Below are 1,153,433 nucleotides of genomic sequence, written 5' to 3' on the forward strand. Positions count from 1 at the left end.
TAGAGTGTAGTAGAGTGTGTAGTGTAGAGTGTGTAGTAGAGAGTGTGTAGTAGAGAGTGTGTAATGTAGAGTATGTAATGTAGAGTGTGTAATGTAGAGTGTGTAATGTAGAGTGTGTAATGTAGAGTGTGTAGTAGAGTGCGTAGTAGAGTGTGTAGTAGAGTGTGTAGTAGAGTGTGTAGTAGAGTGTGTAGTAGAGTGTGTAGTAGAGTGTGTAGTAGAGAGTGTAGTAAGTAGTGACTGTAGTAGATAGTGTGTAGTAGAGAGTGTCTAGTATAGAGTGTGTCGAAGAGAGTAGTGGCTGTAGTAGTGAGTGTGTAGTGAGTGTGTAGTAGAGTGTGTAGTAGAGAGTAGTGACTGTAGTAGAGAGTGTGTAGTAGTGTGTAGTAGAGAGTAGTGACTGTAGTAGAGTGTGTAGTACAGTGTGTAGTAGAGAGTTGTGACTGTAGTAGATAGTGTGTAGTAGAGAGTGTCTAGTATAGAGTGTGTCGAAGAGAGTAGTGGCTGTAGTAGTGAGTGTGTAGTGAGTGTGTAGTAGAGAGTAGTGACTGTAGTAGAGAGTGGGTAGTAGTGTGTAGTAGAGAGTAGTGACTGTAGTAGAGTGTGTAGTACAGTGTGTAGTAGAGAGTAGCGACTGTAGTAGAGAGTGTGTAGTAGAGTGTGTAGTAGAGAGTGTGTAGTAGAGTGTGTAGTAGAGAGTAGAGTGCGTAGCAGAGAGTAGTGACTGTAGTAGAGAGTGTGTAGTAGAGTGTGTAGTAGAGAGTGTGTAGTAGAGTGTAGTAGAGAGTAGAGTGCGTAGCAGAGAGTAGTGACTGTAGTAGAGAGTGTGTAGCAGAATGTGTAGTAGAGAGTAGTGACTGTAGTAGGGAGTGTGTAGTAGAGAGTAGTGACTGTAGTAGAGAGTGTGTAGTAGAGAGTGTGTAGTAGAGAGTGTGCAGTGATTTGAGTTTTACATCAAATTAAAAACGGGAACGGAACAAACTCATCCTATACATTATTGTGGTAGGTGCCCACGCATATAGGGTTAAATGATGCGTTAGATGCCACAGGTCCCACCAACACGCTTCCTTTATGATAGGAGAATGCCCAACATCGCGGAGATTTGCTCTCTGCTCTTCCCGGATATTTGTATTTTCAAATGTATAATGTTATCCTGCTAAACGAAGACGATGCTCAAACTATAAAAGAAGAGGGTTTCACAGATATGTTAGTCCTTCCGGGCAAACGAAATGACCCAAAGAAAGATCAAGTGACAGTTTAGAGCTCCAAGTGAGTCTTAATAAAATCAGTGTCTGGAACGCATAGCATCAAAAAACGAGCGGGGCATCAAACTGCAGTGTCATTCAATCAAAGCTTCAAGGCTTCTGAGCGCTAGCCGAGAATTATTTTTTGTGAAGCACTAATCACTGTGGAAGGTGCCCCTGCTATCCCAGATGTGAGAAGTCAGTCTGATATGAAAATAAGCAGTATTTGGAATGAATGTATTTGGCAGGGGGAAGGTGGGGCGGCGCAAGACCGTACTGACGAGTGAACAGGAGCCATTTTGTACCGAGTGATTCTGCCTGTGTGCATGTAGACAAACCAGGCAGCAGCATGAGCATGTGATTCGGTAAAATAACAAGCATTTACAATGCAATGGTTTTGCCTTTGTTAAAGTTAGAGCTATTGGCATTGCTCTTGACACTCTGAAGCTCCACTCTGCACTCTGAAGCTCCACTCTGCACTCTGAAGCTCCACTCTGAAGCTCCACTCTGAAGCTCCACTCTGAAGCTCCACTCTGAAGCTCCACTCTGAAGCTCCACTCTGAAGCTCCACTCTGAAGCTCCACTCTCCACTCTGAATCTCCACTCTGAATCTCCACTCTCCACTCTGAAGCTCCACTCTGAAGCTCCACTCCGAATCTGCACTCTGAATCTGCACTCTGCACTCCGAAGCTCCACTCCGAAGCTCCACTCCGAAGCTCCACTCTGAAGCTCCACTCTGAAGCTCCACTCTGAAGCTCCACTCTGCACTCTGAAGCTCCACTCTGAAGCTCCACTCTGCACTCTGAAGCTCCACTCTGCACTCTGAAGCTCCACTCTGAAGCTCCACTCTGCACTCTGAAGCTCCACTCCGAAGCTCCACTCCGAAGCTCCACTCTGAAGCTCCACTCTGAAGCTCCACTCTGAAGCTCCACTCTGAAGCTCCACTCTGAAGCTCCACTCTGAAGCTGCACTCTGAAGCTCCACTCTGAAGCTCCACTCTGCACTCTGAAGCTCCACTCTGCACTCTGAAGCTCCACTCTGAAGCTCCACTCCACTCTGAAGCTCCACTCCGAAGCTCCACTCCGAAGCTCCACTCCGAAGCTCCACTCTGAAGCTCCACTCTGAAGCTCCACTCCGAAGCTCCACTCTGAAGCTCCACTCTGAAGCTCCACTCTGAAGCTCCACTCTGAAGCTCCACTCTGAAGCTGCACTCTGAAGCTCCACTCTGCACTCTGAAGCTCCACTCTGAAGCTCCGCTCTGAAGCTCCGCTCTGAAGCTCCACTCTGCACTCTGAAGCTCCACTCTGAAGCTCCACTCTGAAGCTCCACTCTGCACTCTGAAGCTCCACTCTGCACTCTGAAGCTCCACTCTGAAGCTCCACTCTGAAGCTCCACTCTGAAGCTCCACTCTGCACTCTGAAGCTCCACTCTGAAGCTCCACTCTGAAGCTCCACTCTGAAGCTCCACTCTGCACTCTGAAGCTCCACTCTGCACTCTGAAGCTCCACTCTGCACTCTGAAGCTCCACTCTGCACTCTGAAGCTCCACTCTGAAGCTCCACTCTGAAGCTCCACTCTGAAGCTCCACTCTGAAGCTCCACTCTGAAGCTCCACTCTGAAGCTCCACTCTGAAGCTTCACTCTGCACTCTGAAGCTCCACTCTGAAGCTCCACTCTGAAGCTCCACTCTGAAGCTCCACTCTGAAGCTCCACTCTGCACTCTGAAGCTCCACTCTGAAGCTCCACTCTGAAGCTCCACTCTGAAGCTCCACTCTGAAGCTCCACTCTGAAGCTCCACTCTGAAGCTCCACTCTGAAGCTCCACTCTGCACTCTGAAGCTCCACTCTGAAGCTCCACTCTGAAGCTCCACTCTGCACTCTGAAGCTCCACTCTGAAGCTCCACTCTGAAGCTCCACTCTGCACTCTGAAGCTCCACTCTGAAGCTCCACTCTGAAGCTCCACTCTGCACTCTGAAGCTCCACTCTGCACTCTGAAGCTCCACTCTGAAGCTCCACTCTGAAGCTCCACTCTGAAGCTCCACTCTGAAGCTCCACTCTGCACTCTGAAGCTCCACTCTGAAGCTCCACTCTGAAGCTCCACTCTGAAGCTCCACTCTGCACTCTGAAGCTCCACTCTGCACTCTGAAGCTCCACTCTGCACTCTGAAGCTCCACTCTGCACTCTGAAGCTCCACTCTGCACTCTGAAGCTCCACTCTGAAGCTCCACTCTGAAGCTCCACTCTGAAGCTCCACTCTGAAGCTCCACTCTGAAGCTCCACTCTGAAGCTTCACTCTGAAGCTCCACTCTGAAGCTTCACTCTGCACTCTGAAGCTCCACTCTGAAGCTCCACTCTGAAGCTCCACTCTGAAGCTCCACTCTGAAGCTCCACTCTGCACTCTGAAGCTCCACTCTGAAGCTCCACTCTGAAGCTCCACTCTGCACTCTGAAGCTCCACTCTGAAGCTCCACTCTGAAGCTCCACTCTGAAGCTCCACTCTGAAGCTCCACTCTGCACTCTGAAGCTCCACTCTGAAGCTCCACTCTGAAGCTCCACTCTGCACTCTGAAGCTCCACTCTGAAGCTCCACTCTGAAGCTCCACTCTGCACTCTGAAGCTCCACTCTGAAGCTCCACTCTGAAGCTCCACTCTGAAGCTCCACTCTGAAGCTCCACTCTGCACTCTGAAGCTCCACTCTGAAGCTCCACTCTGAAGCTCCACTCTGCACTCTGAAGCTCCACTCGGAAGCTCCACTCTGAAGCTCCACTCGGAAGCTCCACTCGGAAGCTCCACTCGGAAGCTCCACTCGGAAGCTCCACTCGGAAGCTCCACTCGGAAGGGGCAAAGATCGGAGCATCACGGAACTAAAACAAATATAAACAAGGCAGTGAGTGCAGCACCGCCTTAGCAGTGGGATAGCAGCCTTGATAACATCGGAGCAGCCCCTGCGCCCGGCCTCAAAACAATAAAGGCAACTCTAGAATGCAAATTTACCTGTATCCCGCAAGTGATGTACGCAGATGGGAAAGAAACAAATAGCAACCTTGGAGAGCTGGCGGGGCAGGCAAACACAGCATCGGGAGACGCAATATAAATAAAATAACAGCTAGTATCAAATTATACAAAAGCCCAACGTAACGAATTGCTCAAAAAAGTCAAACATCATGTGTACATGAAGACGCAATATAAATTAAAAAAAAAAAACAGCCACCAACAGATTAAAGAAAAGCCCCTCCATAGCGGATCGGTAAATAAACTCCAAACGCATCTGTTTATGCAGCATCACACAACCATCGGGAGACGCAATATAAATAAAATAACAGCTAGTATCAAATTATACAAAAGCCCAACGTAACGAATTGCTCAAAAAAGTCAAACATCATGTGTACATGAAGACGCAATATAAATTAAAAAAAAAAAACAGCCACCAACAGATTAAAGAAAAGCCCCTCCATAGCGGATCGGTAAATAAACTCCAAACGCATCTGTTTATGCAGCATCACACAACCCACATGCCCGTAATATTAAACAAACAAGTGATAGCCGCAAACCTTATCATTTAAATTAGTTAAAAAGCCGTTGTCCGAGCACCCGTGAATTGCCTGAGAGCTGGGGTACAAGCCTTCGCCAATGCAGAACGGGCACAGAGAGGCAGCCTGCTGTGGCGGAGCGCAAAATGATGCCCCCCCTGCAGAATGCGAAGAGGCCCCGAGGCTCTTGAGTATAAAGCATGCCTCGCAGATATGTAATGAGCTTGGGCTGAATAGGATCCCCCCGAAAGGCTGCAGGGTTTCTGCATGTTAGCCCCTAAAGAGCGGTAACATTATTAAAGCCGGTTTATGAGGTAATGGACAAAGTAAATGACTTCAACTAAAAAGGGTGTAAAAAAGGGCCGTGTCTTGATTTCGAGTGCTCGATCGGTTTATGAATTATGTGATGACTCGGTTCAGATATGGGGTCCAGGATCAGTACATATCCAAACGCCTTACGCTATCGGCTTGGATAGAAAGTATTGTAACCAAACTCGAGGGGACTTCAGAAGTACAGTGCCATAAAATTCAGCCATCAATGTTTAAAACTAAATAAAAAGGTAGCGTCCCAAAAAAATAAATAAATAAATAGCGCCTTCGGGTAAAGTCCGCGCTATATAAAAATGCATAAATAACTAACTAAATACATACCGCAAATCACTGCCGTCACTCTGCCGGCCTGCGACCAGGAAGTCAGGCAGGCCGGCGCGTCAACAGGAAACAGGAAGTAGGAGGGCGGGAGCCTACCCCGCCTCCCACGGAAGAGCCGCGATTGGACGGAGCAGCCGTGTTTGGAGCACCGGAGCAGGCAGGAGCCTACCCTGCGCCCCGGTGCAGAAGGAGGTAAGAAGAGTCCTGCTGCCGGGCCCTGCAGCTGAGGAGAGCCGCCGCACGAAGGAAGCCGGTGAGTGCGTTGCTGAGCGGGGAAGGGGGAGGCGGGGAAGGGGGAGGCGGGGGGCGCGGGGAAGGGGGAGGCGGGGGGCGCGGGGAAGGGGGGGGCGCGGGGAAAGCATGTGCGGGCGGGCGGGTTTTTGCGGCAGACCGCCACTTGTAATCAGATGGAGGAGTTCTGTGTGGCCATACTCTGGCTCATCGATCCACTTTCGTCTCCCTCAGGGGCACTTGGGTGCCCCATGGAGCCAACAGGATTTCCACCTGGGTTACCACTGGCAGGTTTGCCCTCGGAGCCAGCTGGGCCCTTTGAATCCATAACAGGCTTTTGGAATCTCCCATCTCAACTTGTGCAGACCACTGGTACTTACAGCAGTTCTTCAGCCAGGGCAGACATCTACAAGCCCCTTTTAACATTTAACAATGTCTTTTTGGATATCTTTCTGGGGGGAAGGGGAACATTCTTGCTGCAGCCCTCTTCCTCTCTAACCCCACATTCCCCACCCAAACCCGCCTCCCTGACCATCCACCAAATTGCACAATGCCACTGCCATGCCATGTGCAATCCTGTATTTTTGTCTCAGCGCCGCTCCCTGGAAAGCTTGGTGGTGCAGCCATCTACAAGCAAAATGAACCCCAATAAATTCCAAACCACTACCCCCAATAGGAAGTCCAAACAGATAGAGATGTTCAGGAAATTGTTTCATCCACTGGATTGGGGCCTAGGGTTTGGGGCTTAGGTCAGTAAACACCAGCTGCCGGCTGGGTCACTACCCTCATGCACTTTGGGATTTGGTAGCTCAAGTCCTCCCAAGTGTCCTTGAAGACCTCCTATTGATCCTCATCCAGGAAGGTCATGTAACAGCCAAGTACACAATTCATTGTGGCCTAGACACAATCGATTCCACTGGGTGGGCCATTGGCATCAGTGACGCCATTCGCCGCCTTGCTTGGTTGCAGTCCACTGTCTGTTTAGATGATTCCCAGCCGTCCCACATTGACATGCCTTTTGATGGCACTCACTATTTAGGGATAAAGCAAGCTCTGCTCTCAGGCGATTCAAGGGGAGCAGGGCCTGGGCACATTCCCTAGGCTTTTTGCCTGACCTCACCTCCCATCACAGCCCTACCTCTCCTTTTGCAGCTTGGGCAAAGGTGTCCCATACCCCCAGCCAATCCTTCCCCTCAATGCGCCCAGCAACTTTCCGGTTGAGGCTGTGTTGCCCATTGCCCCCCTGGCCCCTGTGATCAACGTCAATGGGCCACCCAGTTCACTGCCCCCCCCCACTACAGCACCACTTTTAAATCCCCTTTAGCGGGCCCTAAATGGATGACCACCACCCAGTGAGAGGCAAGATCCGAAGATTCTTGCCAGGTTGGAAGGTCATAACCTTATACAGGCGGGTCCTGAAAATCATTTGAAAGGGCAGAGTCCTACCCTTTCTTGTCCTCCTTCTGCACCGTCCACCATCCCCCAGTGACTGACGGAAGACCATCTATCTGTTTTTCAGCCAGAAGTACAATCCCTTTCGGCCAAAGGGGCTACCGAGAGAGTGCACACATCAGTAGTAGGAAGTGATTGTTATTCCCACTACTTTCTGGTGCCCAAGAAAAGAGGTCATCAGACTATGATATATCTCTGCTCTCTTAATGCCTTCTTCCAGAGGACAAATTCAGAATGCTCAACCTGACCTAGGTCTTGCCTGCCCTCAACCCTGGAGACTGGATGGTAGCATTGAACCTGCACGCACGTATTTCCATATTCATGTCCTGTCCGCGCTGCCTGCACTTTGTGGTGAAAGAGGAGAATTTTCAGTGTACTGTGCTCTTCTTTGGTGGTCTCACCAGCACCCCTCAGGTAATCATAAAAGTGACGGCTGTGCTAGCAGCTCTACTTCAGCAGTCAGGGGTGCCAGTCATCCCCCACTTCGACGACTGGCTGTTTAAGGGATCCCCAGGCAGTCATCAACCACCTACAAACAACGGTGAATCCCTGTCATCCTTGGGGTTCACTATCAATATGCCCAGGAGAGGACTCCTTCTCGGATGCCCCACTTAATTTGAGCCATTCTGTACAACCTTCAGTTTCATGTTTCCCCCAATAAAAGAGTCCAGGATATTCAGGCTATGATTTTGATCTTCCATCCTCAGTCCTGGATTTCAGTGAGGTTGATTCTGAGGATGCTGGGACTGATGGCCTCCTGCAGCAACCTGGTCCAACACACCAGGTGGCCCATGGGGGCACTGCATTGGGATCTGAAGTCTCAGTGTTGGAGGAAGACTTGCAGTGGTGGTTATAGGACCATAATTGAGTCAGCGGCAAACCCCTCACCCGTCCCCATTGACAGTGGTGACTTGTGCATTGCTTCTGTGTCGGGTGGCTATCTGGGAAAGTGGGAGATCAGAGGCCTCTGGTTAGTGAAGTTATGTTATGTTAGCAGGTTTTATAATGCGCACAGCTACTCAAAAGAGTATCCAGGAGCGAGCCAAGAGTAAAACAGGGGAGGAAACAGGAAACAAAAAAGAACTTCAGTTAAAAAGGAAAGTTTTACGTTTTTTTCTGTATTGAATGGGATTTTGCAGGCTGCGTAACTCAAATGGGAGAGAGTTCCAGGCCTTGGCGGCCAGGTAGTTCAAGGAAATGTGACATTTCCTTTTCAGGGGGTATCTGGGCATAGATGCCATTGACATATTAGAGGAGCAGAAGTGTCTACCAAGGACGTAGAACTGAAAGCGCTTCCTAAGATAGACAGGGCCATACTTGTACAGGGCAGCGTGGACCGTTACCAGGGCCTTGTTCTCACAGGAAGCCAGTACAGACTGTGCAGATTTTGCCTAAAACTCATACGTTTGGGGAGCATGAGAAGAAGTCTGGCAGCCGCATTTTGGATCACCTGCAGTCTATCCAAAAGGAAGCCAGGGAGACCTACATAGAGTGCATTCGCATAGTCCATACGGGAGGCGACCAGCGCACGGGTAACCGTTTCCTTAAGGGAGAAAAGGCAAAAACGTTTTAAGTAGCTTCAGAATACCAAAGCAGGTACCAGTCAGCTTACTGATTTGGCTACGGAAGCTAAGCCTTTCACTGAACCAAATCCCAAGGTTCTTGATTGGGAGACCCTGCGGTAAGTGCTTGGGGGACTCCTCCAGCCAAAAAGAGTGCCAGAACAGAGGGGAAATGCACCAAAGAATGAAATCTCAGTTTTATCTTTATTGCACTTGAGCTGGGCGGAAGTGAGCCAATTGAACACAGCTGCAAGACAGGTTTTAGGATGATCGGTAGACGACTTATGATTATTCCAAGTAAACAGAAGCTGTGTATCATCAGCATAGGCGAATGGCTTCAGAAATTTCCACCAGTGCAGACTCTATACTATATGAGGTTCTAAAGCCAGATTGGGACGGATGAAGGAGTCTGTGTTGTACAACATAGGCAGTCAACTGCTTATCGACCATTTTCTCATACACTTTCGCAATAGCGGGGAGAAGTGAAATCAGGCGATAGCTGGCCGGGAGATTGGGATCAAGGGACACCATTTTTTATAAGGGAACAATCAAGACCTGCTTCCAAGCCGGGGGAACTATGGCCAATGCCAGAGAGGTGTGGGTCAACTGATTCAAGGAAGGGTTGATAATGGTGGCAGCATTCGCCAAATGTTTGGCAGGCACGGATCACTAGGGGAGTCTGATTTAAGAGTGGACAAGGCCGCCATGGAGTCCGCTAAAGAAGTTGCCTCAAAGGTGAAGAGAGAGACCTCAGAAGGAGGTGAATCCTGTAGAGGAGAGGGGAAGGGAGTGGTCTGGGTATCCAGATTGCAAAAGTAAGATTGAAGTGTTTTTACCTTATCAATAAAAAAGTTGGAAAGTTCTTCACACCATGAGAGCGATGGAGCATGGGCATTGGCATTGGTCATGGCTTTAGGTGTCGTATAGGTTTGAACAATCTGAAAAGTCAATTTTGCATTATTGCCAGCCAAGGCAATACGTTCAGAATAGTGCAAGCATTTAGCTTGCACAATAGCAGCATAATAGGATTTTTGAGCCGCTTTAAGGGAAGCTGTGGCCTGGCTGCACTACTTCAGTCTCCATTGCCTCTCTAACCTTTTGCAATGCTGTGTTCACTTTAAGCGCGGGTGAGAACCAAGGTTTAGAAAGAGGCATATTTAAACACCTAGGTTTATTTTGTGGGGTAAGATGTGACACTGCCTTAACAATCCAGTTTTTTATAGTTCTCAAGGGTCCCGCTTCATATCAACCTTCTGGAGCAGGGGGCATCCTCTTGGCATTAAAGCCTTCCTTCTGTCCATCAATGGGAGGATGGTCCAGGTGCTCACAGACAACACCACTGCCATGTGCCACTGCAACAAATAGGGAGGAGGAAGGGGCACAGCCAAGAAGCCCAGGAGGCGCCAGGGGCACACCCACCTGAACGCCCAAAGTATACTGTGACCCCAGACCCAGGCAGACATGTCGGAGATGGCTGCTGATCCCTGCCCGGGCGAGCCGAGAGATGTGGAGCCACAAGCCGGGTCTCATGGGCGGCCGCAGCCCTTTGGAGTGACGTGTTTGCAGCCATGCGGGAGTCTGGATCCGGGGGTGGGCAAGGTTCGGCCCGCTCTCCCAGCATCAGACAGCGAGTGTTATGCTGCCCTGGGTGCCGGGAAAAGGAGAGGATTGGGATCCTTAGATTGCTGTGCTGGAATTTGGGCTAGGGCAGGCCCAGGCTCCCCCAGTTCTACAACGGCTAAGCGGGCAGTTTTGCGGCCTGGTCTCGGGTTGAGCGGTTGGTGCAGGAACTGAAGTGGAGGTCCCCCATAAATTTGCCCACTCAGGACGTTTGCTTGGGATTGCGGACCCCAGGGCTAAAGGGAGACCTAAGGAGCATCCTGCCAGCCATTCACACGTGGCGCTGCAGCACCTGCCCCTCATCCTTGTGGTCGGACCCAAAGAGGGCCACCTATGAATGCTGCTGCGCCTGGGGACCGAGATTGGGACTCCTGGAGCATGCCATTGCAACAGGAGTGGCCTGCAGGGGTGAGGACACTAGTCGGTGCCCCTTCTACAGTCCGGAGGAAGTGGACCGTCCCGTCCCTGCAGGCCATGCGTGGGCCCCGACACAGACAGAGTTGCCCTGAGAGAGGTGCGGAGAACGCATGCAGACGCCGGGGGGGTCCCCTTCCATTGCTGGAGCCTAAATTGCTGCCCCTGATAATCTCTGAGCCCAGAAAGGATCCAGTAAAGGCCTGCTCTGTGGCAACGTACGTAATTGCTGTGGTGCTGGGCAATAGCCGCTGCAGGTGGAGTTTCTCTTAGAGGACGAGGGCTTGTGACAGCAGCCTTCAACGGTCTGGGGAGAAAAGGACTGGCCCCTCCTAAAGAGTCCTATTTGCTGTTCCTGGCTCTGGGTATGACCTTAACTGATCGCCCAACAAATGTGAGGAGGTACAAGGGTAATTTTTAAAGTAGACACACCACCCATGGTGGTGCTGTAGGGCAACAGAGGAGGGAGCCTGTGTTGAAGCGACCGATTGCCTGGGGAGATTATTCTCTTGACCAGTGAGAGGCCCACCATTCCACTAAAAAGGACTTGTTGGTAAAGGACATGTTCACCAAGACCTTTACAAAATGATCAGAGGAAGCCCCGGAGTGGGCGATCCAGAGACAACTTGAGTGGTGGCCAAGGACAATGGGTCCGGGGGAGGTTGACTCCCCTATTACTAAATTATTCCTGGAGCAGCTATTTAAGTCCTTTCACAGTGCTTTTGGCGAGCTTAAGCAGGATATAGCCGCTGACGTCGAGGAGCTGTAGCAGAGGGTGACCTCCCAGGAGCAGATTCAAGAGGGCAGAGAGGAGGTGGAGAGTCACTCCCAAGAATTGCTAAGGTTGTGTGACCAGAATATGGAGCTCCAGTATCAGCTGGAAGAATTGGAGAGCAGATCTTGGCGCTCTAATATTCGTATTAAGGGAGTTCCTCAACAGGCATTCATGGGCAACCTTGAGGACTTTGTGGTCCGCCTCTTCAAGCATGTCGTTCCATCGCTGCAGGGCCAGGATAACATCTTTCACTACACTCATCGTGCGGGAAGACGTGCCTCCGGCCCGGCCCAACCACAAGACATACTCACTTGTCTCCACTACTACCGACAGAAGGAGGCCATAATGATGGTGGCATGAGATTTGAAAGCTATCGGATTTGAGGGCTTCCAGGTTCGGCTGTATGCAGATCTTTCTGCAATCACACTCCAGAGACGCAGATACCTCAAACCCCTCATGGACTTTCTGCAGCTTCAGAAGATCAGGTACACCCCTTCTGCCTCCAACTTGTCTGGCACAGCGAGGTCCGAGTGATCCGTACCTTGAACAAGGCTCGTAACCTGCCTGACATCCCAAGCTTTGCGATGCAGGACTGGCTGGATCGCGGTTTGGAGAGGGGAGGACAGGGCTACCGTCGCTCAACTAGACGTGTGAATATCGTAGGTAAACCTACAGAAGAAGATAGTAGAGAATAATGCTCAAGGTTGCTCCATCACATTCAGTGGAAAGAAAGCTGAGGCGTATCTTACCGGGATCCAGGATCTGAGGTTCCTGTTTGGCTGGCATGTAGGCCTCCCTTGCCAAGCAAGGAGTGTTGTATCCGGCAGAGCTCCAACTTGCCGGATGCTCATTGGTGACTGAGTTCACCGGTGACATGGACCTACTTCATTATGACTCTTCAAGTGCCCCCCCCGGTGGGGGAAGTTCATTTTGTAGATATTGCTGGTTTCTTCTCGATATCTCACTTTTCTTGCTCCAGTTTCTATGTTGCAGGTGGTTTTTCCCTAGCCCAGATTCTTATGGGGGGTGGTTTGACGTAGGTGGGAGACTACAGCATGCATACAAGCTTCCTCAAATATTTCCTCATGATGGTGTCCCTGATTAGTCTCAACTTTCAAGGCCTTAATGCCCCGGCCAAGCGGCTAACTGTCCTGGCTATGCTTAGGGACTCGAAATGCGATATTTGCCTATTACAGGAGACCTACATCCTCCAGGAAGACTGGCGGAGACTGCGTTCCCACTGGTTCAACAAGCAATATTTCTCCTCTGGGGACACCAAAAAGGGTGGGTGGTGGCTATCTTTGCAGGAAGGGTGGAGCGGGTACACATGGAACTCCCTGGTAGGATGTTGGTGTTACAGGTCATTTTTCAGGGGGTTCAGACTCATGATAGCTACCACTTATGCCCCAAACGAGCAGCAGAAAGCTTTTCTTAGGGCCGCAATGAGCCTGCCGCTTACCTCTCCCGATAGGGATATAGTCGTGGGTGGGGACTTCAACAAAGCTTTGGATGCCCAACTGGATAGATCTGCCCTGAGGACAGAACAGGATGGGGACTGATAAAGGGTACTGGACAGTCGTTGGGTGAGGCAGGGTTCACAGATATCTGGAGACACATGCATTATGGAGAAATAGATTACACTTTCTTTACTCCATCACATCAGGCGTATGCACGCATAACTACTTTCCCACTACATCCCAGATCACTCGGGACACACTATCGGCGAAAATGATGGCACTCTCACTCTCAGATCACTCTTCCTTAACCCTGTGATTTAAGTATGGGGGTCAGACGCCCACCCCCCTCCAGTGGCGACTATAAACTAAACTTATGACTTATGACAAAGTAAGGGTGGATTCATTAATGGCACTCTGCTCCTTCCTGGAAATCAATGATCTCCCCGAGACGCCCATACATATTCTTTGGGAAATTCAGAAGGTGGGTTTGTAAGGACACTTTCTAGGTATATCTGTCGGTGTCAATAGACAGCAAAGGGTGAAGAGAAAAAACCTGGACGCACAGATCAAAGACATGGAGTCGGCACATGTCAGGACAGGTCCAGTGGCAAACCGCCACCAGCTGAAAACAACAAGGAAACAGCTGCAGGCGCTAGATTTGGGATGTGATGAGTATGGCCTTCTTAAAATACGTCAGAGTTATTTGGCAGGGCGCATGTTGGCCCACCGCCTTCGAGCACAGGTGTCGGATCGAAGGGCCCCCTGGTGCGGTCTGCTGACTGCTTCCTTTGTTCCTCAGACGCAGAGGTGGCTAACGCCTTCCGAGATTTCTATGAGACACTTTACCAGGCGGACCAGCTCCGCGATGTAGACATAGTGGTGCATCTAGCTCCGGTGCTGCCAGATGTGGCGACCAGGTCCACCCTCGAAGCATTGGAAAAGGACATGAGCACACAGGAGGTCCTCCTAGCAGTACAGAAACTAAAGTCTAACAAGGCTCCTGGCCCGATGGTTATGGCACAGAGTTTTATAAACTATTTGGGCTACAGTTATCTCCTATCTTGGCATGGGTGTACAATTCATTGAAGGATGGGGAGGCGCTGCCGAAATCGATGCTTCAGGCCACCATCATAGTGATGCTGAAACGAGGGATAGATCCTAGGAAATGCACTTCATATCGCCCAATTTTGCTATTGAACGTTGGCGCAAAAATCCTGTCCTGGTGTCCAGGTTGGCCCCCTATGTGCAGGGACTGGTGGAGTCTGATGAGGCGAGGTTTTGTCCAGGAAAGAGGCTGTAGTGACAACATCAAAAGATTGTGCCATCTACTGAACAAAATCCAGCACTGGCGTTGACTATAGATGCTGAGAAAGTATTTGACTGAGTGCACTCGACTTACCTACACAGAGTGCTGGAGAGATTCGGATTTGGGCCCAGGCTTCGGGGCTGGATCCACTCCTGCTACTCTGCACCCTAAGCAAATGTACAAGTTAATGGTATTAAGTCATCCACCTTCCCTATTATGAGAGGGACAAGACAGGGTTGCCCTCTGTCGCCCCTACTTTTTCACTCTATATGGAGCCATTTGCTGAAAGAGTAAGGCTTAATCGACTCATCTCTGGGATCGGAATGGCAGGAAAGCATAAGATAATGTTATATGCTGATGATGTGCTACTTACCCTTATGAACCCCGACACTTCACTAAATGCGGTTTCCGCTGAGATGGGTGAGTTCCATGTGGGCTCCGGCTTCAAGATCAACCCCCAGAAGTCCCTGCTCCTAGGCCTAACCATTCCAGATATAGAGCACACTTAACTACAGGGCATATACCCATACCAATCAGAAGAAGATAGCATACAGTAGCTCGGTCTCCGTGTGTACTCCACAACTACAGCCACTGCTGCTTATAACCATGACGCCCTCCTAACACTTGCAAGGCATGACCTCGCCAATTGGATGACACACAAGCTTTCATGGCTGGGCCGCCTTGCAGCAATCAAGATGACACTTTTACACCATGCAAACACTGCCCCTCCAGCCCCCTCCACGGGTCTTAGATAGGATACAATCCCTCCTGTGGGACATGGGACTTCATTTGGGAAGGCAAGTATTCACATATATTCAAGGCCCGTGCCTACCTCCCTCTTGCTGCTGGCAGCTTGGGGGTCTCGAACCTGCGGTGTTACTATCAGGCGGCACAACTCCGCTTAATGGTGGAATGGTCCCATTCACTAACTGAAAATCATTGGTGCTTCATCGACCAGGCCATCGCAGCCATCCACATTTGGAAGATACCCTGGTTGCCGAAAGCACACAGACCCATGGGTGTGTCTGTCTTCCACGCCACGCGGGCTACAGTGGGGTTGTGGGATAAAGTACACGAACGACATGGGCTTTCTACGCCAATATCGCCACAAACTCCATTGATTGGCAACCCAGATTTCCCACCAGCACTCACAGGAGCAGTGTTCAAGTCCTGGCAGGAAGCCAACTGTAAGCATATAGGCAACATGTTTGATGCCGACTTGCTTATGGATTTCTGTACTTTGCAAGCTCACTTTAACCTACCACACTCGACACAGTGGCAATGCCTCATGGTGGCGCACTGGGTTTCTCAGCCCTGGATCCACCCGCATGCCTGTAGACCTTTGACTGCGATCCAGAAGTGGACGCTCACTAGATCCTCGGATGCCAAGCTTCTCTCTGACATATATGCCTTCTTAGTAAAATCGATCCGCCCATTAGACTCGCCGGCTTGTGGCAGCTGGGAGAGAGAATGCGAGCCTACTTTTACAGATAAGCAGTGGGATGACATACTCGACAGAGCACACACCTCAGCACTGAACACCACTAGCAAAGAGATGCTCCTCATGCAGGGTCGGATTGGGATCACAATTCGGCCCGGGCATTGACGAAAAAAGTGGCCCACATTCAAGAGGCGTGGCCCATATTTAAGGGGCGTGGCCCACATTCAAGGGGCGTGTCCTTTCATGAAACACCATTTGCACAGACAAGGAATGAAAGTGGGAGGATACTGTTCTTGCACAGGACACAGGGCCAAGGTGACAATGGCCTACATGCTGAGCAACTAAAAAAAATAGCAAGGCCCCTTTCTGTCACAAAATTATTCCAGCCCTCCAGCACAGGAGCACCTGAAAAGCAGCAAAGCCCCTGCTATTACTAACCTACTTAGCCCTCCCCAGACCTTCAGCTCAGGAGCACATGAACAGAGGTAAGGCCCCTGCAATTAGTAAATTAATCAGCCCTCCAGGCCTCGGGAAAATGTCCTGGCAGGGGAGCACAAAACACAGCTTTCTGGGTCATCCAAGGTAGCCAGGTAGCCGGGGGGAGGCTGAGGTGAAGCTGGTGCATGGGAAGTGCCTTCCCAGTGTGTTCTGGCAGTTTGAGTGTTTACCATTTACTGTAGTATTACCCTTGTACCTGTGTATGGTACCCTTTTGTAACTTGCACACGTCACTTTTCTCTGGTATCACACTGTATGCTACCTCTCACTTTTGTTTGCTTTAGATACTTGCACAAGTGCCACCATTGCCTACGTAACGTTTGTTCTTGTGCTGGAGTGTCTGCCATTTATTGCAGTATTATACCTCTACTTGTACTTTGTACGCTTTTGTAACCTGCACACATATCACTTTTTCCTCCTGTAATGTACCGATTGCTACCTCATGTATTTTGGTTGCTCACTATTTTCACTTTTGATTCATGTAACTTAACGTTTGCTTTTGTAATTTGTCCACTTGTAATTTTTCTCCTCATGTATTATTGCTGTTCCTAGTGTGAAGCGCTCTGACACCTTCGGGTAAAGTCTGCGCTATATAAAATCGCATAAATAAAATAAAACAATTCCAAACATCACCTGGCCCCCACAGCAAGACCCATTCTTCCTCGCCCACTATGCCCTGAATGTGAAGGGCTGTGGGCGAGGTGTTAAGACTAACACCGTTTCTGGGCTGCATGGGCCCCAGGGGGGCCGAGGTGAAAATGGCTCAAAGGCCTGAGAAACACCTGGCCCCCAGGGAGGCCGATTCTTGCAAACAATCACCCCTCCCCAGCCCAGCCTCAGCTTGATTGCTTGGCAGGGCAGGGGTGAAGGAGAGGCCACAGCAGACAATCGCTGTCCGGCCGCACAGCGAGGCTGCTTTCATTTTCTCTGTCTGTCTCCGTGCACTCTGTGGGACGTTTTTTTTATCCCCTTTCCTAGTCCACTCTCTGTGGACTGGGACAGGGGAGAAAAAAACGGCCCACAGAGGGCACTGAGGCACCGGCCCTTCGGACCATGCCCGAATGCCCGCCTTGCCAATCCGCCCCTGTCCTCATGATCGCCCACTACTGGTACCACACACCTGACAGAGTGGTGACGTTGTGAACACCAGGGCACATTCACACATATGCTCTGACACTGTCTCAAGTTAGTACCCTTCTGGACCAAAGTTTTGGATTCGATCAACACTATATTTCAAACTGACATAACCAAATTCCCAAGCTATATACGATTAGGTCTCCGTAATCCCCTTACATATCTGCTGTGTTCACAAAGAGTCCGAGTGATCACTTTGCTGCTGGGTGCAGCGAAATACCTCTTGCTTGCCAGGTGGAGAACGGATAGTGCCAATGCACCTGGATTGGCTACACAAGGTCTAGGACATACTGGGCATGGAAAAGCTATACGGTTATAGCCACGCAGCAATTGCCTTGTTTCGATAAAATGTGACAACCCTGCATACAATATCTGTCGGATAAATTCCGAGAACTGTCCTGCCCTCAATATTTGACCTGTGGATGTAGGCAGATCGTAAATGTTAGCAATGTGTCAAAAATAACAAAGAGATGCTAATCAAAATAGGGAGGAGGATGCCCTTAACCTCTTGAAATGGCTCGACTACCAAGGACTTTTCCTGGTGATGAACCACCTGCTAGGATTTTTAAGTGCCCAGAGCAGACGAACTCTGCTGTCGCAGCCTAGTGCATCGCAAGTGGCAGTTGCACCTGGAGGTGGTGCAAGGTCTCTTTCTCAAATGGGGACAACCTTGGCTCAGAGAATGCACAATATCAGCAGTTCAGCATGTTGGAATATCCAAGGCATTTCTCACTAGAAGACACATTTAGCCTAGGGTGGAACTTGAGACTCCTGAATGCTTTTCCGCAGATGTTATCTTATGTTATCATTATTTATAAAGCGCGACAATTACCCGAAAGAGTCCTGGCGCTAAACCACTAATTCACTGAGATCCAGGCTAAGCTATCTGGGATTAGTGAGTGAACAGCCACGTTTTAAGGCCTCTCCGAAAAGTGAGTAGGTCTGTGGCATTTCTTAAAAAAGGGGGAAGCTCGTTCCAGGCTTTGGCTCCACATAAAAGGAAACTTTTCCCTCCCCATGTGGATTTTTTAATAGATGGCACAGTCACCAGCTTGGCTCCTCCAGAGCGCAGGCGTCTGCCCGGTGTATACCATTGTAATTTCTGTTTTAGGAAATCAGGTCCTGTCCCGTGCAGTGTCTTAAACACCGTACTCAGAGATTTAAAACGTACTCGATCCTTGACTGGCAGCCAATGAAGTTTCTTTAATACCTTAGAAATAGATGCGTAATTGGGTGTGCCTGTAATCAGCCTTGCGGCGGCGTTCTGTAGCATCTGAAGTTTGTTTTCAAAGCGTTCCTGAATATTTAAATACAAGCTATTGCAGTAGTCAAGTCTGGACAAAACGAGGGCTGTGACTACTGTTCGCTGACAGGATATAGGCAGAAAAGGCAGTATTTTCTTAATCATTTTAATTAAAAAATGGATGGAAGAACCCACAGCCTTGATTTGGTCCCCAAAACTTAGTTTCTCGTCAATAATGACTCCTAAGATCTTCACTTTCCTTACAGGAACAGGAGATGATCCCATATCTTTAGGCCACCATCTAGAGGTCCAGAAGTTAGGGTCATTACCAAACAGGATGACCTCAGTCTTCTCAGAGTTTGTAGTGTAGTTCCTATTTTCCCAATAGGCTCTGCGCATTGGAATAGTACCTACAGCAGTAAAGGCCTAGGCCAGACGTTAACTAGGTCTACTACTGTCAATACTAGACTTAAGTTTTGGGTTTGCCAGCGTAGCTCAGAGTTCGCTAGAAACTTTCTCGAATGTTCAGGAAAGAATTAACTCCCCTGATTAGACAAGAAGGGATTTAGTTTCTGACAACCATAGAACATGACAACTTTGCTCTCCCCTAATCAAGAGTCAATCTCAAGAGTCGTGTGAGCACAAGGCAATTATTTTACTCAGTCAGTACGTGCATTCTTAGTCTCATCAGATTGTAGAGAAAAGGAAGAGACGGGCGTGTTCAATAAAAAGGTGTTATTTATTGATCAGTCTCTTTTCTCGTACAAGAGAAATGGATCGATATTATTGCAATACTTATAGTTAAGTAAAGTGCATACATTAAAAGCAATAGTATAAAATAATACTGTAAAAACATTGATATGGTTTCTGAGCCATATGATGTTTAGAATGATTAAAATATATTTACATACACATATACATTTGACTAAACGTACTCAACTGGTGTTTCTAAATACGCCTACCCCGTGTACCTGACCTAAGTCTAATGCGTGGGCGGGAATAGAAAGTTACAGTTTAAGTTAAGTTTGTTTTTGCCAAGTGAATAACTAAACAATTCTCTGTGAGGGGTTATTCAGTTCTGTACCTGGAATTTAGGATGAATGAGGAATGGTATCTCTTTCTCTGCTCTCGATATTCCAGGCTGCCTGCGAGGGCTGCCCGAAAGCGCCGGTGCTGGGTCTCTCGGCTTGAGATAGCAGTGCGTCTCTCAGCGCGTCAGGAAGGCGGGGCTGCTGCCAGCGGGGTCTGCTTCTGCTCTCGGCTTCGGCAAGTATGGCTGCTCCGTCTCGTCACCACGCGTGTGTCTGCATAGGGCAAGATCGGCAATATTTATACCTTAAAGGTGCCGAGATTGACGTAAGGATGGACATAGATACGTCAATAAAGATGTCATACGACTTGCTCGTTAGCACATTCTTTACTAAAGTTCTCTGTGAAATCAAAACAATGGCCGCACGGATTTTCCAGGTTGTCATAGGTTTGATTTGTTATGAGAACGTCGTATGCCTTATCAGGGGCTGGAGGAATGTCGCTTGTCTAATTAGATCTCAAGCGTTATGACCTAATCAGATAACACGTTCCTGTGCCGTAGTGTGACTGCGTCAGATAACGGTATCTGCATCATGGGGGCTGTTCTTGCCTCATGGGCTGACTGTTAGTTAACTTGATAGTTAGTTTAACCAGAATAGGGTCAGGAATAGGGGGATCGATTCAGAACCTATAGGAATACATGGCACCCACTCCACGCTAACTATGGTCATATTTACTAATCTATGCATAGTATAACATAGTACAACATACTATAGAGTATAGTGTATACCTTACCACCCCAAAATACATAAATGCATTTTGAAATTTTCAAATATACTGAAAAATTGCAGTCATATATATTGTATGCACTTAAGCTATGAATTAAACGCTAAAGTAAACACGCATTTGTAGACATTATTGCTTATTTGGTATATGAGAAATACACATGAAATGGCTCTTAATATGGCTATACAGAAAGAAAGTTCGAGACCATTTCATCACATAATAAAATATATGTGAACATCCCAGCGGGCAACTAAAGTTTATAAAGTATCTAAAAATAGAAATCTTAGTTCTCTAGGAATAGTTTCTTACTTTAAGCAGAAGATAAGTGTCCCGAAAAATTTGTGAAAAATAATTTGGGGTTGCTAAAAAATTGTTGTCCGTGAACTGGTGGGAAGAATTGTTCATGTGACTTTATTTTTAAAGTTGAAGGCCGAATTCAGGGAACGCCGTGTGCGAGCTTGCTCAAAAGTCTCTATTTCTGTTCCGGAGAGAACATCATATCATTAAGGCTTTCGAAAAAACTGTCAACAGCTTCATGGGAAAGTTCCACTAAGTCGGAAATAGGGGTAACCATGCATTCGTGCGCATGATTGTCTGCATTGACATTCTGATTCGCATTGCTGACAGAAGGTCGTACCTGTTCAATGCTGCTCTCATCTTGAACTTCACTACTCTTCAATCGTAGTGGTGAAGATTCCAGGAATGCCGTCATCAGGATTGGTAGCCTTTGAGGGCAGCACAAAGCGTGAACCTTGGTAGGAACCAACAATGTATCTGCATCCACTGGCGCATCCGATTGTAGCGTCAGACAGGTGTCTAACACGCATTCTTCTCCGCATAGCAGACATCTCAATACAGGTAAAACACATCTTTGCCACATTGGTCGAAATGATAGAAACCAAGTCATGTTCAGGTCTCTAAGCCGGGATAGTCCCAGGATTTTTGATATCCGGTCCCGGTATCCAATGGCTAGGATCGTATCTTCCATTGTCGCGAGAGTTTGATCTGTGACATGGGTTGCCATAACGAAAAATAAGGACTAAGAATAGGATTCCTGCAATTAGTCCCAGGATCAGGGGAAGTCCGCCAAAAATCGAATGGACGAAATCTGGAAAAATACCCAGTATGGCTTTGAATGGTGTTAATGCCATCGAAAATACTGTCTTAAATACCTTTGAGACCCCAGTGGTATCAGAAATATTTAAGATTTCGCTCAGGATTTCCGCGAAATGTACGGGGGAATTAGTTGATAATAATGTATGTATCTCTGCAGTCGTCCTTGCGACTTGTAGATCATACGTTTCTTTTGATGACGTGAGCCTTGTAGGCGTCTGAAGAAGCACTGTTTTCATTCTGCTTAAAGTATCTATTCGAATAGAAGTAATTTTCAAATTGGGCCATGCCCTTGCCTCCCTGTCTGGAAAGGAGCTGGGGAATAAAGAACGTCCACAGCACTTGACCTTCGCCGTCGTAGTGACTAGATAAGGAGTCCCGGGCATAAGACTACAACATCTGCGGTCTACAATAAGAATGTAACTCCCATTATAGAGTCTTTGAAAGAATGGTTCTATTTCAGTTGCAGGTGCGCCTTGCTGGTGACATGAAAGGTTGTATGAATTCCCTTCACAGGCTCCATGCAAACTAATTCCGTTACACAGAAGCGTGCCGCTTAGTGACATAGCACAATTGTTGCCACTAAGAAACACTTTCTGTCCTTTATTACTGACACATGCATGTGAATAGGGCAGGTTCCAAGTTGTTTTAAGGTACCCCTTTCCCAATTTCTCGTACATGCCAGCCTGTATATATTTTTGGCAGTATTGAAACCTTAAGGTTGAGATTGGAATATTTATGATTCCGTGGATTATCCATTCACTGACAGGTTGTTCTGACATTGTCATTGGTAATCTTTCTAGTTTTTCAATGCTCAAGATTGTATAATCAGCACCCTTTTGCGCCATACCGATTTGTCTATCAGTAAGGTTAAAGATTTGGAATAGTGACGTTGTGTTGATTAAACGCCAAGGCACATAGCCTGAACGCAGATTTTGTAACGTCCAGCCAAGCTGTACAATAGAACGCAATTGTGACTGACCATGTTGTAATAACAGTAAGTCTTGCGATAATATATCGATTGCTGACGACACAATGCTGTCCAAAGAAAAAATTCTGGAGGACAGAGTCATTAACCCATTGTCCACTACAGAAAGTGATTTTTCCAAATTAATACGGTCAATTTCCCGTATTCTCTCTGCTGTTTCAATTTGAGTAACCTTCCAGGCCTCATTGTATGCTGCATATACAGAGGCTGCTATGAAACGCTTTTGACGCTGTTTGCGTGGTCCCATTATGAAATCACGCAAGTCAGCACCATCAGTAAGTAAAGTTAGGTGTTGTTTAATTTCAGGCAGTGTGGAAGTTTGTAGCCATTGAAGGCATAATTTGCCCACACTGTAGGTTGTTATTATCCCTGGGTGATGTCTTTGGGGATATCTAGGGTCTGGCCTGGTCATTTTGAAACCCTGTGTTTTATTCAGGAATCTATCTTGACAGTTATTTGTATCTGTGGGCCAGATCAACCATTGTTTCCAATCAGGATGTGTTCTGTTTTGGTTTAATATATGGTTTACGTCTATCTCTTCATCTGTATCAGAGTTATTGCTAAACATTATTGGCTTTGGAATAGACGGTTTATTTAAATCTTTGATTTTGGCTAAGCCAAGACAGGTGGTTTGTTGAACAGTGTCATTTAAAAATATCATTTGTTCTGGGATCATGCAGGCTCTAAACAAAGCTTCTAAACCTTGTACTTGCCAATCTTTTGTACCCCAAACACTTTTCAAATCAACATTTTTGTCCCAATAATCAAATCCAAAGGTATTCATTTTTTCGAAGAATGAATCTGAATATATCAATTTTGTGTTGGTTATCATGGTTTTCATCCCTGTCTTGTTTGACATTTTAAAATAAAATGTTTCAGCATTACTTGTGTTAAAACCTGAAAAATATGAATATTTGTCATACACGGTTCTTGAGCTCCCTTTTGGAGGTGTTGCACAATGTTCCCATTGATTATAATTTAAAACATTTCTAGGTTGTGCAGATTTATGCAAAAAATGATTACCATAGTGGTTATAGCAATACATACTATCATAATTTGTAGAACCTTGCAAATAATCATGTTTTGTAAATTTAGCAGACATTACTAGATCAGACATCATGTTGTTAATGCTTTCGAAGTCCCAATCATCAGCAAATGAGTTTGGTTTTGCAAAGTCACTCAAGGAGATCTTGATTTGGTGTGGGTATTTCAGGATCTCGACCGGACCATAAATTTCATAGTCAGTGTTGTCCCAGGCTACCCCACCAGGTATCGGATTGGCTGTGAAGTTGGCTGAAGAAAGTTCTCTTTTCTCGACGTGTGAAGATGTGTGTGGTTTGAGGACCAAGTTGATGTTCTGACTTGCTGTGTCCATTTTAGCATATTTTCCCTCAATGAGGCGTCCCAAAGTAAATACCATGATGAGCCAAAGTATGAGGATAAATGCACCAAAACCCACCCAAAATTCAATCCATGGAGAAATCAGATATGTTTCTTTCAGTTGTTTCAAAGGTTCCTTAGCTTTGTCTTTAAAGGATTTTGATGATGGCTGTGTCTTTGATTCACTGAAGCCTTCAGAGGAATCATCGAAGTTGATGAAGTACCCGGATGCAGTTCTGTCAATTGTTCCAATTGCTTCAGGATTTTTGTTTCTTGCATTGTCACTTGGTACTTCATTGTAGATTGGTGTGTCTCTGCTAAATGTTTTTATTTGGGTTGTCAGAGGTCTGAGTTCTATTGCTTTGTTGCATAGTCCTTGTTGTTCTTCTGTAGGCGTTTCGAATGTGATGAGCCTCTTTGTTAGGACCTCTGTACTGGTAGCAAACCTTGGTGTTCTGCTACTTATTGGGAGTCCACTTGGCCTACTGTTTGTTATCGGCCACATGTTGTGGTTTTACCAGGTCGATGGATACAACTCGGTTCTCCTTTTTACCAGCAAGTGGCGGTAGTACAACTGATCTTGTCCCGTTGACAGACAAGACAGGAACTGCTTTTCTGTAAGAAGGCCCAAATTCCTTCTTTACCGCGATCTTCTCCCTGACTAGATCCCCAACTTTTGGAATCCAGACAGGTCTTGCTGGGACAGGTGGTGATTCTTCAGTGGTTGTTGGCTGTTGTTTCAACTGTATGTTGCTCAGGTCTTTTCTTGTTTTGTTTAAGTCCTGCAAAATAGCCAAACGGTCTTTGACATCAAAGCTTTTTTCTTTAACCACTGAAGTCTGACTATCAAGGTCAGAGATTATCATTCTAGTTCCAAATAATAATTTGTACGGACTGAATCCCTTCAGAGAATTTCTTGGCAAGTTATTTAGACTACGTTGGACACTTATTAGATGTTTGACCCACCCAGCTCCCGAACCTAATATCCTTTCCATTATAGATTGCTTTCTGCCTTGGTTTTTTCTTTACACCATCCAGTACCCTCAGGAAGGAAGTGAGAAGATTCCCGCTGGGCTGTGCTCATTAGGCCATGTTTCCCCCCCGGCCGGAGGGCTTGAGTGAAAACAATGGTCGAACGTAGCATGCTCTTAGCGTATATGCCATTTAGACTCGCAAATCTTTGTATAACAGTCCGGACGTCAGCCAAGTGCTGGTGATCTACATTATAAGTGGAAACTAGCCTGTATATGTTAATCGCAAGCCCTGCTTTTTACTGGTGATATTATCTGCCTTGATACGACGAGGTATTAAACTGTTTCTCTCCCCACTGCGATCTCTGTTGCAGTTTGGGCAGTTTTTTACAAACATGGTGTAATGCAGGCTCATGCCTGGCCACCAGTACCGTGATTGTAATTCTTCCAGAGAATCTTTCAGTTTGAGGTGTCTGAGACCCTCGCCCATGTGTGCGTCTGCGATTAACACGCTTCTCCTGTCCATGTTTGGAATCACTCTATCCCCCACTCCAGGGATTCGAGCAAAAGGGACGGAGTTCGCATCGATTATGTATGTATAATTGAGTGGATAGTTGATCGGTAACGCTGAGCAGTCGCCTTTTGATGACGTTTTCACCGCCAGCATTGTTTCACCGTCAATGTATTTTAATGTACGCTTTTTTCGATCTACGGGAGCCGGTTTAGTGGCTGCCGCTGCGGCTGCTTCAGCCAATGAATTCCCTACAACGTGAACGCCATCACGCTGATGACTCAGTGAGTGTGTCACGTGAGTCTTTGGTAGTTCTTTTTTCAAAAGAGCTACTTGTTCCCAGAGCAGTTTCTGCTTTATTGGTGCATCTGTGTCATCTTTGTAACCGTTCTGAATCCATGTCTGCAAATCCTTGTTATATGCTTTGACGCAGTAATATGAATCTGACACTATAAGTGTCGGGAATTCGCGATCCGCATTATCTAGCGCCATTTTCAAAGCTATTATTTCAGTTTGTAGTTCTGAATTAGTTTCTACTGAGTGTGATTTTGTTAATAGGGGTCTTAGTTTACCTCCCCGCCACACTTCTTTTGTAATCTCACATGTGGGGTTGTATGCTTGTTCTCCCCAAACGGAGGGTTGAGCATGTCCGTCTGTATAGATTACACAGGCGTAATGTCGTAGAGGCAGAATGTCGATTGGCAGAGGATACGTCTTTTCATATTTTAGATTTTTTAATTCTTCTAGTTCTGGATCAAAGTAGTAGTATACTTTGTCCGTTGTGATTGAATTCACCCATTGTATCCATTCTGGATTCAATGGTGTTGTTGGTAAATTACAAGGTGCTGTTAGTGCCTCAAAGGCTGATTCTGCTGTTCTGACTGTGATATGTCTACCGTCAGCTATGTCTTTTTCTCTAGCTATTGCGGTTTGAACTGCACGAATGATTTTTTCTGTATTACTGAATTTCTGTTCAGCTTCTGTATACAAGTGTGATTTGAATGCAATAGGTACCTTTTCTCCCTCATTAGAGGTCAGGTATGTGAATCCGCATCTCCCTGGGATGACTCGTATCACAAGATTGCGTGTGTTATCACGTGTTTCTAATTTTGTTTTAATTAGCATGTCTGTTTGTAAGGATCTCAAAATTTCTGTGTGTGTTTGAGTCCAATTGGATTTTTTAAAGTCTGGTTTAATTAGATCATGAAGGGGTTTGACCCTTTCTCCGTAATTTGTAATGTATGTTCTTCCGAAATTTAGGAAGCCTAGAATTGACTGTAGGTTTTTTAGTGTTTTAGGAGCTTGGATTACGGCACATTTCTCTAGGAAATTGTCTGCCAGGCTTTTACCTTCACTTGATAACTCATATCCTAAGAACAGGACTGTCAGATGGGCAATTCTGGACTTCTTAAAGTTGAATTTGTAACCCTCTGCTGCGAACCCAAGTATTATGGTGTTCACTCTTTTCAAGTGAGTATCCAAGTCATCATCTGTTAAGTAAATGTCATCGACATAAGATAATGCTTCATCATCATATAGTTGTAGTAATTCTGTTACTCTCGCTGAGAATACTCCCGGGCTATTCTTGTACCCCTGGGCTAACCGACAGAATTGCTTTTGAGTGCCATTTACTGAGAATGCAGTTAAATATCTGCTCTCTGGTGCTATGTTTTGACAAAAGAATCCATTGGAGATGTCCAAGGTTGTTTTGTATTTTTTGCGCACTATGTTATTCATTAGTGCAGCACTGTGTGAGTTTTGTACTGCAAAGGTTTTGCAACATGTGTTAAGGTGTCGGTAATCCAAAACTAGACGATATGAATTGTCTGGTTTGGAGACCGGAAACAAAGGATTGTTCATTTGTGAGGTGCAAGTTTCAATCACCCCCTGGTATTCTAGCTGATCTAGTATTTCATTTACCTGTTTTTTAGCTTCTTGCTTAATTGGGTACTGCCTTTGTGCAGTAGGTTGTGATTTTAACTGGATTTTGTGAGGAGGAGAATCCTCATCCCATCCTACATGATTTTTATATAAAGCAGGTGCTAAGGCCACTGCCCACTTTCTAGCAAGTGTATATTTTTTATGAATCGGGATTTGATTCGAGAAGGCAGGCATAATTACTTCTTCGCCATGAGGGCACTCCCTGACAAACTCTGGTGGCCAGTCTTTTTCAGCTAGAAGGATGTCATAACCCTTGGAGAGGTTATCCCAAAATAGTCCCCTTATTTTCCTAGTCTTATCTCCCTCTATACGTAATGTTATCTCGTATATCTTGTGGGGCTTGCTAACTCTGGTGTCTGCAGTTTCCACTTGAAGGTATTCATTCGTGTCCACTGTCTCCAGATGATTCATAAGGACTTTGCGAGCTATGCTCACTTCTGCTGCGCTGTCTAGCTATGTCTGAGCCCACTCTCCGTTTTTCAGTTGTGTCCTCAGTATTCTCGGCATTGTTAACTACCTTGATACTGGCTACCTTCTTTTTTGGAAATTGTAATTTCTTTTTTAGCTGAGCAGGTTCCTTGTCTTTGGACTTGGCGTGCTCTTCTCTTTGTTCTGATCGTCCTCTTCTTTCCGATTTCTGCGAGGAATTCTGAAAAGATTGAGAGGGACGTGTATCAATGTCTTGATATCTATCAGGTTTTTTAATATTATCCCTATTTCTAAGGTTATATCTTTTCCCAGAGGGGTCACTCTGGGGTGACCTGTGTCTCTGGTTCGGAGATTTCTCCCTTCGCCTAGGAGACCTTCCTCGGGACTGGAATTTCTTTTCTTTTGGATTGGATTGTTTGTTTCCATCCCAGTTCTTTTTTTGGTGAATTATTATTAAAAAACATTTTTTCTGGACTTTCAGTCAGTTGCGGTTTTACTGGTATTCCACCTAAACTGTCTCTACCTAGTTCTTCATAGGATTTTTCTATGATTCTGGCAATTTCAGCTGGTTGGTCTGCTATATCTGTCTCTTTTAACCTCTGGCGGATCGCCACGTTTGCTGCTTCACCTTTTATATTGGCTAGTAATATAGCCGAGACCTGCTTGAAGTCTTTCAGTAATTTCATACCAAGAGTTAAAGCTGGTTCTGGACCGTATTCATCTTGAATTTGTTTTAGCACATCTGGTATTACCGAAATGGATGGAACACCGTGCGTTTTTGTGTAGATTGAAGCAAAGACTGTACCCCAAGTGTCACAGTCCTCTATGTGTGGTGCGATTCCCATTGGGAGACATATAGTCAGAATCCTGTGTTTTTCTATCGGGGTGGTGTCAGGAAACACCGCCTCTATTTGGGTGATTTTCTGTGCCAACCAGAATGGTATTTGTTCCCGTTTAGCCGGAACTTTACCTAGGCAGGATTGGATGTTCTGTGGTGTGATTTTATTTGTGTTCCCCTGGTGAGGGGTCAGCTGTGGAAGTTTAATCGCTGGCTGAATTGTTGAAGTCCGCATTACATACTGAACTAATTGTCTATGAATTTTTAGTAATTGTTTTAGCTGTATTAACAGCTCTCCAGTAGACATCCCTTCGATGTCTGGGTGTGGTGTGTATCCGGCTAAGACCGGCCACGTTGCTCCTGGTCTACCTAAAGGACCGAGCCTGGTGATGTGATTATTATGTATTAGGGCGCCATCAAATAAGAGCAAATGCTCTTGGAATTTGAGTGGTACTTCCACCTCCTCGAAAGGAGTGTAAATGTCGGGTGGAACCTCTATTTTGTAATAGTGGAAGTACTTTGTTACAGCATTTGCTGCTGGAAAATGTATCCATGAATAGTATACCTCTGTCTGCCGATATTCATGTGCCTCAATTACGAATATGACTGTGCCACCTCTAGGTGTCAGTCCATTTTCTGTAAGTTTTAAGGTTATAGATCTCCTTTTGCTGACCGGAATGAGTATTATATCCGCGTCTGCATCCTTTAGTGCAGTATCTGCTGCTGCTATTTCAGCTGCTAATCTAACTGCCTCTCTTTCTTCATCACTTTCTGACATTTTACTGTCAGGATGGTTATTTTGTTTGTTTGCAGATCAGGTTTCTTATGGAACAGAGATTAGATGCACAATATTTTGGAACAGTGTATCCTTCAACGTTGACTGTACCAAGAACCATACATAGGAGTTCCCTCCTGTGCGGTTTTGGAGGATATTACCTTTCACCCACTCCAGACGTCTTTGGAGAATTTGGGAAAAGGGGTCTGAGTGAGAAAGCACGACTGAGTTACTCTAAATGTCTTACGTTAGTTTTATCGCCCTTTCCAAACGCGTTGGGCGCCATGTAGTGTAGTTCCTATTTTCCCAATAGGCTCTGCGCATTGGAATAGTACCTACAGCAGTAAAGGCCTAGGCCAGACGTTAACTAGGTCTACTACTGTCGATACTAGACTTAAGTTTTGGGTTTGTCAGCGTAGCTCAGAGTTCGCTAGAAACTTTCTCGAATGTTCAGGAAAGAATTAACTCCCCTGATTAGACAAGAAGGGATTTAGTTTCTGACAACCATAGAACATGACAACTTTGCTCTCCCCTAATCAAGAGTCAATCTCAAGAGTCGTGTGAGCACAAGGCAATTATTTTACTCAGTCAGTACGTGCATTCTTAGTCTCATCAGATTGTAGAGAAAAGGAAGAGACGGGCGTGTTCAATAAAAAGGTGTTATTTATTGATCAGTCTCTTTTCTCGTACAAGAGAAATGGATCGATATTATTGCAATACTTATAGTTAAGTAAAGTGCATACATTAAAAGCAATAGTATAAAATAATACTGTAAAAACATTGATATGGTTTCTGAGCCATATGATGTTTAGAATGATTAAAATATATTTACATACACATATACATTTGACTAAACGTACTCAACTGGTGTTTCTAAATACGCCTACCCCGTGTACCTGACCTAAGTCTAATGCGTGGGCGGGAATAGAAAGTTACAGTTTAAGTTAAGTTTGTTTTTGCCAAGTGAATAACTAAACAATTCTCTGTGAGGGGTTATTCAGTTCTGTACCTGGAATTTAGGATGAATGAGGAATGGTATCTCTTTCTCTGCTCTCGATATTCCAGGCTGCCTGCGAGGGCTGCCCGAAAGCGCCGGTGCTGGGTCTCTCGGCTTGAGATAGCAGCGCGTCTCTCAGCGCGTCAGGAAGGCGGGGCTGCTGCCAGCGGGGTCTGCTTCTGCTCTCGGCTTCGGCAAGTATGGCTGCTCCGTCTCGTCACCACGCGTGTGTCTGCATAGGGCAAGATCGGCAATATTTATACCTTAAAGGTGCCGAGATTGACGTAAGGATGGACATAGATACGTCAATAAAGATGTCATACGACTTGCTCGTTAGCACATTCTTTACTAAAGTTCTCTGTGAAATCAAAACAATGGCCGCACGGATTTTCCAGGTTGTCATAGGTTTGATTTGTTATGAGAACGTCGTATGCCTTATCAGGGGCTGGAGGAATGTCGCTTGTCTAATTAGATCTCAAGCGTTATGACCTAATCAGATAACACGTTCCTGTGCCGTAGTGTGACTGCGTCAGATAACGGTATCTGCATCATGGGGGCTGTTCTTGCCTCATGGGCTGACTGTTAGTTAACTTGATAGTTAGTTTAACCAGAATAGGGTCAGGAATAGGGGGATCGATTCAGAACCTATAGGAATACATGACAAGTTAAATTTTAGACAATTCTGTGACATCCATTTTCCAATTGCTGCCATGCAGTCATGGAACCTGTCTTCAATTCCTAATGTCTGACCAGACCGCAGAGCCACCACTATTTGTGTTTAGTCTGCGTATCAAGTCAAACTGAAGCCAAATGATATGATTCGGATAGCTAATGAAATAACATAAATATTAAAAAGAGTAGGACTAAGGAAGGATCCCTGGGGTACTCCACACGGCAGTGAAAAGGGTTTAGAACTAAAATTACACAATGCCACCGTCTGAGATCTGTTTGACAAAAAAGATCTAAGGAGGTCATGGGCTTTACCTTGGATACCACATTCAGCCAAACGGTTCATCAGAACATCATGATGGACCGTATCAAAGGCTGCGGACAGGTCCAACAAAATCAGGGCAGCTTTGCCTCCCCTGTCCACAGCTTCCCTGATCTCCTCCGTAGATTTTATCAGTGCAGATTCAGTACTATGCCTATTTCTGAACCCAAACTGGGTTGTGTCCAGAGCATTTTTCCCAATTAGAAAAGTACTGAGCTGTAAATTCATATTTTTCTCGATCAATTTTGCTGGTAACGGAAGATGAGATATGGGTCAGAAATGATTTGGTTCCTTTGGGTCCAGGATGGACTTTTTCAGTAGTGGCAGTATCAAAGCCGATTTCCAGGGGCTAGGGAAGAGTCCAACTTCAAACATTGCAATAAACAATGGAGTGAGGACTAACGCTGCAGGCACATGTGCCTGTTTATATTATTGAGATTGGGCAGGGATCATAGGGGGAACCTGATCGGGCGGAGAGAAGAAGCTTTTCAGTATCTGTTGTGGACAGATCCTCAATTTTTTTAAAATCATCGAAGAGTCAGTAATTGGTAGCCTTCCCTCTAACCGCATACTACTTTCCTCAGAATTAGGGTGACTGAAGTTTGAAAAGATAGCTTCTACTTTATTCAAAAAGAACTTGGCAATGTCATCGCAGAGTTTCTGACTTGCTTCGACTTTTGTCATAGTGGGGGAGGCCAGACTAGAAACAGTTCTTAAAAGTTCTATCGTAGAGTTGTTTGCCAAATTAATTTGTTTAGTGTAGAAGTTTTTCTTTGCTTCAAGAGTTGTTTGTAAATAGATAAACTTTGTCTATATTTCTGTTTGTCCTCTTCCAAATATTTTTTTCTCCAGATTCGCTCAAGGAGCTTGCAGGAAAGTTTTTGTCTCCTCAGGTCTTCTGAATACCAGGGCCTGTGGGATTTGTTCTTCTCTGGCATATCATTCCAGTTGGGGCTAGCTTATTACAGGCTGAGTCCCTAAGTACTGCCTGTAAGTCTGTGCTATCAATAGTGTTCCAGGATCTGCTTAGAAACTGGATCCTAGGGCCTTTCTGTACCATAGGACAGACATCAAGGAGAATTTCAAATTGAACTCCCATGTGATCTGTTCAGGTCAAAGGTAGTATGCCCATAAACTGTAGATTGGGATGGTTTGATAAGATACCATCTTGAGTGTGTCCTGCCAAGTGCGTGGGACTCGTCATCTGTTGGATCAGGTCAGCGCTCCTCATCAAATCTGTGAGGGCTACTGTGTCAAGAGTCCTCCGATACCTCTAGATGGTAATTGAAATCCCCTAGAATAGTGAAGGAGTCTAAGCTCATCCCCTCTTCCAGTAGGTTCCCAATGGAAGATGTGGCAATGCGTCTGGGTCCTGGAGGTCTATATACCAGGATGTCCTTAAACGTATGGTGGCTTGTTAATTGGAAATTGAAGGCAAGTGCTTCACAGGTCGAGTTAGACTCTATATGAAAGGTGGCTTTAATTGAAGCAAGATATATTATAGCCAGGCCCCCCCCCTTTTTTATGAGGCACTGGAGGACCGAGCCTTCTGTATTACAACGGGCAGGGGTGCTGGCGCTGAGCGTGGATGGAGCGCGGATGGGCTTGCCTTTGCCGAGCCAGCAGTGCGGTCGCGCCATTGTCCCAATTTATAGTCTATGTAGACTAGTCTGCTGACCTAAATTTCCCCCAAGATGGCATCCCGACTACACACGAGTTTCGGGAGAGGCCAGATTTGTCCGCCTTCCAAGAATCACCACCTCAATGCTCCCTGCTCCCCTGGCAAATGTCAGTGCAAGAGGAAGCAGGTCAGTACCATATAAGTTTATCACACAAATCAAAACTGGTAAAAAAAAAATTAAACGCCGCAGCGTCAAGCAGATCAGTGCAAAATATGGTTAGCAGCAGAGAAATATTTAAACAAATTCAAGAGCAGTAAAAGCTATCAGCAGCCAAGTAAAAAAAACTCCAGGCTCAAGCCTCAGGAGTAGTGGGGTCTGCGCGGTTGCACCATTGTCCCAATTTATAGTCTATGTAGACTAGTCTGCTGACATAAATCCCGAGTTCTGAAGAATATCACGACCGACCGGGCCCTAGTCATCTTAGTAGCTCTAGATTGAGCATGGAGAGAATGGTATCCAGAACTCCTGGGCTTGAGCATTTATCCTCTGATTAGGATGCCCCTCGGGAAGGATCTGCTGTTGCTGCACCCAGGCTTTGCAATCTCCACTTTCAGTCTTGAAGAATGAGGGTGACAGGTGATCACCTTCAACGCTCCTTCGAACATGATTAATGTAATCTTGGAAGCCAAGAATCTCTTGATAAAGACAATATATGCTTGTCGTTTGGACACATTTATGGCTTGCTGCGGCACACTCCAGATTGACCCACCTCCAGGCAAAGTTAACTGTATTTGTGTTGTGTTTTGTTTGCCCCTTGCCCAGTAAAGGCTTTGCTCTGGGCATAATTAAAGGGTACTTTTTATTCTTTTTATGATGACTGAACCAGCCTCATTATTTATGATCTGTGTTTTGAAAGACATACAACATTTATTTGCTCCCCCTCCTTTTGTCATTCCACAGAGGGACCTTAGCTTGGTTCTCACATATTTGATGGACACTTCTTTGAGACGCTTCACTGCTGCCCACTGCAGCTTTTTACACTCAAGATAGTGTTCTTCGTCATCATTAAATACACATGGCAAGAGAGTGAGCTTCAAGTTCTCTTTATTAGACTGCTTTAACCACTTTCTTCCTGGATAAACTAGTTCTGCGGATGTGAGCATCCTTCTTGCCGAAAGTTGTGACACCCTTCCAAAATGGTCAAAATATCACTTCCCTGGCATACTGTGCCTCACCTCACCTCTCTCAGGAGGAGAGACTCCATTGCTTGTGCCCCTAAAGAGTGCTGAGCTTTTATATCAATCGAACCAGAGCACACTAGGTAGATGATCTCTGTGGAGTTCACTGAGACAGAAAAAAAGGCAAGGCCATTCAGAAACGAATCATTTCCTGCTGGATTTTCTCTACATTAAGATCTGTAGGCATTGGCCAAAATAAAATGAAGCCTTCGACAGGGCTCATTCCACCAGAGCCAAAACTGCTACCACTTCCTTGACACTCAGTATACCTGTCCAGAACATATGCCAAGCAGCTACGTGGGCGTAGCTCATGAAGCACTACTCATGAATTTTGCCGGCTCAGTCCGACAGGACGTTTTGGTTTGAGTCCATTCCTAAACACACCTCCAAATTGTTACTGCTTTGGTGTCTTGTCAAAAGGTAAGGAATCAAGGGTTACAAGTCTGTATTAGAAGAACACTACTTACCATCGGTAATGCGCTTTCTTGTAGAGATTCTACCTAACCACAGATTCCTCACTGACCCTCCCATCCTGTCAGCTCTGTGAATTGGACCTCCAAATCTACAAATGTGTGCACAGCTCAAAGTGGGGGTACAAATGGTCTTGAGAGCACTGATGGCAGCCTGCCAGAATGGCTCCTATATAGGCTCTGCATGTCATTTCTGGTGCGGAATGGCATCTATGTGGAGCTGCATGGTGCCACCTACCAGCGCACAGAGGTACTGCTGAAAAGGTTTCTGGATCCAGTTGATGCCTGGGGAATATACAACTGTGAGGATTCTGCGATTAGCTAGACTTTACCAGAAAGAGCATTACTGAAGGTAACTTGTTATTTGTAGTTAAGAACAGGGGAAGCCTCAACCAGGTTATGATTCTGGAATGGATTCTTGGAGTGAGTGTGTCTTTGATGTACACTGGAAAGTACATAAAAGTCACAGAAACACAAAGTGACTCTTTATTTACTGGAGGTCAATTCAAATGTGTTACTTCGATGATGAGAGAGCCCAGAGACCTACGTGTGCTTAAAAAGACAAAAAATATTCCACGGGTGTTTAAATTAAGATTTTAATTATTTAGATTAATTGATACTTCCATGTAAATCACATGTTGAGGACAGATGCAAGGGAGTGATCAAAAAAGAGAAAGGCAGAACTTGTACAAGAGCGTGAGAGTCTGAAAAAGACATCTTAGCAAGTGATTTGGGTGAAAGAGAAAGATGTATTAAATTAATGTTTATCGGGTAGATCTTCTGTTGGCTACTGCAAATGATATCCCCTCCTTTGCAAATCCAGTAGTGGAAAACCTACTACATTTTGAGTTTTTTTAGTCTGGGCAACCAGTGTTTGTCCATCAAAATGGATGCACCTGCTATGAAAGAAGAAACTTTATGCAGAGAATCAACCATTGCTTGCCAATGCTGGTTGAATGCCAACCGCCAAGTTCAGGTACTGTGATTGACTCATAATCACAAAAAATACCCCAATGGACCAACTCGTGGACAGTGGTGCTGGTTAACTACCTGTTCACAAGAAAAGGGGAAGGGGGAGCTTTCTAGTGAAAGGTTGCACCTAACTCAACCATGAATGTGGGGAAGGAAAATACTCTTTGTTTAATTACCCTCACACACCCTAGTGGTGTCATGCTTCTATATCAGGTCACCCCGACTCCAAAACGTCGGCGTGGGCTCAACCACAGTATTGAGAGCTCTTTAGATAAATGAAGACCAGGGATGTTCTCCACCTTAAAATCATAATCTTTTAGAGCCACCACCCATTTGAATATTCTGCTAGATATGACATCAAGGTTTTTCTTACAAAATACATCCTTGAGAGGCTTATGATCGGTCCTTACCTCAAAGTCTGTTTCCCATAGAAACACCTTCACTTTCCTGATTGCCCAATAAATACACAGTGCCTCTCTTTCAATGCAAGAGTATCTATTTTCAGGAGGGCCAAGTAATGGTCTGGGAATAAACATAATAGTTTAAGTACCACTCCCAACCCTTTGGATCTAGCATCCGTGACCAAGATTGACTTTTGTGTGGTGTCAAAACTCTGTAGGGATAGAGCATTAGATAAGGCATTCTGTATATCTTGAAATTCAAGATCACATTGCGGAGACCATAAATACTTTACACCTTTCTTTAGCAGCGCTCATAGATTGTAGGATTGGTTGGAGAAGCACAAGACATATTTCTTATAGTATTCGGCCATCTCCAAAAGTTTGATTAAATCATGGTTGTTGTCTGGAGCCAGTAAATTCTCTGTATTCTTCACCAATGACTTATTAGACTTGACCCCACTCCTAGACAGCTTATGTACTAAATATACCATCTCCTTCTGGATTATTTTGTATTTAGATACGCTTAGAGTGAGTCCTCTCACCCTGAACCTTTCAAGCACTGTTCCCAACCTACGATCATGTTCCTTCTTTGTAGAACCATAGATCAATACACCATCTTGATACATTTTTACCCCAGCAATATTATCCAATACATTTTCTATTACCCTTTGAAAAACAGAGACTGCAGAATTCAGGCCAAAGCCCATCTTGGTAAATTTGAAAAACACGAACAGTGTAATGAAGGACGTCAGATTCATGGAGCTACTGTCTAATCTAGTCTGATGATATGTAGCTGTAAGGTCTAGGGTGGACACCACTCTAGCACCCTTCATGTGTCAGAGTGTCTCTGAAATATAGGGAAGGGGATACCTGCCGACTACCATGACCCTGTTAACTCTCCTTAAATCCACACATAATATGACCTCACCTGAAGATTTGCGAGCGAAAAACACTGAAACAACCCATTCTGTTGCCTCTGATTCTACAATGATGCCTTCCTTTTCAAACTTTTCAAGTTCTGTAAACATGGCTTGTCTTAACGCCACAGGTACCACTCGTACTTTACACATCACTGGAGATGCGTTGTCCTTTAACGCAATCCTGTAGGAATAATCAGACACATCTTAATGTCTCGCTGAAAAACATCAGCAAATTCTTGACACAGATCTTTAACAAGGGCATCTCCATCTTTACCTTCTTTAACAGCGCATTGTCACTTTTTCCCAAATCATTGGCATGTACATATTCTACTGTCAGTGGTATCTCTTTCAAAACAATACAAGGTTCACTATTAGGATCTAATATTACATATAAATCTTTTCGGTGGAACTAGCTGATAATACTGTCACCTTTGTATGAGATGTACATTTTCCCCACTGTGAACTGCCCGATGTATTCAATTTCTCCTTTGAAAAATTCAAATAGTTTCATAGGTTGACCCCCCAAAAGCTGGTGGTCTAATATCTGGCTTGAATACTTTAACCTAGTTCATCAAATTTCATGTATAAAACTCTCTGGGTATCAAACACTTTCTCACTTTGAGACCATTCACGTTGAGCCAATCAATGGGTCCATCTTTCTTTTGTTGCCCTATTTGAAGAATCACTTCCCCACAATCCAATTAGTCAAACTCAGTATCATCATCAACACAACTTCTTTCACTTTCTTTGTTCTATTCTGAGACTTGCAGCATTTGGCAAAAGGTCCAACTTTGCCCGGGTCTGACACTTGACTGATAGTGCTGGACAACTCTTATCGTTAGCTAGATGGCCTAATGTGCCACACCTAAAATAAATACCATCATTTTGTTTCTTTGGTATGTGTCTGTATGTTTTCCTTTACTTTATACAGCTAACCTGCTAGTACCAAATATTGGTTAGATTCAATTGTATTTGATAGAGTAGGCCGACGATAAGATCCTAATGCATCATACAAAAGTAGGTTTACAGAAAGTTTTGGATGTGTTAAGTACCTACAATATTACCAACAAACTAGTGGCCAACTGTAAAAAAAAAGGTTTTTATTTTTGGCAAGGTTTGCCAAATTTTCTGATCACCTTTAACGGCAATAAAATGAAAGAAAATATTAGGGATTTTAATTCAATACTGACAAAACCTAATAACCTATTTTAATGATTGATAGATGCAGTTTTACTGTTTTTATGTTATTATGCAATGATTTTTTGTAACAATTGTAATGAATTGAAATAGAATGTGCTGCCACAATTCTATTCTGACCTTTCCTATGTTGCATCCTAACATGAACTAGTCACAAATGCTTCTTCTTAAATTAACTTCAAATTTACAAGTGGCCCACAATTTACGTAAGTCAGTTACATAAATCTCCACTGACTCCTGTGGTTCTTGCACTCTTCGTCAAAGTAACACTGCTCTAAGATCATACTTGCTTTTGGCAGGTAATGTTTATTCATCTTTTTAATGTGTAGTTCAAACTCATTCAACTCGAAGGAAGGTGTTCAAGAACCTCTTGGCCTTCAGGAGCCAAACAATGAAGAAGCAGAGCGGCTTACCTCTCTGTGCTCATAGAAGACCCACAAACCGAAGTGAAGACTTGTTTGTGTTGTTTTTTACATTTTGACCACCTGACTAGGCCTGGAAGAAATCCCAGTGCTCGACTAAGCACCCGAAACTTTGTACTTCCCTGTAAAAGAAATCTGAACTACAATAATATCCCCGAAATGTACACGTACTTCAGATGTCAGTGCGCGCAATGTCGTATAGTGAAGATCTCACAAGACCTCAATAATCAACGTAGCTGCAGTACGATCCTCACAAAGTGGGTTACCCAGGCAACCAGCTTAACAACTAATAATATTAACTGCGCTGTGTGACATCAATCTTCCGAAGTGGAAGACGTGCAGCCATGTCCAACGTACAGTTCTCAGCGCTACAATCCTCATGAAGCAGGTTACCCAGGCAACTATCTTAACAACAAATAACTTAAGCCGAGCTCCAAGTGTGATGTGGATCTTCGGACGTGCAGACTTGTCTAATGTACAGCTCCGAGCTCTACGAGTTAGAATCACAAGGGACGCAACAAGTGTGACAGACTTCCTCATGTGCAGGTAGACACGGCCACAAGATGGGTAGCATGCCTTGCCCTTCGCTGTCTTCCGTGCTTGTAACCCAATCAGTCAGTCAAGTATTGACAATGCACAGCAAATCACCCGTATGGGTCTCATGGCGCTGGAGTTGCTACTGCTTCGTGGTGATCTGTTCATGAGGTGAGGTGCAGAGGCAGGTTGTTCCAAGCTTTGGCCACCAGTTGTGAGAAGGAGCAAGTTGTGCTGTTGTTTGAGAGGATTCAAGGGGTGTCTACGAGAAAGAGGGAGGCAGTTCATAGGTGTCTGGTCAGCTGGGGGAAGGTCATGCATTTGTTGATGTATGCTGATCCTTTCTTGTGCAGAGCTTTGTATGCTTGGGTCAGTGTAGAATCTTGAGGTGGGGTGTGATGAGGGTCCGTCTGGGGAGGTCGAAGATGAGTCTTGCAGCTGAGTTTTGTATTGTCTGTAGTCTCTTTAGGAGGTGTACAGTGGATCCTACGTATAGTGTGTTCCCGTAATCCAGCCTGCTGGTGACAAGGGCTTGCATTATGTTCCTTCTGGTGTTGACGGGAGCCACATGAAGATTTTACAGAGCATGTGTGGGGTGTGGACACAGTCAGATGATACTGCGTTTACGTGTTACGTCATAGAAAGCTTGCTGTCCAAGATGATGCTAAGGTTGCGAACATGGTCTGTTGGGATGTGGAAAGGCCGAGTTCAGGAGGCCACCATGTGCCATTCCAAAGCAAGATGTTGTTCCCAAAGATGAGGACTTCAGCTTGTCCGAGATGAGCTTGTGACAGTTGTCCTTCATCCAGTCAGTGACGTCCATCATACAACTGTGGAAGTTGGACCGGAAGGTGGGGGGATCTTCTGACAGTGAGAGGATGAGCTGGGCGCCTTTGGCATAGGAGATGATGTTGAGTCCTTGCGATATGATGGTGTTGGCCAGGGGGAGGACATGTACGTGTTGAAGAAGGAAGGGCTTGGGGGCGCCGCAGATGATGATCATGGGTTCTGAGATGAACGGTGGGAGTCAGATTCTCTGGATTCCTCCGGTGAGGTATAAGGAGATCCATTTGAGGGCATCTCCCTGGATTACGATCCACCTTTATAGCACAGGGGACTGCAGAGACATTCTCATTCACATAAATGGCTCAGATTGTAAGCTTCTCTCAATAATCATTAATACCACACAGTATGTCAGTATGACAGTACCTTAAATGAATCATACGCTTCATGTGTGTTCGGGTGTTGAGACGTTAATCGATTTAAATTTTGCTTGTCGTCAATGTGATGAAATAGAGCAGCACACCAAATCAGAGAAACATGAATATATTTATTATAGTTCGATAGGAAACATGAAACATCCCAGCCACCACATCCGCCAGCTTCCATTTCTAACAATCCTTACATATCAACATTCTAAAAATCCTCACCACTCTATGACTCATTGCAACCAGTCTACGTATAAGGATACCTCACTTTCTCCACCAGAATTATGAGACTGACCCTAGATTAGCCACCTGAGTTGACTAAATGCCTTGGTGGGGCCAGAGAAGCCGCATCCATCAGATTTTCCAACACATCTGAAACATTACGTTGGGTGCTAGACTGTTGGTTGTGTCGGGCGATATTTTTTTTCATCAGCTTAACCATTACTTTCTGCATTTAAAATAAACCCTGAGATAGACAGACAGCTAAAGAAACTATTAAGGCAACAACGGGTAAAGAAATCAAAAAACTCAAAAGTGCCCTGCTTACTTTCTATACTTTCCACTACTTGTCTGGAAGAAGGGTACCCTCCTGTGATGTTATGAGAAACAGGCTTTGTTGGGAAAGAAATAAGGAGAGGCTAACAAACAGCAATCAGCGAGACAGAGGGTGAAACATAGAAAAAAGGGACTGCACAATAGTAGAAGATACAGCATTGATAAAATGATCAGAAGAAGGAGCGTGATCCATTCTGTGACTGAAACTGATCTGCGTGGCTGAGCTGGTGAGCACTCTTCTGCTTTACAGTTTGCATCTCAGAATCTTCTGGTCGTCGGTGATGAGCCACAGCAGGCCCAGGTCGTATGACAGGTGTCTGAACTTATGGCATTTGTACTGCACTAGGCTCCAGGATGTTCCAAATGGATTGCTTGCACTTATCCCATTCCTAAAATAAAGATGAGAGGATTTTTATTGGGGATTGTCAGCTGCCACAGGTTTAAAGAATTAAAATCTGCCAGATAGTGGAGTTGGTGCTTTACTAGTAGAAAGAAGACTGACACATCAAATAACATTCGCACTGTGTGAGCAGATTGGTCTGAAAGTGCATGGGTTCAGTGCCTTAAAATGAAGTGGACGGGGTGTGCTGGTGGGTACGGGGATGTATAGCAGGGCAAGGTATCCCACACTGCATCTCACTCTCCTTATAGTGGCCATGTGAACAAAGGTACTGACAGTTTTTCCTGTCCCTGAATCACAGACAAACCATTTTCTATGTGTTGGAAAGTGGGTTATTAGTAGTGGTGAATATGCATCTACTACTAGCAATAAGGCTACTAACACAGTCTAGGGCTCAGTACAGGTCTCAATAAATTATTCCCATGCTCAACGTTGGGCAGCTTGGATGCGAGCAGGCTGGCTTAACTTAGGAGACAGGTCTGTAAAGCATAACACCAAATCAATAAATAACTAAGAGATAACACGCAATAAATATCCCACACAATGTATAAAAATAGGAAACATTTTTATGCTTAAAATGACACCAAAATGACAAAAATCCAATGTAGGGAACCGGAGATTTTAATTTTGAAAGATTTAGCAGTATATAACACTTAGAAACCTATAGCGCTACTCTGAGACATCTGGTCATGGTTGACTGTGACAAAGTCAAAGTTTCAGGCCGACCGCGAATGACCCCTGCTTGGATACCCCTCGTGGTAGGCCTCAGTCTAAATTTTACCTTCGGACTTAGAAATATTTCTGGAGTTTTTGATGCCTTGGTCCCTCGATGCTCTTCACCAGTCCTGGGAAATCCCAGTCAAATTCTGGAAGTTGGACCTCCAGAGCTTTTCAGCAAGATGAATCAGCGGGGCAGGCCGGCGCGTGGTTGAAGATCGCAGGCTTGGCTCTCACGGTTGAGTCGGTCTCCTTATGGAGCTTTTTTCCAAAGTTGCTCCAAACTTCTCCAAACCTCTGAAACTTCTTTCTGAAGTTCCACTTGGGGGTAAAAAGTGTCCAAAACACAATCCAAGGGTCTGGAATCTCCAAGATGGTCCTTGAAAGGTTGGGACCACAATTCCCACAATGCACCTGGACAAAACCCTTACAAATCCTAGGGTTGCACTCCAGGCATGGGATTCTTGGTGGTGATGGCCCAGGTGAGCTCCGTTAACCTGTAGCTCGGAGGGAGTTCACTCTTTGTTCCTCTTGAACCAAGGTACATCCAAGGGACTGTAGTTTCAGATAATGCAGGAGGCAGAGTCCGTAAGAATGCAGGGCCCAATGGTGCAAATCAAGTTCCCAGCTTGGTAAGCCTTCTCCTCTTAGTTTCAAGCAGCAGACCTGAGAGACTGTGCGCCTCGCACATATTTTTTCAATGTTCTCTGGGGCCAAGCAGGAAGGCACTCCTGTCCAATGAGGTGCAGGGTAACACCCCAGAGCATGACCACTTTCTCTAAAGTGTGGCATAATCTTCCTCCAGAAAGCACTATTCTTCAAAAAATTCAGTATAGCTGAAATCTCAGCAGAGGAGCAAGAACTAGTTAAGACAACCTCCAGTATGGCTCATTTCGATAGCTCTCCTCCCCCTACCATTTACAACTTCCTGCCCTAAGCCTGCCATCTGGCTGGATCAGAGGGCTGTGGGTAGATGGGCTTTCCTGGCTGTCCTATCTCTCCTTTGAAGCTCATGCTTTATAATCCCTTCCCCCTGCTCTGCCATTCCTGTGTAGAGGAGCTCTCTCCAACAGATAGTGTCTCTGTGGTGAGCCACTTATCACTTCATCAAAGCAGCCTGGCTAATCCAGTTAACTCTGACCAATCAGGGAAGAACAAAGCAAGGTTTAATTTTGACTCACAGACAAGAGAACCATAACTTCTTTTCTGTACATTTTAGGATAAATTCAACAATAGCATATTCTTTGATTTATGAATACTATTATCCTAAGTCCTTGAAATATATTTTATGTGATTCCTAACAATACTTATGCCTTCATAAACTACTGCAATGTTATTCTATGAGGCTAGGGATCTACAATGGGTAAATTGATATGTGCAATTTCTCAAACACCAGGGCTCATAAAGCATCTTTTATAAGGACCCTGCTTATAGCTACCTGACCCCCCCGACCGTTGGAATTCCCATGGAAGACTTCAGGGGTCCTGAATATTCACTAATAGTACAGATAGTTACTCCACAGTGCTCCTAGCGCTAAAGCAGATTTTGGGAGGCACTTTACTTCAATGGGGAAAGTGACATGTGCAATTTCTCTATCCACAGGGCATATAAAACATAACTTGTAAGGTCCCTCCTTATAATGACATGACCCCCCGCCATTGGGAGACCTAGGGGAGACCCTTGGGATACATACTATGCAAGAATATTGTGGAGTATCACTCTTTAAGTACCCATACCACTAAAGTCAGATTTGGGCACAAATTATATTTAATAGCAGTGCTACAACACAGGGCTGCTTTTAAAATGGTCTCAGGCTCTCAGCAGTGCACACATGCAAGTACAACAAAGGCTGCGGGCCTCTAAACTACCACGCCCAATTATGTACTAGGGGCATAAAGGTAGTTTTAATCCCCCTGCCCGATAATGTACTAGGGACCTTTTGGGGTAGGTTATGCCAATCATAGGTACACCCTAACACCTAGTGTACACTAATGCAAGTGTATTTCACTGGGTCTTCTCAACAAAGCACAAGCCCTGCCTAGAGCAGAGCCCAGAGCACTCTGAGTCAGAAAGCTAGCATCCTCGGGTCCCAAATGGGGAAAAAGTGGAGGGACACTGCTAACATGTCCTGATTTCTGACACTATGAATATGTAAAAGGTATTCCTGAATTTCCAAGAGTAAACTTATGTTCATTGGACTCACTGTCTTTTCCTGTGCTCAAAATGATTCATCCTTTCTAGCCATATCTGTACAGCACCTAGGCATGTCGTCTTATGTGTCCCACTCTCTTCATACTGTCTAAGTTGGAGGCTTCCTTGCAGATGACATTGAAAATAGCTGCTGTTTTGAAAACCTATCATCGGGGTTGCCCATTGCTACAAAGTGCAAAGAGAAAGTTGGAAGAACAAAGCCTGTGAAGACAAATGGTACCCTGATAATGAAAAGAAGGTCCTAGAACAGGAGTAAGGTTGGATGAAGCGGAATAATCTGCTTGAATGTTGTGCCAGCAACGATTCCTTGTGAAAACTAATATTGGTTTTACAGTATAATTATTCTGATATAAAGGGAAAAATAAAGAATTCAACACAGTTTTATAATCTCAGTGGTAAAATCCAGAGTGATCAATTTATTATTTCGTTTTTTTTATTGCCATTTAAAAAATACACAACCAGAATGCAAACGACATAAGAAACACCGAAATAAAAAAAACATCCATTCCCCCCAGCCCCTCACAGAGAATACATGTGCAATTCAATAAAGAAAGTGCTTATAACATGATTTCTTAAATTCATAAACAATGTTTGACGAATTTGGATATAGTCTACTATGTCGAAGCGCCTTTCCTCTAGTGGATCACCATACCATTGTCATAAAGTGAAAAGTGCCTAATAATAAAAAAAAAGGAAATATTTTCCATCTAATGGAGATCTAGATAGAAGAACACACCCAATAACCAATCTCCCTTGCCCCCAAAAAGGGCCATTTGCTTTTGTTTCCACAAATAAGTCAAGGGTACTCGTAGTGCATTTTATTATTTCCCCCCTTACATGGCCAAGTGGTTAACCCAATAGGTCAAGTGTCCCAGATCCTCAATCTCTTTTTCCTGGCTTGCACTCCCTTATTTGCGTAAACCGCTTTTTCCAGGTTGTGTGCAGATAGCAATCGAGCCAACCATTGGTGAAAGGAAGAAGAGTTAGCATCCAGCCAGGCAGAGGCCACGCAGAGCCTAAAGATAGCCATGCAATAAAAATCAAAGACCACCCTAATTGTGCCAGACAGTGTCTTGTACCTCGAACAATATCACAGAAGGGGTTAAAGTTAAATTCAAGGACAATTTATCAATAAAATAACTAGAGTTTTCCTCTAACATTTACGAGAGGGCATCACAGATGGCAAACATATGAAATATGTCTGCTCGATAAAGAGAATATCATAGGCATCGAGTACCTTTACCATCCGCCCATTTAGATATCCTATTCGGTGTATAGTGTAAAAAAAAGCAGGTTTTATAAAACTGAGCCTGAAGATTTGCAGCTAACAAACAGATTGTGCAGCTGAGAGGGTTTGATAAAAAGCCATATCAGTTATGCCTAATTAAGATTGCCCTTTCCCTGAGTATTTTTCCAAATCATCTGGTTATTGAGGAAATTGTTGATTGTACCAATTCTGGAAGGTTTAATACCAATCAATTTTTAAATAAGTTCACTTTTAGCAAAGCCGAAAGGACCACCGCCTCTTACGCTGTATAAAATTCCTAATTTGAAGATATTAAAAAAATTCCTTGTGGCTAAGATTAAAATTATTTACTAAAATCGCAAAATTTAATAATATCTGATGAAGAGAAAAAGACCCCAAGTTTGTTTATTCCAGCTTTAATCCATGTTGCCATATAATAATCCTCAAAAATCTCAGGGAAATTCTCATTACTACTCAAATGGGTATAGAAATTCAATCTACCAATGCCCAGCAGTCTGAGAACTGAGATAAAGACCGTATAAGCTCCCATAAGGGTCTTGAATCTCACCCTTTTGTAATACCCCAGTTCCAACTGCCACCATAAACAGCCCAAGATTTCTTGCAATAAGACTGCAAAATGCTACAAGGTAGTCGCCCAATAGTACAATTTTAAATTGGGAAGGTTCCATAACCCCTACCCCCCCATGTTTTGGAAGTGACAAGAATTTTGTAGACCTCCTGGGCTGAGAGCAGGCCAAAAGAAATTGAGAAAAGTGACAATCAAATGTCTTCAATCGTGGGTTCAAGAATTCTATTGGTATAGATCTAAAAAAAAGTATAACGTTTTTGGAAAGAATATCATTTTAATAACGTTACATCTAACTACAAGGGAAAGGTGTAAATTATTCAACCTATTGCAGTGATCTCTTAATCTTATTGGCCAGAGGGGCAAGATTTTCATCAAGAATCATAACGGTATTAACCTCTATATTTACAGCAAGGTACCCTGCATTTTTCACCCACTGCGGTCCACCCAATATATTTTTCTTGTTATCGTTATTTAAGGAATACCTCAACACATCCCCAAACTTTTTGGGCCTCTGCTTCAACTGCCTTTATTGACGTTTCCGGGTTTGGAGTAACCAATTCAATGTAGTCAGCATAGGCCATTATTTTCGTGTTGTAGCCTTGCATAAGTATAGGGCGAATAATCATATTAGCTTCTAGTCTCCTGATGAAAGGATCAATGTACACTGTGAAAAGCAAAGGGAAACAGGGACAACCCTGCCGAGTCCCCTTTGAGATCCGAAATTGTTCAGTCATTTTCCCATTTATCAGTACACTGACAGTGGGTTTAACATATAATGCCTGTATAGCCCGTATAAAGTCAAAGCCTATCCCCATTCTCTGCATGACAGCCCAAAGTAAAAACTAGGAGACCCTATCGAAAGCCTTTTCAGCATCAAGTAGAATCAAGGCCATAGGGTCTCCTGTAACCTGAGTTGCATTAAACAGAGAGATGGCTCTTCTCATATGATCCAGTGTGTCTCTCCCGGGTACGAACCCATGCTACCATTTGGAAACTAATTTGCCAAAAACCTGCGACAAGAGGCTCGTATTTTGAAAAGATTTTGGAGACCTTATTGATTAGAGTAATCGAGCGATACGAGCCTAGCTCCTGAATAAGTCTGTCCTTTTTATGGAATACAATAATTTTAGCAAGCGACCAGGATTTGGAGAGGGGACTGCACCTTTAAAAATCTGCACAAAGAGGGTTTTTAAAAACTCTATTAGTTGGCCTGAGAATATTTTAAAGAATTCAGTAGGTATGAGATCTATGGGGCCCCCCCCTCTGGTAAGCTGGTCATAGAAATAAAAATCTCCCAAGAGGGGAGCCCTTCAAGTAGCTCTTGTTCCTCCCCAGTCAATTGAGTCAGCAAAGTTGAATCCAGATACTCATCCATAGCCTTCTGCATAGAGTGAGCATCCCAATCTGTGCTCTCAGTATATAATGCCTGGAAATACTTTTGAAAAGTTACCCTCATCCTATCCGGCTCCGTTACTATCCCTTCTATTGGATCCCTGATTGACTGTATCATGTTATTTGTGGTTTGCTGCCTTGTTCTCATTGCTAGGTCATTTCTTATTTCTACGCTACATTCATAGGCTTTTTCCCCTAGAAGCAGCCAGTTTCGATGCTGCTTTCTTTCCCCAATTGCTGCCTTGACGGTCACCACCTCCATTCGGCGGCTCCTCCATTGGGGCGTGGAGACGTCGCCTCACCACTTCCTCCCAATGCGAGAAACAGAAATATAAAATGGTAAAACTACCATTTTATGTTTCTGCTTCTCTCACTGAGAAAGCAGAAGTGCTTGGTTGGGGGCGGGCGGGTGTTCGGTACTGCTCATGGGCTGACCAAAGCAGTCATGCGCACTCTACATTTTCTCTATGTAGGCTGCATGCAGCCTACATAGAGAAAATGGCCTCCCTACAGGCGCCCGGCTGGGGCACTGTCCGCTGCACCACACCAATCACAACGCTGCCATTGCAGCGTTGTGATTGGTTTAGTGGAGGGGAGGGAGGCTGCTGTGGTAAAACGTTACGCAGACCAGGCCAGGAGCAGCAGGAGCTAAGGCGGCGACACGTGTGACCAGGAAGGAAGGTACTTTTTTTATTTTACCGCTTCCCCACGTACCCGCAACCCCTCCTCCCCCCCGCCCGAATTGCCAGCCGTGACTGAGTAGTGTGCTTTAAACATTGTCTTACTATATTATATTTGTGCTATTTTATGTTCAGTTCAGCTCTAGTTTCAAATAAAGAATACATACATTTTTGCTCCTGTAGAATACTTTCGAAAAGCATTGTTAAAATACATTAGGTAAATAAATCAAAGACAGTGCTTCATATAACCTGGCATGAAAACATGAAGTCTCAGTTCACCGGCCATGTTCTGTGTAAGTGTTTCTGTTACCCCTCCCAAGGCAATGCTCAGCCCTTGTGTATTTTTGCGGTGGGAGGCATGGAATGACACTTGCTACCATTTATACCTCCTGGTCTGAACAGCTCTACAGAGATGTTGCCTCTTAAAGTGATTTCCTCAGTTTTTTGCCGGCGCGCAAGGGTCCTGATTCTGTTTTACGTTTTGACGTGCATGAAGGCTTCATAGATGTCTTTGCAGTTGTGGCTGATGATATATTGTTATAAAGCTCGCAACAGAATTCTTTCCATGTATTCTGAAAGAACACAACTTGTATTTAGAACTTTCCAAACCCTTCTTTGATGGCAGAGCTATGTCTGCATGAGTCGAGTTACTGTCCCGGTCATAAGGCTTCATGGCCCATTATCTGCACCACGTGATATTCTGTTGCTGTACTCCTGCCGTAAGGCCTGGATGCTTGGAAGGAGATTGCAAAGCAGTATTACTGGTGACAGCGCTCACAACAGTTTTAAAAATGAAAATGTCAAAATGTACTTTTTTGTCTGAAAGGTCTAGCTATTCTGGTGTAGATGAGTGTGTGAATCACAAACTCGACATTAAAACTGATACGAATGGACACTGACTTTTGGAAATGTATTTGCTTATTTTTTTTTTAGAAGTCCTTTCTTGCTTCATTATGATTAGTTTTTAGCATTTGTGATTTTTAACCTAGTGAATATGAAATTAAGATACAAGCAGAGCTGTTGAAGTAGACGGGCGCAACATCTTTTGAAATGCGTGCGAGTAGACCTTCCGACTGTGTAGTACCATGGCCACACTGCTTGTATTCGAAGTCTTTTTGATTTGCGAACTGACACCGATTTCACTTGTGCCTTCCTTTGTGAGCAGATTGGCTAAGCTTCTAAAAGCATTACTGTTATTTTCCGGAGTGTATTTTCATGGCATTTTTGGGCTGTCTCAATGGATATGTCAACATTTTCTGTGACTTTGTGCCAACAGCTTTCAGTCTGCTGGTGTGGGTGTTTATTGGTGGTTTATCTTCCAGTAGCATTAACAGATTGAGGGTAGGTTGGCGAGATTTTATGTGGGGTAAGTTAATGCCCCTGCTACAGAAAAACACACAGCACAACCTTGCAAAATAAGCCAATACTTTTAAAACTTGTTCAACAACGTTTTATATAAAACAAACTTTATATTAATATAGGTGTTTTTAATGCCTTCTTAATTTCATGTTCCGGACTCTTGCCAGGTTCCTCTCCTCTCTGTTGACTGCTGGGTGTCAGTGGTCGGGCTTCTTAATAAATTCCTTTTCTTAATAATTCATCACTCTAGAATCATTACATGTGGCCTTTCAGTTGGCAATCAAGATCAGCCTTACCCTCTACAGACACCATCGTGAGTCTATAGCAGGCATCATCCATTCACAGCACCTTAAAAAATGTCGAAAGTACTGATGCAACCTTGAAAGTGCAGCGTGCTTTACCGGGGAAGGTTGACAGAAGCAGCAAGCTATGGAGAGAAGGGGCATTTAGGTCAAACCATCACTTGTGAAACAGTAGCACACAGTGGTACAGATAGACAGAGCACATGGTAGACTGACATCTGATATGCATCCAATTAGACTGTCAGTTGTGCCAGTCACTGACTTTGTTAGAACAGATTCACAATTGTTTTATTAACCTTCCTGCTTTCTCAAATTTGTCATGGGGGAGAATCCCCCCAAGCCCCTCGTAGGTTGTTTGGGCTCACTTGCTACGCTCACCGCAGTGCAGTACAAGTATTTATTTTACGCTGCACCACTTTTAAATGTCACCGGCCGGCACTGCTGTATCCACTTCCGTCCCCTGCTGGACTGCAATCATAAGCTTTTCTTCTGCCTTAGCCAAATTCTTTTGAGATTCTTTTTCATTTTTTCCCACCTTGAAGGAAAACTAAAGGGATTCTCCCGAATACATGCCTTAAGAGTATCCCACACCACTCCTATTGGTGCAGTGCCGACATCCCTAGCGAAATATTCCACAATCCACCCCTTCAAATATTTACAATAATCCTCATTGTACAGTAAAGCTCTTTCAAAGTTCCAGGCGGAGACTCTCTTTGTTAACCCTTTCTCTTTAATCTCCAAAATTAATAGATCAGACAAAATCCAAGGGTGATGCTCTATATAAGCATCCTGCATTAAAAAAGAGGATACAAAAAAGTCATCTAGACGGGCATGAGACTGGTGTGGAGCGGAATAATATTTATACCTGTGCTCGTCTGGCTTTAAGCTTGACCATACATCATTAAGCCCATGGCCTCAGCTAAAATTCCTAAGAGCTTGTAATACTTCTTTTGTTTCCTCTGTAACTCTAATATTCATCCATGACCCAATTACAAGGTAAGTTAATATTCAGTTCTGTGCATATAACAATTTACATGGGACAGTGCACTAGCTCATTTGATAGCCAATCAAAAACCCCAGGGTCATCAGCAATACTGCCATACTCATAAGGTAAAAGGGGTATAAGATAAAGACCAGCATTGGGAAATAACCCACCTCCCATGTGGATCCACCCTAGTTTGCTTAAACTTTATAAAATTAGTATGAACTAGAATTTCCACCCCACGCTTGCGTACACTTTGAGATGTCCTCCCAATTAAACTATAACCCATAGTTTTTAACACATCCTTCTGTGTCTCTTCAATATGGGTCTCTTGTAGGCAGACAATATCCTCACACAGAGTTGCAACCCTTGAGAGACTCTCTGTCTTTTCCGAGCATTCTTTAGTCCACAAATATTAAGGGTGGCAACCCGCAGCTTTTCCTTTCCTAGCATTAGAAGGACCTAGAGTGATCAAGTTAGAAGACAAAAAATTTATGCACTAGGGTGAAGATTGAGTGGATGCAGGGACGATGATCAGAATAATCCTTGAAGATTGGTGGAGTGATACAAATGGGACTATTTCACACTCGAGGACCAGCCATGAGTTTTGATCCTTGACATAGACTCTGCGGTCTTGCGAAAACATTCTATGTCTACCATAAAGTACTTCTGCCGGCAGTAAAATGTCAAAAGATAAAAGGCAAGAAAGAAGCAAAGGGCCACAAATTAATCTCGCAAATATTGGCAATGGTAATCAGCATAATAATTTACCAGCTTCCAAGCAGAAGAGAGAAATTCACAAGTTATCACACAGATTGGACTTCATTTTGAAGAAGTGTAATTCATTTACATAATGCTCCAATATTTACTTGTGGCTCTGAGTTCGACAATTACTGTTTAGACTACAGGTGCTCAATGTAAACCAGAGTATCAACTGGGGGTCATCTAGAGAAAGAAAACATAGAAGAGACAATTCCAGATAGTAATCTGGTCTAGTGTAGATGCCGACTGTCTAGAAATCTTGTAAAAGGGTCACCATTTGCGAGGTAACTGTTGTACATGGACTTTGTCTCTTTTCCCCAGGTTTGTATTTCCTTGATACTCTCTAGATGTCACTGTATATTTACCTGATGACATCATAGAATGTTGTAGTAATTGCCTAAGCCTACTGACAGTTGGAGGCAGGCTGAGTGACAAGGAGGTCACTCCTGGTGGGGTCTCTTAATTACCATCATAAGAACTGGACCTGTAACTACCTTGAATAAAGAAACCATAAATATATCCATGACTCATGGACATCTTTTATATACCACAGTAACCAAAACCAGTCAGACATCAAACCCACCCTTGGGAAAGAAGGAATTGATTTGGTTGGAACCTCTAGCGTCTGCTTTCAAAATCCAGGATTGAAGGTGACCAATTTGTGGTAGGGAACACCAAGCACAATAAAGGCTGATATCGGTTGCAGGATATAACTTCTATTTTATTCAGTAGTATAGCAAATACAGGAGCCCAAAGCATGAGCTGTTGGAAGTAGCAAGTCAAGTAATATCTGACATAAGTAAAGTTCTAATGACATAACAGGATTCCAGAAAGAACATTCTAATATTTAATGGGACATTACTTAAAGACAATAGTTACAGTGTACTACATACCCTCCCCGCATATAGCAAAACAAACAAATTAATATAATTCATAATCATTGAATCTGACAGGTAATCTGCAATTACGAAGATCACTTACAGATGGCATGGCAGATGGACTAATAGAACACCTAGGTGAAATATTAGTAGAATTTTGTGAAGAACTATTGAAATTTGAACCAGATGAAGGATTGGAAAGTTCAAAACCAGGTCCAAAAGTAAAGTCATTATAATTTTCGTCCAGTCTGTTGGCATAAACCTCATTGAAAATGTTTACCTGATTGTTCTTAACTTTTACAACATTGTTTTTGTTCCACCAACCTTTATTCTCTAATTGAACAGAAGATTTGGTGACTCTGTTAACACAAACAGGTAATGTAAATGTAGACTGACCCTTACAGACTTTATATGGTTTTTTAATAAGAACCCAATCATTTGTCTTTATATTAGGGCAAAGTGAACCATTGGAACTATCGTAAGATTTCTTTTGTAAGAGTTGTTTATTAGCTACTCTATTCTTGATAACTTGAGTATCCAGTAAAATATTCCTTTTGTTGACCAATTTAGAACCAGTTGCCAAATTAGAGAACGATTTGGGCACACGTTTGGACCTAGGTTCCCTGCCTCTAAGAGCTTTAAAAGGCGAAACACCAGTAGTTGAGTGAGGTGTTGTCAAATAAGCACACATTTTCTCTTGTAGAAAACTACTTACATCAGAATTAATTGCTAAGGCAGTTTGAACTCCTCCTTTTATGAAGCGATTGGCCCTTTCGACAAGTCCATTAGAAGAAGGACTATATAAAGCAACTTGACAGTGTTTAATTTCACGACTCCTCATAAAATGAGTGACTGATTCATACAGAAAATGTTGACCATTGTCAGCAATGATGCAATTAGGGGTACCTTCAATATTAAACAACCTTTGGAGAAATAAAATTACAGTAGATGAATTAGCAGCTTGCACAAAAGAATAATATATCCATTTAGATAAATAATCAATTGCCACCAGACAGTACCTTTTATCAGATGGTAGTAGGTTAAATGGTCCAGAAAAGTCTAATGCGATTGTTTCCCAAGGAGAATTTGGGAATGGAACTGGCATTAAAGGTTTCTTGTGAGTTTTCCAATGTTTGTCTGAAACTACACAACTAGGACATGCATCAACAAAAGCAGCAACCTGTTTATCAATTCCTGACCACCAATAAATGTATTTTACAGTGAGATTATATTCTTCTAGTTTGGACAAAAGTCTTACTAATCTTGCTGAAGACCTCCCTAAACCATTCCCAGAAAGTAAAGATACTAGGGGTGTATGATCTATAAATATATCACATTGATTACCCCAAATGTAGGTATTAAATTTCTGGACTGCCCAAACAATGGCCTGAGCCTCTCGTTCAATTGTACTGTAGTTGCTTTCAGTTGGTGTAAGAGTACAGGGCGCAAAAGTGATGGTATTTTCTTTGTCATCAACCCACTGACCAAACGCAGCTCCTAGACTTTTCTAACTAGCATCTACAGATACAAAAGATTTAGCATTTAAAACAAAAGGCTGTAACGCAGGAGCATCAATGACAAGTAATTTGATTTTGACAAATACATCATTTAGTGTGTCATTCCAATCAAATGTTGCTCTTTTTTAAGCAAATTTCTTAATGGTTGTACTAGTTGTGCATATCCAAATTTGGCATAGTGTTCGCAAAGTCCTAAGAATGACCTTAATGAATCTTTATCGTAAGGGTGAGGAGCATTTTGAATGGCTTCTATGTTAGAAAATGTTGGTTTAATGCCTTTGTTAGATATGGTGTTGCCCAAATATTCAACCTCATTTGCAAGTAGTTTGCATTTGTTGGCTTTTACTGTCATACCTTTGTCTTGCAACGTTTTGAGTACTATGTTGAGTATGTGTAAATGTTCTTTTTCTGTCTCTGAATGAAATAAAATGGTGTCTTGAAAAGCTTGTACTTGAGTGAACTCACTAAAAAGACTGTCCATCGGTTTTTGGAAACCCTCGCAGCAGGTGCAAGGCCAAAGGGAAGTTTAAGGTATTTGTGTCAGGATTCCCGGCCGCTGGTAAATCACTGCCTGCGGCATAAGCGAGTTTCGGGATTCAAACTACAAATCCCATGATCCTTTGCGCGTCGCGTCGATATGACGCTATGCGACAGGAAAACGCATATCTGTAATCCAGCAGGAAGACGCGCTGCCGATTATTCTTGAATGGTGGCTTGGCGTTTGGTGTTGGAGTCTTCTGTCTCGTCTTGGGAGAGGTGTTGTGCTCTTGGTTCGCCTATTTGGGTGGAGTATGGCAGGGGCTTAGGAAGCGCCCGCATCGTTGGGACTGTGGCTGTGCAGCGTGGTCCTCCAGTGGAGTATTTGGCTGGGGCTTAGGAAGCGCCCGCATCGTAGGGACTGTGGCTGTCCAGCGTGGTCCTCCAGTGGATTATTTGGCTGGGGCTTAGGAAGCGCCCACATCGTTGGACTCCTCACGTCAGGTTTTTTGCTCTGGGGTAGACAAGCTGTCTGCAGCAGGGACGGATCATAACTTTCATTTGGGCTGGGCTGCTATTTGTGTTTTGTTCACGCTGAACTGCAGTAACAATTTACGAGAGACAGGGGAGTTTGCATAGGTCATTGCGACTGCACTAAGTATTATGCAATCATTCACTGCTTATACATGAAGTAATGTATAATGGAACTACTTTGGAGGGGATGAACGGTTATCTCCTGGGAAAAGAACCAGAGCGTTTGTGTTCGTCTTCAATACTGGAGAAGGGGAATAGAGAGAATCAGTCAAGAGGGCAGTCAGGTTTTCCTCATTCTGAATAGGGTAGTTGTTTTCTCTCTTTACTTAATAGCCTATTGCTTATTTCTGGAGAGTCAAGTAATATTGAGATTGTTACTTATTTTACAGTAAGAAACCTGAGAATGAGAAGAGGCCCCTTCTATTTCCCACTTTAATCAGCATTCCTGTTTAGCTCTGACAGGTGAGAGATATTAGCTTGATTGTGCATAGTGGTATGTTAGTAATAGGGGGACAGTACCACTTATTTCGTGCTTTGTATCTTCCAGGTCTCCAGTTCCTGCAGCCCAGCCGTTCCCCTCCGGATTTTTTCCCCCGCTTGATCTCCTTAACAGTCTGAGAACATTCATAGCCAGACTTGGGATGATCTAGAGGAGGGCCCCTTTACAGCATCAATACAATCCTGGGGATTAGCAACGGAGGATTCTGACAGAATAATCGGCCCACGTAATCTTATCCTCCCGGTTGTATTGATAAAAGGATGGCCTCCTTGGATGACGTATTGGAGGCCTTACGCCTGGTACAAGCAGAGCTGGTCGCATCACGTCAGGAAACAGCAGCACTACAAACACGGGTAGACGCGTTACAGCGAAACCCTTTTGATGCAGGAGCCCCTCAACCTGCCTCAGTGGTGGTAGAAATGCCCTCACCGGTTCCGTTGGCACCCCCGGAACGATTTCATGGTGATCGGAAAAAAGTGCAAGTGTTCATGACCCAAGTAATGTTGCACTTTACTTGCAAACCAAAATCCTTTTTGACCAATCAAGCAAGGGTTTCCTTTTTGATATCATATTTGGGTGGAGAGGCAGCACAATGGGCGGTCCCTATAGTGAAGAGCAATGACCCCCTTCTGTACGATTGGGATATGTTTAGAGCAGCATTCGAAAAGACTTTCGATAGGAGAGCTGAAACCTTTTCGGCTGATAAAGAACTGCTAGTACTCAGACAGGGATCATCCGACCTTGTCACTTACCTGAATCATTTTAGGAGATTAGTAGCAGAGACGGACTGGCCTGAAGCCAAACAAACTGTATTGTTCTATCAAGGTCTCACAGAGAGTCTAAAAGACGTCATAGCACAGGTTGACCCTCAACCCACTACTTGTGCGGCTCTCATAGAACTGGCATTGAGATTGGACCATCGGTTAAGGGAAAGAAAAGGGGATCACGGAAGAAGAGACAGGCCTATACCTTTGGGCGACAAACAGAGCGGAGGAGAACAGACTGAAGGAAAGACGGAACCCATGGAAATTGGAGCCGTAAGAGCTTCCTTGACGCTCAGTGAAAGAGACCATCGCCGCAAGTTTGGGTTGTGTCTTTATTGCGGGAAAAAAGGACACTTCTTGCGTGAATGCCCTATAAAGCCTAAGGGAGGTCGGTTTCGTTCCGGACAATTGGCTGTTTCCTCAGCGGAAAAAGGGTCGGAAAACTTCAGTGCTTGAGTCCATTAGAAGGGAGTGACTCAAGCAAGCAACTCATCCCTTCAGTGACGAATGAAGGTTATGCTGGTACTCATCTGTTCTTTCTGGAAATGGAGGTATGGATTGATCAGACCCCAAAACACATCCGAGCTATGGTGGATTCGGGCGCTAAGGGATGTTTTATGGATAAGGAGGAGGCCCGTAGTCTGGGGGTGACGCCGGTAAGGAAACCAATGCCGGAAGTGGTGTTTGCAGTGGACGGACGTGAATTGGAATCAGGCCCGATTGATCAACATACCCCCGAGTATGAGCTGTGGTATGGGGGTTATCATAAAGAACTCCTGTCCTTCAACCTCATCCATGCCCCTCAGTATGGGGTAATATTGGGACTCCCATGGTTAAGGAAACATGAACCTACGATTCATTGGACCGAACAGTCCTTGGATTTGCACTCCGAATATTGCCAGGAGTTTTGCAACATTGACTTCCAGCGTCCTGCCACTGTGTTGGCAACTACGCATTACCTAACTACAGCAGCCGAGAAGGAGGTGTCGCTACCAAGTTGGTATCGGGAGTATGAGGACGTGTTCAGTGAGAGCAAGGCCGAGGTGTTACCACCGCATCGAGAATATGATTGTCGAATTGAGTTGGTACCCGGATCTGAGATTCCATGTGGTAGAATATATGCTCTCACTCAACCAGAAACAGTGCATCTCCGAGAATATCTGGATAAGTTATTAAAACTAGGATTCATCCGTCCTTCTAGGTCCCCCGCGGCCTCTCCGCTTTTCTTCATACCCAAAGCGAATGGAGAATTACGCTGTTGCATAGACTTTAGAGCGTTAAATGCCATAACGATCAAGAATCAATACCCGCTTCCATTGATTCCGGTGCTTCTGGAACAAGTACGAGCAGCCAGCATCTACACGAAATTGGACCTCAGAGGGGCTTACCACCTAGTGCGCATGCGACGAGGCGATGAGTGGAAAACCGCCTTTAAGACGCGGTACGGGCTCTTCGAATATCTTGTGATGCCCTTTGGGCTCTGTAATGCCCCAGCCTCCTTCCAATTCTTTCTAAATGAAGTCTTACGTGAGTTTCTGGACATCTTTGTTGTAGTATACATAGATGACATCTTGATATACTCAAACAATGATATGGAACACAAAGATCATGTATGCCAAGTCCTTTGAGCATTACAGCGGAATCATCTGTACTGTAAATTGACGAAATGCGAATTTCATGTTACCACAGCAGAGTTTCTAGGGGTCATGCTCACGCCATCAGGTCAGGTGATGGCCGAAAGAAAAGTACAAGCGATTGTGGAGTGGCCCCGACCCAACAGCATCAAAGACATTCAAAGCCTCTTAGGATTTGCGAATTTTTACCGAAGATTCATCGCACATTTCTCTGAGATGGTGACTCCGCTCACAAGGTTAACTCGGAAAAACATCCCGTTCTTGTGGGGCACAGCAGAACAAGCAGCTTTTGAACGATTGAAGAAAGCCTTTACTACAGCTCCAGTTCTGACACATGCCAATCCTGACCTGCCTTTTGTAGTGGAAGCAGACGCCTCAGAAATGGCAGTAGGGGCTGTCCTATCTCAAAGAAATGAGAGTACCGGCCACCTCCATCCCATTGCATTCATGTCTCGCAAGTTAAATCCAGCAGAGCAAAATTACACGATTGCAGAAAAAGAACTTTTAGCAATAAAAGACGCATTTACCGAATGGAGGCATTGGTTAATGGGAGCGTCTCATCAAATCACGGTGTTTACAGACCATCGCAATTTGCAGTTCATGCGAGCAGCTAAACATCTCACCCCCAGACAACTCAGATGGATGTTGTTTTTTGCAGAATTTCACTTCATAGTTACGTTTCGCCCAGGAAGTGAAAACCGGAAGGCGGATGCTTTAACTCGCCAAGACAACAATCCCCCGGTTCTACCTACACCAGAGAGGAGCATCATTGAACCGAAGAAGGTGTTGGGTGTGATACGACTTGAAGATTTCCTCCAAAAGATCAGGAGAGGCATCCAAACCTTCGAATGGAAAACTTGGTTACGAATGCATCCGGAGTGGAGAATCAGACAAGGGTTGCCCATGAAAGGCCCACAAGTGTTGTTACCTACAATGGGTTTACGTAAAAAGGCGTTTGAATGGTGTCATGATCTTCCCTGTGCTGGACATACAGGAGGAACAAAAACATTGGAAAAGCTACTCCGGAGATTCTGGTGGCCTACCATTCGCCCTGATGTGTTTGCATGGGTTCAAAAGTGTTCCACTTGTTCTCAGGCCAAGAGCGATCATCGGCCCACACAGGGGCTTCTTCAATGCATGCCTACTCCTACGACTCCTTGGGAGAGATTCTCTGTGGACTTTGTGGTGGGTCTGCCTACAGATCAGGGGATGACGGCTATCATAGTGGTGGTGGACTATTTAACCAAACTGGGCCATTTCATTGCGTGTAAAAAAGTACCAACTGCTAGTCAATTAGCTCATCTCTTGCTCATCCATGTAATTCGGTTGCATGGGCTTCCACGTTTCATAGTGTCTGACAGGGGGGCTCAGTTTACGGCAAGGTTTTGGAAGGCTTGGTGTGAGAAACTGTGTATTTCTTCCTCACTCTCCACAAGCTCTCATCCCCAAACGGACGGTCAGACCGAACGCTTAAACCAAACCCTTAAGCAATACCTCAGATGTTTTGTGGATACCACCACTGATGCATGGGTTGACTGGCTGTGGGCAGCAGAGGTGGCATACAATGATGCGATACATTCATCTACTCAGTACTCTCCATTCTACTGTACCTACGGTTTTCACCCTAGGTTTGCCCCCTTGAGTGTACCTTCCATTGCGGTTAAGATCCCTAAATTGCAATCCCGCTTGGTTCATCTCCGTAGCACTATGGTACAAGCACGAAATAACCTGGTTAAAGCTAAACGGAGGTATAAGATACAAGCTGATAAGCATCGCAGGTCCTGCCCAGCATTCAACAAGGGGGAGTGGGTGTGGTTGTCGACTCGGAACATTCGATTCCGCAAGTACAGTGTATTCAACCCTAGATTCATTGGTCCTTACAAAGTGATCAGGCATTTAAACCCTGTAGCTGTAAAGTTGCATCTTCCGGCTCATTTCAGGATACATCCTGTGTTTCACGTGTCTCTTCTGAAGCCTGCAAAATGTCCGGGCAGTAGGCCCCCGTTGCCCGTGAGAGTGCATCAGGATGTGGAATATGAAGTGAGGAGGATTTTGGATGCAAGGAGAGTGCGAGGTAGACTACAGTATTTGGTATCCTGGAAGGGGTATGGGCCGGAGGAGGACTCTTGGGAGCCTGTGGCGGCTGTTCATGCTCCCAGACTTGTGCGGCAGTTCCACCTTCGGCATCCTGGCAAGCCTGGTGGCAGTCAGTGAATCTCGGAGGGGGAGTGTTCTGTCAGGATTCCCGGCCGCTGGTAAATCACTGCCTGCGGCATAAGCGAGTTTCGGGATTCAAACTACAAATCCCATGATCCTTTGCGCGTCGCGTCGATATGACGCTATGCGACAGGAAAACGCATATCTGTGATCCAGCAGGAAGACGCGCTGCCGATTATTCTTGAATGGTGGCTTGGCGTTTGGTGTTGGAGTCTTCTGTCTCGTCTTGGGAGAGGTGTTGTGCTCTTGGTTCGCCTATTTGGGTGGAGTATGGCAGGGGCTTAGGAAGCGCCCGCATCGTTGGGACTGTGGCTGTGCAGCGTGGTCCTCCAGTGGAGTATTTGGCTGGGGCTTAGGAAGCGCCCGCATCGTAGGGACTGTGGCTGTGCAGCGTGGTCCTCCAGTGGATTATTTGGCTGGGGCTTAGGAAGCGCCCGCATCGTTGGACTCCTCACGTCAGGTTTTTTGCTCTGGGGTAGACAAGCTGTCTGCAGCAGGGACGGATCATAACTTTCATTTGGGCTGGGCTGCTATTTGTGTTTTGTTCACGCTGAACTGCAGTAACAATTTACGAGAGACAGGGGAGTTTGCATAGGTCATTGCGACTGTACTAAGTATTATGCAATCATTCACTGCTTATACATGAAGTAATGTATAATGGAACTACTTTGGAGGGGATGAACGGTTATCTCCTGGAAAAAGAACCAGAGCGTTTGTGTTCGTCTTCAATACTGGAGAAGGGGAATAGAGAGAATCAGTCGAGAGGGCAGTCAGGTTTTCCTCATTCTGAATAGGGTAGGTGTTTTCTCTCTTTACTTAATAGCCTATTGCTTATTTCTGGAGAGTCAAGTAATATTGAGATTGTTACTTATTTTACAGTAAGAAACCTGAGAATGAGAAGAGGCCCATTCTATTTCCCACTTTAATCAGCATTCCTGTTTAGCTCTGACAGGTGAGAGATATTAGCTTGATTGTGCATAGTGGTATGTTAGTAATAGGGGGACAGTACCACTTATTTCGTGCTTTGTATCTTCCAGGTCTCCAGTTCCTGCAGCCCAGCCGTTCCCCTCCGGATTTTTTCCCCCGCTTGATCTCCTTAACAGTCTGAGAACATTCATAGCCAGACTTGGGATGATCTAGAGGAGGGCCCCTTTACAGCATCAATACAATCCTGGGGATTAGCAACGGAGGATTCTGACAGAATAATCGGCCCACGTAATCTTATCCTCCCGGTTGTATTGATAAAAGGATGGCCTCCTTGGATGACGTATTGGAGGCCTTACGCCTGGTACAAGCAGAGCTAGTCGCATCACGTCAGGAAACAGCAGCACTACAAACACGGGTAGACGCGTTACAGCGAAACCCTTTTGATGCAGAGCCCCTCAACCTGCCTCAGTGGTGGTAGAAATACCCTCACCGGTTCCGTTGGCACCCCCGGAACGATTTCATGGTGATCGGAAAAAAGTGCAAGTGTTCATGACCCAAGTAATGTTGCACTTTACTTGCAAACCAAAATCCTTTTTGACCAATCAAGCAAGGGTTTCCTTTTTGATATCATATTTGGGTGGAGAGGCAGCACAATGGGCGGTCCCTATAGTGAAGAGCAATGACCCCCTTCTGTACGATTGGGATATGTTTAGAGCAGCATTCGAAAAGACTTTCGATAGGAGAGCTGAAACCTTTTCGGCTGATAAAGAACTGCTAGTACTCAGACAGGGATCATCCGACCTTGTCACTTACCTGAATCATTTTAGGAGATTAGTAGCAGAGACGGACTGGCCTGAAGCCAAACAAACTGTATTGTTCTATCAAGGTCTCACAGAGAGTCTAAAAGACGTCATAGCACAGGTTGACCCTCAACCCACTACTTGTGCGGCTCTCATAGAACTGGCATTGAGATTGGACCATCGGTTAAGGGAAAGAAAAGGGGATCACGGAAGAAGAGACAGGCCTATACCTTTGGGCGACAAACAGAGCGGAGGAGAACAGACTGAAGGAAAGATGGAACCCATGGAAATTGGAGCCGTAAGAGCTTCCTTGACGCTCAGTGAAAGAGACCATCGCCGCAAGTTTGGGTTGTGTCTTTATTGCGGGAAAAAAGGACACTTCTTGCGTGAATGCCCTATAAAGCCTAAGGGAGGTCGGTTTCGTTCAGGACAATTGGCTGTTTCCTCAGCGGAAAAAGGGTCGGAAAACTTCAGTGCTTGAGTCCATTAGAAGGGAGTGACTCAAGCAAGCAACTCATCCCTTCAGTGACGAATGAAGGTTATGCTGGTACTCATCTGTTCTTTCTGGAAATGGAGGTATGGATTGATCAGACCCCAAAACACATCCGAGCTATGGTGGATTCGGGCGCTACGGGATGTTTTATGGATAAGGAGGAGGCCCGTAGTCTGGGGGTGACGCCGGTAAGGAAACCAATGCCGGAAGTGGTGTTTGCAGTGGACGGACGTGAATTGGAATCAGGCCCGATTGATCAACATACCCCCGAGTATGAGCTGTGGTATGGGGGTTATCATAAAGAACTCCTGTCCTTCAACCTCATCCATGCCCCTCAGTATGGGGTAATATTGGGACTTCCATGGTTAAGGAAACATGAACCTACGATTCATTGGACCGAACAGTCCTTGGATTTGCACTCCGAATATTGCCAGGAGTTTTGCAACATTGACTTCCAGCGTCCTGCCACTGTGTTGGCAACTACGCATTACCTAACTACAGCAGCCGAGAAGGAGGTGTCGCTACCAAGTTGGTATCGGGAGTATGAGGACGTGTTCAGTGAGAGCAAGGCCGAGGTGTTACCACCGCATCGAGAATATGATTGTCGAATTGAGTTGGTACCCGGATCTGAGATTCCATGTGGTAGAATATATGCCCTCACTCAACCAGAAACAGTGCATCTCCGAGAATATCTGGATAAGTTATTAAAACTAGGATTCATCCGTCCTTCTAGGTCCCCCGCGGCCTCTCCGCTTTTCTTCATACCCAAAGCGAATGGAGAATTACGCTGTTGCATAGACTTTAGAGCGTTAAATGCCATAACGATCAAGAATCAATACCCGCTTCCATTGATTCCGGTGCTTCTGGAACAAGTACGAGCAGCCAGCATCTACACGAAATTGGACCTCAGAGGGGCTTACCACCTAGTGCGCATGCGACGAGGCGATGAGTGGAAAACCGCCTTTAAGACGCGGTACGGGCTCTTCGAATATCTTGTGATGCCCTTTGGGCTCTGTAATGCCCCAGCCTCCTTCCAATTCTTTCTAAATGAAGTCTTACGTGAGTTTCTGGACATCTTTGTTGTAGTATACATAGATGACATCTTGATATACTCAAACAATGCTATGGAACACAAAGATCATGTATGCCAAGTCCTTCGAGCATTACAGCGGAATCATCTGTACTGTAAATTGACGAAATGCGAATTTCATGTTACCACAGTAGAGTTTCTAGGGGTCATGCTCACGCCATCAGGTCAGGTGATGGCCGAAAGAAAAGTACAAGCGATTGTGGAGTGGCCCCGACCCAACAGCATCAAAGACATTCAAAGCCTCTTAGGATTTGCGAATTTTTACCGAAGATTCATCGCACATTTCTCTGAGATGGTGACTCCGCTCACAAGGTTAACTCGGAAAAACATCCCGTTCTTGTGGGGCACAGCAGAACAAGCAGCTTTTGAACGATTGAAGAAAGCCTTTACTACAGCTCCAGTTCTGACACATGCCAATCCTGACCTCCCTTTTGTAGTGGAAGCAGACGCCTCAGAAATGGCAGTAGGGGCTGTCCTATCTCAAAGAAATGAGAGTACCGGCCACCTCCATCCCATTGCATTCATGTCTCGCAAGTTAAATCCAGCAGAGCAAAATTACACGATTGCAGAAAAAGAACTTTTAGCAATAAAAGACGCATTTACAGAATGGAGGCATTGGTTAATGGGAGCGTCTCATCAAATCACGGTGTTTACAGACCATCGCAATTTGCAGTTCATGCGAGCAGCTAAACATCTCACCCCCAGACAACTCAGATGGATGTTGTTTTTTGCAGAATTTCACTTCATAGTTACGTTTCGCCCAGGAATGAAAACCGGAAGGCGGATGCTTTAACTCGCCAAGACAACAATCCCCCGGTTCTACCTACACCAGAGAGGAGCATCATTGAACCGAAGAAGGTGTTGGGTGTGATACGACTTGAAGATTTCCTCCAAAAGATCAGGAGAGGCATCCAAACCTTCGAATGGAAAACTTGGTTACGAATGCATCCGGAGTGGAGAATCAGACAAGGGTTGCCCATGAAAGGCCCACAAGTGTTGTTACCTACAATGGGTTTACGTAAAAAGGCGTTTGAATGGTGTCATGATCTTCCCTGTGCTGGACATACAGGAGGAACAAAAACATTGGAAAAGCTACTCCGGAGATTCTGGTGGCCTACCATTCGCCCTGATGTGTTTGCATGGGTTCAAAAGTGTTCCACTTGTTCTCAGGCCAAGAGCGATCATCGGCCCACACAGGGGCTTCTTCAATGCATGCCTACTCCTACGACTCCTTGGGAGAGATTCTCTGTGGACTTTGTGGTGGGTCTGCCTACAGATCAGGGGATGACGGCTATCATAGTGGTGGTGGACTATTTAACCAAACTGGCCATTTCATTGCGTGTAAAAAAGTACCAACTGCTAGTCAATTAGCTCATCTCTTGCTCATCCATGTAATTCGGTTGCATGGGCTTCCACGTTTCATAGTGTCTGACAGGGGGGCTCAGTTTACGGCAAGGTTTTGGAAGGCTTGGTGTGAGAAACTGTGTATTTCTTCCTCACTCTCCACAAGCTTTCATCCCCAAACGGACGGTCAGACCGAACGTTTAAACCAAACCCTTAAGCAATACCTCAGATGTTTTGTGGATACCACCACTGATGCATGGGTTGACTGGCTGTGGGCAGCAGAGGTGGCATACAATGATGCGATACATTCATCTACTCAGTACTCTCCATTCTACTGTACCTATGGTTTTCACCCTAGGTTTGCCCCCTTGAGTGTACCTTCCATTGCGGTTAAGATCCCTAAATTGCAATCCCGCTTGGTTCATCTCCGTAGCACTATGGTACAAGCACGAAATAACCTGGTTAAAGCTAAACGGAGGTATAAGATACAAGCTGATAAGCATCGCAGGTCCTGCCCAGCATTCAACAAGGGGGAGTGGGTGTGGTTGTCGACTCGGAACATTCGATTCCGCAAGTACAGTGTATTCAACCCTAGATTCATTGGTCCTTACAAAGTGATCAGGCATTTAAACCCTGTAGCTGTAAAGTTGCATCTTCCGGCTCATTTCAGGATACATCCTGTGTTTCACGTGTCTCTTCTGAAGCCTGCAAAATGTCCGGGCAGTAGGCCCCCGTTGCCCGTGAGAGTGCATTAGGATGTGGAATATGAAGTGAGGAGGATTTTGGATGCAAGGAGAGTGCGAGGTAGACTACAGTATTTGGTATCCTGGAAGGGGTATGGGCCGGAGGAGGACTCTTGGGAGCCTGTGGCGGCTGTTCATGCTCCCAGACTTGTGCGGCAGTTCCACCTTCGGCATCCTGGCAAGCCTGGTGGCAGTCAGTGAATCTCGGAGGGGGAGTGTTCTGTCAGGATTCCCGGCCGCTGGTAAATCACTGCCTGCGGCATAAGCGAGTTTCGGGATTCAAACTACAAATCCCATGATCCTTTGCGCGTCGCGTCGATATGACGCTATGCGACAGGAAAACGCATATCTGTGATCCAGCAGGAAGACGCGCTGCCGATTATTCTTGAATGGTGGCTTGGCGTTTGGTGTTGGAGTCTTCTGTCTCGTCTTGGGAGAGGTGTTGTGCTCTTGGTTCGCCTATTTGGGTGGAGTATGGCAGGGGCTTAGGAAGCGCCCGCATCGTTGGGACTGTGGCTGTGCAGCGTGGTCCTCCAGTGGAGTATTTGGCTGGGGCTTAGGAAGCACCCTCATCGTAGGGACTGTGGCTGTGCAGCGTGGTCCTCCAGTGGATTATTTGGCTGGGGCTTAGGAAGCGCCCGCATCGTTGGACTCCTCACGTCAGGTTTTTTGCTCTGGGGTAGACAAGCTGTCTGCAGCAGGGACGGATCATAACTTTCATTTGGGCTGGGCTGCTATTTGTGTTTTGTTCACGCTGAACTGCAGTAACAATTTACGAGAGACGGGAGTTTGCATAGGTCATTGCGACTGTACTAAGTATTATGCAATCATTCACTGCTTATACATGAAGTAATGTATAATGGAACTACTTTGGAGGGGATGAACGGTTATCTCCTGGGAAAAGAACCAGAGCGTTTGTGTTCGTCTTCAATACTGGAGAAGGGGAATAGAGAGAATCAGTCGAGAGGGCAGTCAGGTTTTCCTCATTCTGAATAGGGTAGGTGTTTTCTCTCTTTACTTAATAGCCTATTGCTTATTTCTGGAGAGTCAAGTAATATTGAGATTGTTACTTATTTTACAGTAAGAAACCTGAGAATGATAAGAGGCCCATTCTATTTCCCACTTTAATCAGCATTCCTGTTTAGCTCTGACAGGTGAGAGATATTAGCTTGATTGTGCATAGTGGTATGTTAGTAATAGGGGGACAGTACCACTTATTTCGTGCTTTGTATCTTCCAGGTCTCCAGTTCCTGCAGCCCAGCCGTTCCCCTCCGGATTTTTTCCCCCGCTTGATCTCCTTAACAGTCTGAGAACATTCATAGCCAGACTTGGGATGATCTAGAGGAGGGCCCCTTTACAGCATCAATACAATCCTGGGGATTAGCAACGGAGGATTCTGACAATTTGAATGCACCAAAAGGTGTTACAAAAGCCGTAAGTGCTAGGCAATCAGGAGAAAGTGGAATCTGACAATAGGCAAAAGGAAGGTCTATAGTCGAAATGTTTTTAGATTTCCCAAAGTTGGCCAGCATTTCTTGTATTAGGGGTAAAGGATGGCAATCAACAAGGATATTTTGATTCAAGGACCTTAGATCCACACAAAGCCTTAAATCCCTGTTACTTTTCTTCCGTAAAACTACCGGAGAAATCCATTGTGAAGAATCTTTAGGAGCAATGATACCTTGATTTTGAAGGTCATTGAGTAATGCCTTCGAGTCATCTCTAACACTCAGTGGTACTGGTCTGACTTTGTGTATTATAGGAACAGAATTCTCTTTCAAAATTATTTTGTGTTCGTACCCTTTGACTGTGCCAACGGCATCCTTAAATACATCAGGATATAGTTTAGTTGATCAATGGCTAAAATAGAAGATGGCAAGTCACCTAAAATTATTGGTGGATCTTGTCCTGGCCGTAAAATAATGCCTAATCTAGCAAGGTCTTTCCAACCAATAATATCTCTGCCTTTAATAGCTATGTAAATCTTAGTTCTAATAGATCTTCCTAAGCATTCTAAAATATCCCAAAAATAGCCAATGAGATCAATATCTTGTTCTCCGAATGCTTTGGGATTTATGTCAGGGGCAATCAAGCTAAAAGTGTCAGGCCAAAATTTGTAAAATGCCATGTCTGCTAAAATGGTCTTGGGAGCTCCTGAATCTGCCATGGCTAAAAAAAGTTATGCCATTAATGGAAATGTTAGCTAAAGGCCCTTTAGTAGGTTTGTCATCATAATCAGGAACCTCAACTGTGACTATCAAATTGGAGAATTGAGAAACACAGTCTTGAGTATCATTAGTGTCGAATGCAATATTAGAGATTAGAGATATTGATTCTATTAGGTGATAACGAATTTGTAACACTTCTACATAAACCTTGAAAATGTCCAAACCTTAGGCATTTAGTACACTTTTTACCTAAAGCGGGACAGTTAGGATTGTTTCCTATTTGATTTTTAGAACCACATTTAAAGCAGAATGGTTGACTTCTTTGCGGTAGATTTCTGTAAGGTTTCCTATTGAATATTTGCTTGGTATTGACAGCATTGGATGTAGGTTTAGTATTTATGGCACAAAGAGTATTCTTATCTGAAATTAAACTTACATTAGTTGAAGCAGAGGGTTGGTTGGGGATGGAAGAAGCTTGGATGACATGAGTGGAAAGGACTTTGGAAATAACAATCGATCTTTCGATACTTTTAGCAATATCTATTGTTTCAGCCAAAGTAGGGTTAATGGAGGTTAGAAGACGTTCTTGGATCTTCTTAGAGTGACAGTAGAAAACAAACTGATCTCTTATATAAGTGTCTACATTAGCACCGAAGTCAAATTTTTCAGCTAAAACTCTGAGAGATGCTATATAATCTTCTGCTGATTCATCAGGACATTGTTTACACATTGCAAAATTGAATCTTTCCAATAAAACGCTCGTAGAGTCAGAATATTGTTTACCCATACGTAATTTAGCTTCTATGAAAACATTCCAATTGGCACCTTCACTTATGGGAGCTGGGTAATGTGGTAAATTTTCAAAAACTCTACGGCCAGCTGTGCCAAGATGATTTAATAGCAGTGCTACTTTCCTTGAAGGTGAATAGCCGTCTGCATCAATAGCTGTGAGATAATTCTCAAAATCTCTCAACCATTCAGACCATTTTAACTCAGGTTTCCCAGGTTTTGCAAAAAAGGTGATGGTTGATTGACTCCTTGATTTGAAGCCATAATGTAAAGTTGAATACATTATAAACAATTAAAATTTTACAGAACCTGAATTAATATACAAATATTCAAATATATGAATAATTAAATGTATATATATATACGTATTAAAAGACAAGCTCATGCAATATGTTGGACCAAATAGTATATAAGAAAAGTATAATTAAGGTAAGTTCAGTAAAAGCCTTTAAAATGAAGTAAAAGTAGAAAATCCAGACTAACAGTAGCTTTGAATGAATTTGTTCCTTTAGTAATAGGAATCGGTCGAAAATTCAGTAGGAAAATGGTGTGCGAATCACCGGTCACGTTATCTGCAACTGAAAGGGGTTTGCTGCTTGAGATCTTCTTTTAATGATGGGAATTATAAATAATTCAGCAAGGGCGAGGTGTGCGAATCATCGACAAAGCATTCCGCACTGAAATTAGTTTTCCGGTAATGAACACAACCGTTACTGCACTGAAATTAGTTCTCCGATCATGAACACAACCGTTGCTACGGTAACTGTATCCCAATCTTTAATGGCCGATGTCGACGCGTGACGTCACAACATCTTCCTAGCATGCAACAAATTGTTGGTTGTAGCAGAAATCGTGTAGATCGCAGAGAATGGAATGAACTGGCAGCAAAGATCCACAGTGACGAAGATAAAGAACAGGAGAGCGAGACAGGTAAGCGATATTTGAAAGATCGCACTCTGTAACGGCCACTTGGTTCTTTCGTAGAATGACAGTCAAAGCGAAGTAAGTTGTAAATAAAAATTGGAAAAAAAATAGGACCAACCTTAAAATGAAAGTTCATCAAAGGAGATGAATAAACATATGTGAATTGGTCCGGTGAGCTCCCAATAAAGTTGAAGTCAGGAACACTGAAAAATCTTCTTGCCCCACTCCTGGTACCAATATGTGGTAGGGAACACCAAGCACAATAAAGACTGATATCGGTTGCAGGATATAACTTCTATTTTATTCAGTAGTATAGCAAATACAGGAGCCCACAGCATGAGCTGTAGGAAGTAGCAAGTCAAGTAATATCTGACATAAGTAACGTTCTAATGACATAATAGGTTTCCAGAAAGAACATTCTAATATTTAAAGGGACAATACTTAAAGACAATACTTACAACGTACTACACAATTGCCTTTGATTATGGAGAACGGTGTCCTGTGTTTCACAGTCATGGCCCATGCTGTCTCAGTTTGACACTCATGGAGCTCTTTGTGGCCTTGTCCAGGAAATGAAACACTATAAAGATGCTTGAATACAATACACATTATGTTGTCATTTTCATGCCGAGACCCTGTCACCAAGAGACCTCGCAGTTGGGACAACCAACCTGCGCAGCGTCCAAAAAAGGCACAGTTTCCCTGCGTGGCAGAGGAGGATGGTACCATAACTCGCACACCATATGCAATGTCTATGTCTTCCCAGTATGCATCCCAATAATTAACAACACCTAAAAGCCAAATATATTTAAACATCAAACCAATTAATGAAACTTCATTTATAGCTGCTCTTGAAAGAGTGGCATGCGTAATGTGATATGTACTCTCATTTGTAAGATGATTTACAGCATAAATAAATGTGTCTCTTTCATTGTGGGTAAGGTCATAACCATTGCATTTGCTGTGAAAGTCATGGCTTGCCTTGTTGTTGCTTAAGTTATGGCTTGCACATAACTTGAGCATTTTACTGTTTTTAAAGCAATAGTGGACTATATTACCTGATTACCTTTTATGTTTTCTATATATGTACGTGCATTATATTGCATGGTTACCCTTTGTTTCCTATATATAAGACCTGGTCATTAAAAATGAATGGTGTTGCCATCCACCTATGCAAAGTAAGAACTGGAGGTATGAATATTTCATCATCAGCAACCTCAGAACGAGATTAGCGGAAAGAAATGTAAAATACATAATATTTATTTATTTTTACAAATATGTGGTGAAATCATTACTGATAAACGGTTGTGTTTAAAAAGAAGGTTTGTTCTAAGTATAACGGCGGGGAAAAAAAATTCTCGAAAGAAATATTTAAAACCACACCCACTTCTTTTCTTTTTCAATAAGGAAGAGTTTTCCCCCCTCTGAACGGGGAATGTAAGTTACATAAAACAAAATTTCACAGACTTTAAGATGGCAGAAGTTTGTGCAATTCTCGCTTGACAGTCCGACCACCAGACGAGTCAGTGATCTTCACTTCAAAGGCCTGCAATGCCTGATGAGTGCTGTAATCCTGTTACTGGCTGCACTGAGAATTATGAAGTCTATTGTGTTATCACAGACCTGTCATGGTTCTAAACAGCTGAAATCAGTGGGAGAAACTGCAGTAGAAAATGGGAATGAGACTCAGAATTCTATGTCAGGAAGCAGAGGCGAGGATTTCGCTAGTCCTTTCTCCATTTTATTGGACAGCAAGTTAAAAGTAAGAAAAGAAAATCATTAAAACCATGGACTACCCTAACCAACATGGCAGCGGTAGTCATGGTAGCACATCAACCAATAAGAGTCCATCAAGCAGCATATAGGGATTCCCAGTCGTTAGTTCTTCCTCTTTCTCCATTGCTGCCTCAAGGGGGTGATCTAAAGTATTGGGGTGCGTCTGAATATTGGGGTTCTCCTCCCACACACCTCACCATGCAAATATATGCCAGTAGGAAACACAAATAGTGATGGAGAGAAGCATAATCACATCCTGGTCCCACCTCCAAAAATATGCAAAAGCTGATGCCAAGGGACCCACAAATGCAAAAAGAAAACAGCAAAGAAATAAGAGTGGGCATGGTTTTCTTGAAAGTAAACAAAGGTTAGTCTGTGACAATGGTGACAAGAAAGAAATTGCGGCTAAAACCATTTGCATGGGCAGCAGATACAATTGGTTTGCTCTGCCATACTCCAGCTCCCTTCTCTTCCTTTTAGAGGAGGATGAGTAAAAAAGAAGTAAAAAGCAGCAGTAAAAAAAGAACAGGGGTAAAAAACCTAGGCAGGCAGTCGGGGGCAGACACTGTGGGAAGGTCACTGGCGAAGTGCACACAGAGGAGGCCTTCTCATTGTTAATAGCCCTAGAAGTGTCCGGCAGCAAGATTGAACAAATCCTCTATTCTGTATATTCAGCTGCAACACTGAAAATCGCCAAAGTAGCTCCAAATTATTATGACAGAAATAACCCTCTTAGAAGATTTGTTAAATGAAAGAAATATCTAGTTCAGGTTTCCTCTCCTGAAAATAAACACTTGGATAAATGCTATTGTCCATACGAGATTCAGGAGCAAATGAGGAAGCCGAATTATTGAGTCTCATTACCTAATCGGCAAAATTAGTCTCTGCTTATAAATTTATTATATATTCGAAGGATTATTCCCGATACTTTTGCATCTGATGGCTTTCATCACCTCTGCACACTTTGACAAAGGGGCTGAGATGTCTAATAATCCCTTTTAAACAAACGTTATTCTCATGGTTGTACGTCAGGAAATTGTATACAGAAAATTGTACTTTGAGTTTAGAATTTGTGTTATTTACTCCAATGGGCGATATTTCAGCAGACGATATATAAAAGAAGATTTTCTGATGACAATAGTTTTGTTCACAACCGAGCCTCTGTAGGAAAAAACATGAATTGACTAAACTGAATTTTTGGTCTAATGCAAGATGTTTTCTTTAAACTTCTGGGGAAGACACACTTAATACTACACTACTGCCCAGGAAAACAAAATTAAGGGTGTCAATCCAAACGTCATACCCAAAGTAACGGTAAACTAGTACAGCAAACCATGCAAAACATTGCATGATGATTATAAGTATGAATTCTAGAATCGTTCACAAGCATCTAGGGCTCCCCAATCTAATTATACCTAAAACTGATGATTCTGTAAGATGTTGTATTGCAGCCAGCCTTGTATCTCACACAAACACCTTTCACAGGCCTAACTTGGACAAAGTAAATGTAATCCTTGAATCATTTTCTATATTTCAGCTTTAGATCATGCAAAGAAGACTTGCAGAGCTCATTAGCGCTAGAGGGAACAAACAGCACACCTCCATGTACCTTTGGTAGTTTCATAATCGAATGAACCACGTTCTGAAAATCTATAATAATTATACATCATCCAATTTTTATGATATTATTTTTTTTCTCAAAAAGTGGATCCTGATCTTATTCTGTGGAAGAATTGGCATCCAGATATTGGGGCAAACCTATTGGCTAAAACTCCAACAGGTGTGATTGAAACCACCTCCGTAAAACGTCATTTAAAGTGGACAAAATGGAAACAATTTTACAGGTTTCATTGACATCTACGAACAACGTAAAGGCACTTTTTCAAGCCTAGGTTGGTAACTAAGGGAATTTTCATACTGTATTTGTATTGTATTGTATTGCAATTTCATTTATATAGCGCTTACTACCCCCGACGAGGCATCACAACTCTTTTTCGGTGAGTAGTCCGCTACTTCTGAACCCATAAAGGATTATTAGTGAATTAGTATAGTGAAAAATGTGGACATGTTAGACTGTTATTTGGATTGAAAAGGTTAGTGGAGGGATAGAAGGGAAGGATTTCGATTTTTTTTGTTTGCTTTGCAGGTCATAGCAGTAGGGGGAGATTTGTGATGTGTCAAAGGGTGGTGGAGGGTGATGAATAAAAGGGAGGTGGATGTATATAGTAGATGAATATTGAAGCAATTGTAGATAATTAGTTATGATAAAAGATTTACTTATTTATGCATTCACTTATATTCATGTTAAAAACATAGAATAATATAACCATCAGTAATATGTACACTTGTTAAGCAGAACTAATGAATATCTATATGTAATATATTTTTTTTAACATAAGTATTCTACCTGTTCATACAAAGCAATACACATATATAGGTACATATCTATAGTAGAAATAGATTCTTATATACAGAGAGATATGCTGTATATTTCTATGTTTGCAAATGGTGGTTATGTGGGGAAGAGCCACTTCTTGAGTAGTTTTCTGAAGATGGGATGGTTGTCCGTGGATATTATGTTGGGGGGGTAAAGAGTTCCACAGTTGGGCTGCTTGAACAGAGAATGATGTGCCACCCATTGTTAGGGCTCGCAAAGCGAAGCGAAGTGAAAAGCCCTTTTGTAGGGGTTTTAAAAATGGACCTGTAAATTCCACAAAATCAACACGCTTGTGCGTGTGTTTTTTCCTTTCCGGTCTGCTATTGGCCTTCGCGTGTGTTTTTGTTTTAAAGCGACCATACCATAGGTCAGAGGCGGGCGCATAGCTCCGCCCCTGGCCTATTGGTGTCTGTTACGCGCATTTCCTGACATATTGCTTTCAATTATCGCAGCCAGACATGGGCACGATAATTCAAAGCATATGGCAGGAAAGGCGCGCGCACCAATCGCAGCTTTGTTTTCCTGATCGCAAGGCATTAAGAGTATAAAATCCATGGCCCTTTTCTGTCCCTCCACCGGGGTCAAAGTTCTCCTTTCGTGTTTGCTTTTGCTGCCTCTTCTCAGGCTCAGCTCCTTTTCCCTTTCGGGCCAACAATGCCCCTCATACTAATTTATCCTTGTGGACTCGACGCAATTATTTCGTGATACATCGCAGCCTTTTCTTTGGCAATCAGGGAACTGTCTGTCAGATTTAGGGACCCCGGTACAAAGCTGTTCCCAGGGGCGCCGAGAGGGGCCATTGATTCCCACTGGGAGCCGAGACCTCGTGGCGGCCATCATTACCTCATCACTCATGTGGCTTTAATAGAAGTTGAGCTCGACTGAGGTAAAACGTTAGTCATCCTGTTTGGGCCGTGGCGGACACTGACTAGACTCCTCTGTCGAGTCCTTCCACGGACTAAAAAATGACGTCATGAGACCCGGTTGCCATGGTTACATATTAGCAGGATATCGAGGCGTTTTGTGCAGTAGCTATTCAGTGCACCACACTGCTGGGTCCATTCAGGGCGGAGACCTTTTGGCCATTTTAAAATGCCAGTTTTGGTGCCTAACAGAGAGACGTGAGCTATCCATCCATGGGGCTGGCAGAAAGGTACCCACGTCATATACCTCGCATGCCACACCAACGGCTCGTTTTAATGGGATTTCTTTTCGGGCCTGCAGTCACTTGGCATTTCCTTGTGTGGTACCCTAAAATGTGCCAATAAATAGCATATATCTGAGAAAAAGTAATTTGCTGCCTGGAATACAATAATTTACTCATTTTGTAATATTGCAAGATTACACCTCCCGTTGCAATATATGGTGAATAGCACCCAAGCATCATGTAAGCACACCACACTCTCTTCCTTCCTTTCCCTCCTCAAAGAGGTTGAAGGGAGTACTCCAGAGGCCACCCATTCCATCGGGTCGAGGTAGGCATCTTGAATGACAGCAGTAGAATGAAGCTTGTTTTTAAGTGCTATGATTCAGCCAGGTCTGGCTGTGCCAGGGGTGGGGTTCTATGACCTCCACAAAAGGGTCATAATCTGCCAAATTAATACCCGTCAATATTTTCATGATTTTACAACGGCACCCCCAGCACCCCTGGGGGCTACCCCGCTCCAAGCGCCAGGAAGCCCTCTCGGGTAAGATGCGCACTATAGAAGTACACATTACAAGTCATGGTTACTCATGCCGCCCCTCACGCCTCTGGGCCATCGCACCAGGGTCGAAGATGATAGCATGCAGGGGAGACGCAGAACTCTGCAGCCTGTGCCAAACCCACTGAGCTGTCTCACAGCAGACTTTCATTGAGGCTGGCCAATGATTACCCAGTGATTAATCCCTTCACTTCCTGCTGAATTGTTGCTGTTCGAGGCACCTTCACCTTTCTAAAAAGCCAGTGTTTAAAAACAGGCGGCGCAGTTGGTGTCTTGGTTAAACACAAGAGTGGTGAGGGGTAGGGTTCTATGACCCTCTCTGTAGGGGTCAGCAGAGACCACAGCATCCCTCTCTGTAGGGACCAGCAGAGACCACAGCATCCCTCTCTGTAGGGGTCAGCAGAGACCACAGCATCCCTCTCTGGGTCAGCAGAGTCCACAGCATCCCTCTCTGTAGGGGTCAGCAGAGATCACAGCATCCTTCTCTGTAGGGGTCAGCAAGAACCACAGCTTCCCTCTCTGTAGGGACCAGCGGAGAACACAGCATCCCTCTCTGTAGGGACCAGCAGAGAACACAGCATCCCTCTCTGTAGGGACCAGCAGAGAACACAGCATCCCTCTCTGTAGGGGTCAGCAGATACCACAGCATCCTTCTCTGTTGGGGTCAGCAGAGACAACAGCATCCCTCTCTGTAGGGGTCAGCAGAGATCACAGTATCCCTCTCTGTAGGGGTCAGCAGAGTCCACAGCATCCCTCTCTGTAGGGACCAGCAGAGACCACAGCATCCCTCTCTGTAGGGGTCAGCAGAGACCACAGCACCCCTCTCTGTCGGGACCAGCAGAGAACACATCATCCCTCTCTGTAGGGGTCAGCAGAGACCACAGCATCCCTCTCTGTAGGGGTCAGCAGAGACCCCAGCATCCCTCTCTGTAGGGGTCAGCAGAGACCCCAGCATCCCTCTCTGTAGGGGTCAGCAGAGACCACAGCATCCTTCTCTGCTGTGGTCTCTGCTGACCCCCTGCAATCAGTGCATAAACACGCACTTTGAACGTATTATCCTTGCTTACGATGAGCAAGGCTGGTAGTAAAAGAGACTGCCAGCCTTGCTTTTCATAAGCATGGACTATAAGTACAAAGTGCTTGTTTACACACCGATGCAAATGAATAAAAAGCATTGTCATTTACAATTCCAATAGCTCAAACTTTAATAATGCGAGACCTAGTGCATTGTAAATGCTTGTTTTTTTCTTGTAACTTGGGATTTTGAGGCAAAGTGACACTCTAGAGCGGAGTTTCCTTTGTTGAATGTGTTTGGAGATTTTATTCCTGATGAAGAACGGTCCCATTCCATGTATTACTTTGTGAGTGATACAAAGCAGCTTGAAGTGGATCATCTGGCAACTGGTAACCAATGCAAGTCTTTCAAGGCAGGGGAGATGTGGTCTCGCTGTTTTATATGTAAGAGTAGTCTGGGAGCCAAGTTCTGAATCCATTGTAGTCTTTTCATGGTTGTTAAAAGTGATCCATGGTAGAGGCTATTAGCGTAATCGAGTTTTGACAAAACAAGGGAGATGGTAGCATGGACCTTGTGTGGAAATCCAAAATGGGGGAAGATTAGTGGCAGATTTATTATAGTAACAAAGCTTGAGCTTTCTTGTTTGTGCACTTGGGCATTCATCAATACTTGGAGTCCACGGTCATTCCAAGGTTTCTTACTTCATTTGATATCATCAGGAAACATGGCGAGTCGGTCATAATGTTTCCAATTGCCACAGTATTTCTGTTTTGGAAGCATTCAATTTGAGATGGCTCCATGTCGTCCATTGATCCACAGCTCTGAGAAAACTGAAAATTGGTGAGTTGCCTAAGTCTTTGGGGCATTGCAGTTGAAGGAGAATTTGTGTGTCATCTGCATATTTATAGCCGATGAGGTGAAAGTTATTGATCAGTGCCGGTAATGACTTTATTTAGATGTTGAAAAGCATGGGCGAGATTGTAGAGCCTTGAGAGACCCCTGCTTTTGTGAAGTACGGTTTGGATGAGAAAGGTGGGGTATGGATGACATTAGTTCTGTTGCAAAGGTAGGGCAGTCCCCTCAATGCCGGTTTCTTGGATTCTTTGTATCAAGTGTCATGGTCAACCGTGCCAAAGAAAACCGAGAGGTCCAAGAGAAGTAGTGCAGCAACCCCGTTACAATGAACTGTGTTCTTCAAGTCATGCCGGAGGGCAGGTTCTGTGCCTCTTCCTGGACGGAATCTTGTTTGGAAGTCTGAAAGTATGGCATTCTCTTCAATGAATTGTAACATCTGGGGGAAAGCTGCTCTTTTTATCAGTTTGTCCAGGAAAGGTTCATTTGAAATCGGTCTGTAGTTGTAAGGGTTCAGCTGGTCCAAGTTTGTTTCCTTTAGTAATGGGCGTTTCTTTGATTTTTTGAGTTCTTCTGGAACTATTCCGGTAGTTAAGAAGTTGGTGATAATTCTCCTTACTTGAGTGGCAGCAGAGGTTATTAGAAGAATTGTCTTGAAGTGTAGCAGTGGACACGGTTCAGAAGGGCTGTCGGCAGGCCTGTTTGCTTTAACCAGGTCCATAAATTTAATGTGTGAAATGTGTTGGAAGGAACAGAGAGGCTGGGTTAGAGTATCTTTCACACTAATTTACTTCAACAATCATCTCTCAATATACAATGTTAAACAAATGATGTGGAGCAGTAATTCAAGGCTTGAAAATTGTGATATGTTTAGACGATGTCTCGGTCTGTCTAGACTGCTCACAGAAATCTATTTTCCAAATTGATGCTTAATATTGAGGTCTAAGAGTACAGGTCTGAGAGTAGTACTGTCTCGGTTAGAGCGGGTCTCAAATTCTGTTACGCTAGATAATCAATACCACCACACATATAAGCATGTAGACAGCAAGGATCCGATGCATGCGATGGTGTATTCAGTATTTACTCTAAAAGAATCAAGAGTGGTTTGCATTCAAATCAGCACGGCCATTGATGCTTTAATTCTGAACTAAATGACAAGCACCTGCCATCTTTCTTGCAGTGTCTGCATTAGGACTGAGCCCTGTATTGCACTGCAGAATCAACACAGACACACTGGACTTTCCGCTTTTAAAGGCACAAACTCAAGAGTAAACACCTGACGTGAAAGCTTTTCAAGCCGAAAAACCATCTCAAAAACAGACAGTGCTTTAAAAGGGATTCCTTCTGCATTGGTCGCTGTTGCTGCATTTCTTTGAGCCACATTTTTAATCTTCCTAACTCCACTGCTCGCGGTACCCGCTCCGCGGGTCCCGCTTCGAGGAAGGCGGACTGTTGGAAATGGGGGTTGCCCAAGTCTCAAAGGGGGTAGCATGGCATCAAGCGGGCAGGCCAAACTTCGAGGATATGTGAAGCATTCACGCAGTACCCACAGTCGACACACCAGGCACACTACAAAAGAGTCACGACACCACCTTTGGTTGGAAAAAGAATACATTTAGTGATATCTCCAACCTGCAAGGTAAAAAGGAAAAATACACTGGTATTCACAACCAGGCGCCAACTGGCGCCAGAGCCAAGTACATCATGGGGAATTATTTACATGGGACAAAAAGGGTTAAGTCCAAAGTCCATGCTGAAATAAAGAAAAATTGTGATTAAATAACAGTAGACCTGGGGCCAATCTGGCGGGGCCAACTCAGGCTCTCATCCATAGGGGGTTGGCTGAAAATGTAAGATACAACATTATGCATAACCACAACTCATGCGTTATAACGCCAATCCCCACCCCTGTAAGGGAAAACAGAGCATCACAGCACATTTAATATTAGACAGGAGCACCTGTCATGAATCAACCTGGCTGGCTCATTAACAAGGGGCATGAACAGGGGCCTGGAATAAATCGTCAGGCCAGCTTAGGGCAGGACATCATTAGCATAAACACAGTAACCTCAGATAACTGTAGTGCCTGAGTAAACAGCTTCCTTTAGGCAGGCCTAAACACTTTAGTGAAAATCATGTAACCACGTGCCGTCATAATCCCTTCGCATTCAGGTGACATCCCATTAGGAGAACCAACTCTGCATTACTTAGTCATCAATATTTCCTAGCTGCAGGAATCAGCCGGTCATTAAATGGGGTTAAACCATTACATTGCTGATCAGGCTGGAATAAACGTTTCATTAATTAGAAGTAACCCACTCAGTAGATAAGGACCACCATTTCAGTAGGTAGGAGTAAAACATTTCATGGGAAGCAACCTTTCTTTAAACCAGGACAACCACTTCCTCATGACAGGGTACACATTCCCCTAATCAAGAAGAACATTTCCTTGGGCACTAACTCATGGGTGAATAGAAGGTGAACCTGGGCGTATGACCACTAAGCCTAACTCAGAGCATCTAATCTGAAGACATACCCGTTCTGTCCCAGTTCAAAGGGGGTGCAGTTCCTTCTCTCCAGGCCCTTACAGTTTCGCTTAGTCCCACCACAGTGTTAGTCCGGGCCACCACCGTGGTATCTGGGGCCAACGGGGCCCAACTTCAAATGTCCAAACTAAGGGGATGGGGGGCGAGCACCGACCCTATGCCCCGTTGCCCTCTTCACCCCACTCCCACACAGTTTGCCCAAGGCCCCACTCACCGGGCTCCTGATGCCTCTCCGGCGTCCGCAGGGCTCTCCTCTGTGGTAGGGGCCCGACACCGACAATGTGCCTCGAGGCCCCTGCAATCCTGACACGTCGGGGTGGAGGGAAGGAGGGGTTCGCGCTCCCTCGAGCACCCCTCCCGGCGGTAACCTTCGCTTCTCCCGGGTCCCTCTGCCTTACGGGGACCCGGGACACTCACTGGCCGTGTGGGTGTCTGGCGTCTTACTTTACCCGGGCCCTTCTTCCTCACCGGGGCCCGGGGAGTCCAAACGACGTCGGCGTGGACACCGGAGACGAGCGCGGGGACTTGGCCCGCGAGGGGGAAGCCTGCCTGGCTTTCCTCCTTCCTCCTCTGGATCGCTTCTTCCGCGCCGGTGGGCCGGCACCGACAGTGTGCCCCGGCCCCGCCTCCTCCACCGGCCCCTCGCGTGGGGCACAGACCGGCGGGGTGGCCTCCCGCTCCGGTCGCTTCTCTCGGGGCTCCCTCCTTGACACGGGGGCCCCGCAACGGTGCTTCACCTGGGTTCCCCCTCCCTCACGGGGACCCAGGGCTTTGCGTCGCTCCTCGTCGCTGGCTTCTTCCTAGGCTGCCCGGCCGGCAGCCAATCCCTGCGCGGCCTTCCAGGGGCACGGCCGCACAGGCCAATCCGTGCACGGCGTTGGCGGGGGCGGGCCGATGACGCGGCCGGGCCCCCGTCACGTGATGGGGGATGTCGGCGGCCTCAGGGCCTAGCGCGGCCCTCCCTCCACTTCAGCGGCCCCCCTCCTGACACCGGGGGTCGCTGCAACGATGCGTCACCCTGCAGGGGAAGGTCTCCTCACAGCGCTGGGCTGCGGCGGTGATTTTCGGCGCTGCCACACAGCGCGAGGATAGGACAAGGGGTAGGCTCCCTTTCTCGTTATAACGTCCCCTCACAGTCTCCTCAGCCCCCGAGCTGCGACGGTGATCTCCGGCTGCGACAAGGGGTAGGCTCCCTTCTAAATTAATTAACTATATGGCAGACAGCGCACTGACACGAGGGTAGGCTCCTCCAGCGTAATTCTCTTCAGGAGAATGGCGCTATTCACAGCGCACTGCTCCTCCCTCTGCCCACACAGTCCTCAGGGCCAACAGCACTTCGGGGGCCACACCAATCACAGGGCACAATCCTTTGGGGGCACAATCTTCCCCAGGGTGCTTCAGAGGGGCAGACAGTCCCACAGCAATTCCTCAGGGGCACACTCCTCACCTCCTGGGCGCTTCTTCACACAGCGCTAGCGTGGTACCCGGTCAAATAGCGTCAGTGACCTGGGTAGGGGCCCTCCCTTGTCAGGGGCCCATGGGGACAGCAGAGGGGGGGGGTTTATAGGGGTGCAGGGCCCAGCTCACAGGCCCATGTGGCGGTAGCACCTCACAGCAGGTCCCCTCTCTTCTTTGTCCCAGCGCTGACTGACTCTCTGGTGACACTTCTCCCCATTTATACCCTCCTCCCTCACAGAGCCAGCACCTTCCGGAATGTTGGGGATAACTGGTTCACACTGGCTCAAGGGGAGGGGTTGAGCACCCTGGGTGCCAGGCTTTCCCTCCAAAACTAGGGGTAGCTGGGTAATATTATCTAGTCCGCTGACCTATGTCAGTCCAGTGGCAAAACCCAGGGCCATGGCATCCATTTTAAATACAATACATTTCAATCAGGTGCAGTTTTAAAATGGGGGATTTTACAAGTGCTCACATTATTTCAGGTAATTACATTTTTCACCAGGGGTCTCACACCACTCATGGCCTATACAGGTTTAATCCCATGGGGGAGACAATCTAGATAAGGGGGTCAAAAGCGAAAATTTTTGGGGGAAAAGGCCAAGTCCAACACGACTCCCCCCCAGCCAAAAGCCAGGGTAGACTGATCAATGCCTTGATGGGCTTCCCTGCTTGGGGCGGAAAAAGGTGGACGCAGGCCTGCAACTACAGGAGCACCTGCAGTCTCTCCTCCACTCTGGAACCCAATGGTTCTCTTTCGCAACCCTCCATTCACCAACAAAACCACCCACTGGTGTTCCCTAGTGGGATGTTTCTCCTTCCTAGAGTGGGAGGCTCTAGCCTCAGGCTTGTAATTCTCTTGGACCACTCTTCTCTCTCCAAATTGCCACTGGTCCACACATCTGGGGTCTACACCCTCAGACTGACCAGCCCTTAGGGGCGAGGCTCTCCTCCCCCTACTTCTCCTCCAAGGGTTCCTCCATCTCCTACGCCTGGGGACACCCTCACACAACTCTCTCCCCAACCTGGAGTCGAAACCCACAGGCTGAACTGGTGACAGGGGCGAGTCCTCCCTCTCCCTGCACCCCCTCCCAGAATTCCGCACCCTCCTACCCGGAGAAGTACCCCTGGGAGTCACTTCCGGGGGGACTCTGGTTACAGAGATCCCTCCCACCAGGGCAGGCAACCCCTGTCCCTGGCCACCCAACCCAGGATCTGCGCCCTGTGGCTGAGCTGGTGACAGAGAAGAGACCTTCCTCCCTCTGCACCCCCTCCCAGAGTTCCGCACCCTCCCACTGGGAGTAGTACCCCTGGGAGTCAAATTGGTAGGGACCTGAATTACAGGTACCCCACCCTCCAGGTCAGGCAACCCCTTAACCTGGAACCCCAGTCCAGGATCTAAACCCTGTGACTGGTCAGACCCCCGAACCACTGGAGCTCCAATTATTGATGCTCCGGGTCCTCCTGACATGAGGGGATCCCTTCCTCTGGATGACACATCGGGACAGCCTAGACTCCCAACCTGGGGTTCTCTTAAAGAACACTCCAGGCCCGGTGACCACAGCTGGGGCATCTCGGGACACCTCCCCGTCTCACTCCCTTCAGGATCACTCCCCTCAGCCTTCCCAGACGCTCTGGCACTTACCCAGAGGTCTGCCTCCCGTGCAAGTTCTCTGGGGTCTGAGAACCCGCACTGCAATAGATGGTGACGCAGTCCTGGGAAACAACTCCTCAGCATGTGCTCCCGGATAACGGCATGGCACAGCCCTTCCCAATCCTCCACTGCTCTCCTCACCACCCAATCCTCCAGTACAGTCCAACACTCCTCCTCGAACTCTCCCCAGGACTGATGGAACAGCTTTCCCCTGCCCCTAAACACTAACCCGTCCTCCTCTTCCGGGGAATCAGGCAAGGTCTCTTGGGCTTCGGGAGTGGGACTCCTTGCACCGGACCTACACTCGCTGCCACCACTGGATCCCACCCTTTTCGGTGAACCCAGACTCCTAAAACCACTCTCAGGGGACAACCTACCCACCTGAGCTGATCTCTCTCTGGCGAAGGCCCTCTCCGCCTCCGCCATCCTCTCCAGCGCTAGGACTTTTTCAGTCTCTAGTCGCTGCTCTTCTACCCTCAGCTGCGCTAAGCCCTCGGCATGCCTGAGCTTTGCCAGCGCCAGCTGATGCTCCCTTACTTCTCTCCTATCTACCCACTCTTCTGGGGACAGGGAAAGGGATGGGGCAGTGCCCCCGGGACTGGACCCAGTGCGAGACTCCCTATCTTCGGTGTCCTCCACAGCTACTGGTGTCTCTGCCCTGCTAGACTCTTCCTCCTCCTCATCGGAGCAATTACCTCCCAGGGTTCTGGATGGGGAGCCCTCTCTCCGGTCTCTAACCCACTGACCCTTCAAAACTTCGGGGGGGTAGTCAGACAAGTCCCCATCAATCTCTAAGGGCTCTCCCCTCTTGAGGGCCTCATAGAGAAACAAATTCCTCCTAATGTTCCCTACTGGGGGTATCCCTCTCTCCAGGAGGAAGTCTATCACCTCCTGTTCGGTGTACTCCATCAGTTCCACTTCCTGGTAAATCAACCCCATCGTGGCGAGATACACCCGGGACACACCCACAGTGGAATAAGGGGACAGTTCAGAACACTCTTCAGGAGGAAGCAATTTAGCAAACAACAATAATCCCCACAACAAGGCTCGGATTACATCCAAAGCTCTATTTGCAGTGTAACCCGTGGCCGCTGTGGTACTGCGCAAACACAAGTCCTATCCCACCGCTCTGCCACCAAATGTTGGAAATGGGGGTTGCCCAAGTCTCAAAGGGGGTAGCATGGCATCAAGCGGGCAGGCCAAACTTCGAGGACATGTGAAGCATTCACGCAGTACCCACAGACGACACACCAGGCACACTACAAAAGAGTCACGACACCACCTTTGGTTGGAAAAAGAATACATTTAGTGATATCTCCAACCTGCAAGGTAAAAAGGAAAAATGCACTGGTATTCACAACCAGGCGCCAACTGGCGCCAGAGCCAAGTACATCATGGGGAATTATTTACATGGGACAAAAAGGGTTAAGTCCAAAGTCCATGCTGAAATAAAGAAAAATTGTGATTAAATAACAGTAGACCTGGGGCCAATCTGGCGGGGCCAACTCAGGCTCTCATCCTTAGGGGGTTGGCTGAAAATGTAAGATACAACATTATGCATAACCACAACTCATGCGTTATAGCGCCAATCCCCACCCCTGTAAGGGAAAACAGAGCATCACAGCACATTTAATATTAGACAGGAGCACCTGTCATGAATCAACCTGGCTGGCTCATTAACAAGGGGCATGAACAGGGGCCTGGAATAAATCGTCAGGCCAGCTTAGGGCAGGACATCATTAGCATAAACACAGTAACCTCAGATAACTGTAGGGCCTGAGTAAACAGCTTCCTTTAGGCAGGCCTAAACACTTTAGTGAAAATCATGTAACCTCGTGCCGTCATAATCCCTTCGCATTCAGGTGACATCCCATTAGGAGAACCAAGGAATCAGGAATCAGCCGGTCATTAAATGGGGTTAAACCATTACATTGCTGATCAGGCTGGAATAAACGTTTCATTAATTAGAAGTAACCCACTCAGTAGATAAGGACCACCATTTCAGTAGGTAGGAGTAAAACATTTCATGGGAAGCAACCTTTCTTTAAACCAGGACAACCACTTCCTCATGACAGGGTACACATTCCCCTAATCAAGAAGAACATTTCCTTGGGCACTAACTCATGGGTGAATAGAAGGTGAACCTGGGCGTATGACCACTAAGCCTAACTCAGAGCATCTAATCTGAAGACATACCCGTTCTGTCCCAGTTCAAAGGGGGGGCAGTTCCTTCTCTCCAGGCCCTTACAGTTTCGCTTAGTCCCACCACAGGGTTAGTCCGGGCCACCACCGTGGTATCTGGGGCCAACGGGGCCCAACTTCAAATGTCCAAACTAAGGGGATGGGGGGCGAGCACCGACCCTGTGCCCCGTTGCCCTCTTCACCCCACTCCCACACAGTTTGCCCAAGGCCCCACTCACCGGGCTCCTGATGCCTCTCCGGCGTCCGCAGGGCTCTCCTCTGCGGTAGGGGCCCGACACCGACAATGTGCCTCGAGGCCCCTGCAATCATGACACGTCGGGGTGGAGGGAAGGAGGGGTTCGCGCTCCCTCGAGCACCCCTCCCGGCGGTAACCTTCGCTTCTCCCGGGTCCCTCTGCCTTACGGGGACCCGGGACACTCACTGGCCGTGTGGGTGTCTGGTGTCTTACTTTACCCGGGCCCTTCTTCCTCACCGGGGCCCGGGGAGTCCAAACGACGTCGGCGTGGACACCGGAGACGAGCGCGGGGACTTGGCCCGCGAGGGGGAAGCCTGCCTGGCTTTCCTCCTTCCTCCTCTGGATCGCTTCTTCCGCGCCGGCGGGCCGGCACCGACAGTGTGCCCCGTCCCCGCCTCCTCCACCGGCCCCTCGCGTGGGGCACAGACCGGCGGGGTGGCCTCCCGCTCCGGTCGCTTCTCTCGGGGCTCCCTCCTTGACACGGGGGCCCCGCAACGGTGCTTCACCTGGGTTCCCCCTCCCTCACGGGGACCCAGGGCTTTGCGTCGCTCCTCGTCGCTGGCTTCTTCCTAGGCTGCCCGGCCGGCAGCCAATCCCTGCGCGGCCTTCCAGGGGCGCGGCCGCGCAGGCCAATCCGTGCACGGCGTTGGCGGGGGCGGGCCGATGACGCGGCCGGGCCCCCGTCACGTGATGGGGGATGTCGGCGGCCTCAGGGCCTAGCGCGACCCTCCCTCCACTTCAGCGGCCCCCCTCCTGACACCGGGGGTCGCTGCAACGATGCGTCACCCTGCAGGGGAAGGTCTCCTCACAGCGCTGGGCTGCGGCGGTGATTTTCGGCGCTGCCACACAGCGCGAGGATAAGACAAGGGGTAGGCTCCCTTTCTCGTTATAACGTCCCCTCACAGTCTCCTCAGCCCCCGAGCTGCGACGGTGATCTCCGGCTGCGACAAGGGGTAGGCTCCCTTCTAAATTAATTAACTATATGGCAGACAGCGCACTGACACGAGGGTAGGCTCCTCCAGCGTAATTCTCTTCAGGAGAATGGCGCTATTCACAGCGCACTGCTCCTCCCTCTGCCCACACAGTCCTCAGGGCCAACAGCACTTCGGGGGCCACACCAATCACAGGGCACAATCCTTTGGGGGCACAATCTTCCCCAGGGTGCTTCAGAGGGGCAGACAGTCCCACAGCAATTCCTCAGGGGCACACTCCTCACCTCCTGGGCGCTTCTTCACACAGCGCTAGCGTGGTACCCGGTCAAATAGCGTCAGTGACCTGGGTAGGGGCCCTCCCTTGTCAGGGGCCCATGGGGACAGCAGAGGGGGGGGGGTTTATAGGGGTGCAGGGCCCAGCTCACAGGCCCATGTGGTGGTAGCACCTCACAGCAGGTCCCCTCTCTTCTTTGTCCCAGCGCTGACTGACTCTCTGGTGACACTTCTCCCCATTTATACCCTCCTCCCTCACAGAGCCAGCACCTTCCGGAATGTTGGGGATAACTGGTTCACACTGGCTCAAGGGGAGGGGTTGAGCACCCTGGGTGCCAGGCTTTCCCTCCAAAACTAGGGGTAGCTGGGTAATATTATCTAGTCCGCTGACCTATGTCAGTCCAGTGGCAAAACCCAGGGCCATGGCATCCATTTTAAATACAATACATTTCAATCAGGTGCAGTTTTAAAATGGGGGATTTTACAAGTGCTCACATTATTTCAGGTAATTACATTTTTCACCAGGGGTCTCACACCACTCATGGCCTATACAGGTTTAATCCCATGGGGGAGACAATCTAGATAAGGGGGTCAAAAGCGAAAAAATTTGGGGGAAAAGGCCAAGTCCAACACGGACTGATAGCCTTGACGAGGGAGGGAGACAAGCAGGGCTGCGAGCTCGTTGCTGGCGCAGGACTACCTGTCCCAGGAGCGCCAGCAACCACCCCAAATTGTGACCAGCTGGGGCGCTCTCCCTGCCGGCTCCTCCCTCGCCTTTTTCGCGCTGAAAAGCCCTTCTCACCTACTCTCCGGTGGATTCCTTCTGCATTGGTCGCTGTTGCTGCATTTCTTTGAGCCACATTTTTAATCTTCCTAACTCCACTGCTCGCGGTACCCGCTCTACGGGTCCCGCTTCGAGGAAGGCGGACTGATAGCCTTGACGAGGGAGGGAGACAAGCAGGGCTGCGAGCTCATTGCTGGCGCAGGACTACCTGTCCCAGGAGCGCCAGCAACCACCCCAAATTGTGACCAGCTGGGGCGCTCTCCCTGCCGGCTCCTCCCTCGCCTTTTTCGCGCTGAAAAGCCCTTCTCACCTACTCTCCGGTGGATTCCTTCTGCATTGGTCGCTGTTGCTGCATTTCTTTGAGCCACATTTTTAATCTTCCTAACTCCACTGCTCGCGGTACCCGCTCCGCGGGTCCCGCTTCGAGGAAGGCGGACTGATAGCCTTGACGAGGGAGGGAGACAAGCAGGGCTGCGAGCTCGTTGCTGGCCCAGGACTACCTGTCCCAGGAGCGCCAGCAACCACCCCAAATTGTGACCAGCTGGGGCGCTCTCCCTGCCGGCTCCTCCCTCGCCTTTTTCGTGCGGAAAAGCCCTTCTCACCTACTCTCCGGTGGATTCCTTCTGCATTGGTCGCTTTCGCTGCATTTCTTTGAGCCACATTTTTAATCTTCCTAACTCCACTGCTCGCGGTACCCGCTCCGCGGGTCCCGCTTCGAGGAAGGCGGACTGATAGCCTTGACGAGGGAGGGAGACAAGCAGGGCTGCGAGCTCGTTGCTGGCGCAGGACTACCTGTCCCAGGAGCGCCAGCAACCACCCCAAATTGTGACCAGCTGGGGCGCTCTCCCTGCCGGCTCCTCCCTCCTTAGCTTAGAACGCTTTATAGTAGTTGAAGAGTCCCGCTGCGCGGGAGCGCGCGGGAGGGCGCCGGGAGAATCCCGGGACAAGGGCGGGACCGACTGTGACCGACAGAGACTGATAGAGGCTGGGCTGGGCCACCTCCCTTATAGCCTCCCTTTTACATAGATTGTGGTAGTACCCAGTATCCCTTTTGCTTTTATCTTTTAATTGCTTTTATTGGTTTTTATCGTGACCCACATTTGTCTGTTCTCCCCTCATATAAGATGACTACTAAGAAATTAAGATCCGGGCGAGTGGTAGTAGGTAGAGCTTGTTCTAAAACCAAATCCAATCCTTTGCGTAATAGAAATGGGCCAGCTCTACAAGTAAAAAGTACATGCCAACTATATTCTTTATGGGATAAGGGTAAAGATAAAGTGGATCGAGAAGAAGTCCTCATTGAAGATACCATTATTAGTACTAAAGATCAGGTACAAGAATTCTACATTAATAAAAGAGATAGTACTTTGCCAGGTGTCACTGCCCCACTCCACTCTGATGTTTTAACCTATAAGAACCAAGAACAAGACATAATTTTACTTCCAGAAGCCCAAAAATCGGCAACAAAAGCGGTAGAACTAGATTCTCCAGTAATAGCAATAGTTCACAATCTTCCCCTCTTTTAAATAATGATCAAAATAAATGTCCTGGTTTGTCTACCTCGCTGCATATCCTTCCAGAGGATTATACTCTCCCTGATATTAATCTTGAGTCCCAGAAAGTTTTAATTCAGAATTTTACTACTCGACAGGATACTATGGCCACTCCTGTGTTACATCTTTTTAGCAGCACACCTTCAAAAAATTCTGATTTCACTACCCCTGAAATGAATTTATTTGCTAGCTCCTCTCACGACCAACATCAAGATAATGATCATCAAAATTTATACGTACGAGAAAATAATGTAATCTCTGATTCTTTAATTGTCCTAGAGCGACTTATTTCTTCTATTTTAATGCTCTTGGAAAAATTAGTAAATGGGTCAGACAACGTATTCGATACAGTAACCTTGATCCTAAAGGCACTCTTGAGTAATCATACAGGATCGGAAGATATTATCTATCCAAAAATAATAAATTCCCTAAAAAATTTAAATAAGGAAGAACAAAACGAAACAAAGGATAAAATAATTACTGATTTACCTACTACGTCTGATCCTCTGGATAAGACTAATACGGACCTTATAGCTCCGATTTATTCTCCCATTCAAAGGAATGAGAATCTAATTAAAAACAATTGTGCTGTTCTTACTAGTCAAGAGATCAAGATATCTCCACCTATAGAGAATAATGAGTCTAATATCTTACCCCCTATCTTTCCTATTTTTTTCCCCCAAACAAATAAAGAAACATTAAATCATCTAGTTCTATCGGACAAAGTACCTCCATTAGAAGAGAATAAATCCGAAATAATAGTATCAAAAAAACAACGATGTAAAAAAAGGATTTTACAAAAAGAGGCAACGGAAAATTACTTTTGAAAATGATAAAGATTCTCCACTGAATAATTCCAATCTTGTAGATTTGGATCCTAATTCATCGCATGAACAAGTGGTAAGTCCAAAGGTGATTTCCACGGTAGTACAACAAGATCTATTATGCCATACAAACCAGCAATATTCTGATGTTCAGCGTACTTTTGTAAACGATCTAAATGTAATCCCCGCCTCTGATCCTACTCCAAGAGTGATACTTAATCCCTTGGCTACTCCATTTTCACAAGTAGTTGTATCTGAAACCACATCTAAGACAGGCCCCAAGACTAGTGAACATGTAGATACTCTCTTTCTTGATTTTATTCCCATCTTTGATCCAGATCTTATCTTAAATAGATCTGCTTTAGTTAACTGTTTTCAGGAAATAGAGAGTCTAAAATTAATACAATCAGTAGACATAGATGTTGTAAAACTAATAAATTCGAAAAATGGAAAGATAGCACGCGTAAAATTCTACTCTAAATTGGTATTAAATCACATTCTACAGTGGGTAGAAGAATTTCAAATAAGAGGAATCGATGTCGATCCTTTCATGCTGGTAAAAATAGACGGCCAAAGTTGCCAAGGGTTGTTAACCTATCAGGGATCAAATGCATATCCCTCGGGCAGTCTTCCTGTAAAGACTGAAGAGTTGAAAATACGTATACTAAAAAATAAGCGGCAGGTGACAGTTATTAACCCGCCCCCGATAAAACAAATTAGGGTAAAAGACGCTGATTTTGAGTGGAGCTGGCTACCCTCTATTCTGTCGAATAAATCTGGTCTTACATCCAGAATAAATCAAGATTTTTAGCAATAACTTAAAAATAATATCATGGAACATTGCTGGTTTAACCCAGAGTTCCGATAAGTTTTCATTTTTAAACTCCTTAGATGCAGATATAATCTGCTTACAGGAAACCTGGTTGATAGGGAACTTGCTGGCTGTGAAAGACTATTATGTGCTGGAGAGTAATGCCATTCCCTCTATAAGAGGCCGAGCGAAAGGTGGGTTAGCTTGTCTTTTATCAAACAAAGTTAAATGGAATTATACCCACTTTGTAGATCCGAACACATTATTTCAGGCGATTACCTTAACAAATTACGTTAATGATGGCTCTAATAAACCAGTTATAATAATAAACGCTTATTTACCTCCCGACCCAAATCATAACTGTGGAATTAAGAAGATCTGTTCTTTTATACTCAATTTACAGGAATCCTGTCCCCCCCCTTATATCATATTGGTGGGTGACTTAAATGGAAAAATATCTAACGGAGCTTTAGAGTTATTTAGAAATAAAGCAAAGGAGGAAATGTTCCAGATACCTAAAGCTATATTCCCAAAGAATATTAAAACAAATAAAAGAGGGAAATTAATTCTGGAGAGTTTAATCGAGGCAGATTGCATCATAGTCAACGGAAGGTTTCCGTCTGATAGCCCTGCCCATCTAACACATAAATCAGGGAATGGTGGTTCGATTTTGGATTACGTGATAGTCGATAGCACTTTTTTTAGCTCTGTGAAGGATTTGACAGTGCATGTTACCGATCTTAGTGACCATAATGTTTTAATTGTAAAATTGAATGTATCATCTCCTCAAAGAGATTTATGGAATATTGGGGATGATCTATTGAACCTTAATATTAAAAAAAGGAAATGCCACTGGAATCACGGGACTATTAAAAACCTGACCAATCTTCTAGAATATACAGCAGATAACCTAGCTTTATGGGAAGGCAGAGAACTTGGCTGTTTTACGTCATTTCTACAAACCTTAAAACTAAAAGCTCGGAAGCCTCCATCAGTTACGATAACGCCCAAAAGTCCTCCTGACCTCCGCAACTTAAATAAAGAAATAAATAAACTGGTCAGGGCCCAATACCTTTCCCCTACCTCAGACCGTAGACAAAGACTCTCACTTTTGAGGAGAAGAAGAAACAGGTTGAAGGTCAGATTAAAATGTGAGAAAGAAGACGCTCTCTGGAGTAAACTTCGTGAAGCAGCTAAGAGTGGCCAATCTAAGACCTTTTGGTCACTAATCGGGGAGGGTTGTGGGGTAAGATCCAGACCCTCTCCGATATCAATTAATGAGCAGACTTGGGCAGATTTTGTTCAGAGTCTATACAGCAGTAATGGTGAGGAGTTTGACCCCAATAAATTGCAGGAAGATTTATTCCCTTACGATCCTCCTTCCGAATTAGAAATCGCTGCTGCAATCAAAGCTCTCCGCTCATCTGGTGCATTAGGCCCAGATGAAATACCAATTTCAGTACTGAAAGCTCATAGTACCCTATGGGGAAAAATCTTATACCCTGTCTTTAAAGCTTGTTACACCAATGGCATCGTCCCACACTCTTGGAAAGGGAGTTTGTTAATCCCTATCTACAAAAAGGGCGTTAGGGATTTACCCCAAAACTATAGACAAATAGCACTCCTAGATGCCATAGGCAAGGTCTTCACAAAATGTTTACTGAATTCTATTAATGACTGGGTGACTATGTTCGCAATTCTCCCACTAGAGCAGACCGGTTTTAGAAAACAACACGGTACCCTAGATAATCTTACCGCTCTTCAAATCTTGGTTGAAAAATATGTCACAGTCCGTAGAGGAGTTATTTATGGCGCCTTTATCGACTTCTCTACGGCCTTTGACAAGGTGGATAGAGTTTTGCTCTGGAGTAAGCTACTAAAGTAAGTTAGGGATGCCTCTGAGCTTATTGAAACTAGTTATCGCACTCCACACAGACACCTGGTGCAGAGTTCTAATGGGTGGTGAGAGAGGTCTTTCCAGGATAATACCCACAAATAATGGGCTTAAACAGGGCTGCCTATTGGCGCCCCTGTTATTCTCCTTATACATTGCTGATCTACCTAAAGCCATACTATCTATTAGTAATGGTATTGCACCTGTACTAGGGGGATCACCCATTGCATGCTTAATGTATGCTGACGATATTTTAATTCTGGATCTCACCCCAAAGGGCTTGAATCATCGTTTAAAAGCTTTAAACTCCTACTCTGAGGCTCATTTTTTAAAAATTAACATTTCAAAAAGTAAAATAATGTGCTTCTGTGGAAGGAGAAAACCTAAATACAATGATTATTACTGGTCTGTTGGGGGCGAAAGACTAGAAGTAGTTAAATCCTATCCCTTTCTTGGGAAGATAGTTACGAGCAATCTATCCGAAAAAACCCATACAGAGAACAATAGTAGGAAAGCTCTTGCTCAAGGGAAGAGTCTTATCTCCTTATATAAAGCGACAGGCCGGAGGCATTTTTCCATATTGCTCGAAGTTTATTGGGCAAAAATCCCCGCATCCCTAATCTACGGACTGGAAATAGTGGACTTGGCATGCTGGAATTTTTTGGACTCTATTGAAGGAAGAATTCTTCGTAATTTAGTCTCTGTAAATACTGCTAGCTCTACGTCTTCGTTAAGACAAGAATTTGGCCTGCGCAGTGCACGGTCTCAGGCAGTTGCGAGTGTGGTGCGTTGGGTTTTTAATATAGCTGAAGGAAAGCCTGGCACATTGAGGTTTCAAATAAAAAATGAGTTGTTGGGTTCCTATAATGTCTACTCCTCTATTGTAAGGAACTTCAGACAGGCAATTACTTTATTACAGATAGATGAACAAAGTCTTTTTTCATCTTCAACTGCCCAACTAAAGTTATCCTTAAAGACCACATCTTGGGAGTTGAGTTTTAGAGCAGATAGTAGGACCCGCAAAGTTAAGAGAGGAATGATCCCTTTTGGTAACTCTTGTGAAATTAAAAAACTTCAGCCATATTTAGGGTGGAATCTTCCTCATGCAGTTAGGCGATTTATTCTTTTGTTAAGATATGATTTACTCCCATTGAACTGCCTTTTGTTTAAATGGCATGGTGGTACAGATATCTGTGATTTTTGTAAACTTTATTCCCAGGATTTATACCATGTTGTTTTCGTTTGTTCAGCCCTTATGGTACACAGGCGCAAATGGTTAAAACCTTTGTGTTTTCAGTTGGGTATTTTTACCGCTTATGATTTTATTGCAGCCATGTTTAATCCCCCAAACGAAATGTTTTGTTTTAAATTGTTTTCCTTCTTTAAATGTTTTCTAACATTTTACTGACACTCCTATTCATTTATGTAATCATTGTCGTTCTTCTTTTTGTCTGATAAACTGTTATGTGGATCTCGATAGAGTTCCGGTATCATAAATAAATAAATCTTGAAACTTGGATAAAATAAGTGCAGGTACCCATTGAGCTGAGCTAGATATGTGGCTAGTGGGCGGGGTTAGAGGCGGGGTGGGACGTGATTATAGAAAACACTTCTATTGAGTATTCGTTTTGACCTTGAATTGCCCTTGATAGTTGTCTCAAACTTTCCATATGTGCAGATTAACAGCTACCCTTGCTAATAAAGGGCAGTGTGAAGGCCTTCTGGGAACAACAGAAGGAGTTTCTAAAGCCTGAATGCGGCCAAGCCATCAACAGTACTATTAGCACTTTCATGCTAATATTCAATGTGCACCAGGAGGACAGAAACTCTGGCATCGTATCATTAATAATGAGCTCTACACCAGTTACAGGACAAACTAAAACTTGTGAGAAATGTATCAATACAAACAAAGGGGCATATTATCAAGGGGGTTTATCTCCGCTTTCTTGGCTTTAAAAGCCAAGAAAGCGGAGATAAAATTATTTCCCTATTACCTAGCTGTCGCTAACACCAGTTAGCGACAGCTAGTAGGAGATAGCACCATCTTGGGCCCCACTTTGCATGTCAGTGATATTTATCACTAATGACATGCAAAGTGGGCGTGCCAAGATGTTAGTGACTGGAAACAGTCGCTAACATCGCTATCTTCTATTACCAACTTTTGGAGATATTCGCGCTAAGTGCGAATATCTCCAAAAGCTAACACCTGCCCTGAGCGGTTCTTAGCCATGTTATCCAATGGGAGGTGGATAACATGGCTAAGAGCATTAGCTCGGTAATGCATGAATATCGCTGACTTTTCAGCGATATTCATGCATTGCGGCGTTTTTTATCGCATTTGCGATAAACCTTGGTAATACCAAGGTTTATCTGCGATAAAAAGCGCCGCAGCTCAGCGGTACATTTTTGTCTCTAACCAAGCAATAGTGATAATTATCGCTATTGCTTGGTAATATGCCCCAAAATGTGTTAACTCGTTACACCAAATAAAGGCAAACATCAGATGTACGTTTTGTAATATTTGCAGCTTCTTAATGTCATATTGTTCCTACTTGCTTGCATTTGGCGCAATCTTTATATATTCAAGTGTGCCCACATACACACCGAAACTAACATTCCACGTATTTCTTTAAAAAAAATCCCGAGTGTCGTGATTCTCTTCCTCTATGATTTAGTTTCTCACACACACACCAACTTACACACAAGCAGGCAAACACATGCACACAAACAAACAAGCAGACAAATACTCACACAAAAGGCCCATTTGGGATTATTTCTGGGTCCCTGCACAGCGACAGTGTGAGTGTGATTGAATGAGCAGGGCCTGGTTGCGCCCTACTCTGTCAGGCACAGCAGGACGATGACATTCCCAACACCCGGACATTTCTTGCATAATGCAAATAAATGAGCCTCTGCTGAATGGTTCATCAGTGGCTCAGATATGGGCTAGAGAGGCTTTGACTTTGAGTGCCATACAGATAAGCTACATTCTGGCAGCCTCGAGCTCAGCAACACTAGCACCAATGAGTTTACCTTTCACAGGTACCAGCAGTGTTGGATTGGGATCAAAAATAGGCCCGGGAAGTACAAAAGAAGCTGCCCACAACTGTCGATCCTGACCTTCTGTGAAACGCTGATTGGTTAGTATCAGGGGACTAATTTATTTGCAAAATGTACAGTAACTTTGGGCCATATGTATGAAACAAAATTTTACTCGCAAATGCTGCGATTCGCAAAAAACAGCGTTTGCGAGTAAAATTTCGCAAAACGCGATGTATGAGACATTCTCGCACCGATAACATAAGGAATCGCAAAATTAGCGATTCTTAAAGTTGTGAAGTAATAATTCTGCGAACATACATGCGAATTCCTAATCTGCGATTTTCAATTTGCGAAATTCGCAAATTGTAAAATCGCATTTTAAGAAATCGCAATGCAATGTATGAAATAATCGCAATTAGAGATTTCACGAAATTCGGAATTTTGAGAATCGCAATTAGCACCAAGTGTGAGCAGGTGGTAACCAGGTGAAAACTATTTAAGGAGTCCCACAATGCAACATATTTTTCCACAATGGCTGGGCTGTATGTGATAGCCAGGAGGCTCAGAGCTGTTGCACAGAGGAGGAGACGCCAGGAAAGGATCTTCTGTGTGCGCATTACCCTGTTCCAGCCGACTGAGGAGGACATCCATACAAACTACAGGCTGGATGTAGAGAGCATCCTTGATTTAATTGAGGAACTCAAACCTATCCTTGAACACCCCACAAGCAGGACACACACCATCCCCACCCACATCCAGGTCCTGTGCTCACTGCACCTCTTGGCATCAGGTAGTTTCCAGGGGGGTGATAGACTCAGCAGGAGGGGTGTCACAGAGTGCATTGTTGCGCTATTTCCACGCGTTCCTTGATGCCATGGTACAGAGGCTGCATCACCACATCCACTTCCCAAGCACCCCATAGGCACTAGTTCAAGTTCAAGTTCAGGAATTTATATAGCGCACTACTCACCCAGAGGGTCTCAAGGCGCTTGGGGAGGGGTTCATTATTTATCGAATAGCCAGGTTTTAAGTTCTTTTCTGAAGGAGATGTGGTTCTGTGTAAGGCGGAGGTGAGTGGGGAGTGAGTTCCAGGTCTTGGCCGCCAAGTAGGAGAAGGATCTACCTCCCATGGTGGATCTTTGGATACGCGGAACTGCGCCGAGGCCTTGATTGGAGGATCTTAGTTGGCGGGTGGGTGTGTAAAAGGATAGTCGAGTGTTGAGGCATTCGGGCCCTAGTTTGTAGAGGGCCTTATGTGCGTGGGTGAGGAGACGGAATGTTATTCTCTTGTTGACGGGAAGCCAGTGGAGGTCTTTCAGGTGGCCGGTGATGTGATCTTGGCGGGGGATTTCCAAAATGAGTCTCGCTGATGCGTTTTGGATGCGTTGGAGTTTTTTCTGTAATTTGGCTGTAATTCCGGCGTAGAGGGTGTTTCCGTAGTCTAGTCGACTAGTAATCAGTGCGTGGGTGACAGTCTTTCTTGTTTCGGCGGGGATCCAATGGAAGATTTTTTTGAGCATACGAAGTTCGTTGAAGCAGGAGGATGAGACGGCGTTGACTTGTTTGGACATCGAGAGTGAGGAGTCTAGGATGAAGCGAAGGTTACGTGCATGGTCAGTGGGTATGGGTGCTGAGCCCAGATCCGAAGGCCACCAAGAGTCGTCCCAGGCAGAGGGGGATGATCCTAGGATGAGCACTTCCGTTTTGTCTGAGTTAAGTTTAAGGCGGCTGTTTTTCATCCATATGGCTACTTCTTTCATGCCTTCGTGGAGATTGGTTTTGGCGGTGTTGGGGTCTTTGGTGAGGGAGAGGATCAGCTGGGTGTCGTCAGCGTAGGAGATGATGTTAAGGTTGTGTTGACGCGCGATGGAAGCGGGGGGACTTATGTAAACGTTGAAGAGGGTGTGACTGAGTGATGATCCTTGTGGTACACCGCATATGACTTCGGTGGCCTCTGATTTGAATGGGGGAAGCCGGACTCTCTGAGTTCTATCAGCTAGGAACGAGATGATCCAGTCCAAGGCTTTACCTTTTATGCCGATGTTGCTGAGGCGTTGTATGAGGGTGCTGTGACAGACCGTGTCGAAGGCGGCGGAGAGGTCGAGTAAAATGAGGGCCACTGTTTCTCCTTTGTCCAGTAGTGTTCGGATGTCGTCTGTTGCTGCGATGAGGGCGGTTTCGGTGCTGTGTTTGGCTCGGAAGCCGGACTGTGAGGGATCGAGGGAGTTGTTGGATTCGAGGAAGGCGGCGAGTTGGCTATTGACGTCTTTCTCAATGACTTTGGCCGGGAATGGGAGGAGGGATATGGGGCGGTAGTTTTTAAGTTCAGAGGGGTCTGCTGTGGGTTTCTTCAGGAGGGCGCTGACTTCGGCATGTTTCCAGCTTTCTGGGAAGGTAGCAGAGATGAAGGAGCAGTTGATGACATCTCGGAGATGGGGTGCGATGATGGAGTCTGCTTTGTTGAAGATGTGATGGGGACATGGGTCGGTTGGCGAGCCAGAGTGGATGGAATTCATTAGGTGGATGGTGTCTTCCGTAGTGATTGGGTTCCAGGCGCTGATGTTGTTAGAGGGCGGTTTAGGTTCTGAGGGGGGTGGAGAGGATTGTTCGTTGGAACTGTTTTCGAAGCTGTTATGTATGTCGGCAATTTTGTTGTAGAAGAAGGAGGATAACGAATTGCAGAGGTCTTGGGAGGGAGTGATGTCGTTTGAGGCTGCGGTGGGGTTGGTGAATTCTTTGACGATGTTGAATAGTTCCTTGCTGTAATGGGCGTTGTTGTCGAGTCGATTCTTGAATGCTGATTTCTTGGTGGATCGAATCAGTTGGTGGTGTTTGCGGGTGGCTGCCTTGAAAGTGGTCATGTTGTCGGTGGTTGGGTTTTTTCTCCATGATTTCTCGAGAGTACGGCATAGCTTTTTGGATTTCTTAAGGTCATCGTTGAACCAGGGGGGCTTTTTGCTGTCTTGTTTGGTGTGATGGTTTTTCAAGGGTGCTAATTCGTCAGCGCTGTGAGTGATCCATTGTTTGAATTTGATGGCAGCTTGGTTTGGGTCCGATGAGAGGGCGGGTGGGTTTTGGTTGAGCGATGTGAGGAGTTGGTCGGTGGTGATTTTGTTCCATTTTCTTTGGGGGATAGGTTGAGGGGGGTTGTGGGTCGAGTTGGTTTTGTAGCTGAAGTGAACACAACTGTGGTCCGTCCAATGGAGTGCTGTGGTGCGATCGAAGGAGATGTGTTTGCTGGAGGTGAAGATTGGGTCGAGCGTATGTCCGGCTGCATGGGTGGGGGTGTCAACGAGTTGTTTGAGACCGAGATTGGCCAGGTTGTCCAGAAGGGTGGTGGTGTTGCTGTCGTTTTTCTTTTCCAGGTGGAAGTTGAGGTCTCCTAGTAGAATGTAGTTCTCGGAGGCGAGGGCATGTGGGCTGATGAAGTCAGTGATGTCTTCGCTGAATTGTTTACGGGTTCCTGGAGGCCTATAGATGAGAGTGCCTCTGAGTGTGGTCCTAGGGTCGGTGTGGAACTGGAAGTGGAGGTGTTCGGCGGTTGTAAGGTTATCGTAGTAGCTGGTCGTGATTTTGATGGTGTTCTTATGGACGATGGCGATGCCTCCTCCTGTTTGGATGGTGCGGTCTTTTCGGATGATCTTGTAATTGTCCGGGATGGCTATGGCGATGTCGGGTGTTGATGATGCGTTCATCCATGTTTCGGTAAGGAAGGCGACGTCCGGTGATGTAGTGTCGAGTAGATCCCAGAGTTCGGTGGCGTGTCTGTGGACCGAGCGGGTGTTCAGCAGGAAGCACTACAGGTGGTTGGAGTCGGAGCTGTGTTTGGGGTTAGTGGAAGTGGTATGGGTCTTGATGCTGGTAAATTTGCAGGAGTGGCAGGCGAAAGGACCGTGGGTACGTCCCGGGGCAGCTTCGTAGCATAGAGGTGTGCGTCCGGGGTTAAGGGCTATGAGGGTGGCGGCGTCATACGTTATGTGGGTGGAGGGGGATTTGCGAGCACCGGGGGGTCTGGCGCTGGGCGTGGTCCAGGCGCGGACGGGCGTAGACGGGCTTACCTTTGGCTCACCTTCGGCGCGCATGAGGCGCGACCGCTGCGCGTGAACGCTGCGCGCGAATGCATCTGTCATATGTGGATAGTGGAAGGGGAGGGTCAGCTGGGAGGCGGGAGTGGGGCGGAGCTACGGGCCGGGAGGCACAGTCACAAGATGGCGGCAAAAACAAACAAGAACACGGGGCGAGTGCGTGTGAGCAAGCAGGCAAGGATCTTCACAGCATCCAAAGCGGACCTCAAATTAAGTTAAAGCGCTACAGCAAAATGCCAGCACGATCACCCAACAATGATTCAGGCACACATACAATGTCAAAGCACGAGCAGAACAGCAACGAACCAGGCACCAATCGTAACGCGCTGTAAATATGCAATAAGCGCTACGCTTTTCAATGATGCACAGAAAGATAGAAATTTCACAGAGCAGTAAAGCAGCCAAGCGCTACGATACCCGTTGGTCAGGGGAGCGTGGGGGAGCGACCGCTACTGCCAGAGACAGGACGGTCACAGCGATGGGGCTGGCGAGGTCTTCCTTATCTGTTAGTGGGAGGGAGGGTCAGCTGGGAGGCGGGAGCGGGGCGGAGCTATGGGCCGGGAGGCACAGTCACAAGATGGCGGCAAAAACAAACAAGAACACGGGGCGAGTGCGTGTGAGCAAGCAGGCAAGGATCTTCACAGCATCCAAGGCGGCCCTCAAATTAAGTTAAAGCGCTACAGTAAAATGCCAGCACGATCACCCAACAATGATTCAGGCACACATACAATGTCAAAGCACGAGCAGAACAGCAACGAACCAGGCACCAATCGTAACGCGCTGTAAATATGCAATAAGCGCTACGCTTTTCAATGATGCACAGAAAGATAGAAATTTCACAGAGCAGCAAAGCAGCCAAGCGCTACGATACCCGTTGGTCAGGGGAGTGTGGGGGAAAGACCGCTACTGCCAGAGACAGGACGCTCACCCAGAGACAGGACGGCACTAGACCAGACCAAGCAGGAGTTCTATCAAATAGCACAATTTCCCCACGTCATTGGATGCATAGATGGGACACATGTCGCCATATCCCCCCTCCCAGAATGAGTATGTGTTCAGGAAACGCAAATCCTACGATTCCCTGAACATACAGGTGGTGTGTGATGCCAAACACATCATCACCGAAATGGTTGCAAAATACCCAGGCAGCACGCACAATGCTTTCATCTTCCACCACAGTGGGATACACCGTCAACTCACAAGTGGGGAGTTTGATGAGGGATACCTACTAGGTAAATGTATTTGTTCAAAGGACACACTAGTTAAGGATAGCATGTGCAGGACAGTGTTTAACCATATACCTTCCACCCCACAGGTGACAGTGCGTATGCGGTCTGTGAGTTCATACTGACTCCCTACCTGAATCCAGCCAACGCTGGGGAGCGGAGGTACAGCTGCGCCCACATAGCAACCAGACGCACCATTGAGCGGACCTTCGGGATACTCAAGAGAAGATTCAGATGCCTACATAAGAGTGGAGGGGCACTACAATACAGCCCCCAGACCTGTTGCAAGATAGTGGCAGCATGTGCCATGCTGCACAACATCGCCACCAGGAAAGGCACACCGGTGGAGCTCAGTGAATCAGATTGTTTAGATGTGGAGGGGCCAGCTCCAGGACGCATGCCAGCCGGTGCAGCTGCTGGGTGCCAGAGGCAAGATGAGATTACACGCAACTATTTCCAGGTAAGAAAATATGACACAATGCTAGATATCATTTGTGAGACTGTGTTTTATTCTCTTCACTTCAGGATGAATGACGGCACACAGCCTGACTGCCACGCAATGTATCTCCCAATGTCCAGCACATGTTACTGTCACAGTGCAATTGTTTAATCAGGAGCAAGTGTCCATGTAAAGTGGGTAGCGGCACCCATCCAGTGGTCCTAGTTAGTGCACCTCAAATGCGGCGCTCTCGGGACGAAGCCCCTGTTTGGGGTTGCACAGTGCCCTCCTCACTTGTCACAGTATGCCTAATGTTTTGCCCACTAGGGCGCCTATCCATGGGGGGCGGGAAGGTGATGCTGCTCCTTCCTGATTGGGCGTCCCCATCTGTGGGAGTTAGGACTCCTGGCCCAGTAGTGTGAGCTGCCCGCAGCTCATCTGCAGCAGGAGTGACTTGTACCAGGGCCCTTGCAACGTCCTGGCTGTTGTGTGCCACCTCACGCTTCATACAGATGCTGCGCCTTGATAGCACATTTGTTGCTGAGGACAGCCGGTTCACCGCCCACGTGTACAGATCTAGGCGCTGCATCTCCCTGCGCCTAGCAGCACGATCGGCCTTTAGTTCTACGCAGAGTGCCTGCAGGGCACCCGTCATGCCCATGAAGCCTACCATGATTTGCCTCTGTAGTGATTTTATGTTTATTGCCTGCAGGCGCTGTGCTTGCAACTTGTGCATCTCCAGTCCGCCGAACACTGTGTCATCTCCTGGGTCTGCTGCACTGGTTGATGCACTAGCCCTGCGCCTGGTTGGGACTGTCGGCATCAGATCAGCACGTGCACGTGCACAGTGTTGTGGCTCTGGCTGTGTTGGGACTGGTTGGACATCGCCATTGGTGTCCTGGCCTTCGTCCTCCAATGGGTCAGTGTTGGCACTACATTCCGCTTGCGGTGTTTTGGAGGGATTACTGGGCTGTCCTCCTCCTCTGTTTCCTCCTCTTGCCCTGCTGCTTGTGGGTTAGGGGAATCGTCCTGTCTTCCTCTGCCTTTTGCCTGTGTTACAGATGGTGCTGTGGACGTAAAAGCACACATTAATTTACTGTTCACTTTGCGCTGGATATCAGACCAAATCCGCTGCTTGCGTGTCTCAGGCACCCAGAGTGATTTTTTACCTAAGAGGTGCTCATGGCTTATCACCATTTCTTGGATCAGGACCTCCAACTCAGCTTCAGAAAACTTTTGTTTTCTTTTCCTCTGTGTTTCCCCCCGCTGCTGCTGTGTGTCCTAGCTGGCCATGTCTCCTGTGTCTTCCAGTGTTTGTAGCACTGCAGAGTTCCCTCTCCACCACTCCTTCTCTCTCACTGTACTTCAGAAACTCAGATGCAGCATGGGTAGCCACACTTCCTGGTTGTGATGTCATCAAGCTGCACCTGAGTTTCCGATTCTCAGATTTGTGAATTTCGCAAAATTGCGATTTTTTTAAAATAAGGAATGCTATTTGGGGTGTTGCAATGAAAATAGCGATTTTTACAGAATCACAATTTTTTTGCGACTTTTTTATATACATACCGTTTTGCGATTCTCAAATTGCGATTCGTGAAAAATGGCTATTTGGGAGTCGCAAAAGGAGAGCTTGATACATATGGCCCTTTATCATTTTGAAGCCTGCAGGGCCAGTAAAATTGGTCTACATTAAAAACAGTTAAACACTAAAATCAGAATATTTTCTGTGCCTTGCACAAGATAATGTGATACCCTCTGCAGACCAATTATGTCCCAGATTCGTACCACATAATTAAAAAATATAGTATAAAGCAAGGTGAAAGGAGTTAGATTGTGATTTGTCAGAACAGAACCTATAATGCCAAAATAAACAGAAAGAGCAGCTGTGAAATTCTTTCTCGCCTGATGATTTACATCACATCTGGGTCCCAGAATAGAACCTGTAACAGGCAATAACAGAGCAATATTTATACTTAAAACATTAAAATACTAATTCCAGTTCATAGCAATAAATAAATCATCATACAGCAGCAATCGTCAGATAGAATATCAGAAAGCTCAGATAAAAACAGAGGAGCAAAAACCGCGAAAGGAGTCCTAAAACAAAAACTCGTTAGGGGTCCCGCTATGTCCCCCAGGTTATCTTGAGCAGAAGGTCAAACACATTGATGACAATCCATACTATGATCAAGAGCACAGTGATCTATCATAAGAATAAAATAAAATCATAAAAAACACGTAAGATTCATAAAACATCATATAAGAACTGTAGCCTTTGCTTAATAGCATGATCAATTTTGTGGCAACGGAGAAGCAGGTCTTGATTGTGGGTAAGGTTTGCAGATAAATAAAAGCGGCTCTACAGTAACAAATGTTGGCCACCCTAAAGATCGGCGGCAAATAGTGTTTTCTCAACAATGAATACAATTTACAAAAAAGAAAAATTGTAAGGTGTTCTGTGGGGATAGGTTATGGGCATAAAAGAAGTTGTGAAACATAAGTGCCTTGTGACGGAAAAGCAGCGAGAAAGTGCACTGCGCAAAGCCTAAGCCTCATCAATAGGAATTTGTGGTGTAGGTCTCCCACCTACACTAAGTAAGGCACAGGACTTTCAGCTGGACAAATCCCCATATAGGCCTGGACTGTTAGCTTGTCTGCAGCCCACCGCATTCTATTCTCTAGGCATCCCTCTCGAAATGTATACTTTAAAGTCCTATTGGAGGTGGCTGAAGTAGTGCTAGGAGAGGTAAACAAGTCCTACCGTACCATGCTGCAACTTAAATTCTGTATATACTTCAACCAAGGAATGAACAGACATATTAAAGGATGTCTGAATTTTAGTCCAGATTGTAAGCCACAACAGGAGGGGTTGAATTTTAATAAGGTTATTGATATAACCAATCCCTTCCTGAGTGTGGCAAACAAAGGAACTATTGCTTTGTGGGACAGCGAACACTCTCTTTGCTAAAATTATTCTCGCTTTTTTTGCCAGGGCCCTCTGATCTTCAGTGCCCCATACAAAGCAATAACACAGCATTTGGCTTTGTATACTGTTGAGAGTTCCTTTATTGGTTCCTGACCAAGTTTATGGGCAAAATAAAGGACAGCCTCCACTGATTTGGAGAAGGCAGCAGCTCTATTAGTCTTCATCGATCCCCATGAGAGTCAAATGTCAAAGGGGATGCCAAGGTAGGTAAAGGTGGGAACAGAGCCAACCTTCTTGTTTTTCACTACAAAGTAAACATTATCCTTTTTCCTTTTACCAAAAATCATTATGTGGGTCTTGTTTTGGTTGACCATGAGATCAAAAATGGCCAGAAACTCACTATACCATCAAGCAGATGTTGTATAATAACAATACGGTGGGGTTGGGGCCCAAGGGGGTTTAGAGACCAAAGCTTTGACACATTCCCTCACACAGTTAAACAACACAAAAGTATCGAAGGGTCTGAAACAAATGCCTAGAGTGATAGAAACACCTAATACAAACACTATGTTTATCCTACAACTTCAAGGTGAGTTTCCAAACCTCAAGTGAAAGGGTCAATAAAAGATACCCATCAGACACCACACGGAACCGCCCTTCATCATTTGGGATTCCTCTTTGACCAAAGAGTGGAACACCTGCCTTGGAAGAATGAGGATAAGATGGAAACAAACCTCATCTATTCTGCTAGGTGTCGGTGGAATCCTACTATTCTGAATCAGAGTTTGAGGATAAAACAAGGTGACTAATGTTGCAGTGCAAAAATAAATGTGAAGAAAAGTGTGTTTAAAATTGGGTGAGGGAGTACTATAAGAGTTTATTCTGGTGTTACCCACTCCTCCAATATTAAAATAGTCAAAGGCAGTTGAAAATATAGCTGCCTAGGTTTGAATGAAGGTCAACATGTTTCATCAACTCGTGGACAACTGAGTCCTTGCTTTCTTCAGGACTTATATGACTGGTGCTACTGCAAATGTGGAGAACAGTAAAATGAAAATAAACATGTGATCTTATAACTGCTAAGAAAACATTATGAGGCAAAATGCGAGATCACCTGATTCCCTAGGTGTCCCCTCATCGTCCTCTCTTATGAACTGTACATGTCACTGTAGACAAGGAAAAAGGAGATAACAAGTGAAAGTGTAGGTGAAGCGTCACAACGCAAAAGCATAATGAGTGTGAGAAAAATTATATATATACACTCTGTATTTGGAAAATATACAAAAGAATTCACTGATTGAGTCTATTTTTATCATTATTGTGGATATAATTTTATAATCCAAACAATCCAACTCCATTTTACCAGTTTCGTAAGAAATAGAGACCTCACCCCTCCTGGCTGCGGCTCAGGAAATGAGTAAAGCACCGCTCTGATGGAAAGGGAGGCAAATATACAGGGATCTGTAAAAATGCTCCTTTCACAACAAACTATAAATAACTAGTGCACAAAGGAAAGAAAAGTTTATTAATATGGACGTTGAGTTATCGCCCCAACTATATACAAATATATGTAGATACCATGGGCGTGTTACGAGAATGCTCCCTCTCGAGCACCTCCATATTGCCCACGAGTACGCGGCGTGCAGAAGAAGAGGCATGCCATACAATATATAGTCTAAAGGGTGCAATAGCAAAAAGCAGACTTGAGGGTTTGAAAAAGCACTATAAGAGAGCTCAAGTCAGCCGGTAGAGATTAGAGTTAAGAACTGGTTCTGAAAGTCCTAATGCGCTTACCTGTCCGTCGGTACTCTGCCGCCGGCGTCCAGGCTGACTGGGGAGGTACCGGGACAGGGAACGCTTAGTTCTTAAAAGCTATGCGGCTATTGGTTAAAGTGGGTCACGTGGGCAGGTAGGGACTGTGACGTATTGGTTAATCGTGTTCTGAAAGCTATCTATTCATTGGACGTTATTGAAGGTCACCATAGGCAGAGCTCACCGATGTTGTGGTGTGTACTAACAACAAATCCGCCCGATATGAACAAGGGCGTGATCGATAGTAAAAACAAACACAAAGTAACACATTAGCAGACAGTGGATGCATAGAGCAGCCGTGCTTCTCAGTCTAAAAAGGATTACTATCCTCCATAAAGCAAAACTATACCTAATAGATTGATCCTCAGTTAACGGGTAATTTCAATGTTTGTTTCGATGTCAATAAACTTTATTGAAAAAGACAGATCTATAACCAATAGATCTATCCTCGGTTTACGGGTAAACTCAATGTATGTTTCAGTGTCAATAAACGTTATTGAAAAATACATGATTTCTCATTACCAACGCCATGGGGAGAAAAAAGGCACTATACGCAGGGTCCTAAGAGAACATGTTGCTACTACATGTATGATTGCATGGCGATTACGGGTATAAAGGCATTTACATACATGCCAGGACCAATTAATAAAAGCCAGGCAAGTCCAGCTAGAGAGGCCAAAATAGGATGTTAATCATTAAAGTACGTGGACATGTCACGGATTGAAGCACTCAAGGAGTCATGGAGAACTCTATAAGGTAGACATGGTATCTCGTCATTCAATCCTGCTCGATTGGTACCCAGTTTAAAAACCCATTTTTGTTCCCTCACCAAGAGGTATTTAGACACGTCTGAGATATGAGCTGGAATATAGGGCTGCTCGAGGACTGTCCACTGGAAGGCTGTTGAGGGATATTCTGCCTCTAGAAAGTGATTGGTCAATTTGGTAGCCTGTCTTTTGCATCTGATTGTGCTTTTATGTTCAGATATCCTGACCTTGATTTTGCGGGTCGTCATCCCAACATATCTTAGCCCGCACGTACAAGTGATGAGGTATATTAGTTTCTCGCTATTGCAAGTGGTGAACCTAGTCTGGATCCTTGGTCTGTTGGTTCCTATGTCAATCTCAACTGATTTCTTAGTTTGCGGGCAAGCTTGACAAGAGCCACAGGGATGGTGGCCTGTCACCGGTGGTAAGTCCCATATGGTGCCTAGTGCCCTAGGCATCTTGTTACGTGGTCTCGTGTGGACAATCTGGTCCCTAGGATTGGGCCCTCTCTTAAATGAGAACAGAGGAGTTTGGATAGATATATGTCCCGAGTTCAAAATGGGCCAGTGCTTTTTGACCACTTTTTGTATTTTATTTGAAAGTGTCCCAAAGGTATTAACAAGTGTAAGCCTCTCTAGTTTAGGTTTAGGTATAGACGGTTCTAGAAGTGCAAGCCGGTTGTTGTTTCTGGCTCTTTTTAACGACTGCCGAACCAGTCTAGGAGAGTATTTGCGTGAGAATAGTTGGTCATGTAACGCCGCAGAGTGTGCCTTGAATGTCTTTTCAGTAGAGGAATTCCTATGTACTCTAAGGAATTGCCCAAATGGCAAATTGTCCCTGAGGGATTTGGGGTGATGACTGTCAAAGCAAAGCAGGGAGTTCCTCACCATAGGTTTCCTATAGAGTTCTGATTGAAGGCCATCAGTGGTTGCGACGATCATCAGATCTAAAAAGGCAAGTTTGTCCCGGTCTATCTCCACTGTAAAGCGAAGAAATGCATTCCTGTTATTCAACCAGTTAAGAAACTCTAGAACCTTGTCATTGGACCATCTACATACCACCAAAATATCGTCAATGTACCTTTTCCAAAGATTTATGGAGCTAAGGAAAGGGTTGGAGGTGGTAAGGATGTGTTCCTGTTCAAATGAGTGAACGTACATGTTAGCTAGACTGGGAGCAAAAATGCTTCCCATACTAGTACCTGACGTCTGTAGGTATAAAGTATCTTCAAATTTGAAATAATTATGCTTCATGGCTAAGGTCGCACAGGCCATGATAAAATGAATAGGGGTAATGCTAACAAAATCTCTCGCTTCTAGTATAGAACACATTACCTCTAAAGTTTCATCCTGTGGGATAGACGTATAGAGTGACTCTACGTCAAATGACACAAGGAGGTCAGTGGTGGTGTCAAACTCGAATTCAGGTAGTAAGCGTAAGACGTCTGTAGTGTCTTTCAAGAATGTAGGCATTTCTTGTACCATAGGACGTAGGAAGTGGTCAACGAAGGTTGACAGAGGTTCAAGGATAGAGCCAATACCCGAAATTATCAGGCGGCGAGGTGGAGGTCTTTGTGTCTTATGTACCTTCGGGAGGACATAAAAATATGGTGTTACTGGATGCTCAGTAGAAAGAAAAGCACCTTCCTGCGGTGTCAACCAGCCTTCAGCTAGAGCTTCTTCCGTCATTGAGCGGATGGTCTTCTTAAGATCTTCAGTAGGATCATTAGCCAACGGGCGATCAGATTTCTCATCGCTTAATTGTCGCAAGCATTCTGCACGGTAGGTGCTAGTGTCTAATAAAACAATAGCACCCCCTTTGTCCGCTGGTTTTATGGTAAGATCACTATCAGTAGAGAGGGCTCTAAGAGTTTGCTGTTCTGCCTTTGGAAAATTGCAGAAGAACCCTTCGCTATGTGTAAACAAAGAATCAATCTCTTTTTCAATTGCTTGCTCAAAGGCGAGAACCTGGGCAGGCATAGTGTGGGTAGAAGGGTTGAATGTAGATTTCTTTTTCAACCCTGTATTGGTCTGTCTCTCTTCTTGGTCCTCTGTGTCCTGCTTAGTGGCAAAGAAAAAGTGTAGCCTTATTTTTTGTAGAAATGTAGCCAATTCAATGCGTGTTTCAAACGGGTCATTCTTGTGCGTAGGAACGAAACCGAAGCCTCTATTAAGCGCTTTTTCTTCGATTGGGGTTAGGGTGTGTGAGCTAAGATTGATTAAGAGCCCGGTCCCGTGCTGCTCTGAGCTAGTTCCTTGCTCTTGGCCATCGTGCTCCTGAGATTCCTCGTGGATGTCGACGGTGGGCTGTAATGTACCTGGGGCTGCTGGCCTCTTCTCCGTCCTCTTGATCGGCCTCGGCCAAACCCTAAAAAAGGCTGGCCTCCGAAGTTACCAGGAAATTGCGGCGGAAAAGGGGCCAAAGGTGGTGGATAGGGGCCCATCTGTTGAGGGAAGCCTGGTCCACCAAACTGCCAGGGATTAGGTGGCCACCATTGTTGCATCTGGTTGTGTTGATTGCATCTCCAGTTATTCCGGGAGTTTCTCTTACCGTAACCTCTTTGTTTTAAGTCGTGATTTGTAGGGTCGGTATCGCTCCCTGAAGAATTATCATCAGAGCTAGATGTCCCGTACAAAGAACCTAATCTTCGTCCTGTGGCAGTGAAATCTGGTGGAACAAAGGAGTCACTCGTGTAGGGATACACTTTTTCAAATTTGAATTTGTCAAGGTCTTTTCTAAATTTCTTAATCTTCGTAGATAATGTAAACTCCTTAAATTCTTTGTTACTTTTATTCGTTTCATTCTGCTTTTTTTGAAAGGCCTTGCTGGAGAGCGTGGTTCTAATCTGAGATTCTAAAACTTGAATCTCAATGAGAATAGTGTCTGCTATTCTCTTAGATGTTTGGATAATCAAAATAAGCCAGTCCCTAGAACATCGCCACGCGATGAGCGACCAGTTCTTTAAAAACTCCTTATCTTTAAGGAAAAGCCTTGGAGTGTTGGTTACGATCAATCCTGTGGGAGCCAAGTTGTTGCGCAGGTATTGTGCCATGATGGCACCATGCAATGCTGTCCGAGTTTGAGATTTCTTTAGGCCAAGGATTTTGCCCCATTCGTCCTCATTATTGACAACAACTACAGGTATAGCATCTAGTAAATAAGGGTGATTGGCTAGAGCTAATTGAAGATCATCTTCATCAAATGAAAGGCCGTGATTTTTGGCCATGATCAGAAAATGAAGATTTTTTTTAATGAAATGCACTAGATAAATATTGAGAGACAGAGAGACAACAAATCAAACATTTCTGGTTGGAAAAAGAACAGTCTACTGATCTGTTCCATAGAAGTATAAAGAAGGGTCCGCAGTAAAGAACAACTGCTCTGGAACAATAATAACAAAACTGTGGGGTTGGGGCCCAAGGGGGTTTAGAGACCAAAGCTTTGACACATTCCCTCACACAGTTAAACAACACAAAAGTATCAAAGGGTCTGAAACAAATGCCTAGAGTGATAGAAACACCTAATACAAACACTATGTTTATCCTACAACTTCAAGGTGAGTTTCCAAACTGCAAGAGAAAGGGTCAATAAAAGGTACCCATCAGTCACCACACGGAACCGCCCTTCATCATTTGGGATTCCTCTTTGACCAAAGAGTGGAGCACCTGCCTTGGAAGAATGAGGATAAGATGGAAACAAACCTCATCTATTTTGCTAGGTGTTGGTGGAATCCTACTATTCTGAATAAGAGTTTGAGGATAAAACAATGTGACTAATGTTGCAGTGCAAAAATAAATGTGAAGAAAAGTGTGTTTAAAATTGGGTGAGGGAGTACTATAAGAGTTTATTCTGGTGTTACCCACTCCTCCAATATTAAAATAGTCAAAGGCAGTTGGAAATGTAGCTGCCTAGGTTTGAATGAAGGTCAACGTGTTTCAGCAACTCATGGACAACTGAGTCCTTGCTTTCTTCAGGACCTATATGACTGGTGCTACTGCAAATGTGGAGAACAGAAAAATGAAAATAAACATGTGATCTTATAACTGCTAAGAAAACATTATGAGACAAAATGCGAGATCACCTGATTCCCTAGTGAGCTCTATTTTCATTTATATTTTAAAAATGCATTTTTGGTTGTGGAAATGTGGTCAGGGAAGCCCGTAGCTGTGATGCCTTCCACACTCGCTACAAAATATGGTCATGTAAATGCGGTGGGGGTAAGTACGTTGCTACATATGCAAAAGAGAGAAAAATATTTAATTAAATTGCCATTATGATCCAATCAAAACTGTTCACAAACACCAAATATAATCGCTTACAACTGGGGAAATAAGAGAGCACTGCAATTTTAGCGAGCATAGAAATTAAAGAGTTTTTAACCTTTAATTTATTGGGTCTTTGAGCTATGAAGGTACTATTAAATACCAGGCCGGATGACAAGTTACCGCACACAGCTCAAAAATATAATAAATAACATTGTCGGTAAATGTTGTTGCTGTTTTGGCTTTTATGCCATAACTAAATTTTAAGCAACAGGCCAAATATATTTTACAGTTTTTGATAATTTTGTTTATGCCATTATAAAAATGATAAATGTTTTGCCTGTAAAAGTGCACCCGTAAACACAGACTGCCCCTAATAAAAGTACGCTACGGTAATGTGCCTTTAAAATACACAAAATAACATTAGGTTCATTAGTTTATAAACTTGGAACTGTTAATAAAATGCATTATATTAAGGGAAGCATAAAAGTGTGTTACAATGGAATTCCAGTAGGGAAAATATTGAAAAGCTAGAACGCACTGTAACTTATTTAAACAATGTTATGTAGTGCGTGGTATATCCCAGTGCAAATAAACCCTGGGCCTGATGAAAAATTGCCTTACACAGTAGGGGAAGTTCGTTGCGGTACACAACTGCATTATACTCCGGGAAGCATAAAAGTATGTGAAGGAGAAGTAAGACCCCAAGTTGCATTAGAAGTCAGCATGAAGAAACAAGCATTTGCAATGCAATAGGGCTCGCATTAGTAAAGTTAGAGGTATTAGTATTGTAAATAACACATTTTTTATTTATGTTTTTGTTTTGAAAATAGCGAAATTAATAACTTTGTCATTTACAATGCCAATATTGTTAACTTTTGCAAACGTGACACCTATAGCATTTGTAATGCAATATGTGTTGTATTTACATGACTTAGATGTATTAATATTACAAGTACTCTCCACTCAAGTAAGGCAGTCTAGCGCCAAGTGTTGGTATTTTGTGGATGAACATTCAGCAGGCACGCTGAGAAGTGCTGGTAATGTCCCATTTAAGGTAGATTGGGCATATTGTACTAAAAATAATTTTCTTTTAAAGGTTGAGCAAACTTGCTTTGAAGTACTCCTAAAACCACATCACATGTGTATGTGGCACTACTCGAGCCTGGTCTGTGGTGTTGAAAGAGAGAAAGAAAGTGAAAGAAAGAAAGAGGGAAAGGGAAGGCAAGAAAGAGAAAGCAAGAGAACGCAGGGGAAAGCGAAAGAAAGAAAGAAAGTGAAAGAAAAAAAGAGAAAGAGAGAGAAAGAAAAAGAAAGAGAGGAGAAAGAAAGAGAAAAGGAAAGAGAAAGAAAGAGAGAAAGAAAGAAAGAAAGAGGGAGGCTATGGTGGGGGAAGAGGCTGGGCAGGCAGCAGGAAAGTGAAGGAAGATGGGAAGAGAGGGCGGTAGAGAGAAGAAATACAGGACGAAGCAGAGAAGGTGGAGAGAGGGAGGGGCTGCCTTGAAGGGACAGGGGCACGAAGTGTGAAGTCACTGAAAGTCAAGAGAGGGAGGGGGTGGGCTGCCTGCTGGGAGAAGCTGGGCTGGGCTGCCTTTGATGCGAGTCACGGCCTGCAGCGCTGGTTGGGAAGCAAATGGCTGAGGCTTTGAAGGCTCGTGCATGAGAGCAAGTCACATGATTGGGATTCACATGAACTGTTGGAAATCCTCCTTGAGAGCCAATCAGCTGCCTGAAGAGAGCCTTTGGGGAAAGAACTGGATCAGCGACATAAGGACTCATCCCTGTTTTCTATTTCTGCGAAATAGAAAAGGGGCGAGCCCTAAAAAGTAAATATATTTGAATGCAGTTGAGGAAGCATACAAAGAATGTGGACCAGTGTCTGGCATTTGTGAGGGAAGTGTTAAATATTTCAGCATGTGGTGAAAATCAATCAATGTTTAGGTCGGGGCTCCTGCTCCCAGATTAACAAAAGATGGTGAGGCAGACAGGGATCAAAGGCCGTCCTGCCGGACTGTCAAACAGATGGTTCCCCAGAAGGAAACAAATCATGGCATCTGTCTGCTGTTTCCCACTTTTGACAACCAGAAGAACCATCTAGGACTATATTATTTAATTTTAAAAGAAATGTTTCTCTAGTGTACGGCATTTAATAAAGTATATACCGGCTGAGGAAGTGAGAGAGTAGTACTTCCTTATCAACTTTACAAACTGAAGCACTTCTAATATAACCAATAGATACTGTGCCTTATGATGGTGCAGTTCGCCCGGGGGTGGGTGAGAAGTCACCGCAGTATTGAAAAAAATAAGATAAATATATTACTGTTGGGGAAAGTGGTTGGTGATGCAAAATGACTGCAGACACAAAATTACATCTATTGTGAGTAATAAAGCGTAACGGATGTGAAAGTCCATGACATCCCCCTACGTGTATCCAGGTGCAAATTATATCCCGGGACTAATTAAAAAAAAGTTTGTAGTTGCACAATAAAATGCATTACATTTTCGAAGAATAAAAGTATTTTTAAAAAAGTCATTATCGTTGTTGATTTGTGGTGTTCCTTAAAAATTTAAGTGACATTTGGTTCAACAGTGATAACATTAAAGAGCCGGTCCGCACTATAACTTAATTAAACACTGTTATATGGCGAACTCGTTTTCTAGTGCAATTACATCTCGGGGCTAGAATTTCACAACAAATATTCAGAGAAGTATTAAAAGAAATAAATGTTTTATAGTATTCAATGCAAAGTGTGTGTGTAATAGTGCGCTTACAGCCTGAGGCGTGTTCAAATTTACCACAATTAGGCTGTGCGCCGAGTGGGAGAAGAGGATCTGTGGGAGGGAGAAGGGGGTGAGAGGGAAACAGAGTAGCAATCTATAACAGAGACTGGGGCAATGCTCTGACAGCTACCAATTGGAGCCTGGATGCAAAGGGAGAGATTATCCCGATGGGGAGATTAAAACGACGGTAAAAGCTAACTAGATGCTCTCCCCCGTCGGGTGGGTTTCCCCCTACGGGGCTTACAAATACAACATGTGAGCAATGACAGTAGTTTGCGGCTGTGCTGTGGAGCTCAGAAAGACATGCCAAAGGTTTATTTTTGCAAATACGCATGCGCATATGCGACGGGGAGATCATCCCGATGGGGAGATTAAAACAACGGGACACCGGTGCCAGCTCACTCCAAAGAATCTTTCGAAAACAAAGAAACTACTGTCAGTCAGGCGCGCAACACCCATTGGGCTCACGGGGCTTCAGCCCCCCCCGTCCTTCCTGTCAGCCCGGGCTGACACAGCTTCGCGGGCTGGCGAGCATATAATTGCAGCCGCACCCGAGTACTTAACAGGTCTTTAAAAGACCATTTACTTGTAAATGAGGCTTTTGTTCTGTGGTCACCCCTTCTCACAGCCACTTTGTCCGTGGTTGGAAGAATTAGCCACCCCCCGAAATATTTTTAGCCCCACCCGAAATTTGGCTCCAGTTGCCCGCTTGCTGTCAGTTACGATGAGAAAGACAATAAATGTGCTAATAATAAAACAAACAGTTGCCTTTACCGTATGCTAATATTATAATATAAATTTCACTTTTAAAACACTCACTACACAAGTTACATAAGAAAGTCAATAAATGTGCTAATTAGGGAGCTGGAAACCGAGCGAGAGACAGGTGGAGATCAATAGCCATTGGCAGAAAGCAGATGATTGATAGTTGGAGAGTGATGGGAGGACGGAAGCAGAGACAGGAGCAAAGCCATTAAACAAGCTCTGGCATTGCGCAGAAGGGGGCGGGGGGCGGCTTCCTTTGAAGTCTGATGGTGTGGGATGTGGCTGCCGATGTGCACGTGCCTGGCTTACATGAACTGTACCCGATCCACAGGTTTGGGTAGACTTTTGAAAGCCTTACTATAATCTCGACAAACAAGCATTGTGTAGTCGAGACCTAAAAAGAGGGTTAATCAACATTGAACCATGCTTTTATTACCCCATGATTCTTAGAAGACGATAAACACATATGATGAACCACTACAGAAACCCTGGTGATCAGTGAGCCAATAAAAGAAAGAGACACAAGTCTGTGATCACTAAGGGGATAGTCAGCCAAACTATAGTCCAAGACCCAATCTCTTATTGATTTAGAAAAAATACCAAAATCAATTTGACTAGGTGTACCTCACCCCACAAATGTCAATGTGGTGTTAGCTGTTGAGCTTAAAGTATCCAAAGAAAATGGAGATTATGTTTTGCCAACAGCAGATTCAATTCATCACCAAGAGGAGGATGTGCAAAATGGGTGATAGAGACCCCATCCTCATCCACCATACCGCAAATATTTTCATGGTAATACTGACAGATTTTTAAGTTAAAATCCCCTAATAAAACCAAGGCAAAGTCACCATGTATGTTGCTGGTACAATTCTCAATATCCTTGACTAAAGAACGTGCTAAATCGACCTTGGAGTGGTCAAAACATTGTTGCAGAGATTTATCAGCAGCAATCTAGCAGCAGAACACTGAGGCAGAATCATCGAATAATATATTGTGTCACACTTTGTCCAAAGTACCTTTGAAAAAGAGGAAAGAGAAACCAGCACGATCAGACCACCCTTTGACCTGCCCATATTACTACTAGCCACTGCCGGCATGTGGTATGTGGCAAACCCATCCACATATATAGCGTCAATAAGCCACGTCTCTTGTAGGCAAAAAATTGCAGGCATTCGATGAACTTATGCCAGTCTGGCCTATCCCCTTTACTAGCTGAACTAGCGTTCTTCCAGGAGCCTATGGACAAAGTTTGTGTAGGATAACTTGTGCTATCCCTAGTAGGAACGAGATTACACCCAGTGGGCACACAGAATATAGATTCAATATCAATCCCGGGTAGCACAGGCTCAACTGGTCGATCATTAAGGCCCAAGGGAGTAACTACAGCAGGAAGTCAGTCCTGTAGGTCCAATTGGGACCAAGAAGAAAACCAATTAGAGGTCGCCAAATTTCGCTCAGGAAATAAAGAGGTGGACAGATGCCCCTTTGGTCTGTAAAAATAGCCCAATGGGATGAGCCTCAATGGCAGTTGGCACAAAACTGGAAACATTTAGCCGAGAGCATATATCATTAGTCACTCTTCGATCTCTAAAATTAATCACAATACAATCATTGCCATCTGGTTTTGTAGTATTACCCACCTAGGGAACTCGGCTCACAGATTTATCTGGGTGTGGCCTAGCTTGAGGCTGCCCATTCGAGTATTATCCAATGTATAACTTTATTGACCAATTGCTCATTATCTTAAAATGAGCTCTTGCTTAACGGAGGGACATTCCTTAGGATCACAACAAAGGGGTAGCCTGAAGGGGCAATTGCAGCACGTGGCTCTTGAAGGGGCCAGAGTCCTGGGATAAGCATACAGACATATTTCCACGGCATTCTAAGCTAACTGGCTGAGCCCGGTCCCCACAAGTGCCTTCAGAAAGGTTCAGTGAACATGCCACTGACATGTGGAATGGCCAAGCTAGAGCTGTAGGCAAGAGAAGGTGGTCGATCCACCAGGAACGGGGGAATGTAATGGGAGATGTGTTGGGTGGGCCTTGTCAGAGTTGCAGCCAGAGGGACTATGCAAAGGAGGGCTTACAAAGTATTGCACCAACAAAGTATCACTCAGTTTCGCCAAGGCTTCCTCAACCTTGCCTAATCTGTCAACTATAGGAACCAGAGATGCAGTAAGTGAAGATAATACAGTTTTGCATAATTCGCCGCCCAGAGTGACTAATGAGTCTTGCATGAAGCTGATAAGTCAAGATCCAATGTCCTGGTATGGATCTACAGCTGGGTTAGGTGGTACAGTAGATGGTTCTGAGTATAATGTTTTGGATTTAACATTCCAGTCCAGTCTCTTTCTCTTACACCCGCTGTTACTGGTGACCTCAGGCGTAGTGATTGGGCAAGCAGATGGTTGATTATGCTCCGTAACATCCTGTCCCTCATTGACGACAACAGGCAGAGTGATTGTACCAGTGGAAGGGTCTGACCGAGCACAGCCCGAGGCAATTTGAGGAAAAGCAATACTGAGGAGGGATGTGGATCAGAGTGGTCTTGTGTAGTCTCAGAAAGTGGCTCCAGCAAAGAGGTAAGGGACAAACGCAGTTCTGCTGGGTCAGTTTCCCAGCTAATAACCCAGAGAGCTCTTTTCAAAAATCAATCTAGTTAGAGCTAGTTGTAGACTTCCCAGGGGATGGTGTGGCCTTTTGTCTCCCCGTCGGCACTCAGTGGGAAGTGCAGGGTATATAGAAAAAAAGGCGAATCACACACGGGGAGCCAGCAAGTCAAAAGAAATAATAGAAATATATTAATATAAATCAGTACCTTTTAAGTGCAGATATAAAGGGGGTGGCCCCACCCCGGCTCTTACTAGTGTGACGGGAACAGACGGGCCCACTCATGTCCCGTGCAGTGGGAATCCCCCTGCAACTAATGAAGGTGCCGCCGGGTGCGGCCGTGAACGCTGGCGGCTCTAGCGCCACAGAGAATGGTGGGACCTGTGGTCCCAAAATGGTAGTGCCCCCCATATTTCTGCACTTAATCTTAACATCTCTCTTCAACTGCCCAAGAGTTTATTCACTAAATTAAGGACGATATTGATAAGGCTAATATGGGTGGGTGAAAAGGCACGAGTTTGCTGGGAAACATTTACCAAACCAAAGGAAGAGGTTGGATTTGTGGCCCCTGACCTATATATATTCTAACTAGAGGCCCAGGCACACTATACACATTTTTGGTACCACTCACCACCCCACTGCAAACATGTCCGACAGAATGATGGTTGCTTAAGATGCCGTTATGCACTAAACTGAAGAAAGCCACACAGCACTTCTCTACAAACATGGGCCAAATACTGCATATGTTCTCAATTTCACAAATATATTCACCTGGCACTGAATAACTCATGCCTGACACTGACACAAGAGGTGGGCCCACAGGCAACAGTAAAGAAACTAGACCTCATTAAACTGAGAGACTTAAATCAGGGGAATACATAACTTTTCCTGTAGACGTTTAAGGAGGGCAAATCTCCACAAAAATATGGTTATAGTATAGAATCAAACATGCAACGAAGTCAGTGTGGCCAAATGTGCCACACCTCCAGAAGAACAACAGACAGTGATAGTGATGTAAGTGACAGCCTACCAGATGGACTGTTAGCTGAATGTCCACCTCCATACAATCATACACAAAAGGGAGGTGCAGGAAATACGAGTTACACTGGTAGTTCTGGACGTCCGTCAGCACAGATTGCTTCTCGTCCTGGTGTTGTAGGAGTTATATCAACTGGTGTGACAAAGACCGTAGCTTCGGGAAATGGTAGCACTAATGTGGCTGCAATACTTTCAGATGCTCTTCCAGTACCGGTTACCATTGGACCTATAGTCCCTATGTATGATTCAAATTCCACAGGAAATGAGAGTCGGAAAGGGTCTGCTTCTACAGAAGCTAGGGTACCAGAAATAGGAGCAGGTAATTGTGCCATTGGTCTCAATGAATGGGAGCTCACTGTGTACAGCTGGTGCAGATCTTTCTGTAGTACAGAATGGATTCAGACCCATAAGATCCTTGCCTGGACTGGCAGGTTTGGATTCCCCTGTATGGTAGACTCTTCCAAATGCAAGAAATAGTATGCCCCAAGATAGCAATGCAAAAAAAGGAAACTCTGAGAGTCTGCACATATTTGATGTTCAGAATCTAGAGCAATGGTTGAAGGAGTGTAGCAACAATGATCCAAATGGAAATTAGAGTACCAAAGTGAGTCAGGGGATGATAAAATCAGCTGTAAAGGTAGATCTAATAGATGTGGTTAAATCGATAACTGGAAGCCTGGTGCTTAATAGAATAGACACCTACAAACAGAATGAACTGTTATTCATGAGTAACGATGTTATGTTGTTGTTGTATAAGCTTTACTTCGACAGCCAGTGTCGTAAAGGCCATTAAGGACATTTTATAAATGGGACCGCGCTATTAGGTATTTATCTTACTAGAAAGCTCTCGCAGGTTTACACCTATTAGGGACGATACAAATATGGGTTTCTTATTTTGTTCAGATAGAGAGTTACTTAGATCTAACTTACTTACTGCACACCTAAGACAGAATATCCTCTGTCGCACAAGAATTTCGTATATCAGGTAACTGCCATTTGATTTGCTATGGTAGTATGACACTGATTTTATATCATATGAACTGCCATTTGATTTTCTATGGGAGTATGGCATTGATTATATATCACGTTGGCCATTTAAGTATGTTCCTTGGTCTTTCCCTCCCCTCCGTTTTTTCATATATATTATTTAGCCTCAAAATAGTTACCCGTTTATTCTTCTACCCACAGGATCTTGTCACTTTGTTGTTTCATTCAAGAATGGGATTTAGGCTCATTAGGTATTGTTTATGTTTTATGTAGAAACAATACCTAGATGTACCTAACAGGCCGTCTACAGGAAAACCAATCAAGATTCAATTCAAATACGTTTTTAAGAGGTAATCCTTTTGGTGGTTTTGCTTGGAATCTTAGTTTATCGTTTCTCTCACCAATTAGCTAAGAACTTATTTGTCCTGTATTGCAGGTTAGTTTTTAAGAATACACTATCGGTTCGTTTCGCAATATTAACGGTTCTATAAAGAAGGAAGCACTGAATTGAAAGGAAACATTGAATTGAAGGGATGTCGAATTACATTGGATGTAAGTGTGGTTTTACAATTTCTATGCCACACCAACAGCTATGTATTAGTTTAGGTCTTTAATACATTCCATATTTTGTCTATGTCATCGCCTTTATTTTAGAGCTATTCCACGAATTCCAAGGACCTTATCCTATGATCCGTTAAGATATCTGGTCATTTTTATCAAAATAGAACCGTGATTCATCAATATTCATGAAGTAAGTCTACTGCCTCAATATTCATTACTTACAATAGGACACACCTGGTTAGGTCTATTTCTTTAAACCTTTTTTCCCTTTCCTTCTTTCATTCTTTTGGTTTGTGATATCCTGTCGGATTATCAGCACTCAGATGTTGTTTCTCTAGTTAGAAACAATGTATTAATATAGACTTGGATGATGTCTATTAGGGAAGATTAAACACACTTGAATTATGTATTTTAATTATGTGGTTGAATCATATTGCTTATTTATTTGTTATAACACTAAAATGTCATCAAATTCATCATTAAGATGAATAAATGTATGTTATAATGGATGAAATGATCATAAATAAGATTAAAATGTGATACGATGAAGTAACGGTCGATGTTGATTAGCAAACATTTTGAATATTCTTTTTTAACTATTTTAGGTAAATTAGTGGCTTGTCCTGAAGAAGGCGTCTTGATTACGCCGAAACGCGCGTCGATAGAATATAAAGATTGCCACCTCTATACATTTTGTATATTTTATCAAATTTTAATGAAATGTGTATACCAATCACTGTAATATTGTACTAATGTTGATTTGATTTTTATGTTCTTTTTTTATATAATTAAAAATACTGTGCTTTTGTACATGATTCTTGATGTTTGTTTGTTTTTCCCTTTAATGTATTGAGATACTTGACATGATTTATCTATAATTGCCTAGGAAATTTTTGCTCTCATTTTATTTCCCTGTCCTAGGAATTGAAAGACATACGTTTCTCAGGGGGCCTTGTTTTTCACATCCATTTTATAAAGGAAATACAGGATGAACATGTAATACAGCAACATGATAAAAAGTGATACACACAGGCAGTCCATAAAAATACCCTGTTGCACCCTCTATGCGAGGTGCGGTTGCTGAAATCTGCTACTTAAAAATTAATATAAAATTCAACAATAAAAACTTGCGTAATAATACAGTAAAAGGAATGAGAAGAAAACAGCATGGCAATCCATCATAATAAATGTCTTATTATGGGCTCAGTTTACAACCCCCCAAACAGGCCTAATTAGAATACTTTAGACATAAGGTGCACATGCATAAAATATAGTTTTAAACATAACTGATTGACCTTAGAACCCTGCAGCAATTTCATCTCAGCTGCGCTTGGTAGGGTGCTGAGCCACTCCTAACAACGCTTTTCTTCTAATTAGCCATGCATACCTTAGCCGCGCAGCACGCAAAAAGGGGTCTAGAATCAGACCTAAGAATGCGCAGGGCAGCACGATGGTCCTATGTGCCCAGTTGTCGGCAGATTGGTTTTAGCCACTCGGACCTCGGGGCGCTATGTGCAGAGCAAGCAAACATAACGTGTGCAACACTTTCCATCGGGGCCCTGCAACATGGACAATCATTTGGTGTCTGTTTGGGTGGGTGCCATTTTGCAGTTATCTCAAAGACAGGGAGTATGCCAGACCTAAAGTGAAAGTACAGCATTCTGTCCCTCGGGACCTGGATTATATTTTAAAAGGGTTCTAGGCGTCTTGTCTGCTTATGTAGATGACATTCTGCAGTCAGTCTGCCCACATTGGGTTTGCAGGTTTCCTGGTGATCCATTCATTCCCAGTACAAACGTTTGAGTTCATCTTTGCTTGGTGGTTCCTGGCTATCCCAGTGTGCTTGGAACTCCAGGGCTGACATAATTTTCCTGACATTTGAAATACATCCTATTTTGTGGCCTGTGTCTATTTGTATGACCTCTGTGAGGGCTTTGGCGTAATTAGAAAGTATGGGGTGAGCCCAATGCAGGCCCAAAAGAGCAGAGGGCGCAGCCTAGCTGCGCCGCTGATCGACCGCCTACCCATATCAAGCATTAGAGGTGTGAGGGGAGCGTTTTGGGGCAACATCACCAGGTCCCTGAGGAACCTGTGCTCAGATCTGCAAACCTTGTTAGGAGTAGTAAAGTTAGGACTCCTAACTTTAGGACTCCTAAATGCCTTCTGTGAATACCAAAATTCTTAAAGTTAGGATTTTTCTCAGTTTAGTTGTAGTAAAGTTAGGACTCCTAACGTTAGGACTCCTAAACTGAGAAAACTCCTAACTTTAAGACTTTCGGTATTCACAGGAGGCATTTAGGAGTCCTAAAGTTAGGAGTTCTAACTTTACTACTAAACTGAGAAAAATCCTAACTTTAAGGCTTTCACTTTTCACAGAAGGCATTTAGGAGCCCTAAAGTTAGGACTCTTAACTTCTGTGAATACCGAATTGAGTAAGTGCCTTCTAAGAATACCAAAATGAGTAAGTGCCTTCTATGAATACCAAAATGGTAGTAAGTTTAGGATTTTTTCTTAAGTTAGTTCTGTGAATCGGGCCCAAAGTCCCTATTTCTGATCTAAGCATGTTAATAAGGTGGTGCATATCCTGAGGTTCTAGGTTAGATGTTAATCTAGTCGCTGCTGTAGATGTGAGAGAGGGTTGAGGTTTGTCTTCCCTATGGTCATCAGAGAGGTCCAGCAAAGGGTGAAAACCTCTTTGCTCAGGGCACAGTGGGCCCGATTCACAGAACTAATTTAAGACAAAATCCTAAACTTACTACCATTTTGGTATTCACAGAAGGCACTTACTCATTTTGGTATTCACAGAAGGCACTTACTCATTTCGATATTCACAGAAGTTAAGAGTCCTAACTTTAGGACTCCTAAATGCCTTCAGTGCAGAAGGCATTTAGTAGTAGTAAAGTTAGGATGCTGTCTTAAGTTTGACTTAAGATAGACTTAAGAAAGACTTAAGACAGACTAAAGACAAACTTAAGACAAACTTAGGACAGACTTAAGACAGACTTAAGACAGACTATAGACGGACTTAAGACAAAATCCTAACTTTACTACTACTAAATGCCTTCTGTGAATACCAAAAAAAGTAAGTTTAGTGTTTTATCTTAAGTTAGTTCTGTGAATCGGGCAAAGTGAGTCCAAACTGCTGAGTGTTAGTACCAGGAGAGTTATGGGAGTTAGTGGGGGATTGGCAAACCCTCGTTGTATCTAATAATGCCTTCTGATTAGGTAAGAGAGCCCCCTTGAGGGAAGATTTATGAAACATTGCTGGGATGGTAGGTGAGCGGCTTGGGCTAACAGTTCGGAGAGGGGGGTTGGCCAGGAGTGGTGCGTGAAGCTGGCTCATCCACTAGAATGCCTTCGCACTCGCTAATAATTTTATCAATTCGGTCGAGAACACAGTTGCTGCCTGTGTGTTTCAATGTCTTCCTGACCCTTTTCCCTTTACCTACCTGGCCATTGCCAACACCACCACCGTTTTCCTCTATGGTTTTCCTCTTCCCCATCCCTCAAGCCACACACGAGGCTGCTATTGGCAGAAATGGGCAAAAAACAAGTAACTCGTGCTCAAATTTCTTGCAACAGTCAAAACAGTTTCTTGTGAGCAGTCGGGGGCATTAACAGGCAGTTCCAGATAGGTTAGACAGTGAGGTCTCAACTGGTCTCCTCACGGGGCCTATACATAAAAGAACAAGGGGATGAGCACAGTACCTCGGGGAACAGGGGCCAGCCAACTGCGCAGTCCGGAAGCCAGATGAAAGGGGGCGGGCCCTGCCCTGCCTCTTCCTGGCAATGACGGGCAAGGACGGGCCCGCTCTTGGCCTGGGCTTCGCCAGGATGTGGTCTGCGCGTGTCCCGGATAGCAGGAAGGCATTGGTGCTTTTAGCGCATCTGGCAGCCCCTCCCTCAACCAGGAAGGAACCAGAGAGCAAGGCTTCTTGGGGCTTGAATTCCCCACTGCTCCCGCAGTGCTGCTGGTGCTGCCGGTGTCCTCTTTCATGTCCCAAGCAGCGCAAAGGCATTGGCGCTTTTAGCTTGTTGGGCAGCCCCTTCCCCAACCAGGAAGGAACCAGAGAGCAAGGCTTTTTGGGGCTTGAAGTACCCCACTGCTTCCACGGTGCTGCTGATGCTGTCGGTGTCCACTTTCGTGTCAAGATGGTATGAGAATAACAAGACGGGCTCATGAGAAATTATCGGACTTCGCTCAGAGATACGATGTTGATATAAAACTAACGGAGGCTTTGTAGAATAATCTTAGACTTGCCTTTAGTGATCAAGATATAGAGAACATAAGATTGCCGGGATTGAAGTCCTAACTTCAAGAGCTAATTCTAAACATTCAAATTTGGAGCACATTAGATGAATGGGAAGAAAGATAGGCAAAAATAACGGGTTACAAAAGAACAATGGGTAAACCTCCATCATTAGGAGAAACGGGAACTGGTGTCAAAGCTTTCCCTCTGATGGAAGTGCCAAGCGGAGGTTATGTGCATGTACCTTGGAGTAGAGATGATCTTGCAGCTTTTACAAATGACTTCCACAGACTGAGAGAGGAGCCTTTAGAATGGTATTATATATATATATATATATATATATATATATATATATATATATATATATATATATATATATATATATATATATATATATAAATATATAAAATGGTACAAATAGGTTGGTCAATTTGTGAAAATTTAGAAAGTGCTGTGGATAGACCTGAATACATTGCTTGAGTCTGTGGTCCTAGTGATTTATGGTCAGCGTGTAAAATAGCTATTGATTGGCCTGAAGTAGAACCTGAGGCAGATCCAGTGACGCATGGTCCGTCGCCTATTCTGATGAAGAAGTACAAGCTGGTGATAACTTGGTTGAAAGCCAAGGTGCCGCAGAAGGATATTGATTGGTTATAAGTTAACAGGACAACCCAAGAATCTAAATAAAAGATTCATGCCTTTTATGAAAGATTGTTTCAGGCATTTAATGCAGTATATCAGAATCGATATTTAGAGCCAAAAGATATGGGACAGTTTGTTTTACGATTTGCTACTGGGTTGAGACCTGCGATTAGTATGATGGCATAGCAGCATTTTATCTATTGGCAGAACAAATATGTCGATAAAATTCTGTGGTAGCCAAAGTACTGTTGTGATGAAATTGAAATGACGCATAAAAAGCTGAAGGAGAAGTTGATGGTGGCATAGATGAAGGCGGCTGAAAGGGGCCAGGGACAGCCCTATGTAGGGAATACTAACTCTATGCAGGGAGTTCAGCAGTCTGGGGCTCCGATGCAGCAAAATAGAGGTTTTCAGGAAGAAGGAAGGGTAAGACGTATTCCTATACCAAGACTGGGGTAGACATTGCCACGTTAAAGAGATCCAATGCTTGCCACTATTGCATAAGGTTGGAGCATTGGAAGTGTAAATGTCACTTGTTCGTATAGAAAGTGTTTGTATAGGCATTGAGGACCCAGAGAAAATGCCACTAAAAAGCCTCACCTGTAGCAGTACGGGAATGTAGATGATTAGACAGCAGCATGTGCCCAATGCTTCAAGGTAATAAATAACAGTGAACAATCTCAGCGAGAGAACAACTACAACCTTTGATACATACTGACGGTACCTAGAAATCAATAAAACAAACAAACAAGTCCCTGGTACATCAAACAAACAAGACTGACAGTTCACACCAAAACTCCAATCCGAGCACACAAAGAAGTCCAAAGTCAATAATGTAGTTCTACACGAATGTTAACGTTGGGTCACTTTTAGAGAGTTCTGTTCAGGTCAAACGATATTCAACACTTTTACAGCCGAATTTTCAATTCAAATTCAATTCAAAGTTTCCAATTAATCCAATCCACGTAATCAGCATATATTCCTTCAGTATTTTATACTTGATACAGCCAACACGTGTTTCGTTGTTCGGTAAATCATACCTCGACTTCTTCAGGGCTAATTAAGGACATCAAGGGTCTTAAGGAGTATCTCCGTCCGCTCATACGGCCATCACATGAGAGTATAGCCAAGTAGCAGCAAATGATCTCTGTAAAAAGTATCACAGCTTCCCAGGAGTGTATACATATGCTGAAACAGTATCGTAAAGTGCATACATGTAGTGTCAGTAAGTAATCAAAAAATGACTGTGTCTCTGGTGTGGCATCAATGCCAGAGACACACAGGCTTACTCGCCATGCTAGTTACTCTTTTTTGGATTACCTACTGACACTACTCGTATGTACTTTACGAGACTGTTTGAGCGTACGTATACACTCCTGGGACACTTTGATATTTACTTTTCTGAAAAGATAATGGCATAGTGGTCCATTGTTGTCCTGTGGTACATTAATCCATCTGTGATATTGTACCAAATTCCATGTGAGGCTGAATCGTTCACTGTCAAGCATTTTTTCCATTCCCCTCTGTGAGAGCAGCCAATCTTTATTCACTTTCTGGCTAGGGAAACGTTTTTTAACATGGTGCCGTGTCCCACAAGGGTATACGGAGAGTCCTTCCATTTTCAAACAGACCTTGAAAAAGAATCTTGAGTCCTTGGCTGTGCCCTGCAATTCAGTCTTAATCCAGTATATCGATGACTTGTTGGATTCGTCGAATACTCGAGATGCCTGTAAAACTGATACAATAGCCTTACTGAACCATTTGGCTGAGAATGGACATAAAATGTCCCTAAACAAGTTGCAATACTGTATGATAGAAGTCAGGATGTTTTTGGGAATAGTGGGCAACTATTGCCAGTTGATACCTAACTTTTCACTAATGGCCAAGCCTTTACAGAGGCTTACAAAGGATGTGTCTGATCTGGTACCTTATAACAATGTTTGCTTGAACACCTTCCTAGAGCTGAGAGAAAGCCTCGGTTGCACTCCTGCTTTAGGAATGCCAGACTACAACAAAGCATTTCTGCTCTTTTGTAACGAAGGAGAAGGTTGTGCGCTGTCAGTACTGACACAGAAGCATGGAAGTGCCCATAGACCTATAGCTTATTTTTCAGCCACTTTGGATCCAGTAGCATCAGCACTGGGTCACGGTGAATAAACCCTTGAGGAAGAACTGTCTTAGGCGTCTTTACTGTGGTCCTTACCTAGTGATCGCGGTCACTACGACAGCTGTGAAAACTAGTAGTCTTCCAAATTGGGTGCATGCATCCCACACTCGTAGAATCCCGTGTCCCCTTGAATGAGAAACAGCACCTCTTTAAGAAGAGACACCAGCAGTGGTCGAAAGACCCCGGAAAGAGGCAAGCCCAACTGTAGGAGACCAGACAGAGCCTGAGACAGCAACAATCTGAGGGGGATCTCAGCGAGTCTGAAGCTGAAGCTGAGTCCGAGCTTGAAGCAGTAGATGTTGTGCTGGAAAAAGAAACAGATTTCGACCCCAATAAAGGAACTAGTGCTGTGAGACCATGAGTGGTGGAGGAAAGCTGGCTTAAGAATAAAGAAGAGAGAAGATCAAAAGTGCCATTTGTAAGAGCTCTTGCACCCATACTGGGAGCATCTGGTGAATTAGAGTTGAATGGAGATGATGGTAAAGGATCGAGTCTCAGAAAATCCAAAAGATCGAGGTTACCTTGTAGGAGGTACTCTTCTTCTGAGTGGACATATCTTGCTACTAATGACATTGAGAGTGACTTCTGAATGTTCAGAAATAATAGATGAAGTTCACAGCCCATTACACACCAGGGACAGCTTTTTTACACTTCCGTTTTTAACCGTGCATGGAGATTATATATCAAAACCTTGTTTGGATACTCCGTGGGTAGTTTTAATCACAGTTCTCTCCAAGTATACTCTACCCTATATTCACCTCACAGGTTTGAAGAGATGATCTCCACCAAAGAGCCCTCAATCGGGACCTGTGGAGCCATTGCAGTGCCGACCCCACAAGGTGCTAAGCCCTATGATGAAGCATTAAACCCATCTAGGTGTGTGAGGGGGCTATTTTCCATTCAGGAAGATGCTCCCCTTAACTGAAGAATCTTTACCTACACTTTACATTAGGCATTGTTTCATCCTATAGGAATAGGCACCCTCTTTTTTGTATTTATTCATTGCTTTATGGGAGCATGGGTTCTGAACATTTAGCTTCCTGCTAAACCCCTCCCCCCCTTTTGAGTGACCGTTACAAACTGGTCACCAAAAGAAGTAGAACATCAAACAGCAGGAACACTGGAGCATAGACATTAGATTGGCAACAACAAAGGAAACTGTGCATACACAATGAGAAGAATACACATGAACTATGCCTGTAGAAGAGAGTGAATATGACCATACTTTGAGGTTAAAGGATCTGGGAAGTTATTTCTGGATGGTACAGATCCTGTGATTCCTGGAGTTTATTTTGTTTGTGGAAATAATGCTCATTTTAAATTGTTGAGCAAATGGTATAGTACATGTTATGCAGGAATATTTTTTCCAAAGATTTATCATGTAGAGAATTTTGATCACCCTGTGTGGGAGGTGAAATGAAGATTCAAACAAAATCCCTCTGTTGGAGAGATATTAGGAGACATATTTGGAGCTATTATTCCAGGGGTAGGAGTGATACTGAATAATATCAAGATCAGAAAAATCTCTACCGTAGTTAAGTTGTCTACTAATACAGTTGAGTCTTTGTTGCTTGTAAACCCCAAAATAGATGGTATTGGAGCTATGGTTTTGCAGAATTGTCTTGCATTAGACATATTACTTGAAAAAGAAAGTGGAGTCTGACGGATGTTGAAGGTCCAACAGTGTTGCACTTATGTCCCAGATAAGAGTAAGGACTTGCATCAGCTTATAAAGAATATTACTGACGCCTAATGAAGTGAGTGGATTGGCTGAAGACAGTGTTTAGGACAAAGTTGGACATTGATTTAGTTCTGTAGGCAAATGGGGGCTCATTTACAAGCCCCTTACGACACTTTTGCGCAGCCGTTGCACCCCCTGGTTTGCAGATTTGAGCAGTGGTATGGTGGGATCTATTTTAAGACCATTGCTGATTATTGCACTTTGTGTAATAATTTTGATTCTGGGAGTGAAGGTGTACAGAAAATGAAAAGAGCAGAAAGGGATTTCACTAAAAAGAGGAGAATTGAAATTTTTAAGGAAACAGAATGAATATTACTATGAGATGAAACATTTGGAGGAATTCAAGAGAAAAGCAATTGCAACAGCCATAGTTTAACTTCGCTCGTCTGTCTGGAGAAATTTGTGTCAATGGGTTTAGACTTTTACAGTTTTTATCCCTTTAAACTCTCCTTTGCTCCTTCTATCTCTGCCCCTCCACTCTTCACCTTCTCTCTCCCCATTCTCTCTCTTCTCCCCTCCGCCGAAGGCCCCTTGGCCAGAGAGCTTTCAGTGGCAGACAGGGAGAACTGCAGGGTCATGATCATGTGCAGAGTCCTGCAGAGTAGAGGTCACATGGAGAAAAATACTGGCTGTTGATGGGAAGGTCAGTAGAACTCCCACCTCACCTGGGTTCCATGGAGGCCACTTAGACCATCTCCACCACCTCATCCCCATCTATCATGGACTCAATGTCCCAGAAAGCAGGCAGGGTGGGGTGGTTTTGCCGTGGCAAGTGGGTCAGGTGAAAGACAGTCAGACCCCAGTGGGAGGCCAAGGTGTAAAAATGGCCCTTCTTACCTGGGTTTCTATGTGGCCACTCATGCCAGACCCTCTCCCCTCCCACTCATTTAGTCTGCACACATCACTGTGCTCCGGGCAGCCAGTGTCCCATACAACAACAAGACAAACAAGCATAGAGGCCAATTAAAGCTTCCATCTGGGTGGGGAGGGGGCAGAGGCCCACTTGCTTCTGTGGCAGGCCTCCAGCAGGCCTTTCACGCCGCACCTAGCCACTTGTCACATCTGAATGATACAGACAGACGCCGCAACGGACAACATGCTGCCAAAAATGTGGCCCATAGCTGGCCCTCGGAGACTGGCCCTATTCCCACCTTATCAATCTGACCCTGAGTACTGGTAGTCTCCTTGGAAGTGGAGCAGTGGCATTACTCAGCTTGGTAAAAATAAGAAGTACCGATACTTAGCACCTGTGAGTGCTGGCCCATTTAAAGCACTGATAACAGATCTTATTAGATGTTTCATGTCATACCTGCGAAATGCATTCCCCATGCTGTTCACACCAAACACAGAGCCGTCGCTGCCTACTTCAATCATGGATAGCTTGCCTTCCACTTGCTGCCATCTAGAGCCACTGCAGGAACTTGATGTTACAGAAAATCTGTAGAAGATGTCATCAACAGAGTTCACTCCCCAGCATCCAAGAGGGCCACAGCTGTAGTACTTCAGCTTCCCTTCAATATGAGACCAGGGAAGGGCCAACCTATTCTTGTTTGACACTGTTGCTTGGTCGTGCAAACAAAAAATGTCATCCTTCATGTTAACACCAGAGAGAAACTGGACTCCACCTGCATCAATTTGCTTTAGAAGCCCTGGAAGTAAAACAAAGAAGAAAAGATGTGAGGACAAACAGTGGCCCACTGACAGTGGGCTAGTGCTACGATATACCTCACCACCAACCAGAGAATGGCTACACTCACTGACTCCGCCCCCTCTTCGATTCACCCCCAACACAATCGCCTTCCAGCCTTTGAGGACTTTTGTAGTCACTGGTCCCTCAATTTCCCAAAAGGGAAGGGTATTCCCAGTTCCAGATTTCTTATTTGATCTCTGCCTCCGTTCATGTTGTCTTCTTGTTACCTATCACTACCATGATCTGCGCTGCAAATTCTTACATTGAACGAAAACCTTTATTGTCAGATAAAAAAAAAATACCTTACGGGGCATTGTAAATTCATTCAAATCTACAAAAAAAACTGCTATTGGTTAGTTATGCTTAACTACAACATTAATGTAAGATTTTCGCCAAATTGAAGTTTCACAGTGGATGTGTGATGATTCCATTACAATTAGTGGGGTTAACTTTCTTTGACCATTTCAGTTTAAAAAAAACTAATTTATATAGACTTCACCCACATATTTTTTCAGTGATTTTTGTATTTTTTAATTTTTTTAGTTTTATTATAAAAAAAAATGTGTGGGGGGTTTGTAGATACTCATCAGCACATTAGTTTTCCGAGTTATATTAGGAATTACATTGTACAAAGAATACTCTGCAAACTTTTTTCTGCAATGTTGAGTTAGGGTTGTTACAAAACTTCGTATCCATTATGACCAGAAGGCAGCAAACAATCTAACCATTTGCAGTGCACATTCTTTTCAACCACATATTTCCCAACATTTCGAAAGAGTTATAGTAAACCCTAAAAGCCCTTCCTACGAATGGCCACTACATTCAGATGTGGCCGGTAACAGCAATTACCACCCCCGTAGGAATTATGAGATGTTTATTTCTGAAGTTTTCTTCTGCCGGCCAAAATGAGGAATTACCAGGGGAGTTAGTTGCCTCAGCAGTTCCTCGTTTCTTAACAGGCCATCGCGTAACATCTTGTAATAGACTAGCTTTTCCCTTCCCTTGCAGTTACTGGTACCCCTGGTAATGTTAATTCCAGGGGTGGAGAAATGTTGTTGAATGGGCGTCCAGTGGCTTGGGCTATTGATTAAAAAATACCCTAACCACCTTCCCTTTTTTGTGTTTAGGACTGTTTACCTGACCCCTCATTTATTCCCTATCAGACTATTTGTTTCTGCTGTTTTGAGTAGAATCGTTGGAACCATGATGAACAAATCTTTTTTGCCATTTTGTCTGTTTCCTCAAGTGAAGATCCATGAATGTTTGCAGATCCATTTTATAACTTATGTGGAGCCGCAACAAAAAATTGCAGTCATGGTCAGCTAATCTGTGGATCCGGTCATGGTTTCTAAATCCTACAATGGCTGCAGATTAAAAACTCACTCATTTTTTAAGGTATTTCACCATTTCATCAGGATTCATGAATATTTGGGAAATTAACTTTCAATACATACATAAACTTAACCTGTCAAATTATACCCATCAACATTCTATAAAGCAAATATTTCTAAATCCACAAAACTGATTTAAATCCAAACGCAGAAAGGGCCTGTGCTGTGCAAGATTCTATCTTCATGCCATTTTAGATGTACTTCTATTCAGTAATTTTAAACCTTTACTCTGAACAACCACCCATTTAACTTGAAAGATCTGCACAATACTTGACATGAAACTAAGCTGAACCCACGACCTTTTCTTCATATTTTATGTAGATTTGCCAAATGGGCAACTAAGGGCAATGTTCTAATTGTCTGGCAAATTACATGCAGAATTGTCAAATACTGTGAGGAACATTTACAAAACAAAATTCCTTTTCAATGGCACCTGCAGCTTATCCATAAATAAATATTTAAAATGGTCGTTACTTTTCAAAATTGTGGCTTTTAAAATTCAAGTTTTGAGTAAAATGTTTTTAACAGATACTCAAACTTTACTTCATTTGAGCTTCTGAATGCATATTTGCAAGTCCATTATGTTAAGGGATGCAGACAGCTGGTTGGGGTGAAAAATGGGTCTGACACAGTTCTTGTTGCTGCCAACCCTGGCAGCACAAAGCTTAAATCTGCACACACGGTAGGTTGGTGGCAGGGCTTGGCCCTACATACAACCACTGCTGGGCACAATAGAAGACAGTGTGCAGCTGTGGGTGGTCAAATGGTAGGTTACCTGCAGAGCCTGGCTACAGCCAAAGGCTCCTAACAGCAGACGATAGCCACAGAGCTGGGTCAGAGGTCAGGTCTTGTGGCAAATTCCACTGCACATTTCCTTTCACCTAGGTATTAGGCACACAGTGGGTTGGTTGCAAGGCTTAGCCACAGGCCAAGCAATGTGGTCATTTCCACTGCACATGGAGCAAAGCCCATGTGCAGCTGCGGTTGGCTGTTCAGTGGGTTGGTCAGTCCCTGGGCCCAATTCCTGCTGCGCCCTGCTAAATGCCATTGACAGCAGTGGCTGAGAGCACAGGTGTTGGGTGTGGTCAACCCCTGTCGCTCAGTGAAAAGTGATGTCAACAGTGATTTTACATATGATGACATTTGTGATGTCATATGTAACATCAAAAGCAATGTCGTGAGCAGTGTACTAGGGGAGTTATGATTTGCAGAGCAGGACATAAATAGCCAAGTTCAGTAATTTTTATGTTTTGAAACCATTTTCTTTTTTTAACTGAATTTGGTTTGGGATTTCTGTGTTTTTTAATATATGCTAATATACATATATAACAATATATATACACACACACACACACACGCACACACACACACACACACACACACACACACACACATATATATATATATATATATTATCTTCTGCCGATAGCCAGTATCTAGTTATAGCTACGACCAAAGTTTCCATGAGAAAAGCGTTTTTTGTTTTGCCAATCACTTTGGCGCTGCTTGTCGTATCTTCATGAAAGTTTCACAAAACTCTCCCTTTTTCATTTAGCTGCTGGGTTTAAATTTTTGGGGTGCTTGCAGCCGAGTCCCACACAAAAAGTAGAAAATAAAGAAAAGGGGGAGATGTAGGAATACCCTGACCCCAGATATGGTGGTGGGTGGGTCCCCCAGGATTTTAAAATCACTTTTTAAAATTGAATTTTTCAGCAAATATTCAGGTGGCCCCGAGGCAAAAAAAAGCTGTGTATTTTTATCATGTAACTCCCAGGTGGGCTAAATCCCGGGGGCAGTTTTTATAATAATAATGCCCATGCAGCACCCCGCGCTCTGGGGACTACCATCTCCCTGGGGCAAAAATAAGTGCACTGATGCTGGGGGGGGGCGTAAGGCACACTGCAGCCCCGGGGACAGCCCCCCCCCCCGGGGCTATTTGTTAAAGTTGTGCAGGGAGGCCCACATGGACTTTCCCACAGCCCCAGGGACTGCCACCTCCCCGGGGCTTAATGTATAATGAAGCGGGGGTAAGGCTATGTGGACCCCTGCAGCCCCGGGGGCTGCCATTTCCCCGGGGCTTTAAACTAATGCGGGGCCACCACCTACCCAGGGCTTTATCCAAAATAAATGTGAGTGGCCACGACCCTGCCCCCCGCAGCCCCAGGGACCACCATCTCCCCAGGGCTTTAACTTTTCCTATTGGGGGGCGCGTGGACCTCCCCAGTCCCTGGGACAAATAAAACAAAGGAGGGGCACCATGCTCCTGGAGCTAAAGATGGCCCAGGGGACTGCCACCTGCCAGGGGATGCTCCTGCAATGTCCTGGGGTACCCACCCCCAGGACATAGCTGTTTGCTATGTTTTGGTAGGAGCTTTACCGCTGCTGCCAAGCCATAGCAAACTGTGCTCTGCTTTGAGGAAGCAAGAGCACAAAAAATGCTCTTGCTTGCTCAAAGCAAAGCACAATTTCTTTGACAAAAAGGGAGCTGGACAGGAGCAGCGCGCTCTCTGTCAAAGTAATGCCGGCTCCTGCAGGAGGTGGTGAGCCGGCACGGTCATGGGGCCTTGCGCCACCCCCACAGTCCCCATCAGTGACAAGTTGTTTCCCAGTGTGGGACCAGGCCACCCATTCTATAGGATGAACACTGAGGGATGGGGTGCCCGGGCTGAAATCTTCACGTGAGAGGGCCACCAGGCCCCCTCCCCTTGTTTTTTATATTTAAAAAAACAGTAAAAGGCCAGGCCCCAGGGAATTGGGCCCCCTGGGCTGAAATTGGCCTGTGAAGGGGGCCACTCAGCCCACCTCCTGTTAGTAAAAAGAAATTACAAAAAATGCCAGGGTTGTGGGGATGGGGTCCCAGGGCCGAAACCAGCCTGGAGAGGTGAGCCCCCTTCCCCTATTCAAAATAGGCCTGACTCCACAGGGGAATAGGGTCCTCAGGACTAAAATTGGCCCAGGGACATCCCCGAATAAATAAATAAAAAAAAGACTTGCCTTTCTTCACCACTCTGCAAACGAGCCTCCTGGTGCACTGTTGGTTGGGGGATGAAATCTTTTTGGCTGCTGAGGGTCCTTGGGTGCCAACACGATCTCCTGTTACCTCCAGTAAGGTCCACACAGTGGGATTGCTAAGAGGTCTTCAGAGGCCATGCCCCCTTTCTTCACCACTCTGCAAACGCTCCTCCTGGTGCACTACTAGTTGGGGGGTGAAGCCCCCTTGAATGCTGTGGGTCCTTGGAAGCCATCCAGCCCTCCTGTTAGCTCCAGTAAGTCTCAAACAACAGGATTACAAAGAGGACTTCCAAGGCCACTGCCCCTTTCTGCAGCACTCTGCAAACGCACCTCCTGGCGCACTGCTGATGGGGGAATTAAGTCCCCTTGGCTCCAGAGGGTCCTTGGGGGCTGACTATCCCTCCTGTTACCTCTAGTAAGTCCCACAAATAGGGATTGCTGAGAGGTTATCGGAGGCGATGGCCCCTTTCTCCACCACTCTGCAAACACGTCTCCTAATGCACTGCTGGTTGGGTGATGAAGTCCCCTTGGCTCCATAGGGTCCTTGGCGGCCAACTAACGCACTCTTGTTACTTCAAGTAAGACAATCCAGGTGGTAGAATCTTTGTTCTTATCTTGTCTCTTTTTTAATTGTGTATCAGATATAGTAGTACAAACAGCCAGCCCACACGTGTTTCGTTGCAGAGAACAGTGTTCAACAACTCTTCAGGGCTCTAAGGCTAGATCCAAATTTTTGAGAGCCCACATCTGGTGATAATTCCAACCCGGTGGGGTAACAAAAAGAACTCTTGAGTAGAAGTGTTTGAAGATAAGGGTACAAGCTATAAGTAGGTTAATCAAAGTGAAGATGCCGGATTTCCGAACAGAGTAGAATGGTATTCGAAACAGTACATTTCAACGTAGAATCACGTCAAGATTATGAAAAGGAACCGGTGAAGTCCCGGTGAAGCACAGGTGTGTGCCCTCTTGAAAAGCTCTTAAAGTAAGCGACTCCTCAGCCTGGCGTCTGGTTCGTATTTTGTGTTAAATGTGTGCACAGGATTTGTGTTAAATTGCAATTGTGTGGCTTACTATACAGATTAAGGGGTTTGTGAGGGGCCAACTAACCATCCTGTTACCTCAAGTAAGTCCCAGACAGCGGTATTGCAGAGAGCTTATTGGAGGCCCTGCTCCCCCCTTTCTCCAGCATTCTGCAAATGTGACTACCAGTTACAAAACCATATAAATTCACTTAAAAAAGGTTACATGGACATTATAGTTAGGAAATAGAATTAAAAAGATCTTAGGAATTTACTGGAAGAAAACAAAGGTTACAGTGACATTATATTTAGGAATAGATTTAAAAAATCCTTACAAATTCACTGAAAAAAACAAAGGTTACAGGGACGTTATAGTTAGGCTAAGACAAAAACAGTGTAATTCAGCAGTTATAGTTACCTGACTTAACTATAACTTAGGCCCTTGCAATGCACTGCTTATGACCTCACATATTACATCACTCATAACATGGTCAGTGACATCACTGATGACATCTCAAATGACATGCTTCAGAGTCATTTGTACTATGATTCCATGAGTATATATAAATAAGTTTCAGAGCGGTCACTGAATATAGGGAGTTGCGATTTAACCTTCAGTTCACTAGGGCTATGATCACATCCTACAGTTTTGCTGGAATAAAGGTAAATATTTTTCTTACTTCATAAAAGCTTTAAAGTAGTGGTTCTTGTGACACTATCAAATTGGGCCTTCATTGTAAGGCTGCAGACAGATATAACAGTATTAACAAAACTGGTTGGCCCCTAACAACCAATCTGAAAATATCAATTTTATCTAATATGGCCGTCTCTGACCCATGAGATGGACAGAAGTCTTACTGTAGATTTACATCGAGAAGATTGTATTTCGATTAGTAAGACTGCAATAGTCTAATAACTGCCGTTTTCTAGACCATCCTCAGACTTGAAAGGACTGTAATCAAGCTACAGCTGGTGGGATCCTTTGAATCACAGTGAGTTTTTCTTGATAACAGATTAGTGGTAGACTGAATGGAGGTGGAAAATACTTCTCTTTCACTGGCACATTGATAACAGTTTGTAATATCCAACATTGCATAACATAACATATTTGTAAAGTGCACTTTCACTCTTTGGGACATCTTAGTGCTGAATAACAAGTGTTTTTAGTGACCCAAGACAAAGATAGTCATTTTGTCGACCTTGGAAGGATGAAAGGCTGACTGGAACCAGAGGCCATGAGGTCAAACAAAGGTTTCCAGAATTGATGTATTAGTCCACTGAGCCACCAGAAACTGACTGGAGGGCCATGTACTTCTGGTACTATCCTTTATCTTGTTCATGTGGTGCCATACTGTCATTATGGAGTCACACCTGATACTCTGACAGAGACGGCGCTCTACTTAAGAATAACTGTATGGTGTGCTATTCGCTACTTGTTCGTTTTTAGTTCTTTGCTTTCGTTTGATCTTACCAACACAAGGATAGTTACAGACCATATTTTGGTGTAAAGAGTTATAGTTTTCTTTAGTTTTCCCCTTTGTGCAACTTTAAGACATAACTTTGCTGTCAAAGGCGCTAGATTTTGCACATCCCTCTATATTAAACAAAATACCACTTGAGATGTTTCACAGAACCCTGGACAGACTGAACAAAATGCAAACAATGGTTAAGACCCTCTTTAAAATAACTTGTTTGCCAATTAGTGTAATAAGTTTGATGTCAGCTCAGGAAAGAACTTGTCAGGGTTTTGATGGTCAGAATATCTGTAATCATATGCCTGAGTTGGTGCCAAATGCAGTTCAATTTGGAAAGGTGAACAGCTATCAGGAGCCCCGACAACGTTTGGAGAGATATTTTCAGGATGAGCAGGTATTGTAGTAGAGAGGCACAGATGTATCACTTGGTAAAAGCAGCTCATGAAACTATCGATAACTGCAGCAGCTGTAAGAAGTCTGTCATCCTTATGTATTATAGTGTCTGTGTGAGTCATTTAATACTAGTTATCAGGTCACCGCCTCAGTCAAAAGATTCAGGAACATTTACTAAGCTGCTGGAAATGGTCTGTGGAAGAATGGATTATTATTCAAGTCAAGTCAAGTCAAAGATCTTTATTCGGATGTAGATACATCCATAAAAGTACATAAAATCACATCCTCATCCACAACACAAAATATCACAATCAAAAAGACACATAATAAAATCACGTAATTCATTATAATATATGTTAAAAAGATAAAAATAGTTTACGTGAAGAATCCAACGGTAATTTTAAGACACACAATGGTATATACAGGAATTAAAAAGCACTGCAAGAATGTCAGTAATATGTGCAAAGGGCAAAGCAGCTATTTGTGCAAATAGGCAAAAGTGCAAGCTAGACAGTAAAAAAACATAATCTATTTGTATCATATTCAGTAATACTCCAGGGCGTCCAACATTTCTAAAGGAGCAACAAACTCCGAAAATCACTGCAATACTGTCAGTGATATGTGCAAAAGAAGCTATCTGTGCAAATAAGCAGAGTGCAAACTAAGCAGTAATGGAACAGAAACTTTTCATGTCATATTCAAAGATACTCTAGAGCGAACAGCATTTCTAAGAAAGCAACTGACTCTGAAAATCACCTCATCTGTGCCTAGCCTCAATAAGTCTTCAAAAGCTAGGTTAAAATCCAACTGGGCTGTTTTGCGGAGGTATGGCATTAAGAGGTGTTTGGTGTATTTTTCATAGAAGCCACAGAAGAACAGAAAATGTAAAAGGCCTTGTTTCCCACCCCGATTGCATGGACAGTTTAAGTTTTCTAAGTTTTTATTAAAACCCCGTGGAAAACATAATACATTTTTTATGCTCCCGTCCCGGAACAACAGGCTCCTGTTCCATTTGCTCATCCTTCTACACAAGTAGCTCTGCGGTAAATCATAAGGCCTGTCGCTAGGTACCACGATGGCTATGTACCTTACGCTTGCGGGTCTTACGAATTCTTTCTTCTCTCTTTCGGTCTTAAAGAGGTTATATAGTGCCTTTTTTACCAAGTTCTTGTGTGAGCGGTCTATTGTGTGGGGAGATGTAAATAAGTGGCCCTGCTCCACACTCACTAGACTTTTTTCCACCGCCCCCAGCCACGGTATGTAACTGGCCCGTTCACTTTTCAGACAATCCTTAATGATGTCACGTGTCAATGACGCAGATGGATTCGTCCATATTTTCAGCCAGAACAGAGCAGGTCTAGATTTTATAAAATCCTCCGTATACTTAAGGCTAAGTTCTCGGTGACACACAAAGGTTGGTGCAGAAATAACCCCCCCAAGATCTTTCTACAGAACCTATTCTCCATAGTTTGTATGTTGTTACAGTTCGTGTAGCCCCACACCTTGTCGCCGTAGATACCTGTGGGTAAGCATTGAGTCTTATAAATTTGCAACAGAGATGTAATAGCCTCAGCGTGTGGGGGTTGTCGAAGTGAGATTACAGAGTTAATAGCCTTGCCCAGTTTGTTTCTCCCCTGGGCAACATGAGGTTGCCATGAGCCAGAGTCAGCGAACAGCAGGCCTAGGTATGGAAAAGTGCTTGTGCATTTTAAAACATTATTCCCTATCAAAATTTGGTTGATCTTATGTTTTTTTGGGCCACAGCACATTATGAATGATTTGTTAAAATTCGTGCAGAGGCCAAGATCTGCCATGTACGAGACAAACCCAGAAATTAAAATACGCAGGGCATTCGGTGTGCGGGCCATAAGGACCGCATCGTCTGCGTAGAGAAGGGTGGGAAATGATTTGCCATTGATTTGTGGGACATCAGTTGTTAATTTACACACAGAGCTGCTTAGTTCGTTTATGTACAGAATAAAAAGCAAGGGAGCCAGAACACAGCCCTGTCTGACCCCCCTGCCAATAAAAATATAATTAGAAACTTCGCCAGAGGTATTCAAACGGACTCGAGCCCTCAAATCACTATGCAAATGGGCCAAAAAATAAACTAGGGATTCATCTAGCCCATAATTTAGCAAAACTGACCATAAACGGGAACGGTTAACAAAATCAAATGCCGAACTTAAATCCATGAAACCTAAATAAAGGGGGGATTTTTTTGCGATGGTATATTTTGCCATTAGTAGATTTAAGTTTAGGCATTGCTCCAAGGGGCCGATGTGGCTTCTAAAGCCAAGCTGGCATGGGTGTAAAATTAAATTATCTTCTGCCCAAACTCTAATCCTGTTAAAAAGGACCCTGCCTAAGATCTTCAACGTGTTATCTATTAAAGATATTGGACGATAACAGGCAGGGTCAGATCTATTTCCTTTTTTAAAAATAGGCACAATAGTGCTGTTAGACCAAGTTACCGGAAGGGTGGTATGTGTTAAGTTGTTAAAAACATTACACAGTAATGGCGCCCAAAAATCAGGTTCCGATTTAATTTGGTCAATGGACAAACCATCGGGGCCAGGAGCTTTGTTCCCAGCACTTTCTAAAATGGCATCTTCAACCTCCGTTAAGGAAATATTCAATGTAATTGACGGGGGGTGATAAGCATAGAGTCAGCGGGGGCCTTATAGATTTTCGAGAAGTGATCTACCCACACATCTCCTGTGATATTGCAATTTATGGGAGTAATATCTGTTCCAAGTGATCTTAAACTCTTAACTTCGGACCAGAACCCAGAGACATCCCTCAAAGTAGCAAAACGCACGAGGGAGTCCCAGTGATCTTTTACTAACTCCTCAGATCTTATTTTAAGAGTGTGCTTATAACTGGCTCTCAGTCTCCTCACAGCTGACTGATCTTGTGGGACCGCTGTGAGGGCAGCCCTTAATTCCTGATTGGCTTTAGAACATGAAGAGTCAAACCACCTTGGCAGTGTGTGGTTAGTTTTTCGGGCGGGTTTAGAGATCTCTTCTTTTATGGCCTTACAGAGACCCGTAAAGGCCTCAATCATCACATGTTCAGGGCTGTTAGTGGATAAACAAACTGACACTAATTGGGGGTGTTTTTGGATGGTACGAGTTAAAACACCCTTGTTATCCACCCCCGCCAAACCACCCTAAGTTTGTCTGTGGATACCCCTAAATTTTGGGCTCCTATTTCCCTCTTATTCCTCTGTCTCTTGATGGATTTAAAACTAATTGAAATCGGATAATGATCACTATAGGGGACGTTCAAAACCTCTGCCTTAAAAAGAAGTGTTTCTAAAGGGGAGGATATGAATACATAATCAATTGTTGTTGAACATCCTCGTCCTACATAGGTTGCCACTGGTTCTTCAGTCCTGGTGGTGTTAGCCAGCTCCATGGCATTAACTAAATCACGCGTGGCTATGTGATCGAGCAATTCGGCTCCTCTTTTGCAACTGGGGTTTCTTAGATGAATATGGGCATTAAAATCCCCCCCTATACAAATACCATCAAAAACACCATATTTGTGACCGTCAGTAATTTCATCAATAAAATTAAACAATTTTGTAAAATTAGCGTTGGGATGAGTTATAAAATCATTGTTATAAAAATTGATTAGACATAGCTTTATCTTACAAATATATGTCAGTACCTGAAAATTCGTACCATTAACAGGAAAAGTTTCAATTCTGACTCCTGCCGTAATCTTAGTCCAAATAGATAATCCTCCACTTGGACGTCCCATAGACGGGGTGGGTACTATCTGATTAAAACAGCTGTATCCTTCCAGGAGTAGTGGGCTAATACACCAGGTCTCCTGGAACATCAGAACATCAAAGTTAATGACCCACTCTGTCCATTCCTTAATTTGTGTTTTGGCTTTGAGACCAGCGATGTTCCAGCTCAAAATAATCAGATCATTTAAAGGTAAGAAAGAGGTGGTGACCTTGGAAGCTGTTAAACTTATGATAGGAGATGAGAATACATCTAAGTCATTAGATTCCCTAGCATCATTGCGGCCACCAGGTGGTTCAGCTATGAGTTCAGCTGTAAGTGGCTGGTCATTAGATGTTATATGCGGAATGGTAGATGGTAATAGTCACTCAAAGCTATTCGATTCAGATAAGGCACTGAACCTATTAAATAGGGGAAAAAGTGGGGAAGCTTGGTTAAATGATCTCTGAGGGGGCCTATAAAAGTAGGCCAGAGGGAGTGAAGTTATGACAGTTGATGGTTCAGGATGGTTATTAATGTTAAGAATGTATTTGGCTGTGCCTGGGTGCCGGAAATTAATTATGATGCAGTCGCCGTTGATGTTTTTAAATAGGGGACCAACCCAACTTACTCGGCGTACTGACAGGATTTCATTAGAAATGTCATGGCCTACCCCTTTGTGTTTGCATAGCCAATCTATACATTTATTATTTAACTGGACCCACGACTCGCCTTGGCCTTCTTTGAGTGATGGAACGCCTGCTAAGACCAAGACGTATGGGCAAGCATCCGGTGGTTAATGCAGGACGGGTCCCGAAGATCTTGGGGCCCTTACTGTCACAGCAGGTCCCTTGTTAGGGGCGGTAGCTGTAGTAATCAACGCACCTGATTTGGGGACGGCTGGTCTTGAAACGCCCTTTTGCTTGCTGCTAACTGTACTGGGGGTGCTGGTGGACCCAGCCGCCACGGCCGGAGTGTGCTGTGGTTTCGTGGCGGTTAGGGTTTTGCCAGCAGCAGTACTCCCAGTTGCAGTAGTAGGTGCAGGTATACTGCCACTGGGGGTCTTCGGCCCTTCACCCATATTGGTCTTACGAGCAGACTCTATTTCCTTGAGTAGGCGATCTCACCTCATCAGGTCTAAACTGATCAACCCCTTCCTTTTTGTGTCATCCTTCTTTACAAGATTTTCCAATCTGTCCAATCGTTTAAAAATAGAATTAAATTGCTTGATCATTTGACTTTCTAACTGTTTAAAAATAGTATCTACAATAGTCTCAATAAGATTCCCATTGGTCTTTAGTTGACTGATGCTGTCAAATGGTAAATCAGTCTGTGTGCAAGCAGAGGTATAGCCATCAATTGTGAGATTTTTTGGGGGAGCAACAAGAACCACTTTGTCTTGTAGTGTGGAATCATTCGAGGCGGCCCCACCCCCTTTTGGATCTTTGTTTCCTTTATTCCACATGCTCTGTGGTGTTGGTTGGCTCTTCTGGCGTGGAGGTTGCTTCCTCTTATTGACTGCTAATTTGGATGCACCTCTTTTCCTTTTATCGCCACCGAGTTTATTTTTTTGGGTCGGTGAAGCGGTAACAGTATGCACAACTATGTCTGATGCAGAATCTATTATAATGGTGGGGCTACTGCCCCCTGGCAAGGGGTCCGAAGAATTGGTGGGTAAAGGTGTTTTTATTACTACGACCGCAGGTGAGAGCGGCAGGGCAAGGCTGGAGTTTGCCCAATGCTGGCTCAGTTTGCGTGCTGGCGAGACCCATTGACATTCTTCTCTCAGTGTCAGCTATTTCATTAGATACCATATTAAAAGCGTTTTCTAACATGCTTTCCAGAGATGGTTGAAGGGATAAGGGTCTATCAGGTGCTTGTGGCACGTTGTTGATGTTACGCTTCACCATAGTTTATAGTAATTGGTCTGCCTCACCTGATGTAGACGACTTTAGGGGGGTGGCCCAGCCCAGCCTCCTCAGGCCTCTGAGGGCCACAGAGGGCCCGCCCTTTGCCCGGGCTTCGCCAGGCGCAGATCCGCACGCGGTCCCGCGACGCGGGAACTGCGTGGAGTTTATATGCCTCCTGGCGCTGGGATTGCGGGCGGTGTCCGCTTCCTGGTTCCTGCCGCTGTGCAGGCTGGGTGGTGTAGTTTACCCGGCTCCCCTCCGCTCTGCGGCCGCTGTAGGCTGAAGGTGCGGCGGCGGGAGGGAGACCGGCTGCAGGCTGGACGAATGCTGGCAAGGAATACGGGGCCCAACAGGTAAGCCCGGCGTTTCAGAGAGTGCCCCAGCTCCACCGAAACTGCTTGGAGTTTATATGCCTCCTGGCGCTGGGATTGCGGGCGGTGTCCGCTTCCTGGTTCCTGCCGCTGTGCAGGCTGGGTGGTGTAGTTTACCCGGCTCCCCTCCGCTCTTCGGCCGCTGTAGGCTGAAGGTGCGGCGGCGGGAGGGAGACCGGCTGCAGGCTGGACGAATGCTGGCAAGGAATACGGGGCCCAACAGGTAAGCCCGGCGTTTCAGAGAGTGCCCCCGCTCCACCGAAACTGCATGGAGTTTATATGCCTCCTGGCGCTGGGATTGCGGGCGGTGTCCGCTTCCTGGTTCCTGCCGCTGTGCAGGCTGGGTGGTGTAGTTTACCCGGCTCCCCTCCGCTCTGCGGCCGCTGTAGGCTGAAGGTGCGGCGGCGGGAGGGAGACCGGCTGCAGGCTGGATGAATGCTGGCAAGGAATACGGGGCCCAACAGGTAAGCCCGGCGTTTCAGAGAGTGCCCCCGCTCCACCGAAACTGCGTGGAGTTTAAATGCCTCCTGGCGCTGGGATTGCGGGCGGTGTCCGCTTCCTGGTTCCTGCCGCTGTGCAGGCTGGGTGGTGCAGTTTACCCAGCTCCCCTCCGCTCTGCGGCCGCTGTAGGCTGAAGGTGCGGCGGCGGGAGGGAGACCGGCTGCAGGCTGGACGAATGCTGGCAAGGAATACGGGGCCCAACAGGTAAGCCCGGCGTTTCAGAGAGTGCCCCCCATTATTAATATCATGCTCTGTAAATATATAATATATTTTTGTTCAACCATAATCGCTTCAATTTTTCTTAAAATGTAATCTTGAGTGAATTTACAACATGTATATATGTAACTCCAAGGGCTAGCATGTGGACTAGACATATGTACTTACTACCATTCCTATGTGAGCTTAGAGTTTATCTGTTTTGTATCTTTTATTTAATTCATGTACTCTCAAGTCCTTATGTAATGTAACTGGTTCGACTGTGAAGCGTTCTGACACCTTCGCGAAAAGTTTGCGTTATATGAAAGCGCATAGATAAACATTGCCAACGGAGTTCAATTATTTTACCTATAAGAACATCCATGTTTGTGTTTGCCAGAAGTATTGTTCAGAAATCAGATGAAGTTCTTGAAGCGTTCACTAATAGAATTGGTCACATCAAATGTTTTAAAATTTTCCTAAACAACAATGTAGTCCACAGATGCTAAAAGGTTTGTAATGTTCTCCTCAATGTAAGACAGGATCTGGAGTTGCACTTGGAATAATTTTATATAGATCAGGTTGTCAAAAGGGTAATTTTGGTGAAATGAGTTAGACCTATAGGTAAAGCCTGGAATCAATCTGAAGAATAATCTGTTTCTGTGCAGATTTAAGAAAGCCAAGCAAAAATATTTGCCACCATTACCCGAGATTTATTAAATGTTTGCTGAGGGTGGTGGTTTCAAGTATTTCATGTTTACTTATTTAAAAACAGCTTATGTCCAGAAAATGCCATGGTATGATCATGGGGAATTGACTACATTCATCAGTTGGTTAACATACACACAGAGAAAGCTCTCCACTGTGAGAATAAATGCTGCATGAGTCGGTCCTATAGACCTTTTCAGGTTATCGCTGAAGTGCATTTCTCAAAGTGGCGCTTTTTTGGCTTTGAAAAAACCGCAGAGGCGAGGTCTGCTCTTTTTTTCATACCCCTGTCTCCTGGAAAGAATCTGCCTCATGATTGTTGATGAGGCAGGATTTCTGTAAACTCTTGTAACAACACTGTGCTGTGCCTGACAGATGATATACATGATCTAAGGGAAATAATTACCTGGGCAGCCTCGCAGAAGTGCAAACGCCGCGCTCTAATGCGCCCTGGCCAATAAAACAATTAGTCTGACATTTTTCTTTGAATATACTTTAGTAGTTCGCCTTTCTCCATCCTTTGGTTAGGGGATATTTCACCACAGAATCAAGGTGAAGCAGAACCTGGAGGCCAGCATATTCTACAAAAGGAGAGAGCTACCATGTGTTTTCAGAGTCTCTAAGCAAAGGTTCTGAGTGATCTCACAACTGTATGCTGAGTCCCTTTCACTGTGAAGTTATCAGTGAGAGGCAGCATGCTCGCACATCTCAGAGGCACTCGCCACCAGAGACATGTTCCAGATCTGTGGAGTTTATCTATTCACTATTATTGGTATACCTTGAGGGAAATGAAGCAGGAAGCACTACCCAATCTTATCTGTGGATAGTGCATGTAAAATTCCATCCAATTTAGGGTGTATGCAGAGATACGTGTTGAACTTGAACCTAGCTGGAGTGTGACGGACAGCTAAACAAATGCACAATAGAAAATATTTATACATGAGTTTTTAGACATGCAACCTCGTGTGTCGAGCAAGAAAAACAAAAGAAATTCTACAAATTAAATAATATTTTGAAACCATTATTCAACTGCAATAGTCTGTTTAAAGATGGCAGCTAGAATCATCTAATGTGTTCATATCAATTGTCTACACCTACAACGGCTTCTGGGGCAGGGCCGGTCTGCCTTAACCCTGCTTTGAGCAGTACCAGGGGTAATGAACTATGCTATGATTACGTATGGTAATCCCCATTACTCTTAGTCCTACTCGTCCTCGACCCAGTCATCACTCATGAGGTATTCCACACGACAGGAAACAAAACAGGAAACGCTTTTAGGCTCCACCCCCCCTCCTGCCAGGTGCTATATCACTACCAACCACCAGAAGCACATCCTGACACACCAAGCAACAAAGGCCTGGACAGGGAGGGAGGGTGGGAAGTATGACTGGGTCGAGGACGAGTAGGACTAAGAGTAATGGGGATTACCATACGTAATCATAGCATTACCTCTACGTCCCTCGTCCTCGACCCAGTCATCACTCATGAGGCATACCAAAGCAACGCCAAAACAGGCCTTTGGCAACCCAAAAACAGCACACACAGACCAGACACAAAGGAGTGCAGCAAGAGAAAAGTTTAATACAAAAACAGAACTCAGAGCGGAGGGGGAACCCCCACAGCCTGCAACACCCCACGACCAAAATTGGTCCGGTCAGACAGGGCACAATTCAACCGGTAGTGCCGCACAAACGTGGAACCGGAAGCCCAGGTCCCAGCACGACAAATCTCATCAAGAGACACACCATGAAAGGCAGCCCAGGAGGCAGACACGCCCAGAGTGGAACGCGCCTGAACCCCCGCAGGACAGGGCAAACCAGCACCACGATAGGCAAGAGTGATGACAGCCTTAATCCAACGACCCAAGGTGAGCCTAGAAGCAGCCTTACCCTTACCAGCCAACCCAAAGGTCACAAAGAGAGAGTTAGAAGAACGAAACTCCCCAGAACGAGCCACATAAATAGATAAGGCACGCCTCAGGTCCAAAGAATTAAGCAACAGCTCAGAAGGAGAAGGGCACAAAGAAGGAAGAACCAGCTCCTGAGAGGAATGGAAACGGGAGCGGACCTTGGTGACAAAACCAGGATCCAAAGAGAGCACAACAGCGTCATCCAGAAAACGCAAAAACGGGGGGGAACAACGCAAGGTCGTAAGTTCCCCCAACCGCTTCGCAGAAGTGACGGCCACCAGAAAGGCCACTTTGTAGGACAGAAACTTAAGGTCCACAGACTCCAAAGGCTCAAAGGGGGAAGACTGCAAAACACCCAACACCAAAGAGAGATCCCAAGGTGGAACCAGAGAACGAACAGAAGGGGAAGAAAGAGAAAAACTACGAAACAGCCGAGAAACCAAAAGGCCATCAGAAGCAAGAAAAGAATCCGGGTCCCGGAAGGCCCGGATAGCAGCCCACTGACCACTCAAGGTAGACACAGCAAAACGCTTCTGAAAACCATCCAGAAAAAACTGAAGGATAGAAGAAACAGGGCAAGAGGAAGGAGACAAACCAGAAGAGGAACACCACCCCAAGAAAGAAGACCAGTGCTTCGAGTAAGAAGACAAAGTAGACGGCCTATGAGAGGCCTGCATCACAGAAATGATGTGGTCGGGCAGACCACGGACCCCAAGAGACAACCGTTCAACCTCCAGACCGCCAAGGAGAGGGGAACCAGAAGAAGGGACTGAGACCTCAGAGGAGAGGGGTAGCGGGGCAGAAGCCAAGGGGGGCCCACCGCTAGGCCCAGCAGCAGAGTAAACCAGTACCTCCTCGGCCAGAGTGGAAGAACAGCCACAACCTGAGCCCCCTCCCGCTGAACCTTCAGCAAGAAGGCAGGAATCAGAGGAAAGGGAGGAAAGGCATAAAGAAGCCAAGGAGGCCACCGGAGAGACAAGGCATCCACTCCCCAGGCACCCACCTCCGGAGACCTCGAGCAGAACAGGGGAACCAGGGCATTTGACCGGGAGGCGAACAAGTCCAGACAAGGAGTCCCGAACCTCAGGCAAAGCAAGCGAAAAGTCCGGGTGGCCAAGCACAGGGACAGAGACGAAGGAAACCTCCGGCTCAAAGAGTACGCCACCACGTTGTCCACACCCCGAATATGCTGAGCAGACAGGGCCAGAAGATTCTCCTCCGCCCAGTCCGAAATGGAGCAGGCCACCAGGTTCAGGGAAGAACTGCGGGTCCCTCCCTGGTGATTGATGTAGGCCACAGACACCGTGTTGTCCGATCTCACCAGGACATGGCAACCCCTCAGATGAAGATGGAAAAGAACTTCGAAGATGGAAAAAGGCAGAGTGCCCTCTCCACTGCAGACAACTCCCTCCAGTTGGATGACCTGCGAGACTCCGACGGCAGCCAACGAGCCTGCACAGCACAATGATCCAGAGTCGCCCCCCAGCCGGAAGCGCTGGCATCCGTGGTCACAACCAGAGGAGGAGGCAGACAGAACAACATCCCCACAGAAAGGTGGCACGGATCCAGCCACCACTGAAGTGCAGACACAACGTCCAGAGTCACAGGCACAGGAACCGCATAATACAGGACAGGAAACGGGACCCACCGCTGCACATGCCACAGCAGAGGGCGCAGATGAACCCTGGCCCAGGGCACAGTGAAGACAGAAGCAGCCATGTGGCCCTGAACCTCCAGCCACTGAAGGAGGGGAGCCGAGGGCAGAGACAACAACTTCCTCAGCAAAGACTGTAGGCGGAGAATCCGGGCCTCCGGCAGGAACATCTTCCCCAACACGGAATCGAACACAGCACCGATGAAGGTCCTCCGAGTGGCAGGCTCCAGGTGGCACTTCGGCAAGTTGATTAAGAACCCGTGGTCCCTGAGCGTAGACATGGTCAAGAGAAGGTGGCGAGACATGACCTCCAGGGACGGAGCCTGCACCATCCAGTCTTCTAGGTACGGGAACACCGACACCCCCAGGAGATGGAGATGGGCCACCAAGGGAGCCACCACCTTGGTGAACACCCGGGGGGCGGACCGAAGACCAAAGGGAAGGACGCAGAACTGCCAATGACGGCCCTCCAGGCAGAAGCGCAGGAAACGCTGATCCTTCACAGCCACCGGGACGTGCAGGTACGCATCCTGGAGGTCCAGAGTGGAGAACACCCAACCGGACTGAATCAGCGGGATAACCTTCTGGAGAGTCTCCATCTTGAACGGGATCTTCCTGACGAACAAGTTCAAACCCCGGAGGTTGATGACCACCCGAAATCCCCCCGTGATCTTCGGCACCACAAAGATGATTGAGTAGACACCCAACCCCCTCTCCGCCAGAGGGACAGGAACAACCGCAAGCTTGCTGACCAAAGACTGAACCCCGTCCGACAAGGCCAGACGGAGGGAGGCATCCGAGGGCAAGGGGTCACCACCACTCCGGAGGGGGGAGGAGGGGACAAGAACTCGATCCGGTAGCCCTCGGACAAGACATCCAGCACCCATCTGTCCGTGGTTGTCCGGTGCCAAGCAGGAAGGAACTGGCGAAGCCTCCCACCAACCAGAGGCGGACCACCAGCGAGAACGACCCCCAGGCCGGCATAGTCAGGAACGCTGCTGACCAGACCCGGCACCACGCTGGGACTTCTTCTGAAACTTATGGGGAAAAGACCTGCCAGCGCCCCGCTGACCCCGAAAAGAAGACTGCTGAAACCTGGAAGGCTGGCGGAAAGACCTGGCACCAGAGAAGGAGGAACCTTTACGTAGGAGGAAACAGATATACCGCACTCCAAAAACATTGAGTTTTTGAGGATACTCTAATATATCCCTTTAACCAATGGTCATTAGGTGTAACAAGTGTCCGTTTTCATTTTGATAAATCTATTACTTACCCTTGGGGAAAGAAACGGATGCTTCAATCCCTCATCCCTCCTTGCTGATAAACTACGAACCACAGGACATAGCAGAAGCCCTCACAGAATCAAAGGCAATGTCCGACAGGAATTCCGCCTGGCGCTCCATAGACTCCAGAAAATCCGGACAACTGACACCCTCCTGCATAGATGAAAACAGGGACTTGAAATCAGTCAGCAGAGACTGGGCAACATACGCCCCATAAATGCTAGAACGAATCGCCAGGTGAGAGGCAGCATAAGACTTCTTCAGCGCAGAGTCCACCTTCTTGTCCACACCATCCTTCAGAATGTTATCATCCGCCATAGAAGGACGACCCACAGGACTGGCCACGACAGAGTCCACAGGAACGGAATCAGGCAATTGCGCAGCCATATCCTGCAAGGGATAAAGCTTGGACATAAACCTGGGCATGGAAATATGATCGGGGTCCTTCCACTCATTCAGCAGGACATCAGAGACAAAGGGATGCACCGGCAAGGAAGAGGCAACAGGCTTCCTAAACTGCGGCAAGAGAGAATCCTGAGAAACACAGGGCGCAGAACCTTCAGGAAACCCCATGTTAACACGCACATGGGAAAGGACGTCAGGCAAGAGATCCCTGGAAATGTATTTGCCTTGAAGCTCAACTGCAGCAGAGGAAGACTCATCAGACCCAGAAGAGGACGAAATATCCGAGTAAAGCGCAGCAGAACCAGAAAGACCAGCAGCACCCTTTTTGGACGTCCTAATATCAGAAAGAGTCTCCAGGATAAGGCGCTTAATCCTATCATCATCATCCCCCTTGGCACGCTTCACAGGAGGAGGAGAAGAGTCCCCACCAGAATCCGAGGAAGAAGGAGGCACAGGAGAGGGATGCTTCCTCTTGCGATGGTGTTTTCCCATGACTGAACAACCAAAGCACAAACAGGAACAAAGGAAACACCACAAGAGCACACAAACACCACCCCCCAGAGCACATATAAAGAAATCTGGCACACCCCAATCAACCCCCCACAGGGAGGACCGGGATAGGCCTAATACACCCACTGGGAGGCAAGGCCCCACCTCCCCACCAACCAACAGGCCAGGCCGGAGAAGAGGGAGGGATAGAAAGAACCAGAAACGCATCCGCGTGCCAAAATGATTAAAACTGACCTGCCACCCAAAACGGAAGGTCCGAAATGATGCTGGAAGCAGGGGTGCCGAAAAAACGCCCAGGACCCGTCACGGGGCAGCAACAAACCAGCCGAAGCACCGGAGCGCCCGGAGCCCACCCGGGCGACCGGCCATGTCAAGGTCAGGCAGTGAGAGCGCTACCGCGCATGCGCGAACCACATAGCGCGAGAGGAGGCTGGGCAAACCAACAACGAGGACGCCCGGCCTCCAGGAAGCAGCACCCACAGAGAAACCCCCCGGGAAACGCCGGTGGGAGACAAACCAGAAGCAGGAGTCCAGGAACGAAGGAGAAGCAGGAAGACCAGTGCAGCCCAGCAGCCCAGGTCAACCCATCCAAGGGCAGGAGACAGGGAAGCCCAGCAGCCCCACTCCAGAGAATCCCACGAAGGTCCATGGGAGCCTCCCAGAGCCCAGCAGAGGAGGAACCACAGGACACAAGATGGAGGTAAGTGCCCGGCATCCACCCCAGCGTCTCCCATCAAGTAAACCACCGACAGGAAACAAAACAGGATGTGCTTCTGGTGGTTGGTAGTGATATAGCACCTGGCAGGAGGGGGGGTGGAGCCTAAAAGCGTTTCCTGTCGTGTGGAATACCTCATGAGTGATGACTGGGTCGAGGACGAGGGACGTAGAGGTAATGATGAAATACAGCTTTATAGAAGATTTAATACAAACAAGCGCGAGTAGAAAGGGTGCCGGACTCACCACAGGTAAATCTGGGAGGAATTTTCAAACATATTGACTAACAAAAGACATAGGGGCCCATTAGGATGGCAGGCGAATTGCCCCCGCCAGGCTGGTGGTAACCACCGCCAGCCTGGCGGGGGCAATCCGCCCGCCATCCTCTCCTTAATTCCCCCGCCATATTAGTATGGCGGGGGGGACCGCGGCGGACAGAAAGACCGTCCGCTGTTTTTCCGCCCCGGTCGCCTTGCGGCCGGGGTGGAAAAGGTTTAATATGGTGGCGGTGTCTATTAGACACCGCAGCCATATTACTATGGGCCTGGACAAATGCCTTTCCAGGAGGAAAGGCATGCGGTCTTCACATTGGGGGTCCCCTGTGGGCCCCCAAAGTGAAGGAGGGGTGGGGGTTGCACACGGGGTGGTACCTGTAGTACCCCCCTGCATTTGCATATACAATGCGGTAGGCCCCGCGCGGTGCCTGCCGCTTTGTGTATGCAAATGCATACATGCATTTATAGCATTGTGGCGGGCGGTGCAGAAAGCACCGCCCGCCACAATGATATAAATGCAGGATGCGCCCGCCACTGTGGTGGCTGCATCCTAATGCCCCCCACAGGACCCCCGCCCTAAGACCGCCCGTCATCCTAATGACCCCCTTAATGTTTACAGGCATCATGAAATAGAGCTTAACAGTAAATGTCAGTTCTTATAGCCATGCTACAGTACCCAGGAGCTACATTTCTTTGCAGCAGCAAATCTTAGAAGTGCTGATCAGAAAGATGTGTAGTTAGTACAAAAAACTAGATGCACTGCAGGCAAGCTTAATTCCTGCGAAGAGAAATCAAACCACTTGTAAACATTATGCTAGGACATAACACCTAATGAATGTTATCTATACAAAACAGTGATGGAGGGGATGCTTGAATTAATCTCAGTCACTGGTATTCACTTGGGCCTCATCCCAATCCATCGTTATTTTGAACACCATCCTACCTAAGTTTGGACCGAGCTATACTGAATCAGCCTTGACCCTGTTCCTCATGGGAACAGTCCAGCCCAATCTGCCAATCCAGTTCCTCCATGAACTGGAACACAAGCAGCCCAGGATAGGTTTGCCCTAGTTATGGGCTCCTCAACCGGGCTCAACTTGGTTCCAGTGACACAGTGAGCACGGGCATATCCGTCCAACTTAGAGTGACACAATAAGAATACAAAACAGTGCTGGATGGGATGCTTGCCTGGCAGTTTGGGCTGGTTTGTTCCTATGAGGAGCAGGGTCAAGACTGATTTGCATATCGCTGGGTGCAAACTGGGGTGGGATGGTGAGCAAAAGAACAATGGGTTGGGATGCTACCCTGGGCGATTGCCAGTGGTTAAACAAATTGCTGGCCTCTAATGTAATGTAATGATGTCTTGTAAAGCACATGTATCACCCCATGGGATATCTCAGCGCTGTAGACCGCTGGGGAACCCGTCCTGGCTTTCCCTGTGAGATGGTCCCTACTGGGTATCTCCAAGGTGAAACCAGGCATCCCCGGCGTATGTGGGGGGCTGTTGTGGAGATGAGGCAAGTTAATGCCCAGAGTTGCTGAGTGTGATCCCTGGTTAGAGTAGGCACCAAGGCGAGAATTATCGAGTACGTGGTCCACGACCCTGCTGCGTTGGGAATTGAACCCTGGTCCCGGGCCGTCCTCTACTTCCGGGTCTGCCGCCTCTAACCAGTGAGCCACACCACTCCACAATCACCTTTTGTGTGTATAAAAATGTATCTGCCAGAAATAAAATACCATCAGAATTGATGTCAGAGTCTGTATCATACACTACAACAATATTTATCTGATTGAACATTAAACATTTTAGAGTGCAGCCAATGAAAGTAATGCGCTGCTCAATTAGTCCAAGGTCATGTATAAATATAAAATATGAAATGTGTAGCCTGGTCTGCTGCTAAGATATTTCATAGCCATTCTAAGTATGCTAGCCTTTCATAGTGACCACTGAGGTTCATATAGGCCGCAGCTGTTCACCATGGCTCCTGGCCAGGGGGTAGGTCAGGGTGCCTGGTTTATTGCTTGGGTTTCTACAACTGAAGCAAGTTGTTTATTACTCTAAAATAAACCATCGCACAATCCATTGTCCCACAGATACTGTCATGTTGCCAGTAGACTCATTTCCATGCCAGTTTCTTATTTGCACTGAAGGTATATGAACCATCGTTGTCATTCATTTGCCCTAAATGTGTGTGAACTGCTCTTTTCAGGTCACATTCCACATATTCTCCAGTTTCTGCCCCCCTGCCTAGGCACTAGTAGCCTTTATAATACATACCAACACATCCTGCTGACTTTCAGGAGGCTACTCAAGACCTGGCTGTTTGACCAGTGGTGCCCCTCCCCCCCCCCCAGCGCCTTGAGACCCTCGCGGGTATGTAGTGCGCTCTACAAATGATTGATTGATTGATTGATCCACATAAGGAGAAGCTGTTAGTGAGGAAGGCATGTGAACTTTCAGCCAGTGGGAAGAGGCTGCTCAGAGAATGGGCACTTTAAGAAGTTGAAAGGCTGAGTGCATCAAGCCCTGAATTTAGACATACAGTTGCACCCACCCAGTGGAATCTCCTGGTCTCCTACTAAGCCCAACATTACCTGGGTGGCAGTAGGAGAGGCCTGCCGACTCCCTGTGAGGCTATTGAAGTCTGTGTCGCCATCCATTGAAGAGGGATGGGCAAAGGAGACTTTTGCAAGGGTCGACTTAAAGTCCTAAGAGTAGAGGGAGCATAAGATATTGTCTGCTTCTTAAGTGCCTGCCTTGGGTGTTGGTAATATAACATGTGTCTCACTGAACTCTATTACCTGATTTGCATCAGGCATGTCCCCAATGTAAATGTGAAAAATCTTGCTCTGGTATTCAAGGGTGCTTGAATGACAACACATTGATTGTCTAGGGACCTGTGCCATACAGAAAGATCTTTCAGAATGTTTAAATGTCAAGTACTCTGCCTGCAAAGAGCTGATGTATCAGAGGCAGGAGGTGTGTTCACTGTGCATATTTGGTCTGGTTGATTGGTGGTGCCTGCAAACAGAGCAATTGGACGGATACCTGCAGAGGATTTGCGGACCGTGCTTTAAGTGGGAGAGTTTTAGTGGTTTCAGTTTTTTTGAGAACATCAGGAGCATTTGAACTGGTGTAGGTGCAGTGTGGGGAACTTGCACCACACATAAAAGAGTGAGATGTTAATAGAAGTAAGTCTGTTAAAGTCACTGTAGTGAAGGGTTACTCTAAAAGTCAAAATAGAACCCTGTGGGAAAGTCTGGATGAGGCAACTTGAACCACTAGAGGGTGATTTACACAGCACTAGTCTGGTCCATCACTGACACTTTTGTTCAATCAAAGCTTGTGATGGAGAGGTGTTGAGGAGAGTGTGGACATGTAATTTCAATAATGAGGAGATACCAACTCAAGAAAGTGAAAGGGGTTAGGTGGGACTTCAAATTTGAGTTCTGAGAGGAGGTGCTCTTGCATATATTGGTCTAAGGAGCAACAGAAATGCAGGACCTGCACCCAAAAGGCCACAACCCTGCACTCCTTTAAAGCACTACCTCATGGTTCCTTTGGCATAGGAACAGGAAAAGTATTGCACAGTCAATGTGCTCCGTAAATTACGAAGGTGTCAACAAATTGGATGTACAGTGATGTCATCCATACAGTGATGTCTTGTACAAGTTGCAGGCATGAAGCAGGCGGTGCGCAAGTAGGCCACAGCCAGGGCCGGACTGGCTACCGGGCAGTTTGGAATGCTGCTGAGCTGGGGGTATATTTCGTTGATGGGGACCTGTGTGTACAAAACGAAATTCGTTTTGCTTTCATTATTTCGAAGCACACGCAGGTCTCCATGAACGAAATCAGCCCCCACCGTAGTGAAATCAGCCAGCAGCTCGGCAGCATTCCAAACTGCCAGGTAGTCAGTCCGGCCCTGGCCACAGCATACTCTTTATTTCAAATATCTCCCAACTATGTTAGTGGCTTACGGGAAATGGGGGCAGGAGCACCCTGCTTGTCATCTCTGCGCTGTTTGACCCCGTTGCATCCTGGTAAATGCAGTTAGTTCGCACTTTCAAGTCGCTGTAGTTTTTAACCATTGTTGGTTCTGGCAGTGCAGATATCTCTAGACACTAGTGTTTCAGGGTTTAGCCCATCGTCAGTAGAGAGCATATAGTTATTTTAGAACATGAAAAAAGTCTTTGGGGGTTGCTGAGAAGGAGCCCAGGTCGCCGCAGGTTACAGTACCCTTCCAAGGCACACAGGTGCTACACCGGAGAGCTCGTCAGCTCGTCAGCTCGAGGCCGAAGAAACAGGAAATGGGGGCAGGAGCACCCTGCTTGTCATCTCAGCGCTGTTTGACCCCGTTGCATCCTGGTAAATGCAGTTAGTTCGCACTTTCAAGTCGCTGTAGTTTTTAACCATTGTTGGTTCTGGCAGTGCAGATATCTCTAGACACTAGTGTTTCAGGGTTTAGCCCATCGTCAGTAGAGAGCATATAGGGTACTGTAACCTGCGACGACCTGGGCTCCTTCTCAGCAACCCCCAAAGACTTTTTTCATGTTCTAAAATAACTATATGCTCTCTACTGACGATGGGCTAAACCCTGAAACACTAGTGTCTAGAGATATCTGCACTGCCTGGACCAACAATGGTTAAAAACTACAGCGACTTGAAAGGGCAAACTAACTGCATTTACCAAGATGCAACGGGTTCAAACAGCGCTGAGATGACAAGCAGGGTGCTCCCGCCCCCATTTCCTGTTTCTTCGGCCTCGAGCTGACGAGCTGACGAGCTCTCCGGTGTAGCACCTGTGTGCCTTGGAAGGGTACTGTAACCTGCGACGACCTGGGGTCCTTCTCAGCAACCCCCAAATACTTTTTTCATGTTCTAAAATAACTATATGCTCTCTACTGACGATGGGCTAAACCCTGAAACACTAGTGTCTAGAGATATCTGCACTGCCAGAACCAACAATGGTTAAGAACTACAGTGCCTTGAAAGTGCGAACTAACTGCATTTACCAGGATGCAATGGGGTCAAACAGCGCTGAGATGACAAGCAGGGTGCTCCCGCCCCCATTTCCTGTTTCTTCGGCCTCGAGCTGACGAGCTCTTTGGTGTAGCACCTGTGTGCCTTGGAAGGGTACTGTAACCTGCGACGACCTGGGCTCCTTCTCAGCAACCCCCAAAGACTTTTTTCATGTTCTAAAATAACTATATGCTCTCTACTGACGATGGGCTAAACCCTGAAACACTAGTGTCTAGAGATATCTGCACTGCCAGAACCAACAATGGTTAAAAACTACAGCGACTTGAAAGTGCGAACTAACTGCATTTACCAGGATGCAACGGGGTCAAACAGCGCTGAGATGACAAGCAGGGTGCTCCCGCCCCCATTTCCTGTTTCTTCGGCCTTGAGCTGACGAGCTGACGAGCTCTCCGGTGTAGCACCTGTGTGCCTTGGAAGGGTACTGTCACCTGCGACGACCAGGGCTCCTTCTCAGCAACCCCCAAAGACTTTTTTCATGTTCTAAAATAACTATATGCTCTCTACTGACGATGGGCTAAACCCTGAAACACTAGTGTCTATAGATATCTGCACTGCCAGAACCAACAATGGTTAAAAACTACAGCGACTTTAAAGTGCGAACTAACTGCATTTACCAGGATGCAACGGGGTCAAACAGCGCTGGGATGGCAAGCAGGGTGCTCCCGCCCCCATTTCCTGTTTCTTCGGCCTCGAGCTGACGAGCTGACGAGCTCTCCGGTGTAGCACCTGTGTGCCTTGGAAGGGTACTGTAACCTGCGACGACCTGGGCTCCTTCTCAGCAACCCCCAAAGACTTTTTTCATGTTCTAAAATAACAAATATGCTCTCTACTGACGATGGGCTAAACCCTGAAACACTAGTGTCTATAGATATCTGCACTGCCAGAACCAACAATGGTTAAAAACTACAGCGACTTTAAAGTGCGAACTAACTGCATTTACCAGGATGCAACGGGGTCAAACAGCACTGAGATGACAAGCAGGGTGCTCCCGCCCCCATTTCCTGTTTCTTCGGCCTCGAGCTGACGAGCTGACGAGCTCTCCGGTGTAGCACCTGTGTGCCTTGGAAGGGTACTGTAACCTGCGACGACCTGGGCTCATTCTCAGCAACCCCCAAAGACTTTTTTTATGTTCTAAAATAACTATATGCTCTCTACTGACGATGGGCTAAACCCTGAAACACTAGTGTCTAGAGATATCTGCACTGCCAGAACCAACAATGGTTAAAAACTACAGTGCCTTGAAAGTGCGAACTAACTGCATTTACCAGGATGCAACGGGGTCAAACAGCGCTGAGATGACAAGCAGGGTGCTCCCGCCCCCATTTCCTGTTTCTTCGGCCTCGAGCTGACGAGCTGACGAGCTCTCCGGTGTAGCACCTGTGTGCCTTGGAAGGGTACTGTAACCTGCGACGACCTGGGCTCCTTCTCAGCAACCCCCAAAGACTTTTTTCAAATTCTAAAATAACTATATGCTCTCTACTGACGATGGGCTAAACCCTGAAACACTAGTGTCTAGAGATATCTGCACTGCCAGAACCAACAATGGTTAAAAACTACAGTGCCTTGAAAGTGCGAACTAACTGCATTTACCAGGATGCAACGGGGTCAAACAGCGCTGAGATGACAAGCAGGGTGCTCCCGCCCCCATTTCCTGTTTCTTCGGCCTCGAGCTGACGAGCTGACGAGCTCTCCGGTGTAGCACCTGTGTGCCTTGGAAGGGTACTGTAACCTGCGACGACCTGGGCTCCTTCTCAGCAACCCCCAAAGACTTTTTTCATGTTCTAAAATAACTATATGCTCTCTACTGACGATGGGCTAAACCCTGAAACACTAGTGTCTATAGATTTCTGCACTGCCAGAACCAACAATGGTTAAAAACTACAGCGACTTGAAAGGGCAAACTAACTGCATTTACCAAGATGCAACGGGTTCAAACAGCGCTGAGATGACAAGCAGGGTGCTCCCGCCCCCATTTCCTGTTTCTTCGGCCTCGAGCTGACGAGCTCTCCGGTGTAGCACCTGTGTGCCTTGGAAGGGTACTGTAACCTGCGACGACCTAGGCTCCTTCTCAGCAACCACCAAAGACTCTTTTCATGTTCTAAAATAACTATATGCTCTCTACTGACGATGGGCTAAACCCTGAAACACTAGTGTCTAGAGATATCTGCACTGCCAGAACCAACAATGGTTAAAAACTACAGCGACTTGAAAGTGCGAACTAACTGCATTTACCAGGATGCAACGGGGTCAAACAGCGCTGAGATGACAAGCAGGGTGCTCCCGCCCCCATTTCCTGTTTCTTCGGCCTCGAGCTGACGAGCTCTCTGGTGTAGCACCTGTGTGCCTTGGAAGGGTACTGTAACCTGCGACGACCTTGCCTCCTTCTCAGCAACCCCCAAAGACTTTTTTCATGTTCTAAAATAACTATATGCTCTATACTGACGATGGGCTAAACCCTGAAACACTAGTGTCTAGAGATATCTGCACTGCCAGAACCAACAATGGTTACAAACTACAGTGCCTTGAAAGTGCGAACTAACTGCATTTACCAGGATGCAACGGGGTCAAACAGCGCTGAGATGACAAGCAGAGTGCTCCCGCCCCATTTCCTGTCTCTTCAGCCTCGAGCTGACGAGCTGACGAGCTCTCCGGTGTAGCACCTGTGTGCCTTGGAAGGGTACTGTAACCTGCGACGACCTGAACTCCTTCTCAGCAACCCCCAAAGACTTCTTTCTTGTTCTAAAATAACTATATGCTCTCTACCTACGATGGGCTAAACCCTGAAACACTAGTGTCTATGGATATCTGCACTGCCAGAACCAACAATGGTTAAAAACTACAGCGACTTTAAAGTGCGAACTAACTGCATTTACCAGGATGCAACGGGGGTCAAACAGCGCTGAGATGACAAGCAGGGTCCTCCCGCCCCCATTTCCTGTTTCTTCGGCCTCGAGCTGACGAGCTGACGAGCTCTCCGGTGTAGCACCTGTGTGCCTTGGAAGGGTACTGTAACCTGCGACGACCTGGGCTCCTTCTCAGCAACCCCCAAAGACTTTTTTCATGTTCTAAAATAACTATATGCTCTCTACTGACGATGGGCTAAACCCTGAAACACTAGTGTCTATAGATATCTGCACTGCCAGAACCAACAATGGTTAAAAACTACAGCGACTTGAAAGTGCGAACTAACTGCATTTACCAGGATGCAACGGGGTCAAACAGCGCTGAGATGACAAGCAGGGTGCTCCCGCCCCTGTGAGAAGTTGGCCTGATATATAATGTTCACTATTATAGTGAGCACTTTGTATCAGTCCAAACAACCCTTATTGATGATTGGTTGTAAGTCAACCTTATAGACCAGCTATCCTAGTAGCATGGATACGAGCAGTCTAAGTCTAAGACTCTAGAGGGCGTGTTAAGCCAGCTGTTTTACCATCACATTACCCCTTGAACACCCAGTGAAAGGACACCACACAAGTTGTTATGAAAATAAATGTATATTTATTTCTAACAAGTCTACCCTGAACTCTTTATGAGTCAGGGAGCTAAGCACAATACAAAACTCTTAAGAAAATACTTTAAGTCTCACAATTTACACAAATGCCCGAGGGGCACGTAAAACCATATATTACAAAAGTGGAATGCGAATTACTAGCAGGTAAGTAACTATTCTCATAGACTTTAGAAATGCTAGTCCTACAATGCTAAACACTTAGATTAGTTGCAGGAGGCCTCTGGACGTCGTGTGCAGAGTGGGAACTCTCACGCGTAAGGCGGGAAAAAGTCTATGGAAGCTAGAACTCACAAAGTTACTGTTCTCGGGCGAACCCGACTAGCTGGGACGAAAACGGGAGTGGATCCGAACACTTGGAGTGTTGGACTATGCTGGGGCACCGGAGTGCTGGATTTACCTAGCCCAGGGGCTGCGGCTGCATAGGGCCGCCCCCATTTCCTGTTTCTTCGGCCTCGAGCTGACGAGCTGACGAGCTCTCCGGTGTAGCACCTGTGTGCCTTGGAAGGGTACTGTAACCTGCGACGACCTGGGGTCCTTCTCAGCAACCCCCAAATACTTTTTTCATGTTCTAAAATAACTATATGCTCTCTACTGACGATGGGCTAAACCCTGAAACACTAGTGTCTAGAGATATCTGCACTGCCAGAACCAACAATGGTTAAGAACTACAGTGCCTTGAAAGTGCGAACTAACTGCATTTACCAGGATGCAATGGGGTCAAACAGCGCTGAGATGACAAGCAGGGTGCTCCCGCCCCCATTTCCTGTTTCTTCGGCCTCGAGCTGACGAGCTGACGAGCTCTTTGGTGTAGCACCTGTGTGCCTTGGAAGGGTACTGTAACCTGCGACGACCTGGGCTCCTTCTCAGCAACCCCCAAAGACTTTTTTCATGTTCTAAAATAACTATATGCTCTCTACTGACGATGGGCTAAACCCTGAAACACTAGTGTCTAGAGATATCTGCACTGCCAGAACCAACAATGGTTAAAAACTACAGCGACTTGAAAGTGCGAACTAACTGCATTTACCAGGATGCAACGGGGTCAAACAGCGCTGAGATGACAAGCAGGGTGCTCCCGCCCCCATTTCCTGTTTCTTCGGCCTTGAGCTGACGAGCTGACGAGCTCTCCGGTGTAGCACCTGTGTGCCTTGGAAGGGTACTGTAACCTGCGACGACCTGGGCTCCTTCTCAGCAACCCCCAAAGACTTTTTTCATGTTCTAAAATAACTATATGCTCTCTACTGACGATGGGCTAAACCCTGAAACACTAGTGTCTATAGATATCTGCACTGCCAGAACCAACAATGGTTAAAAACTACAGCGACTTTAAAGTGCGAACTAACTGCATTTACCAGGATGCAACGGGGTCAAACAGCGCTGGGATGGCAAGCAGGGTGCTCCCGCCCCCATTTCCTGTTTCTTCGGCCTCGAGCTGACGAGCTGACGAGCTCTCCGGTGTAGCACCTGTGTGCCTTGGAAGGGTACTGTAACCTGCGACGACCTGGGCTCCTTCTCAGCAACCCCCAAAGACTTTTTTCATGTTCTAAAATAACAAATATGCTCTCTACTGACGATGGGCTAAACCCTGAAACACTAGTGTCTATAGATATCTGCACTGCCAGAACCAACAATGGTTAAAAACTACAGTGCCTTGAAAGTGCGAACTAACTGCATTTACCAGGATGCAACGGGGTCAAACAGCGCTGAGATGACAAGCAGGGTGCTCCCGCCCCCATTTCCTGTTTCTTCGGCCTCGAGCTGACGAGCTGACGAGCTCTCCGGTGTAGCACCTGTGTGCCTTGGAAGGGTACTGTAACCTGCGACGACCTGGGCTCCTTCTCAGCAACCCCCAAAGACTCTTTTCATGTTCTAAAATAACTATATGCTCTCTACTGACGATGGGCTAAACCCTGAAACACTAGTGTCTAGAGATATCTGCACTGCCAGAACCAACAATGATTAAAAACTACAGCGACTTGAAAGTGCGAACTAACTGCATTTACCAGGATGCAACGGGGTCAAACAGCGCTGAGATGACAAGCAGGGTGCTCCCGCCCTCATTTCCTGTTTCTTCGGCCTCGAGCTGACGAGCTCTCCGGTGTAGCACCTGTGTGTCTTGGAAGGGTACTGTAACCTGCGACGACCTGGGCTCCTTCTCAGCAACCCCCAAAGACTTTTTTCATGTTCTAAAATAACTATATGCTCTCTACTGACGATGGGCTAAACCCTGAAACACTAGTGTCTATAGATATCTGCACTGCCAGAACCAACAATGGTTAAAAACTACAGCGACTTTAAAGTGCGAATTAACTGCATTTACCAGGATGCAACGGGGTCAAACAGCGCTGGGATGACAAGCAGGGTGATCCTGCCCCCATTTCCTGTTTCTTCGGCCTCGAGCTGACGAGCTGACGAGCTCTCCGGTATAGCACCTGTGTGCCTTGGAAGGGTACTGTAACCTGCGACGACCTGGGCTCCTTCTCAGCAACCCCCAAAGACTTTTTTCATGTTCTAAAATAACTATATGCTCTCTACTGACGATGGGCTAAACCCTGAAACACTAGTGTCTATAGATATCTGCACTGCCAGAACCAACAATGGTTAAAAACTACAGCGACTTGAAAGTGCGAACTAACTGCATTTACCAGGATGCAATGGGGTCAAACAGCGCTGAGATGACAAGCAGGGTGCTCCCGCCCCCATTTCCTGTTTCTTCGGCCTCGAGCTGACGAGCTGACGAGCTCTCCGGTGTAGCACCTGTGTGCCTTGGAAGGGTACTGTAACCTGCGACGACCTGGGCTTCTTCTCAGCAACCCCCAAAGACTCTTTTCATGTTCTAAAATAACTATATGCTCTCTACTGACGATGGGCTAAACCCTAAAACACTAGTGTCTAGAGATATCTGCACTGCCAGAACCAACAATGGTTAAAAACTACAGTGACTTGAAAGTGCGAACTAAGTGCATTTACCAGGATGCAACGGGGTCAAACAGCGCTGAGATGACAAGCAGGGTGCTCCCGCCCCCATTTCCTGTTTCTTCGGCCTCGAGCTGACGAGCTGACGAGCTCTCCGGTGTAGCACCTGTGTGCCTTGGAAGGGTACTGTAACCTGCGACGACCTGGGCTCCTTCTCAGCAACCCCCAAATACTTTTTTCCTGTTCTAAAATAACTATATGCTCTCTACTGACGATGGGCTAAACCCTGAAACACTAGTGTCTAGAGATATCTGCACTGCCAGAACCAACAATGGTTAAAAACTACAGCGACTTGAAAGTGCGAACTAACTGCATTTACCAGGATGCAACGGGATCAAACAGCGCTGAGATGACAAGCAGGGTGCTCCCGCCCCCATTTCCTGTTTCTTCGGCCTCGAGCTGACGAGCTGACGAGCTGACGAGCTGACGAGCTGACGAGCTCTCTGGTGTAGCACCTGTGTGCCTTGGAATGGTACTGTAACCTGCGATGACCTGGGTTCCTTCTCAGCAACCCCCAAAGACTTTTTTCATGTTCTAAAATAACTATATGCTCTCTACTGACGATGGGCTAAACCCTGAAACACTAGTGTCTATAGATATCTGCACTGCCAGAACCAACAATGGTTAAAAACTACAGCGACTTTAAAGTGCGAACTAACTGCATTTACCAGGATGCAATGGGGTCAAACAGAGCTGAGATGACAAGCAGGGTGCTCCCGCCCCCATCCTTCCTCGCCGCCTTCCTCGAGACGAATGGATCCCTCGACCCCTCACATTCTGGCTTCCGAGCCAACCACAGCACCGAGACCGCCCTCATCGCTGCCACCGATGATATCCGAACCCTGATGGACAACGGAGAAACAGCGGCCCTCATCCTCCTGGACCTCTCCGCGGCATTCGACACTGTCTGCCACCGCACCCTAGTGCAGCGCCTCGGCAACATCGGAATCCAGGAGAAGGCACTGGAATGGATCACCTCCTTCCTCGACGGAAGAACACAGAGAGTCCGCCTACCACCGTACAAATCAGAGGCCACCGAAGTCATCTGCGGCGTACCTCAAGGATCCTCGTTGAGTCCCACCCTCTTCAACGTCTACATGAGCCCCCTCGCGGCCATCGCACGCCAACACAACCTCAACATAATCTCCTACGCCGACGACACCCAGCTGATCCTCTCCCTGACCAACGACCCCGCCGCCGCCAGAGCCAGCCTGCACGAAGGGATGAGAGATGTAGCCGAGTGGATGACGACCAGCCGCCTGAAACTGAACTCAGACAAGACGGAGGTCCTCATCCTGGGCTCCTCGTCCTCCGCCTGGGACGACTCCTGGTGGCCCCCCGCCCTGGGCACCGCACCCAAACCGACGGACCACGCACGCAACCTGGGCTTTATCCTGGACTCCTCCCTCTCCATGACCAGACAAGTCAACGCCGTCTCCTCTTCATGCTTCAACATCCTACGCATGCTACGGAAGATCTTCTGGTGGATCCCCACCGAGACCAGGAAGACTGTCACCCAGGCCCTCGTCACCAGCCGACTGGACTACGGCAACACCCTCTATGCCGGAAGCGCCGCCAAGCTCCAGAAGAGACTCCAGCGGATCCAGAACGCCTCAGCCAGACTCATCCTCGACATCCCACCAAACAGCCACATCTCCGGACATCTGAGAGACCTGTACTGGCTCCCCGTCAACAAAAGAATCACCTTCCGTCTCCTCACCCACGCACACAAAGCCATACACGACCAAGGCCCGAGCTACCTCAACAACCGAATCAACTTCCACGCTCCCAAGCGCCACCTCAGATCAACCAGCCACGCCCTCGCCGCCGTCCCACGCATCCGAAGAGCGACAACAGGAGGAAGGTCCTTCTCCTACCTGGCCGCCAAGACCTGGAACTCCCTCCCGACCGACCTGCGCCTGACCCAAGACCACCTCTCCTTCAGGAAGAAGCTCAAGACCTGGCTGTTCGAGCAGTAGCGGCACCCCCCCTCCTAGCGCCTTGAGACCCTACGGGTGAGTAGTGCGCTCTATAAATGTACTGATTGATTGATTCCTGTTTTTTCGGCCTCGAGCTGACGAGCTGACGAGCTCTCCGGTGTAGCACCTGTGTGCCTTGGAAGGGTACTGTAACCTGCGACAACCTGGGCTCCTTCTCAGCAACCCCCAAAGACTTTTTTCATGTTCTAAAATAACTATATGCTCTCTACTGACGATGGGCTAAACCCTGAAACACTAGTGTCTAGAGATATCTGCACTGCCAGAACCAACAATGGTTAAAAACTACAGCGACTTGAAAGTGCAAACTAACTGCATTTACCAGGATGCAACGGGGTCAAACAGCGCTGAGATGACAAGCAGGGTGCTCCCGCCCCCATTTCCTGTTTCTTCGGCCTCGAGCTGACGAGCTGACGAGCTGACGAGCTGACGAGCTGACGAGCTCTCCGGTGTAGTACCTGTGTGCCTTGGAAGGGTACTGTAACCTGCGACGACCTGGCCTCCTTTTCAGCAACCCCCAAAGACTTTTTTCATGTTCTAAAATAACTATATGCTCTCTACTGACGATGGGCTAAACCCTGAAACACTAGTGTCTATAGATATCTGCACTGCCAGAACCAACAATGGTTAAAAACTACAGCGACTTTAAAGTGCGAACTAACTGCATTTACCAGGATGCAACGGGGTCAAACAGCGCTGGGATGGCAAGCAGGGTGCTCCCGCCCCCATTTCCTGTTTCTTCGGCCTCGAGCTGATGAGCTGACGAGCTCTCCGGTGTAGCACCTGTGTGCCTTGGAAGGGTACTGTAACCTGCGACGACCTGGGCTCCTTCTCAGCAACCCCCAAAGACTTTTTTCATGTTCTAAAATAACGATATGCTCTCTACTGACGATGGGCTAAACCCTGAAACACTAGTGTCTATAGATATCTGCACTGCCAGAACCAACAATGGTTAAAAACTACAGCGACTTTAAAGTGCGAACTAACTGCATTTACCAGGATGCAACGGGGTCAAACAGCGCTGAGATGACAAGCAGGGTGCTCCCGTCCCCATTTCCTGTTTCTTCGGCCTCGAGCTGACGAGCTGACGAGCTCTCCGGTGTAGCACCTGTGTGCCTTGGAAGGGTACTGTAACCTGCGACGACCTGGGCTCCTTCTCAGCAACCCCCAAAGACTTTTTTCATGTTCTAAAATAACTATATGCTCTCTACTGACGATGGGCTAAACCCTGAAACACTAGTGTCTATAGATATCTGCACTGCCAGAACCAACAATGGTTAAAAACTACAGCGACTTTAAAGTGCGAACTAACTGCATTTACCAGGATGCAATGGGGTCAAACAGTGCTGGGATGACAAGCAGGGTGATCCTGCCCCCATTTCCTGTTTCTTCGGCCTCGAGCTGACGAGCTGACGAGCTCTCCGGTGTAGCACCTGTGTGCCTTGGAAGGGTACTGTAACCTGCGACGACCTGGGCTCCTTCTCAGCAACCCCCAAAGACTTTTTTCATGTTCTAAAATAACTATATGCTCTCTACTGACGATGGGCTAAACCCTGAAACACTAGTGTCTATAGATATCTGCACTGCCAGAACCAACAATGGTTAAAAACTACAGCGACTTGAAAGTGCGAACTAACTGCATTTACCAGGATGCAATGGGGTCAAACAGCGCTGAGATGACAAGCAGGGTGCTCCCGCCCCCATTTCCTGTTTCTTCGGCCTCGAGCTGACGAGCTGACGAGCTCTACGGTGTAGCACCTGTGTGCCTTGGAAGGGTACTGTAGGAAGGTAGATCCCTGACTATGGTTGCCCCCAACTTTTTGCCTGGTGTTTTGCTGGTTTTCTGACTTAGTTGACCTGGGGCCCTGCTATTCAGGACCCCAGGCCTACTGCTCTCTCTGTAAAATGGATTCCATGTACCTTAGGTACATATCTAATTGGATACTGAGTCACCTTATCAGTCCCTGTACAGTGTACCTTAGGTACCCAGGGCATTGGTGTACCCAGGGCCTACCAGGGGCTGCAGCATGTATTATGCCACCCCTGGCTGGCCATCCAAATCTGACACAACTGGCTGCTTGACAGCTGGGGCAAGGTGGTGTAATCACCCTTTGCTTTAGATATAGTATACCTATATCTAACCCTAAAAATGGACACACAGATCTCCTATCAGTCACTCCTATGGCAGGCCTTAACAATCCTGAAGGCAGAGTGCTTGGAATCGTGTGAGATAGTGCTCTGGCATGAGCTGAGCCTGTCTGCGGCTTTCGGGATCCATCCCTTAGCCGTTTCCATGATATCGCATACCATATACTCTTAAGTGCATTATAATCCTCGCGGTTATATGCCAACTCTGGTATCGCTTTATCAAAACATGTCGAGTAAGGTGTCATACGAATTGGATACTAACCCCTCGCCAATTCTGGCGACGGGGTTAGCATTCCACCCTTCTAGAGGGACACGACATGTATGTCACCTGTAACCCCGGTTAAAGTCGGACATAGCCTCAGCTCCACAAAATGGATGCTGCCACCGAGACACAAGTCTGCCCTCCTGCTGCTGGGAGTCCTCCCAGAGCAGGAGGCAAGGACAAAGGGTTTCCTGTCAGGGGCGGTGCCAGCACCGTCCCAGACAGGATTTTGTGTATCCTAGGTAGGCAGGGCTTTAGAGGAAGGTGACTGCAAGTGGCACCCCGGTGCTCACTGTGCATAGGCCGGCTGAAACCAGTTCCAGGGGCACTCCAGCCCCTGGCCTGGGGAAAGCCCGCCAAAGGAGAGGGGTGTAACCACCCCCCTCCTAGTCCCACCCATAGGGCAGGACTTAGTCGCGTGCCAGCCCCTTTTTGCAGGATAAAGGTAGGAACTGGCCCCCTTCCAAATCAGATCATCTTTGAATCCTGAACCAACTTTCTACAAGAAGGAACTCAAGACTCTTCTCAAGATTTCTCCCTTGTGACTAAGGAGTAGTCACCCTGCAGCAGCAGGCACCAACCAAGCATCGCGGTTTGTTGCCAGTCTCTCCTTCGGATCAAGACTGCTCCAGCACGACGAGAACCGGCTTCCCTGGCACCTCTGACCTCAACCTACATCATCAGCCCAGCTGTGATCCATGGGTGTGACGAGACCTCGAGGGACCGGCCATCTTCAGAACTGCACGACGCTTGTCCAGCACGACGCCTGAGTGACCCTCGACTGAGTGCCTTGGGGTAAGAGAAGCCCCGACCCTGAGCAGCTCCAGCACCGAAGTCCAGCCCCCCTGCATCCACGAGATCGGCGTGGGGCCCTTCTGCTTTTTGCTGTTCACGGCGTTGTCCAGGTCGCTTGCCCGTTGGCTAGTGGCCCCCTCACGACGCTCCAAGACAACTAACACTGCTGGTCTGGTTGCTCCAGACTAGCCCGTGCTTCCCTCCAAAAGAGGAGCACCCTGGACCCTCCTGGTCCCCTCAAGACGCCATTTTAGGTCCACCGCGTGGGCCTTGCATTTGCCAAGACTTGTTGCCCAATCCTGGGTCCAGCGACGTCGACAGTAAGAACCTTCGTGGGACAGCTCGCACCTCCATCCTGGTTGCCGACAACGCCTCCTGGTCCGAGAGACTGCAGAGCCCAGCAGCACCCACTCACCTAACTGCGGTGACTTCGCCCGGTGCCATCCTGGTGCCCACTTAATCACTGGCTAGTGATTCAAGAACTTGGTCCCCTCTGCTTTCAGGTTTTCTTCTTCCCGGATCCAGGCTTGGATCTCTTCAAACTTTTCTTCACTGGCCGCCTGCCAGCAACTTCTTCTTCAGGCTCCTGGTCCGTCAACGTGGGTTTCCGACGCAACTTGAACCCTATGCAGCCGCAGCCCCTGGGCTAGGTAAATCCAGCACTCCGGTGCCCCAGCATAGTCCAACACTCCAAGTGTTCGGATCCACTCCCGTTTTCGTCCCAGCTAGTCGGGTTCGCCCGAGAACAGTAACTTTGTGAGTTCTAGCTTCCATAGACTTTTTCCCGCCTTACGCGTGAGAGTTCCCACTCTGCACACGACGTCCACAGGCCTCCTGCAACTAATCTAAGTGTTTAGCATTGTAGGACTAGCGTTTCTAAAGTCTATGAGAATAGTTACTTACATGCTAGTAATTCGCATTCCACTTTTGTAATATATGGTTTTTCGTGCCCCTCGGGCATTTGTGTAAATTGTGCGACTTAAAGTATTTTCTTAAGAGTTTTGTATTGTGCTTAGCTCCCTGACTCATAAAGAGTTCAGGGTAGACTTGTTAGAAATAAATATACATTTATTTTCATAACAACTTGTGTGGTGTCCTTTCACTGGGTGTTCAAGGGGTAATGTGATGGTAAAACAGCTGGCTTAACACGCCCTCTAGAGTCTTAGCCTCCGACTGCTCGTATCCATGCTACTAGGATAGCTGGTCTAAAAGGTTGACTTACAACCAATCATCAATAAGGGTTGTTTGGACTGATACAAAGTGCTCACTAGAATAGTGAACATTATATATCAGGCCAACTTCTCACATTGGTGAGCAGCGGTTGGGATTTGAGCTTGCTGTTGTTTTACCACACATATCCTAGGAATATCTTGTGAAAGATCACATAAGTACTAAAGGTACATATAACTTAGCTTAGAATACTCTGAGTTCTACTGAACCAGCTGTTGTAGCTCCTAGGGCCTAGCACACCCTAAACTACAACTCTAGCAAGGGATCAGTAGGTAAACATATAGTGCAGGTAAGTGCACCACTTACACCTCACTAGAAAAGCATGTCTACCCATGGAGAGTCTTCAGAGACTCCCCTTGTGGTTATCGACCCTCCACAGGTCAGCTCAAGATATGCAGCTCTCAATTTCCAGGAGTTGAGACACTTGTGTACCTCCAGGAAATTGAAACAGGGGTCTAACCCCACCACTCCCTTTCTGTTGGGTCTCTTAGAGACTTATGATGCTAGGAAAGTGTGAGAAGTTGGCCTGATATATAATGTTCACTATTCTAGTGAGCACTTTGTATCAGTCCAAACAACCCTCATTGATGATTGGTTGTAAGTCAACCTTATAGACCAGCTATCCTAGTAGCATGGATACGAGCAGTCTAAGGCTAAGACTCTAGAGGGCGTGTTAAGCCAGCTGTTTTACCATCACATTACCCCTTGAACACCCAGTGAAAGGACACCACACAAGTTGTTATGAAAATAAATGTATATTTATTTCTAAGAAGTCTACCCTGAACTCTTTATGAGTCAGGGAGCTAAGCACAATACAAAACTCTTAAGAAAATACTTTAAGTCGCACAATTTACACAAATGCCCGAGGGGCACGAAAAACCATATATTACAAAAGTGGAATGCGAATTACTAGCAGGTAAGTAACTATTCTCATAGACTTTAGAAACGCTAGTCCTACAATGCTAAACACTTAGATTAGTTGCAGGAGGCCTGTGGACGTCGTGTGCAGAGTGGGAACTCTCACGCGTAAGGCGGGAAAAAGTCTATGGAAGCTAGAACTCACAAAGTTACTGTTCTCGGGCGAACCCGACTAGCTGGGACGAAAACGGGAGTGGATCCGAACACTTGGAGTGTTGGACTATGCTGGGGCACCGGAGTGCTGGATTTACCTAGCCCAGGGGCTGCGGCTGCATAGGGTTCAAGTTGCGTCGGAATCCCACGTTGACGGACCAGGAGCCTGAAGAAGAAGTTGCTGGCAGGCGGCCAGTGAAGAAAAGTTTGAAGAGATCCAAGCCTGGATCAGGGAAGGAGAAAACCTGAAAGCAGAGGGGACCAAGTTCTTGAATCACTAGCCAGTGATTAAGTGGGCACCAGGATGGCACCGGGCGAAGTCACCGCAGTCAGGTGAGTGGGCGCTGCTGGGCTCTGCAGTCTCTCGGACCAGGAGGCGTTGTCGGCGACCAGGATGGAGGTGCGAGCTGTCCCACGAAGGTTCTTGCTGTCGACGTCGCTGGACCCAGGATTGGGCAACAAGTCTTGGCAAATGCAAGGCCCACGCGGTGGACCTAAAATGGCGTCTTGAGTGGACCAGGAGGGTCCAGGGTGCTCCTCTTTTGGAGGGAAGCACGGGCTAGTCTGGAGCAACCAGACCAGCAGTGTTAGTTGTCGTGGAGCGTCATGAGGGGGCCACTAGCCAACGGGCAAGCGACCTGGACAACGCGGTGAACAGCAAAAAGCAGAAGGGCCCCACGCCGATCTCGTGGATGCAGGGGGGCTGGACTTCGGTGCTGGAGCTGCTCAGGGTCGGGGCTTCTGTTACCCCAAGGCACTCAGTCGAGGGTCACTCAGGCGTCGTGCTGGACAAGCGTCGTGCAGTTCTGAAGATGGCCGGTCCCTCGAGGTCTCGTCACACCCACGGATCACAGCTGGGCTGATGATGTAGGTTGAGGTCAGAGGTGCCAGGGAAGCCGGTTCTCGTCGTGCTGGAGCAGTCTTGATCCGAAGGAGAGACTGGCAACAAACCGCGATGCTTGGTTGGTGCCTGCTGCTGCAGGGTGACTACTCCTTAGTCACAAGGGAGAAATCTTGAGAAGAGTCTTGAGTTCCTTCTTGTAGAAAGTTGGTTCAGGATTCAAAGATGATCTGATTTGGAAGAGGGCCAGTTCCTACCTTTATCCTGCAAAAAGGGGCTGGCACGCGACTAAGTCCTGCCCTATGGGTGGGACTAGGAGGGGGGTGGTTACACCCCTCTCCTTTGGCGGGCTTTCCCCAGGCCAGGGGTTGGAGTGCCCCTGGAACTGGTTTCAGCCGGCCTATGCACAGTGAGCACCGGGGTGCCACTTGCAGTCACCTTCCTCTAAAGCCCTGCCTACCTAGGATACACAAAATCCTGTCTGGGACGGTGCTGGCACCGCCCTTGACAGGAAACCCTTTGTCCTTGCCTCCTGCTCTGGGAGGACTCCCAGCAGCAGGAGGGCAGACTTGTGTCTCGGTGGCAGCATCCATTTTGTGGAGCTGAGGCTATGTCCGACTTTAACCAGGGTTACAGGTTACATACATGTCGTGTCCCTCTAGAAGGGTGGAATGCTAACCCCGTCACCAGAATTGGCGAGGGGTTAGTATTCCAATTTGTATGACACCTTACTCGACATGTTTTGATAAAGCGATTCCAGAGTTGGCATATAACAGCGAGGATTATAAAGCACTTAAGAGTATATGGTATGCGATATCATGGAAACGGCTAAGGGATGGATCCCGAAAGCCGCAGACAGGCTCAGCTCATGCCAGAGCACTATCTCACACGATTCCAAGCACTCTGCCTTCAGGATTGTCAAGGCCTGCCATAGGAGTGACTGATAGGAGATCTGTGTGTCCATTTTTAGGGTTAGATACAGGTATACTATATCTAAAGCAAAGGGTGATTACACCACCTTGCCCCAGCTGTCAGGCAGCCAGTTGTGTCAGATTTTGGATGGCTAGCCAGGGGTGGCATAATACATGCTGCAGCCCCTGGTAGCCCTGGGTACACCTATGCCCTGGGTACCTAAGGTACACTGTACAGGGACTGACAAGGTGACTCAGTATCCAATTAGATATGTACCTAAGGTACATGGAATCCATTTTACAGAGAGAGCAGTAGGCCTGGGGTCCTGAATAGCAGGGCCCCAGGTCAACTAAGTCAGAAAACCAGCAAAACACCAGGCAAAAAAGTTGGGGGCAACCATAGTCAGGGATCTACCTTCCTACATAACCCTCCTCAAACGAAAGGAGATAAGGCTATCCTTGCCAGGTAAGCCTATATTGCCTGAGTGGCCATATAAGGAAGTACCAGCACTGGCATGGTTACCCCCTATCTCATGGTCCACTAAGCAATCCCTCACCCTAAGGGTATCTGAGGGTCTCCACCATAGGGAATCTCTACCTGTGGTGTGTTTTGGCAAAGGAAAAGGCTGGTGCTGAAATGGAGTACCGAAGTGAGGCTCCACTAATTTTGGGCTCAGCTTCCTCCAATCATTTTCCACCATAGAGGCCTTTCTTTCCAAGACTGAGTTGTTTTGGGCTCTCAGGGTCAACCTCTGGCTACCTACAGCTGGAGGTTGGGTCCCTCTGTTTGGCTTACTGGAGGGACAGGTCAGGTTTGGGGCCCTCAGGTCCCAGGTTTGGCTGTGCCCAACAGTGTCCATCTGTGGGAGGTCCCTAACTAAATTTAAGGGGGATCCCTCAGGAGTTGATTTTATTTTCACTTGGCTAGGACTACTAGCTTCAGTGCCCTTAATCTGCTGATTGGGGAATTCTTTTGGACAGGGGGCCCTTTGGGGTCCAACACTGGCCTCCCTGACCTCTACAGCCCTGGGCTGACTGAGGCAGGGTAGAGAGGGGCAGGTTACCTGCTCCAGACTGGGTCCCACCTTGGAAGGGTCCACTGACATCAGGGGTTCTGCCAGGCTAGGCCTGACTACCTCTGTGGCAGTTTCTTCACAAGGGGTCAGATCAGTTCCCTGAGGAGGCTGACCCTTTCCTAAAGTCTGGTGGGAGGGAGATTTCTCTTCCTCCTCGATGCTCTCTGTCTGAGTGGAGTGATCCATAGTTTCAGGCTTCACAACACTATCATCTGTCTGAGTTTGAGCTGTGGCCATCACAACTCTCCCAACCTTTTCAGGAGGAGGCTCAGTTTGGGTGTGGGCTGTGACCATCACAGCCTTTACAACCTGTTCTGGGAAGGAAGTAGTCTGAGATTGGGCTGTGACTGGCACAGCCCTCCTGACCTGTTCAGGGAGGATATCTTGGACTGGGGCTGTGGCTATCGCTGCCCCACTAACCTTACCATGGATGTTTACCATTCTAAAATGGGTTTCTTGCTCTACTTCAGCCCAGGCTGAGAGCTCTAAATCATTCCCCAGTAGGCAATCTACATGCAAGTTTGGTGACACTGCCACTCTCTTGTGGCCAGTGACACCTCCCCAGCTGAGATTGACCACTGCCATGGGATGATCTCTCTGTGCTCCATCAATATTGGTCACCTGGTATGTGGCACCAGGTAAAAGTTGCCTTGAGGGGACTAGACTCTCAGTCACCATAGTGATGCTAGCCCCTGTATCTCTATAGGCCTCAACTTTTATACCATTGATGAGGGGCTCCTGTCTGTACTTGCCCAAAGTGTTGGGACAAGTTGTGAAGTTGGCAAACCCCATGCCAGTCTCACAGACAAGAGTATCTAAGTTTGGGGACCTGGTTAGGCCAGAGTCCCCAGGAACTCCCAAAGTAAATGCACCCAAATTCTTGGGGGCACTCCCACCACCTGGGGGATTACTACTAATAGTAACAGGAGGTTTGAGAATGTTACTTGGGGGTATGTTCTCCTTATTGTTATTCTTTGGGCAACTGCTGTCAGTTTTCAAATGACCCACCTGTTTACAGGGATAACAATAGGGTTTCGTCTGGTTATTAGAAGGATTCTGGGACCCACCCCCCTCAGAGGATTTTTGGGGCCCTGATGTGGTTTGATCTGGAGATTTATTCCCACCCTTCTCTTGAGGCTTGGTTGGTTCCTTTTTCTGGTCACCACCTTGGTTCTTGGGCCTAATCCTGGTTCTGACCCATTTGTCTGCCCTCTTACCCAATTCTTGTGGAGAGGTCAGATCAGAGTCTACCAGGTGCTGGTGTAATAACTGGTTCTGACAATTATTTAAGACTTGCTCTCTCATAATAAGATTATACAATCCTGTGAAGTCAGTAACCTTGCTACCCAGTAGCCAGCCTTCCAAAGCCTTAGTGGCACAATCAACAAAGTCAGACCAGTCCTGAGACTGAGTTTTCTGGGTGTCTCTGAACAGCAACCTGTACTGCTCAGTGGTTAAGCCAAACCTATCAACCAGTGCATTTTTCAGGACTTGGTAATTGTTAGCATCCTGAACTCTAGTAGTGAGGAGCTTATCTCTACCTTTGCCATCAAAGGAGAGCCACAGTATAGCTGCCCACTGACTTAGGGGAATGCACTGCACAGTGCAGGCCCTCTCCAAAGCAGCCATCCATTTCTGGATGTCATCCCCTTGCTTAAAGGGGGGCACTATCTTTGTCAGGTGTTTAGTATCTAAACCCTTCTCTTTATCTCTTGGGAGATTGCTGCCACCAGTGGGAGTTAACCCACTCATCTGCTGCTCTCTAGCAAAGGCAAGCTTCTCTTTGGCCAGGGCAAGTTCTTCCCTTTCAATCCTCAGTTTAGCTTGTCTCATCCTTGCTTCATGCTCTCTTCTCTGAGGGGAAGTCAATCTCCTCTGGGGAGAGTTCCTTCTCCCCTGAGAAGAGGCATTAGAGTGCAGAGATCTAATGGAGTCCCTAGAAAGAGATCTATCTCTCCTAACTCCAAGGTTAGGCCTACTTAGGGTCAGTACTGGGGGTCCCCCAGATCCTAGCCCAAGCAAGTCTATGTTGGCCCTAGTTAGCCTTCTGACTACCTCAAGACCTCTGTCTACCTCATCCCCAGAGAGTTCCTCAGGCTCCTCCTCCTCAACTGCATTTACAGTGTTGTAGAGGTCTGGATCACCAAGGTGCCCCTCTAAGGCTGGCATATTCCCCTCTCCCTGAGATGCTTTACTTGCATCATAGGTCTCTAAGAGATCCAACAGGAAGGGAGTGGTGGGGTTAGCCCCCTGTTTCAATTTCCTGGAGGTACACAAGTGTCTCAACTCCTGGAAATTGAGAGCTGCATATCTTGAGCTGACCTGTGGAGGGTCAATCACCACAAGAGGGGTCCCTGAGGACTCTCCCTGGGTAGACATGCTTTTCTAGTGAGGTGTAAGTGGTGCACTTACCTACACTATATGTTTGCCTACTGATCCCTTGCTAGAGTTGTAGTTTAGGGTGTGCTAGGCCCTAGGAGCTACAACAGCTGGTTCAGTAGAACTCAGAGTATTCTAAGCTAAGTTATATGTACCTTTAGTACTTATGTGATCTTTCACAAGATATTCTTAGGATATGTGTGGTAAAACAACAGCAAGCTCAAATCCCAACCGCTGCTCACCACTGTGAGAAGTTGGCCTGATATATAATGTTCACTATTCTAGTGAGCACTTTGTATCAGTCCAAACAACCCTCATTGATGATTGGTTGTAAGTCAACCTTATAGACCAGCTATCCTAGTAGCATGGATACGAGCAGTCTAAGGCTAAGACTCTAGAGGGCGTGTTAAGACAGCTGTTTTACCATCACATTACCCCTTGAACACCCAGTGAAAGGACACCACACAAGTTGTTATGAAAATAAATGTATATTTATTTCTAACAAGTCTACCCTGAACTCTTTATGAGTCAGGGAGCTAAGCACAATACAAAACTCTTAAGAAAATACTTTAAGTTGCACAATTTACACAAATGCCCGAGGGGCACGAAAAACCATATATTACAAAAGTGGAATGCGAATTACTAGCAGGTAAGTAACTATTCTCATAGACTTTAGAAACGCTAGTCCTACAATGCTAAACACTTAGATTAGTTGCAGGAGGCCTGTGGACGTCGTGTGCAGAGTGGGAACTCTCACGCGTAAGGCGGGAAAAAGTCTATGGAAGCTAGAACTCACAAAGTTACTGTTCTCGGGCGAACCCGACTAGCTGGGACGAAAACGTGAGTGGATCCGAACACTTGGAGTGTTGGACTATGCTGGGGCACCGGAGTGCTGGATTTACCTAGCCCAGGGGCTGCGGCTGCATAGGGTTCAAGTTGCGTCGGAATCCCACGTTGACGGACCAGGAGCCTGAAGAAGAAGTTGCTGGCAGGCGGCCAGTGAAGAAAAGTTTGAAGAGATCCAAGCCTGGATCAGGGAAGGAGAAAACCTGAAAGCAGAGGGGACCAAGTTCTTGAATCACTAGCCAGTGATTAAGTGGGCACCAGGATGGCACCGGGCGAAGTCACCGCAGTCAGGTGAGTGGGCGCTGCTGGGCTCTGCAGTCTCTCGGACCAGGAGGCGTTGTCGGCGACCAGGATGGAGGTGCGAGCTGTCCCACGAAGGTTCTTGCTGTCGACGTCGCTGGACCCAGGATTGGGCAACAAGTCTTGGCAAATGCAAGGCCCACGCGGTGGACCTAAAATGGCGTCTTGAGTGGACCAGGAGGGTCCAGGGTGCTCCTCTTTTGGAGGGAAGCACGGGCTAGTCTGGAGCAACCAGACCAGCAGTGTTAGTTGTCGTGGAGCGTCTTGAGGGGGCCACTAGCCAACGGGCAAGCGACCTGGACAACGCGGTGAACAGCAAAAAGCAGAAGGGCCCCACGCCGATCTCGTGGATGCAGGGGGGCTGGACTTTGGTGCTGGAGCTGCTCAGGGTCGGGGCTTCTCTTACCCCAAGGCACTCAGTCGAGGGTCACTCAGGCGTCGTGCAGGACAAGCGTCGTGCAGTTCTGAAGATGGCCGGTCCCTCGAGGTCTCAACACACCCACGGATCACAGCTGGGCTGATGATGTAGGTTGAGGTCAGAGGTGCCAGGGAAGCCGGTTCTCGTCGTGCTGGAGCAGTCTTGATCCGAAGGAGAGACTGGCAACAAACCGCGATGCTTGGTTGGTGCCTGCTGCTGCAGGGTGACTACTCCTTAGTCACAAGGGAGAAATCTTGAGAAGAGTCTTGAGTTCCTTCTTGTAGAAAGTTGGTTCAGGATTCAAAGATGATCTGATTTGGAAGGGGGCCAGTTCCTACCTTTATCCTGCAAAAAGGGGCTGGCACGCGACTAAGTCCTGCCCTATGGGTGGGACTAGGAGGGGGGTGGTTACACCCCTCTCCTTTGGCGGGCTTTCCCCAGGCCAGGGGCTGGAGTGCCCCTGGAACTGGTTTCAGCCGGCCTATGCACAGTGAGCACCGGGGTGCCACTTGCAGTCACCTTCCTCTAAAGCCCTGCCTACCTAGGATACACAAAATCCTGTCTGGGACGGTGCTGGCACCGCCCCTGACAGGAAACCCTTTGTCCTTGCCTCCTGCTCTGGGAGGACTCCCAGCAGCAGGAGGGCAGACTTGTGTCTCGGTGGCAGCATCCATTTTGTGGAGCTGAGGCTATGTTCGACTTTAACCGGGGTTACAGGTTACATACATGTCGTGTCCCTCTAGAAGGGTGGAATGCTAACCCCGTCACCAGAATTGGCGAGGGGTTAGTATTCCAATTCGTATGACACCTTACTCGACATGTTTTGATAAAGCGATACCAGAGTTGGCATATAACCGCGAGGATTATAATGCACTTAAGAGTATATGGTATGCGATATCATGGAAACGGCTAAGGGATGGATCCCGAAAGCCGCAGACAGGCCCAGCTCATGCCAGAGCACTATCTCACACGATTCCAAGCACTCTGCCTTCAGGATTGTCAAGGCCTGCCATAGGAGTGACTGATAGGAGATCTGTGTGTCCATTTTTAGGGTTAGATACAGGTATACTATATCTAAAGCAAAGGGTGATTACACCACCTTGCCCCAGCTGTCAGGCAGCCAGTTGTGTCAGATTTTGGATGGTTAGCCAGGGGTGGCATAATACATGCTGCAGCCCCTGGTAGCCCTGGGTACACCTATGCCCTGGGTACCTAAGGTACACTGTACAGGGACTGACAAGGTGACTCAGTATCCAATTAGATATGTACCTAAGGTACATGGAATCCATTTTACAGAGAGAGCAGTAGGCCTGGGGTCCTGAATAGCAGGGCCCCAGGTCAACTAAGTCAGAAAACCAGCAAAACACCAGGCAAAAAGTTGGGGGCAACCATAGTCAGGGATCTACCTTCCTACATAACCCCCCCCCCCCCCAAACGAAAGGAGATAACGCTATCCTTGCCAGGTAAGCCTATATTGCCTGAGTGGCCATATAAGGAAGTACCAGCACTGGCATGGTTACCCCCTATCTCATGGTCCACTAAGCAATCCCTCACCCTAAGGGTATCTGAGGGTCTCCACCATAGGGAATCTCTACCTGTGGTGGCAAAGGAAAAGGCTGGTGCTGAAATGGGGTACTGAAGTGAGGCTCCACTAATTTTGGGCTCAGCTTCCTCCAATCATTTTCCACCATAGAGGCCTTTCTTTCCAAGACTGAGTTGTTTTGGGCTCTCAGGGTCAACCTCTGGCTACCTACAGCTGGAGGTTGGGTCCCTCTGGTTGGCTTACTGGAGGGACAGGTCAGGTTTGGGGCCCTTAGGTCCCAGGTCTGGCTGTGCCCAACAGTGTCATTCTGTGGGAGGTCCCTAACTAAATTTAAGGGGGATCCCTCAGGAGTTTGTTTTATTTTCACTTGGCTAGGACTGCTAGCTTCAGGGCCCTTAATCTGCTGATTGGGGGATTCTTTTGGACAGGGGGCCCTTTGGGGTCCAACACTGGCCTCCCTGACCTCTACAGCCCTGGGCTGACTGAGGCAGGGTAGAGAGGGGCAGGTTACCTGCTCCAGACTGGGTCCCACCTTGGAAGGGTCCACTGACATCAGGGGTTCTGCCAGGCTAAGCCTGACTACCTCTGTGGCAGTTTCTTCACAAGGGGTCAGATCAGTTCCCTGAGGAGGCTGACCCTTTCCTAAAGTCTGGTGGGAGGGAGATTTCTCTTCCTCCTCAATGCTCTCTGTCTGAGTGGAGTGATCCATAGTTTCAGGCTTCACAACACTATCATCTGTCTGAGTTTGAGCTGTGGCCATCACAACTCTCCCAACCTTTTCAGGAGGGGGCTCAGTTTGGGTGTGGGCTGTGACCATCACAGCCTTGACAACCTGTTCTGGGAAGGAAGTTGTCTGAGATTGGGCTGTGACTGGCACAGCCCTCCTGACCTGTTCAGGGAGGACATCTTGGACTGGGGCTGTGGCTATCACTGCCCCACTAACCTTACCATGGATGTTTACCATTTTAAAATGGGTTTCTTGCTCTACTTCAGCCCAGGCTGAGAGCTCTAAATCATTCCCCAGTAGGCAATCTACAGGCAAGTTTGGTGACACTGCCACTCTCTTGTGGCCAGTGACACCTCCCCAGCTGAGATTGACCACTGCCATGGGATGATCTCTCTGTACTCCATCAATATTGGTCACCTGGTATGTGGCACCAGGTAAAAGTTGCCTTGAGGGGACTAGACTCTCAGTCACCATAGTGATGCTAGCCCCTGTATCTCTATAGGCCTCAACTTTTATACCATTGATGACGGGCTCCTGTCTGTACTTGCCCAAAGTGTTGGGACAAGTTGTGAAGTTGGCAAACCCCATGCCAGTCTCACAGACAAGAGTATCTAAGTTTGGGGACCTGGTTAGGCCAGAGTCCCCAGGAACTCCCAAAGTAAATGCACCCAAATTCTTGGGGGCACTCCCACCACCTGGGGGATTACTACTAGTAGTAACAGGAGGTTTGGGAATGTTACTTGGGGGGATGTTCTCCTTATTGTTATTCTTTGGGCAACTGCTGTCAGTTTTCAAATGACCCACCTGTTTACAGGGATAACAATAAGGTTTCTTCTGGTTATTAGAAGGATTCTGGGACCCACCCCCCTCAGAGGATTTTTGGGGCCCTGACGTGGTTTGATCTGGAGGTTTATTCCCACCCTTCTCTTGAGGCTTGGTTGATTCCTTTTTCTGGTCACCACCTTGGTTCTTGGGCCTAATCCTGGTTCTGACCCATTTGTCTGCCCTCTTACCCAATTCTTGTGGAGAGGTCAGATCAGAGTCTACCAGGTGCTGGTGTAATAACTGGTTCTGACAATTATTTAAGACTTGCTCTCTCATAATAAGATTATACAATCCTGTGAAGTCAGTAACCTTGCTACCCAGTAGCCAGCCTTCCAAAGCCTTAGTGGCACAATCAACATAGTCAGACCAGTCCTGAGACTGAGTTTTCTGGGTATCCCTGAACAGCAACCTGTACTGCTCAGTGGTTAAGCCAAACCCATCAACCAGTGTATTTTTCAGGACTTGGTAATTGTTAGCATCCTCAACTCTAGTAGTGAGGAGCTTATCTCTACCTTTGCCATCAAAGGAGAGCCACAGTATAGCTGCCCACTGACTCTGGGGAATGCACTGCACAGTGCAGGCCCTCTCCAAAGCAGCCATCCATTTCTGGATGTCATCCCCTTGTTTAAAGGGGGGCACCTTAGGTACATATCTAATTGGATACTGAGTCACCTTATCAGTCCCTGTACAGTGTACCTTAGGTACCCAGGGCATAGGTGTACCCAGGGCCTACCAGGGGCTGCAGCATGTATTATGCCACCCCTGGCTGGCCATCCAAATCTGACACAACTGGCTGCTTGACAGCTGGGGCAAGGTGGTGTAATCACCCTTTGCTTTAGATATAGTATACCTATATCTAACCCTAAAAATGGACACACAGATCTCCTATCAGTCACTCCTATGGCAGGCCTTAACAATCCTGAAGGCAGAGTGCTTGGAATCGTGTGAGATAGTGCTCTGGCATGAGCTGAGCCTGTCTGCGGCTTTCGGGATCCATCCCTTAGCCGTTTCCATGATATCGCATACCATATACTCTTAAGTGCATTATAATCCTCACGGTTATATGCCAACTCTGGTATCGCTTTATCAAAACATGTCGAGTAAGGTGTCATACGAATTGGAATACTAACCCCTCGCCAATTCTGGCGACGGGGTTAGCATTCCACCCTTCTATAGGGACACGACATGTATGTAACCTGTAACCCCGGTTAAAGTCGGACATAGCCTCAGCTCCACAAAATGGATGCTGCCACCGAGACACAAGTCTGCCCTCCTGCTGCTGGGAGTCCTCCCAGAGCAGGAGGCAAGGACAAAGGGTTTCCTGTCAGGGGCGGTGCCAGCACCGTCCCAGACAGGATTTTGTGTATCCTAGGTAGGCAGGGCTTTAGAGGAAGGTGACTGCAAGTGGCACCCCGGTGCTCACTGTGCATAGGCCGGCTGAAACCAGTTCCAGGGGCACTCCAGCCCCTGGCCTGGGGAAAGCCCGCCAAAGGAGAGGGGTGTAACCACCCCCCTCCTAGTCCCACCCATAGGGAAGGACTTAGTCGCGTGCCAGCCCCTTTTTGCAGGATAAAGGTAGGAACTGGCCCCCTTCCAAATCAGATCATCTTTGAATCCTGAACCAACTTTCTACAAGAAGGAACTCAAGACTCTTCTCAAGATTTCTCCCTTGTGACTAAGGAGTAGTCACCCTGCAGCAGCAGGCACCAACCAAGCATCGCGGTTTGTTGCCAGTCTCTCCTTCGGATCAAGACTGCTCCAGCACGACGAGAACCGGCTTCCCTGGCACCTCTGACCTCAACCTACATCATCAGCCCAGCTGTGATCCGTGGGTGTGACGAGACCTCGAGGGACCGGCCATCTTCAGAACTGCACGACGCTTGTCCAGCACGACGCCTGAGTGACCCTCGACTGAGTGCCTTGGGGTAAGAGAAGCCCCGACCCTGAGCAGCTCCAGCACCGAAGTCCAGCCCCTCTGCATCCACGAGATCGGCGTGGGGCCCTTCTGCTTTTTGCTGTTCACCGCGTTGTCCAGGTCGCTTGCCCGTTGGCTAGTGGCCCCCTCACGACGCTCCACGACAACTAACACTGCTGGTCTGGTTGCTCCAGACTAGCCCGTGCTTCCCTCCAAAAGAGGAGCACCCTGGACCCTTCTGGTCCTCTCAAGACGCCATTTTAGGTCCACCGCGTGGGCCTTGCATTTGCCAAGACTTGTTGCCCAATCCTGGGTCCAGCGACGTCGACAGCAAGAACCTTCGTGGGACAGCTCGCACCTCCATCCTGGTCGCCGACAACGCCTCCTGGTCCGAGAGACTGCAGAGCCCAGCAGCACCCACTCACCTGACTGCGGTGACTTCGCCCGGTGCCATCCTGGTGCCCACTTAATCACTGGCTCGTGATTCAAGAACTTGGTCCCCTCTGCTTTCAGGTTTTCTTCTTCCCGGATCCAGGCTTGGATCTCTTCAAACTTTTCTTCACTGGCCGCCTGCCAGCAACTTCTTCTTCAGGCTCCTGGTCCGTCAACGTGGGTTTCCGACGCAACTTGAACCCTATGCAGCCGCAGCCCCTGGGCTAGGTAAATCCAGCACTCCGGTGCCCCAGCATAGTCCAACACTCCAAGTGTTCGGATCCACTCCCGTTTTCGTCCCAGCTAGTCGGGTTCGCCCGAGAACAGTAACTTTGTGAGTTCTAGCTTCCATAGACTTTTTCCCGTGCTTACGCGTGAGAGTTCCCACTCTGCACACGACGTCCACAGGCCTCCTGCAACTAATCTAAGTGTTTAGCATTGTAGGACTAGCGTTTCTAAAGTCTATGAGAATAGTTACTTACATGCTAGTAATTCGCATTCCACTTTTGTAATATATGGTTTTTCGTGCCCCTCGGGCATTTGTGTAAATTGTGCGACTTAAAGTATTTTCTTAAGAGTTTTGTATTGTGCTTAGCTCCCTGACTCATAAAGAGTTCAGGGTAGACTTGTTAGAAATAAATATACATTTATTTTCATAACAACTTGTGTGGTGTCCTTTCACTGGGTGTTCAAGGGGTAATGTGATGGTAAAACAGCTGGCTTAACACGCCCTCTAGAGTCTTAGCCTTAGACTGCTCGTATCCATGCTACTAGGATAGCTGGTCTATAAGGTTGACTTACAACCAATCATCAATAAGGGTTGTTTGGACTGATACAAAGTGCTCACTAGAATAGTGAACATTATATATCAGGCCAACTTCTCACAGGTACTGTAACCTGCGACGACCTGGGCTTCTTCTCAGCAACCCCCAAAGACTCTTTTCATGTTCTAAAAAAACTATATGCTCTCTACTGACGATGGGCTAAACCCTGAAACACTAGTGTCTAGAGATATCTGCACTGCCAGAACCAACAATGGTTAAAAACTACAGCGACTTGAAAGTGCGAACTAAGTGCATTTACCAGGATGCAACGGGGTCAAACAGCGCTGAGATGACAAGCAGGGTGCTCCCGCCCCCATTTCCTGTTTCTTCGGCCTCGAGCTGACGAGCTGACGAGCTCTCCGGTGTAGCACCTGTGTGCCTTGGAAGGGTACTGTAACCTGCGACGACCTGGGCTCCTTCTCAGCAACCCCCAAATACTTTTTTCCTGTTCTAAAATAACTATATGCTCTCTACTGACGATGGGCTAAACCCTGAAACACTAGTGTCTAGAGATATCTGCACTGCCAGAACCAACAATGGTTAAAAACTACAGCGACTTGAAAGTGCGAACTAACTGCATTTACCAGGATGCAACGGGGTCAAACAGCGCTGAGATGACAAGCAGGGTGCTCCCGCCCCCATTTCCTGTTTCTTCGGCCTCGAGCTGACGAGCTGACGAGCTCTCTGGTGTAGCACCTGTGTGCCTTGGAATGGTACTGTAACCTGCGACGACCTGGGTTCCTTCTCAGCAACCCCCAAAGACTTTTTTCATGTTCTAAAATAACTATATGCTCTCTACTGACGATGGGCTAAACCCTGAAACACTAGTGTCTATAGATATCTGCACTGCCAGAACCAACAATGGTTAAAAACTACAGCGACTTTAAAGTGCGAACTAACTGCATCTACCAGGATGCAATGGGGTCAAACAGAGCTGAGATGACAAGCAGGGTGCTCCCGCCCCCATTTCCTGTTTTTTCGGCCTCGAGCTGACGAGCTGACGAGCTGACGAGCTCTCCGGTGTAGCACCTGTGTGCCTTGGAAGGGTACTGTAACCTGCGACGACCTGGGCTCCTTCTCAGCAACCCCCAAAGACTTTTTTCATGTTCTAAAATAACTATATGCTCTCTACTGACGATGGGCTAAACCCTGAAACACTAGTGTCTAGAGATATCTGCACTGCCAGAACCAACAATGGTTAAAAACTACAGCGACTTGAAAGTGCAAACTAACTGCATTTACCAGGATGCAACGGGGTCAAACAGCGCTGAGATGACAGGCAGGGTGCTCCCGCCCCCATTTCCTGTTTCTTCGGCCTCGAGCTGACGAGCTGACGAGCTGACGAGCTCTCCGGTGTAGCACCTGTGTGCCTTGGAAGGGTACTGTAACCTGCGACGACCTGGGCTCCTTCTCAGCAACCCCCAAAGACTTTTTTCATGTTCTAAAATAACTATATGCTCTCTACTGCCGATGGGCTAAACCCTGAAACACTAGTGTCTAGAGATATCTGCACTGCCAGAACCAACAATGGTTAAAAACTACAGCGACTTGAAAGTGCGAACTAACTGCATTTACCAGGATGCAACGGGGTCAAACAGCGCTGAGATGACAAGCAGGGTGCTCCCGCCCCCATTTCCTGTTTCTTCGGCCTCGAGCTGACGAGCTGACGAGCTCTCCGGTGTAGCACCTGTGTGCCTTGGAAGGGTACTGTAACCTGCGACGACCTGGGCTCCTTCTCAGCAACCCCCAAATACTTTTTTCATGTTCTAAAATAACTTTATGCTCTCTACTGACGATGGGCTAAACCCTGAAACACTAGTGTCTAGAGATATCTGCACTGCCAGAACCAACAATGGTTAAAAACTACAGTGCCTTGAAAGTGCGAACTAACTGCATTTACCAGGATGCAACGGGGTCAAACAGCGCTGAGATGACAAGCAGGGTGCTCCCGCCCCCATTTCCTGTTTCTTCGGCCTCGAGCTGACGAGCTGACGAGCTCTCCGGTGTAGCACCTGTGTGCCTTGGAAGGGTACTGTAACCTGCGACGACCTGGGCTCTTTCTCAGCAACCCCCAAAGACTTTTTTCATGTTCTAAAATAACTATATGCTCTCTACTGACGATGGGCTAAACCCTGCAACACTAGTGTCTATAGATTTCTGCACTGCCAGAACCAACAATGGTTAAAAACTACAGCGACTTGAAAGTGCGAACTAACTGCATTTACCAGGATGCAACGGGGTCAAACAGCGCTGAGATGACAAGCAGGGTGCTCCCGCCCCCTTTTCCTGTTTCTTTGGCCTCGAGCTGACGAGCTCTCCGGTGTAGCACCTGTGTGCCTTGGAAGGGTACTGTAACCTGCGACGACCTAGGCTCCTTCTCAGCAACCACCAAAGACTCTTTTCATGTTCTAAAATAAATATATGCTCTCTACTGACGATGGGCTAAACCCTGAAACACTAGTGTCTAGAGATAACTGCACTGCCAGAACCAACAATGGTTAAAAACTACAGCGACTTGAAAGTGCGAACTAACTGCATTTACCAGGATGCAACGGGGTCAAACAGCGCTGAGATGACAAGCAGGGTGCTCCCGCCCCCATTTCCTGTTTCTTCGGCCTCGAGCTGACGAGCTCTCTGGTGTAGCACCTGTGTGCCTTGGAAGGGTACTGTAACCTGCGACGACCTTGCCTCCTTCTCAGCAACCCCCAAAGACTTTTTTCATGTTCTAAAATAACTATATGCTCTCTACTGACGATGGGCTAAACCCTGAAACACTAGTGTCTGGAGATATCTGCACTGCCAGAACCAACAATGGTTAAAAACTACAGTGCCTTGAAAGTGCGAACTAACTGCATTTACCAGGATGCAACGGGGTCAAACAGCGCTGAGATGACAAGCAGGGTGCTTCCGCCCCCATTTCCTGTTTCTTCGGCCTCGAGCTGACGAGCTGACGAGCTCTCCGGTGTAGCACCTGTGTGCCTTGGAAGGGTACTGTAACCTGCGACGACCTGGGCTCCTTCTCAGCAACCCCCAAAGACTTTTTTCATGTTCTAAAATAACTATATGCTCTCTACTGACGATGGGCTAAACCCTGAAACACTAGTGTCTAGAGATATCTGCACTGCCAGAACCAACAATGGTTAAAAACTACAGCGACTTGAAAGTGCGAACTAACTGCATTTACCAGGATGCAACGGGGTCAAACAGCGCTGAGATGACAAGCAGGGTGCTCCCGCCCCATTTCCTGTCTCTTCAGCCTCGAGCTGACGAGCTGACGAGCTCTCCGGTGTAGCACCTGTGTGCCTTGGAAGGGTACTGTAACCTGCGACGACCTGAACTCCTTCTCAGCAACCCCCAAAGACTTTTTTCTTGTTCTAAAATAACTATATGCTCTCTACCTACGATGGGCTAAACCCTGAAACACTAGTGTCTATAGATATCTGCACTGCCAGAACCAACAATGGTAAAAACTACAGCGACTTTAAAGTGCGAACTAACTGCATTTACCAGGATGCAACGGGGTCAAACAGCGCTGAGATGACAAGCAGGGTGCTCCCGCCCCCATTTCCTGTTTCTTCGGCCTCGAGCTGACGAGCTGACGAGCTCTCCTGTATAGCACCTGTGTTCCTTGGAAGGGTACTGTAACCTGCGACGACCTGGGCTCCTTCTCAGCAACCCCCAAAGACTTTTTTCATGTTCTAAAATAACTATATGCTCTCTACTGACGATGGGCTAAACCCTGAAACACTAGTGTCTATAGATATCTGCACTGCCAGAACCAACAATGGTTAAAAACTACAGCGACTTGAAAGTGCGAACTAACTGCATTTACCAGGATGCAACGGGGTCAAACAGCGCTGAGATGACAAGCAGGGTGCTCCCGCCCCCATTTCCTGTTTCTTCGGCCTCGAGCTGACGAGCTCTCCGGTGTAGCACCTGTGTGCCTTGGAAGGGTACTGTAACCTGCGACGACCTGGGCTTCTTCTCAGCAACCCCCAAAGACTCTTTTCATGTTCTAAAATAACTATATGCTCTCTACTGACGATGGGCTAAACCCTGAAACACTAGTGTCTAGAGATATCTGCACTGCCAGAACCAACAATGGTTAAAAACTACAGCGACTTGAAAGTGCGAACTAACTGCATTTACCAGGATGCAACGGGGTCAAACAGCGCTGAGATGACAAGCAGGGTGCTCCCGCCCCTGTGAGAAGTTGGCCTGATATATAATGTTCACTATTATAGTGAGCACTTTGTATCAGTCCAAACAACCCTTATTGATGATTGGTTGTAAGTCAACCTTATAGACCAGCTATCCTAGTAGCATGGATACGAGCAGTCTAAGTCTAAGACTCTAGAGGGCGTGTTAAGCCAGCTGTTTTACCATCACATTACCCCTTGAACACCCAGTGAAAGGACACCACACAAGTTGTTATGAAAATAAATGTATATTTATTTCTAACAAGTCTACCCTGAACTCTTTATGAGTCAGGGAGCTAAGCACAATACAAAACTCTTAAGAAAATACTTTAAGTCGCACAATTTACACAAATGCCCGAGGGGCACGAAAAACCATATATTACAAAAGTGGAATGCGAATTACTAGCAGGTAAGTAACTATTCTCATAGACTTTAGAAACGCTAGTCCTACAATGCTAAACACTTAGATTAGTTGCAGGAGGCCTGTGGACGTCGTGTGCAGAGTGGGAACTCTCACGCGTAAGGCGGGAAAAAGTCTATGGAAACTAGAACTCACAAAGTTACTGTTCTCGGGCGAACCCGACTAGCTGGGACGAAAACGTGAGTGGATCCGAACACTTGGAGTGTTGGACTATGCTGGGGCACCGGAGTGCTGGATTTACCTAGCCCAGGGGCTGCGGCTGCATAGGGTTCAAGTTGCGTCGGAAACCCACGTTGACGGACCAGGAGCCTGAAGAAGAAGTTGCTGGCAAGCGGCCAGTGAAGAAAAGTTTGAAGAGATCCAAGCCTGGATCAGGGAAGGAGAAAACCTGAAAGCAGAGGGGACCAAGTTCTTGAATCACTAGCCAGTGATTAAGTGGGCACCAGGATGGCACCGGGCAAAGTCACCGCAGTCAGGTGAGTGGGCGCTGCTGGGCTCTGCAGTCTCTCGGACCAGGAGGCGTTGTCGGCGACCAGGATGGAGGTGCGAGCTGTCCCACGAAGGTTCTTGCTGTCGACGTCGCTGGACCCAGGATTGGGCAACAAGTCTTGGCAAATGCAAGGCCCACGCAGTGGACCTAAAATGGCGTCTTGAGTGGACCAGGAGGGTCCAGGGTGCTCCTCTTTTGGAGGGAAGCACGGGCTAGTCTGGAGCAACCAGACCAGCAGTGTTAGTTGTCGTGGAGCGTCGTGAGGGGGCCACTAGCCAACGGGCAAGCGACCTGGACAACGCGGTGAACAGCAAAAAGCAGAAGGGCCCCACGCCGATCTCGTGGATGCAGGGGGGCTGGACTTCGGTGCTGGAGCTGCTCAGGGTCGGGGCTTCTCTTACCCCAAGGCACTCAGTCGAGGATCACTCAGGCGTCGTGCTGGACAAGCGTCGTGCAGTTCTGAAGATGGCCGGTCCCTCGAGGTCTCGTCACACCCACGGATCACAGCTGGGCTGATGATGTAGGTTGAGGTCAGAGGTGCCAGGGAAGCCGGTTCTCGTCGTGCTGGAGCAGTCTTGATCCGAAGGAGAGACTGGCAACAAACCGCGATGCTTGGTTGGTGCCTGCTGCTGCAGGGTGACTACTCCTTAGTCACAAGGGAGAAATCTTGAGAAGAGTCTTGAGTTCCTTCTTGTAGAAAGTTGGTTCAGGATTCAAAGATGATCTGATTTGGAAGGGGGCCAGTTCCTACCTTTATCCTGCAAAAAGGGGCTGGCACGCGACTATGTCCTGCCCTATGGGTGGGACTAGGAGGGGGGTGGTTACACCCCTCTCCTTTGGCGGGCTTTCCCCAGGCCAGGGGCTGGAGTGCCCCTGGAACTGGTTTCAGCCGGCCTATGCACAGTGAGCACCGGGGTGCCACTTGCAGTCACCTTCCTCTAAAGCCCTGCCTACCTAGAATACACAAAACCCTGTCTGGGACGGTGCTGGCACCGCCCCTGGCAGGAAACCCTTTGTCCTTGTCTCCTGTGCTGGGAGGACTCCCAGCAGCAGGAGGGCAGACTCGTGTCTCGGTGGCAGCATCCATCTTGTGGAGCTGAGGCTATGTCTGACTTTAACCGGGGTTACAGGTTACCTACATGTCGTGTCCCTCTAAAAGGGTGGAATGCTAACCCCGTCGCCAGAATTGGCGAGGGGTTAGTATTCCAATTCGTATGACACCTTACTCGACATGTTTTGATAAAGCGATACCAGAGTTGGCATATAACCGCGAGGATTATAATGCACTTAAGAGTATATGGTATGCGATATCATGGAAACGGCTAAGGGATGGATCCCGAAAGCCACAGACAGGCTCAGCTCATGCCAGAGCACTATCTCACACGATTCCAAGCACTCTGCCTTCAGGATTGTCAAGGCCTGCCATAGGAGTGACTGATAGGAGATCTGTGTGTCCATTTTTAGGGTTAGATATAGGTATACTATACCTAAAGCAAAGGGTGATTACACCACCTTGCCCCAGCTGTCAAGCAGCCAGTTGTGTCAGATTTGGATGGCCAGCCAGGGGTGGCATAATACATGCTGCAGCCCCTGGTAAGCCCTGGGTACACCTATGCCCTGGGTACCTAAGGTACACTGTACAGGGACTGATAAGGTGACTCAGTATCCAATTAGATATGTACCTAAGGTACATGGAATCCATTTTACAGAGAGAGCAGTAGGCCTGGGGCCCTGAATAGCAGGGTCCCAGGTCAACTAAGTCAGAAAACCAGCAAAACACCAGGCAAAAAGTTGGGGGCAACCATAGTCAGGTATCTACCTTCCTACATAACCCCCCCCCCAAACGAAAGGAGATAAGGCTATCCTTGCCAGGTAAGCCTATATTGCCTGAGTGGCCATATAAGGAAGTACCAGCACTGGCATGGTTACCCCCTATCTCATGGTCCACTAAGCAATCCCTCACCCTAAGGGTATCTGAGGGTCTCCACCATAGGGAATCTCTACCTGTGGTGTGTTTTGGCAAAGGAAAAGGCTGGTGCTGAAATGGAGTACTGAAGTGAGGCTCCACTAATTATGGGCTCAGCTTCCTCCAATCATTTTCCACCATAGAGGCCTTTCTTTCTAAGACTGAGTTGTTTTGGGCTCTCAGGGTCAACCTCTGGCTACCTACAGCTGGAGGTTGGGTCCCTCTGGTTGGCTTACTGGAGGGACAGGTCAGGTTTGGGGCCCTAAGGTCCCAGGTTTGGCTGTGCCCAACAGTGTCCATCTGTGGGAGGTCCCTAACTAAATTTAAGGGGGATCCCTCAGGAGTTGATTTTATTTTCACTTGGCTAGGACTACTAGCTTCAGTGCCCTTAATCTGCTGATTGGGAAGTTCTTTTGGACAGGGGGCCCTTTGGGGTCCACCACTGGCCTCCCTGACCTCTACAGCCCTAGGCTGGCTGAGGCAGGGTAGAGAGGGGCAGGTTACCTGCTCCAGACTGGGTCCCACCTTGGAAGGGTCCACTGACATCAGGGGTTCTGCCAGGCTAGGCCTGACTACCTCTGTGGCAGTTTCTTCACAAGGGGTCAGATCAGTTCCCTGAGGAGGCTGACCCTATCCTAAAGTCTGGTGGGATGGAGATTTCTCTTCCTCCTCAATGCTCTCTGTCTGAGTGGAGTGATCCATAGTTTCAGGCTTCACAACACTATCATCTGTCTGAGTTTGAGCTGTGGCCATCACAACTCTCCCAACCTTTTCAGGAGGGGGCTCAGTTTGGGTGTGGGCTGTGACCATCACAGCCTTGACAACCTGTTCTGGGAAGGAAGTTGTCTGAGATTGGGCTGTGACTGGCACAGCCCTCCTGACCTGTTCAGGGAGGATATCTTGGACTGGGGCTGTGGCTGTCACTGCCCCACTAACCTTACCATGGATGTTTACCATTTTAGAATGGGTTTCTTGCTCAACTTCAGCCCAGGCTGAGAGCTCTAAATCATTCCCCAGTAGGCAATCTACAGGCAAGTTTGGTGACATTGCCACTCTCTTGTGGCCAGTGACACCTCCCCAGCTGAGATTGACCACTGCCATGGGATGATCTCTCTGTACTCCATCAATATTGGTCACCTGGTATGTGGCACCAGGTAAAAGTTGCCTTGAGGGGACTAGACTCTCAGTCACCCTGGTGATGCTAGCCCCTGTATCTCTATAGGCCTCAACTTTTATACCATTGATGAGGGGCTCCTGTCTGTACTTGCCCAAAGTGTTGGGACAAGTTGTGAAGTTGGCAAACCCCATGCCAGTCTCACAGACAAGAGTATCTAAGTTTGGGGACCTGGTTAGGCCAGAGTCCCCAGGAACTGCCAAAGTAAATGCACCCAAATTCTTGGGGGCACTCCCACCACCTGGGGGATTACTACTAGTAGTAACAGGAGGTTTGGGAATGTTACTTGGGGGTATGTTCTCCTTTTTGTTATTCTTTGGGCAACTGCTGTCAGTTTTCAAATGACCCACCTGTTTACAGGGATAACAATAAGGTTTCTTTTGGTTATTAGAAGGATTCTGGGACCCACCCCCCTCAGAGGATTTTTGGGGCCCTGATGTGGTTTGATCTGCAGATGTATTCCCCCCCCTTCTCTTGAGGCTTGGTTGATTCCTTTTTCTGGTCACCACCTTGGTTCTTAGGCCTAATCCTGGTTCTGACCCATTTGTCTGCCCTCTTACCCAATTCTTGTGGAGAGGTCAGATCAGAGTCTACCAGGTGCTGGTGTAATAACTGGTTCTGACAATTATTTAAGACTTGCTCTCTCATAATAAGATTATACAATCCTGTGAAGTCAGTAACCTTGCTACCCAGTAGCCAGCCTTCCAAAGCCTTAGTGGCACAATCAACAAAGTCAGACCAGTCCTGAGACTGAGTTTTCTGGGTGTCTCTGAACAGCAACCTGTACTGCTCAGTGGTTAAGCCAAACCCATCAACCAGTGCATTTTTCAGGACCTGGTAATTGTTAGCATCCTCCACTCTTGTAGTGAGGAGCTTATCTCTACCTTTACCATCAAAGGAGAGCCACAGTATAGCTGCCCACTGACTCTGGGGAATGCACTGCACAGTGCAGGCCCTCTCCAGAGCAGCCATCCATTTCTGGATGTCATCCCCTTGTTTAAAGGGGGGCACTATCTTTGTCAGGTGTTTAGTATCTAAACCCTTTTCTTTTTCTCTTGGGAGATTGCTGCCACCAGTGGGAGCTAACCCACTCATCTGCTGCTCTCTAGCAAAGGCAAGCTTCTCTTTGGCCAGGGCAAGTTCTTCCCTTTCAATCCTCAGTTTAGCTTGTCTCATCCTTGCTTCATGCTCTCTTCTCTGAGGGGAAGTCAATCTCCTCTGGGGAGAGTTCTTTCTCCCCTGAGAGGAGGCATTAGAGTGCAGAGATCTAATGGAGTCCCTAGAAAGAGATCTATCTCTCCTAACTCCAAGGTTAGGCCTACTTAGGGTCAGTACTGGGGGTCCCCCAGATCCTAGCCCAAGCAAGTCTATGTTGGCCCTAGTTAGCCTTCTGACTACCTCAAGACCTTTGTCTGCCTCATCCCCAGAGAGTTCCTCAGGATCCTCCTCCTCAACTGCATTTACAGTGTTGTGGAGGTCTGGATCACCAAGGTGCCCCTCTAAGGCTGGCATATTCCCCTCTCCCTGAGATGCTTTACGAGCATCATAGGTCTCTAAGAGATCCAACAGGAAGGGAGTGGTGGGGTTAGCCCCCTGTTTCAATTTCCTGGAGGTACACAAGTGTCTCAACTCCTGGAAATTGAGAGCTGCATATCTTGAGCTGACCTGTGGAGGGTCAATCACCACAAGAGGGGTCCCTGAGGACTCTCCCTGGGTAGACATGCTTTTCTAGTGAGGTGTAAGTGGTGCACTTCCCTACACTATATGTTTGCCTACTGATCCCTTGCTAGAGTTGTAGTTTAGGGTGTGCTAGGCCCTAGGAGCTACAACAGCTGGTTCAGTAGAACTCAGAGTATTCTAAGCTAGGTTATATGTACCTTTAGTACTTATGTGATCTTTCACAAGATATTCTTAGGATATGTGTGGTAAAACAACAGCAAGCTCAAATCCCAACCGCTGCTCACCAATGTGAGAAGTTGGCCTGATATATAATGTTCACTATTCTAGTGAGCACTTTGTATCAGTCCAAACAACCCTTATTGATGATTGGTTGTAAGTCAACCTTATAGACCAGCTATCCTAGTAGCATGGATACGAGCAGTCTAAGGCTAAGACTCTAGAGGGCGTGTTAAGCCAGCTGTTTTACCATCACATTACCCCTTGAACACCCAGTGAAAGGACACCACACAAGTTGTTATGAAAATAAATGTATATTTATTTCTAACAAGTCTACCCTGAACTCTTTATGAGTCAGGGAGCTAAGCACAATACAAAACTCTTAAGAAAATACTTTAAGTCGCACAATTTACACAAATGCCCGAGGGGCACGAAAAACCATATATTACAAAAGTGGAATGCGAATTACTAGCAGGTAAGTAACTATTCTCATAGACTTTAGAAACGCTAGTCCTACAATGCTAAACACTTAGATTAATTGCAGTAGGCCTGTGGACGTCGTGTGTAGAGTGGGAACTCTCACGCGTAAGGCGGGAAAAAGTCTATGGAAGCTAGAACTCACAAAGTTACTGTTCTCGGGCGAACCCGACTAGCTGGGACGAAAACGGGAGTGGATCCGAACACTTGGAGTGTTGGACTATGCTGGCGCACCGGAGTGCTGGATTTACCTAGCCCAGGGTCTGCGGCTGCATAGGGTTCAAGTTGCGTCGGAAACCCACGTTGACGGACCAGGAGCCTGAAGAAGAAGTTGCTGGCAGGCGGCCAGTGAAGAAAAGTTTGAAGAGATTCAAGCCTGGATCAGGGAAGGAGAAAACCTGAAAGCAGAGGGGACCAAGTTCTTGAATCACTAGCCAGTGATTAAGTGGGCACCAGGATGGCACCGGGCGAAGTCACCGCAGTCAGGTGAGTGGGCGCTGCTGGGCTCTGCAGTCTCTCGGACCAGGAGGCGTTGTCGGCGACCAGGATGGAGGTGCGAGCTGTCCCACGAAGGTTCTTGCTGTCGACGTCGCTGGACCCAGGATTGGGCAACAAGTCTTGGCAAATGCAAGGCCCACGCGGTGGACCTAAAATGGCGTCTTGAGTGGACCAGGAGGGTCCAGGGTGCTCCTCTTTTGGAGGGAAGCACGGGCTAGTCTGGAGCAACCAGACCAGCAGTGTTAGTTGTCGTGGAGCGTCGTGAGGGGGCCACTAGCCAACGGGCAAGCGACCTGGACAACGCGGTGAACAGCAAAAAGCAGAAGGGCCCCACACCGATCTCGTGGATGCAGGGGGGCTGGACTTCGGTGCTGGAGCTGCTCAGGGTCGGGGCTTCTCTTACCCCAAGGCACTCAGTCGAGGACCACTCAGGCGTCGTGCTGGACAAGCGTCGTGCAGTTCTGAAGATGGCCGGTCCCTCGAGGTCTCGTCACACCCACGGATCACAGCTGGGCTGATGATGTAGGTTGAGGTCAGAGGTGCCAGGGAAGCCGGTTCTCGTCGTGCTGGAGCAGTCTTGATCCGAAGGAGAGACTGGCAACAAACCGCGATGCTTGGTTGGTGCCTGCTGCTGCAGGGTGACTACTCCTTAGTCACAAGGGAGAAATCTTGAGAAGAGTCTTGAGTTCCTTCTTGTAGAAAGTTGGTTCAGGATTCAAAGATGATCTGATTTGGAAGGGGGCCAGTTCCTACCTTTATCCTGCAAAAAGGGGCTGGCACGCGACTAAGTCCTGCCCTATGGGTGGGACTAGGAGGGGGGTGGTAACACCCCTCTCCTTTGGCGGGCTTTCCCCAGGCCAGGGGCTGGAGTGCCCCTGGAACTGGTTTCAGCCGGCCTATGCACAGTGAGCACCGGGGTGCCACTTGCAGTCACCTTCCTCTAAAGCCCTGCCTACCTAGAATACACAAAACCCTGTCTGGGACGGTGCTGGCACCGCCCCTGGCAGGAAACCCTTTGTCCTTGTCTCCTGTGCTGGGAGGACTCCCAGCAGCAGGAGGGCAGACTCGTGTCTCGGTGGCAGCATCCATCTTGTGGAGCTGAGGCTATGTCTGACTTTAACCGGGGTTACAGGTTACATACATGTCGTGTCCCTCTAGAAGGGTGGAATGCTAACCCCGTCGCCAGAATTGGTGAGGGGTTAGTATTCCAATTCGTATGACACCTTACTCGACATGTTTTGATAAAGCGATACCAGAGTTGGCATATAACCGCGAGGATTATAATGCACTTAAGAGTATATGGTATGCGATATCATGGAAACGGCTAAGGGATGGATCCCGAAAGCCGCAGACAGGCTCAGCTCATGCCAGAGCACTATCTCACACGATTCCAAGCACTCTGCCTTCAGGATTGTCAAGGCCTGCCATAGGAGTGACTGATGGGAGATCTGTGTGTCCATTTTTAGGGTTAGATATAGGTATACTATATCTAAAGCAAAGGGTGATTACACCACCTTGCCCCAGCTGTCAAGCAGCCAGCTGTGTCAGATTTGGATGGCCAGCCAGGGGTGGCATAATACATGCTGCAGCCCCTGGTAGGCCCTGGGTACACCTATGCCCTGGGTACCTAAGGTACACTGTACAGGGACTGATAAGGTGACTCAGTATCCAATTAGATATGTACCTAAGGTACATGGAATCCATTTTACAGAGAGAGCAGTAGGCCTGGGGTCCTGAATAGCAGGGCCCCAGGTCAACTAAGTCAGAAAACCAGCAAAACACCAGGCAAAAAGTTGGGGGCAACCATAGTCAGGGATCTACCTTCCTACAGCCCCCATTTCCTGTTTCTTCGGCCTCGAGCTGACGAGCTGACGAGCTCTCCGGTGTAGCACCTGTGTGTCTTGGAAGGGTACTGTAACCTGCGACGACCTGGGCTCCTTCTCAGCAACCCCCAAAGACTTTTTTCATGTTCTAAAATAACTATATGCTCTCTACTGACGATGGGCTAAACCCTGAAACACTAGTGTCTATAGATATCTGCACTGCCAGAACCAACAATGGTTAAAAACTACATTGACTTTAAAGTGCGAACTAACTGCATTTACCAGGATGCAATGGGGTCAAACAGCGCTGAGATGACAAGCAGGGTGCTCCCGCCCCCATTTCCTGTTTTTTCGGCCTCGAGCTGAGGAGCTCTCCGGTGTAGCACCTGTGTGCCTTGGAAGGGTACTGTAACCTGCGACGACCTGGGCTCCTTCTCAGCAACCCCCAAAGACTTTTTTCATGTTCTAAAATAACTATATGCTCTCTACTGACGATGGGCTAAACCCTGAAACACTAGTGTCTATAGATATATGCACTGCCAGAACCAACAATGGTTAAAAACTACAGCGACTTTAAAGTGCGAACTAACTGCATTTACCAGGATGCAATGGGGTCAAACAGCGCTGAGATGACAAGCAGGGTGCTCCCTCCCCCATTTCCTGTTTTTTCTGCGTCGAGCTGACGAGTTGACGAGCTCTCCGGTGTAGCACCTGTGTGCCTTGGAAGGGTACTGTAACCTGCGACGACCTGGGCTCCTTCTCAGCAACCCCCAAAGACTTTTTTCATGTTCTAAAATAACTATATGCACTCTACTGACGATGGGCTAAACCCTGAAACACTAGTGTCTATAGATATCTGCACTGCCAGAACCAACAATGGTTAAAAACTACAGCGACTTGAAAGTGCGAACTAACTGCATTTACCAGGATGCAACGGGGTCAAACAGCGCTGAGATGACAAGCAGGGTGCTCCCGCCCCCATTTCCTGTTTCTTCGGCCTCGAGCTGACGAGCTGACGAGCTCTCTGGTGTAGCACCTGTGTGCCTTGGAAGGGTACTGTAACCTGCGACGACCTGGGCTCCTTCTCAGCAACCCCCAAAGACTTTTTTCATGTTCTAAAATAACTATATGCTCTCTACTGACGATGGGCTAAACCCTGAAACACTAGTGTCTATAGACATATGCACTGCCAGAACCAACAATGGTTAAAAACTACAGCGACTTTAAAGTGCGAACTAACTGCATTTACCAGGATGCAATGGGGTCAAACAGCGCTGAGATGACAAGCAGGGTGCTCCCGCCCCCATTTCTTGTTTTTTCGGCCTCGAACTGACGAGCTGACGAGCTCTCCGGTGTAGCACCTGTGTGCCTTGGAAAGGTACTGTAACCTGCGAGGACCTGGGCTCCTTCTCAGCAACCCCCAAAGACTTTTTTCATGTTCTAAAATAACTATATGCACTCTACTGACGATGGGCTAAACCCTGAAACACTAGTGTCTATAGATATCTGCACTGCCAGAACCAACAATGGTTAAAAACTACAGCGACTTGAAAGTGCGAACTAACTGCATTTACCAGGATGCAACGGGGTCAAACAGCGCTGAGATGACAAGCAGAGTGCTCCCGCCCCCATTTCCTGTTTCTTCGGCCTCGAGCTGACGAGCTCTCTGGTGTAGCACCTGTGTGCCTTGGAAGGGTACTGTAACCTGCGACGACCTGGGCTCCTTCTCAGCAACCCCCAAAGACTTTTTTCATGTTCTAAAATAACTATATGCTCTCTACTGACGATGGGCTAAACCCTGAAACACTAGTGTCTAGAGATATCTGCACTGCCAGAACCAACAATGGTTAAAAACTACAGCGACTTGAAAGTGCAAACTAACTGCATTTACCAGGATGCAACGGGGTCAAACAGCGCTGAGATGACAAGCAGGGTGCTCCCGCCCCCATTTCCTGTTTCTTCGGCCTCGAGCTGACGAGCTGACGAGCTCTCCGGTGTAGCACCTGTGTGCCTTGGAAGGGTACTGTAACCTGCGACGACCTGGGCTCCTTCTCAGCAACCCCGAAAGACTTTTTTCATGTTCTAAAATAACTATATGCTCTCTACTGACGATGGGCTAAACCCTGAAACACTAGTGTCTATAGATATCTGCACTGCCAGAACCAACAATGGTTAAAAACTACAGCGACTTGAAAGTGCGAACTAACTGCTTTTACCAGGATGCAATGGGGTCAAACAGTGCTGAGATGACAAGCAGGGTGCTCCCGCCCCCATTTCCTGTTTCTTCGGCCTCGAGCTGACGAGCTGACGAGCTCTCCGGTGTAGCACCTGTGTGCCTTGGAAGGGTACTGTAACCTGCGACGACCTGGGCTTCTTCTCAGCAACCCCCAAAGACTCTTTTCATGTTCTAAAATAACTATATGCTCTCTACTGACGATGGGCTAAACCCTGAAACACTAGTGTCTAGAGATATCTGCACTGCCAGAACCAACAATGGTTAAAAACTACAGCGACTTGAAAGTGCGAACTAACTGCATTTACCAGGTGACCACCTGGATCTGATCCTAGGCGGCCGCTCCCCTCACGCTCCCTGACCAAGGAATCTGCCTGCAATTCTAGCTTCTGGACGCCTCTGCCTGACTTCGTGGTATCGTACACACTGGAACCGCGCTGCTAACTTCATTATTGACATAGCGCTTGATTGCATTATATTCTAAGCTTTGCGCATGTGTGAAAGCAGCTTCTGAACCTCGCACTTGATTGGTTGTGCTTTGGGAACATCGCGCCAGACTGTTTTCCATGTAAAAATTATTGCGTTTGTTAAAGCAACATCCGTGCCTCACGCTTAATTGCTTATCTCTTGGTGACATCGCGCTTGACTGCAATTATCCTCGAGACGTGGCGCATTGTCTGTAGCATAGCACCGAACCTCGTGCTGTAACCTGCGGTTGTGGCCAGCTTTATTTCATTAGATTGTGGCTGCTGCTGCCATCTGCATTGTGCATTTATTGTTCTGCCTTATTAATTAGTGGAATAGAAACTTGTAGGAGCCGAGCTCTGTTTCACTTTCCATTCTCCATTTTGGATCCTGGTTTGTTGTGTGTTCCCTTGGCCCGCCCACCCTCCCCGCTGACGCCTCCCAGCTGCCCCTCCCACCCACGAATACTACGGTCACCTCCTCCCTCCCACAACTGTGACCACCTGGATCTGATCCTAGGCGGCCGCTCCCCTCACGCTCCCTGACCAAGGAATCTGCCTGCAATTCTAGCTTCTGGACGCCTCTGCCTGACTTTGTGGTATCGTACACACTGGAACCGCGCTGCTAACTTCATTATTGACATAGCGCTTGATTGCATTACATTCTAAGCTTTGCGCGTGTGTGAAAGCAGCTTCTGAACCTCGCACTTGATTGGTTGTGCTTTGGGAACATCGCGCCAGACTGTTTTCCATGTAAAAATTATCGCGTTTGTTAAAGCAACATCCGTGCCTCACGCTTAATTGCTTATCTCTTGGTGACATCGCGCTTGACTGCAATTATCCTCGAGACGTGGCGCATTGTCTGTAGCATAGCACCGAACCTCGTGCTGTAACCTGCGGTTGTGGCCAGCTTTATTTCATTAGATTGTGGCTGCTGCTGCCATCTGCATTGTGCATTTATTGTTCTGCCTTATTAATTAGTGGAATAGAAACTTGTAGGAGCCGAGCTCTGTTTCACTTTCCATTCTCCATTTTGGATCCTGGTTTGTTGTGTGTTCCCTTGGCCCGCCCACCCTCCCCGCTGACGCCTCCCAGCTGCCCCTCCCACCCACGAATACTACGGTCACCTCCTCCCTCCCACAACTGTGACCACCTGGATCTGATCCTAGGCGGCCGCTCCCCTCACGCTCCCTGACCAAGGAATCTGCCTGCAATTCTAGCTTCTGGACGCCTCTGCCTGACTTCGTGGTATCGTACACACTGGAACCGCGCTGCTAACTTCATTATTGACATAGCGCTTGATTGCATTACATTCTAAGCTTTGCGCGTGTGTGAAAGCAGCTTCTGAACCTCGCACTTGATTGGTTGTGCTTTGGGAACATCGCGCCAGACTGTTTTCCATGTAAAAATGATCGCGTTTGTTAAAGCAACATCCGTGCCTCACGCTTAATTGCTTATTTCTTGGTGACATCGCGCTTGACTGCAATTATCCTCGAGACGTGGCGCATTGTCTGTAGCATAGCACCGAACCTCGTGCTGTAACCTGCGGTTGTGGCCAGCTTTATTTCATTAGATTGTGGCTGCTGCTGCCATCTGCATTGTGCATTTATTGTTCTGCCTTATTAATTAGTGGAATAGAAACTTGTAGGAGCCGAGCTCTGTTTCACTTTCCATTCTCCATTTTGGATCCTGGTTTGTTGTGTGTTCCCTTGGCCCGCCCACCCTCCCCGCTGACGCCTCCCAGCTGACCCTCCCACGCTCCGCCCCTCCACTATCCATTAAATGCCAGATGCTCCAACGCGCAGCGTCCACGCGCTACGGCCGCGCCGAAGGTGCGCCAAAGGTAAGCCCGTCTACGCTTGTCCGCGCCTGGACCGCACCCAGCGCCAGACCCCCTGGTCCTCGTAATGCCCACCCCTCCCGCATTACTTACGATGCCACCACCCTCCTAGACCTTAACCCCGGCCGTTCCCCCAACTGCGTCCAAGCCGCCCCATGGCACACACATGGACCCTTCTCCTGCTACTCCTGCAAGTTCGACGTCACCAAGAACAACCCCTCATCTACGAACACACAACAGATATCCGACCCCAACCACCTACAATGCATCCTGCTCAACACCCGCTCGGTCCACAGGCACGCCATCGACCTCTGGAATCTACTAGACACCATCTCTCCGGACGTCGCCTTCCTAACAGAAACATGGATGAACGCCACATCAGCCCCAGACATCACCATTGCCATCCCGGAAGGATACAAGATCTTCCGCAAGGACCGCATCAAGCAAACAAGAGGAGGCATCGCTATCGTCCATAAGAAATCCATCCACATCTCAACCAGCTCAGACGCCAATCTCGCCAACTCTGAACACCTTCACTTCCAGATCCACACCGACCCCAATACCACACTGTAGGAAGGTAGATCCCTGACTATGGTTGCCCCCAACTTTTTGCCTGGTGTTTTGCTGGTTTTCTGACTTAGTTGACCTGGCACCCTGCTATTCAGGGCCCCAGGCCTACTGCTCTCTCTGTAAAATGGATGCTGCCACCGAGACACAAGTCTGCCCTCCTGCTGCTGAGAGTCCTCCCAGAGCAGGAGATAAGGACAAAGGGTTTCCTGCCAGGGGCGGTGCCAGCACCGTCCCAGACAGGGTTTTGTGTATTGTAGGTAGGCAGGGCTTTAGAGGAAGGTGACTGCACGTGGCACCCCGGTGCTCACTGTGCATAGGCTGGCTGGAACCAGTTCCAGGGTCACTCCAGACCCTGTGCTGGGGAAAAGCCCGCCAAGGAAGTGGGTGTAACCACCCCCCTCCCAGTCCCACCCCTAGGGCAGGACTTAGTCGCGTGCCAGCCCCTTTTTACAGGATAAAGGTAGGAACTGGCCCCCTTCCAAAGCAGATCATCTTTGAATCCTGAAACTACTTTCTGCGAAAGGAACTCAAGACTTCTTCCTAAGATTTCTCCCTTGTGACTAAGGAGTAGTCACCCTGCATCCGCAGGCACCATCTAAGAACACTGCGGTCTGCTGCAAGTCCTTCCTCCGGAATCCGACTGCCCAGCTCGACGAGAACCGGCTTCCCTGGCACCTCTGACCTCTACCCACCTCTACAGCCCAGCTGAGAACCGTGGGTGCGACGAGACCTCAAGGGACCGGCCATCTGCAAGACTGCACGACTTCTTTCCAGCAAGCCCGCCGAGTGAATTCCTGGTGAGTGCTTTGGGGTCCGAGAAGCCCCGACCCTGAGCAGCTCCAGCACCGAAGTGCAGCCCCCCAGCATCTCCACGATCTGCGTGGGGCCCTTCTGCTTTTGGCTGCTCACCGCGTTGTTTGGCTACTAGCCCGCAGGCTTGTGGCCTTCCCGACGACGCCCGACGACATTTCTGCTGCTGGTCTGGTTGCTCCAGACTGGCCCTTGCTTCCCTCCATCGGAGAAGTACCCTGGACCCTCCTGGTCCACCCAAGACGCCATTGTAGGTCCACCGCGTGGGCCTTGCATTTGCCAAGACTTGTTGCCCAATCCTGGGTCCAGCGACGTCGACAGCAAGAACCTTCGTGGGACAGCTCGCACCTCCATCCTGGTCGCCGACAACGCCTCCTGGTCCGAGAGACTGCAGAGCCCAGCAGCGCCCACTCACCTGACTGCGGTGACTTCGCCCGGTGCCATCCTGGTGCCCACTTAATCACTGGCTAGTGATTCAAGAACTTGGTCCCCTCTGCTTTCAGGTTTTCTTCTTCCTTGATCCAGGCTTGGATCCATCGAACTTTCCTCCACTGGTCGCCTGCCAGCAACTTCCTTCTTCCAGGCTCCTGGTCCGGCAACGAGATCCCCGACGTCTTTTCAGACCTATGCAGCTGCAGCCCCTGGGCTAGGTAACTTCGGCACTTCGGTGTCCCAGCATAGCCTCACTATCCTAGGGTCAGGATCCACTGTCGTTTTCTTCCTACCAGGTCGGGTTCGCCCGTGAACACTAACTTTGCCTTTACTAGCCTCCATAGACTTTGTCCCGCATCCCGCGTGAGAGTGCACACTCTGCACCCGAGTCCCCTAGGTCTCCTAGAAGTAATCTAACGATTCCCTTGTTAAGTCCTAGCGATTCCAAAGCCTATTAGTACTGTACTTACCTGCTAGTAATTTCGCATTCCACTTTTTAAGTATATGGTTTTTCGTGCCCCTCGGGCATTTGTGTATAACGTGCTAACTTAAGTATTTTCGTAAGAGTTTTGTTGTGTGCCTAGCACCCTGTCCTCATAAAGAGTACAGGGTTGTTGTGATTCTAATAAATACACTGTTTATTTTCATAACACTTGTGTGGTGTCCTTTCACTGGGTGTTCAAGGGGTAATGTGATGGTAAAACAGCTGGCTTAACACGCCCTCTAGAGTCTTAGCCTTAGACTGCTCGTATCCATGCTACTAGGATAGCTGGTCTATAAGGTTGACTTACAACCAATCATCAATAAGGGTTGTTTGGACTGATATACAGTGATCACTAGAATAGTGAACACTGCACATCAGGCCAACTTCTCACATTGGTGGGCAGCGGTTGGGATTTGAGCTTGCTGTTGTTTTACCACACATGCCCTAAGAATATCTTGTGAAAGATCACATAAGTACTAAAGGTACATATAACTTAGCTTAGAATACTCTGAGTTCTACTGAACCAGCTGTTGTAGCTCCTAGGGCTTAGCACACCCTAAACTACAACTCTAGCAAGGGATCAGTAGGCAAACATATAGTGTAGGTAAGTGCACCACTTACACCTCACTAGAAAAGCATGTCTACCCAGGGAGATTCTACTGAGACTCCCCTGGTCAGTGTTGACCCTCCACAGGTCACTTCAAGATATGCAGCTCTCAGTTTCCAGGAGATGAGACAGATCTGTGTCTCCAGAAAACTGAAGCAGGGGTCTAACCCCACCATCCCTTTTTAATAGGCCTCTTAGAGACTTATGATGCGAGAAAGCTTTCTCAGCTAGATGGGAATATGCCAGCCTTAGAGGGAACCTCTGGGGATCCAGATCTCCCCAACATTGCTACTGCAGTTGAGGAGGAGGATCAAGAGGAACTCTCTGGGGATGAGGTAGACAAAGGTCTTGAGGTAGTCAGAAGGCTAACCAGGGCCAACTTAGACTTACTTGGGCTAGGATCTGGGGGACCCCCAGTACTGACCCGAAGTGGGCCTAACCTTGGAGTTAGGAGAGATAGATCTCTTTCTAGGGACTCCAATAGGTCTCTGCACTCTAATGCCTCTTCCCAGAGGAGAAGGAGCTCTCCCCAGTGGAGATGGACTTCCCCTCAGAGAAGAGAGCATGAAGCAAGGATGAGACAAGCCAAACTGAGGATTGAAAGGGAAGAACTTGCCCTGGCCAAAGAGAAGCTTGCCTTTGCTAGAGAGCAGCAGATGAGTGGGATAGTTCCCACTGGTGGCAGCAATCTCCCAAGAGATAGAGAGAAGGGTTTAGATACTAAACACCTGACTAAAATAGTGCCCCCCTTTAAGCAAGGGGATGATATCCAGAAATGGATGGCTGCTCTGGAGAGGGCCTGCACTGTGCAGTGCATTCCCCAGAGTCAGTGGGCAGCTATACTGTGGCTCTCCTTTGATGGTAAAGGTAGAGATAAGCTCCTCACTACAAGAGTGGAGGATGCTAACAATTACCAGGTCCTGAAAAATGCACTGGTTGATGGGTTTGGCTTAACCACTGAGCAGTACAGGTTGCTGTTCAGAGACACCCAGAAAACTCAGTCTCAGGACTGGTCTGACTTTGTTGATTGTGCCACTAAGGCTTTGGAAGGCTGGCTACTGGGTAGTAAGGTTACTGATTTCAAGGGATTGTATAATCTAATTATGAGAGAGCAAGTCTTAAATAATTGTCAGAACCAGTTATTACACCAGCACCTGGTAGACTCTGATCTGACCTCTCCACAAGAATTGGGTAAGAGGGCAGACAAATGGGTCAGAACCAGGATTAGGCCCAAGAACCAAGGTGGTGACCAGAAAAAGGAATCAACCAAGCCTCAAGAGAAGGGTGGGAATAAATCTACAGATCAAACCACATCAGGGCCCCAAAAATCCTCTGAGGGGGGTGGGTCCCAGAATCCTTCTAACAACCAGAAGAAACCTTATTGTTATCCCTGTAAACAGGTGGGTCATTTAAAAACTGACAGCAGTTGCCCCAAGAATAACAATAAGGAAAACATACCCCCAAGTAACATTCCCAAACCTCCTGTTACTACTAGTAGTAATCCCCCAGGTGGTGGGAGTGCCCCCAAGAATTTGGGTGCATTTACTTTGGGAGTTCCTGGGGACTCTGGCCTAACCAGGTCCCCAAACTTAGATACTCTTGTCTGTGAGACTGGCATGGGGTTTGCCAACTTCACAACTTGTCCCAACACTTTGGGCAAGTACAGACAGGAGCCCCTCATCAATGGTATAAAAGTTGAGGCCTATAGAGATACAGGGGCCAGCATCACTATGGTGACTGAGAGTCTAGTCCCCTCAAGGCAACTTTTACCTGGTGCCACATACCAGGTGACCAATATTGATGGAGTACAGAGAGATCATCCCATGGCAGTGGTCAATCTCAGCTGGGGAGGTGTCACTGGCCACAAGAGAGTGGCAGTGTCACCAAACTTGCCTGTAGATTGCCTACTGGGGAATGATTTAGAGCTCTCAGCCTGGGCTGAAGTTGAGCAAGAAACCCATTCTAAAATGGTAAATACCCATGGTAAGGTTAGTGGGGCAGTGATAGCCACAGCCCCAGTCCAAGATGTCCTCCCTGAACAGGTCAGGAGGGTTGTGCCAGTCACAACCCAATCTCAGACAACTTCCTTCCCAGAACAGGTTGTCAAGGCTGTCATGGTAACAGCCCACACCCAAACTGAGCCCCCTCCTGAAAAGGTTGGGAGAGTTGTGATGGCCACAGCTCAAACTCAGACAGATGATAGTGTTGTGAAGCCTGAAACTATGGATAACTCCACTCAGACAGAGAGTATTGAGGAGGAAGAGAAATCTCCCTCCCACCAGACTTTAGGAAAGTATCAGCCTCCTCAGGGAACTGATCTGACCCCTTGTGAAGAAACTGCCACAGAGGTAGTCAGGCCTAGCCTGGCAGAACCCCTGATGTCAGTGGACCCTTCCAAGGTGGGACCCAGTCTGGAGCAGGTAACCTGCCCCTCTCTACCCTGCCTCAGTCAGCCCAGGGCTGTAGAGGTCAGGGAGGCCAGTGGTGGACCCCAAAGGGCCCCCTGTCCAAAAGAATTCCCCAATCAGCAGATTAAGGGCACTGAAGCTAGTAGTCCTAGCCAAGTGAAAATAAAACCAACTCCTGAGGGATCCCCCTTAAATTTAGTTAGGGACCTCCCACAGATGGACACTGTTGGGCACAGCCAAACCTGGGACCTGAGGGCCCCAAACCTGACCTGTCCCTCCAGTGAGCCCAACAGAGGGACCCAACCTCCAGCTGTAGGTAGCCAGAGGTTGACCCTGAGAGCCCAAAACAACTCAGTCTTGGAAAGAAAGGCCTCTATGGTGGAAAATGATTGGAGGAAGCTGAGCCCAAAATTAGTGGAGCCTCACTTCAGTACTCCATTTCAGCACCAGCCTTTTACTTTGCCAAAACACACCACAGGTAGAGATTCCCTATGGTGGAGACCCTCAGACACCCTTAGGGTGAGGGATTGCTTAGTGGACCATGAGATAGGGGGTAACCATGCCAGTGCTGGTACTTCCTTATATGGCCACTCAGGCAATATAGGCTTACCTGGCAAGGCTAGCCTTATCTCCTTTCGTTTGGGGGGGGTTATGTAGGAAGGTAGATCCCTGACTATGGTTGCCCCCAACTTTTTGCCTGGTGTTTTGCTGGTTTTCTGACTTAGTTGACCTGGGACCCTGCTATTCAGGGCCCCAGGCCTACTGCTCTCTCTGTAAAATGGATGCTGCCACTGAGACACAAGTCTGCCCTCCTGCTGCTGGGAGTCCTCCCAGAGCAGGAGATAAGGACAAAGGGTTTCCTGCCAGGGGCGGTGCCAGCACCGTCCCAGACAGGGTTTTGTGTATTGTAGGTAGGCAGGGCTTTAGAGGAAGGTGACTGCACGTGGCACCCCGGTGCTCACTGTGCATAGGCTGGCTGGAACCAGTTCCAGGGTCACTCCAGACCCTGTGCTGGGGAAAAGCCCGCCAAGGAAGTGGGTGTAACCACCCCCCTCCCAGTCCCACCCCTAGGGCAGGACTTAGTCGCGTGCCAGCCCCTTTTTACAGGATAAAGGTAGGAACTGGCCCCCTTCCAAAGCAGATCATCTTTGAATCCTGAAACTACTTTCTGCGAAAGGAACTCAAGACTTCTTCCTAAGATTTCTCCCTTGTGACTAAGGAGTAGTCACCCTGCATCCGCAGGCACCATCTAAGAACACTGCGGTCTGCTGCAAGTCCTTCCTCCGGAATCCGACTGCCCAGCTCGACGAGAACCGGCTTCCCTGGCACCTCTGACCTCTACCCACCTCTACAGCCCAGCTGAGAACCGTGGGTGCGACGAGACCTCAAGGGACCGGCCATCTGCAAGACTGCACGACTTCTTTCCAGCAAGCCCGCCGAGTGAATTCCTGGTGAGTGCTTTGGGGTCCGAGAAGCCCCGACCCTGAGCAGCTCCAGCACCGAAGTGCAGCCCCCCAGCATCTCCACGATCTGCGTGGGGCCCTTCTGCTTTTGGCTGCTCACCGCGTTGTTTGGCTACTAGCCCGCAGGCTTGTGGCCTTCCCGACGACGCCCGACGACATTTCTGCTGCTGGTCTGGTTGCTCCAGACTGGCCCTTGCTTCCCTCCATCGGAGAAGTACCCTGGACCCTCCTGGTCCACCCAAGACGCCATTGTAGGTCCACCGCGTGGGCCTTGCATTTGCCAAGACTTGTTGCCCAATCCTGGGTCCAGCGACGTCGACAGCAAGAACCTTCGTGGGACAGCTCGCACCTCCATCCTGGTCGCCGACAACGCCTCCTGGTCCGAGAGACTGTAGAGCCCAGCAGCGCCCACTCACCTGACTGCGGTGACTTCGCCCGGTGCCATTCTGGTGCCCACTTAATCACTGGCTAGTGATTCAAGAACTTGGTCCCCTCTGCTTTCAGGTTTTCTTCTTCCTTGATCCAGGCTTGGATCCATCGAACTTTCCTCCACTGGTCGCCTGCCAGCAACTTCCTTCTTCCAGGCTCCTGGTCCGGCAACGAGATCCCCGACGTCTTTTCAGACCTATGCAGCTGCAGCCCCTGGGCTAGGTAACTTCGGCACTTCGGTGTCCCAGCATAGCCTCACTATCCTAGGGTCAGGATCCACTGTCGTTTTCTTCCTACCAGGTCGGGTTCGCCCGTGAACACTAACTTTGCCTTTACTAGCCTCCATAGACTTTGTCCCGCATCCCGCGTGAGAGTGCACACTCTGCACCCGAGTCCCCTAGGTCTCCTAGAAGTAATCTAACGATTCCCTAGTTAAGTCCTAGCGATTCCAAAGCCTATTAGTACTGTACTTACCTGCTAGTAATTTCGCATTCCACTTTTTAAGTATATGGTTTTTCGTGCCCCTCGGGCATTTGTGTATAACGTGCTAACTTAAGTATTTTCGTAAGAGTTTTGTTGTGTGCCTAGCACCCTGTCCTCATAAAGAGTACAGGGTTGTTGTGATTCTAATAAATACACTGTTTATTTTCATAACACTTGTGTGGTGTCCTTTCACTGGGTGTTCAAGGGGTAATGTGATGGTAAAACAGCTGGCTTAACACGCCCTCTAGAGTCTTAGCCTTAGACTGCTCGTATCCATGCTACTAGGATAGCTGGTCTATAAGGTTGACTTACAACCAATCATCAATAAGGGTTGTTTGGACTGATATATAGTGATCACTAGAATAGTGAACACTGCACATCAGGCCAACTTCTCACACACACTCAGAGGCACCCTCCTTTACAGGCCACCAGGACCCCGCGCACAATTTAGCGAAGACATCACGGACTTCATCACTCCACACGCGCTCCCCTCCGAGGATTACATCCTTCTGGGAGACCTCAACTTTCACCTTCAAAAGAACAACGACCGTAACACCACCACCCTTTTAGACAACCTCGATAACCTCGGACTCAAACAACTTGTCACTACCCCCACCCACATCGCAGGTCACACACTCGACCCTATCTTCACCTCCAGTAAACATGTCTCCTTCAGCCACACCACAACTCTCCTTTGGACTGACCACAGCTGCATTCACTTTATCTACAACAAGCCCACATCCAACAACCACCCCCAACCCGCTCTGCAAAGAAACTGGAACAAAATCACCATCGACCAGATCTCCTCATCGCTTCTTCAAACCCCCCCAGACCACTCTTCAAACCGAGACCAAGCAGCCAGCAACCTCACCCAATGGTTATCCAACAGCGCTGACATCCTAGCACCACTGAAAAAACGACAAATTAAACTAGGCAGCAAGAAGGCCTCCTGGTTCAACGATGATCTTAAGAAATCCAAGAAACTCTGTCGCTCCCTTGAGAAGGCCTGGAAAAAAGACCCAACCACCAGCACCAAGGACGCCTTCAAAAACGCCACCCGCACTCACCACCAACTGATCCGGAATGCCAAGAAAGCCGCTTTCAAGGACCGACTAGATAACAACGCCCACAACAGCAAGGAACTATTCAACATCGTCAAAGAATTTACCAACCCCGCAGCCAACTCCAACGACATCACCCCCTCTCAAGCCCTCTGCGACTCCCTAGCCTCATTCTTCCACAACAAAATTGCAGACATCCACAACAGCTTCGACAACCGACCCGTAGACCAACCCACCAAACCCCCTGCAGGACCCCCACCCCCCTTGAACATCCTCAATGACTGGAAGCCAATCTCCACTGAGGACACCATCCGCCTGATGAACTCCATCCACTCAGGATCCCCCACAGACCCATGCCCTCACCACATCTTCAACAAAGCAGACTCCATTATTGCACCGCACCTCCGAGACGTCATCAACTGCTCCCTCAACTCTGCAACCTTCCCGGAAAGCTGGAAACATGCCGAACTCAGCGCCCTCCTGAAGAAACCCACTGCTGACCCCACCGAACTCAAAAACTACCGCCCTATCTCACTCCTCCCATTCCCGGCCAAAGTCATCGAGAAAGCTGTCAACAACCAGCTCGCCGCATTCCTCGAAACCAACAAATCCCTCGACTCCTCACAATCCGGCTTCCGAGCCAAGCACAGCACTGAAACCGCCCTCATCGCAGCAACAGACGACATTCGAACTCTACTGGACAATGGAGACACAGTCGCCCTCATCCTCCTTGACCTCTCCGCAGCCTTCGACACGGTCTGTCATAGCACCCTTTTACAATGCCTCAGAAACTTCGGAATCCAAGGAAAAGCACTGGATTGGATCACCTCGTTCCTTGCCGGAAGAACCCAGAGAGTCCGCCTCCCACCATTCAAGTCAGAGGCCACTGATGTCATCTGCGGCGTACCACAAGGATCGTCACTCAGCCCCACCCTCTTCAACGTATACATGAGCCCCCTCGCGACCATCGCACGCCAACACAACCTCAACATCATCTCCTACGCCGACGACACTCAACTGATCCTATCACTCACCAGAGACCCTAACACTGCCAAAACCAACCTGCATGAAGGAATGAAAGAAGTAGCCGAATGGATGAAGCACAGCCGTCTGAAACTGAACTCAGACAAAACAGAAGTCCTCATCCTAGGCACCTCCCCCTCCGCCTGGGATGACTCTTGGTGGCCAGAGGCCCTTGGAAAAGCACCCATCCCGACGGACCACGCACGTAATCTGGGCGTCATCCTGGACTCCTCACTCTCGATGACCAGACAAGTCAACGCTGTTTCTTCATCTTGCTTCAACATTCTGCGCATGCTCAAAAAAACATTTCGCTGGATACCAACTGAAACTAGAAAAACAGTCACCCACGCTCTGATCACGAGCCGACTGGACTACGGAAACACCCTCTACGCCGGTACCACCGCAAAACTCCAGAAAAAACTCCAACGCATCCAGAACGCTTCAGCCAGGCTCATATTAGACATCCCACGTAAAGAACACATCTCTGGTCACCTGAAAAACCTCCACTGGCTCCCCGTCAATAAGAGAATTACTTTCCGGCTCCTAACCCACGCACACAAAGCACTTTACGAAACCGGACCCGAATGCCTCAACACACGACTGTCCTTCTACACCCCCTCCCGCCAATTACGATCCTCCAACCAAGCCCTCGCCTCTGTACCTCACATCAACAAAACCACCATGGGAGGTAGATCCTTCTCCTACCTGGCAGCTAAAACCTGGAACTCACTTCCCACTCACCTTCGCCTTACTCAGAACCACCTAGCATTCAGAAAGCAACTTAAAACGTGGATATTTCACAAGTAATTCCCCACCATTCCTCAAGCGCCTTGAGACCCTCTGGGTATGTAGCGCGCTATATAAATTTATTGACTTGACTTGACTTGATGCAACGGGGTCAAACAGCGCTGAGATGACAAGCAGGGTGCTCCCGCCCCCATTTCCTGTTTCTTCGGCCTCGAGCTGAGGAGCTGACGAGCTCTCCGGTGTAGTACCTGTGTGTCTTGGAAGGGTACTGTAACCTGCGACAACCTGGGCTCCTTCTCAGCAACCCCCAAAGACTTTTTTCATGTTCTAAAATAACTATATGCTCTCTACTGACGATGGGCTAAACCCTGAAACACTAGTGTCTATAGATATCTGCACTGCCAGAACCAACAATGGTTAAAAACTACAGCGACTTTAAAGTGCGAATTAACTGCATTTACCAGGATGCAACGGGGTCAAACAGCGCTGGGATGACAAGCAGGGTGCTCCTGCCCCCATTTCCTGTTTCTTCAGCCTCGAGCTGACGAGCTGACGAGCTTTCCGGTGTAGCACCTGTGTGCCTTGGAAGGGTACTGTAACCTGCGACGACCTGGGCTCCTTCTCAGCAACCCCCAAAGACTTTTTTCATGTTCTAAAATAACTATATGCTCTCTACTGACGATGGGCTAAACCCTGAAACACTAGTGTCTAGAGATATCTGCACTGCCAGAACCAACAATGGTTAAAAACTACAGCGACTTGAAAGTGCGAACTAACTGCATTTACCAGGATGCAACGGGGTCAAACAGCGCTGAGATGACAAGCAGGGTGCTCCCACCCCCATTTCCTGTTTCTTCGACCTCGAGCTGACGAGCTGACGAGCTCTCTGGTGTAGCACCTGTGTGCCTTGGAAGGGTACTGTAACCTGCGACGACCTGGGCTCCTTCTCAGCATCCCCCAAAGACTTTTTTCATGTTCTAAAATAACTATATGCTCTCTACTGACGATGGGCTAAACCCTGAAACACTAGTGTCTAGAGATATCTGCACTGCCAGAACCAACAATGGTTAAAAACTACAGCGACTTGAAAGTGCAAACTAACTGCATTTACCAGGATGCAACGGGGTCAAACAGCGCTGAGATGACAAGCAGGGTGCTCCCGCCCCCATTTCCTGTTTCTTCGGCCTCGAGCTGACGAGCTGACGAGCTCTCTGGTGTAGCACCTGTGTGCCTTGGAAGGGTACTGTAACCTGCGACGACCTGGGCTCCTTCTCAGCAACCCCCAAAGACTTTTTTCATGTTCTAAAATAACTATATGCTCTCTACTGACGATGGGCTAAACCCTGAAACACTAGTGTCTAGAGATATCTGCACTGCCAGAACCAACAATGGTTAAAAACTACAGCGACTTGAAAGTGCGAACTAACTGCATTTACCAGGATGCAACGGGGTCAAACAGCGCTGAGATGACAAGCAGGGTGCTCCCGCCCCCATTTCCTGTTTCTTCGGCCTCGAGCTGACGAGCTGACGAGCTCTCCGGTGTAGCACCTGTGTGTCTTGGAAGGGTACTGTAACCTGCGACGACCTGGGCTCCTTCTCAGCAACCCCCAAAGACTTTTTTCATGTTCTAAAATAACTATATGCTCTCTACTGACGATGGGCTAAACCCTGAAACACTAGTGTCTATAGATATCTGCACTGCCAGAACCAACAATGGTTAAAAACTACAGCGACTTTAACGTGCGAACTAACTGCATTTACCAGGATGCAATGGGGTCAAACAGCGCTGAGATGACAAGCAGGGTGCTCCCGCCCCCATTTCCTGTTTTTCGGCCTCGAGCTGACGAGCTCTCCGTTGTAGCACCTGTGTGTCTTGGAAGGGTACTGTAACCTGCGACGACCTGGGCTCCTTCTCAGCAACCCCCAAAGACTCTTTTCATGTTCTAAGATAACTATATGCTCTCTACTGACGATGGGCTAAACCCTGAAACACTAGTGTCTAGAGATATCTGCACTGCCTGAACCAACAATGGTTAAAAACTACAGCAACTTGAAAGTGCGAACTAACTGCATTTACCAGGATGCAACGGGGTCAAACAGCGCTGAGATGACAAGCAGGGTGCTCCCGCTCCCATTTCCTGTTTCTTCGGCCTCGAGCTGACGAGCTGACGAGCTCTCTGGTGTAGCACCTGTGTGCCTTGGAAGGGTACTATAACCTGCGACGACCTGGGCTCCTTCTCAGCAACCCCCAAAGACTTTTTTCATGTTCTAAAATAACTATATGCTCTCTACTGATGATGGGCTAAACCCTGAAACACTAGTGTCTAGAGATATCTGCACTGCCAGAACCAACAATGGTTAAAAACTACAGCGACTTGAAAGTGCAAACTAACTGCATTTACCAGGATGCAACGGGGTCAAACAGCGCTGAGATGACAAGCAGGGTGCTCCCGCCCCCATTTCCTGTTTTTTCGGCCTCGAGCTGACGAGCTGACGAGCTGACGAGCTCTCCGGTGTAGCACCTGTGTGCCTTGGAAGGGTACTGTAACCTGCGACGACCTGGGCTCCTTCTCAGCAACCCCCAAAGACTTTTTTCATGTTCTAAAATAACTATATGCTCTCTACTGACGATGGGCTAAACCCTGAAACATTAGTGTCTAGAGATATCTGCACTGCCAGAACCAACAATGGTTACAAACTACAGTGCCTTGAAAGTGCGAACTAAGTGCATTTACCAGGATGCAACGGGGTCAAACAGCGCTGAGATGACAAGCAGGGTGCTCCCGCCCCCATTTCCTGTTTCTTCGGCCTCGAGCTGACGAGCTGATGAGCTCTCCGGTGTAGCACCTGTGTGCCTTGGAAGGGTACTGTAACCTGCGACGACCTGGGCTCCTTCTCAGCAACCCCCAAAGACTTTTTTCATGTTCTAAAATAACTATATGCTCTCTACTGACGATGGGCTAAACCCTGAAACACTAGTGTCTAGAGATATCTGCACTGCCAGAACCAACAATGGTTAAAAACTACAGCGACTTTAAAGTGCGAACTAACTGCATTTTTCCAGGATGCAATGGGGTCAAACAGCGCTGAGATGACAAGCAGGGTGCTCCCACCCCCATTTCCTGTTTCTCCGGCCTCGAGCTGACGAGCTGACGAGCTCTCCGGTGTAGCACCTGTGTGCCTTGGAAGGGTACTGTAACCTGCGACGACCTGGGCTCCTTCTCAGCAACCCCCAAAGACTTTTTTCATGTTCTAAAATAAATATATGCTCTCTACTGACGATGGGCTAAACCCTGAAACACTAGTGTCTATAGATATCTGCACTGCCAGAACCAACAATGGTTAAAAACTACAGCGACTTGAAAGTGCGAACTAACTGCATTTACCAGGATGCAACGGGGTCAAACAGCACTGAGATGACAAGCAGGGTGCTCCCGCCCCCATTTCCTGTTTCTTCGGCCTCGATCTGACGAGCTGACGAGCTCTCCGGTGTAGCACCTGTGAGCCTTGGAAGGGTACTGTAACCTGCGACGACCTGGGCTTCTTCTCAGCAACCCCCAAAGACTCTTTTCATGTTCTAAAATAACTATATGCTCTCTACTGACGATGGGCTAAACCCTGAAACACTAGTGTCTAGAGATATCTGCACTGCCAGAACCAACAATGGTTAAAAACTACAGCGACTTGAAAGTGCGAACTAACTGCATTTACCAGGATGCAACGGGGTCAAACAGCGCTGAGATGACAAGCAGGGTGCTCCCGCCCCCATTTCCTGTTTTTTTGGCCTCGAGCTGACGAGCTCTCCGGTGTAGCACCTGTGTGCCTTGGAAGGGTACTGTAACCTGCGACGACCTGGGCTCCTTCTCAGCAACCCCCAAAGACTTTTTTCATGTTCTAAAATAACTATATGCTCTCTACTGACGATGGGCTAAACCCTGAAACACTAGTGTCTATAGATATCTGCACTGCCAGAACCAACAATGGTTAAAAACTACAGCAACTTTAAAGTGCAAACTAACTGCATTTACCAGGATGCAATGGGGTCAAACAGCGCTGAGATGACAAGCAGGGTGCTCCCGCCCACATTTCCTGTTTTTTCGGCCTCGAGCTGACGAGCTGACGAGCTGACGAGCTCTCCGGTGTAGCACCTGTGTGCCTTGGAAGGGTACTGTAACCTGCGACGACCTGGGCTCCTTCTCAGCAACCCCCAAAGACTTTTTCCATGTTCTAAAATAACTATATGCTCTCTACTGACGATGGGCTAAACCCTGAAACACTAGTGTCTATAGATATCTGCACTGTCAGAACCAACAATGGTTAAAAACTACAGCGACTTGAAAGTGCGAACTAACTGCATTTACCAGGATGCAACGGGGTCAAACAGCGCTGAGATGACAAGCAGGGTGCTCCTGCCCCCATTTCTTGTTTCTTCGGCCTCGAGCTGACGAGCTGACGAGCTCTCCGGTGTAGCACCTGTGTGCCTTGGAAGGGTACTGTAACCTGCGACGACCTAGGCTCCTTCTCAGCAACCCCCAAAGACTCTTTTCATGTTCTAAAATAACTATATGCTCTCTAATGACGATGGGCTAAACCCTGAAACACTAGTGTCTAGAGATATCTGCACTGCCAGAACCAACAATGGTTAAAAACTTCAGCGACTTGAAAGTGCGAACTAACTGCATTTACCAGGATGCAACGGGGTCAAACAGCGCTGAGATGACAAGCAGGGTGCTCCCGCCCCCATTTCCTGTTTCTTCGGCCTCGAGCTGACGAGCTCTCTGGTGTAGCACCTGTGTGCCTTGGAAGGGTACTGTAACCTGCGACGACCTGGGCTCCTTCTCAGCAACCCCCAAAGGCTTTTTTCATGTTCTAAAATAACTATATGCTCTCTACTGACGATGGGCTAAACCCTGAAACACTAGTGTCTAGAGATATCTGCACTGCCAGAACCAACAATGGTTAAAAACTACAGCGACTTGAAAGTGCGAACTAACTGCATTTACCAGGATGCAACGGGGTCAAACAGCGCTGAGATGACAAGCAGGGTGCTCCCGCCCCCATTTCCTGTTTCTTCGGCCTCGAGCTGACGAGCTGACGAGCTCTCCGGTGTAGCACCTGTGTGTCTTGGAAGGGTACTGTAACCTGCGACGACCTGGGCTCCTTCTCAGCAACCCCTAAAGACTCTTTTCATGTTCTAAGATAACTATATGCTCTCTACTGACGATGGGCTAAACCCTGAAACACTAGTGTCTAGAGATATCTGCACTGCCAGAACCAACAATGGTTAAAAACTACAGCGACTTGAAAGTGCGAACTAACTGCATTTACCAGGATGCAACGGGGTCAAACAGCGCTGAGATGACAAGCAGGGTGCTCCCGCCCCCATTTCCTGTTTCTTCGGCCTCGAGCTGACGAGCTGACGAGCTGACGAGCTCTCCGGTGTAGCACCTGTGTGTCTTGGAAGGGTACTGTAACCTGCGACGACCTGGGCTCCTTCTCAGCAACCCCCAAAGACTTTTTTCATGTTCTAAAATAACTATATGCTCTCTACTGACGATGGGCTAAACCCTGAAAGACTAGTGTCCATAGATATCTGCACTGCCAGAACCAACAATGGTTAAAAACTACAGCGACTTTAAAGTGCGAACTAACTGCATTTACCAGGATGCAATGGGGTCAAACAGCGCTGAGATGACAAGCAGGGAGCTCCCGCCCCCATTTCCTGTTTTTCGGCCTCGAGCTGACGAGCTCTCCGTTGTAGCACCTGTGTGTCTTGGAAGGGTACTGTAACCTGCGACGACCTGGGCTCCTTCTCAGCAACCCCCAAAGACTCTTTTCATGTTCTAAGATAACTATATGCTCTCTACTGACGATGGGCTAAACCCTGAAACACTAGTGTCTAGAGATATCTGCACTGCCTGAACCAACAATGGTTAAAAACTACAGCGACTTGAAAGTGCGAACTAACTGCATTTACCAGGATGCAACGGGGTCATATAGCGCTGAGATGACAAGCAGGGTGCTCCCGCCCCCATTTCCTGTTTCTTCGGCCTCGAGCTGACGAGCTGACGAGCTCTCTGGTGTAGCACCTGTGTGCCTTGGAAGGGTACTATAACCTGCGACGACCTGGGCTCCTTCTCAGCAACCCCCAAAGACTTTTTTCATGTTCTAAAATAACTATATGCTCTCTACTGATGATGGGCTAAACCCTGAAACACTAGTGTCTAGAGATATCTGCACTGCCAGAACCAACAATGGTTAAAAACTACAGCGACTTGAAAGTGCAAACTAACTGCATTTATCAGGATGCAACGGGGTCAAACAGCGCTGAGATGACAAGCAGGGTGCTCCCGCCCCCATTTCCTGTTTTTTCGGCCTCGAGCTGACGAGCTGACGAGCTGACAAGCTCTCCGGTGTAGCACCTGTGTGCCTTGGAAGGGTACTGTAACCTGCGACGACCTGGGCTCCTTCTCAGCAACCCCCAAAGACTTTTTTCATGTTCTAAAATAACTATATGCTCTCTACTGACGATGGGCTAAACCCTGAAACACTAGTGTCTAGAGATATCTACACTGCCAGAACCAACAATGGTTACAAACTACAGTGCCTTGAAAGTGCGAACTAAGTGCATTTACCAGGATGCAACGGGGTCAAACAGCGCTGAGATGACAAGCAGGGTGCTCCCGCCCCCATTTTCTGTTTCTTCGGCCTCGAGCTGACGAGCTGATGAGCTCTCCGGTGTAGCACCTGTGTGCCTTGGAAGGGTACTGTAACCTGCGACGACCTGGGCTCCTTCTCAGCAACCCCCAAAGACTTTTTTCATGTTCTAAAATAACTATATGCTCTCTACTGACGATGGGCTAAACCCTGAAACACTAGTGTCTAGAGATATCTGCACTGCCAGAACCAACAATGGTTAAAAAGTACAGCGACTTTAAAGTGCGAACTAACTGCATTTACCAGGATGCAACGGGGTCAAACAGCGCTGAGATGACAAGCAGGGTGCTCCCGCCCCCATTTCCTGTTTCTTCGGCCTCGAGCTGACGAGCTGACGAGCTCTCCGGTGTAGCACCTGTGTGCCTTGGAAGGGTACTGTAACCTGCGACGACCTGGGCTCCTTCTCAGCAACCCCCAAAGACTTTTTTCATGTTCTAAAATAACTATATGCTCTCTACTGACGATGGGCTAAACCCTGAAACACTAGTGTCTATAGATATCTGCACTGCCAGAACCAACAATGGTTAAAAACTACAGCGACTTGAAAGTGCGAACTAACTGCATTTACCAGGATGCAACGGGGTCAAACAGCACTGAGATGACAAGCAGGGTGCTCCCGCCCCTATTTCCTGTTTCTTCGGCCTCGATCTGACGAGCTGACGAGCTCTCCGGTGTAGCACCTGTGAGCCTTGGAAGGGTACTGTAACCTGCGACGACCTGGGCTTCTTCTCAGCAACCCCCAAAGACTCTTTTCATGTTCTAAAATAACTATATGCTCTCTACTGACGATTGGGCTAAACCCTGAAACACTAGTGTCTAGAGATATCTGCACTGCCAGAACCAACAATGGTTAAAAACTACAGCGACTTGAAAGTGCGAACTAACTGCATTTACCAGGATGCAACGGGGTCAAACAGCGCTGAGATGACAAGCAGGGTGCTCCCGCCCCCATTTCCTGTTTTTTTGGCCTCGAGCTGACGAGCTCTCCGGTGTAGCACCTGTGTGCCTTGGAAGGGTACTGTAACCTGCGACGACCTGGGCTCCTACTCAGCAACCCCCAAAGACTTTTTTCATGTTCTAAAATAACTATATGCTCTCTACTGACGATGGGCTAAACCCTGAAACACTAGTGTCTATAGATATCTGCACTGCCAGAACCAACAATGGTTAAAAACTACAGCAACTTTAAAGTGCAAACTAACTGCATTTACCAGGATGCAATGGGGTCAAACAGCGCTGAGATGACAAGCAGGGTGCTCCCGCCCACATTTCCTGTTTTTTCGGCCTCGAGCTGACGAGCTGACGAGCTCTCCGGTGTAGCACCTGTGTGCCTTGGAAGGGTACTGTAACCTGCGACGACCTGGGCTCCTTCTCAGCAACCCCCAAATACTTTTTTCATGTTCTAAAATAACTATATGCTCTCTACTGACGATGGGCTAAACCCTGAAACACTAGTGTCTATAGATATCTGCACTGTCAGAACCAACAATGGTTAAAAACTACAGCGACTTGAAAGTGCGAACTAACTGCATTTACCAGGATGCAACGGGGTCAAACAGCGCTGAGATGACAAGCAGGGTGCTCCCGCCCCCATTTCTTGTTTCTTCGGCCTCGAGCTGACGAGCTGACGAGCTGACGAGCTCTCCGGTGTAGCACCTGTGTGCCTTGGAAGGGTACTGTAACCTGCGACGACCGATGCTCCTTCTCAGCAACCCCCAAAGACTCTTTTCATGTTCTAAAATAACTATATGCTCTCTAATGACGATGGGCTAAACCCTGAAACACTAGTGTCTAGAGATATCTGCACTGCCAGAACCAACAATGGTTAAAAACTACAGCGACTTGAAAGTGTGAACTAACTGCATTTACCAGGATGCAACGGGGTCAAACAGCGCTGAGATGACAAGCAGGGTGCTCCCGCCCCCATTTCCTGTTTCTTCGGCCTCGAGCTGACGAGCTGACGAGCTCTCCGGTGTAGCACCTGTGTGTCTTGGAAGGGTACTGTAACCTGCGACGACCTGGGCTCCTTCTCAGCAACCCCCAAAGACTTTTTTCATGTTCTAAAATAACTATATGCTCTCTACTGACGATGGGCTAAACCCTGAAACACTAGTGTCTATAGATATCTGCACTGCCAGAACCAACAATGGTTAAAAACTACAGCGACTTTAAAAAGCGAACTAACTGCATTTACCAGGATGCAATGGGGTCAAACAGCGCTGAGATGACAAGCAGGGTGCTCCCGCCCCCATTTCCTGTTTTTTCGGCCTCGAGCTGACGAGCTCTCCGTTGTAGCACCTGTGTGTCTTGGAAGGGTACTGTAACCTGCGACGACCTGGGCTCCTTCTCAGCAACCCCCAAAGACTCTTTTCATGTTCTAAGATAACTATATGCTCTCTACTGACGATGGGCTAAACCTTGAAACACTAGTGTCTAGAGATATCTGCACAGCCAGAACCAACAATGGTTAAAAACTACAGCGACTTGAAAGTGCGAACTAACTGCATTTACCAGGATGCAACGGGGTCAAACAGCGCTGAGATGACAAGCAGGGTGCTCCCGCCCCCATTTCCTGTTTCTTCGGCCTCGAGCTGACGAGCTGACGAGCTCTCTGGTGTAGCACCTGTGTGCCTTGGAAGGGTACTATAACCTGCGATGACCTGGGCTCCTTCTCAGCAACCCCCAAAGACTTTTTTCATGTTCTAAAATAACTATATGCTCTCTACTGATGATGGGCTAAACCCTGAAACACTAGTGTCTAGAGATATCTGCACTGCCAGAACCAACAATGGTTAAAAACTACAGCGACTTGAAAGTGCAAACTAACTGCATTTACCAGGATGCAACGGGGTCAAACAGAGCTGAGATGACAAGCAGGGTGCTCCCGCCCCCATTTCCTGTTTCTTCGGCCTCGAGCTGACGAGCTGACGAGCTGACGAGCTCTCTGGTGTAGCACCTGTGTGCCTTGGAAGGGTACTGTAACCTGCGATGACCTGGGCTCCTTCTCAGCAACCCCCAAAGACTTTTTTCATGTTCTAAAATAACTATATGCTCTCTACTGACGATGGGCTAAACCCTGAAACACTAGTGTCTAGAGATATCTGCACTGCCAGAACCAACAATGGTTAAAAACTACAGCGACTTGAAAGTGCGAACTAACTGCATTTACCAGGATGCAACGGGGTCAAACAGCGCTGAGATGACAAGCAGGGTGCTCCCGCCCCCATTTCCTGTTTCTTCGGCCTCGAGCTGACGAGCTGACGAGCTCTCCGGTGTAGCACCTGTGTGTCTTGGAAGGGTACTGTAACCTGCGACGACCTGGGCTCCTTCTCAGCAACCCCCAAAGACTTTTTTCATGTTCTAAAATAACTATATGCTCTCTACTGACGATGGGCTAAACCCTGAAAGACTAGTGTCCATAGATATCTGCACTGCCAGAACCAACAATGGTTAAAAACTACAGCGACTTTAAAGTGCGAACTAACTGCATTTACCAGGATGCAATGGGGTCAAACAGCGCTGAGATGACAAGCAGGGAGCTCCCGCCCCCATTTCCTGTTTTTCGGCCTCGAGCTGACGAGCTCTCCGTTGTAGCACCTGTGTGTCTTGGAAGGGTACTGTAACCTGCGATGACCTGGGCTCCTTCTCAGCAACCCCCAAAGACTCTTTTCATGTTCTAAGATAACTATATGCTCTCTACTGACGATGGGCTAAACCCTGAAACACTAGTGTCTAGAGATATCTGCACTGCCTGAACCAACAATGGTTAAAAACTACAACGACTTGAAAGTGCGAACTAACTGCATTTACCAGGATGCAACGGGGTCAAATAGCGCTGAGATGACAAGCAGGGTGCTCCCGCCCCCATTTCCTGTTTCTTCGGCCTCGAGCTGACGAGCTGACGAGCTCTCTGGTGTAGCACCTGTGTGCCTTGGAAGGGTACTATAACCTGCGACGACCTGGGCTCCTTCTCAGCAACCCCCAAAGACTTTTTTCATGTTCTAAAATAACTATATGCTCTCTACTGATGATGGGCTAAACCCTGAAACACTAGTGTCTAGAGATATCTGCACTGCCAGAACCAACAATGGTTAAAAACTACAGCGACTTGAAAGTGCAAACTAACTGCATTTACCAGGATGCAACGGGGTCAAACAGCGCTGAGAGGACAAGCAGGGTGCTCCCGCCCCCATTTCCTGTTTTTTCGGCCTCGAGCTGACGAGCTGACGAGCGGACGAGCTCTCCGGTGTAGCACCTGTGTGCCTTGGAAGGGTACTGTAACCTGCGACGACCTGGGCTCCTTCTCAGCAACCCCCAAAGACTTTTTTCATGTTCTAAAATAACTATATGCTCTCTACTGACGATGGGCTAAACCCTGAAACACTAGTGTCTAGAGATATCTACACTGCCAGAACCAACAATGGTTACAAACTACAGTGCCTTGAAAGTGCGAACTAAGTGCATTTACCAGGATGCAACGGGGTCAAACAGCGCTGAGATGACAAGCAGGGTGCTCCCGCCCCCATTTCCTGTTTCTTCGGCCTCGAGCTGACGAGCTGATGAGCTCTCCGGTGTAGCACCTGTGTGCCTTGGAAGGGTACTGTAACCTGCGACGACCTCGGCTCCTTCTCAGCAACCCCCAAAGACTTTTTTCATGTTCTAAAATAACTATATGCTCTCTACTGACGATGGGCTAAACCCTGAAACACTAGTGTCTAGAGATATCTGCACTGCCAGAACCAACAATGGTTAAAAAGTACAGCGACTTTAAAGTGCGAACTAACTGCATTTACCAGGATGCAACGGGGTCAAACAGCGCTGAGATGACAAGCAGGGTGCTCCCGCCCCCATTTCCTGTTTCTTCGGCCTCGAGCTGACGAGCTGACGAGCTCTCCGGTGTAGCACCTGTGTGCCTTGGAAGGGTACTGTAACCTGCGACGACCTGGGCTCCTTCTCAGCAACCCCCAAAGACTTTTTTCATGTTCTAAAATAACTATATGCTCTCTACTGACGATGGGCTAAACCCTGAAACACTAGTGTCTATAGATATCTGCACTGCCAGAACCAACAATGGTTAAAAACTACAGCGACTTGAAAGTGCGAACTAACTGCATTTACCAGGATGCAACGGGGTCAAACAGCACTGAGATGACAAGCAGGGTGCTCCCGCCCCCATTTCCTGTTTCTTCGGCCTCGATCTGACGAGCTGACGAGCTCTCCGGTGTAGCACCTGTGAGCCTTGGAAGGGTACTGTAACCTGCGACGACCTGGGCTTCTTCTCAGCAACCCCCAAAGACTCTTTTCATGTTCTAAAATAACTATATGCTCTCTACTGACGATTGGGCTAAACCCTGAAACACTAGTGTCTAGAGATATCTGCACTGCCAGAACCAACAATGGTTAAAAACTACAGCGACTTGAAAGTGCGAACTAACTGCATTTACCAGGATGCAACGGGGTCAAACAGCGCTGAGATGACAAGCAGGGTGCTCCCGCCCCCATTTCCTGTTTTTTTGGCCTCGAGCTGACGAGCTCTCCGGTGTAGCACCTGTGTGCCTTGGAAGGGTACTGTAACCTGCGACGACCTGGGCTCCTACTCAGCAACCCCCAAAGACTTTTTTCATGTTCTAAAATAACTATATGCTCTCTACTGACGATGGGCTAAACCCTGAAACACTAGTGTCTATAGATATCTGCACTGCCAGAACCAACAATGGTTAAAAACGACAGCAACTTTAAAGTGCAAACTAACTGCATTTACCAGGATGCAATGGGGTCAAACAGCGCTGAGATGACAAGCAGGGTGCTCCCGCCCACATTTCCTGTTTTTTCGGCCTCGAGCTGACGAGCTGACGAGCTCTCCGGTGTAGCACCTGTGTGCCTTGGAAGGGTACTGTAACCTGCGACGACCTGGGCTCCTTCTCAGCAACCCCCAAATACTTTTTTCATGTTCTAAAATAATTATATGCTCTCTACTGACGATGGGCTAAACCCTGAAACACTAGTGTCTATAGATATCTGCACTGTCAGAACCAACAATGGTTAAAAACTACAGCGACTTGAAAGTGCGAACTAACTGCATTTACCAGGATGCAACGGGGTCAAACAGCGCTGAGATGACAAGCAGGGTGCTCCCGCCCCCATTTCTTGTTTCTTCGGCCTCGAGCTGACGAGCTGACGAGCTCTCCGTGTAGCACCTGTGTGCCTTGGAAGGGTACTGTAACCTGCGACGACCTAGGCTCCTTCTCAGCAACCCCCAAAGACTCTTTTCATGTTCTAAAATAACTATATGTTCTCTAATGACGATGGGCTAAACCCTGAAACACTAGTGTCTAGAGATATCTGCACTGCCAGAACCAACAATGGTTAAAAACTTCAGCGACTTGAAAGTGCGAACTAACTGCATTTACCAGGATGCAACGGGGTCAAACAGCGCTGAGATGACAAGCAGGGTGCTCCCGCCCCCATTTCCTGTTTCTTCGGCCTCGAGCTGACGAGCTCTCTGGTGTAGCACCTGTGTGCCTTGGAAGGGTACTGTAACCTGCGACGACCTGGGCTCCTTCTCAGCAACCCCCAAAGACTTTTTTCATGTTCTAAAATAACTATATGCTCTCTACTGACGATGGGCTAAACCCTGAAACACTAGTGTCTAGAGATATCTGCACTGCCAGAACCAACAATGGTTAAAAACTACAGCGATTTGAAAGTGCAAACTAACTGCATTTACCAGGATGCAACGGGGTCAAACAGCGCTGAGATGACAAGCAGGGTGCTCCTGCCCCCATTTCCTGTTTCTTCGGCCTCGAGCTGACGAGCTCTCCAGTGTAGCACCTGTGTGCCTTGGAAGGGTACTGTAACCTGCGATGACCTGGGCTCCTTCTCAGCAACCCCCAAAGACTTTTTTCATGTTCTAAAATAACTATATGCTCTCTACTGACGATGGGCTAAACCCTGAAACACTAGTGTCTATAGATATCTGCACTGCCAGAACCAACAATGGTTAAAAACTACAGCGACTTGAAAGTGCGAACTAACTGAATTTATCAGGATGCAATGGGGTCAAACAGCGCTGAGATGACAAGCAGGGTGCTCCCGCCCCCATTTCCTGTTTCTTCGGCCTCGAGCTGACGAGCTGACGAGCTCTCCGGTGTAGCACCTGTGTGCCTTGGAAGGGTACTGTAACCTGCTACGACCTGGGCTTCTTCTCAGCAACCCCCAAAGACTCTTTTCATGTTCTAAAATAACTATATGCTCTCTACTGACGATGGGCTAAACCCTGAAACACTAGTGTCTATAGATATCTGCACTGCCAGAACCAACAATGGTTAAAAACTACAGCGACTTGAAAGTGCGAACTAACTGCATTTACCAGGATGCAACGGGGTCAAACAGCACTGAGATGACAAGCAGGGTGCTCCCGCCCCCATTTCCTGTTTCTTCGGCCTCGAGCTGACGAGCTGACAAGCTCTCCGGTGTAGCACCTGTGAGCCTTGGAAGGGTACTGTAACCTGCTACGACCTGGGCTTCTTCTCAGCAACCCCCAAAGACTCTTTTCATGTTCTAAAATAACTATATGCTCTCTACTGACGATGGGCTAAACCCTGAAACACTAGTGTCTAGAGATATCTGCACTGCCAGAACCAACAATGGTTAAAAACTACAGCGACTTGAAAGTGCGAACTAACTGCATTTACCAGGATGCAACGGGGTCAAACAGCACTGAGATGACAAGCAGGGTGCTCCCGCCCCCATTTCCTGTTTCTTCGGCCTCGAGCTGACGAGCTGACAAGCTCTCCGGTGTAGCACCTGTGAGCCTTGGAAGGGTACTGTAACCTGCTACGACCTGGGCTTCTTCTCAGCAACCCCCAAAGACTCTTTTCATGTTCTAAAATAACTATATGCTCTCTACTGACGATGGGCTAAACCCTGAAAGACTAGTGTCCATAGATATCTGCACTGCCAGAACCAACAATGGTTAAAAACTACAGCGACTTTAAAGTGCGAACTAACTGCATTTACCAGGATGCAATGGGGTCAAACAGCGCTGAGATGACAAGCAGGGAGCTCCCGCCCCCATTTCCTGTTTTTCGGCCTCGAGCTGACGAGCTCTCCGTTGTAGCACCTGTGTGTCTTGGAAGGGTACTGTAACCTGCGACGACCTGGGCTCCTTCTCAGCAACCCCCAAAGACTCTTTTCATGTTCTAAGATAACTATATGCTCTCTACTGACGATGGGCTAAACCCTGAAACACTAGTGTCTAGAGATATCTGCACTGCCTGAACCAACAATGGTTAAAAACTACAGCGACTTGAAAGTGCGAACTAACTGCATTTACCAGGATGCAACGGGGTCATATAGCGCTGAGATGACAAGCAGGGTGCTCCCGCCCCCATTTCCTGTTTCTTCGGCCTCGAGCTGACGAGCTGACGAGCTCTCTGGTGTAGCACCTGTGTGCCTTGGAAGGGTACTATAACCTGCGACGACCTGGGCTCCTTCTCAGCAACCCCCAAAGACTTTTTTCATGTTCTAAAATAACTATATGCTCTCTACTGATGATGGGCTAAACCCTGAAACACTAGTGTCTAGAGATATCTGCACTGCCAGAACCAACAATGGTTAAAAACTACAGCGACTTGAAAGTGCAAACTAACTGCATTTATCAGGATGCAACGGGGTCAAACAGCGCTGAGATGACAAGCAGGGTGCTCCCGCCCCCATTTCCTGTTTTTTCGGCCTCGAGCTGACGAGCTGACGAGCTGACAAGCTCTCCGGTGTAGCACCTGTGTGCCTTGGAAGGGTACTGTAACCTGCGACGACCTGGGCTCCTTCTCAGCAACCCCCAAAGACTTTTTTCATGTTCTAAAATAACTATATGCTCTCTACTGACGATGGGCTAAACCCTGAAACACTAGTGTCTAGAGATATCTACACTGCCAGAACCAACAATGGTTACAAACTACAGTGCCTTGAAAGTGCGAACTAAGTGCATTTACCAGGATGCAACGGGGTCAAACAGCGCTGAGATGACAAGCAGGGTGCTCCCGCCCCCATTTTCTGTTTCTTCGGCCTCGAGCTGACGAGCTGATGAGCTCTCCGGTGTAGCACCTGTGTGCCTTGGAAGGGTACTGTAACCTGCGACGACCTGGGCTCCTTCTCAGCAACCCCCAAAGACTTTTTTCATGTTCTAAAATAACTATATGCTCTCTACTGACGATGGGCTAAACCCTGAAACACTAGTGTCTAGAGATATCTGCACTGCCAGAACCAACAATGGTTAAAAAGTACAGCGACTTTAAAGTGCGAACTAACTGCATTTACCAGGATGCAACGGGGTCAAACAGCGCTGAGATGACAAGCAGGGTGCTCCCGCCCCCATTTCCTGTTTCTTCGGCCTCGAGCTGACGAGCTGACGAGCTCTCCGGTGTAGCACCTGTGTGCCTTGGAAGGGTACTGTAACCTGCGACGACCTGGGCTCCTTCTCAGCAACCCCCAAAGACTTTTTTCATGTTCTAAAATAACTATATGCTCTCTACTGACGATGGGCTAAACCCTGAAACACTAGTGTCTATAGATATCTGCACTGCCAGAACCAACAATGGTTAAAAACTACAGCGACTTGAAAGTGCGAACTAACTGCATTTACCAGGATGCAACGGGGTCAAACAGCACTGAGATGACAAGCAGGGTGCTCCCGCCCCTATTTCCTGTTTCTTCGGCCTCGATCTGACGAGCTGACGAGCTCTCCGGTGTAGCACCTGTGAGCCTTGGAAGGGTACTGTAACCTGCGACGACCTGGGCTTCTTCTCAGCAACCCCCAAAGACTCTTTTCATGTTCTAAAATAACTATATGCTCTCTACTGACGATTGGGCTAAACCCTGAAACACTAGTGTCTAGAGATATCTGCACTGCCAGAACCAACAATGGTTAAAAACTACAGCGACTTGAAAGTGCGAACTAACTGCATTTACCAGGATGCAACGGGGTCAAACAGCGCTGAGATGACAAGCAGGGTGCTCCCGCCCCCATTTCCTGTTTTTTTGGCCTCGAGCTGACGAGCTCTCCGGTGTAGCACCTGTGTGCCTTGGAAGGGTACTGTAACCTGCGACGACCTGGGCTCCTACTCAGCAACCCCCAAAGACTTTTTTCATGTTCTAAAATAACTATATGCTCTCTACTGACGATGGGCTAAACCCTGAAACACTAGTGTCTATAGATATCTGCACTGCCAGAACCAACAATGGTTAAAAACTACAGCAACTTTAAAGTGCAAACTAACTGCATTTACCAGGATGCAATGGGGTCAAACAGCGCTGAGATGACAAGCAGGGTGCTCCCGCCCACATTTCCTGTTTTTTCGGCCTCGAGCTGACGAGCTGACGAGCTCTCCGGTGTAGCACCTGTGTGCCTTGGAAGGGTACTGTAACCTGCGACGACCTGGGCTCCTTCTCAGCAACCCCCAAATACTTTTTTCATGTTCTAAAATAACTATATGCTCTCTACTGACGATGGGCTAAACCCTGAAACACTAGTGTCTATAGATATCTGCACTGTCAGAACCAACAATGGTTAAAAACTACAGCGACTTGAAAGTGCGAACTAACTGCATTTACCAGGATGCAACGGGGTCAAACAGCGCTGAGATGACAAGCAGGGTGCTCCCGCCCCCATTTCTTGTTTCTTCGGCCTCGAGCTGACGAGCTGACGAGCTGACGAGCTCTCCGGTGTAGCACCTGTGTGCCTTGGAAGGGTACTGTAACCTGCGACGACCGATGCTCCTTCTCAGCAACCCCCAAAGACTCTTTTCATGTTCTAAAATAACTATATGCTCTCTAATGACGATGGGCTAAACCCTGAAACACTAGTGTCTAGAGATATCTGCACTGCCAGAACCAACAATGGTTAAAAACTACAGCGACTTGAAAGTGTGAACTAACTGCATTTACCAGGATGCAACGGGGTCAAACAGCGCTGAGATGACAAGCAGGGTGCTCCCGCCCCCATTTCCTGTTTCTTCGGCCTCGAGCTGACGAGCTGACGAGCTCTCCGGTGTAGCACCTGTGTGTCTTGGAAGGGTACTGTAACCTGCGACGACCTGGGCTCCTTCTCAGCAACCCCCAAAGACTTTTTTCATGTTCTAAAATAACTATATGCTCTCTACTGACGATGGGCTAAACCCTGAAACACTAGTGTCTATAGATATCTGCACTGCCAGAACCAACAATGGTTAAAAACTACAGCGACTTTAAAAAGCGAACTAACTGCATTTACCAGGATGCAATGGGGTCAAACAGCGCTGAGATGACAAGCAGGGTGCTCCCGCCCCCATTTCCTGTTTTTTCGGCCTCGAGCTGACGAGCTCTCCGTTGTAGCACCTGTGTGTCTTGGAAGGGTACTGTAACCTGCGACGACCTGGGCTCCTTCTCAGCAACCCCCAAAGACTCTTTTCATGTTCTAAGATAACTATATGCTCTCTACTGACGATGGGCTAAACCTTGAAACACTAGTGTCTAGAGATATCTGCACAGCCAGAACCAACAATGGTTAAAAACTACAGCGACTTGAAAGTGCGAACTAACTGCATTTACCAGGATGCAACGGGGTCAAACAGCGCTGAGATGACAAGCAGGGTGCTCCCGCCCCCATTTCCTGTTTCTTCGGCCTCGAGCTGACGAGCTGACGAGCTCTCTGGTGTAGCACCTGTGTGCCTTGGAAGGGTACTATAACCTGCGATGACCTGGGCTCCTTCTCAGCAACCCCCAAAGACTTTTTTCATGTTCTAAAATAACTATATGCTCTCTACTGATGATGGGCTAAACCCTGAAACACTAGTGTCTAGAGATATCTGCACTGCCAGAACCAACAATGGTTAAAAACTACAGCGACTTGAAAGTGCAAACTAACTGCATTTACCAGGATGCAACGGGGTCAAACAGAGCTGAGATGACAAGCAGGGTGCTCCCGCCCCCATTTCCTGTTTCTTCGGCCTCGAGCTGACGAGCTGACGAGCTGACGAGCTCTCTGGTGTAGCACCTGTGTGCCTTGGAAGGGTACTGTAACCTGCGATGACCTGGGCTCCTTCTCAGCAACCCCCAAAGACTTTTTTCATGTTCTAAAATAACTATATGCTCTCTACTGACGATGGGCTAAACCCTGAAACACTAGTGTCTAGAGATATCTGCACTGCCAGAACCAACAATGGTTAAAAACTACAGCGACTTGAAAGTGCGAACTAACTGCATTTACCAGGATGCAACGGGGTCAAACAGCGCTGAGATGACAAGCAGGGTGCTCCCGCCCCCATTTCCTGTTTCTTCGGCCTCGAGCTGACGAGCTGACGAGCTCTCCGGTGTAGCACCTGTGTGTCTTGGAAGGGTACTGTAACCTGCGACGACCTGGGCTCCTTCTCAGCAACCCCCAAAGACTTTTTTCATGTTCTAAAATAACTATATGCTCTCTACTGACGATGGGCTAAACCCTGAAAGACTAGTGTCCATAGATATCTGCACTGCCAGAACCAACAATGGTTAAAAACTACAGCGACTTTAAAGTGCGAACTAACTGCATTTACCAGGATGCAATGGGGTCAAACAGCGCTGAGATGACAAGCAGGGAGCTCCCGCCCCCATTTCCTGTTTTTCGGCCTCGAGCTGACGAGCTCTCCGTTGTAGCACCTGTGTGTCTTGGAAGGGTACTGTAACCTGCGATGACCTGGGCTCCTTCTCAGCAACCCCCAAAGACTCTTTTCATGTTCTAAGATAACTATATGCTCTCTACTGACGATGGGCTAAACCCTGAAACACTAGTGTCTAGAGATATCTGCACTGCCTGAACCAACAATGGTTAAAAACTACAACGACTTGAAAGTGCGAACTAACTGCATTTACCAGGATGCAACGGGGTCAAATAGCGCTGAGATGACAAGCAGGGTGCTCCCGCCCCCATTTCCTGTTTCTTCGGCCTCGAGCTGACGAGCTGACGAGCTCTCTGGTGTAGCACCTGTGTGCCTTGGAAGGGTACTATAACCTGCGACGACCTGGGCTCCTTCTCAGCAACCCCCAAAGACTTTTTTCATGTTCTAAAATAACTATATGCTCTCTACTGATGATGGGCTAAACCCTGAAACACTAGTGTCTAGAGATATCTGCACTGCCAGAACCAACAATGGTTAAAAACTACAGCGACTTGAAAGTGCAAACTAACTGCATTTACCAGGATGCAACGGGGTCAAACAGCGCTGAGAGGACAAGCAGGGTGCTCCCGCCCCCATTTCCTGTTTTTTCGGCCTCGAGCTGACGAGCTGACGAGCGGACGAGCTCTCCGGTGTAGCACCTGTGTGCCTTGGAAGGGTACTGTAACCTGCGACGACCTGGGCTCCTTCTCAGCAACCCCCAAAGACTTTTTTCATGTTCTAAAATAACTATATGCTCTCTACTGACGATGGGCTAAACCCTGAAACACTAGTGTCTAGAGATATCTACACTGCCAGAACCAACAATGGTTACAAACTACAGTGCCTTGAAAGTGCGAACTAAGTGCATTTACCAGGATGCAACGGGGTCAAACAGCGCTGAGATGACAAGCAGGGTGCTCCCGCCCCCATTTCCTGTTTCTTCGGCCTCGAGCTGACGAGCTGATGAGCTCTCCGGTGTAGCACCTGTGTGCCTTGGAAGGGTACTGTAACCTGCGACGACCTCGGCTCCTTCTCAGCAACCCCCAAAGACTTTTTTCATGTTCTAAAATAACTATATGCTCTCTACTGACGATGGGCTAAACCCTGAAACACTAGTGTCTAGAGATATCTGCACTGCCAGAACCAACAATGGTTAAAAAGTACAGCGACTTTAAAGTGCGAACTAACTGCATTTACCAGGATGCAACGGGGTCAAACAGCGCTGAGATGACAAGCAGGGTGCTCCCGCCCCCATTTCCTGTTTCTTCGGCCTCGAGCTGACGAGCTGACGAGCTCTCCGGTGTAGCACCTGTGTGCCTTGGAAGGGTACTGTAACCTGCGACGACCTGGGCTCCTTCTCAGCAACCCCCAAAGACTTTTTTCATGTTCTAAAATAACTATATGCTCTCTACTGACGATGGGCTAAACCCTGAAACACTAGTGTCTATAGATATCTGCACTGCCAGAACCAACAATGGTTAAAAACTACAGCGACTTGAAAGTGCGAACTAACTGCATTTACCAGGATGCAACGGGGTCAAACAGCACTGAGATGACAAGCAGGGTGCTCCCGCCCCCATTTCCTGTTTCTTCGGCCTCGATCTGACGAGCTGACGAGCTCTCCGGTGTAGCACCTGTGAGCCTTGGAAGGGTACTGTAACCTGCGACGACCTGGGCTTCTTCTCAGCAACCCCCAAAGACTCTTTTCATGTTCTAAAATAACTATATGCTCTCTACTGACGATTGGGCTAAACCCTGAAACACTAGTGTCTAGAGATATCTGCACTGCCAGAACCAACAATGGTTAAAAACTACAGCGACTTGAAAGTGCGAACTAACTGCATTTACCAGGATGCAACGGGGTCAAACAGCGCTGAGATGACAAGCAGGGTGCTCCCGCCCCCATTTCCTGTTTTTTTGGCCTCGAGCTGACGAGCTCTCCGGTGTAGCACCTGTGTGCCTTGGAAGGGTACTGTAACCTGCGACGACCTGGGCTCCTACTCAGCAACCCCCAAAGACTTTTTTCATGTTCTAAAATAACTATATGCTCTCTACTGACGATGGGCTAAACCCTGAAACACTAGTGTCTATAGATATCTGCACTGCCAGAACCAACAATGGTTAAAAACGACAGCAACTTTAAAGTGCAAACTAACTGCATTTACCAGGATGCAATGGGGTCAAACAGCGCTGAGATGACAAGCAGGGTGCTCCCGCCCACATTTCCTGTTTTTTCGGCCTCGAGCTGACGAGCTGACGAGCTCTCCGGTGTAGCACCTGTGTGCCTTGGAAGGGTACTGTAACCTGCGACGACCTGGGCTCCTTCTCAGCAACCCCCAAATACTTTTTTCATGTTCTAAAATAACTATATGCTCTCTACTGACGATGGGCTAAACCCTGAAACACTAGTGTCTATAGATATCTGCACTGTCAGAACCAACAATGGTTAAAAACTACAGCGACTTGAAAGTGCGAACTAACTGCATTTACCAGGATGCAACGGGGTCAAACAGCGCTGAGATGACAAGCAGGGTGCTCCCGCCCCCATTTCTTGTTTCTTCGGCCTCGAGCTGACGAGCTGACGAGCTCTCCGTGTAGCACCTGTGTGCCTTGGAAGGGTACTGTAACCTGCGACGACCTAGGCTCCTTCTCAGCAACCCCCAAAGACTCTTTTCATGTTCTAAAATAACTATATGTTCTCTAATGACGATGGGCTAAACCCTGAAACACTAGTGTCTAGAGATATCTGCACTGCCAGAACCAACAATGGTTAAAAACTTCAGCGACTTGAAAGTGCGAACTAACTGCATTTACCAGGATGCAACGGGGTCAAACAGCGCTGAGATGACAAGCAGGGTGCTCCCGCCCCCATTTCCTGTTTCTTCGGCCTCGAGCTGACGAGCTCTCTGGTGTAGCACCTGTGTGCCTTGGAAGGGTACTGTAACCTGCGACGACCTGGGCTCCTTCTCAGCAACCCCCAAAGACTTTTTTCATGTTCTAAAATAACTATATGCTCTCTACTGACGATGGGCTAAACCCTGAAACACTAGTGTCTAGAGATATCTGCACTGCCAGAACCAACAATGGTTAAAAACTACAGCGATTTGAAAGTGCAAACTAACTGCATTTACCAGGATGCAACGGGGTCAAACAGCGCTGAGATGACAAGCAGGGTGCTCCTGCCCCCATTTCCTGTTTCTTCGGCCTCGAGCTGACGAGCTCTCCAGTGTAGCACCTGTGTGCCTTGGAAGGGTACTGTAACCTGCGATGACCTGGGCTCCTTCTCAGCAACCCCCAAAGACTTTTTTCATGTTCTAAAATAACTATATGCTCTCTACTGACGATGGGCTAAACCCTGAAACACTAGTGTCTATAGATATCTGCACTGCCAGAACCAACAATGGTTAAAAACTACAGCGACTTGAAAGTGCGAACTAACTGAATTTATCAGGATGCAATGGGGTCAAACAGCGCTGAGATGACAAGCAGGGTGCTCCCGCCCCCATTTCCTGTTTCTTCGGCCTCGAGCTGACGAGCTGACGAGCTCTCCGGTGTAGCACCTGTGTGCCTTGGAAGGGTACTGTAACCTGCTACGACCTGGGCTTCTTCTCAGCAACCCCCAAAGACTCTTTTCATGTTCTAAAATAACTATATGCTCTCTACTGACGATGGGCTAAACCCTGAAACACTAGTGTCTATAGATATCTGCACTGCCAGAACCAACAATGGTTAAAAACTACAGCGACTTGAAAGTGCGAACTAACTGCATTTACCAGGATGCAACGGGGTCAAACAGCACTGAGATGACAAGCAGGGTGCTCCCGCCCCCATTTCCTGTTTCTTCGGCCTCGAGCTGACGAGCTGACAAGCTCTCCGGTGTAGCACCTGTGAGCCTTGGAAGGGTACTGTAACCTGCTACGACCTGGGCTTCTTCTCAGCAACCCCCAAAGACTCTTTTCATGTTCTAAAATAACTATATGCTCTCTACTGACGATGGGCTAAACCCTGAAACACTAGTGTCTAGAGATATCTGCACTGCCAGAACCAACAATGGTTAAAAACTACAGCGACTTGAAAGTGCGAACTAACTGCATTTACCAGGATGCAACGGGGTCAAACAGCACTGAGATGACAAGCAGGGTGCTCCCGCCCCCATTTCCTGTTTCTTCGGCCTCGAGCTGACGAGCTGACAAGCTCTCCGGTGTAGCACCTGTGAGCCTTGGAAGGGTACTGTAACCTGCTACGACCTGGGCTTCTTCTCAGCAACCCCCAAAGACTCTTTTCATGTTCTAAAATAACTATATGCTCTCTACTGACGATGGGCTAAACCCTGAAACACTAGTGTCTAGAGATATCTGCACTGCCAGAACCAACAATGGTTAAAAACTTCAGCGACTTGAAAGTGCGAACTAACTGCATTTACCAGGATGCAACGGGGTCAAACAGCGCTGAGATGACAAGCAGGGTGCTCCCGCCCCCATTTCCTGTTTCTTCGGCCTCGAGCTGACGAGCTCTCTGGTGTAGCACCTGTGTGCCTTGGAAGGGTACTGTAACCTGCGACGACCTGGGCTCCTTCTCAGCAACCCCCAAAGACTTTTTTCATGTTCTAAAATAACTATATGCTCTCTACTGACGATGGGCTAAACCCTGAAACACTAGTGTCTAGAGATATCTGCACTGCCAGAACCAACAATGGTTAAAAACTACAGCGACTTGAAAGTGCAAACTAACTGCATTTACCAGGATGCAACGGGGTCAAACAGCGCTGAGATGACAAGCAGGGTGCTCCCGCCCCCATTTCCTGTTTCTTCGGCCTCGAGCTGACGAGCTGACGAGCTCTCTGGTGTAGCACCTGTGTGCCTTGGAAGGGTACTGTAACCTGCGATGACCTGGGCTCCTTCTCAGCAACCCCCAAAGACTTTTTTCATGTTCTAAAATAACTATATGCTCTCTACTGACGATGGGCTAAACCCTGAAACACTAGTGTCTAGAGATATCTGCACTGCCAGAACCAACAATGGTTAAAAACTACAGCGACTTGAAAGTGCGAACTAACTGCATTTATCAGGATGCAATGGGGTCAAACAGCGCTGAGATGACAAGCAGGGAGCTCCCGCCCCCATTTCCTGTTTTTCGGCCTCGAGCTGACGAGCTCTCCGTTGTAGCACCTGTGTGTCTTGGAAGGGTACTGTAACCTGCGACGACCTGGGCTCCTTCTCAGCAACCCCCAAAGACTCTTTTCATGTTCTAAGATAACTATATGCTCTCTACTGACGATGGGCTAAACCCTGAAACACTAGTGTCTAGAGATATCTGCACTGCCTGAACCAACAATGGTTAAAAACTACAGCGACTTGAAAGTGCGAACTAACTGCATTTACCAGGATGCAACGGGGTCAAACAGCGCTGAGATGACAAGCAGGGTGCTCCCGCCCCCATTTCCTGTTTCTTCGGCCTCGAGCTGACGAGCTGACGAGCTCTCTGGTGTAGCACCTGTGTGCCTTGGAAGGGTACTATAACCTGCGACGACCTGGGCTCCTTCTCAGCAACCCCCAAAGACTTTTTTCATGTTCTAAAATAACTATATGCTCTCTACTGATGATGGGCTAAACCCTGAAACACTAGTGTCTAGAGATATCTGCACTGCCAGAACCAACAATGGTTAAAAACTACAGCGACTTGAAAGTGCAAACTAACTGCATTTACCAGGATGCAACGGGGTCAAACAGCGCTGAGATGACAAGCAGGGTGCTCCCGCCCCCATTTCCTGTTTTTTCGGCCTCGAGCTGACGAGCTGATGAGCTGACGAGCTCTCCGGTGTAGCACCTGTGTGCCTTGGAAGGGTACTGTAACCTGCGACGACCTGGGCTCCTTCTCAGCAACCCCCAAAGACTTTTTTCATGTTCTAAAATAACTATATGCTCTCTACTGACGATGGGCTAAACCCTGAAACACTAGTGTCTAGAGATATCTACACTGCCAGAACCAACAATGGTTACAAACTACAGTGCCTTGAAAGTGCGAACTAAGTGCATTTACCAGGATGCAACGGGGTCAAACAGCGCTGAGATGACAAGCAGGGTGCTCCCGCCCCCATTTCCTGTTTCTTCGGCCTCGAGCTGACGAGCTGATGAGCTCTCCGGTGTAGCACCTGTGTGCCTTGGAAGGGTACTGTAACCTGCGACGACCTGGGCTCCTTCTCAGCAACCCCCAAAGACTTTTTTCATGTTCTAAAATAACTATATGCTCTCTACTGACGATGGGCTAAACCCTGAAACACTAGTGTCTAGAGATATCTGCACTGCCAGAACCAACAATGGTTAAAAAGTACAGCGACTTTAAAGTGCGAACTAAATGCATTTACCAGGATGCAACGGGGTCAAACAGCGCTGAGATGACAAGCAGGGTGCTCCCGCCCCCATTTCCTGTTTCTTCGGCCTCGAGCTGACGAGCTGACGAGCTCTCCGGTGTAGCACCTGTGTGCCTTGGAAGGGTACTGTAACCTGCGACGACCTGGGCTCCTTCTCAGCAACCCCCAAAGACTTTTTTCATGTTCTAAAATAACTATATGCTCTCTACTGACGATGGGCTAAACCCTGAAACACTAGTGTCTATAGATATCTGCACTGCCAGAACCAACAATGGTTAAAAACTACAGCGACTTGAAAGTGCGAACTAACTGCATTTACCAGGATGCAACGGGGTCAAACAGCACTGAGATGACAAGCAGGGTGCTCCCGCCCCCATTTCCTGTTTCTTCGGCCTCGATCTGACGAGCTGACGAGCTCTCCGGTGTAGCACCTGTGAGCCTTGGAAGGGTACTGTAACCTGCGACGACCTGGGCTTCTTCTCAGCAACCCCCAAAGACTCTTTTCATGTTCTAAAATAACTATATGCTCTCTACTGACGATTGGGCTAAACCCTGAAACACTAGTGTCTAGAGATATCTGCACTGCCAGAACCAACAATGGTTAAAAACTACAGCGACTTGAAAGTGCGAACTAACTGCATTTACCAGGATGCAACGGGGTCAAACAGCGCTGAGATGACAAGCAGGGTGCTCCCGCCCCCATTTCCTGTTTTTTTGGCCTCGAGCTGACGAGCTCTCCGGTGTAGCACCTGTGTGCCTTGGAAGGGTACTGTAACCTGCGACGACCTGGGCTCCTACTCAGCAACCCCCAAAGACTTTTTTCATGTTCTAAAATAACTATATGCTCTCTACTGACGATGGGCTAAACCCTGAAACACTAGTGTCTATAGATATCTGCACTGTCAGAACCAACAATGGTTAAAAACTACAGCGACTTGAAAGTGCGAACTAACTGCATTTACCAGGATGCAACGGGGTCAAACAGCGCTGAGATGACAAGCAGGGTGCTCCCGCCCCCATTTCTTGTTTCTTCGGCCTCGAGCTGACGAGCTGACGAGCTCTCCGGTGTAGCACCTGTGTGCCTTGGAAGGGTACTGTAACCTGCGACGACCTAGGCTCCTTCTCAGCAACCCCCAAAGACTCTTTTCATGTTCTAAAATAACTATATGCTCTCTAATGACGATGGGCTAAACCCTGAAACACTAGTGTCTAGAGATATCTGCACTGCCAGAACCAACAATGGTTAAAAACTTCAGCGACTTGAAAGTGCGAACTAACTGCATTTACCAGGATGCAACGGGGTCAAACAGCGCTGAGATGACAAGCAGGGTGCTCCCGCCCCCATTTCCTGTTTCTTCGGCCTCGAGCTGACGAGCTCTCTGGTGTAGCACCTGTGTGCCTTGGAAGGGTACTGTAACCTGCGACGACCTGGGCTCCTTCTCAGCAACCCCCAAAGACTTTTTTCATGTTCTAAAATAACTATATGCTCTCTACTGACGATGGGCTAAACCCTGAAACACTAGTGTCTAGAGATATCTGCACTGCCAGAACCAACAATGGTTAAAAACTACAGCGATTTGAAAGTGCAAACTAACTGCATTTACCAGGATGCAACGGGGTCAAACAGCGCTGAGATGACAAGCAGGGTGCTCCTGCCCCCATTTCCTGTTTCTTCGGCCTCGAGCTGACGAGCTCTCCAGTGTAGCACCTGTGTGCCTTGGAAGGGTACTGTAACCTGCGATGACCTGGGCTCCTTCTCAGCAACCCCCAAAGACTTTTTTCATGTTCTAAAATAACTATATGCTCTCTACTGACGATGGGCTAAACCCTGAAACACTAGTGTCTATAGATATCTGCACTGCCAGAACCAACAATGGTTAAAAACTACAGCGACTTGAAAGTGCGAACTAACTGCATTTATCAGGATGCAATGGGGTCAAACAGCGCTGAGATGACAAGCAGGGTGCTCCCGCCCCCATTTCCTGTTTCTTCGGCCTCGAGCTGACGAGCTGACGAGCTCTCCGGTGTAGCACCTGTGTGCCTTGGAAGGGTACTGTAACCTGCTACGACCTGGGCTTCTTCTCAGCAACCCCCAAAGACTCTTTTCATGTTCTAAAATAACTATATGCTCTCTACTGACGATGGGCTAAACCCTGAAACACTAGTGTCTATAGATATCTGCACTGCCAGAACCAACAATGGTTAAAAACTACAGCGACTTGAAAGTGCGAACTAACTGCATTTACCAGGATGCAACGGGGTCAAACAGCACTGAGATGACAAGCAGGGTGCTCCCGCCCCCATTTCCTGTTTCTTCGGCCTCGAGCTGACGAGCTGACAAGCTCTCCGGTGTAGCACCTGTGAGCCTTGGAAGGGTACTGTAACCTGCTACGACCTGGGCTTCTTCTCAGCAACCCCCAAAGACTCTTTTCATGTTCTAAAATAACTATATGCTCTCTACTGACGATGGGCTAAACCCTGAAACGCTAGTGTCTAGAGATATCTGCACTGCCAGAACCAACAATGGTTAAAAACTTCAGCGACTTGAAAGTGCGAACTAACTGCATTTACCAGGATGCAACTGGGTCAAACAGCGCTGAGATGACAAGCAGGGTGCTCCCGCCCCCATTTCCTGTTTCTTCGGCCTCGAGCTGACGAGCTGACGAGCTCTCTGGTGTAGCACCTGTGTGCCTTGGAAGGGTACTGTAACCTGCGATGACCTGGGCTCCTTCTCAGCAACCCCCAAAGACTTTTTTCATGTTCTAAAATAACTATATGCTCTCTACTGACGATGGGCTAAACCCTGAAACACTAGTGTCTATAGATATCTGCACTGCCAGAACCAACAATGGTTAAAAACTACAGCGACTTGAAAGTGTGAACTAACTGCATTTATCAGGATGCAATGGGGTCAAACAGCGCTGAGATGACAAGCAGGGTGCTCCCGCCCCCATTTCCTGTTTCTTCGGCCTCGAGCTGACGAGCTGACGAGCTCTCCGGTGTAGCAGCTGTGTGCCTTGGAAGGGTACTGTAACTTGCTACGACCTGGGCTTCTTCTCAGCAACCCCCAAAGACTCTTTTCATGTTCTAAAATAACTATATGCTCTCTACTGACGATGGGCTAAACCCTGAAACACTAGTGTCTAGAGATATCTGCACTGCCAGAACCAACAATGGTTAAAAACTACAGCGACTTGAAAGTACAAACTAACTGCATTTACCAGGATGCAACGGGGTCAAACAGCGCTGAGATGACAAGCAGGGTGCTCCCGCCCCCATTTCCTGTTTCTTCGGCCTCGAGCTGACGAGCTCTCCGGTGTAGCACCTGTGTGTCTTGGAAGGGTACTGTAACCTGCGACGACCTGGGCTCCTTCTCAGCAACCCCCAAAGACTTTTTTCATGTTCTAAAATAACTATATGCTCTCTACTGACGATGGGCTAAACCCTGAAACACTATTGTCTATAGATATCTGCACTGCCAGAACCAACAATGGTTAAAAACTACAGCGACTTTAAAGTGCGAATTAATTGCATTTACCAGGATGCAACGGGGTCAAACAGCGCTGGGATGACAAGCAGGGTGCTCCCGCCCCCATTTCCTGTTTCTTCGGCCTCAAGCTGACGAGCTGACGAGCTCTCCGGTGTAGCACCTGTGTGCCTTGGAAGGGTACTGTAACCTGCGACGACCTGGGCTCCTTCTCAGCAACCCCCAAAGACTTTTTTCATGTTCTAAAATAACTATATGCTCTCTACTGACGATGGGCTAAACCCTGAAACACTAGTGTCTATAGATATCTGCACTGCCAGAACCAACAATGGTTAAAAACTACAGCGACTTGAAAGTGCGAACTAACTGCATTTACCAGGATGCAATGGGGTCAAACAGCACTGAGATTACAAGCAGGGTGCTCCCGCCCCCATTTCCTGTTTCTTCGGCCTCGAGCTGACGAGCTGACGAGCTGACGAGCTGACGAGCTCTCCGGTGTAGCACCTGTGTGCCTTGGAAGGGTACTGTAACCTGCGACGACCTGGGCTCCTTCTCAGCAACCCCCAAAGACTTTTTTCATGTTCTAAAATAACTATATGCTCTCTACTGACAATGGGCTAAACCCTGAAACACTAGTGTCTATAGATATCTGCACTGCCAGAACAAACAATGGTTAAAAACTACAGCGACTTTAAAGTGCGAACTAACTGCATTTACCAGGATGCAACGGGGTCAAACAGCGCTGAGATGACAAGCAGGGTGCTCCCGCCCCCATTTCCTGTTTTTTCGGCCTCGAGCTGACGAGCTCTCCGGTGTAGCACCTGTGTGCCTTGGAAGGGTACTGTAACCTGCGATGACCTGGGCTCCTTCTCAGCAACCCCCAAAGACTTTTTTCATGTTCTAAAATAACTATATGCTCTCTACTGACGATGGGCTAAACCCTGAAACAATAGTGTCTAGAGATATCTGCACTGCCAGAACCAACAATGGTTAAAAACTACAGCGACTTGAAAGTGCGAACTAACTGCATTTACCAGGATGCAACGGGGTCAAACAGCGCTGAGATGACAAGCAGGGTGCTCCCGCCCCCATTTCCTGTTTCTTCGGCCTCGAGCTGACGAGCTGACGAGCTGACGAGCTGACGAGCTCTCCGGTGTAGCACCTGTGTGCCTTGGAAGGGTACTGTAACCTGCTTCGACCTGGGCTCCTTCTCAGCAACCCCCAAAGACTTTTTTCATGTTCTAAAATAACTATATGCTCTCTACTGACGATGGGCTAAACCCTGAAACACTAGTGTCTAGAGATATCTGCACTGCCAGAACCAACAATGGTTAAAAACTACAGCGACTTGAAAGTGCGAACTAACTGCATTTACCAGGATGCAACGGGGTCAAACAGCGCTGAGATGACAAGCAGGGTGCTCCCGCCCCCATTTTCTGTTTCTTCGGCCTCGAGCTGACGAGCTGACGAGCTGACGAGCTGACGAACTCTCTGGTGTAGCACCTGTGTGCCTTGGAAGGGTACTGTAACCTGCGACGACCTGGGCTCCTTCTCAGCAACCCCCAAAGACTTTTTTCATGTTCTAAAATAACTATATGCTCTCGATTGACGATGGGCTAAACCCTGAAACACTAGTGTCGAGAGATATCTGCACTGCCAGAACCAACAATGGTTAAAAACTACAGTGCCTTGAAAGTGCGAACTAACTGCATTTACCAGGATGCAACGGGGTCAAACAGCGCTGAGATGACAAGCAGGGTGCTCCCGCCCCCATTTCCTGTTTCTTCGGCCTCGAGCTGACGAGCTGACGAGCTCTCCGGTGTAGCACCTGTGTGCCTTGGAAGGGTACTGTAACCTGCGACGACCTGGGCTCCTTCTCAGCAACCCCAAAGACTTTTTTCATGTTCTAAAATAACTATATGCTCTCTACTGACGATGGGCTAAACCCTGAAACACTAGTGTCTATAGATATCTGCACTGCCAGAACCAACAATGGTTAAAAACTACAGCGACTTGAAAGTGCGAACTAACTGCATTTACCAGGATGCAACGGGGTCAAACAGCGGTGAGATGACAAGCAGGGTGATCCCGCCCCCATTTCCTGTTTCTTCGGCCTCGAGCTGACGAGCTGACGAGCTCTCCGGTGTAGCACCTGTGTGCCTTGGAAGGGTACTGTAACCTGCGACGACCTAGGCTCCTTCTCAGCAACCCCCAAAGACTCTTTTCATGTTCTAAAATAACTATATGCTCTCTACTGACGATGGGCTAAACCCTGAAACACTAGTGTCTAGAGATATCTGCACTGCCAGAACCAACAATGGTTAAAAACTACAGCGACTTGAAAGTGCGAACTAACTGCATTTACCAGGATGCAACGGGGTCAAACAGCGCTGAGATGACAAGCAGGGTGCTCCCGCCCCCATTTCCTGTTTCTTCGGCCTCGAGCTGACGAGCTGACGAGCTCTCTGGTGTAGCACCTGTGTGGCTTGGAAGGGTACTGTAACCTGCGACGACCTGGGCTCCTTCTCAGCAACCCCCAAAGACTTTTTTCATGTTCTAAAATAACTATATGTTCTCTACTGACGATGGGCTAAACCCTGAAACACTAGTGTCTAGAGATATCTGCACTGCCAGAACCAACAATGGTTAAAAACTACAGCGACTTGAAAGTACGAACTAACTGCATTTACCAGGATGCAACGGGGTCAAACAGCGCTGAGATGACAAGCAGGGTGCTCCCGCCCCCATTTCCTGTTTTTTTGGCCTCGAGCTGACGAGCTCTCCGGTGTAGCACCTGTGTGCCTTGGAAGGGTACTGTAACCTGCGACGACCTGGGCTCCTTCTCAGCAACCCCCAAAGACTTTTTTCATGTTCTAAAATAACTATATGCTCTCTACTGACGATGGGCTAAACCCTGAAACACTAGTGTCTATAGATATCTGCACTGCCAGAACCAACAATGGTTAAAAACTACAGCAACTTTAAAGTGCGAACTAACTGCATTTACCAGGATGCAATGGGGTCAAACAGCGCTGAGATGACAAGCAGGGTGCTCCCGCCCACATTTCCTGTTTTTTCGGCCTCGAGCTGACGAGCTGACCCGCTCTCCGGTGTAGCACCTGTGTGCCTTGGAAGGGTACTGTAACCTGCGACGACCTGGGCTCCTTCTCAGACACCCCCAAAGACTTTTTTCATGTTCTAAAATAACTATATGCTCTCTACTGACGATGGGCTAAACCCTGAAACACTAGTGTCTAGAGATATCTGCACTGCCAGAACCAACAATGGTTAAAAACTACAGCGACTTGAAAGTGCGAACTAACTGCATTTACCAGGATGCAACGGGGTCAAACAGCGCTGAGATGACAAGCAGGGTGCTCCCGCCCCCATTTCCTGTTTCTTCGGCCTCGAGCTGACGAGCTGACGAGCTCTCTGGTGTAGCACCTGTGTGCCTTGGAAGGGTACTGTAACCTGCGACGACCTGGGCTCCTTCTCAGCAACCCCCAAAGACTTTTTTCATGTTCTAAAATAACTATATGTTCTCTACTGACGATGGGCTAAACCCTGAAACACTAGTGTCTAGAGATATCTGCACTGCCAGAACCAACAATGGTTAAAAACTACAGCGACTTGAAAGTACGAACTAACTGCATTTACCAGGATGCAACGGGGTCAAACAGCGCTGAGATGACAAGCAGGGTGCTCCCGCCCCCCATTTCCTGTTTTTTTGGCCTCGAGCTGACGAGCTCTCCGGTGTAGCACCTGTGTGCCTTGGAAGGGTACTGTAACCTGCGACGACCTGGGCTCCTTCTCAGCAACCCCCAAAGACTTTTTTCATGTTCTAAAATAACTATATGCTCTCTACTGATGATGGGCTAAACCCTGAAACACTAGTGTCTATAGATATCTGCACTGCCAGAACCAACAATGGTTAAAAACTACAGCAACTTTAAAGTGCGAACTAACTGCATTTACCAGGATGCAATGGGGTCAAACAGCGCTGAGATGACAAGCAGGGTGCTCCCGCCCACATTTCCTGTTTTTTCGGCCTCGAGCTGACGAGCTGACCCGCTCTCCGGTGTAGCACCTGTGTGCCTTGGAAGGGTACTGTAACCTGCGACGGCCTGGGCTCCTTCTCAGCAACCCCCAAAGACTTTTTTCATGTTCTAAAATAACGATATGCTCTCTACTGACGATGGGCTAAACCCTGAAACACTAGTGTCTATAGATATCTGCACTGCCAGAACCAACAATGGTTAAAAACTACAGCGACTTGAAAGTGCGAACTAACTGCATTTACCAGGATGCAACGGGGTCAAACAGCGCTGAGATGACAAGCAGGGTGCTCCCGCCCCCATTTCTTGTTTCTTCGGCCTCGAGCTGACGAGCTGACGAGCTCTCCGGTGTAGCACCTGTGTGCCTTGGAAGGGTACTGTAACCTGCGACGACCTAGGCTCCTTCTCAGCAACCCCCAAAGACTCTTTTCATGTTCTAAAATAACTATATGCTCTCTACTGACGATGGGCTAAACCCTGAAACACTAGTGTCTAGAGATATCTGCACTGCCAGAACCAACAATGGTTAAAAACTTCAGCGACTTGAAAGTGCGAACTAACTACATTTACCAGGATGCAACGGGGTCAAACAGCGCTGAGATGACAAGCAGGGTGCTCCCGCCCCCATTTCCTGTTTCTTCGGCCTCGAGCTGACGAGCTGACGAGCTCTCCGGTGTAGCACCTGTGTGTAGGAGAGTAGGGTCTGCAATCCTATGATCACCCAGATTTTTGCTTTTTGCTGCACTGGTTTACGACTTTCCCTGGCTGTGGGCCTGCTAATCAGACCCACAGCCTAGCTGTTCTCTCTATCCAAATTGTACTCAGGTACTGAATTGGCACTGGGCCCTCTCCAAGTCCCTGTACCCAGGGCTGAGGTGTACCCAGAAGTCTCCCAGGGGCTGAAGCATGTATTATGCCACCCCTGGATTGACTAACTAAAACTGACACAACTGGCTGCACGACAGCTGGGGCAAGGTGGTGTACTCACCCTTTGCTTTAGATATAGTATACCTATATCTAACCCTAAAAATGGACACACAGATCTCCTATCAGTCACTCCTATAGCAGGCCTTAACAATCCTGAAGGCAGAGTGCTTGGAATCGTGTGAGATGGTGCTCTAGCATGAGCTGAGCTTGTCTGCGGCTTTCGGGATCCATCCCTTAGCCGTTTCCATGATATCGCATACCATATACTCTTAAGTGCATTATAATCCTCGCGGTTATGTGCCAACTCTGGTATCGCTTTATCAAAACATGTCGAGTAAGGTGTCATACGAATTGGAATACTAACCCCTCGCCAATTCTGGCGACGGGGTTAGCATTCCACCCTTCTAGAGGGACACGACATGCCTGTAACCTATAACCCGGTTAAAAGTCAGACAGAGCCTTAGCATCCACAAAATGGATGCTGCCACCGAGACACAAGTCTGCCCTCCTGCTGCTGGGAGTCCTCCCAGAGCAGGAGATAAGGACAAAGGGTTTCCTGCCAGGGGCGGTGCCAGCACCGTCCCAGACAGGGTTTTGTGTATTGTAGGTAGGCAGGGCTTTAGAGGAAGGTGACTGCAAGTGGCACCCCGGTGCTCACTGTGCATAGGCCGGCTGGAACCAGTTCCAGGGGCACTCCAGCCCCTGGCCTGGGGAAAAGCCCGCCAAGGAAGTGGGTGTAACCACCCCCCTCCTGGTCCCACCCATAGGGCAGGACCTAGTCGCGTGCCAGCCCCCTTTTACAGGATAAAGGTAGAGACTGGCCCCCTTCCAAATCAGATCATCTTTGGAATCAAGACACGACTTTCTACGAAAGGACTTCAAGATTTCCTTCTTCAAGATTCTCCCTTGTGACTAAGGAGTAGTCACCCTGCATCCGCAGGCACCATCTAAAGAACACTGCGGTCTGCTGTAAGTCCTTCCTCCGGAATCCGACTGCCCAGCTTGACGAGAACCGGCTTCCCTGGCACCTCTGACCTCTACCCGCCTCTACAGCCCAGCTGAGAACCGTGGGTGCGACGAGACCTCAAGGGACCGGCCATCTTCAAGACTGCACGACTTCTTTCCAGCAAGCCCGCCGAGTAATCTACTGGTGAGTGCTTTGGGGTCCGAGAAGCCCCGACTCTGAGCAGCTCCAGCTCCGAAGTGCAGCCCCCCAGCATCTCCACGATCTGCGTGGGGCCCTTCTGCTTTCCGCTGCTCACCGCGTTGTTTGGCTACTAGCCCGTTGGCTTGTGGCCTTCCTGACGACGCCCGACGACATTTCTGCTGCTGGTCTGGTTGCTCCAGACTGGCCCTTGCTCCCTTCCAGAAGAGGAGCACCCCGGACCCTCCTGGTCCACTCAAGACGCCATTTTGAGTCCACCGCGTGGGCTTGAATTAGCCAAGGCTTGTTGCCCAATCCTGGGTGACTTCGACGCCGACGACTTCATACTTCGTGGGACAGCTCGCACCTCCATCCTGGTCGCCGACAACGCCTCCTGGTCCGAGAGACTGCAGAGCCCAGCAGCGCCCACTCACCTGACTGCGGTGACTTCGCCCGGTGCCATCCTGGTGCCCACTTAATCACTGGCTAGTGATTCAAGAACTTGGTCCCCTTTGCTTTCAGGTTTTCTTCTTCCTTGATCCAGGCTTGGATCCATCGAACTTTTCTTCACTGGTCGCCTGCCAGCAACTTCTTCCTTCCAGGCTCCTGGTCCGGCAACGAGATCCCCGACGTCTTTTCAGACCTATGCAGCTGCAGCCCCTGGGCTAGGTAACTTCGGCACTTCGGTGTCCCAGCATAGCCTCACTATCCAAGGGTCAGGATCCACTGTCGTTTTCTCCCTACCAGGTCGGGTTCGCCCGTGAACACTAACTTTGTGAATTCTAGCTTCCATAGACTTTGTCCCGCATCCCGCGTGAGAGTGCACACTCTGCACCCGAGTCCCCTGGGCCTCCTAGTAGTAATCTAACGATTCCCTAGTCCAGTCCTAGCGATTCCAAAGCCTATTAGAACTGTTACTTACCTGCTAGTAATTCGCATTCCACTTTTAGAGTATATGGTTTTTTCGTGCCCCTCGGGCATTTGTGTAACGTGCTAACTTAAAAGTATTTTCGTAAGAGTTTTGTTGTGTGCTTAGCTCCCTGTCTCATAAAGAGCCAGGGTAGTCTTGTTATAAATAAATACACTGTTTATTTTCATAACAACTTGTGTGGTGTCCTTTCACTGGGTGTTCAAGGGGTAATGTGATGGTAAAACAGCTGGCTTAACACGCCCTCTAGAGTCTTAGCCTTAGACTGCTCGTATCCATGCTACTAGGATAGCTGGTCTATAAGGTTGACTTACAACCAATCATCAATAAGGGTTGTTTGGACTGATATATAGTGATCACTAGAATAGTGAGCACTGCACATCAGGCCAACTTCTCACATTGGTGAGCAGCGGTTGGGATTTGAGCTTGCTGTTGTTTTACCACACATATCCTAAGAATATCTTGTGAAAGATCACATAAGTACTAAAGGTACATATAACTTAGCTTAGAATACTCTGAGTTCTACTGAACCAGCTGTTGTAGCTCCTAGGGCCTAGCACACCCTAAACTACAACTCTAGCAAGGGATCAGTAGGCAAACATATAGTGTAGGTAAGTGCACCACTTACACCTCACTAGAAAAGCATGTCGACTCAGGGGGACTCTACTGAGACTCCCCTGGTCAGTGTTGACCCTCCACAGGTCACTTCAAGATATGCAGCTCTCAGTTTCCATGAGATGAGACAGATCTGTGTCTCCAGAAAACTGAAGCAGGGGTCTAACCCCACCACTTCCTTTCTGATAGGTCTCTTAGAGACATATGATGCCAGAAAGCTTTCTCAGTTACATGAGAACATGCCAGCCTTAGAGGGAACCTCTGGGGATCCAGATCTCCACAACACTGATTCAGCAGTTGAGGAGGAGGATCAGGAGGTACTCTCTGGGGATGAGGTAGACAAGGGTCTTGAGGTAGTCAGAAGGCTAACTAGGACCAACTTAGACTTACTTGGGCTAGGATCTGGGGGCCCCCCAGTACTGACCCGAAGTGGGCCTAACCTTGGAGTTAGGAGAGATAGATCTCTTTCTAGGGACTCCAATAGATCTCTGCATTCTAATGCCTCTTCTCAGGGGAGAAGGAATCCTCCACAGAGGAGATTTACTTCCCCTCAGAGAAAGGAGCATGAAGCTAGGATGAGACAAGCTGAACTGAGGATTGAAAGGGAAGAAATTGCCCTGGCCAAAGAGAAGCTTGCCCTGGCAAGAGAGCAGCAGATGAGTGGGCTAGCTCCCACTGGTGGCAGCAATCTCCCAAGAGATAGAGAGAAGGGTTTAGATACTAAACACCTGACTAAAATAGTGCCCCCCTTTAAGCAAGGGGATGACATCCAGAAATGGATGGCTGCTCTGGAGAGGGCCTGCACTGTGCAGGGCATTCCCCAGAGTCAGTGGGCAGCTATACTTTGGCTCTCCTTTGATGGTAAAGGTAGAGATAAGCTCCTCACTACAAGAGTGGAGGATGCTAACAATTACCAGGTCCTGAAGAATACACTGGTTGATGGGTTTGGTTTAACCACTGAGCAGTACAGGTTGCTGTTCAGAGACACCCAGAAAACTCAGTCTCAGGACTGGTCTGATTTTGTGGATTGTGCCACTAAGGCTTTGGAGGGCTGGTTGCTGGGTAGCAAGGTTACAGATTACACAGGATTGTATAATCTAATGATGAGAGAACAAATTTTGAACAATTGTCAGAACCAGTTGCTGCACCAGCACCTTGTTGATTCAGATCTGACCTCTCCCCAAGAATTGGGAAAGAAGGCAGACAAATGGGTCAGGACAAGGATCAAGCAGAACCAGAACCAGAACCAGGGTGGTCAGAAGAAAGCAGACCAGAAGGGTAATGTTAAGAATGAGCAAAATGACCAGAAGTCTTCACCAGGTCCCCAACAAACCAAAGAGGGTGGGGGTCAGGCTTCCCAGAAGAAGAAGACTCAAGAAGGCCAGTCAAAAAGGTGGTGCCAGTACTGCAAAAGTAAATCTCACTGGTTTAGTGAGTGCACCAAAAGAGGAGGAGGACAAACTCCTGCCACTACAGCTCCTAAAGCAACTGCACCCCCTAGTACAGTCAGTAGTGGTAGTGTCACTCCCAAGGCATTAGTTGGGTTAACCTTGGGTACTGAGGGGTCTGACAACTTAGTTGGCACACTCACTCAGGCTGTCCTTGTCTGTACAGGGGATATGGATATGTCCCCTGAGATAAGTCCCAATACTTTGGGCAAATACAGGCAGACACCTTTGATTAATGGCAAAATGGCTCAGGCCTATAGGGACACTTGTGCCAGTGTCACCATGGTGACACCTAACTTTGTGGACCCTGGACAGATCATGCCAGGTACTGATTTCCTGGTGACCAATGCCAGCAATGTCACCACTAGTCATAGTGTGGCAATTGTAGCTTTCTCCTGGGGTGGAGTGAAGGGACAAAAGAAAGTTGTAGTCAGTTCAGACCTCCCAGTTGATTGTTTGTTGGGCAATGATTTGGAGTCATCACAATGGTCAGAAGTGGAGCAGAGGACTCACATGGAGATGTTAGGCTTGCCAGCACATGTGCTTGCTGTGACTAGGTCACAGGCCAGAAGATGCCCCACTGAACAGGTGCTGGATCCTGAAACTATGGACCAGACACCTCCCAAGAAGAAGAGCAGTAAGGGTAAGGCTTTGCCTTCCCCCTTGCCCCAGGTTGAGGATCAAGTCTCTGAGGAGGCTGATCTAGAAGAGCTGAGGGAAACTGAGCCTAAAGAGCTTGAACTTGATCAAGTTGAGTTTCTGGGCTCAGGGGGACCCTCCAGAGCAGACCTGGGGAAGGAACAGTTGAGCTGCCCTTCCCTTGAACCCCTCAGACAGCAGGCTGCTGCTGAGGCTGCAGGGAATGCCACAGGTGCCCACAGGGTATACTGGGAAGATGGACTCCTGTACTCTGAGTCAAGAGACCCCAAGCCTGGTGCAACCAGGAGGCTGGTCATCCCCTTGTCTCTGAGAGGTTTCCTTCTCACCTTGGCCCATGAGATTCCCCTTGCAGGTCATTTAGGTCAGACAAAGACTTGGGACAGGCTTGTCTCACACTTTCACTGGCCCCATATGAATGAGAATACCAAGGAGTTTTGTCGCTCATGTGTCACTTGCCAAGCCAGTGGTAAGTCAGGTGGCACAACAAAGGCCCCCCTCATACCACTACCTGTGGTGGGGGTTCCCTTTGAAAGAGTGGGGATTGACATTGTTGGTCCAATGGAACCCCAGACAGCATCAGGACACAAATTTATACGGTGGTGGTGGACCATGCCACCAGGTATCCTGAGGCTATTCCCCTTAGGACCACTACAGCCCCTGTAGTGGCAAGAGCCCTAGTTGGAGTGTTCTCCAGAGTGGGTTTCCCTAAGGAGGTCGTTTCTGACAGAGGTACAAACTTCATGTCAGGATATCTGACTGCCATGTGGAAAGAGTGTGGTGTGAACTACAAGTTCACCACACCCTATCATCCACAATGCAATGGGCTTGTTGAGAGATTCAACAGGACCCTGAAAGGGATGATTCATGGACTACCTGAACCTCTTAGGAGAAGATGGGATGTCCTGATCCCCTGCCTCTTGTTTGCTTACAGAGAGGTCCCACAGAAGGGGGTTGGCTACAGCCCTTTTGAGCTTCTGTATGGGCATCCTGTAAGGGGACCCCTGTGTTTGGTGAAGGAAGGATGGGAGAGACCTCTCAAAAAGCCTGCAACCAACATAGTGGACTATGTACTTGGTCTCCGCTCCAGGATGGCTGAGTATATGGAAAAGGCATCTAAAAACCTTGAGGCCAGCCAGGAACTTCAAAAAGCTTGGCATGACCAAAAGGCTGTACTGACTGTGTACCAGCCAGGACAGAAGGTGTGGGTGCTGGAGCCAGTGGCCCCAGCAGCTCTGAAAGACAAATGGTCTGGGCCCCACACCATCATTGAGCAAAAGGGAGAGGTTACCTACTTGGTGGACCTTGGAACTCCCAGGAGCCCTCTCAGAGTGCTCCATGTTAACAGGCTCAAGGCATATGTTGACAGGAAGGACATGAGCTTGCTCATGGCCACAGATGAGGGACAGGAGGAAGAGAGTGACCCTCTCCCAGACCTGCTCACTCAGAATCCTGATGATGGGTCAGTTGATGGTGTTGTCTTTTGTGGCAGCCTCACTGAACATCAGCAACAGGATTGCAGGCAAGTTCTGCAATCCTTTCGACATATGTTCTCTCTGACACCCAGCCAAACTGATTGGTGTACCCATGATGTTGACACTGGAGACAGTCTGCCTGTCAAGAGTAAAATCTACAGACAGCCTGATCATGTTAGAGACTGCATCAAAACTGAAGTGCAGAAAATGTTGGAACTGGGAGTCATTGAGCCCTCAGATAGCCCTTGGGCTAGCCCAGTAGTTCTAGTGCCAAAGCCTCACACCCAGGGTGGTAAGAGAGAGATGAGGTTTTGCGTAGACTACAGAGGCCTCAATGCAGTCACTAAGACTGATGCCCACCCAATACCAAGAGCAGATGAGCTTATAGATAGATTGGCTTCTGCCAACTTCTTAAGCACATTTGATTTGACAGCTGGGTATTGGCAAATCAGGTTAGCTGAGGAAGCCAAACCCAAGACAGCATTTTCTACCCCTGGAGGGCATTATCAATTTGTGGTAATGCCCTTTGGACTGAAAAATGCACCTGCCACCTTCCAAAGGTTGGTGAATCAAGTCCTCACTGGGCTGGATGACTTCTGTGCAGCTTATCTTGACGATATTGCTGTCTTTAGCTCCACCTGGGAGGATCACCTGGTCCACCTGAGGAAAGTGTTAGAGGCCCTGCAAAAGGCAGGCCTCACTATCAAGGCCACAAAGTGCCAGATAGGGCAGTCACAGGTTGTATACCTGGGCCACCTTGTAGGTGGAGGCCAGGTTCAGCCACTGGAGAGTAAGATACAGGCCATCAAGGACTGGACTCCTCCAATCACCCAGACTCAGGTTCGAGCTTTCTTGGGCCTGACTGGGTACTATAGGAAGTTTGTCAGAAATTATGGGTCCATAGTGACCCCCCTTAATGACCTGACAAGCAAGAAGATGCCAAAGAAAGTTCAGTGGACAGCAAGCTGTCAGAAAGCATTCAATGACCTAAAGCAGGCCATGTGCACAGCACCTATCCTCAAGAGTCCAGATTACTCCAAGCCATTCATTGTCCAAACAGATGCTTCTGAGTTGGGTGTGGGAGCTGTTCTGTCTCAACTGAATTTTGATGGTAATGATCAGCCTATTGCTTTCATTAGTAGAAGGTTGACACCCAGAGAGAAAAATTGGTCAGCTATTGAGAGGGAGGCCTTTGCTGTGGTCTGGGCCCTGAAGAAGCTGAGGGCCTACTTGTTTGGCACTCACTTCACCATTCAGACAGACCATAAGCCCCTCTTGTGGCTAAATCAGATGAAGGGTGAAAACCCCAAACTGCTTAGGTGGTCCATTTCCCTACAGGGGATGGATTTTACAGTGGAGCATAGACCTGGGACTGATCACAGCAATGCTGATGGGCTCTCCAGGTATTTCCACTTAGAGCAAGAAGACTCACCTGGTCAAGGTTAGTTTATTGTCCCAAAGTTTGGGGGGGGTCATGTAGGAGAGTAGGGTCTGCAATCCTATGATCACCCAGATTTTTGCTTTTTGCTGCACTGGTTTACGACTTTCCCTGGCTGTGGGCCTGCTAATCAGACCCACAGCCTAGCTGTTCTCTCTATCCAAATTGTACTCAGGTACTGAATTGGCACTGGGCCCTCTCCAAGTCCCTGTACCCAGGGCTGAGGTGTACCCAGAAGTCTCCCAGGGGCTGAAGCATGTATTATGCCACCCCTGGATTGACTAACTAAAACTGACACAACTGGCTGCACGACAGCTGGGGCAAGGTGGTGTACTCACCCTTTGCTTTAGATATAGTATACCTATATCTAACCCTAAAAATGGACACACAGATCTCCTATCAGTCACTCCTATAGCAGGCCTTAACAATCCTGAAGGCAGAGTGCTTGGAATCGTGTGAGATGGTGCTCTAGCATGAGCTGAGCCTGTCTGCGGCTTTCGGGATCCATCCCTTAGCCGTTTCCATGATATCGCATACCATATACTCTTAAGTGCATTATAATCCTCGCGGTTATGTGCCAACTCTGGTATCGCTTTATCAAAACATGTCGAGTAAGGTGTCATACGAATTGGAATACTAACCCCTCGCCAATTCTGGCGACGGGGTTAGCATTCCACCCTTCTAGAGGGACACGACATGCCTGTAACCTATAACCCGGTTAAAAGTCAGACAGAGCCTTAGCATCCACAAAATGGATGCTGCCACCGAGACACAAGTCTGCCCTCCTGCTGCTGGGAGTCCTCCCAGAGCAGGAGATAAGGACAAAGGGTTTCCTGCCAGGGGCGGTGCCAGCACCGTCCCAGACAGGGTTTTGTGTATTGTAGGTAGGCAGGGCTTTAGAGGAAGGTGACTGCAAGTGGCACCCCGGTGCTCACTGTGCATAGGCCGGCTGGAACCAGTTCCAGGGGCACTCCAGCCCCTGGCCTGGGGAAAAGCCCGCCAAGGAAGTGGGTGTAACCACCCCCCTCCTGGTCCCACCCATAGGGCAGGACCTAGTCGCGTGCCAGCCCCCTTTTACAGGATAAAGGTAGAGACTGGCCCCCTTCCAAATCAGATCATCTTTGGAATCAAGACACGACTTTCTACGAAAGGACTTCCAGATTTCCTTCTTCAAGATTCTCCCTTGTGACTAAGGAGTAGTCACCCTGCATCCGCAGGCACCATCTAAAGAACACTGCGGTCTGCTGTAAGTCCTTCCTCCGGAATCCGACTGCCCAGCTCGACGAGAACCGGCTTCCCTGGCACCTCTGACCTCTACCCGCCTCTACAGCCCAGCTGAGAACCGTGGGTGCGACGAGACCTCAAGGGACCGGCCATCTTCAAGACTGCACGACTTCTTTCCAGCAAGCCCGCCGAGTAATCTACTGGTGAGTGCTTTGGGGTCCGAGAAGCCCCGACTCTGAGCAGCTCCAGCTCCGAAGTGCAGCCCCCCAGCATCTCCACGATCTGCGTGGGGCCCTTCTGCTTTCCGCTGCTCACCGCGTTGTTTGGCTACTAGCCCGTTGGCTTGTGGCCTTCCTGACGACGCCCGACGACATTTCTGCTGCTGGTCTGGTTGCTCCAGACTGGCCCTTGCTCCCTTCCAGAAGAGGAGCACCCCGGACCCTCCTGGTCCACTCAAGACGCCATTTTGAGTCCACCGCGTGGGCTTGAATTAGCCATGGCTTGTTGCCCAATCCTGGGTGACTTCGACGCCGACGACTTCATACTTCGTGGGACAGCTCGCACCTCCATCCTGGTCGCCGACAACGCCTCCTGGTCCGAGAGACTGCAGAGCCCAGCAGCGCCCACTCACCTGACTGCGGTGACTTCGCCCGGTGCCATCCTGGTGCCCACTTAATCACTGGCTAGTGATTCAAGAACTTGGTCCCCTCTGCTTTCAGGTTTTCTTCTTCCTTGATCCAGGCTTGGATCCATCGAACTTTTCTTCACTGGTCGCCTGCCAGCAACTTCTTCCTTCCAGGCTCCTGGTCCGGCAACGAGATCCCCGACGTCTTTTCAGACCTATGCAGCTGCAGCCCCTGGGCTAGGTAACTTCGGCACTTCGGTGTCCCAGCATAGCCTCACTATCCAAGGGTCAGGATCCACTGTTGTTTTCTCCCTACCAGGTCGGGTTCGCCCGTGAACACTAACTTTGTGAATTCTAGCTTCCATAGACTTTGTCCCGCATCCCGCGTGAGAGTGCACACTCTGCACCCGAGTCCCCTGGGCCTCCTAGTAGTAATCTAACGATTCCCTAGTCCAGTCCTAGCGATTCCAAAGCCTATTAGAACTGTTACTTACCTGCTAGTAATTCGCATTCCACTTTTAGAGTATATGGTTTTTTCGTGCCCCTCGGGCATTTGTGTAACGTGCTAACTTAAAAGTATTTTCGTAAGAGTTTTGTTGTGTGCTTAGCTCCCTGTCTCATAAAGAGCCAGGGTAGTCTTGTTATAAATAAATACACTGTTTATTTTCATAACAACTTGTGTGGTGTCCTTTCACTGGGTGTTCAAGGGGTAATGTGATGGTAAAACAGCTGGCTTAACACGCCCTCTAGAGTCTTAGCCTTAGACTGCTCGTATCCATGCTACTAGGATAGCTGGTCTATAAGGTTGACTTACAACCAATCATCAATAAGGGTTGTTTGGACTGATATATAGTGATCACTAGAATAGTGAGCACTGCACATCAGGCCAACTTCTCACACTGTGTGTCTTGGAAGGGTACTGTAACCTGCGACGACCTGGGCTCCTTCTCAGCAACCCCCAAAGACTTTTTTCATGTTCTAAAATAACTATATGCTCTCTACTGACGATGGGCTAAACCCTGAAACACTATTGTCTATAGATATCTGCACTGCCAGAACCAACAATGGTTAAAAACTACAGTGACTTTAAAGTGCGAATTAACTGCATTTACCAGGATGCAACGGGGTCAAACAGCGCTGGGATGACAAGCAGGGTGCTCCCGCCCCCATTTCCTGTTTCTTCGGCCTCAAGCTGACGAGCTGACGAGCTCTCCGGTGTAGCACCTGTGTGCCTTGGAAGGGTACTGTAACCTGCGACGACCTGGGCTCCTTCTCAGCAACCCCCAAAGACTTTTTTCATGTTCTAAAATAACTATATGCTCTCTACTGACGATGGGCTAAACCCTGAAACACTAGTGTCTATAGATATCTGCACTGCCAGAACCAACAATGGTTAAAAACTACAGCGACTTGAAAGTGCGAACTAACTGCATTTACCAGGATGCAATGGGGTCAAACAGCACTGAGATGACAAGCAGGGTGCTCCCGCCCCCATTTCCTGTTTCTTCGGCCTCGAGCTGACGAGCTGACGAGCTGACGAGCTGACGAGCTCTCCGGTGTAGCACCTGTGTGCCTTGGAAGGGTACTGTAACCTGCGACGACCTGGGCTCCTTCTCAGCAACCCCCAAAGACTTTTTTCATGTTCTAAAATAACTATATGCTCTCTACTGACAATGGGCTAAACCCTGAAACACTAGTGTCTATAGATATCTGCACTGCCAGAACCAACAATGGTTAAAAACTACAGCGACTTTAAAGTGCGAACTAACTGCATTTACCAGGATGCAACGGGGTCAAACAGCGCTGAGATGACAAGCAGGGTGCTCCCGCCCCCATTTCCTGTTTTTTCGGCCTCGAGCTGACGAGCTCTCCGGTGTAGCACCTGTGTGCCTTGGAAGGGTACTGTAACCTGCGATGACCTGGGCTCCTTCTCAGCAACCCCCAAAGACTTTTTTCATGTTCTAAAATAACTATATGCTCTCTACTGACGATGGGCTAAACCCTGAAACAATAGTGTCTAGAGATATCTGCACTGCCAGAACCAACAATGGTTAAAAACTACAGCGACTTGAAAGTGCGAACTAACTGCATTTACCAGGATGCAACGGGGTCAAACAGCGCTGAGATGACAAGCAGGGTGCTCCCGCCCCCATTTCCTGTTTCTTCGGCCTCGAGCTGACGAGCTGACGAGCTGACGAGCTCTCCGGTGTAGCACCTGTGTGCCTTGGAAGGGTACTGTAACCTGCTTCGACCTGGGCTCCTTCTCAGCAACCCCCAAAGACTTTTTTCATGTTCTAAAATAACTATATGCTCTCTACTGACGATGGGCTAAACCCTGAAACACTAGTGTCTAGAGATATCTGCACTGCCAGAACCAACAATGGTTAAAAACTACAGCGACTTGAAAGTGCGAACTAACTGCATTTACCAGGATGCAACGGGGTCAAACAGCGCTGAGATGACAAGCAGGGTGCTCCCGCCCCCATTTTCTGTTTCTTCGGCCTCGAGCTGACGAGCTGACGAGCTGACGAGCTGACGAGCTCTCTGGTGTAGCACCTGTGTGCCTTGGAAGGGTACTGTAACCTGCGACGACCTGGGCTCCTTCTCAGCAACCCCCAAAGACTTTTTTCATGTTCTAAAATAACTATATGCTCTCGATTGACGATGGGCTAAACCCTGAAACACTAGTGTCTAGAGATATCTGCACTGCCAGAACCAACAATGGTTAAAAACTACAGTGCCTTGAAAGTGCGAACTAACTGCATTTACCAGGATGCAACGGTGTCAAACAGCGCTGAGATGACAAGCAGGGTGCTCCCGCCCCCATTTCCTGTTTCTTCGGCCTCGAGCTGACGAGCTGACGAGCTCTCCGGTGTAGCACCTGTGTGCCTTGGAAGGGTACTGTAACCTGCGACGACCTGGGCTCCTTCTCAGCAACCCCAAAGACTTTTTTCATGTTCTAAAATAACTATATGCTCTCTACTGACGATGGGCTAAACCCTGAAACACTAGTGTCTATAGATATCTGCACTGCCAGAACCAACAATGGTTAAAAACGACAGCGACTTGAAAGTGCGAACTAACTGCATTTACCAGGATGCAACGGGGTCAAACAGCGGTGAGATGACAAGCAGGGTGATCCCGCCCCCATTTCCTGTTTCTTCGGCCTCGAGCTGACGAGCTGACGAGCTCTCCGGTGTAGCACCTGTGTGCCTTGGAAGGGTACTGTAACCTGCGACGACCTAGGCTCCTTCTCAGCAACCCCCAAAGACTCTTTTCATGTTCTAAAATAACTATATGCTCTCTACTGACGATGGGCTAAACCCTGAAACACTAGTGTCTAGAGATATCTGCACTGCCAGAACCAACAATGGTTAAAAACTACAGCGACTTGAAAGTGCGAACTAACTGCATTTACCAGGATGCAACGGGGTCAAACAGCGCTGAGATGACAAGCAGGGTGCTCCCGCCCCCATTTCCTGTTTCTTCGGCCTCGAGCTGACGAGCTGACGAGCTCTCTGGTGTAGCACCTGTGTGCCTTGGAAGGGTACTGTAACCTGCGACGACCTGGGCTCCTTCTCAGCAACCCCCAAAGACTTTTTTCATGTTCTAAAATAACTATATGTTCTCTACTGACGATGGGCTAAACCCTGAAACACTAGTGTCTAGAGATATCTGCACTGCCAGAACCAACAATGGTTAAAAACTACAGCGACTTGAAAGTACGAACTAACTGCATTTACCAGGATGCAACGGGGTCAAACAGCGCTGAGATGACAAGCAGGGTGCTCCCGCCCCCATTTCCTGTTTTTTTGGCCTCGAGCTGACGATCTCTCCGGTGTAGCACCTGTGTGCCTTGGAAGGGTACTGTAACCTGCGACGACCTGGGCTCCTTCTCAGCAACCCCCAAAGACTTTTTTCATGTTCTAAAATAACTATATGCTCTCTACTGACGATGGGCTAAACCCTGAAACACTAGTGTCTATAGATATCTGCACTGCCAGAACCAACAATGGTTAAAAACTACAGCAACTTTAAAGTGCGAACTAACTGCATTTACCAGGATGCAATGGGGTCAAACAGCGCTGAGATGACAAGCAGGGTGCTCCCGCCCACATTTCCTGTTTTTTCGGCCTCGAGCTGACGAGCTGACCCGCTCTCCGGTGTAGCACCTGTGTGCCTTGGAAGGGTACTGTAACCTGCGACGACCTGGGCTCTTTCTCAGACACCCCCAAAGACTTTTTTCATGTTCTAAAATAACTATATGCTCTCTACTGACGATGGGCTAAACCCTGAAACACTAGTGTCTAGAGATATCTGCACTGCCAGAACCAACAATGGTTAAAAACTACAGCGACTTGAAAGTGCGAACTAACTGCATTTACCAGGATGCAACGGGGTCAAACAGCGCTGAGATGACAAGCAGGGTGCTCCCGCCCCCATTTCCTGTTTCTTCGGCCTCGAGCTGACGAGCTGACGAGCTCTCTGGTGTAGCACCTGTGTGCCTTGGAAGGGTACTGTAACCTGCGACGACCTGGGCTCCTTCTCAGCAACCCCCAAAGACTTTTTTCATGTTCTAAAATAACTATATGTTCTCTACTGACGATGGGCTAAACCCTGAAACACTAGTGTCTAGAGATATCTGCACTGCCAGAACCAACAATGGTTAAAAACTACAGCGACTTGAAAGTACGAACTAACTGCATTTACCAGGATGCAACGGGGTCAAACAGCGCTGAGATGACAAGCAGGGTGCTCCCGCCCCCATTTCCTGTTTTTTTGGCCTCGAGCTGACGAGCTCTCCGGTGTAGCACCTGTGTGCCTTGGAAGGGTACTGTAACCTGCGACGACCTGGGCTCCTTCTCAGCAACCCCCAAAGACTTTTTTCATGTTCTAAAATAACTATATGCTCTCTACTGACGATGGGCTAAACCCTGAAACACTAGTGTCTATAGATATCTGCACTGCCAGAACCAACAATGGTTAAAAACTACAGCAACTTTAAAGTGCGAACTAACTGCATTTACCAGGATGCAATGGGGTCAAACAGCGCTGAGATGACAAGCAGGGTGCTCCCGCCCACATTTCCTGTTTTTTCGGCCTCGAGCTGACGAGCTGACCCGCTCTCCGGTGTAGCACCTGTGTGCCTTGGAAGGGTACTGTAACCTGCGACGACCTGGGCTCCTTCTCAGCAACCCCCAAAGACTTTTTTCATGTTCTAAAATAACTATATGCTCTCTACTGACGATGGGCTAAACCCTGAAACACTAGTGTCTATAGATATCTGCACTGCCAGAACCAACAATGGTTAAAAACTACAGCGACTTGAAAGTGCGAACTAACTGCATTTACCAGGATGCAACGGGGTCAAACAGCGCTGAGATGACAAGCAGGGTGCTCCCGCCCCCATTTCTTGTTTCTTCGGCCTCGAGCTGACGAGCTGACGAGTTCTCCGGTGTAGCACCTGTGTGCCTTGGAAGGGTACTGTAACCTGCGACGACCTAGGCTCCTTCTCAGCAACCCCCAAAGACTCTTTTCATGTTCTAAAATAACTATATGCTCTCTACTGACGATGGGCTAAACCCTGAAACACTAGTGTCTAGAGATATCTGCACTGCCAGAACCAACAATGGTTAAAAACTTCAGCGACTTGAAAGTGCGAACTAACTACATTTACCAGGATGCAACGGGGTCAAACAGCGCTGAGATGACAAGCAGGGTGCTCCCGCCCCCATTTCCTGTTTCTTCGGCCTCGAGCTGACGAGCTCTCTGGTGTAGCACCTGTGTGCCTTGGAAGGGTACTGTAACCTGCGACGACCTGGGCTCCTTCTCAGCAACCCCCAAATACTTTTTTCATGTTCTAAAATAACTATATGCTCTCTACTGACGATGGGCTAAACCCTGAAACACTAGTGTCTATAGATATCTGCACTGCCAGAACCAACAATGGTTAAAAACTACAGCGACTTGAAAGTGCGAACTAACTGCATTTACCAGGATGCAACGGGGTCAAACAGCGCTGAGATGACAAGCAGGGTGCTCCCGCCCCCATTTCTTGTTTCTTCGGCCTCGAGCTGACGAGCTGACGAGTTCTCCGGTGTAGCACCTGTGTGCCTTGGAAGGGTACTGTAACCTGCGACGACCTAGGCTCCTTCTCAGCAACCCCCAAAGACTCTTTTCATGTTCTAAAATAACTATATGCTCTCTACTGACGATGGGCTAAACCCTGAAACACTAGTGTCTAGAGATATCTGCACTGCCAGAACCAACAATGGTTAAAAACTTCAGCGACTTGAAAGTGCGAACTAACTACATTTACCAGGATGCAACGGGGTCAAACAGCGCTGAGATGACAAGCAGGGTGCTCCCGCCCCCATTTCCTGTTTCTTCGGCCTCGAGCTGACGAGCTCTCTGGTGTAGCACCTGTGTGCCTTGGAAGGGTACTGTAACCTGCGACGACCTGGGCTCCTTCTCAGCAACCCCCAAATACTTTTTTCATGTTCTAAAATAACTATATGCTCTCTACTGATGATGGGCTAAACCCTGAAACACTAGTGTCTAGAGATATCTGCACTGCCAGAACCAACAATGGTTAAAAACTACAGCGACTTGAAAGTGCAAACTAACTGCATTTACAAGGATGCAACGGGGTCAAACAGCGCTGAGATGACAAGCTGGGTGCTCCCGCCCCCATTTCCTGTTTCTTCGGCCTCGAGCTGACGAGCTGACGAGCTCTCCAGTGTAGCACCTGTGTGCCTTGGAAGGGTACTGTAACCTGCGATGACCTGGGCTCCTTCTCAGCAACCCCCAAAGACTTTTTTCATGTTCTAAAATAACTATATGCTCTCTACTGACGATGGGCTAAACCCTGAAACACTAGTGTCTATAGATATCTGCACTGCCAGAACCAACAATGGTGAAAAACTACAGCGACTTGAAAGTGCGAACTAACTGCATTTATCAGGATGCAATGTGGTCAAACAGCGCTGAGATGACAAGCAGGGTGCTCCCGCCCCCATTTCCTGTTTCTTCGGCCTCGAGCTGACGAGCTAACGAGCTCTCCGGTGTAGCACCTGTGTGCCTTGGAAGGGTACTGTAACCTGCTACGACCTGGGCTTCTTCTCAGCAACCCCCAAAGACTCTTTTCATGTTCTAAAATAACTATATGCTCTCTACTGACAATGGGCTAAACCCTGAAACACTAGTGTCTAGAGATATCTGCACTGCCAGAACCAACAATGGTTAAAAACTACAGCGACTTGAAAGTACGAACTAACTGCATTTACCAGGATGCAACGGGGTCAAACAGCGCTGAGATGACAAGCAGGGTGCTCCCGCCCCCATTTCCTGTTTCTTCGGCCTCGAGCTGACGAGCTGACGAGCTCTCCGGTGTAGCACCTGTGTGTCTTGGAAGGGTACCGTAACCTGCGACGACCTGGGCTCCTTCTCAGCAACCCCCAAAGACTTTTTTCATGTTCTAAAATAACTATATGCTCTCTACTGACGATGGGCTAAACCCTGAAACACTATTGTCTATAGATATCTGCACTGCCAGAACCAACAATGGTTAAAAACTACAGCGACTTTAAAGTGCGAATTAACTGCATTTACCAGGATGCAACGGGGTCAAACAGCGCTGGGATGACAAGCAGGGTGCTCCCGCCCCCATTTCCTTTTTCTTCGGCCTCAAGCTGACGAGCTGACGAGCTCTCCGGTGTAGCACCTGTGTGCCTTGGAAGGGTACTGTAACCTGCGACGACCTGGGCTCCTTCTCAGCAACCCCCAAATACTTTTTTCATGTTCTAAAATAACTATATGCTCTCTACTGACGATGGGCTAAACCCTGAAACACTAGTGTCTATAGATATCTGCACTGCCAGAACCAACAATGGTTAAAAACTACAGCGACTTGAAAGTGCGAACTAACTGCATTTACCAGGATGCAATGGGGTCAAACAGCACTGAGATGACAAGCAGGGTGCTCCCGCCCCCATTTCCTGTTTCTTCGGCCTCGAGCTGACGAGCTGACGAGCTCTCCGGTGTAGCACCTGTGTGCCTTGGAAGGGTACTGTAACCTGCGACGACCTGGGCTCCTTCTCAGCAACCCCCAAAGACTTTTTTCATGTTCTAAAATAACTATATGCTCTCTACTGACAATGGGCTAAACCCTGAAACACTAGTGTCTATAGATATCTGCACTGCCAGAACCAACAATGGTTAAAAACTACAGCGACTTTAAAGTGCGAACTAACTGCATTTACCAGGATGCAATGGAGTCAAACAGCGCTGAGATGACAAGCAAGGTGCTCCCGCCCCCATTTCCTGTTTTTTCGGCCTCGAGCTGACGAGCTCTCCGGTGTAGCACCTGTGTGCCTTGGAAGGGTACTGTAACCTGCGATGACCTGGGCTCCTTCTCAGCAACCCCCAAAGACTTTTTTCATGTTCTAAAATAACTATATGCTCTCTACTGACGATGGGCTAAACCCTGAAACACTAGTGTCTAGAGATATCTGCACTGCCAGAACCAACAATGGTTAAAAACTACAGCGACTTGAAAGTGCGAACTAACTGCATTTACCAGGATGCAACGGGGTCAAACAGCGGTGAGATGACAAGCAGGGTGATCCGGCCCCATTTCCTGTTTCTTCGGCCTCGAGCTGACGAGCTGACGAGCTCTCCGGTGTAGCACCTGTGTGCCTTGGAAGGGTACTGTAGGAAGGTTGATCCCTGACTATGGTTGCCCCCAACTTTTTGCCTGGTGTTTTGCTGGTTTTCTGACTTAGTTGACCTGGGGCCCTGCTATTCAGGACCCCAGGCCTACTGCTCTCTCTGTAAAATGGATTCCATGTACCTTAGGTACATATCTAAATTGGATACTGAGTCACCTTACCAGTCCCTGTACAGTGTACCTTAGGTACCCAGGGCATAGGTGTACCCAGGGCCTACCAGGGGCTGCAGCATGTATTATGCCACCCCTGGCTGGCCATCCAAATCTGACACAACTGGCTGCTTGACAGCTGGGGCAAGGTGGTGTAATCACCCTTTGCTTTAGATATAGTATACCTATATCTAACCCTAAAATGGACACACAGATCTCCTATCAGTCACTCCTATGGCAGGCCTTAACAATCCTGAAGGCAGAGTGCGTGGAATCGTGTGAGATGGTGCTCTGGCATGAGCTGAGCCTGTCTGCGGCTTTCGGGATCTATCCCTTAGCCGTTTCCATGATATCGCATACCATATACTCTTAAGTGCATTATAATCCTCGCGGTTATGTGCCAACTCTGGTATCGCTTTATCAAAACATGTCGAGTAAGGTGTCATACGAATTGGAATACTAACCCCTCGCCAATTCTGGCGACGGGGTTAGCATTCCACCCTTCTAGAGGGACACGACATGCCTGTAACCTATAACCCGGTTAAAAGTCAGACAGAGCCTTAGCATCCACAAAATGGATGCTGCCACCGAGACACAAGTCTGCCCTCCTGCTGCTGGGAGTCCTCCCAGAGCAGGAGATAAGGACAAAGGGTTTCCTGCCAGGGGCGGTGCCAGCACCGTCCCAGACAGGGTTTTGTGTATTGTAGGTAGGCAGGGCTTTAGAGGAAGGTGACTGCACGTGGCACCCCGGTGCTCACTGTGCATAGGCTGGCTGGAACCAGTTCCAGGGTCACTCCAGACCCTGTGCTGGGGAAAAGCCCGCCAAGGAAGTGGGTGTAACCACCCCCCTCCTGGTCCCACCCATAGGGCAGGACCTAGTCGCGTGCCAGCCCCTTTTTCCCAGATAAAGGTAGAGACTGGCCCCCTTCCAAATCAGATCATCTTTGGAATCAAGATACCACTTTCCACGAAAGGACTTCACGATTTCTTCCTCAAGATTCTCCCTTGTGGCTAAGGAGTAGTCACCCTGCATCCGCAGGCACCATCTAAGAACACTGCGGTCTGCTGCACGTCCTTCCTCCGGAATCCGACTGCCCAGCTCGACGAGACCCGGCTTCCCTGGCACCTCTGACCTCTACCCACCTCTACAGCCCAGCTGAGAACCGTGGGTGCGACGAGACCTCGAGGGACCGGCCATCGCCAAGACTGCACGACTTCTGCACAGCAAGCCCACCGAGTAATTTCCTGGTGAGTGCTTTGGGGTCCGAGAAGCCCCCACCCTGAGCAGCTCCAGCACCGAAGAGCAGCCCCCCAGCATCTCCACGATCTGCGTGGGGCCCTTCTGCTTTTTACTGCTCACCGCGTTGTTTGGCTACTAGCCCGCTGGCTTGTGGCCTTCCTGACGACGCCCGACGACATTTCTGCTGCTGGTCTGGTTGCTCCAGACTGGCCCTTGCTCCCTTCCAGAAGAGGAGCACCCCGGACCCTCCTGGTCCACTCAAGACGCCATTTTGAGTCCACCGCGTGGGCTTGAATTAGCCAAGGCTTGTTGCCCAATCCTGGGTAACTTCGACGCCAACGACTTCATCCTTCGTGGGACAGCTCGCACCTCCATCCTGGTCGCCGACAACGCCTCCTGGTCCGAGAGACTGCAGAGCCCAGCAGCGCCCACTCACCTGACTGCGGTGACTTCGCCCGGTGCCATCCTGGTGCCCACTTAATCACTGGCTAGTGATTCAAGAACTTGGTCCCCTCTGCTTTCAGGTTTCTTCTTCCTTGATCCAGGCTTGGATCCATCGAACTTTCCTTCACTGGTCGCCTGCCAGCAACTTCTTCCTTCCAGGCTCCCGGTCCGGCAACGAGATCCCCGACGTCTTTTCAGACCTATGCAGCTGCAGCCCCTGGGCTAGGTAACTTCGGCACTCCGGTGTCCCAGCATAGCCTCACTATCCAAGGGTCAGGATCCACTGTCATTTTCTCCCTACCAGGTCGGGTTCGCCCGTGAACACTAACTTTGTGAATTCTAGCTTCCATAGACTTTGTCCCGCATCCCGCGTGAGAGTGCACACTCTGCACCCGAGTCCCCTGGGCCTCCTAGTAGTAATCTAACGATTCCCTAGTCCAGTCCTAGCGATTCCAAAGCCTAGTAGAACTGTTACTTACCTGCTAGTAATTCGCATTCCACTTTTAGCGTATATGGTTTTTCGTGCCCATCGGGCATTTGTGTAACGTGCTAACTTAAAAGTATTTTCGTAAGAGTTTTGTTGTGTGCTTAGCACCCTGTCCTCATAAAGAGTACAGGGTTGTTGTGATTCTAATAAATACATTGTTTATTTTCATAACACTTGTGTGGTGTCCTTTCACTGGGTGTTCAAGGGGTAATGTGATGGTAAAACAGCTGGCTTAACACGCCCTCTAGAGTCTTAGCCTTAGACTGCTCGTATCCATGCTACTAGGATAGCTGGTCTATAAGGTTGACTTACAACCAATCATCAATAAGGGTTGTTTGGACTGATATATAGTGATCACTAGAATAGTGAACACTGCACATCAGGCCAACTTCTCACATTGGTGAGCAGCGGTTGGGATTTGAGCTTGCTGTTGTTTTACCACACATGCCCTAAGAATATCTTGTGAAAGATCACATAAGTACTAAAGGTACATATAACTTAGCTTAGAATACTCTGAGTTCTACTGAACCAGCTGTTGTAGCTCCTAGGGCCTAGCACACCCTAAACTACAACTCTAGCAAGGGATCAGTAGGCAAACATATAGTGTAGGTAAGTGCACCACTTACACCTCACTAGAAAAGCATGTCGACTCAGGGGGACTCTACTGAGACTCCCCTGGTCAGTGTTGACCCTCCACAGGTCACTTCAAGATATGCAGCTCTCAATTTTCAGGAGATGAGGCAACTCTGTGTCTCCAGGAAACTGAAGCAGGGGTCTAACCCCACCCTTCCCTTTCTGATAGGTCTCTTAGAGACATATGATGCCAGAAAGCTCTCTCAGTTACATGAGAGCATGCCAGCCTTAGAGGGAACCTCTGGGGATCCAGACCTCCCCAACACTGATTCAGCAGTTGAGGAGGAGGATGAGGAGGTACTCTCTGGGGATGAGGCAGACAAGGGTCTTGAGGTAGTCAGAAGGCTAACTAAGGCCAACTTAGACCTACTTGGGGAAGGATCTGGGGGACCCCCAGTACTGACCCTGATAAGGCCTAACCTTGGAGTTAGGAGAGATAGATCTCTTTCTAGGGACTCCATTAGATCTCTGCACTCTAATGCCTCTTCTCAGGGGAGAAGGAACTCTCCCCAGAGGAGATTGACTTCCCCTCAGAGAAGAGAGCATGAAGCAAGGATGAGACAAGCTAGACTGAGGATTGAAAGGGAAGAAGTTGCCCTGGCCAAAGAAAAGCTTGCATTTGCTAGAGAGCAGAAGATGTGTGGGTTAGCTCCCACTGGTGGCAGCAATCTCCCAAGAGATAGAGAGAAGGGTTTAGACACTAAACACCTGACTAAAATAGTGCCCCCCTTTAAGCAAGGGGATGACATCCAGAAATGGATGGCTGCTCTGGAGAGGGCCTGCACTGTGCAGTGCATTCCCCAGAGTCAGTGGGCAGCTATACTGTGGCTCTCCTTTGATGGCAAAGGTAGAGATAAGCTCCTCACTACTAGAGTTGAGGATGCTAACAATTACCAGGTCCTGAAAAATGCACTGGTTGATGGGTTTGGTTTAACCACTGAGCAGTACAGGTTGCTGTTCAGAGACACCCAGAAAACTCAGTCTCAGGACTGGTCAGACTTTGTTGATTGTGCCACTAAGGCTTTGGAAGGCTGGCTACTGGGTAGTAAGGTTACTGATTTCAAGGGATTGTATAATCTAATTATGAGAGAGCAAGTCTTGAATAATTGTCAGAACCAGTTATTACACCAGCACCTGGTAGACTCTAATCTGACCTCTCCACAAGAATTGGGTAAGAGGGCAGACAAATGGGTCAGAACCAGGATTAGGCCCAAGAACCAAGGTGGTGACCAGAAAAAGGAATCAACCAAGCCTCAAGAGAAGGGTGGGAATAAATCTCCAGATCAAACCACATCAGGGCCCCAAAAATCCTCTGAGGGGGGTGGGTCCCAGAATCCTTCCAACAACCAGAAGAAACCTTATTGTTATCCCTGTAAACAGGTGGGTCATTTAAAAACTGACAGCAGTTGCCCAAAGAATAACAATAAGGAAAACATACCCCCAAGTAACATTCCCAAACCTCCTGTTACTACTAGTAGTAATCCCCCAGGTGGTGGGAGTGCCCCCAAGAATTTGGGTGCATTTACTTTGGGAGTTCCTGGGGACTCTGGCCTAACCAGGTCCCCTGACTTAGATACTCTTGTCTGTGAGACTGGCATGGGGTTTGCCAACTTCACAACTTGTCCCAACACTTTGGGCAAGTACAGACAGGAGCCCCTCATCAATGGTATAAAAGTTGAGGCCTATAGAGACACAGGGGCTAGCATCACTATGGTGACTGAGAGTCTAGTCCCCTCAAGGCAACTTTTACCTGGTGCCACATACCAGGTGACCAATATTGATGGAGTACAGAGAGATCATCCCATGGCAGTGGTCAATCTCAGCTGGGGAGGTGTCACTGGCCACAAGAGAGTGGCAGTGTCACCAAACTTGCCTGTAGATTGCCTACTGGGGAATGATTTAGAGCTCTCAGCCTGGGCTGAAGTAGAGCAAGAGACCCATTCTAGAATGGTGAACACCCATGGTAAGGTTAGTGGGGCAGTGGTAGCCACAGCCCCAGTCCAAGATGTCCTCCCTGAACAGGTCAGGAGGGTTGTGCCAGTCACAACCCCATCTCAGACAACTTCCTTCCCAGAACAGGTTGTCAAGGCTGTCATGGTAACAGCCCACACCCAAACTGAGCCCCCTCCTGAAAAGGTTGGGAGAGTTGTGATGGCCACAGCTCAAACTCAGACAGATGACAGTGTTGTGAAGCCTGAAACTATGGATCACTCCACTCAGACAGAGAGTATTGAGGAGGAAGAGAAATCTCCCTCCCACCAGACTTTAGGAAAGGATCAGCCTCCTCAGGGAACTGATCTGACCCCTTGTGAAGAAACTGCCACAGAGGTAGTCAGGCCTAGCCTGGCAGAACCCCTGATGTCAGTGGACCCTTCCAAGGTGGGACCCAGTCTGGAGCAGGTAACCTGCCCCTCTCTACCCTGCCTCAGTCAGCCCAGGGCTGTAGAGGTCAGGGAGGCCAGTGTTGGACCCCAAGGGGCCCCCTGTCCAAAAGAATTTCCCAATCAGCAGATTAAGGGCACTGAAGCTAGTAGACCTAGCCAAGTGAAAATAAGACACACTCCTGAGGGATCCCCCTTAAAATTAGTTAGGGACCTCCCACAGATGGACACTGTTGGGCACAGCCAAACTTGGGACCTGAGGGCCCCAGACCTGAACTGTCCCTCCAGTAAGCCAAACAGAGGGACCCCACCTCCAGCTGTAGGTAGCCAGAGGTTGACCCTGAGAGCCCAAAACAACTCAGTCTTGGAAAGAAAGGCCTATATGGTGGAAAATGATTGGAGGAAGCTGAGCCCAAAATTAGTGGAGCCTCACTTCAGTACTCCATTTCAGCACCAGCCTTTTTCTTTGACAAAACACACCACAGGTAGAGATTCCCTATGGTGGAGACCCTCAGACACCCTTAGGGTGAGGGATTGCTTAGTGGACCATGACATAGGGGGTAACCATGCCAGTGCTGGTACTTCCTTAAATGGCCACTTAGGCAATATAGGCTTACCTGGACAAGGATAGCCTTATCTCCTTTCGTTTGGGGGGGGGTTATGTAGGAAGGTTGATCCCTGACTATGGTTGCCCCCAACTTTTTGCCTGGTGTTTTGCTGGTTTTCTGACTTAGTTGACCTGGGGCCCTGCTATTCAGGACCCCAGGCCTACTGCTCTCTCTGTAAAATGGATTCCATGTACCTTAGGTACATATCTAAATTGGATACTGAGTCACCTTACCAGTCCCTGTACAGTGTACCTTAGGTACCCAGGGCATAGGTGTACCCAGGGCCTACCAGGGGCTGCAGCATGTATTATGCCACCCCTGGCTGGCCATCCAAATCTGACACAACTGGCTGCTTGACAGCTGGGGCAAGGTGGTGTAATCACCCTTTGCTTTAGATATAGTATACCTATATCTAACCCTAAAATGGACACACAGATCTCCTATCAGTCACTCCTATGGCAGGCCTTAACAATCCTGAAGGCAGAGTGCGTGGAATCGTGTGAGATGGTGCTCTGGCATGAGCTGAGCCTGTCTGCGGCTTTCGGGATCTATCCCTTAGCCGTTTCCATGATATCGCATACCATATACTCTTAAGTGCATTATAATCCTCGCGGTTATGTGCCAACTCTGGTATCGCTTTATCAAAACATGTCGAGTAAGGTGTCATACGAATTGGAATACTAACCCCTCGCCAATTCTGGCGACGGGGTTAGCATTCCACCCTTCTAGAGGGACACGACATGCCTGTAACCTATAACCCGGTTAAAAGTCAGACAGAGCCTTAGCATCCACAAAATGGATGCTGCCACCGAGACACAAGTCTGCCCTCCTGCTGCTGGGAGTCCTCCCAGAGCAGGAGATAAGGACAAAGGGTTTCCTGCCAGGGGCGGTGCCAGCACCGTCCCAGACAGGGTTTTGTGTATTGTAGGTAGGCAGGGCTTTAGAGGAAGGTGACTGCACGTGGCACCCCGGTGCTCACTGTGCATAGGCTGGCTGGAACCAGTTCCAGGGTCACTCCAGACCCTGTGCTGGGGAAAAGCCCGCCAAGGAAGTGGGTGTAACCACCCCCCTCCTGGTCCCACCCATAGGGCAGGACCTAGTCGCGTGCCAGCCCCTTTTTCCCAGATAAAGGTAGAGACTGGCCCCCTTCCAAATCAGATCATCTTTGGAATCAAGATACCACTTTCCACGAAAGGACTTCACGATTTCTTCCTCAAGATTCTCCCTTGTGGCTAAGGAGTAGTCACCCTGCATCCGCAGGCACCATCTAAGAACACTGCGGTCTGCTGCACGTCCTTCCTCCGGAATCCGACTGCCCAGCTCGACGAGACCCGGCTTCCCTGGCACCTCTGACCTCTACCCACCTCTACAGCCCAGCTGAGAACCGTGGGTGCGACGAGACCTCGAGGGACCGGCCATCGCCAAGACTGCACGACTTCTGCACAGCAAGCCCACCGAGTAATTTCCTGGTGAGTGCTTTGGGGTCCGAGAAGCCCCCACCCTGAGCAGCTCCAGCACCGAAGAGCAGCCCCCCAGCATCTCCACGATCTGCGTGGGGCCCTTCTGCTTTTTACTGCTCACCGCGTTGTTTGGCTACTAGCCCGCTGGCTTGTGGCCTTCCTGACGACGCCCGACGACATTTCTGCTGCTGGTCTGGTTGCTCCAGACTGGCCCTTGCTCCCTTCCAGAAGAGGAGCACCCCGGACCCTCCTGGTCCACTCAAGACGCCATTTTGAGTCCACCGCGTGGGCTTGAATTAGCCAAGGCTTGTTGCCCAATCCTGGGTAACTTCGACGCCAACGACTTCATCCTTCGTGGGACAGCTCGCACCTCCATCCTGGTCGCCGACAACGCCTCCTGGTCCGAGAGACTGCAGAGCCCAGCAGCGCCCACTCACCTGACTGCGGTGACTTCGCCCGGTGCCATCCTGGTGCCCACTTAATCACTGGCTAGTGATTCAAGAACTTGGTCCCCTCTGCTTTCAGGTTTCTTCTTCCTTGATCCAGGCTTGGATCCATCGAACTTTCCTTCACTGGTCGCCTGCCAGCAACTTCTTCCTTCCAGGCTCCCGGTCCGGCAACGAGATCCCCGACGTCTTTTCAGACCTATGCAGCTGCAGCCCCTGGGCTAGGTAACTTCGGCACTCCGGTGTCCCAGCATAGCCTCACTATCCAAGGGTCAGGATCCACTGTCATTTTCTCCCTACCAGGTCGGGTTCGCCCGTGAACACTAACTTTGTGAATTCTAGCTTCCATAGACTTTGTCCCGCATCCCGCGTGAGAGTGCACACTCTGCACCCGAGTCCCCTGGGCCTCCTAGTAGTAATCTAACGATTCCCTAGTCCAGTCCTAGCGATTCCAAAGCCTAGTAGAACTGTTACTTACCTGCTAGTAATTCGCATTCCACTTTTAGCGTATATGGTTTTTCGTGCCCATCGGGCATTTGTGTAACGTGCTAACTTAAAAGTATTTTCGTAAGAGTTTTGTTGTGTGCTTAGCACCCTGTCCTCATAAAGAGTACAGGGTTGTTGTGATTCTAATAAATACATTGTTTATTTTCATAACACTTGTGTGGTGTCCTTTCACTGGGTGTTCAAGGGGTAATGTGATGGTAAAACAGCTGGCTTAACACGCCCTCTAGAGTCTTAGCCTTAGACTGCTCGTATCCATGCTACTAGGATAGCTGGTCTATAAGGTTGACTTACAACCAATCATCAATAAGGGTTGTTTGGACTGATATATAGTGATCACTAGAATAGTGAACACTGCACATCAGGCCAACTTCTCACAGGTACTGTAACCTGCGACGACCTAGGCTCCTTCTCAGCAACCCCCAAAGACTCTTTTCATGTTCTAAAATAACTATATGCTCTCTACTGACGATGGGCTAAACCCTGAAACACTAGTGTCTAGAGATATCTGCACTGCCAGAACCAACAATGGTTAAAAACTACAGCGACTTGAAAGTGCGAACTAACTGCATTTACCAGGATGCAACGGGGTCAAACAGCGCTGAGATGACAAGCAGGGTGCTCCCGCCCCCATTTCCTGTTTCTTCGGCCTCGAGCTGACGAGCTGACGAGCTCTCTGGTGTAGCACCTGTGTGCCTTGGAAGGGTACTGTAACCTGCGACGACCTGGGCTCCTTCTCAGCAACCCCCAAAGACTTTTTTCATGTTCTAAAATAACTATATGTTCTCTACTGACGATGGGCTAAACCCTGAAACACTAGTGTCTAGAGATATCTGCACTGCCAGAACCAACAATGGTTAAAAACTACAGCGACTTTAAAGTGCGAACTTACTGCATTTACCAGGATGCAACGGGGTCAAACAGCGCTGAGATGACAAGCAGGGTGCTCCCGCCCCCATTTCCTGTTTTTTTCGGCCTCGAGCTGACGAGCTGACAAGCTCTCCGGTGTAGCACCTGTGTGCCTTGGAAGGGTACTGTAACCTGCGACAACCTGGGCTCCTTCTCAGCAACCCCCAAAGACTTTTTTCATGTTCTAAAATAACTATATGCTCTCTACTGACGATGGGCTAAACCCTGAAACACTAGTGTCTAGAGATATCTGCACTGCCAGAACCAACAATGGTTACAAACTACAGTGCCTTGAAAGTGCAAACTAACTGCATTTACCAGGATGCAACGGGGTCAAACAGCGCTGAGATGACAAGCAGGGTGCTCCCGCCCCTATTTCCTGTTTCTTTGGCCTCGAGCTGACGAGCTCTCCGGTGTAGCACCTGTGTGCCTTGGAAGGGTACTGTAACCTGCGACGACCTGGGCTCCTTCTCAGCAACCCCCAAAGACTTTTTTCATGTTCTAAAATAACTATATGCTCTCTACTGACGATGGGCTAAACCCTAAAACACTAGTGTCTAGAGATATCTGCACTGCCAGAACCAACAATGGTTAAAAACTACAGCGACTTGAAAGTGCTAACTAACTGCATTTACCAGGATGCAACGGGGTCAAACAGCGCTGAGATGACAAGCAGGGTGCTCCCGCCCCCATTTCCTGTCTCTTCGGCCTCGAGCTGACGAGCTCTCCGGTGTAGCACCTGTGTGCCTTGGAAGGGTACTGTAACCTGCGACGACCTGGGCTCCTTCTCAGCAACCCCCAAAGTCTTTTTTCATGTTCTAAAATACCTATATGCTCTCTACTGACGATGGGCTAAACCCTGAAACACTAGTGTCTATAGATATCTGCACTGCCAGAACCAACAATGGTTAAAAACTACAGCGACTTTAAAGTGCGAACTAACTGCATTTACCAGGATGCAACAGGGTCAAACAGCGCTGAGATGACAAGCAGGGTGCTCCCGCCCCCATTTCCTGTTTCTTCGGCCTCGAGCTGACGAGCTGACGAGCTGACGAGCTGACGAGCTCTCCGGTGTAGCACCTGTGTGCCTTGGAAGGGTACTGTAACCTGCGACGACCTGGGCTCCTTCTCAGCAACCCACAAAGATTTTTTTCATGTTCTAAAATAACTATATGCTCTCTACTGACGATGGGCTAAACCCTGAAACACTAGTGTCTATAGATATCTGCACTGCCAGAACCAACAATGGTTAAAAACTACAGCGACTTGAAAGTGCGAACTAACTGCATTTACCAGGATGCAACGGGGTCAAACAGCGCTGAGATGACAAGCAGGGTGCTCCCGCCCCCATTTCCTGTTTCTTCGGCCTCGAGCTGACGAGCTGACGAGCTGACGAGCTCTCCGGTGTAGCACCTGTGTGCCTTGGAAGGGTACTGTAACCTGCGACGACCTGGGCTTCTTCTCAGCAACCCCCAAAGACTTTTCATGTTCTAAAATAACTATATGCTCTCTACTGACGATGGGCTAAACCCTGAAACACTAGTGTCTAGAGATATCTGCACTGCCAGAACCAACAATGGTTAAAAACTACAGCGACTTGAAAGTGCGAACTAACTGCATTTACCAGGATGCAACGGGGTCAAACACCGCTGAGATGACAAGCAGGGTGCTCCCGCCCCAATTTCCTGTTTCTTCGGCCTCGAGCTGACGAGCTGACGAGCTCTCCGGTGTAGCACCTGTGTGTCTTGGAAGGGTACTGTAACCTGCGACAACCTGGGCTCCTTCTCAGCAACCCCCAAAAACTTTTTTCATGTTCTAAAATAACTATATGCTCTCTATTGACGATGGGCTAAACCCTGAAACACTAGTGTCTATAGATATCTGCACTGCCAGAACCAACAATGGTTAAAAACTACAGCGACTTTAAAGTGCGAACTAACTGCATTTACCAGGATGCAATGGGGTCAAACAGCGCTGAGATGACAAGCAGGGTGCTCCCGCCCCCATTTCCTGTTTTTTCGGCCTCGAGCTGACGAACTCTCCGGTGTAGCACCTGTGTGCCTTGGAAGGGTACTGTAACCTGCGACGACCTGGGCTCCTTCTCAGCAACCCCCAAAGACTTTTTTCATGTTCTAAAATAACTATATGCTCTCTACTGACGATGGGCTAAACCCTGAAACACTAGTGTCTAGAGATATCTGCACTGCCAGAACCAACAATGGTTAAAAACTACAGCGACTTTAAAGTGCGAACTAACTGCATTTACCAGGATGCAATGGGGTCAAACAGCGCTGAGATGACAAGCAGGGTGCTCCCGCCCCCATTTCCTGTTTTTTCGGCCTCGAGCTGACGAGCTGACGAGCTCTCCGGTGTAGCACCTGTGTGCCTTGGAAGGGTACTGTAACCTGCGACGACCTGGGCTCCTTCTCAGCAACCCCCAAAGACTTTTTTCATGTTCTAAAATAACTATATGCTCTCTACTGACGATGGGCTAAACCCTGAAACACTAGTGTCTATAGATAGCTGCACTGCCAGAACCAACAATGGTTAAAAACTACAGCGACTTTAAAGTGCGAACTAACTGCATTTACCAGGATGCAATGGGGTCAAACAGCGCTGAGATGACAAGCAGGGTGCTCCCGCCCCCATTTCCTGTTTTTTCGGCCTCGAGCTGACGAGCTCGCCGGTGTAGCACCTGTGTGCCTTGGAAGGGTACTGTAACCTGCGACGACCTGGGCTCCTTCTCAGCAACCCCCAAAGACTTTTTTCATGTTCTAAAATAACTATATGCTCTCTACTGACGATGGGCTAAACCCTGAAACACTAGTGTCCATAGATATCTGCACTACCAGAACCAACAATGGTTAAAAACTACAGCGACTTGAAAGTGCGAACTAACTGCATTTACCAGGATGCAACGGGGTCAAACAGCGCTGAGATGACAAGCAGGGTGCTCCCGCCCCCATTAACTGTTTCTTCGGCCTCGAGCTGACGAGCTGACGAGCTCTCCGGTGTAGCACCTGTGTGCCTTGGAAGGGTACTGTAACCTGCGACGACCTAGGCTCCTTCTCAGCAACCCCCAAAGACTCTTTTCATGTTCTAAAATAACTATATGCTCTCTACTGACGATGGGCCAAACCCTGAAACACTAGTGTCTAGAGATATCTGCACTGCCAGAACCAACAATGGTTAAAAACTTCAGCGACTTGAAAGTGCGAACTAACTGCATTTACCAGGATGCAACGGGGTCAAACAGCGCTGAGATGACAAGCAGGGTGCTCCCGCCCCCATTCCCTTTTTTTTTCGGCCTCGAGCTGACGAGCTGAAGAGCTCTCCGGTGTAGCACCTGTGGTCCTTGGAAGGGTACTGTAACCTGCGACGACCTGGGCTCCTTCTCAGCAACCCCCAAAGACTTTTTTCATGTTCTAAAATAACTATATGCTCTCTACTGACGATGGGCTAAACCCTGAAACACTAGCGTCTAGAGATATCTGCACTGCCAGAACCAACAATGGTTACAAACTACAGTGCCTTGAAAGTGCGAACTAACTGCATTTACCAGGATGCAACGGGGTCAAACAGCGCTGAGATGACAAGCAGGGTGCTCCCGCCCCCATTTCCTGTTTCTTCGGCCTCGAGCTGACGAGCTGACGAGCTCTCCAGTGTAGCACCTGTGGTCCTTGGAAGGGTACTGTAACCTGCGACGACCTGGGCTTCTTCTCAGCAACCCCCAAAGACTTTTTTCATGTTCTAAAATAACTATATGCTCTCTACTGACGATGGGCTAAACCCTGAAACACTAGTGTCTAGAGATATCTGCACTGCCAGAACCAACAATGGTTAAAAACTTCAGCGACTTGAAAGTGCGAACTAACTGCATTTACCAGGATGCAACGGGGTCAAACAGCGCTGAGATGACAAGCAGGGTGCTCCCGCCCCCATTTCCTGTCTCTTCGGCCTCGAGCTGACGAGCTGATGAGCTCTCCGGTGTAGCACCTGTGTGCCTTGGAAGGGTACTGTAACCTGCGACGACCTGGGCTCCTTCTCAGCAACCCCCAAAGACTTTTTTCATGTTCTAAAATAACTATATGCTCTCTACTGACGATGGGCTAAACACTGAAACACTAGTGTCTAGAGATATCTGCACTGCCAGAACCAACAATGGTTAAAAACTACAGTGACTTGAAAGTGCGAACTAACTGCATTTACCAGGATGCAACGGGGTCAAACAGCGCTGAGATGACAAGCAGGGTGCTCCCGCCCCCATTTCATGTTTCTTCGGCCTCGAGCTGACGAGCTGACGAGCTCTCCGGTGTAGCACCTGTGTGTCTTGGAAGGGTACTGTAACCTGCGACAACCTGGGCTCCTTCTCAGCAACCCCCAAAGACTTTTTTCATGTTTTAAAATAACTATATGCTCTCTACTGACGATGGGCTAAACCCTGAAACACTAGTGTCTATAGATATCTGCACTGCCAGAACCAACAATGGTTAAAAACTACAGCGACTTTAAAGTGCGAACTAACTGCATTTACCAGGATGCAATGGGGTCAAACAGCGCTGAGATGACAAGCAGGGTGCTCCCGCCCCCATTTCCTGTTTTTTCGGCCTCGAGCTGACGAGCTCTCCGGTGTAGCACCTGTGTGCCTTGGAAGGGTACTGTAACCTGCGACGACCTGGACTCCTTCTCAGCAACCCCCAAAGACTTTTTTCATGTTCTAAAATAACTATATGCTCTCTACTGACGATGGGCTAAACCCTGAAACACTAGTGTCTATAGATATCTGCACTGCCAGAACCAACAATGGTTAAAAACTACAGCGACTTGAAAGTGCGAACTAACTGCATTTACCAGTATGCAATGGGGTCAAACAGCGCTGAGATGACAAGCAGGGTGCTCCCGCCCCCATTTCCTGTTTCTTCGGCCTCGAGCTGACGAGCTCTCCGGTGTAGCACCTGTGTGCCTTGGAAGGGTACTGTAACCTGCGACGACCTGGGCTCCTTCTCAGCAACCCCCAAAGACTTTTTTCATGTTCTAAAATAACTATATGCTCTCTACTGACAATGGGCTAAACCCTGAAACACTAGTGTCTATAGATATCTGCACTGCCAGAACCAACAATGGTTAAAAACTACAGCGACTTTAAAGTGCGAACTAACTGCATTTACCAGGATGCAATGGGGTCAAACAGCGCTGAGATGACAAGCAGGGTGCTCCCGCCCCCATTTCCTGTTTTTTCGGCCTCGAGCTGACGAACTCTCCGGTGTAGCACCTGTGTGCCTTGGAAGGGTACTGTAACCTGCGATGACCTGGGCTCCTTCTCAGCAACCCCCAAATACTTTTTTCATGTTCTAAAAAAACTATATGCTCTCTACTGACGATGGGCTAAACCCTGAAACACTAGTGTCTAGAGATATCTGCACTGCCAGAACCAACAATGGTTAAAAACTACAGCGACTTGAAAGTGCGAACTAACTGCATTTACCAGGATGCAACGGGGTCAAACAGCGCTGAGATGACAAGCAGGGTGCTCCCGCCCCCATTTCCTGTTTCTTCGGCCTCGAGCTGACGAGCTGACGAGCTGACGAGCTCTCCGGTGTAGCACCTGTGTGCCTTGGAAGGGTACTGTAACCTGCTTCGACCTGGGCTCCTTCTCAGCAACACCCAAAGACTTTTTTCATGTTCTAAAATAACTATATGCTCTCTACTGACGATGGGCTAAACCCTGAAACACTAGTGTCTAGAGATATCTGCACTGCCAGAACCAACAATGGTTAAAAACTACAGCGACTTGAAAGTGCGAACTAACTGCATTTACCAGGATGCAACGGGGTCAAACAGCGCTGAGATGACAAGCAGGGTGCTCCCGCCCCCATTTCCTGTTTCTTCGGCCTCGAGCTGACGAGCTGACGAGCTGACGAGCTGACGAGCTCTCTGGTGTAGCACCTGTGTGCCTTGGAAGGGTACTGTAACCTGCGACGACCTGGGCTCCTTCTCAGCAACCCCCAAAGACTTTTTTCATGTTCTAAAATAACTATATGCTCTCTATTGACGATGGGCTAAACCCTGAAACACTAGTGTCTAGAGATATCTGCACTGCCAGAACCAACAATGGTTAAAAACTACAGCGACTTGAAAGTGCAAACTAACTTCATTTACCAGAATGCAACGGGGTCAAACAGCGCTGAGATGACAAGCAGGGTGCTCCCGCCCCCATTTCCTGTTTCTTCGGCCGCGAGCTGACGAGCTGACGAGCTCTCCGGTGTAGCACCTGTGTGCCTTGGAAGGGTACTGTAACCTGCGACGACCTGGGCTCCTTCTCAGCAACCCCCAAAGACTTTTTTCATGTTCTAAAATAACTATATGCTCTCTACTGACGATGGGCTAAACCCTGAAACACTAGTGTCTATAGATATCTGCACTGCCAGAACCAACAATGGTTAAAAACTACAGCGACTTGAAAGTGCGAACTAACTGCATTTACCAGGATGCAATGGGGTCAAACAGCACTGAGATGACAAGCAGGGTGCTCCCGCCCCCATTTCCTGTTTCTTCGGCCTCGAGCTGACGAGCTGACGAGCTCTCCGGTGTAGCACCTGTGTGCCTTGGAAGGGTACTGTAACCTGCGACGACCTGGGCTCCTTCTCAGCAACCCCCAAAGACTTTTTTCATGTTCTAAAATAACTATATGCTCTCTACTGACAATGGGCTAAACCCTGAAACACTAGTGTCTATAGATATCTGCACTGCCAGAACCAACAATGGTTAAAAACTACAGCGACTTTAAAGTGCGAACTAACTGCATTTACCAGGATGCAATGGAGTCAAACAGCGCTGAGATGACAAGCAAGGTGCTCCCGCCCCCATTTCCTGTTTTTTCGGCCTCGAGCTGACGAGCTCTCCGGTGTAGCACCTGTGTGCCTTGGAAGGGTACTGTAACCTGCGATGACCTGGGCTCCTTCTCAGCAACCCCCAAAGACTTTTTTCATGTTCTAAAATAACTATATGCTCTCTACTGACGATGGGCTAAACCCTGAAACACTAGTGTCTAGAGATATCTGCACTGCCAGAACCAACAATGGTTAAAAACTACAGCGACTTGAAAGTGCGAACTAACTGCATTTACCAGGATGCAACGGGGTCAAACAGCGCTGAGATGACAAGCAGGGTGCTCCCGCCCCCATTTCCTGTTTCTTCGGCCTCGAGCTGACGAGCTGACGAGCTGACGAGCTCTCCGGTGTAGCACCTGTGTGCCTTGGAAGGGTACTGTAACCTGCTTCGACCTGGGCTCCTTCTCAGCAACCCCCAAAGACTTTTTTCATGTTCTAAAATAACTATATGCTCTCTACTGACGATGGGCTAAACCCTGAAACACTAGTGTCTAGAGATATCTGCACTGCCAGAACCAACAATGGTTAAATTCTACAGCGACTTGAAAGTGCGAACTAACTGCATTTACCAGGATGCAACGGGGTCAAACAGCGCTGAGATGACAAGCAGGGTGCTCCCGCCCCCATTTCCTGTTTCTTCGGCCTCGAGCTGACGAGCCGACGAGCTCTCCGGTGTAGCACCTGTGTGCCTTGGAAGGGTACTGTAACCTGCGACGACCTGGGCTCCTTCTCAGCAACCCCAAAGACTTTTTTCATGTTCTAAAATACCTATATGCTCTCTACTGACGATGGGCTAAACCCTGAAACACTAGTGTCTATAGATATCTGCACTGCCAGAACCAACAATGGTTAAAAACTACAGCGACTTGAAAGTGCGAACTAACTGCATTTACCAGGATGCAACGGGGTCAAACAGCGGTGAGATGACAAGCAGGGTGATCCGGCCCCATTTCCTGTTTCTTCGGCCTCGAGCTGACGAGCTGACGAGCTCTCCGGTGTAGCACCTGTGTGCCTTGGAAGGGTACTGTAACCTGCGACGACCTAGGCTCCTTCTCAGCAACCCCCAAAGACTCTTTTCATGTTCTAAAATAACTATATGCTCTCTACTGACGATGGGCTAAACCCTGAAACACTAGTGTCTAGAGATATCTGCACTGCCAGAACCAACAATGGTTAAAAACTACAGCGACTTGAAAGTGCGAACTAACTGCATTTACCAGGATGCAACGGGGTCAAACAGCGCTGAGATGACAAGCAGGGTGCTCCCGCCCCCATTTCCTGTCTCTTCGGCCTCGAGCTGACGAGCTGATGAGCTCTCCGGTGTAGCACCTGTGTGCCTTGGAAGGGTACTGTAACCTGCGACGACCTGGGCTCCTTCTCAGCAACCCCCAAAGACTTTTTTCATGTTCTAAAATAACTATATGCTCTCTACTGACGATGGGCTAAACACTGAAACACTAGTGTCTAGAGATATCTGCACTGCCAGAACCAACAATGGTTAAAAACTACAGTGACTTGAAAGTGCGAACTAACTGCATTTACCAGGATGCAACGGGGTCAAACAGCGCTGAGATGACAAGCAGGGTGCTCCCGCCCCCATTTCATGTTTCTTCGGCCTCGAGCTGACGAGCTGACGAGCTCTCCGGTGTAGCACCTGTGTGTCTTGGAAGGGTACTGTAACCTGCGACAACCTGGGCTCCTTCTCAGCAACCCCCAAAGACTTTTTTCATGTTTTAAAATAACTATATGCTCTCTACTGACGATGGGCTAAACCCTGAAACACTAGTGTCTATAGATATCTGCACTGCCAGAACCAACAATGGTTAAAAACTACAGCGACTTTAAAGTGCGAACTAACTGCATTTACTAGGATGCAATGGGGTCAAACAGCGCTGAGATGACAAGCAGGGTGCTCCCGCCCCCATTTCCTGTTTTTTCGGCCTCGAGCTGACGAGCTCTCCGGTGTAGCACCTGTGTGCCTTGGAAGGGTACTGTAACCTGCGACGACCTGGACTCCTTCTCAGCAACCCCCAAAGACTTTTTTCATGTTCTAAAATAACTATATGCTCTCTACTGACGATGGGCTAAACCCTGAAACACTAGTGTCTATAGATATCTGCACTGCCAGAACCAACAATGGTTAAAAACTACAACGACTTGAAAGTGCGAACTAACTGCATTTACCAGTATGCAATGGGGTCAAACAGCGCTGAGATGACAAGCAGGGTGCTCCCGCCCCCATTTCCTGTTTCTTCGGCCTCGAGCTGACGAGCTCTCCGGTGTAGCACCTGTGTGCCTTGGAAGGGTACTGTAACCTGCGACGACCTGGGCTCCTTCTCAGCAACCCCCAAAGACTTTTTTCATGTTCTAAAATAACTATATGCTCTCTACTGACAATGGGCTAAACCCTGAAACACTAGTGTCTATAGATATCTGCACTGCCAGAACCAACAATGGTTAAAAACTACAGCGACTTTAAAGTGCGAACTAACTGCATTTACCAGGATGCAATGGGGTCAAACAGCGCTGAGATGACAAGCAGGGTGCTCCCGCCCCCATTTCCTGTTTTTTCGGCCTCGAGCTGACGAACTCTCCGGTGTAGCACCTGTGTGCCTTGGAAGGGTACTGTAACCTGCGATGACCTGGGCTCCTTCTCAGCAACCCCCAAATACTTTTTTCATGTTCTAAAAAAACTATATGCTCTCTACTGACGATGGGCTAAACCCTGAAACACTAGTGTCTAGAGATATCTGCACTGCCAGAACCAACAATGGTTAAAAACTACAGCGACTTGAAAGTGCGAACTAACTGCATTTACCAGGATGCAACGGGGTCAAACAGCGCTGAGATGACAAGCAGGGTGCTCCCGCCCCCATTTCCTGTTTCTTCGGCCTCGAGCTGACGAGCTGACGAGCTGACGAGCTCTCCGGTGTAGCACCTGTGTGCCTTGGAAGGGTACTGTAACCTGCTTCGACCTGGGCTCCTTCTCAGCAACACCCAAAGACTTTTTTCATGTTCTAAAATAACTATATGCTCTCTACTGACGATGGGCTAAACCCTGAAACACTAGTGTCTAGAGATATCTGCACTGCCAGAACCAACAATGGTTAAAAACTACAGCGACTTGAAAGTGCGAACTAACTGCATTTACCAGGATGCAACGGGGTCAAACAGCGCTGAGATGACAAGCAGGGTGCTCCCGCCCCCATTTCCTGTTTCTTCGGCCTCGAGCTGACGAGCTGACGAGCTGACGAGCTGACGAGCTCTCTGGTGTAGCACCTGTGTGCCTTGGAAGGGTACTGTAACCTGCGACGACCTGGGCTCCTTCTCAGCAACCCCCAAAGACTTTTTTCATGTTCTAAAATAACTATATGCTCTCTATTGACGATGGGCTAAACCCTGAAACACTAGTGTCTAGAGATATCTGCACTGCCAGAACCAACAATGGTTAAAAACTACAGCGACTTGAAAGTGCAAACTAACTTCATTTACCAGAATGCAACGGGGTCAAACAGCGCTGAGATGACAAGCAGGGTGCTCCCGCCCCCATTTCCTGTTTCTTCGGCCGCGAGCTGACGAGCTGACGAGCTCTCCGGTGTAGCACCTGTGTGCCTTGGAAGGGTACTGTAACCTGCGACGACCTGGGCTCCTTCTCAGCAACCCCCAAAGACTTTTTTCATGTTCTAAAATAACTATATGCTCTCTACTGACGATGGGCTAAACCCTGAAACACTAGTGTCTATAGATATCTGCACTGCCAGAACCAACAATGGTTAAAAACTACAGCGACTTGAAAGTGCAAACTAACTGCATTTACCAGGATGCAATGGGGTCAAACAGCACTGAGATGACAAGCAGGGTGCTCCCGCCCCCATTTCCTGTTTCTTCGGCCTCGAGCTGACGAGCTGACGAGCTCTCCGGTGTAGCACCTGTGTGCCTTGGAAGGGTACTGTAACCTGCGACGACCTGGGCTCCTTCTCAGCAACCCCCAAAGACTTTTTTCATGTTCTAAAATAACTATATGCTCTCTACTGACAATGGGCTAAACCCTGAAACACTAGTGTCTATAGATATCTGCACTGCCAGAACCAACAATGGTTAAAAACTACAGCGACTTTAAAGTGCGAACTAACTGCATTTACCAGGATGCAATGGAGTCAAACAGCGCTGAGATGACAAGCAAGGTGCTCCCGCCCCCATTTCCTGTTTTTTCGGCCTCGAGCTGACGAGCTCTCCGGTGTAGCACCTGTGTGCCTTGGAAGGGTACTGTAACCTGCGATGACCTGGGCTCCTTCTCAGCAACCCCCAAAGACTTTTTTCATGTTCTAAAATAACTATATGCTCTCTACTGACGATGGGCTAAACCCTGAAACACTAGTGTCTAGAGATATCTGCACTGCCAGAACCAACAATGGTTAAAAACTACAGCGACTTGAAAGTGCGAACTAACTGCATTTACCAGGATGCAACGGGGTCAAACAGCGCTGAGATGACAAGCAGGGTGCTCCCGCCCCCATTTCCTGTTTCTTCGGCCTCGAGCTGACGAGCTGACGAGCTGACGAGCTCTCCGGTGTAGCACCTGTGTGCCTTGGAAGGGTACTGTAACCTGCTTCGACCTGGGCTCCTTCTCAGCAACCCCCAAAGACTTTTTTCATGTTCTAAAATAACTATATGCTCTCTACTGACGATGGGCTAAACCCTGAAACACTAGTGTCTAGAGATATCTGCACTGCCAGAACCAACAATGGTTAAATTCTACAGCGACTTGAAAGTGCGAACTAACTGCATTTACCAGGATGCAACGGGGTCAAACAGCGCTGAGATGACAAGCAGGGTGCTCCCGCCCCCATTTCCTGTTTCTTCGGCCTCGAGCTGACGAGCCGACGAGCTCTCCGGTGTAGCACCTGTGTGCCTTGGAAGGGTACTGTAACCTGCGACGACCTGGGCTCCTTCTCAGCAACCCCAAAGACTTTTTTCATGTTCTAAAATACCTATATGCTCTCTACTGACGATGGGCTAAACCCTGAAACACTAGTGTCTATAGATATCTGCACTGCCAGAACCAACAATGGTTAAAAACTACAGCGACTTGAAAGTGCGAACTAACTGCATTTACCAGGATGCAACGGGGTCAAACAGCGGTGAGATGACAAGCAGGGTGATCCGGCCCCATTTCCTGTTTCTTCGGCCTCGAGCTGACGAGCTGACGAGCTCTCCGGTGTAGCACCTGTGTGCCTTGGAAGGGTACTGTAACCTGCGACGACCTAGGCTCCTTCTCAGCAACCCCCAAAGACTCTTTTCATGTTCTAAAATAACTATATGCTCTCTACTGACGATGGGCTAAACCCTGAAACACTAGTGTCTAGAGATATCTGCACTGCCAGAACCAACAATGGTTAAAAACTACAGCGACTTGAAAGTGCGAACTAACTGCATTTACCAGGATGCAACGGGGTCAAACAGCGCTGAGATGACAAGCAGGGTGCTCCCGCCCCCATTTCCTGTTTCTTCGGCCTCGAGCTGACGAGCTGACGAGCTCTCTGGTGTAGCACCTGTGTGCCTTGGAAGGGTACTGTAACCTGCGACGACCTGGGCTCCTTCTCAGCAACCCCCAAAGACTTTTTTCATGTTCTAAAATAACTATATGTTCTCTACTGACGATGGGCTAAACCCTGAAACACTAGTGTCTAGAGATATCTGCACTGCCAGAACCAACAATGGTTAAAAACTACAGCGACTTTAAAGTGCGAACTAACTGCATTTACCAGGATGCAACGGGGTCAAACAGCGCTGAGATGACAAGCAGGGTGCTCCCGCCCCCATTTCCTGTTTTTTCGGCCTCGAGCTGACGAGCTGACAAGCTCTCCGGTGTAGCACCTGTGTGCCTTGGAAGGGTACTGTAACCTGCGACAACCTGGGCTCCTTCTCAGCAACCCCCAAAGACTTTTTTCATGTTCTAAAATAACTATATGCTCTCTACTGACGATGGGCTAAACCCTGAAACACTAGTGTCTAGAGATATCTGCACTGCCAGAACCAACAATGGTTACAAACTACAGTGCCTTGAAAGTGCAAACTAACTGCATTTACCAGGATGCAACGGGGTCAAACAGCGCTGAGATGACAAGCAGGGTGCTCCCGCCCCCATTTCCTGTTTCTTTGGCCTCGAGCTGACGAGCTGACGAGCTCTCCGGTGTAGCACCTGTGTGCCTTGGAAGGGTACTGTAACCTGCGACGACCTGGGCTCCTTCTCAGCAACCCCCAAAGACTTTTTTCATGTTCTAAAATAACTATATGCTCTCTACTGACGATGGGCTAAACCCTAAAACACTAGTGTCTAGAGATATCTGCACTGCCAGAACCAACAATGGTTAAAAACTACAGCGACTTGAAAGTGCTAACTAACTGCATTTACCAGGATGCAACGGGGTCAAACAGCGCTGAGATGACAAGCAGGGTGCTCCCGCCCCCATTTCCTGTCTCTTCGGCCTCGAGCTGACGAGCTCTCCGGTGTAGCACCTGTGTGCCTTGGAAGGGTACTGTAACCTGCGACGACCTGGGCTCCTTCTCAGCAACCCCCAAAGTCTTTTTTCATGTTCTAAAATACCTATATGCTCTCTACTGACGATGGGCTAAACCCTGAAACACTAGTGTCTATAGATATCTGCACTGCCAGAACCAACAATGGTTAAAAACTACAGCGACTTTAAAGTGCGAACTAACTGCATTTACCAGGATGCAACAGGGTCAAACAGCGCTGAGATGACAAGCAGGGTGCTCCCGCCCCCATTTCCTGTTTCTTCGGCCTCGAGCTGACGAGCTGACGAGCTGACGAGCTGACGAGCTCTCCGGTGTAGCACCTGTGTGCCTTGGAAGGGTACTGTAACCTGCGACGACCTGGGCTCCTTCTCAGCAACCCACAAAGATTTTTTTCATGTTCTAAAATAACTATATGCTCTCTACTGACGATGGGCTAAACCCTGAAACACTAGTGTCTATAGATATCTGCACTGCCAGAACCAACAATGGTTAAAAACTACAGCGACTTGAAAGTGCGAACTAACTGCATTTACCAGGATGCAACGGGGTCAAACAGCGCTGAGATGACAAGCAGGGTGCTCCCGCCCCCATTTCCTGTTTCTTCGGCCTCGAGCTGACGAGCTGACGAGCTGACGAGCTCTCCGGTGTAGCACCTGTGTGCCTTGGAAGGGTACTGTAACCTGCGACGACCTGGGCTTCTTCTCAGCAACCCCCAAAGACTTTTCATGTTCTAAAATAACTATATGCTCTCTACTGACGATGGGCTAAACCCTGAAACACTAGTGTCTAGAGATATCTGCACTGCCAGAACCAACAATGGTTAAAAACTACAGCGACTTGAAAGTGCGAACTAACTGCATTTACCAGGATGCAACGGGGTCAAACAGCGCTGAGATGACAAGCAGGGTGCTCCCGCCCCAATTTCCTGTTTCTTCGGCCTCGAGCTGACGAGCTGACGAGCTCTCCGGTGTAGCACCTGTGTGTCTTGGAAGGGTACTGTAACCTGCGACAACCTGGGCTCCTTCTCAGCAACCCCCAAAAACTTTTTTCATGTTCTAAAATAACTATATGCTCTCTATTGACGATGGGCTAAACCCTGAAACACTAGTGTCTATAGATATCTGCACTGCCAGAACCAACAATGGTTAAAAACTACAGCGACTTTAAAGTGCGAACTAACTGCATTTACCAGGATGCAATGGGGTCAAACAGCGCTGAGATGACAAGCAGGGTGCTCCCGCCCCCATTTCCTGTTTTTTCGGCCTCGAGCTGACGAGCTCTCCGGTGTAGCACCTGTGTGCCTTGGAAGGGTACTGTAACCTGCGACGACCTGGGCTCCTTCTCAGCAACCCCCAAAGACTTTTTTCATGTTCTAAAATAACTATATGCTCTCTACTGACGATGGGCTAAACCCTGAAACACTAGTGTCTAGAGATATCTGCACTGCCAGAACCAACAATGGTTAAAAACTACAGCGACTTTAAAGTGCGAACTAACTGCATTTACCAGGATGCAATGGGGTCAAACAGCGCTGAGATGACAAGCAGGGTGCTCCCGCCCCCATTTCCTGTTTTTTCGGCCTCGAGCTGACGAGCTGACGAGCTCTCCGGTGTAGCACCTGTGTGCCTTGGAAGGGTACTGTAACCTGCGACGACCTGGGCTCCTTCTCAGCAACCCCCAAAGACTTTTTTCATGTTCTAAAATAACTATATGCTCTCTACTGACGATGGGCTAAACCCTGAAACACTAGTGTCTATAGATAGCTGCACTGCCAGAACCAACAATGGTTAAAAACTACAGCGACTTTAAAGTGCGAACTAACTGCATTTACCAGGATGCAATGGGGTCAAACAGCGCTGAGATGACAAGCAGGGTGCTCCCGCCCCCATTTCCTGTTTTTTCGGCCTCGAGCTGACGAGCTGACGAGCTCGCCGGTGTAGCACCTGTGTGCCTTGGAAGGGTACTGTAACCTGCGACGACCTGGGCTCCTTCTCAGCAACCCCCAAAGACTTTTTTCATGTTCTAAAATAACTATATGCTCTCTACTGACGATGGGCTAAACCCTGAAACACTAGTGTCTATAGATATCTGCACTGCCAGAACCAACAATGGTTAAAAACTACAGCGACTTGAAAGTGCGAACTAACTGCATTTACCAGGATGCAACGGGGTCAAACAGCGCTGAGATGACAAGCAGGGTGCTCCCGCCCCCATTAACTGTTTCTTCGGCCTCGAGCTGACGAGCTGACGAGCTCTCCGGTGTAGCACCTGTGTGCCTTGGAAGGGTACTGTAACCTGCGACGACCTAGGCTCCTTCTCAGCAACCCCCAAAGACTCTTTTCATGTTCTAAAATAACTATATGCTCTCTACTGACGATGGGCCAAACCCTGAAACACTAGTGTCTAGAGATATCTGCACTGCCAGAACCAACAATGGTTAAAAACTTCAGCGACTTGAAAGTGCGAACTAACTGCATTTACCAGGATGCAACGGGGTCAAACAGCGCTGAGATGACAAGCAGGGTGCTCCCGCCCCCATTCCCTTTTTTTTTCGGCCTCGAGCTGACGAGCTGAAGAGCTCTCCGGTGTAGCACCTGTGGTCCTTGGAAGGGTACTGTAACCTGCGACGACCTGGGCTCCTTCTCAGCAACCCCCAAAGACTTTTTTCATGTTCTAAAATAACTATATGCTCTCTACTGACGATGGGCTAAACCCTGAAACACTAGCGTCTAGAGATATCTGCACTGCCAGAACCAACAATGGTTACAAACTACAGTGCCTTGAAAGTGCGAACTAACTGCATTTACCAGGATGCAACGGGGTCAAACAGCGCTGAGATGACAAGCAGGGTGCTCCCGCCCCCATTTCCTGTTTCTTCGGCCTCGAGCTGACGAGCTGACGAGCTCTCCAGTGTAGCACCTGTGGTCCTTGGAAGGGTACTGTAACCTGCGACGACCTGGGCTCCTTCTCAGCAACCCCCAAAGACTTTTTTCATGTTCTAAAATAACTATATGCTCTCTACTGACGATGGGCTAAACCCTGAAACACTAGTGTCTAGAGATATCTGCACTGCCAGAACCAACAATGGTTAAAAACTTCAGCGACTTGAAAGTGCGAACTAACTGCATTTACCAGGATGCAACGGGGTCAAACAGCGCTGAGATGACAAGCAGGGTGCTCCCGCCCCCATTTCCTGTCTCTTCGGCCTCGAGCTGACGAGCTGACGAGCTCTCCGGTGTAGCACCTGTGTGCCTTGGAAGGGTACTGTAACCTGCGACGACCTGGGCTCCTTCTCAGCAACCCCCAAAGACTTTTTTCATGTTCTAAAATAACTATATGCTCTCTACTGACGATGGGCTAAACACTGAAACACTAGTGTCTAGAGATATCTGCACTGCCAGAACCAACAATGGTTAAAAACTACAGTGACTTGAAAGTGCGAACTAACTGCATTTACCAGGATGCAACGGGGTCAAACAGCGCTGAGATGACAAGCAGGGTGCTCCCGCCCCCATTTCATGTTTCTTCGGCCTCGAGCTGACGAGCTGACGAGCTCTCCGGTGTAGCACCTGTGTGTCTTGGAAGGGTACTGTAACCTGCGACAACCTGGGCTCCTTCTCAGCAACCCCCAAAGACTTTTTTCATGTTTTAAAATAACTATATGCTCTCTACTGACGATGGGCTAAACCCTGAAACACTAGTGTCTATAGATATCTGCACTGCCAGAACCAACAATGGTTAAAAACTACAGCGACTTTAAAGTGCGAACTAACTGCATTTACCAGGATGCAATGGGGTCAAACAGCGCTGAGATGACAAGCAGGGTGCTCCCGCCCCCATTTCCTGTTTTTTCGGCCTCGAGCTGACGAGCTCTCCGGTGTAGCACCTGTGTGCCTTGGAAGGGTACTGTAACCTGCGACGACCTGGGCTCCTTCTCAGCAACCCCCAAAGACTTTTTTCATGTTCTAAAATAACTATATGCTCTCTACTGACGATGGGCTAAACCCTGAAACACTAGTGTCTATAGATATCTGCACTGCCAGAACCAACAATGGTTAAAAACTACAGCGACTTGAAAGTGCGAACTAACTGCATTTACCAGTATGCAATGGGGTCAAACAGCGCTGAGATGACAAGCAGGGTGCTCCCGCCCCCATTTCCTGTTTCTTCGGCCTCGAGCTGACGAGCTGACGAGCTCTCCGGTGTAGCACCTGTGTGCCTTGGAAGGGTACTGTAACCTGCGACGACCTGGGCTCCTTCTCAGCAACCCCCAAAGACTTTTTTCATGTTCTAAAATAACTATATGCTCTCTACTGACAATGGGCTAAACCCTGAAACACTAGTGTCTATAGATATCTGCACTGCCAGAACCAACAATGGTTAAAAACTACAGCGACTTTAAAGTGCGAACTAACTGCATTTACCAGGATGCAATGGGGTCAAACAGCGCTGAGATGACAAGCAGGGTGCTCCCGCCCCCATTTCCTGTTTTTTCGGCCTCGAGCTGACGAGCTCTCCGGTGTAGCACCTGTGTGCCTTGGAAGGGTACTGTAACCTGCGATGACCTGGGCTCCTTCTCAGCAACCCCCAAATACTTTTTTCATGTTCTAAAATAACTATATGCTCTCTACTGACGATGGGCTAAACCCTGAAACACTAGTGTCTAGAGATATCTGCACTGCCAGAACCAACAATGGTTAAAAACTACAGCGACTTGAAAGTGCGAACTAACTGCATTTACCAGGATGCAACGGGGTCAAACAGCGCTGAGATGACAAGCAGGGTGCTCCCGCCCCCATTTCCTGTTTCTTCGGCCTCGAGCTGACGAGCTGACGAGCTCTCCGGTGTAGCACCTGTGTGCCTTGGAAGGGTACTGTAACCTGCTTCGACCTGGGCTCCTTCTCAGCAACACCCAAAGACTTTTTTCATGTTCTAAAATAACTATATGCTCTCTACTGACGATGGGCTAAACCCTGAAACACTAGTGTCTAGAGATATCTGCACTGCCAGAACCAACAATGGTTAAAAACTACAGCGACTTGAAAGTGCGAACTAACTGCATTTACCAGGATGCAACGGGGTCAAACAGCGCTGAGATGACAAGCAGGGTGCTCCCGCCCCCATTTCCTGTTTCTTCGGCCTCGAGCTGACGAGCTGACGAGCTGACGAGCTCTCTGGTGTAGCACCTGTGTGCCTTGGAAGGGTACTGTAACCTGCGACGACCTGGGCTCCTTCTCAGCAACCCCCAAAGACTTTTTTCATGTTCTAAAATAACTATATGCTCTCTATTGACGATGGGCTAAACCCTGAAACACTAGTGTCTAGAGATATCTGCACTGCCAGAACCAACAATGGTTAAAAACTACAGCGACTTGAAAGTGCAAACTAACTGCATTTACCAGAATGCAACGGGGTCAAACAGCGCTGAGATGACAAGCAGGGTGCTCCCGCCCCCATTTCCTGTTTCTTCGGCCGCGAGCTGACGAGCTGACGAGCTCTCCGGTGTAGCACCTGTGTGCCTTGGAAGGGTACTGTAACCTGCGACGACCTGGGCTCCTTCTCAGCAACCCCCAAAGACTTTTTTCATGTTCTAAAATAACTATATTCTCTCTACTGACGATGGGCTAAACCCTGAAACACTAGTGTCTAGAGATATCTGCACTGCCAGAACCAACAATGGTTAAAAACTACAGCGACTTGAAAGTGCGAACTAACTGCATTTACCAGGATGCAACGGGGTCAAACAGCGCTGAGATGACAAGCAGGGTGCTCCCGCCCCCATTTCCTGTTTCTTCGGCCTCGAGCTGACGAGCTGACGAGCTGACGAGCTCTCCGGTGTAGCGCCTGTGTGCCTTGGAAGGGTACTGTAACCTGCGACGACCTGGGCTCCTTCTCAGCAACCCCCAAATACTTTTTTCATGTTCTAAAATAACTATATGCTCTGTACTGACGATGGGCTAAACCCTGAAACACTAGTGTCTAGAGATATCTGCACTGCCAGAACCGACAATGGTTAAAAACTACAGCGACTTGAAAGTGCGAACTAACTGCATTTACCAGGATGCAACAGGGTCAAACAGCGCTGAGATGACAAGCAGGGTGCTCCCGCCCCCATTTCCTGTTTCTTCGGCCTCGAGCTGACGAGCCGACGAGCTCTCCGGTGTAGCACCTGTGTGCCTTGGAAGGGTACTGTAACCTGCGACGACCTGGGCTCCTTCTCAGCAACCCCCAAATACTTTTTTCATGTTCTAAAATAACTATATGCTCTCTACTGACGATGGGCTAAACCCTGAAACACTAGTGTCTATAGATATCTGCACTGCCAGAACCAACAATGGTTAAAAACTACAGCGACTTGAAAGTGCGAACTAACTGCATTTACCAGGATGCAACGGGGTCAAACAGCGGTGAGATGACAAGCAGGGTGATCCCGCCCCCATTTCCTGTTTCTTCGGCCTCGAGCTGACGAGCTGACGAGCTCTCCGGTGTAGCACCTCTGTGCCTTGGAAGGGTACTGTAACCTGCGACGACCTAGGCTCCTTCTCAGCAACCCCCAAAGACTCTTTTCATGTTCTAAAATAACTATATGCTCTCTACTGACGATGGGCTAAACACTGAAACACTAGTGTCTAGAGATATCTGCACTGCCAGAACCAACAATGGTTAAAAACTACAGCGACTTGAAAGTGCGAACTAACTGCATTTACCAGGATGCAACGGGGTCAAACAGCACTGAGATGACAAGCAGGGTGCTTCCGCCCCCATTTCCTGTTTCTTCGGCCTCGAGCTGACGAGCTGACGAGCTCTCTGGTGTAGCACCTGTGTGCCTTGGAAGGGGACTGTAACATGCGACGACCTGGGCTCCTTCTCAGCAACCCCCAAAGACTTTTTTCATGTTCTAAAATAACTATATGCTCTCTACTGACGATGGGCTAAACCCTGAAACACTAGTGTCTAGAGATATCTGCACTGCCAGAACCAACAATGGTTAAAAACTACAGCGACTTTAAAGTGCGAACTAACTGCATTTACCAGGATGCAACGGGGTCAAACAGCGGTGAGATGACAAGCAGGGTGATCCCGCCCCCATTTCCTGTTTCTTCGGCCTCGAGCTGACGAGCTGACAAGCTCTCCGGTGTAGCACCTGTGTGCCTTGGAAGGGTACTGTAACCTGCGACGACCTGGGCTCCTTCTCAGCAACCCCCAAAGACTTTTTTCATGTTCTAAAATAACTATATGCTCTCTACTGACGATGGGCTAAACCCTGAAACACTAGTGTCTAGAGATATCTGCACTGCCAGAACCAACAATGGTTAAAAACTACAGCGACTTGAAAGTGCTAACTAACTGCATTTACCAGGATGCAACGGGGTCAAACAGCGCTGAGATGACAAGCAGGGTGCTCCCGCCCCCATTTCCTGTCTCTTCGGCCTCGAGCTGACGAGCTCTCCGGTGTAGCACCTGTGTGCCTTGGAAGGGTACTGTAACCTGCGACGACCTGGGCTCCTTCTCAGCAACCCCCAAAGACTTTTTTCATGTTCTAAAATAACTATATGCTCTCTACTGACGATGGGCTAAACCCTGAAACAATAGTGTCTATAGATATCTGCACTGCCAGAACCAACAATGGTTAAAAACTACAGCGACTTTAAAGTGCGACCTAACTGCATTTACCAGGATGCAACGGGGTCAAACAGCGCTGAGATGACAAGCAGGGTGCTCCCGCCCCCATTTCCTGTTTCTTCGGCCTCGAGCTGACGAGCTGACGAGCTCTCCGGTGTAGCACCTGTGTGCCTTGGAAGGGTACTGTAACCTGCGACGACCTGGGCTCCTACTCAGCAACCCACAAAGATTTTTTTCATGTTCTAAAATAACTATATGCTCTCTACTGACGATGGGCTAAACCCTGAAACACTAGTGTCTAGAGATATCTGCACTGCCAGAACCAACAATGGTTAAAAACTACAGCGACTTGAAAGTGCGAACTAACTGCATTTACCAGGATGCAACGGGGTCAAACAGCGCTGAGATGACAAGCAGGGTGCTCCCGCCCCAATTTCCTGTTTCTTCGGCCTCGAGCTGACGAGCTGACGAGCTCTCCGGTGTAGCACCTGTGTGTCTTGGAAGGGTACTGTAACCTGCGACAACCTGGGCTCCTTCTCAGCAACCCCCAAAGACTTTTTTCATGTTCTAAAATAACTATATGCTCTCTACTGACGATGGGCTAAACCCTGAAACACTAGTGTCTATAGATATCTGCACTGCCAGAACCAACAATGGTTAAAAACTACAGCGACTTTAAAGTGCGAACTAACTGCATTTACCAGGATGCAATGGGGTCAAACAGCGCTGAGATGACAAGCAGGGTGCTCCCGCCCCCATTTCCTGTTTTTTCGGCCTCGAGCTGACGAGCTCTCCGGTGTAGCACCTGTGTGCCTTGGAAGGGTACTGTAACCTGCGACGACCTGGGCTCCTTCTCAGCAACCCCCAAAGACTTTTTTCATGTTCTAAAATAACTGTATGCTCTCTACTGACGATGGGCTAAACCCTGAAACACTAGTGTCTAGAGATATCTGCACTGCCAGAACCAACAATGGTTAAAAACTACAGCGACTTTAAAGTGCAAACTAACTGCATTTACCAGGATGCAATGGGGTCAAACAGCGCTGAGATGACAAGCAGGGTGCTCCCGCCCCCATTTCCTATTTTTTCGGCCTCGAGCTGACGAGCTGACGAGCTGACGAGCTCTCCGGTGTCGCGCCTGTGTGCCTTGGAAGGGTACTGTAACCTGCGACGACCTGGGCTCCTTCTCAGCAACCCCCAACTACTTTTTTCATGTTCTAAAATAACTATATGCTCTCTACTGACGATGGGCTAAACCCTGAAACACTAGTGTCTAGAGATATCTGCACTGCCAGAACCGACAATGGTTAAAAACTACAGCGACTTGAAAGTGCGAACTAACTGCATTTACCAGGATGCAACGGGGTCAAACAGCGCTGAGATGACAAGCAGGGTGCTCCCGCCCCCATTTCCTGTTTCTTCGGCCTCGAGCTGACGAGCCGACGAGCTCTCCGGTGTAGCACCTGTGTGCCTTGGAAGGGTACTGTAACCTGCGACGACCTGGGCTCCTTCTCAGCAACCCCCAAATACTTTTTTCATGTTCTAAAATAACTATATGCTCTCTACTGACGATGGGCTAAACCCTGAAACACTAGTGTCTAGAGATATCTGCACTGCCAGAACCAACAATGGTTAAAAACGACAGTGCCTTGAAAGTGCGTACTAACTGCATTTACCAGGATGCAACGGGGTCAAACAGCGCTGAGATGACAAGCAGGGTGCTCCCGCCCCCATTTCCTGTTTCTTCGGCCTCGAGCTGACGAGCTGACGAGCTCTCCGGTGTAGCACCTGTGTGCCTTGGAAGGGTACTGTAACCTGCGACGACCTGGGCTCCTTCTCAGCAACCCCAAAGACTTTTTTCATGTTCTAAAATAACTATATGCTCTCTACTGACGATGGGCTAAACCCTGAAACACTAGTGTCTATAGATATCTGCACTGCCAGAACCAACAATGGTTAAAAACTACAGCGACTTGAAAGTGTGAACTAACTGCATTTACCAGGATGCAACGGGGTCAAACAGCGGTGAGATGACAAGCAGGGTGATCCCGCCCCCATTTCCTGTTTCTTCGGCCTCGAGCTGACGAGCTGACGAGCTCTCCGGTGTAGCACCTGTGTGCCTTGGAAGGGTACTGTAACCTGCGACGACCTAGGCTCCTTCTCAGCAACCCCCAAAGACTCTTTTCATGTTCTAAAATAACTATATGCTCTCTACTGACGATGGGCTAAACACTGAAACACTAGTGTCTAGAGATATCTGCACTGCCAGAACCAACAATGGTTAAAAACTACAGCGACTTGAAAGTGCGAACTAACTGCATTTACCAGGATGCAACGGGGTCAAACAGCGCTGAGATGACAAGCAGGGTGCTCCCGCCCCCATTTCCTGTTTCTTCGGCCTCGAGCTGACGAGCTGACGAGCTCTCTGGTGTAGCACCTGTGTGCCTTGGAAGGGTACTGTAACATGCGACGACCTGGGCTCCTTCTCAGCAACCCCCAAAGACTTTTTTCATGTTCTAAAATAACTATATGCTCTCTACTGACGATGGGCTAAACCCTGAAACACTAGTGTCTAGAGATATCTGCACTGCCAGAACCAACAATGGTTAAAAACTACAGCGACTTTAAAGTGCGAACTAACTGCATTTACCAGGATGCAACGGGGTCAAACAGCGCTGAGATGACAAGCAGGGTGCTCCCGCCCCCATTTCCTGTTTTTTCGGCCTCGAGCTGACGAGCTGACAAGCTCTCCGGTGTAGCACCTGTGTGCCTTGGAAGGGTACTGTAACCTGCGACGAACTGGGCTCCTTCTCAGCAACCCCCAAAGACTTTTTTCATGTTCTAAAATAACTATATGCTCTCTACTGACGATGGGCTAAACCCTGAAACACTAGTGTCTAGAGATATCTGCACTGCCAGAACCAACAATGGTTAAAAACTACAGCGACTTGAAAGTGCTAACTAACTGCATTTACCAGGATGCAACGGGGTCAAACAGCGCTGAGATGACAAGCAGGGTGCTCCCGCCCCCATTTCCTGTCTCTTCGGCCTCGAGCTGACGAGCTCTCCGGTGTAGCACCTGTGTGCCTTGGAAGGGTACTGTAACCTGCGACGACCTGGGCTCCTTCTCAGCAACCCCCAAAGACTTTTTTCATGTTCTAAAATAACTATATGCTCTCTACTGACGATGGGCTAAACCCTGAAACACTAGTGTCTATAGATATCTGCACTGCCAGAACCAACAATGGTTAAAAACTACAGCGACTTTAAAGTGCGACCTAACTGCATTTACCAGGATGCAACGGGGTCAAACAGCGCTGAGATGACAAGCAGGGTGCTCCTGCCCCCATTTCCTGTTTCTTCGGCCTCGAGCTGACGAGCTGACGAGCTGACGAGCTCTCCGGTGTAGCACCTGTGTGCCTTGGAAGGGTACTGTAACCTGCGACGACCTGGGCTCCTTCTCAGCAACCCACAAAGATTTTTTTCATGTTCTAAAATAACTATATGCTCTCTACTGACGATGGGCTAAACCCTGAAACACTAGTGTCTATAGATATCTGCACTGCCAGAACCAACAATGGTTAAAAACGACAGCGACTTGAAAGTGCGAACTAACTGCATTTACCAGGATGCAACGGGGTCAAACAGCGCTGAGATGACAAGCAGGGTGCTGCCGCCCCCATTTCCTGTTTCTTCGGCCTCGAGCTGACGAGCTGACGAGCTCTCCGGTGTAGTACCTGTGTGCCTTGGAAGGGTACTGTAACCTGCGACGACCTGGGCTTCTTCTCAGCAACCCCCAAAGACTCTTTTCATGTTCTAAAATAACTATATGCTCTCTACTGACGATGGGCTAAACCCTGAAACACTAGTGTCTAGAGATATCTGCACTGCCAGAACCAACAATGGTTAAAAACTACAGCGACTTGAAAGTGCGAACTAACTGCATTTACCAGGATGCAACGGGGTCAAACAGCGCTGAGATGACAAGCAGGGTGCTCCCGCCCCAATTTCCTGTTTCTTCGGCCTCGAGCTGACGAGCTGACGAGCTCTCCGGTGTAGCACCTGTGTGTCTTGGAAGGGTACTGTAACCTGCGACAACCTGGGCTCCTTCTCAGTAACCCCCAAAGACTTTTTTCATGTTCTAAAATAACTATATGCTCTCTACTGACGATGGGCTAAACCCTGAAACACTAGTGTCTATAGATATCTGCACTGCCAGAACCAACAATGGTTAAAAACTACAGCGACTTTAAAGTGCGAACTAACTGCATTTACCAGGATGCAATGGGGTCAAACAGCGCTGAGATGACAAGCAGGGTGCTCCCGCCCCCATTTCCTGTTTTTTCGGCCTCGAGCTGACGAGCTCTCCGGTGTAGCACCTGTGTGCCTTGGAAGGGTACTGTAACCTGCGACGACCTGGGCTCCTTCTCAGCAACCCCCAAAGACTTTTTTCATGTTCTAAAATAACTGTATGCTCTCTACTGACGATGGGCTAAACCCTGAAACACTAGTGTCTAGAGATATCTGCACTGCCAGAACCAACAATGGTTAAAAACTACAGCGACTTTAAAGTGCAAACTAACTGCATTTACCAGGATGCAATGGGGTCAAACAGCGCTGAGATGACAAGCAGGGTGCTCCCGCCCCCATTTCCTATTTTTTCGGCCTCGAGCTGACGAGCTGACGAGCTCTCCGGTGTAGCACCTGTGTGCCTTGGAAGGGTACTGTAACCTGCGACGACCTGGGCTCCTTCTCAGCAACCCCCAAAGACTTTTTTCATGTTCTAAAATAACAATATGCTCTCTACTGACGATGGGCTAAACCCTGAAACACTAGTGTCTATAGATAGCTGCACTGCCAGAACCAACAATGGTTAAAAACTACAGCGACTTTAAAGTGCGAACTAACTGCATTTACCAGGATGCAATGGGGTAAAACAGCGCTGAGATGACAAGCAGGGTGCTCCCGCCCCCATTTCCTGTTTTTTCGGCCTCGAGCTGACGAGCTCTCCGGTGTAGCACCTGTGTGCCTTGGAAGGGTACTGTAACCTGCGACGACCTGGGCTCCTTTCAGCAACCCCCAAAGACTTTTTTCATGTTCTAAAATAACTATATGCTCTCTACTGACGATGGGCTAAACCCTGAAACACTAGTGTCTATAGATATCTGCACTGCCAGAACCAACAATGGTTAAAAACTACAGCGACTTGAAAGTGCGAACTAACTGCATTTACCAGGATGCAACGGGGTCAAACAGCGCTGAGATGACAAGCAGGGTGCTCCCGCCCCCATTTCCTGTTTCTTCGGCCTCGAGCTGACGAGCTGACGAGCTCTCCGGTGTAGCACCTGTGTGCCTTGGAAGGGTACTGTAACCTGCGACGACCTGGGCTCCTTCTCAGCAACCCCAAAGACTTTTTTCATGTTCTAAAATAACTATATGCTCTCTACTGACGATGGGCTAAACCCTGAAACACTAGTGTCTATAGATATCTGCACTGCCAGAACCAACAATGGTTAAAAACTACAGCGACTTGAAAGTGTGAACTAACTGCATTTACCAGGATGCAACGGGGTCAAACAGCGGTGAGATGACAAGCAGGGTGATCCCGCCCCCATTTCCTGTTTCTTCGGCCTCGAGCTGACGAGCTGACGAGCTCTCCGGTGTAGCACCTGTGTGCCTTGGAAGGGTACTGTAACCTGCGACGACCTAGGCTCCTTCTCAGCAACCCCCAAAGACTCTTTTCATGTTCTAAAATAACTATATGCTCTCTACTGACGATGGGCTAAACACTGAAACACTAGTGTCTAGAGATATCTGCACTGCCAGAACCAACAATGGTTAAAAACTACAGCGACTTGAAAGTGCGAACTAACTGCATTTACCAGGATGCAACGGGGTCAAACAGCGCTGAGATGACAAGCAGGGTGCTCCCGCCCCCATTTCCTGTTTCTTCGGCCTCGAGCTGACGAGCTGACGAGCTCTCTGGTGTAGCACCTGTGTGCCTTGGAAGGGTACTGTAACATGCGACGACCTGGGCTCCTTCTCAGCAACCCCCAAAGACTTTTTTCATGTTCTAAAATAACTATATGCTCTCTACTGACGATGGGCTAAACCCTGAAACACTAGTGTCTAGAGATATCTGCACTGCCAGAACCAACAATGGTTAAAAACTACAGCGACTTTAAAGTGCGAACTAACTGCATTTACCAGGATGCAACGGGGTCAAACAGCGCTGAGATGACAAGCAGGGTGCTCCCGCCCCCATTTCCTGTTTTTTCGGCCTCGAGCTGACGAGCTGACAAGCTCTCCGGTGTAGCACCTGTGTGCCTTGGAAGGGTACTGTAACCTGCGACGAACTGGGCTCCTTCTCAGCAACCCCCAAAGACTTTTTTCATGTTCTAAAATAACTATATGCTCTCTACTGACGATGGGCTAAACCCTGAAACACTAGTGTCTAGAGATATCTGCACTGCCAGAACCAACAATGGTTAAAAACTACAGCGACTTGAAAGTGCTAACTAACTGCATTTACCAGGATGCAACGGGGTCAAACAGCGCTGAGATGACAAGCAGGGTGCTCCCGCCCCCATTTCCTGTCTCTTCGGCCTCGAGCTGACGAGCTCTCCGGTGTAGCACCTGTGTGCCTTGGAAGGGTACTGTAACCTGCGACGACCTGGGCTCCTTCTCAGCAACCCCCAAAGACTTTTTTCATGTTCTAAAATAACTATATGCTCTCTACTGACGATGGGCTAAACCCTGAAACACTAGTGTCTATAGATATCTGCACTGCCAGAACCAACAATGGTTAAAAACTACAGCGACTTTAAAGTGCGACCTAACTGCATTTACCAGGATGCAACGGGGTCAAACAGCGCTGAGATGACAAGCAGGGTGCTCCTGCCCCCATTTCCTGTTTCTTCGGCCTCGAGCTGACGAGCTGACGAGCTGACGAGCTCTCCGGTGTAGCACCTGTGTGCCTTGGAAGGGTACTGTAACCTGCGACGACCTGGGCTCCTTCTCAGCAACCCACAAAGATTTTTTTCATGTTCTAAAATAACTATATGCTCTCTACTGACGATGGGCTAAACCCTGAAACACTAGTGTCTATAGATATCTGCACTGCCAGAACCAACAATGGTTAAAAACGACAGCGACTTGAAAGTGCGAACTAACTGCATTTACCAGGATGCAACGGGGTCAAACAGCGCTGAGATGACAAGCAGGGTGCTGCCGCCCCCATTTCCTGTTTCTTCGGCCTCGAGCTGACGAGCTGACGAGCTCTCCGGTGTAGTACCTGTGTGCCTTGGAAGGGTACTGTAACCTGCGACGACCTGGGCTTCTTCTCAGCAACCCCCAAAGACTCTTTTCATGTTCTAAAATAACTATATGCTCTCTACTGACGATGGGCTAAACCCTGAAACACTAGTGTCTAGAGATATCTGCACTGCCAGAACCAACAATGGTTAAAAACTACAGCGACTTGAAAGTGCGAACTAACTGCATTTACCAGGATGCAACGGGGTCAAACAGCGCTGAGATGACAAGCAGGGTGCTCCCGCCCCAATTTCCTGTTTCTTCGGCCTCGAGCTGACGAGCTGACGAGCTCTCCGGTGTAGCACCTGTGTGTCTTGGAAGGGTACTGTAACCTGCGACAACCTGGGCTCCTTCTCAGTAACCCCCAAAGACTTTTTTCATGTTCTAAAATAACTATATGCTCTCTACTGACGATGGGCTAAACCCTGAAACACTAGTGTCTATAGATATCTGCACTGCCAGAACCAACAATGGTTAAAAACTACAGCGACTTTAAAGTGCGAACTAACTGCATTTACCAGGATGCAATGGGGTCAAACAGCGCTGAGATGACAAGCAGGGTGCTCCCGCCCCCATTTCCTGTTTTTTCGGCCTCGAGCTGACGAGCTCTCCGGTGTAGCACCTGTGTGCCTTGGAAGGGTACTGTAACCTGCGACGACCTGGGCTCCTTCTCAGCAACCCCCAAAGACTTTTTTCATGTTCTAAAATAACTGTATGCTCTCTACTGACGATGGGCTAAACCCTGAAACACTAGTGTCTAGAGATATCTGCACTGCCAGAACCAACAATGGTTAAAAACTACAGCGACTTTAAAGTGCAAACTAACTGCATTTACCAGGATGCAATGGGGTCAAACAGCGCTGAGATGACAAGCAGGGTGCTCCCGCCCCCATTTCCTATTTTTTCGGCCTCGAGCTGACGAGCTGACGAGCTCTCCGGTGTAGCACCTGTGTGCCTTGGAAGGGTACTGTAACCTGCGACGACCTGGGCTCCTTCTCAGCAACCCCCAAAGACTTTTTTCATGTTCTAAAATAACAATATGCTCTCTACTGACGATGGGCTAAACCCTGAAACACTAGTGTCTATAGATAGCTGCACTGCCAGAACCAACAATGGTTAAAAACTACAGCGACTTTAAAGTGCGAACTAACTGCATTTACCAGGATGCAATGGGGTAAAACAGCGCTGAGATGACAAGCAGGGTGCTCCCGCCCCCATTTCCTGTTTTTTCGGCCTCGAGCTGACGAGCTCTCCGGTGTAGCACCTGTGTGCCTTGGAAGGGTACTGTAACCTGCGACGACCTGGGCTCCTTTCAGCAACCCCCAAAGACTTTTTTCATGTTCTAAAATAACTATATGCTCTCTACTGACGATGGGCTAAACCCTGAAACACTAGTGTCTATAGATATCTGCACTGCCAGAACCAACAATGGTTAAAAACTACAGCGACTTGAAAGTGCGAACTAACTGCATTTACCAGGATGCAACGGGGTCAAACAGCGCTGAGATGACAAGCAGGGTGCTCCCGCCCCCATTAACTGTTTCTTCGGCCTCGAGCTGACGAGCTGACGAGCTCTCCGGTGTAGCACCTGTGTGCCTTGGAAGGGTACTGTAACCTGCGACGACCTAGGCTCCTTCTCAGCAACCCCCAAAGACTCTTTTCATGTTCTAAAATAACTATATGCTCTCTACTGACGATGGGCTAAACCCTGAAACACTAGTGTCTAGAGATATCTGCACTGCCAGAACCAACAATGGTTAAAAACTTCAGCGACTTGAAAGTGCGAACTAACTGCATTTACCAGGATGCAACGGGGTCAAACAGCGCTGAGATGACAAGCAAGGTGCTCCCGCCCCCATTTCCTGTTTCTTCGGCCTCGAGCTGACGAGCTGACGAGCTGACGAGCTCTCTGGTGCAGCACCTGTGTGCCTTGGAAGGGTACTGTAACCTGCGACAACCTGGGCTCCTTCTCAGCAACCCCCAAAGACTTTTTTCATGTTCTAAAATAACTATATGCTCTCTACTGACGATGGGCTAAACCCTGAAACACTAGTGTCTAGAGATATCTGCACTGCCAGAACCAACAATGGTTAAAAACTACAGCGACTTGAAAGTGCAAACTAACTGCATTTACCAGGATGCAACGGGGTCAAACAGCGCTGAGATGACAAGCAGGGTGCTCCTGCCCCCATTCCCTTTTTTTTCGGCCTCGAGCTGACGAGCTGAAGAGCTCTCCGGTGTAGCACCTGTGGTCCTTGGAAGGGTACTGTAACCTGCGACGACATGGGCTCCTTCTCAGCAACCCCCAAAGACTTTTTTCATGTTCTAAAATAACTATATGCTCTCTACTGACGATGGGCTAAACCCTGTAACACTAGCGTCTAGAGATATCTGCACTGCCAGAACCAACAATGGTTACAAACTACAGTGCCTTGAAAGTGCGAACTAACTGCATTTACCAGGATGCAACGGGGTCAAACAGCGCTGAGATGACAAGCAGGGTGCTCCCGCCCCCATTTCCTGTTTCTTCGGCCGTGAGCTGACGAGCTGACCAGCTCTCCGGTGTAGCACCTGTGTGCCTTGGAAGGGTACTGTAACCTGCAACGACCTGGGCTCCTTCTCAGTAACCCCCAAAGACTTTTTTCATGTTCTAAAATAACTATATGCTCTCTAATGACGATGGGCTAAACCCTGAAACACTAGTGTCTATAGATATCTGCACTGCCAGAACCAGCATTTACCAGGGTCAAACAGCGCTGAGATGACAAGCAGGGTGCTCCCGCCCCCATTTCCTGTTTCTTCGGCCTCGAGCTGACGAGCTCTCCGGTGTAGCACCTGTGTGCCTTGGAAGGGTACTGTAACCTGCGACGACCTGGGCTCCTTCTCAGCAACCCCCAAAGACTTTTTTCATGTTCTAAATAACTATATGCTCTCTACTGACGATGGGCTAAACCCTGAAACACTAGTGTCTATAGATATCTGCACTGCCAGAACCAACAATGGTTAAAAACTACAGCGACTTGAAAGTGCGAGCTAACTGCATTTACCAGGATGCAACGGGGTCAAACAGCGCTGAGATGACAAGCAGGGTGCTCCCGCCCCCATTTCCTGTTTCTTCGGCCTCGAGCTGACGAGCTGACGAGCTCTCCGGTGTAGCACCTGTGTGTCTTGGAAGGGTACTGTAACCTGCGACGACCTGGGCTCCTTCTCAGCATCCCCCAAAGACTTTTTTCATGTTCTAAAATAACTATATGCTCTCTACTGACGATGGGCTAAACCCTGAAACACTAGTGTCTATAGATATCTGCACTGCCAGAACCAACAATGGTTAAAAACTACAGCGACTTTAAAGTGCGAACTAACTGCATTTACCAGGATGCAATGGGGTCAAACAGCGCTGAGATGACAAGCAGGGTGCTCCCGCCCCCATTTCCTGTTTTTTCAGCCTCGAACTGACGAGCTGACGAGCTCTCCGGTGTAGCACCTGTGTCCCTTGGAAGGGTACTGTAACCTGCGACGACCTGGGCTCCTTCTCAGCAACCCCCAAAGACTTTTTTCATGTTCTAAAATAACTATATGCTCTCTACTGACGATGGGCTAAACCCTGAAACACTAGTGTCTAGAGATATCTGCACTGCCAGAACCAACAATGGTTAAAAACTACAGCGACTTGAAAGTGCGAACTAACTGCATTCACCAGGATGCAACGGGGTCAAACAGCGCTGAGATGACAAGCAGGGTGCTCCCGCCCCCATTTCCTGTTTCTTCGGCCTCGAGCTGACGAGGTGACGAGCTCTCCGGTGTAGCACCTGTGTGCCTTGGAAGGGTACTGTAACCTGCGACGACCTGGGCTCCTTCTCAGCAACCCCCAAAGACTCTTTTCATGTTCTAAAATAACTATATGCTCTCTACTGACGATGGGCTAAACCCTGAAACACTAGTGTCTAGAGATATCTGCACTGCCAGAACCAACAATGGTTAAAAACTACAGCGACTTGAAAGTGCGAACTAACTGCATTTACCAGGATGCAACGGGGTCAAACAGCGCTGAGATGACAAGCAGGGTGCTCCCGCCCCTGTGAGAAGTTGGCCTGATAGGTGATGTTTCCAATTCTGGAACCACCTGTTATCAGACCAAACAATCCCTTATGGTGTCAGGTTGTAAGTCAACCTTGTTAGACAAGCTATCCTAGGGGTAGCATGGACTAAGCAGCCTAAAGGCTTAACTTAAGAGGTCGTGTTAAGCGAGCTGTTTTACCACATACAATCCTGTAATATCAAATGAAAGGACACCACACAAGTATATATTATAAAAATATATGTATTTATTACTAAAAACAATCCCCAGTATTCTTTATGAATAAAGGGGCACAAGCGTTAAATCAAAAGCACAGTTTAAACATACAAAGTTGCACAATTATGGATGAGGGCGGGTGGCCACTCAAACCATATACTAAACAAGTGGTATAAGAGATACCAATCGAACAGTGGTTAGGCCTAGGGCCTAGGGAATCGCTGGGAGCAGTCGGGACAAGCAATGCTGAAGTCGGGAGAGGCCCACGGGATTCGGGAGCAGTGCGGAAAGCGCACGCATGCACCAATGTTAACCAATGGTGCGTAAAAGTTGCAAAGGTAAAGTTTAAGGACACTTCCGCTGAACCTAGAGGAACAAAACTTAAGACACAGACCCTAGAGATGTGTACCAGTGTGGGAACACCGGCGGAGCAAAGTTACCTCACCCACAGGAAGCGGGTGCACAGGGTCGAAGTTGAGTCGGGTTTCGTCACGCAGGCTCTTGGTGCTTGAAGCTGAAAGGGCTGCAGGCGGGGTGAAAGAGAAGTGTCCGGTGGAGTCCAAGGGTGGACTCGAGTCGAAAAGTACCTGAAAGCAGAGGGGACAGAGTCTGGGTCACTCAGCAGTGACCAGGGTGGAACCAGGACGGAACCAGGCAATGTTGGGCGCAATCAGGTGGTCGTCGAGGAGCTTCTCTCCGCTGTCACGTGGGCTCTGGGGCATCTGCGACGTCCAGGAGCGGGTCACGATCTGTCCCACAAGGGCTCTCACCGTCGGCGCAGTCGGCTTCAAGTTTGGAGCAAACAACACTTGGCAAGAGCAATCCACGCGGAACCGGGAGATTGCTTCTCACTCGAACCAGGAGGGTCAGAGTGGGGGCTCCTTTTCAGGGGAGCTGGTGCAGATCTGGAGCAACCAGATTTGCAGGTCGAATTTCAAAGTTCGTCGGTACAGGAGCCACTAGCCGGCTGGCACGTGACCGGGCCAACGCGTTGAGCCAAATGGAGCAAAAGGGCCCCACGCAGCACTCGTCGAGTGTGGAGGGCTGAACTTCGGTGCAAGAGTGGCTCAGGATTGGGGCTTCTCAAACCCCGGTGTACAGCTTCGAGGGTCACTCGTGGGCTGCACGGTCAGCGTCTCGTGGTCAATTCAAGATGGCGTGCCCCACGCTTCCGGTCGCCTCCACGGGTCTCAGCTCTGCAGGGACTGTGGATCAGGCTGTTGGAAGGCAGGCAAGCTTGATCTCGTTGATCTCTGTCGCTCGAGTTCCGGCGGGAACTGCGACAAAGCAGACGTCGATGGCTGGATGGTGCCTGTTTGCACAGGGTGGTCACTCCTTGACCACAAGGGAGATTCTTCGGGCTTCTACGTCGAGTAGGATGTCGAAGGGTCCAGAATTTCGTTTCTTATGTTTCTTCAGGATAATCTGAAGTGCATTGGCACTGCTCCCAGTCTTATACTAATTTTGGGGGCTGGATTACCTGCTAGGTCCCCTCCTATGGGTGGGACCCAGGAAGTGGGTGGATACACCCCCTTCCTTTGATCCAGGCCGCCCTGGCATGAGGGCTGGAGTGCCCCAGAACCGGTTTGGCCGGATTATGCAAGGGGCAGCCTTGTGCGCCCCAAGCAGTGTCTGGTTTCTTTCAAACCTCCCTGCTACAATCCACTATCTCCTGTCTGGAGGGTGGTAACACCCCCCTGCGACAGGAAACCCTTTGTCCAGGCCCCATTTGGCTGAGTTTCGGTCAGCTTCAGGGGGTCAGACTATTGTCTGTGGCAGAGGCATCCATTTTGTGGATCTAAGGTCCTTTTAGAAATTAACCGCATTTAAGTAAAGTAACATGTCTTACCCCTCTAGAGGGGTGGAATGCTATCCCCGTCGCCAGAACTGGCGAGGGGATAGTATTCCAAATCGTATGACACCTTACACGACATGTTTTGATAAAGCCAAACCAAAGTTGCTATATAACCGCGAGGATTATAAGGCACTTCAGAGTATATGGTATGGCATTATCCTGAAACAGCTTAGGAAGTTGTTCCCGGCAGCTGCAGACAGGCTCAGCTCATGCTAGAGCTCCATCTCACATTAAACCACGCACTCTGCCTCCAGGATTGATGAGGCCTTCCATAGGAGTGGCTCACAGGTTTATATGTGTCCAGATATAGGTTTAGATATAGGTATACTATATCTAAGTAAGGGGTGATTACACCACCTTACCCCAGCTGAGTGATCAGCCAGTTGTGTCAATTTAAGAACCAGCCAGGGGTGGCAAAAGATATGCTGCAGCCCCTGGTAGGCCTTGGTGGCCCCTATGCCCTGGGCACCTATAGTGCATTATACAGGGACTGACAAGGGGTCCATTTCCAATTGTGGTATGTACCTAGGGTACATGGAATCCATTTTACAGAGAGAGCAGATGGCCTGGGGCCCTGATTAGCAGGGAACCAGGTCAACTAAGTCAAAAAACCAGCTAAACACAGGCAAAAAATCTGGGGTAACCATAGTCAGGTAGCCACCTTCCTACAGCCCCCATTTCCTGTTTCTTCGGCCTCGAGCTGATGAGCTGACGAGCTCTCCGGTGTAGCACCTGTGTCCCTTGGAAGGGTACTGTAACCTGCGACGACCTGGGCTCCTTCTCAGCAACCCCTAAAGACTTTTTTCATGTTCTAAAATAACTATATGCTCTCTACTGACGATGGGCTAAACCCTGAAACACTAGTGTCTAGAGATATCTGCACTGCCAGAACCAACAATGGTTAAAAACTACAGTACCTTAAAAGTGCGAACTAACTGCATTTACCAGGATGCAACGGGGTCAAACAGCGCTGGGATGACAAGCAGGGTGCTCCCGCCCCCATTTCCTGTTTCTTCGGCCTCGAGCTGACGAGCTCTCCGGTGTAGCACCTGTGTGCCTTGGAAGGGTACTGTAACCTGCGACGACCTGGGCTCCTTCTCAGCAACCCCCAAAGACTTTTTTCATGTTCTAAAATAACTATATGCTCTCTACTGACGATGGGCTAAACCCTGAAACACTAGTGTCTAGAGATATCTGCACTGCCAGAACCAACAATGGTTAAAAACTACAGCGACTTGAAAGTGCGAACTTACTGCATTTACCAGGATGCAACGGGTTCAAACAGCGCTGATATGACAAGCAGGGTACTACCGCCTCCATTTCCTGTTTCTTCGGCCTCGAGCTGACGAGCTGACGAGCTCTCCGGTGTAGCACCTGTGTGCCTTGGAAGGGTACTGTAACCTGCGACAACCTGGGCTCCTTCTCAGCAACCCCCAAAGACTTTTTTCATGTTCTAAAATAACTATATGCTCTCTACTGACAAGGTGCTAAACCCTGAAACACTAGTGTCTATAGATATCTGCACTGCCAGAACCAACAATGGTTAAAAACTACAGCGACTTTAAAGTGCGAACTAACTGCATTTACCAGGATGCAACGGGGTCAAACAGCGCTGAGATGACAAGCAGGGTTCTCCCGCCCCCATTTCCTGTTTCTTCGGCCTCGAGCTGACGAGCTGACGAGCTCTTCGGTGTAGCACCTGTGTGCCTTGGAAGGGTACTGTAACCAGCGACGACCTGGGCTCCTTCTCAGCAACCCCCAAAGACTTTTTTCATGTTCTAAAATACCTATATGCTCTCTACTGACGATGGGCTAAACCCTGAAACACTAGTGTCTATAGATATCTGCACTGCCAGAACCAACATTGGTTAAAAACTACAGCGACTTGAAAGTGCGAACTAACTGCATTTACCAGGATGCAACGGGTTCAAACAGCGCTGAGATGACAAGCAGGGTGCTCCCGCCCCCATTTCCTGTTTCTTCGGCCTCGAGCTGACGAGCTGACGAGCTCTCCGGTGTAGCACCTGTGTGCCTTGGAAGGGTACTGTAACCTGCGACGACCTGGGCTTCTTCTCAGCAACCCCCAAAGACTCTTTTCATGGTCTAAAATAACTATATGCTCTCTACTGACGATGGGCTAAACCCTGAAACACTAGTGTCTAGAGATATCTGCACTGCCAGAACCAACAATGGTTAAAAACTACAGTGACTTGAAGGTGCGAACTAACTGCATTTACCAGGATGCAACGGGATCAAACAGCGCTGAGATGACAAGCAGGGTGCTCCCGCCCCCATTTCCTGTTTCTTCGGCCTCGAGCTGACGAGCTGACGAGCTCTCTGGTGTAGCACCTGTGTGCCTTGGAAGGGTACTGTAACCTGCGTCGACCTGGGCTCCTTCTCAGCAACCCCCAAAGACTTTTTTCATGTTCTAAAATAACTATATGCTCTCTACTGACGATGGGCTAAACCCTGAAACACTAGTGTCTAGAGATATCTGCACTGCCAGAACCAACAATGGTTAAAAACTACAGCGACTTAAAGTGCAAACTAACTGCATTTACCAGGATGCAACGGGGTCAAACAGCGCTGTGATGACAAGCAGGGTGCTCCCGCCGCCATTTACTGTTTCTTCGGCTTCGAGTTGACGAGCTGACGAGCTCTCCGGTGAAGCACCTGTGTGCCTTGGAAGGGTACTGTAACCTGCGACGACCTGGGCTCCTTCTCAGCAACCCCCAAAGACTTTTTTCATGTTCTAAAATAACTATATGCTCTCTACTGACGATGGGCTAAACCCTGACACACTAGTGTCTAGAGATATCTGCACTGCCAGAACCAACAATGGTTACAAACTACAGTGCCTTGAAAGTGCGAACTAACTGCATTTACCAGGATGCAACGGGGTCAAACAGCGCTGAGATGACAAGCAGGGTGCTCCCGCCCCCATTTCCTGTTTCTTCGGCCTCGAGCTGACGAGCTGACGAGCTCTCCGGTGTAGCACCTGTGTGCCTTGGAAGGGTACTGTAACCTGCGACGACCTGGGCTCCTTCTCAGCAACCCCCAAAGACTTTTTTCATGTTCTAAAATAACTATATGCTCTCTACTGACGATGGGCTAAACCCTGAAACACTAGTGTCTAGAGATATCTGCACTGCCAGAACCAACAATGGTTAAAAACTACAGCGACTTGAAAGTGCGAACTAACTGCATTTACCAGGATGCAACGGGGTCAAACAGTGCTGAGATGACAAGCAGGGTGCTCCCGCCCCCATTTCCTGTCTCTTTGGCCTCGAGGTGACGAGCTGACGAGCTCTCCGGTGTAGCACCTGTGTGCCTTGGAAGGGTACTGTAACCTGCAACGACCTGGGCTCCTTCTCAGCAACCCCCAAAGACTTTTTTCATGTTCTAAAATAACTATATGCTCTCTACTGACGATGGGCTAAACCCTGAAACACTAGTGTCTATAGATGTCTGCACTGCCAGAACCAACAATGGTTAAAAACTACAGCAACTTTAAAGTGCGAACTAACTGCATTTACCAGGATGCAACGGGGTCAAACAGCGCTGAGATGACAAGCAGGGTGCTCCCACCCCCATTTCCTGTTTCTTCGGCCTCGAGCTGACGAGCTCTCCGGTGTAGCACCTGTGTGCCTTGGAAGGGTACTGTAACCTGCGACGACCTGGGCTCCTTCTCAGCAACCCCCAAAGACTTTTTTTTATGTTCTAAAATAACTATATGCTCTCTACTGATGATGGGGTAAAACCTGAAACACTAGTGTCTATAGATATCTGCACTGCCAGAACCAACAATGGTTAAAAACTACAGCGACTTGAAAGTGCGAACTAACTGCATTTACCAGGATGCAACGGGGTCAAACAGCGCTGAGATGACAAGCAGGCTGCTCCCGCCCCCATTTCCTGTTTCTTCGCCCTCGAGCTGACGAGCTCTCCGGTGTAGCACCTGTGTGCCTTAGAAGGGTACTGTAACCTGCGACGACCTGGGCTTCTTCTCAGCAACCCCCAAAGACTCTTTTCATGTTCTAAAATAACTATATGCTCTCTACTGATGATGGGCTAAACCCTGAAACACTAGTGTCTAGAGATATCTGCACTGCCAGAACCAACAATGGTTCAAAACTACAGCGACTTGAAAGTGCAAACTAACTGCATTTACCAGGATGCAACGGGGTCAAACAGCGCTGAGATGACAAGCAGGGTGCTCCCGCCCCCATTTCCTGTTTCTTCGGCCTCGAGCTGACGAGCTGACGAGCTCTCTGGTGTAGCACCTGTGTGCCTTGGAAGGGTACTGTAACCTGCGACGACCTGGGCTCCTTCTCAGCAACCCCCAAAGACTTTTTTCATGTTCTAAAATAACTATATGCTCTCTACTGACGATGGGCTAAACCCTGAAACACTAGTGTCTAGAGATATCTGCACTGCCAGAACCAACATTGGTTAAAAACTACAGCGACTTTAAAGTGCGAACTTATTGCATTTACCAGGATGCAACGGGGTCAAACAGCGCTGAGATGACGAGCAGGGTGCTCCCGCCCCCATTTCCTGTTTCTTCGGCCTCGAGCTGACGAGCTGACGAGCTCTCCGGTGTAGCACCTGTGTGCCTTGGAAGGGTACTGTTACCTGCGACGACCTGGGCTCCTTCTCAGCAACCCCCAAAGACTTTTTTCATGTTCTAAAATAACTATATGCTCTCTACTGATGATGGGCTAAACCCTGAAACACTAGTGTCTAGAGATATCTGCACTGCCAGAACCAACAATGGTTAAAAACTACAGTGCCTTGAAAGTGCGAACTAACTGCATTTACCAGGATGCAACGGGGTCAAACAGCGCTGAGATGACAAGCAGGGTGCTCCCGCCCCCATTTCCTGTTTCTTCGGCCTCGAGCTGATGAGCTGACAGCTCTCCGGTGTAGCACCTGTGTGCCTTGGAAGGGTACTGTAACCTGCGACGACCTGGGCTCCTTCTCAGCAACCCCCAAAGACTTTTTTCATGTTCTAAAATAACTATATGCTCTCTACTGACGATGGGCTAAACCCTGAAACACTAGTGTCTAGAGATATCTGCACTGCCAGAACCAACAATGGTTAAAAACTACAGCGACTTGAAAGTGCGAACTAACTGCATTTACCAGGATGCAACGGGGTCAAACAGCGCTGAGATAACAAGCAGGGTGCTCCCGCCCCCATTTCCTGTTTCTTCGGCCTCGAGCTGACGAGCTGACGAGCTCTCTGGTGTAGCACCTGTGTGCCTTGGAAGGGTACTGTAACCTGCGACGACCTGGGCTCCTTCTCAGCAACCCCCAAAGACTTTTTTCATGTTCTAAAATAACTATATGCTCTCTACTGACGATGGGCTAAACCCTGAAACACTAGTGTCTAGAGATATCTGCACTGCCAGAACCAACAATGGTTAAAAACTACAGCGACTTGAAAGTGCAAACTAACTGCATTTACCAGGATGCAACGGGGTCAAACAGCGCTGAGATGACAAGCAGGGTGCTCCTGCCCCCATTTCCTGTTTCTTCGGCCTCGAGCTGACGAGCTGATGAGTTCTACGGTGTAGCACCTGTGTGCCTTGGAAGGGTACTGTAACCTGCGACGACCTGGGCTCCTTCTCAGCAACCCCCAAAGACTTTTTTCATGTTCTAAAAAAACTATATGCTCTCTACTGACGATGGGCTAAACCCTGAAACACTAGTGTCTATAGATATCTGCACTGCCAGAACCAACAATGGTTAAAAACTACAGCGACTTGAAAGTGCGAACAAACTGCATTTACCAGGATGCAACGGGGTAAAACAGCGCTGAGATGACAAGCAGGGTGCTCCCGCCCCCATTTCCTGTTTCTTCGGCCTCGAGCTGACGAGCTGACGAGCTGACGAGCTCTCCGGTGTAGCACCTGTGTGCCTTGGAAGGGTACTGTAACCTGCGACGACCTGGGCTCCTTCTCAGCAACCCCCAAAGACTTTTTTCATGTTCTAAAATAACTATATGCTCTCTACTGACGATGGGCTAAACCCTGAAACACTAGTGTCTAGAGATATCTGCACTGCCAGAACCAACAATGGTTAAAAACTACAGCGACTTGAAAGTGCGAACTAACTGCATTTACCAGGATGCAACGGGGTCAAACAGCGCTGAGATGACAAGCAGGGTGCTCCCGCCCCCATTTCCTGTTTCTTCGGCCTCGAGCTGATGAGCTGACGAGCTCTCCGGTGTAGCACCTGTGTGCCTTGGAAGGGTACTGTAACCTGCGACTACCTGGGCTCCTTCTCAGCAACCCCCAAAGACTTTTTTCATGTTCTAAAAAAACTATATGCTCTCTACTGACGATGGGCTAAACCCTGAAACACTAGTGTCTATAGATATCTGCACTGCCAGAACCAACAATGGTTAAAAACTACAGCGACTTGAAAGTGCGAACAAACTGCATTTACCAGAATGCAACGGGGTCAAACAGCGCTGAGATGACAAGCAGGGTGCTCCCGCCCCCATTTCCTGTTTCTTCGGCCTCGAGTTGACGAGCTGACGAGCTCTCCGGTGTAGCACCTGTGTGCCATGGAAGGGTACTGTAACCTGCGACGACCTGGGCTCCTTCTCAGCAACCCCCAAAGACTTTTTTCATGTTCTAAAATAACTATATGCTCTCTACTGACGATGGGCTAAACCCTGAAACACTAGTGTCTAGAGATATCTGCACTGCCAGAACCAACAATGGTTAAAAACTACAGCGACTTGAAAGTGCGAACTAACTGCATTTACCAGGATGCAACGGGGTCAAACAGCGCTGAGATGACAAGCAGGGTGCTCCCGCCCCCATTTCCTGTTTCTTCGGCCTCGAGCTGATGAGCTGACGAGCTCTCCGGTGTAGCACCTGTGTGCCTTGGAAGGGTACTGTAACCTGCGACTACCTGGGCTCCTTCTCAGCAACCCCCAAAGACTTTTTTCATGTTCTAAAATAACTATATGCTCTCTACTGACGATGGGCTAAACCCTGAAACACTAGTGTCTAGAGATATCTGCACTGCCAGAACCAACAATGGTTAAAAACTACAGCGACTTGAAAGTGCGAACTAACTGCATTTACCAGGATGCAACGGGGTCAAACAGCGCTGAGATGACAAGCAGGGTGCTCCCGCCCCCATTTCCTGTTTCTTCGGCCTCGAGCTGACGAGCTGACGAGCTCTCCGGTGTAGTACCTGTGTGCCTTGGAAGGGTACTGTAACCTGCGACGACTTGGGCTCCTTCTCAGCAACCCCCAAAGACTTTTTTCATGTTCTAAAATAACTATATGCTCTCTACTGAGGATGGGCTAAACCCTGAAACACTAGTGTCTAGAGATATCTGCACTGCCAGAACCAACAATGGTTAAAAACTACAGCGACTTGAACGTGCGAACTAACTGCATTTACCAGGATGCAACGGGGTGAAACAGCGCTGAGATAACAAGCAGGGTGCTCCCGCCCCCATTTCCTGTTTCTTCGGCCTCGAGCCGACGAGCTGACGAGCTCTCCGGTGTAGCACCTGTGTGCCTTGGAAGGGTACTGTAACCTGCGACGACCTGGGTTCCTTCTCAGCAACCCCCAAAGACTTTTTTCATGTTCTAAAATAACTATATGCTCTCTACTGACGATGGGCTAAACCCTGAAACTCTAGTGTCTAGAGATAACTGCGCTGCCAGAACCAACAATGGTAAAAAACTACAGCGACTTGAAAGTGCAAACTAACTGCATTTACCAGGATGCAACGGGGTCAAACAGCGCTGAGATGACAAGCAGGGTGCTCCCGCCGCCATTTCCTGTTTCTTCGGCCTCGAGTTGACGAGCTGACGAGCTCTCCGGTGAAGCACCTGTGTGCCTTGGAAGGGTACTGTAACCTGCGACGACCTGGGCTCCTTCTCAGCAACCCCCAAAGACTTTTTTCATGTTCTAATTTAACTATATGCTCTCTACTGAAGATGGGCTAAACCCTGAAACACTAGTGTCTAGAGATATCTGCACTGCCAGAACCAACAATGGTTACAAACTACAGTGCCTTGAAAGTGCGAACTAACTGCATTTACCAGGATGCAACGGGGTCAAACAGTGCTGAGATGACAAGCAGGGTGCTCCCGCCCCCATTTCCTGTTTCTTCTGCCTCGAGCTGACGAGCTGACGAGCTCTCCGGTGTAGCACCTGTGTGCCTTGGAAGGGTACTGTAACCTGCGACGACCTGGGCTCCTTCTCAGCAACCCCCAAAGTCTTTTTTCATGTTCTAAAATAACTATATGCTCTCTACTGACGATGGGCTAAACCCTGAAACACTAGTGTCTATAGATGTCTGCACTGCCAGAACCAACAATGGTTAAAAACTACAGCAACTTTAAAGTGCGAACTAACTGCATTTACCAGGATGCAACGGGGTCAAACAGCGCTGAGATGACAAGCAGGGTGCTCCCGCCCCCATTTCCTGTTTCTTCGGCCTCGAGCTGACGAGCTGACGAGCTCTCCGGTGTAGCACCTGTGTGCCTTGGAAGGGTACTGTAACCTGCGACGACCTGGGCTCCTTCTCAGCAACCCCCAAAGACTTTTTTCATGTTCTAAAATAACTATATGCTCTCTACTGACGATGGGCTAAACCCTGAAACACTAGTGTCTATAGATATCTGCACTGCCAGAACCAACAATGGTTAAAAACTACAGCGACTTGAAAGTGCGAACTAACTGCATTTACCAGGATGCAACGGTGTCAAACAGCGCTGAGATGACAAGCAGGCTGCTCCCGCCCCCATTTCCTGTTTCTTCGGCCTCGAGCTGACGAGCGCTCCGGTGTAGCACCTGTGTGCTTTGGAAGGGTACTGTAACCTGCGACGACCTGGGCTTCTTCTCAGCAACCCCCAAAGACTCTTTTCATGTTCTAAAATAACTATATGCTCTCTACTGACGATGGGCTAAACCCTGAAACACTAGTGTCTAGAGATATCTGCACTGCCAGAACCAACAATGGTTCAAAACTACAGCGACTTGAAAGTGCAAACTAACTGCATTTGCCAGGATGCAACGGGGTCAAACAGCGCTGAGATGACGAGCAGGGTGCTCCCGCCCCCATTTCCTGTTTCTTCGGCCTCGAGCTGACGAGCTATCCGGTGTAGCACCTGTGTGCCTTGGAAGGGTACTGTTACCTGCGACGACCTGGGCTCCTTCTCAGCAACCCCCAAAGACTTTTTTCATGTTCTAAAATAACTATATGCTCTCTACTGACGATGGGCTAAACCCTGAAACACTAGTGTCTAGAGATATCTGCACTGCCAGAACCAACAATGGTTAAAAACTACAGTGCCTTGAAAGTGCGAACTAACTGCATTTACCAGGATGCAACGGGGTCAAACAGCGCTGAGATGACAAGCAGGGTGCTCCCGCCCCCATTTCCTGTTTCTTCGGCCTCGAGCTGACGAGCTGACAGCTCTCCGGTGTAGCACCTGTGTGCCTTGGAAGGGTACTGTAACCTGCGACGACCTGGGCTCCTTCTCAGCAACCCCCAAAGACTTTTTTCATGTTCTAAAATAACTATATGCTCTCTACTGACGATGGGCTAAACCCTGAAACACTAGTGTCTAGAGATATCTGCACTGCCATAACCAACAATGGTTAAAAACTACAGCGACTTGAAAGTGCAAACTAACTGCATTTACCAGGATGCAACGGGGTCAAACAGCGCTGAGATGACAAGCAGGGTGCTCCTGCCCCCATTTCCTGTTTCTTCGGCCTCGAGCTGACGAGCTGACGAGTTCTACGGTGTAGCACCTGTGTGCCTTGGAAGGGTACTGTAACCTGCGACGACCTGGGCTCCTTCTCAGCAACCCCCAAAGACTTTTTTCATGTTCTAAAATAACTATATGCTCTCTACTGACGATGGGCTAAACCCTGAAACACTAGTGTCTATAGATATCTGCACTGCCAGAACCAACAATGGTTAAAAACTACAGCGACTTGAAAGTGCGAACAAACTGCATTTACCAGGATGCAACGGGGTAAAACAGCGCTGAGATGACAAGCAGGGTGCTCCCGCCCCCATTTCCTGTTTCTTCGGCCTCGAGCTGACGAGCTGACGAGCTGACGAGCTCTCCGGTGTAGCACCTGTGTGCCTTGGAAGGGTACTGTAACCTGCGACGACCTGGGCTCCTTCTCAGCAACCCCCAAAGACTTTTTTCATGTTCTAAAATAACTATATGCTCTCTACTGACGATGGGCTAAACCCTGAAACACTAGTGTCTAGAGATATCTGCACTGCCAGAACCAACAATGGTTAAAAACTACAGCGACTTGAAAGTGCGAACAAACTGCATTTACCAGGATGCAACGGGGTCAAACAGCGCTGAGATGACAAGCAGGGTGCTCCCGCCCCCATTTCCTGTTTCTTCGGCCTCGAGTTGACGAGCTGACGAGCTCTCCGGTGTAGCACCTGTGTGCCATGGAAGGGTACTGTAACCTGCGACGACCTGGGCTCCTTCTCAGCAACCCCCAAAGACTTTTTTCATGTTCTAAAATAACTATATGCTCTCTACTGACGATGGGCTAAACCCTGAAACACTAGTGTCTAGAGATATCTGCACTGCCAGAACCAACAATGGTTAAAAACTACAGCGACTTGAAAGTGCGAACTAACTGCATTTACCAGGATGCAACGGGGTCAAACAGCGCTGAGATGACAAGCAGGGTGCTCCCGCCCCCATTTCCTGTTTCTTCGGCCTCGAGCTGATGAGCTGACGAGCTCTCCGGTGTAGCACCTGTGTGCCTTGGAAGGGTACTGTAACCTGCGACTACCTGGGCTCCTTCTCAGCAACCCCCAAAGACTTTTTTCATGTTCTAAAATAACTATATGCTCTCTACTGACGATGGGCTAAACACTGAAACACTAGTGTCTAGAGATATCTGCACTGCCAGAACCAACAATGGTTAAAAACTACAGCGACTTGAAAGTGCGAACTAACTGCATTTACCAGGATGCAACGGGGTCAAACAGCGCTGAGATGACAAGCAGGGTGCTCCCGCCCCCATTTCCTGTTTCTTCGGCCTCGAGCTGACGAGCTGACGAGCTCTCCGGTGTAGTACCTGTGTGCCTTGTAAGGGTACTGTAACCTGCGACGACTTGGGCTCCTTCTCAGCAACCCCCAAAGACTTTTTTCATGTTCTAAAATAACTATATGCTCTCTACTGAGGATGGGCTAAACCCTGAAACACTAGTGTCTAGAGATATCTGCACTGCCAGAACCAACAATGGTTAAAAACTACAGCGACTTGAACGTGCGAACTAACTGCATTTACCAGGATGCAACGGGGTGAAACAGCGCTGAGATAACAAGCAGGGTGCTCCCGCCCCCATTTCCTGTTTCTTCGGCCTCGAGCCGACGAGCTGACGAGCTCTCCGGTGTAGCACCTGTGTGCCTTGGAAGGGTACTGTAACCTGCGACGACCTGGGTTCCTTCTCAGCAACCCCCAAAGACTTTTTTCATGTTCTAAAATAACTATATGCTCTCTACTGACGATGGGCTAAACCCTGAAACTCTAGTGTCTAGAGATAACTGCGCTGCCAGAACCAACAATGGTAAAAAACTACAGCGACTTGAAAGTGCAAACTAACTGCATTTACCAGGATGCAACGGGGTCAAACAGCGCTGAGATGACAAGCAGGGTGCTCCCGCCGCCATTTCCTGTTTCTTCGGCCTCGAGTTGACGAGCTGACGAGCTCTCCGGTGAAGCACCTGTGTGCCTTGGAAGGGTACTGTAACCTGCGACGACCTGGGCTCCTTCTCAGCAACCCCCAAAGACTTTTTTCATGTTCTAATTTAACTATATGCTCTCTACTGAAGATGGGCTAAACCCTGAAACACTAGTGTCTAGAGATATCTGCACTGCTAGAACCAACAATGGTTACAAACTACAGTGCCTTGAAAGTGCGAACTAACTGCATTTACCAGGATGCAACGGGGTCAAACAGTGCTGAGATGACAAGCAGGGTGCTCCCGCCCCCATTTCCTGTTTCTTCTGCCTCGAGCTGACGAGCTGACGAGCTGACGAGCTCTCCGGTGTAGCACCTGTGTGCCTTGGAAGGGTACTGTAACCTGCGACGACCTGGGCTCCTTCTCAGCAACCCCCAAAGTCTTTTTTCATGTTCTAAAATAACTATATGCTCTCTACTGACGATGGGCTAAACCCTGAAACACTAGTGTCTATAGATGTCTGCACTGCCAGAACCAACAATGGTTAAAAACTACAGCAACTTTAAAGTGCGAACTAACTGCATTTACCAGGATGCAACGGGGTCAAACAGCGCTGAGATGACAAGCAGGGTGCTCCCGCCCCCATTTCCTGTTTCTTCGGCCTCGAGCTGACGAGCTGACGAGCTCTCCGGTGTAGCACCTGTGTGCCTTGGAAGGGTACTGTAACCTGCGACGACCTGGGCTCCTTCTCAGCAACCCCCAAAGACTTTTTTCATGTTCTAAAATAACTATATGCTCTCTACTGACGATGGGCTAAACCCTGAAACACTAGTGTCTATAGATATCTGCACTGCCAGAACCAACAATGGTTAAAAACTACAGCGACTTGAAAGTGCGAACTAACTGCATTTACCAGGATGCAACGGTGTCAAACAGCGCTGAGATGACAAGCAGGCTGCTCCCGCCCCCATTTCCTGTTTCTTCGGCCTCGAGCTGACGAGCGCTCCGGTGTAGCACCTGTGTGCTTTGGAAGGGTACTGTAACCTGCGACGACCTGGGCTTCTTCTCAGCAACCCCCAAAGACTCTTTTCATGTTCTAAAATAACTATATGCTCTCTACTGACGATGGGCTAAACCCTGAAACACTAGTGTCTAGAGATATCTGCACTGCCAGAACCAACAATGGTTCAAAACTACAGCGACTTGAAAGTGCAAACTAACTGCATTTGCCAGGATGCAACGGGGTCAAACAGCGCTGAGATGACGAGCAGGGTGCTCCCGCCCCCATTTCCTGTTTCTTCGGCCTCGAGCTGACGAGCTGACGAGCTCTCCGGTGTAGCACCTGTGTGCCTTGGAAGGGTACTGTTACCTGCGACGACCTGGGCTCCTTCTCAGCAACCCCCAAAGACTTTTTTCATGTTCTAAAATAACTATATGCTCTCTACTGACGATGGGCTAAACCCTGAAACACTAGTGTCTAGAGATATCTGCACTGCCAGAACCAACAATGGTTAAAAACTACAGTGCCTTGAAAGTGCGAACTAACTGCATTTACCAGGATGCAACGGGGTCAAACAGCGCTGAGATGACAAGCAGGGTGCTCCCGCCCCCATTTCCTGTTTCTTCGGCCTCGAGCTGACGAGCTGACAGCTCTCCGGTGTAGCACCTGTGTGCCTTGGAAGGGTACTGTAACCTGCGACGACCTGGGCTCCTTCTCAGCAACCCCCAAAGACTTTTTTCATGTTCTAAAATAACTATATGCTCTCTACTGACGATGGGCTAAACCCTGAAACACTAGTGTCTAGAGATATCTGCACTGCCATAACCAACAATGGTTAAAAACTACAGCGACTTGAAAGTGCAAACTAACTGCATTTACCAGGATGCAACGGGGTCAAACAGCGCTGAGATGACAAGCAGGGTGCTCCTACCCCCATTTCCTGTTTCTTCGGCCTCGAGCTGACGAGCTGACGAGCTGACGAGTTCTACGGTGTAGCACCTGTGTGCCTTGGAAGGGTACTGTAACCTGCGACGACCTGGGCTCCTTCTCAGCAACCCCCAAAGACTTTTTTCATGTTCTAAAATAACTATATGCTCTCTACTGACGATGGGCTAAACCCTGAAACACTAGTGTCTATAGATATCTGCACTGCCAGAACCAACAATGGTTAAAAACTACAGCGACTTGAAAGTGCGAACTAACTGCATTTACCAGGATGCAACGGGGTAAAACAGCGCTGAGATGACAAGCAGGGTGCTCCCGCCCCCATTTCCTGTTTCTTCAGCCTCGAGCTGACGAGCTGACGAGCTGACGAGCTCTCCGGTGTAGCACCTGTGTGCCTTGGAAGGGTACTGTAACCTGCGACGACCTGGGCTCCTTCTCAGCAACCCCCAAAGACTTTTTTCATGTTCTAAAATAACTATATGCTCTCTACTGACGATGGGCTAAACCCTGAAACACTAGTGTCTAGAGATATCTGCACTGCCAGAACCAACAATGGTTAAAAACTACAGCGACTTGAAAGTGCGAACTAACTGCATTTACCAGGATGCAACGGGGTCAAACAGCGCTGAAATGACAAGCAGGGTGCTCCCGCCCCCATTTCCTGTTTCTTCGGCCTCGAGTTGACGAGCTGACGAGCTCTCCGGTGTAGCACCTGTGTGCCTTGGAAGGGTACTGTAACCTGCGACGACCTGGGCTCCTTCTCAGCAACCCCCAAAGACTTTTTTCATGTTCTAAAATAAATATATGCTCTCTACTGACGATGGGCTAAACCCTGAAACACTAGTGTCTAGAGATATCTGCACTGCCAGAACCAACAATGGTTAAAAACTACAGCGACTTGAAAGTGCGAACTAACTGCATTTACCAGGATGCAACGGGGTCAAACAGCGCTGAGATGACAAGCAGGGTGCTCCCGCCCCCATTTCCTGTTTCTTCGGCCTCGAGCTGATGAGCTGACGAGCTCTCCGGTGTAGCACCTGTGTGCCTTGGAAGGGTACTGTAACCTGCGACGACCTGGGCTCCTTCTCAGCAACCCCCAAAGACTTTTTTCATGTTCTAAAATAACTATATGCTCTCTACTGACGATGGGCTAAACCCTGAAACACTAGTGTCTAGAGATATCTGCACTGCCAGAACCAACAATGGTTAAAAACTACAGCGACTTGAAAATGCGAACTAACTGCATTTACCAGGATGCAACGGGGTCAAACAGCGCTGAGATGACAAGCAGGGTGCTCCCGCCCCCATTTCCTGTTTCTTCGGCCTCGAGCTGATGAGCTGACGAGCTCTCCGGTGTAGCACCTGTGTGCCTTGGAAGGGTACTGTAACCTGCGACGACCTGGGTTCCTTCTCAGCAACCCCCAAAGACTTTTTTCATGTTCTAAAATAACTATATGCTCTCTACTGACGATGGGTTAAACCCTGAAACACTAGTGTCTAGAGATATCTGCACTGCCAGAACCAACAATGGTTAAAAACTACAGCGACTTGAAAGTGTGAACTAACTGCATTTACCAGGATGCAACGGGGTCAAACAGCGCTGAGATGACAAGCAGGGTGCTTCTGCCCCCATTTCCTGTTTCTTCGGCCTCGAGCTGACGAGCTGACGAGCTCTCCGGTGTAGCACCTGTGTGCCTTGGAAGGGTACTGTAACCTGCGACGACTTGGGCTCCTTCTCAGCAACCCCCAAAGACTTTTTTCATGTTCTAAAATAACTATATGCTCTCTACTGACGATGGGCTAAACCCTGAAACACTAGTGTCTAGAGATATCTGCACTGCCAGAACCAACAATGGTTAAAAACGACAGCGACTTGAAAGTGCAAACTAACTGCATTTACCAGGATGCAAAGGGGTCAAACAGCGCTGAGATGACAAGCAGGGTGCTCCCGCCCCCATTTCCTGTTTCTTCGGCCTCGAGCCGACGAGCTGACGAGCTCTCCGGTGTAGCACCTGTGTGCCTTGGAAGGGTACTGTAACCTGCGACGACCTGGGTTCCTTCTCAGCAACCCCCAAAGACTTTTTTCATGTTCTAAAATAACTATATGCTCTCTACTGACGATGGGTTAAACCCTGAAACACTAGTGTCTAGAGATATCTGCACTGCCAGAACCAACAATGGTTAAAAACTACAGCGACTTGAAAGTGTCAACTAACTGCATTTACCAGGATGCAAAGGGGTCAAACAGCGCTGAGATGACAAGCAGGGTGCTCCCGCCCCCATTTCCTGTTTCTTCGGCCTCGAGCTGCCATGCTCTCTGGTGTAGCACCTGTGTGCCTTGGAAGGGTACTGTAACCTGCGACGACCTGGGCTCCTTCTCAGCAACCCCCAAAGACTTTTTTCATGTTCTAAAATAACTATATGCTCTCTACTGACGATGGGCTAAACCCTGAAACACTAGTGTCTAGAGATATCTGCACTGCCAGAACCAACAATGGTTAAAAACTACAGCGACTTGAAAGTGCGAACTAACTGCATTTAGGCGGATTTTGCGGATTGGCAATCCGCGAACTTGCGTATTTACGGATTCGCAATCCGCGAAGATCCGCGAACTCTAGCGGACTTGCGGATTTTTCCGTTTTTTGTGTTGGCGCGTGTTCGCGCCGATTTTGGGACAAGTTCGCAATTGCGAACTTACTTTTCGGCTTGCAACGGCCGCGACTATGTTGTTTCTACGTCTGGTTTATCATCACAGGTTCACAGCACCCTCTGTTTCACCACTGCCACCCTCTGGGACACCCATGCCACCCTCTAGTACATCCTCACAGGCACCTATTAGGTTTATTTATTACTGTAGATTATGGTGGTTGAAAAAAGCTAGCACACCTGCCCTTCTTCAACTGCCATCAATTAATTTGTGTTTCATTAATGTGTCAGTAATTTTGAAAGTTCCAGTCTGGCTGGCACCTGCTTCCTTCCTTATCTGTAATTTGCTTTTTGTTGCAGTGAAATTTTTTTTTTACAGGACCTTTATGGTGCTATTCTATGAGCCTGCTGTTTGGGTCATAGCAGGGTCATAGAATTGTTGCAAACTCTGGAGGGGCCCATCAGGAAGCACTACCTTGAATGTTACTAATGTTAAGTTTGAACTTTTGCACCTGCTCATTGCTTTCATTTTAGCTAAAATCGTTTTTTTTGCAATTTCGCGCGTTATTTGGGGCGCGAATCCGTGCGAGATCGATTTCGGAAGCCGCGAATACGTGCGAATACAAAATTGTTTTTGTTGCGACGTGTATGTTCGCGTGATCTTGCGCGTGTTCGCGAGGCGCTTCTAGCTATTCGTTTGCCAAGTTACCCTATCGGTCGTACACGGGCGCGGCCATCTTGTTGGCGTGACGTAATTCCGTTTCCGCCCGCTATGTGTAATCTCGCAAAGTGTGCTGCTCGCGAGTACAATTTCGCGCGTACTCGCAAGGAAAATCTCGCGCGAACTTACCCACACGGTCGTGAACGGGCGCGGCCATCTTGTTTCTCATTCATTGCTATGGTTCTGGGCATGCTTTCTCTATCCTCTCTCAATCTCTGCCATCCTTTGCTTGTTTGAATTTTTTTTGATCTAATTTTACTTATTATCTAACCCTCTATTTTTCTAGCTCTATATTTTTGTGTTTTCTGCAGCTTTTAGTTACTTTTAAACTACTTTTTTAAACTCTTTTCTTTTCTTCTTCACTATTCTATTTCTTCTTTATCATTTAAGTTTATTTCTGCCCAGACCATGGTAAAGGGAGCCGGGAAGCACCCTGAGAAGGGGAAGGGTCCCGCACCCCGTGCCCGGCTCCCGTGCGGGCGTTTAAGGGGGGAGCAAGTGGTCCCGAGGGAGATCTTCAGCGCGGAGGAAGTGGCGGCACTGATCTTCCATGTCCAGCGCCGCCTCCCCAAGACGATCCTGGGAGGCGGCAAGATCGCGACCGGCTATGGCATCCGGGAGCGCCGCCAGCGGTGGGAGAAGGTGTGCCGGGCCATGTACAAGATCTCTGGGGTCCGGCGCACATATAACCAGGCCACCCACCGCTGGACCGATGTCATGGACCGGGAGCGGGACTTGCTGGACGCGCTCGGCGTAGAGGTCCCCGGACTTGGTGAGTAGTAGTAGTAGTACATTTACTACTCTGTTTTATCCTGCTCTGTTATTTGCAAATCTTTGTTCTTTACCAAGAGCAATAATGCTGCCGATTACATTGAGGTAAATTATATTTCAAAATCTTCTATGCATTTCATTTTCAGGTGCACTGCTCTCCTTCTCAGTAGCCTTGCTTGCTACTATGCTTCTTTGTTTTGTATGTTGTGTTCAGAAGCATTTCATTGGCCTGAGAAATTATGTATCAGTGTACTGTAAAGAAAAGAACTGCGTAATGCTAGACAGTAAGGGTCATATTTTCAATTACCGGCGCATCCCTGCAAAGTAGCAGGGATGCGGCAGTAATTGTGTGCCATGCCACCACCACCCATTGGCCCAAAACGTCACAGAAGCCTTACGTATCTGTGCCGTAAAGGCAGCGCATTGCTGGAGTTGCGTGCCAACGATGGCGCAGCTCCAGCAATGCTCTGGGGTACCCTATCTCCCCAATGCTGCATCAAGCCGTACGTCGGCTTCAAGCGCGCAGGGTTTGAGTCATGCATCATTGTCATAAAAATGACTGATTGACATCTTGTAGATTTCCCTCAGCCACTTTTAGGATTCGTTCCTGCGCAGGTACGCCCTCCCTTGCGCCGGAACGCCCCCTGATGGCGCAGGGCTTTACAACGTGATGCATCGCCCATATGCCCATATGTGTTTTTTTTTTTAATATATACGCCGCACCAACACCATGGCGAGTCTTTTGTTCTGCCGCTGCGTCAGAAAAGGCACGCAACAATGGAGGAAAATCAGCCGCAACTTCCGCAAGGGACTTATAAATCAGCCCCAACAGACTGAAGTCCAGTGTCCTTCCTTTAGACAGTCACATGGCTATCAGAAGAAATAGTGGCGGTGGTGGCGGGTGGATTGATAGTTTGAGTATTCACTGATCTGCAAGCAGGATGGACTTTGTCTGTCACGTGTTGCGCACTACTGCCTGCAGTGCCAGGCCTAGGCAAACCTCTTTAGTAGTCTGTTTATTGAGTTACATAGGAACTTTCTAAGTCAACGTTCCGCAAATCAGGCAATACGAATAACGTAGTATACCACATGAGATAGATCCCGTGGAATAGTTGTCTATCTATTTGCTATTTTTCCAAAATATGTTGTTATTGTTCTTTTGAAATTTTTGATTTGGTTGAAAAATCTCATCCATGTTTTATGGTTTTTCTTTCTTTCATGTTGTACATCAGCTCCCCCCAAGGGCAAGAGGACACAGGAGGAGGGTGCTGAGGATGCAGGCCAGGATCGGGCAGGCGAGGGCTCCTTTGCTGGCCCCAGTAAGTTTACATTTTACTAAACAGTACCTATTTTTTCCTAGCGTTCCTCATTCGATTTTTTCTAAATCGTCTTTGATCTTCTTGTAGACTGGATATAAATTCTTATCCTGCCTCGAATATGACTCCCTGTGGTATTACTAGACTATTCTTATTAGTCTGTCTGTGTAGCTAACTAAGATTGGACATTTGGCAATTCCATTGGACTCCCATTATATTCAGCAATACCTCTATGCACTGTCTCCTTACTGACTAGATAGTGTGGCAGAGTCATTCAGCTCCCGAAGTCACCGATTATAGATCCCCAATGATCTCTAGATTATCGTACGCAGGACAAGAGAGTAGTACGGAGTCACAGCACAGTCAAGAAGTGTCAGAGGCACTCATGCTTGCAAAAATTCCAAAACCTTTAGCTCATCCACTCTAGTCTAGAGGAACAAAAACCACAGAGTCTATTTAAGTGTAAAAGCTTTATTAAAAGTAAACACATTTATTGAAATCTACTTTGTCATAAAACTATTTAACTGTAAACGGAAAAGTGGTTAGTGCTGACGATTAATTGGACACATTTCTTGTGGTCGAGCCGAACTCTCACCTACTTTGAACTTGATCCTGGTCGTGTTCTTAGGACTCAGGAGTCAAGCTTCTGTCTGTTAGGAGAAAAAGTGGTGCGTGTTAAAAATCAAAAGCAAGCATTCATCAGTTGTGCATAAAAGTGCAGCAAGACAACAGCCTTCCCTGGAAAATGGGACATTTTTACTATGGAGTAGACAGTCACAAATTATTACATTGTATTCTGTTTTTTTAACATTTCTCCTAGACCAAATATTATATAGTAGTGAGTGGTGTATTCTAACTTTCTTAAATGTACTTTGTAGGTGTAACATCTGGTGACGGGGCCAGCGCGGAGGTGGCTGATGTGTTGGACTTGGACTCGGAGGCCTCTGGGGAGGATGCGGCGGTAGAAGAGCTGGTGGCCGTTCCTGTGGGGGATCAAACGGTGGTGGCGGAAACAGGTAAGCTATATATTCCTTACTTATTGAGATTGAAGACTGCATAGTGTGCTTTCTGCACGGGTGTATTACAATTACAAATCAACCAGGTAGTAGCCTCCTCGAAATGTACTTCGACTTAGCTGTGAAGTTTTTGGTGAGAAGAATCCCAATAAGTTCTTAGACGAACGTGATGGATGGGATGAACGAAAAGCGAAAGAAGGGTGTAAGTAAGTGGGACGCGAACTTGTATGATGGCTGGCAAAGAAGAACGATATGTGTTTGCTTGGACCCAGAGGTGGCTGGGAAGGAAAGAATATGGTATGGTGCATGGCTGGGTCAATGATGAAGCAAGGATGGGTGGAAGGACAGCAGCCTGGGCGGGTGAAACAGAAACTGTATGTGTGCGTATACTTTGAATGAATGGATGCCTGGAGCATGGTATTCTCTGACTCTTACATAGCAAATGTGTATCTAGAGAGAGTAGATGGTCGCCAGGTGAAGTAAGTGTTACCTTGAAGAGCATGTACCACCGCACCCGCACGTCCGTCCCAGTGCAGGGAAGGCAAGGAAAAGAAATTGTAAATGTGTCCAATACTACCATGAATAGTAGCAGTACTTTGTATTGCGTTTGCATTCACAGCATATATCTGGTTATTACGGTGGACACTCCGTACCTCTCTTAATAACTTTAGTTTACTTGTAGTACGTCATTCATGTGTGGGTGTATCACTGTGTTCACTCAATATTAAGCAAAGCACCTAAAGTCATCTCATCTGTCATTAAATACGTCCCATGTGAAGTGATAGATAATCAAATTAGTTAGCTTCTTCAGTTTCCTTTTCTAGTACTCATTTGCACTGTAGGGTGAAAGGTAAATTAATTAAGCAGTAGCCCTTGTAACAGAGTATTCTCAGTGCCACCCGTAATAGAAAAGTAATAGCTTCACCACCTGCATGTACTGGACCGGTACAGTAACGCAAGTCTGTCTCCATCATCATGGTGTGCAACTTTTTTTCTCGGGTGCAACTTCACTGTGCTGTGTCCATGTCATTCTGCCGGCTTGCATAAGATAACGTACCCATTTCCCTAAACAAGAGAGAAGAAGAAGAATAAGACTGGTGTACTGTCATAGTCGACTGTAATGGAAGTCCATAGTGGTCGTAGAATTAGTTCATTAAACTACCACTACTGTTAGAGCAAGGATGCAGAAGTGGGAGGGTTACATAGATACTGTCCTCAATAGTTATGTACTGTGCTTTCAATTTGCTACTTGTACTCTGTGACCCAACTTTCGGCTCAATCACTTTGTGTTATTAATAAGGAGCATTGGTTACAGACTATGTCTTTCTTTCTTCATATAGTTGCTCCTTCCAAATCAACAACAAGGAGGGAGCAGGCTAGATTGGCCCGGCAACGGAGGCTGGAGGCCACAGTCGCCGAGTATCGGCGGCTGGTGGCCCTGGAGGAGGAGGAGGACACGCAGTCGAGCGGGGCAACATCTTCGACTGTGACCACTGCATCCTCCTCCGTGACTAAACCAGCGGGACCGAGCCGGGCTAAGAAAGCCGACCGCCACCGCCAAGCACCCGAAATACCAGCTGCCCCCCCACAGGAGCTGCAAGGAACGCCAACACCGCCTACGAGTCCGCATGTCCAACCTGGAGCAGGAGGTCCTGAGGTATAAGACCTTGGTTAAGGGCCTCCGCTCCGAGCTTGCCACCCTCCGCAAGGAGTATGATGCCCATGCCGCATCATGCACCAGCACCAGCACCCTCCAGTAGTGGAGTGTCCCTTGCCCTTTTTTTATAGACTTTTGGGGGGTGGGATTTGGGAGTTGGGATCGTTTTGGGACGTTTCAGAGACAATCGTTGGGGTTAGGGTGGGTGAGGGAGATTATTTTGTTAGGGATAAATAAATATATTTTTCAACTACTTTATCTGACCATACCTGTTTTTTACTGCTTTTCAGTCTGGTGGGTGGGGGGCGGGGGTGTAACAGTAACTTTGTTTTCCTGAACAGTCGTAGGACTTTAGTAGTACAACCGTCAATCTCTTGTCTACTCCGAAATAATACTCCATTATACTACCTCCCACCAAACGCTTATCTTACCTGTAATTTGTGTTAGAAATTAGGGCTAGGCCCAGGGCTGGCTCCAGGTGAAATGGGGATTAACGTTGTCATTCCTGGGCGGGTGACATTTCCTCATTGCGGTGTTACTAGTGGTGTGACACAGTGGCAGTTGCATGCCTATGGAAAAAAAGAAAACGAAACCTTGTTTGTACTCCTTACTGTAGCATTACAACGGTTACGGTACGATCGAGAAAATAGCAGGTGACAGTACACTAGAACAGTGCCATAATGTAGCCTAACAAATGGTAAAGTATTGCAAGTATAACTAGTACTTGCGTTGAATTTATTTGACATTGGCTACTACTACTAGAAGATATAGTACTGAAGCTGAGTAAGTCTAGAAGATATCCTCGTATTCCTTCACCAGCCTGTTGCTGCTATCACCTTATCCTCCCCAGCAAGTGTGTGGAATTATTGATGTCATTTTAGTCAGACATCAAGCAAAACAACACAGCCCGGGGGAAGAGGGTTAGGGTTTGTAAAATGGATGGGAATGGGGGTTTCTTTTTGGGTAGGTTTTGTTGAGAGAAGAAAAAAAAAGCAGAGCATGGACAAACAATAATTGAAGATACAGAGTTTACAGACAATCTTTGGTTACAAAGTAAAGGTAAGCACATGCAGTCACACTCATAGAATAAAAGACAACAATGGATACTGTATCTGTATTGCGTATGTTGTTGGAGTTGTCCTGTTGAAATTGGTAAGTAAGTTGCATGCAGCAAACAATTCCTCTTATTGGCGGCACTCCTCCATTCCAGCTGACGCTTCGTCCATCAATGTGGTGGTGACCACTGACAGAAGAGACACCCTGTCCACTGCCTGCCTGGCGGATGTTGACTGAAACCCGGCCTGTAATTATTGAACGGAAAACAGGAAGTGCTATTACAATACCACTGATAAATAAATAAAAGGTATGTACGCTGTGTGGTTCAAAAAGTGACACTTTGATTTCCCTAATAGACAGTACAATATTTTTGAAATTGCGTGCTCTGTCTGAGTCACCTTTTTAAGGATCAATAAGTATGGCCAAAATATTATAGCGGATCTTTCCCCTCAAGGTGGGTGTACTACTGTGTTTTAGAACAAAATTTGACCTTCCCAGCAATGCTCCCACCAAGACCCTTACTAAAGCCAGTCGCAAAAATGTAGAAGAACCCAATCATATCTCCAAAAACGATGCCTAGCAGAAAAATGGTTACAAAACGTACTTTGAAAGTAACAGTAGACCCAAATACAGACCGTGGATTGTATTCAAACCACTTGCCTGCAAGCAAAAGTATCCATAGCCAGCATCGCTCCAACAGTGCTCTACAACAACAGAACCGCGTTGCAATAGAACCCCCCTAAACACATGCAATCCTGCTGCTAGGGCTAACCCTAACGAACCCTAACTTACAAAAAGTGCAAAAACTGGTGTTTCCTTATGGATTTTGTCCAACAAACTTCAAGCCGGTATTAGACCTTCCCAGGAATGCCCCAGGCAAGACCCGCCAACCCACCCGCAAAAAAACACGCGACACAACACCACCAAACAGCGAAAAAGCTAAATCTCATACTTACAATGTCTCTCGGCCTTCGGTCCAAACGCGGCGCTGTGCAGCTAGGTCGTCATCATCATCAATCATCATAACTCCTGTTTTCCACCACGGATTTCCTGAAAAGCAAATGCAATCAAGATTAGACTGTCGCAGCAGTGCTTCGACAGAGACCCCGGCCGCAACCCACCCACGAACAGCAGGAAGCCCCCCAAAACGCTACATTGAGCAAGATGTCTGAAGAAATGGCAAAAAAAAGGCTGTTCCTTATGGATTTTGTCCAAAACACTTGTATCCGGTATTAGACCTTCCCAGGAATGCCCCAGGCAAGACCCGCCGGCGCCAACCCACCCGCAAAAAAACACCCGACAACACCCCCAAACAGCGAAAAAGCTAAATCTCATACTTACAATATCTCTCGGCCTTCGGTCCAAAGTAACGCGCTGTGCAGCTAGGTCATCATCAATCATCATAACTCCTGTTTTCCACCACGGATTTCCTGAAAAGCAAATGCAATCAAGATTAGACTGTCGCAGCAGTGCTTCGACAGAGACCCCGGCCGCAACCCACCCACGAACAGCAGGAAGCCCCCCAAAACGCTACATTGAGCAAGATGTCTGAAGAAATGGCAAAAAAAGGCTGTTCCTTATGGATTTTGTCCAAAACACTTGTATCCGGTATTAGACCTTCCCAGGAATGCCCCAGGCAAGACCCGCCGGCGCCAACCCACCCGCAAAAAAACACCCGACAACACCCCCAAACAGCGAAAAAGCTAAATCTCATACTTACAATATCTCTCGGCCTTCGGTCCAAAGTAACGCGCTGTGCAGCTAGGTCATCATCAATCATCATAACTCCTGTTTTCCACCACGGATTTCCTGAAAAGCAAATGCAATCAAGATTAGACTGTCGCAGCAGTGCTTCGACAGACACCAAAAATTACACACAAACCCCCGGAACCCCGCCAAAGAGCACCTCAAAGGCAAGCAAGTCAGCAAAAACGGCAAGAAATTTCCACCTCATATTTGGTCCAAAACACTTTTGTCCATTATTAGAGCTTCACAGCAATGGGCCCAAAACCGTCAACTCACCCGCAAAGAAGTACAACACCCCCACAAGTGCTGAGTCTTTCTTCATTGTGCGTAATCCAGCACTCTGCTTGGAGGGAAATCGCAGTCTGGAGGAGGAGGATAGAGGAGCATGTTCTTCAGAACTTGTGAACCTGAGGAATGTAGACTGCGGCACCTTCAAATCAATAAGCAAACAAGTGAAGACAGTTCTGATGATGGTCTTGTTTTTGGGATTAGGTGATTAAAGTTTGAATTAAATTAACTGTGCAAAACAAAGAAAGAGAGACACAAAGCACACAGGAATAAAAGTGAATAAGGACGAAAAAGAAAGTTCTTGATTGATTGTCTCATTTTCAGGGCTCGGTGTCAGGGAATAAGAACAAGATTTCGTCATCATACTCTGCGAATTCAGGCTGGATGAGGTCAGTGGCACCGAACAGAGAAAAAATCCCCTCATCTACGTTGCTGTCCTCATCGTCTTCATGTGGCGTGCTTTCTCGCACTTTGTAATCTGGTGGTATGAGGTGCTGATTCATCTTGATCATTGTCAGCCGCTCCACATTTTTGGGCGATAGGCGGCTCCGTTTGGCAGTTACAATGCCACCAGCAGCACTGAAAACACGTTCAGAAGACACACTTGCGAGTGGGCAAGACAAATAGTTTATAGCCAGGTTGTAGAGCTGTGGCCACAATTGTTTTTTGCCATGCCAATACTGCAATGGCTCCTCATTAAGAAAGACCACTGTTGAGTCATTCAGATAGTCCTGCACCATCGACTCAAGGTCATCAACTGTTCCTCCACTTTGCTTACTTTTTGCTGTGCCTGTGACATTTTTTAGAGAACCATACCCCATCAAACTTAGCCAATCCTCCTCCCCAGCCACTGTTAGTGTTGTCATTGTGTGTGGTGCAGATGATCCAGTTGCCGGTGTCTTTAACGGCTGAGAGGTCACTTGTGCCCCAGCCACAGGTGCAGAAGTGGATTCTTGTGACTGCGGATGGCCTGCTGATGCTGATGCTGATGTACTGGCTTCTCCTTCAATAACCTGCCGTTCTTTTTCAAACCTCTTGGCTGACCAGGCTAACCAATGTTTGTACTTTTGAACATCTGCATCAGCGAAAGGAAAGAATGCGTTGTCTGCCAGCGCCTTTTTGTAGCGTGGATCCAGAATAGTAGCACAAATGTAATGCTGATCTGAGTTGATGTTTTTAAGACGTTCATCACCACGTAGGCGATGTAATAATTTCTCAGACAAAATAAAATGGTTTTTTTTTTTTCATCTTTTTCAAACTCAGAAGAAACCGCCATCAGTTGGTGCTCCAGTATGCACAACAATGGGATAGCTTTTCCCAAATTACAGTCCTCCTGGCTGACTGCACGCGTGAAGAACTCAAAAGGACGAAGCATGTCTGTCAGGCTTTTAACTATGGCCCATTGCGCCTTACTCATCCGCAGGTCCTCCTTCTGAGATGTAGCCTCTGTCAAGAAATAGTGATCGAGTACCGTATACTGCTCATGCAGACGCTCAAGCATGTAGAAGGTTGAGTTCCAACGTGTTGCCACCTCCTGGATGAGTGCTTTCACTGGCATTCCACGTTGAAGTAGCAGTCTCCGCAGATGCTTCCGGGCCTTAAAAGAATGGCTGAAATGGTTGCACATTTTGCGGCAGGTGGCCATTACCTCGAACGCTGGACTCTCTTTATCACTCAAGAATTTTTGAACTACCAGGTTGATACAGTGCGCCAAACACGGCACTCTAACATGGTGACCCTGTGACATGGCCTTAACTACATTGGCGCCATTATCCGTGGAAACATAACCAATCTTGCGTTTTAGGGGGGATAGCATTGACAACACCTTTTTGTCAAACTCTTCCAAAAGGTTTTCTGCTGTGTGACTTTTCTCCAAGGCAAACATGGCTAGTGTTGCATGTTTCCGAGCAGCTTTGAAAACTTGGTCCGGGTCAACACCTGCGTTTAGCTTTGCTATAACACCTGAAAAAGAGACCCAGTGTGCAGTGATGCACATGTAATCATCGCCTGGGCCACTGGTCCACATGTCTGTTGTCAGATGTATTGTGTGAACAGCACTCTTCTGCAAAGCTGCCCCAATCGCCTGCAGCACATCTTCATGTAGTGCTGGAACCGCAACTCTGGCAAAATAGAACCGGCTCGGAACCTTCCATTTAGGGCAGAGCGTTGCAACTAATTCAAGAAAACCTACCGCTTCTACAAAAGAAAAAGGTAGAAGGTCCACAGCTAGCATTTTAGCCAGCTTAGTGTTATACAGACGCGTCAGTGGGTGGTTGCGTTCATATGGCACGTCTGAAGTAAGCATTGTTCTAATGTTGGCCTGGACCAAGCATTTACGGGCTGATAATGACTTCGTTGACCCAATTTTGCTCGCTGGTGAACTTTTGTGCGTTGGTGTCTCACTCGCTCCAACACTCTTAGTGTGCCTCACATTGGGTGTGCTGCTGAGAGGGGTACTGGGTGTAAGGGAAGTGTTTGACACGTCTTCTTCCTGCTCGTCAACATCAGATGAAACATCAACGTTTCCTTGATTTTGGCCTTTCTTGATCGCAGCTAGGTGCGCAAACCATTGGACACCGTGCTTTCTGTCAAGATGACCACTCTGGCCGCCGGTACCATAGTTGCTACCTGGCTTACCACGACTAACTGCAAGCTTACAAAGGGTACAAATGGCAAACCTTGGATTTTTGGGACAAACAGTAAAGAAGTCCCAAACTGGGGACTTGAAGTGTCTGTGGGACCTGGAGGAGGCGGCGATACTGGTGGTGGTGGTGGTCATGAAGCTAATGCCAGATGAAGTGGAGGATCTGGATTGGCCAACTTTTGTACGTTTTCCACTTTCACCGCCACTAATTAAGGTCGAGGTTGACGCAGGTCTCTTCTTGCCAGAAAGAAATATGGAAGCGGGACGAGTTGGTGTACTACTTAACTCCAATGATTGTGGTGTTTCCACTGCCTCCTCATCGACAACATCATCATCATCATCATCACGCGCAGCAGCTCTTCGGGCTAGGGTCAAAATGTCTGTTTGCTGCATGCCCGCTGGGGCTGCAGTGACCTTTATGATGACTGGGTCGTCGTTGGCAGAGTCTTCATCAGCAGCAGTATCCGCCACTTCTTGTTGAGCCTCATCACACTCCATAAGTCTGAGACTTTGGACGAGCTTCCTTTTACGCTTAAGTACCTTTGTTGGATCATGGTGTGCCTCACTCTCAGACGGCTGTGGTGCTGGTTCCCAAGTTTGATCCGTATCATCAGAAGGAGGTGTGCTTGAAGAGGATGTAGACACCACCCTTGATCTCTTCCTTGCTAGGGTTGTGGAAGACAATGAAGGATCATCAGGAGGAGTGGCTTCCTCAAATGATACCTCGCCTTGATTGTCGATTTCCTGATGTGCCCCTACTTCGGGAGGAACAACTATTGTGGGCACTTGTTGTGACCCTCCATGCACCTCTGCATGCGCATCTCCTTGCGCTGCCTCTCCTTCCACATGTACTTGGGCTTGTACTTGCACATGTGATTGTTGTTGCGGCTGTGGTTGTTCAACACTCGTCAGATGAGCTACAACAACCTGTGTTGATTGAGGGACATTGCTGCTGCTTTCTTGCGATGAGCCAACATCACTGGTCGATGGTGATTGAAGAAGTATACTGGCTGCCTCTGCAGCACTCAAGGGCTTGGACTTAAGTTGGCGTGGTGGTGGTGGTGGCACTGAGCCCAATGGAGCGGGGGTGCTGCTGCCAGCTTGGTCCCCAGCAGATCCCGCTGCAGCTGCTGCAGGCATACTTTTTTTTTTACTCACAAAAAAAGGGGCGGGCGGCACACCAGTGTCCTTGGTAACTTGCTTCTTCTGCTCCTTACTGGCACCTTTCTTGCTAGAGGAGCTACGGGTTACTTTTTTTGGGGCCATCTTCTTCAGAGCAGGTCAGCAGGCAGCAGTTGCACGAGTTGCAGAGGGTTCTGTGTCCAGACGTGACGTCGCGTGACGTTATGCTGCACACACCGCTGCAGGACTTCTTCCTGGCACTGGTGGTTCTATTGAGTCTTCTTGTGCACCTAAAAGCAATGGAAGACAGAGGAACATCAGTTCAGTTATACACCCCAAAAAATCGACAAAACACAGAAAAATGAGCACAATCCCATGCCATCCATGATGTTTACATTGAAGACACCCCACAGAAAGACTAGGGACATGCAAGTATGCAACACTCACTACCCCTGGGCATAAGGGATGAAAAGTAGGCAAAATAAGTGCAGGCCTCAGACACTGCCTCTCCTCAAAATGGCCCCCTTACACCCCAAGCACATGTTGCCTGTACCAGCCAGCACTCAAGATGGCCACCACCACCACCCACATGGCCAGTCCACATCAACAGTACACCCCCAAAAAACAGAAAAACTGCCAGAAATCACCACAATCCAATGCCATCCATGATGTTTACATCAAAAAGAGTGAGACAACACCACAGGCACACTCAGTCCATGCACCACCACCACCCCTGGGCAAGCAAAAGGCCACACCAGCAGCCCCCCAAAAACGACAAAAAACAATAAAATCTGCACAATCCCAGCCCATCCATGGCCTCAATGGTGTTTAAATTCAAGAAGACACCCCACAGAAAGACTAGGCCCATGCAACACTCACCACCCCTGGGCAAAGGGCCACACCAGCAGGCCCAAAAAAACGACAAAAACCAATAAAATCTGCACATTCCCAGTCCATCCATGACCTCAATGGTGTTTAAATTCAAGAAGACACCACTCAGAAACACTAGGCCCATGCAACACTCACTACCCCTGGGCATAAGGGATGAAAAGTAGGCAAAATAAGTGCAGGCCTCAGACACTGCCTCTCCTCAAAATGGCCCCCTTACACCCCAAGCACATGTTGCCTGTACCAGCCAGCACTCAAGATGGCCACCACCACCACCCACATGGCCAGTCCACATCAACAGTACACCCCCAAAAAACTGAAAAACTGCCAGAAATCACCACAATCCAATGCCATCCATGATGTTTACATCAAAAAGAGTGAGACAACACCACAGGCACACTCAGTCCATGCACCACCACCACCCCTGGGCAAGCAAAAGGCCACACCAGCAGCCCCCCAAAAACGACAAAAAACAATAAAATCTGCACAATCCCAGCCCATCCATGACCTCAATGGTGTTTAAATTCAAGAAGACACCCCTCAGAAACACTAGGCCCATGCAACACTCACTACCCCTGGGCATAAGGGATGAAAAGTAGGCAAAATAAGTGCAGGCCTCAGACACTGCCTCTCCTCAAAATGGCCCCCTTACACCCCAAGCACATGTTGCCTGTACCAGCCAGCACTCAAGATGGCCACCACCACCACCCACATGGCCAGTCCACATCAACAGTACACCCCCAAAAAACAGAAAAACTGCCAGAAATCACCACAATCCAATGCCATCCATGATGTTTACATCAAAAAGAGTGAGACAACACCACAGGCACACTCAGTCCATGCACCACCACCACCCCTGGGCAAGCAAAAGGCCACACCAGCAGCCCCCCAAAAACGACAAAAAACAATAAAATCTGCACAATCCCAGCCCATCCATGGCCTCAATGGTGTTTAAATTCAAGAAGACACCCCACAGAAAGACTAGGCCCATGCAACACTCACCACCCCTGGGCAAAGGGCCACACCAGCAGGCCCAAAAAAACGACAAAAACCAATAAAATCTGCACATTCCCAGTCCATCCATGACCTCAATGGTGTTTAAATTCAAGAAGACACCCCTCAGAAACACTAGGCCCATGCAACACTCACTACCCCTGGGCATAAGGGATGAAAAGTAGGCAAAATAAGTGCAGGCCTCAGACACTGCCTCTCCTCAAAATGGCCCCCTTACACCCCAAGCACATGTTGCCTGTACCAGCCAGCACTCAAGATGGCCACCACCACCACCCACATGGCCAGTCCACATCAACAGTACACCCCCAAAAAACAGAAAAACTGCCAGAAATCACCACAATCCAATGCCATCCATGATGTTTACATCAAAAAGAGTGAGACAACACCACAGGCACACTCAGTCCATGCACCACCACCACCCCTGGGCAAGCAAAAGGCCACACCAGCAGCCCCCCAAAAACGACAAAAAACAATAAAATCTGCACAATCCCAGCCCATCCATGGCCTCAATGGTGTTTAAATTCAAGAAGACACCCCACAGAAAGACTAGGCCCATGCAACACTCACCACCCCTGGGCAAAGGGCCACACCAGCAGGCCCAAAAAAACGACAAAAACCAATAAAATCTGCACAATCCCAGCCCATCCATGGCCTCAATGGTGTTTAAATTCAAGAAGACACCCCTCAGAAACACTAGGCCCATGCAACACTCACTACCCCTGGGCATAAGGGATGAAAAGTAGGCAAAATAAGTGCAGGCCTCAGACACTGCCTCTCCTCAAAATGGCCCCCTTACACCCCAAGCACATGTTGCCTGTACCAGCCAGCACTCAAGATGGCCACCACCACCACCCACATGGCCAGACCACATCAACAGTACACCCCCAAAAAACAGAAAAACAGCCAGAAATCACCACAATCCAATGCCATCCATGATGTTTACATCAAAGAGAGTGAGACAACACCACAGGCACACTCAGTCCATGCACCACCACCACCCCTGGGCAAGCAAAAGGCCACACCAGCAGCCCCCCAAAAACGACAAAAAACAATAAAATAAGCACAATCCCAGCCCATCCATGGCCTCAATTATGTTTAAATTCAAGAAGACACCCCACAGAAAGACTAGGCCCATGCAACACTCACCACCCCTGGGCAAAGGGCCACACCAGCAGGCCCAAAAAAACGACAAAAAACAATAAAATCTGCACAATCCCAGCCCATCCATGGCCTCAATGGTGTTTAAATTCAAGAAGACACCCCTCAGAAACACTAGGCCCATGCAACACTCACTACCCCTGGGCATAAGGGATGAAAAGTAGGCAAAATAAGTGCAGGCCTCAGACACTGCCTCTCCTCAAAATGGCCCCCTTTCACCCCAAGCACATGTTGCCTGTACCAGCCAGCACTCAAGATGGCCACCACCACCACCCACATGGCCAGACCACATCAACAGTACACCCCCAAAAAACAGAAAAACAGCCAGAAATCACCACAATCCAATGCCATCCATGATGTTTACATCAAAGAGAGTGAGACAACACCACAGGCACACTCAGTCCATGCACCACCACCACCCCTGGGCAAGCAAAAGGCCACACCAGCAGCCCCCCAAAAACGACAAAAAACAATAAAATAAGCACAATCCCAGCCCATCCATGGCCTCAATTATGTTTAAATTCAAGAAGACACCCCACAGAAAGACTAGGCCCATGCAACACTCACCACCCCTGGGCAAAGGGCCACACCAGCAGGCCCAAAAAAACGACAAAAAACAATAAAATCTGCACAATCCCAGCCCATCCATGGCCTCAATGGTGTTTAAATTCAACAAAACAGTTGTATCATGCACCCATAACCAACCCTGGTCCTACTGGATACTGTGGCTACCCACAATATAATTTATTTAATTTTCTGAAAAAGTTCCAAAATTGCACTTGCAGCAACTGTAATGCCCCAAACAAACTTACTTGTGAAAGTTGATTTCTAATCCAAAAGTGATCCAAAGACAGTCAAAAAGGCCTCAAATCCAAATATCCAGCAGCACCCACAAAAAGTAATCCTTCCAGCTCCAGATCCAAATGAAAGTGACCAGGAGATGGACAAAGCACTGGGAGGAGCCTGCTGGACAGGAACAGGAAGTTGGAGACTGTGGGGCACTTCCTTCCTCCCCCCCCCCCCAAAATGGACTCCTTGCAAAAAAAAAGGCCATGCAAATGTCAACCTGAGGAGTGATTCTGATAAAAATCATAATTTTCTGAAGGTTTATCCTGTTTGCTGGTGATTTTCTTGTGCGAAATTGCAAAATCTCTATTTCGCAAGTGCGAGATTGTTCCTTTCCGCCGCAACTACATGTTCGCAATTGCGAACTCTCGCGAGGTGTGCTGTGCAAGGTGGCAAGCCGCGAGTACGTATTCGCGGGCGACAAACTCCCGCGGGAACACGCAGCAAGATCTAAAATGGCGCGTCACTCGCAAAGAAAAACAACTCGGCAAACGCTAAAATGACGGAAAGTGAACGCCGTGCACCACGCCGCGCGCCGCAACCAAGCAAAAAATCCGCCGCGAGCGGATTCACGGATTTTCGACAAATTCGCGAGCGTTCGCGGATTGCGGATTTGCCGAAAATCCGAAAAATCCGCGAGCGGAGCGGATTTTACGCCCATGCTTAGCAACAGGGTCAAACAGCGCTGAGATGACAAGCAGGGTGCTCCCGCCCCCATTTCCTGTTTCTTCGGCCTCGAGCTGACGAGCTGACGAGCTCTCCGGTGTAGTACCTGTGTGCCTTGGAAGGGTACTGTAACCTGCGACGACTTGGGCTCCTTCTCAGCAACCCCCAAAGACTTTTTTCATGTTCTAAAATAACTATATGCTCTCTACTGACGATGGGCTAAACCCTGAAACACTAGTGTCTAGAGATATCTGCACTGCCAGAACCAACAATGGTTAAAAACTACAGCGACTTGAACGTGCGAACTAACTGCATTTACCAGGATGCAACGGGGTCAAACAGCGCTGAGATGACAAGCAGGGTGCTCCCGCCCCCATTTCCTGTTTCTTCGGCCTCGAGCCGACGAGCTGACGAGCTCTCCGGTGTAGCACCTGTGTGCCTTGGAAGGGTACTGTAACCTGCGACAACCTGGGTTCCTTCTCAGCAACCCCCAAAGACTTTTTTCATGTTCTAGAATAACTATATGCTCTCTACTGACGATGGGTTAAACCCTGAAACACTAGTGTCTAGAGATATCTGCACTGCCAGAACCAACAATGGTTAAAAACTACAGCGACTTGAAAGTGTGAACTAACTGCATTTACCAGGATGCAACGGGGTCAAACAGCGCTGAGATGACAAGCAGGGTGCTCCTGCCCCCATTTCCTGTTTCTTCGGCCTCGAGCTAACGAGCTGACGAGCTCTCCGGTGTAGCACCTGTGTGCCTTGGAAGGGTACTGTAACCTGCGACGACCTGGGCTCCTTCTCAGCAACGTCCAAAGACTTTTTTCATGTTCTAAAATAACTATATGCTCTCTACTGGCGATGGGCTAAACCCTGAAACACTAGTGTCTAGAGATATCTGCATTGCCAGAACCAACAATGGTTAAAAACTACAGCGACTTGAAAGTGTGAACTAACTGCATTTACCAGGATGCAACGGGGTCAAACAGCGCTGAGATGACAAGCAGGGTGCTCCTGCCCCCATTTCCTGTTTCTTCGGCCTCGAGCTGACGAGCTGACGAGCTCTCCGGTGTAGCACCTGTGTGCCTTGGAAGGGTACTGTAACCTGCGACGACCTGGGCTCCTTCTCAGCAACGTCCAAAGACTTTTTTCATGTTCTAAAATAACTATATGCTCTCTACTGGCGATGGGCTAAACCCTGAAACACTAGTGTCTAGAGATATCTGCACTGCCAGAACCAACAATGGTTAAAAACTACAGCGACTTGAAAGTGCAAACTAACTGCATTTACCAGGATGCAAAGGGGTCAAACAGCGCTGAGATGACAAGCAGGGTGCTCCCGCCCCCATTTCCTGTTTCTTCGGCCTCGAGCTGACGAGCTCTCTGGTGTAGCCCCTGTGTGCCTTGGAAGGGTACTGTAACCTGCGACGACCTGGGCTCCTTCTCAGCTACCCCCAAAGACTTTTTTCATGTTCTAAAATAACTATATGCTCTCTACTGACGATGGGCTAAACCCTGAAACACTAGTGTCTAGAGATATCTGCACTGCCAGAACCAACAATGGTTAAAAACTACAGCGACTTGAAAGTGCGAACTAACTGCATTTACCAGGATGCAACAGGGTCAAACAGCGCTGAGATGACAAGCAGGGTGCTCCCGCCCCCATTTCCTGTTTCTTCGGCTTCGAGCTGACGATCTCTCCGGTGTAGCACCTCTGTGCCTTGGAAGGGTACTGTAACCTGCAACGACCTGGGCTCCTTCTCAGCAACCCCCAAAGACTTTTTTCATGTTCTAAAATAACTATATGCTCTCTACTGACGATGGGCTAATCCCTGAAACACTAGTGTCTAGCAATATCTGCACTGCCAGAACCAACAATGGTTAAAAACTACAGCGACTTGAAAGTGCGAACTAACTGCATTTACCAGGATGCAACGGGGTCAAACAGCGCTGAGATGACAAGCAGAGTGCTCCCGCCCCCATTTCCTGTTTCTTCGGCCTCGAGCTGACGAGCTGACGAGCTCTCTGGTGTAGCACCTGTGTGCCTTTGAAGGGTACTGTAACCTGCGACGACCTGGGCTCCTTCTCAGCAACCCCCAAAGACTTTTTTCATGTTCTAATTTAACTATATGCTCTGTACTGAAGATGGGCTAAACCCTGAAACACTAGTGTCTAGAGATATCTGCACTGCCAGAACCAACAATGGTTACAAACTACAGTGCCTTGAAAGTGCGAACTAACTGCATTTACCAGGATGCAACGGGGTCAAACAGTGCTGAGATGACAAGCAGGGTGCTCCCGCCCCCATTTCCTGTTTCTTCTGCCTCGAGCTGACGAGCTGACGAGCTCTCCGGTGTAGCACCTGTGTGCCTTGGAAGGGTACTGTAACCTGCGACGACCTGGGCTCCTTCTCAGCAACCCCCAAAGTCTTTTTTCATGTTCTAAAATAACTATATGCTCTCTACTGACGATGGGCTAAACCCTGAAACACTAGTGTCTATAGATGTCTGCACTGCCAGAACCAACAATGGTTAAAAACTACAGCAACTTTAAAGTGCGAACTAACTGCATTTACCAGGATGCAACGGGGTCAAACAGCGCTGAGATGACAAGCAGGGTGCTCCCGCCCCCATTTCCTGTTTCTTCGGCCTCGAGCTGACGAGCTGACGAGCTCTCCGGTGTAGCACCTGTGTGCCTTGGAAGGGTACTGTGAGAAGTTGGCCTGATGTGCAGTGCTCACTATTCTAGTGATCACTATATATCAGTCCAAACAACCCTTATTGATGATTGGTTGTAAGTCAACCTTATAGACCAGCTATCCTAGTAGCATGGATACGAGCAGTCTAAGGCTAAGACTCTAGAGGGCGTGTTAAGCCAGCTGTTTTACCATCACATTACCCCTTGAACACCCAGTGAAAGGACACCACACAAGTGTTATGAAAATAAACAATGTATTTATTAGAATCACAACAACCCTGTACTCTTTATGAGGACAGGGTGCTAAGCACACAACAAAACTCTTACGAAAATACTTTTAAGTTAGCACGTTACACAAATGCCCGAGGGGCACGAAAAACCATATACGCTAAAAGTGGAATGCGAATTACTAGCAGGTAAGTAACGATTCTCAGAGGCTTTGGGATCGCTAGGACTGGACTACTGAACCTTTAGATTACTAGCAGGAGGCCTAGGGAACTCGGGTGCAGAGTGTGCACTCTCACGCGGGATGCGGGACAAAGTCTATGGGAGCTAGAATTCACAAAGTTAGTGTTCACGGGCGAACCCGACCTGGTAGGGAGAAAACGACAGTGGATCCTGACCCTTGGATAGTGAGGCTATGCTGGGACACCGGAGTGCCGAAGTTACCTAGCCCAGGGGCTGCAGCTGCATAGGTCTGAAAAGACGTCGGGGATCTCGTTGCCGGACCAGGAGCCTGGAAGGAAGAAGTTGCTGGCAGGCGACCAGTGAAGGAAAGTTCGATGGATCCAAGCCTGGACCACGGAAGAAGAAAACCTGAAAGCAGAGGGGACCAAGTTCTTGAATCACTAGCCAGTGATTAAGTGGGCACCAGGATGGCACCGGGCGAAGTCACCGCAGTCAGGTGAGTGGGCACTGCTGGGCTCTGCAGTCTCTCGGACCAGGAGGCGTTGTCGGCGACCAGGATGGAGGTGCGAGCTGTCCCACGAAGGATGAAGTCGTTGGCGTCGAAGTTACCCAGGATTGGGCAACAAGCCTTGGCTAATTCAAGCCCACGCGGTGGACTCAAAATGGCGTCTTGAGTGGACCAGGAGGGTCCAGGGTGCTCCTCTTCTGGAAGGGAGCAAGGGCCAGTCTGGAGCAACCAGACCAGCAGCAGAAATGTCGTCGGGCGTCGTCAGGAAGGCCACAAGCCAACGGGCTAGTAGCCAAACAACGCGGTGAGCAGCGGAAAGCAGAAGGGCCCCACGCAGATCGTGGAGATGCTGGGGGGCTGCACTTCGGAGCTGGAGCTGCTCAGAGTCGGGGCTTCTCGGACCCCAAAGCACTCACCAGTAGATTACTCGGCGGGCTTGCTGGAAAGAAGTCGTGCAGTCTTGCAGATGGCCGGTCCCTTGAGGTCTCGTCGCACCCACGGTTCTCAGCTGGGCTGTAGAGGTGGGTAGAGGTCAGAGGTGCCAGGGAAGCCGGTTCTCGTCGAGCTGGGCAGTCGGATTCCGGAGGAAGGACTTACAGCAGACCGCAGTGTTCTTAAGATGGTGCCTGCGGATGCAGGGTGACTACTCCTTAGTCACAAGGGAGAAATCTTAGGAAGAAGTCTTGAGTTCCTTTCGCAGAAAGTAGTTTCAGGATTCAAAGATGATCTGATTTGGAAGGGGGCCAGTCTCTACCTTTATCCTGTAAAAAGGGGCTGGCACGCGACTAAGTCCTGCCCTATGGGTGGGACTAGGAGGGGGGTGGTTACACCCACTTCCTTGGCGGGCTTTTCCCCAGCACAGGGTCTGGAGTGACCCTGGAACTGGTTCCAGCCAGCCTATGCACAGTGAGCACCGGGGTGCCACGTGCAGTCACCTTCCTCTAAAGCCCTGCCTACCTACAATACACAAAACCCTGTCTGGGACGGTGCTGGCACCGCCCCTGGCAGGAAACCCTTTGTCCTTATCTCCTGCTCTGGGAGGACTCCCAGCAGCAGGAGGGCAGACTTGTGTCTCGGTGGCAGCATCCATTTTGTGGATGCTAAGGCTCTGTCTGACTTTTAACCGGGTTATAGGTTACAGGCATGTCGTGTCCCTCTAGAAGGGTGGAATGCTAACCCCGTCGCCAGAATTGGCGAGGGGTTAGTATTCCAATTCATATGACACCTTACTCGACATGTTTTGATAAAGCGATACCAGAGTTGGCACATAACCGCGAGGATTATAATGCACTTAAGAGTATATGGTATGCGATATCATGGAAACGGCTAAGGGATAGATCCCGAAAGCCGCAGACAGGCTCAGCTCATGCCAGAGCACCATCTCACACGATTCCAAGCACTCTGCCTTCAGGATTGTTAAGGCCTGCCATAGGAGTGACTGATAGGAGATCTGTGTGTCCATTTTAGGGTTAGATATAGGTATACTATATCTAAAGCAAAGGGTGATTACACCACCTTGCCCCAGCTGTCAAGCAGCCAGTTGTGTCAGATTTGGATGGCCAGCCAGGGGTGGCATAATACATGCTGCAGCCCCTGGTAGGCCCTGGGTACACCTATGCCCTGGGTACCTAGGGTACACGGTACAGGGACTGATGAGGTGGCTCAGTATCCAATTTAGATATGTACCTAAGGTACATGGAATCCATTTTACAGAGAGAGCAGTGGGCCTGAGGTCCTGAATAGCAGGGCCTCAGGTCAACTAAGTCAGAAAACCAGCAAAACACCAGGCAAAAAGTTGGGGGCAACCATAGTCAGGGGTCAACCTTCCTACATAACCCCCCCCCAAACGAGAGGAGATAAGGCTATCCTTGTCCAGGTAAGCCTATATTGCCTAAGTGGCCATTTAAGGAAGTACCAGCACTGGCATGGTTACCCCCTATGTCATGGTCCACTAAGCAATCCCTCACCCTAAGGGTGTCTGAGGGTCTCCACCATAGGGAATCTCTACCTGTGGTGTGTTTTGTCAAAGAAAAAGGCTGGTGCTGAAATGGAGTACTGAAGTGAGGCTCCACTAATTTTGGGCTCAGCTTCCTCCAATCATTTTCCACCATATAGGCCTTTCTTTCCAAGACTGAGTTGTTTTGGGCTCTCAGGGTCAACCTCTGGCTACCTACAGCTGGAGGTTGGGTCCCTCTGTTTGGCTTACTGGAGGGACAGGTCAGGTCTGGGGCCCTCAGGTCCCAAGTTTGGCTGTGCCCAACAGTGTCCATCTGTGGGAGGTCCCTAACTAATTTTAAGGGGGATCCCTCAGGAGTATGTTTTATTTTCACTTGGCTAGGACTACTAGCTTCAGTGCCCTTAATCTGCTGATTGGGAAATTCTTTTGGACAGGGGGCCCTTTGGGGTCCAACACTGGCCTCCCTGACCTCTACAGCCCTGGGCTGACTGAGGCAGGGTAGAGAGGGGCAGGTTACCTGCTCCAGACTGGGTCCCACCTTGGAAGGGTCCACTGACATCAGGGGTTCTGCCAGGCTAGGCCTGACTACCTCTGTGGCAGTTTCTTCACAAGGGGTCAGATCAGTTCCCTGAGGAGGCTGATCCTTTCCTAAAGTCTGGTGGGAGGGAGATTTCTCTTCCTCCTCAATACTCTCTGTCTGAGTGGAGTGATCCATAGTTTCAGGCTTCACAACACTGTCATCTGTCTGAGTTTGAGCTGTGGCCATCACAACTCTCCCAACCTTTTCAGGAGGGGGCTCAGTTTGGGTGTGGGCTGTGACCATCACAGCCTTGACAACCTGTTCTGGGAAGGAAGTTGTCTGAGATTGGGTTGTGACTGGCACAACCCTCCTGACCTGTTCAGGGAGGATATCTTGGACTGGGGCTGTGGCTACCACTGCCCCACTAACCTTACCATGGACGTTCACCATTATAGAATGGGTCTCTTGCTCTACTTCAGCCCAGGCTGAGAGCTCTAAATCATTCCCCAGTAGGCAATCTACAGGCAAGTTTGGTGACACTGCCACTCTCTTGTGGCCAGTGACACCTCCCCAGCTGAGATTGACCACTGCCATGGGATGATCTCTCTGTACTCCATCAATATTGGTCACCTGGTATGTGGCACCAGGTAAAAGTTGCCTTGAGGGGACTAGACTCTCAGTCACCATAGTGATGCTAGCCCCTGTATCTCTATAGGCCTCAACTTTTATACCATTGATGAGGGGCTCCTGTCTGTACTTGCCCAAAGTGTTGGGACAAGTTGTGAAGTTGGCAAACCCCATGCCAGTCTCACAGACAAGAGTATCTAAGTTTGGGGACCTGGTTAGGCCAGGGTCCCCAGGAACTCCCAAAGTAAATGCACCCAAATTCTTGGGGGCACTCCCACCACCTGGGGGATTACTACTAGTAGTAACAGGAGGTTTGGGAATGTTACTTGGGGGTATGTTTTCCTTATTGTTATTCTTTGGGCAACTGCTGTCAGTTTTTAAATGACCCACCTGTTTACAGGGATAACAATAAGGTTTCTTCTGGTTGTTTGAAGGATTCTGGGACCCACCCCCCTCAGAGGATTTTTGGGGCCCTGATGTGGTTTGATCTGGAGATTTATTCCCACCCTTCTCTTGAGGCTTGGTTGATTCCTTTTTCTGGTCACCACCTTGGTTCTTGGGCCTAATCCTGGTTCTGACCCATTTGTCTGCCCTCTTACCCAATTCTTGTGGAGAGGTCAGATCAGAGTCTACCAGGTGCTGGTGTAATAACTGGTTCTGACAATTATTTAAGACTTGCTCTCTCATAATTAGATTATACAATCCCTTGAAATCAGTAACCTTACTACCCAGTAGCCAGCCTTCCAGAGCCTTAGTGGCACAATCAACAAAGTCTGACCAGTCCTGAGACTGAGTTTTCTGGGTGTCTCTGAACAGCAACCTGTACTGCTCAGTGGTTAAACCAAACCCATCAACCAGTGCATTTTTCAGGACCTGGTAATTGTTAGCATCCTCAACTCTAGTAGTGAGGAGCTTATCTCTACCTTTGCCATCAAAGGAGAGCCACAGTATAGCTGCCCACTGACTCTGGGGAATGCACTGCACAGTGCAGGCCCTCTCCAGAGCAGCCATCCATTTCTGGATGTCATCCCCTTGCTTAAAGGGGGGCACTATTTTAGTCAGGTGTTTAGTGTCTAAACCCTTCTCTCTATCTCTTGGGAGATTGCTGCCACCAGTGGGAGCTAACCCACACATCTTCTGCTCTCTAGCAAATGCAAGCTTTTCTTTGGCCAGGGCAATTTCTTCCCTTTCAATCCTCAGTCTAGCTTGTCTCATCCTTGCTTCATGCTCTCTTCTCTGAGGGGAAGTCAATCTCCTCTGGGGAGAGTTCCTTCTCCCCTGAGAAGAGGCATTAGAGTGCAGAGATCTAATGGAGTCCCTAGAAAGAGATCTATCTCTCCTAACTCCAAGGTTAGGCCTTATTAGGGTCAGTACTGGGGGTCCCCCAGATCCTTCCCCAAGTAGGTCTAAGTTGGTCCTAGTTAGCCTTCTGACTACCTCAAGACCTTTGTCTACCTCATCCCCAGAGAGTTCCTCCTGATCCTCCTCCTCCTCAACTGCAGTAGCAGTGTTGGGGAGGTCTGGATCCCCAGAGGTTCCCTCTAAGGCTGGCATGCTCTCATGTAACTGAGAGAGCTTTCTGGCATCATATGTCTCTAAGAGACCTATCAGAAAGGGAATGGTGGGGTTAGACCCCTGCTTCAGTTTCCTGGAGACACAGAGTTGCCTCATCTCCTGAAAATTGAGAGCTGCATATCTTGAAGTGACCTGTGGAGGGTCAACACTGACCAGGGGAGTCTCAGTAGAGTCCCCCTGAGTCGACATGCTTTTCTAGTGAGGTGTAAGTGGTGCACTTACCTACACTATATGTTTGCCTACTGATCCCTTGCTAGAGTTGTAGTTTAGGGTGTGCTAGGCCCTAGGAGCTACAACAGCTGGTTCAGTAGAACTCAGAGTATTCTAAGCTAAGTTATATGTACCTTTAGTACTTATGTGATCTTTCACAAGATATTCTTAGGGCATGTGTGGTAAAACAACAGCAAGCTCAAATCCCAACCGCTGCCACCAATGTGAGAAGTTGGCCTGATGTGCAGTGCTCACTATTCTAGTGATCACTATATATCAGTCCAAACAACCCTTATTGATGATTGGTTGTAAGTCAACCTTATAGACCAGCTATCCTAGTAGCATGGATACGAGCAGTCTAAGGCTAAGACTCTAGAGGGCGTGTTAAGCCAGCTGTTTTACCATCACATTACCCCTTGAACACCCAGTGAAAGGACACCACACAAGTGTTATGAAAATAAACAATGTATTTATTAGAATCACAACAACCCTGTACTCTTTATGAGGACAGGGTGCTAAGCACACAACAAAACTCTTACGAAAATACTTTTAAGTTAGCACGTTACACAAATGCCCGAGGGGCACGAAAAACCATATACGCTAAAAGTGGAATGCGAATTACTAGCAGGTAAGTAACGATTCTCAGAGGCTTTGGGATCGCTAGGACTGGACTACTGAACCTTTAGATTACTAGCAGGAGGCCTAGGGAACTCGGGTGCAGAGTGTGCACTCTCACGCGGGATGCGGGACAAAGTCTATGGGAGCTAGAATTCACAAAGTTAGTGTTCACGGGCGAACCCGACCTGGTAGGGAGAAAACGACAGTGGATCCTGACCCTTGGATAGTGAGGCTATGCTGGGACACCGGAGTGCCGAAGTTACCTAGCCCAGGGGCTGCAGCTGCATAGGTCTGAAAAGACGTCGGGGATCTCGTTGCCGGACCAGGAGCCTGGAAGGAAGAAGTTGCTGGCAGGCGACCAGTGAAGGAAAGTTCGATGGATCCAAGCCTGGACCACGGAAGAAGAAAACCTGAAAGCAGAGGGGACCAAGTTCTTGAATCACTAGCCAGTGATTAAGTGGGCACCAGGATGGCACCGGGCGAAGTCACCGCAGTCAGGTGAGTGGGCACTGCTGGGCTCTGCAGTCTCTCGAACCAGGAGGCGTTGTCGGCGACCAGGATGGAGGTGCGAGCTGTCCCACGAAGGATGAAGTCGTTGGCGTCGAAGTTACCCAGGATTGGGCAACAAGCCTTGGCTAATTCAAGCCCACGCGGTGGACTCAAAATGGCGTCTTGAGTGGACCAGGAGGGTCCAGGGTGCTCCTCTTCTGGAAGGGAGCAAGGGCCAGTCTGGAGCAACCAGACCAGCAGCAGAAATGTCGTCGGGCGTCGTCAGGAAGGCCACAAGCCAACGGGCTAGTAGCCAAACAACGCGGTGAGCAGCGGAAAGCAGAAGGGCCCCACGCAGATCGTGGAGATGCTGGGGGGCTGCACTTCGGAGCTGGAGCTGCTCAGAGTCGGGGCTTCTCGGACCCCAAAGCACTCACCAGTAGATTACTCGGCGGGCTTGCTGGAAAGAAGTCGTGCAGTCTTGCAGATGGCCGGTCCCTTGAGGTCTCGTCGCACCCACGGTTCTCAGCTGGGCTGTAGAGGTGGGTAGAGGTCAGAGGTGCCAGGGAAGCCGGTTCTCGTCGAGCTGGGCAGTCGGGTTCCGGAGGAAGGACTTACAGCAGACCGCAGTGTTCTTAAGATGGTGCCTGCGGATGCAGGGTGACTACTCCTTAGTCACAAGGGAGAAATCTTAGGAAGAAGTCTTGAGTTCCTTTCGCAGAAAGTAGTTTCAGGATTCAAAGATGATCTGATTTGGAAGGGGGCCAGTCTCTACCTTTATCCTGTAAAAAGGGGCTGGCACGCGACTAAGTCCTGCCCTATGGGTGGGACTAGGAGGGGGGTGGTTACACCCACTTCCTTGGCGGGCTTTTCCCCAGCACAGGGTCTGGAGTGACCCTGGAACTGGTTCCAGCCAGCCTATGCACAGTGAGCACCGGGGTGCCACCTGCAGTCACCTTCCTCTAAAGCCCTGCCTACCTACAATACACAAAACCCTGTCTGGGACGGTGCTGGCACCGCCCCTGGCAGGAAACCCTTTGTCCTTATCTCCTGCTCTGGGAGGACTCCCAGCAGCAGGAGGGCAGACTTGTGTCTCGGTGGCAGCATCCATTTTGTGGATGCTAAGGCTCTGTCTGACTTTTAACCGGGTTATAGGTTACAGGCATGTCGTGTCCCTCTAGAAGGGTGGAATGCTAACCCCGTCGCCAGAATTGGCGAGGGGTTAGTATTCCAATTCGTATGACACCTTACTTGACATGTTTTGATAAAGCGATACCAGAGTTGGCACATAACCGCGAGGATTATAATGCACTTAAGAGTATATGGTATGCGATATCATGGAAACGGCTAAGGGATAGATCCCGAAAGCCGCAGACAGGCTCAGCTCATGCCAGAGCACCATCTCACACGATTCCAAGCACTCTGCCTTCAGGATTGTTAAGGCCTGCCATAGGAGTGACTGATAGGAGATCTGTGTGTCCATTTTAGGGTTAGATATAGGTATACTATATCTAAAGCAAAGGGTGATTACACCACCTTGCCCCAGCTGTCAAGCAGCCAGTTGTGTCAGATTTGGATGGCCAGCCAGGGGTGGCATAATACATGCTGCAGCCCCTGGTAGGCCCTGGGTACACCTATGCCCTGGGTACCTAGGGTACACGGTACAGGGACTGATGAGGTGGCTCAGTATCCAATTTAGATATGTACCTAAGGTACATGGAATCCATTTTACAGAGAGAGCAGTGGGCCTGAGGTCCTGAATAGCAGGGCCTCAGGTCAACTAAGTCAGAAAACCAGCAAAACACCAGGCAAAAAGTTGGGGGCAACCATAGTCAGGGGTCAACCTTCCTACAGGTACTGTAACCTGCGACGACCTGGGCTCCTTCTCAGCAACCCCCAAAGACTTTTTTCATGTTCTAAAATAACTATATGCTCTCTACTGACGATGGGCTAAACCCTGAAACACTAGTGTCTATAGATATCTGCACTGCCAGAACCAACAATGGTTAAAAACTACAGCGACTTGAAAGTGCGAACTAACTGCATTTACCAGGATGCAACGGTGTCAAACAGCGCTGAGATGACAAGCAGGCTGCTCCCGCCCCCATTTCCTGTTTCTTCGGCCTCGAGCTGACGAGCGCTCCGGTGTAGCACCTGTGTGCTTTGGAAGGGTACTGTAACCTGCGACGACCTGGGCTTCTTCTCAGCAACCCCCAAAGACTCTTTTCATGTTCTAAAATAACTATATGCTCTCTACTGACGATGGGCTAAACCCTGAAACACTAGTGTCTAGAGATATCTGCACTGCCAGAACCAACAATGATTCAAAACTACAGCGACTTGAAAGTGCAAACTAACTGCATTTGCCAGGATGCAACGGGGTCAAACAGCGCTGAGATGATGAGCAGGGTGCTCCCGCCCCCATTTCCTGTTTCTTCGGCCTCGAGCTGACGAGCTGACGAGCTCTCCGGTGTAGCACCTGTGTGCCTTGGAAGGGTACTGTTACCTGCGACGACCTGGGCTCCTTCTCAGCAACCCCCAAAGACTTTTTTCATGTTCTAAAATAACTATATGCTCTCTACTGACGATGGGCTAAACCCTGAAACACTAGTGTCTAGAGATATCTGCACTGCCAGAACCAACAATGGTTAAAAACTACAGTGCCTTGAAAGTGCGAACTAACTGCATTTACCAGGATGCAACGGGGTCAAACAGCGCTGAGATGACAAGCAGGGTGCTCCTGCCCCCATTTCCTGTTTCTTCGGCCTCGAGCTGACGAGCTGACGAGCTGACAGCTCTCCGGTGTAGCACCTGTGTGCCTTGGAAGGGTACTGTAACCTGCGACGACCTGGGCTCCTTCTCAGCAACCCCCAAAGACTTTTTTCATGTTCTAAAATAACTATATGCTCTCTACTGACGATGGGCTAAACCCTGAAACACTAGTGTCTAGAGATATCTGCACTGCCATAACCAACAATGGTTAAAAACAACAGCGACTTGAAAGTGCAAACTAACTGCATTTACCAGGATGCAACGGGGTCAAACAGCGCTGAGATGACAAGCAGGGTGCTCCTGCCCCCATTTCCTGTTTCTTCGGCCTCGAGCTGACGAGCTGACGAGTTCTACGGTGTAGCACCTGTGTGCCTTGGAAGGGTACTGTAACCTGCGACGACCTGGGCTCCTTCTCAGCAACCCCCAAAGACTTTTTTCATGTTCTAAAATAACTATATGCTCTCTACTGACGATGGGCTAAACCCTGAAACACTAGTGTCTATAGATATCTGCACTGCCAGAACCAACAATGGTTAAAAACTACAGCGACTTGAAAGTGCGAACAAACTGCATTTACCAGGATGCAACAGGGTAAAACAGCGCTGAGATGACAAGCAGGGTGCTCCCGCCCCCATTTCCTGTTTCTTCGGCCTCGAGCTGACGAGCTGACGAGCTGACGAGCTCTCCGGTGTAGCACCTGTGTGCCTTGGAAGGGTACTGTAACCTGCGACGACCTGGGCTCCTTCTCAGCAACCCCCAAAGACTTTTTTCATGTTCTAAAATAACTATATGCTCTCTACTGACGATGGGCTAAACCCTGAAACACTAGTGTCTAGAGATATCTGCACTGCCAGAACCAACAATGGTTAAAAACTACAGCGACTTGAAAGTGCGAACAAACTGCATTTACCAGGATGCAACGGGGTCAAACAGCGCTGAGATGACAAGCAGGGTGCTCCCGCCCCCATTTCCTGTTTCTTCGGCCTCGAGTTGACGAGCTGACGAGCTCTCCGGTGTAGCACCTGTGTGCCATGGAAGGGTACTGTAACCTGCGACGACCTGGGCTCCTTCTCAGCAACCCCCAAAGACTTTTTTCATGTTCTAAAATAACTATATGCTCTCTACTGACGATGGGCTAAACCCTGAAACACTAGTGTCTAGAGATATCTGCACTGCCAGAACCAACAATGGTTAAAAACTACAGCGACTTGAAAGTGCGAACTAACTGCATTTACCAGGATGCAACGGGGTCAAACAGCGCTGAGATGACAAGCAGGGTGCTCCCGCCGCCATTTCCTGTTTCTTCGGCCTCGAGCTGATGAGCTGACGAGCTCTCCGGTGTAGCACCTGTGTGCCTTGGAAGGGTACTGTAACCTGCGACTACCTGGGCTCCTTCTCAGCAACCCCCAAAGACTTTTTTCATGTTCTAAAATAACTATATGCTCTCTACTGACGATGGGCTAAACACTGAAACACTAGTGTCTAGAGATATCTGCACTGCCAGAACCAACAATGGTTAAAAACTACAGCGACTTGAAAGTGCGAACTAACTGCATTTACCAGGATGCAACGGGGTCAAACAGCGCTGAGATGACAAGCAGGGTGCTCCCGCCCCCATTTCCTGTTTCTTCGGCCTCGAGCTGACGAGCTGACGAGCTCTCCGGTGTAGTACCTGTGTGCCTTGGAAGGGTACTGTAACCTGCGACGACTTGGGCTCCTTCTCAGCAACCCCCAAAGACTTTTTTCATGTTCTAAAATAACTATATGCTCTCTACTGAGGATGGGCTAAACCCTGAAACACTAGTGTCTAGAGATATCTGCACTGCCAGAACCAACAATGGTTAAAAACTACAGCGACTTGAACGTGCGAACTAACTGCATTTACCAGGATGCAACGGGGTGAAACAGCGCTGAGATAACAAGCAGGGTGCTCCCGCCCCCATTTCCTGTTTCTTCGGCCTCGAGCCGACGAGCTGACGAGCTCTCCGGTGTAGCACCTGTGTGCCTTGGAAGGGTACTGTAACCTGCGACGACCTGGGTTCCTTCTCAGCAACCCCCAAAGACTTTTTTCATGTTCTAAAATAACTATATGCTCTCTACTGACGATGGGCTAAACCCTGAAACTCTAGTGTCTAGAGATAACTGCGCTGCCAGAACCAACAATGGTAAAAAACTACAGCGACTTGAAAGTGCAAACTAACTGCATTTACCAGGATGCAACGGGGTCAAACAGCGCTGAGATGACAAGCAGGGTGCTCCCGCCGCCATTTCCTGTTTCTTCGGCCTCGAGTTGACGAGCTGACGAGCTCTCCGGTGAAGCACCTGTGTGCCTTGGAAGGGTACTGTAACCTGCGACGACCTGGGCTCCTTCTCAGCAACCCCCAAAGACTTTTTTCATGTTCTAATTTAACTATATGCTCTCTACTGAAGATGGGCTAAACCCTGAAACACTAGTGTCTAGAGATATCTGCACTGCTAGAACCAACAATGGTTACAAACTACAGTGCCTTGAAAGTGCGAACTAACTGCATTTACCAGGATGCAACGGGGTCAAACAGTGCTGAGATGACAAGCAGGGTGCTCCCGCCCCCATTTCCTGTTTCTTCTGCCTCGAGCTGACGAGCTGACGAGCTCTCCGGTGTAGCACCTGTGTGCCTTGGAAGGGTACTGTAACCTGCGACGACCTGGGCTCCTTCTCAGCAACCCCCAAAGTCTTTTTTCATGTTCTAAAATAACTATATGCTCTCTACTGACGATGGGCTAAACCCTGAAACACTAGTGTCTATAGATGTCTGCACTGCCAGAACCAACAATGGTTAAAAACTACAGCAACTTTAAAGTGCGAACTAACTGCATTTACCAGGATGCAACGGGGTCAAACAGCGCTGAGATGACAAGCAGGGTGCTCCCGCCCCCATTTCCTGTTTCTTCGGCCTCGAGCTGACGAGCTGACGAGCTCTCCGGTGTAGCACCTGTGTGCCTTGGAAGGGTACTGTAACCTGCGACGACCTGGGCTCCTTCTCAGCAACCCCCAAAGACTTTTTTCATGTTCTAAAATAACTATATGCTCTCTACTGACGATGGGCTAAACCCTGAAACACTAGTGTCTATAGATATCTGCACTGCCAGAACCAACAATGGTTAAAAACTACAGCGACTTGAAAGTGCGAACTAACTGCATTTACCAGGATGCAACGGTGTCAAACAGCGCTGAGATGACAAGCAGGCTGCTCCCGCCCCCATTTCCTGTTTCTTCGGCCTCGAGCTGACGAGCGCTCCGGTGTAGCACCTGTGTGCTTTGGAAGGGTACTGTAACCTGCGACGACCTGGGCTTCTTCTCAGCAACCCCCAAAGACTCTTTTCATGTTCTAAAATAACTATATGCTCTCTACTGAGGATGGGCTAAACCCTGAAACACTAGTGTCTAGAGATATCTGCACTGCCAGAACCAACAATGGTTCAAAACTACAGCGACTTGAAAGTGCAAACTAACTGCATTTGCCAGGATGCAACGGGGTCAAACAGCGCTGAGATGACGAGCAGGGTGCTCCCGCCCCCATTTCCTGTTTCTTCGGCCTCGAGCTGACGAGCTGACGAGCTCTCCGGTGTAGCACCTGTGTGCCTTGGAAGGGTACTGTTACCTGCGACGACCTGGGCTCCTTCTCAGCAACCCCCAAAGACTTTTTTCATGTTCTAAAATAACTATATGCTCTCTACTGACGATGGGCTAAACCCTGAAACACTAGTGTCTAGAGATATCTGCACTGCCAGAACCAACAATGGTTAAAAACTACAGTGCCTTGAAAGTGCGAACTAACTGCATTTACCAGGATGCAACGGGGTCAAACAGCGCTGAGGTGACAAGCAGGGTGCTCCCGCCCCCATTTCCTGTTTCTTCGGCCTCGAGCTGACGAGCTGACAGCTCTCCGGTGTAGCACCTGTGTGCCTTGGAAGGGTACTGTAACCTGCGACGACCTGGGCTCCTTCTCAGCAACCCCCAAAGACTTTTTTCATGTTCTAAAATAACTATATGCTCTCTACTGACGATGGGCTAAACCCTGAAACACTAGTGTCTAGAGATATCTGCACTGCCATAACCAACAATGGTTAAAAACTACAGCGACTTGAAAGTGCAAACTAACTGCATTTACCAGGATGCAACGGGGTCAAACAGCGCTGAGATGACAAGCAGGGTGCTCCTGCCCCCATTTCCTGTTTCTTCGGCCTCGAGCTGACGAGCTGACGAGTTCTACGGTGTAGCACCTGTGTGCCTTGGAAGGGTACTGTAACCTGCGACGACCTGGGCTCCTTCTCAGCAACCCCCAAAGACTTTTTTCATGTTCTAAAATAACTATATGCTCTCTACTGACGATGGGCTAAACCCTGAAACACTAGTGTCTATAGATATCTGCACTGCCAGAACCAACAATGGTTAAAAACTACAGCGACTTGAAAGTGCGAACTAACTGCATTTACCAGGATGCAACGGGGTAAAACAGCGCTGAGATGACAAGCAGGGTGCTCCTGCCCCCATTTCCTGTTTCTTCGGCCTCGAGCTGACGAGCTGACGAGCTGACGAGCTCTCCGGTGTAGCACCTGTGTGCCTTGGAAGGGTACTGTAACCTGCGACGACCTGGGCTCCTTCTCAGCAACCCCCAAAGACTTTTTTCATGTTCTAAAATAACTATATGCTCTCTACTGACGATGGGCTAAACCCTGAAACACTAGTGTCTAGAGATATCTGCACTGCCAGAACCAACAATGGTTAAAAACTACAGCGACTTGAAAGTGCGAACTAACTGCATTTACCAGGATGCAACGGGGTCAAACAGCGCTGAAATGACAAGCAGGGTGCTCCCGCCCCCATTTCCTGTTTCTTCGGCCTCGAGTTGACGAGCTGACGAGCTCTCCGGTGTAGCACCTGTGTGCCTTGGAAGGGTACTGTAACCTGCGACGACCTGGGCTCCTTCTCAGCAACCCCCAAAGACTTTTTTCATGTTCTAAAATAACTATATGCTCTCTACTGACGATGGGCTAAACCCTGAAACACTAGTGTCTAGAGATATCTGCACTGCCAGAACCAACAATGGTTAAAAACTACAGCGACTTGAAAGTGCGAACTAACTGCATTTACCAGGATGCAACGGGGTCAAACAGCGCTGAGATGACAAGCAGGGTGCTCCCGCCCCCATTTCCTGTTTCTTCGGCCTCGAGCTGATGAGCTGACGAGCTCTCCGGTGTAGCACCTGTGTGCCTTGGAAGGGTACTGTAACCTGCGACGACCTGGGCTCCTTCTCAGCAACCCCCAAAGACTTTTTTCATGTTCTAAAATAACTATATGCTCTCTACTGACGATGGGCTAAACCCTGAAACACTAGTGTCTAGAGATATCTGCACTGCCAGAACCAACAATGGTTAAAAACTACAGCGACTTGAAAATGCGAACTAACTGCATTTACCAGGATGCAACGGGGTCAAACAGCGCTGAGATGACAAGCAGGGTGCTCCCGCCCCCATTTCCTGTTTCTTCGGCCTCGAGCTGACGAGCTGACGAGCTCTCCGGTGTAGTACCTGTGTGCCTTGGAAGGGTACTGTAACCTGCGACGACTTGGGCTCCTTCTCAGCAACCCCCAAAGACTTTTTTCATGTTCTAAAAAAACTATATGCTCTCTACTGACGATGGGCTAAACCCTGAAACACTAGTGTCTAGAGATATCTGCACTGCCAGAACCAACAATGGTTCAAAACTACAGCGACTTGAAAGTGCAAACTAACTGCATTTGCCAGGATGCAACGGGGTCAAACAGCGCTGAGATGACGAGCAGGGTGCTCCCGCCCCCATTTCCTGTTTCTTCGGCCTCGAGCTGACGAGCTGACGAGCTCTCCGGTGTAGCACCTGTGTGCCTTGGAAGGGTACTGTTACCTGCGACGACCTGGGCTCCTTCTCAGCAACCCCCAAAGACTTTTTTCATGTTCTAAAATAACTATATGCTCTCTACTGACGATGGGCTAAACCCTGAAACACTAGTGTCTAGAGATATCTGCACTGCCAGAACCAACAATGGTTAAAAACTACAGTGCCTTGAAAGTGCGAACTAACTGCATTTACCAGGATGCAACGGGGTCAAACAGCGCTGAGATGACAAGCAGGGTGCTCCCGCCCCCATTTCCTGTTTCTTCGGCCTCGAGCTGACGAGCTGACAGCTCTCCGGTGTAGCACCTGTGTGCCTTGGAAGGGTACTGTAACCTGCGACGACCTGGGCTCCTTCTCAGCAACCCCCAAAGACTTTTTTCATGTTCTAAAATAACTATATGCTCTCTACTGACGATGGGCTAAACCCTGAAACACTAGTGTCTAGAGATATCTGCACTGCCATAACCAACAATGGTTAAAAACTACAGCGACTTGAAAGTGCAAACTAACTGCATTTACCAGGATGCAACGGGGTCAAACAGCGCTGAGATGACAAGCAGGGTGCTCCTGCCCCCATTTCCTGTTTCTTCGGCCTCGAGCTGACGAGCTGACGAGTTCTACGGTGTAGCACCTGTGTGCCTTGGAAGGGTACTGTAACCTGCGACGACCTGGGCTCCTTCTCAGCAACCCCCAAAGACTTTTTTCATGTTCTAAAATAACTATATGCTCTCTACTGACGATGGGCTAAACCCTGAAACACTAGTGTCTATAGATATCTGCACTGCCAGAACCAACAATGGTTAAAAACTACAGCGACTTGAAAGTGCGAACTAACTGCATTTACCAGGATGCAACGGGGTAAAACAGCGCTGAGATGACAAGCAGGGTGCTCCCGCCCCCATTTCCTGTTTCTTCGGCCTCGAGCTGACGAGCTGACGAGCTGACGAGCTCTCCGGTGTAGCACCTGTGTGCCTTGGAAGGGTACTGTAACCTGCGACGACCTGGGCTCCTTCTCAGCAACCCCCAAAGACTTTTTTCATGTTCTAAAATAACTATATGCTCTCTACTGACGATGGGCTAAACCCTGAAACACTAGTGTCTAGAGATATCTGCACTGCCAGAACCAACAATGGTTAAAAACTACAGCGACTTGAAAGTGCGAACTAACTGCATTTACCAGGATGCAACGGGGTCAAACAGCGCTGAAATGACAAGCAGGGTGCTCCCGCCCCCATTTCCTGTTTCTTCGGCCTCGAGTTGACGAGCTGACGAGCTCTCCGGTGTAGCACCTGTGTGCCTTGGAAGGGTACTGTAACCTGCGATGACCTGGGCTCCTTCTCAGCAACCCCCAAAGACTTTTTTCATGTTCTAAAATAACTATATGCTCTCTACTGACGATGGGCTAAACCCTGAAACACTAGTGTCTAGAGATATCTGCACTGCCAGAACCAACAATGGTTAAAAACTACAGCGACTTGAAAGTGCGAACTAACTGCATTTACCAGGATGCAACGGGGTCAAACAGCGCTGAGATGACAAGCAGGGTGCTCCCGCCCCCATTTCCTGTTTCTTCGGCCTCGAGCTGATGAGCTGACGAGCTCTCCGGTGTAGCACCTGTGTGCCTTGGAAGGGTACTGTAACCTGCGACGACCTGGGCTCCTTCTCAGCAACCCCCAAAGACTTTTTTCATGTTCTAAAATAACTATATTCTCTCTACTGACGATGGGCTAAACCCTGAAACACTAGTGTCTAGAGATATCTGCACTGCCAGAACCAACAATGGTTAAAAACTACAGCGACTTGAAAATGCGAACTAACTGCATTTACCAGGATGCAACGGGGTCAAACAGCGCTGAGATGACAAGCAGGGTGCTCCCGCCCCCATTTCCTGTTTCTTCGGCCTCGAGCTGACGAGCTGACGAGCTCTCCGGTGTAGTACCTGTGTGCCTTGGAAGGGTACTGTAACCTGCGACGACTTGGGCTCCTTCTCAGCAACCCCCAAAGACTTTTTTCATGTTCTAAAATAACTATATGCTCTCTACTGACGATGGGCTAAACCCTGAAACACTAGTGTCTAGAGATATCTGCACTGCCAGAACCAACAATGGTTAAAAACGACAGCGACTTGAAAGTGCAAACTAACTGCATTTACCAGGATGCAAAGGGGTCAAACAGCGCTGAGATGACAAGCAGGGTGCTCCCGCCCCCATTTCCTGTTTCTTCGGCCTCGAGCCGACGAGCTGACGAGCTCTCCGGTGTAGCACCTGTGTGCCTTGGAAGGGTACTGTAACCTGCGACGACCTGGGTTCCTTCTCAGCAACCCCCAAAGACTTTTTTCATGTTCTAAAATAACTATATGCTCTCTACTGACGATGGGTTAAACCCTGAAACACTAGTGTCTAGAGATATCTGCACTGCCAGAACCAACAATGGTTAAAAACTACAGCGACTTGAAAGTGTGAACTAACTGCATTTACCAGGATGCAACGGGGTCAAACAGCGCTGAGATGACAAGCAGGGTGCTCCTGCCCCCATTTCCTGTTTCTTCGGCCTCGAGCTGACGAGCTGACGAGCTCTCCGGTGTAGCACCTGTGTGCCTTGGAAGGGTACTGTAACCTGCGACGACTTGGGCTCCTTCTCAGCAACCCCCAAAGACTTTTTTCATGTTCTTAAAATAACTATATGCTCTCTACTGACGATGGGCTAAACCCTGAAACACTAGTGTCTAGAGATATCTGCACTGCCAGAACCAACAATGGTTAAAAACGACAGCGACTTGAAAGTGCAAACTAACTGCATTTACCAGGATGCAAAGGGGTCAAACAGCGCTGAGATGACAAGCAGGGTGCTCCCGCCCCCATTTCCTGTTTCTTCGGCCTCGAGCCGACGAGCTGACGAGCTCTCCGGTGTAGCACCTGTGTGCCTTGGAAGGGTACTGTAACCTGCGACGACCTGGGTTCCTTCTCAGCAACCCCCAAAGACTTTTTTCATGTTCTAAAATAACTATATGCTCTCTACTGATGATGGGTTAAACCCTGAAACACTAGTGTCTAGAGATATCTGCACTGCCAGAACCAACAATGGTTAAAAACTACAGCGACTTGAAAGTGTGAACTAACTGCATTTACCAGGATGCAAAGGGGTCAAACAGCGCTGAGATGACAAGCAGGGTGCTCCCGCCCCCATTTCCTGTTTCTTCGGCCTCGAGCTGCCATGCTCTCTGGTGTAGCACCTGTGTGCCTTGGAAGGGTACTGTAACCTGCGACGACCTGGGCTCCTTCTCAGCAACCCCCAAAGACTTTTTTCATGTTCTAAAATAACTATATGCTCTCTACTGACGATGGGCTAAACCCTGAAACACTAGTGTCTAGAGATATCTGCACTGCCAGAACCAACAATGGTTAAAAACTACAGCGACTTGAAAGTGCGAACTAACTGCATTTACCAGGATGCAACAGGGTCAAACAGCGCTGAGATGACAAGCAGGGTGCTCCCGCCCCCATTTCCTGTTTCTTCGGCCTCGAGCTGACGAGCTGACGAGCTCTCCGGTGTAGTACCTGTGTGCCTTGGAAGGGTACTGTAACCTGCGACGACTTGGGCTCCTTCTCAGCAACCCCCAAAGACTTTTTTCATGTTCTAAAATAACTATATGCTCTCTACTGACGATGGGCTAAACCCTGAAACACTAGTGTCTAGAGATATCTGCACTGCCAGAACCAACAATGGTTAAAAACTACAGCGACTTGAACGTGCGAACTAACTGCATTTACCAGGATGCAACGGGGTCAAACAGCGCTGAGATGACAAGCAGGGTGCTCCCGCCCCCATTTCCTGTTTCTTCGGCCTCGAGCTGACGAGCTGACGAGCTCTCCGGTGTAGTACCTGTGTGCCTTGGAAGGGTACTGTAACCTGCGACGACTTGGGCTCCTTCTCAGCAACCCCCAAAGACTTTTTTCATGTTCTAAAATAACTATATGCTCTCTACTGACGATGGGCTAAACCCTGAAACACTAGTGTCTAGAGATATCTGCACTGCCAGAACCAACAATGGTTAAAAACGACAGCGACTTGAAAGTGCAAACTAACTGCATTTACCAGGATGCAAAGGGGTCAAACAGCGCTGAGATGACAAGCAGGGTGCTCCCGCCCCCATTTCCTGTTTCTTCGGCCTCGAGCCGACGAGCTGACGAGCTCTCCGGTGTAGCACCTGTGTGCCTTGGAAGGGTACTGTAACCTGCGACGACCTGGGTTCCTTCTCAGCAACCCCCAAAGACTTTTTTCATGTTCTAAAATAACTATATGCTCTCTACTGACGATGGGTTAAACCCTGAAACACTAGTGTCTAGAGATATCTGCACTGCCAGAACCAACAATGGTTAAAAACTACAGCGACTTGAAAGTGTGAACTAACTGCATTTACCAGGATGCAACGGGGTCAAACAGCGCTGAGATGACAAGCAGGGTGCTCCTGCCCCCATTTCCTGTTTCTTCGGCCTCGAGCTGACGAGCTGACGAGCTCTCCGGTGTAGCACCTGTGTGCCTTGGAAGGGTACTGTAACCTGCGACGACTTGGGCTCCTTCTCAGCAACCCCCAAAGACTTTTTTCATGTTCTAAAATAACTATATGCTCTCTACTGACGATGGGCAAACCCTGAAACACTAGTGTCTAGAGATATCTGCACTGCCAGAACCAACAATGGTTAAAAACGACAGCGACTTGAAAGTGCAAACTAACTGCATTTACCAGGATGCAAAGGGGTCAAACAGCGCTGAGATGACAAGCAGGGTGCTCCCGCCCCCATTTCCTGTTTCTTCGGCCTCGAGCCGACGAGCTGACGAGCTCTCCGGTGTAGCACCTGTGTGCCTTGGAAGGGTACTGTAACCTGCGACGACCTGGGTTCCTTCTCAGCAACCCCCAAAGACTTTTTTCATGTTCTAAAATAACTATATGCTCTCTACTGATGATGGGTTAAACCCTGAAACACTAGTGTCTAGAGATATCTGCACTGCCAGAACCAACAATGGTTAAAAACTACAGCGACTTGAAAGTGTGAACTAACTGCATTTACCAGGATGCAAAGGGGTCAAACAGCGCTGAGATGACAAGCAGGGTGCTCCCGCCCCCATTTCCTGTTTCTTCGGCCTCGAGCTGCCATGCTCTCTGGTGTAGCACCTGTGTGCCTTGGAAGGGTACTGTAACCTGCGACGACCTGGGCTCCTTCTCAGCAACCCCCAAAGACTTTTTTCATGTTCTAAAATAACTATATGCTCTCTACTGACGATGGGCTAAACCCTGAAACACTAGTGTCTAGAGATATCTGCACTGCCAGAACCAACAATGGTTAAAAACTACAGCGACTTGAAAGTGCGAACTAACTGCATTTACCAGGATGCAACAGGGTCAAACAGCGCTGAGATGACAAGCAGGGTGCTCCCGCCCCCATTTCCTGTTTCTTCGGCCTCGAGCTGACGAGCTGACGAGCTCTCCGGTGTAGTACCTGTGTGCCTTGGAAGGGTACTGTAACCTGCGACGACTTGGGCTCCTTCTCAGCAACACCCAAAGACTTTTTTCATGTTCTAAAATAACTATATGCTCTCTACTGACGATGGGCTAAACCCTGAAACACTAGTGTCTAGAGATATCTGCACTGCCAGAACCAACAATGGTTAAAAACTACAGCGACTTGAACGTGCGAACTAACTGCATTTACCAGGATGCAACGGGGTCAAACAGCGCTGAGATGACAAGCAGGGTGCTCCCGCCCCCATTTCCTGTTTCTTCGGCCTCGAGCCGACGAGCTGACGAGCTCTCCGGTGTAGCACCTGTGTGCCTTGGAAGGGTACTGTAACCTGCGACAACCTGGGTTCCTTCTCAGCAACCCCCAAAGACTTTTTTCATGTTCTAAAATAACTATATGCTCTCTACTGACGATGGGTTAAACCCTGAAACACTAGTGTCTAGAGATATCTGCACTGCCAGAACCAACAATGGTTAAAAACTACAGCGACTTGAAAGTGTGAACTAACTGCATTTACCAGGATGCAACGGGGTCAAACAGCGCTGAGATGACAAGCAGGGTGCTCCTGCCCCCATTTCCTGTTTCTTCGGCCTCGAGCTAACGAGCTGACGAGCTCTCCGGTGTAGCACCTGTGTGCCTTGGAAGGGTACTGTAACCTGCGACGACCTGGGCTCCTTCTCAGCAACGTCCAAAGACTTTTTTCATGTTCTAAAATAACTATATGCTCTCTACTGGCGATGGGCTAAACCCTGAAACACTAGTGTCTAGAGATATCTGCACTGCCAGAACCAACAATGGTTAAAAACTACAGCGACTTGAAAGTGTGAACTAACTGCATTTACCAGGATGCAACGGGGTCAAACAGCGCTGAGATGACAAGCAGGGTGCTCCTGCCCCCATTTCCTGTTTCTTCGGCCTCGAGCTGACGAGCTGACGAGCTCTCCGGTGTAGCACCTGTGTGCCTTGGAAGGGTACTGTAACCTGCGACGACCTGGGCTCCTTCTCAGCAACGTCCAAAGACTTTTTTCATGTTCTAAAATAACTATATGCTCTCTACTGGCGATGGGCTAAACCCTGAAACACTAGTGTCTAGAGATATCTGCACTGCCAGAACCAACAATGGTTAAAAACGACAGCGACTTGAAAGTGCAAACTAACTGCATTTACCAGGATGCAAAGGGGTCAAACAGCGCTGAGATGACAAGCAGGGTGCTCCCGCCCCCATTTCCTGTTTCTTCGGCCTCGAGCTGACGAGCTCTCTGGTGTAGCCCCTGTGTGCCTTGGAAGGGTACTGTAACCTGCGACGACCTGAGCTCCTTCTCAGCTACCCCCAAAGACTTTTTTCATGTTCTAAAATAACTATATGCTCTCTACTGACGATGGGCTAAACCCTGAAACACTAGTGTCTAGAGATATCTGCACTGCCAGAACCAACAATGGTTAAAAACTACAGCGACTTGAAAGTGCGAACTAACTGCATTTACCAGGATGCAACAGGGTCAAACAGCGCTGAGATGACAAGCAGGGTGCTCCCGCCCCCATTTCCTGTTTCTTCGGCTTCGAGCTGACGAGCTCTCCGGTGTAGCACCTCTGTGCCTTGGAAGGGTACTGTAACCTGCAACGACCTGGGCTCCTTCTCAGCAACCCCCAAAGACTTTTTTCATGTTCTAAAATAACTATATGCTCTCTACTGACGATGGGCTAATCCCTGAAACACTAGTGTCTAGCAATATCTGCACTGCCAGAACCAACAATGGTTAAAAACTACAGCGACTTGAAAGTGCGAACTAACTGCATTTACGAGGATGCAACGGGGTCAAACAGCGCTGAGATGACAAGCAGAGTGCTCCCGCCCCCATTTCCTGTTTCTTCGGCCTCGAGCTGACGAGCTGACGAGCTCTCTGGTGTAGCACCTGTGTGCCTTTGAAGGGTAATGTAACCTGCGACGACCCGGGCTCCTTCTCAGCAACCCCCAAAGACTTTTTTCATGTTCTAAAATAACTATATGCTCTCTACTGACGATGGGCTAAACCCTGAAACACTAGTGTCTAGAGATATCTGCACTGCCAGAAACAACAATGGTTAAAAACTACAGCGACTTGAAAGTGCGAACTAACTGCATTTACCAGGATGCAACGGGGTCAAACAGCGCTGAGATGACAAGCAGGGTGCTCCCGCCCCCATTTCCTGTTTCTTCGGCCTCGAGCTGACGAGCTGACGAGCTCTCCGGTGTAGCACCTGTGTGCCTTGGAAGGGTACTGTAACCTGCGACGACCTGGGCTCCTTCTCAGCAACCCCCAAAGACTTTTTTCATGTTCTAAAATAACTATATGCTCTCTACTGACGATGGGCTAAACCCTGAAACACTAGTGTCTAGAGATATCTGCACTGCCAGAACCAACAATGGTTAAAAATTACAGCGACTTGAAAGTGCGAACTAACTGCATTTACCAGGATGCAACGGGGTCAAACAGCGCTGAGATGACAAGCAGGGTGCTCCCGCCCCCATTTCCTGTTTCTTCGGCCTCGAGCTGACGAGCTCTCTGGTGTAGCACCTGTGTGCCTTGGAAGGGTACTGTAACCTGCAACGACCTGGGCTCCTTCTCAGCAACCCCCAAAGACTTTTTCATGTTCTAAAATAACTATATGCTCTCTACTGACGATGGGCTAAACCCTGAAACACTAGTGTCTAGAGATATCTGCACTGCCAGAACCAACAATGGTTAAAAACTACAGCGACTTGAAAGTGCGAACTAACTGCATTTACCAGGATGCAACGGGGTCAAACAGCGCTGCAATGACAAGCAGGGTGCTCCCGCCCCCATTTCCTGTTTCTTCGGTTTCGAGTTGACGAGCTGACGAGCTCTCCGGTGAAGCACCTGTGTGCCTTGGAAGGGTACTGTAACCTGCGACAACCTGGGCTCCTTCTCAGCAACCCCCAAAGACTTTTTTCATGTTCTAAAATAACTATATGCTCTCTACTGACGATGGGCTAAACCCTGAAACACTAGTGTCTAGAGATATCTGCACTGCCAGAACCAACAATGGTTAAAAACTACAGCGACTTGAAACTGCGAACTAACTGCATTTACCAGGATGCAACGGGGTCAAACAGCGCTGAGATGACAAGCAGGGTGCTCCCGCCCCCATTTCCTGTTTCTTCGGCCTCGAGCTGATGAGCTGACAAGCTCTCCGGTGTAGCACCTGTGTGCCTTGGAAGGGTACTGTAACCTGCGACGACCTGGGCTCCTTCTCAGCAACCCCCAAAGACTTTTTTCATGTTCTAAAATAGCTATATGCTCTCTACTGACGATGGGCTAAACCCTGAAACACTAGTGTCTGGAGATATCTGCACTGCCAGAACCAACAATGGTTAAAAACTACAGCGACTTGAAAGTGCGAACTAACTGCATTTACCAGGATGCAACAGGGTCAAACAGCGCTGAGATGACAAGCAGGGTGCTCCCGCCCCCATTTCCTGTTTCTTCGGCCTCGAGATGATGAGCTGACGAGCTCTCCGGTGTAGCACCTGTGTGCCTTGGAAGGGTACTGTAACCTGCGACTACCTGGGCTCCTTCTCAGCAACCCCCAAAGACTTTTTTCATGTTCTAAAATAACTATATGCTCTCTACTGACGATGGGCTAAACCCTGAAACACTAGTGTCTAGAGATATCTGCACTGCCAGAACCAACAATGCTTAAAAACTACAGCGACTTGAAAGTGCGAACTAACTGCATTTACCAGGATGCAACGGGGTCAAACAGCGCTAAGATGACAAGCAGGGTGCTCCCGCCCCCATTTCCTGTTTCTTCGGCCTCGAGCTGACGAGCTGACGAGCTCTCCGGTGTAGTACCTGTGTGCCTTGGAAGGGTACTGTAACCTGCGAGGACCTGGGCTCCTTCTCAGCAACCCCCAAAGAATTTTTTCATGTTCCAAAATAACTATATGCTCTCTACTGACGATGGGCTTAACCCTGAAACACTAGTGTCTAGAGATATCTGCACTGCCAGAACCAACAATGGTTAAAAACTACAGCGACTTGAAAGTGCGAACTAACTGCATTTACCAGGATGCAACGGGGTCAAACAGCGCTGAGATGACAAGCAGGGTGCTCCCGCCCCCATTTCCTGTTTCTTCGGCCTCGAGCCGACGAGCTGACGAGCTCTCGGTGTAGCACCTGTGTGCCTTGGAAGGGTACTGTAACCTGCGACGACCTGGGTTCCTTCTCAGCAACCCCCAAAGAATTTTTTCATGTTCCAAAATAACTATATGCTCTCTACTGACGATGGGCTTAACCCTGAAACACTAGTGTCTAGAGATATCTGCACTGCCAGAACCAACAATGATTAAAAACTACAGCGACTTGAAAGTGCGAACTAACTGCATTTACCAGGATGCAACGGGGTCAAACAGCGCTGAGATGACAAGCAGGGTGCTCCCGCCCCCATTTCCTGTTTCTTCGGCCTCGAGCCGACGAGCTGACGAGCTCTCGGTGTAGCACCTGTGTGCCTTGGAAGGGTACTGTAACCTGCGACGACCTGGGTTCCTTCTCAGCAACCCCCAAAGACTTTTTTCATGTTCTAAAATAACTATATGCTCTCTACTGACGATGGGTTAAACCCTGAAACACTAGTGTCTAGAGATATCTGCACTGCCAGAACCAACAATGGTTAAAAACTACAGCGACTTGAAAGTGCGAACTAACTGCATTTACCAGGATGCAAAGGGGTCAAACAGCGCTGAGATGACAAGCAGGGTGCTCCTGCCCCCATTTCCTGTTTCTTCGGCCTCGAGCTGACGAGCTGACGAGCTCTCCGGTGTAGCACCTGTGTGCCTTGGAAGGGTACTGTAACCTGCGACGACCTGGGCTCCTTCTCAGCAATGTCCAAAGACTTTTTTCATGTTCTAAAATAACTATATGCTCTCTACTTGCGATGGGCTAAACCCTGAAACACTAGTGTCTAGAGATATCTGCACTGCCAGAACCAACAATGGTTAAAAACTACAGCGACTTGAAAGGGCGAACTAACTGCATTTACCAGGATGCAACGGGGTCAAACAGCGCTGAGATGACAAGCAGGGTGCTCCCGCCCCCATTTCCTGTTTCTTCGGCTTCGAGCTGACGAGCTGACGAGCTTTCCGGTGTAGCACCTCTGTGCCTTGGAAGGGTACTGTAACCTGCGACGACCTGGGCTCCTTCTCAGCAATGTCCAAAGACTTTTTTCATGTTCTAAAATAACTATATGCTCTCTACTGACGATGGGCTAAACCCTGAAACACTAGTGTCTAGAGATATCTGCACTGCCAGAACCAACAATGGTTAAAAACTACAGCGACTTGAAACTGCGAACTAACTGCATTTACCAGGATGCAACGGGGTCAAACAGCGCTGAGATGACAAGCAGGGTGCTCCCGCCCCCATTTCCTGTTTCTTCGGCCTCGAGATGATGAGCTGACGAGCTCTCCGGTGTAGCACCTGTGTGTCTTGGAAGGGTACTGTAACCTGCGACTACCTGGGCTCCTTCTCAGCAACCCCCAAAGACTTTTTTCATGTTCTAAAATAACTATATGCTCTCTACTGACGATGGGCTAAACCCTGAAACACTAGTGTCTAGAGATATCTGCACTGCCAGAACCAACAATGGTTAAAAACTACAGCGACTTGAAAGTGCGAACTAACTGCATTTACCAGGATGCAACGGGGTCAAACAGCGCTAAGATGACAAGCAGGGTGCTCCCGCCCCCATTTCCTGTTTCTTCGGCCTCGAGCTGACGAGCTGACGAGCTCTCCGGTGTAGTACCTGTGTGCCTTGGAAGGGTACTGTAACCTGCGACGACCTGGGCTCCTTCTCAGCAACCCCCAAAGAATTTTTTCATGTTCCAAAATAACTATATGCTCTCTACTGATGATGGGTTAAACCCTGAAACACTAGTGTCTAGAGATATCTGCACTGCCAGAACCAACAATGGTTAAAAACTACAGCGACTTGAAAGTGTGAACTAACTGCATTTACCAGGATGCAACGGGGTCAAACAACGCTGAGATGACAAGCAGGGTGCTCCTGCCCCCATTTCCTGTTTCTTCGGCCTCGAGCTGACGAGCTGACGAGCTCTCCGGTGTAGCACCTGTGTGCCTTTGGAAGGGTACTGTAACCTGCGACGACCTGGGCTCCTTCACAGCAACGTCCAAAGACTTTTTCCATGTTCTAAAATAACTATATGCTCTCTACTGGCGATGGGCTAAACCCTGAAACACTAGTGTCTAGAGATATCTACACTGCCAGAACCAACAATGGTTAAAAACGACAGCGACTTGAAAGTGCAAACTAACTGCATTTACCAGGATGCAAAGGGGTCAAACAGCGCTGAGATGACAAGCAGGGTGCTCCCGCCCCCATTTCCTGTTTCTTCGGCCTCGAGCTGACGAGCTCTCTGGTGTAGCACCTGTGTGCCTTGGAAGGGTACTGTAACCTGCGACGACCTGGGCTCCTTCTCAGCAACCCCCAAAGACTTTTTTCATGTTCTAAAATAACTATATGCTCTCTACTGACGATGGGCTAAACCCTGAAACACTAGTGTCTAGAGATATCTGCACTGCCAGAACCAACAATGGTTAAAAACTACAGCGACTTGAAAGTGCGAACTAACTGCATTTACCAGGATGCAACAGGGTCAAACAGCGCTGAGATGACAAGCAGGGTGCTCCCACCCCCATTTCCTGTTTCTTCGGCTTCGAGCTGACGAGCTGACGAGCTCTCCGGTGTAGCACCTCTGTGCCTTGGAAGGGCACTGTAACCTGCGACGACCTGGGCTCCTTCTCAGCAGCCCCCAAAGACTTTTTTCATGTTCTAAAATAACTATATGCTCTCTACTGACGATGGGCTAATCCCTGAAACACTAGTGTCTAGCAATATCTGCACTGCCAGAACCAACAATGGTTAAAAACTACAGCGACTTGAAAGTGCGAACTAACTGCATTTACCAGGATGCAACGGGGTCAAACAGCGCTGAGATGACAAGCAGAGTGCTACCGCCCCCATTTCCTGTTTCTTCGGCCTCGAGCTGACGAGCTCTCTGGTGTAGCACCTGTGTGCCTTTGAAGGGCAATGTAACCTGCGACGACCTGGGCTCCTTCTCAGCAACCCCCAAAGACTTTTTTCATGTTCTAAAATAACTATATGCTCTCTACTGACGATGGGCTAAACCCTGAAACACTAGTGTCTAGAGATATCTGCACTGCCAGAAACAACAATGGTTAAAAACTACAGCGACTTGAAAGTGCGAACTAACTGCATTTACCAGGATGCAACGGGGTCAAACAGCGCTGAGATGACAAGCAGGGTGCTTCCGCCCCCATTTCCTGTTTCTTCGGCCTCGAGCTGACGAGCTGACGAGCTCTCCGGTGTAGCACCTGTGTGCCTTGGAAGGGTACTGTAACCTGCGACGACCTGGGCTCCTTCTCAGCAACCCCCAAAGACTTTTTTCATGTTCTAAAATAACTATATGCTCTCTACTGACGATGGGCTAAACCCTGAAACACTAGTGTCTAGAGATATCTGCACTGCCAGAACCAACAATGGTTAAAAACTACAGCGACTTGAAACTGCGAACTAACTGCATTTACCAGGATGCAACGGGGTCAAACAGCGCTGAGATGACAAGCAGGGTGCTCCCGCCCCCATTTCCTGTTTCTTCGGCCTCGAGCTGATGAGCTGACGAGCTCTCCGGTGTAGCACCTGTGTGCCTTGGAAGGGTACTGTAACCTGAGACTACCTGGGCTCCTTCTCAGCAACCCCCAAAGACTTTTTTCATGTTCTAAAATAACTATATGCTCTCTACTGACGATGGGCTAAACCCTGAAACACTAGTGTCTAGAGATATCTGCACTGCCAGAACCAACAATGGTTAAAAACTACAGCGACTTGAAAGTGCGAACTAACTGCATTTACCAGGATGCAACGGGGTCAAACAGCGCTGAGATGACAAGCAGGGTACTCCCGCCCCTATTTCCTGTTTCTTCGGCCTCGAGCTGACGAGCTGACGAGCTCTCCGGTGTAGCACCTGTGTGCCTTGGAAGGGTACTGTAACCTGCGACGACCTGGGCTCCTTCTCAGCAACCCCCAAAGACTTTTTTCATGTTCTAAAATAACTATATGCTCTCTACTGACGATGGGCTAAACCCTGAAACACTAGTGTCTAGAGATATCTGCACTGCCAGAACCAACAATGGTTAAAAATTACAGCGACTTGAAAGTGCGAACTAACTGCATTTACCAGGATGCAACGGGGTCAAACAGCGCTGAGATGACAAGCAGGGTGCTCCCGCCCCCATTTCCTGTTTCTTCGGCCTCGAGCTGACGAGCTGACGAGCTCTCTGGTGTAGCACCTGTGTGCCTTGGAAGGGTACTGTAACCTGCGACGACCTGGGCTCCTTCTCAGCAACCCCCAAAGACTTTTTTCATGTTCTAAAATAACTATATGCTCTCTACTGACGATGGGCTAAACCCTGAAACACTAGTGTCTAGAGATATCTGCACTTCCAGAACCAACAATGGTTAAAAACTACAGCGACTTGAAAGTGCGAACTAACTGCATTTACCAGGATGCAACAGGGTCAAACAGCGCTGAGATGACAAGCAGGGTGCTATCGCCCACATTTCCTGTTTCTTCGGCCTCGAGTTGACGAGCTGACGAGCTCTCCGGTGTAGCACCTGTGTGCCTTGGAAGGGTACTGTAACCTGCGACGACCTGGGCTCCTTCTCAGCAACCCCCAAAGACTTTTTTCATGTTCTAAAATAACTATATGCTCTCTACTGACGATGGGCTAAACCCTGAAACACTAGTGTCTAGAGATATCTGCACTGCCAGAACCAACAATGGTTAAAAACTACAGCGACTTGAAACTGCGAACTAACTGCATTTACCAGGATGCAACGGGGTCAAACAGCGCTGAGATGACAAGCAGGGCGCTCCCGCCCCCATTTCCTGTTTCTTCGGCCTCGAGATGATGAGCTGACGAGCTCTCCGGTGTAGCACCTGTGTGCCTTGGAAGGGTACTGTAACCTGCGACTACCTGGGCTCCTTCTCAGCAACCCCCAAAGACTTTTTTCATGTTCTAAAATAACTATATGCTCTCTACTGACGATGGGCTAAACCCTGAAACACTAGTGTCTAGAGATATCTGCACTGCCAGAACCAACAATGGTTAAAAACTACAGCGACTTGAAAGTGCAAACTAACTGCATTTACCAGGATGCAACGGGGTCAAAAGCGCTAAGATGACAAGCAGGGTGCTCCCGCCCCCATTTCCTGTTTCTTCGGCCTCGAGCTGACGAGCTGACGAGCTCTCCGGTGTAGTACCTGTGTGCCTTGGAAGGGTACTGTAACCTGCGACGACCTGGGCTCCTTCTCAGCAACCCCCAAAGAATTTTTTCATGTTCCAAAATAACTATATGCTCTCTACTGACGATGGGCTAAACCCTGAAACACTAGTGTCTAGAGATATCTGCACTGCCAGAACCAACAATGGTTAAAAACTACAGCGACTTGAAAGTGCGAACTAACTGCATTTACCAGGATGCAACGGGGTCAAACAGCGCTGAGATGATAAGCAGGGTGCTCCCGCCCCCATTTCCTGTTTCTTCGGCCTCGAGCCGACGAGCTGACGAGCTCTCGGTGTAGCACCTGTGTGCCTTGGAAGGGTACGGTAACCTGCGACGACCTGGGTTCCTTCTCAGCAACCCCCAAAGACTTTTTTCATGTTCTAAAATAACTATATGCTCTCTACTGACGATGGGTTAAACCCTGAAACACTAGTGTCTAGAGATATCTGCACTGCCAGAACCAACAATGGTTAAAAACTACAGCGACTTGAAAGTGCGAACTAACTGCATTTACCAGGATGCAAAGGGGTCAAACAGCGCTGAGATGACAAGCAGGGTGCTCCTGCCCCCATTTCCTGTTTCTTCGGCCTCGAGCTGACGAGCTGACGAGCTGACGAGCTCTCTGGTGTAGCACCTGTGTGCCTTGGAAGGGTACTGTAACCTGCGACGACCTGGGCTCCTTCTCAGCAATGTCCAAAGACTTTTTTCATGTTCTAAAATAACTATATGCTCTCTACTTGCGATGGGCTAAACCCTGAAACACTAGTGTCTAGAGATATCTGCACTGCCAGAACCAACAATGGTTAAAAACTACAGCACCTTGAAAGTGCGAACTAACTGCATTTACCAGGATGCAACGGGGTCAAACAGCGCTGAGATGACAAGCAGGGTGCTCCCGCCCCCATTTCCTGTTTCTTCGGCTTTGAGCTGACGAGCTGACGAGCTTTCCGGTGTAGCACCTCTGTGCCTTGGAAGGGTACTGTAACCTGCGACGACCTGGGCTCCTTCTCAGCAATGTCCAAAGACTTTTTTCATGTTCTAAAATAACTATATGCTCTCTACTGACGATGAGCTAAACCCTGAAACACTAGTGTCTAGAGATATCTGCACTGCCAGAACCAACAATGGTTAAAAACTACAGCGACTTGAAACTGCGAACTAACTGCATTTACCAGGATGCAACGGGGTCAAACAGCGCTGAGATGACAAGCAGGGTGCTCCCGCCCCCATTTCCTGTTTCTTCGGCCTCGAGATGATGAGCTGACGAGCTCTCCGGTGTAGCACCTGTGTGCCTTGGAAGGGTACTGTAACCTGCGACTACCTGGGCTCCTTCTCAGCAACCCCCAAAGACTTTTTTCATGTTCTAAAATAACTATATGCTCTCTACTGACGATGGGCTAAACCCTGAAACACTAGTGTCTAGAGATATCTGCACTGCCAGAACCAACAATGGTTAAAAACTACAGCGACTTGAAAGTGCGAACTAACTGCATTTACCAGGATGCAACGGGGTCAAACAGCGCTAAGATGACAAGCAGGGTGCTCCCGCCCCCATTTCCTGTTTCTTCGGCCTCGAGCTGACGAGCTGACGAGCTCTCCGGTGTAGTACCTGTGTGCCTTGGAAGGGTACTGTAACCTGCGACGACCTGGGCTCCTTCTCAGCAACCCCCAAAGAATTTTTTCATGTTCCAAAATAACTATATGCTCTCTACTGACGATGGGCTAAACCCTGAAACACTAGTGTCTAGAGATATCTGCACTGCCAGAACCAACAATGGTTAAAAACTACAGCGACTTGAAAGTGCGAACTAACTGCATTTACCAGGATGCAACGGGGTCAAACAGCGCTGAGATGACAAGCAGGGTGCTCCCGCCCCCATTTCCTGTTTCTTCGGCCTCGAGCCGACGAGCTGACGAGCTCTCGGTGTAGCACCTGTGTGCCTTGGAAGGGTACTGTAACCTGCGACGACCTGGTTTCCTTCTCAGCAACCCCCAAAGACTTTTTTCATGTTCTAAAATAACTATATGCTCTCTACTGACGATGGGTTAAACCCTGAAACACTAGTGTCTAGAGATATCTGCACTGCCAGAACCAACAATGGTTAAAAACTACAGCGACATGAAAGTGCGAACTAACTGCATTTACCAGGATGCAAAGGGGTCAAACAGCGCTGAGATGACAAGCAGGGTGCTCCTGCCCCCATTTCCTGTTTCTTCGGCCTCGAGCTGACGAGCTGACGAGCTGACGAGCTGACGAGCTCTCCGGTGTAGCACCTGTGTGCCTTGGAAGGGTACTGTAACCTGCGATGACCTGGGCTCCTTCTCAGCAATGTCCAAAGACTTTTTTCATGTTCTAAAATAACTATATGCTCTCTACTTGCGATGGGCTAAACCCTGAAACACTAGTGTCTAGAGATATCTGCACTGCCAGAACCAACAATGGTTAAAAACTACAGCGACTTGAAAGTGCGAACTAACTGCATTTACCAGGATGCAACGGGGTCAAACAGCGCTGAGATGACAAGCAGGGTAATCCCGCCCCCATTTCCTGTTTCTTCGGCTTCGAGCTGGCGAGCTGACGAGCTGACGAGCTTTCCGGTGTAGCACCTCTGTGCCTTGGAAGGGTACTGTAACCTGCGACGACCTGGGCTCCTTCTCAGCAACCCCCAAAGACTTTTTTCATGTTCTAAAATAACTATATGCTCTCTACTGACGATGGGCTAATCCCTGAAACACTAGTGTCTAGCGATATCTGCACTGCCAGAACCAACAATGGTTAAAAACTACAGCGACTTGAAAGTGCAAACTAACTGCATTTACCAGGATGTAACGGGGTCAAACAGCGCTGAGATGACAAGCAGAGTGCTCCCGCCCCCATTTCCTGTTTCTTCGGCCTCGAGCTGACGAGCTGACGAGCTCTCTGGTGTAGCACCTGTGTGCCTTTGAAGGGTAATGTAACCTGCGACGACCTGGGCTCCTTCTCAGCAACCCCCAAACACTTTTTTCATGTTCTAAAATAACTATATGCTCTCTACTGACGATGGGCTAAACCCTGAAACACTAGTGTCTAGAGATATCTGCACTGCCAGAACCAACAATGGTTAAAATCTACAGCGACTTGAAAGTGCAAACTAACTGCATTTACCAGGATGCAACGGGGTCAGACAGCGCTGAGATGACAAGCATGGTGCTCCCGCCCCCATTTTATGTTAGTGGCTTATACCTGGGGTGCTAGCCTCCTCCATGTGTGCTCCGCTCAGGTGAGTCCCCAAAGTATTTTCCACTGCACTTCCTGTGTGAAAAACCCTACAGGAAGTGGTGTCCTACTTCCAGTTGGTGTGCTGACCTCTGCAATCCTCTAGATCACAATGACTCAGTGGGCAACATAACAACGAGCACAGTTTGTGCTGCTATGGAGGTAGTTGCTCACTATTTGTACATCATCTTGTGGGGCCAAGATCTTCAATGTCCAGGATCAGCATTGGAAATTTCAAACACTAATTGAAATGAAAACCTAGAGCTCTCGCCTGGCATAAGAATGGACCACATTACTGCATAAATGTAGAGCAGTGTAAATTTGATCTCGTTCTAAGATACCATAGGAGTGCATCACAATCCTGTGTCGTCAGCACTAGAGTTTATTCTTTGTGACTAATGTTACTGAGAGTAGATGTGGTATTGTATATTTAAACTACTCCATACGAAACCTAATAAGTCTTGTAAATGTGGTGCATAGAAATGTGACTAATAAATGTTTTGCAACACATATATTAATATTCTAAGGGAAGTTAAAGTTTAGATGTGTCTTATTGTGAAGCTGGTGAAATAAAGTGCATGTGTAGAATAATGTTTAGGCATTTATACGTGTAACAAGAAATTATATTCATATTGGGGTACTTTGAAATAACATAATTTTCATAATTTTTTGCAATTTATTCAGACGTTAAGCAACTGCATTTCTTTATGTGTTTGGAAAAGTGTACACATTTGTAACGCTGTGCACTCTTAAGTTGACATAATTTTAGGCCTCGAAAACTGTTTCAGTACATTTGATTCATACTTAACCTTCAATGTAGAATGTGTTTGCTTGTATTTTTGTTTCCACTGCAGGTGCAGACAAAACCCCAGTCAGTAAAGAAAGGTTTGTGTATTTTTTAGAAAGCAAGTTATGAGAAGATGGATCTTGGCAAGGAGAAGTGCAGTATCAAGCAAGGAGGAGAGTTCCCATGGAACAGGAGAAGAACGAGTGAAGCAGCAACTTATTGATAGGGGAAATGAGATGCCAGCAGCCAATTTGTGCTGGATTGTGGAAAGTTACTGAAGTCGATCACATGATTTATCTTGAATGCAACTAATACCTTATCCTGTAACTTAGTGAGGGACAGGCAGACCTCTTGTGACTTCATGACATAAAGACCTCTTCTCCTGCTTTGCGTGGCTTCATGCTACATGATTCTTAGTTGGTGCTTCTTCTACTGAAGACTCTGGCAGCTGACACCCTTCTATTATCCATTCCTTTTCAATGCTTCTTACTTTAGGGATGTCCCTTTTAGGATAGTGTAGGGGAAGATAGAATTCTCATGTGTTGGAAGGTAGGATCCTTCTGCATGGTTTCCCCCCAATTTTTGCCTGGTGCTATGCTGTTTCTGACTAGTCTGACTGGGTTTCTGCTAACCAGGACCCCAGTCTCTGTGCTTTCTCCACTAAGTTGGTATGGTAAGTACTTGGGTACATCCCAGATTGGACACCAGTGTACGCTTATCAGTCCCTAGTATATGGTACTAAGGTACCCAGGACATAGGTACACCAGGGGTCCCCCATGGGCAGAATCATGCATTATGCCACCCATGGGGGATCACTCAATCTGTAACTACAGGCCTGCCATTGAAGCCTGTGTAAGCTGGTGCTAGCACCACTTACAACAAATATAGGTTTCCTTATATCTGAGGTCACTGCACTTAAAACCTAAAAGTCACCCCTAAAGCAGGCCTTTCAATCCTGAAGGCAGGGTGCTCGGTTTTAAGTGTGAGGATGCCCCTGCATGAGCAGGATGTCTCTACAACCTTCGGAGTCCATTCTCCCGGGTTGTAAGTGCATCAGCTGTTACGATACATATATTAAAATTGCAGTGATCGAGAGAGTTTGAGGAATTGTGAAGGTGGGTGAACTGCTTCAAGGAGTGAGAGTGATGTCAGGGTGTGCTGCGCTGGAATAGGTCGGTTAGTGTAACACTGCACTGGGATTGGTTACTTTCTTCATTTGGTGGTGCACTGTTATTGGTAGTTTCACTGTTATGGCTCTTGAAATATATTTACCTGAACTGATTTGTATTTGTTTAGATAAGAAGATTTGAAAAATTAGATGCTTCAAAGCAATAAGAGTTATGATATGAGGAGATGTAGATATACCTACTAGGGTAAGCAAAGCGGTGCCACCAGAGGATACGACAATTCATTATATGTCAACTAATGTTGGGCTACATACCATTATTTGGCTTAAGAATTGGCACAAGGTCACAGAGAAAGAAGGTGCATTCGCATTTCCCTGCTATGGTACATTTAATTTGAGGGTTATTGATAATCTAAGAGGAATTCTGTTTGCACTGAAACCATTACCTAAACCTACACACTTTGAAGCGCTTAACGTGTAGGAGCACGCAACGCATGCAAAACAAAGGGATAAATATCAAGAGAAAATTAAGAAAGCGATGCGAACATATGCAGATGCGAGATGGGATGATCAACAAAGGAAATGGAGGGGAGACATGATGGAGGGAGCGAGATTACATCCTGCTATAATGAGTGATGGGAGTGATGGTGGAAGAGACAGAAAGAAGGGGAAAGAATAATACAGGAGATGGATCTGAGAACAGTGACACAAATGACAGCCTTTTAGATGGACTGTTAGCAGAACGCCCACCCCCATATAATCAGTTCTGCACTGGAAATAGGGAGCTAAAGATGCTACTACAAGCACTAGAGGAGGCTCAGCTCAGATTTCTTCGAGCCCTGGTGGAGTTGGGGTCATATCAACAGGCATGATACAAATTGTAGCAGGAAGGAATATGGTAATGTGTGTCCCTGTCTCTTCTGGAACTTGTAATTCTAATTTGGTTTCGAAGATTCCGTACGCCCTTAAATTGCCGGTTACCATTGGACCAATAGTCCGTACGTCTGACACTAGTTTGTTTGGGAATGAAAGTCAGAAAATGCCTGTTCCTACAGAAGTGAGGGCATCAGAGAGGAGAGTAGACAGCTCTAATGTGCAATTTGTCCCATTAACTTAAAATAATGCAAGTTCAGCTTGTGCATCGAGTGCAGACCTATCTGCAATACATAATGGATTTGGACTCATAAGGTCCTTTCCTGGATTGGCAGGTTAAGATTTGCCTGTACGGGAAACACTCCCAAATGTACTCAATAGTAAGCCTCAAAAGAGTACAACCCCACAAAAAGAACTTCTGAGGGTCGGCACATACTTGATATTCAAGATTTAGAACAATGGTTGAAAGCATACAATAATATTTTAAACAAGAGCCAGAGTATAGAGACAAGTCAAGGAACCATAAAATCAGTTATAAAGGCGGATTTGATTGATGTGGTCAAAATAAAAACTGAATTAGATAACATGAAAAGCAGGAGTCTAGGGCTGCTAAAAAAAATAGATTTTTACCAACCAAACAAATTACTATTCATGAGCAAAGATGTTACCAGGAGAGCGAGACAAGGCTCATGAGAAATTATCTGAATTGGCTCTAAGATATGACGTTGATCTTGAACAGACAAAGGTTTTACAGAAGAATCACAGACTTGCATTCAGTGATCAGGACATGGAGAATCTGCGGCTACCAAGGTTGAAGATTCAAATTTGAGAAATGATTTTGAGCACTCAGGTTTGAAGCACATTAGACAAATGGGAAGAAAGATGTGCCAAAAGAAAGGGTTCCAAGACAACAAATGGAGAACCATCTCCCTTAGGGAAAAGGGGAACGAGTTTCAAGGCTTTCCCTTTTTGAGAAGTACCAAGTGGAGATTATGTTCATGTGCCTCACAGTAGAGAAGCTCATTTAGCATTTACCAGTGATTTCCAGAAATTGAGAGAGAAGCCTGTAGAATGGTACAAACAGGTTGATTGCTTTGTGAAAATTTCAAAGTTGTTGTGGATTGATTTGAATATGCTGTTCAAGATTGTGGTCCCTAGTGTTTTGTGGTCAACGTGTAAAATAGCTACAGAATGGCCAGAAGGCAAACCTGAGAGAGATCCAGTAACACATGCTCTGTCACCTATAGTGATGAAGAAATATCAGCAGGTGATTACTTGGCTGAAGGCTGAGGTGCACTGACAAGATATCGATTGGGTAAAGATTGATAGAACGACTCTAGAACCTAAGAAGATGAGTCATGCATTTTATTAAAGAATGTTGCAGGCTTTCAAACAGTATAGTGGGAGGGACGCCTTAGAACCCACAGATATGGGAGAATTTGTGTCCAGATTTGTAACTGGGTTGAGACCTGAAATTAGTATGATGATTGAACCACATTTGATTTGCTGGCAGAATACGTCAGTCGACACAATTCTGCAAAATGCTAAATATTGTTGTGATGAGATTAAAGCACAAGAAGTTGAAGGAAATGTTGATGATTGCGCAAATGAAAGCTGCTCAAAGAGGTCAAAATCAGCCTTATTTAGGGAATACTGTCCTTATGCAGGGAGACTATCAGTCAGGTGTTCCAGTGCAAAAAGGTGGGGGATTGCAGGGGCAGGTACAGGGGGATGTGCTCCTATAGATCCCAAGACTGGAATTGATGTTGCCACTTTAAAAGATGCAATCCATGTCACCATTGTAAAAAATTGGGGCATGTCTCATCTCAATCCCTCAAATCAGAAGCAGAATTGAGGGTTCAGTCAACTGCAGGGTAGTGTTGTGCAACCTCAGAATGTGCCCAGACCGAGATCTCAGAATTCAGTTGGTCCCCAAGGTCCCATAACACACGTGCCACAACCCCCGATGCCACAGCAAGATGTAAATAACTCTTGATTTCACGAGAATGCAGACATGACTGGGAATCGGAATCTGTCCCACTATAGTAATATGTTCAAAATGTTTCCCATGTTTGAGACTTCCAATGCATATGGTTCAGATTAGTCCTTATGCCGGTGCCTGAGGGGGAGGAAGTGTTAGAACTGGGGGTCTCTAGTTGGCAGAGGTAGGTACCACTGTCCAAATAGGGACCCTTGCTTCTAGTCAGGGTAAGAAGGATACACGCTTCAGATAACCCCTGCTCAACCCCTTGGTAGCTTGGCATGAGCAGTCAGGCTTATCGAAGGCAATGTGCAAAGTATTTGTACCAACACTCACGGTAACACAGTGAAAACACCACAAACTGACTCCCAAACAGTTTAGAAAAATAAAGGTATTTTAATCTAAAATACACAAGACCAAAACGACAAAAACCCTACATACATAGTTCAAGAATATGGTTTCAAATGAGTTCTTAAGGTTGCGTTAAAATTGTCCACAGTAGCGTCACGTTTTAGCCAACAGTACCTTTAACAGCAACAAAAGTTCCCAGAGAAAGCTGTAGCGTTGAAAAGCAAGCGATGCGTCACTCCTGAGACCCTGGGGAGGCGGTAGCTTGGCACGAGCTACGGGAAGCCGTTCATGTCAAAATTACAGACCCCCATATAAGACATCTCTTGAAATCCATGGGTTGATGCAAAATGTACTTGACACACACCAGAATGAATGTAACATGTGTTAAAACAAATATGAAACATGGCAGAATGAATATACTATCTAGTAGACAATTGCAATAACACACACTGAACTGGATAAAATATATAATGAGATGTATAGTAACTATGTTGAAAGCAATATGGTGTTGCTGAAAAGAATACAACAAAACCTGCAGTGAATATAACACTTATTGAAATGATATAGACTGGTGCTGAAATTAATATCACCCACATTGGAACGAATATGGCAAATATTACAATACATCTGACACTATTTAAATTGACTGTGACACTCATGAAATAAATGTCAAACATACATCAATGAATACAAGCCATGCTCAAATGAATATGACACATGTCCAAATAAATATAAGATACGTTGAAATAAATATGACTGGTGTCAAAATGAATATGATTAACACTGAACTGAATATGAAACATGTTCATTTGAATATGATTGCAGTTGAAATTAATTTGATGTATATTAAAATGAATATGGCCCACACTTAAATGAATATGAGACGCTTTGAACTGAATACAACATCCATTGGAATGAATATGATACATATTAAATTGAATGCATTACTCTTTAAAATTACTGTGACACTCATGAAATGAATGTCAGACATACATCAATGAATACAAGCCATGTACAAATGAATATGACACATGTCCAAATGAATATAAGATAAGCTGAAATAAATATGACTGGTGTCAAAATGAATAAGTTTAACATTGAACTGAATATGAAAAATGTTCATTTGAATATGATTGCAGTTGAAATTAATTTGATGTACATTAAAATGAATATGGCCCACACGTAAATAAATATGAAACACTTTGAACTGAATACAACATCCATTGGAATAAATATGATACATATTAAATTGAAGGCATCACCCTTTAAAATGTCTGTGACACTCATGAAATGAATGTCAGACATACATCAATGAATACAATCAATGTTCAAATGAATATGACACATGTCCAAATGAATATGTGATAAGTTGAAATAAATATGACTTGTGTCAAAATGAATATGACTAACACTGTACTAAATATGGCATACGTTCATATGAAGATGATTACAGTTGAAAATAATTTAGCATGCCTTAAAAGGAATATGACCCACTCCTAAATGAATATGATGAGGGAGCGTGGCCAAGATGGCGGCGGAGTAGAACGTGTCTCAGAGTCCCTCCGGCGCCACGAGATCTAACGCTTTGACCTGCACCCTCTTGGGATCCCCCTCCACCGAGAATCACGGACCTCCCGACATCCTGCTGCAGCGGAGTGCCGGTCGGGGGTCCTGCTTCGCCCGCCGGGGCTCCACTTTGCTGAGACCGGGGATACGGCCTAAACCGCACCAGAATCCAGGCGCTGGAGTGTTCCCTGGCCGCGCTAGAGCGCGGAGCGTGGGCGGCTGACAAGCGGCCGGACGAGAGAGGGCGGGGACGGAGCCCTGACACGCATCACGCGGCTGTATGCGGCACCGGGCAGCGAGGCTGCGGCGACGCCTGGAGACCACAGCTGTGAAGCGCGGAGAGCGGGAGTCAAGCGAGGTGAGCGGCGACCCGGCTGTGCACCCTACTGGAGACCGGGGCTTTGAGGCCTAGGCAGGCCTGGTGTTCCGGCGGGGCGGGAGGGGGCCCCGCAGCTCGGATACTACGCAGGAGTGGTGGAGCCCCGAGATAACAGTGCAGGAGCCCCGGATTGCCTGCAGCCTACTACCATAGCCCAGGGAGGAGGAGGTGTGATCAACTGAGCGCAAGGCGATAGCGGGACCCGGCTGGAGTGAGCTGCGGCCTGGTGGGGCTCGGGCTTGGTGACCGAGGGTCTGCCCTGTCCGGCAGGACATCCCGATCGTGGCGCACCGTACCCTCGTCCTCTGCTGGTTCGCCCTGCACACCGGCCCTGCCCATTGCCTGCCCGGGTGGCGGCTGGACTTGTGAGCTGCCCCTTGCCGGCAATAGTCTAACTGGCCTCCTCACCGGCACTGTGGGGTGGAGCTCGTGGGCCTCAGCCTGCAGTAAAGCACATATCAGCGGTGCAGGGCCTGCTTGAGCGCGCGGACCCCTTGGGCCGGACGCGGGAGCGGCGCAGCGGCCCTACTGCCTCGGGGGCGTGCTGAGAACGGAGAGCCCACTGTGGTCAACTATGGCGGCGGCTAGGTTTAAGAAAGAAAAAACGGGCAAGGACGGAGTACCGAAGAGTTCGGGACAAACCGTGTCCCCGGTGGCTGACAAGTCCCTGGGTCGGAGTCCAGCGGAGGAACCGGCGACAAAGGCCTTTATGCTGGAGCTTTTCGCAGCAATCAAAGAAGATATCGCAGGACTGCGCTCTCAGCTGGCCGCGGACTTGAGGGAGGTTCGGAGAGACGTGGACGAAGTAGGAGAACGTGTAGCCACACTGGAAGAACATGACCTTGAGACCGGGGGTGACATACACCGGCTCCAGCAGGACGTTATTCGGCTTACCGAGCAGAACCTCCACCTTCAGGCACATGCGGAAGATTTGGAGAACCGGTCCCGCCGCAACAATATCCGGATCAGAGCGGTGCCATGGAAGAGTGAGGGAGCGGATCTCCGTGAGTACGTTGGGGCCCTCTTTAAACAGATCCTGCAGGATGAGGAGGTCACGGACATTCAAATGGACAGGGTGCATCGTGTGGGCCTACCCAGGGGAGCGAAGGCCCCACCACCGAACATCCTCGTCTGCTTGCATGACTTTCAGTTAACGGAACGTATCCTTAAGATGGCGCGTGACGTTGTCCCTCTGCAGTTTCGAGGGCATAATCTAGTGCTCTACCAGGACTTAGCGGCGTCTACACTGCAGAAGCGCAGAGACTTCAAGTCGGTCATGTCATTCCTGCGCGATCGCAACGTCGCGTACATGTGGGGTCATCCTTTCCGGGTCATATTCCGCTGGCACGACAAATTGGTTCAGGTGCGTTCGCTCACAGCGGCCATGGACCTCTTGGAAATCGTACACACAGAGGCGGAGTCGACGGACGGTAGTGGCACCTTCAGGCGACGACGACGATTGACGGATTGGCAGACAGTGGGACGCTCTGCCTCCAAGAAGGGTCCTGATCCCTCGACATGTCTCCAGGAGAGGGGCGCTGCTGTGGCCTCTGTGGCTCTGGTTACGGAGGTGGCCCCGAATGCTGTCCAGGAGGTTTCGTGAGACCTGAGAGGGTACATAGATGGCTTCGGAGGGAGGGTTTCTCCTGAAGGTACCCTAGTATACACTGTTGGATGAGTGAGACCCGTATTGGGAAGTGGAAGACTGTGGACTGGTACCTATTCCCCTTGCCTATGTGGCCTGTACTACGGACTTACGTACTTCTTTCTTTCTTTTTCTATTTCAGTTTGGTCCTGTTTTGGGGGGTTCGGTGGGCTTGTTGCGGGAGGGAGAGGGGGGTGAGGGGAGGGGGGACTCCGCATCAGACCTTTACCGCTGGTGCATGTGTGTACATTTCTGCTCATTTTCCTCATGCTGATGGGTGTGTGCTCTGTACCCTGGCGCGGCCCATGCACGGCCCTGGTTTCACCTAGGGGAACATGCTATGCTGGTCGAGTTAGATTGGGATGGCTAGAGAACTGAAAGTGGTGAGCCTTAATGTCCGGGGACTAAACAACCCGGTGAAACGCTCCGCTGTCCTGTCCCTACTCGAACAGTCTGGGGGTGATGTTTGCCTTCTACAGGAGACGCACCTCCTACACATGGATGAGCGTCGAATGCGAGATAGGAGATTCCCCCTTCAGCTGTGGTCATCGGGCCAGGCTAAGAAAAATGGAGTCGCCCTTCTCTTCAGCTCCCGAATGCGGTGTAAGATCTTGACTCATCTGGTAGATATACGGGGGAGGTTCCTGGCGGTGCGGGTGCAGTGGGGGGATGTGATTTTTACCATAGGGTCCATGTACGCTCCAAACACGCAGCAGGAGCCCTTTTTGCGCACAGCGTTGGCCCAGGTCCTTGCTTCCCCTGACGCTTTCCTCGCAGTGGGGGGGGACTTTAACCTTGTGATGGATGAGACTGGCGACAGGTCGGTAATAGGCTACATAGATTGGGGTCCTGGTCGGTGGAGGGGAAGCAGTGGTTGGCGGATGGCGGCTTGCATGATGTGTGGCAGCCGCAGCATCCCCAGGAGCGCGATTATACATATTACTCAGGGGCACACCAGACATACGCGCGCCTTGACCACTTTCTGGCTTCCTCCGCCCTTTTGCCCCACCTTCATGATGCGGATATCGCCCCCCGATCCCTCTCAGATCATGCGCCCCTGTCGGTCATTTTCACCCTAAACGGCGCGCGCCCTCCCTCAGCTGGCTGGCGGTTGCGCGACTCCATGCTTCGAGCTGGCACTGTAGTAGATAAGATCCGGGACACAATCACGCATTACTTCGCCGATAACCCCATCGGAGACACGGCGATAGCATCGATTTGGGAAGCGTTGAAGCTGGTGGTTAGGGGGGACTTTATTGCTTTAGCCGCCGCATACTCCAAGCTGCAAAGGGACAAGTGGGAGGAGCTGGAGAGGGAGGTCCGCGAACTGGAAACGGTCCACAAACGTACTGGGGCTCGCAGGGTTTGGAGAGACCTTGTAACTAAGAGGCGCATGCTGAAATATCTAGACCTCGATAGGGCAGAACATGCGTTACTGTGCTTGCGGCATAAATTCTATATGAGTAGGGACAAGGGGGGTAAAATGCTCGCGCATCGCTTACAAGCCCAGGTCCAGTCGCGTGCCATCGCCGACATCCGGGACCACCGCTCTGTGTCGCATACCACAGACACTGAGATTGCTGCGGCCTTTCGTCAGTTCTACCAATCCTTATACACAGGGGAGGGTTCATCGCCCCCGGAGTGTGACCGGTACATCGCAGCGGCTGGTGTTACCCCCTTGTTGGAGAGTACGGTAGCGGAGCTAAATGAGGAGATCCGCATGGAGGAGGTCATCTCCGCCATTGCCCGGCTAAAGTTGGCTAAATCCCCCGGGCCTGATGGTTTCTCGGCACTGTTCTACAAAACCTATTGCCGGGAACTGGCCCCGTTTTTGGCCCGACTTTTTAATTCATTCCTAGAGACGGGCTCGGTCACGCCTTCCATGTCGGATGCTGCCATAGCGCTCATACATAAAACTGGCAAGGATCCCGCGGATTGTAGTTCTTATCGACCAATCTCTCTCCTTAATATCGACGCCAAGCTCTTCGCGGGTATCCTCGTGGCACGACTTAGCCCCCTTATGGATGGAGTGGTTGAACCGGACCAGTCGGGCTTTCTTCCCACCCGTCAAGGCAGTGACAACTCCAAGAGACTGCTGCACCTGCTGGATGGAGTCCACCGCGCAAAGACCCAGGCCTTCTTCTTATCCATCGACGCGGAGAAGGCCTTTGATAGGGTCGAGTGGGGGGTTCCTCTTTCGAATGCTACAGGCTTATGGCCTAAAAGGCAACTTCCTGAGCTGGATCCAGGCCCTGTATGCATCTCCGAAGGCGGTCTTGCGGGTCAATGGCTGTAGGTCGGCGCCATTTTCTATTACCAGGGGGACACAGCAGGGGTGCCCTCTCTCGCCGCTCCTGTTCGCGTTCTATATGGAGCCCTTTGCCCAATGTGTCAGATCCCATCCCGACATTACGGGCATTCGTTTTGGAGCCGACAAGCATAAAATAAGTCTGTATGCGGATGATGTTATCCTTACGCTGCAGAACCCTGCTGCCTCTCTGCGCTGCCTCTCGGCGGAGGTCCGGGCTTTCCAGACCGCTGCTGGTTTTAAGGTCAACTTCACTAAGTCTGAAATCCTTAACATTTCGATCCCGCTGGAGGAGGTCGCTAATCTGCAGCGGGACTTTGACTTCCGCTGGACACATTCAGACATTATGTATCTGGGCATCCGCCTTGCCTCGACCGTGCCCCAGACACTTTCCTTGAATTATACCAATCTGGTGGAAAAACTACCAAATCTATCTCCGCATGGTCACGCCTTAACCTGTCGTGGTTTGGCAGGTTGGCAGCTATCTAAATGACTCTTCTGCCCAGAATACGTTATGTCTTTCAAATGCTCCCCCTTACACCGCCGAGAGGGGCTCTTAAAAAACTCCAGGGGTTGCTGAATAGGTTCTTCTGGGACAATAAGCGCCCTCGTGCGGCCTTCGCGACGACCACTCTCCCTAAAACCGCTGGCGGGTTGAGCTTCCCTCATCTCACGGCCTACTTCCAGGCCGCCTGCCTACGCTTCGTGGTCGAATGGAATCGGACGAAATCGAGCAAACTCTGGTTATTTATGGACCACACAGTGGCGGGGTGCAACATTTGGCGGGAACTCTGGTTGCCACGCAAGGATAGGGCATGGGGATTATACTCCTCACCAGTGACGTCCCCAACGCTTAAGGCATGGGATCAACTGGCAATTCGTAAAGGTTGGACTACCTTCCCCTCACCCATGACCCCGATCGTGGACAATCCCGCCTTCCCCCCTGGCCTTGCTTCCCCGGTCTTTCATCTCTGGAGAGAGAAAGATTGTAAGAGGGTGGGTATGCTCTTTGACCTGGAGGGGCTTATCCCCTTTTCGGAGCTCCGGTCTGAACATTCCCTACTGGAAGCATCAGATGCTTTTGCCTATGCACAAGTGACTCATTGGGTGTCACATCCGGCCAATGTGGCCTTGATGTCGCGCTCCCTCACAGCCTTCGAGCAATGGCTCCTGCGTAAAAAGAATGACCGAAGCCTTATCTCTGAATTATATGCCATGATCCTGCGTGACCCACAGTGGCGGCGTACGAAGGCGCAGGTACGTTGGGAAGTGGAGCTAGGGCGACCACTCTCCAAGAAGGAGTGGGAGCAGGTATTCTACCGAGCACATCACACGACAGCTAACACAGCGGGTACGGAGTCGGCCTATAAGCTTGCGACATACTGGTACTATACACCGCCGCGCGTTGCATCCTGGGACAGGGCTAAATCCAGTCTTTGCTGGAGAGGGTGCGGTATGTCGGGCACTCTCCTGCATTTGTTATGGCACTGCCCTAAGCTGGAGCGATATTGGAAAACAGTTCTCGATGAACTAGATGCTGCGTTCCAGATCACATTGCCTAGGCTACCCGAGCATACACTACTAGGCCTCCCACACCCCGCTTGCTTCCCTCTCTGCACACCGCTAGGGCGACAAATTGCACTAGGTTTGTTGACTGCACAGCAGGCCCTTCTAGCGCGCTGGGGCTCCCCGGACGTCCCGGATGTACGTGACTGGTTGATGCGCCTGTGGCATGTCTTGGCGATGGAACGGCTCTCCCTGAATGTGGATGGTAGAGGGTCCGAATATGCTTCCCTGTGGGCTCAGTTTCTGAGTCTTCTATCTAAGGAATTCAGAGAAGTTACATGCCCAAAGTATCTGCAAATCCTGCAACTTATCCCTTTGGATCCGATGGGGACTGTTCCAGGGCTCTGACCTCTGGGGGCCGGGTCTGCTTGGTTCGGAACGGTGGGTGAGAGGCACGGACTTGAGTTGATGGTTGATGCGGAGTGGGGAGGTAGGGTGGGGGGACGTGGGAGGGATCGTCTAGGGGGGTTGGGAGGGAGGGGGGGTGGGGGATGTGTTCTTTGTTTTCTCTCATTGTTCTGGCTGGTTTTCTTTTCTACGAAAATTGCGGACTCTGCTATGCCAGTGGGGAATGCCTATGGTTTTTACCACGCTGGACCGCCCTTCGGGCTGTAGGCCCGAAGGCTGTGTTTAAACTCTGCTTGTTTACGCCCTGCCAGCGAGTCGATGTAGGCAGCTGGGCTGTGTATGAAGCTACCTTACCGCAGGATAATAATAATACAAAGTTTGATTTTAAACGAATATGATAAGCTTTGAATTATATACAACATCCATTAAAATTAATATTTAGGGGCGCGGTTATGTATGGCAGTGAACTTTGGGGCCATACGTGTAACCGCGAGTTAGTGGCAACGGAGAATACATTTATTAGGCAACTTTTATCTCTCCCCCCAAGCACTCCCCTTTTGCCGATGAGGCTCGACTTGGGACTAAGGCCACTCGACGAAGATTTGGGGGTTAGGCCCCTAATCTTTTGGCGCAGAGTTTGGACCACACCAGAGTTGGCAAGTTATAGGTCTGAGCTTCAAGAGGTCGTGAACTATCCGATCGCAGGGAATATCCCTTGGTTCCAGCACATACAAAATGAGTTTGTGTGTCTGGGGCTACCCAATATGTGGCTTGACCCTGCGACCGCCTGCTTCACGGTTTCAAGAAAACAGCTGCTTTCACTATACCATGAAAGTAAAATCGTAGCTCGGAGACAGGCCACGCAGTCAGGTACCCTGACTGACTCATACCTAAAGGCTAAGGACACATACAAACTGGAGGGATTCCTTGATGTTATATTTCCATCTCACACTAGGAAATTGTACCTACAGTGGAGGTACGGATGTCTCCCAATCCGAGCCTTCACTAGTAAGTGGACTGATCCCTCACTGAGTCATTGCCCTGGGTGCAGCTACCACCAAGCGACTGAGCTGCACATACTCTTTTTTTGTCAATCCTATGGGCAAGCAAGAAGGAAGTGGTTAGTCCTGGCCTGCAGAAATCTAGGTTTCACTCACTGTATGCAGGCATACAGGGTTCTGAAAACCGACCTTTCTCCCATGCTAACCAGGCCTGTAGATTAAACGTACAATGCCATAATCATCATCACATATAATTACTTTTTATTGATCTCGATCTTTTAACAGATTAATTTTATTGTCTCCCAGGATGACATGTAAAAAGAAGCTGGCTCTATGTTTTTATAAATTGTAGTTTTAATTCATGTAATGAAATTTACTTTTCTGTTGTTGTATTGTATTTATGTTTGTTTGCTTTTATGGCTACTTCGGCCGAAATAAAGATTCTGATGATGAATATTGCACATCTTGAAATAATTCTGACACATGTTGAAACATACATGACATATGTTGACACAAGTAACATGTTCATTAAATTTGAAATTACACACGTTCAAAGGAATATGACAACTGTCATAATAAATCGTGTTCTGTTGAAATAAATATTACTCATGTCATAATAGATAAGTCAGGCATACTAATGAATATGGCAATTGTTAAAATTAATTTGCCCTATGTTAAATCAATGTGATACACAATTGAATGAGTATGGCATGCACTGAAAGTAATCTACCTCGTGTTAAAATGATAATAAACTACACTGAACTGAATCTAATATATATTGATATGAATGTGACCGCAGTTGAAATGAATTTGTTATGCCTTAAAATTAATATGGTCAACGTTTAAGTGAATACAAAAAGCTCTGAACTGAACGTGCATCCATTGTAATGAATATGGCATGTTTTGAACTAAATTTGAAAAATGATGAAAACCTAATTTTGATGCAAGACAAACTCTTGTTTAAAATGATAAAGTGGGGATGAGGAATTAATCATTTGTACATGCTCAACCTCTTTTGTTTGCTGAATGTATTACTGTTTTAGACTCTGAACACTATTTGATTTGAGCATTTATAGAGCGTACATCTGCCCGGAGGTGTCTAGGCACTAATACCCTGAAATACACCAAGGCTGCCACAGTGACTAGGTATGTGAGAATTAGTTGATGAAAAGCCATGTTTTTAGTGCTTTTCTAAAGGCCAGAAGTGTAGGGCTATGTTTTATCCTGTCTGGGAGGATGTCCCAGGTTTTAACAGTCCCGACCGGCAAACTTCATCCACCCCACCGAGCTCTCTTGTTCCTGGGTGTCTGTAGCAGTTTATGGTGGCCAGACCTTAGATTTCTAGGAGGCAAGTACCAGTTCAGTCAGCTCTTCAGATAGTGAGGACCCGACCCATGGAGTGCCTTAAGCGTTAGGCATTGGGATTGGAAAGTAATCCTCTTAGCCACTGGGAACCGGTGCACAGTTCTCAACTTGTGTGATACTGGCTGAAATTTCGGGATATCCAGCAGCAGTCTGGCAGCCGCATTCTGAAGACGCTGCAGCTTTTGAAAGTGCTGCATTTGGATCCCTACGTAGAGCACATTTCCATATTCCAGCCTGGACAAGGCTAGTGCCGTCACCAGGGTTTTTAAGGATTCCGTAGGAATGAAGGGGCAAATTTTCCTAATCATCTTTAAGAGAAAGAAGATTAAAGAGGTGAGGGAGCTGATCTGGTTTTTAAAGGACAATTTATCGTCAAAAATAAAGCCTAGATTTTTTGCCATTTGCACCGGGACAGGAAGGTTTCCCAGACAGGACAGCCACCATCTGGGTGTCCAAAATGAGGTGTCCGAGCCAAACAGGAGAACCTCTGTTTTTTTCCCCATTCAATTTCAGACAGTTCTGACTCATCCACTGATGGACTTGAGTGATACAGTGGTTGAAACGGTCGGCTGTCACTTCAATGTTGCTGGAAATTGATACGACTAGCTGTGTATCATCAGCACATGAGACCACTGAGAAGCCGAACTTCCTGATGATTTTAGCCAGAGGGGAAACATATAGATTGACCAGTTTAGGGCTTAAAGCCGAGCCCTGAGGTACCCCACACAGGATTGTGAATTGTTCTGATGAAAAGGTTCTGGGCGCTCCCGATTGAGCCCTATCTGAAAGGAAAGAGGATAATAGTTTGAGGGCTGTGCCTCTGATTCCTATCTCTGAAAACCTGTTGACTAAGATAGCATGGCTCACCGTGGCAGTGCTGTCAGCGCACTGTGTATGTGCTCTGAAACCTAAAACCTTTAGTCATTGACTAATCATTCATTGACATGCTAAGGCCATTGTGAATGATGTTTCCAAGGCATGGAAATAGAAAATTCACCTGAGCTGCAGTACGACAAGGAAACATGACATCAGGGCTAACATCGTAGCCTGACTGCTGCAGTGTAAAGCTTGCTGAGCAAATGGTTAAACTGACCCTTTTTAATAGGTAAAAACCTCCCTTTTAAATATTAGTAAGTCACTTCTATGTAGGCGTTGTAGCGAACAAGCCCCGATGGATGGTATTCAAAAGTGTCACATGTTGAAACTAAACATGACAACGTCCCTAAAGCAAATCCCTAAAAGCTATTTTTGGTTTGGTATGTCTTGCTGTCCTCTATATAAAACCAGAGTGATTTTGAATTTATATTAAATATAAATAATAAATAGAAAGCTACCATTAATCTGCCTGAGCTGTCACAGGGCTAAACAGCACTCACTTTTGCCTACTCCCAGCCTGTTCTTAAGCCTGGTAATAGGTGTGCAAAATGTGTGAACTGCAGCTAAGAAGCAAGCAAGAGGCTGACCTGAATGGGCAGAGATGACCCCTTGGAATTCCACAGAATATTCACAGTAATGTCCAATCCTGTTTAACAGGTCTGTTGATACACATCTAACACTTGACAGAGAGAAACAAGATGATAAGACAATTCTTGTGTATCTAATGCCTTTTACTGAAAGACCATGCTTTGTTGTGACCTACCAGGCCTCAGTCTCTGGGTTTGTTGTGGGTACAGAGAGTGCTTCAAACTGCATTTTAGCGATAGATGTGGGAAGACAATAGGATTGCCATGGTACACTCCCCACTCATATCTACAGCATCTAGAGCCCAGGTTTAGTGTGCCAAAGACCTTTACCATAGTGGAGTTGGTCTGACACATTGCATTTTAGGCCTTTTTAGAGTAACCCAAATAGGAACTATGGCAAAAATAGATTTGGCATGACCTCAGAGCCTTTACTCCATTGGTCATAGAGAAACTAGGACTGTCATAGCCCCACCCCCCTCAGGCGGATGAACTGTACAAGTCTGGACCCTCATCATTAGTCATTGCTCTGAAAAATGCTCAACTTGCAAAAGGATGCCAGGCAGACTGAATCTGCTGCACTTAGCTTTTGTGACCGGCAAGAAGGACCCGAGTAGTTTGGACCCCCTTCCTTTTAAAACAAAAGGGCAGAAAGGTCTTCAAAGATCATGAGGCTTATCCTCTGGGTGGCTCCAGGAACCTATAAAAGCTGCAGAGGACATTTCTGTGAAGAATACCAGTTGACCAGTGGCAACTCGACCTGGACTGGACTTTGCTGTTTCCATCTGCCAGTCACCCTGAGGGGCAGATTTATCATTATTTCATGCAAAGCAGTGCAGCAAGCCACCATATTTAACATAATATGGCACATTCCTGTACTTACTTGCTCTGAAGCACAATGTGCTGCCAAGCTTCAATGCAGGCATCCTTGTGCCATGGTGCATGGGTGCCTGCTTTGCAGACAGGATTGTTTTGAGCAGGAACAGGCAGATTCCTGCACAAAAACAATCCCCTGAAGCATTCCCTCTTTCTATATAGGAACAAAAGAGGAGAAGTAAAGATATTTCTCCTCGTTACGCCTGAACCTGGGAAGGCATATCATTTTGCCCCATTCCCAGGTCTACCAGTAATGGTCAATCTGGGAATGTGCCAAAATCCTTGGGTGGATGCATGGGAAAACCCACACTCCAGCCATGAACCACCTCCCTGGAGCAGAGTAACACAACACAGCAATTTGTGCTGCATTTTGTTAGTTTAGATTTATCAAGCCACGCTCGGTGACCTTGCATAGCTTGATAATTCTGAATTAGTAGTTGTGTCGCCCTTGCGACCCTTTGCATGGCCCAAAGGCAATGCAACCCATTGATAAATCTGCCCCTGAGAGTCTAAAACTACTCCACATGGGGTCCTGTGGACCTCATAAGTGTCCTCCTGTAGTAGTCTAGGCACCACAAGAAGTTTGGAAACTTTGCTCCAAAGCTTCAAGGCGACCGACAGCAAAAAGTATTTGATTGGCAGTTCCACAGTGTGAGATTGAAATTCCTCAGAAAACGAAATAGTTTGGACTTGGAAATTATTTCAAACTTCCCTACTTCCAGGCCTGAGCAGGGCCAATCCACTTGGTGTATCCCGCGTGGTGAGGCAGCCCTGATATTAATATATACAACCCTCTTTTATCTGATGAAATGCCCCTCATTTGTGATGCAATGCACTCCTGTGAAGGCCTCTAGTTGTCAATAGTTCGCTAGTCTCTTGCTCTCTGTGGGTCTACTGTTATGTGCTTCAGGTAGGAGAGGGACGGAAAAGATGTCTTTAACAGTCATATTTCTGAATCTTTTCTTTTTGCAAATAGACATCAACACAGTCACATATTTCTTCCAATGCCCTTGCATTACTTATGCAGTGGGTATGTAGCTAGCTAGGGGAACTGTAATTCTTGTAATGTCATAAGGGTATGGTTTGCACCGATGCTGGCATCGTAAACATGGCCAGGCTTTTCTTCCACAGGTGATTAAGCTAAAAGAGAGCAAAGGGCAAGGGAAGATGTCATTTTCTCCTGCTTTAATGAGAACATAAACAGAAATGAGACCAAATTCTTCCCACATTTTCACATATAGAAATAAAAAATGCCTCTTTGAATAGTTTTTTTTGTACGATCATGCATAAAAACATTCCTGCCCATAACACAGGCCCCCTTGTAGCATGATGCAAGGGTGCCTGCGTTGTTGCTAAGCAGCAACAAGTGTGCAAGCAATTGAAGAGAGCTGAAGAGTGCCATGTAGTTTAAATATGGCCCTTCTCAGCTCTCTCCCATTCATAAAACACAGCATAGAAACTTGCCTTGCTGCACTGTGTTATATCAATTGTTAGAAAATCTGGCCCTAGACCTGAGCCTGCTGATCTTGTGGCACAGTTGTGTCTTCCCCTTTTTAACCCTGGATAGTGGGGTGTAATGCTGACTGGAAGTTTTCTCCTACTACCTGGATCCATGTTGGGTCCTATGACATTTTTGTTTTCAATCAACTTGCAAGGGCACACAGCCCACAGCTTTGCTAAAGGCAATTCAGTTAATAGGCTTTGCAGACAATTTTGAGGGGAACCTATGGGAGTATCCTGTTCCTTCAGCCTCCGTCATTCAATTTAACATGTTGTTTCTTTTGTGCCAGCTTTCCTGGTGTTGTGGTTAGTATTCTGTATGCGTGGACTACCTCTTCCATTCAGTCCTCTGCCCTACAGAGCCTTGACCACTTTGACTTGTCCATTTCCTCGCATTCTTGTACACTTGCATGTACCAGTTTTCCTTGGATCCCATTCCTACCTGGATCCGTTCCCCGTATTTAGTTCTCTACCTTCCCATGTGCACCCCATACTGGTATTGCTGCTTCAACCCACCTCAACAAGTTATGAACTCTAGTAGACTTCTCTTCCTGGTCTCCAGTTAATATTGTGTAATTTCTTTCTATCACTCTTCTGCACACACTGGGTGTATCCCATGCAGTCTGTTGTTTTCCTTTCCTTCCTTCTATATTCTTTGATTGTGCCATTTTCTCCCTATATCCTTTGATGCTTTGTCCTTACTTTGCTGTGTTTTTGTGACTGGGCTCCTAGACACTCTCATGCTTCCTACCTTCTTTTTTCACGATAATGCCATTTTTATCACCTGGTCCCAATGAGACCTGACCTCTGTATCTATCTCTCCCCTGCCACACCCCTCGACTTGTACAATTGCTTACCTGGTCCCTCTAACCATTGCAGTCTGTTCCTTACCAGAATGACAATTTACTTACCTTTGGTAATGCCTTCTCTGGTAGAGACTCTAGCCGCAGATTCCTTTCTTTATAATATTCCCTGGGCACCAGACTAGAATCAGAGGTTTTCAAGCAGTACCCCTGTGTGCCAGTAAGTGACGTTGTTCAGCTTTGTGTCAGTGGTGTCTGCGCAGGAAATAAGATGCGTGGTGCCTATATAAATGCCACCCCAGAGCACTGATTTCAGTTTTTTTCGCAACTTTCCACACCAGGAATGCAGGTCCACAATGAAGACTGACAACTGGACTGAAATTATAAGACCCTTAGAAAGGTGACTCTAACACTATTATCAGTTCTGCGAGCGTGGAGGATGGGATGGCCAGTAAGGAATCTGCGGCTACATAGAGTCTCTACCAGATAAGGCGTTGCCAAAGGTAAGCAACTTGTTCATCTGATAGAGACATCTAGCCACAGATTCCTTATCTTAGAATAAAAAACCCAAGCAATGCCTCCAGGGAGGTGGGTAGCAAAGCTGATTTAAACCAGGATGTCCCACAGGACCAAACGGACAAAGTGCCCATCACAATGGACCTGACTGTTCAGGCCGTAGTGCTTGGTTAACATGTGCAGAGATGCCCATGTTGCTGCCTGATAGATATCCAGGTCAGGGACTCCTTGGGTTAACGCAGTGATCGCCGCCTTGGCTCTGGTGGAATAAGTACATAAGCCCTCATGCAGTTGCTTCTTGGCCAATGCATAGCAGATATTTATGCAGAGCACTATCCCTCTTGAGATGGCCCATTTCAGTATAGCCTTCCTTTTCTTAGCCCCTAGACACCCCACAAAGAGTTGATCATCTGCCTGGAACTCATTTGAGCGATCAAGGTAGAGCTACAACTCTCTCTTTAGGTCCATACGGTGGAGTCTCTTCTCCTTTGAAGTGTGAGATGGAGAAAAGAAGTTAGGCAGTTTGATGGTCTGGCCTACATGGAAAGGAATCACAACCTTCAGGAAGAAGGAATCATGTGTCCAGAGTACCTGATTGTCCGGATCGAAGATGTTGTAGGGAGGTTGCACAGAGAGTGTCTGCAATTCGCTGACCCTTCCGGCCAATTTGTAATAGGCATTAGAAAAGCAGTCTTCATTAGGCATGGGCGGATTTTGCGGATCCACGATCCGCGGATTTGCGGATTTACGGATCGTGGATCCGCAAAATCGGCGGATTTGCGGATCCGCGGATTTGCCCTGCTGCAGTGCTGAATGGGTCACTGATTTTGAGCTTCAACTAGTTCCAGCGACCATGTGTGTGTTACTATGCAATCGCCCCGAGGGGCGCAGGGGTCCCTTGGGTGAGCTGTCCATCATAGTGGGTCAATGGCGGGAAGACGGTGCACACTGCGAGTGTGTGGGGGGGCTTCCATGCGAGTGCACAATAATGCACAGCCAATTTTCGACGGTAGATTTGGGAAGAAGGCACACATGCCCAGCCTCGACGACGCTCACGATTGTTTTTGGGCTGATGTATGAGTCACTGAATTTCAGCTTCAACTAGTTCCAGCGACCATGTGTGTGTTACTATGCAATCGCCCCGAGGGGCGCAGGGGTCCCTTGGGTGAGCTGTCCATCATAGTGGGTCAATGGCGGGAACACGGTGCACACTGCCAGTGTGTGGGGGGGCTTCCATGCGAGTGCACAATCATGCACAGCCGATTTTCGACGGTAGATTTGGGAAGAAGGCACACATGCCCAGCCTCGACGACGCTCACGATTGTTTTTGGGCTGATGAATGAGTCACTGAATTTCAGCTTCAACTAGTTCCAGCGACCATGTGTGTGTTACTATGTAATCGCCCCGAGTGGTGCAGGGGTCCCTTCAGCTCCTGCCCACAGGAACAGCACGAGGATTGCGTTCGTGAAAGTCAAGGATGCAAAGGCCTCTATCCAGCATCACAGGCACAGCTGATTTTCGACGGTAGATTTGGGAAGAAGGCACACATGCCCAGCCTCGACGACGCTCACGATTGTTTTTGGGCTGATGAATGAGTCACTGAAGTCACAGGAAGGGTCTGTTGTAACTATTTTACGATGGTGCCGGCAAGCTGCCAGCGCCATCCTAAAATAGTTACTAAGTTAGCTTCAACAGGAAGCTCTAATAGATAAAATAAAGCAGGTGCTCGAGCACCTGCTTTATTTTATCTATTAGAGCTTCCTGTTGAAGCTAACTTAGTAACTATTTTAGGATGGCGCTGGCAGCTTGCCGGCGCCATCGTAAAATAGTTACAACAGGCCAGCCAGGCTTCAACTTTTGCCCCCGGAATCCGCCGCTCGCGGATTTGCGAATTCTCGGCAAATTCACGGGAGTTTGCGGATCGCGAATTTACCAAAAATTCGCAAAATCCGCGAGCGGAACGGATTTTCCGCCCATGCTTAGTCGTCATAATTAATAAATGGAGAAAATGTTAGACCTGGCAACCTTGGCATGGTTTTCCCCTGTCTTTTTGCCCCTGCCTCCTGTATTTTTGCTGTGTGCTGGATTTCGTTTTTGCTGGTCTAGATGCTTTGGGCACTTTGCCACTGCTGATCAGTACCAAAGTGCGAGTGCTCCCAATGTAAATTGTGCATATGGATTTGTGTTTCCCTGATTGGCTTGTTTGACTTACTACTAAGTCCCTAGTACAGTGCACTGTGTGTACCCAGGGCCTGTAAGTCAATTGCTGCTAGTGGACCTGCAGCACTGATTGTGTCACCCACACAAGCAGCCTTTCAAAAGGGGTCTTAGATCTGCCACTGCAGCGTCTGTGTGTAGCCTCTACTGCCAAGTCGACCTGGCAAGTGCACCCATTTGCCAGCCCCTAGCCTTCCCTTCTAGTACATGTGAGGCACCCCTAAGGTAGGCCCAAGTTACCCTTATGGGCAGGGTGCAGTGTAGGTGAAAGGTAGGACAAGTACTAATATGTGTGATATTTTCCTGATAGTGAAATGCAGTGACTTTCGTCTTTCACTATTGAAAGGTTATCTGTCCCATATGATAGAATGGGAGTTTATTTATAATACCTTATAAGTATAACTTTCCATTGGGACAAGATGGAAAGGTGGAATTTGGTATCCCTGAACTCAGAATGTAAAAATGCATCTTTTGGTAAAGATGTTTTTTATATTGTGTGTTTGAAAATATCACTTTTAGAAAGTGGGTATTTTCTTGCTTAGCCATCCTGTGTGCCACTGCTGGTTTGTGGATTGACTGTCTGGTTTGGAGTGACAGAGGCTGGGGATGTGCATTTTCTTCAGACAGCCACTGGGGGGGGGGGGGTTGAGGTGTGTCCTGCCTTTCCTGGATGTGTCAAGTATGAGGTGAATAGACCTGGGTTGCATTTAGAGTAGTCGGAGGAGATTTCCCTGCACCTGAATAGGTCTGGTCTGCCTTGGACAATGATGTCTCCAACTCCTGCCGGGCAGCTGGGCCAAAGAGGACAGAACTGGTTTTGACTGAGCACAGAGTCCCTCTGCCACAAGAGAACAAGGAGAAATGCAACATAAATATTGGGGCCCAGACGCCAGGACTTTAGATTAATTCTGGACTCAAAGAGAACATCTGCCAAGGAGAAGAACTGGGAAAGCTGAAGGAGAAGTACTTCCCCTTTGCTTTGTGCTGTCTGGGGTTGGCCTGCAATGGCTGTTTCTGCCGAGGAGAGGACAAGACTTTGCTGTGTGCTGTGCATCTGCTTGAAGAAGATCTCCAAGGGCTTGAAGTAGAGCTTGCCTCTTGTATTGAAGTCTCGGGGACACAAAGACTTCACCACCAGCTCCCCTGTACTTCCTTGCTGGGAGTTCTGACCTGCCAAGAGGTGCCTGTTCCTGCATTGGACCTCTGAGGTTGTTCTGCCAGCTTGGACCTGGGAAAAGAGAAGCAACTATGGAAGCGTGAAGCATCTGCACCTGTTTCCGATGCAACACCGTAGTTCAGGAAGAATTTCCATGCATCGCCATCGTGCTGCTGAAGAAACCGACACAGCGCCTGCTCGCGGCTGGAGAAATTGCCGCACGCCAAGTCTCATGTACCGATCCCTGAAGTCCGAGATCACAGCACCGACTCTGACACAGGCCCTGCTGAGCTACTGCAAAAACCAAAGCATCGTGTGACCGCGGCTGATGAGATCAATGCAGCACGGTTGCTGCCCCATCGAGAACCAACGCATCGCACTGGGGAGCCAATTCTACATCAATGCCGGGGCCGTTTTGTAAGGAACCAACGCATCACCTCCCCTGGAGAAAGGAACCAGCGCATCACCTTCCCTGTGCATAAGGAGCCGACGCATCACGTTCCCTGCGGGTTTTTTTTGCTTATGATTTTGACGCATCCTAGGTACTTTGCGTTGAAAGTGTCACATGTATAGTGTGGTATAGACAGCACTGTTTTCACCTTTTAAAAGCCAAATCTTGATAACTGTATGTTGGATTTTGTCATTTTGGTCTTGTTTGGTTTAGTGTCTTCATTGTTTTGGTAGTGTCTTCACTGTACTACTGTATGTGTGCACAAATGTTTTAAACACTGCCTCTGAGATAAGCCTGCCATGCTCGTGCCAAGTTACCAAGGGGGTGAGCAGGGATTGTCTAAGGGTGAAACTCTGTTACCCTGACTAGAAGCAAGGGTCGCTATTTGGACAAAGGTACCTACCTCTGCCAACTAGAGATTCCCATTTCTAACAGAAAGCAATTGTGCAGTGGCTCACATGATGTGCACATTAGGTCCTTCTGTGGCATCATGAAAGGCCTGCGAGGAAATATATGTTGCAAACCTTTGTGTGACCTAGCCACAACAGGTGACTTGAACAAAGAAGATTGGTCTGGAAACCACAAAAAGACTGAAATGGCCAATAGGTAGCTGTGCTGAGAGCAAGGCCATGCTGGGCCATGGATAGACCAAACAGAAGAACCTGAGAAAGGGGTGCAGATAGAGGACTGATGTTCCTATATCAACACCATGCCACAAATGTATCCCACCGGCTGACGTATACCAACGTGGTAGAGGGAGGCCTGGCTGCTAGAATAACATCACAGACTTTGTGAGTAAGTTTGAAAGCTGTCAACTGTCACTGCTCAATTTCCACTCATAAAGGTGAAGGGTGTACAGGTTTGAGTGCATGACCCTCCCCTGTTGTTGCAACAGAAGATCATCTTTATGAGGCAACCTGATTGGGGGACTGATGCTCATGCTCAACAGCTCGAAATACCAGACTTTCCATGCCCAATTCAAAACCACAAGAATGATTTGGACCCAGCCATTCCTGATCTTCATGAGAACTCTGGACAGAAGTGGTACTGATAGAAAGACATACAGGAGGCCGGAGCTCCACTCGAGACTAAAAGCGTCTCCGAGCGAAAGATGCCTTGGAAACTCCCATTGCACAAAATTGCAGACATTGCAAGTTCTTGGCGGTGGCGAACAGATCTAGCTAAGGCTCTCCCCACTCTTGAAAGAGACCTCGCACCACCTCTGGATGGAGATGCCATTATTGATCCACAAGGCATCGTCCTCTGAGTTCTTGCACCCTGACCTTCACAGAGCCCGCTAAGTGTTGAGCTACCAGGGAAACACCCTGATGTTAAAGCCATGGCCAGAGACGTAGAGCCTCTTGGCAATGGGTCCACAACCTTACTCCACCCTGTTTGTTGCAGTACCAAATGGCAATGGTATTGTCCATGAACACAGGTACCAGTCTTCTCTTGTTATACGGAAGAAAGGCTTTTAATGCCAAGCGGATTATCCGAAGCCCTAACATACTGATGTGACGCCCGGACTCTGTCAGAAACTAGAGTCCTCGGAGCTTCATCACTCTCAGATGGCTACTCCAGCCAAGGAGAGGCACATCTGTCACTATGGTCAGCTCTGGTTGATGCAGGTAGAGAGACCTGCCCCTGACCCAATCGTGTTTCGTCACACACCACTGCACATCTTTCACAATTCCCTCCAAGAGGTGAACCATGTTGGAGATTCACCTGATGCTGTGCGCACTGGAACTTCAGGTCCCACTGCGGAGACTGCATATGTCAATGGGCATGTGTTATAAGCAGGATACAGGATGCCATGAGGTCCAACAGCCTCAGTGTCATTCATAACTAAATCCAGGATACAGGCTGAAACATTTGTATCAAAGGCTGAATACCCTGGACTCACCAAAACTGCACTTTGTACAAAACAGCTCAGATGAAAGGGAGCGCATTATAGGGAGTCAGGTGAGACTTTGGCACATTGATAGTGAACACCAACAAGTGCAGGTTCAACGTAGTCTAGAGGTGGGAGACAACTGCCTATTGTGAGCCCGCATTTAACAGCTAATCTCGAGGTAGGGGAAAACTGGTATCCCTGACCTCCCTAGATGTGCTTCACTTTGGATAACACTCAATGGGTGTTCGTAAAACTGAAGGGGAGCACTGCAAATTAAAATGTGTTCTTGGTACACCGTGAATGGCAGGTAACATCTGTGGAAAGGCAAGACGGGGATGTGGACATATGTGTCCTGCAAGTCAAATGCTACCATCCAGTCTCCCGGGTGCAGGGCACACAGGACTTGAGGGAGCATGAGCATTTTGAATTTCTACTTTTTCAGAAATAAATTGTGAAGAGCAGGTCTAGGACAGTACGGAGGCCTCTGTCCTTTTTGGGAACCAGAAAGTAGCGATATAGAAATGGTGACTTACTTCTTATGCCGGCACCCTCTTGAATGCTCCCTTGGCCAAGAGAGTCAACACTTCCCGATGGAACAAGGACAGGTGTTCCTCCATCAGCTGGTTGTAAGTGGGTGACATGGGTGTAGGTGTTGCCATAAAGGGGATGGAGTAACCCCTTTTTACAATCTGTAAAACACAATGGTCAGATGTATCCAAACTCTGGTAGTGCAGGTGATGGCATATCCTGCCCCCAACTAGATGCCTTAGAGCAAAATAAGGGGGCTTGGAGGCTGCAGCTGCTGGGGGCGGTGTACTATGGCTCTTCCACATGATCTATGGGACAAGTGTCCAAGTCTACGAGGGGCTATGGAGAAGCCCGAGGAGCTGGCCATAGATCTGCTATCCTTAAAGCGCAGCCGCACTGAGCCCACTTTCTCTCCAAAGAGACGAAGACCTCAAAGGGCATGTCCATTAGGTAGGCTTGGGCATGCCCTGAAAAGAAGGTGATTCTCAGCCAGGCATAGCGCCGAAGGGCCTCCGACAATGAGATCACTCTACTCAGCAAGTCTGTCGTGTTCAGTCTACATAGTATGTTGAATTTTGCTGTGTCTCTCTCCTCTGCAATGGGTTCGGAAAGTATGGCTCAGCCTCCTCCGAGTCCCAGATCATATAGGCCCAAGAGGCATGCGGTGTTCACTGACCACAGTGCAAGGCTGGCAGAAAAGAACATCCTCTTCCAAGAAATATCCTTTACCCCGCAGTTTCAACAAAGACCAGCTTATACAACACAGTCACTACCCAGACTGTAACGTTAGGGCATGTTACTTTCCAGATGACTTGCTGTAGGGACGCGTTTTTGGACTGGTGTTGGATTTTTAAGTTTAACACCTTCCTTACTGATGCATAAACTGGAGTTGAAATAGTAATTTATACTATTACAAAGTCCAGCGCCACCTAAATCAAGTTGTCATAATGACTTGCATGGTAAAGTAACGTGTGGTAATGTCGCAGTCAGATAGTGACTGCATTGTAAAGGCATGTGTGGTAAATGCATGTAGGGTACAAATTTATTCTCAACATCCCACTCGACCAACATCTATTACACAATGGCTATGTTTAGCTCTAACGGCTGTCCCTTTGCTATAAGTCTCACTAGATACAACAAAGATACATTAATTCATACTTTTTTATAATTTTTAATCTTCCTTTGTAGTTGTATTGCAAAATTCATAGACCATATTATTCATTTATTTTTTTAAGGTATTAAAACCATAATTTTTCTGTGTTCATATATACAGTGCAAATCATCAATATTTCAACAGATACAATTTTCTGAAATGTGCAAATAAAGCATAATTGTGCAATTACATATTAAAACATGTCCCCTTACCATTATCACAAATGAGCTAATCTCACACACAGTCATCACATCCCAAACGTACACATACACACATCAAATCCATAGTTTTCCTGCCTAAATATGGCTTGCAACATGTAACTCATGGCGAGAATCCTTCTCTATTTTCCATAGTTATGCCGCCATCTGGAAAGTAATCAGGCCGACGCAAGTTTCAGTGGATAAATAAATCTGAATCTACCTTCCTCAGGACCGCTCACTATCTTTATTTTAATGCAGCGGAGGTTGAAAAGGGGATCAGTAAGCTAAAATCAAGTCGATTTGGTTCAGCCAATGGGAGGACCAGATCTCCGACACAGGTGCCTTTGGAGATATTTCACTTAATAAGCTTGTTCTCGTATGATGTAATAATTCCAACTGGAGTATTCTCTTATGGGTCTTTGGCGCTCTTGTTTTTAAGTGGCTCACTGGCAAAATGGGTGCTGCACACTCTAATATAAATAAACCAAAGTTTTGGTTTGTGGCAGCTAACATGAGTCCAATTTTATTGAAATTCCTGCACCTCTTTCCACTTTCAGTGGTTCGCATCGTGTTTCCATGGATTTCCGTAGAGCCCGTGGTCCACCGACTCAAAAGAAATGCATGTGTGGTTCCTTCATACAACCCATCTTCCCAAAGGTATCCAAACTCTTGTATCCCCAATCCGGTGGAGTGGTATGGCGCATATCAGGATTAACTCCAGAGTTGGAGGGCTGGGTAAGGAAACTGGGGACCCAGGAGCGGAACAATGGTGGCAGGCAATTGTATTATGCACAGCAGGCCCTGTGCAGGGCTCGGACCAGGCCCGAGTAGGACATCAGTAAGGGCTTCAGTAAAAGGAGGGTTCAGATGTGGTGACTCACGACTGAAGCACCTCTGTCAAGATATTTGTCTTGGCTGCCATTGAAGGTCCAAAAACTCAGCCACCCTACACACCACCATAGCAAATGAGGCAAGCAGGAACACACTTGTCAGCTAGCTGACCATGAACAGGGGTGGGAAGTTTTTATTTATTTGGTTTTTTTAAGAAGCAAATTTTGTTTCACACTTTTTGAACTACTTTTGGGCTGCTAGGCCTTGAATAGTGGAAGTCCACTACCTCTGATGCTTAGCTGTATACGCTGATGCTCACTGTGACTATGAAGGGAAGGTACTTAGTGGATATTTTTCAGTGCATTTTTCAGTTGGGGAAGTTGGGAAGGGGGGTGTCTGTTTTTTTCTTTTTAATTCTTACAGTTTTTTTCTCTATTCTGATTTGTGTTGGATGGGCCAAACCTAAGTGGATTGTGGTTTCGACAGTAAATGTACTGGGTGCCTTCCACCCATGTACCCAGTGCCAGAGCTCTCTCCCTTAGACTGTACCACAACTGGCACAGCTTCAGACCACTTTATAAGTCCCTAGTAAAGGGTACATCTGTACCATGGGCATAGAAACTGAAGAGGGACTACTGGCGCCGTGGCACCAATTGTGCCACCCTAGGGTCCACTCACCAAGTCTATGCAAACTACCACTGCAGGGTGCATGCCTTGATGCAAGTAAAACTAGAAGAGTCAACTCTGTGTACCATACCTACAGACACTGCATGTGATATAGGTAAGTCATCCCTACAGCAGACCTTACCAGCACTAAGGCAGGGTACACTATACCTCATGTGTGGATATAGCAGGAGCAGATATGCCCCTACAATATCTAAGTCTATTCTTGGAAACTGTAAGTACACAGGAAAGCCATAATGAGTACATGGGCAGCACACTGGTCATTCCGAGTTTTCTAGCTCCATGATGACTTCACTGTACCCACAGATGTTTGGTACCAAACATCAGATGCCTACAGACTACGTGTGTGGTTACTGACCATTCCCAGCAAGCTGCCACCACTAGATGTGTACCTGACGTCATGGGGTGAGAGCCGGTGCTCTCAGGCTGGGAACAAAGTCTCCTCCGGGTGGAGGTGTTTCACACCTCCCCCAGAGCAGGAACAGACGTCTAGGGTAGGAAGCTTCAATGGCCATGCCATCTTTGAAATATAACCCAGGCAGCTCCAACTAGTGGAGGATGCAAACCCACCTGTCATGACCTCACTCTTGGCGGGAGGACAGGTAGGAAAACTAGAAAGAATAGGCGGCGTGCCCACCTTCAGCTACCACCTCCCCTAAGGTGTAGCAGGTGAGGTGAAACACATTTTTCAGGCCCATCCATCTTGATTTGGAGGGAAAACGTCATGTTAGGGGTATGCCCATTCCCCAGTGGGAGGGGTCATACAGAGGGTGTAATCAAACTAAGATAGATGGCCCAATGGCCATTACCTGGCACTACATTTAATGCCCCTAAATGTAGTATTTAAGCAGCATCCCAAAGCCCTGAACTTCAGATTTGATGGACCTAAGAAGAGAAAGTCAAAGAAGAGCTGTTGACCCCAAGAACAGAGAACCTGCTCTTTGGGCGCGAAACCTTACCCGCCACTGCCATACTTTACAATCAGTAAAGACTGTCTCATCCTGCCGCTGGGACCTCTATAAACCCCAAAGGTCCTCCAGCTATTCTGACTCACCCTCACTCAGACACAATCATTCTTGGTCACTGACTCATTCAGTATCACTGTGAGAAGTTGGCCTGGTATATGCTGTTCACTATTCTAGTGAGCACCTTGCACCAGTCCAAACGACCCTTATGGTGATTGGTTGTAAGTCAACCTTATAGACCAGCTAGCCTGGGGGTAGCATGGACAAAAGCAGTCTTAGGCTAAACTCAAGAGGGCATGTGAAGCCAGCTGTTTTACCATATGCAATCCTTTTAATATCAAATGAAAGGACACCACACAAGTTATATATTATAAAATATATGTATTTATTACTAGAATAATCCTCTGTACTCTTTATGAGGGCAGAAGCACAAGCGTTAAACAAAGAACTTCATATAACATACAAAAGATGCACACATATGGATAGGCCCTGGTGGCCCCTAAAACCATATACTAAAATAGTGGTATAAGAACCACGTCACGAACAATGGTAAGGCCTAGGGCCTTGAGAATCGCTGGGGCTGGAGTTAGGAAGTGGGAGGCCCACAGGATGCGGGTGCAGTGTCTAAATGCACACGCGTGCACCAATAGAAGTCAATGGTGCGTAAAAGTTAGCAAGTTGAAGATTTGGAAGTCTTCCGACTGGACTAGAACTTAACCACTTAAAGCTAGGACACTAGGGATGTAAATCTCTACAGGAGCACCATAGTACTTGCGTTACCTCACCCACAGGAAGCGGGTGCATAGATGTCAAAGTGTGTCGGGTTTCGTCGTGGAGTTCTATGGAGCCTTGGAGAAAAGATGCTGCAGGTGACCAGGAGAGAAGAGTCCGGTTGGATCGAAGGGTGGATCGAAGATGTAGAGTACCTGAAAGCAGAGGGGACAGAGTCTGGGTCACTAGCCAGTGACCAGGAAGGAACCAGGAAGGAACCAGGCGATGTCGGGCGCAATCAGGTGGTTGTTGTGAAGCTTGTCTCCACTGCCACGTGAACCAGGAGGTATCCACGATGACCAGGAGCTGGGCATGGCCTGTCCCTCAAAGGTTCTCGCTGTCGGCGGTGTCGGCTTCCGGGTTGGAGTCAACAGGCCTTGGCAAATGCAACCCACGCAGGAATCGAAGATGGCTTCTGGATCAGACCAGCAAGGTCTGATGGGCTGCTCCTTTTCAGGGGAGCAAGGGCCAGTCTGGCGCAACCAGACCAGCATTGTAAATTTGAAGGTTCGTCGTCACAGAGGCCACTAGCTAACAGGCAAGTGACCGGACAGACGTGTCGAGCAGGAAAATGCAAAAGGGCCCCACGCTGCACTCGGTGAGTGTGGAGAGGTGATCTTCGGTGCAATTGATGCTCGGGGCTGGGGCTTCTCAATCCCCAAGCTTTGCTGTGGCTGTGGATCGGGCTGTTGGATGTCTGGGAATCTGGTTCTTGTTGATCTCTGTCGTTCGAGCTCTGGTGGGAGCAACAACAAAGCAAACCATTGAGCGCTTGATGGTGCCTGCTTGCACAGGGTGGTCACTCCTTGACCACAAGGGAGAATCTTCAGTCCTCTACGTCGAGTAGGATGTCGAAGGGTCCAGAGTTCTGTATCAAAGTTTCAGTCAGGATTATCTAAAGTCTTGGGACACAGCTCCTACCTTTATTCCAAATCAAGGGGCTGGATTACCTACTAGGTCCCTCTATGGGTGGGACCCAGGAAGGGGGTGGTTACACCCCTTTCCCTTTGTCCAGTTTTGCGCCAGAGCTAGGGCTGGAGTGCCCCACCACCGGTTTGCACCGGGCTATGCATGGGACACCGTGTGTGCCCCAGGCAGTGTCTAGTTTCATTCAGCCCTTCCTGCCCCAATCTACTATCTATTGTCTGGGGTGGTGCTAGCACCTTCCTGTGACAGGAAAACTTTTGTCCAGGCCTCCCCTGCTGGAGTTTCGGTCAGCAGCAGGAGGCCAGACTTGTGTCTGTGGCAGCAGCATCCATTTTGTGATGCTGAGGCTCTGGTTGATTTTAACCGCGTTTAAGGAAAGTAACATGTCTTCTCCCTCTAGAAGGGTGGAATGCTACCCCCGTCAGAACTAACGAGGGGGTAGTATTCCAAAGCATATGACACCTTACACAACATGTTTTGATAAAGCCAAGCCAAAGTTAGCAATAACCGCGAGGATTATAATGCACTTAAGAGTATATGGTATGGCAATATCATAGAAGAGCTATAAGGACATGGTTCCGAAAGCTGCAGACAGGCTCAGCTCATGCTAGAGCACCATCTCATATAAAACCAAACACTCTGCCTTCAGGATTGTTAAGGCCTGCCATAGGAGTGACTTATAGGTGCATATGTGTCTATATGTAAAGGTAGATATAGGAATACTATATCTAAGCAAGGGGTGATTACACCACCTTGCCCCAGCTGAGTGATCAGCCAGTTGTGTCAAATTGGAAAGCCAAGTAGGTAAGAATGTGAAAAGAGGGGGGATCTGCACACCTAAATGTAATCACTATTTACAAGATTGTGACTAGAAGTTATCTAGTGTATGCGTGCGAAGCTATGAGAGGGGGTACCACCCTCCCTAGGTATAATGTATAAAAGGAGTACTTGAAAACAAGGACTAAGCAACGCACAGCTGTCTGGCAAACATGGCTTAGGAATTTTTAGTACATCATTTAAACCAACATCAGTTAGTGTTAAACACATTCATGTAGCACATTTATTTCAAATATTTCACATGATTATCTTAAAGCAAAATATAAATTCATCCACTGATGTTCAAATACAAATCTATAATTCATAAAAGTAAAAAATGTCATCCAATCAAAACAACCCAATGCATTTCGGGTTCTACCGAACCCTTTCTCAAGGGTAAATTTAAGCTTTTAACTTTCTGATGCTCCAGACTGGTTCAGATGCCGAATCTACAACAGAAGTACATAATATCGACATTACAGAAATATAACATACGTTTCACATAGTGATTTGTATATACCGCTATAGCCTAAGGGTTTGCATTCTCCTGTGATACCACAGTTTCCGTGAAGGATAATAAAGAAAAAGGTGTAAAAGCCAATCCAAGGTTTTGAGTAAGAGTATGCATGCCATAGTAAAGTTTTTAGTGCAAAAGAAAATAGAAAAAAAGCTGACCCATCGTGAGTAATACTCAACCTATGTTGTTCTATAAGTTTCCATGTGAACCACCCCAACAAGGTGAAACCACTGCTGTGTCAAAAATAAATATCAAACTCAAAAGTACCTTAATAACTCAGCCGCCTGAGTTTGGTGAAAAGAGTTGTCCGTTCAAAAATAACGCGATTCTATAAATAATATAATCATCCTGATTATAAATCCAAATCTAAATCATGTATCGGTTCTTAAGATACTGGAATAATAAAAGCTAAGGTGCCTACCGTCTCTGTAAAGCCAAAGAACAGCTGATTAGGTGCCGGATACCCTTAGGTGAACTTCATGAATCCTCAACTGTACAAAAAGTCACAAAATCATCCAATGTAATAACTGTTGAAGTTGACCCATACTCGTAAATTCCACATTATAAAAACCTCGCTTACCGCTAACAGCCCCATTCGAGCCACATCCTCTCTCTCCGTGTTTATATCGTAGTGAGAGGCTATCTGCCCTATAGGAACAGTTTTCTGATAGTTACATTATTGTGTTTAGAGCATTAACACGGAGGCGCGAGAATTTCTTCTACAAACACGGAGAGAGAGGATGTGGCTCGAATGGGGCTGTTAGCGGTAAGCGAGGTTTTTATAATGTGGAATTTACGAGTATGGGTCAACTTCAACAGTTATTACATTGGATGATTTTGTGACTTTTTGTACAGTTGAGGATTCATGAAGTTCACCTAAGGGTATCCGGCACCTAATCAGCTGTTCTTTGGCTTTACAGAGACGGTAGGCACCTTAGCTTTTATTATTCCAGTATCTTAAGAACCGATACATGATTTAGATTTGGATTTATAATCAGGATGATTATATTATTTATAGAATCGCGTTATTTTTGAACGGACAACTCTTTTCACCAAACTCAGGCGGCTGAGTTATTAAGGTACTTTTGAGTTTGATATTTATTTTTGACACAGCAGTGGTTTCACCTTGTTGGGGTGGTTCACATGGAAACTTATAGAACAACATAGGTTGAGTATAACTCACGATGGGTCAGCTTTTTTTCTATTTTCTTTTGCACTAAAAACTTTACTATGGCATGCATACTCTTACTCAAAACCTTGGATTGGCTTTTACACCTTTTTCTTTATTATCCTTCACGGAAACTGTGGTATCACAGGAGAATGCAAACCCTTAGGCTATAGCGGTATATACAAATCACTATGTGAAACGTATGTTATATTTCTGTAATGTCGATATTATGTACTTCTGTTGTAGATTCGGCATCTGAACCAGTCTGGAGCATCAGAAAGTTAAAAGCTTAAATTTACCCTTGAGAAAGGGTTCGGTAGAACCCGAAATGCATTGGGTTGTTTTGATTGGATGAAATTTTTTACTTTTATGAATTATAGATTTGTATTTGAACATCAGTGGATGAATTTATATTTTGCTTTAAGATAATCATGTGAAATATTTTAAATAAATGTGCTACATGAATGTGTTTAACACTAACTGATGTTGGTTTAAATGATGTACTAAAAATTCCTAAGCCATGTTTGCCAGACAGCTGTGCGTTGCTTAGTCCTTGTTTTCAAGTACTCCTTTTATAAATTGGAAAGCCAGCCAGGGGTGGCAAAAGATATGCTGCAGCCCCTGGTAGGCCTTGGATGCACCTATGCCCTGGGTGCCTATGGCACACTATACAGGGGCTGATAAGGTGACCCAATTACCAATTGGAGATGTACCTAGAGTACATGGAGTCCATTTTAAAGTGAGAGAAGATAGCCTGGGGTCCTGATTAGCAGGATCCCAGGCCAACTAAGTCGAAAACCAGCTAAACACAAGGCAAAAAATCTGGGGTAACCATAGTCAGATATCCATCCTCCTACAATCACTCTCTCTCTCACACTGACTCTCGGTCCCACTCATTCTGACTCACTAAGACTCACTCAGACTTGACTCACTCAGTCTCACAAACAGTAACATTCAGTTACACTCCCTGTTGGTCTCCATCACTCATTCATTCTCACTTTTCTTATCACTCACAGCCCTCACTTTGACTCACTCCTTCATTGACACTCTCTTTTTCTCACACATACCTGCTCACATATACACACTCTCTTGGACACACACTCTCACATATACATACACATTATTGAAAAACAAGTTTTACCTACCTTGCTGTCCATGCAGGTCCCGTTTGCTGCTGAAACTTTCAGCTTAGGAAAATATAAACTAAAACCTCAAGCCCGCGCAGTCGCAGATTCGAGTTTTCAGTCTCTACTCATTCACCCTACCCTTTCCCAACTCTGAGACAAGCTTGGAAATGGTGGGGTGAATTGCGGATTGATGTGTGGCCTCGAGCACTGCAGGGCTTCAGCCTGCAATGCCTGTGTCTGACTTTATCGGTGAAGCTTTACCACATCACAGATTGGGAGGCACTGGCGAATGCCAGGGGCCTGAAGCCAGAGCTGGGGGTTTCAACAGCCGCAGATAATCTCTGATGGCTGGTGCAGGCTTCTTCATGCGTCTGCACGAGACATCAGACATTGTCTCTGTTGGAAGGTGGTTCTGCCCATCTGAGCTGCTCAGATTTTTCGTTTTTTGAACACCTAATTTTTGAGCTTTTACTGTGGGAGACCTTCATAAGCTGGGACTCACCCACAGTAAACTCATGATGAAAGAGACTGCATGTGGATTTTACCAGTGTCCCCCTTATGAGAGATGGACACTGCACTGCAGCCGGAGTAAGGGACACCGGACTGGTGACATATAGACACGTGTGTCAATGCCTGTGCACGCGTGTTGGAGATGCGAGGGGAGATTCCTGTCATGCGCAGCCCAGGAGCAGGTACTGACAGAATGGTGTGGTAGGAATGATGCAGAGTTGGGTGGTGACATGGAATAGGCTTTATAATGTGGGAAGACACATGGAAGGGAAAGTCAGTGTGCTATACTGTTTTCACTGTAGGAACACTGCATTACTCTCCTAGGAAAATGGGGACCACATGGAGTAGTTTCACTTCCCTAGGGCCTACTAATTCCAGGCATACCCCAAAGTACACTGTAAGATATGTGCAAAGAAATACTCTGCTGAGTCCAAAGCCATATCTGTACTGTTTATGGGTCATCCAGAAATGTCACCCGGTGCCAGGACCCAGGCCTGCTCTGGGCCTGGACCATGAAGGCAGCAAGAGTGGAAGGGGGCTTTTCAGAGACCATGTGGCCTGAGACCCCTGGATGACGCTATTTTTAAGTATCCCAGAGGCCTGTGCAGGAAGGAAGGAGCAGGGGCCGAGAGGTGATGTGTCGCTGCAGGATAAGGCGGAAGGGCCTTCCTGCCAGCCCCCTCAAAATTCTTTTGAAAGGTCTTGCACAGGAAGAGGAGCTCTCTCTGGGGTGTGGTCTTGCTGAGGAAGACTGGTGCTGGAGCCCGGCACCAGGGGAAGTTGGAAGGAGGAACCTCCTGACTGTCCCAGGAGCCTGGACTGCACCTTTGACAGGGTCCAGGGCCAATTAGGAGAACTCTGGGCCTCTGCGCAAGGAAAAGAGAGGCCCAGAAGGAGAGCCAGGTGAAAGGCTGTCACAGGGAGCCAATGAAGACAGAACCCTGCCAAGCCCACCCTCCAGGAGCGTGGTGAAGAGTACTCCAAGTGGCTAGGGCTGGGCACCTGGAGCACGAAGATGCCAGAATGGTGAAAATCGGTCCCCTGGGGGCTGAGATATGTCCGCCAGAATGAAGGTAACCTTTGGCCTCTGAGCTGAACGACGACAAAGTGTGTGGGGCTCCTCCGCCGGTCTTAGATGTGCTCCCGGGGTGGGGCAGGTCCCGGGGACTGCCCCCCGTGGTAGCAGGAAGGTGGGGGAAGTGCCGTTGCACTCACCCATGGTCCCGCCGGACCAGCAGCAGCCTCTGTGTCTGCCTGTAGTAGCGGGTAGACCAAAATGAACGCACTGGCCCCCGTGGCTGCACACAAGGGTGTGGGCCAGACGGGAGCCGGTAGGAGCAGCCGGGGGTGGGCTCCTCGAGCTGCAATCACCTCACCTGTGAAGAAAGGGGCCTGGGTGGGACCAAGCCAGCAACGAGGTGCAGAAGCGGCATGAGGCCGTCAACGATGGCAGCGTGGCTCTCCCTGAGCAGGGACCTCAGTGGGACCAGACCTGCAATGAGGTGCAGAAGCGGCGTGAGGCTGCCAACGATGGCAGCGCGGCTCTCCCTGAGCAGCAGGGGCGCCGCTGCTCTATTATTTACTGTGCATGAGGACAATTCCCCATAATGCCCTGCAGGACCCAGGAAGGCCTGCAGAAAAAAACGGCTTGTTGGTGGCGTGGGGTGGCCCGAGGAAGATGGGCTCACCGCAAACTGCATGCAAAGGTGCAAGGGGAGCTGCAGGAGCAATGCAGACTCCCAGCACAAAAATGGAAATTCCCCACCCTCAGTCTCTGGGGTACTCAAAGGAGACTACCTCTCAAGGGTTCATCTGTGTTTTAAAACCTACCTCATGCTGGATCTTTTGTTCTACAGTCAGGAGTTGATGCTTAGGATTGCACTGAAGTATGCAGAGTCAAACATGGATTGTCTCTGAGGTGATCCCCCTAGATTTGGGAAGGTGTACTTGCACAGGTGGTGCATTCACGAATAGCATTTCTTTGGGGGACTGGAAATCACATGTGTAATGTGAAAACATAAGCAAAGTGGGTTAGGTTGCTAGGCATTCCTGCTTGGGTGCCTGGTTGTACATGCTTAATCCTATGATTATAACTGTGATGCCTTTTAGGGGCTTTAATTTCATTGAATTATCAATGTGACCAGATATGATAACTATTGTCATTCTAAGTGATGCCTACACATGTATTCTTGCTACTGCATTAAGTTATGAACAACCCAGATTGTTAGCCACTATGATTCAGGGGTGTATCCTGTATGGTCAGTCTGAGATGCTCAGTCAGGGTTATGTGTCACTATGGCAGGTGTTCTGAATAAATATGCTTGTTGAGATAATGGGGTGGGTCGCCACTGGGATGGTGCCAGTGGGCAGAGCCCTCACTCTAGGTTATGGTCAACCTACTGCATTTGGAGGCAAGATGAGGTGCATACATGGGAGTAGTGGAACTAGACCCCCCCCCCCCCCCCGGCGGGAGGGGTAGGAAATGTTATGCAATGTCACAAATTAATTCCAACCTCTTATGTATATTTGTAAATTGTTGCATGGTATTGAGTAGTGTGTGTATTTAATAAATTAATTCTTCCTTTTATAAAGCCTAGTACAGACTGTGTAGGAGAGTAGGATCTGCTTACTATGGTTACCCCCACTTTTTGCTGGTGTTTCACTGTTTTTCGACTTTAGTCTGGCTGGGGCCCTGCTATCCAGAACCCCAGCCTAGCTGCTTCCACTCTAAATTAAGAAACAGAGAAGGTTTTGGATCCTACATCTACCCAGCCCGGATCTCAACAACACGGAAAACAGAGGGAGTTGGCTGGACAGGACAATTAACAAGAAAATTCTGCAGGCACGTAGTCAATCTATACCACGTGGCCACTGGATTTGTATTCCAAACACATTTATTTTTCTTTTTAACTGAAATTCCCAAAAGTTTCAAAAACAAGGGCACAAACAAGAAATCGTCAGAACAGTTGGTTCATGTATACAGTATCTACAAATATACAAATATACAAAAGTACAGCATATACAACAACGAATCAAACGAAGCTAATGATCACACACCAAAAATAAACAAAAAACATACAATAGAACAATTAAATTGCAATTATGTACAGTGCATAATTAGTGCATAAACAAAGGAAAGACAGCCAGGCCTTAGAACTCAAAACCCAGGGGACAGGCGGTATACAGATGGAAAGTGGTGCCTGCCTGTCTCCCAAACCTGTGGCAGAGTGAGTCTATGGGGTTACACTGCTAGGGTCCAGAGTCAAGAAGTGATTTATATCCTAGCGGCACCCTTTGAAATTGCCACAGGGTGGAAGTGTCGACGCGTTTCGAACCTAGATGTTGTAGGTTCTCTTCAGGACAGGGACTGGGGACGGTGATTCTACAAAGAAATATGGAATTGGTGTCAAAAAATAGATCATAATGCTGCAAGAGTCTCATCTGGCTCCAGGAGAGCAAAAAGTTAATTACCTGCACAGGGGCACAAGAACTGTCGTAGTGTAGGTAAATCTCAGTGCACAGTCAATTCTGGAAAAGCATACAAAAGAGTACTCAGCATGGTTACAAAGTATGGTACCTCAAAACAAGGGTCAAAATGAGGTAGCATGGAACTGCGTTGATATAAATCGTACCTGTGATAAGCGTGATCATAGGCTGAAACCGTAATGCCCGCCACGCGGTGCACACTCGTGGTGGTAGACAACTCACATATTGTAGCGCAGGTTTTGTTGGCTACATGAGTAATGAAAAAAAACAGAATTCCCAATGTCAGCATGGGTGCAGAATGTTGCAACCCAGTTTACACGACCAACAAGTGACTCAGAACAAAAGAGGGAGTTCCTACCTGAGTTGAAATTGGTATGGCGTGAGCGCCTGGTCACTGAACCAAATTCAAGCCGGCAAGCGGTATCGATTACACCGCGGCCCGCTGCAAAACAGATGTAAACGATTTTATATTAGTTTAACTCCCAGAAAGTGGGTTCGCTGCTAGCAGCACCGCAAGTCACAGCCAAAATACACGGAGTACTTACTCGTGTAGAGGAAATCAATCCGTCAAACCAAGCAGGGTTCAGTCTGTGGGTGGAGCGTCACGCTTACTAGATGTATTTAAAACAACCGGGTCAGACGTGGCTGGTGGGTGTGGCCACCTGAGACTGCTACGGGACGCTGGTAGATGTAGTTTGGGATGCACCACGCTCACAGCGGAGACAGTGAAAATTCTATCACAGTCTGCCATCCTCTCGCATATATCAATGAAGGTTCAGAATTCATCATAATCGTTACAGCACTATACACATTTAGAACATATGATTTCATTTAACATTATGACACTCAAACAAGTATTCTGCATATAGTTTCATAATACAGTGTCACACTCCCAAGACTAGTATTGCGGCACTCAAGGCTGATTCAACATACCAGCACAGCCTGAATACCTTAACGGTAGTACAGATAACACATGTTCACATTTTTTCAACCCGACTCTGTACTCTCATAGCTGAGGTTTAGATTTAGTCGACCAGGACACAACAAAGGAGAGAAATGAAAAAGAATAAAAAAGAAGTAAAATGCAGCGCAGCCAAGCTCAACGGCATAGATCAGCCAACGAAAGTTCATAAGCTGGCAGTTTCAGACATTCGTTCAGACCAGAGTTGGATGTGTCAAATTTGAGTATGAGATAAGCCTCTTTTTGGGAAAGGCGAAAGTCCGGATCTCCACTGCCACCCCTGAAAACAGCTAGAACGGTCCATCTTATGTCGTGAGAAGAGTGTTTTTGTTCCAGGAAATGAGAGACCAGGGGAGCTGTCATGGTTTTGTTGTTAATTCTTGACCGGTGTTGAATGATTCTTTGGCGAACCTCCTGTGTAGTTTTACCAATGTACAGCTTCTTACACGGACATTGTATTGCATACACAGTATACTTGGTCTTACAGTTCGTGTGTTCACTGTGGCGCCAAAACTTGTTCCCATCCGTAAACAAGGAGCCTTCTATGGTGAGGTCGCAAACGGAACATGTCCCGCATTTGCGGTGCCCCTGTCCAGGGAACAAAAACACTCTTCTCACGACATAAGATGGACCGTTCTAGCTGTTATCAGGGGTGGTAGTGGCGATCCGGACTTTCGCCTTTCCCAAAAAGAGGCTTATCTCATACTCAAATTTGACACATCCAACTCTGGTCTGAACGAAATGTCTGAAACTGCCAGCTTATGAACTTTCGTTGGCTGATCTATGCCGTTGAGCTTGGCTGCGCTGCATTTTACTTCTTTTTTATTCTTTTTCATTTCTCTCCTTTGTTGTGTCCTGGTCGACTAAATCTAAACCTCAGCTATGAGAGTACAGAGTCGGGTTGAAAAAATGTGAACATGTGTTATCTGTACTACCGTTAAGATATTCAGGCTGTGCTGGTATGTTGAATCAGCCTTGAGTGCCGCAATACTAGTCTTGGGAGTGTGACACTGTATTATGAAACTATATGCAGAATGCTTGTAGGAGTGTCATAATGTTAAATGAAATCATATGTTCTAAATGTGTATAGTGCTGTAACGATTATGATGAATTCTGAACCTTCATTGATATATGCGAGAGGATGGCCGACTGTGATAGAATTTTCACTGTCTCCGCTGTGAGCGTGGTGCATCCCAAACTACATCTACCAGCGTCCCGTAGCAGTCTCAGGTGGCCACACCCACCAGCCACGTCTGACCCGGTTGTTTTAAATACATCTAGTAAGCGCGACGCTCCACCCACAGACTGAACCCTGCTTGGTTTGACGGATTGATTTCCTCTACACGAGTAAGTACTCCGTGTATTTTGGCTGTGACTTGCGGTGCTGCTAGCAGCGAACCCACTTTCTGGGAGTTAAACTAATACAAAATCGTTTACATCTGTTTTGCAGCGGGCCGCGGTGTAATCGATACCGCTTGCCGGCTTGAATTTGGTTCAGTGACCAGGCGCTCACGCCATACCAATTTCAACTCAGGTAGGAACTCCCTCTTTTGTTCTGAGTCACTTGTTGGTCGTGTAAACTGGGTTGCAACATTCTGCACCCATGCTGACATTGGGAATTCTGGTTTTTTTCGTTACTCATGTGCCAACAAAACCTGCGCTACAATATGTGAGTTGTCTACCACCACGAGTGTGCACCGCGTGGCGGGCATTACGGTTTCAGCCTATGATCACGCTTATCACAGGTACGATTTATATCAACGCAGTTCCATGCTACCTCATTTTGACCCTTGTTTTGAGGTACCATACTTTGTAACCATGCTGAGTACTCTTTTGTATGCTTTTCCAGAATTGACTGTGCACTGAGATTTACCTACACTACGACAGTTCTTGTGCCCCTGTGCAGGTAATTAACTTTTTGCTCTCCTGGAGCCAGATGAGACTCTTGCAGCATTATGATCTATTTTTTTACACCAATTCCATATTTCTTTGTAGAATCACCGTCCCCAGTCCCTGTCCTGAAGAGAACCTACAACATCTAGGTTCGAAACGCGTCGACACTTCCACCCTGTGGCAATTTCAAAGGGTGCCGCTAGGATATAAATCACTTCTTGACTCTGGACCCTAGCAGTGTAACCCCATAGACTCACTCTGCCACAGGTTTGGGAGACAGGCAGGCACCACTTTCCATCTGTATACCGCCTGTCCCCTGGGTTTTGAGTTCTAAGGCCTGGCTGTCTTTCCTTTGTTTATGCACTAATTATGCACTGTACATAATTGCAATGTAATTGTTCTATTGTATGTTTTTTGTTTATTTTTGGTGTGTGATCATTAGCTTCGTTTGATTCGTTGTTGTATATGCTGTACTTTTGTATATTTGTATATTTGTAGATACTGTATACATGAACCAACTGTTCTGACGATTTCTTGTTTGTGCCCTTGTTTTTGAAACTTTTGGGAATTTCAGTTAAAAAGAAAAATAAATGTGTTTGGAATACAAATCCAGTGGCCACGTGGTATAGATTGACTACGTGCCTGCAGAATTTTCTTGTTAATTGTCCTGTCCAGCCAACTCCCTCTGTTTTCCACTCTAAATTAGGTACACTCCAGATTGGTTACTGGGTTACCCTTGTGAGTCCCTAGTATATGGTACAAAGGGGACAAAATTGTACCCGGTTAAGGATCAGTAACAAACGGTGGATATTAGTTTAAACTTTCAGTCGGCCCGCGTATCTAGAATTTTTCAGGGCTGCTGGGACTGTAGGCAATTCGAAGGCTCCTCCTTGGCGACTATATGAGGCCGCGCAGCTGTACACAGAAGCCTAGGTGTCGGAAGAAACGTGGGCAGTGATGGTGGCAGCATACCTAGATGGCTCTTTGGTGACCGCGCCAAGAGGACTTTGCTGACCCCCATCTTGAGACGGGGTCTCTCCCCACTTCAGTTCCGCGGCATGGACGGCAGTGCTCAAGAGACCCAGAGCGCCAGCACGAAGTAACTGCGGGGCGGGAGTGCGGAGAGAGGAGACCCGGCCGGCCAGTTCAAAATCAAGTCCCAAGGGGGAGCCTGAAGTGAGGCCTCACCGAGGCGTTGGCACCCCTCCCCCCCGCCCTCTCTACGCGCCCTCGACAGAAACAACAGGACACAAATCAGGCATAAATAAGGCAGTATGGTCATAATAATAAGGGCACAATAACGCAGATACAGGAGGTCTGAAAACCGTTAGAGCGGGAGATTGACACCGGATGACTCTGTGCAGGAATGTGCCTGACCCCAAGATAGCGGCCCTCACTGCATCGTAATTAAAATCGAAAGCTCTCCGCACATAGAGTGGGGCCCCATGTACAATCCATAATTATCCTCCTTGCCTAATCCGATCAAGCCCTTTCACCTCTCCAACCTCAGTCCTGCCTTCAGATGCCGGTCCTTAATATGGCGGACCTACCTGCAATTGACCACTACCAAATTGGCCTCCACTTACCCCTTACACTCTCCATAGGACTGCATCAAAGAGAGAAGCCCCTCCAACCCACCCCCTTCTCCCTCCACAGGACTGCAGCAAAGAGAGAAGCCCTTCAACATCACCGGACTACATGGACTAGCTCTGCAAGCTTCACACCAGCGAGGCTAGGGTTGCTCTCCCACCATCCTCCCCCACTCGGATCACCCATCATGACAATGATTTTGCGATTCATCTTTTCTCTCAAAATGTTTTATTAGTAACTGATGTAATTTTTTTATTGATGCCAATTTTCTAATGTTTTTGGAACCTCATGTACAGCACTCTGATACCTTCGGGTCTAGCCAGTGCTACATAAATCTCATAACCCTAACACCCACCTACCTTTCAACCAACAGCTCCTCAAGACCCTTTATAATTTTTGTTGAGGCTAATTTGTCGTTAATTGAAAAGTATGACCTCATCTTCAAAGATCTCTATATGCTCTCCCTGCAACCGTTGTAACCTATAACTGATGTAATCTTGGAACAATAAGGATATCATGTAAAAAGCGTTGATCCCTTCGGGTCTAATATATATTAATCCTGATTGCTGAGACCTGAGCAACATGTCTGATGCCCGGTGGAGCTGCTAGACAGCTAATGAGGAGATTGGCACTGGTTTACACCTCGACCATCACCGACCGTCACCTACCCAGCCAGACATTGGGCACAGTTCTTCCTCGTGTCCCTGCTATGGTACCCTCCTCTCCTACAAATCCCCTCAACCTCGTTGTTTGTTTATTGTACCTTACTACGTTACGGTAACTGATGTAAGTTGTAGCGAAAGGTACCTCTGGCAAAGCACTCTGATACATCCGGGTCGAGCCAGAGCTATATATATAATCTTTCTAGATTTACCTTGTAATCAAGGATCCTCTGGTTAAGCGCTCTGATACCTCTGGGTCTAGCCAGCACTATATAAACTTACCAAATCAACTAAACTCAAAACTGGTTCCCCTGATCGCTGAGACCTGAGCAACATGGCTGATGTCCGGTGGAGCTGCTAGACAGCTATTGAGGAGATGGGCCCTGGTTTCCTCCTGGCCGTCATCTACCCAGCCAGACATTGGGCACAGTTCCTCCTCTTCTGCCTGCTAATGACTCCTTCCTTCCCTTCCTCCTTCGAATTCTTGCAACATTATTTTTGTGTACTGTACCTTTATATGCTCTTGTAACTGATGTAACTTTTATTGTAACAATCCCAAATGTAAAGCGCTCTGATACCCTCTTGGGTCAAGTTCAAGCTATATAAAACTTTATAAATAAATAAATAGGTACCCCAGAGGCCTACCAGGAGCTGAAGCATGTATTTTGCCACCCCTGGGAAGCCTTCCAAAATGGCACCATAGGACTGCTACTACAGCCTGGGGAAGGTGGTGCATGCACCCCTTAGTAAGATATAGGTTACCTATATGACACATATAAGCCTATCAGTCACTCCTATGGCAGGCCTTATCCGTCCTGAAGGCAGAGTGCTCGGTTTTGTGTCAGAGGGTGCCCATGCATGAGCAGAGCCCCTCTGCAGCTTTCAGAGCCTATTCTCTGAGGCTGTTCTGTGATGCAGTGAGACCATATACTCTTAAGTGCATTATACCCTCGCGGTAAATGCTAACTTTGGAGTAGCTGCTTGGAAACATGTTGTGTTTGGTGTCAAACACTTTGGAATTCTACCCCCCTCCCCTGCCAGTCCTGGGGCAGAGCGGGTACAATTCCACCCTTCTAGAGGGAGAGACATGTACACACTGGGCTGCCCGGTAATAGTTTAAACAAGCCCCAACATCACAAAATGGATGCTGCAGCCACAGACACGCATCTGACCTCCTGCTGCTGGATGAAACTCTGGCAGGAAAGGCCTGGACAATAGGTTTCCTGTCACAGGGAGGTGTAACCACCTCCCAGACAGGCTTTAGTGTATTGGGGCTGAGTGGGGGCACTCTGAGAGTGCCAGAAAGTCTGCACTGGGGGCACATTTGGTGTCCCTGTGCATGGTCCAGTTCAAACCGGTGGCAGTGACACTCAGACCCTGCTCTGGCGTGAAACTGAACAAAGGAAATGGGTGTAGCCACCCGTCTTTCCAAACCCTCCCATAGGTGGGTCCCTAGAGTATGTCCAACCCCTTTTCTTAGCATAAGTAAGGGACCCCTGGCAACAGGACTTTAGATTACATCTGAATGAAACTCTGAAACTGAATCCTGGAACTTCGATGCTCTACTAACGATTAGAGGACAGAAGAATCGCCCTTGGGGTCAAGGAGTGACTCCCCTGTCCAAACAGGCACCAATGAAGCAATTGCCGGTCTGCATCTCCCAAGCTCCAGCCGGACTCCAAAGTAATTGCAGCCCAGGAAAAGGATTTCCAGACTTCTCAAAGGCCGACCCAAGTCCCCAGCAAAGCTGAGACCCGCAGCCCTCACGAGTGACGTGGAACCGGAACCCCTGGACACCGTGCACATTTGCTAGTGCATCGACGTCCCGAGGTTTTCCAAAGTTGTGCATTGAGTTACTTGTATCCCAAGCACCGAGTACCATCTGCACCGAAGTTTGCGGGCCTACACTCCACGGGTGTTCCGTGAGCCCGCTTCTTGCCTTACCGCTCGAGACCCCCTTTGCGATACCTGGTCCGTCAACTGGTGGGTCCCCTCGAAGGTAACTCTACTTTTCTTTGGGCTTCCCTGGTTGCTTGAGACATGCCCTGACTCCCTACCAAGTGGTGAGTCCCTCAGACCTTGCTGGTCTACGCCAAAGCCATTCTCTGGTTTCTGCGTGGGTTGCTGTTGCCAAGACTTGTTGGGTCCAATCCGGAAACCGACACCGCAGCACTCGACATCCTTCGTGGGACAGCTCAATTCCAGACCTTGGTTGTCTTCAACGTCTCCTGTTATTCGTGGCTGAAGAGTCAAGCTTCATCTTCACCTGCAAGCACCCGACATCGGTGGGCCTATCGTCTTCTTGGTCACTGGCAAGTGACCCAGACTCTGTCCCATATGCTTTCAGGTTCTTCAGATCTTCGATCCAAACTTGGATCACACTGGAGACTTTCCACTTGGATGCCAGCAGCACTTGGCAGCAGATTGCCATTGAAAACGACAACGAAACCCGACAGGAAAAGACACCTATGCACCCGGCTTCCCTGGGTGCGGTAACTCAAGTACTCCAGTGCTACTGTGGGTGTTGACTCTAGAACCTCCTAGTTCTAAAGGGGTTTGCGCCAAGTCCTCTTCTAAGTGTCCTTTATCTTTAAAATTCCAACCGCGCCTTTCCCCATAGAAGTTAATGGTGATTCACAGCTGTGTTTAGACACTGCACGAGTTCCGTGTCACTACCTTGGGTGGTTCCTGGTGGCCCAGCGGTTCTACAGGCTCCAGGCCTTGTCTCTATGCAAGTTGTGGTTCTTATACCACTTTCTTAATCTATGGTTTGGTACGCTCCTAGGGCTCAACGTATATTGTACTAATTTACTGTGTGTTGATAAGTTTATTGAAAGTACTTTTGCCTCTAGCCTCATAAAGAGACTAGGGGGATGTGTTTAGAACAAATACATATATTTTATATATATACCTGGTGTGGTTCTCCTTTCATTTGATAATTCAAGAGATTATAGACTGGTAAAACAAGCTGCTTCACATTCCTCCAAGACTTAGCCTGAAGGCTGCTCTCCACAGCTACCACTAGGATAGCTTTCTATAAAGGTTGTCTTTAACCTACCATCAATAAGGGTCGTTTGGACTGGTGCAAGGTGCCCACTAGAATAGTGGAAGGCATATGCCAGGCCAACTTCTCACCGACTGGACAATCAATTATTGAGTGTTAGTTCTGCGTACCGGTAAATTGTGTTTACTAGCCCACACCACCTCCCTTGAATAAGCCTTAGACTGCTCTGCAATGCTACCCTCTGAGAGTCAAGCGCTACAATTGGGTGTTTGGTTCCCAGTGAAGGACAAATGTAGACGTTATTTGTGCAGGCCTCACAGATACTGTCTCATTTTCCAACAGTCTCTAATAGAGCTGCCTTAAGCTGCTGCTAGACAGCATTTTCTTTTTATACCATAGTAAATAAAAGATTATTATTCACTGTTGGTATAACAAGAGGGGGGAGGCATCGCCCTGGAGCCTTAAAGGGACCCCCCCCACTGGATGCATATAATTAATAGACAGCACTGGGGAAAGTAATGTACACTCATCAAGGGTCCACCAGTAATATCTTTCTTCAGGAGCAACTTAGTAGAAACAGTGCCTCCACTGGCGATGATAAGAGGTTGGAAGGCCTGTGATACCACAGTGGTGCCAAGCAGCAGTCTGAGAGGTACTCATACACCCAGTGTGCCTACTAAGAATAAACACCTGATGCTTGGGAGGCCAGTAAATTATAGCAAGGTTACAGAGGTCTAGTAAAAAGCTTTGCAGGGGGAGTGTAGACAGTAGGTATGTCTCAGCCCTTTGGTCAGCAATGAAAAGCATTTAACCCGTATCCAGAGGTAGGAGTCATCGTGGCCGCACAGACACAATCCCGAGCCAAGAGTCCAGCAGATAAGGTGAAGAAACGACGAGGAGTGCATACTAACAAAGCACTCAAATACATGCCAATATTTTAGAAGAGGAAAGCGAGAGTTTTTAAAAAAAAATAATTGGGAGAATTTTTTTCCCCATTGACTTCTAATGAGGCCTGAATCGGGTCTATTGTCATGTGTGGGACTTGCAAGTGTGCTGCCGCAGGATCAGATATCAGAAGTGTAAATATACTTTTTTTTTGTACCTTACAGGAGCACAGAGAAAGCGCTGTGAAAGGCAGAGAAAACATGGCAAACATGTTGTCCGACTCGCACTAGAGCAGTCCCTGTCGGCAGAATCCCTACGTCCTGGCTTTTTGGGCATCCACACTGAGCATGCTGTGATATCTAAGGCCATACTTTAATTCTAAAAATAAAACTACAATACTCACAATGTATAGTGTAATAAACAGTAAGGGCTGGCTGAAGCAGTTGCACATGACATGGGACCACTTTGCAGCTTTTTCAAAATTTAGACACCAGGCAGAGGGGGCATTAAGGTACTTTATCGCTCGCTCGAAGTACAGTTGACATTTCCTCTGTGCCCAAGACCAAAATGGTTATAGATAGGGACAAACGGAAGCCCACATGTCCAGGGTTGTGGGCCCATGTTTGTTCAAGCTCCTAATCCGCACTGATACATACATGCCAACAGACTCAGAGACTCCCGATTCTGAAGGCACTAATGGCTTTTGTTTTAGGTGTCTCCATCTTGAAATTGCCCCTGCTTCATTAGAAGTCAATGGGGAAAAAACTCTTGCACCATTTTCGTTTTCAAAATCTTCCTCTTTGCTGTTCTAAAATGTTTGCATGTATGTAACATGCCCGTATTTTTACTCTCCCCACTTGTCAAAAGTACTGCTAGGTTGGTAAACACTCACCAAGTAATCAATGACTACTCTAGAGCAGTAAACCCTCATCTCTTCTATTATTTGGAAGGTATTTCTTATGTGCATCTCATCAGTCTCGGGAGCCAGCACAGGCAGGTCCTTCATCTGATGTGAGCAGCACTGAACTGGTGCAGGAACTGCAACAGGTAAAGTATATTCATTTCTTCTTTGGACAGGCCAGGGATCGCTGGTGCGACTGAGGCTCGCACGCCAGGTTTTTTTAAGGTCTTGGCTAGACAGTGCATGTACTCTTTCGAAGAGTCTGCTGAATGAATGAATGAAGCCAAATTTATATATCGCGCAACTTAGCCCCAGAGGGCGTCAAGGCGCCTAGCCAAATAAATAATGAGGTCAGAGAGCATGATTACAGGTAGGCCTTGGTGAAACACCACGTTTTTAGAGCTTTCTTAAAAAGAGCCATGGTGGGTTGAGATTTGATCTCAGAAGGGAGGTCATTTCATAGTTTAGGGGCTACAGATGAGAAGGCTCTTCTGCCCCATCTGACCCTGTTTGTCCGAGGGACGGTAAGAAGGTTCCTATTGGCAGAGCGAAGATTTCTGCTGGGGGTGTACGGAATCAGAAGGGTGCTTATGGCCTCAGAGCTGCCGCCGGATAGGGCACTGAAAACTAGGCATAGGATTTTAAAAGAGACTCTGGCCTGGATCGTAAGCCAGTGAAGACTCTTCCTAGCAAGAGAAACAGAGGCGGTGCTGGGGACGTCCAGAACAAATCTGGCAGCTGCATTCTGGATGGTCTGGAGGCGTTGGATGAGGCCTTTATTGATGCCAGCATAAAGGGCGTTACAATAATCCAGCCGTGATGTGACTAAGGCCACCACGGTCTGTTTACGAGCTTGAGGGGAAAGATAATGGGGGATTTTTCTAAGAACTTTAATAACTCCCCAACAGGTAGAAACAGTTCTATTGACCTGTAATGACATGTCCAAAGAGGTATCGAAGATCATGCCAAGATACCGGGCGGAATTTGATGGTATAGGACTGGCTCCGAGAGAGTGAGGCCACCATTCAGTGGACCAACTGTTTTGATCTTTGCCGAAGATCAAGACCTCGGTTTTCTCTCCGTTCAGCTTCAGGGCGTTTAAAATCATCCAATCGGAGACAGCCTGCATGCAGTTCCTGAAGCTGAACGTGGAGGTACTCACCGAGTGGGAGAGGGACACCAAGATCTGGGTGTCATCGGCGTATGACACCACCTCCATCCCATGCGATCTTACTAGCCTGGCAAGTGGGGCCACATAAATGTTAAAGAGGGTCGGGCTCAAGGCTGACCCCTGTGGGACCGTGTGCTGTACTGAATATGTGGGCCTCAGCCCGCCCATATGCTTCCCATTTCCTCCCTCCATTGTCTGTCTCATATTCTTTGTCACCTTTTGTCCCTTGCATGCATGGTAAAGCCTCTTTTAGTGGTTGGTCCTCCCCCAGGGCATGGACCAAGTACTTAAAAACAACCATTGCTCTGGCTTTTACGAGCACTTTTGGACATAATTTTTTTTACAACACCACCTCCCCCAACCCTGTCACTGCTTTTCCCTTTGTTGTACTTTTCGTTTCCAGCACCTCCCTCCCGCCACTGCTTGTTCCCTTGCACCTCCTCCAATCCTGGGATCTGTTGAGAGAAGGGAAGTTTGTCCAAGGCCAGGTACATAGCCTAGGAATGATGTATCATTGTTGGTATATTTCCTTTGGATGTATGACATTACAACGCATGCTTTTACCACGCATGCCTTTACAACGCGGTTCTTACAACGCATGCCTTTACAACTCATAGCGCTTTGGGGTGCTGGATAGTGAATAGTTTAATTTACTATTCCAACTCCAGTCCCCGTGGATAGTAGGGAAGGTGTTGGATAGTAAATTAAATCTATTCCCTATCCTAGAGCTCCCCCCAGCACAAAGCGTTGTAATGGTTTGTGTTGTAAAAGTTGCGTCGTAAAGGCACTGCGTGGTAAAAGTTGCGTTGTAAAGGATGTTTCCCATTTCCTTTGTATGTGATCCTGTCAGCTTTGGATAATGGACTGCAATGATACTTATTGTGCATGTTTTTAATAAGCGCATGGGATTTGAAAGATCTCCATACTCTTTGCTCATTCGAGGTGTGTTAGCGTCCCGCTTTGTATCTTTCCTGGTGTTTCATGGTGCCAAGAGCTTTTGTATATAGTGCATAATATATGGAGCTCCCGAAAAGCACTACCACTTCTGGCCATTTCTTTTAAAATCCCAGGTCTATGGAAGTTCCGGCAGGGGTGGCTCCTTCGCTCAGGCAGAGGAGCGTCGCCCCACTGCATTTCAGCACTGCAAAAAAGGGGAAAAAATTATAATAGCGCAATGTTATTATCATTTTATTTTTCCATGCTGACGCAGTTTTGAGGGGAGCAAAGCAAGGGGGGAGTATTGGCCCTCTCCAAGTGTGCATGAATGTTTGGCTGGCCCTCTTGGGCTGGCCAAACAGTTATGCGCACCTAACATGTTCTCCACTGGCTGTATTGTACAGCCTGGGTGGAGAACAAGCTCGGGCTCCCAGTCCCTGTCTGAGCACCAAATCATTGCGCTCAGACCAATCTTGACGCTGCTGTCATTGTGACAGTAGCATTGTGATTGGCTTAGGGGAGCCTGGGTGCTTCCTGCTTGCGGTTCACACAGAAGGAAGAAGAGGGAGGAGAGGTGGCAGCAGGCAGATAAGTGATTTTTTTTTATACCTCCCCCTCCCAGCCCACTACTACTGCCAGGGAAGAGCTGCCACTGAGTTCTGGGTTTATATCTTGGTCAAAGTTGGGGGGTGGGGGGGTGAGTAGAACTGTGGGGTATCAGAGGGAGGAAATAACTTGAGTATTGGGTCAGTGGGCGAAGTCAGAAGTGAGGCCAGAAAAAGCAATACATCCCAATTTCTAGTATTTGTTTGGCATTTCACATTGTGCATGAAGCAGGGAGACCATGAAGTGTGCGAACGTAGGAGCATATTTACAATAAAGTGGCGAAGCATATCATTAAGCCAACAAGGCTAACGACACGCTCTATCCATTTTAAACGCAGGGCTGCACCATATTTAGTAGAATATGGTGCAGCCCTGCGTTTCCCCTTGTGCTGGCGCCAACTTAAGCTGCCTAGCGCCAGGCATCCTTACCCCATTGTGCAAGGGTGTCTGTGTTGAGGGCAAGATTGTTTATGTGCAGGTTCCCCTTCCTGCACATAAACAATCTTTGAATGCCGTTTTGTAACTTCTATGTGTGCTACTTAATGCGGCACACAGAGAAGTTATAACATGTCATTTTTTTAATAAAATGTCATTTTAAAAAAAATTATTGTTAATGTGCAGGAAGGGGTACCTTCCTCGCCAACCTCGGCCTCAGACAACTTGTCACCGCACCCACCCACGCCGCCGGCCACACGCTGGACCCCATCTTCGCCACAAGCACCCATGTCGCCTTCGACCACACCACCGAATTTCACTGGACCGACCACCGCTGCATCCATTTCACCTTCAAGAAACTACCACGCACCACCGCACCCAACAGCTGCCTCGCTGCTGCAGCAGCAAAGTCACCGAAGACCAGCTGATCACCATCCTCGCCCAGAACCCACAACCGACCCCACCAACCCAGACGCCGCAGCCCGCAACCTCACACAGTGGATCGATGACTCCGCCAACACCCTCGCCCCACTCAAGAAACCCTCCAACAGCCACGCCAGCAAAAGAGCAACCTGGTTCACCAACGAGCTCCAGACCTCCAAACGCGCATGCCGGAAACTGGAGAAGAAATGGCTCCACGAACGCACACCGGACAACCACGCAGCCCACAAGGACGCCACCCGCAGACATCACCACCTCATCAGATCAGTCAAGAGATCCTCCTTCAAAGACCGCCTGGATAACAACGCACACGACAGCAAAGAGCTCTTCAGCATCGTAAAAGAACTCTCCAACCCCAGCGCCAATGCCAACGACATCCCGCCCTCACAAGAACTGTGTGACTCACTGGCCATCTTCTTCCACCTCAAGATCACTGACATCCAGAACAGCTTCAACACCACGACCGCCCCGACTACGCCAGACTGCACCTTCCCGGCAAACACCACCAGCGCCAACCGCCTGACCTCCTGGTCCAACGTCAACGACGACGAGACATGCAAGGTCATGAACTCCATCCACTCAGGATCTCCGTCAGACGCGTGCCCACACCACGTATTCAACAAAGCAGACGCAGCCATCTCACCCCAACTACGGAAGGTCATCAACATCTCCTTCGAAACAGCGACATTCCCGGAAAGCTGGAAGCACGCCGAAATCAACGCCCTCCTCAAGAAGCCCAAGGCGGACCCCAAGGACCTCAAGAACTTCCGGCCAATCTCCCTGCTCCCGTTCCCAGCGAAGGTCACTGAGAAAATTGTCAACATGCAATTGGCCCGCCACCTCGAAGACAACATCATCTCGGACCCGTCCCAGTACGGATTCAGACAAAACCACAGCACCGAGACAGCCCTCATCGCTGCCACAGACGACATCAGGCACCAACTAGACAACGGCGAAACATCAGCCCTCATCCTCCTGGACCTGTCAGACGCCTTCGACATGGTCTGCCATCGCACTCTAAAGACACGCCTCCAAGAATCCGGAATCCAAGAGAAGGCCCTTGACTGGACCACATCCTTCCTCGCCGGTAGAACCCAGAGTGTCCACCTCCCACCCTTCCGATCCGAAGCCACCGACATCATCTGTGGCGTTCCCCAGGGCTCATCCCTCAGCCCGACGCTGTTCAACGTCTATATGGCCCCCCTCGCACAAGTGGCCCGCCATCACGACCTCAACATTATCTCCTACGCCGACGACACCCAGCTCATCCTCTCCCTCACCAAGGACCCACACACCGCCAAAACAAACCTCCACGAGAGAATGAAGGCCGTCGCCGACTGGATGAGGAGCACCCGTCTGAAACTGAACTCGAACAAGACGGAGGTCCTCATCCTCGGACCAACCCCCTCAGCCTGGGACGACTCCTGGTGGCCGACCACACTGGGAACAGCACCAACACCCACCGACCATGCACGCAACCTAGGATTCATCCTCGACTCTTCCCTCTCCAAGTCTAAGCAGGTCAACGCCGTCTCCTCCTCCTGCTACAACACCCTCCGCACTCTCCTCAGGATCTACAAGTGGATCCCGAACGAAACAAGAAGAACGGTGACACAGGCCCTCGTCAGCAGCAGACTGGACTACGGCAACGCACTCTATGCAGGAATCCCAGACAAACACCTACGATCACTAAAAAGCATCCAAAACGCCTCCGCTCGACTGATCGTCAATGTCCCCTGCCGCAGCCACATCACCCCTCACCTGAGACCTACACTGGTTCCCCGTCGACAAGAGGATCACCTTCAAGCTCCTCACCCACGCACACAAAGCACTCCACAATGCCGGACCAGCCTACCTGAACAGCAGACTCAGCTTCTACGTTAAGCCTCATTAAGTGGCTTAACGCTGCTTTGTAAATAAGACAAGGCCACTATCGTCATCACATCACTGAAAGTGACGCTGTGGTGGCAATAGGTGCTTGTAAATATGCCCCGTAGTTTGGTGTGCTTGCAAATCCTGCATTGCCGATCCCTGGTGAGTTGTACTAATACTGATGAAACAAGGCCAATGTAAGGATCAATGGGTGAGGCGGACCGGCCTCAAGGGTCCTGTGACCTCAGTGACAGTCACTGTTGCTCTAGAGTGTGCTGCTTCAGCCTGCCCGCAAGACTGGAGGTGAACTACAGTATGGATAGTGGTGGACAGGCCTTTAAAGTTGACCCACACTTGCCACCCTTAGATTAACCCTGCTGGTGCTAAGACACCAGGGCTTTGATGGTCTAGCAGGGCCTTCTAAATTCTAGCACGGGAATATGCTCCCTCAGGAGAGTGGTCGGTGGACTGGTCATGAAGGCTGAACCTGGTTCCTCAGTTCCAAATTCGGCAGATCTGGTCATAGTGCCACATCGTCTCCCCCACTGAACACCATACTGCCCCACAGAGAAACTCGCACTGCCTTCAACTACAACCCAATTGTGCCCCGCTATGAACACCTGGATGTGACTCAATTTAAATTATGCACTAGACAAGAGTAATAAGCTACCTGAAGAAAAATAAAAAGTACCACCATCCTGGAAAAAGCACACACAGGGAATGCAAGATTAAGTAAAGCATGTGAAATGTAAGCAGGAACAACATGGTTAATTATACCCTTTAACATTCATTATTCAGAAATCAATTAGTGTTTTTGCCTAGAAGGGACCCGTTTCAATGTTTATTGTTTATAGCATTAAAAAACGTCAGCAGTATGGTTTAAAAAGACCACTTTTCTGAACACTGAGCCGCGATACACATTTTACAAACTTAAATAAGGACAACAGCTGATTAGGGTCTCATTGAATGTTTTTCACTCCATGGACCATTACAAAAGTGTCTGCCAAGATTCCACTACCAGATCGCAAATATAGTTCTCGGGCATCATGTCAATACAGGTTTTATCAGCTTTGGCGCAAAAGCATCTACTTTTATTTTCTTCAGAGGGTCTTAAAAATGGCTTCCATATTGCTGATTTATTAGAACTAGAGGACTCTGCTAGCCTCTAAACACTATCGTGGTTTTTAAGCTCATTTGTGGTCTACATTTGTCCAGTTTATCAAGAACTGCTTGCCCTCGTTGCTGTTGAGGAACAGAGAGCTAATAACATGTTTCTGCAACTTACACCCATATCAGTGTTTCTTCAAGACTCTCCGCTCCCTGACTGACTGCACAGCTTAGCTACCTTTTGCAAAATCCATTCACTCGCACACACCAGACGAGACCTATTTGCTTTGCCCATTGCACGGAGAAAGTGACATGGCAAGCAGAGAGCGTGGCAAAAATGTGCACTGGCTTGCAAGAAGAGGAGGTTACTGGCGCTGGGAGTGGAGACTTTGAGTCACATATAGACTGTGCCTGTCCTGGGAAGCCCACAGAGGAATCGGGGTTTCACTGCAGGAATCAGGAGGCGGGAGACTAGCTTTGAACTCGGTGGTCTCCCGCCCCAATCGGGAGGGCTGGCACTTGGCAGGATGCTGATTCAGCGCGCAGCCCTGTTTAGCCAGGATACAGGCCCGATGGAAATTGCACCACCTTGTTATAGAGCGCTGATCTGAAGCCGAGGCGTCTATCTCTATCACTTTCAGCATTTAAAGGCACACACTACTTTGTGGGCCTTATAAGAAGTGTGGAAACAGCTTGCACGGCTAAGAGCGGGATGGAAGTCATTTAGCAACGGAGCCTCGTACAGACAGGACTTTCCAGGGCGCCAGTGGATATCCGGCAGGTAGCTCATGATACCTCCGTACATGGGCCGGCTGACCAACACGGGCTCATAAGGGGAGAGCGGAGCCCGCTGAGTAGAACAGTCTTTTCACCGCTAGTGCATCCGGCTTCATGGCAGCAGACGCCGTCCCACCGCAGCCTCACTCAACCAAAAATATGCCTCTGTGGGGGACTGAAGCAGCAGGGACACGCAGCTAGATAGCAAGTGGGGGCGCTGATGGACACCTGAAAGTGCAGTTCTCAGTACAGTTTATAGGACATGCGTCCTGTCAAAGGCGCACCACCACCAGGATGACGGGCCTAAAGAGGCTTCAAACACGGAGCAAGCCAGGTCCAGGTCCGTCTCACTCCTGCAGCCGCTGATGGCAGCAGTCTTCAAGGCTCCGCACCGAGTGTCGATAATGTAATAAACACCCCAGGCCTCCAGGCTTTCCCTGCCGTTCATAAATGCGAGCAGAGCTCGTGGAATGGTGTGAGCGCGTGAGGTCACAGCGCAGGAGGCCTTCAACAGGATCCGCCTCACTCCACGTCCAACGGTGCACCGGAAGTACCTTGCCTGCGCCAGAAAGCGTCCTCAGAGGATACGACTGTCATTGGCTGTCAGTGTCACGTGCTTTTCAGTATGTGTTATACACACAATTCACCATATCCAATTCATTCACATCCATATCCAGTTCATTCAGTATTCCATGCATCACAATGTGATTCATATCCGATTTCAGTGATGCCCACAATTCCGGCCTTGCCCCGCCTTCCGAAAGGATTATTGAATTAGCTATTAAGGGCATGCGTTCGTCGGGAGCAATGGGCCCGGACGAGCTACCTATTTCTGTTTTAAAACAGAATAGTGTCACCTGGAGTAAAATTCTCTTCACTGTGTTTAAATTTTGTTTTTTGGATAACATGATTCCACCCTCCTGGAAGGGTAGCATACTGGTCCCCCTGTATAAGAAGGGAGACAGAAATGCTCCCCAAAATTACCGACAAATTGCCCTTCTCGGTGCTATTGGCAAAGTTTTTGCTAAATGCCTTTTGCAATTAATTAATGATTGGGTAGTGGAGAATAATATACTGCCCTTTGAGCAGACGGGGTTTCGACAAAGGCATGGCACCATGGACAATTTGACCGCTTTGCAAGTCTTATCGGAGAAATACATCAGGATCCGGGGAGGGAGAATTTATGCAGCATTTATAGATTTCTCCACAGCATTTGACAAAGTTGATCGTCCTTTGCTGTGGAGAAAACTATCGGATCTGGGTATGCCAGCTGAACTCTTGGACTTGGTCCAGGAGCTCCATTCCGATACATGGTGCAGAGTGCTTCTGGGAGGGGAAAGAGGCCTCTCTCAAGCTATCCCGTCTGCCAATGGGTTAAAACAAGGCTGCCTGTTGGCCCCATTATTGTTTTCTTTATACCTATCAGATCTTCCTCAAACTTTGTCGTCAAGTGATGGCATTGCCCCAGTTTTGGGGGGCAAACCGATAGTATGTCTGTTATATGCAGATGACATACTAATTTTGGACTTGACCCCCACTGGATTAAATAATCGGTTGCAAGCACTCCACGGATTTGCAGAGACACACCATCTAAGGATACATGTATCCAAGAGTAAAGTTATGTGTATTGTAGGAAGGAAAAAGCCAAAATATGGGAGTTTTTTCTGGAATATAGGGGGTCTTGGATTAGATGTGGTTCAATCCTACATTTTTCTGGGGAAAATAATTTCTAGTACATTAAGTGATAAGGCCCATATAGCTAATAATATTCGGAAGGCAATGGCTCATGGGAGGGGTCTAAACACCCTTTATAGATCTACTGGCCAGAGACATTTTGCTTATTTGTTGGAGCTAAAGTCCCGGCCTCCCTACTATATGGTATAGAATTACTCGAAGTGGGGAAATGGGGTTTCCTGAACACCACAGAAGGAAAAAATTTACGGAATTTGTGCATGGTTAATACCGCTTGTAATATAGCGGCTCTTAGGCTGGAATTTGGTATACGAAGTGCTTGGGTCCAGGGCCTTGCTGGGGTAGTACGGTGGGTTTCCAGTTTGGCAAAGGGTGAACCAGGCACCTTAAGATATGTGATCCAAAAAGAACTTCTTGGAACCCTAAAAGAGTACTCCTCAATTATAAAGAATTTTAGATTAGCAGTTGATCTCTTGAAATTAGATGAATCGACTCTCTTTTCTTTATCTGCATACCAGTTAAAATCAACTCTAAAATTGGCCTCATGGAATCTAAGCTTTGAAATGGATAAGGAGGCCCTCACTGCTAAAAGAGGTCCCCTTCCAGTTATTAATTCCCATCAAATTAGGATTATTCAACCTTATGTTTCCTGGAATCTCCCCCATGGGGTACGCGTTTTCTGTTCCTTCTGAGGCAGGATTTACTTCCTTTAAATAATCTATTGTCGGGGGCGTGGCCACGATGGCGGAGTGAGCGGACGTGTCTCACCACAGCTCCTGCCAACGGCCTGAATCCAGCACCGGTTCCGGCGCCTTTTCCGACCGAAGTCGGTGCCCAAGGCTGCCGGTGCCGTCCCAGCAACGGAGCGGACCAACTGGAGGCGTTTCACGGCGCCGCAGACAGAGGCGGCGTAGTGTGGCGGCCCGGAGGTGCGGAGCGCCCATCCACCCTCCGGCCTAGAAGCGAGGCCGGCGTGAGGCGGGGAACGCAGTTGAGCGGAGCGGCCTTGGCGCGGCGCCCCTGCGGGGCCTGAGACGGGGCCTGCCCGTGAGCGCCTGGGGGCTGTTGCGGGAGCGGAGTTCCCTGTGGGAGACGCCGAGAGCCCGGCGGAGGTGGTGAGCCGTCCTGACGGCGGGACACGCGCGACGGCCCTGCGGGACGCGGAGGACAACGGAGGCGGTCAACAGAGGACCAGGAGGTGAGGGCGGCCCCTGGGAGCGGCGGGCGGCGCGGTGGGCAGCACTGGAGTGATTGTGGCAGCAAGCCTCTCGCCGGGCATATCGGCCCGGGGCCTGCCGGGCCCTGCCTCTCCTCAACCGGGGGTGCTCCCTACCTCCCCCAGCACAGGCGGCCCCGCAGAAGTTGACCGGGCCCGCCTCCCTCCCTGTGCATCAGGCAGCACCCGCCGAGAGACGGCACCGGGGGCCTTACCGGGCACGCCGGGAGCCCGTGTCTGGAGCGGATTTTCCCCCCCACCGGCCCGAAGAGCTATTGCGGCCTGCGTGGAACCGCGGGGGAGATCGCACGATTTCCCGCCCACGTGGCCCTCGATCCCATCCGGCGGAGCACCCGCTCTGGAGCCGGCGGCGCCCTGACCCTGGTGATCAATTGCAGCGCTCTTCGCCCCTCGTGTGCAAGATTTTCCTCCCTCCCGGGGGGCCTTGACCCCCACAGCCTAGGTGGAAGTCCCATTGATAACCTTGCTTGGCAACAAGCTGCAGCCCTGTGGGACTGTGCGCCATTTTGAAAAGTGCGACACGGCTCCTGGATTGGGGCCCACAAGACCCTGTTTGGACACTAAGACAGGCCTTATACAGCGAGTTGAAAGGAGGGACGTGCTACGACATAGAGCCACAATCCGCGGAGGGGTCAGTGAGGGAGAGAGGCCTGGGGGGGCCCATCATCAGGAGGAAGGCCCGCTGCGACGCAAGACCAGCAGCCCGAGGGGAGGCCGAGACAGGGGGATGTCCACGGGCAGGCCGCCCCGGGGCAAGACGGTGAAAGAGTCGCAAACCCCTCCGCAGAAGGACGCCTTGGCCCCAGCACCGAAAAGAGCGGAGCGGGCCCCGGAGGAGGGCGCGGAGCCCATTACGAAGGCCTTCTTGGAATCCCTGTTTGCCTCCCTGCGGGACGATATCCAAACCTTCAAGACTGAGTTCACCAGCGAGATTCGCGAGGTGCGGCGCGAGCTGGACGGCATAGGTGAACGGGTGGCGGACCTGGAGGCTAAGGGCGACGAACGGGAGACGGAACTCTCAACTCAGCAACAGGAGATTATCCGCCTGCATGATCAACAGGTGGATCTGCAGCTCCACCTGGAAGACCTGGAAAATCGCTCCAGGCGACATAACATCCGCATTCGCAACGTTGCCACGTCTGATGCTACTCAGGATGCATTTCGCTATGCCAGGGAACTCTTCAACCACGTGCTGGAGAGGCCGCTGGACTCGCCCCTGCAGCTTGACAGGGCCCACAGGTCTGGCCCGCCCCGTGCGGCAACGGCCCCGCCGCCCGACATCTTAGTGTGCGTTCAGGACTACCGAACCAAGGAAGAAATACTTCAGAGAGCGCGCTAGAAGCACCCGATAACATTTCAGGGCACCTTGCCGTTGCTCTTTCAGGACCTGGCGGCGCTCACGCTGCACAAACGTCGGCTCTTCAAGCCGGTCACCTCCGTCCTACAGCAGAAGGGTATTCCTTACAGTTGGGGCCACCCCTTCCGTCTAATCTTCAGACTGGAAAATAAGCAGTACCAGCTTCGATCGGTGGCTGAAGCTTGCTCTTTGCTTGGTATAGAAACACCGACAGAGGACGCGGAGGCCCAGGGGCCCATGCCAGAGACCGAGGGGAGGAGGCCGCAATGGAGCCAACAGCGACGCCGGAGACGAGTCAGCAAACCTCCGGCGACAGAGATCGCAGTGGGACAGCGCGCCGCAGTGGATGCAGTGGCCACAGATGGTAGCTCCGGCCCCACAGGTTGACCGTCTCAAGACATTGCTTGATTTGAACGTCCGCTCAGGCCACCTGGCCGTTGGCGGGAGGGAGACCCCCGGACAGACCAGTAAGACTACCTTACTTTATCTCCTTTTTCTCCTTTTCGTCCTTGGATGAGAGACTATGCAATTCACTGGGACAAACACTGACAGTTTGCGGTTGGGGGAGAGGGGGGTGGGGAGTTGGGGGTTGGGTGAGTTCTTTGGGGTTGAGCAGGGGGGGGAGGGGGGGGGTCTCGTGGTCCATGGTCAGCGAGCGGTGGGAAGTGATGGCGCTACTGAGGGAGGAAGGGCGGCAATGCTGGTGGGGGGGTAGGTCTACCATCAGGGGCACTGGGCGCAGCGCTGAGGGTCATTTGATGGCCTTTACCTTTCTGGATGGCAATGGGTGACTTTGTTGTACTCACTCTAAATGTGAGAGGCCTGAATAGCCCGGTGAAACGCAAAGCGGTACTCTTGCTCCTAGAGCAATCCAAGGCTGACATTTGCCTGTTGCAAGAGACACACCTCCTAGCTAAGGACTGCCACCGCCTCCACTCAAGCAAGTTCCCTCTGCAATTTTTTTCCTCTTGCACAGAGAAAAGGGCCGGGGTAGCAATCCTGGTGGCACGCACATTCAGGGGTAAGGTTTTGGGTAAGATGGCAGAAATTAAGGGTCAGCTGCTGGTTTACAGGTTTGCGCTAGGCGATCTGAACCACACGATTGGCTCGATCTACGGGCCCAACGAAGGCCAAGAAAAGTTCCTCCACTCCGCACTTACAGAGGCGACTGACACGATAGATCGTCACATTTTGCTTGGGGGTGATTTGAATTTGGTCCTCGACAACTTGCTAGATCGCTCCTGCCAGCGCGTTAGCCAGGTGGGTGCTTTGTCGACGTCAGGTTTGACCCGCTTGAGTGCCTTGGGCTTGTGGATGCATGGCGCGAGCTTCACCCGGGCGAGACGGACTACACGCACTTCTCAGCAGCGCGTAAGACATATGCACGCTTAGATTACCTGCTTGTCTCCACCGCGGCGCGCTCACTTGTCACCACTGCAGAAATCGGAACGGCGTCTCTATCTGACCACGCTCCAGTCATGGTCACCTTGGAAGGGCCACGAGCGCCGCGTTTGGGTAGGGTGTGGCGACTCCGAGACTCATTGCTTTATAAGAAGGACGCAGTCCTTAGAATTCAAGGTGCCATAAAAGAGTATCTGTCCCACAACAGTAACGAGGACACTGCACTGGCTACTCAGTGGGCTGCGCTCAAAGCCGTGCTGAGGGGTGAATTTATATCGATTTCCTCCGCGGAAAACATACAACGCCAGGTCAAGAGGGACGAACTCGCCCAAAAGACCAGGGAGCTAGAGCAAATCCACAGAAGGACGGGAGCCCCGAGGATTTGGCGTCAACTACGGGCTGCCCGTCAGCAACTGGCAGCACTGGACATTGACAGGGCGGAGTATGCAGCCTTACGGCTGAAACATGCATACTACACCGGAGGGGATAGATGCGGGCGCCTCCTGGCACACAAACTACGAACGGTTGCCCAGAAGCGGGAGGTTAAGGAACTGAAGAGAGCCGATGGCACTAGTGTCGCCGGTGATCGCGCAATAGCGGAGGCTTTTAGCGACTTCTATGCCACTCTCTATGGAGCAGACCCGCCTAACCCGGAGGCGGAGATGGCCTTTCTCGAAGAGATACCGTTGCCAGCCCTGACCCCGGAACAAGTGGATAATCTGGAGAGAGACATCCGACCAGAGGACGTCATCTCGGCGATTTCTCGGCTCAAACTCGGGAAGGTGCCGGGGCCGGATGGGTTCCCGGCGTGCTTCTACAAGACCTTTTGTGTTCAACTTGCGCCACTACTAGCTCGACTCTTTACATCGTTCGCGGAAGATGGGGCGATCTCCCGGGACCTGCTTGAGGCATCCATTGCGGTCATACCCAAGCCGGACAAAGACCATACTGACTGTGGGGCATACCGGCCCATTTCCCTTTTAAATGTCGACCATAAACTCTATACAAGTATCCTCGCCTCCAGGTTGAGCCCGTATATGGGAGGCCTTATCCAGCCAGATCAGTCGGGTTTCATTCCCGAGCGCCAGACCTCTGACAACACCAAACGGGCCCTCCATCTTATCGAGAAAGCATCCCGCACACAGGGCGAATATATGATGCTGGCCATCGATGCAGAGAAGGCCTTTGATAGAGTTCATTGGCCCTATCTTGAGAAGGTCCTCCTGAAAGCAGGTATGGGACCCAAATTCCGGACTAGAGTACTGAACTGCTATAAGTTTCCCTCGGCCTCCGTCAGGGTTAATGGCGTGTCTTCCCCTCGTTTCCAGATTGAGAGAGGCACCAGGCAGGGGTGCCAGCTATCCCCTCTCCTGTTTGCCTTATACATGGAGCCGCTGGCACAACTCATCCGCACCGACCCGGAGGTTAAAGGTATCAAATTTGGAGCAGACGTCCATGTCATCAGTCTCTATGCCGACGACGTCTTGTTGTCACTCGCGGCACCTCGGAGCTCTCTCCCTGCCTGCATGGCCGACCTAGACAGGTTTGGAAGTGTGTCGGGCTTCAAAGTCAACCTGACGAAATCAGTGGCCCTTGACCTATCATTGGCCGTGGACACACGCACCACGCTGCAATCCCAGTTCTCTTTACAGTGGGCGACGGAGACGGTTCCATACCTGGGGATCAAACTGGCGGCCTCCCTTCAGACCACGGTGGACGTTAACTACGCCCACCTCCGGCAGAAGGTTTGACAGGAGCTGGGACAATGGAAACACTACCCGTTGTCCTGGTTGGGCAGGGTGGCGGCGATCAAAATGACGATCCTCCCCCAGATTCTGTACGTTTTTCGCACTATACCTCTTACCCCTCCTACAGGATGGATTAAACTGGTACAGTCGGAGCTTTCCCAATTTGTGTGGAACGGGAGGAAACCGCGTATGGAAGCCCAAATAGCGATGCTCGCGCCAGAACAGGGTGGGATCGGGATTCCGAATCTAGCTTCCTACTTCCAAGCGGCACAATTACGCTTCATGGCGGAATGGGTCCAGTGGGAGTCCGGGAAACACTGTTTATTCCAAGACCAAGCAGTGGCAGGGCGCACATTGCAGGAGGTCCCGTTTATGCGCAAAATGCACAGGCCCCGCAACTTGTACGCCTCCCACATTACACGAGTCCCGCTTGAGATCTGGGATCGGGTGGGAGTGGAGCTTGGTTTCACCACCGACCCCTCACCTCTCACTCCCATTCTCGATAACCCTGACTTCCAGCCGGGGCTGGATGGGAAGGCCTTCGAACATTGGAAGGCTGCCGGTTGTCGCTCCCTTTGGCAGATATCCGGTCCCGAAGGGATAATTCCCTTTCCGCAACTACGCCTGGACTTCGGCCTTCCGGAGACTGAGCGTCTCCGCTATTTCCAAATCAGGCACTGGGCCCTTCACAGGACAGTGAGAACGGACGCGGATAGACGACTGACGGATTTCGAGTATTGGTTGATCACCCGCAAGTCAGACAAGCAGCTAATCTCGGACTTGTACAAAATGCTCACGCACAGACACCAATACACATACAGCGCGAGTAGGGCACGCTGGGAGAGGGAGATGGAGAGGACATTTACACATAAGGAGTGGGAAGGTACATACTACAGGGCACGTCACTCGGCGTATCATATGGAGCTCACGGACACTCTAACGAAAGTAGTGACCTACTGGTACTACACTCCAGAATGGCTATACAAAATGGATAGTAGAAATGATCCCCTGTGCTGGCGGGGCTGCGGACAACTAGGTACCCTCACACACACACTATGGGACTGCGGCCTTCTGCAGGATTACTGGCGTCAAGTTCTGGATGATGTGGACAAACACTTTGACACCGAAATACCACGCTTCCCTTCCTACGTTCTTTTAGGGCTCCCAAACGCGCTGACCTACCCATTACGTATACGGAGGGGACGCCTGATAGCAATAGCTCTGGGTTCGGCACTACAGAACATCGTAGCACACTGGCGCACGTCCCACGCCCCAACGTATCAGGGGTGGCTCCACCGCCTATGGATGGTCCTGGGTATGGAAAGACTTTCTCTGTATAAGGCGGGAGAAGGGGCAAGGTATGCTGAACTTTGGCAGCCGTTTCTAGCCCTTCTGTCCTCGGAATCCGTGGAGGTCACCTGCCCGAGGTATCTTCGCTTATTGAGGTTGACAGAGACGGCCCCGACGACGGGAAGCGCCAAACTCGCCCCAAATCGGGAACGGGATGATGTATAACCAGCTGGACTGAGACCACGAACCACAAGGGGGGGGGGGGTACTGGGGTATGGGGTTGGGTTTGTTGGGGTTGGGGTTCCGGGGTGGGGGGGTGTTGGGTGCAGGGAGGGATAGGTTGGGCAGGGCGCAATGGATAGGAGACGATAGTTCAAGAATGTGTTGACGAACTGCACGGTTGGAGAGGGAGCGGGCCATCTTTTACGTCAGCGTCACTGGGAACGGGCTGGCGCAGGAGTTAGAGCTGACCTGACTAACATTGCAATGTTTGAAACGCGGCCGGCCCGGGTTGGGTTGTAGGCGGCTTGCTGTGTATAACCACTATTTCTATATACTGCATACCCTGCTTCCTCTGAGGTAACCGAGCCCTAGCCCCTACTGAAACGATTGACAAACGTGCGTGATTGTTGATGCCTGTACTGTGTTGATTTACTCAATAAAAATACTTAATACTAAATAATCTATTGTCAAAATGGTATGGCTCATCAGTAATGTGCAATTTTTGTAACAGCTGTAAACAGGATGCTAAACATGTGCTATTTGTATGTCCGGCTTTAAAGCAACACCACCTTAAATGGTTGAGACCTACTTGTTTAAGACTAAATATCTTGTCTGCCTCTGCTTTCTTAGATGCTATCTGTAATCCGCCAAATGAGAGGTTTTGTTGTACAGTTTTTAACTTTTTTTTTTAAGTTTCTTGGATATATATTAGATCCGTTTTCTGTATCATTTATTTTTTTCCTTTTCTTTCTTTTACTTTTTTCCTTTTTTGTTGTAATTGCTGAAAATTGTATAAATATCATTGTTTGGTGGTTTTATGTGGACCTCTGTCATGAGTTCCAAAACATAAATAAAATAAACTTGAAACTTGAACTTGATGCCCATATTCATTTCAAGAACACTGTTATTTGCCTCACTGTTATTTATATCAATTTCAAGAGTTCTTATATTTAAACCATTCTGTAATGTTATTTTTTTATTTAATTTTAAATTCGCTTTTATGTTATATCAACTCTATACAAAACAGTACACTTGCCTACAGTAAATGACAGCACCTTAACACATTGGACAGCATATATTTTAATAGACTAACAGTCCAGCACTATCCCTCTTTTCTCAGAACATTTTTTTCACACATCAGGGCCGCACCTCCAAAGCATAGTGGCATTCATCAAACCGGAAATGGGGACGAGATGGCATTTCAGATACTATTACATTTGGAGCTTTTGCCCATAATGCCTCCATCCCGTCCCCATTTTACTTTTGGGGACTCCACATACTAGCTGCCATCGCTCCAGGAGGCACGTACCTGCATCTGCGACAAGGGGTGGAGCCTATCTAGCTCTTAAAGCAATCCCCAAACTCCCTCAGCACGGGTAGCAGACGGGCATGTCCTATGCCCGACAGAGCCCAGAGGAGGCTGTGACCACCCTCTGACATCGTGATCCTGGGGCCAGTGCTCTCTATTATTGTACTGGAGAGCTGAATATTGTGGATCTGTTAACGTGTTTGGGTATAGTTGTATCCTGCTTGCTCTTCTGTGGAAAATACCACTGGTGATCTTGAGATTTCGATATCGCCAAATTCCAATGGGCAAACGCAAACCCCAGGAGGTTGAGGCGAAGGCACTTTCTCCCTCTAAGACTACCAGCATCGACAAAATGTTGCAGAGGGATAGGGGGATCATTTCCACAGAAATAGCCCTGACTGAGAGTACATTGTCTCTGGGAGTCCCACATGATTCAAGCTTGGATGGCTCCTTATCATACAGCCCAACTGGTACAAATAGTGCAGTGGACCATTTGAGGGTGGGTAACAACCAAGCCAGTGATAAGGAGGCAAATTTGACCCCTAAACTAACAGGGGCATGCCTCAAAGTTACATTGCGACCTTCTTGAGTCACCAAACGACCTAAACAGCAGCACACATCTCAGTCCCCTCTAGCCCCTGCTAACCCATATGTTGACTCAAGCATTATTGATCCTTATAATGCCAGCCTAGAGGGGATCATGCTTACACTTCCTTGGACTGTGGGCCTCATGGAGTCCTGTTTTGGAAAAATTAAAGAATATCTGCATAAAGACCTTTCCTCATTGACAGTGTGGTTGGAGGTCCGCGAAAGGGGTCTCAATTGCGTTTTATCCCAGCAAAAGCAAGTTGTATGTTCAATACCAGTAGCAGAGAATGGTGCGCAGGTTATGACCTCCAACTGCCAACTCAAACTGGTTAAGGACTATAGCACCAGCACCACAGCCACTTTACCAAGAGATGCTGTAATTAGCCATGGTAAAGGGACAGAGGTTGCGGGTACTTTGCACACATCAAAAGCGTTAGGAGTTAATAAGGCCTCGTTGTCCTTTAGGGGAGAGGGTGTGGTCTCACGGCTAGACTGCTGACCTTGGAGCAGGGAAACCAAGGTTCAAGCCTCGGGTCGACTCCACATTCTGTGATTCTGGACAAATCACTTAATCTCATCGTGCCTACCAAAAACATAAAAGTGTCCTTGTGTATATAACTGGTGCTCACGTAAAGCGCTCCAATACCTTCAGGTCGAGTTTGCGCTATATAGATCTGCATAAAAAGAAACCAATGGAGCTGCGGGGATACAGCCACCTATGCTAAATACCCCAGCATCCATACAGAGGCAACCAGTGACCGATCTCACCATAGCATCTTGCCCGTATGTACATTTGGTAGGAGTTCCTGAGTTGAATGTGAATCAATGAATCAGAAGGGGGGTCAAGATGAGTTGACTAATACATGTTTAAATTTGCTGGCCCAACAGAGGAAGTTCCTCTATCACATGGCTAATGAGATTTTGCTCACATGGAGAGTGGAAGGGTCGGGTCGGGATCGGGATCCTAGGATCATTGTAGTGATTGCATAATTATAAACTTCAGATCCCCAGAGGTAGTGCAGAGGTTATTTGGCCTACTTCCCTAACTCAGAAGAGAGTCTATGATTGGAGTATTCCAGCTGGGGTATTTATATAAACCATCTTGTGTTTGGGAATGTGATAATTTTGCAAAAAAATGGTAATGTCTTCGCATTGGCCCTGTAAGACTCCCATTGAGCATGTGATGAAGCCTATTGGTTTTACAGTTCCCACCTTCAATCGTTTTGATGCCATGGATAGGGTGAAGTGACTAGCCCCTGACAGGAATGGTTCTCCCTGATTATACTCGCCATTAGGGAAGGGCAGGAGAACTATCCGAGGTGATAGGGCATACTATGATGACATGGGCGAGGCACGGTTTGACGTCGCCAGCTTGGCTCTCAACGACAGGTCAGTCAAGTTATAAAGGTTTTTGACTAAAATGCTCCAAATGACCTCAAACTTCTGAATCTTCTTCCAAGAAGGTCCTTTTGTGGGTTCAGTGTGTCCTTATCAACAATCCAAGGCTCCAGAAGCTCTGGAACCTCATCCTTCTTCTCTCATGCTCCCTTCATTCTTCCTCTCCTTTTACCCCTAATCGCTCATTCTATAGCTCTTGGATTTCACCTTTTCTTTTTGCTTTGCGTGATAAGTGCAATTGACAAATGATGATATCCTAAAATGTTCACCACCCTGTCTATTTTAGGGCAATCTAATACCTCACTCCACATGCCTCTGTTCTTATTCCTCATTCCTTATCACTCATCCATATCTCCAATTCCTTTGTCCTCATGACTCAGTGATCACCCCTCATTCATCAAACCTCTAGGAGAAGGTATTTGCGTGCAGCATCGCCCTAAGCGCTACCTGTGCAGCGCTACGATTTTTAATTCACTGTTGGAGCTTATTTTTGTTATTTTAACAAGCGCGCTCATTTGGGACTTCTTAGCGCCCCCTTACCTGCACTTTAATCGGTACCCCCACCGCCGCTTGGCGGGTCAGGACTCTCGGGTGGGTTGGGATCTGGGCGCCATTTTGGAGTGGTGTGGACCCGGCTGGGACACATCGGTGAGCGCTCTAGCGCTCAGGCTGAGGCGAGGGACGCCTACTTAAGGCGATCTAAGTGGCTGTTCCCTCGAGAAGGTATTTGCGTGCAGCATCGCGCTAAGCGCTACCTGTGCAGCGCTACGATTTTTAATTCACTGTTGGAGCTTATTTTTGTTATTTTAACAAGCGCGCTCATTTGGGACTTCTTAGCGCCCCCTTACCTGCACTTTAATCGGTACCCCCACCGCCGCTTGGCGGGTCAGGACTCTCGGGTGGGTTGGGATCTGGGCGCCATTTTGGAGTGGTGTGGACCCGGCTGGGACACATCGGTGAGCGCTCTAGCGCTCAGGCTGAGGCGAGGGACGCCTACTTAAGGCGATCTAAGTGGCTGTTCCCTCGAGAAGGTATTTGCGTGCAGCATCGCGCTAAGCGCTACCTGTGCAGCGCTACGATTTTTAATTCACTGTTGGAGCTTATTTTTGTTATTTTAACAAGCGCGCTCATTTGGGACTTCTTAGCGCCCCCTTACCTGCACTTTAATCGGTACCCCCACCGCCGCTTGGCGGGTCAGGACTCTCGGGTGGGTTGGGATCTGGGCGCCATTTTGGAGTGGTGTGGACCCGGCTGGGACACATCGGTGAGCGCTCTAGCGCTCAGGCTGAGGCGAGGGACGCCTATTTAAAGCTCTCCTTTCCGTGCAGCGGATCTGCGCAGCGGGTGTGCCTGCGCTGTGCCGGAGTCTTGCCAGAGTCCTGCCCGTCTGCGCCCGTCAGCGCTAAGGAGGCGCGGGGCGTGGCAGGACTCTATGATTTACACCACTTAGGATGACCATAACAGCGATCAGGTACTGTAGGGATGACCTGCTGATGATTCGAGGCCGGTCCTCTGACTGTTGCCCGCCCCCAGTGGGGCCGTTATGTGGCCCATATCACTGCACGTGTTGCAGCTGGATATTACCATCTCCGTCCTGTATACGATCTTTTGAGTTACCAGCTTTGACCAAAGGATCGCCTGGGGTACGTGATATCACTATCTGCAACCTGAATGTCAGGTCCCTGGTCAAGCATTATGCGGAGATTCATGACTTATTGACTAACGAGTCTCCTGACGCTCTTTTCATGACAGAGACCTGGCTGCAGGATGCAGATACCTCCGTTTTAAACCTGGCCTTCCCCCTGGAATATGCGGTGTTCACTCCTAATCGTGGCACAAGAGGGGGTGGAATCGCGATGGCGGTTAAGCTGTGTTTCCCCTGTGATTGGAAGGACGTGAAGCTTTTCGGCTGCGAATGTGCTCGTTTTAAAATCTCTTTTAGTCAACAATATACCTTCTCTGGTCTTTTAATTTATCGACCTCCGGGCTGCGATGCTGCCTTTAGGGCCGCTCTCCCGGACTACATCAGCTCCGAGGCGTTGGGATGTGCTAACTTCAATGTGCTTGGCGATCTCAATTTGCACCTTGATTATCCATCCCTACCCTCCATTCGGAGTTTTCTGTCTGACCTAGAAGCCCTGCAGCTCTCTCAATTGGTGACTTTTCCTACACACCGAGATGGGCATGTGCTTGATCCATTCTTCACCAATTTAGAGGGAGTCCAGGTATTTAGCCCCACTCGGCTGGTGTGGACTGATCACTTGTTAGTGAAAACGATCATCCCCATGTCAGAGCCCCTTTTTTCCTCCCAGAACATAACTACTCTCGCTCGACAGTGGCATAAATTGAAGCTAGAGGATTTCTATCTTCTATTGGAGAAGGTGCCGCTAGCTCCTTTCACGAATGTGGATGGGGGCTATGACTCGTTCTGTGAATGGATTTCTTATGCGCTTGACTCTCTTGTCCTATTGGTCTGGTCGAAACGCCGGGTCAAAGATCATAGCCCTTGGTATGACAGCGCGCTTGCATCTCTCAAGAGAGAGTGCAGGCAAGCCGAAAGGCGCTGGAGAAAATCTTTCGACCCCGCGCTTAAAATCTGTTACGCGGGGAAAACCAAAGCATATCACAGAGCGGTATGTAGAGCGCGTGCAGCCCACTATGCACAGGAATTTCTGAGTAGCTCCAACCCCTCTAAAGTGATATTTAAGGTGTTAAAAGACCTTCTAGCCAAGAGAAGCACTGCCACAGAAATACGTTCAGACGCTCACTGCGAAAACTTGGCATCTTTCTTCACTAGTAAAGTGCAAGCCATTTACCGCACTTTTCCCACTGTTCTGCCGACTCCAGAACCATGTAGTGCGCCCAAGGATATTGGTGTGGAGCTGGATATACTACCTCCCCTATCCATGGAAACATTTAACTCTCTGAGCAGGAAAATTAAGTCAGGTTCTCCTATGGACCCACTTAAACCGGCTTTGTTGAGGGATATGTCGGCGGTGTGCCGTGCTCAGGTACTGGATCTTATTAATTTGTCGTTGGCCTCGGGAACTGTGCCCACTAGGTGGAAACAGGCGGTAGTCACGCCTATCTTAAAAAAGACTACTCTGGACCCTCTTAAGCCCGAGAGCTATCGCCCCATCTCGTTGCTGCCATGGGTCACCAAAGTGGCTGAGGCCCATGTGAATGGGATCCTGGCTGACCACCTTGCCAGAGCTAACATCTTGGATCCCACGCAAAATGGATTCCGTGCAGGTCACAGCACGGAGACTGCTCTACTGTTTATGGTCGAGCATCTGCGCTCCGTGCTGGATTCCGGTCGAACTGCGGCACTCCTGTTATTAGATCTGAGTGCCGCGTTCGACACGGTTTCACGCGGTATCCTTTTGCAGCGACTCGAGGAAGTGGGAGTCAGTGGCTCCGCGCTGTGTTGGTTTCGTTCCTTTCTATCGAACAGATCGTTCCAGGTCGCTATTCCACCCGGCAAATCTAAATCATACCCGCTGACACTAGGGGTCCCACAAGGGTCATCTTTGAGCCCCACTCTATTTAACCTTTACGTTAGACCGCTGGCTGGGGTGGTCAAACGCTGGGGCCTGACAATGGTTTCCTATGCGGATGACACGCAGCTGGCGGTCACGTTGAGTGGGGACTCTAATGTGGAGGCCCTCATGTTTCGCGAGGGCATCTGTGCCGTGGCAAATTGGATGAATCAGAACTGTCTCCAATTAAATACTAAAAAAACGGAGGTCATGGTGCTGGGAAAACAGGCCGGGCTGTGGAACGATAACTGGTGGCCACAAGAATTGGGGACGACTCCTCCTGTAATTGAGATAAGAAACCTCGGGGTATGGTTGGACCCGGCATTTAGTTTTACGTGCCATACCAAGAGAGTGGCAGGCTCTTGTTATGGTGTCATCAGAGGACTTAGGCCAATACTTAAGTTCTTTGATGCTTCCACCAGACAGCTGGTGGTCCAGGCGTCGGTCCTGTCCAGGTTGGACTACGCCAGCGCACTCTTGGCCGGGACCAACCAGGCAGAACTTACCCGATTACAGCGAGTGCAGAACACCGCCGCTAGAGTGGTGGTGGGACTACCTAAACGATGCTCTGTCTCTAAGACTCTGCGTTCCTTACACTGGCTCCCTATGAGCCAGAGGATTAAATTTAAGGTACTCTGCCTGGCTTTTAAAATCCTTAAAGGCATGGCTCCACAAATTCTGAATAACCTCTTAAAGCCGTATGTTCCGGTACGACCCTTGAGATCCCAGGGTATGCACCGGTCTACGGTCCCTCGTTTCAAACTTAGCAGAATGGGTGGGCGCTCTTTTCGAGTGGTGGCTGCAAAGTTATGGAACTCCCTTCCTGCTGAGCTTCGGGCGATGGATAACCTTTTGCAGTTCAGGCGAGCAATAAAAACCTTTTTGTTTCCCTAAATCCGCCTGTCGGAGCACGCTCCTTTTAGATGTTTGTGTTGTGTTTACCTTCTCAAGGCGACAGGACGCCCCTTTGCTGGGGCAGCTGTGCGCAGTACAAAAAACAATTAACATAACATAACATAACATCCTTAACCCCCGTTCTCCACTTGTCACCATTCAATAAAAAGGGTGAACCCTCTTGTGCTGTAGCTTTGTTTTTAGCCTTGTTTAAACTATTTTTTAACAAAACTTGTATTGGTTGTGTTTTAGATTGTTTTGACCGCGCTGTCAGTGACTTAATTTTAATGTGTGCTGGTGTGCTCTCAGCTCCCTGCTAACCTCTCTGAGACGCATCTCTGTGCTGCTGCTCCACGCATATTTTACTGCTGCTGGGGCTGTGGCCTAATCACCTCACTGCTGCGTTAAGGCACTCACCTCCGGCACGATCCCCGGTCCACCACGGTAATTAATTACCAATTGATTGGAGGGACGTGACTCCGCCCCTGATCCTCCCACACTCCGCTTGCGTGGTCAGCTGATACAGCCACTCTACTTTAGCGGCATGTGTGAGCAGGCGCGCAGAAGCCGTAATTAGCAAGAGTGAACCTTCTTGTGCTGTAGCTTTGTTTTTAGCTGCACTCCATGTGAACTTGGGAACTACCCAGAGTTCCCTGCTTCCTCTTTTGCATAAGTTAGACGGTACTCTAATCCAGAAACGATAAAGATATATCCATGTGTGCACACCCATGTATGTGGATTTATATGTGTGTGTTTTTTCTTTTTATTTTGCACGTGAGAACCCCTTTTTTATTCCTTACCTCCCTTCACTTCTATCCCCTTCCTAAACCCTAAAATCACCATAACTTCTGTTTACCTTTACCCACCCCTAAATTCAACAATTATTCTTACCTCCCTTTACCTCTAGCCACCTCTAAACCCTAAAATCAACCTTACCTCCCTTTATCTCTATGCGCAATCAATCAATCAATCATTTGTAAAGCCCACTAATCACCTGGGAGGGTCTCAATTCGCTGGGGGGGGGGGGGGGGGGAGTGCAGCTACTGCTCGAACAGCTAGTTCTGGAAACGTCTCCTGAAGGTCGACAGATCCTCGGTCTGGCGCAGTTGGGTGGGGAGGGTGTTCCATGTCTTGGCAGCAAGGTAGGAGAATGATCTGCCACCGGTGGTCGTCCTGTGGATGTGTGGGACAGTGGCAAGGGCGAGGTCTGCGTAGCGAAACTGGCGGTTCAGGGTGTGGAAGGTGAGTCGTTTGTTGAGGTATGTTGGGCCGGCTTTGTGGAGTGCTTTGGGAGCATGTGTGAGCAGCTTAATGGTGATCCTCTTGTTGACTGGGAGCCAGTGCAGGTTTCTCAGGTGGTCTGTGGCGGGGGACATTGTGGATGCGGCGTGCGGAGGTGTTCTGTATGCGTTGTAGTCTTTTCTGGAGTTTGGCCGTGGTTCCTTCATTGAGGGCATTGACATAGTCTACTCTGCTGCTGACGAGAGCCTGGGTGACCGTCCTTCTGGTTCCAGTGGGGATCCATCTGTAGATCTTGTGGATGCGGCGTGCGGAGGTGTTCTGTATGCGTTGTAGTCTTTTCTGGAGTTTGGCCGTGGTTCCCTCATTGAGGGCATTGACATAGTCTACTCTGTTGCTGACGAGAGCCTGGGTGACCGTCCTTCTGGTTCCAGTGGGGATCCATCTGTAGATCTTGTGAAGCATTCGGAGGGTGTTGAAGCAGGAGGAGGAGACGTTGTTGACTTGCTGGGTCATTGAGAGCGATGAGTCCAGGGTGACCCCCAGGTTGCGTGCGTGGTTGGTGGGTGTCAGAGCGGCTCCCAGAACGGTCGGCCACCAAGAGTCGTCCCAGGCGGAGGGGGTGGAGCATAGAATGAGGACCTCCTTCTTGTCTGAGTTTAGCTTTAGGCGGCTGTTCCTCATCTGATCGGCGATGGCCTTCATTCTTGCATGGAGCATGGTTTTGGCAGTGTAAGGTCTTTGGTGAGTGAGACGATCAGCTGGGTGTCGTCGGCGTAGGAGACAATGTTGAGGTTGTGCGATTAGATGAGGTTGGCGAGCGGTGCCATGTAGACATTGAACAGGGTTGGGCTGAGAGATGATCCTTGGGGCACGCCGCAGATGATCTAGAGTGGCTTCGGATCCGAATGGGGGAGGCGGACCCTCTGGGTTCTGTCAGTAAGAAAGGAGGTGATCCAGTCCAGGGCTTTGTCGCAGATCCCTGCGTCGTGGAGGCATGCACGTAGGTTGTGGTGGCAGACGGTGTAGAAGGCGGCCGAGTGGTTCAGGAGGATGAGTGCCGCAGTTTTGCCATTGTCCAGCAGGATCCTGATGTCATCAGTGGCGGCAATGAGGGCAGTTACGGTGCTGTGGTTGCTGCAAAATCCGTATTGGGACAGGTCCAGGATGTTGTTCTCTTTGAGAAAGCAGGTCAGTTAACAAACAACTACAAACTTAGGGGTCTAATTATGGATTCAACCGTAATCCTCTGCTCGTCATCACCTTATCAATAGTACAAGGGTACGAACACAATAATACTAACAAACCAAAACACAAGATGTGAAGAACCAGTAACGTGAGTCACCCCTGGTATAGGATTCCCATCAACAGTCTTGTAATGATCAATATTATCATTTGGTAGTCCTTATCGGGTATTGTGTCTCTAGATCATTGAGACCGGCATACCCCGATAACCAGATACGGGGTAGCGACCCACAATCACTCGGTACTACCACATGGTGTTGATGTGATGGGAAGTGCAGTGTAAATAAAAATAAGTGGTGATCTTAAAAAAGGATAGGGAACTCAACCCAAAAAACTTTAATGATTGTTGGCCCCTTCCTTAATAAAAACAAGAACAGTATAATATCGTCATCGCAGTCCACACAAATAGCTGCGAGGAGACCAACATGTTTCAGCCACTAAAGGTTAACTCTTTCGGCTTTCGTCAGGGTCTCTGTTCTGTAATAATACTACTGCATTAGATGTGATTAAAGTGTGAAAAAATATGGAAAAACACACAAGTGAAAACCAGTAAAGGATATAATGTTCCTTCGACTGTGTCAAATCCTCTCTTCGGCACCTGGTTGAATATGTACTGTTTAGAGAGGACAAACGTACAGGAAAATCACAATCCGCTACACTGGTCTGTAGAAAACATAATAAATTGTTTTGCAAAAAATTATAACAACTTGCTTACTCACCCAGTATGTCCGGGGAGAGGACCTCACCTCTTCCTGGACCTGGCTCAGGATATATGAGACCCCGCTCTACAATAACAGAAACCGACTGCGTAAAATACAAAGGCCAGACGACCAGACATTGAGCTACTCTGGCGATGTATATATCTACGTAATCCAAGGTCTTCTGTAAATGGAGCTAATTAACACCCATCAAAAGGTTCACGAACCACCCTCTCTCCACTTCCCTGTCAACTACAGGCTAAACTAGCAGTGGTTTACAAAACTACTTGTATACAGCATATGGCTGGCACAATGACAAAAACCTTAGTGTCTGGCTAGTAATACAGGTAATCCTACCTGTCCGTCGGTATCTCGAGCCGTGACTGAGTCAAGGGGAGGCGCAGTCACCAGTAAGCTCTGACTACTTCACTGTTAGGCTGAGCAGCACACAGCCAATCGATACCGGTAAGGGAGGGGCTAGCCCGATCGCCGCCTTCCCAGAGATCACTTTTCATATCTATCATTGTTACTCATCTGCCGCTTACCTTAATAGTAATGCCCACTGATGGTATCCGGACTTAATAATGGCCCAGTGCTTGGCAGTGCCCTGTCACACACTCATTCACGGCCTCGCGCGCGTACTCTCGCGAGCATGGCCGGTGTAGAACTACAGGATGACGTCACGTCGTTCGTGATTGTAGTTCTTTCAAAAAAAGACTTCCGCATTGCTAGTTAGTCCGTGGCAAGACGCAGTAGCTCACAGCTAGCGTAATGCTATGACCAGCAGTAGTAATGCCGCGATAGAAACACACATGCCCACACTCAGTGATGCCCACTTATGGTGTCCGGACTTCCTAATCGCCCAGTATTTGGCAATGCCCTCTCACACACTCATTCACGGCCTCGCGCGCATCCTCTCGCGAGCATTGCCGGTGTAAAACTACAGAATGACGTCACGTCGTTCGAGATTGTAGTTTTTTATAATAAAAACAGACTACCGCATTGCTAGTTAGACCGTGGTAAAGCGCAATTGCTCCCAGATAGCATAATGCTATGTCCAGCAGTAGTAATGACGGGATAGAAACACACGTGCTCACTCATGTGTAGTTTATTGAAACAAAATACCGCATTGCTATATAATCGTGGCAAAGCGCACTAGCTCACAGATGGCGCAATGCTGGGTCAAACAGTAGTAATGACACGTTAGAAACACACATACCCACTCCAAAAATGTTGCTCAAAACAAACCCGGATACGTACCATTTATATCGGGATTAGACGGGGAATATTCGTCACGTAGCGGACCCCTATCATTAAATAAGGTTAGTTAGCAGTATACAACTTCCTGGGTCACCGTCATATGTGCCAGAAAACGCTGAATATGCCGCCAAACTACCCTGTCATACGGGCAACGCGGGGAATGGATATACCTGGTAAGAAGCTTCAAACCAAAGGCGAAGTATTCTTAAGATAATCAATAAGTAGTAGGCTAAAGAAGATACATAGCCAACGGCCAACTAGTGTATTACCCTCAAAGGAAGAATACTGTTGTGTACAAGGACAAATCATGACATGCTCTGTCAAGGGTATGACCCACGCATAACCCTAAACTCATACATGGATAGAATTACAGAGAGCTCAGGACAAGGCGAACCACGGAATATCATCGTTCAGCCCTTGTCTGTCTGTCCCCAATCTGAAAACCCACTTTTGTTCCCGAATGAAAAGATATCTAGACACATCGCTCACATGTGGTGGAATGTGTGGTTTCTCAAGAACATGCCATTTGAAGTCTGTCTCAGCATGACTACATGTGATAAAGTGCTTGGTAAGTTTAGAGATATCTTTCTTGCAGCGGAAAGTACTTTTGTGTTCCTGCATCCTCACACGCACCTTTCTCGTGGTCATGCCCACGTATCGTTCATTGCACGTGCAAGTGATGAGGTAGATCAAGTTGGTGCTGTTGCAGTTTGTAAACTGCCGCAGCTCCCATGGCTTATCTGTACCAATGTCCACGCTCGTGATTTTGGTTGTTAGAGGGCAAATAGAGCAACCCCCACAAGGATGGTGCCCTACCACCGGAGGGAGATCCCATAGTGTGCCTAGCTCTCTCCTGGGTGTGGCTTTGGGTCGAGTGTGTACCAAACGGTCCCTCAGATTAGTTGAGCGTTTGAAGGCGAAAAGTGGGAAGGGAGTCTTTTCTTTACCACTGTTCAGAATTCTCCAGTGCTTTTTAATCACTTTTTGGACATAGTTCGATTTAGTGTTGAATGTGCTCACTAAGGTGAGACGATCCAGTGGTGGTTTCTCCATACGTGGTTCCAAAAGAGCAGCACGATGATTGTTTGCAGCTCGTTTATATGAACGTTGGACCAATTTTTTTGGGTAGTGCCTCTCTCTCAACTGTTTAGAAAGCTCCTCTGCATGGTGTTTGAAAGTTTCTGGGGTAGAACAGTTCCGATGAACTCGAAGAAACTGTCCAAAGGGCAGATTATCCCTCAGTGACTTGGGGTGTTGACTTTCATACAAGAGCAAGGAATTCCTTGCCATTGGCTTTTTGTACAGTTCGCTCTCCAGACCCCTCGAGGTGCTATAAATCGAGAGATCCAAGAATGGGAGTCTGTCTTTACTCATTTCCATCGTGAACCGAAGATAGTTGTTCTTGCTGTTAAGCCATTGGTGAAACTGTATGACCGATTCACTTGTCCCTCTCCACACCATCAGAATGTCATCAATATATCTTTTCCACCAAATAATGGATGGAAAGAAGGGGTTGGTGGGATGCAGAACTGTGGTCTGTTCAAATTGGTGGACATATAAATTTGCCAGCGAAGGGGCAAAAATACTGCCCATGCTGGTCCCAGAGACTTGGTGGTATATCTGGTCCTCGTACATGAAGAAGTTTTCTTTCATGGCTATGGTAGCCAAAGCCATAATAAACGGTACTGGAGTGATGGAGTCCAGGTCCGATTCTCCCAGGATGGACCTGATAGTATCCAGGGTCGCATCCTGGGGAATGGAGGTATACAGGGACTCAACGTCCAGAGAGACAAGATAATCTGTCTCTCGATCAAAGACAATCTCGGGAATCACTCTCAGGACATCCGCAGTGTCCTTAAGAAACGTAGGCATCATGCTGACCAAGGGTTTGAGAAAGTAGTCAGCAAACGCTGAAAGCGGTTCAAGTAGTGAACCCTGGCCTGAAATTATGGGCCTCCCTGGAGGCGGTCTCTGTGGTTTATGCACCTTGGGTAAAGTGTAAAAATAAGGCATAATAGGATGCTTAGCCTGCAGGAATAATGCCTCTGTGGGGGTAATCCAGCCTTCTGCTAAGGCTTCTTCAACCAGGACTTTAATCTCACTCGTCAGTCTGGGAGTCGGATCAATAGTCAGAGGACGGTAGGCATCGCTGTTGCTCAACTGTCGGAGACACTCTGCCCTGTAAGTATCTACATTTTGGACCACAATGGAGCCCCCTTTATCAGCGGGCTTCACAATTATAGTACTGTCTTGGGTCAATGTTTTCAGACCATGTCTGGGGTAGGCAGTTGACACCTGACCGTATCCAGTTAATAGCGAGTCTTCCTCAGCCCAAGACCCAGAAGGAGGTACGTGCTTTTATCGGCCTCACTTCTTACTGCCGACAATGGATTCCTCAGTATGCATTTCTAGCTAAGTCACTGATACAGTTAACGACACAGGAGACAGCCGTATCGACTGTCCTCCCTTGGACATCTGAACATACACTCAGTTTCAATGAGTTAAAGAAAGCCCTATGTCAAGCTCCAGTTCTAGCTACACCAAACTACAGTAAGCCTTTTACACTTTTCGTCACAGAACGCGAAGGTACAGCATTATCTGTTCTCACACAAGATCAAGCAGGACAATACAAGCCTTGTGCTTATTTTTCGAGCACATTAGATCCTGTAGCCCAGGCTCTCCCTGCGTGCCTCAAGTCAGTTGCAGCCACAGCACTAGCTATCAGACAAAGTGATTCCATAGTATTAGGACACTCCCTGACAGTACAAGTTCCACACTCCGTGGAAGTTCTTTTAAACCGAACACAGACTCAGCACTTGACAATTGCACGTTTAACAGGTTATGAATTGACACTGTTCCAGCCACACATAGAAATCAGACGCTGCAACATCCTGAACCCTGCTACACTGTTACCATCAGTTACTTTAAGTCCGGACACACACGACTGTGTGGAAGTAGTTAATATTACGACAAAGCCAAGACAAGATCTGACAGATATTCCATTACCAGATCCCGACCTGACACTTTATGTGGATGGTTCATGTATGAGAACAAGTACAGGAGAACTAGTCGCCGCGTATGCAGTGACCACCGACACCGAAGTTATTGAAACACACCGTATTGACACCCTGTCCGCTCAAGCAGCAGAGCTAGTTGCTCTGACACAAGCCTGCATACACGCTAAGAACCGGAAAGTTAATGTTTACACAGATTCACGCTACGCATTTGGAGTCGTACACGACTTTGGAGTGCTCTGGCAGGAGAGAGGTTTCATGACTTCTCATGGAACCAAGATTCAGCATGGTCTCCTTATTCAAGCTCTGTTAGATGCCATACATTTACCGACATCCATTGCTATCATGAAATGCAAAGCACACACGAAAGTTACTGACATTATTTCCCAGGGTAACGATCTAGCAGATCGCACAGCCAAGCTTACAGCACAGACTCCAGACATTCCAGTTAACATGACACACACTCCAGATCCGACTACATGTATGACAGTTAAGGACCCTACTCAAGATGTCATAGATATCCAGTTACATGCTACTCCCGATGAAATCAAGAAATGGTCCGAACAAGGAGGGGTCCAGACAGATCAAGGATGGTTAACGAAAGGAAAAGCCACTTGGTTTCTCCCCGACTCTATGGTTCAAGTCATTATCAATACCACACATAGTCCAGCACATTTAGGAGAAAAAGCTATGTTAGACAGTATCCAGAACATTTGGTTCAACAAGCATCTACGAGCTGCAGCCAAGCAGAAAGTCCGTACCTGTATGATATGTTGTCAGTTTAATCCAGGTAAAAGTGTCCCGGTGGAACAAGGTGGATTCCAACCTCCTGACCACCCTTTTGAAGTCCTCCAGATGGATTATATTCAGATGGAGCGATGTCGAGGTTTCAAGTATGTCCTTGTAGTTGTATGCGCTTTGTCCAGGTGGACAGAAGCATATCCAGTCCCAGATTACACAGCCGCGACCACTGCCAAGCAGTTGGTTCGTGAGTTCTTCCCCCGTTATGGACTCCCTAGGGTCGTATATTCTGATAACGGCCAGCCATTCTCCTCAGAGTTAATGAAGCATGTTTCCCTTTTGTTAGGGTACCAGTGGAAGTTCCATTGTGTACGCCACCCTGAAGCAGCAGGTCTCGTAGAGAGACATAACCAGACCCTGAAAATTCGCATCGCCAAAGTATGTAAAGAGAAAGGTGTGGACTGGCTAGTAGCTCTGCCAGTCGCTTTGTTCTATATGCGCATGGTCGCACATTCCAGATCAGGTCTGTCCCCGTATGAAGTCGTTTTCGGCCGCCCCCCTAACATGTGGGGTACACCCAGACCCCGAAGTATTACCGATGTTTCAAGTAATATGCTGACAGATTACCTAGCTTCCTTGATGTCTGCCCTCAACTCTTGTCGTTCACAGGTTGCCGCCGCATTTCCAGACCATACCGAGGTGGCACCGCATGAAATCGTTCCAGGATCCATGGTCCTGGTGCGAAATTTTGACCGCTCAAGTCCGCTGGAGCCTCGCTGGAAGGAGCCCCGACAGGTCCTCCTCGCCACACGTACAGCCGTGAAGTTGGAGGGACGCAAAGGCTGGGTGCATCTTTCACATATAAAGAAGTTTTATGGACTGAAACCGGTCTCAAAGAACATTTCCCAGGATTCAAAGGATTACCAAAGTACTATTCTTAAGGACTGTCCCGCAAAGAACAATGATACTGCACCCTCCCCGTTAGAGAAAACTCCGCAGCAGGAGTATAAGTTGAAACTCCGGTCTAGTAAAATAAGTCAGCCAGTTTGATTGTCTAAGTCCTCCCCTAGGTGAAACGGTTAGACTGTTTCTGACATGTATAAAATAGACCCCCATAGTGAGAGAGTTAGTCAAAACTCAATCCGATGTATCGTTTTTCTATGTTTCATATTATTTCTCAGCATTATGATTTCCTGCACCAGTTATGCATTTTACCTGTATTTTCCAGTTTCTCATGTAAATAAGTCTGCTAATGTTACGGTGGAGCACACGTTTAGTGATCTGCCTCCTCATGAACTCTCTTACCGCCTCGCTATGCGAAATAATTCTTTCATCCGCATGTTACATTACTCACACCAGACCAGCAATGCCACTAATTGTTGGGTGTGTGGTCGACTCCCCCCTTTCCAGACACCGAAGGGAGTTCTGCCACTCTTTCCTTATCCATTTTCACATAATGGTTCGTGTGGAGCATGGTCCACGTTAACGTCATCCTCAACAGATATGTCTTTTCTTAACAGTACGTGTTTTCCAGACAAGCAAGGTCTCCCCCACAGAACCGGGTTAGATCTAGAAAATGAAGTGTATAATTTAGGTAATTATTCTTCGAATTTCATGGTCCTGAATGTTCAGTCTGATACTACTCCAGACTTACCTGCAATTTCAGTACTACCAGTCAAAGGCGAATTATGTGTCCGAAATAATGGTTCTACACACGTAGGACATAGTGATTGTACTACTATTGTCAAGTATAGTGACAGTGGGAAATCTATTTTCAAAGCTTCACGTCATTCTTATTTTATTTGTGGTCAGACCGCATATGTTCGTCTGCCCCTCGATTGGGAGGGAACCTGTTACATTGCCTTCCTACTGCCACCGGTTTTTCTAGCCCCACCCGACTACCATAGGAATTCCCACCTAGTACATACTAGACACAAGAGAAACCTCCCGATTGTCGATTATACTGAAACTGCTCTAGAACAATATATAGATATCAATAAAGGTGTCTTCCCTTATTTAGGTACAGTTGTGAATAGTAAACTGATACGTAGGTTAACCAGAACCCTTGAAGCAGTAGTAATTGAGACTACTTCTGCTCTAAGTAATTTAACCGAAGAACAATCCTTTATGAGAATTGTCGTGCTCCAGAATCGTCTCGTCCTTGACGTCATATTGGCCGATAGGGGCGGGGCCTGTAGAGTCATCGGATCTAGTTGCTGCATTTTCATTCCAAATAACGCGCCGTCTGTTTATTCAGCTATAACCAGACTTCATAAAATTGCCCATCTGTTACACCAAAATCCAGGCACCTGGACATGGTCCGGTTGGTTCTGGAATATAATTTCCGCCTGGGGATGGAAAGTCTTGTCCTTTCTAGGTATTGCAGTAGCGATCATATTCAGCTGCTGCCTCTGTATACAATGTGGCCCTGCGATTTGCGGCATTTGTGCTACCTCTTGTATTCCTAGTCCCAAGCCCCGTTCTAAATCCCGTTCCAAGAAAATTCGAGACGAACAAATGATACTGTATGAAATAATAGATGGTATCATGAATATTGATGTTTCCTGAAGGAAATGTAGTGACAAGGAGGGAATGTGGAAAAGTAAATTTTGCCATGTTCTGTGTCCCTACGCGTCCTCCATCATATGTTATCTGTGCATGATTAATATGCATATGTTATTCCCCATGTTCGATTAAAGACGCAATTATAGTTGTGTCCACCTTTAGTATGTCAGTTTCCAGTTCTCGTGAATACTACGAATATCAGGCCTATGTAAAGCTACGTTGCCACGTTTCTCAGTGTGCACGTTATTTCATTGTAAAATCTCCGTTTCTAGGCCTCAAAAGGGCCTGGACACCAGATTCAGCTCCTGTCCCCTGAAGCCTCGCTGAGGAGCGATACAGCCCCCACCTGTATCCTCGACCCTTCACTTACTTCCTGCCTTACAGTGCCCGGTTCAGCCTGGCTCTGCTTCTGAGTCTGCCAAGAGTATGTTATGATTCGAGTTATCAGTACAGCCCTCCTTCTCTGCATTCCTAAAGCTACTGAATCGCATCAATAGTTTCCGTCATTGTCTAGCCGTATGCATTCAAAAAGAGAGGTATTATTTATTTATTTACCACATAATGGCGCCCGAACAGGGACTTGCCCTTTCCCCACGCGTCGGTGAAGCCACGCCGACCCCCTGACCCTCTGCAGTCGTGACGGAACTCTTCTGCGCACCGGCAGATATTTCTGCTTCAAGTATCCCTCAGGCCCACGGAGGAGACGGAGGAGGCGGTCCAGCATCCAGACGAGACGGTGGAGGAACGCGGCGAGTCCCGACCAGAGCCCAAGCCGAGAGTCCAAGGTCCGAGGTATCCGGAGGCCCACCCGTAACAAAAGTCCGAAGTTCGTCCGTCCGGCGTCCAAGCAGTCCCGTCCAGTCTGAGGCCTTCCGTTCTTACTGCCCGGTGAGTACCATTACTGGGGTAGTATCTAGACAGGGTCAATTTAATTGACTCTGGTCCGTGGGTTGGTGGTACACAAGCCCACAAACGAAGTGTCCACTCCGGTGGATACGGGTCCTGACGTGTCTCTGTATGAGACCGGTAAGTTTCGTACTGTTTCAGCAGTGCATCTAGTTTCTGTTCTAGTCAGTTCTGTTCTCGAGAAAATTCATGTATTCTGTTTTCCGTATTCCAGGTAGTATTCTGTTCGAACTGTTATTCTGAATGTTCTTCATGTATCTTGATGTCGTGGAATGAGTGTGAAGTAGTTATCGTGTTTATTGTGTATCGTATTGTGTCCAGATTATAGTTCAGTCATGCCGCTCTTTTCAAAACTGCGTCAGTTGAGAACTAGAAAAGGTCTGCTAGAAGCAGCAGTTCCTGTCCCGCCTAGGGACAGTCCAGGTCATTTTATGTATCAGAAGCATGGCATAAGCGCCATATTGTATCTAGATTTATGGGTCGAGTATACCAAACAGTTAGAGGAAAAGTATAGATGGCCTGTGTCAGGCACATGGGATGCCGAGTGCATCATGAGAGTAGAAGAAGCATTATGGAAAAAGAAAGCCAGACAGTCACAGAAACATGCCATCGAGTTATGGCGCAAAGAATCTCATAAAAGAACCGAAAAAGAAATCAGAAAGTCAGAATTAAGTAGAGAATCCTTGGAACTAGCCCAAGAAAGGGAATTAATCGAGATTGGTGAACGAGTTAAAACCGAACAGTCAGACAGACAGAGGCATGCTCTTATTAAGGGTATGTATCCTCTTCTTGCCGAGGGCCGGCCAAAAGCGACCCCGGAGGCATCCAGTAACTTTCCGCCACCATTAGTTCCGACCAAGCTACGTCACAAACAGACCGCAGCTGATATTTTCATTTCGTCCTATTTGGACGACACAGTCCCAGAATACGCAAATCCTGTTCGCGCTCCGCCAGTCCCTGTAAATCAGGCACTCCCCGTTTCTCCAGACACCGGGGTACCCCTTGCAGTACCTGTTACGGTCCCCCCGGTCCAGCCCGCCATACCAGTTCAGTCCGCATTTCAATTTCCTGCCACACTAGTACGAAGAGGATCAGTCGACGATTCTAGTTTAGGGGCCGCAGGAGGAGGTCCTCCTCAGACCCCGCCGCCACATAAGCGTTTAATGTCAGCCGAATTACATGCACAAGCGTCACAGCGTACGCCCAGACATCAGTCTGTAGCAGAAATAAGAAAAGCCCTTAATGAATGCGGCTATGATCCAGTCCCAGGCGAGGATAATATGGTTTTATATTCATTACGTGTAAGAAAGGTGGCCGAGTATCTAGTCACCCTACCGAATATGAAAGAAGATCTAGACAGAATATATCGTTTCATCCGTACAGGGGATGATCCAGAAAGCATTGGCGAAGTCATGTCTCAAAGGAAAGCCGAGATCCAGCTCATGATACTAAAGTTTTTGATTAATTGTTTAATAAGAGAACAAGATTACCCGTCCAAAGATCAAGCCGAAATGAGAACCCTGACAAAGTGGAGTGATAATATAGCCGAGGGTAAGCACAGGACCATCAGTGCTATGGAAAGTATGTACAAGAAAATCCGTAAAGAAATAATAAAGTTACACGAACAGCGTAAAGCAGTACAAGTAAGCGAGAAAGAAAGTAACTCTGATACTGAAGAGGTAGACGACGAGAATCCCGCCAGAATAGCGTATGTAGGAAAATCTAGATTTCCAGATCGCCATTTACGCCTAGAACACAAGTCAACTTTCCATCATTCAGCACCAGAACAAGGTTCTCTAGAACAAGTGTTTCAAGCTACCGATCACATTCTGAAATCACGAATCGGTTACAGTGAGTTAAGTACTATGCATGAACAAGAACTAGCCCGATCAGCAGTCCGATGGACTACTGATTCTACCACTTTTCCAGACGAAATAGTGGCACAAATGTTTCTGAAAATGCCCCCAGCCGAGCAACGACTGGCGGGTATGTATATGATTCAGCACCTCATTACATTGTATGAGGGTCAGCACTCTGATCCAGGCCCGTTACATGATATCCTGAACGAGTTACTCCAGTATAGATGGAAAGGTTTAGGTACCGATTTAATTAGTGTCATTCTAGAACAGCGTCACAAATATAGAACGTTTTTGAACCCGCATTTTGTTCATGTCTCACCCCCAGAAAAGAAACCATTTTACATAGAGAGACAGAATCCGTTACGAGAAGTCCACCCAGTTAGAGGAACGGGTGGCGAACTAGAACGAGTGTTTGTTTACACCCCGATCACAAAGATGGAACTCTTAGAGATGAAAAAATTAATCCCCTGTCATGATAAAGATCCAGCAGGGTTCCATCGAGAATTAAAAGACATGCTCCGTATGGGAGAATACACGTATCCAGATATAATTAAAATGTTAAAGGTTCTGCTGCCCGCAGGGGTGTATGAAAAGCTCAAGGAAAAAGAATGGGAGGTGGGAGAGAAAAAGATCGATTGGGCAGTCCTAGAAGCTGAAGATAAGGCACGAGTACCAGGTACCGGTCTTGGAGCGAAATGTAAAGAATTACCTGAATTATTGATTCAAGTTTTACCCAGATTGTTAACAACGAAAAAGGAAGACTGGGATGCAATCTCAGCCTGTAAACAGAAACAAGACGAAGACATTAGTGATTTTTATTCTAGATTTGAGAAATGTTTTAGCATCAACAGTGGCCTCAAGACAAATAGTGAATCATACCCTCACCTTTTTGTTACTAAATTAGTCGAGAATTCAAGTCAACAAATTAAGAATCGAGTTTTGAAAGTCGAAAGTACCTGGCAAGCTAATACCCCGTCCCAGATGTTACAGATGCTCCAATACCACCAGAATAGAATCAGAGAAGAGCAAGAACACGAGAGAAAACGTATGAAAGACACGAAAATGAAAGTACTAGTTGCACAATCTGTTCCACAAGACAGTCAGAAGAGGGGTCCGAATCAAGCCAGTCATCCTGCAGCTCCCGTTAAAGGGAACTGCAATTATTGTAAACAGCCAGGTCATTTTATAAACGAGTGTGCAGTTCTGAAACACAACATAGCTACTGGTAAGACTAAAGAAAGACCACGTCCGCCTAGACAAGAACAAGTTTCACAGACTCCTCAGCCACAGAATGCACCACAGACAGTTACAGCACCGCAGCCCATCGCTGCAACACAGCATGTTACACAGCAGATGTACCAGTATGCACAGTCCGAGTATCCAGAGTTTCAGCCATATTCATGAAACAGCCTAGAGAGGGAGGTAGGCTTGCCTCTCATCGAGATACCTGTAGATCAAGAAGGTCCCTATGTTCACAGTCAAGTATTAGGGAAAGACAGAAAGTTTTTGATTGATACAGGGGCAAGTAGGACCACTATTAGCCACGCCGAAGTTCCAGGGGCTCCGCTCTCAGGCTCAAGAAATGTTTCCCTTGGATTTTCAGGAAAACCCATTGTAAATGAAATATCAAAGCCAGTTACTCTAGAAGTAGGTCCATTGTCCCGTACTACCGATCTGTTACTTACTAAGTCATGTCCAGAGAATCTATTAGGCATTAAAACACTGAAAGAGTTAGGTGCAGTTATATGCTGTTCCCCAGAGGGAATACGATTGTTCCTGCGTGACTTTAAGGGTCACTATGTATTACGAGATTTTGATCCCAGATTGTCCAATGTTCCGCAGCATCTATGGGCGCAAGGTCCAACTGATGTTGGTTATATGCAAATCACACCCCATCGTGTGACTCTCAAGCCAGGTGTAGTGTTACCACGAATCAGACAGTACAGATTGCCACCTGAGGCTGTAGCAGCCTTATCCAAAATTATTGACGAGCTCATGGCTCAAGGAGTGGTTGTAGAAACTGACTCCAATGTATGCAATTCTCCGATCATTCCTGTTATGAAACGTACTGATCCAAATGCACCCCCAGTATATCGATTAGTGATTGACCTACGAGAGCTTAATAAATGTATTATTCCCCAGTACCCAGTTGTCCCAGATATCTCTTCCCTATTGACAGCCATTGATTCAGAAGCCTCATTTTTTACAGTCATAGACCTCAAGAATGCATTTTTTAGTGTCCCCATTCATCCAGACAGCCAGTTCCTTTTCGGATTTTGTTTAAATGGAAGGAGCTATATGTTCACACGAGCTCCTCAAGGTTTCACAGAAAGTCCTAGTATTTACAGTCAAGCACTTAAGAGACAACTAGACAACATTCACATGCCAACTGACACTGCCCTGCTCCAGTATGTCGATGATCTACTGATCACAGCCCGTTCTGAACGTGCTTGCGAGCGAGCATCCCTCACAGTTCTGTATTTCCTAGCCGAGATGGGGCACAAGATGTCCACTTCGAAGCTTCAATTCTGTGTCCAGCAAGTGGTCTACTTAGGACACTTACTGTCCAAGAGGGGTAGGCAGTTGACACCTGACCGTATCCAGTTAATAGCGAGTCTTCCTCAGCCCAAGACCCAGAAGGAGGTACGTGCTTTTATCGGCCTCACTTCTTACTGCCGACAATGGATTACTCAGTATGCATTTCTAGCTAAGCCACTGATACAGTTAACGACACAGGAGACAGCCGTATCGACTGTCCTCCCTTGGACATCTGAACATACACTCAGTTTCAATGAGTTAAAGAAAGCCCTATGTCAAGCTCCAGTTCTAGCTACACCAAACTACAGTAAGCCTTTTACACTTTTCGTCACAGAACGCGAAGGTACAGCATTATCTGTTCTCACACAAGATCAAGCAGGACAATACAAGCCTTGTGCTTATTTTTCGAGCACATTAGATCCTGTAGCCCAGGCTCTCCCTGCGTGCCTCAAGTCAGTTGCAGCCACAGCACTAGCTATCAGACAAAGTGATTCCATAGTATTAGGACACTCCCTGACAGTACAAGTTCCACACTCCGTGGAAGTTCTTTTAAACCGAACACAGACTCAGCACTTGACAATTGCAGGTTTAACAGGTTATGAATTGACACTGTTCCAGCCACACATAGAAATCAGACGCTGCAACATCCTGAACCCTGCTACACTGTTACCATCAGTTACTTTAAGTCCGGACACACACGACTGTGTGGAAGTAGTTAATATTACGACAAAGCCAAGACAAGATCTGACAGATATTCCATTACCAGATCCCGACCTGACACTTTATGTGGATGGTTCATGTATGAGAACAAGTACAGGAGAACTAGTCGCCGCGTATGCAGTGACCACCGACACCGAAGTTATTGAAACACACCGTATTGACACCCTGTCCGCTCAAGCAGCAGAGCTAGTTGCTCTGACACAAGCCTGCATACACGCTAAGAACCGGAAAGTTAATGTTTACACAGATTCACGCTACGCATTTGGAGTCGTACACGACTTTGGAGTGCTCTGGCAGGAGAGAGGTTTCATGACTTCTCATGGAACCAAGATTCAGCATGGTCTCCTTATTCAAGCTCTGTTAGATGCCATACATTTACCGACATCCATTGCTATCATGAAATGCAAAGCACACACGAAAGTTACTGACATTATTTCCCAGGGTAACGATCTAGCAGATCGCACAGCCAAGCTTACAGCACAGACTCCAGACATTCCAGTTAACATGACACACACTCCAGATCCGACTACATGTATGACAGTTAAGGACCCTACTCAAGATGTCATAGATATCCAGTTACATGCTACTCCCGATGAAATCAAGAAATGGTCCGAACAAGGAGGGGTCCAGACAGATCAAGGATGGTTAACGAAAGGAAAAGCCACTTGGTTTCTCCCCGACTCTATGGTTCAAGTCATTATCAATACCACACATAGTCCAGCACATTTAGGAGAAAAAGCTATGTTAGACAGTATCCAGAACATTTGGTTCAACAAGCATCTACGAGCTGCAGCCAAGCAGAAAGTCCGTACCTGTATGATATGTTGTCAGTTTAATCCAGGTAAAAGTGTCCCGGTGGAACAAGGTGGATTCCAACCTCCTGACCACCCTTTTGAAGTCCTCCAGATGGATTATATTCAGATGGAGCGATGTCGAGGTTTCAAGTATGTCCTTGTAGTTGTATGCGCTTTGTCCAGGTGGACAGAAGCATATCCAGTCCCAGATTACACAGCCGCGACCACTGCCAAGCAGTTGGTTCGTGAGTTCTTCCCCCGTTATGGACTCCCTAGGGTCGTATATTCTGATAACGGCCAGCCATTCTCCTCAGAGTTAATGAAGCATGTTTCCCTTTTGTTAGGGTACCAGTGGAAGTTCCATTGTGTACGCCACCCTGAAGCAGCAGGTCTCGTAGAGAGACATAACCAGACCCTGAAAATTCGCATCGCCAAAGTATGTAAAGAGAAAGGTGTGGACTGGCTAGTAGCTCTGCCAGTCGCTTTGTTCTATATGCGCATGGTCGCACATTCCAGATCAGGTCTGTCCCCGTATGAGGTCGTTTTCGGCCGCCCCCCTAACATGTGGGGTACACCCAGACCCCGAAGTATTACCGATGTTTCAAGTAATATGCTGACAGATTACCTAGCTTCCTTGATGTCTGCCCTCAACTCTTGTCGTTCACAGGTTGCCGCCGCATTTCCAGACCATACCGAGGTGGCACCGCATGAAATCGTTCCAGGATCCATGGTCCTGGTGCGAAATTTTGACCGCTCAAGTCCGCTGGAGCCTCGCTGGAAGGAGCCCCGACAGGTCCTCCTCGCCACACGTACAGCCGTGAAGTTGGAGGGACGCAAAGGCTGGGTGCATCTTTCACATATAAAGAAGTTTTATGGACTGAAACCGGTCTCAAAGAACATTTCCCAGGATTCAAAGGATTACCAAAGTACTATTCTTAAGGACTGTCCCGCAAAGAACAATGATACTGCACCCTCCCCGTTAGAGAAAACTCCGCAGCAGGAGTATAAGTTGAAACTCCGGTCTAGTAAAATAAGTCAGCCAGTTTGATTGTCTAAGTCCTCCCCTAGGTGAAACGGTTAGACTGTTTCTGACATGTATAAAATAGACCCCCATAGTGAGAGAGTTAGTCAAAACTCAATCCGATGTATCGTTTTTCTATGTTTCATATTATTTCTCAGCATTATGATTTCCTGCACCAGTTATGCATTTTACCTGTATTTTCCAGTTTCTCATGTAAATAAGTCTGCTAATGTTACGGTGGAGCACACGTTTAGTGATCTGCCTCCTCATGAACTCTCTTACCGCCTCGCTATGCGAAATAATTCTTTCATCCGCATGTTACATTACTCACACCAGACCAGCAATGCCACTAATTGTTGGGTGTGTGGTCGACTCCCCCCTTTCCAGACACCGAAGGGAGTTCTGCCACTCTTTCCTTATCCATTTTCACATAATGGTTCGTGTGGAGCATGGTCCACGTTAACGTCATCCTCAACAGATATGTCTTTTCTTAACAGTACGTGTTTTCCAGACAAGCAAGGTCTCCCCCACAGAACCGGGTTAGATCTAGAAAATGAAGTGTATAATTTAGGTAATTATTCTTCGAATTTCATGGTCCTGAATGTTCAGTCTGATACTACTCCAGACTTACCTGCAATTTCAGTACTACCAGTCAAAGGCGAATTATGTGTCCGAAATAATGGTTCTACACACGTAGGACATAGTGATTGTACTACTATTGTCAAGTATAGTGACAGTGGGAAATCTATTTTCAAAGCTTCACGTCATTCTTATTTTATTTGTGGTCAGACCGCATATGTTCGTCTGCCCCTCGATTGGGAGGGAACCTGTTACATTGCCTTCCTACTGCCACCGGTTTTTCTAGCCCCACCCGACTACCATAGGAATTCCCACCTAGTACATACTAGACACAAGAGAAACCTCCCGATTGTCGATTATACTGAAACTGCTCTAGAACAATATATAGATATCAATAAAGGTGTCTTCCCTTATTTAGGTACAGTTGTGAATAGTAAACTGATACGTAGGTTAACCAGAACCCTTGAAGCAGTAGTAATTGAGACTACTTCTGCTCTAAGTAATTTAACCGAAGAACAATCCTTTATGAGAATTGTCGTGCTCCAGAATCGTCTCGTCCTTGACGTCATATTGGCCGATAGGGGCGGGGCCTGTAGAGTCATCGGATCTAGTTGCTGCATTTTCATTCCAAATAACGCGCCGTCTGTTTATTCAGCTATAACCAGACTTCATAAAATTGCCCATCTGTTACACCAAAATCCAGGCACCTGGACATGGTCCGGTTGGTTCTGGAATATAATTTCCGCCTGGGGATGGAAAGTCTTGTCCTTTCTAGGTATTGCAGTAGCGATCATATTCAGCTGCTGCCTCTGTATACAATGTGGCCCTGCGATTTGCGGCATTTGTGGTACCTCTTGTATTCCTAGTCCCAAGCCCCGTTCTAAATCCCGTTCCAAGAAAATTCGAGACGAACAAATGATACTGTATGAAATAATAGATGGTATCATGAATATTGATGTTTCCTGAAGGAAATGTAGTGACAAGGAGGGAATGTGGAAAAGTAAATTTTGCCATGTTCTGTGTCCCTACGCGTCCTCCATCATATGTTATCTGTGCATGATTAATATGCATATGTTATTCCCCATGTTCGATTAAAGACGCAATTATAGTTGTGTCCACCTTTAGTATGTCAGTTTCCAGTTCTCGTGAATACTACGAATATCAGGCCTATGTAAAGCTACGTTGCCACGTTTCTCAGTGTGCACGTTATTTCATTGTAAAATCTCCGTTTCTAGGCCTCAAAAGGGCCTGGACACCAGATTCAGCTCCTGTCCCCTGAAGCCTCGCTGAGGAGCGATACAGCCCCCACCTGTATCCTCGACCCTTCCCTTACTTCCTGCCTTACAGTGCCCGGTTCAGCCTGGCTCTGCTTCTGAGTCTGCCAAGAGTATGTTATGATTCGAGTTATCAGTACAGCCCTCCTTCTCTGCATTCCTAAAGCTACTGAATCGCATCAATAGTTTCCGTCATTGTCTAGCCTCTACGTCTCCATGTAAGAGAAATACTGCATTTAATGATCATTTAATATTCTTCATCACGCACTACATGTAGAATAATGCATGCTCCAGTCTTAGAGTCTGTTCGCCTTTACCCCGATAACATTTGGATTCTATCAACATGTTCTCTAAACATCAGATACTAGATACTGCTTAGGCACATGTCGCCCTGACTCTCCAGACTTCAGTCTCTGCTCCTAGCACAGAGCTCATAGCCCCCAGCTTCTCCTAGTAACACGTCATTGCCAGTTTGCGCGCACCATCAGGTTAGAGGTCCCGGCTCCTTAGGTAGCCCCCTCCATGTTTCCACCCCATTCATGACATATTCTGTTACGTTTGCATCACATGTCTATGTATACGCCCTGTTACACCTCTTTTCACCCTTATCTTTCGCGACTGCTACGCGTCACGCCTATTGCTCCACCCACTGCTACGCCTATTGCGATGTAATGCTATGTGTTTGCGTTATGTATATATGCTCATGTACTGTTATTAAAAAGTTATCCTTCCTAGCCTTCTTGTCCAGATCCTGGCAGAGCTGCCAGGGCTTGCCATCCTATCCCTGTGCAGGTTGTCCTGTCCCTGTCTTTATGCTGTATTAAACCTGCAAAACTCCTACTACCTCGAATCTTGACTCTTATTTATTGAGCTATCTGTTATTCATTTATGCATTAAAAAAGAGAGGTATTATTTATTTATTTACCACAGGTGGGATGCAGAACTGTGGTCTGTTCAAATTGGTGGACATATAAATTTGCCAGCGAAGGGGCAAAAATACTGCCCATGCTGGTCCCAGAGACTTGGTGGTATATCTGGTCCTCGTACATGAAGAAGTTTTCTTTCATGGCTATGGTAGCCAAAGCCATAATAAACGGTACTGGAGTGATGGAGTCCAGGTCCGATTCTCCCAGGATGGACCTGATAGTATCCAGGGTCGCATCCTGGGGAATGGAGGTATACAGGGACTCAACGTCCAGAGAGACAAGATAATCTGTCTCTCGATCAAAGACAATCTCGGGAATCACTCTCAGGACATCCGCAGTGTCCTTAAGAAACGTAGGCATCATGCTGACCAAGGGTTTGAGAAAGTAGTCAGCAAACGCTGAAAGCGGTTCAAGTAGTGAACCCTGGCCTGAAATTATGGGCCTCCCTGGAGGCGGTCTCTGTGGTTTATGCACCTTGGGTAAGGTGTAAAAATAAGGCATAATAGGATGCTTAGCCTGCAGGAATAATGCCTCTGCGGGGGTAATCCAGCCTTCTGCTAAGGCTTCTTCAACCAGGACTTTAATCTCACTCGTCAGTCTGGGAGTCGGATCAATAGTCAGAGGACGGTAGGCATCGCTGTTGCTCAACTGTCGGAGACACTCTGCCCTGTAAGTATCTACATTTTGGACCACAATGGAGCCCCCTTTATCAGCGGGCTTCACAATTATAGTACTGTCTTGGGTCAATGTTTTCAGACCATGTCTCTCTGCAGTAGTGAGATTATTGTACCGTGATCTGGAACTATACTGTATAAGATCTATATCATTCTTAACAGCCAGTTCGAAAGTAAGAACTTGAGTGGGTATGGCATGTGAGGGAGGTGAAAAAGTAGATTTGTTCCTCAAACCTGTATTAGTGTCCTTCTCCTCCTCTGATTCCTCAGAGTTCTTGTTTTTGAAGAAATAATGGAGCCTCAGTTTGCGGAAAAACTGTGCTAGTTCCATTTGTAGGTCAAATGGATCGCCCTCATCAGTAGTCACAAAGCCTAAGCCCTTATTCAGCACAGCTTCCTCTATGTCTGTTAAAGTTCTTGAACTGAGATTGACCACCAAACTCTGCTTAGGTTTAATTAATGTTCTTGAGCATTCCTTCTCGTATGACTCCGAGTTCCTGCATGGGGGCCTGTTGTATCCTCCCATTGGACCTGAGGTTGTCCTTGTGCCGGTCTTCTTTTGCCCCGTGACCGTCTGGGGCCACGCGCTAAAAAAGGCTGGCTATTAAAGCTTTGGAAACCTGGAAAGGGGCCCATCGGTGGCGCAAAATTCCCTGGATAGCCCCAGGGTCCTGGGGGCCACCACGATTGGCCGGGCATGTTGTACTGGCCCCTATAGTTCTGTGACCTACCTCCTCTGCCTCGGTTGTTACCGGCGTTGGAAGGTTGATTGCTGGCCTCTGAATCGCTTCCTGTCTCTGAACTTGATCCTGAGTAGTTGGATCCATACAATCTCCCTCGCTTATTGAAATCAGGAGCTTTGTAATTATCGCTGGTGTAGGGATAAACAGTTTCCAAATTAAACTTGGCCAGGTCTTTCTTGAACTTCTCAAGTTTAGTCTGAAGTATCGAATCAGCAAATTCTTTGTTGGCTTTATCTGATTCGTCTTTGTTTTTTTTTAAAGTAGCACTAATGGTCGCCTTAATTTTGCCCTCCAAGACCTGTATTTCTACTAAAATAGCGTCTGCTACCCGTTTGGCTGTACTGATAATCAGAATTAGCCAGTCACGGGTACAGCGCCAAGCGATCATTGACCAATCCTTCAGGAATGGTTTGTCGCTTAGAAATAAACGTGGAGCATTGGTTACTATAAGCCCGGGAGGTGCGCAACTGGCTCTCATGTACTCTGCCATGATGATCCCATGGGTCTGAGTCCGAGAGTGCGACTTTTTTAAGGCTAGCACTTTAGTCCAGTCATCTGTTGCATTAACTGTAGGTGTGGGTAGTGTTTCTAAAATACTCGGCATGTTGTCTAAGATGGAATGATACATGGAGTCATCATAAGCCAAACCATGGCGTTCAGCCATTATAGTTATACAGTGGAAAGGACAAAAAGGTGTAAGAAACCTCAAGACAAAAGTCAATATATTAACCACTTCTTATTAATAGAAATGAAATGATCGCTATTATTTCAGATCAGTCCATAATAGCCAGCAGCTGCACGCTGCTCTACACACCAAAAAACACAATCTCTTGCAGGGCTGGAGGGATATTTATAGACCATGCCTAAGTATTATCCCCCGTAGGAATCAACAAACAACTACAAACTTAGGGGTCTAATTATGGATTCAACCGTAATCCTCTGCTCGTCATCACCTTATCAATAGTACAAGGGTACGAACACAATAATACTAACAAACCAAAACACAAGATGTGAAGAACCAGTAACGTGAGTCACCCCTGGTATAGGATTCCCATCAACAGCAAGAACAACTATCTTCGGTTCACGATGGAAATGAGTAAAGACAGACTCCCATTCTTGGATCTCTCGATTTATAGCACCTCGAGGGGTCTGGAGAGCGAACTGTACAAAAAGCCAATGGCAAGGAATTCCTTGCTCTTGTATGAAAGTCAACACCCCAAGTCACTGAGGGATAATCTGCCCTTTGGACAGTTTCTTCGAGTTCATCGGAACTGTTCTACCCCAGAAACTTTCAAACACCATGCAGAGGAGCTTTCTAAACAGTTGAGAGAGAGGCACTACCCAAAAAAATTGGTCCAACGTTCATATAAACGAGCTGCAAACAATCATCGTGCTGCTCTTTTGGAACCACGTATGGAGAAACCACCACTGGATCGTCTCACCTTAGTGAGCACATTCAACACTAAATCGAACTATGTCCAAAAAGTGATTAAAAAGCACTGGAGAATTCTGAACAGTGGTAAAGAAAAGACTCCCTTCCCACTTTTCGCCTTCAAACGCTCAACTAATCTGAGGGACCGTTTGGTACACACTCGACCCAAAGCCACACCCAGGAGAGAGCTAGGCACACTATGGGATCTCCCTCCGGTGGTAGGGCACCATCCTTGTGGGGGTTGCTCTATTTGCCCTCTAACAACCAAAATCACGAGCGTGGACATTGGTACAGATAAGCCATGGGAGCTGCGGCAGTTTACAAACTGCAACAGCACCAACTTGATCTACCTCATCACTTGCACGTGCAATGAACGATACGTGGGCATGACCACGAGAAAGGTGCGTGTGAGGATGCAGGAACACAAAAGTACTTTCCGCTGCAAGAAAGATATCTCTAAACTTACCAAGCACTTTATCACATGTAGTCATGTTGAGACAGACTTCAAATGGCATGTTCTTGAGAAACCACACATTCCACCACATGTGAGCGATGTGTCTAGATATCTTTTCATTCGGGAACAAAAGTGGGTTTTCAGATTGGGGACAGACAGACAAGGGCTGAACGATGATATTCCGTGGTTCGCCTTGTCCTGAGCTCTCTGTAATTCTATCCATGTATGAGTTTAGGGTTATGCGTGGGTCATACCCTTGACAGAGCATGTCATGATTTGTCCTTGTACACAACAGTATTCTTCCTTTGAGGGTAATACACTAGTTGGCCGTTGGCTATGTATCTTCTTTAGCCTACTACTTATTGATTATCTTAAGAATACTTCGCCTTTGGTTTGAAGCTTCTTACCAGGTATATCCATTCCCCGCGTTGCCCGTATGACAGGGTAGTTTGGCGGCATATTCAGCGTTTTCTGGCACATATGACGGTGACCCAGGAAGTTGTATACGCTAACTAACCTTATTTAATGATAGGGGTCCGCTACGTGACGAATATTCCCCGTCTAATCCCGATATAAATGGTACGTATCCGGGTTTGTTTTGAGCAACATTTTTGGAGTGGGTATGTGTGTTTCTAACGTGTCATTACTACTGTTTGACCCAGCATTGCGCCATCTGTGAGCTAGTGCGCTTTGCCACGATTATATAGCAATGCGGTATTTTGTTTCAATAAACTACACATGAGTGAGCACGTGTGTTTCTATCCCGTCATTACTACTGCTGGACATAGCATTATGCTATCTGGGAGCAATTGCGCTTTACCACGGTCTAACTAGCAATGCGGTAGTCTGTTTTTATTATAAAAAACTACAATCTCGAACGACGTGACGTCATTCTGTAGTTTTACACCGGCAATGCTCGCGAGAGGATGCGCGCGAGGCCGTGAATGAGTGTGTGAGAGGGCATTGCCAAATACTGGGCGATTAGGAAGTCCGGACACCATAAGTGGGCATCACTGAGTGTGGGCATGTGTGTTTCTATCGCGGCATTACTACTGCTGGTCATAGCATTACGCTAGCTGTGAGCTACTGCGTCTTGCCACGGACTAACTAGCAATGCGGAAGTCTTTTTTTGAAAGAACTACAATCACGAACGACGTGACGTCATCCTGTAGTTCTACACCGGCCATGCTCGCGAGAGTACGCGCGCGAGGCCGTGAATGAGTGTGTGACAGGGCACTGCCAAGCACTGGGCCATTATTAAGTCCGGATACCATCAGTGGGCATTACTATTAAGGTAAGCGCCAGATGAGTAACAATGATAGATATGAAAAGTGATCTCTGGGAAGGCGGCGATCGGGCTAGCCCCTCCCTTACCGGTATCGATTGGCTGTGTGCTGCTCAGCCTAACAGTGAAGTAGTCAGATCTTACTGGTGACTGCGCCTCCCCTTGACTCAGTCACGGCTCGAGATACCGACGGACAGGTAGGATTACCTGTATTACTAGCCTGACACTAAGGTTTTTGTCATTGTGCCAGCCATATGCTGTATACAAGTAGTTTTGTAAACCACTGCTAGTTTAGCCTGTAGTTGACAGGGAAGTGGAGAGAGGGTGGTTCGTGAACCTTTTTTTTTTTTTTTTTTTTTTTTTTTTAAAAACCTTTATTGTAAAACGTCAGAAACAAATACGGGCCTACAACCATCCGGCCGGCCTCAACAACGTTTCGAAGCACATAAGCGCACAACATGGCATCGCAGCAGTACGTCAAACAAATTACAGTCGATTCATATCACATCGGCAGACATATACCACTGGGAAACAGGAGAAGGGGAAGGACCATCGTTAAAGGTTTTCTTTTTTATGCTTGTAAATAAAATAGTAAGCTGGAAGGACTAGAAAGGATCAAGGACCAGACAGATCAACAAAATTGAAGCGGGCAACTCACAGCAAAGATCCAGCGCGCATGAGAACATCGTCAAAATGGCGGCACCAACACAATACATAAGGATTGACATTCGCAGAACACGTCGTGCGCCAATAGCTACCCACCCCCGGACAGCTAAAACCCTTGACCCAGAAAAAGGGAAAGAAAAAGGCTTAAAATAAAAAGGAAATAAAGGCCCATAGAAACCAAAAAGAACGAAATAACCCCCCACCCTACATGCATGCAAAGGCTACGGCCTACCCCCCCCTTGCAATGTGTCTGTCGCCCCAAAAGAGTACCCGAAATGAAGAAGAAGAGAAAAGAACAGAAAGAAAAAGGAGGCATATATTACCGGAGGAGGGCCATCCACAAGTATCCAAAACAACCAAGCAGAATAGTATCGGCCACCCCACCCCCGACCCCTAATGAAACATAACCAACGTCCAGCTCCACCGTCCATCCATCATCAATAAGTAGGAAGGGGAAAAAACAGAGTCAACCTTGTCCCCTACGATCCAAAGTGCCCATGAAGTACTGAAGCGAGGTAGTCCCACGAAACCGTGGAGGCAGCCAGAAGGACCACAGCAAGACACGGCGCCATCCACCCACGGCCAATCCGACGCAGGGCATTGTGTTCCAGAGATGCACAGCACAGGCAAGTCCACAGCAACAGTCCAACAAAGTGGGACAGTCCAAGCGCAGACAAAATATCCAGGAGAAGAACGTCAGTCTCGCAAATAGACCCCAACAGAAGTATCAAAGATGGCGTCCTAAGGCGATCTCCCAACATCTGTAGCAGCGCAGGACGCATAACATCCACCAGTGCCGCAACCGGCAGAGCTATGATAGTGTATGGTTCCCTCTCCCGCAGCACATCCCCGGATCTCTGAGGCAGTGGCCTGTAACAGTTGAGCCCAGGGTATGGCGAAACGCTCCGCACGCGAGCGCCAGTTCGGCAAGGCGAGGAGAGAGGGGGCAAAATGATATCTAATCGAACCTCCAGATCTCGGGCGTTGCAACACAGAGCATCACGCAAGTCGGCCAGAGCACACAAAACGTCGCCAGTAGTCAAGGGCGCCTCGTAAAAGGATGACACAGCAGTCCCCCGCCCATGGGGCTCGCAGATATGTGGCGACCCCCGGCTTCGATCGCCGGAGTCACTTCCAGGCAGTCGGCCGACAATTCGGCTCCCCGACCAGCACTGCCAGGGCGTGGGGATCATGGCAGCACCCTCTATTCCAGCGCCGCGTGTGATGGCAACACAATGTGAGACAGAACAGGAGCCCACGGCAAAGATGAAGACGCGATTCACTGCGCCCAAAATGGCCCCCACTACTCCGCTCGACATCAAGGAGACTCACAGAATCATCCGGGGAGAGGGATACAATTGTTGCAGCGCCAGCGATGGAACCCAGATAGCTTGAAGATGAAAGGAGATATTGTAGCGCCGCAGCGGGAGACCCAGAGTCGTCGCCGCGTCTCGCCAGCCGATGCCGTCCTGCCGTCAATGGCCGCCGTAGTTGTCGTCCGGCAGGGCACAGTTGAGAACAAAGGATCGTTCCCCTTCCCCGAGCATCAACAGGATAACAGGACGTCCCGTCACTTCCAGCACAGGAAAACCGACGGGGAGCACATCGCTGGAAACAGCGTCGCTTCCCAAACCCAGTACCGCAGCATAAACACAGATTTGCAAGCAGGATAAGAAGCGGTACGGGAGGGAAGGGTCGGCGGAGCCGAGGGCTCAGGCGGCCATCATGGTTGCAGGTTAGGCTCCTCCCTCGTTCGTGAACCTTTTGATGGGTGTTAATTAGCTCCATTTACAGAAGACCTTGGATTACGTAGATATATACATCGCCAGAGTAGCTCAATGTCTGGTCGTCTGGCCTTTGTATTTTACGCAGTCGGTTTCTGTTATTGTAGAGCGGGGTCTCATATATCCTGAGCCAGGTCCAGGAAGAGGTGAGGTCCTCTCCCCGGACATACTGGGTGAGTAAGCAAGTTGTTATAATTTTTTGCGAAACAATTTATTATGTTTTCTACAGACCAGTGTAGCGGATTGTGATTTTCCTGTACGTTTGTCCTCTCTAAACAGTACATATTCAACCAGGTGCCGAAGAGAGGATTTGACACAGTCGAAGGAACATTATATCCTTTACTGGTTTTCACTTGTGTGTTTTTCCATATTTTTTCACACTTTAATCACATCTAATGCAGTAGTATTATTACAGAACAGAGACCCTGACGAAAGCCGAAAGAGTTAACCTTTAGTGGCTGAAACATGTTGGTCTCCTCGCAGCTATTTGTGTGGACTGCGATGACGATATTATACTGTTCTTGTTTTTATTAAGGAAGGGGCCAACAATCATTAAAGTTTTTTGGGTTGAGTTCCCTATCCTTTTTTAAGATCACCACTTATTTTTATTTACACTGCACTTCCCATCACATCAACACCATGTGGTAGTACCGAGTGATTGTGGGTCGCTACCCCGTATCTGGTTATCGGGGTATGCCGGTCTCAATGATCTAGAGACACAATACCCGATAAGGACTACCAAATGATAATATTGATCATTACAAGACTGTTGATGGGAATCCTATACCAGGGGTGACTCACGTTACTGGTTCTTCACATCTTGTGTTTTGGTTTGTTAGTATTATTGTGTTCGTACCCTTGTACTATTGATAAGGTGATGACGAGCAGAGGATTACGGTTGAATCCATAATTAGACCCCTAAGTTTGTAGTTGTTTGTTGATTCCTACGGGGGATAATACTTAGGCATGGTCTATAAATATCCCTCCAGCCCTGCAAGAGATTGTGTTTTTTGGAAAGCAGGTCAGTTGCCTGTTGACGTTCTTCTCGATGACTTTCACCGGGAACGGGAGCAGGGAGATGGGCTGGAAGTTCCTTTGGGTCTGCTGTGCGTTTCTTGAGTGGGGCGTTGATCTCGGCATGCTTCCAGCTTTCGGGAAAGGAGCTGTTAATGATCTTCCAGAGTTGGTGTGCAATGATGTGGTTTGCTTTGTTGAAGATGTGGTGAGGGCAGAGGTCGGAAGGTGATCCGGAGTGGATGATGTTCATGGTTTTAATGGTGTCGTTGTCGTTGACGTGGGTCCAGGAGACCAGGAGGTTGGTGACGTTGGGGGGTGGCGAGTCTGCATTGTCGGTGACTGTCTGGCGGGTCTGGGTGTTGAAGCTGTCGTGGATGTCTGCAATCTTGAGGTGAAAGAAGGTGGCTAGGGAGTCGCAAAGGTCTTGCGATGATGGGATGTCGTTAGAGCTGGGGTTAGAGAGTTCCTTCACGATGTTGAAGAGCTCTTTGCTGTTGTGTGCGTTGTTGTCGATGCGTTCCTTTAAGGAGGTCTTTTTGGTGGCTTGAATCAGTTGGTGGTGCTTACGGCTGGTGCTCTTGAGGGCAGCCTGGTTGTCCGGTGTCTGTTCATGGTGCCACTTTTTCTTGAGTCTTTGCCAAGTCCGCTTGGATTCCTGGAGGTCGGTGGTGAACCAGCTGGCCTTTCTGTCGGTGCGTCTGTTGGAGGGTTTCCTGATTGGGGCGAGAGTGTTAACGCAGTCTTCGATCGATTGTCTGAGGTTGCGGGTGGCTGTGTCAGTGTTGGTGGTGTCGGTTGGTGGGTCTCGGGCGAGAATGGTGATGAGCTGGTCTTCGGTGACATTGTTCCAGCTGCGGTAGGGGTCCTTTGCAGGTGGTGGTGCGTCGTGGGCTTCTTGAAGGTGAAGTGGACACAACGGTGGTCGGTCCAGTGGGGTTCGGTGGTGTGGCTGAAGGTGACGTGGTCGCTGGCGGAAAAGATGGGGTCGAGCGTGTGTCTGGCAGAGTGGGTGGGAGTTGTGACGAGCTGCTTGAGTCCGATGTTGGCAAGGTTTTAGAGCAGCGTGATGGAGATGCTGTCATTGGCGTTCTCGAAGTGGAAGTTCAGGACTCTGAGGAGGATGTAGTCTGTGGAAGCAAGGGCGTGAGCACTGACGATGTCAGTGATGGAGTCTCAGAACTGTAGTCGGGGTCCGGGGGGGTCTGTAAACGAGGGTTCCTCTGAGGGTGGTGTTGGGATCAGTGTGGATCTGGAAGTGCAGGTGTTCTGCGGTGCTAGAGAGGTCTTTGATGCTGGTCGAAATACTGAGGGTATTCCTGTGGACGATGGCGATTCCTCCCCCTGGTCTGTCGGTGCGGTCCCATTGGGTGATCTTGTAGACGTCCGGGATGGCTATGGCAATGTCGGGCACTGAGGAGGGGTTCATCCAGGTTTCCGTCAGGAAGGCGACATCCGGGGAGGCTGAGTCAAGTAGGTCCCAGAATTCGATGGGGTGCTTGTGGACGGAGCGGATGTTGAGTAGTATGCATCTGAGATGGTTGCTTCCTGTCCTGGCGGGTGGGGTGGGACCAGTGGGTGTTCGGCAGCTGGTGAAGCTGCAGCTATGGCAGGAGAAGGGTCAGAGGGTGAGCTTCAGGGTGGCCTGAAAGCAGGGGGACGATCAGCTGGCGTTGAGTTTGTGGAGCAATTTGGAGTTGTAGCGGAGTCGGGAGTCGTGGCGCTCGTGGGTGCCAGGGGGTATGGCGCTGGGTGCGGTCCAGGCGCCGATAGACGCAGATGGGCTTGCCTTAGGCGCACCTTCATCGCGCCAGTGGCGCGACCGTGCAGCAGCCACCATTAAGTAGGGGAGGGGGCGGGACTGGAGGTGGGTGGGGCGGGAGATGGGCTGTTCGGTGGGAGGGGCCATGGAGAAGCAGCGGCAGGAAAGGCTGCCTGAAGTGAAGCAAAATCCTCAGGTCAGGAGGCTGGGTGAAGCGTGAGAGCGGCGGACTGCTGGCACGAACTCAGGAGACAGGAAGGCTCTGGCGGTGAGGCATGGAGGTGCTGCAAGTGGAGCTGCTGGGTAGTGTGTTGCCTGGACCAGAGTTCTAGGAGTTACACGCGCTTTCCCACAGTGCCCACCATTAAGTAGGGGAGTGGGCGGGACTGGAGGTGGGGGGGCGGGGGCAGGGGTGTTGGTGGGAGGGGCCGTGGGGCAGCAGCGCCGGGAAAGGCTGCCTGGAGTGAAGCAAAATCCTCAGGTCAGGAGCAAGGTGACTGAGTCAGCTAAATAAGTAAAAACGAGTCAGGACCAAAAAGTGCTAAACAGAAATGGAACACGAAAACACATGTCTCCTAACAAGTCAGGAGAGGACCAGGTGGGGCTGGGTGAAGTGCTGGAGCGGCGGACTGACAGCGCGTACCCAGGAGGCAGGAAGGATCTGGCACTGAGGCAGGGAGGCGCAGCAAACAGAGCTGCTGGGGAGTGTGTTGCCTGGACTGGAGGCGCACATGAACAAATTGTTATTTACAAAAATACTTACCTATGTGATAAGTACGGTGTGACAAATGTATAAATATTTAACTGCGTTGCAAATGGATGCATGGTAAAGGCTGGTTCCTTGTTTTATATTCTCTTAAATGTGTGTTATATTAATTTTAGTCAATACAATGTAGTCCTTTTCATATCCTTTCAGAATATGTAATATTCATTTCAATATGTAATATTAATTTGAAAGCAAATCAACATGAGTTCATTGCAAGCCATATTCATTTGAACAGGGGTTATTTTCATTTAAACATGGCTTGGTTCATTTTAATAGGTGCCTATTAATTTCAAAGCATGCTACATTTATCTCAAATCGTATCATATTCATTTAAAAAAAAATGGCATATTCATTTTAATAAATGTCATATACGTTTGGATGTGACCATATTAATTTCAACAGATGTGATATTAATTTCAAAGTGGTTCATATTCAACTTAATATGTGTCATATTCTTTTCAATAAATGTCATATTCATTTCAATGGAAGTCAGATTCAGCTTAACGACTGTCATATCAATTTTAATATGGGTCACATCCATTTCAACATATGTCATATTCATTTCACAACATGAAATATTCATTTTGATGTATATCATATTAATATCAAAGCATAACATATTCATTTTGACAAGTTTCATTTTATTTTCAGCCATTTGGAATCAATTCCAATGGGGTTCATAGTCATTTCAATGCATCCTATTCATCTTAGCATATATCATATTCCTTTCAAAGGATGTCTAATTCAAAATAACAAACCTTATATTAATTCTAACATGAATAATATTAATTTCAACACAAATCATAATAATGTCAATGTATATCAAATTACTTTAAAAACAAGTTGTAATCATTTTCATGTTACTCGTATTCCTTTTAAAACATGTCAAATTCATTTCAATGGACATCATATTCATTTCAACTCATTTCATATTCATTTGAACATGTGTTAGATATTTTTCAATCAATGTTATATTTAGTTCAATAGATGTCATATTCATATTAACACTTGGCATATTCATTTTAAGATGCAACTTATCAATTTTAACATATATCATATTCATTTGAATATGTATCATATTAATTTCAATAAATGCTGTATAAATTTTGACACATGTCATGGGAATTTCAGCTTTGTTCTTACTAGTTTTAAGGCATGTCAAATTCAGTTCAAGGGGGCGTATATTTATTTCAACACATGCCATATCCATTTGAAATCATCTCCTATTCATTGCAATGTAGGTAATATTCATTTCTACTCAATTTATATTCATTGCAACATGTGTTATTTTGATTTCAGTGTATGCTATTGCAATTTCAATATGCATTGTACTCTGTTCAGAATATAATATATTAATTTCAGTAACTTATATTCATTTCAATCTGTCATATTCATTTTAATGTATGTCATATTCCTCTTGGCATATGTCAGTCATTTCAAGGAATGTCCCATTCTTTTTTATGCATATCGCATTGTGTTTCACTGATTGCTATATTGTTTATAGTAAGGGACATATTCATTCAAATATCATTGATGTATATTTCAAATATCTCTTATTCAATTCAGAGTCTGTGTTATTCATATTAATCACTAAGTAGTATATTCATTCTGCCAGGCTTCATATTTGTTTCGGTTCAAGTCAGATTCACTTTGCCAGGTATCATATTTACCTTTGCAGATATTATATTCCTTCTGGTGTGTGTCATAATCATTTTGCATCACGATATGCATTTCAGAAGGTATCGTATATGGGGATCTGTAATTTTGACGTGAACGGTTTCCCATAATGAGCAGTCAGGCTTATCGAAGGCAATGTGCAAAGTATTTGTAGAAACACTCACAGTAACACAGTGAAAACACCACAAACTGACTCCACAACAGTTTAGAAAAATAAAGGTATTTTAATCTAAACTACACAAGACCAAAACGACAAAAAATCCAACATACACAGTTCAAGAATATGGTTTCAAATGAGTTCTTAAGGTTGCGTCAAAATTGTTCACAGTTGCATCACGTTTTAGCCAACAGTACCTTTAGTAGTGACAAAAGTTCCTAGTGAAATCTGTAGCGTTGAAAAGCTAGCGATGCGTCACTCCTGAGACCCTAGGGAGGCGATGCGACTAGCCCGCTGTACGTAGCGGGCGTGTTGCGGTGACTCCGGTCTGTATGCGGAGGGATGTGATATCTTGCGTGGATTCCAGTGCACAGATTTTGGTGGAAGCGGCTCGCAAAAGGTACGATACGACGATCTTCGGAGGGGCAACGATCTCCAGTACAGCGACAATGCGCGGCACAACGTCGATCTTCTCCTCTCGCGGGCCCTCGATGTGATGGCTCTGCGGCGACTGTCGCAGCGACGTGATGCGGTCCGCAAGCAAGCGGTGCGATGATCTCACCCAGTGACGACAGGCTCTGCGACGATACTCGCAGCGATGGTAATCTTCCGGCACCATATGGTGTGTCCCGCAAGCGAAGGATGCGACGACTCTGGCAGCGGCAACAGGCGCTGCAACAATCTCGACCTTCGCGGCGGCTGGAATTTCCTCGCATTGATGGGGATGCGCTCCGCAAGCGAGCGATGCGTGAAAACTTGCAGAAAGTTCTTAAAATCTTGGTCTCCAGCTTCCCAACACAGGTACAACTTCCAGAGGCAACACAACAGACCCAAGCACTCAAGGAAGGACAGAACTCTCTCAGTAGAGTTCAGGGAAGCTAGGGGTAAAGTACTTTTATTCATGGGACTTCTGAACAGGGAGCCAGCTCTTCTCAGGCCCTTGGAGATTCCTTCAAGCAAGGGGACACAGCACAAAGCAAAGTCCCTCCCCTCTCCTTGGCAGCAAAGCAACTGCAGGTCAGTCTAGCAAAGCAACAGCAGGACAGTCTTCCTTCTTCAGTCTTCCAGTGTTCTCCTTGGCAGCGGTTCCTTCTTGATTCCAGGATGATCTAATTTTCTGTAGTCTGGGGTCCTGTACTTGTACCCCTAAAAGTCTTTGTTCCCTTTGTGGAGGAGGGCTCTGAGCCCGGTCTGAACCAGTTCTGGTTGTTCCTTGAGCACTTTGTTTTCCAGGCCTCTCCTTTCCTTTCAGAGAGAGGTGCAGGGTCGTCAGCCGCCCAGCAGGAGGTGGAGCCAGCATTGTGGCAGGGAGGCACAGCCCTATTCAGGCCCAGGTGCTACCCACTCCCACCACTCTAGATGCAGATGGAGCTATTCAGCCCAAGGATGGCCCACTCAGCCTCTGGGAACCACCCAGCCCCTGTCACTCACAAACCAGACAGTCAATTCACAAACAGACCAAGGCACACAGAAAGGTCAGACAAGAGAACTTTCTAAAAGGGCTGTTCTCAAACACAGGATTTAAAAAACACCTTTCCTAAAAGATGTGTTATTAAATTCTGAGTTCAGGGATACCAGACTTTTCTGTCCTATCTTGCTCCTATGGAAGATATGCAGGTAACCACTGTAGCCAGCATTGCCCATGATAGCCTATTGGCAAGATAGCCATACAATAGTGAAAACGAAAATGGCTGTAATTCACTACCAGAGCATGTCACCTGCACTAGTACATGCTCTGCCTTTCACATACACTGCACCCTGCTGAAGGGGGTACCTTGGGCCTTCAATAGGGGTGACCAATGTGTACAGAAAGGGAAGGGTTAGGCCTGGTCACTGGAGACACTGGCCAGGTTGACATGGCAGTTCAAAGACTGCACACAGGCACTGCGGTGGCAGGCCTGAGACACCACTATAGGGATAGTTGTGTGGGTGGCACAATCATTTCTGCAGGCCCACTAGTAGCATTTGTATCACCAGCCCTGGCACACTCAGTGCACTTTACTAGGGTGGAAGCCTATCCAACTAGGAGGTGTGACAGTCTCACAGTCGCTAAGCTGCTATTGAGGGAGCTCATTCTGTGATAAGGATTTCGGACCTCCTTAAAATTAGACCGAGGTACTTATTTTTAAAAAGAGGTTCTGAGTATGTTATGTGCAGCAATGCAAGTTGGCCAGAGACTGCATTGCAAGTTATTTGCCAGAAGCTCCAGGTATCGTGGAACAGGTCAACTGCACTCTGAAATCCAGATTGGCTAAAGTGTGTGGTTCAACAGCTATAAAATGGCCTGACGCTTTGCCTCTTGTGCTGATAAGTCTTTGCAGTGTCCCAGATCAAAGAACAGGATTGTTGCCCCATGCGATCATCATGGGGAGGGCTATGCGGCTTCCGGCTGCTCCTGTGAGTATGCTTGTAAATATCACAGGTAATTTGGCGCTCAATTACTGTAAAGGACTTGATGACGTGGTTCCTTCTGTGTCACCAGATTGAAGTGGTGACAGCCCCACCATACCAGGAGCAGTGTCATGACCTTAGCCCCAGAGACAGGGTCATTGTGAAAATACATGTGAGAAAGAAGGGTCTAAAGCTCTGTTGGTGTGGTTCATACCAGGCGATCTTGGTTATTATGATCGCTGTGACGTGCGGTGGCCTTCCTAACTGGGTGCATGCATCTCTCACTCGTAGTGTCCACTGTCCCCCTTTATGAAGAAACAGTACTTCTCCCAGAAGAGACGTCATCAGTGGTCCAAAGGCCTCAGGAAGAGGTTAGCAAAGCTGTACTGGATCAGACAAGCCTGAGACAGCAATAGAACAATCTGAAGGGGCGTCCAAGCAAGTCAGAGGTTGAAGCTGATTCGGAGAAAGCTGGTATTGTGGCGGTTAATGAGTCAGATTCCAAGCCCAACAGAGAAACCAGTGCTGTGGGACCATGAGTGACAGTGGGAAAAAAGCTGATCAAGAAATCAGATGAGGAGACTATCAAAGTTGTCCTCTGAGAGAACACTTGTAACCATAGCAAAATATCCGAAGAATCTGAGCTGAGTGGAGACAAAAGTGAAAGGCCAGATCTAAGAAGGTCCAAGAGATCAAGAGTGCATTGTTGGAGGTACTGAGTGGACTTATCTTGCTACGAATGACAGCAAGGGTGAATTTTAGGAATTCTGGAATAATAGTAGAAATTCAGCCAAGACTTTTGGAATTTGATCTAAATTTTCTTCTCACTTTTGAACTTCCTTACCCAACAAGATTGAGTGCCTTGAGAACACCTAGTTCTGAATGAAGCTGAATTTCTCTATCTGGATTCTGGGGAATTTCCTATGCCCATTGATGGACTGAAAATTATGATATTATAAATGCTTACTAATGAACTTGGTCCCTTTATTGTTAGAGATGTAGAATGAACATTGTTGAGTAGCTTAAAGAATTTTACCTAGGCCCAAGTGGAAGAAGAATACATTTATGTTGCCATCTAGAAGACACGGCGTAGAGCTAGGGAAGCCTCATGAAGAATTGTAAATACATTTAGAAATAAAGTTGAAACAAACAAAGACTATGTTTTGTTGTTGCACAGGTGGGGACCGACAGAGAAGATTTTGTTTACTACTATTTCTCTACCCACTTGGTCTAAGTCTAAATAGTATGGAAACTAATAAATCTAACCGTAGATGTAGGCATGTAAAAGGTGCACCTGAGCAGAAATTATCACATGAAGTAAATGGAGGATTATATTCATTAGGAGAGCAGAGCTTACTTTACATTTACCTGATTGCGATTGCACATTAAACACTTACACTAAGTTGCATTATGAGTATGTCCATACTAATGAGTCATGGGATTGCTATGTTTGCATGCAGTTACCAACTTCAGTAGTTGAAGCTATTACTTACATCATAGAACTCTTACATATGTAGTCACTTGTGGGGTATTTTCTATGGAAAGGGTAATTTCCAGTATTATTATTCTAACTATGATTTAGTTCTTTCAGAAGTTCTTTTATTCAAACACCTCAACACCTGAACAGACATTCCTATGCTCAGATTACTGAAACTGCTGGTAGATATTTTGCCTCTATTAAAACATTAGACACTGCTGGTGCACAAAGACATAACTTGATGTGTGCTCACTGACATTAAAAAGACACTTTTAAATCAAGTAGAAGATAGATATAGAGCATGAGTACTCACAAACTGTCTCTCGGGGGCCAAATTTACAGTGTGGTTTGTGTCTCAGGGCCGTACCAGTGGGGGCGGGGTCAGTGGGGGAGGGGGCGGGGCTAGAGCAACAAAACAAACTGTGACCATGAAGTTGAACACAGGTCCCAGCAGCGGACGCCTTCGTCCACTGAGCCACCAGACCCGGCATACACACATCTCTCTTACGCTTTCTCTCTCTCTCTCTATCTCTCTCTCTCTCTCTCTCTATCTCTCTCGCTGTCTCCCTCCCTCTTGCTATCTCTCTCTCCCTCTCTCTCCTTCCCTCTCCCTCTCTCTTCCTCTCTTTCTCCCTCTGTCCCCCTCCTTCTCTCTCCCTCTGTCTCCCTCTCTCTGTCTCCCTCTCTCTGTCTCCCTCTGCCTCCCTCTGTCTCCCTCACTCTCTCTCCCTGTCTCTCCCTCTGTCTCCCTCCCTCTCTCCCTGTCTCTCCCTGTCTCCCTCCCACTGTCTCCCTCCCTCTGTCCCCCTCTCGCTGTCTTCCTCTGTCTCCCTCTCTCTCCCTGTCTCTCCCTGTCTCTCCCTCCCTCTCTCTCCCTGTCTCTCCCTGTCTCTCTCCATCTCTCCCTGTCTCTCCCTCTGTCTCCCTCCCTCTCTCTCCCTCTGTCCCCCTCAGTCCCCCTCCCTGTCTCTCCCTCTGTCTCCCCCCTCTCTCTCCCTCCCTCCCTCTCCGTCTCTCTCCTTGTCTTTCCCTCTATCTCCCTCTCTCCCCCTCTGTCTCCCTCTCCCTCTCCCTCCCTCTCCCTCTGTCTCCCTCCCTCTCCCTCCCCCTCTGACTCCCTCTGTCTCTTCTCTGTCTCTCTCTCTCTCTGTCTCCCTCTCTCTGTCTCCCTCTGTCTCCATCCCTCTGTCTCCCTCCCTCTGTCTCTGTCTCCCTCTCTCTGTCTCCCTCTCTCTGTCTCCCCCTCTCTCCATCTCTCTCCCTGTCTCTCCCTCTGTCTCCCTCCGTCTCCCTACCCGTCTCTCCCTCTGTCTGTCTCCCTCTCTCTCCCTCTCTCTCCGTCTCTCTCCCTCTGTCTTCCTCTCCCTCTCCCTCGCTCTCTCTCCCTCTGTCTCCCTCTGTCTACCTCTCTCTCCCTCTCTCTCCCTCTGTCTCTCTCCCTCTCTCTCCCTCTGTTGCCCTCTGTCTCTCTCCCTCTCTTTCCCTGTCTCTCCCTGTCTCCCTCGGTTTCACTCGCTCTGACTGTCCCACTCCCTCTCTCTCTCTGTCTCCCTCTTTCTCCTTCCCTCTCCCTCACTCTGTCTCCCTCTCCCTCTCCATCTCTCCCTCTCTCTGTCTCCCTCTCCTTCTCTCCCTCTCTCTCTGTCTGTCTCCCTCTCCCTCTCTCTTTGTCTGTCACCCTCTGTCTCCCTCGTCCCTCTGTCTCCCTCTCCCTTTCTCTGTCTCCCTCCCTTTCCCTTCCTCCCTTTCTCTCCCTCCCTTTCTCTGTCTCCCTCCCTTTCACCTCCCTCCCTGTTTCTCCCTCCGTCTCCCTCCCTCCCTTTCTCTCCCTCCCTCTCCATCCCTCCCTTTCCCTCCCTCCCTCCCTCTCCCTCTGTCTACCTCCCTTTCCCTCCCTCCCTTTCTCTCCCTCCCTTTCTCTCCCTCTCCCTCTCCCTCTGTCTCCCTCCCTTTCCCTCCCTCCCTCTCCCTCTATCTCCCTCTACCTCTGTCTCCCTCCCTTTCCCTCCCTCCCTCTACCTCCCTCTGGCACCCTCTGTCATCTCACCCTGCCTGTGTTTGCCCCGGCCGAGTCAGCTTCCCATTCACACACAGCCGCACCGGAGCATCTTTAAAAAAGACCATTTGCATGTTAATGAGTCATTGTTGTATTTCACCCCTTCCCCCCTGGAGCTCCACTCTATCACTGGTCACCCAGCCCTCACAGAGCAGCAGAGTCTCTCAGAGTTGCGCTGCTGCTGCTGCAGTGTTTGCAGACACTCTTAATTTTTTTTTTTTTTAAAACACTGGTATGATGTCTGAAAGGTCCACGGGCCGCCAAGGAAGGCTTGCCGGGCCGCTGTCGGCCCGCAGGCTGTATTATGAGTACCCGTGATATAGAGCAATGAATACTAATGCAACTAAAGAAACTCACTTTCTCATTTGGTCACAACAAAAAAAGGATCACCAAACATCAGGGAACACTGGAGTATTGACATTAGATTGGCAACACCAAGGGAAGCTGTGTATACAAAATTACAAGAATGACTATGGTAATATTTTTGTAGGACAGGGTGAATGTGACCATATGTTAAAAATAGGAGTCTCTAGTTGGCAGGTTGTTACCCTGTCCAAATAGGGACCCTTCTCCCTAGTCAGGGTAAAGGGGATACACTACTGAAATAACCACTGCTCACCTCCTTGGTAGCTTGGCACAAGCAGTCAGGCTTATCTCAGAGGCAGTGTGTAAAGCATTTGCACATAACTAACAGTAACACAGTGAAAGCCCTAAAAAAGGACACCACACCAGTTTAGAAAAATATCCAATACTTTATATATTCAAAACAAGACCAACACGATAAAAATCCAACATACAGTACTTAAAAATATGCACTTGCAAGAATAACGTTAAAAATGCAGTTCCTTAAAGTCCGTAGCTCTGTCTGGTGCTGCTGCGGTGCTGAGAACAGAATCCAACAGTTCTGCTCAACCACAACGGTCGTGGTGTCCGCAGACTCGTAACCAGTACCTTTTAATTGCGTCGATCACATTGGTATGGGCCGATAGTGGCAACAATTGCGGTGGCGGTGTGAAGCAAAGAGGGACGGCATGTGGTACCCTCAAGTTGCGGCACAGGCAGCGGCTCGATGATGGTCATTGTTGGAACCGGAGGCCTCTGGTTGGCACAGGTATGCACTTGTGACAAGCAGGGACCCTCACTTCCAGTCAGGGCAAGGGAACTACTCCTTCGAATAACCCCTGCTCACCCTCTAGGTAGTGTGGCGCGAGCAGACAAGGCTAATACTCAGGGCGATAGTAAGTTCAGCATTTATGATCACCCACAGTAAACCCACTGACCCACCACAAATGGACACCAGTCGTATGGTTGTGTCAAAAATACGTATACTTTATATAAAAGATAAATTCAAGCAGGATTATCACAAGACCATATATCGTTTAGCGATTTGAGGCCACCAGATTACAATAGGCAATTAGTCTTTAAAGGTTCGTTGTTCAGCAAGGTACGATGACAGGGAAATAAGAACGTTGCGGACCCTGGATCCGATATGAACTCGAGACGGAGTTCAAGTGTACCTTGCTGGTGGAAGTCCGAGGCGTTTCAGGCGCGGCTACTGGTGAGGGCGGACCCGGGACGGGGCCGACGGTTCTCCAGAGGATCTCTCCGGCTCGGTCCCCCTCGAGGAGCGAGGCGGGGGAGCAGGACTGTGGAGGGTTGTGGCGATCCGGGGTTGATGCAGCTCACGGGGCGAGGCGTCGTTCAGGCCTGCGGGACGTACTACTTCTTAGCACGCCGGGTCGTACCCGTGGATCTGTGAGGTGCGTCGCCTTCTCAGGCAGACGGGTGCAGCACCAGGCTTCCGGTACCACTGTACGAGGAGGCCTTTCTTGAGATGCGGCACGAGCCTTGGTATGCAGGAGGCAAAGCGAGACAGTCGGGTACGTTACGACATACGGACCGTCCGAGGCTATGGAATGCGCTCCGTGCAGATTCCAGCTGGAGGAGATGAGAGGCGCACAACGCGCTCCGTTAATGGAGAGGTGACAGGAGAGCGGGCGGCCCGGCACTGAAGCGGAGAGCGACTCAGGGATGAGCGGGGCTCTCTGCGGCGGGGCGACCAGGCTCTGAGCTGTCACGGCCTGGGATGGGGCGAAGGCACCTGAGTCACAACTCTGGCGAGGGAATAAGAACTAAGGCCCAACAGCAGACGGGCACAAGCAGAATAGAACCCAATGGTCCTGGGGTTCCGTTCAGGGGGCAAACTCTCGATCAAGCCCTTGGAGATCGTTTCAGGCACGAGTCTACAAAGTCCTCTCTGGTCCTTTCCTCTCCGTTCTCAGCAAGGCACCACTGCAGGCCAGTCTTACAGGATACAGACTGGTTTTCGTCCTTCAGCTTCTCTTGGTCCTTCTAGTCAGGCAGAGGTTTGTCGTAGTCAAAACTGGATCTGATCTGTAAGGAGCGGAGCTCCTATCTTTATACTGCGTTTCTTTTGTCTTTGCAGGCCAGGGGGCCTGAGCCTAGTTCAACTCGGTTTTGAAGTACTCTGTTGACAGGACGCTGCCGTCTTCTTTCAGGGCACAGGGCAGAGACATCAGACGCTCCGCAGGAGGTGGAGCCAGCATTGTGGTGGTGGAGCACAACCCTATTCAGAGTCAAGGACTACTCCGCCCACCCATCCTGGAGTAAGCACCCTATTCACACCCTGGAGCCCCAGACTGTCCCCGGGAATCTCCTAGCCCTGTCACTCACACAAACCCAGACAGCAGATACGCATCCTGGCAGAGGGGGGCTGAATAGTTAGGCCAGCAAAGGCTAACTTTCTAAAAGTTGCATTTGCAAACACAGGATATTAAAATAAACCTTACTGAAGGAAGTATTTTATTATTCTGAGTTCAGGCATACTAAACTCGACGTGCTACCGTGTTCCCTGAGCCTGCCGGGACTATAGCGTGTAATAGTTCCGGCAGCTCATCTGGGCCTAAGAGAACAGGTAGCCCTTCAATAGTGAAGAACGAAAAGGGCGGTAATTCACTACTAGGACATGCCACACTCTAGGCTTGTCCTACCTTACGCTTACAATGCACCCTGCCCGTAGGCCTACCATAGGGGTGACTGATATGAAGGTTAGGGAAGGTTCAGGGACTGGCGAGTGTGGGCACTTGCGCAGTCAGCGTGACAGCACGAGACTGTACGCGGGGTCTGAAATGGCAGACCCGAGACACATCTTACGAGGCCGCTTCTGTGGGTGGCGCAACCAGCGCTGCAGGCCCACTAGCAGCATTTGTATCTACAAGCCCTGGCACTCCTCGTGCCCTCTACTGGGGACTGACAGTAAACCAAATAAGCCAATCGTGGAAATCAATTACATATACACTTTACCTTGGGAGCACTTGCATTGCGGCACGGATTGGCCATGGCGCAGTGCCCTGAGCATCGAATACCAGCAAAACATCTGAGGCACATCAGCGAAAAGTGGAAGGGAGACTCACGCCAAGGTGCCAGGTCTAACAGTCGTCCAGTGGCATCGGTGAGACCCGGGCTTTGGTGCGGAGCAGAGGTTGCCATGCTGACAGATCACTGTGCAGGCGGCAGGGCTGGTTGCAGGAAGCTGGCATCAGTCGGTCCGAACTGCGGTGTGAGATGGTGCAGTACATCATGAGACTTACGAGCGGTGCCCCCCAAGTCATGGTGCGGTCACCGGTGTCAAAGTCAGTGGGCAGTGCACGGCGTCAGTGAGACTAAGGTGGCAAATTGAAGCAAGGCGGTGCTGAGTGCGGTGCCCAAAGGTCACGGTGCAAGCATCGGCTCGGTGTCAGGGGTGACAGTTGTTGTCGTCGGTGACACCAGGGTTGTGGCGCAAGATGCGGTGGTGGCCTCTGCGGTGGTTTCAGGACACGGAGCCAGCGCTGGAGTTGGTGACAGAGTCGGTTGCTTCCCCCCCCTCTGTGGCAACTGAAACCATGATTCAAGAGGTGGTACCTAGAGTTTGGTGAAGTCTTTGCATGCCTGAGACTTCAGAACAGAAGGCAAGCTCTACTTCAAGCCCTTGGAGATACTCAGCAACAAGTTGAGAAAGTTCAGTCCAGTGTTCTCACTGCCCAAGGCAGAAGCATCAACTGCAGGCCAAGCCAGCAAAACAACAACACAGCAATGTGGCAGTACTCCTCCTGGCAGTTCTTCCAGCTCTTTTTCTTGGCAGGTTCCTTGATTCCAGCGAGTTCTAAAGTCCTTGGTTCTGGGCTCCAATATTCATACTGCATTTCTCTAAAATCCTTTTAATTCCAGGGGCATACGCACTTGTAGATCTGCCGTACTAAGGTGTCTTGATCCAAATGACCCGCAACTTAACTGCAAATTGGTAACATTTTTACTTTTATATGAGAAATTTACTTGAATTGGTATTTTAAATGGTATTTTATCGGAGACAGGAAAATTCTTGATGCACTGTTTAATATTTATTTTATATATTTATAAAGCGCAACATTCATTCGAATGGATATCACGGCGCTGACGGACAGCCCTTTACAGGTGAGAAATACAGTGGTGAGGGGGAGTCGATGACTTATCAAGCTTTGGGAAATAGGTGTGTTTTCAGCTTTTTCCTGAATAGCGGGTGGCAATTGGTAAGTCGAAGTTCATATGGAAGTTCGTTCCAATATTTTGCCGCCAAATGTGAAAAAGATCGGCCCCCTAGTCTAGACTTTTTAATATGATAATAACAATAACTCTTTATTCGGTTAATCACGAAGAAAACCATAAAAGACATAGTCAGCAGAAAAATCCATACAAAAACAGATGGTGAGAAAAGACATTTCATACGAACATTATGCAATAAGAAAAAACAGACGTACATTTTAAAAAAGAAAAAGTATTTGCATTTAAAAATCATTGTTTTTTCTTGTGCACGTTGCTAAAGATTTCTTCTATGGTTCATAATACATTTTAAAAAGTTTAGGACAAGGTAACAGACTTCATCAGACTCTAAAGATTGCAGTCGAAAAAAGGCCGGTCGACACTGTCTAAGGCCCCACCGCCTACATATCGGGAGAATCCAACGTTTTCTGTGAGGATGGTAAAATTTACAAAACATAATAACGTGGATATTAGATTGAGTTGATTTCCCGTCGCAGGGACACGGGGGCATGCTTGATTCCCAGGTCTTATTTATAGGAAAAGCAACCAGTCTGAAAAAAAGGTTCAGTCTAAGCCTGGTCAGCAGCATCCTCTCGTATATTTTAGTCTGCAGGGTAAGATACGGTTGAATACCAAAGGTTTGCTGAACTATATTTGCATGAATCACTGAGGGTTTTGCAGCATCGGTTGAGAGTCTTAATGTTTCCAGATGTCGTAGGGCAAGATCCTTGAGCTCCTTTTTTGGTAGGGCAACAATCGACTCAGGTTGAAGATAGTATTTTTCAAGCCCAAGGTCGGAAAAAAAGTTTCTAATATAACGGAGCCACTTCAGTCTAAAGGAGTGATCAAGTGACATTGTATCAGCCACTATCGACTGAGTTAGTGTATTCATGTCGGATGTCCAGATACGTCTCCACAACATCAGTGGCTGGATTTTGAGAAGATCCTGGAGATAAGGAATTCCCAATTCCATGTGGGAGGCGTAAGTTGATGAACCTTTTGGTGTGGCAAGAAGAAATCTTATAAATGTATTTTCAATTTTCTGTAGGGCTCCTACGTCTGTGTGACCCCAGACTCCTGCTCTGTAAAGAGCGATAGCCTGGCACTTGGCGTTGTAGATTCTCAACAATTCTACTGGGCGCCTCCTTCCCAGTTTCCGTGAGAAGGTCTGCAAGGCCGCTATCGAACGCTTAAAAAGATGGCATCTCGTGTCCACTGCTGGTTTCCATGTTAGCTTGTCGTCTATCATGTTCCCGAGGTATGGATATTGTGTAGTGATCTCGAGTGGTTGGCTATCAAGGAAGATGTTTTTGGTACCTTTCTTCGCCCCCCCCGTGATCATAACAAAAGTTTTTTTTACGTTGACCTTTAAGTCCAAGGCGTTCATGAAGGTGGTATATCTATTAAGTGAGTGCTGGAGTTCGCGCGGAGTTCGGGCCAGGATGACAGCGTCATCCGCGTAAAAAGGAGTGCTGGGATCGGTCTCTGTTTCACTTTTGGGAGGTCCTGGGCCCCCCTCAGCATCTCCTCCTCCAGGCCGTTGGTATAGAGCGAGAAGAGAAAGGGGGCCAGGACACAGCCCTGCCTGACTCCTCGCTCCACCCCGAATGACGCCGTCAGCTCACCGTTCTTTCCGAAGCGGACTCTCGCCGAGGCCCCAGAATACAACTCTCTCAGGAAATCCAACGGGGAGGGGTCCACTTCCATTTCTCTTAGGACTGTCCATAGTTTGGAATGTGAGACACAGTCAAATGCGGCAGACAGGTCCACATAGACCATGTATACCGTGGTTTTCTTTGCGTGCATATATTTTGCCATTATGAGACTAAGGCTGAGTGCCTGCTCTACTGTCCCAAGGCCTTCTCTAAAACCGAATTGTAGATCCGAGATAATGGCTCTTTCCTCGCTCCACTGTTGGAGTCTCTCCAAGATGACCCTCCCCACCACTTTGCCAAGGGAGTCCAAGAGAGAAATAGGACGGTAACATTTCGCATCCTGGCGATCCCCTTTCTTGAAAATGGGGACCATAATTGATCTGGTCCAGGAGTCTAGAATACCCTCGCTGGCTGCAGCTGCACATACTCTTGTGAGAATAGGTGCCCAGAGATCCTGATTAAATTTGAAAAGGTCAACAGGGACACCATCTGGGCCGGGGGCTTTTCCTGTCTTGCTTCTTTCCAAAGCCACCAAGATTTCGGAGATGTCAAAGGATATTGGGATTGGGTATTGTACCTCGTTGTAAAGGTTCGATGGGTGGTCTGCGGTTCCTTGATCTTTGAATATGTTTTCAAAGTGGGCTATCCAAGTTCCCTCATCTTTGGCCACCTCTATCTTGGGAGAGTTGTTATCTGTGAGGTATGGGGATCTGACCGTTCTCCAGAAATCCTTACTGTTTTTCGAGAGGGAGCTCTTGTCTAGGTCTTTCCAGAGTTTCTCTTTCATTTGTTGTACTCTTAGCTTGCGTTCTTTTTTGTATTTTCTTCTCAGGAATTGAATAAGGCCCACATCTCTTGGCTTTTTATGAAGGGCAGATTTTAGGTTGGTTAAGGCTGTTGTGCAATTGTGGTCGAACCATCCTTTTCTTACTAGGTGTTTGTTTGTTATTTTCCCCGTAAGTAGTCCCTTGGCTACTACCAAAATTTCTGCAAAATTCAACAGGACCTCTGCATGATTTAGCGCTGGATCCAGGCAGTTAATTATATTTGGATACGCCTGGTTCACTAATTTTTTTATGAGCTTTTGCGGGTCAATCTTTTCCCATTTTATGGAGTAGCCGTTGTATTTTCCTAGTTGCAATTTGTCTTGGGTAAGAGCTTTTGCTATATCAGCGACCTTAGATTTGTATTCTGGTAGGTGAAGTTCCATCTTTAGTGCATAATGATCGCTTAGTGTATTAGCCATTACTTGGTGATCTGTGACCATTGTAGGGAGTCCTTGAGACAGCAGGATGTAATCCACTGTTGTTTGATGGCCTCTGCCCACATAGGTTGGATTAAACTGATTTTTCTCCGCCTTTGGGGAGTTAGCGATCACTAAGTCAAACTCTGACAGTATATTATTCATAACATTGCCCGATTTGTTGTGGACGAAGTGGGCTAGTGGAACCTCGTGTTCGTCCACAAACCCACAGCATTGGGAGACTGCCATAGGGCATGGGTGAAGATTGAAATCGCCTCCCCAAAGAAGATGAATCATTTTGGAGTTGTCCTCCCGCTGTAGTAGGCATCTTAGTCTCTCCTGCATATTTTCAGCGAAAATCAAAAAGTCGTTTTCCGTTAGATTGTTATATGAGTTAACAAGAGTAATAATGACTTCGTTTGCAAAGGAGAGGGAAAATATCTGGCAATTAGGGTCAGTGAAGAGATTAGTCACTTTTAGGCGGGATAGGGTGTTAGCAATATAGGTTGTTAGTTCTCCTTTGGGTATACCTATTGCTTAACGGGTAGCTGGGGAAGAGTAGGTTTTATTCCCCAGTAGATGAAGCTCTGAAGTTGTCCAGGTCTCTTGAAGACAGATTATTTTGCCTTGTTCTATGAAGTTCACGGCCACGGGGTCTTCGATCTTTGTTCGTAAACCCGCCACATTCCAGAATAGAAAAGGTATTATGTGGGGGTTGACTTTTGGGGTTAAAGTTGGTGAAAACTTCACAATATTATTGCTTAAGAGAGGGGAATGTAGCAAGTTGGAGCTAGTATGTTCTGTGTCCCTTGATGGTCAATCAACCATTTCTAAGGGACTATATCTATTTGCTAGTGGAATATTATACCAAGGGTCCCATCTGGGCGGTTCTCTACGGATCATCCTCTGCTGTTGATGTCCCCATTCTCCCCAATTCGCTCCCTGATGACGTGGATTTACTGTATGCCAAGGGTTTTCCTGCTCTCGAAAGCGAGGGGCACCATATTGTCTACTCTCGTAAAATGTAGGTTGGCGCGGGGGTGGTTCGACCCAAGGGAAAACAGGGTCCTCAAAAAAGTTGTTATTTATATTTTGGATGATGGGATAGAAGAAGGAAAGTGGTTTAATTCTAATTCCTCCATTTACGTTGGATTGATCCCAGGAGCTGATGTAGTCTGCCGCCCAGGGGTCCTCAAAGGTGATGATGATACAATCCCCTGAGAACTGTTTACTGCCTTTCCCCACCAATGGGGTCCTACGTAGTGAGGAAATCCTTCCATGGCAGTTTGGTGGCATGGGACGATTTGTTTGTAGCCAATGGTGTACTTTGTTTTTTAAGGACCATGGAGGTTCCACCGTGTTGGGAGCTAGTTCAGGTACTCCAATCATAACCGCTACGTAAGGGGCAGCCTCGGGGGGGAGCTCAGAATGAGCTCTAACTTCTCCAGTCCCTCTTAGGGTGTTTCTTTGAGTTGGTTGGGAGAAGAAGTTGTGTGCCGGGGTCTTAGGAGGTGCGGTTTTTCTTGGTGCTGGTTGTGACAAGGTAGTTATGGATGCCGCGTTATTAGCTTGTTTTGATGTGGTTGGAGCTGTGGTAGTAGAAGTTAATGTGCTTGAGATCGAGGTGACTGGGGGTGTTGGGATAGGGGACGATACTATCGATGTTAATGTCTGTGGTGTGATTGTTTGGGGAGTTGTAGATTTTGCGATGACACCTAAAGGGTTTGGGAGAGCGTTATGGAAAGGATTTGTACCCCCTTTCTTCTGTGGGACAGGCCCCTGATTGTGTTGTGGCATAGGAATGAGCTTCGAGATCTGAGACTCTATCTTTACTAGTTTTTGTTCTACAGGTTGTAGAAGTTGTTTAAAAAGTTCGGCTAGCTTATTTATGAAAATAAGATTGTCATGGTCTTCCGGGCCCTTATCTGCGGGTGGTTGGGTTGGTGAGTCCAATAAAATGGGAGTAGCGCCTTCCTGATGGTCATGATGTACCATTACAGTGGCAAATTGTTGCTGTAGTGTTGGTGGTGGGATATATGGAGTATTGGGAGGGGGAGCAGTTTTAGATATGATAGGGTTTATTTGGGTAGACTTATTTTTACTAATTGCTCCTTCCCTCCTTCCTCTAGCTTGGATATCCTCCGTAGGTAATATTTGGGTGGGGGATTGAGGGGGTAGCTCAGGGGTTTTTTCTAGTTCTGAGCCTAAAGGAGAATCTGCAAGCTCGGATACGGATAAGTCTATATTGTTTGGGAGGCTGCGTCTACCCTCACCCACAGTTCCTGGTACTTTTTTGTTGTTAATCGAGACGGGAGTTCTAGCTTCGGCGAGATTTCCCAGGGAGGATCTTTTGGCGAAGTCTAAGTCCAATGAGACTCTGTTTTCCATAAGGGAGATACTTTGGTCGATGAACGAGTTAGCTTTTGTTATAAAGTCGTCCATAGGACCCAGTAGATTTCCGACCCTCCCTGGGGCTAGTGTCTTTTTTCCTCTTGTGACTACCATTGTGTAAGGTTGGAAGTCGATGTAGTGATTAATGTTCCTGGGACTACAAAAATATTACTAGGATGGTAGGTTTATGGGGGATATCAATAATTACTTAGAAAGGGAGTGGCCCAGTCCAGTCTCTCAGGTCCTCGAACGGCCCACTCTTTGCCCGGTCTTCGCCCCGTGCTCCGACCCGCGCGCGTCCCGCGATGCGCGTTCCAGGGATCGATGATAGGGTGTGCCCGGTTGTAGGGGCATGGCACTGGGAGGGGGCGCGGCTCACACGGGAAGAGGACCAGCTGGAGGTGTTGTATGCTGGTCCTCGCAGTCCCGGGGCCGGCGCCTCACCCTCCTCTGCGGCCACAAGGTGTTCTCAGGCTTCCTAGCCGGTCCAGCAGCGCAAGGAAGGGATGATGGGCTACTCCTGTAGCGCGGACGATGCAGGCAGGATAAAAACCACAGAGTCAATTCACGAGTGGCACCTGCGAAGCGGGTGCCGCGAGAAGTTATTGGGCTTGGCTGGGGGCGTGGCACTGGGAGGGGGCGCGGCTCACGCGGGAAGAGGACCAGCTGGAGGTGTTGTATGCTGGTCCTCGCAGTCCCGGGGCCGGCGCCTCACCCTCCTCTGCGGCCACGAGGTGTTCTCAGGCTTCCTAGCCGGTCCAGCAGCGCAAGGAAGGGATGATGGGCTACTCCTGTAGCGCGGACGATGCAGGCAGGATAAAAACCACAGAGTCAATTCACGAGTGGCCCTTTTTAATATGCTTAGTGGTTGCCCTGGCCTGATGGCATGATCGCAAATTCTGATTGGGAAGATAAAACTTAACTCTGCCTTGGAGAATTTTTGGTCCGGCATGATGCAGGACCTTAAGTGCATGACACAGTAATTTAAACAAGGCTCTCTGTCTCATAGGGAGTCAGTGTAGGGTATTCATGCATTCCGAGGCTGAGCTATACTTCTTCACATTGCATACTGCCTCAGCAGCCGCATTCTGGACTAACTGGAGTCAGGAAAACAGGTAGTCCACCATACCAACAAAAAGAGTATTCCCATTATCCAGCCTGCTAATAAGCAGTGCCTGGACCAGGGTCTTTCTACACTCCAACGGAATCCACTGAAATGTTCTCTTTAGCATTTTTAGGATAGCAAAACGTTTCCCGCAGAGTGCATGTACATGATTCTGCATGGTGAGAGTTATATCCACGAGAATTCCCAAGTTTTTTTGCCACCTGTTTGGTAGACGGAGGTTTACCCAAGGTAGAGGGCCACCAGGTTGTGTTCCAAACTTGATGAGCACCCCCAAACAGTAGTATTCCTGACTTGTCTGCATTTAATTTCAAACATTGGTCCGACATCCATGCTGCCATTTCTGTAAGGCAGCTGGTAAGTCTGGTCCTAGTGTCATCTTGTCCATCTAAAGCAACCATCTGCTGGGTATCATCTGCATAGGAGCATATACTGATGCCCAACTTTTCACATATCTCTGCCAAAGAGGACACATAAATATTGAAAAGTGGAGGGCTCAGCGATGCACCCTGTGGTACACCATATTTAGTATTGTCTTATCTACTTGTAATCGGTTCTCTGGTGGACCATCAGTAAATCTAACATGTATACAACATTGGTGATAATAACGTCTAGATATGGGGTTGAAGACGTAGGAGCCTTTTTTGATGACGAAACAATATTAGATCACGACTCATTTGTGCAGATCACGAGAGCTCCTCCAAGACTATACTTATTACATGCCATGGTATCTCACAATATTAGGGACACATGGGCACCATTAAGATTAAAACCCAAACAACATGAACTGGTCTATTTGCTGTATCACATGGGGGAGGGGGGACATCTTGTACGTTGGCTCTATACTGGGATCAGGGAACATGCTGCAATTCTGCTTACAGCGGTAATTGCAAACACAACAGTGATGGACAGAATGTGGATCAATGTCACACATTCACCCCAGTCCAAAGATCTGGGCCCAAATCCATCGTTTTTCCACTCCACACCACCCTGGGTTAGACAATGGCGATATGCAAATCAGCGCTGACCCTGTGCCCCATGGGAACAGTCCAGTCCGAACTACAAAAGCCATGTCCTTCCCAGAACGGAAACAAGCATCCGAGGACCGGCCCGGTTTCGAGGTAACACCTCTCATCAGCCCGGCTAGCTTGATTCCAGTGGTGTGGAGTGCCTGGGACTCACGTCTGAGCATCCCCAGTACACTTAGAGCGGTAATTGCAAACACAACAGTGATGGACAGAATGTGGATCAATGTCACACATTCACCCCAGTCCAAAGATCTGGGCCCAAATCCATCGTTTTTCCACTCCACACCACCCTGGGTTAGACAATGGCGATATGCAAATCAGCGCTGACCCTGTGCCCCATGGGAACAGTCCAGTCCGAACTACAAAAGCCATGTCCTTCCCAGAACGGAAACAAGCATCCGAGGACCGGCCCGGTTTCGAGGTAACACCTCTCATCAGCCCGGCTAGCTTGATTCCAGTGGTGTGGAGTGCCTGGGACTCACGTCTGAGCATCCCCAGTACACTTAGAGCGGTAATTGCAAACACAACAGTGATGGACAGAATGTGGATCAATGTCACACATTCACCCCAGTCCAAAGATCTGGGCCCAAATCCATCGTTTTTCCACTCCACACCACCCTGGGTTAGACAATGGCGATATGCAAATCAGCGCTGACCCTGTGCCCCATGGGAACAGTCCAGTCCGAACTACAAAAGCCATGTCCTTCCCAGAACGGAAACAAGCATCCGAGGACCGGCCCGGTTTCGAGGTAACACCTCTCATCAGCCCGGCTAGCTTGATTCCAGTGGTGTGGAGTGCCTGGGACTCACGTCTGAGCATCCCCAGTACACTTAGAGCGGTAATTGCAAACACAACAGTGATGGACAGAATGTGGATCAATGTCACACATTCACCCCAGTCCAAAGATCTGGGCCCAAATCCATCGTTTTTCCACTCCACACCACCCTGGGTTAGACAATGGCGATATGCAAATCAGCGCTGACCCTGTGCCCCATGGGAACAGTCCAGTCCGAACTACAAAAGCCATGTCCTTCCCAGAACGGAAACAAGCATCCGAGGACCGGCCCGGTTTCGAGGTAACACCTCTCATCAGCCCGGCTAGCTTGATTCCAGTGGTGTGGAGTGCCTGGGACTCACGTCTGAGCATCCCCAGTACACTTAGAGCGGTAATTACAAACACAACAGTGATGGACAGAATGTGGATCAATGTCACACATTCACCCCAGTCCAAAGATCTGGGCCCAAATCCATCGTTTTTCCACTCCACACCACCCTGGGTTAGACAATGGCGATATGCAAATCAGCGCTGACCCAGTGCCCCATGGGAACAGTCCAGTCCGAACTACAAAAGCCATGTCCTTCCCAGAACGGAAACAAGCATCCGAGGACCGGCCCGGTTTCGAGGTAACACCTCTCATCAGCCCGGCTAGCTTGATTCCAGTGGTGTGGAGTGCCTGGGACTCACGTCTGAGCATCCCCAGTACACTTAGAGCGGTAATTGCAAACACAACAGTGATGGACAGAATGTGGATCAATGTCACACATTCACCCCAGTCCAAAGATCTGGGCCCAAATCCATCATTTTTCCACTCCACACCACCCTGGGTTAGACAATGGCGATATGCAAATCAGCGCTGACCCTGTGCCCCATGGGAACAGTCCAGTCCGAACTACAAAAGCCATGTCCTTCCCAGAACGGAAACAAGCATCCGAGGACCGGCCCGGTTTCGAGGTAACACCTCTCATCAGCCCGGCTAGCTTGATTCCAGTGGTGTGGAGTGCCTGGGACTCACGTCTGAGCATCCCCAGTACACTTAGAGCGGTAATTGCAAACACAACAGTGATGGACAGAATGTGGATCAATGTCACACATTCACCCCAGTCCAAAGATCTGGGCCCAAATCCATCGTTTTTCCACTCCACACCGCCCTGAGTTAGACAATGGCGATATGCAAATCAGCGCTGACCCTGTGCCCCATGGGAACAGTCCAGTCCGAACTACAAAAGCCATGTCCTTCCCAGAACGGAAACAAGCATCCGAGGACCGGCCCGGTTTTGAGGTAACACCTCTCATCAGCCCGGCTAGCTTGATTCCAGTGGTGTGGAGTGCCTGGGACTCACGTCTGAGCATCCCCAGTACACTTAGAGCGGTAATTGCAAACACAACAGTGATGGACAGAATGTGGATCAATGTCACACATTCACCCCAGTCCAAAGATCTGGGCCCAAATCCATCGTTTTTCCACTCCACACCACCCTGGGTTAGACAATGGTGATATGCAAATCAGCGCTGACCCTGTGCCCCATGGGAACAGTCCAGTCCGAACTACAAAAGCCATGTCCTTCCCAGAACGGAAACAAGCATCCGAGGACCGGCCCGGTTTCGAGGTAACACCTCTCATCAGCCCGGCTAGCTTGATTCCAGTGGTGTGGAGTGCCTGGGACTCACGTCTGAGCATCCCCAGTACACTTAGAGCGGTAATTGCAAACACAACAGTGATGGACAGAATGTGGATCAATGTCACACATTCACCCCAGTCCAAAGATCTGGGCCCAAATCCATCGTTTTTCCACTCCACACCACCCTGGGTTAGACAATGGCGATATGCAAATCAGCGCTGACCCTGTGCCCCATGGGAACAGTCCAGTCCGAACTACAAAAGCCATGTCCTTCCCAGAACGGAAACAAGCATCCGAGGACCGGCCCGGTTTCGAGGTAACACCTCTCATCAGCCCGGCTAGCTTGATTCCAGTGGTGTGGAGTGCCTGGGACTCACGTCTGAGCATCCCCAGTACACTTAGAGCGGTAATTGCAAACACAACAGTGATGGACAGAATGTGGATCAATGTCACACATTCACCCCAGTCCAAAGATCTGGGCCCAAATCCATCGTTTTTCCACTCCACACCACCCTGGGTTAGACAATGGCGATATGCAAATCAGCGCTGACCCTGTGCCCCATGGGAACAGTCCAGTCCGAACTACAAAAGCCATGTCCTTCCCAGAACGGAAACAAGCATCCGAGGACCGGCCCGGTTTCGAGGTAACACCTCTCATCAGCCCGGCTAGCTTGATTCCAGTGGTGTGGAGTGCCTGGGACTCACGTCTGAGCATCCCCAGTACACTTAGAGCGGTAATTACAAACACAACAGTGATGGACAGAATGTGGATCAATGTCACACATTCACCCCAGTCCAAAGATCTGGGCCCAAATCCATCGTTTTTCCACTCCACACCACCCTGGGTTAGACAATGGCGATATGCAAATCAGCGCTGACCCAGTGCCCCATGGGAACAGTACAGTCCGAACTACAAAAGCCATGTCCTTCCCAGAACGGAAACAAGCATCCGAGGACCGGCCCGGTTTCGAGGTAACACCTCTCATCAGCCCGGCTAGCTTGATTCCAGTGGTGTGGAGTGCCTGGGACTCACGTCTGAGCATCCCCAGTACACTTAGAGCGGTAATTGCAAACACAACAGTGATGGACAGAATGTGGATCAATGTCACACATTCACCCCAGTCCAAAGATCTGGGCCCAAATCCATCATTTTTCCACTCCACACCACCCTGGGTTAGACAATGGCGATATGCAAATCAGCGCTGACCCTGTGCCCCATGGGAACAGTCCAGTCCGAACTACAAAAGCCATGTCCTTCCCAGAACGGAAACAAGCATCCGAGGACCGGCCCGGTTTCGAGGTAACACCTCTCATCAGCCCGGCTAGCTTGATTCCAGTGGTGTGGAGTGCCTGGGACTCACGTCTGAGCATCCCCAGTACACTTAGAGCGGTAATTGCAAACACAACAGTGAAGGACAGAATGTGGATCAATGTCACACATTCACCCCAGTCCAAAGATCTGGGCCCAAATCCATCGTTTTTCCACTCCACACCGCCCTGAGTTAGACAATGGCGATATGCAAATCAGCGCTGACCCTGTGCCCCATGGGAACAGTCCAGTCCGAACTACAAAAGCCATGTCCTTCCCAGAATGGAAACAAGCATCCGAGGACCGGCCCGGTTTTGAGGTAACACCTCTCATCAGCCCGGCTAGCTTGATTCCAGTGGTGTGGAGTGCCTGGGACTCACGTCTGAGCATCCCCAGTACACTTAGAGCGGTAATTGCAAACACAACAGTGATGGACAGAATGTGGATCAATGTCACACATTCACCCCAGTCCAAAGATCTGGGCCCAAATCCATCGTTTTTCCACTCCACACCACCCTGGGTTAGACAATGGTGATATGCAAATCAGCGCTGACCCTGTGCCCCATGGGAACAGTCCAGTCCGAACTACAAAAGCCATGTCCTTCCCAGAACGGAAACAAGCATCCGAGGACCGGCCCGGTTTCGAGGTAACACCTCTCATCAGCCCGGCTAGCTTGATTCCAGTGGTGTGGAGTGCCTGGGACTCACGTCTGAGCATCCCCAGTACACTTAGAGCGGTAATTGCAAACACAACAGTGATGGACAGAATGTGGATCAATGTCACACATTCACCCCAGTCCAAAGATCTGGGCCCAAATCCATCGTTTTTCCACTCCACACCACCCTGGGTTAGACAATGGCGATATGCAAATCAGCGCTGACCCTGTGCCCCATGGGAACAGTCCAGTCCGAACTACAAAAGCCATGTCCTTCCCAGAACGGAAACAAGCATCCGAGGACCGGCCCGGTTTCGAGGTAACACCTCTCATCAGCCCGGCTAGCTTGATTCCAGTGGTGTGGAGTGCCTGGGACTCACGTCTGAGCATCCCCAGTACACTTAGAGCGGTAATTGCAAACACAACAGTGATGGACAGAATGTGGATCAATGTCACACATTCACCCCAGTCCAAAGATCTGGGCCCAAATCCATCGTTTTTCCACTCCACACCACCCTGGGTTAGACAATGGCGATATGCAAATCAGCGCTGACCCTGTGCCCCATGGGAACAGTCCAGTCCGAACTACAAAAGCCATGTCCTTCCCAGAACGGAAACAAGCATCCGAGGACCGGCCCGGTTTCGAGGTAACACCTCTCATCAGCCCGGCTAGCTTGATTCCAGTGGTGTGGAGTGCCTGGGACTCACGTCTGAGCATCCCCAGTACACTTAGAGCGGTAATTGCAAACACAACAGTGATGGACAGAATGTGGATCAATGTCACACATTCACCCCAGTCCAAAGATCTGGGCCCAAATCCATCGTTTTTCCACTCCACACCACCCTGGGTTAGACAATGGCGATATGCAAATCAGCGCTGACCCTGTGCCCCATGGAAACAGTCCAGTCCGAACTACAAAAGCCATGTCCTTCCCAGAACGGAAACAAGCATCCGAGGACCGGCCCGGTTTCGAGGTAACACCTCTCATCAGCCCGGCTAGCTTGATTCCAGTGGTGTGGAGTGCCTGGGACTCACGTCTGAGCATCCCCAGTACACTTAGAGCGGTAATTGCAAACACAACAGTGATGGACAGAATGTGGATCAATGTCACACATTCACCCCAGTCCAAAGATCTGGGCCCAAATCCATTGTTTTTCCACTCCACACCACCCTGGGTTAGACAATGGCGATATGCAAATCAGCGCTGACCCTGTGCCCCATGGGAACAGTCCAGTCCGAACTACAAAAGCCATGTCCTTCCCAGAACGGAAACAAGCATCCGAGGACCGGCCCGGTTTCGAGGTAACACCTCTCATCAGCCCGGCTAGCTTGTTTCCAGTGGTGTGGAGTGCCTGGGACTCACGTCTGAGCATCCCCAGTACACTTAGAGCGGTAATTGCAAACACAACAGTGATGGACAGAATGTGGATCATTGTCACACATTCACCCCAGTCCAAAGATCTGGGCCCAAATCCATCGTTTTTCCACTCCACACCACCCTGGGTTAGACAATGGCGATATGCAAATCAGCGCTGACCCTGTGCCCCATGGGAACAGTCCAGTCCGAACTACAAAAGCCATGTCCTTCCCAGAACGGAAACAAGCATCCGAGGACCGGCCCGGTTTCAAGGTAACACCTCTCATCAGCCCGGCTAGCTTGATTCCAGTGGTGTGGAGTGCCTGGGACTCACGTCTGAGCATCCCCAGTACACTTAGAGCGGTAATTGCAAACACAACAGTGATGGACAGAATGTGGATCAATGTCACACATTCACCCCAGTCCAAAGATCTGGGCCCAAATCCATTGTTTTTCCACTCCACACCACCCTGGGTTAGACAATGGCGATATGCAAATCAGCGCTGACCCTGTGCCCAATGGGAACAGCCCAGTCCGAACTACAAAAGCCATGTCCTTCCCAGAACGGAAACAAGCATCAGAGGACCGGCCCGGTTTCGAGGTAACACCTCTCATCAGCCCGGCTAGCTTGATTCCAGTGGTGTGGAGTGCCTGGGACTCACGTCTGAGCATCCCCAGTACACTTAGAGCGGTAATTGCAAACACAACAGTGATGGACAGAATGTGGATCAATGTCACACATTCACCCCAGTCCAAAGATCTGGGCCCAAATCCATCGTTTTTCCACTCCACACCACCCTGGGTTAGACAATGGCGATATGCAAATCAGCGCTGACCCTGTGCCCCATGGGAACAGTCCAGTCCGAACTACAAAAGCCATGTCCTTCCCAGAACGGAAACAAGCATCCGAGGACCGGCCCGGTTTCGAGGTAACACCTCTCATCAGCCCGGCTAGCTTGATTCCAGTGGTGTGGAGTGCCTGGGACTCACGTCTGAGCATCCCCAGTACACTTAGAGCGGTAATTGCAAACACAACAGTGATGGACAGAATGTGGATCAATGTCACACATTCACCCCAGTCCAAAGATCTGGGCCCAAATCCATCGTTTTTCCACTCCACACCACCCTGGGTTAGACAATGGCGATATGCAAATCAGCGCTGACCCTGTGCCCCATGGGAACAGTCCAGTCCGAACTACAAAAGCCATGTCCTTCCCAGAACGGAAACAAGCATCCGAGGACCGGCCCGGTTTCGAGGTAACACCTCTCATCAGCCCGGCTAGCTTGATTCCAGTGGTGTGGAGTGCCTGGGACTCACGTCTGAGCATCCCCAGTACACTTAGAGCGGTAATTGCAAACACAACAGTGATGGACAGAATGTGGATCATTGTCACACATTCACCCCAGTCCAAAGATCTGGGCCCAAATCCATCGTTTTTCCACTCCACACCACCCTGGGTTAGACAATGGCGATATGCAAATCAGCGCTGACCCTGTGCCCCATGGGAACAGTCCAGTCCGAACTACAAAAGCCATGTCCTTCCCAGAACGGAAACAAGCATCCGAGGACCGGCCCGGTTTCGAGGTAACACCTCTCATCAGCCCGGCTAGCTTGATTCCAGTGGTGTGGAGTGCCTGGGACTCACGTCTGAGCATCCCCAGTACACTTAGAGCGGTAATTGCAAACACAACAGTGATGCTTGTTTCCGTTCTGGGAAGGACATGGCTTTTGTAGTTCGGACTGGACTGTTCCCATGGGGCACAGGGTCAGCGCTGATTTGCATATTGCCATTGTCTAACCCAGGGTGGTGTTGAGTGGAAAAACGATGGATTTGGGCCCAGATCTTTGGACTGGGGTGAATGTGTGACATTGATCCACATTCTGTCCATCATTGTTGTGTTTGCAGTTACCGCTCTAAGTGTACTGGGGATGCTCAGACGTGAGTCCCAGGCACTCCACACCACTGGAATCAAGCTAGCCGGGCTGAAGAGAGGTGTTACCTCGAAACCGGGCCGGTCCTCGGATGCTTGTTTCCGTTCTGGGAAGGACATGGCTTTTGTAGTTCGGACTGGACTGTTCCCATGGGGCACAGGGTCAGCGCTGATTTGCATATTGCCATTGTCTAACCCAGGGTGGTGTGGAGTGGAAAAACGATGGATTTGGGCCCAGATCTTTGGACTGAGGTGAATGTGTGACATTGATCCACATTCTGTCCATCATTGTTGTGTTTGCAGTTACCGCTCTAAGTGTACTGGGGATGCTCAGACGTGAGTCCCAGGCACTCCACACCACTGGAATCAAGCTAGCCGGGCTGAAGAGAGGTGTTACCTCGAAACTGGGCTGGTCCTCGGATGCTTGTTTCCGTTCTGGGAAGGACATGGCTTTTGTAGTTCGGACTGGACTGTTCCCATGGGGCACAGGGTCAGCGCTGATTTGCATATTGCCATTGTCTAACCCAGGGTGGTGTGGAGTGGAAAAAAGATGGATTTGGGCCCAGATCTTTGGACTGGGGTGAATGTGTGAAATTGATCCACATTCTGTCCATCATTGTTGTGTTTGCAGTTACCGCTCTAAGTGTACTGGGGATGCTCAGACGTGAGTCCCAGGCACTCCACACCACTGGAATCAAGCTAGCCGGGCTGAAGAGAGGTGTTACCTCGAAACCGGTCCGGTCCTCGGATGCTTGTTTCCGTTCTGGGAAGGACATGGCTTTTGTAGTTCGGACTGGACTGTTCCCATGGGGCACAGGGTCAGCGCTGATTTGCATACTGCCATTGTCTAACCCAGGGTGGTGTGGAGTGGAAAAACGATGGATTTGGGCCCAGATCTTTGGACTGGGGTGAATGTGTGACATTGATCCACATTCTGTCCATCATTGTTGTGTTTGCAGTTACCGCTCTAAGTGTACTGGGGATGCTCAGACGTGAGTCCCAGGCACTCCACACCACTGGAATCAAGCTAGCCGGGCTGAAGAGAGGTGTTACCTCGAAACCGGGCCGGTCCTCGGATGCTTGTTTCCGTTCTGGGAAGGACATGGCTTTTGTAGTTCGGACTGGACTGTTCCCATGGGGCACAGGGTCAGCGCTGATTTGCATATTGCCATTGTCTAACCCAGGGTGGTGTGGAGTGGAAAAACGATGGATTTGGGCCCAGATCTTTGGACTGGGGTGAATGTGTGACATTGATCCACATTCTGTCCATCATTGTTGTGTTTGCAGTTACCGCTCTAAGTGTACTGGGGATGCTCAGACGTGAGTCCCAGGCACTCCACACCACTGGAATCAAGCTAGCCGGGCTGAAGAGAGGTGTTACCTCGAAACCGGGCCGGTCCTCGGATGCTTGTTTCCGTTCTGGGAAGGACATGGCTTTTGTAGTTCGGACTGGACTGTTCCCATGGGGCACAGGGTCAGCGCTGATTTGCATATTGCCATTGTCTAACCCAGGGTGGTGTGGAGTGGAAAAACAATGGATTTGGGCCCAGTTCTTTGGACTGGGGTGAATGTGTGACATTGATCCACATTCTGTCCATCATTGTTGTGTTTCCAATTCTGCTTACGACACTCAGAACGACCTGGCAGCTTATACTGGAGCACCCAAAACGGGTATCACGTAACGCTAAATCCCGGTTCATTCAGACAATGGTGCTCCACAGAGCATATCTAACGCCCAAGCACATACATTGTATGTTCCCAGACTCCCCACATTGCTGCCCCCGGTGCCAAGGCGAAGAGGCTGACTTCATTCACATGTTGTGGTCCTGCCCGCGTTTACTGCACTATTGGGCAGAACTATGCCAGATGCTTCACACTATTACACAATTACCTGTCCTGATAGAAGCCCTGTATTGTTTAATAGGGGTACGTAAGACATCTAAGTCATTGAAGGTTCACCTAAAATTCATAGACCTAGCCCTGATTCTGGCGATTAGATGCATAACGATGAGATGGAAATCCCCAAGGCCTCCCAGGTTGACTACATGGCATTCGTATCTGGTGCAGTGGAGTCGGGCAGAGGGCGCGGCTTTAACCCCTTCGATGCTCATGACGAGTTCAGCTCGTCATGCAGTACACTGGTCGTGTGCTTATGAAGAGCTGACCTTGTCATGAACAATGGGAAATAATAATATCCAGCACAGGAGGGGAAAACCATCAGCAGTAATGGTGTTAAGGAGAGAGGAAGAGAGAGGAATTAGAAAGCAACCCATAACGATGGAATGGGATCCAATGGTGTTGAAATTGGAAGAAATAGATCCAGTCACTCCTCAAGTAGCTGGTTCACAATAGCTTGCTCAGTGGAGGAGACTTCGATTGGGAGGTTGCCCCCCTTCCCCTCCCGTAGGAAGGTGTACAGAAAAATTATGCCCTAAGACTGCAGTTGATTGTCTACTCTAGTTTATCTTGAGAGAATCACCTGGATAAATCTGAAGCGACCAGGAGTGGGTGGGTTAGAGGAAGGGGGGAGTGTTAGGGTTGGGTATTTAATGCACTGAGAACAATACTATTCCTGTATGAGCGATCTTGCAGGCTGTAGTCAGTATGAGGAACTGACAATCGATGATAGTGATACTAGGCTTGTTCATTTTTGCCTTTACGGACTCTATTGATAGATTTTATGTATATACTATGAGACGAGAGTTTACATGGGATCACAAAAACAAAAAGGGGAAAAATTGATTGTGCTAAGTATATGTCCTGATACAAATGTAAGGTTTTACTACGGTCACTAATAAAGAGTTAAAAAAATAAAAATAATAACGTCTAGACATGATATTATCAAAAGCTGTAAACCTTAATAATGGCAAGTAATGATTTTAATATGTATATTATATTTTCCTCTACGGATTGTTTACATTTATCGAAATTGTTATGGTTTTAACTAAGTTAAACAATAGAGAATATTTCATTTCAGCTATCCATATTAGTGTACTTTGAAATAACATCTTTTTCGTAATTTTTTGCAATTTATTCAGGCTTTAAGAAACTTCATTTGTTATGAGTTTAGAAATGTGTATGCATTTGTTACCCTGTGCACTATTAAGTCGACATGATTTTAGGCATCAAAAACAGTTTCAGTACAAGCTCGTGTTTAGGTCTAACATTTGATTCTTATTTAACCTTCTGTTTTATTTAACTATTTTTATTGACAAGAAAACAGAAAGTAATTATTTTCTCCACCCTTCCATACATTCTCATACATTACAGGAGTTTCATAGAATCTATAGGATTTTATATCATTACAGGAAAGTTTCATAACGATATCAAAGTGCATTAGTGTGGCATGTATTTAGTATTTAAGATTCATTAATCACATTAACTACAACCTTCAATGAGAAAATATTATAAACACGAAATACCTATCTAAGACAATTAGCCATGGGGGTCCTCTCTTGTTTCATTCCATCCTTTAACAACCCGATCAAAGTGCTAAAGAACTATCAATTTGACGAAAGATCTCCCCCTTGCTAACAATTGTACTTAAGTTTGCTTTTCTAGAGCAGCCTACAGTGACCACAAAGTGCAAATGCATCCTTCCTTTTAACAACTTTTAACAATAATGTCAAAGTGCATTAGACTAGTGTGATATGTATTTAACAATGATATCACAGTCCCTTTAAACACCACACCCGGATTAAAAGTACTGTAAGCTCTAGTTATCAATCTCAGGCATTTAGCTAAAAACGGGGACCCTTCCCGATTCAAATCACCATTTGGAAATATATTTAATTATCATGGTGCTTGATATGTTCAGGTTTGTATCATCCTGCTTTTTAAATTTACTTTCCAGATGGCCTTCCTGTAGCAGCAAAAGGCACCCACAAAGTGCAAATGCGTTCTTCCTTTTAACAACAGAATAAGATCTGTAAAACACAGTTGATATAAGAATCCTGGTACTAACTGACCCATCGCTCCTTCCTGTGAATATCTACCTCTCCTTGTCAAGCAGTATAGTATTCATGAAGTGCAAATGCAATTTAAACCACCCATTTGGCAAAACATTGACAGAATCTCATTCCCTTTTCTCTAGCCCTACATCCGCTTTGCATATATATATCTTTTCCTAAGTTGTAGCTCACCAATAATCAAGCTAACCATTGTTGAGGTGATGGAGTGGTGGGGTCCAACCACGCTGAGGCACCTCAAATTCTAAACACTGACATTGCTATATTAACAAAGTCACCCCCATCCTTTACTTCCAAATTTGTTACACCCAATATTATTACTGGGGGGGAGCTACATCAACCTGTAGTAATAATTCCTTCCTGAACAATTCACTGATCTCTTTGATTAGTGGCCTATGTTTTTTCGCATGTAGCAAACATATGAGTTAAATCTGTTTTTACAACAAGCAGCATGGATAGTACACACCTTTCCCCTCACCCCATTTGGCAATCCGATAAGGCGTGTAATACAAATCAAAACAAGTTTTTAAATACTGCGTTTGAAGGTTAGCCGGCATTAATATAATTAGACTATCTGATACGGCTTTAGGAAAGGCACTGTCTGTTATACCTAAAATCCCCTACCACTTCTTGGAGTTTTGTACCAGATCATTTTTCATGTATCCATTAAGAAGTTTGTATAGAATCCCAATACGAGGCGGGCATCTTGTATCATTTTATCCATAAGTTCGCAACCCTCAAATCTTTCTATACCCCTCTCTTCCTCTGCAAGTAATCTTCTACTTGAAGGTATTTGAAAACGTCCTTGTTGGTAAGACAAAACAGCCTAAGTATGTATTCCCACCTTTATCTAGTTATGAAAATATGAGTCATTAAAAATATCCGGCAGATTCTTATTCTGCAAAGTGGGGTATAATAGTTCGACCTTCCCACTCCTAGAAGACAGCGTACAGAAGTCCATACTTAAAAGGCCGTAAGCAACATCTTAAATCTTACACTTTTGTAATAGCGTAATCTAGTTATCGCCATAAACATCCCCTAGCTTTGGAGCCAATCACTAGTTGAAAGAGGAGAGGACATTTTGCCCTTTGATTACCACCATCTTCCCTCAGGAGTGTTGTAAATTGCACGAATGAGGGACGCCCACCAGTATAACTTTAAATTCAGCAGGGCCAATCCTCCACGTTCCCTGGGTAATGTTAAATATTTAATCGCCCTCCTTGGTCTAGAGTATACCCAGAAGAACTGTGTGAATATGCTTTCAAATTTCCTAAACCAAGTGTTAACGAAAGTAAGGGTGATTGCTTTTGAAAAATATAATATCCTCAGAAAAATTACCATTTTGATTATGTTGCTTCTTCTGATCAAATTTAGATGTAAATTGTCTACCATTTTAAGTCTCTTCTGTGCATGGCCCCATGTTATCTTTTATCACTGCATCCAAATCAGAGGTTATCGTAACCCCCAGATATGTTTTTATTTTTTACTACAATGCTATTAGTAAAAGACACAAGTTCATTGATAATTATCTGTGTTTTGTCCCTATTCAGGGCATATCCCGAAAGTGCACCAAATCTAAAAGCTTCAGGATGGGGCGTGACCAAGCTATGTTGTCGGCGTAAGCCAACACTTTACTCTCCTGTTCGTACCGGAGGATATCTGCCACCATTTCCAGTTGTTTCAAGAAAGGATTGATAAATATAACGCAAAAAGTAGCAGTGAGTAGGGGCATCCTTGTCGCGTTCCTCTCATTATTTTAAAAGGCCTTCATCAATTCCCAATTCATACAAATTTTAGCTCTGGATTGTAATACAGAACTTTGACCGCACCAATTCATTTGTATCCTATCCTGTTTCTACACATTATAGTCCAGAGAAACTGCCAGGAGACCATATCAAATGCTTTTTCTGCATTAAACAATATAGCGGCCATAGGGTCTCCTGGCACCTGGCTGGCATCGAACAGAGTGATAATCCTTCTAATGTGTTTTATGGTGCCTCTCCCAGGGATGAAGCCATGCTGCCCCAAGGATATGATCCTGTGGATAGTCTGTGAAAGACAGGATGCCAACGTTTTTGAGTATATTTTTATGTCCCCGTTTATTAGGGTTAAAGGCCGGTAAGACCCTAATTCAAGAACAGGTTTATAGTTCTTTGGAAAGACTATAATCTTTGCTGAGGCCCATGATCTCGGAGGTGTATTCCCCTTTGCAATCTGTAAAAACATAGTTGTCATAGTTTCCTTGAGCTGTTCTTGAAAGACCTTATAAAATTCTACTGGGTTTAAGTCAGGTCCTGCCGCTTTCCCTCTAGGTAGATTAGATATTGCCATCCCAATCTCATCCCGGCTTAAAAGCAGGTCTAATTGCTCTTTCTCTTCCAGTGAAAAGACCTCCCAGATTCCCCAATCATCTGTATATAAAGCTTTATAGAAGTTATAAAAAGCAGCTTGAAATTCCCCGGTTTTGTTTGCCAGCCCTATTGTGGGATCCCTCGCCATGTAAATTTGACTGCATGTAAATTCCTGCCTGATCCTGCCTGCTAGTAAGTGTCCCACCCTTTCACTACATTCGTACATTCCTTCCTGACTAGTCGCTGCCTTATCTATAGTCTATCTTAGTTTTATTTCCCCTATTTCTGCTTTCTTCCATGCTACTTCCATCTGGGCTTCTTCCACCCCTTTTTTTGATGAAGTGCAGCAAATAACTTCCCTTCTGTCTGGGCAAGTATTTGTTGAAGAAGCCATAGGCATTCATTTTTATTTTTCCTCTTTCTAAATGAAAATTGTGTTATTTCTCCCCTAATACCTGCTTTTAAGGTATCTCAAACTATGCTCAGTGAAGCTGTTCCAAAATTTCTTTGCAAGAAATCTGGGATCCATTTCCTCACATGTTCCACATAAGCGTCATCCACTAAGCAGGCCCTCTCAAAATTCCAGGAAGGGCATTTTCCCAAACAGCCACCCCCCCCCAATCTAACTCTAGTTCTAACCGAAAGAAACCTCAGCAGCATTTGATTGTACTCTTTTGTTTGCTTGAGGTTGAGGCAAAGAAATAATCTAGTCTTACATACTTCTGATGCAGGGCAGAGAAATAAGTAAACCCATATGCTGATGGCCTTGTTTAGCCTATAAATCACCCAATATGTGCATCTGGCATAGATCACATATCACCTGGAATACTTTGGGCTTCCTTCCCATATATTTTTGCCCTGGTTTTCAATCGCTAGTAAGTTTAATAGTAAAATCACCACCGATGACTATAGGGAGTTGCCAGTGGGTCAGCTCATTAGATAACCATTCCAATAGGGAGGGATCATCAACATTGCAGCCATATAGTGTGCATAGGGTAAAAACGGGGAATCCTGGGTGTCTACAACTAGCTAAGACCCAGGATCCAAGAGCATCCGTCCTCGCTTGTGGAAACTCTATTGTTTTGATGCGAGTTAGAATTGCAACCCTCCGTGTGCGGGTCCCTTGCGTCGTAGCCCCCACTATGCTGTACCCCAGGTGTTTTAGGAGGTCCTTCTGATTAGCCTCTATGTGGGGTTCCTGCATGCTTACAATGTCTACCTGCAGTATTTGCAGCCCCCGTGACAACATCTGTCTTTTTTTCAACTCATTTAGACCACTGATATTTATTGATGCAATCCGTAGTGTACCCATCCCTATGTTCTAATGTCCCAGACTGCACTTTCTGCTTCCATTGTCCATTTATTAATCACACCCCTGCACCAGCTCCTACAATAAACCCCCCAAAAAAAGCCATTACCTGCCGGAGTCCCTCTACTCCCTCTTTGAAATAGCCTTTCCCTTACTCCCTGTTTGCCTTCCCTGAGTGATGTGCGTCTAACTAATTGCGCCACCTTCTCTCTCTGCAATTAGCGTCATGTTCTACTGCGACTACTCAATCCTAAAGTTCTTATTATCTCCTTAGAAATAAAACAGACCCGCTATCCGTTCATTAAGCAGGATCCACTTCTTTTTCTCCCTTGTCTTTTCTTCTGATTTCTTCCAGGAAGTCTTGCGCTTGAACTTCTGATGTAAAGCTGCGAAGCATCCGTCTGCATTTGATTTTTTGTCTAGGTGGATTCCGTAAAAACACCTCTGACCCTACTCTTTGAAAGGGGGAAAACAATTGTCGTAGGCGCCAGCATCTTTCTACCGTTGCATGTGCAAAGTCTGGCTTCTCAAAGAATGACATACCATTACAGATGTTTGGGGAATTAGGGTGAGCTTGATAATAATAATAATAATCCACATTTGTAAAGCGCACAATCACCCATAAGGGTCTCTCGCAGTTGGGGGCCATTGGGAAGATTAAGCAAGCTATTGCCCAGAGTCACATGGTGCTGGGCAAATCTGCCGCCGGTGCCGGGGATCGAACCGTGATCCCCAGATTCCGGAGTCAGTTGCCCTAGCCGCAGCGCCACACCTCTCCCTCTATCATACACTAGTTGCCTCATTAGAAAATTCCCAAAGAATACTAGCATTGCTCTTGTTCTTTCTTGCAGTTGTTTTTTAATCATAAATGGAAATTGATGGATGTGCTGTATCTCCGAGTCCCAGTCCAGTTTCAGTTGATCATGGAAGGCGTTCTTCAATAAGTTCACAATGTAAGCTCTGGGGTTACTACCCTCTACTCCCTCCGGAATCCCTAGGAAGCGCAGATTATTTCCTCTCATTCAATTTTCCTGCTCTTCCAACTTGAGCATTATATCTGATATAGCCTCTCCTAGGTCATTATTTTGTGACTTCAAAGATTCTACTGCTCTGCCCGTGTCTCAACAGAGGTCACTTGCTCGTTGATTTCCTCACACATTTTTTTTGTCTTTCGTATCGTCGCTTGCACCTTTTTAGAGGCAACTCTTGCTCTGCATCCATCCTTTCTGATATCCTCCTGCATTTACTTAATAAATGAGAAGATAGCTGTCAATGAGGGTTCGCTGGACTGTTTATCTGTATTCACCTCTTCCTTTAGGCTTGCATCTGCTCCTTCTTCCTGGGCAACAGGTTGGTATTAGAGTAATCTCACTTTAACTGTTTGCCAGCACTCTGTTTTTAATGATCTTTCCTTTTTTTCCTTTTTCATAGATTTCTTTCTCAATGTCAGTTGGATATCATCAATTGAGGTGCTACTGCAAGAATCTCTAAGAGCCTCGCTACTTGAAAGGGTGACTTCTTGGCCAAGCAAGTCTGAGTCTGAATCATCAGTTCGAGAAACAAACTTTTCACCCGGTAGGTCTGGTGACAGGTCCCCTCTGCACTGCTGTATAGTATTAGAGGGCCTAGCACTCTGCAGAATGCCATCCTTATCTTTCCCCGGACCTCCCCTCTCATAGTCCCCTGCCCCATCTTCTCTTTCTGGTATTACAACCTCATCTACAGCCAGACAGCTTTTCTCTCCACACTCCGAGGGGGGCTCTGGGTGGGGAGTCAAGATAGCAGCGTGGGGAGTGTGGCCATCCGAGGGTTGTATTCGGCCCTCCTCTACCTGTGTAATTGACTTGTTAGTAGTCTTCTTGGCTCCCACTTCTCGTTTCCCTTTTCCAGATCCACCACGCCGCCTTGTCTCAGGTGTGGGTCCTCTGGTATCTGCCTGTTTGCTGCCCGCCAATGCTGTAACTCCACTGTTGACTGCCACGCTGCTGGTCATCCGGGTTTTCCCACTTTGCCTCCTCTATGCGCCATTGCTTTTGCCCGGGGCCATCTTGGCTGCCTGCCCCAGCTCCGCTGTTTCCAGTGCCAAAAACAGATGTAAGCGCCCACCAGAAACCGTCGCCACACCACTCTCAGCAGGCAGTAAACACTCCAAGAGCCGTTCACAGTATCGTCTCCCAGGTCAAACAGTTGTCTGTCGGATCGTCGATCCATCAGAGAAAGACAGTGGGCATGTTGCAATCAGTCACGCCATCTTTACCTCGGCTGCTCCTCTTAGCCTCCCTGATTCTTATTTAACCTTCGATATAGAATGAGTTTGCTCGAATTTTTGTTTCCACTGCAGGTGTTGACAAAGACTCATTAGTTAGTAAAGAAGGACTTATGTTTAATTTGATAGCAAGGTATGTGAAGATGGATCTTGGCAAGAGGAAAAACGATAACACTCAAGGAGGAGGAGGAGAATGGCCAAGGACAAATGAAGTAGCAACTTATTGATTTTGGAAAGGTGGTGCCAGTAGCCAATTTGTGCTGAATCATGGAATTGGCACGTGCTCCATGTGACCATTGTAATTTTCTCTATGTTAGCCTGAGCCCAGATCAGCCTGTCTTCTGCTTTGCGCACGTTACTATACAAACGTATTTTGCTTCGGGCCACATTGCAACTTTCACACAGAACATGCTGTTGTTTTTGCATTCAGTTCTTTCCTGGGATTTAGTCAGAACACTAGATTCCTCTGTGTTTTTCCTGCAGCGCTCTGCTAACGCTAGCACGGTTTTAAAAGATTTGCACATCTTTGTCTGGAGTTATGCTTGTGGCAATTTCCATTCGGACCAAGGACCAACTTTTGCTTCTAAGGCTTACCGGGATTCAATTAAGTCCATGGGAGTGCAGGTGCATTTATCATCTCCATATAGGCCTGATGGCAATTCTGTTGTGGAGCGGATCGACAGTGAGTTAAAGCAATCTTTAACAGCAAGGGTATTCTCTCAAGAAGATCTCTGAGTGGGTGGATCCCTTACGAAATGCTCTTTGGCATTAAGATGTTTGTTCCAGACTTTGAGGGTCTAGACATTGTGGTGGCTGCCACAACATTTGATGTAGATAACCACTGTACTGTATTACAGGATCTATATAGGAGTCGTGATGCTCTGGCAAAAACACACTTGTCTTCAACCTCGCCAGCGGATACAGCTGTTCTAATTCTTGTTATTGGCTGGCTCCCCAAAGTTGGTGATCTAGTTCATTTGGGAAGCAATCTCTTTATACTCTGCTCTGTTTTCACATTATGGAGAATATTCGATTGTAAAAATAGTCTACTTATGTTTTTCGAGTGCAGGGTCATTTGTGTTCAATAGGAACATTGCCCTTCTTCATCTCGGGGTAGTTTGAATATGCAAAAAAAGGAAATACACTTACTTTACCGACTATAACCTTTTGGATCCAGCATCATATTACTTTAAATTGGTTCCCATTCCTTTAAAAAAAATATGCTTACCGAAATCAGTCTGGGGCACAAAAGCCTTGGCTTGTCTTGTGCATGTCTAATACCAACCCAAATCATTTTTCTCAATGACACAATCCAACAAACTACGATGAAATCAAATCAAATCAAGCATTTATATAGCGCGCTACTCACCCAGAGGGTCTCAAGGCGCTTGGGGAAGGGGGGGGCGCTACTGCTCGAACAGCCAGGTCTTGAGCTGCTTCCTGAAGGCGAGGTGGTCTTGGGTCAGGCGGAGGTGGGTCGGGAGGGAGTTCCAGGTCTTGGCGGCCAGGTAGGAGAAGGACCTTCCTCCTGTGGTGGCTCTTCGGATGCGTGGGACGGCGGCGAGGGCGTGGCTGGTTGATCGGAGCTGGCGTGTGGGAGTGTAGAAGTTGAGGTGGTTGTTGAGGTATCTCGGGCCCTGGTTGTGTAGGGCTTTGTGTGCGTGGGTGAGGAGACGGAAGGTGATTCTCTTGTTGATCGGGAGCCAGTGCAGGTCTCTCAGGTGTCCGGAGATGTGGCTGTGTCGGGGGATGTCGAGGATGAGTCTTGCTGAGGCGTTCTGGATCCGCTGGAGTTTCTTCTGGAGGTTGGCGGTGGTTCCGGCGTAGAGGGAGTTGCCGTAGTCCAGTCGGCTGGTGACGAGGGCCTGGGTGACCGTCTTCCTGGTCTCGGTGGGGATCCACCGGAAGATCTTACGTAGCATGCGCAGGATGTTGAAGCATGATGAGTAGACGGCGTTGACTTGTCTGGTCATGGAGAGGGAGGAGTCCAGGATGAAGCCCAGGTTGCGTGCGTGGTCTGTAGGTTTGGGTGAGCTGCCCAGGGCAGGGGGCCACCAGGAGTCGTCCCAGGCGGAGGGTGAGGATCCCAGGATGAGGACTTCCGTCTTATCTGAGTTCAGTTTCAGGCGGCTGCTCATCATCCACTCGGCTACGTCTCTCATCGCTTCGTGTAGGTTGGTCCTGGCGGTGGTGGGGTCGTTGGTGAGGGAGAGGATCAGCTGGGTGTCGTCGGCGTAAGAGATGATGTTGAGGTTGTGTTGGCGTGCGATGGCCTCGAGGGGGCTCATGTAGACGTTGAAGAGGGTGGGGCTGAGTGATGATCCTTGTGGTACTCCGCAGATGACTTTGGTGGCCTCGGATCTGAACGGGGGAGGCGGACTCTCAGTGTCCTTCCGGCGAGGAAGGAGATGATCCAATCAAGTGCCTTCTCTTGGATTCCGATGTTGCTGAGGCGTTGCACTAGGGTGCGGTGGCAGACAGTGTCGAACGCCGCGGAGAGGTCCAGGAGGATGAGGGCCGCAGTTTCCCCGTTGTCGAGCAGGGCTCGGATGTCGTCGGTGGCTGCGATGAGGGCGGTCTCGGTGCTGTGGTTGGCCCGGAAGCCAGACTGCGAGAGGTCGAGGGATCCGTTCGTCTCCAGCTATCCCATCACTAGCACTTTATGATAACTGGCACACTTATATAAATTATACTGCAGATCAACTAAATTGAATGATAAGAAACAGTACGTTTAATTCCTCTATGAAAATCCATCTGGGTGGGCTTTGTGGGCGATAGACATGATTGCTTGTCACTCACATTTTATGAATACCACTTCAGGGTTTACACTACATAGACCTTATCCAATCTACCCAGAGTACCGCTATTCCAATACTGTCACCACCTAATCAGTTGGTAAATTATGTCAACAATGGTTAGAACTTTCTTCTGTAAAACAACATCTTTCTCTTTTGTCTGGAGACATACATCTTGCTGATTGCCTTTTGGGTTCTAAGTCCCCTTGTGCAAAATGTTTTGTGTATGCTGTATATAATGAATTTTGGAAATTGTCACAAATGGAAGCTGTTGTACGTCAACGACAAATAGATCAGGACGCTCTAGATTACGTGCTTGCTGTTGTTGATAACAGTATTAACACATTGTCATCTCGTACTTATACTTTAGACAACATTCTATCTTCTGTTATTGATATTGTACAAAATGAATTGTCTAATTTATATCATGGTCAACATCAACTTAGATCAGTTATGCAATTTAGGTGGACGCTACAAACATGCTAAAATGGGCGAGTTCCCTGGGATTACCTGAATGCAAACGCATTGTTTTTACCTTTCAATTTAACAAGTAAACAACAATTGATGGCCATGAAAGACTATGCTTCATATAGATACTATGCTTCAAATAGAAAAACTTGAACCACCACCATTTACTGTAGCTGAAACTCAGTCTGCAGTCTGGTTAATACATGGAGTCATCACGTTGCCCATCTCTATGTTTCAATTCACTGCCTGCATTAAAAATGTTCCCAAAGGTAGATATGAGCCCCTTGGGAGCAGTTACATACATGAGTTGTGGTCTTTAACATCTACATATCGCTGTCAATGAACTGATAGAGAGGATTTTCTTACAGGACAAGAGTGTGATTCCACTGTCGGACATTCCCTTGTATGTCAACATGTGAAGCTCCACGGTGCTTGGAAAGTTTCTGTCCCTAATTTGGCTTGTTTTCTAAAAGTTACTCCTGTTCCCGCTATTACTCACCACTCTTACATTGCTTACCAATGGCAGTTATCTTGTCCTTAATACGCAGGACAACTGTTGTCTGTGGGATGGGATGCCATACGTGGTAACTGTTTCCCAGCTCATTACTTGTTGCACAAATGTCCTGGTCTCCCCTCCACAGGGGAGTGTTGATAGTTCGTTGTGGCCTTTCATTCCAAGCCTGATAACAGATTTGAATAGGCTACGCAGACTCAAAGCGCTATTTTTTCAACAAGAAGTCGCTCTCACGTCAGTCCGTGAGAACTTTGAATTGCAGGTGGAGAGAATGTCCAGTGAAATACAATCATTATTGAACGTGACCTTTCTCCTCCATTTTGGGGAATTGATACCCCAAATATTTAATGAATTTAATACAGCATGCCTAGCACACTTTTTTAAACTAGTGGGCTCTAGACTCGTTTCTTCTTTCTAAACAATTTTTGGAGTAATCCCTGCCTTTATACATTCTATTTTTTTCAGCTTGTTCAGTGGTTACCAGCTACTACTCGTCTTGATTTGTGGCATTGTTGTCCTCTTTCTTCTAATCCACAATGGCTGCTAAATCTGTGATTCTGCCCAGACAGGAACAACTGCAGTTAGCGGATGTGTCAGCTTTTTGGAGTGATGCCACTAGACGTTTTGGATGTTGATTTCTGTCTGACCTTCCACTATGCCTACTTCACCTGTGTGCAACCTGTGTCTACTACATCTGATGCCCCTTCCAGTGGGCCCTGGACATATGCCTGGCTACACCGTCACATGCTGCCCCGGATTATGATCTGTTGATGTCCCATAACCAGAACTCTTCCTTTGGTATGCAGCTTGTGTATAACTCTTCGTTGGGGCCATAGGCCGAAACGGATACCTGTGGAGGTGCTCACCAACTCTTGAATCTTAGTTATATTGAAGATACCTCAAGTTCTCCTTGTATTGTCCAGTCAACCACTGGATATGAGGAACATGATGGTTCATTTGATTTAGTCAATTGGATGGCTGCGCTTCACTTTGGATGGTTCAGATACCTTACTTGAGCTGATGGCGTTCTACTTGTCATCATACATATCGGGTAGTGACAACACGCTGTATTTGGATATATTTTTGTGTACAATTCATTTTCTTTAAATCCTTTCAGGCCATCTTCTGTTTTAAACGCTTTGGTTCTGCTTACCCCTGACTTATGTAGCAATTGCGTGCCACTGTCCTGACCATTGAGGGGGGTGTCACGTGTTCCATGTGGCCCTGGTCATTTTCCCTCTTCTAGCATGAGCCTGGGTCTGCCTGTCTTCTACTTTGCACACATTACTATACAAACGTATTTTGCTTTGTGCCACATTGCAATTTTCACACAAAACATGCTGGTGTTTTTGCGTTCTGTTCTTTTCTGGGATTTAGTCTGAACATTGCAGACAACAATGACCCTTGTTATTCTTTTCTGGTCAGGCCATAGTACCTAGACAAAAAATGCAGGTGCAGCTGTTGTTTAGGAACATGTGCTTTGGCCAAATAGGTATACATGGGTGGGTAACAGTTAGTTGGAGAGAAATCTTCCCAGAGAAGGGACAGCACCTTTGATGTAGATCTTCCTTCTATAGACTGAGGTACGGGGTCTGCTGCTAACACCCAGAGATCTTCTGATACATAATAATTTTGCTTCTGTACAAGGGGAGGGAGGTTATGCTACCTTGTTGTATATAATTACGGCACCTTTTATGATTTATGGACTACTTGCTATGCTAACCGTATTTGTGTTAGGCATTTTTCTACTTATTGTGGCACGTATACTGCATACTAGAGCACAATAGTGAAAATAAACATTTTCAACTTTTCTCGTGTCTCTGTAAATTTGTTGTGGACTGGTATGAGAGCGAAAGCAAAAGCAAAAGGGTGTGTCCTGCAACCACGATTCCTAGAGGATCAGGAGTGTTATGTTCTGGGGTGTCTAATCACTTGTTCTTCTGTGAGTGAGTGAGTAGGAGGGCAAGTGAGGCACTATAACTAGTGGGTCCCCAAGCTCATGGACACTCAGGTGGTAGGATGACTCAGTCTCTGCCTACTAAAGCTCCATGATCCCAAGCATAGTTCTGTGACTCCGCAGAACCCCCTGCAACCGAATGGTATTGGAGCTGTTCATGTGATTTATCTTGAATGCAACTAATATCTTATGCTGTAACTTAGTGAGGGACAGAGAGACATCTTAGGACTTTCTGAGGGACAGACCTCTTCTTCTCCTTTGTGTGGCTTCATGCTACATGATTCTTAGCGGGAGTTTCTTTTGCTGAAGACTCTGACAGCTGACACCTTTCTTTTATCAATTCTTACTCAATGCTTCTTAGTTTAGGGTTGTCCCTTTCATGATAGTGTAGGGAAAGATAGTGTTCTCATGCTTACCTTCAAAATCAACTGATGCAATTTAATGTTCAAATCTTTCTCCTGATCATTTGCATCGCTATAACTGAATTAGTTGTATGCTTTTTGTTATATAGGGTAAATCACTTTAGGATATTTTGGCTTATTCTGTTTGTCCTATATTTCTACACCATGATTTTAAGACTGATTTATATCAATCTGTTTTTTTTTTTATGTACGATTAAACCTTACTAAACTCAACATCAGTTGTCAAGTAGTTCTTGTGTAGCCGAATTGGTTACACTGTAAAGAGATTTCATTGGGATTGTTTCTTACCTTTCAAGCAACTAAAAAGGCCATCTGGTTGTGTAGAAACTAAAATGGGGGGCACTACCAACCAGAATATAAGATCCTTAAGTATTGCCCGGCGGTGTCGCCTCTTGAACCCACAAAGAAGTTAAACTATTGAAGAGGCAGGCGCTGGAGACTGGAAGGCAGGAAACAAGGTTTTTATTCTCTCCGGAGGAGAACACAACGAAACGGACAGAAGGTATCGTTCTGAGGTGCTCTAATCTGCATCCTTGAGGCCTGGCCTCTTATACACAAGTTTATTTCTTTATTACATGTAACACATTCTCGTCGATACTTTGATGTACGGAAAGACATCCTCAGAATCCCCCCTTCCCAGTCCGTTCCCACGCAAGGTTACAGTGGGAGTCCCCGCCCCGTTCACAACAGGTGATGATCATCGCGCAGCTGGATATTCCGCCGATTCACGGAGCGTGTGGGGTTTGATCGGATCTCGTAGGGCGGGGGGCTTTGATCAACCCGGGGATCCCTTGCTGGGGGGAAACTTTCTATTGCACGGGGAGGGGCAAGGAACAGTATCGGCAGAGCTGGGTGTCGGCCTGGGAACGAGGAAGACGAACGGGCACACGGGGAAAAGGGGGTTTGCATCAAAGGGCCGGGGATCATAAATGGAAAGAAGGGAGGTGTTGCGCTGGGAACAGGACGAGGGCCTGGGGCAGAGCAGCGCTGAAGAGGGGTTTTATGATTCGCAGCAGGTGCAGGCAGGGGGGTTGTCAGCATGCGGGGGATGCCGGCGAAGCTAGGAGCGGGAGAGAGGCGCGCTGGCTCTCGGCGGGAGCAGGGAAGCCATGGTGCCAAAAATGGCGGCTGTTTTACGCGCACAAAAGGTTTAAGGAGAGCAAGAGGGCGCCGATAATGTTGACGGTTTCAGCCTAACTTTCAACAGTCCTCCCTTTTCAACATATCTAGCCAACTTGCTTACTCAATGTCAATTTTCATCAAATTCCTAACTTCGGTATCATACAATGCTCTCATATGTTCGCTTCCAATGTCCACAGTTTTGGGAAAAATACAACTCGCACATAAAGAACACATAGGTGGCAAACATTGAATTCCTAAGCATAGGCCACATATTACAACTACGGGAATCAGGATAATGGTGAGCAGTCTCCAGCCCCAGCTTTTGACGGTGTCCCAGAACCAACCACCAAGCGACCATTCTTCTTGCTCTTGGTGAACTTCTGAAGAGAGTCTGTGAAGATGTTCGATGGCTTTGTACACTGAGGGTGAGTTGTCCGGTATGTATGTACAACAGCTGGACCCAATAATGCGGCATGCTCCTCCACGGTCCGCCAGAACCACATCTAGAACGAGGCGGTTCTGAAGAGCCACCAAACGGACCGCTTGGAGTTCGGCAGTGTTGTTGGCAAAGATGCCCGCTGTGATGTTCATGGTTGTCTCGACTGCCTGAGTCAAATGTCGGATGGCACGGCTGTTTGCCATCGGGCCCCAGAGGGGGACGAGTCCTTTCATAGCATCGAGGAACTGCGCCCCTGTTGAGTCGGCTTGCTCAACGTCTTTGGCTCGTTTTTGCCTGTGGTGATTCGCTGGGGCCACATAAGTTGGAGGAAGGACGAAGGAGATGTAGCAAGTGCCCCCCCAGCCTTTGGGGAGCCAGGTGTAGGCCTTCGTGCCGCAGATGAAATACATGTTTGGGGATGACACAAAGGAAGGTGGATCCGTGGAATCCAGAGTGCTGGTAAAGCGGCAAGCGCTGCGACCCACCAGCTGTGTCCCAAGTCCTTCTACACACATGTGGCCTGTGACGTTGATGACCGTCAGGGCCACAGTCAGAGTGGCAGCCGTTCGTTTCCGCAGATAGGAGAAGGTGGGTCTGGTTGGATTGTTGAACACCTGCATTTCGATTCGTTCTTTGGCCGGGATGTCCATTTGGATCGAGTCGCTGGGAGTCAGCGGGCAGAAGTGTGTCTTGGTCTTGTTTCGCCCGGCCCCATGAGAAGAATGTGCTGCAGTTCTGCTGGAGGTGGCATTGTCCGTATAGCTCTCTTGCAGGAGGATCAGCCAGGCAAGGCAGGAGCCGTGGACGGAGAAGGGTGAAGGGATGAATGGTATTGAATGTCCAGTGGCATGGGGTAGCAACCCACAGATCCAGCAGTTGGTGGCGTTGGTGGCAAGATTGTGCTGGTGAAGTAGCTGCACGAAAGAGTTGTTCCAAAACTCCTTTCGCCTCTCTCTTAGTTGAGGAGAGAGCGAAATTAGATAATGTTCCTTCATGGTGGTAGGCTGAGGAGTGGTTAGGAATGTTTCGTGAGCAGGCGCGTGTTCTTCCATAATCCAGAGCGTAGTCATGAGGAGAAAACAGAGGAGGATTACGATGAAGAGTGCAATTGTCTTTGAGCTATGGAGTCTGTCTATTCTCGGATTTCTGTAGTGGGTATTTCCTGCTGTCTCCGTCGGCTTCTTATTTGGCGCTTCCATCATCTTCTTATCTGGCGCTTCCATCATCTTCGTCTTCAAGGTGCTCGGTAGTGGGCAGGACCACAGACTTAGTTTTAGCTTCTCTCCGGGTAACCCTTGGTAGTTTGGGTCACCGTTCTGAGATCCTTTAACCTAGTCCGTGGCCTACTTAGCCGAAGCTCCCTCCTTTCGACGCAGGAAATACCCTTCTCGAGATGGCACAGTGGGGTCAGGATGTTTTGAAAGTTCAAGTGTCTCAGTATCAGGGTAGCAGTTCAACGATGGTCGGTCCTGGTTCAGGAGCTCTTCTTGGGTGTTGGCTGGAGAGACCTTTTTGCAGTGATGAGCGTGCAGCCAGTGTTTCTTCCCCTCCACTCGAAGTGCGGTCCGAGTGGTGATCAGCACTTGCCAGGGGCCCGTCCACCGGGGTTCCAAACTCTTTGATCGCTGGAAATTTCGGATCAGCACGAAGTCCCCCGGCTGGATGGCGTGACCCGGACCCCTGGAAGCATCGGGGATGGCCTGCTGCACCTGCTGATGAAGGACAGACAAAGTTTCAGTCAATTTGTACAGATAATCAGACATTAGGACATCCGGAACGTCATGAATGGAAGTTGGTTTCGGAGCAGACCAGACGCTCATGGGTCGACCGAAGACAACTTCATAAGGGGTTAAGTGATGTCGGGTGGGGGTAGAGCGCATCGATAGCAATGCCAATGGGAGGGCGTCTGGCCATTTCAGGCCCGTCGTAGCCACTATTTTGGCCAGTTTAAGCTTTAGTGTGGCATTGTGTCGTTCGACAAGCCCAGCAGATTGAGGGTGGAAGACTGCGTGGAATTTCTGCTTAATACCCAGCCCATTTAGGATGAGCTGGATAACGTTGGCTACAAAGTGGGGGCCATTATCGCTCCATAAAACACGACAGAGGCCATAACGGGGGAAAAACTCCTTTAACAGAACCTTTGCAGTGGCCATAGCGGTGTTGTCACGGGTTGGATATGCTTCCACCCACTTGCTAAATGCGCACACCACAACTAGTACATATTTCAGGCCTTGGCATCTGTCTAGCTGGATGTAGTCCATCTGCAGGACTTCAAATGGGTGGTTTGGGACCCCAAATCCCCCCCGGGGTACTACAGTTCCTTTCCCGGGGTTGTGTTGCAGGCATATTAAGCATTGTTGGACCAGGCGTTTGGCGGAATCTGGGATCTTGTCATTGTGCCAAACCCTGGAGACAAGTTCGGTCATGGGGGCTGATCCTATGTGGGCAGGGGAGTGTGCCATGGTTAATATGGGAATCAAGTACGAATCAGGTAGCAACCATCTGTTCGTGTCTTTTGTCCGCCAGCAGCCTTCATCGTCTTTCAATCCCACCCGTGTCCATTCAGTCAATTCGTGTTGTGTGCTAGTCGTTTGTATGTCTCTAATTGTGTCCTTGGCGTCAGTCCAGTTTTCTGCTTGTGACCTGGTCACGTACATATGTGTTGTCGTTCTATTTTCAGCTGTTGTTCGGGCGGTGATGTCGGCTAGTGCATTTCCCTGTCCAATAATGTCTGTCACTTTCTTGTGTGCCTGGCATTTGATAACGGCAAGTTTGTTGGGGAGGAGGACAGCTTCAATTAAGGCGGAGACTAGATCCCCGTGCAAAATGGGTGTGCCGTGTGAGGTCAAGAATCCTCTCTCCCTCCAGAGGAGCCCAAAATGGTGAACCACCCCGAAGGCATACTGGCTGTCGGTGTAAATGTTCGCTGTGGTTCCTGTTGCCAGGATGCAGGCTCGCGTCAAAGCAATCAGTTCCGCTGCCTGGGCAGATCGCTGGGTGATGCGGGCTGTTTCTACTACAGTTCGAGCCGTGGTGACTGCATAGGCAGCGGAAGTGGTACCATCGGGGAGTTTGATGCAAGAACCGTCCACCCACAGCTCCCCGTCGGGGTCAGGGAAAGCCGTGTCTCTGAGATCGACCCTACTCCTGGTCTGTTCGTCCGTAAGAGTCACGCAGTCATGTACGGGGTGCACATTGGGATCGTTCTCTGGCAAGGGTAACAGAGTTGCTGGGTTCAGTGTGGTGCATCTTTTCAGGGTAATATGGGGGGCAAGCAAGGTCAGTTCGTATCCAGTCAGTCGTGCACTCGTCAGATGTTGCGTCTTGGTTTGGTTCAGGAGGGTGTCGACTGCATGGGGTACCAGTACCGTGAGGGAATTCGAGAGTACGATCCCCTCACTCTGTCGGATAGAGACTGCAGCAGCAGCTACAGCTCGAAGGCAGGCAGGCAAGGCTCTGGCGACAGGGTCAAGAGTGGCAGAGAAGTAAGCGCACGGTCGTTGCTTAGGGCCGATGGCCTGGGTCAGGACAGATAAAGCGCACCCCTCCCTTTCGTGAGTGTAAAGGGAGAAGGGCTTTTTGTAATCAGGGGTACCCAGGACAGGGGCTGAGCAAAGGGCATCTCGCAGTTCTGTGAAGGAAGTTTGACACTCAGGGGTCCAAGGGGGTGGGAAAGGGACGTCTTTGTTTAGCAGAGAAAGCAGTGGTTTTACAATGAGGCTGAAGTTTGGTAACCATTGTCGGCAGAAGGAGGTGAGGCCTAATAGGGAGCGAACCTGCTTCTGGGTTTTAGGGACAGGGGTATCTAGAATGGTTTGGATTCGATCAGGGGTGAGTTTTCTTCCATCTTTGGACAAAAGGTGGCCTAGGTAAGTGACCTGGGGTAGGCAGAATTGCAACTTCTTCTTGGAGACCTTGTGGCCATTTTCCGCAAGGAAGTGCAAGAGTTGAATGGTGGCGGTAACCGCTAGAGGGGTGGTGTCGGCTGCCAAAAGGATGTCATCGACATATTGTACCAACACCACCCCGTCGGGTAACTGGACTTGGTCTAGTTGTCTTTTGAGGGCCTGGCTGTAGATGCTAGGGCTTTCCGTGTAGCCTTGAGGAGCTCGGCAAAACCTATATGAGCGGGCTTTTAGGGTAAAGCCGAAGAGATATCGGCTGTCTGGGTGGATGGGGATGGAGAAGAATGCGTTCTTGAGGTCGATGACGGAAAAGGTGGTGGCAGTGGATGGAATCAAGGTCAGGATGGTGGTGATGTCTGAGACCACAGGGTACTGGGGTACCACCACTTTGTTGATCTCTCGGAGGTCGATGATGAAGCGGTATGCTTTCTCATCTCCCTCTCCCTGCTTCTTGATAATGGGCAAGATAGGGCTGTTGCAAACGTTGCTAACCACTTCCTCTACCACTCCTGCGTCTATCAGTGACTGGATAATCATTACCAATGCCTTCTCGCCCTCTGGCGATATCCGATATTGTGGGAGTTTTGGGAGTGTTGCGTCTGGTCGGACAGTAATGTGCACTGGGTCAATTAACATACGCCCTACGTCCGAATCCGCTTTGGCCCACAGATACGGAGGTAGAGTGTCAAGCAGGGACGCGTCAACGTCGGTGATGGAAAACATGTGTCGGGGGGAACAATGTCTAAGCAGAACGGGGTTGTCGTAAAGAAACACTCGAACTCCATCTTGAGAACACCTAATCGTCGCTCGGAAGTGTTTCAGTAAGTCAAGTCCCATAATGGCGTCAGGGCTATTAGAGGAAAGCAAGAACGTGGTGTCGGTAGTGTTGTTTTCTACGTCAAAGAGAATCGGGGCAGACAAAGGGTTGGTGGAGGGCGTTCCATCGAAACCTGTCGATGTTATGAGTGAGCCAGACAAGGGTGCCCTTGGAATCAGTCGTTTAGATAACGCACTACGTGTTGCGCCAGTGTCTACCAGAAATGGAGACTTGGTACCCAGGACCTTAGCGGTGACATAAGGGCCCTGCTGGTCAACATAGAGCTCGACTGGATCCCTCCCTCGCCCTTGGCTGTCCTATGCGAAGGTGTGAGTGTCGTCATAGTCAGATTGTTGATATTGGTTCTGCCTGGGTCGATCGAACGTATTTGGTCTGCTTGATCTGTCATTAGTCGCGTCATTTGGGGGCCCTCGTTGTTGTCCCCTAGGTCTCGGTCCGTTTGTTACATCCCTGGGGTCTTTGTTTCTGATCATTTCCAGAAGAACTGGGCACTGGGATTTCCAATGGCCAGTCCCTTTGCAGAAAGCGCACTGGTCTTCTCTAAGGTCTGTGCGTCCACTGTAGGAAGTCAGAGTGCGGTCCTGGGGAAATGTAGTCTTAGGGACGTTTGTCTGGTAGTTTCCCCGGTATTGGTCTCGTCCTATAGTCACCCCTTGCAGTTTGGCAATCATCACCCTCTCTTTTAAGTCCTTCTTCTTTTTCTCTGTCGCCCTATCGTTTTCATTTTTCTGATGCTCATAATATTGGGCCATTTGGAGAATCGCTGTAGGTTTGGAGGCTGCCCAACTACTCTCGCTGGCCTGTAGTTTCTGGGAGATTTCCGATGATAGGCCCTTAACATAGTTCTGGACAAACAGATGGTGTCCGGTTGCAGTGGTCATATCCTGGCCGCTGTAATCGGAGAACACCGTTTCAAACCGGGAGAAGTATTCCGATACATCCTCCTGGGGTTTTTGGCGACAGGCTGTTACTATCGACCAGTCCACTTTCTTTTCTGGGATTAGGGTTTTTAATTTATCTACGATTTTATCTGGGAGGTCTAGAATGGATTTCAACGGCTTTTGTCCTGGTCCCCGTTGTTTGTCCAGGTCATCGAGTTGTGACCAGGTATGTCCAAACAGCTCAAGGTGATCGACTTTCCGGATTTGCTTCCACACATCAGCTGGTAGACATAACCCGAAGAACAAGTCGATGTCAGCCAGGGTCATGATCGTTGAACCCAGGGCTGTACCCAATTCAGTATAGAAGGCAGTGGGGTTTTTACGTAGGTCGGGTAGAGATTTCCGGAATGTCAGTATCTCTTGCCGGTCCCACGGCTGGTAGACCCAGTTGTACACTACCCTTCCCTTCGCATCTTGGTTGTTTGCATCATCGTGAGTCCCTGTACCCCTAGGAGGAACCCAGTAAGGGGCAGCCTCACGTATCGGCATCATGGTGTTAGATTGCTCGGTTGGTGGTTCGGTCACTACGGGGGCTGCGGATTTAGCTCCCGGCTTTCGTTCAGTGAGGTGGCGGAAAACCTCAAGCGTACGCGTAAGGAGGTCCGACACATCACACTCGCCCTCATCCCCGATATCGACCTTCCGGTACAGAGCCCTTAGGCTCTCGGGACCTTTGTCTCGATATCGGTCCTCGTATGCATTCAAGACATGATAACACAGTCGTACGGTAAAATGTCGTCTGTGACTCCCTGTATACGAGCTGAACATATCTGTGATGTACTCTTCATCATCCTTCCTTTCTACCAGTGTCCTTGCTATTTTGTCGATCCCCGCTCGCTCATCTTTGTCTAGTCTGTTTGTTCTTGCAGAGCCAGCCCCTCGAGTCCCATGCTCGTCTAACGTCGTTGTTGATGCGGGTTTTAATACAAGGGGTTCGGCTGGCACAGAGGCCATTGGGGCCGACGCTGTGGCGGTACCTTCGTTTGTACCTGGGGGTGGCGCGTGCTGCGCCAAGGGTTGAGAAGGGGCATATGGAGGGGGCATGTAGATGATAGGAGGACCTAACAGCAAGTCCTCGTTGGCTTGTCGTTTCGAGGGTAAATCAGGGTAGAGCATGGAGGGGGTTCTAACCGGACACTGGCTTGGTGTTTCCATTTCTAGTTTCTGTTTAGCTTTCTCTCTTTCCTTTATCTCTTTTTCTAGTTTCTGAGCAGCTAGGTGGGCTGCTTTTCGCAGCTCTTTTTCCAACCTACTCTCAGTTTTCTTTTTACGTTGTTCAGTTTCTTTTCGCCACATGCCGAAGCTGTCAAGCATAGTAGGTGTTGTCTTGTTTTTACCCAGGGCAGTTTCTAGCGTTTTTATTTTATCATCATCGAAGGATCCTATCAGGGGCCATTGACTTTCTTGACCCTTTTTTGTGTATTTATGCCATAGTTTACTATAGGCTATAGCGGTCAATCCATGCTTCATGAACATGTCCTTATTAGGGGTGCCTTCCAGTGGGGCTGGATGGTCCATCTCTAATAAGCGGTCCGGGCTAAACAGGCTACTAATCAGTGGGGAGAAGACAGACATGACGGCTCGTAACGAGGGACTAAAAAGTCAGCACTGCCTATCTTATCACTAGGTGCAAAGACGGGACAGAATATTTCTATTCTACGTTGTTTGCAGGCAGTGAATACCTCATGGATCAAAATAACAAAAGACCAATAAATAACAATGGGGAGAATGAGTAGGTCCGCAAAGATCTGCGTTACCTACCCTTTTCACTATCTGCAAAAAGGGTGGTCTCTTCCCTGTTTGCAGACAGGGAATCTCCAGGAAACAATAGTTTGCGAACAACAGTTCAGTTTCAAGTGATTATTGAGTGGGGGGAGAAAAAATAAGCACGGCTGCTGCCCTACCTATCCTCCACTGTTTGCAAAGAGAGAGCCCGTTGTTTCTCCGTTTGCAGACAGTGAATCTCCAAATAAATAACAAAGGGGCAATACTAGTATTTTTAAACAAACAAGCAATCAAGCAATTATTTCGCGACTTGTCGTGGTTACACGACCTTACCCGGACCGCATGGACAGTTTCCTGTCTTCCGAATCCAGCGCCCGATCGTCCTCTCTTCTTCGTTATCCTCGCGGCACTCCTGATGGTTCCCAGTCAGGACCGTAGATCACTCGAGAGAGGTCTGTTCGGAACCAGTGAAGTTCGGATGATCGGCTGTCAGACGAGGGTCTATCGGACAGACGCGTTCCCGATCGTTGCAGTCGTTCACTTTGTCGTCAGGACCTCTCCCACTGGATCCATGGGTCGCTGATGGGCCCCACGCTTGGGACGCCAATTGTAGAAACTAAAATGGGGGGCACTACCAACCAGAATATAAGATCCTTAAGTATTGCCCGGCGGTGTCGCCTCTTGAACCCACAAAGAAGTTAAACTATTGAAGAGGCAGGCGCTGGAGACTGGAAGGCAGGAAACAAGGTTTTTATTCTCTCCGGAGGAGAACACAACGAAACGGACAGAAGGTATCGTTCTGAGGTGCTCTAATCTGCATCCTTGAGGCCTGGCCTCTTATACACAAGTTTATTTCTTTATTACATGTAACACATTCTCGTCGATACTTTGATGTACGGAAAGACATCCTCAGAATCCCCCCTTCCCAGTCCGTTCCCACGCAAGGTTACAGTGGGAGTCCCCGCCCCGTTCACAACAGGTGATGATCATCGCGCAGCTGGATATTCCGCCGATTCACGGAGCGTGTGGGGTTTGATCGGATCTCGTAGGGCGGGGGGCTTTGATCAACCCGGGGATCCCTTGCTGGGGGGAAACTTTCTATTGCACGGGGAGGGGCAAGGAACAGTATCGGCAGAGCTGGGTGTCGGCCTGGGAACGAGGAAGACGAACAGGCACACGGGGAAAAGGGGGTTTGCATCAAAGGGCCGGGGATCATAAATGGAAAGAAGGGAGGTGTTGCGCTGGGAACAGGACGAGGGCCTGGGGCAGAGCAGCGCTGAAGAGGGGTTTTATGATTCGCAGCAGGTGCAGGCAGGGGGGTTGTCAGCATGCGGGGGATGCCGGCGAAGCTAGGAGCGGGAGAGAGGCGCGCTGGCTCTCGGCGGGAGCAGGGAAGCCATGGTGCCAAAAATGGCGGCTGTTTTACGCGCACAAAAGGTTTAAGGAGAGCAAGAGGGCGCCGATAATGTTGACGGTTTCAGCCTAACTTTCAACAGTTGACTAGGAATGATTAAGTGCCCCCGAACTTTCTCAATTAATACCATATTCGTGTCTTTGCTGGTAATACTTTCGATTTTGTGATATCTGTAACAGAGCACAAGGCATAAGGCTCTAGACCAATCCTAGAAGGTATTGTTGCTGAAACAAGGAAAGGAGCCTTGCGTCAGAAACTACAAACTGTACTCATACTATTCTCTCCTCTCAGCTCAGCTATCATTGCCTTCAATAATATCGATTCAGATAATTTTTTGCAAAAAGGTCTGGATAAACTTAACTTTTCTTATTGCTCTGTGCACCCTCCCCCATGTAAGAAACCGCATTGAGGCTGTTCAGACTATAGGGATTCACGAGACAGCCACCCACATTAATTCATGAATTCATTCACAAGCATTAACCTAGACTCACACCTACCATCAGTCCGGACCCACTCTCCGCCCACTAGTTTGTAGATGTTGTTGCTTCTGGTCACGCCCCAGACTCCAGCAGCCCCCACTGAGACATGCTTGAGAGCACCAGGGATCTGTGTCCAGCTGCTACTGTAGAGGGTGTAAATGTTGTCATTTGCATTCACTCCGAACACCTGCCCGTTGCCAGCATCGATTTGTTTGAGAGCTCCGGGCACCTGATCACAGTTCAGTTGAACAGTCTGACCTAGAGGTGAGAGTTCAAGAGACAAAGCTTTTAGACAAGGTCAATGCTGGTGAACATTTCTACATCAAATTTGTTATTCAACCCTAGTTATTTATGAGAAAGATATTTTAGTCAGTGTAATGTTCAAGGACGTTCGTAGGATGACCACTCTAAACCTGTCCTCCACTGCCGGTTCACCCACAGGTGCGACCATGAGCTCAGAGAATCAGTTATAATGCTTCCTGCAATCTACTTCAGTTTGCAAGGGGCTGGTTTGAGCAGGGAAGTGATTTGGGGGCAATGTGGCCTGCTCAGCCAGGAGTCAGCTTTGAGAACAGGCCCTTAGCCAGGTGTAGATGTTTAGGGGGGCATGACCCCAAGGAATAACTACAGGAGCTTTTTGGTTCTCAATATTTGACATTGGTTTGGTTCCCAACACCCCAGCATTTTTTTTTAATAAAGGCACAATATGGTGAGATTTTAAAGAAGGCAGCATATTTTGCAGTTTTTCTAAAGTGTTACCGTTATTCTAATTTTACCACTATTAGTTATAGCAAATAGGAAATGGTACCTTGCAAAGTACAGTTAGCAAGAACCCTTAGGAAACGTTAATTAAGTCTGTGTTAAAGGGTATTTCCCATGCGCTTACATTTAGTAAAACTGATAAAACCTAAATAGTGTCTAAATGCAATGTTGCGTTGGTCTGTTTACTCTCCCTCGAGATGCCTTTGGGAAAAGGTGAGGCAAATCCAGCGTTTCTATGTAGATTTTCTAAACAACTGACAATAATTGAATGGGTTTTTAAGGGAGTTCTAAATCATCTTCAGTAAGGAAACAATGGAACAGTCAGTAGGAGAGATATTCAAAGTAAGCATAGGATGTTGGGGAAGCATGGGCATAGTTGTGGGAGTGAGTGCGGTGATATGCCCCCTTCAACTACTTGAAGCAGCAGCTTCCCAGTCATTGTTTCAGAGCCTTGTGCCCAGTACTTAATTTGTGTAGTTAGTTTCCAGTAGCGGGCACTGGAACTTATCTTTCTGGACCCAGACTTTATTTTCATCAAAAAAAAATTTGAACCCGACCAAAAGCAAGATAGACAGAAAAGAAAGAACTGAGGAGGAATAGAAATGACGGGAAATGATGACAAAGACAAAACACACAGACTAAAAAGATCTTGCAAGAGTAAGAAAAAGAGCTAGAAAGTGTAGGGTGATGGAAGAAAGAGGCATGCAGTGGAATCAAGACTTCACAGCCTTAGTATTCAGCAACCTCCCCATAGAGCAAGTCTGTCCTCATTGAAGCCCCACTGGACTGTGACAATAGGAAGCATGTACATTTAATATTTCTAGACACCAAAGTTATATTCTGTCAACACATACTGCAACAGGCAGAGATTTGGGTTATTTTAGGCAGGATCGAGGGGTCATTGCTAACAGGCTTTCATATTATCTCAAAAAAGATGTTCTGAAGTATTGCTGATGTTCAGCACTTGCTAACACTATGGCTTCTTGGAGCTGTTAAAGAATGTTGTTTAGATAGGACCTTAGAATTGCCTATTTTTTATGTATTTTGTTTGAGTGTTTGTGGTCTCTGGTGTGTTATCCTATATTTCTAGCCATGAATTAGTGCTTCAGCGTCAGTGATCTTGTGTAATATTTAGTGCGTGTCTGTGCTTCTGTGTCCATGTAGCTCTATTTCCCAACTGTGAGAACTACAGTGTCAATATTATGAATTTAGTCCAAGTTTGTCTTTTAGTATCTTGATATCAGTTTCCAAATGTCAATATTCCCTTACCAGTGTTGGTGCCCTGATGTTCACATGTGTCCCTTTAACTGCCTTTGTGTCCCTGCATCAGTTTCCCAGTAGTAATATCCACATCAAAGTCTGTGTCATTTTCCAAGTGTCACATTTCCAGTGCCAGTGCCACTCAATATCTGTGGCTGTGTCTCAGTGGCAGTGATGGACTGCCCTAATGCTTTGCAAGTGTTCCATTGTCAGTATTGATATTGTTTTATCCCTTTGTCTAGACATCCTTCTCAGTGTGCTTGTGTTTGTGTTCCAGGATCTCGTTCCATGCAACAGTTTCCTTTTGTTAATGCTCTAATGACAATGTCCCAGTGTTAGTACCTCCATGCTTGTTGTCATTGCCCTCTGTGCATGTAGTATCTCTGACTTAGTAGTTCAATGCTGACACCCTTATCGAAGTGCCTCAGCATTAGTGTTTGTGGACTTATTAGTGTGACTGGATTAGTGTCCCTATGACACTAATCCAGTAACACTGTGTATATGTATGTGTCCCTTTATTTTTCCCCAATCATGAGGCTCCAGTATCAATGTCAGTGTACCTATATCCTCCTCTACCCATGCCCCAGTGGCAGTGCCCTGGCATCAGTGTCCCAGTGTCATTGTTCCCCTGTCAGTTTTTCTATGCCATTGTCCTTGCGTCCATGTCATTATATCAGTTGTAATGTATCATGTTAGGTTTAGTGTCTGTGTCAGTGTCCACTTTTCCTAGTGTCTGTCTGTACTCAAACAGGGTTTCTGGTAACTAATCCCTTGGCAATGTTGCAGTGCCCAATGTCAATGTCAGTGTAAAATTGTGTATCTGTGGCCCTATGTCCCTCTTCCGACCGTTTCCTCAAGACCTGGCCCCTGGGGTGACAATGGCGTGCTCTACAATTGCTGATTTATTGATCTGTATATGCACTCATGTCAGTGCCCCCGTGTGGTATCTCATTGTCCGTGATCTATCTCAGCAGCCACAGGTCAGCACCTGAGTGTTGCATCCACCCAGTAAGTGCCCTTGTATCACCTGGTGTTATGTACTATGTTCAAGCATACATATCCAAGCGTTTACATTCTAAAGTCCCTAAAACAATATACCGATGTCACTGCCCCATGGCATTGGACCAGCATCAATGTTTCTGCGAGTGTCTTTGTTCGCAAGTCAATACCCCCATTTTGGTGCTACATGATCTGTTTTCCAGATGAATTGTCACAGTGAAAATGCCCTTGTGTGAGCATCACTGAGATGCAGGTGTGTTAATGAACTACTTCCAGTGCCCCATTGCCAACATTCACATGTCATTGTTGGTGCCGCTGATCAGTGTTCTAGTGTCCGTTTTCCAATGACAGTGTCTCCATGTCAGCATCCTTGCATTCCGAACCTCTGTCAGCATTCACAGGTACATTAATGATGTGTTCCCCAGAAAGTGTCCCTGTGTCGGTATATCATGTCACATTCTAAAATTACGTCCCACTGTTTAGTATCAATATCTTTGTGCCCTGTCATCCCTGTGTCAGTGTCCCAGCATAACTGTCTTGTTTGTGTCCCATATTTGCATCTCAATATCACTGTTTCCATGTTAGGGTTGATGGTCCTTTCGGAACTCCATTTTACAGTGCACTAGTGTCAGTGTTGATTTGCCTGTCTCATTATCTTTTTTTGTTGTTGTCATTTTGCATAGAGAATCATACACTATACAGATATCACTGCGCACAAATGTTCCCATTATAGGAGGAAATGTCTTGGAAGAGAAACACAAAAACTTTTCTCGTACAAATAAGACAACAAGGCAAGATGGCCGCGGAACAGTCGCAGGAGTAAGTCGCTCCAACCTCCCTCTCCCGACAAAAATGAAAACGACTGCAGTCTCCAGAGATAATGCAGAAAATCGGCTGGATGAGAAATATATTCTCTAATATATTGGCAGTACCGCATCATAAGACTTTTCACAAGACCTTACAGATTACGTGGTTGGCTACAAAAGATACTTGGAAACACCCACACAACAGAGCTGTCAGATGCCTCCACGCGGAGCAAAACAGAAAGAAGCAAAAGAGATGGTCGATGCATCAAGACTGTCCGATGGCCATGCTGTGACGAGGAAGCAGGCAGCGGCGAAAAGTACAGGTATAACTACAGACTCGGCATCTAAAAGGAAAGAACTTAAAGAACTTAAAGAAAAAGACGCCGAACTAAAGGCCAAACAGAAAGCGGCAGCCGCGGCTAGGAGAACCGCAAAAACGATGACGCCGACACCGAGAGATGTAAACCCTAAGGCATCGAGGGGCAGCATCCTGAGACAACCCACCTTTGCAGAGGCATTTTCAGGGGCGCCTGGAAGTGCCGTGGTTCTTGGGGTCCAAGGTGGCAGCCCAAGCAATCCGGAGTAGTACGGCAGCACCGCTACTCCATCATCATCATCGTCGGAGGTGGCGCGCGCACACGGAACGCCGAGCAGGGCGATCTCCGATGAGCTCTGCCAGACTTGTCAGAGCGGGCTGCTGCATCGTTGGAAAAGGAGCAGTCAACAGGGCAGCATACTGGAGAGGCCGTGGCAGCCTCTAAGGGGGGCACAGATGCGCACAGTAAGGTAAGCCGCGCGGAAAGCGCTGACAAGGCTAGAAGTTTGTTTGAGCATGACATTCACATAGCAGAAAATGCCGCGGAAGGACAAGATATGCTAGAGAATACAACGAGCACTTTTGGTGGCAGTGACAATATGCAGAATGGGTGCAGACAAACTCTCCCCCCGCCCAGTACACCCCGAGGGCCTCAGACCTTACTGGGAGTTGGCTCAAATCAGGCAGGGGTATCAGGAAAAATGATGACCGAATATACGAATGCGGAAGGTGGAATAGAATCGGTCGAGGAGGCAGATTTAGAAGGGGGAGGCCCAAAAGAGGGTTTGAATGTCCAGGAATCGCAGGCTACGACAGAAAATGGACTGCTTGTGCCAGGTTCTCCGAATGATGAGTGCTTCTTCTCTGTGAACGATGAAACAGGTACATCATCTGGGAGCCGGGGATCTGATGAGAGCTCAGTAGATAGCTACATTTCAGATACAGATCCAGAACAATCAGTCTCAGAGGATACAATTCAACGGGCCTCCTCAAATCAAAAGAGAAAACAGCAGAGAAGCCGCCAGAGACATAAGCAGAAAACACTGATCAGTCCATCACAATTAGAAATGTCCAGAAAATTGGCATGGGACTACTCGGCCACATCAAATCTATATCAAGAAGAGGGGGGCTCGAGAGATCAGCAGACGAGATCTCAGAGCGCACAAGATCAAGCTCCCACAATGGATCTACTCTACGCTACGCTGAAGCAGATACAGGGGGAAGCCAGAACAGAGAGCAAAAGAGCAAAACAAGCTAATAAGAAAATCCAAGGGACACTAAGTAAAATAAACAAGTTATATGCAGAGATGGCAGGACGAGTAACAGAAGTTGAAGAGAGAACAGGAAAGTTGGAAGATGAGGTGACTCATTGGCAGGAGTTTAGAGCGGCCCAGGAGAAGACCACTGAAGATATGCAGTGGAAACTCGAGGATTTCGAGAACAGGCAGAGGCGCAACAACATCAGGCTACTGGGCATCCCAGAGGGAGTTGAAGAGCAGGACCCCAGATTATTCTTGGTCACACTCCTTAAAGAGGCATTCCCTGAGGTCGTGAATTGGAATTAGGATGTTGAGGTCCAGTGGGCATATAGGTACCCCCTGACACAAAAGAAATCTTATGGCGCCTCTCAGAAAGATAGACCTAGAGCCATGTTGGTGTTTGTGGGGAACTTTTTGGCCAGGCAGGAGATCATGGACAAAGCTAAACCTCAGGACCGCCGTACTATTAAAGGAATAACTTTTTTTGCACGCCCAGACTTCTGTCACGTTACTGTGGAGAGGAGGTGGAGGTTAGGACAGATGATTGACCCTTTTCAAAAGATAGGATGTGAAGCATATCTCCTGTTCCCTGCAAGACTTAAAGTACTACTGGACGGCCAGGCAAGAATGTTTTTTTCTGAGGTTAAGGCGCAGGCTTTTCTGGATGAGCTGAAGGAAAAAAAGAGTAGGAGAAACACCAGGCCTGATGTACAAGGACCACGTTAAACCCAAAATACGTATTGATGTATAGCCAATGACTTGTCATGTATAGAGTTAAAATTATTACTTAAAGTGATCATTCTACACTAGTAAGGTTGAAATGCACAGTCTAGAATCTATTGGATCAGACAAAGTAGGGAGGGGGACGGTTGCGACACTCTAGGGGCTAGGAAGCAGTCACACATAGGTCAAGATGACCTATTTTCCTGTGAAGGGGGGGCCGGGGGGAAGGTCACAGTGAGAGGGAGGGGGGGCACAGGACATGGAATAAGGATAAGGGCACAACAGGACAGAGAGGTAAAGCAGAAAGGTTGGATGTTGCAAATAAAGGAATTGGAGGAGGAAACGAAATCAACTAGGGCCAGACAAAAAACCTGGGCTAGGAGTAGTGGTAAACAACTGAGGGGCAGACAAGATAGGGCAGCGGTAAATCACTGGGGGTCAGTTGAGGAAAAGAAAAAAGAGCCAGTATGAGTATGAGTATTAAGATATTGACGCTGAATGTATGCAGGCTTACCGAAAGGCTGAAAAGGCAAAGGCTTGCGCTATTACTGAAAAACTCGCATGCAGACTTTATATGTCTCCAAGAGACTCATATAGAGGGCAATAAGCCTTTCCTGCTGGAACAATTAGGGTTGCACTTGTTAGCATACTCAAGGCAAGGTGCAAAAACCAGCGGGTGGCCATCTTAACAAGAATATATAATATCAGTACAAGAAAAAAGCTAGAGGACCAATGGGGGAGATGAGCCTTGATCGAGTGTTTGATCGGTGAAGAATGGACCACAATTGGGTCAAAATATGGTTCAACGGAGGATGACCCAGAACTGTTCGATTTCTTAGATATAGAACTAGGCACTTGGGCACCGAGGATCATTCTAGCAGGGGACTTTAATATTAACGGTGCGTAGGTTTGGATTCTAGGGGGCAATATCAAGGAAGGAAAAAGAGGGTATGCAGAGCAATTCTAAGTATGGCTGGTAATAATGCATTGGTGGATGCCTGGGGGAAACTGAAACCAGAGGAGACTGGGTATACCTACTACTCAGCCCCACATAAAAAGTGTGTCGGATTAGATTACTTTTTTATTTCTGGATCGCTGTTAGCTAGTCTACAGGTGGAAAGACTGCCACGCATCGTGTCAGACCATAACCCTTTGATCATAACAATATTGGGTAGTGGGCTCAAAAGACAGGCAAGGTCTTGGACGTTTGAAAGAGAGCTATTGATGGACGAGGAATATGTTACTCACATGCACGCATGGATAAAGGGGTTTTGGGATATCAATAGGGGGAGCACTAGTATAGGGAACGATTGGGATACTTTTAAGGCGGGGGTTCGGGGCGAAACATTCAGTTTTAGCTTAACTAAACAGGAGAAGGTTAGGACAGAACAGCTAAGCTCTGCCCTGTTGGAAGCGGAGCAAAGGTTAACACAAGCTACCTTAGGGGGGCGCGAGGTTGAGCAACGACTGGTGCAGGTCATGGTGGCAAAAGCAGCAGCAGAGGAAGGAATAGCAATAAAAGCGGTCAAGATTTTCACAGCACAGAGGGAGAAATGTTATGAATATAGTGAAAGGGTGGGTCGTACGCTAGCAACACGAACAAGACAGAGGGTAGCTAAAGGGGAAATTAAAGAAATAAAAGATAGCAGTGGTAACCTCATCTCAGACACGGAGGGAATTTTGGAAGTTTTCAGAAAGTTTTACTGTAAACTATATATGGAAGAGCAGGATAGAGATCAGGAAGAAATACAGAGATATCTACAGGATATACCCAGTAATGTGATACAAGAAGAAGACAGAGAATTATTGGACGCCCATCTGGGGTAAGAGGAGATTATGGAGGCTATGCTGAGTATACCATCAGGCAAAGTGGCTGGGCCGGACTTGATCCCGGGGGAATTTTATAAAGTCTTTTTTCACATCTATAAATATGGACTTAGTGAGGACAATTAGGGAGGCACAGACAGGGTCGTCCACTCCAGCCAGTTGGGCAGGGGCTGACATTATGATAATTCTTAAAAAATGGAAACCCCCTACGGAGCCAGGATCATACCGACCAATAACCCTAATAAACTCGGATTTGAAGATTTTTTCAAAAGCATTAGCCACAAGATTTTCTAAGGTGATAGGAAATTTGGTTAGTATATACCAACATGGGTTTATTCCACACAGGGGCACCACACAACACGTTAGGAGGATGATCACTTTATTTGATGCACAAGGGGTAGATGGGAATCCAATGGCAGCTATGTTATTGGACGCTGAAAAGGCATTTGATCGAGTATCATGGGAGTTCCTGTGGGCCGTATTAGGAGAGGGGGATTCGGAGCAGGGTTCGTGAAAGCAATTCAGGCGTTGTAGAAGTGCCCCACTGCATGTATTAGGGTGAACGCAGGTCGTACTGCCCCCTTCGCAATCACTCGGGGTACACGACAAGGGTGCCCGTGCTCCCCTCTACTGTTTGCGATGTATATAGACCCACTGATTTATAAACTAGAGCAAAATAACCAAATCCGACCATTGGATACCAAAATGGGTCAGATTAAAGTCCTTGCGTATGCCGATGATGTCGAGGTCATTACACCTACACCCACCGAGGCTATTAGGGTAATAGAACAGGAGGCTGAGCAGTTCGGGCGGGTGGCTGGATATGCACTGAATAAAGCAAAGACACAAATTATAAAAAAATGCACAGGCAGTATGTACAGATTCACGGGTGGTGGCGACTGGGGTTTATTTGGGTGTGGTTATCACAGCAGATATAGACAGGCTGGTGGAAATAAATATAGACCCAATAATTAAGAAAACAAAGAAAGATTTGGATAGGGTGCATAATCTGCATATGTCAATAGTAGGTAGGGTAAACTTCATTAAAATGAATATATATTGCCAACATTTTTATATCTATTTAGAACGATCCCTCTGTTTTTTAATGGTATATGGTTTAATACAATAGAGCACATGATTTATTGTTTTGTTTGGTCACAGGGTAAGACAAGAAGAGCGATAAGATTTATGTCACTACCAAGGGATAGGGGGGTTGGGCACTACCAGACCTGAGATTATACTATTGGGCAGCAGCAATACAACAAATGACAGGCCTCATGGGGGGAGCAGAGATGGAAGCAGTGACGCACACGGGATCAATATCTATATATGGATTAGTTCTAGGGGAGGAGGCTGAGAATGTTTCTTTTAAATATACGGAGCCGAGCTATTTTAAGAGAACGAGATTTAAAACAGTAGAGGCGGCATATCGGGTTTGGAAGGCGTTTAGCAAACGTTTTGGCCTGGGAAGATTTAACGCATACACTAGATTATGTAATAATCCTACAATACCGCAAGAGATCTTTGCAGATGCAACATTTAAGGAATGGGGTCGACATGGAGTAAAAAAAATAAGGGATCTACTAGGTCTGACAGGAGTGCGCCGATTCTCGGAATTACAACGGGAATATGACATTAGCTCAAGGAGCTTCTTCAAGTATCTGCAGACGAGAAACTTCCTAGCTAGTAAGAGAGGAGGATCTCGAGGGTTTGAGGATAATGTAATATTACGAATTATTGAGGGGGGACACGTGTGTTCGATTAAAAGACTATATGCGGAACTCATAGTAAATAGAGAAGATGACCTAGAAAAGGTCGAATTAAAATGGATGAATAAATTAGGGGTTTCACAGGGGGTCTTTGGGAAATCATTACAGTTAGGCCAGGAGGTTCTTTGTTCGGCAGCTCTACAAGCCCAACACTATAAAACCCTCTACAAGCTATACTATACGCCAGCTAGAATTGCACAATGGGGGGGGTACGATGTGATAGTACAGAAGGAGATATAACGCAAGGAGGTACAGAAGGAGATATAACGCACATATTTGCTGAGTGCCCGAACATGCATCCCTTGTTAGGAGCTATCGAAGCGTTTTTGGACAATTCTCTGAACTGTAAAATCAAATTAACACCGGATGTGATCTTATTAGGGGTGGGGCAGGGCATAGTACAACCGCAATTTGAATATTTTCTGTTTGTAGCTATGTCGGTGCTTCGTTTATGTATCGCCTCTGCATGGCGTGATAGGATCCCACCCACCATGCAGCAATGGATGGCAAGGTTGTTGCACATCCATAATTTGGAAAAGTCGATATACGCTAGAAAGGGTAAAAAGGGAAAAGCAGTAGATTTGCATATCTGGAACCGGATTGTACAGTGGAAGGATAGGACAGAGAGGTCATAGGCTGAGAGGGAGGGACATGGTTTAGGGATGGTGGTCCGACTCTATCCAACTATCCTTCTAGGGAATTTTTCTCTTTGTTTGATTCCTTGTCTTTCTCTTTCCTTTTCTTGTTCCCCTCATGTTACTTTAGTATTTTTTAGCAGTGTTGTGTTTTTTTTAAGCCTCCATAATTTCCCCTTTGACTTTTTTCATTTCACATTCCTTTCTTTTAATTTTAAGGTTGCATTATACAATATCTGTATGTATATATTATTTCCAACAGGTCCGTATGTGTGTTAAATTGTCCTGTGCGGGAGGGGGGGTTGAGGGAGGTGGAGGGGAATAAATGCTTACTGTAAAAAAAAAATGGAATAAAAAAAAGACAACAATTAAACGTGGCCATAAAAAAGTATATAAATAAGGTGGATTCCAGCTTTAACAGCACAGTAAGACATAGCACAGTCATTGATAATGACAATAATTATGCAGTCACCGTTTCTGGATCATCTTGCGGAGCACTTGGACGCAAATAAGTCATCAGAGGTTTGCAAATATCATTTGGACAGGAGGTCACTGGTAACTTATCCGCATATAACACTAAATTTTCTCTACAATATATCAGGTCTTTGAGCCATAATGTCACTGTAGGACTCCATTTGCAGCTCCTCATCATTGCAACTTGCCTCTTAGCAATCAGTAAAGCAACTCTAGTTAGTTTACCCGTGGCACCTTTTAGAAAGGGATGCAGACCCAGTAGACACACCTGAGGTGAGCAAGTCAATACAACCCCTACAATTTGGGATAGCTTTGTAACCACTTCCGACCAAAAGTTCCTCACCTGCCCGCAGAACCAAGCTAGGTGTAAGAAGTCCGCACCCAGTGCACCGCATCTAGGACATGCATCCGAGTCCCTTAGCCCATATTTAAAAAGTCGGTGAGGAGTATGATAGCTCTGTTGAAGGTATTTAAAATGAATAATAGGCAGGTTTCCGTTGGATGTGATGAGCGCCGGTCAAAGCGCAGCAATGTTCCCATTCCTCCCGGGTGAGCTGTGGGTCTAGACTCCCACTTATGTAGGCTTTTGTCAACGGGGAGGACCCTATCTACTCTGGCAGCTTGGTATAGTTTAGTAACTAGCTTGTGTCGAGAGGGACTAGTAAACAAGGTGTGTAGAGCTAATGACTTTGAAGGTTCTGCAGGAATTGACAGGAAATGAGCCTGCAAAGCTTTCCTTAGTCTAAGAAGCGAGAATGTGAATAACAAAGTTTTCTGTTGGATGTATTCAACATCAGCAGATGTCGAAAAAGTGCCACGAGGAAATAGATCCTGCATTTTGTCAATTCCCGCCTGAGCCAAGATGCGCATGATCCCCTCCTCATGAGTTACTGAAATGTCGGCGTGATAAAGCAAGAGGAAGCAGTGGGAAGTATATAGGCAGTTTTGCAGACAAGCGGCCCAGCGCCTGCCAGGCAGCAATTGTCGAGTTGACCGTGTTGATTGCATCTCGGGGCAAGGATCGTCGTCTATGTGTGAGAATGGAGCTCAGCGGTATGGGGTGTGCATCCCAATGTTCCACTGCTACATGCGGAAGAAAATCATGAGGTGCAAACCAGAAATGTGCGTAATGTGCCTGCGCACATAAATAATATAAATAAAAATCTGGTGCATTAAATCCCCCATGTTTATAGTCAAGGACAAGTGTCTGCCAGCCCACCCTAGCCTGCTTTCCCCCCCAGACTAAACGAAGAAGCAACTATCGCAATGTCTTAAAAACATGTTGGGAGAGGGGGATAGGTATGGTATTAAAAAGATATAAACATTTTGAAAGCACCACCATCTTTACAAGAGCGATGCGATCTGCAAGAGAGAGTGGGACACAAATCCGCCTTTCAATCTGAAGTTCTAGCCATGTTTTAGCTGTGCCATAATTCTCACAAAGTACTCGGTCAGGATCCTGGTGAATCCAGATCCCCAGATACTTAACCGACTCCGTCGCCCACTCAAGAGGGAATTCTAATTCTTGCGGAAGCGTAGATGCGGTCAAGGGTATCACCAAAGATTTAGACCAGTTAATGGATATTCCGGAGAAGCGAGCAAACCGGATATATTCCCACAGAGCAGGCGCCAGATAGTCATGTGGATTCCGAATAAAAAGCAGCATATCATCTGCATAAATAATGAGAGGACGGTGATGCAAATTGATAGCAGCATATTTGTGACATTGCCGAATTAGACAGGCCAGGGGCTCCAAAGTGAGGGCAAACAGCAGTGGTGAGAGGGGGCACCTCTACCGAGTGCCACGAGTGATGGAAAACGAGTTGGAGGTATGACCTCCCACATTAACCCCTGCTGTAGGGCATGAAGCAATTTGACCCAATTAACAAAAAAGGGAGAGGAGCCTATTCTCTGGAGTACAAAAAACAAATACCCCCATTCGATGGAGTCAAACGCCTTTGCGGCGTCGAGCATCACTGCTGCAGCAGGCAATTCAGGAGAAAGGGCGTGGAACAAGGTTAACAGAGTGAGAATATTGTGGTAGACCGCGTGGGTATAAAACCAGATTGGTCTGGTAGGACCAGATTCTGCATCAGTGGTTGGAGGCGAGTGGCCAATATTTTCGCTAAAATTTTGATATCGGTATTAATAAGGTAGAGTGGCCTTTATGAGTCGCAATATACAGGTGATTTATCCTTTTTTAATTGGGTAATGATCAATGCTTCGCAGAGAGATGGGGAAGGACACCAGAGTCGTAGGCTTCTGCATACATTTCCATCAAAAAGGGGGTGAGCTCCTGGGCATAGGCCTTGTAAAATTCCGATGTGAAGCTGTCCGGGCCAGGGGCCTTTTTGTTAGGGAGAGAGGCTATGGCCATAGGGACATCCTCCTCCGTGATGGGTTGACCCAAATAGTCCCTCTGCCCCTCTGACAACCAGGCTATGGCCACCTGCGACAAGTAGGCGTCGAGTACTGCCATGTCTGTCGTGCCTTGAGATGTGTACAGTGTCTCATATGTCTGCCTAAATTGTTCCGTGATATCTGTGACGCTATAGTGGTCACATCCGATTTGTTAGTAATCTTAGTAATTACATCTTGGCTTAGACAGTACTTTATTTTTGTGGCTAAGTGGTGACCCGGTCTCCCGCCCTCCCCAAAGGAACGAGCCACATGTTGTTTAGAAACATATCGCATCTCCTCCTCTGATAGTTTCTCGTGTTCAAGTATGGCTTCCTTGATAGACGCAAGAGTCGACTCACTTGGTGTGCCTTCACAATCTCGCTGAAGGCGAGACAGCCTAGCCTCCACCCCAGGTAGTTGGCCCCGCAAATCCTTCAATATACCAGCTGATATGCTAATGCAAGTGCCTCGAAAAGTGGCCCTAAAACCATCCCAAAGCACTCCGGCACTATCTACGGAACCCCTATTATTGGTAAAGTATTGTATAATAGCCTCCCGGATGGTCTCCAAGTAAAGAGGGTCTAGCAATGACTCAGAACAAAAGCGCCAGGCGAAGGGATGAGAAGTCACCGGTGGAATACAAAGAGTGAGCTTCACAGGGGAGTGATCAGATAATGTGCGTGGCAGACCCTCTACTTCAGTCGCCCAGCCCGCCACCCCCTCGCTGATAAGCCAGTAGTCAAGGCAAGACCAGCTGCCATGCACAGTCAAGACATGCGTACCCTCAAGTGATTATACATGCCTGTGTCGCCATATGTCGAGGAGACCAAATTCCAGCAACCCCGAATTAATCACATGGGCCACACCTGGCGATTGACCCTCCCTACCACTGGACTTATCCTTACTGGAATCCTGGTGCGAATCCAGGTCTCCGCCTCAAAAAATTGCTGCATCCGGCCAGCCTCGCAGCACCTTAAGAAGACTCTCATAAAACCCAGGGTCATCTATATTTGGTCCATAGCAGTTAACAATAGTGACCAGTTTACCTGCCAATGTGCCGTGCACCAAGGCGAAACAACCGTCAGAGTCTATATGGGTGCGGTGAGCCACAAAGGAAAGACCTTTTTTTATTAAGGTAAGCACTCCCCGACTATACGAGGAATAGGAGGAAGCCAACCTAAAGCCGGCCCAGCGAGCCCCAACCAACTGATCAGTGGTATGCGTGAGATGTGTTTCTTGCAGGAGGGCAATACTAATATGATGAAGTTCTAGATGAGCAATCACCTGCCATATCTTCTACGGTGAATTGAGCCCCGTACGTTCCATGTTAGACAAGAAATCGTCATACTGTTACTGTGCATATTGAGGAAAAAACTATACTGCATAGGAAATCCACCATACGATCAACATGCGAACAAAGATTAAGTGCAATAGCTTGTACAGCAAGTAATTGGCTAGCCACATGAACAATCCCCAGTCCACTCACCCTCCCCACAGCACCCCCCACCCACTTCAGCCACCCCAACAATCCAAAGCCATCCCAAACACCCAACAAAAAAACCCCAGTGTAATACCAAGGGAACAACCAACGGGGGGGAACACCCATTTAGGGGGAGCGCCAAGCACAAACTCCCTCCCTGCAGGAAGTGCCAGACCTAGCCCCCATGTTCAGGCGTCAAAAGTGTTCAAGGAGAGAGCGCCCTCTCAACAGCCTGTCACTGAAGGATAGAAGGGGGATATGAAGTAAAAAAGGAAAAAGGGGAACACTAGCAATCAAGATATTTATACCACAAGTCAGTACAATCCGCAGCCGCACAGATGCGTCACCTAGCACGGTACAGTATTGTATACAAGAAGAGACCAGAAGCAGTACCCTTCCGCAACACAAAACAATTAGGATCCGCCCTGCTCATCAGTCACGTCATCCAGGCCTGCAGCGGCATCTCCACCTACGTGTCTGGGGGACCGGTTGCGGCGAGATACAGTTTTAGTAAAATCCAAGGCCAGTTTCGGAAAGGCAAAAAATGTATGCTTCCTGTTGACTTCCACTCTCAGTCGTGCAGGGTATAGCATAGCGTACGGGATGTGGGCAGCAAGAAGGAGTTTCTTGGCAGGCTGGTACTCTCTGCAGGCCTCCTGCACCGCCAGTGTGAAATCAGGGTAGAAGGCAAGGTTGTTACCTTTGTGCTTGATGGTACCTTTCTCCCGGGGGAGGAGGAGGATTACATCCCAATCTCTATAATTGAGAAGGCGAGCAATAATAGGTCGAGGTGGGGCGCCCGGAGGAGGTCTTGCAGCCAAGGAGCGATGAGCGCGTTCTACGATGAGGACATGTGAGAAATGCTCTGACCCAAAAATATCTCGTAGCAGCCTCTCTACATAAGTCTCAAGGCGGCCCGTGTTCGTGGATTCCGGCAGGCCCGTAATGCAAACGTTGTTGCGGTGCGACGTTGCTTCCAAGTCCTCATTACGGGCCTGAATGACGGCAAGGACCTTCTCCATAGAGACCGCCTTTTGCGTTACCTGTTGCAGCCCATTCTCAGCGTCCGAGATGCGGGTCTCGGCCTCCCCAAACGCTGTGCATGTTTGTCTAGCTTGGATGACGTGTGATCCATGCGAAGGTTGAGGTGGTCTATTTTGTCATCAATGGACTGCAGGCTGGCTTCTACAGCTAGGAGGGTTTTATCAATGTTGGTCAAATGATCAGTAGATGTGTCTGCCTCTGAGTCCGAGGCTGTGTGTTGGGCAGACCTGCCAGCCTTCCGGGGTTCAAAGGTGAGGCGCGTTTGACTCTTCCCCATAGTGCCCACACCGAGCAGTGCACCCGATACTCTGATGCAGTAAATAATGCCTGATCCCCACAGTATCTTAGGTACACCGTGTCCTCAGACCGCAGCACCCCCACTGATGGGCAACATGAGTCAGTCCCCTAGTGAAGTGGACACGTAGGGCAAATGAGGAGCTGCTGCCAAAAACCAAGGTGGATTCAAACTGATGGACGCTGCGGATAGGCGCCAAGTCCAGAAGAGGGGGATTCGACACTGTAAGGGCGCAGCAGGCTTGTGACACTGGTGAACAGCGGCTTCAGCAGAACCAGAGATCAGAAGGGGGTCCAAGCATATAATCAGGAGTAGTACTGGCAAGGCAGGCTGAAGAAGGCAGCTGTAGCCGACATCAGAAGCAGGGAGAAAGGCAGAAAGCACAGTGGTGTGTGGCGCAAGAACAGCTCCACAGAATGCAGCAGGATGGACGGTGATACGAGGCTCTCGAGGCGATCACCCCCATAGATGCCAAGGTTTCAGATTGCTATGTGTGACATTTTCATAATTTCATTGTAATTATGAGTAACACTTTAACGACTATGAGTGACACTTTATCGCGAGCAAAAATCAAGCAATGAAACATATAGAGAAACATATAAAATATCAGAACTTACACCCATTTGAGCAACAACAAAATTGAAGTAATTGAAACAAAGTGCGCTAACAGGGGCCCGCCTGCGAAGTGCGCCAGCGAGCTGCTCTGCCGATCAATGCAAACAAAGCAAATGCTCAAGGTATGTGTAGAGATAAGATCCAGAGTGGAACCCAGCATATTCACACCATGGTCCTATGTTGGCAGGTTAGCCCCCATTATACCATCTCTAAAACAAACAAAGTTATCCTCCAAGCAAACTGATAACAAACTCGTTATACACAAGAATGGTGTAAACAATCCTTTAAAACATGCGGCAGAGTTAATTTACAACCACGTGTTAAGAAGTATTAGCAATACGTGACCCTCTGCAGTGAATCATACTGTGGCTACTCACCAGGCCTACTACGTGAAAATTATACCAATCTCTAGACTCCTCAGTCAATGCACATGAATAGTGATAATCACAATTGTAAAAAGCACAAATGTAGTGATTGCTGCCTAGATTAACAAAATAGTAACTATGTCATTAAACCCGATGATACAGTTCACACACAAAAGTTTAACATCCACCCTGTCATTGAAAACAAAACGAATAAAGAAAAATTAATCAGTGCTCCATGAACAATTATTCGCCATTTGCTGTTGTATAAAGATGAGCAACAGCATTTCACTGCCTGTGGCACTAATGTCCTCTTACTGAAAAATGCACCACATTCCTGTTACATGATCATTTACATATTCGTCTCTCCTTCAGAACCCCTTAAAGCACAACTCCTGGAAGCCCGCCACAATCCACTGTGTGTAGTGTCTTCTGTTCTTCTGCAGCCCCCAGGCTGAGGCAGCGTGACTCTCCCTCAGTGACGACCGGCCCTCTCACAGCTGTTGCATAGTCATGCAGCACTCTCCCTCACCAAGAGGCCTCGAGACGGCTGGCCTGACGAAATTCGCTGGCGGGCGGCGTGGACAATAAATCACCTCCTGGGCCTGTCCTGCTCCAGCGTGAGCAGCCCTGCAGGGCAGAGGACAGGGTCTGAGGTGCGAACAGAAGAGTGGTGTGAGCCAGCGGCCGAGCACCATGATGCCCATGCCCATGGCCAGGCCCGCAAACCAGTGAGGCTGAGGAAGCAGGCAAACTTCTCCGCAACAGTCTTTACAAAATGTATTACTCCCGGCGCCCTTTCGTAGCAGGACGTCATGTCACGTGCTCCTACGGCGCTACGGAAAGTCTAAGACTTGTGTCCCTCTCCCCCATGGCGCCAAGGAAATAAACAAGCATTTACAATGCAATGGTTTCGCCTTTGGAAAAGTTAGAGCTATTGGCATTGTAAATGACAAACTTTGTATTTATGTGTTGGTTTTGTCATTTACATTGCCATTAGCTCAATCTCTCGCAATGTGAGACCTATTGTACCCTACGGACGAGCTCAGCAGACAGCAATTACTACCACACACACACACCCAGAGCCACACACACACACACACCCAGAGCCACACACACACCCTGAGACACACACACACCCAGAGCCCCCACACACACACACACACCCAGAGCCCCCCCCACACACACCCACCCAGAGCCACACACACACACACACCCACCCAGAGCCCCACACACACACACACCCACCCAGAGCCACACACACCCACCCAGAGGCAGGGCAGCCCACATCTCACTTCTTGCTGTTTGAACAATATATTTGGGGACTAAGAGTGTATTGCTACGTTCTCCCTACCTCTCTTCACAGAAAAATCTAGGACTAACACAAAAACACACAAAATCTTTGACTCTGAGGAAAGGCAAGTAACCATATACATTGCTAATCCACTGTTTCTGAGGAAAAAGCAACGGCCAGCCACCCCGTTATTGTCATCTACCACACACTGAAAAATACCTACCCAACAATTGCTTTTCCATCAAAACCTGAACAGGAATGAGACTTATAGGCAAAGACACAGAAACTCGATCCATAAAGAATGGAAGAATACCTTGGCTGGCACCATTTTCTTGCAGGAAAATCAGTGATTACACAGAGAATACAAGGGTGTGGAAATGCAGGAAGCATTGGGTGGTGTGACCTATTTACAATCAAGGATAAGGGGGAAGGTAAGCACATTGTAGATGGTCCCTAAAACCTCAATTTGATCTACACACTGTGGGACAAATAGATGCTGCAATCCACATGCGAGGAAAAGACAGCCTGCTTTCTGACCTATCCACCAGACAACTTTGCAGTTCACATTTTTTTTCCATCGAAGGGCAGCGCAAATTTACATTGTCTGCTAGCTGCAGTTACATCATGCTGCTGGCTTCACGACAGCTTAGCCCAACAAGAGGCGCAAGTTTGGCAAACTGTATTTAAAACTTTGTTCTAAATGTCATACACTGCTTACTGCAAGGCACCGCATTAGGGAAAGGGGTACTACTTTTTATTAGCCTATGCAGAGCATGTGCTCTACTTTTAAACATCTAGGGGTATACCCAAATCACCCTACAACACCTGAGCTGCGAACATTCAAAATACAAACATGGTATCCTGTAGGGATCAATCGCATAATAAACGTTAGCCACAGTGAAATATTCAATTTGACGCGGGGTTGATGGGGCTGCCGGGATTCAACTCTCCGTGGTTCGCAGGGACGGTGGCCGGGGGGGTAGTGGCGCGGGTGGCACACGAACAGCGGGAGGGGGGGGCGGGAACGAGCAAACGGACAGGAAGGGAAGCGCAAATTTACATTTTCTGCTAGCTGCATTTACATCATGCTGCTGGCTTCACGACAGCTTAGCCCAACAAGAGGCGCAAGTTTGGCAAACTGTATTTAAAACTTTGTTCTAAATGTCATACACTGCTTACTGCAAGGCACCGCATTAGGGAAAGGAGTACTACTTTTTATTAGCCTATGCAGAGCATGTGCTCTACTTTTAAACATCTAGGGGTATACCCAAATCACCCTACAACACCTGGGCTGCGAACATTCAAAATACAAACATGGTATCCTGTAGGGATCAATCGCATAATAAACGTTAGCCACAGTGAAATATTCAATTTGACGCTGGGTTGATGGGGCTGCCGGGATTCAGCTCTCCGTGGTTCGCAGGGACGGTGGCCGGGGGGGGCAGTGGCGCGGGCGGCACACGAACAGCAGGAGGGGGGGCGGGAATGAGCAAACGGACAGAGGGGGGAAGGGGGGCAAATGGACAGCGGGGGGGGCGGGAACGGGCAAACGGACAGCGGGAGGGGGAGGCACTCACCTGGACATTGATCCGGCAAATGATCAAAACATGGCGTTGAAAAAAAAATATAACATCCGCCCACAGCCGCATCACGTGCTAAAAAGGGGCAGGATGAGAAAAAAATCCCCGGAACGCCCTCGAATCGCCTCGGACCATGATTGACAGATCTCACTTCCAATGGCTAGCCTCCATTTATGGAGCTAGCCAATGGAAGTGAGAGGCGGTAAGAGGCGAGACTTTTGTCCATAATCGTAAACAAAAGTTTTCGCCTTGCGCGAAAGTCTGCTGCGCAGCTTTCGGCGAGGCGAAACCTAAAAATGATACATTGTAGCAGGACTGCTGGCTCAGGCTGCCGCTGTGAGGCTGAGCCTGCTCAGCTGCTTGCAGCACACAAAGCCTGTGGGAGAAGTCAGTGCAGTTCAATGACAGGGTGGATGTTAAACATTTGTGTGTGAACTGTATCATCGGGTTTAATGACATAGTTACTATTTTGTTAATCTAGGCAGCAATCACTACATTTGTGCTTTTTACAATTGTGATTATCACTATTCATGTGCTGAGGAAAATTGAATTTTGCCTTGTCATGTGTGCCTACGTGTTCCCCATCCTATGTTATATGTGCATGATCGATATGCATATATCCCCTTATGATCGATTAAAGACGCAATTATAGTTGTGTCCAACGTTAGTATGTCAGTTATCCGGTCCCCGTGAAAACAACGAGTATTAGGCCTATGTTGCCCACGTTTTTACATTATGCACGTTAATTCATCGAATTATCCCCGTTTCTAGGCCTCAAAGGGCCTGAACACCAGATTCGAGCTCCAGTCTCCTGAACCCACTCCGAGGAGCGATGCAGCCCCTCCCGCATCCCTGACCCTTCGCTTACTTCTTGCCGCGCAGCGCGGTGCCCGGCCTGGCTCTGCCTGCCTGTCTGCCAAAAATATGTTATGCCTACAGTTATCAGTTCAGCTCTCCGTCTTCACATTCCTAAGCTAACGAACCGCATAAACATCTTCAGCTATAGTCTAGTCTTCCTGTCTCCATGCAAGTGAATTACTGAATTAGTATCCATAGAAGATTCATAGCACACGCATTACACGTAGAATATATGCATGCACCAGCCTTAGTGTCAAGTAGCCTTTGCTCTGATGACTTTTAGATTCTATCAACATGTACTCCAAACACAAGATACCAGATATGATATAGGTACGTGTCGTCCTGACATCTTAGACTTTAGTCTCCTCTTCTAGTGCAGAAGTCAGAGCCCCCAGCTCTCCCTAGTTACACGTCATGGCCCGTTTGCGCGCACCAGTAGGTTAAAGGTTCCAGCTGCCCAGGTAGCCCCCTCCATGTATCCACCCATTTATGACACTTCTGTGACGTTCTCATCACATGTCTACGTACACGCCTTCTTTGTACGCCCATTTGTTCTTATCTTACGTTTGTCACTTGTTACGCCTACTGTATTCAATGCAATTGTAATGTTTTCCTATATATACTATGTAATGTTAATGAAACGTTGCAGCTGCCATTCCATGCCATTCTATTTCAGGCTGTTCCGATCCTGTCCCTTCCCTTATGCCTGATTAAAGCCTGTTCGACTCAGATACCCCGGATCCTGCCTCTTATTTATTGAGCTATCTGTTTTATTTTATGCATAGAAAAATAGTACCGGTAATTAATTATTTATTTACCACATAATGGCCCCCGAATAGGGACGAGCCCCTTCCCCACGCGCCGGCGATGTAACGCAGGCCCCCTGACCCTTCTACAGCCGTAACGGAACTCTACCGTGCACGTGCAGATATTTCTGCTTCAAGTCTCCCTCAGGCCCACGGAGGAGACGGAGACTGCGGTCCGGCATCCAGATGAGGCGGTGAGGAATGCGGTTCGTCCCGACCAGAGCCCAAGCCGAGAGAGCAAGGTCCGAGGTATCCGGAGGCCCACCTGCTTCCGAAGCCCGAAGTTCGAAGCGCATGCGTAGTAACCAGACGTCGTAGCAGTCCAGTCCAGTCCGAGGCCTTCAAGTTTTGCTTCCCGGTGAGTACCGTTGCTGGGGGAGTATCTAGACGGGGTCATTAGTTTGTCTCCGGTCCGATGGGTTTGGGTACGCAGATCCAGTCCGACGTGTCCATCTAGGTGGATACGGTATGACGTGTCTCTTTATGAGACCGGTATGTTCTGTACTGTTTTAGCAGTGCATCCAGTAATTCTAGTAAGTCCGTTCTCGAGAAATTCAAGTGTTATGTTTTTCAGTGTATTAGGTAGTATTCTGCTCGAACTGTTATTAATGTATTTCTATGTCGTGGTATGAGTGATTTGTTTGCCATTTCATTACTGTGTTCATTGTGTATTGTGTTTAATTCAAGTACGACTCAAATATGCCTCTGTTTTCAAAGTTATGTCAGATAAAAACCAGAAAAGGGTTACTCGAAGAAGCAGTTCCTGTCCCTCCTAGGGACAGTCCTGGACACTTTATGTATCACAAGCATGGCTTAGATGCCATATTATATCTAGACTTATGGGTGGAATATACAAAGAATCTTGAAGAGAAATATAGATGGCCTGTATCAGGTACATGGGATGCCGAGTGCATCATGAGAGTAGAAGAAGCCTTATGGAAAAAGAAAGCCAGACAGTCCCAGAAAGATGCCATAGAGTTATGGCGCAAAGAATCTCATAGAAGAACCGAAAAAGAATTTAGAAAAGCAGAATTAAGTAGGGAATCCTCAGAAAAAGCCCAAGAAAGGGAACTTCTAGAAGAAGGTGAACGAGTTAGAGCAGAACAATCAGACAGACAGAGAAATGCCCTAATTAAAGGTATGTATCCTCTTCTCGCCGAGGGTTTGCCGAAGGCGACCCCGGAAGCACCCCATAATTTACCGCCACCATTAGTCCCGACTAAACTGCGTCATAAACCGACTGCAGCTGAAATTTTTCTTTCGTCCTATTTAGACGACACTGTCCCAGAATATGCTAATACAGATCCTACTCCGCCAGTCCAAGTTCAAGTCCAGCCTCCTGTTAATGTAATTCATGTGCCTCCAGTCGTTGGTCCTGTCCATGCGCCAGTCCCCCAGGATCAACACACATTACATACTCCTACTGTACCAGTCACGTTACCAACAGCCGCACATCCAGTATTAATTGACGATTCCAGTTCACGAGGGGCAGGGGGAGGTGCTCCTACCACCCCGCCTCAAACAAAACGCCTGACGCTGAGAGATGCAGCGTTACAGCGTACGCCAAAACTGGCTACGTATGACGCCCTCCGAAAGTATCTTACAGAGTGCGTACCTGATTGTAGATATGATCCAGTGCCAGGAGAAGATAGCATGCTAATATATTCCATACGTTTACGTCGAGTTGCAAGCTTCTTGGTTACCATATCGAATATGGAACCACATCTAGACAGAATATACCATTTTATTCAAACAGGGGAGAATCCAGGAAGTATTCACGAAGCTATGGCACACAGGAAAGTCGAGACTCAAGGCATGATTTTGCAATTTCTGATAAATTGTTTAATAAGAGAACAGGACCGTCCTGATAAAAGTCCAGAAGATATGAAAGTCCTGACAAGATGGAGTGACAATATATCAGAAGGAAAACACAGAACACAAAATTGTATAGAAACTATGTACAAAAAGATTCGTAAAGAAATTATAAGTATACACCAAAAAGAGAAAGCAAGAATAGTAGCCGAGAAAGAGGATGACTCTTCAAGTGAAGAGGTAGACAGCGAGAATCCCGCCAGAATAGCGTATGTAGGTAGAACTAGATTTTCCGACAGACACACACGCCTGGATTACAAGAAAGCTTTTCCTCCTCCCATACCAGAACAGTGTTCTCTTGAACAAGTATTCCAGGCCACCGATAAAGTTCTGAAATTACGAATAGGCTATAGTGAGCTTAATACCATGCATGAACAAAAACTAGCCCGATCAGCAGTCCGATGGGTTAGTGATTCTACCACGTTTCCAGACGAAATAGTGGCTCAAATGTTTCTGAAGCTGCCCCCAGCCGAGCAGCGACTGGTGGGTATGTATATGATCCAGCACCTCATTACACTGTATGAGGATCAGCATTCTGATCCAGGTCCTTTACATGATCTACTGAACGAGTTACTCCTAAACCGATGGAAAGGTCTAGGTACCGATTTAATTAGCGTCATTTTAGAACAGCGCCATAAATACAGAACGTTCCTGAATCCACATTTTGTTCCTGTTCCACCCCCAGTAAGAAAATCATTCTACATAGACAGACAGAATCCGTTACGAGAAGTACATCCAGTTAAGGGAGCGGGGGGTAATCTCGAACGAGTATTTGTTTACACCCCTATCACGAAAATAGAACTTCTAGAAATGAAAAAGTTAATACCCTGTCACGATAAAGATCCAGCAGGGTTCCATCGAGAATTAAAGGACATGCTCCGTATGGGAGAATACACGTATCCTGATATCATTAAAATGTTAAAGGTCCTGTTGCCTGCGGGCATATATGAAAAACTCAAAGAAAAAGAATGGGAGGTGGGAGAGAAAAAGATAGATTGGACCGCGTTAGACACCGAAGATAATGCACGAGTCCCAGGTACTGGTCTTGGGGATAAAGCCAAAGAATTACCCGAACTGTTAATACAGGTCTTGCCAAGATTACTAGCCACGAAAAAGGAAGATTGGGATGCCATCTCAGCCTGTAAACAGAAACAAGATGAAGACACTAGTGATTTTTATTCTAGATTTGAGAAATGTTTCATTATAAATAGCGGCCTGAAAACAAGTAGTGAATCGTATCCACATCTTTTTGTTACCAAATTAGTTGAGAATTCTTTACCGCAAGTTAAAAATAGAGTATTGAAAGTCGAGAGTACTTGGCAAGCTAATACTCCATCACAAATGCTCCAGATGCTACAGTATCACCAGAACAGAATCAGGGAAGAGCAGGAACATGAAAGGAGACGTATGAAAGATACGAAAATGAAAGTACTAGTTGCACAGTCTGTTCCACAAGACAGTCAGAAGAGGGGTCCGAGTCAAACTAGTCATTCTACAGCTCCTGTTAAAGGGACATGCAATTACTGTAAACAGCCAGGTCATTACATAAACGAATGTGCAGTTCTGAAACACAACATAGCTACAGGTAAGACGAAAGAGAGACCGCGTCCTCCTAGACAAGAACATGTTCCGCAGAATTCCCAGCCACCGCAGAACGCACAACAGACAGTTACAGTACCGCAGCCTATAGCTGCCACACAACACGTTACACAACAGATGTACCAGTACGCACAGTCAGATTATCCAGAATATCAGCAGTATTCATGAAACAGCCTAGAGAGGGAGGTTGGCTTGCCTCTCATCGAGATTCCTGTACATCAAGAGGGTCCCTCTGTACACAGTCAAGTATTAGGGAAAGACAGAAAGTTTCTGATTGATACAGGGGCAAGTAGGACTACCATCAGTCATGACGAGGTTCCAGGGGCTCCACTCTCAGGCTCAAGAAATGTTTCCCTGGGATTTTCAGGAAAGCCTATTGTTAATGAAATATCGAAACCAGTTTCCCTAGAAGTTGGTCCATTGTCCCGAACTACAGACTTGTTACTTACGAAATCATGTCCAGAAAATTTACTAGGTATTAAGACCCTGAAAGAATTAGGAGCAGTTATATGCTGTTCCCCAGAAGGTGTGAGATTGTTTTTACGTGATTTTAAAGGTCATTATGTATTGCGTGATTTTGATCCAAGATTACTGAATGTACCTCAGCATTTATGGGCGCAAGGTCCAACTGATGTAGGTTGTATGCACATTACACCCTATCGTGTCACTCTGAAGCAAGGTGTTGTATTACCACGAATCCGACAGTACAAATTGCCACCTGAGGCTGTAGCAGCCTTATCCAAAATTATTGACGAGCTCATTGCTCAAGGAGTGGTTGTAGAAACTGACTCCAATGTATGTAATTCTCCTATCATTCCGATTCTTAAACGTACTGATCCCAATGCACCTCCAGTTTATCGATTAGTGATCGACCTTCGAGAACTTAATAAATGTATCATACCCCAGTACCCAGTGGTTCCAGATATTTCTTCCCTATTAACTGCCATTGATTCCGAAGCTACGTTCTTTACTGTTATTGATCTCAAGAACGCATTCTTTAGTGTCCCCATTCATCCAGACAGCCAATTCCTTTTCGGTTTCTGTTTAAATGGAAGAAGCTATAAATTCACACGAGTTCCTCAAGGTTTCACAGAAAGTCCTAGTATTTACAGTCAAGCACTTAAAAGACAACTAGACAGTATTCACATGCCAGCTGACACTGCCCTGCTCCAGTATGTCGATGATCTATTGATCACAGCCCGTACAGAACGTGACTGCGAACGAGCGTCGCTTACCGTCTTGTATTTCCTGGCAGAGATGGGGCACAAGGTGTCCCCTTCGAAACTGCAATTTTGTGTCCAGCAAGTGGTGTACCTTGGACACTTACTGTCCAAGAGGGGTAGGCAGTTGACACCAGACCGTATCCAGTTAATAGCACATCTTCCACAGCCCAAGACTCAGAAGGAGGTACGAGCTTTTATCGGCCTCACTTCTTACTGCAGACAATGGATTCCTCAGTACGCATATCTAGCCAAGCCACTGATACAGTTAACGACACAGGAGGCAGCCACATTGACTGTCCTCCCCTGGACCCAAGAACATACACTTGTTTTCAATGAGTTAAAGAAAGCTTTATGCCAAGCACCTGTTCTAGCGACACCAAACTACAGTAAGCCTTTTACACTTTTTGTCACTGAACGTGATGGTACAGCATTGTCTGTTCTCACACAAGATCAAGCGGGACAATACAAGCCTTGTGCTTATTTTTCTAGCACATTAGATCCGGTGGCCCAGGCTCTGCCTGCGTGCCTCAAGTCAGTTGCAGCCACAGCCCTAGCTATCAGACAAAGTGATTCCATAGTGTTAGGACACTCCCTGACAGTACAAGTTCCACACTCCGTGGAAGTTCTTTTGAACCGAACACAGACTCAGCACTTGACAATTGCACGTTTAACAGGTTATGAACTGACACTGTTTCAGCCACACATAGAAATTAGACGCTGCAACATTTTAAATCCCGCTACACTGTTACCCTCAGTTACTTCAAATCCTGCCACACATGACTGTGTGGAAGTTGTTAACACCATGACAAAGCCACGACAAGACTTGACAGACATTGCATTACCTGACCCCGACCTGACACTTTATGTGGATGGTTCATGTATGAGGACAAGTACAGGAGAGTTAGTAGCCGCGTATGCAGTGACTACTGAAACTGAAGTTATAGAAACACATCGTATTGACACCCTGTCTGCTCAAGCAGCAGAGCTCGTCGCTCTGACCCAAGCCTGCATACGAGCCAAGAACCTGAAAGTAAACATATACACAGATTCACGTTATGCATTCGGAGTCGTACACGACTTTGGAATCCTCTGGCAAGAGAGAGGTTTCATGACTTCTCATGGAACCAAGATTCAGCATGGCCCCCTCATTCAAGCTCTGTTAGATGCAATACATTTACCGACAGCTATCGCTATCATGAAGTGCAAAGCATATACGAAAGTCACTGACATCATTTCCCAGGGTAACGACCTGGCAGATCGAACAGCCAAGCTTACAGTTCAGACTCCAGACATTCCAGTTAACACGACACAGACAGACGTTCCAGTTCAGACAACTTGTATGACAGTTAAGGACCCAACACAAGACGTACTAGATATACAGTTACATGCTACCCCAGATGAAATCAAGAAATGGTCTGAACAAGGAGGGGTCCAGACAGATCAAGGATGGTTGACGAAGGGAAAAGTCACATGGTTTCTCCCCGACTCTATGGTTCAAGTCATTATTAATACCGCACATAGTCCAGCACATTTAGGAGAAAAAGCCATGATAGACAGTATCCAGAATATTTGGTTTAACAAGCATTTACGAGCAGCAGCCAAGCAGAAAGTGCGTACCTGCATGATATGTTGTCAGTTCAATCCAGGTAAAGGTGTTCCGGTGGAACAAGGTGGATTCCATCCTCCTGACCACCCTTTTGAAGTCCTCCAGATGGATTATATTCAGATGGATCGATGTCGAGGTTTCAAGTATGTCCTCGTAGTTGTATGCGCTTTGTCCAGATGGACAGAAGCATATCCAGTCCCAGATTACACTGCCGCGACCACTGCCAGGCAGTTGGTTCGTGAGTATTTCCCCCGCTATGGATTACCGAGGGTCGTGTATTCAGATAACGGCCAGCCATTCTCATCCGAACTCATGAAACAAGTATCCCTTCTGTTAGGGTACCAATGGAAGTTCCACTGTGTACGACATCCTGAAGCAGCTGGTCTCGTAGAGAGACATAATCAGACCCTGAAAATCCGCATTGCAAAGGTATGCGCAGAGAAAGGTGTAGATTGGATGGTAGCACTGCCAGTCGCCCTTTTTTACATGAGAATGGTCGCTCACTCCCGTTCAGGTCTGTCCCCTTACGAGGTAGTTTTCGGTCGTCCCCCAAACATGTGGGGTACACCTAGACCACGTACAATTACCGATGTTGACAGTAATATGCTGACAGATTACCTGGCTTCCTTGATGTCTGCACTACTCTCTTGTCGTTCACAGGTTGCCGCTGCTTTTCCAGACAACACTCAAGTGAAACCGCATGAGGTCATACCAGGCGACCTCGTTCTGATTAGGAACTTTGATCATTCAAGTCCGCTGGAGCCCCGCTGGAAAGAACCAAAGCTCGTTCTGATGACAACAAGGACTGCGATCAAGGTGGAGGGCCGCAAAGGCTGGTTGCATTCCAGTCACGTTAAACGATTCCATGGACTCCGTCCAAAGACTTTTCTCAAGGACTGCCCCGTTCTCAAGGACTGCCCAGATACTGACTCTAAACTTCCCCTGTTAGAGAAAACCCCGCAGCAGGAGTATAAAGAAAAATTAAGGTCTAGTAAGTCAGCCAGTTTAATTGTCTAAGTCCCTCTCGGGTGAAACGGTTAGACAGGTTCCTGACATGTGTGAGATAGACCCACATAGTGAGAGAGTTAGTCGAAACTCTAAGAGAATACGTTATCAGAAAAATCTTCGAAGTCGATGCATTGTTACTCTATTAATTATGTTATTCCTGAGTCTTATGGTTACCTGCATAAGTTATGCCTTACATCTATGTTTTCCTCCTACTGTTTCACATGTACATTTTTCCTCTAATGTTACAGTAGAGCACACTTTTAGTGAACTACCTCCTCACGAGTTATCCTATCGTCTTGCTATGCGCAATAATACTTTTATCCGTATGTTACACTATTCACACCAGACTAGCAATGCCACTAATTGTTGGGTGTGTGGTCGACTCCCCCCTTTCCAGACACCGAAGGGAGTTCTGCCACTCTTTCCCTATCCGTTTTCACACAATGGTTCATGTGGAGCATGGTCCACGTTAACGTCATCCTCAAACGATATGTCCCTTCTGAATAGAACATGTTTCCCAGACAAGGAAGGTCTTTCCCATAGAACCGGGTTAGATCTAGAAAATGAAGTATATGATCTAGGTAATTATTCCTCAAATTTCATGGTTTTGAATGTTCAGTCCGAGACTACTCCCGATTTGCCTGCTATTTCAGTCCTACCAGTGAAAGGCGAATTATGTGTCAGAAAGAATGGTTCAGTACATCTAGGACATAGTGATTGTACTACTGTGGTCGAGTATAGTGACAGTGGGAAATCTATTTTCAAAGCCTCACGTCATTCTTATTTTGTGTGTGGTCAGACCGCATATGTACGTCTGCCCCTCGATTGGGATGGAACATGTTACATTGCCTTCCTACTGCCACCAGTTTTTCTAGCCCCATCCGATTATCACAGAAATACACATCTAGTACACATTAGACATAGAAGGGAGACTGAATCCCCAATTGTCGATCAAACTGAAACTGCCTTAGAACAGTATCAAGACTTCAATAAAGGTTTCTTTTTCTTCACAGGTCCTGTCCAGAATAGTAAGCTAATACGTAGGTTAACCAGAACCCTTGAAGCAGTAGTGAATGAGACTACTTCCGCTCTAGGTAACTTAACCGAAGAACAATCTGCTATGAGATTTGTCGTGCTCCAAAATCGTCTCGTTCTTGACGTCATACTGGCCGATAGGGGCGGAGCTTGTAGAGTCATCGGATCTAGTTGCTGCATTTTCATTCCTAATAACGCACCGTCTGTTTATTCAGCTATAACCAGACTTCATAAAATAGCCCATCAGTTACACCAGAATCCAGGCACCTGGACATGGTCCGGCTGGCTCTGGAGTATAATATCTGCCTGGGGATGGAAAGTACTGTCATTCCTGGGTATAGCAGTAATGATCATATTCAGTTGTTGCCTATGTTTACAATGTGGCCCTGCGATTTTCGGCTTGTGCGCTACATCTTGTATTCCTAGTCCTAAGTCCCGTTCCAAGACAATTCAAGACGAGCAAATGATGCTCTATGAACAGATAGATGGTATCATGACTATTGATGTTTCCTGAAGGAAACGTAGGGCACAAGGAGGGAATGAGGAAAATTGAATTTTGCCTTGTCATGTGTGCCTACGTGTTCCCCATCCTATGTTATATGTGCATGATCGATATGCATATATCCCCTTATGATCGATTAAAGACGCAATTATAGTTGTGTCCAACGTTAGTATGTCAGTTATCCGGTCCCCGTGAAAACAACGAGTATTAGGCCTATGTTGCCCACGTTTTACATTATGCACGTTAATTCATCGAATTGTCCCCGTTTCTAGGCCTCAAAGGGCCTGAACACCAGATTCGAGCTCCAGTCTCCTGAACCCACTCCGAGGAGCGATGCAGCCCCTCCCGCATCCCTGACCCTTCGCTTACTTCTTGCCGCGCAGCGCGGTGCCCGGCCTGGCTCTGCCTGCCTGTCTGCCAAAAATATGTTATGCCTACAGTTATCAGTTCAGCTCTCCGTCTTCACATTCCTAAGCTAACGAACCGCATAAACATCTTCAGCTATAGTCTAGTCTTCCTGTCTCCATGCAAGTGAATTACTGAATTAGTATCCATAGAAGATTCATAGCACACGCATTACACGTAGAATATATGCATGCACCAGCCTTAGTGTCAAGTAGCCTTTGCTCTGATGACTTTTAGATTCTATCAACATGTACTCCAAACACAAAATACCAGATATGATATAGGTACATGTCGTCCTGACATCTTAGACTTTAGTCTCCTCTTCTAGTGCAGAAGTCAGAGCCCCCAGCTCTCCCTAGTTACACGTCATGGCCCGTTTGCGCGCACCAGTACGTTAAAGGTTCCAGCTGCCCAGGTAGCCCCCTCCATGTATCCACCCATTTATGACACTTCTGTGACGTTCTCATCACATGTCTACGTACACGCCTTCTTTGTACGCCCATTTGTTCTTATCTTACGTTTGTCACTTGTTACGCCTACTGTATTCAATGCAATTGTAATGTTTTCCTATATATACTATGTAATGTTAATGAAACGTTGCAGCTGCCATTCCATGCCATTCTATTTCAGGCTGTTCCGATCCTGTCCCTTCCCTTATGCCTGATTAAAGCCTGTTCGACTCAGATACCCCGGATCCTGCCTCTTATTTATTGAGCTATCTGTTTTATTTTATGCATAGAAAAATAGTACCGGTAATTAATTATTTATTTACCACAGTGCATTGACTGAGGAGTCGAGAGATTGGTATAATCTGCACGTAGTAGGCATGGTGAGTAGCCACAGTATGATTCACTGCAGAGGGTCACGTATTTCTTATACTTCTTAACACGTGGTTGTAAATGAACTCTGCCGCATGTTTTAAAGGATTGTTTCCACCTGTCTTGTTTACAACGAGTTTGCTATCAGTTTGCTTGGAGGATAACTTTGTTTGTTTTAGAGATGGTGTAATGGGGGGCTAACCTGCCAACATAGGACCATGGTGTGAATATGCTGGGTTCCACTCTGGATCTTATCTCTACACATACCTTGAGCATTTGCTTTTGTTTGCATTGATTGGCAGAGCAGCTCGCTGGCGCTCTTCGCAGGCGGGCCCCTGTTAGCGCACTTTGTTTAATTACTTCTATTTTCTTGTTGCTCAAATGGGTGTAAATTCTAATATTTTATATGTTTCTCTAAATGTTTCATTGCTTGATTTTTGCTCGCGATAAAGTGTCACTCATAGTCGTTAAAGTGTCGCCCATAATTACAATGAAATTATGAAAATGTCACACATAGCAATCTGAAACCTTGGCAGCTATGATACCAGCCCACCCCCAGCGCCGGACGCGGCCTACCTCAAGCGCCCGGTCCGAGCGCGACAAAGCCGCCACGCCGTCAGCGCCGATCCAGGATACAACCGCAGCTCACTCCACAACGGCGGTGTCGCGGCCAGCAAGAGTCAGCCAAGGCATCCACTAGCTAGTGATGAAGCCGCAGTGGAGGGCAGCAGTAAAAGGCGAGCCTGGATTGCGAGGATAAGTGACGGATAGTGGACTCAGCCAGTGGAGCAGCTCTACAGAGCGGCCATACTGTAGTGCATCCTCTAGCGCCCCCGCCTGTCTCATTATCTTACTGAAAGTGCCCATTGGCAAATGCCCCTGTGCCTATTTATCACTGTTGCCACATCAATGCCTCCATGCCATTGTTGGTTTTCCTTTGGCAGTGTACTAGTGGCAGTGCTGGAAGCCCATTTGTAAGTGCCCCTTGGTCATTCTTGGTGCCCCTATGTCAGCTTCCTCTTTTCAGTGTAGCCTTAGAGGCTCGTGTGATGGCATTGTTTGCTTAAAAACTACTTAGCTCATCCAAGGTCCCCTTCAAAGTACCAAGGGGATACATATGAACGAGCAATTTGGTGATAGAAAAAGTGGATCAGGGACGATAAAGTGCATTTACTTAGTATGCATGGCTTTTGTCTATGTGCTGCAATCGTGGTGACTTATTTTTGTGTCTGTGGTCTGTCTTTTTGCTTAATATGTGACGTGTTTTGTGTTGTGCTGTATGTTAAAGTCCGTATGTGCTGCATTGATGACTGGGTATGTAAAAAGCTGGTTGACAGAATTAGTTGTAAATCCCTCACCAGAAGCTGGTTATTCAGCAGGCTCAATACTGTGCTTCTTATGAGTTCTGTCTCTCTCTTGAGTTTGTTCAGCTTGCATTACTTACTGTTTTAAAATAAATGCCAGCTTCCAAATAGTTTGTCACCAAGGGCCTACTGCCAGTGTTGTGCAATATACAATGCAAAATTGTACAATTGTACAATGTACAGCACCTTACTGATGTCCAACCTGGGTTGAACATAAGTATCAATGCATTGCAGACTGCATTTTGTTCCATATCTGCAGAATTCCACATTCATGCAATAGTGGATTCAGCTAGTGTTCTTTCTTTACTGAAGTAACTTTTCTATTTCTGGTTTTCTTTGCATTCTGGTATTTGTAGTCCTGAATATATTTAATAAACATCAATCTACTAGAAACAGCATTGAATTAAATAATAGAATTGATAGGTTACTTGTATTTCATAGGTTGATTGAGAACAACTATATGTTTTCAACAGAGGTTTTAAATCTAAATGTAAATAGAATCTTGCAAATACCAGATCCAGATCAGGAAGCTGCTACCATATCACTGATTTTCTTAGATCACCTTTCCTACTTCAAGACGTGTCAGACCTAAAAGGGGAGTGGTGCTTGGGTGGTACTGGTACCATTCCTACTTCTCCATTCATGAAATAAAACGAGTGCATGCCGCTCACAATTAGCTGTGCTGTTGCAGTGGTTTATTTTGTTAGAAATATGCAACTACAAAGCCATAGCACAGGCAATGAAATAATGATTCAGGAACCCCAGTTTTGTCCTTGTGCTGTAAGATGAAGTCCTGGCTCAACTTTAGAGCTGCTAACATTTGTGTCATATGCTTGGCCATCAGACCGTCTTTTGTTATCCTGCATACGAATCAAGAAGCAAGGCAGATAACTTCTTGCAACCCGGATAGGGAATGAGGTGGCTGTGGAAGACAGTCAAGTCAAGTAGGTTTTATTCTTTTTCTTCATAAGACACCATAAACGCAATTGTATATAAAACCAGTTAATATTAACTAGAAAAAAAGTATACAACCTATGTAAATGTACAACAAGCTTATTTAAATTAAAAACTCTTTCAGCATCAGTCATTATCTTTAAAAAAGAACCCATCATAAATTACACTCACTTTTACATCACCATAAAATGCATGATATTATGGTCTTTCTGAGCTGAGGAATGTAGCATATTCCAGCGTACAGTGGCATATTTAAGCATCCCCCTTCACCTTCCAAGGCTTCAGTGTCAGGCTGGGCACTGGGGAACCATGGTCATCACCAACAGGCAGAAGTTTCTTGTGATTTAAATTTAAAATACTACTTTACTAAAGAAAGGGGCATATCAGTGAGCTGGGCAGCGATAGCTGTGAAAGAGGACAAATGGCCATACACACCAACATGTTCAAATTGGTGAGAGGGAGATGTACCAAAGAGGTCATAAAAATGTATTCTTTCCATTAATTCACACTGAACTGTAGGATTATTTCGAAGTGGAGAAACCAAAAAAAGGTATCTTTGCATTAAAAATGATAACCTCAACAAAACTGGTAGCATATACATGCCAGTGGCCACACATGCAGACACTAAAATGCACGTTGTTTAGAATCTAGATATGGGTATGAAGCACAATATCACTAAAATACAATCTAAAGACTTTGACACTACGTTTACTTCCGCTTATTGCTGGTACCAGGCCATAATCAGTATTTCCTGCAGCTGACATTGCTGCCCCTTCACCCTTCCAATAAAAACACTTGCCATCCATGTCTCTATCCACAAACTCCTAATGCTACCCTCTGAAAAATACTAAAAGTTGTATTTTCATTGAGTTCACTAATACCCTGCACAATTGTAAAGACGTAGTAAGATAAGCTGTTGGAATCAGCAAACATTTGTTCCTAAGCCTGAGGGTGGGGGATTCCTTCTTCAAAGAGAAGTCATGACAGGTAGTTTCATCTCTTCAGGAACAAAGAGGGCTTTAATGGGTAGGGGGTTAGAAATATATTCACTGCATCAGTACAATGAAACATATTCCACCCATCAATTTTTTTCATTATAATGCAAATAACTTTGTTTCCTCTTTCATCCACTCACTTTCTAAAATCTGCTTTCCTCTTGTAACAGAATTGAACCCACCGTCAAGGGATCACAGAAGAACGGACCTCTGTCTCCCTTCTTAACCCTAGGGTTGGACTGTGACAGAAAATAGGGTCGAGCATCAAAATAAACATGGACCTATTAGGGAATTAGATAGCTAGAAAATCCCTCATTTGCAAATATGAGCAGTTGTGTGTTTAAAGAGACACGCTGTATGGCTGCTTTGCACGGTATGGGAGACTGCATGCATCTGGGCTGAGTGTGGCTGTTCATTCATTAAATTAAAACTGCTTCAAACACAAAGAATAAGTAACAGTCTTTTTTAAACTATAAACAGAATCAAAACATTCAACTTGATTCATGGCCAGTGTGTTTTATTTTGCTCTAGTCTCAATAGGTGCTGCAGACTGATGTGCCCGGGAGAAATCTGCTTCCTCCTCCCGCCCTGTGCAAAATCATTACAATGTTGCTGCTTTACCTATACAAAGCTTCAGACTGGGCCTCTAGCAGCGACTTTCCCTGCAATTAGTTTCTCTCCCCTAAACCCTCAGCAAAAGAGAAAGTCATCTATGCAAAAAGTGAGGCCACATTATATGATTTTCTTTATTAGAACTGCTGACTGTGGGAGGATCTCACCAGTCCCTTAAGCAATGCACAGCAAGGGGAAACAGCCATTACAACGCAACTAAAATAACGCACTACCATTATAACGAACCTTTTACAACGCAGGATCCATTACAACGCATGCCATTAAAACGCATGCCATTACAACGCAGCTGATATTACAACACATGCCATTACAACGTAAGTATAGGTAAGTATTTAATTACATTTTAACCCCTACACCACCCAACACTTACCCTACTATTACGCCCCCCTTGAGTTAGAATAGTAATTTTAACCCTTACACTGTCCAACACTTACCCTACTATTACACCCCCTTGGAGTTAGAATAGTAATTTTAACCCCTACACTACCCAACACTTACACTACTATTACATTCCCATTAATTTAAAAAATAAATACTTACCCATAATTACGTTGTAATGGCATGCGTTGTAATAGCAGCTACGTTGTAATGGCATGGGTTGTAATGGCATGCGTTGTAATGGATCCTGCGTTGTAAAAGTTTCGTTGCAATGGTATGCGTTGTGAATGTATGCATTGTAACGTCATACATCCCACAGCAAGCTTTCGTTTTGAAAGCAATCTCTGACATGCTGTCAGTTGCATTTAGGGGGGCCAGGCATTTTTATTGGGGTTCCCAGCCCCTTCAAGCCCACCGTGGCTATGGCCCTGCACCGTTCAGTGCTCTGAAACATGGCTGGGTGGAGTTAGCGCTGCATAAGGCAACAAATACATAAATATATCAAATGACTGGTGTCCGTCTTACCTGAGCAGAGACTCAGCAGGGGCAGAAACAGCAGTACACCGGGGATGTTCATTTTCCTTGGCAAGTTCTTCCGTCACTTGCTCCTCCGCTAATAGGCGAGGCACCTGGGCTCTGAATTAAATACTCAACACAGGAGGAAGGGGAAAAGATTGAGAAATTTATTTGAAATGTGATATTGTTTGGCTTGCACCAATCTCTCATTTGAAGAAAAAAGGCCTATTCATATTAGGGTGGGGAGGAGGGATCTGTGGTTGAAAGATGAATTATAGCCATTACCTCCAGGAAGTAAATAAAGAATTCCTGTGTAATCCCTTGTGTGAGCAGCATGTTCTTAAAGATGGAAACACCCCAGGAAATACCCAGTAAACTAAAATACCCCACACTCTGACTAAACCTCTAAGGCACTGAGTTATAATAATAATAATAATAATCACTTTATTGCATGATTAATTAAAACCTTTGCAAACAAATAAAACATGTGTTCAAAAACAACTTCATTAAATAGTGCTAAAAATTGCAAATGTACAGTAATTCCATAAAATTGCAAGGGAGTAAAAGCTAGTGTGCGAGACAGCCGGTGAGGGGGATCAGATGGGGCAGACTACAACATTTGTCGGAGTGCTAATCAGTGGGGGCACCTGTGTAGTCCCAATTCCTTTAAAGTTAATATTAAAAACTTGGATCTTGAAGATGTTTTGGAATGTTACTGGGTGGCAGAGAGCCTGTTTTTGACGGTAACGGAATGTAGTTCGTCATGACGCTTGCTCACCTGGGTCGTTGCGCACGGTGATAAAAATGTATATGAATGTATATGAAAATGTATGTCGCTGTGCTGGCTCCCGGCCCGAGGTGGCTGCAGGAGAGCGTAGGGACCATGGCAATAGACAGAGTTGCCAGAAGAAGTCCTAATGGTCAATGTAGTTGTATTTCTCTCATAAACCAATGGGTATGGGCTGAAGACCAGTTGGTTGGAGTGCTTCCGGGCTTAACTTTGCATTTGCTGCACTCATGAACCGGACAAGGCTACAGGCCAGCCGGATGTTGCTGCCCTCAAAACAGGCCTTTACCGCCTCCCTGCATGATCGAACCTGGCTTGTGATCAGGAGCGGCTTTAATAGCTGTCTTGGTTCCGCTCCCAAGCCATTGCAGATGCATAGTAGGTGTATTACGTCTTCATTGAGGTCTCCACACAATCTACAACGGTTTGAAGTGTCTGTGCGTTTTCACGGTGGGAGGTGACGCTTTGCGGGTAGAATTCCCAGCCTCAGAAGCCAGAACCTTTCTTTTGTGATTCTCGAAAAACCTGTTCCTAGGTATGATTGGGGCTTTGTCGACAAGTAACTCTGAATTACGAACCAGCCGTGGGCCCTCCTACTGAGGGCAGCTTTGTCTTCTACAAGAGATGCAATCTTTACTGATTTGCTTACCAGATCCTTGAAACATTTTTGGGATGAGCTGGAATCCCATAGGTCCTGTAAAGCTAGCATTCTGATTGCTTATTGAAGGTGACTCATGGCTGGGCTGTCGTTTTTCCTTGCGATTTCCTTCCACAGGTATGAGTTCAATGTGCCTGGCTTGACTCTCTTTATTTTAAACCAGCACTTGGCATAGGCACCCTTCCATGAGATTTGCTGCTTTTGAAGCCTGAACTCTAGCCTTATTTGGGCTGGTGAAGTGGATTGCGGAAGATTGAATATTATTCTTAACGCCTTGGCGACCAAGGTAACCTAGTCACTTCCTCTCATTGGTTCACTGCCATAAGTGATCGAAGTTAGAAGTCGCGCTCGAAGCACTTCTAATGGTGGAGGAAGACTAGGGCCAGTTATTTTTTGCTTGATGTTTTTTTAATGCGGCTGCCAGTGCGATCCCTCTACCTTTGATGGTTGCTTTCTGTTTGGTGAACGAGCCGTTTCTCTCAAATATTACTCCCAGATACTTGTACTCCTCTGTTGTCTCCAGCAGCCGGTCCCCCATTGTCCATCGTGGATGGCGTGTGTTGGTCCATTGATTTAATACCATAACTTTGGATTTTTCCAGATTTACACTCAGCCTGTTCTTGTCGGCGAAGCTACTTGTGGTATTTATCAAATGCTGGAGGCCGACTGGAGTACGCCTGATTAGAAGCAGGTCATCTGTGTACAGGAGGTTTGATAGGGTTAGGCCTCCCAGGTTCGGGGCATGATTCTTGCACATCTCCAGCTCGGTGGTGAGGTCTGAGACGAAAAGGTTGAACAGGGTTGGGGCCAGTACGCAACCCTGCTATAGCCCTTTGGTGGTTGGTATTCTCCTGGACAAGGTGTCTCCCGCTCCAACTTTAATTTGTACCCATGTTTCAGAGTGGAGCAAAATTAGCTGGTTCAGGAGGTTTGTAGGAATTCCCCACCTTGCAAGTTTGGCCCATAGAATCCCCCTATCGACTCTATCAAAAGCGACTTTGTAATCAATAAAGCAGACAAATAGCGGCTTGTTGATGTTTTTGGTGGCGTCTATCAAGAGAGAAAGAGCAAGAATGTTTGTTGTGGTCCCCAGGCCTTCCTGAAAGCTGGTTTGGTTGATGGGAATTAGGGCTTTTTTCCTGAGCCCAGACCGTAAGTTCATTCAATAAAAGCCCTGTGTAGAATTTGGCTTCAATATCTATTAGAGCAATGAACCTGTAGTTTTTTGGGTGAGTCATGCCGCTCTTTTTGTGGATCGGTGAGAAGATTGACCCTTTCCAGGAGTTGGGAATTCTCACAAGTTCCAGGATGTTGTTAGAGAGGGGTAATAGTGCTTCAACCCAGTAGTTCGGGTCCTGCTTATATATAATTGGCGGTAGGCCGTTGGTCCCAGGAGCTCCGCCTTTCCGACTTTTCAGGATTCTATCCGCGAGATGCTTGCTTGAAAAGAAGATGGGAAGATCCGATCCTTCGAATCTGGAATGCTGTTGGTCGCTTTGGCACACCAATGAGTCTTCCGCGATTTCGCCGACTTTTATATTAAAGTGGCTCTGTAGGTGCTTTGCCCAAATATCCTCCGTTATATATGAGTTAATTCCTGGAGCTGATGGGTTCTCTAAGATTCTGACAGTCTGCCAAAACCTGGCGCTGTTGTTGTTTTTTGCGTCATATGTCAGTTTTGCCCATGTTGATTTGGCACTTTCTTTTTTAGCGAGCCAGATGATTTTTTTCTGCGTGCCTTAAGCCTCCTTACTTCGGACTGGATGTTATCAAGTGGGCCGTGTATACAGAGACTGCGCAGTACCCTGTTGATATTGGTTTTTAGCTGCCTTAGTTCGGCGTTCTGATGTCTTGAGAGGTAAATTCTTTCGCTACTTGCCGGCTTACATGAGGTGACCCCGTCTTTCTTTGATCTTTCTATTCCTTTTGTTGACTTATTTTTAGACTTAATTGGGTCGAAGCTTTCAATGAAGTTCTTCCATGCCATTAAATGGTTCACGCTCACTGCTTGCTTTCCTCCCATCTTTTTATCGAAAGGGCCTGAAGTTTTTCTGGATCACGCATGTTGCATTTGATTCGCCGGTGGTTTGCTGTAATCGTTAAGTTTGGATCCTCCATTGGATAAGTAGTTGCCGTTCCGTGAGCATCAAGTATAAACTCTTGAGGTAGATGGTCACTATAATCCGACGTTCCAATCCTAAACCCTTTTATTAGACTGAAGAGCGATAGAGAAGTGAAAGTGTAATCTATTGCAGTATTAGAGAGGGCGGTGTGGAAAGTGGTGGCTTGAGGGTGGTCTCCCACAAAACGGCAGTTTAATGCTACCAAAGACAGGTTCATCAACTCGATCAGAAGGTCCCTCGAGATTTTAGATGGTTTGCCCCATCTACAATCGTCCTGGCCTGGATACCCCATGCTGCATGACGATCTGCTGCCGGACAGTCCAGGTCGATACCCCCTGTGAGTGACATGTTGAAGTCCCCTGAGACGATGTAATTTGAAGAAGGTTCTTCGGTGACAAGTTTTGTTAATTCGGCTACCAGAAAATTTGAGCCAATTTTTTTGTTGTGGGGGTGATTGTAGGTATTGACGAGTATTATTTCTGGGGCCTGATATTTCTATCTGTATTGTTTTTATTCCGTTTGTTGCGGTGTTTTTGCATGTTTGCTCCTTCACAGATGTTATAGATTTGAGTGAAGCATAGGTTGTGAGAACGGCCTTTCAAGTGCCCAAATTTTGAGCTTCTGGTGCCGGGGAGATGGTATGATTTGAATCCTTGTAAGTGGAAAGGATCTTCCAACCATGTTTCTTGTAGTAGGATTATGTCAAATTGTTGGAGATACATCAATAATCCTTTGTTAGAAGTTTTCGCACCAAAGCCATTTATGTTCCAGGAGCACAATTTTAGTTTCGAAGTGCTTATTACTTTTTCTGCTCTCTGTCATTGAGCCTCAATTCTGCAGTTTATAGTTTTTGGAAATCCATGACCAGTCGTTTGATAATTCCCTTCCTCTTTCATCCCGTCCCTTCGGGGCGGTTGCTCCGCTGTATTGTGTGGCCTCAACGGAGGAGCTACGTGCACCTTTAGGCACGGAGTTGCAGGGTCCGGAATTGGCATTATTTTTTGTCTTGTCGACATTAGGATCTTGGTGCTGTCGGAGAAGTGGTTCTGGATATCCCGCTTCGCGGTGAGCATGTAATCGAATCCCCCAGACTTGTAGTCGGGGCTCCTCTTTAAGAATTTTCTCTGTTATTTCCTGATTTGCCCAGGTTGTTTTTGTTGCTTCCTGGTCCGAAAGATATTTAAATGTTTCAAATTCAACAGATACTAGGTCTTGTGAACCAATCCCTGCCAAATTGGTGATGGCAGTTAGTATTCAAAGAATGTTGCCTCTATTGAGGATATCGCCCCGTCCTTTAGATTGATATTCTGAGATGAACAGAATTGACTGGCTGGTGTCCCGTCAGAGGCTATTTGGAGGAGTAGCGCGGTGCGGGACCGTTTCCCTCCCCACTGGGGAACGGGGTGACTGTTTTGCAGATCCCACTCTATCTCCTGATTCAGAGCTTAGCCCTTTCTTCCACCACCCTGTGTTAAGGGAGGTAGGGCGGACTGGTGCACCCTTTATTGCTTTTTACATTTTTAATTTGGAGTTTGCTGTTCCTGATAGCTTGGGGGAGGTCTTTACAGCTGCCTTTGTTGCTGGGGTAGTTCCCGCTATAATTGGAGGTGCCGAGTTGTTTTCAGACCGTTCTACTATGTTGATGCTCTCGGAGTGTTTCGGTTCCTTTAACTGTGTATTTTCTGTGTTTTCTAGCGCTGTTGAGCGTGATGCCGCGGGGGTGCTGGCCCTGGACTGTGGAGTTGATGGCTCTCTCCGTGCTCTTTGTTCTGACGGATGTTCACTCAGAACTTTCGTTGGTGCTTGAAAGAAAGTGTTGATGGCAGGGCTTTTATTCCTCCCTTTACTCCTCTGTTTTCAACGTTGTTTGGATGATTGTTTTTTATTTGGTAGAACTTCCCCTCCATCTGGTTGGTTTGAGTGCTTATTGTAAGTGCTGGGTCCCTGCTCCACCCATAGTTGATCTAGAACGTCCGTGTTGCTTGTGGAAGCAAAGCTTGAGTGGGTGTTAACGCTGTCCCTGCCGTGGATTCCTAAATCGTCTTGTAGAGCCTGGTTGATGGCCGCTTCTTCTCTAGAAGATGGTTAGGTTCTGGCCTCAGCTGAGGTAGAAGCCAGGATGTTTCTGTTCTTATCTGTAATGGGCTGCTCTTTGTGGTCCTCGGTGGACGGTTCCCTATTGTTTTCGAAGTTTCCTATTTGTTTAGTATTGTTGGAATTTGATTTGCCTGTGTTCGTTGAGTCGATTGTATTGATATTTTTTAAATGCGTTAGAAGATCGCCCATAACCATAGGCAGTGTAAATAACACGAGCAGCTTGGAGGGATTATCCTTGTTTCGGATTGAACTTTTGTGATAAGATTGTTCAGATCCGATAGCTTCCCATCAATGCTTGTAACGTGTAGGGCTAGACAGTTAAGAAGAGTTAGCTGTATATCCATCTTGTCTGAGTGGTATTCCATAGCCTTTGTTTTGAGTTGCATTGTATTAAGCAAAGGTGCCAAAATTGTGTTCTCGGCTGTTGGCATTTCCTCTTTCGGCTTCCTTATTGCTCTCCTTGATTCTTGACCGGATATTTCATCTTTGATCTCAGAGGAATATGTGGTGACCAGATTTTCCCATTCTTCGTTTAAAAGTGCGGGTGCGTTGTCAAGGGCATAAGCTGGAACCTCTTCTTCATCACCGCAAGCCTCCCCTGAACTGCTGGCGGATGTAGTGGTCGCCGGGTCCGAGGGTGGACTGCTGAGCGCTAGAGTTGCCGATTCTAGCTTGGAAATGGAATTCAAGCCGGTGATGCCATGGTAACTGGTCATAATATCGACTCCAAAATATCGAAAGGACAAAATATCGAGTCAAAAATATCGAGTATAGGAAAATATCGAAAAAAAGAATATCGAAGTAGAAAATATCGTATAATTTAATGTGAAAAAAATATCGAGTACAAAAATATCTAGTCAAAAATATCGAGTAGTATTAATATCGATATGTAGTAATAGTAAAAAATATCGAAAAAGTATAGATAAAATATAAAAAAGAATATATATATTTATATAAATATAGAAATGTATGTTAATGTTTAGGAGCGGGATGTTGGGTTAATAGGGGATAAGGGTGGGGAGTAATTTAAAAATATGTAATAAAAAGTGTAAAAATCTATAAAATATTTGTATATTTAAAAAAAAATATATATAAAAATATACAGAAAAAATTTATTTAGTATTTAAAAATATAAAAACATAAAAATCTACTAAAAAATTGGAAAAAAACTTTAAAAAATAATAAAATATATGTTAGAAAATTAGATATATATTTATATAAATATAGAAATTAATGTTAATGTTTAGGAGCGGGATGTTGGGTTAATAGGGGATAAGGGTGGGGAATAATTTAAAAATATGTAATAAAAAGTGTAAAAATCTATAAATGTAGTATAAAATTAAAAATATACAAATGTTTATAAATATAATTATTTTATATCAAATATTTATTAAAAATTAACAATTTTATATAAAAATCTTCAAAAAAATAGGAACAAAATATATAAATATGGGATAATATATTTAAAATACATAATTAAAAATAAAAATAAATATTTATAAAAAAAAGAAATTAATATTTTTAATATTTATAAATAAATATTAATAACGTAATCACATTTTTTCAGATATTTTAATACGTATAAGTAATTATTAATAATATATTCAAATATTAATAAAATAAATTAATATTTAAAAATTATTATTAATGATTTTATCAAATATTAATAAAGAATAAATTCTGCTAATAAAAGAAGAAAAAATATATAAGAATTACAATCATAAAATATGTAAGAAATATTTAAATCTATTTAATTTTAGAACAATATACAGATACATTAAAAAACAGATTATAAAAAAATTAAATGGATAAAAATACAAATCCAAAATATCAGAAAATAACATAAATATTATTTTATAACACAAATAAAATAATTAAATATGTGAAAAATAATTACAAAAATAGGTCATACAAGATACAAATTTGTACATAAATTTAAAACATGTAGAATAAAAATATTATTTAAAATTAATATATTTAAAATAAATTATTACCAAAAATATACGTTTTCTTATAAAAATTACTAAATGATCAAATATATGGTGTCGATTCCGATCCGGTAAAAAGCGCTCCGAATTGCAGTTCGGAGCGTTTTTCCCCGTACGAATCGCACCCGTAGGCGTCCCCGTACGATTCAGCAAGTACGATCACAAATTAATGCGTCACTCCGTACGACTCGTAAAAAACACCGTACAAATCGAAAATCCTACGAATTGCAGTCGGCTGACGCACCACGCAGAGTCCGTACGTAAATAGACCGCGCCTTCCGACCCAGGAAGTACGATCCGTGTCGAACACACACCGTACGGCTCTTTTGCTACGAGAGCTCTAAACTACCGTAAACCCACACTCCGGCAAACCCGGCACCCGGTGCACGACAAGCAAGACATGAACGCCATCGTCCGTGTCATCCCTATCCTGTACGCCCACCACCTCGTATTTAGAAACCGACGACAGCGCAGAAGGTGAGTACAACGAACTCCAACATACCTGTACGTGTTGCCACACGGGCACATCTCCATTGCACGACTGTCATGTCTGGGTACGTTGCACCACACACTCCCGCACATCACTAGTGTAATACGGAGACGTACCGCACCTACGTCATCCACTTCGGGGTACGGTACGTCACCGCACTCCACCAGTGTTATACGTGCCGCATGTATGTCATCCAGCTCGGGGTAGGGTACGTCACCGCACAACACTAGTGTAATACGGAGACGTCCCGCACCTACGTCATCCACTTCGGGGTACGGTACGTCACCGCACTCCACCAGTGTTATACGTGCCGCATGTACGTCATCCAGCTCGGGGTAGGGTACGTCACCGCACAACACTAGTGCAATACGGAGACGTCCTGCACCTACGTCATCCACTTCGGGGTACGGTACGTCACCGCACTCCACCAGTGTTATACGTGCCGCATGTACGTCATCCAGCTCGGGGTAGGGTACGTCACCGCACAACACCAGTGTAATACGGAGACGTCCCGCACCTACGTCATCGACCACGGGGTACGGAACGTCACCGCACATCACTAGTGTAATACGGAGACGTACCGCACCTACGTCATCCACTTCGGGGTACGGTACGTCACCGCACTCCACCAGTGTTATACCTGCCGCATGTACGTCATCCAGCTCGGGGTAGGGTACGTCACCGCACAACACTAGTGTAATACGGAGACGTCCCGCACCTACGTCATCCACTTCGGGGTACGGTACGTCACCGCACTCCACCAGTGTTATACGTGCCGCATGTACGTCATCCAGCTCAATGTACGTCATCTAGCTCACCGCACAGCACCAGTGCAATAGACGTGTGGGACATACGTCTGCTAAGTAATTGTATGTGTAAGTATCAGAGTGTGTGTCTGAGAACCCCCCCCCGCCCACCTGTGCCCAGCATCAGAGTGTGTGTATGGCTAAACCCCCCCCCCACTGCCCACCACTGCCCAGCATCAGAGTTCCCAGCATCAGAGTGCCCACCACTGCCCAGCATCAGAGTGCCCAGCATCAGAGTGCCCACCACTGCCCAGCATCAGAGTGCCCAGCATCAGAGTGCCCAGCATCAGAGTGCCCACCACTGCCCAGCATCAGAGTGCCCACCACTGCCCAGCATCAGAGTCCCCACCACTGCCCAGCATCAGAGTGCCCACCACTGCCCTGCATCAGAGTGCCCAGCATCAGAGTGCCCACCACTGCCCAGCATCAGAGTGCCCACCACTGCCCAGCATCAGAGTGCCCACCACTGCCCAGCATCAGAGTGCCCACCACTGCCCTGCATCAGAGTGCCCAGCATCAGAGTGCCCACCACTGCCCTGCATCAGAGTGCCCAGCATCAGAGTGCCCACCACTGCCCAGCATCAGAGTGCCCACCACTGCCCTGCATCAGAGTGCCCAGCATCAGAGTGCCCACCACTGCCCTGCATCAGAGTGCCCAGCATCAGAGTGCCCACCACTGCCCAGCATCAGAGTGCCCACCACTGCCCAGCATCAGAGTGCCCAGCATCAGAGTGCCCACCACTGCCCAGCATCAGAGTGCCCACCACTGCCCAGCATCAGAGTGCCCACCACTGCCCAGCATCAGAGTGCCCAGCATCAGAGTGCCCACCACTGCCCTGCATCAGAGTGCCCAGCATCAGAGTGCCCACCACTGCCCAGCATCAGAGTGCCCACCACTGCCCAGCATCAGAGTCCCCACCACTGCCCAGCATCAGAGTGCCCACCACTGCCCTGCATCAGAGTGCCCAGCATCAGAGTGCCCACCACTGCCCTGCATCAGAGTGCCCAGCATCAGAGTGCCCACCACTGCCCAGCATCATAGTGCCCACCACTGCCCAGCATCAGAGTCCCCACCACTGCCCAGCATCAGAATGCCCACCACTGCCCTGCATCAGAGTGCCCAGCATCAGAGTGCCCACCACTGCCCTGCATCAGAGTGCCAAGCATCAGAGTGCCCACCACTGCCCAGCATCAGAGTGCCCACCACTGCCCTGCATCAGAGTGCCCAGCATCAGAGTGCCCACCACTGCCCAGCATCAGAGTGCCCACCACTGCCCAGCATCAGAGTGCCCAGCATCAGAGTGCCCACCACTGCCCTGCATCAGAGTGCCCAGCATCAGAGTGCCCACCACTGCCCAGCATCAGAGTGCCCACCACTGCCCAGCATCAGAGTCCCCACCACTGCCCAGCATCAGAGTGCCCACCACTGCCCTGCATCAGAGTGCCCAGCAACAGAGTGCCCACCACTGCCCTGCATCAGAGTGCCCAGCATCAGAGTGCCCACCACTTCCCAGCATCAGAGTGCCCACCACTGCCCAGCATCAGAGTGCCCACCACTGCCCAGCATCAGAGTGCCCACCACTGCCCTGCATCAGAGTGCCCAGCATCAGAGTGCCCACCACTGCCCTGCATCAGAGTGCCCAGCATCAGAGTGCCCACCACTGCCCAGCATCAGAGTGCCCACCACTGCCCTGCATCAGAGTGCCCAGCATCAGAGTGCCCACCACTGCCCTGCATCAGAGTGCCCAGCATCAGAGTGCCCACCACTGCCCAGCATCAGAGTGCCCACCACTGCCCTGCATCAGAGTGCCCACCACTGCCCAGCATCAGAGTGCCCACCACTGCCCAGCTCGTACATCATAAACATACCATTGTCAACCTCATTACCCTCAGGAGATAGACACATTTTAGTAGACCTAAATGTGAACATGACACCAGCTCCCAGGCACCCAGCAGTCACAGACATCATCACACAAACTACAAATCTGAAAAGCAAAAATTAGCTTTATTCAGCGGAATCACAAAAGAAAAGCAAATGAGAGTCCTCGCTCATTAAAGGCCAATGGCCAGTCCAATAGAGTCTCTGCAATAGTTTGTGCCTTCATGGGTGTCATCTCACCCAAACCTGCCTGCACATGGCGTTTAATCAGCTGTGCTGACTACGGGGGCACCATCTGTGGAATCCTCCGGCACCGCATGGACAGGAGAGGGAAGGACAGGTGGAGTGGGTGCAGGTGTAGTGGATTCATCCACACTGGTTGGGGCATCGCCGTAAGTAGATTCAAAAACCTGGCTGCACTCCTCAGCCAGGGCGGAAAAACTACCACCTGAACCCGGGGACACATTGGGGGTGGAGGTACAGGGCTGTGAGTCAGTCCTACTGGGTGTGTGGATGCGTGTGTGAGGTGTCTCCCCTCTCCCTGTGGGTGTGCCTACTTGCCCTTGAGACTGTGTGCGTGGAGTTTTGAGCTTCTTATGCTGTGTGTGTGCGCTGGGTGTGTCTGACCTGTGGCGTGTGCGTGTATGCTGTGTAGGTATGTGAGAGGCAGAGGTGGATGGCTCTGAAGGAGGGGGGGGGACAGATGCTGCTGGGTGTAGAGAGGTGCCGTCAGTGTTGATTCAATGGCAGCCACACTCCGACGCAGATCAGACATGGCTGATGACATGCCCTCCATGAACGACACCACCTGTGTCATCAGTTGTGTATGTCCATGGAGGACAGACAGCATGGATGCCTGACCTACTGCAATCTGCCGGAGTAGGTCCACTGTCTCAGCACTGAGGGCAGCAGGGGACACAGGGGCAGGGGATGCGGTGCCGGGAACAAAGGAGACACGGGGGCTAGCACGGACCCTAGGCACACCAAGGAGTGGGAGGTTGGAGATGGGACTGGAGGAGGGGAGGGCAGCCAAAGATGTATGAGTGACCATTGCTGCATATTCCCCCCCCTCCTGAGAGTCTGTCTCGGATTCGTCGGCATGGTACGATGTGTCAGTCACATGTCGTCCGGCCTGCAGACTCTCCTCACACTCTGTGCCACTGCCTGCCTCTGACACCTCAAAGCAGGTGGCACTGTCGGTGTGTCCCTCCGCCTGGTCCGCGCCTGTGTCCCCTCCAGATTCAGATGATGATGCTGTGAGCAAGGAGAAGAATGAAAACATATCAGTCACCTGTACACATCAGACATATCAGCTGCAAATCATTTGGCCTCATTCCTCAACATGGCATGCATCATGAGTCACATGACACTGAACTCTGCATAATGACAAGTCTACTTGTGGACAAATGTCAGAGACACAACGCTCAATGTATGGTAGGAGACAAGGTACAGGCAAGGCAAATACTTGTATGAGAGACACAATCATGATCCACTGCCTGACAACAGGATAGCTGATGATGCATAACAGTTCATTAGCCAACCCAGCCACCCAAATCAAGACCTGGTCATGTTTGATTCGCTTAGACTCTGTCCAACATTACAAAAGTCCTGGCCGAACTGCCATGTGATGCCATCCTGGGACCTGAAACAAGTGTTCCATCACCTCACACTGCCATCACCGCTTTGTACATCCAAAGTCACATTGTGTGGCAGACCATCAATACTATGTACAAAGAACATGCAACAGATGTAGAGAATATGCACACACGCACTGCCCAGTGTGAGTATGCAGAAGCCCAAAACATAGCACATGTACATTGTGCACCTGTAGCTAACACAAGATAATTTGAAAGTGTACCATGGACAAAGGCCACTGAGGCAGACTTCTGCATAAAACACTTGTTGAGACTCAATAACAGTGCCACAATATGAAGAAGGGCAGACATAGTGCACATGTGGTGCTACATTTGAGGTACGAACAGGTGTCACATACCCCCCTACAACATGATGATGTGCAAAGGAAGATGCAATCTGAGACACTGCACCATCGGAGTACATGTCAAAAACAAGCATTAGCCAAAGCAAAACTCTAATGTGTAGTAGGGCAAGGCATGTAAAGAAGCAGCTGCTGACAGAGGGACAATCACATTCCAATGCATGAACTGCCTGTCTGACCACACCACTCAAACTATGGGAGAGTGACCATGCCTTAGAGCTCTTCAGGTACCATTTCACACACACATGACTACAAACAGACATGTACATACCCCCTTCGTGCTGCTGTCCCTCCTGCAACTGCCTATGGAGGTCTGGGAACACCACTTCCAGGACCCGGAGCATGTTGGGGGTGAGGTGGCGGCTGCCGCCATGCCGGCGTGGAGCTTCCAGCTTCAGCTGGACTCGGGCGATGCGGCGGCTCCAGCACCGGATTGCCTGCCACCTCTTCTTTATGTTTCGAAGCCTCCTGCGAGGTCCCCCCTCTCTCCGGACAGCCCTGGCGATGTCCACCCAGATTTCACCCTTCTCATAGGCAGATACCTGTCACAAATGTAAAGTAACAGAACATCAGTATACCTGGTGCATGTTCCCAAGACACCCATATGTGCACAAAATACATGATGACAACAGGGCATCGTATGCCACACACATTTGCATTATTGTCCAGGAGTATGTGGCCTGTGTGCAAACACAACTGCTTTGCATGACATTGACAATCTACAGATGACATGAGGGCTGCAAAACACTCTTTGAGCATGGCACTCACTGAACAATATATGCTATATCTGGGTGCAATGCAGCACGTGACATGCTGTCACACACCACACTACGACAAATAACTCTCTTCTAACAACACTGTGCACCCTGGCACTCACTCACAACATCATTGCATCTATCCCCTATTACTACACAGTGGCAATGATGTCACACACACAACAGGTGCACACTCCAAGGTATTGCACAAATCACTCACCTGATCCTCTGGTCTCCCATACAGCTTGCTGATGTTTGGCAGGAGGGCATCCAACAGGGCCTTGTTCTCACCATCAGTGAATGCAGGTGCCCTCTCCATGTTCAGCTAATCAGGGTCCAGAGGATTCAGAGACAGCACCTGTGGTTAGCACACCAATGTTGTGCAGGCAAGTGCCCCCCCACAGCCACATGCTGCCTTATATCTGTGCTGCAGAGGGTCTGTGAGTCCAAGGAGTAGTGTGTGATAGGCCACCATAATTTGCATCCTATGTTCCATCCAATCACATCACACCTAAGCCCATGACACACATATACATGGTTTGAAAATAGAGCCAGAGCTGAACAACAACTTTCGCAACATTGTATACTTTTGCCCAACTGATTCTTCAAGGACACCTGTAGGAGTTGAAAAACACTCCGTATCCATGACAACCTGCTTGCATTTTGAACAGTACACTGTTCCCCTAGTTGTTGCCTATGCATTTTTTAAAATTCACACACAAGTACGGTGACATTGCCATTGGCAATGCTACACATTGAATGGTGTAACGATGCGTTCACACGCACGTACCATTGGGGTACGCTTAGCTCGCGTAGAGCCTAAAGGCGATAGGGAAACGATGCGTACACATGCACGTACCATTGGGGTACGCTTAGCTCGCGTAGAGCCTAAAGGCGATAGGGAAACGATGCGTACACACGCACGTACCATTGGGGTACATTGTGTCAGACATGGTCAAGTGAACGATTGTGTAGGCTGCGTCCCTGTCCACCTTCAAGTCACCATTGGGAGAGTCACACCAGGAAATCACACAGCAGGGATGTAGTCTACACTCATGTCAACCATGTGGATGCATACATCAGCATGGCACACATACATCAGTATGTGCCAGGTTTGGCAGACATTGAAGAAGCACAGGGATTGTGACCCTGTGCCTCAGTTGATGTGTGAATAGCTTGCACAACATGTCATCATTCATGATGCACATGTGCATCACATGCATTCAACAATTTCAACACGATTAACGTCTGCAACATGTAGCGAGGCACATGAACACTCGAATGGGCCACAATTCAGTACAGGGAACTGGCACATGATGACAGGAACATGCCCACTGTCACAGAGGTGTCATAGCCGCACAGCATGACCCTGTGTGACCACGTCATGTGTGTGCCATGTGCTACATTGTGCATGCTGTTAGCATATGCCATGAACAGGTCAGTAAAGTATTACTCACCTCAGAATATCCCCACATGTCATCCTGGACATGGCAATTTCCGTAATACCGTACACTTGTGTGTTGGTGTGTAAATCCTCTGGCTCTGCAAGTATCCTTGGTGTTGTGTGTGCCCTGATGACGTTATCTGAGTAGTCATATGTCACCTCTGCGTCCACACGTCAGGTCCTCTGTTTGTTTCTCAACACCAACGCAGGTCCGGTCTAAGTTAAAGCTTACACATTTTGTACCCTAAATCATTGTACTAACACTTCAGAACATTTACCTTTTATTGTCATACTCAAGACCGTGCCAATAGGGATGTCACTTACAAAGCCTGTGAGGAATGAAAACGCCTGATGTTGGTGAGTGACCCTCACCGTCTGTGTCTCCACGGTTTTCACGTCAGGCACAACAACAAGAGACGCTCCAATTGCGGGGACCTGACATATGAATCCAGGTGTGATATGTCCCACAAGCCACTCAGACTCCAGCAGTTGGCACAGCACCACAATAGCTCATGGTTGGGATGTAGGACCAGTGCATGTGTGTGGGTGTGGAGACATGTGAGCCCCTTATTAGTACATCATTCCCCAGGGCAAACTCGTCAGGTAAAAAAAAAAAGTCAGAGATGTGTAATTGCATTAACAAATAACCACGATGCAAGTGCAATGCTGCATGGGATTAGGGTGACGGCGACCACATGGCTCCATCAGAATAGCAGCCATCGTAGCCAGCACCACGACCTACGGTCCCAGCCCTGCATGTGACACAGGAGGAGTAAGTGCACTTCCTCATGTCCATGATGTCCCTCACCCCCGCCCACTGACTCCGCATCAGCTTCTGGCCCACCGTACCCGTCAGGGGGCAGTTGCGCCTCTGTTGATATGCCCCTGACGCCATCACTCGCTGAGTGACGGACGCAGGCGGTGCATACGTCCCAGAACCGCTGTGACAGACATGATCGGAATGTTCATCCTGGTCCCCGCTGGTTCAACTCACAACCTCACTGCCAGATCTCCCCCAGGTGTCAGCCGTGGCGCCATTCTGGGGTGGTGCTGGCCCCGATACCACACACGGTACGGCTCCGCCGTGGTAACTGTGTGGCAGAACACCGCTCTTAATGCTGCATGGGAATGTAAACATCAATGAGCTGGCCACACCTCATTACAATTGGCGCTAATGAGTATTGGGAGGGTCAAGAAGACCCACTGGCACGTGAGTGTCAGTCCCAAGACCACAGGACAGGTGGACTGGGGGATGTGAGTGTTGTGGACACCTAGCCAGACACAGGTGATGTCTCAACTCAAAAGATGTATTTGGATGATTGGGCAACATTCAGTGTAGTGTTTATGTGGGCGGTTGGAACCATGGCCCTTCATCTCCCTGTTGCTGCGGTGAGGACCAACTTGTCACTCAGGTCCTTCAACTACACTAACGCTACGCTGAGCCTATGCAGGCCTATCTTGATGAGAGTACTGTATGTATATTGGCAAGCATGTACAGCCACGCAGCATGTTTGTCTGTACATAGGCACGTTGTCAGACCCCCACTGCCCTACCCGGACTGACCATGTTCCCTGTCCTACCACCCCATCCCAGGAAGCATCTGCATGGAGCCCTCAAAACCACAGAACACATTCCCGTTAGCTACGCTGTAGAGGGTATCCAAGAGGTACAGGCACTACGCAAAGATGTCATCATCCTCCCTGACTCTGGGAGTGATGTTTAGCTACTTGACATGCATCTTTGCCTGCTACCCACACTCTCTGTGGGATATGTTTGTGTAACAGCTGCCAGTGTATGCGTTGTAGGTACGGCCAAAACGTGGCCACGCCCTTGTCGGATGCCAATCTACAACACTGGATTTGTTCCGGTGTGGCCTGGATAGCCACCACTCACTGGTCAGATCGATGCCACCCAGGGAGGCTAATTAGTCCTAAGCTATGTATGTATTGAAATGTGACACTTTGCTACTGCCTACTGTTCCTTACAGATATTGGTTTACAAAAGGAAAGTAACTAGTCCTTGAAAGTACTGTGCATCTGCTGTAGGAGCATCTATGTTGTGTCCTTGCTGTGATGGCAGGGTGACTAATGTACACACACCATGCCACGTGTGTTAATGACCCGTTCACATGTGTGATGGCATCACAGACCATCAGTGACAAATGTAATTATCATGCTGTATGATGATGGTCATGTCATTGTCACTGAAAGTACACACCGCGACATGACTAAGGCTGAACAGTGCAAATGATTGCACATGTGGTGTGTGTGTGTATTGCAGTCTGCCCTCTGGGTGTGCAGACAACCTCCTACTGACATTGACATGACGTGTCTCACTGACATGATACATTGTCATGGTCACTAAGACCTTTACATCTGATCGTTTGTATGCATGTCACATCCATTCCACACACTACAGGTATTTTCCTTCGCCACGGAGGAGTGTGTGGGAGCTGGCATCTGTGTGTATCCCACGCCACACTCCAAATTGTCTACATTATTTGAAGCAGTGTTGCTTGTGCCATGTACATTGTTATAGTCTTAGTCAGACAGTTGTAGACATTTCCTTAAAATTGTGTCTTGCAGGGCACCCCCTCTGGAAAGGCCGTTGCCTGACTTGGAAGCCATGAGGGAGCGCAACTGCATCCGTCGATATCGCTTCGGCCGACAGTTGATCAAGGACCTGACGGGCAGGCTTGAGGCTCACCTACAACCACGCCACAGGTATCCAAGTGCACTGACACCCAAGGTAAAGGTGATGGCAGCCCTCCATTTCTTTGCCACAGGTACCTTCCAATTTACCATAGCTGATGTGGGAGGGATGTCTCAGACCATGTTTAGCCGGGTATTGGGTGATGTTTTGGGAGCAATGTTGCTCCACCTTGATGAATTCATTACATTCCCTACTCCAGAAGAGTTGACAGATGTCAAGGGGGAATTCTATGGCCTGGGCCGTATGCCACATGTAATTGGTGCAATTGATGGTACACATGTTACTCTTGTCCCAACACAGGCTCAGGAGCAAGCGTATCGCAACAGGAAACACTACCACTCGATAAATGCCCTGGTGGTGTGTCTTGCCAATATGATTATCTCACATGTTTGTGCACGTTATCCAGGATCGTGCCACGGTGCTTTCATCATGAGGCGTAGCTGGGTACCACAGATGATGCTGCAGCTGCACAACCACCGGGCATGTCTAGTTGGTGAGTATACACTGTGAGCTCTGTATGTCAGTATGTCACAACTTCATGATCTGCATCATATGATTCACTCTTGTACATGATGTCAAATTGCAGGAGACGCTGGATATCCAAACATGCCGTGGCTGATGACTCCGCTACGCAACCCCAGGACAGCTGCAGACCAGCGTTACAACAATGCTCATGTGAAGACCAGGCAGGTGATCGAACGGACCTTTGGACTCCTGAAGAGCCGCTTCAGGTGCCTGGACAAGACAGGCGGAGCCCTCCAATACAGCCCACACAAGGTGTGTGACATCTTCACCGTGTGCTGCATGCTACACAACATGGCAGTGGAGAAGGCTGTGCCACTCTACCTGGATCCTGATGAGCTGGAACATCCGCCCGTGGAGAATGAAGGCCTTGGCCAGGATGCCAGTGACGAGGAGGGTGAAGATGATATCCGCGGTCACCTCATCCGCAACTTCTTTTCATGATGGTGAGTCCTTTCATCTTTTAAGTAAAAGATGGACTATAGAGTAGCATGGGTAGCATGCTGTGTATGCAACAGACTGTAAGCAAGATCACTTGGATGTGTGTTGTGCTGTGTCACATGTTCAGTTGTAATGCTACACACATACGTGCTATGTGTGCACTTGGAATGTACAGGTGTCATACTACATCTGGCTATTCAACAGACATTGACAAAATGACATTATACCGAACTTGACCCCTTGTGTGCCACTCTCATCCACAGCTCGCCCTGCCTGTTGTCCGTTGGGGTACATCGTGGTCATCCTGCTACTGCTCATTATGATTGCAACGTCAGCCACATCAACGGAGCATGCTTGAACATGTGGAGAAGTCAATTTGGGTAAGGACTCATATGAGGCTGTTTAGCATTGGTATGTGTAGAAATGTGTGGTACATGTTCATGTGCATGTGGTGTCATCTTGCATACATGCTACTCCATTATGTACCTCATGACATGTATGGCCACTCCCATGACAGGATAGTCACCCCTTCTGTCATCTGTTGTACTTTGATACTCTGGTGAATGCATCAATGTGTGTAAACATTGCCACAGCAACATTGCACATACCATGGCATGACATTGTGTCAGAGGTCACAACCACGGACTCTGTGGGGGATTGCAGCCTCACTGTGTGCATTAGAATGTGACTGGATCCTCACCTCCAGCTTGTGGGCCAGTCCAGTGTGATTACCATGAAACCATGTGGTGTTGGTGTTGCCCAGTGTATGTTCCACATCTTAAGACAACTGTCCTGTGAATCAGTTAACATGGATGCATTGCCCCTTGCAGCAGTATATCATGTCACTGTCATGTCGTTACCTCAGTGCAGGTTGAGAATACTGCTACGCCAGCCTTCACAGTGAGTAGCCGTAATGTTTAGATGCACATGATGCCATGTATGTTTAGCATGACAAAGTAAAAAGTGTGAAAGATGCATATGTGAATTTCTGTGTAGCACCAGTGGAGTGCGGTCATTCACATGAATCTCTGGTCACCGGCACCATTACTGTGCTATGGTAGGGTCTGATTATGTAGCTTGGATGGACATCACTTGCACTTAATATTTATTGTACATGCATATCATGTTTAGCATTGTGATGCATACTTGACACACCAAAAGACTGGCTACAGAGTGCCTTCATTGCATGTCGATCATTAGCTTCCTCATCATATGTGATACTAACAGCTGTAGTGGATTTGCTCAAGTTAGCCTACAGGGCCCTTATGGCTAACCAATATCACATACAGACTTTAGAGTTAGCGGTAGTTGGATTTCCATATGTTTCCATTTGTTACTGAGGTCCACCTCATCTGTGCCTGGGAATGTGTTTATACTACATAGATCTTTTTGCATGGGTGCTCACTTGTGAGCGTTACACATGACTCTAATGGATGACAGACTGTCCCAGTTTTTATGTGTCTGTGTCACAGCATCGTATCTGATGTGATGGCATGATTAATCATCAATATTTGTCACCAGACAGTACACTTCACAGGTGTGACTGGTACAGTGTAGCTAATGAGGTTTTTGAAGTGTCTGTGACATGAGAATGTTGTCCTAATGCTTAATTGCCTCTGTTTCAGGTCTCCCTCCCAGCAGTTCCCATCCTCTCCTTCCCTCACCTGATCACCCTTTTGTGTCTGTTGTTTGTACTCAGACCAATGGGCTATTTGGAGGTGGAACCCTTAGAGCATCACACCAGTCTGATGAAGAAAGGTACGGCCAGTCGTTGACAGCCTTGTAGGTATTTGTAAACCGGCATTACAGGTGACATCATGATTAGTGTAAATTGGACTTATTGACAATGCACATGTATGATTGTGAAAGCTCCATGGGCTCACAATGTAGATTATCATGTTGTGCATGACGTCTGACTCCTACAGAATATAGTGCCTGCTTGTGGCTCAACACACATGTCCGTCTAATGTGCACATATACTATTTTGAACGTAGTTACCTCATGCTTGTTAGGTGTGTAACTGTATATTGACCACACGCATGGGGTGGGTGAAGGCTAGAATACTATGTTGTGTGTGACGTACATGTCTTTGTTGGTGCAGTTTTCCTTTGAACATACTAGCTCTTGTATACACCTGCAGACGCTGTGTGTCTTGTGCCCCACTTGACCGTAAGGGCCCTGATCCACTGACTGTGATGTGTGGTGATTACTGTGCCATTTAGTTGTCAGTGATCCTGAGTGAGGCAGACACTCCTGCCTTCACATCCACATGTCACTTTGTGCATTGCGGGTGCCCTTGTGTTATGTGTTTGTTTAGCAATTAGTCACACCCCTCCTGCCGTCATGTATTCAATCATTGCTGCAGCTGCATACACAGCCAACATGCAGCACACACTATCCAGGAACACAGACACCTACAGGATGACCCTCCTTCCATCCATTAATAGAGCATGCTCCGGCCACCCTACACACAGACAACACCAGACATTCACCCTCGTGCTATAAAAATGCTTTGTACTCAGCCATAGCTGCTGCTAGGCGTGTGTGTGCAACACATACTGGCACGACTATGCAGATTCACATGACATTGGGTCTACGTACCACCAGGTCATGTGGCGTGTCCAACACACACACACCTTACATAGGCACAATATTGTACAGTGTTAGCTTGTCAACACCACTAGATCAGAAAACTGTTAGCTTACAGTCACGTGCCAGAACACAACATGCTCACACCACTTCAACATTGCTGTCACAGTCAGTCAAGTTGGCACATGGGACACACACCATGACCCTGTCTCTTGGGTGTGGTGTGATTTGGCCGTTCCGGGGTTGGTATTTGTCTGATGTGTGTCGTTTTTCTGTATGCGTTGCTCCCATTACAGTAGTATAGTACTTGTAGCTCCATAGGGGTAGGTCACCTAATCAGGTGTGCTTGTCTAGAGTGCTCCAGCCCATTGCCCACAGTCTGTCCTGCCACCGTAATCCTGTGCGGCATTAATCACATACACAGTAATGCATCATGCTGATGGTAGCTCACATACCTGAGGACACAGTTGTAGGTACTCCCTACATGGACTACTACTTTTGTGACACTGACATGTACTCCTCAAAGTGACTCTCCTGGGCCTGCCTGTGCTAGCAGTATTGGGATTCAATCCCCCCTCCAGCATTGACTGTCCCACACAGGTGTGTCTTACCATCCATGTATGTAGTTTGTGGAAATTTCTGACCAATGTGTGTCCTCACTCAGATTCTGATCCAAGTGTGTGGATGACTGCTGTTTGTTGTATACCTTGCATTTATGACATTTGCTGACACATATACATGTATGCTGTTTCAAAGATTACTCACCAAATGCGTATGATGTTTACATTATTTATTGGGTGCTCTAGTGCATGAAACGTGAATAGGTGCTGTACAGAAAGGGGGGGGAATCCAAAATTCACTGCTGGAGATGAGATGCCTTACTGTTTCAGTCAACAGAGTCCAGCCCACAGTGCCTGACATCATTGGGCAGACTGGGACCAGCAAGTCCATGTGGGAGAGTCTCATAGGGGATGCTGTTGCACCCAGGGGCTATATGCCAGGTCCAGTGTCCTGGGAGAAGTCCATGGGCCACAGGCCCTCAACGTCTTCGGCGTGGACGACCCACCTTCCTTCGGGGACCCTCATGTGCAGGCATGGACGGTGCATGGGACGCTACGTCAGAGGGTTCCTCCTCCTCCCTCTCCTCCCTCCCTGTGGCTGGTGTTGCACTTTGCCGTGATGTTGCTGGCCTTGTGACACAGGGAGGGGGCTGCATGTTGGCAGCCATCTGACGTAGCACATGGACAATGTCCCTATGCACCATCAAGAGCTGAGCCTGGTGTGCCTCCACCCGTCCATAATGCAGGTCTTGCCTGGCTATTTGCTCTGCCTGCTGTTCTTTGAGCTGGTTGAGGGTCTCCGCAAGCTGGCTTACCTCACTGGTGTCCCGCCGGTATGCATCAAGGATGTTACCGAGTTCAGCCATACCGGTCCCTGCAGCTGACTGCCCAGATTCTCGCCTCCGCCTTGCGCCACTCCCACCACCCTGACCCACATGAGCACGGCCTGCGCTTGTGGGCACATCCGATCGACGGGCCCCCCGAGTGCTGGGAGGGTGGAGGTTGTCACCAACCTCAGGGGCGCCCGGCAAAGGGTGTCCCTCATTTTCAGACTGGCTCTCTTGTGAATCATGGCCAGGGCTCTGACCTGTCTGCTGGGATGTGGTGGGAATAGGTCCGGTGGTTGGCAGAGATGTAGCTGGTACAGTTGCATAAACAAAGTAGAATCCACTCAGAGTGGTGGTGATCCCAAACAAGATGGGGAACACACAGTGTTGTATAAATGCCCCTCACACACCAACAGGCCCCTTGGTGTCATGCTTCATCATCGGGGCCTTCGCACCCCTCTACGGGATGCGGCGTGCTACGACTCGCGAATACGCAGGAGCACTTGTAAGTGAACTATGTGAGGGGGTGTGTGTCTACAAAAGTGTGAGTGAGGTGAGGTGAAAAAATGGTTAAAAGATACCTGGCGCGTGGGTAAAACAAAATTTATTAAATCCCCGGCTGGTATTATTAAAAAAGTGCAAGGCGTGGTTGAAAAAATACTAATTAAGGTATTACAACCACTGTGAAAAGTGTCAACATGTTTCGGAACTCAGAGGTTCCTTCTTCAGGACAAGGATAGCACTTACCCTCCCCTTACTCACATGTAAATGTAAAAGTGTAAAATTAATTACAACAATGTGTAATGTACCTAACCATGTTATATATGTAGGTGGGTGTCGTTGCGCCCAATTGGCGATGAAAACCTGTAAAGAGAAAGCATACATAAACACACTGGTCTAAGATGCACAGGTCCTAGGAGAAGAAAACAACTTCCCAAAATACAACTTCTCAAAATACAGCAGGGTAAATCCAAAAATAGTGGAGCCCTGTGAAAAATGCAAAAATTTAAAATCAAAAATAAACACACAAGGACATAGCACAGTGTATACATGTACAAACACAGAACACAAACTTAGTCTCTACTCTGATGGAAATAGAGCACAAAAATAGATAATTTCACAGCTTACTTCAGGTTCTCAAAATTAAGACCTCATGAGCCTGTGCGTGTTATTGGGGGATCCTTCCTTTCTGTTCAGAAAATGACCTATAGAAACATTAGTATATGGGATTCAATTTGTAGTAGGTACCAATACACCAATGCGCCATACTCAAGCTCCTATTTCTAACCCAAAACTCACGGTTACTGCAATGGCTAGTTGCCTGCCTTCCCTCAACGCGGCTCCGATGAAGTGAGCGTGCATCGCGTCAGTACCCTTCTTTATACTCTGCCATTAGCTCATTATCGTTGGTTAATTGAATAATGAGACCCGGTAGATGCCCAAATAGGGACTTGGTAATCCGAGGAAGTCCGGTGCTGCGCGATCTGCCACCGCTATACATTGCGCATGCGCCTACCCAGCAGGAAGAGTGTTAACTACGCATGCGCGGAAAAATACAGTCACCGCGCATGCGCAAAGGAGCGGCACTGCCGCTCATGTCAGAACGCCTGCAAAAGAGACTTGGAGGTGTTTAAAGCATGCGCGCTCTCTTTCCAATGTAACAGGAAGAGAAAGGGCTACATGAAAAAGAGACTTGGAGGTGTTTCGAGCATGCGTGCTTTCTTTCCAATGTAACAGGAAAAGAAAACGCTACGTGGGGATTAACAAAGCGGTGATTCGCCATACATTCTAGAAGGGGTAATGGTTTTCTATGTCGGAACAGGAGACATACAGGAAAGGGGTGTGTTTTCAAGAACCCTGATTGAGTTATAAATGGCCCCATTAGCTATCTAATGTTCATAGTTCATAGGGGTGATGGTGAAGAGGAAAGAAGTTTGAGATTATCCTATTGGTGATGATATAACTTGATATACCCAAACACAAGGATTCTCAGAGGCCATTTTGACAAAGTTTGAATAGAAGGTCCGAATGCAGTTCATCTCAAGAGATTCCAAGGAATGGAATCATTAAGCCCAGTGACATCAGTGCCAAGACGGAACACCCATCTTTGTTCTTTTTCCAGGAGGCCCACATCTGAGGGCAGTTGTTCTATTACCGTCCACTGTAATTCGTTGACACAGTGTTGGTGTTCGATGAAGTGGGCAGACATTTTAGTTGTAAGTTTTTTGCACCTGATATTACTTTTGTGCTCATTGAGTCTTATTTTGACTTGTCTCGTAGTCATTCCCACATACTCTTTCCCACAGGGACACGTGATCAAGTACACAACATTTTTACTGTTACAATTCGTAAAAACACGTTGGTCCCACTTTGTCCCGTTCGAAAAAGTCAAGGACAGGCTTTTTTTGGTGAGGTGACAATTGTTACAGTTTCCACATGGGTGGTGGCCGTGAATGCCCTGCAGTCTCGGCTGGTCACTTTTTTTGGGCAATGGTCTCGTGTGGACAAGCATGTCTCTTAAGTTCTTACCCCTTCTGTGTGCAAACAGAGGTTTTTCCAATGACAGACTTCCGCTCGTCAGTGTGCGCCAATGTCTATTGACCAGTTTTGTCACCTGGTTTGTAACTGGGCTATATGTTGTGACACATACTGTTCTTTCCCCTTTATTGTCACTCCTTGGATTATCCTCCAGGAGGGACTCACGGTTGTTATTTCTAGCCCTTTTCATTGCTTTTTGGATCACAGTTTCTGGATACTGTCTCTGTCTCAGTTTCGTACTGAGGTCCTTCGCCTGAGTTTTGTATTTGTTGATGTCACTACAATTCCGACGTAGACGCAGGAACTGTCCGTACGGTAAATTCTCCCTCAGATGACGCGGATGAAAGCAGTCAAATCTGAGGAGACAGTTCCTGGCCGTCGGTTTGAAGTGGGTCTCTGTTTTTAGGATGCCCGCTTGATGATAGATGTTTAAGTCCAGGAACACCATGCTCTCATTTGACACCTGATGTGTGAATCTAAGAAATGCATTCTGGGTGTTCAACCAGTGGATGAATTCAGATACTGTGGTCTCATCTCCTTCCCAGATGACCAAAATGTCATCTATATACCTTCGCCAAGTATGAATCCTTGCCCTGTGTGGATTGTCTGGATGCAGAATCTTAGTGGATTCAAGATGATGGACATATAAACCCGCCAGACTTGGGGCAAAGGTGCTACCCATACTCGTACCATGTTTCTGCCAGTAAAGGGTACCCTCATACTCGAAGAAATTTTTGGTAAGGGCCAGTGAAATACATTCCAATACTACATTCCTGGGAGTGTGGTATTCCCAATTAGTAGAGTGCAGTACTTCCTCCATAATTTGCAAGGTCTCATTGTGTGGGAGGCTGGTATAAAGGCTCTCCACGTCCAGACTGAGGAGCATTTGAGAGGCGGTATCAAAAGTTTGGTTTTGTAATAGTTGGAGTACCGCTTTGGTGTCTCTCAGATACGTGTCAGTGGCTTGTACAATAGGTCTCACTGACTGTATTTTTCCGCGCATGCGTAGTTAACACTCTTCCTGCTGGGTAGGCGCATGCGCAATGTATAGCGGTGGCAGATCGCGCAGCACCGGACTTCCTCGGATTACCAAGTCCCTATTTGGGCATCTACCGGGTCTCATTATTCAATTAACCAACGATAATGAGCTAATGGCAGAGTATAAAGAAGGGTACTGACGCGATGCACGCTCACTTCATCGGAGCCGCGTTGAGGGAAGGCAGGCAACTAGCCATTGCAGTAACCGTGAGTTTTGGGTTAGAAATAGGAGCTTGAGTATGGCGCATTGGTGTATTGGTACCTACTACAAATTGAATCCCATATACTAATGTTTCTATAGGTCATTTTCTGAACAGAAAGGAAGGATCCCCCAATAACACGCACAGGCTCATGAGGTCTTAATTTTGAGAACCTGAAGTAAGCTGTGAAATTATCTATTTTTGTGCTCTATTTCCATCAGAGTAGAGACTAAGTTTGTGTTCTGTGTTTGTACATGTATACACTGTGCTATGTCCTTGTGTGTTTATTTTTGATTTTAAATTTTTGCATTTTTCACAGGGCTCCACTATTTTTGGATTTACCCTGCTGTATTTTGAGAAGTTGTATTTTGGGAAGTTGTTTTCTTCTCCTAGGACCTGTGCATCTTAGACCAGTGTGTTTATGTATGCTTTCTCTTTACAGGTTTTCATCGCCAATTGGGCGCAACGACACCCACCTACATATATAACATGGTTAGGTACATTACACATTGTTGTAATTAATTTTACACTTTTACATTTACATGTGAGTAAGGGGAGGGTAAGTGCTATCCTTGTCCTGAAGAAGGAACCTCTGAGTTCCGAAACATGTTGACACTTTTCACAGTGGTTGTAATACCTTAATTAGTATTTTTTCAACCACGCCTTGCACTTTTTTAATAATACCAGCCGGGGATTTAATAAATTTTGTTTTACCCACGCGCCAGGTATCTTTTAACCATTTTTTCACCTCACCTCACTCACACTTTTGTAGACACACACCCCCTCACATAGTTCACTTACAAGTGCTCCTGCGTATTCGCGAGTCGTAGCACGCCGCATCCCGTAGAGGGGTGCGAAGGCCCCGATGATGAAGCATGACACCAAGGGGCCTGTTGGTGTGTGAGGGGCATTTATACAACACTGTGTGTTCCCCATCTTGTTTGGGATCACCACCACTCTGAGTGGATTCTACTTTGTTTATGCATATAACTAGGGAGGCCGAATCCACTGACTCTCTCTCTCCCCCCTCTTGTTAAATTTTTGCTGGTACAGTTGCTGCAGGGGTTTGGGATCCAGAGGAGCCAGGTTGGTTGGGGTCATCCACAGTGCGTTGAGGGACGGCGCTGGCGGTGGGGTCTGGGTCCTGCTGAGCCTGGGACTGGGATCCTTGGCCCCCCTGGCTGGGGGGGAGATCCGCACGTTGCCCTGTGTGTGGGAGAGAGAGACACTGTTAAGGCAATATCAAGTGACATGTGGTTTGGTTATCCATTATCAGCATCACTGTTCCACAAGCTATACATTGTTGACATTGTACAGTTGTGTATTTAGTGGTAGAAAAAACAATAGTACGATGGGGTATATACATTCTTCCAATCTCTTGACAATGACTGACACAGCCATTGCTGTGTCTTGTGTTGCCGGCACCACACGTGAAAAGCATTTGTAAGTTTCACGCAACATCCTGGATACGGTGAAAATTCTTATGTGTGCGTCAAGCATGCACAGAGTTTAGATGCAGCATGTTGATGTAAGAGACAGAGCATCATTATTTAGCATGTCAGCTACTACTTTGGATGTCTTTTGCTGTTCCATGCTGGCCAAACAATGCCAACACCGCTGGACCTGTACACCCACTTGTAGATCATGGCTTTAGAACTTGGCACTTCTCTGAGACGCATCACCTTGTCAATACCCATGTCCATGTTGGTACTTATGTACATCCACAAAGGTAATGAGATGGGGCACAAGCTTTTTTAGAGGGGCACAATGGACTGGAGCTTCTGTTATGTGCATGTAAGAGTTGTATGCATATTCATATGAGTACGTGTTTTGTTGTGGTACATGGCAATTGGGACAGTGTTGCAATACAACGCCTGTCCCCCGGGGATGAGTTTCTGTAAGGGGTGTGTACAACAGGCCATGCTATTACTTTGTTTGAGAATTGCAAGCGTCCATTGTTCATGATTTGGCTGTCCCCTCATGTGGCATGCTGCCATTATGTTGGATTTGTGTTGGTGCACAGGATGTGTGACCTTGTCCTGATGTTTGTGTTAGCAATGAGCACAGGAGGGACTTGTGCTGCCTACACCTGTGCCCATTGTGTACTATAGAGCTTTCTGAGATGTGTGTCCTGACACAGTACAGTGTTGACAGCAAATGGTGGGTGTCTTACAGGCACATAGCAGATGTTTGCTGGTACTTGTGAGACATCCCTTAACATTCAGCTCTATGGAGTTTGTGAGGCCTGTGCAGTGCTTGTGTGCAACTGTGTGTGTGCCCCAGGGATGTGCGTTGAGGTGACCGAGGGACAAACACTGACTGATGGAGACAGAGGGAGAGGGAGACAGAGGGAGACAGAGGGAGAGGGAGACAGAGGGAGAGGGCGACAGAGGGAGAGGGCGACAGAGGGAGAGGGCGACAGAGGGAGAGGGTGACAGAGGGAGAGGGCAACAGAGGGAGAGGGTGACAGAGGGAGAGGGAGACAGAGGGCGACAGAGGGAGAGGGAGACAGAGGGAGAGGGCGACAGAGGGAGAGGGAGACAGAGGGAGAGGGCGACAGAGGGAGAGGGCGACAGAGGGAGAGGGAGAGGGCGACAGACACAGAGGGAGACAGAGGGAGAGGGAGACAGAGGGAGACAGAGGGAGAGGGCGACAGAGGGAGAGGGCGACAGAGGGCGACAGAGGGAGAGGGAGACAGAGGGAGAGGGCGACAGAGGGAGAGGGAGACAGAGGAAGAGGGCGACAGAGGGAGAGGGCGACAGAGGGAGAGGGCGACAGAGGGAGAGGGAGAGGGCGACAGACACAGAGGGAGACAGAGGGAGAGGGAGACAGAGGGAGACAGAGGGAGAGGGCGACAGAGGGAGAGGGCGACAGAGGCAGAGGGCGACAGAGGGAGAGGGCGACAGAGGGAGAGGGCAACAGAGGGAGAGGGAGACAGAGGGAGAGGGAGACAGAGGGAGAGGGCGACAGAGGGAGAGGGTGACAGAGGGAGAGGGCGACAGAGGGAGAGGGCGACAGAGGGAGAGGGCAACAGAGGGAGAGGGAGACAGAGGGAGAGGGAGACAGAGGGCGACAGAGGGAGAGGGAGACAGAGGGCGACAGAGGGAGAGGGAGACAGAGGGAGAGGGAGACAGAGGGAGAGGGAGACAGAGGGAGAGGGCGACAGAGGGAGAGGGCGACAGAGGGAGAGGGAGAGGGCGACAGACACAGAGGGAGACAGAGGGAGAGGGAGACAGAGGGAGACAGAGGGAGAGGGCGACAGAGGGAGAGGGTGACAGAGGGAGAGGGAGACAGAGGGAGACAGAGGGAGAGGGAGACAGAGGGAGAGGGCGAGAGACACAGAGGGAGACAGAGGGAGAGGGAGACAGAGGGAGACAGAGGGAGAGGGCGACAGAGGGAGAGGGCGACAGAGGGAGAGGGAGACAGAGGGAGACAGAGGGAGAGGGAGACAGAGGGAGAGGGCGACAGAGGGAGAGGGAGACAGAGGGAGAGGGCGACAGAGGGAGAGGGAGAGGGCGACAGACACAGAGGGAGACAGAGGGAGAGGGAGACAGAGGGAGACAGAGACAGAGGGCGAGACAGGGATGGAGACAGGTAGATTGTGCTTGGTCTCTTGCTACACTGCCTTACTTTGTCACAAAATGATGCATCTCTGTAAGGTGTGTCAGCAATTAGTAAATATTTAGAAGCTGTGGTCTAGTATCTTGTGTGATCTTTACCTATCCCTGTGCATTGGTCATTATGCTTGTGTGTGTCCCTGGGACATATGGCATGAGAGCAGCCTCTTACCCTACACATTGCACCCTATGTGCCACCCCCTTGCAACTACCACCATTTGGTTGTGTACTGCTTGGAGTCATGGCCACCCACCCCATGCTGCTGGGCACTGTTGTTAGTCTACCCATGTAACTTGTGTTTTTTGTACACTCACCAGACTCAATGGCTCCTTCTATTCCATGTACTCCCACCGCTGGCAGTAGGACCATGACCTTCTCCTCCCAGGGCTGGAATACAGGAGGTCTGCAGGGTCCACCGCCTCCAGTGTGGTGTGCATTGGCGTAATCCTGTGCCATCTTTTTCTTCACCATCCTCCGCAGATCGTACCACCTGGACTGGCAATCATCCCTGGTGCGTCTGATGGGTGCAACAGCATTGACCCGGTCTACAATCCTCTCCCACAGGCGTGTACTTTCTGCCAGGCTGGTCTGTCTGACCAATGCGCCAAACAGCTGCGGCTCGACTCTGATGACTTCATCAGTAAGTATCTCCATCTCCGGGTTAGTGAATTTTGGATTCTTGGGTGTGGTCATGGTGTGAGGTGTATGTGATTGAGGGTGTGATGGTGTGTATGGATGAGGGTGTGTGTTTGTGATTGTGAAGGAGGTGGTGTTGGTGTAGATGTGATAAGGTGTATGTGTGAAGGTATGTGGCTGCAATTGTTGGTGTGCTCTCTGTTTCCTCGCAAGAATGGGTATGTTGCAAAGGATGATGGGTTGTATGTGTGGTCCCTTTTAATTGGTCAAATGGTGGGTGTGGCTTAATGTGAATTGTTGGGGTGGGTGTTATTTGGGGTGGGTGTTGGTGTTGTCCTCTGTTTGGCTGCTTGGCTGTGACCAGGACATTGATTGTCAAAGGTGTGTACACAGGAGACATGTTCTGTGTGGTAGTGCGACTCGTTAGCAAGGTCCTTGTGGTCGTTTTGGTGTTGGCGTTATGTGTGCTTGCGGTACTTGTGCGTGCGTTTGAGTAGTACGGGCCGTTGGCGGGTGGGGGTGTTCGCGTAGGCTTGTTGGGGGGGGGTGTGCGTGTCGTACTTGTGCGTGCGAGTGAGTAGTACGGGCCGTTGGCGGGTGGGGGTGTTCGCGTAGGCTTGGCCGAGGGGTGTGCGTGTTGTACTTGTGCGTGCGAGTGAGTAGTACGGGCTGTTGGCGGGTGGGGGTGTTCGCGTAGGCTTGGCCGAGGGGTGTGCATGTCGTACTTGTGCGTGCGAGTGAGTAGTATGGGCCGTTGGCGGGTGGGGGTGTTCGCGTAGGCTTGGCCGAGGGGTGAGCGTGTCGTACTTGTGCGTGCGAGTGAGCGGTATGGGCCGTTGGCGGGTGGGGGTGTTCACGTAGGCTTGGCGGAGGGGTGTGCGTGTCGTACTTGTGCGTGCAAGTGAGTAGTACGGGCCGTTGGCGGGTGGGGGTGTTCGCGTAGGCTTGGCCGAGGGGTGTGCGTGTCGTACTTGTGCGTGCGAGTGAGCGGTACAGGCCGTTGGCGGGTGGGGGTGTTCGCGTAGGCTTGTTGGGGGGGGGTGTGCGTGTCGTACTTGTGCGTGCGAGTGAGTAGTACGGGCCGTTGGCGGGTGGGGGTGTTCGCGTAGGCTTGGCCGAGGGGTGTGCGTGTCGTACTTGTGCGTGCGAGTGAGCGGTACGGGCCGTTGGCGGGTGGGGGTGTTCGCGTAGGCTTGGCCGAGGGGTGTGCGTGTCGTACTTGTGCGTGCGAGTGAGTAGTACGGGCCGTTGGCGGGTGGGGGTGTTCGCGTAGGCTTGGCCGAGGGGTGTGCGTGTCGTACTTATGCGTGCGAGTGAGTAGTACGGGCCGTTGGCGGGTGGGGGTGTTCGCGTAGGCTTGGCCGAGGGGTGTGCGTGTCGTACTTGTGCGTGCGAGTGAGCGGTACGGGCCGTTGGCAGGTGGGGGTGTTCGCGTAGGCTTGGCCGAGGGGTGTGCGTGTCGTACTTGTGCGTGCGAGTGAGTAGTACGGGCCGTTGGCGGGTGGGGGTGTTCGCGTAGGCTTGGCCGAGGGGTGTGCGTGTCGTACTTGTGCGTGCGAGTGAGCGATTCGGGCCGTTGGCGGGTGGGGGTGTTCGCGTAGGCTTGTTGGGGGGGGGTGGGTGTCGTACTTGTGCGTGCGAGTGAGCGGTACGGGCCGTTGGCGGGTGGGGGTGTTCGCGTAGGCTTGGCCGACGGGTGTGCGTGTAGTATGTATTGGTGGAGCTTGCAGTGAGGCGAATGTCCCGTACGAATCAATGTTGAAGCATGAATACTTTGGCCCGTATGAATCTCGCTCAGGCATTTCGTTCCGAATCGGAATAGTGAGTTTGTACGGACTGATTACGAATCGTACGGTGGTCTGCCCGAGGCTTATTCGTACGGGTAAACGAATGTCATTCGTACGGATCTTAGCAAATCGTACGGAAATCAACGGTAACGGATCGGAATTCGCTGGTCGGACGGTAGTTTCCCATTCGTACGGAATCGGCTACGAATACGATTCGTACGCCGGATTATTTTACCGGATCGGAATCGACACCATTGGGAACATTTATTTAGAATCAGTGTTCACCTACCCTGATATATGCCTGACTGGAGTTGGAATAGTAAATTATAATGGGAAACAACCTTTACAACGCAACTTTTACAACGCACTACCATTACAACAAAACTTTTACAACACAAAAACCATTACAACGCATGTATTTACAACGCATGTTTTTACAACGTAGGTACCTTTACAACGCATACCATTACAACGTAAGGATTGGTAAGTATATAATTACATTTAAAATGTAATATGTTTTTTTTTTTTAAGGGGTTATTTTAGGGTTCAGGGTCAGTTTTGGGTTTTTGGGTAAAGGGGTATTTTTAGGGTTCTGGGTCAGTTTTGGGTTTTTGGGTAAAGTGGTATTTTTAGGGTTCAGGGTCAGTTTTTAGTTTTTGGGTAAAGGGGTATTTTTAGGGTTCAGGGTCAGTTTTTAGTTTTTGGGTAAAGGGTTTTTTTAGGGTTCAGGGTCAGTTTTCAGTTTTTGGGTAAAGGGGTATTTTTAGGGTTCAGGGTCAGTTTTTAGTTTTTGGGTAAAGGGGTATTTTTAGGGTTCAGGGTCAGTTTTTAGTTTTTGGGTAAAGGGGTATTTTTAGGGTTCAGGGCCAGTTTTTAGTTTTTGGGTAAAGGGGTATTTTTAGGGTTCAGGGTCAGTTTTAGTTTTTGGGTAAAGGGATATTTTGAAGGTTCAGGGTCAGTTTTTCGTTTTTGGGTAAAGGGGTATTTTTAGGGTTCAGGGTCAGTTTTTAGTTTTTGGGTAAAGGGGCATTTTTAGGGTTCAGGGTCAGTTTTTAGTTTTTGGGTAAAGGGGCATTTTTAGGGTTCAGGGTCAGTTTTTAGTTTTTGGGTAAAGGGGTATTTTTAGGGTTCAGGGTCAGTTTTTAGTTTTTGGGTAAAGGGGTATTTTTAGGGTTCAGGGTCAGTTTTTAGTTTTTGGGTACAGGGGCATTTTTAGGGTTCAGGGTCAGTTTTTAGTTTTTGGGTAAAGGGGTATTTTAAGGGTTCAGGGTCAGTTTTGGGTTTTTGGGTAAAGGGGTATTTTTAGGGTTCAGGCCAGGTCAGTTTTGGGTTTTTGGGGTACAGGGGTACAGGGTAAAAATACAATAAAATTAAATATAAATTAAATAAATTAAATTAAATTAAATTAAATTAAATTAAATTTAATTAAATTATATTAATTTCTATTAATTTACATTTACAAAATTAATATATACTTTACAATACTTACGTTGTAATGGTATGCGTTGTAAAGGTACCTGCGTTGTAAATACATGCGTTGTAAATACATGCGTTGTAAATACATGCGTTGTAATGGTTTTTGCTTTGTAAAACATTTTTTGTAAAGGTATACGTTGTAAAAGTATGCGTTGTAACGTCATACATCCATTATAATTTGTCAGTGTCCAGCACCTTCCCTGATATTTGTCTGACTGGAGTTGGAATAGTAATTTATAATTGGTCAGTGTTCAGCACCTTCCCTGATATTTGTCTGACTGGACTAGGAATAGTAAAATATAATTCGTCAGTGTTCAGCACCCTCACAGAAAATTTTACATGACTGTGTTATAATCTTAGGAAAATAAGTACACATGGATGTTTTTAAAAGTTTTATTGTCAATTTGTATTTATAACATGTACAGTACAATAGTCAAAACAATTAATATTCAATATAAGTAGTTAGGAAAATAGGATGTGTTCATTTACATTTATTGTAATTTATAAATGTACATTTTCTAAACATATCTTTTGTACTGTATTTATACAAAACATAATAATTTGTAACATATTTATATTTGGGTGACAAATTGTAATATTTATAACAAATTATAATCAATTTTTTTAACAGACTGTTCAATATTTATTTAATAATGTTAATATATTATATATTAATATTATTAAAAATACATGTTTGATATATAGATTATTATAAACTCATAAGAAAGTAAATATATGTTTTAAAGATATTATACAAAAAACATTGTAAAATACTTTGATAGATATTACATACAATGTTCTTAATAAACAATAAAAAAATTATCACTTCTTGTTATACATATACAAATATTTAGGAGAAAAGCATTATTCATAATAGTATATGAAATAGTAAAACAATGACTTAGTTGGATATAATGTTTTAAAATAAATGTTTAAAATTTACATACATTGTTGGGATAATTAATAATAATAATTAATATATTATATTAATTATTAAAATTAATTTACAATTTTAAAATAATTATAACATTTGTTACAATAAAAAAAATACATTCTGAAAATAGTAAATCAATTTTAGAGTTGTCATAGTATTTATTTCCTATTGATGTATTTAAATTATATTAATAATATAAATAAATAATAAAAATTATTTATTTATACTATTAATTTACAAATGAAATACATTTCTACATTTACTTAAATAAAGGAAAAATTATTTATAATAAATATCATTTAACATTAAATATTTGAAAGATATGTATTATAAAGTTTATATATTTAAAGTAATATTAATATTAAATAATATTCTACAAATATTATTTAATATTAATTAAGAACGGATATGTAAGCTAAATAAATGGTAATTAGTGTTACACATTTTTATTAGAATTTATAAGTTTGTGTATGTATTTTATTTCTTATTAGAACATTGTATTTATTATGTTTACCTTTCTAATATAGTTTAAGGGGACTACTTTTTGACCGCGTAAGGTTATTTTGCTTCATTCAGGACTGGAGAAGATCGCGGTTGGAAGCTGCTTCGCATTGAGAAAGGTAAGGGGAATTTTAACTAATATTTCGTAGAGAGTAGTAGTGTTTGAGACTATATTCGACGTTTTTAGAGTTATTGTATGTATGTAGTCGTCGTTTTGGTATGTTTTAGGTGAAACTTCGTATTTACCGAGGCGTCGTGTATGTTAGAGGCCTAGTATTTTTTTATGCTTAGGATATGTGTTTGAACATGTTTTACATACATTTTAATGTGTATTTTGGAATCTTTGGGTGTTTGTGTGGGTGGGTTACTTAATGTATGTTTTTTTACAGGTACCGGAACTTCGCAGTATTATTTCATGGAAGGATGCGTTTTTTTTTTGGGAGATAAGCTTGTATTACAAATAAATGTAATATTTTACCATCTATCTCCTTTTTTCGTGTTTTCCTGGAGCGATTTTTTATCTTTTTCACGATTCTTCGGCTTTTTATGGTTGTTCATTTGGAATGGATTACGATAACATAGTGCTTATTTTTTTTAACTAAGGGGTCGATTCCGATCCGGTAAAATAATCCGGCGTACGAATCGTATTCGTAGCCGATTCCGTACGAATGGGAAACTACCGTCCGACCAGCGAATTCCGATCCGTTTCCGTCGATTTCCGTACGATTTGCTGCGACCCGTACGAATGACATTCGTTTACCCGTACGAATAAGCCTCGTGCAGACCACCGTACGAATCGTTATCAGTCCGTACAAACTCACTATTCCGATTCGGAACGAAATGCCTGAGCGAGATACGTACGGGCCAAAGTATTCACGCTACAACATTGATTCGTACGGGACATTCGCCTCACTGCAAGCTCCACCAATACATACTACACGCACACCCCTCGGCCAAGCCTACGCGAACCCCCCCCACCCGCCAACGGCCCGTACCACTCACTCGCACGCACAAGTACGACACGCACACCCCCCCAACAAGCCTACGCGAACACCCCCACCCGCCAACGGCCCGTACCACTCACTCGCACGCACAAGTACGACACGCACACCCCCCCAACAAGCCTACGCGAACACCCCCACCCGCCAACGGCCCGTACCACTCACTCGCACGCACAAGTACGACACGCACACCCCTCGGCCAAGCCTACGCGAACCCCCCCCACCCGCCAACGGCCCGTACCACTCACTCGCACGCACAAGTACGACATGCACACCCCTCGGCCAAGCCTACGCGAACACCCCCACCCGCCAACGGCCCGTACCACTCACTCGCACGCACAAGTACGACACGCACACCCCCCCAACAAGCCTACGCGAACACCCCCACCCGCCAACGGCCCGTACCACTCACTCGCACACACAAGTACGACACGCACACCCCCCCAACAAGCCTACGCGAACACCCCCACCCGCCAACGGCCCGTACCACTCACTCGCACGCACAAGTACGACACGCACACCCCTCGGCCAAGCCTACGCGAACCCCCCCCACCCGCCAACAGCCCGTACCACTCACTCGCACGCACAAGTACGACACGCACACCCCTCGGCCAAGCCTACGCGAACACCCCCACCCGCCAACGGCCCGTACCACTCACTCGCACGCACAAGTACGACACGCACACCCCCCCAACAAGCCTACGCGAACACCCCCACCCGCCAACGGCCCGTACCACACACTCGCACGCACAAATACGACACGCACACCCCCCCAACAAGCCTACGCGAACACCCCCACCCGCCAACGGCCCGTACCACTCACTCGCATGCACAAGTACGACACGCACACCCCCCCAACAAGCCTACGCGAACACCCCCACCCGCCAACGGCCCGTACCACTCACTCGCACGCACAAGTACGACACGCACACCCCCCAACAAGCCTACGCGAACACCCCCACCTGCCAACGGCCCGTACTACTCAAACGCACGCACAAGTACCGCACGCACACATAACGCCACCACCAAAACGACCACAAGGACCTTGCTAACGAGTCGCACTACCACACTGAACATGTCTCCTGTGTACACACCTTTGACAATCAATGTCCTGGTCACAGCCAAGCAGCCAAACAGAGGACAACACCAACACCCACCCCATATAACACCCACCCCAACAATTCAAATTAAGCCACACCCACCATTTGACCAATAAAAGGGACCACACATACAACCCATCATCCTTTGCAACATACCCATTCTTGCGAGGAAACTGAGAGCACACAAACTATTGCAGACACATACCTTCACACATACACCCTATCTCACCTACACCCACACCACCCCCTTCACATTCTGACCCAAACACCCTCATTCATACACACCATCAACCCCTCAATCACATACACTACACACCATGACCGCACACAAGAATCCAAAATTCACTAACCCGGAGATGGAGATACTTACTGATGAAGTCATCAGAGTCGAGCCGCAGCTGTTTGGCGCATTGGTCAGACAGACCAGCCTGGCAGAAAGAACACGCCTGTGGGAGAGGATTGTAGACCGGGTCAATGCTGTTGCACCCATCAGGTGCTCCAGGGATGAATGCCAGGCCAGGTGGTACGATCTGCGGAGGATGGTGAAGAAGAAGATGGCACAGGATTACGCCAATGCAAACCACACTGGAGGCGGTGGTCCCCGCAGACCTCCTGTATACCAGCCCTGGGAGGAGAAGGTCATGGTCCTACTGCCAGCGGTGGGAGTACATGGAATAGAAGGAGCCATTGAGTCTGGTGAGTGTACAAAAAACACAAGTTACATGGGTAGACAAACAACAGCGCCCAGCAGCATGGGGTGGGTGGCATGAGTCCAAGCAGTACACTACCAAATGGTGGTAGTTGCAAGGGGGAGGCACATAGGGTGCAATGTGTAGGGTAAGAGGCTGCTCTCATGCCATATGTCCCAGGGACACAAACAAGCATAATGACCAATGCACAGGGATAGGTAAATATCACACAAGATACTACACCACAGCTTCTAAATATTTACTATTTGCTGACACACCTTACAGAGAGGCATCATTTTGTGACAAAGTAAGGCAGTGTAGCAAGAGACCAAGCACAATCTACCTGTCTCCATCCCTGTCTCGCCCTCTCCCTCTGGCTCCCTCTCCCTCTGTCTCTGTCGCCCTCTCCCTCGGTTGCCCTCTCCCTCTGTCGGCCTCTGTCTCTGTCTCCCTTTGTCTCTGTGGCCCTCTCCCTCGGTTGCCCTCTCCCTCTGTCGGCCTCTGTCTCTGTCTCCCTCTGTCTCTGTCGCCCTCTCCCTCGGTTGCCCTCTCCCTCGGTTGCCCTCTGTCTCTGTCTCCATTAGTCAGTGTACGTCCCTCTGTCACCTCAACGCACATCCCTGGGGCACACACACAGTTGCACACAAGCACTGCACAGGCCTCACAAACTCCATAGAGCAGAATGTCAAGGGATGTCTCACAAGTACCAGCAAACATCTGCTATGTGCCTGTAAGACACCCATCATTTGCTGTCAACACTGTACTGTGTCAGGACACACATCTCATAAAGCTCTGTCGTACACAATGGGAACAGGTGTAGGCAGCACAAGTCCCTCCTGCGCTCATTGCAAACACAAACACCAGGACAAGGTCACACATCCTGTGCACCAACACAAATCCACCATTATGGCAGCATGCCACATGAGGGGACAGCCAAATCATGAACAATGGACGCTCGCAATTCACAAACAAAGTAATAGCATGGCCTGTTGTACACACCCCTTACAGAAACTCATCCCCGGGGGACAGGCGTTGTATTGCAACACTGTCCCAATTGCCATGTACCACAACAAAACACGTACTCATATGAATATGCATACAAGTCATACATGCACATAACAGAAGCTCCAGTCCATTGTGCCCCTCCAAAAAAGCACGTGCCCCATCTCATTTCCTTTGTGGATGTACATATTACCAACATGGACATGGGTATTGACAATGTGATGCGTCTTAGAGAAGTGCCAAGTTCTAAAGCCATGATCTAGAAGTGGGTGTACAGGTCCAGCGGTGTTGGCATTGTTTGGACAGCATGGAACAGCAAAAGACATCCATAGTAGTAGCTGACATGCTAAATAATGATGCTCTGTCTCTTACATCAACATGCTGCATCTAAAGTCTGTGCATGCTTGACGCACACATAAGAATTTTCACCATATCCAGGATGTTGCGTGTAACTTACAAATGCTTTACACGTGTGGTGCCGGCAACACAAGACACAGGAATGGCTGTGTCAGTCATTGTCAAGAGATTGGAAGAATGTAAATACCCCATTGTACAATTGTTTTTTCTACCACTAAATACACAACTGTACAATGTCAACAATGTATAGCTTGTGGAACAGTGATGCTGATAATGGATAACCAAACCACATGTCACTTGATATTGCCTTAACAGTGTCTGTCTCTCCCACACACAGGGCAACGTGCGGATCTCCCCCCCAGACAGGGGGGCCAAGGATCCCAGTCCCAGGCTCAGCAGGACCCAGACCCCACCGGCAGTGCCGTCCCTCAACGCACTGTGGATGACCCCAACCAACCTGGCTCCTCTGGATCCCAAACCCCTGCAGCACCTGTACCAGCTACATCTCTGCCAACCACCGGACCTATTCCCACCACATCCCAGCAGACAGGTCAGAGCCCTGCCCATGATTCACAAGAGAGCCAGTCTGAAAATGAGGGACACCCTTTGTCGGGCGCCCCTGAGGTTGGTGACAACCTCCACCCTCCCAGCACTCGGGGGGCCCGTCGATTGGATGTGCCCACAAGCGCAGGCCGTGCTCATGTGGGTCAGGGTGGTGGGAGTGGCGCAAGGCGGAGGCGAGAATCTGGCCAGTCAGCTGCAGGGACCGGTATGGCTGAACTCACTAACATCCTTGAGGCATACCGGCGGGACACCAGTGAGGTAAGCCAGCTTGCGGAGACCCTCAACCAGCTCAGAGAACAGCAGGCAGAGCAAATAGCCAGGCAAGACCTGCATTACGGACGGGTGGAGGCACACCAGGCTCAGCTCTTGATGGTGCATAGGGACATTGTCCATGTGCTACGTCAGATGGCTGGCAACATGCAGCCCCCTCCCTGTGTCACAAGGCCAGCAACATCACGGCAAAGTGCAACACCAGCCACAGGGAGGGAGGAGAGGGAGGAGGAGGAGGAACCCTCTGACGTAGCGTCCCATGCACCGTCCATGCCTGCACATGAGGGTCCCCCAAGGAAGGTGGGTCGTCCACGGCGAAGACGTTGAGGGCCTTTGGCCCATGGACTTCTCCCAGGACACTGGACCTGGCATATAGCCCCTGGGTGCAACAGCATCCCCTATGAGACTCTCCCACATGGACTTGCTGGTCCCAGTCTGCCCAATGATGTCAGGCACTGTGGGCTGGACTCTGTTGACTGAAACTGTAAGGCATCTCATCTCCAGGTGTGAATTTTGGATTCCTCCCTTTCTGTACAGCACCTATTCACGTTTCATGCACAAGATCACCCAATAAATAATGTAAACATCATACGCATTTGGTGAGTAATCTTTGAAACAGCATACATGTATATGTGTCTGCAAATGTCAAAAATGCAAGGTATACAACAAACAGCAGTCATCCACACACTTGGATCAGAATCTGAGTGAGGACACACATTGGTCAGAAATTTCCACAAACTACATACATGGATGGTAAGACACACCTGTGTGGGACAGTCAATGCTGGAGGGGGGATTGAATCCCAATACTGCTAGCACAGGCAGGCCCAGGAGAGTCACTTTGAGGAGTACATGTCACTGTCACAAAAGTAGTAGTCCATGTAGGGAGTACCTACAACTGTGTCCTTAGGTATGTGAGCTACCATCAGCATGATGCATTACTGTGTATGTGATTAATGCCGCACAGGATAACGGTGGCAGGACAGACTGTGGCCAATGGGCTGGAGCACTCTAGACAAATTAGGTGACCTACCCCTATGGAGCTACAAGTACTATACTACTGTAATGGGAGCAACGCATACAGAACAACGACACACATCAGACAAATACCTACCCCTGAACGGCCAAATCACACCAAACCCAAGAGACAGGGTCATGGTGTGTGTCCCATGTGCCAACTTGACTGACTGTGACAGCAATGTTGAAGTGGTGTGAGCATGTTGTGTTCCGGCACGTGACTGTAAGCTAACAGTTTTCTGATCTAGTGGTGTTGACAAGCTAACACTGTACAATATTGTGCCTATGTAAGGTGTGTGTGTGTGTTGGACACGGCACATGACCTGGTGGTATGTAGACCCAATGTCATGTGAATCTGCATAGTCGTGCCAGTATGTGTTCCACACACACGCATAGCAGCAGCTATGGCTGAGTACAAAGCATTTTTATAGCACGAGGGTGAATGTCTGGTGTTGTCTGTGTGTAGGGTGGCAGGAGCATGCTCTATTAATGGATGGAAGGAGGGTCATCCTGTAGGTGTCTGTGTTCCTGGATAGTGTGCGCTGCATGGTGGCTGTTTATGCAGCTGCAGCAATGAGTGAAGACATGACGGCAGGAGGGGTGTGACTAATTGCTAAACAAACACATAACACAAGGGCAACCGCAATGCACAAAGTTACATGTGGATGTGAAGGCAGGAGTGTCTGCCTCAGTCAGGATCACTGACAACAAAATGGCACAGTAATCACCACACATCACAGTCACTGGATCAGGGCCCTTACGGTCAAGTAGGGCACCAGACACACAGCGTCAGCAGGTGTATACAAGAGCTAGTGTGTTCAAATCCAAACTGCACCAACAAAGACATCTACCTCACACACAACATAGTATTCTAGCCTTCACCCACCCCATGCGTGTGGTCAATATACAGTTACACACCTAACAAGCATGAGGTAACTACGTTCAAAATAGTATATGTGCACATTAGACGGACATGTGTGTTGAGCCCCAAGCAGGCACTATATTCTCTAGGAGTCACACGTCATGCACAACATGATAATTTACATTGTGAGCCCATGGAGCTTTCACAAACATACATGTGCATTGTCAATACGTCCAATTTACAATAATCATGATGTCACCTGTAATGCCGCTTTACGAATACCTACAAGGCTGTCAACGACTGGCCGTACCTTTCTTCATCAGAGTGGTGTGATGCTCTAAGGGTTCCACCTCCAAATAGCCCATTGGTCTGAGTACAAACAACAGACACAAAAGGGTGATCAGGCGAGGGAAGGAGAGGATGGGAACTGCTGGGAGGGAGACCTGAAAAAGAGGCAAATAAGCATTAGGACAACATTCTCATGTCACAGACACTTCAAAAACCTAATTAGCTACACTGTACCAGTCACACCTGTGAAGTGTACTGTCTGGTGAAAAATAATGATGATTAATCATGCCATCACATGAGATACGATGCTGTGACACAGACACATTAAAACTGGGACAGTCTACCATCCATTAGAGTCATGTGTAACGCTCACAAGTGAGCACCCATGCAAAAATATCTATGTAGTATAAACACATTCCCAGGCACAGATGAGGTGGACCTCAGTAACAAATGGAAACATATGGAAATCCAACTACCGCTAACTGTAAAGTCTGTATCTGATATTGGATAGCCATAAGGGCCATGTAGGCTAACTTGAGCAAATCCACTACAGCTGTTAGTATCACATATGATGAGGAAGCTAATGATCGACATGCAATGAAGGCACTCTGTAGCCAGTCTTTTGGTGTGTCAAGTATGCATCACAATGCTAAACATTAAATGCATGTACAATATATATTAAGTGCAAGTGATGTCCATCCAAGCTACATAATCAGACCCTACCATAGCACAGTAATGGTGCCGGCGACCAGAGATTCATGTGAATGACCGCACTCCACTGGTGCAACACAAAAATTCACATATGCATCTTTCACACTTTTTACTTAGTCATGCTAAACATACATGGCATCATGTGCATCTAAACATCACTGCTATTCACTGTGAAGGCTGGCGTAGCAGTATTCTCAACCGGCACTGAGGTAACGACATGACAGTGACATGATATACTGCTGCAAGGGGCAATGCATCCATGTTAACTGATTCACAGGACAGTTGTCTTAAGATGTGGAACATACACTGGGCAACACCGACACCACATGGTTTCATGGTAATCACACTGGACTGCCCCACAAGCTGGAGGTGAGGATCCAGTCACATTCTAATGCACACAGTGAGGCTGCAATCCCCCACAGAGTCCGTGGTTGTGACCTCTGACACAATGTCATGCCATGGTATGTGCAATGTTGCTGTGGCAATGTCTACACACATTGATGCATTCACCAGAGTATCAAAGTACAACAGATGACAGAAGGGGTGACTATCCTGTCATGGGAGTGGCCATACATGTCATAAGGTACATAATGGAGTAGCATGTATGCAAGGTGACACTACATGCACATGAACATGTACCACACGTTTCTACACATACCAACGGTAAACAGCCTCATATGAGTCCTTACCCAAATTGACTTCTCAACATGTCCAAGCATGCTCCGTTGATGTGGCTGACGTTGCAATCATAATGAGCATTAGCAGGATGACCACGATGTACCCCAACGGACAACAGGCAGGGCGAGCTGTGGATGAGAGTGGCACACAAGGGGTCAAGTTCTGTATAATGTCATTTTGTCAATGTCTGTTGAATAGCCAGATGTAGTATGACACCTGTACATTCCAAGTGCACACATAGCACGTATGTGTGTAGCATTACAACTGAACATGTGACACAGCACAACACACATCCAAGTGATCTTGCTTACAGTCTGTTGCATACACAGCATGCTACCCATGCAACTCTATAGTCCATCTTTTACATAAAAGATGAAATGACTCACCATCATGAAAAGAAGTTGCGGATGAGGTGACCGCGGATATTATCTTCACCCTCCTCGTCACTGGCATCCTGGCCAAGGCCTTCATCCTCAACGGGCGGATTTTCCAGCTCATCAGGATCCAGGTAGAGTGGCACAGCCTTCTCCACTGCCATGTTGTGTAGCATGCAGCACACGGTGAAGATGTCACACACCTTGCGTGGGCTGTATTGGAGGGCTCCGCCTGTCTTGTCCAGGCACCTGAACCGGCTCTTCAGGAGTCCAAAGGTCCGCTCGATCACCTGCCTGGTCTTCACATGAGCATTGTTGTAACGCTGGTCTGCAGCTGTCCTGGGGTTGCGTAGCGGAGTCATTAGCCACGGCATGTTTGGATATCCAGCGTCTCCTGCAATTTGACATCATATACAAGAGTGAATCATATGATGCAGATCATGAAGTTGTGACATACTGACATACAGAGCTCACAGTGTATACTCACCAACTAGACATGCCCGGTGGTTGTGCAGCTGCAGCATCATCTGTGGTACCCTGCTACGCCTCATGATGAAAGCATCGTGGCACGATCCTGGATAACGTGCACAAACATGTCAGATAATCATGTTGGCAAGACACACCACCAGGGCATTTATCGAGTGGTAGTGTTTCCTGTTGCGATACGCTTGCTCCTGAGCCTGTGGTGGGACAAGAGTAACATCTGTACCATCAATTGCACCAATAACATGTGGCATGCGGCCCAGGGCATAGAATTCCCCCTTGACATCTGTCAACTCTTCTGGAGTAGGGAATGTAATGAATTCATCAAGGTGGAGCAACATTGCTCCCAAAACATCACCCAATACCCGGCTAAACATGGTCTGAGACATCCCTCCCACATCAGCTATGGTAAATTGGAAGGTACCTGTGGCAAAGAAATGGAGGGCTGCCATCACCTTTGCCTTGGGTGTCAGTGCAGTAGGATACCTGTGGCGTGGTTGTAGGTGAGCCTCAAGCCTGCCCGTCAGGTCCTTGATCAACTGTCTACCAAACCTATATCGACGGATGCAGTTGCGCTCCCTCATGGCTTCCAAGTCAGGCAACGGCCTTTCCAGAGGGGGTGCCCTGCAAAACACAATTTTAAGGAAATGTCTACAACTGTCCGACTAACACTATAACAATGTACACGGCACAAGCAACACTGCTTCAAATAATGTAGACAATTTGGAGTGTGGCGTGGGATACACACTGATGCCAGCTCCCACACACTCCTCCGTGGAGAAGGAAAATACCTGTAGTGTGTGGAATGGATGTGACATGCATACAAACGATCATATGGAAAGGTCTTAGTGAGCATGACAATGTATCATGTCAGTGAGACACGTCATGTCAATGTCAGTAGGAGGTTGTCTGCACATCCAGACGGCTGACTGCAATACACACACACACCACATGTGCCATCATTTGCACTGTTCAGCCTTAGTCATGTTGTGGTGTGTACTTTCAGTGACAATTACATGACCATCATCATACAGCATGATAATTACATTTGTCACTGATGGTCTGTGATGCCATCACACATGTGAACGGGTCATTAACACACGTGGCATGGTGTGTGTTCATTAGTCACCCTGCCATCACAGCAAGGACACTACATAGATGCTCCTACATCAGATGCACAGAACTTTCAAGGACTAGTTACTTACCTTTAGTAAAACAATATCTGTAAGGAACAGTAGGCTGTAGCAAAGTGTCACATTTCAATACATACATAGCTTAGGACTAATTAGCCTTCCTGGGTGCCATCGATCTGAGCAGTGAGTGGTGGCTATCCAGGCCACACCGGAACAAAACCAGTGTTGTAGATTGGCAACCGAGATGGGCGTGGCCACGTTTTGGCCGTACCTACAACACATTCACTGGCAGCTTTTACACATACATATCCCACAGAGAGTGTGGGTAGCAGGCAAAGATGGATGTCAAGTAGCTAAACATCACTCCCAGAGTCAGGGAGGATGATGACATCTTAGCGTAGTTTCTGTACCTCTTGGATACCCTCTACAGCGTAGCTAACGGGAATGTGTTCTGTGGTTTTGAGGCTTGGATGCAGATGCTTCCTGGGATGGGGTGGTAGGACAGGGAACATGGTCAGTGCGGGTAGGGCAGTGGGGGTCTGACAACGTGCCTATCTACAGACAAACATGCTGCGTGGCTGTACATGCTTGCCAATATACATACAGTTCTTTCATCAAGATAGGCCTGCAGAGGCTCAGCGTAGCGTTAGTGTAGTTGAAGGACCTGAGTGACAAGTTGGTCCTCACCGCAGCAACAGGGAGATGAAGGCCCATGGTTCCAACCGCCCACATAAACACTACACTGTACGTTGCCCAATCATCTAAATACATCATTTGAGTTGAGACATCACCAGTGTCTGCCTAGGTGTCCACAACACTCGCATCCCCCAGTCCACCTGTCCAGTGGTCTTGGGACTGACACTCACGTGCCAGTGGGTCTTCATTACCCTCCCAATACTCATTAGCGCCAATTGTAATGAGGTGTGGCCAGCTCATTGATGTTTACATTCCCATGCAGCATTAAGAGCGGTGTTCTGCCACACAGTTACCACAGTGGAGCCGTACAGTGTGTGGTATCGGGCCCAGCACCACCCCAGAATGGCGCCACGGATGACACCTGGGGGAGATATGGCAGTGAACTTGTGAGTTGAACCAGCGGGGACCTGGATGAACATTCCGATTATGTCTGTCACAGGGGTTCTGGGATGTATGCACCGCCTGCGTCCGTCACTCAGCGAGTGATGGCGTCAGGGGCATACCAACAGAGGCGCAACTGCCCCCAGACGGGTACGGTGGGCCAGAAGCTGACGCTGAGTCAGTGGGCGGGGTGAGGGACATCATGGACATGAGGAAGTGCACTTACTCCTCCTGTGTCACATGCAGGGCTGGGACCGTAGGTCATGGTGCTGGCTACGACGGCTGCAATTCTGATGGAGCCGTGTGGTCGCTGTCACCCTAATCCCATGCAGCATTGCACTTGCATCGTGGTTATTTGTTAATGCAATTACACATCTCTGACTTCTTGTGTTTACCTGACGAGTTTGGGCTGGGGAATGATGTACTACTAAGGGGCTCACATGTCTCCACACCCACACACATGCACTCGTCCTACATCCCAACCATGAGCTATTGTGGTGCTGTGCCAACTGCTGGAGTCTGAGTGGCTTGTGGGACATATCACAATTGGATTCATATGTCTGGTCCCCGCAATTGGAGCAGCTCTTGTTGTTGTGGCTGACGTGAAAACCGTGGAGACACAGACGGTGAGGGTCACTCACCAACATGAGGCGTTTTCATTCCTCACAGGCTTTGTAAGTGACATCCCTATTGGCACGGTCTTGAGTATGACAATAAAAGGTAAATGCTCAGAAGTGTTAGTACAATGATTTAGGCTACAAAATGTGTAAGCTTTAACTTAGACCGGACCTGCGTTGGTGTTGAGAAACAAACAGAGGACCTGACGTGTGCACGCAGAGGTCACATATGACTACTCAGATAACGTCATCAGGGCACACACAACGTCAAGGATACTTGCAGAGCCAGAGGATTTGAACACCAACACACAAGTGTACGGTATTACGGAAATTGCCATGTCCAGGATGACATGTGGGGATATTCTGAGGTGAGTAATACGTTACTGACCTGTTCATGGCATATGCTAACAGCATGCACAATGTAGCACATGGCACACACATGACGTGGTCACACAGGGTCATGCTGTGCGGCTATGACACCTCTGTGACAGTGGACATGTTCCTGTCATCATGTGCCAGTTCCCTGTACTGAATTGTGGGCCATTCGAGTGTTCATGTGCCTCGCTACATGTTGCTGACGTTAATCGGGGTGAAATTGTTGAATGCATGTGATGCACATGTGCATCATGATTGATGACATGTTGTGCAAGCTATTCACACATCAACTGAGGCACAGGGTCACAATCCCTGAGCTTCTTCAATGTCTGCCACACCTGGCACATACTGATGTATGTGTGCCATGCTGATGTATGCATCCACATCGTTGAGATGAGTGTAGCCTACATCCCTGCTGTGTGATTTCCTGGTGTAACTCTCCCAATGGTGACATGAAGGTGGACAGGGACGCAGCATACACAATCGTTCACAATCGTTCAGTTGACCATGTCTGACGCAATGTACCCCAATGGTACGTGCGTGTACGCATCGTTTCCCTATCGCATGTGGGCTCTACGGAGCTAAGCGTACCCCAATGGTACGTGCGTGTGTACGCATCGTTTTCCTATCGCATTTCGGCTCTACGCGAGCTAAGCGTACCCCAATGGTACATGCATGTGTCGGCCTCGTTTCCCTATCGCATTTCGGCTCTACGCGACCTAAGCGTACCCCAATGGTACGTGCATGTGTCGGCCTCGTTTCCCTATCGCATTTCGGCTCTACGCGACCTAAGCGTACCCCAATGGTACGTGCGTGTGTACGCATCGTTTTCCTATCGCATTTCGGCTCTACGGAGCTAAGCGTACCCCAATGGTACGTGCGTGTGTACGCATCGTTTTCCTATCGCATTTCGGCTCTACGCGAGCTAAGCGTACCCCAATGGTACGTGCATGTGTCGGCCTCGTTTCCCTATCGCATTTCGGCTCTACACGACCTAAGCGTACCCCAATGGTACGTGCATGTGTCGGCCTCGTTTCCCTATCGCATTTCGGCTCTACGCGACCTAAGCGTACCCCAATGGTACGTGCGTGTGTACGCATCGTTTTCCTATCGCATTTCGGCTCTACAGAGCTAAGCGTACCCCAATGGTACGTGCGTGTGTACGCATCGTTACACCATTCAATGTGTAGCATTGGCAATGGCAATGTCACCGTACTTGTGTGTGAATTTTAAAAAATGCATAGGGAACAACTAGGGGAACAGTGTACTGTTCAAAATGCAACCAGGTTGTCATGGATACAGAGTGTTTTGAAACTCCTACAGGTGTCCTGGAAGAATCAGTTAGGAAAAAGTATACAATGTTGTTCAGCTCAGGCTCTATTTTCAAACCATGCATATGTGTGTCATGGGCTTAGGTGTGATGTGATTGGATGGAACATAGGATGCAAATTATGGTGGCCTATCACACACTACTCCTTGGACTCACAGACCCTCTGCAGCACAGATATAAGGCAGCATGTGGCTGTGGGAGGGCACTTGCCTGCACAACATTGGTGTGCTAACCACAGCTGCTGTCTCTGAATCCTCTGGACCCTGATTTGCTGAACATGGAGAGGGCACCTGCATTCACTGATGGTGAGAACAAGGCCCTGCTGTATGCCCTCCTGCCAAACTTCAGCAAGCTGTATGGGAGACCAGAGGATCAGGTGAGTGATGTGTGCAATACCTTGGAGTGTGCACCTGTTGTGTGTGTGACATCATAGCCACTGTGTAGTAATAGTGGATAGATGCAATGTTGTTGTGAGTGAGTGCCAGGGTGCACAGTGTTGTTAGAAGAGAGTTATTTATTGTAGTGTGGTGTGTGACAGCATGTCACGTGCTGCATTGCACCCAGATATAGCATATATTGTTCAGTGAGTGCCATGCTCAAAGAGTGTTTTGCAGCCCTCGTGTCATCTGTAGATTTTCTATGTCATGCAAAGCAGTTGTGTTTGCACACAGGCCACATACTCCTGGTCAATGATGCAAATGTGTGTGGCATACGATGCCCTGTTGTCCTCATGTATTTTGTGCACATATGGGTGTCTTGGGAACATGCACCAGGTATACTGATGTTCTGTAACTTTACATTTGTGACAGGTATCTGCCTATGAGAAGGGTGAAATCTGGGTGGACATCGCCAGGGCTGTCCGGAGAGAGGGGGGGCCTCGCAGGAGGCTTCGAAACATAAAGAAGAGGTGGCAGGACATCCGGTGCTGGAGCCGCCGCATCGCCCGAGTCCAGCTGAAGCTGGAAACTCCACGCCGGCATGGCGGCAGCCGCCAACTCACCCCCAACATGCTCCGGGTCCTGGAAGTGGTGTTCCCAGACCTCCATAGGCAGTTGCAGGAGGGACAGCAGCACGAAGAGGGTATGTACATGTCTGTTTGTAGTCATGTGTGTGTGAAATGGTACCTGAAGAGCTCTAAGGCATGGTCACACTCCCATAGTTTGAGTGGTGTGGTCAGACAGGCAGTTCATGCTTTTGAATTTCATTGTCCCTCTGTCAGCAGCTGCTTCTTTACATGCCTTGCCCTACTCCACATTAGAGGTTTGCTTTGGCTAATGCTTGTTTTTAACATGTACTCCTATGGTGCAGTGTCTCAGATTGCATCTTCCTTTGCACATCATCATGTTGTAGGGGGGTATGTGACACCTGTTCGTACCTTAAATGTAGCACAACATGTGCACTATGTCTGCCCTTCTTCATATAGTGGCACTGTTCTTGAGTCTCGACAAGTGTTTTGTGCACAAGTCTGCCTCAGTGGCCTTTGTCCATGGTACACTTTCAAATTATCTTGTGTTAGCTACAGGTGCACAATGTACATGTGCTATATTTTGCCCTTCTGCATACTCACACTGGGCAGTGCGTGTGTGCATATTCTCAACATCTGTTGCATGTTCTTTGTACATAGTATTGATGGTCTGCCACACAATGTGACTTTGGGTGTAGAAATCTGTGATGGCAGTGTGAGGTGATGGAACACTTGTTTCTGGTCCCAGGATGGCATCACATGGCAGTTCGGCCAGGACTTTTCTAATGTGGCACAGAGTCAAAGGGAATCAAACGACCAGGTATTGATTTGGGTGGCAGGGTTGGCTAATGAACTGTGATGCATCATCAGCTATCCTGTTGTCAGGCAGTGGATCATGATTGTGTCTCTCATACAAGTATTTTCCTTGCCTATGCCTTGTCTCCTACCATACATTGAGCGTTGTGTCTCAGAAATTTGTCCACAAGTAGACTTGTCATTATGCAGAGTTCTGTGTCATGTGACTCATGATGCATGCCATGTTGAGAAATGAGGCCAAATGATTTGCTGCTGATATGTCTGATGTGTACAGGTGACTGATATGTTTTCATTCTTCTCCTTGCTCACAGCATCATCATCTGAATCTGGAGGAGACACAGGCACGGATCAGGCAGAGGGACACACCGACAGTGCCACCTGCTTTGAGGTGTCAGAGGGAGGCAGTGGCACAGAGTTGGAGGAGAGTCTGCAGGCCGGACGACATGTGACTGACACTTCTTACCATGCCGACGAATCCGAGACAGACTCTCAGGAGGGGTGTGAATATGCAGCAATGGTCACTCATTCATCTTTGGCTGCCCTCCCCTCCTCCAGTCCCATCTCCAACCTCCCAGTCCTTGGTGTGCCTAGGGTCCGTGCTAGCCCCCGTGTCTCCTTTGTTCCCGGCACCGCAGCCCCTGCCCCTGTGTCCCCTGCTGCCCTCAGTGCTGAGACAGTGGACCTACTCCGGCAGATTGCAGTAGGTCAGACATCCATGCTGTCTGTCCTCCATGGACATACACAACTGATGACACAGGTGGTGTCGTTCATGGAGGGCATGTCATCAGCCATGTCTGATCTGCGTCGGAGTGTGGCTGCCATTGAATCAACACTGACGGCACCTCTCTACACCCAGCAGCATCTGTCCCCCCCTCCTTCAGAGCCATCCACCTCTGCCTCTCACATACCTACACAGCATACACGCACACGCCACAGGTCAGACACACCCAGCGCACACACACAGCATAAGAAGCTCAAAGCTCCACGCACACAGTCTCAAGGGCAAGTAGGCACACCCACAGGGAGAGGGGAGACACCTCACACACGCATCCACACACCCAGTAGGACAGACTCACAGCCCTGTACCTCCACCCCCAATGTGTCCCCGGGTTCAGGTGGTAGTTTTTCCGCCCTGGCTGAGGTGTGCAGCCAGGTTTTTTAATCAACTTTCTGCGATGCCCCAGCCAGTGTGGATGAATCCACTACACCTGCACCCACTCCACCTGTCCTTCCCTCTCCTGTCCATGCGGTGCCGGAGGATTCCACAGATGGTGCCCCCATAGTCAGCACAGCTGATTAAACGCCATGTGCAGGCAGGTTTGGGTGAGATGAAACCCATGGAGGCACAAACTGTTGCAGAGACTCTATTGGACTGGCCATTGGCCTTTAATGAGCGAGGACTCTCATTTCCTTTTCTTTTGTGATTCCGCTGAATAAAGCTAATTTTTTCCTTTTCAGATTTGTAGTTTGTGTGATGATGTCTGTGACTGCTGGGTGCGTGGGAGCTGGTGTGATGTTCACATTTAGGTCTACTAAAATGTGTCTATCTCCTGAGGGTAATGAGGTTGACAATGGTATGTTTTTGATGTACGAGCTGGGCAGTGGTGGGCACTCTGATGCTGGGCAGTGGTGGGCACTCTGATGCTGGGCAGTGGGGGGAAGTGGTGGGCACTCTGATGCTGGGCAGTGGTGGGCACTCTGATGCTGGGCAGTGGTGGGCACTCTGATGCTGGGCAGTGGTGGGCACTCTGATGCTGGGCAGTGGGGGGAAGTGGTGGGCACTCTGATGCTGGGAAGTGGTGGGCACTCTGATGCTGGGCAGTGGGGGGAAGTGGTGGGCACTCTGATGCTGGGCAGTGGGGGGAAGTGGTGGGCACTCTGATGCTGGCCAGTGGTGGGCACTCTGATGCTGGGCAGTGGTGGGCACTCTGATGCTGGGCAGTGGTGGGCACTCTGATGCTGGGCAGTGGTGGGCACTCTGATGCTGGGCAGTGGGGGGAAGTGGTGGGCACTCTGATGCTGGGCAGTGGGGGGAAGTGGTGGGCACTCTGATGCTGGCCAGTGGTGGGCACTCTGATGCTGGCCAGTGGTGGGCACTCTGATGCTGGGCAGTGGTGGGCACTCTGATGCTGGGCAGTGGTGGGCACTCAGATGCTGTTCAGTGGGGGGAAGTGGTGGGCACTCTGATGCTGGGCAGTGGGGGGAAGTGGTGGGCACTCTGATGCTGGCCAGTGGTGGGCACTCTGATGCTGGGCAGTGGTGGGCACTCTGATGCTGGGCAGTGGTGGTCACTCTGATGCTGGGCAGTGGGGGGAAGTGGTGGGCACTCTGATGCTGGGCAGTGGGGGGAAGTGGTGGGCACTCTGATGCTGGGAAGTGGTGGGCACTCTGATGCTGGGCAGTGGTGGGCACTCTGATGCTGGGCAGTGGGGGGAAGTGGTGGGCACTCTGATGCTGTGCAGTGGTGGGCACTCTGATGCTGGGCAGTGGTGGGCACTCTGATGCTGGGCAGTGGTGGGCACTCTGATGCTGGGCAGTGGGGGGAAGTGGTGGGCACTCTGATGCTGGGCAGTGGGGGGAAGTGGTGGGCACTCTGATGCTGGGCAGTGGTGGGCACTCTGATGCATGGCAGTGGTGGGCACTCTGATGCTGGGCAGTGGTGGGCACTCTGATGCTGGGCAGTGGGGGGAAGTGGTGGGCACTCTGATGCTGGGCAGTGGGGGGAAGTGGTGGGCACTCTGATGCTGGGCAGTGGTGGGCCCTCTGATGCTGGGCAGTGGTGGGCACTCTGATGCTGGGCAGTGGGGGGAAGTGGTGGGCACTCTGATGCTGGGAAGTGGTGGGCACTCTGATGCTGGGCAGTGGTGGACACTCGGAGGCTGGGCAGTGGGGGGAAGTGGTGGGCACTCTGATGCTGGGCAGTGGGGGGAAGTGATGGGCACTCTGATGCTGGGCAGTGGTGGGCACTCTGATGCTGGGCAGTGGTGGGCACTCTGATGCTGGGCAGTGGGGGGAAGTGGTGGGCACTCTGATGCTGGGCAGTGGGGGGAAGTGGTGGGCACTCTGATGCTGGGCAGTGGTGGGCACTCTGATGCTGGGCAGTGGTGGGCACTCTGATGCTGGGCAGTGGTGGGCACTCTGATGCTGGGCAGTGGGGGGAAGTGGTGGGCACTCTGATGCTGGGCAGTGGGGGGAAGTGGTGGGCACTCTGATGCTGGGCAGTGGTGGGCACTCTGATGCTGGGCAGTGGTGGGCACTCTGATGCTGGGCAGTGGGGGGAAGTGGTGGGCACTCTGATGCTGGGAAGTGGTGGGCACTCTGATGCTGGGCAGTGGTGGGCACTCTGAGGCTGGGCAGTGGGGGGAAGTGGTGGGCACTCTGATGCTGGGCTGTGGGGGGAAGTGGTGGGCACTCTGATGCTGGGCAGTGGTGGGCACTCTGATGCTGGGCAGTGGTGGGCACTCTGATGCTGGGCAGTGGTGGGCACTCTGATGCTGAGCAGTGGGGGGAAGTGGTGGGCACTCTGATGCTGGGCAGTGGGGGGAAGTGGTGGGCAATCTGATGCTGGCCAGTGGTGGGCACTCTGATGCTGGGCAGTGGTGGGCACTCTGATGCTGGGCAGTGGTGGGCACTCTGATGCTGGGCAGTGGGGGGAAGTGGTGGATGTGTTTACTTTACACCAGTTAGACAAACGTTGATATAGCAGCGTATGTCCCATACGTCTATTGAACTGGTGATGTGCGGTGACTTACCATACCCCGTGGTCGATGACGTAGTTTCGGCCTGTCACCGTATTACACTAGTGATGTGCGTGACGTACCGTACCCCGAGCTGGATGACGTACATGCGGCACGTATCACACAGGTGGAGTGCGGTGACGTACCGTAGCCCGAGCTGGATGACGTACATGCGGCACGTATCACACTGGTGGAGTGCGGTGACGTACCGTACCCCGAGCTGGATGACGTACATGCGGCACGTATCACACTGGTGGAGTGCGGTGACGTACCGTACCCCGAGCTGGATGACGTACATGCGGCACGTATCACACTGGTGGAGTGCGGTGACGTACCGTACCCCGATGTCGATGACGTAGGTGCGGTACGTCTCCGTATTACACAGGTGGAGTGCGGTGACGTACCGTACCCCGAGCTGGATGACGTACATGCGGCACGTATCACACTGGTGGAGTGCGGTGACGTACCGTACCCCGAGCTGGATGACGTACATGCGGCACGTATCACACTGGTGGAGTGCGGTGACGTACCGTACCCCGATGTCGATGACGAAGGTGCGGTACGTCTCCGTATTACACAGGTGGAGTGCGGTGACGTACCGTACCTCGAGCTGGATGACGTACATGCGGCACGTATAACACTGGTGGAGTGCGGTGACGTACCGTACCCCGAAGTCGATGACGTAGGTGCGGTACGTCTCCGTATTACACAGGTGGAGTGCGGTGACGTACCGTACCCCGAGCTGGATGACGTACATGCGGCACGTATAACACTGGTGGAGTGCGGTGACGTACCGTACCCCGATGTCGATGACGTAGGTGCGGTATGTCTCCGTATTACACAGGTGGAGTGCGGTGACGTACCGTACCCCGAAGTCGATGACGTAGGTGCGGTACCTCTCCGTATTACACAGGTGGAGTGCGGTGACGTACCGTACCCCGAGCTGGATGACGTACATGCGGCACGTATAACACTGGTGGAGTGCGGTGACGTACCGTACCCCGATGTCGATGACGTAGGTGCGGTATGTCTCCGTATTACACAGGTGGAGTGCGGTGACGTACCGTACCCCGAAGTCGATGACGTAGGTGCGGTACGTCTCCGTATTACACAGGTGGAGTGCGGTGACGTACCGTACCCCGAAGTCAATGACGTAGGTGCGGTACGTCTCCGTATTACACAGGTGGAGTGCGGTGACGTACCGTTCCCCGAGCTGGATGACGTACATGCGGCACGTATCACACTGGTGGAGTGCGGTGACGTACCGTACCCCGATGTCGATGACGTAGGTGTGGTACGTCTCCGTATTGAACTGGTGAAGTGCGGGAGTGTGTGGTGCAACGTACCCAGACATGACAGTCGTGCAATGGAGATGTGCCCGTGTGGCAACACGTACAGGTATGTTGGAGTTCGTTGTACTCACCGTCTGCGCCGTCGTCGGTTTCTAAATACGAGGTGGTGGGCGTACAGGATAGGGATGACACGGACGATGGCGTTCATGTCCTGCTTGTCATGTACCGGGTGCCGGTTTTGCCGGAGTGTGGGTTTATGGTAGTTTAGAGCTCTCGTAGCAAAAGAGCCGTACGGAGTGTGTTGAACACGGATCCTACTTCCTGGGTCGGAAGGCGCGGTCTATTTACGTACGGACGCTGCGTGGTGCGTCAGCCGACTGCAATTCGTATGGATTTCCGATTTGTACGGTGTTTTTTACGAGTCGTACGGAGTGTCGCTTTAATTTGTGATCGTACTTGCTGAATCGTACGGGGACTCCTACAGGTGCGATTCGTACGGGGAAAACGCTCCGAACTGCAATTCGGAGCGCTTTTTACCGGATCGGAATCGACACCTAAGTGTGTGTATGTTCATTTTTTAAATGAATTTAACACACTTTGTTTACTCCGCGTTTACTGGAGCGATTTTTGTAATCTTTTACTAATTTTCGGAATATTTGTAGGGTGTCGCATTGCATTGGGGGAAGAATATGCGTAATTTATTTTTTACAAGGTGTGTGTATATCACTTTAAATAATAAAGTGTCCACACTTGTATTATCGGGATTTCCTGGAGCGTTTTTAAGAAATTTTATATTATTTTCGGGTTTTTGAGGGTTTCCGAAATAGGATTTGTACTGGATTGTAAGGTATTGTATGGATTATACGTGGCTGGATGACCTCTTTTTCTGCTACATAAATTGTAACTTTTTCACATTTATTTTATTTGGGTGGGAAATGTCGATTTAAATGTCATTGCAATGTTTAATATTATAAATATTGCATATTTGTTAAGTAAATGTTTTTTAAAATGTAACAAATATATTAAACAAATATGTATTATTTATGATTAAATGGAAAATGTTATGGATTTCACAATTTCTGTAATTATCAGAAGTTTTTGTTAGTTTTGGTATGATACTTTATAGTAGGCTTTTAGCTATCAGTGATAGGTACTCTAAACCTCTGGTTGAAGGATATAGGGTCACTTGGCTTTGCAGGAGTCTGAACATTTGTTTTGTTTGTTTTGTTAGTTTAGGGCCAATTTGTGTAACAGATTGTTCTATCCTTAGTTCTTGGTAGCTTTGTTCTTTTTTTAAAGATTGTATTAGATTTAGGAAGGTGGGTTTTGCTCTGTTAGTGGTAGCTTGGAATGCATTGTGCCATCCTTCCACACTGTTATTCGTTTTTGCCTCTTGGTTTAATGTACTTAGATATACATTCCACCAAGGTATGTAGAATTTAGGTTGGCGTCGGTGCCCAGATCTATGTAACCTTCCCACCCAAGTATCCTCAAAATAGTCCAGTAGTGGGGCCAGTTTGTCTTCATACTTTTTGTAGTATGTGCTATCAATTAGTAAGTTATAGTGTTCCGCATCAGTAATTGGAACATAGGCTAGTGCGATTAATTTTTTAACTTGATATGCAAAGTTGCTATCAGTTGAGTATTGAATGCTTAAAGTTGATTTTTGGAGATGTCTCCATATACTTTGGTTGAAGTGATAGTAGAAACCTTGGATAGCTGTGTGGGGAAATGTTTTCAAAATGCTATTGATCATAGCAATTTCGAAATCAATAATTATTTTTGGGGGAAAATAATTATTGATTTCATTTATGATAACATTTAATATTTCTATATATGTATTTTGTTGTTTGTTAGGTAACAAACAGTAAATAAAAGGGATATTGTAGTGATGATATAATCCATGAATGGTATATAGTTGATAAAATGGTTTGGGACATGGTTTAAAAGTCCCATCCATCATCCATTGGTCGCATTGTTGTATTTTTCTTAAATTTGTTGCAGTTGCAAACATGATAATTCTGTTGGTGGGGCTTTCATTGTCAAAAAGTAAAAATTTCTCATTACTGTGTGTTACGCTCATTTCTGGGGAAATTATTATTTCTTCAAAAGGTGTAGGGTTAGGTTGAGTAGTGGTAGTTAATCTTTTAGTGCGTGCTATTGTGCGTTTAAGGGAGTCAATTGAGGGTAGCTGCCCTGAAGCATGGGCAGGAATTTTTAACAGTTCTTCTTTTAGGATTTGTGTGGTAGGTTTGTCACTCCCTGTGCTAGCTGTTTTTATAGTTTCTAAAGCATCCCTTATCTCTATCTCTGTGACATTGGGGGGGGGTGATTATGTTCTGTGGTAGATAATACATTTGTGTCTTCAGTAGTAGCCCTACCATAGCATTTGTTTGAATAGTATTTGGTACATTTCCAGAATACTATTCTTCCTGTTTGTCTTTCTTGATTATAAACATACCCCATATAACATAACAACAATTTATTTTTCTGTCACATAACAAATTCTGCACCTTCAGTCATTTTGTATTACTTGTTCTAGGAAAGATTAGAAAGAAACATGTTTAAATGTAAAATATTATTGGTAGTGTTTTACACATTTATATTTCACTGTTTATACTTACAGTTAGTAAATCTGGTGTTGAGAAATGCATAAACTGTTATTTTCAATGTATTTCTAGTATGTTATTCTTGTTTTCCTGTTGGTAGGCAAAGTAAAAAATTATAAGCCATTTTTTAAAAATGTTTAGCATTTTTTTGGGAGAGAGCAGTATTAAATTTAGCATTTTAGGCAAATTTAGGACATTATTAGATATACTTACTTTTTTAAATTGTTCAGTGTTTGTCTTTGGTGGAGTAGATGAAGGATGTAATGTAATTATCTGTAGAGAAGATATAATACACAAGAAATGATTATTAGTACATAGATTTATAACTTTAGGGACTTTGAGGAAGTTAATAAATATACTTACTTGTTTTAATTCTGTAGTGTTAGCTTTAGGTAGAGGAGATGTAGGATGTTTTCTGAATATCTGTAGAGAAGATAGAAGAAATAAAAAATGGTGTTTAGAAGATAGCTTTAGCGTATTAGGGCCTTTCAGGATTTTTACAAATATACTTACTTTTTTAAATTGTGTAGTCTTTGCCTTTAGTCTAGTAGATGTAGGATGTGTTTAGAATATCTGTAAGGAAGATAGAATAAACAAGAAATGGTGTTTAGAAAATAGTTTTAGTATTTTTGGGCCTTTTAGAACTGTACACATATACTTACTTGTTTAAATTGTGTAGTCTTTACATTTTGTTGAGTAGAATGCGGATGTTATCAGATATTCTGTTAAGAAGATAGAGTAAATAAAGAAAGGATATTAGAAAATAGTTAATAAGAACAGCAGTTGGTGTATTAGAGAACATTTACATATACTTACAAATAGTATTTAGTGGTAAATAACTAGGAGCATGTATTTTGATGTGTTTAGGAGATGTCTATAAACTAAATGTTAAAAGAGAAAAATAAATGTAATTTAAACAGTTAGGAGAAATACATACAATTTTAGCCTAGTACTTGTGTATTATAATAATAAATTTTCACTTACTTGATTAATTTTGTAGCAATCTTGAATAGTAATCTCGATTTATCAGGAACTAGTTGATCAAAGAGTTGCCTTCTGTTTTCTATAGCTTGTGCAGCAACAAATTGTAGTAGGCATGTACTCCTTTTATAGTGTGTATTTTTTGTGTTCTCTAATGTCATTGGATGTTTTAAGAAAGAGAGCATTTTATTGGCTACTTTGAATTTTTTCACAATTAATTGGTTTGTTTGTTTAAGTGGAAATGGTCATTTGTGAAGAGTTTTGCATTAAAGCAGGTTAGTTAATTAAATCTTTTTAAATATATGTACTAATAATGTGATAATATATGTCGAAAAATTTCGACAAATGTATATATTATTTTCAAAGTGTTCATGATATGTAGGAAAAATGTTTACACATTTAAATGTTTAAAAAAAAATTATTTTAATATATAATATATAATTAGGATTGTGTAATGTATTTTACAAGACGATTTATGTATCATTTTACATATATAATGTGTATAATCCCAAGTCGATAAATAAAAAAAACGATATTTTTGTAGTCTATATATTGGTAGTCGATATTTTTGTAGTGTTAGGGTTATTTAGCTTACAAACGATATATTTGTAGTCGATATATTGTTTGTCTATATTATTGAAGTCGATATTTTATAGACTCGATATTATTTACTCGATATTTTTGTAGTTAGTTAAATAAGTATATAAACTCGATATTTTTGTAGTCGATAATTAGTCAACGATATTTTGGCAACTCGATATTTTGGCCGTCGATAATATTTCAGTGATCCGATGCCATTACAGCTGGTGGATCCTGGATCATTATCCTGGGCCCCGTTCTCCTGGGAGGTCTTAATGGGGCTTTCGTTTCCGTTTCCGTGAATGTGTTGGCTGGCTCCCAGGCTTAATTGCTGGATTGATTAGAGAGTTATCTGAGATGATAGTTCTAGTTGAAATGGTCCCAGGATTGACTTGGTGAGCTTGTGATCCTATGGGGGCTGTGGCTATATGATATACTGTGCGCTGGCAAGACCGTATTATAATATCTGGCTCCAATGGAATTGTTGAGGGTGTTTTGTGGGTGGCCCACGGGGAGAAGGAGGGGGTGATAATTTCTTTGATCCGTTTCCCGGAGTTATTGTTGGTGCTTTTGACATTTTTCGAAGCATCGCATTCTGTCTCTTGGCCCCGCTCTTGATCTCCTTTGGCTTTGTTTCCGTAGTTGGAGTTTGTTCCAAATTGTACCTCACCCCTAATTTCCGGTGTAGTTGTGATTTCTGAAGTTGGGGCATTCGTTTGTGGTGCTTTCTCCATTTCTGTTTCTGGATGCAGGGGGGAAGGGAGGCCCAGCCGTTTGCTAATGCTGAGATTTAACACTGCTCCAGCGTCTTTTACAAAGGAGAATTTAGAGTATATTTTGGGTTGGAAATAATTATTTTCTTGACTTTCTTGGTTTGATGATGATGCGCTCAGTACATCCCCGATGTCTACCAGTATGTCAGAAGCCTTGTGGGTTTTAGACGTTTCTGTGCCCAGCGATATTGATGTTGCGGCTTGAGTTTTGATTGACTCTTTTAAAATCACACTTTTCCTTTTCCTGCTGTTGATCACTTTTGTGACGGTTCGCCTTTCTTTGCCTGATCTCATACTTGACTTTCGTCTTGTTAATTTTAGTAGTTGAAATTGAATATGTACTATGTACTAGTATATTTGTGAATTTTCGATCTGTTTATATACTTTGTTTTTGTTTTATGAACTTGCTGATGTTACTGTGGGGTCTGTTGTGATAGTTGTGGGATTGATTGGGTTTGATTCCACAGGTTTTTTGGTATGATTTTATTGTTTGTTGTTGATTGGGGTGAGCTGTTGAAGCTGTTGAAGCCGTCTTGTAGCAGAAAGCCTTCACAGGTCACAACAGGGTAATACAGTGGTTAATACAGTGGGAGTTTTGTACCCTTGTTGTGTGGCGTTTAACCTCTGACCGACACTGATTGATATGAGGATGGCGGGACTTCTTAGCTTCTTTTTGCCTCTGTCTTGACAAATAGAAGTTGGAATGGAGGGGGTAATCTCTAAGCGTTGGACGAAGATTTCCTGTTTGGTTTTGGCTTTTTTTTTTTTCCTCAACGCTATGGCCTGTGGGGCCCGTAGTCAGGTACCCGTTCTGGGGGCCTGGACAGAGTTGGAGATGGGGGTGAGGGAGAGAGCCTGTCTCCAATGCTCTCCTCCTTCTCCTCCCCTCACCCCTAAAGTCGCTGTCCTGTGGGGCCCGTAGTCGGGTTGCTGTTCTGGGGGCCTGGACAGATTTGGAGATAGGGGGTGAGGGAGAGAGTCTGTCTCCAATGCTCTCCTCCTTCTCCTCCCCTCACCCCTGAGGTCACTGTCCTCACTTCTGCTTGGGGCGCGGGGCCCAGGGCGCAGGGCGCAGAGCGTGGGGCATGGAGCGTGGAGCTTGGCCCTCCCTGAGCGCTCTCACCTGTGGGTGGGCACACTAACGGCCGGCGGGCTCCGGAGGGTGGCTGGGCTCCTGTTGACCACGAGCCTCCCGCCTCGGTGACAGCAGGATTTTCGGCGATTATCGCCGCAGCGGGGGCTCAGACTCCGGACTCCAGAGCAGGAGTGATCGGCCGGCAGTCGGACGGCAAAACGCAAAACAACAAACGCCAAACCTGCTGCAGCTGTTCCTTTGTCCTCAGCTCAGCTCTGCTCGCGCCGCTGCATCCGCTCCGCTCCGCCTCTTCCGCCAAACTCAATGCACTTGAGTGAGTGAAGGCAGTGAGTGCGCCCACCCCTGAGAGATTTCCTGGGGGTGAGAATATTGGTGCTGAGGGGGGTGCTTACCTACTAAGAATATATTCTTAAGGCCAAAATGTGCAGAAAATATAAAATGCCGACCTAGGGTTTCTGAGGAGGCCCTCATAAAATAATAAACAAGCATTGGCACAGCCAAATAGGTCTCGCCTTTGGGACCTTATAAGTGTTTAGTTATCCAGCACAATATCCTTGGTGCAACAACATCAAGTGTTGCATGGCTAAACACTTATAAGGTCCCAAAGGCAAGACCTATTGGCTATACCAATGCTTGTTTTGAGTGAGTGGCTCGTGCAGGTATGCCATTGTGAGGTAGAGATGCCTCGAGTGCTTTTACAGGAGCCCCTGTGACATTGCGCCTCTTCAAAATGTATCTTGGGTCTGGTGTAATACTTCTAACCCCTATTCCTGTCTTCTCGCACTCAATGCATCCTTAAATGTCCCATGTACAGCCGGGGTTGACACTCCTATTACCCCTGCCTTCCAGTGCCACTTTACCTGTCACGGGTGGTGGTGGTGGATGTGGTGGTGTTCATGGTGGCGGTGGATGTTGTGGTGGTGGTGGACCTGGTTGTGGTGGTGGACATGGTGGTGATGGACATGGTGGTGGATGTGGTAGTGCTGGTGGATGTGGAGTTGTATCTGGTGGTGGACTTCGTGGTGGTGGACGTGGTGGTGGTGGACGTGGTGGTTGTGGACATGGTGGTGTTTGTGGTAGTGGTGGATGTGGTGTGGTGGTGGACGTGGTGGTGGTGGATGTGGTGGTAGTGCACGTGATGGTGGACATGGTGGTGGTTGTGGACATGGTAGATGTGGGGTCGTGTTGGTGGACATGGTGGTGGTGGTGGACATGGTGGTGCTGGTGGTGGTGAACATGGTGGTGGTGGTGGTGGACATGGTGATGGTGGTGGACGTGGGTGGTGGTGGACTTGGTGGCGGTGGACATGGTGGTGGATGTGGTGGTGGTGGACATGGTGGTGGACGTGGTGGTGGTAGTGGTGGAGGACATGGTGGTGGTGGTGGACATGGTAGTGGTTGATGTGGTGGTGGTGGACCTGGTGGTGGTGGTGGACATGGTGGTGGATGACTACTGGTTAGGAGGGTGCTGGCAGAATGCGGAAGGAAAGGTGGATCTCGAAGGGGGCCAATGGGAGAACAGACAGAGTTCGAATATTAGAAGCAAAAAACGGCGAGTAAATAGAACACGAAACAGAACACGAAACAGAATTAACGAGGTGGTCCCTACAGCGCATTTGAATGTTCCTTAGCACCCCATTTTTAGTAAACAGGGGACCATGTGGAGATTAATTGATTAATCACGCATGATGATCGTGTGCGATTAATTGATTAATCCCACATGATGATCGCGTGCGGAAGCTGGTGTTGGTCAAGTCACGGCGTTGGCTTACCAATGTGTGATTCTGGGCAAATTAGTTAATCTTCCGTGCCTTCTAAAAGGAAATGTGTTCCTGTGTGAATGTGCTCTTGTGTAATGTAACTGGGTGCCTCGTAAAGGTCTCTACTACTCTTGAGTTCAGTTTGCGCTGTATGAATTTGCTAAACAAACAGCCAGCAGACCTTGTACAGCAAGAGCCTATTATATCCGTTCATGTAGCGCACGCACAGCAATGAGTGCTCTGTACAGCCCAGTACTGCACACTACAAAACAAACAAATATCTATTCATATAGGGCATGCACAGAAATGAGGGCTCTGTACAGTCCAGTACTGCATCTAAAATTTAAAGCGCATTAAAGCGCAATGCTCCATTAATAAAAAAAATAAACACATTGTGCCTGCAGGGAGAATGGCTCACAAAGAAAAGAAAAAATGCTTAGCGCCCAATTAAGAGACACTGTCTCCCGCCGCAAGTAAAAGATCCAATCCTGGTGGGCGGGGCCAAAAGTGGAGAGGGTGGTAACCAGAAGGGACTAAAAAGCCTCTTGGACAATCATAACACCCGGTTTTGAATAATTGGTGATGCAAAATGACGCGTACCAGTGCAAAACACGGACGGAGCCGAAAGCGAGCTTCTGGAATCGCATCGATTCTAAGAAGCCCTTCCAGAGCGAGTGCAGCGCATGCACGCTGCTAATGCCAGGCAAGACCTAAAAACACTACATACTGTGCGGAGGTTTACCTACACTGCGCATGTTAGAGGGTTACTTCACTCTCCAGTTTTCTACCTTTCCTTTTCGCTTTCTGCCCTCTTATTTCTTTTTCTCACCTTCTTGCTTTCTGTTTCCTTTAATGTATGCCTCACGCTCTTTGTCTTTCTCCTTACTTTCTTCACAGTTTTCATAATTTCTCCTTCCGTGTACCCATCTCTGTAGGTTCATTGCAACCTCCCCCCCCCCTACCAAGTTTCTTCATGGCATTAGTGTAAAATATTATTTATGTGGTTCTGCATAAATAACTGACAGAAGGGGATGACCTAATTCATTAATTATACTTTCATTGTAGCCCAGCCTTCTGTGTTGCCAGTGTCAGGCCCAGTGGCTTTTCCACTGTGGCTGCTGAAGTGGTGGATTCCCTGGATTTCCTACACCACTGGTAAGGCTTGTTCTCTCACAAGAGGGCCAGTGCTCTGTAGTAGGGGCTACAGCTGTGGCAACCAGTAATTCGAACCGGAGGGGGGCATGTTGGGAGGGGAGGCAACATATACTCACGCAACCGTCGCCTGCTGAAGGGTACATCACCCCCAAACAGGGCTGGCCTTTGCTCAGTCCTATTACTGGGTGGAATCACATTTCAACCACCCCCCCACCACCAAACCCCACCAACCCACCCTCCACTTTGTCCTAGCTGTAGCGTACAACTTCATATAAAAGATGAACAAACTACAAACAATTTACAACTTTGACTTTTTAAAAACATGTTATTTTTGCATCATGTTGCTCTAGACACCTCATTTACAGCGAGCACAAAATAAAATGCAAATACCAGAAAGCAAGGTGAATCACTAAAACTTAATTGAATACCACTAAATATGTAACACTAAGTTTGCTAACATTATTTGAACAGAAAGAGAAACACTTTTTAAGTTTAGAAAATAATGAAATCTGCTGCTCCTAATTGAGATCTTCCTGCCTGGCTCCCTACTGTCATGTCCTACCTCATCATCTTCCCTACTGCTGAGTAAAACGTGACAACAGAGGTACTTTTGGGGGCTTTCATATTCATTCTGCAGGCCTGGCTGAATACACACACCGCCCACTCTTCCCCTATCACCTGATTCACCCACAACTCGGTTCATTCAAGCCAGCGCCAAGTTCTGGGAGGTGGAAGTGTGAAAGAAATGGAAGGGAGAGAAGATGACAGAACAAGCATTGGAAATGCAATATGTCTCGCATTTGTTGGAGTTGGAGCTATTGGCATTGTAAATGACAATGTTTTTTACATATGTAATAAATATGCCCTTTCCACCTTAATGAAATACAGAACTCCTTTGTGTGTTATTTACTGTAGTATTTTGTATAGCATGAAATACCCCTTATTTTGAAAAGCTCTTCTGTTTTATATACTTCAAGTAATGCAGGGCGATTTAAATATGTAAAATAAACACAATAGGCCTCTACTGTGTAAAGTGTAATGCTATTTGTATGAAAAACATGCATTATGGCAACTGTGCATACATTTTTTTAAAACACCGCTCAATTTGGAAGAAATGTTTAATAACAAACAATACTGCATTTTAGGACATGAAAAAATATTAGAATGTTGGGAGCTCCATTGAAGACAATTGAGTGCTCCCTGTTTCTTCGGGCCGGCAAAGGCCCGCAGAGCATCATTCCAATGTGTTACAAAGGCCTCTCAAACCTCGAGAATCAAGAAGCCTTTGTTTTATTTGTTAGAACATTCTGCCCTCTAGTGGCAGAATGTTCTAATAGCCTTATAGCCCTTCGTAGGGGGGCTATACCGGCTATTAAAGTCCCGTCCCGCGGGAGCGGGACTTTAATAGCCGGTATAGCCTGCTATGGCTGGCTATAAGTCTATATTAGAACATTGGAATGTTGGGAGCTCAATTGAAAACAAAGGAGTAGCTCCAGGCTTATAATGGCTGGTATAAGCCGGGAGCTCCAACATTCCAATGATTGTCTTTGTTCACAGCTGAGACTGAGAACAAAGGCTTCAGGGTGCCTGAGGGGATTTCAATCCCCTCGGCCTCCCTAAAGCCTTTGTTTTATTTGTTAGAACATTCTGCGCTCTATGTTCTAATAGCCTTACAGCCCTTCGTAGCTGGGCTATACCGGCTATTAAAGTCCCGCTCCCTTGTTAACACTGGAGCGGGCCTTTAATAGCCGGTATAGCCCGGTACGGCGGGCTATAAGGCTATAATATCTTCAAAATTAAATGTGCTAATTCAAAGCGATGAACTACAGCCTATTTTAGGAGAATAAAGAACAATGAAGCAGTAGACTAACAGTAACACATCACCTTCACCTGGCTCTCGTGGCTCGCTAGTTGAGAAAAAAAAGCCATGGCTAATGCTATTTTTCCAGACTTAGGGGCTTATTTATAAGTCTCGGACGCCGTCAGTGTGTCACTTTTAACATTGTAAAAAGTAACTTATGGGTGGAGCAAAGGACAAGCGCCTTAATGCCTTCCCATCGCTTCAGGGGATTTATAGGAAAAGAACTGCGGCTGCCCCATTATTTTTGGGAGTTGGAAAGCAGGAACGGAGACTCATCGTTTGGAATGGAAGAAAAATCTTAATAACAGACCTACCTATTAGAACAGTATGATATGGAAGGCAAGGGCAGTTAGGTGGTTTGTATTAAAACAGACATTTGGCATTGGATTATGAGCTGGTGGGTTTTGTAACAGCAAACAAGTAAACAGTTTAAAAAAGACTTTTATATAGTCACTTCCAAGGGTTGGTCACATGCTTACACCTCATGTCACCCTGGCCCCCAGGGCCAGGAAATCTACAGAGCACATCTTATTGCAAAATATTAATACCTTTAACAGACAAATCAATTCATTGAGGCCACTATTTTAAAATTTAAAATGGGAGAGACGTGATGAACATTGCTAAAAGAGGGCAATTATAATTCTCTGCTGCAGCACTACCTTCAACCATTCTCTCATTCATTCAAAGGAGAATGCTAGTTTTATGTAGCGCCTCAAGCTTCAGGTACCATCTTTGAGAGGAGACACTCCCCCCACCCAAAGGTACTCATGGATGAAACAGATTTGAAGGGACTATGCCATGAATTAACCCCCCCCCCCTCCACCAGCAGGCCAAATTCAGAATACTCTCATGAGTTATCTGAATGTCTATCCTTAAGGGACCATTTTTACTATATTTACAAATTTATTTCAGGCAAAGAACCATCATCAACTTCAGGGTAATCACAAGTGTGAGTAGTTCAGGAAGCGCACAAAAAGTGTGCAATGAAAGTAGTAACTTTCTTAAAACATTTAGGGACTGATTACGATCTTGTTCGGACAAATTACAGTTTGGGCAGCCAGAAGTGAAACAGGCTGGTCATTTCAGCTGGATTCGGACGGACTCAAGAAGCCCATCGGCCAGTTGGATACCGGCCCGTATTCCATATGGATGGCGTTTTACGCCGTCTGGATTATGATGCTCAGTTTCCGGCAGGCATTCCATGCCAGAAATTCAGAAAGCGAATTTAGGGGCCCCTAAAAGGGCCCCCTTCTGTTTGTGGTCTCTGGTTGTGGGCTCAGAGGACACTTGTTGATCCCATCACCATGTGGCATCCTGTGTGGCAGCCTGAACTGAACTTTCTGTTATCTCCCTTGCTGGGGAAATGAAGGGCCTCATAGTATTATTTAAAAGTGTACACAATCTCTGAAGGATTGGTTTGGATGTGATTGTTCCAGTACTTTATTGCTGTGTTACAGTTCCTTGGTTGTTTATATTTTAGGGAAGGTGTAAGCATCTTTTCTTCCTTGTTAGCTTTGCATAATCTTATGCTTTTTTCTTTATCAATCAAAATCCCTGCTCTTGTGCTTAAGATTTGATTATATATTGTATTTTTTAGTTGTGAGGGGAACACGGTGGGAATTGTCTTTGGAACGATAATGGAGGTGTTCTAGTGTTTTAATCTCCCTTTCTAGAGTTTGTAAATTTGAGTTATTTTCCTTTGTTAATTTTTGACCAAATTTGTATAAGGGTAGTTAAAGGAGAACAGTCTGATTCAGGATTGGCTGTGAGAAAATTTTTAATCACAGTTTTGACCTGCTTGATATGTTCAGAGGACAACATTATTTCATAATTTTCTCTCCAGGGGGAGTTTTTGGTTGTACCTAGTAATGATGTGGGTATACATGAGTTTTCTGAGACTAGCCTCAGTTTGATTGTTGAGTTGAGTTGAGTAATTCTTTATTCGACGATTAAAAAAAAACATCATAAAAGTACAATATATTTACAAAGTTAAATAGAATTAAATTGCAGCTGGAGATAATCTAGAATTACCAATACAAACAGATAAAAGAGTAAAAAGGGTACATGATTAAAAACCAGGTTATTTTAGCTAACTCCTCTTGTATTTCTTAACCTCACGGCAAGCCTCAAAAAATTCATAATACAATAAAGTGTCCATGGGTCATTAGCTCTTTGCAGATAGAGTAAAGCCATTTTAGCATGCCTACATTTTTCTTTCTTCAAAATTTGAAACAAACATTTACACTGGGGATATTTAAAAAATGGGCACAGAAGTACAAAATGAAGGGTGTCTTGCGGAGACCTATTGTCGCAGCCGCAAGCACCCTTCTGCGCAATAGTTAATGTAAATCCTGCGGGATCCGCTAATAAGTGTGGTAATAGGTTAAACCTAAGGCGGGTCATTAGGAATCTATCATGTGAGTTATGTACCAGGTACAAGTATGGCTCCATGCCCTCATTTTTTATGAGACTAAGGGCAGCTACAGATTGTTTGGTTGTTTCCCCTGCTGATCTGCGATTTATATAATGATTGGATAGTAATTTTTTTATTTTTAGTTTATCCGAGGGTAAAATAAGCTTAGGGTTGATAAACAGATCCTTCCGGTCAATGCTTTCCAGGGTGGTCTTAACATAATTTCGCCAGGGAATGTGTAACCCTTTGTCCCTGTGCAAGCAGTCTTCCAAAATTTGTCTACCTAAGACTGCCTCAGGATTTGACCAGGTATTCAACCATGCCAATACAGGTCTTAGCTTAATATGGTCCTCAATAAAAGGACTCCCAAGTTCACTGTGTACAATTGCAGCTGAGGTACACTGAGGGACTTTTAAAATCCTTCGCATATATTTATTTTCCTCAACTTGCAATGGCTCCACATTCACAAAACCCCAGACTTCCGACCCATAAACTACTCTTGCACAGCCTATTGAATTATAGAGGTTCAAGATCTGTTCGGGAGACCAACGACCCAGCCTGCAGCCGTAGTTTGCTATGGCACCATTTGTGGAGATTAATTTTGAGCAACGGTCCTCCACTAGAGATCTGAATTTGAGTGCCCCGTCGAACAGTAGCCCTAGATAGGAAAAAGACTTCACCTTCTCTAATGTGTGGTTCCCTATCCTATAGGCGAACCTTTTACACGGTTTAGAGCCTGCTAACATCACGAAGTATTTACTCAGGTTTACCGACAGATCCAGACTCCCCATGAACTTAACAAAGCCATCGATTAGGCATTGCAGGCCCCTCGGGGTGCGTGCAAGCAGGACCGCGTCATCCGCGTACAAAAGCACCGGAATGTGACGCGATCCTACTTTTGGGCAGTCCGAGTTTAGAACCAGCAACGCCTTCTCAAGGTTGTTGGTATAGAGCGAGAACAGAAAGGGTGCTAGGATGCAACCCTGTCGCACTCCACTTGTGCAGGGAAATGAATCTGTGTTCCCCCCCTCTGTGTTGTAACATACCCTAGCTGTTGTGTTCTGGTGTAGTTCACTCAAGATGTTAATCAGTCCTAGGTCTATTCCCATATCCCCCCTCAGGCACCATAGCTTGTTCCTATTTACATGATCGAAGGCTGCAGACAAATCCATGAAGCCCAGATACATAGCCTCATTGCTGGCTTTAGTGTATTTAGCGACCAACAAATACAAATAAAGACATTGATGGCTTGTGGACCTTCCTGTTCTGAAACCATACTGAATGTCCGTAATTAGATGGTTTTCCTCGGTCCAGTCCATAAGCCTTTGCAAGATTACCCGACCCAAATTTTTTGCTGAGACGTCGGTCAGGGAAATTGGCCTATAACATTGCGGGTTGTCCCTGTTACCCTTCTTGAAAATAGGGACAATAACCGCTGTAGACCAAGAGCGGGGCAAACCAAGCTGGACGACAGTGTTTAACACTCTGGTGAGGATGGGGGCCCTAAGATCTACTTTGCTCAGGTATAAATCAGGTGGAGTGCCATCAGGGCCCGGCGCCTTATTGCGTGTGAGGCCTTAGATCCCTGCTGTTATTTCGGCAAGGGTGAACTCAATACCTGGTCCCAATTGGGCCCCCCCCCCCAATCCATTTCTGTATCCTGAGTGTGGTTATATAATCCCTCAAAATGTGAGACCCATTGTTCTGGTAAAATGCTCGACCCGATCTCAGGGGTGTTGCTAACCTGGAAACAGGGATTATTTACAATCCTCCAGAATTGGGACATATCCCTTTTTTCCTGCCTCTCTCAGATCTGCCCAAGCTTCTGTTTGTAGAGTGGTCTTTCTTTGTTTCAGTGCATTTGTATATACGTCTGCACTGAGCTATTCTATAGGAGTCCCTGGGCTTAGATTTTAAACTAAGTTTTAAGTCTCTCAGGGCTCGTGAACACTTGCCATCAAACCACCTTGGCTGCAGATTATTCTTCTTGGGGGCTTTTGTTTTAAGTAGACCATCTACCAGCTTGGTCACTGAGCTAAATGCCCCGAGCAAGTTACTCCCCTCTATCATAGGATCTAAACATTCCTCAATCTGAGCCTTCCCTTGTGACATTAGCTCTTTGTTCCCCATCGATTTTTGCCCATCTGAGCCGCCTTCCTTGATCTATAACCTTCAACACACTATCCATCGGGGGGCTAAACTTCGAGCGACCCCACTGTTTGAATGTTAAAATTAGGGGTTTATGATCGCTAAATGCGCTCAACTCAGTCCCTACTATACTGACCGACTTTTTTACATGCCTAGAAACTAGGATGTAGTCTATGTAGGAGGAGCATCCTCTGCCTTTAAAAGTTGGAGTAAGGGACCCATCCTCTGTTAGGCTGACCAAGTCTATTGTATGTTCCAGATCATGAGTCCTTAATGGATTACTAAGAACTAAACCTTCTGTAGAGTGTTCGAAATGTGGGCCCTACTCCATGGAGCATCTGGACCAATCTGCGTTCAGGGGAAACAAAGTGGGACAAAGGTGGCAATTAAAATCACCTACAACTACCAAAGATTTTTCCGTAGCCCCTTTTCTGTAGTCTAGCTCCTGTTGGAGTCTGTGGTATAGTGCCAGCAGCGTTGGGTTTTTTCCATTTACAGACCCTGCATTATATAGATTAAACAATGTTAGTCTGAGTCCTGGTCTTACATACCGTAGCGCCTGTATATTATGTGCTGACCACGAAGGGCTTGTCCATACTCCTTTCATGTTACGGTCTACATATACCACCAGACCTCCAATGGATCTACCTGAGCTAGCTTTTTGCGCTGGCTCAAAAGAACATTTATAGTTGGCTATTTGGAAGGGGTTATTATCAAGTGCCCAAGTTTCTTGCAAACTAATTATCTGAAACCCCCCTATGTACACTCTCCATTCTTTATTGTGGAATTTTCCTGCCAGGCCCGAGATATTCCAAGATAAGATTTTCAGATCCCCCTCGGGGTCCCTGCCTGGATTTTTATTACAGTCATATGTCGGCCCTTCCTCTGACCTTGGGGATGTAGTATCGATCCAGGATTTTGTATCAGGTGCTGAGCTGGTGCCACCCTCCAGTTTGCCTCCTGTGAGCAAATTCTTTGAGGGATGTGATACTTTTCAGCCTCCTGAGTAATCGCCCTTTCTATGCTTGCCATTGGGGAATATATTTGACTGCCTGATGATTTTGGTGATGGCGCATTATTTTTCTTCTGCCTCGTATATCCACCGTCACCCTCCATATCAGTGTACTCAATGACTTGGACCTGATGTATTCGTGGTCAGTCATTGTCTTGTAAGCTCAATAAGGGGCTGTATCTATTCTCCCAAATTGCAGCATCTTGTTCTTGCTCCATCACGGCGTTTGTGGCAAACCTGCCTGTCCCATTTACAGGTTGGCCCATGCCTGCTCTCCCCGGGTAATGTCTGAAATTATAGGGGGCGTGTTGTATTGGGTAAAAATATCCCAGTGGCAGCTTTTTGATTTTACTTGGTGATTGTAGTGAGCCACTCCACAATATATATTCCACCAATCTCTTGTCCCGGAAATTCACAATTATACAGTTACCCGCAAGGTCTTTATTTTTACTACCTATCCAGTTCACCCTTCTGACGTTCATGATTTCTCCCCTTTCATTCCCTCCCAGCGGTCTATTTGTATTCAGCCACGAGATTGTCTTGTTTTTAAGCTCGGGGTAGGATTCTTTCTGCTCAGGTTTCAGTTCTGGTACTCCCCCCGAGTACCACTACATAAGGACAAGCCTCAGGTGGCAGATTTATACTGGGTAAGGAATTTACTACTCTAGAGTTACTATCACATCTTGTTTGGTGCACTGGTTTCCCCTTTTGCCCATGTGCTATTAACTTGCTTGGCCCCCCTTCAATTACACTGGGCCCTCTGCCCTGGCATGGTGCAGCATTCGTGGGTATAGAGGGATCAGTAAGTGTTGTATCATGCACTACAGTATGCTGATTACTGATAGTGCAGTCATTTGATATGGCAGGTTGAATAGAATAACTGGGCTGGTCACTGTTGTGGAGATACTACCATTGACACTGTTATTCACAGGTTTAACCTGAGTCCTTCCTTTCTTGTTTAGCTCGTTTATGATTTTGTTGAGTCTGCTGATTATAGGTTTAATCTGGCTCGCTATGAGTAGTTCTAGGGAGATTTGTAGATTTGTAACTACCTCCGCCATCCAAGATGGGGACCTGTGTGATGGATCTCAATAACCTCAGTGTCATCTACCTCAGTGGGTCTGTTTTGTGGGATTAGTGATCGGGATTTAGATTTTTTTGGGCCTAGGGTTTTCTGACACGGTCTTCTTTTCTTACTAGTAGGAGCTTTCATATCTGACATAGCAGACTTCTCAAGTATACTGATATCGGGCTGTGCGCAAGGAATGCCCTGTGTAAGGACCTCTGTACCAGTATTTGGGGAATTGACTGTCAACTCATCGATAATAACCTGTGATGGAATTGTACTATCAGATAATGGAGTTATCGACAGTCTTCTTACTTGACGCTCTATCCCATTGTTGACTTTCCGCAGCATTAGATCTATCGCTGTAGGCTGTATGTTAAAAGGGGACCTTATGTTACAATCTTGTACAATTACCTTGGGGGTTAGGGGTATGTTAGACTTCACTTTCGTGGCACGGGTACTAACTTTGGGAGCCATGCTACACCAGGTAAAACGTCCCGTAAAACAGCTGTTCCAAGTCCCAGATGGAAGTAACTATGCACACCGTATTAGGCCCCTCTTGAACTTTAAGTTTTCTGGCTTACTGTCCAATGTCCAATGGTGCTTCAGACGATGGACCCAAGTTGTCCTGTTCCCACAAGGCAAGGGGGGTGGCCCGCCCCGTCCTCCTTCGTCCTCGGATGGCCACAGATCGTCCGCTCTTTGCCCGGGCTTAGCCCGGCGCTGCCTGCGCGCGTCCCGCGATGAGTGGGTGCGGGCGCGCTTTGAGGGCTGGGTCCGGCGCAGTCGTGACGGTGCTCCCGTAGGTTTCCTGGGAGTTTTAGGCGGAGGGAATGAAGCTGCAGTGCCGTTCCCCTCACGGCGCGAGGTTAAGCCGTTCCCCTCACGGCGCAGTGATTGCTGGTGCACGGTGTCCGTTGCACAGGTGAGCGCGAAATTCAGAAAGCGACTTTAGGGGCCCCTAGAAGGGCCCCCTTCTGTTTGTGGTCTCTGGTTGTGGGCTCAGAGGACACTTGTTGATCCCATCACCATGTGGCAGCCTGTGTGGCAGCCTGAACTGAACTTTCTGTTATCTCCCTTGCTGGGAAATGAAGGGCCTCATAGTATTATTTAAAAGTGTACACAATCTCTGATGGATTGGTTTGGATGTGATTGTTCTAGTACTTTATTGCTGTGTTACAGTTCCTTGGTTGTTTATATTTTAGGGAAGGTGCAAGCATCTTTTCTTCCTTGTTGGCTTTGCATAATCTTATGCTTTTTTTCTTTATCAATCAAAATCCTTGCTCATGTGCTTAAGACTTGATTATATATTGTATTTTTTAGTTGTGAGGGGAACACGGAGGGAATTGTCTTTGGAACGATAATGGAGTTGTTCTAGTGTTTTAATCTCCCTTTCTAGAGTTTGCAAATTTGAGTTATTTTCCTTTGTTAATTTTTGATCAAATTTGTATAAGGGTAGTTAAAGGAGAACAGTCTGATTCAGGATTGGCTGTGAGAAAATTTTTATTCACAGTTTTGACCTGCTTGATATGTTCAGAGGACAACATTATTTCACCATTTACTCTCCAGGGGGAGTTTTTGGTTGTACCTAGTAATGATATGGGTATACATGAGTTTTCTGGGACTAGCCTCAGTTTGATTGTTGTTTGGTCAAGAGTGGTCTCCTGTGATCATGGTATGAACCTAGGTGTATGTAGAGGGGGGGTTGAGAAAAACATGTAGTCTTTTTCTATGGGGTGTTGTAGTCTTAATGTGTCCTTTATATTCAGTTTTTCACAGAGCTGTGTCAAACGTTTGTGTGATTGAGGGAGATGGTACCAGCAAGTGGAGTCCCAGTCGACAGTGGAATCCAATGGGAGTTTAAAATCCGCAGTAAAGAAGAGTAGTGATCCGCTAGGTATGGCCAGGAGGTTTTCCGTGAGTTTGGTCTAGAACATTTGGTCATCCCCATTCGTTGCATAAACGTTAGCCATATAAAAATCGACTTCATTTTTGGACAATTTGGAGATAACCCGCCTCCCATTAGAGTGTGATTTGGATGCACGAGATAAAAAATGTACACCCTGTTTCTTTTACCAATAGCAGAGGAGCAAGCAATCTAAGCAAAGTGGTTACGTCTAAGAGAAAGGGCTATATCTTGATAAGTTTGTATTTCTCTAAGAGACCGATGTCACCATGTAGTTTATGAGCGTAATCTAGGATTTTCTTTCTCTTGATCGGGTGGTTCAAGCCCTTGGTGTTTAGTGAGATTACCTTTAAGGATGAGGATTCATGTGTCATGGTGTAGAGGTACTTTGTATAAGATGTGATGATAGTGGGTTCTATTTTGGGGGACCCCCAGGGAGATGATAAAATGTAGATGGGCCAGGACTACTGTGAGATGGCACCCTTACATTTGCAGATGTAGTTGCGCTGTTAGGGTCAATAAAGGTGAAATCTTCAGAAGGTCTACACATACATCTGTAGCAGCAAGATAATAGACACAGTAAAGCATATAAGCAAATAAAAATAACCCTAAAAAACAGAATCACTGGAACTCCCAATCAGTGCCCCTTTCCATTCCCCCATTTCCTATCCTCCCAACTTGTAGATAGAGCATGTGACGATCATGTGAAGATGTGGCCCGTGCTGAGTGTATGATGGGTGGTATTAGGCAATTTATGAATAGTACTATCCAGTGGGGAAGGTCTTATCTGGAGAGGATAGTGTATAGTCAGTGGAAGGTTGGTGGCACTAGTATCAGTGATTCACATTAGGTGTTGAACAGATACCAGGCAGATTGGGTATTGGTCGGGTTTTAAAAAGATAATAATCAGCTAATGATTATGGGCTGACTAAATTAATACGGTGTGATTAGTGTGAACCTTGGCTGGTAACCGATTGCTAGAGTACCCCCTGGTCGAACTATTGGTACAGGTATGTTGAGTGTGCTATTACTGTAGTCGATCTGTGCGTTAAGCCATACATGCCAACTTACAAACTAACGCTTTTGTGTGAGGAGGGGGCAGGGGTGTGTGCCGAGAGCTACTGAAGAGGCACCTTGCCCCTCACCAAGTCCCCTTACCCCGAGCCCCGGTGCACCTCTCCTAGAAAAATCAAAACAAAGGGTAATTGAGGCTCTTGTCGGCATTCTGGGGTATTTTCATACTTCTTAATGGACATCGGCTGCTTACAGCCTCCTAATAGGAGCTGAAAATCCACTGATGACAGTGGTTTTCAGCTCGTTTTTTCTGCCATCGTGTGATTACGGCTCCTCACCAGGTGACAGTGTAAAAGGAGCTGAAATCATGTGACACACGATGGCACTGTGTGAGTTGCCAAGTATGGTTAAGCGGAGGTTAGGTCTGTGTATTTGTCCATCTGAGTTTGCTATGTAAGGTCAGAGGGATTTCGAGTGCAGTGTTATTTGCCGGATATGGCCCGGGATATGCGGGTGGCGGTCGATTATGTAGTGTACCAGATTCCAGAAATTTCTGTCAGGTGGTGGGGGGACCCGACATTTAAAAGAATTCAGCTGGTGGGGCTCAATCTTCAAAAGTTTGAAGACCTCTGCACTAGACTATTGTATGTTGGGATTATGCACTAAATGTAAGACACAAAGGTGCAGGCACGTTTTGCCGATCAAGCTTTGATTATGGCACAGCGGGCAATCACGATGCGCTGGAAAGCGACGTTACCCCCAACAGCGTTGGAGTGGCATAATGAGGTTGTTAGTTGGGGGAGAGCCGAAGGAATGGAGATTAACGGGAACAAAATAGAGGCCTTCGTAAGAACCCCATTTCATTGGAATGGAATGAGATATTGGAACGGTTTACTGCAGCCGAAATTGCAGTACACTGACGGATTGAGTACATCAATAGACTGTATACTATAGGTATGTAGGTGGATATGAAAGTATTAAGTAGATTCACCTGGACGGTCCGGATTATCGGCCCGCTGTGTAAACATATCTGCTGTTAAAGACTTTAACCAAGAATCATTGTGATTGTGAAAGCACTGAACACACATTAGCAGTTCGGACAATGTCATTATGCTTGTAACGTTTTAAATGATGAGATGTTTAGGAACTGAACAAAATATGTTATTAAAAAAAAAGTAGGTGTTCCTATCGACTTCTTTTTCATACAGGAATCTCACTGATCCTCCATGGTCAGGGAATATATACATCGCACCCTCAAGGCTGATAGGGAATTTTGCAGGACCGGCGAAGGAGAGCATGATGTTTTTATTACGCATTGTCCGATGTAAGGCAAGGAAAGTTTTCCTAGTCTCAACAGTTGCCTTTGAAAAATCCAGTGAAATGTAGATTCTATTTCTGTTCCAGTCGATGCATTTATTCTTTTGTTTTCAAGAATCTTTTCTGCATGTTGGAACCTACGTGGTTTGCAGACGATGGGGCTAGTTTTTTTTGTACAGTAAGACTTGAAGGTAGGTGCCCTGTGTACCCTTTCCATCTGCAATTCTTTGAGAAATTGGATAATGGTCGTTTTAGTGAGCCATGTCCCCTGCCCCCTTTGGTATGCCAAATATTCCAAAATTCCCCCTTCTATTACAATCTTCCAGTTCCGACATCTGTCTTTGCAGGGTTATTGAAGTGGACTTTAATGAAGTGATGTCTTTTTTCGCATTAGCTTGGAAATATTCAAGATTACTGACCCTATCCTCTGCTTTGGATATTCTGTTATTTATTATTTTGATGTCAGATCTGATTGTGGAAATGTAATTTTGCATCAACTCAGTGTTCATCTTTATTGATTTAGCTAAGTTATGCACGTCTGCCAGTTTTTTCAGCATCATATTCATGGTCGCATTATGGTAAACACCCAAAATATCAATTTTGAAATATCGACTAGCCAGAATATCGAATTAAAAATATAAGGCCTCATTTATGAGAAATGACTCATCGTGAAAGCAGCGATGCGTCACTTCTCAGTGCGTACTCCTTGCGACATACCTGATGCGTCATATTTAATGTATGACGCATCATGTTGCAAGGAGTTACAGATACGTCAGTATTTCTGACGTATCTGGAAGCGCAAAAGTGACGCATTGCTGGAGTGTGTCACAAAAGTGATGCAACTCCAGCAATGCGTCCTTTCACACGGGGAAAGCCCCATGTGAAGGGGCCTGCATCAATCTTACGCCTGCTGTGAGGCAGGCGCAAGAGTTTGACGCAACGCTGTTCTAGAAGTGACGCCGTGAAATCTCACAGATTTCACTGCGTCACTTCTACAAGGCTTTTTGCGGGGGCTTATGCCCCTGCATACATTATACCTGACGCAGGTATAATGTAGCACAGGTGTTTACAAAGTGACGCATCTGCTTAGATGCGTCACTTTGTAAATAGTGCGCAACAGGAGGCATGTTTTACGCCGCCGATGCGGCACGAAAAGTGACGCTTTGGAAGCACAATACTGACGCAAGGCCTCATATATGAGGCCCATAGAGAGGCCAGAATATCGAATTACCAAAATAAAGTTGGATAGAATATAGAAATTGAGGTAAGAAATATAAATTTCCATAATATCGAATTTAAAATATAGTTTTCCATAAAATCGATTTTTTTTAGTGCTATGTATGCTCGTATATGTGTTAAAATTATACATAATTTTTGTAATGTATGTTTAATTTTTTTAAAGTAATGAATGTTATGTTATTTCATTTTTGTGTAATTTAATTCCATAGTTGTTATGTTATGTTATGTTAATTTTGTTTTCTATAGCGCACGGCTACTCCAACGGAGTGTCCCGGCGCTTTATAGTGGCAGCTCATAAAAAACATAACAAATAAAGATATTCAAAGACAACAGGACAGCACAGCTAAAGGGTAAAAAGCCAAGTTTTTAGGCCTTTCCTAAAAGACAGCAGATTAGAGGTGCAGCGTAAGGCCAAAGGCAGAGTGTTCCAAAGCTGGGGCGCCCTCAAACTAAAAGAGCGCCCCCCAAACCGGGCCTTCCTAACTCGGGGAACCACCGCAAGAGACAAAGAATTAGAGCGCAATGCTCTAGTAGGACGATAAAAAACAAGCCTGCGTTGGAGATATTTAGTTCCCAGACCGAAGAGCGCTTTATGTACCAGGGTCAATGCCTTGAAAATTATCCGCTTCCGGATAGGCAGCCAATGGAGTGACTGTAAAAGACCGGACACTCTGGCTCGCCTGCGCAGGCCAAAAATGGCACGCGCTCGGAATTCTGCACGACCTGTAATCGCTGCACTAGATAATCCGAGAGACCCAGATAAAGCACGTTGGCATAATCCAATCTGGAGCCAATCAAAGCTTGCACCGTTATCTTCCTGTGCTCTTTAGTGAGCAGAGGAAGGAACTTCCGGAGCATCCTAAGGATGCCGAAACATGTGCCCGTGAGGCCGAGAATCTGAGATCTCATCGCCAGATTGTTATCGATCTTAACTCCCAGGTTTTTTGCCACCTGGGATGCCTGAGCTGGAGGAAACATATCAGTTGGCCACCATGCCTGCCAGTCAGGGTCCGCGGCACAGCCAAAAAACAGCACCTCCGACTTGTCAGAGTTACATTTAAGGCTGCTCCGCTGGAACCAGTTGAAAACCGCCCCGAGACAATCCTCGAAGTCCTCACCTTTCCTACATGTGAAGAGAAGCTGGGTGTCATCGGCGTAAGAAACGATCTGGGCCCCAAAAGACTCCGCCAGTGCCGCCAAGGGGGTCATAAAGATGTTAAAAAGAGTCGGGTTCAACACAGAGCCCTGCGGAACTCCGACTCCCAGTGGGGGCATCTCAGCAGAGCTCGGGGGGACCCAGACCGTTTGTCGACGGCCAGCTAGGAAAGATGTAAACCAGCTGAACACCGTCCCCCTCAGACCGATGTTATAGAGTCTGGCGAGGAGCCCCTCGTGGGGGACGGTGTCAAAAGCCGCCGACAGATCAAGCATGACAAGCATGGCTTTGCCTCCAGAATCCAGAACCTCCCTAATGGCCTCAGACACTTCTAAAAGCGCTGTCTCGGTACTCAAATTGGGCCGGAAGCCAGATTGAGAAGGGTGCAGCATAGTGGGTTGGGGGTTTATTAGGGAATAGGGTGGGAAGTAATTTAATTACAGTAAATTAATTATACATTTTTTATGAATTATTAATTATTTTAAATTTAATTTTGCGTTTAAGTTCTGTAGCGGGTTGTGGGTTTATAGGGGAATAGGGTGGGAAGTAATTTAATTGTAATTAAGTAAATATTTACTTTTATTTATATATATATTGATAATTAATTGATTGTTAATTAATTATTAATTATTAATTATTTTTTATTCATTGCTAATTCATTTCTATTAATTGATTAATTGATAATTATGTTAATTGTATTAATTTATTATTTGGAGCTGGTTGTGGGTTTATAGGGGAAAATGCTGGGAAGTAATTTAATTATAATTAATGAAATATTATGCTTAATTTATTTGTATTGATAATTAATTTATTGCTAATTAATTATTAATTATAATTAATTTGTATTTATTGGTAATACATTTTTATTAATTGATTAATTGATAATTTATTTATTTATTTATTTATTCAAAGTTTTATATAGCGCGAACAGGATCCTTACAGATATCAGAGCGCTTCACAAAGACAGTGTAGGGGCAGTAGGAGTCAACAGAGATACTGGGAACAGTATAAAAGTCAATAACATGGTGATAACATGGGTAAAGCAACAATAACACGGTGACAATAACAATAACAATAAGATGGTAATAACATGGATAATAAAAAGCATACATAAAACCAATCCATATACAATCAGGTAGGGAAGTAATATAGGACAGTACAAGTCATTGATCCCAATACAGAGGTGTTCAGGTGGATCAGTAAACCAACGTGTATCATATCTTGGTCGATAGTAAGAGAGTAGCGTAGTAGTGCCACTCTACAGGTAAAGTGTAGTGCCAAGGGATAGGGTGAGCAGTGATACAATGCGGAGTCTCTGAACCAACATCTATGGCGATCAGGAGATCTTGGCCAGAAGGATGGTTTTCACCTCTTTCTTGAAGAGTGCCGTGGAGGAGATCAGCCTGGTTTCAGGCGGGAGCGCATTCCAGATCCTGGGTGCCACTCCTGAGAAGGAGCGCTTGTAAGTTTTCGCTTTCCGGAATCTACGAGGTTTCAGGAGTAGATTTTTTGTGCTCCTATTGGTTCTCGAGCCTCCTGATATAGACAGCTTTTGAGCGAGGTAGTTGGGTGCCTTGTGGTGCACGGCCGCGTGTGTCATAACTGCAATTTTTAGCTGTATTCTGGCTTCAAAAGGCAGCCATTTTAGAGACTTTAAGTCTGGGGATATGTGGGAATGCTTTCTAGAGCCAGTAATGAGTCTCGCGGCAGCGTTCAGGGAGGCTCTTAAGGGTGCTGTTGTGGATAGCGGGAGACCGCTGAGGGCCGCAATTCCGTAGTCAATTCGAGGGATGACTAAAGCTTGTACAGCAGTTTGGAAGTCTTTGGCCGGGAGGAAGGGTTTAATTTTCCTCAGTGTGTTAATTTGGAAATTGGCTGCTTTAGTGGCTTTGCTGACGTGCTGCTGCATGTTGAGCTTGGCGTCGAGTGTGATGCCTAGGGATTTCGCCGAGTCCACGATGGTAGGTTGGACATTGAGTGCTGTTAGGTTGTTGAGCCAGGTTTGGGTGGAGGACGTTTTCGCCGGGGGTGAGATGAGTAGGAACTCAGTTTTCAGCGCGTTTAGTTTGAGGTGATTATTGGCCAGCCAAGATTGGGTGTTAATAAGCGTGGAATTCAGATGTTTGATATCTTCCGGGGATTGTAACTTTAGATAGAGTTGTGTGTCGTCGGCGTACATATGGAATTGAACATTGGATGCTTGAAGCAAGGTGGCGAGCGGTTCCATAACGAGGTTGAACAGTGTAGGGGAGAGGGTGGATCCTTGTGGCACACCTAGATCTGCAGGCATAGGTGTAGATAGCACATTGTCGATCTTGAACCTCTGAGACCGATTGTGAAGGAAGGACGAAAACCACTTGAGAACAGTTCCCGATAGCCCCATTCGAGTATTTAGCAGCTCCAGCAAGTTCTCATGTTTGACCGTGTCAAATGCTGACGAGAGGTCAAGAAGGATGAGGAGGCAGGACTCATTGCGATCCAGAATTTGGAGGGCGTCATCAATTATGTGTGTCATAGCTGTTTCCGTGCTATGTTTCGCTCTGAAACCTGATTGATGAGGGTTGAGGAGGTCAAATTGATCAATGTGTTTTGTTAGTTGGAGTTGGACACATTTCTCCAGCAGTTTGGCCAGGGTGGGGATATTGGTGATGGGCCGATAGTTGTTTAGGTCAGACGGATCAGCAGTAGGTTTCTTGAGTATAGGCGTGACTTGCCCCACCTTAAGGGAGTCTGGAATGTGGCCTTGCTGCAAAGAGCTGTTGATGATCTTGGTCCAGAGAGGGAGGAGCAAGGGGGTAAAGTCTTTTACAGCATTAGCAGGTAGAGGGTCTGTGAGGTGATTAGAGGGCTTCAAGGTGCAGAGCAGTTTGTGTATTGCTTCTTCCGAATAGGTATCGAAGTACTGCCAGGATGCCTTGTTTTTAGGTTGAGTGTCTGCCATTCTGGTGTGGTTGGGGTATCGGCTTACATCCATGATGAGGTCATTTCTTATGTTGTCAGTCTTTAGTTTAAAGAAAGCAGAGAAGGCTTCACAGTGTGGGGTGCCATTTGTTGTGCTGTTTGATTGTGTGGGTTGTGCCTTTGTTTGGGTCTGGATTAGCTCGAACAGTTTTCTTGGCCTGTTCTTCGCTTGGTCCAACTGGCGGCTGAAGAAGTCCGACTTTGTGCGCTTTATATTCCTAAAGTAGACATTTCTCTTGTTCTTAAGCTTTTTGAGATGCAGTGCTGAAGGGTCCGATCTCCAGGTGCGCTCTGCCATTCGCATATTACGCCTCTCATCATTGAGTCTGTCATCATACCAGGGGTTAGAGATTTTGGTGGAGACTCTCTTCAGTTGCAAAGGGGCGACTTCATTGACTATTGTATTCATAGAGTCAAGGTAGTGGTCAGTTAGTGATTGAACATCTGAGGCACCTGAAGGGGGAAGGAGGAGGTTGCCGATGTGGGGTGGTAGGGTTGAGGGGTTAAGATTCTTCAGATCCCTTTTCCATATTTTGGATTTGATTGGTTGAGTAGGGTTAGGTTTAACTTTTTCGTTGATAAAGAAGGTGATAATGTGGTGATCTGACCAATCACAGGGTAGAATCGCCTCCAGTTGAATAGCGTTCTCTTTGGCAATGATGAGATCGAGAATCGCGCCTTTGTCGTGTGTTGGTTTATCGCATAATTGGCTGAGGTCAAGCGCATTGAGGAACGATTTGAGGCTATTCACCACGGTGTCTTTCTGATCGTTCCAGTGGAGATTGAAGTCCCCCAGGTAGACTTGAGTGGTCTGCCGACCGGCATTGGAAGTGATCATGTCCATGAGTTGTTGGGAGAATATGAGATTGTCACCAATTATGTTAATTGTATTAATTTACTATTTGGAGTGTGTTGTGGGTTATAGGGGAATAGGGTGTGAAGTCATTTAATTGTAATTCAGTAGTAATTGATTGTTAATTACCCCTTAATTGGTAAATGTTTTATTACCTATTACATTTTTGGTATTTAAAATTAATTGGACGTTAAATAATTATTAATAGGTAATTAATTTGTAATACAAAATATGTATTGGGGTTTATAATTAATTAATTATTAGAATATGTTGTGATTGTTAACTCATTTTAATGCATTTTTTATTGGTATTGATAATTAATTTATTCTTATTTAAATATTAAATCATTACTTTTCCTACTGTTGCACTCTCTGGAGTGGGAATAGTAATTCTTACCCCTACGCTATCCAACGCTTTCTCTACTGTTGCACTCACTGGAGTGGGAATAGTAGTTTTTACCCCTACGCTATCCAACGCTTTCCCTACTGTTGCACTCATTGGAGTGGGAATAATAATTTTTACCCCTACGCTATCCAACGCTTTCCCTACTGTTGCGCTCACTGGAGTGGGAATAGTAATTTTTACCCCAACGCTGTCCAACGCTTTCCCTACTGTTGCACTCTCTAGAGTGGGAATAGTAATTTTTACCCCAATGCTATCCAACGCTATCACTACTGTTGCACTCTCTGGAGTGTGAATAGTAATTTTTACCCTCCCGCTATCTAACGTTTTCCCTACTGTTGCACTCTCTGGAGAGGGAATAGTAATTTTTACCCTTACTCTATCCAACACTTTCTCTACTGTTGCGCTCACTGGAGTGGGAATAGTAATTTTTAACCTCCCACTATACAACAAATTCTTTACTTTTGCAATTGTTGGAGTGTGAATACAAATGTTATTCCCTTAGCTATGTAATGTTTTTATTTTGTTATATTTAATGTAGTGTAAATTATTAAATAACATAAAAAGTATTACTTTAATTATTTAAATTATTATATATTATTTATTTTTATATTTAGATAATAGGCTTATTTATATATATGTAAAAATATTTGTAATAATGTTTTAAATATTTTATAAATAGGATTAATCATTATTTTATAATATTATTAAGTAAATATATGTTAAAAAAAATTTACATTACATTTTTTACATTATTTTAACTATGTTGTATTTAATTGTTTATTTTCTAATTACTTTTATATTATTTTTAATACATTTAAAAAATTCGATATTTTAGTTAACTATATTTTAACATTCTATATTTTGTACTCGATATTTTAGTACTTACTGTTGTAGATAGGCATTCTATAGTCTGTCCCTCGATATTTTTGAGTCGATATTTTGGGTAGTCTATATTCTGTCCCTCCATTTTTAGTCACTTAACCTCACATGAAATCTGCCTTTCCTTTACCGGGAGAGTCAGGGTTAGGGGTCGGATTTTTGTCTCTTATGAGTTAGTTTGATTTCTTTGTCAGCCATGGTGTTCCTTGTACTGGTATGGGCTTGTAGAGATTAGGCAGGGCTAACGTCCCACTGAGTATACCTGCGGACGATCTGGTTTTTTAGTGTGGATACTTATTGGTGGTACCCGGAATTGAATCACTGGCTCTAAATGTTCTCCAAGTGTTCAGAGTGCAATTTGGGGATTACTTGGTGTCACAGAGGGCTCCTACTAATTGGGATACTACCCAGACCTCTGTTACACACCTGCGCTTGTTTGTCTTGCCACTTGCAGCTGGCACCATGAAAGTCACAGTTGTGTTAAAGTAGTGTGGTTACCTTTATCCTAGTCTGCGCACTGCTTTCAGAGTGAGTTGGCATAAACTGGTTGCAGCGGAGGAGGAGTGATAGTGCATGCAAACGATTGCGTCCCGTATTGGCAGGTGAGACTGGGCTTCTAACAGCTGGAAGCACTTGCAGGTGAGGACTCTGCTACCCCTGTTGCCTGGAGAGCCGAAAGTGGTACTGTATTGTTTGATTAAGGCACTATATTTAGGTGAGGAGCCGAGTGCTGCGCTGCATGTGGTCACTAATGCGATGGCGATGATGATGGTGGCATTGGTCTGAGTAATGCCAAAAGATTTTAGCGGCTGGGAGGCCCACAGTTTCTGTAATGGTCCATGGGGTCAGCGCTAGTCCCAAGCTCCTGAGGTCCCTGAGTATGATCTTGATGTCTAAGATGAGGTCCTGGGTTCAAGCATGTTGGACATGCCCTCCTGCCCCTTGGATCTCGCCTCATAATTGATGTGGACGTAGTGCAGGTCTTTGATGATGTGTAACTGGGAGGTCCAGTTTATGATTAACCCCTTCGTTTAGTGTGTTGGTGTGCGCTATCTGTAGCAGCGCATTCTTACCCCAAAGATCTAGGTGACCAAGAAAGAGCAGAGGTCTGAAGAGCTTGGATCACACTTCTTGATGACTAGGAGGCCAGGTGTAGAGGTAATGTGGGCCTTTGACGAGGCATAACGGGAATGCACAGTTTATGTTCACCCCCTTTGCCTGGGCCATTGGTCTCAAAGCTTTTCTGTAATGACAACTACTTCTGATCATTAAAAATCGCCAAGCAACTTGCACATTGTTATCAGAAACCTCCTTGCCTAGCTTTATTGACTTTAAACCTAATGTCCATGGAGCCCGCTACTATGGTGTGAACAAAATACTTTGACTAAGGGTATAATGATATGGCTGCCATGTGCGTCAGTGAGTGCAGGTCTGTGGGGATGTATGAAGATGTGTGTCAATGAACTGAATATATGTCTATGGGTGACTAAAAGCCTGTGGCATATGTACTTGTCACAGGACATACCTTTTGCCATATGTGGCACCATTACATGAACACAAACATACAGCCATTTTTTTTTTTAAATGGGAGAAATTTAAAATGCAGAAAAATGATCTGCAAAAATGTTCATAATAAGAAACATTTTTCTACACTTGAGGAAAAAAATTTCTGCACGTTAAATTTCTCCCATTTTAAAAAATGGATGTATTTATTTGTTAAAAATATGGTAGTGTGTCTAACAGTCAGTGGGAGCTACATGCCTGCTGTGTCCAAATGAAATGGGAAAAAATTAAACTGAAGCGTTACATTTATGCGAGTATGCATTACATAAACTCATAATTTAAAAATTCTCCCATGTCTAAGTGTCTTTACAATTATCAGATGTACACTCCCAGTGGCCCATAGACATGATGCCATATTTATAGCAGGAACACACAGTAATTTGTTTGAATGTGAGGAATTCAAAGTGAAGAAACATGCTCCCTAAAACATGAGAACTGCATTGGCTTAATTTAAATTAGAGAATAACTTTAAGACAATGTTTCACAGAAACATTTTTCTTCATTTTCAGTTTCTCCCATTTTAAAGAAAATGACAGTTTTTTTCAGTTATAAATATGGCACAGTGTCTAACAGTCACTGGGAGCACGATACCTGCTGTTTGTAAATGCAACACTTTGAAAAGGAAGAAAATTAAAACAACAAGTTACTCATTAAGTTAATTTATTTTAATTTTCTCTCATTTAAAAGCATTCAGAAATATCATTTTGTTCTCATGCTCCAATATTGACTCGAGAACTACTGTTATTTAAGAGTAAAATACCTCAGTGCTTCAGTTCTGAAACTTTAGGACCACATGGGTCATACATCTGAGTAGACCACAGTAGGCTCTGCTATCTGCAGCCTGATAATAATGTAAAATAACCATAGCCATTCTTTAACTTTACTACCGCACCTGGCACCTTGGAAAAGGGGAAGCTCAGCAAGCTGCTGTCGACTCTGCTTATCGAGAAAAGAGGTTCTCATTCATATAATTTGCATCTGCTCAAACCTTATGGACATAAGACGATCCCTACTCAGGGCCCTATGGAACCAGAAGGGCATAACAACTTGCAGGCAGGCTGTGATACTGTGTTTTAACCCCGAGGAGACTCAGCTAAACTGCAGATTAACTACATTTTTTGACATAGTGGCCAGAAGCCTTATGAACCAGACATCTAGCTCACACATAGCACCAGCCAACCCAAAGCTGTGCTAAGCACCTTGGAGTACCTTGTTCTTTTATCCCTATGGTTTTTAACAAAAAATATTGTGACTTTAATGGCATTAATAGCAAGTTCATTTGCTCTTTTTATATCTTGAGTGTAACCATGATTGCATTTTTATACATTTGTATGTTTTACATTGTGAGTTTTTATTAACTGTACAATAAACCTTACTATTACTATTACTATTAACTTTAAAAGGAAAATGCAACACTAATTAATTGCAGTTCTTAGTTTAAAATGAACACAAGGCTGGGAGCTACTCTGAAGGTTTCTAGAAGCAACTGGTAACTCGCGAGGAACCGGTTGGAGACACTTGGCTAGGCAGTTGGTGGGTTTGCTGTCATTTTCAAATTGGCGCTCTCCCTCGGTATCAAGTGCGTTCTTCCTCCAAGCTCCAGAGAGCCACGTACCAGTACAAATCGGCAATGGTGAGACGCGGTGTATGAAATATCAGATGGATTCATCTAGGTCATCGGAGATCGTCGAGGTGCCTTTCCCGTCTCACATGGCTTACGGATCGGCGATTAGATGATATGCAGGCCTGACTCACTCACCTGTGTCGCTGCTTTCTATTAGATGATTTGGGGCTATCATTTCACAGACACAGTCATAACACATTTTCTCTTACTTCCTTGGTGTTTAGGAGGCGTGGCAGCGAGACAAGTAATGATTAACAATTTCTCACCTCGATGGTGGATCCTGTTAGGTCTTCTGCACCATTTTCTTTCTTGGATGTGGCTCAATAAACCACACACTTTCCACCCAGGCGTCAGAGCTCACGGATGCGGTTTATTTCTGCTGCCTGGTGTTCCGCTCCCTTGTGGATGGCTAGGCTTTGCTTTTCTGTCTCTTTGGGCTTACCATTGCTAATATTTGGGCTAATAAAGAAACAATTGGCATGTAGCCAAAGAGCTACGCTGCCATCTTCCCTGGCGTTCATGGAATACGTTTCCATAATGTTACACTTGAGTAAAGGCACCCAATCTCTTGTGAAACCTAATTCTAAAAGAAAGTTCTCACAGCCATATGTTTATTCACCACTTCACAGATGTATTTCTCTCCATCTATTACTCCAATGTATAGCTTTTTTAACAAATTACTTTTGCTTTTAAGATTGCAAATAAAGCTTTGTGATTGTGAGGCTGTTTTTGAAGGGGACCATTTGCATTTATTGCACACTTTATACTATGAATAGACTACAGTATAAATCTGTGTTTTTAATGTGCAACTCAAGGAAAGATTGAGTGAACCCAGGAGTATTAGAATCTGTGAGCGGCGGGTTAAGCACAGATCTCCGGTGGATGCATGCACCAGCTGAACTATTTTACTTGATGTAGTGGGATGGGAATTTGGTTTCATGGCCTACCGCTTGATCACGTCATCCAGCGACCCCTGAACTCCTCTGGCATGCTGTTAAAATCAATAAAACAAACTCGGTTCATGCTCAAGGATACAAATGGAACGCTGTGTAGCTTCGGCAGTGAACATAATGTGTTCAGAGAACTCTTTCAATCAGACAGGCTGAGAAAGTGAAACAAAAGCACTCACAATATCAAGTTGGCAAAAACAAAATAGTGAACACACTGTGCGAGGTGATGATGTTAAACATGTGTTTAAGGGAAAGCTATGGTTTGAAGATGTTAGCAAGGGGTGCGGGAAAAGTGGAATGAAGGCGAGGGGTCACCACAAGAAAAGAAGTTTAAGTGCAAAGATGTTGAGTTTGCTTTTTGAAATGAGAGACAAAAGCTAAGCATTGGCAAAGAAATACATGGGGGAGGGTGGAGGGACATGGAATCACTCTGGGAGCGGGGCGTGTGGATGCAATTCAGAGACACAAAGGCTGAGCACAACAGGGGAGGGGGCGGGTAGAAGCACACGGGGACAGGCAGCAGCACCAGAGGGGAGAGAAGTACACGAGGGAGACTGCTCGAAAACCACCCAGCCCAGTCGTATGGTCTGAGCACATGCAGATTCCATTTTCCCTAACCTGCTCGCATACCAAAACACACGGACAACTCCAGAAAGAGAAAATATGGTTCGGGGACACATCCAATTGTTGACACAGAAGCCATGCCCATCATGGCCCTTCTCATCCTAATTTCGATTACCCCTCATCTGGACAATAACAATGGCGCGACTATTACAACTCCTGCATGGAATCCCTTGTCAACAAATGTGGACCCCTGAAGTGCAAATGTGGACCCCTGAAGTGCAAATTATCCAGACCAAAACCCTCCAGGCCATGGTTCTCCAAAGAGAAGAAAGCAAGCTTATCAGAAAATGTGAAAAAGAATGGAGACAAGCGGCATCTCACCTAAGTTTGACTAAGCTTCTCAAGGCGAGAAAACAATACAAAGATCGAATCCTAAGTGCCAAACCCTCCCACATCAGAGCTATCATGAATTCTGCAAAGAAGATACCGAAGCGCTTGTTCCAGGTCATTGCACAGACTACTTATCCCTCCACCACTTTGGCTCCTAAGTCAACCATGGTCCATTGGAACGACTTTATAGATTTCTTAGATAAAAAAGTTAGAGACATCCATATCTCACTACCCATCAACGACTCCCTTAAAACAATTGAGACTCTATCATGCAAGGCACTACAAACATGGCCATTATTCGCTCCAATTTCCAAACAGGACCTACAATGAACAATCGCAAAAGTAAAACCCACAAACCACCATCAGGACACCATTTCGGGTTCTATCAGCAAATACATTGCCACACATTCTCCTCATATGGTGAACTCTTCTCTCAAACATGGCCTTTTCCCAGAATGACAAAAAATGGGTTAAATCACGCCTCTCTTGAAAAACAACCTCTCCACCCAGAGAACCTGAACAACTACCACCCAGTCTCCACAATCTCTTTCCAAGGTAAAGTCATTGAAAGTTGTGTAGCTTCCTAACTATCCTCGCAAATTCGAACAAACAACCTCCTACACTCTCCTAAAGCAGGTTTTTGCCAGGGACACAGTACAGAAACTGCGATCCTCCAAATAGTCAATGCCTCCATCTCAATACTCGACCGAAGCAACTCCTGCCTCTTGGTCCTCCTAGATTTATCTGCTGCATTCGACAGTGTCCACCATCTGGACCTCATTCGTACTCTTGAACTGCACATGGGATGTGGAGGCACTGGGCCCGATTCACAGAATGAACTTAAGACTAAATCCTAAACTTACTACTATTTGGTATTCACAGAATGCACTTACTACTTTTGGGATTCACAGAGTGAACTTACTACTTTCGGGATTCACAGAATAAACTTACTACTTTCGGTATTCACAGAATTGATTTAAGACTACTAACTTAAGTCCGACTCGGGCCGGAGGTGGAGCTTCCAGCCCGAAGGCAGAGCTTGCAGCCCAGAGGTGGAGATTTCAGCCATGGCTAAAATCTCCACCTCCGAGCCGGAAGCTCCGCCTCCAAGCTGCAAGCTCCGCCTCCGGGCCAGAAGCTCCACCCCCAAGCCAGAAGCTCCGCCTCCGGGCCGGTATTTCCGGCCCGAGTTCGGACTTAGAGTTAGTAGCCTTAAATCAATTCTGTGAATACCGAAAGTAGTAGGTTTACTCTGTGAATCCCGAAAGTAGTAAGTTGACTCTGTGAATCCAGAAAGTAGTAAGTGCATTCTGTGAATACCAAATAGTAGTAAGTTTAGGATTTAGTCTTAAGTTCATTCTGTGAATCGGTCCCACTGTCCTCAACTGGTTCTCCTCATACCCATCCAACTGCTCCCAAATTGTGATATTGAAAAACTCGCTCTCGAGACCAATCAGCGTTCTCCAAGGGGTCACTTAAGGCTCGATCCTCTCCCCAACCCTCTTTAATCTCAAATCTAGAGCATCTTGTGTGAATCTCAGAAACTTTGTGATTTTCTTCCACCTCTATGCCAACGACCCCAAATATACTTGAAAATCTCATGTCCAGAAGACCTTGCACTGCTGTCAAAAACACTCTTGGAGAATCAAAACTGGCTGTCATGTCGAACCATAATTTAAAACTCAACCCAACTAAAACAGAATTTCTTTTTGTCTCATCTCTGAAAGCAAAAATGCCAGTATAAGACTGGACAGCCAAACTTCCCACCTTGAATGGCTTCCCTGCCATTGTTCAGGGTGCCAGATCACTCTGCATTACCCTTGATAATCATCTAAATCTTCACAGGCCCATCAGAGCCATGGCCAACAGTGAACTTCACAAACTTAGGAAAGAAAACTGATTCTGGAACAAGACCTCACAATATTACTGTGTTGTGTTTCTATCTAGGACCCTAATTTGATATTCCCGATTTATGCCCTTATATGGTTATAATAAATAGTATCCTTATAAAGGCATAAGAATCATATCCATATTTAGTAATAGCCCATGCAGTCCAAATACGGCAAGGCTACTCCCCTAGACTCCTAGAAGTACAACGCGTGCTTTAAACAAACCAAGACTCCAGCAGCCCGGGAAATCCCCCTGCTCTTGTTTTGATTTGCACAAGAACTCCTAGAGTCAGAAAGAACTGTTAGTTTTTGGTGACGTCTTATGTCCAACCTTACGTCAAACCCAGCACTTTTCAGGTATAAATATACCAAAGTTGCCTTAAGCAAACACACAGTGGTTTGGAGCAGAGCGGCTATCTACTTGCCCGAAGCCCAGCTGATGCGAGAGCCGAAGGAAGCCGACCCTCCCTTTTGACGCACTGAGAGAGACGCTGTCTTTTTCTCCAGCCGAGAAAAGCCAGCTCCGGTGTTTCCAGTCACCCTTGCGGGTTGCTGGGATATCGAGTCCTGAGAGAGAGATACAAGACCTCCTTCATTCTAAGAACCAAGGTACGGAGCTGACTAAACCCTTAAGAGAATTCTTGATTCAGATCCTTGGCAAATAACCCAACTTAACTTAAACTGCAACTTACTTACTCCTTCCCACGTATTAGGCTTAGGTCAGGCACACCGGGGTAGGCGTAGATTAGAAGCACCAGTTGAGTACGTTAGTCAATGTTTTTATGTATGTATATATTTTAGCCATTTTAAAGTATCATATGGCTAAGAAACCATATCAATGCTTTTACAGTATTATTTCATAATACTCCTTTTACTGTACGCACTTTACTTCTTGATAAGTATTGCAATTGTGGCAATTCATTTCTCTTGCATGAGAAAGAAGACTGCTCAATAAATAACACCTTTTATTGAAAACGCCCGTCTCTCTTTTTCTCTGCACTCTGGTGAAACTAAGTACGCACGATTGACTGAGTGAAATAGTTGTCTATTGTTTTCACACGACTCTAGAGATACACTCTTTATTCTGAGGGAGCAAAGTTGTCATGTTATATGGTTGTCAGAAGCTAATCCCTTCTTGTCTATCCAGGGAAGTTAAACTCCTCCTTGTTTACTCGAGAAAGTTTCTAGTGACCTCTGAGCTAGCTGGCAAAACCAATTAAGTCTAATATAGTCAGTAGAGACCTAGTCGATCTCAGTCCTACGTCTACACTGCTGTTTATATTATTCCAATGCGCAGAGCCTATTGGGAATATAGGAACTACACTACATGGCGCCCAACGTTTGGTAAGGCGATAATCTAATGCAAGACATTAGAGTAACTCAGTCGTGCTTTTTCACACAGACCCCTTTTTCCCGTAAAAACTCCAAAAGACGTCTGGAGTGGGTAAAAGGTTAAAATCCGCCGGAACTTAGTAGGAGGAGATTCCTATGTATAGTTTTTGGTTTAGTCAACGTTGAAGGATACAGTGTTCCAAAATATTGTGCACCTAATCTTTGTTTCCTTGAAACTTGATCTGCAACAAAACTTTCCTTCAGTAAAATGGTGGAAAGTGAAGACGAAACAGAGAGAGCTAGAATAGCAGCTCAACTCCTAGCGGATGACACAAGTCTCCAAGATGAAGACCCGAATGCTATAATCATCCCGGTAAATGTAAGAAGTACTATAACTAAAAAACTTATAGCAAATGGAGTATCATCACGAGGTGGTACAGTCATATTCGTGGTAGAGGCCCATGAATGTCGGCAGACTGAGGTATTTTATTCATGGATAAATTTTCCAGCAGCACACGCTGTGACACACGAATTCCACTATTACAAAATAGGGGAACCTCCGGATGAATACGCTCCTTTCGAGGACGTTGAAATCTCACTAACTTACCAAGGGCACCTGCTCTGGTTTAATTGCGCCCTAAAACATCAAAATCACATCAGCAGGCTCGGTCCACTAGGTAGACCAGGAGCCACATGGCCGGTTCTAGCCAGGTACACACCACATCCAGACATTGAAACAATGTCAAACCAGGAACTTTTTAGCTCAGCTAAAATTGCTAAATAAAATACATAGACAATTAGTCCAATATGTAATGCGGACTTCAACAGTCCAACCAGCAATACAAATTCCACAGACCACCCCTCACCAGGGGAATACAAATAAAATCACACCACAAAATATAGAATCAGCCATTGGCAAAATACCTGCAAAACGTTAACAAATTCTATTCTGGTTAGCACAAAAAATCACTCAAATAGAGGCAGTATTTCCTGATACTACACCTACTGAGAAACACAGAATTCTGACTATCTGTCTTCCAATGGGGATCGCACCACATGTGGAGGACTGTGACACTTGGGGCACAGTCTTTGCTTCGATATACACAAAAACACATGGTGTTCCGTCTATGGCGGTAATACCAGATGTGCTAAGACAGATTCAAAATGAATACGGTCCAGAACCTGCTTTAACTCTGGGTATGAAATTACTGAAAGACTTCAAGCAGGTGTCGGCTATATTATTAGCCAACATAAAAGGAGAAGCAGCATCTGTGGCGATCCGCCAGAAATTGAAAGAAACTGATATAGCAGAACAACCTTTTGAACTTGCCAGAATCATAGAAAAATCCTATGAAGAACTAGGTGGAGATAGTTTGGGTGGGAAACCAGTAAAACCCCAACTACTTGAAAATCCTGAAAAAACATTTATTAACAATAATCTAAACACTCCAAAAAAGACTTGGGATGGAAATGTACAATCCACTCCCAAAGAAAAACAATTCCAGTCCAAGGAAGGTCTCCTCAACTGAGAGATAGATCTCTAGAATGAGGTGGCAAGTCTCCCCAGAGGGAACCCTCGGAGAAAAGATACAACCTTAGAGATAGGGATAAATTGAGAAAACCTGATAGATATCAAGATATTGATACACGTCCCTCTCGATCTTTTCAGACTTCCTCACAGAAATCGGAAAGAAGAGGACGGTCAGAACACAAGGAAGAGCACGTCAAGTCCAAAGACAAGGAACCTGCTCATCAAAGTAAAAAATTACAATTTCCAAGAAAGAAGGTAACCAGTATTAAAATAATAAAACATGCCGAGGATACTGAGGACACAACTGAAAAATGGAGAGTGGGCCCAGACAATGCTAGACAGCGCAGCAGAAGTGACCATAGCTCGCAAGATCTTGATGAATCTTCTGGAGACATTGGACACGAATGAATACATTCAAGTGGAAACTGCAGACACCAGAGTTAGCAAACCCCATTAGTTATATGAAATAACATTACGTATAGAGGGGGACAAGACTAGGAAAGTAAGGGGTCTCTTTTGGGATAACCTTTCGAAAGGCTATGACATCCTGTTAGCTGAGAAAGACTGGCCACCGGAGTTTGTCAGGGAGTGCCCTCATGCCGAAGAAATGATTATGCCTGCCTTCTCAAATCACATTCCAATTCATAAAAAATACACATTAGCAAGAAAATGGGCAGTAGCCCAAGCTCCTGCATTATATAAAAATCATGTAGGATGGGATGAGGATTCTCCTCACCATAAAATCCAGTTAAAAAATCAACCCACTGCACAAAGGCAGTACCCAGTTAAACAAGAAGCTAAAAAGCAAGTCAGGGAGATCTTAGATCAACTTGAATATCAGGGGGTGATTGAAACATGCACCTCACAAATGAACAATCCTGTGTTTCCTGTCTCCAAGCCAGACGATTCATATCGTCTAGTTTTGGACTACAGACACCTTAACTCATGCTGCAAAACATTTGCTGTACAAAACTCACACAGTGCAGCACTAATGAATAACATCGTGCGCAAAAAATATAAAACGACATTAGACATCTCTAATGGATTCTTTTGTCAAAACATTGCACCTGAAAGCAGGTATTTGACCGCTTTCTCACTATTGGGGTCGCAAAAACACTTCTGTTGACTCCCACAGGGATTCAAAAATAGCCCAGGATTATTCTCAGCAAGAGTAACAGAGTTACTACAAATATATGATGATGAGGCATTATCTTATGTCGATGACATCTATCTCACAGATAATGACCTGGAGACACATTTGAAAAGAGTGAAAACCATAATACTTGGGTTTGCAGCTGAGGGTTACAAATTCAACTTTAAAAAGTCACGAATTGCCCACCTAACAGTCCTATTTTTAGGATATGAATTATCAAGTGAAGGCAAAAGCCTAGCAGACAACTTCTTAGAGAAATGTGCTGTACTCCAAGCACCTAAAACGCTGAAGAACTTACAATCAATACTAGGTTTCCTGAATTTCGGAAGAACATACATTCTAAATGATGCGGAGATTATGAATTAATTAAACCTGATTTCAAACAAATCAATTGGACTCAGAAACACACAGAAATGTTAAGATCATTGCAAACAGACATGTTAACTAAAACAAAATTGCAAACTTGCGAAAACGTACGCAGCCTTGTAATCCGAGTCATCCCAGGAAGATGCGGATTCACGTACCTAACCTCTAATGAGGGAGAAACGGTACCAATAGCTTACAAATTACACTTGTACACACAAGCTGAAATGAAATTCAGTTCTTCTGAAAAGATTCTAATAGCGGTTCAAACTGCTGTAGGAAAAGAAAGAGCCCAAGCCCAAGGCAGAAGAATAACTGTTCTAACAGCAGAATCAGCCCTTGAGGTATTAACAAGCCCACGCAATTTGACTGCTGTGGCATTAGATCCAAAATGGATACAATGGGAAAATTCTCTTGCTGCAGAAGACGTGAAATACTATTTTGACCCGAAAATGAAAAAACTAGAAAATCTAGAATATGAAGAAGAATATCCTCTGCCAATCGAAATTCTGCCTCTCGAACAATACACATGTGTAATCTACATGGACAGATTTGCACAGCACTACGAGGTAGAGAAAAAAATCCTACAACGCAGCGTGCGCGATTGTTAAAGGTCGCTGGCGCTTTGGTAAATTCAGACCAATAGTCACCAAAACTGAATCACTGAGAAACTGTTCAGTTGAGCGAGCTGAAATAAGATCTTTAAAGATGGCACTTGAAAATGCCGATCGCGAATTCCCCACACTGATAGTGTGTGATTCGCATTTCTGAGTCAAATCTTACAATAATGACATGCAGACCTGGATTCAAAACGGTTACAAAGATGACACAGGTGCCACAATAAAGCATAAAAAGCTCTGGGAACAAGTAGTTCTTTTGCAGAAAGAACTACAAAAGACTCACGTGATACATACACTGAGTCATCAACGTGATGGCGTTCACGTTGCAGGGAATTCATTGGCTCACAGAGCCACAGTGGAAGCGGTTCAACCGGCTTCCGTAGCCACAAAAAAGCGTTCTAAAAAATACATAGAAGGAGAAACTATGCTAGCGGTAAAAGCCTCATTAAAAGGCGACTATGCAGCATTACCTCTCGGCTATCCACTCAATAATACATACATAATTGATGCAAACTCCGTTTCTTTTGCTCAAATCCCTGGAGTGGGGGACAGAGTAATTCCAAACACGAACAGGAGAGTCTTCTTGATTGAAGCAGCACACATGGGATTAGGTCTAAGGCACCAAGGTCCTTATTTATGAAGGCCTTGCGCCGCCGGTGCGTCACTTTTAACATGGGAAAAAGTGACGCATTGGTGGCGCAAGGCTTTCATAAATAAGGCCCCAAGAGATCATGAGATCTCTAAAAGAATTACAATCAGAATACTGGTGGCCGGGGATGAGCCTGCAAAATTACAAATTGTCGTGAACCGGACCAGATTACTGCCAGGACACCTCTATTAGAAAGCATAAGGCTATCTATACGCAAAGATCCAGCAGGAGAAATGTGATCCCATATAAATTAAGACTAGATTCACTTAAAATGCAGACACCAGCGCTCGGCTGACGCCAGAACTGTTATAAAAGATTTGCAAGTCTTTATCGGCACATACGCAATTGGCATGCTACATTCTGACCAGGGTCCTGCGTTTAGCTCTCGAGCTTACAAAGAGTCCATGACCAGCATGGGCATTGCATTGCGGTACTCTTCTCCATTCCATCCTGAGGGAAATGCGGTAGTGGAAAGAGAAAACCGGGACATAAAGCAATCTATAACGGCGAGGGTATTAGGTTCGGGTGATGGGTGGGTCAAACATTTAACAAGTGTCCACCGTAGTCTTAACAATCTGCCAAGAAATTCTCTAAAAGGTCTCACTCCCTACGAACTATTGTTCGGTACTAGAATGCATATCCAGGACTTAGATAGTCACACTTCAGTGGTAGAAGAAAAAGCCTTTGATATCAAAGACCGTTTGGCTGTTTTACAGGACTTAAATGAAACAAGAAGAAGTCTGAGTAATATAAAGCTAAAGCCAACAGCCACTGAAGAAAAACCACCTGTCCCAGCAACACCTGTCTGGATTCCAAAGATTGGGGATCTGGTCAGAGAAAAGATCGCGGTAAAGAAGGAATTTGGGCCTTCTTACAGAAAAGCAGTACCTGTCTTAGCTGTCAGCAGAACAAGATCAGTTGTACCACCGCCATTTGCTGGTAAAAAGGAGAACCGAGTTGTATCCATCGACCTGGTAAAACCACAATTATGTGGCCAATAATAAGTAGTAGGCCCAGTGGACTCCCAAGAAATAGTAGAAGATCAAATCTTGCTACAATCGAAGAGGTTCAAACTGAAAGACTAATCACATTTGAAAAACCTGCAGTCAATAATAAAGGACTATGCAACAAAGCCATGGAACTTGTGCCTCTTGAAACCCAAATTGCAACGGTTCGTCAAGAAACACCTGTCTACAACGATGTAGCCTCAGACTATGCTAATGAAACAAAGAAAAATGCAAAGACAAATGAAAATCCGGAAGCAATTCCAATAATTGACAAAACTGCATCTGGCTACTTCATCAATTTTGATGACTTTTCTGAAGATCCAAGCGAGCCTGAAGAAACGCCAGCAACAAAAACTTTCAAAGACAAAGTAACTGAACTTTTTCATCAACTAAAAGAAACATATCTGATTTCACCATGGATTGAATTTTGGATTGTGTTAGGTGTACTTTTCCTCCTGCTTTGGCTCATCATGGTTCTATGTTTGGGAAAATTCATTGATGGAACATATAGTACAATGGACACAGCAAGTCAGAACATCAACTTGGTCCTAAAGCCTCACACTTCCTCTCATCTCAAGAAAAGAGAACTGTCATCAGTGAACATCACAGCCAATCGAATACCGATGGGGGTAGCATGGGACAAAATGAATTATGACATTTATGGCCCGATTGAGCTCTTGAAATATCCACACTAGTTTAAGGTTTCCTTAAGTGACTTTGTGAAACCAAGTAGTTTTTCTGATGATTGGGACTTTGAAAATATTAATAATATGATGTCAGATTTAGTAATGTCATCTAAATTCACAGACCATGATTATTTGCAGGGTTCATCAAATTATGAAGAAATGTACTGTTATAATCACTATGGTCATCACTATTTGCATAAAACTTCAACCTAGAAATGTTTTTAATTATAACCAATGGGAACATTGTGCAACACCGCCTAAAGGCAGCTCAAAAACATTTTATGAGAAATTCCCATACTTCTCAGGGTTTAACACAAGTGATGCAGAAACGTTTTATTTTAAAATGTTAAATAAGACAGGAATTAAAACAATGTTGACAAATACTAAATTGATTTATTCTGAAACATTTTATGAAAAAATGACTACATTTGTTTTTGAATTCTAGAAAAACAACATTGAAACAAAAACCATCTGGGGTACAAAAGAATGGCAGCTCCAAGGTTTAGAAGCATTATTTAGAGCCTGCATGATCCCAGAACAATTAATATTCCTGAATGACACCATTCAGCAAACAACCTGTCTTGGTCTAGCCAAGATAAAAGACTTAAATAAACCGTCTATTTCGAAGCCCATACCTGATAGTAATAGCACTACAGATGTGGAGATAGACGTATCCCATATTTTACACCAAAACAGAACAAATCCTGATTGGAAAAAATGGTTGATCTGGCCCACAGACACAAATAACTGTCAAGATAGATTCCTGAACAAAACACGGGGTTTAAACAGATCAGGCCAGACCCTAGATACTCCCAGAGATAACATCCAGGGATACTTACAACATACAGTGTAGGGAAACTATGCCTCGAATGGCTACAGAAATCCACACTGGCTGAAATTAAGCAACACTTGACTTTACTTAAAGACGGTGCTGACTTGCGTGATTTCATACTGGGACCACGCAAACAGCGTCAAAAACGTTTCATATATGCCGGTATATACGCTGCTTACAATGAGGCTTGGAAAATAACACAAATTGAAACAGCTGAAAAAATACGAGAAATTGATCGTATTAATTTGGAAAAATCACTCTCTGTAGTGGACAATGGGTTAACGACTCTGTCCTCCAGAATATATTCACTGGACATCATTGTATCATCTGCTATTGATATAATAGAGCAGGACTTGCTAATGTTACACCATGGTCAGTCCCAATGACGTTCTATTGTACAGCTTGGCTGGACTTTGCAAAATCTCCGTTCAGGCAACGTGCCACGGCGTTTAATCAACACAACGTCATTATTTTCTATTTTTAACCTTACTGATAAACAAATCAGTTTGGCACAAAAAGGAGCAGACTATACGATTCTGAGCATTGAAAAACTTGAGAGATTACCACTGACAATGTCAGAAAGACCTGTCATTGAATGGATAATACATGGAACGATTACAATCCTAATTACAACTTTCCAGTTTAAGTATTGCCAAAAATATATACCAGCAGGCCTGTATGAAAGGTTGGGTAAAGGTTACATCAAGTCAACATGGAAATTACCTTATACACACAAATGTTATAGTGAAAGGAAAAAGGAGGTATTTCTTAGTGGTAATAATTGTAAAAAATCACTTGGTGGTACACTTCTGTGTCAAGGTATTAACTTGCATGGAGCCTGCGAAGGGTCTTCAAATAACCTTTCATGTCACCTGCACGGCACTCCTGCAACACAGATAGAGCCATTCTTTAGACAGCTTTCCAACGGCAGCTACGTTCTAATAAGTGACCACAGCTGTTGTGGCATGATGCCAGGAAAGGCCTATCTCGTGAGCGTTAGTTCCATGGTCACTTGCTGTATGCAAGTATTGTATCCAAACAGCAATCCAGACATGGAGGCGGCAATATGGCCTTCTTTGAATATCTCTTCTATTCGAATTGATACTTTAAGCAGAATAAAATCCATTCTTTTACAGACAACTGTGCCTTTAACCTCGTCCAAAGAGACGTATGATCTGCAAGTTGCAAGGACAACAGCAGAGATACATTCCCTATTATCAACAAATTGCCCCGTGCATTTCGTAGAAATGTTAGGTCAAATTTTAAACATGTCTGATGCCAGCGGCATCGCACATGTATTTAAGACAATTTTTTCGGGACTGTTAGCACCCTTTGAAACAGTTCTGGGCATTATCCCGAATTTTGTGCATTCGTTATTTGGCGGTCTGCCTCTTCTTTTAGGACTCGTAGCAGGAATTTTATTTTTGATCCTTCTGCTCCGATATGGCAAGCCAAGCCACAGACAGAACTCCAGCTACAATGGAAGAAACGATCTTAGCAATACGCTACTGAGACCGCATCACTAAAGTGCTCGGATTTGCCCGGCTAAGAGATCTAAGTACAACTTGGTTTCTTTCATTCAGACCTATCTGGCAAGATTGCATCTTACCTGTGCTTTGATGTCTGCTATGCGGAGAAGAATGCGTGTTGGACGTCTGTCTTACACTACCATCAGCAGTACCAATGGATATCGATACTGTGCTAGGTCCGGTAACGACTCATGCATCGTGTTGTCCCCAGCGGCTACCTATTCTGATGACGGCATTCGTTGAGACTTCACCACTACGAGTAGGTGGCGGTGAAGTACGAGAGGAAAGCAGCACCAAACAGGTACAACCTTCTGTGAGCATTTCTGATCCTGACATCGATGATAGCAATCATTCTCACATATGCACAATTGCAGCATTTTCAAACTTGGTCGAACTTTCACCTGATGTTGTAGACCAATTTTTTGCAAGCCTGTCTGAAATGATGTTCTCCCCTGAACAAAAAGAATACCTTTTAAAACAACGAGCACACAGCATTCCCTGAACTCTGAATTCGGCCTTCAGTTTTTGATAAACACAGCTACTGAAAACAATTGGAACTATTTTTTCCCCTGAAAGCAAAATTATTTTTTTTTCACTTCCAAAATATTTACCCTTTTTCTGGCACAAAGTACTCTGCTTAAAGTAGAACTATTCTTAGAGAACAGAGCTTCCATTTTAGGAACTCTAGAGACAATATTTTACCTCAGCCTCTAGCACATGTACAGCATTTGTATAAAAATGTGATGGAATGGTCTCGACCTTCTTTTCTGTATTCAGAGCCATTTCATGTGTAATTTTCACAATTCATTCAGCTGATATATATATGCATTTAACTGAATGATAACACTGCTTAAAAAGCGTACAGTACCAATACTCATTTTCGTGTATTTGCCATATACCATTTCAAATGCAATTTATGTATTTTGGGGTGGGTTGGAAAACACACATGCATCATTATGTTTAATATTGCTTAGTTTTTAGTAATGATGGACCTTAATTCGTGGAGTGGGTGTTGTGTTTCTATCTAGGACCCTAATTCGATATTCCCGATTTATGCCCTTATATGGTTATAATAAATAGTATCCTTATAAAGGCATAAGAATCATATCCATATTTAGTAATAGCCCATGCAGTCCAAATACGGCAAGGCTACTCCCCTAGACTCCTAGAAAGTACAACGCGTTCTTTAAACAAATCAAGCCTCCAGCAGCCCGGGAAATCCCCCTGCTCTTGTTTTGATTTGCACAAGAACTCCTAGAGTCAGAAAGAACTGTTAGTTCTTGGTGACGTCTTATGTCCAACCTTACGTCAAACCCAGCACCTTTCAGGTATAAATATACCAACGTTGCCTTAAGCAAACACACAGTGGTTTGGAGCAGAGCGGCTATCTACTTGCCAGAAGCCCAGCTGATGCGAGAGCCGAAGGAAGCCGACCCTCCCTTTTGACGCACTGAGAGAGACGCTGTCTTTTTCTCCAGCCGAGAAAATCCAGCTCCGGTGTTTCCAGTCACCCTTGTGGGATGCTGGGATATCGAGTCCTGAGAGAGAGATATAAGACCTCCTTCATTCTAAGAACCAAGGTACGGAACTGACTAAATCCTTAAGAGAATTCTTGATTCAGATCCTTGGCAAATAGCCCAACTTAACTTAAACTGCAACTTACTTACTCCTTCCCACGTATTAGGCTTAGGTCAGGTACACCGGGGTAGGCGTAGATTAGAAGCACCAGTTGAGTACGTTAGTCAATGTTTTTATGTATGTATATATTTTATCCATTTTAAAGTATCATATGGCTAAGAAATCATATGAATGCTTTTACAGTATTATTTCATAATACTCCTTTTACGGTACGCACTTTACTTCATGATAAGTATTGCAATTGTGGCAATTCATTTCTCTTGCATGAGAAAGAAGACTGCTCAATAAATAACACCTTTTATTGAAAACGCCTGTCTCTCTATTTCTCTGCACTCTGGTGAAACTAAGTACGCACGATTGACTGAGTGAAATAGTTGTCTATTGTTTTCACACGACTCTAGAGATACACTCTTTATTCTGAGGGAGCAAAGTTGTCATGTTATATGGTTGTCAGAAGCTAATCCCTTCTTGTCTATCCAGGGAAGTTAAACTCCTCCTTGTTTACTCGAGAAAGTTTCTAGTGACCTCTGAGCTAGCTGGCAAAACTAATTAAGTCTAATATAGTCAGTAGAGACCTAGTCGACCTCAGTCCTACGTCTACACTGCTGTTTATATTATTCCAATGCGCAGAGCCTATTGGGAATATAGGAACTACACTACAACTGCAATCTTTTGTTCTCTCTAGACTAGACTGTGGAATTGCCCTTCTCTCAGGCATTTCCATGGTTCACCATGGCTCAACGAGAGCAACACTATATGCTGCAGCACGCTTAATTTTAGGCCTCAAAAAGATTGACCACATTTCCCTTGCCATGAGAGCCCTCATTGGCTCCTCATTGAAGCACGGGCCTAATTCAAAATTGCTTGCATTTACCACAAAGCGCTTCACCCCTCCTTACCCTCCTATCTAAATGAGAAACTTAACATTTCCGAAGCAAATAGGAGCTCCAAAAATGCCCAATCCCTGCTACTGGAACCCCCTCCTTTGGTCGAGAATGATACAAGAACCAGTCTTTCTCTCGAAAGTGCACCTAGAATCTGGAACTCTTTGCCTCCCTCGCTCTATCTAACACCCAACCTAGTAATCTTCTAAAGGGAGCTCAAGCTCTTCCTTTTTGAGAGGCATATTGGTTAATTAGCTCTCAATCTAATTTATATTCTGCCCCCCACCACGATCTGACCTGCCCTCATTTTATAACCCCACCACCTAAATCGTTGCTTTTATTGTGTATCTCCCTTGCTCATTTGCAGTAACTATTTCTGGTGATACCTCCTGCACGCATCCACTGTTGTAAACGCACAAGTTTAATTACTAATATTGTAACCTGCTATAACCCTTGTATCCTGCTTGTTGTAAAGTGCTCTAATGCCTTTGGGCGATGTCAGTACTATCAAAAATTGCAAAAATAAATAAATAAACATGCGCACTCTGTGAGTGCTTATAAAATAAGATATTTTTTAAAAGTAGATCCATGACATCGAGCACAGACACTATGCAAAAAGTCACATTGTGAAGAGGCAATGTCCATGGGATGCATAAAGACTAGATTATCAAGCTGATACATAAATAAGAACAAAGCAAATGAGAATGATGAGCAATGGGCGGAAGTCCCAAATATGTCTTTGCAATCAGACAGCTGTAGTGTCTAGTAGGCTGCTCCACCTCAAAAATGGGTGCCGGTTCCCAAAAATCAGTGCTGATGGGCCCCACCTGCAACCACCAGTTCAAATTAACCCCTTCGATGCGTCATACGGCCGGGAGCCGTGCGACGTCACGGGTGGTGTGTGCGTCGGATGGCTCCCAGCCGTCCGAACACCTACCCACAGCTCCCCCCATGGGCTGCCCCTAAACCTGCCCCCAGCCGCAATGGGAGGGGAAGTCCTTCCGCTTTTCCCCCCGCCCCCCCACCACATCATGTAATGACATCAGCGCGCCTTGCTCGCTGACATCATTACATCAAACTGGATGCACAGGAAGCCACTTGCTTCCTGTGCATCCGGCTGAGCAGAGGTGAGTTTGTCCTCGGGGAGGGTAGATTAAAAAAGGCATTGGAGGAAAGGAAAGTGTTTTCCTTTTCTCTGATGTCTTTTTCAAGCATTCTGCTGCACGATTGTGCATGGGGCGCGAATGTGCAGCAGAAATACTTTTCTTTTTTTTAAGGGTCTTTTGCATCAGGGAGTGGCCCACCTTTATTAGTAAGTATTATAGCTAGCCGTAGAATGACTGCTCAGCAGGTGGTTGATATGCTTCTTGAATCTTCCTCTGAGCAGGATTTTTAGACTGACAGTGCATCTGAGGGAGTGGAGGGAGGGGAAGATTCAGGCAGTTAGTTTTCTCTCCACATGGAATCATCGGATGATGAAGCTACTCTCAGTGTGGATGAAGCTACTCTCAGTGCGGATGAAGTGCCTGTTTTAGAGGAGGACACTGATGTGCAAGAGGCATCTGGATTGCAGCCTGGGGCTTTAAGGCTTACCATTGGAAGTGCTGGATTCATTCAAACATGGTACAGCCGGTGTTGCCTGCCTCTAGTAGTGATGCAGGTTGTAGAGTGGATTGTATACAGTTTTTTCAGTTGTTTATGGATGATGTATTTTTGGGTGAGATTGTTGAGCAGACTAATTTGTTTGCTGAACAGTTTTTGAGGGACAACAGTGCTAGACTTAGACCACGCTCTAGAGCTACGCGGTGGACTCAAATCTGGATGAGATGAAGAAGTTTTGCGGTTTGACATCTTTGATGGGCTTGATAAGGAAGCCGTCCCTGGCTTCATATTTTCTCTATCAGTCCCTTAATGGCAACAGCCATATTTCCTGCAATTATGAGGCGTGATCATTATTTACTTTTGCTTTGGATGCTGCATTTTGTTGATAATGCTTTGTCATTACCATGAGATAACCCTGACTGTGACTGTCTTTTTAAGATTTGGCCTGTTCTTGATCCCTTTGCAGATCGATTTTCAGAGATCTATACTCCAGGTAAAGAAATATCTGTTGATGAGTCTTTGGTCATGTTCAAAGGCTGTTTGGTTTTAAGGCAGTACATTCCTAGCAAGAGAGCACGGTATGGAATTAAGATGTATATGTTGCCTGAGAGTAGGACAGGATATATCTATAATTTCCGGGTGTACACTGGAAGGGAATCCACTATTAACCGCCCTGTTTGTCCATCCGCTTTTGGAGTTTCAGATAAAATTGTGTGGGATCTTGCTAGAGGACTGTTTAACAGAGGCCACCATTTGTACCTTGATAACTTCTACACTGCTGTGCAATTGTTTGAGGAATTGTTCAAAGTGGACAATTTTGCTTATGGCACATCCGCTCTAACCGTAAAGGTTACCCAAAAGAGCTTGTTTGCAAAAAGCTTCAGAGGGGACAGTGCAGTGCCTTACATAGTGAGGAACTGCTAGCTGTGTAATTTGTGGACAGGAGGGATGTGTACATGGTTACTACCATTCAGGAAGAGAGTACTTCACCTTTGACTGTTTGGAGTCAGGTTGCTGAAGTGTGCAAACCTGTGTGCATTGTAGACTACAATAAGCACATGGGTGGTGTTGCTAGAGTAGATCAGAGGTTGGAACCTTACACTGCTATTCGTAAGGCTTACATTTGGTATAAGAAGTTGGCCATCCATCTTTTCTATTTAGCAACTTTTAATGCTTTTGTTGTGTACAAGGAGTTTTCTCCTGCGTCAAAGATGTCTTTTGTTCAGTTTCAGGAGTCTGTGATAGGCAGCCTTGTTGTTGTGGAACAGGCAAGTGTTCCTAGAGTTGGAGTGGTGGAGGATGTGGCTGGATTGAAAGATCGCCCCTTTCCTGATTTAACCCCTTCGCTGCTAGGCCTTTTCCCCTCCTGTGCTAAGCCTTTTTTTGCGATTTGGGGTAGTGCGCGCTTAGGCCCCTGTAACTTTTTGACCACATAAGGTATCCATGCCAAATTTGCGTCCTTTTCTTCCAACATCATGTGGATTCTAAAGGTTCCCAGGGTTTGTGGATTCCCTTGGAGGGGTCCCAGAAATTAAGCAAAATACAGTGAAATTTTAGTTTTTTTGAGAAAAATGGGAAAAACGGGCTGCAAATGAAAGCCTCTGGGTTTTTCCCTGCAAATGTTTTCAAAAAAGGGATTGTCGGGCTGAAATCTCCATTTTCTCAGCTTTTAGGGAATGACAGTCTTTTGTCAGAGAACCAACATTTTTCACACAGTTTTGGCATGTTTCTGGGACATAGCCTATTTTTGCTATTTTTAGAGCTTTCAACCTCCTTCCAGTTAATGGTAGAAATGAGTTAGAAAGCAATAATGGATCCTGAAAAGCTATACATTTTCGAAAAGTAGTCAAAATTCTGAAAGGGGTCATTTGTCTAAATCCATGAAGGTTTCTTTATAGAAATTAACATTTAAATATTGGAATAATTGAAAATTAGTTGACAAAAACAGCCTTTTGTCTCAACGTTTTCACCTATAACTTCTTGTAATTTTGACAGCTCTTTGAAAGCAATATACCGTTACATCTGTGTGACTTTCCTGGTTGTGGGTATATAAAGGACTTCTAGTTTCACCAAGAACCGGACGAACCCAGAGCAAAAAACTGAGCAGCAACTTTCAATGGTATTTTATTATTTACTGGGTATAGAGCACTTATTCTTGGAAAATTCATGCATGGAAAAATCAGTATGAAAAACACCTATGTATTTCTGAATTGGGTACAAATTATAGAGTTTAGAAACAGTATATATTTGTACATTTTCAAAATTGGGAATACTCACACTAGCATTTGAATTATTGGTCATTTTTCCAAAAGATATTTTGTTTACACAATGTCTTTCATTGGGAAGGGAGAAATGCATGAAAGATCAATAGGTAATAAGAGTTGATTTACAAATCTGAATTACCCTAAGTCTCCCAATAAAAACGGTACCTCACTTGTGTGGGTCGGCCTTGTGCCTGCGACAGGAAACGCCGCAAAATGCAACGTGGTCACACTCAATTTTGCAGTTAAATAGTCTGCTCTCTATTCCTACAGGCGAGTATAAAGGCAGGCAAACCGATCGGCTCGCTCTCTCCAGCCTCAGCGCTATACCCACAGCAGCGCTCTCATTTGCAGCTGTCACTGGCGATTTACAGCCTGTGATTTTAATCTTCCCGTTTTTGGTCTTTTATTTGTCATTTTGTTTTGGGCACTTTCCCCTTGTTTTAAAAAGCCTGGCCACGCATACCCCCACTGCTACCACCTTACCTGCATCTTAAATTGCAAAGTTCACCGCATTTGGCGGGTCCTCGGCCCTTGTCTTGTCGGCGGCCATCTTAGGTGAGGGGCACAGATTGCGCGCTATAGTCCGCTCTCTATTCCTACAGGCGAGTATGAAGGCAGCCATGCCGGCGCGCAGCGGTAACGCGCAGCGGGGACGCCGGAGTTACGCCAGAGTTCAGCCCGTCTGTGCCCGTCCGGGCCCAGACGGGCTCAGGGCTGGTCCCCCTGGCCGACTCACGGGAGTCACACGCAGCCTGTATTAGGTACACGAAGGAGGAACTTATGCTTTGGCGGTCTTCACATCCTGCCTCATGTAGATTTGCTTATGAGAGTAGACAACCGTTTATGCCTTGTGGGGCCCGCAACTTAGGTCAGGAAATGGCCAGAGATAATTGTGCGTTATCATTGGCCTTGCTGAACTGCCGGTCCCTCCCTAGCCATGCGACAGAAATCAACTCCCTTATTCTTGACCACAAGCTGGACGCGCTGCTCCTCACAGAGACTTGCATCTCCTCTTGTTCCGGCCCGGATATGGTCAGGGCACTTCCACCGGGCTTTCTCATATTCCATCTAGACAGACAATTGGGGCGGGGTGGCGGAATCGCCATCATTTACAGGGATACATTAACCTGTAAGGCTCAGGACGGTGGGATGAGCGACTGCGAGAGTTGTCAGTTCTCTCTACGCTTGTCGCCCACCGCGTCCCTGGCAGGCCTTCTTGTCTACCGTCCACCGGGGACTATGGGCAACTTCCCCAATTCCTTTCTTGAAACGGTCGCGCTCCTTGCCTCTTCTACTGCCAACTTCGTGGCATTGGGTGACTTTAACATCCATTTCGATGACCCCCACAACTCCCTGGGAGTCGACCTGCAGCGTGATCTCAAAGCATTTGAGATCAATCTGGTCAATTCGGGCGCAACGCACGGAAAGGGACATCTGCTCGACCCCATTTTCTCAAACTCTGACCGCCTTCAAGTTCTGCCCGCGCTGCCTCTGCCCTGGACTGACCATTTTGTGATTCCGGCTCGGTGGCAGTATGATGCCCCAGTGGTATTTACACCTAGGGTATTCACGGTGGAAAGAGCCTGGTCTAGGCTCCCAGTGGATACCTGGGCAGTACATTTGGAGGCGTCTCGTCCCGCTCTCGGGACTGACCCGTTAGTAGTTGATGAGAATATAAATACCTGGCTGACCAACTCGCTGGACACCATCCTCCCTAAGAAAAGACTACTTACTAGGGGTAGGAGAGTGGGATCAGCCCCCTGGTACACGCCAGAGCTTAGAACACTGAGGAAGGGCTGCAAGAGGCGGGAGCGGATCTGGAGGAAGGATTGGGGCGAAGTGAGCCGGAGAGAATATCGGGCGGCCCTTAATGTTTACAAATCCGCCATCTGGGCAGCAAAATCTAGGGGGCATATTACCAACCAATAGAGATAATTTTTGTCTCTAACTTGTTTAGAGACAAAAATTATCGCCGCACATCGGCGATTTTTATCGCAGATAAACCTTGCTATTAGCAAGGTTTATCGCAAATGCGATAAAAAACGGCCGCAATGCATGAATATCGCTGAAAAGTCAGCGATATTCATGCATTATCGAGCAAATGCTCTTAGCCATGTTATCCACCTCCCATTGGATAACATGGCTAAGTACTGCTCAGGGCAGGTGTTAGCTTTTGAAAATATTCGCGCTTAGCGCGAATATCTCCAAAAGTTGGTAATAGGAGATAGCGATGTTAGCGACTGTTTCCAGTCGCTAACATCTTGGCACGCCCACTTTGCATGTCATTAGTGATAAATATCACTGACATGCAAAGCGGGGCCCAAGATGGTCGCTATCTCATATTAGCTGTCGCTAACTGGTGTTAGCGACAGCTTGGTAATAGGGAGATAATTTTATCTCCGCTTTCTTGGCTTTTAAAGCCAAAAAAGCGGAGATAAACCCCCTTGATAATATGCCCCTAGGTTCTTTGAGGAGAGGATAGGTCTTTCCTCTAACTCATCTAAAGAGTCATTTAAGGTCATCAGAGAACTCTTGAAGACCCCCGAACCTCCGGTCTCTTATGACAACCCACGTGAGAAATGTTTAGAACTGGCCTCTTTCTTCAAACTCAAGATAGAAAACATCTTGTCATCCCTCCCCCGGTTAGTCCAGGAGCCACCCTCGGTTGGTAACCTAGGGTCTTGGCCCGGGGTGAGGACAGCAGAGCTGGTCTCCTTTGGAGCAGTCACTGTGGACGAAGTTCTTGGGGCTCTGGCTTCGGTGAAGAGTGGGTCTCCGAGAGACCCGGCCCCGATGAAATATCTGAAGCAGGTAGCCCCTACCATCGACAGCCCAGTGACGGATCTTATAAACCTATCCCTCACTCAAGGTGTGGTGCCCCCCAGTTGAAAAGGAGCGGTAGTTAAGGCCCTCCTGAAGAAGCCCAGCCTAGACCCCGCCGACCTTGCGAACTTTAGGCCCATTTCTTTACTTCCTGGCCTTAGTAAGGTGGCGGAAAAACTCGTGAATAGGCGCCTATCGGGTTTTCTGGAATCCAACTCCCTCCTGGGTGACTCGCAGACGGGCTTCCGCCCCGGTCAGGGGACGGACTCCGCCCTGCTGGCAGTCGTGGAGAATGCCAGGAGCATTTTGGATTCAGGGGGATCGGTGGCAGTGATCCTCCTGGACCTCAGTGCGGCATTTGACACCGTAAACCATCAGGTGCTACTCCAGCGACTGTCGGGGGTGGGGGTCTCCGGGATGGCTCTGAAATGGCTTGCGTCCTTTTTAGAAGAGCGATCATTCGAGGTTTGGGAAGGCCACGAGAAGTCAACACCGTTCCCTCTCCAGTGTGGTGTGCCACAGGGCTCATCGTTGAGCCCTACTTTGTTTAACATTTATATGGCCCCGCTGGAGAGTGTGGTACTTCCACTGGGAATTAAGATCATCAGCTATGCTGATGATACCCAGTTGGTGGTAGGGCTCCCCCAGCCGGCGAACCAACCCGATCAGCCGCATGCATGCCTGGCCAAGATCTTTACCTGGATGTGCAATTCAGACCTTAAACTCAACGGTTCTAAAACCGAACTGATGATGTTGGGGAACTCTTCTCCTTCCCTGCCCCTAAACAGCTGGCCTAGCTGCCTGGGAGTGCCACCTACCCCTAAACAGGAGATTAAGAGCTTGGGGGTGTGGCTGGAGCAGGACCTTTCCTTTGAGTCACACGCCAAAAAGACCGCAGGCGTGTGTTTTGGCATGCTCCGGTCAGCCCGGAAGATCCTACCCCTCCTCCCGATGGCCACCAGGAGGCTATTAATCCAGGGGCTCATCATCTCCCGGCTGGATTACAGCAATGCGCTGTTTCTGGGGGTGCCAGAATCAACTTTGAACAAACTGCAGCAAGTACAAAATGCCGCTGCCAGGCTTTTGACAGACCTTCCCAGGTGGCAATCAGCCCGTCCGGCGCTGAAGGCGCTTCACTGGCTACCAGTCAGAGAGAGGGTGAAGTTCAAGGCTCTCTGCATGGCCCACAAAATCCTGCAGGGGAAAGGGCCACCCATCCTTCGGGGTATGGTTCAATCTTACAAGGCCCCCCGTGCCCTTCGCTCAGACCAATCAACATCTCCTGCAAGCCGCGAGAGTAAAAAAGGCCAGGACTGGCGGTAGAAGATTCTCCGTCAATGTGGCAGTTCTATGGAATTCCCTTCCGCTTGCCCTGCGTTCTGAAACTGGCATCCTACGATTTCGTAAACTTTTAAAGACTTACCTGTTCCCTGCTTAATGAGTTGTCTCTGCTAGGGTTGCTCTCTCTGGATAAGCGCTGGGATGCCCAAGGGTAACCACGCGCGATACAAAACTCATTAATAATATTGACCCTTTTTTGGCAAAGTGCCTAGCTGTAGTTTTTGCACCATAGCTCTGCCGGCACCTAGGGAAACCTAGCAAACCTATACATTTTTGAAAAGTAGACACCCAGGGAAAGTCCGAATGGGGTAACTCGACTGCCTCCCACCAGGTTCTGTTACCCAGAATTCCTTGTAAAGCTAAACAATTGACAAAAAAATGCATTTTCCTCACATTTCTGTGGTGGAAAGTTCTGGAATCTGCGAGGATCAACAAATTTCCACCCACCCCGCGTTCCCCCAGGTCTCTCAAAAAAAATGGTACCTAGCTTGCCTGGGTCTGCCTAGTGCCTTCGACAGGAAACGGTGCAAAACGCAACGTGGTCGCACCTCAATTTCGCAGTCAATACTGGTCTTTTTTGGCTAAGTGCCTACCTGTATTTTTTTAACCCTAGCTCTGCCGGCACCTGGGGAAACCTAGCAAACCTATACATTATTAAAACGTAGACACCCAGGGGAGTTTAGGATGGGGTGACTCAACTGCCTCCCACGAGGTTCTGTTACCCAGAATCCCTTGCAAAGCTAAAAAAGTGACCAAAAAAACGCATTTTCCTCATAATTCTGTGGTGGAAAGTTCTGGAATCTGCGTGGATAAACAAATTTCCACCCACCCCATGTTCCCCCAGGTCTTCCAAAAAAATGGTACCTCACTTGCTTGGGTCTGCCTAGTGCTTGCGACAGGAAACAGCGCAAAACGCAACGTGTTCGCACCGCAATTTCGCAGAGAAAACGGGCCCTTTTTTGGCAAAGTGTCTACCTTTCGGTTTTGAACCGTAGCTCGGCCGGCCTCTAGGGAAACCTAGCAAACCTATACATTTTTGAAAACTAGACACCCAGGGGAGTTTAGGATGTGGTGACTCAACTGCCTCTCACCAGGTTCTGTTACCCAGAATCCCTTGCAAACCTAAAAAATTGACAAAAAACGCATTTTCTTCACGTTTCTGTGGTGGAAAGTTCTAGAATCTGCGTGGATCAACAAATTTCCACCCACCCCGTGTTCCCCTAGGTCTCCCAAAAAAAAAGGTACCTCACTTGCCTGGGTCTGCCTAGTGCCTGTGACAGGAAACTGCACAAAACGCAACGTGTTCGCACCGCAATTTAGCAGTGAAAACTGGCCCTTTTTTGGCAAAGTGCCTACCTTTCATTTTTGAAGCCTAGCTCGGCCAGCCCCTAGGGAAACCTAGCAAACCTATACATTTTTGAAAACTAGACACCCAGCAAAATGCAGGATGGGGTGACTCAACTGCCTCCCACCAGGTTCTGTTACCCAGAATCCCTTGCAAACCTAAAAAATGGACAAAAAATGCATTTTCCTCACATTTCTGTGGTGGAAAGTTCTGGAATCTGCGTGGATCACCAAATTTCCACCCACCCCGCGTTCCCCCAGGTCTCCCAAAAAAAATGGTACCTCACTTGCCTGGGTAGGCATAGTGGCTGCAACAGGAAAAGGCCCAATTTGTACGGTGGAGGCTTAAAAATTACCTTTAGCAAAACTACCTTATTTTTTGGGGGGGTCACCTGAGCTTTTGGCCCAGGGGTCGGCGGGCATCTTTGGAAACTACCAAACCCAAAATGTTCTGAAAACTAGACATCCGGGGGAGTCCAGGGAGGTATGGCATGCGTGGGTCCCCCAATGTTTTCCTACCCAGAAATCCCTGCAAACCTTAAATTTAGGTTAAAAAAACACTTTTCCATACATTTTTGCGTGGGATCTCCATGCCGGCATAAATGTCCTACCACCCAGCGTTCCCCTTGATCTTTCAAGTAAAATGATACCTCACTTGTGTGGGTGGGCCCAAGGCCTGTGACTAGGATGACCCCAAAACATTTGAATTCTCTGTGCTTAATTTGTCAATCCTGAATGCTACAATTTCTTAAAATACATTTTTGGCCTGTTCTGCTTTGGAACACCCACACAAGTGAGGTATCATTTTACTCGGGAGAACAAGGGGAACGCTGGGTGGTAGGACATTTGTGCCGGCATGGAGATCCCACGCAAAAAAGTTTGGAAAAGTGATTTTTTTACCGATTTTTAAGGTTTGCAAGGAATTCTGGGTAGGAAAACATTGGGGGACCCACGCATGCCATACCTCCCTGGACTCCCCCGGGTGTCTAGTAATCAGAACTGTTTGGGTTTGGTAGTTTCACAAGTTTCACAAGTTTGCCGCCGAGCCCCGGGCAAAAAACTCAGGTGCCCCCCCAAAAAAGAAGATAGTTTTACAATACGTTATTTTAAAGTCTCCACCGTACGATTTGGGCCTTTTCCTGTTGCAGCCACTATGCCTACCCACGCAAGTGAGGTACCATTTTTTTCAGGAGACCTGGGGGAACGCGGGGTGAGCCCAGTAATGCCACACTTTTAAACACAGAAATGTTTGGAAAAAATAAATAATTTCTGCTACATTTAAAGTTTGCTAGGGATTCTGAGAAAAGGAACGTTGGAGGATCCATGCTAGCCATACCCCCTTGAAAGCCCCCGGATGTCTACTTTCCAAAAATGTGTGGGTATGCTAGGTTTCAATAGATGGCAACTGAGGAAGGAGTGAAAACCCATGTGACCCCCCTAGCTAAACCAATTAGTTTTGACAAAATTAGTTGTTTACTTGTGGGCGCAATATTGCAAGGAAATTAAGACGGACATTGTGAGTTTTGCAGGATATTGTGGATACAATTAATTGTTAGATTTCACCAGAGAGACATCACCATGTAGTCCCATGGGTTTTCAATAATATCTATAATTGGCAGGTTAATCAGAAGCGGAATGTACACCTTGGCACAGAGACTAAGAATAACAAGATCCCTACACAGCCGTCTATTCCTCAAACACACACACATACTGGTTCGATTTGGCACGAGGGCGAGTGATGATTCAGTATATATAATTTTATTAACAAGAGATTTCACAAAAATGAAATGCACTGTCAATTACATGGACAAAAAAACTGAAAAATGACTCGCAGCTCGTGAGCTGTAAAGCCACTTTAAGGCACCAACTGCTTTACAGTCCATTCACACACCTTTCATACCTGACACACAGAAGACCATTCACACCACCAGGCACAAAAGCAACACATCACAACATTTACAAAAAAAGTGACAAGGTGCGTCCTGCTTTAAAAAAAAAACAACAAAAAAAACCACTGACATCAAGTTTTCAAACACACACACATACTGGTTGGATTTGGCACGAGGATGAGTGATGGTTCAGTATATACCATTGTATTAGCAAGTGATTTCACAAAAAATGAAATACACTGTTAATAATGGAAAGGACAAGAAAGTGAACCATTGACTCACAGCTCGTGAGCTGTAAAGCCACGACAAGGCACCAACCACTTTACAGGCCATTCATACACCTTTCATACATGTGACACATACAAAACATTCACACCGCCAGCCGCGGACCCATCACATTACTACACTTCCACCAGCAGACAACGCCAATCAAGGGCCCATCACTTTCACACGTCAACATTCCTGACACAGCAACAACACAAACTCATGGATTACATGGAGTGGCGCTCAACTAGCACTGTGTGTAGTAACCAGCATTAAGTCACTTCCCACACACCGCCAGCAAAGCACCAGTCCACGCACACCACCAGCCAAGCACCAGACCACACACACCGCCAGTCAAGCAACAGACGACGCACACCGCCAGCCAAGTACCAGACCACACACACACCACCAGGAAAGCACCAGTCCACAGACACCGCCAGCCAAGCACCAGTCCAGGCACACCACCAGCCAAGCACCAATCCAAACACAACACCAGGCAAGCGCAAGAGCACGCACACCGCCAACCAAACACCACACCAAGCACACTGCCAGGCAAGCACCAGTCCACACACACCGCCAGGACAGCACCACTCCACACACACAGTCAGCCAAGCACCAGTCCAGGCACACCACCAGCCAAGCACCAATCCAAACACACCAACAGGCAAGCGCAAGACCATGCACACCGCCAACCAAACACCAGATGACACACACCACCAGCCAAACACCAGTCCACACACACCACCAGGCAAGCGCCACTCCACACACACCGCCAGCCAAGCTCCAGCCCAGGCACACCACCAGCAAAGCACCAATCCCAACACACCACCAGGCAAGCGCAAGACCACGCATACCGCCAACCAAACAATAGACCACGCACACCGCCAGCCAAGCACCAGTCCACAGACACTGCCAGACAAGCACCAGTCCACAGACACCGCCAGCCAAGCGCCAAACCATGCACACCGTCAGACAATGGACACTACACGCAAACCAACATCAAACTTTAGGTTTTTTTCAACAAAAAAAAACTAATTGCAAATTGATACAAATCTACTAACACAACAACTAAATCTAAAAACACTACACAAAAGCCAACTTTGAAATTGAACAATACATTTTACAGATTAAAAAACAACCAGTTCACTTTAACACTCATGGATGCTCCCAAAAATTCTTTTGCGTGTGGTACAATCTAAAACAAGCAGGTACACACAGGCCAGGGTTTGAAGGGCAGTCGGGGCAGTACATACGAACCTACTTCCGCAAACCTCTTCGCCAACAGACTCTACATCTCCGACTGGGAAAGTCTTTTTTAGGTTGTAGGAGGAATTTGATCAGGAAAGTGGCGATCTTTCAATTAGGCAACATCCTCCACCACTCCAACTCTAGGAACACAGTGTCCACTTTGGCCAATTCCCTAAACAACCGCACACCAGTGTAGAAGCTATCTACATATAAATGATGGCCTTTGTTAAAAAATCCATGACCAAGTTCCCACACAATTTTCTCAGTCACTCCAAAAGTCGACGGACAACCAGGGGGGTTAATCCTGGATTCCTTACCTGTGTAAACCCTGAAATTAGAGATATATCCAGTCTGACTGTCACACAGCATATAAAGCTTAATTCCATAGCGTGCCCTCTTACTAGGAATGTATTGCCGAAATACCAAGCGGCCCTTGAACAACAGCAAAGACTCATCCACTGCAGAAGGGGCGTGGCTAGCGGCCGATGCCAGCAGACGCAGCCTAACGAGGCTCTCGTCCCAAGCCCCAATAAATCCTAAAATTATCCCTTAAACAGAGCGGACTCCCCGTGAAAGCTGGGTCGAGTCCGCTCCTGACATCGGAGCCTGCCCGGGGAACGCGCCGAGCTTGTGCGTCGCCCGAATCCGGTGCTGCGGCCCCCGTCGGTCCCGGACGGGACGGAGACCTACAATGGCGGCGTGAGACTCCGGGACCCGCCGAACCGCCGGACTGCGCCCTGGGTGACCTGGAGCCCGGTGGTCGGATGCTGCCGACGGTGCAGGGAGAGAACGGTCCTGGAATGGCTGTGTGAGGGCGGAGGTCTGGGCGGAACCAGCGGCGGTCTTGGCAGACCCAGCCGAGGTGCTGTGGAGGAGGGTGAGCCCCGTGCCCCTGGGGGACTCCAAAATTGAGGTCCTGGCTTCTGGGCCTGGAAGGCTCTGGCGAAGGTACTGCGGCGCCCGATCCTGCCCTAACGTGAGGAACCCAGAGACACGCAGCGAGGATACCGCCGAGCCCAGAGCACAAGCGGAGCCCCTCCACGGGCATTCAGAGGCGCCTGGCGGACTCGGACCAGGGAAGCGGGTGGCTGCGTGAGAAGAGGCTCACCACCGGTGGGGCGGAGACCAGGCCTGAACTGAAGACCCAGCAGCCCCATTTTGCAGTACCGGGGTGGGGGCCCGGCGGGCTCCAGCAAGGCACTGAGGCACCGGGCAGGGCGCCCTGTTCCGAGGGTCGCGACCCCTCCCTCCCCCCCTCGCACAGCTGCCCCGCTTTGAGCCGGCCGAAGTAAACAACACCCTGCGATGGCCTGAGGGGGCATTCAGCATGGCGCTGACCAGCGGGACTACCAAATCACAGCGGGGTGAGCTAGTGAGTAAGGCTATTGGAGTGGTGGGGCCCGGCGGGGTGCTGTGACACTCACAGACGACTGCGGTGAGGCGACTGTCTGGTGACTGGCGACCCCCCTTCTGGGACGACGACCGAGACCGCCACTAAGAGACCTGCACCGGCGGCGGTGAGGATCCCTTGAACATGGACACCCTACACGACAGCGGAGCCCTCGGCGACCCGCGATAGTGGGGGGGTGCGAGAAGAAAGCGCCTGTGTGCGGCACTGGGGTTTGAACTGGACCGTGGCGGGGAGCGGTTAACGGCGGACCTACTCCGGGTGAGTGCCCCTGGCCCCACGGACCGCGGACTGCACCTGTCTGGTCGGTGGCGGCTCCACGTCGACGAAGCGATCGGCCAACCGGCTGAGTGACCTGTCGGTCTTGACCACCTCCGCGTTTGCCCGGCGGTTAGCCCAGAGGAGGCATGGGGAAGCCGAAAGGACCTAAAGGTGACGCAGGAACGGCCACGGAGGCTGCGGACACCATGCCGCATACCCAGTCGGACTTGCTGACGATGCAGGACAGAATTCTGGAAGCTATAGCGGCCACAAGGACCGCCTTGCAACAAGACATCGCTCAAGTGTCGACGGGCCTGGGGCTCCTGCGGGCAGACCACGGGAAACTGGCCGACAGGGTCAAAGACACAGAAATAATCCTGAAGGAAGTGGTGCCGGGACAGAAAGCCTTGGAAGGGAAACTTACGGACGCCCTGGAGCGGATCCAGACGCTGGAAAGGAGGGCGGAAGATGCGGAAAACCGAAGCCGGCGGAACAACGTACGCCTGGTGGGCCTTCCGGAGAAAAGTGAGGGGACGGACATGCTGGGCTATGTAGACAACTGGCTACGGACAGTGGTGGCGCCGGAAGGCCTCTCCCCCTTCTTCACGCTGGAGAGGGCTCATCGGGTACCTGCCCGCCCCCCCCAAGCCGGGGCTCCCCCCGAGACCGGTGGTGATCAAAGTCCTCCACTACAGGGACAGGGATTGGCTTCTGCAACGAGCAAGGGAAGCGGGCCCGTTCCAGGTTGACAATAGCGCAGTCACTTTGTTTCCGGACTACACCTTTGAAACCCAAAAGCAACGAGCCTCATTCCTCTCCATTAAAAAGGAACTGCGAACGGAGGGGCTGCAATATTCACTGCTGTTCCCGGCGAGACTCCGAGTTTCAGTGGATGGGAAGGCTCTGTTCTTCAACTCGTCAGCGGAAGCCTGGGACTGGTGGGACTCCTACAAGGCTGGAACGGACGGGGCTCACCAAAGGGCGGCCGCGGAGGAATTCCAGCGGGGCTCGGTCAGGCGCTCGAGACGGCTCCGGAAGAGGGGCCAACATCAGAAGAGACTGACGGAGTCGCAGACGACAGTGGAAAGGAAAGCGGCACTTCAAGCGGTGAAAGAGGTATCGGGAGCGGAGGTGTCACAGCAGGAGGGGGACACGAAATCGATCTCGGAGGGCAAGCAAACGGGGTTGGAAACTGAACTGTCGGAGGTGGATAGCGCGAAGGGCCCGACGGTAACGCCACAAACAGCGGAGGAGATATTCGGCAGCTGAGTGTTGGACTGGGGGATGGGGGGCTAGCAGCGTCGACCTGGAGAGAACGGCGAACCTGGCCACTGGAGCAGGCTGCCGTGAGACTGGTCAACCGTGAGTTTGGGTGTACATTGAGGGGTGAGCGGGATGAGGGACGCTATTGTTGCTGAGGCAGCTAGTACACGCGCCCAGAGGCCCCTAAGGCCGCCGCAGTACAGACTGCGGGCTAGAAAGTTTTGAGAGCACTTTGCTCATTTGTTTGGACGGGGGTAACTCTTCTGCAGTTAGGTCCTGTTCTAGGGGGGGTGGATGTCTGGAGATGTTGGGGTCACTACGGACGGGGAGGGGGGTAGCGGGAAGTTAGCGGAGTTGGGGAGGGTTGCAGAGCGAAGGGGTTGGGGAACCAATGGGTTGGGGAAGGGGGACGGGGGGGCCTTTACTGGTGTCTGGCCACTGTGGAACAGGGCTCTTAGCCTTCAATGTCGAGATTATGGATAGTGTGGGATCGTTAAAATGTGTGTCGTGGAACGTGCGGGGTCTGAACTCAATGACTAAAAGGCACAAAGTTCACTCTTACCTAGTCCGCAGGGGGGTTCACATCGCCTTCCTACAAGAAACACATCTGACCAGACAAGAGGGGGTAGCGCTCCAAAAGAGGTGGCGGGGTCACCTATTTTACACCACATACTCAGCGTTTGCCAGGGGAGTGCTGCTGTGGATTCGGGCTGGGATCCCCTTCCAAGTCACTAGACATACTGTGGACCCGGAGGGTCGTTTCGTAGCAGTTGAGGGTTTACTCAGGGGCCGACCTATAGCGCTATGCAGCGTTTATGCGCCCAACACTGAACAAGCGCCTTACTTTACTAAACTCTCCATGCGCTTAGCAACCTACTTCGCAGGTCCAATATTGCTGGGGGGAGACTTGAACTCTATAGCGGACACTACATTGGATAGGTCACACCCACCGCTCCAGGCTTCCCCGGTGCGCAGACTAGCGAAACATAGGATGCATTGGCAAGAGCAGTGGGGTCTCACTGACATATGGCGCGCACAACACCCGGCTGAGCGGGACTATTCCTTCTATTCCAGCATGCACGACCTACATGTCCGCATTGACGCATTCTTATGCTCTCACCAGGTTCTCCCGGCAGTGGCCCGCACAGAATACCTCACGCGTACGGTCTCGGATCACAATCCCCTGCTGCTCACCCTGGCCTGGATGAACGGGTCTACACCGATTCCGACATGGCGGCTCCGGCCGGACACGTTGGATGACCCGCCGTTTAGGACGGACTTGGAACTCAGAATCTCCCAATATTTTGCGGAGAACGAGGGGACCACTTCCTCCAGGGCCGCTGAATGGAACGCATTCAAGGTGGTAGTCAGGGGGCACAGTATAGGGAAATTTGCGGGGACCAGGCGGACGCTAGTAGAGGACTTGGACAAGGCGGACCGGACGCTGCGAGAAGCTGAGCGATTGCGACCCGGCCACCCCGAATTGCAGGATAGGGTCTGCACGGCAAGGGAGGCAGTGGCGGCTGAAGTGGAGCGCCTACGCTGCTTCGATTATAAGGCTTATGTGACCAAGACGCTCGCTGAGGGAGATAAGACGGGGACACTCCTAGCCTGGCTGGCCAATCCTCACAGAGGATCCACCCCAATACTATCCCTGGCGGGGGCGGACGGGGTAACTTATTACACGCAACCGGACATAGTGCGGTGCTTCCAAGATTATTATGGCACTTTATACAGGAAGGGGTTAGAGACCCGACCCGAGGCGACGGAAGCCCTATTGGCAGAGACCCAATTGCCCCAATTAGATCCGGAGGACGCTAAGGCTCTCGCGGACCCGATTGGCCTAGAAGAAATTAGAGGGGCCATCAAGAGGATGGCGCGAAACAAAACACCGGGGATGGATGGTCTCCCCATTGAGTTTTATGTGAAATATATGGAACTACTGGCCCCGAGACTCAGAACGGTGTATAATGAAGCCAGGGAGAAGGGTGAGTTGCCACAGTCAATGCGCGAAGCGATCATGATCCCATTGCTTAAACCGCGCCGGGATAGCGCGGACCCGGCGTCATACCGACCATTGTCGATGCTGACGACGGACTACAAAATTTTGAGCACGATACTGGCCGGGAGACTGATTGCTCATATGACGGGTTTGATTCATAGGGACCAGTCGGGCTTTATCCCAACCAGGAACACGGCCCACAACATTCGGCGGTTGCTTAGGCTATTGGCGGACCCCCCACAAACGGCATCGGCCCCCATGGTACTGTCAGTTGACATTGAAAAAGCTTTCGATAGCCTGGAGTGGGACTATCTATATGCGGTGATGCGGAGATTCGGTCTCGGGGAAGGTTACATAAAATGGGAGCTTTGATATCGGACCGCTACGATGTGAACCGGGGGACGAGGCAGGGTTGCGCGCTCTCTCCACTGTTGTTTGCACTGGCCATGGAACCGTTTGCAATGCTGGCTAGAAGGGGGAATGCGTACCTCGGACTGGAAGTGCGAGGGACCTACCACCATATATCGTTGTATGCGGACGACCTTTTGCTGTTCTTAGATAACGCGGATGAGGCGATTAGGGGGGCGGAGAATCTTCTACAGAGAGACTTTTTCAGGACCTTGCCGGTATGGATACCGGGAGAGGTGTTCAGGCGCCTGAAGTCCAGCATAATAGCGTTTCTATGGGGAGGCGGCAGGCGGCGCATAGCACTGTCGACTCTCATGCGCCCCAAGGACCAGGGAGGGTTAGCGGACCCGGACTTTGAGCTCTATTATCTGGCGGCGCAGCTACAATTCTTTACGCAAGAAGTAGCAAGAGTGTACCGGGGACCGGACCATGAGAGGGACGCGGGCACCCCCCGCCATGTGCTGGCTTACGTAGCCCTCCAGCAGAAATTATTACTGAGTGGGCTGACCCAGGAGGAAAAAACACTGAGGCTGTGTTGGAATCGCATGCAAAAGCGGGCAGGCCCTGGTCACCCATATGCCCCAGAGATACCGTTGGGGATGTTGACGGCATTGCCGCATGGGGGGGACTGGTCGAACCTCCAACTGTGGGAAGAGGCGGGACTTCAGATGGTAGGGGACTTATACTCGGACGGGGTGCTGATGGACTTCCGTACACTGCAAGACCGCTATGATCTCCCACGGGGTGACTACTTGGTGCATGCAGCGGTGGTGCGGGCGCTTCAGGCACATTGGGGAGAGGGAATGATGGAACCTACGACGTCATTGGCATGCCAATATACGATGATGTCAGCGGGTACGAGGAAAGCGGTTACATGTCTTTACTCCAGAATGCATACAGAAAACATACCACCCCTAACACGTCTCAAAACACAATGGGAGGAGGACTTGCAGAGGGAAATCCCAGACACAACATGGTCCCAACTGCTTCAGCGAGCAAAGAAAAGCACCAGGAATGCCCGTTTCCAATTAATACACTTCTACATCCTACACAGGGCCTACCTCACTCCGAAAAAGATAGCAAGGTATTTTGGCGCAGTTGATGCAGCATGCCCCAGATGCGCGCTAGTTGGCGCTGACTTGCAACACATGCTTAGGGACTGCCCGCGCATCCAGGAGTACTGGGAGGGAGTTGGGGACGCCCTAAATGAGGCCACGGATAGAGAGCTGCACTATGATAGCGCGGTTGTCCTCCTGCACTGGTTCCCACACACGCGCAAAACGAAGCTGTCGAGTAAATTTATTGACATGGGCCTTATAATTGCAAAGAGGGAGCTCACCAGGGGTTGGAAATCAAAGACAGCTCCAACGCACCAAAAATGGTTGAACGAATTTCTGAAATGGGCGGCGGCAGAAAGCACACTCAGATACCAACTGGCCCGGCGGACAGCAAATGAGAAGGCACAGGAAGCGGCGCTAGCATGGGAAACCCTAGTCCAGGCGCTCAGGGATGGTGCGGTGTTGAGTGATGAGGAGGAGGGTGTAGCGCTACAGGAGGCCCCGAGGGAGGAGGTGCTGGACCCTACACTGACACCTGACACACGCACATAAGTATTGCTTCCACAATCCTAAACGCACTGATTTACCCGAGATTATACACGGGACACGTAGGCTCAGACACCAGGGGGATAGGGAGGATGGGGAGGGGGGAGGGAGAAAAGTTACACTGATTACTTTGATGAAGTAAGTTTATACACAACTGTAGAGTGAGCGGGCTCAATAGGCGTAGACCAAATAAAAGCGGAGATAACTGTATAAGTGAGATATTTCTACCTGTACCGACTGCACCATGCTACGTGATCGACCGCCACCCAGCCTCCGGGATGTGGGTCATGAGGCTGTGTACACAAACGATAATTGGACAATGACTGCATTTGTACCGGAGATCATGTGGTGTGCTAAATGTATGATTGACATTATCTCTGCAATAAAAATTGTTTTACGAAAAAAAAAAAAAAAAAGACTCATCCACTGCAATTTCTTTCCCAGGATAAAAGATCTCAGGAAATCGATCAACGAAATGATCAATGACAGGCCGAATCTTGAAAAGACGGTCACAATCAGGGTGATCTCGTGCCAAAGCAGAACTATTGTCAACAAAATGCATCATCCGAAGCAGAAGCAAATACCTATCACGACTCATGACTGCCGGAAATATAGCTGTTGCCATTAAGGGGCTAGTAGACCAATATGAAGCCACTGATGGTTTCCTAAGCAAGCCCATCAAAAAAGTTAAACCCAAAAACTTTTTCATCTCCTCCAAATTTGTGGGAGTCCACCGGGTAGCTCTAGCGTGGGGCTTAAGGCTGGCACTGTTCACCCTCAAAAAAATTTCAGCATACAAATTGGTCTGCTCTACAATCTCAGCCAAAAACACATCATCCATAAACAACTTGAAAAAATCAATTGGCAAAAAGTTTTCAGTGTTCACCCTACACCCTGGAACACCAGTAAATTCAGGCAATGCCGGCTGCACCATGCCTGGTGCAACCCAGAGGTCAGAACTTTCAACGTCAAGTCTTGCAGCCGCAGGCTGCCGACCAGCTGCCGCTTGTCTCACTACACCAACTGGAAGTCTAGCAGCCCCAGGCTGCAGCCCAGATGCCTCTTGCCGCATTATTGGCACAGCAATGTCCTCCACAACCACAGGCACTTCATCCACACCAAAAGTAGCTTCATCATCAGATGAAGCCATGTGCAGAGAAAACTCACTACCTGAATCTTCACCTCCCACCTCTGGCTCAGAATCAGAGTCAGTCTCTGGACCATGGTCAGAGGAAGAATCAAAAAGCCTTCCAACAACTTGCTGAGTAGTAATCTGGCGGCTAGCCATTATCCTTACAAATAAAGGAGTCTGCACAAACAACTCAACAACCCCAACACTGTGCAAAGTAAGTAAAAAAAATGTAAGCCTTTACCACAAATATCTATATATTGAAAAAATATACAATTCACTTACAAGAGACAGCTACACTCACCAGTACCTACTCTGCAAGGACACAGCAAATAGGCAACGATATCCCACTAGAAAGAAGAAAAAAAAAACTTACATCAACAGAAGTACACATCAAAAACAAATGCAAAACATGTTTTATAATCACAAAAAACAGAAACCAAACATACTCCTATTACTACACACTTTGCAACATAAACAATTACATTACAATTAAACAAAAAAAGGTCTCTTACCGAACACATGCAACTACACAAACAGCAGAACAACAGAACCACCAGTAACGGAACCGCACACTGTAACAATCTAAAGAGAAAATAAAACAATACACATTAGAAGAAACAAAAACAACACACATTACAACAGGCGATGTCCCAGGGTATGTCACAAATGGGGTGTCTGTCCCCATGGGTAACAGAATATAAATCATTATAAACGTGGGCCCCCTGGAAGCAACCCTACGGAGGGCAGAGAGGCCAAATAAAGACACGGCAGAACATACTTTTGAAAACACATGGGCCCAAGGAAGCAACCCTTGGCCAAGGGGTCGCTCCCTATAAAAAAAAACAATCCCTGGAGTCTAGTGGGCTTTTCTATCCCCCCGATACAGCCGATCTGCCCCCAGAGGGGGCAGAACAGTCTAAAATATATATATTGCCCCCTGGAAACGACCCTTGCCCAAGGGGTCGCTTCCTTTATAAAAAAAACAAATCCCTGGTGTCTAGTGTGCTAATCTACCCCCCCCCCCCCCGGGTCCAGAAAGCGGCCGATCTGCCCCCAGTGGGGGCAGAAAGGTAAAAAAAAAAAATTTAGCCCCCTGGAAGCGACCCTTGCCCAAGGGGTCGCTTCCTTTATAAAAAAAAGAACAGTCCCTGGTGCCTAGTGGGCTTTTCTACCCCCACTGGGTCCAAATTAGGCCCAAAAAATGGCCGAACTGCCCCCAGGGGGGGGCAGAAAAGTCTAAAAAAAATGTTTGGCCCCTAGGAAGCGACCCTTACCCAAGGGGTCGCTTCCTTCATAAATAAAATACTATCCCTGGTGTCTAGTGGGCTTTTCTGCCCCCCTGGGTCCAGATTCGGCCCAAAAAACAGCCGATCTGCCCCCAGGAGGGGCAGAAAAGTCTAAAAAAAATTGTGGGGCCACTAGGAAGCGACCCTTACCCAAGGGGTCGCTTCCTTTATAAATTAAATAAAGTCCCTGCTGTCTAGTGGGCTTTTCGGCCGATCTGCCCCCGGGGGGGGGGGGCAGAAAAGTCTAAAAAAAATTATGGGCCACTAGGAAGCGAATGTAAACAACAAGAGAGAAAGGGTTAGTAGGCAACTCTTACACCCCTTATTACAAATATATCAGAAACAACAAAAGAGTACCTGTTATAATACAATAATCAATAGGAAAAGAAGGTGAACTCACAATGGCCACCATCACAAGCTTAACAGTAATCCAGTGGACAGAAAAAAGAACCCTTAGGCACCAACTAAAGTCGGTTGCCAGTTGTCTTCATTGGGTCCTTTGTAAGAAATACGTGAAAAACTACGTAGCAACGGAAAAGTGCATTTTAAAAAGAGTATTGACTATACCCCAAACAGAAATTTAATGTGGGGATAGTTCTAACTCTATTAAAATCAATCGTGCATGAGAGAGACATATAGATGGTTGAGTTAATTTGAACCATGCGTCTTAATCTAAGGTCGACATGTTTCTGCCCCCCCTGGGTGCAGATCGGCCAAAAAAACGGCCGATTTGCCCCAGGGGGGCAGAAAAGTCTGAAAAATAATTTGCCCCCTAACAAGGGTCGCTTCCTGCACACAAACAAACAAACACAAGCAATCCCTGGTGTCTAGTGGGGCATTCCTGGTGCACGATCGCGACGCTGTGCACGATCGTGCACCAGGAATGCCCTGCATTGGGACATCAGGGGAGAGGAAACACTGTTTCCTCCCCCCCAATGCCTCAAGGCACAAGAAACGGGCCCCCCGCCCCACCGGAGCACCAAGACTCACCCTTCCTGCTGGACGCGCTGGAAACAAATGGCTTCAAGCGCGTCCAGCGCTTCCTGATGACGTCGGTGCGCGCTGTGCCCGCTGACGTCACCAGGAAGCGTGGGGGGCCAGGGGGTTGCAGCGGAAAGTCTTCCGCTGCCACCCCAGGGAAAGGCATCAAGATCGATGCCCCAGGGCTGTGCCGATGACGGAGCGGTTCCGTCATCAGCACAGCCCAACCGACGCTGATGACGGAACCGCTCCATCATCAGCGTCGAAGGGGTTAATTCCTCCCACGGCCAAAAAAACAATCCATGTAAGAGATGTAGGGTCTGTTGGCGAAGAGGTGTGTGGAAGGAGAGTCGTATGCACTGTGCCGCTTGTCCTTCTAATCCTGGGCTGTGTGTGTCCACATGTTTCAGATTGCATCACACTCAAAAGAGTTTTTGGGAGCAACCGTGAGTCTTATAGTGTACTGCCTGGTCTGTATGGTTTTATATAGTTGTTCAGTTTCACGTTTAGCAATAGAATGATGTCTTTAGCTACTGCTGTTGTTTTTATGACGTGTGCATGGACTGGCGCTTAACTGGCGGTGTGCGTGGACTTGTGCTTGGCTGGTGGTGAGTGGACTAGCGCTTGGCTGGGGGTGTGCATGGATTGGCGCTTGGCTGGCGGTGTGCGTGGATTGGTGCTTGGCTGGCAGTGTGCGCGAACTGGCACTAGGCTGGCGGTGTGAGCGGATTGGTGCTTCGCTGGTGGTGTGCATGGACTGGAGCGTGGCTGGCGGTGTGCGTGGACTGGGGCTTGGCTGGCAGTGAGTGGACTGGTGCTTGGCTTGTGGTGTGTGTGGATTGGCACTTGGCTGGCGGTGTGCATGGATTGGCACTTGGCTGGCGGTATGCGTGGACTAGCGCTTGGCTGGCGGTGTGCATGGAGTGGTGCTTGGCTGGTGGTGTGTGAGCAGTGACTTGCTGCTGGTCACTACACACACTGCTAGCTAAACACCACTCCATGCAATCTGTGAGCTGGTGTGGTTGCTGTGTCAGGAATGTGGGCGTGTGAAAGTGAAGGGCCCTTGAATGGCGCTGTCTGCTGGTGTGAGTGTTGTAATGTCCTGGGCCCACGGCTGGCGGTGTGAATGGTTTTGTATGTGTCACACGTATGAAAGGTGTATGAATGGCCTGTCAAGAGGTTGGTGCCTTGTCGTGGCTTTACATCTCATGAGCTGTGAGTCAATGGTTCCGTTTCTCAACCTTTCAATTATTAACAGTGCATTTTATTTTTGTGAAATCTCTGGTTAATACAACTGTATATTCTGAACCATCACTCACCCTCGTGCCAAATCCAACCGGTATGTATGTGTGCTTTAGGAATAGGTAGTTGTGCAGAAATATTTGTTGTTTCTACCTTTCTCTAGCAGGTTGAACCTTGTCCCTTTTTGTGAATGTTGTAATGTGTTGGTTGTGTGCCTGGTGGTGTGAATGGTCTTGTGTGTATCATATATGAAAGGTATGTGAATGGCTTGTAAAGCAGTTGGGGCCTTGACGTGGCTTTACAGCTCATGAGCTGCGAGTCACTGGTTCAGTTTTTTGTCCTTTCGATTATTGACTGTGCATTTCTTTTTTGTGAAACATTTTGTACACTGAACCATCACTCGCCCTCGTGCCATATCCAACCAGTATGTGTGTTTGCTTGAGGAATAGATGGCTGTGCAGTAATCTTTACTTTTTTAGTCTCTCTACCAAGGTGTACATTTCATCTAAGAAAAACCTACTAACTGTAGACATTGTTGTAAATTAAACACCCATGGGAGTACATGGTGATGTCTCTCTTGTGGATCGCAACAAGTTATCTTACTCACAATGTCCTGCAAACCTCAAAATGTGACTGTCACATTTTCCTTGCATTATTGTGCCAAAATGTTCACGCTGCAGAAAGTAACAACAAATTTCCTAACCCCCAGAATTTCTCCAAGTATCCCAATTGAAATGGTACCTCACTTGTGTGGGTGGGCCAAGTACCCGCGACAGCAAGAGCCCAAAACATAGTGAGACGACATCAAAATTGCCTGTCACAAACCAACCTAGTTTTGCAAGGGGGGTCCCATGAGTTTTTTGCCCCGGGCTGGGCGGCCATCTAGGGAGACCTACCAAACCTACACATTTCTGAAAACTAGACACCCGGGGAGTCCAGGGACGTATGGCTTTCGTGGGTCCCCCAACATTCTCCTACCCAGAATCCCCTACAAACCTCAAATTTAGCTGAAAAAAATCACTTTTTTCTCAAATTTCTGTGTGGGAAAGTTCTGGAATCTGCGTGGATCCACAAAATAGGCTATGTCCCAGAAAAATGCCAAAACTGTGTAAACAATTTAGGTTTTCTGACAAAAGTCTGCTTGTACCTGAAAGCTGGGATGATGGTGATTTCAGCACCACATCCCCTTTGTTAATACCATTTGCAGGGGGGAAAAAACAGACGCTTTCAACTGTAGCCATTTTTTCCCATATTTCCCCAAAAAACGAAAATGTTGATGTATTTTGGCTAATTTCTGGGTCCCCACCAGGGGAATCCATAAACCCTGGGTACCTTTAGATTCCTCATGATGTTGGAAGAAAAGGACGTGAATTTGGCATGCACAGGGGGGTAAAAGGCCTAGCAGCGAAGGGGTTAAGCACAAGCAACTACTTACTTCCCTCACACAAAACAAATGCTCCCCACTTCAAGCTGTTGGGTCCTTTACTGCTCTAGCTTGCTCAGTAACACATTATCTTGGTGGGCTGATAACCTTGGCCTTCCCCCTCAACTGGAAACGGTTCCAGGACCAGGGCCGAGGGCAGCTTAGCTGAATGCGTGATGCACCGCAGATCTGCACTTGGCTCTGGGTGACTTCCACATTGGGTTGTAGCTTTGGGATGCCTGAGAGTATGCCAGGTGATTTAGAAACTTCAGAGGAAAAGTAATCAGGAAGCTTATAATCGGCCCTAATCCCTGACCACGAACAATTTGTGTTTTTAGTGTTAAGCATTTCCTGCAGAGGGTTCCTGGGAGGATTATGGCTGACATTTATGTGCATAAATCTAAAGCTTTCATCAGTGTAATATTTGGAACGTTTCCGGTTTCTTTTGTGATAAAAGCATTAGGCAGATTTGGGCACTCAAGACTTAAGGTGGGCTAGTCACTTAAAGCTCGAGCCAGGCTCAAACCAGATGCTGGGCTATGGCTCGGCTTGGGGTCCTCTTTCAACCTTGAGCTCAAAACGAGTCAAGCTTTTATGTGACATCTGACTACCACCCTTGCTCTACCCTTATGTACAAAGGTAAAAACGCATTAACATCTGAGGTAAAAAGGAGAGTCAAATAGATGCCCATTTAGTGGCTGATTTAAACAAAATGAAACCAGAAAACCTAGGATTAAGCTTGGCTTCCACTCTCAAACTCTGTGATCCTAGGCAAATATTTTATTTTACTATTGCCACTTTTCCTTCATTACTTCTCAATGGATCTATAATGTCACTTAGTTATGCCAAAGCTTCAACATTGTGAAGGAATATGTGTTTACATTTTTTACATTTTGAAGAGACTGTATCATATTTTACATGATGTTTGTTGCATGATTAAGATGGCAAACATTTCCCAGGCTTGAAAACAAGCAAGACCCTTGGCTTGGCTGTAGCTCGGCTCTCCCTGATAATTTATTGGTTCACCCACCTCTACTCAAGAGAGAGTAAACATTAGCAGATTCACAGTAGCGTAACTAGGTTGCTAGTATACAGCCCAGATGTAGTTGACGAGTAGTCTGAGAAACAGATCTCCTCTTGAGGAATGCAAACGCGAACCAGGATGAAACAAAAATAGAATAGGTAGCCTGAAAAGTGTTGCATGCATCAGTGCTTCAAAGATCCTCTTGTCGCCAAAGTGAAGTTCAATAAAGTGCAGCAAGTGATGAGTCATGAGCAAGAATGATCCAATGAGATAATCAGATAAATTACAGTAGAGAAACTCAGCTGCTGTGCAGATACATCTATGCTCCCCTCTAACTGTCCCCACAGTCCCATTTCAACCCATTACAAACCTACAGGCATATGCATCAAGCAAAGAAATAGAGAATCCTTATTTGCGATTTTTAAGGAATCGCAAATAAGGACTCGCTATTACCTATGCATGATGCAGAATGCGAAAAAATAAAGAATCGGTAGAAATCGCTAAATACATTAGCGATTTCAAAATAAAGAATCGCAAATGTAGAAAACCTATATTATCGCAATTAGCGAGCTCGCAAATTGCGAGATCGCTAATTGCGAGATCGCTAATTGTGAGATCGCAAAATTACAGAGTCGCATTGGGAGCAGGCTGATGAACTCACAACCAGGAAGTCAATCAGCCCATACTGCTTTCTGTGCACAGAGGAAGTTAGAGCCAGAAGCAGAGTGCTGGGGGAGAGTGTTAAAAATACAAACTGTGGTTTGCTGACAGCTGAAGAGAGCAAACATGTCCCAAACAATAACAGAAGAGGTTGCAGTGGCCAGGAAGAGAAAGTTAAAGTTTAGTGAGAGGGAACTCGAGTACCAAATTGAGGAGGTGGCAAAGAGCCATGATAAGCTCTTTGGGAAGCTCTCACTAAAAGTACCTGAAGCAGAAAAAGGAAGAATATGGATCAGGATCAAGAACAAAGTTAATGCTGTAGGGGTGACACAACGCAGCATAGGAGACTTAAAGAAAATATGGTACGACCTGCGTAGCAGTGCCAAGGAGCGGATAGCACAAAGGCTGAAGGAGGCTAAGGGGACCTGAGGAGGAACTTCAAGAGTCCCAGACAACTCAGCCCTGGAGGACCTAGTTGAGGGCACTATCCAGTCAGAAGCAGTGATGGGAGTAACGCAGCTGGATACATCCAGGGCGGCCAGTAGTACACAAGGTAAGATGCATAAAAATATACATATCAATGTACATACTAATTGTGCCCAATCTCTAAGTAACCACCAAAATTACAGTAATAAAGTCCAGTCCACATTTTACATAGGGACCCACATGCCTTATGGGACTTGTAGGCTTCAGAACCAAATTGGTAGTCAAAATTCAACATTGTAAGCCTAAATGTCCCACAAATGCATTACAGTCAGTGATTAGAGACAGTGAGAGCTTAAATGTAAAGTAATTTAATGTGGCACAACATTAGCACCAACGCAAAATGATTTTGCACTGTTTCACATCACAGATGCTGCAGAAGTAGACACTGATGACAGTGAATGTGGAGACAGCTCACAGGCTACTGTAGAGGCTGCCGTGTCGATACCTGTGACACCACTAACCATACCCCAGGCACCGCTAAGACGCAGGGCCACAGTCACACCTCTGCAGCCAATGGAGACAGATCAGGATCATGAAACAGCTCCTGAGACAAGCCAGCCTAGTGTGAGCCCCACAACTACACCTCAGGCACATGTCCGGATGAGTCGAAGACGCAGGTCAAGGGCCCTCATCGGGGCACAGGAGGTAGAAAGTCCCAATGTGTGGGGTGACATGGAGTCCCAGATGATGAGGTGCAGCGCCTGCAAGCGAGACATATGGGAGCCATTAATCTGCAAATGACATAAATGAATAAGAACATATCAGTCATGGCCGAGTGTGTGGGGGAACTGACAACAGCAGTTGTGGAAGGAAACAGACAGACAAACAAAACATGCAGGAGCTGGGTTGTGTGATGCAGAAGGGACACAACACACAGAGGAGGAGGCATCGCCAGTTCATGATGTGCTTGGTTGGCTATATCAGGTCTAACAGATACAAAACACAAAAGAGCAGATGAAGTCAAAGGGAAAGTGTGTGTCTGTAGTATCTCACGTGCGACACCAAGGGTGAGACGTGAAACACGGGTGCCCAACACGAAGCTTCTTGGCGACAGGGGGCTGATAAAATTCCCATCAGACCACCCATGTGGTGGAGTTTTCGTCATGTGGGAATTTAATGATCATGCCATCCCAGGTCCAACCAAATAGTGTCGGTACGGGAAAAGATGTCATAAAGATATGATCGTTGTGTGTATCCTAAAAGTGATAAAAACTAAAGAGACAAGTGCAGTGCTCAAAAAATAATTTAAAATTGGCTACCCAAACTTCAAAGAATATTCTTTGTACTCGAAGTCCGAGTGTCAAGAATTAAAAACACGCTAGGTAGTAAGACTACCCTCTGGCGCTAAATAGTATGGTCATAGTGTGGTCGACATGTTTCAGCCTTCAGGGTATCTAACCCGGCTTTCTTCAGGACCTTGTATGGCTAATCTTGCTACTGCAACTGCAGACAAGACGTCATAGTAAAAGAAGGACAAACATGCACTTGAAAAGTTACATCCATATCAAAAACTTAGAATACTTAAGCGTCCACTCGAGGGGAAGTAATAAATCTTCTTCCTATCAAAAAAACCAAAGAGACAAAATGTTGAAGGCACAACAGGTACCACATCAACAACATAGTGCACACACGCGAAGACAACACAGACACATCTGCATAAATAATTTACATTATGCATTAGAGAAAAGCATACTAGCTTAATCACATTGAGAATTTGCCTCAAAAGTGATACTCACCCAGCTTTGTGTGGGTGATGGCCTCACCTCACCCGGCAACTGTACAGTCCTGGCAGAGTAGCAACTACCGTATGTCTGTTGGATTTTCAATGTAGAACGATTGGTTAGACATGGTAAAGTTGTGTGCTTACTGTGTCTCTTTCTACATCTTAGAGCGGGGCCTCATACTCCCGAGCGGTTGCCGGGTGAGGTGAGGCCATCACCCACACAAAGCTGGGTGAGTATCACTTTTGAGGCAAATTCTCAATGTGATTAAGCTAGTATGCTTTTCTCTAATGCATAATGTAAATTATTTATGCAGATGTGTCTGTGTTGTCTTCGCGTGTGTGCACTATGTTGTTGATGTGGTACCTGTTGTGCCTTCAACATTTTGTCTCTTTGGTTTTTTTGATAGGAAGAAGATTTATTACTTCCCCTCGAGTGGACGCTTAAGTATTCTAAGTTTTTGATATGGATGTAACTTTTCAAGTGCATGTTTGTCCTTCTTTTACTATGACGTCTTGTCTGCAGTTGCAGTAGCAAGATTAGCCATACAAGGTCCTGAAGAAAGCCGGGTTAGATACCCTGAAGGCTGAAACATGTCGACCACACTATGACCATACTATTTAGCGCCAGAGGGTAGTCTTACTACCTAGCGTGTTTTTAATTCTTGACACTCGGACTTCGAGTACAAAGAATATTCTTTGAAGTTTGGGTAGCCAATTTTAAATTATTTTTTGAGCACTGCACTTGTCTCTTTAGTTTTTATCACTTTTAGGATACACACAACGATCATATCTTTATGACATCTTTTCCCGTACCGACACTATTTGGTTGGACCTGGGATGGCATGATCATTAAATTCCCACATGACGAAAACTCCACCACATGGGTGGTCTGATGGGAATTTTATCAGCCCCCTGTCGCCAAGAAGCTTCGTGTTGGGCACCCGTGTTTCACGTCTCACCCTTGGTGTCGCACGTGAGATACTACAGACACACACTTTCCCTTTGACTTGATCTGCTCTTTTGTGTTTTGTATCTGTAAGACTGGGGAGCGAGCAGACAGGTCAATAAACTGTCCCCCCGACCCTCCACATACCCTGTTTTGTTTCTTAGTATATCAGGTCTAACAACAAGTTATGCAGCAGCACCGCACTGCTGTCCCGTAGATCGGTGGCAATGCAAATAGATATGCCATTGTTGTGGGGGTGTGGCCAAAGCACTTGGCCAAATAACCACTGCTGTTGAACAGATGCAGGCAACGGCGTAGCTAGGGGGGGCGATGGGGGTGGTCCCCAGGCGGCACTATTTTGGGGGCGGCACATTACGTGCAATTATGTTAGTGCACTGTGTAAGCACACCACGCCACACACAAGAGTTTTTGTGCATTATTAGCAGTGTGCAGTACTTGGATTTGACTGCTACTAAAACGTGATAAAAGCTGGAGTGCCAATGGCAGGCAGCGCGGGGTCCTCGCTGCTCTGCTTGCATGGGGGCTCCCGGCTGACTGGGCTCAAGTGCAACAATGTAACAATACTAAGAATCACTGCGCAGTGTGGCACACGTGTCCGGGGAGTGAGTTTGTCACAGTTATAGGGGGTGGGTGGTGCCAAAGTTGATATCAGTTTCATTTTGCTTCCTGCAGCATGAGTTCAGCTCGCCGCCGTCATGATGAAATACGTGACTGAAACAGCCGAGCCCAGGTAGTGCTGCAGACAGTACATTGCAGCGGCTGAAACACACTGCTATCTGCGGCGGCCAGCATAGAGGTAGTTAATTCCTCGTGGCTCAGGTCAGCAGCTAGTAGAGTGGACAGAGCAGAGCCTCAGCAGCGCCGACCAGCCACCGGGCATAGAGGCAACCCAGGTCATCCAGTGTGTGGAATGGCAGCTGCTCTCACAGGCAAAATTAAGTAAGTGTGTCTAATTTAGTAAGCGCCCTCAGCGAGTTAAAAGTTTCAGTTGCCGGAGGACTACAACCTGCTTCCAAAATGTGCTCAGCCTCACGGACACTTCTACTAATCCCCCAAGCCCATCGCCACACGTGAGCTACATTAAATTAAATTGTGCATGCACATCAACATCACGCACATTGTCCACAGTCCACGTGTCACCCGCGACCCCTACCACATGCTAGAAGAATCCTTATGCGCGCCTCCTGGAGCTGTGGCTGACATAATAGGCCCCACCCGGCCTCCCCTATCAATTTGCCTCACATCCCCCGAGGTCAACGGCTTCAGTCAGAGTAAGTAGAGTAAATTGAAAAACAAGAGAAAAAGGAAAAGAATAATGTGCATGCAAATGAATTTAAAATCGAAATGCATTTACTGTTTAAGCATAAGATTAGATGTGGTTCTTAGGAAATTATAGAGTTTGTATAATTCATTCATCATTCTGTATAAATTATTTATAAAACAATATTTGTCTATGATTAAAACAAATATAAGAATATCAATGATAAAACAATAAACCATTTATATCTATAAGTATTGTGTATTAGCCATTTGTATTTAGATCATATGTATTTTTTATATAGTCTAGAGTAAACATGTCAGTTTAAGGTCAAATACACTGCCTGGTGTTTTGTCCACGGAAGTTATTTCCCCGTTAGGTCTGTATATCCTAAATTCGGGGCCCCCGTCCTTTTTCCAAAAGAGTAAGCCATCTCCACACAGCCCTAGTAACTACAGCTGAAGGCGCCGCACGAATGATCAAAAACCCTGGGCATCAAGAGATTGCTGAAGTTGTGCAAAAGTTGGGTGCGGTTTCCACAACTTTGTCCAAGTTAAATGTAACTTCTGCAGCTGGGATTAGCGGGACTTCAAGCTGCAGGGCCTGTCTGCCACCCCCGGGAGGCAAGTTAGCTGCCACCGAGGGCTGCCCCAGGTAAGGGAACCGGCTGCCAGTATAATGTTCCCTGCATGCGCAGGCATGTAAGCATGAAAAATAAAGGGTACAGTGAGAGAGGTGTAGGTGAGAGGTGAGTGTGCATCCAGAGAGAAAATTAACATAGGAAAGGGACAGTGCGCCTACGTGAAGGATGCGGGTAGAACTGAAGTCTAGCTGTTGCAGTCTTTGTACTTTGCAGAAAACACAGTTGTTTATGTACTTCTGACATGTTAAAGAAAACCTGAAAAAATTTATTGAATAGTGTCTTTTGGAAAGACTCTTTTATATATGAGACCTGGGACGCGTGAGCAGCATTGGTTTGATAAAATATTAATCAGTATTAAAATTTACTAGCATTTAATCTTAGAACCACTGACTAACGGGCACTGTGCCCTGGATGTAAATTGAGTACAAGGGTGTTAGGTGGGCTTATGTCCTAACAGAGGTATTCTCTTGGGCAGCAGGTGCAAGTCATTCCTTGATTGCACGCAGACTAGCGCACAGGTATAAGGGTCCAGAACCAACTGTTAGGGAGACTTGGGACTCTGTGCATAGTGTTCAGTTAAGGCCCCCTTCTATAAGTTTGTCTTAAGTTTCCTTTTGAAAGATGACGCTAACCACCAATACCACCACCACTGGTGGTATTGGTGGGGGATGATATTGGTTTTGGTGGTATTGGTGGTGGTGGTATTGATGGTGGTGATATTGGTGGCGGTGGTATTGGTGGCGGTGGTATTGGTGGTGCTGGTGGTATTGATGGTGGTGGTATTGGTGGTGGTGGTATTGGTGGTGGTGGTATTGATGGTGGTGGTATTGATGGTGGTGGTATTGGTGGGGTATTGGTGGTGGTGGTATTGATGGCAGTGGTATTGGTTGTGGTGGTATTGGTGGTGCTGGTGGTATTGATGGTGGTGGTATTGGTGGTGGTGGTATTGGTGGTGGTGGTATTGATGGTGGTGGTATTGGTGGTGGTGGTATTGGTTGTGGTGGTATTGGTGGTACTTGTGGTATTGATGGTGGTGGTATTGGTGGTGGTGGTATTGATGGTGGTGGTATTGGTGGTGGTGGTGTTGGTGGTGGTGGTATTGGTGGTGGTGGTATTGATGGCAGTGGTATTGGTTGTGGTGGTATTGGTGGTGCTGGTGGTATTGATGGTGGTGGTATTAGTGGTGGTGGTATTGGTGGTGGTGGTGGTATTGGTGGTGGTGATGGTATTGGTGGTGGTGGTGGTATTGATGGTGGTGGTATTGGTGGTGGTGGTATTGGTGGTGGTGGTATTGGTGGTGGTGGTATTGATGGTGGTGGTGTTGGTGGTGGTGGTGGTGGTATTGATGGCAGTGGTATTGGTGGTGGTGGTGGTGGTATTGGGTCCCCAGAGCACATCACCATTGTGCACATCCACACTGCTTTAATGGGGGGACCATGTTTGGTCACTTAATGTCAGCTGTAGATACCCGAATAGTGTAATGTATGTGTATGTTTGCATTGTGTTAGGGGGAGACCAGATAATCGTTCACCCTCTCTGATGGTTGTCACATGCTGTTTTTCTGAGTCCCCAGATAGATCATGCAATCTATGTGGTTTCCCTTGCAATGCTGGTGTATTCAACTGTGTAGCCTTGGACTGCGTCATGTATGTGCAAGTAACTTGCATGATCGAGGCCACGTGTCCCTTGGACCTCTTTCAAGTGCTCGCCGACCTTTTTCTCCAGCACCCTCCCCTGCTACCTGCCATGGGCGGCAATCTGAGGGATAGCCCCGGGCGCCAAAAGCTCTAGCTACGCCACTGGATGCAGGCTGGTACTGGTGAGCACAGCAATGTTACAGGGGAAGAGGGTAATGAGGCATCCAGCATTAGCAGTATGTCTGCGCAAGTCAGCACTGGCAGGAGGTGCAGTACCCGTAGATCAACACCTACCGCTGCATCCATTAGTGATGATGCAGATGCAGGCGAAAGACGGTTGGGTGTGCGAGGGAGGAAGCCCTAAACAGAATTAGACTTCTGGATTTTTCCATGGTGATGTAACCATGTCCAAGACATTCATAGTGACTGAGTATCAAGTCCATTGTGTGTCTCATTTGCCCTTTAGTGCATGCAGTTATTGTGCTAATAGCCACCAGCTATGTTTATCTAAACACCACTACCGGTTCACGTGCTAGTAAATACTTTTTCTTTCCTGAAATTGAGTGTTGTGTCTCATCATTACATACTTCAGAAATATTGTGATGTCTGCACGTTTCCTTTGCCCCACCGCTGAACTTGCCAAATGCGCCCGTCGTGGGTATGCCGGGGGCTGGTTGTCCTCAGTGTCGGACACCTCTATGGGGATACCTCTCCTTCTTGCTATATTGTGCAACATTGCACATGCAGCCACTATCCTACAGCAGGTTTGCGGCTGGTACAGCGCTACTCCTCCAGTTTTATGCAGGATGCGGAAGCGACTTTTGAGCAATCCAAATGTCCGTTCGATCACATTACGTGTCCTGATGTGTGCTGCGTTGTACCTCTGTTCTTGTGTGGTGGTTGGGTTCAAGTATGGAGTCATGATATAGTTCCTCACGGCATATGCACTGTGACTTACAGGATATTAGGCAAAGTGTTAGTGTCAGGTATGTATTGCCATTTCATACTTCAGTAATGAGAATATGTATTTAGTTTTACCTAGCAGGTGTCCTTCGCCAAATTCACCCCTGAGCAGACATGTGTGAATGCCACTATGTCTAAAGATGTATGAATCATGGGTGCTCCCAGGGTATTGCGCTACAATATCAGTTATGATGTTTTTCGCATTGCAAACTGCTTGGACATTGATGGAGTGATACGATTTCCGGTTCCGGAAGATATACTCATTGTCTGCTGGGGGACATATGGCTACGTGGGTGCAATCTATGCATTCGATCACGTGTGGAAACTGTGCTACTTGGTAGAAGTCGAGTTTAGTTTGGGTCAATTCCTGTTGGGTTGTGGGGAAGGTGATGTGGTTGGGGATAATAGCCATCATGGTGGCCACAAAGGATTTAAAGAACTGTGAAAGGGAGCTTTTTGATACCCCTCCAGCTTCTGACACTACCCCCTGGAAACTGCCTGACGCAAGTAGGTGCAGGCAACATAGCACCTGGACATGAGTTGGGATGGCATGGGTCCTAAGTGTCTGGCGCTACATTAGTGGTTCCAATTCAGCTATTAGGTAATGAATCATTGCAGCATTCAGCCTGTTCTTATCATATATTTGCTCTGCTGTTTGTCCCAGCAAAATGATGCACAGTCGGAAGATTCTCTCCTGTATTCTCCTTCTGGCCTGGCCTGCTGCATGGATCCTCATCCTCCTCGCAAACACGTAGAGTGCTGCCATTGTGAAAGGCCTCTATGGCCTCATGGGTCAGTTTAAATAGCCTTCTGATGATTGTTTGCCACCTGATTGTGATTCCCCTTAATCTGCACTAAATAGCGATTTTCAAGGAAATCGCTATTTGCGATTTTTCATGCATAGTATTGCGATTTATTTTAGCGATTCCTTATTTGCTATGGCATTTTTGGTTTATCGCTATTAAGGAATCACAATATCTCGTTTCCCTATTTTAGCGACTCTGTATTGTGCGATTTGGGAAATTTTTGGTTGATGCATTGGAAATTGCTAAAAAGCACTCGCAAATAGCTATTCGCTATTTTTGCGAGCACTTTTTAGCTTGATGCATGTGCCTGATAGTGTCTCTAAATAGAAGGATGCAGAAAAAGAGACAAGGAAATACAAGTAAGGGAAACGTTCATATTATTTGTAGAGCCATCAAAAATATCCCTGGGCCCACGATTTCTCTGTACACTCAAAGAATGTGAATATCACAACCATTTTTTCATCATCACCCTTAATAGCATATGCATTTTTTTTCATGCCTAAGCTGAAACCACGATCAGTGGTACCAGTCTCCTGGGTGTCGGATATGCTTTGTGCCTCACTTTGATAAAATAGCTTGCTTAGCTGACAGAAATATAATATTCACTAATACTGTAATTCTTTTGCTTAAAGTCCATTAGATCCTAGGAAATAACACAGGTAAGCCCTATAGGGCGTCTGGTATCTTTTTCTTTAGAGCCTTTCTGATGTCGTTCAGTACTTCACCACAGAGCTCCTAATTTCAGTCCATCAACACGTATTCATGTAACCCTTGCTCCATACACTTTTTATCATCTGTCTGGTTTTATTGATCTCTTAGTTTACTACATGGTTTTAAGCCTTCTGTACGAATAATCAGTTTCATAGAACCTCTCGCAATTATGTTCCAGTAGACCTCTGTCTAATTCCTGCCCAGTTCCTCCTCCCACTTAGATTGGAACGTCTACATTTCCTGTGTTCCTGCTTCTTGAAGAATCTTAAGTATTTTCTCTCAATGAGATGCTTTTTCTCTGTTGTCTTTTAAAACATAATATTGAACATGAGCAATTGGTGTGTGGCTTTATCTCCGAGTTCAAGACCCAGGCAACTAAAGCTTTTTGATACTTGTAGGCTGTATTGCTCTCAGGGCTTTTCAAATTATCATTCATGAAACATATTAACCGGTTTCGTGCATTGGGCCTCTCTCCAAGCATTGTATGCCTCTCTAAGCCCCGAGTTAAGGCCAGGTTCCCCAATATCTGAGTGAAAGGGACAGGTGAAGATGCAAGGCCATCTTAACGCAGGGTAAGTCCCAAACACCGAGGGTTGCTTCTGTTATCGATGAATGGGACATATTAATTGGTCTATATTTATGGTTAAACCAGAGGACCTCCTACAGGGTTCCGCCTGCCAAAGTTTATTCAGCAAAGCACCACTGTTTGCTTTGGAGGATTTCAGTAGGTACTGGAGATGTACTGCTTACTAATCCCACAATACCACCTCTCAGTTTCATCAGCTGGAATCCCAATGTTTCCTGTCTCCTTACTCCTCCCTCCCACTCATGAAATGAGGATGTATTTGTTGCATTTGTGTAAAAAATGTAGGAGAACTGTTAATGCAATGGTCTGCAACAGAAAATTAGTTTGAGCTGCAGGGACATTTTGATAGTAGAAATAAGGGTCATACATGTCAAATTCAGCCATCTTTGAGTATCGGCTCTAATTTCTGCCAATAATGGGTGAAAGTTGGCCTTGTAAATGTTGGAATATTGTTACAACTAAGTACAACCCAGGCACTTGGTGTTGATGCTTCTCTTAAAGGGGGCGTGTGTCTTCAGCCAGTCTGTCTTTTCTAGAGGGATACAGATACATTCACTGATTTAAGATTAAATATAAAACCCAAGACCTTGCTAAACGTTTGCAGGATATTAAGGAGTCTGAAAACGTGTTCTCTTAGATGCTAACAGAGATCCATCAGGAATTGTCGGGTTATTGCAGCATCCCTTACCAGAGGGTCCTACATATTGGTGAGTTTGCTTTCTGTGCTATTAGCTTCTGCATTAAGTCATTCATTGATTTCTCATTTGATCTTCAGAGTGGCCATTTTGCAGTCCTAGTAAAGAGTATTCATCCTGTTTTTACAGCTTCTCTTTTTCTTGATGGAGTGCCTTATGGGTTTGGTTCAATACCAGTTATTGGGGGATCAATTCATTACATCTGTTGAGTGGTGTTGCTCTATTATGAGTCTGGGCCACAAAAGCACAGCATGCTGCCTCTCATTTATCAAGGTAAGAGGCAATGGAAAGTAGCAATGGCTACTCTTTAATAGCTTTAACTGATGGTTGCTTTGGTCAGAGCGGAACAAGCGTCTCACTTGTCCGCCATATTAGCCACGCCACCACTGTCTAGTTTTTCTCCAATCACATGTTCATGGCCAAACGCTAGGCTCAATATCCATCCTTCTGGTCAGTGGCAGCAATCAACACCACTTAGAAATTCTTTTTGTGGAAAGAAAAAAAGAGGTCATTCAAAATTGTCTCTACAACACCAAAGAAATAGCTCTATGTATCTGCTCCAGAGAACAAAATTCTGGAGGGGAGCAGAAGAAAGCACTTGTACAAGAATGGCAGTCCAGCACTACAGAGTAGTTTAACAAAAAAGATCCGTGCCAAGTTTTCAAGAAATTGAAGTGACAAGCAAGTACCTTTGGATACAAAAAGCAGCAGAAACACTGGAATAACTTGTGCCCTCTGCTGAACTGAAATTCAAAATTCTACCTGAAATTCTGAACTTTTCCTTGTCTGTTTCGAAACCTTAATCCTGTTCAATGAGGCATTTTTTAAATTAATTTTGGTTATCTTTGAGAGGCCAATTTCAGATGCAGCAGATCAATCGCATGATACCTGGTCGAGCTCCCTCCTCCATTTTTACTAATCTTGTTTTTGCTGGGCTCATGCCTGCTAACCAGTGCCAAAGTGCAAGTGCTCTCTCATTAAAATATGGTAAAATTATCTTATGCCCAATTGGCATATTTAGTATAATTATACCAATATGTCTTCTCTAACAACATCAATTACACAGTAATGCGCTTTCAGTCCTTCATTTAAAGTTGAAATTTGACGATTTGTATCTCATGGACTTGCGTGTCTTGGACTTAAATGGTTAGGAGAATTCTTACACTTCCTTTGATCCCCAAACCTAATGAGTGTGAATATAGGATCATAAGGCAGTGTAAGTGTTGGTTTGTGGATGTACTGTTGTATACAAAATGTTAATTGTACTGTAATTATGCACAATGGATATGATGTTCTGCTAATTCAATCCATATAAATATAGTCAGGTTCACATCATTGGTTTTGTACATGAGCGTTTTGTTGAAGTCATTGGATAATTTTCTAGACCAGCAGAAGATTACGTTGAGTAGAAAATAATTCCTCCAGGAGCATATTCTTTTTGTAGATTACATTACCCAGTTCCTTGGGGACTCTGGGTTGCCCTGTCTCAATATATACTAGTGAGCCTGCAGCACTGATTGTGCCACCCACTTAATTAACAGTTGAAACATGTCTCAGGCCAGACATTGCAGATCCTGTGTGTGTAGTTGAAACTGTCATTTCGACCTTGGAAAATAACCCTTTTGCCAGGCCAAATCCTTCCTTTTTCATACACGTCGCTCGAAGTGTAGACCTTGGACAGCTCAAAGGACAAGGTGCAGTTTATTTAAAAAGTTGGACATGTACTTTTTTTTATTTTGACAATCAATTTTATTGACTTTTGAATGTAACAACAAACAGCATCATTCAGAGCTACATTGTACATTGTCAGAGTAGGGAAAAAACACATCACAGTGACTACACAAGTAAACCAATAATGACGTATCCACGTGTGCCTGAGGAGCAGACCACTCCATATCAGTCTTCTATTACTCCAACCCATTTGCCCCACATTTCTCAGGGCATCCCCTGGCGACATAAAGAGTCCGCTCCTGCGCAGAGCACCAGTCCACTCCCCTGCGCCAGAGTCCTAGAGTGGGTGCGGTAGTGCCCAGCCAGTGAGCAGCAATGTCTCTTTTGGCAACCACCAACGCTGTATTGAGGAAGAGCTTCTCAGTCCTGGAGCCATCCAGTCCATCGGTGACGCCCAGCAGGACATGTACTTTTAAGTTTTACATGTCCTCATAGTGAAAAACTCATAAATTATTTGTCCACAATTGCAAGGCCTACCTTTCGCATGGGATCATATTACTTGGTTACTTAAGTTTACTACCCCTCCTGGGGTATAGGCCATCAACCAGGACTCTCAAGCCACCTCTGTCCTGGGTTTTTCTTTCAATCTGGCTCCAGGTGTAACCCATCCCCTTGCAGTCAGCTTCGAAGCCTCCATGCCAGGTGTTTCTTGACCTTCCTCTTTTCCTTTTCCCTTGAGGGTTCCAGGTCAGGGCTTGCCTGGTGGTATTTGATGCAGACTTGCGGAGGGGTGTGGCCTACCCGGCCCCAGCGTCTTTCCACGATTTCTTCATGAGCAGGGAGTTGGAATGTCTGCTGTCATAGGTCATTGTTGCCAATTGTGTTGGGCCAGCGGATTTGGAGGATTTTCCTCAGGTAGGTCTTGATTATGGTCTGGGCTTTGTTGGTGGTGGTCACTATTGTCCTCCAAGTTCTGCTCCATATAGAAGGACCAATTTTGGGTTAGTGTTAAAAAGCCAGATCTTAGTTTGCAGCGTTGGGTACTTGGAGTTCCACATCTTCTTTAGCTGAATGAAGGCAGTCCTTGATTTGCTGTGTTTTGCATTGCTTGTCTGACACTGCCCAGGTGTGTGAAGCCCTCAACCTCTCCCAGTGCATCACCTGCAAGAGTGACTGCAGTTGTGCTGGCAGTGTTAACTTTCAGGATATTGATTTTTATTCTGTAAATGTTGAGGTCAAGTTTTGCTGATATGGCTGGAAGCTTGTCAGTCTTCCGGGTCATCTGCATATATGTATGGGAGAGTAGGACCTAATTGTCTGCAAAGTCAAGGTCGTCTAGCTGCTTCCAAGCGGTCCACTGGGACCCATTTCTTCTCCTTACTGTATATGCCTTCATGGTCCAGTCTATGGCCAGCACGAAGAGAAAAGGTGAGAGCAAGCAACTCTGGCGGACTCCAGTCCTCCCTTGGAAGGCTTCTATGAGTTGTCCTCCATGAACGATCTTGCAGGTCATTCCCTTGTAAGAGTTCCTGATAATTCTTACAAGTTTATCTGGCACACTATAGTGGTGGAGTAGTTTCCAAAGGATCCGTCTGTCCATGCTGTCAAATGTCTTCTTATAGTTGATGAAGTTGAAGTAGAGGGGGGTGTTCAATTCCATCGACTACTTAGTGATGATACACAGCGTTGCAGTCTGGTGTGTGCAGTATCTATCTTTGCAGAAGTCAGCTCGCTGGTCTTGTAACTGAGCATTTACAGTTCCTTCAGTCTGTTCAGGATGACTCTGTTGAACACTTTGCCTCGGATTGATAGAAATGTTATTCCTCTTTTGTTTGCACAGTTACTCAGGCCACCTTTCTTGGGTATCCTGATGAGATATCCCTCCTTAGAATCTAACATCACCTTTTCTTCTTCTCAGATACTTCCAAACATTGTGTGAGCATGTCTACTGATGTTTCAATGCCTGCCTTCAGTGCCTCTGCAGGGCTGTTGTAGGATCCTGTTGTCTTCCCATTTCTTAGATGTTTGATGGCTTGCCGTATTTTTTCCTTGGTTGGTCTGATGCAATCGATTGGCAAGTCCTCGTCAGCTGGCTGTATATCTGGTGGAGGGTGCGGCATGGCTGGTTCAGCAGTTCTTGAAAGTGATCCACCCACCTTCGTTGTTGGCATTCTTTACCCATGATTGTCTTCCCAGCTTTGTCTTTAAAAGTTATTTCTGGCTTGCTGTATCTGCCAAAGTTTCCTTGTTATGATATAAGAGTTATTTCAAGTTGGGATAACATTTGAGTTATTTTCTTACTTTTAATAAGCTGTAACTTCCAAATGGGAAGAAGTACCCAGTTCATATTTGGAAATGTAATGAAAAAGCCTCTCCTATGGCAAAGTCAGGATTAAAATTACAATTTTGAGAATGCAATTTGGCATTTTTTTGCCTCAGCCATTTAGTGCGTACAGCTTGTCCCTGGCTCAGATGAATGGGTGCAGCTGACAGTTGAGCTTTGTGCATTCCTCCTAGACAGCCACACATATTAGAGGGCGTAGGTGTGCCTTGATGGAATATCCATGCAGTATGGGAGGGTGGAACTGGGCACAGCCCTACTTACACTTCAATAGGCTGTACCCTGCTGCCACATAAAGGGCTGCCATACCCCTGCCTTATCCCCCTAGTTAGTCCGGGGGTGGGGAATGCAGGAAATCTGCACACTTCTCGACTACTACTACTTCAAAGAAGGCACATAAATATTTATTTATTTATTTTTAAAATGTATAAGGCGCATCGTATGCCCTTGGGCGTCTTGGCGCTAAGACTCACAGGAACCTTCAAATACCCAATTTGCTGATTTAATCATGGCAGTGGTAGAGAAGAAGAAAGACTCATTGGTCAAACAGCCAGGTCTTCAACAATTTTCTAAATTGTAACGATGTAGGAGTAGCTCTGATTTTTAATGGAAGGGTGTTCCAGAGTTTGGCTGCAGCATTAGTGAAGCATCTGTCTCCCCAAGTAACTGTCTTAGTTCTTGGCACAATGAGATGGAATACATTTGCTGATCTTAGTTGTCGAGCTGGGCGGTAGAACATGAGTTTCTGTCTAAGAAACGCCGGTCCTAACTGATGAATGGCTTTAAAGGTAAGGCATAGTGTCTTAAACTTAATCCTGTTTTTCACCGTCAACCAGTGATAGCCCCTGATTACATGTTTGATCGATTTATATTTGGGGGTCCCAGACAGCAGCCTTGCTGCTGCATTTTGGATCAGCTGCAACTTAGCAACCACCCTAGCCTGAGCATTCAAAAATAGACCATTACAATAGTCCAAGGCAGATAGTACCAACGAGCTCACCACCGTTTTCCCTCCATTGTCCGAGAGGAATGGAATTATTTTTCTTAGTAGTTTGAGTTTGAAAAATGCAGTGGAAGCTATTTGATTGGCATGGTTTATGAAATTTAACTTGTCATCAAAGACAACTCCAAGATTTCGCACCTTCTGCACCGGAGAGGGTAAATCCCCAAGCATGGAGGCCACCAGATTCAAGACCAGATGGGATAGAGTTTACCAAAAATGATCACCTCCGTTTTCTCGGAATTCAGCCTTAAGCAGTTGCAGGCCATCCACTCCTTGATTGCCAACATGCCTTCCTGAAAACAATCTGCCACCTCGTCTCCGTCGTTATTGATGGCTATCACCAGCTGTGTGTCATCGGCATAAGTGGTGAGGCTCATCCGGTAGATCTTAATAACCCTAGCTAAGTCCGACACATAAATGTTAAAAAGTGTCGGACTTAGGGATTAGCCTTGTGGCACTCCACATGGTAGAGCCAGGTCCACCGATCTAAAAGGTCCCAGAGTTACTGCCTGCGTCCTTCCTGCCACAAAGGAAGCAAGCAGAGCTCTGGCTGAGGAATGGATACCCAGCTCTCCGACACGGTCAATCAGGATGGAATGATTGACCGTGTCGAAGGCCGCAGATAGATCAAGCATAATCAACACTGCCGTGCCACCTTGGTCTTTAATGGCCCTGATGTCATTAGCAGCTTTAATGAGTGCAGTCTCTGTTCCATGCATTTTCAGAAAGCCAAACTGTGACTCATCAAGCAGATCATTCTGTTCAATGTATGCAGAAAGCTGCGTATTCATTACTTTCTCCACCATTTTGGCTAAGAAAGGCAGACTCGCAATAGGCCTGTAGTTTTTTAATAGCTCTTTATCCAAGCCTGGCTTCTTCAAGAGTGGTTTTAATAGCGTGTTCTTTAACCTATCCGGGAAAACCCCAGATATGAACATCGCATTACAGATTTGTGATGAGAAGTCACTTATTAAATCAATTATAGGGGGAAAAATCTTGGACGGACAAGGGTCAAGAGCAGAGCCAGATTTAATAACCTTAATGATATCATCATCATCATCATCATCATCAATGATATCTATAATTTGATCCTCCTTTACCTCTTTAAATTGGGTGAATGAACATTTGGTTTGTTCATTAGGTAAAAAAGGTACCAGATTACTTGGTTTATTAATTATGGAAAACTCGGCATAAATGTCATTCACCTTTGAGAAGAAAAAATTTGCCAAAGCATTGCAGAAAGTCTGAGAGGGTGGGGGGGCCAAATCAGGTATTTTTCCAGTAAGTGACTTTACCACCTCAAACAGTTGTCTGCTGGAGTTTTTAGCACTTTCAATTTGCTCCTCATAAAAATACTTTTTAGCTTCAAAAATCATTTTTTTGTATATGGCCAATGACTGTTTATATATGGATTTGTTTTCCCTATCATAGGCTTTCCGCCATATTCTCTCATGACTCCTGCAAATCTGTTTTTGCTTTCTCAATGATTCTGTAAACCACGGTGCTGAGGGAATCCTCCTATTTTTGGACATAGTTTTTAATGGAACAGATATTTGTACCGCCGAACTTAACCAGTCTGAGAATTGCTGCACGGCTACGTTAGCCTCTCCCGAAATGGTTGGCCAGGTGTCAATTAAAGATGTTCTTAACAACGCTGTGTCAATGTCTTTCCAGACTCTAAAAGGTTCCTGCGTTGAAGGGTTCTGATTAGATTTATTTGCCTGGCTAATACTAATGCTACTCATAATGGCAGAATGGTCAGACCAGGTAAGGGGCAATATTTCCTTTACTATCATCTCATTTATATTGGTGAAAATGCCATCCAGTGTATGGCCAGCCTCGTGTGTAGGTGTTGTCACCAACTGGGTCAAGCCTAGAGTGGCAAAATCAGCCATAAGAGATAGAGCGTCCGTATCATTAGATTTTTCCAAATGAAAATTTAGATTTAGATAGAAAAATATTGGACCTCAGACATCAACTCTTCAGTACACTTCTTGTAACAGGCAGAGTGATTATTCCATGTATAATCCATTCTGTGGCTGGTCTTTCAGCGACAGTTTATGGCAATTTTTCCAGGTTTTCAATGCTCAGCACCGTATAGTCTGCTCCCCTCTGTGCCAGTTTGATATGTTTATCAGTGAAATTGAATTCTGCAAACAGTGACATGGTATTGATTAAACGGCAAGGCACGTAGCCTGAATGCAGGTTTTGTAACGTTCAGCCTAATAGCATGATAGAACGTAATTGCGACTGACCATGTTGCAACATGACCAAGTCCTGTTCCATGATGTCTATGGCATAAGATACTATGCTGTCCAAAGAATATATCCTGGACGACAGAGTCTTTAACCCATTGTCAACTACAGAGAGAGTTTTCTCTAAATTAATACGATCAATTTCTCGTATTCATTCTGCAGTCTCTGCTTGCGTAATCTTCCATGCTTCATTATAAGCAGCATAGATACCGGCATATATAAAACGTTTATGACGCAGTGTTCTTGGTCCTAGCAAGAATTCCCTAAGATCAGCTCCATCTTTAAGTAAAGATAAGTGTTCTTTTACATCCCTAAGTGTAGATCTATGTAGCCATTCAAGGCATAGTTTCCCTACACTGTATGTTGTTACTATTCCTGGATGCTGTCTCTGAACATATCTTGGATCTGGCCAACTGAATGTGGACCCCCGTGTTTTATTCAGGAATCTATCTTGACAGTTGTTTGTGTCTGTGGGCCAGATTAACCATTTTTTCCAATCTGGATCTGTTCTGTTGTGATGCAAAATAGTATGTACGTCGACCTCCCCCACTGAAGTGTTACTGTTTTCAGGTGTATGTGTAGGTATGGACGGATTGTTTACATCTTTTATCTTGGCTAACCCAAGACAAGATGTCTATTGGACAGTGTCATTCAAAAACATAATTTGCTCTGGGATGATGCAGGCTCTAAAATAAGGCTTCTATCCCCTGCACCTGCCAATTTTTTGTGCCCCAGATAGTTTTCATCTCAATGTTGTGTTTCCAAAAGTCAAAACCTAATGTAGACAGCTGAGCATAAAAGGCTGCAGAATAAATTTGCTTGGTATTTTTCAACATACTTTTAATTCCTGTCTTATTAACATTTTAAAGTAAAACGATTCTAGAATGGATACATTAAACCCTGAAAAGTATGGAAATTTGCCATAAATTTTTTTTGAGCTACCCTTTGGTGGTGTAGGACAATGTTCCCATTGGTTATACATCAATATATTTTTAGGATTTGCAGATTTGTGCAAGAAATGATGACCATAATGATTATAACAACACATTTGTTCATAATCTCATGAACCTTCTAAATATTCATGATTTGTAAATACAGCAGACATTTCTAAGTCTGACATCATATTATTAACAGTCTCAAAGTCCCAATCATCAGAAAAGGTACTAGATGAAACAAAGTCATTCAAGGAAATCTTGAACTGGTGTGGAATCGTCAACAGCTCTGATGGGCCAAAAATGTCATAATCAGTTCAGTCCGAAGCTATACCCCATGGTATAGGAATGGCTGTGATGTTAACTGATGACAAGTCTCTTTGTTCACGATGAGATGATTTGTGTGGCTTGAGGAGTATGTTGATGTTCTTACTTGCTGTGTCCTTTTTTACATTTATCAGCATTCCCAAAGTTATTACCAGAGTCAACTAAAGTAGAAGAAAAAGCACACCCAACACAATCCAAAGTTCAATCCATGGTGAAACCAGATAAGTCTTTTCCAGGTGATGAAAAAGTTCTGTTACTTGTTCTTTCAAAGTTCTTTTTACTGGCGTTGTTACAGGTTCGTTGGGATCCTCGGAAAACATATCAAAGTTAATGAAATAGCCAGAGGTAGTTCTGTCAATTGTAGGGATTGCATCAGGATTCGTTGCAATCGCTGGAACCACTTGATCACTTGTTACATTTGTATAGTCAGATGCTATTTCATTGTAGACAGGTGATTCTTGACAAACTGTTATTTGGGTTTCAAGAGGTACAATTTCCATAGCTTTGTTGCTTAGTCCTTCATTTCGCACTGCAGATTCTTCAAAGGTGATGAGTCTCTCAGTTTGAACCTCTTGGATAGTAGCCAGATTCGGGAGTCTGCTACATCTTTGGAGTCCACTTGGCCTACTGCTTATGATCGGCCACATGATGCGGTTTGACCAGGTTGATTGACACAAACCTGTTCTCTTTCTTTCCAGCAAGGGGCGGCAGTAATACTGTTCTTGATCCGTGGATGGCTAGGACAGGTACTGGTTGTCTGTAAGAAGGCCCAAATTCCTTCTTGTCCGCGATCTTTTCTCTGACTAGATCCCGAATCTATGGAATCCAGACAGGCCTTGCTGGGACGGTCGGTTTCTCTTAGGTGGTTGTTGGCTTCAGGAACACGTTACTTTGTTTCGTTCTTATTTCATTTAAGTCCTGTAAAACAGCCAAACGATCTTTGATATTAAAGGGTTTTTGTTCTACCACTGTAGTCTGACAATTGAGGTCCGATACTATCATTCTGGTCCCAAAAAGGACTTCATATGGAGTGATACCCCTAGAGAACTTCATAGCAGATCATTGAGACTACGTTGGACACTTATTAGATGTTTAACCCACCCGTCACCCGAGTCTAATACCCTAGCTGTTATAGATTGCTTTATATCCCATTTTTTTCTCTTCACTACCAAATTTCCCTCAGGATGGAATGGATTAGAGTACCGCAATGCAACGCACAGATTGGCCATGGCCTCCTTGTAAGCTCGAGAGCTAAACGCAGGACCCTGGTCAAAATGTAGCGTGCAGACTGCCTATGTGCCGATAAAGACTCGCAAATCTTTTATAACAGTTTGAGCATCAGCCGAGCGCTGAGGCCACATCCAAATGAATCTTGAACACGAATCCACTGTGACGATGATATATTTATAGTTACCATCCCTCTGTAAGGGACCGCAGTAGTCCAGGTAAAGGCAAGCTAATGGTTTATCTGAGATTAACAGGGGCGTCTGCGCAGGACGTTTCACAGTAGAAACTTTAATCTTTTGGCAGATTTCATGTTTCCTCATGCATAGCCACAAGTATCTCTGTTTTAATAACAACACTGTGGCGGAAACACCTGCCTGTGCAGAGGCAAGCCCTTCATGTTCTGCTAAGATTAGTCCTAATCTATGTTTCATGTTTGGAATTACTCTATCCCCCACTCCAGGAATTCGAGCAAACAGAACATTATTTGAATCAGTTATATATGAGTATTTGAGTGGAAAGCCTTTCGGTAATGTTTTACCACTGTCTTTGCCTGAAGCATTGACAGCTTGCATTATTTCACTGTCTATTTTCGTTTTTGAACAAGTGATTGCAGCTACGGAAGCTGTCTGCACAGCTGCCTTCGCGGCTTTATCAGCCAATGAATTCCCTGCAATGTGAACGCCATCACGTTGATGACTCAGTGTATGCATCACGTGAGTGTTTTGTAGTTCTCGTCGTAACTGAACTACTGAAGCAACTTATGCTTGATTGTGCCTCCTTTTGCATCTTTGTAACCGTTTTGAATCGAGTTCTGCAAGTATTCATTGTAAGATTGAACACAATATTATGAATCGCACACTATGAGTGTGGGGAATTCGTGATCTGTATTTTCAAGCGCCATCTTAAATACTTGTAGTTCAGCTCACTGAGCTGTACAATCTCCTAGAGATTGTGTTTTAGTGACCATTGGTCGGAATTTGCCATTGCGCCAGCGACCTTTAACGATCGCGCACGCAGCACTATAAGCTTGTTTACTCTCCGTAGCGGGCTGTGCTAATCCATCAGTATAAATTATACATTCATATTTTTCTAGAGGCAGAATTTCAGTAGGCAGAGGGCATTCTTGTTCATATTGTAGAAATTCCTGTGTTTTTAGATATGGATCAAAAACGTATTCAACGTCTGTTGCAGTATGAACCTCTGTCAGAATTTTATCTGTTGAAGTGAATTTCATTTCTGCTTGTGTGTACAAGTGTGATTTGTAAGCTATTGGCACTTTTTCTCCTTCGTTAAAGGTTAAGTGCGTGAATCCGCAATGTCCTGGAATGATCCGGATCACTAAGTTGCGTACGTTTACGCATGTTTGCAAATGTTTAGTCGCTAACATGTCTGTTTGCTGTGAACATAAAATTTCTGTGTGTTTTTGTGTCCAATTAACTGTTTTAAAATCAGGTCTAATTAAGTCGTAGAGAGGTTTAACCCTTTCTGCGTAATTTAGAATGTAAGTTTTTCCGAAGTTCAGGAAATCTAGAATTGACTTACGTTTTTCAGCTATTTTGGAGGTTGGAGAGGCGCACATTTCTCTAGAAACTTTGCTGCCAGGCTTTTGCCTTCACTTGAAAGTTCGTATCCTAGAAAAAGGACACTGAGATGGACAATTCTTGATTTTTTTAAATTGAATTTATACCCTTAAGAGGCGAAGCCAAGTATGATGGTGTTCACCCGGTTCAAGTGCCTATCCAAGTCATCGTCTGTCAGATAGATGTCATCTACATATGATAGAGCTTCATCATCATACGTGTGTAGTAACTCTGTTACCTTTGCTGAAAATAAACCAGGACTATTCTTGAATCCCTGAGGGAGACTACAGAAGTGGCGCTGTGTCGCCATAATTGAGAAAGCGGTCAAATACCTACTTTCTGGTGTAATGTTTTGACAGAAGAAACCGTTAGAAATATCTAATGTGGTTTTATATTTTTTACGCACAATGTTATCCATTAATGCTGCACTGTGTGCATTTTGTACTGCAAAAGTTTTGCAACGTGAATTTAGATGTCTGTAATCCAATACTAGATGATATGTATTGTCTGGTTTGGAGACAGGAAACAAAGGATTCTTCATTGATGAGGTGCATGTTTCAATCACCCCTTGGTATTCAACTTGATCTAATATCTCCCTGACCTGTTTTTTAGCTTCTTGCTTAACTGGATACTGCCTTTGTGCAGTTGGTTGATTTTCTAACTGGATTTTATTGTGAGAAGAATCCTTATGTGAATACAAGAATTGCTGGGCTGTTCCTAATTATTATTCAGGGAGGAACGTGTCGCTGTAGTGTGTCGGATGTCGTAGGGTCTCAAGGAGTCCTACCGTTGGGCATCCATTTTGTTGGATGTAATGCCCTCACATACCCTTTCAGGTGTCATGCTTCATCATCTGGGCTGCTCCTCGTTCGGTCGGCGGTGCAATACCCATCGGGCGTCACCTCCAAGAGGGGCTCTTTGGCGGAGATCTTCTATCCAACTGCCGTTAAGATGAAGTGCGGGTGTGGGGCAGGAATGCGTAGATGTGTAAGTGTGAGTTTTAAATAAAGCTAGGGGTGCGATGAAGGAATTTATTCTGGGGTCCCCTGCTCTAATTAAAATGAACCTGAAAGGTACTCGCTGGAATGTTATGCTTCCAGTAGCGAGTTCCGTTCCAGTTGGTGTTTATTACTAGGTCGACATGTTTCTCGCTTATGCCAATATAACTAGCGATTCTTCAGGACCAAAAGTATATATAAAGCAAATATCTAGAGTAATGACTGTCTACGTGAAAGTGTTATCACTAGTTTCTATGTCAAGTGTACAGACTAGTGGAGATTCTAACAGAAAAAAGTATTCCCTGTAATTATACCTGCGTTGAGCTGCATCTACCTTGTTAGGGAGAAAAAAGGAGCAAATCACAACAGGTAGACAATAAAACATCCGGTGACTGAGTACATTCCTGGTGACATGCTAGAATGTGTGCTACTAGCATGTGGATTAAAATAAAATAAATGCAGACGTGTTCATGCACTTTCCTCAGTGAGTCACAATGTGGAAGTGCTCCTGGGGAAAAATGGATAAGAAACAGTTCTGGATAAAAACAGATATAAACAGATGCAGCAGTTATCATGTAGCTGATGGGATGTCTGACTCACCTAATCAGTCTAGTCTACAGGCAACAACAGTATCCAGCGGGTGACGCATCAGGTTAAGTCATTCAACAATATGCTAGTCAAGGGAAGGAACCAAAGTCAAGAATGATGTTCCCATGTAGTGAGCTGAATGAGTTGGTATACATGGGCGGCTGAAGGCTGTGCGTGGGTGATCGCCATGTGATAGGCTTACCGCTACAGAGTGTGTTATAACCATGTGGCCTGAAGGGTAATATCACATTCATCAGTCAAAAACCATTTAGGGCAGAACCCTCCATAGCCCCTTCGGCGCTCATGACGAGCTCAGCTCGTCATGAGTGACGACGCTCATACGCTCATGACGAGCTGAGTTCGTCATGTAACGCGGCTTTTAAAAAAACGCAGCACACAACGGGAAAACCGCTAGCGCGCATGCGGGTAGTGTGTGCTGCTAGCGGTTGTATCAGTGTCACTAAGGTACATATGGTATGCCACAACTGCTGTTATCAGTATGAGAGGAGAGTGTTGTTGCAGTGGTATCTAGTACTCGTCAATGCGCAAGCGGGCCCCTCATGCTGGTCAAATGTAAGAGCCTGAGGTTCCCCATCGGTACATCGGGTATGGCTGGTGTGAGCTAGCCATTTCTATCGTATTGACATAAGAATACCCCAATGTGCAAAAGAGGCCCTCCAGGTGACCGCCCGGGAAGTGAGGGGCTATTATTGCAGCAGTCGATCAAAAGCATGTCCCCTTAAGGTTAATGTCCGCGAAATGTATGCGGTTAGTTAAAAGCATTGTTACAGCTCTCGATCAAACATAGCGTGCGGTTTGTTTGTAAAAACATTGTTGCAGTTAATGCACAAAGGTAGTCCCCGTATCACACAAACATAATCCCACTATGGGTAAAAGCCGCTAAGGGCATGCGGTTTAGTTTGAGCAGACGCGGGCACGGCAGTGATAGCCCAGGCTGCCCAGTAGCTCTGTCAGGGGTATGTCGAGTCAGTGCAGGGATCTCTATCGCTGCCATGGGTAAACCATACTCCCCTAATGGTTGCTGTACGCGAAGGGGCATGAGGTCGGTGGCGGAAGACATGGGGCCCGATTCACAGAACTAACTTAAGACAAAATCCTAAACTTACTACCATTTTCGTATTCACAGAAGACACTTACTCATTTTGGTATTCACAGAAGACACTTACTCATTTCGGTATTCACAGAAGTTAGGAGTCCTAACTTTAGGGGTCCTAAATGCCTTCTGTGAATACCGAAAGTCTTAAAATTAGGATTTTTCTCAGTTTAGTAGTAGTAAAGTTAGGACTCCTAACTTTAGGACTCCTAAATGCCTTCTGTGAATACCGAACGTCTTAAAATTTGGATTTTTCTCAATTTAGTAGTAGTAAAGTTAGGACTCCACTAAATGTGATGTTCGTGGCGGACATCTTGTAGTGGGGTCGTTTGCACCGTCTTCAGTGAGACAACCTGACTATAACTCAACAAACAACCACTACTCATGTCATAGTGGGGTTATAGATTATGTGATGCCAGCAGGAAAGTCTGATCCATGGGCTGGAAGACCACCGGGGGTTATTTGATGAGTCGAGGGTACTCAAAAATGTAGGTAGATGGTTGTTATGCAGTGTTCACACAGGACATTATGCTTTGCCTATTGTGAAGTGTGTTAGGGACCGACTAAGGTTATCTAATGAGCAGTGGTGGTGCTCCAAGGTGGGCTGATAGTCATTAAGCAGTGTTCACCAAGGTCATTAAGTTCACTGTATGGTGTGTAGGGCGAGGGGGTTAATCATACTTGTGTTGTCTAATTCACGCTTTGGAGCACTGTATTGGTCTGGAGAAGCAGGCCATAGTGGGTGTTTGTACGGGGCTCCCCTACAGTGTACTCCATGGAATTTCCTCATTAAGCCCTTTGCTATCTGTTGAGAGCCTGTGTATCCATCTTTGTTCTTTGAAGAACAAGCTCTGTTTTGGTATTTTTGGACTTGCTTCCAGTATCAGCCACTGTAGTGAGTCTGGAGAATGGTTAAGTTCAATGTAGTGTCTGCACATTTTGGTATTGCTTTTCTTGCACCAAAAATTACTCCGGTGTTCAGAGATTTGTGTCTTTATGTTGCGGGTTGTCATGCCAATGTAGTACAATTCACAAGGGCATATTAGCAGGTAAATGCAGTTGATACTGTTGCAGTTAGTATGCCCTCTCATCTCCCAAGTGAAGGAATCTGTCAAAGTTATAGTCTTGTGTATTTTCGTGAAGGGACAGGCAGCGCAGCCCCCGCAAGGGTAGTGCTCCTTGACTGCGGGTAAATGCAACAGGGTGGTTTGTGAGACCAAGGGTTTCACTCTCTTGGGTCTCGTGTGCACTAGTATGTCCTTTATATTCTTGGACCTCCTGAAAGCGAACCTCGGTGGTTTCATATCTCGAATGCCTGTTTTCAAGATTTGCCAGGGTCGTCTAACAATTTTCCTCACTTCGTTAGATGCTGGTGTAAAGGTTGTGACACATGTCATGGGTTGATTGGCTAAGGGCTCCTTTGCTCTGTGTTCTAGTAGGCTATCCCTATGGTTGTTTTGTGCCCTTTTCCTGGCTTTCTTGATCTCCCTTGATGGGTAGCCTCTATCAGCGAGGTTCCTTAAATCCATACCTTAAGTTCACAATGACAACATCTGCCACTCAGATTGCTTTTTTAGACCTTACCATCAAGACTGAATGTGGCGTCCTCAGCACAACCATGTACAGAAAGAGCACGGACCGTAATAGCCTCCTGCACTTCACTAGCCACCATCCTAGAGCACTGCGAGTCAACCTACCTTTTGGGCAATTCCTTAGGGTTAGGCGGAACTGCAACAGTTTGGCCAACTATAAAACAGAATCAGCGATCCTCGCTAGGAACCTCGCTGATAGAGGCTACCCATCAAGGGAGATCAAGAAAGCCAGGAAAAGGGCACAAAACAACCATAGGGATAGCCTACTAGAACGCAGAGCAAATGAGCCCTTAGCCAATCAACCCATAACATGTGTCACAACCTTTACACCAGCATCTAACGAAGTGAGGAAAATTGTTAGACGACACTGGCAAATCTTGAACACAGGCACTCTAGATATGGAACCACCGAGGTTCGCTTTTAGGAGGTCCAAGAATATAAAGGACATACTAGTGCACACGAGACCCAAGAAGGAGAAACCCTTGGTCTCACAAACCACCCTGTGGCATTTACCCGCAGTCAAGGGGCGCTACCCATGCGGGGGCTGCGCTGCCTGTCCCTTCACGAAAATACACAAGACTATCACTTTGACAGATTCCTTCACTTGGGAGATGAGAAGGCATACGAACTGCAACAGTACCAACTGCATTTACTTGCTAATATGCCCTTGTGAATTGTACTACATTGGCATGACAACCCGCAACATAAAGACACAAATCTCTGAACACCGGAGTAATTTTTGGTGCAAGAAAAGCAATACCAAAATGTGCAGACACTACATTGAACTTAACCATTCTCCAGCCTCACTACAGTGGCTGATACTGGAAGCAAGTCCAAAAATACCAAAACAGAGCTAGTTCTTCAAAGAACAAAGATGGATACACAGGCTCTCAATAGATAGCAAAGGGCTTAATGAGGAAATTCCATGGAGTACACTGTAGGGGAGCCCCCGTGCAAACACCCACTACGGCCTGCTTCTCCAGACCAATACAGTGCTCCAAAGCATGAATTAGACAACACAAGTATGATTAACCCCTCGCCCTACACACCATACAGGGAACGTAATGACCTTGGTGAACACTGCTTAATGACTATCAGCCCCCCTTGGAGCACCACCACTGCTCATTAGATAACCTTAGTCGGTCCCTAACACACTTCACAATAGGCAAAGCATAATGTCCTGTGTGAACACTGCATAAAAACCATCTACCTACATTTTTGAGTACCCTCGACTCATCAAATATCCCCCGATGATCTTCCAGCTCATGGACCAGACTTTCCTGGTGGCATCACATAATCTATACCCCCACTATGACATGAGTAGTGGTTGTTTGTTGAGTTATAGTCATGTTGTCTCACTGAAGACGGTGCAAACTACCCCACTACAAGATGTCCGCCACGAACATCACATTTAACAAATGACGTTGAGACTATGCACAAACAGAATGTGACATCAGCAACACACGAGCATACCACAATCACCTCCGGATTACTGGGTCTTGATGAATGACTATTAAAGGGTTCAACGGTATTAGTGCTAAACGATCTCACCACTAGATCGCTACAATCATCAATTTAATCGCATGACCTTGAGTGTGTGCACAGCCGTGCCACCAGACTGGGACACCAGCATACATTAATATACCTCAACCACGTCCTGAATCCAGGGGCTTGACGAATAACTAACTTGTTGGTCCAAAAGACCCACTGTAAGATGGCCGCCACCTTTACCACATGGACCATGTGACTTTTTCCTGTGTAGAGTCACGCTATCACGTGACCCCCAATGCGAACTATTAAACCACAACCGCCGGGTCCACAATTACCACCCGGATCCAGCGGCAAGGGGTAGGTGCCGTAGGAGGGAGCACAGGATTACACAAGTAAGTATCATGCCCACTGGCCCCTGTTTGTTCTTGACAACTAGGTTGGCTCCTGCTTACGCGCTAACTAGGCATAGGAATCTATCCCTAAGCAACCTCTTTTTTAAACTAAGACCGAGCTACGGGGGAACCATGTCTTCTGCCACCGACCTCATGCCCCTTCACGTACAGCAACCATTAGGGGAGTATGGTTTACCCATGGCAGCGATTAGGATCCCTGCACTGACTCGACATACCCCTGACTGAGGTACTGGGCAGCCTGGGCTATCACAGCCGCGCCCGCGTCTGCTTAAACTAAACCGCATGCCCTTAGCGGCTTTTACCCACAGTGGGATTATGTTTGTGTGATATGGGGACTACCTTTTTATGCATAAACTGCAAGAATGTTTTTACAAACAAACCGCACACTATGTTTGATCGAGAGCTGTAACAATGCTTTTAACTAACCGCATACATTTCGCGGACATTAAGCTTAAGGGGACATGGTTTTGATCGACTGCTGCAATAATGGCCCCTCACTTCCCGGGCGGTCACCTGGAGGGCCTCTTTTGCACATTGGGGTATTCTTATGTCAACACGATAGAAATGGCTAGCTCACAACAGCCATACCCGACGAGCCGTTGGGAAACCTCAGGCTCTTACATTTGACCAGCATGAGGGGCCCGCTTGCACATTGACGCATACTAGATACCACTGCATCTACACTCTCCTCTCATACTGATAACAGCAGTTGTGGCATACCATATGTACCTTAGTGACACTGATACAACCGCTAGCAGCACACACTACGGAGGGTTCTGCCGTAAATGGTTTTTGACTGATGAATGTGATATTACCCTTCAGGCCACATGGTTATAACACACTGTGTAGCGGTAAGCCGATCACATGGCGATCACCCACGCACGGCCTTCAGTCGCCCATGTATACCAACTCATTCAGCTCCCTACATGGGAACATAATTCTTGACTTTGGTTCCTTCCCTTGACTAGCATATTGTTGGATGACTTAACCTGATGCGACACCCGCTGGATACTGTTGTTGCCTGTAGACTAGACTGATTAGGTGAGTCAGACATCCCATCACCTACATGATAACTGCTGCATCTGTTTATATCTCTTTTTATCCAGAACTGTTTCTTATCCATTTTTCCCCAGGAGCACTTCCACATTGTGACTCACTGAGGAAAGTGCATGAACACGTCTGCATTTATTTTATTTAAATCCACATGCTAGTAGCACACATTCTAGCATGTCACAAGGAATGTACTCAGTCACCGGATGTTTTATTGTCTACCTGTTGTGATTTGCTCCTTTTTTCTCCCTAACCAGGTAGATGCAGCTCAACGCAGGTATAATTACAGGGAATACTTTTTTCTGTTAGAATCTCCACTAGTCTGTACACTTGACATAGACACTAGTGATAACACTTTCACGTAGACAGTCATTATTCTAGATATTTGCTTTTATATATACTTTTGGTCCTGAAGAATCGCTAGTTAAATTGACATAGGCAAGAAACATGTCGACCTAGTAATAAACACCAACTGGAACGGAACTCGCTACTGGAAGCATAACATTCCAGCGAGTACCTTTCAGGTTTATTTTAATTAGAGCAGGGGACCCCCAGAATAAATTCCTTCATGACACCCCTAGCTTTATTTAAAACTCACACTTACACGTCTACGCTTTCCTGGGCCAACACCCGCACTTCATCTTAACGGCAGTTGGATAGAAGATCTCCCCCAAAGAGCCCCTCTTTGAGGTGACGCCCGTTGGGTATTGCACCGCAGACCCAACGAGGAGCAGCCCAGATGATGAAGCATGACACCTGAAAGGGTGTGTGAGGGCATTACATCCAACAAAATGGATGCCCAACGGTAGGACTCCTTGAGACCCTACGACATCCGACACACTACAGTGACACGTTCCTCCCTGAATAATAATTAGGAACAGCCCAGCAGTTCTTGTATTCACTTGCTTGTTGAGGGCACCACTGTTGCTGGACCTACCACTCAGTAGGAGTGGTGATTGCCCTTACCTTAACACCCCTCCCTTTTGTTGAAAAATAGAAGAATCCTCATCCCATCCTACCTGATTTTTATATAATGCAGGAGCCTGGGCTACTGCCCATTTCCTGGCATAGGTATATTTAGAATAAATTGGAATGTGGTTGGAGAAGGCTGGCATAATGATGTCTTCACCATGTGGGCACTCCCTGACAAATTGTGGTGTCCAGCCTTGTTCTGCGAGAAGAATGTCATAACCCTGAGAGAGCAGCTCCCAAAAGAGTGCTCTTATTTTTCTAGTTATATCTCCCGCCATCCAGAGTGTTACTTCATATAACTTATGTGGGAAACTAACCCTATATCTGCAGTTTCAACTTGAATGTACTCATTCAAGTCCACTGTCTCCAGATGATCCTTCAAGTTCTTGCAAGCTATGGTGACTTCTGCTGCACTGTCCAATATTGTCTGAGCCTACTCCCTGTTCTTGAGTTGTGTCCTCAAGATCCTCTGCATGGTGGAGTGGCGTGGCTCACTGGTTAGAGGCGGCAGACCCGGAAGAAGAAGAGAACGGCCCGGGACCAGGGTTCAATTCCCGACGCGGCAGGGTCGTGGACCAGGGTCAGCGGACTCGAAAATTCTCACCTCGGTGCCTACTCTAACCAGGGATCACACTCGGCAACTCTGGGCATTAAGCTTGCCTCATCTCTACAACGGCAACCCCCAGATGCCGGGGATGCCTGGTTTCACCTTGGAGATACCCAGAAGGGACCATCTCACAGGGAAAGCCAGGATGGGTTCCCCAGCGGTCTCCAGCGCCGGGACGCTTACGGGCAGCCGTGCGCTTTACAAGTCCAACACATTTACATTTACATGTCTGGTTTTTAGACCTGCTACCTTCTTTTTGGTGAATTAAGGTTTCTTGTTTTTCTGAACGTGTTGATCGTCTTTGGACTTCAAGCGTTCTTCCTTGTGTTCTGATCGTCCTCTTCTTTCGGATTTCCGTGACAAAGTCTGAAAGGTAGGAGAGGAATGTGTATCAGTAGCTTGATATCTATCAGGTCTTCTCAAATTATCCCTATTCTTGAGTTTATACCTCCTTTCAGAGGGCTCCTTTTGAGGAGACCAACCTCAGGATTGAGAATGCTTCTCTATAGAAGTTTGTTTAGTGTTCTCCCACTTCTTTTTAGGAAGAGTAGGACTGTTTTTATTAAGGACCTTTTCAGGACTTTCTGACAGTTGGGATTTAACTGGTTTTCCACCCAAGCTGCCTCTGCCTAACTCTTCATAGGATTTTTCAATTATTCTGGCCAGTTCTTGTGGTTGCTCAGTTACATCAAATTCCCTTAACTTTTGGAGGATCGCCACGGACGCTGTTTTACCTTTAATATTAGCTAACATTATTGTTGAGACCTGTTTGAAATCCTTTAGTAATTTCATACCCAGATTTAAAGCAGGCTCTGCCCCGTGTTCATTTTGAATCTGTTTCAAGACGTCTGGTATTACCACCAGAGACGGAACACCATGTGTTTTGGTGTAGATTGCAGCAAAGACTGAACCCCAAGTATCGCAGTTCTCCAGATGTGGTGCGATCCCCATTGGTAAACAGATTGTTAGAATTCAGTGTTTCTCGTGAGGGGTAGTATCAGGAAATACTGCCTCGATTTGAGTAATTTTTTGACATATCCAGAATGGAATTTGTTCCCGTTTTGCAGGTATTTTCCCAATTCTGAATGTTGAGTCTGTGGTATAATTGTATTTGTGTTCCCCAGGTAAGGGGGATATTGTGGAATCCTTATTGCCCGTTGGACTGTTAGCGCACGCATGACATATTGGACCAATTGTCTATAGATTTTGATTAGCTCTTTGAGTTGAGCTAATAGTTCCACATCTGTCATTATATTAATTTCAGGATGTGGTGTATAGCTGGCTAAGACCAGCCATGTTGCTCCTGGTCTACCTAGTGGACCGAGCCTGGTAATGTGATTTATATGTTTTAGGGCGCCTTCAAACCAGAGCGCATGCTCTTGGTATGTTAGTGGAATTTCAATATCCTCGAAAGGAATGTATTCCATTGGTGGATCATCTTCTTTGTAGAAGTAAAACACTTGTGTTCTTGGATTTGCTTCAGGGAAGATTATCCATGAATAGAAAACCTCTGTCTGGTGATATTCATGTGCCTCTTTCAAAAAAACTACCCTACCACCTCTTGCTGATAGGCCGTTTCGTATGAGTTTTATAGCGATGGCTTTTCTTAAATTTTCAGGAATGCATATAGCATCCTTGTCTGTCTCTTGGAGACCCGTAAAGTTTAAAGCTTCTACGGCGTTGTCGCCTGTAGCTCCACCAGCCTCTGTATTATGGAGATTTTGATGGCTGAAAGTTTGCAGAGCAAGTTTCAAGGAAACAAAGATAAGGTGCACAATATTTTGGAACACTGTATCCTTCAACGTTGAATAAACCAAAAAGCTAATACGTAGTATTTTTGTCCTACTCCGCTATGGCAGATATTTTATCCTTTTACCCACTCCAGACCTCTATTGGAGTATTACGGAAAAAAGGGTCTCTGAGAAAAGCACGACTGAGTTACTTTAGTATCTAGTGTTAAATGAGTGCCTTACCAAACGTTGCAGGCCATGTAGTGTAGTTCCTATATTCCCAATAGGCTCTGCGCATTGGAATAATATATCCTATAGATTTGACGTAGGACTTTAGTCAATAGGTCTCTATCAAATACACTAAACTTAATTGTGAGTGTGTCAGCTAGCTCAGAGGTCACTAGAAACTTCCTTGTATTCACAAGAAGGGAATAGTTTCTGACAATCGCATAAACATGTCAACTTTGTTTCCCAAGAATAAGAATATATCTCTCAGAGTCGTGGAAACAATAGGTAAGTATTTCACTCTGTCAATCGTGCATGCTTCATTTCTACAGAGTTGCAGAGAAATAGAGAGAAGGGCGTTTTCAATAAAAGGTTTATTGAACAGTCTTTTTTCTCATGCAAGAGAGGTGAACTGATACAATCGTTAGACAGAATGCAAAGTATAATGCGTACAGCGAGAATAGTATTATAAAATAATACTGTAAAAGCATTGTATGGTTTCTAAGCCATATAAAAATACATACATAAATACACAGGCTAAAATACTCAACTGGTGCTTCTAAAATACGCCGACCCCAATGTACCTAACCTAAGTCTAGTACGGGGGAAGAAGTAAGTATTGTCTTTTTTCATAGGTTTAGTTTTGCAAAGAATCTACCAAAGGTTTCTCTAGGTTCTAATCAACTCCATACCTTTAGAATGAAGGAGGTCTGGTATCTCTGTCTCAGGACTCTATTTCCCAACACCCTGCAAGGGGAGTCAGAAACACTGGAGCTGGATTTTTCAGCAGAGGAGGGCAGCTTCCTGATCAGTGCGTCAACTGGAGAGTCGGCTTCCTTCAGCACTTGCTGTAGCGAGCTGCGTCAGGGCAAGTAGGTCGCTGAACTGCTCAGAACCACCGTGCTTTGCCATAGCAAGTGAAGGTATATTTATACCTTGAAGGTGTTTCGGAATGCCTGGTTTGACATAACGTCGGGAATATGAACGTCATGAATGAACCCCTGGGGACTAGTTCATAGTAAAACTAACTGAGTTCTTGGAGAAATCAATATTCAAGCAAGGGGAAGTCACTAACGGCTTAAGCTGGTTTTCCAAGAAATCGTTGTGACGTTTGGTGAACGGATGGAAGTAGCCATGCCTGTATTTGGGTAGCATGGGCTATGCCTAAATAAGGGCTTGATTTCTATGCCAATATAAGGGCAACGTGAATTGTACCTATATAAGGGCATAAATCGGGAAAATTCAATCGGAACCTAAAATGCCACACAACACCATGCTTGATATAATGTGCCTTGACTTTTTCTAAAGCCTGCTTCTGAAGCAGTAGTAATCTCATCATCTATAACCCAGCTTTCCAGATAAGTAAGTTACAATTTGGCTTAAATCTTGCCAATTGCTGCAAGCAAAGAAATTGGGCGGTAGTTTGCAGAGTCCTCTGGAATGGAGCGGGACAATAAGTGCAGTCCTCCAAGAGGCTGGAACCTTCTCCTGGAGCCAGATTGCACAATAGGCCATCATTAGTATAGGTCCCCTAACAGAATGTTCAAGTCAATTGTATCAGCTGGTGGCCCATGTGGTCCAGGAGTCTGCTTTACTGTTAAAACATCGGGCAAACAGGTTTCATTAGGATCCCCTCCTGGTCTCAAATAGTTTTTCCGAGAATCAGGTTAGAGGTTAGATTTCTCGGTCTCCAATTAGAGCCCCATATGACTAATTCCCTAAAATGTTTGCTGTTCTTGCATCTCTACAAGTCATTGAGGGCCTCCCATGCCTTTATATGCAAACAGTTTTTTTTAAGTTTTGCAAGATGTTTATACTCCTGTCTGAGTATTTTCAGACAGACTTCCACACCTGGAATAAAATGTCTGAGTTTTAAAGCCATTGATAATGATTGCTTTCACTTATATCATTTGGCATTGAACCAATCAATCAGCAGGAAATTGGTGTTATTTGGAGGCTTCTACAATGAAGTGGGTCGAGGGGTGCTTAACCCTCGGATTGACTTTAACAGATTTCCAAGTCTTAAAATCACTTCTGGTTCACATACATCAAAAAGTTTATTAAATTCTTTATTTGGATTGCCATTGGTGGAAAGCTATGTGTTGAACTGGGTCCATAGTACTAGTGCTATGCCAGGCAATGGATTTCCTGTTTGTTGTTAAATATAATTGATGATTTGTCACTGTTTGAATTAAATCATGCTTGACAGATGCTCTGTTTGAAAGTTTAAAGAAAGCTATCAATGGATCATGCTCAAATCAATCCATTGTTCTACAACAGTGTCAGCAACCATCTGCCATGATTCCAGATAATGATTGTTGTTAGACATGAGAGCACATTAGGCCATGTAAGAGATTGGGCCAACAAAGCACGTCCTGCCATGACAAGGCTGGCTCCCCCAACATATATAGCTCTATGTTGAGCTATAAGGTTTGGGACAACGTAACCAGTAGAGCACTGAGGGAACTAGGTGATGTTTACGACAAGGTACGCCCCCCTATATGTCAGTGGTAGACAGGGAGCCACGAGAAAAAGCATAGGGATGCATGCTGGGCTGGGGTAGGCCCTAGAGCTGGGGCGCTCACAACCACCTCCAAAAGGGTGAACTTCCTGTCATCTTTGGGGTTTACTATCAAACGTTCCAAAGTCACACCTGAGCCCTTCTAATATGTTCCCCTTCATTTGAGCCATTCTGTGCAACATTCAGTTTCGTGCTTTTCCCTTGGGAAAGAGTCTAGGACATTCAGGCTATGATCTTGATCTTTCATCCTCAGTCCTGGATTTCAGTGAGGTTGACTCTGAGGCTGTTGGGGCTCATGGCCTCCTGCATTCTGCTGGTTGAGCACGCCAGGTGGGACATGGGGTACTGCAGTGGGTTCTGAAGTCTCAGTGGGCCCAGCATCAAGGGGACATATCCAACCACATTCTGATTTTAGAGACGACTGCAGAAGACTCGCAGTGATGGTTACTGAACCATGACTAAGACCAATGCAATGCATCTGGGTTGGGGTGGACACATGGAATGTTGGAGATCAGAGGCCCTAGATCTCAAGTGGAGTTCCAGCTCCATATCAACTTTCTGGAGCTGAGGCTGATCTGGTTGGTGTTGAAAGCCTTCCTTCCATCCTTCAAGGGAAGGCTGGTCCAGGTGCTCATGGACAACACTAGCTAGGGTGACCAGATGTCCCGGTTTTCCCCGGAAGTTCACGGTTTTTAGAGCAGTGTCCCGACACTTTGCTGCAAATTAAAGAAATGTCCAGTTTTTTGCGTAGTGCCGGGTTAAACAGATAAATGTCCCAGTTTTTAAATAGCGTCTCGCTTGGTGCGCCTTCTTTACTTCTCACAGGTGCTGAGACGGGTCTCAATTAGGCTCTCCATTTTTGCCCTCACTGAGATAAAAAAAAGCTTACCGCTGCAGCAGTACCACCCTTCACTGCTTCATATTCTGTCTCTTCATTCCAGAACTGAGGCATTTTCGATGTTATGTACAGCGAAGCCAAAGTTGTTGCTGATTTCTCTCATGCAGCTAACAACCGTTGCCAAAGCCAATAGTCCAGGCTTGTTCTAGGTGTGATGTTACTCTTTATATTGTTGACAAAGTCAATAGTCCAGGCTTGTTCTTGGTGTGATGTTACTTGTTATATCGTTTATCTGGATACAATGACAGAAGCAGCACATTTTTAGGGTGTGACGCTTTGCTACGTGCAGATTTTTTTAACTTATGTGTTTTAAGCCACATCATTAATTACATCAGCCACGCCCCTTAAGAGACACCCCCACCCCCAGTTTTTTCATCCCACTTAAAGCCATGGGTACTTCTGTCAGTCCTACGTCTATGTCTATGACACCTGTCCCAATTTTTTGTTTTGAGAATCTGGTCACCCTAACACAAGCGCCATGTGGTACTGCAGCAAACAGGAGGAAGGAAGCCCTTCACCTCCTCAAATGGCTGTACCGCCAAGGAATTTTCCGAGTGGTGATCCTCCTGGCTGGATTTTTAAGTGCCAGACTAGAGAAACTCAGCCATCGATGTCTAGTGGATCACAAATGGCAGTTGCACCGGGAGGTGGCACACAATCTCATCCTCCTATGGGGAAAACCTTGACTCAATCTCTTTGCCACCACAGAGAACTCACAATGTCAGTATTCCTGCATGTTGATTATCGGTAGTTCGGACTGGACTGTTTCCATGAGGCACAGGGTCAGAGCTGATTTGCATATAGCCAGTGTCTAACCCAGGGTAGTGTGGAGTGCAAAAAAATGATGGAGTTAGGCCCAGATCCTTGTACTGGGGGCAATGTATGACATTGTTCTACATTCTGTCCATCAACTGTGTTTTTTGCAATTTTCACCCCGAGTGGGCTTGGTATGCTCAGACGTGAGTCCCAGGCTCTCCACACCACTGGAGTCAAGCTAACCAGGCTGATGAAGGCTGATAGCCAGAAACCGGTCCTTGGATACTTGATTCCGGTCTGGGAAAGACATGGCTTGGTAGTTCGGACTGGACTGTTCCCATGAGGCACAGGGTCAGAGCTGATTTGCATATAGCCAGTGTCTAACCCAGGGTGGTCTGGAGTGCAAAAAACGATGGATTTAGGCCCAGATCCTTGTACTGGGGTGAATGTATGACATTGTTCTACATTCTGTCCATCAACTGTGTTTTTTGCAATTTTCACCCCGAGTGGGCTGGGTATGCTCAGACGTGAGTCCCAGGCTCTCCACACCACTGGAGTCAAGCTATCCAGGCTGATGAAGGCTGATAGCCAGAAACCGGTCCTTGGATGCTTGATTCCGGTCTGGGAAAGACATGGCTTGGTAGTTCGGACTGGACTGTTCCCATGAGGCACAGGGTCAGAGCTGATTTGCATATAGCCAGTGGCTAACCCAGGGTGGTGTGGAGAGCAAAAAAACGATGGATTTAGGCCCAGATCCTTGTACTGGGGTGAATGTATGACATTGTTCTACATTCTGTCCATCAACTGTGTTTTTTGCAATTTTCACCCGGAGTGGGCTGGGTATGCTCAGACGTGAGTCCCAGGCTCTCCACACCACTGGAGTCAAGCTATCAAGGCTGATGAAGGCTGATAGCCAGAAACCGGTCCTTGGATGCTTGATTCCGATCTGGGAAAGACATGGCTTGGTAGTTCGGACTGGACTGTTCCCATGAGGCACAGGGTCAGAGCTGATTTGCATATAGCCAGTGGCTAACCCAGGGTGGTGTGGAGTGCAAAAAAATGATGGATTTAGGCCCAGATCCTTGTACTGGGGTGAATGTATGACATTGTTCTACATTCTGTCTATCAATTGTGTTTTTTGCAATTTTCACCCTGAGTGGGCTGGGTATGCTCAGACGTGAGTCCCAGGCTCTCCACACCACTGGAGTCAAGCTATCCAGGCTGATGAAGGCTGATAGCCAGAAACCGGTCCTTGGATGCTTGATTACGGTCTGGGAAAGACATGGCTTGGTAGTTCGGACTGGACTGTTCCCATGAGGCACAGGGTCAGAGCTGATTTGCATATAGCCAGTGTCTAACCCAGGGTGGTGTGGAGTGCAAAACAACAATGGATTTAGGCCCAGATCCTTGTACTGGGGGCAATGTATGACATTGTTCTACATTCTGTCCATCAACTGTGTTTTTTGCAATTTTCACCCCGAGTGGGCTGGGTATGCTCAGACGTGAGTCCCAGGCTCTCCACACCACTGGAGTCAAGCTATCCAGGCTGATGAAGGCTGATAGCCAGAAACCGGTCCTTGGATGCTTGATTCCGGTCTGGGAAAGACATGGCTTGGTAGTTCGGACTGGACTGTTCCCATGAGGCACAGGGTCAGAGCTGATTTGCATATAGCCAGTGTCTAACCCATGGTGGTGTGGAGTGCAAAACAACGATGGATTTAGGCCCAGATCCTTGTACTGGGGTGAATGTATGACATTGTTCTACATTCTGTCCATCAACTGTGTTTTTTGCAATGTTGATTATCCAAGGCGTCTCTCGCTAGGAGACACATTCCATCTATGGTAGAACTGAAGACTCTTTGGCCTTCCTTTGTAGGTGGTTTCTGTCATCTTGGAAGCCAGATATCCCTAGAGAAAGACAATATATGCTTGTTGTTGCAACAAATATGGGGTTTGGTGCAGAACACACCAGATTGACTCCCCCCCCCCCCCACCCCCTCAGGTGAAGTTATCTGAGATTTTTGTTGGTCCCTTTCCCAGTAAGGCTTTGCTCTAGGCACAATTAAAGGGTACTTTTTCAGCTATTTACGATTGCTGGACCAGCCCTCATTATTTAAATCACCTGTTGTGATGTCTTTATTTGGGTGATGCACCGTTACATCGCAACTTTTACAACGGGAGGCTTTTACAACGGAACTTTTACAACGCAGGATCCATTACATCGGATGCCATTACAACGCATGGCATTACATAGCAGATGCTATTACAATGCATGGCATTACATCGTAAGTATAGGTAAGTATTGAATTTTTTTTAATTTTATTAATATTAATTATAATTAAATATATTTATTTATGTTTTTTAATATTATTAATTTATTATTTATTATATTAATTAAAGTAATTTTTAAAATAAGTACAGGTGTACAGGTGTGTTTTTAGGTTTCAGGGTAGGGTTTGGGTTTTGGGGTACAGGGGTGTTTTTAGGTTTCAGGGTAGGGTTTGGGTTTTGGGGTACAGGGGTGTTTTTAGGTTTCAGGGTAGGGTTTGGGTTTTGGGGTACAGGGGTGTTTTTAGGTTTCAGGGTAGGGTTTGGGTTTTGGGGTACATGGGTGTTTTTAGGTTTCAGGGTAGGGTTTGGGTTTTGGGGTACAGGGGTGTTTTTAGGTTTCAGGGTAGGGTTTGGGTTTTGGGGTACAGGGGTGTTTTTAGGTTTCAGGGCAGGGTTTGGGTTTTGGGGTACAGGGGTGTTTTTAGGTTTCAGGGCAGGGTTTGGGTTTTGGGGTACAGGGGTGTTTTTAGGTTTCAGGGTAGGGTTTGGGTTTTGGGGTACAGGGGTGTTTTAGGGTTCAGGGTTGGGTTTGTGCTTAGGACTAATTAAATTATATTTACCATTTATAAATTAATTAAAATATATTTATTAAATTAAATTAATTATATTATATTAATTACATTTTTTAATTAAATTAATTAAATTAAATTAAATATTTTAATTAATTTATTTTAATTATAATGTTTAAAAATATTTAAATGAAATTAATTTCATTATATTAATTAATTAAAATTAATTACAATTTTTATTAAAATTAAATTAAATAAATAGATTTAAATTTATTAAATTAAATTAATTACTATTTTAAAATGTATTTTAATTAAATTAATTAAATTAAATTAATTAAATTAACTTAATTACATTTTTTTTAAAAAGATATACTTACCTATACTTACGATGTAATGCCATGCGTTGTAATAGCATCTGCTATGTAATGCCATGCGTTGTAATGGCATCCGATGAAATGGATCCTGCGTTGTAAAAATTCCGATGTAACGGAATGCGTTGTAAAAAACCGCGTTGTAGTGACACCAATCCCTTTATTTGAAGACCTACAACATCTGTTTCTTATATTTTGTCACATCGGTCAAAACATCACCTTGCTGGCATATGTTGCTCCACCTTACCCATCTGAAGAGTAGGTGAGGCTCCAGGGGATATTCTCAAGAAAGTGTGATAATTATCGCAAAATTAGCTTAACGCAAGTCTTCACATCGCAGTCTATCGTGGGAAAATAACGCTGTGTTAACGTTGTATTCTTAATAGGGCGGTACCAAGCGATAGTTTCAAAACAAAGCATAAAATGTCCACGATAAAGTCACCAGGACGGCTACAAAAAAAGGTAAACCCAACGTAAAAAAAGTTGCGATGGGCCCAACCGCGATTAAAAAATCAGCAAAAATCTTCCCCAGGCCTACAATTCACACACGTCAGGTGGAAAATATCAGTATAAAAGTAGACAAACACCATACAAACAAAAAGCCAAACAACAGCGAAGCACAATGGAGGGAGCCGGAGCAAGTACAGAGGACAACCAGAACCCTTCAAGCACCCCGGGGGACCAACCTGGGACCTCAGAGTCAGGGAAGGGCAAGGACAAGAAGAGTAGGAAGAAGCGGTTCAGTCTGCAGGAAAACAGGATCCTGATGACGGAGGTGGCAGAACACCCATCAACTACTGTTTGTCACCTCCACTGTGTCATTGGCAACAAAAAATGGAATATGGCAGTCCATCGTGGACAAGGTGAATGCAGTCGGAGTGCTGAAGAGGGCAATGGAAGAGGTCAAGAGGCACTGGAATGGTGTGAAGCGCAAAACCAAGCAGAAACTCACCAACAACCGGAAGGTAGTAATGTAAACTGGAGGTGGAGATGGAGGAAATGGTGTCCACAGTCATCAGTGGGGAGACGGAGGCCGGAGTTGGGGGACCGGACACTGCTCAACATGATCGGACACAACAGCACCAGGGTGATTAACAACCAGGGTCTGGAGGGGCGGGGGGAGATGGGCACAATGGCACACATGCACAATCACGTACAGCACATCTGCGGGCAAACCATGCCCCAGACCCCAAGCTCACACCAAGAGACCAATGTACCCAAGTATGCAACATCTCAGCACTGTATTAGCACAGAAGTCAAAGGCACACCGCATGAAAGGGATAAGGAGCAGAAAAATCAGAGCTACAGGGGCAACTCGCCAACAATGCAGCACACACACATTACATGCAGAGTAATGTAATGACAGTAATCCAGATAAGTTGAGCAGGAAAGCTTTATTGTAGTTCCCACCAGGGAGGCAAGTCTTCCAGCAGCTAGTCCAGGTTACAACTGCCCAGCTTGAAGATCAACATTCCCCAAGTCCCAACCCAACATTCTTAACAAGGAATGCTACATTTAAAGGAGAAAATACAACACATCTCCCTTATTATAATAAAAACAAAAAAAGTAAAAATAGACAAAATAGCTAAAACTAAACTAATTGAAAATGTGAGAGAAAAACAAGATATGAAAATTAAAACAATGAATAATTTAGCACAGGTATGAATATTAAAACAATGAGTCATTTAGCACGATAATATTGTAAATACAAAGGAGGTCTTCTGATCCCAGTGCTGCGGGAAGACATGTTCTGCGGCAAGTTGTTAAAACATTTCCTTTTCATAAAATTGCCAGAACAAACCCTCTTACCATCCTCCTTCGCACAATGCGATAAACGAGACATGCTCCATACATCACCCCCCTCAATCCTAACAACATTTTTCATGACTTCCACATTTCTTCTTGGTCCAAAATATTTTGATTCACCCTTTGGTGACCATACCGCTTTTTTTTATAAAAACAGAATCACCAACCCTCCAAGAAACTTTCTTTGCTGCTTTTTTAAAATCAATTCTTCTTTTGTAATTGTCTTGGAAATTTTTAACTCTCCAATTATTTACTACACAACCTCTGTCTTTCACACTCAAACATAAAGGATTCAAGTAAATTGTACACCATTGTCAGACACAAGAACATCGGGAACCCCTTCACATGTAAAAGCATCTTTCAAAAACTCAATAAAATTTTGCTTAGAACAGAACTCATACAACACGCAGATAACCATTTGGATGTATAGTCCACTAAAACCACAACAAATCTCTCAGAAGGTGCTAAATTATCAAAAGGGCCAACAATGTCCACCGCTAATTTCGACCAAGGACGTTCTGGAATTGCAACAGGAGAAAGTGGGGTGATTCTCACTTTCTTTGACTTATCATTTCCTGCACAAATGTTACAATCTTTGACAGCAGTCTCCACTTCGCGGTCTAATGCAGGCCCCAATATGACTCTCTAACTCTAGCTTTGGTAAGGCTGCGTCCAAGATGCCCCTCAGAGGCCAAATGTGTTATCTTCTCTCTCATTAACAAAGGAGTAGCCAATCTATCACCACAAAACAACTCTCCTTGAGTAATGTGCAATTCTTCCCTGACATTCCAATAACCTCTTGCTACATCACTAACATCTTTTAACATCGGCCAACCATTTATAGTAAAATCCATGACTTCCACTCTAGCTAGATCATTAGAAAGATAATCCTTCCACTCTTCTTCATTTAACGCTGATTCTTTCACCCATGAAATACTATGCTGAACCAAATCTGAATCATGCACCATGATTTTTTCCAAAGCCAACCTTGAAAGAAAATCAGCAGGTATATTCCTAAGACCTGGTAAGTATTCCACACAAAAATTGTATTCCATAAGTCCCTCAACCCACCTCTTGATCCTGGGAGTTGTGCATTCAACATTCCGACAAGAAAACAATTGTATAAGAGGTTTATGATCAGACCTTACAATAAATGGTAGGCCCCATAAATAAAACCTAAAGTGCTTTATGGCCCAAAAACAAGCAAGAGCTTCTCTCTCTATCACTGAATAACGCTCTTCAGCCCCCTTAAGTGACCTAGAAGCAAAACCTATTACATTTTCATTGCCATCAACTATTTGTGAAAGCACAGCATCCAATCCCCGCAAACTTGCATCTGTTGCCATAATTGTCTTCTTACTTACATCAAAATGTCCTGATGTTGGCATTTTTGAAATTTCTGATTTAACAATCCCAAATGCCTCAGCACACTCACTGTCCCATTTAAAGATGACCCCTTTTTTCAAGAGAAGTCTAATCGGTTGCATAACACTTGCAAAGTTACAAATAAATTTTGAGTAATATTCAGCCAATCCATTGAATGATTTTACTTGGTCTTTATTACAAGGTGTTGGGGCTTGCAAAATAGCTTCAGCCAAATCAACTTTAGGACTAATACCCTCCCCCAAAATTGAATGACCAAGATACGACACAGAGTTAAGTCTAAACTTGCATTTTTCACGACTCAAAGTTAAACCACAATCATCTAACCTCGATAACACTTTGAATAGAATTTCATCATGCTTGCTCCCATCTTTACCATATACTAAAATATCATCCTGAAAAAAGAGGACAGAATCAATACCAGATAATACATTTTTCAGAACTCTCTGGAAACAAGCAGCAGCACTTGCTAAGCCAAAGGGCATTCTGATGAATCTGTAAGCACCAATCGGAGTAACAAATGATGTAAGGTGCCTACAATCCTCATGAAGCATTATCTGATGATATGCAGCAGATAAATTCATGACACTAAATAAATTTGCACCACCCAATTTTGTCAGAATCTCATTAATATTGGGCAGAGGTTGTCTATCAACCCATATCAAGTTATTCAGACTCCTCAGGTCCACACACATCCTAATTTTGCTTCCTTTGTCCTTGGGCACCAAAACAATTGGTGTGAGCCATTCTGAAGATTCTATATCTTCTATCACCTCTAGTTTTAATAGTCTCTCAATCTCTTCCTAAAGTGGTTTTAACATAAGGTTAGGAACCTTTCTCACTTTGTGCACCACTGCTTTTGCATTGTTCTTTAATATTATTTTATGTTTAAAACCTTTTAAAAGTCCAAGTTTTCCACTGAAAACAACTGGAAACTTCTCAAAAATATCATGCGCATCACTACCTTGAGAAACTAACATAACCTGTTCAGGAGCATTCGGGTTCAAAGTGATGCCAAGGTCCCTTTGATTTCGCCATCCCAGAAGATTGTCTCCTCTTTTTGCAACATAAACCTTTCCCACAGTTTCTCTATCTTTAAAAACAATAGTTTGAATAGAGTAACCAATTAAATCAATCTTTTTACGGCCATAGCCAACTGGATTGATATCGGGAGGCAAAAGATTGAGTTTGTCCATTCCAAAAGTCGAGAACCAAAATTTGTCACTTATTAGGGTAAACAAAGAACCAGAATCGGCTAGAACTGGTACAACCTTATCTGCAACATATATGTTACAAGTAGGCATAGTTACATCATCAGAGTCTACTGTCTTAACATCGTTAACTGTGGATAAGTCAGTGATGCAATGAATTGCATTCTGAGAACATGCTTCATCTTCATCTATAAAATTGATCTTGGTGTTCTTGCACACCCTTGCATAATGCCCCCTTTTACCACAATTTCTACAGGTGGTAGACCTTGCAAAACAATGTGGATAATTCGGACCTTGTCTCTCACTTCCACATCTGTTACACCTGAATCTACTGTCTTTGTTAAAGCTAAAACTTTGCTTTTGTTTATCACTCTTAAAAATATGTTTTTCTTGTTTTGAGGGAACTTTACTTACAGCAGCCACATTTATTTCAGGTTGAAAAATATCCTTATTCTCATCATTAATACACGAAACCAGATCAGTTTGATTGGGGACTTTCCTTATTTCTTTCACCCAAGTAGAAGTATGTTCTTCACTCTCAACAATGAGTATAGCTTCTTTCAAACTAGGGTTTTTTGATAATAATTTCTTTTGAATGTTCTAATCATTCGTGCAACGCACAAGCTGACCACGGATGAGAGAATCAGTTAGTTGTTCAAAATCACAAGTTTGTGCAAGGGACTTAAGTGCAGCTATATAATTTCCAACTCGCTCAGCTTTTCCTTGTACATGCATGAAAAATGTATGTCTTTCCATGACACCATTAATGCGTGCATCAAAATGATTCTTTAAAAGCATAACACTCATTTCGTAAACATCACTGGGTTCACCTGCTCCTCTCCCTATGGGTATAGGGTCTAAAATATCGTAAATGTTTCTTCCTTCAATAACAAGGTTACTCAATAATAATGCCTGCTTTCTGACTGCCGAAAACTTCTCACCTCCAATTGCTAGCAAATAAGAATCAAAAATTGGTTTCCATTTTTTCCATGGTAACATTGGCTCACCCTGTTCACTCAAAAATTGAGGTGGTTGGTTCATCCCACTTGCTGCTGACATCCTGAAAGAAAATTCAACTAAAACAAGCCAAAACAACAATCTAAAATAAATAATTAAAACAACAAGGAAACTAAAATGAGGTGATTTTAAAATAAACAAACATTTTCTAAAAATAACTTCCAGACTTGTGAATGTCTTTTCTTATTTGCAAATGACTTCACCTCATTTAATGTCTAGAAAGTATTTCATTTGAAATATCAATCTTCTTTTTGTAATATATATGTAGACTTGCCTCTTGATATAAAATGTCCTTTCCTTTAGTCAATTAATAACAACTGTGAAACCTCTAAAATGCTCTCCGAAACGCTTTTGTTTTCAAAATTTTCGGTTCGTGTGCATATCTTCCCAGAACTTCACGTTCCTGCTGGGCTTCCGTGTGTTTATTTATCACGCTTGCTCGCGTGATGACGTCACACAGCTCAGCTCCAAATGTGCCGCTCTACAGTATGGCGGAGGAAGGAGAATGTTCCGAGAGCAGAACGCTGCAAACAACCTCGAGGATGCCTGTGACTCTCACGAGCGGTAAGCTAACGCTTGAGTTTCTAGTTCAAAACATGCCGCACACGAGATTTCCAGCATTTATTCCAGGACAAAATCCAGTTGATAAACACACGAATAAATAATGCAGAAATCTCTTTATCCTTCCACACTTCCCACGATGTTCAAATCTCTTTTAACAAAACATAAATAATACCTTGTACTCCGCCAGAGATGAACAAATTCAAATATATTTTCACGCTGGGTCCATAAATTCCTGGTGGGTCGATCGTCGCCAGTAATGTAATGACAGTAATCCAGATAAGTTGAGCAGGAAAGCTTTATTGTAGTTCCCAACAGGGAGGCAAGTCTTCCAGCAGCTAGTCCAGGTTACAACTGCCCAGCTTGAACATCAACATTCCCCAAGCCCCAACCCAACATTCTTAACAAGGAATGCTACATTTAAAGGAGGAAATACAACACAGAGCACATCAACATTGACAACAATGTGGTACAAACCGCAACACATCTACAACAGAACAGAGGACACAACTGGTGCCGCTCGTGTGTAGAAACTGGCCAATCACATGTGGCATAGCAGGGAAATGTGAGTAGACAACGTACAAGTACTAACACACATCTGTGATATTGTCAAAATGTCCACTGTCCCGCATCACACGGGCAGCTCCTCCCAAACAGTCACAATGAATAGTGTCATGCAATCTGAATGTAAACATGTACAATGTTTCAAAAAACATGTGAACACAATGTTAAAATGCATCTCCCCTTCACATTGCAGAGGGACTGAACCTCCCTTCTCTGATGATGAAGAGGACCACCACACCTTCATCCTCCAACAGCTTGTTGAGAGCCTCCGCACCCCACCTTCAGAAGCAGGGCTGCCAAGCTGCTACGAGGAGACCCCACCCCCTGCACAGACCACACAGCAGGCAGCATCCACCACCATGGCTGCCTCCCAGGACCCCCACGAAGAACACATGGCCTTCCAACGCCGTGTGTTGAGGTGCCAGGAGAAGCTGGATGAACAGGTGCGGGTGGGGTTCGACCGTATGGCAGTCAAACTAGATTCCATACGTGGATGTCTAAGTCCCATTCGGGACCACTAACAGTCCCTAACGGACACCCGCAGTCCGCGCCATGCTCTCCAACGAACCATGGCTGACATCGCTGGAGTCCTGAATCAGACACAAGAACAACTGTCCATTCAAACTGGCTCTAGCGATGTCACCCGGGAGTTGGGACACATGCAGAGGATCATGGAGAACATGGAGAGGATGCAGACGGAAAGAGCAGCTGCCATGACTGCACACCAGTGAGAGGTAGCTGGGTTCCTCAACACCCTCATGGCATTGCTGCCACAAGGCTTGGCCCTGATGCATGCTGCTGCTACCTCTCCATCCACATCTCCGCCCCCTGAAGTGTCAGTGCCACACAGTGCAGCAGACATTCCACCTCCGGCCCCTGAGGTATCACTGCCACACAGTGCTGGAGACAGAACACCACCAGTCACACGTGAGGAACATGAAACGAAGAGGATGAAGATGTGGAGGAATCTGCCTTTGTAGGGAAGAGGTGTGGCGCCGCGGCCAGGGCGACTGACGCTGGAATCTGGGGACCACGGTTCGATCCCCGGCTCCGGCGGCAGGTCAGCCCAGCACCATGTGACTCTGGGCAATAGCTCGCTTAATCTTCCCGACGGCCCCCCAGCGCCTAGAGACCCTTACGGGTGATTGTGCGCTTTACAAATGTGGACTTTACTTTACTTTACTTTTGCCTTCCTGGCGAGAATGATGCAGTAGCATTCATCCCCGCCATATGGCCAGTTTCAGCTTGGTTCTGCCCTCTGCATCATCACCTTCCACAGTCCTCCGATACACTCTGCGACACTCACCCTTGGACCTCGACATGGACTGCCATATTCTGTTTGGTCACCAGTAACACAGCAATCAGACTGCGGACTGAGCTCTTCCCCTTCCCTTGCACTTGTCATTCCCTGAAGGACTATGTCTGGCCCTACACGATCCAACAATGTAAAGTTGGGATTGCATGGCCCTGTACTGCTCCAGCTACAACACTCCACTGAATGTGGATTAAACATTCATATTCATACAGATGTGTCATGTCTATGATCTTACAAGTGTAGAAGTATGGATGAATGTGGGTTCAGTGATTCCCCCTTATGTCCATGTTGCTCATGTTGTGGGACTTGGGTCACAGGGTGAGAAAGCAAAAGACACACAATTGATGGACAGAATGCAGAACAAATCAAAACATTCACCCCCAGTCAAGAGATCTGGGTTCAATCCATCATTCTTTTGCTCACCGTGCCACCCCAGTTTAGATCTGGCCATATGCAAATCAGTCTTGACCTTGCGCCTCATGGGAACAGTCTAGCCCAAACTGCCAAGCCATGTCCTCCCTGGACTGGAAACAAGCCTCCTAGGACCGGTTTTGGGGTTTCACCCCTCTTCAGCTAGGATAGCTTGATTCCAGTAGCACAGTGAGCCCAGGACTCGCAACTGAGCATACCTGGCGCACTTAGGGTGAGAAAGCAAAAGACACACAATTGATGGACAGAATGCAGAACAAATCAAAACATTCACCCCCAGGCAAGAGATCTGGGTTAAATCCATAATTCTTTTGCTCACCATGCCACCCCAGTTTAGACCTGGCCACATGCAAATCAGTCTTGACCCTGTGCCTCAAGATGAGGGCGGAAAGCCCGAAACTGGTCCTAGGATGCTTGTTTCCAGTCCAAGGAGGACCTGGCCTGGCAGTTCGGGCTGGACTGTTCCCATTGGGCGCAGGGTCAAGACTGATTTGCATATGGCTGGGTCCAAACTGGAATGGCAAGGTGAGCAAAAAACACGATGGATTTCAGCCCAGATCTCGGTACTGGGGTGAATGTATGACATTGTTCTGCATTCTGTCCAGCAGTAGTTGTTTTTTCATTTGTCGCCCCGAGTGGGACGGGTATGCTCAGACGTGAGTCCCGTGCTCTCCATGCCACTGGAGTCAAGCTATCCTGGCTGATGAGGGCCGAAAGACTGAAACCGGTCCTAGGATGCTTGTTTCCAGTCCAGGGAGGACATGGCAGTGCAGTTCGGGCTGGACTGTTCCCATTGGGTGCAGAGTCAACACTGATTTGCATATGGCTGGGTCCAAACTGGAATGGCATGGTGAGCTCAAAACGATGGATTTAGGCCCAGATCGCTGTACTGGGGTGAATGTATGACATTGTTCTGCATTCTGTTCATCAGTTGTTTTTGCATTTGTCACCGCGAGTGGGACGGGTATGCTCAGACGTGAGTCCTGTGCTCTCCATGCCACTGGAGTCAAGCTATCCTGGCTGATGAGGGCTGAAAGCCTAAAACCGGTCCTAGGATGCTTGTTTCCAGTTCAGGGATGACCTGGCCTGGCAGTTCAGACTGGACTGTTCCCATTGGGCGCAGGGTCAAGACTGATTTGCATAAGGCTGGATCCATACTGGAATGGCATGCTGAGCAAAAAAATGATGGAATTAGGATCAGATTTCTGTACTGGGGTGAATGTATGACATTGTTCTGCATTCTATCCATCGGTTGTTGTTTTTGCATTTGACACCGCGAGTGGGACCGGTATGCTCAGACGTGAGTCTCGTGCTCTCCATGCCACTGGAGTCAAGCTATCCTGGCTCATGAGGGATGAAAGCCCAAAACTGGTACTAGGATGCTTGTTTCCAGTTCAGGGAGGACCTGGCCAGTCAGTTCAGGCTCGACAGTTCCCATTGGGTGCAGGGTCATGACTGATTTTCATATGGCTGGGTCCAAACTGGAATGGCATGGTGAGCAAACAAAAGGAGGGATTTAGGCCCAGATCGCTGTACTGGGGTGAATGTATGCCATTCTTCTGTCCATCAGTTGTTATTTTTGCATTTGTCACCGCGAGTAGGACGGGTATGCTCAGACGTGAGTCCCGTGCTCTCCATGCCACTAAAGTCAAGCTATCCTGGCTGATGAGGGCTGAAAGCCCAAACCGGTCCTAGGATGCTTGTTTCCAGTTCATGGAGGACCTGGCTTGGCAGTTCGGACTGGACTGTTCTCATTGGGCGCAGGGTCAAGACTTATTTGCATATCGCTGGGTCCAATCTGTAATGGTGAGCAAAAAAACAATGGATTTAGGCTCAGATCCCTGTACTGGGGTTAATGTACGACATTGATCTGCATTCTGTCCATAAGTTGTAATTTTTGCATTTGTCACCCCGGATGCGACGGCTATGCTCAGTCGTGAGTCTCGTGCTCTCCGAGCCACTGGAGTCAAGCTATCCTGGCTGATGAGGGCTGAAAGCCCGAAAAGGTTCCTGGCTGGGTCCAAACTGGAATGGCATGGTGAGCAAAAAAACGATGGATTTAGGCCCAGATCGCTGTACTGGGGTGAATTTATGACATTGTTCTGTATTCTGTCCATCAGTTGTTTTTGCATTGATCACCCCGAGTGGGACGGGTATGCTCAGACGTGAGTCCTGTGCTCTCCATGCCACTGGAGTCAAGCTATCCCGGCTGATGAGGGCAGAAAGCCCGAAACTGGTCCTAGGATGCTTGTTCCAGTCCATGGAGCACCTGGCCTGGCAGTTCAGGCTGGACTGTTCCTCTTGGGCGCAGGGTCAAGACTGATTTGCATTGGGTGGGTCCAAACTGGAATGGCATGGTGAGCAAAAAACACAATGGATTTAGACCCAGATCTCTGTACTGGAGTGAATGTTTGACATTGTTCTGCATTCGGTCTATCAGTTTTTGTTTTTGCATTTGTCACCCCTAGAGGGACGGGTATGCTCAGACGTGAGTCCCGTGCTCTCCGTGCCACTGGAGTCAAGCTATCCTGGCTGATGTGGGCTGAAAGCCCGAAACTGGTCCTAGGATGCTTGGTTCCAGTTCAGGGAGGACCTGGTCTGGCATTTCGGGCTGGACTCTTACCATTGGGCGTAGGGTCTAGCCTGATTTGGTTATGGCTGGGTGCAAACTGGAATGGCATGGTGAGCAAAAAAACGATGGATTTAGGCCCAGATAGCTGTACTGGGGTGAATTTATGACATTGTTCTGTAGTCTGTCCATCAGTTGTTTTTGCATTGATCACCCCGAGTGGGACGGGTATGCTCAGACCTGAGTCCTGTGCTCTCCATGCCACTGGAGTCAAGCTATCCTGGCTGATGAGGGCTGAAACCCCGAAACCGGTCCTAGGATGCTTGTTTCCAGTCCAGGGAAGACCTGCCCTCGTGTCAGGATTTCCTTAGTCAGAGTCCAGAAAAGGAAACCTCGACCTCAACGCAAGGGTTGCATCTCCTCAGGGTGGAAGAAAAGACACCGGATGACCATTCTGATGTGCAACCAGTGTTTGAGGGTTATACAGAACTCAGCAGGAAATCAAACATGGCGGAGCAGAACGGACGCAGCCACTACGGGTCAGCAGTCTAGTGTCTGCTCAGCGCGTGATCATCAAAGCAAACGAGGTGCGCGTTCGTAATTCGAACTGCGCACTTCAACTGTGTTCCGGCGGACAAGCACGTTCAGTTTTGAGCTCCGTGCCGGAATAGAAAACCAAAGTTCAAGAATCTAGTCACAGACCTTCAGAAAAAGTCCACAGTGTTTTCCGAAGCAACCAAGTATCGCATGCGCAACGAGGGATGCCTTTTCAGCTGACTTGAGGAGAAGCAGTATCCAGTCAGGCTTGTTCGTTATTTTTTTTTCCCTTTTAAAGTGGAGTTATTCCAGAGAACTTTAGTTAAAAGACATTTTCCTGAAATTAGCATTTCAAAGACAATGTAAATTGGAACATTCAGAATTTTGGCATTCACTGCAGTCTGAGTCCTTATTCTAAATTGTCAGTCAAGAAAGCCGCAGAAGCGCAGTTGAACTTGTGAGCCCCTTCACGCTACAATCAGGTAATGAGTGGTGGCAAATTTTAGGAGAGTGTAGGAGTTGAGCGTAAGATTCTAGGTGGGTATAATTTCATGTAAATCTGTTTTCTCCTTTCAGCATTGAAGTAGCCAGAGGGATTAAAAAGCCATTATAACACAAGAGAGAAGCAAAGACCTAAAACACTAGGGGTAATTGTGGTTTCCAAAGATAATGTTTATAGTCTAAAGAGTATTCAGGAAAGTGTGTTCTATAAAATATTGTTTCCCTTCAGGTACAGTCAAGAAGACGCCCCGACCCACGACAGAAGAATTGTCATCCAATTCCATTGAGGTCGTCTCTCTTTTTGTCTCTCCACTTCCCCTTTCCCCCCCGTTTCGAGCATTACCTGGAATTATAAACATTCGGGTGTTGTCTGAGGCGGAGGGGCGTTGGGTACATCGTCGTCTCCTGTGGATGTTCCAGGCACCTTGACAGATTGAAGTGCCAACGCATATCCACCCGATTCGAGATGGCAGAGGGGTTAGATTTAAAGGCCCTAGCAGGAATACTAGAGGGGTTACAGAGTCAGTTATCTCGGTCAGCTGAGGAGAACAGAAGCCTTAGAGAGGAAGTTAAAAGATCCCAACAGGAAACTCATCATATTAAAGTAAAAATGGATGAACTCCTGGCCGGTACTACTCCATTGCCGGGATTGGATCCTAGTCGTAGAACGTCCGCAGAGGCAGCTACGCAGGTGATACATTCGGTGGCCCCAATTGTTCCATTGGCTAATCCTGAAAGGTTCACAGGGGACCCCCACAAGGCCCAGATATTTCTGACCCAGTGCTCCTTACATTTCTTATGTAGGTCTGTGGTTTTTAAAGAAGATCAGACCAAAGTAGCGTTCATGCTGTCTTACCTGAGCGGTGACGCAGCCGCATGGTCAATGCCACTAGTATCTCGAAACGACCCAGCCTTGTACGATTTTGAACGATTTAAGAAGGAGTTCTTGTGAATTTTTGACCGAAGGACGGCTAATCAAGCAACTGACAACGAGTTACTAGACCTCAAGCAAGGGAGCCGTGATCTGGTTGCTTATATTGCGCAATTTAACAAACTGATTGTGGAAACCGACTGGCCAGAGGCAAAACGGTCCGCTATCTTTTATCGAGGTCTAAAGGATGAGTTGAAGGATGCCCTAGCGCAGATACCAAAACGACCCCAGGAAATCTCCGAGCTAATCGACTTGGTTCTTCAGATTGAACATCGATTGTCAGAAAGACGTTCTGAAAAGAAAAAAGACTTCCGACTTTTTGTTCCCAGGTTTTGCGTCATCAAATCCGAAAGTGTTAAGTCGGATCAAACCACAGGAGAAGAACCTATGCAGATTGGTTCCATCAGAGTCCCTCTTACCAAAGAGGAAAAAGAGAAGAGGAGGTCTCAGAATTTGTGCATGTATTGCGGAGGTTCTGGGCACTTTGTGAGAGAGTGTCCAAAAAGATCCAAAAGCAGTGTGGGGTTAAAAGACAGGTCCCACCAGTGAATGGGGTTGCCCTGGTGGGAGGTACTGAGGAACTTACGCGAGAGCCTCAGCAATTAGTCAACACCCTACAATCAGCCGCACCGCATCTAACCGTTTCATGTACCATACGATTTGGAGCTCGAGGAAATCAGGAAGCATCGGTTATGATAGATTCGGGCGCCACCGGAAATTTTTGTGACATAAAATACGCACAAGAAATTGGTATAAAGGCCGTGAGGAAGAAACAGTGTGAGGCGGTCAAAGCGGTGGATGGTACTAACCTCACCTCTGGTCCAATAACCGAAGAAACAGAGACGCTTGAATTAATTGGGTTACAGAGCCATCGTGAGTACATACGCTTTAACCTTATTGACGCTCCACAGTTTCAATTAATCCTGGGCCTTCCGTGGTTGTCCGAACACAATCCGACCATTGATTGGGAAAGAAGAACAGTTACCATGGATTCGGAATACTGTCAGAAATATTGTCTCCAAGCAACAAGTAAACAATCAGAGGGGTCACCAGCTAAGGAACTCGCCCAAATCACGAACGACATTTGTGTATTGGAAACTCGAGAAATTCCAAAAGAATATGACGATTTAGCCAGCGTGTTTGATAAGAAAAATGCCGAGAGACTTCCTGAGCATCGTGAATACGACTGTAAAATCGAGTTAGAGCCCGGAGCTAAACTTCCATGTAGTCGCATATATGCCTTAACGGAGTCAGAGAATGTCCATCTGAAGGAGTATTTGGATGAATATCTGAAGAATGGGTTCATCAGGCCTTCCCAATCCCCGGTGTCATCGCCTCTGTTTTTTCGATCAAAAAAGGATGGTACCTTGCGTACCTGCATAGACTACAGAGCCTTGAATCAAGTGACTGTAAAGAACAGATATCCTTTGCCCCTTATATCACAGCTTCTAGATCAGGTCAAAGGAGCTAGGATTTATACTAAGCTCGACTTAAGAGGGGCATACCATTTGGTGAGGGTTGCTGAAGGCGACGAATGGAAAACCGCCTTCAGAACCAAATATGGCCTGTACGAATATCAAGCGATGCCATATGGTCTATGCAACGCGCCAGCAGCGTTTCAACATCTAGTCAATGATGTGCTCAGCGAATTCCTTGATCGTGTTGCCGTTGTCTACATACATGACATCCTAATCTTTTCCGACTGTATGGAAGATCATGTGAAACATTTCAGAGCCATTTTGAAAAAACTTTTGGACAATAACTTGTTCGTCAAACTAGAAAAGTGTGTGTTCCATTCAGAGCAGGTGGAATTTTTAGGATTTGTGTTATCCCCAGAAGGAGTCGCTATGGATCCTACCAAGGTGCAAGCCATTCAGGATTGGCCGTCACCACGAAATGTAAAGGGGATACAAAGCTTCCTCGGGTTTGCCAATTTCTACCGGAGGTTCATACCAAATTTCTCCACCTTGGCCTCTCCTATTACTCAGTTGTTAAGGAAGGGCAAAAGATTTGAATGGTCACCTGAGGCAGAAGAGGCATTCCAGTGTTTAAAGAAGACTTTTGTGACGGCCCCAATTTTGGTGCATCCCGATCCAGAGCAGGCTTTCTATGTCGAAACCGACGCTTCCGATTTCGCTACAGGAGGAATCTTATCACAGAGAAGCAAACTGACAGGGCAACTTCATCCAGTGGCATATCGATCCCGGAAATTGTCAGAATGCGAAATTAATTATTCCATAGCTGACAAAGAACTGCTGGCAGTAAAAGAACCGTTCCAGGATTGGAGACACTATTTGTTGGGAGCCAGGCATTGTGTGACCGTCTATACAGATCATCGTAACTTACAGTTTTTAAAGTCAGCAAAGACACTAACTCCCAGACAGTTAAGATGGTCATTATATTTCTCGGAATTTGACTTTGTCATCACATACAAACCAGGAGTGAAAAATGGGAAAGCAGACGCCTTGTCTCGAATTGGGTCTACAGATACAGTGAAAGAGACTACAGAGGAACCCATAATTCCGCAAAATAAAATTATTGGAGCCATTCATTCTAGTGAATTCACCACCGAAATTTTGAAAACTCAGTCTGACGATCAGCTAAGTGATTGGGCAAGAGAAGATGACAGAAGGAAACTAGTGGATGGTCTTCCATACCATGAAGGGAAGTTGTACCTTCCAACCGAAGAAATGCAAGAGAAAGCTATGAAGAGCTGTCACGACGACCGTCTGGCGGGTCATAAAGGACCCACGAAAACCTTGGATTTGGTCAAGAGATACTTTTGGTGGCCAAAAATGTCGGCTCAGGTGAGACAGTATGTAAGGACATGTGAGTTATGCATAAAAGGGAAACCCAATCGGCAAGCCCCACAAGGGTTGTTGCAACCTTTGCCTAATGCACCCTACCCCTGGCATACTGTCTCATTAGATCTGATTGTAGATCTCCCTAGCAGTCAGGGTCACACCGCTATATTAGTGTTGATAGATTCCTTTTCCAAAATGAGTCACTTTGTTCCGCTAAAAGCTGTGCCCACTGCTTCTCAGCTAGTTCATGTGTTTAACCAACATGTGGTCCGAGCTCATGGGATCCCTCAGATTGTTATCTCTGATAGAGGGACACAATTTGTATCAAAATTTTGGAAGAAATTCATGCAAAATGTGGGAATTGACTCTCGCTATTCTACCAGTTACCACCCAGAAACCGATGGTCAGACAGAGAGAGTCAACCAAGAACTGGAACAATATCTGAGGCTATACTTGATGGAACAGGAGGGTAATTGGTCAGATTTGTTGTGGACTGCAGAGTTTGCTTACAACAATGCAGTGCACAGTTCCACAGGTTACACTCCTTTTTTCTTAAACTCAGGAAAACATCCTAGTTTAGTGTTAGGGTCAAAAGATGATTCAGTCCCTGCCATTTCCAGCTTAATGCATGATTTAAAAAACACTTACAGGAAGGCTCTAGAGAATCTGTCAAAAGCTAAGGCATCCTACAAAAATCAAGCTGATAAAAAGAGAAGAGAGGGAACCAAATTTGAAGTGGGAGATCAAGTGTGGCTTTCCACTAAGCATTTGAAATTGAAGGGGAACAGGACATTCCAACCCAGATTTATTGGTCCTTTTAAAGTTCAAAAAATCATAAATCCAGTAGCGGTCAAATTGCAGCTCCCTAGTTCACTAAAAATTCATTCCACCTTTCATGTGTCACTGCTCAAGAAAAACCCACCCAATGTTAGACTCAAGAAAAAACCACTAGCCATTACTATGGAGTCAGAGGAAGAGTTCGAAGTGAGTAGGATCTTAGATTCCAAAATCTCTAGAAATCAGCTGCATTATTTAGTTGACTGGAAGGGTTATGGGTCTGAAGAAAGATCATGGGAGCCCTCTTCCAATGTGCACGCACCCAGACTGATAAAGCAATACCATTTGGCAAATCCTACTAAACCCACAATGGGAGGGTCCCCTTTGGAGGGAGGTACTGTCAGGATTTCCTTAGTCAGAGTCCAGAAAAGGAAACCTCGACCTCAACGCAAGGGTTGCATCTCCTCAGGGTGGAAGAAAAGACACCGGATGACCATTCTGATGTGCAACCAGTGTTTGAGGGTTATACAGAACTCAGCAGGAAATCAAACATGGCGGAGCAGAACGGACGCAGCCACTACGGGTCAGCAGTCTAGTGTCTGCTCAGCGCGTGATCATCAAAGCAAACGAGGTGCGCGTTCGTAATTCGAACTGCGCACTTCAACTGTGTTCCGGCGGACAAGCACGTTCAGTTTTGAGCTCCGTGCCGGAATAGAAAACCAAAGTTCAAGAATCTAGTCACAGACCTTCAGAAAAAGTCCACAGTGTTTTCCGAAGCAACCAAGTATCGCATGCGCAACGAGGGATGCCTTTTCAGCTGACTTGAGGAGAAGCAGTATCCAGTCAGGCTTGTTCGTTATTTTTTTTTCCCTTTTAAAGTGGAGTTATTCCAGAGAACTTTAGATAAAAGACATTTTCCTGAAATTAGCATTTCAAAGACAATGTAAATTGGAACATTCAGAATTTTGGCATTCACTGCAGTCTGAGTCCTTATTCTAAATTGTCAGTCAAGAAAGCCGCAGAAGCGCAGTTGAACTTGTGAGCCCCTTCACGCTACAATCAGGTAATGAGTGGTGGCAAATTTTAGGAGAGTGTAGGAGTTGAGCGTAAGATTCTAGGTGGGTATAATTTCATGTAAATCTGTTTTCTCCTTTCAGCATTGAAGTAGCCAGAGGGATTAAAAAGCCATTATAACACAAGAGAGAAGCAAAGACCTAAAACACTAGGGGTAATTGTGGTTTCCAAAGATAATGTTTATAGTCTAAAGAGTATTCAGGAAAGTGTGTTCTATAAAATATTGTTTCCCTTCAGGTACCGTCAAGAAGACGCCCCGACCCACGACAGAAGAATTGTCATCCAATTCCATTGAGGTCGTCTCTCTTTTTGTCTCTCCACTTCCCCTTTCCCCCCCGTTTCGAGCATTACCTGGAATTATAAACATTCGGGTGGTGTCTGAGGCGGAGGGGCGTTGGGTACATCGTCGGCTCCTGTGGATGTTCCAGGCACCTTAACACCTCGCAGGTCGGGCTGGACTGTTCCCATTGGGTGCAGGGTTAGGACTGATTTGCATCTGACTGGGTCCAAACTGGAATGGCTTTGTGAGCAAAAAAACGATGGATTTTGGCCCAGATCACTGTACTGGGGTGAATATATGACATTGTTCTGCATTCTGTCCATCAGTTGTTGTTTTTGCATTTGTCACGGCGAGTGGGACGGGTATTCTCAGACGTGAGTTCCGTGCTCTCCATGCCACTGGAGTCAAGCTATCCTGGCTGATGTGGGCTGAAAGCCCAAAACCAGTCCTAGGATGCTAGTTTCCAGTCCAGGGAGGACCTGGCCTGGCAGTTTGGTCTGGACTTTCCCATTGGGTGCAGGGTCAAGACTGATTTGCATACGGCTGGGTCCAAACTGGAATGGCATGGTGAGCAAAAGAATGAGGGAATTAGGATCAGATCTCTGTACTGGGGTAAATGTATGACATTATTCTGCATTCTGTCCATCAGTTGTTGTTTTTGTATTTGTCACCCCGAGTGGGACAGGTGTGCTCAGATGTGAGTTTTGTGCTCTCCATGCCACTGGAGTCAAGCTATCCTGGACGATGAGGGCTGGAAGACCGAAACCGGTCCTAGGATGCTTGTTTCCAGTCGATGGAGGACCTGCCCTGGCAGTTCGGGCTTGACTGTTCCCATTGGGTGCAGAGGCAAGACTGATTTGCATTTGGCTGGGTCCAAACTGGAATGGCATGGTGAGCAAAGCAACGATGGATTTAGGCCTAGATCGCTGTACTTGCGGTGAATGTATGACATCGTTCTGCATTTCGTCCATCAGTTGTTGTTTTTGAATTTGTCACCCGAGTGTGACGGGTATGCTCAGACGTGAGTTTCGTCGTCTCCAAGCCACTGGAGTCTAGCTATCATGGCTGATGAGGGCTGAAAGCCCGAAACCGGCCCTAGGATGCTTGTTTCCAGTCCAGCGAGGACCTGCCCTCGCAATTCGGGCTGGACTGTTCCCATTGGGCGCAGGGTCAAGACTGATTGGCAAATGGCTGGGTCCAAACTGGAATGGCTTTGCGAGCAAAAAAACGATGGATTTTGGCCCAGATCGCTGTACTGGGGTGAATGTATGACATTGTTCTGCATTCTGTCCATCAGTTGTTGTTTTTGCATTTGTCACCACGAGTGGGACGGGTAATGTAATGTAATGTAATGTAAATGTAATGTAATGTAAATTGATACTTGTATAGCGCACTACTCACCCGCAAGGGTCTCAAGGCGCTTGTACGAATACCGCTGAGGAACCCATCCTGGCTTTCCCTGTGAGGTGTCCACTCCTGGGCACCCCCAAGGTGGAGGCCAGGCATCCTTAGCGTTGTGGGGGCCGTTGTGGAGATTAAGCAAGCTATTGCCCAGAGTTGTAGAGTGAGCAAACGAATGATAGAATTAGGATCATATCTCTGTACTGGGGTGAATGAATGACATTGTTCTGCATTCTGTCCATCAGTCTTTGTTTTTCTATTTGTCACCCCGAGTGGGACAGGTATGCTCAGACGTGAATCCCGTGCTCTCCATGCCACTGGAGTCAAGCTATCCTAGCTGATGAGGGCTGAAAGCCCAAAACCAGTCCTAGGATGCTAGTTTCCAGTCCACGGAGAACCTGGCCTGGCAGTTTGGTCTGGACTGTCCATTGGGTGCAGGGTCAAGACTGATTTGCATATGGCTGTGTCCAAACTGGAATGGCATGGTGAGCAAAAGAATGAGGGAATTAGGATCAGATCTCTGTACTGGGGTAAATGTATGACATTATTCTGCATTCTGTCCATCAGTTGTTGTTTTTGTATTTGTCACCCGAGTGTGACGGGTGTGCTCAGATGTGAATCTCGTGCTCTCCATGCCACTGGAGTCAAGCTATCCTGGCCGACGAGGGCTGAAAGCCCGAAACTGGTCCTAGGATGCTTGTTTCCAGTCGATGGAGGACCTGCCCTGGCAGTTCGGGCTGGACTGTTCCCATTGGGTGCAGAGGCAAGACTGATTTGCATATGGCTGGGTCCAAACTGGAATGGCATGGTGAGCAAAGCATCAATGGATTTAGGCCTAGATCGCTGTACTTGGGGTGAATGTATAACATCGTTCTGCATTTTGTCCATCAGTTGTTGTTTTTGCATTTGTCATCCGAGTGTGACGGGTATGCTCAGACGTGAGTTTCGTCGTCTCCAAGCCACTGGAGTCTAGCTATCCTGGCTGATGAGGGCTGAAAGCCCGAAACCGGCCCTAGGATGCTTGTTTCCAGTCCAGGGAGGACCTGCCCTCGCAATTCGGGCTGGACTGTTCCCATTGGGCGCAGGGTCAAGACTGATTGGCATATGGCTGGGTCCAAACTGGAATTGCTTTGTGAGCAAAAAAACGATGTATTTTGGCCCAGATCGCTGTACTGGGGTGAATGTATGACATTGTTCTGCATTCTGTCCATCAGTTGTTGTTTTTGCATTTGTCACTGCGAGTGGGACGGGTAATGTAATGTAATGTAATGCAAATGTAATGTAATGTAAATTGATACTTGTATAGCGCACTACTCACCCGCAAAGGGTCTCAAGGCGCTTGTACGAATACCGCTGTGGAACCCATCCTGGCTTTCCCTGTGAGGTGTCCACTCCTGGGCACCCCCAAGGTGGAGGCCAGGCATCCTTAGCGTTGTGGGGGCTGTTGTGGAGATTAAGCAAGCTATTGCCCAGAGTTGCAGTGTGGGACTCCATGATTGGAATAGGCACCGAGGCGAAAATTATCAGGTCCGTGGAATTTTGAGCCCAAGACCCGCCGAGGCGGGGAATTAAACCCTGGTCCCGGGCTAGACCTCTGCATCAGGGTCTGCCGCTCTAATCAATGATCCGCACTTCTCCACGGGTATTCTCAGACGTGAGTCCCGTGCTCTCCATGCAACTGGAGTCAAGCTATCCTGGCTGATGAGGGCTGAAAGCCCAAAACCAGTCCTAGGATGCTAGTTTCCAGTCCAGGGAGGACCTGGCCTGGCAGTTTGGTCTGGACTTTCCCATTGGGTGCAGGGTCAAGACTGATTTGCATACGGCTGGGTCCAAACTGGAATGGCATGGTGAGCAAAAGAATGAGGGAATTAGGATCAGATCTCTGTACTGGGGTAAATGTATGACATTATTCTGCATTCTGTCCATCAGTTGTTGTTTTTGTATTTGTCACCCCGAGTGGGACAGGTGTGCTCAGATGTGAGTTTTGTGCTCTCCATGCCACTGGAGTCAAGCTATCCTGGACGATGAGGGCTGGAAGACCGAAACCGGTCCTAGGATGCTTGTTTCCAGTCGATGGAGGACCTGCCCTGGCAGTTCGGGCTTGACTGTTCCCATTGGGTGCAGAGGCAAGACTGATTTGCATTTGGCTGGGTCCAAACTGGAATGGCATGGTGAGCAAAGCAACGATGGATTTAGGCCTAGATCGCTGTACTTGCGGTGAATGTATGACATCGTTCTGCATTTCGTCCATCAGTTGTTGTTTTTGAATTTGTCACCCGAGTGTGACGGGTATGCTCAGACGTGAGTTTCGTCGTCTCCAAGCCACTGGAGTCTAGCTATCATGGCTGATGAGGGCTGAAAGCCCGAAACCGGCCCTAGGATGCTTGTTTCCAGTCCAGCGAGGACCTGCCCTCGCAATTCGGGCTGGACTGTTCCCATTGGGCGCAGGGTCAAGACTGATTGGCAAATGGCTGGGTCCAAACTGGAATGGCTTTGCGAGCAAAAAAATGATGGATTTTGGCCCAGATCGCTGTACTGGGGTGAATGTATGACATTGTTCTGCATTCTGTCCATCAGTTGTTGTTTTTGCATTTGTCACCACGAGTGGGACGGGTAATGTAATGTAATGTAAATGTAATGTAATGTAAATTGATACTTGTATAGCGCACTACTCACCCGCAAGGGTCTCAAGGCGCTTGTACGAATACCGCTGAGGACCCCATCCTGGCTTTCCCTGTGAGGTGTCCACTCCTGGGCACCCCCAAGGTGGAGGCCAGGCATCCTTAGCGTTGTGGGAGCCGTTGTGGAGATTAAGCAAGCTATTGCCCAGAGTTGTAGAGTGAGCAAACGAATGATAGAATTAGGATCATATCTCTGTACTGGGGTGAATGAATGACATTGTTCTGCATTCTGTCCATCAGTCTTTGTTTTTCTATTTGTCACCCCGAGTGGGACAGGTATGCTCAGACGTGAATCCCGTGCTCTCCATGCCACTGGAGTCAAGCTATCCTAGCTGATGAGGGCTGAAAGCCCAAAACCAGTCCTAGGATGCTAGTTTCCAGTCCACGGAGAACCTGGCCTGGCAGTTTGGTCTGGACTGTCCATTGGGTGCAGGGTCAAGACTGATTTGCATATGGCTGTGTCCAAACTGGAATGGCATGGTGAGCAAAAGAATGAGGGAATTAGGATCAGATCTCTGTACTGGGGTAAATGTATGACATTATTCTGCATTCTGTCCATCAGTTGTTGTTTTTGTATTTGTCACCCGAGTGTGACGGGTGTGCTCAGATGTGAATCTCGTGCTCTCCATGCCACTGGAGTCAAGCTATCCTGGCCGACGAGGGCTGAAAGCCCGAAACTGGTCCTAGGATGCTTGTTTCCAGTCGATGGAGGACCTGCCCTGGCAGTTCGGGCTGGACTGTTCCAATTGGGTGCAGAGGCAAGACTGATTTGCATATGGCTGGGTCCAAACTGGAATGGCATGGTGAGCAAAGCATCAATGGATTTAGGCCTAGATCGCTGTACTTGGAGTGAATGTATAACATCGTTCTGCATTTTGTCCATCAGTTGTTGTTTTTGCATTTGTCATCCGAGTGTGACGGGTATGCTCAGACGTGAGTTTCGTCGTCTCCAAGCCACTGGAGTCTAGCTATCCTGGCTGATGAGGGCTGAAAGCCCGAAACCGGCCCTAGGATGCTTGTTTCCAGTCCAGCGAGGACCTGCCCTCGCAATTCGGACTGGACTGTTCCCATTGGGCGCAGGGTCAAGACTGATTGGCATATGGCTGGGTCCAAACTGGAATGGCTTTGTGAGCAAAAAAACGATGTATTTTGGCCCAGATCGCTGTACTGGGGTGAATGTATGACATTGTTCTGCATTCTGTCCATCAGTTGTTGTTTTTGCATTTGTCACTGCGAGTGGGACGGGTAATGTAATGTAATGTAATGCAAATGTAATGTAATGTAAATTGATACTTGTATAGCGCACTACTCACCCGCAAAGGGTCTCAAGGCGCTTGTACGAATACCGCTGTGGAACCCATCCTGGCTTTCCCTGTGAGGTGTCCACTCCTGGGCACCCCCAAGGTGGAGGCCAGGCATCCTTAGCGTTGTGGGGGCTGTTGTGGAGATTAAGCAAGCTATTGCCCAGAGTTGCAGTGTGGGACTCCATGATTGGAATAGGCACCGAGGCGAAAATTATCAGGTCCGTGGAATTTTGAGCCCAAGACCCGCCGAGGCGGGGTATTAAACCCTGGTCCCGGGCTAGACCTCTGCATCAGGGTCTGCCGCTCTAATCATTGAACCGCACTTCTCCACGGGTATTCTCAGACGTGAGTCCCGTGCTCTCCATGCAACTGGAGTCAAGCTATCCTGGCTGATGAGGGCTGAAAGCCCAAAACCAGTCCTAGTATGCTAGTTTCCAGTCCAGGGAGGACCTGGCCTGGCAGTTTGGTCTGGACTTTCCCATTGGGTGCAGGGTCAAGACTGATTTGCATACTGAAGGACTGGACTTTTTACAGTACCAGCGGTGCCAGGGAACAACACCTATAACCTTCATGGGATACCTGTTTCGGCGCACAAACTACAGAGACACGGGACACTTCCTTCGGCGTCAAAGATTCAAGGTTTATTACTGCAGGGAACACAGAAGTCACGACAAGTACAACACGTGCAACTTGGGGAGACTGCTTCAAATTGGTTCTGTGGATCGCTCCTTTTATACAAAATTAACTCATAGGACAACATGGTACACAAAAGTTTACAACCTGGTTCCCATAATTATCCCCCAGAGGGGTCGCTTTGGTCACTTTGGTACACATAAGGTCCGGAACATAAGTGCGGAAACATTTGGCGGTTCCCAACTGTAAAAACCCATCTTCCCAACATTAGTGAATTCCAATCGTCAGTAAAACAGATCGAAATAGGGACAAAGACAGGTGCAGAGGAAGATGGAGACAGTGGGAGATCGAAAAGGGTGTAAAAAGGGGAGGTATCGGGAAACACGAGATACAGGCATCAAAGGGACGTGCCTAATGAGATGCACGGCTGAGACAATAAACCGGACGGCAAGATGAGCCTCGAGCGGGGCCATCTGCCTTACAGTATCATCCCCCTCATCGTAAAAGATATTTACAAAGTACATGTGTCTTACACAAATATCCTGAGAGTCCCAGGGTGACGAAGCGGACAGTGTCCGTTCGCTGGCTACTTGAGGGCAAGAGACAAAATGGATGCCGTATCTAAGATGGAACCCGTGGGTACGGATGAAAAACCCACATATCAAACGAACGGTTTAAGTTAGTACAGCGAAACTGCGCACACTTACTAAACTCGTCATTTGCGGTTCTTAGATACCAGACTCGACCATATTCGTGCGAGTCGAAAACATCACTTAAAATTGTCACGGAACCTCAGACGCTCCTTTTGCCCTCATGTAGGCAAGCACTAGTCGGAATCATATTCGATATTCATCAGACCCTCGAGATGTTGCTGTAGCATAGCTCTGTCCAACCGAGACCCTTTGGTAACAGGTGGCTGTCTTATACACGTTGTAGCACAGAGGCCACATAAGGCAGGACCGCACTGCACGCAAAGGCAACACGTGAACAGAAACACTACAACGACTCCAATGATCGTCAGAATCTTCCAACCCCAAGTCGACATCAGGCCCCAAAACCATCCAAGTAGCGTCCAATCCCCTACATCCACGTGTATGGATTCGGAGATCTTATGCAACTTCGAGATGGCTTGATAGACAGTCGGAGCGTTATCAGGAATGAAAATACAGCAGCTTGAATGGATCACCTTACATACCCCACCTCGATCTGCTAAGATCACATCTAAAACCATACGGTTTTGTAACGTCATAAGTCTATCCGCCTGAAGTTCTGTGGTGATATTACCAAGGGCACTGGCAGTAATATTAGCTGTTGATTCTACCACTCGAGTCAACTGTCTCAGGTTCCTACTATTAACCATAGGTCCCCAAAATGGGAGGAAACCCTTGAAAAAGTCTCCTACCTCTTGACCGGCAGTATCCTCTTCGCTAATTACGCCTCTCACAACTCTAATTTTGTGATAATCTGCATCTACAGTAAATGTCGGAGGCAACAAGTTTGCGATAAAACATGAGCCCATGAAGTCAGAGGGCAACCATGTATACGCACGATCATGACAAATAAAGTATGTACCCTTGGCAGCCAAAAATACAGGGGACGAGACCATTGGCAAAATATAATTTTCAGTGCAAGCACTCTCTCCAAGTCGGGATTTCGATCTACGGCCGCGACCTATTAAACAAAAATTGCCAGTGTGGGGTACGACCCATATCGGAGGCGAGCTTTTAAGCTGTTTTTCACCAGTGAACACACTATATTCGCCTCTACTTAGGACCTTATAGGCTTGTACCTCTTCTTCAGGGATAAGCGAGGGATCATAGATATCGCTATCTAAATCCTCTATTGCTATAGACAAAGATTTTTGGTACGAGGTGGGACCAGAGTAGGGGGAACGTGGTTCTCGAATGGGGTGGAAACCCAGTGCGCTTCGAAACATTGTTTGAAATGCTCGAGCAGACCCTTGGGAGCTATACGGTAACACCAGATATGGAATTCCCTTATCCGTAGTATGTGGCATCAATCCACACACCCAACAATTAGTAGTGTTAACCACTAACTGATGCTGATGAAGGAGCTGAATAAAGGAATTGTTGCGGAATTCTGCACGTCTAGCCTGCTCGTGTTCAGGTAAAATGTGAAAAGAATGAGGAGAAACAGTGGAGGTGAGCCTAAAGTCAGGGGTAGGAGTAGGTATGATAGAGGGCAAGAAGTAAGACATCGTGTAATATACTCCACCCGCCAATAACGCAGAAACAGTCACAAACAGTACGAATATTTGGAACACAAAACATTTGGTACGACTGAGTTGCTGCAGCTTGAATCTTTGTGCTTGAGCTCTTTCCAAGTCCATCAGCTTCGAAAATGCCATTCCCTATGACCGTCCGCAACGTTTCTTGACGCACTTCGTTCTGTGTAGCAATAGTCAATTCCTAGGAGTTCCCAGAAATCGACGGTCTTTAACCTAGCGTCAAGACCTACTAACCAGGAGGAAGTACACGCGCGGCCCTACGGTCTTTATTTCACAAATATATATATATATAAAAAAAAAAAAAAAAATGTCTCTCAGCTGTGGAAACAAAAAGTGTAAGGAACGAAGCTCAATGAATATATACAAAATAATTTACAATAGTATGAGTGTTCAAACTGATCATGGAAAACGGGATAATGCACTTGTCAAGGGACAGAACGGGGTTTTTGTATTAGTCTTTAGTGCTGGATCTCAAAAAATATCGGGTTTTCCCAGGACGTGTCTGTTCGTTAAACAAAAGATCCGTTGAAGGGACAACGCCCTGTTGATCAGCTAAATGTTCTGGTCTTGAGTCTTCTGATGACAAGTGTTCAATAATGCCTTTTTGCTGCACTGAGGATTCTCCGACAGGTTGTGCGTCGCTGAAAGGTACAAACGCCGGCAATCCTTCGGTTTCAGTTGATGCAATGCCTTTCCTTACCCACGAGTCTGCTGGCAACGGAATGGGGACTTTCTTGGTATGGGTGGCATGCACCCAATTCTTCCGCCCTTCGAGACGAACTGCAGTTCTCGTGGCAAGGAGGACCTGATAGGGTCCAGTGAACCTGGGATCCAAATTGTTCTTGCGCGAAAAATTTCACGTTACCACCCAATCTCCGGGCTGGAGCTGGTGGCCTGGACCCTCCGTCTGCGTCGGCAATGCTTTGTGAACCTGTTGGTGAATTAACCTCAGTTTAGCAGTCAAGTCATAAAGATAATCGATCAACATTGGATACTCAAGTTCACAAAAGGCACCCGGTCTAGGGACCCCCCAAACATTGGCAGGACGACCGAACACTATTTCATAGGGACTGAGCCCTACTCGGGAGTGTACAGTTGCCCTTGTTGACAGTAATGCTAAGGGTAAAGCGTCAGGCCACGAAAGACCTGTCGTAGCCTGAATTTTTGCTAGTTTTAGTTTAAGGGTGCCATTGTACCCCTCAACCAAACCAGCTGACTGAGGATGATTGGCACTATGGAATTTCTGATTAATTCCAAGGCCCTTGCACACACTCTTCATCACACTCCCCACAAACTCACTTCCGTTGTCTGACCACACAATTCTAGGCATTCCGTAGCGGGAAAAATACTCTTTGAGTAAAATTTTTGCCGTGGATAAAGCCGTATTATCCTTAAGGGGGTAGGCCTCAATCCACCTAGAAAATGCACACACCACAACCAGCACATACTTCAAATTATTACATCTCTCCATGTGGATAAAGTCCAACTGGATAACTTCGAAAGGGTACGCAGGAGGGGCAAAATGGCCAGGTGGAGTGGGAGTGCCCTTACCAGGATTGTGCATCAAACACACCATACAATTCTTAACCAAGCGTTCAGCACATTTCGTAATACCATCATTCTTCCACACAGGAAACAGCAATTTACAGATACCTTTCGCGCTAATATGTGCTAACCCATGTGCCATAGTCACAATAGCCAGCACATACGCATCAGGCAACATCCATCTTTTCTGTTCCGATAAGTCAGTCCAACAACCATTCGCATCCAACTTTCCCGTACTTTCTTTCCACTTCGCCTTTTCAGTCTCGGTGGCCTCATTCTGAATTGCTTTCACACTCTCGATAGTGTTCTCACACATACTTGATTCTGCAGGCCACCTAACCGAACTCGTCACATACATTCGAGTGCTAAGGTTCCGGGCAGTCTCCTTAGCAGTCTCATCCGCAAACGCATTACCACGACCAACATCATCCATCACCTTACGATGCGCACTACATTTAACAATTGCCACTTGCTTAGGCAACGTAAGTGCATCCAAAAGATCATTTACAAGCTGGCCATGTTGAATCTTCGTACCATGTGACGTAAGGAATCCTCTCTCTCTCCACAGTCGTCCAAAACTATGTGCCACACCAAACGCATACTGGCTATCTGTAAACACATTCACCCGTTTATCTTTAGACAACACACACGCTCTCGTCAAAGCAATTAACTCAGCAGCCTGAGCCGAATTCTGACTTAACCTTGCGTTTTCCACAATCGTTCTCAATGTAACTACAGCATACGCAGTTGTCACATCACCATTCGGTAACTTGAAACAAGAACCATCCACATACAAAGTACCATCGGGATCTGTCAATGGAGTATTTTTTAGGTCAATGCGACCCTTAGTTTCCTCTTCAGTTTTGAGATAGCAGTCATGTACTGCTTCATCACTTGATTCTGTGTCGATCGGCAGCAATGTTGCTGGATTCAACACATTACACCGTTTTATCCGTATATGACTGGCCAGCAACGTCAACTCATATCCAGACAATCTTGCGCTCGTCAGATGTTGAGTTTTCGTTCGGTTCAATAGAGTGTCGACTGCATGCGGAACCATTACCGTGAGCATATTATCCATGACTAGACCTGCGGACTGTCGAATGGACGCCGCAGCTGCCGCTGTTGCCCTTAAGCAACTTGGCAAGGCTCTTGCTACTGGGTCTAAAGTCGAAGAAAAGTAGGCACATGGGCGTTGCTTACCACCAAAAGGTTGTGTCAAAACACTCAAAGCGCAACCATCCCTCTCGTGGACGTATAGTGTAAATGGCTTACTGTAGTCAGGAGTGCCCAACACAGGAGCCGAACACAACGCATCACGCAATTCAGAAAAACTTTTCTGACATTCTTCAGACCAAGGTACTGGGGATGAAACGTCTTTGCATGTAAGGGCTATCAATGGTTTCGCCAACAATGAAAAATTTGGAATCCATTGTCTGCAGTAGGACGTAATACCTAAAAAGGCGCAAACATCTCTTTGGGTTTTTGGCACAGTCATTCGGGAAATCGCTGCAATTCTCTCTGGGGTCAACCTTCTCCCTTCTTTTGACAATAAGTGACCTAGATAGGTAACTTCTTGACAACAATACTGTAGCTTTGAAGGGGACACCTTGTGGTGTAAGTCATGTAGATAGTGCAATAATGATACTGTAGCCGTTTTGCAAATAGCTTCTGTATCAGCTGCCACTAAAAGATCATCCACGTATTGAATCAAAGCTGCACCCGTTGGTAATACAAAGGCATCAAGTTGACCTTTAAGTGCTTGGCTGTAGATTGACGGACTCTCACAGTAGCCTTGTGGAGCGCGTTTTAGCCTAAAACTGCGACCTCCTAATGAGAATCCAAATAGGTCTCTGCTTTCCTCTGCAATTGGGATGCTAAAGAAAGCATTCTTTAGATCGATCACTGTGAACCAGGAGGCAGATGCCGGAATCATTGTTAATAAAGCTGTAATGTCAGGTACCACAGGAAATTGTGGAACTACTATTTTATTTACCTCTCTCAAATCTATTACAAAACGATATACAGGAGGTTTAGTTGGGTCAGTTCGTTTCAAAATTGGCAATACAGGACTATTACATATATTTCCACGAGTTTCTTCAACAACACCCTTTCCAATGAGATCATGAATGATTGCTAACAGCGCTCGTTCGCCCTCCAGAGAAATACGATATTGAGGTAAACGCGGTAATCGCGCATTTTGTTTCAATTGAATCACATAGGGTGGAATGTCTAACAGGCCCACGTCATTGGGACCTGTGGCCCATAGAGACGCAGGGAGGGAACTCAATTCCGGTGGGAATTTATCAACTGATAAATACATGGGAGAGATCACTCTCCGTCCTAATGTAAGCTCCACTCCTTCGGGGGAACAATACAATGTTGCATATAATCGTTTCAACAAATCCAGGCCCAAAAGATTTTCACCACAACCTGTAGATAGGATCAGTGGAGCGGTTAGCTCACGAGGTCCAATCATAAGAGGCAAAGGATTAGAGACTGGGTTACTAACAGGGGCGCCAGAGAATCCAACGGAAACATTCGTTAAGCCAGACAAAGGTGCGCCAGGGAGTTTTGAATGCATGATGGAACTTTTCGTCGCACCAGTGTCTAACAGAAAAGGCTCAACTACACCCGATGTAGCCACTGCAACGTAAGGCCCACTCTGATCGACCGGAACTGACACTACTCCCTCTCTTTGTCGTTGGCTGTCCTAGTAATGGTCATTTACAACAGTCTCGTGCTCTACGTAATAATCATCCACATTATACTGTGCAGATCGAACTGACCCCGCATTTCGCTGGTCAAAGTAATTATTTGCATCTGATTGATTTTGATAACGATCACTCTGATTGTGGAATGAACCACGATCTCTACCACGTGGTGCCTGTTGAGGACCACCATCACGGTTTCCACGTGTCGACACACCATTCAGACGGTCTCGTAAGGCAAGACAATCATATTTTAGGTGTCCCTCTTTCCTACAATATGCGCACTGATTATACCCAAGTGAAGATCTGGAATCAAAGTTGTCAGAGCGCGGCTGTGTCCTATCGGGCTGTGCTCGTGGTCGATACTGCTGTTGTGCATCATTTTGGTTTGATCGTGGAGGGTATGCTTGCTGCAACAAAACCTTCGTTTTGAGCTCCTTAGTTTTCTTTTCTACACGATCACTTTCTTCCTTTTCCCTATTCTCATAATACTGAGCCGTTGCTAGTATTTGCGCAGGGGTTGAAACTGCCCACGCACTCTCTGAATTCTTTAATTTGTTGCATAGCTCAGGCAGCAAATTTGACACAAATTTATCAACGAATAACCGCTGGCCTCCTTCAGCGCCCATGTCTTGGCCGCTGTGGTCGACAAACGCTTCCTCAAACCTTGTAAAGAAATCTGAGACACTCTCGTCTTTCTTTTGCTTACAAGCTGATAACTTATCCCAGTTCACCTTCATTGCTGGCATGAGAGTTTTCATGAGCGTAATGATTCTCTGAGGCAAATCCAAGATCAACTGTTCAGGTTTAGCCCCACCGACTTGTAATGCATCAGCTGCTAGCAGTGCAGCCCAATCACCCCCTAATTCAACTGCGTGATCGGCTTGACGAATTTTAGCCCAAACTGGTTGCGGTACAACATTGCCAAACAACATGTCGATGTCGGCAATATTCATAATAGAAGCTTCTATTAATTGTGATAACTCCTTATAATAACCAGCCGGATTTTTACGCGGATCGGGTAAGGATTGCTTCACTTGCAAAACTTCCGATCGTTTCCATGGAAGATGTATCCACACCCTTCGAAAATGTGGTAAAACCGCAGGGTTAGCTTGCGGATCTCCAGGCACCCACAGTGGCGGGACTTCTCTCATGGGATACTGACCAGGAACCGCTTTCCAGTTCTCAGTGGTATCATCTAATGTCACCCGAGAATGTGCTGTGGGTCTGAATGCTAATAAGCGTTCCACTGCACGTCGTACATCGTCTCCTATAATCATACCGTTCGAAAAGTGACTTTGAAGTTCAATTATGTCGGACGGTACATCATCTACATCATTATTGTACCATTCTTCCCTCAAAAAGTTACACATTTCCTCAAATACGAATCTCTGCGTAGGCTCATTAAACTGAGAAAACGTGTCAAAGACTACACGTGGAGTGTAATTAGCAGGATGTCTTATCCACCTATGTGCCATTGTTACTAACGTCTCTTTCTCCCTACCACTAGGGATCTGACTCCGTCTCTGAGGAGTTTCAGATGAATCAGACGAAAATAACGGACCAGAAAGAGGTGAATAAAGAGTAGCAACAGAGTTAGGAACACGCTTACGAACAGAAGGAGAAAGAAAAACAGGGGCAACAACACTGGAGGTGAAGGAAGGCATAGTAGGAACGGACAAGGTAGTTGCAGTAGCAGAAACCACAGTCTGCGAAGATACAGGTACAGGAGCAGTAGGAAGAAGATCAGGTGGTGGAACAAACGTAGGGTTAACAGCGGGCTGGCCCGCAGCCGCTGAAGCAACAAGAGGAACAACAGGAGGAGCTATAGGAGGAGCTACAGGAGCAGTAGCACCCTGTACATAAGGAGGTGGTGATTTCATCAAGTATGATAACAAGGAATCCTCCTTCAAATCTTCTTCTTTCTTTTCTAGATTATTCGGTAAAACTGGGTAACATTTATCTATTTTCATGTGATGCAATCTAGTAGCGATTTCCATGTCTTTTTCTTCTTTGTCTTGTCTACATTCTTTTATAGCTTGCATTACAGGAACGAATTCTTGTTTTTGATTCTTTTTAAGTTGTTTGATTTCTTTCTGCTTGGCCTCTTTACGCCATATCCGAAAGGAATCAAACATAGCTGGCCTAGCCTTTTTTAAAAATAATTTAGCCTCAAGATTATCTAAAATCGAAAGTTCAAAAGTTCCATGTGGCGGCCATCTAAGGTCACCGTCTTTCTTTGTATAGCGGATCCAGTAATCATTATATATTATAGGACCCACCCCATGTCGACTATAAAGATCATGTATCGGAGTTCCAACTGGAGGTATCGGACATGAGTCCTCCAACCGGGAATCCATTGCGCAACATTTGAAAATACGAAACAAATCACTATGGCTAGGCATCGTGCACACTAACCTAGTATCAAACTTCAAGGATTACCGAAGCAATAAAACCTCGTGTAAGTCAAAACCCTCGGTTTTTGGCAATTGCAACTGTCAAATAATACTAAGGACCAATACTAAGAACCACAAATGCAATGGAACCATGCAATACAACAAAGCCTTAAGCCTATTACAAAGCTCGGAGAGCTAACCACAAAGCCTGAGGAGGCTATTACAAAGCTCAGTGAGCTATTACCACAAAGCCTTAAAGGCTAACCACAAAGCTTTCAAAAAGCTAGAACAACCACTAAGGACTGGGAGCGACCCACAAATACTTAACTCAGAACTTCAATGGCGTCACCAGGAAGGCCCGTCTATCGTCTCGCTTGTTCATAAGGTCTACGCCGGGCGTCGAAGACAGGTCGACAGTCAGGGCATCGGTCCGTCGCAGCCGTCAGGAGGCGGGAATCTTCGCAGGGAAAAACTTCGGGCCACTTATTTCGACAACAGGATCGATGAAGCGGGGTGCACCTTCCCTCGGAGATTTCACACGAAGTTCCTCACGATCATCAGGCTTTGGACCGGTACTGCTGAAGTCGCCCCACGTTGGGCGCCAACTGAAGGACTGGACTTTTTACAGTACCAGCGGTGCCAGGGAACAACACCTATAACCTTCATGGGATACCTGTTTCGGCGCACAAACTACAGAGACACGGGACACTTCCTTCGGCGTCAAAGATTCAAGGTTTATTACTGCAGGGAACACAGAAGTCACGACAAGTACAACACGTGCAACTTGGGGAGACTGCTTCAAATTGGTTCTGTGGATCGCTCCTTTTATACAAAATTAACTCATAGGACAACATGGTACACAAAAGTTTACAACCTGGTTCCCATAATTATCCCCCAGAGGGGTCGCTTTGGTCACTTTGGTACACATAAGGTCCGGAACATAAGTGCGGAAACATTTGGCGGTTCCCAACTGTAAAAACCCATCTTCCCAACATTAGTGAATTCCAATCGTCAGTAAAACAGATCGAAATAGGGACAAAGACAGGTGCAGAGGAAGATGGAGACAGTGGGAGATCTAAAAGGGTGTAAAAAGGGGAGGTATCGGGAAACACGAGATACAGGCATCAAAGGGACGTGCCTAATGAGATGCACGGCTGAGACAATAAACCGGACGGCAAGATGAGCCTCGAGCGGGGCCATCTGCCTTACAGTATCATCCCCCTCATCGTAAAAGATATTTACAAAGTACATGTGTCTTACACAAATATCCTGAGAGTCCCAGGGTGACGAAGCGGACAGTGTCCGTTCGCTGGCTACTTGAGGGCAAGAGACAAAATGGATGCCGTATCTAAGATGGAACCCGTGGGTACGGATGAAAAACCCACATATCAAACGAACGGTTTAAGTTAGTACAGCGAAACTGCGCACACTTACTAAACTCGTCATTTGCGGTTCTTAGATACCAGACTCGACCATATTCGTGCGAGTCGAAAACATCACTTAAAATTGTCACGGAACCTCAATACGGCTGGGTCCAAACTGGAATGGCATGGTGAGTAAAAGAATGATGGAATTAGGATCAGATCGCTGTACTGGGGTGAATGTATGACATTGTTCTGCATTCTGTCCATCAGTTGTTGTTTTTGCATTTGTCACTTGCGAGTGGGACGGGTATTCTCAGCCGTGAGTCCCGTGCTCTCCAAGCCACTGGAGTCTAGCTATCCTGGCTGATGAGGACTGAAAGCCCGAAACCGGCCCTAGGATGCTTGTTTCCAGTCCAGGGAGGACCTGCGCTCGTAATACGGGCTGGACTGTTCCCATTGGGCGCAGGGTCAAGACTGATTTGCATATGGCTGGGTCCAAACTGAAATGGCATGGTGATCAAAAGAATGATGGAATTAGGATCAGATCTCTGTACTGGGGTGAATGTATGACATTGTTCTGCATTCTGTCCATCAGTTGTTGTTTTTGCATTTCTCACCGCGAGTGGGACGGGTAATGTAATGTAATGTAATGTAATGTAAATGTAATGTAATGTAAATTGATACTTGTATAGCGCACTACTCACCCGCAAGGGTCTCAAGGCGCTTGTACGAATACCGCTGAGGAACCCATCCTGGCTTTCCCTGTGAGGTGTCCACTCCTGTGCACCCCCAAGGTGGAGGCCAGGCATCCTTAGCGTTGTGGGGGCCGTTGTGGAGATTAAGCAAGCTATTGCCCAGAGTTGTAGAGTGAGCAAAAGAATGATGGAATTAGGATCATATCTCTGTACTGGGGTGAATGTATGACATTGTTCTGCATTGAATTGAATTGAATAAAATTTATATCGCGCAAAAAACAATAACCCGAAGGCATCAAGGCGCCTACCAAAAGCTGATCAAAACAATAAATTACTGCAGATACGCCTGCACAAAGAGATGCGTTTTGAAAGCCTTTTTAAAAGCCTGGAGAGTAGGCAGAGATCTTATTTCAAAAGGGAGGGCATTCCACCCCTTCGGTGCAAGAGTGGAGAAGGCCCTACCTCCCCATTTCACTCTCCTGAAACGGGGAACAGATAGCAGGAGTCTGCTCGAAGACCGCAAATCCCTTGCAGGGGTGTACCGAAACAGGATAGATCCAACACCGGTATGACTATTTCTAGCCAAAGCCCTGTAAGTCATACTCAGAGTCTTGAAGTGAATGCGAGACTCAACGGGAAGACAATGCAGCAACTTTCTGGCCGCTGTAGCTGAAGTACGTCTCGGAAGATCCAAAACAAACCTGGCAGCGGCATTCTGGACTACCTGTAAGCGCTGCAGCAGGGTCTTATTTATGCCCGCATACAGCGCATTACAGTAGTCCATCCTAGAGCCAATAAGGGCAACAGCAAGCTGTTTCCTCGCCTGCAAGGATAAATAGTGCCTGATCTTCCTTAGGACATGAATGATGCCCCAACAAGAGGAAATGGTGCGGCTGACCTGTTTGCCCATATCAAGGGAGGGGTCAATCACCACTCCGAGATTTTTTGCGGAGGAGGTGGGGATGGGGCAGGCTCCTAATGAGTCTGGCCACCAACACGATGACCAGATGTCCTCTTTCCCTCCAAACACCATCACCTCGGTCTTCTCTCCGTTTAGTTTAAGCGTATTCAAGATCATCCATTGACCGACTGCCTCCATACAAGATCTAAAATTGGAGGCAGTCTGGACGCTAGCCTGGGAGAGAGAGACGAGGATCTGGGTGTCATCCGCATAAGAGACTGTCTCCATCCCATAAGATCTGATAAGCCTGGCAAGTGGGGTCACGTAGATGTTAAATAGGGTCGGGCTGAGTGCCGACCCCTGGGAGACCCCACATTGCACAGGGTGGGATGGAGACAGAAATTTCCCCAACTTCACTCTTTGGACTCGATGAGTGAGAAAAGATGTGAGTAGGTCCAGGGCTGTACCTCGTACACCAATCTCCCTCAGCCGAGATGTTAAGACTGAGGGGGAGAGGGTGTCAAAAGCCGCCGTCAGATCTAAAAGGATCAGGAGGGTGGTCTGGCCCTCATCAACACGTGAGCGGATATCATCCAGCACTATGGTGAGGGCTGACTCGGTGCTGTGTTCCCTGCTAAAACCATGTTGAGAGGCATCAAGACATTCCGAATTCTCAACAAAAGCGGCAAGGTGCATGTTAAGATGCGCCTCTAACAGTTTTGCTGGGGCCGGGAGTAAGGAGATAGGCCTAAAATTTTTTAGGACAGACGGATCAAGAGAGGGCTTTTTTAAGAGAGGTCTTACCACAGCATTCTTGCATTCTGTCCATCAGTCTTTGTTTTTCTATTTGTCACCCCGAGTGGGACAGGTATGCTCAGACGTGAATCCCGTACTCTCCATGCCACTGGAGTCAAGCTATCCTAGCTGATGAGGGCTGAAAGCCCAAAACCAGTCCTAGGATGCTAGTTTCCAGTCCACGGAGAACCTGGCCTGGCAGTTTGGTCTGGACTTTCCATTGGGTGCAGGGTCAAGACTGATTTGCATATGGCTGTGTCCAAACTGGAATGGCATGGTGAGTAAAAGAATGAGGGAATTAGGATCAGATCTCTGTACTGGGGTAAATGTATGACATTATTCTGCATTCTGTCCATCAGTTGTTGTTTTTGTATTTGTCACCCGAGTGTGACGGGTGTGCTCAGATGTGAATCTCGTGCTCTCCATGCCACTGGAGTCAAGCTATCCTGGCCGACGAGGGCTGAAAGCCCGAAACTGGTCCTAGGATGCTTGTTTCCAGTCGATGGAGGACCTGCCCTGGCAGTTCGGGCTGGACTGTTCCCATTGGGTGCAGAGGCAAGACTGATTTGCATATGGCTGGGTCTAAACTGGAATGGCATGGTGAGCAAAGCATCGATGGATTTAGGCCTAGATCGCTGTACTTGGGGTGAATGTATGACATCGTTCTGCATTTTGTCCATCAGTTGTTGTTTTTGCATTTGTCACCCGAGTGTGACGTGTATGCTCAGACGTGAGTTTCGTCTTCTCCAAGCCACTGGAGTCTAGCTATCCTGGCTGTGAGGGCTGAAAGCCCGATACCGGCCCTAGGATGCTTGTTTCCAGTCCAGCGAGGACCTGCCCTCGCAATTCGGGCTGGACTGTTCCCATTGGGCGCAGGGTCAAGACTGATTGGCATATGGCTGGGTCCAAACTGGAATGGCTTTGTGAGCAAAAAAACGATGGATTTTGGCCTAGATCGCTGTACTGGGGTGAATGTATGACATTGTTCTGCATTCTGTCCATCAGTTGTTGTTTTTGCATTTGTCACTGCGAGTGGGACGGGTAATGTAATGTAATGTAATGTAATGTAATGTAATGCAAATGTAATGTAATGTAAATTGATACTTGTATAGCGCACTACTCACCCGCAAGGGTCTCAAGGCGCTTGTACGAATACCGCTGTGGAACCCATCCTGGCTTTCCCTGTGAGGTGTCCACTCCTGGGCACCCCCAAGGTGGAGGCCAGGCATCCTTAGCGTTGTGGGGGCTGTTGTGGAGATTAAGCAAGCTATTGCCCAGAGTTGCAGTGTGGGACTCCATGATTGGAATAGGCACCGAGGCGAGAATTATCAGGTCCGTGGAATTTTGAGCCCAAGACCCGCCGAGGCGGGGAATTAAACCCTGGTCCCGGGCTAGACCTCTGCATCAGGGTCTGCCGCTGTAACCATTGAACCGCACTTCTCCACGGGTATTCTCAGACGTGAGTCCCGTGCTCTCCATGCAACTGGAGTCAAGCTATCCTGGCTGATGAGGGCTGAAAGCCCAAAACCAGTCCTAGGATGCTAGTTTCCAGTCCAGGGAGGACCTGGCCTGGCAGTTTGGTCTGGACTTTCCTATTGGGTGCAGGGTCAAGACTGATTTGCATACGGCTGGGTCCAAACTGGAATGGCATGGTGAGCAAAAGAATGATGGAATTAGGATCAGATCGCTGTACTGGGGTGAATGTATGACATTGTTCTGCATTCTGTCCATCAGCTGTTGTTTTTGCATTTGTCACTGCGAGTGGGACGGGTATTCTCAGCCGTGAGTCCCGTGCTCTCCAAGCCACTGGAGTCTAGCTATCCTGGCTGATGAGGGCTGAAAGCCCGAAACCGGCCCTAGGATGCTTGTTTCCAGTCCAGGGAGGACCTGCGCTCGTAATACGGGCTGGACTGTTCCCATTGGGCGCAGGGTCAAGACTGATTTGCATATGGCTGGGTCCAAACTGGAATGGCATGGTGAGCAAAGCAGCGATGGATTTAGGCCCAGATCGCTGTACTTTGGGGGAAAGTATGACATCGTTCTGCATTCTGTCCATCAGTTGTTGTTTTTGCATTTGTCACCCGAGTGTGACGGGTATGCTCAGACGTGAGTCCCGTGCTCTCCATGCCACTGGAGTCAAGCTATCCTGGCTGATGAGGGCTGAAAGCCCACAACCAGTCCTTGGATTCTTTTTTCCAGTCCAGGGAGGACATGGCCTGGCAGTTCGGGCTGGACTATTCCAATTGGGCGCAGGGTCAAGACTGATTTTCATATTGCTGGGTCCAAACTGGATTGGCATGATGAGCATAAAAACAATGGATTTAGGCCCAGACCTCTGTATTTGGGTGAGTGTATGACATTGTTCTGCATTCTGTCCATCAGTTGTTGTTTTTGCATTTGTTACCCCGAGTGGGACGGGTATGCTAAGACATGAGTCTCATGCTCTCCATGCCACTGGAGTCAAGCTATCCTGGCTGATGAGGGATGAAAGCCCGAAACCGGTCCTAGGATGCTTGTTTCCAGTCCAGGGAGGACTTGGCAGGGCAGTTCGGGCTGGACTATTCCAATTGGACGCAGGGTCAAGACTGATTTGCATATGGCTGGGTCCAAACTGGAATGGCATGGTGAGCAAAGCAGCGATAGATTTAGGCCCAGATCGCTGTACTTTGGGGGAAAGTATGACATCGTTCTGCATTCTGTCCATCAGTTGTTGTTTTTGCATGTTTTACCCCGAGTGGGACGGGTATGCTAAGACATGAGTCTCATTCTCTCCATGCCACTGGAGTCAAGCTATCCTGGCTGATGAGGGATGAAAGCCCGAAACCGGTCCTAGGATGCTTGTTTCTAGTCAAGGGAGGACTTGGCAGGGCAGTTCGGGCTGGACTGTTCCCATTGGGCGCAGGGTCAAGACTGATTTGCATATGGCTGGGTCCAAACCGGAATGGCATGGTGAGCAAAAAAAGATGGATTTAGTCCCAGATCTCTGCACTAGGGTGAATGTATGACATTGTTATGCATTCTGTACATCACTTGTTGTATTTGCATTTGTCACCCCGAGTGGGACGTGTATGCTGAGAAGTGAGTCCCGTGATCTCCAAGCCACTGGAGTCAAACTATCCTGGCTGATGAGGGCTGAAAGTCCGAAACCGGTCCTAGGATGCTTGTTTCCAGTCGATGGAGGACCTGCCCTGGCAGTTCGGGCTGGACTGTACCCATTGGGCACAGGGGCAAGACTGATTTGCATATGGCTGGGTCCAAACTGGAATGACATGGTGAGCAAAGCAACGATGGATTTAGGCCTAGATCGCTGTACTTGGGGTGAATGTATGACATCGTTTTGCATTCTGTCCATCAGTTGTTGTTTTTGCATTTGTCACCCGAGTGTGACGGGTATGCTCAGACGTGAGTCCCGTGCTCTCCAAGCCACTGGAGTCTAGCTATCCTGGCTGATGAGGGCTGAAAGCCCGAAACCGGCCTAGGATGCTGTTTCCAGTCCAGGGAGGATTTGCCCCCGCAATTCGGGCTGGACTGTTCCCATTGGGCGCAGAGTCAAGACTGATTTGCATATGGCTGGGTCCAAACTGGAATGGCATGGTGAGCAAAAGAATGATGGAATTAGGATCAGGTCTCTGTACTGGGGTGAATGTATGACATTGTACTGCATTCTGTCCATCAGTTGTTGTTTTTGTATTTGTCACCCCCGAGTGGGACAGGTGTGCTCAGATGTGAGTCTCGTGCTCTCCATGCCACTGGAGTCAAGCTATCCTGGCTGATGAGGGCTGAAAGCCCAAAATCGGTCCTAGGATCCTTGTTTCCAGTCGATGGAGGACCTGCCCTGGCAGTTCGGGCTGAACTGTTCCCAATGGGCGCAGGGGCAAGACTGATTTGCATATGGCTGGGTCTAAACTGGAATGGCATGGTGAGCAAAGCAACAATTGATTTAGGCCCAGATCGCTGTACTTGGGGTGAATGTATGACAACGTTCTGCATTCTGTCCATCAGTTGTTGTTTATGCATTTGTCATCCGAGTGTGACGTGTATGCTCAGACGTGAGTCCTGTGCTCTCCAAGCCACTGGAGTCTAGCTATCCTGGCTGATGAGGGCTGAAAGCCCAAAACCGGCCCTAGGATGCTTGTTTCCAGTCTAGGGAGGACCTGCCCTCGCAATTCGGGCTGGAGTATTCCCATTGGGCGCAGGGTCAAGACTGATTTGCAAATGGCTGGGTCCAAACTTGAATGGCTTTGTGAGCAAAAAAACGATGGATTTTGGCCCAGATCGCTGTACTGGGGTGAATGTATGACTTTGTTCTGCATTCTGTACATCAGTTGTTGTTTTTGCATTTGTAACCGCGAGTGGGACGGGTATTCTCAGATGTGAGTCCTGTGCTCTCCATGCCACTGGAGTCAAGCTATCCTGGCTGATGTGGGGTGAAAGCCCAAAACCAGTCCTAGAATGCTACTTTCCAGTCCAGGGAGGACCTGGCCTGGCAGTTTGGTCTGGACTTTCCCATTGGGTGCAGGGTCAAGACTGATTTGCATATGGCTGGGTCCAAACTGGAATGGCATGGTGAGCAAAAGAATGATGGAATCAGATCTCTGCACTGGGGTGAATGTATGACATTGTTCTGCATTCTGTCCATCGGTTTTTGTTTTTCTATTTGTCACCCCGAGTGTGACAGGTGTGCTCAGATGTGAGTCTCGTGCTCTCCATGCCACTGGAGTAAAGCTATCGTGGCTGATGAGGGCTCAAAGCCCGAAACCGGTCCTAGGATGCTTGTTTCCAGTCGATGGAGGACCTGCCCTGGCAGTTCGGACTGGACTGTTCCCATTGGGCGCAGGGGCAAGACTGATTTGCATATGGCTGTGTCCAAACTGGAATGGCATGGTGAGCAAAGCAGCGATGGATTTAGGCCCAGATCGCTGTACTTTGGGGGAAAGTATGACATCGTTCTGCATTCTGTCCATCAGTTGTTGTTTTTGCATTTGTCACCCGAGTGTGACGGGTATGCTCAGACGTGAGTCCCGTGCTCTCCATGCCACTGGAGTCAAGCTATCCTGGCTGATGAGGGCTGAAAGCCCACAACCAGTCCTTGGATTCTTTTTTCCAGTCCAGGGAGGACATGGCCTGGCAGTTCGGGCTGGACTATTCCAATTGGGCGCAGGGTCAAGACTGATTTTCATATTGCTGGGTCCAAACTGGATTGGCATGATGAGCATAAAAACAATAATTTAGGCCCAGACCTCTGTATTTGGTTGAGTGTATGACATTGTTCTGCATTCTGTCCATCAGTTGTTGTTTTTGCATTTGTTACCCCGAGTGAGACGGGTATGCTAAGACATGAGTCTCATGCTCTCCATGCCACTGGAGTCAAGCTATCCTGGCTGATGAGGGATGAAAGCCCGAAACCGGTCCTAGGATGCTTGTTTCCAGTCCAGGGAGGACTTGGCAGGGCAGTTCGGGCTGGACTATTCCAATTGGACGCAGGGTCAAGACTGATTTGCATATGGCTGGGTCCAAACTGGAATGGCATGGTGAGCAAAGCAGCAATGGATTTAGGCCCAGATCGCTGTACTTTGGGGGAAAGTATGACATCGTTCTGCATTCTGTCCATCAGTTGTTGTTTTTGCATTTGTTACCCCGAGTGGGACGGATATGCTAAGACATGAGTCTCATGCTCTCCATGCCACTGGAGTCAAGCTATCCTGGCTGATGAGGGATGAAAGCCCGAAACCGGTCCTAGGATGCTTGTTTCCAGTCCAGGGAGGACTTGGCAGAGCAGTTCGGGCTGGACTATTCCAATTGGACGCAGGGTCAAGACTGATTTGCATATGGCTGGGTCCAAACTGGAATGACATGGTGAGCAAAGCAACGATGGATTTAGGCCTAGATCGCTGTACTTGGGGTGAATGTATGACATCGTTTTGCATTCTGTCCATCAGTTGTTGTTTTTGCATTTGTCACCCGAGTGTGACGGGTATGCTCAGACGTGAGTCCCGTGCTCTCCAAGCCACTGGAGTCTAGCTATCCTGGCTGATGAGGGCTGAAAGCCCGAAACCGGCCTAGGATGCTGTTTCCAGTCCAGGGAGGATTTGCCCCCGCAATTCGGGCTGGACTGTTCCCATTGGGTGCAGAGTCAAGACTGATTTGCATATGGCTGGGTCCAAACTGGAATGGCATGGTGAGCAAAAGAATGATGGAATTAGGATCAGGTCTCTGTACTGGGGTGAATGTATGACATTGTACTGCATTCTGTCCATCAGTTGTTGTTTTTGTATTTGTCGCCCCCGAGTGGGACAGGTGTGCTCAGATGTGAGTCTCGTGCTCTCCATGCCACTGGAGTCAAGCTATCCTGGCTGATGAGGGCTGAAAGCCCGAAATCGGTCCTAGGATCCTTGTTTCCAGTCGATGGAGGACCTGCCCTGGCAGTTCGGGCTGAACTGTTCCCAATGGGCGCAGGGGCAAGACTGATTTGCATATGGCTGGGTCTAAACTGGAATGGCATAGTGAGCAAAGCAACAATTGATTTAGGCCCAGATCGCTGTACTTGGGGTGAATGTATGACATCGTTCTGCATTCTGTCCATCAGTTGTTGTTTATGCATTTGTCATCCGAGTGTGACGTGTATGCTCAGACGTGAGTCCTGTGCTCTCCAAGCCACTGGAGTCTAGCTATCCTGGCTGATGAGGGCTGAAAGCCCAAAACCGGCCCTAGGATGCTTGTTTCCAGTCCAGGGAGGACCTGCCCTCGCAATTCGGGCTGGAGTATTCCCATTGGGCGCAGGGTCAAGACTGATTTGCAAATGGCTGGGTCCAAACTTGAATGGCTTTGTGAGCAAAAAAACGATGGATTTTGGCCCAGATCGCTGGACTGGGGTGAATGTATGACTTTGTTCTGCATTCTGTACATCAGTTGTTGTTTTTGCATTTGTAACCGCGAGTGGGACGGGTATTCTCAGATGTGAGTCCTGTGCTCTCCATGCCACTGGAGTCAAGCTATCCTGGCTGATGTGGGGTGAAAGCCCAAAACCAGTCCTAGAATGCTACTTTCCAGTCCAGGGAGGACCTGGCCTGGCAGTTTGGTCTGGACTTTCCCATTGGGTGCAGGGTCAAGACTGATTTGCATATGGCTGGGTCCAAACTGGAATGGCATGGTGAGCAAAAGAATGATGGAATCAGATCTCTGCACTGGGGTGAATGTATGACATTGTTCTGCATTCTGTCCATCGGTTTTTGTTTTTCTATTTGTCACCCCGAGTGTGACAGGTGTGCTCAGATGTGAGTCTCGTGCTCTCCATGCCACTGGAGTAAAGCTATCGTGGCTGATGAGGGCTGAAAGCCCGAAACCGGTCCTAGGATGCTTGTTTCCAGTCGATGGAGGACCTGCCCTGGCAGTCCGGACTGGACTGTTCCCATTGGGCGCAGGGGCAAGACTGATTTGCATATGGCTGGGTCTAAACTGGAACGGCATGGTGAGCAAAGCAACAATTGATTTAGGCCCAGATCGCTGTACTTGGGGTGAATGTATGACATCGTTCTGCATTCTGTCCATCAGTTGTTGTTTATGCATTTGTCATCCGAGTGTGACGTGTATGCTCAGACGTGAGTCCTGTGCTCTCCAAGCCACTGGAGTCTAGCTATCCTGGCTGATGAGGGCTGAAAGCCCAAAACCGGCCCTAGGATGCTTGTTTCCAGTCCAGGGAGGACCTGCCCTCGCAATTCGGGCTGGAGTATTCCCATTGGGCGCAGGGTCAAGACTGATTTGCAAATGGCTGGGTCCAAACTTGAATGGCTTTGTGAGCAAAAAAACGATGGATTTTGGCCCAGATCGCTGTACTGGGGTGAATGTATGACTTTGTTCTGCATTCTGTACATCAGTTGTTGTTTTTGCATTTGTAACCGCGAGTGGGACGGGTATTCTCAGATGTGAGTCCTGTGCTCTCCATGCCACTGGAGTCAAGCTATCCTGGCTGATGTGGGGTGAAAGCCCAAAACCAGTCCTAGAATGCTACTTTCCAGTCCAGGGAGGACCTGGCCTGGCAGTTTGGTCTGGACTTTCCCATTGGGTGCAGGGTCAAGACTGATTTGCATATGGCTGGGTCCAAACTGGAATGGCATGGTGAGCAAAAGAATGATGGAATCAGATCTCTGCACTGGGGTGAATGTATGACATTGTTCTGCATTCTGTCCATCGGTTTTTGTTTTCTATTTGTCACCCCGAGTGTGACAGGTGTGCTCAGATGTGAGTCTCGTGCTCTCCATGCCACTGGAGTAAAGCTATCGTGGCTGATGAGGGCTGAAAGCCCGAAACCGGTCCTAGGATGCTTGTTTCCAGTCGATGGAGGACCTGCCCTGGCAGTTCGGACTGGACTGTTCCCATTGGGCGCAGGGGCAAGACTGATTTGCATATGGCTGTGTCCAAACTGGAATGGCATGGTGAGCAAAGCAGCGATGGATTTAGGCCCAGATCGCTGTACTTTGGGGGAAAGTATGACATCGTTCTGCATTCTCTCCATCAGTTGTTGTTTTTGCATTTGTCACCCGAGTGTGACGGGTATGCTCAGACGTGAGTCCCGTGCTCTCCATGCCACTGGAGTCAAGCTATCCTGGCTGATGAGGGCTGAAAGCCCACAACCAGTCCTTGGATTCTTTTTTCCAGTCCAGGGAGGACATGGCCTGGCAGTTCGGGCTGGACTATTCCAATTGGGCGCAGGGTCAAGACTGATTTTCATATTGCTGGGTCCAAACTGGATTGGCATGATGAGCATAAAAACAATGGATTTAGGCCCAGACCTCTGTATTTGGGTGAGTGTATGACATTGTTCTGCATTCTGTCCATCAGTTGTTGTTTTTGCATTTGTTACCCCGAGTGGGACGGGTATGCTAAGACATGAGTCTCATGCTCTCCATGCCACTGGAGTCAAGCTATCCTGGCTGATGAGGGATGAAAGCCCGAAACCGGTCCTAGGATGCTTGTTTCCAGTCCAGGGAGGACTTGGCAGGGCAGTTCGGGCTGGACTATTCCAATTGGACGCAGGGTCAAGACTGTTTTGCATATGGCTGGGTCCAAACTGGAATGGCATGGTGAGCAAAGCAGCGATGTATTTAGGCCCAGATCGCTGTACTTTGGGGGAAAGTATGACATCGTTCTGCATTCTGTCCATCAGTTGTTGTTTTTGCGTTTGTTACCCCGAGTGGGACGGATATGCTAAGACATGAGTCTCATGCTCTCCATGCCACTGGAGTCAAGCTATCCTGGCTGATGAGAGATGAAAGCCTGAAACCGGTCCTAGGATGCTTGTTTCTAGTCCAGGGAGGACTTGGCAGGGCAGTTCGGGCTGGACTGTTCCCATTGGGCGCAGGGTCAAGACTGGTTTGCATATGGCTGGGTCCAAACCGGAATGGCATGGTGAGCAAAAAAAGATGGATTTAGTCCCAGATCTCTGCACTAGGGTGAATGTATGACATTGTTATGCATTCTTTACATCACTTGTTGTATTTGCATTTGTCACCCCGAGTGGGACGTGTATGCTGATACGTGAGTCCCGTGCTCTACAAGCCACTGGAGTCAAACTATCCTGGCTGATGAGGGCTGAAAGCCTGAAACCGGTCCTAGGATGCTTGTTTCCAGTCGATGGAGGACCTGCCCTGGCAGTTCGGGCTGGACTGTACCCATTGGGCACAGGGGCAAGACGGATTTGCATATGGCTGGGTCCAAACTGGAATGACATGGTGAGCAAAGCAACGATGGATTTAGGCCTAGATCGCTGAACTTGGGGTGAATGTATGACATCGTTTTGCATTCTGTCCATCAGTTGTTGTTTTTGCATTTGTCATCCGAGTGTGACGGGTATGCTCAGACGTGAGTCCTGTGCTCTCCAAGCCACTGGAGTCTAGCTATCCTGGCTGATGAGGGCTGAAAGCCCAAAACCGGCCCTAGGATGCTTGTTTCCAGTCCAGGGAGGACCTGCCCTCGCAATTCGGGCTGGAGTATTACCATTGGGCGCAGGGTCAAGACTGATTTGCAAATGGCTGGGTCCAAACTTGAATGGCTTTGTGAGCAAAAAAACTATGGATTTTGGCCCAGATCGCTGTACTGGGGTGAATGTATGACTTTGTTCTGCATTCTGTACATCAGTTGTTGTTTTTGCATTTGTAACCGCGAGTGGGACGGGTATTCTCAGATGTGAGTCCTGTGCTCTCCATGCCACTGGAGTCAAGCTATCCTGGCTGATGTGGGGTGAAAGCCCAAAACCAGTCCTAGAATGCTACTTTCCAGTCCAGGGAGGACCTGGCCTGGCAGTTTGGTCTGGACTTTCCCATTGGGTGCAGGGTCAAGACTGATTTGCATATGGCTGGGTCCAAACTGGAATGGCATGGTGAGCAAAAGAATGATGGAATCAGATCTCTGCACTGGGGTGAATGTATGACATTGTTCTGCATTCTGTCCATTGGTTTTTGTTTTTCTATTTGTCACCCCGAGTGTGACAGGTGTGCTCAGATGTGAGTCTCGTGCTCTCCATGCCACTGGAGTCAAGCTATCGTGGCTGATGAGGGCTGAAAGCCCGAAACCGGTCCTAGGATGCTTGTTTCCAGTCGATGGAGGACCTGCCCTGGCAGTTCGGGCTGGACTGTTCCCATTGGGCGCAGGGGAAGACTGATTTGCATATGGCTGGGTCCAAACTGGAATGGCATGGTGAGCAAAGCAGCGATGGATTTAGGCCCAGATCGCTGTACTTTGGGGGAAAGTATGACATCGTTCTGCATTCTGTCCATCAGTTGTTGTTTTTGCATTTGTCACCCGAGTGTGACGGGTATGCTCAGACGTGAGTCCCGTGCTCTCCATGCCACTGGAGTCAAGCTATCCTGGCTGATGAGGGCTGAAAGCCCACAACCAGTCCTTGGATTCTTTTTTCCAGTCCAGGGAGGACATGGCCTGGCAGTTCGGGCTGGACTATTCCAATTGGGCGCAGGGTCAAGACTGATTTTCATATTGCTGGGTCCAAACTGGATTGGCATGATGAGCATAAAAACAATGGATGTAGGCCCAGACCTCTGTATTTGGGTGAGTGTATGACATTGTTCTGCATTCTGTCCATCAGTTGTTGTTTTTGCATGTTTTACCCCGATTGGGACGGGTATGCTAAGACATGAGTCTTATGCTCTCCATGCCACTGGAGTCAAGCTATCCTGGCTGATGAGGGATGAAAGCCCGAAACCGGTCCTAGGATGCTTGTTTCTAGTCCAGGGAGGACTTGGCAGGGCAGTTCAGGCTGGACTGTTCCCATTGGGCGCAGGGTCAAGACTGATTTGCATATGGCTGGGTCCAAACCGGAATGGCATGGTGAGCAAAAAAAGATGGATTTAGTCCCAGATCTCTGCACTAGGGTGAATGTATGACATTGTTATGCATTCTTTACATCACTTGTTGTATTTGCATTTGTCACCCCGAGTGGGACGTGTATGCTGAGACGTGAGTCCCGTGCTCTCCAAGCCACTGGAGTCAAACTATCCTGGCTGATGAGGGCTGAAAGCCCGAAACCGGTCCTAGGATGCTTGTTTCCAGTCGATGGAGGACCTGCCCTGGCAGTTCGGGCTGGACTGTACCCATTGGGCACAGGGGCAAGACGGATTTGCATATGGCTGGGTCCAAACTGGAATGACATGGTGAGCAAAGCAACGATGGATTTAGGCCTAGATCGCTGTACTTGGGGTGAATGTATGACATTGTTCTGCATTCTGTCCATCAGTTGTTGTTTTTTCATTTGTCATCCGAGTGTGACGGGTATGCTCAGACGTGAGTCCTGTGCTCTCCAAGCCACTGGAGTCTAGCTATCCTGGCTGATGAGGGCTGAAAGCCCAAAACCGGCCCTAGGATGCTTGTTTCCAGTCCAGGGAGGACCTGCCCTCGCAATTCGGGCTGGAGTATTACCATTGGGCGCAGGGTCAAGACTGATTTGCAAATGGCTGGGTCCAAACTTGAATGGCTTTGTGAGCAAAAAAACTATGGATTTTGGCCCAGATCGCTGTACTGGGGTGAATGTATGACTTTGTTCTGCATTCTGTACATCAGTTGTTGTTTTTGCATTTGTAACCGCGAGTGGGACGGGTATTCTCAGATGTGAGTCCTGTGCTCTCCATGCCACTGGAGTCAAGCTATCCTGGCTGATGTGGGGTGAAAGCCCAAAACCAGTCCTAGAATGCTACTTTCCAGTCCAGGGAGGACCTGGCCTGGCAGTTTGGTCTGGACTTTCCCATTGGGTGCAGGGTCAAGACTGATTTGCATATGGCTGGGTCCAAACTGGAATGGCATGGTGAGCAAAAGAATGATGGAATCAGATCTCTGTACTGGGGTGAATGTATGACATTGTTCTGCATTCTGTCCATCGGTTTTTGTTTTTCTATTTGTCACCCCGAGTGGGACAGGTGTGCTCAGACGAGAGTCTTGTGCTCTCCATGCCACTGGAGTCAAGCTATCGTGGCTGATGAGGGCTGAAAGCCCGAAACTGGTCCTAGGATGCTTGTTTCCACTCGATGGAGGACCTGCCCAGGCAGTTCGGGCTGGACTGTTCCCATCGGGTGCAGGGGCAAGACTGATTTGCATATGGCTGGGTCCAAACTTGAATGGCTTGGTCAGCAAAGCAACGATGGATTTAGGCCCAGATAGCTGTACTTGGGGTGAATGTATGACATTGTTTTGCATTCTGTCCATCAGTTGTTGTTTTTGCATTTGTCACCCGAGTGTGACGGGTATGCTCAGACGTGAGTCCCGTGCTCTCCATGCCACTGGAGTCAAGCTATCCTGGCTGATGTGGGGTGAAAGCCCAAAACCACTCCTAGGATTCTTTTTTCCCGTCCAGGGAGGACCTGGCCTGGCAGTTTCGTTTTTCCCCATTGGGTGCAGGGTCAAGACTGATTTGCATATGGCTGGGTCCAAACTGGAATGGCATGGTGAGCAAAAGAATGATGGAATTAGGATCAGATCTCTGTACTGGGGTGAATGTATTACATTGTTCTGCATACTGTCCATCAGTTTTTGTTTTTCTATTTGTCACCCCGCGTGGGACAGGTGTGCTCATACGTGAGTCTTGTGCTCTCCATGCCACTAGAGTCAAGCTATCCTGGCTGATGAGGGCTGAAAGCCCGAAACTGGTCCTGGGATGCTTGTTTCCAGTCGATGGAGGACCTGCCGTGGCAGTTCGGGCTGGACTGTTCCCATTGGGAGCAGGCGCAAGACTGATTTGCATATGGCTGGGTCCAAACTGGAATGGCTTGGTGAGCAAAGCAACGATGGATTTAGGCCCAGATCGCTGTACTTGGGGTGAATGTATGACATTGTTCTGCATTCTGTCCATCAGATGTTGTTTTTGCATTTGTAACCGCGAGTGGGACGGGTATTCTCAGACGTGAGTCCCGTGCTCTCCATGCCACTGGAGTCAAGCTATCCTGGCTGATGTGGGGTGAAAGCCCAAAACCAGTCCTAGGATTCTTTTTTCCAGTCCAGGGAGGACCTGGCCTGGCAGTTCGGGCTGGACTGTTCTCATTGGGCGCAGGGTCAGGACTGATTTTCATATGGCTGGGTCCAAACTGGAATGGAATTTTGAGCAAAAGAACTATGGATTTAGGCCCAGATATCTGTACTGGGATGAATGTTTGACATTGTTCTGCATTCTATCCATCAGTTGTTGTTTTTGCATTTGACACCCTGAGTGGGACGGGTATGCTCAGACGTGAGTCCCGTGCTCTCCATACCACTGCAGTCAAGCCATCCTTGCTGATGAGGGCTGAAAGCCCAAAACTGGTCCTAGGATGCTTGTTTCCAGTTCAGGGAGGACCTGGCCTTGCATTTCAGGCTAGACTGTTCCCATTGGGTACAGGGTCAAGCCTGATTTGCATATGGCTTGGTCCAAACTGCATAGCATGGTGAGCAAAAAAAGGATGGATTTTGGCCCAGATCGCTGTACTGGGTTGAATGTATGACATTGTACTGCATTCTTTCTATCAGTTGGTGTTTTTGCATTGATCACCCAGAGTGGGACGGGTATGCTCAGACGTTAGTCCCGTGCTGCCCATGTCACTAAAGTCAAGCTATCCTGTCTGATGAGGGCTGAAAGCCTGAAACTAGTCCTAGGATGCTTGTTTCCAGTCCAGGGAGGACCTGGCCTGGCAGTTCGGGCTGGACTGTTCTGATTGGGCGCAGGGTCAAGACTGATTTGCATATGGCTGGGTCCAAACTGGAATGGCATAGAGAGCAAACAAACGATGGATTTATGCTTAGATCTCTGTACTGGGGTGAATGTATGACATTGTTCTGCATTCTGTGGATCAGTTGTAGTATTTGCATTTGTCACCCCAAGTGGAACGGGTATGCTCAGACGTGAGTCGCGTGCTCTCCAAGCCACTGGAGTCAAGCTATCCTGACTGATGAGGGCTGAAAGCCCTAAACCGGTACTAGAATGCTTGTTTACAGTCCAGGGAGGATCTTCCCTGTCAGTTCGGGCTCAACTGTTTCCATTGGGCGCAGGGTCAAGGCTGATTTGCATATTGCTGTATCTAAACTGGAATGGCGAGCAAAAAAACAATGAATAAAGGCCCTGATCTCTGTACTGGGGTGAATGTATGACATTGTTCGGCATCCTGTCCATCAGTTGTTGTTTTTACATTCGTCACCCCGAGTGGGACGGGTATGCTCAGACGTTAGTCCCGTGCTGCCCATGTCACTAAAGTCAAGCTAACCTGGCTGATGAGGGTTGAAAGCCCAAAACCAGTCCTAGGATTCTTTTTTCCAGTCCAGGGAGGACCTGGCCTGGCAGTTCGGGCTGGACTGTTCTCATTGAGCGCAGGGTCAGGACTGATTTTCATATGGCTGGGTCCAAACTGGAATGGAATTTTGAGCAAAAGAACTATGGATTTAGGCCCAGATATCTGTACTGGGATGAATGTTTGACATTGTTCTGCATTCTATCCATCAGTTGTTGTTTTTGCATTTGACACCCTGAGTGGGACGGGTATGCTCAGACGTGAGTCCCGTGCTCTCCATACCACTGCAGTCAAGCCATCCTTGCTGATGAGGGCTGAAAGCCCAAAACTGGTCCTAGGATGCTTGTTTCCAGTTCAGGGAGGACCTGGCCTTGCATTTCAGGCTAGACTGTTCCCATTGGGTACAGGGTCAAGCCTGATTTGCATATGGCTTGGTCCAAACTGCATAGCATGGTGAGCAAAAAAAGGATGGATTTTGGCCCAGATCGCTGTACTGGGTTGAATGTATGACATTGTACTGCATTCTTTCTATCAGTTGGTGTTTTTGCATTGATCACCCAGAGTGGGACGGGTATGCTCAGACGTTAGTCCCGTGCTGCCCATGTCACTAAAGTCAAGCTATCCTGTCTGATGAGGGGCTGAAAGCCTGAAACTAGTCCTAGGATGCTTGTTTCCAGTCCAGGGAGGACCTGGCCTGGCAGTTCGGGCTGGACTGTTCTGATTGGGCGCAGGGTCAAGACTGATTTGCATATGGCTGGGTCCAAACTGGAATGGCATAGAGAGCAAACAAACGATGGATTTATGCTTAGATCTCTGTACTGGGGTGAATGTATGACATTGTTCTGCATTCTGTGGATCAGTTGTAGTATTTGCATTTGTCACCCCAAGTGGAACGGGTATGCTCAGACGTGAGTCGCGTGCTCTCCAAGCCACTGGAGTCAAGCTATCCTGACTGATGAGGGCTGAAAGCCCTAAACCGGTACTAGAATGCTTGTTTACAGTCCAGGGAGGATCTTCCCTGTCAGTTCGGGCTCAACTGTTTCCATTGGGCGCAGGGTCAAGGCTGATTTGCATATTGCTGTATCTAAACTGGAATGGCGAGCAAAAAAACAATGAATAAAGGCCCTGATCTCTGTACTGGGGTGAATGTATGACATTGTTCGGCATCCTGTCCATCAGTTGTTGTTTTTACATTCGTCACCCCGAGTGGGACGGGTATGCTCAGACGTTAGTCCCGTGCTGCCCATGTCACTAAAGTCAAGCTAACCTGGCTGATGAGGGTTGAAAGCCTGAAACTGGTCCTAGGATACTTGTTTCCAGTCCAGGGAGGACCTGGCCTGGCAGTTCGGGCTGGACTGTTCCGATTGGGCGCAGGGTCAAGACTGATTTGCATATGGCTGGGTCCAAACTGGAATGGCATGGTGAGCAAAAAATGATGGATTTACGCCCAGATCTCTGTACTGGGGTGAATGTATGAAATTGTTCTGCATTCTGTCCATCAGTTGTTGTTTTTGCATTTGTCACCCAGTGTGACGGATATGCTCAGACGTTAATTCCGTGCTCTCCATGCCACTGGAGTCAAGCTATCCTGCGCTGATGAGGACTGAAAGTCCGAAACTGGTCCTAGGATGCTTGTTTCCAGTCTAGGGAGGACCCTAGGGAGGACCTGGCCTGGCAGTTCGCGCTGGACTTTTCCCATTGGGGGCAGGGTCAAGACTGATTTGCATATGGGTGGGTCCAAACTGGAATGGCATGGGAAGCAAAAAAAACGATGGATTTAATCCCAGATCTCTGTACTGGGGTGAATGTATGACATTGTTCTGCAGTCTGTCCATCAGTTGTTGTTTTTTCATTGGGTCACAGGGTGACAAATTGCCAATTGCGGTCCGGGTTGCGCCGGCACTACAAAAGAGACACACGCATTAGTTACTTCCTTGTCCAGCCCAGGACAGAACCACACCCTTAGACCCGGGGTCATTGTTCACACCCTCACGCTGGACTGGCATATGCCAGGCCGGCCCACTCCACTTACGCTCACAGGAGGGGACGACAACGCTACATGTCCCAGGGCTTCCCTGTGATGATCTGCTGATCAGACATCTAGTTTTCAGCATGCCACAGCCACTCCCTCACGGCTGGTCTACACCCACACCACACCCATCCGGCACACACGTCACAAGACATGTGACCCTGCCAATAAAAAGGCCTGGCTGCACGTGCTGGACTCCATTTCCACTCTCTAACTGGGTTTATCTGTGTGGTCATTATTTATGCATGAGGGCCTAGGGCCTTGCCACCTCACATTCCCCATTGCCCGAGGTGACATGATGGCGTCCACACTAAAAGAGCCAATCATAAAGGGTCCATGATTTGTGGGGCACAGACTTGGTGGCTCCGGATACACTGTGGCTGGCACAGGCACACCGCCACATAACGGTGACTTTCGGTGCTCTGAGGTAGCAGCATCTTAAGTGCTGAGCGTGTGTGCCGCCTGCGATGATGCCCTGTCCTGGCGGTCCAGACTGGTGAGGATTTGTGTAAGCCCTGCTGGACCGCAGTGTAGGCCTGAGCCAGCAGGCAGTGCTGGCCTACCGCCACATGGCGCTGCCTCGCGGGTCACAGAGTTAGTTGCACCTAAAGGGCTGAGCGGGTGTGCAGCATGCAATGATGCCATGTGCACTGATATAATCTCTGCCATAGCGAAATCAAGACCCAGAATCAAGTGTGTGATCTGGTGGCCTGGAGAGGGGCTGCATGATGTGGAGGGTACCATGTTCACAGGCTCCGGGACTGGGGCTTGCACAGGCACGTGGTTGGCCCTCTTGAAGACCCGGCAGTGGAGGAAGGTGAGCAGTGAGGCCTGGGAGCCTAGGGACGGGCATGCGATTATAGCGTGTGCAATTGTATGTACTCGGCCATTCATAAATCTGGAATCTGTTTCAGATAAGGGACCTGCTGGACTGCAGTGTATACCGGCACATGATTGGAGACACACCGGTGGCAGCAGGTGAGCATTGAGGCCTGGGTCCGCAGTGTTGGCACTCTCTCTCCCTCTTCTTTTCACTCTCTCTCCCTCTCTTTCTCTTTCTCTCTCCCTCTCTCTCTCTCTCTCTCTCTCTCTCTCTCTTCCTCTCTTTTGCTCTCTCCCTCTCTTTCTCTCTCTCTCCCTCTCTTTCTCTCTCTCCCTCTCTTTCTTTCTCTATCTTTCTCTCTCTCTCTTTCTCTCTCGCTCCCTCTCTTTCTCTCTCTCTCCCTCTCTTTCTCTCTCTCCCTCTCTTTCTTTCTCTATCTTTCTCTCTCTCTCTTTCTCTCTCGCTCCCTCTCTTTCTCTCTCTCTCCCTCTTTCTCTCTCTCTCTCCCTCTCCCTCCCTCTCTTTCTTTCTCTCTCCCTCTCTTTCCATCATTCTCTCTTTTTCTTTCTCTCTTTCTCTCTGTCTCTCATTCTCGCGCTCCCTCTCTTTCTCTCTCTCTCTCCCTCTCATTCTCTCTCTCTCTCTATCAATCTCTCTCTTTCGCTCACTCTCTCTGTTCTTTGATCAGCGCAGGACACACATTCTTATCTAGAGTTTTGTCTTGCAGGCTGTGACCTACAGATTGTCCTGAGAAGACCCGCCCTGACTCTTCAAAAATTTTATTTTGAGTTTTTTTAATAGAATGTTCTGTTTGGTAATTCAAAGATGAATGAGTGATTCTCCTTTTTCTAAACATACATGCATGTTTATTGTTGTAATTGTGCGACGTCAGGTGAATTGTTTTGGGCATGATTTTGTGAAGTTGATGTAACATATCTTTGTCCAGGGTGGGGGGTGCCCGGGTAGAGCCCTGGTTGGGGTGCCTGGGGGTGGTGGCAGTGGGTGTGGTGGCCCACTTGGGGCTCCGGGCTGCATTATCAGTAGCTCCATGGCATCTGTTGTTCTTCAGGTGTGGCTCTGGGCTGGGCTCCCTTTTCTGGTGCAGGTTGTCGTCTGACTTTACACCAGGTCAGAGCAGTTGTTAAATTCCTGCTGCCTGTTTTGGGATCTTATCGCCGAACTGGCTGGTCTTTGAGAATGTTGCTGAGTGGTGTTGTCGCTGCTTTTTGTACGGGAACGCCTACTCTGCATCTCATTAGCGATAGTTGCCGGGGTCATCTGTGACAATGTTTTTTGCAGCTGCTATCGCAGGTAAACTGGTAATATCGGCTGTTAGCACCGGCTTGTAAATGGTACGATAAATTTATCACCACTTTGTCTGCGATAAAGTGCTGATAACTCGGCAATAAATCCTTGAGAATATGCCCCTCCATTTCTTGGACCCCAAAAGAGTATTGAGCTTTTACATCAATTGAACCAGAGCACACCAGGTGGATTATCAGCTCTTTGTGGGGTTCAGTGGGGCAAAAAAGGCAAGGCCATGCAGAAACGAACCATCTCTTGCTGGATTGTACTCTACATTAGGATCTGTAGGAGTTGGCTAAAAAGAAGCCTTCAAAGGGGCAATGTGCTCATTCCACCAGAGTCAAAGCTGCTACCACTGCCTTGGCATTTAGTGATCCTGTCTTTGACAGCTGCCAGGCTGCCTCGTGGGTGTCGCGTACAAAGCTCTACCGATGCGTTTTGCCAGCTAAGTCCTACGGGACGTTTTGGTTTGAGTCCATTCCCTGACCCAACTCCAAATTGGTACTGCTTTGGTATCTTGTCAAAAGGTGAGGAATCTGGGGTTAGAAGTCTAGACCAGAACAACACTTCTTACCTTTGGTAATGCTACTTTCTGATACAGACTCAATCTAGCCACAGATTTATCACTGACTCTCCCATCCTGCCAGCTCTGGGAATTGGACTCTATTAATAGGATGCCCCAAATCTAGGAAGGTGCACACTGCTCAAAGTCAATTGTCAGCTGGGCCCCAGGTCTGGGTCATAGATGGCCTTGAAAGCAGCTGATGTCTTCCTGCAGGAATGGCACCTATATCAGCTCAGCATGGGCCCGGTTCACAGAACTAACTTAAGACAAAATCCTAAACTTACTACCATTTTGGTATTCACAGAAGGCACTTACTCATTTTGGTATTCACAGAAGGCACTTACTCGTTTCGGTATTCACAGAAGTTAGGAGTCCTAACTATAGGACTCCTAAATGCCTTCTGTGAATACAGAAAGTCTTAAAGTTAGGATTTTTCTCAATTTAGTAGTATTAAAGTTAGGACTCCCATCTTTAGGACTCCTAAATGCCTTCTGTGAATACCAAAAGTCTTAAAATTAGGATTTTTCTCAGTTTAGTAGTAGTAACGTTGAGACAAATCCTAATTTTAAGACTGTCGGTATTCACAGAAGGCATTTAGGAGTCCTAAAGTTAGGAGTCCTAACTTTACTACTACTAAATTGAGAAAAATCCTAATTTTAAGACTTTCGGTATTCACAGAAGGCATTTAGGAGTCCTAAAGTTAGGAGTCCTAACTTTACTACTACTAAACTGAAAAAAATCCTAACTTTAAGACTTTTGGTATTCACAAAAGGCATTAAGGAGTCCTAAATTTAGGATTCCTAACTTCTGTGAATACCGAAATGAGTAAGTGTCTTCTGTGAATACCAAAATGAGTAAGTGCCTTCTGTGAATACGAAAATGGTCGTAAGTTTAGGATTTTGTCTTAAGTTAGTTCTGTGAATCGGGCCCCATGTCATTTCTGGTGCGGAATGGCATCTGTGCAGTGCCATATGGTGCCACCTACCAGCAGACGGAGGTATTGCTGAAAATGTTTCTGGATCTAGTTGATGCCTGGGGAATATTCTAACTGTGCGGAACCTGGAAGTAAATATTCTTTACCAGAAAGAGCATTACTGAAGGTAAGTAACCTCTTTGTAGTTAAGGACAGTGGAAGCCTCAACCAGGTTACAATTCTGAAATATATTCTCAGAGTGCGTGAGGGTGGGTCTCAAACGCTGAAAAATACATCAAAGACATTGAAACATTTGGTGACTCTTGCTTCACCGAAAGATCAATTTAAATGTGTTGCTTCACTGATGAGAGGGCCCAGTGACCTATGTGTGCTTAAAAAGACAAAAAAATGACACAGATCTTTAAATGAAGATTTTAATTGACTAGATTAACTGACACTTTTCATATCAATCGCATGTTGAACACAGGTGTAGGGGAGTGAGTAAAAATAGAGAAAGGCAGAACATTTTCAAGTGCGTGAGAGGTTGAAAAAGACATCCGAGCAAGTGATTTGGGGGAAAAATGGAATGATTTAAAGTTTTTCTGGCAGTTCTTCTTTTGGCTATTGCTAATGATTTCCCCTCTCTTGTCAATCCATTGCTGGAAAATCTACTACATTTTGAATTTTCAGTCTGGGCAACCAGCGTTTTTCCATCAAAGTGGATGCATCTGCTGTGAGAGGAGCCACTTTATGGAGAGAATCTCGGGCACTTTAACTGATCCTCAATGTATGGGTTCATCGCTCAGGTCTGGTCTACCTAACAAGTTTAGGTGGGGGTGCCAGTGGGTTATGGACATCGTAGTTACTTTTACTGGCAGGTTTTCTCCACCAGATTAATGGGACTCACCCTATTAGCTCCTGAGTTTATTAAATATTTTGGTGGCGCAGAGAAACCTCTGCCAGTAGATTTTACGACACAGCTGAAACATTACATAGGGTGGTCAGTCTGTTGGATGGGTGGGCAGGGATTCTGGCAGATTAACCACTATTGTCTGCTTTTAAAACTGGCCCTGAGTGAGACAGACAACTGAAGAAAACTAGTGTGCGTGAGAGAGAGGGTAGTAGAAGACAAGAGTAGGTGTAAGATATAGTGTGTGAGACAATAAAAGGTGTGGGGATGGAGAAAGACCAGTCCAAACAAAGGAACGTAAGCGGGAAAGGTCCACTTATTACAGGACGCCAGGTAATGTGTGCTACCAATGCCCCTTGCACTTTAGTACCATTGCTGCTGCATCTGATCTCAAAAGATTATTAAGGCAACGGCAGGTAAAGAAAGTAAAAAACTCAAATGAGCCCAGTATGCTTTCTGTACTTTCCAATACTTGCCTTTCCCTAGCCCCTCAGCAGTAAATACGAGAGTATTGCGGGGTTAAGTGTACAAGAAGGGTAGAATCCTGTAATGTTCAGTAGTCAAATGCTGTGTGTGATGTCACATGCATTACCCCAGCCGTTTTGGTGAATCTGGGTCTATGGCAAAAAGAAATAGCTGGAAAGAGGAGAGGGTAAAAAAAGTGAACTTCTATGTGAAAAACAGGCTTTGGAGAGGCTAATGAACAGTGTGAGAAGTTAGCCTGGCACATGTTGTCCACAAGTTCTAGTGGGCACCTTGCACCAGTCTAATCGACCCTTATTGATGGTGGTTGTAAAGTCAACCTTATAGAAAGTTATCCTAGGGGTAGCAATGGTGAGCAGTCTTCAGGCTAAGACTTCAGAGAGAGTGAATTAAGCGAGTTGTTTTACCAATTATAATCCCTTGAGTACCAAATGAAAGCACACCACACAAGGTATATATCAAATATATATGTATGTATTCTTTACACAACCCCTCTGCTCTCTTTATGAGGTCAGAGGTAGAAGTACAATACAAGTTACTTAATAAGCATGCAATAAGTTGCACAGTATTCGTTTTGCCCTAGGGGCCTCACAAACCATATTCTAAAATAGTGGTATAAGAACCACGAGAGAATTAGAAAGCAGGACTGGGACCTGTGGAATTGATGGGGCTACTCTAAACAGGAAAAGTAGACAAAGTCCCTAAGGTCCCAATGTTTTGGGTTTTGTTAAGAAGACAAGGGCATACAATTTAGATCGTGAGATTAAGTGAATCAAGTTTGTTTCAGCAGGATATTAGGTATGCATATATGTGATAATAAGGTCAACAACTAATAGTTGATTCGCTTAATCTCACGATCTAAATTGTATACCCTTGTCTTCTTAACAAAACCCAAAACATTGGGACCTTAGGGACTTTGTCTACTTTTCCACTTTATGTACCTTGTCCCTATTTTCACAGAAAGTAGGGTTCCTCCTTCTTTGTTTATACGCTACTCTAGTCAACCAAAGGTTAGGATGTAGGAGGCCCACGAGTGATGCGTGCAGGGTCTAAACACAGCCGCGGGTTACCATTGACTTTCCATGGGAAACAAACAAGTTACAAATTTACAATTTAAGTACACTTCTAAATGAACTACGATGGAACCCTTTTAGACTTAGACACTAGGAGGGCCAATACCCTCGGGACTACCAGAGTACTCGTGTTACCTCACTCACGGAAGCCGGGTGCATACGTCTCTTTTGGTATCGTGTTTCGTCGTCGATTTCAATGGAGATCTGCAAAGAAGTGCTGCAGGCGAGGAAAAGTGTCTGGGTGGATAGAAGATCTGTAGAACCTGAAAGCATAAGGGACAGAGTCTGGGCCACTTGCCAGTGACCAGGGTGGCGATAGAAAGATTAAAAGAGACCACCTGAAACAAGTATTCAGTATATATTCCGATGGTGTTGGAATACACTCAGTGTGTTAAAATACCCCTCACACACCAAAAGGGCCCTTGGTGTCATGCTTCATCATCGGGGTCTTCCCGCCCCCGCTGCGGGACGGGGCAGTGCTGCGACAAGCGGCTACGCCGGAGCACCTTTTAGTGAGTACTATGTGAGTGATGATGGAGTGAGTGTACGTGGGGTCAGGAGTGATAATAGTGAAGTTAAAAGATACCTGGCCTGGTGTTTAGAAAAAATTATTTAATAGGCACTGGCTGGTATCGTTAAAAGGGGTGAGGCGGAGGGCAAGAACGGGTTACTAGTCTTGCTCTCCTGTGTGGGTCAACATGTTTCGGGGCGACATGCCCCTTCGTCAGGACCGGGTATAAAGATCCCCCTGTCACTCACTAATGTGCTCCCACAGATAGAGAGTAGTGGTGTTGGATCAATGTGTATGAATTAACTTAATAGATACACGTGTAAAAAGCTCGCTCAGTACTACTGATGATATAAGCCTGAAAGGATAAGAACACAGGATATTAGAAGGAGCGCGGATCCCAATGCGCTTTACTAGTGAATACCTGTATGGAAGGAAAATACAAAAAATGGGGAAAGAAACACACTTAAGCTATTTACATGGCACGCCAAAGATTTCTTGGGGGGACCAGGTTTTTTGCCAAAAATGGAAAAAGAAAATATGAGAGAGAAAATTCTGGGCGTGTTGACTGGCAAGCCAAGGATTTCTAGCCAGGGCTATGTGGCCACCCAGAATAACAATAGGAAAAACAAAATATAAATAACAATGGGAAAAAAACGAGACACACATATATATACACACACACAACACTTTGCAGCATCTGAAAGTTGCAGTGAGATGTCTAACCAACCAGAGAATACATACTTTTAGAATGAGGGAATAATGCCCCATGAGCCAAGCTGGGCGAAGGGTACAGAGGGTCCAGCTGTGGGGAGGAATGGAAAAAAGGAAAAAAAGAAAAAGTAGTAACCCCAGGACCTAGATAGGCTCCTTCTCACTAGATCAATTCAAGTGAAGTATTCCAGGTCAGTGCTGTCGGCTATGCCGTACTTACTCAACCCCCACACCTCAGTGCTTCCTCCTTCGTCAGTGGCTTCCGTGGTAATGGTAAGCCGGGGCGGGGCGGGTCTTTTATAGTATGGTAGAGGCTTGTTAGTTGCGCCTTAATTGATTAACTCGATATGGCTGAGAGCCTTAGGTCGAGTGGTTAGGGCTAGAGATCAGGGCGGCCATTGTTCAATGTCCGTGATCTGCTGGGTGGAGGTGGGTTTTTGCAAAACATAGTAGCCTTGCTTTCAGGATTGGTAGCGGAAAGGTGTGCCGATCATGTTGGAGGGATGCCCCTTGGGTCCGCTCGAGTGCGAGTATTCGCGTCTCTGAGGGTTGGTGCGCATGCGCGGCGATGTGTGTTCCGCGCATGCGCGAAGATGCAGAGTACAGAGATGCTTACCGCGCATGCGCGGGGGAGCGCCGTTTCTCTATACTACTCGCCTGGAACCACGCAGGCGAGCCCATGTGGACCAAGCGAATATTATAGATACCGTGGAGCCTGGAATTATTATATGTCTTGTGCATAGATCAAACAACATATTTACTCGTAAAACTGCACAAAAATCACTGGATTTGGAAATTGTGGCTGCCCTTAATCAATAGCAGCTGTTCAGAGGGAATCCCTCTGTTTTTTCTAATGTAGCACACATATAACCAGGTATTAGTACATATTTACAAATTCTGCAGGCCAGCACCAGCTTGCAGGTTGTTATGGTTGCTGGTGGGAAGAGGTGGTGTTTTTTCATAAATTTGGGTGGGTCTATCGCTTGGGCACACACCTCACGGGATTAAACGACGATATTCCGTGGTCGCAATTCAGGGCATAAAAACATCAATTGCCGAGTTACTGTCCGTGACCCAAATCCAATATCAAATTGGTTATATGTGTGCAGTTTTACGAGTAAATATGTTGTTTGATCTATGCACAAGACATATAATAATTCCAGGCTCCACGGTATCTATAATATTCGCTTGGTCCACATGGGCTCGCCTGCGTGGTTCCAGGCGAGTAGTATAGAGAAACGGCGCTCCCCCGCGCATGCGCGGTAAGCATCTCTGTACTCTGCATCTTCGCGCATGCGCGGAACACACATCGCCGCGCATGCGCACCAACCCTCAGAGACGCGAATACTCGCACTCGAGCGGACCCAAGGGGCATCCCTCCAACATGATCGGCACACCTTTCCGCTACCAATCCTGAAAGCAAGGCTACTATGTTTTGCAAAAACCCACCTCCACCCAGCAGATCACGGACATTGAACAATGGCCGCCCTGATCTCTAGCCCTAACCACTCGACCTAAGGCTCTCAGCCATATCGAGTTAATCAATTAAGGCGCAACTAACAAGCCTCTACCATACTATAAAAGACCCGCCCCGCCCCGGCTTACCATTACCACGGAAGCCACTGACGAAGGAGGAAGCACTGAGGTGTGGGGGTTGAGTAAGTACGGCATAGCCGACAGCACTGACCTGGAATACTTCACTTTAATTGATCTAGTGAGAAGGAGCCTATCTAGGTCCTGGGGTTACTACTTTTTCTTTTTTTCCTTTTTTCCATTCCTCCCCACAGCTGGACCCTCTGTACCCTTCGCCCAGCTTGGCTCATGGGGCATTATTCCCTCATTCTAAAAGTATGTATTCTCTGGTTGGTTAGACATCTCACTGCAACTTTCAGATGCTGCAAAGTGTTGTGTGTGTGTATATATATGTGTGTCTCGTTTTTTTCCCATTGTTATTTATATTTTGTTTTTCCTATTGTTATTCTGGGTGGCCACATAGCCCTGGCTAGAAATCCTTGGCTTGCCAGTCAACACGCCCAGAATTTTCTCTCTCATATTTTCTTTTTCCATTTTTGGCAAAAAACCTGGTCCCCCCAAGAAATCTTTGGCGTGCCATGTAAATAGCTTAAGTGTGTTTCTTTCCCCATTTTTTGTATTTTCCTTCCATACAGGTATTCACTAGTAAAGCGCATTGGGATCCGCGCTCCTTCTAATATCCTGTGTTCTTATCCTTTCAGGCTTATATCATCAGTAGTACTGAGCGAGCTTTTTACACGTGTATCTATTAAGTTAATTCATACACATTGATCCAACACCACTACTCTCTATCTGTGGGAGCACATTAGTGAGTGACAGGGGGATCTTTATACCCGGTCCTGACGAAGGGGCATGTCGCCCCGAAACATGTTGACCCACACAGGAGAGCAAGACTAGTAACCCGTTCTTGCCCTCCGCCTCACCCCTTTTAACGATACCAGCCAGTGCCTATTAAATAATTTTTTCTAAACACCAGGCCAGGTATCTTTTAACTTCACTATTATCACTCCTGACCCCACGTACACTCACTCCATCATCACTCACATAGTACTCACTAAAAGGTGCTCCGGCGTAGCCGCTTGTCGCAGCACTGCCCCGTCCCGCAGCGGGGGCGGGAAGACCCCGATGATGAAGCATGACACCAAGGGCCCTTTTGGTGTGTGAGGGGTATTTTAACACACTGAGTGTATTCCAACACCATCGGAATATATACTGAATACTTGTTTCAGGTGGTCTCTGTTGATTATTTATGCTTTCACAAGAGGAGGATTAGCCCACCGCGGTGCCGTGTCGCACCACCTCTTCACTCCCTTTTTTGATATTCCTTGGCGATAGAAAGATGCCACCAGATGTTGGGTGATTTCAGGTGAAAGGTGAAGTTTGTCTCTTCAGCCACGAAGACCAGGAGGCGTCGACAATAACCAGGAGCTAGATTCCAGCTGTCCCACAAAGGATCTAGTTGACTGCAGTATTGGTATCCAGATTGGATCCAACAAGCCTTGGCAAACGCAACCCACGCAGGATGTCAAGATGGGCTTTGGTGCAGACCAACAAGGTCTGTGGAACTTCTCCTTTGCAGGAAGGTTGGAGCAAGCCTGGAGCAATCAAGAAAGCAAGTTAGATTAAAGGATTGTCTTCTTGGGGGATCACTAGCCACTTGACACCTTACACGACATGTTTTGATAAAGCCAAACCAAAGTTAGCATTAACCGCAAGGATTATAATGCACTTAAGAGTATATGGTATGGCTATATCATAGAACAGCTATAAGGAAATGGTTCCGAAACTGCAGAGGGGCTCAGCTCATGCTAGGGAACCCTTTCACATAAAACCAAGCACTCAGCCTCCAGGATTGTCAAGGTCTGCCATAGGGCGACTTATAGGTGTTTATGTGTCTATATGTATATATAGATATAGGTATACTATATCTAAGTAAAGGGTGATTACACCACCTTATCCCGGCTGTGTGAACAGACCTGTGGTGTCAGTTTGGAAGGCAAACCAGGGGTGGCACAATACATGATGCATCCCCTGGTAGGCCTAGGGTGCACCTATGCCCTGGGTACCTATGGTACACTATACGGGGGCTCACAAGGGTGACACAGTAACCAATCTGGTATGTACCACATTAACCAATCTGATATCAATTTAGAGAGAGAACAGCTGGGCTGTGGGTCTGATTAGGAAGCAGACCCTACTCTCCTACAAACAGCAAACAGTGAGACAGAGGATGAAGCATAGAAAAGAAGCGACTGCACAATAGTAGAGGAAACAGCATTGATGAAATGATCAGAAGAAGGAGAATGATCCATTCTGTGGCTGAAACTGATCTGCTGTGGCTGAGCTGGTGAAAGCTATTTTGCTTTACAGTTTGCCTATGAGGATCTTCTGTTCGTCGGTGATGAGCCACAGCAGGCCCAGGTCGTGTGACAGATGTTTGAACTTGTAGCATTTGTACTGCACCTGGCTCCAGGATGTTCCAATCGGGGTGCTGGCACTTATTCCATTCCTAAAATAAAGATAAGAGAATTTTTATTGGGGATTTTTCGCTGCCACAGATTCTGATTTCAAATTGAAAGCTGTTGCATAGTGGATTGCTGGTTTATTAGAGGAAAGAAAGCGGGCACATCCAATAACATTCTCATTTGGTGCCCTGTGAGATCAGAACCATTGAGGTTCTTTAATTTCGACTCCATTTTACATTCACCGCCATTTTGTGTTGCCTTTACACAGGCTGCTCGATGAACGAAGTGTCTCTGCCCTTTGGACTGCAACGTGTCGAAAACCCCCTCCGTCCTTGTTTTGAAACCAATCTCAGACACCAGCCGGCCTTACTAATTCTTGTCTGGACTACCTAATCCCTGTATCAACTATCTGTTTGCCTTTAGTATTCTTCTCTTGCCGTATCTTATCTTTTGGCCTTCGCTATTCTCTCCCTGTGTTTTCCTATTTCACAACCTTTCTTTTGAAGCATACAGACATGTTCTGCAATTACTGATTGACCTATAGGTGCTGTCATTGATTGACTTATGGGGTCTGGTTACATGATGCCTTGTTTTGAATGTTTTCCTATTGGCTAATAGGTGGCAGATCTTGCATGTCCATATTAGGCATTTTGCATGCTTGCATTAGCTAGGACTGCCCCTTATTTTTATGCTGAGTTTGTAACCCTCACATATATAAGACCCCAGTGTTCTGTACTCTTGAGACTGCCTCATTCAGTTGCTAAGGCTTCTGTGTGACGTAGTCTCATTCATTTTAATGAGTTAAATAAAGATGTTCTTTTTATATTCCAGCTTCTGTGTCAACTTCTTCTTTGTATTAGTGAGACCCCTGAGAATGAAGTTTGATTTCTTCAATTGGCGCGGCCAACGTGGGCTTCATCAGTGAAGTGACTATATGAGGGAGTGATCTTGTCAGGAGACTGAAATCTACTGAGGAGGACAGGACAGGATTCTACTAAGGAGGTACTCTGTGCACGGAGATTCTGGGGATTCTTTGTCTCTGCATCCCAGTATATTCCTGATCTTCCTGATTTTGATCCTCCACATGATGTCACTCCTGACTGAGAACCTTTTTGGCGTGAGTATTCTAAAAAAGACCGTTAGGTCATTCAGAACTTGGCAATTAGAATTTGGACAACCTTTTGATTGGTAAGAGTAAGGTAGTTTAGTAATGCTTACTGTAGCTTTGGAATTTTGGAATTTGTGTTGGCCAAGTTTGGATATGTATGGATTTGATATGCAAATTGCAATTTGTGTAGGCAGGTAATGAGGAGATTTTTCTCTTTCTGATTTTGTTGAACGGTGCACGTACGAAGAGTACCTTAAGCACTACTTTGATTATAATATTTGCATATTTTGCAATATTTTTGGCATGCCTGTTTTCAAGCTCACATCGAAGAATGTGTTTTTTTTTTTTGGAGGTACCATAGTGTGATGTGAAGTAAATTAGCCGGCTCCCCTAGAGGGAATATCTAAATAGGTTTAGGTATAAAAACATATTTCTTCCTTGGTGATTTTGTATCCCCAGGGAATTAAAATATGGACATACAAGGATCCTTTGTTCTGTGCAATTTTATATGCATGGAGATATGCAGAGCGATTTTTGGTGTTCTGCTAGCCAAAGCTAGTGAATTGAGTGTATTTTGGCTTCTTTGATATCCATCAGTCTGTTGGGCTGTTTTTGCAGTCTTTTGGAACACTATTGAGAAGCGCTTCTTGTAAATATGACTTACAACTAGCATTTACAAATGGTTTGGTTTAAGTACAGTCTGTGGGCTGTCCTTCGTTTCTGTCCTGAGTATTGATTTGTGGGTTAAATGTGTGTTTAAATGTCTATGTGGTTTTCCCATTAGTGCAACTTCTGTAAGTAAATAGCGATGGCGCTATTTATTAAATAAATGGCTAAAGCGCACTGTATTGTGTGTCCTGAGTGTTTGACCCCTTTCTGTTTATGTCTGAAATGAGTTCAATGTGTGTTTGTGGTTTTTCTTGATGTTTTCAGTCTATTAAGCAAAATGTCTAAATGCTTAGAAACTAAAATTAAAAATTCACATTCACTAGGAATAAAAAAAAGCCTCAAAAACGAAATTTTGTGTTTTGTAGAAAAATAAACTTATAGTATTTTTTACTTACATACATTGTATTAGATATTAAAAGGCAAACACTTCACCTGAAGTAAATTTTTGCTGAACTCAAACGCATATTATAGAACACGCATTGATGTGTCTTAGTTTGAAAAAGACTGCCACCGTGCTCATGTTACAATACTGAGATAAGAGCTTTTATTGCCGCTGAGCAAAGAGCTGTTGTTTTTGTAGGTCACAGAATAAACAGGAGTATTTACTCAAGCAAGGACTTCGCCCTCAGTTAAACACGGGTGAATCTTTGCATTTTAGAATGTTGTTTTAAAAAGGTTCCAAAACTAAGGTTCATTATATTGTATTACAGGAAGACATTTCAATTAAGGGTTTTCCTCTCTTTAAGCATTTTTATAAGCATATTCTTGGTTCTAGTGTTCAAATAATTGTCCTTTTTAAAATAAATAGTGGCGCAAAAATGTGTCATGTTTCAAGTTAGGCTTCTGTGCTTAGGCTTATAAATGAATGCGTCTAAAATGATAGGCAAGGGATGCAGCTTGCTTTTATATGTGGAATTATAAAAAATTATTGGGTTTATTAAAAATAATTATTAATTATGAAAAATAATTATTAAAAATAAGAGCTTCAAAATTCGTTTTTTACTATTTATAAAGCTTAATACTCATACTGTGACCTCCTAGCATTATAATTTAATTTAAGTTATGTTGTACTGCATAATGAGGACATTAGCATATGGAATTTCACTTGGCGCAGGCGTAAAAAACTCATTTTTGTCTAAGGAATTGCATGAGATATGTCACATGTCCAATCTCTGCAATCTGTAAAGTACATTCTGAGGATGATTAATATGTAACACAGTTATAGGATATTTATTTTAAGTGCCCCAAATATCAAAGTCGACATTGGGTAAAATAGACTATTCAAACAGCATTCTTGCCATTTACAATAGCTTTAAAGTGCCTTAGGCTTCAGTAAATGCATACATTTAGGTATAATACAAATTTGCAGGTTGTTCCCATTTGGGGTTGGTTTTTTTTTGGCTCAGTGAGCCAATGTGCCCGGTGCAGAGGTTTGAGTTTAATATCAGGGTGGAAGGTTTTAACTCTAGCTGGACCTACTGAGACGTTCATCCATTTAAGGTTGATGAAATGAGTACCATTGCATAGGGTGGTAACAAGCATTTGCTCTAAAGCTGGTATGTTGTGTTGTTGAGTTCTGCGAATTATTCACAGTAGATGTTTTTGAGTCTGGGAGTAGGAGTGGATTGTGGCCCCTAAAGGGAGTAATATATATGGGGAGATGTTTTGGATAGGGTTGGTTATTGCAGGTTAGAAAGAGTTGGAAAGGCTTTTTGTCTTTGACAGCTTCAGGGTGAGGAGAGAGAGAGGGCTGAGGACGTGAGGCAGATTTTGACCTTGAGGTTAAAGAACCGGGTTCTCTTAGAACCCAGCGGTGCCAGGGACACACCCGAAGTCTTCGATTTCTCCTGTCTTGGAATACAGAGACACGGAATACTTCTAAGTGGCGTCAGAGATCAAATTTATTAGCTGCAGCTAGTAACAGTAAACCAAGCAATACAACACGGTGTACAATTCAGGAGACTGCTCAATTTTCATAGAGCAAGACATCAGCTTTTATGCTGTTTTCGATTAATTACTAATGCACACCCACTGCGGCGAATTCTGACCAATGGAATACATTTTCACATACATTATTACTTTCCAAAAAGCTCACTTTACATTGTACCAACCCACAAGTTAATTATTAGGACTGTCCCAAATTCAATTTCCACATGCCGGACAAACCCATAATTGAAAGCACTACCCATGTAATGAAAAGTCGTAAGGAAAGAAACAGAAACAATTCAGATGTTGAGTAGGATAAGATATGTGCAAGAAACTAAAAGTTAACGATATCCTGAACATTGATTGGCAATCACAGACAACGATCAGTTAGGGAAATTGGCTTCGTGAAAGGGTCAGTTTCAGGTAACGGGGTCAGCATCTTGCAGTTCACTCTCAAGTCGAAAAGGGCCTGTTAATGCATAGATGAACAACGAAGCCCATGCAACTTTGTTCGTTCGTTTACCTCCTTGGGCCTACGTGAGGGCAACACAAAATGACGCCACGAACAACTTAAACAAAATGGAGTCCGGTCCCGAAAACCATGGAACCTCAGACCCTCCTTTTGCCATTACGTAGGCAATGACCTAAACTCACGTCAATCTGAATCCAGGTCTATTTCTATTCTCATCAGGTCATAAAGGTGTTGCTGTAACATCATCTTATTATCCTTTGCTTCTCTCGGGATGGGTCTTCTCACACAGATCGTAGCACAAAGGCCTCAAATGGCGGGACCACACTGGATGCATAGACAACACGAGAAAAGGACAACTAAAGCCATACCAAGGAACATCAGAATCTTCCATCCCCATTTGGACAGCGTTTCCCAAAACCATTCTTTCAACAACCAGTTCCCTTCGTCTACATGTATAGACTCAGCAAACTTATGCAACTTCAAGATGGCTTGGTACACTCTCGGGGCGTTATCAGGTATAAAAACGCAGCAACTAGACCCGATCAATTTACATACTCCACCTCTATCTGCAAGTATAATATCTAAAACAAAACGGTTCTGTAATGTGATAAGGCGATCTGCTTGAAGCTCAGCTGTAATATTGCTAAGGGCACCTGCAGTCTCATTTATAGTGGCCTCGACCAATCTCGTAAGCTGCCGAATATTCCTACTATTAGCCATAGGACCCCAAAAGGGCAGAAAACCCTTAAAGAAGTCTCCAACTTCTTATGCGACAGTATCTTTCGCATCGTTAACACCTCTACCATATCTTGTCTTATGGTAATTGAAAGCAGCTGTATACGTAGGGGGAAGCAAAAATGCCACATAACATGTGCCTGAAAAATCAGAAGGCAACCATGTATATGCTCTGTCGTAACAAATAAAATATGTGCCTTTAGCTGGCACGAACGGTGGAGATTTCTGGGACGTATTGACATAGGTGTGAACACACACACTCTTACCAAGCTGAGCTCTCGGATTCTGACCATTACCTTGCAGACAAAAATGACCTCGGTGGGTTACAATCCAAATAGGAGGAGACCTTTTCTGTCTCTCTTTCTCTGTCAAGCTAATGCTATATCCAGTCTTGTTCCAACCAACATATGCTCGTACCTCATCTTTAGGGATAGCATTATATGCATCAATATCTCTGATCATATCTACTATTCCCTGTATCAAGGCATTTTTACTCGCATTATCTCTGACGGAACGTACAGGAGATGCTTCATTCGCATAGATAAACATTGCTTGGAGTGCCCATACTGACCCATTAGGCGAAAAAGGCAAAACCAAATATGGCATTCCCTTATCTGTCGTATGTGGCATAAGACCACACATCCAACAATTCGTGGTATTTACAAATAGCTCATGCTGATGCAACATCTGTATAAATGAATTGTTCACAAATTCTGATCTTCGTGTCTGTTCATGTTCAGGCAACGTGTGAAACTCATGTGGGGAAACAGTAGAAAAAGAAAGAGTAGGTTGGGAGGTAGATGCAAGCGTCTGTTGTCTAACATAAACAATCCAACCCACGCAAGCCAACGTAATATTCAAAAGCATTAGAGAACACAGTATTAAAAAACATTTGTTACGGATCAATGTATACATTTTCACTTTAGAATCAACACTTTTAATACCCTTATCAGACTCAAAAGACTCCATCCTCTAACGTGCCGCTCACGGCTATTACCTTCTTTACTTAAGTGTACGTCAAGATCGTACTAACGACCATGAACCACAGACCTTATGTCAATACGCGGCTCACCCCTTAAGGCTGTACCGCGACCCTGCAGCTGAGTCCGGATGGTGACTCGAAAAAGAAAAAGAAAAATAGTCTCTTGATCTGACAAGGTGTAATTCACTACATAAAAAAATTCAATCTTTATTTGTCCATAGGTTCAGTATTTCTCGGTCTTAGATTGTAGCGCTCTTTACCAGACACAGTTTGCTCTCGAAAAAGGACCTACGGATTCGTTGTGTCGAGTCTCAAATGGGAAGGCACAGCAGCTTGCAGAATTTCATCATCCTCGCGTTCTGACTGAGTCCATGTCAAATGTGCATCACTAAAAGGTACAAATCTAGGAATTCTTTCACATTCAGAGTCGGCTATTCCATCCCTCACCCACTTATCATACGGTAAGGGCAAAGGAACTTTTTTACAATGGGTGGCATGCACCCAGTTTTTTTTACCAGCTACCCTAACAGCAGTTCTAGTGGCCAAAAGGACCAAATGTGGTCCAGTCCATGGGGGCGCTAGAGGGCGCACTGCGGGATGGCTGGCTGATGTGTCAGCTCCGCCGGACGGACGCGACTGCGGACGCCCTTTCACCCCTTTAACCCACCGCTGCAGCTGCGAAACGGACAGCTTTCATCATCGGAACGTGTGGCCGACACGAATATGGCCCTTCTGTGACTGACCGCTGGCAACACGGCAAGAAAACAGCAAGAGAACGGTAGCCTGAATTCGAAGAGATAGAGGTTTAAAAACTTTGAAAGGTTTCAGAGTCAGAGAAAGCATGGACAGGTTTGAAGTTCATGTGAAGTTCAGGCTCGACAGTTCCCATTGGGTGCAGGGTCATGACTGATTTTCATATGGCTGGGTCCAAACTGGAATGGCATGGTGAGCAAACAAAAGGAGGGATTTAGGCCCAGATCGCTGTACTGGGGTGAATTTATGACATTGTTCTGTATTCTGTCCATCAGTTGTTTTTGCATTGATCACCCCGAGTGGGACGGGTATGCTCAGACGTGAGTCCTGTGCTCTCCATGCCACTGGAGTCAAGCTATCCCGGCTGATGAGGGCAGAAAGCCCGAAACTGGTCCTAGGATGCTTGTTCCAGTCCATGGAGCACCTGGCCTGGCAGTTCAGGCTGGACTGTTCCTCTTGGGCGCAGGGTCAAGACTGATTTGCATTGGGTGGGTCCAAACTGGAATGGCATGGTGAGCAAAAAACACAATGGATTTAGACCCAGATCTCTGTACTGGAGTGAATGTTTGACATTGTTCTGCATTCGGTCTATCAGTTGTTGTTTTTGCATTTGTCACCCCTAGAGGGACGGGTATGCTCAGACGTGAGTCCCGTGCTCTCCGTGCCACTGGAGTCAAGCTATCCTGGCTGATGCGGGCTGAAAGCCCGAAACTGGTCCTAGGATGCTTGGTTCCAGTTCAGGGAGGACCTGGTCTGGCATTTCGGGCTGGACTCTTACCATTGGGCGTAGGGTCTAGCCTGATTTGGTTATGGCTGGGTGCAAACTGGAATGGCATGGTGAGCAAAAAAACGATGGATTTAGGCCCAGATAGCTGTACTGGGGTGAATTTATGACATTGTTCTGTAGTCTGTCCATCAGTTGTTTTTGCATTGATCACCCCGAGTGGGACGGGTATGCTCAGACCTGAGTCCTGTGCTCTCCATGCCACTGGAGTCAAGCTATCCTGGCTGATGAGGGCTGAAACCCCAAAACCGGTCCTAGGATGCTTGTTTCCAGTCCAGGGAAGACCTGCCCTCGTGTCAGGATTTCCTTAGTCAGAGTCCAGAAAAGGAAACCTCGACCTCAACGCAAGGGTTGCATCTCCTCAGGGTGGAAGAAAAGACACCGGATGACCATTCTGATGTGCAACCAGTGTTTGTGGAGAAGCGTGGCTCAGTGGTTAGAGGCGGCAGACCCGGAAGCTGAGATCGGCCGTGGACCAGGGTTCGATTCCCCGCCTCAGCGGGTCTCGGGCTCAAAATTCCACGGACTCGACAATTCTCGCTCCGGTGCCTACTCGACTCACGGGGTCACACTCTGCGACTCTGGGCAATAGCTTGCTTAATCTCCACTACGGCCCCTCGCGGCGGGATGCCTGGCTTTCACCTTGTGGATACCCTGCCGGGGTATCTCACAGGGGAATACCAGGACGGGTTCCCTAAGCAAGCGCCTTGAGACCCCTGGGTGATTCGTGCGCTATATAAATCGAAATACATTTACATTTACATTTACATACAGAACTCAGCAGGAAATCAAACATGGCGGAGCAGAACGGACGCAGCCACTACGGGTCAGCAGTCTAGTGTCTGCTCAGCGCGTGATCATCAAAGCAAACGAGGTGCGCGTTCGTAATTCGAACTGCGCACTTCAACTGTGTTCCGGCGGACAAGCACGTTCAGTTTTGAGCTCCGTGCCGGAATAGAAAACCAAAGTTCAAGAATCTAGTCACAGACCTTCAGAAAAAGTCCACAGTGTTTTCCGAAGCAACCAAGTATCGCATGCGCAACGAGGGATGCCTTTTCAGCTGACTTGAGGAGAAGCAGTATCCAGTCAGGCTTGTTCGTTATTTTTTTTTCCCTTTTAAAGTGAAGTTATTCCAGAGAACTTTAGTTAAAAGACATTTTCCTGAAATTAGCATTTCAAAGACAATGTAAATTGGAACATTCAGAATTTTAGCATTCACTGCAGTCTGAGTCCTTATTCTAAATTGTCAGTCAAGAAAGCCGCAGAAGCGCAGTTGAACTTGTGAGCCCCTTCACGCTACAATCAGGTAATGAGTGGTGGCAAATTTTAGGAGAGTGTAGGAGTTGAGCGTAAGATTCTAGGTGGGTATAATTTCATGTAAATCTGTTTTCTCCTTTCAGCATTGAAGTAGCCAGAGGGATTAAAAAGCCATTATAACACAAGAGAGAAGCAAAGACCTAAAACACTAGGGGTAATTGTGGTTTCCAAAGATAATGTTTATAGTCTAAAGAGTATTCAGGAAAGTGTGTTCTATAAAATATTGTTTCCCTTCAGGTACAGTCAAGAAGACGCCCCGACCCACGACAGAAGAATTGTCATCCAATTCCATTGAGGTCGTCTTTTTGTCTCTCCACTTCCCCTTTCCCCCCGTTTCGAGCATTACCTGGAATTATAAACATTCGGGTGTTGTCTGAGGCGGAGGGGCGTTGGGTACATCGTCGTCTCCTGTGGATGTTCCAGGCACCTTGACAGATTGAAGTGCCAACGCATATCCACCCGATTCGAGATGGCAGAGGGGTTAGATTTAAAGGCCCTAGCAGGAATACTAGAGGGGTTACAGAGTCAGTTATCTCGGTCAGCTGAGGAGAACAGAAGCCTTAGAGAGGAAGTTAAAAGATCCCAACAGGAAACTCATCATATTAAAGTAAAAATGGATGAACTCCTGGCCGGTACTACTCCATTGCCGGGATTGGATCCTAGTCGTAGAACGTCCGCAGAGGCAGCTACGCAGGTGATACATTCGGTGGCCCCAATTGTTCCATTGGCTAATCCTGAAAGGTTCACAGGGGACCCCCACAAGGCCCAGATATTTCTGACCCAGTGCTCCTTACATTTCTTATGTAGGTCTGTGGTTTTTAAAGAAGATCAGACCAAAGTAGCGTTCATGCTGTCTTACCTGAGCGGTGACGCAGCCGCATGGTCAATGCCACTAGTATCTCGAAACGACCCAGCCTTGTACGATTTCGAACGATTTAAGAAGGAGTTCTTGTGAATTTTTGACCGAAGGACGGCTAATCAAGCAACTGACAACGAGTTACTAGACCTCAAGCAAGGGAGCCGTGATCTGGTTGCTTATATTGCGCAATTTAACAAACTGATTGTGGAAACCGACTGGCCAGAGGCAAAACGGTCCGCTATCTTTTATCGAGGTCTAAAGGATGAGTTGAAGGATGCCCTAGCGCAGATACCAAAACGACCCCAGGAAATCTCCGAGCTAATCGACTTGGTTCTTCAGATTGAACATCGATTGTCAGAAAGACGTTCTGAAAAGAAAAAAGACTTCCGACTTTTTGTTCCCAGGTTTTGCGTCATCAAATCCGAAAGTGTTAAGTCGGATCAAACCACAGGAGAAGAACCTATGCAGATTGGTTCCATCAGAGTCCCTCTTACCAAAGAGGAAAAAGAGAAGAGGAGGTCTCAGAATTTGTGCATGTATTGCGGAGGTTCTGGGCACTTTGTGAGAGAGTGTCCAAAAAGATCCAAAAGCAGTGTGGGGTTAAAAGACAGGTCCCACCAGTGAATGGGGTTGCCCTGGTGGGAGGTACTGAGGAACTTACGCGAGAGCCTCAGCAATTAGTCAACACCCTACAATCAGCCGCACCGCATCTAACCGTTTCATGTACCATACGATTTGGAGCTCGAGGAAATCAGGAAGCATCGGTTATGATAGATTCGGGCGCCACCGGAAATTTTTGTGACATAAAATACGCACAAGAAATTGGTATAAAGGCCGTGAGGAAGAAACAGTGTGAGGCGGTCAAAGCGGTGGATGGTACTAACCTCACCTCTGGTCCAATAACCGAAGAAACAGAGACGCTTGAATTAATTGGGTTACAGAGCCATCGTGAGTACATACGCTTTAACCTTATTGACGCTCCACAGTTTCAATTAATCCTGGGCCTTCCGTGGTTGTCCGAACACAATCCGACCATTGATTGGGAAAGAAGAACAGTTACCATGGATTCGGAATACTGTCAGAAATATTGTCTCCAAGCAACAAGTAAACAATCAGAGGGGTCACCAGCTAAGGAACTCGCCCAAATCACGAACGACATTTGTGTATTGGAAACTCGAGAAATTCCAAAAGAATATGACGATTTAGCCAGCGTGTTTGATAAGAAAAATGCCGAGAGACTTCCTGAGCATCGTGAATACGACTGTAAAATCGAGTTAGAGCCCGGAGCTAAACTTCCATGTAGTCGCATATATGCCTTAACGGAGTCAGAGAATGTCCATCTGAAGGAGTATTTGGATGAATATCTGAAGAATGGGTTCATCAGGCCTTCCCAATCCCCGGTGTCATCGCCTCTGTTTTTTCGATCAAAAAAGGATGGTACCTTGCGTACCTGCATAGACTACAGAGCCTTGAATCAAGTGACTGTAAAGAACAGATATCCTTTGCCCCTTATATCACAGCTTCTAGATCAGGTCAAAGGAGCTAGGATTTATACTAAGCTCGACTTAAGAGGGGCATACCATTTGGTGAGGGTTGCTGAAGGCGACGAATGGAAAACCGCCTTCAGAACCAAATATGGCCTGTACGAATATCAAGCGATGCCATATGGTCAACGCAACGCGCCAGCAGCGTTTCAACATCTAGTCAATGATGTGCTCAGCGAATTCCTTGATCGTGTTGCCGTTGTCTACATAGATGACATCCTAATCTTTTCCGACTGTATGGAAGATCATGTGAAACATGTCAGAGCCATTTTGAAAAAACTTTTGGACAATAACTTGTTCGTCAAACTAGAAAAGTGTGTGTTCCATTCAGAGCAGGTGGAATTTTTAGGATTTGTGTTATCCCCAGAAGGAGTCGCTATGGATCCTACCAAGGTGCAAGCCATTCAGGATTGGCCGTCACCACGAAATGTAAAGGGGATACAAAGCTTCCTCGGGTTTGCCAATTTCTACCGGAGGTTCATACCAAATTTCTCCACCTTGGCCTCTCCTATTACTCAGTTGTTAAGGAAGGGCAAAAGATTTGAATGGTCACCTGAGGCAGAAGAGGCATTCCAGTGTTTAAAGAAGACTTTTGTGACGGCCCCAATTTTGGTGCATCCCGATCCAGAGCAGACTTTCTATGTCGAAACCGACGCTTCCGATTTCGCTACAGGAGGAATCTTATCACAGAGAAGCAAACTGACAGGGCAACTTCATCCAGTGGCATATCGATCCCGGAAATTGTCAGAATGCGAAATTAATTATTCCATAGCTGACAAAGAACTGCTGGCAGTAAAAGAACCGTTCCAGGATTGGAGACACTATTTGTTGGGAGCCAGGCATTGTGTGACCGTCTATACAGATCATCGTAACTTACAGTTTTTAAAGTCAGCAAAGACACTAACTCCCAGACAGTTAAGATGGTCATTATATTTCTCGGAATTTGACTTTGTCATCACATACAAACCAGGAGTGAAAAATGGGAAAGCAGACGCCTTGTCTCGAATTGGGTCTACAGATACAGTGAAAGAGACTACAGAGGAACCCATAATTCCGCAAAATAAAATTATTGGAGCCATTCATTCTAGTGAATTCACCACCGAAATTTTGAAAACTCAGTCTGACGATCAGCTAAGTGATTGGGCAAGAGAAGATGACAGAAGGAAACTAGTGGATGGTCTTCCATACCATGAAGGGAAGTTGTACCTTCCAACCGAAGAAATGCAAGAGAAAGCTATGAAGAGCTGTCACGACGACCGTCTGGCGGGTCATAAAGGACCCACGAAAACCTTGGATTTGGTCAAGAGATACTTTTGGTGGCCAAAAATGTCGGCTCAGGTGAGACAGTATGTAAGGACATGTGAGTTATGCATAAAAGGGAAACCCAATCAGCAAGCCCCACAAGGGTTGTTGCAACCTTTGCCTAATGCACCCTACCCCTGGCATACCGTCTCATTAGATCTGATTGTAGATCTCCCTAGCAGTCAGGGTCACACCGCTATATTAGTGTTGATAGATTCCTTTTCCAAAATGAGTCACTTTGTTCCGCTAAAAGCTGTGCCCACTGCTTCTCAGCTAGTTCATGTGTTTAACCAACATGTGGTCCGAGCTCATGGGATCCCTCAGATTGTTATCTCTGATAGAGGGACACAATTTGTATCAAAATTTTGGAAGAAATTCATGCAAAATTTGGGAATTGACTCTCGCTATTCTACCAGTTACCACCCAGAAACCGATGGTCAGACAGAGAGAGTCAACCAAGAACTGGAACAATATCTGAGGCTCTACTTGATGGAACAGGAGGGTAATTGGTCAGATTTGTTGTGGACTGCAGAGTTTGCTTACAACAATGCAGTGCACAGTTCCACAGGTTACACTCCTTTTTTCTTAAACTCAGGAAAACATCCTAGTTTAGTGTTAGGGTCAAAAGATGATTCAGTCCCTGCCATTTCCAGCTTAATGCATGATTTAAAAAACACTTACAGGAAGGCTCTAGAGAATCTGTCAAAAGCTAAGGCATCCTACAAAAATCAAGCTGATAAAAAGAGAAGAGAGGGAACCAAATTTGAAGTGGGAGATCAAGTGTGGCTTTCCACTAAGCATTTGAAATTGAAGGGGAACAGGAAATTCCAACCCAGATTTATTGGTCCTTTTAAAGTTCAAAAAATCATAAATCCAGTAGCGGTCAAATTGCAGCTCCCTAGTTCACTAAAAATTCATTCCACCTTTCATGTGTCACTGCTCAAGAAAAACCCACCCAATGTTAGACTCAAGAAAAAACCACTAGCCATTACTATGGAGTCAGAGGAAGAGTTCGAAGTGAGTAGGATCTTAGATTCCAAAATCTCTAGAAATCAGCTGCATTATTTAGTTGACTGGAAGGGTTATGGGTCTGAAGAAAGATCATGGGAGCCCTCTTCCAATGTGCACGCACCCAGACTGATAAAGCAATACCATTTGGCAAATCCTACTAAACCCACAATGGGAGGGTCCCCTTTGGAGGGAGGTACTGTCAGGATTTCCTTAGTCAGAGTCCAGAAAAGGAAACCTCGACCTCAACGCAAGGGTTGCATCTCCTCAGGGTGGAAGAAAAGACACCGGATGACCATTCTGATGTGCAACCAGTGTTTGAGGGTTATACAGAACTCAGCAGGAAATCAAACATGGCGGAGCAGAACGGACGCAGCCACTACGGGTCAGCAGTCTAGTGTCTGCTCAGCGCGTGATCATCAAAGCAAACGAGGTGCGCGTTCGTAATTCGAACTGCGCACTTCAACTGTGTTCCGGCGGACAAGCACGTTCAGTTTTGAGCTCCGTGCCGGAATAGAAAACCAAAGTTCAAGAATCTAGTCACAGACCTTCAGAAAAAGTCCACAGTGTTTTCCGAAGCAACCAAGTATCGCATGCGCAACGAGGGATGCCTTTTCAGCTGACTTGAGGAGAAGCAGTATCCAGTCAGGCTTGTTCGTTATTTTTTTTTCCCTTTTAAAGTGGAGTTATTCCAGAGAACTTTAGTTAAAAGACATTTTCCTGAAATTAGCATTTCAAAGACAATGTAAATTGGAACATTCAGAATTTTGGCATTCACTGCAGTCTGAGTCCTTATTCTAAATTGTCAGTCAAGAAAGCCGCAGAAGCGCAGTTGAACTTGTGAGCCCCTTCACGCTACAATCAGGTAATGAGTGGTGGCAAATTTTAGGAGAGTGTAGGAGTTGAGCGTAAGATTCTAGGTGGGTATAATTTCATGTAAATCTGTTTTCTCCTTTCAGCATTGAAGTAGCCAGAGGGATTAAAAAGCCATTATAACACAAGAGAGAAGCAAAGACATAAAACACTAGGGGTAATTGTGGTTTCCAAAGATAATGTTTATAGTCTAAAGAGTATTCAGGAAAGTGTGTTCTATAAAATATTGTTTCCCTTCAGGTACCGTCAAGAAGACGCCCCGACCCACGACAGAAGAATTGTCATCCAATTCCATTGAGGTCGTCTCTCTTTTTGTCTCTCCACTTCCCCTTTCCCCCCCGTTTCGAGCATTACCTGGAATTATAAACATTCGGGTGGTGTCTGAGGCGGAGGGGCGTTGGGTACATCGTCGGCTCCTGTGGATGTTCCAGGCACCTTGACACCTCGCAGGTCGGGCTGGACTGTTCCCATTGGGTGCAGGGTTAGGACTGATTTGCATCTGACTGGGTCCAAACTGGAATGGCTTTGTGAGCAAAAAAACGATGGATTTTGGCCCAGATCACTGTACTGGGGTGAATATATGACATTGTTCTGCATTCTGTCCATCAGTTGTTGTTTTTGCATTTGTCACGGCGAGTGGGACGGGTATTCTCAGACGTGAGTTCCGTGCTCTCCATGCCACTGGAGTCAAGCTATCCTGGCTGATGTGGGCTGAAAGCCCAAAACCAGTCCTAGGATGCTAGTTTCCAGTCCAGGGAGGACCTGGCCTGGCAGTTTGGTCTGGACTTTCCCATTGGGTGCAGGGTCAAGACTGATTTGCATACGGCTGGGTCCAAACTGGAATGGCATGGTGAGCAAAAGAATGAGGGAATTAGGATCAGATCTCTGTACTGGGGTAAATGTATGACATTATTCTGCATTCTGTCCATCAGCTGTTGTTTTTGTATTTGTCACCCCGAGATGGACAGGTGTGCTCAGATGTGAGTTTTGTGCTCTCCATGCCACTGGAGTCAAGCTATCCTGGACGATGAGGGCTGGAAGACCGAAACCGGTCCTAGGATGCTTGTTTCCAGTCGATGGAGGACCTGCCCTGGCAGTTCGGGCTTGACTGTTCCCATTGGGTGCAGAGGCAAGACTGATTTGCATTTGGCTGGGTCCAAACTGGAATGGCATGGTGAGCAAAGCAACGATGGATTTAGGCCTAGATCGCTGTACTTGCGGTGAATGTATGACATCGTTCTGCATTTCGTCCATCAGTTGTTGTTTTTGAATTTGTCACCCGAGTGTGACGGGTATGCTCAGACGTGAGTTTCGTCGTCTCCAAGCCACTGGAGTCTAGCTATCATGGCTGATGAGGGCTGAAAGCCCGAAACCGGCCCTAGGATGCTTGTTTTCAGTCCAGCGAGGACCTGCCCTCGCAATTCGGGCTGGACTGTTCCCATTGGGCGCAGGGTCAAGACTGATTGGCAAATGGCTGGGTCCAAACTGGAATGGCTTTGCGAGCAAAAAAACGATGGATTTTGGCCCAGATCGCTGTACTGGGGTGAATGTATGACATTGTTCTGCATTCTGTCCATCAGTTGTTGTTTTTGCATTTGTCACCACGAGTGGGACGGGTAATGTAATGTAATGTAAATGTAATGTAATGTAAATTGATACTTGTATAGCGCACTACTCACCCGCAAGGGTCTCAAGGCGCTTGTACGAATACCGCTGAGGAACCCATCCTGGCTTTCCCTGTGAGGTGTCCACTCCTGGGCACCCCCAAGGTGGAGGCCAGGCATCCTTAGCGTTGTGGGGGCCGTTGTGGAGATTAAGCAAGCTTTTGCCCAGAGTTGTAGAGTGAGCAAACGAATGATAGAATTAGGATCATATCTCTGTACTGGGGTGAATGAATGACATTGTTCTGCATTCTGTCCATCAGTCTTTGTTTTTCTATTTGTCACCCCGAGTGGGACAGGTATGCTCAGACGTGAATCCCGTGCTCTCCATGCCACTGGAGTCAAGCTATCCTAGCTGATGAGGGCTGAAAGCCCAAAACCAGTCCTAGGATGCTAGTTTCCAGTCCACGGAGAACCTGGCCTGGCAGTTTGGTCTGGACTGTCCATTGGGTGCAGGGTCAAGACTGATTTGCATATGGCTGTGTCCAAACTGGAATGGCATGGTGAGCAAAAGAATGAGGGAATTAGGATCAGATCTCTGTACTGGGGTAAATGTATGACATTATTCTGCATTCTGTCCATCAGTTGTTGTTTTTGTATTTGTCACCCGAGTGTGACGGGTGTGCTCAGATGTGAATCTCGTGCTCTCCATGCCACTGGAGTCAAGCTATCCTGGCCGACGAGGGCTGAAAGCCCGAAACTGGTCCTAGGATGCTTGTTTCCAGTCGATGGAGGACCTGCCCTGGCAGTTCGGGCTGGACTGTTCCCATTGGGTGCAGAGGCAAGACTGATTTGCATATGGCTGGGTCCAAACTGGAATGGCATGGTGAGCAAAGCATCAATGGATTTAGGCCTAGATCGCTGTACTTGGGGTGAATGTATAACATCGTTCTGCATTTTGTCCATCAGTTGTTGTTTTTGCATTTGTCATCCGAGTGTGACGGGTATGCTCAGACGTGAGTTTCGTCGTCTCCAAGCCACTGGAGTCTAGCTATCCTGGCTGATGAGGGCTGAAAGCCCGAAACCGGCACTAGGATGCTTGTTTCCAGTCCAGCGAGGACCTGCCCTCGCAATTCGGGCTGGACTGTTCCCATTGGGCGCAGGGTCAAGACTGATTGGCATATGGCTGGGTCCAAACTGGAATGGCTTTGTGAGCAAAAAAACGATGTATTTTGGCCCAGATCGCTGTACTGGGGTGAATGTATGACATTGTTCTGCATTCTGTCCATCAGTTGTTGTTTTTGCATTTGTCACTGCGAGTGGGACGGGTAATGTAATGTAATGTAATGCAAATGTAATGTAATGTAAATTGATACTTGTATAGCGCACTACTCACCCGCAAAGGGTCTCAAGGCGCTTGTACGAATACCGCTGTGGAACCCATCCTGGCTTTCCCTGTGAGGTGTCCACTCCTGGGCACCCCCAAGGTGGAGGCCAGGCATCCTTAGCGTTGTGGGGGCTGTTGTGGAGATTAAGCAAGCTATTGCCCAGAGTTGCAGTGTGGGACTCCATGATTGGAATAGGCACCGAGGCGAAAATTATCAGGTCCGTGGAATTTTGAGCCCAAGACCCGCCGAGGCGGGGTATTAAACCCTGGTCCCGGGCTAGACCTCTGCATCAGGGTCTGCCGCTCTAATCATTGAACCGCACTTCTCCACGGGTATTCTCAGACGTGAGTCCCGTGCTCTCCATGCAACTGGAGTCAAGCTATCCTGGCTGATGAGGGCTGAAAGCCCAAAACCAGTCCTAGGATGCTAGTTTCCAGTCCAGGGAGGACCTGGCCTGGCAGTTTGGTCTGGACTTTCCCATTGGGTGCAGGGTCAAGACTGATTTGCATACGGCTGGGTCCAAACTGGAATGGCATGGTGAGTAAAAGAATGATGGAATTAGGATCAGATCGCTGTACTGGGGTGAATGTATGACATTGTTCTGCATTCTGTCCATCAGTTGTTGTTTTTGCATTTGTCACTTGCGAGTGGGACGGGTATTCTCAGCCGTGAGTCCCGTGCTCTCCAAGCCACTGGAGTCTAGCTATCCTGGCTGATGAGGACTGAAAGCCCGAAACCGGCCCTAGGATGCTTGTTTCCAGTCCAGGGAGGACCTGCGCTCGTAATACGGGCTGGACTGTTCCCATTGGGCGCAGGGTCAAGACTGATTTGCATATGGCTGGGTCCAAACTGAAATGGCATTGTGATCAAAAGAATGATGGAATTAGGATCAGATCTCTGTACTGGGGTGAATGTATGACATTGTTCTGCATTCTGTCCATCAGTTGTTGTTTTTGCATTTCTCACCGCGAGTGGGACGGGTAATGTAATGTAATGTAATGTAATGTAAATGTAATGTAATGTAAATTGATACTTGTATAGCGCACTACTCACCCGCAAGGGTCTCAAGGCGCTTGTACGAATACCGCTGAGGAACCCATCCTGGCTTTCCCTGTGAGGTGTCCACTCCTGTGCACCCCCAAGGTGGAGGCCAGGCATCCTTAGCGTTGTGGGGGCCGTTGTTGAGATTAAGCAAGCTATTGCCCAGAGTTGTAGAGTGAGCAAAAGAATGATGGAATTAGGATCATATCTCTGTACTGGGGTGAATGTATGACATTGTTCTGCATTGAATTGAATTGAATAAAATTTATATCGCGCAAAAAACAATAACCCGAAGGCATCAAGGCGCCTACCAAAAGCTGATCAAAACAATAAATTACTGCAGATACGCCTGCACAAAGAGATGCGTTTTGAAAGCCTTTTTAAAAGCCTGGAGAGTAGGCAGAGATCTTATTTCAAAAGGGAGGGCATTCCACCCCTTCAGTGCAAGAGTGGAGAAGGCCCTACCTCCCCATTTCACTCTCCTGAAACGGGGAACAGATAGCAGGAGTCTGCTCGAAGACCGCAAATCCCTTGCAGGGGTGTACCGAAACAGGATAGATCCAACACCGGTATGACTATTTCTAGCCAAAGCCCTGTAAGTCATACTCAGAGTCTTGAAGTGAATGCGAGACTCAACGGGAAGACAATGCAGCAACTTTCTGGCCGCTGTAGCTGAAGTACGTCTCGGAAGATCCAAAACAAACCTGGCAGCGGCATTCTGGACTACCTGTAAGCGCTGCAGCAGGGTCTTATTTATGCCCGCATACAGCGCATTACAGTAGTCCATCCTAGAGCCAATAAGGGCAACAGCAAGCTGTTTCCTCGCCTGCAAGGATAAATAGTGCCTGATCTTCCTTAGGACATGAATGATGCCCCAACAAGAGGAAATGGTGCGGCTGACCTGTTTGCCCATATCAAGGGAGGGGTCAATCACCACTCCGAGATTTTTTGCGGAGGAGGTGGGGGTGGGGCAGGCTCCTAATGAGTCTGGCCACCAACACGATGACCAGATGTCCTCTTTCCCTCCAAACACCATCACCTCGGTCTTCTCTCCGTTTAGTTTAAGCGTATTCAAGATCATCCATTGACCGACTGCCTCCATACAAGATCTAAAATTGGAGGCAGTCTGGACGCTAGCCTGGGAGAGAGAGACGAGGATCTGGGTGTCATCCGCATAAGAGACTGTCTCCATCCCATAAGATCTGATAAGCCTGGCAAGTGGGGTCACGTAGATGTTAAATAGGGTCTGGCTGAGTGCCGACCCCTGGGAGACCCCACATTGCACAGGGTGGGATGGAGACAGAAATTTCCCCAACTTCACTCTTTGGACTCGATGAGTGAGAAAAGATGTGAGTAGGTCCAGGGCTGTACCTCGTACACCAATCTCCCTCAGCCGAGATGTTAAGACTGAGGGGGAGAGGGTGTCAAAAGCCGCCGTCAGATCTAAAAGGATCAGGAGGGTGGTCTGGCCCTCATCAACACGTGAGCGGATATCATCCAGCACTATGGTGAGGGCTGACTCGGTGCTGTGTTCCCTCCTAAAACCATGTTGAGAGGCATCAAGACATTCCGAATTCTCAACAAAAGCGGCAAGGTGCATGTTAAGATGCGCCTCTAACAGTTTTGCTGGGGCCGGGAGTAAGGAGATAGGCCTAAAATTTTTTAGGACAGACGGATCAAGAGAGGGCTTTTTTAAGAGAGGTCTTACCACAGCATTCTTGCATTCTGTCCATCAGTCTTTGTTTTTCTATTTGTCACCCCGAGTGGGACAGGTATGCTCAGACGTGAATCCCGTACTCTCCATGCCACTGGAGTCAAGCTATCCTAGCTGATGAGGGCTGAAAGCCCAAAACCAGTCCTAGGATGCTAGTTTCCAGTCCACGGAGAACCTGGCCTGGCAGTTTGGTCTGGACTTTCCATTGGGTGCAGGGTCAAGACTGATTTGCATATGGCTGTGTCCAAACTGGAATGGCATGGTGAGTAAAAGAATGAGGGAATTAGGATCAGATCTCTGTACTGGGGTAAATGTATGACATTATTCTGCATTCTGTCCATCAGTTGTTGTTTTTGTATTTGTCACCCGAGTGTGACGGGTGTGCTCAGATGTGAATCTCGTGCTCTCCATGCCACTGGAGTCAAGCTATCCTGGCCGACGAGGGCTGAAAGCCCGAAACTGGTCCTAGGATGCTTGTTTCCAGTCGATGGAGGACCTGCCCTGGCAGTTCGGGCTGGACTGTTCCCATTGGGTGCAGAGGCAAGACTGATTTGCATATGGCTGGGTCTAAACTGGAATGGCATGGTGAGCAAAGCATCGATGGATTTAGGCCTAGATCGCTGTACTTGGGGTGAATGTATGACATCGTTCTGCATTTTGTCCATCAGTTGTTGTTTTTGCATTTGTCACCCGAGTGTGACGTGTATGCTCAGACGTGAGTTTCGTCTTCTCCAAGCCACTGGAGTCTAGCTATCCTGGCTGTGAGGGCTGAAAGCCCGATACCGGCCCTAGGATGCTTGTTTCCAGTCTAGCGAGGACCTGCCCTCGCAATTCGGGCTGGACTGTTCCCATTGGGCGCAGGGTCAAGACTGATTGGCATATGGCTGGGTCCAAACTGGAATGGCTTTGTGAGCAAAAAAACGATGGATTTTGGCCTAGATCGCTGTACTGGGGTGAATGTATGACATTGTTCTGCATTCTGTCCATCAGTTGTTGTTTTTGCATTTGTCACTGCGAGTGGGACGGGTAATGTAATGTAATGTAATGTAATGTAATGTAATGCAAATGTAATGTAATGTAAATTGATACTTGTATAGTGCACTACTCACCCGCAAGGGTCTCAAGGCGCTTGTACGAATACCGCTGTGGAACCCATCCTGGCTTTCCCTGTGAGGTGTCCACTCCTGGGCACCCCCAAGGTGGAGGCCAGGCATCCTTAGCGTTGTGGGGGCTGTTGTGGAGATTAAGCAAGCTATTGCCCAGAGTTGCAGTGTGGGACTCCATGATTGGAATAGGCACCGAGGCGAGAATTATCAGGTCCGTGGAATTTTGAGCCCAAGACCCGCCGAGGCGGGGAATTAAACCCTGGTCCCGGGCTAGACCTCTGCATCAGGGTCTGCCGCTGTAACCATTGAACCGCACTTCTCCACGGGTATTCTCAGACGTGAGTCCCGTGCTCTCCATGCAACTGGAGTCAAGCTATCCTGGCTGATGAGGGCTGAAAGCCCAAAACCAGTCCTAGGATGCTAGTTTCCAGTCCAGGGAGGACCTGGCCTGGCAGTTTGGTCTGGACTTTCCTATTGGGTGCAGGGTCAAGACTGATTTGCATACGGCTGGGTCCAAACTGGAATGGCATGGTGAGCAAAAGAATGATGGAATTAGGATCAGATCGCTGTACTGGGGTGAATGTATGACATTGTTCTGCATTCTGTCCATCAGCTGTTGTTTTTGCATTTGTCACTGCGAGTGGGACGGGTATTCTCAGCCGTGAGTCCCGTGCTCTCCAAGCCACTGGAGTCTAGCTATCCTGGCTGATGAGGGCTGAAAGCCCGAAACCGGCCCTAGGATGCTTGTTTCCAGTCCAGGGAGGACCTGCGCTCGTAATACGGGCTGGACTGTTCCCATTGGGCGCAGGGTCAAGACTGATTTGCATATGGCTGGGTCCAAACTGGAATGGCATGGTGAGCAAAGCAGCGATGGATTTAGGCCCAGATCCCTGTACTTTGGGGGAAAGTATGACATCGTTCTGCATTCTGTCCATCAGTTGTTGTTTTTGCATTTGTCACCCGAGTGTGACGGGTATGCTCAGACGTGAGTCCCGTGCTCTCCATGCCACTGGAGTCAAGCTATCCTGGCTGATGAGGGCTGAAAGCCCACAACCAGTCCTTGGATTCTTTTTTCCAGTCCAGGGAGGACATGGCCTGGCAGTTCGGGCTGGACTATTCCAATTGGGCGCAGGGTCAAGACTGATTTTCATATTGCTGGGTCCAAACTGGATTGGCATGATGAGCATAAAAACAATGGATTTAGGCCCAGACCTCTGTATTTGGGTGAGTGTATGACATTGTTCTGCATTCTGTCCATCAGTTGTTGTTTTTGCATTTGTTACCCCGAGTGGGACGGGTATGCTAAGACATGAGTCTCATGCTCTCCATGCCACTGGAGTCAAGCTATCCTGGCTGATGAGGGATGAAAGCCCGAAACCGGTCCTAGGATGCTTGTTTCCAGTCCAGGGAGGACTTGGCAGGGCAGTTCGGGCTGGACTATTCCAATTGGACGCAGGGTCAAGACTGATTTGCATATGGCTGGGTCCAAACTGGAATGGCATGGTGAGCAAAGCAGCGATAGATTTAGGCCCAGATCGCTGTACTTTGGGGGAAAGTATGACATCGTTCTGCATTCTGTCCATCAGTTGTTGTTTTTGCATGTTTTACCCCGAGTGGGACGGGTATGCTAAGACATGAGTCTCATTCTCTCCATGCCACTGGAGTCAAGCTATCCTGGCTGATGAGGGATGAAAGCCCGAAACCGGTCCTAGGATGCTTGTTTCTAGTCCAGGGAGGACTTGGCAGGGCAGTTCGGGCTGGACTGTTCCCATTGGGCGCAGGGTCAAGACTGATTTGCATATGGCTGGGTCCAAACCGGAATGGCATGGTGAGCAAAAAAAGATGGATTTAGTCCCAGATCTCTGCACTAGGGTGAATGTATGACATTGTTATGCATTCTGTACATCACTTGTTGTATTTGCATTTGTCACCCCGAGTGGGACGTGTATGCTGAGACGTGAGTCCCGTGATCTCCAAGCCACTGGAGTCAAACTATCCTGGCTGATGAGGGCCGAAAGTCCGAAACCGGTCCTAGGATGCTTGTTTCCAGTCGATGGAGGACCTGCCCTGGCAGTTCGGGCTGGACTGTACCCATTGGGCACAGGGGCAAGACTGATTTGCATATGGCTGGGTCCAAACTGGAATGACATGGTGAGCAAAGCAACGATGGATTTAGGCCTAGATCGCTGTACTTGGGGTGAATGTATGACATCGTTTTGCATTCTGTCCATCAGTTGTTGTTTTTGCATTTGTCACCCGAGTGTGACGGGTATGCTCAGACGTGAGTCCCGTGCTCTCCAAGCCACTGGAGTCTAGCTATCCTGGCTGATGAGGGCTGAAAGCCCGAAACCGGCCTAGGATGCTGTTTCCAGTCCAGGGAGGATTTGCCCCCGCAATTCGGGCTGGACTGTTCCCATTGGGCGCAGAGTCAAGACTGATTTGCATATGGCTGGGTCCAAACTGGAATGGCATGGTGAGCAAAAGAATGATGGAATTAGGATCAGGTCTCTGTACTGGGGTGAATGTATGACATTGTACTGCATTCTGTCCATCAGTTGTTGTTTTTGTATTTGTCACCCCCGAGTGGGACAGGTGTGCTCAGATGTGAGTCTCGTGCTCTCCATGCCACTGGAGTCAAGCTATCCTGGCTGATGAGGGCTGAAAGCCCGAAATCGGTCCTAGGATCCTTGTTTCCAGTCGATGGAGGACCTGCCCTGGCAGTTCGGGCTGAACTGTTCCCAATGGGCGCAGGGGCAAGACTGATTTGCATATGGCTGGGTCTAAACTGGAATGGCATGGTGAGCAAAGCAACAATTGATTTAGGCCCAGATCGCTGTACTTGGGGTGAATGTATGACAACGTTCTGCATTCTGTCCATCAGTTGTTGTTTATGCATTTGTCATCCGAGTGTGACGTGTATGCTCAGACGTGAGTCCTGTGCTCTCCAAGCCACTGGAGTCTAGCTATCCTGGCTGATGAGGGCTGAAAGCCCAAAACCGGCCCTAGGATGCTTGTTTCCAGTCCAGGGAGGACCTGCCCTCGCAATTCGGGCTGGAGTATTCCCATTGGGCGCAGGGTCAAGACTGATTTGCAAATGGCTGGGTCCAAACTTGAATGGCTTTGTGAGCAAAAAAACGATGGATTTTGGCCCAGATCGCTGTACTGGGGTGAATGTATGACTTTGTTCTGCATTCTGTACATCAGTTGTTGTTTTTGCATTTGTAACCGCGAGTGGGACGGGTATTCTCAGATGTGAGTCCTGTGCTCTCCATGCCACTGGAGTCAAGCTATCCTGGCTGATGTGGGGTGAAAGCCCAAAACCAGTCCTAGAATGCTACTTTCCAGTCCAGGGAGGACCTGGCCTGGCAGTTTGGTCTGGACTTTCCCATTGGGTGCAGGGTCAAGACTGATTTGCATATGGCTGGGTCCAAACTGGAATGGCATGGTGAGCAAAAGAATGATGGAATCAGATCTCTGCACTGGGGTGAATGTATGACATTGTTCTGCATTCTGTCCATCGGTTTTTGTTTTTCTATTTGTCACCCCGAGTGTGACAGGTGTGCTCAGATGTGAGTCTCGTGCTCTCCATGCCACTGGAGTAAAGCTATCGTGGCTGATGAGGGCTGAAAGCCCGAAACCGGTCCTAGGATCCTTGTTTCCAGTCGATGGAGGACCTGCCCTTGCAGTTCGGGCTGAACTGTTCCCAATGGGCGCAGGGGCAAGACTGATTTGCATATGGCTGGGTCTAAACTGGAATGGCATGGTGAGCAAAGCAACAATTGATTTAGGCCCAGATCGCTGTACTTGGGGTGAATGTATGACAACGTTCTGCATTCTGTCCATCAGTTGTTGTTTATGCATTTGTCATCCGAGTGTGACGTGTATGCTCAGACGTGAGTCCTGTGCTCTCCAAGCCACTGGAGTCTAGCTATCCTGGCTGATGAGGGCTGAAAGCCCAAAACCGGCCCTAGGATGCTTGTTTCCAGTCCAGGGAGGACCTGCCCTCGCAATTCGGGCTGGAGTATTCCCATTGGGCGCAGGGTCAAGACTGATTTGCAAATGGCTGGGTCCAAACTTGAATGGCTTTGTGAGCAAAAAAACGATGGATTTTGGCCCAGATCGCTGTACTGGGGTGAATGTATGACTTTGTTCTGCCTTCTGTACATCAGTTGTTGTTTTTGCATTTGTAACCGCGAGTGGGACGGGTATTCTCAGATGTGAGTCCTGTGCTCTCCATGCCACTGGAGTCAAGCTATCCTGGCTGATGTGGGGTGAAAGCCCAAAACCAGTCCTAGAATTCTACTTTCCAGTCCAGGGAGGACCTGGCCTGGCAGTTTGGTCTGGACTTTCCCATTGGGTGCAGGGTCAAGACTGATTTGCATATGGCTGGGTCCAAACTGGAATGGCATGGTGAGCAAAAGAATGATGGAATCAGATCTCTGCACTGGGGTGAATGTATGACATTGTTCTGCATTCTGTCCATCGGTTTTTGTTTTTCTATTTGTCACCCCGAGTGTGACAGGTGTGCTCAGATGTGAGTCTCGTGCTCTCCATGCCACTGGAGTAAAGCTATCGTGGCTGATGAGGGCTGAAAGCCCGAAACCGGTCCTAGGATCCTTGTTTCCAGTCGATGGAGGACCTGCCCTGGCAGTTCGGGCTGAACTGTTCCCAATGGGCGCAGGGGCAAGACTGATTTGCATATGGCTGGGTCTAAACTGGAATGGCATGGTGAGCAAAGCAACAATTGATTTAGGCCCAGATCGCTGTACTTGGGGTGAATGTATGACAACGTTCTGCATTCTGTCCATCAGTTGTTGTTTATGCATTTGTCATCCGAGTGTGACGTGTATGCTCAGACGTGAGTCCTGTGCTCTCCAAGCCACTGGAGTCTAGCTATCCTGGCTGATGAGGGCTGAAAGCCCAAAACCGGCCCTAGGATGCTTGTTTCCAGTCCAGGGAGGACCTGCCCTCGCAATTCGGGCTGGAGTATTCCCATTGGGCGCAGGGTCAAGACTGATTTGCAAATGGCTGGGTCCAAACTTGAATGGCTTTGTGAGCAAAAAAACGATGGATTTTGGCCCAGATCGCTGTACTGGGGTGAATGTATGACTTTGTTCTGCATTCTGTACATCAGTTGTTGTTTTTGCATTTGTAACCGCGAGTGGGACGGGTATTCTCAGATGTGAGTCCTGTGCTCTCCATGCCACTGGAGTCAAGCTATCCTGGCTGATGTGGGGTGAAAGCCCAAAACCAGTCCTAGAATGCTACTTTCCAGTCCAGGGAGGACCTGGCCTGGCAGTTTGGTCTGGACTTTCCCATTGGGTGCAGGGTCAAGACTGATTTGCATATGGCTGGGTCCAAACTGGAATGGCATGGTGAGCAAAAGAATGATGGAATCAGATCTCTGCACTGGGGTGAATGTATGACATTGTTCTGCATTCTGTCCATCGGTTTTTGTTTTTCTATTTGTCACCCCGAGTGTGACAGGTGTGCTCAGATGTGAGTCTCGTGCTCTCCATGCCACTGGAGTAAAGCTATCGTGGCTGATGAGGGCTGAAAGCCCGAAACCGGTCCTAGGATGCTTGTTTCCAGTCGATGGAGGACCTGCCCTGGCAGTTCGGACTGGACTGTTCCCATTGGGCGCAGGGGCAAGACTGATTTGCATATGGCTGTGTCCAAACTGGAATGGCATGGTGAGCAAAGCAGCGATGGATTTAGGCCCAGATCGCTGTACTTTGGGGTAAAGTATGACATCGTTCTGCATTCTGTCCATCAGTTGTTGTTTTTGCATTTGTCACCCGAGTGTGACGGGTATGCTCAGACGTGAGTCCCGTGCTCTCCATGCCACTGGAGTCAAGCTATCCTGGCTGATGAGGGCTGAAAGCCCACAACCAGTCCTTGGATTCTTTTTTCCAGTCCAGGGAGGACATGGCCTGGCAGTTCGGGCTGGACTATTCCAATTGGGCGCAGGGTCAAGACTGATTTTCATATTGCTGGGTCCAAACTGGATTGGCATGATGAGCATAAAAACAATGGATTTAGGCCCAGACCTCTGTATTTGGTTGAGTGTATGACATTGTTCTGCATTCTGTCCATCAGTTGTTGTTTTTGCATTTGTTACCCCGAGTGAGACGGGTATGCTAAGACATGAGTCTCATGCTCTCCATGCCACTGGAGTCAAGCTATCCTGGCTGATGAGGGATGAAAGCCCGAAACCGGTCCTAGGATGCTTGTTTCCAGTCCAGGGAGGACTTGGCAGGGCAGTTCGGGCTGGACTATTCCAATTGGGCGCAGGGTCAAGACTGATTTGCATATGGCTGGGTCCAAACTGGAATGGCATGGTGAGCAAAGCAGCGATGGATTTAGGCCCAGATCGCTGTACTTTGGGGGAAAGTATGACATCGTTCTGCATTCTGTCCATCAGTTGTTGTTTTTGCATTTGTTACCCCGAGTGGGACGGATATGCTAAGACATGAGTCTCATGCTCTCCATGCCACTGGAGTCAAGCTATCCTGGCTGATGAGGGATGAAAGCCCGAAACCGGTCCTAGGATGCTTGTTTCCAGTCCAGGGAGGACTTGGCAGGGCAGTTTGGGCTGGACTATTCCAATTGGACGCAGGGTCAAGACTGATTTGCATATGGCTGGGTCCAAACTGGAATGACATGGTGAGCAAAGCAACGATGGATTTAGGCCTAGATCGCTGTACTTGGGGTGAATGTATGACATCGTTTTGCATTCTGTCCATCAGTTGTTGTTTTTGCATTTGTCACCCGAGTGTGACGGGTATGCTCAGACGTGAGTCCCGTGCTCTCCAAGCCACTGGAGTCTAGCTATCCTGGCTGATGAGGGCTGAAAGCCCGAAACCGGCCTAGGATGCTGTTTCCAGTCCAGGGAGGATTTGCCCCCGCAATTCGGGCTGGACTGTTCCCATTGGGTGCAGAGTCAAGACTGATTTGCATATGGCTGGGTCCAAACTGGAATGGCATGGTGAGCAAAAGAATGATGGAATTAGGATCAGGTCTCTGTACTGGGGTGAATGTATGACATTGTACTGCATTCTGTCCATCAGTTGTTGTTTTTGTATTTGTCACCCCCGAGTGGGACAGGTGTGCTCAGATGTGAGTCTCGTGCTCTCCATGCCACTGGAGTCAAGCTATCCTGGCTGATGAGGGCTGAAAGACCGAAATCGGTCCTAGGATCCTTGTTTCCAGTCGATGGAGGACCTGCCCTGGCAGTTCGGGCTGAACTGTTCCCAATGGGCGCAGGGGCAAGACTGATTTGCATATGGCTGGGTCTAAACTGGAATGGCATAGTGAGCAAAGCAACAATTGATTTAGGCCCAGATCGCTGTACTTGGGGTGAATGTATGACATCGTTCTGCATTCTGTCCATCAGTTGTTGTTTATGCATTTGTCATCCGAGTGTGACGTGTATGCTCAGACGTGAGTCCTGTGCTCTCCAAGCCACTGGAGTCTAGCTATCCTGGCTGATGAGGGCTGAAAGCCCAAAACCGGCCCTAGGATGCTTGTTTCCAGTCCAGGGAGGACCTGCCCTCGCAATTCGGGCTGGAGTATTCCCATTGGGCGCAGGGTCAAGACTGATTTGCAAATGGCTGGGTCCAAACTTGAATGGCTTTGTGAGCAAAAAAACGATGGATTTTGGCCCAGATCGCTGGACTGGGGTGAATGTATGACTTTGTTCTGCATTCTGTACATCAGTTGTTGTTTTTGCATTTGTAACCGCGAGTGGGACGGGTATTCTCAGATGTGAGTCCTGTGCTCTCCATGCCACTGGAGTCAAGCTATCCTGGCTGATGTGGGGTGAAAGCCCAAAACCAGTCCTAGAATGCTACTTTCCAGTCCAGGGAGGACCTGGCCTGGCAGTTTGGTCTGGACTTTCCCATTGGGTGCAGGGTCAAGACTGATTTGCATATGGCTGGGTCCAAACTGGAATGGCATGGTGAGCAAAAGAATGATGGAATCAGATCTCTGCACTGGGGTGAATGTATGACATTGTTCTGCATTCTGTCCATCGGTTTTTGTTTTTCTATTTGTCACCCCGAGTGTGACAGGTGTGCTCAGATGTGAGTCTCGTGCTCTCCATGCCACTGGAGTAAAGCTATCGTGGCTGATGAGGGCTGAAAGCCCGAAACCGGTCCTAGGATGCTTGTTTCCAGTCGATGGAGGACCTGCCCTGGCAGTTCGGACTGGACTGTTCCCATTGGGCGCAGGGGCAAGACTGATTTGCATATGGCTGGGTCTAAACTGGAATGGCATGGTGAGCAAAGCAACAATTGATTTAGGCCCAGATCGCTGTACTTGGGGTGAATGTATGACATCTTTCTGCATTCTGTCCATCAGTTGTTGTTTATGCATTTGTCATCCGAGTGTGACGTCTATGCTCAGACGTGAGTCCTGTGCTCTCCAAGCCACTGGAGTCTAGCTATCCTGGCTGATGAGGGCTGAAAGCCCAAAACCGGCCCTAGGATGCTTGTTTCCAGTCCAGGGAGGACCTGCCCTCGCAATTCGGGCTGGAGTATTCCCATTGGGCGCAGGGTCAAGACTGATTTGCAAATGGCTGGGTCCAAACTTGAATGGCTTTGTGAGCAAAAAAACGATGGATTTTGGCCCAGATCGCTGTACTGGGGTGAATGTATGACTTTGTTCTGCATTCTGTACATCAGTTGTTGTTTTTGCATTTGTAACCGCGAGTGGGACGGGTATTCTCAGATGTGAGTCCTGTGCTCTCCATGCCACTGGAGTCAAGCTATCCTGGCTGATGTGGGGTGAAAGCCCAAAACCAGTCCTAGAATGCTACTTTCCAGTCCAGGGAGGACCTGGCCTGGCAGTTTGGTCTGGACTTTCCCATTGGGTGCAGGATCAAGACTGATTTGCATATGGCTGGGTCCAAACTGGAATGGCATGGTGAGCAAAGGAATGATGGAATCAGATCTCTGCACTGGGGTGAATGTATGACATTGTTCTGCATTCTGTCCATCGGTTTTTGTTTTTCTATTTGTCACCCCGAGTGTGACAGGTGTGCTCAGATGTGAGTCTCGTGCTCTCCATGCCACTGGAGTAAAGCTATCGTGGCTGATGAGGGCTGAAAGCCCGAAACCGGTCCTAGGATGCTTGTTTCCAGTCGATGGAGGACCTGCCCTGGCAGTTCGGACTGGACTGTTCCCATTGGGCGCAGGGGCAAGACTGATTTGCATATGGCTGGGTCTAAACTGGAATGGCATGGTGAGCAAAGCAACAATTGATTTAGGCCCAGATCGCTGTACTTGGGGTGAATGTATGACATCGTTCTGCATTCTGTCCATCAGTTGTTGTTTATGCATTTGTCATCCGAGTGTGACGTGTATGCTCAGACGTGAGTCCTGTGCTCTCCAAGCCACTGGAGTCTAGCTATCCTGGCTGATGAGGGCTGAAAGCCCAAAACCGGCCCTAGGATGCTTGTTTCCAGTCCAGGGAGGACCTGCCCTCGCAATTCGGGCTGGAGTATTCCCATTGGGCGCAGGGTCAAGACTGATTTGCAAATGGCTGGGTCCAAACTTGAATGGCTTTGTGAGCAAAAAAACGATGGATTTTGGCCCAGATCGCTGTACTGGGGTGAATGTATGACTTTGTTCTGCATTCTGTACATCAGTTGTTGTTTTTGCATTTGTAACCGCGAGTGGGACGGGTATTCTCAGATGTGAGTCCTGTGCTCTCCATGCCACTGGAGTCAAGCTATCCTGGCTGATGTGGGGTGAAAGCCCAAAACCAGTCCTAGAATGCTACTTTCCAGTCCAGGGAGGACCTGGCCTGGCAGTTTGGTCTGGACTTTCCCATTGGGTGCAGGGTCAAGACTGATTTGCATATGGCTGGGTCCAAACTGGAATGGCATGGTGAGCAAAAGAATGATGGAATCAGATCTCTGCACTGGGGTGAATGTATGACATTGTTCTGCATTCTGTCCATCGGTTTTTGTTTTTCTATTTGTCACCCCGAGTGTGACAGGTGTGCTCAGATGTGAGTCTCGTGCTCTCCATGCCACTGGAGTAAAGCTATCGTGGCTGATGAGGGCTGAAAGCCCGAAACCGGTCCTAGGATGCTTGTTTCCAGTCGATGGAGGACCTGCCCTGGCAGTCCGGACTGGACTGTTCCCATTGGGCGCAGGGGCAAGACTGATTTGCATATGGCTGTGTCCAAACTGGAATGGCATGGTGAGCAAAGCAGCGATGGATTTAGGCCCAGATCGCTGTACTTTGGGGGAAAGTATGACATCGTTCTGCATTCTCTCCATCAGTTGTTGTTTTTGCATTTGTCACCCGAGTGTGACGGGTATGCTCAGACGTGAGTCCCGTGCTCTCCATGCCACTGGAGTCAAGCTATCCTGGCTGATGAGGGCTGAAAGCCCACAACCAGTCCTTGGATTCTTTTTTCCAGTCCAGGGAGGACATGGCCTGGCAGTTCGGGCTGGACTATTCCAATTGGGCGCAGGGTCAAGACTGATTTTCATATTGCTGGGTCCAAACTGGATTGGCATGATGAGCATAAAAACAATGGATTTAGGCCCAGACCTCTGTATTTGGGTGAGTGTATGACATTGTTCTGCATTCTGTCCATCAGTTGTTGTTTTTGCATTTGTTACCCCGAGTGGGACGGGTATGCTAAGACATGAGTCTCATGCTCTCCATGCCACTGGAGTCAAGCTATCCTGGCTGATGAGGGATGAAAGCCCGAAACCGGTCCTAGGATGCTTGTTTCCAGTCCAGGGAGGACTTGGCAGGGCAGTTCGGGCTGGACTTTTCCAATTGGACGCAGGGTCAAGACTGTTTTGCATATGGCTGGGTCCAAACTGGAATGGCATGGTGAGCAAAGCAGCGATGGATTTAGGCCCAGATCGCTGTACTTTGGGGTAAAGTATGACATCGTTCTGCATTCTGTCCATCAGTTGTTGTTTTTGCGTTTGTTACTCCGAGTGGGACGGATATGCTAAGACATGAGTCTCATGCTCTCCATGCCACTGGAGTCAAGCTATCCTGGCTGATGAGGGATGAAAGCCTGAAACCGGTCCTAGGATGCTTGTTTCTAGTCCAGGGAGGACTTGGCAGGGCAGTTCGGGCTGGACTGTTCCCATTGGGCGCAGGGTCAAGACTGGTTTGCATATGGCTGGGTCCAAACCGGAATGGCATGGTGAGCAAAAAAAGATGGATTTAGTCCCAGATCTCTGCACTAGGGTGAATGTATGACATTGTTATGCATTCTTTACATCACTTGTTGTATTTGCATTTGTCACCCCGAGTGGGACGTGTATGCTGAGACGTGAGTCCCGTGCTCTACAAGCCACTGGAGTCAAACTATCCTGGCTGATGAGGGCTGAAAGCCTGAAACCGGTCCTAGGATGCTTGTTTCCAGTCGATGGAGGACCTGCCCTGGCAGTTCGGGCTGGACTGTACCCATTGGGCACAGGGGCAAGACGGATTTGCATATGGCTGGGTCCAAACTGGAATGACATGGTGAGCAAAGCAACGATGGATTTAGGCCTAGATCGCTGAACTTGGGGTGAATGTATGACATCGTTTTGCATTCTGTCCATCAGTTGTTGTTTTTGCATTTGTCATCCGAGTGTGACGGGTATGCTCAGACGTGAGTCCTGTGCTCTCCAAGCCACTGGAGTCTAGCTATCCTGGCTGATGAGGGCTGAAAGCCCAAAACCGGCCCTAGGATGCTTGTTTCCAGTCCAGGGAGGACCTGCCCTCGCAATTCGGGCTGGAGTATTACCATTGGGCGCAGGGTCAAGACTGATTTGCAAATGGCTGGGTCCAAACTTGAATGGCTTTGTGAGCAAAAAAACTATGGATTTTGGCCCAGATCGCTGTACTGGGGTGAATGTATGACTTTGTTCTGCATTCTGTACATCAGTTGTTGTTTTTGCATTTGTAACCGCGAGTGGGACGGGTATTCTCAGATGTGAGTCCTGTGCTCTCCATGCCACTGGAGTCAAGCTATCCTGGCTGATGTGGGGTGAAAGCCCAAAACCAGTCCTAGAATGCTACTTTCCAGTCCAGGGAGGACCTGGCCTGGCAGTTTGGTCTGGACTTTCCCATTGGGTGCAGGGTCAAGACTGATTTGCATATGGCTGGGTCCAAACTGGAATGGCATGGTGAGCAAAAGAATGATGGAATCAGATCTCTGCACTGGGGTGAATGTATGACATTGTTCTGCATTCTGTCCATTGGTTTTTGTTTTTCTATTTGTCACCCCGAGTGTGAGAGGTGTGCTCAGATGTGAGTCTCGTGCTCTCCATGCCACTGGAGTCAAGCTATCGTGGCTGATGAGGGCTGAAAGCCCGAAACCGGTCCTAGGATGCTTGTTTCCAGTCGATGGAGGACCTGCCCTGGCAGTTCGGGCTGGACTGTTCCCATTGGGCGCAGGGGAAGACTGATTTGCATATGGCTGGGTCCAAACTGGAATGGCATGGTGAGCAAAGCAGCGATGGATTTAGGCCCAGATCGCTGTACTTTGGGGGAAAGTATGACATCGTTCTGCATTCTGTCCATCAGTTGTTGTTTTTGCATTTGTCACCCGAGTGTGACGGGTATGCTCAGACGTGAGTCCCGTGCTCTCCATGCCACTGGAGTCAAGCTATCCTGGCTGATGAGGGCTGAAAGCCCACAACCAGTCCTTGGATTCTTTTTTCCAGTCCAGGGAGGACATGGCCTGGCAGTTCGGGCCGGACTATTCCAATTGGGCGCAGGGTCAAGACTGATTTTCATATTGCTGGGTCCAAACTGGATTGGCATGATGAGCATAAAAACAATGGATGTAGGCCCAGACCTCTGTATTTGGGTGAGTGTATGACATTGTTCTGCATTCTGTCCATCAGTTGTTGTTTTTGCATGTTTTACCCCGATTGGGACGGGTATGCTAAGACATGAGTCTTATGCTCTCCATGCCACTGGAGTCAAGCTATCCTGGCTGATGAGGGATGAAAGCCCGAAACCGGTCCTAGGATGCTTGTTTCTAGTCCAGGGAGGACTTGGCAGGGCAGTTCAGGCTGGACTGTTCCCATTGGGCGCAGGGTCAAGACTGATTTGCATATGGCTGAGTCCAAACCGGAATGGCATGGTGAGCAAAAAAAGATGGATTTAGTCCCAGATCTCTGTACTAGGGTGAATGTATGACATTGTTATGCATTCTTTACATCACTTGTTGTATTTGCATTTGTCACCCCGAGTGGGACGTGTATGCTGAGACGTGAGTCCCGTGCTCTCCAAGCCACTGGAGTCAAACTATCCTGGCTGATGAGGGCTGAAAGCCCGAAACCGGTCCTAGGATGCTTGTTTCCAGTCGATGGAGGACCTGCCCTGGCAGTTCGGGCTGGACTGTACCCATTGGGCACAGGGGCAAGACGGATTTGCATATGGCTGGGTCCAAACTGGAATGACATGGTGAGCAAAGCAACGATGGATTTAGGCCTAGATCGCTGTACTTGGGGTGAATGTATGACATCGTTTTGCATTCTGTCCATCAGTTGTTGTTTTTGCATTTGTCATCCGAGTGTGACGGGTATGCTCAGACGTGAGTCCTGTGCTCTCCAAGCCACTGGAGTCTAGCTATCCTGGCTGATGAGGGCTGAAAGCCCAAAACCGGCCCTAGGATGCTTGTTTCCAGTCCAGGGAGGACCTGCCCTCGCAATTCGGGCTGGAGTATTACCATTGGGCGCAGGGTCAAGACTGATTTGCAAATGGCTGGGTCCAAACTTGAATGGCTTTGTGAGCAAAAAAACTATGGATTTTGGCCCAGATCGCTGTACTGGGGTGAATGTATGACTTTGTTCTGCATTCTGTACATCAGTTGTTGTTTTTGCATTTGTAACCGCGAGTGGGACGGGTATTCTCAGATGTGAGTCCTGTGCTCTCCATGCCACTGGAGTCAAGCTATCCTGGCTGATGTGGGGTGAAAGCCCAAAACCAGTCCTAGAATGCTACTTTCCAGTCCAGGGAGGACCTGGCCTGGCAGTTTGGTCTGGACTTTCCCATTGGGTGCAGGGTCAAGACTGATTTGCATATGGCTGGGTCCAAACTGGAATGGCATGGTGAGCAAAAGAATGATGGAATCAGATCTCTGCACTGGGGTGAATGTATGACATTGTTCTGCATTCTGTCCATCGGTTTTTGTTTTTCTATTTGTCACCCCGAGTGTGACAGGTGTGCTCAGATGTGAGTCTCGTGCTCTCCATGCCACTGGAGTCAAGCTATCGTGGCTGATGAGGGCTGAAAGCCCGAAACCGGTCCTAGGATGCTTGTTTCCAGTCGATGGAGGACCTGCCCTGGCAGTTCGGGCTGGACTGTTCCCATTGGGAGCAGGGGCAAGACTGATTTGCATATGGCTGGGTCCAAACTGGAATGGCATGGTGAGCAAAGCAGCGATGGATTTAGGCCCAGATCGCTGTACTTTGGGGGAAAGTATGACATCGTTCTGCATTCTGTCCATCAGTTGTTGTTTTTGCATTTGTCACCCGAGTGTGACGGGTATGCTCAGACGTGAGTCCCGTGCTCTCCATGCCACTGGAGTCAAGCTATCCTGGCTGATGAGGGCTGAAAGCCCACAACCAGTCCTTGGATTCTTTTTTCCAGTCCAGGGAGGACATGGCCTGGCAGTTCGGGCTGGACTATTCCAATTGGGCGCAGGGTCAAGACTGATTTTCATATTGCTGGGTCCAAACTGGATTGGCATGATGAGCATAAAAACAATGGATGTAGGCCCAGACCTCTGTATTTGGGTGAGTGTATGACATTGTTCTGCATTCTGTCCATCAGTTGTTGTTTTTGCATTTGTTACCCCGAGTGGGACGGATATGCTAAGACATGAGTCTCATGCTCTCCATGCCACTGGAGTCAAGCTATCCTGGCTGATGAGGGATGAAAGCCCGAAACCGGTCCTAGGATGCTTGTTTCCAGTCCAGGGAGGACTTGGCAGGGCAGTTCGGGCTGGACTATTCCAATTGGACGCAGGGTCAAGACTGATTTGCATATGGCTGGGTCCAAACTGGAATGGCATGGTGAGCAAAGCAGCGATGGATTTAGGCCCAGATCGCTGTACTTTGGGGGAAAGTATGACATCGTTCTGCATTCTGTCCATCAGTTGTTGTTTTTGCATGTTTTACCCCGATTGGGACGGGTATGCTAAGACATGAGTCTCATGCTCTCCATGCCACTGGAGTCAAGCTATCCTGGCTGATGAGGGATGAAAGCCCGAAACCGGTCCTAGGATGCTTGTTTCTAGTCCAGGGAGGACTTGGCAGGGCAGTTCAGGCTGGACTGTTCCCATTGGGCGCAGGGTCAAGACTGATTTGCATATGGCTGGGTCCAAACCGGAATGGCATGGTGAGCAAAAAAAGATGGATTTAGCCCCAGATCTCTGCACTAGGGTGAATGTATGACATTGTTATGCATTCTTTACATCACTTGTTGTATTTGCATTTGTCACCCCGAGTGGGACGTGTATGCTGAGACGTGAGTCCCGTGCTCTCCAAGCCACTGGAGTCAAACTATCCTGGCTGATGAGGGCTGAAAGCCCGAAACCGGTCCTAGGATGCTTGTTTCCAGTCGATGGAGGACCTGCCCTGGCAGTTCGGGCTGGACTGTACCCATTGGGCACAGGGGCAAGACTGATTTGCATATGGCTGGGTCCAAATTGGAATGACATGGTGAGCAAAGCAACGATTGATTTAGGCCCAGATCGCTGTACTTGGGGTGAATGTATGACATTGTTCTGCATTCTGTCCATCAGTTGTTGTTTATGCATTTGTCATCCGAGTGTGACGTGTATGCTCAGACGTGAGTCCTGTGCTCTCCAAGCCACTGGAGTCTAGCTATCCTGGCTGATGAGGGCTGAAAGCCAAAAACCGGCCCTAGGATGCTTGTTTCCAGTCCAGGGAGGACCTGCCCTTGCAATTCGGGCTGGAGTATTCCCATTGGGCGCAGGGTCAAGACTGATTTGCAAATGGCTGGGTCCAAACTTGAATGGCTTTGTGAGCAAAAAAACGATGGATTTTGGCCCAGATCGCTGTACTGGGGTGAATGTATGACTTTGTTCTGCATTCTGTACATCAGTTGTTGTATTTGCATTTGTAACCGCGAGTGGGACGGGTATTCTCAGATGTGAGTCCTGTGCTCTCCATGCCACTGTAGTCAAGCTATCCTGGCTGATGTGGGGTGAAAGCCCCAAACCAGTCCTAGAATGCTACTTTCCAGTCCAGGGAGGACCTGGCCTGGCAGTTTGGTCTGGACTTTCCCATTGGGTGCAGGGTCAAGACTGATTTGCATATGGCTGGGTCCAAACTGGAATGGCATGGTGAGCAAAAGAATGATGGAATCAGATCTCTGTACTGGGGTGAATGTATGACATTGTTCTGCATTCTGTCCATCGGTTTTTGTTTTTCTATTTGTCACCCCGAGTGGGACAGGTGTGCTCAGACGAGAGTCTTGTGCTCTCCATGCCACTGGAGTCAAGCTATCCTGGCTGATGAGGGCTGAAAGCCCGAAACTGGTCCTAGGATGCTTGTTTCCACTCGATGGAGGACCTGCCCAGGCAGTTCGGGCTGGACTGTTCCCATCGGGTGCAGGGGCAAGACTGATTTGCATATGGCTGGGTCCAAACTTGAATGGCTTGGTCAGCAAAGCAACGATGGATTTAGGCCCAGATAGCTGTACTTGGGGTGAATGTATGACATTGTTTTGCATTCTGTCCATCAGTTGTTGTTTTTGCATTTGTCACCCGAGTGTGACGGGTATGCTCAGACGTGAGTCCCGTGCTCTCCATGCCACTGGAGTCAAGCTATCCTGGCTGATGTGGGGTGAAAGCCCAAAACCACTCCTAGGATTCTTTTTTCCCGTCCAGGGAGGACCTGGCCTGGCAGTTTCGTTTTTCCCCATTGGGTGCAGGGTCAAGACTGATTTGCATATGGCTGGGTCCAAACTGGAATGGCATGGTGAGCAAAAGAATGATGGAATTAGGATCAGATCTCTGTACTGGGGTGAATGTATTACATTGTTCTGCATACTGTCCATCAGTTTTTGTTTTTCTATTTGTCACCCCGCGTGGGACAGGTGTGCTCATACGTGAGTCTTGTGCTCTCCATGCCACTAGAGTCAAGCTATCCTGGCTGATGAGGGCTGAAAGCCCCAAACTGGTCCTGGGATGCTTGTTTCCAGTCGATGGAGGACCTGCCGTGGCAGTTCGGGCTGGACTGTTCCCATTGGGAGCAGGCGCAAGACTGATTTGCATATGGCTGGGTCCAAACTGGAATGGCTTGGTGAGCAAAGCAACGATGGATTTAGGCCCAGATCGCTGTACTTGGGGTGAATGTATGACATTGTTCTGCATTCTGTCCATCAGATGTTGTTTTTGCATTTGTAACCGCGAGTGGGACGGGTATTCTCAGACGTGAGTCCCGTGCTCTCCATGCCACTGGAGTCAAGCTATCCTGGCTGATGTGGGGTGAAAGCCCAAAACCAGTCCTAGGATTCTTTTTTCCAGTCCAGGGAGGACCTGGCCTGGCAGTTCGGGCTGGACTGTTCTCATTGAGCGCAGGGTCAGGACTGATTTTCATATGGCTGGGTCCAAACTGGAATGGAATTTTGAGCAAAAGAACTATGGATTTAGGCCCAGATATCTGTACTGGGATGAATGTTTGACATTGTTCTGCATTCTATCCATCAGTTGTTGTTTTTGCATTTGACACCCTGAGTGGGACGGGTATGCTCAGACGTGAATCCCGTGCTCTCCATACCACTGCAGTCAAGCCATCCTTGCTGATGAGGGCTGAAAGCCCAAAACTGGTCCTAGGATGCTTGTTTCCAGTTCAGGGAGGACCTGGCCTTGCATTTCAGGCTAGACTGTTCCCATTGGGTACAGGGTCAAGCCTGATTTGCATATGGCTTGGTCCAAACTGCATAGCATGGTGAGCAAAAAAAGGATGGATTTTGGCCCAGATCGCTGTACTGGGTTGAATGTATGACATTGTACTGCATTCTTTCTATCAGTTGGTGTTTTTGCATTGATCACCCAGAGTGGGACGGGTATGCTCAGACGTTAGTCCCGTGCTGCCCATGTCACTAAAGTCAAGCTATCCTGTCTGATGAGGGCTGAAAGCCTGAAACTAGTCCTAGGATGCTTGTTTCCAGTCCAGGGAGGACCTGGCCTGGCAGTTCGGGCTGGACTGTTCTGATTGGGCGCAGGGTCAAGACTGATTTGCATATGGCTGGGTCCAAACTGGAATGGCATAGAGAGCAAACAAACGATGGATTTATGCTTAGATCTCTGTACTGGGGTGAATGTATGACATTGTTCTGCATTCTGTGGATCAGTTGTAGTATTTGCATTTGTCACCCCAAGTGGAACGGGTATGCTCAGACGTGAGTCGCGTGCTCTCCAAGCCACTGGAGTCAAGCTATCCTGACTGATGAGGGCTGAAAGCCCTAAACCGGTACTAGAATGCTTGTTTACAGTCCAGGGAGGATCTTCCCTGTCAGTTCGGGCTCAACTGTTTCCATTGGGCGCAGGGTCAAGGCTGATTTGCATATTGCTGTATCTAAACTGGAATGGCGAGCAAAAAAACAATGAATAAAGGCCCTGATCTCTGTACTGGGGTGAATGTATGACATTGTTCGGCATCCTGTCCATCAGTTGTTGTTTTTACATTCGTCACCCCGAGTGGGACGGGTATGCTCAGACGTTAGTCCCGTGCTGCCCATGTCACTAAAGTCAAGCTAACCTGGCTGATGAGGGTTGAAAGCCCAAAACCAGTCCTAGGATTCTTTTTTCCAGTCCAGGGAGGACCTGGCCTGGCAGTTCGGGCTGGACTGTTCTCATTGAGCGCAGGGTCAGGACTGATTTTCATATGGCTGGGTCCAAACTGGAATGGAATTTTGAGCAAAAGAACTATGGATTTAGGCCCAGATATCTGTACTGGGATGAATGTTTGACATTGTTCTGCATTCTATCCATCAGTTGTTGTTTTTGCATTTGACACCCTGAGTGGGACGGGTATGCTCAGACGTGAGTCCCGTGCTCTCCATACCACTGCAGTCAAGCCATCCTTGCTGATGAGGGCTGAAAGCCCAAAACTGGTCCTAGGATGCTTGTTTCCAGTTCAGGGAGGACCTGGCCTTGCATTTCAGGCTAGACTGTTCCCATTGGGTACAGGGTCAAGCCTGATTTGCATATGGCTTGGTCCAAACTGCATAGCATGGTGAGCAAAAAAAGGATGGATTTTGGCCCAGATCGCTGTACTGGGTTGAATGTATGACATTGTACTGCATTCTTTCTATCAGTTGGTGTTTTTGCATTGATCACCCAGAGTGGGACGGGTATGCTCAGACGTTAGTCCCGTGCTGCCCATGTCACTAAAGTCAAGCTATCCTGTCTGATGAGGGCTGAAAGCCTGAAACTAGTCCTAGGATGCTTGTTTCCAGTCCAGGGAGGACCTGGCCTGGCAGTTCGGGCTGGACTGTTCTGATTGGGCGCAGGGTCAAGACTGATTTGCATATGGCTGGGTCCAAACTGGAATGGCATAGAGAGCAAACAAACGATGGATTTATGCTTAGATCTCTGTACTGGGGTGAATGTATGACATTGTTCTGCATTCTGTGGATCAGTTGTAGTATTTGCATTTGTCACCCCAAGTGGAACGGGTATGCTCAGACGTGAGTCGCGTGCTCTCCAAGCCACTGGAGTCAAGCTATCCTGACTGATGAGGGCTGAAAGCCCTAAACCGGTACTAGAATGCTTGTTTACAGTCCAGGGAGGATCTTCCCTGTCAGTTCGGGCTCAACTGTTTCCATTGGGCGCAGGGTCAAGGCTGATTTGCATATTGCTGTATCTAAACTGGAATGGCGAGCAAAAAAACAATGAATAAAGGCCCTGATCTCTGTACTGGGGTGAATGTATGACATTGTTCGGCATCCTGTCCATCAGTTGTTGTTTTTACATTCGTCACCCCGAGTGGGACGGGTATGCTCAGACGTTAGTCCCGTGCTGCCCATGTCACTAAAGTCAAGCTAACCTGGCTGATGAGGGTTGAAAGCCTGAAACTGGTCCTAGGATACTTGTTTCCAGTCCAGGGAGGACCTGGCCTGGCAGTTCGGGCTGGACTGTTCCGATTGGGCGCAGGGTCAAGACTGATTTGCATATGGCTGGGTCCAAACTGGAATGGCATGGTGAGCAAAAAATGATGGATTTACGCCCAGATCTCTGTACTGGGGTGAATGTATGAAATTGTTCTGCATTCTGTCCATCAGTTGTTGTTTTTGCATTTGTCACCCAGTGTGACGGATATGCTCAGACGTTAATTCCGTGCTCTCCATGCCACTGGAGTCAAGCTATCCTGGCTGATGAGGACTGAAAGTCCGAAACTGGTCCTAGGATGCTTGTTTCCAGTCTAGGGAGGACCCTAGGGAGGACCTGGCCTGGCAGTTCGCGCTGGACTTTTCCCATTGGGGGCAGGGTCAAGACTGATTTGCATATGGGTGGGTCCAAACTGGAATGGCATGGGAAGCAAAAAAAACGATGGATTTAATCCCAGATCTCTGTACTGGGGTGAATGTATGACATTGTTCTGCAGTCTGTCCATCAGTTGTTGTTTTTTCATTGGGTCACAGGGTGACAAATTGCCAATTGCGGTCCGGGTTGCGCCGGCACTACAAAAGAGACACACGCATTAGTTACTTCCTTGTCCAGCCCAGGACAGAACCACACCCTTAGACCCGGGGTCATTGTTCACACCCTCACGCTGGACTGGCATATGCCAGGCCGGCCCACTCCACTTACGCTCACAGGAGGGGACGACAACGCTACATGTCCCAGGGCTTCCCTGTGATGATCTGCTGATCAGACATCTAGTTTTCAGCATGCCACAGCCACTCCCTCACGGCTGGTCTACACCCACACCACACCCATCCGGCACACACGTCACAAGACATGTGACCCTGCCAATAAAAAGGCCTGGCTGCACGTGCTGGACTCCATTTCCACTCTCTAACTGGGTTTATCTGTGTGGTCATTATTTATGCATGAGGGCCTAGGGCCTTGCCACCTCACATTCCCCATTGCCCGAGGTGACATGATGGCGTCCACACTAAAAGAGCCAATCATAAAGGGTCCATGATTTGTGGGGCACAGACTTGGTGGCTCCGGATACACTGTGGCTGGCACAGGCACACCGCCACATAACGGTGACTTTCGGTGCTCTGAGGTAGCAGCATCTTAAGTGCTGAGCGTGTGTGCCGCCTGCGATGATGCCCTGTCCTGGCGGTCCAGACTGGTGAGGATTTGTGTAAGCCCTGCTGGACCGCAGTGTAGGCCTGAGCCAGCAGGCAGTGCTGGCCTACCGCCACATGGCGCTGCCTCGCGGGTCACAGAGTTAGTTGCACCTAAAGGGCTGAGCGGGTGTGCAGCATGCAATGATGCCATGTGCACTGATATAATCTCTGCCATAGCGAAATCAAGACCCAGAATCAAGTGTGTGATCTGGTGGCCTGGAGAGGGGCTGCATGATGTGGAGGGTACCATGTTCACAGGCTCCGGGACTGGGGCTTGCACAGGCACGTGGTTGGCCCTCTTGAAGACCCGGCAGTGGAGGAAGGTGAGCAGTGAGGCCTGGGAGCCTAGGGACGGGCATGCGATTATAGCGTGTGCAATTGTATGTACTCGGCCATTCATAAATCTGGAATCTGTTTCAGATAAGGGACCTGCTGGACTGCAGTGTATACCGGCACATGATTGGAGACACACCGGTGGCAGCAGGTGAGCATTGAGGCCTGGGTCCGCAGTGTTGGCACTCTCTCTCCCTCTTCTTTTCACTCTCACTCCCTCTCTTTCTCTTTCTCTCTCCCTCTCTCTCTCTCTCTCTCTCTCTCTCTCTCTTCCTCTCTTTTGCTCTCTCCCTCTCTTTCTCTCTCTCTCCCTCTCTTTCTCTCTCTCCCTCTCTTTCTTTCTCTATCTTTCTCTCTCTCTCTTTCTCTCTCGCTCCCTCTCTTTCTCTCTCTCTCCCTCTCTTTCTCTCTCTCCCTCTCTTTCTTTCTCTATCTTTCTCTCTCTCTCTTTCTCTCTCGCTCCCTCTCTTTCTCTCTCTCTCCCTCTTTCTCTCTCTCTCTCCCTCTCCCTCCCTCTCTTTCTTTCTCTCTCCCTCTCTTTCCATCATTCTCTCTTTTTCTTTCTCTCTTTCTCTCTGTCTCTCATTCTCGCGCTCCCTCTCTTTCTCTCTCTCTCTCCCTCTCATTCTCTCTCTCTCTCTATCAATCTCTCTCTTTCGCTCACTCTCTCTGTTCTTTGATGAGCGCAGGACACACATTCTTATCTAGAGTTTTGTCTTGCAGGCTGTGACCTACAGATTGTCCTGAGAAGACCCGCCCTGACTCTTCAAAAATTTTATTTTGAGTTTTTTTAATAGAATGTTCTGTTTGGTAATTCAAAGATGAATGAGTGATTCTCCTTTTTCTAAACATACATGCATGTTTATTGTTGTAATTGTGCGACGTCAGGTGAATTGTTTTGGGCATGATTTTGTGAAGTTGATGTAACATATCTTTGTCCAGGGTGGGGGGTGCCCGGGTAGAGCCCTGGTTGGGGTGCCTGGGGGTGGTGGCAGTGGGTGTGGTGGCCCACTTGGGGCTCCGGGCTGCATTATCAGTAGCTCCATGGCATCTGTTGTTCTTCAGGTGTGGCTCTGGGCTGGGCTCCCTTTTCTGGTGCAGGTTGTCGTCTGACTTTACACCAGGTCAGAGCAGTTGTTAAATTCCTGCTGCCTGTTTTGGGATCTTATCGCCGAACTGGCTGGTCTTTGAGAATGTTGCTGAGTGGTGTTGTCGCTGCTTTTTGTACGGGAACGCCTACTCTGCATCTCATTAGCGATAGTTGCCGGGGTCATCTGTGACAATGTTTTTTGCAGCTGCTATCGCAGGTAAACTGGTAATATCGGCTGTTAGCACCGGCTTGTAAATGGTACGATAAATTTATCACCACTTTGTCTGCGATAAAGTGCTGATAACTCGGCAATAAATCCTTGAGAATATGCCCCTCCATTTCTTGGACCCCAAAAGAGTATTGAGCTTTTACATCAATTGAACCAGAGCACACCAGGTGGATTATCAGCTCTTTGTGGGGTTCAGTGGGGCAAAAAAGGCAAGTCCATGCAGAAACGAACCATCTCTTGCTGGATTGTACTCTACATTAGGATCTGTAGGAGTTGGCTAAAAAGAAGCCTTCAAAGGGGCAATGTGCTCATTCCACCAGAGTCAAAGCTGCTACCACTGCCTTGGCATTTAGTGATCCTGTCTTGGACAGCTGCCAGGCTGCCTCGTGGGTGTCGCGTACAAAGCTCTACCGATGCGTTTTGCCAGCTAAGTCCTACGGGACGTTTTGGTTTGAGTCCATTCCCTGACCCAACTCCAAATTGGTACTGCTTTGGTATCTTGTCAAAAGGTGAGGAATCTGGGGTTAGAAGTCTAGACCAGAACAACACTTCTTACCTTTGGTAATGCTACTTTCTGATACAGACTCAATCTAGCCACAGATTTATCACTGACTCTCCCATCCTGCCAGCTCTGGGAATTGGACTCTATTAATAGGATGCCCCAAATCTAGGAAGGTGCACACTGCTCAAAGTCAATTGTCAGCTGGGCCCCAGGTCTGGGTCATAGATGGCCTTGAAAGCAGCTGATGTCTTCCTGCAGGAATGGCACCTATATCAGCTCAGCATGGGCCCGGTTCACAGAACTAACTTAAGACAAAATCCTAAACTTACTACCATTTTGGTATTCACAGAAGGCACTTACTCATTTTGGTATTCACAGAAGGCACTTACTCGTTTCGGTATTCACAGAAGTTAGGAGTCCTAACTATAGGACTCCTAAATGCCTTCTGTGAATACAGAAAGTCTTAAAGTTAGGATTTTTCTCAATTTAGTAGTATTAAAGTTAGGACTCCCATCTTTAGGACTCCTAAATGCCTTCTGTGAATACCAAAAGTCTTAAAATTAGGATTTTTCTCAGTTTAGTAGTAGTAACGTTGAGACAAATCCTAATTTTAAGACTGTCGGTATTCACAGAAGGCATTTAGGAGTCCTAAAGTTAGGAGTCCTAACTTTACTACTACTAAATTGAGAAAAATCCTAATTTTAAGACTTTCGGTATTCACAGAAGGCATTTAGGAGTCCTAAAGTTAGGAGTCCTAACTTTACTACTACTAAACTGAAAAAAATCCTAACTTTAAGACTTTTGGTATTCACAAAAGGCATTAAGGAGTCCTAAATTTAGGATTCCTAACTTCTGTGAATACCGAAATGAGTAAGTGTCTTCTGTGAATACCAAAATGAGTAAGTGCCTTCTGTGAATACGAAAATGGTCGTAAGTTTAGGATTTTGTCTTAAGTTAGTTCTGTGAATCGGGCCCCATGTCATTTCTGGTGCGGAATGGCATCTGTGCAGTGCCATATGGTGCCACCTACCAGCAGACGGAGGTATTGCTGAAAATGTTTCTGGATCTAGTTGATGCCTGGGGAATATTCTAACTGTGCGGAACCTGGAAGTAAATATTCTTTACCAGAAAGAGCATTACTGAAGGTAAGTAACCTCTTTGTAGTTAAGGACAGTGGAAGCCTCAACCAGGTTACAATTCTGAAATATATTCTCAGAGTGCGTGAGGGTGGGTCTCAAACGCTGAAAAATACATCAAAGACATTGAAACATTTGGTGACTCTTGCTTCACCGAAAGATCAATTTAAATGTGTTGCTTCACTGATGAGAGGGCCCAGTGACCTATGTGTGCTTAAAAAGACAAAAAAATGACACAGATCTTTAAATGAAGATTTTAATTGACTAGATTAACTGACACTTTTCATATCAATCGCATGTTGAACACAGGTGTAGGGGAGTGAGTAAAAATAGAGAAAGGCAGAACATTTTCAAGTGCGTGAGAGGTTGAAAAAGACATCCGAGCAAGTGATTTGGGGGAAAAATGGAATGATTTAAAGTTTTTCTGGCAGTTCTTCTTTTGGCTATTGCTAATGATTTCCCCTCTCTTGTCAATCCATTGCTGGAAAATCTACTACATTTTGAATTTTCAGTCTGGGCAACCAGCGTTTTTCCATCAAAGTGGATGCATCTGCTGTGAGAGGAGCCACTTTATGGAGAGAATCTCGGGCACTTTAACTGATCCTCAATGTATGGGTTCATCGCTCAGGTCTGGTCTACCTAACAAGTTTAGGTGGGGGTGCCAGTGGGTTATGGACATCGTAGTTACTTTTACTGGCAGGTTTTCTCCACCAGATTAATGGGACTCACCCTATTAGCTCCTGAGTTTATTAAATATTTTGGTGGCGCAGAGAAACCTCTGCCAGTAGATTTTACGACACAGCTGAAACATTACATAGGGTGGTCAGTCTGTTGGATGGGTGGGCAGGGATTCTGGCAGATTAACCACTATTGTCTGCTTTTAAAACTGGCCCTGAGTGAGACAGACAACTGAAGAAAACTAGTGTGCGTGAGAGAGAGGGTAGTAGAAGACAAGAGTAGGTGTAAGATATAGTGTGTGAGACAATAAAAGGTGTGGGGATGGAGAAAGACCAGTCCAAACAAAGGAACGTAAGCGGGAAAGGTCCACTTATTACAGGACGCCAGGTAATGTGTGCTACCAATGCCCCTTGCACTTTAGTACCATTGCTGCTGCATCTGATCTCAAAAGATTATTAAGGCAACGGCAGGTAAAGAAAGTAAAAAACTCAAATGAGCCCAGTATGCTTTCTGTACTTTCCAATACTTGCCTTTCCCTAGCCCCTCAGCAGTAAATACGAGAGTATTGCGGGGTTAAGTGTACAAGAAGGGTAGAATCCTGTAATGTTCAGTAGTCAAATGCTGTGTGTGATGTCACATGCATTACCCCAGCCGTTTTGGTGAATCTGGGTCTATGGCAAAAAGAAATAGCTGGAAAGAGGAGAGGGTAAAAAAAGTGAACTTCTATGTGAAAAACAGGCTTTGGAGAGGCTAATGAACAGTGTGAGAAGTTAGCCTGGCACATGTTGTCCACAAGTTCTAGTGGGCACCTTGCACCAGTCTAATCGACCCTTATTGATGGTGGTTGTAAAGTCAACCTTATAGAAAGTTATCCTAGGGGTAGCAATGGTGAGCAGTCTTCAGGCTAAGACTTCAGAGAGAATGAATTAAGCGAGTTGTTTTACCAATTATAATCCCTTGAGTACCAAATGAAAGCACACCACACAAGGTATATATCAAATATATATGTATGTATTCTTTACACAACCCCTCTGCTCTCTTTATGAGGTCAGAGGTAGAAGTACAATACAAGTTACTTAATAAGCATGCAATAAGTTGCACAGTATTCGTTTTGCCCTAGGGGCCTCACAAACCATATTCTAAAATAGTGGTATAAGAACCACGAGAGAATTAGAAAGCAGGACTGGGACCTGTGGAATTGATGGGGCTACTCTAAACAGGAAAAGTAGACAAAGTCCCTAAGGTCCCAATGTTTTGGGTTTTGTTAAGAAGACAAGGGCATACAATTTAGATCGTGAGATTAAGCGAATCAAGTTTGTTTCAGCAGGATATTAGGTATGCATATATGTGATAATAAGGTCAACAACTAATAGTTGATTCGCTTAATCTCACGATCTAAATTGTATACCCTTGTCTTCTTAACAAAACCCAAAACATTGGGACCTTAGGGACTTTGTCTACTTTTCCACTTTATGTACCTTGTCCCTATTTTCACAGAAAGTAGGGTTCCTCCTTCTTTGTTTATACGCTACTCTAGTCAACCAAAGGTTAGGATGTAGGAGGCCCACGAGTGATGCGTGCAGGGTCTAAACACAGCCGCGGGTTACCATTGACTTTCCATGGGAAACAAACAAGTTACAAATTTACAATTTAAGTACACTTCTAAATGAACTACGATGGAACCCTTTTAGACTTAGACACTAGGAGGGCCAATACCCTCGGGACTACCAGAGTACTCGTGTTACCTCACTCACGGAAGCCGGGTGCATACGTCTCTTTTGGTATCGTGTTTCGTCGTCGATTTCAATGGAGATCTGCAAAGAAGTGCTGCAGGCGAGGAAAAGTGTCTGGGTGGATAGAAGATCTGTAGAACCTGAAAGCATAAGGGACAGAGTCTGGGCCACTTGCCAGTGACCAGGGTGGCGATAGAAAGATGCCACCAGATGTTGGGTGATTTCAGGTGAAAGGTGAAGTTTGTCTCTTCAGCCACGAAGACCAGGAGGCGTCGACAATAACCAGGAGCTAGATTCCAGCTGTCCCACAAAGGATCTAGTTGACTGCAGTATTGGTATCCAGATTGGATCCAACAAGCCTTGGCAAACGCAACCCACGCAGGATGTCAAGATGGGCTTTGGTGCAGACCAACAAGGTCTGTGGAACTTCTCCTTTGCAGGAAGGTTGGAGCAAGCCTGGAGCAATCAGGAAAGCAAGTTAGATTAAAGGATTGTCTTCTTGGGGGATCACTAGCCACTTGACACCTTACACGACATGTTTTGATAAAGCCAAACCAAAGTTAGCATTAACCGCAAGGATTATAATGCACTTAAGAGTATATGGTATGGCTATATCATAGAACAGCTATAAGGAAATGGTTCCGAAACTGCAGAGGGGCTCAGCTCATGCTAGGGAACCCTTTCACATAAAACCAAGCACTCAGCCTCCAGGATTGTCAAGGTCTGCCATAGGGCGACTTATAGGTGTATATGTGTCTATATGTATATATAGATATAGGTATACTATATCTAAGTAAAGGGTGATTACACCACCTTATCCCGGCTGTGTGAACAGACCTGTGGTGTCAGTTTGGAAGGCAAACCAGGGGTGGCACAATACATGATGCATCCCCTGGTAGGCCTAGGGTGCACCTATGCCCTGGGTACCTATGGTACACTATACGGGGGCTCACAAGGGTGACACAGTAACCAATCTGGTATGTACCACATTAACCAATCTGATATCAATTTAGAGAGAGAACAGCTGGGCTGTGGGTCTGATTAGGAAGCAGACCCTACTCTCCTACAAACAGCAAACAGTGAGACAGAGGATGAAGCATAGAAAAGAAGCGACTGCACAATAGTAGAGGAAACAGCATTGATGAAATGATCAGAAGAAGGAGAATGATCCATTCTGTGGCTGAAACTGATCTGCTGTGGCTGAGCTGGTGAAAGCTATTTTGCTTTACAGTTTGCCTATGAGGATCTTCTGTTCGTCGGTGATGAGCCACAGCAGGCCCAGGTCGTGTGACAGATGTTTGAACTTGTAGCATTTGTACTGCACCTGGCTCCAGGATGTTCCAATCGGGGTGCTGGCACTTATTCCATTCCTAAAATAAAGATAAGAGAATTTTTATTGGGGATTTTTCGCTGCCACAGATTCTGATTTCAAATTGAAAGCTGTTGCATAGTGGATTGCTGGTTTATTAGAGGAAAGAAAGCGGGCACATCCAATAACATTCTCATTTGGTGCCCTGTGAGATCAGAACCATTGAGGTTCTTTAATTTCGACTCCATTTTACATTCACCGCCATTTTGTGTTGCCTTTACACAGGCTGCTCGATGAACGAAGTGTCTCTGCCCTTTGGACTGCAACGTGTCGAAAACCCCCTCCGTCCTTGTTTTGAAACCAATCTCAGACACCAGCCGGCCTTACTAATTCTTGTCTGGACTACCTAATCCCTGTATCAACTATCTGTTTGCCTTTAGTATTCTTCTCTTGCCGTATCTTATCTTTTGGCCTTCGCTATTCTCTCCCTGTGTTTTCCTATTTCACAACCTTTCTTTTGAAGCATACAGACATGTTCTGCAATTACTGATTGACCTATAGGTGCTGTCATTGATTGACTTATGGGGTCTGGTTACATGATGCCTTGTTTTGAATGTTTTCCTATTGGCTAATAGGTGGCAGATCTTGCATGTCCATATTAGGCATTTTGCATGCTTGCATTAGCTAGGACTGCCCCTTATTTTTATGCTGAGTTTGTAACCCTCACATATATAAGACCCCAGTGTTCTGTACTCTTGAGACTGCCTCATTCAGTTGCTAAGGCTTCTGTGTGACGTAGTCTCATTCATTTTAATGAGTTAAATAAAGATGTTCTTTTTATATTCCAGCTTCTGTGTCAACTTCTTCTTTGTATTAGTGAGACCCCTGAGAATGAAGTTTGATTTCTTCAATTGGCGCGGCCAACGTGGGCTTCATCAGAGAAGTGACTATATGAGGGAGTGATCTTGTCAGGAGACTGAAATCTACTGAGGAGGACAGGACAGGATTCTACTAAGGAGGTACTCTGTGCACGGAGATTCTGGGGATTCTTTGTCTCTGCATAACAGTATATTCCTGATCTTCCTGTTTTTGATCCTCCACATGATGTCACTCCTGACTGAGAACCTTTTTGGCGTGAGTATTCTAAAAAAGACCGTTAGGTCATTCAGAACTTGGCAGTTAGAATTTGGACAACCTTTTGATTGGTAAGAGTAAGGTAGTTTAGTAATGCTTACTGTAGCTTTGGAATTTTGGAATTTGTGTTGGCCAAGTTTGGATATGTATGGATTTGATATGCAAATTGCAATTTGTGTAGGCAGGTAATGAGGAGATTTTTCTCTTTCTGATTTTGTTGAACGGTGCACGTACGAAGAGTACCTTAAGCACTACTTTGATTATAATATTTGCATATTTTGCAATATTTTTGGCATGCCTGTTTTCAAGCTCACATCGAAGAATGTGTTTTTTTTTTTGGGAGGTACCATAGTGTGATGTGAAGTAAATTAGCCGGCTCCCCTAGAGGGAATATCTAAATAGGTTTAGGTATAAAAACATATTTCTTCCTTGGTGATTTTGTATCCCCAGGGAATTAAAATATGGACATACAAGGATCCTTTGTTCTGTGCAATTTTATATGCATGGAGATATGCAGAGCGATTTTTGGTGTTCTGCTAGCCAAAGCTAGTGAATTGAGTGTATTTTGGCTTCTTTGATATCCATCAGTCTGTTGGGCTGTTTTTGCAGTCTTTTGGAACACTATTGAGAAGCGCTTCTTGTAAATATGACTTACAACTAGCATTTACAAATGGTTTGGTTTAAGTACAGTCTGTGGGCTGTCCTTCGTTTCTGTCCTGAGTATTGATTTGTGGGTTAAATGTGTGTTTAAATGTCTATGTGGTTTTCCCATTAGTGCAACTTCTGTAAGTAAATAGCGATGGCGCTATTTATTAAATAAATGGCTAAAGCGCACTGTATTGTGTGTCCTGAGTGTTTGACCCCTTTCTGTTTATGTCTGAAATGAGTTCAATGTGTGTTTGTGGTTTTTCTTGATGTTTTCAGTCTATTAAGCAAAATGTCTAAATGCTTAGAAACTAAAATTAAAAATTCACATTCACTAGGAATAAAAAAAAGCCTCAAAAACGAAATTTTGTGTTTTGTAGAAAAATAAACTTATAGTATTTTTTACTTACATACATTGTATTAGATATTAAAAGGCAAACACTTCACCTGAAGTAAATTTTTGCTGAACTCAAACGCATATTATAGAACACGCATTGATGTGTCTTAGTTTGAAAAAGACTGCCACCGTGCTCATGTTACAATACTGAGATAAGAGCTTTTATTGCCGCTGAGCAAAGAGCTGTTGTTTTTGTAGGTCACAGAATAAACAGGAGTATTTACTCAAGCAAGGACTTCGCCCTCAGTTAAACACGGGTGAATCTTTGCATTTTAGAATGTTGTTTTAAAAAGGTTCCAAAACTAAGGTTCATTATATTGTATTACAGGAAGACATTTCAATTAAGGGTTTTCCTCTCTTTAAGCATTTTTATAAGCATATTCTTGGTTCTAGTGTTCAAATAATTGTCCTTTTTAAAATAAATAGTGGCGCAAAAATGTGTCATGTTTCAAGTTAGGCTTCTGTGCTTAGGCTTATAAATGAATGCGTCTAAAATGATAGGCAAGGGATGCAGCTTGCTTTTATATGTGGAATTATAAAAAATTATTGGGTTTATTAAAAATAATTATTAATTATGAAAAATAATTATTAAAAATAAGAGCTTCAAAATTCGTTTTTTACTATTTATAAAGCTTAATACTCATACTGTGACCTCCTAGCATTATAATTTAATTTAAGTTATGTTGTACTGCATAATGAGGACATTAGCATATGGAATTTCACTTGGCGCAGGCGTAAAAAACTCATTTTTGTCTAAGGAATTGCATGAGATATGTCACATGTCCAATCTCTGCAATCTGTAAAGTACATTCTGAGGATGATTAATATGTAACACAGTTATAGGATATTTATTTTAAGTGCCCCAAATATCAAAGTCGACATTGGGTAAAATAGACTATTCAAACAGCATTCTTGCCATTTACAATAGCTTTAAAGTGCCTTAGGCTTCAGTAAATGCATACATTTAGGTATAATACAAATTTGCAGGTTGTTCCCATTTGGGGTTGTTTTTTTTTTGGCTCAGTGAGCCAATGTGCCCGGTGCAGAGGTTTGAGTTTAATATCAGGGTGGAAGGTTTTAACTCTAGCTGGACCTACTGAGACGTTCATCCATTTAAGGTTGATGAAATGAGTACCATTGCATAGGGTGGTAACAAGCATTTGCTCTAAAGCTGGTATGTTGTGTTGTTGAGTTCTGCGAATTATTCACAGTAGATGTTTTTGAGTCTGGGAGTAGGAGTGGATTGTGGCCCCTAAAGGGAGTAATATATATGGGGAGATGTTTTGGATAGGGTTGGTTATTGCAGGTTAGAAAGAGTTGGAAAGGCTTTTTGTCTTTGACAGCTTCAGGGTGAGGAGAGAGAGAGGGCTGAGGACGTGAGGCAGATTTTGACCTTGAGGTTAAAGAACCGGGTTCTCTTAGAACCCAGCGGTGCCAGGGACACACCCGAAGTCTTCGATTTCTCCTGTCTTGGAATACAGAGACACGGAATACTTCTAAGTGGCGTCAGAGATCAAATTTATTAGCTGCAGCTAGTAACAGTAAACCAAGCAATACAACACGGTGTACAATTCAGGAGACTGCTCAATTTTCATAGAGCAAGACATCAGCTTTTATGCTGTTTTCGATTAATTACTAATGCACACCCACTGCGGCGAATTCTGACCAATGGAATACATTTTCACATACATTATTACTTTCCAAAAAGCTCACTTTACATTGTACCAACCCACAAGTTAATTATTAGGACTGTCCCAAATTCAATTTCCACATGCCGGACAAACCCATAATTGAAAGCACTACCCATGTAATGAAAAGTCGTAAGGAAAGAAACAGAAACAATTCAGATGTTGAGTAGGATAAGATATGTGCAAGAAACTAAAAGTTAACGATATCCTGAACATTGATTGGCAATCACAGACAACGATCAGTTAGGGAAATTGGCTTCGTGAAAGGGTCAGTTTCAGGTAACGGGGTCAGCATCTTGCAGTTCACTCGCAAGTCGAAAAGGGCCTGTTAATGCATAGATGAACAACGAAGCCCATGCAACTTTGTTCGTTCGTTTACCTCCTTGGGCCTACGTGAGGGCAACACAAAATGACGCCACGAACAACTTAAACAAAATGGAGTCCGGTCCCGAAAACCATGGAACCTCAGACCCTCCTTTTGCCATTACGTAGGCAATGACCTAAACTCACGTCAATCTGAATCCAGGTCTATTTCTATTCTCATCAGGTCATAAAGGTGTTGCTGTAACATCATCTTATTATCCTTTGCTTCTCTCGGGATGGGTCTTCTCACACAGATCGTAGCACAAAGGCCTCAAATGGCGGGACCACACTGGATGCATAGACAACACGAGAAAAGGACAACTAAAGCCATACCAAGGAACATCAGAATCTTCCATCCCCATTTGGACAGCGTTTCCCAAAACCATTCTTTCAACAACCAGTTCCCTTCGTCTACATGTATAGACTCAGCAAACTTATGCAACTTCAAGATGGCTTGGTACACTCTCGGGACGTTATCAGGTATAAAAACGCAGCAACTAGACCCGATCAATTTACATACTCCACCTCTATCTGCAAGTATAATATCTAAAACAAAACGGTTCTGTAATGTGATAAGGCGATCTGCTTGAAGCTCAGCTGTAATATTGCTAAGGGCACCTGCAGTCTCATTTATAGTGGCCTCGACCAATCTCGTAAGCTGCCGAATATTCCTACTATTAGCCATAGGACCCCAAAAGGGCAGAAAACCCTTAAAGAAGTCTCCAACTTCTTATGCGACAGTATCTTTCGCATCGTTAACACCTCTACCATATCTTGTCTTATGGTAATTGAAAGCAGCTGTATACGTAGGGGGAAGCAAAAATGCCACATAACATGTGCCTGAAAAATCAGAAGGCAACCATGTATATGCTCTGTCGTAACAAATAAAATATGTGCCTTTAGCTGGCACGAACGGTGGAGATTTCTGGGACGTATTGACATAGGTGTGAACACACACACTCTTACCAAGCTGAGCTCTCGGATTCTGACCATTACCTTGCAGACAAAAATGACCTCGGTGGGTTACAATCCAAATAGGAGGAGACCTTTTCTGTCTCTCTTTCTCTGTCAAGCTAATGCTATATCCAGTCTTGTTCCAACCAACATATGCTCGTACCTCATCTTTAGGGATAGCATTATATGCATCAATATCTCTGATCATATCTACTATTCCCTGTATCAAGGCATTTTTACTCGCATTATCTCTGACGGAACGTACAGGAGATGCTTCATTCGCATAGATAAACATTGCTTGGAGTGCCCATACTGACCCATTAGGCGAAAAAGGCAAAACCAAATATGGCATTCCCTTATCTGTCGTATGTGGCATAAGACCACACATCCAACAATTCGTGGTATTTACAAATAGCTCATGCTGATGCAACATCTGTATAAATGAATTGTTCACAAATTCTGATCTTCGTGTCTGTTCATGTTCAGGCAACGTGTGAAACTCATGTGGGGAAACAGTAGAAAAAGAAAGAGTAGGTTGGGAGGTAGATGCAAGCGTCTGTTGTCTAACATAAACAATCCAACCCACGCAAGCCAACGTAATATTCAAAAGCATTAGAGAACACAGTATTAAAAAACATTTGTTACGGATCAATGTATACATTTTCACTTTAGAATCAACACTTTTAATACCCTTATCAGACTCAAAAGACTCCATCCTCTAACGTGCCGCTCACGGCTATTACCTTCTTTACTTAAGTGTACGTCAAGATCGTACTAACGACCATGAACCACAGACCTTATGTCAATACGCGGCTCACCCCTTAAGGCTGTACCGCGACCCTGCAGCTGAGTCCGGATGGTGACTCGAAAAAGAAAAAGAAAAATAGTCTCTTGATCTGACAAGGTGTAATTCACTACATAAAAAAATTCAATCTTTATTTGTCCATAGGTTCAGTATTTCTCGGTCTTAGATTGTAGCGCTCTTTACCAGACACAGTTTGCTCTCGAAAAAGGACCTACGGATTCGTTGTGTCGAGTCTCAAATGGGAAGGCACAGCAGCTTGCAGAATTTCATCATCCTCGCGTTCTGACTGAGTCCATGTCAAATGTGCATCACTAAAAGGTACAAATCTAGGAATTCTTTCACATTCAGAGTCGGCTATTCCATCCCTCACCCACTTATCATACGGTAAGGGCAAAGGAACTTTTTTACAATGGGTGGCATGCACCCAGTTTTTTTTACCAGCTACCCTAACAGCAGTTCTAGTGGCCAAAAGGACCAAATGTGGTCCAGTCCATGGGGGCGCTAGAGGGCGCACTGCGGGATGGCTGGCTGATGTGTCAGCTCCGCCGGACGGACGCGACTGCGGACGCCCTTTCACCCCTTTAACCCACCGCTGCAGCTGCGAAACGGACAGCTTTCATCATCGGAACGTGTGGCCGACACGAATATGGCCCTTCTGTGACTGACCGCTGGCAACACGGCAAGAAAACAGCAAGAGAACGGGACACTGCCGGTGCGGAACAAAATGGCCGCGCCTGGCGCTCATCAGCATCGGCGATGAGTGAGGACTTGCGACTGCTGTGGCGGCCGAATAGCGGTGACTGAGCGGACTGGAGAGGCCAGGTATGGTGTGAGGCTGCAGAGCGAAGGAGGTCGGTCCAAACAGCGGGTAACGGTGACTTTCGCTGTGCGTTCCAGCTGAGGCAAGATGGCGGAGGCGCTGGAACGCACATGAACGGCAGCAACGGCCGCCCACGGAACTGGAGAGACGAAGTCCCTGACCGCAGGGGGTAGCAGCGAACGGCATAGAAAGTGGACGCAAGGTGAGTGTACCTTGCAGTACCAACCACGGAGGCGGCAGCTATCCCGCGGCCCTAAATATTGCACGCCTGCAGCACTGAGCGCTCGCAGAAGGCGGTGATTAGAGCCTGGAATACAGTGGCGCGTAGACCCTGTCTGAATGCCACATGGACATGTAACGCAAACCGGTGATGGCCGACAACAAAGGTTCTAGCCCCATAAAAACCAGGCAATGGGCACTGTACAGTACTGATACCACCGCGCATTCATGAGACCTAGCGTCCGACTGCCGCCTGAATAACTGTACAAATAAAGACGCTCCCAGCGGCCGCTGAGGCTGATGAATAGACGTACTCCAAGGTGGGGATCCAAGCCGCCGGCAACCCACGCTACACCAGCAGCCAGCACGTCACCAGCAGGTAGCCCGAGGTCGACCGCACTTACCTCACCTCTGTCACAGTGGACCTTGGGGAAGCTGGAGAAACAACAAACCAAGCTCCCATTTGAAACGAAAAAGCAGCACAAAACTACGGTACCCACCCCAGAAGTAGAAGGCAAAGGAGAAATGGCGGAGGGGTCAGGCATGGAGTCGGTGCTCAGAGCAATCCAGCAGAGCCTGCAGGAGATGAATGGCAAACTAGACAGCGTGGTGCAAAGAGTGGACAACATGGCGGCCAAGATAGAGAAACACGACGAACGGATAGTTGAGGCGGAACAGAGGATTTCCAAAGTGGAAGACGAGCATAACACTACATCGAAGAAATGCGGGGGCTTGGAGAAGACGGTGGAGATCCTGCGCGCTAGGGTGGAAGATCAAGAAGCCAGGTCCAGGCGGAACAACCTCCGAATTTCTGGCCTACCGGAATCCACCAACACTGGGAGAATGGAAACTTATATCGAAACGCTCCTGAAAGACATATTCGGCGCTGACAAAATCTCCCCAATGTTTCTGATTGAACGAGCTCACCGCTCACTGGCACCCGTACCGAAGTCAGGAGCGACCCCACGAATGATCATAGCCCGTGAGACAGAGACAGAGACACCGTACTAAGGCTCGCCAGAGACATGGGCAAAGTCACACATCAAGGAAACACTCTGGAGTTCTATCCTGATCACACCATGGCGGTCCAACTGGCGCGGAAAGAATTTGCACCAGTGAAGAAGAAATTGAGGGATCTGGGTCTGGAGTACGCAATGCTGTACCCCGCGAAACTCAAAATCACGAACGTGGGTAAACCTATTATTCTGCAGACGGTGCAGGCTGCACATGAATTCATCAAACAGCAGGGGAAGCGTCGAAAAGCGCAGGAGAGAGCGGAATCGACGAGCGATGTGGAATGACGGGAGGTGCTGCGATTTCTACGTGATATCCCTGGAAATGCCACGAGGTTGGAATGGTCGTCCAGATACTGGAACTGGAGATGTCGACCTGCCGAGTTGCAGCAAGTTGGCGTCGGACTCAACTTAGAAACTGTAGGTGCATACAGAGACACGCCACTCGAACTGTCGATTGCAGCAGCGAGGCCTGAGTTGTACATACGCGCAGTGAGTACTCGAGGGGCCGGCGATTTCTAGAAGGTATGTGACAGGCCACCGGGATCAGGGGTATGACATACACCCCTAGCAGGCGATTGTGTTTCGGGAAGACTTACACTGGCAGGCCTTCGGGCCGGTCCTTATAACTGGCACTGACTCGAACTTCTGCTAAACTGTAGGCCTGGGCTAAAAAGGAGTTTGCTGTTCTGGGTTGGACTGTAAACTACACGAGTTTCTTGATGGCGGGTGGAGGGGGAGGGGTGACTTAATAAGCGAACAACATTAAAGACGAAATAAGCGTCTGTCCACGTCCACTCTGTGGATGGAGATGTGTGACCCTGGTGACACCCCTAGGCGGGTGCGCCCCAAACCAAGTTCTCAAATGAGGTTACTGTTTATCAGGGGATGGCTTTGGCAAAGTTTGGGTGCTAAAGTGGGAGGGGGGAGGGAGAGGGAATCAGAGGTTAAAGAGCTGCGAAATCTGTATCTGAGAAGCATGGCGATCTCCTTGACCATACACAGCCATGCAGGTTTTAAATTCCATCGCTCTGCACTGTTATGGATTTGGCACAATACACTCCAATGCGTCGTAACTGCGTTGTACCTGAGAAGGCTACTGCTCCTCCTAAGTGATATGATCTTAAATGCCAGTATAAATGACCAGAGTAATGTCGCAGCATAATACGTTGAAATTCCTCACTTGGAATGTGCGGGGTCTAGGCAACCCGAAAAAGATTAGGCGATTATTTGCATATTTTGACCGATTGCATGTTAACATTGTTTTCTTGCAGGAAACACACTTGGCACGTGACAGCACATCCACATTGGGTACTAAATGGGCGGAATCCGTCACCAACTCGAGCTACTCGTCTTACTCTAGGGGGGTGAGCATCTTAATAAAGAAAGGGACGAACTTTGAGATCACAGGAGTACACAGAGATACAGATGGGAGAAGTGTGGTTGTGGCAGGCTCAGTTAGACGGCAGAAGATGCTGCTGGTTAATGCGTATGGCCCTAATACAGATGATCCGGGGTTTTTCAGTAATGTATGGCACACCATCGCTGACTTACAAATAGATCACATAATATGGGGGGGCGATTTCAATGTTACACTACAAGACACTCTAGACAGGGCAGCACATACATTGGAACAGCATGGGAATGCCAGGTCGATGCTACAGGACGCCATGGAGGACCTACATATGGTAGATATGTGGAGGGTGCGTAACCCAGGGGTCACAACGGCGACACACATTAACGCGGCAAATAACAGCTGGTCCAGGCTGGACTACTGGCTGGGTACACGAGAAATATTGTCATGGGTTGTGGATATTAAACACTTGCCACGTACATTGTCGGATCACAATCCAGTGATGCTGGAAGTCAGTATCCCGCAATATGATCCACCGCCCTTCACATGGCGCTTCAATGCAGCTGCGCTGCGAGACCCTGTATATGATACCACCATACATAAGGCAATAGTAGACTACTTTGACATAAACGGCCCATCGACTGAGGACCCGGGTTTGCTGTGGGAGGCTTTTAAGGCCACAATTAGGGGAGTCTGTATTAGTACGTCCTCAGGCATCCTGAAAGATATCCGACAGCAATTGCACACACGAGAGCATGCCATTAACGCACTGGAACAGACATACACCCAGACAGGGGATGCAAAGGTGCTGGGGGACATCCAAGCGCTGCTGACAGAACATAATAAATTCGCAACGGATGAACTTCAATATGTGTCTAGACGGGCAACAGCTAGGAGATATGGTGAGGGGGGCAGGCCGGGCAGGGAACTGGCCGCTAAAATATGCTCCGGTAAACCAACGCAAAATATTACGTCCATTTGTACTGACTCCGGGGAGGTGATTACTGATGTTAAGGGGATATTGAAAGAGTTCATGCATACATATGGCGCGCTTTATAAGGCACGCTCATCGCCCTCACAGGCTGATTTACTGACCTACATGGCGGATGTTGAACTGGCATGGCTAGCGGATGGGCATAGGCAATATTTGGAACGCCCGATAACGGTAGAAGAAGTCACAGACACCATTCAGCGACTGCCGAATAACAAGGCGCCGGGGCCTGATGGCTTCGTAACGGAATTTTATAAAAAGTATGCTGACTTACTAGCTCCACACTTGGTGCGTCTATATGGGGCGGCACATGAGGCCCAGACGCTGCCGGCGTCATTGAGGGAGGCCTTACTCATCACACTGCTAAAACCGGGCAAGGACGAAAACAAATGTGACTCGTACCGCCCTCTCTCGTTATTAAATGTGGACACAAAAATAATAGCTAGTCTGCTGGCTGATAGGCTGAAACCGCTTATGCCCTTGTTAATAAGGCCCGACCAATCCGGATTCATCCCCGATAGGTCCACCTCACATAACACCCGCACATTGTTTGCACTGGCACACTATCTGGCCCCTGAGACGAAGGCTGTGGCAGTGTTGCTTGACGCTGCAAAGGCGTTTGACACTATTGGCTGGCCCTTCATTCAGGCAGTACTAGTGCGTATGGGATTCCCGATGATCTTTCTAGGATGGATATCAATGCTGTACACTAACCTAACTGCACGAATCAGAGTAAACAAGTACATTTCGGAACCCATTCGCATAGGCCGGGGTACCCGGCAGGGTTGCCCGCTATCACCGATGTTATTTGCATTAATCTTGGAGCCGCTGGCCTGTAAAATCCGGCAACACCATCCCTACTCAGCGCTTCAGATGCCATCCCGACCCATACATATCTCGCTTTATGCGGATGACATGGTGTTGTATGTGAAAAACCCTGCACAGCACTTGAATCCGCTTTTAAGGGAATACATAAAATTTGGGCAACAGTCCGGACTGCAGATAAATTGGGATAAATCCCTCATCCTATCGCTGACGGACAGCACACGCCCAACACAATTAGACTACCCGCTGGAATGGCAGGAGGAACCAACGAAATATCTGGGAATATGGTTTCACAGAGACCCGGAATTGGTCATTCGGACAAATTACGGGCGTACCATAGCGGCCCTTGAAGACAAAATTAAAAGATGGAATAGACTTCCCTTGTCTTTGGCGGACAGGACCGCGATCGTAAAAATGGTACTTCTACCGAAGTTCCTGTATTTATTCAACAATATTCAGATCAAACCCCCAGCTGCAGTATTCCGTAATATCAATACGTTGGTCCTTAGTTTGCTTTGGGCAGGGAAACAGGCAAGGATGGAACTGCGCACCATGACACTGCCATATGCTAAAGGGGGTTTCAAAGTCCCAGACTTCTACCTATACTACTTATGCGCTCAAGCGCAATTTGCGCACTTCTGGTACCACGATATACCCTTTCTGACACATGTGGCTGTTGAAGCGGGCGATGCAAACCCGATTCCATTAGCCAACATACTGACACATAAACGCCCTAGGCTACACGAACACGATATCAACCCGGTAAATGCGACCACGGAGGCATGGAGATTGATGGGGAAGGCAGCAAACCACCTACCATTATACGCGCCGAGGCTTCCAATAGCACATCACCCGGCCCTTTCGGTCACGCAAGAGCAAATTGGCATGGATCTGCTTAAACGGGCTGGCATGGACACACTGGGTGACCTGTACACAAATGGTGAATTCCAGACCCTGGACAAGTTGCAATACATCAGCAACCCGTCCCCGCTTTTTAGCTTTAATTATTACAGGCTACAAAGGGCACTTCGGGAACACTACCCCACACACCCAGAAGAACCAAAAACACTTGAACCCTTGCAACGGCTCCTCACTACACCCACAGCATCTCACCTGGTGTCTAAGCTATACGCAAGCATACAGGGTGCGATAGGGGGTAACACAGACAGGGCCAAGGAAAAATGGAACACAGGGCTGGTAGAACCTCTAACGGATGCAGAATGGGATTCCTCATGTATGCTTACTGGCATGTTGATGCCAAACGGTAACCTGGAAATCAGACATTACAAATATTTGCATCAAGTGTACCATACGCCTCAGCGACTGTTTAAATACGGCTTGAGGGACGATTCAAAATGCTGCAGATGTAACCAAGACGATGCAGACTTCATGCATCTGGCATGGCACTGTCGCAAAGTGGCAGGATACTGGGAACAGGTAGTGCAAGTTTTGAATGAAATGCTCGGAGTTTCCTTGCTGTGTGAAGTGAAAGTCTGTCTGTTGGGTATTGTTCCACAACTTAGAGCTTTGAAACGCAAATTCTGTGTTGTTGCACTACTGCTAGCCAAAAGAAGGGTATCCCTCCACTGGAACAGCAGGAGGAACCCGGAGGTGAATCGCTGGATTGAAGATATGGTTTATTGTCGAGACACGCTAAATACATACGAGGAGGAGTTGCCGATCGGATCTAGACCTAGGGACTATTGGGGGTTCCTCCGTGCATATTTACTAAATCTTGGCACGTCGGACTCGGAAGCGGACACTGAGTAATGTACAAATCTGAAGGTGCGACAGAGAGCGAACTACTGTATAGTATTGGTACTGAGGAGGGAGGATGCTGTGATGCAGAGTATTGGTAGCGAATAGAGAGTTACAAGTTGGGTAGTATATTGTTAATTTCAGTTCTGTTCAGGACAAAAAAAGGTGAAAATGTAAGACTACTAACGAGTATGTAGGCGAATATGGCACTGTCGACAATTTGTGGTTTATCTGACAACACGCCGCCGGTCCGCTGGATGTCGGCTGATGGGCTGTGTACAACTAACACCATCTTTCTCTGTTGTGAGTCCATGTAGCCGGCCCGATGGGGTTGTAGGCGACTCCACTGTATTTCTTACTATGTGATAGACGGTGCATTCAACATCTTACGTCAATAAAAAAAAAAATAAAAAAAAATGTGGTCCAGTCCATCTTGGTTCCAAATTTTTAGTTCGTTGAAAATTCTTCGTCAAGACAAAATTGCCAGGTTGAATCGTATGGCCTGGATCTGCAGTAGCTGTCGGCAAACTGTCATAGACCTGTTGGTGGAGAACACGTAATTTAGCAGTCAAGTCATGTAAGTAATCCACCAACATAGGGTACTCAATCTCACTATATTTCTTAGAACGAGGCACACCCCAAACATTCGCTCGACGACCAAAAACTATTTCGTATGGGCTAAGTCCCACACGAGAATGCACTGTCGTCCTTGTTGACAAAAGAGCCAACGGCAAGGCATCTGGCCATGTAAGACCAGTGCTCGCTTGTATCTTAGCTAGCTTCAGCTTTAAGGTGCCAATATAGCACTCGACAAGACCAGTTGACTGGAGGTGAATCGCAGCATGGAATTTCTGATCGATACCCAAACCCGCACACACTTTCTTCATGATCTGGCCCACAAATTCACTCCCATTGTCGCTCCATACAATTCTCGGTAAACCATATCTAGTGAAATACTCTTTGAGCAAAACCTTGGCTGTAGACAAGGCAGTATTATCCTTTGGGGGTAAGCCCCTATCCATCTAGAAAAGGCACAAACAACCACAAGGACATACTTCAAATTATTGCATCTCTCCATGTGAATATAATCTAGCTGTATCACCTCAAACGGATACGTCGGAGGAGCAAAATGACCAGCTGGAGTTGGAGTTCCCTTTCCAGGATTGTACTTCAAACAAATCATGCAATGTTTCACCACATTATCAGCACATTTAGGAGTTCCAGCATTCTGCCATACTGGAGCCAACAACTTGCATATCCCTTTCGAGCTAATTTGAGCCATTCCATGAGCCATAGTAACCACTGGGAACCCATACGCATCAGGCAACAACCATCGCTGGTGTTCCGACAACTCGACCCAACAATCATCCACAACCTTCTTATGCGCACTACACTTCACAATTCCAATCTACTTTGGGAGAGTAGGTGATTCCAGAAGTTCATTCACTAACTGCCCATGCTGTATTTTCGTACCATGGGAAGTAAGAAATCCTCTCTCTCTCCACAAATACCCAAAACTGTGGGCAACACCAAACGCATACTGGCTATCAGTATAAACATTCACTCGCTTTCCCTCTGACAATACATACGCTCTAGTCAATGTAATCAACTCTGCTGCTTGCGCAGAATTCTGTGCTAAGCGTGCTGTTTCAACAACTGTATGTAAAGTTGTGACAGCATATGCCGCAGTCGTCTCACCATTCGGAAGCTTGAAACACGAACCATCTACCCATATGGTACCATCAACATTCGTGAGAGGAGTATCTTTTAAATCAACTCTAGCCTTCGTTTCCTCCTCTGTCCGGAGAACACAATCTTGAACATCTGTCTCTACAGAAATCGGCAACAACTTAGCTGGATTCAACACATTAAATCTTTTAATGTGCACATGGCTAGCCAAAAGCGTCAACTCATATCCTGACAGACGTGCACTAGTAAGGTGCTGAGTCTTAGTCCTATTCAATAAGGTATCCACTGCATGTGGGACCATTACAATCAATGTATTATCCAATACCAAACCAGCAGACTGTCGGATAGAAACAGCCGCTGCCGCTGTAGCTCTCAAACAACTCGGCAACGCTTTAGCTACCGGATCTAACGCCGCTGAAAAATACGCACATGGGCGTTGCTTGTCTCCAAATTGTTACGTCAATACTGACAATGCACAACCTTCACTCTCGTGAACATACAATGTGAAAGGTTTACTGTAGTCCGGAGTACCCAATACCGGAGCCGAACACAATGCGTCACGTAATTCAGAAAAACTTTTCTGACATTCATCAGACCAAGGGAGAGGATACGGAGTATCTTTAAGAGTCAATGCTAACAGAGGTTTTCGGTAGCAATGAGAAATTCGGAATCCACTGCCTACAATACGACGTGATACCTAAAAAAGCACGCACTTCTCTCTGTGTGGATGGCACAGTCATTTGGGCAATCGCCTGAATTCGTTCTGGGGTCAATCTTCTTCCCTCCTTCGACAAGAGATGACCTAAGTAGGTTACCTGTTGTCGACAATACTGTAACTTGGAAGGTGACACTTTATGATGAAGGTCAGACAAATGTCGTAACAAAGAAAGAGTAGCCTTTTTACAAATCTCTTCATCATCAGCAGTAACCAGCAAATCATCAACATACTGGATAAGAGTAGCACCAGTAGGCAACACAAAATCATCAAGCTGAGTTTTCAACGCCTGACTATAGATGGAGGGACTTTCACAATAACCTTGAGGAGCTCTCTTAAACCGGAAGCTTCGGCCTCCTAAAGAGAAGCCGAAAATATCTCTACTCTCCTTAGCGATCAGAATACTGAAGAAAGCATTCTTCAGGTCGATAACTGAAAACCAGGCTGCTGAAACAGGAATCAGAGTTAACAAAGCAGTGATATCAGGGACAACAGGAAACTGTGGCACAACAATTTTATTAACTTCTCGAAGATCAATCACAAACCGATACACAGGTGGCTGAGAAGCATCAGTACGCTTAAGGACAGGCAAAACAGGACTGTTACACACATTACCTCTCGTTTTTTCAACTACACTCTTCTCAACCAAATCATAGACAATCGCTAGAAGAGCTCTCTCGCCATCGCTCAATATTTTATATTAGGGAATACGAGGTAGACTAGCATTCGACTTAAGGGTAACAACATAGGGTGGAATCTGCAAGAGACCAACATCATTGGGACCTGTAGCCCAAAGTGTATCAGGAAGAGAACGCAATTCCAGTGGAAGACAATCTTTAGACAAATACATCGGAGAAATCACTTTCTTACCCAAGGTAAGATGTACTCCCGCAGAAGAGCAATGTAATGTTGCATGCAATCTTTTCAGCAAGTCCAAACCCAATAGATTCTCACCACAACCAGTCGTTAGAATAAGTGGAGCTTCCAATTCACAAGGACCAATAGAAAGGGACAAAGGACTAGAAACCGGGTTACAAACTGGGGCACCAGAAAACCCTACTGAAACGTTGGTCAAGCCAGACAAAGGTGCGCCAGGAAGTTTAGAGTGCATAATAGAACTCTTTGTCGCACCAGCATCCAAATGAAAAGGTTCTACCACACCTGATGTAATCACTTCAACGTAAGGTCCACTCTGGTCTACTGGAACTGACACTACTCCCTCTCTTTGCCCATGGCTGTCCTAACTATCATTATAACCAGTACTCTCACTCTCGACACAATAATCCTCAACATAGTACTGGGCAGACTGACCACTCGGAACATTCTGTCTGTCAAAATAATTCGCAGAATTCTGAAGGGAAGAGGAACGCTCACTCTGGGGCAACACAGCACGTCCCCTACCCCTAGGAGCTTGCTGGAAACCACCACTACCTCTTTGACCAGATACACCATTCGCACGCTGTAACAAAGCTGGGCAACTATTCTTGAAATGACCTTCCTCTCTACAGTAAGCACACTGATTAGGTCCAGGAAAGAATCGCGGAACATAAGGCTCGGGCTTCTGTAACAATCTCTGAAACTGTGGAGGTTGCTGAAACTGAGGCTGATTCTGACGAGGCGGATAAGCTTGCTGCAAAAGAACTTTCGTCTTTAATTCTTTAGTCTTCTTCTCTATTTTATCCTTCCCATCTTTATCCCTATTCTCATAATATTGTGCAGTAGCCAATATCTGAGCCGACGAAGAATCAGCCCATGAACTCTCAGAGTCCTTTAACTTATTAGAAAGTTCGGGAAGCAAATTAAAGACAAATTTGTCCACGAACAGCCTTTGACCACCTTCCGTACTCATGTCCTGACCACTATGATCGATAAACGTCTCTTCAAACCTGATGAAGAAATCAGACACACTCTCGTCTTTCTTTTGCTTGCATGCTGCCAACTTATCCCAATTCACTCGTAAAGGAGGCATCATAGTTTTCATCAAATTAATAATCCTACCAGGTAATTCGGCAACTAAGGGCTCAGGTTTGGCACCTCCTACCTGCTGACCATGCGCAGCAGCAATGTTAGCCCACGTATCTCCTAATTTTTGCGCATGATTCTCATGATGAATCTTCGCCCACAAAGGTTGAGGAACTACATTACCCATTAACATATCTATGTCAGCTAAATTCAACTGTCTGAGACAACTCCTTGTAATAACCGGCAAGATTCTTACGGGGGTCAGGTAAGGTCTGCTTAAGAGCTAAGACCTCTGCTCTTTTCCAAGGAACATGTACCCATACTCGCTGAAAATGTGCCGGTACACCCTGAATACCCTGATTAACATTAGCAACAATTTCCTCTCTCCATACTGGAGGAACCTCTCTCATAGGATACTGCTTCACTTTCCTCCTAAAAGAGGAATCAGGTTCGTACAATGTCTGAGGCGGTAGTCCAGACCTAAAAACAACTATCGTCTCTACGACTTCCTCAACATCAGACTCCACTATCGTCCCTTTAGCAAATTCGGACTGAACATCAAGCACTTCCTGCGGAATTGGACCCAACTCATTATCTTCCCATTCCTGATGGAGAAAAGTACACATTACATCAAAAACATACCTTTGCTTCGGCGGATCCCACTAAAAGAAAACATCCATAACCGCTTGTAAATTATACCTAGAAACATTTAAAATCCATCTACGGGCCAAAAGATCCAACACTGCCCGTTCCTCGGGACCAGGAAGCTGACTACGACTCTGCTTACGTTCCGAAACAGGGGTCATACTCAGTGACCCAAACAATGGAGACAACAGATTAGCAACAGTCTCAGTCATTCGTTTTCGAGCAGAAGGAGAAGAAGCAGACATAAGAACAGGAGAAGAAGTATTGGGAGGCAAAAGAGGTGTAGGAACAAGAACAGTAGGAGTCGAAGATGCAGAAGTAGAAGGCAAAGGAGTTTGAGGCAAAGCTGGTAGCAAAGCTGGCGACCCTAGAGTGGGTTGCACAGTAGGAGGCAAAACCATCTGTGGAGCACCGGGTGGCTGAACAACAGCAGTAGGTTGAACAACAAAGGGTGCAACAACCGGGGGTAATGGAGGTGCGGTAGCACCCTGCACATAAGGGGGTGGTAATTTCAATAAATGAGAGATTAAAGGATCTTTTTCAAGATCTTCAATTACTTTCGGAGGAGAAGACGGCAAGGCCGGATAACATTTATCTATGGCCATGCAACGCTGTCTATCTGAAACTTCACTCGCACGCTCTTCTCCATCTTCCCTAAACTGTCTAGCAGCTTGTAGTACTGACATATTCTTATCTTTCCTATCTCTCTTTGCTTGCTTAATTTCTCGCTGTTTTGCTTCCTTTCGCCAGAGGCGGAAAGAGTCAAACATTGCTGGCCGGGCTTTCTTCTTAAATAGCGCAACTTCCAGATTATCTAAAACATTTAATTTGAAACTACCATGTTGGGGCCATCGTAAAACACCATCTTTCTTCGTATAGCGAACCCACACTTCATTATAAGTGATAGGACCCACTCCGTGTTTTGAATAGAGCTCATAAGTCGGAGTTCCAACCGGAGGTATCGGACACGAATCCTCCAATCGTGAATCCCTGTTGCAACCACAACTAAACCATTTCCCAATTTTGCTAAGACCAGGCATCTTATAGCTCACTAGTCTAGCTTCCAACTTCAAGGGGTTATCAACTATCGATACACTCGTAAATATATACGAGCCCCTCGGCTTCGATTTTTGCAAAAATCAAATCAAAACCAAGAACCAAAACAAAGTCGTGGGAGCGACCCACTTATACTTAACCAAAGTATCGGTCACGCCACCAGAAGACCGTCTATCGTCTTGCTTTACAAAGGATCAATCAAGGGTCCAAGACAGGGCGACAGTCAGGGCAGCAGTCGTTTGTAGCCGTCGAAAAGCGGGAAGTCTCGCAGAAAACACTTTCGGTCCACGTCGACATGCAGGGGTCGATGAAGTGGCGGCCTTCCTCCAGAATTTCCTCACGTGGCTCCTCACGATCCTCAGGCTTGGACCGGTACCGCTGAAGTCGCCCCACGTTGGGCGCCAACTGAAGAACCGGGTTCTCTTAGAACCCTGCGGTGCCAGGGACATACCCGAAGTCTTCGAGTTCTCCTGTCTTGGAATACAGAGACACGGAATACTTCTAGGTGGCGTCAGAGATCAAATTTATTAGCTGCAGCTAGTAACAGTAAACCAAGCAATACAACACGGTGTACAACTCAGGAGACTGCTCAATTTTCATAGAGCAAGACATCACCTTTTATGCGGTTTTCGATTAATTACGAATGCACACCCACTGCGGCGAATTCTGACCAATGGAATACATTTTCACATACATTATTACATTCCAAAAAGCTCACTTTACATTGTACCAACCCACAAGTTAATTATTAGGACTGTCCCAAATTCAATTTCCACAAGCCGGACAAACCCATAATTGAAAGCACTAAGCATGTAATGAAAAGTCGTAAGGAAAGAAACAATTCAGATGTTGAATAGGATAAGATATGTGCAAGAAACTAAAAGTTAACGATAGCCTGAACATTGATTGGCAATCACAGACAACGATCAGTTAGGGAAATTGGCTTCGTGAAAGGGTCAGTTTCAGGTGACGGGGTCAGCATCTTGCAGTTCACTCGCAAGTCGAAAAGGGCCTGTTAATGCATAGATGAACAACAAAGTCCATGCAACTTTGTTAGTTCGTTTACCTCCATAGGCCTACGTGAGGGCAACACAAAATGGCGCCACGAACAACTTAAACAAAATGGAGTCCGGTCCCGAAATCCACGGAACCTCAAGGTCAGCAAGGTGGGAGTTAGGAGTGAGTGTAAACAGATGGAGAAATCATTGCTTGGAAAAGCAGGGCCTCAAAGGGGGTGATACATTCGTATTTCTGCTTTTGAAAGATAGTGTCCATGTAGTTGCCTTAATTTAAGATGGTTAGTTATAGTTGATATTTTGTGTGTTATGTGAAGTATCAGCAGTATGTTGAAACAAGATGAGTTTTTTGTATGACTCCTTTGAGTGTGTTTTTCATGTTCTTGCATTTTGTCCTTCTATGAATTGTTCCTGCTGGTCCTGTGTGTCAGAAGCGACACAGTAAGTTGTATTTGACAACCGATCACCACTAACTGGTGACCAGCTGTCAAAAGGAGGGTGAGGAAAGTAAAAGAAAGTGTAATTTTGATTTTAAGCCTGACAAATTAAGCAGGCCTGAATATTGGGTTTTGGGCTGCATGAAGTGTGTGCGTCACCGCTCATTTACATATACTATTGTTTTGTCTATGCTTTTTGTGCTTGATATACAGCAAGTATATCTGATGGCTTGACATGTGCGTTTTATTTTATTTTATACATGTTTTTCTTTTATGTTGTTGCTTCTGATACTATTACAAGTTCTCCTGTGTTGTGAAGGGATCTTCATAACGATGCATATCGCTGCACAACAGTTGGGTGGATTTGCTCTGATACTAAATTTCAAAGATATGATATTTTCATGCTGTGAACATGAGAGACAACACTTCACCAGTGCATGTCTATTTTGGCTATAATGGTATTGAAGGAAAATAAAAAGAGATATACAGGATCAAAGTGTGTCACCTGCAGTTAGTCACGTTACTGCCCCTTCCCTTAAGGAACAGGCAGCCCTAGATTTATGTATCCTGATTGGACGTAAGGATAAATTATAGATCTGTGACTCTTGTACAAGGTGACCTAATTTCTATATTACATTAGTCAGTTTTGTTCTGCTTCCTAAAATAGTGTATGGCTTTGTTCCTTAAAGGAAACCAGGTTTAATTTTTCCCTGAAGAAGGAACTGGAACATTAGCTGAGATTACCATATATGGTGTAGCGGCCAGCGGTAGAGCTAACATTTGTGAACTATTTTGATTTTTGTGTATCACCCGTACTCTTGGTGTTGTGTCACATGCCTGACTATCACCCATGTAATTTCTTGTTCTTCCTATAGATTTTCTTTTGTCGCTTCTCCCCTGACCGATGTCGCATTGTGCCTAGTTATTGGGGATTTTAGCAGTGTCCTAGTTCCATTTCCCTTTTCCGTATTCCTTTCACCAGTCAGCCCTTTTATTATTGTTGGTGTATTAATCAGGTTCACACTTCCAGATTGCAGTAATGTACCAGGGACCCCATATTATGTATAATTACCTTTTGTATGACCAGACTGGTTTTCAAGAATTTTCTTTAGGCCTATTTTGATGTTTTCCAGTCTGACTGTCAGGGTAGTGATGGACTGGTTAACTGACTCAATACTATAGTAAGACAAGTTTTCCACCTCAATAGGAGATACCTTACATTTATTTTTTGGAACATGACAAATTTTCAATGACTATTTTAATTTGGGTTTTTACCCTTTTGTTCCTGCTTCTTTAATTTTCGGTGTAATCGGATGTGTTCTAATCATGGAAATACTAGGACTCTCTAGTTCTTGTCTTTTGTTTCCACATTTTGATCATTAGCCTGTGTATTGCATAGTGCACCTTATGCACAGTTATTAAAGGGAGGTATCTACATGTCCCTGATAATCTGTATCATATGATTTCTCTTTTGAGGTGTTCTAGATAAGGAATTTAGGAACACCTAGACGTAATCATTGAAAAAAAAAGGTTTACCCCATTAGACAATGCCACCATGTGTGAGGACATCCATTCAGATAGAATTCCCATGTAACGATCTACCCTTAGATGGCAGAGGATAATGAAGGGTACCCAATTGAAGAGAATAGAAGTATTGCCTTTGAGAATGACAGTGTATTCTAGACCAGAATTGTCCCATGGCGAATGGCCACTCCCTCGCAGATTGCAGGCTACCTTGTTAAATACAATGAACGGTTTTTGTACTGAATTTGAAGGAAACTAACAACTGTGTCACATTTCCCACATCACTAGGTTCTGTGGTATCAAGTCATAATAACCTGCAGAACATTGATTTAAGCCTAATTCCGATCAGTGACAGCTACAGATGAAAGGCAGACGTCTTGACCCTACAGTCCCAGTACCCAGAAAGTAGCAAGGCTGTACAGCGATCGCCAGCGCGCCATCAATGGTATCTCCAAAGCATCGTACTTACTCCATCAGACGGCATTGGACACCACAGAACCAGAGTTTCAGTGCAAAAGAGCGAAAGAGAAGGATCCCTGTTGTTTTGAGGCTTCAGTTTTCTACCTGTCATGTGCTGGTAACCTCTGACAGTGTGCAGTCCCTTGAGCCCCTTGGCCTGAGTTTTGGCCACACACACCCTTTTCTTTGCTCCAACGGAAGGGCAGTGCACCGGAGTATCCAAGATTGGCAAAAGGCACTACATTGTGGTACCCATGATGAAAAGAAAAATTCAATAAAAGAGCAGCCCGAGCATCCTCTGACACTGAATAGCGAGTGTTGGAGCCTGAAAGTGTTGCTGAGTGAAAGTCTGTTGCTCTTTCCCGATTAATAGTACTTGGGTCTGCATGAGATGATCTGTGCCCATGACCATCGAAGAGCACAATATCTGTAGTGCCTGCCGCAGAGGAAATATATTGGTGCACTGCATTGAGACATTGAGACTTTCGAGTGAGCTGTGAGTGTTTGCCAGGAGGGCACTCCAACTGATATTGAGAAGCACTATTTTCATGGAAGGTCTGAATCAAGAGGCCCAATGCGACAATGGAAGCAGATTTGATGGACGATAGAAGCCTACCAGAGAGGCTTAGGACGGACTTTGGGTATAGTATTGGTTGCACAAGTGTTCCCAGTGCCACTGTATGAAGTGGATGTTGGATATGTTCATCCAAAATGGTCCTGAAATAGTGTTCTGTCTGTACTCTGATAAAGGATATTCCCATTTCACTTAGCAATGAATTAGGATTTGCCTGCAAAAGGAGGGTCTGAGGTTCTTTAATTTCGACTCCATTTTACATTCACCGCCATTTTGTGTTGCCTTTACACAGGCTGCTCGATGAACGAAGTGTCTCTGCCCTTTGGACTGCAACGTGTCGAAAACCCCCTCCGTCCTTGTTTTGAAACCAATCTCAGACACCAGCCGGCCTAACTAATTCTTGTCTGGACTACCTAATCCCTGTATCAACTATCTGTTAGCCTTTAGTATTCTTCTCTTGCCGTATCTTATCTTTTGGCCTTCGCTATTCTCTCCTTGTGTTTTCCTATTTCACAACCTTTCTTTTGAAGCATACAGACATGTTCTCCCATTACTGATTGACCTATAGGTGCTGTCATTGATTGACTTATGGGGTTGGGCAAAAACACGACTCAAGGGGGACGTTCTGGTTACATGATACCTTGTTTTGAATGTTTTCGTATTGGCTAATATTTGGCAGATCTTGCATGTCCATATTAGGCATTTTGCATGCTTGCATGAGCTAGGACTGCCCCTTATTTTTATACTGAGTTTGTAACCCTCACATATATAAGACCCCAGTGTTCTGTACTCTTGAGACTGCATCATTCAGTTGCTAAGGCTTCTGTGTGACATAGTCTCACTCATTTGAGTTTAATAAAGATGTTCTTTTTATATTCCAGCTTCTGTGTCAACTTCTTCTTTGTATTAGTGAGACCCCTGAGAATGAAGTTTGATTTCTTCACCATCTGAAGGAGCATTGGCTCAGTGCCCTTAAAATGCAGTGAACTGTGTGTGCTGGTGCATACCGGGATCCATGGTAGGGCATGGTACCTCTCACTGCAACCCGCTCTCCTCATAGTGGCCATGTGAGCAAAGGTACTGACAGTTTGTCTGCCCCTGAATCACAACCAAACAAACAAACAATTTCCTGTTAATATGTAAAGCGTATTCCTGAACTTCCAGGAGTAAACCTATGTGCATCGGGCTCATTGTCTCTCCTTGTGCCCAAAATGATTCACCCTATCTATTCAAGCATCTAGCCATGTGGTTTCATGTGTGCTATTCTCCTCATTCTGTCTACGTTGGAGGATTCCTTTTAGATGGCATTGAATGTTGAAAGTAGCTGCTGTTTTGAAAACCTATGATTAGAGTTGCCCATTGCTACACATTTCTAAGCGAAACTTGGAAGAACAAAGCCTATGAAGAGCAATGGTACCCAGACAATAGAAAGAAGGTCCTAGAGCAGGAGTAAGGCTGGATGGAGAGGAATAATCTGGTTGAACGTTGGGCCAGCAACCAATCTATGTGATATTTTTCTCAGGAAAACTAATATTGATTTTACAGTATAATCATTCTGAGATAAAAGGGAATAATACAAAATTATTAAACACAGCCTAATCTCAGTGGTAAAATACAGAGTGATAAAATTATCAGCCCAAAACTCTCTGCACTAGAGTGAAGATTGAGTGGATGCAGGGATGATGATCAGCATGATCCTTGAAGACTGGTGAAGTGAAAAAAAACATTGTACCATTTCACACTGTAGGGCCAGCCATGAGTTATAATCCTTAGCATAGCAGCAGACGTTTTGCAAAAACATTCCATGTCTACCTTGAATTGTTTCCTCGAGCAGCAAAATGTCAAAAATAAAAAATCAAGAAAGAAGAAAAGGTCCACAAATGACTCTCACAAATATTGACAATGGAAACCAACATAATAATCTACCAGCTGCTAAAGTAATTTAGGCAGAAGAGAGAAATTCCCAAGTTATCAGACAGATTGGACTTCATTTTGAAGAAGTGGAATTCATTCACAGACTGCTCCAATCTTTACTGGTGACTCTGAATGTCGGCAACAATTACAGGTTACTAAATAGTGTAGACCACAGGTGCTCAAAGTAAACCACAGGTATCAGCTGGGGGTTATCTAGGCAGTGGCTGCTGGCATCTACTGAAGGTGGGGGCGGGCAGGCAAACAAAAGAAAGAAAAGCACTTACCAGATCCTGATGTTGACGTCCTCCTCACTCCGATCTCGTCTGCTGGGACTGTAGTGCAGGCCCCAGCAAACTCCCTCGACCAATCCAGGCCTGCTCATGTGCTGTTAACCAGAATGTGAGCAGTGCCTTGATTAATGAGAGTGGCCTATCTCGGCACTCCCGAGGGCACTAGATGCCTGCACTTGCTCTCATCCTAACTGTCCTAAGACAGCTGGGTTGGGCAGCTTAAAGTGCGCATGTGTGACTGGAAGTCTCAAGACTGCCGTCCAATGACACATGCGCACTTTAAGCAAGTGCTAAGGCAGCCCTCTACCCACCACTTCTCCCTGATCACTCAGCAGGCCCCGCCACGTCCTGATGCTTGGTCAAGGACAGGATGATAAAAAATAAATGGTAATCATTTACCATTTTATTTTTTATCTCTGGGGCTTTGGGGGGCACATGAGTGGGGCGATGCTCCTCCGCTCCAATGGAGGAGACACCCCTGTATCTAGGGAAGGAAATCATGGAAGAGACAATTACAGACCGTTGTTCTGGTCTAGTATAGATGTCTGTGGTCCAGAAATAATGTAAGATGGTCACCATTTGCAAGGTAACCAAAATCAGTTAGACATCAAAAGCACCCTTCAGAAAGTAGGAATTTATTCGGTTGGAACCTCTAGCATCTGCTTTCAAAAGGCAGGATTGAGGGTGACCAATTGCCTTGGATTATTTATTTATTTATTTATTTATTTAGCGATTTCTAAAGCGCCTGGTGACCCAAGGGCATCCCCGCGCTGTGAGGGTTGTGATCCTGATGAGGGGGAGGGCGAGGGGAGAGATATTTAAGGGGGGATTCTATTTAGGGAATAGATGTGCCTTAAATTTCTTGCGAAATGGCAGGTAGTTGGGTTCCAGTCTCAGGGAGCGGGGAAGAGCGTTCCATCCAGCGGCAGCTTGGACGGAAAATTGTCGTCGTCCTGTCCGAGATCGTTTGAATCTAGGAACGCTAGCCATGTTTTCATTCTGGGATCGTAAGGGTCTGGCTGCTGTATAGGGAGTGATCATTTTACTGAGGATCGCAGGGCCAGATCCGTTGATCAGCTTATGTGTAGTACACATTGCTTTAAATTGCACCCTTTGGCGCACAGGGAGCCAGTGCAGGGCCTTGAGGGCCGGCTTGGCGGACATTCTGGAGGGGGTATTGGTGAGCAGGCGCGCCGCCGCGTTCTGTGTCCGCTGGAGCTTCGTCAGTGTGGCCTCAGGGGCTCCCAGGTAGACCAGGTTGCTATAGTCCAGGCGGGACAATACCAGTCCCTGGATAAGTAGTTTCCTGGAGGTAGGTGGCAGTAGGGGGAGAATCTTGCGGGTCGTGCGCATCAGCCCGAAGCAGGTACCCGAGGTTTTGGTTGCTTGAGTTATCATAGTAAGTTCTGGCTCGAGCCACACACCAAGTGTCTTAATTTCACGTTTCGGGGGAGGGATTTCCCCAAACACGTCTGGCCAAAGTGCTGGAGGGATAGTCGTCCATTGTTTTCCTAGGAGCATCACCTCCGTTTTTGACCCATTTAGTTTTAAGGATGAGTGGTTCATCCAGTTATGGATTCCTGTAAGACAGTTGGTCAGGTTTTCTGGGTGGTCGATCAGTTGGGATAAAGAGACGACCAGCTGGGTGTCGTCGGCATAGTTTACCATTTTTATGTTGAATGGTGTTACCACATCCTCAAGAGGGGCCATGTATACATTGAAAAGCGTCGGGCTCAGGGAGGAGCCCTGAGGGACACCGCTTGTGAGTGGAAGGATGGATGAGTGGTGGTTTTCATCCCACACTTGGAATGTGCGCCCTGTAAGGAAGGACTTAATCCAACTGAGTGCCATCCCGGTGAGCCCTGCATCCGCCAGTCTGTTGAGAAGGACACGGTGGTTAACCGTGTCGAAGGCTGCGCTTAGGTCCAGGAGGATCACTGCCACTGATCCTCCTGAGTCCAATATGCGCCTTGTTTCTTCAATGACGGCGAGAAGTGCGGTATCTGTACCATGGCCCGGGCGGAAACCGGTTTGGGATTGTCTGAGCAGATTGTTGGTTTCAAGGAACTGGGATAATTGTGTGTTTACCAGCTTCTCTGTTATTTTGCTAATACCCGGGAGTAAGGATATTGGACGGTAGTTGGACATATCCGCTGGGTCCAGCTGAGGTTTTTTTAGAAGTGCTTTTACCACAGCTTTCTTCCAGTTGTCAGGGACAGATCCGTGGGCGAGCGAGCTGTTGATGAGTTCCGTGACAGTGGGTATGATGACTGAGGTTACGGTTTTAAGGAACCTGAGTGGTGCTGGGTCCAGAGGTGATCGCTTTTTATTTTCGTGAAGGTTTGTTCAACTTCTAGGCTGGTTACTGGCCGGAAAGTTGATAGTATGGGTCGAGGGTTACTTTCTGCCTGGTCTAGGGGTAGGCGGCTTTCCATGTGACTGGTGGAACCAGAGGGGGGGAGGGATGTTAGGATACGAGTGATTTTGTCATTAAAGTAATTTGCTAGCTCATTACTTCTGTCGACTATAGGGGTAGTGGGAGAGGGTGTGATGGGGACTTTAAGCAGCTCCTTTACAATTAAAAAGGATTCTCTGGCTGAGTTAGCAGATTCCTGTATCCGCGTGTCGTAATGCGAGGTTTTAGCTTGTCTGATGGCCTCTTTGTAGAGTCTAACTGTGGTCTGATAGACTTTTTTGTCGGCATGCTGCCAGTTTCTCCTCCAGAGCCGCTCGGCTTTTTTGCAGTTTTTGCGTAGTATGCGGAGGTCCGCGGTGAACCATGGGGCTGACCCAGGTTTGCCATTTTTGTTTTCCCTAGTTCTAAGTGGGAGTACTAGGTCCAGGGAGGAAGTAATCCAGTCCCTGAACTTTTTGTCTGCGATGGCCGGGTCTTCTGTATAAGTAGGGGTAGTCCTTTCGAGGATATTGGCCCATTTTTCCGTGGAAAGTCTGGACCAGGTCCTGTCCTTGCTATAAGTGTGGAGTTTTTGGGGTTTCCTGAGAGTATCAGGTAATTGGAAGAGGACTAGGAAGTGGTCTGTCCAGGGGAGGGGAAGGGCCTCCTTCGCTTGCATCGCGGGGGAGCTGGTGAACACCGGGTCCAGTAGGTGACCCCTGATGTGGGTGGCTCCGGAGTTGAGTAGGTGGATGTCAAGTGCCGCCAGATCAAGGATCAGGTCGTTCGCCATCGTGTCTACCGGGTCTTCCAGATGTATATTCAGGTCACCTACTATCATAAAGTTGGATAGGGAGTTAGCCTGGGTTGTGACAGAGTCCAGGAGGGAGCTAGCGAAGGGTTATGGCGGCTGGTGTCCTGTCTGTCGCAGTCATGGCCCATGCTGTCTCAGTTTGACACTCATTGAGATCTTTGTGGCATGGTCAAGGAAATGTAGCACTATAAAGATGCTAGAATACAATACACATTATGTTGTCATTTTTTATGCCAGGACCCTGTCACCAAGAGACCTGGCAGTCTTGGCAACCAACCTGCGCAGTGTCCCAAAAAGGCACAGTGTCCCTGCATGAGAGAGGAGGGCAGTACTATAACTTGCACACCATATGCAATGTCTATGAATTCCCAATATGTATCCCAATAATTAACAACACCTAAAAGCCAAATATATTTAAAGAACAAACTGATGGCTCTCATCCCTGAACACTTAGAAAAAGGGGCTGAGATGTCTAGTAATCCCTTTTAAACAGACGTTACTCCCATGGTTGTATATCAGAAAAGTGTATACAGAAATATTGCAATACCAGAGGTATGCAGTTCCTGAGGAGGGCATGGAAGGGGAGTGGGAAGGGAAATGGAAGGTAGGTGTTCCTGGTGTAGAAGGGGAACTGTAAATGGAACTGCTCCAATTAGGAGCAAGGGCCCTTACACACCCCAAGGGGTGTCATGCTTGATCAAAGGGCAGCTCTTCGTTGGGCTGGTGCTGCAAGGCCCAACAGGCCCCCCAGGGGGGCTCTTTGCCGGAGGTCTTCTCTGGTTGCCGCCATGAAGCTAAAGAGTGATTTGGGGGTGTATGTGTAGTGAGTAGAAGTGGGAAGCGAAAGGTGCATGTAAAAATAGCTAGGGGGTTCCAAAACCAATTTTATTCACTTGATTCCTCGGCCACTAATAAAAAACAACTGACTGTCAAAGTCATAGCTGGCGAGGAAAATTATTTGTGTGAGGTGAAGATGGTCGACAAATTTCAGGCCGTAAATCGTCCAGTAGGATCTATGGCATTTCTTCAGGACCAGGGGATCCTCATCTACTTTAGTTGGGGCGGTCAGAAAATGTGAAATGATAGATCAAGCCCCCACAAACTAGACTTGTGTCATAGTTCTGAGTGACATTGAAAGTGTTGAAAAAATTAGTTATACAGTCTACCTTCTAGAGAACACCTTGAGGGAAGAAGACAGGTAAAGTAACATGGGTAAATGATCACTGTCACATCTGGTTACATGACAGAGTACCTACAAGCAAACATCTCACCCGGTGGCCTGATCGTGAGGAAAAGCCACGGATTGTCTTAGAAGATATGGTCTTCAGGAAAGATTGGTCCCTGGTAGAATGGAAATGCATCAGGGATGAGCTGTTTCTCATAATCAATACCGCCAAGCACCTGGCTGATGACCTACTGATCAAGATTACTATGGCGTAAAACCCCCTCAAGACAAGCATACAAATAACTGCATAAAAGAGCAAATTAGGTGAAATCAATACAGAGATCAATGAGAACAGGGAGAATCTACTCAAACAGAATATAAATAAATTGCAGAAGGACATCAGCAAGTTTGACAAAGAACAAGTCTACTCCTACCTAAAAGATGGTTACGTTGGTGCTGGAGACCTGTCATACAATGAGAGCACCTCATCCCACATTCGAAACTCATTATCTAGCAGTAACTCCAGCTCTGGCAGCAGAGGGTATGATGACACACTCAGAAACCCACAACCACCACCACTGATGGGTTATGGTGTGTCACCTTACCAGGGTGCCCCCACAGGTGGGTACCCGTATCAGATGTACCCTCTAGGACCACTGCATGCCTTCTCACAACCCAACTATCCCCTTCTTTTTTAGGCAGATGCTGGGGCAGTGGGAGAGGGAGAGGAAGAAGAAGAGGCATGCATCAGAGGCACGTCCAGTGGCAAACACCAGAGACGGAGATCCCACGACAGACCAGGAGTCAAACGCCCAGCAAGAAAAACTGATTGCCAACTTGTCCACCAGGTCCCTCACTGGGATGGACACGTCCTCTGCAAGGGCCTAGAATTTGTCCCTACACCAAAAGTAGATAAATTCAGGACCGCACAGAAACTACATCGTTTCTTCAGGAAAATCCATTTGCACGGGTTTTTCCTGGGCAAGTCACATGTGGATACCATTGACTCAGGCCTTCATAACCCCTCGCCATTCACTCCAATAACTGGGATGGTCCCCACCGAGGGCCTCACCTCTGAGCAGGAAGTCCTCAAAGACGTGGAGCAATGCCTACGGAAGAATTCCTTTTTCAACATGTCCAGATTAGAGACCGAATCGATGCAGGCACTCAGGAGCAATAGCTCCATCACCATAAAGCCTGTAGATAAAGAAGGAGCTATCGTCACCCTCCACACTGCCGATTACAACCTGGAGTGTGAACGCCAACTATCTAATCACGATTACTACAGGCCTATTAGGGAGGATCCCACAGGACGACTCAGCAAGCACATAGTATCTATGGTTTTTGCAGCAGAAAAACAGGGTTGGTATCAGCAAAAAAGAATCTGATTTTCTAATCACGGACCATCTGAAGATACCCTACTTCTACCATACTGAAGACCCATAAAGCCACCTGACCACCACCAGGGAGATCTATAGTGTTGGGGATTGGGTCCATCCTCAAACCCCATTCAAAGTTTTGTGACCATTTCTTGCAGCCATTGGTAACGAAGACCCCATCTTTTCTCAAAGACACCACTGCAGCTCTGAACCTTCCTGAAAGCTTGGGCGAGGCCATTACCATCAACCTCCTCTTAACCCTTGCTGTGGAAGCCCTGTACACCAACATACCCCAAGACGCCACCTTGGAAGTAATAGAAACAATCCTCAGAGCAGAGGTTTGGTCATCCCTTAGCCCCAGTTAGCTTCATCACGGAGTGCCCAACCGAAGCCCTGAAGGAAAGCTTTTTCTAAATCAGTGACCAGCTTTACCATCAAATACAGGGTACCTCAATGGGGAGTACCTTTGCTCCTAGCTTGGCCTGCCTCTATATGTCCAAATGTGAAAAGAAGTATAGCCAGAGCAACAGCAACCCCTATCAGACCAATATCTTAATGATATTCTCATCTTGTCGTAAGGCACACACGATGCCTGTATTGAGTTCTTGAATGGATTAACACCCTTGACGTTTTATTAGATTCAGCAGAAATCTTTCTGACTCAGAGCTACCCTTCCTTGATCTCTTGATCTCCCTCTACAAAGTCAAACTCTCTACTAAAACATAGAAAAATCCCACCAACAGTTACAGCTTACTCAGGTATGACAGCCATGATCTTAAACACCTGTGCGATAACCTTCCGTTTGGGCAATTTTTGAGACAACATCGCAATTATAGCACCATTGACGTCTACAAACAACAGGCCCAATCCCTCAGCACAGATCTAGTGTCTAGACACTATCCACAAGCCGTGGTACAGAGTCCTCACAATGGAGCAAGGAACAACAACAGGGAGGGCTTCCTGGAACCCGATGAATGGGCGCCATCCCATATGCTCACTTGTGTCACATCTTTCACACCTCAGTTCAACCAGATCAAAAATATCAAAAAGAAGCACTGATCTATACTACATTACTACATACTGGCGATGAGTCACCAGCCACCCCACGGTTGACCTTCAAACGCACCGCCAACATCAAAGACATAGTTGTACACACCAGACCACCCTGTAGAAACACATCAAGGCAACCACAGCTCTAGGGGCTCATGGCAGTCATAGGCTACAATCCTTGTGGCTCATGCAGTGTATACCCTCTTTCACGACCTTCCAAAGAAATCGAGCTGGGCCCTTCAGATGTCTGGATCTAAAAGTCACATACCAACTGTTATACTCCCAACTGTGTGTATATGCTGACATGCCCATGTCAGAAATTGTACATCGGGATGACAACTAGGGCAGCAAAAGTAAGGAATACAGAATACCGTAGCAACATCAGGTACGGCAGAACTATGACAAAAATGCTCACTCACTACACCGAGATGGGTCATACACCAGGCGAGCTACATTGGACAATCCTTGAATCCCATGCAAACATTAACCAACAAGCTCTCTTCTCCAAAGTACAATAGATTTTTCGACTGACCACACACCTTACAGAACTTAATAATGATATCTCTTGGGGTGTGGTGGTATACTGAAACGCTCTCACACTACAACCTCTGTCCACTCACATCTGTCTCTCTCTCCAGTACTGGAAATCACAAATGCTCCATTCCAGGTCAGTTCTGCATTCCTTTGCAGTACCACTGCCAACCCTAAGCCTGCACCACAATAGAACGAGTAGGCTGTCATAATTTGCTTTTTATGGATGTCCCTTACGGGTCCTTCCCATACCTGAGTGCCCATTTTTCCTCCCAAAGTAACCCTGGCAGTTTCCCTCCCTCTACCATAGGGCCCCCATACTCCCAATAGTCTTTACCCCATTATGAGACTGTTCCCTTTATTCACTTTCCACTCCGCTCCATTCAGAATATAAGGACTAATCATGTGTCGATTGCCATATGGGTCTAATATCTTTCCTTTGGTCCACCCATGACCTCTAGGCTTTATTCCCGTCCCTAATATCCCCTTTTGTCCCTTTGCCTCTGGCATAGCCACCTCCACATACCAGCGAGCCTGTTCCTTTTTTGTGAACACCCGAACAAGGTGGCGCCTATCTCCCCACTCCTTCCATTCGTTCCAATATGGCACCCGTTTTGGGATCTCTCTCACCGTGAGTTTGTTCATGAGCTAGTCTTTCTATGCTTCATGCGAGCATGCAGATAAGACTGCTCCATCACAGATGCTGGCATCCCTGCTGATGTCCAGATGTGGTTAGGTCCCATGCCGTGGAGGGACTCATACTGAATAAGTACAGACCCTGTTTACCCTGTTGTCCTTCTTTACAGACTAGGTGGCCACCTACCGGCTTCTTCGTTATATTCATTGACAGGGGCTACTGTGAGCTTGTCCTACTGCGTACTTGTTCTGCCAAAGAACCCTACGCGGAATCGCCACCCTCCATGGCATTCCCATTCTGTAGGCTGTTTGACCCCCGGAAGCTTGTTTCCGGTCCAGGGAAGGCATGGCTTGGCAGTTCGGCTGGACTGTTCCCATGAGGCACAGGGTCAGACTGATTTGCATATAGCCATGTCTGAACTGGGGTGGCAGAGAGGGCTAAAGAACGGTGATGGATCAAACCCAGATCTTCTGACTGGGTGTGTGTGTTTGATTGGTTCAGATGCTCTGTCCATCACCACCCCCTTTTGTACCGGTTTGACCCTTTTGGCACCTCCGGCCCATCTCCCAGGCGGGCAACAAACTTCCCTCACTAACCGCTCTCCCCCAAGCAACCCCCCCCCCAGGGAGTTCCTAACTACACTGCATGCGGGGGCATCACCGGCATGCGGCTCCTCTACTTTGAGAAATCTATGAGGGTTTTCCCTGGCAGTCTGTCAACCCACGTTGGACATGACCCTCGATTGTTGATCCCTACTGGAGTGGACAGTATCCCAAATACACCCAACCCCACCTCTAACTTTTTCCAGTCTAAGGGCCCTTCCCGCCAATCACTGAACAACTAACAACCCCTCCGAGGGAGTCCCTAACTAGACTGTACGGACGGACACAACGACCGTGCGGGGCCTCAACTTCTAGCATTTCCTTATGATTTTTCCTCTGTAGTCTGTCCACAAACATTGGACGAGACCCCCGATTGTCGGAGAGGAGAGGGCACATGGAACCTCACACCCTGTGAGTTTGCCACAATTATCTTTGCACCACTGGGTACCATTACATCGAGGATTTTCTTCCTATCTACTGCCCCTCCTCCGTTGGTCTGCATATTTGGGACATGTCCCCTGGCTGACGACGCCTACCAAAATCGGTATGTAGTTCCTCCTGTCTGGTACACCCACCTCTGTCTGTCTCTACTAAAGTAGATGAGGATCCCCAGTCCTGAAGAAATGCCATAGATCCTATTGGACAATTTAGGGCATGAAACATGTCAAATATCTCCACCCCACACATATCACTTTGAGCTGCAGCAGGTATAATTTTCCTCGCCCGCTACGACTTTGACAGATGGTAGTTTTTATTTCACAGCAGAGGAATCCAGTGAATAGAATTGGTTTTGGAACACTTAGCTACTTTTATAAGCACCTTTTGCTTCCCACTTTTACTCATTACACATACACCCCCACATCACTCTTTAGCTTCACGGCAGCAACTAGATAAGACCTCCGGCAGAGAGCTGCAATATGGGGCTGGTGCAGCGCTACTCCAGAAATATTTTCTAAAACCATATCACCTTTCCCTGAAGTACCAAATCATACATCTACTCATCAGTGGGGCCCATAACACTGTGTGTTACTCACAAAACACTTCCATCCTACTTCATGGATCGGTGAGATTCAAAGGAGAGCTGCTGTATCATAGCGGAGTGTCTAAATTAAAACTAAATATTTATACTATTTACATCTCCAGTTTTAATGAGTTTTACCATGGTTTTTATCAACAAGACATTTTATTCAGACACACCACCATTATAGTCGATGAATCTGCTAGTAAAAAAATTAGGCGTACCAAAATACAAGACCAGCTTAATTCTCCATTTATCTAATTTTTATTAAAAGCAAAGTTTAGCATGTCTAACAGTTTATTCTCTTTATTTGTTTCTTTATTCAAAAATAACTTTAAAGGAGTAAAACCTTTATCTCAAACAGTTATATTCATTTAGTTCAGAGATTCAGAAATAGACATTATTATTTAAATTTCAGAACACAAATATTAGCAAAAGACAGATAGTTCCCAAAATTCATTTTCTCCTAACTTCCCTAACTAATAACCTCATCTAAAGCTCAGTTCTCACTCAAAAAAATAAAACATTTATTCAAGAATTCTTACATCTCAGGATAATCAGCATACCGACAGCATCTCAGGAGGAAATCAGAAGAGAGTTTTCTCTTAGGGAACATCAAGACTTTTTATACCTTTTTCACTAACTTTATCTATCTACAAAAGTAACTGTCAGCACAAACTCAAGTTCTGATTGGACAAATTTCAATTTCCGTAGCATCAGCTGAATTTTAAAGAGTCTTTTGTTTGGAAAAGTCTTTGGCCTAGTCACATCCTCAACTAGTTACTACAAGTTCCTTTCCCACGATCAGTAACTCAAATGTTCATTCTTTTGGCAGTCATCAGGACTTCCAGGGCAAGTCGTCCTTGAGCTGCTTTCGTTCACGCACAGGCAGCTCACATTCAATCTCAGCTATGGGCTGTGCATGCTCAGTTCATCTTCTATTCACAGTTAATAAAGCAGCCATCTTTTACTAGGCCTCTCAGCCCAGAACGGGAACTATCATAGAAACAAACACAAATAAATATTAATTATTGAAATATAGCCCTTCTGTTTACCTCCCCCATACTAAGGATTTCCCTGTTAGTTGTTACCTAGTAAATAAGAAACATATATGCATGATATACTCACCTAACTCCATGTTTTTGCCACAAAATACATAAACAGAAAGCACATTTATGCCGCTTTTGATTAAATTAAAGCCTTGCATTATTAAACAACATGACGACATTACTAAATTAGTCAGTTATAGTTTTCCATGCAAGCAGATTAGTATTCCCACGTTTATATGTGTGTGCATTCTATACTACGTTGATTAATATTTTCCAAACTCATACAATTAATAAAGGTTACAGTTATGAGGAAATGACTTCACACGGGTATACAAAATGTTGTTTCTCCACCTCGCTCCATCAACTCCCTCCTTTCGTGATCTTATCACCAAATATTTCACAACATTTTGAAAATGTTATCCAAACATGTTTCAAGTTCTTCAGATTAGTACAGTTTATACTCTAGTATCTTCTTCTCTGGTTTCTTCAAAGACCTTTTCTCAAAATTCTTCCATTTCTATATCATAGTTTTCTCTTTCTCTTTCTCGTTTTTCTTGAATTGCTTTCTTTATTGACATTCTAGCATTCCTTCTTTTTCTATATATGCAACATAATCTTAACATCAAAAACAATAATACTATTATTGTTACTGGAATTAGTATCTTACCTATAATTGACCTACCTATTTCTTGAAACCAATGTTTAACTGCTGAAAGACTTTTACCAAGTCGTTCAAGAACACCATCAACCTCCAGTGGTCCAATTTCCTTATGCAACTCTGTAATGTATGTAATGTACTTTTCAATATTTTGACTTTTGTCTGGAATGTAGGTACAACAGTGCTGCACCTTCAAAATTCCACAAACTCCTCCTTCTTTTGCCAATATTATATCAAGAGCAAGACGATTTTGCATCCCCATAGCTCTCATAGTAACCATTTCAGTATTTACCATTAAGAATCCAACTGATGTGTCTGTTGACAAACGATCTACTACCGTAGATAATTTTCTAATTTGGTTTGCATTAAAAGATATTCCCACTGCTGGTATCAGTGCTCTAAAAATATCACCTATTATTTCAATTACACTCTCTCTTTTTCTAAGACTTAAAGTTTTACCTATCTCACGTATTCCATTAGTACCTCTATCTACATGAAAGCTTTTAGAAACAACCAGACCCACGTAACATGTCCCATACCAGTGGCCCGGTAATCTATAATAAGCTTTGCTCCCAAATATAAAGTATATACTAGGGAAAACTGGATCTTTTCCACCTTTAAATCCCCAACCCCCTATGATTTCATAGGTGTCTTTACATTGACTCGCTCCCACAAGATAATTGTCATACACAATGTTGTCTCTTCTAATACATAATTTTCCTAACAATGGAGTGTCTATATTTATGGCCACGTTCACATTTCTATCATCAAGGTTTTTATCTTCAAATGTCCAATATTTGGATTTCTCATGTTTTACTTTTTCACTACGTTTATAAGAAATTCTTCTCTCAATTCTTATTTTACATGTCAAATTATTTTTGGAGACATATTCGTGGCTCAATTCATCCATTTCCAAAAAGAATTCCCCCATTACTTTAGCTGGCTTTACTTTATTCATGGCATTAATTACTTTCAACTTCACAAATACATCATCTGAATTCGAATAATAGTACTCTAGTTTTCCTGTTTGATAAATCACACTACACGTGACACCATATGTAATTGGAAGATGGTAGTACGTCACCCCTTCTGAAACTGATGCAGGTAATTTCACACAGACATAACAGTCACTAGCATCCATGGTCTTAACATATTCAGACAACAATCTTGAAAATGTATTTTTGGTGTAGTCACTAATTGACATAACTTGATGCATTTCTGGTCTATATACATGCTGTTTGTTAGACTTTGATTCGACATTTTGTTCATTTAAACTCACATTATGTTTCAACTTTACTAAGTTATCCTGAAAAGGAATGACAATAGCAAAAATTATCCATATCAATATTAATCATCCTGTACATATTAAACACATTCTACACCATTTTCTAAAGATAGAACATTTTGTTTTATGGTCATTGGTAGTCATTTTTTTTCAATTTTTTTTTTACAATTTCGCTCACACCTTTGTCATCTATAGGCTTTCACCTTTCACTTACAATGTCCACCTTATATCAGGATTTCAGGTGTTTGTCTTCACTTTATACCTTTAATCAATGATCACTTTTCTCTGTGATTCAATTCTTTACTTACTTTTCCCAATTGACTTTGGGCAGTATAAATTCTCTTGGCTACTGTTTACCTCTTCAATAGGAGGTATAATGATATACGACCATTCAGGTGACTTGTATTTTGGTTTGGTCTTCTCACTCTTTTTGGCCTTTCAACAACTTCTATTCTTTTTCCCAACGACTCCTTTTGACTTGTTATTTTATTCTCTTGATCTTCTGGTTTTCTTGCTTTATTAATCAGTTTAAATCTCAGTCCATCAGTCTCTTTAGGCCAATTATCTCCTTTGCAAACTCTTTTTTGTCTTAGGCTCCGTGGTATTATGTTCCACTCTCCAAGCCCTTTTTCTTGAACTCTTCCTCAATGGAGTTTAATCTGCACTGTCGTCAGTTTCACTTTCAGTCTCTTCGACAGTTATATTTATGACAAACTTTATAACATCTTTCTCTTTTTCAAAGTCAGTTTTCTCTTTTGACAGTTCTTTCACTCCATAGCTGGTACTTGGAATCTCATCCTTATCGTGAGTTATTTCCTGTTTTCCAGTGTCAGGATTTTGGTTCCTGCTTTCAGAGCTTTCAGACTGTTCTTCAGTATTTTCTTGATCACCAGTCTTGTTTCCACATTGCTCAGTGTCCTTACTGGTGTCAGTCTCTACCAAATCTCGATTTTCAGATTGATCTTCAGAATTTGGTATTTCGACAATTTCTCCTTCTCCTTCAGACGCAGAGCTAGCATCTGATACTTCCAGATGTCGACGTTCTGGTCGAGCTTCAGTATCTGGATTTCTCTCTGATTCACCTTCAGAATCAGAATCAGTTGTGCTTTCACCTTCCTCTTTTGGATTCTAAGGTTCAGGCACACAAATGGTGTGGCTTGCATGTAACCTTGATTTCCTTTCCCAATTCACATGCTCGAATCAGAGCAATCAATTCTGCTATTTGAGCAGAACGAATGCCTTTCAGACAAGATGCTTCCAGTACATCTGCTACTGTGCAAACTGCATATGCTGCACTCAAAACACCTTCCTTTGTTCTCAGACACGAACCATCAACAAACATTACTAATCAGATTCAGGCAATGGCTCATCTCTGATGTCTGGTTTTGGTTTGGCACAGTATTCAAGAACATCTAGGCATTTGTGATCAACCTCATTTCTTACTTCAGTTTCCAGGGTATCAGGCAATAGCGTAAAAGGATTGATATTTACACATCTAGAGATTGTCACATTTTCTGCTCCCAGAATTACTTTCTCGTATTTCGTCATCCTATTGTTGGTGAGATATTGTGTCTTTGTCCTAGTCAGAAGAATCTCCACAGAATGAGATACATACACCCTCACAGGAAATCCCATCACTATTCCCTCACTTTGTTCTAGACTTACGCTTGTAGCTGCTACTGCTTTCAGACAACCTGGCAATGCCTTTGCAACTGGGTCCAAAACAGCTGAGAAATATGCAATTGGATTTCTCAGTTTTCCATGTCTCTGAATTAGTACTGACAATGCACATGCTTCTCGTTCACTGCAGTACAGTTCAAACTCATTTTCAGAGTCAGGCATCCCTAAAGCTGGTGCTTCACATAAGCTCGTTTTTAGCTGTTCAAATGCTTCCATCTCAGTTTTGGTCACTTCTATAGGGTCTCTGATATCTGCTCTGGTTAATCTCTGTAATGGTTTTGCAATCAGTGAAAATCCACTAATCCATTGTCTACAGTAACCTACCATTCCCAGGAACATTCTTACTTGTCTTTGAGTCTTTGGTGGCTGCATTCCCCGTATCATTTTGATTCTTTCTGCAGTGACTTGTCTAATTCCTTTGGCAATTTTATGGCCTAAGTATTGCACTTCTTTCTGACAAAATTGTAATTTTGATGGAGACACTTTATGTCCCTTCTCTGCCAAATGATTCAAAAATGCAACGGTATCTGTTACACATGCATCTTTTGTTTTCGATGCCACTAGGAGATCATCAATGTACTGAACCAATACAGACTTTCCAGGCATGCTCAAACTTTCCAGTGATTTCTTTAGCAACTGATTAAAGATAGATGGACTTTCAGTATACCCTTGAGGAATTCGGCACCATGCCAAAATACGATCTCCGAACCGGAACGCAAATATTGGCTGGCTTTCTGGGTGCAATGGAACAGTAAAGAATGCATCACACAGATCAATCACAGTGTACTATTCTGCATCATGCGGAATTTGATATAAAATCACTGCTGGATTTGGTACAATTGGACAACATGGGAAAACTATTTTATTAACCTTTCTAAAGTCTTGCACAATCCTAAATGTTCCGTTTGGCTTTTTCAATCCCATTATCGGTGAATTACAAGGACTACTTTCTATCTCTCTCAAAATGCCTTGATTAATCATTTTGTTTATTACTGGAGTTATTCCTTCACTTATCTCTGCTGTAATTTTGTATTGGGGAACATTCGGGTAACTCATACCTTCTTTTATAGAGACTTTTACAGGATCTACGTCTTTCATTAATCCAATATCTTCTGTGAAATCCCACACCTTCTCTTTCACTACCTTTTTCAATTCATTGGGTATCTTTTCTCGATCAAACACAGGAAACAACTTGTTTTTCTCTGCCTCAATCATGAGCATGGTCATTTTATACAGGCTATCTTCATCTGGGGTTTGCAGTTCTATGCCATCTGGTGAACAGTATATGGCACAGTTCATTTTACACAAAATGTCTCGTCCTAACAGATTTACGGGGCTACTATCACACACCACAAATCGGTGCATAACTTTGACATTTCCAATTTCTACTTCAACTGGTTGTGTTAAGGAGGTTTTAATCTGTATATTGGCTACACCTACAACTTGGATGCTTTCTCCTGAGAGAGGAAGATTTTGTACTTCCACTGATCTAACAGTAGAACGGGTAGCACCAGTGTCCACTAGGAAAATTATTTCTACATCAGCCACCTTTCCGTTCACAAATGGACGAGACTGATCTGCCTCAAGAGTGGCTCCAAGCACACACTCTTCTCCCTCTCTCAGGCACCGTAAGAAACTTTCATTCGACTCACTCCCACCTTCCTCTTGTAACCAATACTGGGGACTCACATTCACTCTGGGCGATCGGTTTACCTGCTCGCCTCCACTGAATCCTGTCTCTGCACTTTATCTCTGTAGATTTACACTGTGTGGAAGTGGCGGTTGTGGCACCTGACTTTGCTGAGTAACTATCTGCTGCTGTTGCGGTTCCTGTTGAATTACCTCATGCTGCACCTGTGGATTTGATGATGTTTTTTCGGCATTAACTCTTGGTGGATACTTACACTCTTTTCTCCAATGCCCTATTCTGCCGCAATTATGACAAGGGAACTTTTTCTTAAGCTCTTCTATATTTCCTACCAATTTTGTTTTGTTAAAATTTCCTTTACATTTTCCTTGACTATCTGTATTTGTATTCTCCAATTGTGCTACTTGGTGTTCTGCGACCTTCACTTGTGCCCATATAGCTTTTTCCCTTAGCTTCTTTTGTTTAGCTTCAATTTCATCACTACAATATTTGGCTTATCACAATACCTCATCCACTGTACTCGATTTCCATCCTATTAAACTATGCCTAATCATGTCTCCAATTTCTGGTCTTAAACCATATACAAATCGATATACAAAATGACTCATGTCTTTTTCACTCAATTCCTCATATCCGCTGTATTGTTTAAACACCAACAACAGTCTTTCATAAAATCAATGTACAGATTCCTTCGATTCCTGTATAGTTCTGTCTATTTTAACACAATCTGTTTCTTTTGGTGGAATTTTATTCTTCAGCAACACTATTACTTGTTCGTACTTTCGCATTACTTCAGGTTACGGAGCACCTGTTATTTTGTCTCGAGGATATTCCTCTTTTGGTCAATTTACAGTTATCTTGCACTCAGTCCACAGATCTGCTGGTACAACTATGTCATATAATCCATCCAGATCAACCCATAGTACTTTTGAAACTTTCACAAATCGATCTACATGTCGATACCATTCTACTGGCTTTTCTCTCAGTCTGGTGAAATCATTTGTAAAGGATAATGTATCCTGTCTACTACAAGGAACATGTACATAACCTCCTCCAGGTATTTCTCTCATAGGGAACTCATTTGCAATTGTTTCTTTTTCTCTCACAGGGAATGCTAATGTAGATTTATCACTGGCCTCTTCTTTCCTCTTTGCCCATTTTATTCTCCACTTATTCACATCTCCCCATCTTAGTAGTACAATCAATTCTTTGATCTGGGTCAACCTTCCTGCAGTATTCATATTTTCAATATCCTTTTCTGAAAAGTCTACTTTGTTGGATTTCTGCAACAGATTATTCCTTGCGAATTCTACTTCAAATTAATTTGCTAATCCTTTTAATTGATCATGTACAGACTTCGCTTTCCATGTTATACTCTTGCACATGAACATAAGTTCATCATCTTGGTACGTTTTTAATCTGTCCGTTCCAATTGTTCCAATAATTATTTTTTCCATATCAATTTTTAATCTTGCCACATCTAATACTTTAGGTTCATGTTCTTTTAATTTCAAAGTTTTAAGCCAATCACTTAATTCTTGTTCCGATGGTCCTATAAGAGTCTGTGCTAAATCTATTTTCTCTATGCTCTTTTCCGGTGTAGCAGAATCAGATTCTGCTCCTGTTGCATACTTATAGGGTAAACTCTGATTAAAAGTTAAGTCAGGCGGATTTACGTTATTTGCTCGTCTAATTTCTGACAAATCTGGATAAATATTTTCTTTTACCTTTTGCAAACTTTGCTGTAAAGGGATTGTCAAACTTGGCTCTTTTATTCTTTGGTTTTCAAACACCGGGATTACAGGTCCTATCATTACTGGGACTGTTACTGCTTCTATGTTTTTCGTAAGCTCTTGTATCTTTTCCGTCAATGAATTCGTAGATCGTATATATTCAGCAGTACTTGTTTGTTCTTCAACTCGTTTTTCTACTCTATTTACACTTCCTCTTTCGTTATTTTGCTTGGGAGTACCGGTAAGTCTTGTTTCTGTTATATCTCACTTCTACTCTTTCTGGTATATCTCTAAAATTAGAAAATTGCCTTGGGGTTTCATTAATCCTATCTTCTACTGGTGGAGCATTAGGTGTGGTCCATAAAGAACCTGGTTGATATGGTGGCGGTCTCCTATTTAATATTTCTTCCAGTACAGCATCCTCCGATTCACCATCACCATAACTTTCTTTCCCTGTTTCCACATTTTTCCTCTTCTCTGTACCCTTCCGCCCTTCGTATTCATCCACTAATCTAACTGGATACATTCCATCACACGTCAGCATTTCTCCATCTGCGCATTCTACTCTCATGTGTCTCTCCCCATAATCCACGAAATCTACTTTTTGGTCTGAGATGTCTTTCTGACCTCTCTCTCTCCAATTCGTGCATCTCATCCTCTCATTCAACTAGGGCTTCAAATTGAGTCGGTCTAGGTCTTGGCTCAAGCTTCATCATCCTCTCTCTCAAGTTTCGTAAAACTGCCAAATGAAAAGATCCGACTTCTGGGAAAGCTAACGCACCATCATTCCTGGTATACCTTGCCCAATTATCTAGCCAAACACATGTATGGTAACCTATTTCGACAACATATAGGAAGCAGGCGTTTTCGGCGAAGGAAGTAATTTTCCCTCTCTTGTTACTATCGCCTTATCCTTTACAAACACATTTTTCAATTTCTTAAACCATGAAGGTTTCTTCTTTTCTTCTTCGTAATAGTAATCCATTTTTCTGTAAATTCCCTGTCTTTCAAAAGATTGCGTACTTCTCTGTTGCTGTTCCGTAACACCAACCTATCACAGTGCGGTTTACACTAGCGTACCAATTAGAACAAGATACGTCTCCTAAGTGCTTAAACAATAGTTTCGCTGCTTTTCGTGATGCACCAACCAGCCCTTACTCTGTCTTGGTCACAAGGACCAATCCCTGCGCGACACTTTTGACGTCACCAGTGCTCCGGCTTCTGCAGCCCCGACTGACCCCTCCTTTACAAAATTTATCGAGAAGCCGTATTTACAAGATATACAACTAATTCGGTTAGTAACTTACACAAAACAACTCCATTCGTCTGTTTCGCTAAATAAAGTAATAGTTTTCTCAATCACACAAGTATTCTGTATTTCCAGTAGACAGCGCTTACCTATTCTCTACCACAGAATTTTACACTTGCAGATAAAGTAGCACCACTTCCTCTACCCTACCCTTCTCTCAAGCTCAGGTTAAGCTCTATTACTCTCCCAGCAGTAAGTTTTAAATCAGGATACGCAATGATCCCTGTACTTGAAGGCTAAGAATAGACTGCCCTCACTATGCATTTATCCTTTCACACGTAAAGATCCCTAAACTTGTGATATGCGCAAATACCACAGTAGTATACGACAATACTACTTTTGAAACAGACTATGTGATGTGCGACTTCACTTGCCACACTTCCTCTGCCTGCAGACAGAGTGATTAGCTTCACGCAATCTCGCAAGCCTTTTCAGAACAACATATGACGTAATACGAGCTCAACAGATGTTAGTCATAATCCTGTAAATCAAAACCCATATATAACACTTTATACATAATCCTAGCTAATTCTATAGCAACCAATGCTCTGCTACCAAGCTTATAACTGATGCACCGCTACTCCGGAAATATTTTCTAAAACCATATCACCTTTCCCTGAAGTACCAAATCATACATCTACTCATCAGTGGGGCCAATAACACTGTGAGTTACTCACAAAACACTTCCATCCTACATCATGGATCGGTGAGATTCAAAGGAGAGCTGCTGTATCATAGTGGAGTGTCTAAATTAAAAATAAATATTTATACTATTTACACCTGCAGTTTTAATGAGTTTTACCATGGTTTTTATCAACAAGACATTTTATTCGGACACACCACCATTATAGTCGATGAATCTGCTAGTAAAAAAATTAGGCGTAGGAAAATACAAGACCAGCTTAATTCTCCATTTATCTAATTTTTATTAAAAGCAAAGTTCAGCATATCTAACAGTTTATTCGCTTAATTTGTTTCTTTATTCAAAAATAACTTTAAAGGAGTAAAAGTTTTATCTCAAACAGTTATATTCATTTATTTCAGAGATTCAGAAATAGACATTATTTAAATTTCAGAACAAAAATATTAGCAAAAGACAGATAGTTCCCAAAATTCATTTTCTCCTAACTTCCCTAACTAAAAACCTCATCTAAAGCTCAGTTCTCACAAAAAAAAAACATTTATTCAAGAATTCTTACATCTCAGAATATTCAGCATACCGACAGCAGTGCTTAATTTGTGCCGGTGCTTTCCGGTGGCTAGCACCGGCACATATTTACCAGGGCCGGGTCTACACTGCCACTGCCCACTCACATGAACATTAAGACTGAATTCATTGCACCTCATATCATACATGCGATTGAAAAATAATTGGCTCACTCACTGCAGTGTTATTCAAATTCTGCTACAGTCGCCACGAGTCTCCTGGTTAATAAAAGTTTTGCCGTGCGGAGAAAGCTGATAATAAATCTTTATCCCTGCAGATTTGCTTTCAGTTTCGTGTTCTGCGTAACCTTTTTTTTAAATTAAACTTTACGTCCGGAACACATGCACCGCATGCCGAATACGTCACCGCCAGTAGAGCAGGACGTTGAGCCGGGCACTCTCCTTCGAACTCGAAGCAGCACTAGCAGCAGGCCCCTTCATAAAAGCAGTGCCATCAGTAAACCAGTAAGTATCAAACCAGTGCTGCATTTTTTTTTTGCGTGGTGACGGTCAGTAAACAGACTTGGCAAGAAAGAACAGAGTCTGAGGCCCCAGCACTCATGCCACCTGCGCTGGGCGCCGGGCGGGGCACTGTGTGCAGGAGCACAAGTTGACTTGGAGGCTGGAAGGGCAGCAGGGACTCGGCCTTTAACCCCTTTCTGTCTGTGCTTTACTTGAACTTGTCTCAATGTAAATGAAATGCTGTTTTTCCGTGCATTTCATCGCTTTCGGAATCTGGCTATTTCCAAGCCTCGTGACTCAGGTTGTTTGTTCATTTAGTGGTGATTTCTGTTATGGGGTACGGACCAGTTGGGCCACTGCGTCTGTTTGCTGCATGGCCTCTTTAGTTAGTTTGCAAGTGACGTTTGGCTGCATCATGCGTTAGTTTAACTTCAACTTAATTTTCATTGCCATCCTAACATTGCTAGCCTTGCTTGTGCACATTCAGCTTCAGGGATGTTTTCTCGAAGCTGGGGCTCTTTCGACGTTTTTCTGATGAATGTCCCGAGGCCCTGGAGCCCCCACTCTGTGCAGAGTTAGCAGTTTGTGGTGACCTTCATATACTTTGATATCTGCGGTGCTGTGGACCCTGGAGGCGCGCAAGAGTTTTTGATGTGCACTTTGCATAGCAAGGGATGAATAAAGTCAGTAACTGGCTTCCAAGTTCCACCCCAGTGAGTAAATGCCCCATAAGCATACCTGGTGACTTGAGAGAAAAATGCATCTAATGTTACACATATTGTTCATATACAGTGCCCCCCTCAGCCAATCCATTCCTAATTTATAAAAGTATAATAATTTATTTTTGTATTCCTTACATATGTCTCGCTAGTGGCCTTCGTGGGATCGAATGAAAGGGGCGGGTTTGTGTTTATACATATATATATATATATTATGGCTCCAGTTTGCACCGTTGCGAGGGTCACTCTTTGTGTCGGGTGCCGAAAAGAACGCGTCGGTGCGTCGCGTTTTAAAATTACAGCTCCAGTCCTTATAAACCTTTACCCAGTCGGGTCAGGAACAAAGACACAGCACTCCCGGGCTCAATTCAAACAGCGGAGGTATTTTATTTAGGCAAACGCGTTTCGGGACAGCGTCCCTTCGTCAGTGGTTCAACAGTGGTTCACGCAGTTTCATGTTTTTAAATGAGACGCCAGAATTAGTCACAAACATAGAAAACGGACTAGGGCGTCCACATTAACTTAGCGCCATCTTAGACTGGTTTCAATCTATGTTTTCGGCATTGTAATTCACAATTTTAGCTAATATTTACAGTTAAACATTTTGCCGTATATCGGCCTGTGAACGGAAAAGCCCATTTTCATATTTTCATTCATGTAAGGGAATTTGTTTTTACATTCGGGGTTTATGGTGCAAACTATTCAATAGTCTCAATGACAATCATGGCCCATCGACCTTGATACAATTTCAACTGGGTTTTGCCTCGGATTAAATCTTGCCGTGTATCGGCAATGGCAGCCTTAATGGCTGCATACATTCACCCTGCTTCCCCAAGTATTACCCAAACAATGTTATCTGCAACAAATTATTTACAAAATAAAAGGTCTCATTATTTATGTGCTACCCGCCACCCATCTCAGTTCATCATGTATATACAATCATTGCACATTTTCTAAATTGCTTCAGTTCATGTATTCCCTTATCATAGGTTCTTAGTCCAGAAATTATTATAACTTTCACGTATTTTTACAGTTCATATCTCCCCTTATCCAAGGTGAGTTGCCATCTCCTCTCCCATGTTCAGGCCCCCTGGTGCCTTCGTTTCTAAATCAATAATGTAACGCGATTCAAGCCTTCTAAGGGTCTGCAATCTATTTCCTCCCCTGATGTTTTCCGGTACACAGTCTAAGCAGAAAAACCTGAGTAAGTCTCTGTTACTGTTGTGCTTGATCGCAAAATGTCTAGCGACAGGGTATGTAAAGTCCTTGTTCATAATCGCTCTCATATGTTCTAAAATTCTTAATTTTACAGAATTGATTGTACTGCCAATGTATTTTAAATGGCAGGGGCACTGTAAACAGTAAACTACATTATCCGTCTGACAGGTCATGAATTTGCTGATTTTCTTTTCACCTCGACAGCCTCTTATTTTGTAGGTGAGTGTGCGTTTGCTGAAGGCACATGCTTTGCACTTCCCGCATGGAAAGAAACCTTTGGCTTCCTTTAGTGTACCTTTGGTGTTTCGTACAGGTTCCAAATGGCTATGAACCATATGGTCCCTTAGGGATCTTGCCTTCCTAAAAGTAAATTGAGGGGTGACAGGTATGTCCAACCCCACAATATGATCTGTCTTTAGGATGTGCCAATGTTTCGACATGATTGTCCTTAGTTTGAAGGAGTTCTCTGAGTAGGTTGTTACCATGCGAAATTTCCCTTCCACTTTGGGCCTTTCTTTCTTCTGGAACAGTGCATCGCGTGGCAGGGCCCTAACACGATTGAGGGTATCCTGTAAGAGTTTAGGTTTGTAACCTCTTTCCTCAAACCTATTGTTGCTGAAAACATTGTTTGGGTAATACTTGGGGAAGCAGGGTGAATGTATGCAGCCATTAAGGCTGCCATTGCCGATACACGGCAAGATTTAATCCGAGGCAAAACCCAGTTGAAATTGTATCAAGGTCGATGGGCCATGATTGTCATTGAGACTATTGAATAGTTTGCACCATAAACCCCGAATGTAAAAACAAATTCCCTTACATGAATGAAAATATGAAAATGGGCTTTTCCGTTCACAGGCCGATATACGGCAAAATGTTTAACTGTAAATATTAGCTAAAATTGTGAATTACAATGCCGAAAACATAGATTGAAACCAGTCTAAGATGGCGCTAAGTTATTGTGGACGCCCTAGTCCGTTTTCTATGTTTGTGACTAATTCTGGCGTCTCATTTAAAAACATGAAACTGCGTGAACCACTGTTGAACCACTGACGAAGGGACGCTGTCCCGAAACGCGTTTGCCTAAATAAAATACCTCCGCTGTTTGAATTGAGCCCGGGAGTGCTGTGTCTTTGTTCCTGACCCGGCTGGGTAAAGGTTTATAAGGACTGGAGCTGTAATATATATATATATGTACAGAATAGATCATCTCAAGGAGATTTTATGTTAAGTAGTTGATGTATCATGAATCTAACTGCAAGATGTAGTGTCACTTTGTAGTAAACATTTTTTATGTGTGCAGATGTGTTCCAAACGTATGGTGCTGGAGGAGGTCTGGTTAAAATCTGACTACAAAGAGATAGGATTATACGTTACACATATTTGTCACATAGGTATATATAGATAGATAGATAGATAGATAGAGAGATAATGTAAACTATGCATATTACATTTAGTCACATTATCTAGTTCCTCAGTCTACAACCCCACTTTGGAGGGCCTGCTCGCTGCCCAGTTGAGACTATTATTATTAGTGCCCACCACAACTGACAGCAATTTTCAACTCAAAAGTTAGGCGTCAGACACACTTGGACAACAAGACAGTAGCATGCGCACAGAAACTAAAAACACTTAGAGTTTGTTAGAAAGTCACACAAAATACACCCTGCATAAACAGCGCATGAGAAAAAAACACAACCATTTATCAAAAATAAACTGTATACATACTAAGTATAGGAACACAAAATGCAGGTAAGCGGAAGGTTCCAAAACTTGGGTCGTGCCTGTCATTGGGAAAGCACCAATTTTCAGACAACAGTCTCATTGTTATGGGCAAGCAATAAAAAACTGGTATGCACATTCTAACATATGATATAAGACCCTAAAACTGATTTCTGCATTAGGGAGTCATTCACAATCATTAAATCAGCCAAGGTGTCGAACATGAGCCTGCAAAACATGATCTTTATTAGTTCTCTCAATAGCTTGCATCTGGAGAACAGAAATAACTGGCATGGTATCATAGAATATATCACCTTTGTGCCACAACCCTTGTCTTTTTTTGTCAGTCTAATATGATGTTATGAAGCCAATCTAAGACATACAGGATTATTCTAGCTGGTTTAATGCTTAGATAGTTCCACTCAAACTAATCAGGAGTTACCTACAACTGCAGGAAAGAACACTTGTTTAAAGAAACTTTCTTTGTGCACTAAAGCACCCTGATAAACGATTTCAGGTCAATGATATGCTTTGCCATAAGAATGGCAAATGGAATCCTCTTTGAAAAAATGTAGGTGCCAATGCCCATCTCAGGCCACGGCAGCCTGCACCACCCATTGCCCCTGTCAGCTCTGCCAATGATAGTACCAACACAAATACTTACCATCTTACTCCTACAAGTGTGACAATTGAGACTATTGCTGGCCATCCAAAGCAATAAGGATGGCGTGGGCAGCAGGTATTCATTTTTAATGTATATTGACATATTAAACACTGTCGCCGTGCTTTTTCTCAAATTTAGACAGACAGCTCTGCCATGTGGTAGACTGTCATTAGTGTCTGTGTTGAGAATTAAGTGCCATTGCTGAGCATTGGAAACCACTGCCTCAAATTAAGCACTGGTTTCATGTAGTTTGTAGAAAGCATCACTTGATTACCGTCATGCATGATGCAGTTAAGTTAAGAGTATAAAAAAAATGGGGCTTTGTGCCTCGGGGGCAGAAATCATCATGTATGTCATAGCTGCGCATTCGAAGCTCATGCCATAGTGCGTAAACAGGTAATCAGCTATTAGCACTTGCCCCTTCTTTGCTTGTGACCATTAGTACTGAAGCTTGCATAGGAGATTAGTGAGCACTGCTGTGATTGTAGCGAAACAGGTGAGGGCACACACTAGCATTCATACTGTAGCAAGTGTGGAACATCTTTGATGTGGCAAATTTTGGGCCACACTCAACTCACTCGACACGAGAGGATAACAAATAAGCATGAATATCTAATCCAGGCAGCATTTGGGCCATGCCCTCCTATTAAGCCCATGTAAGGACGCAGAAGAGCAATAGAAGGGCAACTGAAAACAAGCCCTTGTCTCTCTCGCTCTCTCTTTTGCTCTCTTTTTTTGCAAACACACATTTCCAGCAGTGCCCCAGGTTTATATGAGACATGTAAATTCAACAAAGACAAATTTATGGTTAGATGTCCCTACTTGCAATGCAAGTCATGGGGTTGCATTCCAAAGCATAGATAAGAAGATGTGTGGCACCTCTAATAGCTCTCATTAGAAAGTGTCCACAAGCACATTTAAGTACTACAGTGTCAGCCATATGCATCTATGGCCCAGTTATAACCCAATTTAAGCAACTGCTTACACTGGCAGGAATGCAGAGCACCAGGGCAGCAAGCAGTTATTTCTTTAACAGCAACTGACTGCTGCTAACTTGCTTCCCTCTTGTCAGAGGAATGAAAGGATTCTATTAAAGTCAGATACAATTTTGACATGGAAATGATGAGTGCCAGCATTACCATTGTTGCAAAAGGCTATCTTTAGCCAACCCACACACTCACACAGATGGTGTCTTGATTTTGTTGCAGTGAAAGGGAACTGGTGGATTAATGTGTGGGGATGGAGTAGATGTCTGGGCGCTGTCTCATCTTCAGCGGCATGGAACCTTTACATTGCCAGATATTGAACTATGGAGTTCCATTCCAATCAATTCCTCAATTTTTACACAATCAACACTCTTACAACCTACATCCACTCACCCACCACGATTATGTTGCTTTGTAGATAGATTGTATTAGAGAGAATTCAGGGAAGAAGTCCTGAACCACTATTTGCACTATCTAGCCAAAGGAGGGAGACACTGCACTCTCTTGTCAGCAAAGTACAGTGTTTTGCTATAGTACTCCACACAGGTGTTGGCATATTCTACATATGTAAATGTCAAATTTGTTCTCTCTGCCTTTAGCATAGAGTGTGTTTCTGTGTGTGTGTATTTGGGACAGGGAGGTTGGAGGATGGATAATGCTCGGTATGGAATGGTTCAGGTTTTTGTGTGTTTGTATGTGAAGGGCACATATTTTGATTCTCTGCAAGTCTCAGTTGCTCTGGTTCATTTTCATTTCTGTCCTTGGTATTTGCTTCTGAGTATGTGCAACACCTTTGTATTTTGCACTCTGTGTGCCTCCTGTACTATCCACAATGTAATATATCTGTGTATGCACATTTGCATGCATATGTACAGTTGTCCTTTTGTTTGTCTGTGTTTGCATGTCTGCTTTATTCAGCCAACTCAACAAACATCACAGACCAAGATGTTTTATGTAAAGTACTTGTTACATAAATTGTGCCTGGCGTCCTTCCATTGTGATCCTTGCATTGTGGACATGCCTTTTGGCCATATATGGGTTGTTCTTGTTCTTAGGTGTGAAGTTTGGATTTTTCAAAATCCTCTGACTTTAGTGATATGTAAAAGTTGTATCTTTGAACTCATGACACACAATTAGACTCTCTTAACCCCTTGGACGCTCATGACGAGCTCAGCTCGTCATGGAGTGTCCATTCATTTCAATGGAAATTGCATGAAGAGGGTCCAAGGGCCTTAGCATCCAAGTGGTTTAAAAATGGCATAACCCAGTATTGTCCTTTCCCCAAATTGGCACATAGAGCACTGGAATATTTCACATGTCCCTATTCAATGCATTAGTCATTTGAGCTATTTTATTCCAAAATTGAGCTTTAAATGGACTTTTGATTTACTCTTTTTCAACATTTTTACTGGGTAAGGGAACCTCCTATCAAAACCTTATTTGGAGGAAGGCTCCCTTACTGAAATACAGATCGGGCACTACATCTTGCTTTCGGCAGTACTAGTTGAGGATGTTGGTGTAGCCAGTGGAGGAAGTGGGTGGAGCTGAGGAAAGTGGGTGTGGCCTCCCAAAAACATTTGAGCACCTGGACTTCATATTTTACAAATTAAGCACTGACCGACAGCATCTCAGAAGGAAATCGGAAGAGAGTTTTCTCATAGGGAAAATCAAGACTTTTTATACCTTTTTCACTAACTTTATCTATCTACAAAAGTAACTGTCAGCACAAACTTAAGTTCTGATTGGACAATTTGAGGGTGGATGAGCATCACCTCATCATCCTAATATTCAATTTCCGTAGCAACAGCTGAATTTTAAAGAGTCCTTTGTTTGGAAAAGTCTTTGGCCTAGTCACATCCTCAACTAGTTACTACAGGTTCCTTTCCCACGATCAGTAACTCAAATGTTGATTCTTTTGGCAGTCATCAGGACTTCCAGGGCAAGTCGCCCTTGAACTGCTTTCGTTCAGGCACAGGCAGCTCACATTCAATCTCGGCCTTGGGCTGCGCATGCTCAGTTCATCTTCTATTCACAGTTAATAAAGCAGCCATCTTTTACTAGGCCTCACGGGCCAGAACGGGAACTATCATAGAAACAAACACAAATAAATGTTAATTATTGAAATATAGCCCTTCTGTTTACCTCCCCCATACTAAGGATTTCCCTGTTAGTTGTTACCTAGCAAATAAGCAATATATATGCATGATATACTCACCCAACTCCATGTTTTTGCCACAAAATACATAAACAGAAAGCACATTTATGCCGCTTTTGATTAAATTAAAGCTTTGCATTAATAAACAACATGACGACATTACTAAATTAGTCAGTTATAGTTTTCCATGCAAGCAGATTAGTATTCCCACGTGTATTTGTGTATGCATTCTATACTACGTTGATTCATATTTTCCAAACTCACACAATTAATAAAGGTCACAGTTATGAGGAAATGACTTCACGAGGGGTATACAAAATTTTGTTTCTTCACCTCGCTCCATCAGGGCCCTTTGGGCAATGCTCACCAGCCCAAGGAGGAGCTGCCCTATGATAAAGCATGACACCCCTTGGGGTATGTGAGGACCCTTGTTCGTAATTGGAGTGATTCCATTTACAGTACACCTTCTACACTGGGAACACATACCTTCCATTTCCCCTCCCCCTCCCCTTCCATGCCCTCCTCAGGAACTGAATACCTCTGTTCTTGCCATATCTACCTACGGCCCACATGCTGGACCTACCAAGCTCCTGTCCCTCCTTTTTGTGATAAATACCGAAATAATGTACATTGAGTTTAGAGTTTCTGTTATTAACTTCAATGGGCGATATTTCTGCAGACAATATATAAGATATGATATTCGGACAGCAATGTTTGCCACACCTGTGTCACTTTTGGAAAAAGCATGAATTGCCAAAGCTGAATTGTTGGCTCAATGCAACAGTGATGTTGTCTTTAACCTTCTGAGGAAAAGGCAACTTACAACAACACTACCTCCTAAGAGAAGCAAATAATGGTGTAAATCCACATGTCATACCCAACGTAAAGGGTAAGGTAGTACTACAAACCATACAAAATATTTTAGAATGATTGTAAATAGGATATTATAAAACTGTTCACAAGCACCTGGGACTCCCCAATCGAATTATACCCATAACTGATGTTTCTAAAGGATTCTGTATTGAACACAGTATTGTATCCCAACTCAAATTATTGTTTTGGCTCCTCGCAATACAAGTTTAAAAACAGCAACAATACATTATTAATAACAAAACTACACAGTAGATCCTAGTCCAAGCCGTAAAAAAGGCTTGTGTAATCTGCTCGATAAAGCGCTACATTTTGTGCAAAATGACAAGCTCTGAGATGACTCACATAATCATGACAGGCTCCTTTAGAACCTAACGACTGAACTTAAGAAAAAAACATTCACAACGTTTTGTACTCACAATAAATCTACGTAAAATATGCAGTTAATATTCAGGACCATTGTGCTATCAGCACAGTCACGACCAGCAGGCTTGGGTATTTTTTTGCTATTGATATATTTGTGCCACGAAGGTATGAAGGGTGACAAAATAGTGATAAACACTTTAGTTGTATAAGGTGCATCAGGGTTCGTTGACGTCCACGTGGAGTTGGACTGTGGTTAGTTAATAACCGTGATGAAAGGACTCTATGCCCTTCTTAAAATAAACCACACTCCCTTGGGTGAAGCAGGACACAAGCTTGTAGATAGTTGACAAGACTGATTTGAGACAAACTGCTTTTGTGTTAGATGAGACGTCAGTTGCCTGGTTGACGCAATGAGGGATTCTCCATTGCCATTCTTACAATAAGTCATGCTCCCATAGTGCAGCGTGACACAGGCTTGTAGATAGTTGGCCGATCTGATCTGGCACAAAGTGCTAGTAATAATAATAATAATAATAATAATAATAATAGTTACATTTGTAAAGCGCCTGGTTACACTGAGACCAGTGTGTCCCCGCGCTACGGTATCAACAGAACCCAAAAGCAACAACCAAAAAGGACCAGGGCAAAATTTAGGAAGCTGGGAATAAGTACGTCTTCAGACCCTTTCTAAAATTGGGCTCAGAACTCTCCAGCCGATGGGCCCGATTCACAGAATGAACTTAAGACAAAATCCTAAACTTACTACAATTTGGTATTCACAGAATGCACTTACTACAATTTGGTATTCACAGAATGCACTTACTACTTTTGGAATTCACAGAATGAACTTACTACTTTCGGGATTCACAGAATAAACTTACTACTTTCGGTATTCACAGAATTGATTTAAGACTACTAACTTTACGTCCGCCGCTGGGGAGTAATTTACGGCCCGTAATCGTAATTTACGGCATTGTGTCGTAATTTACGATTACGGGCCGTAATTTACGATTATGGCCCGTTGGGCATGTTAGCCAAGGGGAAACACCTGGCCACGGTCCACCCATCCCCCAACATGGATCAGCTGACACACAGCAGCCAATCCCAGCCCTGCAGAATGTATGAAAGCAGAGCAGACACAAACAATCCCTTTTCAGGAGGTCACTGAACTTGTTTGTAGCACTACCCCTTGCCATGTGGCAAAACTACTTGCGGAGGAGGAGAAGAGCAGAGAGGATCTACAGGCAGAGGGTCAACATATTTGGAATGTCCAGCCAGGATGTAAGGGCCAGGTACCGTTTCCCACCTGAAGTCATCTTGGAAATGGTATGTGAGTGGGAGCAGGAACTTGACTCTGTGACCTGCTGCTCACATGCAATACCAGCATACCTCAAAATCCTATCTGCCCTCCACTTCTTTGCTACTGGGTCCTTCCAAAGGGTCACCAGTGACCATGTGGGCATTTCCCAGGTGAGCCAGTCGCGGTGCCTGCAACAGGTACTGAGATGCATCACTGATAGAGCCCCCAACTACATCAAAATGCCATATACTTTGGCCATGAGACAAAGGGCAGCAAGAGATTTTTATCTCCTTGCACAATTCCCACGTGTGCTGGGTGCAATTGATTGCACCCATGTGGCCCTTCAGCCACCCCGCCACATTGCACACATCTTCTGCAACAGACACAGATGGTATTCCATCAATGTACAAGCTGTCTGTGATGCCAGTGGAAGGTTCATCAATGTGCATGCAGTGTTCCCAGGCAGTACACATGACAGCTTCATATTCCGCATGGCACCTCTTGCTCGGCGTATGGCTGCTGGAGAATTTGGTAACATGTGGCTACTGGGTAAGTTCCAAGCACTGAAAATGAGTGATATGCGTCATTGAAATGTCTGAATGCCCCCCAATAGTAATGATTGTACAATAAGATACATGGCCCAACAGACACTGCATGTACGAACGTATAGATCATGTCCTGTGAAAGTCAAAGAGTGAAATGTTAACAACTGCCCTTTCTTCCCTCCTCAGGCGACGCTGGGTATGCACTCTCTCCACATCTCCTCACCCCTTACAGGCGTGCTAACACTGTACCTCAGCGTAGGTACAATAGGGCACACATACGTACTCGAGCCATCATCGAGCGCACTTTTGGACTGTTGAAGTCGCGATTCAGATGTCTCGACCGTACAGGGGGTGTGCTTCTGTACTCCCCAGGAGTCGTGTGCAAGATCATACTAGCCTGTTGTGTTTTGCACAACATTGCTCTAATGCATGGCTTACACATGCCTCTCGAACCTCGACTAGCTCTGAATGTGGGAGACCGGGCTATTGCACATGACCGACGTCAGGGCATGCAAGTCCGTGATCAGCTCGTTGCCACGTATTTTGCATGAGCAACCTGTAGTGTCACGGCCAACATGTGGTTTGCTGTCTGTTGTAAATGATGAAATGTGGACAGACGCAACAGTGTCCATAAATGCCACCCTGAGACGACTTTGCAAACCACACTAACTGCATGCAAATCACAGCTGCTGACAGAAGTCAAAAGGTGGATTGTGCCTCAGGTCATGTGCCCATGTCAGCAAGCAGCGTAGTGGACATCCCTAAAACAAACTATTCACGCTGATGACAAACAATACATGTCCTGACAGACATACCAGGACCTCATAAGGATGGGTCACCAAATCACAAAAGGTTGCATACTCAGGCCTATGACCACTACAGATTTGACTCCCCCACAAATGATGGGCACAGAATGTGAGTGATGATGTCATGGGAGATTCATGCACCATGGGTCAGGTTCACATAATTAACAGTAATTGTGCCTCACAGCAGACATCCCTTGCGCCATCATGGATGTGCCGCATTTACAAAGCTGTGCGCTGTGGGCCAAGTATAGACAGAAGCGTGAAGCATATGCTGTCATAAAGGTGAAGCACCACTGGAGTTGGGTCGCAAGCGCAATGCAGCTCCAGCAAGGCAAGCGGCGAGCCGATGCCTAACATGCTGCATCAATTCTTAGGCCTCCTACAAGCAGGCGCAGGGTTGTGACGCAGCATGGCCATGAAAATGACTGAGTGTAATTTAGTAAATTTCACCCTGCCACTGTTCGGAGGTGTTTGTGTGCTGGAAGGTCCCCCCTGTGCGGGAATGCACAACTGCGGTGCAGGGCCTTACAATTTGACACATTTCACAGATGCGTCATGTTGAAGATACCCCACAACATGGAGGTGGCGTATCGCTGCTGCGCCACCAAAGTTACGCTACTGTGGCGCAATTGGTGCACACAGGGCTCGTATAGCTGCCCCCATATGTATCTGACATATCCACACCAATGTTACATAACACTTCATTCAACTCTGAAACTGAGTACTCAATATGAACTACATGTCCCATAATGCAAAGTATGAGTTTAGGAAAGTGGGATGGATGTTGTCAGCCCCCTACCCCCGTCACTGCATAAATGACTTGAAATGACCTGTTCCCCCTTTTCATACATATTCATGATACACACCTACATTGTCATTTCACTTTCCCCTACATCAGAACAACAGGATGGCAGTGGATTTGTTTACTGAATGTGGATGACCAAGGATGAATACAAAATGGCTGCCAACTACTTCCTGTGATGTATTTCCTGTCTCCCACTACCTGTATAACATTTCCTGTATGATATAATGTGTTCCGGGTCATTTTAGTAATTTACGGCGCTAATACGTAGTTTCCGGCACCGCATCGTAATGCGCGTGCGCGTAAACTACGACCCTGAACCGGAAACTACGATTTCGGGCCCTAAATTACGAAAATAAACTAGAACACATACTTTCATACAGGCAAGGCAATACATGAAGTGGGAGACAGGAAATACATCACAGGAAGTAGTTGGCAGCCATTTTGTGGTCATTCTGAGTCATCCTCTATCACTGATCAGATCCTCAGGCATCCTGCTGCTCTCATCTGACCTAATTCCCTATAATGGCTGAGGAATATGAGGAGAGAGCCCCCCCTTTCACAGACAGGGAATTGGACATCTTGGTGGAGGGGGTGCTGGAGAAATTCCCTCAGCTATATGGGGACCCTGAGCACCAGCTGAGCACTGCAGCCCAGGGCAGGCTCTGGGCCAACATCGCCGAGCGCTGCAGTGCAGTGGGAGTGGCCAGCAGGAGGGCTAGGGCGTGCCGCAAGCGCTGGGAGGACCTGAAGTAGTGGGCCCGTACCAAGGCTACCGAGCTGACTGGCCTGTCCTCCCAGCACCATGTACATCGTCCTCGCCTGTCACCACTGTACAGGAGGGTCCTGCGAGCAGCTTGGTCGACCCTCCATGCTCAGCTGGAGGAGCACGAGCAGCATGGACCTAGTAAGTGCATCATATGCAATATGAGCCTGGGAGTATGATGTGAGTGAAACAGTGCTGTACCATTGTGTGTTCCATGCCTCCATTGGCCAATTGCATGTCCAAGCAGCAGTCACCAGGTTTCAAGAGGCACACTGTGGCATATGTACTATACAGGCCAGGGTGCATTTTGGGAGTTGTAGTTGTCTCATGACAACTGGGTACATGAGCCACACTCATGCATCCATATTGAATTCTGCTCTGCCAGCACCACTACAATTGAACCAAGTCAATCATAACAGATGTGTGCATTGGATGAGCGATGGTACAGAGAATGTCCAGTCTGCACATGGCAGGCCATAGGGGATTGGATGTTGTGATTAGCATTGCACCTGTAGCGTTGTGTTCCAATTGAGACAGATCATCATGTGCCTTGGAGTCATGACAGATTTTGAGATCCTTGTATCACTCACAAGTTTTCATAGTTTGGCAAGGTGTGTCCACTGACAGACGTCTCACCCTCAGTGGCCTATATGACATTTCACATGTACAGGTAGCTGTCACAACCGCCCACCACTGTTCAGCGGTGTACTGCACTACCTTGTAAGTCAAGTAAGACACTACGTGGCACTGGATTGTCCGAAGATGTGTGGGGACATCAAAAGGCCAGACACACAATGTAGCTAGAGGAGTACTTCAGACCCCACGTGGATGTGTGACCCACATTTGTCTTGTCCCATATAATGCTACAAAGCAGATGACACTTGTCCAGACGTTAAATAGCTGCAAATCCATATCAATGGCCAATATCTATTATATCTGGACTCTTCATGTTCTCCTCTGGTGGACTTGTAGTTGAACTGGCACATGCAGCAGTGACACGACACACAGATCACAACAATGCTAAGGTTGAGGTTTGGAGAATGCAGTTTTGCAAGCCACAATAATACACATGAGATGTCCATGTCAAACTCAAATCAGTATATGACAGTATGCATACATGTAATGTAAGTGCATGGACAGAATGGGGGTTGGGAGCACACTGCCTCACAGTCCCAGCACGGTTTGTCCCTTTGCATCCTGGTAAATGCAGTACACAGTTCAAACTTACTTAGGAATAATCTGGAGTCATACACCAAATTTGCAGCTGACTTTGCTGTATATCTCTAGACACGTGTTCCTGGAATGAGCGCTTCATCAGTAGAGAGCAGCAGTTTCAGAGAGCAAAGTTAATCAACTGGGTTTGCTGTGTGCTTGTGAGTGTTACTATGATCTGAGAGGAACTTGGCAGCATTCCCTGCAAACACAGATGATTCAGGAGTAAGTTAGTACTGTAAACAGCATTTACCCGGATGCAAAGGGGCAAACTGTGCTGGGACTGTGAGGCAGTGTGCTCCCAACCACCATTGAGTCTATAAGGACTGATGGGCAGATCAACAAGGCACCTGCGCCTCTGTGCACCGCCATAGGGTCACTTTAGTGACGCAGCGGCGGAGCACACAAAGCGCCATGCTGCAGGATTATTACAACGTGACGCATACGGTGCAGGATCGCATCCTAAAAGTGGCTGATTGAAACTACAAGATTTCGCTCAGTTACTATTATGGCCAAGCGGATTGAAATCTACGCACCCGCTTGAAGCAAGTGTAAGGATTGCCGCAGCTTGTCAGCAATCGTGCACCCCTGAGCCTTGCTGGAGGCGGGTTCACACTTGCCACGCCACTCCAGCAAAGCCCGGCTATTCCACCGGGGATGCATCACACATCTGCCACCCAAGCGCCATGGTGTGCCGCTTTGTACATGCGGGCCATCAGGAGTGACGCACGGGTGGGCTGATGCGTTGCAACTCATCAGACACACCTCTGCTGATTAGCGAGATGCGCCAGTAGTTGTAAATCGGCCCCTGATAACTATACAGTGTGATCAGAGGCAAACAAATTCGGACCTAGGCTATTCAATGTATGTGTAGCGTCATGCATGGAACAACCACCACATTAGGATTTTGCTTACACTTCTGCAGGCACGGCTGGTGAGACAGGAGATCCGCAGGAACAAGTCCGGAGAAGGAGACCATCAGTTCGGCGGTGGCTAAACGCTCTTTCCACCAGCGATGAAGGAGAGGAGGAGGAAGAGGAGGAGGAGGAGGGGCCCTCAACATCTGCAGGCCAGGGGGTTTCACCCACCCGGGATGAAGAAGAACATGACACTGGTACTATGTCCCGGGTGGAGGCTGTGGACATTGAAGGGGGGGGTGAAGGACCGGACACCTCCGACCATGATGTGGGGGATGGCAACTTAGCCACACATACCTCACCAGTGGGTCACGAAGAGGTGTCCCTGGGGCAGGCCAATGTTCAACCTGGGCCTGCCATCAGCCCCTCCCTACCTCTAGCGTCCCCCATGCCATCGGGGGCTCCAGCTCAATCCCCTGATACCTGTCCCCCTCCTCGTAGCCGCCAAGCCGAACCCATCGGCTCCGGACCTGAGGCACCACATCCCTTCTGTGTCCCCCCCGTGCCGGTGCTGTTCCTCCCGTGGCTGTGCCAGGGGACTTGTGTTGGATGGTGGAGGGTGAACCGGACATGTCCGCTCGCATCTTGCTACAGGTGTGTCTGGAGATACGCTCGATGCAAGCGCACATAGTCCGATCATTGGACAACCTCGCCACCCATGTCCAGTCCATGAACATGGACCTAGTAAGATCTATGGACAACCTCGGCACCCAAGTCCAGTCCCTGAACACAGCCATAATGTCTTTCATCTCCCAAGTGCCTTCCCATACCACCGTCAATGTGTCCCCCTGTCCGTTGCCTCACACTGTTTCCCCCCATACTCCTCGTGTGTCACGTTCCCATGTGGTGCCTGTTCCTGCATTCGCCAGCCGTGTGGATGTGTCCGACCCAGAGGATCTAGACATTGTGGTCCTGGAGGATGACCAGAAAGACACTTGACTGTTGGACTGAGAAATTGTTTCGGACGGAGATTTCTTTTTCCCCTTGTGAATAGACTGGTTCCCATGATGCTACCTGACGTATTATATTTGTTTAGCCCCACCCAAATCCAAGTTCCATTCTCCTTCTGCATTAAGATCATCATTTGTTTTCCTTTCTTCCTTCCAAACAGACGGTTTGTTTGTGTTCCTACATAAATAACTTGCAGAATTATACTTTGTCTGACTAGTTTGACTTCATTTTGAATGTCTATCCCCAAATATAGACACATATTTACTAAGTCACATTCTATGCACATGACAACGTGTTGCTATGATGTGTTACACATGTACCTGTCACACACACACACACACACACACACACACACATGCCTACATTGTCAGAAGGGACATGGTACACAACAGGATATTACTTTGGTAGATATTTATTGTCAAAATACTCCTAAGGAGCCCAAAACAAATTGGCCACGTCAATGGCGGTCATGTTTGCGTTTCTACAATAGTGGGGGGGAGGAACGCGGTGAGGGGGGAGGTTGAGGTTGTCGCCTTCGAGTCTGTGGGTGTTGTCCAGGCTGATCAAGAGGTGCAGGTGCCAATGGTGTCTGCACATTAGGTGTCTGTGGCTGGGCAAGGGCTGGTGGTTCAGGTGGTTGAAGTGACTGTGCAGAGGTTGGTGGTGTTTGCGCAGGTAGTGGGGGTGGTGGGAGTGACTGTGCAGAGGTTGGTGGTGTTTGGGCAGGTAGTGGGGTGGTGGGAGTGACTGTGCAGAGGTTGGTGGTGTTTGGGCAGGTAGTGGGGGTGGTGGGAGTGACTGTGCAGAGGTTGGTGGTGTTTGGGCAGGTAGTGGGGGTGGTGGGAGTAACTGTTCAGGGTGCGGGTGTGTTGGGTACCTTGGCTGTGGTGCTGTGCAGTTGGTGTTACAGGTGTGGGGATGTGCTGTCCTACAGGCCGACATGATTGTTCCCCTCCCTGCGTTGGCCGTGAAGGTAGACTTTGGATCACTCTCACCATGCCCTCCATCCTTCATCTTCATCAACTGGGTTTGCTGTGTGCTTGTGAGTGTTACTATGATCTGAGAGGAACTTGGCAGCATTCCCTGCAAACACAGATGATTCAGGAGTAAGTTAGTACTGTAAACAGCATTTACCCGGATGCAAAGGGGCAAACTGTGCTGGGACTGTGAGGCAGTGTGCTCCCAACCACCATTGAGTCTATAAGGACTGATGGGCAGATCAACAAGGCACCTGCGCCTCTGTGCACCGCCATAGGGTCACTTTAGTGACGCAGCGGCGGAGCACACAAAGCGCCATGCTGCAGGATTATTACAACGTGACGCATACGGTGCAGGATCGCATCCTAAAAGTGGCTGATTGAAACTACAAGATTTCGCTCAGTTACTATTATGGCCAAGCGGATTGAAATCTACGCACCCGCTTGAAGCAAGTGTAAGGATTGCCGCAGCTTGTCAGCAATCGTGCACCCCTGAGCCTTGCTGGAGGCGGGTTCACACTTGCCACGCCACTCCAGCAAAGCCCGGCTATTCCACCGGGGATGCATCACACATCTGCCACCCAAGCGCCATGGTGTGCCGTTTTGTACATGCGGGCCATCAGGAGTGACGCACGGGTGGGCTGATGCGTTGCAACTCATCAGACACACCTCTGCTGATTAGCGAGATGCGCCAGTAGTTGTAAATCGGCCCCTGATAACTATACAGTGTGATCAGAGGCAAACAAATTCGGACCTAGGCTATTCAATGTATGTGTAGCGTCATGCATGGAACAACCACCACATTAGGATTTTGCTTACACTTCTGCAGGCACGGCTGGTGAGACAGGAGATCCGCAGGAACAAGTCCGGAGAAGGAGACCATCAGTTCGGCGGTGGCTAAACGCTCTTTCCACCAGCGATGAAGGAGAGGAGGAGGAAGAGGAGGAGGAGGAGGGGCCCTCAACATCTGCAGGCCAGGGGGTTTCACCCACCCGGGATGAAGAAGAACATGACACTGGTACTATGTCCCGGGTGGAGGCTGTGGACATTGAAGGGGGGGGTGAAGGACCGGACACCTCCGACCATGATGTGGGGGATGGCAACTTAGCCACACATACCTCACCAGTGGGTCACGAAGAGGTGTCCCTGGGGCAGGCCAATGTTCAACCTGGGCCTGCCATCAGCCCCTCCCTACCTCTAGCATCCCCCATGCCATCGGGGGCTCCAGCTCAATCCCCTGATACCTGTCCCCCTCCTCGTAGCCGCCAAGCCGAACCCATCGGCTCCGGACCTGAGGCACCACATCCCTTCTGTGTCCCCCCCGTGCCGGTGCTGTTCCTCCCGTGGCTGTGCCAGGGGACTTGTGTTGGATGGTGGAGGGTGAACCGGACATGTCCGCTCGCATCTTGCTACAGGTGTGTCTGGAGATACGCTCGATGCAAGCGCACATAGTCCGATCATTGGACAACCTCGCCACCCATGTCCAGTCCATGAACATGGACCTAGTAAGATCTATGGACAACCTCGGCACCCAAGTCCAGTCCCTGAACACAGCCATAATGTCTTTCATCTCCCAAGTGCCTTCCCATACCACCGTCAATGTGTCCCCCTGTCCGTTGCCTCACACTGTTTCCCCCCATACTCCTCGTGTGTCACGTTCCCATGTGGTGCCTGTTCCTGCATTCGCCAGCCGTGTGGATGTGTCCGACCCAGAGGATCTAGACATTGTGGTCCTGGAGGATGACCAGAAAGACACTTGACTGTTGGACTGAGAAATTGTTTCGGACGGAGATTTCTTTTTCCCCTTGTGAATAGACTGGTTCCCATGATGCTACCTGACGTATTATATTTGTTTAGCCCCACCCAAATCCAAGTTCCATTCTCCTTCTGCATTAAGATCATCATTTGTTTTCCTTTCTCCCTTCCAAACAGACGGTTTGTTTGTGTTCCTACATAAATAACTTGCAGAATTATACTTTGTCTGACTAGTTTGACTTCATTTTGAATGTCTATCCCCAAATATAGACACATATTTACTAAGTCACATTCTATGCACATGACAACGTGTTGCTATGATGTGTTACACATGTACCTGTCACACACACACACACACACACACACACACACATGCCTACATTGTCAGAAGGGACATGGTACACAACAGGATATTACTTTGGTAGATATTTATTGTCAAAATACTCCTAAGGAGCCCAAAACAAATTGGCCACGTCAATGGCGGTCATGTTTGCGTTTCTACAATAGTGGGGTGGAGGAACGCGGTGAGGGGGGAGGTTGAGGTTGTCGCCTTCGAGTCTGTGGGTGTTGTCCAGGCTGATCAAGAGGTGCAGGTGCCAATGGTGTCTGCACATTAGGTGTCTGTGGCTGGGCAAGGGCTGGTGGTTCAGGTGGTTGAAGTGACTGTGCAGAGGTTGGTGGTGTTTGCGCAGGTAGTGGGGGTGGTGGGAGTGACTGTGCAGAGGTTGGTGGTGTTTGGGCAGGTAGTGGGGTGGTGGGAGTGACTGTGCAGAGGTTGGTGGTGTTTGGGCAGGTAGTGGGGGTGGTGGGAGTGACTGTGCAGAGGTTGGTGGTGTTTGGGCAGGTAGTGGGGGTGGTGGGAGTAACTGTTCAGGGTGCGGGTGTGTTGGGTACCTTGGCTGTGGTGCTGTGCAGTTGGTGTTACAGGTGTGGGGATGTGCTGTCCTACAGGCCGACATGATTGTTCCCCTCCCTGCGTTGGCCGTGAAGGTAGACTTTGGATCACTCTCACCATGCCCTCCATCATCTTCATGGCCAAGGCATGGTGTCTTGCACTCTCTTCCCTTTGGATGGATATCAGGTCTCTCATATTTCTAGACATTTCCTGCCAAGTGCTATCCATCCTATCCAAAGCTTGGCCCATCCTGTCCACCACCTGAGGAAATTGGGCCATGTCCTGCAGGGACCCAGAAATGTCGGACAGGGTAGCCCCTATGGCCCGAATGTCCTGCCTCACATCTGCCTGCTGTCGGAAGAAGTCCTGCTCCCACTGGCCACCATCGTCACGTGCAGACCCCCTCTGCTGGTGTCTGCCAGGGATGAGATGAGCAGGTCCAACAACAGGGGGGGGGCAGGTAGAAGTCTGTGGGCAGGAGCAGGGTGCCCAGGGGATACCAGGTCCACAACAGGGCTGGTACTTCCCACAGTTGTTGGAGAGAATGGCTGGGATAAACTGCGTAGGGAAGAGTGGGTAGGGGAACCACCATGTCGGTCACGGACGTGAGGGCTGTGAGTGAGTGATATCTGTGAGTGGATATGTGTGAGCCGTGGATGGTTTGATGTATGCCGTGTTGTTAATGGTTTGAGAGGAGGCAGACTGGCGTTGCTTGTCAGAGGATGTGAGTCCAGGACATCAGTATTGTCATCCCCAGAGTCAATAGAAATGTACTCATCATCCTCCTCAAAGTCACCGTCCTTTTGATCTTGATCCTCCTCCTCTTGGGCATGAGTTGCAGCCGACATTGCTGCCTGGAGGATCAGAGGATTCTCCCCTCTGATTGCCCGTCGGCCACCACTGGTTGTCGGGCTGTCTGCCTCTCCCTCAGCATGATCTGAAACACAGAGGTTGCAACTGTATTAGTGATTGACCAGGTATTACATGTGCAGCAACACCAGGGTTGTATTTACTGCACTTTGCATCAGCAAATGAGGATCATGTGATCATGTTAGGGTACCACCACAAATGGCCGCTTACACCATAGCACTGAGGTGTTACACGGAGATCTACATGATACTAGCAAACTCACCAGCTCCAGCCCCAACTCTCTGTCCCTTTGCGTTCCCTCCTGGTGTATCCTGCTGCACCTGTCTCATCATAGTTGTTGTAGAAATAGCTGTAGAGGGTAGAAACAACATTCTCAACGATCTGCCTCACCAAATGACAGACCTGCATATGTGTCACTCCTGGTCAGTATTTCACTTTGTAATCAACAACTGTTGATTCCATGTAGAAGGGGATCTCGATCTCTGTAATGGCTTTGAAATCTAAGCTGTTGACACTCCTCATGCCCGATTTACCTGTGGGACAGGTGCGCGACGGTTTCACAGCTGCAGCCAGGATGTCATGCAATCCCCGTGATGGTGTCCGCTGCAGTGGTCTCATCCTGTCAGCACCTGTGATGAGAAATACATGGCCATATTTTAGTACAACAGATTGTAGCTATGAGATCAAATTACATTCTCATTAGCCATTTGTGGATAATCAAGGACGATGTGCAGCATGTGTAGCTCATTGACTTAACATGTGGGCACCTGCTCACAAGCAGCATTTGCTAGCTTACAGCCATGCAGCACTGACATCAATAAGATGACCCATCAACTGACGAACTTGTATGAGAAGGTTACTGATTTCACCCTTACCATTGTGACTGACTTTTTTCATGGGTGTAATGTTGTCTGTTGACAAGTCAGAAAGGAGTTCATGTGTGAAATGTGCAGTTGTAGGGGGCCTGATGTTGCCCATTTGTGCTTCCCTACCCATGAGGTCACACAGCTCATTTTTGAATGAGCGAACACAAATTACTAATGTCCATCCTTTGAGTGTTCTCTGTTCCCATGCTCCATTTCCAACATCATGGTACTACTTACATGACAACAGATGGTGTCTTGTGCAGCAGACATCCAAACCTCATATTTGATACACTCACCTATACATTTGAATATGGTAGAAGGGAGGCAAGCAGAAGACAACATTTGGTTTAGATCACACATTGCAGATGAGGTGAGAAGCTTTGAATCTTCCCACCTGCACTGGATTATCCTGTTGCCCTTCAGCCAAATCATTTTGCAGGTGTAACTGCATGACGATTCACCTTAGCAGCCCCTACACCCATCTCACAGGTACACAACTGGCACCAGTGTGTGCCTCAGCCATACCAATTTCATGTTGATTTGACCATGTTAATTTTGCTAGGGATTTAGCATATCATTGAATTGCAAGCCTGTTGTGTTGTGGACGTTTCTTATGACACATTGTGCTATTGTATGTCCATTGTGCACACACTTGGCATACATTTTGTGTTAGCATCTCATTTGCCACCAGGGTCTGATTGGCCATGTGTTCAAATGCCCTATGTGAGCATATTGTGATGCAGGATAACAATGTTGTACAACACATACGGTGGAGGTGAAAGGCACAATTAATAAGCATTCAGCAAGCTTGACTTACCGTGGCCCTGCACCGGAGCAGTAGGTGGTCCCTGGACAGATGTCAAGTCCAACCTAGTAGCAGAAGTCAGTGGGCGTCTGGGGTTCTGGGAGGACAACATTGTACCTACAATGATAAGTTTGTTTAGCAACTTTACATTCCTGCTGCCACATGTGATGCATTCAATTTCTGGCACAGGACGGGCACAAGCAGTCATGTTCACCACCGTTGCAGAAGTGTGTCATACATTATGTAATGAGTGATCCCACATATAACTTAGATTGGGCCCACTACCTTGATGCTACCTATGTCACAATGACATGCCTACGAATCCATAGGTAAAGTCCACTATCGTGTTTTGTTGATGTCCGGAAATTATCCATCCAATGTACGCAGTACTTGATCAGCTGTTTGGACTGTGCTGAATGAAGTATGTATGACAGATTAGAAGTTGGACAGTGTATGCATTGTCAATACTACAGAGACTGGTATCTCACTGTTTGGTCTTCATTTCCGTATCGGTGCAAATGCTATTTCTTGATAAGGTCTACATACACTATTACAATATGAAGTGTACACCCTTTTGACTTGTTGTGGCCCTCGATTACAGGATTGCTTTCCCCGTTCTGGGTTTGTTGGTGTAATACATGTTGTGTACCACATTTACAAAGGTATGATGAGCCAAGACATTTTATGATTTGTCTTTCGCTGTTCACAAATGTCATATGTTAAAGGTGAATGTCCATTGACAACTCCAATTGTAATGCAGCAAATGTGGCATAAATGGTTGACTTACATAGATGGGCACTATTTGTCCCTCTGTCGTCTTCTGACGATATATGCATTTTGAACATCTCCTGTCCACTTTGACTTACCAGTTTGTGTGGTTGACATGCCTTCCTCGGTACGTTGCCGATTCCTCCTATGCGATGCGGTGCCCTCTGCTACTGCAGTTGTCTGTGCTCCGGCTGGATATGTCAATGGGTGAGAAGAGAGAAAAGTTGACAAATGGGAAATGTGCTTGTGCAACGTTTCGGGGATTTGCCCATATCTTCTGTGTGATAACAGTACTGTGCGGAACTGCCGCAGACGGGGCAGGTAGGAGCAGTGGTGTGTTGGGGATGTAATGGCGTGGCAGAGTGGAAATTGGACAACTGGATATATGTTGGACATATTTACATCAGAGGATACTCTCACCATCTGCTTTGTGATTTAGGCTGGCACAGGGTGAAGTACTTTTTGGAGATTTTGTGGCAGGTTTACGACCCCCTAGAAAAATAATTTACACTGTTGTTGCATCACTTCTGTGACACGACGGTGGTTTACAACAGACAACACATTTAGGATTATTTGCAACGTGACGCTACTAGGGTGAATCGTCATGTTGTGAGGCCCTGCGCAACGTCAGCTTGGAGGTAGGCAGGGTGTGCACTCCTTTGGGATATGCTGCGTCCAAGTGTGTCAGTGTAATCTACATGATTTCACAGTATCACTTATCAGAGGCCGCTGCGACGCAACCTTACGCCTGCTTGAAGCAGACGTAAGGAGTGGCACAGCACGTTAGGTATGGGCAGTGCATGGACATTGTTGGAGTTGCAACGCTCTTGCGACACAACTTCAGCAAAGCCCCCCTAGACACCATCAGATTCAACACACATCTGTTTATCCCTGCACCACAGTGTACCACCATTATGTACACGACACATCCGTGTTTGCGCAAGGCTTGAATTGCATGTCACAGTGGTACTGGCGCTTCCCTGCTAATGTTTGTCTTTAGCTAATTTATTTATTTAACGTAATTTTAATTTTCCATTTGTCATTGCACATTTTCAGTCAATATGTACAGTTATTGAATTAGCTGGGTTGTGTATGTATGGCATCAGTACTGTGCACATGTTTTTAATAGGGTGGTGGGTATTAGCCTTTTCTGATGCAAAGGTTTCTGGGACTTGTGGTGCTACGTAGTGGGTGACACATGAGTCTCTGACTAACCTTACATATATTCATTTTGGACAATTTCCATGATCACTATGACAGTGTAACACAGACAATCTCTTCATGCACTTTTTCTTTTCATTCCACTTACCTGGTACCACGTAGCGGACGTCACTAACAGGCAGCCCATGGACCAAGTGGGGGTGTATAGTTGTTAGGATATCCTCCTCCAGTGGGGTGAGCTGGATGCGGGGTCCAGGGTATGCAGCAGGGAGGACTCTCCTCAGTTCTATCCTGGAGTACTTTTCCTTTACTCTCTGCTTTTCGTCCTGCCACTTTTTTTTAATGTCCTGTACAGTTCGCCTCTCCACCCCCAGGGCTGCGACAGCAGTGGCTATCTGCTGCCATAGTTGTTGCTTCTGTGCACCACTGGTGCAATATGGTGGTAGCCCATATAGGCGCCTGTGGTGCCTTACTATGTATTCCACGAGCATGGTGGTCTCCTCTGCAGAGAATTTTTTTTTCTGCGCATCTCCATGGTCTCTGGCACTGGAAGCGTTGTCGTAACAGTCTCTCTGTGGCCAAACCTGTTTCTTCACTGTGTGCTGCTTTTATGTGTGTTGTGGTACTGGTCAATTAATGTTAATTGGCTTTAGCTGGAGCGTGGTGGGGGATGGTAGGCAGTGGCAGCATACACCATGGCAAAATGGAGCTGTTGGCTGGCAGTGGCTGCTGTGTGTCAGCTGATCCATGTTGGGGGATGGGTGGACCTTGGCCAGGTGTTTCCCCTTGGCTAACATGCCCAACGGCCCATAATCATAAATTACGGCCCGTAATCGTAAATTACGGCCCGTAATCGTAAATTACGGCACAATGCCGTAAATTACGATTACGGGTCGTAAATTACTCCCCGGCGGCGGACGTAAAGTTAGTAGTCTTAAATCAATTCTGTGAATACCGAAAGAAGTACGTTTATTCTGTGAATCCCGAAAGTAGTAAGTTCATTCTGTGAATTCCAAAAGTAGTAAGTGCATTCTGTGAATACCAAATTGTAGTAAATGCATTCTGTGAATACCAAATTGTAGTAAGTTTAGGATTTTGTCTTAAGTTCATTCTGTGAATCGGGCCCGGAGTGCTTGAGGAAGCGAATTCCACAGCTGAGCTGCTAAATAGCAGAGCGAGCGTCCGCCCATCCTGGCTCTTTTAATTTTAGGGACACACACCCTACCTGTTCCACTGGACTTTAACGATCTAGTAGGTGCATAAGGAGTCAGAAGACCATACAAGTATAAGTACGCAGGACCTTTCCTTTGAAGGATACGGTGGCTCACACACAGAGCCTTAAATTTCACTCTTTCCCTAATAGGGAGCCAGTGTAAGGACGCCAGTGCCTTAGTCGCCGAGGCCCTTTTTGGGAGCATGAGGATTAATCTTGCCGCTGCATTTTGAATTCATTGCAAGCACCTTAGGCCTCTGACTGGAGCACCCAAGTACAGGAGATTACCATTGTCCAGGCGGGAGGTTACCAGCGCATGGATAAGTATTTTCCTTGATTCCGTGGAAAGGGTGTCAAGAGTCTTCCGGAGTCTCCTCAGAATACCAAAGCAGGCGCCTGCCACTCGCCCGATGTGGTAGTCGAAGGACAACTTATTATCCACCCAGATCCCAAGATTCTTGGCATGTTCGCAGGGTATAGGAGTGGGGCCCAGCGACTGGGGCCACCACGACGAGGACCATACTGATGGGGCCTTGCCAATCACCAATACCTCGGTTTTACTGCCATTCAACCTGAGGCAGTTGCTGGCCATCCAGCCCGCCAGTTCTTGAAGGCAGGATGCAAAATTGGAGGCAGCACCAGGTTGGGCCCGTAAGACAGAGCATTAATCCCAAACTTATCTGAGATTTTAGCCAAGGGGGCGACATAAAGATTGAATAGGGTAGGGCTGAAAATGGAGCCCTGAGGCACCCCCTGGGCCAACTTGATGTTTCTAGAATGGAAGTTACCCTGCATAACAGTGAAACTGCGCTCAGATAAGAAGAATTCTAACCATTTTAATGCTCTGTCCGCTACATCCCATCTCATTAGATCGTGAAGTAGGGTGTGATGAGCGACAGTGTCAAATGTGGAACTTAAGTCTAGAAGAATTAAGGACGCTGTCTGTCCTTCGTCCACATGCTTCCTGATGATCTCTGTGGAATAGAGTAGAGCCGATTAGGTGGAATGCAACGCCCGGAAACCCGACTGCGAAGGATGGAGAAGGTTGTTAGTACAGATGTGTGTAGTAAGTATTTACGATCTTTTCCGCAACCTTAGCAAAATAAGGAATGAAGGAAATGGGCCGCAGATTAACAAGCTGATCGGCGCTAATGTGGGTTTTTTTCTGTAGTCGAAGTACCACAGCCTCCTTCCAAACTTCCGGAGCCACTCCAGAGTTAAAGGCCAGTTCTAAGAGATGTTGCAGAAAAGGTTCCAATACATCTATGCTGCCTCTGAGTGTTCTCGGTGTAGCAGGGTCCCTAGGCGAGCCTGACTTAATACAGGTCGCCACCCTTTTAAGAATGTCCTTGGAGGGTACAGTGAAATTATGGAGACATTGTATTCCAGGCGCAACCAAACATTCCTTATCATCTTTTTTACCCTCACGAGCCGATTGCGGAGAAGAGGAGTAAATCCTTTCAACCTTTTCTGCGAATTATTCAGCAACTCGATTGCACGACTCTACAGTGCCCATAATAGGCGCTGCAGCAGATGTCAAGGATGATATCTCTTTAAATATCTTAAACAGCTCTTTTGTAGAGTTTTCCGCTGTTTGGATCCTATTAATAAAGTAAGCTGCCTTAGCCTTCCTAATGAGTGAGTGGTAGTGTTTACGGCTGACTTTGTATTCAGCTTCCAGATCAACTGAGAACTGCTTTCTCCATCGCCTTTCTAATCGTTTACAGGTCGATTTAGCAGCCTGTAACACTTCATTGAATCACGGGGCTGATTTGCGTCTGTTTGTCTCCTTTTTAGTTGACCAGGGTGCCGTGCAGTCGAGAGCGGCAGTTATCCGCCCCTCAAGATCTTTGCACGCCCTATTTACGTCCCGGCCATAAGGCAAACCATCCTTTAATAAAGCCAGGTTAAAGTCCCCCTGCGAGAAGCCTGCCCATTTCCTTCTCTTTGTGTCGGAGTGAACTTTCTCCTGCTTTTTATGCATGGGTAGCTTTATCACAAACGTGATCAGAAAATGATCAGACCACAACACTGGGCGAGGAGGCTTAATTTCCATAGCGTCCCAGTTGGCGAGAATAGGGTCAAGTAAATGTGCCAGTTTATGAGTCGGGAGTTCTGATTTTAGAAATATTTGTAGCACTTCAAGTCCCTGGCGCAGCTCATGTGCGCCAGGGTCACGTGCATCATCAAAATGTACGTTAAAATTCCCCAGTACCAGGAGCTTTTCGTACCGGAGAGCAGGTTGGATAAGGTAATCAACATCACTAGGTATGAAACGTGAGTGAGGTCCCGGGGGTCTATAAATCAGGAGCCCCTTCACAACATAATCAGTGGCGAGTCTTATAGTAAAAAACCCAGCCTCCCCATCATCTATGCTCACAGGTACAAGTGAGCACCGAATAGCATGCTTGTAAATATTTGCGATGCCCCCCCCCCTCCCAGCATTCGGTCTACTCTCATGATTTCATAGCCACTAGGGAGTGCCTCTAAAATTTCATGGGATGAATGTGTGACATTGATCCACATTCTGTCCATCATTGTTGTGTTTGCAGTTACCGCTCTAAGTGTACTGGGGATGCTCAGACGTGAGTCCCAGGCACTCCACACCACTGGAATCAAGCTAGCCGGGCTGAAGAGAGGTGTTACCTCGAAACCGGGCCGGTCCTCGGATGCTTGTTTCCGTTCTGGGAAGGACATGGCTTTTGTAGTTCGGACTGGACTGTTCCCATGGGGCACAGGGTCAGCGCTGATTTGCATATCGCCATTGTCTAACCCAGGGTGATGTGGAGTGGAAAAACGATGGATTTGGGCCCAGATCTTTGGACTGGGGTGAATGTGTGACATTGATCCACATTCTGTCCATCATTGTTGTGTTTGCAGTTACCGCTCTAAGTGTACTGGGGATGCTCAGACGTGAGTCCCAGGCACTCCACACCACTGGAATCAAGCTAGCTGGGCTGAAGAGAGGTGTTACCTCGAAACCGGGCCGGTCCTCGGATGCTTGTTTCCGTTCTGGGAAGGACATGGCTTTTGTAGTTCGGACTGGACTGTTCCCATGGGGCACAGGGTCAGCGCTGATTTGCATATCGCCATTGTCTAACCCAGGGTGGTGTGGAGTGGAAAAACGATGGATTTGGGCCCAGATCTTTGGACTGGGGTGAATGTGTGACATTGATCCACATTCTGTCCATCATTGTTGTGTTTGCAGTTACCGCTCTAAGTGTACTGGGGATGCTCAGACATGAGTCCCAGGCACTCCACACCACTGGAATCAAGCTAGCCGGGCTGAAGAGAGGTGTGACCTCGAAACCGGGCCGGTCCTCGGATGCTTGTTTCCGTTCTGGGAAGGACATGGCTTTTGTAGTTCGGACTGGACTGTTCCCATGGGGCACAGGGTCAGCGCTGATTTGCATATCGCCATTGTCTAACCCAGGGTGGTGTGGAGTGGAAAAACGATGGATTTGGGCCCAGATCTTTGGACTGGGGTGAATGTGTGACATTGATCCACATTCTGTCCATCATTGTTGTGTTTGCAGTTACCGCTCTAAGTGTACTGGGGATGCTCAGACGTGAGTCCCAGGCACTCCACACCACTGGAATCAAGCTAGCCGGGCTGAAGAGAGGTGTTACCTCGAAACCGGGCCGGTCCTCGGATGCTTGTTTCCGTTCTGGGAAGGACATGGCTTTTGTAGTTCAGACTGGACTATTCCCATGGGGCACAGGGTCAGCGCTGATTTGCATATCCCCATTGTCTAACCCAGGGTGGTGTGGAGTGGAAAAACAATGGATTTGGGCCCAGATCTTTGGACTGGGGTGAATGTGTGACATTGATCCACATTCTGTCCATCATTGTTGTGTTTGCAGTTACCGCTCTAAGTGTACTGGGGATGCTCAGACGTGAGTCCCAGGCACTCCACACCACTGGAATCAAGCTAGCCGGGCTGAAGAGAGGTGTTACCTCGAAACCGGGCCGGTCCTCGGATATTTGTTTCCGTTCTGGGAAGGACATGGCTTTTGTAGTTCGGACTGGACTGTTCCCATGGGGCACAGGGTCACCGCTGATATGCATATCGCCATTGTCTAACCCAGGGTGGTGTGGAGTGGAAAAACGATGGATTTGGGCCCAGATCTTTGGACTGGGGTGAATGTGTGACATTGATCCACATTCTGTCCATCATTGTTGTGTTTGCAGTTACCGCTCTAAGTGTACTGGGGATGCTCAAACGTGAGTCCCAGGCACTCCACACCACTGGAATCAAGCTAGCCGGGCTGAAGAGAGGTGTTACCTCGAAACCGGGCCGGTCCTCGGATGCTTGTTTCCGTTCTGGGAAGGACATGGCTTTTGTAGTTCGGACTGGACTGTTCCCATGGGGCACAGGGTCAGCGCTGATTTGCATATCACCATTGTCTAACCCAGGGTGGTGTGGAGTGGAAAAACGATGGATTTGGGCCCAGATCTTTGGACTGGGGTGAATGTGTGACATTGATCCACATTCTGTCCATCATTGTTGTGTTTGCAGTTACCGCTCTAAAATTTCAGGGGCAGAATTATCGACCAGCCATGTTGCCGTAAGAAACATAACATCAGTTTGACCCTCAGATAGTATATCATGGATCTCGATCCTGTGCTTTCTCAGAGATCTACAATTGATCAGCGCTAACCTGAGTGCTGGGCTTCCCTCCCTGACATCTACTTGTTCTGACGCCCCATATAGGCAATGATTGCATTGCCAGCCCTCCCACATTAATAGTATGCTTGCACTTAATATCAATCACTGGGCAGAGAACACGAAGTTTCTGGGGGCTGTAATGGTGTCTTGGACCAGATCCAGCAGGGGTTCTGGCCCCTAGCCCCGGTCGGCCGCAGACGGGCGCAGACGGGCGCAGACGGGCGCAGACGGGCGCAGACGGGCTTGCCTTTGGTGCGCCTTTGGCGCGCCAGCGGCGTGTCCGCTGTGCGGCCGTTGGAGCATGTGAATTTAAAGGCAGAGCCCTCGCAACAACTAGAACGCTGCCCTCCCCAACAGGAAGTACTTGGCTCTGTCTCACCCGCCCTCCGCTCAATGGCAATGCCACGTCGGACCGAGGCAGAGAGACCAGGCAATCGAGCCCAGGTAAGAGTAGCCCCACTTCAGACTCACTCAGGAGTAATTGAAATTAAAACAAGGCAATGTCCAGTATTAAAAATAGATTGTTTTTAAAAATGCTACTGTTGCATGGAGAGAAACCGCGAGCAGACTAGGATCACTGCCACTGCCCTTCGCCCACAGCGCAGCCGCTCAATCAAGCCGATTTTAAGGCAGAGCCCTCCCAACAACTAGAACGCTGCCCTCCCCAACAGGAAGTACCTGGCTCTGTCTCACCCGCCGTCCGCTCAACGGCAACGCCGCGTCGGACAGATACTAATACACATGCGGAACCCTGCATGGGCATCTATAAGGACTGTGTTTTTGTCAGCCTGCAATCTTTTCAAAATGACCCACACATAGATTTTCCCATTGCCATCCAAGAGCGAGATTGGTCTGTAGTTGCAAGGTAACAGCTTACTCCCTTTTTAGGTCTCGCCTGTCAATGGGCTTGCGCATTGAGCTTGCGAGAATATAGGGGCTTATCCAGAGGTTAACCAAACTGGCGATTTCATCCAGGGCCCATGAAAAGCAAGCTCAATACGTAAGCGCATTGACATAAAGCGCGTGCACATCAAAGCCACCAGCCTCCCTCCCACAGGTATTTGAAGCTGTGCGCTGCACTTCAAAGCCACCAGCCTCCCTCCCACAAGCTTCCCCCAGTGTGCGCTCTGCCTCTCCTCCCCTAATTATTCACTGCCACGGCCGGCCGGCCGTACTTTCACTTTCACTCCTCCCAAACAACATCAAGCGGCCGGCCGGCCGTACTTTCACCCACGTTCTTCAATTTTGATTACATTTTGGAATTGATTATGGCTGACTGCAACTTTCAAGCTAACTTCGGAGGTAAGAGTTTCAGCTTCAAAGAATGACTTTCACCTAGCCAGTTGAATTCAGCTCCAAGCAGTGTCTGTGAGCGAAATTTTAAGTTTGTGCGTTTATGAAAGCCACCTTCATGCCGAGTTTAGGGTTTGATTGGCTGCAACATTAACACAGGCAGACGGTGCATGTTTGAAATACTTTCTATAGCTAAACGAGCAATGTCGCCCAATGACTTGTCGGACTCTGTTTACTTGGCTGGGCCGAATTTGTGCACAGTCACGATAACCGCGTGTGTTGATGGCTTCTTGTTTTCACGGCCGCCAGGCCGTGAGCTACATCGGGTTTGCAGACAAAATATCGATATTTAAATATCAATATACAATTATATCGAAGTTTAAATATCGATGGGACAAAATATAGAAGGTAAGTAATATCGATAAATTAAATATCGATATTAGTAATATCGAAGTAATAAATATCGATGTCAGTAATATCGATGTTAATAATTTCGATGTTACTAATATCGATTTTTAAATTATTTTTGTGTATATTATTATGTATTTATTATGTATTTAATTTATTTTTATGTAATTTAATTAAATTTTGTATTTTAGTACTGTAGCGGGTTGTGGGTTTATAGGGGAATAGGGTGGGAAGTAATTTAATAATGTTAAATTAATTATTAATTAGTAGGAATTATAAATTAATATTTATTAATTGGTAATTATTTTTAATTAATTGGTAATTAATTTTAATTAATTGATTAATTGATAAATATGTTCTGTAGCGGGTTGTGGGTTTATAGGGGAATAGGGTGGGAAGTAATTTAATTATGTAATATTAATTATTAATTAGTAGGAATTATAAATTAATAGTTATTAATTGGTAATTAATTGTAATTAATTGGTAATTCATTGTAATTAATTGATTAATTGATAAATATGTTCTGTAGTGGTTTGTGGGTTTATAGGGGAATAGGGAGGGAAGTAATTTAATTATGTTACATTAATTAATAATTATTAGGAATTATAAATTAAAATTAATTAATTGTTAATTATTTTTAAAAAATTGCAATTTTTTTTAATTAATTGATTAATTGATAATTATGTTTTGTAGTGGGTTGTGGGTTTATAGGGGAATAGGGTGGGAAGTAATTTAAATATAAATAAGTAATAATGTTATTTAATTAATAGTTTGGTTAATTATCAAATTGTTAATTAATTATTAATTGTTAATTAAATATTCTGAAATGGTATTTTTAATAATTTTTTTAATAAATATATGTTGTTCACATGTTTTTAATAATTATGTATTGGTATTTGTAAATGTTTTATATTTATTTAATAGTTAATATTTTTATTATTTAAAATAAAACATTTATTTATAAGTATGTTATTTTTACCCCTACGCTATCCAACATTTTCCCTAATGTTGCACTCTCTGGAGTGGGAATAGTAATTTTTACTCCTACGCTATCCAACACTTTCCCTACTGTTGCGCTCTCTGGAGTTGGAATAGTAATTGTTACCCCTACGCTATCCAACTCTTTCCCTACTGTTGCACTCTCTGGAGTGGGAATAGTAATTGTTACCCCTACGCTATCCAACTATTTCCCTACTGTTGCACTCTCTGGAGTGGGAATAGTAATTTTTACCCCTACGCTATCCAACTTTTTCACTACTGTTGCACTCTCTGGAGTGGGAATAGTAATTTTTACAACTACGCTATCCAACACTTTCCCTACTGTTGCGCTCTCTGGAGTGGGAATAGTAATTTTTACCTCTACGCTATCCAACACTTTCCCTACTGTTGCACTCTCTGGAGTGGGAATAGTAAATTTTACCCCTACGCTATCCAACTTTTTCCCTACTGTTGCACCCACTGGAGTGGGAATAGTAATTTTTACCCCCACGCTATCCAACGCTTTCCCTACTGTTGCACTCACTGGAGTGGGAATAGTAATTTTTACCCCTACGCTATCCAACACTTTCCCTACTGTTGCACTCACTGGAGTGGGAATAGTAATTTTAACCCCTACGCTATCCAACGCTTTCCCTACTGTTGCACTGTCTGGAGTGGGAATAGTAATTTTTACCTCTACGCTATCCAACACTTTCCCTACTGTTGCGCTCTTTGGAGTTGGAATAGTAATTTTTACCCCTACGCTATCCAACACTTTCCCTACTGTTGCACTCTTTGGAGTGGGAACAGTAATTTTTACCCGTACGCTATCCAAAATTTACTTACATTTTTTTATCAGTTTTACATTATTAATAATTGTTATTTATATTATTAATTTATGTATATACATTTATTTGTAATTTAATATATTTTAATTTATTTATAAGTTATTAAAATAAATATTTTAGAGTTAAAATTAATTAAGTATATACTATGTGTTATATTTTTATTAATATTAGTTTTTATTACATCATTTATTAATTTTAAATATTATAATATATTTTTAACTATGTTTATTCTATTTATAAGTATTATTTTGTTAATATTACATTTTATTTACATTAAAAAAAACGATATTTTCTAAAAAACGATATTTTTGACATCGATATATTATTTTCGATATTTTTGTACTTACCTTTTTAGAGATAGGATCCCGATATTATTGTCCTCGATATTTTTGTTGCGATATTTTTGTACTTCGATATTTTTGTGGTCGATATTATGTCATAGATTCAGCTACATCAAAGGGTTGGCTCCCCGCCCCCCGCCCCCTGCTTCACGGACGCTTCTCAGGCCACCAGCCTGCCCAATATATATTTATTTTTTTGCCGCGCAGCCCCTTTTCTCCGTAATGAATGAGTCTATTGTTGGCTATAAAAGCGCTATATTAACAAAGCATGAGGCCGTCTTCCTCGCAGCCATTTTCCGACTACACCATCACCTCCGTGATAACTATATATTACAGCTACACATACGCTGTATCAGTGTCGGGAATGGGTATTTCATTACCGCACCACGACTTCACGCATCCAGTATTGTTGCCCATTAGGTGAATCTAGGAGCAGGAGCATATTACTGATAATTCATTTACCAGATCCCTTCTATTGCTCACCAGTATTACATGTCACATTAACGTCACACATACGATGCAATGCCAGCCGCGATGTAAAATTTAGCAGCCTGCTCAATACATTTTTTTTTTTGGCCGCGCAGCCCCTCTTCTCCGTAATGAATGAGTCTATTGTTGGCTATAAAAGCGCTATATTAACAAAGCATGAGGCCGTCTTCCTCGCAGCCATTTTCCGATTGCACCATCACCTCCGTGATAACTATATATTACAGCTACACATACGCTGTATCAGTGTCGGGAATGGGTATTTCATTACCACACCACGACTTCACGCAAACGATAGGTTTTAAAGGGCTGTAAGAATCATGCATTCCAATACAAATGCGGGTGGAGTCAGCATGCTCGGATTGGATAGCCAGAGCCCTCCATATAAGCAGAATAATGGTCTTTTTAGGTCGAGCTTGCTCGACATTTTGTACAGGGGCTTTTCAAATTGCAACCCCTGTTTTCCCAGGCTGCAAGCTTGCGTGCATGTGCGCGTGGCCAGCTTGCTCCATTTCACCGTGTTGCGCCCCTTTCCCCCACGCATTCCCAGCCCTTTGATGCTTCCGCCGCACTCCAATTGCTCCCCTCTCCCGTGGCGTTTGTAATCCTCCCCCTGCGTTGCCCCCTCACCCTCACACTGTGCTTGCGTCTTTGTTTGACTACTACACCCCAATGCTTGTTGTAGTAGCTGTGTAAATTGTACTGCCTCACACTGAGCATGCCACTGCAAAGCACTCGGCTGCTCAGCAGAAATGTGCCTGCCAAACTTAGCATTATCCTAAATGTTTATTTACAGTGTACTACTTGCATGGTAAATTTTCGGGTTCAAGACTGAAGTGTATTCCGGAATATCATTTGTTTGACCTACTTCCTCTGCCTACACCCAGTTACGTTGCATTCACAACTTCTATAGTGTAATGTTGCGTGGCGGAATACCCTTAATTCACAGTTCCTGACTCCAATTAAAATCTAGCCTGTAAGGTTCCCCGTTTCCATGAGGAGTGCTTCCATTTATTTGCTTGTTTTTTTTTATTATGCATCAAGCTCCTAAACCAAACGTGCCTTCCTGGTATTTCATGGGGCTGGAGTCTATAACATGGTTCTCACTCTCTCCTCCTCTATCCCTCTCCCTGCTCTCCTCTCTCTCTCTCCCTCTCTCACTCCACTCCCTCTCCTCTCCCTTCTTCCCTCTCATCCTCCCTCTCTCTCCCTCCCCTCACTCTCTCACTCTCCCTCTCTCAGTCTACCTCTCTCACTTTCCATCACCACATCATCACTCAGCGCTACCCCAGCATCACTCAGCACCACCACATTATCACTCAGCACAACCACATTATCAATCAGCACCACCCCAGCATCACTCGGTGCCACCCCAGCATCACTCAGCACCACCACAGCATCACTCAACGCAACCACAGCATCACTCAGCGCAACCACAGCATCACTCAGCGCAACACAGCATCACTCAGCACCACCACAGCATCATTGGTTCAAATATGTTCTTTCAATGTTTCAAGCAGATTTCAAGCTTTATTATAAATCACAAAAAGATGTTAATATTTCACTTCTGTTCTTGAATTTTGGCCACAATAAAAAACACTGAACATAATCTTCACAAAAGTTATTTACAAAAGTTTAAGCTATTGCCATTACAAATTAAATAAATTATTTAAGTATTAATTATTTAAAAAAATCAAAAACTATTGTTATTTGTAATATCAATACATCTAAGTCACGTAAATACAAAACATGTTGTATTACAAATGCTATAGGTGTCACATTTGCGAAAGTTATAACTATTGGCATTGTAAATGAATTTTTTTTTATTTAGCAATTTAAAAAAAAACACATAATAAAAAAAATGTCATTTATAAGACCAATAGCTCAAACTTTCCTAATGCGAGACCTATTTCATTTCCAATGCTTGTTTATGAAAGGGGACTATAATGGCGGATCGCCAGGAACGCAGGACTCGGGGGCGGCTGGTGACATTTGAAAGTGGTGAGGCGTAAAAGTACAAAGTGTCCTGTGGGGGAGCGAGCGTAGCAAGCAAACTCGAAAGTCATAAGGAGAATTCAGGGGGGGGCTGTTCTGCACAGCTGCTTCTTAAAGAAAAGAAGTGCTTTCAGGAACTTTTTTCTGTGAATTTAAGGTAAACACAAAACTACATAAAGACGTTTTACACGATAACCAGGATGTGACCCAAAAAATCAGGAGCAGCTTTTAATACAAGATGTGTGAACGTGCAGGCTTGTTTCATGTTTAATGCAACGATGTAGAAGATGTTTTACACAATCCAATTTACTCTCGCATTTTGAAAGGACAGTACCAATAAAACAGCATCTACGAGCTTCCATACACTGAAAAATGATTAATTGCTCATGAATAGGGACTTCAGATTGGGTCCGTTGTCTTCCTTACAAAACCTGCTTATTTTTTATAGCACTGGTATCAGTGTATAAAAATGTCATAATAGCTAGACAGAAAGCATTTAATTGCATGATAGGCCACATAATTCCCCGCTTTCTGGCTCTTCATTTGCCTTTCCGTGCCGGTGCATAATCCCAGTGGCTGGGATGGTGATAAGCAGCCAAGCATTTTACACCCTTCCCCTTTGGATTTACTAATACTACAGTTTGCTAAACTTCACACAGCAATTTCCGGAGGAGTTTTCCCTTTTCTGCAGTAGACAGTACAATCAATATCTCTGACTCTGGTGTGGACAGCCCTGTCATAGTCAACAAAAAGCGTCCCAGTTGAAATGTTAACCTTTTTTCATGCGGGGCTGAACAAAAATAAAACGCAAACAATGCCTTTACTGCCCGTTCTTTCTGAGCCGCAAGGACGCGCATTCCAGAGACACATCTGCCATGTTTTTAGCTATATTTCACAGAAGCATGGCTGAAAGTTAAACCATAAAAAAACACTATGACGCAGTAACCGCTGCCCACATCAAATACATTTGGTCAGTCATCTACACATTCCCTTCTTTCAAGATGCCTCTGGCCAGCAGTTCTTTTATTTAAAAAAGCGCTAAGACGCGGTGTCAAGTTGCGGCTCGCGGGGGAGGGAGTGGGGGGGGTTGCGCGGGGGTGGGTGACACGTGGCAGGGAATTAAATATAATAGAAATATAAAAGAAAAACTTACCTCAGTCGGTCCGCGCCACCTCTGCTGCTCCCCTTGGCGCCTACACGAACGTCCCTGGAGTAGACTGGCAGCCCCTCTCAGCCAATCCTGGTGCTACCAGCATCTCCAGGATGGGCGTAGGGCATGGCTAATCTTCACCCGCGGTACAAAAGGGGGTGGTGATGGACGGAGCATCTGAACCAATCAAACACTCACACCCAGTCAAAGGATCTGGGTTTGATCCATCACCGTTCTTTAGCCAACTCTGCCACCCCAGTTCAGACATGGCTATATGCGCATCAGTCTGACCCTGTGCCTCATGGGAACAGACCAGCCCGAACTGCCAATCCATGCCTTCCCTTCTCTGGACCGGAAACAAGCTTCCGAGGACCGGTTTCTGGCATTCCAGCCGTCCTCAGCCCGGCTTGCCTGAATCCAGCGGCAAAGTGAGCAAGGGACTCACGTCTGAGCATACCCTGCCACACTTATGGCGGCCAAAGCGGTACAAAAGGGGGTGGTGATGGACGGAGCATCTGAACCAATCAAACACTCACACCCAGTCAAAGGATCTGGGTTTGATCCATCACCGTTCTTTAGCTCACTCTGCCACCCCAGTTCAGACATGGCTATATGCAAATCAGTCTGACCCTGTGCCTCATGGGAACAGTCCAGCCCGAACTGCCAAGCCATGCCTTCCCTGGACCGGAAACAAGCTTCCGAGGACCGTTTTCTGGCATTCCAGCCATCCTCAGCCCGGTTTGCCTGAATTCAGCGGCAAATTGAGCAAGGGACTCACGTCTGAGCATACCCTGCCACACTTATGGCAGCCAAAGCGTTACAAAAGGGGTTGGTGATGGACGGAGCATCTGAACAGTCCAGCCCGATCTGCCAAGCCATGCCTTCCCTGGACCGGTAACAAGCTTCCGAGGACCGGTTTCTGGCATTCCAGCCGTCATCAGCAGTTGATTGGTTCAGATGCTCCGTCCATCACCACCCCCTTTTGAACCGCTTTTGGCCACCATAAGTGTGGCAGGGTATGCTTAGACGTGAGTCCCTTGCTCACTTCGCCACTGGATTCAAGCAAGCCGGGCTGAAGACGGCTGTGATGCCAGAAACCGCTCCTCGGAAGCTTGCTTCCGATCCAGGGAAGGCATGGCTTGGCAGTTCGGGCTGGCCTGTTCCCATGAGGCACAGGGTCAGACTGATTTGCATATAGCCATATCTGATCTGGGGTGGCAGAGTGGGCTAAAGAACGGTGATGGATTAAACCCAGATCTTTTAACTGGGTGTGAGTGTTTGAATGGTTCAGATGCTCCATCCATCACCACCCCCTTTTGAACCGCTTTGAGCCACTATAAGTGTTGCAGGGTATGCTCAGACGTGAGTCCCTTGCTCACTTTGCCACTGGATTCAAGCAAGCCGGGCTGAAGACGGCTGTGATGCCAGAAACCGGTCCTCGGAAGCTTGTTTCCGGTCCAGGGAAGGCATGGCTTGGCAGTTCGGGCTGGACTGTTCCCATGAGGCACAGGGTCAGACTGATTTGCATATAGCCATATCTGAACTGGGGTGGCAGAGTGGGCTAAAGAACGGTGACGGATTAAACCCAGATCTTTTGACTGGGTGTGAGTGTTTGATTGGTTCAGATGCTCCGTCCATCACCACCCCCTTTTGAACCGCTTTTGGCCGCCATAAGTGTGGCAGGGTATGCTCAGACGTGAGTCCCTTGCTCACTTTGCCACTGGATTCAAGCAAGCCGGGCTGAAGACGGCTGTGATGCCAGAAACCGGTCCTCGGAAGCTTGTTTCCGGTCCAGGGAAGGCATGGCTTGGCAGTTCGGGCTGGACTGTTCCCATGAGGCACAGGGTCAGACTGATTTGCATATAGCCATATCTGAACTGGGGTGGCAGAGTGGGCTAAAGAACGGTGATGGATTAAACCCAGATCTTTTGACTGGGTGTGAGTGTTTGATTGGTTCAGATGCTCCGTCCATCACCACCCCCTTTTGAACCGCTTTTGGCCGCCATAAGTGTGGCAGGGTATGCTCAGACGTGAGTCCCTTGCTCACTTTGCCACTGAATTCAAGAAAGCCGGGCTGAAGACGGCTGTGATGCCAGAAACCGGCCCTCGGAAGCTTGTTTCCGGTCCAGGGAAGGCATGGCTTGGCAGTTCGGGCTGGACTGTTCCCATGAGGCACAGGGTCAGACTGATTTGCATATAGCCATATCTGAACTGGGGTGGCAGAGTGGGCTAAAGAACGGTGATGGATTAAACCCAGATCTTTTGACTGGGTGTGAGTGTTTGATTGGTTCAGATGCTCCGTCCATCACCACCCCCTTTTGAACCGTAATCTTCACCAGCAGCACGGCCATTAGGAGGTCGAGGGGCTCCTAATGGGCATGCGCAAACAAGGAAAAACACAAGTGCGCATGAGTGGGCACGGTGCGAAAATTCGCCCTCCATCCCCACTCATGCGCACTTGTGTTGCTGGGGACAATCATGTCAGTCAACATGACGCCAGACCGCCCACCCCCTTCAGTCTCTGAAGGGGATGGGCGGTCCGACGTCATTCTGACTGACATGATTGTCAGTTCTCCATCGGCGTCTTTGAACTTAAGTAAACTGATTCAGTTTACTTAAGTTCAAAGACATCGAGGGAGCTGTGGGCGGGGGGGGCTATGCCCCCACACCCCAATGGACGCAACGTGCCTGGCAGGACTTGCCTGATCTTTGGACCGCGCTACATATTGTGGACAGGGCTATAGACCAGGCCTTGTGATCTGGTAAAAACATGTCCACTGCTACACAGTCCGGGGCAGGTGCTATGTCTTCTGTCTGATCTAGGGTTGCTCTTTCTACCTCTGGGCGGAGAACAGTTGCTTGCGCCATTAGCAGGCAAGTCTTACAGTCAGGCAGCATTGGTGTACAGTCACCGGCAGTGTATATGGTCGTCTTCAAATGGTCTACCCAGGTCTGTGCTTTAATATTATTTTCCATGGGCCCTACACCATCTCTAAATATTTTGGTGATTTTTCTCCAGAAGAATTTGCTGTCAATGTTTTTTGCTGCCTTGGTTAGGTCTTGCTACACTTCTTGCTGTATCCCAACTGAAACCTTTCACATGCCTTGCTTGGACAAAGTGATTCAAATCCTTGGATCATTTTCTATATTTCACCTCATTTAGATCATGCAAAGAGATACTTGCAAAGCGCCTTAACGCTAGAGGGAATAAAGCAGCCCACCCCCATGGTCATAGTTTTGGTATTTTCAGCATCTAATGAAACTCACACTGATAATCCTTAATGATTATGCCTCAGCCTATTTTTATAATATCATTTTTTTCTCAGAGTGCAACCAGTTCTTATTCTGTGGAAACATCGTCATCCAGATATTGGGGCAAACCTAATGACTAACACTCCAACAGGTGTGATTGAAACCACCCCTGTAAACCACCATTTAAGGAGGACAGGATGGAAACCCTTTTCCAGCTTTCATTGTCGTCTACAAAGAACGTAAAGGCCCACTTTCAAAGGCTAGGTTGGTAACTAATGTATTTTCATACTATATTTCACATTAATTGACTTCAAAATCATCTCACAGTATACAATGTTGGACGAATGATGCCTGATCAGTATTTCAAGGCGTGAAAATTGTGATATGTTTAGACCATGTCTCAGTCTGTCCGGACTGCTCACAGAAAACTATTTTCCAAATTGATGCTTAATTTGCAGGTCTCAGAAAACAGGTCTCAGAGTAGTGCTGTCTCCGTTAGAGAAAGAGAGGAACACTAGGTACTGCTTTTTTTTTTTAAGCAAGAAGCTTTTACTTTGAGAGGTTCATTTTGATATCATTAAAAAGGAATGCCTAAGGGTCCAATATGCCGTACAATATCTCAAATTACATTTGGGCCGCCGGCACAATATATTTACTGACCATGCTTTTCTAAATGACCCATGAGGCATCATTATACACTTCCACAATACTGTATTGATACTTTGTAATGCAGCCTGTCTCATTTACGACTCAAAATCAGGCTGGTCTCTGTCAAGTATGTACAGGTGTATTTTCCTGACACCCCTGGTGCGGCAGTATCTCGGAGGGGGCCCATGGCAGTGCCTGCAATGATGTATGTTTTCACTTTTATCAGCCTTTTGATAGCAGAAGATGGACGACTGAAACCACAATAAGAAATGTGATTTTTAACAGCTCAAGAGCGATGGCAAGAAATCTCATGACTCCAAATGTCCCTACAAAATCTTGCAAAAGTAGGATTCTCCTACATTTTTGTGAGGGTTTACAAATTTGTAGAAATATATGTACAGGACCCCGATTCACTTGAACCCTGCAGAGTGTCCCAAGGACCCAAAAAATCCAGTGAAGGGATTTGGTAGCCATGAAAGTCTAAGGAGATGTGATATTTCCCTGACGTTTTTGTACTGCTACAATATTGTGTTGCGTTACACAACAACAGGTAGACAAATATGGACAGAGGTAATCAAGCAATATCCAAACACGCTTAACTTACAAAAGTGTGTCTGTAAAGCAATATATATATAAAAAGGATAACAAATGCCTGAAAGAAAACCACATGACCAAGTATTATAATTATAAAGAATAGTTGGACAACTAAATTAATAAATTGATTGATAAGTGAAGACAATGAACACATGGTTCTAGTGATAGGAGTGGACCACATAATTGATCACACATTTGAAAGAAAAATAAAGGGAAGTTGACTTTGTACAGTTCCATGTGTGAAGTGTTCATGTAAAATTAAAGATCATAGAAATGATGCTCTACAGAGGATATCAAAACATGTATTTTTATTGCTGTAGGGATTTTAACAACATTTCAACTGTATGCAAGTAAAGCAGGTCATCATAAGGATGGAAAACAATTGTCTGATTTGAAAGGGTCAAATTCAATAAGGTGATGACTGTTCAGAGCAGACTTGATGCATTAGTCGATAGAAGGTGAGCCATTTTAGGGTAGTTGTAGAATAATCCTGAAGTGTCTGTCGGAGACCAGAAGGAAATTCATCCACATGCTACCTTTCTTGCGGTGTCTGCACGAAGACTAAGACCACTATTGCACTGCAGAATGTAACACGGAAGCGAGGACCAATAATCCCGACCCCCTGAAAAAACCTCTGTAAAAAAATTGTTGTCCAGACATTTTCATTTTAGATTTGAGTTTTTGGATCATTAGAGAAGTCATTTTTCTTGGGTAGACCCTGCTGATCTAGGCCGAATTTTTCTGGGCAACATTTTTAAAAAAGACAGATGTTTTTTAGTGATGATGTAATATTTCAGGACCTATATTCTTCATTTTGGTGTAAAAAAATGTGGGGGGTCAAGTAGTCTTATAGAGACAGAAAATAGCTTCTCAGAGCGACCATTCCGCCATTTTCCAAAATGGTGGTTATAATAGAGGAAGAAGACACATATATAAAAATGAAACAACTAAACAATGTTTATCATCTGAATATGAAAGAAAACATTTTATCACTCATGTTTTAGACATATTTTCATAGCTCACTTTTTTCCAATTCCTCGTGGTACAGTTACAGAATGTTGAACATTTGTGAAGAGCATATTGAAAGGGACATAGTTTGTAGAACAGGTTTTGCAAATACATGTACGTGTAAGTTCTGTCGGTAGAGGCTTTAGAAATTTCATAGGTTTTAGCACCCCATCAATATCTTCCCAACCAAATTCACATAAATCATTCTCTACATATACATGATCCAAAACATTTCCATATCTTCTGATCAAATAAAACACTCTTTTATTGTATCCACACACATAATATGACATCAGTGGAAGGTCACTCAGCGGGACTGATCTCTTGAACTCATTGTACCGAAGATTGTCAAATGTATGACAGTCAGAACTCATTTTCCACACACGCACAAGGCATTTTTCTATGTCTTTAAAGTCACATTCTTATTCTGTCTCCTGAAATCCTTTTAGAAACTTCACAGGTTTAGCAGTTAAAGCTCCAAGCTTGTTCCAATTTTGCTCATAGTATCATCACCCGTAAAAATATGTGCCTTGATAAGGACACTAGGCATCTCTGGGTCAAGTTTCTTGTATGGAATATGAAGCAGGATTAAGTGTCTTTTCTCACCTGTTCCATAACGTATCCATAACTCTGGCAATCCTTGACTTATGAACATTGCAACAAATTTAGGTAGCACAATAATAACATCAGTGTCATTTGACAGTACAGCCCACGAACATGTGGCAAAACATGAAGGGCAGCTTCCTCCAATTTGCTGTTAAGTTCTTGACTAATATGGCCTGTACCATTTGAAGATATCTCTGTAGGCACCAACTCCTCATTGACAATCATTCCACTGGCAATAATTGAAAGTTCAGTGTTCACTGTAGTTTCAGCAATGTTTTGGCAAGTCAACATCTCCAAGTTCATCTTGTTGGATATTGAGAGCAGAATTTATCAAGTTGCACAGGAATAGGTGGTGAATTTTTGATGCAGTCTAGGTCAATTGTTCCACTTGTAGGTATTCCTCTGAATTGCTCACATTATTTGACATATATTTCAAGATAACTGTCATAGACAATGTGCAGTTCTTGCAAGGTGCACACTGACTTTGATATCTGTAGACAGTATTTTTTGCTAGATCCATTTCTTTATTTGCTTGCAAAAGTAGTTTTTGGTAACCTGTTTTTTAGTGGCTGGTTGGACGTAACCCTCACTATGGCAATTACAGCGTGGAAGTTTTGCTGTAGTGATTATGTCAAATGGCTTTTTCTCTTTCAATACAAATCTCTCCGTCTTCAGTTTTGCGTATAGTTTTGATCTATGTTCGAGGACTTCTAGTAGATGCGTCTTTACATCGTTATCCATATATTGTTTGGTCACAAAGTTGAGTAGTCAGTATGCAACTGGCTCAGTCATTTCCAAGTGGTTTCCTTGCTGCTGCATGAAATGAAGAAGGCTGTCAACATGTTCATTAAAACGTTCCCCTATCTTTCCCCCAAGTTCATGGTAAGGAACAGTTTCACGATGGTCAATTAGTTTTTAATTTGTCATCTCTCTGAAAACATTGCAAATAGAAGGGACTTCATGGTAAACTAGGTGTCCTTGAGCAACATATTCACTTTTTACGTGTCTGACCACCAATTCCCCTGGAGCTTTTCTGTGATCTCTGAATCGTCTGTTCCAGTTTCATACGAGGAGCCACAGCATTGAATCTTCCCCTCTGCCTTTCACCAAAAAAACGGCTTTGGATGAATTTTCTGTAGAAGTATAGTTTTTCCAACTCTAGCTTCTTTACTCTTTCCAAATACAAGGATCCATATCTCAGGTAGTTTATGCAATCGAATTTGCAAAACACAGTACTCAGTGACGCCAGAGTCTTCACATGCAGCTCCCAATCACCTTCCCGATGTACCAAGTTTTTCACTAGAGCTATCATGTATAATAAATTTTTCTAGTACTTGCAAAGTTCTGATTTTTTTTCACAATCTTTGACAAACTCTAGGAACTTGGTTTTCAGGTTTTCTGACTTTGAGCTAAGTGTATGGGACATTGTCTGGCTTTGCATTATGTCTTTTGCATTCAGTGCTCTCTGTTCCTTGTTCACTTCTGAAATAAGACATGCAAAACCTAATTTGCTATTCTTGTTCTAGAAAGCATTACAACACAATGTTTCTATAGCCTCAGAAATGATGAGCATACTTTGTAACGAGCAAACATAATGATTTCTGCTCAATACTGACTAGACAGTTTTGCTTTCAAAGATTTTAGCCTCAATAAGTGCATCGTCTATGCCACATCCACTGAGATACCTTCCTGCACACCGCAATGCAACTTATGTCATGTGGAAAACACCCATCAATGGATAAAGATCATAGAATTCTACTGGACTGCTCACACAAAATGTCATCTACAATACGTAAAACACCTTTATTGCAGAAAATTGGCAGACTAGGCTGGTCTTCAAGCTGACCATGCACATTTTGTGAGTGGAGATGATATTACTGGTAAAAACTCAACCTTCTTCAATGGGACAGTATTCTGGGATATCAGAGAATAAATTCCAGCCCACAGAGGAACAGGCTTTTCTTCATACTTCAGTCTGCACTGAATAAGAGATATGATAAATTCAGTTAAATCAGCTTTGCGGACCACAACATCAGGTAGAAGAAGATCCATGTCCTAAGCCAGTTTGAAGCTTTCTGGTTCACTGGGATGTGCTGATGGCTTGTAGTGATTTTATAAAAGTTGACAAGGCGATTGGGTTATAAGTTTGCAGCTTCGTTTGGTACGTCCTACAGCTGACACAGTTTGTTTTCCAGCAGATAATTCATTGGGACAGTCTTGAAAAAGCACCATGGCAGTATCAAGTGTGCTGGATGCTCCAGACAAGGAAGAACTGTCTTCAAAATCAAAATTATCAAGAGCAACAATTGTAAATCCTTTCCTGGAAAAGTGACTTGGATGTGGTGTACTGTCGGATTCACAAGATTTTGCAGCATAACTTCTTACAAGTTCCTGCTCTGTAATATGTCATCATAACTTGTTACATCACCAATCCTATTCATTGGAGTCATTATCTCTCTACTTTTGCACTTGTCATAGATTGCGTGGGCAGTCATGTGTAGCAGAGTTTTCTTTTTGCAGTGATATAATTTATAAAACATGCTTTGGAAAAGACAGTACATTTGCACAGCAAAAACCTGTCAGTTCATGGGATTGTCTGCCACTTCTACGCTTCTACTTCAAAGTCATTATCAATGTTGTTGGCTTCTATTCCGAACTCAAGAACTTTAGTTTGTAACAATTTTGCTTTGCTCATCACAAAATTTGCCATTAAGTTCAAAATCTAAATCTTTCAGGACGTTTCTTAAAATGGTTCCTCCTGATTTTACTGTACCCTATGATCTTATTGTGGCAGCAAGGACTTCGGGAGTCAAATCAGCTGAGAACACCATAAGTGGCTCAATCTTTTTGTGAGACTGACAAAATTGAAGACTGTCATTGTACATTCTCATCAGAAAAATCTTATTATGGATCAATACAGTTTTATCAATGTTGAACATTATTCTCCTATCTCACCGAGTGTGAAGCTGTAGCCAGCACTCAAGAGTGGCTTTAAAACTTAATTTGCTTTTTCAAAGACTGCAAACTGAAGGCTGGAGGTTGCGTTGCAGGGAACTCATTGTACATTCATATTTTCTAAATGTATGCACGCATGCAGTTCAGGTGGGCACACAAATCAGCTGTAAATACATTCACCTCGCTATGTAGATCAGCTACTCGGCTGAAAACTTCCTGCAGATAAAAACATGTTTGCCCTCTGAGACTCACTTACTTTGTACTTTGTTCTTTCATCAGTCCCTCTGGCCCTTGTTCTGTCTAAACCACAGATTATATATTGAAGATCCTCTGCTTTCTCATCCATTGTTGGAGGTGGATGAGAGGTAGCCATCGATCTTCTAAGTGGATGGGCATTGGGCTTGGTTGGTGTCGCTTTCTCAGAAAACCCTAATTTCAGTTGTGATTCTAATATTTCCGCTATTTTTTGCTGAATTCTTTCCAGGCTTTATTCCATTGTATATGACTTGTAGCACTTGTTGTTAAAATGATAAAATATTTGATCCTCTTCACCCATAAGTTTTAATCTTTTGTGAACTTCGCCTTGCCGTAATTCTGCGGCATCTCGAAATCTCTTCTGTCCAGCCACAGTTGATGTTAGCTTTTCTTTTGAATTAGTTTGGCATATGACACATTTTTCTTTATTGAAGAAGTCCTCAGGTTTTGTAGTCAGCAACACTCTGTCAGGACGGAAGATCCTCTGCTGCCACCTGCTTCGCTCATGTTTACGAATATGAATGAATGGAAACCTGAAACAAATACAATATTGAAAGAAATTGCTAATATGATGGCTAAAACACCATTATAGAACCGCCATTTTGGCAAATGGGAGAAAGGTTGCTCTGAGGATTTATTTTCTGTCTCTATAAGGATACTTGACCTCCAAAACCCATGTTTTGACACCAAAATGAAGTATATAGGACTCATGGTTCCTGAAATATTACATCATCACATCTGCCATTTTTAAAAATGTCGTCCCGTAAAATTCGTCCCGGATTAGCAATGTATACCCAAGCTAAAATACTTCTCTAATTATACTAAAACATAAATCAAATATGAAAATCCCTGGACAATCTTTTTTTTTACTTGAGTCCTGCATCACTGTACTGAAGTTTTAGCTTTGAAAGTCACAGACTCATAAGAGTAACACTTGAGGTGAGAGCTTTGTGAGGCGAACAACTATTACAAAATCCTATCATTGTTAGTGGTTTCCTGTAGTACCTGCGACATGCATTCCCTACGCTGTTCAAACCGAACACAGAGCCGTCGCTGCCCACTTCAATCATGGAGAGCTTGCCTTCCACTTGCTGCCACCTTGAGCCACTGCAAGAACTTGATGTTACAGAAGATCGGTAATAGGTGTCATCAATAGAATTCACTCCCCAGCAGCCCAGAGGGCCACAGCTGTAGTACTTCTACAGCTTCTCTTCAATATGAGACCAGGGAAGGGCCGACCCATCTTTGGCTGACACTGTTGCTCAGTCAGGTATGCAAAAAATGTCATCATTCATGTTAGCACTAGTGAGAAACTGAGCTCCACCTGTATCAACCTGCTTTAGATGCCCTGGAAGTCAAATGAAAAATAAATGATGTGAGGACAATTGAAGATCAGATGGACGGAAGAACGAAACTAAAACTGCTTTAATTGGAATGCATTTAAGGTGTATGGTACAACATTTTAATCAGTGCTATGGTATACTTCCCAACCAACCAGAGAATGACTGCACTGACCGCCTACACCCCGCCCCAATCACCTTCCAGCCTTTGAGAACTTTCGGAGTCCCTGGTCCCTCAAATTTCCAAAAGGGCAGAGTATTCCCAGTTCCCAAATTACGATTTGACCTCTGCCTTCATTCATGTTGTTGTCTTGTTCCCTAACACTACTATGATCGCCACTGCAAATTCTTAAATTGAACGAATACCTTTATTGTCAGATTCCCCAAAAATAAATTAAGGGGCATTTGCTCATTCATTCAAATCTAAAAAGAGCGATGCTATTGGTTGGTTATACTTAACTACATCATTAATTTAAGATTTTCGCCATGTTGAAGAAGTTTCGCAGTGGATGTGTAATGAGTTGATTAGTGAGGTTAACCTTATTGAGCAATTTGGACTTTTTTTAATATGGATTAAACAATATGTTTTTTCTGTGGTTTTGTTTTGTAGTTTTTTAATATTTTTTTGTTTTGGAGATTTATGGATACTCAACAGCGCATTGGTTTTCACTGTTATAATAGGAATTGAAGTGTACAAATAATATTATGCTGCATCTGTAGAACCCACTTCAAATCCTCTACTCCGGTGTGACAGAGCACCAGAGTTAAATGTCATTCAGATCCCAACACATCACATTTATAGTGACTTTTCTTGAGGCAATTCGGAATTCTTCCTGCCCTCTGAAGTTTGCTTTGTTCCCCATTGAGACATACGTGTATCGATTTGCTCCACGGTGCCCTTAATTTTTTTTTCTGCAACGTTGATCAGGGGTTGTGTTACAAAACTTTGTATCGATGACTATTAGAAGGCAGAAAAGCAGCCACTCACATCCAATCAGGAAGGTTCTCAGATTTTTTTGTGAGGCTCTAGATATTAACATAAATCAAGCCACTCAGAATCTTAGGTTATTAAAAAGTATATATGTATATTTACTGCCTTTTTCTCTGTATTAAAAGGCACACATATACAAAGGTCAGAGCTGTTCTAACCATTTGTAGTGCAGATTTGTTTTCAACCACATATTTCCCAAAATTTTGAAAGGGCTACAGTAAACCCTAGAAGCCCTCACTGCGAATGGCCACTAAATTCAGATGTGGCTGGTAACCGCAATTACCAACCCCCATAGGAATGATGAGATGTTTACTTTCAGCTGGAGTTTTCTTCTGCAGACCAAAATGAGGAATTACCAGGGGAGGTGGTTGCCCAGCAGTTCCTCATTCCCTAATGGGCCCTATGGTACATTTAGTAATAGGCCAGATTTTCCCTGCCCTTGCAGTTGCTGGTACCCCTGGTCATGTTAATTGCAGGGGTTGGGAAATGTTGGTGTATAGGCGTCCATTTCTTTGGGAAATTGATTAAAACATACCATAACCTCCCCCTTTTTTTTAAACAAAATGTATGCTCTTGGTTTTCTTAACACCCTCTATTCCCCTATACATCCTTTCCCGGGTTTAGGATTGTTCTCCTGGCCTGCTATTTCTTCCCTATTACATTATTTTTTGTTTTCTGCTGTTTTGAGCAGATATGCTGATACCATGATGAACAATTCTGTTGCCATTTTGTCTGTTTCCTCAACAGATGATCCATGAATGTTCTTCAGTCCATTTTAAAGCTTATTTGGAGTAGTAACAAAACTTTTCAGTCCTGGTCAGCTAATCCGATTGCCCGGATCTGTGGATCCGATCATGGTCTCTAAATCCTACAATGGCTGAACATAAAAGCTCCCTCATTAAATCAGATTTTTTTTTTAAAGATATTTCACCTTTTCATCAGGGATCACCAGTATTTGGGAAATTAACTTACAATATGTACATAGAATTAACATGTCAACATGCAGCCTCATGACCTTTCGAGTCTGTGCACACTGACGCCTCCTGTCTCACATTGACTTCTCACAGTGTTATGTCTTGGAATGTTAATAGTCTCCTGGACGGATCAAGCATTGTGCAGTGTTGCGCTACACCCACTGTTCGCTGCCTTCCATCTTGATGCTGCAAGCGATCCACCTGATGGACACTAGGTGCCCAATTCTTGGTTGTCAGGGTTACAATAGAGCTTATCATGCCGGGTGTCCCAGGGGATCACAATGGGTGGTGATTCTCTTGCGCCGCGCTTTCTCCATGGTGATGGCCCAGGCCTGGTCTGATCCTCAGGGCCGGTATATTACCCTTGCAGGCCTGGTAGAAGGCTGTCTGCTAAACCTTCTGTACTTTTACACCCCTCCCACTGCCTTAGAGTCCTTCCGGGGTACTCTCTTTGAAGTAGTAGTACAACTTCCTGCAGGTTTTACTCTCATAGGGGGTGACTTTAACATGTCCCTTGACCCTTCTGGGGACTCCACTGGCTTCCCTTCTGACATTTGCTGTAACCGGCCCAGGACACAAATGGGTCACTGCCCTGAGCCTCTGTGACATAGGGAGGCTCCGGCACCACAGACAGTGACAGTACACGCCTACATCTTTTGCCCATCATACATCTGCTCGCATAGACATGCTCCTTCTTCCAGCCCCAGATGTTTCGTCTGTGTCTCTCTTACAGATTCTCGCACGTGGGATTTCAGACCATGCCCTGATTCTTCTTCACATCGGCTATTCGTGAACAGCCGGGCGCCCTATGTGGCAACTTAATTCTTCTCATCTTCTAGACTAGATGTATACCTGTGAAGTAGGACAAGAAATCATGCAATACTTCCAACACCGGGTCGGTCCATGCAGCGGGTCCCCCTTGGGCGGTGTGCAGAGTTACCATTAGGGGATACGTAAAGAGGACAGGAAGGCAGAAAAAACATGGCATCAACGTGTCACACAACAAGAAGCCTGCGACCTTTGCCTTGAAACACAGCTTTCCTCAGCCACACACAGCGTCATTACGAGACACATATTACTGCTCCATGAGAAGATCAGTCTCCTCTCCCTTGAAGTAGCAAAACCAATCTGGCGTGCCTCCATAGCACGAGTCTACGGATGGGGTGACAAAAACAGGAAACAACTATATTGGATGGCATCCTGGCCCCTGGCTAGTAGGGGTCATACCTAAGATAATTGACGACGGAGGGCATTCCCATCGCGCCTTTCCCACTGTTGCCCAAACTTTCGCAGATTACTGCTCATCGCTTTATGAGGCAACCTGAGCTTGTTGCTCAAACTAGCAACCCCTCTTATTGACTAGATGCCACTTCCACACCTTTCTATTACCAAGCAATGAGAACTGGAAGAACCAATTACAGCTGAGGAGAGCGGCGAGGCCATCTCTGTGATGACGTCTGGTAAAACACCTGGCCCGACGGCTACCCTACAGAATTTTACATCAAATATAGGGATATTATCACTCCCCATTTATTAAACCACTGTAAAGTAGCGGCACAAGCCGGCTCCTTCCCTCAAGACCTTGATCAAGTCACAATTGTAGTTATACTAAAGACGCTCCCCCATCGGTCTCCTGTGCTGCTTATTGTCCTATATGCTTTATTAATGCAGAAGGTAAGATTTTCTTGACCATCTTGACTTCACGCCTGTGCCTAGTTCTCTGGTCCTTAATTCACCGGACTAATGCAACTTTATGCCGGCTAGGAGTATGAGACATTGCTTTAGATAGCTCCATGTGGCACCAGCTCATTGGCATCTCCTGTTACCGCAAATTGTGCTACTCCTAATAGACTTTGAAAAAGTGCTCAACACCGAAGTTTGGAGTTACCTGGTCCGGGTACTAGAGCGGGTGTGGTTCGGACCCAGATTCCATGGCCTTGTCGCCTTGTCGGCGTTTGTATTCCAATTTGACTGTTTGTTTTCAAATTAAGGGAATGGTTTCCAATAAACAACCAGGCAGGGTTGTTCCCTGTCTCCACTCCTGTTTAGCCATCAAACCTCTAGCACGGCTTATGATATGCGACTCACAAATAAGAGGATGGAAGGTAACCACAGGGCACGAAAACCGCATTGCATTGTATCTGGACAACGCTCTCCTATAGCTCGCAGATCTGGCCAGTAGCGGCCTTCACTGCCTGCAGCTTTTTAGACGCTTTGTGGAAGTCTCAGGACAAACCGTCAATCCTGCCAAGTCAGTGCTGATCCAGCTGGCTCCTGCAAGGGGCTCTGTAGACTGGTAGATCACTATCCCTGGTCGCCCATCAGTATTTGCTACCTAGGCATTTGGGTGGCCTTGAATCCAGTGCTGACATGGTCCCTCAATGTCACACCGCTCACCGGCAAGGTGAAAGAGGACCTTAAGAAATGGCAAATGCTCCTGTTAAATGTCATGGGGAGGATAGCATTATATAAGATACTGCCATGATTCCTTTACCTCTTGCAAAATTTCCTAACATTGGTTTAGGGAAATGGATTCAGTGACGGTCACAATTTATGGCATAATTCATGGCCATGCTTCGGGTTCACGACGTCAGTATGCACCTTATTACGGCAGCTTGGTCATGATTAATTTGTACCTGTATTATCTGGCATCATTCCTCCTGGTTATCAACGTCTGGCTTAACAGCAGGTGGTTTGATCCGCCTATACTGGGTTTCCCCGCAATATGGCAATGCTTTACGGTGACAAGGGCACCAAAGTCCTTCCCGAGGTGACCCGGTTGGTGTTTATTGGATGGAGCGCTGTATTTCAACACGCTGGATGGTAGTCAAGGCTCACTCAACAGACCCCCTTGGGCCAGGTAGCAGCGCTGGAAGGGTTTAGTCAGTAGGACGTCATCGGCATATCACCACTGGGGGATGTTTGGAAGAGCACTTACATGTCCTCCTTTACAGTTTCACAAATATCTGCAATTGCTGCCCGCACTACAGGTACATGTTCCTCCTGACACATCGATTCTGGAGTTTAGCCTGGTTGAGGCTAAGATCATGATGGGAACATTGGATAAAGGAGCAGTGCCCAAAATGTACTGTACTCTGATTTAACGCCCAAGAGACACTACCAGTTATTAGAGCCTGCTGGGAGGGTTGGCTGAGACCTTTGGAGGACGAAGAATGGCGGGAAGCACTGATGGACCCTAGAGTTCTGACCATATCCTTAAGGCTCTGACACACAATTTACATTGCCATTACATTACATCCCCTGTTGAGCTGTTCACAGCAGGACTCCTTGCAAGCCCAGCATGTTTTTGCTGCTTACAGGTCTCAGCTGCTTTCTTTCACATGACATGGGCCTGTCCCATTTTAACACAGTACTGGGAAACAGTGGTGACTGAGCTTTCTGATGTTTTAAATGTTGAGATAGAAACATCCTCGTTACTGATCCACCTGGGTGTGATTGATGGTGTTGGGGGTACTCATGCTGACCGGGCCTTACTGGGGACGGCCCTGCAGGTTGCCAAGCGTGACATCGCAGCTCATTGTAAGGCCTCCAAGCCCCCAATGATTTCCCAGTGGAAACGTAGGGCCTCATTTATGAGGCCTTTGGTCCGTTTTGCACTTCCGATGCATCTCTTTTTGGACGCATCGGCGGTGTAAAACATGCCTCCTGTAGTGCACTATTTACAAAGTGACGCATCTAAGCAGATGCGTCACTTTGTAAACCCCTGCGCTACATTACACCTGCATCAGGTATAATGTATGAATGGGGGGCGTTCCCCCGCAAAAAGCCTCGTAGAAGTGACGCAGTGAAATCTTTGAGATTTCACTGCGTCACTTCTAGGACGCCGTTGCGTCAAAATCTTACGACTGCCTCACAGCAGGCATAAGACTGACGCAGGCCCTGTGAAAGGATGCATTGCTGGAGTTGCGTCACTTTTGTGACACACTGCAGCAATGTGTCACTTTTGCGCCATACAGATACGTCAGAAATACTGACGTATCTGTAACTCCTTGCAAGATGATGTGTCATACAGTAAATATGACGCATCAGGTATGTCGCAAGGAGTGCGCACTGAGAAGTGACGCATCGCTGCTTTCACGCAGCGATGCGTCATTTCTCATAAATGAGGCCCGCAGGGTGGACTGGTGTGCCCAGCAGGAGGAGCCAATGTACGAAGTTCGTGTGTGTCCCATTAAGCATGCCAAAATGTGGAACAAATAGTTTGGGGCCACAGGCGTTGACCCGATGTAGCGCTACTGTTGTGATGGCTATAATGTTTCCATTGTATGTGATGTTGACTGCTACAATGAATACTTCTGTGATGATCCTGGCCACTGATTGTGGCTTTTGTCAGTTTTCACTGTGACGTGTTTTAACTTCAATAAAACAATAAAAATGTGTTTAGCAAAAAAAAAAAAACTGCTAAAGCGCACCCTGCAATGTTCTGTAAAGCAAATATTTCTAAAACTACAGAACTGATTTACATCAAACCGCAGAAAGGGCCTATGCTGTGCTGTTGCGTTGTGATAGATCGAATGTGGCGCTGTGCTGTTGCGCCGCGGAAGACAGAATCTTTTCTGTCATCATGCCAAATTTGGTGTTATTCTATTCAGTAGTTTTGGCTGTAGCAAAGTGTTGCTGAACCTAAAACAGGACCATTACTCTTCTGACCAACCACCCCTTTATCTATACTCCCTTGATAGATCTGCACAATACTTGACATAAAACTAAGCTGAAACCACTACCTTTCTGTGCATTTCATGTAGATTTGCCAAACGACCAATTAAGGGCAATGTTCTAATTGTCTGCCACATTTCATGCAGATTTTACAAATAGTGTGAGGAATATTTACAAAACAAAAATCCTTTTCAATGGTAACTGCAGCTTAACCATACATACATATTTAAAAATGCCCTTTCATTTTAGAATTGTGATTTTTAAAGTTCAAGTTTTAACTAACAATAATTGTGATTTCAAAATCGAGGTTTTATTTCATTCCATTTACAACCCCCTCTTTTGTTTTTTGCTTTTAACAAAAAACGCTGACTGGTGTAAATCCATTCAGCGATCTTGGTATTACGCACAACAGAATTTTTCCTAGGAGCATTCAACTAGAACCTTTTTCTGAGTAGTGTTTTTTTTTGTAAAGGTTAAATCTGTTTACGAGATTGATATTTCTGTTACAAAAAGGAGATGGGGACCTGGAGCTTGTGGACCCATAGAGAATTTGAGGGTCCTAATTTTGAAAAATAGACTTAACCAGTTGGCTGAGGGAACATTTTTCTCTTTTTATTATGCAGGATCCGTAAATCCATAATCTCTGATTGGGGCCACAACTGAAAATATTTAATGCTACAGCCATTACAGGGTTCCAGGCACCAAACGTGCATCCTGAAAAAAGTTCCATACTGGATGTAAGGGGTAATAGAAGCATCTGCAAGGGAGAATGCGTGGGTGATAAGTCCCAGCTAGGCAAATCCTGCCCCTCAATTTTAAAAATAAAAAAGTTTTCTTGTGTGATTCGCAGATATTGTAAACATTTTGAATTGCATTTGTGAATTCATATTTGCAAGTGTAGTGAAATAATAAATCCACAAACTCCAATAAATCCTTAATGAAGTTTAATCCAAAGAAATACTCCACCCAACGGGCGATGCATCTCCTCAACAGAAAGCCCCAACGGTGACTGCTGAAAACGTTAGAGCCTTCCACCGAACAGACACGACGCGCGTGAGCCACACATTTGAACAATAACACTATAATGAGCATAAATAATATCGCGTGCGCATCGCGCGGCGTGCCGCGCGATGTGCACTAATTACATACCACTACACCACCTTCCCCCTTACAACAGCAAATAGAAAAATTAAAATAAAACGTACATATTCTTTAAAATCTGACAAAACCATCAAATTTCCTAGAAACTCTAATGGTTCTGCCGCGAGAAGACGTAGAAACATTCTGTGTATTAGAGTGACCATTGCATTAATAATTGGAGTCGAATCAGCACGATTAACAGGAACATCCAACCAATGACTCCAATCAAGATCCTCAACAGGTTTACACCGTCTACTCTTAATGATATCTGCCTGATGATGTGTGACTTTTACTAGATGACGTTTATTCCACCAACCCTTCCCGTCAACGAATGCAGCTCCTTTACTAACTTTAAGGACCTGCAATGGTTCAACGAAATTCGACTCCCCTTTCTTAACTCTATCAGGTTTCTTAATCAAAACCCAGTCTCCCACAAAAATATCTACATGCACAATATCAAAATCTTTTTTAATTTGCATTCACTTGTCGTTTACTTTCTTGCGAATAGCACCCAGATCAATCTTCTTATCACCAGATAAATTCTGAAGCCAACAAGGAAACAAATTAGAATGGGTGCCCCTATTCCTTAACAAAGTAAAAGGAGAGACGCCTGTTGTACAGTGCGGAGAGGTGTTATAATGCCACACCTTGTCTCTGATGAAATCGTTCACATTAAGTTTGCATGCTAAGGCCGTTTGTATGCCCTCCTTAATCACCTTATTCCCCCTTTCTACCAACCCGTTAGATGACGGAGAATACAAGGCAACTTTCAATTGTTTAATGTCCAAATTGCTAAGAAATGTACTAATTTTATCGGAAATGAAATGCGTGCCATTATCAGTAACTATTATTCTAGGTGTACCTTCCACATTAAAAACTCTCTTCAAGAAAGAGATCGTAGAATCAGAATCAGGTATTTTCACAAACTCATGATACATCCATTTTGAATAATAGTCAACCAGTAAAATTACGTACTTGCACTCTTGATTCAGAATCGAATACGGCCCAGAAAAATCAATACCAATTTTCTCCCAAGCAGAATGCGGAAATTCAGTTGGGCATAAAGGAACTTTCAATGTATGCCAATGTTTATCAGAGACTAGACAATCAGGACAAGAATCAATCAACTTCCTAACCTGCTCATCCATAGACGGGCCACCAGTAGTGTTGCTTGATTCTCATAACGGTCTTGGTGACACCAAAATGCCCTCTATGAGCCTCGTTAATGATTGAGGAACGTAACTTGAACGGAGAGATAAACTTGTCGCCTCTACGAACAATACCATTCTCAACCGAGAGTTCCTCAGAGACTTGAGAAAATCTGTGTAATTCACCCTCCAAACACCTAGGTTCAGGCCAGTGACGTGTTGAATAGTGAATAACTTTTTGAAAAACTGAATCACTCTCGTTGGCGGACTTCCAATCCCTTTCAGATATAACTGGACTTAACTCACACACTGAATCAACCACAGTAACACGTTCAATATCTTCAGCAGAGATATCCTCATCATCATCCTTCACCATGGAAAGTCTCGAAAGACAGTCTGCTCGGAAATTCTTCCCACCAATAATATGCTTAACTTAAAAATGAAATTCCTGCAACTTAGAAACCAACCTCATCAACCTTGCTGACATGCAAGACGTATTAACTTTGTTGAAAATGTAAATAAGGGGTTTATGGTCAGTAACCAGTTCAAATTTCCGACCCCAAATATACGTTCTGAACTTTTGAACCGCCCAGATGCAGGCCAATGCGTCCCTCTCAATGGTACTGTACCTTGTCTCAAAAGGCTTAAGGGATCGAGAAGCGAAAGCAACGGTCTGTTCATGACCTTTTACCCATTGAGTCAACACTGCACCCAGGCCAGACATACTAGCGTCGATCGTTATGACCGAAGGACAATCGTCTCTAAAAGCGTGAAGAGCTTTGGCGGACACAATCATCTTTTTAACTTCACCAAAAACTTTACCCAAATCAAGGGACCAAGCAAAGCTGCAACCTTTTCTTAATAACATACAAAGAGGTTCGACTAACTGAGAATAAGACGGAACAAACCTAGCGTAATATTCCGCCACCCAAGAAATGACCTAAGGGAATCTTTATCTGAAGGGGTTTGGCCTCTTCAATGGCCCTATTGACTGAGAATTTTGGATTAATCCCCTCATGAGAAACGGTGTGTCCTAAATAATCCAGCTCATTAACCTTTTCGGTGCGACCGCGTTTCCCCCTCTGGTGCTGGGCCGTAATAGAAACGGGCATGGTCATGACGGAACGGTTCCGTCATGAGCACAGCTCAACCGACGCTCATGACGGAACCGCTCCATCATGAGCACCAAAGGGGTTAACAGCAAATTTACATTTGTCACCACGGACGGTCATTTTTTTGGACATCAAAATTGTGAGAACACGTCTCAAGATTGAGTTATGTTCATCAAAAGATTTTGCATAAATTAAAATATCGTCAAGATATGCTTGAACCCCCACGACCTCATGAAAAAGGGAATCCATGAGTTTCTGGAAAACACTTTCGTCTGATGCTAAACCAAAGGGAAGCCGCAAACAGAGACCAAACAGAGTGATAAAAGTAGTCAACTCCTGGGACTCTTTTGATAAAGCTACCTGATGGTAGGCTGATTTTAAATCGATCAGCGAAAACCACTTAGCACCACCAAGATTTGCGAGGAGTTCATGGATTTTAGGCAGTGGGTGACAATCGATGATAATATTCTTGTTTAGAGCGTGTAAGTCTGCGCAAAGCCTAATTTCACTGCTCTTCTTGCGCACGGCAATGATGGGGACCACCCACTGGGAAGAATGAACCGGTTGTATAATACCCTGCTCACACAAATCTTTTAAAGAATTTTCCAATTCGGCTCGAAAACTTAAAGGAACGGATCGAACTTTATGAGCAACAGGTTGGGCCCCTGGAACTAATGTAATTTTATGTTCAAAACCTTCCACTCTGCCCACCTTGTCACTAAACACTGACTTGAACTCCTCCATAATCTGTTTTGAGTTAAAAACCTGTGCATTAGGCTAGTCACAATCAATACTCGAGACAGGCAGTTCCCTGACTTTGACTGGATTTTCGTCCCCGGGCACTAAGTATAAGCCCCTGCGAGCGAGATCCTTCCAGCCAACTATATTTTTCACTTTTTCCGCAACATGGATCTTTGTTATGGTTTCCCTACCCAAACATTGAATTAACCCTTCAAAATAACTAATCATGTTGATATTCTTTTCTCCAAAGGCCTTAGGGTTTACGTCCGATTGCAACAGATCAACCTTTCTTTTCCACAAATCATAAAAAGTAGAATCTCTTAAAATAGTGAATGGAGAACCAGAGTCCGCCATAACCTGTAAGGGAATACCATCGATTATTGCAGAACACAATGGGCCTTTTATGTCATCAATTTCGCCATTACAGTCTAATGTAACAACTATGTTGCTGATAGAATTGCTACAATAATCAACATCAGAATCAATACAATTCACCGTAGGTGTTTTCCTCATGTTTCTATAAACACCTTGAAAATGTCCCACTTTTTTTTACAAATGAGACAACGCCTGTTGATAGCAGGACATCCTTGACAGTTCCCAATGTGGTTCTTGGACCCACATCTATAACAAAAAATAGATTGTTTCTTTTGAACAAATTTCACATTCTTATTTTTAACATTTACTGAGCAAATAGAACTGTCCTGGCATGAATCAACAGCATTAACTAGGTTAATTCCACTTTTTGAAGCATCAGCCATCACCTTACTCGTAAGTGTAGAATGTTCAATACTCAAGGAAAGATCAATTATTTCGTCCAAGGAAGGATTTTTGCATCCTAAAATCCTTTCTTTGATCTTACGGGAAGAGCAATTAAAGGCAAATTGATCCCTGATATAGTTGTCACATAATGGACCAAAGTCACATGTAGTTGCTAAAACTCTAAGAGCAGAAATGTACTCTTCAACTATTTCATCTTCTCTGTGTTTCCTGGCGTAAAAATTATGTCTCTCTAACATAATGTTTGGTTCCTCTGCGAATTGCTTCTTTAAACGAGCCACTGCTTCAAGATAAACATTCCACTGACGATCACCAGCTTGAGATGTTGGCGGAGGAATAGGTGGAACACTTTTAAAAATTCTTTGTGCAGCTTGACCAAGACAACCAAAAAGAATCGCAAATGTACTCTCAGGAGAGTAAGCAACAGCATCTATAGCAACAAGGTGATTTTCAAACAAAGCAAACCACTCCTTCCAAATGATCTCAGGGCTCCCAGGTTTACTTAAGAAAGGAGAGGGTTGTGTAATTTGCTGAAGTTGTAAATTAGCCATAATGTAATAAATGGCCCAAGACCCTTAGAGAAGAAAAAAAAATATGAAATAATCAAATGCTAAGAGAATAACAAATAAAAAGAAAAATCACCTTGTAATGATGCTGTTGTTAAAATAATAAAATAACACAATTCTAAAGTGTAAATTATATGCAATAAGTTGAAAGCAGTAAAAAAAAATTAATGACATAAAAACATGTGACACTGAAACGCCACAGCTGTTGGAGTTCCACAATGGAAAGCGTGCGCGTCGCTGACAAAAACGCGCTGAAAATAGTATAAAAAGTAATTAAATTGGAGCGTGCGTGTCACTGAAGCCACACGCTGAATGGTTTAATAATCAGATTGTTAATCAAATTGGAGCGTGCGTGTCGCTGAAATAACATGCAGAGGTTAAACCAGAATGCCAAAGAAGTAAAGCGTGCGCATCGCTGAAGCAACGCACTGAAGTTAATATGGTGAGCTGTCACAAAGGATTTAAATAGCGCTTCTGAGGCGTAGACCAGCATGACAAAAAATAAAGCGTGCACGTCGCTGTAGCAACGCGCTGATGCCAATAAAACAAGTTGACATAGGACCGATCACTTCAACAAGCGCTCCGTTGATACGTAGGTTAAGAACTCCACAGCCAATGAAAATAGAAGTATAGGTGAACCAATCAATGAGGTCACGGGCAAAACAAGAGTCACATGCAGGTTTCAATGGCCAATCATGACAAAACAAGAATCACATGCAGGTTACAATGGCCAATCATGACGAAAGTTATAAAATGGGCTTAAAAATTGAGCAATCGTGCTTCAGAATTTAAAGTATCCGACGTACCTCATTCAGGGCATGAATAAGCACTGAAAATCCTACCCGGATACTCTCGAAGTTAAGATCAACCGGAGTAAATACAGCAGGTACGTCCTCTTCACGATGAGACGAAGTAGTAAAAACGCTGATAATCTCTTCCGTGGGTATGGGTGGAGCCAATCCCACCCTCGTCGCCAAATGTAGTGAAATAATAAATCCACAAACTCCAATGAATCCTTCATGAAGTTTAATCCAAAGAAATACTCCACCCAACGCGCGATGCATCTCCTCAATAGAAAGCCCCAACGGTGACTGCTGAAAACGTTAGAGCCTTCCACAGAACAGACACGATGCGCGTGAGCCACACATTTGAACAATAACACTATTATGAGCATAAATATTATCGGGTGCGCATCGCGGGCCCGCCGCGCAATGTGCACTAATTACATACCACTACAGCAAGTCAAATGAGGCCAAAGGATGTACTCAGCTGGTTGGGGTGAAAAGGAGTCTAACACTGCGCTTGTTGCTGCCAACCCTGGCAGCACAAAGCTTAACACTGCACACACAGTAGGTTGGTTGCAGGGCCTGGCCCTGTGGAGTGGACAACCACTGCAAAACTCAGTCAAAGACTGTGCGCAGCTGTGGAGGGCCAAATGGTAGGCTGCGTTCGGGTGGGCCACTGCTGGCCCAATTTGTCGCTTATGTGTCCAGTCAGGCCTGCTTCTGGGTCGGCCTTTATTTCTTGTTAATCTTACAAAGCTCAGTAAAATGCACTCTTTTCCAAATTACTTTCTAAATGTTATCACTCTCAAAAAGTGTTTTTTCCATGTAATGTCCCTTTGATGGGAAGAGGAGGTTTCTGAGGTGGGAGTATCAGGCAAGTGACACTACTCGCGCACCCTCTGTGCGAGCCTTCAGGGAGAATTCCTCGTCGTTACTACCTCCACCTGACCCCTGACTCAGCAGCGCACACCCTTACAGGCTTGATTATCCATGTTTCTACCACCCCTTTCCAGTGCATCTGATCTCACAACTGACCTTGGTCTACAGCCCCATACCAGCCACCATCTGGTTCCACTTTCATTATTCCCGGTAATAAACATTAGTAAAATCACCTCCAAACTAAAAACATTGAATAAAGAAATAAATATAATTAGCACACACTTTAAAGTATGTTCCACAGTTGCCCTAAAGAACCGACTGCTAATTAAATAAACACACATTTGCAATGGAATAGGTTTCGCATTTGCGAGAGTTTAAGCTATTGGCATTATAAATGACAATGCCTTTTATTTATGTTTTAAAAACCAACACATAAATAAAAAGCATCGTCATTACAATGCCAATAGATGAAACTCTAGCAAATGTAAGACCTATTGCATTGCAAATGCTTTTTTAAATCTCACGCCTCTTCTGGCCATGACGCTCCCTCATCCTGCAGGTCTTCAAATTCTTCACTCACAACTTTCATTCATTGAGATAGCACTTCTGAAATGAGGACACGTGCGAATGGCATTTTATTTATATAGCACTTACTACTTCTGATGAGGCATTGTGATTTAGTTGTTCCGGCTCTTAATGTACATGATGTACAGTGTCTAGTGTGCCTTTTATTAAAGGGCTCTGACTTCAACTCGGACTACATGTGCACCAGATAAAAGAAAATAAGCATTTCTGCAGTGTGAACCCTCTGGCTGTCCTTCAGACAGACCTTGTCCGCCACCTGTTCACAGCAAGCACTTAAAAAGACACGCCAGCTGTGCAGGATTCCAGCACATAGGCCATGCAATGAATTAACATGACTGCCCCTAACGTATGTCTTCCCCGCATGTCCACATTCAGTGTTCTGACCTACCATTGGTTGTGAAGGGATAGTTGGGTGTAAAGTGATAGGTGCAGCATGCCAATGAAAAGCACCGAGTAGATAGACTTCTGGACTGAAAATGCCTGTGTAAAAAACACATTGGAACATCATGCAAGAAAGCTACTGTGGCCGCCTTTCCCCATAGTGGAATGTGCTTTAGGAGACAACAAAAGGGGTTTATGTGCCAACTGGTAGGCCAATTTTATACAGGACACTATCCATCTTGAAATGCATCTTTTGGAGGCTGAGAAACCTGTTCTCAAGGCACCATAATTCAAAAACAATTGATCCGATTTCCTTATACCCTTTGTACCCTCCAAATAGAATTTGAGCACTCTTTTAAGGTCTAAGGAGTGGAGAGACCTCTCTGCACGAGTTGCGGGATTGGAAAAAAAGAACGGTAGAGAGATTGACTGATTAACCATTTTCATCGGTGGCTCCTGACCAGGTTTCGACAGAATATGATTCATTTTATTTTGGGGGATAGTTCAGGGTGGTGCAAACCAGAAGATGCCGGCCCCTGTAAGTGTGATAATTTTTCATCACAGGACACCTTGCACTTTATGCTCTTTTGTGATTTTTTTTATTGATATCCGGAGGAAGTTCATAGTCCCGCTCTTGAGGGGAAAAGGGTTCTTGCAGGCAAGACGGCACTTATTATTAGAGGAACCCCGGATCATGTTTGGTGTTGGTAGCTTTCTTGCTACTGCTGTGCGCCTTAAGAATAAAAGACCCTCCACACTCAATGTCATATGAATTGTTGATTTTTACATATTTGTAATGAAATTGTATCTATCTATGTACTATTGATCATTGACTTGACCCTGAGGCATTTTATCTTGCATCGTCCATATGTACATACTAAATCTCATTATTTATGTGTCGTTTTTATGTACTTTTTATGATTTTAATTAAACGAATAAAAGTTTGTCTGACCTGACCTTAATATGGAAATCAGAGATAACCTTTGGCAAAAAAACAGGGTGAGCCCTTAACACTACCCTGTTGTGGTGAAACACAGTATATGGCTCTTTTGCACACAGCGCTTGGATCTCACTTACTCTGCGCGCTGATGTTATTGCTACCAGAAAAGCGGTCTTCCACGTCAGGTGCTGCAATGTGGCTTTATGAATGGGCTCAAAAGGAGGATCCATCTATCTGGACAGCTCCAGATTCAATTCCCAAGGGGGAGAAGGAGTTCGAACCGGGGAATACACTTTCTTCAATCCCTGTAGGAAATCCTTAACCATCTGAATTTGGAAAAAAGAATGTTGGTTGGGTGGCTTTCTGTATGCCATAATGGCTGACAAATGAACCCTGATCGAGACATATTTCAAACCCGCTTTGGCTAAATAAAGGAGGTAAGGAAGAATTACTTCCTCCTGCCCCTTTGTAGGGTCAAAATGATTATCAACACACCATAGGTAGAATCTCTTCCACTTAAAAGCGCACACCGCTCTTGCAGAAGGCCTCTTAGCCTCTTTCAGGATATGCATGCAGTCCTGCAGCAGATTCAAGTGTCCGTATTGCAGGACCTTAGGAGCCATGCTGCTAAGTTCAGAGAAGGAAGGCTGGAATGGAGAATCTTCCCGTCCATCTTGGTCAGCAGGTCCGCTCTGTAAGGTAGTCTCCTGTGGGGGAGTACCGACAACTGCAGAAGGTCTGGGTACCACCACTGACGTGGCCAGTCTGGAGCTATCAGAATCATCTTAATGTTGGATCTGATGAGCTTGGACACCACCTTCGGGATCAGAGGCAGAGGAGGAAAGGCGTATGCAAATGTCTCTGACCAATCCAACAAAAGCACATTCCCCCTTGTCCCTGGACGGTGGAACCTGGATGCAAAGGCGTGGCATTTTTTGTTTTTGTCATCTGCAAACAAATCTATTGACGGACGACCCCGCTGCTGGAAAATATCTGCCACCACCTCGTCGTGCAGCACCCAGTCTGGCTGATCTTTGAAGTGCCGACTGAGCTCGTCTGCTCGCACGTTCTGCTCACCTGGAAGGTGCACTGCCACTATGGAGAGGTTCTGAGCCAGAAGCCAGTGCCAGATCGCTTGAGCCTCCAGAGAGAGAGGACGAGAGGTCATACCACCCTTTTTGTTTAGATAATACATGGTGGTCATGTTGTCTGTTTGGATCAGGATTGAGTTGGAAGTTATCGACGGCCAAAAAGCTTTCAGAGCAAGATGGACTGCTCGTAGCTCCAACATGTTTACATGGTAGGACTGCTCTTTTGTGGACCATCGGCCCAGCATTTGAAGGCACCCCATGTGTGCCCCCATCCTTGCAGAGATGCATCCGTTATCAACGATTGCACTGGAACTGGTTGATGGAAAGGGACTCCCACCAAGAGGTTCTGCGGTCGAGTCCACCACCTGATGGACGATTTTGCTGCTTGAGAGAGCACAATCTGATCCTCCCAGCGACCCGTTGCTTGGTTCCACTCGTCCTCTAGATCTTGCTGCAACGATCTCATTCTCAGCCTGGTGTTGGGAATGAGAAATATGCAGGAGGCTATTGACCCCAGCAGAGATGCCACCTGTCGGACTGCTGGGCGATCTGTCTGAAGCAGAGCCTTGCACTTCTGCTGCACCAAAGAAAGTCTCTCCTCCTAAGGAAACGCTCTTCCTTTGTTTGAATCCAGAGTCGATCCCAAATAATGGGTTGTCTGGGTGGGCTGTTGGACTGAATTCTCCATGTTCACATGATGACCCAGTCTGTGGAGCAGATTTAGTCAGACCTGGAAATCGTTCCTTACTTTTTGAGGAAATGGCCCTTTGTGGAGCCAATCATCTAAGTAAGGGTAGACAAGCAGACCTTTTCTGTGTAGGGCCACCGCTACCACTGCCATGCACTTGGTAAAGACTCAAGGGGCAGATTTCAGTCCGAAGGCTAAGACCTTGTACTGATAGTGCTTGTCGCCGACCACAAACCGAAGGTATTTGCGATGACGTGGAATGATAGGTATATGGAAGTGCGCATCTTAGAGGTCCACCGAACACATCCAATCTCCTGATTGTAGATGTGGACATATTTGATGAAGGGCCAGCATGCGAAACTTCTCCTTCACAATGACTTTGTTCAGCAAGCAAAGGTCCAGGATAGGTCTGAACTTGTGCTCCTGATCTCTTTTGAGCGGTAACTGCAAACACAACAGTGATGGACAGAATGTGGATCAATGTCACACATTCACCCCAGTCCAAAGATCTGGGCCCAAATCCATCGTTTTTCCACTCCACACCACCCTGGGTTAGACAATGGCGATATGCAAATCAGCACTGACCCTGTGCCCCATGGGAACAGTCCAGTCCGAACTACAAAAGCCATGTCCTTCCCAGAACGGAAACAAGCATCCGAGGACCGGCCCGGTTTCGAGGTAACACCTCTCATCAGCCCGGCTAGCTTGACTCCAGTGGTGTGGAGTGCCTGGGACTCACGTCTGAGCATCCCCAGTACACTTAGAGCGGTAATTGCAAACACAACAGTGATGGACAGAATGTGGATCAATGTCACACATTCACCCCAGTCCAAAGATCTGGGCCCAAATCCATCGTTTTTCCACTCCACACCACCCTGGGTTAGACAATGGCGATATGCAAATCAGCACTGACCCTGTGCCCCATGGGAACAGTCCAGTCCGAACTACAAAAGCCATGTCCTTCCCAGAACGGAAACAAGCATCCAAGGACCGGCCCGGTTTCGAGGTAACACCTCTCATCAGCCCGGCTAGCTTGACTCCAGTGGTGTGGAGTGCCTGGGACTCACGTCTGAGCATCCCCAGTACACTTAGAGCGGTAATTGCAAACACAACAGTGATGGACAGAATGTGGATCAATGTCACACATTCACCCCAGTCCAAAGATCTGGGCCCAAATCCATCGTTTTTCCACTCCACACCACCCTGGGTTAGACAATGGCGATATGCAAATCAGCACTGACCCTGTGCCCCATGGGAACAGTCCAGTCCGAACTACAAAAGCCATGTCCTTCCCAGAACGGAAACAAGCATCCGAGGACCGGCCCGGTTTCGAGGTAACACCTCTCATCAGCCCGGCTAGCTTGACTCCAGTGGTGTGGAGTGCCTGGGACTCACGTCTGAGCATCCCCAGTACACTTAGAGCGGTAATTGCAAACACAACAGTGATGGACAGAATGTGGATCAATGTCACACATTCACCCCAGTCCAAAGATCTGGGCCCAAATCCATCGTTTTTCCACTCCACACCACCCTGGGTTAGACAATGGCGATATGCAAATCAGCACTGACCCTGTGCCCCATGGGAACAGTCCAGTCCGAACTACAAAAGCCATGTCCTTCCCAGAACGGAAACAATCATCCGAGGACCGGCCCGGTTTCGAGGTAACACCTCTCATCAGCCCGGCTAGCTTGACTCCAGTGGTGTGGAGTGCCTGGGACTCACGTCTGAGCATCCCCAGTACACTTAGAGCGGTAATTGCAAACAGAACAGTGATGGACAGAATGTGAATCAATGTCACACATTCACCCCAGTCCAAAGATCTGGGCCCAAATCCATCGTTTTTCCACTCCACACCACCCTGGGTTAGACAATGGCGATATGCAAATCAGCACTGACCCTGTGCCCCATGGGAACAGTCCAGTCCGAACTACAAAAGCCATGTCCTTCCCAGAACGGAAACAAGCATCCGAGGACCGGCCCGGTTTCGAGGTAACACCTCTCATCAGCCCGGCTAGCTTGACTCCAGTGGTGTGGAGTGCCTGGGACTCACGTCTGAGCATCCCCAGTACACTTAGAGCGGTAATTGCAAACACAACTGTGATGGACAGAATGTGGATCAATGTCACACATTCACCCAGTCCAAAGATCTGGGCCCAAATCCATCGTGGACTGTTCCCATGGGGCACAGGGTCAGCGCTGATTTGCATATCGCCATTGTCTAACCCAGGGTGGTGTGGAGTGGAAAAACGATGGATTTGGGCCCAGATCTTTGGACTGGGGTGAATGTGTGACATTGATCCACATTCTGTCCATCATTGTTGTGTTTGCAGTTACCGCTCTAAGTGTACTGGGGTTGCTCAGACGTGAGTCCCAGGCACTCCACACCACTGGAATCAAGCTAGCCGGGCTGAAGAGAGGTGTTACCTCGAAACCGGGCCGGTCCTCGGATGCTTGTTTCCGTTCTGGGAAGGACATGGCTTTTGTAGTTCGGACTGGACTGTTCCCATGGGGCATAGGGTCAGCGCTGATTTGCATATCGCCATTGTCTAACCCAGGGTGGTGTGGAGTGGAAAAACGATGGATTTGGGCCCAGATCTTTGGACTGGGGTGAATGTGTGACAATGATCCACATTCTGTCCATCATTGTTGTGTTTGCAGTTACCGCTCTAAGTGTACTGGGGATGCTCAGACGTGAGTCCCAGGCACTCCACACCACTGGAATCAAGCTAGCCGGGCTGAAGAGAGGTGTTACCTCGAAACCGGGCCGGTCCTCGGATGCTTGTTTCCGTTCTGGGAAGGACATGGCTTTTGTAGTTCGGACTGGACTGTTCCCATGGGGCACAGGGTCAGCGCTGATTTGCATATCGCCATTGTCTAACCCAGGGTGGCGTGGAGTGGAAAAACGATGGATTTGGGCCCAGATCTTTGGACTGGGGTGAATGTGTGACATTGATCCACATTCTGTCCATCATTGTTGTGTTTGCAGTTACCGCTCTAAGTGTACTGGGGATGCTCAGACGTGAGTCCCAGGCACTCCACACCACTGGAATCAAGCTAGCCGGGCTGAAGAGAGGTGTTACCTCGAAACCGGGCCGGTCCTCGGATGCTTGTTTCCGTTCTGGGAAGGACATGGCTTTTGTAGTTCGGACTGGACTGTTCCCATGGGGCACAGGGTCAGCGCTGATTTGCATATCGCCATTGTCTAACCCAGGGTGGTGTGGAGTGGAAAAACGATGGATTTGGGCCCATATCTTTGGACTGGGGTGAATGTGTGACATTGATCCACATTCTGTCCATCATTGTTGTGTTTGCAGTTACCGCTCTAAGTGTACTGGGGATGCTCAGACGTGAGTCCCAGGCACTCCACACCTCTGGAATCAAGCTAGCCAGGCTGAAGAGAGGTGTTACCTCGAAACCGGGCCGGTCCTCGGATGCTTGTTTCCGTTCTGGGAAGGACATGGCTTTTGTAGTTCGGACTGGACTGTTCCCATGGGGCACAGGGTCAGCGCTGATTTGCATATCGCCATTGTCTAACCCAGGGTGGTGTGGAGTGGAAAAACGATGGATTTGGGCCCAGATCTTTGGACTGGGGTGAATGTGTGACATTGATCCACATTCTGTCCATCATTGTTGTGTTTGCAGTTACCACTCTAAGTGTACTGGGGATGCTCAGATGTGAGTCCCAGGCACTCCACACCACTGGAATCAAGCTAGCCGGGCTGAAGAGAGGTGTTACCTCGAAACCGGGCCGGTCCTCGGATGCTTGTTTCCGTTCTGGGAAGGACATGGCTTTTGTAGTTCAGACTGGACTGTTCCCATGGGGCACAGGGTCAGCGCTGATTTGCATATCGCCATTGTCTAACCCAGGGTGGTGTGGAGTGGAAAAACGATGGATTTGGGCCCAGATCTTTGGACTGGGGTGAATGTGTGACATTGATCCACATTCTGTCCATCATTGTTGTGTTTGCAGTTACCTGATCTCTTTTGGGCACAAGAAAGGGATGTATGACATCACAACGCATGCTTTTACCACACATGCCTTTACAACGCGGTATTTACAACGCATGCCTTTACAACGCATAGCGCTTTGGATAGTGAATAGTTTAATTTACTATTCCAACTCCAACTCCAACTCCAGTCCCCGTGGATAGTAGGGAAGGTGTTGGATAGTAAATTAAATCTATTCCCTATCCTAGGGCGTCCCCCAGCGCAATGCGTTGTAATGGTTTGCGTTGTAAAAGTTGCGTCCTAAAGGCACTGTGTGGTAAAAGTTGCGTTGTAAAGGATGTTTCCCACAAGAAAGTACCTGGAGTAAACTCCCTTCCCTCGCTGCGCGGAAGGAACCTCTTCTATGGCCTTTTTTTGCAGAAGAGTTATCACTTCCTGCCAAAGCAACTTTAACTGGTGAGGACGAGATCTTTTTGGAGGAATGTCCTTTGGAGGCACACGAAAACGTAGTGCATATCCATTGTGCAGTATACTGAGCACCCAACGATCTTTTGTTATGCTGCACCACTCTTCCAGATGATGTGAAGCACTTCCTCCCACTAGAGTGGGCAACAGTGCTAGAGGAAGCTCCTGCTCATTGCTTCCCTGCCGATCTGGCCATGTTAGAGGACTGCTGCTGGTGACCTCCTCTACCTCTGTTGGATTTACGGCCTTGATACTGCGATTTGCCTTGGTCTTTGCTCTATGACCATTGAGGGGATTGAACTCTCTGTTGGTAGCCCTCGTGTTGGTTGGGTCTGTACCGTCGCTTAAACTCTTTCTTCTTCTCCAATCCAACTGCTTTGAGGGTATCGAGCTCTGCCTTCATCCTAACCATTTCCTCATCTGTGTGGGTGCCAAACAGGGAGGAGCCGGAAAAAGGGAGATTTAGGATTCTCTGCTGAACATCTGGCTTGAGAGTTGTTAGTCTCAACCAGGAGGATCGCCTGGCGCAAATCCCATGTGCATATTAGTGCGCCGACAATGTAGCACCATCCGCTGCCGTGCTAATCCCTTGGTTGGCAACAAGCAACCCTTCCTTGATGACCTCCTCAAAATCCTTTTGATCTTCCTGTGGCAACTTTTCTTTGAAGCGGTCCAAGGAGTCCCACAAGGCCCTGACATAGCGACCTAATAAGGCTGCTGCACTAGAGACTTTAAGTGATGAAGCTGCAGACCCGCAAACCTTACGTCCCCAAGAGTCCTGGGACCTACTTTCTTTATCAGGCAGGACTGACGAAGACACAGTTACTGCATGAGTTTTCTTCCCTGCCGCAATTATAAGAGTCCGCAGGCGGATCTGTCTTCAAGAACACAGGGACTGTTGCAGCCAGCTTGTATTTCTTTTGAATCCTAGCCGGTGCAGCCTTAATCGCAGCTGGCATGAGGAAAATGTCCATCACCTCCTCCAGAAGACCAGGAACCGGAGGAAGTAACGGACGAGAAGCTGCTCTCTAATGCAGAGTTTCAAAAATAATTGCTGTTGCCACCTGAGGAGTAGACATCTCAATGTTCAGCTTCTGAGCCCCTCTCTGAAGCACATCATGATATGTGTTAATGTCATCTATCGGTGACACTCTCGACAAGGGCTGTCTGATAGAGTGGGAGAATAGTCCCTCTTCGAGGATCGAGTGGAAGAGGAACACCACGTAGGTGACTTTCTTCTTTTGCGATGGGAACTATGCCTACAATCCCGTGATCTGCCCGTCCGCTCTTCACGTCTGGGCGAGTGCGATCTATCCACTTCCTACACCAATCTTTGCAGAGGTGATCTATGAAGAGGACTGTCATATTCTTGCATCTGCTGTGATGCTCCTGTATCTTTACTCCATTGACGCAGGGGAAGGAGCCGTCTCGGTGACAAGCCCACAACAGGGGAAGCCTCCCTGTGCTGTGAAGGAGACCTATGATGTGGTCTGCCTGAATGCCTTTCTGGTGAAGCAGATGGTGAATGCCTCGTTGAAGGATGTCTTGACAAGTGAGAGGAAGAGTGACGTGACGCTGATTCTGTCACTAGAACCACCGATCCTTCTCCAGACCTCACTGAAATGGGTCTTGACGTCAGGCGTGTGCTTCTCGATGCCGACCTGGACCTCCTTCTCAACGTCGATGTCCGGTTTGGTGTTGGAACCGGTCTTGATGACGATTCTCTGTTCCTCGACGTTGAGTGCCTTGCAGACAACACCGGAACATCCCTTAGTCTCGACGTCGAACGTCGATGAGCCGATGACGGCGGAGGGGTTCTGCTCCTCGAAGCCGAACGTCGCCGTACAGATGAAGACGAAGGGCCTCTGCTCCTCGACGCCGATCATCGGCGTGTTGACGACGCCGGAGGGCTCCTCTTCCTTCGAGGCTGATCGTTGCCGAGAGGACAGCGGAGGGCTACTAATCCTCGACGCCGATCGCCGTCGAGACGATGGCGGAGGGAGTTCCGATCCTCTATGCCGTTCGGCGCCGGGTTGATGACGGCAGAGGACTCCTGACCCTCAACATCGATCGACGATAGACTGACGATGACGGAGGGGTATCCGCCCTCGACGCCGAACACCTAGCTGATGACGGCGGGGGACTTCTGCTCCTCGATGCCGATCGTCGCCGGGTTGACGACGATGGAGGGCTGTTACTCCTCGATGCCGATCGTCGCTGAGTTGATGATGGTGGAGGGCTTCTGCTCCTCGACGCCGATCGCCGCCGGATTAACGACGGTAGAGGATCACGATTCTTCGACGTCGACGACGTACCTGAATGATGATGGCTGCCGTCGATGGTCTGTTCTTGGACAAATGACCCGCGGTGGTAGATTTGTCAGCACCGAGATTGATGCTGAAGCAGAAGAGCGAGGGACCTTACTTCTGGATGGAGATCTCGCCCTCTTGGAGCCCTTCTTCACCGGCGACCTGCCTCTGGAAGATGCCTTTTCTGCCAGCCCATAAAGACGGATCCTTTCTCTGTCTTTTAAAGTCCTTTTGGACAGGGACCAGTAATGAGGACAAGTCTTGGGGACATGGTCCTTTGGTAAGCAAAGACTGCAGACATCATGAGAGTCTGACCTGGCCTTCTTTTTTCCACAAGAAGGGCAGGGGTCAAAAAAGAGATGGCATTTTGAGATGAAAAAATGCCCAAAACTGTCAAAAAAGACAGAACCTTACTTCAATAGATGAAAGATGTGGAACTAAGTAAAATGTTTCCAAAAAAGTGAAAATTATTTCTGACTAAAATCAGAAAAAAGTGGAGCTGTGTAACCAGGATCCTTCCTGAAGGAGCCGGAAAGAACAACAGACCTAACTGTCACCCCTGAGGCATGATGGGAAGCTGGGGGTCATGAGACTGCCTTAAAGGCACGGTGCCAGTTTATCTCTATGTTGCTATGAGTTAGCTTTTCAGCCTTTTTAGGCTATGTTTCTGCAATGCAGCCTGGGAGCTGTATATGCTTTCAGTCCTATCTGAGAGTTTGTGCTGATTTCTAAGTATTAAAACAGTTTTAAAACATGTTCTGCTGTTGTTTTCCCCTGTTTCTAATGTATTCTTTTATGATATAATGGGGAGTCCTTACAGCATTATTCAGCTCTAGTGTGTGTAAGTCTGCATTTGCTTTTTTATTATATATATATATATGTATATATATTGTTGTCCAAAGGCCCAAGAGCTTTGAACTCGCACTCCCAGCACATGTCACCTTCCGGCATTAATCATGGAAACAAACCTCGGCATGTTAGGAAACTTTTATTTCATTTGCCTACGCGTTTCGAGGCAACAGCCTCTTCTTCCTGGGCAACTGCAAAAAAACGGCTTGTGGAATTTTCCTCATTGCTTATGTATATATATATATATTACCTACTGGCGGTCGCCAGTAGGTATATATAGTTAGGATTTTTTCCCTATGGGATTTTTGAAAATTCTATGTCTAATAACTTTGGCGTTTGTGGACGGAATTGGCTGAAATTTTCTGGAAAATGGAACATTTTGTTTCTGAGCAGCCCTTGGAAATTTGGGGGGGGTTCGTCAAGGGGGGGCCGAGAAAAAAGGGGGGTCCCAAAACGTGTTTTTAACATTGAGTTTTCCATAGGGCGGTTGGCCTCACTTTTAGCCCGAACGGCTGAATGGATTTGCATGAAACTTGGCAAAATTGTAGGGACTGGTAGCCCGATGTGCCTTTTCTAGGTCTCAATATATGTGCTCCAGTGGATTTTGAGAAATTAACGTTTAAAAAAAGATATATATCTGTAAGCGCGCTCTGGGCAGCGCTCCGGTCCGCGGACCTTAAGCGTACCGGAACTTCGCGTAGCTAAGCTGATTGGCTCTCCGGTGTCTGTCAACATTCTAAACAGTCCGGAGCGGCCGCCATCTTGTCTCTCGGTAGGATTGAGAGACAAGAGGAGGCCAAAACAAAGGGGGAAATAACCATAAGGGGGCATACTAGATCCTCCCTGACCCCCTAGGTTTAATGTGGAGGTTTTAAAAGGGCCCCGCGGGGCAAAAAAACCCCCAAAAAATTTTTGTTTTTTTTGCGTGGGGAGCGCCCGGTCCGCGAACCGGGAAGCGTTCTGGGCAGCGTACTGCAATGAAAAATGAATGATAGACTTTTCAAATGCTGTATGTTAATTGATTGTTGGTTTTGTTGATTATTTTTTATTTTCTTTATTTTTTAAGCATTTTTTTTTATTGTGATTGTGTTTTATAATTTATTAAACTTTCTAACATTTCATTGTCCGAAATTTCATAATTATCATTGAATATACATTGTAGTCTCTGAGGGTGTAAAATGTCCTCATTTTCAAGGAGGTTATCTACTGCTTGTACACATTGCAGTAGTTCTTTGTCTAAAGTTTCATCGAAAAATTCAATATCATTTTCATCATTGATTTCTTGGCTGCTCTCTTGCAGGACAATTTGAAATTCAACTTTCTGTTCGCCTTCCATTTTGCCTGAAATTTAGATTAAAAAAATATATATTAGTAGAGATAGGGCACTGTTGGGATTAATTTTGGGCAGTGTATAGTATCAGAGTGGAAGTAGGAATATAAAAAAGTGTATGTGATTTAACGTAAGTAAATTCATAATTATACAAGAGAAGCCTAACTCCATCCATAACTATAACAGAGAAGTCTATCTAAATCTATAACTACTACAGAGGGATAGTATATAACTATCAGAAAAAGTTTACCATATTAACTTATAGTGCACAATATACTTCAGTTTTAAAAATAAAAACTTACCTTTAGATAGAAGTTGAAGGAATTAGTGAAAATCCTATTGAAATGTACACCAAGAAGTAGTAGTCAAAATGGCTGTGTTTTCTTCTCTTCGTTTATATATATTCAGGTATATAACCAATCAAATGTCAGGTAAAAAAAGTAGAAAATGAAAGTAACATTTTAATTGGTTGTCAATTCCAACACTTCAGATGTGTTTTGTGAAGTAATTTACCTCACGGTATTTAGAGAGGTCTACAGGCTAAATGGCTAAATGGAATTCCAATCAAATTTGTGAAAATGGTAGGGATTGGTATGTAGTATGAGCTAGTCTATATTTGGTGAAATTGTCTCCAGTGGCTTTTCTGTGAACTACTTTCCCACCTTTTTTGATGGTGCGCTTCCCAGGGAGCGACCCGGTACGCGAACCGTTGAGCGCCCCGGTTCGCGAACCTTAAGCGTAACGGGAGTCCACCATTTTGTGTTTCGGTCGAATTAAGATACAAGATGGAGGGCAAATAATGTTCAGAATGGGTAGAAGGGGGCACGGTAGACTTATCTTGACCCCCTAGGTTTTGTGAGGGTGGCTGAGGAGGCCCATATGTGCGAAAAAAAACAATTTTTTTAAAAGATTTCGCGAGGTTAGCTCCCGGTTCGCGTACCGGGTAGCGCCCCAGGGAGCGTACTTTGTTGAAAATTAGTGAAAAATGTTAGAGTAAAATAATAATTGTGAGTGATCAGATGTAGGGTAGCTCTGAGAAGAGCTTTTGGGTTTATGGTACATTTAGGTACTTATAAGTAGGTACCAATGCACATTCTTAAATTCAGAGTGAAAATTCTGTTGCCCTCATCTGAGAAGTGAACTCCATCTCCTCTGTAGATATCTTGCATGTAGTAACGCAAGTTATTGTTGTACAGGGAGCCCATTCCATGGTCTCTCATGTAAGCTGAAACAGATTTGTTTACATGCTTCCTCGACTTCTCAATTTGTGGACAAAATTGGTTTGACCACCTCCATTTCTGTCTTTGGCATATATTTGAATATACCAAGGCAGTCTGAGGAAAAAGTGCCATTAGTTGCTCAAAGGTGTCCTTTAAAAGCATTTCCAGACCTACACCAGTCAAAGTGCCCAAGTCATTACCTCCACAGTGCACAATTAACAGGTCAGGTTTGGGCAAATGCATAAAGGTTTTCACCAATGGTATCAATTGGTGACATTTTAATCCTCTGTGGCCAAACCACTTAATTTCCACATCTTGTAAATTGAGGTTAGGTAAATTCCTGTTTTCAGTGTACCTTTGAGCCCAGTGAATATAACTATGTCCAACAATCCAGACAGAAAACATGGTGAGAGAAGGTTCTCCTGCAGTCAGATGAAGTGTGGCAATGAAATGGCAGTTGAAAAAATGAGAGTTTAAAATGAAAAAAACTGTGGAGTTTCTGTGTTCATGAAGCAGTAACAGTGATTGGTGGATTTTGATTGCTGAAAACAGAAAGTTAGGGTGCACGGATGAGTTATTTGAAAGATGTATTTTGAATGGTCAATAAAAAATCATTAAATGAAAGAATGCACTGGATATGCAGGTGCACTGAGAGTTCAGAGTTCAATTGCAACATTGTTGTGTGAACTTGCAAACACCAGAAGTCTTCCAAGAGGTGGTTGCCATGCAGAAAAGGCAGAAAGGGCAGAGGGGGGAAGGGTTTTCATTTGAAAAAAAGTGAGGGAAGAGTTTTGATTGGGTGACATGAGAGATATGTGTGAAGAATTACAGCATTTCTGTGCTTTTGATAGCTGCAGACTCTGGAGTGCATACCTTTTGCTCTGCTGAAGACAAATTGGTGTGTTTCTGAGACTGTTTTCAAACTCAAAGTATTTGCTAAGGTGAGAAAATATTTCTTTAATTTAGATAGAGAATAGTGTGCTTTAAGGAGAAAATTATGAATTATGTGGCGCAAATTGCTTGTAAATATGCTCCCACCTGTGCAAGGAAAATTTAGATTTTTAATGTTTGTGTTACATAGCCATGTTAAAAGTGATACAAACATGCTGCAAAGGCAATTAAAAAACGCTTTTATGTGTCTTAAGGACATTTTAAGTAATTTTCCCATGTGCAGTGTTTTGAAATTATGATTTGAAAATCGTTTTTGGGGAAAAGGAATTGTTTTTAAATTTATGACAAGGACATAATGGTGTATGCTTCTTTATAAGGCAATTGACTGTCCCTGATGTTATTTTTCCCATTTTAATGTAAGACCTTTCTCTGTGGCGCAAATTGCTTGTAAATATGCTCCCACCTGTGCATGGAAAATTTAGATTTTAAATGTTTGTGTTACATAGCCATGTTAAAAGTGACCCAACCATGTTGGAAAGGCAATAAAAAAACACTTTCATGTGTCTTAAGGACATTTTAAGTAATTTCCCTGTGGGCAGTGTTTTCAAATTATGAATTGAAAATCGTTTTTGAGGTAAAGGAATGTTGTTAAAATTTATGTGCGCCATATGCCCCCAAATTTCTTTTTCAGGGGTGCAGCAGGGTGTTATTGAGACACCCCTACACCTTTGGAAAAATTCCTAATTTGCGATGAGCTAATTGCTAATTGCAAATTGCACCTTCTTTCATATGGGCATCCTGGCGCATGGAAATGAATGGGTAATTTGCAATTAGCAATTTGCTCATCGCAAATTTGGAATGGTAAAGAATCGCTATTTATTCCTTAAAATTCGCTATTTTGGAAAAGCAAAATAGTTATATGATACATATGGCGGTTGATGTCTAACAAGATAAGAAGCTTAGGGATAGATTTATGATGACTGGCGCAATGAAGTGGACATCACTTACTTCATTGGTAGAGCTTTACATGTATTATGTCCTCTGTATTCTTCATCAAGCGTAACTTTAATCTGCAATCCTGAGTAGGCCTCACCTTAAACAAACCTCTGGATAGGCCACATCTTATCGTCATCCTGAATTAATCATTTAAAATGCTAGGGACAGATTTATGATAGGTGTATGCCTCTTTTGCGCCACTTACAAAACACTGTCCATGGGGAAATGACTTAAAATGTCCTTAAGACACATGAATGTGTTTTTTTAAAGCGTTTGCAATTTTTTTGGGTCACTTTTAACATGGCTATGTGACTCAAACAGTCAAAATCTAAATTCACCATGCACAGGTGGGAGCATATTTACAAGGAATGTGCTCCATGGGGAAAGGTCTTATAATGTAATATGGGAAAAATGACATCAGAGACACTGAAATGCCTTATAGAGAAGCATACACCATTATGTCCTTGTCATAAATTTGCAAACCATTACTTTTCCCCAAAAACGATTTTCAAATCATAATTTGAAAACACTGCACATGTGGAAATGACTTAAAATGTCCTTAATTAAAAATTTGCTATTCCTTATTTTGCGATTGCACTGAAGGATTTGCAAATTTTGCGATTCCTTAAATGCAATGTATCAAACAAAAAATATGTAAAAAATGACATTAAGGATTTGGAAACTACCACCAACTTCTAGTTTGTGGTAATTTGCGAATTCTTTTCAAAAAGCATTTTTTTCCAAAAAACAAAAGGTGCCATATGACGCCCATACATGCCCTTAGGGCATGTATGTGCGCCATATGCCCCCAAATTTCTTTTTCAGGGGTGCAGCAGGGTGTTCTTGAGATACCCCTGCACCCTTGAAAAAATTCCTATTTTGTGATGAGCTAATTGCTAATCGCAAATTGCACCTTCATTCCTATGAGCCTCCTAGCCCATGGAAATGAATGGGTAATTTGCAATTAGCAAATTGCTCATTGCAAATTAGGAATGGTAAAGAATTGCTATTTATTCCTTAAAATTCGCTATTTAGGAAATGCAAAATAGTTTGATGGTACATATGGTGGTTCATCTGTAACAAGATAAGAAGCTTAGGGATACATTTATGATGACTGGCGAAATAAAGTGCAAATCACTTACTTCATTGGTAGGCCTTTACATGTATTATCTCTACTGTATTCTTCATCAAGCGTAACTTTAATCTGCAATCCTGAGTAGGCCTCACCTTAAACAAACCTCTGGATAGGCCACACCTTATCGTCATCCTGGATTAATCATTTAAAATGCTAGGGACAGATTTATGATAGGTGTATGCTTCTTTTGCGCCACTGTGCGTCACTTTTATGATGCAGCGGCGGTGCAAAAGATTTGCTATGAGGTGACAAAATTACAAATTGATGCTTTTAGGCAGATATGTCATGGTGTAAAAAAAACGTACCACATGAAACCGATGCAGCAGTGATGCAAAAGATGCACCATGTTGCAAGACAGGCCTCACTTGGGGCCATATGTATCAAGCTAATTAGCATTCGCAAAGATCAAAATTCTGCGAATTTCGGCCTTTGCGAATGCTAATTAGACAAATGGTATGTATCAAACAAGTTTGATGCAAAATAAGGAATAGCAAAATTTGCTATTCCTTATTTTGCGATTGCACTGAAGGATTTGCAAATTTTGCGATTACTTAAATGCAATGTATCAAACAAAAAATATGTAAAAAAATGACATTAAGGATTTGGAAACTACCACCAACTTCTAGTTGGTGGTAATTTGTGAATTCTTTTCAAAAAGCTTTTTTTCCAAAAAACAAAAGGTGCCATATGACGCCCATACATGCCCTTAGGGCATGTATGTGCGCCATATGCCCCCAAATTTCTTTTTCAGGGGGTGCAGCAGGGTGTTCTTGAGACACCCCTGCACCCTTGGAAAAATTCCTATTTTGTGATGAGCTAATTGCTAATCGCAAATTGCACCTTCATTCCTATGAGCCTCCTAGCCCATGGAAATGAATGGGTAATTTGCAATTAGCAAATTGCTCATTGCAAATTAGGAATGGTAAAGAATTGCTATTTATTCCTTAAAATTCGCTATTTAGGAAATGCAAAATAGTTTGATGGTACATATGGTGGTTCATCTGTAACAAGATAAGAAGCTTAGGGATACATTTATGATGACTGGCGAAATAAAGTGCAAATCACTTACTTCATTGGTAGGCCTTTACATGTATTATCTCTTCTGTATTCTTCATCAAGCGTAACTTTAATCTGCAATCCTGAGTAGGCCTCACCTTAAACAAACCTCTGGATAGGCCACACCTTATCGTCATCCTGGATTAATCATTTAAAATGCTAGGGACAGATTTATGATAGGTGTATGCCTCTTTTGCGCCACTGTGCGTCACTTTTATGATGCAGCGGCGGTGCAAAAGATTTGCTATGAGGCGACAAAATTACAAATTGATGCTTTTAGGCAGATATGTCATGGTGTAAAAAAAACGTACCACATGAAACCGATGCAGCAGTGATGCAAAAGATGCACCATGTTGCAAGACAGGCCTCACTTGGGGCCATATGTATCAAGCTAATTAGCATTCGCAAAGATCAAAATTCTGCGAATTTCGGCCTTTGCGAATGCTAATTAGACAAATGGTATGTATCAAACAAGTTTGATGCAAAATAATGAATAGCAAAATTTGCTATTCCTTATTTTGCGATTGCACTGAAGGATTTGCAAATTTTGCGATTACTTAAATGCAATGTATCAAACAAAAAATATGTAAAAAATGACATTAAGGATTTGGAAACTATTGTGGTAAATTGGTGGTAATTTGTGAATTCTTTTCAAAAAGCTTTTTTTCAAAAAAACAAAAGGTCCCATATGACGCCAACACATGCCCTTAGGGCATGTATGTGTGCCATATGCCCCCAAATTTCTTTTTCAGGGGTGCAGCAGGGTGTTCTTGAGACACCCCTGCACCCTTGGAAAAATTCCTAATTTGTGATGAGCAAATTGCTAATCGCAAATTAAACCTTCATTCCTATGAGGCTCCTAGCCCATGGAAATGAATGGGTAACTTGCAATTAGCAATTTGCTCATTGCAAATTAGGAATGGTAAAGAATTGCTATTTATTCCTTAAAATTCGCTATTTAGGAAATGCAAAATAGTTTGATGGTACATATGGCGGTTCATCTGTAACAAGATAAGAAGATTAGGGATAGATTTATGATGACTGGTGCATCACCAGGGATGTGTCAGTCATCCTGTGCCGCTGTTCCGCCACCCATGGTGTGCTGCATTTACAATGCGGGGCATCATGGGGCAAAAATGGCACAGATGCGTGATGTGTCTGTGATGTAAAGGTAGTGATTGCTGGAGTTGTATCGCAAGTGCGATGCAGCTCAAGCAAGGCTCAGGGGTGCCCCATCTCCACAATGTTGCGTCAAGACCTATGCCTGCTTAAAGCAGGCGCAGGGTTTTGACGCAGTTTTCTCCTATCTGATTGTAAATACGGCACACCATGGGTGGCAGAGCAGCGGTGCACGTTAACTGGTGCATGCCTGGGGATGTGCCATTTAACATAAATCTGCCCCTTTACATTTAAATATGTGCAGGACACACAGAGTCGGTGAGGCTTATCCAAGGTTAAGAAGAGATGAGTCCTGTTCACTGAAAAATTAGACATAGTCTTCACCTGATCAGCATTGCTGGACATGGCTAAATAATAGCTGCAAAATATTACTCTTGTTAAACAATTTTACTATTATAATCTCTGAGATTTGTCTCTTACTCTGCAACATCTCATTGTTGTTATCTTTCTTTAAAGATAAAGACAACATCAACATGAGTGACAATCTGCAATCAGTTGATTTTGACCTCATCATTGAACTTGTAATTGAAACATCAGTGGATGTTGATCCATTGGATGATTTAAATCCTGAGGATGAAGAAGAGCGTGATGAGGATGCAGATTTGTCCGAATTATATGATATAGGGTGGGAAGCTGACCTGCTTGAGCCTATGGAAATATAAACATTTATTTTTAAAATGTATAATTAATAAAAAGTAAAAATGTAAACCGTTTAATTTAAAAATAAAGACACCTTCAAAAACAGGTTATGTGTAGTGTCTTCAATAAAATATTAAAATATGCTCATAAAATTAGATCAGATTCACATATAAAATAGCACAGGTAACATAAATATAAATGTCATTTCTTTTCTGCTATTTCTGTATTGTAAATTTGCCAAGGACTAAAAAATCTTCTATTTAAAATGTCAAGTAGTGTGTTAAGTTTTTGATCATTGTTATTGATTTAGTGTTTGGTAATAATGGTTAATAACATTTTTTATTATATTTTACCACAGATTCAACTGCAGATCATTTCAAGATTTCACCATGCCAACAATAGAAAGACAGAGAAAGGCTGCAAAACGTCAAAGACAGCAGGTGAAACAAAATAAGCAGCAGTTCTCTAACAAAAAGATTTGTCAAGTCACGAAGAAAGCACCGGGTAAGAGCACAAAATATTTCATAAGAAATATGTGTAGTAAAAAAAATATTACTACAGAAAATGTTTCAGTCCATAAAAAGATAAGCAAATCAAATGGAAAGGAAAGGCCAATCAAAAATGTTACTGCTAGAGCAAGAGATAACTCTGTGCATGATAGTAGAAGGAAACAACAGTTTAGGGACATTCGTAAACGAATGTTCCGCAACAGGATAATTGGCAATTTGTTAAAAAATATTAAGAAAGGTCAACAGAAACTGGTTTTTTATAAGAGAAAAAAAAAAGTTGAGAAAGTTATTGATCAGGCATTTGAAATTAAACGTAAGTTATTTATTTTGATAATCAATAGAATTAGGAAGCTAAACAAGGCAATTTATGATTTCAAAAGAAATAGTAGATGGAAGAGAATAGTTAATCGTAGTAATTTTTGTGAAGTTTTTTCTGGAGAATGGATGCATAGTTCAAGCTGTGAGGCATTTTTTAATGAGGAGAGTTATTTCCAGGATAATGATTTGGTGCATGCAGTTGACACCAGTGGTCGTGCTTATGAAGTGAAAGATGGTTGTCCAGTTGAAAAAGAAAAACTTGTGACAACAGAGGCAGAAGAGGTGTTAGGTAATGAGGTTTTAGGAAGACGTGCTAAGGGTCCTGTGTACACCTGGAAGTGTAGTAGTATTTGCAGTGTGCGACAGGATTCCATCAATTTGCTTTGTGATTTTGTACGGTCATTTAATAAGAAAAGTTTGAAGCAGAAAATAAAGTTGTTGCAAGAATTAGATCCTTGCAGAGTGAGAGAAGTGACAGGTTTGCATGGTCATTCACTGGCTTGTCTTTCCAGGAGAGTATGCCAGAGTGTTTTTCATCATTTCAGGATGCTAGCAGTGCATCATAATAAAGTGAGGAAATTAGTTAGAATGTTGTATTATGCTAAGAGTCCAGCAATTATGCTTAAACAATTATGCGCTGCTCTTTTGCATGGTTCTGAAATAGATGTGAAGAACATATGTGAAGAAATTGAGTTTTGTTACTTTGGAAGTAAAGAGGAGAATGTTGAAATTGACCCAGAAGAAGAGGGTAATGTGGAAGATAGTGTACAGGTTTCCAGTACAGATAATTTCCAGAGGGAAATTGCGACGTTTCAGGTGAAATCAAGTGAGAGGCCTAATTTCACTTGTGTGTGTTGTCGACTCACTTATTATAAGAATCAGACTAAGTTAGTGGATTTATATGCAAAAAGTGAAAGGGAAAATAATAGTGAATGGAAGGATTTTGCAACATACTTGATGGTAGAAAATTGTTTTGATTTGGGATTTGATCAACGTGTGTGTACTTATTGTTGTTGCAAATTAAATCAAAACCAGATGCCTGCTAGAGCAGTTCATAATAATCTGGAATTGGTTGAGATTCCTTCTGAATTGAAGGATTTAAATACTTATGAATCTATTTTGATTCAAAGTATCCATCCCTTTCAGGCTATTGTAAGAATGGAGCCAAAGACAGGGAAATTGCCTCCATCAGATTTACAGAGAGGATTAAAGGGAAGAGTTGTTTATTTGCCTCTAGATTTGAAGAAAAACATTAACACAATTGGAGTAGAAAAAGTGGAAGAGGAACCTCTGGTTATCTTAGTTAATGGGGTTCCGACAAAGAATAAGAAAATATGGCAAGATTTAGTAGATGTTAGGAAAGTTAAAAAGGCAACATTGTATTTGAAAAAAAATAATAAATACTATAAGAATGTATATGTTGCAGAAGAGGAAGTAAGTGAGGAAGAGGATAGCGATTTGTGTGCTGGTCAAATTGAGAAAGTAGAACCCTCTACTAGGGAAGAAATATATGAACATTATAGTGTTCATCCTTTGCATTCCAAGGAAGTCATGGGGAATGCTATTGAGTTGTTTCAAATGAAACAAGCCAAAGGGAGTCCCATTAGTGTTTGGGAGGAAAGTTTGGAAGCTCGGTGTTTCCCACAGCTTTTTCCAACAGGTCAGGGAGGAAGATATGATGAGCGATCTCATCAAATTCCTGCTTCTGAATACCGGACTTTGCGATTGTATGCAGGAGATGCTAGGTTTCGACAATGCATTCCCTATTTGTTTCATCTCCTGTTTGAAAGCGATCTGTCTGGACTGTCATATGCAGTGAACCACATCTTGAAAAGTGGTATACACATGCAAAACATCTCGGCAAGTGACTTTATGGATAAAGTCAATGTCCAAGACAGTATTTTGGATTCTCACCTGATTAATCTCATGGCGTGTCAGCGTGGTACTAATGAGTACTGGTACCGTCGTCATGGTGATTTAAAATGTATGCTGAGGAACTTAGGTACTCCCACATGGTTCCTCACTCTGAGCTGTGCCGAGTATGGCTGGGAAGACTTACTTGAATTTCTACGAGAGGCAAATGCTAACGTAGATAACATCGAATTCAAGACACCCGGAGAACTGTGCTCTTTGGATCCAGTCAATGTATGTAGGTACTTCAATCATAGATTTGAAGCTATGATGTCTTTCATCATGAATAAGAAGAATCCACCTCTTGGAGAGGTGTTGGATTTCTTCTGGAGAAAGGAGTACCAAGCAAGAGGTGCTCCTCATATACATATGTTGCTGTGGATCAAGGATGCACCTACATTTGGAACGGATCCAGAAGACTCAGTGATGAGTTTCATCCAACAGTATTCTACGTGTGCTGTTCCAAACGCAAAGGAGAAGAAAAGCCTAAGAGAAAAAGTTCTGCGTTTCCAAAGCCATCGATGTGGAAAGTACTGCCGTCGTAAATTCCGAAACAAGGACAAGTTCTACACCAAATGTCGTTTCGGCTTTCCACGACCGGTGATTTCTAAAGGAAGAGTAAACAGTTTGATGTCTTCGCTGCGACATAATGTCATGAAGAAATCACCTAAAAACACATACAATTTGAAGAGGAACGAAGAGTCCAAGTACATCAACGACTACAACCCGGTGATTTTGTCCATGTGGAATGCTAACATGAATATACAGTTTGTGGCTGATAACTGTATGGCTGTGGCTCGGTATGTGACGTCTTACATCACCAAAAAAGAGAAGACAGAATTGAAGGATATGTGGGAGGACATTTCCCATGAAAAGAGCCTCAGCAAGAAGTTGTACAGTTTCAGTCTGAAGATGTTGTCGCATCGAGAAATTGGAGCTTACGAATGCTCTGACCGGTTGTCTTCAGCAAGTCTCTATGCCAAGTCCAGGAGTATCGTTTGGGCGAGTCTTGGTCTTGCTGCAACGCGTAATCGAGTTCTGAAACCTGTGCGGGAAATTGAGTATTTGGCGGAAAAGGAGCCAAACAGTACCGACATTTTGAAGACCAACATGTTGGATACATATTATCCAAATAGAAGCAGTCACCTCGACAATGTTTGTCTGTATGAGGTTCTTCAAAATTACATATTCAAGAGGAACATCAAAGAAGATACTGAGAAAGGAGTGTATGCTGTAATAGGAAGTGAGGGATGTCTGGTCAAGCAAAGAAAATGCCACTTGGTAAACCATCGAAAATTGAGTGGCGAATCTCCTGAAAAAAAGGAGTTTTTCTATTTAGCACTTTTGCAACTTTTCAAGCCTTGGCGTGCAGAAGAGGAACTGCTTGGAGATTTCCTCTGTTACGAAGACTCTTTCAATGCCGCCAAGGAGACCATAGAATGTCCTGCTTTTCCCAAATATGTAGAAATGTTGAATGCGGAAATTGAGCAGGAAGCAACGATTGCAGCCGAGATTGCCAGAGACAGTTCTCAGGACAGTCAGAGTTCTGCTTCATTGAGTCAGGATCCACTAGGAGGACCTGTTATCGAAAATGAAGCTGCCACTGCCATGAATGAAGTGGAAAGAGCCATGGCACATGCTCAGGAGGATGCGGTTAACTTAGAAGAGTTGGAAAGACAACGCAACGTTGAGCAGAGGAAAATATATGACGAAGTTACCATGCAAATTGATCATGGATTAAGTCATGACAAGAAAGAGTGATCATGTACGTCGTTGAAGCCTGTCCGACTGTACGTGAGTGGAGAAGCGGGAACTGGAAAAAGTTTCCTCATTAAAGCAATTTCATGCTATTTGCAGGAAAGGACAGAGTCATCGCTGTCTTGTGTTGTCACCGCTCCAACTGGACTGGCAGCACATAACATTAAAGGGATTACTTTACATCGTTTACTGATGCTGCCAGTGGAGCATGACAACAAATTACAATATCACAAGCTATCTGGAGATGCTTGTTTTGAAGTTTCAAGAATCTTGAGGAAAATGAAACTTCTTATCATTGACGAAGTAAGCATGGTTTCCAATGTCATGCTTGCCTTTGTGCATTTGAGAATGCAAGAAGTTCTCAAAACAGAGTATGATGTGTTATTTGGTGGCAAACACATCATTGTTTTCGGAGATCTTCTGCAGCTGACACCAGTGAAAGGGCAACCTGTGTTCAAAATGCTCACGCATGAAGATACCAGGAAGTGCCTAGGCAGCATTGGCAACGTCAATATATGGTTAAACTTCAATTATGCTGAACTGCATGAAAATATGCGTCAGGCGAAGGATGAAGTTTACAAGACTATTCTACAAGATGTTAGAATTGGAAAAGTGACCGAGCATGGGAAAGAAGCTTTACATGCACGATTACTGTCAAATTTATATCCAGAACAAGATGTTGTGCCTGAGAATATTTTTCAGAAAATTACTGATAAGAAATCTGGAATATGTTTGATGCCAACTCTTGCAGAATGTGCCAAATTCAACAACAAAATGTTGCATTTAGAAAAGCAAGAGATTGTGAAACTGGAAGCTATTGACAGAGTAGAGCATATGGGATCAACAATTATTTTGTCTGAGAATCTGAAAACAAAATTGGATTCATTAGAGAAGAGTATATCTAAAACTGCAGGTTTTGAAAAGACTCTGAATGTGTGCTTGAACTGCCGTATAATTTTAAGAAGGAATTTACATGTTGAAAGAGGTCTGGTAAATGGATCAATGGGTAATGTTGTTGATTTTGTAAAATACAGAAATAGAGATGGAATTGAATTTTTAAAAATTAAATTTGATGGCATTGAGGAAGTACAGCTAATTGGTCGTTGCTCTGCTAGATTTTTGCTTGTAAAAGACTTATATGTTCGCCGTAAGCAGTTTCCTGTTTGCTTGGCATATGCGGTGACAATCCATAAATCGCAAGGTTTAAGTGTAGACTGTGCATTGGTGAATATTGGCAGTTCTGTGTTCAAGGAGGGTATGGCATACGTGGCATTGTCACGAGTTAGAACTTTATCGGGATTGTACTTGATTGAGTGTGATGTCACAAACATTTGTGCGGATCTAGATTGTGTTAAGGAATACAATAGGTTAAGAAGAGAGTATGCGTCACATTTGCCTCAGTATCCTTTGTTTGAGAAACGTGTGGTAGGCTGGAAACGAAGAAATGTGACCAATACTGGGGAGGTTGTAGCAAAAAGACAAAAAGTCGATGAACCTAAAATTACAAGCAGAAACAAAAAGGATTCTGTTGAAGATGTTGTTGGTTTTCAATTTGAAAACAGTTCTGGTGTCAACTGCTATGCTAATGTAGTGGTTAATGTTTTGTTTTCTCTAGAAAATGTAAAAGAAGAGATTGTGGTCAATTCTGATCAAAGATTTTGCAGTTTGTTAAATTCTGTGTTAGAGAAATGTAGCACTGATAGAAGAAACATAGAAAGTGTGTCTGAAATTCGAAATCTGTTAGACAGATGATCAGGCCAAACACAATTCTCTCAAAATATTCAGCAAGATTGTCAGGAGTTTTTAATGTATATGCTTGATGTATTGCATGCTGAAGGTGTAGATGTAGATCAGCTGTTTGGGCTTTCTTATCAATGGCAGCATGACTGCGAGAACTGTATGGTATCAAGTACTACTAGTGTAGACTCAGAAAGATTTATATATTTAACTTTGCCAGACAGTAAATCAGTCTCCTTTAATAAGCTAGTAAAAGCAGCTGATCACAACATGGAGTGTAGCCAATGTAAATCTGAAATGATGTCCACATTATTTATATGAACATATGGCCAGTATGTCATTTTAATGTTCCAACGATGTAGGCCTGATGGAACAAAATTGACAACTTTAATTAAAAATTTTGTAGCTTCGCAGTTGTCAATATCAGGAAGGACTTTTGTAACTGCAGCAATTATATATCATGACGGCCCTTCAATAACATCAGGACATTACACAGCTTATTTAAAGTCTAGAAATGGCTGGTCATTCTGCAACGATTCTGTTTTAATTTTCAAAAAAAAATTGCCGTATGACCTTAAAAACTCTTACCTGGTGTTTTTAAAACCAAAATTTTAGGGAAATAATCTTGGGATGTGCTCTGTGGAATTTCAAGAAGTTCTAATGTCTCCTACACAATTTGGCCTTGAGGATAAGTGTAGTTCAGAGACATAAGTTCTAACCATAAGACTGGACGTCATGGAGAAATAAATGCACTTTGAATGAGTTCAGAAAAACTATTTCTTTTTATAAGCTAATTGAAGCAGCCAATCAAAACATAGAGTAGAGGGAATGTAAGTCTGCAACGCTGTCTACTGTTTTACATTGCTTTGTGATTGAAAGTGATGTAGAGAATTAAATAATTGTAGTAGTCATAGAGTTAGTGTAAGTCTGCTTCATAGTAAGCAGTATCAGTGTCATAGGAAATGTAGAACATGACTGAGCAAGAAGGGGAAGATATTACTATTGCAGGATTGTGAAAATGATCTTCAACATTTTAATTCTGAAAGTTGCGGAAATGCCAAATGACGGGATTGGCTTACAAGAAATCCAAGAGTTATAAATGGGTCTGACAAGATTTGGCCTTGTGGAAACTTGTGGTAGAGAGCAAGAAGTCATTTATTGCATGTAACATGTTTTTAAAAACGATGGAGATTTTCTTTCAGAAAGTGGCGGGCTGAAAGTAATAACAGCACAAAAGAGTGTAAGCTGTTCATTGGACATCCTTTGACGTCATGGAAAGTAAGTTAACTTTAAGGAGTTCTGAATTCTGATTTCTTATGTTGTATGGGTTTTTTAAACACAATCATTTTGATTGTGTTTTTTTTTCCCCGCTGTTATATGATGAATACCTTCAAGTCACTGTTTTTAGTGAATTTTGATACATTCTGAGAACAGCAAAAATAAACCATTTAACATGTATAATTAATTCTGTACTGTTTGCATTTATGATGTATATGTAGAACTGTGTAGGAGGCATGGAGAAGGTGAGGCTTCTGTAAGTGTCAAAGTTGTTGCATGCAGTGCTGCACTTCTGCGTATTCTTTCATATGCTAGACTACATCTGCACAATGAGATACCTAAGCAAAGGAAACACAAGTGATGTGATTGTGAAATGAGCAAAATAAATTGCACGTATTTCAATTGCATCACCTGTGTTTCCTATCATTACGAATCACATTGTGCAGATCAAGTTTAGGTCTGTCCAGGGAAACATAGGAGGTTTGGACTTTGTTCAAGAGTGCAGTGGACATGACTCACTTCATTGGTAGACCTTTACATGTATTATGTCCTCTATTCTCTTCAACAACTCGAAATTTCATCTGCAACCCTGAGTAGGCCTCACCTCAAACAAACCTCTGGATAGGACACATCTTATTGGCATCCTGAAGCAATTATTTAAAATTTTAGTGTCTTGCGACACTTTTCTGAGACAACAGCAATGCAAAAGATGCACCATGTTTTAAGATAGGCCTCACTTCATCTGCATCAAGATACTGTTAGTTTAAAATGTATCTTTAGGACTGTGTAGGGGGCCTGGAGAAGCAGAAGCTTCTGTAAGTGTCAAAGTTGTTGAAAAACTGTTTGTCCTTCAATCTTTTCCCTTGTCTTTTGTAATTTTTAAATACATGTTTTAATATTTTTGAAATGTTTGTTCTCTCTTTCACAGATTGAAAGTATAAAAACAAAAAGTGAGTAATTTAACGACAATTATAAGGTAAATGCTTTGTACTCTTTTCGTTACATTTCTATCACATTCACCTACTATTAGTTCCACTGCTTCATTTCTTTAACCCTCAGTTTCCTGCCTTTGCTACTTCCCTCATTCCTTTCTCTATTACCTACTTACTCAACTCCTTCCACTCTTTTTCTCAGTCCCTCTCTTCTCATAGTTTCTCACTCTTGTTCACTCACTCCGTCTCTATTACTCTTAGTGTCTTTGACTGATCACTCTATCACTACTTGTTCATAATGCTTTCTCTGTGTAGTTGAAGCACACTAAGGGGCATATTATGAATACAGCCAATAAAATTATTGCTCTTTTTATTGGCAGAAAACTGGTGCAAAAGTGGTTTTAGCGGCAGTTTTCTGCCGCTAAAAGCAGCTTTAGCGACACATTTCTGCCAATAAAATCTGCAAAACTTTTATTGCCTATGTTGATGATATGGCTCTATGTTACTTACATTTCTTTGCTGTTTCAATTAATCTTTTTCTGTTATTTTTTGTTTTCTGTTTTCTATTTTTTCTCTCTGTTATTCCTCATGTTTTAATCTTATTTTGAACATTCACTCACATTCTCCAAGAAACTCTTCTTTGTTAATGTTATACTCTCTTTTTTTTTCTTTCACTTCGTTATCTATTTTGTTTTTCACAATTATACCCTCTTCCGTCTTTTCTTCGGTAAATATATCTATTAAACAGTATCTCTTCTTTACTCCCTATAGCTGTCTTTCTTTTAACATCACTCTCTGTTTACTTTCCTTATACTTACACTTTTTTTTTTTTTTTTAATTTTTTGGGTTAGCTCCCGGTCCGCGTACCGGGAAGCTAACCCGGGAGCGAACCAAAAGAAATAGAGCTTGCCAGAGTGCTAAACATTCTAGCAATTTTTTTTGAAAGGGAAGGTAGTTCTGAAAAGAACTTTTTTTTAAATATTTTTGTTGTTTTATATATTTTTATTTTTTTTTGAACATTTTTTGTTTTTTTTGTATTTTTTGAACGATTTTATATTTTTTTTGGTTTTTTTTGGGGGGGGGGGAAACAACAAAAAACAGGCGTTGAAAAGGGCTCAACAGGAGCAAAAAAAAAATTACTGGGGGCGGTTAGGGCAATCATGGTGTTCATACGCCAGGTTTATAGCATTGATGCTCATGTTGCCACAAGCTAACAATGCACGACAGTGCATACAAGAGTGAATCATGTGCCCAAAATTTTCTGGAATATTTGGCACAGTTTCCCGTGCCTCTTCTGGTGTTAATGAAATTTGTATTCTTGGTCTGGCCACAGGAGTTGGTCTTGGATTGTCCTGTAAATCCCTTATTTCCGCCCGGCTGTAATTGAGCGGATGCTTCCTTGTCATGTGCCTGTGCATTGTGTGATTTCCGTAACTATATTTCTTGTCCGTCCCTATGGACAATTGTTCTTTGAATATGAGGCAGGTGACATACCTCGCATTGACTTTTTTTTGGCCACGAGGGATCGAATAAAACTGCCAGATGAAACTGGCTTTCTTTCTGGAAACACGGGGCACCTCTTCTAAGAACTGTGGTTCTTCTCCCTCCTCATCCATTTCTTCCTCTTCCTCCTCAGTGTTGGTCAGGACCTGGGGAGGTGGTCCTCTCTTCCCATGAGGAGGTGGTGGTGGTGGTGGGGGTCCACCAGCTGAAGCTACCAATGAAGCCATTTTCCAACAAGCAAAATAGGTCTGCCTCTCACAATGATGAAAGTCAGAGTGAGGAAAGAAGGAGGGGTTTTCATCATTTGGGAAAAACAATACTTCTCAACCAATGAAAAGTGTTATTTTTAGGTCACCTGACCTAGCCTTACATCATTATGAAACCAAAAGTGAAATGAACCAATGAAAAGTTTTATTAACAAGTCACATGACCTCTCACGCTCATGTTACGCGCTGCGGAACGTGCCCCGGTTAGCTTCCGGGTCGCTAAGCTTCGCGCCTCGGTCCGCGCCCCGGGACACTTCCGGGTGCGCTAACGCGGTACGTCACAAGACGCATTACGCGGCAATGCGATACGTCGCGCTTTCGCGACGCGCCGCGGATCGCTTCCGGGGAGCTGCGTTTCGCGCCTCGGTCCGCGCCCCGGGGCACTTCCGGGTGCGCTAACGCAGTACGTCATAAGACGCATTACGCGGCAACGCGATACCGTCACTATGTTGATTTTTTACCGGTTCGCGGACCGGGTCGCGGCATCAAATTGAGCTAACGGGAAGCTTCCCGGTTCGCGGACCGGGAGCGAAACAAACAAAAATATTTAAAAAAAATTATTAATAAACATATAAAATATATTTTTGGATTTAAATAAGAATACATTTTACAGCTATAGATATTTGCTATTAAAAAACCATTGAAATTCACTGAAAAAACCATAGGTTATAAACCATATATAGTTAGGAATTAGCATTTACAAAACCTTGAAAATTCACTGAAAAAACCATAGGTTATAGACCATATATAGTTAGGAATTAGCATTTAAAAAACCTTATTTTACTCACACAAAACCAATGAAATTCCATATATAGTTAGTTGTACTAACTATATATCACGCACCCGCAATCCACTGCTGATGATGTCACATATTACATCATTCATGACATGGTCAGTGACATCACTGATGACATCACTGATGACATCTCAAATGACATCACTGATGACATCACTGATGACAACATCCAGTGACTGTATTTTTCTGTAAAGTTAAAATATGTCTTACATATTTAAGAATGAGTGGATGTATAAGTGTCTGGATGAAGGATTTAGTAGGTGCATGACTGACTGTATGAGTGAGTGGTTAAATGTGTCTCACTGAGTGCATGGGTTAGTGACTAAACTGTCTTAATTTGTGCATTATTATGTCTGTTGTTCTGTAAACTGCTGCATGTGTTGATCAGTAGCTATATGAGTAACTATATGGGTTATTGATTGGTTGCCCAAGCATTTGTATGGGAGACTGAGTGTGTGTGTGGGTGGCTGGGAGGTGTATGACTCTGTGCATAGATGTATGGGTTCAAAAGTGCATGTGGAAACAGCTGTATGGGCGGTTGACTGTGTGCATGACTGTATTGGTGAGTGAATGGATATCTCAGTGCTACATGTCAAAGTAAGTACATATGTAAAATACAGTACATGTGAGAGTTGACATATATAAATAACTGTGCATAAGAGCCAGTGAATGTGTGAGTGGCTGTATGGATCATTGTGCTCTTGTATCCAGGATTGTATAAGTGAGTAAATATGTTTTAGTATATGTTTGAATAAGTAAGGTGTGTATAACTGTATAGTTGTGAAAATGGAGGTGTGATTGATTCTTTGCATGACTGACTAGGTGTGTAAGTAACTCCATGGATGAGTGACAGTCTGTGAGTGTCTGTTTACACTGAGTGTATCTAAGGTTATATTAGAGTCTGAAGAGGTTCATCGTATTATCACATGAATGATGTCATCAGTGATGTGATCAGTAATGTCAAATGAGATGTCATCAGTGATGTCATTTGAGATGTCATCAGTGATGTCATCAGTGATGTCATTTGAGATGTCATCAGTGATGTCATCAGTGATGTCATTTGAGATGTCATCAGTGATGTCATCAGTGATGTCACTGACCATGTCATGAATGATGTAATATGTGACATCATCAGCAGTGGATTGCGGGTGCGTGATATATAGTTAGTACAACTAACTATATATGGAATTTCATTGGTTTTGTGTGAGTAAAATAAGGTTTTTTAAATGCTAATTCCTAACTATATATGGTCTATAACCTATGGTTTTTTCAGTGATTTTTCAAGGTTTTGTAAATGCTAATTCCTAACTATATATGGTTTATAACCTATGGTTTTTTCAGTGAATATATATATATATATATATATATATAAATGTATAGAGAGAGAGAGAGATACATATATTTGGGACACATATATGATCGCGTTTCCGGGGTCCCGCACATGGGCGGGAATATTCTAGTGCTTATGACTATTGATGAGGATCCCCTGGAAGAGAACCCATTGAGCTATCCATCCACATAAAGCTCAGTTTATCTGCATTGAAAAACTACCAACATACAAAATGATTGCTCTCCAGCAGGATCATAAATCACCAGAGTTATTGGTCCATTTTTTATTATCGTTGTGCATCATTGGCAGATTCACTGTTAGGGCCAACGCTCATGTTTGGGTGGGCCAGGCTCATGTTTGGGTGGGCCTGGCCCACCCATCCCACCCTCTAGAACTGGGCCTGCCTGCAGAGCCTGGCTGCAGCCAAAGGCTGCTAACAGCAGACGTTAGCCACAGATCTGGGTCAGAGGCCAGGCCTTGTGGAAAATTCTACTGCACATGGCCTTTGACCAGGTTGTTAGGCACAGAGTGGGTTGGTTGCAAGGCCTAGCCACAGGCCAAGTAATATGGTAATTCCCACTACATACGGCAAAAGACCATGTGCAGCTGCGGTTGCCTGCTCAGTGGGTTGGCCAATCCCTGCGCACTTTTAAAGGCCATGGATAGCAGTGGCTGAGAGCACAGGCGTTGGGTGTGATCAACCCATGTTGCAGAGTGAAAAGTGATGTCAACAGTGATGTTACATATGATGATATTTGTGATGTCATCTGTGATATCATGAGTGATGTCATGAGCAGTGCAAGGGGGGAGTCATGATTTGCACATTAAGACATAAGTAGCCAATGTCAGTCGTTTTTTAATGTTTTGCAACCATATTTGTTCTATCTGAAATTTTGGATTAGAATTACTGTGTTTTTTAAATATATTTTAATATACATAACTAAACATGTATGCACACACATATACACATATCTGGATTTTTGGCCCTTTTAGACTTCATGCAGTAGCCACTATTACTCCGTTCAATCACCCTTATCATCCCTTTAACTCTAGTTTTCTCCTGATAACTCCACTGTTTTTTAATAGATTTACAGCTGTCAAAGAGTTTGAGTAGCTTTCCTGGTCCTCCTTCAGCGTCATTTTTAAGTCAAAGCCAACCAGATAGTTCAGCTGTCTGGTTTCAAAGACATATAGGGGACATGATGCAAGTTTACTTAGGAATGCAATCTCCTCATTGCTTACCATTAGCTTTGTGGTTTGTCATTCCCAGTTGCTAGCTTTCTATTTTCTGTCTCTAATTGTTTTAGCCTGTCTTGCTTGTCTTTGTCCCTCTCAATGGCGCATAGCCTTTCTTGTTCGCTCATTCTATTCTTCCACCAGTGCTTTCTTTTCAGGCACTATTTTTTTCCTGAAGCACTTCGTAATAGTGAATGTTTTATCCAGCTTTCTCCCTTGTGCCCTACTCCATACACCCCAAGTACAGTTAAGTAACTGTTAGACAGTAAATTTATATTTTTTTCTAATATTTATAACTTCTATACTTCTGTAATCTTAAATGAGCCAAGAATGTATTTAAATGCTTTAAAAATGGCCATTTTGATCCGCTATGCTTGAAATTTGGTGCCCGGCTGATCTACCAATCTGATAGAATCTTCTAGTTATAGATTCCTTAACTTAGAATTATCTCCAGGAGTCAGAATGGATCTGGAAATGTTTAGTGAGCAGTACCTCTGGAACCCGGTAGGTGGTGTTGTTTGGCTCCGCGTGGCGTTGTTGGCGTCATCTGCGCCTGAAGTGATGTTCATAATGCCTATAAAGTCGGCACCAAGATGCACTGATATCAGTTCTTTTCTTTCCACGCCAGCCAGCACAGATCTGAGAAGAGCTACCCTTTAGTCATTTTTAGCTCTCGGCTTAGGCAGCGCGCATGCGCTGTCTCTCCAAGACATATAGGGCCAGATGTAGGTGTCCAAATACCGGTCGGAAACGGCCGAAAATACTGATTTTTGTCCGTTTCCGACCGGTATTTGGACATTGGTATGTAGGGGTAGCAAAAACATAAAGATTCGGTAAATTTACCGAATTGGTAATTTTACAGATTCTGTAAAATTACCGATCGGTCAAATGACCGAATCTGTAATTTCTTATGTAGGTAGCACTTTAAACAGTGCTACAGGGCCTTTAGAATTCGTTATTTACCACCCAAAACTATTGGGTGGTAAATTACGAATTTCTGTGTACATGCACATCTGGCAAATACTGATTCGGTAATTACCGAATCGGTAATTACCGAATCTTACCGATTCAGTATTTTTACCGATTTTTTTTCCTACATAGCAATTACCGATTAGTAAATACCGAATCAGTAACATTCGGTATTTACCATTCGGTAATTTGCTAATACCTACATCTAGCCCCAAGTAGTCTATATGGGTGGTGAAACTCCGCCTACTCCTTCGTTATTTTTTGCCGCTTGCCATTGGTTAACTTTGGCATTTTATTTATTATTGGCTCTTTAGCCGATAGGTAACTTCCGGTTATTCCGGAAGCAGCACTGCCTAACTACAGTATTGTAACGCTTACACAGCGCAATTGTCTTTTTGGGAAATAGTGCGCAGTCATTTTGACTTGCACCAGAAAAGAACCCTCGATTGCTCCGGAAGCAGCACGCTAGCGCTGCTCTGTTTACTTTCCTGTTCCCGCCCCCTCCCGATGTTTGGGTTCCTTATGAACCTACTCCCCCTCCCGCTTTCCGTTGCCTCCCAGCTCTTAGGCCATAGACGTCCACCAGGGCTGAGCGCTCCTGTGTTCTTTTCATTTTACAATCCCTGGGGGGGGGGTTTGGAGCTCTGTATAGCCGCAGTTTCCCTGCTGCAGGCGCCCGCGACACCATCTACATCTCGGCTGCCGGGGACAGCCACTCGTCCTTCTGCTGCCGGGTGCTGCTGCTCGATGGGACGGATGTCAGCGTGGATCAGCCCCCGGGACTCGTCCAACAGGCTCGACTGGGCGGAAAGTGAAGTTTCGTTTTCCCAACAGTCGGTCAGGTACTGCAGTGTCCCAGCCCAGCCCTCGCCTACCTGCAGGATCCTCTGCACACACAAATTCATATGTTTCTCCTTAATCCTTGTTATATACGTTTTTGTATCTTCTCTCCATTTTCCTCTTGCTCTCTTCCCTCCTCTTTTAGAGCCCCCTTTGTGCCCCTCTCTTTAGAACGCACCCTTCCCTTTCACCACCCAGTCTCTTCTGCCTTTCTACTGCATACCCTGCCTTCTCCCATTCCGCTTCCTTTCCTCTCCCATCATTGTTCTCCAGTCTCTCTCTTTCACTTTTCCTATTTCGTTGTTTATCTTTTTCTTTATGCAGCGCGTTTCCTCCTTTCTGTTACAAATGATAGCTCTGACGTTTGTTGGTTGTGCATTTTGCTTTGTTCTGCATGGTACACCACAGAGTCCATGGAGCAGGGTGCACGCTCTGTTAGCCCTGCCATTGATAGCAAGCTGAGTGCCTTTAAATGGAGGCTGGCAGAGTTGAGGTGCCGGGTTTTTAGGAACCCGGTGGTGCCAGGGAGTAACACCCGAAGACCTCTGAGTTCCCCTTGTTTCGGACCACAGAAACACGGAGTCTTCTAGTCGCAGTCAGAGATCAAGTTTTATTGATAGCTACCAAGTAACAGGTGTCCTAGAAGCACGACAAGCACGGGTCATGTGTTCTCAGGAGACTGCTCGTTTTTACAGAACCAGCCTTCTCCTTATATACAGAAATAATAGCTGCAAGCAAGAATTCTTGAGTTTATGATACGGCTGTAAACATATTTCTATAATAATACAAAGAGCGAAGTCATGTAAGCAAGCCCACATTATAGATGTCCAGTTCGTGATAGATTACCCAGCCAGACCCGGAACTCCCATCAGATATCGATGAAACATCAATAAAGGAAGGTACCACCCAGTCATAAAACTGGCCATAAACAAGGAGTATGGACAGGTGCATGTTTGTAGAAAGCATGGTCTGAATGTAGTGAATGGTTTGAGGAATGTTATGTATTGATGCTATCGTATTTGGCCACTGGGCGAGGGGCTGCCCAAACAGGTTTGGCTAAAGGCAATGGAGTCAGTTGGGACAGGTCAGGGGGAAGTCAGGGAAGGTGGACGTGTCCTTTTAGATCAAGCTCGACCTTTAATTGACTTATCATGAGGGCAAGACGTAAGATGGATGTCGTTCACAAAATGGAGTCTAAGGGGTCGGGACGGAAACTACGATTTAGGGTCGTTGGCGACCCTCGATTATGACGCAAATGTATAGGAATGATGTCCTAATCATTATCGGTTCGTGGACACCAAATTCGTCATGGTACGTTGATATTTTGTGACACGGGTATTGGACCTCGATATCGGGATAACAACAGGGTCCAGATTTTCAGAACCACAGACCCTCCTTTTGCCCTTATGTAAGGCAATAATTCATGTTAATCTGAGTCCAGATCTGTATGAAGGAATTCGTGGAGATGCTGCTGTAACATCATTCTGTTGCTCAGTTCGTCCCTTGACACAGGCTTCCGTACACATGAAGTAGCACAGAGGCCACAGGGTGCAGGAGCGCACTGTACACACAGGCAGAACATAAACAGAAGTGCTAAGATCATCCCAATGAAGATCAGTGTTTTCCATCCCCAGGCAGTGATCAGTCCCCAGAACCACCCGAGCAAGGACCAGTCCCCTTTTTCTACGTGAAGGGAACCAGATATCTCGTGTAACTTAGAGATGGCCTGGTACACTGTCGGTGCGTTATCAGGGATGAAAATGCAACAACTAGATTGGATCACTCTACACACACCACCACGATCGGCGAGTATGATATCTAGGGCAACTCGGTTCTGAAGGGTCATAAGTCGATCCGACTGAAGCTCGGTCGTCAAATTGCCAAGTGCTCCGGCCGTTGTAATCACGGCGGATTCGACTATCCTAGATAACTGGCGAATATTCCTGCTGTTCACCATAGGCCCCCAAAATGGCAGAAAACCCTTTGCGAAGTCAGCGAATTCCTGACCCGCGGTGTGTCCTTGTCCGATGGTAATCTGCTTGTGCCGCGTAGGTGGGAGGCAGCAGAAATGAGATGAAACACGTGCCTGAGAAGTCAGGGGGCAACCATGTATATGCTTGGTCGTGGCAGACGAAATACGTGCCTTTGGCTGCTAAGAGTATAGGGGAAGTTCGAGAAGCGAACACATATGTTTCCGTGCATATGCTCTTTCCTAATTGTGCTTTGGGATCCCTACCAATACCTTGTAAACATAGGTGACCTTGGTGGGGTACTATCCAAACTGGGCGGGATTTCTTTGCTGTCTGGCTCTTACTCAGGTAAACCCCATATTTAGTTACGTTCCAACGAGTGTATGGAGTGAGTTCATCTTTGGGGATCGTTAGATATGTGTCGAACTCTCTACTCATGTTTCTTATCCCTGCCACTAGTGCCTTGTTGTTAGAATCGCTTTCAATGGAACCGGTTGGGTATGGTTCTAGGGCGAACAGGAACATGGTCTGGAAAGCCCACAGAGAACCATAATAACTGAATGGCAGGATGAAGTATGGGATACCCTTATCGGTCGTGTGCGGCATGAGTCCGCATATCCAACAGTTTGATGTGTTCATTATGGACTGGTGTTGGTGTAGGAGTTGAATAAATGAGTTATTTACAAATTCGAGTCTTCTGGCAGACTCGTGTTCAGGTAGATGGTGAAAGGAGTGTGGAGAGAGAGTGGGAGGAGGCGTTGGCTGGGTGTCATTTTGGAATAAGGAAACTTGAAATACGAATAGAGCATAACTAGTCAAGAACATTACTATGCTACACAGCATTAAAACACATATTATTAAAAATCTTCTTCTGGACAGTATTGTACACAATTGCCTTTCAAAGTTCGTGAATCTGGCAGGTCTCTCTACCCTTGGAAACTCCATCCTCTACTTGCTGCCCGCGGTGGTAGGTTGGTTCTCCCAGGGAGTGCGCTCTGTTCAGTCCGGGGTAACTCCCTTGGACCAACCAGAACCGTTGACCTAAACGTCCCCAGTTGCACTCCCCAGACTTCAACCACGACCCTAGCAGCAGAACCGGATGGCGGTTCGAAAATCAAAAATGAGCTAGTTCCCTGGGACGAGAGAGCTGAAAAATCAAAAAATAGTTCTTAGGGGAAAATAAATCACATTAGTTTGCTCTTTTATTAGTCTCTGGGGTTAGATCTCAGGTTGTACCGTCGTTTCCCAGGTACGGAAGTGTCCTCAAACAATGTCTCAGGTTCGGTAGTGTCCAACTGCATAGACGGTGGCACAAGTCCTTGCAAAGTACGATCACTCTCCTTTCCGGCGCCAGTCTCTTTTAAACGTGCATCGCTGAAAGGGATGAAACGAGGTATGGATTCTGTTTCAGAGTCGGCAAGTCCTTTATTGACCCACCGGTCGTATGGAAGGGGCAGAGGGACCCGTTTACAATGGGTTCCGTGCACCCAGTTCTTTTTGCCTTCCACCCGAACAGCGGACCTCGTGGAAAGAAGTACCAGGTATGGTCCGGTCCACCTCGGCTGTCTGTTGTTTGTGCGCTGGAAGTTCCGTACCAGGACCCACGTGCCGGGTGTGATGGAGTGACCTGGATCGTCAGAGGCTGGTGGAGAGGAACTGTGAACCTGTTGGTGAAAAACACGCAATTTAGCTGTCAATTCGCACAAATAGTCAAGCAGTACGGGTGTTCTATTTCGCTGAGTTTCTTTGGTCTTGGCACGCCCCAGACGTTGGCTGGGCGGCTAAACACTATCTCGTGAGGGCTAAGTCCTAATCTGGAATGGACAGTCATTCTCGTTGACAAGAGTGCTAGGGGCAAGGCATCAGGCCATTTAAGACCTGTACTGGCTTGGATCTTGGCTAGCTTGAGTTTCAACGTGCCATTGTACTAATCCAGCTGATTGGGAGTGATTTGCAGCGTGGAACTTCTGGTGTATGCCTAGACACTCACACACTCTCTTCATCACGCGTCCTATGAATTCACTTCCATTATCACTCCAGACAATTCTAGGCATACCAAATCTAGGGAAGAACTCTTTGACAAGGGCTTTGGCAGTTGTCAAGGCGGTATTGTCCTTAAGGGGGTACGCTTCCACCCACCTGGAAAAGGCGCAAACAACAACGAGCACATACTTTAGATTGTTGCACCTCTCCATGTGGATGAAATCGAGCTGCAAAACCTCGAACGGATACGTTGGAGGCGCAAAATGACCAGCTGGAGTTGGGGTTCCCCTACCGGGATTGTACTTTAAACATACCATACAGTTTCTGACCACATTCTCTGCATATTTCGGGATATTGCAATTCTGCCATACTGGGGCCAATAGTTTACATATTCCTTTCGAACTGATGTGCGCAATGCCGTGAGCCATTGTTACTACTGCAAGTACATATGCGTTAGGTAATAGCCATCGCTGGTGTTCTGACAATTCGACCCAACAACCATTCGCATCTAGTCTACCCTTACTTTCTCTCCACTCATTCAACTCTTTCTCAGTTGCCTCGGCTTGTATAGATTTCACGCTTTCAATGGTGTCTTCGCACATTCCCACATCAGCAATCCATCTAGCGGGACCCGCAACATACATCCGACTCATTGTGTTCCTTGCAGTCTCTTTCGCAACCTCGTCTGCAAATGCATTCCCGCGGCCAACATCATCCTGAATCTTTTTGTGTGCACTGCATTTCATAACGGCAACTTCTAGGGGCAAGGTCAGTGACTCAAGGAGTTCATTAACTAGCTGACCATGTTGTATCTTTGCACCATGTGATGTAAGGAAACCACGTTCTCGCCACAACCTCCCAAAACTGTGAGCCACACCAAAGGCGTACTGGCTGTCAGTGTAGACATTCACTCGCTTTCCTTTTGCTAACACACATGCTCTGGTAAGTGCAATAAGTTCTGCCGCTTGTGCAGAATTATGGGAAATGCGCGCGGTCTCTATAATGGTGTGTAATGTTGTTACGGCATATGCTGCAGTCGTGTCACCATTCGGCAGCTTGAAACATGAACCATCAACCCATAAAGTGTCATTGCATTCAAGAAGGGGAGTGTCCTGTAAGTCTACTCTCCCTTTTGTCTCTTCTTCTGTCCTAAAGCAGCAGTCATGTTTATCAATCTTGTCTGTTTCTGTCGGAATGGGTAATAACGTTGCGGGGTTCAGTGTATCACACCTCTTTATGTGGATGTGACTTGCTAACAGTGTAAGTTCGTAACTCGATAGTCGAGCGCTAGTAAGATGTTGTGTCTTCGTCCTGTTTAGCAAAATGTCTACTGCATGTGGAACCATAACGATCAGAGTATTATTCATGACTAATCCAGCAGACTGTCGAATGCAGACAGCTGCTGCTGCGGTAGCCCTCAGACAACTTGGTAGGGCTTTAGCCACAGGGTCTAGAGTTGCCGAAAAATACGCGCATGGGCGCTGTTTGTCCCCAAAGTGTTGTGTTAAGACAGATAATGCACAACCTTCCTTCTCATGGACGTATAATGTAAAAGGCTTACTGTAGTTGGGGTTTCCCAACACAGGAGCCGAACACAATGCATCACGCAACTCGTGAAAACTCGTCTGACAATCTTTAGACCAGGGCATAGGATTGGGCGTGTCTTTACAGAGTAGCGCCAGCAAGGGTTTAGCTAGTAGTGAGAAATTCGGTATCCATTGTCTACAGTACGATGTAATGCCCAAGAAGGCTCGAACCTCTCTCTGTGTCTTTGGGGCACTCAGTTCTGTTATTGCCTGTATTCTTTCTGGCGTCAGTCTCCTTCCCTCCTTCGATAAGATGTGACCTAGGTAGGTTACTTCTTGTCGGCAAAATTGTAGCTTGGAAAGAGAGACTTTGTGCTTCAAGTCACATAAGTGACGCAACAATGACAGTGTAGCTTGTTTGCAAATTTCTTCAGTGTCTGCGGCGATCAGCAGATCGTCGACATACTGAATCAGAGTTGACCCATCTGGTAGAACAATGGTGTCTAGTTGTGTTTTCAGGGCCTGACTGAATATGGATGGGCTTTCGCAGTAGCCTTGAAGAGCGAACTTGAAGCGGAAGCTTCGTCCTCCTAAATTGAAACCGAAAAGATCTCTACTCTCCTCGGCAATCGGGATGCTGAAGAAAGCGTTCTTCAAGTCGATCACCGAGAACCAATTTGCTGAAGCTGGAACCATTGTCAATAAAGCAGTAATGTCGGGGACAACTGGAAACTGTGGGATAACTACCTTATTCACTTCTCTGAGGTCGATCACGAACCTGTATACAGGCGGTTGTGAAGGATCAGTACGTTTTAAGACGGGCAAAACTGGACTGTTACAAACATTTCCTGTTGTTTCTTCGATGACGTCTTTATCAATCAGGTCATAAACAATCGTCAATAACGCTCTTTCACATTCACCAGATATCTTATATTGGGGAATACGTGGCAACCTAACGTTGGCTTTCAAAGTTATGACATACGGTGCTATCTCCAAACGACCTACATCATTAGAACCATTGGCCCAAAGTATATCAGGAAGTGATAACAATTCAGTTGGAGTATTTTCCTTTGACAAATACATTCGAGAAACGACCTTCTTGCCTAAAGTGAGTTGTACTCCCAAGGGGGAACAGTACAAAGTCACATACAACCTTTTTAGTGAATCCAAACCTAACAAGTTTTCACCGCAACCTGTCGTCAAAATGAGGGGTGCTTCTAATTCGCATGGGCCAACAGAAAGGGATATAGGACTAGAGATCGGGTTTCTAACAGGGGCGCCAGAGAAACCTACTGAGACATTCATTTTGCCAGACAAAGGTGCGCCAGGAAGTTTCGAGTGCATAATAGAACTTTTTGTAGCACCAGTATCCAGCAGAAATGGCTCTGACACTCCTGAGGTAATCACCTCGACATAAGGTCCATTCTGATCTACTGGAACTGAAACAACTCCCTCTCTTTGTCCATGGCTGTCCTAGCAATCATTACCCTCATTTTCGTGTTCGGTGTAATAGTCGTCAGCATAGTACTGGGCTGACTTGGACGATGCATTATTCTGTTGGTCAAAGCTGTTCATGGAATTCTGAGGCGGAAAAGAAGTCGTATTCTGAGTGAGATTTCCACGGCCCCTACCTCTAGGGGCATGCTGAACACCTCTTCCCCTTACACCTGAAGAACCGTTTAAACGTCGCGCAAGGGCCGGACAATTACCTTTAAAATGACCCTCTTCCTTGCAATACGCACATTGATTCGGGCCATGCGTAGGACGCTGATGGGAAAACTCGTTTCCTTGCGCGTTTCTCGAATACTGCTGTTGTTGTTGATAATTGGGCTGACTAGCCGTGCGAGGCGGATAGGCCTGCTGGAGAAGAACCTTAGTTTTCAAATCTTTCGTCTTCTTATCTGCTTTATCTAGCTCGTCTTTACGCCTATTTTCATAGTACTGGGCTGTAGCTAAAATCTGCGCCGACGTAGAGACAGCCCAAGCACTCTCCGAATCTTTCAGTTTGTTACATAGTTCAGGAAGCAAATTATGTACGAACTTGTCTACAAACAATCTTTGGCCACCCTCGGTAGCCATATCTTGACCACTATGATCGGTGAAAGTTTCCTCAAATCTCGTGAAGAAGTCAGACACATTCTCATCTTTCTTTTGCTTACATGCGGATAGCTTGTCCCAGTTTACGCGCACTTCAGGCATTCTTGTTTTCATGTACGCTATAATCCTACCGGGAAGTTCAGCTATTAACGGCTCAGGTTTAAAACCACCGACTTGTCTAGCATCTGTAGTCGCAATGTTTGCCCACGAGTCACCTAGTTCCTGATCGTGATCCGTATGACGGATTTTGCTCCATAAAGGATGTGGAACAACGTTCCCAAACAACATGTCTACATCCGCTAAATTCATTTTACATGAGCTTGCAGTTTGCGATAACTCCTTATAATACCCAGTCGGGTTTTTACGAGGGTCAGGTAGTGACTGCTTGAGTGCCAACACTTCCGATCTTTTCCAGGGGACATGTACCCATACACGCTGGAAATGAGGCAGAATCGGTGGATTCGCATTCGCATCACCTTCCCTCCAAACCGGAGGAACCTCTCTCATGGGGTACTGTCTCGCTCTCTTCCTACTAGACGTACCACATTCAGATGATGACCCAGAATTACCACCCGTACTTCGATATGATAATAATATCCCAACTGCTTTTTCGACATCGGGACCTATGATCATGCCTTCCCCAAATTTAAATCGTACATTGCACAACTCTCGAGCGTTGCTCTCTTGACCATTATCTTCCAAATCCTCACACAGAAAAACACACATCTGTTCAAAAACATATCTTTGCGTCGGTTCATCCCATTGACGGAAGACGTTCACGACGGACTCTACATCATATCTCGCTGTATCCATAGCCCAATTCCGTGCTAACTTATTCAGTGATTCCCTCTCTTGATAATCAGGCATTTGGCTTCGTAATTGTCTTGGTCCAGTATTAGGGGTCGTTTTAGGCGACCGAAAAAGTGGTGAAGGAATGTTAGTAGCAATGCTGGCCATTTTATGCCAGACGAAAGGTGAAAGCGGAGGAATAACTGGTGGCAGAACAGAGTCACGCAAAGTAGGAACAGAAGCATTCGTAGAGCGAGTATCAGAAGAAATAGAAGGTGTGCTAGGCGGAGTTGTAGGAGGAACAGTAGGAGAAATAGATGTAATCGGTGAGCCTTGAGGAGACTGCACCAGAGAAATAGAAGCCAGTTGAAGAGCAGCTGGTGAGTGCTGTAAAGGAGCCGGCATAACAGCTACCAGAGGTGCAACTAAAGGTTGCGGAGGTGCTGTGGCATTTTGTGCATAGGGCGGTGGCGAACTTAGCAGATGTGCCATTAATGGATCTTTTTCACGCTCTTTTATTGTTTCTTTCTGAGGATGTTGTAAAACAGGATAGCATTTATCTATTGCCATTTTACGTTGCCTGTGCAACTGCTCACTTATTTGTTCTTCTTCATTGTCTTTAAATTTTATCGCGGCTTGCATTACTGAAATACCTCTTTCTCTCTTATTTTTCTTTTCTAATTTAATTTCCTTTTGTTTGTTGTCCATAAACGGAAAGAGTCAAACATCGCCGGCCGGGCTTTCTTCTTGAACAATTTGACCTCTAGATTATCTAAAATTTCTGAGTCGAAACTACCATATTGGGGCCATTTTAAAACACCATCCTTACGGGTGTATTTTATCCACACTTCATTATATGCGATAGGACCTACGCCATGCTTCACATAGAGCTCATACGTTGGAGTTCCAATCGGAGGAACCGGACAGGAATCCTCTAATCGGGAGTCCTTACTACAACCAAGACAAAACAAGTTTCCAAGTCTGCTAAAACCAGGCATCTTCGCTCACTAGTCTAGCTTCAAACTTCAAAAGATTATCTATTACGATATTTCTCGTGAAAACACGAGTCCTTCGGCTTTGGGGCTTGCAAGTACCAAATCAAGTCGTATCTCAAGGATACAAAAAACTAAGGACAAACTAAGGACTGGGAGACGCTCCACTTATACTTAACTGAAGTATTTGAAGATCTGTGACGTCGCTAGAAGACTCGTCTATCGTTTCGCTCTACCAAGGATCACTGGGTCCAAAACAAGGCGATAGTCAGGGCAGCAGTCCTTCGTAGCCGTCGGGACGCGGGGAACCTCGCAGCAAAGACCTTCGGAACCACGTCGACATACAGGGGTCGCTGAAGTGGCTGGCCGTCCTCCGGAATTTTCACACGAAGCTCCTCACGAACATCTGGCTTGGACCGTCGCCGCTTGATCGGGCCCCACGTTGGGCGCCAACTGAGGTGCCGGGTTTTTAGGAACCCGGTGGTGCCAGGGAGTAACACCCGAAGACCTCTGAGTTCCCCTTGTTTCGGACCACAGAAACACGGAGTCTTCTAGTCACAGTCAGAGATCAAGTTTTATTGATAGCTACCAAGTAACAGGTGTCCTAGAAGCACGACAAGCACGGGTCATGTGTTCTCAGGAGACTGCTCGTTTTTACAGAACCAGCCTTCTCCTTATATACAGAAATAATAGCTGCAAGCAAGAATTCTTGAGTTTATGATACGGCTGTAAACATATTTCTATAATAATACAAAGAGCGAAGTCATGTAAGCAAGCCCACATTATAGATGTCCAGTTCGTGATAGATTACCCAGCCAGACCCGGAACTCCCATCAGATATCGATGAAACATCAATAAAGGAAGGTACCACCCAGTCATAAAACTGGCCATAGACAAGGAGTATGGACAGGTGCATGTTTGTAGAAAGCATGGTCTGTATGTAGTGAATGGTTTGAGGAATGTTATGTATTGATGCTATCGTATTTGGCCACTGGGCGAGGGGCTGCCCAAACAGGATTGGCTAAAGGCAATGGAGTCAGTTGGGACAGGTCAGGGGGAAGTCAGGGAAGGTGGACGTGTCCTTTTAGATCAAGCTCGACCTTTAATTGACTTATCATGAGGGCAAGACGTAAGATGGATGTCATTCACAAAATGGAGTCTAAGGGGTCGGGACGGAAACTACGATTTAGGGTCGTTGGCGACCCTCGATTATGACGCAAATGTATAGGAATGATGTCCTAATCATTATCGGTTCGTGGACACCAAATTCGTCATGGTACGTTGATATTTTGTGACACGGGTATTGGACCTCGATATCGGGATAACAACAGGGTCCAGATTTTCAGAACCACAGAGTCCTGCCCGTGTCCGCTGCGCATGCTGCCAGCACTTGGTCATTATGAAAAGGGAACACTGCACGCTTGCGTTCAAAGCACCATTTCTCATGGAAAACAACTTCATTTTGCAAACAGCGCAGTCCCACAGTTGTTGGTAATAACTTTTTTTTCTAATTGTTGCACTGGGCACCCTGCACTGTATTCTTAAAATATGGTGGGCACGCTTTGCTTTGTTCTGCGCAGCACATCATGCAGCCCATGGAGCAGGCCGTGCTCTTTGTTGACGCTGCCATTGATAGGAATTAGACCAGGTTTTCTCAAGTCTAGCGGACCTCCAATGATCTGACCCTATCCCCCTCCCATGGACTGACCATTTCTTGATCAACCTTTCCTGGTGTCATCAACATACAAATCATTTCTCTCAACCCACCTGGACCCTTGGCCGTCCCTGGTTCAAACTTCCCTTAGAGAAATGGACCCAAGTTCTAGAAAGAACCAAACCTAATCCCTGCCCAACCATAGCAAATGAAGATTTCTCAAACTGGATAGAACAATCACTGGATTCAGTCCTCCCTAAAACCAGAATAAAACACTCTGAAGGCTCTCACAACTCCCCCTGGTTCTCCCCCGATTTGCGTGCACTTTAACAGCAATGCAAAATTAAGGAACGGCAATGGAGAAAGAGTTCATCCCCCCCAAAAAAATCTGAATACAGATCTGCTATACATAAGTACAAGGCAGAAATAAAAAAAAAACAAGCATCCTACTATGAAGAAAAGATCCTATCAGCCCAGAACTCGCCCAGGAAAACTTTCACCATTATTAAAAAATTACTCAAATCGCCCGTCCCCCGTACTGCCTCAGATCTCTCTGGCCAACAGTGCAATAAATTTAGCAAACTTCTTTAGCCACAAGGTACAAGCCATCCTTGAATCTCTACCACAGAGGGATGAAGCCCTGGAAATGCAGATCAATTAAGATCCATGCACCACCAATCCAACTCTTGAGATCTACCCCCATGCCCCTGGAAACTCTGCTCACTTTGCTGTTCTCTGTTAAGAACGGATCACCAAGTGACCAAGCTCCACTCAATACCATGAAAAAAGCAGTAGCCACCTTAGCCCCTAACATACTGAACCTGATTAATGCTTCATTAAATACAGGATTGGTCTCCCCAGCTGGAAAAAGGCCATGGTCAAGGCTTTACTTAAGAAACTTAACCTAGATCCAGCTGTACTGGGAAACTACGGTCCAATATCTCTTCTTCCAGGTATAGGTAAAGTGACAGAAAAGTTTGTCAACCAGACTCTTTCAGGTTTCCTTGAAACACAGAATCTGACAGGGTTTGGTCCTCGTCAGAGCACTGAGATGGCCCTGCTGGCAGTAGTAGAGGAAAGCAGAAAAATCCTCGACTCAGGAGGCTCCACTGCCATCATTCTTTTCGACCTAAGTGCAGCGTTCAACACTGTGAACCATATGACCCTAATTAACCGTCTGAGGAACATTGGAGTCACAGGCACCGTGCTTCAAAGGCTGCACTCCTTCTTAGAAGGAAGAACCTTTCAGGTTTTTGAGGAGAAAGCTATATCTGAACCGGCCACTTTAACAAGTGGGGTCCACAGGGCTCCTCTCTCAACCCAACAATTTTTGACGTTTATATGGCCCCCTTGGCAGCCATAGTAGCCCCCTCTGGAATCCGCATAGTGACCTGTGCGGACGACATGCAACTGGTGGTTGCACTCAATCAGGCAGTCCATAACACCAACAGTCTCCACACTTGCCTAGAAGACATTTCAAAATGGATGGATATATCCCAGCTCAAGCTCAACGATGGAAAAACCGAGATTATGGTCTTAGGTAACCACTCCAGCTTCCACCCCAACCTAATGTGGCCTTCAAGCATGGGCCCTCCCCCTACCCCCAAGACCGAAATCAAGAGTCTGGACATTTGGCTGGACCAGGATTTGAATTTTAGAACACAGGCCAGGAAGACAACAGCCATATTAGGATGTGCTGGGGGATATGCCTTTCCGTGGCGGCAATGCTGCCACGAAAAGGCATACGGTTCCTGCTTTGGGGGCCGTTTCGGGCCCCCTGGTTGAAGGGGGGTGGGGGTGCACTTGGGGGGTACCTATGGTACCCCCCTGCAGTTGCATGCACAATGTGGCAGGCACTGCGCGTTGCCTGCCGCTTTGTGCATGCAAATGCATAGCATGCATTTTTAACTTTGCGGCGGATGCTGCTTAAAGCAGCACCCGCCGCAAATTTAAATATACGGGATATGACCACCAGGGTGGCGGTCACATCCTAATTCCAACGGAGGGACCGCCGCTGCCCCTGCGGATGGTCCCTCCACCTCGGGGGTGGCGGACGGACGCAGGTCAGTCCGTCATCGTAATCGACCTCCTAATGTGGCCCTCAAACATGGGCCCTCCCCCTACCACCAAGACCGAAATCAAGAGTCTGGGCATTTCGCTGGACTATGATTTCAATTTTAGAACGCAGGCCAGGAAGACAACAGTAACTTATTTCGGCCTACTTAGAATGGCCTGGAACATCCTCCCTCTTCTTCCCCTACTAGCGAAAAAGGTATTGATACAATCCCTCATACTCTCTAAGCTGGACTATGGGAATGCATTATATCTAGGCTCCCCTCCTCAGTAATTTCTAAACTCCAGCTAGTCCAGAACAGCGCAGTCAGACTACCTGCGGGCACATCCAACAGACAATCAGCTAAACCGGCAATACGTTCCCTCCACTGGCTGCCCATGCATGAACACATCAAATTTAAAACGTTGTGCATCGCCCATAAAACACTGTCGGGAACAGGCCCCGCCATTAACTCAGCTCTGATCCTTCCTTATAAAGCCAACAGAAAACTTCGGTCAGATGATCTGCGTCTGGCCAAGGTACCCAGAAAAAGAAGATCCAGAAGTGCCGGACGACTGTTCTCCTACAATGCCGCCAAACCCTGGAATTCCTTACCACTCCATTTACGCCTGATCACCAATCATCAGACCTTCAGAAAACAACTTAAGACTCTGCTGTTTCCCTAGTCCGTCTCTGTCCTTGTTGGTCCACAGCGCTGGGACACTCCCTGGTAGCCATGCGCTTTATAAATGACTTTTCATTTCATTTCATGAAGACCTTCTTGTAGTGCATCGGTCTGGTCCCAAAAGGAAGGTCAAAACGCATTGGCTTTTATTTTTTGAGGCCAAGAGTAACCTAAGAAAAACATTATATCAAGTAAAAGACACTTTGAGCCTGAGTGCACAAGCTCAACAATAGAGTTTGATAATAGGACTCTGACCTCTTCAGGACCTACGAAATAGAAAGTATTGAGGACATAAATAAAATAAGTCCCGATACTAGACACAAGTGTATAGGACAATGAGTCTCTATGGAAATAATGTGACGTTGAAAATGGAACTAAGACTTCACAAATGTTTGATTTTGTCTTTATGTTTGTAAATATGTCGCAGTTAGTGTCTTAATGTATGTGTGTCATGTAAATATCGTTTTTTTTACTTTTTACTCTATTCTTTTGAGAAATATTGCGAAAAACATAGAGGTGTATGATTAACTTTATCATGCGAAAAGAACTTTTGCAAAAAAACGAAAAGCAATTCAAATGAATGAAGTCCAGAGTTAATCAAAAGTATTCACTGTTTTGTCATTATAGTTGCACTCCAAGTCATCGAGACCATTCGAGTAAGTCGAAGTCCAACAAGGAGAAGAAGTTGAAGCATGTGTAGGAAGTTGGCTTTCTATATAGTGTACTAAAATGAAGTACACTGTGCAGAGAGTCCAGTGGGTCCCCAATTGGTTTACAGAGGCTAAAGTCGATAATACTAATGCTCTCTTTTGTGGTAGTGTGGGCGAGCAGTTAGTCTTAGCAGAGGGTAGTGCTAGGCTTTTGTTGTACTCGCAGAGGCAATAAATAGACACACACTTGAATAAATCCAAGACCAAATAAGAAAAATGACTCTTCTTTTTATATATGTTTCAAACCAAGAAGTTGATTTATAGGCAAGTACTGATTTTGATAGCAATATTGACAGGTAAGTAAAACGTTCATACCTGTGCGTTTTTACGCACAATGCAGTCCTATGGGAGGAAAAGTCAAAGATGCATGAAGGTAGGTACAGTCAGTTTCAGCGTTTCACCATCAGAGTTTGGAGTTGTAGTGGGCCAAGGCCCAATGTACTACCAGCAGTTCTTCAGGAACCACCCAGGTTCTACCAGGATCAGGGTGCTGGTGAGGCTGGTAGCTGCTGTGCTGCAGTGAAGGGGGGCCCCCCAAAAACAGGCTACACAGTGGGACTTGCGAACAAGTCCGACAGCTCGCAAACGAGGGCTTAAGTTGCAAGTAGTCTTGGGACACCTGCCCCGGTGTTCGAATGCAGTTCTCAATCTTTAACACCAAACAGCCAAACAGCTGACGCGTTTCGTCCCAACGGGACTTCTTCAGGGCTATTAATTTGGAAGGGAATATTTCCAGATGTATCTCTTATGATATGCTTTATACAGATCTTTAGTCAGAAATAATGACAAATGCGTAATGAGGACTTGGGCCAACTGTCCTGATGCGACTTAACAAAAATAGTGTATTTGGAGTATAAGGCATATCATAAGAGGATACATCTGGAAATATTCCCTTCCAAACTAATAGCCCTGAAGAAGTCCCGTTGGGACGAAACGCGTCGGCTGTTTGGCTGTTTGGTGTTAAAGATTGAGAAATAAAGAAATTCTAAAAGACAAGAAAACATCATCTCTATGCGATATTTCTTTTTTGATAATATTGTTATTACTTGCAGAATTTTGGGGTGCACCTTTGCTGTTGTTTATTCTAACTATAAGGAGATGGTTCCGAAAGCTGCAGAGGGGATCAGCTCATGCTAGGGCACCCTCTCACATAAAACCAAGCACTCTGCCTCGAGGATTGTTAAGGCCTGCCATAGGAGTGACTTATAGGTTACGATGTGTCTATATATAAGGTAGATATAAATATAGTATATCTAAGTAAGGGGTGATTACACCACCTTACCCAACCTGAGTGATCAGCCTGTGGTGTCAGTTTGGATGGCCAGCCAGGGGTGGCATACTACATGCTGCAGCCCCTGGTAGGTCTTGGATGCACCTATGGCCTGGGTACCTATGGTACACTATACAGGGGCTCACAAAGGTGACCCAATACCCAATCAGGTATGTACCTAAAGTACATGGTATCAATTTAGAGAGAGAACAGCTGGGCTGTGGGTCTGATTAGCAGGCCCAGAGCCACACTAAAGTCGAAAAACCAGAGAATCACAGCAAAAAGTGGGGGTGACCATAGGAAGCAGTCCCTACTCTCCTACAAGGTCATGTACCTCATATCTGGGCAACCTCTTCCCGCTGGCACACCTTCGAGCCCCGTTGGTTTAGAATGGGCCCCTTCCGGATTCACGCTGGTGGCTATGGCCTGGAGACAGTCGGGTCCCAGGAATCCTCAGATGTACCCGGACCGGCGGCATTCGTACCATCCCGACCTTTCCTGGCGCCAGTCCCAAGGCCAACACTTCCAGCACCACCGCCGCCCACCAGCGGCGCCATCCTCATCCCCCAACTTCGATAAGGAGCTGGAGCCTGATCACTATTTTCATGGGCTAGGACTCGGGATGACTGGGAGGGTCACTGGACCCTGAGGAATACCATCCTTATGAAGAAGGAAATTTGGACTGGTGTGAGTATCTGGGTAAAGCCATTGGACTGGACACTTTTTAAGGTGCTGGCATGCTTTCTCCCCATTCCGTGGCTATGAAGGAGGGAGTGTCGTTGCTATAGTGGTGTGGAGGACAGCTGAGGCCCTTGACCTTAGTCTACCCTTGTTAAAACCTGAATCGGGTCGGGGACAATCGATATTTGCCCGGCGGTATTGCCTCTGTGACCCCCTAGTTATTTAATCAATGAAGAGGCAGGCGCTGGAGACTGGAAAGCAGGAAACAAGGTTTTTATTCTCTCCGGAGGAGAACACAACGAAACGGACAGAAGGTATCGTTCTGAGGTGCTCTAGATACATTTCTGAGGCCTGGCCTCTTATACACTGGTTTATGACTTTATTGTAGATTACACATTCATGTTAAGGCTTTGATGTATGGAAAAGACATTCCCGGAACTCCCCTTTGGGCCCGTTCCCACACACATTTACAGTTGAAGTCCCCACCCTAGTCACAACAGGTGATGAGTATCACGCAGCTGGATATTCCGCCAATTCACGGAATGTGGGGGGGGTTTGATCGGGTCTCATGGAGTGGGGGCTTTGATCAACCCGGGGATCCTTTGATGGAGGAAGCTTTCTATTGTACGGGGAGGGGCAAGGGATGGTATCGGCAGAGCTGGGTGTCGGCCTGGGAACGGGGAAGACAAAACGGGCACACGGGGAAAAAGGGGGTTTGCATCTAAGGGCCGGAGATCATGAAAGGGAAGCAGGGAGGTGTCGCGCTGGGAACAGGATGAGGGCCTGGGGCAGAGCAGCGCCGAAGAGGGGTTTATGACTCAAGGCAGGTGCAAGCAGGGGGTGGTCAGCGTGCAGGCTTAGTGAAGGCGAAGGGCTATGTCAGGGGCCAGCGGCATGCAAAAGGGTTCGTTCTGATCGGGGCATCTTAAAAAAATGGCGGGCGCGCACGACAAAAGTGTGGCATCAGGGGGAGAGGCAAGATGGCGCAGATAATGTTCACCAAAACGTACTAATTTTCAACAGTCCTCCCTTTAACATATCCAAGACATCTTGCTGGTTCATTTTCTACTTGGTTCTATTGTGGTGGGCGTGAGAAAGAAAACGGTAGGAACCCTAGATGAAAAGAGTTGTAAACAATACATTTTAACATTTCTAGTTTTTAGGAGGTGTGCCTATTTGATAAACTTTGATCAATTTGTTTAGCAGGAAAGTCATAGGAATGTAATACAAAAACGATTCTGTAGCGAGAGCAGCAAGTATATTCCATACTGGCAGGTTATTACATATATATCAGGTTCGGATTGGAGCATGATCAATACAATGGCGGCTGGGAGAGAAATGAGGTCTAGCAGAAACGGCGATTGGGGATGTCAAATGTTCTTTGTTGCCTTTCGTTGGCGCTGTTGAGCACCGGCGGTGGAGCTACGAGTCCAGCTCTGTTCTAAGTTCTGTGTTGCAGGGCACGACCCTTTCCTCGCGTTTCTGGTCGGAAAGGTCCTTTTCGCCCTGTGTCCTTTGAGGTGATTGTCAGAAAGTTCAGATGGAAGAAGAGCGTACAAAACAGTCCATAGGGTAGGTCAGAGGAAAAGGGGGATGGAGCAAGGCCAAATTAGGAACAAACTAGGGGAACGAGAGACTTCAAATAGGCGGGCGTGTGACAGAATTCAGAGAGCGGGGACTTGTTGACAAACACTGGTCATCGAGCAGGGGCATCAGGTCGACCCTTTCTTCTCATGTTGTCGAAAACAGTGCCTCGTCCTGCAGCTCTTTTCTGTCGTGGTCTCGCCTTGGCTAAAGTCGCAGGTGTTCCTTAGTCTGCAGTCAGGCCTCGTGCTCCCACATCCGGTCCTTCTCTCCTTCAACCGCAGTACCCTTAAACAAGTTTGAAAAGACAGTCTTTAGAGAATTTGCAGATGAAGATAATCAAAAAGTCTATTTCTCTCCCAGCTCCAGGCAAAGAATGAAAATGCCCGTTATATTAGTGTTCACAACTGGCATATGAATGACCGGAGACGGGCTTGTTGGATTTACTATGACTTTCCTTTACAATTATTTACTACACAGGTATTTTGCTGGGAGACGAACATGGCTAAACATTTCCTTTCTATTGATGCATCCTGCTTTTCAACTACTACGGGGTTTATTTTGATGATTTCTTTACATTGGACTAGTCTGTTAACCTTGTAAAACATCATTCTGGATCCTACGTAACCTTTTACAGCCCGATTACTTAATTAGGAAGGACAGGGGTTTTATGGGAAACAACCAGGGACATAGGAAACTTGTGGTAAGGGCATAAATCGACCCATCTCTCACAACCGGAAATGAGGGGTAGTTTCATGATTCCAGCTTTTGGGCGGCTGATACAGGGGAGGTAACAGGGGTGATCATTTTTCCGGTTTGGGCATTGCGACAATTCGGGGAGGGGAGGGTCGCGTATTCTGAGGTCCTTGTTTTATACCATAGGAGCCGTTGACATGTAGTTCCCTTATTTCGGGCCAGATTAGGGAACCTCTGTCGTCTTACCTGTCCTTTCCCTTACGGCCCAACCTCGGTTCATTGACTTCTAGCGGAAAAGGAGAGGTAATGACACGGTCTCAGGGTGATTGTATTAAAGACAAGTTTTTTTTGTGCAAATACTGACGGTATTTGAAGCCAATTAGGTGGTGTGCTAGGGGTGGCAATCTGCCAATTTCGGGGCTAATCACTCAGAAGAGTGGGAGTGCAAAAATAGAGGGAGAGAGAGAGAGAGAGAGAGAGAGAGAGAGAGAGAGAGAGAGAGAGAGAGAGAGAGAGAGAGCGCAACGGCAGGCTAAATAGTACACGTGCAACAGAGAGGGTGGCAGTGTATTCAAGAAAGGCTATTTAGTGCATTACACAGTAAAGGGCATTCACGGGTCTGCGTTAGAATCTTGTAATCACGCAGTTTGAGCATTAGACAGGGTAGAGGGGACGTGCCTTGAGAAAAAGGAGAGAAGAAAGGAGGTACCATTTTGTCGCACTTCTCGCATTCTCGGTCCTTCGACCAGTTGGGTCGACGCCTCAGTCACACACACACATTCCCTCATAGTTTCGCATCATACGTGACATGGGTTCATTCGTCCGGTCTGGTTTAAGGGTGATCACTTTTTATCAGGTTGTGCTAATTTTCCGGGTTTGTTCGATACGTGAGTAGTTTGCAAGCGTGCTTAGACACCACCTTGCGGCGCTAGTCCGCTTCGTGTATTAGACATGGCAAGGCTTCAGATCTTCGCTACACCTCGGCTGTAATCTCTGATGTAACCTGCAGAGGGAGGAAAAAGGGGGGTGGGGGAGACAGCATTCGCGCATATTCAAATACATGGATTCATAAGTCCTTTACTTACCTCTTACTCGTCTTTCCTCCTCGGGGCAGGGTCCCCGGGGATATGGTTTCTGGAGTCGAGGGGGGGTAGTGTGTCCATATAGGTCGTGTGCGGGGAAACGTAAAGAGGAAACCAGAGGTGCTTAGTGCGAGGTATCTAGTCAAAGGGTGTACCTCACTATCGGGATCCTTAAACCTCTTTCAACGCTGTGGCGTTCTAAGGTTCTTCGGTTCTTGGGTCAGCTCCGTTCCCTGATACTTTGGTACGTTGTACTTTATCACATTTACATTATTTCATTTCACCCTCCTTTTACATTCCCTCATTTACACCGTTCGTTTTACCCATCCTTGGAAGTCAAGGTCTTCCTTTACGCGAGAGTTCATGAGTCAGTCGCGTACTTTGAAGGCGGAGTGTCGTGTTGTCGATCCGATCCGTCCTCCAGGGCTGGGCAACCATCTTCTTTTAACCTTAAAGAGAGAGCAGAGTAGGGTGCACAGAAAAGAACTTTCCCACCGGTCCCACATTTTTTTAAAATAAAGCATGCGATACCCGTCCATAGTTTCAAAAACTTTATTTTGCAAAATCATTTCAGCATGAGGATTATGAGGGCGCGGTCGTATTTGGCCGGTCGTGGCAATGGCTAAAGTGCGTACAGTGGGGGGTGTCGTTTGCAGCAAAAAAACATCGGAAAGTTTTACTCATTCATTTGTAAGAAACTAAAACGTCTATTAATTGGCTGGGGGTTCGGGGGCATTTATTTTCATAATTTAGAAGCATAATCATAATAGTGGTAATCAGATTTCCTATATGCATACCGTACGTGAGCGTCGTAAACGAGGTTTACATCAGTTATAAAAATATAATACGTTGTACATTTGTAATCAACATTTGTAACGGGGATCTTTTCATACTGTTCGTCGAGTGAGTTCTCCTTGTCTTTTCTAGCCAAGTGTACAAAGGATCATATAAAATCTCAGAACATCAAGTTTTATATTAGTGCGAAGGAACACCACGAGGTGTTCGTAGGTTCCGATTGATACCAGCGCCATTTTGGGCGGGGCCGGCTCAGTCCGGAAGCAGCATCAGGGGGAAATGTTTCCCGTTACTGGCAGTTTGGACCAGAGTCCTTTTCGGCAGTTCTAGAATTCATGCTAACAGAAGGAGTGGTAATGTCATGTTTGTTTCGTTGGCGATCAAGGCAGCCGTCCCTTACCGGAAGCCTGCAAAGGCCGAAGGTTCCGCCGGGGCCCTTTGTAGGATCTTCAAGGCTGCGGAGATGCTGTCGGAGATGGGGGCTCGTGCTCCAGGGGGCAAATGTTCGAGTTATATTGCTGGTCAAAGTTACTCTAGTGGCCGGGGCCCGCCTTCCAGCGGACCCAGACGCCATTTTGAGGCCCTACAGGGGCCACTCTCGTCGAGTTTGCAAGAGTGGGAGAGATCCTTCGGAGTGAAAGGAAGAGGTCCCTGTTGTGTGAAAGCGGGACGTTCAGCTGGGGTGCAGCTGTGATGCCCCCACCTGGGGGGCGAGGGAGACTGGTTCGCATCGTCTCCTTCTCCCGGTGCACTCCATGCCGCTCCTTTTCATCGCCCCGCATGAAGGTTTCTCCACATCCGGTGTTCCCCAAGTCCTGTGCTCGGTGCTGTGGGAGTATGGCCACCATTGCACGTTCGGTGCTGCGCAAGTACTGGGGTGCCACCATGGTGTGTTCGGTGCTGTGGAAGTATTGGCACCATCGCCTGACTGGGGGTGTTCGGCGTCGGGCCGGGGGCTGGGAAACCTCCTATCGGTGGAGGTGGGAGAGGCTCGTCCACGTCGCCTCTCCCTCCCAGCCCAACTTGGACAAATTGTTGTGGAGGTACGTGCAGGACATCCCGCCGTCCAGGGCTGCTGCGGCTGTGACGGAAGAGAAAAGGAAGAGGTGCCTCGTTCTTCTCTGGACATGTGGCGGGACTACTTAAGTCTATCCAGGCCCGTTGCGGCTGGCCGAGGAGACATGTGGCGGAACTACCTACAACTGCCCAGGCTGCTGGCTCCTGCCTCTCCTCCGGCTCCCCCATACGTTAAGATTTCCTGACCAAGAGTTGGCGGCCGGGCCCGCCTTATATGGGTTGCCGTTGGTTGGGCGTAGCCGTAACCCTGCCCTACTTTGGAAGGTTCCAGAATGGGGGGGGGGCGAATGTTCTGTTTGACTTTCATTTTTTACAGTTTACCGTTATTATTCCTTGTTTGTTGTGTTAAATTAAAAGTTCAAGTTCATTAATGGTCTACGGATTTTGTTTTACCATTTCTTTCTTTCCAGGTTGCTTTTATGCTAAGTTTCTGCTAACAGAGGTTGAGTAACACGGAAACACGTGTAGAGGGATGACGCAGATTTGTACATTACATACACACAAACTCAGACGGGGGACAGTACAAGTACGACATACAAAGACCCAAGACGAATATAAAACAGTTATTGGTCATAATTATCTCTTTCCGTCTGTGAATTTGAAACGAGGCTGGGTTCCCGTCTTGATGTTGCCCGACCTAGGAGAACTTGAGCATGCCGCTGAAATTGTCCTGGCGAAATCTGTGCCATCGGGCATAATCAAACGTGGTGGTTCTGTCTGGTCTGTCTATGTAAGTCGGGTTCTTCTTTGTCTTGCGCTTTTTCTCGTACTGCCGGTCTGTCGTTCCTGTCGGCCCTTTGCCTTTACTCACGCTCAGTAGAGTCGGGCATTGGGCTTTCCAGTGTCCGACATACCTACAAAAAGCGCATTGGTCTGGCCCTAAGTCTGGTCGTCTTTTGCATAGTGTCGGGGGATAAGTTGTGGGTAGCGGTGTCCTGGGGTTGTCCTGTCGGTATATTTCTCTACTTGGTTTGTCCTCGTCTTTTCTCTGTCGTTGCATAGCCTCTCTGCGCCACATACCGAGACTGTCGAGCATAATTGGCGTTGTCTTATTATTTCGAAGGGCTATTTCTAACGTTTCTATTTTATCAAGGTCAAAGGATCCTGCCAGTGGCCACTGTTTGTCTTGGCTCTCTTCGGTATACCTGTGCCACAATTTATTATAGGCTATGGTGACTAATCCATAGTTTATGAACATGTCCTTATTAGGGGTGCCTTCTAGTGGAGCTATATGGTCCACCTCTAATACACGGTCCGGGCTAAACAGGCTATTAATCAGTGGGGAGAAGACAGACATGACGGCTCGTAACGAGGGACTAAAAAGTCAGCACTGCCTATCTTATCACTAGGTGCAAAGACTGTACAGAATATTTCTATTCAACGTTGTTTGCAGGCAGTGAATACCTCATGGATCAAAAATAACAAAAAAAGACCAATAAATAACAATGGGGAGAATGAGTAGGTCCGCAAAAGATCTGCGTTACCTACCCTTTTCACTATCTGCAAAAAGGGTGGTCTCTTCCCTGTTTGCAGACAGGGAATCTCCAGGAAACAATAGTTTTGCGAACAACAGTTCAGTTTCAAGTAATTATTGAGTGGGGGAGAAAAAAATAAGCACGGCTGCTGCCCTACCTATCCTCCACTGCTTGCAAAGAGAGAGCCCGTTGTTTCTCCGTTTGTAGACAGTGAATCTCCAAATAAATAAAGAGCAATACTAGTATTTTTAAACAATCAAACAATCAAGCAAGCGTTTCGCAACTTGTCGTGATTACACGACCTTACCCGGACCATGTGGACAGTTTCTTGTCTTCCGAATCCAGCGCCCGATCGTCCTCTTTTTCTCGTATTTCTCACGGCACTCCTGATGGTCCCCAGTCAGGACCGTAGATCACTCGAGAGAGGTCTGTTCGGAACTAGTGAAGTTCGGATGATCGGCTGCCAGACGAGGGTCTATTGGGCAAGAGCTCTCCCGATCGTTGCAGTCGTTCACTCTGTCGTCGGGACCTCTCCCACTGGATCCACGAGTCGCTGATGGGCCCCACGCTTGGGACGCCAATTGTTAAAACCTGAATCGGGTCGGGGACAATCGATATTTGCCCGGCGGTATTGCCTCTGTGACCCCCTAGTTATTTAATCAATGAAGAGGCAGGCGCTGGAGACTGGAAAGCAGGAAACAAGGTTTTTATTCTCTCCGGAGGAGAACACAACGAAACGGACAGAAGGTATCGTTCTGAGGTGCTCTAGATACATTTCTGAGGCCTGGCCTCTTATACACTGGTTTATGACTTTATTGTAGATTACACATTCATGTTAAGGCTTTGATGTATGGAAAAGACATTCCCGGAACTCCCCTTTGGGCCCGTTCCCACACACATTTACAGTTGAAGTCCCCACCCTAGTCACAACAGGTGATGAGTATCACGCAGCTGGATATTCCGCCAATTCACGGAATGTGGGGGGGGTTTGATCGGCTCTCATGGAGTGGGGGCTTTGATCAACCCGGGGATCCTTTGATGGAGGAAGCTTTCTATTGTACGGGGAGGGGCAAGGGATGGTATCGGCAGAGCTGGGTGTCGGCCTGGGAACGGGGAAGACAAAACGGGCACACGGGGAAAAAGGGGGTTTGCATCTAAGGGCCGGAGATCATGAAAGGGAAGCAGGGAGGTGTCGCGCTGGGAACAGGATGAGGGCCTGGGGCAGAGCAGCGCCGAAGAGGGGTTTATGACTCAAGGCAGGTGCAAGCAGGGGGTGGTCAGCGTGCAGGCTTAGTGAAGGCGAAGGGCTATGTCAGGGGCCAGCGGCATGCAAAAGGGTTCGTTCTGATCGGGGCATCTTAAAAAAATGGCGGGCGCGCACGACAAAAGTGTGGCATCAGGGGGAGAGGCAAGATGGCGCAGATAATGTTCACCAAAACGTACTAATTTTCAACACCCTCAGTGTTAGTCAAGATGAATGTCTTGACAGAGGCTCTGCAACCATGAGTGTCCACTACTTCCATTCAAGGAAGCCCTCAAAGACATCCTACTTGGGACCTGGTCCAAAACCAACACAGGGGCTCCTGTGAACAGGACATCTGCCTGATGCCACAGCCCTGCTCTAGGGGACCCACTTTTCCTCACCCAACATCATACTCCGGAGAGCTTGGTGGTACAAGCCTCAACGTCCCATGTAAATCCTGGCGCATTCCCAACCACACCCCCAGACAGTGAATCGAACAGGCTGGACAATTTGAGGAAAAATATGTTTTCTTCTGTTAGCCTGGCACTGTGTTCTGTGAACAGCGTGTGCCTTTTGGACCGCTATTCCCACGCCCTGTGAAATATGGTGGCTCAGGTGCTGCCAACGGTCCTGGAGGAGGCCCAGGCCGTGCTCTACCAGACTGTTGCCAATTGGTAGTATGCAGCTAATTTTACCATTCGCTGTGGACTAGACACCACTGATTCACTCGGTTGAGCAGTTTTGTTGACAGTGGCCTTGTGATGCCATGCCTGGTTGAAGACTACTGGTTTTTCTGGGGATGTCCAGTCCTCACTCATGTATATACCCTGTGATAGCTGTCGTCTTTTCTGAGACAAGGCGGATTCGGCGCTGGACCGCTTTAATGACAGCAGGGCTACAACCAGGTCTCTTGGCCTTTCTATGGCCCCTTATCACCTTAAATCTGTCTTTTGTGCCTTTCGTGGCCCAGGAAGGGGTCTACAGCTGTTCCTTATCTGCCCAGCCACCAGGTCGCGTAAATATTTTTCTTTTTTGTAAAAAGCTTTGAAGAAATAGTCTTGTGACACTATCCACTTGGGCCTTCTAGTAAGGCTGCAGACAGACATAATAGTATTAGTAAAACTGGTTGGCCCCTAAAAATCAATCCGAAAACATCCATTTTATCTAATATGGCGGTCTCTGGCCAGATGTCTTACTATAGATTTACATCTAGAAGATTGTATTTAGATGAGTGAAACTGTAATTGTCTAAAAACTACTGTTTTCTAGATCATCCTCAGAATTTAAAGGATTTAAATCGAGCTTCGGCTTGTGGGATCCTCTGAATATAAAGAGAGTTCTTCTTAATAACAGAATAGTAGTAGACTGAATGAAGTTCGAAAATACCTATCTTTTAAGGGCATATTGATAACAGTTTGCAATAGCCAACATTGCAATTTGTAAAGAGCTTCATACCTTGGTACAGCTTAGTGCTGAACAACAGGTGTTTATAGTGGCCCAACTAAATGAGACTCATTTTTGTTGACCTTGGAAGGGTGTGTGAATCCACCAAGATTGGAACTAGAGGCCATGAGGTCAAACAAAGATTTTTGGATTTGATGCATTCATCCACTGAGCCACCAGGCCCAACTTGAGGGACATGTAATTTTGATAATATCCATTATCTTGTTCATGTGGTGCCATACAGTCATTATGGTGACAAACCTGATACTCTTTGACAGAGATGGCGCTCTACTTAAGAATAACTGTATGGTGTGCTATTCGCTACTTGCTGTTTTTTAGTTCTCTGCTCCCTTTTGATCTTCCCAACAAAAGCATAGTTATATTCCATAATTTGGTGTAAAGAGTTATACCTTTCTTTTGTTTTCCTTTCTTTGCAACTTTAAAGACTGATTTACTTACCTTTGCTGTCAAAGAAGCTAGAGTTTGCAGGTCCCTCTATATTAAACTTAATACCATATGAGATGTTTATACAAAACCCTGAACAGCCTGATCAAAATTGCAAACAATAGATAAGGACCTTTTTAAAATAATTTGCTTGCCATTGAGGGTAAAAAGTTTGATGTCAGCTCTGGAAAGAGCTTTTTTTATTGTCAGGGTTCTGATGGTCAGAATATCTTTAATCATATACCTGAGTTAGTGCCAAATGCAAATCAATGTGGACAGCTATCGGGAGCCCCCACAACATTTGGAGTGATATTTTCATGATGAGCTGGTATCGTAGTAGAGAGGCACAGATGTAGCACTTGGTAAAAGCAGCTCATGAAATTATCGATAACTGTGCAGCAGCTGTAAGAAGTCTGTCATCCTTATATATTATGTAGTCTGTGTGATTCATTTAATACTAGTTATCACTGCCTCAGTGCAAAGATTCAGGAACATTTATTAAGGTGGTGGAATTGGTCTGTGGAAGAATGGATTAATATTGCCAACGGGGTTGAATTATTTTACAAATCAGAACATCCATGCCTGTGTTTGCCGGAAGTATTGTTAAGAAATTACATGAAGCTCTTGAAGCGTTCATTAATATATTTGGCCGCAAAAAAGATTTACATTTTTCCTAAACAACAATGTAGTTTCCATGTGCCAAAAGGTTTGTAATGTTCCCATCAATGGAAGACAGGATCTGGAGTTGCACTTGAAATAGTTTGACTTAGATCAGGTTGTCAAAAGGGTAATTTTGGTGAAATGAGTCAGACCTATAGGTATAGACTGGATTAAATCTGATAGAATAATGTTTCTGTGCAGATTAAAGAAAGCTAAACAAAAATATTTGCCACCATTACCCGAGATTCATGAAATGTGTACTGAGGTTGGTGGTTTCAAGTATTTCATGTTAACTGATTTAAAAGCAGCTTATGTCCAGATAATGCTATGGTATTGATTACATTCATCTGTTGATTAACATACACACAGAGAAAGCTCTCCACTGTGAGAATAAATGCTGCATGAGTCTGTCCCATGGATCTCTTCATGCTCCCGCTGATGTGCATTTCTCTAAGTGCCACTTTTTTGGCATTGAAAAAAGTGTTCCATAATGGCACTTTAAGACTGCAGATGCCTGCTCTTTCTCGGACAGCCCTGTCTCCATCTACACCTGCAGCTGTGAGAATTCATGGAAAGAATCTGCATCATGATTATTGCAGAGGCGGGATTTCAGTAAACTCTTGCAACCAGACTGTGCTGTACTTGTTTGATACGCATGATATAAGAGAAATAATTACACATGCAGCCTTGCAGATGTGCAACCACTGTGCTGTAATATGACCTGCCTGTGGGGTCTTGAGCCCTAGGCCTGCATGCAGCCGAGAGGAGAACATCGTCACATGGTTACCTTATATAGAACTGGCCCAGGGCACGTGCACCTGGCCCCTTTTATTGACAGGGTCACCTGACCTCTGACGCCTATGATGGATGGGTGTGGGGTGAGTGTAGAATTTTTGCACAGCATCTCACACACGCTATACCCTGACCCAGCGCCATGCAATAAATCATCCTTTCCTAATGCACCCCAATAATAAGATTGTTGAATTGATAATACCTCTCGGTCCCATGGGAGTGGGCGGTTTTTCATACAAATATGAAATATATATTTTAGTATTTATATATGTTGTACATTACTGGTGGCTTGCAATGCTTCCAGGTGTTAGGCATACACTGCTTCTCATCAGCCCACATACACTGCTTACTGTTTGGCAAGCCTTCCCTTGTAGGATAAGGGCTTCTTCTTACTCTTGTGGGTGTATTCATACAGCATTTACTGGAGGCCTAATGTTGCTTCCACTGTTTGATTATCAGTGCCTCTAGGGGTACCGTCTTTGTCACTCCTATAAAGACACACAGGGATCCTCGAGAACGTGAGGTTGGTGGCAGCATCTCAGCTCTCTGGGAACCTTTACCCTTGTTACTAACGCGCAGTTAATGTTTGGTGAATGCTGCAGTACTGGCACGATTTAGGTGTCAGCGTTGCATAATATTTTATGCTTGTAATTTTAAATGCAAAATTGATAGCACTCACTACCATTTATCGACTGTGCTGATTTCATCTGTACCCCGCCCCGTTCCACCGCGGCTGGTGCCGTTTGTGTGGAGGGCGAGGCGAGGCGCCATCTTGGGTGGGGCTAGACCGGAGCTAGCGGTCTAGTCATTCCGGGAGGCAGGGCATATAACGATCAAACGCCCAGGGCTCCTCGAGAACGTGAGGTTGGTGGCAGCATCTCAGCTCTCTGGGAACCTTTACCCTTGTTACTAACGCGCAGTTAATGTTTGGTGAATGCTGCAGTACTGGCACGATTTAGGTGTCAGCGCTGCATAATATTTTATGCTTGTAATTTTAAATGCAAAATTGATAGCACTCACTACTATTTATCGACTGTGCTGATTTCATCTGTACCCCGCCCCGTTCCACCGCGGCTGGTGCCGTTTGTGTGGAGGGCGAGGCGAGGCGCCATCTTGGGTGGGGCTAGACCGGAGCTAGCGGTCTAGTCATTCCGGGAGGCAGGGCATATAACGATTAAACGCCCAGGGCTCCTCGAGAACGTGAGGTTGGTGGCAGCATCTCAGCTCTCTGGGAACCTTTACCCTTGTTACTAACGCGCAGTTAATGTTTGGTGAATGCTGCAGTACTGGCACGATTTAGGTGTCAGCGCTGCATAATATTTTATGCTTGTAACTTTAAATGCAAAATTGATAGCACTCACTACCATTTATCGACTGTGCTGATTTCATCTGTACCCCGCCCCGTTCCAGCGCGGCTGGTGCCGTTTGTGTGGAGGGCGAGGCGAGGCGCCATCTTGGGTGGGGCTAGACCGGAGCTAGCGGTCTAGTCATTCCGGGAGGCAGGGCACATAACTCAATGTGTTTCCGGGAGCGCAGCGGACGAGCGCAGCGGGCGCGACGAATGCGCGCCGAAGTCGCGCTTAAGTCAAGCCCGTCTGCGCCCGTCCGCGGCAGACCGGGGCCTGGGGCCAGTTCCCCTGGTCGTTTTTACACCTATTCTTCCCAGGACTTGCTGCTGCTAAAACCGTTAGATAGTTTATGCCCTCAATTACCACCGCACATACTTAATCGTGCTGCCATTCATGGAATTCTTAAACCTAAGTACATTGCTGGTAATGATTTGCATTATAATTCCTCTCGTCTTCCTCATTCGTCACTGAAACCTGATACTCTGCTTAAATGCTATTATTTGAACACCAGGTCAATGGTTAAACATCATATGGACGTATTTCTTATGTTAAAAACTGAGCAACCTGATATTTTGCTCCTCACGGAGACTTGGCTTAATGCTGATTCATTACCACATATCTTGGCAGCCGTTGATTCAGACTATTATATTTTAAATGTCAACAGACCTGCTGATAAAATGGGTGGAGGAGTAGCAGCTATTATTCGTAATACCTACAAGTTCTCATTACTACCTTCTCTTGACCTTGTGGGGTCAGAAAACATTGTTTTTAAAATGGATACTGATAGCGGTACACTACTTATGATCCTTGTTTACCGCCCCCCCCCAAACTATGCCTGCATTCGCTGTTTCACTGGCAGAACAGCTAGCGCCTCATATTATTAATTATAAAAATATTGTGCTGCTGGGCGATTTTAATCTTTGGCTTGATGCCACTGATTTGGACACCCAAGCAGCTGCATTGAAAGAGGTTCTATTAGATCTTAACCTAATTCAACAGATTCATCTGCCAACTCATGAAAAAGGCCATCATCTGGACCAAATATGGTCTCAGAATATTCCCTTGTCGGTCTGTTCCATCATTCCCTGTATTTGGTCGGACCACTTTTTGATACACTTCGCTCTCGCCATTGTTAGGAGCAAAAAGCAGCCATTTCAAACAGGTGGGAAAGTCAGATTGTGGAAGAACATTGATACTTCAGCTTTTTTAGACTCTCTGAAGTCGTCTCTCCCCCTCATGCCTCAGGACATCAATGGCACGGAAGAAGCCTATTCCAACTGGCTACGTCAGGCAGCAGACGTCCATGCCCCTTGCTCTAACTTTCCCCGCTCCCGCCTTAATGACGCACATAAGTGGTATACATCACTCTTGAAATCTCAAAAGTTAGAAGTTCGTCAAAAGGAGCGGAAATGGCGAACCGGTTATTTGGCACAAGATAAAGCCAATTACTGTAAAGCTCAGAAAGAGTATCAGAAACTTGTCCGGAAACATAAATCTGACTATTTCTCGGAGAAAATAATGAACTCTCAGAATAAATCTAAGGAGTTGTTCAATATTGTAGATGGTCTTAGTGGCAGTGACAGAACGACACCTTTGGTCGCTCCCACTCAGGATCTCTGCAATTCGTTGAACTCCTTCTTCCTCAACAAAATTCGTACAATAAAACTAAGTATTTCTACTGTTTCGCCTCCCTCTCTGTTGGATGACACGTATTATAACTGTGAGACGATGGAATCTTTTCCCGCTATTGATGGTGATACCCTTTCTAAACTGTTTGTTCAGGTCAAATCGGGTTCACCAGATGATATCTGTCCCCCGTGCATCCTGAGAGAGGTTGGCACTGTCATTCCTGAAGGTGTACTACCTCTGTTAAATAGTTCTCTCTTACAGGGTAAAGTCCCTGATAATCTTAAAAAGGCTTTACTTATTCCCCTAATCCCCTTATTAAGAAAGTAGGAGCTGACCCCCTTGACCCGTTAAATTACAGGCCCATTTCATTGCTGCCATATTGTTCGAAGCTACTGGAGGCACATATTTGTGCTAACATGTCCAAATTTATTGAGGAAACAGATTATCTTGAATTTAATCAGGCTGGCTTCCGTTCTTGCCATTCGACCGAAGCAGTCATCCTGGCGGTACAAAATACCCTGAGGCGGAATGCGGATAACGGGACTCATCAGGCCCTGGTCTTACTGGACCTTTCGGCAGCGTTCGACACGGTTGACTATACCATCTTGGTCAACCGTGTCGAACAAGCTGGCCTTAGGGGACCTGCATTGAGCTGGATCCGTTCATTCATCACGGGCCGCACCCAATCCGTAAGGCTGGGCCCTTTTACTGCTCCCACTACTCCCACCACTTGTGGAGTACCTCAGGGCTCATCTTTGTCACCTCTACTTTTTAATTTGTATCTCCGCCCGCTATTGTACTCCCTAAGAAAGGCGAAAGTTACCATCTTTAACTATGCGGATGACCTACAACTTATCTTTCCTTTGAACAGCAGGGACTCGGTGGAGGAATTCCAAAACACCATGGCACACATTCAGGTTTGGATGAGCTGTAACCATCTGAAACTTAATCCAGGCAAGACCAAACTGGTCTTGCCTGGACAGAGTGTGTTAAGCTGGAGCCCATGCTTTTGGCCATCTAGCATGGGGGCCCCACCGGTTAGATCGTCCTCAGTTAAAAGTTTGGGTGTACTAATTAGCGAAGATCTTTCTTTGAAAAGACAAGTAGGCGCGGTGGTGTCTTCTAGTTTTTTTCAGTTAAAAAAGATAAGAAAAATTGCCTGCTTTCTTTCACAGGCTGCCCTTATTCAAGTCATAATTGCTTTGGTCCTGTCCCGGTTGGATTTCTCCAATAGTCTCTATTTGGGGCTTCAAATTGGAGAGTTAAAACGTCTTCAGAGGGTCCAGAATCAAGCTGCTAGACTGATTCTGGGACTCTCAAACAGACAATCCATTAGACCTGGGTTGAAGCACTTACACTGGCTTCCTGTTGCGCAGCGTGTGGCATTTAAAACAGGTTGCATCCTTTTTAAATCCTTACAAGACGCTGGCCCTAAATTTATAAAAGATCTGTTTCTCAGATATGCTCCCTCGCGTAACCTACGTTCCGCTCAAAAATCTCTATTGACTGTTCCCTCCTATAAAAGGAAGCGCTTAGGTGGTTGCTGTTTTGACCATCTGGCGGCCACCTTTTGGAACTCCCTTCCCTTGCAGTTGAAATTGAGTGACAACCTTCTCAATTTTAGACACTCCCTTAAAACTTGGTTATTTTCGCAGGCCTATTGCTGAGACCATTACTGCTCTCATTTTTAACTGTTGTGTTGTGTTCCCTTCTATAGCGCCATGAAGCCCCTGGGCGTACGAGCGCTTAATAAATATATATTAACATAACATAACATAACAAAGTATATCACTTGTGGAACCCTCTTATCCTCATTAATCGGTTGCCCCTCAGAATACCTTGAGCAAAAATATCGTAGGCAGAATATCAACCACCATAATATAGCCAATAGGTCTCGCCTTTGTTATGTTATGTTATACTTAATTTGGGACCTTATACGTATTTGGTTATGCAGCACAATATCCTTGGAGCAACAACGTCAACTGTTGCATGGCCAAACACTTATAAGGTCCCAAAGGCGAGACCTATTGGCTATGCCAATGCTTGTTTTCCTGTGGGTTGGCTCTTCAAAGTGGCAGGGCTGCAGCGGGAGATCACTTCTTTCCCCAGAGCGGTACCAGGCAGGTGAGCGGGCTCAGGAGCTCGTGGGTGCCCTTTCTTGTCTTGGGCGTCAGCTGTCCTTCAGTGGGCACAACACCTCAGACTCTTTGGCAGTCAATGTCACTGGGTACTTCAGCTACTTCAACTATGGGCCACAGCAGCCTTCTTAGAGCTGCGGGCCCGTTGCCCACTTTAAACTGGTGCGGTAACCACCAATGGCCACTAGGTGGCACTGCAGTATGTCTCTCTTTATAATACAGTTAATTAAAACCATAATATACAAACATGTTAATACATAATGAAATATACAATTTAAAATATAAAAGTTAAAAAGGGAAAGTCCTAGTCAGTTTCTTAATGCTAAGCATTGTGCAGTGCAGTTAAGATAATATTAACAAACTTCCCAGCTCTTGCTAGAGCTTGGGCTGAGTTATTACTAAAACACAAATCAGATGCTTCCCTGCAGTGTCTCAATGTCTTTTCCCGAAAGACTGGAGCCAATAGGCGGCGACGATCTATGGCAAAATGCGGACAGCAACATAGTAGGTGATGCCAGGACTCGTGTGGATAGTTGCAGAGCCTGCAAGTAAGCTGCCCATTCCGCCGGGCCCACCGCGTATTAAAATCAAACATTGGCAGAGCTAACAGCCTCATGTACAGTATTTTATTGCGAGTCTGTGAGTGGCGAGAATAGTTGAAGTATGGTTGAGATTTCCCTTTGATGTACAAATCATTCAGTGCTGTGAAGAGGGCGTTTTTAGAAAGCCCGGCAACGTCTGTCTGGAATGACGCTAGAGTGGTTTGGCTTTTTATTGGTTTTTTCCACATTGACAGGGGGATGACTGGTTTAGTGAGGGTGGTGGCTTCGATCTTTAATGTGGAAATAGCGAGGTGCAACTGCTTATGCCAAGGAGAAAGTTCGTCCGTGAACACAGCTTGCAATTGTTCTTTCAGAGCTTTCTGTGCTGGAGCTCGTAGAGTGTAAATATAGAATTTAATTAAGTCTCCCAGACAGAAGAGGTCTGCGCTTACCAGGCCCAGCTCTAGTCTCAGCCTCGACCTCCTTGCGTGCTGCGGAACAGAAAATATTTTCTTGTAAGCTTTTATTTGTAGGTTAGCTAAAAATGTATCAATTTTTCCAGGGAAGGCCAAATGGCCGTAAGACACTGCTGGAAGTAGTTTGGCCCGTAGCACCCTTAGAATTGGCTCGGCTGTGGGGCTCTGCAAATGGCGGTTCAGGCACCTCAAGCTGTATAATCCCCATGCCCTTAGGCCTTAAATGTCTGAGGTGAGATGCTTGGTTTGCCTTTTCATTGAACCAAACTCCTAGATAGTTATAGCTGGTGCAGGACGCTATATGTAGCCCCCCTGCTCGACAAGACAGATTTTTCTTTTTTTTGTATTTCCCAAAAGTCAAAACTTTGGTTTTTGATTCGTTCATCAGAAGATGGTTCTTTATATTATACGTATTAAGGGCAATGAGCGATCTTAGTTATCCAATTTTTGTGTGGTCCATAATGATGATATCGTCAGCGTATTGCATTATCTGTAGACGTATCCCACCCAATTTTGGGGCGACCAAGGCTGCACCTGCCAGTTCTTTAGGTAAATCGGCGGTGTAAAGATTAAATAATAGTGGAGCTAATACGCAGCCTTGTTTTAGACCGTTTTTAGTTGCAATTTTTGTAGATAGTGTTTTTGCACTCGTTTTGGTCCTCACCCAAGTTTTATGGTGCAAAGATATCAAAGCTGAAAGCAGTGAAGATGGTATCCCTCAAGAATTTAATTTGTACCATAGAGTCCCTCGGTTGACTCTGTCGAAAGCTGCGGCAGGTGAGCGGGCTCAGGAGCTCGTGGGTGCCCTTTCTTGTCTTGGGCCACAGCAGCCTTCTTAGAGCTGCGGGCCCGTTGCTCACTTTAAACTGGTGCGGTAACCACCGATGGCCACTAGGTGGCACTGCAGTACTATTCACAGAACCCGGCAGCTTTCCTGATGCTAAGGGCCCGTGGGGCATCGGGGACATCGGTGCGGCGCAAAAGGCCACTCCAGGGTAGCCTGCAGGCGCGCACCAGGCAGGGTGAGTCTTAGCAGTCTGTGAGGCCCAGATAGTGGGTAAAGGGAACACGGCCTCTGTAAGTAGTGTAGTTGGCCATCGAGCCGTCAGCATGAGCGGATGAAGAGAAACCCACTCACCAGCAGCAGGTCAGAACATCAATCAATCAATAATACTGTACCTGTAAAGCGCTGCTTGTCACCCGAAAGGGTATCCAGGCACTGTGCTGCGAAACACACAGTGTCGGCCGGCTTCCAGGGGATGACAGGGCTCCTGGCTAATGCTGGTCAGCCTGCTTCAGTGCTGGTGTGGGGGCTAGGAATGCCGATGAGGGGCTTCTCTCTTTGGTTTCCAGCTAGTGCTGTCCGGCTATCGCGGGAGACTGTCTCGTGTCCTCTACTCATTCAGCTTAGCTTTCATCAGGCGTCAGGCTCCGTCAGCCTTACTGGTGCTGCGGAGACAGACTCGAGGCATGCACTGCCAGTATGGCTTGTCCTTTGTGACACTTCACCCCCTTACCTCAATCCCGGCACATGGTTTCAAGCTGCTATCTGCGGGGCTCACCTCACGCATATTGGGTACGCGGTCACTTCTCCTGGTCCAACACTGCCATACTGGGGTCGAAGCCAGTGGCGGCTGGTGACATTTGAAAGAGGTGAGCCGTAAACTTTGAGTCTGACTGCACCGTGGCGAGTGAGCGCACTGAGCGAGCCCAAACATCATAATGGGGGTTTGGGGGTTCTCCCCCGTGAAAATTTTGAAAAAAAAGTTGGTAAACAGTGCATTTTCAAGCAAATTTGAGAAGCACAGAGAGTAGAGCTGCAATCACACATAGAGCCTGCTGCAACACTGTGACTAGAGCAGTAAATGAGTGGAAGAACTAGAAACAAATAGAAGTGCCATACATACACTATAAAGAACACGCTTTCAAATAACAGACACCCCAAACAACGTATGCTCTATACCCAGATGAGCGCAATGGGCAATTGAAAATCATAAAATAAAGGGCACACGGAGTATACACATGGAAACAGAAATACCCAAAATACCACACATACACACTCAGCAGCAAGCAGAACGTGGACATCAAATACAAACAAAAGGCAGGCCCAAATACAGAAATCGTCACAGACACTCTGAAAGTTAAACGCTAAATGTCACATACATATTAAATGGCATAAAGAACAACTGGCACAAATATACACACACGTACCAACTGGAATATAAAGGTAAGCAGCAAACACAATGCTATATGTACAAACAAAACGGAACACATCCACCCAAATGACAACAACACCCACGCACCAAAAACTCAAACGTACATAATACCAAAGAGGAGACAGAAATTAGTTAACAGATATACAAGAAAATTAAATAAACTCCAAATAGCACAAAACAAGTGAAATACACACAAACCAAAAACGAACACAGACCCGCAAGCATGAACGACGAGAATTATACATCGCTATTAGTTTTAAAAAGAAAGTCACAACGCTAAAACCTAACACAGGAACTGGCAACACACAAGCTGAGTGCCATTTTGCATGAAAATATGTTTACAAACAAAGGGGCATATTATCAAGTAACGGCGTTACATTATCGCCGCTTTTATCGGCAGGAAACTGCCGATAAAGCGGCGATAATGGGCTTAATAATATGCTCTATGAATTCCAATCGAAGCCCATGTTAGATGTCTTCACATCTAACATGGGCTTCGATAGGAATTTATAGAGCATATTATCAAGCCCATTATCGCCGCTTTATCGGCAGTTTCCTGCACATGGTTTCAAGCTGCTATCTGCGGGGCTCACCTCACGCATATTGGGTACGCGGTCACTTCTCCTGGTCCAACACTGCCATACTGGGGTCGAAGCCAGTGGCGGCTGGTGACATTTGAAAGAGGTGAGCCGTAAACTTTGAGTCTGACTGCACCGTGGCGAGTGAGCGCACTGAGCGAGCCCAAACATCATAATGGGGGTTTGGGGGTTCTCCCCCGTGAAAATTTTGAAAAAAAAGTTGGTAAACAGTGCATTTTCAAGCAAATTTGAGAAGCACAGAGAGTAGAGCTGCAATCACACATAGAGCCTGCTGCAACACTGTGACTAGAGCAGTAAATGAGTGGAAGAACTAGAAACAAATAGAAGTGCCATACATACACTATAAAGAACACGCTTTCAAATAACAGACACCCCAAACAACGTATGCTCTATACCCAGATGAGCGCAATGGGCAATTGAAAATCATAAAATAAAGGGCACACGGAGTATACACATGGAAACAGAAATACCCAAAATACCACACACACACACTCAGCAGCAAGCAGAACGTGGACATCAAATACAAACAAAAGGCAGGCCCAAATACAGAAATCGTCACAGACACTCCGAAAGTTAAACGCTAAATGTCACATACATATTAAATGGCATAAAGAACAACTGGCACAAATATACACACACGTACCAACTGGAATATAAAGGTAAGCAGCAAACACAATGCTATATGTACAAACAAAACGGAACACATCCACCCAAATGACAACAACACCCACGCACCAAAAACTCAAACGTACATAATACCAAAGAGGAGACAGAAATTAGTTAACAGATATACAAGAAAATTAAATAAACTCCAAATAGCACAAAACAAGTGAAATACACACAAACCAAAAACGAACACAGACCCGCAAGCATGAACGACGAGAATTATACATCGCTATTAGTTTTAAAAAGAAAGTCACAACGCTAAAACCTAACACAGGAACTGGCAACACACAAGCTGAGTGCCATTTTGCATGAAAATATGTTTACAAACAAAGGGGCATATTATCAAGTAACGGCGTTACATTATCGCCGCTTTTATCGGCAGGAAACTGCCGATAAAGCGGCGATAATGGGCTTAATAATATGCTCTATGAATTCCAATCGAAGCCCATGTTAGATGTCTTCACATCTAACATGGGCTTCGATAGGAATTTATAGAGCATATTATCAAGCCCATTATCGCCGCTTTATCGGCAGTTTCCTGCAGATAAAAGCGGCGATAATGTAACGCCCTTACTTGGTAATATGCCCCAAAGTGTTGCAGCATGAAAATGATTTCTTTTCTGTAGCCCTGTTACTAAGTTTAATTAAAGTAACTATTCAGAAAGAAGTCTGAGCTGAGATAGGCGAAAAATGTTAAACTCTTTATACGCCATGACTTTGCCTTTTGCACACCAAAATACAGAGCTTAAGTTTACTCGATCTACAGAGCTCGATTCAAAGCACAGACAAAGCATATAGCATAAAAAATGCATCCACCACAGCGTAGGAGTGTAAACGTAAATGTTTAAAAAACACATAAACAAACTCTGGCCTGAAGATGAAAATGGTGCGTGCCAGGTAGGCAGTCACAAAGCAAACCTTCTGATTTACAGGACATGTTTACACTACAGATCACCTGACTAGGAGGGTGGGACTGGGGGAGTCTGGGAGCAACAAAATACGAATACCATTTCCAGGGCATAGGTGTTGTTTTGTAAAAGCATGGCACTGCTCAAATGGCACAGCTGCTCTCCAGCCCCACGCATACCACTTTAAAAAGGAAAGTAAACACGCCTGTCTATGTACATTTCTGGTCACCAGCTAATAACTTTCAAAAGCACGAACCTTTTGTGAAATAATTTCCAGAAGTTGGTGTAGTTTAGCGCTGCATAACAGTCACTCAGTAACACTCAGTCAGGTCGTCTCATAATTTACATTCATTACGTTAATTTCTGCTAACCTACCATATCTGCATGCACATATATACATTTATTTACAGTTTTAGACTGCGCTTTCATGATCTGGAGGTTTTGGAGCACTTTAAAAGAACACGATCTGTACCTCTCATTAGTTTCCCTTTGCCTGTTTTATTACTCTTACACGCTGCCTTGACACATAACTGTGGGAGTAGACACCAAAGTGAGTGTGTTGTGTGCCAGCGGTGGGGAAACCGTGTGTCTGCTCTACTTGTTACCTCGTATTACTTTACTGACTGGGAGCTACCGCCATGTGGTTCACCCCACTGAGGTCACAAGAGTGCTAACCATAACAATGAATAAACAATCCCACCCCCACCAGAGCACATCAGAGAGAACAACACATACTCATTTGACAGAACTCGGGCAGAGTAGGCTGGACCTCACAGCAGTACTCCACCCTCCATAAAACAATATACCCTCCAGAGTAATAGGCATAACATAACATACCACAGTAAGGACCACCCTAAATCCATCAGCTGGCCTGCACAAAGGGGCACAGTGCCCCCCCACAAGACTCCACACCCTTAAACCTTAAGTACTACAGGATTGGTGCTGGGCATACAAGCGCTGTGCTCCCAGAAGAGACCCAGCCACAGTGGTAAGGCGTCTAGCTATTCACATCAAACACCACAATCCACCATTACGGATACAACCAAGCATAAGCATTTACTAACCAGCAGCTACTAACCACACTGACGCTACTGGTGAGCCAACTTCAACATCCAGAAGGCTACCACGGTCTCTTACTTACTTTTTTTTTTTACTTATGAGTTATTTTTATTTATATTGCACAGTTACTTAAAACCATTTGCAACACGTCTTACATACAGTTTAAAAGGAAATTGAAGCAACAATTATAAAAGAAATGAAGAACCGGGTTATTTAGAACCCAGCGGTGCCAGGGGACACACCCAAAGTCTTCGGATTCTCCTGTCTCAGACTACAGAAACGCAGATACTTCTTGGTGACGTCAAAGATCAATTTTATTAGCTGCAGCCAGTAACAGATATCCTAGAAGTACAACACGGTGTATGTTCTAAGGAGACTGCTCAACTTTACAAAGCGAGTCATCCCTTTTATACCAAATATTATGCTTCAGGCAAACATTCCTTATTTACAGTTGACCATTCACATGTTTTCAAGACAAAGAAAAAGCAGAATCATGATGACAAGCCCATTTTTCAGTTTGTCCAGCCCATAATCAATTATTGGTCAAAACCCACCATTCTTCATCAGATTAATGGCACGGGCCCCTAATAAAAACGGGTACCTCCTCATCGTAAAACAGGTCATAAAGAAAGGAGAGGAGACAGGTGTGAGTAAGATAAGACATAGTTGTGTGCAATAAAGGGTTTATGGTATGCTATGCCTTGATCCCCAATCTCGATCGGCCAGTGGGAAAGGAACTGGCCGAGCAGGTTTGGCTTCGGGCAACGGAGTCAGCTTGCCCAGGTCACACAGAAGTCAGCTAAAGGTGTACGTGTCCCAAGGAGACTCGTTCGGCCACTGTCATCGGCCTATGTGAGAGCAACCACAAAATGGCTGCCGTACTCAAAATGGAACCCGAGGGTTCAGAACGGATTCCCTGATTTCATGGTGATCTCGTCACTCGAATATGACGAAAATACTCGTATACCTTACACTCGCCATTTTCGGTCTAATGGTACCAAAATCGTCATGATACGATGACTTTAATGAAACGGGTTCAGAATTTCAGTACCTCAGACCCTCCTTTTGCCCTTACATAGGCAATAACCTAAACCCATGTCAGTCTGAGACCAGGTCTATACTCATCAGGTCATCAAGATGTTGCTGTAGCATCATCCTATTACTTAGCACGTCTCTTGATACAGGTTTCCTTACACACGATGTAGCACAGAGGCCACATATAGCAGGAGCACACTGTACGCACAGACAGAACAGGAAAAGAATGGCTAAGATCATCCCAATGACCATCAGAATCCTCCATCCCCACGTGGATAACAGTTCCCAGAACCATCCCATCAACAACCAATCTCCTTTATCCACATGTATAGATTCGGAGATCTTATGCAGTTTGGAAATGGCCTGATAAACTGTCGGAGCATTATTTGGAATGAAAACACAGCAACTTGATTGGATCACTTTACATACCCCACCTCGGTCTGCAAGTATGACATCTAACACAACTCTGTTCTGAAGAGTCATAAGACGATCCGACTGGAGCTCAGCAGTCAAGTTACTAAGGGCACCGGCAGTTTCAACTATGGTGGACTCAACCACCCTCGTCAATTGCCGTATGTTCCTGCTGTTAACCATAGGTCCCCAAAACGGCAGAAAACCCTTCAAGAAATCTCCCAATTCTTGTCCTGCGATATCTTCCTCACTGAAGACACCTCTAACTACCCTTGTCTTGTGGTAATCTGCCGCAGCTGTGTAGGTGGGAGGCAACAGGAACGAGACAAAACATGTGCCCGAGAAATCAGGGGGCAACCATGTGTATGCTCTATCATAACAGATGAAATAGGTACCCTTAGCTGCTAGGAACGATGGGGAAGTAGGGACGCAAAAACATATGTCTCAGTGCAGATACTCTTCCCTAACTGAGCTCTGGGATTCTTGCCATTACCTTGCAGACATAGATGACCCTGATGGGGTACAATCCAAATCGGAGAGGATCTTTTTGCTCGCTGGTTCTCACTCAGATTCGCTCCATATCCAGTCACGTTCCATCCAATATACGCTAGTGTCTCATCTTTCAGGATAGCCTCATAGGAAGCAGCTCCCTTTATCATGTCAACTATTCCCTTGACTAGAGCACTATTTTTTGGGTTGTCTTTCACAGAACGTAGGGGGTGGACTTCACGGGCATAGATGAACATCGTTCTGTATGCCCATACAGAACCATTATAGCTGAATGGCAGGACCAGATAAGGAATACCTTTATCAGTAGTATGAGGCATAAGACCACACACCCAACAGTTAGTTGTGTTCACTACTAATTGGTGTTGGTGCAGAAGCTGAACGAAGGAGTTATTGATAAACTCTAATCTTCTAACGGACTCATGTTCAGGTAGAGGATGAAAAGAATGCGAGGAAACAGTAGAAGGAGGTATGGGCTGTGTAGTGGGTGCAAACGTCACTCGAAAAGAGAATAAAACATATCCTATTAAAAACATCATTACGCTAAGCAACAAGAAAATGCATAATATCAGAAAACGTTTTCTAGTCATCATTGTACACATTTTGGCTCTGAAATTCATCTTTTTGGCAGGTCTCTCCATCTCGAAAAACTCCATCCTCTAACCTTGCTGCTTGCGGAGGTAGGGTGTTCCGTGCTAAGGAATGCGCCTGTCAGTCCAGGGAACTCCCAAGGACCAACCAGAACCGTCGACCTTGTGTCTTCGGCTTGCACTCCAAAGACTTGACGCTGCGACCCTACAGCTGAACCCGGATGGTGGTTCGAAAAACAAAAATCTAAATAGTTTCTCAGATGAGAGAGCTGCACTTTCAAAAATAGCAAAGAAAAGGAATTTATATTTATTTGTCCATGGTTCTCGGCCTCAAATTATAACGGCTTTTCCCTGGTAATGTCTCTTCACGAAACAACAGGTCAGGTTCAGTAGTATCCAATCGAACTGAAGATGGCACAGCTTCTTGCAGAAGATCGTCGCTTTCATGCTCAGAATTTGTCCCTATTAAACGTGCATCGCTGAAAGGCAGAAAATGAGGCACAGTCTCAGTTTCAGAATCTGCAATACCCTCCTGGACCCAACGGTCGTACGGCAGAGGCAAAGGGACCCTCTTACAGTGTACGCCGTGGATCCAGTTCTTTTTCCCTTGCACTCGCACTGCAGATCTCGTGGACAAAAGTACCAAGTATGGGCCGATCCAGCGGGGCTGATCGTTCTTTGTTCCCTGGAAGTTCTTGATCAACACCCATGAGCCAGGATCGATGACATGTCCTGGATCTTCAGAAGCCTGAGGCAAAGTATCGTGAACCTGTTGGTGTAAAACACGCAATTTAGCCGTCAAGTCATACAAGTAATCAAGCAGTATAGGGTGTTCAATCTCACTGAATTTTGTTGGCCTCGGCACTCCCCATATGTTGGCCGCGCGACCAAACACAATCTCATAAGGACTAAGTCTTACTCGGGAATGTGCAGTCATCCTAGTTGACAAAAGTGCTAATGGCAAAGCATCAGGCCATTTAAGGCCAGAGCTTGCTTGTATCTTGGCCAGTTTTAGTTTAAGAGTGCCATTATAGCACTCTACTAGTCCAGCTGATTGGGGGTGATTTGCAGCATGGAACTTTTGGCGTATTCCTAGCCCTTCACATACTCTCTTCATCACTCGACCCACAAATTCACTCCCATTATCACTCCAGACCATTCTCGGCAAACCAAATCTAGGGAAAAATTCTTTGACAAGGGCTTTAGCTGTGGATAAGGCAGTATTATCTTTCGGGGGTATGCTTCTACCCATCTCGAAAAGGCACAAACAACAACGAGTACGTATTTCAAGTTTTTGCACCTCTCCATGTGGATGAAATCTAGCTGAAAAACCGGATACGTTGGAGGCGCAAAATGACCAGCTGGAGTTGGAGTTCCCTTACCAGGATTGTATTTCAGACAAACCATACAATTCTTGACCACATTCTCTGCACACTTAGAAATTCCAGCATTTTGCCATACTGGAGCCAACAACTTACAGATCCCTTTCACACTGATGTGAGCCATTCCATGTGCCATCGTAACCACTGCAAGCACGTACGCATCGGGTAACAACCATCTCTGATGCTCTGACAACTCAACCCAACAACCATTCGCTTCCAATTTACCCGTACTCTCTCTCCACACACTCAATTCTTTCTCTGTAGCTTCAGCTTGAATAGACTTCACACTCTCTATCGTATCTTCACACATTCCAACGTCACCAATCCATCTTGCAGGGCCCGCAACATACATTCGGCTCATCACATCTTTTGCCGTTTCTTTCGCAACTTCATCAGCAAACGCATTACCGCGACCAACGTCGTCAATAACCTTCTTGTGTGCACTGCATTTCACAATCGCAACTTGCAATGGCAGAGTAAGTGACTCGAGAAGCTCATTCACCAGCTGACCATGCTGAATTTTGGTTCCATGAGACGTGAGGAACCCAGGTTCCTTCCACAATCGTCCAAAACTATGAGCCACACCAAACGCATACTGGCTGTTAGTATATATGGTCACTTTCTTTCCTTTTGATAACACACACGCTCTCGTAAGTGCAATCAACTCTGCTGCTTGAGCTGAATTATGTGGGATACGTGCAGCTTCAACAATCGTATGCAAAGTCGTAACAGCATATGCCGCAGTCGTATCACCATTTGGTAGCTTGAAGCATGAACCATCCACCCATAAGGTACCATCACACTTCACAAGAGGAGTGTCCCTAAGATCTACTCTCCCTTTTGTTTCCTCTTCTGTCCTGAGAAAGCAATCATGCTCTTCAACAACATCTGTCTCTATTGAAATCGGCAATAACGTGGCTGGGTTCAACGTATTGCATCTCTTTATGTGCACATGACTTGCTAAAAGTGTCAGTTCATAACCTGACAATCGAGCACTAGTTAAGTGCTGTGTCTTGGTTCTGTTTAGCAAAGTATCCACTGCATGTGGAACCATTACGATCAACGTATTGTTCATTACCAAACCAGCAGACTGTCGAATAGAAACAGCTGCTGCCGCTGTAGCTCTCAAACAACTCGGCAACGCTCTAGCTACCGGATCTAAAGTCGACGAGAAATACGCACATGGACGCTGCTTGTCCCCAAAAGACTGTGTCAACACTGACAATGCACATCCTTCTCTCTCGTGGACATACAGTGTAAAGGGCTTACTGTAGTCGGGGGGTACCCAACACAGGAGCCGAACACAATGCATTACGCAATTCGTAAAAACTTTTCTGACAATCTTCAGACCACGGAAGGGGATTCAGTGTATCTTTACAGGTCAATGCCACCAGTGGTTTGGCCAGCAGAGAAAAATGTGGTATCCATTGTCTGCAATATGATGTGATACTCAAGAAAGCACGTACTTCTCTCTGTGTACCTGGCACACTCATTTTTGCATTCGCTTGAATTCTTTCTGGGGTCAATTTTCTTCCCTCCTTCGATAAGAGATGACCTAAGTAGGCCACTTCTTGTCGACAATACTGTAATTTTGAAAGAGACACTTTATGATGCAAATCAGACAAATGATGCAACAACGACAAGGTGGCTTCTTTACAAATCTCCTCAGTATCTGTAGCGACTAACAAATCGTCGACGTACTGAATGAGAGCAGCAGCATCAGGTAAAACAATCGTATCAAGCCGTGTTTTCAAAGCCTGACTATATATTGATGGACTCTCACAATAGCCTTGAGGAGCGCGTTTGAACCGGAAGCTTTGACCTCCTAAACAGAATCCAAAAATATCCCTACTCTCCTCGGCAATCGGGATGCTGAAGAAGGCATTCTTCAAATCAATCACCGAGAACCAAGTGGCTGAAGCTGGAATCATAGTTAGTAAGGCAGTGATATCAGGAACAACTGGAAATTGTGGCACAACTATTTTATTCACCTCTCTAAGATCAATTACAAACCTGTAAACAGGTGGCTGAGAGGAGTCAGTATGCTTCAGAACAGGCAGAACAGGACTATTGCAAACGTTACCTCTTGTCTCTTCAATCACATCTTTCTCAATCAGGTCATGAATGATCGCTAGCAATGCCCTTTCACCTTCACTAGAGATCTTGTATTGGGGAATGCGTGGCATTTTAACGTTCGCTTTTAATGTCACAACATATGGCTGTATTTCCAAAAGACCCACATCATTAGGACCAGTAGCCCACAGAATAACAGGGAGAGACGACAATTCTGTCGGAAGTTTATCCTTTGACAAATACATCTGGGAGACCACTTTCTTACCCAGTGTAAGTTGTACTCCCGAAGGAGAACAATACAAGGTCGCATACAATCTTTTCAACAGATCCAATCCTAACAGGTTCTCACCACAACCTGTTGTAGAATAAGGGGTGCTTCGAATTCAGAAGGTCCAACAGAAAGAGACATAGGACTAGAAATCGGGTTCCTAACCGGGGCGCCAGAAAAACCTACTGAAACATTCGTCTCGCCAGACAAAGGTGCGCCAGGGAGTTTAGAGTGCATAATAGAACTCTTTGTAGCACCAGTATCCAACAGAAAAGGTTCTGACACACCTGATGTAATCACCTCAACATAAGGTCCACTCTGATCTACTGGAACTGAAACAACTCTCTCTCTTTGTCTATGGCTGTCCTAGCAATCATTACCCTCCTTATTCTCACCTTCGACATAGTAGTCATCAGCATAGTACTGAGTCGTCCTAAACGACGTGTTATTCTGCTGATCAAAACTATTCATTGAATTTTGTGGAGGAAAGGGACGCGCGTTCTGGGGGAAACCTCCACGTCCTCTACCTCTAGGAGCTTGTGGAGCACCCCGACCTCTTGCGCTAGAAACACCATTCATACAGGGCAGCTACTTTTAAAATGACCCTCTTCTTTGCAATATGCACATTGATTAGGGCCTACAGGAAAACGTTGTTGAAAAGGCTCAAACCTTTGCGGATTTCTCTGAAATTGCTGAGGTTGCTGATAGTCACGCTGGTTACTGTTACTACGGGGCGGATACGCTTGCTGTAAAAGAACCTTCGTCTTTAACTCTTTAGTCTCCTTGTCTGCTCTATCCTTCTCATCCTTATCCCTATTTTCATAGTACTGTGCAGTTGCCAATATCTGTGCTGACGAGGAAACAGCCCACGAACTCTCGGAATCCTTCAACTTGGTACATAACTCGGGAAGCAAATTATGCACGAACATATCAACAAACAACCGTTGGCCACCTTCAGTACTCATGTCTTGGCCACTGTGGTTGATAAACGTTTCTTTAAACCTAGTGAAGAAATCGGACACAGTTACATCTTTCTTCTGCTTACACGCAGACAATTTGTCCCAATTCACTCGCATAGCAGGCATTAAAGTCTTCATGTAAGTAACGATCCTACCAGGAAGTTCTGCTACTAAAGGCTCAGGTTTAGCACCACCAACTTGTCGGCCATCTGCAGCAGCAATATTAACCCAGGTATCACCTAACTCCTGCGCATGATCCGTGTGACGAATCAAACCCCATAAAGGCTGTGGAACCACATTTCCAAACAACATGTCTATATCAGCTAAATTCATAACACATGAGTCTGCGGTCTGTGATAATTCTTTATAATACCCTGCAGGATTTTTACGGGGGTCAGGTAAGGTCTGCTTAAGAGCCAAAACCTCAGCTAGCTTCCATGGAACATGTACCCAAACACGTTGAAAATGTGCTGGCACAGCTGGCGGGTTATTACCCGCACCAGCAGGTACTTCTTCCTTCCAAACCGGAGGAACCTCTCTCATTGGATATTGTCGCACCTTTCTCCTAACAGAAGGATCAGGCTCAAACAACGACTGAGAAGGATCCTCACTTCTAAACGACAACAATGTCGCAACCGCTTTCTCAACATCGGAACCCACTATAGTTCCCTTTCCAAACTCGAACTGTACACGGGACAGCTCAGGCGGAGTCTGTCCCAAATCACCATCTTCCCATTCCTCACGAAGGAAAGTACACATCTTATCAAAAACATATCTCTGCTTTGGTGCTTCCCATTGACGGAAGACATCCATAACAGAATCTACATCATATCTCAAAGGGCGGGTAACCCATTTATGCGCCAATTGACCCAATACTTCCCGCTCTCTAGAGTCAGGCAGTTGACTACGCAACTGTTTACGCTCTGAAACGGGGGTCGTGTTCAACGACCCGAAGAAAGGAGATAAAAGACTAGTAACAGTATCCGTCATTCTCTGTCGGACAGAAGGAGAAGTTGACAGGACAGGAGATAGAGTGGATTGAGAAAAGGTTAATGTAGGGGCAGAAACAGAAGAGGCAGCGAGAACAGGCGAAAAGGTCGTAGGAAGTAAAGGCGGAGCAGGTATCAAAGTCGGTGGCAGGCCTTGAGAAGGCTGCACCAGAGGAGTAGGAGCCAACTGAAGAGGGGCTGGCGGCTGTGCAATAGCGAGGGGTAAAGCAACCAGAGGTTGCGCAGCTAAAGGTTGCGGAGGTGCTGTAGCACTCTGCGCATAAGGGGGTGGCGAACTCAACAAATGTGACATCAAAGGATCTTTCTCAAGTTCCTTTGCTGCATCTTGCTGAAGAAGCGGCAGAACTGGATAGCATTTGTCAATTGCCATTTTACGTTGCCTGTGTTATCTTTATACTGCATAGCAGCTTGCATTATCGAGATACCCTTTTCTCTTTTATTTCTCTTTGCTAATTTAATTTCTTTCTGTTTAGCTTCCTTTCGCCATATGCGGAAAGAGTCAAACATCGCCGGCCGGGCTTTCTTCTTAAAAAGTCTAACTTCTAGGTTATCTAAAATTTCCGTGTCAAAACTACCATATCGGGGCCATTGTAGGACACCGTCCTTTTTTGTGTAACGAATCCATACTTCGTTATATGCGATGGGGCCCACGCCATGCTTCACATAGAGCTCATAGGTTGGAGTTCCAATCGGAGGAACCGGACACGACAAAACAAATTTCCAAGTCTGCTAAGACCAGGCATCTTCGCTCACTAGTCTAGCTTCAAACTTCAAGGGAATATCAAAACGATAGTCTCGTGAATACACAAGTCCCTCGGCTTTGGTACTTGCAAGTTCCAAATCAAAGATCCCAAGGGGATACCCAAAACTAAGGACTGGGAGACGCTCCACTCATACTTAACTGAGGTATCGATGACGTCATCAGAAGACCCGTCTATCGTCTCGCTCTACAAATCATCAAAGGCTCCAAAACAGGGCGATAGTCAGGGCAGCGGTCCTTCGTAGCCGTTTGAAAGCGGGGAACCTCGCAGCAAAGACTTTCGGACCACGACGACATACAGGGGTCGATGAAGTGGTTGGCCTTCCTCCAGAATTTTCACACGAACCTCTGGCTTGGACCGGTACCGCTGAAATCGCCGCACGTTGGGCGCCAAATGAAGAACCGGGTTATTTAGAACCCAGCGGTGCCAGGGGACACACCCAAAGTCTTCGGATTCTCCTGTCTCAGACTACAGAAACGCAGATACTTCTTGGTGACGTCAAAGATCAATTTTATTAGCTGCAGCCAGTAACAGATATCCTAGAAGTACAACACGGTGTATGTTCTCAGGAGACTGCTCAACTTTACAAAGCGAGTCATCCCTTTTATACCAAATATTATGCATCAGGCAACCATTCCTTATTTACAGTTGACCATTCATATGTTTTCAAGACAAAGAAAAAGCAGAATCATGATGACAAGCCCATTTTTCAGTTTGTCCAGCCCATGATCAATTATTGGTCAAAACCCACCATTCTTCATCAGATTAATGGCACGGGCCCCTAATAAAAACGGGTACCTCCTCATCGTGACACAGGTCATAAAGAAAGGAGAGGAGACAGGTGTGAGTAAGATTAGACATAGTTGTGTGCAATAATGGGTTTATGGTATGCTATGCCTTGATCCCTAATCTCGATCGGCCAGTGGGAAAGGAACTGGCCGAGCAGGTTTGGCTTCGGGCAACGGAGTCAGCTTGCCCAGGTCACACAGAAGTCAGCTAAAGGTGTACGTGTCCCAAGGAGACTCGTTCTGCCACTGTCATCGGCCTATGTGAGGGCAACCACAAAATGGCTGCCGTACTCAAAATGGAACCCGAGGGTTCAGAACGGAATCCCTGATTTCATGGTGATCTCGTCACTCGAATATGACGAAAATACTCGTATACCTTACACTCGCCATTTTCGGTCTAATGGTACCAAAATCGTCATGATACGATGACTTTTATGAAACGGGTTCAAAATTTCAGTACCTCAGAAGAGATTTACATGCAGCACTACCAAAGCATTGTAAAATTAAACTTAAAATTAAAAAAAAGTAAGTATGTACATTGGTAAGACGGCAAGAAACTGCCAGTTCAGCATTTTTGGAAAGTTTCATGTAAGCTAAAATAACATCTTCACCAACTGGTTGGTGGAGACATATTACTTATTAAGCCAAATTGTCTTTCATCTTGCCTGGCCCCTAAATGTAAATGTAAATGTAAATGTCAAGGTATTTGTAGAGCGCACTGCCACCAAGCGGTTTCCTGGCGCTATTACTCATACCGCTGTGGAACACTTCCTGGCTTTCCGTGTGAAGTGTCCACTCCTGGGCACCCCCAGGGTGAAGCCAGGCGTCCTAGCGCTGTTGGGGCCGGTGTGGAGGTTAAGCAAGCTATTGCCCAGAGTTGCAGCGTGGGGCCTATGATTAGAATAGGCACCGAGGCGAGAATTGTCAGGTCCGAGAAAATAGAGCCCAAGACCTGCCGAGGCGGGAATTGAACCCTGGTCCCTGGCCAGAACTCTGCATCAGGGTCTGCCGCTCTAACCATTGAGCCACACTCCTCCACCCCCTCTTCTTCCATAAGCCTAATTCGAAGCTCGGCCATATATTTCCCAAACCTGGCCAAGTCCGACGGTAGAGTACAGGAAAAAAGTACCGAAACGGCTTCTTTTACTGTTCAAACCCCATTACTCAGCCAAATTTGTTTTAAAAGAATCTGATGGGGCCGAAGCATCCCGGGACAGCAACAAATCAGAGATTTGTGTTTATAGTTGCAGAGTCTGCATCCGATTTTATGTTCAAGGGACTTCCACCCATGGGTTTGATTCTTTGATGTGGAGGGGCACTAGTCTGGCCCATATAATGTTTCTGAGTGCTTTCCTTCCTAGAGCTTGATTAAGATAGGGCTGGATTTTATGCCCAGTATATGATGTTAACAGCCCAGGTGGCCCTCTTCCTGTTACATATTCCGCTAGGTCATTTGTGCGCGACAATTGGAAACATTGTTTATTAATTGCGTTTTTATTCGCCAGATAGCTTATTGACCCTTCCTGCCAATTTTCAATTGCCAAACCCAATGTTTCCACCGCTTTTTCTTTATAACCTTGCCACGGGTTGGTTGTCTCTCCATAAATTGGCTTAAGCATGCTCTTTAAGCGTCCGGCTGGAGCTGTTAAGACTTGATAGTTGTACTTTGCATGCGTTCCCAGGCATTCCTTACTTTGTTGCCTTAGGCCGAATTCCAAATGAATTAGGCTATTGCGAGTATATTTGGGAAGTTTAAAAATGCGTTTATAGGCCAGGCATTGCACTTTGTCCAACATTGCGTCGATTTTGCCTGGAAATGCCTGCTGTGCATAGCCTGCAGTTGCCCTAATTTAGCTTGTATTACTTTTCTAAAAGGGGCTGACGTTGGACTGTGCATTAACGCATTAACTCATTTAATTTGCATAGCAAAAAGATTGTTGACTGTGCTCTGGCATTCATTTTTGTGCATATGTGATGTTGCTTTACCTGTTTCACTTAGCCAGCACCGAGGTAATTGTACGATCTCGTGGTATTAATGATTTCTTTGCCCACATGCCATTTCAATAAAGCTTTTTTTTTTTTAAACAGTTTTCATTGGCTTTTCCTCAAGAAAGCTTTTTTGAGATTTTATTATAAGCTCATTGCTTTCATTGTACTTATTGAGGGTGTCTAAGCCTCTTTGTAGCCCGATTTTTGTGTGATCCATTACCACTAAGTCGTCTGCATATTGTAATATTTGCAGTTTGTTGGTCCCTATTTTTGGGGTTACAAGGCTGGCGTTAAGAAGCTTCTTCCCCAGATCGGCAGTGTATAAATTAAACAGTGTGGGGGCAAGTACACATCCCTGTTTTAATCCGCGGTCTGTCATGCACTTCTTCGTTATGGTGTTATCTGCTAGCTTCGCTTTGATCCAGGTGTTGCAATATAGCGAGATAATGGCATTGAGGAGACCTGCTGGATTATGCCAATTGCTCAATTTTTCCCAGAGCTTATGTCAGGGTACCCCATCAAAGGCAGAAGAATAGTCAACAAAGCGTGCAAAAACTGGTTTATTGTTTTTGCAATTCACTTCCTGGCTCAAATACGACATAGCCACAATGTTATCAACTGTGGAGCAACCCTTACGGAATCTAGTCTGGTAGTGGGGGGGATTTTGTTCTCCTTAATCCATCTGTTTAGTTCCTTCAGTAAGGTGCTAGCATAGGCTTTTCCTTCAATGTCCAGGAGGGCAATTAGTATATCGTTTTTTGGGTCTGTGTGTCCCCTCTCTTAAAGATTGGATGCAAGAAAGACCCTTGCCAAGAGTCTGGCACTTTTGCTTTCAGTCTACATTCGATGAACAGTTTAGATAGAATGTTACCCCAATAAACTGGATCTTCTCTAAAAATAGCTCCTGGGAGGCCATTGGGCCCGGGTGCCCCATCTTTTCTTATCCTTTTTATTACTTGTTTGACTGTGATACAGTCTTGATTGTTTCCCAAGGATTCCACAGGGGCCTCCGCGTCTGTATCTACACTATATAAGGGACACACCTAGGAGCTTTCAGGGTCTATGGAAACTACTTTCTCAGTATAGATTGACGTGACATGTCTCAGGCAAGTATCTGCGTGTACAGAGTTGCGCCTGTCAACTTTACCTTTCTCCAGGTTTGCTATGTATTGCCAAAGCTGTCGTTGTTTGTGAGGTTTTGAGAGCTCATGAATTGTTACCCAATCTTTCTCAAATTTTTCTTGTTTGAGAGGCCATAGCATATGTCTGCGCGTTTTAGATAAGTCTTTACACCTCACCCTTGTTTCCTGGGTTCCTACGATTTTTTGTACTCTTTTTGCCCTCTTTAGCTTACGTATTATTGTGGTTTGTTTTATGTTGTTATGTCTGAATCGTGAGGTATGCGTTGTAGTACCCAATGAGCTGACTTTGTGGTCATTAACAAATATGGCTTTTAGAGTTCCAATCCACTTTGTCCAGTTTTCCATACTAGTTTGATTTCCCGGATACTTCTCTTTGCACTCTTGTTTTTCTTTCCAAACGTAAAACCGCTTTACTTGATGCTTGTTCCATTTTAGCCTTCTAACTAGTGTGTGTTCTTCAATCCCTGTTGACTGGGATACTACGGCTGCTTGTTCCCTTTGTAGAAAGCTAAAGTTTAAATCCACTTGCAATAATTTGTGGTCACTAGTTTCTTGTGCTTTCGCTTCAAAGTTGACAATTTTCTGGAATAGCAGGTTGCATAGAAAGATGTAGTCAATTGTGGAACAGTACTTAAATGTGGCCGTACCCGAGGGCTTGGAGTTAAGACTTTTCCGGGTTTCACTGGCGGATTTTAGGTCATAGTTTTTTAGGAAGGAATTGAAAACCCTTTCAGAGCTGGTTAGATCCAGCCTGTCATTCTGATATGTTCCCAGGTGATGCAGATTAAAGTCTCCTACGATTACTTTAGCCGAAAGCACATTAGAATATAAGATTTCCTTTATTAGAGTTATGATATTTTTAAGGGCCTCCAATTTTTTCTGACCATGTATGTTTAGGTATAGGTTTATGACTAGGATTGAGGCACTATCTTTTCTGTCCCTATCACCCTCTATTAGGAGCGCCTCCAAAGCATCAGACTTGATTTTTACCCTTTTTACTGTCATCTTTTTTAGATGTTTTACATAAATCGAAATGCCCCCCCGAGGGTTGTTTTTGGTTGATAGTATATGAAAGCCGGCATAGCCTTCGAGGTGTACGTAATCTGTGGCCCAGGTCTCTTTTAGGCATACGATGTCTCCTTCCTGCAGTATTTTTGTGGCAGTTTCATATTTAAGTGCTTTACGTATTCCTGCCACATTCCAAGAGATGATTTTGAGATTGGAGAGTGATTTGTGATTGGTATGGGGTATACTGAACGTTTCTGATGTTAAAAGGTTTTACAATTGGAGACCCTTGTTGATTCCATAGGGTGTCTAATGTGACCACTTGGACATCAGGAGTATCGAGTGCCTCTTTGTGGCTCTCGGCTTGTCCTATTAAATTGGTCGTTCATTTAAATTTGGGTAGCCTGTCATCTTTTACACTCCTTCTTATAGACATGTCCTCCTGTCTCCTAACAGATATGGTTAATTTCTTGTAATTTTTGTCTACATGTATTTTTGATGTGCCTCGTAGTATCCCTTGTGAGTGCTCTTTCCTGTTCATTGTAATATTTATTGTATTTACCGGCTCATGAAGAATTGATGGGTACTTTTCTTGTTCTGGTGCACTTACACCGATGCCCCAGTTTTTAAAGATGTCTTTTTCTCTGAGCACAGCTTCAGCCGTGTGTTGGTTTAACCAGGTTACTACGGTGTCTTCTTCACTGATATCGTCATTTTTTTATTCAGATTTGACGCAAACTATGTCCTCACTTTTTATGTGTTGAAGGAGCCATACTAAGTTTCCCCTGTTCAATATATCGTGTCTCCCCTTTGATTTGCATTGCAGCTGAAGAATTGTTTTAAACCTATTTCTGACATAGATGGAATTTGATATTGTACCTGACGGAGGTCCGGGGTGTGTTGTATCTGTGTACTGTATCTCCCCTGTTACGTTGTCAGAATTAATAAGCCCGATTCTTTGATTGTTAGATCCTTCTCCCATTGTTTCCTTAAGCGACCCATAGTCAGATTTATCTTTATCGGGTATAATTTATTTGATGTTCACCTTTCCTGTTTTTGGGGGGAATTGATTGTAACCTTTGTAAAGACGTGCGTGGGCTGACCCCTGCTCCTTATGATTTGTGTAAACTTTTGGCATTTTAATTGGTTTTTAAAAAGAATTCTTCATACATTGTGAAAGCTTTGACTCAGTATTACTAGTTAACATTTCCTCGTTCCTTTCCTTATCAGAGATGCCAGTAGTTTCAATTATTTGATTGGTGGTTGTTGGGTCCGAATTTATATTTGAAATTAAATTTGTACAGACTGTTTTTGTAATCTTTTCTTGAATGAATTGTTTATTCTATTACTTACTGTTTGAGTTGTTTGTAGTTTTAGGTCTTCAATAAGAGCGGTAAGCATTTCTGGGATTGATACCAATTTATCAATTGTTGGCCCACAAGCACAATCTGTGTTTAAGGAAGTTGCATATTCTTGGGCTCCTGTTATCAGCTTATTCAGGTTAGCAAATTTTTGGTCAATCCCTGATAATGTTTAACAGGTCCACCTGGACGTTCATCTTATTTGATTGGTAGTTCAATGCTTCTAGTGTAAGTTGAGATGTTTTAAAGAAAATATCCCATATTGATCCTGCGTCTGTTATTACTTCTACATGTGTGATCTCAATGTTTTGGCAGTGGTTGGCCCTTGCCGGAGTGTTATTAGGAAAGGTTACACTTTCAGCTGTTAGATGAGTCGGGTAAGTTAGTATGTTGTCTTTACTATTTGGAGCTGTAGGTTCCAAGATCTGAACCAGCCTGCTATGGGCTTCAGCTTCTTCTCCACCATGATTTTTCTCTCCTGGTCCCTCATTTATTACGATATTTTGTGTGTTCTGTGACAATACTGTATCAGTTGGTCTTTGTGTTTTAGGGACCATAGCACTTATATCCACGTATTGATCCGCATGTTGTATGAGGTTTGAGGAGGGCTTGATGACTTTTACCTCTACCTCAATTGGTTGTTGGGCCCTATTGATGTAAAATTGCTCCTGAGCATTTTGTAGCGTTTGTTTAGCGGGGGTTTCAATAGAGTGATTGTCCCGCTGAAATGGGAGATCTTCATTTGTCACTTGGTCCTGATCCTTGATTGACCCCCAAGACTGGTCTGTTTGTTCCATATGGTCATGGACCTGTTGGGGCCCAATTACAATATGGGCTCTAAGTTAATTTGGTCCTTCTTCAAATTTTGAGCCCCTACGTGAGTAGATGGTAAAATTGCGTCTGGTAAACGTTGTTCGAGGTGGGATAACATTACGTCCGCTGGATCTTTTAAAAAGTTTAACTTATTTGGTATGCTGGTTGATTTAGCAAACATTCTGTACACTGGTGCAATTAAAGGCTGCACCCCACCTTCTGATTTTGCTTTGTTGTTTTTACCGTTGTTCCTTGAGCTTTCTTTTTCCGTTTTGTTAACGGAAGTGTCACTCTCTCTCGCCCTGACCTCATAATGTTTATAGAGAGCGCCTTATTGTTCTTTAATGTGCCTTGCGGTCGGTGTTCTACTAGACCACGGTCTCTGATTAAATGCGCACGGCCAGGGTGTGACTGTGCCCAGCAAAATTAATCTTTTGTGTGTCCCACTCGCTTACGTCCATTTTACATTCAGTTGGGGCTGAATGTAAAATTGAGTTGCGAGGGTGGTGGTTCTCACGGGGGGGGGCGGGGGAGTTGTAATAAATAACAAAAAAACTACCTGCCAGTGACTAGTTCCACGGCCTCTGATCTATATAACAAATTAACACATCCTAGATCAGTGAGACAGTCAGTAGCACTGAAAAATTCATCAAGTTACAATACAATTTAGCCTCGTACCTGTCCACCTGATTCCCAATTGACACAAATGAAGAGGCTACTAGGAGGGAATTGAGTTATATGCCCATCTGATTATATTTGTCAACTCTCTCGTATAGGCGCAGTGAGAGGCTGGACTGGTATATGATGTCCACTAATGTAAGTGGGCACCTTGCGCCAGTCCAGACAACCCTTGTGGTGATTTAAGAAATCTCAGACAACCTTAGAAAGCTCTCTAAGTAGTAGCTGTGGAGAGCAGTCATCAGGCTTAATCCAGAAGGAGTGTAAAGCAGCTTGTTTTACCAGAATGCAATCTTATAGTATAGATTAAGTGAAACGAACCACACCAAGAATTTATAAAAATATGCGTTTATTAGATAATACTCTGTAGAATGTTCAGGTATCTCCGACACGGAGATAAACACAATACACACAATACTTTAGCACAGAAACACAGTAAATACCACGAAATACACAGTGGCACCGGGGGGGGAGGGGACCAAACCATATACTAAGAAAGTGGTATAAGAACCACAACTCGAGTCAAGACAGTTTTGAGAGGACTTAGAATTGCTGGGACCCCCAGGAACTACACAAGTTGAGTAGATAGGGACCCCAAGAAGAGAGTGTGCAGTGTGGGAACACGACTGCATGCCCTGTACAAGTCTATGTGCAAGTTGGAGTTGGACTTTTAAATATTAAGGACCCTTTCCAGTGGACCCTGAAGAAACCCTATGGAAGACAGAAGGTTAGCGAGCCACCACACCCATGGATTCCCTAGTACCCACCTTACCTACACCAGGGAAGCTGGATACATACGTGTGAATTGGTGTCAGAAACCAACGTTGAATCCAATGGAGGACTTACGTAAAGTGCCGCTGCTGGAAGACGAGAAGGTGTCAGTGGGAATTCAATTCTTGAAGAGGAGTGCCTGAAAACAGAGGGAACAGAGTCTATGTCACTCAGTGGTGACCAGGAGACTTGGAAGACGAATGCTCTCTGCTGTTAGGTGCTTCAGGATGGATGATGAGGACCTTGACTCTGCAGCTGTGAGGACCAGGCGACCCTGAGGAAGACCAGGACCTGGATACAAGCTGATCTATGAAGGATGTCGAGTGCTGAGGGGCCAGTGTCCGGTAAGAGCACCAACAAGCCTCTGCAAAGGCAAGCCATGCCAGAATCAAAGCAAGAGGAACAGCGGGACCAGCAAGGTCTAGGTGACTCACCAAAGGCAGGGGAGTCAGGGCAGTCTCTTTGGTACTTCACAGGCCATGGCAGTACCTATATGATACACAGGCACAGATGGTGCAGCAGACTGGAAGGAAGACAAAGTCAGGCCCAAACGAAGTCCAGCAAAGTCCACGGTGCCCAGGTGGTAGAAGTGCAGTGGTGTCTGAACTGAATCTTATCTCACAATGAATCTAGGGACCTACACCCAGGTAAGCCCTTAGGAACCCTAGGGAAGGGGTTGGGAAGATTCAGGTGACCCTCCCAGGGGAGGGTCTGGACAGAGGAGAGGTTACTCTCATGTCCTTTGTCCAGTTTCGCAACAGAGCGGGAGCCGATGGCTCCCAGAACTGGTTTGAACTGGATTGTGCACAGGGACACCAAATGTGCCCCTCATGCAGACTTTCAAGGATCTGGGAAGCGCACCCACCCAGTCCCAATACACTAAATCCTGTCTGGGAGGTGGTTACACCTCCCTTTGACAGGATGCCTATTGTTCCACCTTCCTCTGCTTATGCTTGACTCAGCAGCAGGAGGGCAAAAATGTGTCTTGTCGGCAGCAACCATTTCGTGCTGTCCGGGATTAGAAGGTTGGCACTGGGAACACTGGATACCAAACATTATAGGATTTGTTGCAGCCGTTTACGAAATGGTCATTGTGTAATTACGCGGTGCCCCTCTATATAGTATATGGCTGCTTCACCGACAACCCGGAAGAATGGACTTCATAAGCTGCAGGGGTGTCCTGCTCATGCAGGGGCACCCTCTCCCTAAGAACCAAGCACCCTGCCTTCAGGATTGCAAAGGACTGCTATAGGGGTGACTTATAGGTTTTAAGTGCAGTGACCCAAGATACAGTAAACCTATATCTTTAGTAAGTAAATAAGTAAGTAAGTAAGTAAAGTATTTGTAGAGTGCACGAATGCTGCAGCATCTTGGCGCTAGAAGTGACGTGTCATTAGTGACCAGGCTCAGTAACAGATTTTATTTTGGGGGCAAAACAGCCAGGTCTTGACCATTTTCCTAAACTGAAGCCTATTAGGCTGCAGCCTAGTAGTAATCGGCAGCCTGTGCCAAATTTTGGCTGCCCGGTGGGATAAGCTTTAACCTCCCCATCTGGCTTTTTGGATTTTGGGAGCCTGAACTAGTCCTGTATTAGCTGATCTAAGATTCTGTCGCGGGAATACCAGAGAAATAGCTTTTGCATATCCATAGCTCCCCCACCATACAGCGCCTTATGCACCAAACAAAGAGCTTTAAATTCAACATGTTGGATCGGGAGCTAATGGAGCTGCCTAATGCTAGAGGAGATGGAGTGATATTTAGGGATGTTAAGTAGTACTCATGCTGCGGCATTCTGCAATGACTGCAATTTGGCAGTCTGATACTTGTCAGTGCCCAAAAATAATGTGTTGGGGTTGTCAATTTTTGAGAGGATTAAAGTTCCTGTACAGTTTTTTTTAGGTCCTGAGGAATGAAAGGCAAGATATTATGTAGAATCTTCAGTAAAAAGGAGCATGAGGAAGTCAGGGGATTGATCTGTCCTGCAAGGTTTAACTGGTTGTTGAACATTACTCCCATGTTTCTTGCCTTCGTAGATGGAATGGGGCAGTTACCTGCCTTAGTTGGCCACCATGTTTGATTCTATATAGATGGACCCTGGCCAAACTCCATGACCTCAGTTTTATCTGTGTTAAGCTTGAGGAAATGTAAATTCATCCAACCCATGATACACTTCAGACAGTTATGGAAGCTAACAGCTGTGACTTCAAGGCTCCACGAGATGGATATTACTATCTGGGTGTCGTCAGCGTATGAGATCAGCGTGAAACTGTGTTCTCTGATTAGTTTGGCGAGAGAGGTATCATAGATGTTGAACAAGGTTGGAGATAAAGCTGAACCTTACGGTATTCCACATGGGAGTCAGAATTTCTCTGCAAGCACCAACTTACACGGGCTGCAATGGCAGGCATGTTGTTCCATTTTTAATGGTCTGTCATGGGTGGCATAATACATGCTTCAGCCCATGGGAGACCTGTGGCGTTACCTATGCCCTGGGTACCTTCGTACCATATCCTAGGGACTGATAAGGGCACCGCAGTATCCAATCGGGATGTACCTATGTACTGAACACAACAATTTTGGGAGAAAGCAGATAAACTGGGGTCCTGATTAGCAGGATCCCAGTCAGACTAGTCACAACACAGCTTAACACCAGGCAAAAAGTGGGGGTAACCATACAGAAGTATCCTACCTTCCTACAGGCTCTAACTACCGTTAATTCCAAACCTAGTACTTGAAACGGTGTAGCTTGGCTCATTGCGGTAATCTTACATAGGAGTTTCCCTTCATTCAAATTTAAGATAGACCACTTTTTTATAGAAATATACTCTAATGCGTAAGACAAAATAGGGGGAATCTTAACGCGATAAATTACGAGGAGGGAATGAAAATGCCTCTTTCAGGAGGATGAGTAAAATCTCTTTAATGCGCTTATATGGGTTGCAGTCTTAAGTTCCATATGCTGCATATGAGAAATGGTTTCTAGTGTCTGAGAAAAGACTCTCCCCAGGTAGGTATGCTTCCTTACAACCTCGACTGGTCTCCCACCTAGCTTACAGTCAAAGAAGCTGTAATGTTTCCTTCCCCTAAATGTTACCACTTTTGTTTTAGATATGTTTACTTTTAGGAAGTTAGTTTCAGTATACCTAAAGAGAGCGTCCATGTTACGTTAAAGGCCAATAGGTATGAGGTAAAAAAGACCTCAGCGTACATTAGAATATGAATATTTTCTGATGCTATTTTGTAAGCATTCCCCTTATTATCATATTATATCCCTGAAAGGAGGGGGTCATGTAAACATATTGATTAATTTTTATCATAACATTTGTGATCAATGTTGTTCATATGTGGTCGAGGAATTAGATTATGAAATTGATAGACACATTAGGAATTGTCACATGCTTCCAGCAATTCTTTGGGTTGGAGATTTTAACACACATCTATGTACGTTTCCCCAACAAAGAGATATGTGGGTTTACTGACATGTCAGGGAGGCCTAATCCCATTTTAGGTATGATTTGTTTGGCGAGTCAATAAATAATTTAATAATAAAACTTAATTTAGTTCTTTACCGCACCTGATGAATTCTCACCAACAGAGCCCACAGTGTGGCACAGTTCAGGTAGCAGCATAGATTTGATCTTATTTTCATCTTGCTTTGCAAATCTGATGACTATTTCGCCTATAATGTCGAAATGTATCAGGGACCATAACCCACTATTGATCACTTTGAACATTGGAGTAAAAGTAATTGCAGGAAAGGTGATCCTTAATGTTTCTAAAAATAAAGGCCTAATGTTGAAATGGAATAAAATCGGCCCGACAACATTGTTGTAAGATCCCTTCACCACAACCTGTGCAGCATGTTGGGAATGTCTCGTGTATGAAGCAGAACCACAAGCCAGTTTAAATTGCTTTGGATCTCTCTCTGATACTATTAGGTCTTTGTTAATTACTAAGAAAGCTTTAAGCTGCTCTCAAAAAAGTCCCATGATCAAGGGAAGGCATTCAGGAATGTAGGAAAACAGCAGAAGGAAATCACAGAAGGAAAGAGAAAAATCTTGGGAAGATCTAGTAGCAGCCAGTAAAATAAGAGATCGTGGGGTATTATAGAGGGTGGTGAACCCCTCTTTTTTCTTGACATTTACTGCTCGGTTGTGGATGTAGGAGAGTAGGGTCTGCAATCCTATGGTCACCCCAGATTTTTGCTTTTTGCTTCACTGGTTTACGACTTTCCCTGGCTGTGGGCCTGCTAATCAGACCCACAGCCTAGCTGTTCTCTCTCTAAATTGACATCCATGTACTTTAGGTGCATTTACCAATTGGTATTGGGACACCTTATCAGCCCCTGTACAGTGTACCTTAGGTACCCAGGGCATAGGTGAACCCAAGGCCCACCAGGGGCTGCAGCATGTATTATGCCACCCCTGGCTGGCCCTCTAAACAGACACAACTGGCAGGTAAGACAGCTTGGGCAAGGTGGTGTAAACACCCTTTGCTATAGATATAGTATACCTATATCTAACCCTAAAATGAACACATATATTCCTATCAGTCACTCCTATGGCAGGCCTTATCACTCCTGGAGTGGTATACACAAAGGGTTAGACCCAGTAAAGTCAAGGGACCTGGGTGATTAAGTGTTATATAAGAAAGGGGTCCCAGACAGAGAACTATTAATTACAGTTTTAAACAAATATTCCAAAGAAAACAGATAAATGAATGCAAAAAGATTTATTTCAAATTTGCATTATAACCATTCATTGGTTGAATTTCATCAACAACCTTAATACAAAATTCGTAAATATGTGCCCACATACACAACAAGGAGGGGGGTGAAGTGAGGGAAAGTGCCAAGGTTAAAGAAGGAATGGGAAAATAGTCAGAATCGTTCGTGATAAGTATTCATCAAAACTCAAAACCAATGTTCATGTGATTCCTTGATCCAAGGTCCACGGTATTGTGCTCCTATAGAGTCCAAAGTTAAATTGATGTAGACCACCTAGCTCGCCTTCAGCTGCTTTAGTCTAGCTTGGGGGTAGGAGTTGGTGAAGGTATTAACGTCTACGTTTCGACCCGCCAGATGCGTAGGATGTTAGTCCTTACAACGGGGTCTTCTTCAGGACGGAATGGTTGTGGGTGGGCAACCTCCTAAAAGAACAGTAAAAGGATTACTTAATACACAGCTACCTGGTTGATGCATACAAGGCAGGTGGTTAGTTAAAAAAAGGGGGTTGGAAGGGGGAGGACGTGTTGTCTTCTATCCACAAAACATATCGAGTGTGGTACACTACGATTGGAGATGACCTCCAGATTCATTAAAGTATAGTGTGAACTCACCTATCACACAGATGGAGACGAACCAAAATAGATTCTTGATCCTGATGGTTCCCAGAACTTAAGGTTGTATTCCTGGGTGGGGATCACAAAAGAGATCGTAATCACTAACGGGTCTTGCACAGAAGGCCCAGAGCTTTTCTTTCACCTCTCTCAAGTTTGCTTTAACATTAAATAATGACAGTAGGGTTCTAGCAGCTGGAATTGCCAACCTACCCATTTGTAAACTGATCCAGTAACGATGAGATACGCTACCAGGTGCGTATGTCTAAACGGAGTATAATTCGGCCGCGGGGGCTCCGACGCCTTGTTCCACAACCTATTTTGAAGTATGATTCAAATAAATGGAAAAATCATACTGCATCTACATACAAAGTACAGTCACCAATATGCTAGTATTACCACGATATTATCATGACCATAAACACCGAGATAATCATACCTCGAGTATCCAATTTGAATTGTAAGATGCCTTGGCTATGCTCGAAAGGTGGACTATATCGCTCACAATTGGGCTGAATCGTTATTGGAAACTCGCTGGAGTGCCTGCTTATTCAAAAAACATACTGGTTTTACTATATACATTCATGGTTGCTAACGAGAACATCTTATATACATTTCTCGCTTAAAAAGCCAAAACATACCGCACCACGAGTTCCAAAAATTGTATTTGTCTTATGTCTTCCTCTATGTTCTTAACAGAACCCTGCTAAAAGATAGACATAATCAAATGCATGCTGCCATTACTCGATTGCTGACAAACATTGTAATCATTAATTTGGTGAACCTAGGATATCTGGGGGTCTCACCTGGGAAAACGGGTCCAAAATTTTTTTTTTGTTTAGCGCATGGGCTGCATTATCAATGGATCCCTGTTCAGTATTATCCTGAAAATTAAGAGATCGAGATAACAGAAATGGGGGTAAACTACTGATGTCAAATGGAGTGTGATAACCATAGTGTATTCAGAAGTGCATTAGATAAGCAGCTCACCTCGATTTACTTGCCACCAGTACAGAAGGTATCGACGGTGACCACCTGCAAAGAAAACAAATAGCCCCCGCGTCATTATCGGGCTCCTACTGCTTGGTATTGTATTCGTTGGACCGCTTAGTTTAAGCCTCTCACCTGACACCGCCGCCGCAGGGCTCAATACGATTCAACTGACACTGCCGCCGCAGGGCTCAATACGATTAAACTGTCCGGCTTAGTCGCGTTGTCACTAGCGTTCTCGCCGTCTAGAAAGAAACTTCCTGGTTGGAAAGAGGTGGGCGGGGCCTTCTCCCGAGATTTTTAAAGGAAATGGAAAACAGATTTGTTTCCACTCACACAGCATGTAAATGAATCAGCGAGTTGGCATTTGGACACAATTTCAGAGGCATTATTTCTTATTTGGGCTGAGATATTTATAGGGACCCTGGGCGTGAGTTTACCAAAAGGTTACCAAAGTTTTCACGCTTAAAATAAAGTTTACCAAGAAAACTTTAGATATATATAAATTTTGACAGTAACACCCTTGGCAATTGAGTTTCTGGAGATCGAATCGCATGTTACTTAAAATACATAAACAACATTCAAAAGCAGCACAGTGTATCATTATCACAGCGGTGGCGACCATCGAATATTTTACATATTCCCAAGAGCTTGATGGTTGAAAAATAGCCCCAAATGCATGAAATTCTCACAAACTGAATCACATAATATTCATAATGTAGTGACCATCGAGTATTTTACATATTAAGGACTTGGCGATTGGAAAATAGCCCCCAATGGCATTAAATTCTCATAGACTGAGTACATGTATTCATAATGTAGAGACATCACAGTGTCACAGCAGTTGTTGACACAGAAGCAACCATCAGGTAATGCGCACAAACCTCACAGGTTAGTGAAAGGCACTACACCACATGGTTACGAAAACCCCATTTAAGTGTTTCAGGGAGGTGGTTTCATCTTTTCTGGAATGTCCAATGGCTCCCACCCTGGCCTCCTGTTGGAAACAATCTCCTATAGTCGGACATTTCAGATGTGGTAGCTGCAAAGCTTGTCCCTCAACCATCCAATCAAAGGACTTCATTTTCAAGAACCACCGTCACACTTACAAGACCCACACTAACTGTAACACCACAAATGTTATTTATGGGATAATCTGCCCGTGTAATTTAATATACGTAGGCCAAACCCAACAACGGGTGAAAGTTAGATTTCTGACACATTGCAGCCGCATAAGATGCAAAACACCGGGAGCACCATTGGTCGAACATTGTCAAAGAGAAAACCACCTCCCTGAAACACTTAAATGGGCAGTCCTTGAGCATGTGACATTAGGCCCCAGGGGTGGTGATGTATCTAGTGTATTGAATATCAGAGAATTGCAGTGGATTCATATTTTTAATTCTGTATCTGATGGTTTAAATGAATCCGAAAGCAGTTTCGCACAGTTGGCTAACCTATGAATTGAAGGTTCTTTCTTTCTTGTTCCTGTGTTAATCATGGGGTTTTCGTAACCATGTGGTGTAGTGCCTTTCACTAACCTGTGAGTTTTGTGCGCATTACCTGATGGTTGCTTCTGTGTCAACAACTGCTGTGACACTGTGATGTCTCTACATTATGAATACATGTACTCAGTCTATGAGAATTTAATGCCATTGGGGGCTATTTTCCAATCGCCAAGCCCTTAATATGTAAAATACTCGATGGTCACTACATTATGAATATTATGTGATTCAGTTTGTGAGAATTTCATGCATTTGGGGCTATTTTTCAACCGTCAAGCTCTTGGGAATATGTAAAATATTCGATGGTCGCCACCGCTGTGATAATGATACACTGTGCTGCTTTTGAATGTTGTTTATGTATTTTAAGTAACATGCGATTCGATCTCCAGAAACTCAATTGCCAAGGGTGTTACTGTCAAAATTTATATATATCTAACGTTTTCTTTATAACTTTATTTTAAGCGTGAAAACTTTGGTAACCTTTTGGTAAACTCACGCCCAGGGTCCCTATAAATATCTCAGCCCAAATAAGAAATAATGCCTCTGAAATTGTGTCCAAATGCCAACTCGCTGATTCATTTACATGCCGTGTGAGTGGAAACAAATCTGTTTTCCATTTCCTTTAAAAATCTCGGGAGAAGGCCCCGCCCACCTCTTTCCAACCAGGAAGTTTCTTTCTAGACGGCGAGAACGCTAGTGACAACGCGACTAAGCCGGACAGTTTAATCGTATTGAGACCTGCGGCGGCGGTGTCAGTTGAATCGTATTGAGCCCTGCGGCGGCGGTGTCAGGTGAGAGGCTTAAACTAAGCGGTCCAACGAATACAATACCAAGCAGTAGGAGCCCGATAATGACGCGGGGGCTATTTGTTTTCTTTGCAGGTGGTCACCGTCGATACCTTCTATACTGGTGGCAAGTAAATCGAGGTGAGCTGCTTATCTAATGCACTTCTGAATACGCTATGGTTATCACACTCCATTTGGCATCAGTAGTTTACCCCCATTTCTGTTATCTCGATCTCTTAATTTTCAGGATAATACTGAACAGGGATCCATTGATAATGCAGCCCATGCGCTAAACAAAAAAATTTTTTGACCCGTTTTCCCAGGTGAGACCCCCAGATATCCTAGGTTCACCAAATTAATGATTACAATGTTTGTCAGCAATAGAGTAATGGCAGCATGCATTTGATTATGTCTATGTTTTAGCAGGGCTCTGTTAAGAACATAGAGGAAGACATAAGACAAATACAATTTTTGGAACTCGTGGTGCGGTATGTTTTGGCTTTTTAAGCGAGAAATGTATATAAGATGTTCTCGTTAGCAACCATGAATGTATATAGTAAAACCAGTATGTTTTTTGAATAAGCAGGCACTCCAGCGAGTTTCCAATAACGATTCAGCCCAATTGTGAGCGATAGCCAAGGCATCTTACAATTCAAATTGGATACTCGAGGTATGATTATCTCGGTGTTTATGGTCATGATAATATCGTGGTAATACTAGCATATTGGTGACTGTACTTTGTATGTAGATGCAGTATGATTTTTCCATTTATTTGAATCATACTTCAAAATAGGTTGTGGAACAAGGCGTCGGAGCCCCCGCGGCCGAATTATACTCCGTTTAGACATACGCACCTGGTAGGCGTATCTCATCGTTACTGGATCAGTTTACAAATGGGTAGGTTGGTAATTCCAGCTGCTAGAACCCTACTGTCATTATTTAATGTTAAAGCAACCTTGAGAGAGGTGAAAGAAAAGCTCTGGGCCTTCTGTGCAAGACCCGTTAGTGATTACGATCTCTTTTGTGATCCCCACCCAGGAATACAACCTTAAGTTCTGGGAACCATCAGGATCAAGAATCTATTTTGGTTCGTCTCCATCTGTGTGATAGGTGAGTTCACACTATACTTTAATGAATCTGGAGGTCATCTCCAATCGTAGTGTACCACACTCGATATGTTTTGTGGATAGAAGACAACACGTCCTCCCCCTTCCAACCCCCTTTTTTTAACTAACCACCTGCCTTGTATGCATCAACCAGGTAGCTGTGTATTAAGTAATCCTTTTACTGTTCTTTTAGGAGGTTGCCCACCCACAACCAATCCCTCCTGAAGAAGACCCCGTTGTAAGGACTAACATCCTACGCATCTGGCGGGTCGAAACGTAGACGTTAATACCTTCACCAACTCCTACCCCCAAGCTAGACTAAAGCAGCTGAAGGCGAGCTAGGTGGTCTACATCAATTTAACTTTGGACTCTATAGGAGCACAATACCATGGACCTTGGATCAAGGAATCACATGAACATTGGTTTTGAGTTTTGATGAATACTTATCACGAACGATTCTGACTATTTTCCCATTCCTTCTTTAACCTTGGCACTTTCCCTCACTTCACCCCCCTCCTTGTTGTGTATGTGGGCACATATTTACGAATTTTGTATTAAGATTGTTGATGAAATTCAACCAATGAATGGTTATAATGCAAATTTGAAATAAATCTTTTTGCATTCATTTATCTGTTTTCTTTGGAATATTTGTTTAAAACTGTAATTAATAGTTCTCTGTCTGGGACCCCTTTCTTATATAACACTTATCACTCCTGGAGGCAGAGTGCTTGGAATTATGTGAGATGGTGCTCTAGCATGAGCTGAGCCTGTCGGCAGCTTGCGGAACCAAGTCCTTATAGCTGTTCCATGATAACGCTATACCATATACTCTTAAGTGCATTATCATCCTCGAGGTTGAATGCTAACTTTGGTATAGCATTATCAAAACATGTCAAGTAAGGTGTCATACGAATTGGAATACTACCCCCTCGCCAATTCTGGCGACGGGGGTAGCATTCCACCCTTTTAGAGGGACACGACATATATGTAACTGTGAACCCCGGTTAAAGTTAAACTGAGCCTCAGCATCACATAATGGATGCTGCCACCACAGACACAAGTCTGACCTCCTGCTGCTGGGAGTCCTTCCAGCGAGGGAGGCCTGGACAAAGGGTTTCCTGCCTTGGGAGGTGCTAGCACCACCCCAGACAGGATTTTGTGTATTAGGTAGGACAGGCCTGAAAGGAATGAGACATGCCTGGGACACACAAGGTGCCCTGTGCATACACCGGTTCAAACCAGTTGCTGGGGCACTCCAGCCCCAGCTCTGGCACGAAACCGGACAAAGGATAGGGGGTGTAACCACCCCCCTTCCTGGTCCCACCCATGGGAGGGACCTAGTCACTAGTGCAGCCCCCTTTAGGAGAATAAAGGTAGGAGCAGGTCCCATTCCAAATTAGATTATCCTGAACAACTTTACAAGAAGAAACTCTGGACTTCGACGTTCTGCTCCACAGAAGACTGAAGAATCTTCCTTGTGGGCAAGGAGTGTCCACCCTGCAACTGCAGGCACCATCAAGTGTCCTAGCGGTCCACTTTGTCGTCCTTCCTGCCGGATCCAGACTTCAGAGCCCGACGAGACCCGGACTCCCAGACCTCTCCGACCTCTACCCACATCTGCAGCACAGCTGAGAACCGTGATTGCGACGAGACACGTGGGACCGGCCATCTTGAAGAGACTGCACTTCGCTTCCAGCACGACTTCTGAGACATCCTCGAGTAAGTGCTTTGGGGATTGAGAAGCCCCAGCCCTGAGCAGCCCCTGCACCAAAGATCAGCCCTCCAGCATCCACGAGATCTGCGTGGGGCCCTTTTGCTTGATTGCTGCTCGACGCGTTGTCTGGTCACTTGCAGGCTGGCTAGTGACCTCCTAGACAACGATCAAGAAATCTACACTGCTGGTCTGGTTGCTCCAGACTGGCCCTTGCTCCCTTCCAAAGAGGAGCACCCTGGACCCTCCTGGTCCACTCCAGACGCCGTTTGCACTCACCGCGTGGGTTGCCTTTGCTAAGGCCTGTTGACTCCAAATCCGGATCTGACACCGCCCACAGCAAGAGCCTGTGAGGGACAGCTTGTGCCTCCACCCTGGTTGTCGAAGACACCTCCTGGTCCACGTGGCTGCAGAGACAAGCGTCCACTCTTCACCTGATCGCGACGACAGCATCTGGTTCCCTCCTGGTTCCACACCGGTCACTGGCTAGTGACTTTGAACACTGTCCCCTCTGCTTTCAGGTCCTCTTCTTCCTCGATCCACCCGTGGATCCCACCGGATATCTTCCTCCTGGTCGCCTGCAGCATCTTTCTTCAAGGCTCCATAGACTTCGACGCGGAAACCCGACACACTTTGACACCTATGCACCCGCAGCCCGTGGGTGAGGTAACAAGAGCATTTCGGTGCTCAAGGGTAGATTAACTCTCCTAGTGTCCAGATTTCCAGTAGTTTTAGTCCTATATAGTAAAGACTGTCCGTACTCACCTTTTTCGTAAACTGTACTGTCCATTGACTTTGTTCCGCATCTCGCGTGTGAGTTCACACTCTGCACCCGCGTCCCGTGGGCCTCCTGTTACTTACCTAAGGTTAGGATAGTGTAGTCCCAGTGATCCTACAGCCTCTGGACAGCTCCATTCCTTCTATCGATTTCCTTATACCATTTACTTAGTATATGTTTTGTCGTGCCCCTAGAGCACCATTGTAATTTTGTGCAACTTATCGTATTTTTCCTAAGAGATTGTCATGTGCTTAGCCCTCTGATCTCAGAGTTCAGAGGTGTTTGTTATTAATAAATATATTGTTTATTTTCATAACAACCTGTGTGGTGTCCTTTCATCTGGTATTCAAGGGGTTATATGTGGTAAAACAGCTGGCTTCACATGCCAAAAGAGTTTAGCCCTAGACTGCTTTGTCCATGCTACCATTAGGATAGCTGGTCTATAAGGTTGACTTACAACCAATCACCATAAGGGTTGTTTGGACTGATACAAGGTGATCACTAGAACTAGTGAGCATCATATATCAGGCCAACTTCTCACAGTGGAGAACTTAATTCCTGTAGACAAGTCGGTTAAATACTTTGCAATTGTAACCCAGGTAATTTTAAATCCCCACTTGATTTATCAATGATAGACTACATTCGTGACCCTGTGGGTCCCTACATTTCGGTCATTCTGTTCAGGTGGATGAAGTAAGTGCTGCACTTAAGAACAGTCTTTCAGGAAAAGACAGACGGGGTACAGGATGATCTTATCAAGCATATTTCCCTATGGGCCCCGCTGATGCATTTAATTCAAGCAGCTGTCAACAGTACTGTACCCCAAACATGGACCGAGGCTATCACCCCATATCATTGTTCAACCATAAAGCTATTGGACAGAGTTTTACTGTCGGGACTGGAGATTTTAGCGGAGGGTGATAATTTTTTTTTCACACATTCAATATGGTTTGCGCCCATACCTGGGCATGGTTGAGTAAGGTCCAGCCCTATCCTTAGTAACTGTAAAATACTTCAAAGCTAAGAGGTGATCCAGCCATGGGGTTCATGGATCTAAGCAACCTTTGTGATACTGTTAACTGTTCCAAGCTCTGGTTATTGATGGAATCTATGGAGGTGGAAAAAAGTGGATTTTTGTTGTTGTGCCATTTACATCATGACAGGACTGCCAGGGTTCATTTTGGGTTTAATGGGGAGTACACTGAGAGAATTACTTTGACAAGAGAGTTAGACAGGGATACATCCAGACACCCTTTTTGTTTACTGTTCACATCAACAGGCAGGAGAAGCATCTGATTAACCGCTTCCGCGCTAATGACAAAGCCAGCTCGTCATGGGCGTTACCTGCGGTACGCGGATGACGAGCTGGCTTTGTCATAAACAAGCCATTTTTGAAATTCCAGCGCACAGCGGGAATTTGCGGTAGCGCGGAAGTGGTTAACAAATGGAAGGATATGCCTTAATTGGGGAAACGGCCCTTACCAGTATTACTGTATGCGGGTGACACAAATCTCTTATGAATGAGTTCACCGCTTTTATGAGAGATCTTGACCTAAACACCAATTTAACCAAACTCTAAAATTATGCAATGTGGACATAAAACCACAAAGGTAAGAACTCATTTTTATCAGAAATAAAGTTGTAGAGAGTACAAAAAGCATTTTTCATGTTAAGGTCTTCCTTTTGCATCCTCTTTAGATTGTAAACATTTACTCACCATAAGACAGCAACACTTTACACGATCAACAGTGGCCATGCATAGAGTTGCCTCTAATGTGGGTGAGAAGTCAATTAAGACAATGTTAGAAATTTACAAGAGCAATTGTATCTCGATTGGTCATACTGGAGCCGCAATTTGGGGTTCTTTTCATCCAGATCCTCTTAGAAGGCCGAAAATACTTTTTTACACAGACTCTTGTCAGTCCCAAAATCGTGCACTGTTGTGTGTCATTCCAAGTCTTCTTTGCGCCACATTAAAGATGTAATAAAACTCTGACCCAAAGTGTTGTGGCTTTTAATCTGCAGTAAATCAGAAACAGGTTCCTCCAGAGGATTTGTCAAGGATTGCCTGCTGCTGGACATCATGAAAGGTATTCCTTGGCTGTTATACATTAAGAAGTCTCTGAACGCCTTGGGGAGCGCCTGAATCCTTCGAAAATCCAGAATGTTTTGATGCCTCCTGGGAGTGGAGTATATATAGGTAGTGTATATGAAGTATATGTTACTCAAGCATTATGATAGAATAATTACAGAGAGAGAAAATGTTAAGCCAACTGTATTACACCATTCTGCTGTGTTATCATCAGGAATTGAGCCTAATTTAATATTCATCAGAAATATCCAGCTCAGATTTTACCTTAGATACGTATGTAGTGGTCAGAGTCTCTTGATTTACAACAACATCAAATGTCGCACATGAGTATTGTCAATTATAAATTATCAACATTTCATCCATGTAGTGCAAGAATTCTTTTAATTAATTAAGCACTTTATTAGTTTGATACTTAGTATCATTCAGTAAGTACCAAAAAATTATTGAAATCAACTAAACATATAAAAAGCATGTCAATTACTTCATTGAAACCAACAAATATTTACTAAGACAGGTATCAATTCAATGCATAGCAAAACTTCATATGTAGAGATGATTCATACATATTATCCGTATTGTGACAAATCGACGCGCTCAAAGTGATGAGAAAGGGAGGTAGTTAGGTGGGATGGGTGTGTTGGGATATGGTGGGGACTGGGTAAAGGTTGTTGTGACCATAAAACAATCACAGTGATATTCAGTGGATCCTTTACAGTCTGGTTTTAGATCAGTAGTTCCTGGTGGCTCTTTATCATAGGATCTGCATCACTCCAATTAATTACTCCTATGATTAGAGGGTAGGTATGGTCTGGTCTACGTTTCGACTCCCGGTGTAAGGGTAGGTTGGAGCCTCAGGCTGGGGTCTTCTTCAGGACATGAAAAAAACAGGAGCGCCTATGAATAATGCAATTAAAAATGAATATATCGGACATTTAATCGTAATCTTGGTTGCACTAAGACTGGGAAAAGGGGTTAAAAAAAATTCTTACTTTACTTAATGCCGTTCAGTGGCCATTATTGTTGGACCATCATCGGTTCCTATGTGGAAGATTATTTACCTGCAAATGTTTAAAGGATCAGTATTATTGTCGGGTATCCAGGGAACCCTATCTACATTTGGATCGATAGAATATAACAAGGGGGCACTTACTAGGACGTCAGTGCTTTCCAATCAATTTTCCGCAATTTCGGCTTTGTCAAGTGTCCAATGAAAGCCTTAAAGGGTGCGCGAATAATCCCGCAACCCACGGGGTTCTGGAGGACAAAATCAAGAAATGCATATGGTGAGAATAAGCTCACTCGTTGCTTAAAGAGCTCACTAGTACGCCATGGAGTCATCAAGACGTTTCATTAGTATTAGCTTAAGACACAGGGAGTCAAATTCAAGAATAAAGACGCAGTATGATTGCAGTATTAACTTAAGTCGGTCGTCAGTATCCGTCAAATCCAAAAAAGCGGATTACAGTATTGGGTCATTTGCTGAATCGTTTATGCGGGGATCAGTAGGTCCCAGAGCATCTCTCACCTTAACTCCGCTACGCAATGGGTGCCTCCATCTCCACTGCCGAACAGTGACTGAGCCGCCTCGAGGTGCAGTCGCTGGATACTGTCCGAGGGCTCGTACCTGCTCAACCAATCAGGAGACAGTATCCAAGTTGCTTGCAGGGAGTGTGTGTAAAGAAACTCGGTTAAGTTAACCGGGTCCCTAGAGTTGATAGCGTGAATTCCCTTTGTCAGAATAGGTACCGTTGCTAATTGGCATTGGATTCAAATGTTGTGGTGCTTCCCACCGGGATGTTAAACCGCGTTAGACCCTATAGTACAAATCGGGACATTAAAATCGACTATGGATTCGTCCGCTCTGCCTCCAGAGTCAGTACAGTGTGATCTAAAATCACGAGGTGTCAATCTGGAGTTGGTTCATTGTGGGTGCATAGCAAAACACAAAAACAGAACTTTCCCCATGTTCAAGTCCGTTTATCATACAGACATGTGTATACTTATTCAGAGGAATCCTTGCTAGATATTGTCATATAATCATGCAAAAAGATATACAGGTGTATACAGTTATTCAAATATTACCAAAGCATTAGATTTATTCACGGTTAATCAAAGCCATTTGGGAGAAAGTGGCCTCAACTTCATTTAGTCCATTTTGGACGGAGTCAAAAGACTGCATCCATTTGCATTCTCTTAAGTTCATAATGGAGTCCAAATCACCACCCCTCGGTCCCAGTGTAATTTTTTCAATGACCACCCATTTGAGAGATTCAGGTGTGTGGGCGTTCGCCAGGAAATGGTCTACCAAAGGTGCCCCTGCCGTATGGCATCTTATTCTGCTGCAATGTTGTAGTACTCGATTTTTGATTTTCTGCTCGGTTTGGCCTATGTAGATGAATCCACATGGACAAAAGATGGCGTAAATTACTCCATTACTGTTGCAGTTGGTTAGAGTTTTCAGAGTGATAGTCAAGTTATTATGCGTAATTGTCTTTGTTTCCATGCACAGTGCACAAGCTTTACAGTTGCTACATTTGTAGTTTCCCAGTGTGATTGGTAAGTTCCACATTGTTTGGATGGTTGGGACCTGTGGGCTGTCAAGCATAGACTGTACCACAAAGTCTCTGACGCTTTTAGCTTTTTTAAAAGCGTGCATTGGAGGATTTGGCATTTCGATTACATCTGGTATGATATTCCAGTGCTTATTCACTATTTTACGTATATCATTGCTCTTGCTGCAGTAGGTGGTGACGCAGATCATCCTGTCTTTTGGGGGTATCCGATTTCTGGGCACCAGCAGGGTTTCTCTGTCGCTAAACCACGCCCTCTTACGTGCTCTTTTGACCAGCCTTTTGGGATAGCCTCTTTCCAATAAACGGGCAATGAGTTCATCTGACTCAGAAAAATAGTCATCCTTCCAGGTACAGTTCCTCCGGATGCGGAGGAACTGCCCGAAGGGTAGATTGTCCCATAGGGCCCGAGTGTGATGGCTTGTTTATCTTAACAGGGTGTTCCGCTCGGTCGGTTTTCTGTATAGTGTGGTATATAGCAGTCCATCCCGTTCCTTAATGCTAATGTCCAAGAAATCAATGGACTCATTGCTACAGTTGGTGGTAAATTTAATATCCTCTGATTGAGTATTTAACCATTCGGTGAATGCCTCAAGTTCTTGCTTTTGCCCTGTCCAGATGATCAGAATATCATCTATGTAGCGGCGGTATTCGGATATTCTGTTTGCATAGGGGTTGTTTGAGGAAAGAATACAATGTTGCTCATAATCACTCATGTAGAGGATCGCCAGATCCGGGGCAAAGGCCGCCCCCATAGCCACTCCTTTGCTTTGCATGAAGAACTTGTTCTGAAATATAAAAAAGTTCTTAGTCATTGCGATCTCCAGTAGATCTATTAGGAATTCTGTAGGGACCTCGGCAGGTTGTGGTCTAGATGCTAAGGCTCTCTGAATAGTTGTCAGAGCTGGTCTCTGCGGGATACTCGTGTACAGTGACACGATGTCCATAGTTACAAGTAGTTGATTGTTTTTGTCGAAGGGTCGTTGATCCACAAGGTTGATCACCTGCATGGTGTCCCTCAGGTAGGTCGGTGTTGCCTCAGCCAAAGGTTTCAGAAAATTATCCACATATTTACAAAGTGGCTCCAGGAGGGAGCCACAGCCTGATATAATCGGACGTCCAGGTGGCTTGGTAGGGTTCTTATGGACCTTGGGTAGGACATAGATGGTAGGGATACGAGGTTGATCCACATTCAGAAATGTACATTCCTTCTCCGTCAGGAAGCCTACATCTTTCCCTTTCTCTGTAATAGCCCGGATCAGGAGTCGAATTTCCGTTGTAGGATTAGTAGCTATCAGCCGATCGCTAACTCCGTCGCTCAGTTGTGAGTGTATCACTTGTCTATAATCATCAACGTCCAAGACTACTATTGCTCCTCCCTTGTCCGCTGGTTTAATAACCAACGTTTTGTTCTTCTTCAAGTCATCCAGGGCGGCGCGTTCATTCCTTGTGATATTATGTTTCACATAGGGTTTTGTTTCACAAGTCTTGAGAACATCCGTAAGAACTAGACTCTCATAAGTTAAAATCCGATGATTAATCATGGCAGTATGATGCGTGAAAGTAGAGGGTGGCCTTAGGTTGGTAAAAGCTCTTGTCATATTGGGTGTTTTGTGCGAAAAGAAGTTTCTCAGCCGGATCTTCCGGAAAAATTTGGCTAATTCTGTTTTAATGTTGAACACATTGACGTGAGATGTAGGGACGAATGATAAACCCTTACTCAGGACCCTCGTTTCATCTTCTGATAGCGTTTGCCTGGATAAATTCATGATTGGACTTCCTCTGCTCACCACCGATAGGTTTTCCTCCTGGTGTTGACCTCTCCGTGGTTGTCCTGCTGGAATCTCAATGTTTGTTGCTGTATCCTTGTTGTCTCGAGTCGTCCCAGTTCTGTGGGTTTTGACCTCTGGTAGGGCGTCTGTTCCAACCACCACCCCTCCCACGGGGGGGTCTCCACGTGCTGTCTTCTAAAAAAGGCTGTTGTTGTCTGTTCTGGGGGTCCTGTGGGGATTGGTACCATTGGTCTTGGTTCTGGTAGTTGCCACTGGTTCCAGCTCCTTCGTTGTCGCTGCTCCTGCTGTATGAGGAGTCGGAAAAGTTTGTGTATCTTCTGCCACCACGATAACCGACTCTATATCCTCCTCTGCCTCTGTAAAAGAAACAGCCCTGGTTGTCTTGTTTGAAGTAGTCCTCCGCCAGGTATGGATATGTCTTCTTTTTGTTATAATATAGGATGTCTTTGGCCAGTTTTTCAAGTTTTTTGTTTTGTGATTCTACGTCGAAGTCTTTAAGAGTTTTATTCAGACGTTCAAGCGTTTCCTTCGCACTAGCGAAGGCTGAGTGGCTGGTGATCTCCGCTTTAAGATCAGTTATCTCCTTCGTTAACTGTTCCACCTGGTCCCGTGCGGTCTCCACCCCAAGGACCATCCAATGGCGGGAAGAGTTATTCGCATCAAAACTAAATCCCTCCTTGAATTTAGGATTATCCACGAATATTGCTGGTTCGTTCCGGACTTGTAGGCCTGTGGGTATAACATTTGCTCTGAGGTACCCAGTTAGAAGATGACCATGCAGTTTAGTGCGTACAAGTTTTTTCTCTAGACATTCTAATTTATTTATCTTTTCGTTAAGTGAGAAATCAACTGTGGTGATGTTTGTTGAGAGGAAAGCAGTCCCTATTTCACCCCCAATGAGATCTCTAATATGATCTTCACTATAAGAGAGGGTTTCTGATTCAAACATGATATTACCCTCAATACAATCCTTGCGCGTAAATGCAAGTATATTAAACGAAAAAACCTCGCAAGACAGCTCTTGCACATAGAGTAGTGAGTTACAACGGGGTATACCCTAAGAACTCTCTGACCTGGGTCAGTTAGATAGATACGTATGTAGTGGTCAGAGTCTCTTGATTTACAACAACATCAAATGTCGCACATGAGTATTGTCAATTATAAATTATCAACATTTCATCCATGTAGTGCAAGAATTCTTTTAATTAATTAAGAACTTTATTAGTTTGATACTTAGTATCATTCAGTAAGTACCAAAAAATTATTGAAATCAACTAAACATATAAAAAGCATGTCAATTACTTCATTGAAACCAACAAATATTTACTAATACAGGTATCAATTCAATGCATAGCAAAACTTCATATGTAGAGATGATTCATACATATTATCCGTATTGTGACAAATCGACGCGCTCAAAGTGATGAGAAAGGGAGGTAGTTAGGTGGGATGGGTGTGTTGGGATATGGTGGGGACTGGGTAAAGGTTGTTGTGACCATAAAACAATCACAGTGATATTCAGTAGGTCCTTTACAGTCTGGTTTTAGATCAGTAGTTCCTGGTGGCTCTTTATCATAGGATCTGTATCACTCCAATTAATTACTCCTATGATTAGAGGGTAGGTATGGTCTGGTCTACGTATCGACCCCTGGTGTAAGGGTAGGTTGGAGCCTCAGGCTGGGGTCTTCTTCAGGACATGAAAAAAACAGGAGCGCCTATGAATAATGCAATTAAAAATGAATATATCGGACATTTAATCGTAATCTTGGTTGCACTAAGACTGGGAAAAGGGGTTAAAAAAAATTCTTACTTTACTTAATGCCGTTCAGTGGCCATTATGGTTGGACCATCATCGGTTCCTATGTGGAAGATTATTTACCTGCAAATGTTTAAAGGATCAGTATTATTGTCGGGTATCCAGGGAACCCTATCTACATTTGGATCGATAGAAAATAACAAGGGGGCACTTACTAGGACGTCAGTGCTTTCCAATCAATTTTCCGCAATTTCGGCTTTGTCAAGTGTCCAATGAAAGCCTTAAAGGGTGCGCAAATAATCCCGCAACCCACGGGGTTCTGGAGGACAAAATCAAGAAATGCATATGGTGAGAATAAGCCCACTCGTTGCTTAAAGAGCTCACTAGTACGCCATGGTGTCATCAAGACGTTTCATTAGTATTAGCTTAAGACACAGCGAGTCAAATTCAAGAATAAAGACTCAGTATGATCGCAGTATTAACTTAAGTCGGTCGTCAGTATCGGTCAAATCCAAAAAAGCGGATTACAGTATTGGGTCATTTGCTGAATCATATATGCGGGGATCAGTAGGTCCCAGAGCATCTCTCACCTTAACTCCGCTACGCAATGGGTGTATCCATCTCCACTGCCAAACAGTGACTGAGCCGCCTCGAGGTGCAGTCGCTGGATACTGTCCGAGGGCTCGTACCTGCTCATTCAATCAGGAGACAGTCTCCAAGTTGCTTGCAGGGAGTGTGTGTAAAGAACCTTGGTTAAGTTAACCGGGTCCCTAGAGTTGATAGCATGAATTCCCTTTGTCAGAGTAGGTACCGTTGCTAATTGGCATTGGATTCAAATGTTGTGGTGCTTCCCACCGGGATGTTAAACTGCGTTAGACCCTATGGTACAAATCGGGACATTAAAATCGACTATGGATTAGTCCGCTCTGCCTCCAGAGTCAGTAGAGTGTGATCTAAAATCAAGAGGTGTCAATCTGGAGTTGGTTCATTGTGGGTGCATAGCAAAACACAAAAACAGAACTTTCCCCATGTTCAAGTCCGTTTACCATACAGACATGTGTATACTTATTCAGAGGAATCCTTGCTAGATATTGTCATATAATCATGCAAAAAGATATACAGGTGTATACAGTTATTCAAATATTACCAAAGCATTAGATTTATTCACGGTTAATCAAAGCCATTTGGGAGAAAGTGGCCTCAACTTCATTTAGTCCATTTTGGACGGAGTCAAAAGACTGCATCCATTTGCATTCTCTTAAGTTCATAATGGAGTTCAAATCACCACCCCTCGGTCCCAGTGTAATTTTTTCAATGACCACCCATTTGAGAGATTCAGGTGTGTGGCCGTTCGCCAGGAAATGGTCTACCAAAGGTGCCCCTGCCGTATGGCATCTTATTCTGCTGAAATGTTGTAGTACTCGATTTTTGATTTTCTGCTTGGTTTGGCCTATGTAGATGAATCCACATGGACAAAAGATGGCGCAAATGACTCCATTACTGTTGCAGTTGGTTAGAGTTTTCAGAGTGATAGTCAAGTTATTATGCGTAATTGTCTTTGTTTCCATGCACAGTGCACAAGCTTTACAGTTGCTACATTTGTAGTTTCTCAGTGTGATTGGTAAGTTCCACATTGTTTGGATGGTTGGGACCTGTGGGCTGTCAAGCATAGACTGTACCACATAGTCTCTGACGCTTTTAGCTTTTTTTAAAGCGTGCATTGGAGGATTTGGCATTTCGATTTCATCTGATATGATATTCCAGTGCTTATTCACTATTTTACGTATATCATTGCTCTTGCTGCAGTAGGTGGTGACGCAGATCATCCTGTCTTTTGGGGGTATCCGATTTCTGGGCACCAGCAGGGTTTCTCTGTCGCTAAACCACGCCCTCTTACGTGCTCTTTTGACCAGCCTTTTGGGATAGCCTCTTTCCAATAAACGGGCAATGAGTTCATCTGACTCAGAAAAATAGTCATCCTTCCAGGTACAGTTCCTCCGGATGCGGAGGAACTGCCCGAAGGGTAGATTGTCCCGTAGGGCCCGAGTGTGATGGCTTGTGTATCTTAACAGGGTGTTCCGCTCGGTCGGTTTTCTGTATAGTGTGGTATATAGCAGTCCATCCCGTTCCTTAATGCTAATGTCCAAGAAATCAATGGACTCATTGCTACAGTTGGTGGTAAATTTAATATCCTCTGATTGAGTATTTAACCATTCGGTAAATGCCTCAAGTTCTTGCTTTTGCCCTGTCCAGATGATCAGAATATCATCTATGTAGCGGCGGTATTCGGATATTCTGTTTGCATAGGGGTTGTTTGAGGAAAGAATACAATGTTGCTCATAATCACTCATGTAGAGGATCGCCAGATCCGGGGCAAAGGCCGCCCCCATAGCCACTCCTTTGCTTTGCATGAAGAACTTGTTCTGAAATATAAAAAAGTTCTTAGTCATTGCGATCTCCAGTAGATCTATTAGGAATTCTGTAGGGACCTCGGCAGGTTGTGGTCTAGATGCTAAGGCTCTCTGAACAGTTGTCAGAGCTGGTCCCTGCGGGATACTCGTGTACAGTGACACGATGTCCATAGTTACAAGTAGTTGATTGTTTTTGTCGAAGGGTCGTTGATCCACAAGGTTGATCACCTGCATGGTGTCCCTCAGGTAGGTCGGTGTTGCCTCAGCCAAAGGTTTCAGAAAATTATCCACATATTTACAAATTTGGAATGGGACCAGCTCCTACCTTTATTCTCCTAAAGGGGGCTGCACTAGTGACTAGGTCCCTGCCATGGGTGGGACCAGGAAGGGGGGTGGTTACACCTCCTATCCTTTGTCCGGTTTCGTGCCAGAGCTGGGGCTGGAGTGCCCCAGCAACTGGTTTGAACCAGTGTATGCACAGGGCCCTTGTGTGCCCCAGGCATGTCTCATTCCTTTCAGGCCTGTCCTACCTAATACACAAAATCCTGTCTGGGGTGGTGCTAGCACCTCCCAAGGCAGGAAACCCTTTGTCCAGGCCTCCCTCGCTGGAAGGACTCCCAGCAGCAGGAGGTCAGACTTGTGTCTGTGGTGGCAGCATCCATTATGTGATGCTGAGGCTCAGTTTAACTTTAACCGGGGTTCACAGTTACATACATGTCGTGTCCCTCTAAAAGGGTGGAATGCTACCCCCGTCGCCAGAATTGGCGAGGGGGTAGTATTCCAATTCGTATGACACCTTACTTGACATGTTTTGATAATGCTATACCAAAGTTAGCATTCAACCTCGAGGATGATAATGCACTTAAGAGTATATGGTATAGCGTTATCATGGAACAGCTATAAGGACTTGGTTCCGCAAGCTGCCGACAGGCTCAGCTCATGCTAGAGCACCATCTCACATAATTCCAAGCACTCTGCCTCCAGGAGTGATAAGGCCTGCCATAGGAGTGACTGATAGGAATATATGTGTTCATTTTAGGGTTAGATATAGGTATACTATATCTATAGCAAAGGGTGTTTACACCACCTTGCCCAAGCTGTCTTACCTGCCAGTTGTGTCTGTTTAGAGGGCCAGCCAGGGGTGGCATAATACATGCTGCAGCCCCTGGTAGGCCTTGGGTTCACCTATGCCCTGGGTACCTAAGGTACACTGTACAGGGGCTGATAAGGTGTCCCAATACCAATTGGTAAATGCACCTAAAGTACATGGATGTCAATTTAGAGAGAGAACAGCTAGGCTGTGGGTCTGATTAGCAGGCCCACAGCCAGGGAAAGTCGTAAACCAGTGAAGCAAAAAGCAAAAATCTGGGGTGACCATAGGATTGCAGACCCTACTCTCCTACATCCACAACCGAGCAGTAAATGTCAAGAAAAAATAGGGGTTCACCACCCTCTATAATACCCCACGATCTCTTATTTTACTGGCTGCTACTAGATCTTCCCAAGATTTTTCTCTTTCCTTCTGTGATTTCCTTCTGCTGTTTTCCTACATTCCTGAATGCCTTCCCTTGATCATGGGACTTTTTTGAGAGCAGCTTAAAGCTTTCTTAGTAATTAACAAAGACCTAATAGTATCAGAGAGAGATCCAAAGCAATTTAAACTGGCTTGTGGTTCTGCTTCATACACGAGACATTCCCAACATGCTGCACAGGTTGTGGTGAAGGGATCTTACAACAATGTTGTCGGGCCGATTTTATTCCATTTCAACATTAGGCCTTTATTTTTAGAAACATTAAGGATCACCTTTCCTGCAATTACTTTTACTCCAATGTTCAAAGTGATCAATAGTGGGTTATGGTCCCTGATACATTTCGACATTATAGGCGAATTAGTCATCAGATTTGCAAAGCAAGATGAAAATAAGATCAAATCTATGCTGCTACCTGAACTGTGCCACACTGTGGGCTCTGTTGGTGAGAATTCATCAGGTGCGGTAAAGAACTAAATTAAGTTTTATTATTAAATTATTTATTGACTCGCCAAACAAATCATACCTAAAATGGGATTAGGCCTCCCTGACATGTCAGTAAACCCACATATCTCTTTGTTGGGGAAACGTACATAGATGTGTGTTAAAATCTCCAACCCAAAGAATTGCTGGAAGCATGTGACAATTCCTAATGTGTCTATCAATTTCATAATCTAATTCCTCGACCACATATGAACAACATTGATCACAAATGTTATGATAAAAATTAATCAATATGTTTACATGACCCCCTCCTTTCAGGGATATAATATGATAATAAGGGGAATGCTTACAAAATAGCATCAGAAAATATTCATATTCTAATGTACGCTGAGGTCTTTTTTACCTCATACCTATTGGCCTTTAACGTAACATGGACGCTCTCTTTAGGTATACTGAAACTAACTTCCTAAAAGTAAACATATCTAAAACAAAAGTGGTAACATTTAGGGGAAGGAAACATTACAGCTTCTTTGACTGTAAGCTAGGTGGGAGACCAGTCGAGGTTGTAAGGAAGCATACCTACCTGGGGAGAGTCTTTTCTCAGACACTAGAAACCATTTCTCATATGCAGCATATGGAACTTAAGACTGCAACCCATATAAGCGCATTAAAGAGATTATACTCGTCCTCCTGAAAGAGGCATTTTCATTCCCTCCTCGTAATTTATCGCGTTAAGATTCCCCCTATTTTATCTTACGCATTAGAGTATATTTCTATAAAAAAAGTGGTCTATCTTAAATTTGAATGAAGGGAAACTCCTATGTAAGATTACCGCAATGAGCCAAGCTACACTGTTTCAAGTACTAGGTTTAGAATTAACGGTAGTTAGAGCCTGTAGGAAGGCAGGATACTTCTGTATGGTTACCCCCACTTTTTGCCTGGTGTTAAGCTGTGTTGTGACTAGTCTGACTGGGATCCTGCTAATCAGGACCCCAGTTTATCTGCTTTCTCCCAAAATTGTTGTGTTCAGTACATAAGTACATCCCGATTGGATACTGCGGTGCCCTTATCAGTCCCTAGGATATGGTACGAAGGTACCCAGGGCATAGGTAACGCCACAGGTCTCCCATGGGCTGAAGCATGTATTATGCCACCCATGACAGACCATTCAAAATGGAACAACATGCCTGCCATTGCAGCCCGTGTAAGTTGGTGCTTACAGAGAAATTCTGACTCCCATGTGGAATACCGTAAGGTTCAGCTTTATCTCCAACCTTGTTCAACATCTATGATACCTCTCTCGCCAAACTAATCAGAGAACACAGTTTCACGCTGATCTCATACGCTGACGACACCCAGATAGTAATATCCATCTCGTGGAGCCTTGAAGTCACAGCTGTTAGCTTCCATAACTGTCTGAAGTGTATCATGGGTTGGATGAATTTACATTTCCTCAAGCTTAACACAGATAAAACTGAGGTCATGGAGTTTGGCCAGGGTCCATCTATATAGAATCAAACATGGTGGCCAACTAAGGCCGGTAACTGCCCCATTCCATCTACGAAGGCAAGAAACATGGGAGTAATGTTCAACAACCAGTTAAACCTTGCAGGACAGACCAATCCTCTGACTTCCTCATGCTCCTTTTTACTGAAGATTCTACATAATATCTTGCCTTTCATTCCTCAGGACCTCAAAAAAACTGTACAGGAACTTTAATCCTCTCAAAAATTAACAACCCCAACACATTAATTTTGGGCATTGACAAGTATCAGACTTCCAAATTGCAGTCATTGCAGAATGCCCCAGCATGAGTACTACTTAACATCCCTAAATATCACTCCATCTCCTCTAGCATTAGGCAGCTCCATTAGCTCCCGATCCAACATGTTGAATTTAAAGCTCTTTGTTTGGTGCATAAGGCGCTGTATGGTGGGGGAGCTATGGATATGCAAAAGCTATTTCTCTGGTATTCCCGCGACAGAATCTTAGATCAGCTAATACAGGACTAGTTCAGGCTCCCAAAATCCAAAAAGCCAGATGGGGAGGTTAAAGCTACTAGGCTGCAGCCTAATAGACTTCAGTTTAGGAAAATGGTCAAGACCTGGCTGTTTTGCCCCCAAATAAAATCTGTTACTGAGCCTGGTCACTAATGACACGTCACTTCTAGCGCCAAGATGCTGCAGCATTCGTGCACTCTACAAATACTTTACTTACTTACTTACTTATTTACTTACTAAAGATATAGGTTTACTGTATCTTGGGTCACTGCACTTAAAACCTATAAGTCACCCCTATAGCAGTCCTTTGCAATCCTGAAGGCAGGGTGCTTGGTTCTTAGGGAGAGGGTGCCCCTGCATGAGCAGGACACCCCTGCAGCTTATGAAGTCCATTCTTCCGGGTTGTCGGTGAAGCAGCCATATACTATATAGAGGGGCACCGCGTAATTACACAATGACCATTTCGTAAACGGCTGCAACAAATCCCATAATGTTTGGTATCCAGTGTTCCCAGTGCCAACCTTCTAATCCCGGACAGCACAAAATGGTTGCTGCCGACAAGACACATTTTTGCCCTCCTGCTGCTGAGTCAAGCATAAGCAGAGGAAGGTGGAACAATAGGCACCCTGTCAAAGGGAGGTGTAACCACCTCCCAGACACGATTTAGTGTATTGGGACTGGGTGGGTGCGCTTCCCAGATCCTTGAAAGTCTGCATGAGGGGCACATTTGGTGTCCCTGTGCACAATCCAGTTCAAACCAGTTCTGGGAGCCATCGGCTCCCGCTCTGTTGCGAAACTGGACAAAGGACATGAGAGTAACCTCTCCTCTGTCCAGACCCTCCCCTGGGAGGGTCACCTGAATCTTCCCAACCCCTTCCCTAGGGTTCTTAAGGGCTTACCTGGGTGTAGGTCCCTAGATTCATTGTGAGATAAGATTCAGTTCAGACACCACTGCACTTCTACCACCTGGGCACCGTGGACTTCGCTGGACTTCATTTGGGCCTGACTTTGTCTTCCTTCCAGTCTGCTGCACCATCTGTGCCTGTGTATCATATAGGTACTGCCATGGCCTGTGAAGTACCAAAGAGACTAGAAATAATCTCCCTTGGTGCGTAGGAGGCACTGCCCTGCATTTGCAGACACCACAAATAAGTTGACCGGTCTGCATATCCTGGACTCAGTGGGCTCTGCAATACAGATGGTGATTTTCCACAGCTCGCTCAGCCTGCTCTACCCTCTCACCAAGTTTGAGGTCAGTATTCCTCGTGGGGATTGCAATAACCTTACCCCTGTGTACTGCGTTCAACTTGCAGTTCCAAAGGCTTGTTGGCTTTTTTGCAAGAAGATCTTCAGGCTCCAATTAGCCCTAACGTCAAGCATCTCCTGTGACCAGAGTCTTCAGCCACACCGCATTGTGTGCACCGTGGCCTGCATCTTTTGGTGAGCTGTTTGAGGTCCCCTTGCGACTTCAGTGCCTCCGGCCTGTGGTTCAGCCCGAGGGTCACACTTGTTTCTTTTGAGCTCCCTAATTGCTCGGGGCCTGCCCTGACTCCCCTGCCTTTGGTGAGTCACCTAGACCTTGCTGGTCCCGCTGTTCCTCTTGCTTTGATTCTGGCATGGCTTGCCTTTGCAGAGGCTTGTTGGTGCTCTTACCGGACACCGGCCCCTCAGCACTCGACATCCTTCATAGATCAGCTTGTATCCAGGTCCTGGTCTTCCTCAGGGTCGCCTGGTCCTCACAGCTGCAGAGTCAAGGTCCTCATCATCCATCCTGAAGCACCTAACAGCGGAGGGCATTCGTCTTCCAAGTCTCCTGGTCACCACTGAGTGACATAGACTCTGTTCCCTCTGTTTTCAGGTACTCCTCTTCAAGAATTGAATTCCCACTGACACCTTCTCGTCTTCCAGCAGCGGCACTTTACGTAAGTCCTCCATTGGGTTCAACGTTGGTTTCTGACACCAATTCACACGTATGTATCCAGCTTCCCTGGTGTAGGTAAGGTGGGTACTAGGGAATCCATGGGTGTGGTGGCTCGCTAACCTTCTGTCTTCCATAGGGTTTCTTCCGGGTCCACTGGAAAGGGTCCTTAATATTTAAAAGTCCAACTCCAACTTGCACATAGACTTGTACAGGGCATGCAGTCGTGTTCCCACACTGCACACTCTCTTCTTGGGGTCCCTATCTACTCAACTTGTGTAGTTCCTGGGGGTCCCAGCAATTCTAAGTCCTCTCAAAACTGTCTTGACTCGAGTTGTGGTTCTTATACCACTTTCTTAGTATATGGTTTGGTCCCCTCCCCCCCCGGTGCCACTGTGTATTTCGTGGTATTTACTGTGTTTCTGTGCTAAAGTATTGTGTGTATTGTGTTTATCTCCGTGTCGGAGATACCTGAACATTCTACAGAGTATTATCTAATAAACGCATATTTTTATAAATTCTTGGTGTGGTTCGTTTCACTTAATCTATACTATAAGATTGCATTCTGGTAAAACAAGCTGCTTTACACTCCTTCTGGATTAAGCCTGATGACTGCTCTCCACAGCTACTACTTAGAGAGCTTTCTAAGGTTGTCTGAGATTTCTTAAATCACCACAAGGGTTGTCTGGACTGGCGCAAGGTGCCCACTTACATTAGTGGACATCATATACCAGTCCAGCCTCTCACTGCGCCTATACGAGAGAGTTGACAAATATAATCAGATGGGCATATAACTCAATTCCCTCCTAGTAGCCTCTTCATTTGTGTCAATCGGGAATCAGGTGGACAGGTACGAGGCTAAATTGTATTGTAACTTGATGAATTTTTCAGTGCTACTGACTGTCTCACTGATCTAGGATGTGTTAATTTGTTATATAGATCAGAGGCCGTGGAACTAGTCACTGGCAGGTAGTTTTTTTGTTATTTATTACAACTTCCCCGCCCCCCCCCCCCCGTGAGAACCACCACCCTCGCAACTCAATTTTACATTCAGCCCCAACTGAATGTAAAATGGACGTAAGCGAGTGGGACACACAAAAGATTAATTTTGCTGGGCACAGTCACACCCTGGCCGTGCGCATTTAATCAGAGACCGTGGTCTAGTAGAACACCGACCGCAAGGCAAATTAAAGAACAATAAGGCGCTCTCTATAAACATTATGAGGTCAGGGCGAGAGAGAGTGACACTTCCGTTAACAAAACGGAAAAAGAAAGCTCAAGGAACAACGGTAAAAACAACAAAGCAAAATCAGAAGGTGGGGTGCAGCCTTTAATTGCACCAGTGTACAGAATGTTTGCTAAATCAACCAGCATACCAAATAAGTTAAACTTTTTAAAAGATCCAGCGGACGTAATGTTATCCCACCTCGAACAATGTTTACCAGACGCAATTTTACCATCTACTCACGTAGTGGCTCAAAATTTGAAGAAAGACCAAATTAACTTAGAGCCCATATTGTAATTGGGCCCCAACAGGTCCATGACCATATGGAACAAACAGACCAGTCTTGGGGGTCAATCAAGGATCAGTACCAAGTGACAAATGAAGATCTCCCATTTCAGCGGGACAAGCACTCTATTGAAACCCCCGCTAAACAAACGCTACAAAATGCTCAGGAGCAATTTTACATCAATAGGGCCCAACAACCAATTGAGGTAGAGGTAAAAGTCATCAAGCCCTCCTCAAACCTCATACAACATGCGGATCAATACGTGGATATAAGTGCTATGGTCCCTAAAACACAAAGACCAACTGATACAGTATTGTCACAGAACACACAAAATATCGTAATAAATGAGGGACCAGGAGAGAAAAATCATGGTGGAGAAGAAGCTGAAGCCCATAGCAGGCTGGTTCAGATCTTGGAACCTACAGCTCCAAATAGTAGAGACAACATACTAACTTACCCGACTCATCTAACAGCTGAAAGTGTAACCTTTCCTAATAACACTCCAGCAAGGGCCAACCACTGCCAAAACATTGAGATCACACATGTAGAAGTAATAACAGACGCAGGATCAATATGGGATATTTTCTTTAAAACATCTCAACTTACACTAGAAGTATTGAACTACCAATCAAATAAGATGAACGTCCAGGTGGACCTGTTAAACATTATCAGGGATTGACCAAAAATTAGCTAACCTGAATAAGCTGATAACAGGAGCCCAAGAATATGCAACTTCCTTAAACACAGATTGTGCTTGTGGGCCAACAATTGATAAATTGGTATCAATCCCAGAAATGCTTACCACTCTTATTGAAGACCTAAAACTACAAACAACTCAAACAGTAAGTAATAGAATAAACAATTCATTCAAGAAAAGATTACAAAAACAGTCTGTACAAATTTAATTTCAAATATAAATTCGGACCCAACAACCACCAATCAAATAATTGAAACTACTGGCATCTCTGATAAGGAAAGGAACGAGGAAATTTTAACTAGTAATACTGAGTCAAAGCTTTCACAATGTATGAAGAATTCTTTTTAAAAACCAATTAAAATGCCAAAAGTTTACACAAATCATAAGGAGCAGGGGTCAGCCCACGCACGTCTTTACAAATGTTACAATCAATTCCCCCCAAAAACAGGAAAGGTGAACATCAAATAAATTATACCCGATATTTACTAAAAATCAAAAACAAAACAAATCCTTTGGTGAAGATGACCACACAGACAATGTTACTTCAAGCTCACCAACGCTGCAGGTCTTAACATGCACCGAAAAGGGCAGTACAACAAAGGAAATTGCACAAATAACAAATGAGCCTGTTAAAGATAAATCTGACTCTGGGTCGCTTAAGGAAACAATGGGAGAAGGATCTAACAATCAAAGAATCGGGCTTATTAATTCTGACAACGTAAAAGGGGAGATACAGTACACAGATACAACACACCCCGGACCTCCATCAGGTACAATATCAAATTCCATCTATGTCAGAAATAGGTTTAAAACAATTCTTCAGCTGCAATACAAATCAAAGGGGAGACACGATATATTGAACAGGGGAAACTTATTATGGCTCCTTCAACACATAAAAAGTGAGGACATAGTTTGCGTCAAATTTGAATAAAAAAATGACGATATCAGTGAAGAAGACACCGTAGTAACCTGGTTAAACCAACATACGGCTGAAGCTGTGCTCAGAGAAAAAGACATCTTTAAAAACTGGGGCATCGGTGTAAGTGCACCAGAACAAGAAAAGTACCCATCAATTCTTCATGAGCCGGTAAATACAATAAAAATTACAATGAACAGGAAAGAGCACTCACAAGGGATACTACGAGGCACATCAAAAATACATGTAGACAAAAATTACAAGAACTTAACCATATCTGTTAGGAGACAGGAGGACATGTCTATAAGAAGGAGTGTAAAAGATGACGGGCTACCCAAATTTAAATGAACGACCAATTTAATAGGACAAGCCGAGAGCCACAAAGAGGCACTCAATACTCCTGATGTCCAAGTGGTCACATTAGACACCCTATGGAATCAACAAGGGTCTCCAATTGTAAAACCTTTTAACATCAGAAACGTTCAGTATACCCTATACCAATCACAAATCACTCTCCAATCTCAAAATCATCTCTTGGAATGTGGCAGGAATACGTAAAGCACTTAAATATGAAACTGCCACAAAAATACTGCAGGAAGGAGACATCGTATGCCTAAAAGAGACCTGGGCCACAGATTACGTACACCTCGAAGGCTATGCCGGCTTTCATATACTATCAACCAAAAACAACCCTCGGGGGGGCATTTCGATTTATGTAAAACATCTAAAAAAGATGACAGTAAAAAGGGTAAAAATCGAGTCTGATGCTTTGGAGGCGCTCCTAATAGAGGGTGATAGGGACAGAAAAGATAGTGCCTCAATCCTAGTCATAAACCTATACCTAAACATACATGGTCAGAAAAAATTGGAGGCCCTTAAAAATATCATAACTCTAATAAAGGAAATCTTATATTCTAATGTGCTTTCGGCTAAAGTAATCGTAGGAGACTTTAATCTGCATCACCTGGGAACATATCAGAATGACAGGCTGGATCTAACCAGCTCTGAAAGGGTTTTCAATTCCTTCCTAAAAAACTATGACCTAAAATCCGCCAGTGAAACCCGGAAAAGTCTTAACTCCAAGCCCTCGGGTACGGCCACATTTAAGTACTGTTCCACAATTGACTACATCTTTCTATGCAACCTGCTATTCCAGAAAATTGTCAACTTTGAAGCGAAAGCACAAGAAACTAGTGACCACAAATTATTGCAAGTGGATTTAAACTTTAGCTTTCTACAAAGGGAACAAGCAGCCGTAGTATCCCAGTCAACAGGGATTGAAGAACACACACTAGTTAGAAGGCTAAAATGGAACAAGCATCAAGTAAAGCGGTTTTACGTTTGGAAAGAAAAACAAGAGTGCAAAGAGAAGTATCCGGGAAATCAAACTAGTATGGAAAACTGGACAAAGTGGATTGGAACTCTAAAAGCCATATTTGTTAATGACCACAAAGTCAGCTCATTGGGTACTACAACGCATACCTCACGATTCAGACATAACAACATAAAACAAACCACAATAATACGTAAGCTAAAGAGGGCAAAAAGAGTACAAAAAATCGTAGGAACCCAGGAAACAAGGGAGAGGTGTAAAGACTTATCTAAAACGCGCAGACATTTGCTATGGCCTCTCAAACAAGAAAAATTTGAGAAAGATTGGGTAACAATACATGAGCTCTCAAAACCTCACAAACAACGACAGCTTTGGCAATACATAGCAAACCTGGAGAAAGGTAAAGTTGACAGGCGCAACTCTGTACACGCAGATACTTGCCTGAGACATGTCACGTCAATCTATACTGAGAAAGTAGTTTCCATAGACCCTGAAAGCTCCTAGGTGTGTCCCTTATATAGTGTAGATACAGACACGGAGGCCCCTGTGGAATCCTTGGGAAACAATCAAGACTGTATCACAGTCAAACAAGTAATAAAAAGGATAAGAAAAGATGGGGCACCCGGGCCCAATGGCCTCCCAGGAGCTATTTTTAGAGAAGATCCAGTTTATTGGGGTAACATTCTATCTAAACTGTTCATCGAATGTAGACTGAAAGCAAAAGTGCCAGACTCTTGGCAAGGGTCTTTCTTGCATCCAATCTTTAAGAGAGGGGACACACAGACCCAAAAAACGATATACTAATTGCCCTCCTGGACATTGAAGGAAAAGCCTATGCTAGCACCTTACTGAAGGAACTAAACAGATGGATTAAGGAGAACAAAATCCTCCCCCACTACCAGACTGGATTCCGTAAGGGTTGCTCCACAGTTGATAACATTGTGGCTATGTCGTATTTGAGCCAGGAAGTGAATTGCAAAAACAATAAACCAGTTTTTGAACGCTTTGTTGACTATTCTTCTGCCTTTGATGGGGTACCCTGACATAAGCTCTGGGAAAAATTGAGCAATTGGCATAATCCAGCAGGTCTCCTCAATGCCATTATCTCGCTATATTGCAACACCTGGATCAAAGCGAAGCTAGCAGATAACACCATAACGAAGAAGTGCATGACAGACCGCGGATTAAAACAGGGATGTGTACTTGCCGCCACACTGTTTAATTTATACACTGCCGATCTGGGGAAGAAGCTTCTTAACGCCAGCCTTGTAACCCCGAAAATAGGGACCAACAAACTGCAAATATTACAATATGCAGACGACTTAGTGGTAATGGATCACACAAAAATCGGGCTACAAAGAGGCTTAGACACCCTCAATAAGTACAATGAAAGCAATGAGCTTATAATAAAATCTCAAAAAAGCTTTCTTGAGGAAAAGCCAATGAAAACTGTTTTAAAAAAAAAAAAGCGTTATTGAAATGGCATGTGGGCAAGGAAATCATTAATACCACGAGATCGTACAATTACCTCGGTGCTGGCTAAGTGAAACAGATAAAGCAACATCACATATGCACACAAATGAATGCCAGAGCACAGTCAACAATCTTTTTGCTATGCAAATTAAATGAGTTAATGCGTTAATGCACAGTCCAACGTCAGCCCCTTTTAGAAAAGTAATACAAGCTAAATTAGGGCAACTGCAGGCTATGCACAGCAGGCATTTCCAGGCAAAATCGACGCAATGTTGGACAAAGTGCAATGCCTGGCCTATAAACGCATTTTTAAACTTCCCAAATATACTCGCAATAGCCTAATTCATTTGGAATTCGGCCTAAGGCAACAAAGTAAGGAATGCCTGGGAACGCATGCAAAGTACAACTATCAAGTCTTAGCAGCTCCAGCCGGACGCTTAAAGAGCATGCTTAAGCCAATTTATGGAGAGACAACCAACCCGTGGCAAGGTTATAAAGAAAAAGCGGTGGAAACATTGGGTTTGGCAATTGAAAATTGGCAGGAAGGGTCAATAAGCTATCTGGCGAATAAAAACGCAATTAATAAACAATGTTTCCAATTGTCGCGCACAAATGACCTAGCGGAATATGTAACAGGAAGAGGGCCACCTGGGCTGTTAACATCATATACTGGGCATAAAATCCAGCCCTATCTTAATCAAGCTCTAGGAAGGAAAGCACTCAGAAACATTATATGGGCCAGACTAGTGCCTCTCCACATCAAAGAATCAAACCCATGGGTGGAAGTCCCTTGAACATAAAATCGGATGCAGACTCTGCAACTATAAACACAAATCTCTGATTTGTTGCTGTCCCGGGATGCTTCGGCCCCATCACATTCTTTTAAAACAAATTTGGCTGAGTAATGGGGTTTGAACAGTAAAAGAAGCCGTTTCGGTACTTTTTTCCTGTACTCTACCGTCGGACTTGGCCAGGTTTGGGAAATATATGGCGAGCTTCGAATTAGGCTTATGGAAGAAGAGGGGGTGGAGGAGTGTGGCTCAATGGTTAGAGCGGCAGACCCTGATGCAGAGTTCTGGCCAGGGACCAGGGTTCAATTCCCGCCTCGGCAGGTCTTGGGCTCTATTTTCTCGGACCTGACAATTCTCGCCTCGGTGCCTATTCTAATCATAGGCCCCACGCTGCAACTCTGGGCAATAGCTTGCTTAACCTCCACACCGGCCCCAACAGCGCTAGGACGCCTGGCTTCACCCTGGGGGTGCCCAGGAGTGGACACTTCACACGGAAAGCCAGGAAGGGTTCCACAGCGGTATGAGTAATAGCGCCAGGAAACCGCTTGGTGGCAGTGCGCTCTACAAATACCTTGGCATTTACATTTACATTTAGGGGACAGGCAAGATGAAAGACAATTTGGCTTAATAAGTAATATGTCTCCACCAACCAGTTGGTGAAGATGTTATTTTAGCTTACATGAAACTTTCCAAAAATGCTGAACTGGCAGTTTCTTGCCGTCTTACCAATGTACATACTTACTTTTTTTTAATTTTAAGTTTAATTTTACAATGCTTTGGTAGTGCTGCATGTAAATCTCTTCTGAGGTACTGAAATTCTGAACCCGTTTCATAAAAGTCGTCGTATCATGACGATTTTGGTACCATTAGACCGAAAATGGTGAGTGTAAGGTATACGAGTATTTTCGTCATATTCGAGTGACGAGATCACCATGAAATCAGGGATTCCGTTCGGAACCCTCGGGTTCCATTTTGAGTACGGCAGCCATTTTGTGGTTGCCCTCACATAGGCCGATGACAGTGGCCGAACGAGTCTCCTTGGGACACGTACACCTTTAGCTGACTTCTGTGTGACCTGGGCAAGCTGACTCCGTTGCCCGAAGCCAAACCTGCTCGGCCAGTTCCTTTCCCACTGGCCGATGGAGATTAGGGATCAAGGCATAGCATACCATAAACCCATTATTGCACACAACTATGTCTAATCTTACTCACACCTGTCTCCTCTCCTTTCTTTATGACCTGTTTCACGATGAGGAGGTACCCGTTTTTATTAGGGGCCGTGCCATTAATCTGATGAAGAATGGTGGGTTTTGACCAATAATTGATCATGGGCTGGACAAACTGAAAAATGGGCTTGTCATCATGATTCTGCTTTTTCTTTGTCTTGAAAACATGTGAATGGTCAACTGTAAATAAGGAATGGTTGCCTGATGCATAATATTTGGTATAAAAGGGATGACTCGCTTTGTAAAGTTGAGCAGTCTCCTGAGAACATACACTGTGTTGTACTTCTAGGATATCTGTTACTGGCTGCAGCTAATAAAATTGATCTTTGACGTCACCAAGAAGTATCTGCGTTTCTGTAGTCTGAGACAGGAGAATCCGAAGACTTTGGGTGTGTCCCCTGGCACCGCTGGGTTCTAAATAACCCGGTTCTTCATTTGGCGCCCAACGTGCGGCGATTTCAGCGGTACCGGTCCAAGCCAGAGGTTCGTGAGGAGCTTCGTGTGAAAATTCTGGAGGAAGGCCAACCACTTCATCGACCCCTGTATGTCGTCGTGGTCCGAAAGTCTTTGCTGCGAGGTTCCCCGGTTTCCAACGGCTACGAAGGACTGCTGCCCTGACTATCGCCCTGTTTTGGAGCCTTTGATGATTTGTAGAGCGAGACGATAGACGGGTCTTCTGGTGACGTCATCGATACCTCAGTTAAGTATGAGTGGAGCGTCTCCCAGTCCTTAGTTTTGGGTATCCCCTTGGGATCTTTGATTTGGAACTTGCAAGTACCAAAGCCGAGGGACTTGTATATTCACGAGACTATCGTTTTGATATTCCCTTGAAGTTTGAAGCTAGACTAGTGAGCGAAGATGCCTGGTCTTAGCAGACTTGGAAATTTGTTTTGTCGTGTCCGGTTCCTCCGATTGGAACTCCAACCTATGAGCTCTATGTGAAGCATGGCATGGGCCCCATCGCATATAACGAAGTATGGATTCGTTACACAAAAAAGGACGGTGTCCTACAATGGCCCCGATATGGTAGTTTTGACACGGAAATTTTAGATAACCTAGAAGTTAGACTTTTTAAGAAGAAAGCCCGGCCGGCGATGTTTGACTCTTTCCGCATATGGCGAAAGGAAGCTAAACAGAAAGAAATTAAATTAGCAAAGAGAAATAAAAGAGAAAAGGGTATCTCGATAATGCAAGCTGCTATGCAGTATAAAGATAAAACAGGCAACGTAAAATGGCAATTGACAAATGCTATCCAGTTCTGCCGCTTCTTCGGCAAGATGCAGCAAAGGAACTTGAGAAAGATCCTTTGATGTCACATTTGTTGAGTTCGCCACCCCCTTATGCGCAGAGTGCTACAGCACCTCCGCAACCTTTAGCTGCGCAACCTCTGGTTGCTTTACCCCTCGCTATTGCACAGCCGCCAGCCCCTCTTCAGTTGGCTCCTACTCCTCTGGTGCAGCCTTCTCAAGGCCTGCCACTGACTTTGATACCTGCTCCGCCTTTACTTCCTACGACCTTTTCGCCTGTTCTCGCTGCCTCTTCTGTTTCTGCCCCTACATTAACCTTTTCTCAATCCACTTTATCTCCTGTCCTGTCAACTTCTCCTTCTGTCCGACAGAGAATGACGGATACTGTTACTAGTCTTTTATCTCCTTTCTTCGGGTCGTTGAACACGACCCCCGTTTCAGAGCGTAAACAGTTGCGTAGTCAACTGCCTGACTCTAGAGAGCGGGAAGTATTGGGTCAATTGGCGCATAAATGGGTTACCCGCCCTTTGAGATATGATGTAGATTCTGTTATGGATGTCTTCCGTCAATGGGAAGCACCAAAGCAGAGATATGTTTTTGATAAGATGTGTACTTTCCTTCGTGAGGAATGGGAAGATGGTGATTTGGGACAGACTCCGCCTGAGCTGTCCCGTGTACAGGTCAAGTTTGGAAAGGGAACTATAGTGGGTTCCGATGTTGAGAAAGCGGTTGCGACATTGTTGTCGTTTAGAAGTGAGGATCCTTCTCAGTCGTTGTTTGAGCACGATCTTTCTGTTAGGAGAAATGTGCGACAATATCCAATGAGAGAGGTTCCTCCGGTATGGAAGGAAGAAGTACCTGCTGGTGCGGGTAATAACCCGCCAGCTGTGCCAGCACATTTTCAACGTGTTTGGGTACATGTTCCATGGAAGCTAGCTGAGGTTTTGACTCTTAAGCAGACCTTACCTGACCCCCGTAAAAATCCTGCAGGGTATTATAAAGAATTATCACAGACCGCAGACTCATGTGTTATGAATTTAGCTGATATAGACATGTTGTTTGGAAATGTGGTTCCACAGCCTTTATGGGGTTTGATTCGTCACACGGATCATGCGCAGGAGTTAGGTGATACCTGGGTTAATATTGCTGCTGCAGATGGCCGACAAGTTGGTGGTGCTAAACCTGAGCCTTTAGTAGCAGAACTTCCTGGTAGGATCGTTACTTACATGAAGACTTTAATGCCTGCTATGCGAGTGAATTGGGACAAATTGTCTGCGTGTAAGCAGAAGAAAGATGTAACTGTGTCCGATTTCTTCACTAGGTTTAAAGAAACGTTTATCAACCACAGTGGCCAAGACATGAGTACTGAAGGTGGCCAACGGTTGTTTGTTGATATGTTCGTGCATAATTTGCTTCCCGAGTTATGTACCAAGTTGAAGGATTCCGAGAGTTCGTGGGCTGTTTCCTCGTCAGCACAGATATTGGCAACTGCACAGTACTATGAAAATAGGGATAAGGATGAGAAGGATAGAGCAGACAAGAAGACTAAAGAGTTAAAGACGAAGGTTATTTTACAGCAAGCGTATCCGCCCCGTAGTAACAGTAACCAGCGTGACTATCAGCAACCTCAGCAATTTCAGAGAAACCCGCAAAGGTTCGAGCCTTTTCAACAACGTTTTCCTGTAGGCCCTAATCAATGTGCATATTGCAAAGAAGAGGGTCATTTTAAAAGTAGCTGCCCTGTATGAATGGTGTTTCTAGCGCAAGAGGTCGGGGTGCTCCACAAGTTCCTAGAGGTAGAGGACGTGGAGGTTTCCCCCAGAACGCGCGTCCCTTTCCTCCACAAAATTCAATGAATAGTTTTGATCAGCAGAATAACACGTCGTTTAGGACGACTCAGTACTATGCTGATGACTACTATGTCGAAGGTGAGAATAAGGAGGGTAATGATTGCTAGGACAGCCATAGACAAAGAGAGAGAGTTGTTTCAGTTCCAGTAGATCAGAGTGGACCTTATGTTGAGGTGATTACATCAGGTGTGTCAGAACCTTTTCTGTTGGATACTGGTGCTACAAAGAGTTCTATTATGCACTCTAAACTCCCTGGCGCACCTTTGTCTGGCGAGACAAATGTTTCAGTAGGTTTTTCTGGCGCCCCGGTTAGGAACCCGATTTCTAGTCCTATGTCTCTTTCTGTTGGACCTTGTGAATTCGAAGCACCCCTTATTCTACAACAGGTTGTGGTGAGAACCTGTTAGGATTGGATCTGTTGAAAAGATTGTACGCAACCTTGTATTGTTCTCCTTCGGGAGTACAACTTACACTGGGTAAGAAAGTGGTCTCCCAGATGTATTTGTCAAAGGATAAACTTCCGACAGAATTGTCGTCTCTCCCTGATATTCTGTGGGCTACTGGTCCTAATGATGTGGGTCTTTTGGAAATACAGCCATATGTTGTGACATTAAAAGCGAACGTTAAAATGCCACGCATTCCCCAATACAAGATCTCTAGTGAAGGTGAAAGGGTATTGCTAGCGATCATTCATGACCTGATTGAGAAAGATGTGATTGAAGAGACAAGAGGTAACGTTTGCAATAGTCCTGTTCTGCCTGTTCTGAAGCGTACTGACTCCTCTCAGCCACCTGTTTACAGGTTTGTAATTGATCTTAGAGAGGTGAATAAAATAGTTGTGCCACAGTTTCCAGTTGTTCCTGATATCACTGCCTTACTAACTATGATTCCAGCTTCAGCCACTTGGTTCTCGGTGATTGATTTGAAGAATGCCTTCTTCAGCATCCCGATTGCCGAGGAGAGTAGGGATATTTTTGGATTCTGTTTAGGAGGTCGAAGCTTCCGGTTCAAACGCGCTCCTCAAGGCTATTGTGAGAGTCCATCAATATATAGTCAGGCTTTGAAAACACAGCTTGATACGATTGTTTTACCTGATGGTGCTGCTCTCATTCAGTACGTCGACGATTTGTTAGTCGCTGCAGATACTGAGGAGATTTGTAAAGAAGCCACCTTGTCGTTGTTGCATCATTTGTCTGATTTGCATCATAAAGTGTCTCTTTCAAAATTACAGTATTGTCGACAAGAAGTGGCCTACTTAGGTCATCTCTTATCGAAGGAGGGAAGAAAATTGACCCCAGAAAGAATTCAAGCGAATGCAAAAATGAGTGTGCCAGGTACACAGAGAGAAGTACGTGCTTTCTTGAGTATCACATCATATTGCAGACAATGGATACCACATTTTTCTCTGCTGGCCAAACCGCTGGTGGCATTGACCTGTAAAGGTACGCTGAATCCCCTTCCGTGGTCTGAAGATTGTCAGAAAAGTTTTTACGAATTGCGTAATGCATTGTGTTCCGCTCCTGTGTTGGGTACCCCCCGACTACAGTAAGCCCTTTACACTGTATGTCCACGAGAGAGAAGGATGTGCATTGTCAGTGTTGACACAGTCTTTTGGGGACAAGCAGCGTCCATGTGCGTATTTCTCGTCGACTTTAGATCCGGTAGCTAGAGCGTTGCCGAGTTGTTTGAGAGCTACAGCGGCAGCAGCTGTTTCTATTCGACAGTCTGCTGGTTTGGTAATGAACAATACGTTGATCGTAATGGTTCCACATGCAGTGGATACTTTGCTAAACAGAACCAAGACACAGCACTTAACTAGTGCTCGATTGTCAGGTTATGAACTGACACTTTTAGCAAGTCATGTGCACATAAAGAGATGCAATACGTTGAACCCAGCCACGTTATTGCCGATTTCAATAGAGACAGATGTTGTTGAAGAGCATGATTGCTTTCTCAGGACAGAAGAGGAAACAAAAGGGAGAGTAGATCTTAGGGACACTCCTCTTGTGAAGTGTGATGGTACCTTATGGGTGGATGGTTCATGCTTCAAGCTACCAAATGGTGATACGACTGCGGCATATGCTGTTACGACTTTGCATACGATTGTTGAAGCTGCACGTATCCCACATAATTCAGCTCAAGCAGCAGAGTTGATTGCACTTACGAGAGCGTGTGTGTTATCAAAAGGAAAGAAAGTGACCATATATACTGACAGCCAGTATGCGTTTGGTGTGGCTCATAGTTTTGGACGATTGTGGAAGGAACCTGGGTTCCTCACGTCTCATGGAACCAAAATTCAGCATGGTCAGCTGGTGAATGAGCTTCTCGAGTCACTTACTCTGCCATTGCAAGTTGCGATTGTGAAATGCAGTGCACACAAGAAGGTTATTGACGACGTTGGTCGCGGTAATGCGTTTGCTGATGAAGTTGCGAAAGAAACGGCAAAAGATGTGATGAGCCGAATGTATGTTGCGGGCCCTGCAAGATGGATTGGTGACGTTGGAATGTGTGAAGATACGATAGAGAGTGTGAAGTCTATTCAAGCTGAAGCTACAGAGAAAGAATTGAGTGTGTGGAGAGAGAGTACGGGTAAATTGGATGCGAATGGTTGTTGGGTTGAGTTGTCAGAGCATCAGAGATGGTTGTTACCCGATGCGTACGTGCTTGCAGTGGTTACGATGGCACATGGAATGGCTCACATCAGTGTGAAAGGGATCTGTAAGTTGTTGGCTCCAGTATGGCAAAATGCTGGAATTCCTAAGTGTGCAGAGAATGTGGTCAAGAATTGTATGGTTTGTCTGAAATACAATCCTGGTAAGGGAACTCCAACTCCAGCTGGTCATTTTGCGCCTCCAACGTATCCGGTTTTTCAGCTAGATTTCATCCACATGGAGAGGTGCAAAAACTTGAAATACGTACTCGTTGTTGTTTGTGCCTTTTCGAGATGGGTAGAAGCATACCCCCTGAAAGATAATACTGCCTTATCCACAGCTAAAGCCCTTGTCAAAGAATTTTTCCCTAGATTTGGTTTGCCGAGAATGGTCTGGAGTGATAATGGGAGTGAATTTGTGGGTCGAGTGATGAAGAGAGTATGTGAAGGGCTAGGAATACACCAAAAGTTCCATGCTGCAAATCACCCCCAATCAGCTGGACTAGTAGAGTGCTATAATGGCACTCTTAAACTAAAACTGGCCAAGATACAAGCAAGCTCTGGCCTTAAATGGCCTGATGCTTTGCCATTAGCACTTTTGTCAACTAGGATGACTGCACATTCCCGAGTAAGACTTAGTCCTTATGAGATTGTGTTTGGTCGCCCGGCCAACATATGGGGAGTGCCGAGGCCGACAAAATTCAGTGAGATTGAACACCCTATACTGCTTGATTACTTGTATGACTTGACGGCTAAATTGCGTGTTTTACACCAACAGGTTCACGATACTTTGCCTCAGGCTTCTGAAGATCCAGGACATGTCATCGATCCTGGCTCATGGGTGTTGATCAAGAACTTCCAGGGAACAAAGAACGATCAGCCCCGCTGGATCAGCCCATACTTGGTACTTTTGTCCACGAGATCTGCAGTGCGAGTGCAAGGGAAAAAGAACTGGATCCACGGCGTACACTGTAAGAGGGTCCCTTTGCCTCTGCCGTACGACCGTTGGGTCCAGGAGGGTATTGCAGATTCTGAAACTGAGACTGTGCCTCATTTTCTGCCTTTCAGCGATGCACGTTTAATAGGGACAAATTCTGAGCATGAAAGCGACGATCTTCTGCAAGAAGCTGTGCCATCTTCAGTTCGATTGGATACTACTGAACCTGACCTGTTGTTTCGTGAAGAGACATTACCAGGGAAAAGCCGTTATAATTTGAGGCCGAGAACCATGGACAAATAAATAAAAATTCCTTTTCTTTGCTATTTTTGAAAGTGCAGCTCTCTCATCTGAGAAACTATTTAGATTTTTGTTTTTCGAACCACCATCCGGGTTCAGCTGTAGGGTCGCAGCGTCAAGTCTTTGGAGTGCAAGCCGAAGACACAAGGTCGAAGGTTCGGGTTGGTCCTTGGGAGTTCCCTGGACTGACAGGCGCTTTCCTTAGCACGGAACACCCTACCTCCGCGAGCAGCAAGGTTAGAGGATGGAGTTTTTCGAGATGGAGAGACCTGCCAAAAAGATGAATTTCAGAGCCAAAATGTGTACAATGATGACTAGAAAACGTTTTCTGATATTATGGATTTTCTTGTTGCTTAGCGTAATGATGTTTTTAATAGGATATGTTTTATTCTCTTTTCGAGTGACGTTTGCACCCACTACACAGCCCATACCTCCTTCTACTGTTTCCTCGCATTCTTTTCATCCTCTACCTGAACATGAGTCCGTTAGAAGATTAGAGTTTATCAATAACTCCTTCGTTCAGCTTCTGCACCAACACCAATTAGTAGTGAACACAATTAACTGTTGGGTGTGTGGTCTTATGCCTCATACTACTGATAAAGGTATTCCTTATCTGGTCCTGCCATTCAGCTATAATGGTTCTGTATGGGCATACAGAACGATGTTCATCTATGCCCGTGAAGTCCACCCCCTACGTTCTGTGAAAGACAACCCAAAAAATAGTGCTCTAGTCAAGGGAATAGTTGACATGATAAAGGGAGCTGCTTCCTATGAGGCTATCCCGAAAGATGAGACACTAGCGTATATTGGATGGAACGTGACTGGATATGGAGCGAATCTGAGTGAGAACCAGCGAGCAAAAAGATCCTCTCCGATTTGGATTGTACCCCATCAGGGTCATCTATGTCTGCAAGGTAATGGCAAGAATCCCAGAGCTCAGTTAGGGAAGAGTATCTGCACTGAGACATATGTTTTTGCGTCCCAGACTTCCCCATCGTTCCTAGCAGCTAAGGGTACCTATTTCATCTGTTATGATAGAGCATACACATGGTTGCCCCCTGATTTCTCGGGCACATGTTTTGTCTCGTTCCTGTTGCCTCCCACCTACACAGCTGCGGCAGATTACCACAAGACAAGGGTAGTTAGAGGTGTCTTCAGTGAGGAAGATATCGCAGGACAAGAATTGGGAGATTTCTTGAAGGGTTTTCTGCCGTTTTGGGGACCTATGGTTAACAGCAGGAACATACGGCAATTGACGAGGGTGGTTGAGTCCACCATAGTTGAAACTGCCGGTGCCCTTAGTAACTTGACTGCTGAGCTCCAGTCGGGTCGTCTTATGACTCTTCAGAACAGAGTTGCGTTAGATGTCATACTTGCAGACCGAGGTGGGGTATGTAAAGTGATCCAATCAAGTTGCTGTGTTTTCATTCCAAATAATGCTCCGACAGTATATCAGGCCATTTTCAAACTGCATAAGATCTCCGAATCTATACATGTGGATAAAGGAGATTGGTTGTTGATGGGATGGTTCTGGGAACTGTTATCCACGTGGGGATGGAGGATTCTGATGGTCATTGGGATGATCTTAGCCATTCTTTTCCTGTTCTGTCTGTGCGTACAGTGTGCTCCTGCTATATGTGGCCTCTGTGCTACATCGTGTGTAAGGAAACCTGTATCAAGAGACGTGCTAAGTAATAGGATGATGCTACAGCAACATATTGATGACCTGATGAGTATAGACCTGGTCTCAGACTGACATGGGTTTAGGTTATTGCCTATGTAAGGGCAAAAGGAGGGTCTGAGGTACTGAAATTCTGAACCCGTTTCATAAAAGTCATCGTATCATGACGATTTTGGTACCATTAGACCGAAAATGGCGAGTGTAAGGTATACAAGTATTTTCGTCATATTCGAGTGACGAGATCACCATGAAATCAGGGAATCCGTTCTGAACCCTCGGGTCCATTTTGAGTACGGCAGCCATTTTGTGGTTGCCCTCACATAGGCCGATGACAGTGGCCGAACGAGTCTCCTTGGGACACGTACACCTTTAGCTGACTTCTGTGTGACCTGGGCAAGCTAACTCCGTTGTCCGAAGCCAAACCTGCTCGGCCAGTTCCTTTCCCACTGGCCGATCGAGATTGGGGATCAAGGCATAGCATACCATAAACCCTTTATTGCACACAACTATGTCTTATCTTACTCACACCTGTCTCTGCTCCTTTCTTTATGACCTGTTTTACGATGAGGAGGTACCCGTTTTTATTAGGGGCCCGTGCCATAAATCTGATGAAGAATGGTGGGTTTTGACCAATAATTGATTATGGGCTGGACAAACTGAAAAATGGGCTTGTCATCATGATTCTGCTTTTTCTTTGTCTTGAAAACATGTGAATGGTCAACTGTAAATAAGGAATGTTTGCCTGAAGCATAATATTTGGTATAAAAGGGATGACTCGCTTTGTAAAGTTGAGCAGTCTCCTTAGAACATACACCGTGTTGTACTTCTAGGATATCTGTTACTGGCTGCAGCTAATAAAATTGATCTTTGACGTCACCAAGAAGTATCTGCGTTTCTGTAGTCTGAGACAGGAGAATCCGAAGACTTTGGGTGTGTCCCCTGGCACCGCTGGGTTCTAAATAACCCGGTTCTTCATTTCTTTTATAATTGTTGCTTCAATTTCCTTTTAAACTGTATGTAAGACGTGTTGCAAATGGTTTTAAGTAACTGTGCAATATAAATAAAAATAACTCATAAGTAAAAAAAATAAGTAAGTAAGAGACCATGGTAGCCTTCTGGATGTTGAAGTTGGCTCACCAGTTGCGTCAGTGTGGTTAGTAGCTGCTGGTTAGTAAATGCTTATGCTTGGTTGTATCTGTAATGGTGGATTGTGGTGTTTGATGTGAATAGCTAGACGCCTTGCCACTGTGGCTGGGTCTCTTCTGGGAGCACAGCGCTTGTATGCCCAGCACCAATCCTGTAGTACTTAAGGTTTAAGGGTGTGGAGTCTTGTGGGGGGGGCACTGTGCCCCTTTGTGCAGGCCAGCTGATGGATTTAGGGTGGTCCTTACTGTGGTATGTTATGTTAGGCCTATTACTCTGGAGGGTATATTGTTTTATGGAGGGTGGAGTGCTGCTGTGAGGTCCAGCCCACTCTGCCCGAGTTCTGTCAAATGAGTATGTGTTGTTCTCTCTGATGTGCTCTGGTGGGGGTGGGATTGTTTATTCATTGTTATGGTAAGCACTCTTGTGACCTCAGTGGGGTGAACCACATGGCGGTAGCTCCCAGTCAGTAAAGTAATACGAGGTAACAAGTAGAGCAGACACACGGTTTCCCCACCGCTGGCACACAACACACTCACTTTGGTGTCTACTCCCACAGTTATGTGTCAAGGCAGCGTGTAAGAGTAATAAAACAGGCAAAGGGAAACTAATGAGAGGTACAGATCGTGTTCTTTTAAAGTGCTCCAAAACCTCCAGATCATGAAAGCGCAGTCTAAAACTGTAAATAAATGTATATATGTGCATGCAGATATGGTAGGTTAGCAGAAATTAACGTAATGAATGTAAATTATGAGACGACCTGACTGAGTGTTACTGAGTGACTGTTATGCAGCGCTAAACTACACCAACTTCTGGAAATTATTTCACAAAAGGTTCGTGATTTTGAAAGGTATTAGCTGGTGACCAGAAATGTACATAGACAGGAGTGTTTACTTTCCTGATTAAAGTGGTATGCGTGGGGCTGGAGAGCAGCTGTGCCATTTGAGCAGTGCCATGCTTTTACAAAACAACACCTATGCCCTGGAAATGGTATTCGTATTTTGTTGCTCCCAGACTCCCCCAGTCCCACCCTCCTAGTCAGGTGATCTGTAGTGTAAACATGTCCTGTAAATCAGAAGGTTTGCTTTGAGACTGCCTACCTGGCACGCACCATTTTCATCTTCAGGCCAGAGTTTGTTTATGTGTTTTTTAAACATTTACGTTTACACTCCTACGCTGTGGTGGATGCATTTTTTATGCTATATGCTTTGTCTGTGCTTTGAATCGAGCTCTGTAGATCGAGTAAACTTAAGCTCTGTATTTTGGTGTGCAAAAGGCAAAGTCATGGCGTATAAAGAGTTTAACATTTTTCGCCTATCTCAGCTCAGACTTCTTTCTGAATAGTTACTTTAATTAAACTTAGTAACAGGGCTACAGAAAAGAAATCATTTTCATGCTGCAACACTTTGGGGCATATTACCAAGTAAGGGCGTTACATTATCGCCGCTTTTATCTGCAGGAAACTGCCGATAAAGCGGCGATAATGGGCTTGATAATATGCTCTATAAATTCCTATCGAAGCCCATGTTAGATGTGAAGACATCTAACATGGGCTTCGATTGGAATTCATAGAGCATATTATTAAACCCATTATCGCCGCTTTATCGGCAGTTTCCTGCCGATAAAAGCGGCGATAATGTAACGCCGTTACTTGATAATATGCCCCTTTGTTTCTAAACATATTTTCATGCAAAATGGCACTCAGCTTGTGTGTTGCCAGTTCCTGTGTTAGGTTTTAGCGTTGTGACTTTCTTTTTAAAACTAATAGCGATGTATAATTCTCGTCGTTCATGCTTGCGGGTCTGTGTTCGTTTTTGGTTTGTGTGTATTTCACTTGTTTTGTGCTATTTGGAGTTTATTTAATTTTCTTGTATATCTGTTAACTAATTTCTGTCTCCTCTTTGGTATTATGTACGTTTGAGTTTTTGGTGCGTGGGTGTTGTTGTCATTTGGGTGGATGTGTTCCGTTTTGTTTGTACATATAGCATTGTGTTTGCTGCTTACCTTTATATTCCAGACGGTACGTGTGTGTATATTTGTGCCAGTTGTTCTTTATGCCATTTAATATGTATGTGACATTTAGCGTTTAACTTTCGGAGTGTCTGTGACGATTTCTGTATTTGGGCCTGCCTTTTGTTTGTATTTGATGTCCACGTTCTGCTTGCTGCTGAGTGTGTGTGTGTGGTATTTCGGGTATTTCTGTTTCCATGTGTATACTCCGTGTGCCCTTTATTTTATGATTTTCAATTGCCCATTGCGCTCATCTGGGTATAGAGCATACGTTGTTTGGGGTGTCTGTTATTTGAAAGCGTGTTCTTTATAGTGTATGTATGGCACTTCTATTTGTTTCTAGTTCTTCCACTCATTTACTGCTCTAATCACAGTGTTGCAGCAGGCTCTATGTGTGATTGCAGCTCTACTCTCTGTGCTTCTCAAATTTGCTTGAAAATGCACTGTTTACCAACTTTTTTTTCAAAATTTTCACGGGGGAGAACCCCCAAACCCCCATTATGATGTTTGGGCTCGCTCAGTGCGCTCACTCGCCACGGTGCAGTCAGACTCAAAGTTTACGGCTCACCTCTTTCAAATGTCACCAGCCGCCACTGGCTTCGACCCCAGTATGGCAGTGTTGGACCAGGAGAAGTGACCGCGTACCCACCATGCGTGAGGTGAGCCCCGCAGATAGCAGCTTGAAACCATGTGCCGGGATTGAGGTAAGGGGGTGAAGTATCACAAAGGACAAGCCATACTGGCAGTGCATGCCTCGAGTCTGTCTCCGCAGCACCAGTAAGGCTGACGGAGCCTGACGCCTGATGAAAGCTAAGCTGAATGAGTAGAGGACACGAGACAGTCTCCCGCGATAGCCGGACAGCACTAGCTGGAAACCAAAGAGAGAAGCCCCTCATCGGCATTCCTAGCCCCCACACCAGCACTGAAGCAGGCTGACCAGCATTAGCCAGGAGCCCTGTCATCCCCTGGAAGCCGGCCGACACTGTGTGTTTCGCAGCACAGTGCCTGGATACCCTTTCGGGTGACAAGCAGCGCTTTACAGGTACAGTATTATTGATTGATTGATGTTCTGACCTGCTGCTGGTGAGTGGGTTTCTCTTCATCCGCTCATGCTGACGGCTCGATGGCCAACTACACTACTTACAGAGGCCGTGTTCCCTTTACCCACTATCTGGGCCTCACAGACTGCTAAGACTCACCCTGCCTGGTGCGCGCCTGCAGGCTACCCTGGAGTGGCCTTTTGCGCCGCACCGATGTCCCCGATGCCCCACGGGCCCGTAGCATCAGGAAAGCTGCCGGGTTCTGTGAATAGTACTGCAGTGCCACCTAGTGGCCATCGGTGGTTACCGCACCAGTTTAAAGTGAGCAACGGGCCCGCAGCTCTAAGAAGGCTGCTGTGGCCCAAGACAAGAAAGGGCACCCACGAGCTCCTGAGCCCGCTCACCTGCCGCAGCTTTCGACAGAGTCAACCGAGGGACGCTATGGTACAAATTAAATTCTTGAGGGATACCATCTTCACTGCTTTCAGCTGTGATATCTTTGCACCATAAAACTTGGGTGAGGACCAAAACGAGTGCAAAAACACTATCTACAAAAATTGCAACTAAAAACGGTCTAAAACAAGGCTGCGTATTAGCTCCACTATTATTTAATCTTTACACCGCCGATTTACCTAAAGAACTGGCAGGTGCAGCCTTGGTCGCCCCAAAAGTGGGTGGGATACGTCTACAGATAATGCAATACGCTGACGATATCATCATTATGGACCACACAAAAATTGGATAACTAAGATCGCTCATTGCCCTTAATACGTATAATATAAAGAACCATCTTCTGATGAACGAATCAAAAACCAAAGTTTTGACTTTTGGGAAATACAAAAAAAAGAAAAATCTGTCTTGTCGAGCAGGGGGGCTACATATAGCGTCCTGCACCAGCTATAACTATCTAGGAGTTTGGATCAATGAAAAGGCAAACCAAGCATCTCACCTCAGACATTTAAGGCCTAAGGGCATGGGGATTATACAGCTTGAGGTGCCTGAACCGCCATTTGCAGAGTCCCACAGCCGAGCCAATTCTAAGGGTGCTACGGGCCAAACTACTTCCAGCAGTGTCTTACGGCCATTTGGCCTTCCCTGGAAAAATTGATACATTTTTAGCTAACCTACAAATAAAAGCTTACAAGAAAATATTTTCTGTTCCGCAGCACGCAAGGAGGTCGAGGCTGAGACTAGAGCTGGGCCTGGTAAGCGCAGACCTCTTCTGTCTGGGAGACTTAATTAAATTCTATATTTACACTCTACGAGCTCCAGCACAGAAAGCTCTGAAAGAACAATTGCAAGCTGTGTTCACGGACTAACTTTCTCCTTGGCATAAGCAGTTGCACCTCGCTATTTCCACATTAAAGATCGAAGCCACCACCCTCACTAAACCAATCATCCCCCTGTCAATGTGGAAAAAAACAATAAAAAGCCAAACCACTCTAGCGTCATTCCAGACAGACATTGCCGGGCTTTCTAAAAACGCCCTCTTCACAGCACTGAATGATTTGTACATCAAAGGGAAATCTCAACCATACTTCAACTATTCTCGCCACTCACAGACTCGCAATAAAATACTGTACATGAGGCTGTTAGCTCTACCAATGTTTGATTTTAATACGCGGTGGGCCCGGCGGAATGGGCAGCTTACTTGCAGGCTCTGCAACTATCCACACGAGTCCTGGCATCACCTACTATGTTGCTGTCCGCATTTTGCCATAGATCGTCGCCGCCTATTGGCTCCAGTCTTTCGGGAAAAGACATTGGGACACTGCAGGGAAGCATCTGATTTGTGTTTTAGTAATAACTCAGCCCAAGCTCTAGCAAGAGCTGGGAAGTTTGTTAATATTATCTTAACTGCACTGCACAATGCTTAGCATTAAGAAACTGACTAGGACTTTCCCTTTTTAACTTTTATATTTTACATTTTATATTTCATTATGTATTAACATGTTTGTATATTATGGTTTTAATTAACTGTATTATAAAGAGAGACATACTGCAGTGCCACCTAGTGGCCATTGGTGGTTACCGCACCAGTTTAAAGTGGGCAACGGGCCCGCAGCTCTAAGAAGGCTGCTGTGGCCCATAGTTGAAGTAGCTGAAGTACCCAGTGACATTGACTGCCAAAGAGTCTGAGGTGTTGTGCCCACTGAAGGACAGCTGACGCCCAAGACAAGAAAGGGCACCCACGAGCTCCTGAGCCCGCTCACCTGCCTGGTACCGCTCTGGGGAAAGAAGTGATCTCCCGCTGCAGCCCTGCCACTTTGAAGAGCCAACCCACAGGAAAACAAGCATTGGCATAGCCAATAGGTCTCGCCTTTGGGACCTTATAAGTGTTTGGCCATGCAACAGTTGACGTTGTTGCTCCAAGGATATTGTGCTGCATAACCAAATACGTATAAGGTCCCAAATTAAGTATAACATAACATAACAAAGGCGAGACCTATTGGCTATATTATGGTGGTTGATATTCTGCCTACGATATTTTTGCTCAAGGTATTCTGAGGGGCAACCGATTAATGAGGATAAGAGGGTTCCACAAGTGATATACTTTGTTATGTTATGTTATGTTAATATATATTTATTAAGCGCTCGTACGCCCATGGGCTTAATGGCGCTATAGAAGGGAACACAACACAACAGTTACAAATGAGAGCAGTAATGGTCTCAGCAATAGGCCTGCGAAAATAACCAAGTTTTAAGGGAGTGTCTAAAATTGAGAAGGTTGTCACTCAATTTCAACTGCAAGGGAAGGGAGTTCCAAAAGGTGGCCGCCAGATGGTCAAAACAGCAACCACCTAAGCGCTTCCTTTTATAGGAGGGAACAGTCAATAGAGATTTTTGAGCGGAACGTAGGTTACGCGAGGGAGCATATCTGAGAAACAGATCTTTTATAAATTTAGGGCCAGCGTCTTGTAAGGATTTAAAAAGGATGCAACCTGTTTTAAATGCCACACGCTGCGCAACAGGAAGCCAGTGTAAGTGCTTCAACCCAGGTCTAATGGATTGTCTGTTTGAGAGTCCCAGAATCAGTCTAGCAGCTTGATTCTGGACCCTCTGAAGACGTTTTAACTCTCCAATTTGAAGCCCCAAATAGAGACTATTGGAGAAATCCAACCGGGACAGGACCAAAGCAATTATGACTTGAATAAGGGCAGCCTGTGAAAGAAAGCAGGCAATTTTTCTTATCTTTTTTAACTGAAAAAAACTAGAAGACACCACCGTGCCTACTTGTCTTTTCAAAGAAAGATCTTCGCTAATTAGTACACCCAAACTTTTAACTGAGGACGATCTAACCGGTGGGGCCCCCATGCTAGATGGCCAAAAGCATGGGCTCCAGCTTAACACACTCTGTCCAGGCAAGACCAGTTCGGTCTTGCCTGGATTAAGTTTCAGATGGTTACAGCTCATCCAAACCTGAATGTGTGCCATGGTGTTTTGGAATTCCTCCACCGAGTCCCTGCTGTTCAAAGGAAAGATAAGTTGTAGGTCGTCCGCATAGTTAAAGATGGTAACGTTCGCCTTTCTTAGGGAGTACAATAGCGGGCGGAGATACAAATTAAAAAGTAGAGGTGACAAAGATGAGCCCTGAGGTACTCCACAAGTGGTGGGAGTAGTGGGAGCAGTAAAAGGGCCCAGCCTTACGGATTGGGTGCGGCCCGTGATGAATGAACGGATCCAGCTCAATGCAGGTCCCCTAAGGCCAGCTTGTTCGACACGGTTGACCAAGATGGTATAGTCAACCGTGTCGAATGCTGCCGAAAGGTCCAGTAAGACCAGGGCATGATGAGTCCCGTTATCCGCATTCCGCCTCAGGGTATTTTGTACCGCCAGGATGACTGCTTCGGTCGAATGGCAAGAACGGAAGCCAGCCTGATTAAATTCAAGATAATCTGTTTCCCCAATAAATTTGGACATGTTAGCACAAATATGTGCCTCCAGTAGCTTCGAACAATATGGCAGCAATGAAATGGGCCTGTAATTTAACGGGTCAAGGGGGTCAGCTCCTACTTTCTTAATAAGGGGAATAAGTAAAGCCTTTTTAAGATTATCAGGGACTTTACCCTGTAAGAGAGAACTATTTAACAGAGGTAGTACACCTTCAGGAATGACAGTGCCAACCTCTCTCAGGATGCACGGGGGACAGATATCATCTGGTGAACCCGATTTGACCCGAACAAACAGTTTAGAAAGGGTATCACCATCAATAGCGGGAAAAGATTCCATCGTCTCACAGTTATAATACGTGTCATCCAACAGAGAGGGAGGCGAAACAGTAGAAATACTTAGTTTTATTGTACGAATTTTGTTGAGGAAGAAGGAGTTCAACGAATTGCAGAGATCCTGAGTGGGAGCGACCAAAGGTGTCGTTCTGTCACTGCCACTAAGACCATCTACAATATTGAACAACTCCTTAGATTTATTCTGAGAGTTCATTATTTTCTCCGAGAAATAGTCAGATTTATGTTTCAGGACAAGTTTCTGATACTCTTTCCGAGCTTTACAGTAATTGGCTTTATCTTGTGCCAAATAACCGGTTCGCCATTTCCGCTCCTTTTGACGAACTTCTAACTTTTGAGATTTCAAGAGTGATGTATACCACTTATGTGCGTCATTAAGGCGGGAGCGGGGAAAGTTAGAGCAAGGGGCATGGACGTCTGCTGCCTGACGTAGCCAGTTGGAATAGGCTTCTTCCGTGCCATTGATGTCCTGAGGCATGAGGGGGAGAGACGACTTCAGAGAGTCTAAAAAAGCTGAAGTATCAATGTTCTTCCACAATCTGACTTTCCCACCTGTTTGAAATGGCTGCTTTTTGCTCCTAACAATGGCGAGAGTGAAGTGTATCAAAAAGTGGTCCGACCAAATACAGGGAATGATGGAACAGACCGACAAGGGAATATTCTGAGACCATATTTGGTCCAGATGATGGCCTTTTTCATGAGTTGGCAGATGAATCTGTTGAATTAGGTTAAGATCTAATAGAACCTCTTTCAATGCAGCTGCTTGGGTGTCCAAATCAGTGGCATCAAGCACAAGATTACAAATCGCTCAGCAGCACAATATTTTTATAATTAATAATAAGAGGCGCTAGCTGTTCTGCCAGTGAAACAGCGAATGCAGGCATAGTTTGGGGGGCGGTAAACAAGGATCATAAGTAGTGTACCGCTATCAGTATCCATTTTAAAAACAATGTTTTCTGACCCCACAAGGTCAAGAGAAGGTAGTAATGAGAACTTGTAGGTATTACGAATAATAGCTGCTACTCCTCCACCCCTTTTATCAGCAGGTCTGTTGACATTTATAATATAATAGTCTGAAGGAACGGCTGCCAAGATATGTGGTAATGAATCAGCATTAAGCCAAGTCTCCGTGAGGAGCAAAATATCAGGTTGCTCAGTTTTTAACATAAGAAATACGTCCATATGATGTTTAACCATTGACCTGGTGTTCAAATAATAGCATTTAAGCAGAGTATCAGGTTTCAGTGACGAATGAGGAAGACGAGAGGAATTATAATGCAAATCATTACCAGCAATGTACTTAGGTTTAAGAATTCCATGAATGGCAGCACGATTAAGTATGTGCGGTGGTAATTGAGGGCATAAACTATCTAACGGTTTTATCAGCAGCAAGTCCTGGGAAGAATAGGTGTAAAAACGACCAGGGGAACTGGCCCCAGGCCCCGGTCTGCCGCGGACGGGCGCAGACGGGCTTGACTTAAGCGCGACTTTGGCGTGCATTCGTCGCGCCCGCTGCGCTCCCGGAAACACATTGAGTTATGTGCCCTGCCTCCCGGAATGACTAGACCGCTAGCTCCGGTCTAGCCCCACCCAAGATGGCGCCTCGCCTCGCCCTCCACACAAACGGCACCAGCCGCGGTGGAACGGGGCGGGGTACAGATGAAATCAGCACAGTCGATAAATGGTAGTGAGTGCTATCAATTTTGCATTTAAAATTACAAGCATAAAATATTATGCAGCGCTGACACCTAAATCGTGCCAGTACTGCAACATTCACCAAACATTAACTGCGCGTTAGTAACAAGGGTAAAGGTTCCCAGAGAGCTGAGATGCTGCCACCAACCTCACGTTCTCGAGGAGCCCTGGGCGTTTGATCGTTATATGCCCTGCCTCCCGGAATGACTAGACCGCTAGCTCCGGTCTAGCCCCACCCAAGATGGCGCCTCGCCTCGCCCTCCACACAAACGGCACCAGCCGCGGTGGAATGGGGCGGGGTACAGATGAAATCAGCACAGTCGATAAATAGTAGTGAGTGCTATCAATTTTGCATTTAAAATTACAAGCATAAAATATTATGCAGCGCTGACACCTAAATCGTGCCAGTACTGCAGCATTCACCAAACATTAACTGCGCGTTAGTAACAAGGGTAAATGTTCCCAGAGAGCTGAGATGCTGCCACCAACCTCACGTTCTCGAGGAGCCCTGGGCGTTTGATCGTTATATGCCCTGCCTCCTGGAATGACTAGACCGCTAGCTCCGGTCTAGCCCCACACAAGATGGCGCCTCGCCTCGCCCTCCACACAAACGGCACCAGCCGCGGTGGAACGGGCGGGGTACAGATGAAATCAGCACAGTCGATAAATGGTAGTGAGTGCTATCGATTTTGCATTTAAAATTACAAGCATAAAATATTATGCAGCGCTGACACCTAAATCGTGCCAGTACTGCAGCATTCACCAAACATTAACTGCGCGTTAGTAACAAGGGTAAAGGTTCCCAGAGAGCTGAGATGCTGCCACCAACCTCACGTTCTCGAGGAGCCCTGGGCGTTTGATCGTTATATGCCCTGCCTCCCGGAATGACTAGACCGCTAGCTCCGGTCTAGCCCCACCCAAGATGGAGCCTCGCCTCGCCCTCCACACAAACGGCACCAGCCGCGGTGGAACGGGCGGGGTACAGATGAAATCAGCACAGTCGATAAATAGTAGTGAGTGCTATCAATTTTGCATTTAAAATTACAAGCATAAAATATTATGCAGCGCTGACACCTAAATCGTGCCAGTACTGCAGCATTCACCAAACATTAACTGCGCGATAGTACCAAGGGTAAAGGTTCCCAGAGAGCTGAGATGCTGCCACCAACCTCACGTTCTCGAGGAGCCCTGGGCGTTTGATCGTTATATGCCCTGCCTCCCGGAATGACTAGACCGCTAGCTCCGGTCTAGCCCCACCCAAGATGGCGCCTCGCCTCGCCCTCCACACAAACGGCACCAGCCGCGGTGGAACGGGCGGGGTACAGATGAAATCAGCACAGTCGATAAATGGTAGTGAGTGCTATCAATTTTGCATTTAAAATTACAAGCATAAAATATTATGCAGCGCTGACACCTAAATCGTGCCAGTACTGCAGCATTCACCAAACATTAACTGCGCGTTAGTAACAAGGGTAAAGGTTCCCAGAGAGCTGAGATGCTGCCACCAACCTCACGTTCTCGAGGATCCCTGTGTGTCTTTATAGGAGTGACAAAGACGGTACCCCTAGAGGCACTGATAATCAAACAGTGGAAGCAACATTAGGCCTCCAGTAAATGCTGTATGAATACACCCACAAGAGTAAGAAGAAGCCCTTATCCTACAAGGGAAGGCTTGCCAAACAGTAAGCAGTGTATGTGGGCTGATGAGAAGCAGTGTATGCCTAACACCTGGAAGCATTGCAAGCCACCAGTAATGTACAACATATATAAATACTAAAATATATATTTCATATTTGTATGAAAAACCGCCCACTCCCATGGGACCGAGAGGTATTATCAATTCAACAATCTTATTATTATTGGGGTGCATTAGGAAAGGATGATTTATTGCATGGCGCTGGGTCAGGGTATAGCGTGTGTGAGATGCTGTGCAAAAATTCTACACTCACCCCACACCCATCCATCATAGGCGTCAGAGGTCAGGTGACCCTGTCAATAAAAGGGGCCAGGTGCACGTGCCCTGGGCCAGTTCTATATAAGGTAACCATGTGACGATGTTCTCCTCTCGGCTGCATGCAGGCCTAGGGCTCAAGACCCCACAGGCAGGTCATATTACAGCACAGTGGTTGCACATCTGCAAGGCTGCATGTGTAATTATTTCTCTTATATCATGCGTATCAAACAAGTACAGCACAGTCTGGTTGCAAGAGTTTACTGAAATCCCGCCTCTGCAATAATCATGATGCAGATTCTTTCCATGAATTCTCACAGCTGCAGGTGTAGATGGAGACAGGGCTGTCCGAGAAAGAGCAGGCATCTGCAGTCTTAAAGTGCCATTATGGAACACTTTTTTCAATGCCAAAAAAGTGGCACTTAGAGAAATGCACATCAGCGGGAGCATGAAGAGATCCATGGGACAGACTCATGCAGCATTTATTCTCACAGTGGAGAGCTTTCTCTGTGTGTATGTTAATCAACAGATGAATGTAATCAATACCATAGCATTATCTGGACATAAGCTGCTTTTAAATCAGTTAACATGAAATACTTGAAACCACCAACCTCAGTACACATTTCATGAATCTCGGGTAATGGTGGCAAATATTTTTTTTTAGCTTTCTTTAATCTGCACAGAAACATTATTCTATCAGATTTATTCCAGTCTATACCTATAGGTCTGACTCATTTCACCAAAATTACCCTTTTGACAACCTGATCTAAGTCAAACTATTTCAAGTGCAACTCCAGATCCTGTCTTCCATTGATGGGAACATTACAAACCTTTTGGCACATGGAAACTACATTGTTGTTTAGGAAAAATGTAAATCTTTTTTGCACCCAAATATATTAATGAACGCTTCAAGAGCTTCATGTAATTTCTTAACAATACTTCCGGCAAACACAGGCATGGATGTTCTGATATGTAAAATAATTCAACCATGTTGGCAATATTAATCCATTCTTCCACAGACCAATTCCACCACCTTAATAAATGTTCCTGAATCTTTGCACTGAGGCAGTGATAACTAGTATTAAATGAATCACACAGACTACATAATATATAAGGATGACAGACTTCTTACAGCTGCTGCACAGTTATCGATAGTTTCATGAGCTGCTTTTACCAAGTGCTACATCTGTGCCTCTCTACTACGATACCAGCTCATCATGAAAATATCACTCCAAATGTTGTGGGGGCTCCCGATAGCTGTCCACATTGATTTGCATTTGGCACTAACTCAGGTATATGATTAAAGATATTCTGACCATCAGAACCCTGACAATAAAAAAAGCTCTTTCCAGAGCTGACATCAAACTTTTTACCCTCAATGGCAAGCAAATTATTTTAAAAAGGTCCTTATCTATTGTTTGCAATTTTGATCAGGCTGTTCAGGGTTTTGTATAAACATCTTATATGGTATTAAGTTTAATATAGAGGGACCTGCAAACTCTAGCTTCTTTGACAGCAAAGGTAAGTAAATCAGTCTTTAAAGTTGCAAAGAAAGGAAAACAAAAGAAAGGTATAACTCTTTACACCAAATTATGGAATATAACTATGCTTTTGTTGGGAAGATCAAAAGGGAGCAGAGAACTAAAAAACAGCAAGTAGCGAATAGCACACCATACAGTTATTCTTAAGTAGAGCGCCATCTCTGTCAAAGAGTATCAGGTTTGTCACCATAATGACTGTATGGCACCACATGAACAAGATAATGGATATTATCAAAATTACATGTCCCTCAAGTTGGGCCTGGTGGCTCAGTGGATGAATGCATCAAATCCAAAAATCTTTGTTTGACCTCATGGTCTCTAGTTCCAATCTTGGTGGATTCACACACCCTTCCAAGGTCAACAAAAATTAGTCTCATTTAGTTGGGCCACTATAAACACCTGTTGTTCAGCACTAAGCTGTACCAAGGTGTGAAGCTCTTTACAAATTGCAATGTTGGCTATTGCAAACTGTTATCAATATGCCCTTAAAAGATAGGTATTTTCGAACTTCATTCAGTCTACTACTATTCTGTTATTAAGAAGAACTCTCTTTATATTCAGAGGATCCCACAAGCCGAAGCTCGATTTAAATCCTTTAAATTCTGAGGATGATCTAGAAAACAGTAGTTTTTAGACAATTACAGTTTCACTCATCTAAATACAATCTTCTAGATGTAAATCTATAGTAAGACATCTGGCCAGAGACCGCCATATTAGATAAAATGGATGTTTTCGGATTGATTTTTAGGGGCCAACCAGTTTTACTAATACTATTATGTCTGTCTGCAGCCTTACTAGAAGGCCCAAGTGGATAGTGTCACAAGACTATTTCTTCAAAGCTTTTTACAAAAAAGAAAAATATTTACGCGACCTGGTGGCTGGGCAGATAAGGAACAGCTGTAGACCCCTTCCTGGGCCACGAAAGGCACAAAAGACAGATTTAAGGTGATAAGGGGCCATAGAAAGGCCAAGAGACCTGGTTGTAGCCCTGCTGTCATTAAAGCGGTCCAGCGCCGAATCCGCCTTGTCTCAGAAAAGACGACAGCTATCACAGGGTATATACATGAGTGAGGACTGGACATCCCCAGAAAAGCCAGTAGTCTTCAACCAGGCATGGCATCACAAGGCCACTGTCAACAAAACTGCTCAACCGAGTGAATCAGTGGTGTCTAGTCCACAGCGAATGGTAAAATTAGCTGCATACTACCAATTGGCAACAGTCTGGTAGAGCACGGCCTGGGCCTCCTCCAGGACCGTTGGCAGCACCTGAGCCACCATATTTCACAGGGCGTGGGAATAGCGGTCCAAAAGGCACACGCTGTTCACAGAACACAGTGCCAGGCTAACAGAAGAAAACATATTTTTCCTCAAATTGTCCAGCCTGTTCGATTCACTGTCTGGGGGTGTGGTTGGGAATGCGCCAGGATTTACATGGGACGTTGAGGCTTGTACCACCAAGCTCTCCGGAGTATGATGTTGGGTGAGGAAAAGTGGGTCCCCTAGAGCAGGGCTGTGGCAGCAGGCAGATGTCCTATTCACAGGAGCCCCTGTGTTGGTTTTGGACCAGGTCCCAAGTAGGATGTCTTTGAGGGCTTCCTTGAATGGAAGTAGTGGACACTCATGGTTGCAGAGCCTCTGTCAAGACATTCATCTTGACTAACACTGAGGGTAGACTAAGGTCAAGGGCCTCAGCTGTCCTCCACACCACTATAGCAACGACACTCCCTCCTTCATAGCCACGGAATGGGGAGAAAGCATGCCAGCACCTTAAAAAGTGTCCAGTCCAATGGCTTTACCCAGATACTCACACCAGTCCAAATTTCCTTCTTCATAAGGATGGTATTCCTCAGGGTCCAGTGACCCTCCCAGTCATCCCGAGTCCTAGCCCATGAAAATAGTGATCAGGCTCCAGCTCCTTATCGAAGTTGGGGGATGAGGATGGCGCCGCTGGTGGGCGGCGGTGGTGCTGGAAGTGTTGGCCTTGGGACTGGCGCAAGGAAAGGTCGGGATGGTACGAATGCCGCCGGTCCGGGTACATCTGAGGATTCCTGGGACCCGACTGGCTCCAGGCCATAGCCACCAGCGTGAATCCGGAAGGGGCCCATTCTAAACCAACGGGGCTCGAAGGTGTGCCAGCGGGAAGAGGTTGCCCAGATATGAGGTACATGACCGTGTAGGAGAGTAGGGACTGCTTCCTATGGTCACCCCCACTTTTTGCTGTGATTCTCTGGTTTTTCGACTTTAGTGTGGCTCTGGGCCTGCTAATCAGACCCACAGCCCAGCTGTTCTCTCTCTAAATTGATACCATGTACTTTAGGTACATACCTGATTGGGTATTGGGTCACCTTTGTGAGCCCCTGTATAGTGTACCATAGGTACCCAGGCCATAGGTGCATCCGAGACCTACCAGGGGCTGCAGCATGTAGTATGCCACCCCTGGCTGGCCATCCAAACTGACACCACAGGCTGATCACTCAGGTTGGGTAAGGTGGTGTAATCACCCCTTACTTAGATATACTATATTTATATCTACCTTATATATAGACACATCGTAACCTATAAGTCACTCCTATGGCAGGCCTTAACAATCCTGGAGGCAGAGTGCTTGGTTTTATGTGAGAGGGTGCCCTAGCATGAGCAGATCCCCTCTGCAGCTTTCGGAACCATCTCCTTATAGTTAGAATAAACAACAGCAAAGGTGCACCCCAAAATTCTGCAAGTAATAACAATATTATCAAAAAAGAAATATCGCATAGAAATGATGTTTTCTTGTCTTTTAGAATTTCTTTATTTCTCAATCTTTAACACCAAACAGCCAAACAGCCGACGCGTTTCGTCCCAACGGGACTTCTTCAGGGCTATTAGTTTGGAAGGGAATATTTCCAGATGTATCCTCTTATGATATGCCTTATACTCCAAATACACTATTTTTGTTAAGTCGCATCAGGACAGTTGGCCCAAGTCCTCATTACGCATTTGTCATTATTTCTGACTAAAGATCTGTATAAAGCATATCATAAGAGATACATCTGGAAATATTCCCTTCCAAATTAATAGCCCTGAAGAAGTCCCGTTGGGACGAAACGCGTCGGCTGTTTGGCTGTTTGGTGTTAAAGATTGAGAACTGCACTCGAACACCGGGGCAGGTGTCCCAAGACTCCTTGCAACTTAAGCCCTTGTTTGCGAGCTGTCGGACTTGTTCGCAAGTCCCACTGTGTAGCCTGTTTTTGGGGGGCCCCCCTTCACTGCAGCACAGCAGCTACCAGCCTCACCAGCACCCTGATCCCGGTAGAACCCGGGTGGTTCCTGAAGAACTGCTGGTAGTACATTGGGCCTTGGCCCACTACAACTCCAAACTCTGATGGTGAAACGCTGAAACTGACTGTACCTACCTTCATGCATCTTTGACTTTTCCTCCCATAGGACTGCATTGTGCGTAAAAACGCACAGGTATGAACGTTTTACTTACCTGTCAATATTGCTATCAAAATCAGTACTTGCCTATAAATCAACTTCTTGGTTTGAAACATATATAAAAAGAAGAGTCATTTTTCTTATTTGGTCTTGGATTTATTCGAGTGTGTGTCTATTTATTGCCTCTGCGAGTACAACAAAAGCCTAGCACTACCCTCTGCTAAGACTAACTGCTCGCCCACACTACCACAAAAGAGAGCATTAGTATTATCGACTTTAGCCTCTGTAAACCAATTGGGGACCCACTGGACTCTCTGCACAGTGTACTTCATTTTAGTACACTATATAGAAAGCCAACTTCCTACACATGCTTCAACTTCTTCTCCTTGTTGGACTTCGACTTACTCGAATGGTCTCGATGACTTGGAGTGCAACTATAATGACAAAACAGTGAATACTTTTGATTAACTCTGGACTTCATTCATTTGAATTGCTTTTCGTTTTTTTGCAAAAGTTCTTTTCGCATGATAAAGTTAATCATACACCTCTATGTTTTTTGCAATATTTCTCAAAAGAATAGAGTAAAAAGTAAAAAAAACGATATTTACATGACACACATGCATTAAGACACTAACTGCGACATATTTACAAACATAAAGACAAAATCAAACATTTGTGAAGTCTTAGTTCCATTTTCAACGTCACATTATTTCCATAGAGACTCATTGTCCTATACACTTGTGTCTAGTATCGGGACTTATTTTATTTATGTCCTCAATACTTTCTATTTCGTAGGTTCTGAAGAGGTCAGAGTCCTATTATCAAACTCTATTGTTGAGCTTGTGCACTCAGGCTCAAAGTGTCTTTTACTTGATATAATGTTTTTCTTAGGTTACTCTTGGCCTCAAAAAATAAAAGCCAATGCGTTTTGACCTTCCTTTTGGGACCAGACCGATGCACTACAAGAAGGTCTTCATGAAATGAAATGAAAAGTCATTTATAAAGCGCATGGCTACCAGGGAGTGTCCCAGCGCTGTGGACCAACAAGGACAGAGACGGACTAGGGAAACAGCAGAGTCTTAAGTTGTTTTCTGAAGGTCTGATGATTGGTGATCAGGCGTAAATGGAGTGGTAAGGAATTCCAGGGTTTGGCGGCATTGTAGGAGAACAGTCGTCCGGCACTTCTGGATCTTCTTTTTCTGGGTACCTTGGCCAGACGCAGATCATCTGACCGAAGTTTTCTGTTGGCTTTATAAGGAAGGATCACAGCTGAGTTAATGGCGGGGCCTGTTCCCGACAGTGTTTTATGGGCGATGCACAACGTTTTACATTTGATGCGTTCATGCATGGGCAGCCAGTGGAGGGAACGTATTGCCGGTTTAGCTGATTGTCTGTTGGATGTGCCCGCAGGTAGTCTGACTGCGCTGTTCTGGACTAGCTGGAGTTTAGAAATTACTGAGGAGGGGGAGCCTAGATATAATGCATTCCCATAGTCCAGCTTAGAGAGTATGAGGGATTGTATCAATACCTTTTTCGCTAGTAGGGGAAGAAGAGGGAGGATGTTCCAGGCCATTCTAAGTAGGCCGAAATAAGTTACTGTTGTCTTCCTGGCCTGCGTTCTAAAATTGAAATCATAGTCCAGCCAAATGCCCAGACTCTTGATTTCGGTCTTGGTGGTAGGGGGAGGGCCCATGTTTGAGGGCCACATTAGGAGGTCGATTACGATGACGGACTGACCTGCGTCCGTCCGCCACCCCCGAGGTGGAGGGACCATCCGCAGGGGCAGCGGCGGTCCCTCCGTTGGAATTAGGATGTGACCGCCACCCTGGTGGTCATATCCCGTATATTTAAATTTGCGGCGGGTGCTGCTTTAAGCAGCATCCGCCGCAAAGTTAAAAATGCATGCTATGCATTTGCATGCACAAAGCGGCAGGCAACGCGCAGTGCCTGCCACATTGTACATGCAACTGCAGGGGGGTACCATAGGTACCCCCCATGTGCACCCCCACCCCCCTTCAACCAGGGGGCCCGCAACGGCCCCCAAAGCAGGAACCGTATGCCTTTTCGTGGCAGCATTGCCGCCACGGAAAGGCATATCCCCCAGCACATCCTAATATGGCTGTTGTGTTCCTGGCCTGTCTTCTAAAATTCAAATCCTGGTCCAGCCAAATGCCCAGACTCTTGATTTCGGTCTTGGGGGTAGGGGGAGGGCCCATGCTTGAAGGCCACATTAGGTTGGGGTGGAAGCTGGAGTGGTTACCTAAGACCATAATCTCGGTTTTTCCACCGTTGAGCTTGAGCTGGGATATATCCATCCATTTTGAAATGTCTTCTAGGCAAGTGTGGAGACTGTTGGTGTTATGGACTGCCTGATTGAGTGCAACCACCAGTTGCATGTCGTCCGCACAGGTCACTATGCGGATTCCAGAGGGGGCTACTATGGCTGCCAAGGGGGCCATATAAACGTCAAAAATTGTTGGGTTGAGAGAGGAGCCCTGTGGACCCCACTTGTTAAAGTGGCCGGTTCAGATATAACTTTCTCCTCAAAAACCTGAAAGGTTCTTCCTTCTAAGAAGGAGTGCAGCCTTTGAAGCACGGTGCCTGTGACTCCAATGTTCCTCAGACGGTTAATTAGGGTCATATGGTTCACAGTGTTGAACGCTGCACTTAGGTCGAGGAGAATGATGGCAGTGGAGCCTCCTGAGTCGAGGATTTTTCTGCTTTCCTCTACTACTGCCAGCAGGGCCATCTCAGTGCTCTGACGAGGACCAAACCCTGTCAGATTCTGTGTTTCAAGGAAACCTGAAAGAGTCTGGTTGACAAACTTTTCTGTCACTTTACCTATACCTGGAAGAAGAGATATTGGACCGTAGTTTCCCAGTACAGCTGGATCTAGGTTAAGTTTCTTAAGTAAAGCCTTGACCATGGCCTTTTTCCAGCTGGGGGAGACCAATCCTGTATTTAATGAAGCATTAATCAGGTTCAGTATGTTAGGGGCTAAGGTGGCTACTGCTTTTTTCATGGTATTGAGTGGAGCTTGGTCACTTGGTGATCCGTTCTTAACAGAGAACAGCAAAGTGAGCAGAGTTTCCAGGGGCATGGGGGGTAGATCTCAAGAGTTGGATTGGTGGTGCATGGATCTTAATTGATCTGCATTTCCAGGGCTTCATCCCTCTGTGGTAGAGATTCAAGGATGGCTTGTACCTTGTGGTTAAAGAAGTTTGCTAAATTTATTGCACTGTTGGCCAGAGAGATCTGAGGCAGTACGGGGGACGGGCGATTTGAGTAATTTTTTAATAATGGTGAAAGTTTTCCTGGGCGAGTTCTGGGCTGATAGGATCTTTTCTTCATAGTAGGATGCTTGTTTTTTTTTATTTCTGCCTTATACTTATGTATAGCAGATATGTATTCAGATTTTTTTGGGGGGGATGAACTCTTTCTCCATTGCCGTTCCTTAATTTTGCATTGCTGTTTAAGTGCACGCAAATCGGGGGAGAACCAGGGGGAGTTGTGAGAGCCTTCAGAGTGTTTTATTCTGGTTTTAGGGAGGACTGAATCCAGTGATTGTTCTATCCAGTTTGAGAAATCTTCATTTGCTATGGTTGGGCAGGGATTAGGTTTGGTTCTTTCTAGAACTTGGCTCCATTTCTCTAAGGGAAGTTTGAACCAGGGACGGCCAAGGGTCCAGGTGGGTTGAGAGAAATGATTTGTATGTTGATGACACCAGGAAAGGTTGATCAAGAAATGGTCAGTCCATGGGAGGGGGATAGGGTCAGATCATTGGAGGTCCGCTAGACTTGAGAAAACCTGGTCTAATTCCTATCAATGGCAGCGTGAACAAAGAGCACGGCCTGCTCCATGGGCTGTATGATGTGCTGCGCAGAACAAAGCAAAGCGTGCCCACCATATTTAAAGAATACAGTGCAGGGTGCCCAGTGCAACAATTAGAAAAAAAAGTTATTACCAACAACTGTGGGACTGCGCTGTTTGCAAAATGAAGTTGTTTTCCATGAGAAATGGTGCTTTGAACGCAAGCGTGCAGTGTTCCCTTTTCATAATGACCAAGTGCTGGCAGCATGCGCAGCGGACACGGGCAGGACTCTGTGGTTCTGAAAATCTGGACCCTGTTGTTATCCCGATATCGAGGTCCAATACCCGTGTCACAAAATATCAACGTACCATGACGAATTTGGTGTCCACGAACCGATAATGATTAGGACATCATTCCTATACATTTGCGTCATAATCGAGGGTCGCCAACGACCCTAAATCGTAGTTTCCGTCCCGACCCCTTAGACTCCATTTTGTGAACGACATCCATCTTACGTCTTGCCCTCATGATAAGTCAATTAAAGGTCGAGCTTGATCTAAAAGGACACGTCCACCTTCCCTGACTTCCCCCTGACCTGTCCCAACTGACTCCATTGCCTTTAGCCAAACCTGTTTGGGCAGCCCCTCGCCCAGTGGCCAAATACGATAGCATCAATACATAACATTCCTCAAACCATTCACTACATACAGACCATGCTTTCTACAAACATGCACCTGTCCATACTCCTTGTTTATGGCCAGTTTTATGACTGGGTGGTACCTTCCTTTATTGATATTTCATCGATATCTGATGGGAGTTCCGGGTCTGGCTGGGTAATCTATCACGAACTGGACATCTATAATGTGGGCTTACTTACATGACTTCGCTCTTTGTATTATTATAGAAATATGTTTACAGCCGTATCATAAACTCAAGAATTCTTGCTTGCAGCTATTATTTCTGTATATAAGGAGAAGGCTGGTTCTGTAAAAACGAGCAGTCTCCTGAGAACACATGACCCGTGCTTGTCGTGCTTCTAGGACACCTGTTACTTGGTAGCTATCAATAAAACTTGATCTCTGACTGCGACTAGAAGACTCCGTGTTTCTGTGGTCCGAAACAAGGGGAACTCAGAGGTCTTCGGGTGTTACTCCCTGGCACCACCGGGTTCCTAAAAACCCGGCACCTCAGTTGGCGCCCAACGTGGGGCCCGATCAAGCGGCGACGGTCCAAGCCAGATGTTCGTGAGGAGCTTCGTGTGAAAATTCCGGAGGACGGCCAGCCACATCAGCGACCCCTGTATGTCGACGTGGTTCCGAAGGTCTTTGCTGCGAGGTTACCCGCGTCCCGACGGCTACGAAGGACTGCTGCCCTGACTATCGCCTTGTTTTGGACCCAGTGATCCTTGGTAGAGCGAAACGATAGACGAGTCTTCTAGCGACGTCACAGATCTTCAAATACTTCAGTTAAGTATAAGTGGAGCGTCTCCCAGTCCTAAGTTTGTCCTTAGTTTTTTGTATCCTTGAGATACGACTTGATTTGGTACTTGCAAGCCCCAAAGCCGAAGGACTCGTGTTTTCACGAGAAATATCGTAATAGATAATCTTTTGAAGTTTAAAGCTAGACTAGTGAGCGAAGATGCCTGGTTTTAGCAGACTTGGAAACTTGTTTTGTCTTGGTTGTAGTAAGGACTCCCGATTAGAGGATTCCTGTCCGGTTCCTCCGATTGGAACTCCAACGTATGAGCTCTATGTGAAGCATGGCGTAGGTCCTATCGCATATAATGAAGTGTGGATAAAATACACCCGTAAGGATGGTTTTTTAAAATGGCCCCAATATGGTAGTTTCGACTCAGAAATTTTAGATAATCTAGAGGTCAAATTGTTCAAGAAGAAAGCCCAGCCGGCGATGTTTGACTCTTTCCGTTTATGGCGTAAAAAGGCCGAACAAAAGGAAATTAAATTAGAAAAGAAAAATAAGAGAGAAAGAGGTATTTCAGTAATGCAAGCCGCGATAAAATTTAAAGACAATGAAGAAGAACAAATAAGTGAGCAGTTGCACAGGCAACGTAAAATGGCAATAGATAAATGCTATCCTGTTTTACAACATCCTCAGAAAGAAACAATAAAAGAGCGTGAAAAAGATCCATTAATGGCACATCTGCTAAGTTCGCCACCGCCCTATGCACAAAATGCCACAGCACCTCCGCAACCTTTAGTTGCACCTCTGGTAGCTGTTATGCCGGCTCCTTTACAGCACTCACCAGCTGCTCTTCAACTGGCTTCTATTTCTCTGGTGCAGCCTCCTCAAGGCTCACCGATTACATCTATTTCTCCTACTGTTCCTCCTACAACTCCGCCTAGCACACCTTCTATTTCTTCTGATACTCGCTCTACGAATGCTTCTGTTCCTACTTTGCAGGACTCTGTTCTGCCACCAGTTATTCCTCCGCTTTCACCTTTCGTCTGGCATAAAATGGCCAGCATTGCTACTAACATTCCTTCACCACTTTTTCGGTCGCCTAAAACGACCCCTAATACGGGACCAAGACAATTACGAAGCCAAATGCCTGATTATCAAGAGAGGGAATCACTGAATAAGTTAGCACGGAATTGGGCTATGGATACAGCGAGATATGATGTAGAGTCCGTCGTGAACGTCTTCCGTCAATGGGATGAACCGACGCAAAGATATGTTTTTGAACAGATGTATGTTTTTCTGTGTGAGGATTTGGAAGATAATGGTCAAGAGAGCAACGCTCGAGAGTTGTGCAATGTACGATTTAAATTTGGGGAAGGCATGATCATAGGTCCCGATGTCGAAAAAGCAGTTGGGATATTATTATCATATCGAAGTACGGGTGGTAATTCTGGGTCATCATCTGAATGTGGTACGTCTAGTAGGAAGAGAGCGAGACAGTACCCCATGAGAGAGGTTCCTCCGGTTTGGAGGGAAGGTGATGCGAATGCGAATCCACCGATTCTGCCTTATTTCCAGCGTGTATGGGTACATGTCCCCTGGAAAAGATCGGAAGTGTTGGCACTCAAGCAGTCACTACCTGACCCTCGTAAAAACCCGACTGGGTATTATAAGGAGTTATCGCAAACTGCAAGCTCATGTATAATGAATTTAGCGGATGTAGACATGTGGTTTGGGAACGTTGTTCCACATCCTTTATGGAGCAAAATCCGTCATACGGATCACGATCAGGAACTAGGTGACTCGTGGGCAAACATTGCGACTACAGATGCTAGACAAGTCGGTGGTTTTAAACCTGAGCCGTTAATAGCTGAACTTCCCGGTAGGATTATAGCGTACATGAAAACAATAATGCCTGAAGTGCGCGTAAACTGGGACAAGCTATCCGCATGTAAGCAAAAGAAAGATGAGAATGTGTCTGACTTCTTCACGAGATTTGAGGAAACTTTCACCGATCATAGTGGTCAAGATATGGCTACCGAGGGTGGCCAAAGATTGTTTGTAGACAAGTTCGTACATAATTTGCTTCCTGAACTATGTAACAAACTGAAAGATTCGGAGAGTGCTTGGGCTGTCTCTACGTCGGCGCAGATTTTAGCTACAGCCCAGTACTATGAAAATAGGCGTAAAGACGAGCTAGATAAAGCAGATAAGAAGCCGAAAGATTTGAAAACTAAGGTTCTTCTCCAGCAGGCCTATCCGCCTCGCACGGCTAGTCAGCCCAATTATCAACAACAACAGCAGTATTCGAGAAACGCGCAAGGAAACAAGTTTTCCCATCAGCGTCCTACGTATGGCCCGAATCAATGTGCGTATTGCAAGGAAGAGGGTCATTTTAAAGGTAATTGTCCGGCCCTTGCGCGACGTTTAAACGGTTCTTCAGGTGTAAGGGGAAGAGGTGTTCAGCATGCCCCTAGAGGTAGGGGCCGTGGAAATCTCACTCAGAATACGACTTCTTTTCCGCCTCAGAATTCCATGAACAGCTTTGACCAACAGAATAATGCATCGTTCAAGTCAGCCCAGTACTATGCTGACGACTATTACACCGAACACGAAAATGAGGGTAATGATTGCTAGGACAGCCATGGACAAAGAGAGGGAGTTGTTTCAGTTCCAGTAGATCAGAATGGACCTTATGTCGAGGTGATTACCTCAGGAGTGTCAGAGCCATTTCTGCTGGATACTGGTGCTACAAAAAGTTCTATTATGCACTCGAAACTTCCTGGCGCACCTTTGTCTGGCGAAATGAATGTCTCAGTAGGTTTCTCTGGCGCCCCTGTTAGAAACCCGATCTCTAGTCCTATATCCCTTTCTGTTGGCCCATGCGAATTAGAAGCACCCCTCATTTTGACGACAGGTTGCGGTGAAAACTTGTTAGGTTTGGATTTACTAAAAAGGTTGTATGCGACTTTGTACTGTTCCCCCTTGGGAGTACAACTCACTTTAGGCAAGAAGGTCGTTTCTCGAATGTATTTGTCAAAGGAAAATACTCCAACTGAATTGGTATCACTTCTTGATATACTTTGGGCCAATGGTTCTAATGATGTAGGTCGTTTGGAGATAGCACCGTATGTCATAACTTTGAAAGCCAACGTTAGGTTGCCACGTATTCCCCAATATAAGATATCTGGTGAATGTGAAAGAGCGTTATTGACGATTGTTTATGACCTGATTGATAAAGACGTCATCGAAGAAACAACAGGAAATGTTTGTAACAGTCCAGTTTTGCCCGTCTTAAAACGTACTGATCCTTCACAACCGCCTGTATACAGGTTCGTGATCGACCTCAGAGAAGTGAATGAGCTAGTTATCCCACAGTTTCCAGTTGTCCCCGACATTACTGCTTTATTGACAATGGTTCCAGCTTCAGCAAATTGGTTCTCGGTGATCGACTTGAAGAACGCTTTCTTCAGCATCCCGATTGCCGAGGAGAGTAGAGATCTTTTCAGTTTCAATTTAGGAGGACGAAGCTTCCGCTTCAAGTGCGCTCCTCAAGGCTACTGCGAAAGCCCATCCATATTCAGTCAGGCCCTGAAAACACAACTAGACACCATTGTTCTACCAGATGGGTCAACTCTGATTCAGTATGTCGACGATCTGCTGATCGCCGCAGACACTGAAGAAATTTGCAAACAAGCTACACTGTCATTGTTGTGTCACTTATGTGACTTGAAGCACAAAGTCTCTCTTTCCAAACTACAATTTTGCCGACAAGAAGTAACCTACCTAGGTCACATCTTATCGAAGGAGGGAAGGAGACTGACGCCAGAAAGAATACAGGCAATAACAGAACTGAGTGCCCCAAAGACACAGAGAGAGGTTCGAGCCTTCTTGGGCATTACATCGTACTGTAGACAATGGATACCGAATTTCTCACTACTAGCTAAACCCTTGCTGGCGCTACTCTGTAAAGACACGCCCAATCCTATGCCCTGGTCTGAAGATTGTCAGACGAGTTTTCACGAGTTGCGTGATGCATTGTGTTCGGCTCCTGTGTTGGGAAACCCCAACTACAGTAAGCCTTTTACATTATACGTCCATGAGAAGGAAGGTTGTGCATTATCAGTCTTAACACAACACTTTGGGGACAAACAGCGCCCATGCGCGTATTTTTCTGCAACTCTAGACCCTGTGGCTAAAGCCCTACCAAGTTGTCTGAGGGCTACCGCAGCAGCAGCTGTCTGCATTCGACAGTCTGCTGGATTAGTCATGAATAATACTCTGATCGTTATGGTTCCACATGCAGTAGACATTTTGCTAAACAGGACGAAGACACAACATCTTACTAGCGCTCGACTATCGAGTTACGAACTTACACTGTTAGCAAGTCACATCCACATAAAGAGGTGTGATACACTGAACCCCGCAACGTTATTACCCATTCCGACAGAAACAGACAAGATTGATAAACATGACTGCTGCTTTAGGACAGAAGAAGAGACAAAAGGGAGAGTAGACTTACAGGACACTCCCCTTCTTGAATGCAATGACACTTTATGGGTTGATGGTTCATGTTTCAAGCTGCCGAATGGTGACACGACTGCAGCATATGCCGTAACAACATTACACACCATTATAGAGACCGCGCGCATTTCCCATAATTCTGCACAAGCGGCACAACTTATTGCACTTACCAGAGCATGTGTGTTAGCAAAAGGAAAGCGAGTGAATGTCTACACTGACAGCCAGTACGCCTTTGGTGTGGCTCACAGTTTTGGGAGGTTGTGGCGAGAACGTGGTTTCCTTACATCACATGGTGCAAAGATACAACATGGTCAGCTAGTTAATGAACTCCTTGAGTCACTGACCTTGCCCCTACAAGTTGCCGTTATGAAATGCAGTGCACACAAAAAGATTCAGGATGATGTTGGCCGCGGGAATGCATTTGCAGACGAGGTTGCGAAAGAGACTGCAAGGAACACAATGAGTCGGATGTATGTTGCGGGTCCCGCTAGATGGATTGCTGATGTGGGAATGTGCGAAGACACCATTGAAAGCGTGAAATCTATACAAGCCGAGGCAACTGAGAAAGAGTTGAATTAGTGGAGAGAAAGTAAGGGTAGACTAGATGCGAATGGTTGTTGGGTCGAATTGTCAGAACACCAGCGATGGCTATTACCTAACGCATATGTACAGTAGTAACAATGGCTCACGGCATTGCGCACATCAGTTCGAAAGGAATATGTAAACTATTGGCCCCAGTATGGCAGAATAGCAATATCCCGAAATATGCAGAGAATGTGGTCAGAAACTGTATGGTATGTTTAAAGTACAATCCCGGTAGGGGAACCCCAACTCCAGCTGGTCATTTTGCGCCTCCAACGTATCCGTTCGAGGTTTTGCAGCTCGATTTCATCCACATGGAGAGGTGCAACAATCTAAAGTATGTGCTCGTTGTTGTTTGCGCCTTTTCCAGGTGGGTGGAAGCGTACCCCCTTAAGGACAATACCGCCTTGACAACTGCCAAAGCCCTTGTCAAAGAGTTCTTCCCTAGATTTGGTATGCCTAGAATTGTCTGGAGTGATAATGGAAGTGAATTCATAGGACGCGTGATGAAGAGAGTGTGTGAGTGTCTAGGCATACACCAGAAGTTCCACGCTGCAAATCACCCCCAATCAGCTGGATTAGTAGAGTGCTACAATGGCACGTTGAAACTCAAGCTAGCCAAGATCCAAGCCAGTACATCTCTTAAATGGCCTGACGCCTTGCCCCTAGCACTCTTGTCAACGAGAATGACTGTCCATTCCAGATTAGGACTTAGCCCTCACGAGATAGTGTTTGGTCGCCCAGCCAACGTCTGGGGCGTGCCAAGACCAAAGAAACTCAGCGAAATAGAACACCCCGTACTGCTTGACTATTTATGCGAATTGACAGCTAAATTGCGTGTTTTTCACCAACAGGTTCACAGTTCCTCTCCACCAGCCTCTGACGATCCAGGTCACTCCATCACACCCGGCACGTGGGTCCTGGTGCGGAACTTCCAGCGCACAAACAACGGACAGCCGAGGTGGACCGGACCATACCTGGTACTTCTTTCCACGAGGTCCGCTGTTCGGGTGGAAAGCAAAAAGAACTGGGTGCACGGAACCCATTGTAAACGGGTCCCTCTGCCCCTTCCATACGACCGGTGGGTCAATAAAGGACTTGCCGACTCTGAAACAGAATCCATACCTCGTTTCATCCCTTTCAGCGATGCACGTTTAAAAGAGACTGGCACCGGAAAGGAGAGTGATCGTATTTTGCAAGGACTTGTGCCACCGTCTATGCAGTTGGACACTACCGAACCTGAGACATTGTTTGAAGACACTTCCGTACCTGGGAAACGACGGTACAACCTGAGATCTAACCCCAAAGACTAATAAAAGAGCAAACTAATGTGATTTCTTTTCCCCTAAGAACTATTTTTTGATTTTTCAGCTCTCTCGTCCCAGGGAACTAGCTCATTTTTGATTTTCGAACCGCCATCCGGTTCTGCTGCTAGGGTCGCGGTTGAAGTCTGGGGAGTGCAACTGGGGACGTTTAGGTCAACGGTTCTGGTTGGTCCAAGGGAGTTACCCTGGACTGAACAGAGTGCACTCCCTGGGAGAACCAACCTACCACCGCGGGCAGCAAGTAGAGGATGGAGTTTCCAAGGGTAGAGAGACCTGCCAGATTCACGAACTTTGAAAGACAATTGTGTACAATACTGTCCAGAAGAAGATTTTTAATAATATGTGTTTTAATGCTGTGTAGCATAGTAATGTTCTTGACTGGTTATGCTCTATTCGTATTTCAAGTTTCCTTATTCCAAAATGACACCCGGCCAACGCCTCCTCCCACTCTCTCTCCACACTCCTTTCACCATCTACCTGAACACGAGTCTGCCAGAAGACTCGAATTTGTAAATAACTCATTTATTCAACTCCTACACCAACACCAGTCCATAATGAACACATCAAACTGTTGGATATGCGGACTCATGCCGCACACGACCGATAAGGGTATCCCATACTTCATCCTGCCATTCAGTTATTATGGTTCTCTGTGGGCTTTCCAAACCATGTTCCTGTTCGCCCTAGAACCATACCCAACCGGTTCCATTGAAAGCGATTCTAACAACAAGGCACTAGTGGCAGGGATAAGAAACATGAGTAGAGAGTTCGACACATATCTAACGATCCCCAAAGATGAACTCACTCCATACACTCGTTGGAACGTAACTAAATATGGGGTTTACCTGAGTAAGAGCCAGACAGCAAAGAAATCCCGCCCAGTTTGGATAGTACCCCACCGAGGTCACCTATGTTTATAAGGTATTGGTAGGGATCCCAAAGCACAATTAGGAAAGAGCATATGCACGGAAACATATGTGTTCGCTTCTCGAACTTCCCCTATACTCTTAGCAGCCAAAGGCACGTATTTCGTCTGCCTCGACCAAGCATATACATGGTTGCCCCCTGACTTCTCAGGCACGTGTTTCATCTCATTTCTGCTGCCTCCCACCTACACGACCCGAGCAGATTACCATCGGACAAGGACAGCTAGAGGTGTCGTGAGTAAAGACGACACCGCGGGTCAGGAATTCGCTGACTTCGCAAAGGGTTTTCTGACATTTTGGGGGCCTATGGTGAACAGCAGGAATATTCGCCAGTTATCTAGGATAGTCGAATCCGCCGTGATTACAACGGCCGGAGCACTTGGCAATTTGACGACCGAGCTTCAGTCGGATCGACTTATGACCCTTCAGAACCGAGTTGCCCTAGATATCATACTCGCCGATCGTGGTGGTGTGTGTAGAGTGATCCAATCTAGTTGTTGCATTTTCATCCCTGATAACGCACCAACAGTGTACCAGGCCATCTCTAAGTTACACGAGATATCTGGTTCCCTTCACGTAGAAAAAGGGGACTGGTCCTTGCTCGGGTGGTTCTGGGGACTGATCACTGCCTGGGGATGGAAAACACTGATCTTCATTGGGATGATCTTAGCACTTCTGTTTATGTTCTGCCTGTGTGTACAGTGCGCTCCTGCACTCTGTGGCCTCTGTGCTACTTCATGTGTACGGAAGCCTGTGTCAAGGGACGAACTGAGCAACAGAATGATGTTACAGCAGCATCTCCACGAATTCCTTCATACAGATCTGGATTCAGATTAACATGAATTATTGCCTTACATAAGGGCAAAAGGAGGGTCTGTGGTTCTGAAAATCTGGACCCTGTTGTTATCCCGATATCGAGGTCCAATACCCGTGTCACAAAATATCAACGTACCATGATGAATTTGGTGTCCACGAACCGATAATGATTAGGACATCATTCCTATACATTTGCGTCATAATCGAGGGTCGCCAACGACCCTAAATCGTAGTTTCCGTCCCGACCCCTTAGACTCCATTTTGTGAACGACATCCATCTTACGTCTTGCCCTCATGATAAGTCAATTAAAGGTCGAGCTTGATCTAAAAGGACACGTCCACCTTCCCTGGCTTCCCCCTGACCTGTCCCAACTGACTCCATTGCCTTTAGCCAAACCTGTTTGGGCAGCCCCTCGCCCAGTGGCCAAATACGATAGCATCAATACATAACATTCCTCAAACCATTCACTACATACAGACCATGCTTTCTACAAACATGCACCTGTCCATACTCCTTGTTTATGGCCAGTTTTATGACTGGGTGGTACCTTCCTTTATTGATGTTTCATCGATATCTGATGGGAGTTCCGGGTCTGGCTGGGTAATCTATCACGAACTGGACATCTATAATGTGGGCTTGCTTACATGACTTCGCTCTTTGTATTATTATAGAAATATGTTTACAGCCGTATCATAAACTCAAGAATTTTTGCTTGCAGCTATTATTTCTGTATATAAGGAGAAGGCTGGTTCTGTAAAAACGAGCAGTCTCCTGAGAACACATGACCCGTGCTTGTCGTGCTTCTAGGACACCTGTTACTTGGTAGCTATCAATAAAACTTGATCTCTGACTGCGACTAGAAGACTCCGTGTTTCTGTGGTCCGAAACAAGGGGAACTCAGAGGTCTTCGGGTGTTACTCCCTGGCACCACCGGGTTCCTAAAAACCCGGCACCTCAACTCTGCCAGCCTCCATTTAAAGGCACTCAGCTTGCTATCAATGGCAGGGCTAACAGAGCGTGCACCCTGCTCCATGGACTCTGTGGTGTACCATGCAGAACAAAGCAAAATGCACAACCAACAAACGTCAGAGCTATCATTTGTAACAGAAAGGAGGAAACGCGCTGCATAAAGAAAAAGATAAACAACGAAATAGGAAAAGTGAAAGAGAGAGACTGGAGAACAATGATGGGAGAGGAAAGGAAGCGGAATGGGAGAAGGCAGGGTATGCAGTAGAAAGGCAGAAGAGACTGGGTGGTGAAAGGGAAGGGTGCGTTCTAAAGAGAGGGGCACAAAGGGGGCTCTAAAAGAGGAGGGAAGAGAGCAAGAGGAAAATGGAGAGAAGATACAAAAACGTATATAACAAGGATTAAGGAGAAACATATGAATTTGTGTGTGCAGAGGATCCTGCAGGTAGGCGAGGGCTGGGCTGGGACACTGCAGTACCTGACCGACTGTTGGTAAAACGAAACTTCACTTTCCGCCCAGTCGAGCCTGTTGGACGAGTCCCGGGGGCTGATCCATGCTGACATCCGTCCCATCAAGCAGCAGCACCCGGCAGCAGAAGGACGAGTGGCTGTCCCCGGCAGCCGAGATGTAGATGGTGTCGCGGGCGCCTGCAGCAGGGAAACTGCGGCTATACAGAGCTCCAAACCCCCCCTCCCCCCCAGGGATTGTAAAATGAAAAGAACACAGGAGCGCTCAGCCCTGGTGGACGTCTATGGCCTAAGAGCTGGGAGGCAACGGAAAGCGGGAGGGGGAGTAGGTTCATAAGGAACCCAAACATCGGGAGGGGGCGGGAACAGGAAAGTAAACAGAGCAGCGCTAGCGTGCTGCTTCCGGAGCAATCGAGGGTTCTTTTCTGGTGCAAGTCAAAATGACTGCGCACTATTTCCCAAAAAGACAATTGCACTGTGTAAGCGTTACAATACTGTAGTTAGGCAGTGCTGCTTCCGGAATAACCGGAAGTTACCTATCGGCTAAAGAGGCAATAATAAATAAAATGCCAAAGTTAACCAATGGCAAGCGGCAAAAAATAACGAAGGAGTAGGCGGAGTTTCACCACCCATATAGACTACTAGGGGCTAGATGTAGGTATTAGCAAATTACCGAATGGTAAATACCGAATGTTACTGATTCGGTATTTACTAATCGGTAATTGCTATGTAGGAAAAAAAATCGGTAAAAATACTGAATCGGTAAGATTCGGTAATTACAGATTCGGTAATTACCGAATCAGTATTTGCCAGATGTGCATGTACACAGAAATTCGTAATTTACCACCCAATAGTTTTGGGTGGTAAATAACGAATTCTAAAGGCCCTGTAGCACTGTTTAAAGTGCTACCTACATAAGAAATTACAGATTCGGTCATTTGACCGATCGGTAATTTTACAGAATCTGTAAAATTACCAATTCGGTAAATTTACCGAATCTTTATGTTTTTGCTACCCCTACATACCAATGTCCAAATACCGGTCGGAAACGGACAAAAATCAGTATTTTCGGCCGTTTCTGACCGGTATTTGGACACCTACATCTGGCCCTATATGTCTTGGAGAGACAGCGCATGCGCGCTGCCTAAGCCGAGAGCTAAAAATGACTAAAGGGTAGCTCTTCTCAGATCTGTGCTGGCTGGCGTGGAAAGAAAAGAACTGATATCAGTGCGTCTTGGTGCCGACTTTATAGGCATTATGAACATCACTTCAGGCGCAGATGACGCCAACAACGCCACGCGGAGCCAAACAACACCACCTACCGGGTTCCAGAGGTACTGCTCACTAAACATTTCCAGATCCATTCTGACTCCTGGAGATAATTCTAAGTTAAGGAATCTATAACTAGAAGATTCTATCAGATTGGTAGATCAGCCGGGCACCAAATTTCAAGCATAGCGGAGCAAAATGGCCATTTTTAAAGCATTTAAATACATTCTTGGCTCATTTAAGATTACAGAAGTATAGAAGTTATAAATATTAGAAAAAAATATAAATTTACTGTCTAACAGTTACTTAACTGTACTTGGGGTGTATGGAGTAGGGCACAAGGGAGAAAGCTGGATAAAACATTCACTATTACGAAGTGCTTCAGGAAAAAAATAGTGCCTGAAAAGAAAGCACTAGTGGAAGAATAGAATGAGCGAACAAGAAAGGCTATGCGCCATTGAGAGGGACAAAGACAAGCAAGACAGGCTAAAACAATTAGAGACAGAAAATAGAAAGCTAGCAACTGGGAATGACAAACCACAAAGCTAATGGTAAGCAATGAGGAGATTGCATTCCTAAGTAAACTTGCATCATGCCCCCTATATGTCTTTGAAACCAGACAGCTGAACTATCTGGTTGGCTTTGACTTAAAAATTACGCTGAAGGAGGACCAGGAAAGCTACTCAAATTCTTTGACAGCTGTAAATCTATTAAAAAACAGTGGAGTTATCAGGAGAAAACTAGAGTTAAAGGGATGATAAGGGTGATTGAACGGAGTAATAGTGGCTACTGCATGAAGTCTAAAAGGGCCAAAAATCCAGATATGTGTATATGTGTGTGCATACATGTTTAGTTATGTATATTAAAATATATTTAAAAAACACAGTAATTCTAATCCAAAATTTCAGATAGAACAAATATGGTTGCAAAACATTAAAAAACGACTGACATTGGCTACTTATGTCTTAATGTGCAAATCATGACTCCCCCATTGCACTGCTCATGACATCACTCATGATATCACAGATGACATCACAAATATCATCATATGTAACATCACTGTTGACATCACTTTTCACTCTGCAACATGGGTTGATCACACCCAACGCCTGTGCTCTCAGCCACTGCTATCCATGGCCTTTAAAAGTGCGCAGGGATTGGCCAACCCACTGAGCAGGCAACCGCAGCTGCACATGGTCTTTTGCCGTATGTAGTGGGAATTACCATATTACTTGGCCTGTGGCTAGGCCTTGCAACCAACCCACTCTGTGCCTAACAACCTGGTCAAAGGCCATGTGCAGTAGAATTTTCCACAAGGCCTGGCCTCTGACCCAGATCTGTGGCTAACGTCTGCTGTTAGCAGCCTTTGGCTGCAGCCAGGCTCTGCAGGCAGGCCCAGTTCTAGAGGGTGGGATGGGTGGGCCAGGCCCACCCAAACATGAGCCTGGCCCACCCAAACATGAGCGTTGGCCCTAACAGTGAATCTGCCAATGATGCACAACGATAATAAAAAATGGACCAATAACTCTGGTGATTTATGATCCTGCTGGAGAGCAATCATTTTGTATGTTGGTAGTTTTTCAATGCAGATAAACTGAGCTTTATGTGGATGGATAGCTCAATGGGTTCTCTTCCAGGGGATCCTCATCAATAGTCATAAGCACTAGAATATTCCCGCCCATGTGCGGGACCCCGGAAACACGATCATATATGTGTCCCAAATATATGTATCTCTCTCTCTATACATATATATATATATATATATATATACATATATATATATATATATATATATATATATATATATATATATATATATATATATATATATATATATATACATACATATATATATATATATATACATAAGCAATGAGGAAAATTCCACAAGCCGTTTTTTTGCAGTTGCCCAGGAAGAAGCGGCTGTTGCCTCGAAACGCGTAGGCAAATGAAATAAAAGTTTCGACTCCTGATCCGGGCTATTACAGAGAAAGGGAAAGATGCAGGCTTCCTGACGGAGAAGGAATGTACATTTCTGAATGTGGATCAACCTCGTATCCCTACCATCTATGTCCTACCCAAGGTCCATAAGAACCCTACCAAGGCACCTGGACGTCCGATTATATCGGGCTGTGGCTCCCTCCTGGAGCCACTTTGTAAATATGTGGATAATTTTCTGAAACCTTTGGCTGAGGCAACACCGACCTACCTGAGGGACACCATGCAGGTGATCAACCTTGTGGATCAACGACCCTTCGACAAAAACAATCAACTACTTGTAACTATGGACATCGTGTCACTGTACACGAGTATCCCGCAGGGACCAGCTCTGACAACTATTCAGAGAGCCTTAGCATCTAGACCACAACCTGCCGAGGTCCCTACAGAATTCCTAATAGATCTACTGGAGATCGCAATGACTAAGAACTTTTTTATATTTCAGAACAAGTTCTTCATGCAAAGCAAAGGAGTGGCTATGGGGGCGGCCTTTGCCCCGGATCAGGCGATCCTCTACATGAGTGATTATGAGCAACATTGTATTCTTTCCTCAAACAACCCCTATGCAAACAGAATATCCGAATACCGCCGCTACATAGATGATATTCTGATCATCTGGACAGGGCAAAAGCAAGAACTTGAGGCATTCACCGAATGGTTAAATACTCAATCAGAGGATATTAAATTTACCACCAACTGTAGCAATGAGTCCATTGATTTCTTGGACATTAGCATTAGGGAACGGGATGGACTGCTATATACCACACTATACAGAAAACCGACCGAGCGGAACACCCTGTTAAGATACACAAGCCATCACACTCGGGCCCTACGGGACAATCTACCCTTCGGGCAGTTCCTCCGCATCCGGAGGAACTGTACCTGGAAGGATGACTATTTTTCTGAGTCAGATGAACTCATTGCCCGTTTATTGGAAAGAGGCTATCCCAAAAGGCTGGTCAAAAGAGCACGTAAGAGGGCGTGGTTTAGCGACAGAGAAACCCTGCTGGTGCCCAGAAATCGGATACCCCCAAAAGACAGGATGATCTGCGTCACCACCTACTGCAGCAAGAGCAATGATATACGTAAAATAGTGAATAAGCACTGGAATATCATATCAGATGAAATCGAAATGCCAAATCCTCCAATGCACGCTTTTAAAAAAGCTAAAAGCATCAGAGACTATGTGGTACAGTCTATGCTTGACAGCCCACAGGTCCCAACCATCCAAACAATGTGGAACTTACCAATCACACTGGGAAACTACAAATGTAGCAACTGTAAAGCTTGTGCACTGTGCATGGAAACAAAGACAATTACGCATAATAACTTGACTATCACTCTGAAAACTCTAACCAACTGCAACATTAATGGAGTCATTTACGCCATCTTTTGTCCATGTGGATTCATCTACATAGGCCAAACCAAGCAGAAAATCAAAAATCGAGTACTACAACATTGCAGCAGAATAAGATGCCATACGGCAGGGGCACCTTTGGTAGACCATTTCCCGGCGAACGCCCACACACCTGAATCTCTCAAATGGGTGGTCATTGAAAAAATTACACTGGGACCGAGGGGTGGTGATTTGAACTCCATTATGAACTTAAGAGAATGCAAATGGATGCAGTCTTTTGACTCCGTCCAAAATGGACTAAATGAAGTTGGGTCCACTTTCTCCCAAATGGCTTTGATTAACCGTGAATAAATCTAATGCTTTGGTAATATTTGAATAACTGTATACACCTGTATATCTTTTTGCATGATTATATGACAATATCTAGCAAGGATTCCTCTGAATAAGTATACACATGTCTGTATGGTAAACGGACTTGAACATGGGGAAAGTTCTGTTTTTGTGTTTTGCTATGCACCCACAATGAACCAACTCCAGATTGACACCTCGTGATTTTAGATCACACTGTACTGACTCTGGAGGCAGAGCGGACGAATCCATAGTCGATTTTAATGTCCCGATTTGTACTATAGGGTCTAACGCAGTTTAACATCCCGGTGGGAAGCACCACAACATTTGAATCCAATGCCAATTAGCAACGGTACCTATTCTGACAAAGGGAATTCACGCTATCAACTCTAGGGACCCGGTTAACTTAACCGAGGTTCTTTACACACACTCCCTGCAAGCAACTTGGAGACTGTCTCCTGATTGGTTGAGCAGGAACGAGTCCTCGGACAGTATCCAGCGACTGCACCTCGAGGCGGCTCAGTCACTGTTCGGCAGTGGAGATGGATGCACCCATTGCGTAGCGGAGTTAAGGTGAGAGATGCTCTGGGACCTACTGATCCCCGCATATACGATTCAGCAAATGACCCAATACTGTAATCCGCTTTTTTGGATTTGACCGATACTGACGACCGACTTAAGTTAATACTGCGATCATACCGAGTCTTTATTCTTGAATTTGACTCGCTGTGTCTTAAGCTAATACTAATGAAACGTCTTGATGACACCATGGCGTACTATGAGCTCTTTAAGCAATGAGTGGGCTTATTCTCACCATATGCATTTCTTGATTTTGTCCTCCAGAACCCCGTGGGTTGCGGGATTATTCGCGCACCCTTTAAGGCTTTCATTGGACACTTGACAAAGCCAAAATTGCGGAAAATTGATTGGAAAGCACTGACGTCCTAGTAAGTGCCCCCTTGTTATTTTCTATCGATCCAAATGTAGATAGGGTTCCCTGGATACCCGACAATAATGATCCTTTAAACATTTGCAGGTAAATAATCTTCCACATAGGAACCAATGATGGTCCAACCATAATGGCCACTGAACGGCATTAAGTAAAGTAAGAATTTTTTTTAACCCCTTTTCCCAGTCTTAGTGCAACCAAGATTACGATTAAATGTCCGATATATTAATTTTTAATTGCATTATTCATATACGCTCCTGTTTTTTTCATGTCCTGAAGAAGACCCCAGCCTGAGGCTCCAACCTACCCTTACACCGGGGGTCGAAACGTAGACCAGACCATACCTACCCTCTAATCATAGGAGTAATTAATTGGAGTAATACAGATCCTATGATAAAGAGCCACCAGGAACTACTGATCTAAAACCAGACTGTAAAGGATCCACTGAATATCACTGTGATTGTTTTATGGTCACAACAACCTTTACCCAGTCCCCACCGTATCCCAACACACCCATCCCACCTAACTACCTCCCTTTCTCATCACTTTGAGCGCGTCGATTTGTCACAATACGGATAATATGTATGAATCATCTCTACATATGAAGTTTTGCTATGCATTGAATTGATACCTGTATTAGTAAATATTTGTTGGTTTCAATGAAGTAATTGACATGCTTTTTATATGTTTAGTTGATTTCAATAATTTTTTGGTACTTACTGAATGATACTAAGTATCAAACTAATAAAGTGCTTAATTAATTAAAAGAATTCTTGCACTACATGGATGAAATGTTGATAATTTATAATTGACAATACTCATGTGCGACATTTGATGTTGTTGTAAATCAAGAGACTCTGACCACTACATACGTATCTATCTAACTGACCCAGGTCAGAGAGTTCTTAGGGTATACCCCGTTGTAACTCACTACAGATTTTACCTTAGGCACAGGGCGTGGCTTAATTTTTTTCTTGTTTGTGGCTCCTGGTTTCTGTGTCTTTCCAACTGTCTGTGTGATGTCTCTTGACAAAGCCATTTACATACAATGCTTTTTAGTACACTGTATAGCGCCCCCCTAAAGCGGACCCCTAGTCCCATTATTTATCACCTTAAATATCAGAATTTATACAATGGCCTAACTGTGCACTAGCGTAGTTGTGTATTTTAAACTACTTTGACAAGATGTTACAGGTGACTTCTGAATCGGAGAAAAAAAAGGGAGGGATGAGCTCAAAAATTGCATCCCCCCCAACGTGAAGAGACAGTGGAGCAGAATGAGTTGCACACACTTTCCAGATTTGGCTTAGTGAATGGAGATTGCAACATGATTTATTCACACCAAATCTTCTGAAAACGTAGAGAGAAGATCCAGGGTGTGCCGTGTGAAATTGGATATTTTCCAATTGCGCAACAATAACAGTACACAAGTGACGGCGGGACTGTGCCAGAAACCATTGATGCACTAACATTGGATGCACAAAAGGCATTTGTAAATTACTCACCAATGTTTTACGAAGCCAATGGGATATTGCGACCCAAAGCAATGATCCAGTGCTTATTTTGTAAAGGAATAAGAGCTGGGACCACATTTGTCACGTAAGTCCAGCGCCGCTGCCGAACCATGGGATTGCTGAATACCAATGCCTCTTTCTACCACCCACACACTCTCCCCGCCTTGTTATCTCACTCCTTGGGGGATATTCTCAAGAACGTGCGATAATCAATGCCAAAATCGGTTGAAGCAATCTTTCACATTGCCGTCTATCGTGGGAAAATAACTCTGTGTTAAGTTCCTATTCACAACACGGCCGTAGCATGCAATATTATCCTGATAACGCGTTAAACGTCCACGATAAAGTCACCGGTACGGCGATAAAAATCAAAACCCCAACGCGAAAAAAGTAGCGATGGGCCCAACCGCGATTAAAAAAAATCCGCGATAAGCTGCTCCAGGTCTGCAAGTCACACACGTCAGGCGGGAAAAATCACTATAACAGTAGAAAAATAAAATACAAACAAAAGCAAAACAACTGCGAAGCACAATAGAGGTAGCCGGAGCAAGTACAGAGGACAACCAGAACCCCACGCGCCCCCCCGGAAGACCAGCCTGGGACCTCGGGGTCAGGGAAGGGCAAGGACAAGAGGAAGAGGAAGACGCGGTTGAGTCCACAGGAAAACAGGATCCTGATAACGGAGCTGATAGAACACCATCCACTACTGTTCGTCACCTCCACTGTGTCATTGGCAAAAAAATGGAATATGGCAGCCCTTCGTGGACAAGGTGAATGCAGTCGGAGTGCTGAGGAGGACAATGGAAGAGGTCAAGAGGAGCTGCAATGATGTGAAGCGCAAAACCAAGCAGAAACTCGCCAACAACCAGAAGACAGCAATGCAGACTGGAGGTGGGAGTCCAGCGCCACAGGAGGAGCTGGATGAGATGGAGGAAATGGTGTCCACAGTCATCAGTGTGGAAACGGTGGCAGGAGTTGGGGGACCGGACACTGCTCAACATGACCTTACGCAACAGGGTGAGTTACGACCAGGGACTGGGGGACGGGGGTGATGGGCCCAATGGCACACATGCACAATTAAGTATAGCACAGTGCACACCCACAATGACTCTGGAGCATGCCCTATGCCCTTGGTACACTGCAGCACACCTAGAAACAGCAAGTAAGTCTCAGTTGACTATGTGCCCAGAGGGGGGCCTTCTCACACACCACCAATCTCACAACCAACCCATGCACATGTGTTAAACCCAGCAAAGCGGCGTGTCTGTGTGCAATACTGACAATGCAAGTGACACCGCATGACGAATAGCACTGCTGCAGTCAATATATCATGAAATGTTGCACACCATGACACTGAGGTGGCTGAGTGTGGACCACATCCGTAAAGGAGCAGGTCACACTCTGACACATCCACGTGCAAAAACAACACCCTGACATCAACAACACATCTGCGGATAAACCATGCCCCAGACTCCTAACTCCCACCAAGAGCCCAATGTACACAAGTCTGCAACATCTCAGCATTGTATAGGCACAGAAGTCAAAGGCACACCGCATTAAAGGGATAAGGGGAAGCAAAATCAGAGCTGCAGGGGCGACTCTCCCAAAATGCAGCACACACACACACATAACATGCAGAGCACATCAACATTGACAACGACTCCCGCAACACGTCCATAACAGAACAGAGGACACAACTGGTGCCGCTTATGTGTAGAAACTGGCCAATCACATTTGGAATAGCAGGGAAATGTGAGTTGATAATGTACAAGTACAAACACACATCCATGATGTTGTGGAAATGTCCACTGTCCCACATCAAATAGGCAGCTCATTTCAAACAGTCACAATGTACCATGTCATGTCACCATGTGCGCCATGTCATGCAGTCTGTATGGAAACATGTACAATGCCTCAACATACATGTGAACACAATGTTAAACTACATCTCCCCTTCACATTGCAGAGGGAAAACCAACACCTCCTGCAGAGCAGACCGAACCTCTCTTCTCTGATGATAAAGAGGACCACCCCACCTTCGACACCAACACCTCCAAGAGTTCAATGACAGCTACGTCAACCCACCTCCAGAAGCAGGGCAGCCCAGCTACATCAATGACCCCCCTGCACAAACCACACAGCAGGCAGCACCCACCACCACGGCTGCCTCCCAGGACCCCCACGAACAACACGTGACCTTCCAACGCCGTGTTTTGAGGTGCCAGGAGCAGATGGCTGAACAGGTGCCGGTGGGGTTCGACCGCATAGCAGCCAAGTTGGATGCCATACATCGGTGTCTCAGTCCCATCAGGGACCACTCACAGTCCCTAACGGACAACCACAGTCCACTACATGCTCTCCAACGATCCATGGCTGACATCGCTGGAGTCCTGACTCGGAGACAGGGACAACTGTCTAGTCAGAGTGGCTCTAGCAATGTCACCCGGGAGTTGGGACACATGTGGAGGATCATGCAGAACATGGAGCGGATGCAGGCAGTAACAGTGGCTGCCACGGCTGCACACATTCCACCTCCGGCCCCTGAGGTGTCACTGCCACACAGTGCTGGAGACAGAACACCACCTGCCACATGTGAGGCACATGAAACAGCAGAGGACAAAGATGAAGATGAATCTTCCTTAGTGGTAATAAGAAAGCTGTAGCATTCATCTCCGCCATATGGCCTGTTTCCGCTTGGTTCTGCCCCCCCGCATCATCACCTTCCACTGTCCCCCGATGCACTCTGCGACACTCACCTTGGACCTCGACATAGACTGCCATATTCTGTTTGGTTACCAATGACACAGCAATCAGACTGCGGACTGAAATCTTCCTCTTCCGATGAACTTGTCATTCTCTGAAGGACTCTGGCTGGCCCTCCACGGGCCTACAATGAAAAGTGGGGTTTGCATGGCCCTGTACTGCTCTAGCTACAACACTCCACTGAATGTGCATTAAACATTCATAGTCACACAGATGTTTCATGTCTATGATCGTTCAAGTGTGGAAGTATGGATGAATGTAGGGTCAGTGATTCCCCCTTATTTCCAAGTTGCTCATGTTGTGGGACTTGGGTCACAGGGTGTAATATTACCAATTGCGGTCCGGGTGGCGCCAATACTACAACGGAGACACACGCATTAGTTACTTCCTTGTTCAGCCCAGGACAGAACCATGCCCAGAGCCCCGTGGTCATTGTTCACACCCCTACGCTGGACTGGTGCACACTAGGCCAGCCCACTCCGCTGACGCTTACAGGGGGACGACAACGCTACATGTCCCAGGTCTTCCCTGTAGTGATCTGCTGATAGTTCTTTGCATGCCACAGCCACTCGCTCACAGCTAGTTTACACCCACACAACACCCATCCAGCACAGGCGTCACAGGACATGTGACCCTGCCAATAAAAAGGGCCAGGCACACGTGCTGGACGCCATTTCCACTCTCTATCTGGGTGTACCTGTGTGGTTACTATTTATGCATGAGTGTCTAGGGCCCTACCACACCACATTCCTCACTGCCGGAGGTGACATGATGGCGTCCGCACCATGAGACTCAATCATAAATCAATCAATCAATCAATCAATCAGAATACTTGTAAAGTGCTCTACTTACCCGTGAGGGTCTCAAGGCACTGAGGGGAGGGGGTGCCGCTACTGCTCGCCGAGCCAGGTCTTGAGGAGTCTTCTGAAGGCGAGTAGGTCTTGGGTCTGCCGTAGGTTGGTAGGGAGGGTGTTCCAGGTCTTGGAGGCGAGGTAGGAGAAGGATCTGCTGGCGGAGGTTGTTCGTTGGATGCGGGGGACATCGGCGAGGGCGAGGCTGGCGGAGCAGAGCTGGCTGGTCGGGGCGTAGAAGTTGAGTCTGCTGTTCAGGTAGGCTGGTCCGGCGTTGTGGAGTGCTTTGTGTGCGTGGGTGAGGAGCTTGAAGGGGATCCTCTTGTCGACGGGGAGCCAGTGTAGGTCTCACAGGTGGGGGGTGATGTGGCTGTGGCGGGGTACATTGACGATCAGTCGGGCGGAGGCGTTTCAAATGTGTTGTAGTCGTTGTAGGTGTTTGGCTGGGATTCCTGCGTAGAGTGTGTTGCCGTAGTCCAGTCTGCTGCTGACGAGGGCCTGTGTCACCGTTCTTCTTGTTTTGGTTGGGATCCACTTGTAGATCCTGTGGAGCATGCAGAGCATATTGTAGCAGGAGGAGGAGACAGCGTTGACCTGTTTAGACATGGAGAGGGAGGAGTCGAGGATGAATCCTAGGTTGCATGCATGGTCGGTGGGTGTCGGTGCTGCTCCCAGTGTGGTCGGCCACCAGGAGTCGTCCCAGGCTGAGGGGGTGGGTCCGAGGATGAGTACCTCCGTCTTGTCCGAGTTTAGCTTCAGACGGCTGTTCTGCATCCAGTGGCGACGGCCTTCAGTCCCTCATGGAGGTTGGTTTTGGCGGTGTGTGGGTCAATGGTGAGGGAGAGGATGAGCTGGGTGTCGTCGGCATAGGAGATGATGTTGAGGTCATGTTGGCGGGCCACTTGTGCGAGGGGGGCCATGTAGATGTTGAACAGCGTCTGGCTGAGGGATGAGCCCCGGGGGACGCTGCAGATGATGTCGGTGGCCTCGGATCGGACGGGCGGGAGGTGGAAGCTCTGGGTTCTGCCAGAGAGGAAGGACGTGATCCAGTCAAGGGCCATCTCTTGGATTCCGACTTCTAGGAGGCGTGTCTTTAGAGTGCGATGGCAGACGTGTCGAAGGCAGCTGACAGGTCCAGGAGGATGAGGGGTGATGTTTCGCCATTGTCTAGTTGGCGCCTGATGTCGTCTGTGGCGGCGATGAGGGCTGTCACGGTGCTGTGGTTTCGTCTGAACCCGGACTGGGACGGGTCTAAGATGTTGTTGTCTTCCAGGTGGCGGGCCAGTTGCATGTTGATGATTTTCTCGATGACCTTCGCCGGGAACGGGAGCAGGGAGATGGGCCGGAAGTTCTTGAGGTCCTTGGGGTCCGCCTTGGTCTTCTTGAGGAGGGCGCAGATTTCGGCGTGTTTCCAACTTTCCGGGAATGTCGCTGTTTCGAAGGAGATGTTGATGACCTTCCGTAGTTAGGGTGCAATGGCAGCGTCTGCTTTGTTGAATACGTGGTGTGGGCACGGGTCTGATGGAGATCCTGAGGGGATGGCGTTCATGACCTTGCGTGTCTCGTCATCGTTGACGTTGGACCAGGAGGTCAGGCGGTTGGCGCTGGTGGTGTTCACAGGGTAGGTGGGGTCTGGCGTAGTCGGAGTGGTCATGGTGTTGAAGCTGTCATGGAAATCAGCGATCTTGCGGTGGAAGGAGGCCAGTGAGTTGCACAGTTCTTGTGAGGGCGGTATGTCGGTGGCGTTGGCGCTGGGGTTATTATTATTATTTATTATTTATTGAGCTTATTAAGCGCGACAGCTACCGAAAAGGGTTTCCCAGCGCTAACGAGACAGTGAGCTAGGAAGCTAAAAAATTACTATCATGCCAAAAACAGGGGGAATTATTGATTAAACAACCAGGTCTTGATGGCTCTGCGAAATCGGACATAGCTTGATTCCATTCGGATAGTCAAAGGGAGAGAATTCCACAGCTTAGGGCCCAATAACGAAAAAGACCTGCCTCCCATCCTAGACAATCAGATCCTAGGCAGGCTAAAGAGGCCATGAGATGAGGAACGCAAACAACGAGCAGGAGTATACAAATGCACCAAAGATTGTAGGTATCTCGGGGCAGTACCCCATTTTATTTTGTGCATAAAGCTGAGAGTTTTAAACTTAACTCTACTCTCGACCCTTAGCCAATGTAATGCACGGAGATGTCTTGACATGTGTTCCGTTCTATGACATTTGCATAACAGCCTCGCGGCGGCATTTTGGACAAGCTGAAGGCGTCTAATGACCGCCTGTGACGCCCCTAGGTAGAGAACATTGCCATAGTCTAACCGTGAGGTAATAATGGCATTAATAACTAACTTCTGTGTGTCTACTGGGAGCATCCAAATGATTTTCTTTAGCCAACGCAGGATGGTAAAGCATAAGTCTGTTAACTTCCTAACCTGGGGCTGCATAGTTAGGCCTTTGTCAATGGTCACCCCCAAATTTCGCTCCTGGTCAGATGGCATATAGAGGGCTCCCATTTCTAATGGCCAGTGTCTGGGACTCCAGAGGTCCTGCTTGGGACCTAATATAAGGATTTCCGTTTTTTCACCATTCAATTTGAGCAAATTATCACTCATCCATTTGGCAATTTTCCTGAGACCGGATTGAAGGAGGGAAGTAGATGTTTGATCTGAATTTGACAGTGAAAAAGTAATTTGAGAGTTGTCGGCATAAGTGAACATAGTCAGACCTTCCCGTTCGGCAATCTGTGCGAGTGGTGTTACATATAAGTTGAAAAGCAAAGGGCTGAGTACCGAGCCCTGAGGTACACCATGCGGAGAAAGATAAGTATTGGAAGAGGCCGTATTGGAGAAGATTTGGAATGTTCGCTGAGTTAAAAAGGATGCAATCCAGTCCAGGGCTAGACCACAAATGCCCATTGCAGAGAGGGACTTTAATAGAGTGGTGTGAGAAATGGTGTCAAATGCTGCGCTGAGATCAAGAAGTATCAGCGCAGCTGTGTCACCTCTGTCTAGCATGTGGCGTAGATTCTCTGTGATGCCCAGCAATGTTGTCTCAGGGGAGAAACCTGGGCGGAAACCTGATTGGGATGGGTGGAGTATAGCATTTGCCTCCGTAAACTGGGCGAGATGATAGTGGACATGTCGCTCCAAAATTTTAGAGAAAGCAGGCAGAAGGGAAATAGGTCGAAAATTGGCAAGAATCTTCGGATCAGCCAATGGTTTCTTCAGCAGTGGTGTTACCATAGCATGTTTCCACATAGCTGGAACATTGGCATTTTGTAGTGACCGATTGAGAGCTCTACAAATCTCAGAGAGCTGAGGAATGTCCAAGAGTTTGAGTACAGAGATTGGGAGTGGATAAGCTGGTGATCCAGAGTTTAGTTTACCTAAGATATCTTTCAGGCCTTGCACATTAATCTCAGGCCAGGAATTAAGGGGCTCATAAGTTAGACATGGTTGGGAGGCGGTGCCCAGATCAATATTATTGGCATCGGGCACCCGATGCTGATTTGATATGTCCAAATAAATAGTATCAATCTTCTTAGTGAACAACCGGGCAAGTTCATCACATTGGTCACTGCTCAGGGGCGGTGGTCTGGCAATCGTTTGAGAGCCCGCATGCTCTTTGACTACGCTAAACAGTATTTTAGATTTGTTTGTTGCCTCAGAAATGGTCCTGGCAACGTAGCCAGCTCTAGTTGTCGTACAGGCCTTATGATATTCCTTTAGTTCATTCCTGTAAGTGAGCCCTGCTTCTGAGGAATAATCTTTCCTCGGGATGCGTTCCAACCATTTGCATTTGGATTTCTCCGCTTTTAATGATTCATTAAACCACGGTGCAGGGGTTTTGTGGACATTGACTTTTTTATGTGACAGGGGAAGACAAGTATCAATCGCCTCCGTAAACCACGTGTTTAACTTTAGTGACACTGTTTCCATGTCGTCCGAATCTCGGACGTCACACGGTAGTTGGGAATCCAGGACATACTTTAAATGATTCATATCAAGCTTTTTCCAATCTCTTTTACAGATTCTTAATGTCCTATTAAAAGGAGTAACGGCAACAGGGGCAACCAGACTAAATTTAGATAAAAAATGATCTGACCAATGTAGAGGCAAAGCGGGAAAACAATGTATATGTGGGAGGTTGAACAAAATTGGGTCCAATAAATGGCCACCGCTGTGGGTGGGTCCCGCATTCCACAGCGTTATGTTCATTGCCGCAAGGCCATCGATAAGATTTTTGCCTATATTATTCTTAGGATCTTCAAGGTGAATATTGAGGTCACTCAAGATAGAAAAATTACTGGAATTTACCAAGATTGATGCAATAATGTCAGAAAATTGTGTTACCCATGAATGTACAGGGCCAGGCGGCCGGTAAACTAAGAGACCAGTAAGAGTAAAGTTTGGAAGCAAAGTAAGTTTAAACAAAGCAACCTCACTAGTGCTCAAGGAGATTGGTTCGAGCGTACACTGCAACGAATTGGAGAGTTCATTTATGCTGCTGAAGAGCTCTTTGCTGTCGTGTGCGATGTTATCCAGGCGGTCTTTGAAGGAGGATCTCTTGGCTAACCTGATGAGGTGGTGATATCTGCGGGTGGCGTCCTTGTGGGCTGCGTGGTTGACCGGAGTGCGTTCATTTAGCCATATCTTCTCCAGTTTCCGGCAGGCGCGTTTGGAGGTCTGCAGCTCGTCGGAGAATCAGGTGACTGTCTTGCTGGCGTGTTTGTTGGAGGGTTTCTTGAGTGGGGCCAGGGTGTTGGCGCAGTCGTCGATCCACTGTCTGAGGTTGCGGGCTGCGGCGTCTGGGTTGGTGGGGGCTGTGGGTGGGTTCTGGGCAAGGGTGGTGATCAGCTGGTCTTCGGTGACTTTGCTCCAGCAGCGGCGAGGCAGCTGTTGGGTGCGGTGGTACGTGGTTGCTTTGTTGAAGGTGAAATGGATGCAGCAGTGGTCGGTCCAGTGGAGTTCGGTGGTGTGGTCTAAGGCGACGTGGGTGCCTGTGGAGAATATGGGATCCAGTGTGTGGCCAGCGGGTTGGGTGGGTGCGGTGACGAATTGTCTGAGGCCGAGGTTAGCGAGGTTGTCGATCAGGGCGGCGGAGTTGGCGTTGTTGTTGTTCTCGAGGTGGAAATTTAGGTCCCCGAGGAGGATGTAGTCTGTGGAGGCTAGTGCGTGGGTGCTGGCGAGGTCGGCGATGGAGTCGCTGAATTGTGCTTGGGGTCCGAGTGGTCTGTAGATGAGTGTTCCTCTGAGGGTGGTGGTGGGGTCGGTGTGGATCCGGAAGTGCAGGTGTTCGGCGGTGTTGAGGGTGTCATCTGCGTGGGTGGCGACCTTGAGGGCGGACTTGTGGACGATGGCTATTTCTCCTCCGATTCCGTTGGCGAGATCCCTGCGGGTGCTCTTGTAGCCGTCCGGGATGGCTATGGCGATG

General features: G+C 46.5%; 1 protein-coding gene across 1 annotated transcript; it reads right to left on the reverse strand.

Moving 5' to 3' along the window:
* Positions 1–41,082: 41,082 nt before the first annotated feature.
* On the reverse strand, positions 41,083–538,023 carry LOC144752644 (fish-egg lectin-like). The gene is made up of 4 exons (XM_078640524.1): positions 538,008–538,023; positions 537,591–537,830; positions 129,632–129,971; positions 41,083–41,227 (listed from the first exon to the last, which is right to left on the reverse strand). Exons 1-4 carry the CDS (start codon positions 538,021–538,023, stop codon positions 41,083–41,085), a joined length of 741 nt encoding a protein of 246 aa, XP_078496650.1.
* Between the last annotated feature and the right edge of the window lie 615,410 nt (positions 538,024–1,153,433).

Source organism: Lissotriton helveticus, chromosome 5_1 (assembly GCF_964261635.1).
Source record: "Lissotriton helveticus chromosome 5_1, aLisHel1.1, whole genome shotgun sequence".
Lineage (NCBI taxonomy): Eukaryota > Metazoa > Chordata > Amphibia > Caudata > Salamandridae > Lissotriton > Lissotriton helveticus.

Bases quoted from the DNA above. Each gene is read 5' to 3' on its own strand.
- LOC144752644 (XM_078640524.1), bottom strand. The intron at 129,972-537,590 runs GTAGGTGTGAGT...TTTTACTTCCAG, and splicing joins AGAGTGGGTCCGGACTGATG to GGCTTCTAAAGCAAATTGAT. The intron at 41,228-129,631 runs GTATGACATGAA...TCTTTATTTTAG, and splicing joins ATGGGGAATGCATTTCGCAG to GAATGGGATAAGTGCAAGCA.